General features: G+C 37.6%; 27 protein-coding genes, 1 long non-coding RNA gene and 3 other non-coding genes across 65 annotated transcripts; 15 read left to right on the top strand and 16 right to left on the bottom strand.

Moving 5' to 3' along the window:
• Positions 1-16,975: 16,975 nt before the first annotated feature.
• Positions 16,976-45,529, top strand: LOC133530979 (glycerol kinase). The gene is made up of 14 exons (XM_061869050.1): positions 16,976-17,075; positions 26,987-27,066; positions 28,740-28,896; positions 30,047-30,148; positions 30,809-31,026; positions 31,504-31,613; positions 31,853-31,958; positions 32,104-32,296; positions 33,985-34,162; positions 34,302-34,382; positions 34,953-35,077; positions 35,369-35,506; positions 36,146-36,232; positions 40,462-45,529. Exons 1-14 carry the CDS (start codon positions 17,003-17,005, stop codon positions 40,557-40,559), a joined length of 1,746 nt encoding a protein of 581 aa, XP_061725034.1. The 5' UTR covers positions 16,976-17,002; the 3' UTR covers positions 40,560-45,529.
• A 9,822-nt stretch (positions 45,530-55,351) lies between these two features.
• Positions 55,352-77,875, top strand: LOC133530988 (organic cation transporter protein-like). Of its 4 annotated transcripts, none has more exons than XM_061869076.1 (5): positions 55,352-55,446; positions 68,271-68,947; positions 69,770-70,177; positions 70,466-70,706; positions 72,060-77,875. In XM_061869076.1, the coding sequence occupies exons 2-5, from the start codon at positions 68,553-68,555 to the stop codon at positions 72,486-72,488; spliced, it is 1,473 nt and encodes a 490-aa protein (XP_061725060.1). In that variant the 5' UTR covers positions 55,352-55,446; positions 68,271-68,552; the 3' UTR covers positions 72,489-77,875. The 4 variants fall into 4 exon arrangements, with proteins under 4 accessions (XP_061725060.1, XP_061725044.1, XP_061725052.1 ...); XM_061869060.1 differs by lacking the exon at positions 55,352-55,446 and adding an exon at positions 64,357-64,482; XM_061869068.1 differs by lacking the exon at positions 55,352-55,446 and adding an exon at positions 64,370-64,511.
• Positions 72,935-87,832, bottom strand: LOC133531012 (pancreatic lipase-related protein 2-like). The gene is made up of 9 exons (XM_061869090.1): positions 87,684-87,832; positions 82,583-82,669; positions 81,854-81,905; positions 80,537-80,641; positions 79,913-80,054; positions 78,147-78,295; positions 75,737-75,951; positions 75,091-75,244; positions 72,935-73,385 (listed from the first exon to the last, which is right to left on the bottom strand). Exons 1-9 carry the CDS (start codon positions 87,715-87,717, stop codon positions 73,313-73,315), a joined length of 1,011 nt encoding a protein of 336 aa, XP_061725074.1. The 5' UTR covers positions 87,718-87,832; the 3' UTR covers positions 72,935-73,312.
• Positions 87,833-94,631: 6,799 nt separating this feature from the next.
• Positions 94,632-279,116, bottom strand: LOC133531380 (synapse-associated protein of 47 kDa). 8 transcript variants are annotated; one of them, XM_061869579.1, is made up of 10 exons: positions 278,836-279,116; positions 276,745-276,945; positions 269,475-269,554; positions 268,685-268,744; positions 267,515-267,636; positions 109,362-109,499; positions 108,725-108,864; positions 104,766-104,884; positions 104,184-104,288; positions 94,632-97,421 (listed from the first exon to the last, which is right to left on the bottom strand). In XM_061869579.1, exons 1-10 carry the CDS (start codon positions 278,964-278,966, stop codon positions 97,288-97,290), a joined length of 1,230 nt encoding a protein of 409 aa, XP_061725563.1. In that variant the 5' UTR covers positions 278,967-279,116; the 3' UTR covers positions 94,632-97,287. The 8 variants fall into 8 exon arrangements, with proteins under 8 accessions (XP_061725563.1, XP_061725571.1, XP_061725606.1 ...); XM_061869587.1 differs by having other exon boundaries at positions 276,754-276,945; positions 278,836-279,115; XM_061869622.1 differs by lacking the exon at positions 104,184-104,288.
• LOC133531428 (uncharacterized) lies at positions 154,123-511,414 on the bottom strand. The gene is made up of 2 exons (XM_061869641.1): positions 511,342-511,414; positions 154,123-155,521 (listed from the first exon to the last, which is right to left on the bottom strand). Exon 2 carries the CDS (start codon positions 155,506-155,508, stop codon positions 154,366-154,368), a length of 1,143 nt encoding a protein of 380 aa, XP_061725625.1. The 5' UTR covers positions 155,509-155,521; positions 511,342-511,414; the 3' UTR covers positions 154,123-154,365.
• On the top strand, positions 159,620-160,582 carry LOC133531523 (uncharacterized). Its single transcript, XR_009801546.1, has 2 exons — positions 159,620-159,987; positions 160,445-160,582. It is a non-coding gene; the product is annotated as an uncharacterized LOC133531523 (long non-coding RNA).
• LOC133531205 (ubiquitin carboxyl-terminal hydrolase 8) lies at positions 279,335-333,271 on the top strand. 6 transcript variants are annotated; one of them, XM_061869344.1, is made up of 19 exons: positions 279,335-279,740; positions 279,819-280,049; positions 280,623-280,762; positions 281,455-281,617; positions 283,170-283,326; positions 287,428-287,563; positions 287,928-288,016; positions 288,717-288,836; positions 290,569-290,694; positions 291,974-292,079; positions 293,818-294,002; positions 295,835-295,921; positions 297,669-297,782; positions 319,241-319,371; positions 321,565-321,664; positions 322,527-322,652; positions 325,204-325,398; positions 327,394-327,740; positions 330,241-333,271. In XM_061869344.1, the coding sequence occupies exons 1-19, from the start codon at positions 279,640-279,642 to the stop codon at positions 330,347-330,349; spliced, it is 2,763 nt and encodes a 920-aa protein (XP_061725328.1). In that variant the 5' UTR covers positions 279,335-279,639; the 3' UTR covers positions 330,350-333,271. The 6 variants fall into 6 exon arrangements, with proteins under 6 accessions (XP_061725328.1, XP_061725368.1, XP_061725336.1 ...); XM_061869384.1 differs by having other exon boundaries at positions 297,672-297,782; XM_061869352.1 differs by lacking the exons at positions 279,335-279,740; positions 279,819-280,049; positions 280,623-280,762; ... (3 more) ...; positions 287,928-288,016; positions 288,717-288,836 and adding an exon at positions 289,283-289,433 and having other exon boundaries at positions 290,566-290,694.
• Trnaq-cug (transfer RNA glutamine (anticodon CUG)) lies at positions 313,862-313,933 on the top strand. Its single transcript has one exon. It is a non-coding gene; the product is annotated as a tRNA-Gln (tRNA).
• Positions 339,670-343,079, bottom strand: LOC133515591 (uncharacterized). The gene is made up of 3 exons (XM_061848173.1): positions 342,872-343,079; positions 340,738-340,966; positions 339,670-339,929 (listed from the first exon to the last, which is right to left on the bottom strand). Exons 1-3 carry the CDS (start codon positions 342,995-342,997, stop codon positions 339,799-339,801), a joined length of 486 nt encoding a protein of 161 aa, XP_061704157.1. The 5' UTR covers positions 342,998-343,079; the 3' UTR covers positions 339,670-339,798.
• Positions 343,568-344,784, top strand: LOC133531018 (uncharacterized). Its single transcript, XM_061869095.1, has 2 exons — positions 343,568-343,947; positions 344,271-344,784. Exons 1-2 carry the CDS (start codon positions 343,647-343,649, stop codon positions 344,501-344,503), a joined length of 534 nt encoding a protein of 177 aa, XP_061725079.1. The 5' UTR covers positions 343,568-343,646; the 3' UTR covers positions 344,504-344,784.
• LOC133531026 (uncharacterized) lies at positions 344,907-354,418 on the top strand. The gene is made up of 3 exons (XM_061869104.1): positions 344,907-345,136; positions 349,846-350,004; positions 352,062-354,418. The coding sequence occupies exons 1-3, from the start codon at positions 345,058-345,060 to the stop codon at positions 352,286-352,288; spliced, it is 465 nt and encodes a 154-aa protein (XP_061725088.1). The 5' UTR covers positions 344,907-345,057; the 3' UTR covers positions 352,289-354,418.
• Positions 366,105-400,159, bottom strand: LOC133531436 (uncharacterized). Its single transcript, XM_061869653.1, has 8 exons — positions 399,859-400,159; positions 396,941-397,127; positions 393,764-393,868; positions 373,683-373,817; positions 372,638-372,766; positions 370,696-370,864; positions 369,809-369,951; positions 366,105-367,606 (listed from the first exon to the last, which is right to left on the bottom strand). Exons 1-8 carry the CDS (start codon positions 400,008-400,010, stop codon positions 367,508-367,510), a joined length of 1,119 nt encoding a protein of 372 aa, XP_061725637.1. The 5' UTR covers positions 400,011-400,159; the 3' UTR covers positions 366,105-367,507.
• On the bottom strand, positions 373,955-374,026 carry Trnat-cgu (transfer RNA threonine (anticodon CGU)). The gene has a single exon. It is a non-coding gene; the product is annotated as a tRNA-Thr (tRNA).
• Positions 400,501-410,271, top strand: LOC133531480 (chromatin target of PRMT1 protein-like). The gene is made up of 5 exons (XM_061869732.1): positions 400,501-400,928; positions 403,448-403,608; positions 404,217-404,321; positions 405,436-405,638; positions 406,156-410,271. Exons 1-5 carry the CDS (start codon positions 400,728-400,730, stop codon positions 406,296-406,298), a joined length of 813 nt encoding a protein of 270 aa, XP_061725716.1. The 5' UTR covers positions 400,501-400,727; the 3' UTR covers positions 406,299-410,271.
• LOC133531266 (protein masquerade) lies at positions 420,431-477,313 on the top strand. Its single transcript, XM_061869399.1, has 15 exons — positions 420,431-420,921; positions 455,720-455,869; positions 457,619-457,726; positions 466,353-466,546; positions 467,333-467,539; positions 469,192-469,319; positions 469,988-470,112; positions 470,549-470,716; positions 470,888-470,965; positions 471,379-471,550; positions 472,319-472,506; positions 473,769-473,858; positions 474,856-475,010; positions 475,615-475,728; positions 476,856-477,313. The coding sequence occupies exons 1-15, from the start codon at positions 420,843-420,845 to the stop codon at positions 476,907-476,909; spliced, it is 2,010 nt and encodes a 669-aa protein (XP_061725383.1). The 5' UTR covers positions 420,431-420,842; the 3' UTR covers positions 476,910-477,313.
• On the bottom strand, positions 486,289-531,192 carry LOC133531192 (kinesin-like protein Klp61F). Of its 2 annotated transcripts, XM_061869329.1 has the most exons (22): positions 530,750-531,192; positions 528,209-528,356; positions 526,446-526,598; positions 523,981-524,199; positions 522,560-522,648; positions 521,315-521,347; positions 516,273-516,521; positions 515,406-515,659; positions 514,453-514,682; positions 513,391-513,554; positions 511,796-511,935; positions 499,829-499,920; positions 498,236-498,439; positions 497,197-497,364; positions 496,238-496,474; positions 494,638-494,770; positions 493,184-493,299; positions 492,316-492,447; positions 489,749-489,971; positions 489,235-489,347; positions 488,585-488,767; positions 486,289-487,673 (listed from the first exon to the last, which is right to left on the bottom strand). In XM_061869329.1, exons 1-22 carry the CDS (start codon positions 530,812-530,814, stop codon positions 487,560-487,562), a joined length of 3,459 nt encoding a protein of 1,152 aa, XP_061725313.1. In that variant the 5' UTR covers positions 530,815-531,192; the 3' UTR covers positions 486,289-487,559. The 2 variants fall into 2 exon arrangements, with proteins under 2 accessions (XP_061725313.1, XP_061725321.1); XM_061869337.1 differs by lacking the exon at positions 521,315-521,347.
• A 19,667-nt stretch (positions 531,193-550,859) lies between these two features.
• LOC133531033 (NGFI-A-binding protein homolog) lies at positions 550,860-588,575 on the top strand. The gene is made up of 8 exons (XM_061869118.1): positions 550,860-551,300; positions 580,658-580,759; positions 583,778-584,514; positions 584,870-584,997; positions 585,561-585,630; positions 587,089-587,153; positions 587,378-587,453; positions 587,756-588,575. Exons 1-8 carry the CDS (start codon positions 551,189-551,191, stop codon positions 587,870-587,872), a joined length of 1,407 nt encoding a protein of 468 aa, XP_061725102.1. The 5' UTR covers positions 550,860-551,188; the 3' UTR covers positions 587,873-588,575.
• On the bottom strand, positions 563,828-563,900 carry Trnay-aua (transfer RNA tyrosine (anticodon AUA)). Its single transcript has one exon. It is a non-coding gene; the product is annotated as a tRNA-Tyr (tRNA).
• Positions 588,576-623,324: 34,749 nt separating the features above from the next.
• Positions 623,325-651,694, top strand: LOC133531040 (venom serine protease Bi-VSP-like). Of its 2 annotated transcripts, XM_061869131.1 has the most exons (9): positions 623,325-623,565; positions 629,805-631,121; positions 637,072-637,229; positions 640,545-640,761; positions 641,023-641,164; positions 648,080-648,243; positions 649,024-649,125; positions 649,249-649,433; positions 650,458-651,694. In XM_061869131.1, exons 1-9 carry the CDS (start codon positions 623,505-623,507, stop codon positions 650,602-650,604), a joined length of 2,493 nt encoding a protein of 830 aa, XP_061725115.1. In that variant the 5' UTR covers positions 623,325-623,504; the 3' UTR covers positions 650,605-651,694. The 2 variants fall into 2 exon arrangements, with proteins under 2 accessions (XP_061725115.1, XP_061725123.1); XM_061869139.1 differs by lacking the exon at positions 629,805-631,121 and having other exon boundaries at positions 623,327-623,565.
• Positions 651,695-652,578: 884 nt separating this feature from the next.
• On the top strand, positions 652,579-667,089 carry LOC133531061 (solute carrier organic anion transporter family member 2B1-like). The gene is made up of 12 exons (XM_061869159.1): positions 652,579-653,245; positions 656,625-656,801; positions 658,556-658,726; positions 659,310-659,501; positions 659,882-660,073; positions 661,218-661,339; positions 661,819-661,914; positions 662,440-662,630; positions 663,038-663,151; positions 664,516-664,637; positions 665,016-665,156; positions 666,229-667,089. The coding sequence occupies exons 1-12, from the start codon at positions 653,233-653,235 to the stop codon at positions 666,372-666,374; spliced, it is 1,677 nt and encodes a 558-aa protein (XP_061725143.1). The 5' UTR covers positions 652,579-653,232; the 3' UTR covers positions 666,375-667,089.
• Positions 667,090-667,313: 224 nt separating this feature from the next.
• On the bottom strand, positions 667,314-707,585 carry LOC133531071 (UTP--glucose-1-phosphate uridylyltransferase). Of its 4 annotated transcripts, XM_061869170.1 has the most exons (8): positions 707,433-707,585; positions 705,345-705,371; positions 675,640-675,826; positions 673,544-673,776; positions 672,153-672,358; positions 671,126-671,321; positions 669,997-670,575; positions 667,314-668,757 (listed from the first exon to the last, which is right to left on the bottom strand). In XM_061869170.1, the coding sequence occupies exons 1-8, from the start codon at positions 707,460-707,462 to the stop codon at positions 668,650-668,652; spliced, it is 1,566 nt and encodes a 521-aa protein (XP_061725154.1). In that variant the 5' UTR covers positions 707,463-707,585; the 3' UTR covers positions 667,314-668,649. The 4 variants fall into 4 exon arrangements, with proteins under 4 accessions (XP_061725154.1, XP_061725169.1, XP_061725177.1 ...); XM_061869185.1 differs by lacking the exon at positions 705,345-705,371 and having other exon boundaries at positions 707,433-707,582; XM_061869193.1 differs by lacking the exons at positions 705,345-705,371; positions 707,433-707,585 and adding an exon at positions 693,999-694,132.
• Positions 700,394-705,026, bottom strand: LOC133531050 (uncharacterized). Its single transcript, XM_061869149.1, has 2 exons — positions 703,973-705,026; positions 700,394-701,183 (listed from the first exon to the last, which is right to left on the bottom strand). The coding sequence occupies exons 1-2, from the start codon at positions 704,823-704,825 to the stop codon at positions 701,152-701,154; spliced, it is 885 nt and encodes a 294-aa protein (XP_061725133.1). The 5' UTR covers positions 704,826-705,026; the 3' UTR covers positions 700,394-701,151.
• A 2,805-nt stretch (positions 707,586-710,390) lies between the features above and the next one.
• Positions 710,391-727,723, bottom strand: LOC133531096 (solute carrier organic anion transporter family member 2B1-like). The gene is made up of 12 exons (XM_061869205.1): positions 727,144-727,723; positions 722,856-723,020; positions 722,075-722,242; positions 720,919-721,095; positions 719,186-719,368; positions 718,777-718,898; positions 717,433-717,522; positions 715,849-716,042; positions 715,340-715,453; positions 712,743-712,867; positions 712,490-712,630; positions 710,391-712,009 (listed from the first exon to the last, which is right to left on the bottom strand). Exons 1-12 carry the CDS (start codon positions 727,172-727,174, stop codon positions 711,831-711,833), a joined length of 1,689 nt encoding a protein of 562 aa, XP_061725189.1. The 5' UTR covers positions 727,175-727,723; the 3' UTR covers positions 710,391-711,830.
• Positions 727,724-737,028: 9,305 nt separating this feature from the next.
• Positions 737,029-768,109, bottom strand: LOC133531105 (solute carrier organic anion transporter family member 2B1-like). Of its 2 annotated transcripts, none has more exons than XM_061869224.1 (12): positions 767,789-768,109; positions 753,863-754,027; positions 752,264-752,431; positions 751,680-751,871; positions 750,789-750,971; positions 748,477-748,598; positions 745,025-745,114; positions 744,284-744,480; positions 743,071-743,184; positions 741,412-741,536; positions 740,027-740,167; positions 737,029-739,639 (listed from the first exon to the last, which is right to left on the bottom strand). In XM_061869224.1, the coding sequence occupies exons 1-12, from the start codon at positions 767,811-767,813 to the stop codon at positions 739,461-739,463; spliced, it is 1,701 nt and encodes a 566-aa protein (XP_061725208.1). In that variant the 5' UTR covers positions 767,814-768,109; the 3' UTR covers positions 737,029-739,460. The 2 variants fall into 2 exon arrangements, with proteins under 2 accessions (XP_061725208.1, XP_061725197.1); XM_061869213.1 differs by lacking the exon at positions 767,789-768,109 and adding an exon at positions 754,457-754,709.
• Positions 768,110-778,764: 10,655 nt separating this feature from the next.
• Positions 778,765-784,233, bottom strand: LOC133531113 (small VCP/p97-interacting protein). Of its 2 annotated transcripts, none has more exons than XM_061869240.1 (3): positions 784,069-784,233; positions 782,274-782,438; positions 778,765-781,543 (listed from the first exon to the last, which is right to left on the bottom strand). In XM_061869240.1, exons 1-3 carry the CDS (start codon positions 784,099-784,101, stop codon positions 781,529-781,531), a joined length of 213 nt encoding a protein of 70 aa, XP_061725224.1. In that variant the 5' UTR covers positions 784,102-784,233; the 3' UTR covers positions 778,765-781,528. The 2 variants fall into 2 exon arrangements, with proteins under 2 accessions (XP_061725224.1, XP_061725217.1); XM_061869233.1 differs by lacking the exon at positions 784,069-784,233 and adding an exon at positions 782,826-782,987.
• Positions 784,234-784,891: 658 nt separating this feature from the next.
• LOC133531128 (ATP synthase subunit b, mitochondrial) lies at positions 784,892-792,598 on the top strand. The gene is made up of 6 exons (XM_061869252.1): positions 784,892-785,051; positions 787,906-788,050; positions 788,616-788,814; positions 789,642-789,830; positions 791,374-791,472; positions 792,455-792,598. The coding sequence occupies exons 1-6, from the start codon at positions 785,024-785,026 to the stop codon at positions 792,530-792,532; spliced, it is 738 nt and encodes a 245-aa protein (XP_061725236.1). The 5' UTR covers positions 784,892-785,023; the 3' UTR covers positions 792,533-792,598.
• Positions 792,599-795,168: 2,570 nt separating this feature from the next.
• On the bottom strand, positions 795,169-811,927 carry LOC133531500 (ras-like protein 2). The gene is made up of 4 exons (XM_061869763.1): positions 811,684-811,927; positions 811,374-811,461; positions 807,100-807,311; positions 795,169-804,624 (listed from the first exon to the last, which is right to left on the bottom strand). The coding sequence occupies exons 1-4, from the start codon at positions 811,786-811,788 to the stop codon at positions 804,430-804,432; spliced, it is 600 nt and encodes a 199-aa protein (XP_061725747.1). The 5' UTR covers positions 811,789-811,927; the 3' UTR covers positions 795,169-804,429.
• A 39-nt stretch (positions 811,928-811,966) lies between these two features.
• LOC133531157 (calcineurin-binding protein cabin-1-like) lies at positions 811,967-818,423 on the top strand. Its single transcript, XM_061869295.1, has one exon. It carries the CDS (start codon positions 812,111-812,113, stop codon positions 818,327-818,329), a length of 6,219 nt encoding a protein of 2,072 aa, XP_061725279.1. The 5' UTR covers positions 811,967-812,110; the 3' UTR covers positions 818,330-818,423.
• Positions 818,424-818,481: 58 nt separating this feature from the next.
• On the bottom strand, positions 818,482-825,091 carry LOC133531487 (protein unc-50 homolog). The gene is made up of 6 exons (XM_061869737.1): positions 824,648-825,091; positions 823,798-823,863; positions 822,802-822,922; positions 821,800-821,936; positions 821,228-821,329; positions 818,482-819,557 (listed from the first exon to the last, which is right to left on the bottom strand). Exons 1-6 carry the CDS (start codon positions 824,889-824,891, stop codon positions 819,421-819,423), a joined length of 807 nt encoding a protein of 268 aa, XP_061725721.1. The 5' UTR covers positions 824,892-825,091; the 3' UTR covers positions 818,482-819,420.
• A 4,006-nt stretch (positions 825,092-829,097) lies between these two features.
• LOC133531298 (proclotting enzyme-like) lies at positions 829,098-869,779 on the bottom strand. Of its 4 annotated transcripts, none has more exons than XM_061869441.1 (7): positions 869,381-869,779; positions 834,457-834,510; positions 832,626-833,585; positions 831,597-831,789; positions 830,786-830,946; positions 830,033-830,289; positions 829,098-829,440 (listed from the first exon to the last, which is right to left on the bottom strand). In XM_061869441.1, the coding sequence occupies exons 1-7, from the start codon at positions 869,421-869,423 to the stop codon at positions 829,285-829,287; spliced, it is 1,824 nt and encodes a 607-aa protein (XP_061725425.1). In that variant the 5' UTR covers positions 869,424-869,779; the 3' UTR covers positions 829,098-829,284. The 4 variants fall into 4 exon arrangements, with proteins under 4 accessions (XP_061725425.1, XP_061725439.1, XP_061725419.1 ...); XM_061869455.1 differs by having other exon boundaries at positions 834,453-834,510; positions 869,381-869,435; XM_061869435.1 differs by lacking the exon at positions 869,381-869,779 and adding an exon at positions 854,188-854,677.
• An 18,767-nt stretch (positions 869,780-888,546) lies between these two features.
• LOC133531337 (glutamate-gated chloride channel) lies at positions 888,547-940,237 on the top strand. 10 transcript variants are annotated; one of them, XM_061869520.1, is made up of 12 exons: positions 888,547-888,621; positions 909,328-909,405; positions 918,382-918,494; positions 922,013-922,080; positions 928,781-928,850; positions 931,045-931,281; positions 934,003-934,137; positions 934,763-934,915; positions 935,198-935,372; positions 937,743-937,845; positions 938,991-939,166; positions 939,626-940,237. In XM_061869520.1, the coding sequence occupies exons 2-12, from the start codon at positions 909,335-909,337 to the stop codon at positions 939,663-939,665; spliced, it is 1,341 nt and encodes a 446-aa protein (XP_061725504.1). In that variant the 5' UTR covers positions 888,547-888,621; positions 909,328-909,334; the 3' UTR covers positions 939,666-940,237. The 10 variants fall into 10 exon arrangements, with proteins under 10 accessions (XP_061725504.1, XP_061725490.1, XP_061725512.1 ...); XM_061869506.1 differs by lacking the exon at positions 935,198-935,372 and adding an exon at positions 935,414-935,588; XM_061869528.1 differs by lacking the exon at positions 922,013-922,080 and adding an exon at positions 924,559-924,626.
• The last annotated feature ends 8,523 nt before the right edge of the window (positions 940,238-948,760 follow it).

A 948,760-nucleotide genomic window follows, 5' to 3' on the forward strand; every position in this document is an offset into this window, starting at 1 on the left:
TAAGTATTTTGGGTTACCTATTTCTACTCAAATTCACGAGAGCTATCGATTTAAGCAGTAAATAAAAATGTCCCTCTTTTAATTGTCAGTTTTATACCGCAGCCAACCATACATGTCGTATGGGTTATTACAAAACTGACTAATAAATTATGTATGGAAAATAAAGGATAATTAAGACAAAACGGGTACATTTTTTTTCCAAAAATCCCAAAGTGCAGTCACGTCTGAAAATATCGATACGGACAAAGTGCCAAAAATATATATACACTACCCTAATATATGGGCCATAAAGTCGTGTATACATATTTTTGGCACTTCGATCGTGGCGATATTTTCAGACGTGACTGTACTTAGCCCTTTGCTCCAAAAGACGACCACAGGCGTGCACGGTTACAGTTAAATCTGTATTATAATAACGTTCATTGTTTCGCCCCATTTTAGTTAAATCCAATATTGCATGTTAACTAGGTATGCGCGGGCGCTTTTTGATGAATGTCGTCTTGGAAAATATGTATATCACTTAAAAGAAAAAAATATGAGGACGATGGCAAACAAGCTTGCAAGTTGCAACCCTCCTGCTATTATTAGGTACAACTAGTACAAGTAAGCAGTCACCGCAGCCTATTTGCACTAAACGACATGTCAAAATTTAAGTTTATTTCAATTCCGCTGTGAACCCAATAAGATCTATCTACGATATTTCTAACGTCAAAGTGACATTGGAGTCGAGCTGCATCTGTCAATTATGACATACAAACGATATCTCAATGAGAGCTGATCTAAACCAGAACTTATCGTTATCGTATCCCATTCTTCGAATCGGGCCGTTAATAGTAGGTTTTGCATAAAAAACAGAAGCCGGTGACACTTGTGAGCGACAAAGAATGTTTAAAACACTCATTAGGGTCATTAGTAATGTATCTGTATCACATAGTGACACTGTATCGTAATCGCATTGTATGGCTGAGTAATTAGGGCCTGGGTTCTGCTCCCGGTCGCGTTAATTGTAGCTTTTGGACATTTGTACGGTTCTCACGATATGGTACTGTTTTGTACGAAAGTACTTAGAAAAGAAGGTTAAAACAGATTTGAAATACCAATTGCTAAAGATTCATGATCCTCCGCCGCATTCTCGGTATATACTGGCCCGAGAAAATCTCTAATGCCAGCCTCTGGAGATGCTGCAATGAAACCCGATCGACCAGCAGATCAAGGGCCGGAAATGGAGTTGGATTGGGCATACACTCCGAAAGGATCCTAAACACATACCGAGGCAAGCCCTAGACTGGAATCCCCAAGGAAAAAGGAAAGTTGCCGTCCAAAGCAGACCTGGCGCCGGACTATAATTGCAGAGGCGAAGGCTATTGGGAAGACTAGGAGCGAACTCAAGCACGAAGCTCAAGACCGATGCAGATGGCGGCGCACTGTGGACGCCCTCTGCTCCATCTAGGGGACATAGGACCATAAGTCAAGTAAGTCAAAAGATTCATGAAAATATTGTATAAGATTTGTAAAGTCTAAGAAAAACTCTTGCCTCCGAGTTTAAGAGCAGAAGCAAATTACCTTGTACGGATTGTTTAGTGCGTATTTTTTTATGGAAACTGATAACCAGACGTCCCTCATCTCATCAGTGATATTATATAATTATAGACTATAGATTACACTCATACGTAAGGAGCACAAAAAATACTTCCATATTTATTTCTATACCTACGAATAAATCTCTTATTACAAGCTTTTATTTACTTTCACCTGACCGTTGTCTGTTTGTAATCAAATCTTGCAAATTAAATTTGATCCACTTCCCGGTTTCCGATTGAGCTGCAAATTTGCATACATATGTAAGTCGGGTGACAATGCAATATTATGGTACCATCGAGATGATCTGATGATGGAGACAAGAGGTGGACATAGGAACTCTGTGATAAAACAACGCAACCTAATTGTGTTTGGGGTTTTTAGAATTGGCTCGATGAGTATTAGTTGCCTGTGGAAAGAAAAGTACAGTCAGCGATAAAAGCTTTTACCAAAAATGAAATTTTTGCCAATAACTTTTTTTTGATTAATTTTCGCATTCAACTCTTCTTTAACTCGTTTGTAAAACATGAACTTGTCCCTTTCTCTGTAGGTAAGCTCGTTAGCACGTGCACATTTCTCACTTGCCCAAGTGCGACTAAAAGCAAATTGTACAATTTGTCGCAAGGTTTCAATTTTGGAACGCCTATCTTCTTTCTTCCTAGCGTTATCCCGGCATATTACCACGGCTCAAGGGAACCTGGGGTCCGCTTTGACAACTAATCCCAAGATTTGGCGTAGGCACTAGTTTTTACGAAAGAGACTGCCATCTGACCTTCCAACCCGGAGGGTAAAACTAGGCCTTGTTGGAATTAGTCCGGTTTCCTCACGATGTTTTCCTTCACCGAAAAGCGACTGGTAAATATCAAATAACATTTCTTACATAAGTTCCGAAAAACTCATTGGTACGAGCCGGGGTTTGAACTCGCGACCTCCGGATTGCAAGTCGCACGCTCTTACCGCTAGGCCACCAGCGCTTTGGCACGCCTATAACCTATCTTAAGTTATAAATCACTGCATCTATTAATGTACGGAGCCGTACAGCGCCATCTACCTACCTGTCAAATTCGAAGCATAAATTTGTCTGAATGCAGACTCCATATAACTCTATTCCCGCCGGCTTGGCTGCTTTACAGAGAGTTGAGCACTTTTCCTCCAGCTTATGAAGAGAAGGACAAATAACACTAGACCCTACTCATAGTGTTGTGTTCCTGCCGGTGAGTAAGGTTGCCAGAGCTATACGAGGGGGGGTGGGTATAGGGTCGGCAACGCGCATGTAACTCCTCTGGAGTTGCAGGCGTACATAGGCTACGGATACTGCTTACCATCAGGTGGGCCGTATGCTTGATTGCCACCAACGTAGTATAAAAAAAAGGCAAATTAGGTCCGGAAGGCCAATAATAGGTAAATTTTGATGCCCAGGCAGGTACAGTCACCATTATTTGAGTTTATTTAAGACCACATTGTCAACTAAATCGGGTCTGAAATTGTATATTTATTGTAAATAATAATCACATTTGTAAATTGTATATTAATTAAGTTAAGTACAGTTTGTTGTTTTTACCCTATTTCCTAATGGAAGAGCGGGGTCTCCCGACACAAGTATTGTTATACTTAATGGGAGATTCCATCCCTTTATGTTATGTGTATTATAAGTTCCGCACTGCCCTGCACTAATACGACTGTCTTTTTGGCATTGATGGACATGGAGAACAAAGTGCATGCCCGGGAAAACCTGTCCATGATGTTTTGTAAATCAGCTGCAGAGTTTGCCACAAATGCCGCATCGTCAGCAAACAAGAGACTGTCGACGAAGAAGTCCTCGCGGTGTTTTGCTGATTTGAGGAGAGAGATGTTGTATAACTTCCCGTCGTTTCTTGTATGCAAATGCACCCCCTGTTGGCATGAGCTTTTTCTGCCAAAAATGTGGGAGGTCGTGCCGCTCACGCATCGGCCTTCACAGTCACCAAACCCGCTGTCTAAACAGCAATGCTTAAATCGTCTGCAATAGACGCAAAGGCCTGTGATGATGATGATTATAAGTTAAGCCAAATAAACTATTTTGTATTTGTATAACTTGCCTTCTAATTTATCATTTTTACAGGCAATGTCCGAATCACAATGTAACATACCTAATTATTATGATAGCCAAACAAATTTCAAATTGGTGGGTGTAGGTATCGGCTGTTTTGCGCAACGGGGAAAAAGATCAAGAGTGCGTAAAGAGATATGTCTTCTTAAAAATCGTTTCAAAATTGTACAAATTGATAGTAGTCTCATTTTAGATTTCCCGTTCAAAAACGTTTTCTACGAGCCAGTACTACCAAAAATAAAACAAAGTGCCCAAAACACAATTATCGCTACATTTAACAATGACACTTTGTACTGAGCATCACTGTTACACTCAAAACAATCTATTTCCAAACTTATTCAAACCGGAATAGAACCCAAAATAGGATAGCTTATAGTCATGTGATTAAAAAAAACAAAATGGTGCGCGTAAATTGGGAAATCGATCCAATAAACATTGACCCACTTTATAATTGTGATAATAATGTTAAAGATTCAACTTTTTAATGAGAAACCTGTCGATTTGAGAAACCATTGGGACTTTATGGAAAAAAAAAATAAACATCATATCGACGGTGGAAAGGTTTTAGCAACATTTTGCGAATTTTACAGGAGAGCGATTTATAGTACATTGTGCAACGAGGGGGGTAAGTGAAAGTTTGGATACGAGGGTGATTATTCCCGACAGCCGCGGGCTGGAGGGAATTAAAGAACCGAGTTTGCAATATTCTTACCCCCGGAGTTACACACAATGTTTTTCATCACACTTGCGAAGAAAAAAGTAAATTTTAAACGAAATAATTCTTAAATACGGTGACGTATCAAACATTCGTCTGCCATTTTGTAATTTCTTGACAGGTTAGCATCGAGGGCACAGACCTCTTCGGCATTCAGCCACGACTAATAATTATGTAAAAATATTTTAAACGGCTGTTAAATTAATCGAATTATTTAATTTTAAACATAACAAAAATATTAAATTATAAACGTGAGTATTTTATAGTAAAACTCATTTATGCTAATTGGTTTGTATGAAAAAGTGACATTAATTTAAAAAAAAAGCTATAACTCCCTTTTTTTTTCACAATCCATAACTTCCCCGGGAACAAAATAGGCCTTTGTCCTTCAGTACACCTGCATGAAATAAGAACTTTTTCGAGCAAGTGTGATGAAAAAGTTCTTGTTTTAAACAAAAAAGCTTATTTAGAGATATGCGTTATTTAAATTAATAAAGAAGTAATATGCCGTTTAAATGTATATATATGTTACTGTAAAAGCCCGAAGTACGGTAAAACCTAGGATATACCGGTAAAAGCTAGGTTTTACCGATCCCAATCGGTAAAAGCCCGAAATGTTAAATAATAATTATTATTCTTCTTCCTCGCGTTGTCCCGGCATTTTGCCACGGCTCAAGGGAGCCTGGGGTCCGCTTGACAACTAATCCCAAGATTTGGCGTAGGCACTAGTTTTTACGAAAGCGACTGCCATCTGACCTCCCAACCCAGAGGGTAAACTAAGCCCTGTTGGGATTAGTCCGGTTTCCTCACGATGTTTTCCTTCACCGAAAAGCGACTGGTAAATATCAAATAATATTTCGTACATAAGTTCCGAAAAACTCATTGGTACGACCCGGGTTTGAACCCGCGACCTCCGGATTGCAAGTCGCACGCTCTTACCGCTAGGCCACCAGCGCTTATTTAACGCTTATTATTATGTATTATAATGATTATTTAAATCAGACTGAATTGCAACATAGAATCTTAGTACCAATGATACTTAATCTCGTAAATTTCAACACGGCATTATTATTAGGGAATTAGGTATAATAGGAGTCGTGTTATCATAGAATTCTGACAATTCTGACATTAATAATAACATGCCACACTTTGTCATTACAAATGCTATGAAGAGTTAGCTTGCTATGACTCTAAATACAATGTAATTAAACAAAATTAACTGCAAGCAAACTTACCTTTGAATAACACACAAAAACCAAACTTATTTACCCACGAATAAACAAAAGGTGTTTTCACCAATAGATCCTGACGCCAAATGCATGGTCTCTCAGCGAAAGTTGTATGATGTCATACAAATATATAAGGATTGTGACAACCTGCCGTGTATGGGATATCCTGGTTTAGTAGGTTTATGAGATGAGATGATCATTTTATATAACTTACTAGTATTCAGTATTCAGTCATTTATTGCCTTCATAGGTACATATTAAGATGATACATAAGAATTCTGATCAGCTATGAACCCTGTAAGGGCACTGCAAAACGTAACTTACGTACTAGTAATATAAGTAGCTATCAATCACTATTAAAGGTTACATTACATAAAATATTTAATTAAACATTACAATTAAATATTACATTACATGTTATTGAATTACGACTAAAGATTAAATATTATCAAAACATTACAATTGACGATTACATACTATTAAATTTAACATCACGATTAATTACATATTACCTAGATGGGCCATATAAGGTTTTTTATACTACGTCGGCGGCAAACAAGCAGACGGCCCGCCTGGTGGTAAGCGGTCACCGTAGCCTATGGACACTTGCAACTCCAGAGGTGTTACATGCGCGTTGCCGACTCAAATACCCCCTAAGCACGTTGAGTTCGTGAGTTGTCGTCGAGGTTACTGCTCCTTTTTTTTAGCATACAGAGAAGGTAAGCGATTTTGACGTGTTTTTTTTATTGAAAAACATGTAACAATAGGGTTGTTTCCAATTTTTTGAGACGCTTGTATTACGTTCTATATTAACTAAAAGTTGCCCTAAAATTCAACTTTTATACTAAAAACGGCTTTAAATATGTTAAATTAACAAAATATATCTTGACAGATGCTTTCGCGCCCAAAACGCTCTTTGAAAATTGTGTGACGTCACAGTTTACGGTTTGACACATAACTACAAACACACGTAGAAGATACGAACTGTCAACTGACATTTGTCATTTGTTGTTTATCGCCTAACTGTCAACAGTGTCAATCCGAGAGTTGTGACGTCATCAGAATCTTCAAAGACGTTTCGAGTTTGGTCACGTGACGTGTGCCAAAAGATATTTTAAATTCAATATTTACAAAAATATGGTCATTACAGGTCCCCTGAAAGTAGTTTAACATGTTCTTATAATCCAAAAGAATTTATTGGGATACTATTCTGCCCTAAGATTGGTAGATGGAAACAACCCTATTATAAATAAATCATATACGAACATTTACATTATATTGCTTTCATTGTTAATAGTTATTGATTTTTAAAAGCGTTTTTCAATAAAAAGACACGTCATGTTTTTCTACCTTTTTAACCGACTTCAAAAAAGGAGGAGGTTTTCAATTCGACTGATTTTTTTTGTATGTATGTTACTCGATATCTCCGAGAATAGTGAACCGATTTTCAAATTTTTTTTCTTTATCGAACGGGCATAACCCCGAGATGGTCCCGTTGGCACCAAGTCGGGGTCTGATGATGGGATCTTCAAATGTTATAGGAGTACATAATGTATGGCGCTTTTGGTAATATTTGAAGTCGGTTTTATTTTTTGTTAATCTCTATAATGCTAAAAATGAAAAACATTTATTTCGAGTAACTATGGACTCATACAAATTTGTTTTATACTTACGTTTCTAATGTTAGTACTTAATTAATTATTTATATCTATTTATAAATTATCATAATATGTACACACTGCTGAGAACATGCCTTTTGCAGCAGTGTCTCATATACGAGCAGTCAAGTCTGTCCGCTATCTATCAGACAAAGCAAAACACGAAGTAAGTCTAAAAAAACGAAGTATCCTCATCATAATGATGGCCTCCGTAGCCTAAACCTGCCTACGAACCAGGTGGTCCTGGCCGTCTTGGGTTGGGTTCGTAGTTTACTATTTATTTATTTTTATTTATAATATTAAATTGGCACTTCTATCATCCTGAAAGTCCTGAGTAGTAGTCGTCGCAAAGGCCTCATTCCAAACTTTTATCTTTAAATCTTTCTTACTTTTAATTTGACATTGGAACCTATTAAAATAAGACAAGGCTCCAAGTAGTTTTGTGAATCTCGTGCAGGTGACTATACGCAGGCAAGACAAGCTAACGCACGAGGACTGGCTATGCACCTCCTAACTATATTTTATTTATAATCAGTAAACAGTAATCAACAAACATACAACTTATATGGTAATGAAAATGACAACGATCACGTCAAGTCAAACCAGAACCAGAAACTCAATAGTCAAATCGTTTTTTCTACGCCTATGCAAACTTATGGGGCCATGTGATTTTCAATCGTTAACATGTTGCTATTTAATTTGTATAGGCGTTAAGATTATTCTATAGATTCTTATCAGTGTCTTAAAAGAATACACTGACGCGATGGGGGTGAATATTATCATCGGGTCGATTTGACCCCTGAGATGACAAGTTTAGCACTTAAACTATGGAGTGTGGAATTAAGAGGAGTGGCATCTCTTATGGTAGAACTGTTGCAAAAGTGTCCAGCTATCAGCTATAAAATAATAGTTCCAAATCTCTCCAGAGTAGCGCTAGAGTAGCTAAGAACCTAGGCGTTATTGACGGAGTGAAGTGCGCTGTCTATGATTTGATTTTTTTGTTCAAGTACTCTAGGTATTGTAGCGCCACCTATTTAAAGTTTTTTGATGACACTTTTTGGTACATGGAGATTTCGTTCCTTATCTCCACCTTCCGTAACTTAAACATTTGAGCTTGACCTTCTTTGCTAGTGACGAATTAATATAATATAAATAGTCATGGTTAAAATAGTAGAAACAATTTCGTAAGTTTCTATGCATATTGTTATATTTGAGTTTGATTTTAATAATAATAAATAAAATATTTCGTTAAAATAATTAAGCCAAATCCATAATTAGGACCTATTTATTTGACCTCTGACACATTGTCAACAATGTCAACCTCACCAACCGCACCAATATGGAAGGTAGATGCAAGGAACAAAATCTCCATATACCAAAAAGTGTCCGACAAAAAACCATAAATAGGTGGCGCTACAATACCTAGAATACTTGAGAAAAAAATCTAATCATAGACAGCGCACTTCACTCTGTCAATAACGCCTAGGTCCTTAGCTACTCTAGCGCTACTCTGGAGAGATTTGGAACTGTTATTTATAGCTGACAGCTGGACACTTTTGCAACAATTCTGCCTAAGGAGTTTCTGTTCCTTGCATCTACCTTCCATACGCACCAACCTCATCAACTTGGCATTAGCTACCGTGTTTGTGAAGATAGTTAAAAGCATTACGCTTAAGTATTACAACAATATTAATAACATAATATATCTATATAATTGAGACGAAAAAACATTCAGTTGTTGCCGAAATATATTTTGTGTGGCCTAATTAAATACCAGCATCTGTATTAAAATTTAATTACCCACCACTTTCACGTCGTAGTCCGTTGAAAGCGCTCTTTATACACGCAAGCTTTCTTTACTCGATAAAATGTGCGACTTATCGGACTAATTTTTCTTATCTGTCGTGCCCCAGTGCCGTGCGTGTGGTGTGGTGTGGTGTCATTTACTCTCCCCACTTGAAAAATCGAAATAATTCTACAGACCAAACGAACATGATAGCTGTGTGCTGATAACAATAAATAGTGTTTTGTGACAGCGCCACTTCGGTTTTAAAGCAGGTACGTCATTCTGTATATTTTACGTATGCGAAATCCTGTATAATATTTTTTGGTCCTTACATCATTCATGAGTGCTATTTTTTGACTGAAACAGGGTTAAATAGAACTGATCAGGAAACCTTAAAACTTATTTGCTACTTAAGGTTTCATGTCCAGTTAAAATCGCGTAACAATAGGTGATTTCAAGTAATGGGTATGCTTGACAATTTTCATAGCTATTTTCTCTTATGCGTACTTTAACCGCAGTACCGGTTTGATTATGTTGATCTTATTAAGTAGCTGTATGAACCTTGCGCAAGTTCAGAATTCGCACTTTGGCTTTATGAATAAATTACCTCATCTTGTCAACAGAATCGGACTTTGAATGTTTATCTTTGGATACTTGTTTATTAAACACAAATTTTAATATAATATTTAAGAGTGTCGGTACCGTTTATAACAACTTACCCTATCTCATGTGTTTCGGTGCTTAACATGTACGTAAGTACATGTTAAGCGCCGAACACATGAGATCTCTCAACTTTTGAAATTTTGATGTTTATGACGTACCTCTTTAACACATTACGATAAACTTATTACAATAGCAATGGTGCGATGCAATGGCCATTCCTCCTTACCCTGCACAGCCCACCGCCGCCCATGCCAAATCCATCGGCATTATAGAGTCCACTGGATTATATGGTGTCCGGATTAAACAGGTTCTACTGTACTACCATGATGCTCACATGTTTTTAAGTCAGATAGATATACTAGTATGTTATTAAAAAATAATATTGATAAAGTTAACCTTGGCCGATGCATATCATTGTTAGTTCAGTTAAGTTGTCATTATTTTGAATGTTTGCTAGTACAGTAGAGCATTGATAAAATCTGGTCTCTCTCTAATCCAGTGGTTCCGGTTCTGAACATTCTTGGCCTAGCTGCACTGTATTAATATGACACCTTTGGTAGTTGTGATTTTTTTATTCATTTAATTTATTTTAATTTAATTTACAAAAGATAATTTTTATTACATAGTAATTTTAAATTTACAAAGAGCAGATGGTAATCTAGAAACATTCCATATCTGTCAGCGGCTAGTTTAATATTTCTAATACTTTTCATAAGTCTAACATGCATTAATCGCTAAACACAAAAAGAAATAGACTTACAAATTTCAATAAGTTAACTAAGTAAAATAAGATTTCATTGTTAAACCGGAATAAATATCATATACTATAATGTCATAACCAGGTACTAATTCCGTAAGTGTATTTAAAAGAATTTAAACAAATAAAAAAATAAATTATATCAGATGTCAATTGTAGAATTTTAAACAATAATCAATATAAATGAAGTGTGTCACTATACCTTAGAAGTTATCTCTGAGCTAAGTTATCAGTAATGCGACTTATAAACTGTACTTTGGCCGCCGGTTGACCTCAATTGGATCCACTGATAAACTAACATGATGTAGGTTATTTACTAACTTTTTATTTATTGGATTCGTGGAAGTTGAATGTATTTTTCCAAACAATTAAACATTGATAATTAGTAATCACTTATCACAGAACTCTTTCAATAATATTGTTTCGATTCAACACATTGTTTCCCCAATCTTAATATCTTTGATTATATTATTCTATAAAGTTTGATCGACTTGAATTGAATTAGGTTAATTATATATTAAAATAAATGAAAAAGGTCTCAGGTGGTTGAGGTTTTACTTGAATCAACATTATCAACTTTGTGTCCACAAGATAGAGACTTTGGTAGCAATCTTCAGAATTTCTTTAAAAGGCTATAATCAATTTTAGTCACAAAAATGTCAAATTGTTAGATTTAGCGCATGAAATTGTGCACCTTTTGTTAACTATTAGAAATAATAAGTAATGGTTTCAATTAGCACATCTTGTTATCTTTCATTTTAATAAAAAATAATTTTTAAAACAGACTCACTTTATTAGTAATGATTTTTTTTCTGATGGACGTTTAAATAAACGCGCGTAAAGCAGTGATTTTGTCGATCTTATTTGTAAATTTCGTAAAGTTTGGACTGCTAAAAATGTTAATTTTGTATTACACATATTACACACTTCACCTTTAATAAACTACATTTTTATTATTATAAATTTTAAGTAGTGTAAATGAAAGTTAGATGAAATCAATTTTCTCCAGAAATTACTTCAAAACAAGTGACGATTTCTCTGAAAATCGACAATTTCAAAGTAATTTTGATACTTAAACAATCTATATAATTTGCTGAAACTGTTCTTATACATCATTTTGTATAATTTACTACCATAATTTTTTGATGAATTTTTCAAAACTGTCCCTTCTCGTCACATAGGTATTACTGGGGACGCACGCTTGCGACCTCATTATTAAAAGGTAAGAAGAAAAAACGTGCTAATAGACACCAATACTTGTTATTTAGATATTACGTAACAAAAGGTGTACAATTTCAACAACTACATCTATCAATTTTACATTTTTGCTCTAAATACATTACCGGGCTCTTAAAATTGGCAATCTTAAGAGATTTTCATAATTTATATTCACAAGAAAATATTTAATATTTAGGTTAGGTTTGTTTAACAAAGTTCTGAAAAAATAATAAATACTAAATAGTACTCAGTTACTCTCTCCAAACTAATGATTAACTTGTTAATACTGTTTATACACAATTTTTCCAATATTATTTCCCCCAGTCTACTCTGTTTGAAAAACAAACCACACCTTCGAGGCCAAACAAAACAACCACATTACGACACGTCCACATTTGACTACACTCGTAGGTATAAACATTTACACGTCATACCTTACGTTTTTATACACTCTTGTAAATAGTCAACAAAACTATGCTATATTACAAAAGGTCTTATCTGTTTATGGATCTCTGTACTAACTGCCAAATGACTGGGTTAGAGCATTATTCTCAAATCTCAGAGACCATTTGGCTAGAAGCAGACCATTATAATTTAACCTTCAATATAAGATGACCCCTAACAAGGTTGGCAAACGGTCGTTATGGAGATCGGTTGGAGAGGCCTTTATCCAGCAATTCATATGATACCTATAATTAATTTTGGGCTTATATTACAGTCTTCGAGAAACACAGGGAAGGAAGACGGCATTCATACTTTTTTCCCCTCTGCCAAAGCACTGGCACAACTGTGCCTATGGCGGTGCATGTTGTAACTCGTCCGTACACAAAAAGAGATCGAGGTGTGCAAGATTTGTCTTTGACGTGTGACATTTTCTATGTATTTGTGTCGTGATTACAGATTGGATTTTGTATGTAGTGAGTGAGAAGTGCGACTGTGTGCACGTTTCCCCCCGTAAAAAATGGCAGAAAGATTTGTACGGTAAGATATCGCTTAGGCTCCTCACTTCCGACGTGTCGGAAGCCGGTGTTGCTCGAAGATTACAGTTAATGTAGGTGTTATAAGACATTTTGCCGTTCTGCTAATCAATAAATCACTGACGCTAACGTACATAGGTCCCATTATACTAGTTTCCCTATACCTCGATGAACGATGAGACGTTTCATGTGATCGTGATTCCCTGTCTTTTAGGCGCTCTAGGGACTATTATAGTACGCCATACAAAACTATAAGGTAACCACTCACTTGCTTTTGATAACTGTAGTTACTAGCTGTCACCCTTATTTTATTATAATAATAGAAGTCAATGGAAAATATGAAGCATGTGAGTGGGTAATGGAGGTCACATTGTACTAGTTTCACTGCACTGCAGATTACGCATCAAACGATTTAAGCATAGCTAATACTGAAACGACTCGGCGACGTGGGTGTGGCGAGCGCGTCACGGGTTTGCGAGACTATTCACGTGATTCTCTGATTTTCAAGGACTTGTCAAATAAAGTACGTCGTGCAAAAAAGTCGAATACCTACGCACATAGAAATTATAGTCTGGCCAACTTTTTCACGCAGAAAATGATGTAGAATTCATAGTTTGTATCGGAGTACGACCGACCCTTCGCTTGTACATTTTTCAAATTTTATCCGACTGTATATATTATATACTATAAAAGTTACACTGCAGTACCCCTAGTGTAAATTTGATCGACATCATAACGTGACGAACGCGTTTGCGTTAAGTCTCATTTTGTATAGGATTTTGAGTTTCCAAAACGTCCCGCTAGGCGCGCTCTTTCTAAATCCAATACAAAATGAGACTAAACGCAAACGCGTACGTCACGTTTCGAAATCGAATTTATTTACACTAGGGGTACTGTATCTGACAGCCATGATTAGCTATATTCCTAATGTCGTTTTCATACAAGCTCTGCAATCTGCTTAATTTCTTCTCAAATAAACTTTACCATAACCAACCAAATTTTTAGGCTTTAAAGGCCTACTTCTGTACTTATTCCATAAGTACTTGAAACGGACGAAATTTTCCCAAATGCTGAAGATCAGCATTGATCATTGATCAAATCAATTAATCATCGGAATACTTTCGACTGTTTCGTCTTCACACAATGATGATAATGTCATATATCTTGGATTTGTAAATGCTAGGGGGTCCTTAGTTTTTCGATTTTCAGAAATGAATAACGGTAGGCCTTGATAGGATTCTTTTACCCCAAGGCCCAAAGCACTCTGAAAATAAATGGCAGGTAATTCCTGTAACTGCATCCCTTGCCGACTTTCATGTGATTTTCCCATCGTATGAAAATGACCATTTTTCATATCATTGGCATAAAAAACAATATAAAAATACAACAATCTACACTATTTAAGGAATTAGCCAAAAAAATTGCAGACGCTACCGGTGATCGTAGAGCTGGCAGCTTACTCGCACAGAGAATAAGTATTGCGATACAACGGGGAAATGCTGCCAACATCTACGGCACCATGCCGCAGGGGGATAGTTTTTAATTATTTATTTTAAGATTAGTTTTATTTATTTTTAGATTTAGATTTTAAGTTTTATATGTATTATGTTGTTGTGTTTGTACCGAATAAGTTGTTTCCCTAATAAAAATTTTCACATATAAAAAAAAACCGGACTCGCCCACCGAGGGTTCCGGACTTATTAGTATTTGTTATAGCGGCAACAGAAAGCCTAGCCAGCATTGTTCATGAGATACAGCCTGGTGACAGACGGACGGACAGCGGGGTCTTAGTAATAGGGTCCCGTTTTACCCTTTGGGTACGGAACCCTAAAAAGGAAAAACTTACTGTCTGACCATATTGGTTCATAGTAATTTGTATGGGGATTCCACATGCAAGTCGGCACGGGTTCCCGTTATAGGAATAACTTGTTTAGTTTTTCAAGGTGTTTTGGGTAGCATCCATTCAATATATTTAAAGGGTATGCGTAGTTTATTATTAAAATAAAAAAATAAAGGATACTAGTAAATGCAATTTTTATTTCGTTAAACTCCATAAAAATCAATAACACACTACATTAAACTCTGCGTCTATTACTCGTGTAATGTATTCAAATTGGCAAGTGCAAAAGTTGGCCAAGGCTGAAACTGTGAATCAGGAAAATTGACGTCTTTTCTTTTTTCAGCTACAGTGTCTCCGTTATCTTGATCTTGGCTATTTTCTTAAATTTAAGGTTTTATCAACGACAATGTGTTTAAATAATGATTGCTTTATGACGACCGGTTTGGCCTAGTGGGTAGTGACCCTGCCTATGAAGCTGATGGTCCCGGGTTCAAATCCTGGTAAAGGCATTTATTCGTGTGATGAGCATGAATAATTTTGTTCCTGAGTCATGGGTATTTTCTATGTATTTAAGTATTTATAAAGATTTATATATTATATATATCGTTGTCTAAGTACCCTCAACACAAGCCTTATTGAGCTTACTGTGGGACTTAGTCAATTTGTGTAATAATGTCCTATAATATTTATTTATTTATTTATATTAATCATAGTTGGTTTTTTTTTTTGATATCTAATACAATTTAAACTGTATCATTCATTTCCTAAATCTGTGGGACTTCATCGTACTTTTAGAGCGAAAATCTCAACAAAATACACCTTTCTCGCTTCGCTCGTCGTCGTGCATATGCGCGCTGCATATCCATTGTACGATAGCGAACCTATTATACTTGCTCAAATTTGACGTAAATGGTAGAATCAACTTTTTAGCGTCACTCGTTGCCATGGTTACGATTAGTTGTCCAGGGGATAAAAGTTCATTGAAATACTGATTTTATGGTACTTAAATGTATCAAATTTGCGTTTTTGTGGTCGTTATAACCAATGTCCATAATGGGCCCCCTACTAAGCATGTTAATAGAACGGCATACAACGTCTCTTCAAACAAACTGTGCCACTGTTGTCCCTTGGACAACGGGACAGGATAACAAAACAAAAAAAGTTGATTCACCCAAATTTATCTTCATTTTACAAGCTTTTATTTAGTTTCATCTGTCCCTTTGTCTGTCTGTAATCAAATCTTGCAAGTTAAAATTGATCCACTTCCCGGTTTCCAATGAAGCTGAAAATTTGCATGCCATCCATCGAGCTGATCTGATGATGGAGACAGGAGGTAGCCATAGGAACTCTGTGATAAAACAACGCAACCTAATTGTGTTTGGGGTTTTTAGAATTGTCTCGATGAGTATTAGTTGCCTGTGGAAAGAAAGGTACAGTCAGCGATAATAGCTTGTACCAAAAATGAAATTTTTGACAAAAACATATTTATACTAATCTCATCTGCCAAATGTCCAATTTGTACATTAATTAATAAAACGATGATGATATCGACCGATGAAATGTGCACCAATTAAATGCATATTTACGTCGCGTTAATTAATAGTGTTGCATTGTTTATTGCGCCAGCTCCTTCGCCCTTTCATTCATGATCTATTTTTGATTCTCACTCTATATTAGTCAGTAATCATGCGACCAGACAATCCGTCGCTTCTATTAAATCAATATAATCGTTTTAAGTGATTTCTGATCCGAAATGAGTGTGCGAGTGAAAGGGGCGATGGATAGGTCGTTTAAGAGAATTTTGAGGAGACAGAAGACCGTTCATGGTGAGTTTTGATGGGTTATGTAATCGTCTGTGTAGTTGCGTTGTTTTTGACGCACAAGTTAGTTAATCTAAGATTGAAAATTAAGTGTCTGTTTCACGGATTAGATTAATCGAGGTAATGATTTTGATCAGTCTTTCAAGGTTAAGAAACATTATTTTCACACAACCTGTAGGGCTAAAATGGTCTGCTGTTTATCATTTGTCACCATGCCTGTCACGTTCTAACAAGTATGTAAGTGCGAAAGTGACGGGTATAGTGACAAGCGATAAAAATGGAACCATACTGCCACTGCTGCTCGACAATGCCAAATTATATATCATGCAAACCTTACCGAAAGCAAATCATAATAGCCCTTGGCTTTAGCCGGGTAGTAATATTGTACTGAATTTCATCATAACCCGCAATGTGATTTCACTTCTCATAGTTCTTATTGTTATGTTTTTAAAGTCTAATTTCGTGAAGCCCGTACGGCGGCTCACGCGGCGCGGCGGCCGTCACACTGATTTGAAAATCGAATTTATTTATTTGAAAATCGTACTGGCCACCACAAGCTGAATATTGTTTATGAATAAATACATTGGAAAAAAAAAACAAAAGCCGCGAGTGCTACAAGACTCTTGACGCTGTGTATCAAACATAATCGTTTTAAGTGATTTCTGATCCGAAATGAGTGTGCGAGTGAAAGGGGCGATGGATAGGTCGTTTAAGAGAATTTTGAGGAGACAGAAGACCGTTCATGGTGAGTTTTGATGGGTTATGTAATCGTCTGTGTAGTTGCGTTGTTTTTGACGCACAAGTTAGTTACTCTAAGATTGAAAATTGATTAAGTGTCTGTTTCACAGATTAGATTAATCGAGGTAATGATTTTGATTAGTCTTTCAAGGTTAAAAAAACATTATTTTCACACTAACTGCTCGACAATGCCAAATTATATATCATGCAAACCTTCCCGAAAGCAAATCATAATAGCCCTTGGCTTTAGCCGGGTAGTAATATTGTACTGAATTTCATCATAACCCGCAATGTGATTTCACTTCTCATAGTTCTTATTGTTATGTTTTTAAAGTCTAATTTCGTGAAGCCCGTACGGCGGCACACGCGGCGCGGCGGCCGTCGCACTGATTTGAAAATCGAATTTATTTATTCGATAATCGTACTGGCCACCACAAGTTGAATATTGTTTATGAATAAATACATTGAAAAAAAAAACTAAAGCCGCGAGTGCTACAAGACGCTTGACGCTGTGTATCAAACATTCATTTTTATTTATTTTAATAAAATATTGTTTCTAGAAACAATAATAATAACCTTAATAGTAGCCTTAGTTTTTTTTTGTCTCGCAGGAGGTAAGAAAAGTAGGGTATACTCCTCGGAGATAAAGCTGTTGTTATTCTATCTCTCTCTTTCTCTCTCTCTCTCTCTTTATTACTCAGCCTTAATGTCCACGGAGTTAAGTCTGAGTCCTTCCTTACGTTCATGATTCAATATCGCGCCCGTGACATAAAACAGTACTTTATCCCCTCTGTGTATAATCTACTAGTCAATCCATAACTAGATTGCGAACGCGACTATTTTAACAGCCTCTTAGCTTAATCGGTAGTGACTCTGGCTACGAAGCACTTAGTCTGCGTAGAATGAGTACTTTCATATTCCAGTTTCATAGTAAAATCTAACCTTTTCATTCGCTTAAGGGATGATTTCCGAAATAAAAATATCATATCCACGGGGATAGAGTATTAGTATGGAGATATTTAGTCCCGGGAACGGTTCCCAAGTTCTTTCATATTCCAATTTCATGGTAAATTCCCCTTTCTTTTTATTCACTGAAGGGAATTTTCGAAAATAAAAACTGGATGTGATCCACGGGGATATAAAGAAGTTGTATTGTGATAGTTCGGTCCCGGGACTACCTATCTCCATACTAAAATTTCATTTAAATCGGTTCAGCAATTTTAGCGTGGTAGTGATGAAAATTGATGCATTATGATTACGAACAACGGGCGCCCGATGGACGCAGTTATCGCTTTATAATATCAGGATCAAGCGTTCGTTGGCGTCTATCGAGCGGCGTCGAAAAGTGCAACGGCTCTATTGTGTCGCTATCTCGCCGATAATCGCGTCTACTATACCTAATCAGCTGCAGGTTTGACTCTTGATTTCCTACTACAAAATTCAACCTACTTGGTGTTCCAGATATAGCAAGGGTATCCTTGGGGTAATATTATTAATTGTATCGGAACGCTGTCAACAAATACATCAATATCACTAATGATCATTTATTATATATTCAATATCACTATTATAAGACACTTCGTAAAGCGATTACAGTATGACAAGTCTAGACTAATGAGCGAATCTTTAGCAGGGGTTTTTAAAACCATTTTCCTCAATGCTCGTGGAATTTGCTTCTGCAAAAACGTGCCCTTACCGTGCCTCATATACTATGTTACGTTAGAGAAGACGGCCCCTAATGAAAACACATTGGCGTCTGCAGACATAATCAATGTTAACACTATCAATAGTGGACTTCGAGACTTGTTATCGGAAATATTTTGTCTTGAATTAAGCAATTAGTGATAAAAAGCGTCATGGTTTCTTGATTGGCTGATATTGGTTGCTAAAGAAATATGATTAGTATGTTTTTGGTTTTTGCTGGTGTTGACTTTCTAAAAAGATATATAGTGCTTATATTCTTTCTTAGAATCAAATATATCAACTTTTAGGTCCATTGTCGGTATATTCTATTATATCAAGCAAGGGAAACAAATTATTACATGTGATAACCACTAAAACTTTAATTTACGAAACAATGTCTTGTAAAGTTCAATATCCCGTTGACAAATTCGTATGATACCGTACGTTATTATTTGCCTAATCTGCCAAAACACGTCATCGCGCGATAACAAATGGGTGTGCACTGACGCGCCTCCGCAGTCTGAATGAATGTTAGCGCGGGAACGCACGTTCGGAATTTGAATTACGCGCGGATTTTTTCGGCCAGTGTGTGTTTTTATTTTATTTAAAAAAGTTAAAATGGATGACGGTGAGTTTATTCAGTACAGAGTTGAATTAAGCATGTCGCGATGTTTTTATATCATGTATTCTTATTATTTTCTTAGTTTTAATTAAAATTAGGCTTTTTTTTTCTTAGTAATTAGACTTGTGTGCAACGAGATCATAAAATAGGTACAAAATGAGTTTAAAAATATAGGTATAAAACTAAAATAAAAAACAATAATATGTTAAAGAAAACTAATTTTAACTTTGAAAATTATTTCTTTATGTCGTCAACTTTCTTTGTTCATTGTCTGCTTATCCTTTTGTCCCTTTATATTAATTCTTTATTGTACAAATGCAATTAAAAATACATGCAAAACACAAAACTACAAGTAAACAACAGGCATTTTCGCTAAAAAAGGACTTATATTTTTCAAACAACCTTGCGAAATATAATAAAAGTATTTCAGGGCTTTGAGATTATAAAGATATTTAAACAACATTTTAAAACCATTAAAATATTAAACTAGCATTATCTTATAACTAAGGATAGCGTTATAAAGTTTATAATCTCTTCTGCCGTATTATCATAATATATCTTAATCTTTCGAGATAAGCCGGTACTTGAAGGTATTTGTTATTGTCTGCGAATGTAATTTTCCCTCGTAAGATTAGCATCGTAACCTTCACTTATCGTGCTTCATAAAATTTTACATCCATTTACATTTCTAATTTTCCACAATTAATCATGTTAGCTCGAGGTTAAAGTATTTTTAATTATACTTTTCAAGAGTAACCCAGGAGACATCACCATAGCAACTACCGACGTACAGTCACGTCTGAAAATATCGGTACAAAAAATGTGCCAAAAATATGTATACACGACTTTATTGCCCATATATTAAGGTAGTGTATACATATTTTTGGCACATTTTTTGTACCGATATTTTCAGATTTGATTGTACACAGCTGCATATCTATATATTTACGACTCTAAGGGCTAGGGGGCCAAGCCAAACACACCAATCGAAATGGAAATAAAAATAATCTGTCATCCCAATGCATTTTTACTTCTGTTTGGCCAACCGCATTAGCGAACAGAAACTTTCCATTCCATATAATAAAATTCTGGACCCGGGTACGTCCTTAAACTGCGTCCAAAAGAGAGGTATGGGCATTGTGAGTGTCATCTCGCGTTGTGTGGGAGGGCACAGCGCAGCGGATGTTATTCCAGATCTAGAGCAGAGCCTAACTGGGGAAGTACCTCCACCTTATAGAAAACCGCAGCCAAATAACACTAGACCGTACTCATAGTGTTGTGTTCCTGCCGGTGAGTAAGGTTGCCAGAGCTCAACGAGGGCGGGAGGGGGTTAAGGTCGGCAACGCGTATGTAACTCCTCTGGAGTTTCAGGCGTACACATAGGCCACGGAGACTGCTTACCATCAAGCGGGCCGTATGCTTGTTTGCCACCGACGTAGTATAAAATAAATAAATAAGGAAGGCTCGAACGGTTACAAACGGTTTGGTACAACGAAACCTAAATATCAAAATTGTACATGTCTGCATGATTGAAAGTGGAGCGGTGTAACATTTTAAAGTAGTAATAGTAACTCAGGAGACGTTTTCAATTCAACTACGTTTTACAAAACAAATTTGCTAAATATTATGTGTATGTCTGATTGATATCTTTGAGAGTTTTTTGTGTGACTTTTATTGTAGGTAACCCTTTACGATCGGCATCGGAGACTTTAGACCTATTTTTAGCTAGAATTTCACCTACGTAAACCGGCTCTCATAAAATCCGTAACCGGCTTGAACAACTTAAACTTAATTAGCGTACTACAATGACTTGCAACTAGGGTTACCAGACTTCACAAAAAAATGAGACATCAGGAATTTTGGTCATTTGTCAATATTGCGGCCGAGACAAGGAAATTTTTAGATTGATGAGTGGATTAAGTATTGAACATGCGTAAAATGATCGCATAGAGTCGGCCCAAGCTAACTCTTCACGAACTTTGCAATCACAAAGTGTGGAAAAATGCATGTATATAAATATGAAATTACAATAAAATATGCGTCAAATTTCTATGGAAATATGACGTCTATTACGGCATTGCACACTTTATCAATATCACTCACGGTGTACTCTATATTACTGATATTTTAACTAGTTTGACTATAATGATCGTTTAATATAAACCTACATTCATACGCTGTTCTATAAGTGCGCGGCGCGGCGATATATCTTTTGAAATACTGGCAACCCTACTTGCAAGTGATATATACAAAATTATGAGCATGTCTAATTTTCGCTTGATGATATTGTCACGTTCTTAACAATATTGATTTTATGCTCACGACTTTGTACACGGTGGCACTGCACTTTACATTGTAACAAATGAAAAATCATCAATATACAATGTAGTCCGTTTAGTACATGTTCGGGTATACCTAACAACCAACCGTTTTAGCAATGTAAGTATATGTTAGGTTTTAAGCTTCTATGAAAGTACAACTGTATATGGCGACACCGCTTATAACGACCGATCGCTTTTAACGACAGAATTTCATACAAAATTATGATGACGACGATTATAATGTACGTTGATTATAATGATGTGCCGCTGTCGGTCTAAAGTTGGCCATACACACTAGCTAGAGTATGCCTGCGCAGTTTTGCCTGTACAGTTCACCTGCACAGGTAAAGCTGTATAGGAAACTGCACAGTCGGATGCCACACACGCTCCGTTTTACCTGTGCAGTTGATAAAACTGCGCAAGCATACCCTAGTGTGTATGGCCAGCTTAAGCGGGAGCTCTGAATAAAGGACTTTTTGTAGGAAATGAACTTGGACAATAATCAGATGTTGATGATGCTCTAGCAACGCGAATGAAGCAGACTGACGCAAATTCTCTACAAAATGTCCTCACTGCCCTCAGTCAAGATAGTGACGATAATGATCATGACAACCTGGAAGAAAATCGTACTTCTCCGAGTGTATCTGAGTCTGTGTCCGTACTACAGACATTAAAACCAAAACAATCAAATATATTTTTATTTAAACATTTTTTTTTCTGATGGTCACATAAAATGAATAAATAAGTAAATATCATTATAGGACATTATTACACAAATTGACTAAGTCCCACAGTAAGCGTAAGGCTTGTGTTGTGGGTACTTAGACAACGATATATATAATATATAAATATTTAAATACATAGAAAACACCCATGACTCAGGAACAAATATCCGTGCTCATCACACAAATAAATGCTCTTACCAGGATTTGAACCCGGGACCATCGGCTTCATAGGCAGGGTCACTACCCACTAGAACAAACCGGTCGTCAATCAACATAAATGTTATTAAATACAATTAAGTGATTATAAAAAAATTAAATTAAAACTGTCAGTTCGTTTAGTACGACGTAATATCAGCGGTCCCTTAGGGGTCGTTATAACCGGATTCTGCTGTATTCATTTTCCTTTAACCTTGATCGTTTTGCAAATGTGAATCAACTATTTCTTGTTGTTATTCTTCCCGTCAGCCAGGCGACATCGGTAAGACAGTGTTATAAAAACCCTTGTACCATGTTATTATTGTGCTTGCTAGACGGTCCATTGTGGAAAAGCTTATAATTACCACACAAATTAATGGTTAATTTAATGCCATAAAAGTAGGATTTAAGGAGTGACCCAGGCGACGAAAAATACAGAAAGGTTATGAATGTCTTGACTAACACTGCCAAATTAAGGGTTAGTTAAACAAAATCACAATCACAATATCCTAAACGGCGAGCGGGACATCCCTATATAAGTGCATAGCGCTGTCTCGCTCATACACCGCCTGCGGATGAGGATCCATCATCGATAACCGCGTAACGATCGTACACGTGTCGGATCCGGACGTGCACCGCGAGGTCTTGAGTCTTGATACTTTCCGCCCTCACTACTTTGTTATTATCGATATTATCATCATTTAACTTTGCCGGTCGCTTACTTAGATATCCTACTCGTACTCTGGTTACGAAGCTGATAGGTTTGAATCCCAGGGCGTTCTAAATGCTCAGAAGTCAACGACGGTCATCATGTTTCGATATGTTTTTCCTACTGTCCGAAACAGGATTTTTTGCCGTAAGTGAAACTGAACATTCGGTTTTGCTCTAGTTTCGGCTGAAACCGAATCTTCGACCGAAGTTTCGGCGCGGCCGAAAGGTTTGGCAGTTGTTTAGTCAACACCAAACCTTGGACCGAACCCGAAACTGCGATCGGTCACTAGTTTTCGCTCTATCGTAAATTCTTGGTCTTCAGTGTCCATTCAGCAATTCTTTCGATATTATAAACTGCATTTGCAAAAGATTTCACTTCAGTAGGTTGAATGACCGAGTCACGTAGTATTTTTGTTTACCTTAAGCTATTTTCATGCAAATTTATTTTAAGTTTATTAAATGTACGAGTAATAATGCAGTGGCCTTTTGCGTACGTCCGACACAGTTTTTATTATTTACAGTACATATGGTGCTACTTTACCGCCCTAGTGCGGTAACTAGCACTATACGTGCGTATGTCGAAAATTTAAAGGGCCATATGTACTGTAAAACGTTGCACAATACACGTAGGAAAAGGTAATAATATGTTACAAAATAATAAACCAATAAGTGTGTGTCTGTACAGTCCAGTCAGTGACCCTTGTTTTAGTCCAATACAATGCTAACACGTAAAACTATAAATTATATAAATTCATCATATTTATCTATATACAATAAGTGCGTACTTGTTCTTTGAACAGAATGAAACACTATTATCAATGGCTCTTGAAGGAAAATACGTCACTAGAAGGGGAAATACCTTATTGTTGTAATAACCGCAACGACATTTAGTGAAAGAAAATCATTGCGGTCCCAATATTCGGTCCGCGTATGACTGTGGCTCCACCCTAGTGGGTTTGGGACATTGCTTATTTCACTGTTGGCAGCTACCAAATAGTAATGAAGATGTCGTCCCACAAAAATTCTTATTTTCACAACCTTGTGCGTTGGCGTCGCATGTATTTCCCCCACCACCATTTTCGCTCATAGCCAATACCTGTAACATTTTTAAATCGCTTGCCTTTAAATTTTTCCTGTCTTGATAATATTACTCTTGAATTTTATATTACTATTTATATCATTACTTTACGGTTTATTATAGTTAATTTATATAGTTATTTCTCCCGTGTAACCAAAACTTCTGATAATTAGGTCTCCTACGTTACCGGGAAAAAATCTGTGTCTAAAAATATTTATGCGTATAATTTAGGTACTATGGCAAAGGAAGCGGAGGTGGCCGAGTGGATATGACGTTTGACTTTCAATCTGGTCGCGGGTTCCAATCCTGGCTCGTACCAATGAGTTTTTCGGAACTTATCTACGAAGTATCATTTGATATTTACCAATAGATTTTCGGTGAAGGAAAACATCCTGAGGAAACCTGAATAAATCTGCGAAGAAATTCAAAGGTGTCCCCAATCCGCATTGGGCTAGCGTGGGGAATAGTCCAAGCCCTCTCGCGCATGAAAGGAGGCCTGTGCCCAGCAGTGGGGCGTATATGGACTAAATTATTATTATATTAGGTACCTACGATTGGCGAATGATTTTTATCTTACCTACTCATACGCAGTGGCATTAAAATATTCATATACTTATTTGTTGCTTATTTTTTTGTCAAAATTGTTGTGATCATTTTATCAAGGGTTACCTTTGGTATCACCCTTTTCAACCACACTTCTTCTTTGTCATAGAAGCGTTACTACTATTCGTAAAACGTAACACAAAAATGCAAACTAGAGTCCTGACTCTAAACCAGAGTGTGCAAATGTATTTAAACGTCATAATTTAATAGAAGTTTGATGTTTATGATGACACTGTGTTATCAAACACGGTGCAGACTTATCTTAGCCTGACTGACCCAATTTGATGTTCAGGTCTGACTCTGACACGCTCTCAGCCGGGTGTCTATCATATGGACCGGTTATATTGGTTATGCACAAAATAAAAGTAATTTTTTTATGTTTACGTGTTCCCTTGTAGGTATCACTTCTACTATGCAACTTTGATAAGGAAAATTATACATGATTTTAAGCCATAAAGTGATATTTATTGCGGTCGACGGTTTTCCTTAACAAACCACCAAGGCCTGAGTGGGATTCTAGTATTTTCTCGACTGATCGCTATGATTGGTGCATTGCGTCTCAACCGACGTTTGACCCCACATCGCAGGATTATCGCCTCTATTGTTACCACGTTTACGACGTTTTTAATGTGCTTGTCAACAGGATAATCTATTTTATATCACGGATCTGAGATAGGCGTATCTTAATGACCGCGCGGTGTCTTTAGTAAATAGAAAATTGTAGTGATACTTAGGAAAATAGCCTTAATTCATATATGTAAACACAACCCCTCTGGTGTTCCGAGTGTCCATGCGTGACGGTAATCGGTTACTATCAGGCGATTGGGCTGCCCGTTTGGCTGCTATGTCATAAAAAGAAAGGCGTAAGGTGCAAGGTCTCTTTCTATGTGGTCACTTAATATTGCTTCATGTAACAAAGGGTTGGCATCTGAATTAGCAATCAAATATCTAGTCAGTCAATGAGAAATAATAGTTACCTATTTGCAACGTTATGGTACTGGCAACCCCGCAAAAGCAAGCTTATACGAAATTTTGATGATTGAAATGTTATTGGGTTATCGGGTTGCTTATACCATTTTTGTAACGATATGGAATATGATATCTCATATCATACATTACATTTTTATAAAATATATTATATTATATGAGCCTTTGATAGTTATTTATAGTCTTGTTATATAAATGAAGTTATCGTGTATCAATAAATACACCGGAGGTCCGATATCTATTATGCCTACGTTAATTACGTGTTGCAATGAATTAATTAATATCATAAATAATTTCTCATCACTATTAATGAACTTGCATATGAATTAATCTGCCCTAAATAACTCACCAATAATCTTTTATACCCAGACTACATTTGTCTCCTGGGTTACATTTTGGAGTAGGTACCTACATATTTTTTACGTATTAACTTGGGCTTACTATAAAATAAGTGTGCCGTGAGCAAAATTTTGCATGGAACACTAATAACAGATTAGATTTGCCGATTTTATACATACTTCTTAATACGTGAGAGCCATAAGAACTAATTAGTAGATACTTTTTTTGTAATTTATGTTTGCCTCAACTCAATTTATGTGTGAATCAACTTTGGCGTTTATCACACTGGATGCGATTCGATGTTTGAGCGAGACAACGCTATGCGCGTATTATAGTGACATCCCGTTCGCACATCCCTCACACAAAATCCTGGTTTTATGGTTTAATACCATAAATTTTTAAGGCAGTTATAAGCCCTTTTCATGTTTTTTTTTTTTATAATGGATGATTTTAGTAGAACGTAATACATATAACATTTCTTCTAAGCAGCAAAATATGCTACTATTGTCGCCTGGCTAACGGGATAGAATAACAACCAAAAAAAAGTTGTACGTGGTTGGATACGAAAATACGAAAAATACGTGCTTCTTAGTTTTACCAGCTATGTAATACTTGTTAAATTCCATAAATTAATGTTTGTTTGTTTGTTTTCAGGTGACATGCCGGTGAAGGACGGCAGCCGGCGGTCGCTGGTCGGCGTCATCGACGACGGCACCAAGACCGTCCGAGTTGTGGTAAGTGGTCATTTCTTTACTATTCTTGATGTTTTGGCGAAGTTTCCAAAATTGCGAAATTTCGGTACTGATTGTAAAATTTCCTTAATATCCTGTGATTTTTAAACTTTCCGCAATTTGCGCATCTGTAACTTAACTATTACAAGGCGTAATGAGTTCCGTCGTAACAGCGAAAACAAAAATAAAACATTTATTTTAAATATTTTTAAGTTATTCAACTTCAATGGGTAGTTGTCATAAATTTTGCTTAGAATACAACCACCAAATTGATGACTGCCAAGGTACGAGGTAGTATTTTTAGAAAGGTTATTTTAAATGTCAATTTTACGCCAAGTTTGCCTGCTATAGTAAAATGACTACGAACAAAACAATGCAACACGCAAAAAATAGGAAACATGCCAATTTGCGTACATACGTTACTTACATAATACCGTATTCATGAAAAACATTACGATGTCATATGTCAACCATATTGTTACGCTCCTATACAAATCTGTAATAACTAATGTCAAGAATCGTTTGTCATTAGTAATTGTTGCCATACTTATAGTAATGGCTCTAATAATATTGATTAGCAGATGACTATAGAATTCCACGCGATCATCTGCACGCTATTTAGTTTTCTCCTACGGCCCGATTCGAAGATTAGACACGTTTAAGATCTTGGAAAGATCTTTAAAAGATCGATAACTAAACGACATGTCAAAATTGACGTTTATTCCGATTCCGCTGTGATCCCAATAAGATCTATCTACGATATTTCTAACGTCAAAGTTACATTGGTTGCCCGAATCGAGCTGCTTCTGTAAATTATACGACATACAAACGATATCTAAATGAGAACTTATCTAAACCAGAACTTATAGTTATCGTATTTCATTCTACGAATCGGGCCGCTAGTTTATATACTTACTGCGTCACTTCCTAATCTCAATGAAGTGTAAAATACTGAAGTATTAGGTATATAAGGTTAATATAGTTTATTTATATAAGGTTAGTTCAATTCCTCTCACTTAAACATATTTAAAAACCTATCTGCCTTCGTAAGTATGCGATTACCTATTACTGCGCATCTATTCATCGATCTATTTTTCGCTTATACGCTCGATATATAATTGGTCAATAATATTAATAACCTATTAATTAACAAAACAAGGTGTCAATTCATAGCATTAAAGTCATGCATATGTCAGATTTGGTAATACTATGAACAACGAAACTAAGAGCGCAAGATCGTGATCATCTGACGTCTTTTTTATACTACGTCTGTGGCAAACAAGCATACGGCCCGCCTGATGGTAAGCAGTCTCCGTAGCCTATATACGCCTGCAACTCCAGAGGAGACACAAGCGCGTTGCCGACCCTAACACTCCGCACCCTCGTTGAGCTTTGGCAACTTTACTCACCGGCAGGAACACAACACTATGAGTAGGGTCTAGTGTTATTTGGCTGCGGTTTTCTGTATGGTGGTACGTCTTTTTGTGGTAGTAGGACTTGCTTTCATGAAATCTTAACAATAGTGACTGTCTATACCTTTTTATAAAATATATTAATGTTATTCTATTTTTACCGACCAGTCCACCCCATCGTAGATTTGCCACTTTTTCCTTTGATCCTAACTATCTATCCATCTTTAGTACAAGATCTATTTAGTTAACTCCATTTTGTTTCAGATATATGAAGCAGAGCGGTCAGAAGAGCTCGCCGCGTACCAGTTAGACAAAACCGAAGTCCAACCACAGGAAGGATGGTCCGAACAGGATCCCTTGGAGATCATACACCACATAAAACTCTGCGCAGAGAAGGCGGTTGAACAACTAGCTGTTAAAGGTATATCTTATTTATGGTTTGGACGGCCTTATGACACAGTCCACACTGATGTTGCCTTGGTATTCCTACACCTGCCTTATGAGTTCCATAGGAAGGATGGTTCGAACAGGATCCCTTGGAGATCATACACCACCACATCAAACTGTGCGCAGGGAAGGTTGAACAACTAGCTGTTAAAGGTGGCATTAAAATCCTTCCAATATATTGAATTGGAGTCTACATGATTGAAAAAATGGTCCTATTAGAAAAATAATCGATGGCTCCGAGAAGCTAATACAAAAAGGTGTCCCAAAGTATGGCCAATTTGTACACCGCCATTCTCACGGTGATGTAAAGAGAGCTGCAAAAATGGGTATGCCTTTTTGCAGCTGTGTATACCATGAAGCGACTACATATAAACTTTGTTAAATAACAGTCCAACATTCAATGCATGGAATTAATCCATACATATCTATATGTACTGTTCAATCAAGCGGTGCTTATTCTGGCTTCTCAATCAGTATGCACGTCTCCCTAGGGTGAAATACGCATGGAAAGGCACGAGTATATTTCTCGTATATTGTTATAAACCTATTTGAATAATTCGTGAATATTGTGACTGGGCCAATCTACTTTCTTGCCAGTTCATGTTTTTGTCTCCTGAGTCACCTTTAAAATCATTACTCATTGAAAATGAAAATGAAAAATGAAAAATGATTTATTTAGGTATCAAAATTGCAGCTTATTACACAGTAGAAAAGTATTACATTTTTAGGAGCATTCTATTGTTAGAAAGCCTAGGAATAGTGTCCTGAGCCCTAAACTAGGTAAACCTGTCTTATAGGGATCAGGGAACCACCGCTATTTTTAGAAATGCAGCAAAGATTAGTTAGGTACACAAATCTAAAAATTGGATAATCATTGCATTGAAATACACAAAATATGTATTTAATAGTAGTTATATGTATTTTGTCTCCTGGCTAACAAGAGAGACCTGACGTTTAAAACTACCCGTACTTTTTAACTTTTATATTTTAAATATCTTTTTAAATTTTTTATATTTTTGTAATGTTTTGTGCGGGGAAAGAATTTCAGAACAGAAATATCTTGTAAAATTTTCTAAGCTGGTTTCGAATAATACTTACCGTGTAATAACATTGCGTACTTTCAGGATACTCCAAAGATGACATCGTGGCGCTGGGCATCACCAATCAGAGGGAGACGACAATAGCGTGGGACAGATTCACGGGAGAGCCTTTACATCCTGCTATAGGTAAAACACAGAAACAAAAAACATTTCCTAAAATAGAATCGATGGACTATTACATTTTTTTGTTGTCACTCGATGCCATGGTTACATTCTCCTGGGTCACTCTTGTACCCTGGTTGTGTGCCATTTGTTAGTTTGTGTTAGCCTGGGAGAGGACACTGACTTCTGTAACACAGGTCTTTACCTAGCTCAGAAGTCAAGGACTTCAACACCTATCTGTACCTGCTTTTTGCCAATAATTATTTTTTTGTTTATTTATTGTAATGAAACTATCATGCAAATACCGAGTATATTTTACGAAATATTGGAGTGCGTATAATAAATATGCATCACGTTCATAACGAAAATAGAATCATAAACAAGATTTACTATATACAATACAGTTTATCTCAAAACTAGGACGAATAAAAAAAAGTCTAAAAAATACACGTCAGGTTATGTGGGGGACGGGGGGTAGCCAAGAACCTCACCAAATATCACCAACGGGGAGGGGGGAATCAAAAAGTAGCCTATAAAACCTCGCGTGATTTGTGTACAAGCCCTAACCATTGGTTCTAGGCAGTAAATCTGAAATACTCAAATTTCCCAATAAATTGGTACTAACTTCAGTTAGACAAAAAACTTACTATAATTATTTTCTTAATTATTCCTTATTTTCCAAAGCGTGGAACGACATCCGCACAAACGTCACCGTAGACGCGATCCTCGCCAAGGTGCCGGACCAGAACAAGAACTACCTCAAGTCCGTCTCCGGCTTGCCCATAAGTCCGTACTTCAGCGCTCTGAAGATGAGATGGCTGAAGGACAACGCCAAGACCGTCCGGCGCGCCGGGCGCGACAAGAGGCTCATGTTCGGAACTGTGGACTCCTGGATTGTATGGGTAACTACTCGTATTAGAATCTTCTAGTCGATTTTACAATATCCTCTATGCACCCGGATGTCCTGGGTTCGTATCCTGGTAAGGGAATTTATTTGTGTGATGAGCACAGATATTTGTTCCTGAGTCATGGATGTTTTCTATGTATTAAAGTAATTGTATATTATATATATCGTTGTCTGAGTATGCACAACACAAGCCTTCTCGGCTTACCGTGGGACTTAGTCGAATTGTGTAAGAATGTCCCTATAATATTTATTTATTTATAAAAAGAATGATTCATCAAGTTAGAATGACGATTCTACATCCATATGCATTATCATCCATATCGTCCAATATGTCCAACCATATACCTAATAATATTATATTGAAAATTACAGGTCGTAGTTCTATAGTAAATATAATTATCCAGAAGTAACACAGGAGACCAAAAAGTTGGATCAAACGTTTAATAAACCAATTTGTCTTTGCATATTGCAGAACTTAACTGGCGGTCCACGCGGGGGTCTCCACATTACTGATGTTACCAACGCTTCGCGAACACTTCTGATGAACTTGGAAACTTTGAATTGGGACCCTATGTTGTGTAGGTAAGTATCAATTTGCTTTGACGTACGTTAGGTTTTCGCCAGTTTCATTTGTATGATTCCACATAACTGATGTTACTAACACTCCGCAAACTTTCTTTATGAATCTATAAACTTTCGGATCAAATTTCTTCAACTTACCATATTTGTAAAAATAAATATTTAAAGTTTCAGATCTTGGATTTTCTTTTTTTTACATTTATTCTTGAAACTTCTTTTAAATAATTTACCGCGTTTCCTAGGTTATTCGGAATCCACCGAGACTCGTTGCCTCAAATAAGAAGCAGTTCCGAAGTTTACGGCGTGGTCAAGGATGGATCCATCTTAGATGGAATTAGAATATCTGGAGTAAGTATCTACTTTTCTCTAAGCCCAAGTCCAAGTAATCACAACGTTATACGTCTTTTCTTGTTGTATTCAGTATAAACCTTGCAAAATATGGCTTAACGTTGAAGAAATTCTGTAGTAATTAATATCCCTTTTTACTGTCCAGATATTAGGCAACCAGCAGTCAGCTCTAGTCGGTCAAAACTGCCTGTCGGCCGGCCAGGCCAAGAACACGTACCGCAGCGGCTGCTTCCTGCTCTACAACACGGGCTCGCGCCGCGTGCAGTCCACGCACGGCCTGCTCACCACCGTGGCCTACCGACTGGGGCCGCAAGCACCTCCAGTCTATGCGTTAGAAGGTAAACAAGAACACGTACCGCAGCGGCTGCTTCCTGCTCTACAACACGGGCTCGCGCCGCGTGCAGTCCACGCACGGCCTGCTCACCACCGTGGCCTACCGACTGGGGCCGCAAGCACCTCCAGTCTATGCGTTAGAAGGTAAACAAGAACACGTACCGCAGCGGCTGCTTCCTGCTCTACAACACGGGCTCGCGCCGCGTGCAGTCCACGCACGGCCTGCTCACCACCGTGGCCTACCGACTGGGGCCGCAAGCACCTCCAGTCTATGCGTTAGAAGGTAAACAAGAACACGTACCGCAGCGGCTGCTTCCTGCTCTACAACACGGGCTCGCGCCGCGTGCAGTCCACGCACGGCCTGCTCACCACCGTGGCCTACCGACTGGGGCCGCAAGCACCTCCAGTCTATGCGTTAGAAGGTAAACAAGAACACGTACCGCAGCGGCTGCTTCCTGCTCTACAACACGGGCTCGCGCCGCGTGCAGTCCACGCACGGCCTGCTCACCACCGTGGCCTACCGACTGGGGCCGCAAGCACCTCCAGTCTATGCGTTAGAAGGTAAACAAGGACACCTACCGAAGTTTCCAGTTTTACAATAACGAAGTCTTTAGGACTTAAATTGTCTTGTGCCACAAGAGTCAAGTTTTTTTTTTTAAATTGTAATCTCATAAAGCTGACCTAATCATTTAAAGTCCATTGTACAGGCGAGTGCAAAAATATGTATCGAAAGGTTCGTCTCATAAATATGGTACTACGCTCTTATTACACTGGAATAAGATGCTATGGGGCATATTTTTCAGTAAGATGTGTAACCCCATATTTTTACACTTGACTGTATCACATTGTATGGAAATGATGCCTACATCGTTTTGCTTTTACATAGATAATCGCGTTATCCAGAATAATACAAATCTTAATATTATTTGAAATTAAGTAGAGATAGTTGGATCCACTTTTTTAGACTATTCAAACTTTGATCCAATCAGATCAAAAATTAAATAAGTTTTTTTTATTACGCTTGCTCGTAAACTGTGTTATTGTATGTTAGCATACTGAGATGGAATGAGCTATATTATGCCCACGGGCGGTAATATTTTTTTTTAATTCATTACCAAGTAGATATAAATGAAATTTAGTTTTAAAATTTTGACTATTACAATTTAATATTTTTGATTGTTTCAAAATATTTAATTTGATTAATAGAATAGCCCGTTAAAATATTTTTACACAATTTTCAATCATGGCTGAATGCCGGATGGATCTGTGCCTTCGATGCCTAACCTGTCAAAAATGACAATATGACGGACGAATGTTTGAAATGTCACCGTTTTTAAGAATTATTTCGTTCATTTACTTTTATACTCACAAATGTGATGAGAAACATTGCGTGTGCCACAGACGGTACAAGAATTACGAGCTTGTGTTAATTAAGCCCTAGCCCTCGGCTTCGGACTTCGACATTTGTTCGTAAATACTTGTTACAGATGTAGTGAATAATCCTTTCCCATCGTATTTTCTCGGGATCGTTCGTATTTGTCATGCTACTTCAGTCAACCTCAGTACATTTTGTACTGAGGCTGACTGAAATAGCATAACGCGTTCGTACGTTTCCGTAAAAAAACGATAGGAGAGGATTATTATCTAGCTCTACATGTGTACCGCCCGTAATACACAATGTATCGTATTGCAGGTTCAATAGCAGTAGCGGGCGGCGCCATGAAGTTCCTCCGAGACAACCTGAAGCTAATAAAAGACGTGGTGAAGGACACGGAGCAGATCGCCGGCCAGGTGTTCTCCACGGGCGACGTGTACTTCGTGCCGGCCTTCAGCGGCCTGTACGCGCCCTACTGGAGGAAGGACGCCAGGGGGTGAGCGAATATACATATACCTTAGGATATACGTTGCAAGGTCCATTTTTCTTTATACCAACAGATTATATTCACCAATAGATCCGATCCAGAATTGAATAATTGTGACATTCTTATTGATGTGTTGTTATTGTTTTAGAATTATTTGTGGACTGACGGCATTCACCACAAAACAGCACATCATAAGGGCAGCGCTGGAGGCTGTTTGCTTTCAAACAAGGTAAGGTATTAAATTCCATTTCGTACTTATATAACGATACCATTAAAGAAACATCTATTTTATAGCTTTTACAATCATACTAGTAGCTACGTACTCTGGATGTGTTTATTACCTTTTAATACTTTCTGTCTCCAGCGTTACCAACTGATTTCATATCAATAGTTTTTAGTGAAAATTCTGTGTCCACGAAAACTATTAGAACTTATATTCCATTAAGACTCTTGAGCCTTATCTGGCAGTATGGAATTAAAATTTCTAATTTTTTATAATTTGTCTCCTGTGTTACTACACAGAAACTTAGCCCATCCGTAGATAATCTAATTTAATAGAGTGGCCAAAGATCTTCTTATACCTAATATATATAGATAATAAAATCTTATAATCTGCAACAGGGACATATTAGAAGCAACTGGCAGTATGGAATTAAAATTTCTATTTTTTTATAATTTGTCTCCTGTGTTACTACAAAGAAACTTAGCCCATCAGTAGATAATCTAATTTAATAGAGTGGCCAAAGGTCTTCTTATACCTTATAATATATAGATAATAAAATCTTATAATCTGCAATAGGGACATATTAGAAGCCATGAATAAGGACTGCGGCATGCCGCTGTCAAAACTACACGTGGACGGACACATGACCCACAACGACTTGCTCATGCAGCTGCAAGCCGATCTCATCGGGATACCTGTGTGTAAGTACCTTGACTAATCTCTATATAAGCTGGGCATCTCGAATACCCGTGTCTCCGCCATAAAAATATGTATATTTCCGTTGCTTTTAAACATTAGGTATTGCAAAAAAGATTTGCTTAAATTATAGTCGTAAGGGACTTATATCGGCCAACTCCCAGTTAACAGCCAAAACGGCCTTGGCATTTCAAATTTGGGGTAAATTTGAATTCTCTTTACGTTGCCCGATATATATAGGTAACGCTTTGAGACTTGTGGTAACGATATCGATGTTCAACATGACTCGTCCCCAGTGCGCGCACAGTCGTGGGACATGTCGGCGCTGGGCGCGGCCGTGGCGGCCGGGCGCGCGGCCGGCGTGTGGTCCCTGGAGGCCTGGCGGGCCACCGCCACGCCCATCGATACCTTCCTGCCTACTACCACCGATGATGGTATGTGTTTACGGCTAATTTACGGGGTTTTGTCTCCTGTGTTACTTTTGGGGCAAAGTTATACGTCGGATAACGCTACAGCCAGAAAATTCGAGCCAGCGCTAGTCCTAGACACCTTCCTGGTTACTACCACCGATGATGGTATGTATTTACTGCTAGTTTACAGTGTGGTCGGTCGAAGGGCGGCGTGGCTAGCTACCACAACCCCTATCGACACCCTCCCCACCACCACCGATAACGGTGAGTAATGTCTCCTGTGTTACCGTCGGCGTGTGGCCGGCGGAGAAATTGCAAGCTATCGCCACCCATATCCATACCTTCCTACAATCAACCACCGATGATGATGTATGTATAATTTATTTACAGTTATTTGTCTCCTGTGTTACTTTTGGAGCAAAGTTGTACGTCGAATAAGACGACGCAATGGACCCACTAGTTACATCGCCTGAACCTAATTAGTACCTATTTAAGATTTTGTTAACATTAAATACATATTTTGTAAGACGATTTAGATCTCTGAAAATAAATATTGATTTGTGAATTAAAATACCGTGTTGTGTCCCTTTTATCTCCAACAACTATTATGTAAACACCAATTTAAAGTAAATTTGGTATCTAATATATTACTTATTTTTCTAGATCGCGACGCGCGCTACACGAAATGGAAGATGGCCGTCCAACGCTCCCTCGGCTGGGCTACAGTCAAAAAGTCCATCACCATGACAGGTCAGAACTTACGCAACTTTAGCATGACCCGCCTTAACAGTCTAGACACTCTCTCCGCTGGCAGTAGGAAAAACTCTCTCTTCGAAAACGCTGACACAGACTTCGAAATAGACGAGGAATGTAGCACCGTCGAAGAATTACTTAAATACCAAGCCAGAAAATTCTCGATCTTCCCTCAGAAGTCTAGGAAAGAGCGCAGTATTTTAGACGACGCGGAGCACTTCATGGCTAAAAAAGAGTGCGATTACGGTTTGTGTCAGTGTTGTAGAACGGAAAAAAAGTTGCAAAAGGCCACCAACTGGGAGTCTATAGAAGAGATGATCGAAAACGACCCGGAGATTATATTCGATGGGGATCATAATCCCATCGTAGTGGAGCCTAGGAGAATGTCGGCCGCGCCGGTTGAGGTTGGACCTTTAGACTCGGTACCTGCTCTATTGACGGGCAGCGCAGTCAACTTACGGAAGCATATGCATTTGGAGAAGCTACCGGCGCTGTTTAAGACGATCTGTAATAAGTTTTCTAACACTTCTCTCACGTAAACGTAACTGGATAGAGAAAGCTAGTTGAAATAGGGCTGAGTAGTAAGAGAAGCGTCTACTCGAGACATACTTTTACAATTGTCGCTTCAATTTAATAATGACAATGTATCGAGATTCTTCGCGCCACCGCTTCGTTCCTATATAGTACAACCGAAGATAACGTCGTCACGTTCTAAGTTGTGTTAGTTTGCTCAGATTGAGATAAAGACATTTTGATAGATGCCGTTTGTAGTTCTTAAAAACTTTAAAAGTTAATAATAATGGCCTATAAACTCGTATGTGAATCGAAGATGGATGATGATTTAAAAGTAGCATAGTAAGTTGCTCTCTTATAGCGCATGTATGTAGCGTTTTTTGTAATCATAGATACCTTGACTAGGACCCGCGCACTAATTCGGTCGTATCAATAATGCGATTTTTGTTTAATTATGAAAAAACAATTAGGTTTCTGTTAGACTTATACGTCTTGTGTCTGGATACGGTAACCCAGGAGACAAGACTAGAGTTTGAAAACTAATCAGTAAATAAGTAAATTGTTCGTTTATTTAGACACAGTATTTAAAAAAGGTCCAACCAGTATTAAAGTATATATGTAAAATAGTAACGCAGGAGACAAATGAATGGAGATATAAAAGTATTGTTAGCCATGGTGATGGTTTAAAGAACATAACTTACAATTATAAATTATTTAGCTACATTTGTCAATGTCAACAAAAATATATAAATAGTTGAAGGGTTGCTTTAAAAATACATAAAATTGGTGTGGGGTCCTTGGCTTTGGGTAATTGTAAAAATGCAAAACTCTAAACACGATATACATTTTAACTCCTTTAATAACATTAAAAGCCATTCATATATGGCAATAGTCATAAAAACTTATTGTATGTAAATTGTCCTTTAGCTATTATGGTATGATGTAGTTTGCAAAACTGTACACACTAATTAAAATAGTCATATACACTAAAATACAAAAAAGTACCTATTAAAATACTAACTACTAAGTTAGTTTAAACTATGTTAATTATGAGATACATAGTATATTTCATGTATTTATTTTTATATACCTAATATAGATTATAAAATATTTACTTCGTATTGCATGGCATCAATCGGTATAACACATTTATTAAATATCCTATAATTATAATATTATCATTATTATATTTTTTATTCAATTTCTGTACACATTCCAACATCGCCCATTCAAAAAAAAACTTAAAACATAATGATTAACACATTATTTTGTTCGGTTTTAATTTTCATTTTGCATTTTTACAATTATTTTTAAACTTGAGTTTTTACGAGAAGTAGTTGGGTACTTATTTACTTGTAAAATAATGTAATTGTCATATTTCTGATTTACTTTTTTCTGCATCTCTTTCAGACCATAAAAATAGTATAAGTCGTTTGGCTAGTAAATTATAAATAAAGCATTTTATATTAAAATGCATAGTTGCGAAAAAAAAAACTAAAAAATATTATGTTATTAATATGTTACAGTGTTTTTGAAAAAGACATTACTTTTTACTTTGCTGTATTATAGTTGTTCAATTCGTTTTGACAGTTTTTGTTGTCAAACGTTGTTATGTATGCTAGTGAAACTAAGTAAACTAGAAGCAGTCAAAATGTGTTACACAATATGTTATTATTTAATTTATTTTTTGTGTTAGAGCCTTGAGTTTACACTAATTTTCAAAAGTTATTAATAACTACAGTATTTTTTTTTTTAATTATTGTAATCGCTAGATGTATATTTTAATTTCAAATTTAAATGTATTAAGTAGGTACTTAAATTTTATATTGTGATATTTTATATCATTAAATAAGGCGAAATAGGCGAATGATCTCAGTTTAGGCTACGTTTGAATCATTGTTATCTAAATTACTAATCAATGTAAACAGTAGGTTAACCAAAGTATTGTCTTGCGTGATGTGTTGCATTTGAATTTTGCTTCTAGTTTCGCTACGATTGTATTATCTTAAATCCTTTAATGTTCTTACTAACATAACAATAAGACTGCTATTAACTTGAATATTGAATAAAGTATTATTTATCTAAAACGTTTTTAATTTTACTACGCCTTAATTTTTCATTAAAGTCAGCAATTACAAGACTTCCTATTTTTAACGATATTGTACTATTTTATTTATTACACAGTAATGTTAATTGTAAAACAAAAAACTCTTCAGTAGTATAACCTTTGAACTGTTTTTCGGGTTAAAGATATTTATTATTCTCAAAAGAAATTAACATTTCACTTCAGAGTCTTTGAGACTTAAAAACTATTTACATGCAAGCCATGCAATTGATTTTGTACTTACTTTATTTACAAATAGTTTTTAATACGATTAATGAATATAACACTCACGACGTTAAAATAAAATGTAAAGTAGTTTATGCATGAAATCAGATCTTTTTCGAAATAAAAAGTTGTTTTTATTTGACGCTACTGAGATAAAACTGATACATATTTAACCGCACACATGCATTTATTGAACCATTTAATCCTGATTAAAAGACGAGATTGATAACAGTGAAAACTAACTCTTATTTATATTCCAGATATTAAAAGTTATGTTAGGACCTACCATTAATACTCGTGTGTAGCTACAAAAAATGTAATAATCTGTATACAAATGTAAGACAAGTGCTGATACTTTTGTCATAATAACTTATTCAACGACAACATGATACAGAAAATAATAAAATAAAAACAGCGACGCATTGTCCTCTGGCAAGTTTTTAACATCAAGGTGTTTTGCAACTTTTTTTCTTCAAAAACAGCAGATAAGTTTCTTTTATTTCTAACTAGCACCACATCTGATTTGCACTTCACTCATATACTTATTAATGATTTTACCTACTAACATCATGCTAGTGTTTGGGTGGATCAACTATTTTTAATTGTTATTCTGTCCGTCACCCAGGAGACAATATGAAAACACAGTGTGTTTAAAAAATGTCGCTAACATATTCTACTAATGTGCATTGTAAATAAAACGTTGCGGAGGGAACTTATAATCACAAAGGCTTTAAAAAGTGACCCAGGGGACGTAACTGTGGCAACGACCAAGAAAAACTTGGTCCACCTAACATAGACACATTAACCAACATTATTTCGTCTAATTATCATCTTTAACGCATAACCCAAGTATACTATTGGTATTTCCTTATATTCATTTAACAAAACATTTATTTATTTGTGCTTTTTTATTGGGTATTCCACAAAATGATCTACTTTGTCGGAGAAGTGACGCATATGACAGAAAACTGTATTATATACCGTTACATTTATTAAATTATTAAATAATTAAACGGTATTATTAAACTTTATCATGTCAAATATCGGCTTCTTAGCGGTATGACAAGTGTCAACAAAAACGTCACATGCCCGACAATTGTCTGGAATGCCCCTTCTTCACCTATACCTCTCGCGTCGAAAGATGGTCGGTCCCTATGACAGTTCCCTCATGTCGCTTTCGGTTGGGCTTAATTTAAAAAATAATTGATTTGTACTGTATTTATATTACTTGTTACATTTATAAATACATGAACGTGCCTAACTTCCAAAAAATATCTACAAACATTTTACGTGACATAAAAATAGACTGTCATAGCGACCAATATTGGACACGAAAGATATATATAACCCATGTAACTTTGATTTTATTGTTGTTATTCCGCAGACGAACGCTACAAGCTGCTCTCCTCGATTCCAGCGACGCTGTTCCTCATTGGCAGCTTCACCATGCTAGTCGTTTCCAATGCGCTCAAAAATAGGTGATAAGTTAATGTAGATTCTATTCAATAGGGAATAAGTGCCATATCTGCGCGGGAATTCAAACTTGTACAGCTTTTTAATGATTTTATTAAGTTTTATTCAATTGAAATGTTCTATTTATTCGTGAAAGGTTGAAAAATATTTGCTCTTTAATTTTTATTTGTTTCGGATTAAAAAAAGAGTAAATCTGTTAAATTGATTGCCAGCTCATATTTTAATGCTACTTTTGGATGTGAAAAAAAAATTGTGAAAGCGAGATCATACACAGATTTAAAACAAAAGTTGTGTGCATATAAGTAATAATTTTATCAGTTTATCACACATGTTAATACAATAGTATCACTTTATACGAATAATTCAATCAGAAAATTACACTTATGACCTCAAACTTTGAGCATGCCCACAAGAGAAACGTGAATCTAATTGCTGTGTATGACCTGGGGCCCATTTCACGAATCATATTAGGCTAATATTATAAGAGTGTTGTCATGAAAACCCATACGATTTGACAGTTTGTGGCCTAATAATATAAGTTTAATACCGTTCGAGAAATGGGCCCCTGCACTTACTGTATAGTTCGATCATAAAAGCTGCCGCCAGATTTGTTTAAAGTCTTGCAAGTAAAGTTAAGGCAATATCCAGAATTATTACAGAATATTCCGTGTTTAGCAATAAGTATGTAATTCTGTTCATTCATCATTAATTCGCCTTAACTTTAATTGCTATACCTTGCTGTTCTAACAATATTATCGTCAAAATTCGGCGGCAGACATGTGGATCAAACCGCACATTCTTAGTGAATGAAATACCTACCTATATTTTACTATGTAAGCTTTTTTGTGCCTAGCATCCATATAGCAGTAAAAGTAACAGAGTTTTGACGTATTATCAGCACCATTTCACTGAATATTACCCTTGCATCTTTGCAATAACATTTGCGAATTATCATAACATCGGGACATACTAGACATAGGATCGCTCGTGTATTTTGAGTTCCTGATTTATTATTTTTTCGATAATCCACATGTATATCGATTGGAATTTTCCTACGTATCATAACAAAATACACCCGTGGTCTAATGTTTAAGATGACACATTTATGAATATTAGTAATGACGTCAAACACTAGACAACTTACTAAAGTTGACATTTAATCAGATAACTTTGCAGGTTTTAAACTAAAGTTAAATGCATTTTTATAGACTGATAGGGTAAACAACTTATTAATTGGTTATCATTACAAAACCTACTTTTTATTACATTATTATCAGGGTGGATCAACTTTTTTTTGTTATTCTGTCCCGTCAGCCGGGCGATAATTGTAACATACTTTTAAAAAGAAATGTTATACTTACCACAATCTACTAATATGGGAAGAAGATGATCCAATATAGAAAAGATTTATAACTGCCATAAAAATGTATGTTTAATTGTTTTAAATACCATGGTTATAAAAGTGACCCAGGAGACCGTAACCATGGCAACGAGAGACTAGAAAAAGTTGATTCATTCAACAATATTGTCTAGAAGCAACATTTTATGGCTAAAAATGGGATTGCTTGCCCTATGTCTTTTTATTATTAAATTATCGTCAATTATTAATTATTATGAACATTTTATATAGTAGACTTTAATTAAATTAATTCTCATTCCAACTTGCGTTGGCATTTATGGCATTTTAGAACAATTTTTAGCTTTTGTAATTTTTTAATTTAATTTATTTATACTAGTGTAAGCGTATTGCAATTATAAAATATCGAAATAAGATTAAATATGGTAGACAAGATGGGAATTTAGAATAGGGTAAAAAATATACCTTTATGCAGCCCAAAGCAAAATCATTTCCTTACAATTAGGCTTGATTTTATGCTAGTCATGATGATTTCTTGAAGCTAACCAATGATTTAATAATACTGTTCAGAATGGTTTTCCTGATTTCATTATTATAGTATAACCACGTACAACCTCTTATACCTATTGGTTTAAATATATTTGTAATAGTTTTATTTATCCTACCGATATTTGTAAATATAAAAATCATGTTTCTGTCCCTTTCATCAATTGGAACAAGATAATGTGAATTAATCAAAATATTTACCGGGTGGGGCCTCTAAATAAATAAATAAATACTATAGAACATTATTACACAAATTGACTAAGTCCCACAGTAAGCTCAATAAGGCTTGTGTTGAGGGTACTTAGACAACGATATATATAATATATAAATAATTATAAATACTTAAATACATAGAAAACACCCATGAGTCAGGAACAAATATCTATGCTCATCACACGAATAAATGCCCTTACCAGGATTTGAACCCGGGACCATCGGCTTCATAGGCAGGGTCACTACCCACGAGGCCAGACCGGTCGTCGTGGGTCTGTAATAAATAAATAAATAAAATGTAAGCTGTACTCCTCAAACTGACCAACGTTTGCTCAACGACTTAAAATTAACTTCAAAGTCTACTAAATCAAAATACGATTTAGTAGACTTTGAAGTTAATTCTAAAGCGCAATATATTGCGAATTTTGTTATGTTTAAAGCGTGACAAGTAACGTCAATTACAATGATCATACATTACGTACATTGAAGATAGTAATTAATTTGTATGAAAAATACGAAGGAAGTTTGAATTTTCATAATTTTTAAAAGTAGTTGAACAAAAGGGTCACCGCTTGAGGAGTACAATCTGTTTCAATTATTTGCTCGTGTGTCGCACCCGGTATAAAGTATCTCAATGTGATACCTACATAAGTAAATATTCTTAATCAATACTGTTGGTACATATTTGTGAATAATTATATAGGTAGAGTCAGGCCAAAACAAGTGTCAAGTAAACGTTACAATTTCATAGAAGTTTGACGTTTAAAATAACATTTACAATTTAACACCGTCTGGGCTATCAAAATCGCTGCCAACTTATCTTGGTTTGATTCTAACTATATTCTTTTACTCTCACTCTATTAATACTAAGATAGTTAATGTCGTAAAACCATCTAACTATAGTCCAATACCACAACTATGGCGCATGACTTCAACACGTAATTAAGTACCAATACCAGTTTTTTTTTATTCCATATTTATTTAAATTGTATTTTTTTATTTAATGCATATTAGTTATAAGATGTAATATTTTGAGAGTTTCTTACCGGTCCCATATGGGGATACCCTCCTACAATTGAGGGGGGATTTAAATCTTCTCGAGGTCAGGGGTTAAGGGTTAGAGCCGGCGTAGCGTTATTTGACGTTCATAAGCGCATTGTAATATGCCTACTTGGAAAATAATAAATAAATCTTTATCTTTCGCTGTTGCCTGATATTTACTTACTTTTATGAAAATATTTTGTCTTAGAACTACGACATTTAAATTATATTTACACTTCAACGAATATATTCGATTTTGTTGGACCATGGTAGGTATTTTGAACTATAGATGGGTGGTTTTACGGTACGAAAAATTTTTCAGTACTTTTGACATAATGGAAGCTTGTTACAATGTCTTAAATCAGAAATACTTGTAGTGAATAATTTTCAAGTGTATAAACGTTTGTAAAATAATCTTTATAAACCTTAAGTACCTGCTAAATATGATTACATTTCTATTTATATGAATTAACCTCGTAAGGCCCACCGTACAAAATTTATCTATTTTTAATTTAAACCTAATATTAGGTTGTGTTTCGTTTGTTTGAGAAAGAAATGAAACAAAAGAAATGCTATTTTATTAGGTTTAAGAAAGGTCCTAATTAGATTGAAACGAAGTATACATTATAATGCACATTGGGCCTTACGAGGATTGTTTAACTTTTCACCAACCTTCTTTATATGTATTCCTATTTTTCGAGCTATTCTTGTTAGAATTAATTCACTCTACGAAAAACTTCGTAAATAACCGTTGTTTGTTTGAAGTTTCTACGCCATAAGTAAATAAATCGTCTGTATTTTTCATGTTAGGGGTTTCAGAACCATTACTGTTTAAATCATTCAGGTTTTTCGGTACCAGCCAAAAGAACCTTAATTCCCTGCAATTTTTGACCGGTTTTGTTGACTGAAGAACATTATATGTATACAAAACATTGTCGCAAAAAATTTAAAAGACCAACAAAATGAATCCGTTTTGATAAAACATATCTAAGCACCACCGCTAGAAAACCTGCTTTCAAATACATATAAAAAAAGTGCTTTCAAATCGGTTTACCCGTTTAAGAGGGACCGTGCCACATAGCGGTCAAACTTATAGCAACTTTTGCTTTGTAAGCGTTGCGTTAGGGTTAAAAAACGACCCGATTAAGAAATACTGGCATAGCTACCCCCTTTTTTTGATGACCCAGGGGGAATCCGCTATGGATCCCACTGGCCCGGGAGAAGCCAAGTGGGTATGTTCGACTCCCACGCACTAAGCCCCCTGGGTGTTCCACCGCGCGCTTTGTGGACGGGGTTTCGGGAACGCGACTGTAGCCCTCCGATACCGCACCCCTAGCATTTATTTATTAGTTGAATTTAGTTGTAGAATTTAGGGGTGTTTAGCGACATAAACGTGAAGTTATCTACGGATATTCCTGGTAGATCTAGAATAAACATTTTTTTTTTAATTATGTACCGATCGGCGATTGGCCCTGGTCAACATAATATTGATGTGATCGTAGGTTTTTGGATTTATTTATATCGTTGTGATTTTTACTAATCATTCCTTTAGCATTGTTTGAGAGCATGTTTTTAGATTTTTTTATTCCTGTAAATTATGGGCTTATTATTGTATGACTTTAAAAATTTTTTTACAGTAAATCAGGCATGTATTCAATTCAATTTGTAATTTAAATTATTATTAAATATAAAAAGACATTTTTACTCAGAATTAATTGTACTGTAATTAAATGACAATTTGCCAGTTGTTTATTTGAATTGAATTTTTATTGTTAAAAAATTTGTTGTTTATTAATGGTGAATTAAATGATTTGTTGGGTTATTCTGTTTTATTTTATTACTCCTAATTTCAACGAAAAATACACAACTTATATCAGTTACAACTTGATTTGCAGCTTTCGTTTTGTCTTTATTTACTAAGAAAGTTTTTAAATAATTTTTATTTATTGGGCATTGGGGTGAATAACTTTTACACTGAGACTAGTCCACGACACCCGACAGTCAAGTGATTGGAAAAAAAAACAGTACCCCTAGTGTAACTGTGATCGACATCATAACGTGACGAACGCGTTTGCGTTAAGTGTCATTTTGTATAGGATTTTGAGTTTCCAAAACGTCCCGCTTGGCGCGCTCTTTCGAAATTCAATACAAAATGAGACTAAACGCAAACGCGTACGTCACGTTTGGAAATCGAATTTATTTACACTAGGGGTACTGAAATGGCGGACGGTTTCAATGTGTGCGTGTCACGAATGTATACCTAGGCGGATTGAGTACATTTTCCCTAGTTTGGTACGAACACCTTTCTAGCTCGGTAATAAGGTTTAATTTAGTATGGCAAAAAAAGTTAGAGCGCCCTCAAGTTTAGGTACAACTAGGTAAGTTTAGGTAGTTTAGGTATTAATATCGTATTTTACGAAAGATATCGTGATAATTGATTAACTTATGTATGAAAATATACCCTTGCTCTTTTTTTCTTTCAATCGGTATAATTTTTGCAACATTCGACCACGCATGCCAACGAATAATTTTTTTTTCGAACAATTAATGCACTGACGTCTCAATTCCACTGACGGCAGATTGGTGCATGAGGCCATAGAGATAACTGTCAATGTGTGTGTGTCACACGTAAATACTAGGAAATTTGTCGATGATGGAATCCTAGTTGTGTTTTAGCGAAACTACGTTCTCACTCAGTATATGGTTAAAACACTTATAAAAATGTTAAATTGAAAACGTAATTTCTTGGTAACTCAAGAGACATTGTTGGTAACACCAGAGATGTGAAAATTCTCGGTCTAAAATTTGATTCGCCCATTACCCCCGCTTAGTATTTGTACAAATAATTACTAAGAACCTACAATGATTGCTTTTTAGGGTTCCATACCTAAAAGGTAAAACGGGACCCTATTACTAAGACTCCGCTGTCCGTCCGTCTGTCACCAGGCTGTATCTCATCAACCGTGATAGCTAGACAGTGGAAATTTTCACAGATGATGTATTTCTGTTGCCGCTATAACAACAAATACTAAAAAGTACGGAACCCTCGGTGGGCGAGTACGACTCGCACTTGTCGGGTTTTTAAATTATCGAATCAATCAACAAAAACAATAACAGGCAGAAAAGTAAAGGTCAAAAACCCTAAAAAGTGTGTGCAGTCTTGCACACCTTGCATCGACCTTGCTTTCGAAATGTTTTTAAACGCAGTACGGTATTGATTAGCGCATTATGCTGTTCACTCTTAACCAAGGATCGAAGTTATTGTATACGATGCGTAAAATTAAGAAAAAAATCGTCCTTCAAATTTGACATCTAATTTAAATAGTTTTTTAGTTCATCGTAATTAATGAATGAATCCTTTCCTCCTATAACACAGTGTACAATAGCAAAGCTTAATATCTTGTAAGGTAATCTACCTACCGTACTATATTATTATCGACATCAATTATTAAATTTATGTCAGAACACGAGAATTTAAGAAAAAACTTCAGTTTTATCACATAATACATAATTATAATGGTGGATTCCCATTTGTCCCCGTCCCATACAATACTTCTTCTTCTTCTTGGTCCTCGCCTTATCCCGTTACGCGGGGTCGGCTTTCTTGATTTTGAGGCGCCATCTATTCCGCTGTTTTGCATCGTCGATTCTTTCATGTCCTTCTGGACGTTAGTGACCATATAATACATGAGGCCAAATACAAAGGGGACCAATGGGAATGATATGTAAGTATGTTGAAGCGTCTATTCCCATCTTTGTCCGGCGGGGACAAATAAGAATACAGAAAAATAATAATGGTGCCTATTGATTTTCTGTTTCTAAATATGGCTTTGGTATCACCAAAGAGAATTGATTGTAATAGAGAGTTAAAGTCTAACCCCCTTATTCATAAACGTCCATCATACCAATACTTACGTCGGAAAGGCACAAACGATTATTAGCGGCTTGTCAACTTTAGTAGACGTTTATGAATAAGGGGGTAAGAAAGAAACGTGCCCCTTAGTTTTTGACATCCAAAACAGAGGTGCTGTACTGCGTCATATATTTTGCGGTCACTGAACTGTCAGACGTCAACTTTTGACAATCAGAGTTACCGCAAAATGTATGGAGCTGTACAGCGCCATTTCGTTTACCTGTCAAATTCGAAATTGTCAATGTACAGGGATAAGTTCGCCTTTGTTGTGTTTAATTTACTCTGTAACTGTGTTTTTATTTCTATGTACGGTCGAGGAAATTGATTCTTTAGCAATTTGCAGTTCAAGTAAATTTAGTTGTACATACTTATGCTATGAGCTTTCCAGTGTAAAGAGAACCACAACCTGCTAAAGAATCAATTTCCTCGACTGTACAATACATACATGTATCTTTGGATTCACGAATACACATACATGTATCTTTGGATTCACGAATACACATACATGTATCTTTGGATTCACGAATACACATACATGTATCTTTGGATTCACGAATACACATACATGTATCTTTGGATTCACGAATACACATACATGTATCTTTGGATTCACGAATACACATACATGTATCTTTGGAATCACGAATACACATACATGTATCTTTGGTTTCACGAATACACATACATGTATCTTTGGATTCACGAATACACATACATGTATCTTTGGATTCACGAATACACATACATGTATCTTTGGATTCACGAATACACATACATGTATCTTTGGAATCACGAATACACATACATGTATCTTTGGATTCACGAATACACATACATGTATCTTTGGAATCACGAATAGAGACGTAATACCTACATATTACATAGATATCATTTAGTGTCCTCAACATGATGACATGCGTTACTAAGCATGTAATTTCGAACCATTAGACAAGGTAGTTTAACGTTATTATGAAAGATTTTTAGATAAAGATAAGTTTTCATTCTACTTCGGTTGATACCAACATCTGCGTCATAATACTTACCCGCTAAAATGAAATCTTAGGTACTTAATTAATGTTTAACAAGCAGAAACGTCTGCGAAGTGGAAAAATTACTGTCTTGGGTGAGACTTGAACTGACGGCATCTGGATCGATACTCCAGCGCTCTACCATCTGAGCCACCAAGACCTCATCCATTTAGAGCGAGAAAAATATATTTTGACCGCAGCAAAGTCACTGTCCGTTGCTACGTCGTACTACGTCGGTGGCAAACAAGCATACGGCCCGTCTGATGGTAAGCAGTCTCCGTAGACTATGTACGCCTGCAACTCCATGCGCGTTGCCGACCCTAACACTCCGCTGCCTCGTTGAGCTGAAGTGGAAATATACACAACTTTAGCGGTCTCAAAAATTTGAAGACGCTGTGTGACAGAAAAAGCAGTTGTTTTGAATGAACATGAACTGACCGTTGCGTGCGTCACTTAGCGTGTTTTTTCCTTTACTTCCGACCGACTGACCTCCGACCGACCTCGACAATGAATTTCTTGTTCGCTATGACCGTGTCGTTGGCCTGCGGCTTAATTTTTTTTTTTTACATGGTAACATTTAGGCACATGGTATTCATTAGGTGCAGGGGTCGCATTATTATCGCCTATCACTATGCCTATCACGTTCTAACAAGTATGTAAGTGCGAAAGTGACAGGCGATGAAAATGCAACCATGCTGCCACCGCTGGTCCCCACCAGTATATCGTTAAATATCTATAATACTAAAACAAATATAAGTTTACATATGTGAAGCATAACGTGACTTTTTGAGTGTGTAACAATAGGGTTGTTTCCATCTACAAATCTTAGGGCAGAATTGTATCCCAATAAATTCTTTTGGATTATAAGAACATGTTAAACTACTTTTAGGGGACCTGTAATGACCATATTTTTGTAAATATTGAATTTAAAATATCTTATGGCACACGTCACGTGACCAAACTCGAAACGTCATTGAAAATTCTGATGACGTCACAACTCTCGGATTGACACTGGACAGCTATAGGCGATAAACAACAAATGATAAATGTCAGTTGACTGTTCGTATCTTCTACGTGTGTTTGTAGTTATGTGTCAAACCGTAAACTGCGACGTCACACAATTTTCAAAGAGCGTTTTGGGCGCGAAAGCATCTGTCAAAATATATTTTGTTAATTTAACATATTTAAAGCCGTTTTTTTGTATAAAAGTTGAATTTTAGGGCAACTTTTAGTTCATATAGAAAGTAATACAAGCGTTTTTAAAAAATTGGAAACAACCCTATTAGGAACAATTTTATATTTAACGTATTAAACAAAGCTTGAAATATTTTACTTAACTATTGGGTAACTAAATTGTGTTTTCTAACATATCAAAAGGTGATGAATTCCGATATAATGTAGTAATATTTCTCGACTTTTTATACCTAGTTCGTGTCATTCAGGATGACGCGCACATTTGTCAAATCAACCTTTAATAACTTGACAATACGGATAAAGGGGTTGGTCTCGGACTGTCTAGAACACAAAATAACTAGTGTAATATTTTGCCTATATCCCTTTTAGTCTACATCGCAAACGGTCTAGAACACAAAATGACTACAATTATTTAGACCTTTATTTATCTACGTATCGTCGATTTACCTTTACGTTAGCGATGTCGACGGAGCCCCGCTACCGCTACCGCGGGGCTCCGTCCACTGTGCGGTTTGGCCTTCGGCCATTAAAAGATAACTAACCTAACCTACCTATAAGTGGTCATTTTGTGTTCTAGACAGTTTGTGATGTAGACTAAAAGGGATATAGGCAAAATATTACACTAGTAATTTTGCGTTCTAGACGGTCCGAGACCAAAGCGGATAAGGCACTATGTTCATGAATGACACGACCTTTACATTGGTTATAAAACCGCAGTAGGTTTTTTTTTTTAATAAGCGCGGATTTTGAACTGAACTGAACTTAACGACACAACGTTTACTTGATCAATGTAAGTTCTTAAACTTCCACTTTCCCTTCTTGAATGGCATTTTTATGAAGGTAGGTAATCGTCATGTCGTAAAAGGTGTCCCAACATCTGTCCTCTTCTGATTACGATAGTCTTTTGTTTATCTTTATTACTGTCAAGTGGGATAACGGGGGACCAAGCGGTAACATTGATAAAGAGAAAGATAGTTTATTTTTTAACTAGGCAATGCGCTTATGAACCTCAAATAAAGCTACGCCGGCTCGAGAAGATTAAAATCCCTTAGAAAATTCAGATTAAGATTAAGATTAAATTGTAGGAGGTATCCCAATATGGGTCCGGCAAGAAACTCGGCGGGATACATCTTATCATTCAAAACATTAAATCTTATAACTTAATATAACAATTTAAATTAATATGGAATTTAAAGAAAGTCATAAAACAAGATACAGTACCTATAGGTACTTTGATGTAGACTGTTTTAGGGTTCCGTACCTCAAAAGGAAAAAACGGACCCTTATAGGATCACTTTGTTGTCCGTCCGTCTGTCTGTTAATACCCTTTTATCCCGGGAACGCGTGGAGGTATCGTCAAGTTAAATTTGTGGTGGTGGGCGAATCTGTCCGGTTTTTTTTCTTGACTACGAACCACTCGTAAATCTAGCTAGTTGTAAAATTAAAAAGATTGTAATAAGTACATTACTGTCAGCCCTATATCATAATAAATAAATATTATAGGACATTATTACACGAATTGACTAAGTCCCACAGTAAGCTCAATAAGGCTTGTGTTGAGGGTACTTAGACAACGATATATATATAATATTTAAATATTTATAAATACTTAAATACATAGAAAACACCCGTGACTCAGGAACAAATGCTCATCACACGAATAAATGCCCTTACCAGGATTTGAACCCGGGACCATCAGCTTCGTATTAGACAGGGTTACTACCCACTAGGCCAAATCGGTCGTCATAAGTGTTCATATAATAATTAGGGAATTTATTTTGTCCCATGTTAGGAGGTCCCAAGAGGGGTACCTCCTGACCCCAGTTAACCCACTTGACGGTATGTATCCAGATATTTTGAAAGTGGCATACTTACATTCTTGTTTGCAAGCAGACGCAAAAAATAAAATACTCTAAATAATAAGTACAATCTGTAGTAAATTTTGATGTGTGTGCGTGTGTGTGTGGTTTGAGGCACCAGTCTATTCGGAGGCGTGGGTTCGCATCCCACCGCTGTCACCATGATGTGAATGAAAAGCGTATTCGATAACAACTGGACTTTAAATCATCTACCCTCTAGTACATATCTACATGATTACCCAGACAAATACAAATACAAATAATTTATTCATAACACCAAGTTACATATTTTAAGTAAAAATATAGTACCTAGTTAATGTAGATGTCACTATGCGAGCAACCAGGAAGTACTATACTTCTATACGGCCAGCCAGTTGTTTCAATGACACGTCTAATTAGTATGTAACACATCACCGTGAGGATAATTTCATACTAAGTCTTCATTTCCACCTGATATGTGCGCGATGTGTTTGTTAAGAAGCAATAGAAAATTGTCAACTAGAGCTGCGCGAGGATAGGTAAATGAAGTGTTTCTAATGGGTATTAAGAAACATCCCTCGTTACGCATCCTCGCAAATCTCTGGTGGAAAAGCAGTCTAAGACTAGAATAGTACATTACGATACAAGTGCGAAAAATAGGAAATTCGAAACGAGTGGCGATAAATTAAAACACGACAGAAGGGAGTGTTTTAAATCGACACGAGTTGCGAATTACCTATTCGCACATGTATCCTACAACGTTGTACAGTACATATGGCCCTTTAAATGTTCGACATAGTATCGTAATATGCAAATTTTCGCACTAGTGCGATAAAGTAGCACCATATGTACTGTAAAAACTATTTACTGCAATTTTCAGGGCAGCCTTATCGAAATACTGTCAAATGTTGAATAAAAAAAAAAACATAGAAAATGTCACAATAACTGTATGGGAACGTCGAATGACTTAATAATAGCCAGTGATCATTGCGATAGGGGCATTAATATTTTTGACCCCCACATTTCTAGGTTTAAGAAATGTTTGACTGACATCCTTTTCTCCTCCTCTCTCACTGACGGGTGACATCAGCTTTGACTTGGGTTATATTTATGACCCCCACATTGCTAGGTTTAAGAAATGTTTGGCTGACATCCTTTTCTCCTCCTCTCTCACTGACGGGTGACATCAGCTTTGACTTGGGTTATATTTATGACCCCCACATTGCTAGGTTTAAGAAATGTTTGACTGACATCCTTTTCTCCTCCTCTCTCACTGACGGGTGACATCAGCTTTGACTTGGGTTATATTTATGACCCCCACATTGCTAGGTTTAAGAAATGTTTGGCTGACATCCTTTTCTCCTCCTCTCTCACTGACGGGTGACATCAGCTTTGACTTGGGTTATATTTATGACCCCCACATTGCTAGGTTTAAGAAATGTTTGGCTGACTTCCTTTTCTCCTCCTCTCTCACTGACGGGTGACATCAGCTTTGACTTGGGTTATATTTATGACCCCCACATTGCTAGGTTTAAGAAATGTTTGGCTGACTTCCTTTTCTCCTCCTCTCTCACTGACGGGTGACATCAGCTTTGAGTTGGGTTTGTTTCATTTGCCGTGTTAAATCTTAATAATGTAAAGTTTAAAGTATATTACTCTGTTATAGTGTAATGTTTAGATAGTTAATTTATTTTTTGATATGGTGTTATATTAATTTGTAACATTTGCGCTTACTTGTAATGCAATGTGTACACTTGTTTTGGATCTCGTGCTAGATTCCAAATGATATGCAATTGTATGTTTCATGATATGGTACGATTTCTGTAAAGTGTACCCAATAAAATAAAATAAAATGTATGCCTTTTTTTTATATACTACGTCGGTGGCAAACAAGCATACGGCCCGTCTGATGGTAAGCAGCCTATGTACGTCTGCAAATCCAGAGGAGGCACATGCGCGTTGCCGACCCTAGCATTTACCCTAGCAACCTTACTAACCGGCAGGAACACAACACTATGAGTAGGGTCTAGTGTTATTTGGCTGCGGTTTTCTGTAAGGTGGAGGTACTTCCCCAGTTGGGCTCCGCTCTAGATCTGGAATGACATCCGCTGTGCTGTGCCCTACCACACAAAGCGAGATGACATTCACAATGCCTATTTGTACTTAACAGTGTCTAACCCTGGCACATTTACGTTGTAAAACAACGTAAATGTACCAGGTACTCGTCATCTCTTTAGGGACTTGTCATCATAATGTTCGATGCCGTCAAAGGAATACAATGGTTGGTTATGACAAATAGGTACCGGGGATGAAATGGCGAAGTAGTCTCAGATATATTTGTTTGTTTTTGCTCATTAATATTGTTTAAAGTGTAATATTGATAGCTTATTATGCAGTGAACTAAATTAGAAGTGTGCAACTAATGAAGAATTAGTCTTGAAACGTGTTTAACCATTCTTTAGAAAATTCGTCGTAGTTACCATTTTAAAAATATTCAATGGTTTAAAATAAAGTACTTACCTATAAGGAAATGGCGCTCATACCCAACAATTTGTAAAGTCTAGCTAGGTATCACTTTACGAAAAGCAACTACCGAACCGAATAGGCGAAATTATCATGAATTGGATGGATGCCATTTTTAAAAGAAGGCAAGTACCAAGAATGCTATCATTGAACTGCTATTTGTCGACCTAGTATTGAATTCCCGTGACTCCTGTATCATATTATGTGGCATTATCCAGCGTTGTATTCGTATCGGAGCATCGTTTATTACGGCGGCTTAATAGGGGCAAGGGTGTGGTGAAAAATGTTGTGGTCACGCGATGGCAAAATTTGTTTAACCCTCGTGCCTTGAAACCCTCGCAACGCTCAAGATTCTATTTTTCTAACCACTCGCTACGCTCGTGGTTCAATTCTGAAATCTTTTGCTTGCTCGATTATCAACATTTTTCACCATACCAACGCAAGTAAAATATGAACTGTAAAATATTAAATAAAATCAAAGCACGTCAATTCAAAATGAATGTTATTCAATATTTATCATTAAAAATCATCATTTAAAAGTCAATTCTCCTAGCCAACATAAGGAAACAACTCAAAATTTGTATTTAATTACTTTGCCCCACATTTATCATACAACTTTCTCATCAGTTTTTGAACAATCAAAAGAGCCTTTACCAGTTAGTGTGATGAAAAATGCTATTCGACTTTGAAATCAAGATACTCGTAATATGGTAATTCCGCTCGCTACATGAGGATCAATTTAGATGCGTTCATTCATGATGGTTTTCCACACTTTTGATTTATATTACATAATAACTACCTACATTGCAGGTCAGTTTTTCACTCACTTTGTAGCTTTATGTTTTCATTATACCGTAGGTACGATGAAATAAATTTAACTGACTCTACCACCGGACTATTGCATGACCCATCTTTTGAGTTAACATGGAGAGATTTTTTTTGGTATAAACTTATAATGGCTCCCCTGACGGCCGGGTTAAAAATTTGCCAGCTTATATTTAACCGTTAAATTGACAGAGAGTCATAAATTAATTGGGTAGGACGCTGGTCGTCAGGAGGATTTTTTTTGTACGCCTGGCTTAAAAGTTCTTAGTAACCTAATGTTTTACCTTTTATCTGATCAATTTATGTCTTCCGCGATTACCTGTCAACCGCAGTGTTTATCCGTCTGTCTGCGCGCGCGGAAGTTAGTGTGGTGTGGAATAAATTAGTCGTACATTAGTGCAAACTATAATGATACCTAGTGAGTGAATAAGTGACGATTTTTTTAATGTAGCTGAAACTAAATATTATGTAAATTATCAATTCAATACTTTTTTTGCATGTTTACGACCTCGATTGAGTCTTAATTCGGCCATTTATCGTTGATTATGGTGTTCTACGATAATTACTAAGCCGGGAGCTTAAATTAAAGCGGACAATTTTTGCGAATGTCAATGTACATTTTATTTGGAATTCACTCACATAGTCGATAGTTATTGTAAAAGTTATACATTTTGATATCTTAGTTAAATATATACACCGTGTTTTTTTTTCGTTAATTTCATGGGTGCGTCCCTGAGCTTAAATTACTTAAGTAACTTTCTCATAGACACCGGCATTCTAATTAGCTCCATTTCAGAGATAATCAATAATTTATTTTTATCTTAGGTATAACGCCCCTACGAGCGTGTACACTTGCCTTAGGGCCTGTTTACATATTGATTAGTACGAGTTAATACATTTGCTACTAAACGTAAGTACTATCTCGGACGATCGATGTTTGAAATGTCATTGATATGTCACAGTTTTCAATTGTTTGGTTGTATTAAATGTAATGTCCGTGTTACAACAACGCGATATGCAACATTTTATTACTTTTTATAAACAAATGAAAAAAAAAAACTAAAAAAAATATTTCTTTTTTGGAAATTACCAATGCCATTTAGTTTCATTCATCGTACTTTCATGCCCAGAAGTTAACGGAATTCAATAAAAACACGGTGTATTCATATACTTATTTACCTGTAGGTATATATTTTGATGATGGAAGCGCTGGTGGCCTAGCGGTAAGAGCGTGCGACTTGCAATCCGGAGGTCGCGGGTTCAAACCCCGGCTCGTACCAATGAGTTTTTCGGAACTTATGTACGAAATATCATTTGATATTTACCAGTCGCTTTTCGGTGAAGGAAAACATCGTGAGGAAACCGGACTAATCCCAAAAAGGCCTAGTTTACCCTCTGGGTTGGAAGGTCAGATGGCAGTCGCTTTCGTAAAAACTAGTGCCTACACCAAATCTTGGGATTAGTTGTCAAGCGGACCCCAGGCTCCCATGGGCCGTGGCAAAATGCCGGGACAACGCGAGCAAGAAGAGGTATATATTTTGATATAAATATAGCTTGGTGGCAGTGACCCAAATGCATAGTTATCTGATTAGACTTTATAACATCTAGCATGCGGGCTAGGAATGGAATATGGTAAACACCTCTATAATGGTCGTGGCACCATGAAAGGGCCCACTGATTACCAGTTCGCCGGACGATATCGGCCTGTCAGTTATTCGCGAATATTCGCGATTGACAGCTTTTGCGAATAACTGACAGGCCGATCCGATATCGTCCGGCGAACTGGTAATCAGTGGGCCCCTTAATGAAACGTAAACCACAAATCCTGTAAAATAAGTATTTTAACATCAGTTTTTAAACACTGGCAAGATTTTACTAGCTTCATTTAACTTCGGTCTGTTCTAAAACAAATGGCGCGATAACATAGGGATATAATAAGTATAGAGATGAAATGTTACAGCCGGCAGATGACCGAACGAGATGCTCTTATGGAACATTTCGTAGGAGTAGCAAAGAAAGCGCTATGATTGTTTGTCCATGTCACAGTTTCATTTTTTTTATTTCCCACCGTAAATTTTAGTATAGCTTATGGTGGGCAACTAATAACCCGACCAAATTGCGTAGGTCGTTTTTGGTATGATGTCAGGAATGTTAAAACGTGTTTTTAATTTTGCGCATTGCGTATGTTCTGTCCCTCTCGGGCGCACGCGTATAGCACATCTAGTTGATCCTACCATCTATGCGCCATACTGTACATGATTGGAGAACAAAACATTAACATTCGTTAATTATGTTGCAAACAGTTTGAAGAAAGATCTTAAAATTAACACGTCAAAAACATAAAATACGGATTGGACATATAGTAAACACCCCTATAATGGAACAGGCGCCAGTAATGGAAAGGTATAGACAAATCCTGTAAAACAGGTATTTACCATCAGTTTTTAATCGCCGGCAACATTTTACCATAAACAAGAGCCAAAGAGCTGCTTAAGTTTAATTTTTCATTGATATTTGTTATTTTGAAAATGAATGGCGCCATACATTCCATGACTGGAGCAAAAAAACCACAGGTTTAATTGGTTAATAATATTGAAATTAATTGCAGTAGCTTTCATCAAATACATAAAAAAACATAAAGGACGAATTGGACATTCAACTTTTAAAGCGGTATACATTTTACAGGTGTCGGTGAAATATCAAAAGCACTCCAAATTTTCTCTTAAATGTTCCACGATTGGTGCCGTTAACATAGGTACTACTTTTAATGCGAAAAGCGGTAGAAATTTTAGGTATCAGTGAAACACGTATGAAAAATACTCAAAATTTTCTCTGAAACGTTTCATGCTCGGTGCCGAGTATACTGTACCTATAAGTCCCTGACTGAACGAAAAAAAATACTGCGAATTAAAAAAATTCATACAAAATTTGTTTTTGCTCTCTTTCGTTTGTTTTATAAGCTGGAGCTATATAAACTAATTATATGCATAAATATACCTCATGTAATTCTGTGTGCAAAGTTTCATTATAATCCAACAAGTAGTTTTAAAATGAGAACGAAACCCGTTTGTATGGGAAGGTGAAATTGGGCCTAGTTTGCTACGGACTCTAAAACAATTCAAATACTACACACCTTTTCTTTAACAAATCTATTGATTGCGAAATATATGTTAATGTACCTCTAAACATAGAACGTGGTCAGTTATTAAATAATATTGTATAAGGTCGTGTCCTCGCCGGGAATTGCACTGACAGCCGTGGCATTGGTAAAAGCCATAGTGACCAATTATTGTAATAAATGCTTTTCGGGCTTAACCATTTATCGGATTGATTTGTTCTTGAATGGTTCACGAATAGTTTTGAAATACATTTTATAAGGCATATTTAATTATTCATCTAATTGACCTAGAAATTGTTAACTTCTTTTGGCATACATTGAAGGTACCCACTGATCACCAGTTCGCCGACACACAAAAGCTGACAATTGCGAATAACTGACAGGCCGATATCGTCCGGCGAACTAGTAATCAGTGGGTCCTTAAGGTCACGGGCTGGACGCAAGCGGTGAGCGGCAAATCAAATTTTGAACCCGGGTACGTCCTTAAACTACGTCCAAAAGAGAGGTATGGGCATTGTGTGTGTCATATCGCTTTGTGTGGTAGGGCACAGCCAGTGGATGTCATTCCAGATCTAGAGCAGAGCCCAACTGGGGAAGTACCTTACAGAAAACTGCAGCCAAATAACACTAGACCCTACTCATAGTGTTGTGTTTCTGCCGGTGAGTAAGGTTGCCAGAGCTCGACGAGGCGTAACATGTAACTCCTCTGGAGTTGCAGGCGTACATAGGCTACGGAGACTGCTTACCATCAGGCAGGCCGTATGCTTGTTTGCCACCGACGTAGTATAAAAACACATTTGGCCAACTCGTAAAGTCACCCATAAAATTACCCCGTGAGAGTTCTTACACCATTTTTTATTTTTTTATTTAGTATTACCAACAGATAATACATCTTACATGCTCTTAAATCTATATGACAATCAGGACTGATGCTTATCTAATTATAGGTAACCACATCTTATATAAGTGTCTTCTACCAGTAAACATGCAGTAATCTTACGGTTAAATTAATTAGTACCAGTACATTACATTAACTAATGCTATTCGTACAACTAGGATGATGGTAAATAGTTGATAACAATTATTAACTACTTATATACAAATATTTTATTAAGTATTTTTAAGTCATCTGTGAATCTGTGGCAAATTACTTGTGATATCCAGTGAATTTAAAACAATTATGAGCTCTTTGAGCTTCCTAAAGCTGGTGATTTCTACTGCAGTCATCTCTTCTCAAAAGTTTTGCGATCCCTGCATCTGCATCCTGTGTTAGGTACATAGGTACCCATTATAAGTATAAGAGACTAGCACTCATATTAATACTTACACCGGGGCCTAGCCAAGGTGACAATCGTTGATACTGGTAGAAAACGCCAATCGATACTTAAATAATGTATGGAAATAGTCATAATGTGACTTATCGTAGCATCTATCTTTTTAATGTAGGTACGCGTATATTGAATAGATTTCCATATGAATTAGTAAGCTCATTAGAAGGTCGAACATGTAGGCAAGTTAGATCTATGATGAAGAAACACATGCTTAAAATGCGAAAATAATGCAAATTTATATAAAGATGAAGTGTGCTGTATAATTAATTCTACACGCCTAGACTCCTTAACTCAAAAAATCTTTTTAATCTAAGATTAGTAGTTAAGTTAGAAAAATGCATGTTTTTTTGGTATGAAATAAACAGATTAAATTTAATTTTTAATTTTTTTATTTAAATTTAAAATTTATATTTACTTTACGTTTGACGATTGTCGATGTACGCCTGTCATCTTGGTTAGGCCCCCAGTTACTCCTTGCCGGAGGACGTTGTGCTATTATTGTGTGACACCAACTAATGGCCACTTGCACAATTCACTAACCCGGGGTGCAAGTGGCGCTAATTTTGAAAAAAGCTTTAATTTGAAAGTGGAGTTCATACTACTTTTAAAGAAAAATGTTTACTTTGTTCCAAAATCGTCATAATTTTAAAGAAAATAATTTCTAATAGTTTTAATACATACCTATACGACATACAGCAACACATAATAAGTACTTAAACAGTGCAGTCGTTCGTTTCCTTTTTTGGATAAGACACCATAATATCTTCGCTATACTTAATCAAACTCGTATCTGATATACGTATCTAACATATAGATACGAGGTTGAGTATGTATAGCGAAGATATTTTGTATACTCCAGCTCAATTGATGAAGTTCTCGTTCTCATAAGTGCCAGTGAAGTGCCTGAGGGCCTACCGCGAACACCCAAGCTCACATATTGCGGGCATCTTTATTATTTATTTATTTATTAGGGTGACAGAAAAAGATGCCCGCAATTTGTGAACTTCGGTGTTCGCGGTAGGCTCTCTGTAGCAACGATTTTATGTACTTAGGTACTAACGTTGTTGCAAATAAATTCTACATATATTCTTAAATGTTCGTGTGGCAACGTCAGCGACAAATTAAGAAACGACAAGTTATCCTTATTCGACTTGTATCGCTAACATTTATAGCTATTTCTAGTTGTCGTACAGCTGCAGGTACTATTGCAAAAAGCCGGCCAAGTACGATTCGGACTCGCGCACGAAGAAGGGTTCCGTGCCATTACGGAAAATCACGTTTGTTGTGTGGGAGCCCCACTTAAATAAATAATTAATAAATATTATAAGACACTATTACACAAATTCACTAAGTCCCACAGCAAGCTCAATAAGGCTTGTGTTGAGGGTACTTAGACAACGATATATTATAATATATAAATATTTATAAATACTTAAATACATAGAAAACACCCATGACTCAGGAACAAATATCCATGCTCATCACACGAATAAATGCCCTTACCAGGATTTGAACCCGGGACCAAATGTTTATTTTATTTTGTTTTTAGTATTTGTTGTTATCGCGGCAGCAGAAATACATCATCTGCGAAAATTTCAACTGTCTAGCTGTAACGGTTCATGAGACATACAGCGTGGTGACAGACAGACAGACGGACAATGAAGTCTTAGTAATAGGGTCCCGTTTTTACCCATTGGGTACGGAACTTGTATGTATCGGGAACTAATAAATATCATCCAGTTTAAGTATTTAACATACAATTAGTGATACTAATGTACAGGTTTTAGTGGGAATTTTCATTATACTCATAAACAGATTCCGTAATTTGAGCCATTAAGTATTTTTAAGTGTGCCCTAGAGTAATTTATTCAGTGGATTCATATTGACCTCGGTGTGAAAGTGTGACTTCTTTATGAAAAAAAAAAATGGTATGTATTATCTGATGCTATCTCCTGATTTTCATCTCGGACACAAAAAAAATCGCGTTCAGAAAATGACATAGAGAGGCATATAAAGTTTTTCGAATTTTTGATGTTGGCGATAGGCCCTCTATACTCTGGACCTATACAGAGTCCTAAGTAAATGTGTGACAGAGGTCAAAGTCCGTTTAAGAGGGCACTTACTCGACCGGATTGAGAATGTAGTTTTGGTTGGCGCTCCCACGATTTTGCATGATTTCAAATATGTACCTAAATAATTTACCTAGAAGCTACAAAATAAGTTTTTAAAATCTTTATTTACAATAACAATACACATAATGGATATATACAGATATTTACTATAGCTAGCTTATATCTAAAATAGGCCCTTGAGACATTGTACCAAGGATGCTGGCGGCATTTCCTCGTTGTATCGCAATACTGATACGTTGTGCGAGGAAGCCGCCAGCTCTTCGGTCACCAGTCACGTCAACCAGACGTTTCGCGATTTCTCCAAAAGACTTGTGCGCGATGGGAATAAGTGATTCTGGTAAAATTTGTACAGTTAATACAAAATAGATAGTAACGACCAAAGTATACATATATATATATATATATATATATATATATATATATATATATATATATACTTTTAAAAGATCCCGGTTTGTAACCACAAACTTACTTCTTTCTAATGCTAAAAAAAGCGGCCAAGTGCGAGTTGGACTCGCCCATGAAGGGTTCCGTACCATTTATGACGTATTAAAAATAACTACTTACTAGATCTCGTTCAAACCAATTTTCGGTGGAAGTTTGCATGGTAATGTATATCAAATATATTTTTTAGATTTTTCATTCTGTTATTTTAGAAGTTACAGGGGGGGGGACCCTTTTTACCACTTTGGAAGTGTCGCTCGCGCAAACTATTTAGTTTAGAAAAAAATGATGTTAGAAACCTAAATATCATTTTTGAAGATCTATATAGATAGATACCCCACACGTATGGGTTTGATGAAAAAATATTTTTTTTAAATTTTATGACGTATTAAATAAAAACTACTTACTAGATCTCGTTCAAACCAATTTTCGGTGGAAGTTTGCATGGTATGGTAATGTACATCATATATTTTTTTTAGGTTTATCATTCTCTTATTTTAGAAGTTACATTACAGGGGGGGGGGACACATTTTACCACTTTGGAAGTGTCTCTCGCGCAAACGATTCAGTTAAAAAAAAAAAGATATTAGAAACCTCAATATCATTTTTGAAGACCTATCCATAGATATCCCACACGTATGGGTTTGATGAAAAAAGATTTTTTGAGTGTCAGTTCTAAGTATGGGGAACCCCAAAATTTATTGTTTTTTTTTTCTATTTTTGTTTAAAAATCTTAATGTGGTTCATAGAATACATCTACTTACCAAGTTTGAATAGTATAGCTCTCATAGTTTCGGAAAAAAGTGGCTGTGACATAAACGGACAGACAGACGGACATGACGAATCTATAAGGGTTCCGTTTTTTGCCATTTGGCTACGGAACCCTAAAAACCGGACAAGTGCGACTCCGACTTTCCCACCGAGGGTTCCGTACTTTTTAGTATCTGTTGTTATAGCGGCAAAAGAATTACATCATCTGTGAAAATTTCAACTGTCTAGCCATCACAGTTCATGAGATACAGCCTGGTGACAGACAGACAGACAGACAGACGGATACGGAACCCTTAAAATTAAGTATATGGTAACAAAAGCCGCGTTACGTATATTTGGCAACTTTGGCTGTCACTATACCGGCTGTTTCCTGTAACACGAGCAAATAATTAAACCATATATTGTACCCCTAAAATGATATAACATTTGATTAAAACTTTAAAAAAATATGAAATATTTAGATTTAATTTTTTTCATACAAATTTAATATTATTTTCATTGTACGCTGACATGTGTGTTTGACGTTGCTTGTCACGCTTTAATTTAAACGTTACAAAATTCGAAATCCATTGCGTCTTAGAATTAACTTCAATGTGTAATAAAAATCAAAATATAAGTTATTTTTCAAAGTTGTTGTTGTTGTTGGTCAGTTTGAGGAGTACAGCCTACAGTTTAATTTATTGCTCCAGTAACAAGAAAGACCCGGTATATTTGATGCTGACTGTACCGTCACCTGCGATAATATCTTGCAACTAAGCACGCAATAGTAGGTATATTGTTAACCAAGGGATGAAAGGCACCCATTTTTAAACAAGGGGTGGAAGGCGCTCCCACCTTTAGAACGAAATGGGCGAACGGAACTCTTCATTTCGAATACCTACGAGGAAAGTAAAATACATGTGTACTTATATTTATTTATTTATTATAAAACTCTTAGAGCCGAAACGTACATATTAGGTACTTTAAATCCGCTTCATAGATAAACAGTGAGCCTGGTCTTATGGCTTCTTCTACAGATAAGATTGTGTCAGACATTTTGGCGCATAGTTGAACAAGACATTATGTCTGGTGCACATACTTTAAATATTTATTTTTCTTTTACAAAAAAATATTTTGCCTAAGCAAGTAAAGCACTCACTGAGACAAATTTTGATGTTAAATTTTTGTTAACTTACTACTAAATAAATGTTTTGAACTTCTATCTAGACAACAAACAAGACTTGATATTTTAAATTTTTGCCACTTTTATCGTAGTTAATTACGTTACTCCACACTAAGCATCACTATCGTGTCGACACGTTTCACTCCTCGGTACGGAGTGAAACATGTCGAGCGTTTTCGACTTAAAATACGTGAGTGACCCGTTGTAACATGTTTAATATTCCTGTGCCTCACGGTTTGTTATTAAAATTTACTATTGTCTCATATCTTACACCTCTACATATTTTATCAGTCAGACGTGATCTCGACAGCATTTGATCGCCGCGTGCGCAGGCAGCAGCGCGCACCGTTGATAGTGCATCAAGTTATTTATTATTTTGTTTAATTTTATTTTAATTCGTTTTAGTATAATCTAATTTAAATTCAAGTACAATTTAATAGGTAGTATATATTTGTGATATTGCCAGTGCTTGGATGAGGTTTTATGTGTACGTGTAGTGAGTAAAATTCGATAAGTTATAAAAACGTAAGTTATTTAGTTTTGAACATTGTAAATTTTTTAAAGCAGTGTTTTTCTCAGAGTTTTGATGACCACGACCGCTGTGAAGGGTTCGAAACGTTGGAATGTATTTTAAATTCATTATACGCGATATAGTTCATATGTTCAAATAGTTTTATTGTTAGAACGAAATTATAAGAAAAAATGTTAAAAACACCTCGCCGAATTTAACTATTGATTATGTATATCAAAATAAAACATCACTTTAATTGTAATATTTTAAAATATCAGGATTATCTTTCAAAATAGACTCACGTTATTGAATTATAATGAATGACCTAATCTTATTTAAATTACTATAGCTATTTGTAACGATCTTCCAACCGGAGATTAAGAAAATCATCAAGATTGTTAGTAAAAGTAGTGAAAAAAAAAGCACAATTAGGTTAAAATAAACATTTCTAGGTAAGGAATTTGCAAACTATTCCTGATGCCCTGAACAAAATAAGGTTAACTCTTCTTACCCAATAATCGTATATGACAAAGCAAATAAGTATCTACGTAAAGTTACACCTTGCTAAATATTTTATTTACAATAACAATATACATAATGGATATATACAGAGAAGTACTATAACTAGCTTAAATCTAAAATAGGCCCAGGCATTGTATTTAAGGATGCTGGCGGCATTTCCTCGTTGTATCGCAATATTGATACGTTGTGCGAGGAAGCCGCCAGCTCTTCGTTCACCAGTAACGTCAACAAGACGCTTTGCGATTTCTGCAAAAAACTTGTGCGCGCTGAGACCATATAAGTTATACCTACTTATATATAAAGATTACTTCAAAATGGCGCTGCAAACCCTCGACCTCATTTTATATTAGCCTTAACCAGCAGTCCACGGCTCTCTTATATGAAGTATTTATGTTTATATCAGGTTCTCAGTATGTTGATTTGGTATACGAGTTATTCCATATGAAAACGTCTGACGGTGTGTGCTGACTGATTTTAGATTTTGTTGAAAAAAACAGGATTGTACTTTGGGGTATGAAATCACTAAACCCATAGGGTTTTTAGGGTTCCGTAGCCAAATGGCAAAAAACGGAACCCTTATAGATTCGTCATGTCCGTCTGTCTGTCCGATTCTGTCACAGCCACTTTTTTCCGAAACTATAAAAGCTATACTGTTCAAACTTGGTAAGTAGATGTATTCTATGAACCGCATTAGGATGTTCACACAAAAATAGAAAAAAACAATAAATTTTGGGGGTTCCCCATACTTAGAACTGAAACTCAAAAAATCTTTTTTCATCAAACTCATACGTGTGGGGTATCTATGGATAGGTCTTTAAAAATGATATTGAGGTTTCTAATATCATTTTTTTCTAAACTGAAAAGTTTGCGCGAGAGACACTTCCAAAGTGGTAAAAAGTGTGTCCCCCCCCCGTAACTTCTAAAATAACAGAATGAAAAATCTAAAAAAAATATATGATATACATTGCCATGCAAACTTCCACCGAAAATTGGTTCGAACGAGATCTAGTAAGTAGTTTTTTTTAATACGTCATAAAAATTTAAAAAAAAATTTTTTTCATCAAACCCATACGTGTGGGATATCTATGGATAGGTCTTCAAAAATGATATTTAGGTTTCTAATATCATTTTTTTCTAAACTGAATAGTTTGCGCGAGAGACACTTCCAAAGTGAAAAAATGTGTGTCCCCCCCCCTGTAACTTCTAAAATAACAGAATGAAAAATCTAAAAAAAATATATGATATATATTACCATGCAAACTTTCACCGAAAATTGGTTTGAACGAGATCTAGTGAATAGTTTTTTTTTAATACGTCAATAAATTAAAAAAAAATTTTTTTCATCAAACCCATACGTGTGGGGTATCTATGGATAGGTCTTCAAAAATGATATTTAGGTTCCTAACATCATTTTTTTCTAAACTGAATAGTTTGCGCGAGAGACAGTTCCAAAGTGGTAAAATGTGTGTCCAAAGTGGTAAAATGTTGAACAAGATCTAGCAAGTAGATTTTTTTTTAATACGTCTTAAATGGTACGGAACCCTTCATGCGCGAGTCCGACTCGCACTTGGCCGCTTTTTTTAAATACTTTGTTTTCGATCGGACTTATTGGAAATTTGGAATGGTGTAATTTTCTTACTTCCATAATCTAGGTTCAAACTCTGCTTAGTTGCTTTTGCTGAAAATATCGTTTTATTTTTTATTGTTGCTTATTCACTACTATTTCCATAATTAATCTAATCAATACGTTTCACAATTGGGCACTGAGACACTGAATTTCATAAAAATAGGCTGATTTTCTTAGTTTTTAAACCAGAATTTTGACTCTCCTGTTAGACTGAAGTCTTTGTTTCTTTTTCTTTGCTTCTAGAACATAACAATTTATCCCTTGTTTCCTTCTGATATTCTGGTTTTTGTAATTCATTTATTTTAAGTTAATTGCGGAAACTAAACTAATTTATTATTACCTCCCCTCTACCAACACAAAGTTGTCTAACTCTAAACCAGTAACACTTACTGTAGGTAATAACAATAACAATACATATATATTATATTGATACATCTGTTCAGACTTTCCCTTATTACACGAGAATACGATTCATAATTGAATAACTTTCCCAACATAATGTAAGGTCGTGATGGGACATAACATAATACCGGTTCCGCCAAAATCATTTGTTTTTTCTTTTGCTAAAGGTTACAAATGAAGATCAACCAGCCTTGAGTATTATCTGATGCGAATCAGCCGTGACTGTGTGTGTATATGTCAAAATAGATAATATATATAAATAATACAATGTATGTAGGTTTATTCGCTGTTGATAACTAAATCCCGTTATCAAAGTTGCAGTTCACTGATGCTGTACTACCTCGAAATAAGGGTTGGCAAATACGTACCCTAAATTCGCCTTTGAGTACATAACTTCGCCTTAATAGTTTAATGCTAAATATCCATAATATGTAAGTCTGTCTGTCTCTCTGGTATCTCTCGCGTTTAAATCGCTGAACCAATTTAGTTGAAATTTGGTATATAAATAGTCTGTCCCGGGTCTGGAGTCCTCTGAGTCCCGGGGAAGCACATAGAGTTATACCAAGATAAGTTGGCAGCGGTTTTGATAGCCCAGACGGTGCAAGTGTCAAGTAAACGTCATAGTTTCATAGAAATTTGACGTTTAAAATAACCCGTGCACCGTCTTGGTTTGACTCTAGGATAGTTTTTATCCTGGAAATCATCCCTTGAAAGTACCACCCCGAAAGTGAGATAAGTAAGTAATTGATGCCTCGCCTGATAATTGATGTACATTGTACTCGTAAGCATTATGCTCAAATTGAATGGTTGTTTTTTATATTAAAATATGTATAGTAATTGTCTCTTAAATAAGACGAAGAACGAGAAGAAGTTTCTACATATAAGGAATTAATAAAAACCAGAAATAAAAAGAGGCTATACAAATTACTAATTCCACGCAGACGAAATCGCGGAAAAAAGCTAGTAATTGCTATGAATTTTAATATAGGATTCGTGGTAGGTACCTATAAGTTTTAATATAATTTTCAAAACAAAAAAATATAAGGCGAAGTTTAGGACGGGTGGCGAAGATAGATTAAGTATATTAGAATCAGGTTATATTTTCTTACTTTTACACTAGGGTAGATTTATTGCCAACCCTGATTTCAATCTTGACTTGACTTTTCAATGAATTTCAATAATGATAATGGTGTTTGTTGATAACTGACTTAACTATCAACAGATAAGGCGGCACGAGACGAGATACAAAGCGGACAGATGAGAATATTCATAACGCAAAGATGTTGCTCTTCGACAGATCTAGGGTAGATTACTGTTAAAGATCTTATCACAAGTGCAAGGAACCGCTGGAAAGAGAACTGATAAGATAATGCACAAGAATGGACTAAATAAGATAATATTTAACAAATTCCGACTTATAAGACAATTGTCACTGAAGCAGAAAACTAAAAAAAGTTAAGCGCCAATGCAAAAATAAAGCAAGGTTGCAAACTAAAAAGCAAAGATGGTTCAACGAGTATCAGACCCAGAAAAACCAGTCCCCGAAGACACGTTCTCACAACTTTTAGGACATTTCGGTAAATGGCAATTAATAATCTTCCTATCAGTATTCCTCATCAAATTTGCATCAGGATGGGTGCAAATGACCATACTTTTCCTTACACCCAAATTGACATATTGGTGTGAAGAGTTCCCGGATAATTTCACTGGGATTATAGCTAATGGGAGTTGTTATAAAGAGTGTGTAAAGTATGGGTATGATACGAGTCCCATGGAGAGTACTATAGTTTCTGAGTGGGACCTTGTGTGTGATCGGGCGTGGATGGCGAGTTTTACGCAGATGATGCTGCAGTTTGGGATCTTGACTGGAAGCATCGTTTATGGATTCCTTTCTGACAGGTACGTTGAAATGTATCCATTTTTAAATAAGATAGTGCCTAGGAATAGGTCATGTTTTTTGTTCAATATTTTAATGTTTAGATATGTTTATATAAAATTTTGACAAAATAACGTAGATACTCAGTTATTTTTCTGTGCCTGGATTTTTAAATATTTATAGATTGTTGTTAGCTTTAGCGCGAGAGTGTGACTATTAAAGCGTTTTCACTTTGCCTGATCCGATATCGATCGAATGTTGGATAGAAGTAAATGTTAAGACATTTCTGTTTTTATTTATTTTTCTTTTTTTTTTTCTGTTTCTGTATTTATTATATTCTGTTTCTGTATTCTTTGTGTTTCTGTATTTATTTATTCATTTAATAAGTTATTATTACAAAAAAGGCGAACTCGATGCCACAAAGACACTCTTCTGCAGCGGTTTTTCACGTAAGCGCCTTCCGACATCCGATATCGGAAAGGCGCTTCCGATAATTTAAGCCATGTCGGAGCCCCCCGTCAGCTGTCGGACGGATAATATTTGCTTATTTGCGTATGCCTACAGGCATTGTGACCACTGAAGACAGCGCCCCCGCGGCCCGACTACGCGGATGTAGGATTCTAGTAATCCAACATCCGATATCGAATTGGACAATGTGAAAACACTCTTACAGGGTGCGACCGATCAAACTTTTATAATAAGGGACAATAGTTATCAAGTCGTCATGTCTTATTTGCAAATACAATAGAAAAGTTTGGAAGTTGGCATGCGACACAATTTAAGTGATGACTAGAAAGTGGAGGTTAAACTTAACCTTAATTTAAAATTGGAACGTTCATTTTCAGATACGGACGGCGCCTCACCTTCCTCGCCTCAATCTGCGGCCTCGTCCTCTTCTCGTTCTGCATCCCCTTCTCCACGAACTACATCGTCTTCACCGTCTTCCGTTTCTTCCTCGGATTCTCCACCGCCGGGACCATGGTTATCTCCTTCGTCATCGTCATGGAGGCCGTAGGCCCCAAATACAGAGAGGCCTTTGGCTGTGTATTTCACATACCTTTCATCTTCGGGCATTTGACTATTCCTGTCTTCGCGTATTTCTTCAGGACTTGGGAGTCGTATACGTTGGCTCTGGCGGTTCCTCAAGTGGTGTACTTGAGTTACTTTCTAGTCGTGACGGAATCTCCGAGATGGTTAGTCAGTGTGGGAAGAGTGGATGAGGCCACGGACATTGTGAAGAAAGCTGCTATCATGTAAGTAGTCTAAAAATTCTCGTTTTTCTCTGATAAACATTGAATTAACTACTAAATTGAATTCAAAACCCTACTCATTTGCTATCAACATACTCGTAGAAATGGAAATAACCTGATGGTGTAATAAGAATGAACGTTAAAAGAAAATATTGGATGGCACATTAAGGTCTTAACCGAAAACAATTTTTTAATGAACATGTTTCATAACGTAACGTGACTTGCTCTTAATTGTATTGTGTGAAAGCCAAAGTCAGTGCTATGTCACAAATTTTATTTATCATATTCCAGGAACAAAATGCCAACAGATAAAATAGAAGAGACCCTCAAGAAGGTCTCCCACGAGCTGGTAACCCGCGAGGCGCCAAAAGTCCACTATGGCGACCTGTTCCGTCCCAATTTGTGGGTCCGGACCGTGTGCTCCTGTGCCTTGTGGGTCATTACTGGGGTCACGTTTTATGGAGTCAACCAGTACATCAGTCAGACAAGCTCCAGTCTATACATTAGTATTGCCGCTGCTGCTGTAATTCAGGTAAAGTGTATCCTTATGACACCCTGAGTCCCTGAAGTCTTTTAGCTGGCAACCCTCGAGGTCACAACGGGAACCCTTTCAAAACCAAGTTGTGTGTTTGGGAAGTGCGTTCCTGTGCCTTGTGGGTCATTATGGGGTCACGTTTTATGGAGTCAACCAATACATCAGTCAGACAAGCTCCAGAGCCTATAGGTATATTAGTCTTGCCCTACTGATGTAATCAGGTAAAGTGTAGATTGATGACATCCTGAAATCTCTTAGTTGTCAACCCTCAAGTTCATAACGGGGAGCCTTTCAAAACCAAGTTGTATGTTTGGGAAGTGTGTTCCTGTGCATTGTTGGCCTCTGCTGGAGTTAAGTCTTATGGAGTCTATTAGTTCACTAGTCAGATAAGCTCCAGCTTATACATTACTTATTATTCCAGCGGCTACCGTAATTCAGGTAAAGATGGATTATTACTGAAGTACATTTTATGACGTCAACCAGTGCAAGAGTCAGACCAGTTCTAGCTTAGGTATTAGTGTTGCTGCTGCAGTTCAAGGGGCATAGCCACGGTGACGATCGTTGATAGATAATGCCAATCGAACCTTGAACAATATATGGAAATACTCACGTGACTTCGTAGCCTGATCCCGTTAAATTACGTATATGTACGATTGTGCCCTCAGGCAAGTTAATAATTATTTTACATCGAAACTAGCATAGTTTCTGATGCTGTTACAAAGATAATATTAAGATACAAAGCGGCTTCATTCATTTAAGTGACGCGGTCGGTGGAATGCACAGAGCAGTGGTCCTGTGCATTGTGTGTCACACTTAAAATATAACAGGTTAGTGTTGTAAGTTAGTGCTATTTTAGGCTTAATTCCCCCGTAAGGCTACGGAGGCTCAAGAGTCAATAGTTCTGATTTGATTAACATAATATTATCAATTAAGCCAGAACTACCTCTTATTTTCTTAAACCTTAAAGATACTTAGGGCCTGTTTCACAATGTCCGAGTAAAGTCCTGAATAAGCAACTTTCCACTTATCTGACGAATAAAGTCATTGTTGGTGTTTCACAATCTTCATATAAGCTTAACTGGTAGATAAAGTGCTTAGTTTCGAAGTTTTATCTGGCAGTTAATTTATTTCTTAATTAGCTATCCAATACTTTACTTGGGCATAGTGAAGCAGGCCCTTAATAAGTTGTCATAATACACGCGATGTTGTTAACTTTCTAACATTAGTTCTACTCTTCGATCCCTTTGCTAGGTTACCCTGATAGGACACCTCATTTATCACTCAGCTCTTTTTGCGTGGTTTAACTGTCAGTTCTACAATATAAATCCAATTTAAATTATCCTATTCCAGTTACCCGCGAACCTTCTCTCGATCTGGTGCGTCCGCACCTTCGGCAGGAAAGCCACCACCATTGCGGCCTTCACCCTCGGCGGCATCTGTCTCCTAACCCTTGGCGTCGTCGGCGATGACTTCTGGCTCAAATTCACACTTGGAACTTTGGGCGTCAGCTTCATGGCTATTGATGCTGCCACAATTTACATCTACTCGTCAGAATTATTCCCTACTGTGGTCAGGAATATGGGTATGGGGCTGTGCTCTGTAGGTATGAGATTTGGGTCTATGTTAGCTCCGTTTATTTCGAATTTAGCGGTGAGCATACCGTGGTTGCCGACGGTTATCTTTGGGTTCGCCCCGCTGCTTGGAGCGGCAATTTGCCTGTTGCTGCCAGAAACGAAAGGGAAGAAGTTGCCGGACTCTTTTGAAGATGTTGAAGGTTAGGGTTTCAGTAGTCATAGTACGAAATAAACTCGCATAGCGATGTGATTTAAAATCAAGCACGAGGTACCTGCATTTTCCAGCAGCTTACGGAAGCGAAAGTACTTATGTAAATATTTATATGACATGGACAGATCATTGATTTTGATCATTTCAGAAATGCCATTTTAAAATTGGTTACTTCGTGATGTGGTTAGGTTAGGTTGGACTTTATCATGATGTAACCAAGCGACCATTTCCATTGAATTATAGCCACGTCATGAAATGATCAATTCTAAGATCTGGCCACGACGTATACAACGAACTTGAGTGTGTACTTAATTGTACTTTTTTAAAGGTTGCAAGAGTTGAGATTATGTTATTGTAACTTTGTATACATTTATTAATAGTTTGTTCAGATAAGAATGAAAATCGCCTTGAATTATTGTTATAGTTATTAAGAATACATGTTATTGTAACTATAGAATACTTTATTAATACTTACCTTGTCTAATGGTTTTGTACATATTCATATTTTATGATAACGCAGAACAAAAGTGATTATTCCGCTTGTTGTCAAACAGACCCCACTAATATAAATGTAGGTACAGTAAACTGCAGAGATAACTGACCCTCCAGCAAAGAAACTTGTTGATTATAAATCAACGTTATTAACAACCGGACAAGTCCCTTTTTGCTCTGTAGGCACACTTATTTCCAAATAAATTATAATTTTACCTAAATATCACAATACCATCTTAAGATCTCATATAACAGTTTATGTAAGTTTTAATTAAGCGTTTGCTATTGGGTGGGCTTGGTTGTATGTATGTATGTTCGTATGTTTGTCAGTTCGCGCCTCGCTCGCCCAACGAGAAGGGTGCCTTGGCAGCTGTCCGCAGGTAGAAATTGCCAGTTAACCTGAAATAAAGGAGAAGCTTAAAGCCTTGCACATTGCGCTCAAGTTGGGCTGTTCACTTTGTATAATTTGTGCGAAAAAGAAGCAACGTGACACATAGAGCGTTTTCACATTGTCCGAACGGATGTCGGAGACGACCACAAGGGATCATCCGATATCGGATCGAAGTACATATGTGTAAACGCTTATGCTAATCGTGCTAGCCTCTACTTAAACTTTTACCTTTTATTTATAAGTTGTACGACCTATCATATGCTTTGAAAGTAACCTAATAGGTTTTGCCATTCATTTAATTTACTGTTTTCTCCTGTCGCAATTTTTAACTGGTCAACAAACAAAATTGACGTGTTTGGAACGTAGCTATAAGGCGTACAACTTTCAAACCGGAGGTCGCGGATTCGATCCCGGCTCCTGGCTCGTACCAATGAGTTTGTTGGAACTTAATAGGTATACGTCATTTTATGTGTACCAGTGGATGTTCGGCAAAGGAAAACGTTATGAGGAAGACGAATAATCAAAAGGTACTCTACCTACCTTACCTATATACCTATACTACCCTACCTATACATATATATCTACCTATTACCTACCCTCTGGGTTGGGATTTTTTGTCAAAACTAGTTGATGCCAATTACAGATGTGCAAGTTTAAAAAAAGTTGGAAAATGTATCTGAAATTTTAGGACAAAATCTTAAAAAATTAAGGAAACGGAAAATTGCAATCCCAATCCAAACATATGAGAAGTTTCCGAAATTTTTCAATGTGGGCATTTCCCAATTTCACATCAGTTATGCCACTTATGCCTATAACAGCACATAAGTTATGCCACTTATGCCTATGCCCAAGTTATGCCGAACGGCCCCAGGTTGCCTAAAAGATGACTCACGCTAGACCGGGCCGATGCGTCCGACACGTCATTTTCTATGACCGCTGATCGGTGATCACGTGGTGCTTTCCATGGAAAACGAAGCGCTGGAAGCTCCGGCCCGGTCTATCGTGAGTCATCCTTAACACGTTCACTGTCCGTGCCCCGTATATGGGTCGCGGTAAGCCTCTATTACAAAGTCGTAAGGTTAACAATTCAGATTGGAACATGGAACATGTTAAGTTGCAAAATGCAGGGACAACGCTAGTAGGGAGTGCTGCCGGTACTTTTCTACACAAATACTGTACCGGAATCGGGAATTCCCGGTTCTCGCCATACAAACCCGGTACCGGGAGGATTCCCTAAACGGTAGGAAAATGATGACTTATTCTTATTAGGGTTTCCTTCTTGCACTGTCCTTGGAAGAAAGTAGTTATCTTCGCACTTTCGGGCCATGAACTCGCCCCCCTCAAACGACATCCCACACCTCCTAAGATGTTAGAGAGAGAGAGACAGAGACTTACTCAGGGCTGGCCTTAAGTCCCATGTAGACTAGGGGTTCCTCCTTGCACTGTCCTCGTAGGAAAGTATCATAGTCCTCGCATTTTCGGGCCATGAACTCGCCCCCTCAAACGACATCCCACACCTCTTAAGATGTTAGAGAGAGAGAGAGACAGAGACTTACTCAGGGCTGGTCTTAAGTCCCATGTAGACCAGGGGTTCCTCCTTGCACTGTCCTCGCAGGAAAGTATCATAGTCCTCGCATTTTCGGGCCATGAACTCGCCCCCCTGAAACGACATCTCAGACCTCTTAAGATGTTAGAGAGAGAATAGAGACTTACTCAGGGCTGGCCTTAAGTCCCATGTAGACCAGGGGTTCCTGCTTGCACTGTCCTCGTAAGAAAATATCATAGTCCTCGCATTTTCGGGCCATGAACTCGCCTCCCTCTACCGACTCGGCCCAGTACTCCCATGAGCGCCAGTGGCTACAGAAATCTGGGAAAGGTAGTTAATATTTAATAAATTATAGGTATATTTAGTGGCAGAACAGGACAGAAAAGTTATTGAGTGGCCAGTTATCAAATTGGCGTTATTTTGCACTCTTAAAACCGTTCTTGAATACTGAGGGATCTTTATAAGTTGTTGTCGTAAGCTCAATGGCTGGTTTTCACCGCGCAGTTCGTAAACTCAGGACTAATCCTTAGGGCTCCTCTACACGATGGCCCAGCGTAGGCCAGTCTAAGGGACGCAGTTATGGGGTGAAATGAGATAGAAATATCACTTACTCCCTCTAACGCATAAATGCGTCCCTTGGACTGGCCTACGCTGGGCCATCGTGTAGAGGAGCCATTACTATATCATTCGAAAAACGTCATCTGCTTACTAGCAATATTCTTAGTCGGGCAGCATGGTGATGGGGAAAAAGAATGACGACCATTTTCATAATTTGCTCGGTCGACTAAATGTCGAACATATCATGAGACCCACCTTCAACAGTAAGCGGCACTGTAGCCGACAAACACCCCGGCTGCTTGGCCTTGCCCTCGTTCGGCCAGAAGTCCGCCGCGCCCGTGGCCGCCGGGGAGCCGAGCCCGCCGCCGTCCGTGTGCAGCACGTCCACGAACACGGCGTCGGAGCGGGACATGGCCGGCCCGAGCAGCGGCGGGTAGAAGCCGGGGTAGGCCGGGTCGAGGCCGGTCAACCTATATTAAAAACGTTCAATTGTGTTTAAAAATGTTACACTGACGTTAGTCAGAACATAGAGAGTAAAGTAAGATGCCTAAACAAATCGAAACAAAGGATCGATGGTGCTAGTTATTACGGAACCCTTATGCGGTAAATAGGGTAACAGCACCAGTGGCCAGCCAGGGACCAGTAGTCAGCCTTTTAAGTCGTTTATTGGTCATAAATATCTGGTATATTCGATTAAACAAATCGCGTGTAGTCAAATAGGAGCTCTGATTCCTTATTCGTTAATACGTAACGCGGCAGGTGCGGTGAGGTATCGGGGAGAGGATATATACTCGTTCATAAAGGTGATGTTTGTTGACGATAGCTTGAGTGTCATGTCCGCCATATTTTTTACTGCTCGTGGTGTTCTTTTAACGCGTGAGAAAAAATATGTTTTAATATAAAAAGTTACTGTTTTTTGTTAATGATGGGTTTATTGGTTAGTTTATCTATTAAATTGCGTTATATTTAAATAGAAATATCAATATTTAACTTATAAATTGAGGAGGTTGACCACTGGATACCACTTTTTTTACAAAAAATCCAGTGCCCAGCTTCCCGCGGCTGACTTTCGGGTTATTAGTTATTTTCTTTATTTTCGATCCAATGCGACCGTTAGGACCGTTACATTTACATTTTCAAATTTAGTTAGGCATGTCTCAGTCAATTTAAAGTAAAACCCAGTAGTCAGCCGCATTTGAAATAACGTTTTAATGCGGCTGACCACTGGGGTTCACGGATCCAGTACTCAGCCATTATCTTCCTTGGTACGTCGCTGCCAAATATTATGAACTTTAACTCATTTAAATAAGGTTCAAAAGTGTATACATACTTTTGTTGAGAAATATTCCAATATCTAACGGACCCCTGCACGGGTTTCACCAGCATTTAAACCGATTTAAAAAATAATGAATTATATTCAATAAACAGATTCATTAATAAAAAAAAAGAAGATAAATACAGTGTTTATTAGTTTGCAAGAATAATTTTAAGTACCTATGGCCTACAAATTTCGTGGCATGAGAATTGTACTTATAAGAGTATAGGTACCTAGACCTACCTATACTCTAGCTTCCTACCTAGGAATGATAAATATTATAATATCGTTAACTTTAATACAAATAATAGTGTTGTTTATTTCATTGTTATTAATAGTTTATAAAGGCTGAGTACTGGGTACACAAAGGCTGCTTACTGGATTTTAGAGGCTGACTACTGGAGAAAAGTGCAATTTTTTGTTTAATCTTAATTATAGATATTATAAAGAGGATTGTTATTTTTTGACATACTTTATTTCAAAACTATAATAAACACTTGATCTAACCATGTCATGCGTTTATTTATCCGACTAATCCTGTAGAAACGTCGAGAGTACAAACTTTAAAAATGCGTTATAAGGCTGACTACTGGTACCTTTACCCTAGTTTGTCAATCACTAACAAATGACACGGGATCACGGAATTTACCACAAAATTTGGCTCCGTGTTAAGCGCCATTTATTGAAGTTGTATAATTTCACTATATTATTTACTTACACCTTCGTCTATGAGACTGCCCTTCTGACTTTGGTTCCTCTTCCTGCCAAGAACCGCACGATGATCCCCAATCACTGTCACTAATCGCTTCGATAGAGTGCCCCACAAAGTGTAGCCTAAATGCGTGGGTATTTTGTTTGAGAATTGTTCTCCTTTTGACGTGACAACGTCTTATAATTCGATGGAGCCGCACGCACGAAAAAATATGACTCATACGGTGTTACCTCGCTCTGAGGCGTTCCATTTAAGGCTTGAAGTGCAAGCGAGAGCGCGCAACGAGCGACAAAGAGGCACAATCGGCCTCCGCGTTCGGCAGCAATTGTATTTATGCGTACAAATAAATGTAACTTGATCAATTCAATTGTGATTTCCATTTACCTCCTTCTCTATATCCATACAAAGTATCTATCAAACAAATAAAATTAAAATTTTCTTTTGAAATAGAAACCATTCCATCAGTATTTTCTTATGACGTTGTCACGTTCAACTATCGTCAGTAAACCGACTTTACAGACAACCATTTTTATTTATTTACTAAGATATTTGAACCCTATCTATTATAAGGTATAGAAGATTACAAACTACAAGTCGAAAGACATTTGTCGATATCGAAAATCCTACCCTAAACATACCTGGGCACTTTCGTTTTTCTTTCCGCCAAGAACCGTGCGGCGATACCCAGCAGCTGCGCGCCCATGGAGTGCCCCACCAGGTGCAGGCCTTCCAGAGACAGTCCGCCTTTTATTAACCTCGCTATTGCCTTCCCTGTCTCTTCACCCACCTGGACAGAGATGAAGAATAATTTAACATATTAACTACACTGACCAGGGATCGGAACCGGTTTTTTGCAAAAACATCGAAATAACCATATATTTCGGTTTATTTTATACTCTAAATGTAGGACTCAGTTGTGTTTTCAGATAACGACTTCGTATTATTAGATTGCCTAATTATAAATGAAGTAATTAACAAAGAACGAAAAAATACCGTTTTCGTTCCCATACAAAAAATACCGGTTTCCGATCCCTGACACTGACACGCCGGAAATACGACCGCAAGGAAAGGAAGGAATACTAACTGTAAAATATCAAATAAAATTAAACCAAATAAAAACCAAACGAACGTTATTATATATTTACCATTCAAAATCATCATTTAAGTCAATTCTACCAGCCAACATAAGACAACAATACAAAACTTATATCAGATTACTTTGCCACACATATAGATAAAATGCAACTTTCTCATCAGTTTTTGAACAATTAAGAGAGCATTTTCCACCTTCATTATTAATTATCATTCAGTATTTTTCATTACACACTTTGGTCATATCGCCTTGGTGCAAGTATTCTACTTCTTGTTTGGATATTGCAACTGTTCTTTTTAAGGCGTTTCATATAAGTACCTACACAAACAAAGAGAATTTCAATTGACAAGAAGAATTTCTATTGATGATGATGTGATGTCCTCCCATACATATCCGTCGACGGCGACATCCTGACAAATAAAATAAGTTTTTGGCAAATATTTTTGGTACAAGCTTTTATCGCTGACTATACTTTTCTTTCCACAGGCAACTAATACTCATCGAGCAAATTCTAAAAACCCAAAACACAATTAGGTTGCGTTGTTTTATCACAGAGTTCCTATGTCCACCTCTTGTCTCCATCATCAGATCAGCTCGATGGTACCATAATATTGCATTGTCACTTGACTTACATATGTATGCAAATTTTCAGCTCAATCGGAAACCGGGAAGTGGATCAAATTTAACTTGCAAGATTTGATTACAAACAGACAACGGTCAGGTGAAAGTAAATAAAAGCTTGTAAAAAGGGTCTTAACTATTACGTGCATGGGCCCGAACGTGGCTTGCGAATTCAAATTTTGTTTTGTAAAGTCCGGCAACACGAAACAGTAGAGTTGCCCAGATGCGTTGTATGTGAAATGGTAGGAGGGCTTGGGCCGAGTTTTTCGGAGCTGGTGTTTGGCGTCAAGATCTTCAAGTCGGGTGTGTTCGTTCTATGTCATTGTCGTTAAAATTTAAAGATTAAGACTCCTGTCGACCTGTCCTATGATTCACCACGGTGACAATTATCACCAAATAGTGACAAGAGAGCGTAGTGAGAGCGTAGATAATGCTGGTCCAACAAGCAAATATTAACGATAGATACCAATCATTACTTATTGACTCGGAAATTGTCAGAAAATTGTGAGTGCCAATTCTCACCGTGTTGAAATAGCAAATCAATGAGAGCCTAGGTAGTTATAAAATTGACATCTACTAACCGCCTTTACGCCGATGCCAGAGACTACGTAGTTGCCGAACGCCAGGTTCACCCAATCCAGGAGGAGCGCGTTGTACTGTCCATTCTCCAAATAAAAAACACCTACTTACCGCCCTTAAGCCGATGGCAGAGACTACGTAGTTGCCGAACGCCAGGTTCGACCAGTCCAGAAGGAGCGCGTTGTACTCTCCATTCGCCAAATACGCTTCCATCACGCGCTTGACGCTTGCGTCTGTGAATAGCTCCACATAGCTGCAATTTGACAAAAAGATAAAATAAACACAATTGCGAGAGAAAACATAAAAACACAGGCGTGTTTTTCCAAGCAGACGATTAGGGAGAAATAGAATGATGTTAATCCTATAAGATTAATTGGTTTTTGTACTGTGGATCTGGTTAAGATCGCAGAGGGAGCCGATGGTTCGGGGTAGCGCACGACCGGTCGTTGTGAAGGTTCCTTGGGGAGGCTTATATCCAGCAGCGGACGTCTTTCGGTGTCATATAATGACCTACCTATATCGATTTAGGTATTATAGCCCTTAAGGATATCCCGTACGAACACATTTATTGTGAAATCAGAATTTATTTTTCAGTGTTTTTGTACTAATTATTTATCTGAGCAATTTTTGATCCTTTGTCACAGAGAAACTCCTTTACCTCCACATCTGGTGAGAAGTATGTCCATAGTAGAAACCTCAACCTATTTTCTATGTATAGAATACATTCTTCGTTACCCATGAGCGTAGATAACGGTGGGCCGCTGCGGGTCGAAGTTGGGGTCGGCTAGAAGCCGCTTGGTCTCTCTGATGCGGTAACCGGCCGGTTTTGTTGCGTTCGGGCTGGGAAATATATAACATAAAACTATTAACCAGGGTCTCCAAAGTCTCCAAATATCCTCCTTAATGACATTCAAATTTCGAAGATGTGCATTTGGAACTTTCTTTGATGGGAAGCCACATATGAATGTGTGTAGATAAAGCAATGTATGTAACTGTACATAATTAGGCATTAGAACACCCGTGTGATGTTTTATGAAACTCGTTTTCAGCTCGTTTCATAGTAGATGTCCGCTCGGATTTTAATACCTTTCATTATGTCACAATAAACTACTACGAGTATTATAAGTAGGTATACATTGGATACCGTTTTATTAGGCAGGCATCCGGTTTTTATCCCACAGCCCAGGTTTTAGTCCATCGTTTTCACCTAATTCCCTATTATCTACATTTAACATAAAATATTTATTTACATAATAGATATATACAGAGGTATTACAGTAACTGTACAAATACTAAATTAATAACTAGCTTAAAACTAAAATAGGCCCTTGAGGCATTGTACCAAGGATGCTGGTGACATTTCCTCGTTGTATCGCAATGCTGATACGTTGTGCGAGGAAGCCGCCAGCTCTTCGGTCCCCAGTTACGTTAACCAGACGCTTTGCGATTTCTGCAAAAAACTTGTGCGCGCTGGGACCCCATGGACCAACGTTTTAGATTCCCTCAACTTTCAATTGTCCAAACTTGTACCCTGGAGGATGCTGCCTCTGCGTGTCTGCGTGCGTCCCCTGACACGAGTGAGGACAGTATCCACTCGGTGTACCCCTTTAATTTTTATTCAATTGACGAAAGGGCCTCTACGTGTTAGCTTTCGCACCGCACACGCCTGTCAAATGCCCCGGGGGCCTAGCCAAGGTGACAATCGTTCGCAGAGAAACGAAACGAAACGCTACCTGTCTCTATCGCACTAACACTAAGTGATAGAGAGACAATTAATAGCGTTTCGTTTCGTTTTCTACAAAATTGGCATGTCGACTAAGCCCCCAGAACACCATTGATCAGTGGCGTAGCGAAACGGCCCCTCGTCCACGGCCTCGCTCTTAAAGAGACCTCGCGGGAGCCAACCCTTTTTATGACCCTTGGGAATACACATTGAAAGAAAAGGGCCTCGCAGGTGCGACTTCGCCGACGGCTAGACTAGTTCACGCTACGCCACATTGTTCCGTGGACGGGAAACAAATATTTAAATAATAACATAGAAGAATATTTTACCTGTACAGTCGTAGGATGACATCGTTGACGCTAATTTTACGGCCTTCGGGCACTGTAACATAACAGATTTTACAGTACATATGGTGCTACTTTACCGCACTAGTGTGAAAATTAGCATATTACGTTACTATGTCAAACATTTAAAGAGCCATATGTACTGTAAAACGTTGTACGATACATGTGCGAATAGGTAATTCGCAACTCGTGTCGATTTAAAACACTCCCTTCGGTCGTGTTTTAATTTATCTCCACTCGTTTCTAATTTCCTATTTTTCGCACTTGTATCGTAATCAACTATTACAGTAGGTACCTACATATGGTGCTACTTTCCGGCACTACTGCGGGAATGAGCATATTTCGTGCCTAAATCGAAAGTTATAGGACCTGGGTGCATATCCAACGTGCCAATCGTTGACGCTCCGTAGCGAACGAAACGCAGCGTTAACGATTGTTAGGTTGCCTACGCACCCTGCTGTAAGACGTACGATACACGTGCGAACGAATACGTAATTTGCAACTCGTATCGCCACTCGTTGGGATTTTCCTACTTTCCGCACTTGTATCGAAAATAACTATTACCATATTACATTTCTTAATAAATTAATGTGCTTGACTTCCAACTGATCTCTTCTAATATTTTACGTTACAACTACACCATTTAATAATACGGAACCCAAATGTACCGTCATATTCGAAGCGAGAGGTATACAAAATTGGTATGATGCTCACCTGAGACTTTGCTCCGAAGTATCTGCCGGAAGCTGTCGTAAGAGAGCGGAAGTCTGGGCTCCCTCTGCCCCTGACATGACAATGACACTAGAACATGACCAAAATAATATATTGAGGAAAAATATAATTTTAAAATATGAGTTATGTACCTTATAAAAGCTGTAGAGGTAAACAATAGTTATTTGTGTCCCAAGGGAGGAAAAGTAGGTAATTGCGTGCCGCGTGTAAAATTAAACGCGGGATGGAAGGTCCTGCGTTTCCTCCCGTGGTGTGTTTACTATTTTTCTGCTCGACGGAGGCGGAAAGCGGCAATTTCGTCTAGCGCAGCGGGAGCAAAGTTGACGCCTTCCGCCTGGAAGGCAGAAAATAATTTTTTTTACCGATTATTTTCTGACGGAAAAGTGTAACTTGAGAATAAAATACAGTATTTTATTTTAAATTTAAATACTTAGTTATAACAAATTATCTTTATAGAGGTGTATTGTCAAATAAAAATGTGTAGCCACATAAATTTACTGTCATCTTTCGACACATGATAAACTTTTAGAACGCCATTCGACTTTGATCCTTATTATTTACTGATATGTATTAAATTTCTTAAATACCAAAAAGTGGCGCCATCTTACAAACAAAGTTATAGCGCCATCGCTCGAAATGATGCTGTCATAACTTCGGCCTTTGATCTATTAGATGGCGCCACTTTTTGATATTTAACAAATTTAACACATATCAGTAAATAATAAGGATCAACGTCAAATAGCGTTCTAAAAGTTTTATACGTACATGTGTCGACAGATGGCAGGAAATTTATGTGGCTACAAAGTTTTCTTTGACAATACATCTCTATTTCAAATTCTCTTTGGTTATACTTATAAATAAATTCACATTCACTAATTAAATATTATACGCTTTTTGTCAACCCGAGCACGGCCCGATTTAAAGCCCAAAATTAAGTGGCTTTCCAATTTTAAATCAAAAATGTAATAATCAATCATTATTATTTCTCTGGTAGAAAACAATTTGCAAAGTACCTTTAATAATATAATAATTGAGCCTATATACGTCCCACAGCTGGGCAAAGGCCTCCTCTCATGCGCGAGAGGGCTCGGGCTATAGTCCCCACGCTAGCCCAATGCGGATTGGGGACTTCACATACACCTTTGAATTTCCTCGCAGATGTATGCAGGTTTCCTCACGATGTTTTCCTTCACCGAAAAGCTAGTGGTAAATATCAAATGATATTTCGTACATAAGTTCCGAAAAAACTCATTGGTACGAGCCAGGATTTGAACCCGCGACCTCCGGATTGAAAGTCGGACGTCATATCCACTCGGCCACCACCGCAAGAACCACGACCGCCACCACTGAAAGTACCTTTACCGGGGAAATTTTAATTTTATTCGCCGTGTAGAAAGGGAGAAGTCCTATACCCAAAAAAACCGTGGCAAAAATACCTATTTCAAATGTAAAAAATGTTTTCATCTAATTTTGTAGTTTCATTGACGTTACAATATTTAATTTATAGTCAGCTGCAGTGATAGGTGACCCCCTACATTTCTATGTAGAGGGGGTAAGTTATCTCTACAGATGACTACAATATAAACATTTTAAACTTTTGAATCTTACATAGAATATTTACCGGAATAAGTGTTATAATACGCAAATTACGCCTAACATTGAAACTAAAGTCACGGTCGACGGCTTATGGAAGGAGAATCCGCGTAAATAACCGTCCGCGTAACACATTATAAACGTATTAGTTTTTAAATATGTTAGCTCACAAGAAAATATGTTTCTTTTGAAATTTTTTTTTTAAATATATACATGCCAGATGAATACTGCTGTTTACCAATACAGTACCACTTAAGAGCCCATCAACGTGCTCACTAGCGCCACTGGTAAATAATTGTGATTATTTAAATTTAACGATAGATATTTAAATAACCGGCCAAGAGCATGTCGGGCCACGCTCAGTGTAGGGTTCCGTAGTTACTCTTCCGTCACAATAAGCTAAACTGGAGCCTAAAGTATAGTAAATTGTTAACCAAGGGGTGAAACGGTACCTTTCACCCGAGTTAAACAAATAGACAAATTTGCATAATCAGTACCTAATTAAAGTAAGTCTTTTTACTATGAAGGGAAAACTTTTTGCGATAACTCAAAAACAGCTAAGCTGATCATATCTGCTATAGTTTTCATTTAATGTCTTTCTTAAGCTCTACTTCCACAATTTTTTTCATATTTTTTGGACCTATGGTTCAAAAGTTAGAGGGGGGGGACACAATTTTTTTTTCTTTCGGAGCGATTATCTCCGAATATATTCACTTTATCAAAAAATGTTTCTTGAAAACCCCTATTAGTTTTGAAAGACCTTTCCAACGATACCCCACACTCTAGGGTTGAATAGAAAAAAAAATATCACCCCCACTTTACGTGTAGGGGAGGTACCCTAAAAAAAATTAAATTTTTAGATTTTATTGTACGACTTTGTCGGCTTTATTGATTTATATATCCATACCAAATTGCAGCCTTCTAGCACTAACGACCACGGAGCAAAGCCTCGGACAGACAGACAGACAGACAGACAGACGGACATGGCGAAACTATAAGGGTTCCTAGTTGACTACGGAACCCTAAAAAGGGGGCCGCTACGTACTGTATTTTGTATTTAAGTACCTTTTGAATACATCATAATAGTTTTTACGTTGCTGGATTCGTCGATCTAGGCGTACTAAGTTAAAACGGCCATTTTTGTTTTGAGAGACCGACGAATCCAGCATGATAAAGAACTAGTTTGGTGTATTCAAAAGGTACTTAAATACAAAATACAGTACATAGCGGCCCCCTTTTTGTCTCAGTTATTTAGCAGTCTCGCTAGTGAACACGTTGATGGACTCTTAATCGCTCACTGAGATAAAATTCATACGGACGAGCGGACAGATAGACCGAAAAATAAATTGCGATATTAAGGGTTCTTTTCGACAGAGGAACCATAAAAAGGTGGCCGATAAAAAACCCCGTTTTACCTCGCGCACTGAGGGTTCCGTACCAACGTTCAGCTATCTCATACAAATATAAAAAGTGGCTGTGACATAATCGGACAGACAGACGGACATGACGAATCTATAAGGGTTCCGTTTTTTGCCATTTGGCCACGGAACCCTAAAAACACAGCGCCATCTATCGGCAAATCGGTAATTGTAATCTCATAGAAATTTCAAGTATAATAAATAAACACATGCAAAGGTGGTTAAATTGCAAACTTAATTTAATTTTTAGGGTTCCGTAGCCAAATGGCAAAAAACGGAACCCTTATAGATTCGTCATGTCCGTCTGTCTGTCCGATTCTGTCACAGCCACTTTTTTCCGAAACTATAAGAGCTGTACTGTTCAAACTTAGTAAGTGGATGTATTCTATGAACCGCATTAAGATTTTTACACAAAAAAAAAAAAAACAATACATTTTGGGGGTTCCCCATACTTAGAACTGAAACTCAAAAAATCTTTTTTCATCAAACCGTGGGGTATCATACGTGTGGGGTATCACATGCAAACTTCCACCGAAAATTGGTTTGAACGAGATCTAGTGAGTATTTTTTTTAATACGTCATAAAATTTTAAAAAATTTTTTTTCATCAAACATATACGTGTGGGGTATCTATGGATAGGTCTTCAAAAATGATATTTAGGTTCCTAATATCATTTTTTTCTAAACTGAATAGTTTGCGCGAGAGACACTTCCAAAGTGGTAAAATGTGTGTCCAAAGTGGTAAAATGTTGAACAAGATCTAGTAAGAAGATTTTTTTATAATACGTCTTAAATTGTACGGAACCCTTCATGCGCGAGTCCGACTCGCACTTGGCCGCTTTTTTTTAATTCGGAAAAGACTTTTGTTAATGTTTTCTTTATAGAGTTGTGAATACATATTATACTGGATTTTTTTTGTTACGGAATATTATGCAACTCAAGTTCTTTCTGACGACATTAGACGTTAATTTTTTATTAAGGGTTCCTTCTATTTTCCCTTTACGGTACCCTAAAAAGGAGGCGCACTTATGAATTTATTAAATATGCCTTTTTCTAATGGCACTAACCGTTGGCACATTAGGTAGCTATAGTCTGTCAAGCCATTTCCGCCAGTATAAAAAAGCGGCAAATTTATAAGACGTAGACTCGAAGGCTTATTTTTCCATATAAAATTTGAATTTCGCGCCTTTATCTACTAAGAAGATTTGGCCAGCTCAGTGGGGTTGGCAACTGTCAAAGGTTTGCATAGATGGCGCCATCATAGCTTGCCCCTGTCTCTAGTTTTGTTCTATGAGATTTGGCTTAAAGTACTGGAATCCAGGTCACAAAATTCAAAAAAAAAAAACAAGAATTTGACACAATTCTAGGGATTGACAGGGCAAGCTATGATGGCGCCATCTGTTTAATACTTCGACCGGCCAACCCCATTTCATTAATTTTAATTTACAACACTATATAACCTCTTGTCATCTTGTTTGTCTTGTGTGAAGTGACGAAATATAATGATTTCTAAGTTTTAGTCTACTTTTTGTATCTTTTAGGAACAATTTTGTTTGTCCTATACTGCACAAAAGGTTTGACTCCATTTTCTGACCACACACACATACATCGTGTTTTTTTTATTTCCGTTAATTTAAAGGGTGCATTCCTGAGCTTAAATTAAGTAACTTTCTCAAAGACACCGATATTCTAACTAACTCTATTTCGGAGATAATCAATAATTTATTTTTATCTTATAAGGCCCCTACGAGCGTGTACTTTTGCCTTAGGGTCTGTTTACATACTGATTAGTGTTTAATACGAGTTAATACATTTGCTGCTAAACGTAAGTACTATCTCGGACGATCGATGTTTGAAATGTCATTGATATGTCATAGTTTTCAATTGTTTGGTTAAGTTAAATGTAATGCCCTCGTTACAACAACGCTATATGCAACATTTAATAACTTTTTATTTAAAAAAATTACAAAATTCCCCTGCCATTTAGTTTCCTTAAACGAACTTACTCATGCCCCGAAGTTAACGGAATTCAATAAAAACACGGTATATAATAGGTTCACTAAATTCACTCACCAGTCACTATAAAAAACAATGTCATAAAATCCATAATAGATGAGCACTTGCCGGCGCGCAGTCTTAGACTAGACGAGTCGCAAGTTCGATCTCGATCCTGTTAGCGATCGGCCTCGACCGTCACATCTACGACGTATCTATGTTTATTGTCTTTTATTTTCTGAGTTATCCGTCAATACTTCTATAACATTATACAACGTAGGTCTCTGGGCCTTGTAAACGCATAAAAATAAAATAATAAAGAATAGTTACTGTAAAAAAAAAGTAGGTAAGTATTATACAATATTTTTGCGTTATTTTACTTTAGGGATAAAATATAAAAAAGTTCATATTACAAAAAAAGTTTTAGTATAGAGAAACTGATTAGAACATGTCAGTAGAAAAAGGAGCGAAATTAAAATTCTCTATGGGAACTCAACTCTTCACGCCAATTTTTTTTTTATTTGTGGCCTTTTCTACTAGAAAAAGTATTAGTTTAGTTAATTCGTAGAAAAAGTATTGTATACAATAGTGATATAATCAAGCTTTTCAATCTCGTACCTACTTAGGTCACTTAGCAAGCTTCGTGGCCTAAATACGGTACTCGACGGAAAAGCTCCCTATTATATAACGATTGTATATCATACTATTTAAACATAAATACGCTATAAAAATGAGTGAAGACGAATTAAGTAATTCGTCTTCATTACTAAGCTAATCAGGTTTCGTCTTGATTCATTCCTAAATATTACTACGTAAAGACGTATGGAAGGTGGAGGTAAGGAAAGAAATCTCAATATACCAAAAAGTGTCATCAAAAAACCATAAATAGGTGGCGCTACAATACCTAGAGTACTTGAACAAAAAAATCAAATCATAGACAGCGCACTTCACTCCGTCAATAACGCTTAGGTTCTTAGCTACTCTAGCGCTACTCTGGAGAGATTTGGAACTATTATTTATAGCTGACAGCTGGACACTTTTGCAACAGTTCTATCATATGAGATTTCTCTCCTCTTAAATCCACACTCCTTAGTAAAAACGGGCCTTACTAGCACTACAATGTAGGCCAGTGCGTTGGTGCGCAAATCGCGTTTGTGGACATGTTCGTTGGTTGGTGCGCATGTTCGCTCGGCATTATATGAACGGGCTATCTTTACTTATGAAATGAGTGTTTTCAAACTTTTGGAGCACAACGATTAGTTCCGGATTTTAAGAAAGGAATAAGTAAATTGTTACGCCATTTTGTTTGTAAGGAGGCCTTCCGATTTCTTCATCTATTAAGGCCTTGGGTTCAGCTGCTTTTCTCATTTTCACTATGTATGGGTGAGCGAGATGGCTGTGCGTGCCCGGGGATCGCGAATATCACGTTTTTGATTTTTTATTTTTTGTAAGTTTCAACAAAACAAAAGTAATCGGTGAGTGTGATATAACCACTCACATGATTCCAGCAACTAAGGTTTCAACATTTCGCACCTCTAAAATGATCGTTGCAACTCGAGTTGCGAACGGAGTGTATGCGGTTTTTTATTTCTTATCAGTGAAGGGCTGCACAGATATGGTGTAAACATTTATTAAAATACAGAATACCAACGTGACAATATTTAAAAAATGTTTCAACCACATAGACATAACCACAGTATTTTTTATCTATGTTACTTTGCAAGTTGTTCGGGAAAGTGCGAGTGTTAAAAGTTGCTGCGTGTTTTAAAATGCCGTAAGTATTCAAATTTACATATTTCTGTTAGTATTATATATTAAATTACTCCGCATTTATTGATCTATTTAGATTAAAACTATATTTTAGACCTACTTAATAATGATGACCATAAAATCTCACTTCAAACCAATAACTCTGTAGATTTTTGGCGTGTTTCCTATTTTAATGCCCTAGATTTCTATGATTACCAAATATATCTTGAGCAACCTATAGTCATTAAATAGTTCGATTACCTATTAAATTACATTAATAAACAATAAAATGCATTAAATCACTGTTTATTATCCAGGATTAGCGAACAAACCATGTGACGGAAAATTGTAAGTACAAACACAGCAACTGTGGTTGCTTAAAGCATTTTTGCACATCGTAAGGCATGTGGTACACTAGACGTTGCATACGCGTTTTGGGGTGTTTGTTACTACTTACTTATAATTTCTATTTACTAATATTTCTTATATATATTGCCCGGATCCTGGGGTAGCTTGCCGTTTTTCGTCTGGCAGTGAATGTGTTAAAAGTTCCTATTTCTGTTGAACATCTGCACCGCGCGACTGTTGTGCTCCGCCCTAAATAGGTAGCCATCTTTGTTTTTGACATGGCGCAGGTCAGTTTGCCGGCCGCCGTGTTGTTTATTTACGTTTGTAATCAGTATAATTTCATGTGTTAATAGTTACTATTTGCTTATTGTGCTTAATTTGTTGTGAAGTGTATGTTATGGTGCATATATTACACGTGTTAGTGTAGTTATAAGTTAGTTCGGTTGGTGATCGGCCGTTTTAAAGACACCAAAGTTTAGTAGGTATGTAAATACTCTTTTGTTATTTTAAGTTATAAAGCCACTATCATTGTCATAATTACATAAATTATGTATTTAATTTCAAGGTAATTAGTGTCTTAAACGGTTATTTACTATATTTTTGTACTTCAGTGTCTAAATTAGCCACAAAAAAATCACGAATATAGCACATAGTTACACGCCAGGTGGAGCAATTCGAAAGTTCCTTATCAGAATTTGAATCAGTTTTACTCTGCAATTTTATAGGTGAGCTATCAAGGTGTTTAGTATCAATTAAAAGCTTATTAAACCTTCTTTAAATTGAATAAAAAAAAAGATATGTTATCGATTTAGATTGTTTATTAAAAATAGTTTTCTACTATAACTCGGAAATTATTCCTTTAGGTAAACTTCGTGAATTTTTAATAATTATTTTTATTCTAACAGCAAATAGCTAAAGTAAGAAAATATTTTTTTTTGTTTCTTTACCATTATAAAACCGAAAGAATCATTCCAAATGCTTAAGCAGAAGCAAAGTTATCGATTTTTGAAGATATCACGACACTGTGCCGTCGTATCTGCGAAATGGCAGAGCAATTCAGGGCACCTTTCGTTAAAATCGGAATCATGTGAGTGGATAAAATAAAATTAATCGTCGAATTTTTGGCTTTTATTAAAAATTATTACAAATTTTTAAGGTGCGTTTTAGGGGAGCGAATCAGGTTTCGAATAAGTGAAGTACTAGAAAAAGGCCTGCTTATTGCAATTAAATATATGAACTGTATAGTGATCTAAAAAAGCGCGACTATTTTTTAAACTGGTGGCAGAACCTACTGCTACTTAATGGCATAGATAAAATTCCAGTGTAAGTATAATTGGATCAACTTCAGTGTTATTGTTCAATGTCTTACAGACTCATAATGGCATAGGCAAAGATTACATTGTCAGGATCATCAATTGCATTATCTCCATTGTTACTATAAGTCTAGAAGGATGACTAGGCGAAGTTAGAAAAAAATCTATAGTCAATGTTCCTTTGTGGTAATTGTAAATTGCTCGATAATTGAACCAGTTTAACCATGTTTACCGCGATCATAAACAATGAACTTATATCATGGTCATTATTACATGGGACAGTGTCACGCAATGAAGTTTATAAATAAATAAATATTATAGGACATTATTACACACATTGACTAAGTCCCACAGTAAGCCAAGAAGGCTTTTGTTGTGGGCACTTAGACAACGATATATATAATATATAAATACTTAAATACATAGAAAACACCCATGACTCGGGAACAAATATCCGTGTACATCACACAAATAAATGCCCTTACCGGGATTTGAACCCAGAACCATCGGCTTCACAGGCAGGGTCACTACCCACTAGTCCAGAACGGTCATCATTACTAACTGAATCTATTAATCTGCTATAATAAACATTATTAGACTAATCGGAGATAAGTATAGTTAAAATCCGCAGTTGGAAACCGCGTATCTGACTGTGCCAGACAGTCTACCAACAAGGAGAGATGGCGGGATCGTGCTAAGAGCTGTGTCCGCCTCTACTACCGATGCGGGCGCCACCACGGGACCACGACCGCTCTGCCAAGAGCGAAACGACAGAGAAGATAGTCACGAACTTTGATTGTGGAGCCATTTGCTTGCAGCTGTGACAGTTACTTTTGAACGTGAACTGTACAGATACATCCTTACCTATATGGAAAAGTATTCAAGGCTGGCAAATACTTTCAGGCGCGAAGTTTCATCCACTACTTTTGATGCTGAATGTACCTATTTGTTTCTGAATATTTGGTTTAGGCTCTACTCAAAACTAGAAGTTTATTCACACGGGATCTTCATCTATTGCAAGAGAATATAATCGATCGCTAGGTACTCTCTTTATCGCCCCTTCTAACAAGCTGCCGTACTCCTTTGACCGCCGTAGAAGTCAACTGACGCGCGTGGCTGCAGCCCAATACTCGTACCACAAAGTAAATAGCGGCGGCGCGCGCCGGAGCAGAGTCCGCTCAGTACAAACTGCCATTTTCGCCGCACGACCACAGACGTGACATTTACCCACAGAGACGTAACATTTACAGGCGTTCTCGGGCACTCTCGGGCAGAGCTTAGTCGGGCTGTGCGCGCGTTGCTCACTTGACGTCCCCGCCGCTACGTAGGTACCTACTGTCATGTACGTCAAAATGCAGTCTCTAAGGAATGTAAACATGATAAGATGTATGTATAAGCAAATCGATGTATGTATGTCTGTAAACTTATATTACCTACTCCTTTTTAAAATTCGAAATTGATACAGAAGGAACCCTAGTGAGTCGGGCAAGTTTAGGTATGTATATTCAAGAACGGCGGGAACGGACGTTCTGTTTATTTTTTATTATGTGCCTGTACCAACCTTTGTGCATTCCGACAACGTGTACTGTGTTGTCGACTCACGTATGGGCAGTGCGCGCAACTGTTTTCAAGTAATGCATTTTGATTTTGACCAGTAGACAGTATTTTTCAACACTTTATAACATCCCGTTCTAAGGTAATTATGTTTTATGTACTAACCGTTTTTTTCTAATTAGGAATGATAATATATAATAACTATTTATTCCCTAACATACGTATTCGCATTCTGACATTCACATCCCGGACATTCGTATTCGCATTCGGACATTCGCATCCTGGACATTCGTATTCGCATTCGCGAATGTGAATAATGCGACATTAGTGACATCCCTGGTTGCTATTTGTAATACATTCTTCATTCTCACTTGGCTCGTTTGTTTTATAAATAACATACGGCCCGATTTCAATAATGAGATACGATGAGTTCTGGTTTAGATAAGTTCTCATTTAGATATCGTTTGTATGTCGTATAATTGACAGAAGCAGCTCGATTCGGGCAACTAATGTCACTCTGACGTTAGAAATATCGTGGATATGGAAGGTAGATGCAAGGAACAAACTCCTAGGCAGAATTGTTGCAAAAATGTCCAGCTGTCAGCTATAAATAATAGTTCCAAATCTCACCAGACTAGCGCTAGAGTAGCTAAGAACCTAGGCGTTATTGACAGAGTGAAGTGCGCTGTCTATGATTAGATTTTTTTCTCAAGTATTCTAGGTATTGTAGCGCCACCTATTTATGGTTTTTTGTCGGACACATTTTGGTATATGGAGATTTTGTTCCTTGCATCTACCTTCCATAATCGTGGATAGATCTTACTGGGATCACAGCGGAATCGAAATAAATGTTAATTTTGACATGTCGTTTAGTTATCCGTCTTTTAAAGATCTTAAACGTGTCTTAATCATTCTTCGAATCGGGTTAATTTCGACTCTTCAAATAACCAGAACTAAACCAAACATTTGCCTATTAACCAAACACCCATAACTGTCATAAATATTGAACTCGTAAACATTAGTTCAACATAGACCTTGTCAAACAATAGCCCGAACTTTGCAGTTGCTGTATAGAGCGTGCCATTCACAAAGACGCGTGCCTTGACTCGTATTGTCATGAGGTTAATGGTTAGATTTGACATATCTGTGCGTCATCTTGGATGACTATAGTCGAGTAACTGACAAATCTCCTTGTTGAAGGTACTTAGCATGTTTTAGACGACAACATATATATGTTGGTTTCATTGTCGTCAGAACAAATAAGTACCTAAATTGTATGTCAGAAAAGCTTATCTTCTGATTCAGAATACAGAGAAGAATTGAATAGATGTGGGTATAATTAATATTTAGGCCCACCATAAACCTCCCACTTAAATATTAACCTCCCCTTATTATATAATAAGGTACCTGACCGAATTATTAATCTTATTTTTTCGAGAACGATTATTCTGCTCGAGGTTTGAATCCATTCTTTTTGACCACCACAGACACATTATGATAGGGTAAAGTACCAAAGTAGTACAGATTATTGTCATCTTGTTTCATAGCCTCTCGCTTAACTCGGAGTGTAGTGAGAAGTTATTATGAACAACTATGACGTGGTTGACGGCATGGCTGAGTGAAACTAATGATTATACTCATTAAGAAAAAGTTAAGTTAACCTTTTGAACGCCAAGTAAAGTTCATTACTGTTTTAGCGATAAGACCGCCTGTTGTTTACCTCTTCTTTATGTGGTGTATTATTTGTACTGTTTCTGTATAGAGGTGTGCAATAAAGAGTATTTGTATTGTATTGTATTACTAGTCGTGCCACGCCCCATGGACAATATAGGCGATGTGACTTACGCTGTCAAAGTAACCTCCACACTTTCAATGAAGGTTTACATTAGCTCGCTTGCGATCAGGATCTTGGCGTGTCAGTAACGTTTTTATTTGTAATGTAAGGCGTTCAATGGGTTAAATAATTCAATTTATAGTTAAATATTTAACCTTAAAAACAATCCCACAACTACCTCGTTAACCTTCTAATAAGTAGGTAATAGATGTAATAAAATAAACAGTATTTTGGTGAAATTTTATTGAATCACATAGGAATGTTTATTATTATATTGAAAAGAGAATAAATCTACAGTATCTTAGCAACAGTCTAATCGTAATTATATTTACTTATTTTTAGCGAAAAGTAATAGTACATTACGATACAAGTGCGAACTATAGAAAATTCGAAACGAGTGGCGATCGATTAAAACACGACCGAAGGGAGTGTTTTAAATCGACACGAGTTGCGAATTACCTATTGTTCGCACTTGTATCGTACAACGTTTTACAGTACATATGGCCCTTTAAATGTTCGACACAGTAACGTAATATGCAAATTTTCGCACTAGTGCTATAAAGTAGCACCATATGTACTGTAAATAATGTTTTCAAACTCGCACACTACTAATTTATTAATAGACTTTGAAAATAAAATCACAAATTCAATAAAACAAACAAACAGGCAAGCATACAAAATAAAAAGGCTCCTTACACTTAGGTAGACAAATAATAATTCTTCTAGATTTGCCAAAGTGAACGTTATCATTGTATATAACATATTTACAATAAAATCGATATTTGAGTTACTAACCTAACCCCTTTATTAGTCATTTAAGCCACTCAGGTCAAAATGTATTATAACTTAAATATAAACATTAAACATATATATTCAAATGGTATATCAAAGCTAACATTATAGGGTACTTATATTGCAAATGGTATATTTAGAACAATCAAAGTAGATATATTGATGAAAATTGGCAATATGGCGTGGTAGTACGAAGCTTCAAAAAGGAGTTTTCAGAAAAAAGAAACATTTTTTTTTTCGAAAATTAACAATGTTGGCTCATTTTTACTTAGAATCACGAATCCCACTAATGTTGCCAAATACAGGATAATTTGTGACGGCTCATATTTTTTTTTTAATAAGAAAGCGTCACAAAATTGCCAAATTTGCGAGATTATATATTATAGGTATTTTAAATCAAAAGTATTCGTGTTTCTATGAAAAAATAACCCAAATTTCTTCTTAAAAAAATAATTACACTTATTTATTAAATTTTCAAATTCAAATTTATTTCTTGGAAATTACCAAATTTCAAATGATTATTTCACACAACACAGCATAGTTAGAGATAATAAAGAAAATGCATGTGTATATTTAAATATAATTATTTCAAATTGTATCATCGCACCTGGACTTTTGACAAGTAGGCAATTAAACCTACATTATTTGGTTTATGTGTATTCACTAATATAACCTTACACATATCAACACATGCATACGTTACTAAGTTACTGAACTAGCGATTATTAAAAACACAAGCGACACAATTAGAAGATAAACGAAACAAACATTTGTCTTGTATTGATATAATTTGCCGCCAATTTGCAATTAATTAATACTCAAGGGGAGAAATATATTTCATTTTTATTTTAACAACGGCACTTTACCCCGTAGACGACGATACTTTTTATGATAAATAACGGAACATCTCATTCAAAATGCCATGACCGATAAATCTTCGAATATTGTTAAACAATGAATATTTAATGTTATTGCATTTGTCGTCAAAATTGCGTTATGTATTTTTGCAACCACATTAACAACATGTAAAGAGTATGCCTTTAATTAATAATAATGTGTCTCCAGAAAATAGTACGTAAAAAACAAATTAAATAGCAGCAAATCTAGGCCTTTTATAAGCTTGGTATTTGTATAAATAATCTATATGTAATTGTCACCAAAAACTAGCTTAGTTAAATGCAATAATGCACCTTAATATTACATGTAACTTTCATCATAAGAATAAAATTGAGCTCACCCGAAGCTTGTATAATTTTATTTATTTTATATGATTGCACGTTTCGATATTATCGAGAAAATTATCAAAATAAAATTACAATGAAGTCTACTTTGGCAATTTAAAAATTTCTTCACCGTTAATATGAAAACCACGATTATCCAAACACTTGAATAAGTGCGTTGAACTAGGTTTATTAATGCTTGGAATCTACCGAAGTTAAGGACCGAACACAACGGCACTTGACTTTCGACGAATTGCCTGATAGGAAGACACGTTGGAGCCAAAGATAAAGAGTACCGACTCATTACCTACTGCAACAACATTAACCTACAAACCAGAAAACGACCTTGATGTGTGAATTTGGAACATATTTTTTATTCCCTGCTGAACCAATGGGAAGGGAGGGATTAAATACCGATTTGAACGGTCCCTAACACTTGGTCTTCACAGTTTAATTATTTCGGACTCTCACGATACAGAATAACAGATTAGTGTCCGACCGAAGACGGTTTTTTTTTTGCCGAAACCGAAATCAAGGTTCGGTTTTGCTCTAGAGTTAGCCGATTTTTATTCCGAAACTGCAACTTCGGTCGAACTCTAATAACAGAGGTCTCCAAACTACTTATGCCTTTACTATTAGCCCGCGTAAAGAAAGCTAAGAGAGCCAAAGGCCTTACAACCCAGCCCGCTTGATCGAAGGCCAATGAAGGTCAAAATTTGAAAACCTCTGCATTACAACAACATAAACATCTCTTAATTTTTGTTACAGGTCATAGAACCTGCTAAAAGTACGCAGGAAAGTCGAAATCCTGGCAGCCTTCTAAAATTTGGAGATCTCTGCAGTATAACAACTCCTTAAACACCTTTAAATTCTTATTTGAGGTCCTCAGCATCGCCCAGCAGGTCTTCACACTCCTTCTCGTCCCACTGTTTGTCGTCCAGCTTGCCTGCGCCGGCGACTACTTCGTACTCGTTCAGCTCGGCTTCTAACTCTTTCTCCCATTGCTCTGTAATATTGGAACGAGTGAGAGGCAGGTATTTTATGGGGTTCATGTTCGGAGCGAGTAGAATGCTATTTGAGTAAATGTCTATTTTGGGCCAATCTTTATTTTGTTGTCGATTTTTTCGACTTCAAATTTTGATTTTTGGTATGTTTGAAGAGCTCCTGATTCTAGGCGGAATAAACACGAAATCCCAATATGGGACAAAAAATTTATGTAACTTTCCGTTAAGTTACCAAATATCCATACGTTTTCGTAACTCAGAGGAAGATTTTTAGGCCATACAGTTCATGACATTGCGCTTATATTGCACAGAATAAGGATTTCTATCTATTCAGTATTCTATAGGTATTCAAGAAATTTTAATAATATAAAAATCGGTTCATTATATGCTCTATATTATATGCTCATTGGTTTCGATGGTCCGTTTCACTGAAATTTGGAGAATTAAAAAGATATCTTCTGTCGTATGGTTGATAAAGAGATACTTAAGATAATTATCAAAATTTATGAAACAGGTATGTAAAGATATTGTAGTCAAATATAAAATAGCATTCCACTTGATATACCAGAAGTCCAGAGTGTGAGTTTGAGGCAAAACATTTGTAAATTTCTGAAATTTCGCTAACATATGAACCGATGCGAATTGAATCATAAATATGTTATCATCATTTCATGTTTTGTCTGGAACTAACAGGCAGTTCCGTAAAGACCGCAAAGCAAGAAAAGTACTCTATTCAATGCTGATACGAAAAAATCCAGATTGTCATGACATAACGATTTACGAAGGTCGATAACATCGTAAAGTATGTAATGGTAAAGTCTGGACTCGTCCTGAGGGTCGCGAAGTTGAAATCTCGGCACAATGGGAATTTTAATTCGTTTGTGGTGAGCGTTCCGACTGTATGTATATATGTTAGTTTTAAGGTATTTATCTATGGGCCATGAGTTGCCTGAAATAAAGATTATCATTCATTCATTCATAACCCTTAATTGAAAGCAAGGTTACCTATATTATTGACAGTGTACGCCATAGCATAATATTTTAAGTTACTCACAATGAGTTTAGGCTTTCAAAGAGTTAGCTATTTAGATCTTAGTATCGAATACTCAGCTTATTTGCAATCTTTACAATAATCAAAAAGTGATATTACCTTCAGAAAAACTTCTCAAAACCGGCACTAAAATAACAAGACCGATGTATTTTAGAATAATATAATTATTTCAATTCATAATAACTAACTATAATGCCAATTTAATAACTTTTACGTTGTTCTAAACATTGTTCATGTACTGATGATAAATTACTCTAACTGACTAAATTACATTTCCAAGTCGTTTAGAAACTAAATAACGTACTACTGTAGGGTAGGGATGAAATTGCTGTACTTTTACTTACTTTACATGTCGCATTTTCGTACTTAATCCTTTGGGTATATATATGAAGGAAAATTTCCGTAGCTGTTAATTTTATTTGGTTCCCCGTCTTGGCACGTCATCAATCTTCATTTGACATTGACGAAGTGTGGACGAAAACTAGGTTTTTATTACTAGGAACCACAAGTATCCGATGAAAGTAGCTTTGATCACCAAACGGCGGAAAATTTAACATTGCGATCTATTAAAATTTATCACATCAACATTCCGAATTAAGCAAAAACATTTTGCAGTTCATAAGGATTTGAACAAGGTGATTTTTATGAAGGTATTTTACGTAAGTAGTTCGAGCAATTTCCTCCCTACATGAATGTCATGGAAGAACGGGTAACGGAACGCTATAAAATTATTATTTTTAAATATAATGACAACGGCGAAGATCCAAAACACACAACAGCCAGATTATTTAGTTACATTTAAAGACACTTTATAATTTTTGACGAGTTGGACATGTGGAAGGACGAGCGGTTGAACAGTGTTTGCCATAGCACTCTCACTTAGTGACGTCGTCATTTTTAATGGCCTACACGTTCTTAATAGGGTTGTTACATTTGTCACGCTGTCACATTTTTTTTTGTAATAATCATTCGAATTATTTTTATTACGAATTCATCAAATGTAGGTAAAATGTATTTCGGCTTGTACAATTTACACATATCAACTAAACCAATAATCAACGCCATTTTCATCCAAAATACGCACCATGATAAATAATTATTTCATTCTGTTAAACGAAGTTTAGTTTTATAATCCATTTAATACATTTAATACATCTGATTACAAAATTTAAGTCTAAATCTTTCAATGAAGTAACTGACACACATTTGTAACTCTTGCATTTCCAGTAAGCCCCTGCTCAAAACCCCGCATCGCTCGGCCTTCCACCTGTCCACTCGCTGTAATCGCGTTTAGGCTCGGGTAACTGCTGCGAGGGAACGTAGGCCAGTGCTCGTAACTTCTCTTTGCGGACACCAGGGGGCGCTGGGGGGCACACTACAACTATTAATAATATATATAAATATTATAAGATATCTTACACATTTCTAACATTGATTCGACAACCCTAAAGCGTAGGGGAGATGAGCCAACCCTAAAACCTTAGAAATTCAGGGTGTGTATCGCGATCTTTTTTTTTTAATGTCGTGCAATTTAAAACATTGCCTTATGCTATTTATCATCAAATTAGTTTTGTATTCGAAAATTATAGTAATTCTAAGTTGATTTGTGTATATAAATGAAATTTTATAACTGAAAACACAATGCAAAATTAGTGCCCCCGTAGCCCCCCGTCCTTATAACTATTATAAATAGATGATTTACTTCAATACTATTCTACACAAATTTAATTACACTGGATATCTCAGATACAATGTAACGACCTAGTCTAATTGTAAATATTTTATTACAAAAGAAATACGGAAGAGTGTGTTGCCAGCCAGTTTTGTATCCTTGAAGTTTTAGAGGCAGTATTCTTTAATTGACTGTCACGTACGTGATATGTCGCGGCCATACGACGGGTAACCTTCGGAAACTCGCATCTCGATCACACAGAACTTTATAATATTTGAAATTATCAAAGCACGCTCGCCCTATATCCAAAATTCAATCGTCTATCTACATCTCTATCGCCCTTGTAATAATCGAGTGAAAGAGATGGAAGTAGACTAGCTTTGGATTTTTAGGGCCACATCACTAGTTACATTCTGAAGTGTTAGAGAGAGACAAGCGTGTTATTCATGTCTGGGCTGGTATGCGATCCCTTCGAAAAACTGACAACACTTCATATTTACAAAACACAAAGTTTCAACATTGCTACACGTTGAAATCAGACCAACTTTGAGAAATGCAAGCGAAACAAAAAAGCACACGTCAATGCAAAACAGAGTTGGAAGCGATGTCGATAAAGTTTAAAATCGGGTAGCAATGTCAAAACCAGAAACATAGTCGAACTACCCTCCTTAGACCCGGAGTCATTTTTGCTGTTTTAAATTTGGAACCTTCTATAGTTCCATTATAGCTCAAAATTTGACTTGACTTTTTTCCTTTAAAAGACATCGGGACTTAGGAGGCTACTGAGCGGTACTAAACTGTGTCGGAGCTATAGAACCTTAGTACAAGAATTTATCAATACTTAGACATATATATAACATTCAGTAGACATTAAAATAGGTTCCATTGAAAATTTGATAGACAAGTATACAGTTCGAATACCTCAATAGCTTTTTTCTAAAATTTTATGTAGTTTTTTTATATAGCTATTGAAATACAGACCTAGTTATATATTTAATGTGATACAACAGGTGATATATAAAGACACGACAATATATACAGTTACGTCCAGCGGGACAAGCGATATTGTCATAACATTCATTATATATGATGATAAATAACAACGGTGAGATATGGAGCTGATATATTATATTATATAAACAATCGAACAGCAATAGTTTCTTTATATATGCATAAATCATAGTGTGATAGAATTAACAGTGAAACAGTGATAGAGGTTTGGTAGAATAATGCCATCTTATACAATTGTCGCAGTTATATGTTTTTTTCGTGTGATTCAAATTATCTACACTAAAGTGCAATTAAACGTCTATACATGTTTACTTATTTCACTGTATGATTATCTAAATAATGATACGATTTACACGAAATATCAAACTAGTATTAAGAGACCGAATTTATACCAAACGTGACTGTGCGTAAACTTCTTATATAGCGAATTTGATAAAATATATTCCATTGAATATATTTTCCCCAACCAAACGAATTATTTAAACGTTTCGTCATTTTAAAAAGTCATTAATACATACACGCCGCCCTAATTGTGTTTGCAATAATAACATTATAATTATCTTGTCTGTGGTGTCCAAATTGACTGGGGTTTTTTGATATTAAATCAATAAAAATACATATCCATTAGATTGTAGTTCGCGTATACTTTAAAAATAACCTCCGACGTCTCGAGGACGACATTGTCGCCGTGGTGGTCAGAGAGACTCCTCCACGGGGATAATCCCGTCCTCGGAACGAAGTCGGATGTAAGTTTAAGTATGGTTAAGTACCAGTAAAGTTAAGTAATAATGTGTGAAAATCGTGAACCTTGGCCACTTTGTATTTTGTCACAGTGAAATCTCGGAATCTATAAGTGACCTCACATGACCGTAACGTAAATTCTTCGTGGTTAGCGTCCTTGTATTATAATAAAGTAAGATGTGGCCCCGCCATCATTTTGATTATACTATGGCATTATTCGACCTAACCGAACCTTACACGTGAAGAGCCTAACATCGCAAGTACACTTCGCCTCGAAGCCTCGACTGGATTGCCGGTTCTATTCAGTATTCCTAAGGCTCTTCTTAGGCCCGTACCACAGACTGGGTTTACCTAAAAGCATTGATAACATACTCCAGTACATATTCTCTACCCAAAGCTCTTATTGTACTCATATGAAATATGTATTTAAACATTTTTTTACATGTTATTTTCTTTATACCTTTGAGATTTCAGACTGACGCATACAGTTCGTGTGTAGGTACAGTATTTTTACAGGGCACATTTGGCAACTTGCTGCGCCAGCGCGGAAAAACTTCTATTGAGAACGCCCTACTTCGTTACCATAAGGTTTATGAATGGTCAATTAATTTTTAACGACGTTACACCAAGTCCTATGCCAAACATTGCTGTATAGCGCAAATTGGTTTAGCATTACACATTTCGGTCATAACGCGTCTGGATAACTTTGGAGTTAACGTTTAGCTTTCAGGGTATACCCAGTCAATATTAAGTTAAAGTTGTCACTTATAAAAATCTTCCATTTTCACCTTGTCTTGGCTATCTTATCATTGTCAGTCCTCCCCACCGTAGGGCGAGATCAAAAGTGACGCTATTTTCACACGACGTAAAAAACGCAAGCTTTATTTAATTTACATCGTTTTCCCTGGGAACTGTTTAATTCAGGATCAATACGTCTTTTGAAATCAAAACTAGCATCAGTGACATCCTTAACCTCAAACAAATGTATGCTTTAAAAAATACGATGATAAACATAAATTAGAAATATGATCCCCGGCATATCTTATCGACAGGCTGGTACAGAGTAACACTAATATATACTTGTCATATAGAGCCTATAGTGAATAAGAACCGTGCAATGGTGTTATAAGTGATGCCCCGTAGTCCATGCGTTGCTTAAGCTGCATTCCGGGAGAGAAAATGCTTTAAAACAGCTGTCAGAGTAACACTTATATGCACAAACTATATTTGCACTGTTTCTTGAAAAGTTGTTTTTTTATATAATAAGAAGATCATTTAATGCAAATATATTTTGTATTAAATTATATTTTTATAATACTCTTGGATCTGACGACAGATCCATTTTCCGTCATGTTTAATTTGAATAAATACTATAAATATTAGTTAAGCTTTAACTAATTCGTAAGATCCAAAAGCATGCAAGAGTTTTCTCAAAGTTGGTTTGACAGTGTCATTATATTTTTACAGTTCCAAAAGAAGTCTAAAGCTTAGTTGATGTCATCGCTGCGATATCAAATATCTTATTAAATGATCCACAATTTTTTGTTTCTAATCGAGTCAAACATATAATTTGAAACAAGACAAACAAATATGACAGTGATATATAACATGTTATTATTGTCATAGCATCGGCAAAAAACGCAAATCTGGCAACTCCATTTCAAGGTCATTAAGGAATTTTTAGTCAAAAGACAATATCTAAAGCCTCTTAAGTTCTTCTGGAAGATGAAGTTTGCGACTTCAGCCGATGATATACAAAAATAAAGATGAACCACTAATAATGACAGATCATTTATATTGCTTACGCAGCGGTGACCACGTATATTTTTCACGACATTGACTTTGATCAAGACTGCACAACAGAGAACGATGGGAACATACTAAATAATATGGCTAATGTGTGTTCAACTGATTATGAAATAAAAACAAATATAAATGGAAAATAAATGCATGGTATTGAAGAGAACTTAAACTTAATTGACGAGATCAATTTTAAGACCTGCTGCTCAAAATTTTGTGACATGGTGACGTTCAATTGCGTTTATCAAGTAGTGAAAAAAAAAAACAGCTGAAAAACGAATGACAAAAAAACACTCAAGTAAAAAAAAAAACTATTAGTTTAAACCATTTCATATCCTACTCAATAACTATTTAAACAATAGAAATTGAGAAACTGTTTAAACTCAACAATACGTCAAAGAAAAGTCTTCAGTAGACAAATAAAAACAAAACTATGACGTTGATAACGCAATTGAAAATCCCCAGTCGTTTAAACTCAATTATTCTTACCGTCGTCGTTTTCTCTATCGACTTTGAGCGACTTTATCCGCTGCTTGGCGTCTTCGATCGACTCCTGAGAGGATTTCTCTTTCAGTATGAGCTCGTTGCTGTCGTCTATTATTGGAGTAAGGGAATAAACAATGAGCAAATTATAAAAAAAAGTGCATGGTGAAGTAAATTAAAAACAGACCACAACTAAACACTTAAATAAAGTTAAAAGGACAAGAACAGGAAGGAAATTCGGTGAAATGATCGTCTACAGCTATTTTTCTCTCATTTCGTATTGATATTAATGATAAATTCATATACCCATTGACGACCTATTCCACTATTTTCAGATGAAACCAATTCAATTTTTATTTATAGCAATACGTAGGTTACTACCACAAGCATAAAATTGCCATAGACAATTTTCCAGCAGTACCAGCCATTAAAGCAGATGGCAACAACACTACTAGCTGCCAATTCAACTCAAATTTGATTGCCAGTTTTTTGTCTGTTGGATCCTTTTCCTCTGTCCATTTGTAAGCAATATTTGGGCTACACGGGCAGTTCTGACAGCATGCATGGCACGTGACACAGACTACATACCCTGGGAGTCGTCGGCGCTGGCCTGACGAGAGCCGGCGGCCACCGCGTCCGCCTCGTTGGCCTGGCAGATCAGCGACAGGCGGTAGAAGTAGTTCCGCCAGAAGTTCTCCTCCGTGATGCTGGAACGTAATCGGTTAATCAATTAGTTATCAAGGACAGTCGCTCGTTTCCTGTCACTCTCGGACTTGCATATTTGTTACAATAAGTGTTAACAAACGATAAAAGAACGACCATCTAGGCATTTTCCGGAAATCGAAATAAAGGATATTTAATGCTACTCTAACCAGGGATCGTTACCGGTATACTGACTACCGGTTTTAAATGAGGTATAACCGGTTATAGTTGTATTTCGCTATTTATATCACTAAAGCTTTGATTACCGGTATAATCAATAACGGTATTCATGTCTATTAGCGATTTTGCCATTAGACAACAATACCTGTATTTGACATGTTACCCTTAAAAACCATGTCAATGTCTATAGACTCCTTTATTTGTTTCTTCAAATGTCTCATTGCCTTTTTCATAAAATGTCAGAATATTTCGGACTTAGTACTTTGGCTAGGCTTTTCCTTTTCGAATAAAATGAAGGACAGAATAATAGTAAACACTTCAGCCAGCTATGCAGAATGTTATCGCGTGACATTACAATATTACACCTATTTGTTGTGATTTAGTAGTAGTGTCTGATTGACATCTTACCTTTCAAGTGCAATGAATAGCGGTATTGAATAAAGGTATTTCATATTTAAAATAGTCTATATATAGCGATAAAAACGAAAGCGAAATGAAAACAATACCACTAAAAGGAATATAGGTATTCTTTTTATAGCGGTAATAGTTTGACAATCGTTTTACAGGTATTAAATAAAACCGGTTGTACAATCCCTGACTCTGCTTACCACTTGTGTACAAGCTCTGCTTGGCCCTGTCCTTAGCCATTTATAGCTGGTACAGCCGGGTGTATCATGTTTTGTTACCATGAAGATCTTAGGCGTTCATAGCTGGACCAAGAATTTAACCTTTTGAACGCCACGCCTATAGCACACGGCGCGTAATCGTGAACCTTGTCGGTACGCATATTGGGCTATAGCCGCGCGCTTCATATGACGTCTTTGGCGGTCAAAAGGTTAAGCGCTGAGGAAGGCATAATAGTTTATATACAACAGATTTTCAATAGCGTAACAAATAATTTATATAAGTAGACAACCGATTTTCAACAGCGTAGTTTCTTCTTACTTTAAAATTTTATTTCATACAATGTTTCTCTATTTTAACTACTTATAAAATTCTCGTGAGACTCGCAGTCCAAAACTATTTAAACATATTTCCATATTATAAATTCACCATTCCTTGATTGAACTAAAAGATGGGATGTTGTCTAATGTAATTGTTATTTCTAAGATAATTTAATGAATTTGTATACCAACATTGGGCCTTAATTGAATTGAATAGAATCTGTGTCATTTTCAAAGGTTGTTACGTAATATCAACAAACTACCGGAATAGTTTTTCTTGGATACGGCAATTTCGCAAAACTGAATGATAAAAAGCGTATCCAAACTTTATTGCCTCGGCATTGAAAGATTTATGTTATCATATTTTATCCTCAGCCTATTTGTATCTGCCGCTCAATAAACTGGCGTTCTTATAGGCTAAGTTTACACAGCGACTATTCAATTCAATATTTCCTCGCATACGGTTTTACCGTATACGAGACGGCTATTCACACGGCGCGAGGTCCATTCGGTTTTCACGTATGCGGTCTTTCCATACGGTGCTACCGATATTTTAGGATACGGTACTTTACATCAAAACAATTAACTTCCAATAGATTTTAAGAAAACTTTTCATATATTTATTTTATTTTCAATTATCAAACCAAAATCTATCTAAAAATATTCACGTGCATTTAACAGACAAGACGTTTAACACTTTATTTATTTACTCGTATTTAAACTTTATTGCACACATAAAGAAAAATGTACAAATGGCGAACTTAATGCCAAAAGGCATTCTCTACCAGTCAACCATTGGGTCAATCAGAGACAGACAGACTTACGTTTAGTAACAAATGTATCAACTCGTACTAAACACTAATCAATATGTAAACAGGCCCTAATGCTAGTGTACACGCTCGTAAGGGCCTTATAAGACAAAAGTTAATTGTTGACTATCTCCGAAATGGAGTTAATTAGAATACCGGTGTCTTTGAGAAAGTTACTCAATTTAAGCTCAGGGATGCACCCTTGAAATTAACGGAAAAAAATAAACACGGTGTATAATGTATAAAAGATAAACTAATACATATAATTATGTACATATACATGATGGTGAACCTTACTTAAGTTCTTCTGACAGAAGATACTTGCGAAGTAGGCGTTAGAAAACGGGTTTGCTTGGGGCTTGTCGAATAAAGAGAGGCAGGGAATTCCAGAGACGGGTTGCCTCAACGGCGAAAGAGACATAAAACCCGTACGGTGAGAAGGACTCGAGAGTTTGAGAGAACGGAAGGAACGGAGTTCACATCCTGGACGGGGAGTGATGAAAGTGAATTTACGTTTAAGATAACCAGGAGAGGAAGGCTCGAACAAAATGGAGAAAAAAATATTCAGGATTCGACGTCACTTCTATCATGTCAGCAATTGACTGTCTTAAATGTTATTTTATTATAAACTTGTCATTTGAATTATCAACGTAAAGTGGTCAGCTGAGGTTAGGTAAAGAAGGTTCTAGAATCTGTTCAATGAGGTCTCATTTAATTATCTCATTAACAGGGTATTTTTACGTAACAAATTTGGTTTCCAATTTTCTCCAAATAAACATCATAAAACCTATAAATGTTTTTTACTTAAATATACCTACTCCAGGAACCCAATACTATCAGCTGAAAAATAATTTGTTAGCGTCGTATACGAAACCTGTGTTTGTCCGTGTGAACGAAACAACATAAACACAAGCGCCACTGAGCATCGCATTCGTTAAAATGATTTCGAGAATCTCGCATCTTCGGTGGCAAGACCCTATGGTATACGGTAAATTTCACGAACATACGCCGTAAACGATTTTCAAAGTTACTTACTTACTTACTCCGTTGGCTCAGCGACCCAAAATGAGACTTGGCCTCCGACACAAGACAGCGCCACTTTTCTCGGTCCTGTGCGACCTCTCGCCAATTGTCGACTCGAAGCTCGCGCAGATCCGCCTCCACCATGTCGCTCCAGCGATACCTAGGGCGTCCGATAGGACGTCCTCCTGCTAGGCGACCCAGGTACGCTCTTTTTACGTTCCGATCTTCGTCCATTCTCTCAAGGTGGCCCAACCAACGGAGTCTGTGGGCTTTACTTTCTCCCATGATGTTAGGTTCAGCCACTAGGTCTTCAATCTCACGGTTCTTAAGGACTGTCCAACTTCCATCCGGTCTTCGTTTGGGGCCCAATATTTTACGGAGGATTTTCCTCTCGGCAACTAGCAGCATGTTTTCTTCCTTGAGTGTTAGTGTCCATGCTTCGCATCCGTAGGATGCGGATTTTCAAAGTTGCCATACCAATTTAATTGTCACTAAGACATCCGACAAAATCTCGTATATGGTATACGAGAAAAATTACGCCGTGTGTAAGTAGCCTTATACGACTCCCCTTACTTTGAAAAGAAATATACGACTTTCCTACAAGAATTTCACTTGGGGTTGGTCGTACATGTTATGTAATGCTCGGCTATCGCTTAGCTCAGATAGTTTGTGTATTTTAAGTTATTCGTTGAGGAATACAGTCGATATTGTACGTGGTTTGAAATTTTTAGGACATTAGTGAACTCTACTTATGCTACTTGAACGTCCTGTTTTCCAGGTAAATTGGCAAACTCGATCACTCGCTACCGTCCTTTAAATGCGATTCAATGTAAGAAGCTCAGATTTACTCGAAATCTTACTTAGATTAGATTAGTGTGAAAGTACTTACACTTTAGGCACGAGGTCGAAGCGCATCTTCTCGAGGTTAGAGTCCTCGGCCATGATGGCGGTGGCTACAGGGTACATCTTGTCGTAGTCGAACTCGAACTCCACGCCGGCGGGTGGCGCGCGCACGAAGTTCCTTCGGTCCTGGAATATTTAACGTTTGAATTTATAATTTTACGAAACATCACAATTAACCTTACAGGGATTTTGTGAATATTCCGTTAGCCGACACCTTTGTTTTCGTTGTATATCGTCCTGGTATAATCGTGTTCATTTTGCTGCTTACCAAGTCATTTTTACAGCAGACAGCTTCTTAAAGTGCAGAGCTCACCTGAATTTAAAACGCGTCCTGTAAAATTAAATTTCGGGACCAGTAATGTCACTGTTGACAGCTGACAAATCATATCCATACCCGTTTCATAGCAAGAAATTGAAATCTGTATCAATACTTAATATCACCATCATCTTTCAGTATGGCCTCCTTGGGGCTCCAATTTGTGGAGCACCGCCCTCTGCTAGCCACGCTGTGCTGTTGTACTGTAGTGGACAGTGAGAGGCACAACTGCTTCATCCTCCTGCAGCCTCGTTGGGGCATCGCGCCACGTGTGGGGCGCCGCCCCCTGCGGACCGTGTGTACTTACAGTGGACAACGAGAGGCACTCCTCCTTGAGCGCGGCCTCGTTGGGTGCTCCGACCCACGGCGCGACGGCCGCGGCGCCGGTACCCGCCTGCCCCTTGATGAACGCGTCTTGCTCTTTGTTGAATTCGCCCAAGATGCTCTGAGGACCAAGAAAAAAATAGCTAAATAAATATGTGTTTATCGTAACATGAATTGAGTTAACAGTCAGGAAATATCTCAAAGGGATATTTTGCAAGTTCCGCTAGTTCCGTTATAAAACCCGGTCTTTGTTTTCGGAAAGGAAGTTAAAAAATAGGACCGATTTAGAAATTGAGATCAAAGTACCTCATAAAGAAAATCGAGTTAAAAATTGTAATGGAGTCCTACCTTTTATAAATGTCCTGTTCAGAATGCTAGAATTTAATTTGCTTACGTCTACCGGAAAGTACTTGGATACTCTTCAAAACTTAAACTATTGCGGCACATATTTCTTAGAAGTAACTGTGATACGAATTCATTCGCAGAACTCCTCCAGCCTAGATACGATAATTGTAAAGCCGCAAAGGCAAAAGCCAGCTTTCCGAGCCCAAGAATTAACCATAACCAAGTAATTAGGACACTCCTCAACCCTTGTCATGTAATTTCCGTGCCTGTCGTGTCGACTCTGATTGTTACCTAGCACTGTGTAATTGGCAACGTCTCAATAATTCAGACGTTATTAAGCTCTTGTCTGTCGGCGTTGGTAGACTGTTTGGATTGGAAATGACAGGACAGATTATAAACGTGGGAGATTGGAATAACACGTTAACGTTGGATACATAGTACGACTCGTCATGAGAAAAAACGTTTAGGTGACAAAGTGAATATATTTACTTGAACGAAAAGAAAATGGCAACATATGAAGCGTTGATGTGTAAAAGGAAAGTGTTTATTATGGAGTCTAAAGTTGTTGTAAAAAAGCCAGCATTTTTACACAAAATCTCACAATAAAAGATATAATAAATACACCTTACGCTCAGGACGATACTTTATAATCATTAATAATTCTAATCAGAAAAAAAGTCTTCGCATTCTCTTTCATCGTTTAATATTCAAGAAGGTTTGCATTAAGCAATTTGTGATAATAGCCAGGGTGTGATAAGAATTTCGAGATAGCTAATCTTCTATTTGAGCTTGATTTTTTTAATTCCGAGATATTGTTTGAATGATTCAGGCGCGAACGAGTAACGATTTATCATCCGGAGGTAAATTGAAAGGGAAAACTGAACAAAGCTGTGGAACGGAAGTCATTCAAGGAGGATTGTCAAGGTCACATCGATCAGATAAGTAAGGCACGTTTGCACCCTAATTTGTCACAATTTTGTACTACTTACTTGATAAAAAAGGGAAGTTTGCGGTCCGGCTGAGTGGTGTTGCAACGTACCAAATGACGGTCTGGTAAAGTTTCTTTGCATTCTTGAACTACGAGAATATTTCGCAAAATGGATCTTTGCTGATATTAAAACGGGGGTTTGTAAAGACAATCAAAGTAGAGGAGAATAGAAATAGTAGTTAAATAAACCACTAACAAAGAAAAGAAAAATTATCACATCACTTGACAAATTATATAGGAACTACAAAAATATCAAACCCAATGTTATTTGAAGAGCCATAACAACGTGTCATATATTTTCGCGCTCCGCTGCGCAAGTTATTATGGCAGACTATAAAAGCAAATCAAAAGCAATCAGAAGTTATTCAATTTACCAAACCGGGTCACCAATTTCGGGCAGAGGCGGTCCTTTTCATTAAATTATCCTCTGGTATTAATTACACTAGTTTATTCATGGTGGGCTTGTGTGCCGTGAATTATAAATGTGTTTTACTAAATGTCTGTGTTACGAGGGAAGTTCTTGATGTGGTTGGGAGATAACTTAGTTTTGTCGTCACTTAATTTGTACGATTTGAGTTTGCTGTTAGTTTTACCACTAAAACCAAACCAAAAAAGTAAAAGTAGTTAAAGTAGTAAAAGTAGTTTTAGTAGTGCGACATGTAATTGGCAACGTCTCAACTGAGTATACCCAGTTGCAAAAAAAATACCCGTTTTATAATTGAATTTCTTGCTCCTAACTGTCATTAGGTAAAACAATACGAAACACATTTAAAAATGGCTGACAGCAAACTTTGACTTGATGTTCATAAATCATAAGTGACACTATGAAAGCGATAAAAGAAATTTCTACTAACAAAACTTCCGTGAGACATAGACATATTAAATATATTAATTTGACTTGACCGTTATTCGAAGCTTATTAATTGAGAGAGGCACATCGTTTCCCGCCATTGTATTGCTATCTCTTTCTAACTTATGGCTATATTTCACTCTTTTTCCCCCACCATTAGTGGACCAACACCTGGCAGTGGGGATGAGTTTTACTTAAACGAAATCCCAGAATGGCTCGTCATTGGCGTCTCGTTTCCCGCCGCGATAGGTCGTGTTAACAAAAAGTACGACTTTGGTTAAATCCGTTATTTAAAATTATAGCTCGCTTCAAGTACAAGCATAATATCTAAGTTTATAGTTCCGTGTTCATTACCTGCGAGTGTCTAGTAAAAGGTTACCTATTTGTGAAAACTTATTCACGTAAGTAATCTTCGAGTAGCTATTTATTTTGTTTCTATTCCATTGCACAAAGACTTTCGAATCTACCCCTCAAATTTGTTGAAAAATTATAATTATTTAAACGGTTTTTGCCGTTCGATTCTTATTGTTGTTTTGTATTGTAGAATTATGGATGATGTAGAATGTATCTATTGAGTCAAGCAGTAGTGATAGTGGCTGCTCTAACTAGAGGAACTCCTCAGACTCTTCAAGGTCAGATTCGAAACGCAAGTGCCGTTATCGCAGCAAGAAGAGGGGGGGCAGACAAAAGTCCCGTCGCAGGCTCCATACATTAACTAAACAAGTAAACGAGCTGCGAGCACTTGTTAATCCTGATAACTATTACACTTTTGACAATGATTGTGATGCATATTCCGTAGTTTCGGACAATGTCAGTCGAGAACTTTATAGCGAAGCGGAACCTCAGCCAGGCCCATCCAAACCTTTTGTTTTGGGCCTCGGAACCAAATTAAAGGAACCAACAATTCTTGAAGCTACAGAACAGCAAATAAAACTTTTGTGTGAGGTGCAACGCTTCGATAGTAAGGGCTGGAATGACATTCGCTATTCCGAAACTCAGAAAATCTATAGTAGGTCTCCGGACTCTCCGGGTTATACTGATTTGGAGGTTAACGAAGAGGTTAAACAGTGTGATACATATCCTAATTTGGTGCATTCTGACAAAGCGTATGGCGCCCTTACGTTTTGTTTGATAAAACAAGAAGAAGCCCTGCACGCTGCAGTGGCAGAAATACTTGATTATACTAAGTCAGGTGGAGAGTTTTCGTACGAAAGCTTTCGTGACAAGGTTAGTAGCGTCTTTTTGGGCGGCGACCTTTTCAAAGTATCCGAAGACATGTTACAACTGGTTTGTGGACACAGAGCCGAGGTGATAAAATGAGACCAAATAGAGTCACGAAGCATATCAAGGAGCCTTTGCTTAAGGTGGCTATACGCAAGATACCACCATCTAGTTCGTCGCTTTTCAACACCGAAGCATTCACCGCTAAGATTGAGCGCTATGGTGGAGTTCGTAAGTGTTTCTGGCCTCTCAAAAAGACCACTGTTTCGCAAGCAGATGAGTCCACTACAGGCGCTCCCTCGCAGGGAGCAGTGCCTCATAAAGTGCCCTCGCAGGGCTACTGCAATCATCCATATGCAAGCACCACTTTTACGTGTAAGGCTTATGCTTGCCAAGAAAATGCTGCCGCGCAGCCATATCTTCCCCAGAGGGGTAATTACAATCATAACTATCCTTCGCAAGGATGTAACAGTGCATTTAAGAAAGGGTCCAGTGGATCCTTTCGGGGACGTCGGTCGAGACAATACCAGCAAAAGCCCCAACATCAGCCCAGAATCGCTCGAAAACAAAGAGCTTCCCCCGCGGGGTACAGGTACAATAAGAGAGGTAAATATTGACATGAGGTTCAGGGCAGGCCAGCTGGCACAGTTTTACAACATATGGGAGAACATGAACGCACCGGATCACGTGTTACGGATGTTAAAGGGGTATCGCATACCCTTCCTACAGGAGCCACCTCTGGTTTACCCAAACTTTTGCGGCAACAACCTCAAATGCCCGCAGTCAGACGAGATGACGCAGATCATCAATCAAATGAAGGAACAGGGTGTGCTAGAGGTAGTGGATCCGTCTCCCAGTTTCATATCAACGATGTTTATAGTGCCCAAAAGCGACGGCTCGCCCCGGCCTATTTTCAATTTGAAGGCTTTAAACCGGTATGTAATGACCGAAAATTTTGGATTGATAAACGTGCACCGCGTGCCAAATTTTCATTCAGCCGAAAGACTGGTTATGCAAGGTAGACTTGTCCCAGGCGTACTTCTATCTGCCGATAAGCCTACCACACAGGCGATTTCTACGCCTTATCTACGGCCAAGAGCTCATGCAGATGACCTGCTTACCGTTCGGGCTCAGCACTGCGCCGAAAACCTTTGCGACCTTACCAATTGGATAGCGCAGGTTCTAAGGGACATGAATATAAGGATAATAGTATACCTCGACGATTTCCTTATTGCTCACCAAGACAAGAATATACTTGCCAGGCATATCAAGGTGGTCATAAAGAAATTAGAAACACTAGAAATTAGAAAAATCTCAATTGACTCCCCAATAAGCACTGGTATACTTAGGCGTCGGGTGGGATGCCTGGGGAAACCAGAAACGACTTCCAGAGGAAAAGATCCCTATTTTGTTAGGCAAAATTCAACAGATGCTTTCCGCTGCGAAAACCAACCGGAAAAATTTAGAGAGGTTAGTGGGACTTCTAAACTTCGCAAGTTTTACGGTTCAAAAGGGGAGGTTGAACTACCGAGCCCTACTAAACCTTCTCAACTCCTTGCCACGATTTTCAAGTCAGACTTATGCCATTCCTTCGCAGATCGCTTTTTAGCGATAAGTCCGCCTGTTGTTACCTACTTGTCCTTTTTTTTGTTTGTAACATGTATGTTTCTTTGTAGTGCACAATAAAGTATTTTATTATTATTATTTGTATCTCCGTTACAAACTCTCGGGTTTTTAAGCCCGGTCATTTATAAGGCGTGCGTGGGGATATAGATCCAACACGTAGAGGCCGTTTGGAGAGGTTTGATGTCATGTAGAACGCCTGCTGGAACCCATTCATGTGTACATAAATAGATACCCATAAACCGGTTTCACCAGGCATTGGAGGCTATTGCAGAAAAATGGAAAGAGTCCTGGTCTATGGTTTGAATTTGGGTGGAAAATAAGACTGGGCTATTGCTAAGAGTTCCGGACACCTACCATAACATTGTGATATACAGTGTTATCAAGGCAGGCGGTGACTCGCCACTCGCTAGATGGGCACCTGATGCGCCATCGTAAAGACGGCCAGGCGCAACACCGGCGTGAGCGGCTCAGGGGTGTCGAGAGGTGTGCTGCGCTCTCTCCGAAGTTACTCGCGGCGTTATGCCCTTATTATTATTATTATTATTATTCCTGACCGGGTAAAGGAGGACTGGATGTGGTGGTTGCATCATTGTCGCACGCCTTCGCCAATCCACCTTTTTTTTTTTTTTTTTTTTTTTTTTTGACGCAGAGGGAATGCTTTTACGCATCATCCCCAGGCCATGGGGTGTCGGCCTATAGTGGGGGGTATGTGGGACTCACAGCTCTCGCACCTTTCTAAGTCAGAAAGGGGAGAGAAGACTACCCACTAAACCCTCTGCGGCGTTACACCCTCTTGCCGGTTTGGGGAGCATCGTGGGGTCGCTAGCATTCATCCATGGTACTCCCCCGGTTGCCAAGTTCGTTAGCACCCTCGCGCCTTAGGAGGAGGGGTTGGCAACGCTACAACCCCTCCCCAAACGGGTAGAGCCATATTGTGGGTCCCCTTCCCATAGCTCTACTGGGGAAGCAGGCGGTTAATATACTGCAACCTCCTTCTTCCTCTTCGCCTGCGCCGTAGCGGGTGTGCGTTCACGTCATCTTCACGCACTCGCTCCGCTTCCTCCTTTTGCTTCATCACTATTTCGCAAAAGGAGGCAACCGCTTCCCATTGTCTCTCGCCGCGTAACATAGCCAATCCACCTGCCCCCATCATCGCACTTCTTAACAACAGATGCGTCAGACCTGGCCTGGGGTGCCCAATTAGACGATCTAGCTCTGACTGGATTTTGGACAAAATCGGAGCAAATGCTGCATTCCAATCAGAAAGAGATGCTTGCTGTTCAAAGGGTATTAGAAGGTCACTGTCAGTACCTGAACAACTCTACAGTACTTTTCCAATGCGACAACAAAACTGTGTTACCTTACTTACGCAATCAGGGTGGAACAAAATCGAATCCACTCCTGGAATTAACATTCCAGATATTTTGCATCTTAGAGCAATACCGCATCCATCTGAACTTAGTTCACATTCCGGGAAAATACAACAGCCACGCAGATCACCTGTCGCGGCTTCGTCAAGCCCCGGAGTGGCATCTGCTTCCGGGGGCCTTAGAGAAAGTATTTTCAAAATGGGGTGTTCCCCAGATCGATTTGTTTGCGTCTCACATGGCGCATGTAGTGTCAAACTACGCCTTACTGGACCAAAATGATCCGAAGGCATTATTTCACGACGCCTTTTCACACGCATGGAATTACAACCTTGCCTGGGTGTTTCCACCTCCTTACCTGGTGCCGAAAGTGCTAGCCCATCTCAACCAAGCAACGGGCACGTATCTGCTAGTAGTACCACGATGGGATCGCGTTTATTGGAGAGCGGACATCAGGTCACGCGCTCTAGCAGCTCCATTCACTCTGCGGGCCCTGGAAAGGTTCCTGATCGACGTCACGATGGGATTGCCTGCACCGAAAGTACAGGACATGGTCCTAGAAGTGTGGAAGTGTGGGGGTGATCAGCGATCTTAACTGACTGGTATTCTGATCAATTAAAATTGCTCGAACAATCTTGGCGTACGTCTACCAGGAAAACTTACGACATAGCGTGGAAGAAGGGGTCGTCTGGGCTACCAGTCATATGGTAAACTGTAAGAAACCACCAGGTTCAGACGTAGCAAAATATTTGTCAGACCTTCATTTGATATATAAACTTTCGTACAAGTTTATATTGCGTTACAAGTCCGTAGTGTCAACATAATGTAATACTGAGGATACTGGCCTATTAAGTTCACACATTCTTGTTAAACATGTCCTTAAATCAATTGCTTTACAGAAATCTATTGGCCAAAAACCACCTATTTAGAATATTGAAATTCTTCTCGATCATCTGAATAAATGTAAAGTTAATTTAGAAAGCACTTTCTGCTATGTTACTGCTTCTTTGCTCCGGCAGACAAATTCATGATTTGATGTTATTGAAAATTGATTGTCAACACTTTGTGCTATTGTTTTTTGGCCGACATTTGGGTCTAAGACGGACTGCGCTGATTATAGGCAGTCGGGATGGGAATTGTTGCAAAAGCCTGCAACACTGCTGTCAAAACTTGAATCCTGTGTTTTGGGTGAAGCATACTATTTCCTTATTAAAACGTAGGCGTGAGTTAGCCAACATATATGATTTATTTGTTACTCTAAGAGGTGATATTAAAGGTGCTTCCTGAACGATCATTTCGGGATGGATTAAAAGCTTGTTTAAGGAAGTAGGCATTACTGCATCCCCAGGCAGCATTCGCTCTGCTGTGGCATCAAAACATTGGGTGGACAATTTCCCTGTAGACGACATTCTAGTGCGTGGCAATTGGCGCTCAGAAAATACTTTCTGTCGATATTATAGGCATGAAGTGATGCCTATATCCTCTACTGTCGATTTGGTATCACAATTAAGTAGAAAACTAATCTAATCTTAATAAAACGGTGATGATAAAAATTTGTCTATTATAATATATAGAATGTTCTTGAAGTAAATGTTTAATTGCAGAATCTAAGATATTAATACACTTCTGTCCTGTCAAATTTATCATCACGTTATAAGGTCACATTGGCATCTTCTTTTCCACCACCACCAGGCGATAACAAACAGGTCTCAATTAATAAGCTTCGAATAACGGTCAAGTCAAATTAATAGACGCGTTTTACCTACCAATAAAACGCATATTAATTTACTTACCTTATTCGAAGCTTATGAGTAAACTCTGCCTGGTGGCATTAAAATAATTTCGAGCCAATGACGAGCCATTCTGGGATTTCGTTTAAGTAAAACTCATCCCCACTGCCAGGTGGTGGTCCACTAATGGTGGGGGAAAAAGAGTGAAATATAGCCATAAGTTAGAAAGAGATAGCAATACAATGGCGGGAAACGATGTGCCTCTCTCAATTAATAAGCTTCGAATAAGGTAAGTAAATTAATATGCGTTTTATTGGTAGGTAAAACGCGTCTATTACAAACGGCAAACCGGCCACTCACGTATTTTAAGTCGAAGAATCGCTCGACATGTTTCACTCCGTACCGAGTGAAACATGTTTTCCTCGGTACGGAGTGAAATACGTCGAGCGTTTTTCGACTTAAAATACGTTCCGTCCGTTTTTAATATATTAAAAAGAAAAATCGATTGGATGTTGCATAACCATAACGATCCCGTTCTGTCTTGGTTATTATCAATGAGCGGAATTCTTCATAGCAAAAATCAAACTGTCAGAGGGATTGACCTAACTGTTTTATCGACTTATCGATAAATATTTGTCACTTAACGAAACAAAGTTAAAGTAATGAAATCAGGCTTTTGGATATACATACAAACAAATTAACGGTGTCCCTAATTAGCTGACCGCCACTGTATTTTGGTATAATAGTAAAGAATAAAACAGAAAATACTTTTATGATGTAAATGAACGTAACATTTAGAGCCAAATATTGTGGAAGAATCTTGTTTGAAACTGAAATAAGAATCTTTCTGTATCCATTTTTTTATTGTTTTCTTTTAGGATTACCCATTTTAGTAACACGGCACGGATATCACTCATGAAACTCAAGTGACATAAATGACATATGTGACGCTGACATGATTTACTTTAATACGGAGATGCAAGTTGCTTATCAAAGAGGTCAAATGTTACAGAATAATCTTTTAAGTTGATTATGGATACCTAATGCGATATTATTCCGTAACATCGATAAGTCGATAAAACAGTTAGGTTATCCCTCTGACAGTTTGATTTTTGCTATGAAGAATTCCGCTCATTGGTTATTATTAAGTTGTACGTCAATGTCTTAAATCATTAGTCTGAGTGCCGCGTCAATGTCTTAAATCATTAGTCTGAGTGCCGGATTAGAAATCACAGGAATAGAATGTCTCCAATCTCCCAACCACGGCGTTAAATCTAATATTAGCCGGTTGATTTGCATAAGTATTCCATATTCATGGCTTGCCTTTCATTACTTGATTACCAGCACTGACCTAGTTGAGCGCTTTGTTGGTGCCGAGGTGGAACGTTGTATGTTATGAAATGGATACAATGGAATTTTTTTGCAATGCATGACATATTTTTATATAGAACAGACTTGCCAATGGAACTGTTTCTAATTTTATTATTTTGTAGGAAATATTTCTCACTAATTATATTATGGAACTGATTTTCACGATTATACCCTTCTTTTTTTACAATTTACTAAAAACAATAGATATACAAAATGTTTCGTTAAATCTGTCGGAATATGGTGAGAATTAGGCACAGGTGAGTGTGATCTGTGGAGGACACCTTTGTACATGCATTAACCTATGTCATAACCTACAAATGGTTATTTAATTCCTTAAGCATATTATTAGCTGTCCTTTATCATTAATTCAATTTGTTTTTTCCTTACAGTTCCAGGTTAATAAAAGCAGATTTTTCTCCAAAAATCTCCTAATTGCCTCAATGTCTCAGTTGGAAATCAAATTAGGCCAGTGAAAACTTGAAGCTTTACCTTCGGCCATGCGGAGCTGCCCTGAGCATACACCAGCGCAAACATTTACTCGGCAATCAAATCAAGTCGAAAGCTGACGAATTGAGGCTAACAGGCCACTTCGAGTTTTAATTATTCGATCAGGATCATATCGAAAATAAATTGAATAACTGAAATTCGAATTGGAACGTCGAATATTCGAAGCGTCGGGCTTTCATGAAACCTGTTAACGTTACGTTCAGCTTGTTTCAATATAAAATGAATAAATATATGGGGACAATCTTACAAAAATCGACCTAGCCCCAAACTAAGCAAAGCTTGTGCTATGGGTACTAAGCGACGATATGCATACGTATAAAGATAAATCTTATACCTTTAAACGAGAAATTCTTGTATATATATATATTTCTGTGATCTCGGGAACGGCTCTAACGATTTCGCTGAATTTTGGTATATGGAGGTTTTTGGGGGTATACAATCGATCTAGATTAGTCTTATGTTTGGGAAAACGCGTGTTTTCGAGTTTTCATGCGTTTTTCTTTCGACGCAGAATATGGTCGCTAATTTCGTGTTACCGGCCACTGTCCGTCTGGTCCAGCGGGTTAAGACGCGGACGGCTAGAAACGAGTGTTACGGGTTCGAATTTCGCCCGGGGATTAACTTTTTTTTTATATGTTCAAGTTTATATATAATTTTTCAATTTTTATTGTTTTAGACAAGTTTAATTTAGTAAAAAAATGTAGTTAAGATTATCACCTATACACCACCATATTACAATAAATAGTTATAACCGAGCAAAGCTCGGTCGCCCAGGTACTACATACTTATATACATAGAAAACACTCATGACTCAGGAACAAATATCTGTGTTCATCACACAAATAAATGCGCTTACCGGGATTCGAACCCGGGACCATCGGCTTTATAGGCAGGGTCACTATCGACGAGGCCAGACCAGTCGTCATATACTATAACAGTATTCAAGAGGGTTAAAGCCGTGAAATCGATTACGACAGCCTGTCAAACTACAGCCAGGGCTATAGCCCTGATGTTAAACAGCCAATCAAATCAAACCAATTGTCTCACGCTTTGGTATTTATTTATTTATTGAATCAAGTTATCATATCATTACAGCTTACGCCAAAGCGTTACGTAGATTCATTACTTAAAAACTACTTATTTATTAATTAAAAACTAACTTACATCTACGAATATCTGTCTTGCATCCTTTCAAGCATTCCCTTCCACTCAGATTCAGCCTTCCTATCCCTGTCGCAAACAGATCACACTCTGGTAGGGCCGTGAGTAAGGAGTTAGCGAGCGCAGTTGCACGCAGTACGGGGGAGTGCAGGCGCAGACGAGTACGCGGTATGTTAAGACCTGTTTAAGAAACATTATCAGAAACCAAACTCTGCATCTGTTTTAACACATATCCTAAGCCGCAAAAAGACTGTTCAATATCACATGAGGACCGTGGCAAATTCATCGAATGGGGGGTTCATCATAGGAGGCCCCCTCAATTTAAGTCCTCACACCTTACTGGACTGAAGGTCCCCAAAGGCAGGGGCATTTCGCCCGTTCTACCACGGTACGCTACTGAATTTAACGAACTCCATCTATCCGATTCAGACATAAATGGGAGCTCTACTACTGACGGTGACACAAATAAACATACAATCCCTTAAACGCACGGTTCCCCGTCCGTGACTAATTTACATTCCATTCAAAATGCCAGAACACTATCCCAAATTGCAATTTCATTCCAAAACAAGCGTTGAATAGTTTCAAAGGCAGCCATTATCGAACAGAGTTCATTGGGGTTAATACGGTATCGGAATGTTCTGGATTAAATCTGATAACCGCTGCTGATTAAACAAGCCAAATGGGAATCGTATTTTTGAGCACAGTTACCCGTCTCTATTGTAGTTTTTCCTCTGGACCCGTGGTTTAACAGTTAAGTGCTATTTGATTTGAATTTGTTATCCTAGGACGATATGATTTTTCTGCAAATTAGACCATAGTGGAACAAGTTTTTGACCATAAAAAAACATTTTTGGTACAAGTTTTTATCGCTGACTGTATTTTTCTTTACACAGGCAACTAATACTCGTCGAGACAATTTTAAAAACCCCACACACAACTAGTTTACGTTGTTTTATCACAAATTTCCCATAGCCACCCCCTGTCTCCACCACCAGATCAGCTCCATGGCATTATAATATTATTAATATTGCACTGTCAACCGATTTACATTTATGTATGCAAAAGTTCAGCTCAATCGGAATACGGGAGGTGGGTCAAATTTTGCTTCCAAGATTTGCCCTACAACTAACTAACAAACATAATTACTTACATACTTCTACAGGGCAAAAGTAAAAACAGATTACTTAAGAAGAGCATCATTGGAGTGTATGACTTATGACTGCTGCTGCTGCCAATACTCCTGCTCCTTTGGTTGCCAAAGTAACATTTCATTTATTTCTTACAACCATTTTATCGTATTTTTTTATACTACGTCGGTGGCAAACAAGTATACGGCCCACCTGATGGTAAGCAGTCTCCGTCGCGTATGTACGCCTGCAATTCCAGAGGAGATACATGCGCGTTGCCGACCCTAACACCCCTCCCTCGGCTCCCTCCCTTCGTTGAGCTCTCTGGCAACCTAACTTACCGGCAGGAACACAACACTGAGTAGGGTCTAATGTTATTTGGCCGTGGTTTTTCTGTAAGGTGGAGGTACTTCCCCAATTGGGCTCTGCTCTAGCTCTGGAATGACATCCGCTGTGATGTGCCCTACCACACAAAGCGAGATGACATTCACAATGCCCATACCTCTCTTGTGGACGTAGTTTAAGGACGTACCCGGGTCCAAATCGTATGTAATCGTATGTGATCCGGGTAGTATGGTTTACCCTAACCTTCACCTATCAATGAACAGCTGCCAGATGCCAACTTTTTTTGGAGCTAACTCCCCGAGAAAAAAATTACAGACGCCTTAAAAAACGCTGCAAATCCCCAAACTGAACAAGCTTTCCTCCCTACATTCAATAATAGTATTTACCGGAAAATTGGCGATGGCCGGACGCGGATTATCCGGGCTCCGCGGCAATCCCGATTGTTCCGGCGGAATGGAATGCAGATTTTATCTCGATTGTGATTACGTGTTTCCGGCTACAGTGGTGGTTCAATTTTAATTAAAAAAGCGCTCACTGAATTCCGGATATCGTAACATGAACCGGTAATGATTTTGAGATGATCATGAAAGAAGAGAGGACTAGCAAAATCAGTCCAATTGAAAATGAAAACAATGGAATAGGGGGACACGTAATGGTGTCAAAAAATAATATAAAGAAATAACGACAAAAGCCAAAGAAAACAAAAATACTAAATATCCGTTTACTCAGTCTACTTGATCTAGTAAATCTACATATTCATATTCCTTTACTGATAAAATTACAAATTTTACATGTCAAAAGGGTAATACAGTCAGCATCAAAAGTAGCGGATGAAACAACGCGCCAAAAGTATCTGATATTCCGGATAATTTATCCAAATATAGATAAATTGTTAAAATTCGCGCTCAAAAGTATATCTTTTACAGTCTTAGTTGTTCTACATTAAAGAGATCACTTTTTGTTAAGCTGTTACAGAATGGGAGATACTTATGAAACGTTATTTGATCCACTACTTTTGATGCTGACTGTACAACATATAATTAGGACGATGTCAATTGAAGTACAATTAAGATAATAATAATCAAATTCAAATACAGTAAAATAAAACAATATAAAAATAATCAAAACAATTCAAATATCCATACAGAGTTACCAAATACCAAATTGGTACTAAATTATATTTTTGACAATAACGTTTATACAATTAGTCCCAAGATAAATTGGCTACCTTAACACCTTAGATCTATAAGATTGTCTGCACTCCATCTTTATATCCTCAAGGCTACAAGGTATTTTCGTAAATCAAGTATTTTCGGAATCCTTAGCAACAATGATTGGAAATCGACCAGCATCTTTAAGACTACAAAAACTCAAAACACCTGTTCTAACAGCCTTTTACGTCTTTTGGAAATTCAGTTTTCAGCCACGTTAATAAGGCTGACGGGTGATATATCGAATGGGACGGGGGTCAGAACGTGACCGGGTCTCGATGTATCTCCGGTTGTCTTGGATCCCTAATCCGGCACATGGAGGGTCAATGGATGGTTCGGGGCTTGTCTCGGTAATACAATAAGGAAAGGCCACTTACGTCGAAAGTTGTGGAAGTATTCGTCCTTGTAACAATTTAAGGGTTGATTACTATTTTATCAAAGAACGTCACTTAGAATATACTTTCTGGCTGCCAGTCTGTTTTGTTTCTGGCTGTCACTTGATATTGTTTTTAAGCGCTGGTGGCCTAGCGGTAAGAGCATGCTACTTGCAATCCGGAGGTCGCGGGTTCAAACCCCGGCTCGTACCAATGAGTTTTTCGGAACTTATGTACGAAATATCATTTGATATTTACCAGTCGCTTTTCGGTGAAGGAAAACATCGTGAGGAAACCGGACTAATCCCAACAAGGCCTAGTTTATCCTCTGGGTTGGAAGGTCTGATGGCAGTCGCTTTCGTAAAAACTAGTGCCTACGCCAAATCTTGGGATTAGTTGTCAAGCGGACCCCAGGCTCCCATGAGCCGTGGCAAATGCCGGGACAACGCGAGGAAGAAGACTTGATATTGTTTTTAGTTGAAGAAAAAACGTGCAACTTTCCCTTCACGATTTTCAAAGGTGGGTTGTGAAGTCTTGTGTACGAAGTATTTTAACAACGGGACGTATAACGACTCAATTACTTTGATGATGTTTTATGTATCGTCGCTGGGCCTGCAAAAGTCGCTATGTGTTTTATACCAATTTTTCAGGAGCAACAAAAAACAAGTTTTCTCAGTATGCATTGAAAGCAAGTAAAAAAGAAAAAAAAGGGTAACAGAGTTTTATTTTTTACGTAATTTAAGAATATTTTTAAAATTACATAATGGAAAGCAAATTTTATAGTTCAAAAAAAAACTTAATTTTGCACATAGCGACAAATATTTGGGTTCCAAAATAACCTCCATGTGCATAATTAGTACATAGCGACTTCAAATTGTTGCTGAGGCACTCTGAATTGTGCTTCAAATTGCACATAGTTATTTTTGCAAAGAGGACGCTCAGGTAATAAAACAGAATATAAAATAGGCAAAAAAATGTAATTAAATAAAAATGGTCTTCTCCACATTCCTTAAATTAAATTTATCAATTGCACTTAACAAAAAAGTAATCTTGAACTGTATGTTCATTATCGACCTACTCAAAATTTACTTAAAATATCTAAATTTGAACTTCTTCAAAAGTAAGAGAAACAGACCTAATGAGATCCTTAAAAACAAAATATAAAACAAGCTCAAACTTATTTCTTCTTAAAAAAACTTACTAAATCGTCGATATAATAATAATTACTACAAAATTAAAATTAAATAACTTGAGATCAGAATTAATGAGGTAAATTATCATAGAAAGAATGATAGTCTCGGTGCATGTATTTTTTTAGACTTTATAAATGGTTAAATTTAGTATTGTCGATTTTAACAGGAGAGTTGTACAGTCTTATCGCTTCCTTATCTTCAGAGGTGGGATTTCTTCTTTGTGGTAAAGTGGTCCAGTCATATGAGTGACGGAGCTTGTATTTTACGTCGCCGTCGACATAGAGCAGGCCTCTTATGTCTGTTACAGTTGGATCACCGATTTTCTTACCAGGCCTTATACTATTCGTTAGTTAAGTTGTTAAGTACCAAAAAGTTATGATTCTAAACAAACATCATTTAAACACACCTTAAGCTTAACTGATACCCTTTGACATGCAGATGCGGCCGCGGAAATAACATAAGAAAAAACTCAGTACCAAACCAAACATTTCCACCAGTAGTCATTTTTAACTCTAATCAGTAATATTTAATATTAACAGCACTTCCTTTTACTTAAATAAATAGTTAAATTACTTACCCCGTCACACTTTACTCGCATTAACACATTAACTTATTAAATAATCACGATCTTAACTAAAACGATGTTGCCACAAGAACCGCCAAAACATCAATGAACACTTTACTTTAATAAATACGCATGTGTCAGTTCATCGGATCCTAACGCGAAGTGCGGCAGGTCATAACTTGTACTAAAATGTCGCTATGTGCCGAAGATCACATCGCAGGCGCAAACGACCCGATCAAACTAGTACGAATAATTTGCTATGTGCTTCAAAGCACATAGCGAATTATTCGTACACATATCGGCCACAATTTTGCTTTAATAGTATTATACCAATGACACTGTTATGTGATTAGTGAAACTTAGTTATTTTCTAAGGCACTTTTAATGTATGAACTTCACATGCTTATTTTTAGCATGGCCAGAAATAATAATGTTAGCTTATCGCTGTTTTTGGACCATATGAGTATTGACGTAAGGTTCAAAATGGTGCCAAAAACGAAAAAATGAAAAAATGCACATAGCGACTTTTGCAGGCCCAGCGACGGTATGTAAGATTACCGGAAGACCGTCATTGGACAAGAATTTTGGTATTTATATATGTACGGTATGTCTCTCAGAGACAGTCAGAAAGGAAGAGTTTCACTCCTTCTGCTCTGGCGACCTTCTGTAAGAGGAATATGTGTACAAATGAAAGAGATAAAAGTGACGAAAGATCTTGTAGACGATCTTCTCTTTTAGACGGTCTTTTCCACATTGACCTTACTACAGCGTCCACGCAAATATTTGTAAATTTTCTTGAACTTCCAAATTAGAGCTTCCTTTTACCCAAATTCATCAACATTGCGCGCTTATTTTCATCAAGTATATTCGGAAAGAGAAAAATCTCGGCGTCCATGCTTGATAATGGGGGGTTTACGGCGCCTCGTTAGGGGACAAAGGTTCCGTGCGGGACAAAAGAGCCCGGGAGAGGACACGGTTATCCTGCGTCATAAATAATCATTATATGCCTTGGTGTCACTTTAAAATCAAATTGAATTGCTAAAATCCTTTAAAAACACTGAATAAGTTTTGTTGCTATTGGAGTGTATGTATCTCCTGATAAATAATGTAGTCATGCAGTGCATACCTGTCCTTCTCAAGATCTAAGGTTTGATTGGATTGATTGAGGATTTGAGTTAGTTGGACTACCCTTTTGTATGATATAGGAGGAAAACGAGCAGACGAATCGCCTGATAGTAAACAATTACCGTCGCCGATGGACACTTGCAACACCAGAGGAGTTATAAGTGCGTTGCCGGTTTTAAGATGGGGGAAGGAGGCTCTTTTTTTGAAGGTCTGATGGTCGTATCGGTCCGGAAATACCGCAGGCGACAGTTCATTCCACACTTTCCACAGTTTAGGTATGCCAGGCAAGAAATTTCTGTAGAAACGCACAGTTGAAAACTGGCAACGTGCCAATCATCTAAGTGGTTTATCCTCCGTCACGCAAAATAAGTGCAAGTCATCGAGTTGCGGAAATCTGCTTGTATAACAATATAATACAATAACCCGTCCGTGTGTCGCAGTATCAAAGTTAAAAATTAGTAACTTAAGAACACCACGTCTAGAGGGTCGTCAAAATATCAAAAATTTATCGAAACTGATGACCACGGTGAGAAAATTGTGGCATAAAAATGTTTTTGTCCTGTACTGGTAAATTGATGCAAATTTCCCCTTATTTTTGATAATCGTCATTATCATTTTAGCCTCCTGTCGCTCCTGCCTGTTTCTGAGCATAGCTCTGTTTTCGTGTATGCCACTTATTCAAATTCTGGACTATCTCGTGAACGCCGAGATTCCGTATGTCGTCTCACGGATCTCAATTAGCTAATGGACATCAACATAAAAGATACGTTGTCACAAAAGACGTCTCTCAGTTTAACATCGATCTTAGAAATGCGGCCACAATCTCCCCGAAGACAAGACAAGGACCATTAGCTTTCGATGCCAACTCGATAGCTGAGGACAATAGGTTCTAATGGATGGGAATGGAGTGTACGGAGATAAATTACACTGTAGTAATCGAATTTAGACTGTAACAAATATGAGGAGCTAGAAACATTTAGTGTTTGAAAATGGCGACTTAGGTGCTCGCACAGCGCATACTGACTAACCCATATATTCTTAGCAATCCTTAGCAAACCTCATAAAACTTAGCAAACCTTCGTTAAATTCTGTCCCTTTGTAACAAACAAAAATGTCAAAATGATAGATAAGGGCTTGTTAGACGTTAATTCATGAGTTTATAACGCCATAATTCATAAGTTAAGCAGTAAAATTATTATAGAACGCTTAAGTAGGTATATTTTAAATTTTAATTAATTGTAAGTTCAAGTAAAACTTTGTCTCAAAATGTTCATGTACTGTGTAAGTAACGTATGATTCATCCAAGGATTTCATGAATCATTCGTGTAGAATGTTAGAAATTCAAAGACCTAGATCTGATATATCGGCTAAGGTATTCACAAACGCACCTTGGCTTCTGCGGTATATCTTTTTTTTTTTTTTTTATAAAAGAGAAATTACATCGGCTACGATCACTTATCTGCCAAACTGCATAGCAGTTTGTTGGCAGAAAACTTATTCTACCCTCCAACATTGTTAAGTAAGTTATTGCTTACTTGATTTATAGCTATATTTATAGTGCGAGTGCGATTTCTTACAAACAATTGTAATAGCTTTAGATAGGCAGACTAGATAAACATTAAGCTAAAATAAACATTAGTAGCAATAACAGACTATCTAACTAGGTTTGTTTACATATTTAGTGAGTCTGTTACTGCATTGTCATGGGAACAGTAGGTATAGGTGCTCGATTTCATTTCAACCAGATACTGGAAAACAACAAACACACGGAGTGAAGCTAAACAAAGTGTGTGGGATAATGAAGCTATCAGGGTGCAGCATCCCACTGCCCCCGAGTGTATTAATATTAGCGCTATACTACCTATACATAATTATACATTTTACGGTAAAACGTGCAAGGTATTAACTTCCTTTTACATAAATACATAAAGCAATCGGTTAGCCTTTTAATCATGTGACCCGTTCCAGTCCAAGCATTAATGCTTTTTTTAATCGTTTTTTATACACAACCTTTGATACGTTTTGACAGGATCTTAACTGCTCTGGTAATTTATTTAAAATCATGGGCACTAAATATTTTCGAGTACGTTTTCCATAGTAGTTACAGACTTTCGGTATAAACAACCTACGTAGGTTTATTTCCTTGGTGACGCTTCTTGTTTGTATTTTATGGTCTATCGGTTTTTTATAATCATTACGCTGATACTGTTCCAGAGCTATAAGCAAGGACCGTTTTTCATGCACTGGTAATATGTCGCAAATCGGAAAAAGTTTGTGATCTGATGGTGACTGTACTACCCCTATAATACAAATACAAAAGCCTAATAGCACAGGGGTCTAAAGTTTTGAGAAGAGCCAACCGCAGTAGAAATCTTTAGTTAAAGGTACCTTAAAGAGCCGCAGCCGTTGTTTTCCTTGGTCTAGGAACTCCAAGCGTTAATATTTTGAGTGACTTGAAGAGCCGCAATTGTACCTTCAAAAGCCGCGGTTTGATGACCCCTGGTCTAGGCATAACTATATTATACCTAAAATATTAAACGCATTCTTCCACCATTCGGCATCGGCTGAAATCAGCTCACGTATCGAAGGTCCGAGCTCCGTAATAAAGCTGGGCGGCATACAACGCCGTATTCTAGTTCCTCGACAGCTAGACATATACGTATGATACTATTTAGATTTGAACATTTTATATGGCTTCGATGTTATGTTGGTAATGTCCTAAGCAACCACTGAAAGTCAACATTGATAAACGGGATTTGCTGATTATGTGACGTACGAGATGTCCCTTCTGACGCACGAATCTCGCGTTGTCTCTTTCAGCTGGCTAGGTTTTATAAGTCGTTCAGCGCCACCAGGGAACACATAGCCTAGCGAACGCGTAGAGCCCGCTCATGAATCGACTGGCAATAGAACTTAATGGAACAGCTCCTACGTGACGGCAGGCCTTTGAGGCAAAGGGAATCGAGAATGAGTTATTTACGAACGACACCTCATGTGTTGGTAAGCCAAGCCTTTAACAGTGAGCAGAGATTGAAGACATATGTGACATTCACAAACATCCACATAATAAGCATACACATACATTTGTTAAAGTTTTTTACTTCCTTCTTCCTTCGGCGACAATCGCGTAGAAGTGACAGCGATTAAGTGAAGTAGAATTGTAATTAAATGTAGTTAACCATACCGAAATTTGACGTTTTTGTTTGGCTACCATTGTAAATAACATTATTTCAAATATTATTTTTAATAGTTATTAATATTAAAAAAAAAAAAGTTTCCGTTCAGGCATTCTATATTAAATCAAGATCCTATAATGCATCAAAATGTAGGCCATCTTGTTATTAGTATGTATATTGAATTGTGGCTTCAATACAAAAGCACTATTTTACTACGCCAGAGCCAAGTTTAAGACATTTTGCATAACTACGCCAGCGCCAAGTTTAAGACATTTTGCATAACGTTTGGAAAGCTAGCGTTGCCGGCGCAAAACTAACAATAACAATATGCAATGCACGGACGGTATTGCAATATAGTGCCGTTGTGTATTCTCATCTTGATAAAAATAAAAGTTAGCTCTTCGTGTTTCTGCAATTGAAGAGGCAAACGCCCTCAATATATGAACTAAGTTGTATTAGGATAACTTCGAAGACGGGGTACTTTTGAAAATCTCTCATTTCTACTAAAAAAATTAAGCACTCCATACTGCAACGCTTACCGCATTATTACTAGGTATTTTAAGATACGACATAAAAGATACATCTACAATAACCATGTGAAGGTTTTCAATAGAACAATCCAGCTAAAAAAATTAACAAAAAACATGTTTTTCAAGTCTTCTGCTCGGAGAGTACGCTTTTCACAGACACCAAAATTACAGCTGTATTTTCGTTCGATTTGTTTTGGTTACCTTAGGATATCCGATAGCCGGCGCGGGTAAGCGGATTAACGAATAGTTTTTGGCAAAAATTACAAGCTTATATCGATGCGCTACTCGCGAATCACTGAGACGATCGTCAAGCTCGTGTCAAAACCATTTCCAAATCATAACAAATTGTTAAACATGAATCGAGCTCTAGGTCTCCATCTTACATTTGATTTGGTTCTGACGTAGACTTTATCCGAAATTCGATTATAGCCGTACCCATCGTGCCCCTCGACTTTTCGTTACTGAACAAAATAGTTAATCAAGAAAAAATAATCCAGAACGCCCAGCGCGTACCATGTATCGTATAGATATGTATATGCGTATATCAGATATTTTACATGTCGTATACGTTCGAGCTCGTTACCCGCTAATGGGTGTTTTTATCGCGTCTCGCCCTTCCGGATCGTCAGGCGATTGTTATATCGAGCCAACCTAAAACAGCTTAAGAGGAAACTGTAGGCTAGGTTCAAACATTAGGCACGGCTAGACGGCCTTCCCGCATGGACACCGTATGAACGATTTTGTGAGTTGCCATACAAGTTTTGCTGTATGTTATTAATTATGTATATACGGTATACGGGAAAAATGTTTCGGAGAGCTTAGGTCTCCACTTTCAAGCACTAACAGTGCATGAGCAGCGGTCACGATAGCCGCGTACCGAGCATGTAGCCCGAGTGACTAACAATACGCAAGTTAAACCGTAAAATTAGCTTTAATGTTACTCACGACAGTTTAAGAGGGAAATAATAAATAATAATAAATATTATTATAGGACATTATTACACAAATTGACTAAGTCCCACAGGAAGCTCAATAAGACTTGTGTTGAGGGTACTTAGACAACGATATATATAATATATAAATATTTATAAATACTTAAATACATAGAAAACACCCATGACTCAGGAGCAAATATCCATGCTCATCACACGAATAAATGCCCTTACCAGGATTTGAACCCGGGACCATCAGCTTCGTAGGCAGGGTCACTACCCACTAGGCCAAACCGGTCGTCAAAAATATAGCACGTAATCGTCCACTAAAAGGAGAAAATGTTTTTCCACTTCTAAATATTTTACATTCTCCATAAATATACAAAACAAAAAAAAAACCTAGAATATATTATGCAAGAAGCGATCAACATAAAATCAAAGTGATTTGTTAAGATTTAGTTAGTAGGAACCGTTTTCTCTCGAAATGGAATTTTATAGAAAAAGTACCGTTATTTCGTTAGGATCGGTAAGTTATTTTTCCCTCTTAAATTCGTGAAAATTATTGATTTCATTCCCAGCCGCTTTTATGGATCATATGTCATTTGTATTCCAAGTATTACTGCCGGGAGCACCTGATAAATACGCACAGATTAACGGAGGGTCGTTATGTCACCTTTAGAATTGGCCAGAGCACGAGCATTACAAACATCATTTATGTTCATTAGCTAACTCAGCTGTGTGACACGACTGGTACGTGATTCGTGTTTGAATGAATTCGATTTGTATCGGTTATTTTTAATGTCACGTGTACGACAACAGCCGCGCAAAGCTTAGCAGAAAGCCCGTCAAAACCGAGAAGTACTAAACATAAAATAATGCCATAATTAAAAACAACAGCCCCGGCAATATAAATTAGTATGAAATGAAATAACAGCTCGAACTGATTTTTAATGACGGGTAAAATTGTTGGCATATAAAGAATTAAAAAGACATTAGCTTGTGACTCGCTACCGCCGAACTTACCGCTATGAGACGTAAGCGTGCTTCGGAGTAGCAGAGGCTACGTGACTACGTAGATAGTGTTAACACTAACATTATAGGCGTAGGATAAGATTTTAATAAGTAAGAAAACTTCCGCGTGACACAAACATATTTCATATATTAACACAGATCACAAGTCGCAGATTGCTCGACATGTTTTGCTCCATAACAAGAGATATGGTAGAGGAGGCAAACGAGCAGACGGATCACTTGATGGTAAGCGATTACCGCCGCCCATGGACACCTGCAACACCAGAGGGGTTGTAAGTGCGTTGCCGGCCTTTAAGATGGGAGTACGCTCTTTGGTGGACCGACGCAGGCTCAAGACTTATAATACGTGCCTGACAAGCATTAATTTATTTAATACGTAGGGCAAGATATTTGATACTCAAGAGCAATGAACACGATAAAAATCTCTATCCTACTAGCTAGCTAAATTGAGCAGCAATAAGTATCTCACACATAACATGGTTACTAATGTTACAAGCGAACTTTTCCTCTCCATGATAATCGGCCGATCAATCTTGGATGATGGACGAGTGCGAAGACATTCGGCTCATTACCATCCATCAGTCATTCTCATTACCAGGCGTCGTTACCCTATTAGTACAGAAATTTCCTTAAATGTGGTCAAAAATTTTGTAGCTTTTGCACTTTGCACCTTGACTCTTCAATTCGAAATTACTTTTATTTGCATTTGGCTCCGTTTAATTTTAACTAACAGGCCCGCTAATGCTTGTCCGTATTGGTGCAAGCGATACGCACGATAACTAAATGACATCATTTAGATGTCATTTTGATGTCAGTGTACGTTCGAATTCGCCTGTAACTTTAAGTTAATGGCGTACATTATACTAATAATAATAATTCAGCCTATATACGTCCCACTGCTGGGCACAGGCCTCCTCTCATGCCCGAGTGGGCTCGGGCTATAGTCCCCACGCTATCCCAATGCGAATTGGGGACTTCAAAGGTGTACATTATACTATTTTTGTGAAATATATTTCAACCCAAAGGAGAGATTAGGACATAAGGAGGATTATTATTAGGGTTTATCAATGGTTGAGCAAGCACAGCACACATTATTAATAGATTATCAAAACATATAATTTTTATTGTATTGAAAACAAAAGTATTATTGTATTAAAGAGCCTCAAACCATGTGGACTAAGAATTTAATGAATCCCAGAGTATAAACGAAAACACATAAATGACTTTACAAACTTAAATTAATAAAAAAAATGGCTTAAACCGCCCTACACTTTATTTTGTTACAACTGAAAAGTATCTTGGACAATACGGTGCTCTCTTTTCAAAATTCTTTTCGATATAATATATAAGTATTTATATCCAACATTTGAACTCTTCCAAACACAGCGTTAGTGTCGAACCTCGCGCTCCACGTGTATCAATCTATCCCTATTTGTAGAATTTTCCACAATCGATCAATCTCCATTTACGCGGGCCGAAGCAAAGCGGATCTGGTAATGGCATTTCACCTCATTACCATCCAGAACCAATAATTACCGCGGCAATTTGGAAAATTTCAATTGACATGTTTGCGGTTTATGGGTTATTGAATCGTAATAAATGTAATAAATTAATTATGTTTGGATTTGGAGTAATGGGTAAATTAATGTTGACTGACATACAATCGACCTAACATTAAAAACCTTCGTTTTGAACGAATATAGAATTATAATTTTTGCTGGTCTATCTTGAATTTATTTTGCTTACTTTGAATGACCCATCGGAAAGAGAGATGTGGTCGAGGCAGGTCCAAACGGAGATTGTGGGATGACCTGGACAGCTTCCTGAACAACCGGCCGGAGGAAACACCAAATCAGGAGTCATGGAAATCAAGGGGAGAAGGACCTATCGGCATTAAAATTAAGGTCACACACATAATATTAAATTATGTACCTAATACAGATTATTTACTAAAAGCGGGGTATTTTTATCGTTTCTCAGAGACGGTAAATAAATCCTTTCCACTCTCAGAGTTAAATAACGCCCCAATTAAATTAATGACCTGGCACACCCTATTAGGCTATTGGAACGCAATCCATCAATACTGACGGTTGCCGGTCAAGGGGCCGACCCGTGCCCGCGTTCCTTAGAGTTCTAGTAATTGGAGGATTTCAATGAATCTCAGCATTTTGATTAAATATGGAAATTAACTTTTCTGTAGTGAGCCACAGAAGTAATGTAATCTAATGATGATCGTACGTAAAAAAAATACAAAGTATAAGTCTGTTACCGACTGCATGATGTTGGATAAGAAAATTCAACGATATTTTACTAGAAGAATCAAGGTAAATAGAGCCCCAGAACAGAAGAATCCCTTACGCGAAAAACAACAACCGAAATTTCTTTACCCGCCGCTCTATCGCTCGAAAAAGAATTCAGATTGGCAAAATATCATATATCATATCGTTTAATGTGTATTTTTTTATAGTTTAGGTTACAACATGCACCCGTCAGGGCATAGCAACACAGGTACTTACATACTACTTAATCCTAATCTTAAATATATATCTTAATCTTAAATATGATATCAAATAAAATAAATACATATCTTTTAATTACTTTAATGTACCACTTTTTTTGCGAAATAAAGACATTGAATTGAATTTAATTGAATCTCTGTGCAAATACCCCTGCTCGTTAGAAGTCTGTAATCAAACTTTGCTTCAGAATCACACGTGTAACCCACCATTATAATCAACCTAACATGAATATGCCCGCTCCACATCAAAACCAAATATAAACTTCGACTGAATACTCTACACACAACCAAATAGTAAATAATAATATATAAGCCAATAATAGAAGGCGAGAATGGAACTGTTATGAATAATTTAGTAGTACGTAATCCTCCCAGACCGTTTAGGTATTCAAATAGCACAAGTCTGGGGCTAAAGATAAACGGCAAGGTCGTTCATTTTCATTATTACTAGATAAGGGAATTTAGGCGGACTAAGAAAGGGTCTGGAGCCGATCGTTGGAGAAACGAAAGCCACCAGACTCCGATGGCTCAGACACGTTGTCCGGATGGGTGATAAGCAGCCTAGAGGGCATACTCTGGCGCACCACAAGGCCGAAAACCTTCTGGACTTCCTAGGTTCCGCTGGAGAGACGAGTGCAAAAAGGCCTTAGCAAACTCGATGCCGATGCCATCGATTGAATAGAAACGGCTTTGGACAGAGAAACATGGCGGTTTGTGCCTTTGGTATCGGAGGCAACACGCGCCGCAGCAGTACCAAGTAATATGTTTTTTTCTTAATCATCTGTTGAAAACCTTATTCTATTCCAAACATACAATTTGGTGGTTTATTCGAAAGTTGGTGTTGAGTCACATGGTTTATGACCGCAAAAAATGGAGACAAATTATGTGGTCGCCATCCTCAGCAATGAGAGAACAAGAGTGAAGATGTCGAATTACTGTTTAGTGAAATATACGAAATGGAATGCTGTAAAAATAATCTGTATTTAACGTCATCAGGCCTATTAGGGACATTAAAGGTAACAAGGTAAGAAATAAAATAAGAAAACAACTCTCACTAAGAATATAGGTACTATTCATAAAATTTATTCCATTCTTATCTGGTTTGAATATTTTCAATTTTCTGAAAAATTTTTATTGTAATAATAATATACATATTGAAAAGCCTCACGGCCTGCATCGAAGAATGATTAAGACACGTTTAAGATTCTGGAAAGATCTTTAAAATATCAATAACTAAACAGTAAGTGACATTGGTTGCCCAAATCGAGCTGCTTCTATCAATTATACGACATACAAACGATATCTAAAGGAGAACTTATAAATAAATATTATAGGACATTATTACAAAAAAATTACTAAGTCCCACAGTAAGCTCAATAAGGCTTGCGTTGAGGGGAAACAACCATATATATACTATACAAATATGTATAAATACTTAAATACATAGAAAAACACCCATGACTCAGGAACCTTGCCCTTACCAGGATTTGAACCCGGGACCTTCGGCTTCATAGGCGAGGTCACTACCCACTAGGCCAGATCGGTCTATTGGGTAGTGACCCAGAACCACAGTATATCTAAACCAGAACTTATCGTTATCGTATCTCATTCTTCGAATCGGGCCTCCATTCTCTATTAAAGTAAGTTGGTTTACATTGAAAGCAAAATACAGTTTTATTGTCAGTAGAAATAACTTGTCACAGAAGGCAGCCTCTTTTACAATTTGATACGGTTTTTATCTCGTCTTAATACGGCCTACAGGTGTGTTATATCACGTGCACCAACAAATGCCAGAAACTGACTGATTGAAACAGAAGATGAAATCAATATCGAATTGTTAAAACGTAATCTGAATCCTGATTAATAAAACCTAAAACTTATTTTCCGCTTTTCTGATGAATGTTATCTGATCAGTTATAAGACAATTATGACAACGGTTGTAAATTGACTAAGGATACAACGGTCCCTAATATTGCGGAACATCGATTAGATCGGGTCGACACGGTCCCTTGTCAAACTGACGGAGGATTACACTTGAAACAATAACAGAGAAACTAGGTACAATGTCTAACAATACCGATGTTGGATACCTATTATACAGTGTGCCAGCAGTGTGCCATTGGACAAAGCCGAAATGTACATATGCATTAGGGTATTTAGAACCAGTGTACAAAGTATCATAACAACCGGTGTAGCGGTTTCGAAGAAATTAACAAATTACCATTTTATACTTTGGAGCAGCCTGTATGTGTTAGTAGCTCCTAAGGTAATATCTTCATAGAATAGTATGGAACCTTCTTCGACCTTTTTGATTATCTTTTTTATTTATGACACTAATAAGCTTCTGACTTTGAGATTGAAAAATGTCATCATTATCAAATATTTCGAACAAATTGTCAAAAACACTGCCAAAGATTAACACAGTGTGTTTCTTTTTGTTGTCATTATTGCAAATAAGTTTTGTTCGAAAAAAAATTTTTTTTATCTTTTGTTCTAATTAAGAAAATATTAACGTCAGAGCATTCCTAAGAAGTAACCCTACGTGGGATTTCAGGGTTTGTCCAATGGCTAAGGTCACCCTGTATAATATACATGGTGTGTCACGAGGATACCGATAGATTTAAACCACGCATTTCTGAGACCAAAAGAAAAAAAAAATGTTATATTTATATATCGATAATCTCTATCACAGAGGATCGGAATATTGATTAATCGAAGCTTCGATATTTTCACTGAATATTATCATTGTAGAAATGCTAATGGATAATTAATACTTTATGATATAATAAAATAACTCAATTATTGAGGACATCATTATGATTGGTTTTGAGTGTTTTGACTGGTGTACCTCGGATTTCCGCCGTTGATTATTGTAATATCGAACTCGCATAACCATACTAGGTTCATTTTAGGTTTTTAAAATCCTTTAAAGTAAAATTAAAGTTGTTAAAAATGCCGATAGTTTATCGATATGACTTTATCGACATGGCCACAACGTATGTAAAAATGTGTCTGTGTGTAAGGCTACGGTCACAGCTGGCTTAGACTCTATCTTTAGGAATATTATATCTATGGTTTGACGGGTGCAATTGAGTTCGACGATTAAAAGTGCGAGGACGAGTGAAAATATTTATTTATTTAAAACTTTGTTGCACAAAAGAAAAACTTAATGTACAAAAGGCGAACTTAATGCCATGAGGCATTCTCTACCAGTCAACCTTAGGGCAAAGCAGAAAAGATTGTAGGCGGGTAACTATGTAGATGTTAATAAAATTATGACGTAAGATAGTAGTTATGTAATCTTTAAATATCATAATCGCTTTTGCAATAAAATGAACTTAATCATTAGAAACATTTGCACTTGCAATAAGAATAAATAAAATATGCTTCAAATTCTTGCAAATGGTAATGAATATTGCGCATTTGTTGATGAGAATGATGATGACGCGGTTTATTTATTTAGTATAAATTTTATTTTGACACTTGGAGAGACTTTACACCTCCAAATCTTATTAATATTAGTACTCTGACATTGGGGCCCTTTTACATCTCCAGATTTAATGTATTTTTAACCATAGGACTATATACATCTCTATTGTATTGTAGTAATTATTTATAAGATTATTATAATGTACTGTTTACCCAGGTATTGGCTGTTGTATTTATAAATGTTGTTATGTATTTTTCATGTCACTATATGATGTTACTAATAATGTTTTACTGACTTGTAAAAGAGCCCTTGAGGCCTACTTGCAGAATAAATTTTTGAATTGACTTACGTAATTGAAATGAAGAGATAATTCCTCAAAATGACGTCCAAAGAAATTATCAAATTAGCCATTCGAAACGCCCGTGTGTTATTGAAAGCAATTGAAGAGTGTTGCCGGTTTAGACTTGTAAAATTGTAGCTTATAGTTTTTTTAGGTTGTGGTCCGCATAGTTTTAGAACTACTTTAGTTACGGTACAATCAAAAGTTTTATCAAAAGGATAATTAAGAGGAATTCCTAGTTGCGATTTTTCCATACAAACGCTCTCGACTGATTCCTCCCTGGATTTTTAACCTAGAGCAGTGATTTTTTCAAATAAGATCAATATCATCAATATCTGTGCCTCTATGTTTTGCTTTTTTGGATTATTTTATTTTGAAGAAAGATACAGCGCCTCGAAAATCGCAAAAACGGCTAAATTGAATTGGCTGTAAAAAAAGGCACAGTATACAAATATGACAAAAAATATCCAAAAAATCAAAACATAGCGGCATAGATTATTTCTTCCTCTTGCAAGTTCCAAAATTTCATAATGATTAGTTGCGTTTTGGAGGAGGAAACAGTCGAGAGCGAAACCTCGATTTTTGAGTTTTTTGCGAGTGAATTTCGGTCCGAGCTGCAGTTGTCCTTATCGCACTAATTGGAGGCGGAGACAGTTTCTAAATATACGTACACAGAAGGAATAGTGATGGGCATAACATCCTTATTAGGGATTGCAGAACCGGTACTGTTTTAAAGAACCGGGATTTCCCGGTACTTTCGGAACTGGTCTAATTATTTCATTATTTTAAATAAAACGACAGCATTTTACGATTTGACCACCTTTCGTATTATAATTTAATAATCACATTTTCTTTTATTACGTAGTAGGCAATTTTTTTTTAGAAATATAGTGTTTTACATTGCTCACACTTGTGCGTCACAAGTAAAAGATAACTACTTTGATGTTTGCCACTAGATAGCAAATTTAATGAAATTACATTGACGAGGGGATTTATATATAAGTATCGCAGTCGTATTGTATAATCCGCCGTATTACATTACGGCTAGCCGATATCAAAAAAAGGGCCATTTTGAAATGCGGCGGTTCAACGATTAAGGTATGTTGGGTAAATACCGGATGCGGGTGAAGAACGTAGGACATTCATTTCCCCTCCTAATTTGGCTTTATTTTTTAATGTAGGCAACATTGTGTAAGACGCCATTTCATTGCGCCTCGACTGTCAGTGTCCCCGCGTCGCTCAGGGAGTCGGGCTTGTGCTATGTGCAATCACAGAGAGCAAGGTAAATTTCGCGAATTCTTCCTTCTATCCGATCTTCGCTCTGTAATTTATTTTGCGTATTGTGATGAAACTGTGTTTGTTTTTGTAATTGTGTTAACAGACCTAGCACTGCTGTAGACCGATATCCGATCTTGACCCTTCCAGGAAAGATCGGACCAGAAACAATCAGATCTTTACCTATTTAAAAAACAGCAGTGATTATCAAAGTTTAAATTTTCTTCAATTTACCTACTGACCTTAATTATCACATTTATTGTTTTCTTGATCACACTTTCGTACCATTATTTTTATCCAGTGCCACTACCAGCGCGACGGTTACTGACAATGTATTTCTTTTAATTTCCGCAACCCAAAGGTTGCCTTTTAGCGATAAGACCGCATGTTGTTTACCTGTGCTTATGTGTTTTAAATTTTCTTTTGTATTGTTTTCTTTTATTGAAGTGTGCAATAAAGAGTATTTATATTGTATAGGGATGATGATACATATTGAAATTTATAACAAAATCGAGTAAAATAAATGAGCAATTTTTCGCAATAAGGTACCTACACATACGGATGTATATGTAGATGTGCACGCATACATACATTGCTAGTTTCGGATACAAAATAGAGATAGGGCTTCGAAATTAGTTTCCTTAAAATGCTTCAAGAGGGCTCTCTTTTCCTATATATTTACTTTACTCTTTACATACGATCCTTACATTTTATCAAAAAAAAAAGATTGTATATCAACTATATATATATACATAATTGCAAAATTAAACCAACAAAATCGCAATTTTAATTATTTTCCATACTTCAAGATGGGCTCTCAGTGACCTTGACCTTTTTAAAGAACTACTTAGTCTTTTTGATTTCTAAGTTTGATTCTGGGCACGATTATTTTTTATTTTGATTTTTGTCCCTCCTACTTAAGTACTTAATATCTTCCAGTACATTCCATTCAATAAACAATACGAGTACATTTACACTTTCCCTAAACCTGTACAGCTCACGAAATCTTAAATTGTCAAAACTTCGCAACGTATCTATTATTTTAGTGGTTTTTTTTTATTACTTCGGGTAAACCTTACAATAAGAGGTTTCTTAGCACATTGTTTACTTATCAAATTGCCTTATGACATAGGTATCAAAGTTTGAGAGCCACAATTTTATCAATTTTTGTATCAGGGTTAAGATCGGATACAAAAGGGTAGACACCGGACCTATTTCTTTGTGATACCTTATTCTCTTTCCATTAGAAGCAACTTTTTTTCACCATCCAATGTTCTCCCTTGATGGCAAAACACTCGTTACCCTAAAAAAAAGTGCCTCAATTTTACACAGGTACAAAACTAAAACCGTTCTATATTGAAGATTACCAAAATTCAGGCCGAATCTACGGTTATTATTTAACGATTCGCTACGTACTTCAAGAATCTGTCATGTGTTGAGATCTCGAAAAAACATTTTTTCATGAGTTCTCTCAATTAGTCCCAAAATTGTCCGGCATTATCCCAACATACTTTACCCAGATTGTCATTGCGATACGTTCTTCAATAAGGCGGCTCAAGTTTAGCCCCATCGTACTACAACTTAAATAGATTGTAGTTTAACCATAGGTATATTTATACCTACTTACAAAATTTCACAACACACCATGATCACTCCCAACTTACTGATACGGATAGGTAGTCAAGTGTAAAAATATGGGTGTACACATCTTACTCAAAAATATGTCCCATAGCATCTTATTCCAGTGTAATAAGAGCGTAGTACCATATTTATGAGACGATTCTTTCGATACATATTTTTGCACTTGACTGTACGACGACAACCGAAGCTGAGACATCATTCTTTTTTGCAGTTTTTACCTATATGGTAATTAATATCAATCAATCATTTATTATTTTGTCATCATAGGTGTAAAATACATTTAGTACAGGTGATAGGGTGTTTGGTATTAGGGTGTAATAGATACAGTATAATATAAAAATGAAAAACAATATTACGTGGTAACAACAAAAACAACTTGCGTCGGGCAGCGCAGAATAAATTCCGTCTGGCTCGCGGGCGATGTCGACGGAACGGCGCGCAATGAGCGAGCGCACGAGTCTCGCGTCTGTGTGCGCGCACTCACACTTAGATAGCTCCGGCTCCCGCCCACCGCAGCGCGACAGAAACATAGCTTCAAAAATTCGAGATTTGAAAAGTTGCTAAGCTAGGAATTGCTCTTAACACAACATGAGTACCACCACGTCAATATACAGACTGCAAAAATTAAAACCATCCTTTTTCATTCTGGCTGTTGTTATCTGGTTCTACACGAATTTTCCATTAAAATTTATTTGTAGTTTTACATGTACGTAAAATGTATAATTGTTGGTATAAATAAGCAATAAAGAATATTTACTTACTTTTTTGTAGTCGGATAAAAATCATGACAAACTTTCATTTCCTTCCGTTTTCCTGAAACACGGGGAAAGTAAATAAAAACGTCAGAAAACGCTCGACGCGTGACAATTTGTACATTCTTTACGAGTGCAGGAAACGTTGGCAACAGCTTTAAACATTGGGATCCATAAAGAGTCGATAACAAATCGCTGCGCGTTGCGAGGCGCGGGAAATGTGTTCATGGCAATATTAATAAATGGAATTGTTACTTGTTACAAGGACGACTTTTGTGTAATACCGAGGAATTTGATATTATATTTAATAAAAACGGAATTTGGTTAGTTTGTAATATGAACAAAACCAAGCCAAACGTAGTAGCTTGGCTAGAAACCTAACTGGGTGTTGTGATAAAAAAAATCAAGTGTTCGATATGTATCTCTAGATTTAAGATGCCTTGTCTGACGTACATACCTATGGATGAAATTGCCAGTTTTTAGAGGCGTGTACTATCCTAATCCTAGCCAGAGAAAGAAAAAGACTCAATGCTTTTGTGATTAAAAGCGAAGAAAAAATTGCAAAAGCATCTTTTTTTGTAACACCTGTGTAGTTGTCCATAGGCTACGGACACTGTTTACCCTCAAGCGGGCCGTATGCTTGTTTTCCACCGATGTAGTATAAAAAAGTACTTTTATACCGTCTTGAACTCTAGCTAATTAATGCCACCAAGCAAACCTTTAATTTGCCTCCTGACATTTTGCTCAATACTCATGTAGAACGAATGAACATTGATTGAAACTAAACACTGTTTTATTACTGCATTATTAAGCCTTTTCCAGGCATAGTACGATTTATCGACCACATACGCGCCATTACAATTTCAACTTTAGCATTCCGATTTAAGGTTCAAATTAGATTACACTTTCAGGAAATGTTACTTGTCTTCAAATGAATCATCAAAGCTGGATTAATTGGAATATATTTGGCTTTTTTGGGAAAACCTTGTAGATTGGTGCGGCCTGGAAAAGGGTTAACTCAGGCACAATATTTCGCAGACGGCTTACCTTTGTCATCAAATCTCATAAACCGAAAATGATTAACCCGAGAAACAAAGGGAACCTCATAAACGTCAATTCCGAGGTTGCTTATTGTATCTCATTGAAGTGGAAATAATAATAACGGCCTGTCTGTGTGTATGTCGTATAATTGACAGAAGCAGCTCGATTCGGGCAACCAATGTCACTTTGACGTTAGAAATATCGTAGATAGATCTTATTGGGATAGCAGCGGAATCGAAATAAACGTCAATTTTGATATGTCGTTTAGCTATCGATCTTTCCAAGATCTTAAACGTGTCTTAATCATTATTCTAATCGGGCCGTTAGACTCAAAAAGCTCAAGTTTCTTTTCTACCAACAATAAGTCTACTATATGTTCAAAAGAAGCGGAAAAATGTCTATCGGCCCGATTCGAACTTTAAGATAAGTACAGTCGCGTCTGAAAATTTACAGGATCAGTTTACATTAGGGTCGGCAACGCGCATGTAACTCCTCTGGAGTTGCAGGCGTACATAGGCTACGGAGACTGCTTACCAGCAGGTGGGCCGTATGCTTGCTTGTAAAAAAAAACTTTAACATTTGCCGATAGTCCCCTAAGGATCGAAAATATTTCAAATCAAGGGAGTGTTGCAGAAACTTTCTTACCAAATTTTCGTTTGTTTGTTATACGAATTGACTACACTTTAATATAATACATTGTATAAAGGGTAGGTACGAGTAGAACACAACAAAGGAATAAATCCTCCCTACTTCCGTTATTCGGCCTTTTGGCTGTATTCGGCCCCTTTTATCCCTTGGATTGAGTTTCAACCCTTGAGGATTCATTTTTCAGCTAGGTATTTTTACGGAAACCACTGGTGTTAACTGTTTCTTAAAAATCTTATACAAGTTTTCATAATTGGCTACTTGACTGTTTTTTGTAAATAATGTCAAACGATCTTGATTTTCCTGAAGATCAAATGTCTATATAGGACTCATGGCATTTGAGCAACACAAAGGTCAGAAATGAGAGTTGAAGTCTGACGCTCGCACTCGATGATTGAAACGCCTCTAACAAAATGATAAGGTGATGTGACGTCACATCATATAAGTCTGTCCTAAATGTATGGAAGATCAAATAAATTGCCATTTTGACCCTGAAATATTGCGTTTATGTGTATAGTTGTTATACAATTTATTTTTCAATAAAATGTAAGGAATCGAATGGTCTTTTCTATTTTTGAAAGATAAAAAAAAAAAAAATTTTGAGAATTCAGAGCCTTGTATTTTTTTATAATCTCAATATAATTTTTTAAATTCCACTATTTTATATGATATTGCTACTATGGGACGTATTCTGAATTGGTAGATGTAAAAAAAATTACAAATAACACCTTACAAAAACTAGTTTTTTACGAAAAACAAGTAAAGATTCAATTTAAGTCACAGGTTTAATAATAACACTTGATTTTTATATATAAATACTTAAAAAAATTAAAAAAAAAATTTTTTTTTTGCGAAAATGACTTTATCTCATATAAAAAAATCCTTCTTTTGGCCTCAGAAATGCGTGGTTAAAATCTTTCGGGTTCCTCGTGTTACACCGTGTATAGTATAGACATCTTCGCATCGAGTAGCTTGCTACTTTCATTGTATACATCCCTCTAACTTTCCCTCATACTTCTAACTTTCTCGTCTCACAAAGCAACCCAACTTTTACGATTTTCATTTATCCTGATTATGATTTACGACATGTCAGGAAATCGTTACGGTTCACTCGGCTTTTAACCTATCCTTCGGTCCGCCGAATCCGTACCGTCTTAGATTTAATACGAATAAAAGCTATCGGCCCGTAACTGATTAAATACGGCTTTTAGAACATCTCTTAAGGAAAATGATATAGACATGAGTACATATTGTTCAAGAAAGATATGCAAAACTGTGATTTCATTTAGCTTTCTTGATGTTTGTACGATTGATCTAAAAGCACAATATTACTATCAGTTTCTAATCACTCGTTGCGATGGTGAGTATAATCCTGGGTAAATTTTTGGAAAACTATATCTTTGTTGTAAGTATTTAAATTCAACAAACATGCATCTATGTAGCAGTTAGAGACCCATTTGACACTGGACCATTTATAAGCATGATATTAAAAAGTAATATTCCATTACTGGCAACTGGCAGGCTGGTAACTGGCAGGAAGTGGCACAGGATCGGGACAGGTGGCATTCTCTCGTTTTGGAGGCCAAGACCCTCTTTGGATCACTGCGCCACAATAGTTAGTTAGTTATTCCATTATTTCGAAAAAAAAGTATTTTACTCCAGTCTTCTAGATGTCAAAACAATAGGACAACAAGAAATAGTTGACCCACATAAATACGATTACCTTTCAAGTCTAACCGTTCATCTTCCGTCAAGTATGGGCCCGATTCGAACAATGATTTAGAGATGCGTTAGTTCTTGGAAAGAGATTGAAAAGATCGATAACTAAACGATATGTCAAAATTGACGTTAACTTTGATTCCGGTCTTATTTCAATAAGACATCAATAAGAGATGGTTTAGAGATCTAAGCAAGATCTAAGTGACTTCTCGAAAGCTCATAAACGTGATTGGTCGTGGAGCATACTTGTCAATTTTGACAGATAATTTGATACGTCAAATTATGAAAACATGTCTTAAAAATGGCGAAGTCGGGTCAAGAATGTTTGTTTTTGTTATTTTGCTCGATGATAATATTTAAACTGTTAGCTTATACTGCAGTAAACTAACGTGGAAGTGTGCAGCTAATGAAGAATTAGTCTTGAAACCATTCTTTAGTCAACAGTCAACACCCGGCACTCCATCCATTGTGGCTATTTGTTAATAAAAACCAGCGATCACTTTACTAAAAGCAACTACGGGACAACTTTATCCCCTATGAGAACAGTTCCTGGCGAAATCGTCATTAACTAGGTAAATGGAAAACATAAATCTATATATCGTGCCCTCACGAAACAAAGGTTCTCCGAAGCAGATTCATCCCCTGTTCAAGCTAAAAGATGATTCGTTCGTGCTAAGTATCAATGGACTAGCAGACTTAGAATCCTAGAGGAAGGCAGCCTGGGGTCGCAAGAGTGTCACGACAAACTTTTGGAAGTGTTGACGTCGTGGTTGTTCGCGCCGCCTGGTTCCAGCTAGTTACTCATTTAGGTACACGTGGACTGTCAAGATAATAATTTTATTTGTGGTGATTTAAGATAAAGTGATAGTGCCTCTTTTGTTTGTGTTACCTCAATTACAGGTTTGCTATATGTAAGACTATCTAAAATTATTTTAATTCAGAAAATCCGTACACTGTCTTGTGATGACCCATTTAAATATAGGCACTTACCCATCAGTTAGTAACAAACTAAAAACAATGTTGCCTTGTATGACACAAAATTGCTTCTTTCCACTATCTGATTAGTTGTAGGTACATACATAATATTGTACACTAACTTGTCTGCTTATGAGTTACAAATTGTTTCATAATAACTCAATACCCTTATAGTATATACGAAAGTGATCAATATAGTAAGTTATAATGTTTAAATATTAGGCAAAATAATATTTTACTGAATAAACTCCAAATCAGATGAGCGGCCCAAACGGGTCAATATTCTAAGTTATAGATAGACTAGCTAAAGAATGGGTTTTCTCATCTTTCTTCTAATAATGATCTGTAGTACCATTAACTTACTTTGGTGGGTCCTAGTGGGAATGATTATTCTCAGTTGTTACCAGTAAAATATTTTAATGTTCAATATTCACAAAAATATATAACACATAAATATACAGTGAGTTATTTTTTCCTTTGAAAGCCGTTTCAGTAAACGGCTCCAGAACTGAAAAAACATTTTAAAACAAAAAGGTATGAAATTAATAGTTCTTCAAAAAACATTCTAACAATACAGCTACTTCATAATTAAGTTTCTAGTATGTTAATACTGATAATTAAACATTTCAAATTTGTTTCTGTAGTTACCTCCTTCTCCTACTCCTCTGGAGTTTCAGGCGTACATAGGCTACGGAGACTGCTTATCATCAGGCGGGCCGTATGCTTGTTTGCCACTGACTTAGTATAAAAACCTGTAGTAAAATAAGAACAAATCAGCGGTGCCACTATGGTTCTATTTTTATCACTTGTCACTATGCCCATCACTTTTGCACTTACATACATACTTGTTAGAATGTGACAGGCGTGGTGACAAATGATAAAGAGTTGACCTTAGCCCTACAGAGAAAGTTAAACTACAATCATTAGTCTTATCAGCGGTGGCATCATGGCTCCATTTTTATCACTTGTCACTATGCCTGTCACTTTCGCGCTTACATATTTGTTAGAACGTGACAGACATGGTGACAAATGATAAAGAGTCGACCATCTTAGCCCTACAGGTCTTATCCATTAAATAAGTGCGAGAAAATTTACTTATCTTAGATGAGTTTTCTGTTTATTTTTTTTCTTTGATGACTCATTCTTTGATAATTTATTTTGACATTTATTAGTGATCTCATGTGTAATATAAGAATTGCTTCATTGTTAATAATAATATAATATGTTATGAGTTATGATTATGAATAATAAGATATTATATGCTGTGCCCTTGCAGGGTCCATGTGAGACATTGTATATCATGTATAACATCTATACTGTACCATGGTTGCAATAAAGAATGATTATGATTATGATTTAGTACATTGTGTAGTCCATACTAATATTTACTGTTGAAAACAACACATTTGTTATTATTTATGATTGGATTTTATATTATTTATTTACTGGGTTAGATGTGTTTGACTGCTTTTTATCTGAACCAAAAACCCAATAATTGGTATAAAATAATAGTTTGTTATGTTTATTTAAGCAAGGCCTGTACTTTCAAGGTAGTAAATAAAAAATTAAAAAAGAAATATTTTTTATTTCTATAGTTCATAAATAATGCTCCTTTTGTGACCGATCAGAAAGACACTTTACCCCCAATTTTAAATTCTACATTGTAGTGCAGAGATTGTTAGCAGAAGTTGCTAAATTGCTACCTAGGTTTATGGTTGAAACATTCAAAATATTTTAGAGGATAGTGGACGACCACTTCCCCCATTTTCCTCCCTCAATATTGACATTATGAATAATATTTTTAAACAATTTCATGTATATTAACCATATATAGCTATGCCCCTTTGTTTTCCTCTTTTCGATTTATTATTATTAGGTATAAGATAGGAGCAAAATGAGAAGGTACTTAGCATCGCACGTTTACCCAGTATCACAGCAGTCTTGAAACAGAGACGCTTACGGTGGTTGGGGCACGTGCACAGGATGGAGCCCTCTCGTTTGCCACGTAAGGGCTCCTCTACACGATGGCCCAGCGTAGGCCAGTCCAAGGGACGCAGCTATGCGGTGAAATGAGATAGCAATATCACTTGCTCCCTCTAACGCATAAATGCGTCCCTAGGACTGGCCTACGCTGGGCCATCATGTAGAGGAGCCATAAGACTATCCTAAGCGAAGTAGCGCACGCGAAACGACCGGTTGGGCGACCAATGCTTCGTTTAAAGGATAGCGCAAAGCGAGATATGTTGTCCTTCCGAATCGATCCCACCAACTGGGAAAGGGAGGCTGAAGACCGCGAGCACTGGAGGAAGACCCTGGGAGATGGAGTAGTTGCACACGATGAAGCATGGCTTAAACTCCTTCACACTAGGCGAGAACTGAGACACCAGCGCGCTGTTTTCCCACCTTCGTCACCGGGCATGACATTCTCCTGCCCGCCATGCGGTCGCGGCTGCCGCTCTCGAATTGGGCTTACTAGTCATTTACGTAAGTGCCTTAATGTTATGGGCGCTGTTCAAACCATCATTTAATTGATGTTAAAGGCCAAATGATGTGGAACAAAATACAAATTCCATACAATTATCAAAAACACTTATAATATTTGAAAAATCTTAAAAAATCAAACAAAGGGGCATACGTATTATTTATATACATAAAAGGGTGTAGCAGGATAGCCTAGGAAAAATTGCCCCCAGCGATTTTGGGCCTAAACTGTAATCATACGATGCCTTTTGGGGAGGTTATACTCTGCACAAAGTTTCATCCCTCTGTTACCCCCTGGGGGTGAAAAACACCCGATTAACCCCAAAACTGTTTTAATTATTTTTTCCTAAACTATGAAAGTGACGAATTTCAAATTTCGTACAAATATTAATAAGACTAAAAGCTATGTGCTAAAAAAATATTAACCCCCTAACCATTTAAATTCTTGTAAAAAAAACAAAAATGAAAAAAGAATCATCCTGTATCTCAAGTTTGGCTCACGGTACACACACCATTTTTTTTTTTAAATGTACCAATTTATATTCTATATTATATAAAAGTTTCATGGACCTACTCCAGAAGGAACATTGCGAAATTAAAATAAACGTACTATTTCGTAGCCACTAATCATTATACTCGGATCATGCTTAATACGCAACGTCTCGGACCCGAAACCAAGATAATTTTAAAAAACCGGCCAAGAGCATGTCGGGCCACGCTCAGTGTAGGGTTCCGTAGTTACTCTTCCGTCACAATAAGCTAAACTGGAGCTTTAAGTATAGTAAATTGTTAACCAAGGGATGAAACGGTACCTTTCACGCGAGTTAAACAAATAGGCAAATTTGCATAATCAGTACCTAATTAAAGTATGTCTATTTACTATGAAGGGGAAACTTTTTGCGATAACTCAAAAACAGCTAAACTGATCATGTCCGCTATAGTTTTCATTTAATGTCTTTCTTAAGCTCTACTTCCACGATTTTTTTCATTTTTTTTGGACCTATGGTTCAAAAGTTAGAGGGGGGGACACATTTTTTTTTCTTTCGGAGCGATTATCTCCGAATATATTCACTTTATCAAAAAATGTTTGTTGACGACCCCTATTAGTTTTGAAATACCTTTCCAACGATACTCCACACTGTAGGATTGAAGCAAAAAACAAAAATTCACCCCCACTTTACGTGAAGGGGAGGTACCCTCAAAAAAAAAATTAGATTTTATTGTACGACTTTGTCGGCTTTATTGATTTACATATCCATGCCAAATTTCAGCTTTCTAGCACTAACGACCACGGAGCAAAGCCTCGGACAGACAGACAGACAGGCAGACGGACATGGCGAAACTATAAGGGTTCCTAGTTGACTACGGAACCCTAAAAATGTTTTTATAAATACAAATGAGTTTGATTCATACTTCTTTATCCCCACCTTTTTCAAATCGGGCACGAGCAGCGCCAGCGGTCGGTTGCAAGCCATTGTTTATTAATAATGCAAGGCTCTTAGCGGGAGTTCAATGAATAGTACGCACCAAAGAGCCAATACATATTAATTTCGCAATGTTATTCCTTCTGGAGTAGGTCCATGAAACTTTTGTATCATGTAGAATATAAACTGGTTCATTTTTGAAAAAAAAAATGGTGTGGTACCATGAGCCACACTTGATATACAGGTTGATTCTTTTTTTATTTTTGTTTTTTTTACAAGAGTTTAAATGGTTAGGGGGTTAATATTTTTTTAGCACATAGATCAATCATAGATCTTATTAATATTTGTACAAAATTTGAAATTCGTCACTTTCATAGTTTAGGAAAAAATAATTAAAACAGTTTTGGGGTTAGTCGGGTGTTTTTCACCCCCAGGGGGTAACAGAGGGATGAAACTTTGTGCAGAGTATAACCTCCCCAAAAGGAATCGTTTGATTACAGTTTCGGCCCAAAATCGCTGGGGCAATTTTTCCTAGGCTATCCTGCTACAATTGGAAAATCAATATATTTAAATTTTTCATTGCAATAATTTTCATATAATGTCAATTGTGCTGCGTCACGCTCTCCCCAAATAATCTTATTACATAAGTACTATATTACTTGTAATATTATTATTTCTAATTAAATTTAAATTACAAACTAATTCTAACGGATGATGGTCCGACCAGTACACGTCATAATGTATTTTTATACTCCGTATTAGTTTCCGTGCCGCTTCAGATACTACACAGTGATCCAGCCAGCTTTTAGTACCATTAATATCACTAACATAGGTGTATGTATCCGAGGCCACTCCTAGAATGTCTATGTCCGCACATTGCCATCTAACATCCGCACAAAAGTCTAACAACTCCTTACCGAATCGTCTGCCCGGGTGAGCGTTGAAATCCCCTAATATGAAGACGCAGTCTACCTGGCACTCCTCCACTATTGCCGCCATTTCCCCTAGGCATTCCGTAAATTCGGTAAGAGTCTCCGCAGAATCGACGGGCATGTACACAGAGAACACCAAGAGCGAACGATCCGATAACACTATCTTTACAGCAGCGAGTCGCGCACTTTTACAATGCACAATCGAAACCGATGTAAATAAACATTTCCGCCACAATAACGCCACACCGTGCACCGCCGTACGGCCTACCGCGTAAAATCCCAGCTCCAGTATCGACCGCCGATGCTACACCCTTTCGTAAAAATATTGTCACCGAAATTTAAATGCGACTTTCCTCAGTGAGACAAGCTTTCGTCATAATGATGATGCCTTTCATTCATGAATGTAAATAAATGTGGTTAACTTTACTTGATGTTTAATTTTATTAACCTTTAATAATGAACTCACTACTGAGGTGAAAAGTTGCGTGTCACACGAGAGCAGTTATTTTACATCTCGTGTTTTTAACTCCCTCGCTACGCTCAAGATTCTAACTTAGAATCACTCGCTTCGTGATGCAATTATAGAATCTTTCGCTTACTCAAAATCAACACTCGCAAGAAAAACCAACTTTCCTGTCTTGTTGCACAAATAACTATGTACAGTACATATGGTGCTACTTTACCGCACTAGTGCGAAAATTAGCGTATTACGTTACTGTGTCGAACATTTAAAGGCCCATATGTACTGTAAAACGTTGTACGATACATGTGCAAATAGGTAATTCGCAACTCGTGCCGATTTAAAACACTCCCTTCGGTCGTGTTTTAATTTATCGCCACTCGTTTCGAATTTCCTATTTTCGCACTAGTATCGTAATGTACTATTACAGTACATACGGTGCTACTATAGTGTTACGCACTAGTGTGTAAATTAGCACATTATGTAACTAAGTATGTCGAAAATTTAAAGGGTCATATGTACTGTAAAACGTTGTACGACACATGTGCGAATAGGTAATTCGCAACTCTTGTCGATTTAAAAGACTCCCTTCGGTCGTGTTTCAATTTATCGCCACTAATGTATCGTAAATAACTATTATACAATCGTGATATAATAAATAAATATTATAGGACATTATTACACAAATTGACTAAGTCCCACAGTAAGCTCAATAAGGCTTGTGTTGAGGGTAATTGGTTAGTCTTATTTGCAGGCAATAACGGACCAGCGTTGGACCAAAAATGTTACGTCATGGAAAGGGCCACTAGGGAAACGGGGTATAGGAAAACCTGTTACTAGATGGGAAGACGAAATAAAAAATATAGCTGGTCAAAACTGGATGCGAATAGCTCAAGATAGAGATGAGTGGAAAACTCTGGAGGAGGCCTTCACCTGTGAAGACGGGGTTCTTGCTACATATTAAAATTCATTTTGAAATAGTTTTAGAGCTGCCCTTGGGAAGCTATAAGTAATTAAGTTTGCTTATAGTTTTTTGATGTTGGTTCTAAAATTATTTTAACTTAACTCTAAACAACAATGTTAAAATGTTAAAATTTCGCAAGAAATAAAAGGCTATTTTATTTTATTTATTTATTATTTATTTGCAGGTTCATACATTTGCCATTTAATGCAAGTAGCTAATGTATGAACTCGCAATAAACACTAATCAATGTATAAACAGACCCCAATGTCAGCCTCACATACCTGAATGGGCTGTGTGCCACACTTTCCCATGCTGACCTTACATGAAGTTGAATTGAACATAGGTACAGTTAGCTGCAAAAAGTATGTATCGAAAGAATTGTACTTGGTACTACACTCTTATTACGCTGCGGGCTTAGCATGGTCTTAGTTATCACGCGATATGGTGACAATCTTGTTGTTAAAATGACAGTTTTCTTCGATTTTATCGTTCACACTACGGTTGCAGACGATAATAGGAGTTATCCACATTTGACAGCGATAGATGACAATCGACAATTTGCATAACATGGTCGTCGGATAATTTGACACATTATCCCATTTTGGCAGTTCAATATAGTTAATTTTATCTACGTGCTTCTTAGGTCACGACAAGCGTTGTCGTGGATGCAAAGCTCATGAAAAAACCTATGTTAAGGTATAAATTATCAGTAAGTATCCGTTTTTCTATGATTTTATTGAGTGTTAGTTATTGAGTGTTAGTTAGTTAGTTAGTAGTGTAACTCCTCTGGAGTTGCAGGTGTACATAGGCTACGGAGACTGCTTACCATCAGGCGGGCCGTATGCTTGTTTGCCACCGACGTAGCAAAAAAAAAAAGTTCCGCTGCATATAATATTGTCAATATTTTCTTTGCAGGGATGTCGAGATTTTTTTTCTTCCAGCTCGCAACTGCTGCAGAGGAAAAAGAAAGAAGAAGGATTCAGCGACGATCTTTGAGGGACGCTGCAAACCCCTTTGATATGCCGGACGAAGAGTTCCGTCATATATACAGAGTACGAAAGGAGTTAGTGTTATATATTTGTGAAGAACTCAACGCCGACCTCCAGCCTCACAAGGGTGATGAATTGCCATCTCACCTTAAGGTAAAGCTATAATATTGCAGTGTTGCTCATATAGTACCAAAAGTTTGTATGTTAAGATACCGCACAATCACACAAAATTAGCTGATACAAATATTTGGGTGAAATTGTTGTTTATAACATAACAGAGGTGCTACATTATACCTTAAAATTTAAATATTTCTTAAGCGAAAAAAATTACTTAAATAATTAAGCTGTGTACAACTACTTAAATAAGATTCTAACAGCATTACATCTAATTAATAGAATCAGGCGTTACTTTGCGGAAATCCATGCTAATTAAAACAAGTAATATTACTTTGCTAATCCGCGAGAAAATAACGTGTTAGTCAATCAGTGCTAACCCGTTATACTTACTTGCGTATTTTTACATGCAATTAATGTTCCCACCCTCCCACCGCAAAAATAAATACGCAAATAAATATAACAACCCACCACCAAAAGTACAAAACTCGACACGTGTTTCGCCTCTCTACGAGGCATCCTCAGGAGATGTTGACGGTATGACACCCGACAACTGACTGAGCTGTCTAGAACGGTCGGCCATATTTATACCTTGACCAGTCCCCCTACTGTGCAAGTGTGAGTGAGATGGAAAAATTCGTAATAACGGCGATGACGCAACATTCAACTGTTCGTTAAGAATCATCCCCCTATTGTTGTACCTAATTATTTCCAACTGTTCCAGAACACTCAAACGCAATCCTTTCTCGCAAACATGTAAAATATCAAAAGAATGATTCTCAGGTAAAGCATGGCCACTGTCTATCAAGTGCTTCGCAAAATTTGACTTTTCTGGATGGTTGTGTCTGTATGACGCAACATGCTCCTTATACCTGGTAGTGAAATTACGGCCTGTTTGCCCCACATACACTTTATTACAATTATCACAAGTAAGCTTATAAACTCCAGATTTTTTTCCCTTCTCGAGCTTATCTTTCCCATTGCAAAGTTTAGAGTGCAAAGTGTTGTTTGTCCTAAAAGCCACAGGAATGTCGTTAGATTTTAAAATTTTGTAAATTGCATCTGACAATTTGCCAACATAAGTTATGCTCGCTTTGTATTTCTTAATCGGCTCAGAGGATCGTGCAGCATACAACATATTGTTGACTATACTATTTCGCTTTTTTCTGATGATTCCATCCACAACAGACTTATCATAGCCATTCGAAACTGCTAAATGATAAATATTATTTAGTTCAGCTCGATAGTGTTCATCAGAAAGAGGCACAGTCAACATCCGATGCACATAACAATGAAAAGCAGCCAACTTATGTTGCCATGGATGCGTCGAAGAAGCCGGGATAACCGAATCAGTATGTGTAGGCTTACGGTAAATTTGGAAATGATGCCTATTATTCACTCTCGAAATTGTTAAATCCAGAAAATTCAATGAGTTGTCTTGCTCCAGTTCCTTTTTAAACTTGATTTTCGGATGCTTACTATTAAGTTCAGCAATAAAAGCATCCAGTTGGCCCATGCTCCCCATCCAACAAATAATCAAATCATCTACGTATCTAAAATAATATAATATATTATTATTGCCTACAATGTGCTGGTTCTCAAAATGGTCCATAAAAATATCCGCCATTAAAGGACTCAGCGGAGAACCCATAGCCAAACCATCACTTTGCAAATAATACTGTCCCCCAAATCTGAAATAATTTTGTTTCATACAAATCGCAGTAAGATCTATCAACTCATCTACCTCCCCTGGATGCAACCGTTGCTTTTCAAAAAGACCCCTAAGAATATCCAAAGTATCCCCATATGGCACATTCGTAAACAAACTGTCTACATCTAATGAAAGAAGGACAGCATTCTCTGGTATGTTAATATCTTTTATTTTCTCTATTAACTGCAAGCTATTCTTCAAACAATATTTCGGCTGGAACTGAGACTTCTGTCTAATAATAAAAAAATGCAATAAAAAATTCTATGTTTGTTTTTGAAACCGAGCATCAAAAGAACATGGTTGTGCCTATGAATCCACGAGCTCCTTTTCTTTACGGACTTCCAAAAATCCATAAGGATAATATTCCGGTTCGTCCAGTGGTCTCTTACTTGGGTGCTCCAACTTATAATCTAGCTAAGAGGTTGAATTGTATTATTAGACAGAAGTCTCAGTTCCAGCCGAAATATTGTTTGAAGAATAGCTTGCAGTTAATAGAGAAAATAAAAGATATTAACATACCAGAGAATGCTGTCCTTCTTTCATTAGATGTAGACAGTTTGTTTACGAATGTGCCATATGGGGATACTTTGGATATTCTTAGGGGTCTTTTTGAAAAGCAACGGTTGCATCCAGGGGAGGTAGATGAGTTGATAGATCTTACTGCGATTTGTATGAAACAAAATTATTTCAGATTTGGGGGACAGTATTATTTGCAAAGTGATGGTTTGGCTATGGGTTCTCCGCTGAGTCCTTTAATGGCGGATATTTTTATGGACCATTTTGAGAACCAGCACATTGTAGGCAATAATAATATATTATATTATTTTAGATACGTAGATGATTTGATTATTTGTTGGATGGGGAGCATGGGCCAACTGGATGCTTTTATTGCTGAACTTAATAGTAAGCATCCGAAAATCAAGTTTAAAAAGGAACTGGAGCAAGACAACTCATTGAATTTTCTGGATTTAACAATTTCGAGAGTGAATAATAGGCATCATTTCCAAATTTACCGTAAGCCTACACATACTGATTCGGTTATCCCGGCTTCTTCGACGCATCCATGGCAACATAAGTTGGCTGCTTTTCATTGTTATGTGCATCGGATGTTGACTGTGCCTCTTTCTGATGAACACTATCGAGCTGAACTAAATAATATTTATCATTTAGCAGTTTCGAATGGCTATGATAAGTCTGTTGTGGATGGAATCATCAGAAAAAAGCGAAATAGTATAGTCAACAATATGTTGTATGCTGCACGATCCTCTGAGCCGATTAAGAAATACAAAGCGAGCATAACTTATGTTGGCAAATTGTCAGATGCAATTTACAAAATTTTAAAATCTAACGACATTCCTGTGGCTTTTAGGACAAACAACACTTTGCACTCTAAACTTTGCAATGGGAAAGATAAGCTCGAGAAGGGAAAAAAATCTGGAGTTTATAAGCTTACTTGTGATAATTGTAATAAAGTGTATGTGGGGCAAACAGGCCGTAATTTCACTACCAGGTATAAGGAGCATGTTGCGTCATACAGACACAACCATCCAGAAAAGTCAAATTTTGCGAAGCACTTGATAGACAGTGGCCATGCTTTACCTGAGAATCATTCTTTTGATATTTTACATGTTTGCGAGAAAGGATTGCGTTTGAGTGTTCTGGAACAGTTGGAAATAATTAGGTACAACAATAGGGGGATGATTCTTAACGAACAGTTGAATGTTGCGTCATCGCCGTTATTACGAATTTTTCCATCTCACTCACACTTGCACAGTAGGGGGACTGGTCAAGGTATAAATATGGCCGACCGTTCTAGACAGCTCAGTCAGTTGTCGGGTGTCATACCGTCAACATCTCCTGAGGATGCCTCGTAGAGAGGCGAAACACGTGTCGAGTTTTGTACTTTTGGTGGTGGGTTGTTATATTTATTTGCGTATTTATTTTTGCGGTGGGAGGGTGGGAACATTAATTGCATGTAAAAATACGCAAGTAAGTATAACGGGTTAGCACTGATTGACTAACACGTTATTTTCTCGCGGATTAGCAAAGTAATATTACTTGTTTTAATTAGCATTACATCTGCTGGCTGATGGCAATTATCAACACGGGACTGGTCAGGATCATGGTTTATCTATTGGTCAGACGACTGTAAGCCACAGTATCTCGAACAATTTGTAGATGCTGTGAACAGAAGGTACTTATGTTTATTGGACCACTGAACTACTAGGCATCAAAAACTGTGAGAGTATACTAGGGCTATCTTAGTAGTTTTTACTTTTTTGAATAAGCATCAGTGTTGATGTATTGTGTAATGAGATAGGTATTGTTTGATAGTTATGTTCAGGTAGTTAGTTACATTGGATACATAATCTGGAATTGCAATACTAGCTAGGTTTGACTAAGGTTAAGTTCTAAAACGTGCCATCTAAAATATGCTCCTTTTTACAGACTTAAAGACCAATGGATAATAGTTTTTCCTGGAACTGATCGGTCCCGACGATCAGTTGCCTCAGGATTTGAGGATGCATATGGTCTGCCAAATATCTTGGGTGTAGTAGACTGCACTCAAGTGAAAATATTTCCCACCTGTGCCACACGGAGTGCAATATCTGAATCGGAAAGGCGTTCACGCTCTTAATGTACAGCTAGTAAGTTTCAATTTTAGTTACAAATAATGATTTTTTTATATTAATCATAAAATCCTCATCACTGACCACAATGTATGTATATTATAATTAAATAAAGAAATATAAATACTATGGGACAATCTAACACAAATCGACTAAGATAATGATGTACCTAATCTAGATTGATTATAATAATTCATTAAAATAATAACTTATATGTTACTACTTGGTTGTCACCAATTCTCAAATAAGAATATAAATAACCTTATATCTTCAGATTGCAGATGTCAACTGTAAGATCTTGGCAGTAAACAAGAGGTTTCCTGGCCGTGTGCACGACTCTTTCATATTTAACAATTCGTCCATTTAGGATGAATTAAGAAGATTGTACAATGGCCACATTGGGGAGTATTTCCTTCTGGGTAAGCAGAAAATTGTGTATCTGTACCTAGTGTAAATTTATTCGATGGGGAGACGTGACGTACGCGTTTGCGTTAACTGTCATTTTGTATGGAATTTTGAGTTTCCAAAACATCCCGCTTGGCGCGCTGTTTCTAAATCCCTTAGCACCACTTGCACCATTTCACTAACTCGGGGTTAACTGGTTAACCCTGGAGTTACCATGTTACCAGTACAATTTCACATTGGGTTAACGGTTTAACCGGTTAACCCCGGGTTATTGGAATGGGGCAAGTGCATGTTAGTAAATGTACTAAGATCACGACCACAGAATAAATAGTTCATGACTAAGTTAATATACCTATCATAATGTAAATAACCGGCCAAGAGCATGTCGGGCCACGCTCAGTGTAGGGTTCCGTAGTTACTCTTCCGTCACAATAAGCTAAACTGGAGCTTAAAGTGTAGTAAATGGTACCTTTCACCCGAGTTAAACAAATAGGCAAATTTGCATAATCAGTACCTAATTAAAGAAGTCTTTTTACTATGAAGGGAAAACTTTTTGCGATAACTCAAAAACAGCTAAACTGATCATGTCCGCTATAGTTTTCATTTAATGTCTTTCTTAAGCTCTACTTCCACGATTTTTTTCATATTTTTTGGACCTATGGTTCAAAAGTTAGAGGGGGGGGACACATTTTTTTTTTCTTTCGGAGCGATTATCTCCGAATATATTCACTTTATCAAAAAATGTTTCTTGAAAACCCCTATTAGTTTTGAAAGACCTTTCCAACGATACCCCACACTTTAGGGTTGAAGCGAAAAAAAAAATTCACCCCCACTTTACGTGTAGGGGAGGTACCCTAAAAAAAATTAAAATTTTAGATTTTATTGTACGACTTTGTCGGCTTTATTGATTTATATATCCATGCCAAATTTCAGCTTTCTAACACTAACGACCACGGAGCAAAGCCTCGGACAGACAGACAGACAGACAGACAGACAGACAGACGGACATGGCGAAACTATAAGGGTTCCGTTTTATGCCATTTGGCTACGGAACCCTAAAAAGGCATAAGCAAGGGGGAAGTTTCGTTAGTTGTTCAGATGATTAAGTATTATGTAACCAAAAAATAATAATTTCAGGTGACTCGGGGTATGCTCTTGAGCCATGGCTCATGACGCCAGTGCTGAATCCTGCCCCGGGAAGCCCAGAAGCAAGGTACACGGTCTGGCACTGTCGCGTGCGCAACACGATCAAGCGTACCAATGGGTACCTCAAAAACGTATTCCGGTGCCTGGGCCACGACCGCGTCTTACACTACAGCCCGACGAAGGCATCGTCAATAATAAATGCATGTTGCGTAGTATACAACATAATGCAACATTATAGGTAAGTGAGCTTAACATTGCAGATTCTCATCAGTGATAGAGAGGTTAGATAAGTAACGAAATTTTCTTGTTTCGCGGTAGACCCTCAGGGCCTCCGCTAGCTGACGCGGACGCCCGCCGCGTGCGCACGCTCGCGGGTCCTGCTCCCAGGCCAATTCCGTCGCACGCGCCCGCGCCACTTAGCGCTATTCATACAATTTGTTATTAGACGGGGCGTCCGTTCGGATAATCCGCGTCAGCTAGCGGAGGCCCTCAGATTGTGATGGATTGTGGTAGTTGTGACCCCTACGCAGAGTTTCGCGTAATATTCCCTATTAAATGAAGATAAGGGCAAATGGAATAAATTTCATTGTTCAGCGATTGATGAAGAAAGTTTCACATTTTTACTCTTTATAGTGATGATTAGATTTCTTCTTTAAATTCTAATATTCATACCGATGTTCTCCTTTTTCTTGCAGAAATGTTCCCGAGGAAATCGTAGGAGATATTGATGAAGACGCTCCTCAAGAACTTCCTCATCGTCATGCGCAAAACGGACTACTATTAAGAGTGGCGCAGGAAAAGCGTGCGCGTCTAATAAATACATATTTTGCTTATTACTATGTTTTATTCTGATACAAATACCTACCTAATATACAAAACGTAGAAAAATGCGCAATGCTTTAGATTCCCTTAACTTTGTTATGGCTACAGGAAAAATGGGAAAGAGTTAACCATATTATAAAATGTGTATGAACCAAATCCCTTTTTCCCGCTCTATGTAGTAATATACTAAATAAGTATGTATTTTCTTTCAAGAAATGTAATCAGAACATTATTTTACTAATAAAACACAGTTTTCAAAATCAGTAAACTTTAATTCCTTTTGCTCGGAAAACAAATAGGTAAAAACTCAAAAACGCCCCGAAAACCCCCATATAGCAAATTTAATTGAAATCATTTGAGCCATTTTCGAGATCACCGTAATCATTGACATATATCTAAGGACGGGCCTTATGGGCAATAAGAATAACCGGTCAAGTGCGAGTTCGTTTACCTCGCACACCGAGGGTTCCGTACAAACTTCAAATTTTCTCATGAAATACTTGACCAATGTAAAAAAAAACAATTTTTATTCTTAAACTTCGGAGATGAGAGAGGGGGGGGGATGGTATTATTTTCACATTTTCCTTCATACGTAAATTTTTTTTTCACAATGAAAATAAAAAATTGTTTTGTAATTTTCAATTTGAGCTCTTTCAAATGATACCCCACTTGACCTATTTAACTAGACTTTGCAATTTTACCCCCTCTTCATATTGGGAATTTTCCATTATTAATACTTACAAATAAAATAAAATAAATACACATCCAATATGTTTGGGTCAGCGTTATTCATTACTATTCCAAATTTCACATCGATAGCTTAAGGTGGTTCGATTTTCATACAAAAAACAATCGCTATTTATTAATTAATTACACAATATTATTACATAAATAGTTGCGCATCTATCTACTTTCGAATATTCATTTGCGCTAAATTAATAGAAAAACTTTGTTTCATACAGAAATCATGCAATAATCAACGTTATATTTTTATAAATTTTACTCATGTGTGTGTGACAAATGTCGTGTACAAATACATTGCGGCGTTGCCACTCCATGCTTCGGACGGCCATCGCGCGACGTTGCGATGTTTGACGCGTTTTTAGCTGACTCTGTCGACACTGACACTCAGTGTGACCAGGCGTACGATAATTGTCGTACATGTACGATAATTTGGGCCCCGGTATGACGTAATGTTCCAAAGAGCATTATCGTACACTAAAGTACTATAATTTCAGCCCTTGGATGATGCCACCTTAAAAGTCTAGTAATTTAAAGCAAAATATGACACTTTCTCTCAGAAATAGGCTAAAATTAGTATCTTTTGGGTGTTCGGCTCCTTGGTGTAAGTTTAAAGTTTAAAATGTCACAATTTCCTGTATACCGTTTGAGTCTATCCCAAAAATACACAAACATAAACAGATGTTTGCGCAATTTAGACGAAAATTGTCTTTTTTTTATTATTAATTGGAAATTTAAGCTTATTTTGCTAGACATTTTTAGGGGCTACCTTTTTGATTGGCGTACGATATTTTTTTCAACGGTACAATAATATTGACACTCAAGTACGATAATTCTCTTCCGCTCACCTGGCAACACTGCTGAAACTTGACAGGACCTACCCTACCGCGAAAACCTAAATTTGCAAATTGCGGGGATCTTTCTCTTTTACTCTCACTAAGACGTAATTAGAGTGACAGAGAAAAATTGCCGGTATTGACGAATTTCGATTTTCCCGGTAGCCGCCCTGGTGCTTGAGGTACTTGATAGAAAACAACGCTGCCGCATGTTCTGAATTGTGATTTTATGTGTTTTTGGATTGAAAATGATAGCAACGTCTAAATCAAGTTACAAAAATCACCGATATTCTGGTCCGCGAAAAACCAGGAAAAGTGTAACTGTAATTGGAGTCTACAAAAAAGCGGCCAAGTGCGAGTCGGACTCGCCCATGACGGGTTCCGTACCATTTATGACGTATTAAAAAAACTACTTACTAGATCTGGTTCAAACCAATTTTCGTTGGAAGTTTGCATGGTAATGTATATCATATATTTTTTTTAGATTTTTCATTCCGTTATTTTAGAAGTTACAGGGGGGGGGGGACACACTTTTTTTCACTTTGGAAGTGTCTCTCGCGCAAACTATTCAGTTTAGAAAAAAATGATATTAGAAACCTAAATATCATTTTTGAAGACCTATCCTTAGATACCCCACACGTATGGGTTTGATGAAAAAAAATTTTTTTTTTTAATTTTTATGACGTATTAAAAAAAAACTACTTACTAGATCTCGTTCGAACCAATTTTCGGTGGAAGTTTGCATGGCAATGTATATCATATTTTTTTTTTAGATTTTTCATTCTGTTATTTTAGAAGTTACGGGGGGGGGGGGGGGGGGGGACACACTTTTTACCACTTTGGAAGTGTCTCTCGCGTAAACTATTCAGTTTAGAAAAAAATGATATTAGAAACCTCAATATCATTTTTAAAGACCTATCCATAGATACCCCACACGTATGGGTTTGATGAAAAAAGATTTTTTGAGTTTCAGTTCTAAGTATGGGGAACCCCCAAAATTTATTGTTTTTTTTCTATTTTTGTGTAAACATCATAATGCGGTTCATAGAATACATCTACTTACCAAGTTTGAACAGTATAGCTTTTATAGTTTCGGAAAAAAGTGGCTGTGACAGAATCGGACAGACAGACGGACATGACGAATCTATAAGGGTTCCGTTTTTTGCCATTTGGCTACGGAACCCTAAAAATGACCAATTCATAGAAAATATGACCTAGAAACTAGTTCACTTTTATAAAACTCAATTTTGCCCGAGATTGTATTTAGGCGAATACCTAAGGGAGCTAAGTGTATTGATCTTGAATAATTAGTTGGCTAATACATATATGACTCCAACATGATATGACATTTACATCATAACTATTATACCTAGTTGGTTACTAAGTTCTGTTACTCGATTTCTTTCTTTCTTCCTAGCGTTGTCCCAGCATATTGCCACGGCTCAATGGAGCTTGGGGTCCGCTTTGACAACTAATCCCAAGATTTGGCGTAGGCACTAGTTTTTACGAAAGCCACTGCCATCTGACCTTCCAACCCAGAGGGTAAAACTAAGCCTTGTTGGGATTAGTCCAGTTTCCTCACGATGTTTTCCTTCACCGAAAAGCGACTGGTAAATATCAAATGATATCTGTTCTGAAGTTCTGTTACTCGATTTGCAACCTCTTTATTTCCGTTAAAACAAATGCTACCGAAAAAATAAAAAATGACAATGTGGTGGATTTGTGAGCTATAATTATATACCACACATAACGCTTATCTCGTCGTATCTATAACGAATTGGGGCCTAAAAGAGAATCGTATTCCAATTTTTTGAAACGCTTGTATTACTTTCTATATTAACTAAAAGTTGCCTTAAAATTCAGCTTTTATACTAAAAACGGCTTTAAATATGTTAAATTAACAAAATATATTTTGACAGATGCTTTCGCGCCCAAAACGCTCTTTGAAAATTGTGTGACGTCACAGTTTATGGTTTGACACATAACTACATACACACGTAGAAGATACGAACTGTCAACTGATATTTGTCATTTGTTGTTAATCGCCTAACTGTCAACAGTGTCAATCCGAGAGTTGTGACGTCATCAGAATCTTCAATGATGTTTCGAGTTTGGTCACTGGACGTGTGCCAAAAGATATTTTAAATTCAATATTTACAAAAATATGGTCATTACAGGTCCCCTAAAAGTAGTTTAACATGTTTTTATAATCCAAAATATTTTTTTGGGATACAATTATGCCCTAAGATTTGTAGATGGAAGCAACCCTATTGCGTTGCACAAATGTGGGCACCCGCCAAACATGATTTTGGGTGTGTCATACTTAGGACTAACACAGATTCATTTCTATGAAAAAGGTGTGAAAACCGGAAACTGGAAACCGTTCTCGAACCAATAGTGAAGCCCTTAAGCCACACCCTATTTCAAAACCAGCCATGGATCTTTGAACAGGACTCAGCTCCTGCACATAAGGCAAAAACAACTCAAGCCTGGTTTCGAAGGAACAAAATTGACTTTATTGCCCACGAAGACTGGCCGTCCTCCAGCCCGGACCTTAACCCCCTGGATTATGCCATATAGCAGGTTATTGAGGAGAAAGCCTGTGCTAAACCCCACCCAAATCTTAACTCCCTCAAGCGGGCCATAGTTAAGACAGTGACGGAATTAGACATGACAATCGTGCGTGCCGCTATTGATGACTGGCCTCGTCGTTTGAGGGCCTGTGTCAAAGCCAGAGGAGGATTTTGTGTACTTCATTTTAATATAAACTTTATTAAACTTTCGTTGGTATATTTTATGTAGATAAAGATTATTGCAGTAACAGAATTTAATAACCAACTAGGTAGAAAACAATGCAATACATAAACACAAATTGGATATGATGTGATCCGTTGAATGAAATTGACAATAAATAAAATAAATAAATAATTTTCTATCTCTAGGCATTGTGTGAAACTTCTAGTTGTGTCAAAATATCGGGAAATCAATAATATAAACAAACATGGTAAATATCTCATTTCTTTTTATAATGGTTATAAATAGAAGGCCATGCAATTTTGTAACTCACTGTAATTTAATTAAATGTATCGTAAAAAAAATGTTTTAATTCTACTGTAAAATAGTACCTACTTTTTTAAAGGCTGGGCAGTAAGGGATTGCTTTAATTTTAGAACAAAACAGCGTTTTTTTTTGAAAAAAATACCAGAAAATCTGACTTACAAATTTGGACTTTCTTAGGTTCATTCTACTTAGAATCTTCTCCACCCTAGCAGTAAAAAAAGATATCCTAAAATATCCATACCATTACGTCACATTTTAGTGTGAAAGAAATTTCAATGTAAAACTAAAACTATACAAATTTTCCGGTTTTTTTAGCACGAGGATTGATTATGCTACTAATAGTGATTCTGAGTTGGAAGAACCCAAAAATATCATGATGTGTGAGAATCAGATTTTTAATATTTTTATGGAAAACGCTCATATTTCTCATAAAATAATTTATTAATAATAGGTACTTGATAATACTGATAACAAAAAAAAAATTAATGAGTCTCGAACCCACATCCTCTTGCATGTATTTCCACGTACATACCGCAACGCTATTGAAGCCTATTCACGCTGTGCCAAATTGTCTACTACAAGGATCCCAGTAAGACTGTTTGAATGTGTGAGTGATACTTAGAAATAGAGTCAAGAAACATTCTGTCGACATTAAGGGGTAGTTTTTGTACAATGAAGTGTTCAATGTTTGTTGTAATAGTTCAATATTTATTTAAAGAGTGCGCTAAACATAATTTACAGTATAGAAATACCAAGACTACTCCACAAAAAAATTAAAACTCAAAATTTGCAATTGTGGCGCCATCTAGTGAGGTTTAAGCTTTGGGTAACCTAGTCGAACCACCTTAAGTACTTCTCGAGATATTTAGCAATAGCACCATAAGGGTTCCTTTTGTACCTTTTTGGTACGGAACCCTAATAAACATACGGTGTGTATTTTTGATATGGCCGCAAACGTAAACTAGACGGAGGGTGCGAGGACAGCGCTTAGCTCAGACGTCTTCCTCTTCCATTATAACTGTGTCTTCCAAGTTCTCAATAATCTCGGTGTCCTCCAATGTGTTAATACTGGAACAATACCAAAATATAATTTATAATAATAATTAAGAAGTGGGTCCTTTATTCAAGGTACGAGATATTAACGGTGATTACTTTTGAAGCCACATCCATATATGTGTGTAAGTTGAGTCTCTCGAGCAACTCGCAGATGGCGTTGCAATCGTTTAAAAAACATGTCACTAGGTACAACAAACCCAAAGGAACAAAACCGACATTAGACGATTCGATGGTAATCCCAGCCAGTGTAGATGTAGACTTTGGCGTCAATTGCTTTTTGGATTTTGAATGTAGGATGCTTGATTAATGACTGGATGATTGAATAACGTATGCAGATGAACTTTTGAATGATTTTAATACAAATTTCTTCATTACATGCAGTTTTACTATATAAGCTTATTAACTACACCATTTTGACACTGATTTTGAGTTTAAAAAAGGGCGTAAGTATGTGTGCGCTCGTCAACAGCGAACGGCGAAGAGTGATATGCAAATTAGATGCGGCTGCCTCCCCCGCGCGGTGCATTCCCCTCGGATCTCCGTGAGTTAGGGTTCCTTAACAGTAGACGTGCCTCGGCCGAGGCGGCGCACTAGGGCGAGGAAAACGCGCGCTCCGCCTCGTCCGAGGCACGTCTACACTGGCCGTTTTGTGCGTGAGGAAGTTGCCTGGCGCGTATGCTCGCTCTGTGTGGACCCGGCTATTTGAGTTACTTTTGTTTGGTGACTAACTAATCAAAGATGAAATAAGATTTATCACAATTATGAATGAGGAGTAGAAATTCACGATAAAAAAGCTATGCATTTGACATTTCGAAAGACCTCCGTCTACACTAGCACCCCTAGTGGCGAAATTAAACGCGGTAGCACTCATTCGGGCGTTAATAATATTGTATTCCAAAGGCTCTCATACACGAAAATAAGATCTTGCTCCTTGGAAAGGTCAGAGGATGAACCTATAATTATTCAGGTAGTTCAACCTCAGGGTAGGAGTGCTTGTTCATTCGTTCGCGTGTTATTACTAGTACATACTACTTAAACAATAAATAATACGTTTATTTGTTAGTTGATATGAGCAAAGAAAATTTGAAATAGAGGTGGATTGTCAATGAAAATTTTGTAGCTACAGCAGATTTACTGCCATCTTTAGGCACACGATTAAAACTTTTAGAACGCCATTTGACTTTGATCCTTATTCTTTTACTGATGTGTCAAATTTGTTAAATATCAGAAAGGGGCGCCATATTACCGGGCATAACCCGGCCCGGGCCTTTGATCTATTAGATGGCGCCACTTTTTGATATTTAACAAATTATACACATATCAGTGTACGGATAAGGATCAAAGTCAAATGACGTTCTAAAAGTTTTAATCATGTGTCGAAAAATTGCAGTAAATTTACTGTGGCTACAAAGGTTTCTTTGAGAATCCACCTGTTTCAAATTTTCTTTGATATCAGTATTAAAAGTCTTACCGATTCGCCAACAAGTCGTGCCCCTCCTTCAAAACACTCCATTTTTGTTTCTGCGCCTCATTAAAAATTTTCAGTTCGTTCAGGATATCCTGTCAACATAAAATATGTTATAGCAAGTTTAAACTAAGTGGTATCACAGAGCACATAATAAATAGCGCCATCTACCACAATGGAGATTATCTGTTCTACATAACTACATTTACTTGTTCCAGCTCATACTAAAGTTGCACAAGAAAGCCTTCATATACCACTGATTTCTTACGGGCTCCCCGTATACCTACTTATTGTGGGAATACAGAATTTGAGTCAAACATATCCATACACAATTTACGGTATTAACAGCTTTATATCTTATTTCTGTTATGATAACTGACTCACACAAAATATAACTATAATAAGTTGTCAAATTTTATGAACATTTAACTATTAACAACAACCAACACCAGATTTGACTATTATGATACTACCAAACGCTGATATATACCGCACACGAATGAGAAGCTAATAGGTTACTTAGGATTGAATAAGTCTAGTGTTATGAAATATATTAGTAATAATAACATTGCCGTGTACCGTCCAGTCAAACATATGACCATGGTCAAGATTTCAAGATAAATAAAATTCCAGCCTTTCAATAAAATGCATGTTAATTATAAGTTTCATAATAACCCTCTTATGGGTAGTTGGTGGTGTTATTTTATTTAAACGGCACTGTACGATACGAGAAATCCCGAAATGTAGATTTTGCGATTGCTCGCGTATATATATATTTATTATTTGTATGTTTTATCAATACAAATAAGGTCAGATGGGGTAAGCGAAATATGGAGGCAAGAGAAACACTTGTAGGGAATGGTACGTCAAGTATGGAGCTTACAGGCTTTATGTATGCATTCTTACTGCCAAGTTACTGTTTTTCTTGTCCCAAGTTAAATAAACAATGTTTCTCGTACTCAACCTGATCTTAAAACAGAATTATTAGTTCATAAATTAATTAATTACTCTTAAAATATTATCATGCTCATGCTGCAGATGATTAAATTGTGCTGTCGAAGGTGCCGGTTCCGTCGTGCGGTTGCGGGGCAAGTACACAGCTCTGTGTACGTGGATACGCGTGCAGGGCGCGGATCCACGTACACAGAGCTGTGTACTTGACGTGCAGGCAGGAGAAGACGTGCGGGTTGGGCGGTTATTGCGGAACGAGCGAGAAGGGCGGGACGGGCATAGCGGGCGGAAAGGGCGGCAAGAGAGGGACGTTCGGGTAGTCCAGGACTTGTGGGCAGTACTGAATGCGTGGAGCGTATAGGGCTGGCAGAAGGAGAGGGAGACGAGGACAAATGAGAGGTGGAGAAGTGGGGTTGTTCGCTGAGCAAGGCCGCAGTAACGGTGGCGGTTGTTGGAACAACAACGAGATTTTCAGCAGTCGCAGAAAACGTGCTGCCAGCCACACTGTTCCCAGCACCCGAAAACTCAACGTAGTCGTCAATCTGAGGCAATGAGCACATGCAAGTTTAAAATATTTGTTATAAGAATGAAAACAAGCAAAAGATTGTAAAAACTTTTACCCGACTATGATTTTTTTCTTAACTATAGCACCTCTTCCTTGTCCAAAGTCAGTTAAATATTATTATGTAGTCTATGTCACCCCATAAAAATGAACCTATAAACACCTCATTCACCAAAATTGATTAGTAATTTATACACAACAAAAACATACCGGCATATATACGGCATCCATACGTAGACTGCTAAAATCATAACCCTTCCCATTCTCATAGTCGGGTAAAAATAATTCCGGTTAAACCAAACCAAAAACTTAAAAAGTAAATATATCTGAAAATGCTAGCTTCTGCAAGGGTGTCGCCAGCGGGGAGCAGGTGCCCACCTAGAGAATAAAATCTGTTGTCATTTATACATGATTAGCCGGGTCCACACAGAGCGAGCATACGCGTGAGGCAATATTCTCACGCACAAACTGGCCAGTGTAGACGTGCGCTCGGGCAAGGAAAACGCACGCGCCTCCTCGGTCGCTCTGTGTGGACTCGGCTATATAAATTCAACAATATTTATACCCATAGTCATAACTGCATGCGATTATGGCAAAATTAATACACTAACTATACTTATTAATAGTATTAAAACAGCTTTTACAGTACAGTCAGCGTCAAATACTTTGTAGCAACCAAAGTAGCCAAATAGTTCGGTACACCATATATTTAGTATGGTGTACTACGAAGTATTTGACGCTGACTGTACATATGGTACTACTTTACCGCACGAGTGCGAAAATTACCATATTACGTTACTGTGTCAAACATTTAAAGGGTACCTTATGTACTGTAAAACGTTGTACGATACATGTGCGAATAGGTAATTCGCAACTCGTGTCAATTTAAAACACTCCCTTCAGTCGTTTCAAATTTTCTGACTTGTTATTATATGCCGATACTAAAATATACACCATTATTAAATCAAGTGATGATTGTATGAAACTTCAAGCTGATCTTGATAGACTGAGTTTATATTGTTCTATGAATGAACTGTACTTGAATGTCGAAAAATGCTGTGCCATTACATTTACAAGAAAACGCAATAAGATAGAGTATAATTATTCATTAAACAACAAAAATTTAAGGGTTTTGTCTGAAGTGAAGGACCTGGGGTTAAATCTTGATAGCGAACTACAATTTATTTCACATATTGACAAAATTTCAGCAAAAGCATACAGAATGTTGGGATTCATTTTCCGACAAAGCAGGGATTTTACAAACCCTAAGACTCTGCAACTTCTCTTTAACGCATTTGTTAGGTCCAACTTAGAATACGCTACTACAGTCTGGAATCCTCATTTCAATGTTCACATTAACACAATTCAAAAAATTCAGAACAAATTTATCAGAACAATGAAATTTAATATAAATTTAAATCTTTTTGCCCTGACAATTTCTCTCTTCAACCCCGTAGAGAAATTCGAGATCAGATATTTTTGTTCAAAATCATACATGGCCTTATTGATTCTCCCAATCTTTTGTCTAAAATTTCAATTCGATGTCCTGATCGGCGAACTCGCTCCACAAACCTATTTGCAATTAACTTTGGTCGTACTACATATGCAAGAAATAAGTTCTTAGCTAGAGCGTGTAGAACTTATAATGAAATTTTTTCTGATATTGATATATTCCATTTATCATTACAACAGTTTGTTTCTGTAATAAAATGTACAGCTAATAATAATATTGATTAGTTACTATATTTCAGCATACTTGCCAATTTGTTAATATTGTTTTCAACAGTTTGAGTTATTTGAGTTTTGCATGTTTTGATATTAATGTTAATTTCTGAGCAACATAATTGTTATTACTCATTAGTGGAAACTGTTTGGCTTGTGGATGTGTAATCTGATTAACTATGTGTGTTGTTTTTGCCTGTTTGTTTCCCAAAGGTTTAATTAAATAAATAAATTAACTATTTTTCGCACTTGTATCGTAATGTACTATTGCAATACATATTGTGCTACTTTACCGCCCTAGTGCAGTAACTAGCACTATACATGCATATATTGAAAAGTGCCATATGTACTGTAAGACGTTGTATGTACAATATACATGCAAAAAGGTAATTTCCTACTTTTTGCACTTGTATCGCAAAGTACTTTTAGAAACTACTTAGCCTGACATTAACTCAACAGATACAATAAACAAGACACAATAAACTCTTCATGGTCTTAGTTTAAGCAAAGAGAAATAAGAAAGCTTAGATTACTCACTTCATAAATATTATTAAGAAATTAAAATCAAATCAAATGTTCGACGACCGGTTTAGCCTAGTGGGTCACTACAGCAAAACTATACATATTAAATACCTTTTTTAGAAAACATTATAATAAGCAACTGACTCTTTGACCTGCATTATCATGACCTCAGTACAGTGTTGTCACATCTACCAAATTTTCGGTAGATCTACCTATTTTGCCTGCGTTCTACCTATCTACCTCCCTCAGCCTGAAATCTACCTATTTTTCAAAATGGTACAATTGTAAGCATTTCTCAATACATGTGACGGAACATTACTTAATTTCTACCTAATTTCGATTCGATTTAATGAAAGCTTGCCAAAGAAACAGATTATACAAGCAGGTTTATTACCTACAAACAATGGAAATCCTAACTAATGTTTCAATTTCTTTAATAAACACGTTACTAACGTCACTATATTAAAAACTTATAAATAATTCAAAACATTTTATACACATTTTTAATCCCATTCGTCACGGTGGGATAGGGATCCGCAAAATTTCTAGTGTTTCTACCCCGGCGTTCTTATCTTCCGTTCATAGCTCAGCAATTCTCGTAGGCAAAATCCTAAGGGCCTGCCCTCCAAACTATGAGATTGCTGGCTTAACGGAGTCTAAAAACGCCTGGTCCATTGCCTGCCCGGGTAAGGATTTTCCCGAAAATCCAAATTCACAAAAGACCTGGGACGACATTCAATGTAAAATAATTTACGACGCTCTTTTAAGTCGCAGCACAGGTTCAGCACGCGCCTGACTGCTAGCAACAGGTTCCAGGGAGTCCGGCGCCTGGCTGCACGCCTTCCCGTCGGTACATACCGGAACCTTCCTGGAACCGCACACTCTGCGCGTTGCTGCCTGTCTGCGTCTCGGCGTCCGGGTTTGCGCTCCACATAGGTGCCTCTGCGGCACTGACGTCGACGTCCTCGGACACCACGGACTCTCCTGCCAAAGGAGCGCCGGCCGCTTCTCTAGACACGCCGCGCTCAACGACATTCTCCGCCGGTCTCTTGCCAGCGTCAATGTGCCAGCTCTACTCGAGCCCCCCGGCATTATAAGAGATGATGGTAAGAGACCGGATGGAATGACACTAATTCCGTGGAAGTTGGGACGGGTGCTGGTGTGGGACGCCACCTGTGTAGACACCCTAGCCCCGTCTCATCTCCACGGCACTTCTGCTAAGGCTGGCGCGGCGGCAGAGGCGGCCGAAAAATTAAAAAAGACTAAATATAGGGGTCTCGGCACCGAATATAATTTCGTACCATTTGGCGTCGAGACCCTTGGTCCGTGGGGTCCGAGCGCCTTTAACCTTTTTAAGGAAGTTTCTAAAAGGATTAGAGAGGTCACTGGTGAAGCTGGCAGCTTCCTCGCTCAAAGAATTAGTCTTGCGATACAGCGAGGAAATGCTGCTAGCATCTACGGCACCATGCCGCAGGGGGATAGTTTTATTTTATTTTAAGTCTAGTTTTATTTATTTTTAGATCTAGGTTTTTAAGTTTTGTAGTTTAGTTTTTAGTATATTTACCAAATAAACGTTTATTATTTTTTAATCATACAAATTATGTACTTCTATTGAGTGGTAGATCTACCTATTTTTCATTTTAAACTCCACCCATTTCTACCTATTTTTGCACCCTGTTCTACCATTTCGCCAAAATTGTATGTGACAACACTGCCTCAGTAATCATTAAGATGTTAATTTTATTAGTTATTATACTTCATTTTATTACTATGCACAGATTGCACTGTAATTTCATTCAATATTATATAATTATAAAAAAGTGTCTTGTTTAGGAAGACTTCTATGCGGACTAAGTGATGGAAATCTTAACTATGGGAAGCATATTTACTTACCACTTTCCATGCCTGCACTGACTTATTGGGCCCGTGCTCCCTTAAGGCCTGTGCAAGGGCCTCCCATTGCGCCTCGTACCTCTGGGGTCCTTAGAGGCCCGTCAAATTCCCGGTTGGCGAACCGGGTGTGCTGTGACATGTATTCAACGAGCAATCTAATTTGTGCTGCTTTCGAGCGACTGAAAAAAACAGTCACATAAGTTAACGATCAAAGGAACTGGCAAATAGCTATATTTTTCTGCAAATAAATTCTTTTTGTTTTGTGTAACTTACATTTTTGGATTTTTGGGTGGCATCCTTTCAAAAGTGGTAGCGGCGGTTTGGCCAAACACTTCACAGTAATAACACGCAAACTGCCGATAAAACTTTTCAAGTTGTCAAAATAGCAAACAACGGAACAACATAAACGGAAAAGGCTTTAATATTTCCTGAGGAGTAGTGGGCAACATATTTTCATCACTGTGATCACTGTCACACATTTTTATTTAGTATTATTCACGGTTTCACTCACAAAACAAAACTTTATGAGTTTTCAAACTTCAACAATGACTTCAACGCAGAGGAATACTCGTGGGCGTCCGTTGTAAAAAAAAATGTTTGTGTTTGCCTAACAATCACAGAACAGAGGGCCTACCGTAAACCACGTTCGACGTGTTGCCTCCCTGTCATACTTACGTACGAATTTATAAGTGCGACAGAGAGGCAACACGTCGAACGTGGTTCGCGGTAGGCCCTGACGCGTCGCAGCAGCGTGCAGCGTGTTTAAGTAGACCGAAGTATGACAGACGCCGCGACGGTATTACATTTCGAAACGCCACCGTTGGCAAATTTGCATTGAATTGAGTCTCCTTAAACAAGAAATATTTTATCGAAATATGTGAAGTTCTATTTTCAACATTTTTATAGTAGCGATAAAATTCGGTGGTTTTCCGATTAATATTATTTAGGAACGCACCGTAAATTTTATACTGCGTACTCAACTTGAATTTGCGTACTATTTTTAAGAGGTGCACGTAACGGAACGCAAAACCCATCTGGCAACACTGACTAAGATCTTTCAAAGATATTCTAACGTCAAAGTGACATTGGTCATCCGAATCGTGCAGCTTCTGTCAATTATACCACATACAAACGATATCTAATTGAGAACTTATCTATATCTAAACCAGAACTTAACGATCTCATATCTTTTCCGTATTGCATTTTTCGAATAGGGCCGTATGGCTATTTTATTCCAGGTTGGGTTTTCAATGATCGGTAAGGGCGACTCAAAAACTATTAGAGATAACACGAAGCTGTCTTTAAAACAAAAACCTGCATTCATAAATTTCAAAATACCCTATTGAGAATAAGATCAAGATCATCGAAATTCCACTAACATTCTAGTCTCGGTCCGTGTTCGATTCGACCTGAATTATCACCCCGAGAGCTATCAGCCGTGAGCTCGCGAGTTTCCCGTCTATTTATCCGTTTAATTATCTGCCTGGAAGCATTGTTTCGGAGACTAAAGGAGGGGAAGATCGGCTCTTGATAAAGAATGTTTTATACAAACGAAGACTCCTTTAAAATTAAACACTTAATAATTGGGGTCACTATAAGATTTGGGACACAGAACAACAAGTTGTTATTTAGTATTCATTTGATAAGTTGAATACACCAACTGTAAGATCAGTCGTCATGCACGAGCCCGAATCTCCAACAATCCGTAACGATCGTAACAGTTTCAGAACAGAATCGGACTCCAAGCCTCCATGGCAATCACATCTAAGGGACGATATTTTGTACATAAATAGCGAACCCATAAATACTGGTCGTATAATAAATAGTGTAGTCTACATAAAGAGTTCTCACTACGACGTCATGTATCATGTAGTCCTTTATGTAAAGCTGTCGCGAACCGAGTGAGTGACGTACCACTGGTCTGGATTTTTACCACCACCTCCACCTCGAGTTTGAAAGCCGCATGCCTTACATTAGGCTTCGTGCTTTATAAAAAATAAAAATGAATAAAATAAAAAAATAAAAATCATTTATTGCAGAGTAACAATTTTGACTTAATAAGTAGGTGCAGAAAATGTACAAAAAAATATATACAAGAAGCCTCATCCTATTTGGCCTTGCCGATGGCCACTTCAACCCAGGATTTAGTCACAGGGCAGTCAAGAGTCTCGGACAATACTCTTGAGGCGGCCGTTGCTGCTGCCACGCACTCGCCTGTGTAGTGATCCCACACGCTTGCGTCTGATCGCGAAAAAGTCGTCCGTTCGCACTTCTGCAAACATGCTTGACGCACTGCTTCGGCTGCCGCAATAGCATCCTCAAAATATTGAATTGAACTCTCAGCGCATTGTATGCCCTCTGTGTAAAATCTACCCACAGACTGTAAGTAAACATACCAAACATATCCAATTGTAAATTTTAGTTCTTCCCCAGTCCCATGTCTTTCCAGTACTGGAATAAACGCTCGAAGCGAACAACACACAAGTGCCTTCACGGAGGACCAATATTCCCAAGTCAATAAAGCGCCGAGCCAACCGAGTCGAACGGATCGCCTGCCTTCGGGCTTATTATGATATTTTCCCGGCAACGCAGAAATAAAACAGATGTGTTCTTTCTTTTTAATTCGTAATGTTCATTCCTTCATATGCGCACAAGTGCTCGAATGCACGCTCAAAGCGAACAGAACACGAGTAGATTCGCCAAGTACCAAGATTCAGAACAATATCGCGAGCAAGCCAACCAACGTATAGTACGTATAGTTCTCAGCGAAGCAGAAATAAAACAACTATTCTTTAGTGCTTATGGGTTTATAATTACGTGCTCTAATTTCGAAGTATCAGGTCCGCTCACGCCCACGTCTTTTCAGAACTGGAATACACGCTCGAAGCGAAGTGAACACAAGTGGCTTCACCAAGCAAGATTCCCAAGTCAAACCAAGATCAAACATAGCGCCGAGCAAGCCAGCCGAGCGGAAGGGAACGCCGCCTTCGGGATATTTCCTAGCGAGGCAGATATAAAACAGCTGTACTGCTTACGGGTTTAAGCGGAGATCTTTAATCGTTTGTACTACTTTACAAACATTTTAGTGTTGTTTTGCGGGCTGTTGAATCCCGAAATTAAGGCCTGTTTCTCTAAAATGAGGTCATTGATTTAAAAATACAGGAAAAACGTACTGCCTTTACGGATTTGTAGGTCACAAAGGTCTATACCTATACGTAGTGTTTCGCTTCGCTAGAGGCATGTGCTTGCTTTGTTGGCATTGGGAACAATAGTCCTAAAACGGAACACAAAAGACATACGTACGCTTCATAACTTGAACCTGAAAATGTGTGAACTAGCACCCACGCTCTGACAATTATCGTGAATAATTGTGATTGGAATTGAGAATTCACCTCCGATGCAAATGCACTGTAAGCACCCGACGATTGTGAGGCCAATTCTAATGTACAGTCAGCAAAATCATTAGCTTAGGACTCCTACATACATATTTGTCGTGCAAAACGGTTTCAACACATATAAGGTAACATAACATTCCATAGCGTAAGTATGGTAACACCAATTCAGCTATAGGACCCTAAATAGCACATCAATCCCGGTGCATGATGGTACACGAATGAAGATAAAGATACAAAGTAATGCTAAAGGAGTTTTATTAGTACGTTTAGATAAGTAAGTTTTCCTACTCCTCTACTGTTATCCGTCATTTATGCATTCATTAACACGAATTTAAGAACATAAATAAAAGGTTTCAAGAAAAGTCTATATTGTCTATTCCTCATAAAAGCTCTTGTGCTTTTAATCGCTATAACGTTACTGCGATTAATGGCTACCAACCTAACAAAACCAAAACGAATACAGTTTTAAACTAAGTGCATTGCTGCCAACTTACAAAATATTAATTTGGATGCATAGTAAAACTAATTACTTCATAAGTCAGAAACACGCATGTGACAACCGTAATATAGCAACACCCATAGACTACGAAGACCGCTTAGCGTTGCTTGTTAGTCTCCGTAGGCTACGGTGGCCAAAACTGAGAAAAAACTGTCCAAAAATTTAATTTAGCAAGTAGCAAGTACCAGGGCCTCATGAGTTACGAGGTGTCGCTGACCGGCCGGCCGCGGCCCGCGGCGGGCCAGGCGCGTAACAAGGTATGTTCGCGCGTCTTGGCTATATACTTTTGCTTTGTTTACCTAAATTAAGATTTATTTTTGTTGACTCGTAGGAAAAATATTGTATGCAACGTTGTATAAGTAGGTCAAAAAATGCTCGTGGCGTATTCCTTTACAATGTTCGCCTACGCCTTCGGTTCCGGCTCATATTGTAACTCACGCCACTCGCCTTTTTTGACCCTTCTTATACAACTGTTGCATAAAATACTATAATGTGACGATAGACACCAGAAAGATTCCGGAAAGTTACATTTATGGCAGAAGTTATAATAAACACTAGTAAAAAGAATATAAGATAAGATAGAAACAAAAACGACTAAGAAAAGAAGCTAGATTCGCAATACAAAGTAGGTACGGTTACGGTCGGATCCTTTACAGCTCCGGATATTGCGTTCAAGGCGCGCTCCGAAGTGAAAATAAGAGACCTACATATGAGGCGTATACAGCATGTATACGCCTCATATGTCGGTCTCTTAATTTCATATTCGTATAATACAGGTATAGTGTCTTGGAGCCTTAGTCAACAATTAAGGGGTATTGTTGTGGATTCGTTGATATGTATATATAAGAGGACAAAAGTTGATGACGCTCACACATTATAAATAATTGTGTAATTATAATATACCTTTAAGTAGATACTTTGATGTTGTTGGTGTATGATTTCACGTGAAGAGACACGAATAGATATGAAAGGAAGTAAGAAGAAAGGCAAATGATATGGGATGACTGCTTCCCATCAGGCGGCTCGTCTGCTCGTTAGCGGCCTATTACATTAAAAAAAAATTCAAGCCATATAAAACCGAAGTGATATAAAACTAACACAAGCGAATGATGAAATGACGGATGACAGGGAAGTATGGAAGAAAAAGACATTCTGCGCTGACCCCAAGTGAATGGGATATGTGTAAGCGAATGATGATGAGGTTTTTTTTATGTTATAGTATAGTCAGCAAACAGACGAGCCGCCTGACGGGAAACGGTCATCGTCGCCCATGGACGTCGCGTCAGGTTGGTGGTATATAAAGCGAAAGAGCCCTTACATTTGGTTAGCACGCAGAATACACAGCAGCACAGCAGATGAAAAGTTGAATGATCTTTAGCAACAATGAAAGTTAATAGGCAGTAAATAGAACGTAAAACCACTTTATTCTCCTGCCATATGTAGAATAACGTAAGCTAGGGAGCCGTTCCACAATGCTTTTTATAGGACACGACGGACTTTATACGACCGAATATGGTCCTGTTTATAGGACATGGTAATGGTATAGCTGCTGCAGATAAATTTTTATTGTATAGTTAGTAGCGAATGCCCCGTGGTTTCCATTGAAAACATATACGGAATCATTAAACTTTAAACCTATTTAGAACCAAACCTATTTTCTATAGTTACTATTTTTTTCCCTAATGTCCTATTTGGATTAAACTACTACACCAGAGAAACTAAATAAAGATTTACCCCCTTATTCATAAACGTGTACTAAAGTTACGATGCCGCTAATCATCGTTTGTCCCTTTCCGACGTATTGGTATGATGGAAAGGGACAAACGATGGTTAGTGGCATCGTAACTTTAGTACACGTTATGAATAAGGGGGTAAATGTGTCGCACTTTGTTAAACAACCCTATCCGTCTATCAGACACAAGTGTGCTGTGGGCCTCCCCCATTGATCGCCACGGCGTGCTGTCCTGCGCAGCATTCTCCGGCTCAAGGCGACCCTCAATCCTCAAGGAGCGCCGGCCACCAAGTTCGTTTTTGAGCGAATTGTGGCCAGAAGTCGTGGGCTAAACTCTGTCGATTGAATCAAACATATGTAAAAGAACGAGTGCACATCTACTGCCACGATCGTCTCCGCCCTATAATGGCCGATCAATCGGTGAATCCAAGCTTGCTGGGGTTTTTCGCCGTATGAAGTCATCCCACCACCTTTTCCAGGGTCGTTATACAGAGCGCATACATACTTCTATCCGTGGTGGCCTGTCCGAGACCCGCTTAATTTATGCCCCAAGGGCGCCCTTCTGAGTCTGTCGCAAAATCCAAGCACTCTTTAACTCGGAAGTAATTTACTAATTAGTGTAAAAAAAAAAACCGCAATATTCATCTAAAAATCTGTCCTGAAAGTCCGCATAAAAGCAAAGTACGCACTTTCCTCGACCGGGCAAAATCAACTCCGCGTATTTCAATGTACACCTATTATTTGTCGAGCTATAGCGAGCGTTAACTTCAAACTTATCAGTATAAGATTTAGTCTTTGAAGGTTCAATTCGTAAGGAGCCTTTGGTATCCTAAAGTAATTAACTAAGTTTGAGCTGGTTTAAACTTGTTGGATAATATTCTGTACTCTCAAGTCCTTCAGCCTTTTCTATTGAAAATTTCGAGTATCTTTACAAATATTTTTAACACGAGCTCCTTTTACAGATAATTTTCTCTAAAAACTAAAACATCCATAATGTATGACAGATTAATTATAAGAGTACTCTCACGTCACTTTTACAAAATATGCGACCGTGAAAACTAGGAGGGCTTCAAAATAGGCTCTAAAATGACGTTTAATAACCAACACTAGGTATCTAGTTTAAATCTTGTTGCCTGGAGGCGAATGTCCCAAGTAATACTACGGAATAAAGCCATGCTTTTATCTCGCAGTCACATTTTCCATTTAATCTTGAAATATCTCGCTATAATTCCCACTTCTTTTCTAAAGGCTCTTTTAAAACCGAAGTAAGTTAGTGTAGAGTAAATTAACTTGGTTCTTGGAATTCTTTTTGCTGCTCGTAATCTTTATTAACCGAAGTACATTAATATTTATATTAAAGAGTCTTTTTTGTAGACATTAGTGTACTTAATCTTTAGAGCATTTAACCCACCGAAGTTGCCTTTAAGAGTTTAACCCTCTGTCGAAAACCTCGAACAATGGTCATACTTATTGTATGGACTGGCGTTTATCTGACGTGCCCCGTCCCCCAAAAATCGGCACTGTTTTGTACGGAAAATTACAGACAAAGCGTCCTGTTGTTAAATGCTCTAAGACTTAACCCTTTATTGCAGGTAAAAATAAAAACGACGTTAGTAAAACGGACTGTATTTGTTGTGAGTGTGATGTTATGGAAGACTTACGAGTATGTAATTCTGATAAGCCGGTATTTGGCATGATGCCATTTGATAGCTTTGCTTTAAATTCACCGGTAAATTTTAAATATTAATGCAAGTTATGAAGATAGCATCACTACATCAAAAAAAAATGACGTTTTGATGCCCAGGAGACGGTGTGGGATATTAAGCATGTTAATTGTCGGAAGTCCAGATCCTCGCAACTGTCAATAGACCTACCGCAAACTGATTCCCAGATATGTATCCCTCATATGACAATGTATTTTCTTGCTAAGAACGTGTGTCACAAACAAGACTGCTTTCGCTGGTTATAAAAGGCACCATTAAGTGTAGTCAGCTGTAAACATGTGGGACGTCTCAAAATATGTCAGAAGTTATAAAATGCTGGTGCCTCGTTTAAAATTGGGTCACCCCGTCAGCATTCTTAAGATGGCTGGATGTAGCAATAATTTACGCTTGACTGAACGCAAAGGTAAAATGAATAAAGTAAGAATATGAGTACAGAAATTTGCAGGGACGAAGCAAAAATCAAAGCGATAGTCATTCGATCGAAAACATCCCGGACCACTATGTGTTGCTTACGCTTAAAGACAATTGACGTGTGTAAAAGAGAAGCCGTTATGAAGGAACATATCATGTGTGACATGTTGAAAGAGACACGTGTCAAACTCAAAAACACGACCATTTTTGTTTTCTGTAGCTGGGAAATTCAAAAGGATGGTGCTGACAATATCGGGTTCCCTGGAGCTTAGGAATACCACACAAGGTTCAGAGGAATCAGAACTCAAACTATGGTCTAATAATTACGCATATGACATAGTTCTAGAGATCCTGCGGCCGTAGAACAGTCGCATTTTTATCTAGTTCTAACAACCACGCTGCCACCGCAGGTCTAAATTACAGATTGACAGAATCTATTAGCAGCGCAATGAGAGAAAGTTCAAAATGCCGGTGTATAATGCTCTGTACGGACGTTTTTTTATCATGCATTCCTCTTTTTGGTATCGCTACGCGCTTGATGTATCTTCAGAAAGTCTCTTAAATTTAATTAATCCTTTGAATGCCTATCGCGTACGGCGCATCATGGTGAACCTTGTCGTCTATTCCAACAAGGTTCACTATGATGAAGGTTGATATTGAACTGTAGCCACACGCGTCATTTGACGTCTTTGGCAGTCAAAGGGTTAAAACTTTTAAAAGTACTCACAACCTAAAATTAAACCTTATTTTCTGTAATCAGTTAAAAACGGTATTACGTCCAGCGAGTTTAATGTAAACACATAGGCGCACAAATTGTAACGAACGGGCCGATTTGCATAATTGTGACGCGGCGGGACGGGAGAGTTATCGTCGAGGGAAACCCGTACAAAATATTGCTTAAACTTTACCTTCACTGTAATTTATACGGCTTAGCGAGAAGTTGCTTCAAACGAACCAGTATACGCAAGTGTGAGACTTTTAGTGGAGCAGCAAGCTTCTTTTTTGTCCCTATTGTTAATTTAATCTCAATAAATGTGCAATACTTCATGTCGTAAACAAAAGTATTATATCTGTTTAAAAATAAACTTTAATAGCTATCAATAGAATTGAATATTATAACTGCCATATAGGGCTGCGCATGCGGTAAGGGGTTAAATAGATAAAAATATAAGTTTCATATAGACTACCTAGCTTGCATATTATAGGAGCTTCGTCTGCCAACAAACCACTCTGTGGTTTGGCAGAAGTATATTGTAAATATTTATAAGGTATGAAACGTGAATAAACGTTTATTTTTAGGGTTCCGTAGCCAAATGGCAAAAAACGGAACCCTTATAGATTCGTCATGTCCGTCTGTCTGTCCGATTCTGTCACAGCCACTTTTTTCCGAAACTATAAAAGCTATACTGTTCAAACTTGGTAAGTAGATGTATTCTATGAACCGCATTATGATGTTCACACAAAAATAGAAAAAAAAACAATAAATTTTGGGGGTTCCCCATACTTAGAACTGAAACTCAAAAAATCTTTTTTCATCAAACTCATACGTGTGGGGTATCTATGGATAGGTCTTTAAAAATGATATTGAGGTTTCTAATATCATTTTTTTCTAAACTGAAAAGTTTGCGCGAGAGACACTTCCAAAGTGGTAAAAAGTGTGTCCCCCCCCCCCGTAACTTCTAAAATAACAGAATGAAAAATCTAAAAAAAATATATGATATACATTGCCATGCAAACTTCCACCGAAAATTGGTTCGAACGAGATCTAGTAAGTAGTTTTTTTTTAATACGTCATAAAAATTTAAAAAAAAATTTTTTTTCATCAAACCCATACGTGTGGGGTATCTATGGATAGGTCTTCAAAAATGATATTTAGGTTTCTAATATCATTTTTTTCTAAACTGAATAGTTTGCGCGAGAGACACTTCCAAAGTGAAAAAATGTGTGTCCCCCCCCCTGTAACTTCTAAAATAACAGAATGAAAAATCTAAAAAAAATATATGATATACATTGCCATGCAAACTTCCACCGAAAATTGGTTCGAACGAGATCTAGTAAGTAGTTTTTTTTTAATACGTCATAAAAATTAAAAAAAAAAAAAATTTCATCAAACCCATACGTGTGGGGTATCTATGGATAGGTCTTCAAAAATGATATTTAGGTTTCTAATATCATTTTTTTCTAAACTGAATAGTTTGCGCGAGAGACACTTCCAAAGTGAAAAAATGTGTGTCCCCCCCCTGTAACTTCTAAAATAACAGAATGAAAAATCTAAAAAAAATATATGATATACATTACCATGCAAACTTCCACCGAAAATTGGTTTGAACGAGATCTAGTGAATAGTTTTTTTTTAATACGTCAATAAATTAAAAAAAAAATTTTTTCATCAAACCCATACGTGTGGGGTATCTATGGATAGGTCTTCAAAAATGATATTTAGGTTTCTAACATCATTTTTTTCTAAACTGAATAGTTTGCGCGAGAGACAGTCCCAAAGTGGTAAAATGTGTGTCCAAAGTGGTAAAATGTTGAACAAGATCTAGCAAGTAGATTTTTTTTTAATACGTCTTAAATGGTACGGAACCCTTCATGCGCGAGTCCGACTCGCACTTGGCCGCTTTTTTTTTTATATATATCTATATCTAGCGACCCACCTTAAAAGAAAAATTTGCAAGGAATGTTGAATCAATACCTATTATTATAAAACAGTATTGAATATAATTACGTGTATTTAAATCGAAGGAAACAAAAAAATACAATCAAATACATATTATTATTATGTGTAACTACTTTAAAAAAAATATTCTTTAAAAAAAGTATAAAAGTTATATAGTCTTTGATTTTATTAAGCAGTAGTCGCACGATCTTACACGTCGGTCTTAACCGACTATCCTATTGCTAGAAATGATACTGACCTGGTCGTGTAGACGCAGCCCGCAGCTATATTTATTGGCTGTATGCGTTTTCCTTAGTAGATACATGTTTTTAAAAAGTAAAAAACAATACAGTAATTACTTTCCCGTCCGGTAAAACACGACAATAATGGTTTGAATTTTTTAAATTTGAGTGTGAACGAAGAACTTCCCGTACTATTTTTGCTACAATAAGGTGAACATTTCCTAGCATATTGGAGAAAATAATATTTCTTACTTACTTAAAACAAAGAAACAAGCACCGTGCTCTACCCTGCGCTGGCCCATTAGTGGCCTCTTGCAATCTTACTTCAAAGCAACCAAAGGAATAGAGGTTACATGGCGGGAGTTACGAATATTCTCGTCTCATATACGACTTCTATAGTTATCATAATCATTTGTTAACTATAAATACTATTGAGAATCGGGTATTTACAACCAGGCATTTAACGACGTTTTTCAATAGTATTTATAGATATTAGGCCCATTAGGGTGTACGAACAAACGACGTCGACGGATGTAAGACAATATTATTTCGGTACCTACCTTCGAGCAACACCGGGAAGGGAGATGGCGTTCATAATATTTCCACTCTGCCGAAGCATAGGTACAACTGTACCTATGGCGGTGCATGTTGTGACTTGTCCGTACACAAAAAGAGATCGAGATGTGCAAGATTTGTCTTTGACGTGTGTCATTTTCTATGTATTTTTGTCGTCATTACTGAATGAATTTTGTATGTAGTGAGTGAGAAGTGCGCCTGTGTGCACGTTTCCCCCCGCAAAAAATGGCAGAATGATTTGTTCGGTAAGATATCGCTTAGGCTCCTCCCTTCCGACGTGTCGGAAGCCGGTGTTGCTCGAAGGTTTTTCACATTCTACACATTAAAATACTGATTGGAGCAAATTTCTGAACGCTAAAGCCAAAATTTGACAATGCCGTCAAGTTTTATGAATAAAGGGGTAACATAAGTCGTCGATTCCCACCACGTCGCAATTATGCAAACGGCCCCGTTCGTATCAATTTGTGCGGCGATGCGTTTCTATTAGCCCCGCTCGTTAGTGGACGACGGCGACAATACAGGGTGGAAAATTTGTTGGTTCATCCAGGAGAAACCTTAAAACGTTGAGACAAAATTTACTAAAAATAATGTTTATTTTAAATTAATAATGAATAATAAACTGCATTCAAGTATTTTCGAAAAACACCGTTTTCCTTTCAAGTTGTAAGGAAACCTTTATTTTTTATTTGTGGTTTGTCTTATACCGTAAACATAGTTAGCGGCTAAGATATTTTTGATCCTTGCTAGATAGAAATAAATTAGGCTGGCATCAATTACCATAACTTTAAAAACTATTTTCAAAATATAAATATGTCCAAAATATGGAGTACATAGATAACTGCATCCCTTAAGTTTTATCATTTTATAAACATTGTGAGTTGAAACAGTCAGTTGTGTAAAGATCATTTTGGACGCCCAGCTTAGCCACTTTTGCTGCGGTACCACTTTATGCAACGAAAACTGTCAAACGAAGCGAAAATCTACCTCAGGCTATCGCAAATTGCGTTTTCTGGCACAAATAGCAAAACTCAAGTGGATAAATGCCCGCAAAATGACTTCTTTTGAAACATTTTCTGTAAAAGGCAGCGAGAAACTGGGACGTTTGAGAGCTTCGTTTATTTTGAGTGCATTTTTAGTCAGTATTTTTAAAAGTACAACGATATACTGGTGGAATCAGAAGTATAAATAAGTTTTTGGCAAAAATTTCATTTTTGGTACAAGCTATTATCGCTGACTTTAGTTTTCTTTCCACAGGCAACTAATACTCATCGAGCAAATTCTAAAAACCCCAAACACAATTAGGTTGCGTTGTTTTATCAGAGTTCCTATGTCCACCTCTTGTCTCCATCATCAGATCAGCTCGATGGTACCATAATATTGCATTGTCACCCGAATTACATATGTATGTAAATTTTCAGCTCAATCGGAAACCGAGATGTGGATCAAATTTAACTTGCAAGATTTGATTACAAACAGACAACGGTCAGGTGAAAGTAAATAAATAAAATAAAAGCTTGTAATATCAGACATCCAGTTCCGCGAAGTCCTTGTTCCAGAAGCGTCCTTGAAACCAACATAGAAATGAAAATGAAGACAAAAAAGCTTTGGATATTTAAAAAATATATGTGAAGGTGTGAATTTACAAAACTAAGTACTTTTAAAGTATCAAAATCTATGTACATAGTTATTGCCCGAATAAAAGAGTTAATAGTTTATCTACACGAAATCCATTACAAACTAGTATTGCGTAATGCGCAAGTCCTATTTGTCTAACGAGGACCCATTTGGCTTGTTGACTGGACTTGTTTGTTTGATCGTTAATATACTCTGACTGGACAAATACGGCTATTAAATAGCCATTTTATTCTTCTGAAGCTAACGATGCATATAATAGAAATGTTTATAGCAAGACCGTGCTAACGTTCAATGCTTTACTCGTATCAAAGCAGACGCGATTTTGCGACCAAAATTGACACTCGTTCTGTATTCAAAGAGTAAGTCTGACATTCGATTGTCATTTTTGAACTGGACAAGGAGGTAAAACGGGGCTGATAAAATTGACAAAATTTGATAATGTGTTCTTGTTTTTATGTTACTTAAATATAACTTTGTAATGGTAATTCTATTAAAAATAATAAAAATCGCATAGTTATTTCTGATCTCGCATTTATTGGACTAAAAATATTGTTGTCATTATTAGGTAGTTACTTTTTAACCGACTTCAATTTCATAGAAGGAGGAGGTCGGTTGTGGCTATTTTTTTTTACCAATGTTTTATTTTATTCTCTTATACTGGCCTCATAAATTAATTGGCTCCATTTTTGAATACAAGGAAATGTATGCTTATGCTATGATTGCAAAAAGCTGTTTTCAAATCTCTTTTGTCCACCTTACAGAGATGAGAGGCACAGTGTGCGAAAATTGGCCCGAGACCAAGTCGTGATGTGAGACGTAAGATAGATGGGAAAGGTCACGGGTGATTTTTTACGACTAGCAGAAGTACTGACCATTCTTGGACTTTATGCCTCTGTCATAAGGCTTACAAACTAGCAGTTGACAGAGTAGATGTGTACGTTGTATGGGATCGTGAAGCTTAAGAGTATTTATGGTTTTCTCCCGTGTCCGCGGTGATAAACGTGTATATCTAGCATAAGACACTGAAGATAAACCTGCCTATTTTTCTTGCTTACCCTGCTTAAGGGTACGGCGGTTTGGGTCCACAGCTTTTTGTATTCTTCGCGGCATAGTTTAGAAGACACTGATAGCATAATATTTAAATAAATATACATTAAGGCGAAGTTGGGGACGGGTGGCAAAGCTAGGTAATTCTATTTTTTTTTATTTTTTAACTTTAATACAATTTTTACGCATCACTATTTATTGTGAATGTAATGGACATGTATTTCTTGGCAAAGTTGGTCCAGTCGGGGCTCCCCATTACTTCACCGTTGGTGCCCAACTTCACACTGTAGATAGTATTCCAACCCTTAATTTCAGTGAATTACAACATTGATAAGATTAGGTTAAAAGTGTAGACGACGGTTCGCGCCTTCGCGGAGGAAAGCAATGGACTAATTCAATAAAGACGGGCGTGTTCAATGGCGAAATACACTCAAGTGAGCGAGAAGGGATGCTCAAGTGCATTTGAAAGCGGCTAGAATAAAAGGAACAAAAACTGGTTCAAAGAGTTGGAATAAGGCATACTTAACCAGACAGTGACGAGATACATGGACTGAAAACTTAGTACATAATACTCATATCCCTAACAAAGTTGAGTTATAGAAAACATTGGAAATGTATGACATTTTAAATGTTTTAATTACTTAGGTCAAATCTCGACTTTTTGGATCTGTGAGTATCATTCGATATTAGTATAGTGAAGCAAAACATCGTGAAGAAACCGGACTATTTCCTATTTCGTAAAAACTCCACATTTCGTGTGATTAATTGATGACGCCTTTGTAACACGGCGAAAGTTGTAAACATATCTTTGACGTCGACTGTCTACTTCAATAACATTTTAATTTTAACTAAGTGGTAGTTGAAACAAGCCAACAAATAAAACAACGCTAGCAAAATAGCATGAACATTTCCACCGCATCCGCAAAGGGAAATGAAAAACCGCTGCCGCCCGGGCTGCATATCGATGTGTCTCCTCCATGCATTATGGATGAACCTTCAAGTGACATAGCCGGACGCTCCAGCATTTTATATTGAAATGATGATAAAGGTGTTTCTTCCCCGGTGAGCCTGCACTGTAACATAGGGGTTGTCCAGAACTCATGTGATCGTTTAGGAGGGGGTGGGGGTAAGAAAAATATCACGAATGATCACGACGGGGGAGGGGGGGATCAAAGAAGATATCACGTGTATTTTGTTTTTCAAAGCGCGAAAGCTGAAAACGGCAATATTACTCAAAAATGTAATCAGATCAAATACTCCGCTGTATTTTAAATGCGTATTTACCCTTAAAAAAAACATTCATCACAACAACTTTAAATAATTAATATTAAAAAAATTGGCTCAGGAACGCTTCGGCCCCAGTTTCATTTCGTCATCTCCATAAATCGTCCGCAGTGTTATGTCGTCACCCTACAATTCCTAATTCGTAACCTTCCTAACTCGTCCACTTTCTTATATCGTCAATACCCCATTTTGTCTAAATTCCTATTTTGACCATAGTGCCAACTCGTCCAATATCTGATATCGTCAATATACCATTTTTGTCTACGTATAAAGTACGACATTTAACATGTTTTATTTTCACACTTTCATTTTGACTTCGAAAAAAATATTTGACTGACTTTGACGACTCCGTCGATTCTAAAACCATAGCGAGCATCCAAAAGTCCCAAGCCTAACTATTACTATGCTATGTAGTTGACGAGTTGGCACTGTGGTCTAAATAGGAATGTTGACGAGTAAGCACTATGGACGAATTAGGAGTGTTGACGAATCGGCACTGTAGTCTAAATAGGAATATAACCAAGTTACTACAGTGGCCCACGTAAGAAAGCGGGCGAGATAAGAAAGTGACGATATAGGAATGCTGGCGAATCGGAACAGTAGACCAAATGCGAATGAGAACTACTTAAGAAGTTGACGAAATGAAACTGAGGCCGAAGCGGTCCTGAGCCAAAAAATTCGTAGCGAGTAGATTCACGGTTTCACAGTTATTTGTTTATTAGCGTCCAATGTGTATTTTAATATGATCTGTACAAGGACCTTTTTTCTGAGTTCATAAAAGGAAAACAAGGAGAAAAGAAGTGGTTTCAATCAAACTGTATATACTTATTGTTAGTTATAACTATTTTACAATTACCTACCTAATTATTATAAGTGCTAGGTATATACATTACTCATGCTTTTCAACCGCAGCTTAGAACTGTCACAATTTGCGGGAGCTGAGACGTTTTTCCTCAATCATCCGCCATTGCTAACAAAAACGAATATTAAAACGAAAATATATAAAAGTATGTATGTATATAAGTGACGAGCAGATTTTTACGGTGCCTGTTTTTGAGAGTCACCATATATCTCCAAGGGGGAGCGGGGGGTCAAAAATAGGCCAAATATGATCACATGATTCCTGGACGACCCCATACAAGCACCCGGTATAATAATCTAGTTCTAGAAAATAAGGAGGGACAATTGATCCTACCTTAAATTTTTAGCCTGTGCGTTGTGTATAACGCGACTGTGTCCCAACGGGGTGGGAAACAGTCGCATGGAAACCCGTCCCGGGTTAGATCCCCGGTTCCCGGTGCATAGTATATCTTTTTTTGTATGACGCGACTGTTTAGATTATTTTGAGTGTGCAAAGGACAAAAAGTTTTATCTCAACCACTCAACTATGTAATTTTTGGCTTTGTCTGAGTTTTATCATAGTTATAAATAGTAATTTATTTATAATATTTTTAAGCCCCGACGCAAAAGAAGGGTGTTGTATGTTTGAATATATATCTGTTATTATTGTTATTTGTATTTGTCCGTATCTGTCTGTCTATTTGTGTCATCGTAGCTCTCCAACGGATGGGCCGATTTCAATGCGGATTTTTTTACGTGAAAGCGAGTTTTCCTGCGGTGGTTCTTACCTATGTTTTATAGAAATCGGTCTAGCAGTTTGAAGGGTTTCAGCTCTTTTTCAAAATGATGTAAGGCATATTTGGCATAAAATGTATTTTGTTGGCATATAGCGTAGGGGATTATGTAATTTAATAGTTATAAATATTACGTATCAAGTTATTTGGGCATTATTCAGTTTCTTCCATTAATAAACTATGCTGCCTTAGCGCTACGAATTTCAAATGTAATTCACACCCAAACGAAGATATTTGATTTAATTTTTGGTGGTTGGTTAGTTGGGTGATTTTACGTAACTAAAATTTAAACGAATTTTACGAGTACATCGCCCACAAATTAGCCTCAAACAAATGAATTCACTGGCATTCGGCGCCAAAACTCGTGCCAACACCCCTTTCCAACAATTCCGAAGCAGCCCGCCGAGGCGCCGACTGTCTGGCGCGCTGCGTCTAGCCTATGTTAAAATAGAAGTCGTTAAATAGCCAAATTTAAAGCCATTTCAACAGTTAAGCCTTTGGAGAGTTGCGCAATTTACAAGTCGAATAATTTTAAAAGTGGGCCCCGAGAGAATTTTCAAGTTTACGACGGAGTATTATGAAAACTGGTAAAAGGGCTATTAAATGTGAAATTTGAAAAAATGAAGGAAGCAATGGCTAATATTATATCATAGCTGCAGTTGGCTACGGCTGTAGGTTAATAAAGATGCAATATGCATGATGAATCGAACTGTCTGGACATATAGCAAAACTGTACAACTCGCTTCCTGTAGAAATGATTGAATCAAGCGATACAACATTCAATAAAAGATTCAAAACACTCCTGATCGAACTGGCGTGTTATAATACAAGGTGCCCGTGAGCATTGCGAGACATTTTAACTAAGCATTCCTGGTAATATTTAGAAACTAAAATGTCATATAAAATTTTCAGGATTAGGCCTAGTTTCAGAGATAATTAAATGTTTTTCGAAATCATTCTTTCGCCATAAGTCGGTACAAAACACACTTTTGACTGCGGTATTGCCACTTTGAGGTCTAGTCTGGACATACCTATTGATTGCAATCGAAAAATTTAAAAATGTATTCGAGTTTTATTCATATAAAAAAAAAATTGATAGTTTTAGGTTATGTGTTTATCAATAAAAATTACGTTTTATGTACAGGAGTGTTAAAAAAAAAGGAATTTTTTTTTTGTCGGATTTCACAAAAAGTCATAACATTTTTTGCTTCTGTTGCCATCAGGAATGCACCGTTAAAATCTCTCGCAAAGCTCACGGGCACCTTGTATAGACGACTTTGTCAATAGGAGTGGCTAACACAACCACACAAAACAACCAAGTGGTAGGTACTTATTATTACTATTTGTAAAATTTATAAAAAAAAAAAAAATTATTACGTTTATTGTATATATTTTAAAATGGCATGTAAAATAGGTACTATATTTTCTAGAGTCTGAATCTGAATCCCACATGTATAAACACGATTCTGCATCACTAATCGCTCGTCGCAATACAGCCGCGATTCAGCATCGATACGGCCAAGACACAGTATCCGGACTATATTTGGACGGATATAAGACGGAGTATATTTGGACCCGGGTACTTCCTTAAACTACGTCCATAAGAGAGGTATGGGCATTGTGAATGTCATCTCGATTTGTGTGGTAGGGCACAGCCAGTGGATGTCATTCCAGATCTAGAGCAGAGCCCAACTGGGGAAGTACCGCCACCTTACAGAAAACAGCAGCCAAATAACACTAGACCCTACTCATAGTGTTGTGTTCCTGCCGGTGAGTAAGATTGCCAGAGCTCAACGAGGGACGGGAGGGGGCAACGCGCATGTAACTCCTCTGGAGTTGCAGGCGTACATAGGCTACGGAGACTGCTTACCATCAGGCGTGCCGTAAGCTTGTTTGCCACCGACGTAGTTAAAAAAAAAAATCGATGCAGTTGCCGTGTAGAATGATTGCACTCGTGCAGCATGCTGCAGAATGTCTGTGGACACTGCAGTTGAAAGATGGACTCGGTCTAACGCTGTACAAAACTACAAACAGCAACACTCTTAACTGATCACCGGTGGACCTTATGCCTTTTGTAATAAGGTCCACTGATGGACAGTTAACAGTATGGGCGATGGTATAGCCGCAGCAAAGCAGCACTTGCTTTTTAGCGTGGTGTCAGTGTGAAGAGGAAATACCAGCTGAGCCTTCTCAGATTTGAGAATTTTAGGCAAATATATCCGTTGCGCTGATAGGGGGCTTCTAAAATTAGTGCGATAAGGACAACTGCAGCTTAGGCGAAAAATCCTGCGTAAAAATCTCAGCAATCGAGATTTCGGTCTCGCCATTTCTCTCCTCCAGAATTTAAGCAATCGTAACGAAATGGAAAAGAAATTATCTGTGTTTGACTGTTTTGAATTTAGCGTTTATTATTACCGATTTTGTATGCTAGGCGTCTGTTTACGGCGCACTTATTTGGCCGTGTTAGTGTTTTTTTTTTTAAAGTATAGGTTCTTTAAAAAAACAGGGAAAAAAACGAACAGACAGGCAATATTGAACTCATATACAAAAAAATATTCATCAAGGGCCAAAATTCAGAAAGGAAAATGTCGAGAACGTTTGTATGGATAAATGACCACTAATGTCTCCTCTTAAGTTTTTGATTTGGGCTACAAGGCGGCAGATCAAGCACACGGTACCAATATATTAATAATGGAGATCACATGAATCAATCAGTCAATCTTAAGCCACTGTCCGTTCGGGTAGCTAATAAACCTTTCCTTTCGAAAGCACACATCCAAAATAGAATATACATTTTCCTCCGACGTAATCCTGGTGAATAATTCAGTTACTTCCAATCGCCAAGGCCAATCGACTATAGAAATCGTCGATTGCGTGGCGAAAACCAACCATGCACTATTCGAATAAAGTCCCAGGGTGCGTGTGAGCATAAATGAGAATATAGGGGTGAACGGTCGCCAAGGGATGTCGACTTTCGGTTGATCTTTATCGCTTGGGGGCAGAATAGGGCATTGCTGTTTACTGTATAGCGTATAAATAAATCCTTAAGAATTCATAGTTGCGATTTTTCCACACAAACGCTCTCGACTGTTTCCTCTCTGGATTTTTAACTTAGAGCAATGATTTTTTCAAATAAGTCATCAATATCATCAATATCTGTGCCGCTATGTTTTGCTTTTTTGGATTTTATTTTGAAGAAACTTACAGCGCCTCGAAAATCGCAGAAACGGCTCAATTGAATTGGCTGCAAAAAAAGGCGCAGTATACAAATATAACAACAAATATCCAAAAAATCAAAACACAGCGGCCTAGATTATGTCTTTCTCTTACAGTTTCCAATATTTCATAATTATTGGTTGCGTTTTGGAGGAGGTAACAGTCAAATATCAAATATCAAACATTTATTCAGCAAATAGGCCACAGGGGCACTTTTACATGTCCATTTTTACAAACAATAAAAATTAAAAAAAAAAACAATTACAAATATGGAATCGATGAAATAATAAATACTTTATTAGAGATGTATACTGTCTCTAAATGTCAAATTACACAAAAAAAAACTATGATAAAAAAAATAAAACCATAAAATACTAAAATTCTTTAGAGATGTATAAGTCTCTAAGTGTCAGAGATAAATTATAAAAAAAGATATTAAATTATCCTTAGAGATGTAGAGGGTCGCCAAGGCTTGAATTCTTATATAAATAATTAAAAGACAAAAAATAAAATAATTAAAACAGACAAGAACCGAATGAAGTGTCTCACGTTAATGCCACTCAAAAGTAAAGTTACATACTTTAACATAACATGTACCCCGTGTAAGCTTAAACAGACCGGTCTCCACAAACAGCACCCGTTCACGAGTATGACGTGTATCTCAGCCATCGCCATCGCCTCATCAGTCGAGAGCGAAACCTCGATTTTTGAGTTTTTTTGCGTGGGAATTTTAGTCCGAGTTGCAGTTGTCCTTATCGAACGCACGCACTCCCGCTCACCGCATCGCGACGGAGTAGCTTCAAAAATTTGTAATAGGCAGAGCGCCGGGGTGGAGGGGTTGAATCACTTAACACAGTATACAGGTCAACAGATGTATTGTCTCCCAGCTTGTACACTTCAATCCCCCAAATACTTACTATTCTATCATTATATATAAGTATTGTACGTGACAGAAGAGGAAATCCCTTATCGAGTGGAGGCGCAAGATTTATATTAAATGTGCTGATCACTCAATATGCACTGACGTGCCAATATGAGTGTCTGCCTATCGCACCTCCCCTGAAAAGGTAGGGGTTCCCTCCCCTGAAAAGAACACTATTGGTAATACAACTTTACTCTATTCTTATGTACTAAATAATCTGTATTATTTTTAATTACCTTTAAATTTGAACCTATTATGTCTTTTATTTTACATGGTCCTAAATATAGGTCATTTAATTTATTGTAACATTCATTCTTAATTAATACTAAATCACCTTAAAATTAACAATGCTTGATTTACAATTTCCTTTTAAAATTAAATTATTTTTAACACAACCATTGCATTTCACAAGTAATATTTCACATTTTAAAGTTACAACATACTTATATCGTGTTTTATCCAAGTCCAATTAATCTAAAAGTTCCTCCTCCTTCACAGATGCTGTAGCTGTGATAGGTAGTTGTAAATTATAACCATAATTATGTTACCTTCCGTTTGCTAGCCTTCTGCTCCTGACAATCTTTACATCGTTTTACATAATTCAGTTTTTCCAATAATACTCGTACCTCTTCTGGATACCGTTAATCATTCTAGTTCTACCAGCATATCTACTATTTAGTAACAGTAATAATCCTTTAAATCATTTCCCGATCGGTAGTAAGAGTAAGACCGAAGTAAAAACTAAATAGTTCCTACATAACCTAGGTAATTCATCATGTCCCGCGCGAAAGACATTAATTAATCAACATTGTAACATCCTTTTTACTTGTGCTCATTTTAATATAGAACAACTCTACTACATTTAATCTTTTCCACAAAGAGCCATAAATAATCCTAATGTCTACTTTGGGACCTTTCCATACCATGATCAAGTCTCGTAACGATACGTCTATGCGTGCCTTCGTTCATGGAGAATCTTGATTCATATAAATTGTAGAGTTCACACAACAGCATTATCAGTATCATATTTTAAACTTCTGCACTGTATAACCAAGTCTCGTAACGATACGTCTAAGCGTGCCTTCGTTAATAGAGAATCTTGATTTATGCAAATTGCAGAATTTACGTAACCAACATCATTAGTGACATTTTTACCGAGTCGTTCCGAATATTCTATCCATCTTATCATTATTTACTCGACCAAATTATTAATTCTGTATCTTCCTGCGTCCCTTTCATGATATCTACTACTCTAGGCTGGGTCAGCTCCAAAGACGTATGTAGTATCATAGTGTCGTGTCCAGTTTATTTGTTTAAGTATAATCCGTTAGAATCCTCAACCAGTAATCCTTATCTATTTATAATCCGTAAAAAAAACAAAACTTGATAATTCTCTTTCTAAACAAGTTACATCTATGTGATAACTAGTATTATAATACCAAATATTTACATAATCTTCGTTAGACACGAAAAAAAACAAATTCATTACATACATATGTCATCCTCCTAAATCACGTGCTGACTAAGATTGACATTACACTATCCGTCTAACGTACAGAAACTACATGATTTCTGCCTACTCGCGAAAACACCCGTCCTCGACCTTGCTGACTCGCACTAATCGCACCGCGATTATAGTTTGAGTGTGCAGAAATAAATTCGATACAATCATTTTTAGAATGCACAGAAAGAGGCATCTCTAAATAAACATCGGTAATTTTCGATACTCGTACCGTATCCGACCTTCTAAATTAAAAATCCCCGATTTGCTAATCGCCGAGAATATCCGCTCACCTCAACATCAAAATCCACAGCTGCAACTTCTTTTCCTTACAATATTGCTCTACTAAGGACTCCAACTTTTAACACTTGGCCCCCCTAATAACTTATGTAGACTACTCATTAAACAAAATAAACACATATATAACACATGAATATTAAAAAAAAAACTAATCATAGCATTTAGCATTTATCATAAACATATTACCTAAACATTTTCACGAAGAATCGCTCGCCGTACCGCTTGACACTCCAGCACCCGGCAGCAATGCGTAACCAGACGCGTAGCCGCCGACATCCCGAACCTCCGACAAATCCAAACCCGCCGAAGCCAATGAAGCAATACTGATACTGGCAGCGGTTACCATAACATTTTCCTTCGTTTATCACTATGATCTCATTCTCCGTTTCAGACCACCCATCTTGGTACGTTGATTACCCAAATTAACAAAACAATAAATCACTGGGTAAGCTCGACGCCGCCGACTCGTCCTCAAAGTCCTCTTCATTGTCGTCGTCCATGATGATTTTATATCCGCAGTATCCTCACACAGAATTCGTGTCTACGGTCGCCATGTAATAGGCAGAGCGCCGGGGTGGAGGGGTTGAATCACTTAACACAGTATACAGGTCAACAGATGTATTGTCTCCCAGCTTGTACACTTCAATCCCCCAAATACTTACTATTCTATCATTATATATAATTATTGTACGTGACAGAAGAGGAAATCCCTTATCGAGTGGAGGCGCAAGATTTATATTAAATGTGCTGATCACTCAATATGCACTGACGTGCCAATATGAGTGTCTGCCTATCGCAAATTCGATATTTGAAAAGTTACTCAGCTAGGAATTGCTCTGAAGCTTAGTTAGCCTTTTATTTATAAGTAGCATACATAGTATCATTTTGAAGGACATACTTGACGTGATTTCTATGTTTACAAAGTTTTTGGAAGAATTGATTGAACCTGGTTGAGTATTAAACTTTTTAGTTAAATAATTTGATGACGAAGCTATAGTATAATAATTACAAAATGATCTATCATACTCATTCAGCGGTATCTGTCACCTCCACTTGACCACTTCAGATTTTATGATCGTCATGGTACTTATTTTGAAATCAATCCAAGATTTGATCGTAAAAAGACATCTCCGCTAGGTACGGTTGTGACTTTATCCGTCTTCCATATAATGTAATACTTGCTCTTTTATGATTTTTAGCGAAATGTAATATTTTCTCTTCAGACTTCATGGTTATTTGATTCTAATACCTTTTCCCTGTATTCCCAGTCACGCTACCCCAAAATATTTCAACTGTTGCACGTTTTCAACGCCAGGGCTAAGAAACACACACAAAGACATGTCACGCACACAACGCATATACGCAACAAAATGATATCCAAACGCCGCGCTGTTAAATGCCAACTCATAAACCTTATTGTAAACACATAAGGTCCAAAGTTGGTCATGTGAGTGGCTGGTAGTACAAAAGCGAGTCCGTGTGACAATGGGGCGGTCAGCTGGACCGCCGTGATAAAACGAAACAATAACTCACGGCTAGAACTTATCTCCGGGATATGAGGGACACTGTGAAATACGAATGCGAGTTAAAATGTCATATTACAGGCGTATTTCTGTTATTTAATACAAAACCATTGTAAATAAGCGGTTGGCTTTGTGCAGAATAGAAAGCTTTAGCAATAAATTCTAGACACAATGTCCTGTTAGACCGCCAGTAAAAACATTTATTTAAGTACTAGAAGCATTAGTATTTACTATGCCACTTTTTATAAGCATAGACTGGTTCAAATAACACGGGAAATTGTTTTAAATGGAAAAAATCATGTGTAACTTCTTCTGGAGTTTTCTTAGTCCAGAATTTTTATCATTAACAATTTTAACTTATGTCAATAAAAGACGTATTATAACTAGGATTTTTTTTCGCTTCTATTCTTAGGTTCCGAAAAAAAAAAAAAATATTTTGAGGACAATCTCATACAGGTCGACCTAGCCCCAAAGTAAGCAATGCTTGTACATAGAAAACACCCATGACTCGGGAACAAATATCTGTATTCATCACACAAATTAATGCCCTTACCGGGATTCGAACCCGGGACCATCGGCTTCATAGGCAGGGTCACTACCCAATAGGCCAGACGGGTCGCCATATGCACGCGACATCTCACAATCAGTTTCAGATTTATATTACGCGCAAATGCGACGCACTTACCGACCGCATTTACTGAAAGTATTTACATCTGGAAGATGTGGCGGCGTAGCACGTCTACGTCGTAGCGCCGCTACGGGTCGTAGCTATTGATTTCGTAGCACTTGGCTCGTAGCATTCATGCGGTGATTATTTTTAACTTTTGTCCCGCTCTTACACATTTTGTTGGAAAGAGAACAACATTGCTATTTTACGAAGATATGAGGTGAACGGTTCTTAGTTGAATAAAATGTCTTAAAACAAATAAGTCAAATAACAAATAACAACTTTCTCATGGTTTTAAAAATATTGCTCAAACGACCCGATTCGAAGAATGAGATACGATAACGATAAGTTCTGGTTTAGATAAGTTCTCATTTAGATATCATTTGTATGTCGTATAACTGACAGCAGCTCGATTCGGGCAACCAATGCCACTTTGACGTTAGAAATATTGTAGATAGATGTTATTGGGATCACAGCGGAATCGAAATAAATGTAAATTTTGACATGTCGTCTAGTTATCGATCTTTTAAAGATCTTAAACGTGTCTTAATCATTCTTCAAATCGGGCCGAAAGTGCTTTTTTCATCATATGATATAAACATACATATGGATAGTAATCTTTGAAGTTTAATATAAAAACTGTATTTTTTTAGGGTTCCGTAGCCAAATGGCAAAAAACGGAACCCTTATATATTCGTCATGTTCGTCTGTTTGTCCGTTAATGTCACAGCCACTTTTTTCCGAAACTATAAGAACTATACTGTTCAAACTTGGTAAGTAGATGTATTCTATGAACCGCATCAAGATTTTCACACAAAAAACAATTAATTTTCGGGGCTCCCCATACTTAGAACTGGAAACTGAAACTGGGGTATCTATGGACAGTTCTTCAAAAATGATATTGAGGTTTCTAATATCATTTTTTTCTGAACTCAATAGTTTGCGCGAGAGACACTTCCAAAGTAATAAAATGTGTCCCCCCCCCCCCCTGTAACTTCTAAAATAACAGAATGATAAAACTAAAAAAAATATATGGTATACATTACCATGCAAACTTCCACCGAAAATTGGTTTGAACGAGATCTAGTAATAAACCTTTTAATACGTCATAAATGGTACGGAACCCTTCATGGGCGAGTCCGACTCGCACTTGGCCGCTTTTTTTAACTCTGATTTAACATGAAGTAAACAAATAATAGAAATCTAAAATGAAAAAGGCAAACTCAGTAACGAATTATGCCGCGTAAACGTTATGAATAATAATTAAAATTATCAATAAAACCGTCAATAAACAATTAAGTATCGAGACAGCATAAAATGAGCCCTTACCCTTAGCCGTCTGAATACATTTACATAATAAATTGTTTATCCCAAATCTAGAGATCGTTTTGAACTGGTTTTGACGATCTCCGTGATTCACCAATCAGCGAGAGCGATCATCAAAGTTGTATCAATATAAGATCAAAACTGTAACAAGTTGTTAATCTGAATTGGGCTCCTGTACCCGTACCATGAGTCACTGACAATGTCAAAATTGACATATTTACTTTCTTTCTATAATTAACTTTCTATAAATAAACTATTATTATAGGACATTATTACACAAATTGACTAAGTCCCACAGTAAGCTCAATAAGGCTTGTGTTGAGGGTACTCAGACGACGATATATATAATATATAAATATTTATAAATACTTAAATACATAGAAAACACCCATGACTCAGGAACCAATATCTGTGCTCATCACACGAATAAATGCCCTTACCAGGATTTGAACCCGGGACCATCGGCTTCATAGGCAGGGTCGCTACCCACTAGGCCAGACCGGTTGTCAGTTCTATACATCTCTCTTGCATTTTTAGGGTTCCGTACCCAAAGGGTCAAACGGGACCCTATTACTGAGACTCCGCTGTCCGTCCGTCCGTCTGTCACCAGGCTGTATGTCATGAACCGTGATAGTTAGCCAGTTGAAATTTCTACAGATTATGTATTTCTGTTGCAGCTATAACAACAAATAAATATTAAGAATAAAATAAATATTTAAGGGTTATAAAAAAGTGATTTTTAGATAATGGTACGGAACCAGTCGGACTCGCACATGGCCGGTTTTTTTATACTACGTCGGTGGCAAACAAGCATACACCCGCCTGATGGTAAGCAGTCTCCGTAGCCCATGTACGCCTGCAACTCCAGAGCGTTGCCGACCCTAACCCCCCCGTGGAGCTCTGGCAACCTTACTCACCGGCAGGAACACAACACTATGAGTAGGGTCTAGTGTTATTTGGCTGCGGTTTTCTGTAAGGTGGAGGTACTTCCCCAGTTGGGCTCTGCTCTAGATCTGGAATGACATCCGCTGCGCTGTGCCCTACCACACAAAGCGAGATGACATTCACAATGCCCATACATAGTTTAAGGACGTACCCGGGTCCCGGGGTTGCTAGCGAGAGGCATCGAAAGTTACGTTCTCGATAGTGTTTATGTCCGTGCCGAACTGATGGCAGCCATACTGGTCTATTGTCGTCAGGCATAAAGTTATACTAACTAGGACTCCATTTTGATCTGCGTGCGGCGTATAGATGGTGTAATAACTTACCTGAAACAATCAAAATATATTATGAGAACATACATTGATGTACATATAATTTTATATATCAGCAGCTGATGACAATTACCTAGCAATTATAATGCAAAAATACTTTTTTGGCAGAATGAAGTGTGTCAAAATTCTTATCGCTGTCTTGATTTGGACCACTCTGTCACGATTGTAATTTCTGTATTTTATCAAATTAATGAAAAATGCCCGTGATATTGGATGTATTTTTAGCAGTAGATTAAATTTATCGTGACAAAATTATAAACTTAATTTCATTTAATACAAAAAGCTACACTCCGTCACATTTTATGGGGACAAAAAATAAAGACAACGAAAGAATTTTGACCCTAGTATGTTATATGTATGTAATGAAAGTTAAACTCCAACTTAACTCTATATGTTATGAAGTAGCATAGTATTATACTCGTTATTAACTCGTAGAAACGGGACTTAATCGCGTATTAAGTTTTAAATTTACCTACGACGTTTCGAGGACAGCGTTGTCCTCGTGGTCTCGGGATAATACTCGTATTCTTTTATTCGGTCATTTATAACTGTTTTATCACAATTCAATATACCCTAACCTAAGCTATTGTAAATATGCCAATTCTAATATTATTTTTATTAACCCTCGTAACATTTTTATTCAGTTATTTATAACCGTTTTATCATAATTTACAATACCCTAAGCTACAGGTCGACGCACAACAATAAAATATAATTGCAGACCGGAGCTGAATAGTGTTTTTATTCAGCTAAGTGTCCCTTTGGGTGTTGGCTCCGCTGAATCATTGAGTATCGCCCTCAGGGGAGTCGGCACCGTGCTGCCCGTGTAATATATATATATATATATTTTTTATACTACGTCGGTGGCAAACAAGCATACGGCCCGCCTGATGGTAAGCAGTCTCCGTAGCCTATGTACGCCTGCAACTCCAGAGTAGTTACATGCGCGTTGCCGACCCTAAAACCGCCCCCCCACCCCTCGTTGAGCTCTGGCAACCTTACTCACCGGCAGGAACACAACACTATGAGTAGGGTCTAGTGTTATTTGGCTGCTGTTTTCTGTAAGGTGGAGGTACTTCCCCAGTTGGGCTCTGCTCTAGATCTGGAATGACATCCACTGGCTGTGCCCTACCACACAAAGCGAGATGACATTCACAATGCCCATACCTCTCTTATGGACGTAGTTTAAGGACGTATCCGGGTCCATTTAAGGACGTATATACGGACAATTGTTTGCAAAGCTGACATCATGAATAACTGGCAGGCCGATATCGTCCGGCGAACTGGTAATCAGTGGGCTCTTTTGTAGAGCTTCAAAACAGTGTTCAACATCTAGAAATATTCCATAAAAAGGTATATTTAGTAGGGGACGTGATGGCAACACCTTAATATACTACGAAAATCTGTATTATTAAACCGTTGAAGTTAAAGCTAAGTTAACAAACGTTTTCAAGACAAATATCGGTTTTTTAACTATATCAGAAATGTTAAACTAATGGCTCTCGGTCCGATTCGATGAATTATTAAGACACGTTTAAGATCTTTAAAAGATCGATAACTAAACGACATATAAAAATCATTTTCTTATTTTAGAAGTTACAGGGGGGGGGGGGCACATTTTACCACTTTGGAAGTGTCTCTCGCGCAAACTATTCAGTTTAGAAAAAAATGATATTAGAAACCTCAATATTTTTGGGGACCTATCCAAAGATACCCGACACGTATGGGTTTGAAGAAAAATAAATTTTGGGTTTCAGATCTAAGTATATTGGGTCCCCCAAAATTAATCTTTTTTTTCTATTTTTGTTTGAAAATCTTATTGCGGTTCACATAATACATCTACTTACCACGTTTCAACAGTATAGTTTCGGAAAAAAGTAGTTGTGACATACGGACGGCCAGACAGACAGACATGACGAATCTATAAGGGTTCCGTTTTTTGCCATTTGCCTACGAAACCCTAAAAAAATTACGTTTCTTTCAATTCCGCTGTGATCCCAAAAAGATCTATCTGCGATATTTCTAACGTCAAAGTGACATTTGTTGCCCGAATCGAGCTGCTTCTGCCAATTATACGACATACAAACCATATCTAAATGAGAAACTTATCGTTATCGAATACGATAATGAAATATCATTCTTCGAATCGGGCCGTCTGTGAGCTATAGACCTCGCGAACTTATTTTTAAACTGAACCATTTTTAAATTTCTAATAAACTGAATCGTCAAATTAATTCTACGTAATTATCGAACCTGCTCACCTTTACCCCTAGTGTAAATTTAATCGACATCATAAACGTGACGAACGCGTTTGCGTTAAGTCTCATTTTGTATAGGATTTTGAGTTTCCAAAACGTCCCGCTTGGCGCGCTCTTTCTAAATCCAATACAAAATGAGACTAAACGCAAACGCGTACGTCACTTTTCGAAATCGAATTTATTTACACTAGGGGTACTTATTTCACAATGGGTTGTAAAAGGCGACCTTTACACGAGAACATCCAGACAAACGAAATAATCATTGCCCAAACTGAAACGGCTTCGCTTCCGATCGGTCAAAAAATATCGACGCGTACCCGACACCTTTCTATATGTATCTATGAATACAGCTAGCTATCCGCTATTAGCCTCGGAGTAGTAGCGAGACTCGAGAGGCACTCAGGGCTTTCAGACTCTTGTTCACGTTGTCTGAGTGAACGTTTGCTGCCATGTGGTTTACATTAGCAAGTAGCTCCGTACTTATATAGCATTTTGCACTATAATAGTCGTAAGGTACCTGCACTAAAGGAGGCCCATCGTTATTTTTCTTACGTTTTTTGAAGTTAGTTAGTTTAGAAGTTATACGTCCTATAGAACTTCTATAGGACGATTTTCCTCGATATTAACTGTACTAATGGTCTGTCATTCGGACTTTGTTGTTGATCTTAGATCGACTACTTAGTTTGTTTGCTTGCAGCTTGCAGGTGATAGTGCCGCCCACTACAAACCATGACTGATCATAACCTATTTTTGAAAACCTAGATTGACAGTTCGATTGTCAATTTAGTTCTGTAAATACGAAAGTTGGGGATCCACTATACTATTAGTTTACTTAAGAACTCCGTCACTCCTGCCCAAGGAATGCAATTACAATCAATACTAAAACATATATAATGCCGTGAAAGGTTCGCTCTGGTAACGGGACGCTCGGGAGGCACTCGGACTCCACTCGAGGATGGATTTCGTTCGCTATATTAGGACTTATGGAGGGAGAAGAACTTTCCCGAATGAAGGTTGAGGGAGGCGATGGCTGAGATACACGTCATACTCGTGAACGGGTGCTGTTTGTGGAGACCGGTCTGTTTAAGCTTACACGGGGTACAGGTTATGTTAAAGTATGTAACTTTACTTTTGAGTGACATTAACGTGAGACACTTCATTCGGTTCTTGTCTGTTTTTTTTTTTTGTCTTTTAATTATTTATACAACGTGTCCCAAAACTCAACGATAAGCCGGAACCAGAGGATGGAGCTGCTTATGATTAGTCGAGAAAAAATAAGGAAAAAAATATATCTCAATTATTTTAGAAATTATAGAAAAAAAATGAAATTAGTCGAAAATCGACATCCCTAATGGTATTTTTAACGACCATGTCACAAATATTCAAATATTACTGTTTTTTGTTTGTTTTTGGAAACTTACGTAGCCCTGCTATCTAACACAGTTCTTAAAAATACCATAATACATGTAGTTTTTACACAAAAAATAATCAAAATTCATTTTGTCCCTACAATTTTGAAAGATTGTTTCTTACAGTCCACTTTCAATCATCATGGTGTAAAAAAATAGTATCGACACCACTATGGCAATTATTTTCAAAAGTTGACGCAACTAACCAAGATTCCAAAATGGTATAATACTTTAGGAAACCTAGTCACAAAAAAAAACAACGAATTTTTAAACAAGAATCGACATTATTTAATGTTGGCGGTAATCACTTTTACTGTACCCAAAAAAGGATTTTTGTTGTTGAAAAATGTTGAATAAATGCAAAGAAATGGTACAATTTTTTTTCCTTTTTTTTTAATTCATTTACTACATTATTAATACTACAGTAAATGTTCAAATTGCCTGCCACCGGCATTAATACAGACATGACATCGCCTTAGAAATGATCGTTTTATCCGTCGTGCATATCTTCTACCATTGATATGATCCGCAGCTTGTGTGATTTTTGGCGAAGCTCGTCCAATGTTGCTATGGGTTTTGAGTAGATTTTGTCTTTAAGACAGCCCCAGTAGAAGAAGTCCAGGGGGTTCAGGTCGGGCGAACGGGGTGGCCACAAGATAGGACCAAGTCGCCCGATCCAACGCCCTGGATACTCTTGGTTTAAGTATTCTCGCACTGCACGGGCATAGTGAGCTGGGCAACCATCATTTTGAAACCACATGTTTTGTAAATCACGTAAAGGCACGTCTTCTAATAATTCAGGCAAGTCGTTTTGTAAAAAGGTCAAATAGCCATCACCATTAAGGTTTCCTTGTAACTCAAAGGGTCCAATTACATTTCCATTTAAGATGCCCGTCCATAAGTTAACCTTGAATTGATACTGAGATTTGTCTTCTCTCATCAAGTGCGGATTTTCATTGCTCCAACTATGTAAGTTGTGTAGATTTGAATAGCCATCTTTCTTGCAGGTTGATTCATCCGACCATAGAACTTTGTCTAAGAATTGGGGATCTTCCCTGTGCTTTTGCAGCATCGCACGGCAAAATGCGACCCGATGTGGATAGTCCCGCGGTAGTAACGTCTGCACACGCCTGTAGTGATATGGGTGAAGTCTGTGACGTTTTAGAATTCGATGTGCAGAACTTTTTGGTATTCCCGTAGCTAGTTCTATGGCACGTACCGAGGTAGTTGAATCGTTTTCTATTTCATTGAGAACTTCTTCATCGCGTTCCAATCTAGGTCTTCCAGTGTGTCTCCTGTCAAATGGTAAACGACCTTCCGCAAAGGCTTGATGTACATTAATAAACACTCGATAATCCGGATGTCTTTGAACATTTGGGTACCTTTCTCGATACAATCTGCTAGCAGCGTTAGCATTGCATCGGCATTCTCCATAAATGAGATGCATATTAGCGTATTCCAACGGTGTGTACGGTAGCGGCATGATAAACGCTAAACAATCCAGAATACGGAAAAAGTCCAATACACAAAACACAATCACAGTCCAAAATAATGCCAGGTCAGTACAGTTTGCAGATCACCAGTCCAAAAGCAAAGCCAAGAGTTGTTAGTATAAGAGCCACATCAATTAATACGGAACGGTGCACAGCGAACAAAGGATCAGAGTGTACTGACTTGAAAATTGTATTAACTACCCACATTTTCCATTGAAATTTTAAAACTTGCAACAACAACCCTTTTCAAAAGTGATTAATATCAACATTTAAAGATGTCGGTTCTTGTTTAAAAATTCGTTGTTTTTTGTTGTGACTAGGTTTCCCAAAGTATTATACCATTTTGGAATCTAGGTTAGTTGCGTCAACTTTTGAAAATAATTGCCATAGTGGTGTCGATACTATTTTTTTACACCATGATGATTGAAAGTGGACTGTAAGAAACAATCTTTCAAAATTGTAGGGACAAAATGAATTTTGATTATTTTTTGTGTAAAAACTACATGTATTTTGGTATTTTTAAGAACTGTGTTAGATAGCAGGGCTACTGAAGTTTCCAAAAACAAAATAAAAAACAGTAATATTTGAATATTTGTAGACATGGTCGTTAAAAATACCATTAGGGATGTCGATTTTCAATGAATTTCATTTTTTTTCTGTAATTTCTAAAATAATTGAGATATATTTTTTTCCTTATTTTTTCTCGACTAATCATAAGCAGCTCCATCCTCTGGTGCCGGCTTATCGTTGAGTTTTGGGACACGTTGTATAAGAATTCAAGCCTTGGCGACCCTCTACATCTCTAAGGATAATTCAATATATTTTTTATATTTTATCTCTGACACTTAGAGACTTATACATCTCTAAAGAATTTTAGTATTTTATGTTTTTATTTTTTTATCATAGTTTTTTTTTGTGTAATTTGACATTTAGAGACAGTATACATCTCTAATAAAGTATTTATTATTTCATAGATTCGATATTTGTAATTTTTTTTTTTTATTTTTTTTTTATTTATTGTTAGTAAAAATGGACATGTAAAAGTGCCCCTGTGGCCTATTTGCTGAATAAATGTTTGATATTGATATTGAGATATTGTCAATAGAGGCGTAATCAAGCAACTTGAATTCGAACAGATGTATCCAAAAATGGAAACCCCAGTTTTAACAGACAAACTACACCTTTATGTAACTGCCAAAAATATCGATTCCCATACAAAAAAATATGAGAAGTTGTCTATTTTTTCCCGTGTGGTAATTTTGCAATTTATGAAACTAGTTGTATTTATATCCTAGATACTAATGCGACAGTTCGATTGCCAATACAATTCTTTAAAATAGGATTTATAAAAGTACGCAAGTTGGGGATCCACTGCGCAATGAATAAGATTATAGTCTGTACTGTACTATTCATAAAAGTTGTATAATACCGTGAAAGGTTCGCTGTGGTAACGGAAAGCTCGGGAGGCACTCGGACTCCACTCGAGGATGGATTTAGCTCGCTATATTAGGGCTTATGGAGGGAGATATTTGCAATAAACGTCCCGATTCGAAGAATGCAATATGATAACGATAAATTCTGGTTTAGATAAGTTATCATTTATATATCGTTTATATGTCGTATAAATGCCAGAAGCAGCTCGATTTGAGCAACCAATGTCACTTTGACGTTAGAAATATCGTAGATAGATCTTATAGAGATCACAGCGGAATCGAAATAAACGTCAATTTTGACATGTCGTTTAGTTATCGATCTTTTAAAGTTCTTTCAAAGATCTTAAACGTGTCTTAATCATTCTTCGAGTCGGGCCGAGAGGCGTAATCAAAGAACTTGAATTCGGAAAGTCATGTGGCAGCTTTAACCGATAAACTATTTTTATCCAGCAGATACGTCAGCAAGCTATATCACATTTTTTATATTACCTAACCCATTGAGCGCTAATCACGACACGTTGTCGTTATGGCTCTGCGAAGCATTTTCGCCACATCCATGTTATCGGCTACGACGTAGCGCTAAGACCGTAGCTCAACGGTGAATGTGTTAAGGAAAAAATCACCGCTTCGGGAAGACTCGCACTTGTACCCTTTCGGAACACCAGTCCGATCGCCCTTAACTAACTGAGCTTTCATTTTGCGTTTAATATAAAAAAAGAACTTCAACATTTTTGTTGCCAAAATAATGCAATAATACCAATAAGGTCGTGTACATTTTTTGACCCTTCCTCCTTTTGACATTATCCGTGTGGATATTCTAGACCTCGAATGTACCTGTCAACGTGGATTTGTATATGGACTTAAATAATTACTAAGGAGTCTATCGATAAGGATCTACTGATGGTGAAAAGGTATGATATGATATATGATATTTATTGGTAAATATTTACATTTACAAGTCATTTTATATACAATTATCTTGTCATAGATTTTACATTGGATGTCTATTACATTATTTGATTATATACTCATGTATTAATAACTTTAGACTCATACAGCATTACAATACATAGTAAGATAACGAGATATTATTATATTCCTATATACTTTAGCTAATGACCCGTGGCTCGTGGTGGTACACGATTGAGCTAATGACCCGTGGCCATCGAAGAACTCGTCAATGGTATAGCAAGCCATTTCTAGTAGTAATTCTTTTAGTTTGCGGACAAATATTGCATCGCTAGAAGAGAATCTTATAAAATCGATAACTTTGAACAAAAGTGTAGAAGAAATGACAATATTTAATAAGCTGTTTCACACGTAATGTAACATTAGAAGTTAAGTAAAGATATTGAGTATGCGTATACCTAACAGCCTCAACATACATCACAAGCCCAATTCCCTCGGAAGCTCGAGAGTGAATTTGAATAACCGTCATAAGCTCTCCATCGATTCGCTGACGGGAATAAATTCAGATTAGATCCATTGCGATTACTTTGGTTGACAATATTGGCATTTAGATCGTGCCCTTGGGAATAGTGTCCTCGGTTGGTATAACCAACATTATACCTACGATTTCGTATACCAAACTATAATTGCGGTTTTTCATGTATGAGCTCCCAACTCAACTATAATATTCTATAAAAACATTTAACCAATCACGTGCCGCCGCGCTCCGATAGAAAATACTAAACGGGGAACGGGAGGGGCGGAGGCTTCGCGCGTTTATGTCTTTTGTACTACATTTCTGTGTACTGAGATACTTAAATTAATGTTCATTATTTATTTAGGTTTTATAGTAAATTTTTGATGACTCGTAGAAAAAGTATTGTATACAATAGCGACATAATCAAGCTTTTTAACCTCGTACCTTACTTAGGCAACTCAGCAAGCTTCATTAATTTTTAAGAAGCAGAACCGTCTGCAAACGACTCTATTAAGCTTAAATTAGAAATAGCAAGCTTCGTTGCCTAAACACGGTACTCAACTGAATAGCTCTCTATTTTATCACGACTGTATAAAATATTAGCATCAACCTTAGATAATTGGACGACCGGTTTTGCCTAGTGGGTAGTGACCCTGCCTACGAAGCTGATGGTCCCGGGTTCAAATCCTGATAAGGGCATTTATTCGTGTGATGAGCATGGATATTTGTTCCTGAGTCATGGGTGTTTTCTATGTATTTAAGTATTTATATATTATATATATCGTTGTCTAAGTACCCTCAACACGAGCCTTATTGAGCTTACTGTGGGACTTAGTCAATTTGTGTAATAATGTCCTATAATATTTATTTATTTATTTATAATATTTATAATACAGAAAACACGACAAAGATTACAGCAACTTAAGTAGTGGGAAACAACAGGCGGTCTTGAGGAGGATCTTAACTTGAAGAGTACAGTACCCCTAGTGTAAATATTTTCGACAGCGAAACGTGACGTACGCGTTTGCGTTAAGTGTCATTTTGTATGAGATTTTGACTTTCCAAAACGTCCCGCTTGGCGCGCTGTTTAAAAAACCCATACAAAATGAGACTTAACGCAAACGCGTACGTCACGTTTCGCTGTCGAAAATATTTACACTAGGGGTACTGTATTTAGTTTTTTCAGCGCTAGGCGTCATAAGTTGTTGTGCCAAGATTTATTGTAATGTTATGGCGTACGCTGATAAATTACGCTCTAGTTTTGCTAGCTTGCACCAATGCAGAAGGCCATCAAGACCATTATAGACGCTTGAGTTCAGTACAAACTTTAGAGTAAAGATAATTTTAAGTTACGTAATAAGAATTTATTGTATTATGACTATCGGACAACAAATGTTAACTATTTTGCACAACCACCAAATTGGCTACTTGACAGTTTTTTGTAAATAATGTCAAAAGATCTTGATCTTCCTGAGGATCAAATGTCTATATAGGACTCATGGCATTTAAGCAACACCAAGGTCAGAAATTAAAGTCTGACGCTCGCACTCGACGATTGAAACGCCTCTAACAAAATGATAACATGATGTGACGTCACATTATATAAGTCTGTCCTAAATGTATGGAAGATCAAGGAAATTGCCATTTTGACCCTGAAATAATCCGTTTATGTGTATAATTGGCATACAATTTATTTTTCAATAAAATGTATGGAATCGAATGATACCATTTTTTTCTATTTTTGAAAGACAAAATTTTTTATTTTATTTTAGCCTTAGGAGCCTTGTATTTTTTTTATAAACTCAGTATAATTTTTTAAATTCCACTTTTTTATAATAGATGGTTCATTTTCTATCCATTTAACTAAATTTTGTCATATTATTCAACGTGTGTCACGTACCCAATTGCACAAATATAAAATACCTATTATAGAAGACCCAAACTGAATGTTTCGAGGTATGTATTCGGTACCAGTCATCTATAGAAAAACCCTAAATAACGAACATTTTGCACGTCTCGACACAGATACAAATCTTATATAATAACCCACTAGGGCCTCGTCTAATCAAAAGGTCTTTTTCATAAACTCAACTCGTACAACCTAAAAAATTCCCTTTACCCGCCATCGCCCATTTTTCATACCTTTAAAAACGGGAAACAATTTCCCCAGACAATACAACCGCACGTTTTATGCCATTTATTAATTTAGTGCTAAAGCTACCTACGTCAAATAGGCGGCCATTTTCCTTTTGCGATACGTGAGCTATGAATATTATACACCGTGTTTTTATTGAATTTCGTTAACTTCGGGGTATCGGTAAGTACGTTTAAGGAAACTAAATGGCATAGTTAATTTAAATTTTTTTTTTTTTTTTACTATTTTTTTTTATAAAAAGTAATTAAATGTTGCATATAGCATTGTTGTAACACGGGCATTACATTTAACTCAACCAAACAATTGAAAACTGTGACATATCAATGTCATTCCGAACGTCGATCATCCGAGATAGTACTTACGTTTAGTAGCAAATGTATGAACTCGCACTAAACACACGCTCGTAAGGGCCTTATAAGATAAAAATTAATGATTGATTATCTCCGAAATAGAGTTAATTAGAATATCGGTGTCTTTGAGAAAGTTACTTCATTTAAGCTCAGGAATGCACCCTCGAAATTAACGCAAAGCAAAAAAAAACACGGTGTATATAATATAAATATATTTACATACACTGTTGTGTGTTGTCAACAGTTCATACAGTAAAACAAGTCGTTCGTAATGTGTAGAGAAGAGTGAGTATGTAAATTGCGTGAGAGTATTTTATTTTAGAAAAAATTACTAGCTGGCAGTTTGAACGGACAGCGATCAGCAGCGTTATGTTTGTATGCTCTCTTTCATTTACCACCAGACCAAGACCAAGATAAGTCTGCTACGATTTTGATAGCACACGCAGTGCAATTGTTATTTTAATCGTCCAACTTCTAAATGAAATTATGACGTATAAATGACACTTGCACTGCGTGTGCTATCAAAATCGTTGCAGACTTGTCTCGGTCCAACTCTATCTATATCTATAAGTTCCATAGACGCGAATAGTAGATTTTTATTCGCTTTATTGCCCAACCAGGGGCGACAGATAGCTTAGTATTGGCCCAAGATGGTCGTCTAAGTCTGTCATTGCATTTTTTTTACTTTATACTACGTCGGTGGCAAACAAGCATACGGCCCGCCTGATGGTAAGCATACTCCGTAGCCTATGTACGCCTGCAACTCCAGAAGAGTTACATGCGCGTTGCCGACCCTAACCCCCTCTCAACCCTCGAGCTCTGGCAACCTTACTCACCGGCAGGAACACAACACTATGAGTAGGGTCTAGTGTTATTTGGCTGCGGTTTTCTGTAAGGTGGAGGTACTTCCCCAGTTGGGCTCTGCTCTAGATCTGGAATGACATCCGCTGTGCTGTGCCCTACAACACAAAGCGAGATAACATTCACAATACCCATACCTCTCTTGTGGACGTAGTTTAAGGACGTACCCGGGTCCGGGATATGATAATAGAACGTAAAAGTGCAACCATCACGCACTAATTTGACTACAGTTATGTATCTTGAGGAATCGGAGGTCTTCGTGTAAAACACCGATGAGAAGGTATTTACTTTTTTAGACTTTTACAATTACGTATTTACTCGTAGTTTAATATAATCTAGAAGCGCGACAGAGCGATTTGGAGCTCACGTGTAACCGTGTCGCTGTATCGTGGCTGGATGAGAACTGCTGTCCGTCGGTCGGGGTTGCTGCTTATATTCACCCGAAACCGTGGGAATGATATGGGGATGCGAGATCTTGAGTCACGTAAGCCATGAGAAGTTTCTGGAGCTTTGTGTTGTCGCTTCCATTAAGATAACGAAGGGTTGCTCAGGGATTCGTGGGAACGGCATTTAAGAATCGCCATAAAATAGCTGCATATGCCTGCACATGTGTCAGAAGCTGAGAGTGCATGCTGTGCTTTTTTATTCCATTAGGTGCGTCTGCACTCCTTACACCGGCGCCGAAGATAATACTTAATGGGTTGCCATTGGTGTGTTGCTGGAGACCGTGGGAAGGTGAGTGGCGTCCCTTAACTCTACATATATTGCCAAAGTTCCACTTCATATATTCAATCATTATTTCGTGTTATTAATGTTTTGTCCGTAGGTACACGGTAAGGATCCTGACCGAACTTTTTTTTTTTCAAAATGACGAGAATGGAATCTGTATTCCCTGATAAGCATGACCTCGGTCTCTTTAAAGCAAAAGTGAATAGGCTACTACTGAACCTGTGAGCCATCTCAATAGGCCATGTCTTCACTTTCCACCAGTACTAGGGCCGATCGCCGATCAGTTTATAATAATAATAAAAAGCCTTTTCCTGATCTATAATAGCACAACCGAGGTTTGACCCACGATTTTTGACCATCACACACGTATGAAAAATTAATATCGTTAACTAGCCTACGTAGAAACTAGCACAAAACGTACAACGAACGTGTAAAACGTACACAAACGTTGATCCATTTGTCGGTATTCCCCGGCTGATTGTGGCGGAAGCAATCCAATTACTGTCCGCGGAGTTATCGCGCAGCGCACGCTGTATCACAACGTGCCCGTTGTAAACAACGTTTGATATCCCTACTGATACTAACTCTGTCCGTCTGTCTGTTATGTCGTCACGCTTGAACCGCTTTGGTATAGAGATATTAATAATATAAACGCGAATGTAACGCTGTCTGTATCATTCATCCCACGCGTACCAAGTCGTCGGCAGAACAGAAGATTCGGTTTAGTGTAACCCAATCAGCACTAATCACGACACGTTATCGTTTTGCCTCCACGAAGCGTTTCCGTTACATATCGGGAAGTCCATGTTATCGGCAACGACCGTAGCTCAGCGGTGAATGTGATGATGATGCACTGCGAGAGATAACAAGATGAAATCATTTGGAAACTTCGAAAACCGCTCCAATGTTGCATATACCCGATGTCCGATACTGAACCGAATAGTTTGAGTATATAACTGAAGAAAAAAATACACCTACATATCTATGTCAACCAGCTTCAGTCCGATCCTTCGACAAATTGCTATAGGCTGTCTCTTGGAGCATTAAATAGGTTCAATATATTGTGCCTATATTGAATCGATATATGTATATTCGGAAGTTGACGTATTTTAAATTTAAAACTTGGTGTATATTATCAGCATAATAAGCGTATCAAAATGTCCCCGTCGGAAAAATTTAAAAATGTTGTTGAACCACCCTAATTAGTGTCTATTACTAACAAACTGTTTCACAATTCCTAGTTAATGACATGCCTCCGGAACCGGATATTTGGAACGATATCATTAAGTACTTTAATATCAGATTTAACGTTCTACTCGAGCTTGAACGAAAATACAGTGAGGAAAATATCGCGAAAACCCACGAACGGTTAAGTAACTTTAGATCTGCCTTTACTCAATCTAATAATGCGGCCATCGGCACAAATGAAGAAAATAAAAACCTAAAAAGTACAACTTTGGGAGCATATCAAATTATTTTATAAAATATTTGGATTTGTGTTTGGTCAAAGACGCTTAGTCTCTCTAAGATTGCATATACTCTAGAAATTAGAATGGGTACCGCCATGGGCGCCATGACGGGATAACGAATACTTGTTAGATTATAAAATTTCAGTTTAACTGATACAGATTATTGTCAAAATTATAAATATTGGGTCCTGTGCCATCACTATGCCATGTACTAGAACGAACGCCTACCCTATAATTTATTTCGCCTTGTATGATGACTGACTGACTGTTTAGGTACCGTAATTTAAATAATTTTATTTGTTATTGTAGCTTTTAATTAAATAATAATTATAGCCTTATTATATTTACTTCAAACTTTTGTACATAAATATATAAATTTGTACTGTCTCGGAAAGGTTTCCACGGAAGACCAGCGTCAAGATCCTTAGGTGGTATCTTGAAATTAAGCTGAGTGGTGGCCTTTCCAGTGACGCTTAATAATAAATTGGTTCTGTCGTCTTATGTATTACCTAAATATAAGCGTTTTCTGTATAAATTAAAAGTCAAACATGGAATGTCAAATTGAGTTACAATCACACCCAAATTGTAATTTACATTCTATGGTGCTGGATAGACTTAAAACCAGCCAAGCTGTGCCCACACCATTTTCCTGAAATGTGTAAGTGTAAATAATATTAATAAGACCTACGTTAATTGTAAATATGAATGGATATACATTATTTGTATTAAAAATCGTGCTCGAAGTTTCTGATGACATCTACGCAGACGACGTCGCGTGCATCTGCTAGTTCACTACTATAATAGTTAACAGAAAGTCTCATATAGACGTCACCTCCGACGCCTGAGAATTACGTAACGCTATTGATCGGGGCACCGCGCACGCGCGCGGTCGAGCCGACCAATGGGAGGGCGGGATTTAATTTTAATATGATGGCCGTGGCACATCCTCGCTTCTGATTTGTCAGCTCGTTACGTGTTACGGATAACTTTTGTGCGTAAGTTGGATCGTTTGAAAGTGTATTAGGGAATTTTTGGGCAAGTTTCGTCATGATGCGTGACGATTTTGCCGAGTGGCGAATGAGTAGTTAAAAAGTAAATGCCTATTTATATTGCTATTCATATCGTTTATGCAACAGGCTGTTTATGAAGGCGTTCTAAGATTATTTATACACTGATTTAATTTTACAATTTCAGTCAACGGTTACCCTTTGTGCTTACAAAGGTTGATTAGAACTGAGATTTACAAGAAAAGTTGGAGCCCATGCAATGCATTATGTACTAATGTAAGGGGAAACATAGACAAGGAAATTACCACAAATTGCATTTCCATTGAATTTATTTGTCACTAAATTGCAATTGAAATTTAGCCCGTTTACTTGGGTAAACGGACTAAATTTCAAATTCTATCTATAAGGCAACTTTAAAGGTTATGTCTGTCCTTTCGTGCGCTTATATATAATGTGTCACAATGTCCAGTAAAAGACACGTGGGAAAAGCCTCACGGTTTCCGTAAGTCCCTATTGGAACCTTCTTAAACCCCATCAATGCCGTCAGTCTTAAAGACTTCTGCAGACGTTGTAACAAATGGCATCCGATTTTAGGTGGCTGGCTAAGTAGGAACAACGAATTCAATCGTAAGATCAAATGCCTCAATGTAATCACATGCGATTATTAACAACCATTGGAGAGGCCTTAAGGATCGCACTGCATATATACCGCGTCAAGTTTCTGTGTATTCGGTACTATTGCTAATAAACCCAACATTATATAACAAGAAAAGTTTTTATGAAAGAACTATAATAATAGATAATTTTCTCTCCAGCGTCGTACCTTCCTGTTCATACCTTCTTTCCTAAGTGTAAGTAAAGGCATTCCAAAAGAATGAGCAAGCTGCACTGTAACCTTAATGAAAAGGATTCTCGGCAAAGGCCATGTAAGAAAAAGGTTTAACAAAACTTTAAATTAGTTCCATGCTTGAGCTCGCTTTAGTTCTTTCCCTTTCTCGTTAATTTCCCTTTTCACATGACTGTAACGTTCCCTTTAGGAAAATACGATTCAAGCTTGAACTTCGCGCCTAACAATATAATTCTGATCTAATCATAGAACGCTCACAACCGAGACGAATGGAGATCGAGGGGGGAGGACTTTGCCCAGCAGTGGGACACAATATAGGCTGGTAATAAATCATCATCATCAGGCCTTGTACATCTTTACGGATGATTTAAGCAGCATCTATGATCTAGCGACAGCGCCGCTCGTGGCTATATAAACCGATTCTTGAACGGCATAATCGCCCACATTTAAAGTCGACCCTCATCGCGCATCTGTTTTAATGCCCGTTTTCTGGCTAAGTCTTGAAACCAGGACCTGGGTTTCGCGACCTCTTAAAAGGTTGTTCCTTCACTCAACGCGGTTTATTGCGAGGTCTTCCCATGAGTCGCCGTTGATATTAAACGCAAGCATGTCGCGCTTTACGCAGTCCTTAAAGCGGAGTAATGGGCGTCCCACGTAGCGCTTGCTTAATGCAATTGGCTCAGCATGGTGTCTGGGAAAACGAGCACTGTCCATACGTTGCACATGCCCTAGCTAGCTAGCTGGGGCTAGGTAATCAATAATAATAAAATAAAAATCATAACTTAAATACTTACGAGTCACAAGAAAAAAGCCGCCGCCATTCATTCGAACATACGTCCTAATTTTAAAAATACATGGAGGTCAATTCGAAGTACACTTGACATCAAACCGATATCTGAATAATGTCAGTCACCATTCGCCCGTGCGTCTCGCTCGCGCTAACACATGTACGGATAAGTCCGAGCGAAATGAACGTGCGAATGATAACTGACATCATTTAGATATCGTTTTGATATCAAGTGTAGGTACACTCGAATTGACCTTGTACGGACATAACTTGAACATATAACATATAGCTGTCAGGTATAATTTTTTATTGCTAATAATTTTAATATATAGAAAATAGAGCGAGTACAAGTCTTGTATGTGTCTTCTAGTAACTTAGATTGTGTGTTGGTTGGCGGCTTTTTGACGGCGGGTTGTGACTCTTAAATATGCCGCGCATTCAACGTATATCTGATCAAGCAGAAAAACTCACTATGTAGTGTGTGTAGTGTATTACATTTTGGAAAGAATTCGAAGGAATGTTCCTTCGAATTCTTTCCAAAATGTAATCATTTATGTCGGAATCATAATATAATACCCCAATTCCCAAAGACCAGCCAACAGTAGATGTATTTATTACCACGCCTATATTATTCCTCTCATCCTCTGAGAAAGCTTGTCATCGTATATTGAGCATCGGCGTTTATTGCTTCGTCGAGACGATACGCGTTAATACGTATTGGAAAACAGATATACGCTTCACGATAAGGAATCGCCCAATAAATCGTTACCATTTATCGTTATAACTGACGCATGGGCGTTTGCTACGGAGCCGTAGTGCATTATTAGGTATGTGTATTAAACGATAGCACTTCAATTAATAGACCATTTGCATTACATTTCGGTAATTTCTAATATTTTTGTACAGGAGTAGAAATTTTCCGCTTCTAAAATGAAAGTTTCCTTCGTTGCCTATTAAAAAAAAAACGAGTACTTTTCCATCGATTTGGCAATTTTCTTTAACATACAGGTGCCCTGCGTTACACCCCTTTACTTTTAGTTTTGCTCTTCTTGTTTTTAGGTAAGACTTTGCCCCATTAGGGGTTACATTTTTAAACCCCAAGGTCCTATCAATTGTTTAGGCTAGGCATTGACTGTCATGACATCCTCCATTACATTACATTAAGGCATTCTGGTACAGAAGTCGACTGGATCCGAGTCCGCCATTTGTACTTTTTTGTGTTGTGCAATAAAAGTTAAATAAATAAATTACAATTTATATATCAAGACACACAAAGATTCCTAATTTCGATTAAATTGAGAAAGCAATTCTGCAGATTTATAACTGCGCTAAAACTTTACGATTACGACATCGTTACCCGTACTTTAATAAGCTAAAACAGTTAAACTAGGAGCAGTATAAACGAGACATATCACCTTTTTAGCGCTTTGTGCGTCAGTGTCTTAGCCTCATGGGTTATAAAAAAGCGGTTAAAATCGGTTAAGCGCTTCACCGACACTTGACGATAAGCCTTTTGACCTTTAAGTTGATAGCACTAAAAAGGGATTATACGCTGATATTAAAGCTTACGTGCATATTATCAGTATAGTACATTACATAACAGGCTACACGGGGGCTATTAGTAAGTATCATATACATCACAAGCATAAGGGGTTTTGCAATAACTCAAAAACGGTTGGATTGATCATGAACGCTATAGTTCCCATTCAAAGTATCTATTAATTTTATTTCATTATTTTATATATTTATTGGTCTCATGGTTTCAAAGTTAGAGGGGACACAAATTTCTTTCTTCAGGAGTGATTATTTCCGAAATAATTCACGTTGTTGGAGACCCTTAGAGTATATACGTTTTAAAAGACCTATGCTATATATTTACGCCGTTATGATATACTGCATCCTTGGCACTACAGACTTACTGGCAATGGAAAATCATTACTCTCTAATGTCTCCCTAATGCTGCTTCAAGAGACACAGTGTCTCTTAGCCTTTTGACCTTTTCTGGAACAGTTTATATACCTACATTTTGATACAACTGCTATTGAAGTACACCACACAAATGAAGATTCCGAAAATTATTTCTGAACACGAGAAATATTTTATCACAATTGGAACAATGAATCAAATCAACGTTACATAAAATATCCAGCTTACTTTCAAACTGTCGTCTTGCTACTTAAATCTTATTCAGTTCCGTAGTTAAAATTAAACTTTGTTACTAAAAACTTAAAGTCTTATTTTCAAAAAAGAGAGACAAGGGAACGAAAAAGAAATAAAGAAAAACCTTTCCGAAACGAGAAAAGTTTTAACGATTATAATACCTTCATGAATATTAAACATTTTGTTAACAGATTTGCACAAACGAATAAGTTTGAAGGTCAGAGGCTTTTCTCATCATAGCGGCTTCCTTTAGTAGGGATCCTGACAAAGCCTACCTATATACAATTTTAATAACAAAACTTTCGAGAGACAAACATATTTTTCAAAAACTAGTGTATTGGTTAACGGCTAGGTATGATGAACCCTCGTGGACGTCAGCTGCCGCTCCGTTGGTGGGTTGAGGAATGGCAGCCAGCGAAACACGTAAAACAAAACAAAAAATTGCCATCACCTCCCGTTTGCTACTTTGTCAAATGATAGTACAATGCTATTGTTAGTTAAAAAAATCGTCAGCCGGTTATATCGCGGTGATAAGAACATCAGCTGGTGGCATGAACATGTAAAAAATAAGCGCTACCTTTTTATGATAGCAATAACAAATCATGAAACTTTGCATGTAGCATTTCATCAGGCGTTAACGCCTGAAAAGCCATCAACGGATAAGGCAATTTACACATTACGCATACTTGGCCGCACATGAAGTGGTAAGGCGCATATTTTTTCCATGCTCATTTTAGAGTCTTTCCACCGCGATACAACCAGCTGACGTGACGGTTTTTTTAAATTAAAAACAGCATCTAAACTATCGTCTGACAAAGTATCAGCTGGGAGGCGATGACTGACGAAATATGCTCCAGGCCCGCGACATGACGACTTATTAGACGAAATTGCTCGACCTGTTTCACTCCATACATACAAAGTACAAATTTCTGCCGCTTGGTATGTAGCCGATAGACGCGAAACTCCTGGGGTTCTAGGTTCCCTAAAAGAGGGAAGTGATGGAAAATAATACCAAGGGTTGAGTAAGCGTCGTCGATAACTCAGTTGGTTAGAGCTAGTGATGTGTCGTTCCCGGGAAATTTCTCTTGGTTGGATTATTCCCGGAAACGTTCCCGATAATATTTCTCCATGTAGGGAAAATAGGGAAATTTTGAAAACGTGCATAGATATAATATTTTATTATCAGAAATTCAGTCAAAACTTGGCTTCTTAAACTTTTTTTAAAACATTAAAAAGTGTATCTCATCCGCCAATGTAAATTGCTTGGCACAAAAACTACCCGTAATAACCAGTAGGAAAACAAGACTTCATACCTATATGGTAAGTATGTTTACTTAACTAAATATCCGGCTCGAAGGACCAACAGTGCAAACAAGTTACACAGCTAAATTAAGTTTAACTTAACACCTGAGTAAATTTCGTGTGCAAAATTAAACTTTCATGAAGCCCAGCAGCTCCACCAACTTTCGAGAGGGGCTATAGGTAGGGATATCTGTACAGATTCACCGACCTTAAAAGGAAAGGGGACCATGGATTCTCCATACAAACGTAGTCCTCATTTTCCTCCTTGGATATTGACATTATGGAAAAAAAAGTATTTTAGTCATAGCTATGCCCGACCGCTTGATTTCTTTAGTTTTTTTAATTATTATAAAAGTTAGGAGCTAAAAACACGTTTCATACAATTTTTTATATGCTCCTAACTCTTATAATATCAAAAAAAAAGTTAATTTTTCAAAGTGGCTGTGACATAATCGGACAGACAGACGGACATGACGAATCTATAAGGGTTCCGTTTTTTGCCATTTGGCTACGGAACCCTAAAAACGAAAAAATCTAACGGTCGGCCATTGCTATAATTAATACACATCAAATTGTGTAAAAATATTTACAATAATGTTCATATCCAGAGAGGAAAATGGGGACTACATTTGTGTGGAAAGGCAAGTTTCGGGGCGGTCGTCCCCTTTCGTCTTAAAACCTCCAAGAAAAGAGCGTCCCATTACCATCGGAGTCGCACCATAAGTGTTTTTTTGTACGATAGCTTATTTATAAAATAGCGCTGAAATTCAGGGTGACCTTAGCCATTGGACAAATCCTGAAATCCCACGTAGGGTTACTTCTCAGGAATGCTCTGACGTTAATATTTTTTTAATTAGAACAAAAGATAAAAAAATATTTTTTTCGAACAAAAGTTATGTGCAATAATCGACAGCAAAAAGAAACACACTATGTTAATCTTTGGCAGTGTTTTTGACAAATTGTTCGAAATATTAGATAATTATGACATTTTTCAAAAATCAGAAGCTTATTTGTGTCATAAATAAAAAAGGTAATCAAAAAGGTCGAAGAAGGTTCCATACCATTCTTTGAGGATATTACCCTAGGAGCTACTAACACATACAGGCTGCTCCAAAGTAAAAATTGGTAATTTGTTAATTTCTTTGAAACTGCTACACCGGCTGTTATGAAACTTTGTACACTGATTCTAAATACCCTAATGCATATGTACATTTCGGCTTTGTCCAATGGCTAGGGACACACTGTATGTGTGTGTAAACGTGACTCAATATAAACAGCAACTCATTGCCATTATCTACTAGAGCATCTATGACCCCATTGCTCTCGCTATTTTGAAAACAAAGTGCAAAAACTATAGTATTTTTTTAAGTGCGTACCCAGGCGTCATTTCAATACAATTTACGAGATTTGGCGTTTTTACGTTATAAATTATATGGAGATGACGCCCTACCCACCGAGTTCAGAAAAAAAGAAGAAGACACTCCACAGCAGTTGGTCTCATATTCTGAAGAAACTGAGGGGAATCTTTAATTTACTTATTTTTATACTACATCGGTGGCAAACAAGCATACGGCTCGCGTGATGGTAAGCAGTCTCCGTAGCCTATGTACGCCTGCAACTCCAGAGGAATTACATGCGCGTTGCCGACCCTAAACCCGCCCCCCCTTGTTGAGCTCTGGCAACCTTACTCACCGGCAGGAACACAACACTATGAGTAGGGTCTAGTGTTATCTGGCTGCTGTTTTCTGTAAGGTGGAGGTACTTCCCCAGTTGGGCTCTGCTCTAGATCTGGAATGAAATCCACTGGCTGTGCCCTACCACACGAGATGACATTCACAATGCCCATACCTCTCTTTTGGACGTAGTTTAAGGACGTACCCGGGTCCGGGTCCAAACTTCCGTAGTAGATAGCTGATACCGTAGATAATAATTAAATTCCGAGTGAATTCACCACCTAATTACGTTCGCGTTTGTAAGTAATTCAATTGACATTCAGGCAAAACACAGCGAAAATAGGCGATAGGATGAAATAATATCTTCAAAGGTTGCAGGTTAATTATAAGTCAATGAAATAAGTTAACGAGGAGTGACATAATTAAATTGGTCTTCATTTGCTTGTTTAATTTTTAAACAAAAATACATTTTACTGACCATTGATTTAACAAATCCGCAAGCCGCAAGCTTCACCAAGATTTTTTTTATATTATTTAATATTATATACAGGATGGAAAAAAATAATGGGCCCAGGAGGGAAAGTGCCTTAAAACCTTAAGCTAGCTCATTTTCGTTAAAGGAAGCATTTTTTTATTGGTTTAAAGAAACAAAATTGCATTCATAGATTATTTACGATTTGCTTAGGTAGGTATCTAAAAATAATCTTGTGTACTAAATATTCTATTTACAAGCTTTATATTAACTTGCAATGTACCTATGTATGTACGGGTCAAATCTTGCAAGTTAAATATGACCAACTTCCCGACTTCTAATGAAGCTTAAAATTTGCATATATATGTCAGTTGGGTGCCAATGCAATATTATGGTACTCTTCTTCTTCCCCGCGTTGACCCGACATTTTGCCACGGCTCATGGGAGCCTGGGGCTCGCTAGACAACTAATCCCAAGATGTGGCGTAGGCACTAGTTTTTACGAAAGCGACTGCCATCTGACCTTCCAACCCAGAGGATAAACTAGGCCTTGTTGGGATACTCCCGTCGAGTGCTCCTCCAGAAGTGGAAAGAGCGACTGGAGGCGCCTAGCGCCGGCCACTGGACCATCGAAGCCATTCGACCTGTCCTGGAGAGATGGATCGGAAGAAAGGGGGGGCTCCTCTCCTTCCACCTTACCCAGGTCCTCTCGGGGCATGGTTGCTTCGGGAGATACCTGTGTAGGAGGGCGGGACGGGAACCGACAATGCAGTGTCACGACTGCGGCGACGCTGAAGATACGGCGTTACACACGCTGGCGGTGTGCCCAGCGTGGGCAGAGCAGCGGGCCGCACTCGTGGCTGTAGTAGGTAGAGACCTTTCCTTGCCTGCGGTGGTAAGAGCCATGATTGGTGGGGAGAGGCGATGGGAAGCTGTAGCCTCCTTCTGCGAGGACGTGATGGCGCAGAAGGAGGCGGCGGAGCGCGGCAGGGAGGAGGATCCGGCCTCTCAGCCAATGCGCCGCAAGCGCGTGGGGCGGCGGCGGTTGGCATACGACCGCCGATTACCCCCATAAGGGTACCTGTGGGCGGCAGGCTCGGGGACATCTGCAGCCTACACTAGGGTCCCTGCGTGGGCGGGCGCGACGTTTATCAACGCGCTCACTGAGGTGGAGGGGTGATTCCACGAGTCGAGTCCGAGTACGGACGGTCGCTGGCGAGGTCGCGGAAGAGTACTTCGGCGTCCCTGGGACCTCGCCCTATAGCACTGAGGCGGCAACAGAGGGGTTTTAGTGGGTAAACCATGGGTCTCATCAGCCTATATGGGAGTCCCACATAACCACCCCAGGCCCGTCCCCGCGCCTGGGTGGTATGCGTAATGCATATCCCCTTAAAAAAAAAAAAAAAAAAAAAGGCCTTTTTGGGATTAGTCCGGTTTCGTCACGATGTTTTCCTTCACCGAAAAGCGACTGGTAAATATCAAATGATATTTCGTACATAAATTCCGAAAAACTCATTGGTACCAGCCGGGGTTTGAACCCGCGACGTCCGGATTGCAAGTCGCACGCTCTTACCGCTAGGCCACCAGCGCTTCAATATTATGGTACTATCGAGCTGATCTGATGATGGAGACAGGAGGTGGCCATAGGAACTCTATGATAAAACAACGCAACCTAATTGTGTTTCGAGTTTTTAGAGTTGTCTCGATAAGTATTAGTTGCCTGTGGAGAAAAGTACAGTCAGCAATAAAAGCTTGTGTCAAAAATGATTTTTTTGCCAAAAACTTATGGATACTTTGTACGACAGACGAGTGTAAAACCTAACGTTTCTTGAAGAAATTTTAAAATTAACTGGGTCGGCTAACGAAATAAAATAGTGAGTGATTATTTTTAGGATTTTTTAGTCGGTTCGATTCCCGGGCAAGACAAGCGATATATTTTTTTTAAATCCAGTTTTCTTTCTTTTTAAAAATAAAAGAATGTTTTATTTAAGTAAAATGAGCTAACTTAAGATTTTAAGGCACTTTCCCGCCAGAGCCCATTCATTTCTTCCACGCTGTATACACTTCCTTGCACATTCTATAATAGTCTAACGCACCATCCTTTTGGTTTCCCCAATATAGGAACTACCACAGCTGCATTCAATACCCCTAGTGTAAATATTTTCGACAGCGAAACGTGACGTACGCGTTTGCGTTAAGTGTCATTTTGTATGAGATTTTTGACTTTCCAAAACGTCCCGCTTGGCGCGCTGTTCAAAAACCCATACAAAATGAGACTTAACGCAAACGCATACGTTACGTTTCGCTATCGACTAAATTTACACTAGGGGTACAGGCCATATAATAAACCTAAGTTTACGCGATTAAGTCCCGTATTAGTTTTAATAATATGAATGAAAATCGTGTTGGTTTAAATCAATATAGTCTAACGTCGTTGGTAATTTTCCTAAAATATAAATTTAATAGCAAATAAAGTAAAACCCACTAAATAATAAACTAAAGCTTCACAATACGAGTATTACGACAAAACAAACTTTGCAAAGAATAAACAACGACCTGAAGACATATAAAGGTTAAAACGAATAAAAAGTCACGAACGTTTGAGAACTCGACTCTTGTTTGTTTCAACAGTATTGTATTAATTCTCTGACTTTGACGAAGACTGTGAAAAGCTGTCTGGGTTGCTAACGAGAAAATATCACAGGAAAGTAACAGAGACAGGCAATTTCATTTAATAAAAATATATGAAAATATCGAAAAACTTCAAGAGGAGTCAGCGAATCGGGAATGATGTATGTAATAAAATATAGGGAAAAATTCATGGACAAATTAATACATGAATGGGGGGAAAGAACGCAAGGATATAAAAGAAGGTTAAAAGGAACGATTCATATAATTGGAGAAACGACATACAATACGCTCAGAAAGATGAGTTATTCGCAATGGACGAAACAAATACACATAAAACCACATAAACAACATGCAATTATAATTCGAATTTCTATGAAAATACATATTCTTCGAAGAAGAAGAAGAAGACGAGAAGAAAATTTCTACGAAAGTACATATTTGCTACCGTATAAATTAATGTTACAGAACTTGGAAAACCGAATTTGTTATACGGAAGGAACTCATTTGGCTGGGTGAACTCTGGTACCCTCGTTAGAAAGTATGTAATTACTTGCCCCCAGTTACATAGGACGTTTCTTTAGCAAACTTGATAAATACGAATTCATATCTTGTGGAAACTTATTCGGTAATGGGAGAGCTGGATTGTTTCCTTTTTGTCAAAAAGTTGATGTAATGGTTTTGATTGCAGATAATTGATTCTTTGTAAGTTTATTTAGTATTGAGATTGGGAGGAGGTTCACTCAAATTAATGAGAAGAAAAGTTAAGGCAGAAGCAAAAAGTAGAGACAGTATCTTATTTCTTTCTTCCAAAATTAACGGAAAGGTTATATAAAAATAAAATAAATACCTACTGCTAGATTTTGAAATTAAACATTTTTGGCATATACTTCACAATGAGTTAGGCTAGTTTACTTTTTTGTATCAATACAATATCCCCCCTGCTTCAACGTTGTCTGTTAATGTGACCTTTTCTTTAAAAAAAATACAAAGTGGCCGCGGTAATCTTTTTTTCTTATATGATATATTAGTGGGACGAGTTAAAAATATAAATCAAAATATATAATATAATAAATTTGACATGTTCTCTAGCTGTTAGACAAATATACCTACAAAAATCCCCGACAATCACATCAACCTTAAACTTTTCACATTACCCAGTTAAGAAATCAATTTCGAAATAAAACTCACCATTTAGACGACTACAGCACAAAGAAAATGGCCACGCCCGCTTTTAGCACTCGCTTTAACATGATTACCACGAAATGTCCTTTCACGCTATCCAGCACAAAACTCCTTCAAGCTAATCTGACCCTTGTAACCAGTGTACCATCCCTCACACTGTCGGTGGACCTTATTACAAAAGGCATAAGGTCCACCAGTGGACAGTTAAGAGAGTTGCTGTTTGTACGAGAGACTGTAGTGGTGTAGGGTGTAACAATGTGGGAAGGTGCAATGGACCGAGCAAATGCGATTTTGCCTCAACTTTGTCTTTTAGTACGATGCTAGCGCTGCACTACGTCTACGGGTACCTAAAGTACTGCAGACTGAACTAAAATAGTGCATTTTTGGAAAAGAAGCTGCAATATTACACGTACTTGTTACCATAATGATCGTATAACATTCTAATAACATTAGAGTACGGTTATTACACAATAGTACATTGTGCAACGAGGAGGTTAAGTGAAACTTTGGATAAGAGGGTGGTAATTCAAGACCCGAGTTTGCAATATTCTTACCCCCGGAGTTACACACAATGTTTTTCATCATACTTGCGAAGAAAAAACTAAATTTTAAGCGAAATCATTTGTAAATACGGTGACATATCAAACATTCGTCCGCCATTTTGTAATTTCTTGGCAGGTGAGGCATCGAAGGCACAGACCTATTCAGCCACGATTGAAAATTACGTAAAAATATATTAATCGGCTGTTAAATTAATCAAATTAAATAATTTTAAACATAAACAAAAATTTTAAATTACAAACGTCAGTATTTTGAAAGTAAAACTCATTTATGCTACCAAGTAGCATAATTAAAGAAAAAGCTATAACTTCCTAGGGAGTTAAAGTTTTTTTTCATAATCCATAACGCCCCCGGGAACAAACTAGACCTTTATCTTTCAGCACACCTGCGTGAAATAAGATCTTTTTCGAGCAAGTGTGATGAAAAATAATAATCATATCGACTTAAAATTAAATAAATTATCTACGCCACATAATAAGTACCATACGTACGTATCTACCATAATCTTCATGAGCATTACCGTTAACAGGAGGTATGATTTATTTATTATATCTAATTGCGCGTTTTATTTATGATATTTCCAGTAATAAAATAAAGGGTAAATGAACCATTTTCCTATACAATAAATCAGTCTGTGGTAGCTCGCGAAGCAAACCTCAGGCAATACCCTCGTTGTTAAATAATGGGGCCTTTGTACGACGCATACGCCGACACAGTCAATATGGAAAAACGAGCGATACAGAAAAAAAGCGGCCAAGTGCGAGTCAGACTCGCCCATGAAGGGTTCCGTACCATTTATGACGTATTAAAGAAAAACTACTTACTAGATCTCCTTCAAACCAATTTTCGGTGGAAGTTTGCATGGTAAAATGTATATCATATATTTTTTTTTAGTTTTATCATTCTGTTATTTTAGAAGTTACAGGGGGGGGGACACATTTTACCACTTTGGAAGTGTCTCTCGCGCAAACTATTCAATTTAGAAAAAAATGATATTAGAAACCTCAATATCATTTTTGAAGACCTATAGATACCCCACACGTATGGGTTAGAAGAAAAAAGATTTTTTGAGTTTCAGTTCTAAGTAATCAATCAAATCATAGTCAATTTCTTAGACAATAAAGATTCTTTAAACCGAAGTATGGAGAACCCCCAAAATGTATTGTTTTTTTTTTCTATTTTTGTGTGAAAATCTTAATGCGGTTCATAGAATAAATCTACTTACCAAGTTTGAACAGTATAGCTCTTATAGTTTCGGAAAAAAGTGGCTGTGACATAAACGGACAGACAGACGGACATGACGAATCTATAAGGGTTCCGTTTTTTTGCCATTTGGCTACGGAACCCTAAAAAGCAATATACTGACAATCGTGCAATGTATACCGCTTTTCTGTCGTTAAATTTATTTACTTTTATACCAGTGTGCGTAGCCACGTGCCTATCGTTAACGGTCCGCAGACTCTATCACTCTATCTTCTATATTAGTGCGACAATACGAGTAATAGTTGCGTTTCGTTCGCTATGGAGCGTAAACGATTGTATTGAGTAGGTATTATTAACTGACTCTGCAGTCAGATACAAATTTTATTTATAAGCGCTCATGCATCATGCTCAAGTGCGTCATAGTTGATCTACAAAGTGCGCTGAAAGTGATGCGTTTCTGCTCTAGTGCAGAAAAGTGGTATAGTCCTCTGTGTCCCCATCCGATTGGCTATGTGATAGAAGCGGTATGGGTAATAAAATAACTGACATATAATTTTTATTTAAGACAGAAGAAAAATTATCTAAAATACATGTAAATTTTCCGTTTTTCTATCGTCGGTAGTGCAAAGGTACTCGTAACACGGTTTGATTTATATTAAACTGTTGAATTCGGATATGAAGGCGTCTATATCCTTACCACAATTTTGACACTGACATATCCACTAGCGACTGCGTAAACTCACAATGCATCTCCCTCGTATTGATATCGGCGCAAGCGAGATGCATAACGTTGCATTGAGTTGAAGCAGTCGCTAGCGTTTCAGGCCGCGTAAAACTCATGCTGAGACTACTGTTGTTCAGCAAAAAGCTTGACATTACTTAGCGCGCTACTCGCGGCCTCCGACACTCATTAGTGAGCCGAGGGCTCTCTGGGCCTGGGAAACTAAACGCCGCTATTTCTGACACCTCTACAGAGATGTGCTAAATCGGACTACAAAAAACGGAGGCTTTTTTTGCAAAGACCCATGTAATGATATTTTTACGTATCGTATCTCGACAAAGGCTAAGCGAAAAGTAAATATGTATTAGATTGATGCAACGAAAAGTTTAATCAGACAGACAAACGATTACCACTTACAATATAAATAAAATAAAATAAAAAGCCTTTTTATTCCATAACTACTTCGCAAACTATTTTGAAACTTGCTAACCACCAATACATATCAATGAGTGCCCGTGTTTATAATAAAATTAATAAACAATTAAATATTTACCCTCTAAACTCCTATAACTGCAAAGCAAAACTAACTGCCTTTTTACAAACACTATCTTATCAGGAAACCGAAAACCTCTTGTCATGTCTGAAATAACCTTTGCTATCCTTCTTGCTCATCATGTTTTTCAGTTACCTCATTATCTACACCCACACACACACTCACACACACACACACACACACACACACACACACACACACATGCACATACCTGATCCACACCACCACGACTTACACACATACTTACACATATCTGCATTAGTTGGCTTTAATTAGTTACAATCTTTGTCATTTACCTTTTTCCAGTCTACGGATTTCTATTGCTGATACCATTGTTACCAAATCAAGGAGGAATCGCTGACTCCCGAGTCACAGGCTTAGACCTAGTTCGGGAGGCGCAGAGGCTCAACCCCACTACCTAAATGTGTTACAAACCTAATACACCTGTCTTACCTACAAAATTTTACAATATGAATTGTAATGTAAGGTTTAAAGCAATAAAGATTTATTTATTTATTTTATTTAAAAACTAAATACTATTCTATACTAATCTAATAAATTGTTAGGACCCCTTTCGGGTATAGGCCTCCTCCAACCTCTTCCACCGTTGTCGGTCTTGTGCCTCTGTGAGCCAGTTGCTCGACACTCTCTCTATGTCGTCTGCCCAGCGAGCGCGGGGGCGCCCAGATCCTCGTTTCCCACTTGGACCCTTCCAGGTTGTTAATCACTTACATTAAATTTATGAAATATTACAAGCGCACCTGCACAAGCACGTCCACGCACACTCACCCGGTGCACAGAAATTTAAGCTTCAGTATATTTGTACTGAACACAACCATATCTACTTATACTTGGGATGACCCTTTTATGAAAAAAATATTCATATTGGTTTCGAATTAAGCATATCACTGGATTTAGAATAGGCTGATAAAGATACGAAAGAAAAAATCCTATTTACTTTCATCAACTATAAAACCGTTTCTTCAATAGCATACGTTGCCCTAGAAACCCGCCCCAAAAATAGCACCTCAGTACAGCCATCAAAAAAAGTTATGTCAACATGAAATCCTTTGACAAGGGACGTACACTACCAGCGACATCACATCAATCCTCATGTCAATATAACATGACTAATAATAATATAATAATAATAAATAATATATATAATATAAATATAATAGCTATTGACATTGAATTTGTGCTTTCTTGCTAGTGACCAGTGTACATATTGAACAATGTTGTTGTGTCGTCTGGTATAATAAGTGCCAGCCAGCCTCTCGCATCCTGAAACTATATGCTGAACGGTTTCATCTTTCGAAAGACAAAGCCGACACCTACCATCTACGTCTTTTTTAAGTATGTCTCTCTCGATTTGATTGGTAATTACAGCTTGATCTTGAATGGCAAATATGGATGCTTCTAGTGTAGGAGATATCGGTTGCCTTTTTAGCCATCTGAATGAGTACTCGGCGTTAAATATAATAGTACTGTTAGTACTGTTGGTACTGTTGTGGAAAATCTGGCGGAAGATTTTGGGACCTATCAGAGATGAAGATGGAACTTGGAGGCGTAGAAAGAATAGGGAGCTAGAGGAGCTGGTTGCGATGCCCAATATAATTGGCGAAATCAAGGCCACACGACTCCGCTGGCTCGGTCACCTAGAGAGGATGGGAGAGGATCGTGTCGTGAGAAGAGCGTATGTGGGGCACCCGGGTGGAAAACGTCCGTCTGGGCGTCCCAGATACCGCTGGAGCGACGAAGTCCTAAAAGTACCTGTTCGCCCTCGGAATACCCAACTGGCGTGAAGTGGCGCAGGATAGGGCAGAGTGGCGCTCTCTTGTGTCAGAGGCCAAGATCCTGTTTGGGTCACTGAGCCAGTGAAGAAGAAGAAGAAGAAGAAGACTGTTAGTGTAAATGTAATAAAGAAGACAGTGTTTTTTTTTTTCAATCTTGCCATTATCATCCGGGTGGAAAAGATCATAAGCTCTTGCGTGCGATATCCTTGAACGCTTTTGTATACAGTCGAGTATGATTGAGAAATTTAAAATACATTGAGACAGTTCAATTAAGTGTAGCATTCGGTTTATAGTAAGAAAAGTAAAGTACAGTCGAGGAAATTGACTCTTTAGCAGTTTACGGTTCACTTTACATTGGACAGCTCTTAGCATAAGTATGTACAACAAAAAATTCTTGAACCGCAAATTGCTAAAGATTCAATTTCCTCGACCGTACATTAGTAGACTGGTCTACAGGCTGACCCAAAAATTTGTTAACAAATATTTTTTAGGGATCTGCCAAGATGCTTTGCTCCTCGCGCAAGGGCGCTAACCTTGGCGAAACGGCCAAGCCACAAATTTTGACTAAGGTATAGAGTTTGTGAAGTTAGGGCTTCTAGAGTTAGAGGCTTGGCTCTTCAAGAGATCTGATAACTTTTGACAGTGCAATGCATTATGGTTTCGTTTTGGTAACATTTTACATGAAAATGTTTTTTGGGATAATTTTCTTTTACACACGTCTCTTTACAAAACTTGATTAAAAATTAAAACTACAATCATTTAACTAAAACAAATCTACTAAAATAAATGAGATTTTTTTTAAGTATTATTTTCACAAAAAATCTCATTTAGCGTTGAGACATGCCGCAGTAAAAAAAATTACAACGTAGTTTTGGGCCAACCTAGGTTGAGTAACGATGAATTGAAACATTTCGGAAATTGATTTGCCTTGTTACGATTGATTTGTGTTATGCAAAGGTAAAAATTAGATACCTAACGTGGTCCCACACTAAATAAGCTACTTTTTACTAGTAACACAAGTCCCTCTCACTGACCTTGTGAGTTAAGGCCCCGTCGGTTCAGATCAGGTTTATGTAAGCGAGAGCGAGACGGCCGTAAATTTTACTAGAAAAAAGTAATCGATGAGTTAATTCGATCAAATATAAATTTACGCATTGTTAGAAGCATCTTTCATATTATTAGAAGTATTAGAACGAATTAAATTATTTTCTGAAAATAATTTAATTTGTTCTAATACTTCCAATAGTATTGATTGGCAGCGCCATCTCTCTCGCTAGCTCGGTATCACTTGAGTTGATCCAGTTAGAAGGTATGAATCAAACTGTTCTACCTTAGGGGTGGCTAGGGGGCGCCATAAGCCTTCAGTAAGAAATACATATACTTGAAAAATTCGATCAATGCTGCCGTGACCCCGGTGGCCGAGTGGCTCAGGCACCTGCCGCGATAGCAGAGGACGCTGGTTCGATTCCAGCCTGGGGCACTGGAGGCATTGGTCACTTTTTCTTAGTATATGACATTTATTTCAGTTTATCTTTCATATTTTCAGCTTTTGTGCAAAAATTGTTACAAAGTTTTAGATCTATGTTCGTGATTTTTTTCTATCGAGCGAAAGTCAAGAAATCAGGTTTTGAATCAATGAAGTTAATAGAAAGGCCTCAAGATTATTAATTAAATTTTTGGCAACCGCATTGTATTTTAAACGATTTTTCAAAATCTCTGCTGGCTAAACCTAGAAGGGAAACTGTAGAGCTCCATACCGACAGAGGTGTCTTATTTTATCTGCAATAGACAAACTGGTGACTTACCTGAAACAATAGAAAAAGAGATTGTAAATATACATATGCATGTCATATTGTACATATAAACATTAAAATTGTAAAAATTCTTATAATTACAAGCAAGCATTGAGGTTGTACGCGCCGAGCAATCGGTCGCGGAGAGCTGCAGCCCGCGGTCTGCGTCGGTCCACCAACGCGCGCTCGTTGGAACTCCTCGTTATGGAGCGAAACATGTCAAGCCAATTTCGAGTTAAAATACGTTGCGTTTTAATATATTATGTCTGTGTTTCACGGAAGTTTTATTAACTTATTATTTTACCTTTCGTCTATGCAAATCTACCGTTCGTATGTGTATGGAATACTAAAAACTTAAACGTCAAAACCTCAGTTCTGCCGTATAGAGATCAAAGTTCTTAAAAAATGCAAAAAATCCTGGTCAAGCATCTCGTATCTAACTTACGATACGTCTCATTTAAGTAGGTACAGTTCTTAGTAGAAACAAATATGTGTAATGAAATGAAGCACCGTGATTTATTTATTATATTTTTCTCAAACTTTCAATGAAATGTTGACATGACTCACTTCAAATTAGGTCCGGAAATACTACGTATCCGGTGCGATGAGCGAAAATGATATGTAAAGGAATTTCATACAGCCTTACACACCTAGGCCTATAAAGCAAACTTCGTTTGTTTTTAAACATCAAATTGTGACACAACGTCTTGGCATTAAACCATCAAATGGTAGTAGATAGGTAATTTGTCTTTAGCTGTGTAAACCTACGAACGCGACAAATTGACTACATTTTTTTTATTGCAAGTTTGAGAAAAGCACTATACAAAACTCGGCGAGAAACAGGGTTGCCGGCTGCGTATCTCTATCTACTTGGCCTGCAACCCTTAGTTTCCCGGCCTCTATAGTAATTTTCTTATACCTTAAAGATACGAGTAGGATTAAGTATAAATTGAAATTCTCCGGAAAAATTATAGGTAAAAGGTCCACGCGAGTTTCCAACAACAGTATCCCTTCATGATGCGTCTCAAAATCTCACACAAGGAAAATGTAAAAGAAAAAGGAAAGGACCACTCAACGCCCGCGGAAGGTCGGGAAGGCAATAATTTACATCCGCTCGAGGCGTGCCTGTCACTTAGGGACGTACAACGTCACAGGTCTGAAAGGAGTGTAAATTTCTTGACAATTTATGCGACGTTGTTGTTTTATTAGTGTTTAGGTACATAACAAGAAGACGTTTTGACACAAGATAAAGTGCAGCAGATGAAATAACTACTTATGAATAGATACTTATGTTATAGAGACCTTATTACATTGATGAATATGTTAGAAATATTGATGGACATACAACAATGTCACACGGCTGAACAGAGTGCCAATTTCTTGTGGAATTTTGTGATATTGTTGTATTATAGGTGTTTACATAACAAGAAGACATTTTGACACAAGATAAAGTGTAGCAGGGGAAATACCTAGTTAAACTACTGATCAAGTGCAGTTGCAAATAATCAATCTCACATAATGTTATATAAATGATATTTAATTGCCTGTATACTTGTATACGTCCAAAAATAAATTATTTGACTTTGAGTTAAAGATGAAAAAAGTTTATTATTCAAGTAGGCATATTACAATGCGCTTATGAACGTCAAATAAAGCTACACCGGCTCTAACCCTACGCCTCTGACCCGAGAAGATTTTAATCCCCCCTCAATTGAAGGAGGTTTTAATACATAATTGACTTGCTATTTACAAGTATATAGTGTAATCAGGTAATAAGAAATCTATAGTATAAAAAATAATAATATTGTAATCTGAATGATTGAGAACAAAATGTACCTACACTATACTTATTGACTTCGACCGAGAAGACGCCGGTTCGATCCTAAACCCTGGAGGCCTAAAGAAAGGCCTGGAGGAAAAAAAATGTATGAAGCTGTACAGCGCCGTCTCGTTCGCCTGTCAAATTCAAAGCATGAAATTGTCTTAGATTTTACGCATCTTACTTAATGTATTTTAACTAATCTTATGTACCTAAGTCCAGAAAGTTTTCATTTTGCGAATCACACAGAAGAATATACAAGCGCAAGAAAGAATATTAAAAAGTTTATTTCACAAAAAGCTATGGAGATCCGTTTATCAATATAAGTTAATAAAATTGTAAACATTACTTTCTGCAAAAGATACCAAACACGAAAGTTATAATCTGTTACGATACACTTCGAATCCGATATACTTATACCAGAGTTTGCAGATAATACTACTTTAGACATCCTTTTCCATCTACTTTGTGACATCGATATACTTTACCAAGTTAATCATCGAAATGAAAGTTGAAATAAATTTTAGGCAAAATATAAACCCAGTAAATAAAGAAAAGTACCTAGTGTTATCGATGTATAATGTTAAAGATCAAAATAACAGTTATAATGAACAACAGCAGGATATCAATTCTCTGAAAGAGATATACTTAGTGAAATAACAAAGATGAAGGCAAAATTCTGCTAGAAAACAAAACGCAAAAGGAAGCCGCTCACGATAAAGCCATTATGCTTTCCGAAATTGATTTACATCTAATCCGTAACAACGCATCATATATGCCAAATATCCATTTAAAAATCCTCAATCTGTTGTAGCAAATCTACCGGCTTCGCAACATAGGCAAAACCCGGCTTATCTAATAATAAATCCCACTGGTATTTCCGACGAAATGAGATGGGAGTCATATTTCCATAAGATTACAGTATCGGGGTCGACACCTTTGAATTAGATTTTACTGGTAAATTGCTTCCAGAATTAATGTAGGCGATAAGTGTCAAAGCTGTTTACCAAAGATTTCTGAATTATTTATCTAAGATATTTAACGGATTTCCTCTGCTTCAATATATTAAAGTTAGGAGTCGAAAATTCCTGTTTGGTACATATTTCAGTCTCTTGGAAAAGGAATGCTCTTCATCTCCTCGAGATATTAAAATTCCGTATGCTCTTAATTCTTGGCTCAGTGATGAAACATAACATTACGACGACCTGTCTTGCCTAGTGGTAATGACCCTGCCTACGAAGCCGATGGTTCCGGGTTCAAATCCTAGTAAGGGCATTTATTCGTGTGATGAGCATGGATATTTGTTCCTGAGTTATGGATGTCTTCTATGTATTTATAAATTTGTATACATATATTATATATATCGTTGTCTAAGTACCCGCAACACAAGCCATAATGAGCTTACCGTGGGATTTAGTCAATTTGTGTAATAATGTCAAATATTATTTATTTATATTTATTTATTACACTAAATGTACACTATCTACGTAACGTCTCTAACAGGCTACATTAATTGATGTAAACGGCATCACAGTGTCAAAGTATTTTGAATGTGTTATTAAACTGTAGTTAAATGACTTTCCAACGCCAAGTTAATTGTGTTAAGACCTGGCCTGAAATGCCTAACTAGCTGAATTACGTTGGCGTTAGCGCGAATAGCTTTTAAAACTTGTTTAGCTTAAGCTCCACTTCGTTAGTTGGATAAATCGAGCTTTGTCAAGCTCTCAGGACTAATAGGCTTCGTAAATCTTTGTGCGCGTTTAAATTTTTTATTTTGTTTGTGGAGACTCTTGTACAATTTAAGGCTTTTTACATGTTGACTCTCAGCGGTTAGCGATTAGTTCTTTCTTGTACCTATTTACCTACATTACAGTCATTCTACTAATGTCTTTTTTCTCGTCTTATAGCAGAACTGACATAGTAAAGTGCGGTTTCAGAATCATCTTTCAGTTATCTCTGACTTGAGGTTTATGAGCATAATCATAGATCGTCTATCAGAATGTTTAGTTTTAGATACTAGTTATTTTTACTTCGGTCAATGCGACAACGGGCATCGCCAGAGCGTTGAAGAAAATGGCGCCCAACATGGGGCCTACTAAAGGGAAATTTGATGAATGTGTAATACAAGCGATTTCCATTAAATGCGAGTGTTATAAGCGAGGCAAGAAAATAAATCACGAATTTCAAAGCGATTTTGCATAACGGATTTACTTTAATAATCTGAAATTCGTTTTTATCTAAAAATACTGCATACATTTACGAGGCACTGAAATAAGTATTCATAATAATGAATCAAAGCTATTTATCTGAAATACTTTTAGAAATAAAATTCTCAATTGTCATTTAGCACAAAAAAATAAGTGCACTTTTAAAGACGTTAACAATGGCCTTTGCCATTGCACTTAATATCAATTATTAAATTTGGAAAGCCAAAGGTCCAATAAAAACAGACTGGTTCATTGCTTTAAATTTTAACGACAGGAAGAATAATTTGACAAAAATGAGTACAATTGTATTAGGGAGCAAAATTAATCCAATTAGGAATCCTTGTTCACTGTCAGTCTGATATCCAAAGTAAAAGAAACTTTTAGGAAATTCCAGATGTAAACTCATTAGAAGGAAAAGTAATAATGATAATCACCGCTAAAGGCAGACTTAAAGACCCTTTCATGATTTAGAGGCTTATTCAATGGAAAAAGTTAGTCAAAACAACAGGGGAAAACGAGGGACGATAAAAGAAACCCAGGATTATGGTGTTACGGTAAGCGTTAATGAAGAAATTTTATACTTCATTTTTAATCAGAATCAGAATCTCAACAAACTTTTATATGACAATTTATGTATATTTCTTATCAAATGCATATACAAACAAAATGAATAACCAAATGAAAAAACACATCGTATGATAAATTTCACCTCGAAAATTTCTGCTCCCATTCATGTTTAATCAATTTCAGCTTCAAAGTTTTTAACATCAAGCCTCATCTAGTTTATAAATACAATTTGTCGCTCCTTATACCCTTTTCTAGTAATCGGATATCGGATCATAGGGGACATGACATAGGCAAATAACTCCAGCATCAGAATTGATAGAATGTATAACCATACTGCAAGAATCCGTAAAAACTAAAAGATGAATGAAATTTTAAATCTTCTCTTCATAATACATTTGAAACCCATCATAATTCATATAATACATTATTCAGAATAACAATTTCAATTCAAACCTTACGCACATGTAGCAGGTACATTTATATATTAAGTACGTTCTCGGCATGTAGCTTATTTTCATAAAATATATAAGATTCTGTTTGTAGCAATGCTTTGCAGTCAGGAGTGTTAATGCCACTTTTCCGTACATTCAAAATTGTATTCTACCTAAAGGCTTTAAGGTTCATATTGAAGTTAAAGGGAGTTATGAACTTACAGAAGCTACTCGATTCGTAATTAGTCCGGCGACGTCAAACGATTCCATGATAACAGTTATTCTCGTTGGAGTCCCTATAATTTAACGCGGAGGGAAACTAATGGTCTTCTGTTTTCTGTCTGGTACATCTATTTTATTATTTTGCTTGATTCTACTTTGCCTACCGCAAACGAAACAATCAGAAACCAAATTTATTATGAAGTAGGAATTTATCCGTAGTTACAATACTCGTAATGCAAACATTTTACCATAAGTGAATCAATGAGTCTAGAAATATATTTAAAGTGGAAAAATCATTGCTTGGGTAGGACTTGAAGCCATGACCACTGAATCGCTAGCCCAGTGGTCTGCCATCCGAGCTGCCAAGACCGTACCCAATACAGCGAAAATTTCCACCGTATATAGGCCTTAGGCAGACGCAGCAGACGTCGTAAGCAGACGTTTCTGCGTGATACAAAATTAATTCAGTAATAGACGTTTCTAAAGAACCTTGAAATTGTGGAGTCGTTGCGAATATAGGAAGCGTGCATGAACTGTAGGAGGCAGCACAGGAGCCGTCAGATTTTTGGCGCGAGGCGTAAATATGATGTTTATTGTTCCGACGTAGCCCACAAGATGGCAGAACCTACTATGCACAAGAAAACACGTGACGTGTAAATGTACATGTTTATGGTTCCGATTCAAGTCACAAGATGGCAGACCCTCCAACGCGCACGGTACCTATATAAATAAGAATGTGAGTTTACTGAAAATAAAGAATCAAAAATATCCATTTCATACTCCAGGTCCGCTGACCGCGCCGTGGAGCGGAGTCGTGTTTCTTGAACGCATTTTAAATTAAGCTGTACAACCTGCCTCGTAACACTTGCATAGGCGGGTACGTGCCAACACACAACAGAAGCTATTATACCTGAAATTACTAGTTAAAAGCCAGTTGATAGAAAACCTCGATTTCTTGGTGCCTTAATCCTCTTCAACCTCAGCGATATCGTTTATTCCCAGCCCTCCTCTATTTAACGAGAAGGTCGCCGGCGAGAATAAGAGCCTCCGGCAAAAATATCAGGCCGAAGCTTTAGGTCATGAAAATTGGACCACTGATTTAGTGCCATTTATTATTCAATGTCAATAAGGCATGTCAGTGAAGCTTTCGACGCTAGCTGTGTTTTATTCAAGTTTTCGTTTATTCAATTCATACTTTTTTCAATGTTTTATTTTATATTTTAACCATACGATTTCTGACTTGCTTTCTGCGATATTAATGAATTGACACAAAATGACGGCTCATTTCATATTGAATATGAATAAATGTAAATGACTTTGGAAATGGTAATTTTAACAAGAGCCAATGATAATTTGACTTAAGACGTCATAACTGTTTCATAATCATACTTAAAATATGTCTCTTTCCAACAACCTCAAATGTCCAAATGAAAGACGTGGATAAACTAATTGCAACTACAACAGTGTTGATGGACGTTTATGAATAATAATAAAATGTTTCACAGAACAGAGCGGCAATGGGGCGAGATGAAATATACGGGGCAATGGTGCGAGTGATGTATTCGGGCAAAATGTAGCTAAATCTCACACAACTAGTACAAAACGAATTTATATTTGTAGGATTCATTGAATAGGTATTAAAATTGAGTGTATTAGCTGGACAGAAAACAATTTAGCCTGTAAAACGTAGTACCTACCAGAGGTAATAATAATAAAACATCAGATTCTGTTACCGCTTAATAAATACCAAATCAATGGTTCCTTTATCACACCATAGAAAAAACTGTAAGAGGATATTTAGAACACTTCTTTATAGGAAAACAAATTATGAACGATTTCAAACATACGATGAAACATTGATACAATCATCAGAAGAATTCCTATGAAATAATAAATCCCGAAAACTTGCCATATTTTTTCTTCAAGAAAGCCATTGTCGGGCACAGATATCATTTCCCAAGAAAATAAATAAAATAAATAAATATTATTATAGGACATTATTACACAAATTGACTAAGTCCCACATTAAGCTCAATAAGGCTTGTGTTGAGGGTACTTAGACAACGATATATATAATATATAAATATTAATAAATACTTAAATACATAGAAAATAATGGGTGTTCACAACTCAGGAACAAATATCCATGCTCATCACACGTATAAATGCCCTTACCAGGATTTGAACCCGGGACCATCAGCTTCGTAGGCAGGGTCACTACCCACTAGGCCAAACCGGTCGTCAAAAGAAGAAAAGAGACATTAAATTACTTATATCCGTTTGATTACCTACGGAAAGTGAACAGAGGCCCATAATGATTGGGTCAATGCGATCGTTCAAAGGGAAGGCATGAAATATCACCTGATCGCTTTCACAGCAACCACCATCCCACAACCGTTGTTTGGAAATGTCAACTTTACTGTTCACATAACAAGGTTGACATTTGGGAGATGGAATGAGTGCGAAACGATGTTAAGAGAGTGAACAGTGGTTTTATCGAGCACTGCTTGGCATTCATTTATGTTGATGGTGCGTATCGTATTTATATGGAGGCTGCTGGGGAAGGGAATGGAAGGATATGTGACAGAGCAACAGATAAGGGTGTTGGGGCGGTTAAATTATTAAACGGGGTTTTTGTTGCATCAATACTATGATCACTTAATCAGGAACATCAAAGCATCTTAAATGGGATCGCAAACTTATGTGTTACAGTGAATTTTTTAGATACTAATCAGGACAAAAATAAATCTACCAATGAACATTTTAAGGAGAGTAAATATTTAAAATTCAAACATTTTATTCGGGTAAAAAAACAAAACGTGACAGATAAACAAAAAGGGCCCCACCCCTTTGTGTCTGATTAAAAAGGTTTCACAATAAAGGCCCGCTTCTATTTTGGTAAAATGCCACTGAATTAACCCGATAGGGTTTCGGCAAAAATAGAATTAACAATGAGAACGTTTCCAAAGGCTTGGCGTTCAAAGAAACGAGTCAATTTCATTTAATTCTGAATTAGACATTTTTACCTCGAATACTTTTTACCGCCTCTACCTTATCGATTCAGGGTCGCTTACAAAGAGTTTACTTATCTTCCTTTCCAAAGAAATACTTGTCTTCGTTTCTTAGTCTCCATCTTAAAAGGATGATCAATTTATAATGTGGTTAACAATAATGTTGGGATTTTAAAATAATTACAACTTATTTCCCACAGGTTTCATAACTGTATTTTAGAAAAAAAAAGATTAAAATGAGGCGAAGAATCTAAAGCTTTGAAGTAACGTATTCCTTGCTAAAAATGTACAATATTAATTTTGAAGAAATATCTCAACTCAACTCAAAAGTCTAGGACCTTGTGGTAAAGGATTTAAGTGAAGTCAGTAAAGATATTGTATATTTCTCATTGCTGAACGTATTTGTAGGAGACCGCGGCTATATTTCGATGGTGAATTATCCGAGCTTAGGCGGGTAAAAAGGGACTGTATCATTGATTCTGTGGCAGTAATAATATGTACATCTATTTTAAAACTATTCCCTCAATATTTACTTTAACTGATTAGCATCAGTTTTTTGGCACTATTTGGCATTTATTAGCTAGCTTGTACTAATTTTATATCTTATTTAATAAAATATTATTCATATTTGTGTTATTCTTTGCTATTAAGCTTCTATTTTATTTTATAGAGCTTCTAATTTAAGTGCTTTATTTGAAGCTGGTTAATTTTTTATTTCAGAAGCTAAAGTTCTCGTATAATAAGTTGTTAGGATTAATGTTCGTATTGTTGTAGCATAGCCTAGTGTACTAATGTGTCTATACGTTCTTAGCTACATACGTATGCATGTATATCGCAACGTGCTCAGTAATAAACAATGAGCGGAATTCTTCATAGCAAAAATCAAACTGTCAGAGGGATTGACCTAACTGTTTTATCGACTTATCGATGTTACGGAATAATATCGCATTAGGTATCCATAATCAACTTAAAATATTATTCTGTAAAATTTGACCTCTTTGACAAGCAACTTGTATCTCCGTATTAAAGTAAATCATGTCAGCGTCACATATGTCATTTATGTCACTTGAGTTTTCATGAGTGATATCCGTGCCGTGTTACTAAAATGGTTAATCCTAAAAGAAAACAATAAAAAAATGGATACAGAAAGATTCTTATTTCAGTTTCAAAGAAGATTCTTTCACAATATATTGCTCTAAATGTTACGTTCATTTACATCATAAAAGTATTTTCTGTTTTATTCTTTACTATTATACCAAAATACAGTGGCGGTCAGCTAATTAGGGACACCGTTAATTTGTTTGTATGTATATCCAAAAGCCTGATTTCATTACTTTAACTTTGTTTCGTTAAGTGACAAATATTTATCGATAAGTCGATAAAACAGTTAGGTCAATCTCTCTGACAGTTTGATTTTTGCTATGAAGAATTCCGCTCATTGGTAATAAACGCAGTTAGCAACTGAAATTGTACGTGTATTAACCGCGTCCTAACCACAAACCTAACAAAAGCATTCTCCAATGTCTGTAACAACAATTTCAGTCCAAACCCAAGGATCTGAGCACAGCAAACTAAATAGCAATGTCGCAAAACCTTCAAACTTCCTAGTCCAAGCACAATCCAATTTGTAAGTCCATTACGTAGAGTCCCGTAGCACTGCAATCTCGCCGCAACATTGTACATTACCATACCTTACAGGAAATGGGTCAGAGTTTGCTTATGCGAAGTGGAGAAAACTGTTCACCTAGTTTCTTAAATTAAGCTTGAAATGCGAATTGTGCGTTTGCAAAACTTGGAAAAGTTTTATTCGTATAGCGGTGACATTGCTAGAGTGATGTAGCCCGGAAAGATTTGTCTTGGGAAAATTCAACTGGCGTGAAGTGGCTCAGAATAGGACAGATAGGAGTTTCCTAGTGTCGGAAGACAACTTATAACTGCTATTAACAAACTACTAACGTTAGTACAGTCAAGTTCATAAATATGTATACATTTATTCACCTTAATCCATTGCAATAAGGCGAAAAAATGTATACATATTTATGAACTCGACTGTACCAACCAGATAGAATACAGATCCACGTCTGAAAATTCTTTGTTAAACTCTATTAGGCCGTGAATTGGACGCAAAATCGACAACAATAAATGCAAAAATCAAAGTGGTCAGATACATATAATTTCTTCCTCATTCCGTTCCAAATTTCGAAACGATTGGTTATGTTTTGGAGAAGGAAATTGTCGAGAACGAAACTTCGATTTTTGAGATTTTAACGCTAGGATTTTTCGCCCAAGCTGTAGTTGTCCTTATCGCACTAATTTTAGGAGCCGCCCCCGTCAGCGCGACGGAGATATTTACCTAAAATTCCCAAATCTGAGAAAGGGTTCAGCTGGTATTTCGTCCAATGAATCCCATCAAGGAAAAAAGCGAGTAGTACTCTACCGTGTCGCGTATAAGTAAACAAGATTTGTCTGTAACGATGACAACACTAGAGAATTACAAATAAGCCTTACGACGGCAAATCTCCGCGGTGACATTTTATCCAATACAAACAAGTCCTCGTAAAGGGGTTTTTCTTATGCGGAATTCTCGTAAAAATGTTTGAGGGGGTTTACAAAACCGTCTATTGTAGTATATGCAGTACTTTTTTTTATACTACGTCGGTGGCAAACAAGCATATGACCCGCCTGATAGTAAGCAGTCTCCATGGCCTATGTAGAGCTCCTCGTTGAGCTCTGGAAACCTTAATCACCGGCAGGAACACAACACTTTGAGTAGGGTCTAGTGTTATTTGGCTGCGGTTTTCTGTAAGTTGGAGGTACTTCCCCAGTTGGGCTCTGCTCTAGATCTGGAATGACATCCACTGGCTGTGCCCTACCACACAAAGCGAGATGACATTCACAATGCCCATACCTCTCTTTTGGACGTAGTTTAAGGACGTACCCGGGTCCAAACTTACATCAAAATGATGTGTTTCGGAAAATGTTCTGAAAGTATGAAGTATACCTCTTTTTAACTGACTTAAAACGTTGAAGGTGGTTCTAATTTTGTCGGTCTTTAGATATGTATAATCTCTGATTTGTAGGCCACCAAACGAAGGAAAAAAAGGGGAAATAATTCGTGTATAAGCGAATTTTGGCATAGTTGTAGATAAAAGTAGCTTACATAACATACTGAAAGTACTGATGGATGGGGGTAGCGCTAACGGGTAAGGGGGGTTTAAAGGTCCCTTTTTTAGTTTTTCGTAAATAACTCGTAAATGATGGCCCATAGCAGTAGGATGGCCCGTAGTAGCTCGTACGTTTTCTTTCAGAAAGCCACATTCGATAAACTGGAACTGCTACATGATAAAGACCTTTTGTGAAGTCGGTTTTATTAAATGTAATTACTCCGAATTTAAGATAGGTGAACATTGCCGAGTCGGATAGCTTTATCCACTTATTTCACATTAGGATTTTGGACATTAACTCGACATCAACTTAAGAGCGACGCAAATTGGAATCACTTTTCATTACACGTCTTCAAATATTAGATATGCGCTGACACGAATCAAATAAACCCACCTAAAGCTGCTCGGAAGAGCACTCCAATAAAATCAATATGACATTAATAAGGCCGGAGTCTGGGCCAAGTTCGCGTGCCTGATACTATCTAGGTCACAGCGCAGCTTCCGATCTCGATACTGGTGTGTGAGACTCCTAATTCACTTGGCCGTTGGGACGATGAATCATTGAAATGAAACTGAGCAATCAATAAAGACTTAGATAATAGAGACTTAGAAATTGTTTAGTCTCCTCTTAACATAATTACTCCTAAAGCTCTGGTTTCCTAGGAGCGTGCCGTCATATAGTGGCCGTCTTCATACTAAATAATACGGCTAAATATGGATGGCAGAGCTTACTGTCAAAGTTTTAACACGTGGGGCCTGTGGGCCAGTTTCAGACTGAAGACATACTCTGCGTATCCAATATAATAGCATTTGCAGAATGCTGTTCGGGCTTCCTCGATTCTGTAGCGCCTCTAGAATGTTGGCCGATGAGGACTTTTATGCCATAGTAAGGAAGAAGACGGCATCTGTGGCGATGCGGATGAGGGGGAGCGCAAATAGCATCCTGAGAATGATAGCAGAGAGGGACGGATATTCTCTGCCGATATACCGACCTTCATGTCATCATCTCAGCCATAAGACGTCCACTGCTGAACATAGGCCTCCCCCTTGGACCTCCACATGTACCAGTTGGAAGCGACCCACATCCAGCGTCTTCCGGCGACGTTAATAAGGTCGTCTGTCCATCTTGTGGGTGGACGTCCTACGCTGCGTTTGCTAGTCCGTGGTCTCCACTCGAGAACTTTTCGACCCCATCGACCATCTTCTCTGCGTGCAATGTGGCCTGCCCATTGCCACTTCAGCTTGCTAATCCGGTGGGCTATGTCGGTGACTTTAGATCGTCTACGGATCTCCTCATTTCTGATTCGATTACGTAGAGAAACTACGAGCATAGCCCTCTCCTTAGCTCGTTGAGCGACTTTGAGTTTTGAGATGAGGATATAGTGAAAGACCACGTTTCGGAGCCGTAAGTCATCACTGGTAACACACATTGATTAAAGACTTTTGTCTTGAGGCACTGAGGCATGTTGGATGAAAAGACATTACGTAGTTTCCCGAACGCTGCCCAACCGAGTTGGATTCGGCGGTTGACCTCTTTCTCGAAGTTGGACCTACCGTCATGTCATAGGACCTAAGAAATAGGTATTTTTATTAAACCTGTTAATATAAGGTAGTGCACTAATGTTGTTTTATAAGTGGCTTATAACTAACAATCTATGGATCTGACGAATCTGAAAATAAATAATTATTACAGTACATATGGTGCTACTTTCTCGCGTTAGTGCATAAATTAGCACATTATATAACTAGGTCGAAAATTTAAAGGGTCATATGTACTGTAAAACGTTGTACGATACATGTGCGAATAGGTAATTTCCTATTTTTCGCACATGTATCGTAAATAACTATTATTTTATTTTGGACACGGCCACTATATGTCGGCACCGCTATCCTAGGAAACCAGAGCTTAACCTACAGTCTTCTCGGGTCAGAGCTGTAGGTATCGGGTTAGAGCCGGCGTAGCTTTATTTGACGTTCATAAGCGCATTGTAATATGCCTACTTGGAAAATAAACTATCTTTAGTCGTAGCCGATAGGGCCGCGTTCCCACAATGTCGTAACCGCAGATAGTCGTGCGTCGTGGCCTGTACATTTCAATGGAGGTGTTCATATAGAACTTTAATCGTACTGTCGTGGCTTACATATTTACTAATGACTATCTGTCGTTACGACATAGTGAGACCGCGGTCTTACACGAATTTCCCGGTATGTAGCGAAAATACAATTTCGGCATAAAGAGAGAAAACAAAGACGTGCGGCCCAAATCGAATTTTAAAATACGTCAAATATTAAATCCAGATACGATATTTAAAATTTTATTTATTTGAAAAGATCTTTAAAAGATCGATAACTAAACGACATGTCAAAATTGACGTTTATTTCGATTCCACTGTGATCCCAATAAGGTATATCTACGATATTTCTAACGTCAAAATGACATTGGTTGCCCGAATCGGGCTGCTTCTGTGAATTATACGACATTCAAACGATATCTAAATGAGAACTTATCTAAACCATACATAACTTATCGTTATCGTATCTCATTTACGAATCGGGCCACGACTGATCGGATTAGACCGCGCACTCCCTCAGTCCTCGAGTTGTCCATGCGCGCGTGCCGCGGTGTATAAGGAAATCGGCATGCTATGAAGTCACAGTTTTGTCTCTGTCGTAATGTCTGCGAATCTTTTAGTTTCATGGACTAAATAGAAGATACATCCAAACCAAACAAAACTAAATTCAAACCCACCAAGGCTTATAAAAGGTGAAACAGTAAAAAATACGCCTTTGTCGGTGTATTTTTAGCGGGAATGTAACGATCGTTTATTATTCACGCCTTTGTACGGGCTTCGTTGGAACTGTCCACTGAAATGTGGTTCCCATCGCTCAGGCAAGTTCTGGGCAAGTATATTTAAAGCGTGAGTCTAAGAGACTTGAGTCTTTCAATTCGAACGTGCAACGGACATCAAACCGATATTTTAATCATATAAGTTAGCAGTCATTCGAGCGGGCGTCTCGCTCGCACTAATAAATGTACGGACAAGTGAAATGAACGAGCGAATAACAGCTAACTGATATGACTCAAATGTCGGTTTGATGTCAGGTAGGTGCACGAATTGGCCTGGAAGTCGAATAAAACCTAAAAACTACTGCATGAGTAAAGGTGACGACTCCAGACCACTCTTGAACAGAATTTAAGGCCACATTATACCTGAAACAAATTAAAATTGGAAAAATTCACTGTCTTGGGTGGGTCTTGAACCCACGATCACTGGATTGTTAGCCCTCTGAGCTACGAAGACTTTACCCAACACATTATACCTACTGGAACATAGATATAGGATTTTCTGTAGATGTGCTATACGCGTGCGCCCGTGAGGGACAGACCATACGCAATGCGACGAAATTAAAAATACATGTTAATATTCCTGACAACATACCAAAAACAAACTACGTAATTTGGTCGGCTTAATTGTTACCCACCAGGGAACCGGTGGGCAAGAACAATACGTCTACCGTTTCGACGTGGCACTTAGAACATTTTAGAAGTAGGCAGAAATTAAACTAAAAGTGAGACTAGAACAAACAATAATAGCGCTATCTCTGCTACTCCTACCATAAGTCCCATAAGACCATCCCCTTCTGTCATTTGTCCCCCCCCCCCCATATCTTATCCAGTACATCCTGGGAAAGAGAGGAGAATTCTTGTTCTAGCTACTTAGTACTTTAATTGCTGGGCTATTTAGGGTTCAACCTAATGTGGTAGTCAATACTAACGGTATGAAATGTTTAATGTAAAAGTAAGCTCAAAATGGCTCAGCAAATAAAGTCCGTGACTGTACTAGACAGACCAAGAACTCTCCTCCCTCTCACTAGCGTTTCTATGGGGAATAAATTCTTTCAAACGTTGGACGGCCGAGTCTTGAAAAAGAACGGACAGGCGAGCCGTTGCATACTTAATGACGTTGATGGGAATAGTGACAGTGACGTTTGTTTTTAATTGCAAAAAAATACTAAAAAAGGTTCTTTACACTTTTTCGAGGATCAATATTCAATGGCGAATGTAAATTATAATCATATTCTATCTACCTTTTTTTGGTTTTTCGTAAATAACTCTTAAACGGGCCACCGAATCAATTTTTTATTTTATTAGCCTATTTGTGTGTCCCACTGCTGGGCAAAGGCCTCCCCTCTAGCTTTCCAATCCTCCCTGTACAGAGCAAGGTCCCGCCAGTCCCACTGAAACGCATCCAAATCGTCCCGCCATCTCTTTCTCGGTCTACCTCTGCCACGACTACACCGGGGATGCCAGCTAGTGGCTATTCTAGCCCATCTGTCATCATTCATCCGGCAGATATGTCCAGCCCAGTCACACTTAAGCCTAATCAATATTTAATGAAATATTAAAGGGGAAATTATTAACTTTCAATCAATTTCCGGGTACCTTTAGTTTTTTGTAAATAACACGTAAACGGTGGCCCACTGCCAAAAACTGTTAGACGCAAATAATCAACATATTTTTTTCTGCAAAAAAGGTTCTTTACACTTCTTTGCTAGGATCAATAGTTAATGAAATATTAAAGGGGGAAATTAACTTGCAATCAATTTCCGGGTACCTTTAGTTTTTCGTGCTCTGTCACAAGAGTTGTATAGATCGTGTCATTCACGGTGACGCGTGCCTTAACTCATAATGTCATGTAATTAAAGGTTATATATATATATATATATATATACAGGGGGCGTACGATTTTGTGCCCATTGCTGTCGAGACAGCCGGACCCTGGTGCAGCGAGGCGTCCGAATTGTTCAGGGAACTGGGTCAGCGGCTGAGGGAAAGGGGGAACAATTCCCGTTCTGGGTCGTGGCTTGTCCAACAGGTCTCCATCGCCATACAGCGTGGCAACGCTGCGCGTGTGATGGGGACTTTTGGACAAGGCATGTCACAGGACGGGCTTTAGGTTAGTTAAATAATTTTAAGTTTGTGTTTGTATAGTGGTGCTTATTTTTTTTTCTTGTAATAGTAGTGTTTTTTTTATAATTATTTCTATTAATTATGTGTGATTTAATTTGTTCTAAATAATTAAAGGTTAGATTTGACAAATTCGGCGTCATCGTGGATGACACGAACTATAAACATTAAACGAAAAAGTCTTTATAAAGGAATACACAGAATGTTGTTAGGAATAACTAGCAACACATGTTTATTTTATGAATTATATATTTCTAAGAATGCTACGGAATGATGCTACGGGCTACGGCGTAGCGCTACGAAATAATTATAACCAGTTGAGCAATGAATCACGGAGCCGTTGTGGCTACAATCGGCCTAATTCGCATAATGCTGACAGAGCGGTATCGTATCGCTGTGACATCTTATAAGCATTGTTCGAATTGGGCCGAACGGCTGCAAAGTTAGGGATTCAAATTCATTTATTTGTGTAATAAAAACAAATATTCGCAAAAATAATGCAAAATTTCGAAATGCATTTTCTTTAACTAATATTCGTGGATTAGGTACACAAATCATACAACATACTACACTATATAACTTACTACTCATAGTGTTGTGTTCCTGCCGGTGAGTAAGGTTTTTTTTTTATAAGGTTTTATTGTGTCAATTGAAGACACAGGGCCCTCGCTAAGGATACGGGCGACCCTGTGCCCGAGGTGACATTTGTGAAAGGCTGTAATGAATTATGCGCTGCCGGGCCCGGCATCACCATCAGACGAAAAGCAATGGTGATGCTCAGTTTAGAGGCCCGGCGTTGTTTTTGTGATTTAGCTATTAATGGACCCATGGTCCCCGCATTGAGTACGGGCGGCCATGGGCCCAGGTTGAGATTTGTGAAGTTGATTTTTAAGATAGGGGTTTGATTTTTAAGATGGGGGTTTGATTTGAGATTTTTAGTTGAGAGTTTAGCATGTTTGATTTTTAAGATAGGGATTTGATTTTTAAGATGGGGGTTTTATTTGAGAATTTTGGTTGAGTACACGAGTTGGGACCGCAGTGGGTGTTATAACAATACTCAACGGACGCTGCTGCCCATCCGTCGGTTTTCCCTTAGTCGCCTTTTACGACACCCACGGGAAGAGATGGGGTGGTGCTATTCTGACGCCGGCACCACACGGCGGGGTGAGTAAGGTTGCCAGAGCTCAACGAGGGGCGGGAGGGGGTTGGGGTCGGCAACGCGCATGTAAATCCTCTGGAGTTGCAGGCGTACATAGGCTACGGATACTTCTTACCATCAGGCAGGCCGTATGCTTGTTTGCCACCGACGTAGTATTAAAAAAATGCATAAATTCTTTACTGTTATGTAAGTAAAACCTATTAATCTCTTGACGGAGTCTTTATTTGGAGGCTCGAGTCATTTTGAGTCGCTCTTAAAAAAAGACTCAATAATGGATCGAGGCTAATCCACAGGACTTAATACTAAAAAATTTTTTTAAGCGCCGTCTCGTAAAAACGAGTCGAGTTCTTCAAATTCAAACTCCAAAGACTCTAATTTCAACCAACACTAAATATAATTATGTTGTTGTTCGTGAATAAACTTTCATTCATTCATTCATTTTTGAATTGTTAGTTTTAATTAGTTGTAACAAAGAAAAGTAATCGAATAGGTCCATCAAAAATAAAATTACGCATTTTTGAAGCATTGTTCGTATGAATAAATGTTGTGTAAGTTTTTTTACAAATGTTTAATGATGCGTTTTACATCGTCGTTTTTTTGTATCGAGCAAAAGTTGTTTAATCAGGTTTAGAATCGATGAAATTACTAGAGAAAGGCTTCGAGATTGCACTAGACCAAGCTAAGTTGGCGGCGATTGTTATTTAAACGTCATAACCTCATAAAAGTTTGACGTTTAAAATAACTCTTGTACAGTCTAGGCTATCAGAATCGCTGCCTACTTAGCTTGGTCTAACTCTATCCATAATTTTGGCAATCGTATTGGGATCTATAAAAGCGCTGCCCACTACACCTCAAAGTAATTAAGTAACTCGTTCAGAACAACATGCGAGTATTGCATTGTCCGGGTCATCTTGCGTCAGAGCTGCATTATGGCGCCCCAGTTGCCGCTGGCATGCCGCCAGCACCTGACGAAACTGCCGCTATTGCTGGCAACGTCATGTGGAGACTTTTTCAAAGGGGTCGCCTGTCATTGGCATAAAGCGTAGTTATCGTAATTTTCTCAAACTTGTAATGAAATGTTGACATGACTTACTTCAAATTAGGTCCGGAAATACTACATATCAGGTGCGATGAGTGATGATGATATGTAAAGGAATTTCATACAGCCTTACACACCTAGGCCTGTAAGGCAACCTTCTTTTGTTTTTTAACGTCAAATAATGGCACCTCTTGGCATTCAACTATAAAAAACCTATAAGCAAAATTCTGCCAGTATGTTTTTTTTTTTCATTTTTTTGTCGTTTTTGTGTTTTATTTTTATTTTTTGTGTTTGTTAAATATTATTTCAGGGGTTCAAAGGGAAACAAAAATTTCATTATTTTTGCGCTACGGCGCACGGTTTAGGAGATACAGCCCCAAAAAGTTTTATTTTTTTCAGTCATCTTTATAGGGCTAAGTAATCTTTTTATTTTTTTGGAATCGAGAGTTAAATATCTGATAAATAAAAACTATACAATACATCCATTTGGAACTGAATTTTCATTGCTATCCTTAAAAAAAGTACTTGGAAAGTAAAACGTCCGAGGGCCGAAACATATCACTTTCAGCCCGATTCATAGGTAATCAATGAGCCTCTTTTAGGGCATGATAAAAGAAACTATATCCTCCGATTGTTCCAGATACCAGTAATCAAGTAACGCGCACATTGCAAACAATATGCGAGAATTGCATTGTCCAGGTCATCTTGCGTCAGAGCTGCATTATGGCGCCCCAGTTGCCGCTGGCATGCCGCCAGCACCTGACGAAACTGCCGCTATTGCTGGCAACGTCATGTGGAGATTTTTACAAAAGGGTCGACGGTTATCGTGATACAACTTAGTTAATGGACATGGGAAATTTCGTTCCCCACACAAGTTTGGAAAGTTCTAGATTTTTTTTCTCTGGGACATGGAGCAGGAAATATATGTCAGGGTAGAGATTGCGCGAAACGCCTTTATAAAAATGCAGTCTATATACACTAATAAGGATATCAACCTAAGACTTCGTTGGAGACTTGTAAAGTGCTATGTACTATCAGTGCTTTTTTACGGCTGCGAAACTTGGACTCTGAATAAAGCGATGGAAAAGAAAATAGACGCATTCGAAATGTGGCTATATAGGCGCATGTTAAAAATATCCTGGACCGATAGAGTTACGAATGTGGAAGTACTAAAAAGAATGGAGAAAAAGTTGGAGGTTTTGGTTACGGTGAAAAAAAGGAAAATATCTTATTTTGGACATATATACAGAAATGACAATATAATATACTACAACTAATATTGGAAGGAAAAATTGATGGCAAGAGGGGAAGGGGAAGAAGGAGGTTCATCTGGCTTGACAATATTAAGAAATGGACGAACATGAATAACGCAGCCATACTGGCAAGAATGGCCAAGAGCAGAAGAGCAGTCCGTTAGGGCATGGCAAATAAAGAAGAAGATTTTTTTTATGCGGAATACTTTACACGGGTTTATAAATTTTGTGTTGATACTTCAGTAACTCCATAAATACTAATATTAGGTAAAAAATGGGACGGAAAGATGGCGTTTCTGAGCTGCATTCAGTTTAAGATAAATATTAAAGATTAAAGTTGAACTAATGGAATAAGAAAACGTGTGAAAACTGAGAGACAAGAGATTATGTGCCGACATCATTTTTCTTCTTAAAAAAAGGGATGAGAATAATTTCAGGATAGCCACTTTAAAAAAATCTAGAAATCTTATCAACATATGTAGATATAGTTTTTCGTTCTCTCAAGCAAAATAAGGCGACATCGGCATCTTATTCCACGTCTACGCCTAGCAGGCCAATTCGAACGTACAATGATATCTGAATGATGTTATTTAGCTATAGTGAAGCCTGCGTCAATACATGTACTAAATATAGACCCAGTGTTGTGTTCTTGCCGGTGAGTAACGTTGCCAGAACTCAACCAGGGTGCGGAGTGTTAGGGTCGGCAACACGCATTTAACATACGCTACGCAGACTGCTTACCATCAGGCGAGCGGTATGCTTCTTTGCCACCGACGTAGTATTAAAAAAATGACATTATCATGTCAGTGTACGTTCGAATTGGCCTGTTAGAGGGTGGGAGTACGGCCTCTGAATAAATAAGATTCATTAGGCACTCCCGGCAAAACACATTAAATTACAGAGAACGCGGGTTATAAATAGACGTATGTCATTTCAGTAGGCGTTACCTAGAAGAAAATTCGAGGCATTGAGGGCACTATGAGTATGGCATAATAGTAATGCAACTCATACATAATCCGCTTTAAAACGGATGGACTAGCTTCGTTCGTTTCATAAAGCCACACCCATTTATGAAACGAGCGAAGTGAGTCCACCCGTGTCTAAGACGAGGTGAGTACGGCAGCTGAAATACCATTCATTCTGCTCCATTCGGGGCGAGACATATCAAAATACAGAGAACAGTGCCTATAAATAGACGTAATTTTAGTAGTAGCTATATTGAAAAGATAGAACCAGGCCCTTAAAGAGAATATTAAATTAAAACAAAATTAGGCAATTCATAAAACCGAGTCTGACTCCAAGGACACAGTCTACTGTCTACACATAGGTAGTCTCTGTGTTGACTATTGTCAATTGTGTATTAAGGGCGGTAAACAAGAAATTACGAGCGAGTGTGAATTGAAGCCCGAAGCCCAAGACGAGGGCTTAATTAACACGAATTCGTATTTTCTGTACCACCCGTGTACACACAATGTTTTTCTTCACAATTGTGAGGAAGAAGAGGGAAAAAAATAAAACTTCTTCCTAAATTCGGCGGAGGTACATTACAGCACTAAGTCAAAATTTAGGATTTACGAACCGCATCACCTACGTATACAGTGTGTCCCTAGCCATTGGACAAAGCCGAAATGTACATATGCATTAGGGTATTTAGAACCATTGTACAAAGTATGTAGCGGTACAATCGGTGTAGCGGTTTCGAAGAAATTAACAAATTACCATTTTTTACTTTGGAGCAGCCTGTATGTGTTAGTAGCTTTTAAGGTAATATCCTCAAAGAATAGTATGGAACCTTCTTCGACCTTTTTGATTATCTTTTTTATTTATGACACTAATAAGCTTCTGACTTTTGATAAATGTCATCATTATCAAATATTTAGAACAAATTGTCAAAAACACTGCCAAAGATTAACACAGTGTGTTTCTTTTTGTTGTCGACTATTGCAAATAACTTTTGTTTGAAAAAATATTAACGTCAGATCATTCCTGCGAAGTAACCCTACGTGTGATTCCTGGGTTTGTCCAATGGCTAAGGTCATCCTGTATAACACCTTTTACGAGCAAATGTAATGAAAATATACTTAATGTCAGCCCGCGCTATCTATGAAATAACTTACTTATTAGATTATACTCCCGTTCCAACTTTTTTACTTGATCAGTTGTTCTAAAAAACTCCTTAACACGTTTTAATTCCATAGCTCTAATTTCCGGACACAAGAATACAAGCGAATGCTGTGTTTTTTTCCATAGTAGGTAAAAGTCTTAATATAAAGAAATGAAAGAGATCTGGAAATAAATGAATAAGGCCGCCGCCATACAATCAAAGTTACGCTACATTCTGCAATAGCAATAAATTTTGTATGAACATTCTAGTAATATATACCTGTCTTAATGGGCCACTGATTACCAGTTCGCCGGACGACATCGGCCTGTCAGTCATTCGCGATTGTCAGCTTTTGCGAACAACTGACAGGCCGATATCGTCCGGCGAACTGTAATCAGTGGGCCTAGCTTTTCAATATTTTCGACATACGCACGTATAGTGCTAGTTACCGCACTATATGTACTGTAAAAGATTTTTTTGACATTACTACGCTACTGAATATTTCAAATTGTAAAGTCGACTCATAAAAATATTAAAAATCTCATCATGTTTTTAGTGGCTCTCGTTAACGATTATAACTATACCTCCCTTCTTGCACAAACTATTATGTTGCGTTTCGATACATTTCTCTAAAAACCAGTAAATCTAGACATTCGCATCTAAAACCAATCGACTTAGAACGGGACTGTATCGTTTATTGTCCAATATTGCTTCTTCTTATTAAAGATCGGCTTACTTCGCGTTTCCGAGAAAATTAATACGAGGATCGTGATATTTTTGTACGATAAAGTTGGACTAGGGATTCAATTAATGTCCGCTGGATAGATATTGGCGATCTTATACACACTAGTTTTCTAGTTGCCGTAGTTGGCTTGGCCGTGACTTGACGAGTATTTAAAAGTTTTTATTTTTATTTTAGGCAGCTGCACCAATACTGATTAGGGATTGAGATAAATAAATCGTGTCATTTACGACGACGCTTGCGTAATGTCATGTTATTAAAGGTTATATTTGATCGTGAATGACACGAAGTATATATGTGATGGTTTATTGACTTTCGTTCAATAAAACGGTGTCTCAGTTTTATTTAGAATATTGTATTGTCTCGAGGAACCCTTAGGAAATATTAGCCATCATGATGCCTACGAATAGACAATAAGCTCATGATCTAGATCATTCTGCGACATCAGACGGTCACGAAGCGGACGATGTCGCTAGACGCATATATGCCATCTATTTCTATCCACAGTAAAAACGCTCCGAGCGATATCGCTACACGGTGAGGCTGGCGGCGACTAACGCCGTACATTTGTTTTTTACAAATGTTTGTTGTCCACATTACCAGTGTCAGAGAGTAGTCACTAGCGTCTCCCGAGCGTCGGCGTCTAGTCAACTCTATGCCTGCTTGACGCAACATTGGTGCAACTGCGCAGCAACGCCATTTACCATGGCGCTGATTAGCTCAAAAGACGCTTGTGTGGTGCAGCTAGCAACTCTTCTGTCGTGGCCTTCATGTTAGAAAAAAAAAACAACGGGTTGCACTCCGGGAGTGAAAACTTGAATATTAACGTTGTGCATTTATGATATTTTGGTGAAATTGAGTAGCAGTTTTATAAAAAGAGATAATTCTCTATTATACCTACGTAAATAAATTTGAGTGTGGAAGATATTTTGAATTTTAGTGTTAATATATAACATATACAGAGTAATTCATGAGACGTGAGCAGGACTACAGCCCACACAATCAGTAAATGTTAATGAATCGTTCACCATCATATTAAGTAAAACAATCACGCTTCTTTTCTGTTATTTAACTTTTTGCTAGGGAAAAATTTGAGTATTTACAATCATGGACAACACAATTAACAAAGATTAAACCTCTTTAAACGTTATGACAGCACTTTGATTATGAAGAAAATAAAATGTCACACTTGAATGAGATACGATTTTTCAAAAGCAACCAGGCTTCGATGACATTCAATTTGCACGTCACCATGATGTCACGTGTCCGTCTTACGAATTTTCAATCTGACGGCCTCGTGACACCTGACGCTAGTTTAACATTTTTTCCCCATCACAAATAGTGCACAGCGCCGCTAAAGAAGTTTTCACTTTAAAAATACCATTTTTTGACTGAGCTTGTACCCATGAACGTCATCGTTTTTACTAACCAACCCATAACAAGATAACCACGACTGACATCCCAAAAACGAGAATAAAGGTATGAACTGGTAAACCTGTTGGAAAAGCTTAATCAGTGGAAGCGCGGTTACTGACGGGGATTACTCACAATCCAATTATAAACTGCTGTCCTGACTGCCGCCAACTGGCAGGGATCGTGAATGGTGTGTTTTTCAAATAATAGAATAGAATAGAATAGAAGAAATTTATTCAGAAAACGCTTAAGTTTAGGTAATACATGAGACGACAGAATCACGAGAATAACGATAAATGTCATTCTGTATTTATTAAAACTCTTTATTTAAGTTCTCTCTCTCTCTTTAGTGGGACCATGTAGAGTAACCAACATTACAACCATAAGCCTACCTTTCCACTTAGAGATTCCCACACGTCTTCACGCATCTCCGCCTCAGTGGAAAGGCAGCCTTAGGCTGTTACCCTTCCCGTAGCCTTTTTTCGGAAAACATTGCATGCCCATATAAACGGGATGGACGGATAGTAAAATAATAAGTATTCGAGTTATCCGGATACAAAAATTGGCGGATAACTGCAAGCCCTACACTACAACTGAAGAAGAACTGAACAAAAGACCACAATATTCGTACATTGACGCACCTGTTGCTATCTCTATTGCACACTCATAATTATATTACTATCACGCTCGCACAGTGACGTTGACAGCCGGCATCATATGCGGGACAGCAATATTATTATGGGCGTGCGATAGAGACAGCAACAGGCGAGACCCGCCGCTGTACGAAATTCCTTGTGTTATACATACAGTGTGTCCCTAGCCATTGGACAAAGCCGAAATGTACATATGCATTAGGGTATTTAGAACTAGTGTACAAAATATCCTAACAACCGGTGTAGCGGTTTCGAAGAAATTAACTAATTACCATTTTTTACTTTGGAGCACAATTACCATTTTTTACAGTATTAGTAACTCCTAAGGTAATATTCTCAAGAATAGTATGGAACCTTCTTCGACCTTTTTGATTATCTTTTTTATTTATGACACTAATAAGCTTCTGACTTTGGAAAAATGTCATAATTATCAAATATTTCGAACAAATTGTCAAAAACACTGCCAAAGATGAACACAGTGTGTTTCTTTTTGTTGTCGATTATTGCAAATAACTTTTGTTCGAAAAAAATATTTTTTTTATCTTTTGTCCTAATTACAAAAATATTAACGTCAGAGCATTCCCGAAGTTTAAACCTACGTGGGATTTCAGTGTTTGTCCAATGGCTAAGGTCACCCTGTATACTCATTCATAAACTATTCGTGCAACATTTCATATAAAGTTCGTGTTATGCACGAAGACGCGCATATTTGTCAAATCTAACCTTTAAAAACATTACGATACGAGTCAAGGCGTCGTCACGATTGACACGACACGATCTATATCATTACATTAATATAATGAGGAAAGGGGCAATATTTACACCTCAAACCACCGCAGAACAATTAACCTTTCAACTTAACTAAAGAAAAGCGGATAATCCTACAGTAAAATAAACAAAGCTTTTCCTAATACTGGCTTAAGACTAATAGATGTAACCCGGGTAAGTGGAAAGTAATGAACGTATGGCGTGACCGTTGCTTCTAGTTAAGCTTAGTTAACCTGTGACAAACCTCTTATTCCATTTTAAGGAGATAAGGGATTTGCGACTTTAGCCCAAATACCTAAGGTTGCAATCCTCTAACTCTATTCGTAGTAGATAAGAGGTTTGCTACAATAACCGACATAAGGTTAAGTTGTAACAGTAAATGAGGAAAAGGGAAAGTCAATTGAGAATGAGGAAAGGACTTTTAATGTTGTCCGACTAACAGCGAGTAAACAATTTTTTCTGGACCAATTACTATTGACAGCTGACAGATCAAATCCATACTTAACAGTTTTAGAAATTAAAATCAGAATCATGCAGTAGGTACTGAGTGAAAAGCAGTTGGTTAGATAGGCCTCAATAGCATGTGCAAGACGTGGGTTGCGTCATTAACAAACTATTTAAAATGGAGTTGGACAGGACATGTTGCTAGGCAGAATGATGGCAGGTGGACTAAAATGTTATCAGAGTCGTGGCCGCTTTCGAAGCCCCTGGCGTCTGTTGGCTCATTGGGTAGACGACATTCGGAAGACTGCCCACTGTTTGAAGTGACCCACTTTGGGATGAGATCAGCTCAGGACCGGGACAAGTCCTAAAAGAGACGCAATGGGCGATAAAGGGCTAATATGATGAAGATGATGTGCACATTGTGCACGCTGCTCTGCTGGCCAGCGATCCATTGAATTCCATTGTCACTTATCAATCCGCAACACTCACGAAACTAATAAGTTTTTGGCAAAAATTTCATTTTTGGTACAAGCTTTTATCGCTGACTGTACTTTTCTTTCCCCAAGTAACGAATACTCATCGAGACAATTCTAAAAACCCCAAACACAATTAGGTTACGTTGTTTTATCAGAGTTCCTATGGCCACCTCCTGTCTCCATCATCAGATCATCTCGATGGTACCATAATATTGCATTGTCACCCGACTTACATATGTATGCAAATTTTCAGCTTCATCGGAAACCGGGAAGTGGGTCAAATTTAACTTGCAAGATTTGATTACAAACAGTCAACGGTCAGGTGAAAGTAAATAAAAGCTTGTAAAAAACCCCTCTGCGTCTCCCCTGTTAAAAATATTTGTATTTGAAGTCAGAAATCTGCCACGAGACACCCTGTTCTTATAATTAAGCATTAGTTAAAATAAAACGGGTGTTATTAACTATATGTAGTTCGTGTCATGGAAATTTCGCGCAGATTTGTCAAATCTAATCTTTAATAACATGACATTACAAGTCAAGGCACGCGCCTTCGTGAATGGCACGATCTACAACGGGTGAAACTCCAATCGTTTCCAAAACAACTTTATTACTGCTAAACTACGTCGGCCGCTTGAACAACGCGCAACGATCGATTCAAATGCAAAAGCCGTTTTATTATTATAAGCAGGGGCGCATTTAGGGCAGCGGCATCCCCCCCAAAAATCATCTAAATCCCCCATTTTCTTTAAGTTATTTTCTGTACCTTCAAGGTTCAAACACTCCCTAACTCTCTTAGATACACCGCTCATTTTAAGTTTGAGAAGGTGAAGGTTTAAACTAACTTGTCAAATAATTCTCCTTTATCAGGAACTGAAGATCAATTTTGTAACATAAGTGACATCATCAGCATTCACTGTAGCAATACAAGGATCCCTTTACTTAGCAAACAAGGCTAAATCTACACCTAGCACAATTATCCCCCGCAGTGCCACTATTTGCTAACCTCGCTTTAGCCCCCAACTCGATTTCCAAACGTGAGGACAATTTGGACTTCAAAAATTATATCTTGATTCGATATTGATACCAGTATCTCGTCCGCATCAGGTAAATCAGCTGATAGGACGCACATTGGTGCCTTTGAAATGTGGTGCTGGCGAAAATATATATTGCCCCGAACACCGTACTAACGCATCAATGGCTTGGAAATCTGACGTCCGGTACATGTCATCCAGACCATAGAGAAATATGTAATAGATGTCGCGACGAACGTTTAATAATGCTCAACATTTTTTTGCTAATACTATAACCGGATTAACCGGAACTCTATTTTCAACTCCTTCTGCTTGTAATATTAAATAAATTAATTTTCAAGTAAATTTTCGTCAGTCGCGACAGTTGAGACATCTAGTGTCAAATAGCGGTACTGATAATTCCGCTACTCGATGTCGACTAGGAAAATAAGCGTTTTGGTATACACTTTTGGTCAGTCGCGACGCTCATGACAACTTGACGAAACGGATGTATTTTTTATATTTTTATTATTATTAATTTTCAACAATAATTATTGTGTCGAACATAATTACTTAATGATTAAAATTATATACATTATATTAAAAATTAAAATAAATATTGAACATAATTATAAATAATTACAATTATAAGGTCAACTTCAAAGGTACACTTCCAATTTAACAATCACTTACTAGAAATTACAAATGAAAATCTCAAGTCAAATCAAATGTCAGTCTACTTTTCGTTTCGTCGTTATGGAATGAGCACTTCCTTACTTATTTCTCTATGTCCAGGCAGAGGTCCTGACCCAAGCAGGGAGAAAGGTTGTCAGTATAAACTACATATTCAACTCTCACTTCTCAGAGTATATATACGTCAGAGTATATAATCAGACATATCAATATGATCCTGAATAAGTGCTAGCGAGTGGCACCGATATCAATAACAGATTAAGATAAGACTTTCAATGTTCGAATAGGCACCTAGGGCGCTAGTGCTCATTTAGAGGCTACGGGGCGGGTTAAATTGATATTTGTTCTGCTTTCCGGGTATTAACAGCACTTAACTAATTGTAGACCGTATCTCTTCGCAATAAGGTTCACGTTAGGTCTGCGTCAAAAGTAGTGTGGGAGGCTGTGTCGTTATATTAAACGATGGGTTAAGTGGTACATGGCGTTAAGGGGAACGTAAGGGGAAATGGGAACATTACGGAGTAATCGCAGCGGCAGGTCGGAAAAATAGACATGTATTAAGAAGCAAACTAAAGAAATTAGGATAAAACATCAGTGCGCCATGTTTTCAATATGAATTAGTAAAGTTGCATCCACACACACCGCAGTTAACTTTTGTGAAGCAAGTGTGGAGCAACACTGTGCAACAATAAGTTATTAAGTGACAATTAAAGTCCGTGACTGTACAGTCTGTGCCCTAACATAAGTAAGTATCCAGTTTTCTATACTTTTCTATGGCGACGTAGGTCCTAAAGTTGGGGGACACTTACTGTACAATGTATACGAAAACAACAGGAACCTGTGACCTTTCTCACAAGTGCAAACCGACTATGATACGATATTCCATCATGGAATGCCAGTGCCTATCTTCCGGCTTCATCATCAGAGCTTGAAACCTAATCGTGGCCAAAGTTCATTACAAGACTTTTCTTACAAATCCAAACACAGCTATGATACGTTCCATCATGAACTTCCAGTTGATATCTGCCGGCTCCATCATCAGATCAGTTCAACAGTACCATATTATTGTATTGTCATCAGAACTACATACAGCTGCCAATTTTCATGACGCTACGATCCTTGGAAGGTGGTTAAATTAGTTACCTTAGATTCCATTACATAGTTACATACAGGTCGACCTAATATAAGCGTGTTAAAAAAGCCATTTTGTTACTAAAACTAACCTAACCCATCTAATGAAAGTTTCCTATTAAGCGAAGATACATGATTGAGTAAGATGTGTATAATCTAAGACAATTTTGTGCTTGGAATTTGACAGGTAAATGAGATGGCGTTGTACAGCTCCATACTATCCATATTAGCGGTAACTCTGGTTGTCAAAAGTTGACGTTTCACAATTCAGTTGGAGGTCTAACTAAGAGGCAAGTTCTTTACTTAGACTTTACCTCTCTGTTACAATTAATTATCTTTGCTTTTAGGGCGTTTCTTAAAAAAAATCCAGTTTCATTAATTTTGTATTTTTTCCTAAATTTTGTTGTTTTTTATACTCTAAATCACGAGCTCTTTCGATCCTAATGGGATCAAAATATCCCAGAGTTTTTTCCTATTGTGTTATACCACTTCCTACTTTGTATGGCGGTAACAAAAAGCAAAGTCTGAAAAACATATGGACATTTTGGGACACCTTTTTCTCCTATAAGGATGAAAAGATGATCCTGACTACAAATAACATAAGTGACAAAAAAGTCTGATAAAAAAGTGGCAAAAAAAACAAACGCTCATCAAGCGTAAAAAACGTGTCGAGAAGAAAGCCTAATGGGCTAATTCAAATAACAATCATTTTCATTTCATCATTTTCTCATTTACTTAACTTTACTTAAATTCCGTAATAAACGCCACTGGGGCCCTTTTCATCATAATAAATCATTTCCTAAATCAAGGTAAATCCCCTGGGCGCCAATCGCCAATTTCTCCCTTTGTTATCAGTATCACCCGTTTTTATATTCGCTCGTTATGTAGTTTACATGTTTTGGCTCCAGGGAAATATAGGGTTTAGAAATATTGAAATTGTGTATGTTTACGATAATACAAAAAACGCCATTCACACGCCAATATCATAGGCGCAAGTATCAATTGTAAACTAATAAGCTTCATTCGAGAAAAAAAACAGACACAGAAAAAAATGAAAATTTACTAAAAGTGACAGGAAAAAAATAACAAATATAGAAAACACATAGTGCTTTCTAAAAAAAGGTGTCGTTAACAAGTACCAATGTAAAGTTTACTTTATTACATGATTGTAAATGATGAATAGGTGTTCTTGGCATCGAAAAGGTTAAGGTACAGTGTTCGATGGGCAAACGCGATGTCTGACGAATATAGGTTGGAGTGTGGAGTGAGACAGGGGGGTTTGAGCTCACCGACACTATTCAACCTATATATTAACGGGTTAATTGAGACGCTCAGCAATACACATGTCGGATGTCATATAGATGGGGTATGTGTCAACAACTTGAGTTATGCAGACGATATGGTGTTGTTGAGCGCGTCAGTGTGTGGGATCAGGCGAATGCTGAAAATTTGTGAAGCGTATGCAACTGACCACGGCCTCAAATATAATGGGAGCAAGAGTCAGTATATGGTTTTTGAGACTGACCGCAAAAATACAATCGAGCTTCCATCTATATACCTTAATGACGCTCTTTTGGAAAGAGTTGATTACTTTAAGTACTTGGGGCATATAGTTGCGGTCGATCTCAGAGACGATATGGACTTGGAGAGAGAGCGAAGGGCCCTGTCGGTCCGGGCGAATATGATCGCTGGAAGGTTTGCAGGATACTCTATAGAGGTGAAAGCAACATTATTCAGAGCTTTTTGCACTTCCCTCTATACCTGCTGCCTGTGGGCGCAGTATACGCAACGGGCTTATGGGGCCCTTCGTGTACAATACAATAACGCATTCAGGGTGTTGATGGGATTGCCCCGTTTCTGTAGCGCGTCAGGTATGTTCGCTGCGGCGCGCGTAAATTGCTTTCACACGGTAATGCGCGGGCGCGCCGCATCCCTGATGCGTCGGGTGCGGGGCAGTCCCAACATCATTCTGAAGATGATAGCCGAGAGGGTGGATTGTATCTATTTATCACACTGTGGAAGATTACACTCTCCCACTAGTACTGTCGTATGGTAAAGCCCGTTTAATAAATTTAGTTTTTTTTAGTTAGTTTAAGAAGATATGTGTCTCTTGTTACACGAAATAAAAGATTTTTATTTTATTTTTTTTATTTTATTTTAAGCGCTTGTGCCATTTACCCCCTTATTCATAAAACTTTACAAGCCTTAATTAGTAAGAGGTATGGGCATTATGATGGACCCGGGCATGACCTTAAACTACGTCCAAAAGAGAGGTTGTGCATTGTGAATGTCATTTCGCTTTATGTGGTAGGGCACAGCACAGCGGATGTCATTCCAGATGTAGAGCAGAGCCCAACTGATGGGGAAGTACCTCCACCTTACAGAAAACCGCAGCCAAATAACACTTGACTAGACCTTACTCATAATGTTGACTGCCTACTACTACTTAAGTAAGGTTGCCAGAGCTCAACCAGGGTGCGGAGTGTTAGGGTCGGCAACGCGGATGTAACTCCTCTGGAGTTGGGGGCGTACATAAGCTACGGAGACTGGTTACCATCAGGCGGCAAAAATGTTTGCCACCGAAGTAATATAAAAAAGTAAGTTTATATTTTATCCCTTTCTTGCAAATACACAAGTCAAATGGCAGATTAACACGAACGATTAATATCTAATTGAGGCTTGTACCGGATTTATCAATAACGCCAATGTTTAAGCCAATTAAGTTGTTCAGCATTTTTTTTATTTTAGAAATATTTTAATTATATTAAATATTTGAAACGGCTGTTAAATTAATCCAATTAAATATTTTTAACAAAAACAAAAATATTAAATTATAAACGTCAGTATTAAAAAAACTCATTTGTGCTACTTGGTTTGTATATATATGTGACAATAATTTAAAAAAAACTAGCTTTTTTTTTACAATCCATAACTCCCGCGGGAACAAAATACGCCTTTGTCCTTCACCACACCTGCATGAAATGAGATCTTTTTCGAGCAGGTGTGATGAAAAAATAAAATAGCACACAACTCGAAGACAAGTCATACTGAGGTCATGCAACCAATGAAAATTCACCACCTTCCCATAACTTCCATTACCTCGTTATTTTTTTTACGTCCACCCAAAAGCCTTAAGCGGCAAAGATTATAATGTCATTTACGCCCTTTTAATTTAAAGGTATTGTTTCAAGAAAGCAGTGAAATTCAAAAGTTATATTATAACTCTAAGAGCCATCAGAGTCGTATGGCTTCAGTTACGAATTACTTTGGTCGCTTTCTGAAACCGAAAAGTTTGGGTTTTTGGTTAAAATATATATCATTATTTTGTGGCTTCTTTAATAGGTAATTTCTTCACATTTCAAGTTTTTTCAAATAAACATGTTTACAAACAAGTTTGAATGAAAAGTTCTTGCTTTCAAGTATATACACGGTGCCCGTGAGCATTGCGAGAGATTTTAACAGTATATTACTGATCACATTTAAAAACTAAAATGTCCTATAAACTTTTTTGGAATTCGCCTAATTTCGGAATTAAAGCCACTTACAAATAAAACATCTTTTTATTGTTACTTAGTGCAAAACGCCTTTTTGATGGCGATGTTGCCACTATGGGACCTAGTCCAAATATCCTTATTGATAGATGTCAAAACGTGACAAGTAACACTTTACAAAAAATATGTTTTACAAAAAGAAATTAAATTATTTTTAACTTACAATTTTACTAATAGCGTTTACATTGTATGTACAAATACATACAAAAAATAGTTTTTTTTTTGTGAAACTGACCTAAAACTCATATAACATTTTTTCCTCCCTTTGGCCTCAGAAATTCGTGGTTAAAATCTCTCGGGTTCCTCGTGGGCACCTTGTACATATATTTGAAATTCGTTATTCTACTCACGTTCCTTCTTCGGAAAAGTAAAGCTATTTGTATAATCTGTTATTCTCCATACGGCTAAAAGGGGGCATTGAGTTTTGGAGATTGGCTGGATGCCAGTAGCTTTTATGGTTTTATCCTTATTTTATACCTTATTGGTCTTTTGGAATTTTGCGCAGAGTGATTAGGCAGAGTGGTGGCAGGTGGACTAAAATGTTAACGGAGTGGTGGCCGCTTTCGGATGAAAAAGTCCTTGGCGTCCGTTGGCTCGTTGGGTGGACGACATTCGGAAGATTGCGGGTCACTTCTGGATGAGATTAGCTCAGGACCGGAACAAGTGGCGTACTAGAAGAGAGCCCTATGCTCAGCAGTGGGCGGTAAGGAGCTGATATGATAATGATGATGGAATTTTCGATGGTATTGAAAAACGTGCAAACGACGTGCAAGTCGATTTTTTTTCAGTCTGTCCATCCAGCTGACGACTTCGAACTTCAAATTGTCAACAATACCTATGTTATTTATCAATCATAATAATAACCTAAGTTTATCATTTTGAATGAGATGTATAAGGAAATTGTATACTTTTTGTATCTAAAACATTTCCATACACGTGTCGTGTTATTAATTTATGGTTTATTGAATAAACGCGTGATAAAACTGATAAATATTATAAGATTCATGAGAATTTTTCGACTGATCCAGTGAACGACGCGTGTCGCACGTTTTGTACAAGCACACATAGTTGCATTAGTTCAAATAAAGAAATATCGCTGTTTAAAACCACTACAGACCGTCCGTGTATATACTAGTTTCCAATCCAATGTTTAAAAGAAAGCTGCGAAATAGAAGCGAGAAGAATTGTCCACATCGTTGATAAGGTTTAACCGTTCAAAACATATCGATTGTAAAATAATTTGTTTCCTAGATAGTCTTCTTCTTCCTCGCGTTCCTCGCTCATGGGAGCCTGGGGTCCGCTTGATAACTAGAACCGGAGAACCACGTGACCCAGTCATTCAGACAATAAGGTTTTTGCACCTTTGGCAGACATTTCGTACTGTCATCGGCCGAACAAGTCAGTCACTTTTTTTATTCACGATTCAGATCCATATGGAATAGCTGTTAATTATGACAATTCAATGTACTTACGTTTTCCTCGACGGTCTTCTTGATCTTGGCGCTGGCCTCGCTGACCTTGGCTCCCGCTTTGTTGACGGCCGAGTACAGGAAGTTCCCGAGGGACTTGGCCCCAGCTACCGCCTTCGTCGTCACTGTGAAATACTTCGCTGTTAGTTACCGCTCGACATTAATGGGTAACAGGAGGTAGGGACCTTACAAGTTTGATGTTTTATCATACAGTTACAGTTTTATGAGTACAGAAAGTATTCGATGTTGCGGACGCTGCACCTACCTACTTATTACATATACAATGTGTTTGTGCACGTATAGTGGAGCCGTTAACCATTGCCATTGTTAACCATGCTTGGAATTGATGCCCTAATTCAAAAGCTATCGAATGATAATTATTTTTTAAATGTGCGACAGATAAATGGACAGATATTGGTACATTAACCAAGTGCAGTCGTGTTTGGCGCCATAAAACTTTGGAAGGGTGCATTTAAAATGGTTGACAAAAACATAGGAATGGGCGGTGATTTGTCGATAAAATCAATCGTACTATACGTGGTTAACGGCTCCACTATACGTGTACAAACACATTGTATAGGTAGATTTGTGAATGTAAGTACAAAGGTTAGAAATGTTGACCTTTGTAAGTACAAAGGTTAGAAATGGTGACCTTTGTAAGTACTAAGGTTAGAAATGGTGACCTTTGTAAGTACAAAGGTTAGAAATGATGAGCCCTTGGGACCATTTTACACTCACACTTACTTGCCTTGTCACAAATGTTACTATTATATATAATTGTCATGTTAACTGTGCAATCAACCAATTGAAAAGTGAAAACATAGATACCATGTCACAGTGACCATTAATATGAAAAGTTTAAAACCATGAGGGATCTCATATTACAACAATTAGACCTGATTCCAATAAGTTAACCATAAAAAATTGGACTGAGTATTAACTGAAACAATGTTTTGAAACAATTAAATCAAATATAGAGGTAGCATTCATTATATAAAACAAACAGAAAAACGAAAAGAAAACTTCGAAGAATACGTCTATTAAACGTATTACGTATTAAACGTGTAATATATTATAAAGACATGTATTCTTCGAAGTTCTTACGTATAACATCGAAATTGTACATAAATTCGTTGAGTTAGTAAAGAACAGAAAACAAGAAAGAATACTAACGCTCCTGCATATCAGGTACTTCGATGGCGTCAATCGACAACAACTTTTTGCCGGAGGTTTCTGTAAAATGGACGAAACAAAACAGGGATAACAAAATAAATAGAAGAAAACAGGTTTATAAAATCCTACTTACAAACATAAAATAAAATGTAGTGTAAATAGCTAAAAATCAAATTAAACTATTCAATGTAATATTGAAAAGGTGTAAATGAAAATCTAAGATCGTCGCAAGAAAATATGAAAATAGGGCTGTAGCACCTAAAGAATGGGATCCTCTGACAGCCTCAATCTTTTAACTGAGGTGTTCTGATACACACCATTACCAACCATTACAAGGGTGCCGCCCGTGGAAGCGGGTCTGCTGTCTGCGCCTCCGGTAGCGCTGCGAGCAAATACGTTAAAACTAAGGTGTTCTGATACATACCATTACCGACGCCCTGAGGCTGCTCCTCGGTAGGGGTGCCGCTCGTGGAAGCGGGTCTGCTGTCTGCGCCTCCGGTAGCGCTGCAAGCAAATACGTTAAAACTAAGGTGTTCTGATACATACCATTACCGACGCCCTGAGGCTGCTCCTCGGTAAGGGTGCCGCCCGTGGAATCGGGTCTGCTGTCTGCGCCTCCGGTAGCGCTGCGAGCAAATACGTTAAAACTAAGGTGTTCTGATACATACCATTACCGACGCCCTGAGGCTGCTGCTCGGTAGGGGTGCCACCCGTGGAAGTGGGTCTGCTGTCTGCGCCTCCGGTAGCGCTGCGAGCAAATACGTTAAAACTAAGGTGTTCTGATACATACCATTACCGACGCCCTGAGGCTGCTCCTCGGTAGGGGTGCCGCCCGTGGAAGCGGGTCTGCTGTCTGCGCCTCCGGTAGCGCTGCGAGCAAATACGTTAAAACTAAGGTGTTCTGATACATACCATTACCGACGCCCTGAGGCTGCTCCTCAGTAGGGGTGCCGCCTGTGGAAGCGGGTCTGCTGTCTGCGCCTCCGGTAGCGCTGCAAGCAAATACGTTAAAACTCGCCTTACTCCGCACAGAAGGCGAAACGTTTCAATTTAGATGGGTCTTAAGGCGAGAGAGGTGAATAATACGTCAAATTGTCCGTGATGAATCTAGGGCTTTTTCGCTAGATTCAGTAGATTCTTTAAAAAATCTCAAAAACGGTCTAAATTATTTTTTTCAGTATAATTAACTTACCTACTTGAAGTAGGTATTGGAATGTGCAATCGCTCACTTCCAATTAAACTTTATCTTTGGCTTTGGCGTTGATAGTTGAATGTTGCCTTTAAGAAAACATTTAAGTGCCTTTGAAGAGAAGACAAAAAAAGAGAGGCACTATAGATAAAAACGGAAAGATCTGCAGCTCAATTTTGCAAATTTTTGATGTTACAGTAATACACAGGTTTAAGCAATATAGACCTAAAATCAATAAAGAATAAGATTCTAATTCCAACTTGTAAACAGCCTTGCGTTAGACCACAAAGTTATTCTGACAAGTGCAACGTCAAATCTGGCAATCCTATCTTTTGCGCTATATGCTTTGTTACTGCCAAGTCGTTGCAATCAGCTTGGTCTGTATTCAGGACCTAGCGCCCCGGCCACGAAACGCACGTTCCGAGCGTGCAAGCTCGACGCTGACCGCCGTACATGGCTTAAAAAAAACGTACAGAGGACCTAGCCAAGATGACAATCGTTCGCGGAGAAACGAAATTAAACGCTGTCCGTCTCTATCGCACTAATAAGAGTGATAGAGAGACAATATCATTTCGTTTTTTATTTTCTGCAACGGATTTTCATCCTCGCTAGACCATCAGAGGTCGGCATCAGCGTCGAGCGTGCGTTCCCTGGTCCTCGAGTAAGCTATGATTAAAACAAGGACAAAATGACGTACAATCCACGCACCATCGATTATACTTGGAGAGCCTTTACGCTCGGTTACACTCCATTTACAAAGCGACAGGAAAGTGGAAGCTAGTCGATTAGTTCAATTGAACCTCTATTGTCCAAACACGTTCTAACATCCTTGACCATTAGAGAGACCTTAAGACTTTACAATAAGAATTACGAATGGTCAGTTAAAAGTTTCTTCATTTGATCGAAATTCAGTCAGTGAATTAATGAAATATCGTTGCGTAGGACGAACTGCAGTAGAATAATTAGAGTAAGTGTTGACAACTTTCAAAAGCGTGTGCTTGGTATTCGAAGACACGGTACATTCAGTTGTATTTATGTTGCCAAAAATGGCCTTCCTGTTACATTATAGTACAAACACAAAATACTTCCTAAATTAAAAAAGATCACTTCATTCATTCACTTTACTAAAGTTTTATTACTTTCCGGAGCAGTTAAATTTTTTTTCGCTTACAGTTCACAAGTCTAAAATGAAAACTTGAATGAACGTGTTTAGACAGTTGAATCTTAAGTCGATAAATAGACAAAAAAACTGATTTAATAGAATGCACAACAATGAGAAATAAAAAATGGGGTCTGAGCAGAGTCAATGAGTTCACGGAGGCGTGTTGGCTAGGAAATGATCTGTTATCAAATACTGTTGTTTCACTACAAATGTATGTCTAGATTTTAGAAAAAAAATCTGTTAGAATGAGTGTGTGAACATGTGTCTTCATGGATTAATGGTGCAATTACACTACGTCGCTTCTGAGACTTCCGAGGACTTACCGCGACTAACGAAATTCGAAATTTTGACATCTGTCTTTCTACGGCTCTTGCATATTTCAGTGGTAGAGAGACAGCAAGATTTTGATTTTTGATGTACGGTAGGCCTTCTGAGTAGTACACCGCATCAAACAATGTCCGTATCCTGGCAACCTCATACTTTGATTCGCTAACCACATGGTGAACGGAAAGACCCAGTATAGTTGCAACTTAATCGGGATTATGTTAATATGTGTGCAGCTAGTGAGTTGGCAGTTTTCAGTATTTTTTTGGCCGGCTACGCAATATTTTAGTGAGAGTCAGAATGGCGGGTGTACCAAAATAAAATCAAATGAAAAGCATACCATATTTTTGTACCTAATTACTCATTTTATATTTTGCTTGCTATTACAATTTTGCAGGCGTTATAATTTTTCAAATTATCGATTTAATTTTTAAGAAAAAACGCTAAGGTACAATTATTTTTATTACGCCAGGATTTAGTACCTTTAATGTTTAATCTGTTAAGTTCAAATAACTCAGAAAATCATGTCTTAAAAATGATTTTTCTTAGGAAGATATCTTTGAATTAGCGCCTAGCCTTTTTTAACGCTAAGGTACAATTATTTTTATTACGCCAGGATTTAGTACCTTTAATGTTTAATCTGTTAAGTTCTAATAGCTCAGAAAATCATGTCTTAAAAATGATTTTTCTTAGGAAGATTTCTTTGAATTGGCGCCTAGCCTTTTTTAAGACATGATTTACTGAGTTATTTGAACTTAACAGATTAAACATTAAAGGTACTAAATCCTGGCGTAATAAAAATAATTGTACCTTAGCGTTTTTTCTTAAAAATTAAATCGATAATTTGAAAAATTATAACGCCTGCAAAATTGTAATAGCAAGCAAAATATAAAATGAGTAAAACTTGGAAACCAAAAATAAAATGACTCGTATTATAATTGAATATGAAGGTACAAAAAAGGTACAAAAATTTGGCTTTTATAGAATTTATCAATAACCACGGGAACATAGCGTAATAAAGTACACCCGCCATTCTGACTGTCAGGATGGCGGGTGACCTGTTTTTTGGTGATAACTTTAAGTACCGTAAGGTACAATTTTTTTTAAAGGAGGTACTAAATAGTACAAATTAGGTACAAAAATATGGTATGGTTTTCATTTAATTTTATTTAGGTACACCCGCCATTCTGACTCTCACATATTTTAACCTTGACGACGATTAGCCGATTTCAATGACAGGAAGAGGTTCTGTATTCGGTTGTGTCATTCTTTATGTATTTTCACCGATTATTCCGAGCCTCGTGGTCCGATTTGAGTAATTCTTTTTTTTTAAAGGAGTTTCCTCCAATATTAAATTTAGGGAACTGGCACTGACTTCAAACATGTCATATCAGTTGGTAAAGCTTATACGTAAATAGGATAACATTTTACTTTACTTTTTGAAATTTTTATTTTCTCTTTTAGTTTCTTTTATTCTCTGAACACAAAGTCCGGAAAGATTTCATAATAGAGGTGATTTCGTGAGATCCTGTCAACCATAGCTAAGTTCTTAGCTATAAAATACAAAATGGTGACAGTAAAATTGAATATGGAAGTAAAGAGAAAAATCGCGTGCAAAATATGTGTTGGAAACAGTATACTATCAATGCGACCCTTAACTGCGGAACTAAACTGTAGAATAAACTTCCCCGGAACCTTCAAGAAAATAGCGTACTGCTATCTTAAATCCGGCAACGCACTTGCAACTTCTCTGGTGTGACAGTGGCCATGTACGACGGTAATTGCTTACCATCTGGCGATTCGTTTGCTCGTTTATCTCATGTATAATTTAAAAAAAAACCGTCTGCGGGATAAACCGTCCCTCTTTTACTGTCAGTTACTGAGAACCAAATGCTTTTGACTGTTGGAAATAAAAAGTCTCGCTGGTTATCGATGAAGTTGCCAATAGTTTACAGTAAAGATGTTTCCGCAGGCGGATTTGGCCGCATTGACCATAGTGTGGTTTCCAAAATAATGAATCATAACTTTCACTTGCTGCTCAACATGTATTGTATTGTCAGATGTAAACTGCACTAGCGGTGTATGAAATTAATTAAATTACTTTGTCTAAAATAAGTTAAATGGTTCAATTCCATTGCAATGTCATAAAATCACAAAGAAATAGTCAGTAGTGTCAGAAAAAATGTAAGTGACTATAATAATGAGACCAAGAAATTTTCCTTGCACGAATAGCATGTTTTTAGTACTTGATAAAAACATCGACAATCCTGTTCATCGATAAGGTACCCCTTCAACGTTAATAATTTTCCATATTGCTATGCACCCATTATATCAGTGAAAGTTGAAAAAAAAAATTATTCAGTTCAAGCGGATTTTTTCAATAAGAAGTTTGGCACCCGAAAATATGGAACTAAAATTGGTAGTTTACTACGAGAATCATGTAAGAAAACCTGTGCGATGGTTTTATCTACAGTTATAAGATATCGATAATATAAGAAATCGATGAACTAAATATCGAAAGGAAGTCACTAGCGTTGCCCCGTTCGTGCTAGAAAAATCTCTTAGTCTAATAATAATAAAAGCATGAAAACCCTAAACTTAACAGTTTTATTTAAGAGTTTTACAGTGTACCTATAATTATATTTTCAACATGGCAACACCGAGAATATATATGTGGTTGGTGATATCGGTTACATTATGAAAGCAGTAAATGATCATTGCATATTTGTGGCGAAAATATAAAAAAAATGCGTGTTTAGTGCTCAAAGCTGAGACGCAAAGTGCTTTTGTGAAGCTTAGGATATAAGTATGCTGTTCCAGATGACTTACAATCTTTATGATGACTTTGTTCACGTTCCTAAGGTCTGTGTGATTATTTCCGTCAAAGGCAAAGGACTATAGGGACCGTGCGCGTTGGAGGGTCTGCCATCTTGTGGCCTGAATCGGAACCATAAACATGGACATGTACACGTCACGTGTTTTCTTGTGCATAGTAGGTTCTGCCATCTTGTGGGCTACATCGGAACAAAAAACATCACATTTACGCCTCGCCAGGCTGACGCAACTAGGAACAAAATAAGTTTTGTATGGAACTTGTTTCGCAAATCTTTGCCAACGAAGAAAAATAAAACGTCAGTGCTATTTGTTCTGTCAAGTTTACATCAAGTCAACTGTCAGCCTAATTGTTTAGTTTGTTATGAAGGCTTCAATGTTTTGTTCGGGTATTTCGTGCAATTTCTTTATTATTTAGTGAAAATATCGAAAATAGTGAACCGTGATCAGAGTAAAGAGCGACTTTGTTATAATGCCACCGAGAAAATGGTTTACTAAGTGTGAAGTATGTGGCAAGCGAGCCACTCGAGAAAAATCACGAAAAAAGGGATTTTATGGCGAAATTTCCCTTGGATAAAGACCGGTACGTATTGCTTACGTACTTTTGACCTTATTTTAGTGCAGCAGGCTTTAAACACATCGAAAATTTGATATTTTATATTATGTTTAGTTGTGAACTAGGGATGTACTAAAACTATCGATAATTGTATGTTTATTTGTATATCAATGTAAGTAATTGAATAAAATATGTGAAATTTCCTGAGAACTTGCATGCAATATGACACAAAATTAATTCGTCGAAGATTTTCAGTGGAAAATTATCTATCATCTAAGCATTAATGGTCATTATTTGACATATCTTGACATATGGGTTGTTGATAACTGGATGCTGAAAAACATGATTTATAGATGCATATTAGCGCTAAATAATCAGTTGATCATCTCATTAGCAAATACTTGGAATATATACTGTAGATAAAGTCATGTTTGTCCAAGGCTGTATGTTTTCAGATGCAGGCAGTGGGTCAAATTTGTTGCGAACGAAGACCTGACGATACATCTTTCCATAGAAAAGTAACATTTATTGAAACATGTATGTGCAGAACATTTTGAAAATAAAGCTTTAAATAAAAAATAAAACACGACTTACGAAAAACTGTATTAAAATAATTCGGGTCCACATTAAGCCCGACCAGATATTAGTCCACTCAAAGAACTATCCACTATATAACATACAACTTAAATGTGGACTCGATGCTAACCTGATTTCGAGTACAAAATTTGTAGACAGGAGCCTATGTTTCAACCCTCCCCATTTTATCGATATCGATAAGAATCGCAAGCGTGTAGCGTACTACACTATTTAAATCGGTTATGTTGGTATTATGGTTCCTTGACAGTTCTTTGTCGTAGATTTTGGTAATGATTTGCGAAACAAACCGAGTCCACTCGCTAGTATGGAAGTCCCGTCTCTTAAAACGTAGTGATTATATGCTCTTTGCGCCTCGCGCCAAAAATCTGACGGCTCCTGTGCTGCCTCCTATAGTTCATGCACGCTCCCTATGCGTCAAAATGGTTCACAAACCAACAGAGTTGAGACTTAAGAGTTATCTCATTTAATAGGTCTTTTTATGTAATATATTTTATTATATGGATACCAAGTTGAATTCCATTGCAGAACTGAAATAATAAAGTTTTAATCGAAATGTGCGTCCATACAGGTTCCTTCGATCGTTCAAACTATTTGCCACGCTCGCCCGGCGGTGCGCGCACATCTGCCCTGCAGCAATCCTTACTTACTTGTACTCTATTGCCTAGGTAATAAGGGTGACGGAATGTTGACTTAAATACCAACATCTCAGTTCTGCAATGGGAATGGGTTCTGCGCTTAGTGCCCATAGAACGAAATGAAGTACATAGAAATACCTATCTAATAATGATCTAACTCTCATCTCTGTTGTTTTTTGGACCACGCTTCATTCAGTGTATAAAATTTTTTTCAGGCACTGAAATGGTTCGTAAGACTGTATGTACAAAAAATTGCTCACTCGTCGACATGGCCATATCGCTCCTGACTTCTCCTCGCGACTCCGTCATCTATTCTAAGTAACTCAACAACTTCGTAATTCGTAACACTTTAATGACAGACATTCACGATCTGACGGATGAAAAAAAAGGTTCCAATAGCTTATTGACGCTTGAAACTAGCTCTAATTTTGTAATATGCTATCCTTAAAACGTTAGAGGTAATATTAAAGCTTAATTATACGCGATTAAGTCCCTTTTCAATCTAGTTATGTTTGGACTTTTATTAATATCCTCAAATCTTTGTAAAAAAATTAAATAACGATGTAAGTTAGGAAGCTGTTTCACATTAGTAAAACTCTAACCTAGGAATGCAATACAAAACTAGAGTGGCTATTAGTGACCTATGACACCAAGCGCCATTGAAGTCAGTTTGTCAAAACAGCGTTAACAAAATCATCATAAAGAACCAGAAACAACACACCGAAGCTCAAAAAGTAAACTCATTTGTTCTGCCGCCCCTCGTACCTATTATACCTAGAGTTATCATCATCGTCTTTCTCCGGCTTGGGTTCTGCTGGTTCTGCTGGCTCTGGAGCTGGCTCGGCTGTATCGGTGGGAGCCTCGTTTTTCCGGAGCCCGGGGATCGGGATTCCGGATCCGAGCCAGCCGGTCATTTTGGACTGTACGTTTGTGAGGAGCTCGAGCTTGCTGGCTCCTTTTGTTGGGCTGCAAATGAAAAGAAGCTTGAGAATTTGGATCACATAGTAGTAGTCCTACCCAAGTTTCAGTATCTATCAAGTACGAGAAAGTTTTTAAAATATAAACAATTTATGGGTGAATCCAATTTTTTTACTTGTCACTCGTCAAGTAGTCAAGTAGCCATAGTTATGGCCTCTTGGACACTTTTAAAACCCAGGTTGCGTTGTTTTAAATAACGAAAAATACTTTTTAATGACATTTATAAGCCCTTTCCATAACGGGCCATCTAAGCATATTTGGCCGAGCATTAGCAAAGGTCTCTATTCCAGCTATGGTAAAAATACTTTTGTATGTCCAGTAGTCTCCTCTGCAGGTCGCATTTCTCAATCAATCCTATTGAAATTTTATAAGCAGTGTGTAAAATTTTGAAATGTTTTCTGTTGTTTAATTTTTTCGAAAATTTTAAAAATGGCGGAAATTGGCATGTACACAACTTAAGCGCCAGTAGGGTCTAATGACGCTTATGATATAGTGACTTCGCGGTGAAATAATGACTCAACTTAGTTAATGTTATTTATTTTTAAAATATTTAAGCTTATTGTGAGGTCTGCTGCTCACAGAGCCACCAGTAGTAGAATGTAGTATAACATTTCTTCGAACAAACTATGCTACTACATATTGTTAGCTGGCTGATGTTTATGAGGCTGAATTATTTTTGAACTGCTTGGAAATTATAGGTACAATAGAATCACGATAAACCGGCACTTTGATGGTCCGGTATGTCTAGTGATCCGGTACTAAAATAGAAGTGCAAGTGATCATTCTATGTCCAAGTTTACTATCTACACACTGCCTTCTCTTTAAAAGTGGCTAAAAACCATATTAACAGTAGAATTTTCTTTGTACTTATTATTTTAGTATAGTATAATAATTATAATTATATATGTATAATTATTATACAACATACATCAAAATATATGCAGATTTGCTCTAATTTCCAGAAATCCGAATTTTCTACTAATATGGCACTCTTGTGTCAGTGTTAGTGCCCAATTAAGGGGATTGTACAGTAAATTTCCAGCCATAAAGATCATTGACCCCACATATCATAAATAAGTGATATAATGGATTCATTTAATGTAATTTACTTTTTATGTTTCTCTAAGCAGACATCATGCAGCAGCATAGAGCATGTGGCCTTGAATGATTGATTGAACTATAAGCTAAAATTAATTAAATCAATAATTTAATAAATCAAGATAGATCAATTTAACAACCAAAGAAACTATTGAAGGCAGCCAGATAAGAAGAATGGAGGACTTTCCAAATAGTACAAAAGGTTACATTTATTTGAAGATGATGTCAACGTATTCCAAGAAAATCTTATTTGAAGGCAGAAACATCATTCTTACAAGAAAGCTTCATATATGTAAGTGATATATAATTCAACAGTATTTAGTGATATAAGCTACAATCAGATACGAATAAACATATGGGTATAGATATAAATGAACAAATAATTTTCAATATTTTATAACATATGGTTATCATTTCACATTCAGTGATTCACAATAAGGATGACATAATCTGCAAAGATCCATGTTTTCTGATTAGACTCCTGGCTCTTAATGTTCTTGACCTAAATAGTCTGTTCGCTGGATCAATATTCCACCATAGTTATGCAAACAAATTTCACTGCAGTGCATAGTTCAGTACATTGCAACTTGCAACTGACTTCTAGAAACTTCAAGAGATTAAACATTAATTAAAGCTCAGATTCTGCGGTTTACACGCAGTTTCTCACGTGGATCGTTAAAATAAGGGTTTAAGGGGCTTACGTAAATAAAGTTTATTTGTTTTTTATCAACCGTACAGCGATAAGGATGCAACGAAAAATGTAAACAAAAGAATGTGCACCTCTGTCTTTCGCCTTCCGCCGTAGGTTCCCCTGTCGCTTCTTTCGTAGGGGTCGGGACTTCCTCGTCCTGGGGCTCCCCTTTCGCGGCCCCCATCCACGAACTAACCTGATTAGTAAGTCCTGAAAACATTTTCACTGCCACTAGCTAACCCGAAAACTACACAAATCACAAACACTCGACTATTTCACTACGCTGCGACAGTTTCGCACATGACACACCGGGACAGTCTGCGACACGGCCGTGGAAAGCGCGATCAGCTGAAAAACTAAAGGGAACCACGATCGACCAGGAAAATTCGACGAGTTTTCACTGCGCATGAAAACTTGCGCTTTTGCGCTATACGTTTTTATGACCGACGTTTTGATACTGCATATAGTAGTTTAGTGCTACAGCTTTGTATTGTAATGAAACTCAGCTAAAAAGCAATTTATTTTATATGAATAAGAATTTGGTTGGTCTCTGAATGTTAAAAAGTCTCTCTTCAGTGCTAAAAAGGTTGAAAAATTTATATTACCTAATAATAAAATAATCCAGTGGAAAAACAAAACGAAACATCATACTAAATCATTCATTCTTCATTTGTACATTCATTCATTTGATTGACGTTTCTTTTCCATTCAAATCATTCGTTCAAACATGACGTTTTCCGATTAGGCTAGCCAGTTTTTTGTTTCCATTTGTGAATAATACTAAAATCACTCGTTGTTTATGTATAATGTAATGTAGTGATTAGTGTTCCTAGTGTCGAATAAAACAACTATAATCCATTACGCGGACCGTGCGGCAGGTTTGAATTTCCAAGATGACGGAAACTCGACGACAGCAACTACATCTTGGTAAATGCATCGAAGATTTGGATAAACTGCATAATATTCCAGATTTGAAGTCTAAGAGAGCTACTGCGTAAGTGTCCATACAACACAAAGTAAATTTCGCCTTATTAATTGATTTCTTTTTAGTTAAATTGTCCTTATTTTGAAGGTTATGCAAAACAGCGCAAAAACTTTTCGAGAGCGCAGCGGAGGCCCGTGAAAAGGGCGACGAGGAGTACTCCTACGTGTGCTACATGAAGTACTTGCGGGTCGTGGCGTGCATTAGCAAGGACAAGGACTATTTGAAGGACAAGAACTATTTCAATCAGATGTTAGGGACCAAGAACCCTAATAAGGCTATTGATGCAGCTGAAGAGCTAAAGAATAGTCTTATTGATAGGTGAGATTCATATAAATAAATAAATATTATGGCACAATCCTACACAAATCAATCTAGTCCCACAGTAACCTCATTATGGCTCATTTGGGTGTGGGTGAGTGGGTGGGTAAATACTTATACACAGAAAACATCCGTAGCTCAGGAACAAATATCTGTGATAAACACACAAAATGCCCTTACCAGGATTCAAACCCAAGACCTCCAGCTTCATTGGTTATCCTTGGCTTCAAAATAGACCAATCTTTATAAAATCAATCCTGCCGTAAGCTTAGTAAAGCTTCCAATGTGTACCGAACAGCAGCATTAATATGTAACAAAAACCATCTATCCATAAATCAACACTGAAATACACTTAAATCGACCGGGATATAAACCGTGATTACCTTATATATTTTTTGGACGGTGCGAGAACACGCATGCGAGTTTTTGATCGGTCGCCCAAATGCCACAATGTAATTTGCATACCGTCTAAAATGAATCAAAAAATGAAAAATGAGCCCTAAGTCAAGTTGATCGACAGCTACGTCTGGGAGGACGTCGTCATTAATTTTACTACTAACATTTTTCTTATAGGTATAACCAGGAACAGAAGAAGAAACGACTGAATGACATCCAGGAGAATGAGGTCATCAAGCAGAAGATAGATGAGAACCGGAAGAAAGCGCTGGAGGCTGCGCCCGCGCCTGAGCCATCTCAGCTTTTGGGGCTGCCAGGTTAACCATATTCTACATTTTCCAATCGCTTTTCGTTCAAGGAAAACGTCTTGGAGAAACCATACTATGCTCTGTTTTTTTTAAGATAAAAATTTTTCTAACCTCAAAAGTAGGGTAATTACCATTTTCTTCGGAAATGCTTGAATTCCTATGATATCTAATATTGCGGTACAATAATATGTTGACGAGACTATTATTCCGCTTTAATTTTAGAGGAAGAAAGTTACTTGTTTTGAGGTTATAACATTTCTAACCTGAAAAAACGGGGTATAGGTCTAGTTTCCTTTCTGTGTTGGAAGGTCGGATAGCTCTTACTTTCTTAAAAGACGCCTGAGTCATTTCTTGGGTTAAGCTTTCCGGGCGAACCTAAGGCTCCCCAAGTGAGCCATAACAAGGCAAAACGAACGGACACGACGTTAGGAAGATGATGATGAATAACTGAAACACGGTTTTGATCTACTGTCATCATTTAGGTTCATCAAATTAGGTACCAGAAAGAAAATCTTAATTCTTTAATTTAGGTGTGTTCTGATGTGCTCAGAATATCAAAAGCGACGTTCGGTTCTAACATATACCAAAACCACAACCCGATACGATTTTTCAAATCATTTTAACACCAAACCTTAAAAATATATGAGCATTTCTTTCAGAAAGGATATCAGATCTATCAACAGTTGTTTGTCACTTTTCAGGGCTAGATGAGGTGACCATCAAAAGCGAGCAGCTATACAACATCCTGAAGAGCGGCAAGATGAAGGTGATGATACTGGACGCCCGGCCCGGCAAGGACTACATTGAGTCCCACATCAACTGCCCCTCCTGCATCAGTGTGCCCGAAGAAAGCATTTCACCAGGGTAAGAGAAACGTGACTTACTTCATACTGCGTAAAATACATTACATTTGATATGGAAAGCCACATACATATTTGTGTTTTATTATGTTTAAAAACTGTTACTAAACTGGCCATGGCCATAAAAACTTGCTATTACTTGAAATAGAAAACTGTAAGTGCAGTAAAAAATTACTAAATAACAGCACATTCGCGTCCACTGCTGAACATGTGCCATTTCATGGATTTCCATGTTGTTCTGTATGCGGCGGTTCTATGCCAGGTCGGCCCTGCCGTCTTTCTAATGTCGTCCAACCATCTGGCCCGTGGTTTTCTGTCACCTCGGCTTCCCAGTCGAGGTCTCCAGAACAGTACTCGCTGGCCCCATCGGTCGTCATCACCGGCCCATCCCACTTCAGTTGCGCAATTCTTTTGGCGATGATGTCGGTAACCTTCGTGCGTTGTCCTCATTCCGAATTCTGTCTCGAAGGGAGATCCAGAGCATCGCGCGCCATAACTTTCTGCTCCACTTTTAGTTGGCGGACCCTTCCGACAGTCAACGTCCATGTCTCGCATGCGTAGGTCATTACTGGTAGGAAGGATTGGTTGTAAACCGTGGTTTTCTGTGACTTTGGATTCGAAAACATCGCCCAGCTTGCCAAATGCCCCCCATCCCAATCGAATGCGCCTACTAATTTCAGCATCCAAGGGGTTACCGTCGTTATCGTTTTTGAGTTCCCGATATTTCGAGGCAGTTACATGCATCTTGTTCACGGGTAACTGAAGATAGCGGGTGGGTGCGCTGTTCTAGTGAAACTAACCGTAAATCATTCAAAACTGTTAATGTTCAAGTTTTTAAAATTCTTTAACATAGAGCCATTAGAAGCGTTTTTTATAGAGTCCGTCTAAGTCAACTTTGCACCAAATAGAATAGAAATTTGACATTAATTATGACATTCCACACTTTGTCATTGCAAATCCCACGCAGAGTTACCCTGGTCTGACTCTTACATCATCATATTAATGACGTTCGACCACGTAGGCGTATTTATGTATATGAAACAAGTGGGATGATATATTTTTCTACACATTTATGTGGCTTCACCACTTACAATGAGTACTGTATTCAATTAACACTTGAACACTTTCCGCCCGGTAGATGTTAACTTGTGACGTCATCTCATGCGGAAATACGGAACTGATCTTTAAACCATACAGCCATGACCATGACCAAGAGACTGTTTAATCCTAGTCTAGCATTCCTAGCCATGTTTATGCTAATTTTCATCATTATTTATTTACAGTTTTCTACTTTATTTTATAACATATCAGACTTAAAATACCTATGCAACGGCAGTTGTGGATATGGTTTTTCCTTTTTAGATCTGCTGTTTTCCCGATCTACTTAATGATGGGACACTCAAACGTAATGTGATGTATTCTTCGTAATAAGGTGCATTTGGATAGTTCCGCACACACTCCCACTTATAAAGATTCCAAAAACGCCTTACACTTCGTGCGCGTTATATGTTTGGTATTGTGTCTAATAAAAATATTAACAAATCATCTCTCCACAGACGTTCAGCACACATTCTAGAGCAGAACCTACCCGCGCCTTCCAAGCCCATCTGGGCAACCCGGGCTTCCATGGAGCTCATCGTGATGCTGGACTGGTCTAGTACTGCTGTTATCCCAGGAAACACGCTCCATCTCTTGAAGACCATCCTATTGAAGGTACTTTCTTTGGCCTAAGAAAATTCAAAAGATTAATTCTGAAGTGTGATCACACACATTTTCATAACTCTTGTTTCCTTAGATACTAAATTGATATTTTGACTGCCCCAATTCGTCTAACTGATCTGTCATTTTAGTATGAAATTGGTACAAAATCAGCACGAATTGGCCATAAATTTCCCAATTGACCTGTTATGTTCATATCTGGGATATAGAAACAGAGCTTAGAGCAGACTTACCCGTGCCTTCCAAACATATTATGCCAGGGAATACGCTCCATCTCTTGAAAGCCATCCTGTTGAAGGTCTAGAGTAGAGCCCAACTGGGGAAGTACCTCCACCTTACAGAAAACCGCAGCTAAACACTAGACCCTACTCAGTGTTGTGTTCCTGACGGTGAGTAAGGTTGCCCAAGCTCAACAAGGGTGTGGGAGTGTTAGGGTCGGCAACGCGCATGTAACTCTGGAGTTGCAGGCGTCCAAAGGCTACGGAGACTGCTTACCATCAGGCGGGCCGTGTCCTTGTTTGCCACCGACGTAGTATTTAAAAACAAAATGTACTATCAAATACTTTTGATTAGGTTTGACTCGACAATTATGGGTTAAATCCCACCTTTTGTCATCATTATGTTACCAGCAACTCTTCTTCTTCTTCCTCGCGTTGTCCCGGCATTTGCCACGGCTCATGGGAGCCTGGGGTCCACTTGACAACTAATACCACCACCACCACCATTACCAGCAACTATTGCCACTAAAAATAAAATTACCAGATCTTATTAGGCTTGTTGGTAACTCCGGAAGTGGCCGCTCTCCGGACTGCCAGTAATGCCGCGAGGCGGCAATTCACGCGCTGTCGGAGGAGGCGGCACTCCCAGGAGGAGCTGGAAGCGTACCACCGGGCGCTGAATGAGGCCAAGAAGGCCCTCAACCTTGCCATCGCCAAGGCAAAGGATGCGGCGCACGGGGCCTTTTTGGCCTCGTTAGATGAGGACCCATGGGGACGGCCTTATAAACTTGTAAGGAAGAAGCTCCGTCAGGCCGCCCCCATGGATGCCATGGACATGGGGACCCTCCGGGGTATTTTAGAAGGTTTGTTCCCTCCAGCCCCAGACTTCGCCCCTCCTGCAATGGTGGTCCCCGGGGAGGAGGAGCCGCTGGATCCTGAGGAGGTGCCCCTCGTGACTGAGGGCGAAATGGCCCGTGTCGCCCACAGGGTTAGGGCCTGCAGGAAAGCCCCTGGCCCAGACGGAGTCCATGGGAGGGTCCTACCCATCGTGATGGAGCACCTTGGAGACTGTCTCCAATCCATCTTTAATCGGTGCCTTAAAGATGGACAGTTTCCAAGGTGCTGGAAAGAGGGTATTGTGTGCCTCCTCCGGAAGGAGAACAGGCCGGCGGACTCCCCATCCGGATGGAGGCCAATAGTCCTGTTGGACGAAGCGGGCAAAATGCTGGAACGCATATTGGCGTCAAGAATTAACCGGCACTTACAGGAGACGGGCCCCAATCTCACTGGACGCCAATATGGGTTCCGAAGCGGTAGGTCCACGATGGACGCATTGGGGGCACTTCGGGCCTTCCGTGAGAATGCTTTGAAGAGAGGGGAGGGTACCATTGCGGTGTCTCTGGACATCGCCAACGCGTTCGGTACCCTCCCGTACTCGGTAATACGGGAGGCCCTGAGGTACCACGAGGTGCCCCCATACCTGGGGCGAGTTGTAGACCACTACCTGTCAGATAGGGTGGTGGTCTGCAACACGCCTGATGGGCGACTGGAAAGGCGGATGGCCTGCGGTGTTCCCCAGGGGTCGGTGCTTGGACCCCTGTTGTGGAACATCGGCTTCGACTGGGCCATCCGAGCAGAGCTGCTCCCCCGGATGGCCCTCATGTGTTACGCCGATGACACGATGGTGGCCATTCGGGGTAAGGATCTGGGGGAGGCAATGCGGAGGGCGGAAGTGGCGGCGGACCTCATGATTTATAGGATCCGCCTCCTAGGACTGAGGGTCTCCCTCGCAAAGACTGATGCAATAGTCTTTGCGAGGAGAGGTTGGAGGGTGCCCGCCGGATCCTCCCTCAGAATAGCCGGCGAGGATGTCCAGGTGAGGCCCCATATAAAGTACCTCGGCCTCACGCTGGACAGATGTTGGAACTTCGGTGAGCACTTCCGCCAAATTGCTCCCCGAATAGTGACGGCGGCGTCGGAGATGGGTCGGCTGCTGCCCAACGTGGGAGGACCGTCCCATGCCTGCAGACGTCTGTACGCTGGAGTAGCCCGATCCATGGCCCTCTATGGGGCCCCGATCTGGGCCGACAAACTCAATGGGGAGAATAAAGCCCTGCTTCGGAGGCCCCAACGGGTAATAGCTGTACGCGTCTGCAGGGCCTATGTGACGGTGAGTTGGGCGGCAGCGTGCGTATTGGCGGGCACCTCCCCTTGGGAACTGGATGCTGAGGTGCTCGCTGATGCGCACAGACGGAGAATCAGGAGCAGGGAGACGGGCGACTTCCCTGCTCCTGAAGAAGTGAGGGAGGCACGCAGAATGGCGCAGAGGAGACTCCGTGAAAAGTGGAAGGAGGACCTGGAGAACTCCCCCTATGGAACCTACACTATAGGGGCAGTTCTCCCGTCGCTAGACCGATGGCTTGACCGGACGCACGGCAGGGTTGGGTTTAGACTGGTGCAGGTACTGACCGGACACGGGTGCTTCGGTCACTACCTGCACTGGATCGGTCGCGAGCCTACCCAATCCTGCCATCAATGTGACGAGACGGACGACACCGCCCAGCACACCCTGCAGGTGTGCAATCGCTGGGCGGTGGAGCGGAGTGCGCTGGTGGTAGCCATCGGGACCAATGATCTCTCGCTGCACAGTGTCGTGGCGGCCATGCTGGGCAGCGAGAGATCCTGGGAGGCGGTGACCTCCTTTTGTGACGCGGTTGTCTCGCAAAAGGAGGTCGAGGAGCGGGAGCGCGAGGAGGATCCGGACGCGCTCCCGATCAGGCGAAAGCGAGTGGGCAGGAGGGCTAGGCGGTTCGCCATTGCGAACCGCGCTATACCCCAGTAGGGCAGCGGGTGAGGGACCCGCAACACGGCCCTACATGGGAGGGGGGAGAGTCAGTTATGCGTTTGCTGACTCTCCCCAAACTGGTGTGAAGTCCCGGTTCATCCGGGTCGGGACCGCCGGGGGGGTGCTGAGGTGACGTGCTTGCGAGCCCCCAGCACCCCCCTTAACGGCATGGACGGAAACGCCGCAGGGGAGGTTAGTGGGTATTCTCCTCCTCTCCCTCTGAATAGCAGAGGGGGTTACGGAAGGAGCGAGTCCCACATACCGCCCCCCCAATGGGCTTCCCTCGCCCGGGGGGCGATGATGCGTAAAGGCATTCACCCCTGCGTCAACAAAAAAAAAAAAAAAAAAAAAAGGCTTGTTGGTAACTGCTAATAATTGGTGGTGATTTTAGAAAGATAGATAGAAAAAATATTTATTCATACCCACAACATTGACATCAGAACAAAAGAAAAGGAAAAATGTAAAATATAAACATGCAACCTTAATTGATTATTTTTATTTTCATAATTAATAAGCCTCTCCAGACTCAGCGTGGTGATGCTGCAAGCCACATCGCTGGTATTCTGCCAGTACCTTACAAAAAATGTAGAACGTTCTTTAAACACCTAAATTGGTACGAGAAATAAGTTGGCAAAGGACTTAGTTATAGGAGGATGAAGCGAAAAAGAGTTTAAGGTTATAGTGTTCAACATTGTTGTTTCAGTTGATTAGGAAATTGAAGTCGATATTTCATTTTTAAATCGCTTTCCTCTTTGATAGACGAATTGGTGGTGGTATATTATTCCAACATTTGGTTGCTTGGTACCGAAAACCTTTAAAAGCAACAGACCATATTTTCACTCCTTAAATTTTCGTTCTACTAACTCCATTTTATTTATAAAATTGATTAAATATGTGAAAATTGAGAAATAAGTGTTATTTACTTTTGGCCAAAGCTGTAAAGTCGGAATCAGATATTGGGGTCGACCATTATCAGGACATGACTGTGTCAGTGTATATCCAGTTATTACTGACGTTTATATTGTTTCACAGTGGGACGTAAAAGTGCAATATCCACGTCCACCGCTGGCCCTGCACGGCGGCTACGAAGACTGGCTTCTACGTTACCCCGCTTTGACTACCAATCCGCAGCCAACGCCGAGGGCCAAGGCACCTAAAGATATGCTAGGTAAGAATATTAGTTGAATCTCTTCAATTGCTTACGAGTATGCCGCAATGCCTCATTGATGGCATTTTCTATTGTATGTATTTTTTTCTTAATGCGATGAAATGTGTTAGGTGTTTTTGACGACCCTGTGTGACCCTGCCTACGAAGCTGATGGTCCCGGGTTCAAATCCTGGTAAGGGCATGTATTCGTGTGATGAGCATGGATATTTGTTCCTGAGACATGGGTGTTTTCTATGTATTTAAGTATTTATATATTATATATATCGTACTCTAAGTACCCTCAACACAAGCCTTATTGAGCTTACTGTGGGACTTAGTAAATTTGTGTAATAATGTCATATAATATTTATTTATTTATGTACAGGCGAAATCGATTACCCCGTATGGGCCGACCTGGCGCCGGCGCCGCCGCGGCCGCGGACTTCGGAGCCCGCCGTCGACCGCAGCAGCAAGGTACTATCATATAACACTCTCAAGCCCACCATACAGTCGCCATCAGATATATGTGAGCGTCCGAGGCGCTCACAAATATCTCAACACGCCTTTATTTTCAAGGCGTTAAAGTGCTTGTTCAGATATTTTTGAGCACTTTGGCCGCTCCGATATATCCGATGGCGTCTGTACAAGGGCAATTTAAATCTACAGTACAGGAATATGTTTGAAATTATTTTGTTATGAAATCTAACGAAACAAAAGTAGTGCCACCCTGTTACATTGAAAATGGTTTAACTTACTTTGAAGTTATGAGGAATAGAGAAATTACGAGTACCTACTGATGATAAAAGGAAATTTCACTAATCATGATTTCTCACACAGATATCTTCGTTTTCTATATTTTTGGATTTTTCCAACGGTTGCAGTTAAAAAATCTCCCTAGTAAGATATAATTTTCTTTTTGTAATTTGGGAACTACTAATTGACCGAGGATTAGCGAAGACCTCCGTTTCAGCTTGGACAAAAACCATTTTAACTCGGGCATTTTGCTTTCGTATGTCCGAGTGTTATCCTCTACAGGTCGTATTTCTCAAACGATTATTGTAAAATTTTGCGAACACGTTCAAGATTTTTTTTTGTCGATTCGCGAGAATCGCGAGTTCTACAGCTCACAAAGCCACTTATAGTTATTTTTTGTAATCAATCTAATCTGTCACAGGCCGCCGCGTTGCAGAAGTACGAGGAGCGGGCTCGCAACATGGCGCAGATCATTCAGCAACAAGAACGCTTAGCTGACACCTCGCTGACACTGGAAATGCAAAGGATAGAGGCGGAACAGGTGAGACTTGTTACTGTAACCGTTGCGCTGTTGCAAGCGACGTTGCAAAAGTACTAGTGAGCTGGCAACATGGCGCAGATCATTCAGCAACAAGAACGCTTAGCGGACACCTCTCTGACACTGGAAATGCAAAGGATAGAGGCGGAACTGCTGAAACTTGTTACTGTAACCGTTGCGCTGTTGCAAGCGACGTTGCAAAAGTACTAGTGAGCTGGCAACATGGCGCAGATCATTCAGCAACAAGAACGCTTAGCGGACACCTCTCTGACACTGGAAATGCAAAGGATAGAGGCGGAACTGCTGAAACTTGTTACTGTAACCGTTGCGCTGTTGCAAGCGACGTTGCAGAAATATGAGGGAGCTCGCAACATGGCGTAGATCATTCAGCAACAAGAGCGATTAGCTGACACCTCGCTGACAATCGAAATGCAAAGGATGGAGGCGGAACAGGTGAGACTTGTTACTGTAACCGTTGCGCTGTTGCAAGCGACGTTGCAAAAGTACTAGTGAGCTGGCAACATGGCGCAGATCATTCAGCAACAAGAACGCTTAGCGGACACCTCTCTGACACTGGAAATGCAAAGGATAGAGGCGGAACTGCTGAAACTTGTTACTGTAACCGTTGCGCTGTTGCAAGCGACGTTGCAGAAATATGAGGGAGCTCGCAACATGGCGTAGATCATTCAGCAACAAGAGCGATTAGCTGACACCTCGCTGACAATCGAAATGCAAAGGATGGAGGCGGAACAGGTGAGACTTGTTACTGTAACCGTTGCGCTGTTGCAAGCGACGTTGCAAAAGTACTAGTGAGCTGGCAACATGGCGCAGATCATTCAGCAACAAGAACGCTTAGCGGACACCTCGCTGACACTGGAAATGCAAAGGATACTAGGTGCCACCATATTTTGTACAAAATGTAAACTAAACTAAAAAAACTAATGACAACTAAAAAAAGTAATGTGCTAAGACACATCGAGGGACCAATGAACAATGGGAATTTTCAGAAGTCTGATGATTTTTGTTTTGATTTAATTCAATTTCTCATTTTGTGTAACATACAATGGTTTCAATTGAATAATCCAGCGAAAAACTTTCGGAAGCAACAGACGTGGACAGCATTTTAATGTACAATTTCACTCCACTAACATCAGTGGATGTAGAAAGACCTTTTTCTATATACATATGGATATTAAACTCGTGGCGAAACAAATTAAAAATTGAAAATATAGAAAAACTTATAGTTATTTATTACAATACCACAGAATATAAAATTAACAATGAATAAAAAACTTAGCACTGGTTTTGTCATGAATTTTAATTTTAGTTTAATCATTTCAGTCTTTTTTTTTTAGTCAGTAAAGTGTAGAGTCGTTGAAATTATGGATGGAAGTTGATTTTTCTGAGAGATAAACTTTTTATTGTTAAATAATTGTAATAATTCAGAAGTGTTAAATTTTTAATTTAATATAAATTGTCATGTTTGTGTACGATAGCGCAATAAATGAATATTGTATTTTACCACATGATAGTAATTTTATACTGATAATTAAAGCAATTCGTGCAAAATTATTCCCTAACCATTCCAAAACATCAAAAATGCACAACGTTAATATTCAAGTTTTCACTTCTGCCGGCACTCCCGGAGTGCAACCCGAGGTTTTTTTTTTATTTAATAGTAGTTTGCTTAGTGTTATGAAAAAGGGGGTTATTATTGACGTATTCGTTTGTCCAGGACTGGGAGAAGACGCACTTCCAGCGCGAGACCGAGGAGCGGGACGACGTGCGCGCGCTGTACAAGATGCGCGAACAGGAGATCATTTCCCAGCTCATGCAGCTGGAGAACAAGCAGTTTGACATGGTAAGTTGCTGAATTAAAATTAATAGGGAATATTACGCGAAACTGCGTAGGGGGCGCCAATATCATAATCCATCACAATCTGAGGGAACGCGAAACAAGAACATCGAAATACCGTTATTGGGAAAGTGCATGATGGGTTGGTGGGGGTAAGAAAAGCGATCCCAGTGCATAAAGTGGTAAAAATTAGAACTAACTGCGGATAGCGTCTTTAACATTTCAGCAAGGCATCTTACGATATATTTTACGTACCATTTGACAAAGTCCACGCACGAAGCTATCATATATATTTTAGTGTCTTACGATATCTTATAGCAGGGCATCCTACGATATATTTTAGTATCTTGCGATATCTTATAGCAGGGCATCTTACGATATATTTTACGTACCATTTGACAGAGTCCACGCACGAAGCTATCATATATATTTTAGTATCTTACGATATCTTATATCAGGGCATCTTACGATGTATTTTACGTACCATTTGACAGAGTCCACGCACGAAGCTATCATATATATTTTATTATCTTACGATATCTTATAGCAGGGCATCTTACGATATATTTTACGTACCATTTGACAGAGTCCACGCACGAAGCTATCATATATATTTTGGTATCTTACGATATCTTTTAGCAGGGCATCTTACGATATATTTTACGTACCATTTGACAGAGTCCACGCACGAAGCTATAATATATATTTTGGTATCTTACGATATCTTATACCAGGGCATCTTACGATATATTTTACGTACCATTTGACAGAGTCCACGCACGAAGCTATCATATATATTTTAGTATCTTACGATATCTTATATCAGGGCATCTTACGATATATTTTACGTACCATTTGACAGAGTCCACGCTCAAAGCTATCATATAAATTTTGGTATCTTACGATATCTTATAGCAGGGCATCTTACGATATATTTTACGTACCATTTGACAGGGTCCACGCACGAAGCTATCATATATATTTTGGTATCTTACGATATCTTATAGCAGGGCATCTTACGATATATTTTACGTACCATTTGACAGCGTCCACGCACGAAGCTATCATATATATTTTAGTATATAGCTTGCGATATATAGCTCGGTATATTACGTAATATTTTGGTATATTTCATTTCTCTCACAACGTAGGTGCTAGACAGACAGCGATATTTATTTTGGTATCGTTGGCGTGTGGTGCTTAGCTATACTATAAAATATCTGTCGGTATATTAATATATATTATCGCTCCGTTTATGACAGGTTTAATTGTATATTGTAACCAGGAACAAGAGAACCTGAGCCTCCGACAGCAGTTGGAGGAGTACCAGCGGAGAGAGCGCGCCGAGGCCGAGAAGCTGGCCGAGTCCATAGCCAACGATGATGCCAATGGTATTAACACTCTGAAATTCAATCCTCTGTTCGAAATTTTAACACGTTAAACGTAAATAACATTGAAACTATAGGTCTATTTTTACAAGCTTTTATTTACTTTCACCAGACCGTTGTCTCTTTGTAATCAAATCTTGCAAGTTAAATTTGACCCACTTCCCGGTTTCCGATGAAGCGGAAAATTTGCATACATATGTAAGTCGGGTGACAATGCAATATTATGGAACCATCGAGATGATCTGATGATGAAGACAGGAGGTGGCCATAGGAACTCTCTGATAAAACAACGTTACCTAATTGTGTTTGGGGTTTTTAGAATTGTCTCGATGAGTATTAGTTACTTGAGGAAAGAAAAGTACAGTCAGCGATAAAAGCTTGTACCAAAAATGAAATTTTTGCCAAAAACTTATTTGTCTATAAGTTTTGATCAAAAATTGTGTATGACTGTTTGTTTCTAAATAAATAGAAAAAAAACATTACAGAGGGCCTAGCCAAGATGGCAATCGTTTGCGTCGTAGCGAACGAAACGGTAATCCCTCTATCACTCTTTTATATTAGTAGTGAGAAAGAGAGACATTAGCGTATAGTTCGCTACGGCGCAACGATGCATCTTGGCTTGGCACCTAGTACATTGCAACATATTCAATCAATTAATTTTGTTTGGTAAAATATATTCCACATCTATTAATGCACTAGATTTATGAGGCAGGTAATCACCGTTAGATTTTTTTTTTAATTTAACCCTAGATAAGGCAGAGGGAATATATTTCCCACAATTATTTTAAAGTTAACAAAGTGACGGGATTTAGTTTTGAATCATTTCTGAGATCCGTTAAAGGGTTAATCAACTAATTAGCTATAGCCTAAATACACCATTTTTTGTTGCGTTTGTAAATAAAAATTGCTCTTAACCTTTTTGACACGAATGACGTATATATCCGCACCGTAAGTCCAACGCTGAAGACGGATTAATTCGTCACAGGCCACAGAGCAACATAGACCTACGTGTATCTGCATAAAGTTCAATTTCAGTTGACACTTCGCCGACGTGGCGTCCGAGTCTCTCTCAATTCCATGTAAAATGTAACTCCCTGCAATAGATAGTGTTTTTTCACCACACCAACTGGTAAACGCCTTCTTGATTGTTCAGAAACTAATGAGAAAGTTTCATTTTATCCACATGTGGGGCAATTAGATGCAAATTTTGAGTTGTTGCTCAACGTGGGGGGGGGTTAGGGTCGGCAACGCGCATGTAACTCCTCTGGAGTTGCAGGCGTACATAGGCTACGGAGACTGCTTAACATCAGGCGGGCCGTATGCTTGTTTGCCACCGACGTAGTATTAAAAAAAAAATACGGCAACATTTAAATACTAAATAATAGCAAGAGAAACAATACTTAAGACTTAAACAAAATTAAACACTTCATCTACCGTATAAAAACATCCTCTCAACAAAAACTGTTTCAATTTGTGTTTGAAGATATTGCGTTTTGAAATTGTTTTAAGCTCTTTAGGTAATTTGTTGAATAATTTAACAGCCCGGTGTCTTGTACAGTGCTCTATTTGGCAAAGTTTGTTTAACCCTCGTGCCTCGGAATCCTCAACGCTCAAGATTACACTTCTCGAACCACTCGCTACGCTCGGCTTAAATTTGGAATATTTAGCTTGCTCGGGTATCAATATTAGCACGACCAAACAACAACTTTGCACTTGTGAAAAAAATAACTATTTTGTACAGCTGAGAAGCAACGCGTAATCGCCGAGCAAGCCGCCCAAGCGCGCGAGCTGGCCGCCGCGTCCGCGCGCATCGACGCCGTGCGCGGCCAGCGCGAGGAGCTCGACCGCCAGCGCGAGGCGCTCGAGCGGGAGCGCAAGCGGAAACTGGCGCAGGCCAGGGAGAAACGGAAGCCTGTACTTGATAAGGTAGGTACATATTTACATATTTCTAAAGCAGTAGAAGTATCGACGCTGATCGCGAGCTGTGCGAGAAACTTGACTACCAACGCTAGGTGCTCGAGCGGGAGCGGAAGCAGAAACTGGTCCAGGCTAGGGAGAAACGAAAGCCTATACTTGATAAAGTAAATACTTGTTATAGCTGCATATGTACATATTTCTAAAGCAGTAGAAGTATCGACGCTGATCGCGAGCTGTGCGAGAAACTTGACTACCAACGCTAGGTGCTCGAGCGGAAGCGCAAGCGGAAACTGGCGCAGGCCAGGGAGAAACGGAAGCCTGTACTTGATAAGGTAGGTACATATTTACATATTTCTAAAGCAGTAGAAGTATCGACGCTGATCGCGAGCTGTGCGAGAAACTTGACTACCAACGCTAGGTGCTCGAGTGGGAGCGGAAGCGGAAATTGGCCTAGGCTAGGGAGAAACGAAAGCCTATACTTGATAAAGTAAATACTTCTTATAGCTGCATATGTACATATTTCTAAAGCAACAGAAGGAAGTATCGACGCTGATCGCGAGCTGTGCGAGAAACTTGACTACCAACGCTAGGTGCTCGAGCGGGAGCGGAAGCGGAAATTGGCCTAGGCTAGGGAGAAACGAAAGCCTATACTTGATAAAGTAAATACTTCTTATAGCTGTATATGTAAATATTTCTAAAGCAACAGAAGGAAGTATCGACGCTGATCGCGAGCTGTGCGAGAAACTTGACTACCAACGCTAGGTGCTCGAGCGGGAGCGGAAGCAGAAACTGGCCCAGGCTAGGGAGAAACGAAAGCCTATACTTGATAAAGTAAATACTTGTTATAGCTAAATATGTACATATTTCTCGGGTAAAGGGGTTCTTGCTTCGTAGCGTAGGAATATTCTTAGAGTTATTTAAAAAATTCAATTTAATTTTTTTGTAAATATAAGGAAATTGTTGACTACTTATCATAATTACGAGATATTCCTTCCAATTTTTCGAATCATGCTGACACTGTAACTACTTGCAAGAAATAAAAGGCTTTTTTATTTTTATTTTATGTACATATTTCTAAAGCAGCAGAAGTAAGTATCGAGGCTGATCGCGAGCTGTGCGAGAAACTTGACTACCAACGCTAGGTGCTTAGTGACATAGACTATATAAATGTGGAAGATGGCGCCCGGCTATGAGAAAAAGGGAGGTATTGTTCTTTTTTTCTTACCATAGTAATTTGGGTGAGGATGCCCAAAAAACGGACAAAATGGAGTAGATTAAGTTGGAAAGGGGACATTTTTTCTGTTAACTATGGAAGGTAGAGGCAAGGAACAGAAACTCCTTAGGCAGAATTGTTACAAAAGTCTCCAGCTGTCAGCTATAAATAATAGTTCCAAATCTCTCCAGAGTAGCGCTAGAGTAGCTAAGAATCTAGACGTTATTGACGGAGTGAAGTGCGCTGTCTATGATTAGTTTTTTTTTTTCAAGTATTCTATGTACTGTAGCGACACCTATTTATGGTTTTTTGTCTAACACTTTTTGGTATATAGAGATTTTGTTCCTTGACTCTACCTTCCATGCTGTTAACTATACAAATTGTGACAGTCTTAAGTTTTTTTATTTATTTATTATTTTTAAGGACCTGTAACCAAAAATGTGCCTAAACTATGTATACAGTACCTTAATATATGGGCAATAAAGTCCTGTATACATATTTTCTGCACTTTTTTCGTATCGATATTTTCAGAAGTGCCCGTACATAATATATCGGCCCTAACAGTCTTACGTTATGTCGCAAACATTCTGTCATTTGTTATAAGTAAAATCTGTGAATGCGTTGACAGGATGAGGACGGTGACACGTACATGGTGTCCCCCGACGACGGTCCCGCCGGCTTGAACCGCTCGCAATCCTCGCCCAACATTGCCAAGGTAATATTCACTTGTAGATTCCATACGTGTTGTGTTAAGCCATTCGAAACGATAAAGATTTGGAGGTGTAAAGTCTCTCCAAGTATAAATTATTATTTTTTACTAAATAAATAAATCGTGTCTGGACTGTTAAGCTAGCAGTCTCATAAACTAATGCTACAGAATACATAACTAGTATGTACCAGGTCAATAATATTATATAATATTAGAGACGTGTAGTCTCCACGGTTAATACATTAAGCTTGGAGATGTGTAAGATCCTCACGGTCTGAGAAAGACACAATAATAATGACATTAATAAGATTTGGAGGTGTAAAGGCTCTCCAAGTGTCAAAATATTTTTTTTACTAAATAAATAAATCGCGTCTGGACTGTTAAGCTAGCAGTCTCATAAACTAATGCTACAGAATACATAACTAGTATGTACCAAGTCAAGAATATTATACAATATTAGTGACGTGTAGTCTCCACGGTTAATACATTAAGTTTGGAGATGTATAAGATCCTCACGGTCTGAGAAAGACACAATAATAATGACATTAATGAGTTTTGGAGGTGTAAAGGCTCTCCAAGTGTCAAAGAATTAAAAAATAAAAAAGTGTATGAAATACATGTTTGAGTGATGACTTCGGTCTGAGATCTTCTTTTTCCTCGCGTTGTCCCGGCATTTTTTTTTTTTTTCTTTATTGGGGAAAAAAACAGATACAGGCCAGTAATATATACGGATAAGATTCTAAAATAATAAATTTAGCCTACATCCTAACACAATTCCCACTAGGAGTTCCGACAATAATTTTACGACAGCGTTGTAATCGGAACTTAAAACAGACATCCTTACTTATATTAATACTAAACTATTACAATATTTATCATATCCTACTAGTATGTACATAAACACAAAAATAGGATTATCGAGTTCGGCCTAAATCACAGCAATAAACAATACAAAAGAAATTAAGCTACAATACGGGTAATTAAAATTAAATTAACATTATAGGAGCAAGCTCACTTTGCGCTTAAAGTTGGATCGAGTATAATTATTAAATATGTCAACCGAGATTAGGTTTTTATTGTAATTATGACAAATTTTGCCACGGCTCATGGGAGCCTGGGGTCCGCTTGACAACTAATCGGTCTGACATTCACTGACCAATATTAAGCCCAGCACACGAGAACGATATATCGGTGAAATCCGTTAGCACAGTTTTACCAAACATGTATATCACAAATCGTTTCAGAATAATACGCGATCATTGCGATTTGCCACACAAATCGTTACGATTAATCGTCCTGTGATAAGCTGCCGGCCTAGCCAAAGTTACATTCGCTATCGCTCTGACAACAAAAAGCTTTGTGTCTCTCTATAATAAATAAATAAATATTATAGGACATTATTACACAAATTGACTAAGACACAGTAAGCTCAATAAGACTTGTGTTGAGGGTACTTAGACAACGATATATATAATATATGAATATTTATAAATACTTAAATACATAGAAATCACCCAGGAACAAATATCCGAATCATCACACAAATAAATGCTCTTACCAGGATTTGAACCCGGGACTATCGGCTTCATAGACAGGGTCAGCCCAATAGGCCAAACCGGTCGTCAAATCTCTCTATCGTCTCTATCACTCTTCCATAATTCCATATAAGTGCGACAGTGACAGTTGCGTTTCAATCGCGTAATGTTGCCTACGCGGCATACTAATTATTCATCTGAATGATATTCTCTCGCAGCAGGTATCTTCAGATGAAGATGAATCGCCTCCATCCTTCGACCGCAGCGTCAAGCCCACCAAGGTCATCCCTAGAAACCATCAGAGAGACTTCCAACCGCAGTGGGGAGATGTGGTAAGTACTTTACAATATATTCAGTGAAAATACAAAGTTCATCCTCACTTTCTCGACACGTGGCAAACCAGGAACAAGCGGGCATCTCGCTCGCTTTTGCCCAGAACGTGCAGGGGGAAAATGAGCTACCTTCTGAGGTGTTTCCCTTGCGCTGTGACATGGGGTTCTTCAAGAAGCAGGTATTTACGGTTCTCAAAGGTTGGCAACGCATAAGTGGCTCCTATGTTACTTATGTCCATGGGCGGCGATGACTGCTTCTCATCATGGTCGTCTGCTCGTTTGCTGCCTGTTACATTAAAATAGTACATTACGATACAAGTGCGAAAAATAGGAAATTCGAAACGAGTGGCGATAAATTAAAACACGACCGAAGGGAGTGTTTTAAATCGACACGAGTTGCGAATTACCTATTCGCACATGTATCGTACAACGTTTTACAGTACATATGGACCTTTAAATGTTCGACACAGTAACGTAATATGCAAATTTTCGCACTAGTGCTATAAAGTAGCACCATATCTACTGTAAAACTAGTTACTAAATGTCAGCATTACGCGAGATAATCTATTCTACTGTAGTACTATTTCTATTTCTTATTCTATGCTCTTAACAACCATCTAATAGGTACAGTACTTTCTAATACGTTTATAGGGCTGCAATTAAATATTGTATCGACCCGTGACCTAAGACTCAATGCATCGCCCTGACTCATGCTCGCACACATCTAACGTATGTATATTTACTAAGTTCGTCACTGATTTCTATATTATGCTATAGATATGCGATTGTATGTCCGCCTTGGTTTAGTCGTCTTCTTTATTCATTAACTTCCTCGAGGGTGGGGGTTCTTAAATCGTTATTTTTTGTCTCTTCGTGAACTTAAGCACCCTGTAGCTCCTAAAGTATTGATCGTATAGTAAAAATAAGCATAACCAAATTTGTAGGACATTTTATATTAAAACTTTTGTCTGACGTAATTATAATGCTATTCGTAAATATAATCGAAATATGAGAAAAAATCTGAAAAAAGGTACCTTCGTACAGTACAACCCCCACCCTCGAGGACTTTTAGTATATTTATCTGGAGGCCACAAGGTATAACTATCCCACTTTTCAAAATAACTTGAATTATTTCTCCTGCTTTTATTAATTTTCTTGAGCTATTATGATATTCGGCCATTTTAAAAATGTGACAATTAGTCAATTAGGCGTTTTGGGGATTAAGTTAAATTGTAATTTAGAACAAATAAATAAAACGGCATTATGAGATATGGTTGTAATGAAACCAAAGCGTCGTGTAGCTCTTATTATGACGTAGTACCGGAACATTAGACCTTATCCCGTAGGATTAAGGTTGAAAATAAGTTAACAGTGATAAAACCAAGGCTAGGCACCCTTATAAGTGTGTAACGTGAAGCTTGACGATAATTAATTACGCGCGACCCGCCCCCGATGTGCATACGCAAATGATGTGTATAAACAAACAAATATGTATGTTATAGTAGTTTATGTGACTGCAACATAATAAAAGGCATTAAAACACACGAGTGTGGGTTTAAGAAACGAACGAAGTGAGTTTCTTAATAGGATCACACGAGTGTTTTAATGCCTAATTATGTACAGTTACATACACTATTTAATCTACACACATATTATAAACTTTCTATGATATATTCACTAACCCAAATTACAATCACCATTGGGGCATCGTTGCTCTTTGGGCAGAACTCGCAGATATGGCGACAAAGAAATATTTTTATCGCTCATTTTTACATGCACCTTTTGCAATAGTTACTTTAAAAACAACAAAACATATTCATTTTATACTTAAAACTAATTAAAAGATAAACTGTACGTCAAATGGCGGCAAATGAAACCTTTTTTCACGCATGTCACTCATTCGTAGTTTTTTTTTTATTCAGAGACAAACTAGAGTTGAGGGCCTATTTCCGTATCATTCGATACAAACTAACATGCGAGATATGTCAAAATTGTATGAAATTTTTTATTTCTCATTTGACATTTCATTTCGAACAAAAAGGCATCTCGACTGATATTAGAATAGAGGTCAAATGGAATTGCTTTTTTTTCAGAGGTGTTCCAAATTTGAAGTCATAACCAAATCGATTTTGATGTAGTTATGAAGCAATTACAACATCATCACAGATAAGAAATATGTTGTAACAAAACAGTTTATCGTAATGTTGGCCATTATTTACGGATTTTGAAGGCATCATAGAGGGTTTATTATATGTGTGTAGATAAAATAAGATTAGAAAATGTACTGCTGTATGGCCTTTATTACCTGATCAAGTAAACAAACGTTTTGCATGCCAAATGTTGGAGAACATGCATTCATGTAACCTATCTACTGAAGTGACAAATTGTACCATCTGTGTGATGTTCTAGCAAACTAAATGATTCTGATTCTAAATTATTCCGAAATAAATAAATATTATAGGGACATTTTTACACAAATTGACTAAGTCCCACGGAAAGCCAAGAAGGCTTGTTGTGGTCAGACAACGATACATATAATATACAAATACTTAAATACATAGAAAACATCCATTACTCAGGAACAAATATCTGTGCTCATCACACAAATAAATGCCCTTACCGGGATTCGAACCCGGGACCATCGGCTTCACAGGCAGGGTCACCCACTAGGCCAGGCCGGTCGTCAAAATCAAATATAATTTATATTCAGGCAACTAAAGTTCGTAGATATTGCTTATTTGACAGTTGGCGGCTGCCAAATAGTAAATAGTATGAAGATGTCGTCCCACGAAAGTTCATATATTCACCACGTGATGCGTTGGCATCGCTTGTATTTCTAACTTCCCACATAGCCAATAAAAATAATATTTAAATAAGTTTTTGGCAAGAAGTCATTTGTGGTACAAGCTTTTATCGCTGACTGTACTTTTCTTTCCACAGGCAACTAATACTCATCGAGCAAATTCTAAAAACCTCAAACACAATTAGGTTGCGTTGTTTTATCACAGAGTTCCTATGTCCACCTCTTATCTCCATCATCAGATCTGCTCGATGGTACCATAATATTGCATTGTCACCCGACTTACATACGTATGCAAATTTTCAGCTCAATCGGAAACCGGGAAGTGGATCAAATTTAACTTGCAAGATTTGATTACAAACAGACAACGGTCAGGTGAAAGTAAAAAAATAATAATAATTTAGGATACTGCGGGCTATCTTCAAATCTTAGGCTACGGTCTGGTAGCAGGCGGCCCGGCGAGCGGTAAATCAAGGCCGTTTACACATTTGGTCGAGCACAATGTATGAATGACCTTAATTTGCCGCTGGGCCCGCCGCGCGCCGCTTGCGTCCAGTCCGCAGCCTTAGACCTGACCTTACAAATCGATATACACCTTAATAATAAATCATTCTGTTGATTACAAGATTTACAAGATATGAAATATAAATACTTTCATACTTAATAGATAGACGGCTCGGTACTTAGGTTTTATAGCAAATGTTACTCCAGTGGAAAATAGTTAACAACCAAAAAAAAAGGACTATAAATTAAAAAAAAGTTAATTGCGGTTGTACAATTGACAAAAACGCATAAAATTTTTGTTTGACCTTTCAGAACGAAGTACCCCAATATACATTGTATGAGTGAAGCCGCAATTAAAATCCCATTAACACCGTCATGCTAATCTTTTTTTACATTTTACTTTATTTTTACCCACGTATTTTTACGTATATGCGTTTGGGGTGAGAGGATCTTTGTGCAAACCAATGTAGCCTTTTTTCTTAAAAACTACTAGTCCGATTTTGATGCGGTTTTCAGTGATGGGTTCGGGTTTGATTGGTGCATGTTCTTAGATAGGTGTTACGGTGACAACTCACCAGAGGGCGCTGCAGCAAACATTTATTTGTGCATCCTTTTTCAACTACGCTTTAACCGTCGTGGGTTTTTTCAAAAAAAATAATTTTGGTTTTTATGTTTATTACTAATTGTACTGAACTCACAAAACATAAACATAAAGTAAAACAAAGCAATCTACCACAAATTAGTATTCGAAGGCGCAATACGTCGGCCTTGGCGAGAACTTGGCATTATATCGCCTATCGCGTCTACAATCAAACCTGACCAATTATGGAGGCAAAGTCGGCTTTATATATTTTAGGCTATGGTGATGTAAAACTGTTCCGACACACGCCAATTTGAGAGAATTCGTTTACTTTACGTCTTATGAAATAGTGGGATAATGGACGCTATGGCAGAATTGGTCGTTAGGACCTAAGGATTGATTGAAGTCGAGCCACTAAGATTTTTGATGTAAATTTTTAGTGGGTGGGCTTTCACCTTTTTCTTGATATCGTTTAAGCTACTAGGCCAAGTTTGGTATAGTTCTATTATAAATCGGGGATGCCGAATTCATAAAGTACGAAAAATAACCTTCTTTTTTAATTCCTAATTTTATATAGACATAGTTTCAGTTCCGGAAAAGGACTTAGGATAGTTTTTATCCCAAAGAATCAAATAGGGGCAGGCAAATAGGGGGGCATAGCTATAGTCAATAAACATTTCACACACACACTCACACTTTCACTGGCTCAGTGACCCAAACAGGATCTTGGCCTCTGCGCCACTTCACGCCAGTTGGGTATTCCGAGGGCGGACAGGTCTTTTAGGACTTCGTCACTCCAGCGGTATCTGGGACGCCCAGACGGACGCTTTCCACCCGGGTGCCCCACATACGCTCTTCTCACAGCACGATCTTTTCCCATCCTCTCTAGGTGACCGAGCCAGTGGAGTCGATTATATTGGGCATCGCAACCAGCTCCTCTAGCTCCCTATTCTCCCTACGTCTCCAAGTTCCATCTTCATCTCTGATAGGTCCCAGAATCTCTCGCCAGATTTTCCTCTCCGCCACTAAGAGCTTGCTCTCTTCTTTCTGAGTCAGAGTCCAAGCTTCACACCCATACATCAAAATTGGCCTAATTACAGTCTCGTAGACACGAATCTTGGTTGGCCTACTGATCAGCTTGGACACTAAAACTCGATGGAGCGCTGCCGAACATCTTAAAGCGTTTTGGATTCGTAGATCTATCTCTTTCTCCCTTCGGTTGGTATCAGTTTTTACAAAAATATTTTCCATGATGTAAACATCCAGAGAGGAGGAGAACACTGGTCGTCATCTTTCTCTTAACACACCTCTATTCACACGGTGTTAGAGTCCATGTTCCCATATTATATAATTTTAGAACAACGCGGTCTTAGATATATTTCACGGCGACTGGACAACGTGTCACGCATTACACGTAAGCCCAAGTCACTGATACTGACATAACTGAGCACTGGTCATCCTTATTACCTTGCATTAAGGTTCACAATCAGTCAACAGTAACCAAGTGTTGTAATCAAGCTAATGACACGAATGTCCAAAGCCTCGTACTCTGCCACGAGTGGGTCTTCTACACGCGGCGTTAGTAGCATTAGCACTGATTAAATCTAGTTGAATAGAATAAGGCGTTACTTTGCGGATCTATACTAATTAAAACTAAAATATTACTTTGCTAATCCGCGAAAAATTAACGTGCTAGTCAATCAGTGCTAACCCGTTATACTTGTCGAAATTAATCGAGAAAACAACGTGTTTTGAACAAACGAACATTTGAGAAAAAAATGCTTGCTGCTAGAGGTAGACATTTGGCAGAAATTATCTTCCGTATACAATTGCCAACCCTGAATTATATGTTTATGAAATATATGTTATAAATTCAGCAATTAATATTTTTAAAATAAAAAATAAAAAAACATTTATTTTATTTTTCAGTTTTAGAGTTTATCACTCTTATTTGCCCATCTTGTATATGTATGTACCTCAAATTGAAACCTGAATATGAACCACTCCGCGGTGTCTGATTGAGCTGAAATTTAGACTATTTTCGTATATTAATAATACAGCCACGTCTAAAAATATCGATACAAATAAAGTCCCTAAAATACGTATACACGACCTTATTGTCCGTATATTAAGGTGTATACATATTTTTGGCACAGTGTCGTTCGTATTTTTATTTTCAAACGGGACCTTACAATGCAATAATAGGTTAACATGGAGCTGATCTGATGATGCAATCGTATACTATAGCCAAAGGAACTCTCTAACAGAAAAACGTAATCAGTCTACATTGTCTATTACTCATAACAGCAATTGTACTTTAAAATCGCTAAAACGATACTGCGATTAATGGCTACCAACCTAACAAAATCAAAATTAATACTGTTTTTAAACTATGTAAGTGCATTGCTGCCACCTTACAGAAACTATTTTTTTTAATTTGATCTTAATGTTATCACCGTCTAGTGAACGTCAATTAAACAAAATTCACTATATATAATGTTTTTCATTTTAACGTATCCCGCACTTATTAATTTTGCATTTTATTTATAAGTCAGAAGTTGCAGAAAAAGTATTGTATGCAACGTTGTATAGGTCAAAAAATGCTCGTGGCGTATTCCTTTACAATGTTCACCTACACCTGCGGCTCCGGGTCACATTGTAACCCACGCCACTCCACACAACGGTTGCATAAAATACTATTTTAAAAAGTACCTTTAGGATATTTTATATTCAATTGGGGAGCATACAGAACTCGTTCCAATTTTTAAATAAGTTTTAAAAAGCCAATATTATCCTCAACAAGCTAACAAGCCATATTAAACACGTAAAATACACAGACTAATTAATAAAAGCCTTTAACCAAATTACAGTAATTTGCTACCCTGTAATCATTTTTAATGCCATTACCATGCACGAATTCGTCTAAATGAATAAATACCAAGAACGGCTACTACCATCAATAAAATGACGAGAGGTAGATCTTATCACGTTTCAATAAGGACTAAAATGTGTGAGTTAACTTTATCAACTGATGTACTCTCTGTGGGGAACGTAAACCATCAATCATAATAAATAGGTTTAATTTCATTGCACACGCAAAAGGTTCTCAGGGCCCTAGAGTCCAGTATAACAATGGTTTTAGGATGCTATTGAGGCTGCTGCGATTTTGTAGTGCATCACAGATATTTGCTCTCATGAACCCCCCTATCCTGCCTATGAAGCCGATGGTCCTGGGTTCAAATCCTGGTAAGGGCATTTATTCGTGTGATGAACATGGATATTTGTTCCTGAGTCATGGATATTTTCAATGTATTTAAGTATTTATCAAAATTTATATTAGAATCGAGTTATTTATTATTATAAGTAGGCATCGGAGTTTTTATCGCATGGTAAGACTAACAGCGAGCTATGGAGTCGACATTAGCAATAAAATTCAACTCATATACATACTCAAACTTATTCATCTATTTAATTACTAATTTTAATTTTATAGTCGAGGATGTTAACGAGTTTGTAAACGATCCTTTAATTTTGTCTTTCAATATTTAATAAGAATAATTACCATTTTTAGGGTTCCGTAGCCAAATGGCAAAAAACGGAACCCTTATAGATTCGTCATGTCCGTCTGTCTGTCCGATTCTGTCACAGCCACTTTTTTCCGAAACTATAAGAGCTGTACTGTTCAAACTTAGTAAGTGGATGTATTCTATGAACCGCATTAAGATTTTCACACTAAAATAGAAAAAAAACAATAAATTTTGGGGGTTCCCCATACTTAGAACTGAAACTCAAAAAAACTTTTTTCATCAAACCCATACGTGTGGGGTATCTATGGATAGGTCTTCAAAAATGATATTGAGGTTTCTAATATCATTTTTTTCTAAAATGAATAGTTTGCGCGAGAGACACTTCCAAAGTGGTAAAATGTGTGTCCCCCCCCCCCCGTAACTTCTAAAATAAACGAATGAAAAATCTAAAAAAAATATATGATATACATTGCCATGTAAACTTCCACCGAAAATTGGTTTGAACGAGATCTAGTAAGTAGTTTTTTTTAATACGTCATGAAATTTAAAAAAAAAATTTTTCATCACACATATACGTGTGGGGTATCTATGGATAGGTCTTCAAAAATGATATTTAGGTTCCTAATATCATTTTTTTCTAAATTGAATAGTTTGCGCGAGAGACACTTCCAAAGTGGTAAAATGTGTGTCCAAAGTGGTAAAATGTTGAACAAGATCTAGTAAGTAGATTTTTTTTAATACGTCTTAAATTGTACGGAACCCTTCATGCGCGAGTCCGACTCGCACTTGGCCGCTTTTTTTGTATTGATTAATTTATATTAATATTATTTTTACCTCTTTTAATATATAAATTAGTTTTTTTATGAAATTTCTTAATATAATTAATAAAAAAATGATCATTATTCTTATTTGTCATATTCAAAGATAAAATTAAAGGATCGTTTACAAACTCATCAACGTTCTTGTCCTTGATAATAAAATTAAAATTAGTAATTAAATAGATGAATGAGTATGAGTATGAATATGAGTTGAATTTTATTGCTAATGTCGACTCCATAGCTCGCCATTAGTCTTATCATGCGATAAAAACTCCGATGCCTAATTATAAGCCTATACGGTGTCCCACTGCTGAGCAAAGCAACTCAACGCCATAAACTAAAAATACATTTCGATACTCTCAAGGGAATCAACATTTATAGGGTACTCCGTTGACCTAGAATTATGAAATTTGGCAAGAAAAATCTAAAAACTATAAGTTTGTAAAAAATAATTAAAATTTGTTTTTTACTCTAAGGACACGTGCATAACTAAGTATTTGAACTTAAGACTAGGGAAAAAGATAAATACGGAAGTAGTTAATAAAATCTTAAATATTATAAAGGCAGAACTAATTACATAAAGAAATTAAAAGGTTGTTTAAAATGAAATAAACACTAAACAGGTTTAATTTTGGATACTACCAAGCCCACTTAGCACCTTCTGCTCTCTTTACAAGGTGCTTAGCGTACGTCGTGCGCAATCAGAGCAATCTATCATACCTAGGGCCACGACACTAGCCTATAGCTTAATACACGTTGCGAATTCCGATGTTTAAATCAGGACAACTTGTGTTTATTTTATTGCATCATTAAAATATATTGTGGACTTAAAAATATAATGAAAACCTCGAAATCGAACCCTTGGAAAGACCCAAACTGTTAGATTTTCATATTAGCCTCTAGCCCAGACTTGTCAAAATATGTTAATGTTAATTTGTCAAAATAAAGATTCAAGTCAGAATAGAATAGGAGGCCTTTTTATAAGCTAGAGTCAGGCTTGCTTAGCCACTGAATTTCATCCCGGGATTGATCACATGCAGCATTCAGAGGGAATAAAATCAATATGTTATTACAAACTCTGTCATATTCGAACAACCGAGCGAAGCGAAGTTCTGACGTTCAACTTGGAGCTGGCTAAGGGCACGTCCCGGCATTTTGATGTTTTTAAGTGTGCTATCAGAGGATAGGTTGTTACGCAATGACATTAGTAATTTTTTTCTAATTCAGGGTAAACTACTAGTTTTAATTCAATCAAGTTAACACCCTAGTGTCATTAGGTCACTTTGTAATAAAATACAAAATCATTACTAACAGATTTACAACATTAACACTCGGCGGAATAGCTCCTTTTGGGACCCTTGACCTTCGCACATGAAACTAAAACGCAATAAGTAGTTTGTTTCCTATAATCCGCTGTAAGCGTGGTCACCCCTCCCACCCTTCTAGCCACCCTTCCAGACGTCTACGCGTCAGTTGTACCACCGTCTCACCGCCGGTAACTCGTTTACCATAAACAATAAAAAACGTAACTTCTGTACCTAGAAAAAGTTGACCTGACGTATAAATTATTCTGCAGTTGGCTCATAAACCATGCGAAAGTAATTACGTTAAAAAAAGTGGGAAATTTCGCGCGAAACTGCGAGTTGACGTGAAGAACAAAACTAGGATTTCAAATAACACGAACACTTCTATATCGAGCACAAGATACCGTAACCGTACTATTGTATTACGCTGAGATTACGTGAAATAATTTATGCTTAACAACAAAGAGTTGAATGATTTATTAGTATCATGATAAAGTATAAATTTTCTTGAAAGTGAATAGCTATTCAACAAAAGTTGCATAGTACAATGACTTGACAAACTTTTTAAAATCAAGTTCTGATTAACTATAAAAGATAATTCGTAAATGTGCTTGTGAAACGATAATTTTTAAACTGATGTTTTTAAATATACTTTCAACTATTTTCATGTTTTATCTAATAGTGCTTTTAGTGTTAGTTTTCCCGTTATCAAAATATACTAAATTGAGATATATGGAATAAACTTTACTCTATAAATAGATTGGTCTTACGAGAATTGAATATCAAGCTATTTTAAAAATAACTAAATCTATCGTCTAAGAAGTTATTAATTAAGTAGTTTGTAAATAGTTGATAAAAGTGATAAAATAATAACGTAAAGTGAGTGAAATAGAAACAAAAGAACTTTTTAACTTGAATTACTTTAAAATCGGAACTGAAGTTACGACTCAGACAAAGTCGTAAAAACAGCGGGTGGCCATTATATCAATTTAGAATTCAAGAACAAAACACTTAACATTTATTTATGTTCTGAATAAACGCAAACTTTCTTCAAAGAAACCTATTAAAATACAGTCAAGAAAACCGTGCGTGACCAAAAACGTCCAATTTCAAATTAAGTTCAGATAAAAATAAGGATTTTGCGCTACGAGCAGCGATGCCTGCCGCTGGACACAGCTAACATGGTGCTGAAGGTCAAGGTCAGGCTCAAGTACTCCCAGAACCACATCGTATGGCTGTTCAAACGGGTGAGTTGTAAATACAATGGAGTCCAGATTTCACATTGAGGTCACATAAAAATCAAGATTGTGCGCTAATACTAGCAGCGATGCTTGCAGTATAGACGCAGCTAACATGGTGATCAAAGTCAAGGTCAGGCTCAAGTACTCCCAAAACCACATTGTATTTCTGTTCAAACCAGTAAGTAGTTGGAATTGGAAACATAATATAAAATCCACCTATGTGGATTCGCCAAGTCAATGAATAACTGAGTGTAGAAGGGCTTCGCGTTTCTACTTCTGTAGATGGACAGTTAGGACACAAGTAATATTTTGTCTAAATACTCGCAACAAGACGTTTTCTGGCGGTTCAAATGGGTAAGTGTAGATATATTATATACTATATAGATATAATGCGTATCACCTGACTTTGACAACACGGTCCTTAAGTTGGAGGTCAAGGTCAAGTTCTCGCAAATCCACACTGTCTAACGTTCAAAAGGGTAAGTACTAGTTCAAACGATGTACACTCGTATCAGGAGTATCGTTAGCCACATATACCAGTGTTAGTAAATACGATATAGATGGATGTAATGTGTACACTGGACCCACTATTCAAGCCGAGGTCAATCTTGGACAAGTAGACTGCGACTGGCTATTCAAACTGGAACATTAAATACGAAGCAAAATCGCTGGCTAACTCTCGCTGTATACAATGACGCTCTATTATAATGCTTCTTATAGCTAGGAACTAAACTAAATTCGGTGAAACCTGATCGTAATTAAACTTTTTAGTTAGGAATATTTTAAGTTGTACCCTACACTTTTTAATTTGGAATATTAATATGCCATCAAAAACATAACTTGTAAAAAAAAACAAATCTCGCAACTCAGTTCTTCTACCGTAAAAAGTTGTGAGATCCATGTAATACCAAGTCGGTTAATTTATTCAGTCCCTACTTTAGGGACCTTCTGTCTTAATTTATTACGTAATTAGCTAACCTAACAACATCTTATAGCGACCATATCAATATTAAAAATCTTTTATGTTTAAATAAATAAATAGATAGACTTGTCAATCGCACTAAACGATCTAATTTAATATAATATGTATTACTTGTGAGATACATTGTGTTTTCATGCGATGTCCAAGTCATTCTGTTTATTTAAAACAAAATATTCTCAATTATTTTTACTTAGAATCACGAGCTTTTTTTTATACTACGACGGTGGCAAACAAGCATACGGCTCGCCTGATGGTAAGCAATCTCCGTAGCCTATGTACGCCTGCAACTCCGGGGGAGTTACATGCGCGTTGCCGACCCTAAACCCCTCCCCCACCCCTTGTTGAGCTCTGGCAACCTTACTCACCGGCAGGAACGCAACACTAAGAGTAGGGTCTAGTGTTATTTGGCTGCGGTTTTCTGTAAGGTGGAGGTACTTCCCCAGTTGGGCTCTGCTCTAGATCTGGAATGACATCCGCTGTGCTGTGCCCTACCACACAAAGCGAGATGACATTCACAATGCCCATACCTCCCTTAATCTTTTCGATCCTAATCTGAAAAAAAAAAGTGTCCCAAGATGTTTATTCCGTTGCCACTTTTCATAGGAATGGGAGGAACGAAACTTGTATAGAAATTATAGGACCCTTCTTTCCATTAAGATCAAAACAAAACAGCTCGTGATCCTGAGTAGAAATGACATAAAAATTCCCACATCTATAACAAGTGTAGTGTACACTCCAGCGCACTGACAATAGAGGCGTGTTCAGATTTGTGAGCACCTTGTCCGCTCCGATATATCTGATGGCGACTGTACAACTCTAAACAAAATGACCCAAAGATAAGAACATGTCGGTGGAACAGCGAAATTAAATAAGTATCTACCTTAAACAATTACACGGAAAAAATAGTTATGTAAAATTTACAGATAATTTGTAAAATTTACAGAGAAATCTGTAAATTTAACACATATCTCTGTAAATTTTACAAATTATCTGTAAATTTAACATAACTGTTTTTTCCGTGTATTTCAATAATATTCGTAACTAAAAATATCGAAAAAAAAAATTGAAGTCTAAACTTTTTGAAGTCACACAAGAGTTCTGTTGTATTTGTTATTACTATATTTTAGCTGTATTCGCTTCGCAAATATTGTAATAAATCCGTGTAAGTACAGTCAACCAATTTGAATCCTAGGCCACTATAGAACCTTGTCGCTTTAACTACTCTATACATGACATGCATCACTCAATAAGCACTGTCGTAGAAGTCATTATGACATGGTTCTATAGTGGCCTAGGAATGAAATTGGTTGACCGTACATGTACATTGTACATGTATATGATATTTTAGGTTTTCTTATGATTCTCTTGAACAGTTAAAGCGGACTGTATTACTTTCTTGCGTGAGACTAGCTGTATTAAAGTTCTCAAGTTGGGCGTTTAAGTGAAACAGCCTATATAACTCAAGGTTAAGGCGGAGTACTTAATTAATGTGTGGTTTTGACATGAAACTAACGTGTTATATACGGGACTGTTTGTGTTTCAACGTTGCAATGGCATGTTGTTCACTTTTCACGAAAACAAAATGCATAATTCAAGTAGGACAAAGTAGCAGGATAAAAGGATTGTGAATATACATAATTTCATAATCATCATGTTCTTACAATATAATAGTTATTTATATTATCTTTGAATCTATATTTGACTTTAAAAGATATTGACTCGATAGAAAAAATGTCGACAATATGTATTCATTTATGTTCACTTTCACCTTAGCGAAAGAAGTTTATCAGGATCGCAGAAAGTGGAAATCCTTGGTCTCTGCCTACCCCTCCGGGAAATATGCGTGACTTTTTTTTATACTACGTCGGTGGCAAACAAGCATACGGCCCGCCTGATGGTAAGCAGTCTCCATAGCCTATGGACGCCTGCAATTCCAGAGAACTATATTTATATATGTATATCTTTAACTTGCATACCATTAGTATAATTGTAGAATACAATTGCTAAATAGTTATTTAACCGAGAAACCTAATAAGCAAAATTTTAAACAGAAGTATATTTTCAGAGTAATTAAGATAAAAGCAATTAAATAAATAAATAAAAGGTAAAAACCTGCGCGTAGGCAATATCTTCCGTCGGAAGTCCGCCCGGCGCGTCATATCTTTTGTTTTCTTCTAATTTCCTAGCTGTACCCCTTCCACGGATATCGTGTTGCTGATATACATATTCCAGCCCAAACGACACCTGACCGTTGGTCTGGCTTTGCCGGTGCAAGGGGCTTGTTACCTATTAGCATACACGTGTTTACCCGACGGGCAACAACCCACAGCCGCGCCCGTCACAGACGTCCTATAACTGCCGGCGTGCCCGCCAACGTGACTATCAACACGGTTGAAATTTCACAGGGTGGGTTAGGTGTTTTCGTAGTCATTTCTACTACCATGCCGGCCGGTCAACAAGTTACTTGAAGCGGACATTTAAAGTTTGGTCTTGGTATCTTATTGAGAATTTAGAAATTTATTAGTCTAACTAGCTTTTGCCCGCGACTTCGTTGTCGTGGCTATGATGATGATAAAGACTACCCTATGACCTTCCCCGAGCCTCAAACTATAATAATAATAATAATGAGTTGGCGAGTCACCACCTGTCTTACACAATTCCGAGACTGATTGTCACGGCAGGTGTCCGCTAGTCTCCTCCCATAGCCTATTATCCAGTCCATCCAACTTTCAAACCAATAGCCTTATGACCTTAGATCCCATCGCAGCACAAAAGTGCTGCACTGCAATAGTCTTTGCACCTGGCGGGGACCATCTCCAGATGTATCATATTATGCGCTCGGAGATGGTATCCGCCACGTGTATCCCTTGTTTTTAGATTAATTTGTCTTAAAGGGCTTCGGCCCCACGCATGCCTCCCAAAGGTCCGGGACCCCATGGTCCCGAGATATGGTAAGACAGACAAATAATAATAATATGTGGCTATTGTTATGGCAGGTGCCCGGACGTCTTTGCAATAACCCAGTCTCATTGTCCACCCAGACTTCAATCCATGGACTGTCATACTATTCGTTTTTTCTACAATAGTCGACCGGTTCATGTGTCTATTATTGCCTGGGTTCCAGCAGGCGTTCTACATGACACTAAAGCTCTCCAAGGGGCCTCTACGTGTTGGATCTATATCCCCAAGTCTAGCAAAACACCGGGACTTATAGGCCCGTGAAATCCAAGATGCAAATAATAATAATAATATTCTTTTCACGCCACTGTTCGGAAATGTGGTAATAGATGGTCTAAAACCAAGCTGGAAAGTAGGCAATAGCTGTAGCACCTGAACCACCACTACTACAATGTTTCATTGTTGTCATCATCTGTCATTCGTGATGGATGGAAGGTCTTTTTTTGGCGCAAAGTTTTCCTTCAAAAATAAAATTAGGTTATTTATAGGACCAATTACTTGTTTTAAAAAAAACTTCAATCCCTATTCAATTCACGCTTAAGGCGTTTTTACTTTTGTAGCTATTTGTGATTTTTTTGCAAAAATGCTTCTAAGTTTAGAGTCGACAAGAAAAACACCTCTTAAAAGTGAATAAAAATTAAAAAAAGGCGGGATCGGAAAATGCTTACTGAATTGGATAGTGTAAATTGTGTTTGACTAATAAATACAAGAAATAATCTTTGTAATGCCTCGGCCGGAAACGCTAAAGATGGACTCGTATTATTTTAGCGCCTCCACTAAAAAAAAATTCCTAAAGACAGGATATGGATTAGATATGTCAGTGTCAAAAGTGACGTTTCTTCAAACAAAAACGTCACTTCCATATCCTGTCTTTAGGAAATTTTTGACGTCCCTTAAAGTTCGAACCGGGCTGTTATTCATGGGCAAAATCTAGTCCCACAGTACAGACATTTAAGTCATGCTCGATTACAATTACCTATGCTTCATAAAAATACATTTCTTTAGCTTTTTCCACGAGTTTCCTAAAGAAAAGTATTTCTTTTTACAGCACTCCTACTTTATTCACGTGCAATTATTAATGCAAGGAATCGCGTGTTGCGGCCGCGTCAATAGTTCATGTTCGGCACCGCTGCAAATTTAAAGGCAGCGGAGGATAGGTCAATTAGAGATTGGAAACTATAGGGGATAGGTTTAGGTATTATTGTGCCGTAGTCAGACAGACGACGGAGTAGACGAATTTGCATATTTTTGAAGTGAAACTTCTTATGCGACTTCCAACAAGGTTGCGTTAAACGTTTAACGCTATAATCGGTAACATAAAGTAGTAAAAGTTTGTGATAAGTAAATTCGTCGATTAGCTCAGCCGGTTCCATGGTGTAATGGTTAGCACTCTGGACTCTGAATCCAGCGATCCGAGTTCAAATCTCGGTGGAACATGAGTTTTTGTATTTTTTCTTTTTATATTTTCTATTAATTAGGAATTTTAGAATATATGTATTATTAAATCGATTGTTCAAGTTGTTGTTCTATTTTAATGTATAATATTCATTACTAGATGACCCGGTGAACTTCGTATCACTTACCTCTTAATATATACCATATGTATTTTAGAGCATTATTTTCATCTCCACATTACGAAGTTTCACTTCTTCCGCGCGGAGGGACTCCACGCACAATTTTTTCTTGTACCTACATTCAATATCTAAACTTGTACCTATATGTTCAACTTTTAGGTTCACAGATATGACTAAATACAAAAATTTTCAAGTTTCCTGCCATTATTTAGTATTTTATAGGTACAGAGCCTATCTGGGCTTACTATCGTTTGGTACGTCATTAAAATACATTCTGGCATTTGTAAAAATCTAGGGAACACTGTATTAACTAAGTCACATGGACAATTATGTGCACCTAATCTAGGTCTACGCTGCGCAAAAAAAAGTAAAGATACGTACGTACAAACGTATGCTTTGTTTTCTAATGATATGGAGACAAAATTAATTCATGTCATAAAGACATGAGTTCTATCCAGTCTTCATTACGGGTCCCCAGCAAGCTCAGTACCCCTAGTGTAAATATTTTCGACAGCGAAACGTGACGTACGCGTTTGCGTTAAGTGTCATTTTGTATGAGATTTTTGACTTTCCAAAACGTCCCGCTTGGCGCGCTGTTCAAAAACCCATACAAAATGAGACTTAACGCAAACGCGTACGTCACGCTTCGCTATCGACTAAATTTACACTAGGGGCACTGTTCTCCAAACAAAAGTAGTTGTGCTCTCATTTTAAAACGACTAGCTAAGTTTATCTGAAACTGAATTTAAGTTTTTCATACACAACTTGTTTTTGCTCTGTTTCGTTTGTTTAATAAATAATAAACTCTTCTTCTTCCTGCCTTTATCCCACGTTATGTGGGGTCGGCACAACATGTTCTCTTCCATTCTCCTCTATCTTTCGTCACCTCAGCACTCACTCCTTTCTTTCTGATACCCTCTTTCACACAATCCATCCATAGTTTTTTGGGTCTACCGCTCTCCGTCCATCAATATTCATTCGTAACATTCTTTTGCTTATAAACTGGAGCTATATAAACTAACTACAGGAATAGATAGACCTCATGTATGTGCAAAGTTTCATTACAATCCAACACGTAGTTTGAACATGAGAACGACGACCGGTTTTGACGACCGGTTTGGCCTAGTGGGTAGTGACCCTGCCTACGAAGCTGATGGTCCCGGGTTCAAATCCTGGTATGGGCATTTATTCGTGTGATGAGCATGGATATTTGTTCCTGAGTCATGGGTGTTTTCTATGTATTTAAGTATTTATAAATATTTATATATTATATATATCGTTGTCTAGGTACCCTCAACACAAGCCTTATTGAGCTTACTGTGGGACTTAGTCAATTTGTGTAATAATGTCCTATATTATTTATATATATAAAAAAAAAATGAGAACGAAACTCAACCGAGCTTGCCGGCGACTCAACACATCGTTGAACCCTAAACGCAGAAAAGAGTTCTTGCGTGACTTATACTCGATGCTATCACCGCTGCAAGTTTAAAGCCTCCTGAAATAGACGCAGCCTACTCGCCAATTACAGAGGTCGATACTTGCCGTAATTAACCGTCAACCAATGTAGAAGACTCCAACACGTTTTAATCGTTGTGATTCGAATTATTTCAACCTCTAGTGTACCATACAGGAAAATTTGACAGTCAAATTTGAAGCAATGATATTAGAAAATAGAATAGTTTGTTTTGGTTTCAATTCGTACGGAAAGCAACTCTGTCCCGTTTGAATTAATAATAATTTAAATTTCATTGTAGGTAATTAGTGCTGATATTAGGACAGTGAACCTCAAGAGTTAAGACATACGGCCCGATTCGAAGAATGATTAGGACACGTTTAAGATCTTGGAAATATCTTTAAAAGATCGATAACTAAACGACACTTCAAAATTGACGTTAATTTCGATTCCGCTGTGATCGCAATAAGATCTATCTACGATGTTTCTAACGTCAAAGTGACATTGGTTGCCCGAATCGAGCTGCTTCTGTCAATTATACGACAACGAAACGATTTCTAAATGAGAACTTATCTAAACCAGAACTTATCATCATCGTATTTCATTCTTCGAATCGGGCCGTTTGAAAAGCAAAGTTTGAATAAATCTTGTACTGCTAGCAAGCTCAACACTTTTTGCTACGTAGCAGGAAAACTGCTACGAACTACGGCGTAGCACACGTAAGGCGGTAGCAAGTACCGAACTCATTCACCGCTACATCGTAGCCGATAACATGGGTTTCCAGGGTGCTTAGCCAACGTAACAATCGTTAACGCTCCGTAGCGTAGCGTAATCATCTCTCTCTATCACTCTTCCATGTAAGTGCAACAGTGACACTTACATTTCGTTCGCTACAACCCTTATTATGTACCTATTGCACTAAATACTATTGTTTAACTCTATCATTGTAACTGAAGTATTTGTAAGACAGGGATAACACATTGATCAACTACGAGGCTTGAAGTGAATAAAGGAGACAGTTGTGAAAATATAATAAATAGATATCGGCCTTAGTTTAGAGTTTAGACACGATACAAATCATCAATCGAACATATTCAATTCAGTTTAATTATTTTAGAAATTATACATTCCATAGCTTGGTAGGAACAAAATAATCAAGATATTTATAAACTACTGTTAGTATTTTCATAATCATAATATTCATAATGAATAACAATTAATAATAAAAAAATAAACCTGAATCAAAAATATTATTGAATACAGCCACAGTCTTGAAAAATATACTGTATTTATATTGATATATAATATTTTTCTTGCTTCCCAAAACAAATAGTCTGTATTAAATACCTGTTCAAGTAATATTTGTATTTACATAGATGGCGCCAGCATAGGTTTTACCTACATTTTTTTCTGGCCTGGACGCTAACCCTTTAAGAGGTTAGGCCTAGGCCACGGCCGCTTCGTAGTCCTCATTCTTCTACATTAGCATTATTAAAAATACTGATTTAAACTTTCACGTTTTTTAGGGTTCCGTACCCAAAGGGTCAAACGGGACCCTATTATTGAGACTCCGCTGTCCGTCCGTCCGTCTGTCACCAAGCTGTATTTCATGAACAGTGATAGTTAGCCAGTTGAAATTTCTACAGATTATATATTTCTGTTGCCGCTATAACAACAAATACTAAAAACAGAATAAAATAAATATTTCTTTCCTTTCTCGAGGTTCTCATCCAATCACCGAAGTTAAGGAATGTCGGGCGGGGTCAGTACTTGGATGGGTGACCGTTTTTTATAGATAATGATATTTTTATGATAATTTTAACGCGTGATTTGTGCACAAGCCCAAACGTTGGAGGTAAATTTAAAACTCAATACGCGCTTAAGTCCCGTTTGTATTAGTTAATAATTATTAAAAATATTAGGACACAGTTTGTTGTAAATCAACCACAGCTATGCCCTTATGATTGATCTTTCAAATCTATAATTATTATAAGAGTTGGGAGCATTTAAAAATATGTATGAAAATCTGTTTTTAGCTCCTAATTTTTACACAAATTATAAAATCGAAAAAAGTCTAACATGGAGACATCAAAATATATAAACACATTTTCCATAATGTCAATATCCATAGAGGAAAATGGGGACTACGTTTGTATGGATAAGCAGCCGTGGCCAACCTGATAACCCAAAAATCATAGGACAAAACTAGAGACAGGTAAAACCTGGCATCATGTGCGCAAACCTTTGACAGTTGCCAACTCCATTTGAAGTGCTAGCGCACACCGACTGCGTGTGCGTGGCAAGTGCACGTGCGCGTTGTAATGTAGAGATCCTTATGAGAGACGGCACACTGCTTGCGTGACGTGTGCGTGCAAAGCTCTAATTTTAGCGCACGCGGACTTGCACGTCTACGCACACGCAGCCGGTGTGCACGGGCCTTTAACACATTGAGTACCGGTACCCCGCTAGGCGGGCGCTCCGTTCGTCGTCGCTTTCCTCTACAAAGCGGGAAAACGTTGGCAGTGAATTCGTTAAGGTAAGAATTAAATGGGAAGCTGAGTCATTGAGATCAGAGCTCATCAATTACAAATGAATTAAGGTAAGTGCGGCTTCATCACCATTAATATGTCACAGAGAACTTGGAAGAAGGCCAGCAAAAAAGGTTTGAGAAATAATTCTTTCGAGCATTTTTGCGCATTATCATTCAGCCATTATGATGGCGATTATGAAACCTGGGTCGACCATAAATCATTGAGATATTTAATTTATATTTCAACATTGGGCGTAAATATGCATTGGTGAAAAGCTCATTAAGGTCAATGTGGCAAAGATATTACTTTTTTTTTAACAAGTAGAAACTTTTGCGAACGATGCTATTAAGCTTAGAATAAATTTTAAAGTGGAAAAATTACTGCCTTGGGTGAGACTTGAACTCACGGCACTCTGGGTGGATACTCCAGCGCTCTGCCAACTGAGCCACCAAAACCTCATCCATTGCCAGCGAATTTTTCCACCTTATGGGTCTAGGGGACCCTAGTGACATGTACCACGTCAACAGCATCCTGGCAAATATTTCCGACCAAGTGGATTGTCCCATACTTTGGAACTCAATTATTTTCATTTTATTGTTAGTATTTAGATTATTTTTAATTTATGTAATTTATATTTAATTTTTATTTCTGTTTGTTTGTGATGTAACTGTGAGTTTTAAGAACCAGAAATAAATAAACGAATTGAATTGAAAAGTCGGTCTCATCCCCATTGACCTTAATATAGAGCCAAAGAGAATTTGAAATAGAGGTATATTGTCAAAGAAAACATTGTAGCCACATAAATTTACTGCCATCTTTCGGTACATGATTAAAACTTTTAGAAGGCCATTTGACTTTGATCCTTATTCTTTCACTGATATGTGTTAAGTGGTTAAATATCAAAAAGTGGCGCCATCTTACCGGGCAGAATCTAAAGGTGAAACGAAGCGGCATACCTTTGGCCTTTGATCTATTAGATGGCGCCACTTTTTGATATTCAACAAAGTCAAATGGCGTTCTAAAAGTTTTAATCATGTATCGAAAGATGGCAGCAAATTTATCAGGCTACACAGTATTCTTTGACAATACACCTCTATTTCAAATTCTCTTTGCTTTAGCTCACGCTACGATAAGAAATGGCCCATCAATAAAACCTCTTCACAATATACGTTTGACATCGCAGGGCCGCGGTCTCACGGGCTTGAAGAACCTTGGCAACACTTGCTACATGAACTCCATCATCCAGTGCCTGAACAACACCGCCATCTTGTGCCATTACTTCTGCAACGGACAGTACATGGAACATGTTAACAGGTAATTTATATAAACAACAAAATTGTGTTAAAAGGACCCCGGGCCTAATGTATGGAAAATGTGGTTTCAGTTAAATGTCCTGGGATTTTGATACCTTATAGATTTGACCTTTTGACGACCGGTTTGGCCTACGAAGCTGATGGTCCCGGGTTCAAATCCTGGTAAGGGCATATATTCGTGTGATGAGCATGGATATTTGTTCCTGAGTCATGGGTGTTTTCTATGTATTTAAGTATTTAAAAATATTTATATATTATATATATCGTTGTCTAATTACCCTCGAAGCGCTGGTGGCCTAGCGGTAAGAGCGTGCGACTTGCAATCCGGAGGTCGCGGGTTCAAACCCCGGCTCGTACCAATGAGTTTTTCGGAATTTATGTATGAAATATCATTTGATATTTACCAGTCGCTTTTCGGTGAAGGAAAACATCGTGAGGAAACCGGACTAATCCCAACAAGGCCTAGTTTACCCTCTGGGTTGGAAGGTCAGATGGCAGTCGCTTTCGTAAAAACTAGTGCCTACGCCAAATCTTGGGATTAGTTGTCAAGCGGACCCCAGGCTCCCATGGGCCGTGGCAAAAATGCCGGGACAACGTGAGGAAGAAGAAGAGTTGTCTAATTACCCTCAACACAAGCCTTATTGAGCTTACTGTGGGACTTGTCAATTTGTGTAATAATGTCCTATAATATTTATTTATTTTATTTATTTATAGATTTCAGTGTATTGAACAAAGATCTCTATGGGTGCTACCACTGTTTCTGAGTTCCTTTCAAAGTTTCGACCGATTTTGTACCCTCCTGCAAGCTCAGTTTACAAATACGACAAATTAAAAATTTCAAGGATAAAATGAAAGAAATATAGCAAGAGATTAAATATTATCAATCTATATTTAAATATTTTCATCACACTTGCTCGAAAAAGTTCTTATTTCATGCAGGTGTACTGAAGGACAACGGCCTATTTTGTTCCCACGGGAGTTATGGATTGTGAAGAAAAAAGCTAAAACTCCCTAGGAAGTTTTAGTTTTTTTTTTAATTATGTCACTTATTCATACAAACTAAGTAGCATAAATGAGTTTTATTTTTAAAATCCTGACGATTATAATGTAATATTTTTGTTTATGTTTAAAATTAATTAATTTGATTAATTTAATAACCGTTTAAAATATTTTTACATAATTTTCAATCGTGGCTGAATGCCGAATAGGTCTGTGCCCTCGATGCTAACCTGTCAAGAAATTACAAAATGGCGGACGAATGTTTGATATGTCACCGTATTTAAGAATTATTTCGATTAAAATTTTGTTTTTTCTTCGCAAGTGTGATGAAAAACATTGTGTGTAACTCCGGGGGTAAGAATATTGCAAACTCGGGTCTTTTAATAACCACCCTCGTATCCAACATTTCACTTACCCCCCTCGTTGCACAATGTACTATTATATGATACACTTCTATCGAATCATATTTTTTACAATGATACAATTTTAACGTAGTTTAGGTAATATATTTAGCGTTGATTCCTATTGGGAGCATGCACGACTGTCACGCACCCTAGTGTCCGCAAGTCTAGGGGAAAACGTCAATTCACTACATCTTATAAAACTACTCCAAAACTAAAAACTACTGAACGGATTTTCATACGACTTTCATCTATCAATAGAGTGATTCTTGAGGAAGGCTTAAGTATATAACTTGTTAAGGTTTTGTGTAAATTGCTTGAAATATAACGATGTTGTCGGAAAAATATTTATACAAATGAATATTTTGTAAGTTGGCAGCAAGTTTTGATTTTATTAGGTTGGTAGCCATTAATCGCAGTAACGTTATAGCGATTTTAAAGCACTAGTAGACTTTAGACTTTTTTGAAACCTTTTTAGTACATTACGATACAAGTGCGAAAAATAGGAAATTCGAATCGAGTGGCGATAAATTAAAACACCACCGAAGGGAGTGTTTTAAATCGACACGAGTTGCAAATTGCCTATTCGCACATGTATCGTACAACGTTTTACTGTACATATTTTCGACAGAGATGCGTAATGTGCTTATTATCGCACTAGTGTGATAAAGTAGCGCCACATGTACTGTAAATGTATGTTCTTATATTCGTGTTAATTAATGTATAAAAGACAGATATATTATAGAGTAGGAAAAAAATAAAAAAAGCATTACTGATATAGCATATTGTACCAGGGCACACGGAACGCGAGGAGCGATTGCAGAAGAATTAGCCGCCGTCGTACGAGCGCTGTGGTCCGGCCAGTACCGGTACATCGCGACCATCGACTTGCGGGTAAGAAACAGCAGGGGGCGGGTGGGATCACGGGCTTACTAGTGTCACCTGGTGGACATGCACAAGTTATGCACAAGTTAATAATATGTTTAAAATTCATACATATTTATACAATACAATACAAATATACTTTATTGCACACCTCAATACAGAAACAGTATACAACACACACACACACACACGCACGCACGCACGCACGCACGCACGCACGCACGCACACACACACACACAATAGGTACAATAAGTGTATTGAAAGTGAGTGCTTTATTCGCCAATGTTTGGCGAAACAATGTCCCAGACTTTATTTAGGAAAATAAATTAAATTTTGGTCGTAAAGACATTAAGAAATTTCGTAAACGAAATGTCCATTTCTATTCTTATTTTCGAAGTGTTTGGGTCACCCACAGGTTGCATAAACAAGTTAAACAACCGAAAAAATAAAATTTAATTCTGTTTAATTTGTATGAAAACAATACCTATATTCGACACTAAAGATATACAACGTGTCTCTACCCTCTGGACATAGGTGAATACAACGTGTCTATTAGGGTATTTCTAACCTATGTATAAAGTATCATTCCAAACGACACAGTGGAGAAATTAGTCATTTACGGTTGAATACTTCGGAACAGCCGGTATGTAGATACACGGTCACTGTGAACGACTAATACAGTATGCTCCTATTTATTGATGAATAATTTGAATTAATTTAACTTTTAAAATATTTTATTTTTACCGTAAATATAATAATTTACCATATTAGAACATTCCTGAAAAGGAACTCTTATCGGGATCTCGGTTAATGTCCAGAGAGTGACAGGTTGTATGTGATATCCGAATATAATTTTGTAATTATTTTCAGAATGAAGTAGGCAAGCACCAGCGAGCATTCCGAGGCTGCGAGCAGCAAGACTCCCATGAGTTCCTGACGATACTCATGGACTGGCTCCATCTCGACCTGCAGTTCTCCAGCAAGCCACAAATCAAGGTACAGTATGTTTATTTAGTCCCCTGCAATAATTTACGGGCTGAATATATAGGTCATATGGAGCAACTTTTACTATGGGACCAACCCCGAAATCTCGTAAAAAAAATTGGCTGTCTGACCTTGACATTTTCTATGGGAGAGTAAATTTTTTTTTTCGGTATTTCGGGTTCGGTCCCATAGTAAAAGTTGCTCAGTATGATATTACACGATCAAATTAAATAGGTTAAAGTCAGAACGATGAAGGAACATTTTTCTACCTTTGGTTTATTGGTTAGATAACCGATAAATTTAGGGTCGGCAACGCGCATGTAACTCCTCTGGAGTTGCAGGCGTACATAGGCTACGGAGACTGTTTACCATCAGGCGGGCCGTATGCTTGTTTGCCACCGACGTAGTATTAAAAAAAAAAGATTCAAGTGCCCGAAAATATAAAAACAATTTTTATTTATTTATTTAGCTACAGTCAATTGTAAAAATATGGGTGTACACATCTTACTCAAAAATATGTCCCATAGCATCTTATTCCAGTGTAATAAGAGCGTAGATAAGACGATTCTCTCGATACATATTTTTGCAGCTGACTGTACCTAAATATACAGACATCATGCCGACCTGCAGTTCAGTTCAAGTCGTTCCCTCAATGCTGATGTTCGTGAGATCACGTTCTTCTATTGAAGACCAGGTTCCTCCATCCCTCGCCAGGCGCATGGCCTCGTGCAATTTTAATTGCATAGGTGCATTTTAGCACACCATTTAGTAAGGCGGAGGGCCCTGAGGTCTGGTGCCTTCAACTTTGCCGGTCGTAATAACTCTCCAGGATATCCGAAGGTACAATATATACACTTTTATTTAAAGTGAAATGTACTGAATACCACGTCTACTCTGACAGCCTTCTAGCTTAGTCGGTAGTGACGCTGACTACGAAACTGGAGGTTCTGAGTTCGAATCCCGGCAAGGAAATATCTATTAATTAGCTTCTTTGATAGCGTACACCCAGGCGCAAAATGATATGGCTGAAATGAACATCTTTATACAGGTGTTTATTTGCACCTGCAATAATTTACGGGGTGATATAGGTCATACTGAGCAACATTTACTATGCCAACACCGAAATTGCCAAAAAAAATGGCTGTTTCTTACATTTTGGCGGTCTGGCCTTGACATTTTCTATTAGTAAATTGTTTTTTAGCGATTTGGGGGTTGGTCCCATAGTAAAAATTGCTCAGTGTAACCTATATATTCAGCCCGTAAATTATTTCACGTGTCTAAACAAACATCCTGTATTTAAATTGATAGTTCAGTCATGAGCAATAAAATGTTACTCTTCGAAGGCCTCAAAAATATGTGACACGCTATTATGGCTCTAGAGATAATGTCATGTCAGATATGTTTGCGGCCTTCGTCGTTTGCGGCACATATTATTACAAGTGATTGTTCAAATACTCCACAATCATTTTATCTCTTAGACAATCAGAATATTAAAAAGTAAACATCAATTTAAAATAAAATTACGCCAATACCTATAAGAAACCCAAAAACGAAGTGCTTAAAACTTAACCCCACCTGACCACACCATTATCTGCCGTTACCTATTCACTTGCGCTCACATCTTATACATTTTTAATACTAAATTATTTATCAAATAAGTATAATAGCTACGTGTCATACTTTGTACACACACTGTTACTCGGATTATATTATCTATTGTTGCAAATATTTTCAGTACCTACATACTTACAGTACAAATATACAGGGTGACCTTAGCCATTGGACAAACCCTGAAATCCCACATAGGGTTACTTCTCAGGAATGCTCTGACGTTAATATTTTTTAATTAGAACAAAAGATATAAAATAAATTATTCGAACAAAAGTTATTTGCAATAATCGACATCAAAAAGAAATACACTATGTTAATCTTTGGCAGTGTTTTTGACATTTTTTTCGAAATATTTGATAATGATGACATTTTTCAAAAGTCAGAAGCTTATTAGTGTCATAAATAAAAAAGATAATCAAAAAGGTCGAAGAAGGTTCCATACTATTCTTTGAATATCTTCAAAGTTAGTTACCTTAGGAGCTACTAACACATACAGGCTTCAAAGTAAAAAATGGTAATTTGTTAATTTCTTCGAAACCGCTACACCGGTTGTTATGATACTTTGTACACTGGTTCTAAATACCCTAATGCATATGTACATTTCGGCTTTGTCCAATGGCTAGGGACACACTGTATGTAATATGCATATATATTTATACATATAAGTACATTGACTAGCGGTGCACTGGTCGTTTATTAGTGTAAGTTTTATGGTTCTGACGGAAGATCAGCGCTGTGGTCTCCGCAGCATGTCTGCTGAGTCAGCGCCTATTACCACAACACATGACCCTCTACTAATACCTCTACTAATCTAAAAATAAGACACGTACTTCATTGTTGTCGCTATTAGTGTCCAATTGTATGTTACTTTTTCTTTGTCTCATATTATTTGTTTGTGTCTCAAAGCATGTAAGTTGTGGTTGAATAAAGATTTTATCTATTTATCTTACAGGACAGCCTCCCGCCCTCTGAAAAAGCGTGGCAGGAGTTCACCAAATCCAAAGAGAGCTTCATTTTACGACTGTTCTACGGACAGATCCGGTCCACGGTGAAATGTACGGTGTGCGGCAAGCAGAGCGTCACGTACGAGTCCTTCTCCAACCTGTCGCTGGAGCTGCCGGCCAATGCCAACCGGTGTACGCTTAGTGTAAGTACTATTCGATTAAATAAGTTTTTGGCAAAAATTTAATTTATTTTTTTTATACTACGTCGGTGGCAAACAAGCATACGGCCCGCCTGATGGTAAGCAGCCTCCGCAGCCTATGTACGCCTGCAACTCCAGAGGAGCCACATGCGCGTTGCCGACCCTAAACCCGCCCCTCCTCATTGAGCTCTGGCAACCTTACTCACCGGCAGGAACACAACACTATGAGTAGGGTCTAGTGTTATTTGGCTGCTGTTTTCTGTAAGGTGGAGGTACGTCCCCAGTTGGGCTCTGCTCTAGATCTGGAATGACATCCGCTGTGCTGTGCCCTACCACACAGAGCGAGATGACATTCATAATGCCCATACCTCTCTTTTGGACGTAGTTTAAGGACGTACCCGGGTCCAAAATTTGGTACATTTGGTCATTTTTGGTACAGTCAAGTGTAAAAATATGGGTACACATCTTGCTCAATAATTAAAAAAAAAACCGACTTCAATGAGGGAGACCGGTGAAAGAAAGATTATTATATTATATTAAAAAATGCCTTGAAAATATAATTTACTTAATAGCGAAGAGGACAAATCGCCAACCGTGAACTATGCGTCGTTGAAGAGTTCTATTCTGATCATCATCAGCAGTCCCACTTCATCAAATGTCACTTTTTTATAGTCTGTATCTTTAGGTATTTAAAAAAAGGTAAACAAAATCTACCCTCAAATGGCTCCTTAAGGCAGCTGAGGGTAGATGAAAACATTACATGATCAAATAATGTAGGTTTAAAGTCAGGTCGTTCAGTGACAGATCCAGGCGGTTTTGTATTTGGTTGGTTAACCAATAAATATTAAAACTACCCGAAAATGTACAAATTGTTTGTTTACCTTTTTTTAAATACCTAAAGATACAGACTATAAATGTAAATGCTTGTTTTTTAAAAGAAAATACAATAATCACTATATGTATGCCTTTAACATTTGAGGAGTTTTTTCGATTCCTCATAGGTTCAACCATCAGATGTCGAGCTTGACAAAATGTATCTTGAAAACCTAATTTGCCTAACAAACGTAAAGAGGATGACAAATCGCCAAGCGGGAACTATGCGTCGTTGAAGAGTTCCATTCTGATCAGCATCAGCAGTTCCACTTCACCAAAAGTCACTTTTTAAATGTAAATGCTTGATTTGGTGATAAAAATACAAAAATTACTATATGTATGCCTTTCACATTTGAAGAGTTTCCTCGATTCCTCATGGATCCCATCATCAGAACTGAGTTTTGACAAAAACGGGGCCAATCTGTATATATACAGATTCAATAAATAAAAAATTTCGTAATCGGTCCAGAAATGACGGAGTTATCAAGTAACAAACATTTAAAAAAATCATACACCCAAATTGATAACCTCCTCCTTTTGAAATCTTGAAGTCAGTTAAAAATATGTCCCATAGCATCTTATTCCAGTGTAATAAGAGCGTAGTACCATATTTTTGAGACGATTCTCTCGATACATATTTTTGCAGTTGACTGTACAAGCTTTTATCGCTGACTGTACTTTATTGTCCACAGGCGACTAATACTCATCGAGACAATTCTAAAAACCCCAAACACAATTAGATTGCGTTTTATCACAGAGTTCCTATGGCTACCTCCTGTCTCCATCATCAGATCAGCTCGATGGTACCATAATATTGCATTGTCACCCGACTTACATATGTATGCAAATTTACAGCTTCATCGGAAACCGGGAAGTGGGTCAAATTTAACTTGCAAGATTTGTTCCATACATACTAACAGGGCAAGTTAAATAAAAGCTTGTAAAAACAAAATATTTTGCCAAGATTCTCCAAAAACCCTCTTAGGATTTTCCAAGCTCCCTTGGCAAGTTAGCAACGCGTGTGTGACACCGCTTGCAATATGGCGCTCTGGAGGCCTTCGCTGGACTTTCAAATCAAATTTTCGTTTGTACCAACTGTAAATAATAGTTTTTTTTTTTTTACAGGACTGTCTAAAACTGTACCTAAATGGCGAGACCATCCCTGGTTGGAACTGTCCCGGCTGCAAGGAAAAACGAGACGCCGTCAAAAAACTAGACATCTCCCGTCTCCCTCCCGTCTTAGTCATCCACTTCAAACGATTCTACGTCGACCCTAAAGAATATATGGCGAATGCCTACAGAAAGAAACAGACGTATATAGACTTCCCGCTCGAAGATCTAGATATGAGGCAGTTTTCGCTGAATTGTAGCCCGAATAACCAGATATTTAATTTGTACGCGGTTTCGAACCATTACGGGTCGATGGAGGGCGGCCATTATACGGCGTATTGTAAGAGCAGTGTGTATAGCAAGTGAGTATTAACATCTTTGCTTTTAACCCCCCGACACAAAAAGGCCGCAGGCCGTATGCTTGTTTGCCACCAACGTAGTATATATTTAAAAAAAAAAAAAAAAAAAAAAAAGGGGTGTTATAACTTTAACGTGTCTGTCTGTGTTATCGTAGAGCCCAAACGGATGAACCGATTTTCGTTTAGTTTTTTTTTTATACTACGTCGGTGGCAAACAAGCATACGGCCCGCCTGATGGTAAGGAGTCTCCGTAAGCTACGCCTGTAACTTCAGAGGAGTTACATGCGCGTTGCCGACCCTAACACTACCCCTCGTTGAGGTCTGGCAACCTTACTCACCGGCAGGACCACAATACTATGAGTGGGGTCTAGTGTTATTTGGCTGCGGTTTTCTGTAAGGTGGAGGTACTTCCCCAGTTGGGCTCTGCTCTAGATCTGGATCTTTTTTTTTTTTTGTGTCATAGATAATTTTATCCCGAGTGCTTTTAGCCATGGTTCATGAAAATCTGTTCAGCCGTTTGAAGATCATCAGCTCTTTAACTAATCACTATAAATACCTTCCTAATATTTATACCTACTTTAAAAAGGACAAAATAAAAGTAAAATTTAAAAACCCCCGACAAAAAATGAACTCAAAAAACTAACAAATAACTCACTTAGCGGTCCTCCGACGCGACGACGCTTGGAAAATAAAAATATTTGAACTTACATAATATATGTGACGATAGTAATTATAATAGGTTCAAAATATTATTTGTTAATTTTTTTAATTTATTTTTTATGTCGGGGGTTTTTTAAATTTTTAATTTTACTTTTATATTATTTGCGTTCAGAAATACAATTCGAACAAACTACAGGACAACCCCGTAATAGTAAAAGTGGCTCATTATTACCTGTACTTAATCAGCAGTGGCAGTATGGTTCCATCACTTGTCACTATGCCCGTCACTTTCGCACTTGCATACTTGTTAGAACGTGACAGGCATGGTGACAAATGATAAAGAACCGACCACCTTAGCCCTATAGGTCATAAGTTCTATCAAATAGGTTTTGACTGATAAAAAAGCTATAGATACAGATCCCTTATTATTCATACAGTGTGTCCCTAGCCATTGGACAAAGCCGAAATGTACATTTGCATTAGGGTATTTAGAACCAGTGTACAAAGTATCATAACAACCGGTGTAGCGGTTTCGAAGAAATTAACTAATTACCATTTTTTACTTTGGAGCAGCCTGTATGTGTTAGTAGCTCCTAAGGTAATATCCTAAAAGAATAGTATGGAACCTTCTTCGACCTTTTTGATAATTTTTTTTATTTATGACACTAATAAAGCTTCTGACTTTTCAAAAATGTCATCATTATCAAATATTTCGAACATATATTTAAAACACAGCCAAAGATTAACACAGTAGTGTGTTTCTTTTTATTGTCAATTATTGCAAATAACTTTTGTTCGAAAAAAATATTTTTTTATCTTTTGTTATAATTAAAAAATATTAACGTCAGAGCATTCCTGAGAAGTAACCCTATGTGGGAATTCAGGGTTTGTCCAATGGCTAAGGTCACCCTGTATATGTTGTTTGAAAGCTTATTTAATGCTGAATTACTTACAATATAATTAAACGTGATTTGCTGTCTCAGTTTTGCATAATTCTATGTAATATTTGGAAAAAAATTATAAAAAAACATGCCAAAAATACGCGACCTGTTCAAGGTGATTTTGATCCCTATTTATTTATTTTTCTTTATTACATGGGTGAATCTTACATAAAACAAAAGCTGGATTGTTTATCTTTCTTAAAATATATAATTCATGTGTGGTCTGCCATAATTGCTACTGTACATGTTTTACCAAACCTACTCATTGGATGGCTGTCAAAAATTAACGTGTTACTGAAAAGTACCCTAAGTTTGAAGGGTAATAGCTGAAGTACAGACTTGCCGGAGAACTAAATGCTGGTCATAAAATAGTGTTCTAACTGAGTAGGTTCATACAAATAAACAATTGTACCTATTTTATTAATGTGACACTGATTTTTACAACCTTTTGTAAAGTATATTTTTTCACAATCCAACCGCGTATTCACGTCTAACGGCATCCCAAAGTAAACGAATAGTAAATAAAGACGCGATCTAAATTTTGAAATTTATTTCGATTTATCAGTATAGGGTCCGTGCGCGTTGGAGGGTCTGCCATCTTGTGGCCTGAATCGGAACAAAAAACATCACAATTACGCCTCGCGCCAAAAATCTGACGGCTCCTGTGCTGCCTCCTACAGTTCATGCACGCTCCCTATAAATGAAGCTCTCAATTCAAAGCCATCTTTTTATATTAAAAGCTTTGTATTACATTTTATCATTCAAATCCTTTGTGACACAACTTTTGACCTGACGAAATATATTGAAAAATACCTTGAAGAATATGACTAAGGATTTAAATACACTAATATACACTATGTCTATTAAATTTGAAGTCTAACACAATCCTAACTTACTTCCAGATGGTACAAATACGACGACCACGTAGTAACAGAGATCTCCTCTAGCGAAGTAAAGTCCAGTGCGGCCTACATCCTCTTCTACACCTCCTGCTCTATGCGCATGTCGTGATCGCGAGGCCGAAAGCGGCCCAACGAGCCCGGAGGTAGCTTTAGGCCTTAGGATTACGGCTAAGACGGGGAACTAGGCCAAGTAAGTTTCACCTCTTGGGTAATGCGCATGTAGTTATCGCAAGGCCAAAACCGGCTCAACGAGGCCGAAGGTAGCTTTAGGCCTTAGGATCTTCTCGGGGACTAGGCCAAGTGGTAGACTAGATATTGGCCAAGGGCTATTACCTAACAAGAATTTGTAAAAAAGTCCAGCGCTGCTTTTATATTTTACATATCTTGTGCGCGTGTCCTGATCGCGAGGCCGAAGGCAGCTTTAGGCCTTAGGATCGTTTGATAGGGGCTACGCCAAGTGTCTGAGATTATATATTGGCCAATAAGTATGGTTAAAACTTTAAAACTCTGGAATGTTTCTACCGTGAACACTTTGTGAAAAGTCGTGACTACTTGCCAAACCTTGACAACTGGATTTTATGGATCTTTACGTTAATCCGAATTACATCCTATCAGTCGCCGGATCCCGGTGTAGGTCGAAACTTATAGACATTTTATACTTTTAATTGTTGTGATTATTATTACCTAATGAAGTTATGAATAGTTGATAATCCTAAACTTAAATTGTTTATTGCCTGTTGATTTGTAATTAAATAATTATTTGGTGTGTTGAATGATGGGCAATTTCAGAAAATAGTGTACCATTACGATTTTTTTCGTAAAATTATCAACTTTTGAGTTATTTTTACTCAGTTTCACGAGGACTATCGATTTAAAAAGGAAAATAAGTTTACTTCAACTTCAACATTTATTCAGCAGATAGGCCACAAGGGCACTTTTACACGTCAACATGGAATTTACATACAAACAAAACGAGCACATCAAAAATTATAAAATACAATTAAATATTAATGCAAACTAAAGTATTATTGTTTAAAGTAAAAGTAAGTAAAGTATTTTTATTACTTAGAGATGTATAAAGTCTCTAAATGTCGAATTACAAAAAAAAATATAATAAATAGAACATTATTACACGAATTGCCTAAGTCCCACAGTAAGCTCTATAAGGCTTGTGTTGAGGGTACTTAGACAACGATATATATAATATATAAATATTTATAAATACTTAAATACATAGAAAACACCCATGACTCAGGAACAAATATCCATGCTCATCACACGAATAAATGCCCTTACCGGGATTTGAACCCGGGACCATTGGGTTCATAGGCAGGGTCACTACCCACTAGGCCAGACCGGTCGTCAAATAAATAAATATAATAACATCTAAAATGATTTATAGGTAAATATCTCTAAATGTCAGAACTAAATGATTTTTATCAAATTATCCTTAGAGATGTATAGTCTAAGAGTCAAAATTCTTATATATTCTTATGACGAAAAAGATGTTTAGTTTTGAGACGCATTTTCACATACATTTTGTATGAACCGTCACAAATCTGACTGAACTAATACAAAACTGAGAAGAAAAGTCTCTCCAATTAATCATACAACCCAAATTTTGTATGATAAATTGTGGACGCTATTTCCTTTCTTTTATAATCAATAGTCCACGTGATTCTGAGTTGAAGTATAACTCAAAAGTTGTTCGTTTTACGAAAAAAAAAATGTTTTTTTTTTTCTGAAAACCCCCTGATATTAATATGATTGTTTTTTGGTCCCAATGTCAATTGTTGATTTTGAAAATCTCCATTTTTGTTAGCTACATGACTACACGTATAATTTAAAAAGCACATTCATGCATTAAGATTAACTTTAAAATTGTAAAGTACATGCGAGGCGCTGAAAACGTCAAATTGTTTAAAATGGACGCTTGTTAAGATATTTTTGCCTCGAATTTAACTAATCCTAACCCGTGGAACGCCCCTTATACTTATAAAATGGTTTGAATTACTAACCGTGTAATATATATAGTAGGTTTCAGTGGCGGATCGTTCAAAGAACTCGATTCCCATCGGCTTGTCTAATTTCAGCCCGTTGAGTTCTTTCACGATCGGTTCATGGAGAAAAGGAAAGCAAAATTAGCTCCGGGTTCCCTACGAATATTTGTGACGCGCCGCCACTGGTAGGTTTAAAATTCACTGGGCGTTTCGTGGGTTAAAAATATCTCATATAGTTTGGTTTCATGGCCCTAATAGAGGGCAGTGAGATTTTTGATATGTATAAAATAAACTACCGAATGTATGAGAAGTGAAGACTGTATATGTGTGGAAACCGAACTATGTTGGCTTGAAATTGTTCGTAGGTTCACAGATCTGTATAAACTATATATCTTGAATAACCTTACACTTTTTGACAAGTGACCTCATTGATGTAAAATAAATGTCAAAACTATAGTCAGAGGCGGCGTTAGGCGTGGGCGACGTGGGCCTCCGCCTGCGGCCTCGCGGTCCGAGGGGCCTCGCGCCTCAAATCAGTATAATTCCCGGACACAACATAAAAATGTTCGTTATTTCTTGCGCCACCAGAGGGCCTCGCTAAATGTATGCCCACATAAAATGGTGGTCTTGCCCGGCCACTGACTATAGTTTAATTATATGGACTGTGGATTTAAGAGAAATCTCTTATGATAGAACTGTTGCTAAAGTGTCCAGCTGTCAGCTATAAATAATAGTCCCAAATCTCTCCAGAGTAGCGCTAGAGTAGCTAAGAACCTAAGCGTTATTGACGGAGTCAAGTGCGCTGTCTATGATTTGATTTTTTTGTTCAAGTACTCTAGGTATTGTAGCGCCACCTATTCAAGGTTTTTTGATGACACTTTTTGGTATCTGGAGATTTCTTTCCTTACCCCCACCTTTCATAGTTAATTAATATACAGCATGCGCACGAGCTCCGTTCATTCTAGAGTTGAGGAAAGGGCAAGAAGCAAAAGAATTCCCGCAATAAACGTATTTCACGTTTGTCCGATAAACTGAGTTTCTTTTCTGAGTACTTACCCCTCTTCACGTAATATTGTGTTATCTGCATACAGTGTACCCTTCGGTTGTAACCGTCATATGGTACAGTCACGTCTGAAAATATCGATACGAAAAGTGTCAAAAATATGTATACACGACTTTATTGCCCATATATTTAGGTAGTGTATGTGTTGTATTAGTGTGTTGAAGCGCTGGTGGCCTAGCGGTAAGAACGTGCGACTTGCAATCCGGAGGTCGCGGGTTCAAACCCCGGCTCGTAGATACCAATGAGTTTTTCAGAACTTATGTACAAAATATCATTTGATATTTACCAGTCGCTTTTCGGTGAAGGAAAACATCGTGAGGAGACCGGATTAATCCCAACAAGGCCTAGTTTACCCTCTGGGTTGGAAGGTCAGATGGCAGTCGCTTTCATAAAAACTAGTGCCTACGCCAAATCTTGGGATTGGTTGTCAAGCGGTTCCCATGACCCGTGGCAAAATGCCAACGCGAGGAGATATTAAGGTATTGTATACATATTTTTGGCACTTTTTTCGTATCGATATTTTCAGACGTGACTGTACAGGTAAAAACCCATATGGCATCAATGAGCACTCTAATACCACGCCATAGAGGTGACAATCATAAAAACTTGGTGCTTTGGTTACGTAGATACCAGTACAGTTCGTGCCATCCACGATGACGCTCAGATTTGTCAAATCTAACCTTTAAGAGGCTGTCAACACCCAATGTCCTTGAAATTGATGTTACTTAAACAGTTTTTTAAGAAAGACTTTGTTTTAGTCAAGTAAGAAAAATATATGTTCATATTAATTATATTTCAAAGACCGTGGTTGTACTCGATACATGATTGAACGAAATCGGCTCGATAGAAAATAATTGCAAAGATTGGTCTTAACCCTTTACCAGGCCAAGGGATATATTTCACCCACATCTTATATCGGTTACCGTAGTCAGGTTTTAACTCCAAACCACCTACAAAATATTTTGTCAATCCCTGAAAATATTATTTTATGATCTTCATTCACAACACGCTTCTAAATTGCGTAATATATCTTTGGCAGCCGTTTAAATTCACTTGAACGCTAATTTCAGTAAACTACGGAGAAATTCGAACACTTTTCATAATTTCTATGAAACAGAAGTACATAGGTCGAACAATTTTTTGATATTTTGTAGATTTTGAGTGTTGAAAGCTAATGTAATCGGAAACATTGCTAAATATTCATGCATTATTATGTATGACCAGAATTAGGATGTGGGTTGACATTATCCCATGGCCTTATTAGAGTTTAACTGTGTGGGAGCTATATTTCCCATGGCCCGGTAAATTGTCTTGTCATGTCATAAAAACTCACGTAAGTAAGTGATTTTTTTTCAGTGATTGATATAATGTTTCGTAGGAGATTTGGAGTTAAACCTTGACTATTATAACCGATATAAGATGTGGGTGGAATATATCCCTTGGCCTGATCAAGAATATAATAAGACAAAATCTAGTATGACAGTTCATTACTTAGACAGGCGATGGGATAACCTTAACCCACATTTTTATTTCTGGTTTAAAGGAAGATCTCCGACTTTCATAAATACATTTTTTACAAGGCGTTCAATACGGTTGCAACAGCATATAAAGTACGTATTAAGACACGCTGGTTCTTCGGGGCCTGGTAAAGGGTTAAAATCACAATTGAACGGTTCTATGTCTTTATTGTTTTGACTTATGGGTCTGCAATTAAAATCACAATTTCAACACATTTATATCGAAACCGCTGTTGAGTAATTACACTAATAATCCACTTTTTTTATTTAAATATTTTTCTTATTATTCCCTTGCCCAGGCCCAGTAACATGCGACAGTGCTATCTCATTTACTCCGATACAAATAGACAGTGTGCGCGCTTTAGGTATTGACAGCCTCTTAAATACATGTCAATAAAAGTCAGGGCATGCGTCTTCGTGAATGACACGATGTATACATGGGGAGTTTACTTGTGCACAGTTGGAATCAATTCACACTTAAATTCTAATTTAAGAATGGTCTGATAAAGACAGCCTCCCATATTAATTTCCGCCTATTAACATTACCCTAAAACAGGGATCGGAAACCGGTATTTTTTGTATGGGAACGAAAACGGTATTTTTTCGTTCTTTGTTAATTACTTCATTTCTAATTAGGCAATCTAATAATACGAAGTCGTTATCTGAAAACACAATTGAGTCCTACATTTAGAGTATAAAATAAACCGAAATATATGGTTATTTCGAATGCATTTAAGTATTTATTAAAATACGCCAAGTCTCAAAATACAATTTACATAATATATAAAATTATGATAAGACAATTACTTTTTACAATTAATTACAAAACTAAACCTAACTAGTTATTTCGATGTTTTTGCAAAAAACCGGTTCCGATCCCTGCCCTAAAAACTAACTAGATATTGTGCAAAGAACGAATTCAGTGCCTAAAGTTTAAAATATCTCTCCTGGGCGAACCTGTGCCATTTCAAATAAAACTAAACTCCAGTTGAAACATATTTTATTCGATGATGTGAATTGTACATAATATTACATTAACCCTTTTTCCAGGCCGCACCAATCTACAGTCAGCGTCAAATACTTCGTAGCAGTCAAAGTAGCCAAATAGTTCGGTACACCATATATTTAGTATGGTGTACCGAACTATTTGGCCACTTTGACTGCTACGAAGTATTTGACGCTGACTGTACAAGGTTTTCCCAAAAAATTAAAATATATTCAAATAAATCCCGCTTTGATGATTCATTTGAAGACAAGTCACATTTTCCGAAAGTGCAATCAAATTTGAACTTTAAATTGGATGGCTGTGGTTGAAATTCTATTGGTATGTGGTCGATAAATCGTACTATGCCTGGAAAAGGCTTAAAGGAATATGTAAATCTTAAATATAAGACAAACTTGAATAAATACTTTGTTAATTAAACATTTGTTTTACAATCTTGTTTTAATTTCCTTAACCTTTTGACCGTCAAAGACGTCATATGACGCGCGCGGCTACAGCCCAATATCAACCTTCATGCGTACCGACAAGGTTCACGATTACGCGCCGCGTACGATAGGCGTGGCGTTCAAAAGGTTAAAATCGAACTCCCATCAAAACTTGGGAAATATTTTCCAAGTTTGTCTTCTAACGGACACGTTTATTTCAATCTACGCCAGAGGTCGGCAAACCGCAGCTCGCGAGTCGCAGGCGGCTGTTTGGAGGGTCTTTCTACTTTTTGCTGTAGGTTTTGCGATTTCAAAAAATCTTGAATATATCGTAATGTGTTTTAACTAAAACATGATATGCACAGAATAGGCCTCAATATTTGTTTCTAACCTTTTTGGGTTCCGTGCCCAAAGGGTAAAACGGGACCCTATTACTAAAACTCCGCTGTCCGTCCGACCGTCTGTCACTAGGCTGTATCTCATGAACCGTGAAAATTTTTCACGAAAAAAGACGGGTGAAATTTTCACAGCTGATGTATTTCTGTTGCCGCTATAACAACAAAATACTAAAATAAATATTTAAGTGGTAAATACTACAACAAACGTATTTTTTTTTGCCGTTTTTATAGATAATGGTACGGAACCCTTCGTGCGCGAGTCCGACTCGCACGTGGCCGGGTTTTTTTTATTTTTAGAATTTATAGTTTAATATGTTACCGTCCCTGCCCTTTTACTTGTAATGGCAACTTTGTTACTTATAAAAAAATATATAAAAATAGATAAAATATTTTTTTCCTTGGTTCAAAGGTAGCGTTAGAGCAATAAAATGTGCTGTATATTGATACACAATTAAAAAAAATTAAATCATAAATAAAAAAATCAAATACTTGCTTTTGGGGACAAAAAATCCCTGCAGTAAAAAGTATTATTAATAGGGAATATTATATGAAACTTTGCGTAGGGGGCGCCACTACCACAATCCATCACAATCTGAGGGTCTACCGCGAAGCAAGAAAATCGAAATTTCGTTATCTAACCTCTCTATCACTCTTGCATATTCGAGCGATGAATAGATGAGGCAGATAACTAAACATCGATTTTCGCATTTCCCGATAGGCCCTTTATAAACAAACCGTCTTGATGCATCAATGTCATATTTTATTATCTGTGAAAAACTTGTCAAAAACATTAAGGCACAGTAAAACTAACACAGGATGTATAAGTTACTCTATGGTTTACGACAGGCGCTAGTGCTGCACTCTGGCGGCAGAACATTGCAGTAATACTCCCTATTACACTACAGATTAAGTCAAATCAACTTTTGTGGCTCCTCGTCATTCTCAACCCTTTATAAGGCATATCAGATTATGTAAAATTGAATCCTATCACTTTGAAATAAAGTTCAAAATATCCCTGTGCCTTAACACTTTCGCAACCAGGCAAAATTTCGAACAATACCCCAGAAACCGACAGTACTCGCTAGTCGAGCAACGACGGGCAACTCAATGCCGCACGCCGCGAACCCGCTAGTCGGGCAAGCGGCGGACGCTCAGGGCTGTGCCAAGTAATTTTTCGACCACACAAGTACATAATAATCAGAAGACTTTTTCTGTTAGTGGCAGTGGCAGCCCTGAGGTAGCAAAGATGCAATGCTTGCCCGCCTGTCGGGTACTTTGGCGTCGCGTGTAGGTTTATAGCTCGTGCCCGACTACCGGGTGCACCGGCATCTGAGTAAAGTTTACGAGTGACCGAGTGTCGGGTACGCGGTGTCGAAAGTGTTAAAAGGCTTAAAACAGATGATTACCACTGTGGTTAGCTCTTCTCAAAAGTTTGCCGATCTCTCTAGGTATAGACAATATATAAGTACAATCACAATCAACATCAAAAAGACAGTGACGGCCAATATAATAAACCAGATTGTCAGATGATAGTTTAGATGCTGTTTTAAATTAAAAAAAAACCGTTAGCCGGTGTTGTCACGGTGGAAAGACCGTCAGCTATTCACATGAACATCACTTATCACAAGTATCTCTGAATACTTAAAAAGAGACATCTACCCTGTTATTGTAAAAATCATGTATGCTAACGAATAAATAAAATTTTATATTTATATTTATGTAAAAAATACGCGCCTTACCACTTTGTATGCGTAATGTTTAAATTGCGTAATCCGTTTATTTGAATCTCCTCATAGAATGCTGCATGCAAAGTGTCATGATTTTGTTTTACTATCATAAAGTAAAGCGCTTATTTTTTTATATGTTCATGCGACCAGCTGGCGTTCTTACCACCGCGATACAACCGGCCGACGATTTTTTTAATTAACAGTAAGCGTCTGAACTATCATCTGACAGAGTATCAAACGGGAGGCGATGACTACATTTTCTTTACGTGTTTCCGTATTTCTACGTTCACAAAGGTGTGTTATATATTTGGGCACTTCGGCCATCAATATCTATTTCATGCTGACTGTACAACAATTTCGAAAGTAGTGCAACATGTTATCTGAAATAGGAAGTGACCCTAAATAATTTGAAAATACTTTCAACTGAATAATATAAAATAAATCAATCGCCTAGATCAGTCCTTATAATTATCTAAGCTCAGTCTTACTGGTAAATACCATTTAGGAGCTTGTGCGGCAATGAAACGTCCACAGGAATTAAACATCTGTAGGCATCCACAGGAATTAAACATCTGTAGGCATCCACAGGAATTACACATCTGTATGCATCCACAGGAATTAACATCTTTAGGCATCCACAGGAATTAAACATCTGCAGGCATCCACAGGAATTACACATCTGTATGCATCCACAGGAATTAAACATCTGCAGGCATCCACAGGAATTACACATCTGTATGCATCCACAGGAATAAAATATCTGTAGGCATCCACAGGATTTACACATCTGTATGCATCCACAGGAATTAAACATCTGTAGACATCCACAAGATTAACATCTGTAGGCATCCACAGGAATTAAACATCTGTAGGCATCCACAGAAATTAAAAATCTGCAGGCATTCACAGGAATTAACATCTTTAGGCATCCACAGGAATTAAACATCTGCAGGCATCCACAGGAAATAACATCTGTATGCATCCACAGGAATTAACATCTGACGGTATCTGCATGCATCCTCAGGAATTAACATCTTTAGGCATGCACAGGAATTAATCATCTGCAGGCATCCACAGGAAATAACATCTGCAGGCATCCACAGGAAATAACATCTGTAGGCATTCACAGGAATTAAAATCTGACAGTATCTGCAGGCATCCACAAGAATTAACATATAGCATCCATAGGAATTAACATCTGTAGACTTCCATCTGCAGAAATTTCACATATAAAGATACAACCATATAAAACTCCAAGAGTCTCAAACATATTAAAGAAATTTTAAATTACTTGAGTTATCCAATTTAAAATAATTTTAATTAAGAATTACTCTTGCAAGAATTTTGCCTATTACTGCACAAGCTCCATAGAACCATATTTGAGATTATCGCATAAACTACAAAGTAACTAACTAAAGAGTGATACTATTTGTTCTTCTCGGGTTTTCCATAAGGGTCCCCATTCATGAACATGTTCATGTCCAGTAATACTCTGTCAGCGTCGTCTGAGCCTTCAGAGTCCACTTCTTCTTCCACCATGTTGTTGTAGTTGAGACCTGGAGAAAACGGAAAATATTATCTTAGTGTTCATGTGGTGTACAGCATGCTGCAAAAGTGCATACCCTCTATAACAATTATTTCCATTCATAAAGTAGGTATGCATTTTTGCAGTAGTGTGTAGATGGTTGGTTGTCTTCTTTATTCCTTTAACTTTCACACAAAAATGAGGTTGCCAGAGCTCAATGAGGGTGTGAAGTGTTAGGGTCAGCAACGCGCATGTAATTACCCTAGGGTTTCAGGCTATGGAGACTGCTTACCATCAGGCGGGGGTATGCTTGTTTGCCACCAATGTAGTTTAAAGAAATACCATAGATTTTACTTTATAGCAGCATCAAAATCACTAATAAATGGAAACGTGTGTCCTGAGCACACTGGAATAAATAGACACAGAGCGAGCATACGCGCGAGGCAATTTGCTCACGCACAAACCAGCCAGTGTAGATGTGCCTCGGCCGAGGCGGTGCGCTCAGGCGAGGAAAACGCGCGCGCCGCCTCGGCCAATGCACGTCTACACTGGCCAGTGTGTGCGTGAGGAAATTGCCTCGCGCGTGTGCTCGCTCTGTGTGGACCCACCTAATGATGTTTTATCCCAAACAAATTAATTGTCCTTTATTATGGGTTCTGAAATTTTATAACCTGAACTATGCACTAAGTATGCACTGAACTATAGTGTCGTTTACATATTATTGTACCGTAATATTAAAATTATTAGATATCTGAGGAAGCCTTTTCAGAAGATCTAATCTTTAAAAAACTAGCTATAACTGGAAAATGTGATTTCAAATAATAAAGAACGATACTTACTCAATATAGGATTAGTAACAGTAAGATTAAGCTCCTGCTCATTGCAGAGAGCCTCCTTGCTGATCTCATGAGCAAGATCCTCGAGCTCCGGGATTGGACCACTAGTGCTTGCTGAGTTCATCAGCTTCATGACCTTTTCTGATGGCGTCTCGGGCCGTGCCGGTGTTGCTTGGGAGCGGGACCGTTTCATTAGCTGCATCTTTTGGTTTTCTAGTTCCAATCTGTCAATCTAGAAAAAAATAGGGTAACACACACACTATACTACAGGACACTGTGTGACATAGGCTCATCAGCTAAATAGCTGCTCGCCTATAATTATATAATAATAAGCCCCCAGGGCAGTTGTGGCGAGCTGAATGGGAAGTGACGTCCCTTGGGTCCCATACCCCCGAGAGTCGGTCAGGCCCCTCTCTCTGGCTTGCCTTGATTGGCCGACTGGAGTGAACACTGAACAGGGGCCGCAGGACTCTCACCTCTGGCTTGCCTTTACCGGCCGTTGAGAGTGGGGTGTCAGAGCTATATGCTCGCAGGGTGGAACTGAAATATGCATAAGACGCGAGTTGGCAGTGGCTGCTTACAGCCACTGGGTAGAAAGCGGCGCACACCTCTCCACACCCTGAGCCACTCACGCAATGTTGTCCCCTTGTCGCTCTGTGGGAGCGGCCGTTTTCGGGGACCCATATTGTGAGTTGGCGAGTCACCACCTGCCCATTTTTTCGTGTTTTTTAACATATGATCAGAGCAGGTGCCATAGTCTCCTCCATAGTCTTTTGACGACCAGGGACCGGACCGGGTAGTGACCCTGCCTACGAAGCTGATGGTCCCAGGTACAAATCCTGGTAAGGGCATTTATTCATGTGATGAGCATGGATATTTGTTCCTGAGTCATGGGTGTTTTCTATGTATTTAAGTATTTATAAATATTTATATATTATATATATCGTTGTCTATTTAAGTACCCTCAACACAAGCCTTATTGAGCTTACTGTGGGACTTAGTCAATTTGTGTAATAATGTCCTATAATATTTATTTATTTATTTATTTATAGTCTTGGTTACCGTTTCTCTTTGTACCTTTTTCTAACAATAGTCCTACACTAACCGGGGCTTGTCCTTGGGTGCACTACTATAGTGCAAACGGGGATAATCTTTGGTTGGTGTCACATTACTTTTAGAGTAAATTGTTTTATTACAAGGGGCCTGGCCCCACGTGTTGGCTTCGGCCCCACGCACACCAAATGCCCGGGACCCCGGGGTCCCGAGAATTTGTAAAAGACATACAAATAATAATAATAACAGACATTTAAAACTTGTCAAGGAACCTACTAAGGTTAATACTAATTAAATAGCTAGTAATTATCGGCTCCAAGAGCCAATTCCAACTTTAACCTTTATTAAGTTTTTATTATTTTCATTCCATAGAACCACAGGGTAAATTCTAATTAGTCCTAAACATATGTCGTTGTGAAAATAAGTTATACATAATATATATTAATTAAAAACACAATAATACTTTCTGCCTAGAACGCTCATTGTTTGAGCTCTTAACACTCGACTCAGGTCTTCGAGCTTCAGGGGGCTTGAGCTTTCAACAGGCCCGAGTTTTTAAAGCTTGAGCTCTCTATGAGTCCCGAGTCTTAAAGACTTACTCTTAAGAGCTCATAAAAAGCTTGAGTCATTAAGGTTCTGAACCGTTTTAGAGCTCAAATCTTCAACGCTTAAGTCTTCAAAGCTTGAACCTTCAAGGTTTGCAAGTCTTTAAGTCTTCAAGACTAGTCTTTTAACAACACTAGTCCCCGCGTGCACAAGTTTTTTGGAGAATTCGCGAAACATCTGGTTGACGTAACTGGTGACCCAAGAGCTGGCGGCTTCCTCGCACTACGTATCAGTATTGCGATACAACGGGGAAATGCCGCCAGTATCCTTGGAACAATGCCTCAAGGGCGTGTTTTAAATATAAGCTAGTTATAGTAATCATCTGTATATATCCATTATGTATATTGTTATTGTAAATAAAGATTTTAATAAATTAATTTTTTTTGTTTCCTAGTCGTATGTAAATTGCTGTTTATAATTTTGAAAAAAAAGATCAGGGTTTAGATAGAGCTAGGCTAAAATGAATGGTCTAACTTACCTGTAAACGATTGCGCTCCTTGCGAACTTTGGTAAGGGCGTTGATGATCCATTTCTCTTCTGCTAAGAGCTGTTTTTCCTCAGCTATACGAACACTGATGCGCGAGTACACTGTTCTCTGGACCATTGTTGTATTCTTTTAACGTTTTTAATTTAATTCCAAACCAAAAAACAACAGCAAACTGAGATTAGATTAGATAGAGAAGCCAATTGTAGCAGCTGAGAGCTGAGCTGAGTGACGTGACGCTGACGGTGACCACTGACTGACCAGTGACAACTGTCACTGTCAAATAAACGTCAATTTTCTGTTCGGAAATGGAAAATTTTCAAATGAATGGGAATGTTTAAAGACAACCTAATCTTTAGTGATAAATGCGATTATAAACGACCTTTAATGTAATAAATTCATTATTTAAAATACAGTTTATAAATGCGATATACATATTATAACAAAGTACAATGGTGTAACAAATAAGGTAATTATTTTTGTCAATGATATAGATTACTCGACCTATAGCCTTTTTTTTTTTAAGGAGCAAATTTAAGTAGAGATAAATATAAATGAAAAATACGCTGAAATTCATAAAATTGTCCTATTAAAAAATGTAACAAATATATAATACCATTCCTCCATTTTTGAAAAAAACGAGGGTAGATCGAAGTTTGGAATAATCTGGAATTCAATAACAGGTTATACTGTTAACCTTTGAATTCATGACATCCACGTATTCTCTCCCTGCTCGTTGAACTGGAAACATCAGTCAATAACATTCAAAATGTCTTTCGATAGTAATTATAGCGATGATGATTATTGCGCGGGCTACGAATTTTGTTCGCGACGCAGCTCGTTTCCTGGAGTGCTACCTTTTGATCCCTTATCGCTCGAAAACTTGATTTTGTCGATGGTTGATAAATTCGACTTCCGCGTGTTAATGAATAATGAGCGAACTAGGGATGCTATGCTGGTAACCGCGGGGTTCGCTTTAGCTGGGGGCCTGATTGGAAAGATGTACGGGGGACGCATGGGAGCGGCCGTTGGTGGAGCCGTTGGTGGTGCTTGTGGAATTGGTGTCGTCGGTGAGTTACGATTCAGTAATTTATTTATTTCCCAAGTAATATTCATCTGTTAAATTGGTGTTCAAATATCTGGTCGAACTATTGTATGTTTTTTTTTTTCAGGGTGCTTAAGAAAAAGTAGCTTGAGAGCATATTCAGTCAAATTGATTGTAATTTAAGAAAATAATATGTTACTAAATAACATGTACTGAAACCGCAACTTAAATTTAAGGCAATTTCAGTTTTAGCTTTCGGCAAGTTTTACATCATGTTTTCATTTCCAACCCAAAACCGTTATTTGAAAACTGTGGGTAGTCTAAATTCAACTAAACCGTTTGTTGCAGCTATTTCTATGCGGGAAGTATGGAAAGAAGTTCGCCCCAAGTTCGCAGACGTGTTCGACCTTGTCTACGACTACCTGGCTGGTCTGGGGATTAAAGATTACGCAAGCGCCGCCTTATTTCTGGCTAATGCGAACCCGCAAACCACGGTACTAGCCAAAATGATTTTGGAGAGTTCCTCGCAGATATTGGGAAAGCAATTGGTGTCTAATCTAGGTTCCATTACAAGTGCTTGATTTAAGTTATGTTAGTAGTAATTTATTTAAAAACTGGTAGGCTTTGAAATATTTTATATTGTACGTTTTGATAATGGATTTAAATGATTTAATTTAATTAATTAATTTATTACATTTGACTAATAATGACTTAAACTAACATGACTGCAAATTGTTATTCTATAGTGTAGGTATCTGTCTTTATTGGAAGAATTGTGTGTATTTTTGTCATGTAGAACATGTCCTAAAATGATCAAAGATTGAGAATATAAATTTAATAAATAAAGACTATAAATTTTGTGGATTTTTGTCTGCCTACCCCGTTAAGTCCATACAAAAAAAAAAACAATACGACTATACATTTTCGAACGAAGTCTTATTGACAAAAATGACCAACGGTCTTGTTTATTTACGTCAAACTTTTCGCTAGTGTCGTATTTATTTTCGTTTCGTTGCCAAAAAATAGTGAAGCCCTTATAGCGTCATACTCATCATAACTAATGCTACCATTCATAGTTTAGCAAGCGTAAATAAGGTTTTTAAAAAGCACGTTGGACAATTGTGTAAAATTGAAAATGGCGATGGAACTGCAACCGTTTCTCCACGAAGTACGATACGACCAAACCTGGCTGGAACAAATCCTGCTGCAACTGGGTAAGAAATTGCATAATTATGGTTTATGTGCGTAACATAATTAGAAGGGACGTGAGGGTATTGAGGAATTTGCCATGGGTGAAAAGGGTCCCTGAAAGGTCAGACTGGTCTTAACTACGGGTTCTAGACTGGACTGGACAGGTTCTAGATTGTTTCCTGCTTTCATATTTGTTGACGTTCAATGTTTTACAAAAAAGTAACTACTATGTGAACTGAACTCCTAAGATTAGATCTTGGTATGGTCTAATTACCAATCATAGTGTAATGTAACATTTAATAATAGTAATAAACATGTTTTTAGTTGCTAATCATGCTTATCATTTTATCAGCTGCAGACAGATTATCTACTAATTTTAATAAAAGTATTATCTCACTTTTAAAGCTACATTATCATAACACTGCAAAACTGCAACCTTGAATTAATTTTTTACAATTAGTCATTACATACAAATTATGACTGCCAAAATATGATCCTGATAAAAACTGAGGACAGGGCAAATTAATGTTTTTTTTATTTTATTTTTTTATTTAAGCCTTTATTTTTCCTTAAATATTTTTATGACAGGTTCTAACAGTATAATTTTTCTATTTTAAGGACCCCTGTCGGGTATAGGCCTCCTCCATATCTTTCCACCTTTCTTGGTCTTTAGCCTTGATTAGCCAGTTTTCTCCAGCTGTGGCTATAATATCTTTGGACCATCTTGTTGTGGGTTTTCCCCACTTCGGGTTAGTGTTGTTCATAACTATTCCAAATTACAAATAGCTCAAGTAGTTCTCAAGATTGGAAATATGACAGACAGAAGGACAGACAGTTGCACCATAAGTGTTCCTTTTGTACCTTAATGGTACAGAACCCTAAAAACACTCAAAAGAACTCTGGAACAAACTTTTCATAATGTTGTTTGTGCTTTGACATAGACACAGAAATTGATGCCCTTATTGGTATTCAAACCTAGGACCTCCTGCTTCCTAAAACCAACATGCATGCACAATAAAATAGGGTGAGTGAGTCCGCCATCTCAATCATTTACTAAATACTTTGCATTCAATACAACAGGTTAAGAGGAAGAATAGCTTTGCGAAATAACAGTTCTTTTTCTATGAAATTCCATTTTAGGAGAAAACGGTTTCCATTAACTAAATCTTAACAAATCACTTTGATTTTGATGTCTATCGCTTCAGCATGATATAATCTAGGTTTCTAGATTTCGCTTTTTTTTTTTAATTTTGTTAAAAAAAGGAAAACCTATAAACCTAGTATTTCATTGTGTCAATTATTATTATTATTCTCTTTATTTCTCTTTCTTCTTAGGTTATGTTTTTTACAATATGGATATAAAAGTAAAATATAAAAATACATCAAAAAATACTATACAAAACACATATAAACACATTGTAAAAAACTTAACCTAGTGTGCCGCCAGCAGCGGGGCAGGGCCCAAGCTGCTGGTGGTCAGGGCTGCAGAGAGAGGAACCGACGCACTATCCGCGCCGTGTCCAAGATCACCGCCTTCTGCATCTGACCCTTGATCCAACCATCTAGCGAGAGTCTCTCAAGGTGTTGGTCGAGACTCTTCGCTATGAGACCGTTCGCTGAAACGACTATTGGGACAATGATCGTCGAATCAACATCCCACATGGCGGTTATCTCATGAGCCAAGTCTAGGTACTTGCTGGACTTGTCCTTCTCGGCTTTCACGAGATTCTCATCATGGGGGATGGTGATATCGACGAGCACGGCCCGGCGTTGCGATCGATCTATTATGACGATGTCTGGCTTATTGGCTACAATAGTCCTGTCAGTGATAATAGATCGATCCCAATAGAGCGTGGCACGACCATTTTCGAGAACTGGCGCAGGTGAGTACTTGTAGTACGGTACTTCGCGGTCCACAAGGCGGTATAGAAGAGCAAGTTGCTGGTGAATAATTCTGGCTACGAGATTATGTCTGTGTAAGTACTCGTCGTTAGCAAGATGAGAACAACCGGAAATGATATGCCTGAGTGACTCTCCGGGACGGCGGCATGCCCGACAAATGTCGACCGTACCGTCCTTCAGGATATATTTCCGATAGTTGTTCGTCATCATAACTTCGTCCGCAATTGCACAGGCAAAACCCTCGGTTTCTCCGAAGAGGTCCCCGAATCGTAACCAGTTCACCGACGCGAGCAGGTCCACGTCAGGTCCCGTGAGGGCCTTGTAGAACCGCCCGTGTAGCACCTTACTCTCCCATGCCGCCCTGCGATCCGCAGTACTTAGTACCACAGGTTTGCGCCAGTTCTCGTTTGCCAAGGAGAGCGGCGTGAGGTTCCTGTCTACTGCCACCACGTCACGATGCATCCCACAGTCGTTGTTAAGGAAATAATTCCTGAGATTGCACACCTCGCGGTTGTGGAGATCTTTGGCGTTTTCTTTTATTATTATTGTATGTCTTTCCCATCACGGAACAATGGTGTTCCGGACCTTTGGGAGGCGTGCGCGGAGCCGAAGCCAACACGTAGAGGCCCTTTTGACACTTTAATGAAATGTAAGGGGTACACCTAGCGGATATTGCCCTTGCCCGTGTCATGGGACGCACGCAGAGGCAGCACCCGCCAGGGTGTAAGGACTATTTCAGGGTTGATGGGATCTAAAATGAACTGGGCTATTGGGTGAAAGCGATGGACTAAATACTGGGCTAGGGGATAAAAAACCGGACGCCTGCCTAATAAAACGGTATTCAATTTTATTTCCGGCAGACGGTGACTCGCCCCCACAAGGTGGGCCCCCACAAAAAGCGACATCTAGGATGGCTCAAGGGCAACACCGGTGTGAGCGGCTCAGGGGTGTCGAGAGGTGTACGCCGCTTTCTACCCAGTGGCTGCGAGCAGCCACTGTGCCAACTCGCGTCTTATGCAATTTTTCACTTCCACCCCTGAAGCTTATAGCTCTAACGACTCCACTCTGGCCGGCCGGCTAAGGCAAGCCAGAGGCAGAGAATCCTGTCCCACCCACCCTCCTTGCGGCTAACAGAACTCCCCAGGAGCACTCGGGTACGTGAGGTCGCTACTCCCCAACAGCTCGCCACAAGCTGCCCTGCGTTGACTGATTGCACTGGTAAAACCAGCGGGCGATGGGGTCGTCACATCCCTACGCCTATTTATTATTATTATTATTATTAAAGCTTTATTTGTTCTACAGTCAGTTATTTTTATTTTTTTAATTCTTTATCTTTGTTTTGGGGCTGACTGCAGATCCCATCTGCTGGGTGAAAGCCTCCTCACTTTTTCTCCACTCATCCCTGTCTTTGGCTTTTTGGAGCCAGTCTTTTCCTGCGACGGAGTAGATGTCGTCTATCCACTTCTTTTTGGGCCTTCTTCGGAGCCTCCGTCCTGCCGGTCCGGTCCATTTTGTTGTTACTAATGTCCATCTTTTGTCCTTATATCTGGCTACATGACCTGCCCATTGCCATTTTAGATGAAGAGCTTGTTGAAGAGCGTCTGTAAGTTTGGTCTTTTGACGTATTATTTCGCTTCTAATTTTCTGTATTTTCCTTATATTCAATATACTTCTCTCCATAGATCGTTGACAGGTCGTTATAGCTTTACGTACTTTCTTTGTGTATGTCCAAGTTTGGCTTCCGTAAGTTAGACTAGGCAGGATACAGGTGTCCATTACGATTTTCTTATGGGCTATGCTGTATTCACCTTTCAAGATTTCCTTCTGGGACCAAAACTTTTTCCAGGCTGTGTTTATGCGTCTGTCCACTTCTTCCTCGTTGTTAGATGGGCTAAAAGATATGTGTTTTCCCAAGTATATGTATTCATTAACATAATCAATTTCAGTCCCTGCCACATTAATTAGTCTTCTTCGACTGTTGGTCATAGCTTTTGTTTTAGATGTGTTCATGTGCAGTCCTACTTTCTTGCTCTCCTTGTCAAGGGTATTCATCATGTCTTCTAGTTGGGTCGCAGATTCTGCAAAGATTATAATATCATCTGCAAAGCGTAGATGGGTTAGACGTTTATTAAGTATACTGATTCCTTTATTCTTCCACTGTATGTTCTTAAAAACTTGTTCTAGTACTGCTATAAACAGTTTCGGTGAGATTTGATCTCCTTGTCGGACACCTTTGCCTATAGCTATCTCCTCTCCTTTCCTTTCCATTTTCACTCTGCTTACACTTTGGCTATAGATGTTTATTAGGATGTTTATGTACGTTTTATTGATTTCACATGTTTTCAGAGCTCGCCAGATAGAGCTATGTGTAATGCTATCGAAGGCTTTCGAATTGTGTCAATAACATACTAAAAGTCATGGAGAATGGAAAATAGGTATTTATAAGTGGAAAAACCTTTTTAACCATGCTATACTTCCATCTTCAGAGGCCAGCTCGCGCTGCACAGCGCCCCACCCCCACTCTGCTCCGAGCATGAGAGTCGTGCAGCGGACCTAACGCAAGACGCGTTTGGAATGAAATTCCTGTAATACTTAACCAAGTCTAAAAAACGAAGCAGATACTTATAAATCGCTAATTTTACAACATTACGCCAGCTGGTACTGGTATCTATTTGTATGGGTTCTAGCTGGTGTATAACATCAAACTTCTCTTAAAGGGTCTCTGCGCTGTTGGCTTCGGCCCCACGCACGCCTCCCAAAGGTCCGGGACCCCGTGGTCCCGAGATATGGAAAGACATACAAATAATAAAAACTGACTCGTTATTTTCAGGAGATATGTTTGAAATCCGCATCGTTTGGAACAGTGACACGGCAGTTTTAACGGGAGCATTTGCTCTAGCTGGCGGGCTCGTGGGTGGCTATGCGGGGGGCAGGATGGGCGCTGCCCTGGGCGCTGGTATTGGAAGTGCAGCAGGACTTGGGGTTTCAAGTGAGTATATTTACTAACTATACCTTTCTGGAGTCAGTATGTAGTGACAGAGACAGGAGCCAGATGTATGGGTGTCAAAAAGGCTGCAATAACATGTACAATTGTGTCTCTGTTTGGCCCTATGGTTGACTGGTATAGAATGCCATTTGGCATTAAGTCCGCCATTTGTACATTGTTGTATATATTTTGTGCAATAAAGTTTAAATAAATAAAATGTAAATCTAAGCATTCAATGCAAATATGAACATATATTTAAATGACTGCTTGAATTATGTTGTTCTGCTAAACCTCTTCTAGATTTTACCAAAAAGTTACAAAAGAAATCCTTATGGTGCGACTCTGTCCGTCCGTCTGTCTGTCACATTGTCAAATATCTCGAGAAGTACTTAAGCTATCAATTTGAAATTTGGTATAGACATGAACAACGCTAACACAGACATTGGAAGTGTAATTTTTATTTTTATGAGTTATGGAAAATGCTCAATATAAAGAGGGGGCAAAACTTTAAAGTCTAGTTACTAGGTCCAGTTACAAAAAAAAATTTTTTATAATAAAAAAAATAATTAGAAAGGAAAATGTGAAAAAAATGCCATTTCCCCGCGCCCCTCTTATCTTCGAAGTTTCCCAATGAAAAAATATGAAATTTTCACGTAATAATAAAATTATCATAAAGATAGAGATCTTTATATTTTTGTTTTTTTAATGTACAAAAAACATTTTAATTTAATCCAGTTTGCGGGTGTTTATTATACTTGAAATTCCTATGAGATTACACATAAAACACCTTCTTTCAAATAAAACAAAAATTGTTGATATTGGTTCACATGATAAAGAATTATCCCTGAAATCAAAATGTGTCTGAAGGTTGTCTGGAAGAGATCGCTTTATAGCGATATGTCCGCCTGTTGTTACCTACTCATTTAAGTCCTGTCTTTGTTTGTAATATGAACTTTTCTCTAGTAAGATTTTTATTATTATTATTGAAATCGGTTCACATGATAAAGAATTATCCCTGAAAAACCAACATACATACAGATCGCGCAAATTAGTTAGTCAATTTGCCCATAGACGGCGCTGTACACAATTATGCTTGCTTAGTATACTTCTAGTCAAAAGTCTTTCGTGATTTGATTATAGTTACATGAGGAAATTGAAAGTTTGTACGGAACCCTCGGTGCGTGAGGTAAACGAACTCGCACTTTTTTTTTTTTAATTTATTTAGGATCACCAACAGACAATACATCAGAGAAAAAATAATCTGTAGCTTACATAACATTAAGGGTAGATGTTTGTCCAATTATAGGTAACCACAGCTTATTCCAGTAGCTTAGGATAAACAATATCCCCCTTATTAATAAACGTGTACTAAAGTTACGATGCCGCTGATCATCGTTTGTCCCTTTCCATCATACCGATACGTCGGAAAGGGACAAACGATGATTAGCGGTATCGTAACTTTAGTACACGTTTATGAATAAGGGGGTATAAGTACAGTAAGACATTTAGACTTAAGCTATTAATAAATAAAATTTAACAAATTTAAAAAGAATACTTAGCGGGAAATTATGTTAATTGAATTAATTAATCTGCATTTTGCGACAGAAAGTGACAAAGTAACATATCATTAAAAACGAAGATACGAAGGAGATGAAAATATTGACCGGTTTTTTTATTAAAAGTAAGGTTGGCCAAGATATAGATAAAACTAGCTAGGCAAGGGTATAATTTAAAGCAAATGTTTACACTCCATGTGTATTCACTGCTATAGGGACCGTGCGCGTTGGAGGGTCTGCCATCTTGTGGCCTGAATCGGAACCATAAACATGTACATTTACATGTCACGTGTTTTCTTGTGCATAGTAGGTTCTGCCATCTTGTGGGCTATATCGGAACAATAAACACATTTACGCCTCGCGTCAATAATCTGACGGCTCCTGTGCTGCCTCCTACAGTTCATACACGCCCCCTATAATAGTGTTTTCTATATCGATATCTATAACTAAACCAAATACAGACTATTATTTCAGAATAATGACATCACCGTTTTTTTTCTTCAGCCTATGTATCCCTCCGAGAAATCTGGGCCTCAGTGAAACACCAGCTCAAGGAGATCCTCTTCATCATATTCAACTACCTGCGGCGATTGGACCCAGTGGACTACTACCACGCCTTCGAGCTAGTCCTAGCCTGTACAGCTAGTCGGAGAGAACTGGTGCTCACCATATTGGACTTCATCGCTTCCAAGTTGGGGAAGGAAGTGCTGTCCAGCATTACTGCAGCGTAGGACTTTACTTGGAGAAAGTGGAGGTTGTGAAGTGCTAATGTTGAAGAAAATTTTAGCTTTGTGTTTAACAGTTGCACTGTATGACGCCTGTTCATACTCGTAGTATATGGATAGGGCAAGAGTTGCAACATTCCACTCTATTATTATTTTGTAAGGTGCAATGCGGTAAGTTCGGAAGTGGGGCAATTTGGGAAATGGAAAATATGAACTTAACTAGAAGCAAGATGCCTTGGTAAGCGTTGCAGTAGCAAGTGTTGCTTAAATATGAACTGCTTCTGGTTTTATAGACATTTGCCATTTTCAAAATAACCCCGCTTTCGATGTTACCTAATGCACCTTACTGGTTATTGCTATCCTAATAGGTTTTGTAGTGTTATTTCCGGGGACACGGACAGGGACTTTTCTGTAATGACAACATTGGTTTATAAAACCAACATATCAAAAATATAATAATAAAAAAATCTTAAATAATAGGCGGGTCCACACAGCGAGCGAGCGAGCACGTTTGTTCGAGGCAATGTTCTCGCACACAAACCAGTCAGTGTAGACGTGCCTCGCCTGAGCCGCCTCGGCCGAGGCACGTCTACACTGACCGGTTTGTGCGCGAGAACATTGCCGTATGCTCGCTCTGTGTGGCCCCGCCTTATGGTATTATTTACCATCCCTACACAATTCAACGTGACGTAATGTTACTCTGCAAATCAAAATAAATGAAACCAGTCTTATGATTAGATAATGAAAGGTAACTTGGCTAAAAACTACTTTTTATGTTCGATAAGTTTTTTTTAATTTAGATGATGGTTTTCTTTTTAATTAAAACTATATAATGTGTAAATATATTTTACGTATTAATTATTGATATTGTAAATATTTTTGTTTCGTAAATTTTGTTGAAAATACAAAATATTAAATTTAATAAAATTTGTAAAATTTACTATTTATATAAATAATTTGAAAGTGCCTTTGAAATCGTAAATGTATACCTATATATGATCTTTAAAAAACGTCCGCTGCATGGGAGGACAATCAGATACCTAAGCATAAAATATATCGTAATATTTTCATACCAGGTACAAGTAGGATACTTATTTCAGACCATTTTAAAAATTGAATTTTTTTAATGCGCTTTTCTGCACTATCAAACTCATACTAATGCACACAGCCATTTAATTGTTTGACAATAGCAATACTTGTCCAAAAAAAAAATTGCTCGCCAATATTTCATAGACCGAAACAAAATTTGTGGTAAAACTAAAAAAAATGCTTTTTTTAGCAGTTAAAGCTCAGAATCAGTATTTAATTTTGTTTCCTTTGACTCGGCCATAACTTGACTGCTCAATATCCGTTCAATGTCGGGACAAAATTACCCACTTTGAGCAGATTAGATAAGTGCACCCATGCACATTACACAGTGGTTGTTTTGGCTTAGAATGTGATCTAATATTTGCTCAACATACATTTAGTTACAAATAAGCGTTAGGTTAGCGTCCACCGAAGATGAGCGAGGCAAAGCGGTGCGTAAAAAAAACACCAATTAACCTTTTCGACGCCGTGTCAAATAAAAGCTGTCACCCGGACGCCACGTCACCAAAGTGTCGAAACTGAAATTGAACCATATGCATATGCACGTAGGTCTATGTTGCTCTGTGGTCTGTGACGGATGAATCCGTCTTCGGCGATGGACCTACGGTGCGGATATATCCGCCATTGGCGTCAAAAAGGTTAAGGTCCGAAGGAAAAGACCGACATATAATATGTTTGGTTTGGAAAACCGTTATAGGTCAAGAATTCTCGTATTTGGTTACGTACTTCGCTTAGACACTGACAGAAGGAAGAGCTGCGCTCATTCTGCTGCACTTCTGTAAGTGAAGTATGTGTACAAAGTTACAACAAACGCAAGAGTAAGAAGCGACCAAAGAGCTTGTAGACGATCTTACCTGATAGACGGTCTTCACCACGTTGTACTTGGGTATAAACGCAGATAGAAACACGAACCAAAAGGATCGTTAACTCGCGCCGCGCCGCTATCTCGCTCATTTCTTGTCGATGGTCGCTCTTAGCGTTGTGGTTGTTTATTTTGTTTTAGTTTAAGGTTTTAATTGTGATTATTAATACACTTGTTTGGGTAAATGGTTTTATAATTTCTCCGCCATTGTGAAGTTATTGTGTAACCTAAAATGTTCGAGTTCAGGGTGCAACCACGCATAACAGTTGTAGATATGTTACATTCGAAAATACATTTTTTTTTTAATACTACGTCGGTGGCAATCAAGCATACGGCCCGCCTGATGGTAAGCAGTCTCCGTAGCCTATGTACGCCTGCAACTCCAGATGAGTTACATGGACGTTGCCGACCCTAACCCCCCCCCCCCCCCCCCCTCGTTGAGCTTTACATAGTCTAACTAAGCTAAGCGATACATAGTCTAACTAAGCGATGTAGGTAGCCCAGACGGTGCAAGTGTTGTTTTAAATGTCAAACTTCTACATTTTTTTTATGCCACGACGGTGGCAAGCAAGCATACGGCCTGCCTGATGGTAAGCAGTCACCGTTGCCTATGGACGCCTGCAACTCCAGAGGTGTTACATGCGCGTTGCCGACCCTTTAAAAATCTGTACACTCCTTTTTTGAAGAACCTTATACTGTAGACCCTCGGGAAAACCTTGGCAGGTAGCTAGCTCATTCCACAACCGGAGATTCCATTAAAGGACATTATTGAATTATTACACAAATTGACTAAGTATATATAGAAAAAACCTATGTCTCGGGAACAAATATCTCATTCACACAAGAATAAATGCCATTACCAGGATTAGAATCCGGGACCATCGGCTTCATAGGCACGGTCACTACCTGGTGGTCATCAATTATGACTGAGGTGTGTGTAGTAGTGTAAGATATAGATATACATAAGTTGACGATGTACATTGAGTTAGTTACAATACAGACGCTCGCGAGTAAGCACTTGTGTTTGATTTCACCTCTCAGCCCCATACATGCCACATGGCGACCGTGACCTCGAGCGCGGGCTCCGCCGGGCCGCACGATGTTAGTGTCAGCGTTTTCGCCGCCTCAGTGTTAGCGTGATTATTACAATATGGACTGCGTAGGCGACAGTACTGCAAACTATTAATACGATTACGGACAATTTTCGTGTAGAAAAAATACAGTAACTCAGGCGTGATGGGGCAAGGATACAGCAAACAGGAGGAGAAAGAGGTTGTGATCACCCAGAATGCGGTTGGATCGAATGATGCGACGGGCACGAGCGAGCATCACACAAAGGTCAATAACATCCTTATAAGCGTTCTTTTCGTCGTACTCGCCCTCATCGGTTGCTGCGTCCTGTACAAGTTTTTCAAGAAGGCACAGCAAAAATACATACACAAAGAAGTCAGGAGAGAAGTTTGGGCACGATTGCAAGCTAGGCTGTCCATGAGGAAGTCAGTTCCGGCCAAGGACGACGAGGAGGAAGGCGCATAAGCGGTGGATGAAAGCGCGGCGTTCTACGTATAGTGTGTGTGTGAAGTGAAAAGTGTCGGGAGTGAAAAGCGTCGGAAATGTTAAGGGTATGAATTTAGAATTACAGACTATATATAATAAGTTAGAAAATATACGCATACACCTACGAAAATTAGGCGAGGCTAGAAGGCAACTAAAACAAGGTCAGGAAAAAATTGACAATGCACAGTTGATATATGAGGACTACCGATCTTTAATCACTTCTGTTAATTTAGATGATCTGTCTGAGTCCGAGGAGTGTTATATTTTAGAATTATTATGTGAAAAAATAGATAAAGCTTATAGTAAAATTTTACAATATAAAGTCTTAGAGTGTGTAACCGAAAAACCAATTAAAATGGAGAAAAAATTCGAAATAAAGGAAGCGAACAGCTTAATACCTATTTTGGACGGCAAGGAGGAGACCGTGGAAAAAATGATCTCCGGTATTGAAATGCTAGACAGTATATTGAACGAAAGTTGCGAGAAAAAAATACTAATTTCATTTGTCCTTAAAACAAGAATTAATAAAATTGCGCAACTAAAACTTAAATCGAGTTATGAAACTGTTGTCGATTTAGTGACTGATCTACAAAAATATTTGTTGCCGAAGAAATCCGCAGTCTCTTTACTTGAACAATTAAATAACATAACACAGCGCGATATGTCTATTACTCAATATGGTGATAAGATCGAGGAGTTGTTCATTGGCCTAACGATAGCGCAAGCCGACGGGAAGCCCGAGGCGCGCGATGTCCTTAGACCAATCAACGAGTCCTTAGCTATAAAGAAATTCACGGACGGTTTGAGGAACCGCCGTCTTAGTACCATTTTAGCAGCCCGAGAATACACAGAATTAAAAGAAGCTGTCAGAGCTGCCCAAGACGAGGAGCTGGCGCGACCCCAGCCCGAGCCAGTAGTCATGAACATGAACTACGGCTACAGAAGAGGTTTCCAGCAGCCACAGCGCTACGGCTGGCGTGGGCGCGGGCCCACCAGCTACCAACCCAATCGAGCCAGAGCCTACCACAGCCCATGGATACCACGCTATCCCACTAATAGAGGTACTGTACCTAGTAATAATTTTCACAGGGGCCGTGGACAACGTACGAATTTTAGGGGACATCCCAGTACTCGCAGGAGTCGTGGACACCGCGGAAACGTGTATACATATACACACGAGCCGCAGACCCCTCATAGTTCGACAAGTGACGAGACAGACAGAGTTCAGTTTTTTCGAGCATAAAGTTTTAACTATATGTGACGGATTAGACTATGTAAATTTTACTGTAGGTGGAAAAAATCTTATTCTTATGATTGACAATGGCGCAAGTATATCAATTTTACAACAAAGTAACGTTCCCACAGAATCGCAGATATATGAGAAGGGTACTATTATATCAGGAGTAGGTGGCAGTATTACTAGTAAACAAGTGGCGGACGTGACTTTACATGACGGAAATACGATACAGATTAGGCATAGGTTTCACGTTTTGCAAGATCAGGATATGCCGTGTCATGCGGACGGAAGTACTTGGTTTAGACTTCATGCGAACTTATAATGCGATCATAGACTTAACAAAGGACGAGCTTACTTTGCATTATGGAAATCAAAGGTGTGTGTTACGAATACAAAGAAGTAATGAAAACGAAACTTGTTTATCTTTGCCAGCGAGAAGTGAGTCTATACATTTAATTAAAGTAAAATCATTCGATTTAGGAAAGGATTACGTTATAAACTCCGAAAAATTGGCCGAAAATGTATTTTTGGCGGGAAGTATAAGTAGAGTTAAGCAAAGTAGAATACCAGTGCGAATTTTAAATACAAGTGACGAAAACATAAAATTACCTATTTTTGAACCTATTTTAGATAATTTGAGTGATTATAACATTTGCAACTTTCAAAAATACGACAACGGAGTAGAAAGGGTTAAAAGGTTATTGTCGTCTTTAAAGTTAAATCATTTAAATGACGAAGATAGAAAACTTATAGAGTCAATATGTGCCAAATACGCCGATGTTTTTTATTTAGACGGGGATAAATTAGGAACTACGAATGTATCGACCCAAAGTATCACTGTGAAACCGGACGCGAAACCCATATATACGAAACCGTATAGGTTGCCAGCGTCAATGAAATCGGAGGTTAATAGGCAAGTCGATCAAATGATTAAAGACGATATAATTGAAGAATCTAAAAGCGATTGGAATAGTCCGATACTATTAGTACCGAAAAAGTCTGACAACAATACAAAGAAATGGCGTTTAGTCATCGACTACCGAAAAGTAAACAATGTTATCCAGGACGATAAATTTCCACTGCCAAATATTACCGATATTTTAGATTCTCTGTCAGGTGCAATATATTTTAGCCATCTTGATTTACAGCAGTCTTATTATCAAACAGCATTGGACGAAGACAGTAGGAATATAACTTCGTTTTCATCAGGTCAAGGTCAATTCCGTATGAAAAGGCTCCCAATCGGCCTCAAAATCAGTGCCAGTGCATTTTCCCGGGTAATGTCAATAGCAATGTCAGGACTTTCATATGAAAAGTGTTTTATTTACATGGACGATCTAGTTGTTTTCGGCAGAAACATGGACCAACACAATAGAAACTTAATCGACGTATTAGAAAGATTACGTAAGGTCAACTTGAGAGTAAACCCACAAAAATGTGATTTTCTGAAAAAACAACTACTTTATTTAGGGCATGTAGTATCAGCGGAAGGCGTGTTACCAGATCCGCAAAAAACTAAAGTTTTAGAGAATTACCCAACACCAACAAACAGTGATGAAGTTAGGAGATTCGTAGCCTTTTGCAACTACTATAGGAAATTTATTCCAAATTTCGCAGAAATAACATTACCATTGAACAAATTATGTAGGAAAAATATACCATTTCAATGGACAGAGGAATGCCAAAATTCGTTTAATAAATTAAAAGAGAAACTTATTACTCCCCCTATCTTACAATACCCAGATTTTTCATCAGAAAATGAGTACATTTTGAAAACAGATGCATCCTCAAGGTCAATCGGTTCGGTACTATGTAACAAAGATCAGAGACCTATAGCTTATGCTAGTAGACCCTTGAATAAAGCCGAGTTAAATTACCCTGTCATTCAAAAGGAGCTTTTAGCAATCGTCTGGAGTGTACGCTATTTTAGACCTTATTTATTTGGAAAACAGTTCACAATAATGACGGACCACAGACCACTCTTATACCTTTTCAGCATGAAGGATCCGTCAAGTAGATTAATTAAATTTAGATTGCAATTAGAGGAATATGACTATAAAATAGTATATATAAAAGGAAGTTCGAACGTAGTGGCAGACGCGTTAAGTAGAATTTCAATTTCGTCCGACGAATTAAAAAGTATGAGCGAACAAGTTACAGTTATGACAAGGAAACAGAGTAAAAAGTTGAGGCAAGAGGAGGAGTTGTGTGACGAGAGTGTAGGAGATCTTAGTATACCCGAGAATTCAAGGTCTGATCAGCCGAGAATTGCGGAAATATTAAGAAAACCTAATGACTCAATAGAAATGTTGTTTGAATCAGAACACGAGTTAAGAAAATTAAGAAAAAATAAGTTAATAACTAGAGAAAAAGATTGTTTCGCGTACGCAAGGGATAAAAAACGTCTCTACATAAACCTTAACTATATGTCTCATTTCACGCGAGCCGTATTTGTGAATATGTTGAGTGATTTCTGTAGAAATATAAATATAGACGAGTTATGTATGATAAAAAATGATAAAAACGCGTTATTTATAAAAACATTGTTAAATGAAATAAAAACGATGAAAGACTGGTCCGGACCGCGAATAAAAATCCTAGGAAATATAATCCGAATAGATGACAAAGACGAGAGACGAGTTATCATTAACGACTATCATTTACTACCAACCAGCGGACATGCCGGCGTTCGCCGAATGGTTAGTAACATCAAGTCTAAATATTATTGGTCAACTTTAGAGAGTGACGTCAGAGACTTCGTGAAAAAATGCAGTAAATGTCAAGTAACAAAGTACTCTAAAAATATACGACAACCTATGGTTATCACGACAACAGCGTCGTCAGCATTCGAGAAAATATACCTCGACTTGCTTGGACCACTAGACACCGATACGGAAGGTAATAAGTACATCCTAACGTTACAATGCGAGCTAACGAAATATATTGAAGCTTACCCATTGCAACGCAAGGATGCGATTAGCGTAGCAAAAACTCTAGTTAGTAATTTTATATTAAGATACGGTATTCCAGGTATGATATCAACGGACCGAGGTACCGAGTTTATGTCATCCACTATGGAAGAAGTTTGTAAGTTACTAAAAATAAATAAGATTAATTCGACCGCTTATCACCACCAATCGATAGGTGCTTTGGAAAATATGCACAAACATTTAGCCGCTTTTATGAGAATTCAGTGCGATGGTCACCCGGACACATGGAGCGATTGGCTACCGTTCTGGTGCTTTGCATACAATACAACAGTACATTCAATTACAAAGTATACCCCATTTGAATTGGTTTTCGGAAAGAAATGTCAAATCCCTAGTAATCTGATTAAAACTGTACAACCACTGTATAATCCCGATAATTATGCTCTAGAATTAAAATACAGACTACAAATAGCTCATAAGGATGCCAAGGAAAATTTGTTAAAATCTAAGGAATTACGAAAACAATATTATGATAAGTTATCTAACTCAGTGACTTATAAAAAGGATGATCTAGTTTTGATTAAGTCAGAAACTGGAAAAAAAATTGATAATCTTTTTAAAGGACCTTTTAAAGTGATTGAGGACGATGGAGTAAATGTTAAGTTAGAAATAGATGGTAAGATCGATCTTGTCCATAAAAATAGGACTAAGATTTTTAACCAGTGACTCATGTGTCACTGCTCTTTTTTTGTCATGTTGTGTTAACATTAATAGTTTGACTTTATGTAAACATATTTCGTAATTGTGTTTTGTTGTACTATCGATATGTTTAGATTTCTTTAAATAAAACAAAATGTTTGATAGTGTATACATAGTTTTATATAAAAAAAAAATTAATTTACATCAATTTTTTTTTCTCAACAACCCCCCAGATGAGGTGTGTGTAGTAGTGTAAGATATAGATATACATAAGTTGACGATGTACATTGAGTTAGTTACAATACAGACGCTCGCGAGTAAGCACTTGAGTTTGATTTCACCTCTCAGTCCCATACATGCCACATGACGTTTACTTAACACGTGCACCGTCTGGGCTATCAAAATCGCTGCAAACTTAGCGTGGTCTGACTCTATGGTTGCTATAAGGTGGGGCGGAATTATGCATGCAGCAGCAACGTAAAAACCACCTTTTTACTTCGAAATAAAACTCAATTTCTCTTGTAACAATGTTAAAAGGTAAATTAATTGATATAAAACAAAGAAAACAGTTTTAACTGGTTTATTCAGTGCATGATCACAGGAACAAATCTATGAAATTATCACTTTCTAAATCTAAGCCAGGAGTCCTTAACCAGTGGGCCGTATAAAGCTAAATCAATAAAACCCGTAGATTACTAATTTGCCACTATAAAACTAAAAGGGGGAAGATTTTAAGATGGAATTATCTTTTGTTGCGATAAAAGGTTGAGAACCCCTGAGGGCCTACCGCGAACCACGTTCGACGTGTTGCCTCTCTGTCGCACTTGTAAATTTGTACGTAAGCATGACAGGGAGGCAACACGTCGAACGTGGTTCGCGGTAAGCCCTCTGATCTAAGGCAACATTCGTAGACTCGACAAGTGTCTTAACAATTTGTACCAAAGAAACTTGTCTCTTGACATTTACAAACTTTACAATTGAAAGAGGCTGGCTATGTGCACGGCAGTGGCCAGCTTGCCGGCTATGCGACATGAAGACAAGCGCGATAATAGCTTTTAGTTCCCGCACCACGCACTTCGCACATAGCCAATGTGAAACTGTTTTACAGTACATATGGTGCTACTTTCTCGCACGCGTGCGGGAATGAGAGCTTTCCGTACATATGTCGAAACTTTAAAGAGCCATATGTACTGTAAAACGTTCGATACATGTGCGAATAGGTAATTCGCATTACGTGTCGATTTAAAACACTTCCTTCGGTCATGTTTTAATTTATCATCACTCGTTGCGAATTTCCTATTTTCTGCACTTGTATTGTAAATAACTATTTCATCACACTTGCTCATGAAAGGTGTTATAGCGCGTAGGCGATACGGTCGGTAAATCTTAAATTTCAACTTAGGGCTGTAATATACGCAATTAGAAGTTTCGATTTACATATTTCCCCTTTTTTCCCCACAAGTGTGATGAAAAACATTGTGTGTGCCACGGGCGGCACAGGAATTACAAACTCGTGTTAATTAAGCCCTCGCTCTCGGCTTCGGGCTTCAATTCACACTCGTTCATGTTTACCGCCCTTAATACAATATGGTACTATTAGAGACCCTAGGTCACAGGCAAGCTTCTATGACTAAAATAAATAAATAAATATAGGACGAATCTTACGTCTAAGTTAGGAATGTCTAGATCTTTTCACTGGCTAGAAACTAAGTACAACGTTCACAGCTTTCTGTTAAAGCCTTATTTCTAAATTAGACTTAACGGTCTAGAACTCTAGATAAAATATACCGGGTGTTTCCTGTAACAGGAGCAAAAAAATAAACTGTAGGCTGTTCTCAAACTGACCAACATTTGTTCAGCAAATTGTAAAAATAACTTTATTTTTTGAACACTTTAAAGTTTATTCTAAGACGTAATGTATTGCGAATTTTGTTAAGTTTAAAGCGTGTCAAGCATCGTCAATTACACTGATGACAGCGTACATTGAAGGTAATATTTAATTTGTATGAAAAATAAAAAGTCTAAATAAATAAAATAAATAAATATTATAGGACTAATGTCCTAATGGACTAATGTACACAAATTGACTAAGTCCCACAGTAAGCTCAATAAGGCTTGTGTTGAGGGTACTTAGACAACGATATATATAATATATAAATATTTATAAATACTTAAATACATAGAAAACACCCATGACTTAGGAACAAATATCCATGCTCATCACACGAATAAATGCCCTTACCAGAATTTGAACCCGGGACCATCAACTTCGTAGGCAGGGTCACTAGCACTACCCACTAGGCCAAACTGGTCGTCAAAAGATTACATAATTTTCATAAATCGCTGAACAAACGTTGGTCACTTTGGAGCATTACTGTTCCAACGTTACAGCTGCAGCACTGTCAATTTCCGTGATAAAATGATGTGACGGATTGAAAATTCTAGTTTCAGGAGTAATGCGGCAATGAACATCACTTAATTTATCAAGAACATTCAATATATGTAATTGATGACCCAAAGGAGGGGGCACAATGGTCTAAAAATGCTTTGGGCTTCAAAACATCTTAACCTCTTGAACGCCAGACGGCGAAGGAATATGCCGCGCCCTGGACGCCAGGCACACGCGATTATTTAAGCGAAACTGAACTTTATGGAGTTCCGCGAAATTTCCTATTCGATTGGCGAAGCTGTCGGCTGTAGCCGACGTTGGCGTCCTTCCGATGACGACCAGAGCCGACTGTGGCGGTCAATAGGTTAATCCGGCACTGGGCACTGCAGACCGTCTAGCATGCTCTCGCGAGTAAGGACTTGAAGTCGCGCAAGATGTATGGAGTCGCGCGCGATAATGCAACTCATGCTAGCAGATCGGCCACACCCGGTATTTTCAAAATGTACAATAATTTGTCTGCATATGCTGTTCGTTAAATTATGAACCCAAAAAATTAAATAAATTTTGGGTATGGAATTCTATATCAGATAGCGGCACCAGGTACTAAATGTTACTAAGTTATTACTGTTTGAGCCCTACAAACTAAAAATAAATTAAACATCATTAACGCATTCACTGCCAACGTTCTTGTAGCGCTACGCTCGTAGCCGCTCCCAGCGTTTTCCCGCTTTGTAGAGAAAAGCTACTACGAAAACGGAACCCGCCGAGCCACCCGGCAGTCAATGTGTTAAAAATACATACAATAAGCTAATTATTTTTGATTAACTTCATGTGTTTTAAGAAGAGTTAAGAATCTCCTTTTTTAACTAGGTAAATAACTTAAAAGTATGTGCAATACTATCTTAAACAGTTGCTAAAAACCACAGAAGTAAACACAATATAAATTACAACCATAAACTTTTAAGTTTCTACCTAAACCATACTTATATTCTAAATTCATGTTTACAAAAACATATTAAGATTAAGTTAAAATAAAAATAAAACATGTAAGTACTGAAAAAATGTACTAAGAAAACACAATAATAAATAAATGGATCTAACCCAAAACCTAAGTTAATAAAATAAATAAGTTAGTCATGTATCCGAAATGAGATTTCTGGTTTTTGCGTACAGGAACATAATACAGTTAAAATAATAATGACTGCAATTATTATTAAATAACTTGTTCTTAAATAAAACACTTAATATTACCACTGAGTGAGTCTCGGCGGCCGATCGTAAGATTAGGCAGATCGTAATGTTCCTGTGTAATGTTTTGACGGTAGTCACATTAACACATTCACTGCCGGGAACCCACCTGGTGGGCGCTCGTGAACCTTGTTCAGGTGCCGGACAACCCGCTGGGCGGGTTGTTTTGTACGCAGCTATAGACCACCGGTTTCTGGGGTAGTGCGCTGTTTTTTGTCTGGCAGTGAATGTGTTATAAATTGTGTGTAGATAAATTTAAATGCAGGCTTAGGGACCATTTAACCCATTCAGGGCCCGTGACTCAGCGTATGGGTCATGTTCAAACAGTCGCGCAGGGCCCGTGACTCACATGTGAGTCGTGAATAAATTCTGATTTAAACATAAACAAAACGTAATATGACGAAATAATATAAGTATAATTTGAGTTAACAACCATCTTTATAAGGCATGTTGAAAAACATAATTGTAAACATGTTTTTTTTTAGTGAAACAGGGTCTAGAATATTCAAGTTTGGTTTACTGGAAGTGTAATATAGTAAATATTCTGAAATTCGAGATACATAAGTGTCCCAAGCAAATGGATAAATCTACATTTCAAAAATATCAAAAATATATTTATGCCTGAAGTTATTGACATGACTCAAGGTATGGGTCACCGTGGCCTGGCGCTAATTGTAAAAACTACACATATCTTCATAGCACGCAAAAATAAACTTTATAACTTGGTTTTAAAGCTTATTTCATGACGAAACTCGTTGCAAATTGTACCTTTTTACAATGGATTACTGTTTGGATGGTAGCAAGCAACATTTCTAAGGACCAAACATTACCATGCCAATTTTTTTTGTTTCATTATAAAAACAGGGCGGCTTAAACAGTCACCAACTAAATGGTATATGTATGTATGTATGTATGTATATACTTTATTGTACATAGAAATAAAAACACAAAGTTTTGTGTACACAAGGTTTTGTGGTATATTGTATTATCGCAATAGTGTGTGAGAAATATTTAAAAGAAAAGATTTTTTCTTAACATTTTCGTGGTAATAAGTACTATAATACATTTTAAGTGCTCTATTGTTTATATTATAATGACGTTTACCAAAACAAAGTTCATGACCGGCCACATGTAAGATTATCGGAGACACTTGGACAATAAACAATGGATGCACCTGGGCGGCGGCGGATTTAGCGGCGGTATTATCTTTAACGTGGTATTTCTGACATAAACTCAAGAAATGATCCCCTCTATTAGGATGTATTTTAGAGTAACATGGGAAATTATATTTAGTCACGATTTATTCGTTGGCGACTTTATGCTCCTGGTTTATGGTTAAAAAGTAAAGGCTGACTAGAAATATACATAATCACGCGCTAAGATGCAGAATTTTATTAGAACTTTTTTTTCATATTTTTCTGAACCCTATAATTATATGAAAATAACAGCACCCTCTTGACAATGATCATCTATTTCTGATCAGGCTTTAAAATGTTCATTCTTAGTTTCTTACAAATATTAACAAATTAGTAAATATATATATATTTTAATATGAACAGTTGGTTAGTAAAAATGTTGCATAATATTGTCCAACGGACCGGATTCATAAGCGGCAATTTCTTTGACGTTCGCGCCAGGCCCCGAGACCCATAAGCTGAGTCACACGTTTTAGCTGAAAACGGTTTGTATGGTGGCCCGGCGTGTTGTGTACGCTTCGTGGTTCGTGGCCATGAATAGTAAATGTTATTACCATGTTAACGACTATATTTGTAATCTTTAATTTATTTTTCAAAGTGTTCACTATTTTTTTATGACATTTATACGACTGTATTTTTAATATTTTTTATTTTGTATATTTTAGTTTAAGTTATGCATGTTATTTATAGAATTGTGATTCATTTTAGTACTTATAGGTTAAATATATTTCCGACATGATTGTAAAATTGTTATGGAATAAATTATCTTATCTGTTAAACAATACTCGTAGGTAGGTAGGATAAGTTGTTTGCTTCTGATGCCCGAAGAACAAACTGTCTAGAAATAGGAGCCCCGCCTAGCGGGGCTTCGTCGACTCAGGGAACGAGATAAAGATTTTCATGTTTACAATATGCCTAGGAATATCCCGTTCTGCCTGAACTTACGACCGGCCGTCGACATATATATAAGTTAGGCAACATAGGTAAAGTCCGTCTGAGCTGACTTAGCACCGATTTCGACGTGTAGCTAGCTAATATAGAGGACATGTTTTAAAGAAATTTGTCGTTTATGGTGGCACTGCCACTTTGTCACAGCAAAGTCTGTGTAGATCTAGATACATTTGTGCTAAACCTAAATCAGTGGTCGGCAAACGCAAAAAAATGAACACTTATAGGACTTGAACTAGTCAAATCAACTTTTGTGGCTTAGGATGGTATTCAACCAGTCCAATTTCTTGGTCTAATGTGTATTTGGACGATCGGTCTGGTCTAGTGGGTAGTGCCCTGCCTATGTGGCCGATGGTCCCGGGTTCCAATGCTGGTAAGGGCATTTATTTGTGTGATGAACACAGATATTTTTTCGGTTTGTTCCTGGTCCGTCGTACTCCTGTTTCATCGGATTCCTTTTTCGTCGTATTCTTGTTTCGTCGGAATTATATACATAAACATAAGCAGTAAATCTTCATATTTAGTAAATACTGGTTTACTGCACGACATATTTAATTATATGTATATAAGTCCGACGAAACAAGAATACGGCGAATCAGGAATCCGACGAAACAGGAATACGACGAACCAGGAACAAACCTTTTTTTCTATGTATATAAGTATGTATTTATCTATATACGTACAAACTATGCTTAGATTGGGGCTAGGATCTGTGTAGGATTATCCCCAAATATTTACTTATATATTTATCTCACATTTTGCTTAATGAGAGTCACATTGGACAAAGAAATTGGACAGGTGGAATATCTTCTTAATTGACATTCATAAAATTGACGATTTTCTACTACAGTTGGCTGTTTTCTTCAAAAGATGCCGAACCCTGACCTGAACTATACCTTACGTGCTTTTAAAGACTTGTTTGTGGATGGAAAAAGCAAAGTACAATTAACTTTCTTCCAAAAGAATAGAGTGCAAAATTAAACGACACGATCACGTGTAAACAAGGAAACATTACCTAAAGATATCAGTGTAGTAGGTGTAAAGTGTACTCTGTGCGGTGCGCATAGGGTTCACTGTTGCGGCGCGTCGTGCAGCGCGGACTTGAGCTCCATGGCCAGCTTGTAGCCGAGCTCGGGCCGGCGGTCGCGCCCGTCCACCATGGCTGCCACCTACACACAGAAATTTAAATATTGAAGGCTTTTTTCTTCCTACGAAGGCCTAAGTACGTAAGCGTAGGAGACGCGTATGCATATCGTAATTGAGAGCCTTACGAGCACGTACAAGTTCAAATAAGTCTGTATAAGTTTCGTATAAGAGACTTGCTATTTTGAAGTGGAAGTGAATATTTATGTTTAACGTAACCGTTTCCTAGTTCCGTTCACTGTAGAAAAATACACGTGAGCAGGGATCGGAAACCGGTATTTTTTGTATGGGAACGAAAACGGTATTTTTTCGTTCTTCGTTAATTACTTCATTTCTAATTAGGCAATCAAATAATACGAAGTCGTTATCTGAAAACACAACTGAGTCCTACATTTGGAGTATAAAATAAATCGAAATATAAAATATTTCGAAGTTTTTGCAAAAAACCGGTTCCGATCCCTGCACGTGAGGTCTTCTTATACCCCCTCCCCCAACGTGATCTGTCGTAATTTTTTCGTGACCCCGTCCCGCCTATCGAACCTCGCGTGATTTGTGGATAAGCCCTAAGCGCTCTCATACAGCATTAGTAGGAGAGCGAAACCGCTTGTTTCAGTTGAGCCCACAATATTTTACGAAGACTATTCGTGTGGAATAAAAATTTAAAATATGTAGTTATTTGTTTTACAAGGGGGCAAAGTTGTTGTTTAACCGCTTCGCGAATTCCAAAATTGAACCACGAGCATAGCGATTGGTTCGAGAAGTGGAATCTTGAGCGTTGCGAGGATTTCAAGGCACGAGGGTTAAACAAACTGCCTCCGAGTGAAACACAAAAATTTTCACCACACGAACACGATGAAAATACTAACTATTAAATAACAAAAAAATCAAACCAAATCAAATCCAAATGAACATAATATAACATTTTTCATTTAAAACCATCATTTAAAAATCAGTTCTACCAGCCAACATAAGGAAACAACTCAAAATTTGCATCTAATTACTTTGCCCCGCATGTGGATAAAATGCAAGTTTTTCATTAGTTTTTGAACAATCAAGAGGGCCTTTACCAGTTGGTGTGGTGAAAAGAAAATAGCGCCTGGGATCTTACAGCATATAATGCATCACAGCTAATGCTGCTCGAATCGTAGTATTTTAGGGCTTGTGCACAAATCGCTTTTTTTCGCCTACTTTTTTGACCCCCCCTCCCCCTTGGTGATATTTGGTGAGATTCTCGGCCAACCCCCCTTCCCCACGTGTATTTTTATTTTATTTTTTAATTCGACCTAATTTTAAGATAAATAGTATTGTAAGTATATATTTTTTTTTATTGTATAGAGAAAATATTGTTTACACTCGCTATTTTGAAGTGCCAAGTGAATATTTATGTTTAATGAAACCGAGAAAAGTATGTGGTATACATATTTTTTCTTAGTTTCGTTCACTATAGAAAAATACACGTGATGTCTCCTTATACCCCCCCTCCCCCAACGTAATCTATCGTGATTTTTTCGCTACCCCCCTCCCCTCCCTTTCGAACCTCGCGTGATTTGTGCACAAGCCCTTACAAGTGAAATTGCACCTATGTGCGGTGCTCTTTGTAAACGCTTCGTAACGTGATGTCTGTGTATATACAAGTAATTACATTTATTACCTATTTACCTTATTACCTTTATTTATCGACGTTTCGACCCGCTAGACCCGGTTATAAATGTGATTTAATATGTGTTCAAAATAATTGTTCATATTGTTAAGTTATGAAGTTATACTGAATAAATTATTATTTTTTTTCAAAACGCGAAAGTTGTTAATGTTATATTGGTATCTTTGTAGTCTGTGGTTCGTTAAGGTTTCTTTTTACAAGCTTTTATTTACTTTCACCTGACCGTTGTCTGTTTGTAATCAAATCTTGCAAGTTAAATTTGATCCACTTCCCGGTTTCCGATTGAGCTGAAAATTTGCATACATATGTAAGTCGGGTGACAATGCAATATTATGGTACCATCGAGCTGATCTGATGATGGAGACAAGAGGTGGACATAGGAACTCTGTGATAAAACAACACAACCTAATTGTGTTTGGGGTTTTTAGAATTTGCTCGATGAGTATTAGTTGCCTGTGGAAAGAAAAGTACAGTCAGCGATAAAAGCTTGTACCAAAAATTTTTTTTATTTTTTTTTATCAAAAACTTATGTACAATACAGTTTAACCAAGTAAGTAAAACAAGGTACCTGGTCTGAATTGACGATGACGCCATTGTTGTTGATGATGGTGTTCTTCGTTTTCTCGATGTCGGCGAGGTCGACGCCGCGCGACGCGTCGTCGACGAGGACGGCGCGGTAGCCGATGGCGAGCGCGTCCGCGATTGTTGCTCCTTGAACAATATACGCTAAAATTATAAGTTACCGGCCTTCTGGCTTAGTCGATAGTAACCAGCAGGTCTCGGGTTCGGATTCTGGTAGGGGCATTTATTTGTGTGTTTATCACAACAATAATGTGTGTAAGTGTACGCACTAGTATGACTAAGTGTCCTCATTGGTGTGTCCAAGTGTCTCTAAGTTTCCGTACTAGTGTCTCTAAATCCCCACGCTAGGTGGGGATAAATGTACGCACTAGTGTATCTAAGAGTCTTCTTCTTCTTCCTCGCGTTGTCTCGGCATTTTGCCACAGCTCATGGGAGCCTGGGGTCCGCTTGACAACTAATCCCAAGATTTGGCGTAGGCACTAATTTTTACGAAAGCGACTGCCATCTGACCTTCCAACCCAGAGGGTAAACTAGGCCTTGTTAGGATTAGTCCGGTTTCCTCACGATGTTTTCCTTCACCGAAAAGCGACTGGTAAATATCAAATGATATTTCGTACTTAAGTTCCGAAAAACTCATTGGTACGAGCCGGGGTTTGAACCCGCGACCTCCGGATTGCAAGTCGCACGCTCTTACTGCTAGGCCACCAGCGCTTTTTTTAGAGAGTGTATCTAAGAGTATGAACTAGTAAATCTAAGTGCACGCGCTGGTGTGTCTAAGTGTATGCACTAGTGTATCTAAGAGTATAAACTGGTAAGTGTAAGTGCACTTGCTGGTGTGTCTAAGTGTGCGCACTGGCGTGTAAGCGTACGCACCGACGCACACGTCGTACGCGAGGCCGCAGATGTAGATGTCGGTGGCGCCGCGCGCGCGCAGCTCGTGCGAGAGGGTGGTGTCGCTCAGCTTCTTGTTGTCCCAGAACACGGAATACGAGTCCACCTCGGGGTTGGTGCCTTTGTACACTTTCACGGCCCCGTCGACCACCTGAAATAAAATAAATAGTGAGGAATTACTTTAGCAAATATATTTAAAGATAATAACGACCGGTCTGGCCTAGTGGGTAGTGACCCTGCCTATGAAGCCGATGGTCCCGGGTTCAAATCCTGGTAAGGGCATTTATTCGTGTGATGAGCATGGATATTTGTTCCTGAGTCATGGGTGTTTTCTATGTATTTAAGTATTTACATATTATATATATCGTTGTCTAAGTACCCTCAACACAAGACTTATTGAGCTTACTGTGGGGAACTTAGTCAATTTGTGTAATAATGTCCTATAATATTTATTTATAAAAAAATAAAAAAAAAGTTTTTGGCAATAATTTCATTTTTGGTACAAGCTTTTATCGCTGACTGTACTTTTTTTTTCCACAGGCAACTAATACTCATCGAGACAATTCTAAAAACCCCAAATACAATTAGGTTGCGTTGTTTTATCACAGAGTTCCTATGGCTACATCCTATCTCCATTATCAGATCAACTCGATGGTACCATAATATTGCATTGTCACCCGACTTACATATGTATGCAAATTTTCAGCTTCATCGGAAACCGGGAAGTGGGTCAAATTTAACTTGCAAGATTTGTTCCATACATACTAACAGGGCAAGTTAAATAAAAGCTTGTAAAAACTATTGGGACCGTGCGAAGTGCAAGGTGGGGATAAGTAAAGCGATCCCAGCGCATAAGGTGGTAAAAATTTGAACTAACTGCGGATAGCGTCTTTAACATTTCGTACAATTATATGGCTCGAAATGAAACTTTGATTTACGATTACTCCTGAAATATTCATTTAAATTGTATGGTGTAAGGGACCATTGTAATCTGTATGAAATGCTTAATATAACTAACGTATTTGTTTTGATCATTGTTAATAATGTATCCATGTAAATAGCTTTGCAAATGCCACATATTACGTGATCTTTTTCTAGAAGTTAAGAATGGATATAGTAAGTTAACCTTAAAAGATAGACATTTCACATCGCGGACTTTTTTGTAGACCTATGAATGAGAAACAACCCCACCATACATTGTGTTGTTATAGCTCAAACGGATTAGGCAGCGTTTTCGATTAAAGCTCCTAGCCAGCGTGATTTTTTCCAACAACATCGTTATATTTCAAACAATTTACACAAACCCTTAACAAGTTATATACTTAGCCTTCCTCAAGAATCACTCTATTGATAAATGAAAGTCGTATGAAAATCTGTTCAGTAGTTTTTAGTTTTGGAGTAGTTTTATAAGATGTAGTGAATTGACGTTTTCCCCTAGAATTGCGGACACCAGGTTGCGTGACAGTCGTGCACGCTCCCAATATCCTAAGTTGTATAAAACGCGTGTATTTACCCAAGAATCGTAGCGTCAATAACTCCATAATCTCAGGGATCCTAATTAGTAAGCCGAAATACGACCATGAGGTTTTAAATTTAGTATCATCCATCAGTTTATTTTAAAGACTCGACCAACGCAACGCTTAAATAACATTTTTGACTTTACCTTTCAGGATCTTGTTTGCTTGGATGAGGATCGAGGTGTTAAGAGAGCTTATTTGGGACGACCGACTGGTCGCCGTCCAGTGGGTCGGCCCAGATACCGCTGGAGCGACAGTGTACAGGCGGATCTGTGCCAACTCAAAGCCGACAACTGGCAGGAAGTGGCACAGGATCGGGACAGGTGGCGTTCTCTCGTTTTGGAGGCCAAGACCCTCTTTGGATCACTGCGCCACAATAGTTAGTTAGTTAGTTAGTTAGACTTTACCTTTAGATCAGGATGTAGCTCAGCGCCCCAGGTATCCTGAACACAGTGCCGCGGCCACAGCCTCTGCCGCATCGGAGGCGGCCCGGCGAACACTACTGTGTCGTGGGCAGCGGCTTTGTCTGCTGAAACCTGGAAAAACATATGCCGTTTAAACGACAAACCGCAACACCTGACAGGTTGTAAGTGCGTTGTCGGAATTTAAGGGAGTACGCTCTTTTCTTGAAGCTTTGAAGGTTCGTACACGAAAGTTGGGGATCGGGCCCTGAGAAAGGGTAAGTGCTTTATATTGTTTTTCACCACACCAACTGGTAAAGGCCCTCTTGATTGGTCAAAAACTAATGAGAAAGTTGCGTTTTATCCACATGTAGGGCAAACTAATCAGATGCAAATTTTGAGCTCTTTATAGTAGCTGGTAGAATTGACTCAGTAAGCTCAATAAGGCTTGTGTTGAGGGTACTTAGACAACGATACATATAATATATCTCATGACTCAGGAACAAATATCCATGCTCATCACACGAATAAATGCCCTTACCAGGATTTGAACCCGGGACCATCGGCTTCGTAGGCAGGGTCACTACCCACTAGGCCAAACTGGTCGTCGTTTTGGGTTTGATATTTTTAGAGTGCCGTACCCAAAGTGTCAAACGGAACCCTATTACTGAGACTCCGCTGTCCGTCCGTCTGTCACCAGGCTGTATCTCATGAACTGTGATAGTTAGCCAGTTGAAATTTCTACAGATTATGTATTTCTGTTGCCGTTATAACAACAAATACTAAAAAGTATGGAAGTCCGGTTTTTTTTTTAAATAATCGAATACGAATTGAAAAGTTATAATAGAATCCCGGTAAGGGCATTTATTTGCGTGATGAGCACAGATATTTGTTCCTGAGTCATGGATGTTTTCTATGTATTTAAGTATTTGTATATTATATATATCGTTGTCTGAGTACCCACAACACAAGCCTTATTGGCTTTCCGGGGGACTTAGTCAATTTGTGTAAGAATGTCCCTATAATATTTATTTATTTTATTTACACTCACAGGGCTGGAAACGTGAAGTTCCCGAAGGTGCACATTGTCAATGAAGGACACGTGGTCTGGCGGATGCCAGTCCAGGGAGTAGAAGACGCAGTCGAACGGGATGGTGTCCAGAAGTCGGTTTATGGGCTCTACGACCTGGAACAAGAGAAAAGCTTTATACCAGGCAACAAATCAAATTTAATCTTTTTTTTTTTAAGTTTTCAGACTACTATATATGAATTATAAACTGAAATAGATATCATACACTAAAGAAAAAGTGACCAGTCCACCGGTGGCTGAGGCGGGAATCGTACCCGTATCTTCAGCTTACGCGGCTGACGTCCTGACCACTAGACCACCCGGCCACGGCGGTACCCGTCCCAAATTCTCCGGTGTAAGCTATCTTTAAAAGGCTAGGCGCCTTTGACCAGTTCAACTAACTCTCACTATTTCAATTTATAGCTTTATGTTTGACCATACCGAGGTTTGTTTCGCATAATATATACCGCAGAACAACCCAACTCACAAACATCCCAAAATAAACTATGATACAAAACTACTATTATTATTATTACTCAGAGCCCACTGTGTCCCACTGAGGCCTCCCCCCTCTTTTTCCATTCGTCTCTGTTTAGTGCTATATCTGGCCATCTCAAAAAGGAGTCCAAGTTACCCCGCCATCGCCGACGAGGCCCACCGGCTCCTCGGTTAGACTCGTGGTTATCTTGGCCCACAAGTCGTCCCGCATTCGGCAGACATGACCAGCCCAGTGAGCCCAGTCCCATTTCAACTTAGCCGCTCTCCGAGCTACGTCTACAAAACTACTATAAAACACAAATGATTTTTTTTTTACTTGTGTTTTTTTTTAGGTAGAAACACGACTCTATAGATTGTTCTACCTGTGGAAACTTGTAATTGGCTTACTGTTTTTATTTCGAAACCTATCTTGTTACATTAGCTGTAAGTTTTCCCAAGAAATAAAATAAATAAAAATAAAATAAACTGAACTAAATATCAGCCCCAGATAGAACCAAAAATAACAGACTACGAATTTAAATTGTCCACAATCACTGTAGAAGTGGACGATATAAGTAGTTGGGAATAAATAATTCCTTCTTCATTTTTAGGGTTCCGTACCCAAAGGGTAAAATCGGGGCTCGGCTATTACTAAGACTCCACTGTCCATCCGTCTATCTGTCTGTCTGTCACCAGACATGATAGCTAGACAATTGAAATTTTCACAGATGATGTATTTCTGTTGCTATAACAACAAATACTAAAAACAGAATAAAATAAATATTTAAGTGGGGCTCCCACACAGCAAAAGTGATATTTTTGCCGTTTTTGCGTAATGGTCCGGTTTTTAAATAGTGTATTTTATATTAGCTGCTCTGTAGTTTCATTTAGTTAGAAGACTCAACAAATGTTTCTACAAGGTTGTTTAGTACTGAATTTTAATTTAAACTCCTTGGTTCCTTTATCTCTGATTAAGCGTGTTTAAAATTGGATAAGATTTACAGCCAAAAATGTCGCTAATGCGATAAAGTCGATCTCAAGAGGCAAATCTCCCGGTCACGACGGTCTGAGCATCGAGCATCTTCAGCATGCTGGTCCACACATATCACGAGTCCTAGCTATGTTTTATAATTTGTGTTTGAGTCATTCATATCTGCCCACAGACATGCTGAAAACGATAGTGGTGCCGGTAGTGAAAAATAAAACTGGAGATTTGACAGATAAGTGTAACTACCGGCCCATTTCTCTTGCGACGATTATTGCAAAAGTGTTTGACGCTATGCTTAATACACAGTTAGGCAAATACTTAAAGCTGCACGATAACCAGTTTGGGTTTCGGCCTCACCTGTCCACAGAAAGTGCCATACTGTGTCTTAAGCATACCGTCAGATATTATACCGATCGCGAGACCCCGGTATTCGCATGCTTTCTTAACCTCTCTAAGGCTTTTGATCTGGTGTCCTACGAAGTGCTATGGAAAAAGCTCGAGTCAATTAACCTACCGCTAGAACTAATAAATATCCTTAAGTACTGGTATGGACATCAGGTCAACGCTGTCAGGTGGGCGGGAGCAATGTCTGATCAGTATGGGTTGGAATGCGGGGTGAGACAGGGTGGTCTGACTTCTCCCGCACTCTTCAACCTTTACATGAACGACCTGATTGAGGCGCTCAGCAGGCGGCATGTCGGATGTCAGGTTGACGGAGTTTGCGTTAATAATCTAAGTTACGCAGACGACATGGTGCTGTTGAGCGCGTCAGTCTGTGGTCTTAGAAGATTATTAAAAATATGTGAGGGGTACGCGGTGAGTCACGGCTTGAGGTACAATGTGACGAAGAGCCAATACATGGTCTTTGAGGCCCGCAATAGCAAGCTATCGAACGTACCACCTGTTAGCCTTAACGGAGCACTCTTAGACAGAGTACAGAGTTTTAAGTACTTAGGGCATATTGTTACTGCGGACCTCAAGGATGATGCCGACATGGAGCGGGAGCGGAGGGCGTTGTGCGTGAGAGCGAATATGTTGGCTCGCAGGTTTGCTCGTTGTAGTAGGGACGTGAAGATAACGCTTTTCAAGGCGTACTGCACGTCGCTGTACACGTGCGGACTGTGGGCAGACTACACGCAGAGATCGTACAACGCGCTCCGCGTTCAGTACAATAACGCGTTCAGGGCAGTGGTGGGGCTGCCCCGCTACTGCAGTGCCTCGGGCATGTTTGCGGGGGCCCGCACGGCCTGTTTTCACGCCTCCATGCGCATGCGCGCCGCCGCGCTGGTGCGGCGCGTGCGTGCCAGCTCTAACACTGTCCTGGCGATGATTGCAGACCGTCTCGACTGTTCCTACATCACCCACTGTTGTAATAGGCATGTGAGGACAGGCGTCGGCTAGCAGCATAGCATAAGAATATTTATTATAATTTGTAAATTTATTGTATATTTTAGTGTAGTTATTCTTTAGTGTGTTTTATGTTTTATGTTTGAATATTGTACAAATATGAGCCTATTTGGCTTGAAATAAATAAATTTTAATTTTTTTTTTTTAATAAATTAGCCTGTCATTGAGCCGGTTAAGAATATTAGGATTAATCTGTTTTTGCTTACAATGTGTTTCAATTACGTATTTTTAAAGACTGTACCTTACTCTCCTAGAGCGGGAAACTGTCTCGTGAATAGTGGAAGGCTCGATAAAAGAGACAAAAAGGCTATCAAAACTAGGATATTTACTGTACTTACCCAAACCTAACTTTAAGCAAGTTCAACTTTGAAATAATAATAAGCCTACAACTTATCTGCTTTGCCTAAAGGTTGACTGGTAGGGAATGCCTTACGGCATTAAGTTCGCCTATTGTACAGTGTGTTTTCTTATGTGCAATAAAGATTAAATAAATAAATAAAAATAAGTGTAGATACCTACACAAAATCATAGAATGAAATAATAATTAGTAGTAGATACACAAAGTCGTTTAAATGTGCCATGTTTTTGCCAAAATTGGTCACGTCACGCAGTGGTAATACTTTAGTTTGTAACGTTTTTGCGTGTTTTTTCCTATTTAGTAATTACTTTTAATTAATAATAAGAATTTCCTGCGCTTTTCTTTCTCTGGTGGGTCGCGGAAGTGGTTAGTTAACTAACACGTTATATAATTTGATATTTACTAGTCGGTTTTGGACTAATCCAAATAAGGCCTAATAGTTTCTCCTCTGGGTGGGGGGAGGTCAGATGGCAGTCGCTTTCGGAAAAACTAGTGCTTACGCCAATTTTTGAGATTATTTACCTCAGGCACCCATGAGTCGTGGCAAAAAGCTGGGACAACGCCAGGAAGATGATGAGTATTATAAAGAAAATCGGTAGCCTTTTTTGTAATTTATAAGCTCCGTTACACGGCTGCAGTGGTAGGTACAGCCAGTTTAAGAACCCTTTATTTTATTTGGAAGGCAAATAGGTAATAAAATTCTTTATATTATTTCGCCTGAAAAAAAAACGAGAATGACGAGAACCCACCTAGGTGGATCAATTCATAGACAGCTTTTGGGGTTAAAAGGCCGTGATACCGAATAAATAAAGCATTATCGATCACTGAGCGATAATATACTCTTCACAATGTACCCCGTTCCCAAGCTATGAATTACCATAAAAGCCTATAAATATTCGCGGAATAATTCATATACCAATCAAGGGCGAAGTTCTGTGAAATAAAATACACAAAATTCTATTTTGAAGTGTTGGTAAAAGGTTCAAAATCAAATGGCAAATGATGGTAAAGAAGGGCCATGTCGAAGCTTAGAATCATGTTTATGTCAAGGAGTAATTGATAGTGCTATGTTGCGATGACACTGTGGACGAGTGAGGCGATTACAGTTGCAAAATTTGGGGGGAATTATTTTCACATTAGACTTAAATCGACCGGGATATGGACCGTGATGACATTTTGTATTGTTTTTGAGCTCCCGATATTTACCAGTGGTAATGTTGAAAGCGAACGCAGCCGATGCGCACGAATGAGGGTAGACCGAGCGCGGTTTACACAGCTTTGACACCCGCTATCTCCAGTTACCCGTGAACAAGATGCATGTAACTACGTCGAAATATCGGGCGCTCAAAAACAATACAAAAGGTAGTCACGGTCCATATCCCGGTCGATTTAAGTCCGAGTGAAACTAACCCCGTGAATCATTCAAAACTTATTTTCACATCATTTTAAGTAAGATCAATATGGGTAAGTGTGGCTGCGGAGTAAGTGTGGCTGGCCGTCACATGGCCCCTATGTTGCCATTAAACGCAACTAACAAGTATTAAATGTATGAACTAGTAATAAACAGTAATCGAGCGTCTCTTTTTTTGTCATTTATGTAATCTTTTTTTGCCACTTTAATGTTATTTCTAGTCAGGAGCGCGAGCCCTTTTTCTTTTATACGAGAAAAAGTGTCCCAAATATTCCATACATTTTTCAAACTGTCCTTTTTGTTCATCATCATCATTTAAGAGCATGGCTCTAGTCGCTGGAGTAGACGCCAGTTTTCGCGGTCCTCGGCCAAGTTCTTTAGGTCCCTGTAAGACACGACATTTACTTTTCCTTTTAGTTGCTGCGTGTAACTTGCTCGTGGTTTTCCTCTTCCTCATCTACCTTTTTGTTACCGCCATATATAACTCTGGGACATTTTTTTTATCCCATTAGGATCGAAAGAACTCGTGATGAGTAGAAATAACACACAATTTATGAAAAAAATAAAAATACTGAAAGTGACATTTTTTTAACAAACGCTCAATCAATGGCTAAACAGGCGCCCATGTAAAGGCCAGCCACAGTTACCCCATAGCCACACTTACGAGTATCGTATCACTAGCTACTTTTAGTCATGAAGAGTCATAATTTATTGAAACATGTGTTAACCCTTAATAAGGCAAAAAGATGTCAGAAATTACGCAAAATTGAATTCTACCATTATTATTTAAAGTCTAAATCGTGCCGGCAAATATTTACTCCTTGTCCTATTACGGGTTAGTTAATTAAAACAATAATTATTGCTTTGCTATTCCGCGGTATAATTAATAATCAAACGAACTTACCTGTGAAGTTTGATTACAATTATGCGAGTATCCAAATCCAAGACAACAAATATAATTTACTAGCAGCAGTACACGTTATCGTGCAGTCCAAGTCACACATTTTAGAGATTATAGTATTTAAAAAACAAGTTCGCGCTGTCCCTCTCACTCGCTACGCTGCGTTCCTGCTTCGACATCGCTCCTCCAGTACTCATTATTTCAGAGTTATTTTTGTGTTATTAACAGAGACTATTTTATTTTCATTTTTGGGGATGGGGGGCGGGTCTTTGTTGTCTTGGATTTGGATACTCGCATAATTGTAATCAAACTTCACAGGTAAGTTCGTTTGATTATTAATTATACTTCGTATCCAAATCCAAGACAACAAATATAATTTACTAGCAGATGTTCAGAGCTTTGTATTTAAATTCAAATCCTGAATGCGAAAATAAAATAAAATATCGATATCAAATCAGTATGTTACGAACATACTGATATTATTGATTTTGACTAAAGAGAACAACGTACCACCTAGAAGTCATTAATTTATATCCAATTTAAATAATTATTTATGTATCTACATAGTATAAATGTAAAATGTATGTATAGCATAATAAAATATTATAATGATAAGCGTCATGCATTAAGGAGTGAAATTGCTTTTGGTATTTCATTTCGTTAATATTAAAAAGGTATAAAACTTTCTTTGATTTCACTGTCGTATATTGATAAAGTTGTATATATCTAAATATTCACAAGGTACAACTATTTTTATGTCATTTACAAGCCAGGACGCCATTAAGTGTAAATGTGTTTTCAAGCTTTAGTTGGCTCTAAATAAGTTTTAGATGAGCATTTTCTGTCTGTAACCATATAAACAAACCATTTTGTATAATTTAGAATTTACCAACCATTCTCTGGATGTAATTACAACGGAGACAAACAAGCATATGGCCCGCCTGATGGTAAACAATCACCGTAGCCTATGAATGCCCGCTACTGCAGAGGTATATTACATGCGCGTTACTGACCCTAAAATATAATCTAATTTTATGTTACGACACTTTAAAGTTAATTTTGAATACAGCAATCAATACTTTCCTCGGTAAATAGCCTTTGAGTGAGGTAGATAAAGGAGAATTTTCTTCATTGTAAAGCTACCATAAATATCAAGGCTATATGTAAGTACTTTAAAACTAAGTCTGGACAATTACTAGTAGAGTATCCTGTAGGTATTAAGTATTTGAAACTTATCACTTTGAAAATATAGATGGACTAATTTTAGTTATTACCACAGATCAAGAAATAGTAATATGATATTATTTATAACTAAATAGCTAATCTCATCTGCTTATGCGTATCTGAACGATGATGGCTACTACGCTAACAAGTGGCAAGGAACTTAGGTAGATTATGTGTTGAGTTATGATATATTTGTGAACAAAATATCTGGCATGACTTGTAACTTGTAATTCATTTTAAGGAGTAACATTTTTTAACGTTACCTACAATAAAACTGTACAGTGTGCATTGCGACGAAAAATGAAAACTATTTAAGCTTTCTTTTACAGCAAGACAATATGACAACCCGAGCATTTACATTTCAGACAATAATAATGTTATTGTTAAAGGATTTCAACCCTTTATTGCGATTATTAATCTAGCTACTTAGCGCAAGCGACTGCAACACGTGGCAGCATAACTCTAGTTGCATGGTTGCACAATTTACAGCACTTATTTCGCGTCGCGGGATAGTGCATCAACGGCGGTTCAGCTCTTGTTTGATGCGACGATGTTCCCCTAAAGTTTGGAGCTGAGAATCCGTAAGTAAATTGTACCGGATTTATTACATTAGGCTCGTTGATATGGTATATTCTTGACAGCATATCAAAGCTGACGTTTGAAGTTATTAGGAGTATATAACAGCGTGATATGAGTACGAATCATAAATTTGGGTTAAAGGGTTTACAGATATATTTTTTCCTATATGTTGTTTACATACAGCATTTCTTTGTCTGTAAGGGCAATGACATTGCGTACATTTTGTTTAAGGTATTTTAGGCCGCATTAACACCTATTAAATTACCTCAGCGTAACAAGAACCTCCTTTGTATTTCATTATTTTTACAAGTCCTGTAAACTTTAGCTCAACCTTAAATATTTTTGCTCTTTAGTCCCTTATATTTACATGCGTAAAGCTACTTCCAATACTATTAAAGTCTTCAATCATTACATTGGCATCAACACTGTTATAGTAGAGCAACGGTATACATATATCTTTGACGATATCATTTTGAGATATGTATAATGACCGACTGTAGACCGAAGAGCGAAGTGACCGAAGAGCGTAGCGACCGAAGTGCGAAGCGACCGAAGAGCGAAGCGACCAAAAGGAGCAAAGAAACCGAAGAACCAAATGACCGAAGCATTATAACCTCGACACTTAAAATGAAGCACATATAGCCTCGACGCTGCGGAAATGGAGGCCTCGATACGATTATTGTGGAATTGTAGAGTACATATAACTTAAAGTGCGGCATATATCATCGTCACTGCGACAGCTGCGACAGCGGACCCCTTGACACAATTATTGTGGAGTAATGATAGCATCCTCACTATGACGTGGGGCAAACTTAGCCTCAACACTACGACAGCAGAGCCCTCGACACAATGATTGTGGAGTAATGATAGCCTCCTCACTATTAAAGTGGGGTACATATAGCCTCGACGCTGTGAAAGCGGAGCCCTCGACACAATATTGTGGAGTAATGATAGCCTCTTCACTATTAAAGTGGGGCAAATATAGCTTCGACGCTGTGAAAGCGGAGCACTCGACACAATGACTGTGGAGTAATGATAGCCTCTTCACTATTAAAGTGGGGCAAATATAGCTTCGACGCTGTGAAAGCGGAGCACTCGACACAATGGTTGTGGAGTAATGATAGCCTCATCACTATTAAAGTGGGGCAAATATAGCTTCAACGCTGTTAAAGCGGAGCCCTCGACACAGTGATTGTGGAGTAATGATAGCCTCATCACTATTAAAGTGGGGCAAATATAGCTTCGACGCTGTTAAAGCGGAGCCCTCGACACAATGGTTGTGGAGTAATGATAGCCTCATCACTATTAAAGTGGGGCAAATATAGCTTCGACGCTGTTAAAGCGGAGCCCTCGACACAATGATTGTGGAGAAATGATAGCCTCTTCACTATTAAAGTGGGTCAAATATAGCTTCAACGCTGTTAAAGCGGAGCCCTCGACACAATGATTGTGGAGAAATGATAGCCTCTTCACTATTAAAGTGGGGCAAATATAGCTTCGACGCTGTTAAAGCGGAGCCCTCGACACAATGGTTGTGGAGTAATGATAGCCTCATCACTATTAAAGTGGGGCAAATATAGCTTCAACGCTGTTAAAGCGGAGCCCTCGACACAATGGTTGTGGAGTAATGATAGCCTCTTCACTATTAAAGTGGGGCAAATATAGTACCATGTCGACATCTCATTTATAAGAAAATATTTATTTAATATGTGTTTTAATTTTGAACTATTAATTAATGTGCATTATAAAATTACATTAAAACTTTAATCAACACAGTTAATACCGATTTTCTGTTTGATGAATATCTTGTTGCACAGTAAACCTAAGCTTCTAAGTACTCACGGAAAGGAGAATTATTATTAGACGGAGTCCACAATATTACACAAATCAAGTATATCTTTCCATAATATATTTCATTTTAAAATTATATCATATTATGTTAATCAAAGCTGTCTAATAATAACAAAGCGGGTAACTAACTGATGATCAAATTTAGGAGGCGACCACATCGATTGGACCCAAGACTCGACGATACCGCGATGTCCGATTAAAGCCTACTACCTAATCCGTCATGATCCATACGATAGATTCACTATGGCCCTCATATGGGGCATGGGGCGCACGGTATCGGAGCACGCATAGCACGTCCCGTTTGTATACGTCGATTAATGGCATTAAACACTTTAAACTGTCAGTCAGACTAAATAGTCTTCCAATGTCTTATAGATTGTGTATTGATTGACATTACTCCTGTATATTTATACCTATAGGTATCCTCATAAGACGCTCATTAAACTTGTTGGTACTGTGTATGTACATTTGCATAAAGACGTGTTTTGTTATCATTCATAGGCACTTATTACCAATCGGCAAGGATTACCATTGTTATCTGTTTTATTATATGGTAGGGTAGATCGGACATGGTAAAAGCCGCTTTCGTGAAACGATTACCTAGTATATATTAACTTTATTCAGATATTGTTTGTATATTTAAATCTGTACGCGAAAGCATCTCGTAAAAAAAATTGTGAGTGAACATTGCATTTTATGCAATCATAAAATGAAATCTAAATAATATTATATTAGTAAATAATACTATAATAGTACGTATTACAATTATTTAAAGTTCAAATTGTAATCTATTTGTAGCCCCATACTTATTTTTTCCGTAATTTATTTATTCAAAAAAAGAAGGTAGTTGTAGTAAGTGATTTCGTATGAACGTAAAAATTACTTACTTGATTTCTTAGGTAATAAGTTTATTACGCTAAACGAATATACCTACAATTTCAAATTGAAAGTTTAACTGCCATGTAAGTATGGCAAACGAGACTAGACTTGCCGAGTTGAATAAACATCAATTTTTCGTTCGAGGGTACGGCGGTCGGCAGTTCAAATAATGTTTTGATTCTATACTTCTTATTCAGCGCACAATAAACATTAATCGAAACACAATTAGGTACACATATTTAGAGGAACACTATTTTGGCGAAAATACGTGTGACTCGGACTAACACAAAAACATGTAATGAGTACTGGAGGAGCGATGTCGAAGCAGGAACGCAGCGTAGCGAGTGAGAGGGACAGCGCGAACTTGTTTTTTAAATACTATAATCTCTAAAATGTGTGACTTGGACTGCACGATAACGTGTACTGCTGCTAGTAAATTATATTTGTTGTCTTGGATTTGGATACGAAGTATAATGCCGGATACCACACAAATAGACAATAACAGGGTTTTATGGGTTATTCATTTGTTGTTTTAGTTTATGACGGGAAGGGCCATAGATAGGTGAAAACATAGGACTAATAAGTTTGTAGGTCAAATGAAACCAAGGTAGGTAATCAAATTAAAACCAGAATCGTGATGATTAACAGCTGTATTCATTACAGCTGTTAATCATCTGTACGCATTGTACGGACTCACAAATGGCTCCAGGCTGCGAATCGATTAAAATAAACATTATGTACAATGGCGTCGATGCTTGAACAGGACTATTGTGTGAAAAATTAGCGAGGTCGAACGTTTCATTAAGAAAATTAATTTCCTACGATATAAATAACGGTTATTTATTAGTGAATAGAGTTGTTTGAAATGTTGAACTCAGAATTGGATATAGGTATATTATTTAGATTTATACGCTTTGTTGTCGACGACAGTGTTTTCACTTTAATTAAGGTCAGCTTTTACAAGTTGTAAATAAATCCTCATCATATATATTTATATATAGAAGTATTTATTGATAAAAAAACACGTACACGATAGACAGAGAGTCAGACCGATAGAGCTAGATAGACTTATGGGTCCTCTGCTAGGATTTTCTGTGTTACAGAACCCAGTTTTTATGACTATAAGCCGACAATTTCACGGACGGGGTACTTTGCAAAAATGCAACAAACGTAAGCTATTAGAGGGAACGTAATAAAAGTTATGCTGTTGTTTACTTCTGTATAAGCATTAGTGTAAGTATGATATTACCCATGTCCATGTTATAGCCACTGAGTTGTTAAAAAGTTTATAATGAGCGCCTACAGATCACTAAACTGTATTAATATATTGATATTACAGTCTAGGATGAAAATGTACACTAGCATTACATTGTACTAAATAATGTAAATAAAGAACACATTCAAAAAAACTGCAAAAGGGACATTTTCGGAAAAATCCCCCAACTTTTACGAGTTTAAAAACTATCACCTTCTGGCAGCAGACTTTAACTATAATTTATGGCCAATGAGTTTTACTTACGTATACCGTATACCATGTCATAAAACTCATTACCTTCCAACATACTTTATATTTAGGTACCTATATAATGTTTTCTCCGTAGACACTCATCTATCTCGCAATTCAGGCTTCGCAGCATAGGCTATTTCGGCAATCGTAAAGTTAACTGCCGCGAGTCACTTTACATTTTAGTGTCTAACCCAATTTATTGGTCGTCTGTGAACATTGATTTGTGATGGCTCTTTATTATGAAGTCGCTCATTTCCTTCTTCTTTCTATTGATTGTAAAGTGAAATCTCATTTTGTAGTAACAAGTCTAAAATGTACACATTTATTTTACCCCACCTGAATAGTTTATTTTGTCTCATGTTGTAATAAATAGAGATCCAACAATCCAAATTTCCAAATGAAACAGTTTCAAAATATTTTATGTGACATGTTAGTTAGATAATTAATTTATTTTCTATAGCACATTTTCAACATCGTTGTTCGCAACATTTTCAATGTTGAAGTTAAAATGTCATGGGCTTGATACTCGATATCTAAATCTGAACTCTCGAACCTAAACGCTTAATCGTTCCTATAGTAACAGCAGATGATTAAATGTCGGACTCCCAAAAATGTTAAGTGCATGGTATTACACATCTTGTACAATTGGTGCCGTGCCCAGGATTAACACTCAGAATCAGCATCAGAATTGTTTATTGCACTCATATTAGTATACAGTTCTTAAAACGACTTAATACAGTTCCACATGAAATCCGTAAGGGCATAGCAATGTACCTAACACTAACTTCTATAATTGTTTGTTTCTTTGATTGAGTTTGCGATTTTATTATATATTTTTATGGCCATGCCAAAAGGGACCTTGTAGAGTTTTGTGTGACTAGTCTACGTCTGATTTGATATACTATTCATACTATATACCTATGCATCTATTAGTACCAGCAAGTTATATCACTCATATCTAAGTCTTACATCTGCAATGTTCTCTGAAAATCACGTGATTCACGTGAGGTGTTTATTTGCAATATGCAAACTTTTCGACACCTACAAAAGGGTACGAGTACGGTTTGGTTGGTTTATGGAAAAAGAAGTCTTGAAAATTCACAATTGTTTTTCAAACTTATTGCTGTCTAAAAACAGTAAACATCATGTTTTCATGGTTTAAAGTGGTAAGAAAGATTGAGGAGTTAAATAATTCGTGTCAGACTGCAGTCAAAACTACAACTTTTACAATTAGCACGAGTTAAGGTTAAGACGTTATCTTCAAAGATAGGTATCGAACAAACTTGCAAGTTTCTACAGTGGTTGTTGCACGATTGTTTCGTGCCGGGAATCCGTGATAGTTAAAGAAGATAATGTGAAAATATGAGCTTATTGAAAAGTACCTCTTAATCAAGTTAAATCCAACAGTAAACCATAATTTATTCAGTATTTTGGTCGATATAGTTCGATTACACTTAGCCTTTTCCAGGCCGCACCAATCTACAAGGTTTTCCCCAAAAATCCAAATATATTCCAATTAATCCAGCTTTGATGATTCATTTAAGACAAGTAACATTTCCTGAAAGTGTAATCTAATTTGAACCTTAAATCGGAATGCTAAAGTTGAAATTCTAATGGCGCGTATGTGGTCGATAAATCGTACTATGCCTGGAAAAGGCTTAATAATACGTGACAAATACAGCAGCATACATACAGCAGCGGCATATGATCTATCATGATTTAACGGGTTTTATTTATAAAGTGTGATGGAAGTACAAGTGTTAGGAAAGAAGTATTTAGATATACGACCAAAACTTTTAAAATTTGTTTTAGTATATTCATAAGCAAAAAGTATAAAGGAAAAGCCAGTCGTTAAGTGGGACGCAATGAGCGTGGTGATGAATTTACAATAATTATTCGTAGTTTGCAATATAGGTACCAAGTCTAATTCCAAGAATTTTCGAATGAATAGTATTAATATCCCATTTATCCGCTACTGTACCTAAATAAAAATACATTACTATCTACTATAAATGATTTATGTAACCCATTAGGATAAGGGGTGTGATTACGTGCGATAGGCACCGCATCGAGCCGTGCCTGGCACCGCCGACTCGCCTAATTGTGCAGGTGTGAACTCAACTTTGAATTGCTATTCCGGTTCGACGCCATTTTTAAAAGTCTGTCTGTCAAGTGTGGTTTGATGATTGTCAGAATTTGAAGCGATTACCGGTAGGCTTTGTATAATCTGGAAAAGTTATAGGTAAAAATACTATTTCCCCTTTTGTTTGGATGACTAAAGTTCGTCGTATATTTGAATTATTAATCTGAAGCAAAATTTGCAGTCATTATTTACGAATGTGAAGGACTTTGCCAACTAGTAGGTACCTTGTCACATTAATATGATGTCACTTGATATTATGATGGTCATTATGTATCATATTGTATTATTGTACTGTCACCGTGACAATTACAAGGCACAAGTGGCCCACTAATCAAATTCCTTTACCGCAGGATTTTTAATATCGTGTAAAATGCGATGAGATGTTGATTAGATAATTCGATTAACACAAGATTACACTAATGTTGTTCTAGGGCGTCCGCTAGCTGGCGCGGTTGCGCGGAGCGGGTGAGCGGGTTTACGAAAAATAGTTTGAGTAACGCTAACTAGCGTGGACGCATGCGACGGATTGTATTGTATTTGTATTTATTTATTTGCAAAGAATAAGTAGGTACAAAAGTGTCTTAGGTGGTAAGTGACAATTGGTTGCTTATTCTGCTATTTGTACTAAACAGGTTGTACTAGCATGCAAAAATTTTACCTAGAATGGCACCCGCGTGCGTGTACAGTATCTAAAGCTAACTAAGCTAGTTCTCTAAGATCCATTTAATTGTTATACATGAATTATAATATCGAATGTGTCTACACGCACATTATACCAGACATGGTTTTTTAACTCTGTTAACTTCGGGGTTCAAGGCATTCCAGGCAACTTTTTTTTTCGTAAAAAGTAATTAATACTATATGTATTAATACTAGCAGGGAGGGTTGTTAGGGTCGGCAACGCGCATGTAACTCCTCTGGAGTTGCAGGCGTCCATAGGCTACGGAGACTGCTTACCACCAACGTAGTATAAAAAAAAAAATAGTGATGTTGTAAAACTGACGTTATATTTAAATCCACCAAAAAATTGAAAACTATGACATATACCTATGTCATAATTTTCAATTGCTTCAATGACATTTCGAATACCGATCGTCCGAGATAGTAGGTACTTGCGTTTAGTAGCAAAATATATAAACTCAAACTAAACACTAAAAAATATGTAAACAGGCCTTAGGGCCTTATCAAATAAAAATAAATAATTGATTATCTCAAAAATACAGTTCATTAGAATACCGGTTTCTTTGAGAAAGTTACTTAATTTAAGATCAGGAATGCACCCTTGCCATGTGCTGAATTACGAATCAGTCGAATGAACCATCGGTGGTGTATCACAAATCCTTTAGAGAACATCGCGACTGAATCAGTTGATTCGTTATGGAAATAATTTACTGAGTGACATGTTTTTTGGGTTTCGTAGTCAACTAGCAATCTTTATGAGTTTCGCCGTGTCCGTCTGTCTGTCCGAGGCTTTATACAAATTCCGATTTTCGATCTTCGCGCGCGCGCCAAAAGTGTCTGCCAACCTGATATACTTCTGCAAATACTTTAATTATTCTACATAGGTATACCTAGAGATGTATTTTTATTAAGACGATACAAAAGCTGAGATTTAAATATTTTAGGTGAATATATCCGTCTCGCTAACGGAAGCGGCTCCATAAACTAGTGCGATAAGGACAACGCCAGGTTAGGCGTAAAATCCTGCGTAAAAATCTCAAAAACGATGCTTCGTACTAGACTGTTTTCCCCTCCAAATCTTAACCAAATGTAACGAAATTTTGATCATCTGAGTGGTAATGAAATTATCTGTGTCGGACTGTTTTGCTTTTTAGGGTAATTGATGTCAGTTTTTAATACCATGCTTCTCTTTGCGGCCTAGTAAATTAGGCCGTTTTTGCGAATATTTGAAGTGTACTAGCGCCTTAAGAAACAAAAATATGAAAAAAGCAAAACAGTCCGACACATATTAATAATCATAATCTGTGTTGAAAAAATAATTGCTCTAGCTTCAAAAACCACGGAGGAAACAGTCGAGTACGTTTGTATGGAGAAATGACCACTGCTGTTGCCTCTTAAGGGGCTGTCAACACCCAATGTCCTTGAAATTGATGTTACTTAAACAGTTTTTTAAGAAAGACTATTTGTTTTAGTCAAGTAAGAAAAATATATGTTCATATTAATTATATTTCAAAGACCGTGGTTTTACTCGATACATGATTGAACGAAATCGGCTCGATAGAAAATAATTGCAAAGATTGGTCTTAAAATCACAATTAAACGGTTCTATGTCTTTATTGTTTTGACTTATGGGTCTGCAATTAAAATCAAAATTTCAAAACATTTATATCTAAACCGCTAATGAGTAAAATATTACACTAATAATCCACTTTTTTTTATTTAAATAATTTTCTTATTATTTCCTTGCCCAGGCCCAGTAACATGCGACAGCTATCTCATTTACTCCAATACAAATAGACAGTGTGCGCGCTTTAGGTATTGACAGCCTCTTAATTAAGTTATTAGATAAAAGTAGATACTTTTGACGCGTAGTCTGATCTGCTACTTTTGATGCTGACTGTATCATGCCCTATATTCCATTAACATGGCATTCGTGATCAAAACCCACATTCAAATCCCAATTAACCCAAAAGCCCAATCAATAGTGCAGCTATCCGTGCCTGATAGACCACGGCTGCCACGGGCGCACTGCAGCAGCATGCAAGGCTTATTTATGACTTTATTTACTGAACTTTTGGTTAAACATAGTAAAGTAAACTGCTAATTTGGAACTTTTGCTTTATGGCGTGTTGGAAACGTATCAATCTTTAGGTTGAGGGGCAAGAAATCGCGATTGTGGAGGGCGAGGCTTTCGTCACCTTTGGAGTCGGTTATCATATAATGTATCTTAGCAGTTCCTGTAGTCAGATGTTTAAAAATGTCTTATTAGTTATTACACATTTATTATTGACAAAGTAAGAGCGTAGTACCTAAGTATTTAAATATACTCCTTCGTCTCCCTTGAAGGAGAGGCCATTTTAAATCTCAATTACTTCGTTGAATATAAATATGTATATAATTAATGAAGGTACACACTATAAACAATGCACTATATGCATGTGTTAATTTAATAAATGGCTATTCTGATTCTGGTTCTTATTGTGACTTAAAAAGTAATCTTAATAAATAAATATTATTTATAGGGACATTGTTACACAAATTGACTAAGTCCCACGGTAAGCCAAGAAGGCTTGTGTTGTGGGTACTCAGACAACGATATATATAATATACAAATACTTAAATACATAGAAAACATACCATAGGATATGGACAACACACTATAGGATAAGATGCTCAATTGTCGCCAATTAGACAAGCCAGTGGGATTCGAGTTCTATGGACACCTCGCGAGCTAAGTAGGTATACAGGGACTCGTACACTACGTCCTATATTTAGTATGGCACGGTCAATTAAACCAAATATCCTATTCCTATTGTCAGTTTACGCTCGACCGACCATGCTGATTGTTCACTGTTTATTGTACTATCTACCATCGTCAACATTGTTAACTGACAATTGTTAAACCGTGACTGCGAAACTAACATATTCGCTAGCGTAAGCGTAACTTACTTTCTATGCATCTCGCTCGTACTGGCTACTGGCATATTAGTGCAAGCGAGATGAAAAAAAAGAAAAAGAAAGGTGAGAGAGTAAGTTATGCCGACGTTAGCGAATATGTCAGTTTGACACTGATAAGACAGACGTGGCAGTGGGGGGATAAGTCTTTCGACCGTCTTCGGCTCCGTTCGGCTGCTTACGAGCAATTATTGGTCAATATTTTGTCAAAAATACTATTTTTCGGTAGAAACGCGTGAGAACCGCGTAAGGTGAGGTGTGAATTCGATTTGTGATATTATTAATTACACGGTTTTATTTAACTTTCCCTCTTAGTTAGTGACGTTAGTGTGGGTCAAATTTTGGAAGTTAAATTTGATCCACTTCCCGATATCCGATACAGCTGCAATTTTGCATACATATGTAAATCGGATGACAATGCAATATTATGATGACATGGAGCTAGCTGATCTGATGATGGAGGCAGGAGGTCGCCATAGGAACTCTGTGATAAAACCACGCAAACTAATTGTGTTCGGGGTTATTAGAATTGTCTCGATGAGTATTAGTTGCCTATGGAAAGGTACAGTCAGCGATAAAACCTTGTACCAATTTTTTTTGTTGCCAAAAACTTGACCCGGGTACGTCCTTAAACTACGTCCAAAAGAGAGGTATGGGCATTGTGAATTTCATCTCGCTTTGTGTGGTAGGGCACAGCCAGTGGACGTCATTCCAGATCTAGAGCAGAGCCCAACTGGGAAAAGTACCTCCACCTTACAGAAAACCGCAGCCATTATTTGGCCCTAGACCCTACTCATAGTGTTGTGTTCCTGCCGGTGAGTAAGGTTGCCAGAGCTCAACGAGGGGGGGGCGGGTTTAGGGTCGGCAACGCGCATGTAACTCCTCTGGAGTTGCAGGCGTACATAGGCTACGGAGACTGCTTACCATCAGGCGGGCCGTATGCTTGTTTGCCACCGACGTAGTATAAAAAAAATATTAGTTTTTGGGATCAAATCCTATCAAGCAATTCCATTCAAAAGAATCGCCCTAAGCTATTGTCTTATCTAGAAGCTAGAAGTGATCTGTTGGCTTTAAGGTGCGTGTCCACTAAACGCTACGCTTTAACACGCTGGTACTACGTCAAGCCCTAACCCCATCGATCCCACACAACACTATCTATTAGGCGATTGGTGACGTCACTTGTTTGATCGATACACCCACCAGATCACAAAATGAACCCAATCACTTACGACTTAGAGTTGAGAATGAGCGCATATGTGGTTTGGTAGACTAGGGGAATGCCTCATAACGATGTATATATATATATACGATGTAGAGAATATTTCGCGATTAGACGCATTGCGATGAAATTGGAGGGAATTATCGATACAAATGGTGTCGCGTTCAGTACCCAGCCAGGCTTTGACCCCATGTACGTACAGCGAAAATTAATGGTTTCAGGGAATTCATCGGTTTCTTACAAAACCGACAACTATTAATTATTTCAAAACGTATGAATGTAAGACCAATATACGATGATCCGTAGTTCATACCCAGCCTACGAAGAAGGTCCAGGTTTCTGGATATTGATAATAACTGTATTGGTTTAAAAAAAATTTAGCGATGGTGGCTTAGCGGTAAGAGCGTGCGACTTGCAATCCGGATATCGTTGATGATGTCGATGTTCTTTCTTTCTTCGAACTTCGAACGCCTCTGGGCAAAGAAAGCGCCCGCCCTGTGATCGTCTGACACGCTTTAGCCGGACCGATACTTCTTTGACAAAATTCTTGGTGTCGGTCGAACACGGGCCCAATTCCTAGTCTCCATTGCAAGCGCCGCAAACTCATATGCATTCGTGAAGAATGCGTATTTGCGTCGGTTGATAGTTTGGGCCTGGTCCGCGATATAATAGTCCAAGGCTTCCGAGCTGTTCCCGAGGGTTTCTACGTCGGATGGAGCCAGCGTGTCCACGCAGGTGGCGTCCCACGCCAAAGGGCGGCCTAGGCTCCAGTGACGTTTTTGTTTATGATGTGAAGCGTTCAGAAGGTCTGTGTCTCTTCAAAGAGAATTTGTCAAAGTAAACTTTGTAGTCACAGTTCTAGTGCCATCTTTCGACACATGATTAAAACTTTTAGAAGCCATTTGACTTTGATTCTATGGCGGCATCTTTTCGAGCGATGGCGCCATACCTTTGGCCTAGACCTTTGGTCCTAGTAGATGGCGACACTTTTTGATATTTAACAAATTTAACACATATCAGTGAAAGAATAAGGATCAAAGTCAAATGGCGTTCTAAAAGTTTACTGTAGCTATCTTCGAGCAGCGCCGGGAAGGGAGACGGCATTCGTACTATTTCCCCTCTGCCGAAGCATAGGTAAAACTGTACCTATGGCGGTGCATGTTGTGACTCGTCCATACACGAAAAGAGATCGAGTTGTGCAAGATTTGTCTTTGACGTGTGTCATTTTCGATGTATTTGTGTCGTCATTACAGATTGGATTTTGTATGTAGTGAGTGAGAAGTGCGACTGTGTGCACGTCCCCCCCCCCCCCCCCCAAATGGCAGAATGATTTGTACGGAAAGATATTGCTTGGGCTCCTCCCTGCCGACGTGTCGGAAGCAGGTGTTGCTCGAAGGTAGCTACAAAGTTTACTTTGTCAATCCACCTCTATTTCAAATTCTCTTTGGTTCTTAAACGAGGCGTAGTCCTAAGGGTTACATACCTCGCTACCATCTTGCTGGGCGTTGCACTTGCTGATGTTCAGCGTGCCCGAGATGAAGTCATTCTGGACGTCCACCACGAGGAACGCGCTTACCGGCCGCACGATCTGAAATTATAACATCGATATAACCTAAGTTTCCTACATTATAAGTAACAGTTTTTAATGATTCACGGTTAGTTTCACTAGACTTAAATCGACCGGGATATGGACCGTGATTATTTTTTATATTATTTTTAGCTCCCGATATTTCGACGCCGTTACATGCATCTTGTTCACGGGTAACTCAACCCCCGTGAATAAGATGCATGTACGAGTAACCTCCACTTAGGCGGAGATGAGAAGAAACGTACGGGAATCAACCAATAGCATTGGTTATAATCCACATCTCTTCTCTGATATCTCGTCCACAGTGTATAATTATATAGACAAATCGAGACAATATTAAGAATGAAAAAGAAACAGTTTTAGGCAATAAAATACTCAAACGAACCAGACGTATTTCTAATTCAGGCTATGTCTAATGTACAGACCAAGGTATTAAATAGCACGAACAAAGTGCCAAAGATATGTCTACACAAACTTTTTACCCATTTCATCATCATCATTTTAGCCGCCAGTCGCCCACTGCTGAGCATAGGCCTCTCTTCGTGTAGGCCACTTATTCCGGTCCTGTGGGGCTAGCACAAGAGGGGCACGACAGTATCTCGCCCGCGAGATAGACTACTCGTCTCACTCTAATAAATACAGTTAGAAAAAGACGGGTAGTCTATCTCGACGGCGAGATACTGTCGCGCCCCTCCTGTGCTAGCCCTGCTGGGCTAGTCGCATCCAGTACCCCTAGTGTAAATTTGATCGAAATCATAACGTGACGAACGCGTTTGCGTTAAGTCTCATTTTGTATAGGATTTTGAGTTTCCAAAACGTCCCGCTTGGCGCGCTCTTTCTAAATCCAATACACAATGAGACTAAACGCAAACGCGTACGTCACGTTTCGAAATCGAATTTATTTACACTAGGGGTACAGAATTGCCGCGATTTTTCGTAAGAGGAAAGTGGTAGTACCGCGCGAAAACGCTTTTTCATACAAAAGTAGTCCTCATTTTCCTCTCTGGATACCAACATTATTGAAATTATTTTGACACAATTTGTTGTATATCACCACAGCTATGCCTCTACGTTTGTTTTTTATTAGAATTTTTAATTATAATAGTTAGGAGCATTTAAACACATTCACATGCTGTCCACCTAGTTTTAAATGTAAAAATATGTATAGATTTTAAGCGAATATGGAATAATTGAATTCTGAATTAAATTTATTATTATAGTCGTACAATTAATATCTTTATTCATTGCATATCTTAGATTAGGTTTTTTTATAATATGAATATAAAAGTAAAATATAAAAACACTTACAAAACAATACAAAATACATATAAACACATTATAAAAAACCTAACCTAGGGTGCCGCCAGCAGCGGGGCAGGGCCCAAGCTGCCGGTGGTCAGGGCCGCAGAGAGAGGAACCGGCGGACTATCCGCGCCGTGTCCAAGATCACCGCCTTCTGCATCTGACCCTTGATCCAACCACCTAGCGAGTCTCTCAAGGTGTCAATTAATATTATTATTAAACATTTATAATTTGTTTTTCGCTCCTAATTTTTACATTAATCAAAAAATCTAAAAAAAGTCAAACATAGCTATGGTTAATATACATCAAATTATGTAAAAAAAAACTTAATTACAATATCCAGGGAGGAAAATGGGGCCTACGATTGTATGGAGAAGCGGCCGTCCCCTTTCCTCTTAAGAAATTTGTGTACATATTTTAGGCGCTTTGTCCGTATCGATATTTAATACTCTGACTGTACATATTGAATTAGGTATTGATATTGAACAGGGAGCCCCCGATACCCATATTGCAAATGACGTCACGCGAGATGACGAAGTTACGTATTAGCTACGTGTTGCCGCATCCCTTGAGTCTATATTTACCCGTTCGAAATAGGTGGTCACGAACTTATGAACTTGTTTGTAATAACTTTACTGGCACGCTTGTGTCCTACCTTTATCTTATACCTTTAAACGAGCAATTCTTGTATATATATATATATTTCTGTGATCTCGGAAACGGCTCTAACGATTTCGCAGAAATTTGGTATATGGGGGTTTTTGGGGGTATACAATCGATCTAGATTAGTCTTATGTTTGGGAAAACGCGTGTTTTCGAGTTTTCATGCGTGTTTCTTTCGACGCAGAATATGGTCGCTAATTTCGTGTTGCCGGCCACTGTTCGTCTGGTCCAACGGGTTAAGACGCGGACGGCTAGGAACGAGTGTTACGGGTTCGAATCTCGCCCGGTGACTAACTTTTGTTTTTTTTTATATGTTCAAGTTTATATATAATTTTTTAATTTTTATTGTTTTAGACAAGTTTAATTTAGTAAAAAAATGTAGTTAAGATTATCACCTATATACCACCATATTACAATAAATAGTTATAACCGACCAAAGCTCGGTCGCCCAGGTACTTAGCAAGTAATATGTGACTACGCAATTTCTTTTTACCCATGAATGCCATGATGTAGAGATAATAAAATGCTGTATCTGTGTGTCATATATGTATGTTCATGTGAATAAAATCATTTGCGGCTGCTTGCTGACTTTTGGGTTAGCATTATGCTGAGGCGGGACCACTTTGTGGTAAAAAATTTATTTATTTTATGTTTAAATGAAATGCGATGATTTCTGATTCGTTATTCAGGGCATGTTCAAGGTTCCGTTTTTGTATTATCAAACAAACAATAGTAGGTATCCCGGTACTTCTCATACCTCCACATAGACTGTTTCGGTATAGTTAAATAATTAAAAAGCAGATATATATTACATATATTACTTACTAAGTTACGTTACGGAATAGAGCTTTGCAGATAACATGACTTCGTGGACCTGCAACACCTGAAGCCTTTAAAACTTACTACTTTGATCCAATGGTTCCGGCTGAAAGTAAACTCCACCTTGTCTATGAACCCGTCGCCATTTTAGTCGAACACCTGGAAGATTGTGTCGTGCCCGTTCTTCAGAGAACGGGTAAATCTGGCTTTTGTCATCACATATGAGAGCTTTATATATCACATGACTTCTGCAAAAGACCTGCAACATCTGGAGCCGTTAAAACTTACCACTTTGATCCAATGGTTCCAGCAGAAAGTGAACTCCTCTTTGTCTATGAACCCGTCACCATTTTTGTCAAACACCTGGAAGATGTGCCGCGCCCGTTCTTCAGAGAGCGGGTAGATGAGGCCCTTGTCGTTACGGAAGAGGGCTTTGCAGATCACGCGGAACTCTTGGAGGTTCAGCTTGCCGTCTCTGAGGACAAAATAATGGCAAAATGTTGGTACAAACATGGGCACAAAATATGTTAACCTAAGGTAGCTATAAAGGTAGGTACGTAAGGTAGTATGAAGCATTTCGTACATTACTTATATTGCTGTTCGGCTGGTCCGGCGGCGTCATCGGCGGGACAGCAATATAATTAGGCGATAGAGATAGAAATAGGGGGGTCAACATTCGAAATTCTTCGTGCTTACCATCCTTACTATAGTGCGTGTTTTAAAGTTTTGATAGAGAGACCTACAACATAACCTCTCTTCTTCTTCCTCCTCGCGTTGTCCCGGCATTTTGCCACGGCTCAAGGGAGCCTGGTGTCCGCTTGACAAGTAATCTCCAGAATTGGCGTAGGCACTAGTTTTTACGAAAGCGACTGTCATCAGACCTTCCAACCCAGAAGGTAAACTACAACATAACCCTTATACAAAAGATACCCCTCCTCTGTCAGCTAGGTAAAATAGCTCATAAAAATATTACTTCTATGGGGACTTGCTTTAACTGCTCTATTGGGTGTACTTATGTAATGTCTGATTGATTGTTGTATCTAATTATCTGGGTTGATTGTGCCAAGGTTTTTTTTACTTGTAACAGAAATTATCTAAAGATTTTACACTTTGTTATGTAACTTTTATATAGACTATGTATGGTATTGTTTATAACATTTATAGCTGGTATTTATTTCCCAGGTTACTGGGTGCAATATACACTAATCATTTTTTTTTATAGACTATGTATGGTATTGTTTATAACATTTATAGCTGGTATTTATTTCCCAGGTTACTGGGTGCAATATACACTAATCATTTTTTTTTATTTATACTACGTCGTTTTATAATCCTTTCACAAATTCAGCTATAATTTAAAATATATAGTTTTTACTTAATGCTGCATAGATATTGTATGTGTCCTAAGAGGCGATTTCCCGGAAGCATGCAGGACTTGTTAGCACTCACAACGGAAGCAAGGTATTGACTACTCAATTCAGAAATATTTCTTTTCTGCGTACCAATATAGATTGTAAATTAAATGTTTATAATAATTAAGCCATAAAACATGATAAAACGTACATTAAAACATTGCTGAATTTAGTAGTCACCAGCACTAATAGTATGACTTCCGTTGTCACATATGACTGCATAGTTGTAGATATAAGTTTTTTTTCTGATAGAGGAGGCAAACGAGCAGACGGATCACCTGATGATAAGCGATTACCGCCGCCCATGGACACCTGCAACACCAGAGGGGTCGTAAGTGCGTTGCCGGCCTTTAAGATGGGAGTCTAATTAAGATTGTTACAGTGAAGTCAGCTCTTTAACATTTTAAATATATAGGTGACTGTGAAAAATACATTCATTCTTTAATTGTCATGTAATAAAAATATATATATAATTATAAAAAAAAAAATTATAATAATAATATAAAAAAAAAAATTATTTATTTTCAGACAATTAATACTGTCCATATTTGTTAGTATCAACTTACAACCTATGTTATGTTACCTTCCGCACAATAAAATACATAAATTAAATTAGGTAACTTACACACTTTAGATTGCTGATTATCTTGCCGATTTACCAAACTGCACATTTGTGAACATGCAATTCGATAAATATGATTTCAGACTAAATATAGTATTATTGCATTGAGTATGTAACGCATATCTGTACAGTGAGATGTGGTCATAGTTATAGGGTATTTACCAGCAATGCCACCTAATATTTCATTGTTTGTTTTAATGAGTCATCAACTGAGCAAGTTAAAACATGCAAAATCAATGTTCTGTGAGTGATGAGGCTGTGTGTAAACATGATTTAACCCCTTACCGCATGCAATAAAAAATATTCGTTGAAATGAACTTTAATAGATGTCAATAGAGTTAAATATCATATCTGCAATATATGGCTTTGTATGTGGTTAAGATTTATATCCAACTTAATAAATCTAAAACTTTAATGATGAAAATAGAAGTAAGTATTGTAAGTTTAGGTACTTAGTTGTGAGTCCCTATTTATTTAATTCATTTCAGTTATAAGTATTATAATTGGATAATTATCATGACAAGAGGTAAAAACTTCTTCTTTGGGCTTAGGGCTAACTAAAGTATAGCATATGAAAGTGAGTATATATAGTGAGTATACATATAATGATGTTCACACCATAATTATTATAATTTTTAATTATATTACTAAAGCTTTAATGTAATTCTAGAAATAGGGTATCTCTTGAATGAAAACTTAAAATATATGAAACTGGAAGTTTGCAGTTTTATATGAGTATTTTTAAGAAAACTGGTCAATAAGTTGTTTGATATTTATATATACAGAGAGTTCATCAACACATGAACCTAAATTTAAATTGCTAAGCAGCATACTTTAGTAATGCACAAGATCTTTTATATTATTTTGTGAACAAAATAATAAGAAACTAATGAATGTACACGAACATTTATTTAATATTTATCAAACAATTGAATGTTATTTATTATGTATAACAATCTCGTTATATGTATACTTCCACATATATTATCAGTCCTTATCAAGTTATAAAAACAATTTAAAAGTTTTGTAAACTTAAGGCCAATTATTTTTCTTACAAAGTTAACATTGAAAACTTATGTTCAAGTGAGATAAATGGATTTTTCATGGAAATTTCTACGTGATTCATAAATGTGTGACTAAGTTAAGCCTACATATACGTAGGCACCACATACCCATCCTTGTCGAAGGTCTCATAGCAAGCGTCCATATCGACCAAACAGTTGTCGTCGAGTGGCGAGCCGTTGGCAACCTCCGACATCGTAGGCTGGCTCGAAATAAGGTTGTCGCCGCTCGCGCGGCGGCTTATATACCGGTCGACTTTCATCCTTCAGTAAGTAACCTACACCACGCACATCAAAACAAACCCTGAAAATGGTTCTAACACTTTATACAAAACGTTTTTGTCCTTGTGAATCTTAGTAATACCATTATAGTTAGATTATTCCTTAAACTATAGGAATTTTATTTCAAGTTTCAGCGGAATAAAATATTATGAAATCGCGGAAGGGAATGTTGTGTTGTGAAACTTGTAAAGTGAACTTGTCAAAAAAAGAAAACGTCAATGTGACACGTTCGCGTTTTGATTTGTTTCATATAACATGTTAATAATAATTTATAACATTGTTTTAAATAAAGTCCCTTTTAAAGTACAAAAAAATACTACGCATTTTAATTTCATGGATTTTTTTAAATGCAAACTTTCTGAAATCTGACATGGATGAAATTAACGAAACATTCAGACATGCAGTTTTGAAACGCAAAACCATATCATTCATGATTGACATTATAACCCATTCGTTTAATTCATTCGTTCACCGTTCACGTTATTTTTCATGCCGCGAGCGTCTGCAGACTGCAGAAAACATTTTCGCGTGTTTTAAATATGAAATAAACTTTTATTACAATTTATTTGAACTTGTTATCACTTGTTGAAAGTTGAAATACAGTTTCAATTACGTTTAAGTCGAACTTTGGCCCGTGTGGCGTTTCTCGTGTTTCTATTTCATAATTCTGTATCCTCGAGGTTTTGTGGGTAGGGAAAATGGTGATAGACCAAGTTCATGGCCTCCAGGCCACGGGTATGAGCCTGAACGACCGGTTTACCATGTTCGCGGCGGCACCGGCGCCGGCGCGGCCTCGCACGCCGCGGCGGAGGCCTTCCACCGGTGGCTTCTATAGCGATAATATGAACAGGAACCTGATTGAGCAGATCGCCCGCCGTTTAGAGCAACAGGCTAAACGGGTAAGAATCATCCATAATTATGTTTGTTGTTGGTATTTGCAGCGGTTTTGTTGTCAAAAAATACAAACATTGATAAGAACTGCGCCATGGCTATTGTAAGCGCGCCAAGCGAAGTGAGACTTAGTTGAATAATGTTTTTATACAGCAACCGCTTTTTGTTCGATGTGTAATCAACTACATGTATATGCTGTACTGACAGGCTAAGGTTGAACACAATACTGAAGGTTTTATAATTATTATTTGCTTTCTCAAGAAATATGTTGATGCTCACAGCATGCCACAAATGAATTTTAGACCCTCACTTTTTTCCCTGTCTGGGGTGAAATATTCCATATCTGATAGGTGCTTTACCTATGGGTAGTAAAATAATCATAAAGACTTGTGACATTATCAAGCAAAAGGTACCACATTGGCGCTTGCGATAAGGATGCATGGGCAGGTGATTTGTATTAAGATATGAGAAAATTTCATTCTTATGGTAAGCGAGATTGTGACTGGGATAAAGTGCCCTAACTCCAGCCACCCTCTTAATACTAGCCACCAGTATGAATCATTGAATAATGATTAAAACATCCAATAATACATGATTTATTTAAATGAAAATAAACCTTTTTTCATAATGCATATTTATATACTGTACCAAAATGGCCATGATAGGTGCAGAATTGACTCATCAGTCACCAAACTGAGAGGTGTGCCATTTAGCTGTAAATTTCACCTCTGGTAGTCTGCGAACAACCATCTTGGTTAATATGTTATTGCCACAAGCGAAGGGCACCAACTTGATGTTTCAACTCAAACATCAAGTTGGTGCGAGAAACATGGCCCGTCAAACAAGACATAACCAGTAGACTCCAGGTGTTTGTAAACAAATGTTTGCTGCATATCGTAGGAGTCTACTGGCCATGTACCATCTCCAATACAAAATTATGGGAATTGAGATAAAATCCTTTAGCTGAGGAGATACTTCTACAGAAATGGTGCTGGATAGGGCATGTTTTACGAAGGTCAAACAACCATCTATCCAAGCAAGGGCTGACTTGGTAAATTCCCAGCAAAAAGGGGCCAAGGTTGCCCACGTACCACCTGTAGGGCTAAGATGGTTGGCTCTTTATCATTTGTCACCATGCCTGTCATGTTCTAACAAGTATGTAAGTGTGAAAATGGCATAGTGACAAGTGATAAAAATGGAACCATGCTGCCACTGCTGGAGGCGCAGAGTAGAAAAGGAGGCTGCTTGGCCGTAATCATCATTATTGTCAATAAGAACTAAAGAATCACCTGATAAACCAGTTTAGTTAATATATTAATGTTTTCAAGTTATTTAGATAAGCTTGAGTTGAAATCTAATGGGAATTCTAATATCAGCCAGGGTAGGGCAGGTGACATTTACGTAGGTACGCGCACTTACCTAAATCATGCATAGTGGGTCTTGATGATAAATTTGAGGAAATGATTTTTATTCACTTGTTATTTTTGCCTTGCAAGAAAATGCTTTTCAGTATTATACAACTGAGTTTTTTGAATATGTTAAAATTAATAATACTGAATGGGATAATATTTAATTTATATTAATTTTTGCACAGTGACCTTTGATGATTCTGTGTGCACTGCTTCAAAAGTTTTTTTGACTATAAAAACATTAAAATTAATGATACTGAATGGGATAATATTTTATTTATATTAATTTGTGCTAATGTTAACTTTTTTATGGATTACATTTTATATATTTTTATAGAATTGATGGTCAGTATATTATTTATTAACTGTGATAAAACATTTGTAATAATATTTAAATATAAATAAATGATCTGAATTGTTACCCTGTTATTTGTCCATGATTGCTTCTACTTCACAATCACTGTGGCTGGTATTCGGGTATGCAGTGGCTGGATTTAAGTGAAATTCAGAAATTAAATGATAAAAAATAAACTGCTATGTTTATGGTGAATTTAATTGAATTATGTAATTGCTAATTAAATTTTACATTATAAAAACACCATATTAATTACTTGATACACCAGACAACAACATTATTAGATGTTGAAGTCAGAAAAACGCTTAGATGGCTGATATTAAGGCACTTTACCCTACCTTTTAATTGAGAACGTCAAACTTATACAATAATGGAAGATAATCCTATAAGTACAGTAATGGAAGATCGACGTGGGAAAATCCAGAATAAAGTTATGCCGCTATTGTTATCAGTTATCATTATCACAGTGCTCGACAGGAAGTCAAGCTTCCTGGAATACAAACTTTATAATGTTATTGAACTTGAAAGTCTTAAAACACGTAACCTTTTGTTTGTTTGTGGGTAGTTAAAATTTGGGTTTGGGTGTGCAAAAAAAGTTCTTTAAAAACACTGAAAATTTGTAATGGATTGTAAACAAAGATCAAAAAATTTTACCATCTCGCTTAATGTTTATAATAAAATTATGGTGTTATATTATTTTGAGAAGCTGAAGTATGACAGCAGATTTTTATGAAAAGTTGAAATCCTAATGTTTGATTTGCAGCAAGCCCTCCGCCAGAGGCTCGGTGTTGGGCCTGGGGGCCTGCGGCGTTTTGGCAGTGAGAGTAGCTTAGCAGGGCTACGGCGCTCTAACAGCTTCGGCAACCTGGGCCAGCAAGGAGTTAAGAGCAGGATTTCTTGGAGACAGCCCAACGGGAACCTAAAGTAAGCACCAAATCATGTAGAGCTGGTGAACTGAGGTTAGCTTCTGGCAGCAAGAGTAGCCTGCAGGGGCTAAATTAAAAGATTATGCTTATTGAACTTTGTAATACTTTGTATATGATCCACAGTGTCACATGTTTTACTATCGTCATTAGGTTAGTTGTGTTCAAATGTTTGTTCATTGCACCTAAGTAAACAAACATACTTACTTACTATAGATACCATAGTATACAAATAGACCAGAGCGAGCATACGCCCGAGGCAATTTCCTTACGCACAAACCGGCTAGTGTAGACGTGCCTCGGCCGAAGCGGCGTGCTCAGGCGCGAAAAACGCGTATGCTCGCTACCCGCCTAATAAATAATACAATTAATAAATTAACATTTTTGGAGTTATAGTACTAATTCAACTAAGTTGTTTGTATTTTTTGTAGGTATTTGTAAATTTCTTTATGATGATCGAAAATGTTTTTTTTTGTACCTACTATGCCTTTGATTGTAGTATATTACGAAGACCATCAATTTCTTTAGTTGTTGTAAACTTTTCTATTTGTGTTATAAATCGTAGCCGTTGGTGTAATTTTCTCTAAACTTTAACTTACTTTTTTGTAGTCGCTCGGCATCTTTCGGCAATTTGTCCGGCGGAGTGTGGCGCGGCCGAGGCTTGCGCGGGCTGCGATGGCGCGTCGGCAACCGGGTGCTTCGTGGAAGGATCAGGTGACTTATCAATTGCTTTTATATCTATTTTTTTTTTAGATGAAGTAAGATGGCTTTTATACTCGTCGACTCTATGGACTTCGACTCGATGGTTGCATTAAGATTTCGCACCTATACCAAACTGAAACCACATACTTTTCACTATCGGATCCCGACTCAACTAATATATTCATATCAAAACGCTTTAGTCAACTATAATAAATTTGACCAATCATGTGCCGCCGCGGTGAAGAGGACGGAACAAAACAACATCATTTTTCTTTTTACTCTTCGACTGTAATCGTTGAATTAAGATTTCGTATACCAAACTGTAATTGGGTACTTTTCATGTATGGGCTCCCAAGTCAACTATATTCGAAACGGTTTAGTCAACTCTAATGAAATTGACCAATCACAGCTCGCCGCAGTCAAGAGGAGGAACAATGGCTCACATTAATTATTTATGTTTAGGTTTTATAATAGAAACAATTTCTTCATGAGCACATTATAGCAACCCTTAATATAGCAACATCCATAGACTACGAAAACCCCTTACCGTTGCTTGTTAGTCTCCATAGGCTACGGTGGCCAAAATTGAGAAAAAAACTGTCAAAAAATTGAATTTAGTATGGAGCAAGTACCAGGGCCTCATGAGTTACGAGGTGTCTTTGACCAACCCGCCGGGCCGCGTACGAGTATGAAGGTATCGCGGCTGGTCGCGTATCTTAAATTGCTGTATACTTTTGATTTGTTTACCAATAAGATTTTATTAGTTTAAAGTATTATTTTTGTTGACTCTTAGAAAAAGTATTGTATACAATAGTGATATAATGAAGCTTTTCAAAAGCTCTCCATTATATCACGATTGTATAATAGTACATTACGATACAAGTGCGAAAAATAGGAAATTCGAAACGAGCGGCGATAAATTAAAACACGACCGAAGGGAGTGTTTTAAATCGACACGAGTTGCGAATTACCTATTCGCACATGTATCGTACAACGTTTTACAGTACATATGGCCCTTTAAATGTTCGACACAGTAACGTAATATGCTACTTCTCGCACTAGTGCTATAAAGTAGCCCCATATGTACTGTAAAATATAATTGTAGACGAACTCCCATATTTTACAGAGGTGGAATGAACTTTGTTCGCATAAATCGCATCGGAAGCAGACCGCTGCGCGCGCGCGGCGTGGGGCGCGGCGGCGCGCGGGGGCGGGCGCGGGGCGCGGCGGCGGCGGGGCGGGGCGCGGCGGCGGCGGGGCGGGGCCGCGCGGGGAGGGGCGGCGCGGGGCGGGGCTTCGCGCGCGGCGCGGCGAGGGGCCGAGGACGAGGTAACTAGAAATTACCTTACAGGCCCGAAGGCTCCAAACTTTTCGACGAAGACTAGGCCTTCGCTTCTACTTTGCGACTGAAATTGTTTGCCTTTTTTCGCGAGTTAAATCCAATCCATTGAAAACGGGGTATTTACCATTGAATGTCATCTCGCCTGCAGAGCCCAACTGGGGAAGTACCTCCACCTTACAGAAAACCGCAGCCAAATAACACTTGACCCTACTCATAGTGTTGTGTTCCTGCCGGTGAGTAAGGTTGCCAGAGCTCAACGAGGGGGGTGGGGTTAGGGTCGGCAACGCGCATGTAACTCCTCTGAAGTTGCAGGTGTACATAGGCTACGGAGACTGCTTATCATCAGGCAGGCCGTATGCTTGTTTGCCACCGACGTAGTATTAAAAAAAAGAATATATTGACTTTGACTTACCCCTCATTTGACCACATGGGTTCTGGACGAGCCCTAAAAAACAGTGCTAAAAATCAATCCAAATATTTGAAAGCTAATCTTGTATCCAACAGGTGGCATATCCCGTCAGACACCTAAGCCCGCGCCCACGCGGGAGGAGCTGGACCTGCAGCTGGACCAGTACATGGCCGGCACCAAGTCCGCGCTGGACAAGGAGCTCGACTCCTACATGAAGAACGCCATGGAACTAGAGTGAAGTGATAGTGATGGACGTAGATTACAATTACTTATTCATTAGTAGCTCTGACCAATTGAAAGATTTCCAAAAAATAAAAATAAAAACTATTGATCCTGGTCACAAAATTTCACGAGTATCGGTTGAGGAATGTGACCAGTAGCGCTAAGATGGACGGCTTTTTATCATTTGTCACCAAGCCTGTCACGTTCTAACAAGTATGTAACCGTGAAAGTGACGGGCATAGTGACAAGTGATAAAAATGGAACCATGATGCCACCGCTGTAGCGGAGAACAGATAACTGGAAAAATTGATACACATACTAAAGCATTTTTGAAAAAGCTAAAACGAAGGAGCTTTGATCGCTGTCAATGAAGCATTTGATAAAAAAAATATTATTATAAAAAAACAAATAACCCCGACTGCACATTAAAAAAAAAGGGGAAAACAAGCCCCACAAGAATATTGTTGTTGATGGTAAGTATCGGGACCAACAGAGGGTTACTTATAGTCATTTTGGTTGTTGGTCCCCGGCTGCGACACTTACCATCAACAACAATATTCTTGTGGGGCTTGTTTTCCTCTTTTTTAGTGTGCAGTCGGGTTTTTTGTTTTTTTTTTATAATATTTTTTCTTTATAATTTTTTAGCTACCCCCAAAAAAACATCCTATGACACTCCCGTGATCAAGAAGAATCTAACGATACCTCGTACATCAAAATCCATCAAGCCGTTTAGGCTACAAGGGCCACAACGAAACAGACATACTTACATACATACATACACTCGAAAAACATTACCCTCCTCCCTTTGGCAGTCGGTTAAAAAGAACTGTGCCGATGGAAATCGGAGGTGTTTATACAAGAATACAGCACAAATGAGACAGTGCAATTCGGAACTTAAGGAACCGGCCTATCCTGCTCTTCGAGTATTCCCAAAATTGCTAAGATTTTTGTTTTCTGGTGTTGCTGTCCATGGGCGACGGTAATGGCTTACCATCAGGCGATTCGTCTGGTCTTTTGCATCCTATATCATTTAAAACCGTCCAAGTGCGAGTCGGACTCGCCCACCGAGGGCTCCGTATAAATTTAACTCCTTTTTACAAGCTTTTATTTACTTTCACCTGTCCGTTGTCTGTTTGTAATCAAATCTTGCAAGTTAAATTTGATCCACTTCCCGGTTTCCGATGAAGCTGAAAATTTGCATACATATGTAAGTCGGGTGACAATGCAATATTATGGTACCATCGAGATGATCTGATGATGGAGACAGGAGGTAGCCATAGGAACTCTGTGATAACACAACGTAACCTAATTGTGTTTAGGGTTTTTAGAATTGTCTCGATGAGTATTAGTTACTTGTGGAAAGAAAAGTACAGTCAGCGATAAAAGCTTGCACCAAAAATGAAATTTTTGCCAAAAACTTATTCTTTTTTTTACAAATGTATAGTTTTCAGATTTTCCCCTGTACTTATAGTGTAAGACGATATTACTTGCCAAATTTTATAGTTCTAAGTCAACGGGAAGTACCCTATAAATTTTGATTCCCTTCAATGTTAAATATACGTTTCTTGCGTCATAAACGGCCATATCTTTTTTACGTTAACATAGAAATTTGATTTTTTCGCAGCTTCAATGGACTGTAGATCTGAATATGGTTATAATTTCAACTCGATACCTACACGCGTTCCCGAGATAAAGGTTCTCGACGGACAGACGGACAATAAACTGATTCTATAAGGGTTCTGTTTATTCCTTTTGAGATACGGAACCCTAATAAAGATGCCTATCTTTCCGAAGCTATGTGTTATGACGTGAATAAGTTATTGTGATCTATGTAACATGAAAAAAGTGACTGACATAAAGAATATACATAAGGACTCATTGAAAATTGACATAGTGTTTAAGCATAGTATATATTTAGTTTTTTTTTTTGTTTTCGTGATATAGATAACAGAAGTTTATATTGTGAAAATAAAGTGTGGTTTGTACACTAAAAAGTAAGTAATTAAATTCTCTGGAAATGTTTTTTTTCTATGCAAAAATCTAAAATGATACGAAACATTGCGAGCTAGAAGATTTGGACAGACATAACAGTATTTGATAATTTGATATAATATAAAAAAATTAAAACTGTGACAGCTGGGAATATTTTCGAAGTATATTTATTAGTATTAATTACTGAATAAATATTGGTGTTTACAGTTTTTTCCTCATTAGTTACCAGTAGAAACATCTGAGATAAAATAATCCCAGTAGTTACCACCGAAGTGAATTGGTAACAACCCGTCGAGTGCCGCTTTGAATGTGGATTTCGCCTAAAATACAGCCTGACATAATTAAACAAATTGACTTATCTCAGTTCCATAGTAAGCTCAATAAGGCTTGTGTTGTAGGTAACAAGGGCCAATATACTTTTTAATGCCTAAAAGATTGTCTCTTTAAATTGACATTAATTTCTAACGCAAAAAAAATTAGGCAGCGTATGAGATAATTACATTAATTGTATTAAATTTGAAAATTCTTTATTTTTCTTTAATTCAACTGTTTTACTGTAGGTAACGTTATTATTACATTTACACTGCGTTAGCATTTCCCCAAAAAAAATATTTGCATAATTTATAAAATGAAATAAAGTACAGTAATAATTATACCTTTTGACTGCCAAAGACGTGATATGACGCGCGCGGCTACAGCCCAATATCAACCTTCATGCGTACCGACAAGGTTCACGATTACGCGCCGCGTGCGATAGGCGTGGCGTTCAAAAGGTTAAAATACTTGACTCCTAATGTTTCTTGATGTTTACTAATAACCAATGCTCTTTCAGTATTTTTTTTCCAAATAAATATATGGTTTTAGTAAAGTAACGCAGTTGATGTTGGGAGATCCCTTATTTTTTTTTATATATTGGCATAAATAATATAGTTATCGTGAAAACTTGGCTGCAGCGATAATACACCATTATAGAAAACATTGTAAACATTCTGAATGAATATAAAAAAATAATGAAATGTTATATTTTATTAATTATTTTGTCTCTCGAAACAAAATTTGTACATAAATTCTATTAGGCATTATAAAGTATTTTGACCGCTAAATATAATGATGAAGATATCAAATTAATTTAATGGGTTAAAGACCCTTCCTCCGACCGCACCTTTAACAGTGCGGAAAGTTACACATCGTTCATAGTGGAAGGGCCTCTGACCTTTAGTTACCCTCGTAATGCCCAATGTACATTACAATGTACACTCCGTTTCAATCTAATTCGAACCTTTTCATTTACCGTAGAAAGTTGCATTTTTTTTGTTTCATTGCTTTCTCAAACTAACGAAATACATCCCAAGTTTTTATATGACAAGGATCAAATTAAAAATAGGAAAATGTATGGCCTTCACGAGGATAAGGCTGTATTTTAGAAAATGTCACATGACGCGTCTCGTGAGCTAGATGGCGTTGCGATGGCGAATTGTCAAATATCAACTTTTGATGACTAGATGCGCGTTGGAGGCTGCCATCTTGTGGAATCAAGAGGTGCCATCTACCGATCTCGTACGTTTTCTAATGCATAGTAGGTTCTGCCATCTTGAGGGCTACTTCGAAAGCATAAACTTCACATTTACGCCTCGCGCCAAAAATCTGACGGCTCCTGTGCTGCCCCCTATAGTTTATGCAAGCTCCCTAGAGCTGCAGCATAATGTACGGAGCAGTACTGCGCCATCTAGCACTATTCTAAGCACGAATTTCGTTTAGAATTTTAGATATTACACATACAAATACAACCAATGAATCTTTAGTTAAAAAACGTTAAAATATTTGTATTTAAGTGTAATACACGTACGTAAACGTTTGACATTATGTGACAAGCTGTTTAGTTTTAAACACAAAATTTAACTGTCGACACTTCAGTAAACATAATGTAAATATTGATTAATGTCAGTGTAGGATAAGAAAGACTTTGTTGTTTTCATTAAACGAAACTACGTTTTCTATTAATGAGTTTTATTTTACGTCACGCGACTTTTCTCCCAATAGGTACACTCACTAAAACCCATTGCAGCAAATGATACGTTGTTACGATCAAAGATAATTGATTCTTGAAACTACTACTACTGTTTGTGATTGTAATAGGGACCGTGCGCGTTGTAGGTTCTGCCATCTCGTGGCGTGAATCGGAAACATAAACAAAGTACACTGACACTTCACGCAAAAGCAAGTGCTGCCATGTACAGTTCTCATACGTTTTATTGTGCGTAGCCATCTTGTGGGCTACACTGGAGTAGTTTGTGATTGTAATAGGGACCGTGCGCTTTGTAGGTTCTGCCATCTTGTGGCGTGAATCGGAAACATAAACAAGTACACTGACACTTCACGCAAAAGCAAGTGCTGCCATCTACAGTTCTCATACGTTTTATTGTGCGTAGCCATCTTGTGGGCTACACTGGAGTAGTTTGTGATTGTAATAGGGACCGTGCGCTTTGTAGGTTCTGCCATCTCGTGGCGTGAATCGGAAACATAAACAAGTACACTGACACTTCACGCAAAAGCAAGTGCTGCCATCTACAGTTCTCATACGTTTTATTGTGCGTAGCCATCTTGTGCGCTAAACTGGAGTAGTTTGTGATTGTAATAGGGACCGTGCGCTTTGTAGGTTCTGCCATCTTGTGACCTGAATCGGAAACATAAACAAGTACACTGACACTTCACGCAAAAGCAAGTGCTGCCATCTACAGTTCTCATACGTTTTATTGTGCGTAGCCATCTTGTGGGCTACATTGGAAGCATAAACTTCACATTTACACCTCGCGCAAAAAATCTGGCGTCTCATGTGCTGCCGCCTACAGTTTATACACGCTTCTTATAGATCTTCTGGATCTCCCGTCAGGTTCCTTGTTATACATTGATTGAGTAAGGGCCTCCGCTAGCTGGCGCGGGTGCACGGAGCGGGCGAGCGGGTTAACGAAAAATAGTATGAGCGACGCTAACTGAAGCGGACGCGTGCGGCGGATTTCACCTACAAATAGCACCCGCGTGCGTGCGCACGCGGCGGGCGTCCGCGTCAGCTAGCGTAGGCCCTAAGATGCGTAAAATCGTGCTTCGAATTTGACAGGTAAACGAGATGGCGCTGTATAGCTCCATACATTTTGCGGTAACTCATTGTCAAAAGTTGACGTTTTACAGTTCAGTGACCGCAAACGCAGTACAGCGCCATCTGTTTTGGATGTCAAAATAAGGAGCACGTTTTTTTCTAAGACTATCTCTATTACAATAATAACTGCATCAATAACTTGCTTTGTGATTTAGATTAGGATGATATTTTCAAAACTTAACAATTTTAAAGTGCTTGTTGCTAGGCCTATTTGGATAAAGAATTGACCTGACTTGAATTCCCTTTGATGAAAATAAAAGGTGCAAAAAATTAATTAATTAAAAAAAAAACAAAGAACCCCACTACACACCAAAAAAGAGGAAAACAAGCCCCACAATAATATTGTTGTTGATGGTAAGTATCGCAGGCGGGGACCAGCAACCAAAATGACTATAAGTAACCCTCTGTTGATCCCCGCCTGCGATACTTACTATCAACAACAATATTCTTGTGGGGCTTGTTTTCCTCTTTTTTAGTGTGCAGTTGGGTTTTTTTTTATTTATAACTTTTTAGTTACCCTCAAAAAAATTACACTCCCGTGATCAAGACGAATCTAACGATACCTCATACATCAAAATCCATCAAGCCGTTTAGGCTACAGGAGGCCACAAAGAAACAGACATACATACACTCGAAAAACATTACCCTCCTCCCTTTGGCAGTCGGGTAAAAAAAGACTCGACTTAAAAAAATTTTTAGTGATAACGTGTGACATTCTTACGGTAGATGGCGCTAGGGTCCCCTAGACTCACATGGTGGGAAAATGTGTTGGCTATGGATGAAGTCATCGTGGGTCGTGGCTCAGTTGGCAGAGCGCTGGAGTACCTACTCAGAGGCCGTGAGTTCAAGTCTCACCCAAGGCAGTAATTTTCCCACTCTTAAATTGATTGTAAGCTTAAGACAGACTTATTATCTATACATCACAACCGACATTTGAAGCCATGAATTTTGACCACCACACACATGAATGGTTAGTATTTTCTTAGGGCTCCTCTACATGATAGCCTGCGTAGGCCAGTCTAAGGGACGCAGCTATGAGGTGAAATGAGACAGCAATATCACTTACTCCCTCTAACGCATAAATGCGTCCCTTGGACTGGCCTGCGCTGGGTCATCGTGTGTAGGGAGCCATTACAATTTTGATTTTTCCAGCCTATAATCGCCAAAAATGGTGAAATTTGAGACGTAAATAATGGTCATAACATTCACAATAAGAAAGGGACTGCAGTGTTCGTTCTGGGAACCGTGATCCCTGCCTTCACCGCCCACGGCTTGAGAAACATGGAAAAGCCAAAGATTATTTCAGAACAGAGGTGATTTTCGACTATATTGAGAGCCAATCAAAACGGGGAAATAAAAATGCTGTCGCCCCTAGAGAGGTTATTTCCAACTATTAGAGCGAATCAAAAGGAGAAATAAAAATGCTGCCTCCCCCTATCCCTAGAGAACAAAAATTCTAACTAAATATATGCCCCTCCCTCTCCCCTTGCCTATCGGCCATATGTACTTTTTTTTCGAATTTTTAAATGTATTTGTACCTACATAAAAAGTTATGGTAAAACTGACACTAAAAATGAATTTAAAGCTTTTTTTTGTGAAACCTAGCTTTATTTAGCAAAGGTTACTTGTTACTTTTTGACATTTATCAATAAGAAATATTTAGACAACGACCCATAAGGCCATCATCGCCATCAAAAAGGCGGTTTGCACTAAGTTACAATAACATGTTTTTTAATTGGCATTAACTCTGAAACTAGGCGAAATCCAGAAAAGTTTATATGACATTTTAGTCTCTAATTGATCAGGAATACACTATCAAAATCTTTCGGTTTCCTCATGTTACACCGTGTATCATAGGTTCTACCTAATTCCCAGTCTGGCACGCCTAATCCACACATCCATACCTTGGACCGTTATGTGAGGGCAAGGACGTTAATAATCGGATTGTTGTTTTATGTAGACGAGGTCGGTGACCACTGACCCGCCGCTCAGGCCGACCGTGTTATGTGGCCCCATTCAAACACCGAACTGTGTCGGTAAGTACAATGCTTATAAGATAACTCGCTCTCCGCTTTCCTCATTTTCTCTACAACAAGAAAAAGTTTGAAAACCTAACTTGACTAGGATTTCGTGTAAGTATTTTCCCGTGTCTTAAAATCAGTTGAAAATGTAACTTAATATGACTACGTGACTCGAGGCATAAAATCGGCTCAATAGTTTTGACGCTATCGGTTGAGTGGAGCATACGACGCCAACATTCACATATAAAGTCCGACCAGAAGCCCTACCGCGAACCACGTTCGACGTGCAGCCTTTCTGTCGCACTTGTAAATTCGTACGTAAGCGTGACAGGTAGGCAACATGTCGAACGTGGTTCGCGGTAGCCCCTCAGAAATATATGATCAATTGATCATAGTCAAGAGGGCGCTGTTATTCTCATGTATAGGGTGACAGTTCAGTTTACTATGTAAAATTTAGTTTCAATGAAATTCCGCAATATGGCGCGTGATCATATATTACTAGTCAGGCTTTAATCACGGCTCAATTCGAACTTTAAGAAGGAAGAATAGCTTCGCGATCTCGTAATAACTGTATTTTTTCTATGAAATTCCATTTCGGGAGAAAAGGTTTCCACTTACTAAATCTTAACAAATCACTTTGACTTTGAATCTCGATTGCTTCAGCATAATATATTCTAGGTTTATAGGTTTCGATTTGTTTGAAAAAAAAAAAAAATGTAGGTATTGCAAATTTTGAAAAAAGGAAAACCTATAAACCTAGTTTTTCATTGTGTCAATAACATCCTAAAATCATGGAGAATTGAAAATATTTAGAAGTGGAAAAACATTTTTTCTTATTTTATGGACGAGACGTGGTATACGTCAAAAATGTGCTAAAGATAGGTACGATATGGATCAGATATTTCAGTATCAAAAGTTACGTAGATATATCCGATCTATATCGCATCTTTAGCCTAAACATTACTTAAATATGTCGAAAATTTAAAGGGCCATATGTACTATAAAGCGTACGATACATGTGCGAATATAATTCGCAACTCGTGACAATTTAAAATACTCCCTTCGGTCGTTTTTTAATTTATCCCTACTCTGTGTAGCGCTTTAATTCTGTTTCTCAACGCCAACCTGAAATAAAAACCGACCAAGAGCATGTCGGGCCATGCTCAGTGTAGGGTTCCGTAGTTACTCTTCCGTCACAATAAGCTAAACTAAAGCTTAAACAATTGTAAATTGTTAACCAAGGGATAAAACGGTACCTTTCACGCGAGTTAAATAAATAGGCAAATTTGCATAATCAGTACCTAATTAAAGTAAGTCTTTTTACTATGGGAGAAACTTTTTGCGATAACTCAAAAACAGCTAAACTGATCATGACGCTATATTAGTTTTCATTTAATCTCTTTCTTAAGCTCTGCTTCCACGATTTTTTTCATATTTTTTGGACCTATGGTTCAAAAGTTAGAGGGGGGGGACAATTTTTTTTTTCTCTTTCGGAGCGATTATCTCCGAATATATTCACTTTATCAAAAATGTTTGTTGAAGACCCCTATTAGTGTTGAAAGACCTTTCCAACGATACCCCACACTGTAGGGTTGAAGCAAAAAAAAAATTCACCCCCACTTTACGTGTAGGGGAGGTATCCTCAAAAAAAATTATTTTTTTATATTTTATTGTAAAACTTTGTCGGCTTTATTGATTTATATATCCATGCCGAATTTCAGCTTTCTAGCACTAACGACCACGGAGCAAAGCCTCGGACAGACAGACAGACAGACGGACATGGCGAAACTATAAGGGTTCCTAGTTGACTACGGAACCCTAAAAAAGAGATCTCTCGTTTACATTGTAATGTATCGTCCACACTAACTGACAATTATTCAACCTTATTACAATCGTATAAGATCCACATACAGTTACTTTCCTGTTAGTACCTCTCCGAGTTAACTGTCCATATATTATGTGTAGTGTAGACGCTGGACACCCTACAAATATGTCCATTGACAACGGTGCGGAAACCTGTTCTACCGTTGCCCGCCATTCATGGCGTCTATATCACTGACTTAGCGTTTGAACCGAATAGAACGGTTTATCGCGGTGTTACGAATATGTTACTCATAATGAAGTCTTTATTTATGGAATAGTTATTTGTGCAACAAGAGAGGAAAGTTGGTTTTTTCTTGCGAGTGTTGATTTTAAATAAATAAATATTATAGGACATTATCACACAAATTGACTAAGTCCCACAGTAAGCTCTTAGAATAGCGACGGACGGCGGGTGGCGTGTTGATATTGAAAATGACTCTTTTCACAAAAGATAACGTTGAATTGTTGATTACTTTTGTCCGTTGTAATCCTATTTTGAGTTAAGTAAGATGTAGTACTTAATTAAAAATATTTCGGATTACCCAAAAGTAACTTCCAATTAAGTTTTTGTTAGTATGGAAATACTAAGTAAATGTTGATTATATTAGATAAAACAAATAGTGATTTTTGATAGAAGTACATACTTATATTATGTTTACGTTATTTTTTATAACTTAAAGTAAACTTATGTTTCGTAATAAGGATAAAAATGATACGTCAGACTGATTTACGCACTTACAATTAATAACTGATTTTTTTTTTCAAAAATAAATGTTATATTTTGTTTCGATTTATTTTATTATAAGTAAATACCTTATAGTCACCGCTAGTTTTTGAGCTGGGGAAATGGGTTCGGGATATTTATTACTTGGCTTCGTAGTAATATCACGTTCAATCAAGTTCAATACTTTTGCGAACTGTTCTCGAGATAGTCTGAAGTACGATGTAAATTTTTCTTCACTGCACTGCAAGTGTTTCACAATCAGGGTAAAAAATGCACCTTCTTTTTGTCGGTTTTTAAAAATGTCACTTGGCTCTTTTCTTTTTTTTTGATGAGATTAATATTTCATCATCTTCTTCTAACAATAAAAATGTAAGTATGTTTTTATCCATTTTGCTCAACGAAACAAGACACAACAGTTCAAAAAGTAGACACTGCGCGACAAAGCATATGATTTCTAAACCATCGGTCGCCGGCGACGGGTGACCAAGAGTCAGAAAGCCCACTCATCCGCGACCGACGGCGTGTGGCACAGCGTGCGACGCGCGTTCACACGCCGCCGGTCGCGTGCGGCGGGTCAGAGAATCCCAAGCGGCCCCAGCGGCCCCGTATTTGATAGGATGAATATTCTTAGGATTTTAATGAGTTGTTTATAACTTTGGGAAATAGGGAATATCAAGTACTTAAATCCTCATTTCTTAATCCATTTACGTATAGAATTCTATTGGAGAACTAGTTGTTAGTATGAGTACCTATAGTAAAGAGAATTTGAAATAGAGGTGGATTGTTAAAGTAAATATTGTAGCCACAGTAAATTTACTGCGATCTTTCGACACATGATTAAAACTTTTAGAACGCCATTTGACTTTGATCCTTATTATTTCACTGATGTGTTAAATTTGTCAAATATCAAAAAATGGCGCCATCTACTCGAGCATAGGCCAAAGGTGGCGTCCTAAAAGTTTTAATCATGTGTCGAAAGATGGCAGTAAATTGACTGTGGCTACAATCCACCTCTATTTCAAATTCTCTTTGCCTATAAGTACCTAGGTATGTGTACAAACATCAACACAGATAATATTTGACGGCCGTTTCCGTTCTTCTTTCCTCTCTACCAACCAAACCAAGGGCCGTTTGACATTTCAGATTTATTGATGATGAATTGATTAGAAGAGTTAAAAGCTAAATTTATAATAATTATAATATTAATTGGTAGCTCTTATGTCTTTTGCAATAAAACTTAAAAATCGTCAGTTAACATTTGACGATAGCACTTACAGTCGCTATCAGATATGTCGGAGCTGCCACGGTGCTCAAAAATATCTAAACACACTCTCTAACACTTTGACAATAGATGCGTGTTCAGATATTTGTGAGCGCCTTGGCCGCTCCGATATATCTGATGGCAACTGTACAATACTTACGTACAGTGTAAGCAGCAAAAGTAAAAGCTGCAGTTAGCACTTCTCACGGCTACAGGATGTTAGGAAATTGCTGGAAACGTCGAGAAACCGAGCGTAAATAGGAGAGGTCTAGAAACTCTGGATCCTGTACCTTTTGACGTTGGTATGATGGATGTGTTTTTCAAACATGTAGTTGCTCGAACCACATTTAGCAAACTGATCAACGTCACTCAGAAGTGAAGTATGAAACTTTCCACACAATAAAATCTATCGTTTTTTCTTTCTTTCGGAGCGATTATTTCCTAAAATATTAACTTTATCAAAAATGGTTTTTGGAGACCCTTATTATACCCCACACTATTGGGTAAAAAAATAATTATTATGTATGGGAGGTACCTTAAAATTTTTTTACTTTACCCTTCGGTCGCCATGCATGATTTATGAATCCATACCAAATTTCAGCTTTCTAGCACTAACGATTACGGAGCAAAGCCGCGGACGGACAGACGGACATAGCGAAACTATAAGGGTGTCTAGATGACTACGAAACCCTAAAAAGCACAGCCTGTATGTAAGACACGAGTAGGTATAGTATTAGATTTGAGCGGTGCTTGTGGTCCGGGTCAATCCCACCTTTTGCCCCCTCAGTCAGTCAACAATGATATTTGACCCATGGAGCGTTAATTTGAGGTATTAATGTTTAACTGTGACTAATTTAAATCGTCTGTAGACTAAATAAAATACTTCATAAATTTCATAATGTGTATAAGCGCAAATCGCGACGTACTTGTCAATCGAAAGCTTGATTTGAATCAAGTGTTCATAATTCATTTTACTGGTCTGATGTCCTATGGGAGAGTCCAATTTTTTTTTCGCTATTTCGAGGTGGTCTAAATATTAAGGGTTGGGTTCTTTGCCTTTAGTTCTATTACATACTGTATAAATATAAATTAATATGCATATCAGTAATAACAGTCTTCTGGCAATTATAGCTGACAGGCGTGACAGTCAGCTTCTTGTGCACTGGACCAGGGTACACTCAGTGGTACCTACATACACATATAACTCACATGAGTGTATGTAGTTATTACTAGTGTATGTGCCTGGCTCCAGTTTAAACCCTAAAATATTGTAAGTTTAAGTTGAATTTATTTCAATAATAATTTAATATAATTTTTTAGAGTAAGTCAAACTAACACTGTATGGACCAAGGTCTGAAATAAATGTTTTTTTTTTCATATCCCATTAGGCAATCCGACGCTAATTTGGACTGTTAAATTGACACCACCAGTAGGACAAAATACCCAAATGTTTAGTCAAGCAGTTTGTGACCGAGTTCTATGAACGCTACAAGTAGACATTTTGACCTATTTAACTATATATTAACCAGACATAGAAGTTATTGTGGCAAAATAAAGTGTTTAACAAAATGAAATGTCGACATGTCTGTTATCGATGTTACCTTAAAGTTACATAAATACCTATATTTTATGAAGTGAAGATAGCTGCCGTAAAATACACAACACGCTCGATATCTTCTTTAATATATCGGTCGGTTTCTATTCTTTTAGCACTGTTATACTACGGGTTATGTTATTATTTTAAAGTACAAATTAAATGTAATAAAGAAAAAAATATGTAAAGATTTGTAATTAATTTTCATTCTTGAAATTTCTCGGTGGTTAACAGCAAGTAGAATTTAGTATTTACATCTCTTAATTATTAATCTATGACTGACTTATCGATAACAGATTTTTTCAAACACTCATTTTTGCCACAAAAACTTCTATTTCTGATATTAACACGCCTTATACACGCCACATTCGAAATTTATCGTCGAAATTATCGATCAAAAATTAACAGTTATATTTTAAGAAACGTTTTACACATTCAACCATCCGAGTTCATTTTATAACTTACTAATCTTACTATAAATTCACTTAATAGATTAAAAGTGAATTTATGATTAACTAACCCTCCTAAAAAATCAAACAGCAAAATTAAACTCTTCTTTAGTTCAATTATGATCCCTATTTCGTCGTGTTATGATTGAAATTGTCTCGTAATCTTTTCTAGGCTTATTTCGTTTTGGTTGGCGTGAGTCGAGAGCTTTACATTATTTTCTCGTCTACTAAATATTAGTGTGATAACTGGCGATTCAGCTCTTGGAGCTGTTTGCCGTTAAGCGATGATTTGAGCAAAGATTACTAATTCAGAGACGGCAGATTAAATTAAATCTCTTTAATGCCTGCGCGGTTGTAATTTAGTTTGGTGTCCGACGGTAATATTGGCTTTATGCGAAATGCGTGGGGGATATGTAGGTGATTAGGTTTTCACCACACCAGCTCGTAAACGTTCTCTTTATTCTTCAAAAACTGATGATATAGTTGTATTTTATCCACGAGAGAGGCACAGTAATTAAGAAGATGCAAATTTTGCGTTGTTTCTTGGTCGATGGAAGTGACTTTTAAGTGATGATACTGATGATTTTGAATTATAAATATTTAATTACGTTCATTTAAATTTGATATGCTGTCTTACAGTTAGTATTTTCCTCACGTTGGAACTCGTGAAACTCGTTAAACTAGGTTTGTCAGATTGGTATGGGATAAAATGAGAAGTAAATATATGTTGCATTGTCGACAGATGACATTATATCTATAGACATTTTTTAAATTATCTACAAAGGAGTTGTTTAGGACTGTAGGTACATTTATCTGTTCAACTTATGTGAGGAAGCGTGTTTGCATTATTCGAATCACCTTCGGATCAACGTACGGGAGTTCAGCTTATAAACATAGTAAACATACTATTCAACCTACTGACATAGGTACATTACGAGTACCTATCAATTGCAACTCAAACTCAAATTCAACCTCAAAAAACAATTTATTGCACAATTTAATAAAAGAAAATATCTGAAAGTAGAGTTAAACAGCAAAAGATCTAAAAGATATCTCTTCCACCATTTAGGCACTATAGCAAGCAAAAAAAATGGTAGTCTGTAAAGTCGGTTTACTTACGGAAGATAATTTTGAGTGATAACATCATAAGAAAACATTGATGAAAAATTGTATACTTTTATTTATGAATTGAATTATTATCACTGAATTATCATTAATTTGTATAATACAGTTACCATGGAGATCTCTCCACAACGTGACACTTTTTCGTGCATGCTACCGATGTTCATCAATTTATAAGACGTTATCACGTCAAAAATGCACAATCCCTCTCAGAGGCCCCAACCTCATACCCACCAACCCCAACTTTCTTCCGCCCAACTCTTTGCGCTGCCGCCACACCGCCTTTCTTTCACTCAGTCACCCCGCACGCGACTCGGCGAGCGCACGCGCCATGCCCCAGTGACAGTGACAGTTGACATTTGACAGTTGACAGTGCCACCATGAAGCTAATACTTGTTATGTTGGCGGTCAGCCCAGTGCTCGCGCAGGAGGATTCGTTCGCGAGCTCCTTTCTTTCCGGTAAGCACTTTCTCTTAAGATAGGTCGCGTTTTCAGGTCGTGGTTGTGAAATTTTATGCCGTGGTCAGTTATATGACCCATGAGTGTACCACATAGTTTGTTTAAGTTGGTGTTTGCCGACCACGCTAAGTTTGCACTTGGCACTTTTGGCAACAATGTATGAACGCGCCGTTCTTCACGTACTTGGCGGGTGAGTTAGGTTGTTCATGCAGCCTCTATAGAGGATTATAGAGCTAATAGCGCTTTTAACAATAAAGAATGATTATGATGATGATGATCTTCTGTGTCATTTACATACTAAATACATAGTACTACATCTTAGTGACCGCCACGATGTTAGAGCGTAACCATCATAACCCGCGTAGAGTCAAATATATTAATCGTACTTAAACCTTGATAAAAAGCAGAGGGAATATATTTCCCACCTGATTTTGAACGTTATTTCTAAGTTATACTTAGGGTTCAATTTGCAACTGTATGGCGTGGTTCACGGCGCAGTATTACCTACATAAGTATAAAAGCGCCTATGTCTGGTTCATTTACTGTTTACGTAAATGCTTCATGTACCCTAATATATGATAAAACGATAGGTACAAATTTAATAGAGGTAGAATTCACACATTTAAGTTGGAAGTCTTATAAATCAAACAAGGTACCTTGTGCGATCCAGGCCTTAGCCAACTAACTCGGACTTAACCGTCCATACAGAACAGTTTTACTCCGTATACATACAAACGGTTAACTCCGAGATAGTTGGCTAGCCCTCGCGCAAGTAGCCCTTAATGTCCTAGTGTTATAATGTCTAAATTCCAATATTTAACATCCTCTACCTGTTACATCTACTGTTCTGACTCTACTGAAGGAGATCTTCTTGGCGTTCTACCATCCATAACGGTGTCAAAACATTCGAAGATAACCGCCTCACTAGCCTAGACATAAAACGCCAGTTACGGAAAGAGAGACCTAAGCCCTCCTACGTGTACACGTTCAACGCAGCTGGCCAACTTTATTGTCACGCGTGCAATAGAGTATTTAAGAGCAAGTTCGGCCTGGCCAGCCACATTAGGGCTCATGCTAGACAACGTCCATAATGTTTATTTAGGGTTGCCGTCATCGAAAACGATGAGGAGGACTATATACATCTACTGTTATGAATGGAGACAAAAAATATGCATATAGGGGCAGTGTCGAGCAGAGGTATGTTTATGTTATAAGTACTTGAAATGTAAATAATTTACCTATATGTTAGTTTGTGTTATTCTCCGACAGAATTTTTTCTGATGCAATATGGCGTGTTAAGAGTAAGAGCTCTTCTCAGGCACAAAAGTGGGGGGGAAAGCGGACAAACTCACTTGACTTCAACACAATACAATATAGTACACTCAGCATCAAAAGTAGCGGATCAAACAACGCTTCATAAGTATCTACATTCTGTAACAGCTTAACAAAAAGGGATGTATTCAATATCAATATAGAACAACTAAGACTGTAAAAGATATAGTGAATTTTTGAAATTTATCTTTATTTAGAAAAGTTATCTGGGATGTCAGATACTTTTGGCGGGTTGTTTCATCCGCTACTATTGATGCTGACTGTACACCTTAAATAGAGAAACTGAAATATACATAAGAAAATAAATATGGGTAGAGGCAACAACAGGCGGGCTTCTTTTAATTTTTTTTTATGTGAAGTCAACATTACGCGCCCACATTTTTTTAAATTTGGCGCATTTTTCTACTGAAAAGGTCGTTGTACCAGAGTATAGTAGGTATTCTTTTTTCGTGCCGATAGCAAGTCGAACCACGAACTTCAAATTGGACCAAAAAGTTTCTCCAAGGTTTTTTTTAATTTTTTTTAGCTTAATATCGTGCGCTTATGTCCCATTCATTCATTCATTCATTCAATATTGTTTTTGCGATTAGTACACGTTTTCTGTGACCAATATTGACATTTCATGGGTCATTGATAAAAAAAATATTCTTAGCTTGTCTTGCAATAACGAACTTTATTAGAGGACCCATAACGCTGTGTTTGACTTCGGCGACAACTATAATAATATACCTAAAGAGCATTGAACTCGAGAAACAAATATGTAAAAGTTAGTATTCCGAAACGACGTAATCGGCTCCTGATAATACCGTAGTTTATTTTATGATATAGGAGGTAAATAGTAATTGGTAACGGCTGATGGTAAGCAATCACCATCGCATATAGACATCTACAACACCAAAAGGGTTGCAAGTGCGTTGCTCGCCTTTAAGATGGGAGTACGATCTTTTCTTGAAGGTTTGAAGTTGAAGGTCGAATCGGTCCGAAAATACCGCACCGCGGGCGACAGTTCATTCCACAGTTTAGCTGTGCAAAGGAGGAAGATTCTGGAGCAACGCACAGTTGAGGACTGCCAACCATCTAAGACTTAGATTCGAAGTGGTAAAGACACTGACGTATATCTAAGAACGGCCCTTACGAGCACTGAAAATGATGTTAGTTCCGCGGTGGAACTCACAAATTCGAGCCAATGATGTAGTCTAATGCCAATGGTGCGCGTGATGCGAACTCATCAATCAATCGCGTTGTGGAATTAGACTGCGGGTACAGATGGAAATGTTTGTCTCGTAGAGTGATGGCGAGATTAAACAGAACAATTCCTCGGATCACTCCCCGTTTTACATGCTATACTTAGAAAATTCAAAGCGAGTTCGTTTCGGCATTAATTTACCACGATGTCCACGGTAAACTTGGCAACAGTGTTCCAAATACCTAATGGCCGCCAAGCGTGCGTTGTCCCACACGCTGTCAATATACTATTTATATTGTGGAACGGATATATGAGACAACTATTCGGTAGGCAACCTAGTAGCGAGCGGTTTCTCCGATTCTAGACTAGACTAATGTAAACAGTACACATGCCTAGCGAACGGTGAACTTGCGAGTAGCTGCGACGCGACTAAAACGTTTCCCATGGTGATAATTACGAGTGAATAGTCATGCGTTGGTGTATTCCTATTTATCTTCGCATGCCGTGAACTAGGCAGAGACAAATGGGAATGATGCAATCCTAATGTGATCCTTAGCACTAATGGGATAATGGGAATAGAATAGTTTTGTTCCCTATGAACAATGGGGACAGATAGGAATAGATTCATATTTGTGTCCGTCGGCGACAGCACGAAAACCAGACAATATCTTTAGATTAATAAGGCGAACCAAATTTCTTTTCACTTGTTTTCTGTACCTGAAATAAAATGTTTTTTTTTTTGTAAATGAAATATTTCGTGCTCAAAGAGAACTCAGAAACAAATCCACAAAAAGTTTTACCCCTGCAAAAAATATAACTTCTACGCCTTCTGAATAATTCAGATAGTAGACATAGACATAGACATAGAAAAGTTTTATTTAACATCACAAATATCGCATTGGTACATTTGAACATAAAATCTTAAAACTACTAAAACAATTTAATACTAAGATGCGTTGGCTGACATATAAACAGCGTGATGTTAAAAAGGGGCTCGACTCAGCATAAAGTTCCAGTAAATGTACTGCAACGCTGGTTTTCAGTCGGACCCTAGTAATAAAAACAAAACATAAGAAAACAAATTTCAAAACAAAAACATTAGGAAAAGGAAGAGAAGAAAAAGTTAGATGGGTGTGTATGTGTATATGTGACGAAACGGAGTGCAATCTATAGTAATTTCTTGTACCAATTTGTTATGGATATTTGTCAGCCGGCAACAGTGACATTTCTTCAACCAGAAATGTTGTAAAAAACCAAATTAATAACAAAAAATCACTATCTCAATAGGCCTCCTGATTATGGGTACATCAATAAATCGAGGCAACCAAAATATAGACGGGCACACAAATGGGCAATATGTGTACCTATTTTTATTCTCTAAAATGATGGCAGATCAGATGGTTATGTGATGCAGGTTCTCAGTTCTCAGATTTATGTAATTTCAGCAATAGAAGGCGCCATTGAATTGTAATCATTCCTATGACGTCACAGCCAGCCAGTGATGGCCTGGGTATCGTGTCGGTACGAGTATTAGTCGAAGTTACGCATCGGAAAGACGCGTAACGGCGCGGGCACCGTTACGCGCGCCATATTGCCCGCTTATTTGAATTCTACTCCGTCGACGGACCACTAAGATGGTGTGGATATATGTTAGGAACACATATTACCTAGTTTTTAAACCTGGGTTAGATTAACCGATGAAAGAAAGATAACACATCACAGTTAGGACTGTACTGGCCATGAACTTGCAGTTTGCTCTCAAGCGATGCCACTTGGCGCATTGCTATAAGATAAAGATATAGTTTATTATTCAAGTACGCATATTACAATGCGCTTTTGAATGTCAAATAAAGCTACACCGGCTCTAACCCTACACCTTTGACCGGAGAAGATTTAAAGCCCCCTTAATTGGAGGAGGGTATCCCAATATGGACCGGCAAGAAACTCGGCGGGCCACATCTTTTCAAAAAATTACATCTTAATTATAACATATGCATGCATACAATAAGATTAAATTACTATAAAGATCATGCAATTACTTACAGTAGCTTCTTTTCTTGATAGAAATTTGATTAAAACATATATATGTACATCAAATCATACAAGGTACAGCCCATACGCATGTCGCATATACTCTCCTAGTTAAAATGATCAGCCCTCCCAAAATGGGGGTAGGTAATGGCGGCGGTCGACCTGTCTAATTTGTGCTCTATTTCATCGCAAATATTAGGTATATGTTTATACCTATAATGGAACAAGCACCAGTAATGGGATGTTATAGATAAATTCCGTAAAACAAGTATTTACCATCAGTTTTTAATCGCTGGCAACATTTTAGCCAAAGAGCCAAAGAGCTGCTTAAGTTAAATTTTTCATTGATATTTGTTAGTTTGAAAATTAATTGCTCCATACATCCCATGTCTGGACCAAAAAACTACAGTTTTAATTGGTTAATAACATTGAAACCAATTGAAGTAGCTTTCATTAAATACATAGAAAACATAAAGGACGAATTGGACATTCAACTTTTAAAGCATAAAGCGGTAGAAATTTGACGGATGTCGGTAAAATATCAAAAATACTCAAAATTTTCTCTTAAATGTCCCATGATTGGTGCCGTTAACATACCTATATTCTATACAGTAAGTGTCCATAATAGCACCTACCGATAGAACAACGCGGCAAAAGTATCTGTCACCCTACTCACCCTCTAATAGTTTTATAAATAAATATAATATCTCTAGAGCTGAACTGTAAAATGAAATATCGCCGGTATATCCGGACCGATACGACTTTTAAAGTTTTAAACCTTCAAGAAGAGAGCGTACTCATCTCAAAGGCCGGCAACGCACTTGCAACTCCTCTTGTGTCCTCCTACGGGCGACGGTAATTGTTTTGTAAACTTACCACTTACTGAATAGTATTGTTTGCCTTTTATTTCACAAAAAAAAACTATTTTTTATAGGTATTGGAGACTGGAGAATACTTACGCTAATAGGTGTACACATTCTCATTGCTTTGAAGTGTAAACAAGTCAGAAGTAATGTTTTATTTCAATGAGCATTTTAGTTTTCTTTAACATCAACAAGTAACTTAATAACCCCAAAAAGATAATCAACAACTAGAATTGTTTTAAACGTAGAATGTGCTATGAAACGGGCACTCGCGCGCAGTTACTACGCAGCGTACGTGTGTATGTTCATATACACGGTGTGTTTGTGTGTGTATGTAGGCCGGCCGATCAACCCAGTGACATCGGCCTTTGCCGACTTTACCACGGTTTCGGTTTCGTTATGTTTCGTTTCGGCGATAAAATGCCGGGTAGCAGTGTTGGCCGAATGTTATTTAGAATTGAAAATACTAAAAAATTACCATTACAAATTGAACCGTAACGGACGGTTACAATTTACGGTTCAATTTGTAATGGTATATTTCAATTCTAAATAACATTCGGCCAACATTGCATGGTAGGATATTTGATTCAACAGGAGAGGTACTAGTTTATGACTAGATACTGTTTCCTTTCTTACTCTATCAGATAGCTGCCTCCTGCTTATAGAACCTCTAAGGTTAACCTCCTAGAGTTAGACCAAGCTAAGATGGCAGCGACTTTGATAGCGAAGATTGTGCAAGTGTTATTTTAAGCGCCAAACTTCTATGAAATTATGACGCTTAAATAAAACTTGCGCAGTCTGTTCGATAAAATGCTGCCAACTTAGCTTGGTCTAACTCTAAGACCCTGCAAATTTATTTAAGGTTCAAGCTAATGTGGTAGTCAATACTAATGGTATGAAATGTCCAATGTAAAGACTAAATGGCTCAACAATTTAAGTCCGTGATTGCACATAATCCACAATATAATTTGAACTTTCATTGAGTTTTGACGACCGGTTTGGCCTAGTGGGTAGTGACCCTGACTACGAAGCCGATGGTGCCGGGTTCAAATCCTGGTAAGGGCATTTATTCGTATGATGAGCATGGATATTTGTTCCTGAGTCATGGGTGTTTTCTATGTATTAAGGTATATTACATGTATCGTTTTCTAAGTACCCCCAACACAAGCCTTATTGAGCTTACTGTGGGACTTAGTCAATTTGTGTATAATATTTATTTATTTATTGAGTAGGCGTTCCAAATTCAAAAACAAAACAACTGCTTCTGGGTCCCAGGAGGAAGAAGGTTTTGACTTTTGACGAGATATTTGCGGGACACTACATTGGTAATTTGTTACAAGTTTAAAAGTAGTTTTATCGATTTTAATTCGATCTAAAGAACCAGAATTATCCACAAAGATTTCTGACTTAAACTAGACGTAGGTTGTAGTGCTATAAAACGATTCTCAAAGATTTTTTAAAATTTAGTCTTAACTGCCAGAGAATAATTCATTTTAGATTTTTTTTCGATCGGCAATGTATTTCGTACATCATAGGATCACTTTGTGACGTCGCGTCAGTAAATGAGACGTTTTGAATTAAAACAAAGAAATTAGGGATAGTTGTCTATCAGTATCTAAGACTTACAAAATTAAAACATACTATATCTTACTAAAGATTCACACATCAACTTACTAAATACATATAATACATACATACATAAACATACACACACACACACTCACACGCACACACACAATTACTGGCTCCATTATTCCTTTATTTACTATTTTCTACTGCATGTCTGACAACTCCTATACTTACCTAGTTCTATAAACAATTGTTATATGTGATTTTAATTGTATAAATATATATATTATTAGACTTACTTAAACTAGTACTAGAATTTTTTTTCGTGTGACAGTCTGTAAATTAAGGAAGAGCGGTGTTGCCCAATACAGGCAAATTTTGCTTACCGGATAGCACTATCCCCTTATTTATAAACACCTATATATTTTACGAAAATAAATTTCTTTCCTTCAAAAGCAGCTTCCTTTCAAGATAATATTTTGTGTATGCCAGTAAAAATATTTAATAATTTACCCCTAGATATAAGGAACTCTGGCATGCCTCAATTTAAAAACAAATTACGCGACTTCTGTTTAAATAAGCAATATTATAGGATTGACGAATATATTAAAATTTTGACATGAATACATATTTATTATCATAATACTTAATCTTGGATATGCACAGTTTTAATTATGTTTAATGTACAATATAATGTGTAAAAATTATTATTTTATAGCAGTAAGTAGGTAATTATAATTTATGCCGTATTCGAAAACTTATTAGCATAAGTTATTAGAATAGTTTTAGTTAAGTAGCTTCTAAGTAAATATTTGCATGCTTATTCAAGTAGAATGTACGCACCATTTTGTATATAACAGCTTGCAAATAAATTGAATTGATTTATTTTTTTAATCTAGGTGTTAAATAACGGAACTGTTAAGGATGAATTAAGTCAGAACGGCCCGGGTCCGGACCGGGGCAACTGACACTTCATATTCTATGACAGGTGACCGGTGATCACTTGATGCTTTCTATAGACAACGAAGTGTCGGATGGTTCGGCCCGGACCTTAGCCGTTCTAACGTGAGACCTCCCTTAAAGTCTGTGCTGAAAAAGAAGAGTAGTGGAATATGAGGGAACATATTCCACGACTTTTCTTTTTCCGCACAGACTATATGCTTAAGATTATTTTTTATTTCATTGATTGTGTAAGATGTTTAGTCTTAAGACAAAATATGACAGCGGATGTAGATGGCGCTGTATGCCCCCTTAAATTATGCGTAACGTATGACAATTCAGCACTGCTAGCATGACTTACCGCGACAGGCTCGACAAGAGACAGATCGGCGCGACTTGAGGGCTTGTCGCGGGGTGGCAGCACAACTCACACGCGAGAGACGCGACAAACTCGAGATCGAATGTCACTGTCACAAAATGATAGAATATCGCGACTTTGAACTAAAATCCGTAGCACAACTGCCATTTTCGAGACAAAATATTCTCTCGTCTTTACGTCAAACCGCGAGTCGAAGTCTACGCGACATTAAGAACGCGACTTGCTCTCGCGGGTGGTTAACTTGTACTTTTTTTAAATAATTCATGAAATAATTCACATTCGTAGGACCGCAAGCCGGTTGGCTACTGGCGGATGCGGACGGCTCCGGTAGGACTCCATCACTTCTGCCTTATGTAATAATATGTCCTCCAGCGCGGCCCGATTCCGGCCGGTCGGTACCTACAGTTTTTCTCTTTTATGTAACAGGATCGTGTCAGGCTTAAAATTATGCTTTGTTTGAAATCTATCAGTCATCACCTACTAAACCATTCCGTCACTGGCCAACACCAATATTTTGAAAGTGTCGTTAGGCTCATGTCAAGTTACGGTGTGGCTGTATATATACGGTCATCATAAGGTAGAGATCGTGGCCGTGTTGTAGGCGCTTCTCTTCGTGCTTGACAGGTCTTGAGACGGTCATGGTATGATACGTTGGGCATTATGAAGTGGGCGTAGGGAAGACCTTAATGACGGCTTCAAGGTACCTACTTTATATTTGTTTCATTGCAGGTAAAAATTACAGGAATTTAGGACAAAAACAATATTTAAATTCAGAGTATATATTATTGCAACTTATATCAAAATCTTCTAGAGGTACACTAAAATAGTTTAAGCATCTTCTACATATTTTCAATTTTTCTTTTTCTTCGACATGCGGCGTAGTACAATCAGATCACCTTGGAAAGAGAATCGGTTTGTTAACAAAACAAGAAATTATTTTGACTAACTATGAAATAAGCTTTTTATCTTCATTTGTCAAATTTAAAATAGCTATACTTATGAAAACACACGTTATTGGCACAAATAAACCTACAACACAAAACAAGTGTTCTGTAAGAGATCTTGGGATTCAAAGGGCTAAAGCGCTCACACATCCTACTTAATTCAGGATCCTAAATCGTAAAAATGTAATCGAATTTAGTATGAGTCTGACTGCAGTAATCAGGAACAAATAATTTAGGATCCGAGGTAGGACGCCAGTCAGGTGTTGCTTGCTTTTACTTTAATACGATTGCATGACGGGAGATTCGAGAGAAATTGGTAATTCTTACACTCATACGTATCCCGATAATACTATTTATTTATACCTAATTTAGTAAAAAAAAGAAGATACAGTGACTGCGATCATAAGTTAGGTTAGTACTACCTCTTTCTCCTCAGACTTAGGAGCCTTGCTTAGCGCGGAGACAGCCCCGCCTTTGATACCTTCTTGCCTAGTGTTTTCTGACTATCCACTTGAGATCTCGATATCATCTTCCTGTTAACAATAGCTTCCATTGGATGTTTGGGATAATGCAGGACTTATTCTGAAAAAAATTAAAATCTACTTACAATAGGAATATGTGAACCAAACCAATAATCACAATTCCGGGAATTTTAATTAACTATTTATATAAGAAGATATTATTATAAGTTTAATTAAAAATACATTAATAAGGAATATGAATTTTCATAAATGCTATAAAAGTGAATATATAAAGTTCTATTACTTACATATTTTCCATATATATTCTCGTAATAAAATGTTGACAAAATTTGAAATTTCCTTGACTTTGACAGGAAAACATAACCATCGACAAAAAACTTGATTTTTACCACCGAAGAACGAATGAAATAGCGCAACCCTGTTTCCGATTCAGTGTTGTCACATGTAAATAACAATTATTTTTTCACTTTGATTTCATCGGGGAACACTGACTAGTCGCGCCGCGACTTTGAGTTCTCTACGCGACTGTTGCGGTCGCGGGTGTCAGTTGTGCTACGGAAATCGACAAATTTGACAGCTGCAGGAATGTCGACTCGAGTCGCGGTCCTTCTCGCGGATGTAAGTTATGCTAGACCTGCAGTGACCACAATACATATTTCTCAGTTGTCCAATTCAGGGGCATGATTTTTTTCTTAAAATGTGGTACGTCTCTAATACAGCCAATAATGTCTAGTTTTTGACACAATCTCATTTCTTGAACTGGTCTATTTTTGATGACCAGAATGATCAAATTATGAGTCGCCACGCTGACTGGCTCCAAAACCGGTGTCGGCCACGTCTGCAGGACTTTCACCACCATTGACTGCTGTCTCGTGTCATTGATATTGAATCATCGAATGATTAAGCTGTAAGGTGACATTTGGACGTCAAGAGTACAGTCAAAAGATTTAATTTGTCTCCCATTTTCGTTGTGTCGACTTTCATGTTGTTTGTCACTGTAACAAGGTACCTACGAAATGGGTCACAAATTAAATCTTATGCCTGATACTTTAGGAAAACAGCGTAACTGGAACAAAGATCGGCAATCCTGAAAAGACATTCGAATGTCAACTGCAGCTGCATTACTGTTGCCGCTGAATCTGTTAATTTTCTTGCTAAAATGAGTGACGTTCGCTGCCACATTACTGCCGCGATTATGACGTTCATTCCGTCACATCATGTTTCATGTTGTTTGTCACAGTGACAAGATGAAAGTCGCTAGAGACCTTAAACTATTGTCACTATCACAAGGTACGAAATGGGTCCCAAATTAAATCTTTTGACTATACTTAAAGTGTAATTTTCCAATAAAGGCTTCTATCGTGAGTATAGATGTACTAGACGATAATACATAGGTATATACTTATATACAGGATGATTTAGTAGACGTGAGCAGGATCACGGCTGCGTATTCAGTAAGTTATAAGCAACTGTTTCGTACCAGTATTTTGTGAGATTAACGTTAATTTAATTTTTACTGTTTAAAGAAAATTATTTATTTTAAGTACGACATTTATGGTCACCCTCTTTGTTTCATCCATAACAAATGACAAATTGAATGTCATCGGAGTCTGGTTACTTTTGAAAAATCGTATCTCACTCAAGTCTTCTTCCTCGCGTTGTCCCGGCATTTTGCCACGGCTCATGCGAGCCTGGGGTCCACTTGACAACTAAGTGTCCATGATTGTAGATAATCAAATTTGTCCTTAAGAAACTTGATAACAGAAAAAAGCGTGATTGTTTTACTTAAATATGACGGTGAACGATTAATTAACATTTACTGATTGTGTAGGCTTGGTCCTGCTCACGTCTCATGAATCACCTGTATGAGTAAATAATTATATACATAGAAAACAATTATTTGTGATGAATACATAAAATAAATGCCCTTACCAGGACTCGAGCCTGGGACCTCCAGCTTCGTACTCTTCCTAGGTAGGGTCACTACCAGTGTTGGTCGAACGTTAATTAGAATTGACCATTAACCATTACAAATTGAACCTTTTTTTATGGAGGATAGGCAGGCATTTGACCACGATCTCACCTGATGATGCGGTCTACGGTAGAGCACGCTTACTTATGAGATACCTATTTACTCTAGCCTTGAAGATATCCAGATTGTACTCACGCGGAAACACAGACTCGGGCAGGGCATTCTACTCATAAGCATGGAATGTTGAAGCAAAACGCTTCGTGCGTATTTGTGGAATACCTACCATGAAGCGCTGCCGAAGTGCCGTTTGTCTGGTACTGTAACCGTACGTTACGTATTACAGTTCAATTTGTCAATTCTAATTAACGGCATGCCAACACTGGCCACTACCGACTAGGCTTCGTAGGAGGCCGTTAAAAAAATATACCTTTCACATCAATAATTTTACGAGTACGTATATGTTTAAGGTAATGGATGTTCTCACGCTGTCGGCCACGTTTGCAGGACTTTCTCTATCTATTGAGGGCCTACGCTAGCTGGCGGCGCGTGCACGGAGCGGATGAGCGGGTTAACGAAAAATTGTATGAGCAACGCTAAGTGGTGCGGACGCGTGCGGCGGATTTCACCTACAAATAGCACCCGCGTGCGTACGCCCGCTCCGTGCGCCCGCGCCAGCTAGCGTAGGCCCTGACTGCGTTGCCGGTATCGGGGACTCCTGTCATTGATATTGATCATCGAATTATTAAGATTTATAAACCTTGTAGATCAGTCGATCATTGTTCCGGTTTCGATGATTTCCTTGTGATAAGCACCCCGGGGATTTATGTGCGGAAATATCTTAAACTATCCGTAAAATAAGTAGGTAAAACCTGTAAAAGTAGAAACTATTTTAAGATTTCCTAAGCACATTATGAGCTTACAACCTATTTATAATTCATAGTTTCGTAAATATTTGATAATTAGTAAACAAAAGTTAAAAATATTAAATAGACGTAATTATTCCGGCCCCTAAAGCCCCGGGGTATGTGATATTCATGAATTTACGGTATTTTTTTATTTATCAAGGTAACGATGTTCTCACGCCGTCGGCCACGTTTGCAGGACTTTCTCCATCCATTGACTGCAGTGCCGATATCGATGACTCGTGTCATTGATATTGAATCATCAAATGATTAAGATACCTTTAAACAATTTATGTATGTTTCGATATTTTCCTCGTAATACTGATAACATACATAATTTAACGTTTTTTGAAGCAAGCTAACGATGTTCTCACGCCGTGAGCCGCGCTTGCAGGACTCTCTCCATCTATTGACTGAGGTCTCGTGTCATTGATATTTATTACTTAAGCTTAAACACTTCTTTAGATCGTTCAGGTTTCTATGTTATTCTTGTTAATCTTTTTTTTTCAATTTTGAATCAAGTTAACACGATGTTCCCACGGTGTCGGCCGTATTTGTAGGACTTTCTCCATCCATTGACTGCGGCCTGGTGTTGGTGACTCGTGTCATTGATATTGAATCATCGAATGATCAAAGCGTTTTTTACACGCCTGTCAGTCGTTCCGGTTTCGATGTTTTCCTTGTGGTAAGATACCTTTGACATGAATCACTTTGTTTTTATTTGAATCAAGGTAACGATGTTTTCCCGGAGTTGGCAACACTTGCAGGATTTTCTCCGCCCGTTGACTACGATCTCTGTCTGTCTTTATAAATCTATACACGTGTGTGTATCTTTGTTCCTGTTTCAATGTCTTGTCAATTTATTGTCGCAAAAAATAAATAAATAGGACATACAGCAAGCAGCAGCAAACATGACTGACTAATCGTTTTGACTGAGCAACTTGATTCGACTAAACAGTCAACCACTCTATAAGCAGGCAAGCAGTTTTTAATGATTATGAAGTCTTACACTTCCTATTTTTCATACAAATTCAATATTATGCATACAGATTATAATTAAATATTCAATGTATGTCATCATTATTTTAATTGACGTCGCTTGTCAACTCTTGTGTCATAGATATTGAATCGTCCATTTATTAAACATTACTTTTTACATAATTGCGGATGATTCTGGCCTCTGTTATCCTTGTTTGAGATGCCTTTGACATTAAAATTTTTACTTGTTTAGGGTTCCGTAGTCAACTAGGAACCCTTATAGTTTCGCCATGTCCGTCTGTCTGTCTGTCGTCTGTCTGTCGTCTGTCTGTCGTCTGTCTGTCTGTCTGTCGGTGATTTTTTTTGCTTCAACCCTACAATGTGGACTACCCTACAAGGTTATCGTTGGAAAGGTCTTTCAAAACTAATAGGGGTCTTCAACAAACATTTTTTGATAAAGCAAATATATTCGGAGATAATCGCTCAGAAAGAAAAAAAAGTGTGTCCCCCCCCTCTAACTTTTGAACTATAGGTCTAAAAACTATGAAACAAATCGTGGAAGTAGAGCTTAAGAAATATATTAAATGAAAACTATAGCGAACATGATCAGTTTAGCTGTTTTTGAGATATCGCAAAAAGTTTCCCCTTCATAGTAAAAAGACAAACATCCACAATTAAACGTTATTACGACATTAAATTAGTTGTTAAAGTTATTTGGCATTATTCATGTAAATAAGCTAAAATTTAGAATAAAAATTTGCTTATTTTACTCATTCAATTTTTATTTAATATTTAATTTGTCTAAAACATTTTCATTGGCTGTATGAGTAAAGCCGTTGACTATTGGCAGTTTTAGAACAAAAGAGTAAAAATTAAAAAGTAAGAGGCAATCCTGCTAATTTTATATTCATATTCGTTTATTGCACTCATGTACGATGCATTATGTCTAGGACTTTTTGTTATACTTTACTTTTTCATGCTTTAGTGAACCAAATCATTTTAAAATTACTGCAGTTTGCTAAAATATGTGTTTTATTCATCTATATAGCAATCTAAATGTTTTCCATGGGATATTTATCTTTAGACGTGCAAAGTCTCCGATTGCAAGTAAGTCTGTTACTTTAATTAGGTACTGATTATGCAAATTTGCCCATTTGTTTAACTCGGGTGAAAGGTACCGTTTCATCCCTTGGTTAACAATCTACTATACTTTAAGCTCCAGTTTAGCTTATTGTGACGGAAGAATAACTACGGAATCCTACACTGAGCATGGCCCGATTTATTTTATCAAGGTAACGCGATGTTCTCACGGCGTCGTCGGCCATATTTGTGGGACTTTCTCCAGCCGATGACTGCGGTCTCGAGTCAATGATATTGAATCATCGAGTGATGCTTTACCTTTACATCACTGCAGATCGTTGTTCCGGTTTCGATGTTTTCCTTGTGTCACGATATGACCGTTGGCATCAATAATTTTAAGTTTTTTTAATAAATCGAGATTTTGGACCCGGGTACGTCCTTAAACTACGTCCAAAAGAGAGGTATGGGCATTGTGAATGTCATCTGGCTTTGTGTGGTAGGGCACAGCCAGATCTAGAGCAGAGCCCAACTGGGGAAGTACCTCCACCTTACAGAAAACCACAGCCAAATAACACTAGACCCTACTCATAGTGTTGTGTTCCTGCCGGTGAGTAAGGTTGCCAGAGCTCATTGAGGGGGGGCGGGTTTAGGGTCGGCAACGCGCATGTAACTCATGGAGTTGCAGGCGTACATAGGCTACGGAGACTGCTTACCATCAGGCGGGCCGTAGGTATGCTTGTTTGCCACCGACGTAGTATAAAAAAAAAGTTTTTTTTTAACGGAAAGTAACGATATTCTCGTAATACCAATATTACCTGAAACGCAGAACTTGACTAATTTTGTTTAGCAGAAACGTCGTAAAGTCGTGTCACCACCTACAAATAATAAAATCACCACTTTTGAACGCCATCTTAGAATTGATGGTGCTTAGCGAGATGCGCTGCGAGCGATGCTAAAATTAGATCAATTTGTAAAAATAATAGAATTGATGAAATAGAGTAAAAAAAGCCTCGAGGCGGTCCATCTTTTTAGGGTTCCGTTATTTTTACATAACATTAACATTATCATAAATTGTACAGGAAAAATATAATCACAGCTCTATCTTGTAAACTTTTTAGATATAAGTTAGCTGACTCAATCCTACAGGAACTGAAAGAGGAACCGAAACCGCGGAAAAAAAACACATTTATACATTCTGCTGTTTCATACATTTTGGCTGTCTTACCTTGACATTTTCCATGGGAGAGTATTTTTTTTTCGCGATTTCGGGATTAGCCCCATAGTAAAAGTTGCTCAATATGACCTATACACCGTGTTTTTATTGAATTCCGTTACTAAGTACGTTTAAGGAAATTAAATGGCACAGTAAATAAAAAAAAAAAAAAATATTTTTATTTTATAAAACGTAATTATATGTTACATATAGCGTTGTTGTAACACGGGCATTACATTTAATTCAACCAAACAATTGAAAACTGTGACATATCAAAGTCATTTTGAACATCGATCGTAGTAGCAAATCTATGAACTCGTACTAAACACTAATAAATATGTAAATAGGCCCTAAAGCAAGTGTATAAGCTTTTAAGGGCCTAATAAGAAAAAAATAAATTATTGATTATCTCCGAAATAGAGTTAATTAGAATACCCGTGTCTTTGAGAAAGTTACTTAATTTAAGCTCAGGAATGCACCTTTGAAATTAACGGAAAAAAAAACACGGTGTATATTCAGCCCGTAAATTATTACAGGTGACTAAATAAAGAACCTGTATAAACACTAATAGGCAATAAACGACTTCTCATTCTCATTCTCAGCCACGGGGTATAACTAGAGTGACATGTCACAATTGTCGCCGCCCACAGCGGTCGCCGGCAGCCATCGATGTGAAAGTTCGGAAAATGTTATGCAATTTACGAGTATGCTACTTGCCACTGGATCTATTACTTGCTTTAGTAATGGTCCGAGACTGATTTGCATAAATTGCGCATATTTATTGGTAGAATGCGCCTTGGGAGTCGCACGTGCAGGAAAAGCTGTAATACATGTACGAGTATGAATACTTTTTAATTTAAATTATGCCTTCTGAGAATCGGCTTTGTATAATATTAAAAGATCTTTTTGGTAGCGCACTGAAATATTTATATTTACCGAGAATTAAAACGAGGCTACGTTCTTACCAGACGTAATTTTAAGGATAGTGAAACGAAACATAACAGACCTAATCCAACATACAACTACACAAAACAGAAATCCTTTCATTTTATTGTTTTGAGCAGGACTTACACTTCACGCAAATTTATAATGCACGCAAATCTCCAAAAGTGCACCCGTAGTTTTTTAAGTGTTCCTTCGATTTCCATAGAATCCCAGCATCAGATTCTGACATAATGACAATGTACAATAGGACTAACTGTGAAGTAACATACGATATGCTTAATCGTTAGTGAAGCGCTTGCAGATATGAGATGAGCGATAATACAAAACTGAACTGTTGTTTTCTTCTTCTTCCTCGCGTTGTCCCGGCATTCTTGCCACGGCTCATGGGAGCCGCTTGACAACTAATTCCCAGAATTGGCGTAGGCACTAGTTCTTACGAAAGCGTCTGCAATCTGACCTTCCAACCCAGAGGGTAAATTAGGCCTTATTGGGATTAGTCCGATTTCCTCACGATGTTTTCAATTGTTTTCCTTCACCGAAAAGCGATTGGTAAATATCAAATGATATTTCGTACATAAGTTCCGAAAAACTCATTGGTACGAGCCGGGGTTTGAACCCGCGACCTCGGGATTGAAAGTCGCACGCTCTTACCGCTAGGCCGCCAGCGCTTCTCTTACCGCTAGGTCACCACCGCTTCAAAACTGAACTGTTGTTGTTACTGGTAAATTCTCAATATATCTTAATTGGGACTCCGGCGACGACGGACCCGGGTACGTCCTTAAACTACGTCCAAAAGAGAGGTATGGGCATTGTGAATTTTACGTCTCTTTCTTATTTGTGTGGTAGGGCACAGCACAGCGGATGTTATTCCAGCTCTAGAGCAGAGCCCAACTGAGGAAGTACCTCCACCTTCCAGAAAACCGCAGCCAAATAACACTAGACCCTACTCATAGTGTTGTGTTCCTGCCGGTGAGTACGGTTGCCAGAGCTCAACGAGGGGGAGGGGGGTTTAGGGTCGGCAACGCGCATGTAACTCCTCTGGAGTTGCAGGCGTGCATAGGCTACGGAAACTGCTTACCATCAGGCGTGCCGTATGCTTGTTTGCCACCGACGTAGTATAAAAAGAAAAACGTTAAAATAGGTCATTCTTATGATTAGATACTCCTTATGTGTCCTGTAAAAATAAAAGGAAGGAATGGGATATTCACACGTTTCTGTGGTAAGCTTCAATTGATCAATTGGTTATTAAGAATGATCGGACCGGTGCTCTGAAAAGTCGCAAGTTCGAGACTTGCCCGAAGCGGAAGTTTCCCATTTTTCCTTTAATATAAAATTTCATTAGTCCAGTTACTATTGGACATAAGTCCTTAGCTAAAGATTAATAAAATTTCAGGCGATATGTATCTCCGAATCCTGGCTATCGAAAGATAAATTAAATTTAATTCAATTTAGTGGCTATAAAATCACAGCATCTTATTGCCGAGAGGAGAGAGCTGGCGGCGGTGTCCTCATACTCCTGCAGAAGCATGTCAAACACATCGAAAAGACGGACCTGTCCGACATGTCGATCGACTACGTGATAGAAGTTTGCGCAACGGAGCTACCAGAACACAATATCTTGCTTGTAACCATGTACTGGAATAAAAGAGAAGAAAGCTTGTTTATTACTACGCTGCAACAAATCTTAAAATATATAAATATAAAGTACGCCAAGCACAACGTTATCATAGGTGGAGATTTCAATATAAATATCTTAAATAACGACCCACAAACATGTAATCTCCTAGATCTAATGGCTGAATATAAATTTCACCAACATATCAAAGAACCCACACGTATAACACAATCAACATCTACGTGTTTAGACCTAATATTCACCAATTTCTATAACAAAGAAACATTCACTACCGTAGAAGATCTCGGCTTTTCAGATCATTTTGGAACAGCCTTACATATGAATAAAAAAAATACAGAGAAAGAAAAAAATGTTTGGAAAATTGTAAAAAGATTATATAATAGAACTAACATAGGCCAATTTAAAGTAGCTCTAAATCTAATAAATTGGGAAGACATAATCACTCCGGATAAAAATATAAATGAAAACTATTTCGCATTTAATAATAAGCTTCTTCAAACGCTGGACCAATATATTCCAAAAAAAACACTGAACTTAAAAACTAAATATAATAAACACTGGCTTACCGTAGGAATTAAGTTATCCTGCCACAATAAAAGATTGCTTAAAATACTCGTCACAAAAACAAATAATCCGGTACTACAACACTACTATAAAAAATATGACAAAATATTAAAAAAAACAGTTACGACAGCCAAAAAAATACAATATATAAATAGAATGAAGAAATCTAATAACATGGTAAAAACAATGTGGAACATAATTAATGAAAAAACCAACAAAAAACAAAATAAGGAAAAATATAATATTCAATTAAAAATTGATAATACTATTACCTCCGATCCAAAACAAGTAGCTAACATTTTCAACCATTTTTTCGTGTCCATAGGTAAAACATCCGATAACTCACTAAACACAGGACCTCGCCTTGGACGGCCGGTACTCCATCCAACTGAAAACACAATGTTTCTCGCACCTGTAAGTTACCAAGAAATGTATACAATTATTAAAAAACTAAATAATAAAAACAGTTGCGGAGTAGACGGTCTCCCTCCGACACTAATTAGACAATGTGCAGAAGAACTTACTTATCCGTTATGTACTCTAATAAATCAGTCATTCAAAGAAGGAGCCTTTCCCGACCAATTGAAAACGGCTATTGTAAAACCAGTCCATAAAAAGAATACTAAGACAGATCCGAATAACTATCGTCCAATCGCCCTACTACCCACAGCATCTAAAATATTTGAAAAAGCAATGTGTACACGAATATACGCCTTCTGCGAAAAGTATAAAATATTTAATAATTCACAAAATGGTTTTCGTAAAAATCACTCAACTACTTTAGCAGTCTTTAAATACATACAAGCAATCCTCAATATAATAGACTCAAAAGAATACGCAATAGGAATACTACTAGACATGACTAAAGCTTATGATAAAGTTCAATATCCAATCTTACTGAATAAACTATACGGCATCGGAATTCGGGGAATAGCCCATAAATGGATTACATCGTATTTAATTAACAGAAATCAATACGTAGAAATAGAACACTTCGACTCCAAAACTAGAATAATAAAAAATATCCAATCTGAAATCACTCCTGTCACCTCCTCAATTCCTCAGGGCAGCGTAATTGGATGCCTGTTATTTTTATGCTACATAAATGATCTACCAAACACCCTACAAGAACAGTCTATATTATTTGCCGATGACATTTCAATACTTACCTCATGTCAAGATACAACACACATAAACGACAAAATTAACAATATTCTTAATAATGTCTCAGACTGGATGCATGATCACCACCTTGAAATAAACTACCAAAAAACAAAATTAATGACCTTTTACCCCTACCAGAAAAATGCACTAACTATTAACTACAGCCACAATTCTTTACAGTTAGATGTAGTAGATACATTTACACTACTCGGAATAGTCATAGATAGTCACATAACATGGAAATCGCACATTAAACACATTCGAAGTAAACTCTCAAAATTTACTTATGCACTTTGTGAAATAAAGAAAACCACCGACTTTCAAACAGCACTTGCAACATATTATGCATACGGTTATTCCTGGCTTTCTTATGGAATAATCCTATGGGGCAACAGCACAGATGCTCCCTCCCTTTTCACCTTGCAAAAAAAACTTATCCGCATACTCGTAAATATAAAACAAACTGATAGTTGTAAACCACATTTTATAGAACACAAAATACTTACCGTACCTGGCCTCTATATCCTAGAAATATGCAAATTTGTCCATAAACACTTAGAATTATATACCAAACGTGAAGACGTACAGCAAACTTATACATTAAGAAACAAATCAAAGTTAACACAACCACCCTCCCGATTAAAACTTCATTCGTCTGGCCCTTTATCAATGTCCATAAAGATATATAATAAACTACCACAAAATATAAAGGAAGAAAAAAAAGAACACCTATTTGTACGAAAATTAAAAGAAACCCTAATAAACAAAAGCTATTACACTGTTGACGAATATTTAAATGATAAGTTTTAAGATGTAATAAGATTACAATAACGATTATATTTGTATTAGGAATAAGTTAGTTTAAGTAATATTGCTACGCCCTTGCAGGGCTCATGTTTGAAACAACTCATTTGTTATTTAATACCTATTTGTACAACATGAATGCAAATAAAGGACTTACTTACTTACCTACCTGTAGGTATCGGCAGGAGAGTTGAGGTGAAGATTACACACAGCCACACAAAGTTCTAATCGCAAAAACAGTATTAACTGATTAAATGAGTGTGTTAATGTAAAATAAAACCTTTAAGAAACTTTTTGGTCCATCTTGCAGGCGGTTCAACTTGCTATCGGTACGCAAAAAGAATACTCATTTCAAAATCTCGTCATTTTATGATTTTGTTGTTGTGCCTGGCTTCAAATCAAGTGCCCACCTATACCTACTGTTAATTTCACTAGCGCGAATATGCGCTGAAGCGCGCATGTGTTAGCGATGCGGCGCGCGTCCGCCGCGTTTTAAGGAAAAGAAAGCTTTGTTCCGCCGCCCTTATTAATTAAACCACTGTGAGTTGACTCAGCGAGGTGGCATGCTCTAGGTACTTAGCCAACGTGCCAATAGTTAACGCTCTGTAGCATAGCGTAGTAGCTTTTCTTTCCATAGGCAACTAATACTCATCGAGACAATTCTAAAAACCCCAACAATCACAATTAGATTGCGTTGTTTTTTCACAGACCTCCTATGGCCACCTCCTCATCATCAGATTAGCTGATGGCATAATATTGAATTGTCATTGTCACCCGACTTACATATGTATGCAAATTTTCAGCTTCCTTGGTAGTCAAGAAGTGGGTTGAATTGCAAGATTTGACCCGTACAAATATAGTAACATAGGTAGATTGCAAGTGGATATTTACGAATATTTACAATAACAATATGTTGTTGTCCTAAAGCACCCCAGAGGTGCAAAGGGTCTTCACAAGCTCGCGCCACGGCTTCCTATCTTCAGCTCGTCCTCTGGCCTCGCCGACCTCTTTGGACGGGCCGTTGCCAAGAGTGTACAGGACGCCCGGAGCCACGGCTTCCGTCCGGCGGTTTCCACGCGAAAGCTATGGTAGCATTATTCGTTTCCCCTACATACAATATACATAATTGGTATATACAGAGGATTATTCTAACTAGCTTAAATCTAAAATAGGCCCTTGAGGTATTGTACCAAGGATGCTGGCTGCATTTCCTCGTTATATCGCAATACCATTACGTCAACCAGACGCTTCGCTTCTTCTTCTTCCATCCCTTTTCCCTTTATTTGGGGTCGGGCCTCCTCACATATTTGCGCCAGGATGTCCTGTCCTGGGTTGTCTGTTCTGGCAATTGGGCTTGCTTGAGGTCTCCTTGTATTTATGACCACCAGGTCGTTGGTTTGCGATTTCTGCGCTTCGCGATTTCTGCAAAAAACTTGTGTGCATTGGGACCCCATCCTACCTAGAGTTTCAAAGCCAAATGGTACAAAATGGTACTCTCTACCGAGAATCTTATATTTATTACGTTTTGAAATTTCGGCGCTTGCCGCCGCTGCGCCCGCTTTTACATTCGTCCGTTGGAGGCGGGACAGTGCCAGTGTGTCTACGCAGGTAGCATCCCACACTAACGTCCGTCCCAAGCTCCAAAGAACCAAGGACACCTCCTCAGACCTCTCGCCATCATCCCTGATAATGCCAGTCGGCTCAAGATGAGCAGGCACATTGATGGTGGCAAGTTAAATAAAAGCTTATATGAAATATGCAATTTCTTCTTTGAAATCCACGTCAGTACAAACAGCACGTGATAATTTATTAATTGGTTTGTGATAGTGATAGGAGAAAGAGACGTAAAATGTTGTATTAATTATTTATTATTTGCTGGACCGTATTTTTCATCAATAACAGAACTACCGATATTGATAATTAATGTTTCTTAACACAAGCTAGATTGGGACAGTCTTATGTTTTACCGTGAAAATCCCGTCTCATACTCATCCGTACTCGTGCAGAAAAATTGCAACCTGATTTGGGCACTTTTTATGATGTGGCAGGCAAACGAGCGGACAAATCGCCGGATGGTAAGCAAGTACCTACCGTCACCCACGGACACCTGCAACATCAGGGGTGTTGGCAGTGCGTTGGGAGTATGCTCATTTCTTGAAGGTTTGAAGGTCTTATCGGGCCGGAAATACCACGGGCGATAGTTCATTTCAAATGATAACAATCAATATGCTAAGGCAACGTCGAATATTAGTGCCATTACCCTACTTCGTGCACCTAATGGTCGGTATGTCGGTTGCCTGGCAACATTAAGTTAGCGACCGATCCAATGTAAATATCGTGTTAACCTTTTCAGCCCTAGGTCCTGAAAATGTCAATCCCGCTCCACCTCTTAGGCAAGCCAGTGAATGTAAAATTTTCTCTAAATATTATTTTAGGGTCATTTTCTGAGAATATGTTTGCGGTTGCGTCTAATTGCCACGACTTTTTTTTATACCTACATTTTGTATGGGTCGCGGCAATAGGGTTGTTTCCATCTACAAATCTCAGGGCAGAATTGTATCCCAATAAATTCTTTTGGATTATAAGACATGTTAAACTACTTTTAGGGGACAAAAAATTGGAAACAACCCTATTAGACCGCAGAAGGCGTGTGCCGTAAGCCATGCCGATTTTGCGTTTTCCTGGCGCTTTGAACGAAAACTTTATACGCGGCGTCAAATGTTGGTCCCTAATGACAGCTCTACAAGTTTGAATGTGATACAGCGGTAGCTAAAATTTAATAGTTTGACTACCTACCACTGTATTATATCTATTGGTCAACTTTAATGTGTTCATGTGTTGTGTTTTCTATGTGTGTAAATTACACGAAATATTTTTTGTACACATTTAGAAAGTGGTTAAGTGGAAGTTCAGCACATTAATTTATTTGGAAACATATTACTTCAATTATTTTTAAAATTAAGCCTTACCAAAAGAGACTTGATCATAATTAATGGTCTTTGGTGTTCAAGGATTTGTATAAATTCATGTGATTATTAGATATTAGCTCATTATTCTATTTAATATTGCACATTGATGAATACATGTTAAAGTAACGCACGACTGCTGTCACACAGATGAATAATTGCATATGGTGGCTCGTATTATGGCCCGTTACATGATAAATAATGTAAATATGTAGGTACTAGTGGAACAGACGAGCATGATCAGGGGTTGGCAGATTACTGGCACGAATGTGGTGCACGCCAACGTTTAGCGGAGATTATCTTTCACCATCTTTAATGTGCTTAAGTCACAGAATACATAGATTGCAATCATACCCCGTTATCAATCAATCAATATTATAGGACATTATTACACAAATTGACTTAGCTTAAGCTTAAGGAGGCTTGTATTGTGCAATGTTGCGGTTTATTGAAAATTAGGGAAAATTATCCAAACAAAAACACTACAAATAATTTACAAAAACCGGCCAAGAGCATGTCGGGCCATGCTCAGAGTAGGGTTTCGTAGTTACTCTTCCGTCACAATAAGCTAAACTGGAGCTTAAAGTATGGTAGATTGTTAACCAAGGGATGAACTGTGGGTGTACGTCTTATTACTATGAAAGGGAAACTTTTTGCGATAACTCAAAAACAGCTAAACTAATCATATCCGCTATAGTTTTCATTTAATGTCTTTCTTAAGCTCAACTTCCAAGATTTTTTTCAAAATTTTTGGACCTATGATTCAAAAGTTAGAGGGGGGGGGGGACACATTATTTTTCTTTCGAAGCAATTTTCTCCGAATATATTCACTTTATCAAGAAATGTTTGTTGAAGGTCCCTATTAGTTTTGAAAGACCTTTCCAACGATATCCCACACTGTAGGGTTGAAGCAAAAAAAATGTTCACCCCCACTTTACGTGTAGGGGAGGTACCCTAAAAAATTAAATTTTTAGATTTTATTGTACGACTTTGTCGGCTTTATTGATTTATATATCCATGCCAAATTTCAGCTTTCTAGCACTAACGACCACGGAGCAAAGCCTCGGACAGACAGACAGACAGACGGACATGGCGAAACTATAAGGGTTCCTAGTTCCTAGTTGACTACGGAACCCTAAAAAGGGGTACAAAAGGAAATGTCTTTCAATTTTACACCCCCAAGGGAAAAAGAGGAATGTTATGAATTGAATGTATGTATCTGTCTGTGACATCCCCGTAATTTTAGTGTATTTTTTTTATTGAAATGGTAATCTGTTAAAATGTGTCATTGTAAACTAAAAGAATCTTGTTCTATAGGTAACTGCATAAACGCGCGTGGAACAAGTTTAAATAATATAAACAGCTTTTGTTCGCGTGCGTGATGCAGTCACATTCTTTTCGACTTTCCTGCTAAACGGTCTAAATTGTATCAGTGCTAAATCCTCAAATATATCTTCATATTCAACCAGTCATGGTTTCCCTCTACGCCCAGATGTATCATTATCTGCCGAGATGGTTTTTACAAAGTTATATTTTAATTGTTATTGCTACCACAGCATTATAATCCAGCAACTTTGTCGACTTTTGTAATGGCGTTCGTTTGCGTTAAATCCGGTAATTCTGATTTTTTGCAGACGTTTTTGTTTATGATGTTGTCTCAATTATAACCCTTACGGACTAGTTTTGATAGTATCTTCTCACAGCGTTTTTGAATTAGACTAAATCTGCTATAATATGAGACTAGAATTGTCTATGTAGACCTAATAGTTTCCGAGATAACGCCTCGCGGTATAAGTAATCGATCCACTATGTGCACTTCAACTCTTGTGGTGCGCGCGCCGCTGCAGACTTCTGGCCGAAAGGTGTAGTGTTTCGGCGGTTCCGGGGCAAACTGCCGAATCTGACACAAGACCAGACGATTCAACGGAGCCACGCTGTTTTCTCGCCTAAATAGTGTTTACTCGTAGTTTTAAGTTTATAAAATGCATAAATGCATATATGTTAGTCTGTAAGGTATTTGTAATATGAGCCTTGTTACCTGATTTAAAATGTATGCGTTATTGTAAAGAAAAATATTTATTGACAATAACAATATACATAATGGATATATACAGATGATTACTATAACTAGCTTATATCTAAAATAGGCCCTTGAGGCATTGTACCAAGGATGCTGGCGGCATTTCCTCGTTGTATCGCAATACTGATACGTTGTGCGAGGAAGCCGCCAGCTCTTCGGTCACCAGTTACGTCAACCAGACGTTTCACGATTTCTCCAAAAAAACTTGTGCGCGCTGGGACCCCATGGATCTAGAGTTTCACCTTTTTAAAATGTTAAATTAATAATAAATAATTCCCACGGGGTCATTTTTGACCTCTAGTCAGACTTCTATAGTTTTTCTATAGTTAAATATGACTAGTAAATAACATATGCAAACATTTAGCAAGAGGTTATTAGTTCCAGTGCCGAGTGCGGAGGACTGGCATGTTGGCGCGCGTGATGTTCTGGAGAAACGGCTGAAAGCGAATTAATGAGTCGAATGTTTCAGCACGTCTAGCCGACACGCGCCAAACGCATTTTACTAGTATATTTGTCTGTTAAACACGCGCGAAATGGTATGGTGTAGGTCTATAAAATAAGTCTGTTAAAGCGCACAAATTTCATATATGGGTCATACATATTGTATTGTATTCTTAAAATTTAAATAAGAAAAACGTGACATACAGCGTGGGCTGGTAAAACCCGACAGATTTTAAAGGTGTATTCTTGACCGCATTTAGAGACTAAAATGTCATATAATGTTTAACCTTTTGACCGCCAAAGTTGTCATATGATGCGCGCGGCTACAGCCCAATATCAACCTTCATGCGTACCGACAAGGTTCACGATTACGCGCCGCGTACGATGGGCGTGGCGTTCAAAAGGTTAAAATCGGTCTTAGAGATTATTGTGAAAATTTGTTTCTATAATAACTTAGTGTAAAACGCCAATGGCTGTGAGGCCACCACTATGTGGCTTGGTTTGGATTGACAGACATTAAAATTTTAATAAAGTTAACTCGCAATTTTTATCTGTAAATGAAAATAGTTATTTACGATACAAGTGCAGATAATAGGAAATCCGCAACGAGTGGTGATAAAATAAGACAGCACCGATGGAAGTGTTTTGAATCTACACGAGTTGCGAATTACCTATGTGCACGTGTATCGTACAACGTTTTACAGTACATATGGCTCTTTAAAGTTTCGACATATGCACGGAAAGTGCTCATTCCCGCACGTGTGCGGGAAAGTAGCACCATATGTACTGTACAAATGTTTACTTATTCGTTGTAATGTTATTTTTCGCCAAAATGTAAAAAGAATAAGTTGTCGTGTGCAGAAAACGCAGAACAAGTGTTTTTTCGACAATTCATAATCTGTTATTACAATCAGAATACGCCTTCTTAAGTATTAACCGGTATTCCTCTTAAGTATAAGACAATGGTCAACTGTCTCCAATGCAGTTTTCTGTATTCTAAAGATGTTTACCGCTGTATAATGTCGGTTAATTAATTAATTATAAAAAATATTTCACTTAAAGCATTTTTTGGCATTGAAGTTTTTCACTAGGCCTTCTAGTAAAAGACATCAACGCGAGTTTAACTCTAAAGCTTATTAAATTGATAGGTAAGTACTTTTTATTACATTAAATTCACGTACCTTAAAATTAGAATCAGGCTGTTTTACTTTATAGAGTTCGATTTTGTTTAATTATAAAAGAATAAAGAATAATTTCCAAAGAATCATAAAATATAAGAATAATAAAAAATGATGCCCGAAATATGCGAACTTCGATATTCGCGGTAGGCCCTCTGACATCCTTTTGCCTTATTAGCCTGAAGTTCCTAACCGACGCGATATCGGGCTAGGAAACAAATTAAAATTTTATTTTAAAACCTCAAGGACTTCAGTTCTCTGGGTGGTAAGTATGCGCCTCGTGGGTTAAGCGATAGATTGAAACAAACAGTTTTGGAAATATAGGCGCAATTAGTAATAATAATAAAATTATTTATTGTGCACTACTAGAGAAAAGTTCATATTACAAACAAAGACAGGACTAGTAAATAAATTAAATATTAATTAATTATTAATATTTAATTTATTTAATTAATTATTACTAAAGTTTTTATAAGTATAGGTCATAGATTCAGATAGAATAGAATAGAATAGAATCATTTATTGTATGTCACAAACCAGTTGTAAAGGTGGTACATATTATGTGGTTGCCTAATTCAAAGATTATATAGGTTCATGTTAGGGCTCCTCTACACGATGGCCCAGCGTAGGCCAGTCTAAGGGACGCAGCTATGCGGTGAAATGAGATAGCAATATCACTTGCTCCCTCTAACGCATAAATGCGTCTACGCTGGTCCATCGTGTAGAGGATTTCGAGACGGCGGAGTAGGGTCTGACCAACCTAACTCTGCATGGCATTTTACATTCATAAAGTGTGGGAATGTTATCATGAAAGTCAGATTTCTATCAAAATATGACGTTTAATAGGGACACTATTGATATTACTATATTAATAATAGCTTATTATATTACATATCGCAATATTTTTATTAAAAATATTTGCAAAACTCGGTTTTTATTTTTTTTTACTATAATAATGAATTAAAAGTAATACTTAATCGAACTTTAGGTACTTATTTACCTCCTTATTAATAAACGTCTATTAAGTTGACAAGCCGCTAATAATCGTTTGTCCCTTTCCATCCTACCAATAAGGAAAGGGACAAACGATTATTAGCGGCTTGTCAATTTTAGTAGATGTTTATGAATAAGGGGGTTAGTCTATAAACTAGTTGTAAAAAGTGTTGCTCGATAGGTCGTTAAAAGTTGCACAATTTGAATACATAGAATAGAATCGTTTTTTTTAACCATACTTATATGGTACATAATATACAGTTTTAACAATAAAATTCGTGGAACACATGGCGCCCTGGAAGGGCATTGCAATTTAATCTCATATCTGTGTACATAAGATAAATAAATATCCTATATAATAACAACTTTATCCTACCTTATATTATGTATTCAGTAAGTAGTTCTAAATATTTACTCAAGGGAATATATTAATATTATATTATAAGCCTATACGGTGTCCCACTGCTGAGCAAAGGCCCCCTCCCCCTCGATTTCCACTCGTCTCGGTTTTGAGCAATCTCCGACCAGTCGTTGAGATACGCGTCCAGGTCGTCCCGCCATCTCCGTCTAGGCCTCCCCGATCCTCGCCCGTCTTGCGGCACCCATACCACGGTATATTTTGGCCCACCTCTGCGGGTACACGCATTACTGAGACCGCCAAGCTGAAATGGGACTGGGCCGGCCATGTCTGCTCTAGGGGATAATAAATAAAAATGATTAGTGATACTAAGGAAAATTTATCTTCCATGAACTCTTGGACGGAATAGTTAATAATTTTTTTTTTTTTATACCACGACGGTGGCAAGCAAGCATACGGCCCGCCTGATGGTAAGCAGTCACCGTAGCCTATGGACGCCTGCAACTCCAGATGTGTTACATGCGCGTTGCCGACCCTTTAAAAATCTGTACACTCCTTTTTTGAAGAACCTCATATGTTTGTTCTCTAAGTCGATGCAAACATAGCTTATACGTGTGACTTCGTAGGTTAAGTACCGGGCCATATCACATGTGCATTACTCGCAAGACTGTCCCCGAACACGTACCGATTACCATTGTATTTGTACGGCCCCTCCCTTCTCCGGACCGTTACCCGATGACCTAACGCGCCGATTTCTCCGTCCGAAAACGAAAGTACACGCTAGACGCGTGCGCCGTCGACTGATAAGGACGGTTTTCATACATACATACATTAACATTAATGTAGTCTCAGGCAAATCAATTTTTCTAGAAAAATCGGGAAAACAAATGTAGGCCCTATAAACGAATTTTTTCAATTTGTGGCTCTTTTGCCTGAGAAAGTAGGTTTCTATTATTGCTAAAATTATTTTGTCAGGAAATATAATAAATACATATCACACCTAGTAGGTTCCGCAACTGAACTGCGAATAAATAATGTGCACTGAAGTGTAGTGAGACAGCCTAATACGCTACCCCTTATGGGTAGAATTTAAAGGATTCATTAATTTTACTTTAAAACTGAATATACATATTCATGAATGAATCCTTTACAAAGAAAAACGAATGTTTTCACGGCTTCTCTAAGATCTAGCAAACCAATTTTGCTAGTAAAAGTGGGTTTACTGATATAATAAGTTGGCCAAACTATAAAAAGGCAAAAAAGCTAATTCTTATCATTCTAAGTATGTATATTGTTTGTACCTATTCTTATTAAACTGCCTAGTGCCGATTTTAATTGAAAAAAACATTACCGTCAACCGAAACGGGCTTCGCCTAATCGTTTTTTTTAAAGACCCATATGACCACGTTTTTTGACGACTTCCAAATAGTTTCTATACCAAAATAAGTAATCTTTCAAACGCTTACTTGTTAAAATGAAAGACAAACGTGTGGTCAGAGACATCGGACCGGCTCGTCTCGTTCACGGTCAGCATAACCTCCCTCTCCGCACTTGAGCAGGCTTTCTCGAGGGTCAACGACCGCGTGACGTCACGGTGTCACCGTCTATCGATCGCGTAATAACTATTATAGATTCACGCGGACTGGGAAAAGTTACTTAATGTTTATTACGATAAGGTTGTTGTTAGATTGGAACTGCATGGTAAGGTTGACAGTAAGCGGTTACCGTAGTGTGCAGTGCACTGTGTGCACTAAGTAAGCTCGATTTGTTAACTCCTTAGAACAGGGGTCACCAATTAGTTTCTTCAGGAGTCCGATATTTAAAACGCGGTCCGTTTCTACTACGATTTATTAAATAAGCTAATTTAATGTATGTACAACACAAATTATACACCGGCGTTCCGGACTCGAACCGCGGCTCGCTATTTCGTGACCCCTGCTTTATTTTTGATACCCAAATTGTATAATGAAATGAGCCTGCTAAGGGAAGAAAATAAATGCAATATAAATGAATTTAAGAAAAGGTTAAAAAAATGTTACTGGAAAATTTACCCTAATATTGCTTTGAAATGAACCTGAATTAGTTGTTAAAGTACCAGTGACTATTTGGTTTTTGTTTGTTTTTATATTCATAAAAGCTTGCGTGTTCGTTTTACACATAGTACCGAAGCTTAGTATTAAGTGCATAGCATAGATATCAAAATGTGTAAATGAGCGCTATCTCGCCAACACACTGCGACCGCAGTTTGGCGAGGAATAAAGTCAATAAAGTGGCGTCACAATGTTATGTACCTTTATGATAAAAAAAGACGATAATGAAGATCATATGATTTGATTTGAATAGCCAAAATAACTTGGAGTTAATCGTTTGAACTCGGAGTTAACAGTAAATTTTATCCCTGTATAAACAAAAGGGTTAACAGCACAATCTGTAGGCTAGCTTTGGAACGTGCGGGCCCTTAGAGTTTGAAGATAAACGCGAATAGGTTTGACGGAGGTTATCATGCAAAATAGACAATTTTTTGTAAATGAAATTACTTAATATATTATTTCATTTTATTTAGACCTAGATATTGACCTAATATAATAATCTAATGTAAAAAGGATGACTGCATATTTCGCTGTTGTATGTTTTTTACCGAGAATCGGTTGAGAATTGCGACCTGTAGAGGAGAACATCCGGACATACGAAAGCAGATTGCCCGGGTCATAAGGCTTCGGTCAATGAAATAAACTAAATAATATTATGCCACTCGTTATGATTATACAAATGAAAACCCGCGTTGAATTTGTGAATATAGGATTCTGAATACAGAAGTCCAAGTTGCGAAAGGTTTCCAAAAACATACATACATACATATAATCACGCCTATTTCCCGAAGGGGTAGGCAGAGACCACGGATTTCCACTTGCTACGATCCTGACATACCTCTTTCGCTTCCTTCACTTTCATGACATTCCTCATACACGCTCGTCGGTTTAGGGTGCTCTTGACCTGGCCTTTCTTCAGGATTTCCCCGATTTGATCAGAGAAAGTCCGCCGAGGTCTACCCCTTCCAACTCCCTCTTCTACTTCTCCCTTATACACTCTCTTTGTTAACCTTCTTTCACTCATTCTTTCCACGTGTCCAAACCATCTCAACATACCTTTCTCAATTTTTGTCACTACATCTTCGTTCAGTCCACACTTTTCCCTTATCACACTGTTCCTAATTCTATCTTGTAATTTTACACCACACACACTTCTCCAAAAAGTTGGAAAATATAAGTTGGTTTCCAAAAAGTTGGAAAATATAGAGGAAAATTTCATAGCAAACAAAGGAAACTTTACGAAATAGAAATTTCCGACAGCACACCAGTAGGTAGGTCCAAAGTTTTGAAATAACCTCTGCAGCTAAAACCTTTGGTCCTAAAACCGTCGAAGCAATGTACGCAGCCGCCTCACGCGCATTCCTGGCGTGGACCCGTGGCCCAGTGGCCTACATGGCCCAAATGGTGCGACGCTTCCGCAGGGCTACCAGCGGTGGCATCATGGTTCCATTTTTATCACTTGTCACTATGCCCGTCACTTTCGCGCTTACATACTTGTTAGAACGTGACAGGCATGGTGACAAATGATAAAGAGCCGACCATCTTAGCCCGGCAGGAATTCAGTTTATCATTGTTCGTATTATGAATTCTTCTATTAAAATCTTACTAAATTAGATACATACCTGTGTGTGAAGGTTTGGCTCAATCGAATAATGGGAAGAGTAAGTTGGGTGACGATGCAATATGGCAATGCAATATCCTCTGTTGGGGCAATGGTTCAGCGGACAAGGGCACTATTGGTTATAAGTTTTAAATATTTTATTACGTTACGGTTGCTACTAACATAACTGATAAGCTATAACTAACACATTTATGGATCATATGCTGTCTTTAATACAGACATTTTATTTTAATATGATGAGTACGAGCATGGTTCCATCAAGCTGATGATGGACACAGGAGGTGGCCTTTGATAAAACAACGCAACCTGATTGTTGAAGTTGCCTGTTGAAAAAGTACAGGCAGCGATAAAAGCTTGTATCGACAATGAAATTTAATAAAACTTGTGTGGATAGCTATTAAACACTGCTATAAATATAGTTGCAGCGCGTGGTAGCCCTAACGCAGACCGGGATGGCGGAGTGCCGTTAGTAGCTCACGGCTTAGCTACGAGTATAATTTAAATCGTTTAGAACAAAATTGATTAGACATGTTCATCTGCTTGGAATGTAGAATGCCCGAAACTTCAAGGTCGTTCTCGACTTGCTTGCAGTTTAGTCTTTTTTCCATTTAAACGATGAATTTGCATGATATTTTCTTTATATCATTATTTGATAAATCGATTGACATTGTACAGTCAATTGTACCTATACAATGTAACTTTGCGCAATCTAAGTGGGGCTATGGTGGTTAGTTATTATTGAGGTCCATCCTGCAAGCAAAAGTTTTACGTCACACGGGCAGCCTGATTGCTTTAACTATAAACCGGTACAAATAAAGAGATACTTCTCTGTACTAAGTAACAGATGATTCAATTAAAATAAACCCATTAGATATTTACTAATTACACGATACGTAGTAGCAAAGTATACTCCTAAAAACGCTGACAGCTTAAATTAATGACATCCTAAACCATCAGATACCTTCTACGCTACGCTTTGCTTACCTTATAAGCGGAAGCCTGTCCTACGTATAATCAGCTGTTAGCTAGCCGAGAACCGTTTGACCGACCAAGGTCGCGAGCATTCCGCGGGATAACGGGAACGCATACGATGAACAACATAATTACTCGACCGCGGGTGGGCCTTATGACGTTGAAATAAAGTTTCGACTCGGTCAATTCTGTACAAGATTAGACCCGAAAGAATGACGCCCACTAGTTCCAATCAACATAGTTTATAGTGGAGCCCAGAATTAGATTTGATAACAGTTTCAGAAACATATTTTCATTATGCTTAACTAAAACTAAACTAACTATGGTGGCGCAGTGATCCAAAGAGGGTCTTGGCCTCCAAAACGAGAGAACGCCACCTGTCCCGATCCTGTGCCACTTCCTGCCAGTTATCGGCTTTGAGTTGGCACAGATCCGCCTGTACACTGTCGCTCCAGCGGTATCTGGGCCGACCCACTGGACGGCGACCAGTCGGTTGTCCCAAATAAGCTCTCTTAACACCTCGATCCTCACCCATCCTCAGTAAATGGTCGAACCAGCGAAGTCTGTGGCATTTCGTTTTACCGATGATATTGGGTTCGGCCACTAACTCCTCGATTTCGGCATTCTTACGGATCCTCCAGGTGCCGTCATCTCTCTTGATAGGTCCCAGGATCTTCCGTAACACCTTTCTTTCCGCTACCAGGAGCTGATTCTCTTCTTTCAGTGTTAGTTATGCTTAATCGTAAAAATTAAAAAAGGGGATTAGGGCCATGAAAGTAAAAATAACTTTAATTAATGAATGTAGGTTTCATAAAGCATTCGAAAGAATAGAGGCTGCGGCATTTTTTGAACCTTTGTAGGGGCAGATGTATGAAGAAAAAAAGTCATAAAAGCGGATAAATCGGTGTATTAGTTCTTTGATGTTAATTATACTGTAGGGTAGGTAAATTGTGGGTAATTGAAAGTACTCAAACCTTTTAAAAATCTCGCCCATGATGGATCATTTTTCCAGTACCTACTCGTTCATTTAAGTACTTATTTAAAAACGTATACCAACAGTTGTCTCTGTTGAATAAAAAGTTCATTTTAATTAAAAAAGAAATCTTTTATTTCCAGGTCTATTAGATACATTGGACACACAAGTGGACGCCAAGAACTGCCCCGGCGTGTGCATGCACGCCATCGCGTCGCTCATCTGCTCCAACGTGCTCGATGAGGTCGAGTGCCCCAATCCCTCCATGAAATGCTGCGTGGACGAGCCGCTTGGTCAGTACCTAATTGTTTATAATCTCTTGGACGACCCAAGCACTCGGGACACACGAGTGGACACCAAGAACTGCCCGGCGTTTGCATGCACGCCATTGCGTTGCTCATCTGCTCCAACTTGTTCGATGAGGTCGAGTGCCTCAATCCCTGCATGAAGTGCTGCGTGAACGAGCCGCTTGGTCAGTGCCTCATGTGTATCGCCTCTTGGATCCATGTTCTATGTTTATACAAGTGGACAAGAACTGCCCCGGCGTGCGCATGCACGCCATCGCGTCGCTCATCTGCTCCAACGTGCTTGACGAAGTCAAGTGCCCCAATCCCGCCCTTAAGTTCTGCGGGAACTAGCCGCTAGGTCAGTACAACATTTTTATGATCTTTTGGACGACCCAAGGACTGTAGACACACAATTGGACACCAAGAACTGCCTCGGCGCGGCGTGTGCGTGCACGCCACTGCGTCGCTCATCAGCTCCACCGAGCTCGATGAGGTCGAGTGCCCCAATCCCTCCATGAAGTGCTGCGTGGACGAACCGCTTGGTCAGTGTATTGTCCATGTATATTGTCTGTTGGACGACCTATGGTCTCTCACATTCGACACACAAGTGTCGCTCATCTGCTCCAACGTGCTGGATGAAGTCGAGCGCCCCATTCCCTAGCTCCTGAGCCGCTAGATCAGTACCTCATGTTTCTGGGGTCTTGGACAACCTATAGTCTCTCACATTGAACATACGAGTGCCGCTCATCTGCTCCAACGTTCTCGACGAGGTCGAGTGTCCTAATCGTTCGATGAAGTGCTACGTGGAGCCACCGCTAGGTCTCTTGGACAACCTATAGTCTCACAATTAGAACGTAGGAGTGGAGTGGAGCCAAAGATGGCATCTGTTTTGCATAAGTCAAAAGAACACTTTTGTCTGCAAAGGGCTGAATGGATTATGCTAAACAAGACATTCACAATAAGCTCATCCGTGTTGACAATGCCGTAACCCCGATGCCGTGCCTTTACCGGCGATGAATATGCAACTTTAGTCTAGTTTAGCCTAAATTTATGTATATTGATATCCATTAACCCGTTAGTGTGTCTCACAGCTGCTGCATATACATATACTTACTGGACAGTCATAACGCTCCATGCGGTTTCCTTTTCAGTCTCGACAAAAGTTCGGCCATATCGTAGCTCATAAGCTCATAATTTAGCACAAAGGTACTTAATTAACCTTTTGAACGCCACGCCTATCGTACGCGGCGCGTAATCGGGCACTTTGTCAGTACGCATGAAGGTTGATATTGGGCTGTAGTCGCGCGCGTTATATGACGTCTTTGGTGGTCAAAAGGTTAATTTCTTAAATATGCTTTGTAGCTATATGTATGCTATGCTTCATGAAAAAGCTGGACACATCATGAAATAGCCAATAAGTAGGTATCTCCCATATACTGGATGGTTTCGGAGTTGTGATCCCGAATGTGAAAAATGTGCTAAGATGGTCATAATAAACAAATTTCCCCATGGGACTAACCACAAAATCGTGAAAATAAATCTAATGTATTCCCATGAGACCCCGAAATATTTCATACCGGTCCCATGGGAAACCTTGTTTGGGGATCACGACTTTCACGAGCCCGAAATCACTCAGTAAAATCGTAGGTTTGGCTACCACTACAACCTACTACATATTTATGGCTATTCGAAATTGTCACAAGTACTCATTTAATATTTTTGGTTGGTTTAATAGTTATTTTATTGTGGTTCCAGGCAACGACACGTTGTCGACGACGCGACGGCCGTTCACGACGCGCTACACGACGCCGGATGACGAGGAGGAGCCCACCACGCCCGCACCAGACAGATACAAAGACAGTGGTAATTATTAGGTACATTTGCGTCTGATTGTTGTAGGTCTAGTGAGTATAGGATTAGGATACGCCATATTCAATATGAAGGTTACTATTTAAAATCCGGTTCGAAGGACCATGTTCTATGTATTAATGGTAAAACATTGTGATATATTTCTCCGAGTGATATATTTTAGTAGTGAAACAATTTTAAATTTAGAGCAGTATTATATGCTTATACTATGATGATGATCGTATCCTATTATCCCTCGTCAGAGACATATAGGACTCTCAGAAGGGATTTTCATGTTTCATGGTCCAGTGCGACCTCCTACAGCTCCGCCCAACCTAGGCCAGCTGATGTAGGCTTATTTTTGACTGTGCGCCTCTAGGTGCTTATAATCTAGGATTAATTAGCAAACATTATCAGGTAAATAGGCTTACAAGAGTCAAGTGTCAGTGCATGTTCAGGCGGTAAGGATGCTTTTGGATGAGCCGGGAATTTAAAACTCAAACAACGTGTTCTTTCGATGCTTCTTTATTCGATACTAACTTAACAATATATGGATGTGGACTGTATATATTTATCTATAACTAGGTATGCACTCGCGCTGCTTAGACTAATTTGGACATTCCGCCCGCCAAGAACATAGTTCTTTATTTACACGGCAAAATTTCTACAATAACTACAATAAATATGTTAAACATAACACAGTCGGAACTTAAAACTAATACAAATGTAAGTTATGTATAACATCACTTAATTATTACACATAATTTGCTAACTGGACGCTTCAATATCCCTGATTTACATTTTACAGTAACAACTCTTGTTATATTGTCAGGCCCAGTATGTTTTTGAATGATTTTGCCTAAAATCCATTTAGCTGGAGGCACATTGTCCTCTTTTAAAATAACAACGTTATTAAGCTCAGGTTCGGTAGTAACATTAGAATTCCATTTATATCTCTGACTAAGGGTTACTAAATATTCTTTGTACCACCGTTTCCAAAAATCAGATACAATTTTTTGCGTGAAGCGCCATCGATCTAAGCCACTTACATTACACTCAGTATTATATTCATCAGCTATATTTATCAATGGTTCACCTACCAAAAAGTGACCTGGTGTCAAGGGTAGAGGGTCGTTTGGATCATCGCTCAATACGGATAGAGGGCGAGAATTCAAACACGATTCAACTTGCGCCAGGACCGTCGCTAACTCCTCATAGGTAAGTGTACTATTTCCTATTACCTTCCTCAAATGCCCTTTTGTACTACGAACTCCAGCTTCCCAAAGACCGCCGAAATTGGGAGCGTGCGGAGGGATGAAGTGCCATGTCGTGTGCTCTAAAGTAAGTATAGCTGCTATTTCATCAGGTAATGATGATTTAGCATTGTTGAACATGTCTCTCATCTCTCTGTCAGCACCAGTAAAATTAGTGCCGTTGTCACTATACAAGTCTTGGCAATAACCTCTCCTTGCAGTAAAACGCCGGAATGCAGCAATGAAACCCTTGGCTGTCAAATCTGTAACTGCCTCGAGATGTATTGCTCGGGTAACCATACACACGAACAGACATATATAGCCTTTAAAAGACTTAGCTCCTCTACCTGGTGAAAACCTTATATTTATAGGACCACAGTAATCTACCCCCGTGGATTTGAAAGGCTTACTGGGTTTCATTCTCGCTTCAGGTAGAAGTCCCATTAGAGGAATAGACTTCTTGTTAGAATATCTCAAGCACGTGACACATTCTCTATAAACCTTCTTAGTACGATCCTTCGCTTGCAATATCCAATATTTTGATCTTAAAAAATTTAACATTAATTGAGGACCGCCATGCAAAGTACGATGATGAGCATCAATAATTAAAAGCGTGGTAAAATGATTTTTACCAGGCATAATCACCGGATGTCTTGTATCGTAACTTGCATCAGACTGTTCTATTCTGCCGCTAACTCTTAACGTCCCCTTTTCATCTAAAAAAGGACAAAGAGTGCGAAGACAACTCTTTTTAGGCACAACTCCTCGACTCTTTAACTGTTTTATCTCATGAGAAAACTCTTTCTCTTGAACTTGATTAATACACGACAGCAAAGTCTTATCTATTTCCTCAGAAGTTACAAATTTAGGTAATTTAGCTCTCTCTATTTTTGGCAATTTTAGATTTAAAACTCTTCTACAGTATGAAATTACTTTTAACAATCTCGATAATGAAGAAAACCTCGACCCAGTGCCGGATTAACCATTAAGCAAAATAAGCACTTGCTTAGGGCACCACGTCTAGGGGGGCACCAAAATCGTAGGAAAAAAACGCGCAGGCTGCATCGCAGTCGTAGTACATAAGTACACGAAACTTTTTGTCGACTTTGACGTGAGCAAGTACCCATCTAATAACGAAGGGTCGTAATAGAGTGAGGACACGTAAGCACATCTCCAACCCTTCGCGGAGGCCCTCAAAGCTCATAGCCAAAATATCTTACCGTCGGGCTTGTGGCCAACCGATTTTCTCGACGTAGATTACCGATTTTGTAGCGAATTTTGCTCTCTTGCACACCAGATGTGTCGGCCTGGCCGAGATGCTGCAGAACCACGATCCTGCGACCTAATTGTCAAACTGTTATAAAGGACCCCGCGAAGGCACAAAACCAAAAGCAACTTATCAAGTTTCGGTTTCCAGTTAAGCCAAAGGCCGAGCAGTAGGAGAACCGTGATTACATAGGTTCGATTTCAAGCCACTCTTTTGCAGTTCGGCGTTAGGTCTTGTGTGATGTGACGCTAGGCCTTCTACTTTGTGCAAACTGCCTCCAATCTAAGCTGTCCTCTCTCGAAGCTGGGCCTTCTGCCTTGCTCACACCTCGCCATCAGTTGTATTGTATGATAACCCTCCGCGATCGGACGCTCCGGACGTTCAGCCATTCATACCTCGCCAGTGGTCAAATTCAAATGCTTTCTTCCAGCTCGACCTTTGGCCTCATCTATGCCTCATCCATAAGCGCCGATCGAACGCTCCGCGCGTTCAGCCTTATGGAAAGCTCAGCCTTAGACTTGCCTTTAAAAACACTGATTTAAACTTTCACGATTTAGGCCAATCAAATTAGATCCAAAAATAGCGTTTTGAGGAATGAATTCCCAGCAAGCTGGAAAATGTTTTAATACTTTCATTTCATTCTAAATGCGTGTAATCCAAGTTTGCTCCATCCCAGGTGGTATGCATACATTTTGGGATTCTTATTTTTTTCCTTTCGAAACCACTTGATTTTGAAGGACATAGTTCGTGGATTAGACACTACTGGTAAGAAGGCGTTTTCGGATTTTTAACATGATTTTACCAAAAATAAAAAAAGTCGACCTTTTTATACAATTTAGACTAGGAATACATATTAGGGTACCTTCAATAAATCAATATGTTTTATTGCAAGAACATAGTTAAATTACATTTCGGATCCTCAGATATCAGTTTTAATCATAATTAGAACAAATTTTCCGTCGGACGTACCGTTTTCGATTTTCAAGCAAAAAAAAACTGAAAAAGAGGAAACATTTATGCACACTTCCCGGAATGGAGCAAACCCGGATTATTCGAAAAAAACTAGGGATATAGGCTCTAGAGGTTGCAAAACCCTGTGCGGAGTACGGCCTATGCCTTTTATGTCTTCTCACACTTGGACATTGGTTGGCTCGCCTCCGGCCTTATGCGAAGCACGATCTTCAATTTGCGAACACTTGACCTTACATACTGTTGGAACATTACTGCTGCAGTACTGTAAATTTCCGTGATAAAATGATGTGTTGGATTTAAAATTCTATTCTCAGCAGTAATGCGGCAATAAACGTCACTCAATTTACCAAGAAAATTCAATGTAATCTTGATGAGGGGGCACCATGGTCTAGAAATGCTTAGGGCATCAAAATGTCTTAATCCGGCACTGCCTCGACCAGATTGGGGTTTCTTCATCAATATGGGATACAACAGTTAAAGATGCGACTCTTTCCTCCTCATGTGTGTCTTCTACGATTATGTCGTCTTTCTCAAAGTCAGATTGAGCTAGCCATTGCGGACCATTCCACCATAATGAATGGTCTAGTAAATCTCTTGGTTGTAAACCGCGAGATGCACAGTCGGCAGCGTTAAACTCAGTAGGTACATGACTCCATTGCTCAAACTCCAGTATATTTAATATCGTGGACACTCTGTTACTCACAAATGTACTCCAACGAGATGATCCTCCTTTGATCCAGGCTAGAACTATTGTACTGTCTGTCCAGCCGTGTAGGTTCTCTTTTGGTACGTCCATTACCTGTGCAACTTCAGATATGAGCTTCGCTGCTAAGGCTGCAGCACACAGTTCAAGTCTCGGAATGGAAATTTCTCTCTCTGTTGGGGCCACTTTTGTTTTAGCTGTTATCAAGTGTACGTGTACGCCATTTACCTCATCAATCACTCTTATGTATACCGCTGCTGCAAACGCTGACTTTGAAGCGTCTGAAAAAACATGCAGTTCGATCTTTGAGCTTGGCGTGGCGTTTAGCCATCTTGGTATCGCCAGCTGCTTAAGATCTGTCAATGCCTCTCTGAATGACAGCCACTCACTCACCAACTCTTCAGTTAACGGACAATCCCATTCTAACCCTGACTTCCACAACTTCTGAATGAAGATTTTGGCGACAACCACGACTGGAGCAATCCACCCAAGTGGATCATATAACCTCGCTACATCAGACAACACTTTTCTCTTAGTAATTGGTTCTTGAAATTTGGATAAATTTAGCGTGTATTCAAAATTATCAGCTTCCCTATTCCAGCTTACTCCAAGAACCTTCATCGTATTATTCAGTTTTAGGTGCACTGTCTGATCTGATAACTCTTTATTCCCTACAATCTTCTCCAGTACAGGTTTAGAGTTAGTATTCCATTTCTGAAGTTCGAAACCACCAGATCTCATCAACTCATTCATCTCGTCAATTATTTTTAGTGCCTCAGTCTCAGTTTCAGCTCCGGTAAGTAAGTCATCCATGTAGAAGTCTCGTCTTGTTATTCTCGCAGCTAAAGGATACTTACTCTCTTCTAACTCTGCAAGTTTCTGTAATGACTTAACGGCCAAATACGGCGCGCAAGCTGTCCCAAATGTCAATCTCAGTAGTTTGTAGTGTTGTATAGGCTCTGATCCATCTGACTTAAATCGCCAAACAATTCTCTGGAAATCCGTGTCTTCCTCAGCTACACGAACCATCCTATACATCTTAATGATATCTGCGACAAGGCAGATCTTGTGACTCCTAGCTCTCATTAAAATGTGTCTCAAATCTTGTTGTAATTTAGGGCCGACAAGGAGATCGTCGTTTAAGGATACGTTGTTGTCTCCCTTACTCGAAGCATTATAAACAATTCTAAATTTTGTCGTCTCCTTGTCCTCCCTGATAACGGCGTGAAAAGGAAGATACACTGCCTTAGGATTCTCTAGCTCTCTCTCACTTACTGCTCTCATGTGATTAAGACTTAGGTATTCTTCCATGACCTTGTTATACTCTTCTCTAAGTTTAGGTTCTCTCAGTAACTTTCTCTCTAAAATCTCTAATTTCTTGATAGCAATTTCTTTAGAATTGCCATATTGACACTTAGGGTCCTCAGTTGCGAATGGTAGTCTTACTACAAGCCTACCCTCGTCATCTCTCACAGTCGTTGAATTAAAATAGTCCTCACATTGTTGCTCACTCTTAGTCATGTCCTTTTTAATCATATTAGGCTCGTTCTCCATCTCCCAAAACCTTTTCAATAAGTCATCTTCCTGAATATGAACATGCATACTAGTAAATCTAGCACTCACCTCAGATCCTTTCACTGCTCGTCCAGACACGATCCAACCGAGCATCGTATTTTGAGCTATCATGGTTCCATTGCTCCCCTCTGAACGCTTCTTGATCAACCCTTCGAGTAATATTTCTGCATACACCTCGGCACCTAGAAGGATCTCAACCTTACCTGGCGTTGTATACGCAGGATCCGCTAAAGGTAAGTCTTCAATCTCTGCCCACTTAGGCACGTTAAGCTTGGTAGCTGGAAGCAAAGCAGTTAAAGAATGTAATACGAAAGCACATACTTCGACTGAACTCGTCGGGTCATGGCATGACACTATGCGAAATGAAACCATGTGTTTAGTATTCAAACGACACTCCTCTAGCATTGACACCGAAGTACTTATAGGTCTACGTTTGAGACCAAGTAATTGAACAGTTGACTCAGTAATAAAGGAAACCATACTTCCTTGATCAATTAAAGCTCTAATAGTTTGTTTACAACCAGTGGAATTAAATACCTTAACTCTAGCTGTCGCGAGTAGCACTCGATTAGGTTGAAGCGCATCTCTCGAAAACGCTGCAGTAATATTTGTATCACCTCGTGTTGTGCTCGGGTTCTCGGGTAGGGGTACACTCGGTGACGCTGATGACGCAGCAACCTCACTCGTAGCTCTCGCCTCCTGGTTGGTATCTCTCTCAAAGTGAAGAAGAGTGTGGTGTCTCCTTCCGCATTTACGGCAACTCGACGTTTGACGACACTTCATTGCAGAGTGTGTAGGCATCAGGCAGTTAAAACACAGCCTATTGTTTTGCACAAAATCTTGACTTTCTTTGGGCGTCATGGAACCAAATTGCTTGCAGTGATAAACGTGATGAGTCTCATGGCACATAGCACACTCGATGTCACTCGTCTTGATTTTATTCTCGATCGCAGTGTGAAATGTTTTAACCTTAGCTGCAGGCTTAGCTGATTGTGCTGGGCGGGACGTGTTGGTGTCAATCATCTCTAATGACCTAAATCTGTACTCTAAAAACTCACGCAATTGCTGCCAGGTGGGTAACTCATCGCCGAGCATATTCAAATGCTGCTCCCACTGCTTAATAAATAGATTCAGCGTCCAATTTTGTAATCACCAAATACACGATAATTGCGTCCCAAGTACTCGTGTTAATACCCATATTCTGCAACGACTTCAAACATGTTGACGTGGTGTCCAATAAATGCCTCACTGCGTTAGAAGACTCCGTGTATATTTTCTTGGTCGAAAATAAGCTCCTCATAATAGCATTACAGTTATATCTCTTGTTATCATAACGTCGAACTAATTGTTTCCAAGCGTCATCATAATTTGCATCGGTAGTCGAAAAATTACTTAGTAAACTCAGCGCCTCTCCAGATAAATTGCTTTTCAAATAATGCATTTTTTGAACCGCCGTAATATTCTTATTTGTGTGGATTAACGAGGAAAACATATCATAAAACGTTTGCCATTCTTCATATTTGCCACTAAAAGTCGGCAAAATAATGCGAGGTAATTTTACGTCACAATTAACATTTTCATTGGCAACGGCCATGTCACGAATTTGCGGTAATGATTGTGCATTTGTTTGCAAAACCGTTTTCAAAGCTTCCCGTAAAGCCGTTTTATATTGAACATACAACTCCTCAAACTCCTCATACTTCTTTTGTGTAAAATATGTATTCGTTCTCTCTCCTGACGCGTTGGAAATAATCGCCTTATGTCCGCTTTGAAACTCGTTAAATTGTTGCTCAAGTACTTCAAGTCTAGTTTCTAAATACGGCTGTTTAATTCTCTCTTTAGGCGACTTTTTATAGTTTTTCTCCGATGTCTTCAAATTGCTGATTAACTCCTCTTGATAACGAATAAGCTCTTCTAATGTAGACATGATGACTCGCACAACTCTCGAATGTTCATAGATATAAGTAGGTAGATAACTTAGCACTCAGATGAAAATGTCTCAAAAACTCGGTTTATATTGCTCAGTTCAATATTATAACTCACTCATAATATTAAGCGTAATAAACTGTAGCGAAAAAGTCACAAAAATCACTTATAGACACTAATCGTAGTAAATGTTCAAACTCGATGTTATTACGCGTAATTATAATTGCACTTAAAACTTGCAGTTAACACTCGTCCGGCTCATCCTTATCTCGATTACCGCTAGCCGCCTTTTGTTCTCGAGCGCTGGCCGCTCGGCCTCAGGTGTGAATTAGTCCGGTTCGTTATGGACCATATGTTCAGGCGGTAAGGATGCTTTTGGATGAGCCGGGAATTTAAAACTCAAACAACGTGTTCTCTCGATGCTTCTTTATTCGATACTAACTTAACAATATATGGATGTGGACTGTATATATTTATCTATAACTAGGTATGCACTCGCGCTGCTTAGACTAATTTGGACAGTGCAAGAGTCAAGTTTTATACCTATCTGATATATGGACAGTTAAGATTCCACAAAATAGGTCTGCACATATTATTATTTTGATAAATGATTCTCTACTAATTCCCTATCTTATCTATTTTCTACGAAGGGTTCAAAACCTGGTAAGGGCATTTATTCGTGTGATGAGCATGGATATTTGTTCCTGAGTCATGGGCGTTTTCTATGTATTTAAGTATTTATTATTATATATATCGTTTTCTAAGTACCCTCAACACAAGCCTTATTGAGCTTACTGTGGGACTTAGTCGATTTGTGTATTAATGTCCTATAATATTTATTAATTATTTATTTATTTCTTAGTGAATTTTCTGTGAGATCATAATCTGACTCCAACGTTTCTTCGGGACTAAGAAGGCCATTCTAATCAACTATAATCGTTTCAGGTAATATCGCGTGCCCCGGTACATGCGTGGAGAACCGTCTCACACAATACTGCGAGGCCTATCTAACGTCACGGGACCTCTGCGTATCTGGACGGTTGTGCTGTGTGGCCAAAGATGGCTACGGTGACCGACGTCCGGCTGACCTGGTGGTGCCTAGCGAGAATAAGAAGCACACTAAGAGACCTAGCACAGCTGTAAGTCACTTTACTACTAGATTAGTCTAGAGGCGTTCCTTATGTTCCGGGATTTTGGCGTTTGTGGACGGTTGTGTTGCGTGGCCAAAGATGGCTACGGTGACCGACGGCCGGCTGACCTGGTGGTGCCTAGCGATAATAAGAAGCACACTAAGAGACCTAGCACAGCTGTAAGTGTTGAAAAAAGTTTGAAGATACCAGGAGTTGTAGAAAAGTTTTTGGGGGTAATTTACTTTAGATAAACTTCGACCAGCAATTATAACCTTTAAAGAAAATACAGTTTAGTTTTATAACTCTTATATGTAGTATACAATGGCTCTAATTTATAGTTTATCCAATATTAATAATTACGCCAAAATTTAATTTAAGATACTAGTAGTTATTTGCAATGAATGAGGTCTAATTTATGGGAATTTGTTTTTTTTTTCGTAATATTAAATAGAATCAGCGACAGTACAAATTGCGACATATTAGCCATCCAAATTATTATCTATTTGATTACCGGTTTGGCCTAGTGGGTTGTGACCCTGCCTACGAAGCTGATGGTCCCGGGTTCAAATCCTGGTAAGGGCATGTATTTGTGTGATGAGCATGGATATTTGTTCCTGAGTCATGGGTGTTTTCTATGTATTTAAGTATTTATAAATATTTATATATTATATATATCGTTGTCTAAGTACCCTCAACACAAGCCTTATTGAGCTTACTGTGGGACTTAGTCAATTTGTGTAATAATGTCCTATAATATTTATTTATTATTTATTTATTATCTATTATGTTCCCCAGCTGACTACAACATCAGCCCCTTCAAAATACAAGGGCCCTACGCGCAAATGCCGCGGCGACTGCATCAGCGGACTCTTCGCTCTGCTCTGCGACCACGTGGACGAGGACGCGTACTGTCCCGGAGAAGGGACGTGCTGTGCTACGGAGCCTAAAGGGGAACAGACTACGACCAGGCGACCACAGACTACACCGAGACCTACTACGCCGGTAAGCAATTTCCAGCGAAAGGACGTACTGCGCTACGGAGCCTGGGAAACAGACAAAACGAGCGGCCTACACCACGGTATACTACGTCGGTAAGTGTGCTAACTGACTGGACAAGAGCTTCAGTGCTCGCCGCTCAAATCCCTTGAAATTTCAAAGCTAATCTCCACGCCTTGCCGAATGCGCCGTTGGATACATCCTACTAAAGCCTTACACTAAGCAATATTTCGTGCAGTAATGATTTTTGCTGTCTTGGAGACTGCTGCGCTTCGGGAGGTAAAGAAGAACAATACCTCAACCTGCTGCGATAAGAAATACATTCAGTTTATTCATAGAAAACCATTGCTAGGCTACTGAACTGTCAGCAAAAGAGATGCAGTTTCTTTGGACACTTTTGAAAAATCCTTAATTTCCTCCCGGACCCATTTTGGTAACCATAATTAAGCATGACTCTTCTAATATATATGCCCCACTGCCCCAATATAATCTGATTGGAACATTCGTGCTTTTTTTAGTTGTGTAACTTGTAAAGAGTATAACGTGTTATAACCATAGACGAGAATTCCTTGACGAATTTATCGTCCTTTAACACTATTAATGTTGGCTCTTCCCATTTTTCGTCAAACTAACCAAAACTTTCCTCCTCCAATTCTCCCTCAATTGCTCAAAGGTTAACTGGAAGAGATCCCTGAAAGGGATAAGTTCGCCTTTGTACTAATGATGTGTGTTTTTTCCTGTTTTAAGTTTATTTTTTGTACAATAAAGTGTTTTATTACTACTATTACTAGTATTACTACCTACTACTACTAGCAGTTACTTATTAAGTTGAAAGTGTTTTATCTCTTAGAGAGGTTTCCTTGACGTGCTTTTCAACAAGCGATATGTCACTGTCAAAACATTGTCTTCCACTTTTTATCTCTTCAAATTAACCATAACTTTCCATTAACAGCGTTCTGTTCTCCCTTCCTCTCCTCTAGTGGCCAACGTCCAAGTACAAGGAGCACAAATGCCGTGGGGACTGTATGGGGGAGATGTTCGCGCGCTGGTGCGACCAGGTGGACGAAGATGCGTATTGCCCGGGGGAGGAGAAGTGCTGTGTGGCGGCAACTAGACGGCCTCCCACTACACCCAAACCGGTAAGTGATATTGAATGGATAAATTGCTTAGCGTCGAGTATGGTGAAACTGATTTTGGAACGTTGGATGTTATAAACTTATGCATAATGCCTTAAACAAGTAGTTAAGTTAGTTAATTATTAATCAAAATAAAGGTATGTAGACTGAATGGCTTCGTTTAAATAACTAATTGTGACCGCGGCCGGCAAAACCTCCCACTTTGTCGCTTGCCATAAGGACGAGATTTGCTTGTATACTAATGACCTGTCAAGGCGTCCTTATGGCAAGCGACAAAGTGGGACGTTTTGCCGGCCACGGTCACAATTTTGGGTTTAATTTTAACTTTGTTTTGGCATTAAATAGCCATAGATTTAAATCAAATAAATGAGGGTAGATTTGAATTCAAACTACCTATTTGCGCCAGTTGCGTCACTAAAGGTAAATGCGCTTTTTTTATTAAGTACCTGTAAATGAGAGGTTTTATTTTTCGCAGTTAAAATGTAGGGTTTTTGAACAAGTCTTTTTATATAATTGCTTCAGGCACCGCTGCCTCGCTGCCCCGGCTACTGTCTCCTGAACATCATGGCGGCGTTCTGCGAGCGGCCCGCCGTGCTCGTGTCCCACACACAGTGCAAGACTAGCGGCTCCGTGTGCTGCGACAATAGCAGGTAAGGTTCCATGGTAACTTTGGCGGACATCTCGAGGCAATATAGACTAAGGAAGTGTTTCTCATAAATACCGCGAAATACTTCGTTAGTTCGTCTTCTATATTGGCCTATTTATAGCTCCAATAATCAAGAGCGATAGAGAGGCAGATAACGAAATATTGATACTCGTGGTACGGCTTCTGTACTTCTGTAAAGTAGCTCGTTTGGATTACAGCATGTAGGCGAAGCAAAAGCATGCATGGGGGAGACCGAGGTGAGTTGAAACAACGTAATTTTTACGGTATCTATAATCGTCTTGAAGGAAGAAAACATAATCAGGGACTTGCGTGTCTCAAAATTGACGTGGTTTTAACTTACCTCTGTTTCAACTCACCTCGGTCCCCTTACTACATCATTCTATATGCTACTTTTTCATCTCGCAAACTCAAAGCAAGGTCAAATCATGAGCCGAAGTAGGTACATTGGCCACTCCTACAGCACAGTACAGACCTCATTATACAAGAGGGTTTAGACTTTATTTCCCACGCTGGACCAATGTAGATTGAGGACTTTCACCTTTGTATGATGGTTGTAGTTTTTTTTCCACAATATTTTTCTTAGAAGGTCAGTTTATGCGACCAAGTCCGTCGATTACCATTTACAATCTAGTGAAAATAAGGTATTTCTAGAGTGCCCCCGCGCACGACGCAGCGGCCGACGACCACGACGCCGAGCACGACGCCGGCGCCGGCCGACCCGCGCCCGGACTGCCCGGGCTCCTGCATCGTTTCACTATTGTCTTTCACGTGCTTCCGTGAGTATGATCCTCTTCTTCATCTTAGCTTCTAAATTAGATACGGTTAGTTGATACTTGATACGGTTGGTTGTTTAGTTGATGGGCTTGGCGAGGAAAGCCTATGGAAGACCCTGGGGAAGGACATGATGTGACGATCCTCATCAGCATTGGAGGACCGACTGAAGAAGAAGAAGTATACTGTTCTGAAGTTAAAATTGACGATGTGAAAAAAAAAAAAATGCTTGATTCAAAAAAAATTTGGCGCTAAGGGTTGTCTTCCAATCGAAAATTTGAATTTCACGCCGTTTTCTATACTGATAAACTGGGTTTCTACTGACAACGCTCCTGGCGGGAGTAAATAATTCTCGCCAGCCTGTTTTCGATCAAGAGCGTAAATTAACTTTCACTTCTTATTTGTTCAAATAATTAACAAAACAAAATGTTTTAATTCCAGGCAACGCAGAAATGACGGACGTGTTCAAGTGCAAGAAAGCTGGTACGCAATGTTGCGCGCCCAAATCCAAAGTGCTGGAAGTGACCGGTGTGCAGAGGAACGATACATATCCCCTCGCTACTCCACAGTACGAGCCCTATACCACCACGCCGCATCCCCCGCCCATGAGTAAGTGACATCATTGAGCTTATATGTAACTTGACAGGAATTTGCGCTTTATTTGGGCAAGATGAATTGCCCAACCAACCGGCAATGAGCGACTAATTCATCCATTAGTCCCCGATTTTAATGAAAAATTAAAGAATGCAGCAGCATAATATGCATTGTCTTTTATTTCAGCTGTCCCGTATGAACCAACTTACGGCTCAACGATAAGAGTGCCGGAAAAATACAACAAATACGTTTGCGGAGTGAAAGGTAAAATTGTTTGCCTATTTATAAAAAATCCTTAGAAATCCCCACTAAAATCGATTCTCTGTAGATGAGGCATCAGACAGTTGGAAACTACCTAGACACTCTCGTACGATGAGAACCCGGGCCTTGGCGTACGATGGTTCGTTTTCTATAGAAAGTCACTTGCGAGCCTCGTTGATCGCATGATGCCTTCTAAATATAGAAAACGAAGTGTCGGTCGCCTCGGCCTGGGCACGGACCATTCCAGCGCGAGTCCTTTATTATATCTACTCCTCCTTCTTACCTTAGATCACCTTCTGATCTGACTTCCGAATCGCTGTTTCGATTACACACATAAATACTTATTACATTATTTCATATTTTAGGCGAGTACGTATCTGTATTTTGTTAATCATCATCTTTATTATGCTTGCCAGGAACTTCCTCCCGCAGTTCCCGCCGTCTCGGCCGAGTGATGGGCGGCGAGGACGGCGAGCGCGGCGAGTGGTGCTGGCAGGTGGCGCTCATCAACTCCCTGAACCAGTACCTGTGCGGCGCCGCGCTCATCGGCACACAGTGGGTGCTGACTGCGGCGCACTGTGTTACCAAGTGAGTATTCCATGGAACCTCCTCTAGTTCCCGTCTCGGCCAAGTTATAGACGGCGAGGATGGTAAGCGAGGCGAGTGGTCCTTAGCGGGGCCACCTGTCAAGTCTAAACATGAGAGCGCCAGCTCGTAAACTCCCTGAACCAGTATCTGTGTGGGGCCGCCCTCATCGGCATACACTGGGTGCTTTCTGCGGCGTACTGAAATTTATGTGCATTCGCTACGCAACCTCTTGTCAGATACAATGATACGTTGATATAAAATATTAGGCGCAAGATGACTGGCAACTTCTTGCATTTAAATTAATTCATTAGAGAAAGAAGTAAGACATTTCTTAGAACAAGTGTTTTTAAATTGGTGCCGTGACCAAGATATGCATTCGATGATCACTTAATCTAAATATATTAGGTATGTAGACACTACTGTATATGTTTTGTATAAAAAAAATAAGAAACGTTTATAATTATGGTAATATTCACAAACATGTAGAGACAATAAAAATCGAGAAAACAGAACATTAAGTGTGCATCACCAAATGGACCCATTTCAGCATAATGCTAGCTATAAAACCACCGCTGGTCTTCCGTAGGGCCCATTCCATTTTCTCCATTATCTTAGCATTTATAACTCGATTGCGCTCTCAGCTGCTGTTTTCGAACCTGGAGTCTGTAACGACATGCTAGAACCTCCAGGATTTTCCACTTTTACTGCGCTTAGACGAAGGCGCATAGTTTTAACAATTAATACCTACCTAATTTTCATTGTTTACAGTATCGTCCGCTCCGGCGACGCCATCTACGTGCGCGTGGGAGACCACGACCTCACCCGCAAGTACGGCTCGCCCGGCGCCCAGACCCTGCGCGTGGCCACCACCTACATCCACCACAACCACAACAGCCAGACCCTGGATAATGATATAGCACTGCTCAAGCTACATGGGAAGGCGGAGCTCAAAGAAGGTCAGTTTATTTAACTTAGTTAATACACCTGTGTTTCATGTAGCAGACCACAGACCACCTCAACTACTAGACAGAGCACATAGGAAAACCGAGGTCTCCACACATAAACGCTCCCGTACTAATATAGTATGGGTGCATGACCGCTTGTTTCAGTTGCGTCCACAATTGCGACCAGGCCGCGTAGCCAACGTTACAATCGTCAACGCTCCGTAGCGTAGTCATCTCTCTCTATCACTCTTCCATATTAGTGCGATTGTGACAGTTGCGTTTCGTTCGCCACGGAGCGTGAACGATATGCACGTTGGCTACGCGGGCTGTACGTGTCATCTCTGTCCAGGAGGACAGCTACCTGTCTGTATGTCTCTCTATTGTCATGCGAATTATCTATGAAGAGCATATCTTCACTTCTTTCTTTATGCTTGTTTTGGGAGTGTACCTGGGATGTTATTATAAAATAGTGTTGAATGCAACTTCAACCCGTTTTTTTTTAAGATTAGGATTTTTCTAACCTCAATAGCTTCTTTTGAAATGCTAGGGTTCCTGTGATATCTAATATTGTGGCACAATAATATGAAAACAAAAGTATGATTCAGTGCATAGTTACTTAGATTTAATTTTGGAGGAAAAAAGTTACCACTACCTTTGAGGTTATAAAATTTCGAATCTGAAAAAAAAACTACTTATACTACTGCTCGAATCGTTGCATTTTACTAGTGTCTTTGTAGTCTGCGTGTAGCACCATTTTAGCATGAAATGGACTACAGTCACCCCATTAAAATCATAATGATGTTGTCACTATTGAAAATTTTGGTTTGATGAAAATTATTGAGGGTCAAATTTATTGCAATGTGTTGTGGTAATATTTTAAGACAATATAAAAAAAAACACAAATGGCACATTGGTGCGCAATATTTTCGTTGACCTGCTAATATTCGTAGAAAAGAGCATATTGTGTTGTATTGTCCCCGATGTTTTTTTTATATTATAGGACATTATTACACAAATTGACAAAGCCCCACAGTAAGCTCAATAAGGCTTGTGTTGAGGGTACTTAGACAACGATATATATAATATATAAATATTTATAAATACTTAAATACATAGAAAACACCCATGACTCGGGAACAAATACCCATGCTCATCACACGAATAAATGCCCTTACCAGGATTTGAACCCGGGACCATCAGCTTCGTAGGCAGGGTCACTACCCACTAGGCCAAACCGGTCGTCATAACCGATGTTGACCGTGATGTTGTTTCAGGAGTGTGCCTGGTGTGCCTGCCGGCGCGGGGAGTGAGCCACGCGGCGGGCAAGCGCTGCACCGTCACCGGCTACGGGTACATGGGCGAGAGTGAGTACACCTTTATACCAATGGGTCTCAAGAGCTATGGACGCTTTAGGATAATGGAGCTTTTCCTAGCGATGAGATGTCCAGGATCCCTTGGCCACGCGCTCTGTAAGGTATCCTGATCCAGAGGGAAAATTTAAGGTTTATTTGGATATTTTGGATTAAGTAACTAGTCCAGTTTCCACAATCTGTTTTTCTTCATGATCATGTATGAGCCCTGAGCACTTGCTTGAAAGGGTCAGTGCTTAGATATTCGGTTTTAAAGTCATGGCCTCAAGAAATAGTTAATGTTTCGACGTCCTAATTGATAGTATACAGTTAAAAGGTCCCTTTTTAGGGTTCCGTAGCCAAATGACAAAAAACGGAACCCTTATAGATTCGTCATGTCTGTCTGTCTGTCCGTTTATGTCACAACCACTTTTTTCTGAAACTATAAGCACTATACTGTTGAAACTTGGGAAGTAGATGTATTCTGTGAACCGCATTAATATTTTCACACAAAAATAGAAAAAAAAAACAACAAATTTTGGGGGTTCCCCATACTTAGAACTGAAACTCAATTTTTTTTTCATCAAACGTGTGGGGTAATATGTACCCCACACACTGGGATAGGTCTTCAAAAATGATATTGAGGATTCTAATATTTTTTTTTTCTAAACTGAATAATTTGCGCGCGAGAAACTTCCAAAGTGGTAAAAAATGTGTGTCCCCTCTGTAACTACTAAAATAAGAGAATGATAAAACTAAAAAAAAACGAAAATTGGTTTGAACGAGATCTATTAAGTAGTTTTTTTAATACGTCATAAATGGTACGGAACCATTCATGGGCGAGTCCGACTCGCACTTGGTGGCTTTTTATAGGAAAATGACCTCTGCTGCGATAAAAAAGGTTGAAGGGGTTAAAATTACTTTTCTAAATTTTGTATAAAACATATGCCGCAATAGTTTACGCATTATATTGCGTGAGATAAATCTTACAAATGTATTTTAATAATTCCAGCTGGTCCTATCCCACTGCGGGTGCGGGAGGCCGAGCTGCCGATAGTCAGCGACGCGGAGTGCATACGGAAAGTGAACGCCGTCACTGAGAAGATCTTCATCCTGCCCGCCAGCTCGTTCTGCGCGGGCGGCGAGGAGGGCAACGACGCCTGTCAGGTTAGATTATGGGGTGTCTTTTGATACCCCTCTTTCTAGGGCTAAATATAAGCGGCGAGGAAAAATTTGCCAAATTTCCACATGGCATAATTTTGGAATCTTTTCGTAATTTTGCATGGGAACCAAATTGTTAATTTCCAAAATGGAAACTTTTTAATTAAAATGTTCCTAAACTATACGAACACTGTGCCTACTTATTTTTGGAAAGTAACGCCTTGACAATAGAGGCGAGTTCAGATATTTGTGGCACCTTCGCCGCCCCGATATATCTGATGGCGACTGCAGCACTGACTGTTTTCAGACATCTGTTTATAGCATGTAGTTGGTCCCTATAAGATTATTTGTTTTTTTTTTACGAAGAGCAAAAGTTTGGCCACTTTTAATCGGCTATTTGTGACAACTTATATACTAGACAATAATTATAATGATTCGATTCCCGAATGATTATTACCATGGGCGTAGGCAGGTACAGACTGCCCCCCCCCTCGCCCCTAGAGCTCAAATTTTACATACAATGTAAGCCCCTCTGCGGCATCTGCCCCTCCTAGTTGACTGGCTTGCTACGCCCTTGATTATTATTACTGACCGTGGCTGCGTGCGGCAGGGCGACGGCGGCGGGCCGCTGGTGTGCCAGGACGACGGGTTCTACGAGCTGGCGGGGCTGGTGTCGTGGGGCTTCGGCTGCGGCCGCCAGGACGTGCCCGGCGTCTACGTCAAGGTACTGCATCTTACTTTATTACATATAAAATCTCTCAGCAAACTGAAGCCCTTGTTACCGGTCAAAACTAAAGTTGCATTCATTAACACCCTTATACTGCCCATTATTGATTATGGTGATGTGTGTTATCTGGACTTAAACGAAGAGCTTCTCGATAATTTGGACCGCCTGCTTAATAACCGCATTCGCTTCGTTTATTGCCTCCGCAAATGATCACGTTTCTTTTTTTCGCGCACAACTCGGCTGGCTTACCTTTTGTACTGTAAGATTTTTTTCTTTTTTGCAATAAAGATTAAATAAATAAAATCTATTTAAGCAACACTTAACGACGTAGATTGAGTGTGCAACTTTGAGTTGTACCTATTGTAGGTAGGCATGTCGTCAGCCATTTTGTAACTTGTTTAGTCGCAGGAATTAATTTCAATTTCAAATCGTTTATTTTAGGTTAAAACACATAATTAAATCACAAAAAAAAAAACAGAATTAGAGCAAGATAACTCGCAGCTATTTCGATAGCCCAGACTGTGCAAGTGTTATTTTAAACGTTAAACTTCTATTAAATTATTATTTTATAAAAAGTCAAAATAATCACCATACCTAATTTAAAAATAAAAATAACAGACCTCTCATTTTTAATGTTAAATAGAAATGAATAATTGTATAGGATATGAATATAATATGACTGAATGGAATTTAATGTAATATAATTATTATTATTTATTTATTTATTTTATGTTTTGGTTATTATTTATTATTTGAATATATCCCGAGCCCTCTCGCACATGAGAGGAGGCCTGTGCCCAGCAGTGGGACGTATATAGGCTGAATTATTATTATTATTATTATTATAGCATGTAGGCCCTAATTCCTAGATTTAAGTACTTGTAATACTAACAATTTTATGGACCCAGAGCCTGACATAAATACATTGAATTGAATTATGAATTACAAATTAAAATTCGCATGTCGTCTAATTGAGTGCCAGAGTAGGACAGTCCACTCGGTTGGCAATATTCGCCAAGACGCTGATAGGATTTAAGGTTGAGTGGTGGTTACAGGTGGTTAATTAATAGGTATGTACCTAAAGCATTTAACTTAGTTAACTTATTCAATATATCATTTTGCAGGTGTCTGCGTTCATCGGCTGGATCAACCAGATCATCTCCGTCAACAACCTATAGTATTAGACGTTACTAGAACTCTATTCAAAGGTCTGGGGTTTGTTACGTTCACATTGGACTGACAGGCGGTTCACCGCAAGCCATTTATAAGCGTCCAATAGATGAATAGTGTTCACACTACTAACAAGTCAAGTTCAGGTACTACGAGTATGGGCTCATTTACACGGTGCGAGAACTCGCGCGAGTTTCATTACATTGCGGTATTTAATCGGTCGCCGAATTAGTTGTAACCTCAATAGTCCGCAATGTAACTAAAATCGCATGCGAGTTCGCGTGCCGTCTAAATCGGCCCTATCTTTAACTTTCGATAATTTACTTTAAAAATGTACCTTTAATATGAAGGCCATTATTGTCAAAATCTACATAACCTGCATTATCTGCAGGAGTGAAAAATAAAAGTAAGTATGTACCTCATTTTTCACTTTTGCAAATGAATTAGTTTTTGCTTACCAATCAAAAAAGGAATGTTCGTTACTAAATTGAACTCAATCTAAAAACATATTACGTCTATGGAATTCAAACAGTAATGTTTGATAATAAATTGAATTTTGATTGTGAAACGTGTAACAGTGAAATTACAACTGCTACATATTTTTACTCTAGGTTTCGCACGCCTGCAGTTTGCGAATGCGTTGCGAAAATAAATAAGAAATATTAGAAGTGCAACATCCACTTCACTCTGAATGTAAATAAATAAGTTCTTATTAATTTTAAGTTAGTTTAAGTTAGGAATATTTAATTTATTTCGGCGGCATTTATATTTCTCCCACCACTTATTTATTCTGCACCCGGTTGGAGGCCATTTGTGTTTATTTGTAAAGGAAACTCAGCTTATGTGAAGATCTCTCTGATCTAATCTCATCCGAGAGTCACGGAACGCGCGCTCCGAGCATGCACACTTGATGCACACTCAACGCTGACGCTTTCGAACGTGCGTTCCGTCACAAAGTCGTAAATGTAGAAATAAAATAAACCATTTTTACTATCACATATGGTAGGTGGAGGTAAAGAATACAATCTCCGTGTACCAAAAAGTGTCCGTCAAAAAACCTTAAATAGGTGGCGCTACAATATCCAGAATATTTGAAGAAATTCAAATCATTTTTTTTTTCAAATCATAGACAGCGCACTTCACTTCGTCAATAACGCTTCGGTTCTTAGCCACTCTAGCGCTACTCTGGAGAAATTTGGAACTATTATTTATAGCTGACAGCTTTTGACTGACTTTTGCAACAGTTCTATGGAGATTGTAGTTCTTACCTCCACCTTCCATACTATCACATCAAAAGTACAGATGTAATGAACAATCGTTTGCCATCGTATTTTCTCGGAAAAGTTCGTATTTGTCATCCTACTTCAGTCAACCTCAGTACTTTTTGTCCTGAGCCTGGCTGAAAAAGCATAACGCACGTTTCATGCACGTTTCCCTGAAAATAAGATGGTAAAGGATTATTCACTATAGTTTGTCAAAGGGCTATCTCATTTCAAACATAGACAGAGGGAGTCATACTATCTTTGTCTTACACTAGTATTAGCATCCAAAAGAAAAGGATGAGTATAGTTTTTTTGTTCTTATTTACTGACAAATTGGTTTGACCAACTATACATCTGTACCTAATCTGTACCCCTAGTGTACAATGAGACTAAACGCAAACGCATACGTCACGTTTCGATATCGAATAACTAACTTATTTCTACTTTAATTTAAATTATTTTGTTTTAATTATTTTAATTTCAATATTTTTGTTTTGTTTTGGCCTAATTTAATTAGTTATAAGTATGTTGTGTGCCCTAGCAGGGCGTCATGGACTGACATTATTACTTGTTTAACACCTTTTAGATTTTATGTGCATGATTTTACAACGAAATAAATGAAATAAATAAATGTACACTAGGGGCTCTGATCTTATAGACGCACGAACACACAAAGACAAAAAGTCGGTAGGTACTTTTGCCATCAAATATATCACTTTTGATGTGAGCGCAGGTGCTTTGAGCGAGCTGGAGGAGCGCGCTTTTTAAAAATGGTTTATAACCAATCTTTCTCTCTCTGACTTAGGTCTGTGAGAAATTGCTTTCATGAGCAACTCAACTGATACTAAATATTATTTATTGTATAATTAAGTTATATTAAATCTATTTATTTGAGAAAACTAGGTGCTGGATAAAAGTTTTCTCTTTTTACAATACCTACATTTAGGCATCAAATGGCAAGGCCTTACTTATTAAAATCAAGGTATTTTTTTGATATTTTTATCGGAACTAATTAAAGACATATGTAATTTACAAAATATTACAAATTGTAGTAAAATCAATTTAAAATCCCATTTTCTTAATAGGGTTGTTTCCAATATTTTGAAACGCTAGTATTACGTTCTATATTAACTAAAAGTTGCCCTAACATTCAACTTTTATACTAAAAGCGGCTTTAAATATGTTACTCGTTAATTAACAAAATATATTTTGACAGATGCTTTCGCGCCCAAAACGCTCTGAAAATTGTGTGACGTCACAGTTTACGGTTTGACCCATAACTACATACACACGTAGAAGATACGAGCTGTCAACTGACATTTGTCATTTGTTGTTTATCGCCTAAGTGTCAACAGTGTCAATCCGAGGGTTGTGACGTCATCAGAATCTTCAAAGACGTTTCGAGTTTGGTCACGTGACGTGTGCTAAAAGATATTTTAAATTACAAAAATATGGTCATTACTCATTACAGGTCCCCTAAAAGTAGTTTAACATGTTATTATAATCCAAAAGAATTTATTGGGATACAATTCTGCCCTAAGATTTGTAGATGGAAACAACCCTATTCTAAGTAGGTAGGATTTCTAGTTCGAAAATATTCTTTTCTAAATTTACCTAGGTAGGTACCATATCATAAGAATCCTTGTTGTCATATTATTTAGAGCAGTTATTAGTTTTAGTACGGAAACCAAACAGATACGTAATAATACTTTATATACATATACACGGAGTAATCCAGGGGGTCCTAGTGTTTAGTTGTTGGGTGCTTTACTTTCGGCTATTGTTTGACTTTAAACAAAAAAAATTGGGCATGAATTTCATAAAGGAATACACAAGAAACCCATAAAGTAGTCCACAATACTGTAGCCAAAATTTGACAGCTTAAGTATATTGGGCTTTGCGACCCCATATATTATGCGGCAACTCGGATAGGTTGTCAAACGCTAAAAGGGTCGACAATGAGGGCTATAGTGTTTGATTTCGCCGCTAGGGTCGCTAGTGTAGACGAAGGTCTTTCGAAATGTAAAATGCATATAATTTTTGGGGGTTGCAAGTTTTTTTATCGCGAATTTTCACATCCTATTTTTAACTGTGGCAAATATGTTTCCACTCGGGGGCAAAGTTTGTTTAACCCTCGTGCCTTGAAACCCTCGCAATGCTCAAGATTCCAACTCTTCGCTTGCTCGGGTATCAACATTAGCACGAGCGGTTAAACAACTTTGCCCCCTTGTAAAACAAATAACTATTAAAATAAGCATATCAGAAATCAGAATCGGGTTTTCTGGACCTCACTCTACAGTGGCGCCAACTGTAGAGCACTCTTTTAGTGATCACAAGAAATATATGTAGCGTTAAAGCGCCATCTATTAAAGTTGCTATTTACACGCCTTAGCGCCACGGGCACCATTCCACACTAACCCGGGGCTAACCGGTTAAACCGTTAACCCAGTTTAAATTTTATTAGGTAACCAAGGTAACTCCAGGTTTAACCGATTAACCCCGGGTTAGCGGGATGGTGGAAGTGGCCATTAGTTATATACATATAAGCAAAAAGTGTGACACTAATGTCTAAATTTAGATATTATCTTATTGAATAAATAAGTCTTCAAATTGTCGGCTCTTCGCTGGACCACTGGATACGTCCAGGATATTTATATAATGATGATGTTTAGAATTAAGACGATAGTATTTTAGTAATTTATTTCTTATTTATTAGGAGCAAGGCTATGGTGTTAAAACTACGTATTTATTGAATTTCAAGCCATAACTTATTCAGGTAATTTCGTTAGGCTCTTGGGAGCATTGTAAATAAGACTTGTCATGTGCAATGCTGGTATATAAATAACTTTCATATTCTAAAAAAGGTTTGTTGTACAAGTCAGCAGAAGTCTTTTGCGTGGGCTTAGTAAGTTCAGTGCATGGAAAAGATTCTAGAAAAATACAGAATGTATTTGTAGTGAAGCGAGGATTACAAAAGGTTATAAAATTGCTGCGCTGTCTTGTATAACATTAAGCAATTTATATAGTACTTTAGGGTGTCACTCGTCGAGTTGATCAAACGTCGTGCAATGACAGCATTGAACATGACTTCGACGACGAACATAATCGATGTTTTTATTATTATTTTCCAAACATATTGTTTGGAATTCGCTTGAAAATGTCGATAGTGCGTCAGATTGCTTGGAGTCAGTTTTAGCTAAATACCTACTGTAAATTTAGTACTGTCCATTTGCTAATAAAATTGTGAAAATTATACAATTTCTTTTAATTCCCCTTTGATCTCTAACAGTATCAATAAGAAACGAGTAAAGTAGTGCAAAATGTAATATATAGTGTAAACTCCATTATAACGATTCACTCCCTATTGTAACAACTCGACTACATCTCGTCGTCACTACATCTATAAAACTACTCCAAAACTAAAAACTACTCAACGGATATTCATACAACTTTTATTTACCAATAGTGCTTCTTGAGGAAGGTTTAGGTATATAACTTGTTAAGGTGTTGTGTACATTGGTACAAATATGAAGATGTCGGAAAAAATAACGCTGGCTAAGAGCTTTAATCGAAAACGCTAAGCAGCCGTTTGAGCTATAACAACACATGTATGGTGGGGTTGTCTTTCTTTCATGGGTCTACAAAAAAGTCTGCGATGGTGACTAGGCGGGTCCACACAAAGCGAGCACACGTGCGAGCTGCGTGGCAATTTGCGAGGCGGCGTGCTCAGGCGAGGAAAACACTGGCCGGTTTGTGAGCAAGGAAATTGCCTCGCACGTAGGCTCGCTCTGTGTGGACCCTCCTAATGTCATATTTGTTCATATTTTATTAGTAAGCTGTTAATTTTTGAGTATGAAAGGTAATTAGGGAACTGTTTCTTTTTCATGCATGTTGTGTCTGCTATTTTAAGGTGCACACAAGTTTTTGATTGAAAATGTATATTCTTTATGATGTATTAGTTGTGACACCCAGTTAGACCATTAATAAAAAATAAAATTAAAAAAATGTCTATCTTTTTAAGAGCCCATCAACGTGCTCACTAGCGCCACTGCTAAATAATTGTGATTATTTAAATTTAAAGATAGATATTTATTATTATTATTATTATAGTATTTTGTATTTAAGTACCTTTTGAATACATCATAATATTTAGTTTTTACGTTGCTGGATTCGTCAATCTAGGCGTCCAAAGTTAAAACGGCCGTTTTTGTTTCGAGTTCATAAATCGACGAATCCAGCAACATAAAAACTAGTTTGATGTATTCAAAAGGCACTTAAATACAAAATACAGTACGTAAATGGCCCCCTTTTTTAAATATCTATCGTTAATATTAAATAATCACAGTTATTTTCCAGTGGTTGTGAGCACGTTGGTCTGTTAAGGATAACTTAATATACCCATTCTTAACTCCTAGAAAAAGAACACAGATTATAAATGTGGTATCTGCAAAGCTATTTACACGGATACAGTATTAATAATTATCAAATTAAATAAGTTAGTCCTGTTAAGCATTTCAAATAGATTACAATGGTCCCTTACACCATAAAATTTAAATAATTATTTCAAAACTAATCGTAAATTAAAATTCCATTTCGAGCCATATAATTTGCACAAAATGTTAAAGACGCTATCCTTGGTTAGTTCCAATTTTCACCACCGCATGCGCTGCGTTTGCTTTACTTACCCCCACCATGCACTTCGCACGTAGACAATATAGTTTACACTGTATACATTTTTTTTTAATTTATTTAAAAAAATAAAAATTAGAGTGAGACGAGTAGACGACATAAGTTACATGAAGCTCATCGATGATCCGGAGGCAACGCGTATGTAACACTTCTGGAGTTGCAGGCGTCCATAGGCACGGAGACTGCTTACCATCAGACGGGCCGTATGTTTGTTTGCCACCGACGTAGTATAAAATAAAAATAAGTGTTCAGCGCCTTTTACTTTAGCTCTCAAAATTTAGTTTCAAAGATTTGTACTATTTACAGTCTCTGTTATTACAAGCTTTTATTTACTTTCACCTGACCGTTGTCTGTTTGTAAACAAATCTTGCAAGTTAAATTTGACCCACTTCCCGGTTTCCGATTGAGCTGAAAATTTGCATACATATGTAAGTCGGGTGACAATGCAATATTATGGTACCATCGAGCTGATCTGATGATGGAGACAGGAGGTAGCCACAGGAACTCTGTGATAAAATAACGTTACCTAATTGTGTTTGGGGTTTTTAGAATTGTCTCGATGAGTATTAGTTGCTTGTGGAAAGAAGAGTACAGTCAGCGATAAAAGCTTGTAACAAAAATGAATTTTTTGCCAAAAAGTTATGTTTAATAATATGTAAGGACAATTGTATATAATTTACCTCAAGGAATTTGTCAATAATAATAAGACTTATTTGTTACATAAAGTATTTTATTAACGTTTCCAGTAAAAATCTACGTACACAGAGCAGTATAAATTTCATCAAACTTTATGTCAAGCAAATATAGCGTGAAGATACATGTTTACCTTAGTTATATAAACGTTCGTAACTTACCCGGGAATAAAATAAACTTATCGATCTTTAGTTTCACTGTCACCAACTATTATGATTAGCAAAGAGAATTTGAAATAGAGGTGGATTGTCAAAGAAAATTTACTGCCATCTTTCGACACATGACTAAAATTTTTAGAACGCCATTTGACTTTGATCCTTATTTACTGATATGTGTTAAATATCAAAAAGCGCCATCTAATAGATCAAAGGCCAAAGGTATGACAGCATCGTTTCGAGCGATGGCGCCACAACCTTTAGGTTGTGCCCGGTAAGATGGCGCTCCTTTTTGATATTTAACAAATTTAACACATCACTGAAAGAATAAGGATCAAAGTTAAATATTAAATGGTGTTCTAAAAGTTTTACTCATATGTCGAAAGATGCCAGTAAATTTACGTGGCTACAAAGTTTTCTTTCACAATACACCTCTATTTCAAATTATCTTTGTTATTGGCTATGTGCAAAACTGCGACGCCACCTGGCGGCTATGGGTAACACTAGTGGCTCTGGGAGCTGTAGAAGTTAAGTCGTGTTAAGATTAGAAAATGTAAAAGTGAAAAATCGTGGTAGAGTCGTTATCACGGTGAACTCGCAATGGTCTTAAGCTAAAACTGGATCGACAGAAAAACGATTTAATCATAGAATCTGGTCATAAAGTTCTCGAGAATCGGTCAAGAGATATTGACATTTTGGAAAATATTTTTACATAATTTCATGTATATCAACCAATTGTACTATTATAAAAATTGAGGGGAAAAAAAAAATTATATAAAATTTTAATTAAGCACCTACTTCTAACTCCTTTAATAATATTATAGATTCGACAAAAATCAAAAACAAATAGTGTCAAATAATTTCAAAAATGTTAATATAGGAAAATCAGGACTACGTTTGTAAGAAAAGGTGATTTCACGCGGAGATTTTCTTTAACGCTTCGGTCAAAGAGTTACTTTACAGTACCAATGTCAAAAAGCACAAAATTAGGCGTGTTAAACTACATTTTGCCACGTGTCGGTTTTAGTTCCCCCACCACGCGCTGCACATAGCCAGTAAATATGAAATAGTCTCACAAAGTTAGGATAATTACATACATATGTATTTTCGCATTACTTTTTACTAAATTCTGTAATATTTCACTATAGTTTTTTTAATGCCAGCAAGAAACATAGATTTTCACTACCGAAAATTAAACTTATCTAAAATTAATATCTGAAACCAGCCAATAATTTCAATATGTCGAAATAAATGAACAATCTCACGTTTGCTATGTATTATACTTTGTCGTTTGCACATTACAAAATAATTGCTTTTAAAAATAAAATTAACGCCCATAAATGCGCCGATTATTTTATATTTATAAAAAAAAAAAAAAAAAATTGGCGACTCATTCGTGTTCACACGTAAATATCCTTACAAAAACATAATTATAATCTAAAACGCGTATTTTCAATAATTATACCTATTAAAAATAATTATTTTAAGTATACGATACAATACCTTTCTTTCCTACTATTACGCCATCCACGTCTAGGTCAATTGTTACTTAGTGGTGGATAGGGGGTATTACTGCAAAGTTTTGTCGCCAGAGTGCAGCACTAGAGGCCGCGAAAATTTATTATCTGCCTCTTTATCGCTCGAATATGTAAGTGATAGAGAGGCAGATAACAAAACTTAGATTTTCGTGTTTCGTGGTTGGCCCTCAGTATGTGCTAGAGGTTTGCTGCAGTTTTGCATAATATTCCCTATTGTTAAGTGTGAATCTCTATACACCGTGGACCAATTAAACCAGACAGATTTCAAAGGTGTATTCTTGACCGCATTTAGAGACTAAAACATACAATGTTTTCTGAAATCGGTCTTGTTTTAGAGATAATGACAATTTCTGTGAAAATTTGTTTCTTTTATAACTTAGTCAAAAACGCCTTTTTAGCTGTGACGCTGCCACTATGTGACTTGGTTTAGACATACCTACTGACAGATATTAAAGTTTTAAAGTAAACTCGCAATTTTCGTCTGTAAATAAAATAAAAAAACTTTACTTATTCGTTGTAATGTTTTTTTTTCACCAAGGTATAAAAATAAATAACGTGTCGTGTGAATAAAAAATTTTTTTTTTCGGCAAAAAAAAATTTTTTTTTGGCGAATTTGGCCAAAACTAGTAAAATTTTTTGCTCCTTATGACCTCAGGAATGCGTGGTTAAAATCTGTCGGGTTTAATTGGCCCACGGTGTATAACACAGTGTTCCTTGAAACTAGTAAATCTTTAGTTGGAGTTAATATTGTTAAATGATAAATGGGAATTAACTAAATTTAAATCAATTTTGAATGATAATGTACTGAATGTAGGTAATAATAATAAACAAATCTTTATGTGAATAAATGCAGAAAATACCATTATTAAGTTACCACTTTAATATTCCTAAAAGTATAAGTAAACCTTCGTGCATTCCGACAAGGTTCATGATAGGCGTGGCGTGCAAAGGGTTAACAACCCTATACCAAAGAGAATTTGAAATCGAGGATTATCAAAATAAACTTTGTAGCCACAGTAAATTTACTGCCATCTTTCGACACAATTTCACTAATATGTGTTAAATTTGTCATAGTCGCTTGAGAAGCTGCCGCCATACCTTTGACCTATGTTCTAGTAGATGGCGCCACTTTTGATATTTAACAAATTTAAGACATATTAGTGAAAGAATAAGGATCAAAGTTAAATGGCGTTCTAAAAGTTTTCACCTCTATTTCAAATTTTCTTTGCCTATATTGTACTCGAGGAAACCTCAGCAGGGAGTGCGTGTAATGATGAACCCTGCCGATGGCGATCCGTGTACATTTCGATTGTTATTAGTTTGTGTCATCCACGTTGACGCGCAGATTTGTCAAATCTAACCTTTAATAATATGACAATACGTGTCAAGGCATGCGTCTTCGTGAATGACACGATCTATGAGATTAACGTCTATACTCTGTATCTTTAGGTATTTAAATAAAAGTTAGCAAAATCTAGGCTTCTTAAGCCAGTTGAGGGTAGATGAAAACATTCTATTATCAAATAATGTAGGTTTAAGTCAGATCGTTCAGTCACAGATCCAGGCGGTTTCGTATTTGGTTGATTAGCGAATATATGTTAAAACTACCCGAAAATGTACAAATAAGGAGTATTACTGTAATGTTCTGCCGCCAGAGTGCAGCACTAGCACGTATCTTAAACCATAGAGTAACTTATGCATACTGAGCTTTAAACTGTATTTTGAGAAGTTTTCAGAGATAATAAAATGTGACATTGATGCATCGAGGCGGTTTGTTTACAAAGGGCCTATTGGGAAACGCGAAAATCGAAATGTATCTGCCTCTTCATCGCTCAAATATGCAAGTGATAGAGAGGTTAGATAACGAAATTACGATATTTTTGATTCGCGGTAGGCCCTCAGATTGTGATGGATGTGGTAGTGGCGCCCCCTACGCAGTTTCGCGTAATATTCCCTATTGTTTGTTTAGTTTTATTGAACCTTTTGAACGCCAGACGGCGAAGGAATATGCCGCGCCCCGGACGCCAGGCACACGCGATTATTTAAGCGAAACTGAACTTTATGGAGTTCCGCAAAATTTCCTATTCAATTGGCGATGCTGTCGGCTGGAGCCGACGTTGGCGTCCTTGGCAAGACTTTCCGATGACGGCCAGAGCCGACTGTGGCGGTCAATAGGTTAAATACCTAAAGATACAGCATATGGCTACACCTAATATTAGCATTTTGACGGATACGGATGATGATGATGATGACGGATACGGATATCGATTAGAAGATTTGTTATCGCTAATAAATGTTTGTGCAAGTTGGTAAGGCTGATGTTAGTCGTTCCTCTCGACGAGCGGCTTCTTGTGGCTGGCGGGCGCGGGCAGGCGGGAGCGCTTCGTGTGGCTGGCCGGCGCGCGGGCCGCCGCGCCGTTCTCCTTGCCGGCCTGCTGCGGCACAGATATACTTAGTCGACCGTCTTGTCACCAGCAAAAGGAGGCAAATTTGAAAATACAAGGGTTAGCGACACTAATAATTCCAAAATCGAGGTTTCAATCGAATCGAGGAGAAATAAAGGGCACTCGCCAGTCAGTTAATCAATCCTCAGGAAATAAATCTCCATGTACCAAAAGTGTCATCAAAAAACCTTAAATAGGTGGCGCTACAATACCTAGAATACTGAAAAAAAAAAACAAATCATAGACAGCGCACTTCACTCTGTCAATAACGCCTAGGTTCTTAGCTACTCCGGAGAGATTTGGGACTATTAGTTATAGCTGACAATGGACACATGTGTATATTTGGCACTTTATCCGTGTCTATATTTAAATCTTTGTACAAGCGGGGGATATTTGACAGAAGTTATCTTGGCGTTAAAATCCTGTGTCAAACGAAAATAGCTTTCACAGTGCATATTTACATGACGTCCGATTTGGCCTAGTGGGTCCCCTGCCTACGAAGCTGATGGTCCCGGGTTCAAATCCTGGTAAGGGCATTTATTCGTGTGATGAGCGTGGATATTTGTTCCCGAATCATGGGTGTTTTCTATGTATTTAAGTATTTATAAATATTTATATATTATATATATCGTTGTCTAAGTACCCTCAACACAAGCCTTATTGAGCTTACTGTGGGACTTAGTCAATTTGTCTAATAATGTCCTATAATATTTATTTATTTATATGGTGCTATACTTTTCCGCACTAGGACTTAAATAAGCACATTATGTAACTATATCGAAAATTTTAAGGGTCATATGTACTGTAAAACGCTGTACGATATAAATCGGTCCTGTATTAATTTATTGCTACTCGTTACGAATTTCCTATTTTTGACACTTGTATCGTAATTTACTATTTACCTTTCTGTAATAAAGATCCGTTTCGGACGTACACTTGAGCATAGCACTGGGCGGGCGGGGCTCGGCGGGCGGCTGGGCGGGCGGCGAGGGCGAGGTGAGCTCGCTGAGCGCCGAGTCCTCCGACACGGACTCGCTGTCCGACGCCGGCCGGCTCGACGCGTCCGACTCCAACACTATGCAATCCTGTATAACGTGTTTCAATTCAATAAAACTTTTTAACAAAAAAATAAAACCGACTTCAAAAATAACCAAAAGCGCCAGTTTCCTCGATTTCTCCAAGATTCCATCATCAGACCCCGACTTGGTGCCGACGGAACCATCTCGGGGTTATACCCGTTCAATTAAAAAAAAAAATTTGAAAATCGGTTTATGATTCTGAAGGATATCGAGTTACATACAAAAAAAAACAGTCGAATTGAGAACCTTCTCCTTTTTTGAAGTCGGTTAATAATGTGTTTAAAAGGCAAGGAATTTGATTGATTGATTGATTAATAAATAAATAAACAAATATTCAATAGGGTATCCAAAAGCTGTACGGGACTGTTGTATGAGGCCGGCCGTGGATGAAGACACAGTAACCAAAATGATACTAATCAGTGGGCGAGTACAGCTGGAAATTATTTTTTTATTTTTTTATTATGATAAGTTACCTCGTCGTGTCCGTTGTGCCGCATGGCGCGGAACCGCGCGAGGATGCGGTCGGGCGGCGACGTGGCCGCCAGCGCGCGCGGGAAGCGGTACTCCTGCCGCACCGGCGTCTTGCCTGACACACAATATCACATCACTTTATATTACATATAATAAATAAAATAATAATAATAAATATTATAGGACATTATTACACAAATTGACTAAGTCCAACAGTAAGCTCAATAAGGCTTGTGTTGAGGGTACTTAGACAACGATATATATAATAGGTATATAAATATTTATAAATACTTAAATACATAGAAAACACCCATGACTCAGGAACAAATATCCATGCTCATCACACGAATAAATGCCCTTACCAGGATTTGAACCCGGGACCGTCAACTTCGTAGGCAGGGTCACGCACTAGGCCAAACCGGTCGTCTAAAATCATATCACAGAAAACAAGTTGCGCAACGTCCTGCACAGTCAGCAGTGTATAGGAATGTCGTGACAGCAGCCAATCGAAGTTACCAGTGGGCGAGTACAGCTTGAAGTCCTCCCCAAACGCCCTCCCCTCGAGCTGTTCGTGGTGAGCGAGCGCGCGCCGCACGTCGTCGTGGAACACGGCGGCGCGCTGCAGCAGCCCCTGCACGGCGCCGCGCTGCGCCGCCAGCGCCGCGCGGGAGCGCTGCACGAGGCCGGCCGTGGACGACGACACGGTCGCTAACGAGGATACGGTCGCAGCGGCTGACGCCTGTGGACAGACAGTGCACATTAACCACGTTTTCCTACTCCTCTACTGTTATCTGTCATTTATGCATTCATTAACACGAATATAAGAACATAGATAAAAGGTCTCAAGAAAAGTCTATATTGTCTATTCCTCATAACAGCACTTGTGCTTTTAATCGCTATAACGTTACTGCGATTAATGGCTACCAACCTAACAAATTAAAACGAATACAATTTTAAACTAAGTGCATTGCTGCCAACTTACAAAATATTCATTTGGTTGCATAGTAAAAACAATTACTTCATAAGTCAACACGCATGTGACACCCGTAATATAGCAACACCCATAGACTACGAAGACCGCTTAGCGTTGCTTGTTAGTCTCCGCAGGCTACGGTGGCCAAAATTGAGAAAAAACTGTCCAAAAAATTAATTTAGCAAGTAGCAAGTACCAGGGCCTCACGAGTTACGAGAAGGTGTCGCTGACCGGCCGGGGGCTCGCGCGTCTTGGCTATATACTTTTGCTTTGTTTACCTAAATTCAGATTTATTTTTGTTGACTCGTAGGAAAAGTATTATATGCAACGTTGTATAAGTATGTCAAAAAATGCTCGTGGCGTATTCCTTTACAATGTTCGGCTCCGGCTCACATTGTAACTCACGCCACTCGCCTTTTTTGACCCTTCTTATACAACTATTGCATAAAATACTATTAAATCATGTATGTCTAATTTTATAATGTAAATATTTAAGTGTGATATGAGCAAAAGCTTGAAATAAATGATTTTATTTATTTATTTTTCTTTTTTTAAGCAGGGTTTTATGACTCTAATATTTGGCAACATTATAAAATCATGTGGAATTTTAGGATATGGCAGAAAAGGCATCAGAGCCAAGTGAATGCAGTGGAAATGAGAGCGTCGGGAGGTGTGTGATGTGAAATTACAAGATAGAATTAGGAACAGTGTGATAACGCAAAGTGACTGAACGAAGATGTAGTGACAAAAATTGTGAAAGATAGGTTGAGATGGTTTGGACACGCGGAAGGAATAAGTGAAAGAAGGCTAACAAAAATAATGTATAAGGGAGAAGTAGAAGAGGGAGCTGGAAGGGGTAGACCTCGGCGGACTTTCTCCGATCAAATCGGGGAAATCCTGAAGAAAGGCCAGGTCAAAAGCACCCTAAACCGGCGAGCATGTATGAGAGAAATGTCATGAAAATGAAGGAAGCGAAAGAGGTATGTCAGGATCGTAGCAAGTGGAAATCCGTGGTTTCTGCTTGCCCCTCCGGGTGAGTATATAAATAAATAAATATTTATAGGACATTATTACACAAATTGACTAAGTCCCAGTAAGGCTTGTGTTGAGGGTACTTAGACAACGATATACATAATATAAATATTTATAAATACTTAAATACATAGAAAACACCCATGACTCAGGAACAAATATCCATGCTCATCACACGAACAAATGCCCTTACCAGGATTTGAACCCGGGACCATCAGCTTCGTAGGCAGGGTCACTACCCACTAGGCCAAAGCGGTCGTCAAAATATGCATGTGAAATTTTTCGAGTCAAATTTTTGTCCTTTTGGTTATCACACAATCCTCTCCTCCTCTCCTCTCCTCTGGAATTGCAGGCGTACATAGGCTACGGAGACTGCTTACCATCAGGCGGGCCGTATGCTTGTTTGCCACCGACGTAGTATAAAAAAAAAAAAAAGAACAGGACACAACCGTTGTAAGTTCATATGCCTTCAACTTGTCACTGTGAACTTGACATTCGAATCAGGAACGATTTGATTGGTTTGGGGACGTGGTTAGGCCAGCGGGCAATGACGATTCACTGCATTGTTAAAGCGAGCGAACTATAGTCAGAGACTAGAGCATTAGAAAGCTACTATAATCGGAGAGCTCCAGCTGTGGAATGAGCTCCCTTCCGAGGTTTTTCCGAGGGTCTACAGTATGGGGTTCATCAAAATAAAAATAAATTCGACTTCAAAAATTACCAAAAGCGCCATACATGTACCTATAACATTTGAAGAGTTCCCTCGATTTCTCCAAAATCCCATCATCAACTTGGCGCCAACGGGACCATCTCGGGTTTATACCCGATGAAATAAATAAAAAAATTGAAAATCGGTTCACGATTCTCGGAGATATCGAGTAACATACATACAAAAAAAAACAGTCGAATTGAGAACCTCCTCCTTTTTTGAAGTCGGTTAAAAAAGGAGTGTACATGTTTTTAAAGGGTCTTAAAAGGAGTTGCAGGCGTCCATAGGCTGCGGTGACTGCTTACCATCAGGCGGGCCGTATGCTTGTTTGCCACCGTCGTGGTATTAAAAAAAAACTAATGGACGTACCTCAATCTTCTGCATGACGGCATCCAGCAGCTGCTTGTTGCCGGCCAGGACACTGTCCAGCGTGTCGTTGGTGCGCTCGCACAGCTGCTGCGTGCTCTGCTCTCCTAACGCGATGGCAGAGTTCGCCTCTTGCTGTGGAACACACAAAAATGGTTTCAAAACAAAAAAATAGGTAAGAAACAGAATCATTCAATTGGCTACTTGACAGTTTTTTGTAAATAATATCAATCGATCTTGATTTTCTTGGGGATCAAATGTCTATAGGGAGCGTGCATGAACTGTAGGAGGCAGCACAGAAGCCGTCAGATTTTTGGCGCGAGGCATAAATGTGATGTTTTTTGTTCCGATGTAGCCCACAAGATGGCAGAACCTACTATGCACAAGAAAACACGTGACGTGTACATGTACATGTTTATGGTTCCGATTCAGGCCACAAGATGGCAGACCCTCCAACGCGCACGGTCCCTATATAGGACTCATGGCATTTAAGCAACACAAAGGTCAGAAATGAGAGTTAAAGTCTGACGCTCGCACTCTACGATTGAAACGCCTCTAACAAAATGATATTGTAATGTGACGTCACATTGACCCTGAAATATTGCGTTTATGTATATAGTTATCATCCAATTTATTTTCTAAACCATTTTTTTTTTCTTTTTGTTAGCCAAAAAAAATTTTTTTTGGGACTGGAGCCTTGTATTTTTTTATAATCTCAATATGTCTTTTTAAATTCCACTTTTTTTTATAATAGATGGCTCATTTTCTATCCCTTTAGCTAAATTTAGTTATAATATTGAACATGTGTCAAGTACCCAATTGAAAATGATCGGATCTCAGAATAGGGGGGTTTGATAAGTGTCATGCGTACCTCGATCTGTTCCGTGGCACTCGTGAGCAGGTCCAGCAGCTCCTTGTTGTAGTGCTCCGTCACGTGCACGATGTTGCCCGAGAACGCTCGCAGGTCCGCGTTCAGAGCGATCGTACCTGCATTTTTTTTTTACAAAATACAAATACAAAAATTCTTTATTTCCTAATAATATACATTTTTGTGATGCAGGGGATGGAGCCGCCCGGTAAACAAAACAATGCTTGTGTTGTTATTATTATAATAGCGGTAGTCATTGCAAGATCACTTTATACCCTGTATCTTTAGGTATTTAAATAACAATAAACAATTTGTAAATTTTCGGGTAGTTATAACATTGATTGGTGAACCAACCAAATATAAAACCGCCTGGATCTGTCACTGAACGACCTGACACTGAAAGAAATGTTTGCATAACTGTAACAAAATTTTGGTTACTGTTTACACAAAAATTGGGACTTGCGAACTATGTGTTATATGTTACAAAACCGTGTTTGGCTATCAGTGTTCAGGTACTGGGTATACACTACAATAGTACATTACGATACAAGTGCGAAAAATAGGAAATTCGAAACGAGTGGCGATAAATTAAAACACGACCGAAGGGAGTGTTTTAAATCGACACGAGTTGCGAATTACCTATTCGCACATGTATCGTACAACGTTTTACAGTACATATGGCCCTTTAAATGTTCGACACAGTAACGTAATATGCTACTTCTCGCACTAGTGCTATAAAGTAGCCCCATATGTACTGTAAAATAAGTTTGTAAATTTATGCAAAGTTTATTTTCTTATAACCGTAGTTTAGTTATTTAGTAAAGTTACAAAACCAGTTCGGCTATCTATTTTTTTCAGTGGATGTTAACCTACATTATTTGATCATGTAATGTTTTCATCTACTGGCTCAAGGAGCCATTTGAGAGTAGATTTTGTTTACTTTTATTTAAATACCTAAAGATACAGAGTATAGTTGTGAGCGATACCGCTTGGCACTTGTTTCTAGGAACAACTAGACTCGACGATGACACATAGATTTGTGATAGATGAAACATATCACTTATATAAAAAGGTCTGATTTCGTGCAGGAAGTTTGTTCAATTTCGTTGTAATTTTCGGATAATGTACATACTTTATTGCACATAGAAACAAAAAAAACGAAAAACACAGTTGTAAATTAAATACAACAAAAGCGAACTTATCCCTGGATGGCATCTCTTTCAGTTAACCTTTGAGGAAATGAGTAGAACAGAAGTAACGACGAATGAATGACAAACACAAACAAAATAATAATAAGAGTTATGGATGAGGAACTCAATTATACAAATACACCGTATTATTAATTGTATGAGGTGTTTTGAGGATGTTATAAATGACGTGGTACTTGCCGAGACCCCCTATACCCACGTGTCGACCATCTTCCTGAACACCTCACGTAATTATGAAGGCTTCCTTACCCTCGACAAGCTCCTTGCTGTACTTGTCCATGCACTTGAGGCACGCAGTGCCGCCGGCCTCGCACTCCGCGAGATCGGCGTCCGCCATCTTGTTTTCTTCCTCTGCCGCCGCCATTTGCTCCGCCCGCCATGACTGGACAAACAATAAATAATAACTAAATAAATAAATAAGTAAATAAATATTATAGGACATTATTACACAAATTGACTAAGTCCCACAGTAAGCTCAATAAGGCTTGTGTTGAGGGTACTTAGACAACGATATATATAATATATAAATACTTAAATACATAGAAAACACCCATGACTCAGGAACAAATATCCATGCTCATCACACAAATACATGCCCTTACCAGGATTTGAACCCGGGACCATCAGCTTCGTAGGCAGGGTCACTACCCACTAGGCCAAACCGGTCGTCATATGTTGTTAGAGCTAAGCTATACATAAGTACTATTTTTAGAAAACGATACATACACACACAGGCAAAAATCATGGGGCGCTATTTTTAATTTAGAATTTTTAGCTTTATGCTTTTCCCTGTGCAAGTCATTAAAAAGACCAAATTTCCTCGCGCGGCAAATGGTCAATGTATATGTGCCTCGGTACATGAGCCGTTTGCCGCGCGAGAGAATTTCCTCGCGACGCTGCTCGCTCTGTGTGGATCCACCTATTCATGGTCAATGGACCCCGTATTTATTCGTTCATACGTGTTGTAGTGTATGCATCGTTATTGGAGATGTTCACGCCATTTTTTTGTCCTGTGCGTATTGTGCGTATTGGGCATGCAGTAATATAAATATAAATATTATAGGACATTATTACACAAATTGACTAAGCCCCACGGTAAGCTCAATAAGGCTTGTGTTGCGGGTACTTAGACAACGATATATATAATATATACATATCTATAAATACTTAAATACATAGAAAACATCCATGACTCAGGAACAAATATCCATGCTCATCACACGAATAAATGCCCTTACCAGGATTTGAACCCGGGACCATCGGCTTCATAGGCAGGGTCACTACCCACTAGGCCAGACCGGTCGTCTATGCAGTGCGTGTTTCTTATGTTTCATACATTAAGTTTACAGACTACGCCAATTCAGCATGGGCAATATGCACTATATCTTCATTTGACATGTTATCATTCGTTTGATTCTTAAATAGCGAGTTTATGATTTTAAGGGTCTATTTCACAATGTCCAAGTAAAGTCCTGAACAATCTACTTACCATTTATTTGATGATTAAAGTCAACATTGGCGTTTCACAAGCTTAAAAGCTCCAATTGAGGGGGGATTTAAATCTTCTCGGGTCAGAGGTGTAGGGTCAGAGCCGGTTTAGCTTTATTTGACGTTCATAAGCGCATTGTAATATGCCTACTTGAATAATAAACTATCTTTATCTTAACTGATAGATAAAGTGCTAAGTTTTGCAAGTAGTTTTATTTGGCAATTAATTTGTTAGTTAATTAGGTATCCAATACTCTCATACTTTGTGAAACGGACCCTTAATCTTAAAGAGTCATGTTATTTGAACGACAAGCTGTAACTACTGATAGTATTCACAAGTTTTATTTTGGCGTGTACTAACCTCGATATTCCTGAGCCGTTCTTCTAAAGTGTTCTTCTCGTGTTCGACATCAGCTATCCTCTTGTCGAGCCTGGCGTAGAGCGCTTGGCGCTCGGCCTCGACGTGTCGCGCCAGTCGCAGGCGCTCCTCCTCGGCCCAGCGCTCCAGGCGCGCCTCGCCCTCCCGGCGCTCGTGTTCGATGTCGGACAGTTGTTTCGTGACGCGGTTTTCTAGGTGAGACCTCTCGGTTTGTAGTTGCTGGAAAAATAAAGATTACTTCGGTGTTTTTCAAATAATGAATATTAAGGGCATTTTCAGAAAAATTGCCCCATTTTCTTTTTTCGAAAAACTATCAACTTTTGAGTTATTCCTACTCAGAAACACGAAGATTATCGATTTAAAAAGGAAAAAAAAAGTGTCCGAAAAAAAAATTGTTTTGTGACGTATTTTCACATACATTTTGTATGAATTGTCACACAACTGACTCCTAAACTTTGTATGAAAACTGGGGGCACTTTTTTTCGTTTAATTTGAGCAGCAGACGGTGATAACATGTTTTATAATACACTACATTATTTGATTGTGTGTGAACAGTTGAACACATCATTCTTGGCAGGCATTGTGTTCGTTATCCCTGTCTCCGTTGTTGCTATCTAGATAGGTTGTAGTCCTCTTTTAGAAGGTGGCTTCCTGAACCATGTAAAAGAGGACTATTGAACCGTTGTAAATCTTTTCATGAAAAAAGTAGAGAAAGAGCCTGAAAAGGTAGAGTTTGGTGAGACTACTAGAGTAGCAATATTAGCTAAAAGATGTAACCTATTCTTCACGTGCATTAATAAATTATTTCATTATTATGATTTCATTATTTCATCTTAACATTTTTATAAGGAAAATATTTCTGAGTAGTTTAAAACAGATCAAAATTCCAATGTCTCCTAGATATCATTCATAGAAAATGATGTATGTATTTTTGTGCTTACAGTTAATGCGGCATCAATTCTCCCGCTAGCTTTCAACACGCGTTGTCTGCGAGCGTCACGTTGTCTCTTGTATAGCTCGATGCGCCGCGCCTCCGCCTCGGAGGCAGAACTGTGATAGCACTCGTGCGATCGGCGCAGGGAGGCCACGCGCTCTGTACTGTCGTTGAGCTGGAAATATGTCAATTTTAATTGTTATCGAACGGGCACAATAGGAAATAAAAAGGAGTCTCATAAAAAGATACTTTATTAATAGGTGGGTCCACACAGAGCGAAAAGCCTCGCGAGGAAATTGCCTCGCGAGGCTGCGTGCTCGTGTATGTTTTATCTCATCCAAACCAATTTGCTTGGCAAGATGGCGTCACTCGGTCAGCTGTTCAAAATGGCGCCGCACGTAATGAATGCAGTGGCTTGTGTTTCTTTTATACTGCTATTTAAAGCAATTCAAAAGCAAATGAGGAAGAAAAGAAGAACATGATAATTAACGACACTTGTTATTATTATTTTTTTCGAACGTTGTCATGTTTACACAACTTTTAACGTAAGTACGAACAAAATAACCATGCGCACCATAAATAAACACGTCTAGACAGCGCGCGGCAAACGTCTGAGGCACCTTTAGGCATGCCGAAAAACCGACCGGCCAAGGTCGCGCTCGCCCGAGGCACGTCTACACCGGCCTCTTTGTGCACGAGGAAAATGCCTCGCATGTACGTTCGCTCTGTGTGGCCCGCCTACTAATAAATCCTTTTTAGGCAAAGTTGGAAATAATTCAAGACACGCAGAGAAAGTTGTTACATTCAAAGATGAACCTACGCTGTCGTCTGCAGATCATGTACGCCCCTAATAAAATTTAAATGGACAAATCGAAAGAAGTATAATAATATAGCCTTATTTCTCATATTAAATAATTTATACATTTAATTTTTATTGAAATACCCAGTTTCGGGCAAAGCTCTCTTCAGTATGTCCTGTCCTTCGCATTGCGGGTCCAAGCATGTCCAGCCCCTTAGAAACAAATAGAAGTATACATATTAGTTACCCATCCTTGCACTAATTTCTCAATGGCCTGCGGTGCATCCCATTCGCTGACGCGTTGTTTTCCCGCAGCGGCGCGCTGCAGGCAGGCGAGCAGCGCGGCGCGGAACGACGCGTACAGACTGCTCGGGCCCGCCGTCAGCTCCTCCCGACCGCGAGATAACACGTTTACGAACGTCTCGTACTGGTTGTTGGATGTTGATGACGTCTGAAATCATTCAATCACAGATGTCGATCCATATTCATATTTATTATTAATAATGTACGCATACATTACATGTCAAAATTACAATTAGTGAAATGAAGTTAAGCGGATTTTAGTTAATACCAACATCTAGATAATAATATGAAAATATTCACATAATGTGTTCAATAAAGTTACAAATTAAAAATTATAATATTTTACCATGTTCTACATTTGCAATCGATCGAATATAATAAGTTTTTGGCAAAAATTTTGGTACAAGCTTTTATCGCTGACTGTACTTTTTTCACTCATCGAGACGATTCTAAAAACCCCAAACACAATTGTAGTCTGTATCTTTAGGTATTTAAATAAAAGTAAACAAAAAATTTATAAATTTTCGGGTAGTTATAATATTTATTGGTGAACCAACCAAATACAAAACCACCTGGATCTGTCACTGAACAAATTGACTTAAAACCTACATTATTTGATCATGTAATGTTTTCATTTACCCTCAACTAGCTTAAGGAAACATTTGAGGGTAGATTTTGTTTACCTTTTTTTAAATACCTAAAGATACAAAGTATAGGCTGCGTTGTTTTATCACAGAGTTCCTATGGCTACCTCCTGTCTCCATCATCAGATCAGCTTGATGGTACCATAATATTGCATTATCACCCGACTTACGTATGTATGCAAATGTTCAGCTCACGCGTGCGGGAATGAGCACTTTCTGTGCATATGTCGAAACTTTAAAGAACCATATGTACTGTAAAATGTTATACGATACACGTGCGAATAGGTAATTCGTAGCTCGTGTTTTAATTTTTCACCACTCGTTGCGAATTTCCTATTTTCTGCACTGTTATAATCCCTATTCGGCAACTGGACGTGTCTGTGTTGTAAAACCAAACTATGACAATTAGAAACAAATTATTCTGAAAACATTTTAATTTATGTTATGAAGCATTACTATATAAATTTCTAACCGAAATAAATGTCATATATATGAAGAAAAAGTGACCCAAAACCTCCAATGCCCAGAGCTGGAAATAAATCAGGGTCCTTCTGCTAGCGCGTTAAGTGCATGTACCTTTCGGCCACCCGGTTCACGAAATATGAGTTTTTGGAAACAAATCAAACTATTTTATTTTAAGTAATATATAAATTATACTAAAATAGATGTAACATACTAAAGAAGAAGGGGCAAAGTGGCGTGCCGTATCCGGAACGCGAAATGACCAAAAAAAGACTTTGTAACATTTTCAAAACAAAAGCATTTTAAGCGGCACTTTAAAACTACTACGGCGGTCTGCTAAAAATTTAATAAAATATTACATTATTCGGTATCGAATTCTGATTAGGAGAAAGTAAAAAAAAAAAAAAATTTTACAAACAAGAAAATCATACCTCATTAGTAGTTTCAAGAATTTTCTGCGCAAGCTCTTCCAACTTCTTTTTATCTTGTTCCATGCTACTTGTGCTACTCGATGTGTAGCTGTCTGCAATTTAAACAAGATTCATACTATTTTATAACAATGAAACGCCACTAAATAATAATATTGTAGTGAAAGACAACCTGCTAGACAAACACTGATTTATTTTACTAGTGAGGGTACACTTTTATTAAACTATCTACCCGTAAGTTACATATACTACGTCTCTCTCGTTATGCAATAAATAACAACTAAAACATTAATTTTACATATGGCTCGATAAGAATAGGCACGGTTCAAACTGTTATTAATATTACATTATAGCAACAGTTGTTACAGATGAAACGTAAATTGCTATATCTAAATACCTATTCTATACCCTCCACCTGGTTCATGGTTCCATTTTTATCACTTGTCACTATGCCTGTCACTTTCGCGATTACATACTTGTTAGAACGTGACAGGCTTGGTGACAAATGATAAAGAGCCGACCATCTTAGCCCTACAGATACAGTTTCCCTTTAAACCGTCTTTTAAAAGATGCGATCTTATTAGCACATACATATTTTTCGATTTCGTAAATAATTGCACACTTATTTTTACTGTATATACCTTTAGTATGAATCCGTTAAAGTCTGTTATTATAATATTATATTTATACTAAATAATATAATTAACTCTTAATGAAATAAGTAAGTATAACTACCGTTTTAACTAATATAGTTACATTTAAAGGAATAGTATCCATCTTAAAATATTGTAATGCTTGCTCTGCCAGTTTTCGGGCTTTACTTCTGGTCACGGGTGGCTTTAGATAAGATACGATAAGATAAGATAAATGTTTATTTGCAAGAATGTAGGTATATAGGTTACAAGATGTTAGGGTGATTATTCGGGTTTCCATTTACATTCAGCCATTTATTGGCGTGCAAAATTGTGTCGCTATTTATACACACAGTAAATAAATGTCAACATATCATATCTTTATTTCTACAGGACCAGAAATTGCCGTTTTATTTTCAGTGAGTTGTGTTCCCGCCATACCAGAATGTTGCGCAGTCGAGGTTGATGGGAAAACGGGGTCGCTGCTGGCGGGGGGCAGAGCGGGATCGTTGCCGGCAGCTGGGAGCACGGGCTCCTGCTTCAGTTCCCGGCTGATGATGTGACGGCGGTTCCGTCTGTACTTCGTACCCCCCTACTGTACTCTACTGTATCTCGTAGAATGTAAGACCGTGGTTCCGCCGCTCTGTCAACTATTTTCATAAACCGCCGATTATTTCCGTCCGCTACCACTACTTCACTATTGTTAGGTAGTGTAGGGAGGTCCTGAGCAGATTTATCGTAGGTAGACTTAATTTTTTGTCGTTGCCGTTCCATCTCGGCGTAATTATTTTTATTGTCCACTGGTTCCATTAGTAAAGATTTGTATGTCGGCAATCGTGTGTTTAAACGCCTACCGAATAAGATTTGCGCAGGGGAATCGTAAGTTTTCTCGCGGCGTCGTTCTATAATTGAATAGGCTAATGCGATAATCTTGACCGGAGTCCAAACATTTCTTTAATAAGTTTTTCACCGTTCGTACTGTACGCTCAGATTTGCCGTTAGATTGAGCATACATAGGCTAAGAGGTGACATGTTTTATTTCCCAATCCGATAAAAAATTAATAAAGTTACGAGAGCTATAAGCGGGCCCATTATCTGATACCAATTCCATGGGGGCCCCGTGTCGGCAGAACTGCTCGGTCATCGCCATGATAATCGATTTACTGGTAATATTTTGCAATTCGTTGACCTCCAATTAGAATAGCGGGCGCATTTGGAGACCAATCAGAATTCTTGCTAAGTTTCGGATAAGCTCGGCGTTACTCGGCGTCAAATTAGCGTTGAGAATATCATTTGGACAATCTCGGTAGTGCATAAAACCCAATCATCAACAAGATAAGCATCGGCATAGCTCGGATATGCTCGTAGACCTATTAGCAACGAGAAAGACTCGCAGCAACTTCAAGAAGGATTAGTCGTGAATATTCGGTATAGCTAAGAAACTCGTTTCGCTTAGCTATTGGATGATTGCTTCGATTCGGAAATCGTCCGCTAGACTTGGGAGCGAATGAACATTAAGGACGATTTGTCACATTATTTAAAATACCTAAATATTAAAATGGATTGTTTCGCGTGCCCCGCTAAAATTATTAATAATTCTGAACGGCTGACATGCTACTCATGTCAGAAAAACTGTCACTATCTGTGTCTTGGTATGTCCGAAAATACATATGAAAGCATGAGTGAAGAGTTTAAACGAGCGTGGCGGTGTCCGTCCTGTGCTAATGTTACTCTTAGGCGAAAGAACGATAACACACCGGTGCGCAAATCATTTGAAACAATGTCTGATAATACAAATATGTCCATAGATGACTTACTTCAAGAAGACACAGAAAGAAGCATGTTTGGGGACACAATAGGAACGCAACAATACCAAACTACAAATCAGGAACGGGAAACAGTTACAATCGACCAAATTAGCACTCTTCTTGACACCAAACTGAAAGCTAACTACGACAAAATCGTTAGCAATTTGACTGGAATAATACAAGCCCAAATTAATTTAGGTATCGCAAAAATTAGCGACGATTTTACTCAAACGAACAACTCAATTATATCTAAACAACAATATTTCGAACAGCAATTACAAAAGACGCAAGAAAAAATCAATTTATTAGAAACCGAAAATTATGAGTTAAAGAAAGAGCTTAAGGACATTAAAAATATTCTGGAGACTAAAAATGGTACAAATTTGCAAAAAACCGATAGTGACACCAACAAAAGGAAATTAGTTTTATACGGCCTAGACGAGTATTATAGAGAATCAGAAGAAGACGTAATTACCCGAATTAACTACTTGTTTCAAGACTTACTAAGTATTGACATAAATGGTTATGTAGAATCAGTTAAACGGACCGGGAGAAAAGGGAACCGTCGCCCTCTTATTATAGAATTAATAAGTAATCGAATGAAAAAATATATTCTTAATAATTCACACTGCTTCAAATATTCAGGATACTCTGTATCGGCTATTTTAGACAAAGAAGGACTTGAGCGACGTTATTATTTACGAGAGTGCCTAAAAACTGCCAGGCATGAGGGCAAACATGCAATAATGCGAAATAATAAGCTGTACATCAATGGAAAAGAACATTGTCCGGTATCGTACAAGCAGGTTACACAAGACACATTAAAAAATACAAACGTGCATATTTCAGCGGATGCTCTGAACTCAGAGAGCGAACGGAGTGCGCAGAGCCTGTCGAGCGAACGAGAGAAAAACTCTATATCTACGGTCTTAGAGCAAAACTCTACATCTGGGCAGAACCCGAAGAACTCGCAAGCCGCGGAGAGCGTATGCGGTGATTTATTTACTGACAGTTTTAGAGACAATAATAGCAATTCCGTAAAGAATAACCACACAAATAATTTATTTCGTAATCAATAGTATTTCCGTATTACACCAAAATATCAATGGGCTTGTAAACAAAGCTGATTTATTAAGTGTGCATTTACTGGAGCTTATGAAGTCTGATAGTCCAATAGATATCATATGTATAACGGAGCATAATATGAAATTGGGTGACGAAAGCCAGCTATTAATTCCTAACTTTAAACTTGCCGCTTTTTTCTCTAGGGAAAATAGAAATGGCGGCTCTTGTATATTAGTAAAAAGCACGCATGCATTTAAAACATTGGATAACATCTGCAGTAAATCTATTACAAATGTTTTGGAATGTTCGGCAATAGAGCTTATAGAGCATAAGATTGTAATTTTATGTGTTTATAGGGTACCAAACACAGATCTAATAATCTTTTTGGACACATTAAATATCATTTTAAGAGAAATTTGTTACAGTCAGAAGAAAATTATCATTTGTGGTGATTTTAATATAGACACCTTAAAACGGACCAAACATTCAATCGATTTTAAAAATTTACTTAGTAGCTATAATCTCAAACTAGGAATAACGGAACCAACGCGATTGCAGAGCAATACCTGCATTGATAACATCATCCATAATGTGCGAAATGGTAAAGCAACAGTAATAGAAATGGCTTTATCCGATCATACAGGTCAGATATTTAAATGTCCTATTAGGAAAACCTCAATTCTATCGCATTGGTATATTACTAGAAGAGACTTGAGTGCCCAGAATATAAATAAATTTGTCGAATGTTTAAGTAGTATAAATTATAATAGTGTGTACATGGCGAATACTGCTGAAGAAGCTTATAATAACTTTTCAGAGCTTTTCGAACTCTTTTATAACCTTTGTTTCCCTAACAAGCGCATAAAATGTTTATCTGTAAGTAATCCTAAATGGATAACTAAAGGTATACGAAATTGCTGTAAGAGAAAGCGTGAATTATTATGGAAATGCCGATTAAATCCAAACCCATCGGATCGTAATTATTTTAAAGAGTACTCCAAAAGGCTTAAAAGAATAATAAATTTAACAAAAAAATCACAAAATAACTATTTTATTCAAAACTCCGCAAATAAATCTAAAGCAACTTGGAATATTGTAAATAAGAACAAAACGCGTTACCCTAATTGCTCTATAACACAAATAAAAAGTGGAGATAATATGATTCATGATGCAAGCCAGATTGCGCAAGTTTTTAATAATTATTTCATTGACCAAATAAATTCTAAATCATTAAATTTGAACAATAATAATAAGAATAATTCCACATTAACATATAATTCGATCAATTCATTATTTATGCTTCCAACCAATCCTTATGACATCCACTTAATTATTACTTCTCTAAAAAATTCCACTAGTACAGGTTACGACGGAATAGCCACCAAAGTCGTGAAAAAAGCTGTATTTGCCATTGCTTCACCTTTGAGCTATATCATAAACTTATGCATTGCAGAAGGTAAATTTCCCGAAAAGTTAAAAGTAGCAGTTGTTCGTCCATTATACAAAAAGGGTGCAAGAGAAAATTTATGTAATTACAGGCCAGTGGCCCTACTACCAATATTTTCTAAAATAATAGAAAAAGTAATTTTTAATAACTTATATCAATACTTTGAAAAAAATGATTTATTTACCCCAGAACAAAAAGGGTTCAGAAAAAATAAATCAATAAATATGGCTATTTATAATCTACTAGAAACAGTTATGGCTCAAGTTGATAAAAGGGTACCTGTTTGCGCTCTGTACATGGACATGTCAAAAGCTTTTGATTTTGTCGACCACCAAATACTTTTGTCAAAGCTCTACCAATACGGAGTACGGGGGAATGTCCATGAGCTTATAAAATCATATTTAACTGGACGTAAACAGTGCACCCAAATCGATAGAATATGTCCAAAGACCAAAAAGGAAGTCAAGTACGTATCTAACTTTAAAAAAATAAACTACGGCGTACCACAAGGTAGTGTTTTAGGTCCACTCCTCTTTCTTGTATACATTAATGACCTACCTACGGCCGTTAACCACCCAATGGTATTGTTTGCCGATGATAGCACAATTATATTTACGGAGACAGACATGCATGTGCATCAGGACAATATTAATCAAGCTCTACATAGTATTGTTGATTGGCTTAATAAGAATAACTTACATGTAAATCTTGAAAAAACTAACTTTATGAACTTTAATTTGCGGACCAAAAACACACCTAATTTAGTTATTACTTACCAAGACCAAAGAATTAATGAAACTGACTCTACAAAATTTTTAGGTTTATGCTTAGATAGTAGTCTGACATGGAAAAATCAAATTGACATTATATGTACAAAACTTAATCAATTTAGTTATGCATTGTATAATTTAAGGAAAGTTGTTAACCAATCAGCTGTACTGACAGTCTACCATGCACATGTAACGGCTACTTTAAGGTATGGTATAATGTTTTGGGGAAATGCCACTGACCGTGAATTGGTTTTCAAGAGTCAAAAGAAATGTTTAAGATCAGTATGCGGTATTACAACCATGGATTCATGTAAAACTCATTTTAGAGAATTAAAAATACTGACAGTTCCTTGTTTATATGTGTATGAAATAGCAACCTATGTTAAATGTAATATGAACGAATTTACAAAATTCAATAGCCTGCGTCATCAGGGAAAAATTAATTATAAGTCATCTAGAACCGCCTTTGTGTCTAAAAACATAATCGGTATGGCCCCACGAATATTTAATAAATTACCACTAAGCATCCTAAAACAAGAAAACATTAAAGAGTTTAAAACTGCATTGTATACATTTTTAGCATCTAAGGCATATTATACCATTCAAGAATATCTCAATGACATACATTTGTAATAGAGTAGGTATAAGTAATTTATGCATGCGATACACATGACATTCTTGAATATTTGCATGTCTTTGTGACGAAACATGTAGTTCCTTTTTTATATGTATGACCTTTTGTACCATGTTTTAGCAAATAAAAATCTGATTCTGATTCTGATCCACGTAACTCGAAAAATAGTCCACCAGAAGCAGGTAGTATTTATTTTTATATTCGAAGATGTCCGAACGTAACTTGCACCACGGCATGTCTGGCACCTGCTCGCTCAGCCCCGGCCAGAACATAACTTCGCGTGCGCGTCGCTTGCAGCGCTCGATGCCCAGGTGGCCCTCGTGTACTCGCCTTACCATCTCTCCGGTACATCATCCGCACGGGTACGGGAATACTCGATCGTCCTTTAAAATTAGTCCGTCCATGTATTGAAGGCTTTTCCTGTAGGGCCAAAAAATACGGCTGGACAGATCTACCCCATATTTATTCTTTGGCCATCCCTTTACTATATAATTTATTAACGATGTACACTCATTATCGCTCTGTACATGTTTCCTAATCATATTTAGTTTCTCGTTACTAAACTGCAAGTTTTCTATCATAAAACACGTTTGCACTCAACAATGTGTCCATCGTAACCTTGTACTCGAAGCATTATTTGTTGTAGACGTGCCGGGACAGAAGATAATGGTTTTTTTAAAATCGACTCGAGCGGCTTGTGGTCAGTTTATATTGTGACGTCACTTCTACCAAATGCATATTGATGGAACCGTTCACAAGCGTGTACTATTGCCAACATTTCCTTTTCAATTTGCGCGTAGCGGCGTTGCGCGTCTGTACGGAGGCGAACTCGACTGGCCGCCCGCCTTGTAAGACCACGCCGCCCACCGCCTCTGAACTCGCGTCTACTGAAACTACCACCCAGAGTATAACGCTAATACCGGCGCGGACGAAATTTTAGCTTTAAGTGCTTTTACCGCATCCGTGTGTTCTCGTTCCCACAACCATTCTGAATCCTTTCTAAGAAGGCTTCTTAGTACCGCCACTGATTCAGAATAATTCGGAATAAACTTAGAGAGATAATTTACCATTCCCAAGAATCTCTCAAGCGATTTCCTATCAGTCGGGTCAGGCATATCTACTATTGCCTTTACCTTGGCGTTATCCGGCCTCATCCCCTCCTCGTCAAACACGTGACCCAAATAAACAATCTGACGCAATCCAAACTTACACTTAGACTTATTGAAACGAATACTAATTCTCTCGCTCGCCGCAGTAGTCGCTCGAGTCTAGCATCATGTTCCTCCCTAGTAGCTCCCCAAACAATAATATCATCTATGAATGTGTCTGTACCATCCAGATCTTCTAGATGCTGCCGAACCCTCGCGTGGAACACCTCTGGAGCACAGCTGACCCCATATGGTAGCCTGAGAAATTGGTACCTCCCAAAGGGTGTTCCAAACGTGCAGAGATCCGCGCTGGCCTCGTCCAGCTGCAGCATCCAGAACCCGCAGCGCGCGTCCAGCACGCTAAACCAGCTGGCGCCGCCAGCTCGCTCACCGTGGGCAACGAGAAGTGAGACCGCTTCACCGCACTATTAAGAACCCGCGGATCCAAACACACACGTATTTCCGCTCCGGTCGACTTTGGTCATTTCCAAATTTGTCTCTTTCCAAACTTGTCCACTTCCTAATTCGTCCACTCCAACATCGTCCTTTTCCTAAGTTGTCACTTTATAGATTCCGAAGTTGACTACTTCCTAAATTATCACTTCCCTATTCGTAATTTCCTAACATGTCCATTTCCAGAATCGCCAACTTCCCAATTTGTTCATTCCCACAACATCCTTTTCCTTGATAGTCAGCTCCCTATAGTGTACAGTGACTGCTTGCCAACAGAAGGACTGTATGCTTATTTGTCACCGCCCTGAGGGTACGGGAACCTAAAAACACTTGAGGGTATGGCTTTGATATTGAAACTATAACTTTTAAAGAAATAGATAATTTCTTATTCATAAATATATTTCTGACAACACACTGACATCCATCCAGGACTTAGTTTCAAGTCCCAATGTAAGTTATACGATTTTTAGGAGCCGAAATGGTTAAAATATTCGTAGAACCTTATATTATCGTCATAACCGTCTGTCTGTCTTTCTGTAAGTGACAGTCATTGCAATCGGAAAATATAAAATTTGATAGGCGAATTAGGAAGTGGACAAGTTAGGCAGTGGACAAGTTAGGAACGATTATACAGTGGACAAGTTAGGAAAGAGACTAGTTAGGAAGTGGACAAGTTAGGAAAAAGTCAAGTTTGGAAGTTGACATGTTAAGAAAGAGACAGGTTAGGAAGTGGACAAGTTTGGAAAGAGACAAATTAGGAAGTGGCCAAAGTCGACCGGAGGGCGTATTTCGCCACTCTTCTTAGCGGCTATTACAATAGGGTTAACCCATTCAGTGGGATGGGTCATCTTACGAACGACTCCTAATTGCTCGATTCTGATTAATTCTGCATGCAACTTGTCTCTCATACCCATGGGTACACGGCTGAACATTTCTATCGACTATTATTTTATGCAAACCTGGCAGTTTGCCTAGACCAGTAAACAATTCTGCATAGTTATCGACATTTAGCGAGTCTACCCTTTGAATAAGGTTTAATTCTAGACATCCACGTAAACCAAGAATAGTTCGATACGGCATCGATGTTACCAGAAATTTAATGTCATAAATCTTACCCTTACATAGTAATGGTAAGATACATGCACCAATAATGGGAACAGTATTTTCTGTATATGAATAAACATTTTTATCATAAGGGATAAGCTCTGTATTCAAGTTTAAACGATCATACTTGTACGGATCGTACATCTGAGCTGATATGATTCTTGATGGTTGATTGTAGTCTTGATGGAAACACTGATTTTGGTATATGTATTTATTGATAACCAAGGTGTATTAATTGATAACCTAGGAGCACGTATAAACGTAAACTAATTCATAAATCGATGTATGGCGTAATCGTAAATACAGCAATTATTATAAAGTCATTTAATTTTAACGCTGACGCGAGAAATGTGCGATGCTTGCATTGTTCAATACTCATATTCGAAATAATGTTTAACATCGATCCGGAATCCAACTTAAAAGCAACTCGCTTACCCTTAACGTCCATATACTCAATCCACTCGTTGCATCTTTGTCCGCAGCGCTTGTACTCTTTAACCACGTTGACATAAAACACATCACTTTTAGATTCGTCCGATAACTCGGAAACACTGACATTATGCACAATACCATATGGCCTACTACTACACTCGCGCGAAATGTCCCCGACGGTCGCAAACTATAGTCTGTATCTTTAGGTATTTAAAAAAAGGTAAACAAAATCTACCCTCAAATGGCTCCTTAAGGCAGCTGAGGGTAGATGAAAACATTACATGATCAAATAATGTAGGTTTAAAGTCAGGTCGTTCAGTGACAGATCCAGGCGCTTTTGTATTTGATTGGTTAACCAATAAATATTAAAACTACCCGAAAATGTACAAATTGTTTGTTTACCTTTTTTTTACATACCTAAAGATACAGACTATAAACATGTCCCTCTTAGCGCCGGACACCTCTCGTCATCTCGGCAGAACCCACTGCCACAGCGTGAAGCGTTGACTTGCACATTTGCCTCCTGGAATTGTTTATTTTCCTCTTTGGACATTTCGTCGGCTTCACATATCTGGATTGCCTTTTCCAAGGTTAATTATTCCGCCCTTAACGACCTATCTCTAACAACGTACTTAGCACTTCTTTTGGTTCCTTTTTTTATTTTATAGGACATTATTACACAAATTGACTAAGTCCCACAGTAAGCTCAATAAGGCCTGTGTTGAGGGTACTTAGACAACGATATATATAATATATAATTATTTACAAATACTTAAATACATAGAAAACACCCATGACTCAGGAACAAATATCCATGCTCATCACACGAATAAATGCCTTTACCAGGATTTGAACCCGGGACCATCGGCTTCATAGGCAGGGTCACTACCCACTAGGCCAGACCTTTTGAACGCCACGCCTATCGTACGCGGCGCGTAATCGTGAATCTTGTCGGTACGCATGAAGGTTGATATTGGGCTGTAGCCGCGCGCGTCATATCACGTCTTTGGCGATCAAAAGGTTAACCCCTGATGCCTTTAATAACACATCAAAGTGTTTCCACCATTTTTGCCACGCGGCCGCCCGCGCAGCCGGGTGTCCTTCTATTTGCAACTCTGGCGGAGGCCGCGCGTGCTCCATAGCCTTTATTTTTGTTAAGTCACACGCGTACATCGAACTAATTCAATAATCACTGTTAATGTGACGAATATCTAATATTTATATGAAAAACCGCTGCCACTATGTTAACTTGCTAGACAAACACTGATTTATTTTACTAGTGAGGTTATACTTTTATTAAACGATCTACCCGTAAGTTACATATACTACAAATATGACCATGTTATTTTTTTATGACAGTTTCACAAGCAAACTAAAGTACAAAAAAAGTAAATAACGCCACCTACACTACAACAATGAGGGTAGGCCGTGTTGCCCTCCAAACATATCAATGGGTTCTGTCTGTATTCTGTATTTCCGATGATTCCAGCATCTTACCTTAGGAACCTTATTCACTACTTTGGCTAACATTCCCAAAATGAGACACGGCCTTGGCCTCCGGCTCGAGATAAGATTTTTTCTGAATCCTCCGCTACTTTTCGCCCCTAGTTCCAAAAACTCGATCATTCTACTCCAATATTATCTGGAGAGTCCAACAGGACATCCTGTTTTCATTTTCCAATCTTCCGGTTTTTAAAGACGACGAATGAGATGATCTAGTTAGGTACCAGTTAGGTACAAAGGCGACAGTTGGAGGATTCGAAAGAATGCCGAGATAGAAGAGCTAATAGCCGAGCCGAATATAATAGGCGAGACCAAAGCACATTGTCTCCGCTGGCTTGGCCATCTGGAAAGGATGGGTGACGATCGGGCAGTCAAGACGGCTTACTTAGGTCGACCAACTAGGGATCGGAACCTGTTTTTTGGAAAAACTTTGAAATAAACATATATTTCGGTTTATTTTATACTCCAAATATAGGACTCGGTTGTGTTTTTAGATAACGACTTCGTATAAATACATTACATTTGTAGTTTTACATGTATGTAAAATGTATAATTGTTGGTGCAATAAAGAATATTTACTTACTTACTTACTTACCGTTTTCGTTCCCATACAAAAAATACCGGTTTCCGATCCCTGCGACCAACTGGACGCCGTCCTGTTGATCATCCTAAATATCGTTGGACGGATAGAGATCCGCCCAACGATATTTAGGAGCAGAAGGTGCGAATACATATTTTCTATGGGACGATAACTCTTCCCGCCTACATTTTTAGGGTTCCGTACCCAAAGGAAAAAAAGGGACCCTATTACTAAAACTCCGCTAACTATCCGGTGAAGTGGAGCCAGATCTCAGTGAGCTCGGCGTCAGTGAAAGCTGGCTTGTCTGCTGGACCAAGAAAAGTGGCGTGCTCTAGTGTTGGAGGCCAAGACTCATTTAGGGTCATCGCGCCAGCCGAGTAAGTAAGGTACAAACCTGTCTGCTGATGTAAGGTCTGCAGCGCGTGCGCCAGGGCATCGATGAAGGCCTGCGTGCCGCCCGCCACCTCGGCCCGCAGCGCGCCCGCCTGCTGGCGGTAGCGGAGCGTCACCTGGACATTCGTCGATTCCACCATTCTGGATACATGATTAATTTTGATTAACTTGGACCCGGGTACGTCCTTAAACTACGTCCAAAAGAGAGGTATGTCATCTCGCTTTGTGTGTTAGGGCACAGCACAGCGGATGTCATTCCAGATCTAGAGCGGAGCCCAACTGGGGAAGTACCTCCACCTTACAGAAAACCGCAGCCAAATAACACTAGACCCTACTCATAGTATTGTGTTCCTGCCGGTGAGTAAGGTTGCCAGAGCTCAACGAGGGGGGGGTGTTAGGGTCGGCAACGCGTATGTAACTCCTCTGAAGTTGCATACGCGTTGCCGACCTACGAATCGAGGCTACGGAGACTGCTTACCATCAGGCGGGCCGTATGCTTGTTTGCCACCGACGTAGTATAAAAGAAAAAAAAATATATAACTAAAATATGAAAGAAATATTTATTTTACAGCATGTCAAACAACATTGTCAGTAGAAGGTGCGAATACATATTTTCTATGGGACGATAACCCTTCCCGCCTACATTTTTAGGGTTCCGTACCCAAAGGAAAAAACGGGACCCTATTATTAAACTCCGAAAATTGAACTGAAATAGACAGTTAAAATTTTCGCCATAACAAAACACTAAAAAGTACGGAACCCTCGGTGGGCGAGTCCAGCTCCCACTTGTCTGGTTTTTTAATTTGCCGCTCTTTCTATTGTAGGAAATGGCTTGACAGACTATATTTATTTTATTTGGGGCATTAACAGAAAAACAAAAAATTAACACGTTAATACGCGAGTGAAAATGACTATATAACTACGTGTGCTATTACGGAATTATTCATAAAGAATTGTATAATCTAACAAACCGTTAAAAGTCAAAAGCATTTATTTGTCCAACATAGGTATATATACATCAGTACAGGTCCCATATACTATGGTCCTATATAATGATGATTCATTGTATCTCTGTTGTGTCGTGAGGCGTAAAATTTTTCATTTATGGACTGTGACTGCATGCTGTGCACAGTTGATGGTTGTTGATTGTGTGTCAAAATTTACAGAGATTTGTAAGAGGTCGCTAAGTTTTATGTAGAAGGAGGTTATTATGTACGGTACACCAAAGTACGCAACAAAAGTGGAGATGGGCTGGCCATATAATGAGGGAAAACAAAGATAAATGGACTAGAGAACTTGTGGAGTGGTGCCCAAGATATAACACCAGAAAAAAGCGGGCCACAACAGTACAGATGGTCCAACGACCTAAGAAAGACTGGAGGAAAAGCTTGGATGAGTGTTGCAAGAAATAGACCAGAATGGAAGACTTTGGAAGAGGCCTTCGTCAAGGGACGAGTTGGAGTTGCCGATGGAAATGATAAATAAATATACTTACAAATGTAAAAACTTCAATAATAAAGGCTATTTTTATTTTTATTTATTTATTTTATGTACGGTACGGTACCTACGTAAGACATTGCTTGTTAGAACAGGTACCTGCGTTTGTCCACACTGGCGTGTAGATGGTGCACGTGCGTGGCGGCCGTGTCGGCGACGTGCATGATGTCCCGGGCCTGCGCGCTCAGCTCCTGCTCCGTGGCGCGGTGCCTGCTGACCAGGTGCTTCTGCTCCTCGCACTGGATCATAGTGGTTTGGAGTGCCTGGAGAAAGCATTCGTTCAGGGACCGGTTAGGAATCCCCTTCGAGGGTCTAGGAAGTGGTATTTCGTAAGGCCGCTTACCAAAGCAGTTGCTCGATTTTTTAAGCGCTTCATAATACGGTTAAGCTGATACCCGTTTTTAAGCGCTGACCTCTTGAAAGGGTATCGATTATAAATTATAACGTTTATGCCATTTTCAATTTTCTCTTCGTAAAAATAGAATCAAATATTGCTTATTTATGTTTAAAGTGGAGGACTGGGGTGTCTAGCGCGTTGATAGCTCAGGTGGCATAATTTATGGAATTAGGAAGAGGGTACCCTTTCGTTTTAACGATATCTCTGAAAGGGAAACCCCTTCCTAGAGAGCTAAATCAAGTAAACGGGTAAGCAATTCAAAGGGAAATTCAATCGTTGGGGCTATTCGATAAACGACTAACCCATTTAAAGGCTTTTTCTGCATTTGTTTAACCCTTTACCAGGCTGACAGTTCAAAAATGACAATCGAATGTCAGTCTTACTCATCGAAAATAGAACACATGTTTGAAGTGCCTCAAGTGGGGAAATATATATCCCTTAGCCTGGCAAAAGGTTAACAGATCAGGACCCAAGCCAAAAAATCATTTCATAATATTAATACTATACTGAAGACCTAAGCCCTCCTACGTGTACACGTTCAACGCAGCTGGCCAACTTTATTGTCACGCGTGCAATAGAGTATTTAAGAGCAAGTTCGGCCTGGCCAGCCACATTAGGGCTCATGCTAGACAACGTCCATAATGTATTTATTTGGGGTCGCCGTCATCGAAAACGATGAGGAGGACTATATATATATATATATATATATATATATATATATACTATACTGAAAGCGATAACATGTAGGTAGCACAGAAACTTACATTCTTAGTATTAGCGAGCGTTTCCTTCGTGTTCTGCATAGCCCGTCTCGTGTTGTTCAGCTCTGACACCCGTTCCTGCAGCGTCTGATTCAGCTCATTGAACACGGTCTCCATACGATCCCGTTCCTCCTCCATGGCGCGCTTCTTTAGCAGCAGTTCCTGTATTTCCTTGCGTTGCTCTTCGTCTTTGAGGTTCATTTCAGCGAAGGTTTCGCTGGATAAGCACACGCCTGGGGAGATAATAATAAAAATATGATATTAATAATAGCAATTTCACCCCTCGATTTTCGCCAAATATCTGGTCAACCAAGTAGATCAAATATCAATTCAAAATTTAAAACTATAAGGTCGTTTTTTGGCTGGCATATTTAAACCCACGGGTTAAGGAAGAAAAAGATGTCTCACAATAATGAAGTAAATAGTTTAGCGAAGTTCTGAAAAGCAATAACTCTTTAATTTCGTCAGGTGACAACAAAAACTTCACTAATAAAAAAAAAAAAATTAACCTAATTTTCGTAATAGCATGATTCGCTATGGCTCTTAACTTGTGATAGTAATTAGTAAGATTTAGTCACCTGACGATTTCATTTACGTCTACCTGCACTGCCTAGATCCCGTTTCATGAGAGCATGGGCTGTTGTAGTATAATCGAAGTTGTTGTTGAAGTATGTTGTCGTGTCTTAAATTCAACGGCGATAAGTCGAGAGGCAGTAGCCCAATGAGGTGGACAGACCAGATTCGATCAGCACTCCACGGTGCCCTACATTTGAAAACAGACAGAGATGGCGGCAAGTTGTCAAAGAGAAGCTGTTCCCTAGAAGTGGCCACGACCCTCAGTGATGAGGAAACCATTGCAAGGAGGATGTTGTAGTCTTATGGTGACCTTGATTCTTCATGTTCGTTCAATAATGCGAGTTCTGTGGAGAAGTTTCTACATAATATTGACTACTTGCCATTTTTATCCCTGGCCGCTTGCAGGTCTCTTTTGAGCTTGTCGATCTCCTCGGCATACTCCTTTAGCATGGCGGTCTTGGTCATCTTCTGGTTCACCTCCGGCTTGTTCTGGATGTTCTTGGCTCTATGGGCATATTCCAGGGTACTCATGGTCTCCTCCAGGTCCTTGTGGCCGGGGGAGATGGTGGCGATGATGGAGGTCTTGGTGCGGCCTCCGAGGGACTCTTGGAGGATGCGGGTGAGCTTTGATTCTCTGGGGATACAGGTAAGAAATGAACACTGAGGGCTCCAAAGCAACCCATGCTTTTTCAAATTGTTTGACCCGAGGGCCACCTGATCTCTTCTCATGGGCCTGTTTTTATGGATTCAAGTGCTTCCGGGCCAAACAAAGGGGCTCGCGAGGCGTCGTTTGGCAGCCCTGCTCGAGTGCTTTTCAGAGGGTAGAAAGGAAATTAGTAGTGATCACGAAAAGCGATAGACAACAATGACAGTAATCATTTTCTGTCTTTTTTTAGGGATAATACTATAAAATAAAGGTTATTTAATGAAAAAGTAAATAAAGATTATGGTTTTTAGGCTACCTGAGTGAGGAATATGAGGATCACTCTTCCAAGTGTCAATTAATTTTGGTTAATGTTCACACAATCTCGTGCCTTCTTCTGCCCAGGGTTATCAGAGCCAGTTTTACTTATGCTTTCAGAGCCGGCTACGTGAACCAGGTTGAGTTCGTAATCATGAGATTCTGACTAAGATATTTCTTACTCTTGATGGCAATGGTAATGATGGTCATAATACTGATAATTACGGTGATGATAAAAGTGGCAAATTTATTTCAGATGGAGGCAATAACACTGATGATTTCTTACCTGTATGGTATATGTGGATGTCTCTCCACCAGAGCTGTAATCACTCTTCCAAGCGTCAGCAAGCTCTGGTTAATGTTAACACATTCTCTTGCTCTTTCCTTCTTCGCAGGATTATCAGAGCCAGCTTTACTGATGTTTTCGGATCCGGCCAGGTCGACCAGGTTCAGTTTGCCGATCTTGACTAGCTCTTCGCCCTCTTGATTATTCTCTTTCATGTGGGCTACAATGGTGAATACTGTGTGGGAACGGCTGAAAAAGAAGACTTAGCTAAGGAATTTGTAAGGAATTAATGCTCGAACTAATTGCGTTTATATCTCTTATAGGTGTAACGCAATGCCTTTGGCTCTTCGTTGTTAACCTCTTTCACACAAAGAAACGGTTCGTGAATGTTCAAGGCGCAAACAATAATAACAGCTATTGAACTAGCACACCTTTTTCTGAGGGCCTAAATCCTTGCCGAGCGGACGGCAGAAAGGCTTCAGCACCAGGGACAATAGAGGAAAAGTGATTGTGGGATGTTTGTCTGTCGTGTTTGGAGTAGAAGTGTTCACGGGCCGTAGTTTGCAACGAACCTTGAGCTGAAGTACAGTTAATGTCATAACTCAGAAGTCATAACAGCTTCTGATTTTGACAATTCTGCTGAGCAGCTAGTTAGCGGCAGAGATAGTTACCCCCCCCCCCCCCCCTGCAAACAAATGTCTATGCAGGAGGGAGGAGGGGGTCAGTCATCTCTGTAGCTGCATATTAGATGCCAAAGGTACGGCAGCATCATTTCGAGCGATTGCGCCACAATCTTTAGCCGATGATTTTTATATTGAAAAAAATTAAGACATATCAGTAAAAGAATAAGTATCTAAGTCAAATGGCGTTCTAAAAGTTTTAATCATGTGTCGAAAGATGACAGTAAATTTACTGTGGCTACAAAATTTTCGATTATGTATTATTAACGATTTAAGACAATAATTTCAAAATGAGTTGTTTATAATAAGCTACTCTAATGCTTCCTACCTAGCCGTCATTAGATTAGGTATATCGGGACGTCTAAGGTGCTTCCCAAATATCTGAACACGCGTCTATTGCCAAAATATTATAATTCAGATTAGAGATGTGCCGAATATTCGGTAAATATTTTTTATTATGTTTATCTTGTTGCAGCACTGTTCAATTTTCTTTAGAACTCTCTCTTTATTCCACTATCTCCCATCCGGTTTGCCATTAGGCGGATCCACACAGAGAGGAAAACGCGCTCGCCGCCTCGGCCGAGGCACGTCTACACTGGCCGTCTTTTGCGCGAGGAAATTGCCTTGCGCGTATGATCGATCTGTATGGACCCGCCTATCGTCATTAAAACGCATAATGAGTCATGTTGAATTGAATCCATAGAATGTTTTGATTTAATAGGAGAGTGGTGATTCGTTTGAGTCCCTTGCCTTTGACCTGTTTCTTCTAGGGAATTAACTAGGAAGCGATTCACCTTTAGATGCTAATGTTATTGAAGCGTTTCTTAGACTGATAAATAATAATAATAATACAGGATGATTCAGGAGACGTGAGCAGGATCAAGCCTGCATATTCAGTAAATTTTCAGCAACTGTTTCGTACCAGTATTTGTGAGATTAACGTTAATTTAATTTTTACTGTTAAAAAAAAAGAGTTTTATTTTATTTACGATATTTATGGTCACCCTCTTTGTTTTATCCATAATAAGTGACAAATTGAATGACATCGGAGTGTGGTTACTTTTATAAAATCGTATCTCACTCAAGTGTGACATTTTATTTTCTTCATAATCAAAGTGCTGTCATAACGGATAAAAAGGTTTTATGTTTGTTAATTATGTGTTGTAGGGTATCCATGATTGTAGACAATCAAATTTGCCCTTAACAAAACGTTAAATAACAGATAAAAAGCGTGATTGTTTTACTTAAATATGATGGTGAACGATTCATTAACATTTACTGATTGTGTAGGCTTAGTCCAGCTCACGTCTCATGAATCACCCTGTATATTAAGTATAGGACATTATTACACAAATTGACTAAAGTCCCACAGTAAGCTCAATAAGGCTTGTGTTGAGGGTACTAGGACAACGATATAATATATAAATATTTATAAATACTTAAATACATAGAAAACACCCATGACTCAGGAACTATCCGAGATCATCACACGAATAAATGCCCTAACCAGGATTTGAACCCGGGACCATCGGCTTCATGGGCAGGGTTACCCGCTAAGCCAGACCGGTCGTCAGAAATGATACAGATGAACCGAATAATTCAGTCAAAGATTCATATTCGGTAAACTCCATATTCAACCCATCTCTAGTTCAGATACTTTTGGCCACCTTGGCCGCTCCAATACAACTGATGGCAAGATGTGGATACTACTAATCAAGCCGAGCTACCTACTTTTAATATATACGAGGAAAATGTCCTACTCTTCTTTTCCTTATCAAGTGCTATGCTGGCATAAGTCTCTACATACATATGTGACCGCGGCCAGCAACCCGTCCCACTTTGTCGCTTGCCATAAGGACGAGATTTGATTGTATGTTTATACGAATAATCTGACAAGGCGTCCTTATAGCCAGGCTGACGCAACTAGGAACAAAATAAGATTTGTATGGAACTTGTTTCGCAAATCTTTGCCAACGAAGAAAAATAAAACGTCAGTGCTATTTATTATGTCAAGTTTACATTAAGTCAACTGTCAGCCTAATTGTTTTGTTTGTTATGAAGGCTTCAATGTTTTGTTCGGGTATTTCGTGCAATTTCTTTATTATTTAGTGAAAATATCGAAAATAGTGAACCGTGATCAGAGTAAAGAACGAGTTTGTTACAATGCCACCTAGAAAACGGTTTACTAAGTGTGAAATATGTGGCAAGCGAGCCACTCGAGAAAATCACGAAAAAAGGGATTTTATGGCGGAATTTCCCTTGAATAAAGACCGGTACGTATTGCTTTAGATACTTTTGACCTTATTTTGGTGCAGCAGGCTTTAAACACATCGAAAATTTGATATTTTATATTATTTTTAGTTGTGAACTAGGGATGTACTAAAACTATCGATAACTATATGTTTATTTGTATATCAGTGTAAGTAATTAAATAAAATATGTGAAATTTCCTGAGAACTTGCATGCAATATGACAAAATTATTTCGTCGAAGATTTTCAGTGGAAAATTATCTATCATCTATGCATTAATGGTCATTATTTAACATATTTTTTTTAATCTAGTAATTATTTAATATATTAATCTGAAATGTAAGTAAATTAATCTCTCTTTGTGATCAATAAAAAATATTATACGACATTATTACACAAATTGACTTAATCCCAGCTAGGAAGCTAAATAAGACATGTGTTGTGGGTACTTAGACAATGATATATATATATATATATATATATATATATATAAAATACATAGAAAACACACATGACTCAACAAATATGCATGGTCATCACATAAATCAATGCCCGTACCAGGATTTGAACCTGGGACCATCGGCTTCATAGGCAGGGTTACTGCCCAGTAGGACCATGACCGGTTCTCATGATTAACAGACATATAAATATATAAAAAGTTAGAGCATTGATAAAGGGTTGTTGATAATTGGATGCCAAAAAACATGATTTATAGATGCATATTAGCGCTAAATAATCAGTTGATCATCTCATTAGCAAACACTTGGAATATAAACTGTACATAACCAAGGCTGTATGTTTTCAGATGCAGGCAGTGGATCAAATTTGTTGGGAACGAAGACGTGGTACATCTTCCCATAGAAAAGTTACATTTATTGAAACATGTATCTGCAGATCATTTTGAAAATAGTGCTTTAAATAAAAAAAAATTAAGAAAAAAAATAGTGAAGGATTTTATAATTACATTCTGAGTGTAACGAGGTATTCTAAAATAGAATCCTAGCGTAGTGAGGGATTCAAGTGTTAACGCCTATGGGTGGTATTCCACTTATGCAATTTTTTTGTCCAATGTGTATTGCGTCTCACATTTTGATGAATGACAGAGTGAGACGCAATGACATTGGACCAAGAAATTGGATAGGTGGAATACCACCCTAAGGTGGAAATATTTTTGCTAACACGTGATAATTTTACATACTGCTTTTCACATCACCTATGAGGAAATTATTATGGTACAAATAAATAAATAAATTTAATTAATGGTAATTAAATTAAATAATTTAACCTAAGAAGTATCCAAAAAGAGGAAAAAAGTGATCCCTCCTAGTAGGGAAAAAAGTGCTACTTTGATCCTTCCTAGTGGTGAAGAACAACAAGGTGTTCTAAAAAAAAATCAAGTCCACATTAAGCTCGACCAAGTATTAGTCCACTCATAGAACTATCCACTATATAACATACAACTTAAATGTGGACTTGATTTCGAGTACAAAATTTGTAGACAAGAGTCTATATTTCAAGCCTCCCCATTTTATCGATATCGATAAGAAACGCAAGCGTGTAGCGTACTACACTATTTAAATTGCTTATGTTGGTACTATGGTTCTTTGACAGTGCTTTGACAATTCTTTGTCGTACATTTTGGTAATGATTTGCGAAACAAAGGGATTCCACTCGCTAGTATGGAAGTCCCGTCTCTTAAAACGTAGTGATTATATGCTCTTTGCTTATAGCTAGCGATAAAGTGGAAGGTTTCAGCGGCCGTGGTCACATAATAAGAAAAAAATATATATATATGACAAGATGAAATAACCTTACGGCACGGTAACTTGGCGCAGCTGACTTTCTAGAGAATAGGGGTCAAACTGGCTCTGTACTTCATAGTTTAGCCTGAATTAGCCTACTACAAATAGTATACAATAATATTCTAAAGTCTACCTACGAAACTACAAGCTCTATTGTTCTGTCTGTATATGCTTCCTCGTCATAGATATTACAGAAAGCAACCCAAGAGCAAATTTGTCCTCAAAAAATTATTGGTTTAAAAATTATAGTACATATAAGGAGGAAACATAAACAAAAGGAAACATCTACTTTTCGGAGTGTTCCACTTACTAGGACAATGTAGGCTTGCCATTGGGATTCTCACTGCAATATTTTTAAAGTAATCATAAAAATAAATAATTGCTATAAATAAAAATAAACCGGCCAAGAGCATGTCGGGCCAAGCTCAGTGTAGGGTTCCGTAGTTACTCTTCCGTCACAATAAGCTAAACTGGAGCTTAAAGTATAGTAAATTGTTAACCAAGGGATGAAACGGTACCTTTCAAGCGAGTTAAACAAATAGGCAAATTTGCATAATCAGTACCTAATTAAAGTAAGTCTTTTTACTATGAAGGGGAAACTTTTTGCGATAACTCAAAAACAGCTAAACTGATCATGTCCGCTATAGTTTTCATTTAATGTCTTTCTTTAGCTCTACTTCCACGATTTTTTTATATTTTTTGGACCTATGGTTCAAAAGTTAGAGGGGGGGGACACATTTTTTTTTCTTTCGGAGCGATTATCTCCGAATATATTCACTTTATCAAAAAATGCTTGTTGAAAACCCCTATTAGTTTTGAAAGACCTTTACAACGATACCCCACACTGTAGGGTTGAAGCAAAAAAAAAATTCACCCCCACTTTACGTGTAGGGGAGGTACCCTCAAAAAAATTAAATTTTTAGATTTTATTGTACGACTTTGTCGGCTTTATTGATTTATATATCCATGCCGAATTTCAGCTTTCTAGCACTAACGACCACGGAGCAAAGCCTCGGACAGACAGACAGACAGACAGACGGACATGGCGAAACTATAAGGGTTCCTAGTTGACTACGGAACCCTAAAAAAAAGAACTAGGTTTTGAAGCACATAGATGCTGCTTTCTGGTATGCAATGCAGCAACCATCAATCCATGCCGGTTCCCTTTGTTTGACATAATTATTGAAAGTAATAATGTAATGATTGTCCGATTATCATTAGTCATAATTCTGAAACCGTTAACTTCTCAGGATTTTTGTATGGTTAGGTTAGATTTGTTTATGGCAATGCTGATGAGTTAGATGAGTTACGCGTTTCTGAGAAAAAACAAATTATGACTAACGAAAATGCGGACAAAACATTATGACTTAAAACTTTATGGGAAACAATACAGACCTATCCATGCATACCGTGTGCGGCGCGTCAACGTGAACCTTGTCGGAATGCACGAAGGTTGATATTGGGTTGCAGCCACGAGCGTCAGTTCACGTCTTTGGCGGTCAAATGGTTAAAAAGGAAAATAAAAATATAATACAATATACAATTGTTTCCTTACCTGGATTGTGCGTTCATAAGTGTGGAAGCCACCCGCTTCCTTTCCTGGCCTTGTTCCATAATCTTGTATACTTCATTCTTGTTGTATACCTAAAACATTCAGTTTTAGTTTAGTTTCATTTGTTTAGTTAAACATAAAATCAAAGTAGCCGAAAGAAAACAGAAAAACGCGTAATTAAAACGATTTTTTAGTATTGATGATATTTAATTATGTATATATGTTAGTTTATAAAGTATGTATGTATTATTATTATTGGAGTTTGTGGGCCTTTGAGTGCCACGTCGACCAAGCAGTGATCTATTGTGAGTTCTTTAAAGTTCATTACTAATGCCCGTTGAATCCAGGAAATTCCAGATTCTTTGGGCCGTAATGTTATGTACCTCAGGGTTGCAATACATGCCGCCCTAAGTGCGTACTTTTTGACATTAATGGTCCTCAGGAACAGAGAATGTGCATTACAGTCTCCTCTGAAGGATATGTATGTATCTATGGGTCTTAGTTGCGTGAAAATAAATGATTTGATTGTCTTCCACTGTTACTGCTAGTCAATCTCCCCGAGTATCTCTACAATGACCATACTCTGCCCTCGTGAAGATTCCCGCGACCTAAACAGATTGCCCTTCCACTTTGTTGAGGACCATCTTCTGCGTTCAAATTCAAAATCCCGGCTCGTACCAATGAGTTTTTCGGAACTTATGTACGAAATATCATTTGTAGACATAGAAGTATTTGTGGCAAAATAAAAGTGTTTGACAAAATGAAATATCGACATGTCTGTTATCGATGTTACCTTAACGTTACTTAAATACCTATATTTTATGAAGTGAAGATAGCTACCGCAAAATACACAACACGTTCGATATCTTCTTTAATATATTGGTCGTTTCCTATTCTTTTAGCACTGTATACTACGGTTTATGTTTTTATTTATAAGTACAAAATAAATGTAATAAAAAAATTATGTAAGATTTGTAATTAATTTTCAATGACTGACTTATCAAGTTATCAATAACAGATTTATCGATGTTGAATTATTTCAACACTCGTTTTTGCCACAAAAACTTCTATGTCTGATCATTTGATATTTAAGTTCAGTCGCTTTTCGGTGAAGGGAAACATCGTGAGGAAACTGGAATAATCTCAATAGGGCCTAGTTTACCCCCTGGGTTGGAAGGTCAGATGGCAGTCGCTTTTTTTTTAAAATAGGGATTAGTTGCCAACCGGATGCGGAGCTCCCAAGAACCATGGCAAAAAATACAGGTACAACGCGAGGAAGAAGACGAAGAGGACCATCTTCTCCGGTTCGTGAAACTTTCTGTCCCAGCAGTACGAACAATGGGCGCCGCTCACTGCCACGTCGCGTAAATGCATGTAAGAAATACAAGCAGAAATCTGTAGGATCAAAACTTGCCATAACTTACCGTAATCTCTTCCAGTCCATTAACAATGTTAGCTCCCTTCCTAGTGACATCTTCATAGATCCTAAGCTTGGAGTTATCTTCAGAAGTAGACAGCAGGTCAAACAGCTCTTCATTATAAAGTTCCAGGTACGACACTCGGACCGTATACTCGGTGTTGGAGATGCGCAGCTCGTCGAACAGTTGGCTGAGAGCGCGCGGAATGATGCCGGCCAGAGGGTCCTGTTCAAAAAATATATTCGAGTCTAGCCTCCTAAGGCTCAAAGTCCTACCTATACCTATAGATCGTGTCCTCCACGAATACGCGCCCCACTCTTCTGCCTAATCGCTTATAGTACAAATGTGACCGTCCATAAGAAAAGGGTCCTTATGGCAGTTTCTAGTTACGGAGATATTGACGTTTTTGTAAAATGCTTCAAAATTATCGTTATTTTGTTGTATGCAAAATAGTAAAATATACAGATGGACGTGTATATTGGTAGCTCGGTTTCACTAGTGTACGTTGAGTATTCCTATATTAAAATAGGGTTCAAAGTTTAGTAGAAAAGGGTCCTTATGGCAGAACATATACAAGAATCTGTTTATAAAAATTGTTTAATAATATGTTGTTGTAACTGTTTCTTATAAGCATGTTTAATGTATATACATAGCTATACTTTATTTTACGGGTAGGTACAAAAAAATTTCCCTGACGTCAAATCTCACTTGGCGGCGGCGTGGCAAAACGTAGCCGTTCTTCCTTTGTCATTTACCGCCGCTATCACCGACTCTCTCCTACACGCGACAATTCGCTCGCCGCACTCTTCACGCGGTGTTATTACGTAATTCATGACTAGCCTCTTAGTGGTTACTGATTGGTGGTGCACATTTGTTCGCTTTAGTGTCCGACCGAAACATGTTTTTTTGCCGAAACTGAAACTCTAGTTTCTGCCGAAACCGAACCTTTTGTAGACTTGTTAAAATTGTTGGAAAAATCTCATAGGACAGCTTTTATACATATATTAATACTGCGTCGACCGTCTAGTGGCGCGTTCATTAGGGGAATTGTGCATTCTTAATTATTGTAACCATAAATCAGTATATTGATTTTGTTGTCCTAGTTGTTCCCCAACTTTTTGTCTTTGTCACATAGTATAGTTTCACACAGTACTGAACTTACGAAATGGTACTTCGTACTAACGAAGTACCATTTCGTAAGTTTCGGCTCAGCCGAAAGGTTTGCCGACATTTGGCCGAAACCAAAACTAAGGCCGAAACATTATTTTTAGCCGAAAATGGCCGAAACCGAACCTTCGATCAGACACTAGTTCGCTTCCAGGATAACTCAGTACTGTGTGAATCATTTAACAACGTTTATGAGAAATGATCATTTGAATATAATTTGCATTAATCAAGATTTTGAGTAAACTTATGAATTTATGATAACACTTTCTTCTTCGGTATTATGTTTTAATACAAGATTAGTAAATAAATAGTGTTAATATAGTGCTACACTGTAAATATCAATAATTTTTGCCTATGATTGGCCATAAGGACCCTTTTCCCAAATGTATGAGATTGAATTTGTGATTTTTATGTAACTCAAATCGTTTTTAACTAAAAAAAAACTTATAGAATAATAATAACGCTTTTGTGATACTTCTATGGACAGATTAAATATAATTTAGAAGAACAAAAATTGTTATTGTTATAGAGGAAGATGAAAAATATAATCATTATGACATTTTTATTAAAAATATATATATATATTTTGTAAACCTTGTGGTTTTATTTCTATCCTAAGATGTGAATTCTAATATATAATAATATATACTATGGTTTAAACTACAACATATTAAAGAACAGTCCGAAATATATTTTTTCTTGATTTCGTTCTTATAAGCAACTTGCTCTAATCAAAGGCAGATTTTTCACGACCTGGAAGTCAAATGAAATAAACCGTAACTTAATTTCAAAGAATAACACCTTGAGATACATAATCAATCATTATGTAACTTCCAATGTGAAAATACTTAAAATTAGTTTCAAACTTCTTTTAACGATTTCTCAAAAGTGCAATTTTAACGTAAAAAAATAGTAGCGTAGATTTAGGATCTATACCTAACTCAATACCTGCCATAAGGACCCTTTAGGCAATGATGGCCACAAATGACAGTAGTCGTTATCACAGTGAAGTGAACTGACAATGGTCTTACGCGCCATAGACGCTATTGGCAATTTCTGTATTTAGAAAATTTTCTAAAACTAGATTGACAAAAAAAAACTATTTGCTTAATCTGATCATATTTCACGAAAATCGGTGAAGAATTGCGACCTGTAGAGGAGAACATCAAAGCATACGAGTACGAAAGCAAAATGTCCGAGTTAAAACGCAGACTTTCCAACGCTTCAATCAAAAAATATTTCATAGTGGCACACACTTTTGGCGCTTTGTTTCCTTCGCTAGTATTGACGCTGGCTGTACTTACATTCTGCCAGTTAACATTCTCATCTGTGGTGCTCTCGCCGACCATAGTGTGTGTCTTGCCGGTGCCCGTCTGCCCGTACGCGAACACGGTGCAGTTGTAGCCGCATAGCACCTCCTTTATTAATGGACTCACTACTTGCTGATACACTTCAATCTGTGAAAATATAAACGACATTAGGGACATAAGATAAACCGGACCGGGGTAGTTCTTAAACTACGTCCAAAAGAGTAGTAATTATTATTATATTATTATTATTATATTAATTATATTATTTACAAGAGGGCGACAACCTCAATTTTTAGGTATTTAATGCACAATACAATATTGTATAAAATATATTTTTTTCATTAAAATCCATCTGTGGCAACAAGATAAAAATGTCTTACTAATGCAGGCCATTCGTCTTACGACCATTAACCGTAAAATACAGATACATTCTTGGCATATGTCTAAGAAGGTATATAGATGCTTCGTAAAGTATGATGGCGAAAAGACGGGAGTAGAAGCAATCGATCAATATTGTTGTGAATGTGCGAATGGGTTAAGAACAGTAGGTTGTTGTTCACATGTAGCGGCAATTATATATTACTTGTCGTATGGCAGATTTTTATCCAGAATTCCGCGGCCTAGCCATAAACTCTGTGCACTGTTCAAGACCGAAGGTATAAATGTTAGTATTAATACAGACAGTGACGAGGATGAGTAATTATAAGTGTTATGTTTAGGTGTAAATTGTAGGATTTTAATAAAATGTGCTTTACTTTTTTAGTTTCTTTTGATACGTAATATTTTTTTAAGGCAGTATTGCGTATGTCATAATAGACCCAAGCTTCGCTTCGGCCGATAATTACATGTGTTCTGAGACATTTCTTATTTTATTGGCCTCGGTGTGTAATCTACTACTGCTGTACGTAAACAACTACTACGTAAACATTCCTATTATGAAATACGCAATACTGCATTAAAAAATATATACCTACTTAGTGTAAACAATTTTTCTGCTCGACTAGCTGCTGCTCGTTGATACCTACTAAATGGTTGTAAAGGCGGAAGTACACAATGAGCCAAATACGTTGGCCCAATGTGTAACCTACAGACGCCTTAAGTCGAATGGCCTGCATTAGTAAGACATTTTTACCTTGTTGCCACAAATGGATTTTTATAAAAAAAAATATTTCATACAATATTGTATTGTGCATTAAATACCTAAAAATTGAGGTTTTCGCCCTCTTGTAAATAATAAAAAAAAAAATTTAAACAAAAAAAATTATTTTTTAGGCCTTTGTAAATAAGTTAGAACCTTGATTTTTTTTTTTGAAAATGTATTGCTATTAGTGCCATGTATAATCCGAATTTCAAAGAAATCTAACCATTAGTTTAGCTTAGAAAAATTAAAAAAGATTTTATGTATATATATTTTTTTTATCCAAACCAAGGGGATTCCAGGCTTGAAATATTGTAAAATGATATCTTATAATAAGACCAATAAACGCTTCTAAGAAAGGTATACATTTCAGCCAGGGGCAGTTTCACTATAGGATTGCGGCTAGACCCTTTCTTCCCGCCATGTACAGATATAGACTGCCGATTTTTATCTAATTGTAATGGGCAAATAAAAAAACAAAGCAAAGGGCAAAGTGGTGTTGACTACTTGCATCTTTAACATTGTCTTATAAATCCTAACAGCTTGTGGAAAGCAAAAAAAAAAAATGTTTGAGGCAAGTCCTCTTAGTATTGTTAAAATTTGCAAAGCAGAAACTTACCTGTTTAGTATTAGGTGCAAAAGCGCGGTCAAATGTGAACTTCTTAGTGAGTGTGGTCTGCTGCGACTGACGCACCACCACCTCTCGCCCGTTCACTACTTCCACCACTCCCAGGGACTTTATGTCTCGCTCCCGCTGATTAAGAGGTCTGTAATTGTAATAGAAACAAATAAGAAGATAATAACTGTAATAATGACTATAGTCTGTATCTTTAGGTATTTAAAAAATCGGAAAAATCGAGTCGGACTCGCCCAAGGGTTCCATAATTTTTAGTATTTGTTGTTATAGCGGCAACAGAAATACATCCTCTGTGAAAATTTTAACTGTCTAACTATCACGGTTCATGAGATACAGCCTGGTGACAGACAGATGGACGGACGGAGTCTTAGTAATAGGGTCCCGTTTTACACTTTGGGTACGGAACCCTAAAAAGGTAAACAAAATCTACCCTCAAATGTCTCCTTAAGCCAGTTGAGGGTAGATAAAAACATTACATGATCAAATAATGTAGGTTTAAAGTCAGGTCGTTCAGTAACAGATCCAGGCGGTTTTGTATTTGGTTGGTTAATCAATAAATAGTTAGGGTAGTTTTAAACCCGAAAATGTACAAATTGTTTGTTTACTTTTTTTTTAATACCTAAAGATACAGAGAATGGAAAGTATTGTAAAAAAGTGGAATGTTTTTTGTTTTTGTGTGATTGTGCTGGCCCGAATAATGTAAATAATGTAATAAATTGTAATTTTAATTCTTATGTAAGTGAATTGTAAAAAATGGAGTCACCAAATCACCAAATGGCAGACCAATTTTGTGCTGTACATTACATTTACTTATTTAATCTCAAGTAGAAACAAAATCGCCAATCGGCACGGCTGAAAGGAACTAATTGGTAACCACTGGACTAGATTATTAGAAATCATCAATTGAGACCCCACCTTACAGTCTTAAAAATTCTGCTAAGAAAATACAAAGAGTAAACATTATAGGCTGGTAATTTTTCCTCATAATATCTTATTGTGTTCTATAAATGGTGAATGGAAAAATGCACTGTCTCAAGCCACACAGACCTCTCTGCTTTAAACAAAATTAAACATGTAATGTGGGCTGTACACACTCGTCAAGATACCCTTAGACAGGCTGAGAATGAGCGTGTACATACTGCTTCCTTCTCATCTCTTCTCGCGGTTCTCCAATTGGATCAGAGTGTTGCCAAGACTCTTGGCGGAGAGGAATTGAAACTTGCATTGATCAGCTCAGCCTTAAGGAGCAATGATTACTTTGACAATTAAAATTACAAAGCTGATAAAAACTTGTAAGTGTTTGATCTTCAAATTTTATTTGATGTCTTAAGATCATTTATATGACATGGTTTTATATTTTACTGTTCTAGCTGGATAACTGGTTGTACTCTTAACAATAAATTTACAGGCATTACAGATAAGCTCATAAATAAGCAAACAAGTTTGGAGTTTGTAATATAAGGTAACTGTATCAAAAAATACAAAATACACTAGCAAGGGGTGACTTTAGTGACCAGTGGGCCATACTGCACTTTAGACAAATTTATGTGTGCCGAAACCTGGCTTTTATGAACTAATTTCTTATCAAGCAGAAATGTCTGCCAGCTGCGAAACATTTTCTTTTAATTTAAAAATCTGGCTTTTATGCTCTTGCGTGTCAGGTCTTCAGCTCTCCTGCTTCCATTCTGCAGCCTAGATTCTTACTTTAGTTTAAGAGACCCCTGGCTTGAGCAATAGACTTCCGTACACTCCAAAAATACTGCATGGGTAATTAAAAACTCATTGCATAAAATAAAGCTTCTCTTGCAAGAAAGTACATGTTAGAACTAGTTTTGCAACACATACGCTTTTTTCAAGTATTTTATATAAAATTGTGTGAGCTGATATCATCAGAAATAACTTTTCTGCCTGAGAAACATTACCATCTCACTTTAGAATATAGAAAAAGACTTCAAGCAGGCATAAGAATACAACTGTTTAAGAGCCTCTTATCAGATGTGTACATGTGCAAGTAGGCATAGTATAAATGGCCTGGATACAAAGATATTAGGATTAGCTAATCGTGGAAGTAGACATTGAGTGGAAGGAGACACTATGATGAGAAGATAATTAGACAACAATGTTGTATATTTGAATTTTGATGAAAAAATTCTGTGTTAGGACTCAAATAAATGCGTAAAATACATTGGCAATTTATAATGAAAATTATTACTGTACTATGAGTCTATGACTCATGCTGGTATATTTAAGTACATTATCGAGCTCTTGTAGTGGTGATTAAAGGACAAACGCTTAAGGCCTCATGGAAATGTTTTATTCGACTGTGTAATATCGAAAAATATAAAGAAAGACGCCTTTTATTAAACCCTAAAACACCATTCAAAACAATAATTGAAAAAGTAAAAACATGATGAATATATGAGTTAATTATTGAAAAAGAATCCGTAATCATAACTGCACGCTAAAAATAAGACTAGAAATGTATATTTATGGAGATAAATAGAGGAGATTGCACAAATTTACCTTAGTCTCACAAACACTTGGATGTTCTGGTTTTTATCCCTCCGAGAGCCCTTTTCCGACGTCATCTTGGCACTACACACATAAAATACTTCACACTGTGTTTGCTACACTCAATGTTTCGAAAATTTCTGAACAATTCACTAAAATAAAATAAAATGCGTCAAAATCCCAATTTTTCGTCAAGGGAATCCGTTAAACGTAGTCGTTCAAACAAAATTCAAATTTCGGTTTGGGTATAATTGCCATATCAAAAAATATATAAGGCTTGCTATAGATGATATCATCAGAAAACTAGAAATAAAGATTTAAATCTCAATGAAGTTATGTCTTATTGAGAATAGTAGAAAAAGAATAAAATGCAAAAGGTTTATCGGACTATCGTACAATTAACAGTAGTTTTTGCTCACAAAATTCAAATAATTATATGAAGAAACCAGTTTAGTCAACATAAAAAAAGAGTTTCGTGAATAGGAAGTTTTATGTAGTGCGTTTCATTTTACGCATATTTTTTATAAAATAAGTGAATATCATATGTTATATCATTAAAAAATGTGTTTAAAACAGTGAAATAGGAATGGACACTAGTGTGACAATAACAGTAAAATATTATTACCAAAAACACTAAACACGAATGTCATAAAAAAAGTATTCCGTTTTAGTTTTAACACGTTCACTGTCCGTGCCCCGTATATAGGTAACGAATATAAATTACAATACTCTTTGGTCAAGCAAATCCTCTATTACAAATGGCCCAATTACATACACACTTTTTGATATCGGGTCCGATGTCAGTCCCGTTGTCGGGCCTGATAATCGTTATCCGTTTCCCGGAATATCAGCACATCTTTAACAATATTTTGACATATAAAAAATATTTTTTATATAATTGCCCAAATTTTTTAATGTTTGATATTTTATTTTTGTACATTTCAAATATTGTTAACGATGTGCTGATAATAGGGAATATTACTGCAATGTTCTGCCGCCAGAGTGCAGCTCTAGCACCTTTCCTAAACCATAGAGTAACTTATACACACTGTGCCTTAAGGACATTAGCTGGGTCCACACAGAGCGAGCATACGCGCGAGGCAATTTTCTCACGCAGAAACCGGCCAGTGTAGACGTGCCTGGGCCGAGGCGGCGCGTTCGGGCGAGGAAAACGCACGAGTATGCTCGCTCTGTGTGGACCCGGCTATTAATGCATCAAGGCGGTTTGTTTACAAAGGGCCTACCAGGAAACGCTAAAATCGAAATTTAGTTATCTGCGTCTTTATCGCTCGAATATGCAAGAGTGATAGAGAGGTTAGATAACGAAATTTAGATTCTGTTTGTTTCGCGGTAGACCCTCAGATTTTGATGGGTTGTGGTAGTGGCGCCGTCTAAGCAGAGTTTCGCATAATATTCCCTATTGGGTAAACGGAAAAATACTCTTGCTCGGGCCCGACGTCGGGCCTGACATCGGGCGATAGCGAATGTGAATGTAATTGGCCCTAAAGCCGTAAGGTCAACAATTCAGATTGAGACAGTTAACGTGTTAAGTAAATATACAGTTTTCATTATTGGAAATTAATAACTTGGATTTTAATCCATAAGCTGTGTAATTTCTTCGGTACGATGAAATAAGGTAACCAGTAATCTTTTAGATTAATTATTACCGCTTACAATAAATCACCTCTAAAAACCGGACTTAAACGTGTTGGGTGACCCCATATTTTTTGTAAGTTGGTAGTTAGCTTTCTCGCGGGCTGAAACACTCATGCAACTTTTCAATACTTTCAACCTGCTATTAAAACTTTTTGTTACCTCTCTTAACGATCGTATTTTCTTGTGTGGAAGAGGCAGTTTTGTTAATTACCAGTAATCAAGATAATTTATTCCATAACAATTTTACAATCATGTCGGAAATATATTTAACCTATAAGTACTAAAATGAATCACAATTCTATAAATAAAATGCATAACTTAAACTTAAATATACAAAATAAAAAATATTAAAAATTACAGTCGTATAAATGTCATAAAAAAATGTGAACACTTTGAAAAATAAATTAAAGATTACAAATATAGTCGTTAACATGGTAATAACATTTACTAATTAAATGGTCCCTTAGCCTGCATTTAAATTTATCTATATTATTCATTAATTTGAGTTCTTTGGTGAGGCAGTTATACAATTTTATTGCTTGATATCGCACACAATGGTGAACAACTTTCAATTTAGGCGCTATCAAGATGTCCAAGTCCTTCCTGCGTGTGTTCATTCTAGAGATTCTTTCTTCCTCGGTCTCGTATCTCTCTAAATGTTTCACGACTCCAGTCAGTAAGACTAGAATATACAGACAGGGTACTGTTAGAATTTTGAGCCGGACAAAGTGTTCCCTACACGACTGCCACCACGGGATACGGACCATGATTTTGATGGCACGTTTTTGGGCAACGAATGCTTTATTTATATTGTATTTGTAACTTTGACCCCAAAACTTAATGCTGTATCGCAATCGAGACTCTACCAATGCATAATATACTGACGTTAGTTGCTTTAAAGTAACTTCATCGCGTAAGCTTCTCAGTGCATATCGAACCCAGTACTTGGTGTAGTAATGTCTCTTGACCTCACTCCTCAATTTCTATACAGATTTCGTATTCCAACTTTATTATAAGTATCCTATCGAAATCGCAGAAATTAAGTTTCTTGGCATTTAGTTTTAGTAATCTCTTCTTCTTTGTCGTTGTACTATTTGCAGAGAGTGTTATGGTAAACTGCTGACGTCAAACCGAAATTCGAAAATTGCGGGGACCTTTCTCTTTTACTCCGAGGAAAGCGTAATTAAAATGACAGAGAAAAATACTCGCAATTTGCGAACTTCGATTTTCGCAGTTATAGTCCAGGCGCAGGGCTATAACCGCGAAAATCGAAGTTCATCGATTGCGGGCATTTTTCTCTTTTACTCTAATTACGTCTTAGTGAGAGTAAAAGAGAAAATTTTCCGCAATTTTTGAATTTCCAATTTCGTGGTAGGCCCGCAGATGTAGCTTGCCATACGATTTCTAGCCATTTATCGCGGTTGGAGGTCATTCTTGCAAATGCGTTCAGGGGTCCCTTCTTGGCAGATTTGATTTGATCAGTCCATCGCATAGGTGGCCATGTACGCGGTCTTTTTCCGTTTGCTCTACCCTGCACCACTAGACGCTCTATGGATAGGTTAGTGAACCCCAATTGAAGAAATAGAACACAATACAACATTGAATACACTAGATAGCGCTAGCATGCATTGGTTATGACGTACTTGGTGGTAACTAGTGGGAATAACCCATCATCTAATGGCACTGATCGGATCTGTACCACCATCGGAAGCCACTAAAGACATTTGAACTTTATGATATTCCGTATTGAATCTAGACTCTAACACCTTATAATAAGAATCGAGATTGCCGACTAACGTCAAATGAAATACTCCATAGCTTTATAATGTATTCTGGGCGGAATTAATACAAAATCACACCTGAAGGCCTACCGCGAAAATCGAAGTTCGTCAATTGCGGGCATTTTTCTCTGTCACTCCAATTACGTCTTAGTGAGAGTAAAAGAGAAAGATCCCCGCAATTTGCGAATTTCGATTTTCCCGGTAGGCCTCCTGGTCCCGAAAAAAATGTATGTAATTTTCCTTTGAGTTTGGAAAATAGGTAAGTACGATAAGTTTTCGAAACTCAAAAGGAAGATTTTTAGGACATACGGTGCAATTGCGCTTATATAGTACAGAATAGAGAACTCTATCAATCCATCAAACTTATTCAAAGTTTAACGAAAAAAAAACGGCCCATAAATTACCTATATGTTTCCGATAACAGAGGGCCTACCGCGAACCACGTTCGACGTGTTGCCTCCCTGTCACACTTAGCTACGAAGTTACAAGTGCAATAGAGAGGAAACACGTCTAACGTGATTCGCGGTAGGCCTCCAGTAGATTTTTATTAGGTACGTTGAAACTTTTGTTGGAACTTCGGTTTACTGTTACCTATAAGAAAACCTCTTATTGGAAATTTAGCTCTACTACAATGATTATAATGGGAATGTTTAATAATTATCACGAAATGTTTATTTTCGTTAAACAAGTCTAGGTATGTTACACTCGTAAGAAGATAAAAGTTACGTCAACGATTTCCAGTTAAATACTACTGTCCGCTTTGCAACGAATAGATCAGAACAAATTGAGGGAATGTCAATATAAACGTCATATTTCGTAAAAAATTGATAATAATGAGTATTGATGACATTGTCACACTTGTCATTGCAATTATGGAAGGTAGAAGCAAGAAACGGAATCTCCTTATGCAGAACTGTTGCAAAAGTGTTCAGCTGTCAGCTATAAATAATAGTTCCAAATCTCTCCAGAGTAGCGCTAGAGTAGCTAAGAACCTAGGCGTTATTGACGGAGTGAAGTGCGCTGTCTATGATTAGATTTTTTTCTCAAGTATTCTAGGTATTGTAGCACCACCTATTTATGGTTTTTTGTCAGACACTTTTTGGTATATGGAGATTCTGTTCCTTGCCTCTACCTTCCATAATTGCAATGTTAGCTTGCATACATCATCAACACCTTGATGGAGCCATAACACGAAAAATTGATTGATTGAACCATACAAGTCAGTTTAGTCCCACTGTCTTTCACTATTATCATTGCAGTTCTTAAGTACTTACGTCCCTAATGCGGATTCCCTTTTTATAAAGCGAAGCGGCACGTATTAAAATGATAATTACATCTACTTAAGGTGACGAGTCCAGTATAAAAGTAACTGTAGGTACCTCGTTTAGCGTGACATATCGGCAGGTCCACTTAGCGCTATTCTAATAAGACCATTTGCTTAAGAAGTCTAAGAAAAAGCTCTTATTAGCGGCAAAGTGGAATAAGAATACGTACTAAGATTCCGGATTTCTTTTTACACGTTGTCCAACAAGAAAAATAAAACTGGATTTAAAATGAGCAACGTCATTATACGGAGCGTTTTTGCGGCTGGCAACACTCATTACACCGTTTCCTCCCGCGCTTTCTTGAAGAAAATTAAAAGAGCGGCATTAATTCTATCCATACGTCGCAGCGTTTTTGCAACGCGCGGCAATGGTAGGTTTTTGTCTGTGGTAGCGTTCCCAGACTCCGGCCCGCAAAAACCAGCCTCGCAGCGAACGCGGGAATTTAGTATAAAAACACTAACCCCGCTCAATAACTGGCGACGCCGATGAAATACTATGAGTTCCTTTAAGTTTTTACAGCGCAGAGCTTTTTCAGCGCGACACCATTTGCATCGGACGCCCGCGGTCGCCATCTTTACGAGTAGTTTTTCCCGCGCGCGCCGAATGCGTTCCCGAAATTGCCGTTTGGTAAAAACTATCTGATTAAATTCTTGTTTCGAGAATGGGCGTTTATGTATAATGATGTTTTTTCGGAGCAGATGCTTTGGGACTGAAATCGTAAAATATTTATGTCTATTGCGGTTTAGGGTGCTTAGTTTTTGCTTTGAATTATAAAATGGGCTGTTTTTCGTCTTAAATGGTATATGGTAGGTATCTTAGTACATAACTGTATATATTGATATGGAGTGGTAGGTATTAGGTACTTAATATACTATGGTGTTTCCTATATTTTCATACTCTGTGAGTTTAATATATAGGTAGGTATACATATAGGTAAACTCGGACAAGGTAGCCTTAGGATCAAGTATAAAACCGTGGCTTAATTCCCACCAATGCCAATTGCCAATTGATTATAGCGGACGGAAGCCGTGGCTGCGGGCGTCCTGTACACTCCTGGCAATGGTCCGTCCTAAGAGAGCTACGAGCGGTCGGGTTGAGCTGCAGCGAGGCCAGAAAACGAGCTGAAGATAGGAAGGCGTGGCGCGAGCTTGTGAAGGCCCTTTGCACCTCTGGGGTGCTTTAGGACAACAACAACAATTGATTATACCCAACTAGCAAAAACACGCTTAGAATAGTCTCAAGACTACAATTTTTTCGCTCTTATATTGATCTTATATCATCGTATAAGCCCGGATTTGGGCACAAATTATAAGCGTATTTATTTTGATATCGTTCTAATATCAGTCTAATTGAATGCTGCTTGCATTTACAGTAATCTTTCCAAAACTTATTTAAGCTACCTTAGGCTAATATCGCTTTTACGTATCTTGTAAGCCTACATAGGCTTATATTGGTCCAACGTTAGAATCTTATGAGCCTAAATAAGCTTATTTAGATTTTTTGTAAGGTCACACAGAGAGTTGAAACATTCTATTTGTGAAGTATAAGTGTACGAGTGAAAATAAATGCAGCAGCGTGACATAAATATGTTAGTGTAAGTATTTATCTAACTGTTTATGAATTATGTTTAAATATAATAACGTGCTCGTTATCATCGTGTGTGTTTATGTTTTACGGTATGTAATCACGTGGGAAAATATTATTTACTGTAAAGTAGACCCTGTTTTCCACTTCAAACTTCATGCGCCTGATCAAATATGGTATTTGTATCCGTTTATAATTATTTTATTTCTTTATTTGTACTGATAGTCAGCCATAGCTGTAGGTGTATTTTTAAAGCGCACTATTAGACTATTTTAAGATTATTTACACTAAATTCTGCATTCAGAATACAAATGATATGGCCATGTTGAATTAATTAGGGTTCCTTGGTTTACTTACTAAAACCCTAAATACATTTGTTTATCCTTACTAGATCACTTGACACATACTAATAAACTAAATGTTTTTTTTATTTAAGTGACAAGATTGGTGATGCAAAATGGTTGTATTTATGGATATAGACCATTACTTGATGAAGAAAGACTTCCGCATGTTAAAACAATTAACATGGCCTTGGGAAGAAACACAATATACAAGTCTTGTTATTAAGCTACTAGCTGCAAAACCCGGCGTTGCTCGGGTTAAAATAAATCGCATGTTTAATGGTATAAAAAATATTTGAGGATGCATTTTTTAACGTAGATAATATAGATTTCTATCTTAGATATTGAAAGACTTAGTCGACCATTAAATATGCGGTGTATAGAAAGTATATTTAATTAATTAACTAATTAACTAATTGAAATAATCATAAGTTAGAATAAAAAACACCTTAGTAAATGGAAAATTTATGTTTTATTCACACAATTATTTACATATGATATTCTACATACTACATATATGATAAATACATTAACATATTACACGTTATATTATACATTTACATTTTGTTTAATTTTTCTATAATACTTGCTTATAGACTACATTTATTGTTTTATTGCCCGGGCTGTAGATGAACAAATTTCGAGGTGATCCTGCTCGTGAGCATGCAACGTATAATTGACCATGTGCAAAGCATGGTTCCTTTAAGTCAACGCCACAGTATTTGAATGTTTGGCCCTGTGCTTTGTTGATGGTCATACTGTAAGCCAACTTCACCGGGAATTGTAAACGTTTAAACGTAAAGGGCAATCCATTTGATATTAAAGGTATTCGTGGTATAAATACTATTTGTCCTTTTTCTTTACCAGTCATTATACTGGCTTCGATGATGTTATTTTGTAGCTGTTTAATACAGAGTCTCGTACCATTACACAATTTTGGCGAGTTCAGATTTCGTAATAGAATAATTGGTGAACCAACTTTCAATTTAAGGCAGTGCAATGGCATTCCTGGAACATTTAGTGAATTCAAAAATTCAGAAGGAAAATTTACGCTTTCTTGTTCATCAGTCATTGTATCGATTGAGTTGTAGATTTTCTCTTCTCCCGGAATCATTTCCTGGATGATGTTGTTGATGCTATTGACAATGTCGTTTTTCGTGGCTAGAATAATGCGCTCCCGTAACCATTCTGAATTAGTATAATTTTCAGCAATACTTGGATACACTTCATTTATAAGTTGTTCCGGTGTTTCAACAGCATTACATGACTCATTAGTTAGTGTGATTTGGCCAGTATTTTCGTCTATTGGATAAGTGCCCTCTCCTATTTGTAAAAGTTTTTCAGCAAATTCTTGGGCCTTTTCATCTCCTGAAATCTGTGCTCTCATATTTGTTGTTAATTTAATTATTTTTACCTGTTCCCATATGAACGACTTCTTCAGGCAAGCGTTAATTTCATCTGCCGGCGTTGATTTCGGAATGACAGGTAGCGTTTGACGGAAATCGCCTGATAGTATTAACAATACACCTCCCATTATATTCGTGTTGTCGCGTAAATCTTGAAGTGTTCTGTTTAGTGCTTCTAGGGATTTTCTATGAGCCATTGTGCTTTCATCCCATATAATGGCTTTGCACTGTTTTAATATTTGTCCACGTGCCGATGATTTTGTGATGTCACATACCGGGAATTCGTAGTTAGCTACATCTAATGGTAATTTTAAACCAGAATGTGCCGTTCGTCCACCATCCATAAGTGTTGCCGCTATTCCAGATGATGCTAGGGCGAGAACGATTTCTTTATTTGCACGGATTTCAGCTAGAATTAAATTTATCAAAAATGTTTTCCCGGTGCCACCAGGTGCGTCTAAAAATATTATACCACTTCGCTGATTTTTATAATAATCCATTATTATGTCGTAAGCTTGTTTTTGACTCTCAATTAATAAGGGTTTGTTGTGTTGGATGTAAAGCCTCAATTCGTCGATATTATAATTTGTTTCTCTTAAAAATTCACTGTTCATAACATCCAAATGATTTCGTTTAGGAGATTGAACACCTAGTTGTATTAACGTTTGGTTAGAAATTGCTAAACATTTATCTTCTATCAATATCAAAGCTTTGTTAAAAATTTCTTCATTAAAATTAATTTCTAAGTCCGGATTTTGCTGTCGTAAATCAGCCAAGATGTCATCGCTCATATATTCTCGATATTTAAGCCATAGTCGATTTGGATTAGAAGGATTACATGTAGTTAATATGATTGCAAATAGCTCACGAATTTGACTTGCTGTTGCCGTTTGGGCTGCTTCATTCATAGCTAACTCCCAATGATTATCGTTTTCTAGTAGACCCAATCTTTGACATGCTTCACGATATGTCTCACAAATGTAACCATTGACAGTTTTTAGGTCTTCAAAACACGTTGGACCACGAATAGTGTGAAGTAATAAGCGTAGATAGAAACATTCAGCGTTTTTTGGATGCACTGTGTAGACTCGTCCTATTGTGTTACTCTTGAACACTCCATCATGTCCTTCTACTTGCATTCCACGTTTTCGAGGATTAAATTGTTTACTTGTTGTATCCCATGTATAATAGCTGGGTACTTCTGAGTAAAGTAAAGTCTTAGCAAATTGGTCTTTCTGGCATAATTCAAAAAATGCTGTTAAAGTTGTTCGAGTTGGTGGTTCCGTCGCAACTTTTTGTGCTGTTTCTGTTGTAAAAAACACACGTTGTCCATTTTCTAGGTGGACGGATAAATGTTGAACCGGTGGATCTCGATCGTGTATTGGAAAACTTAAAATTCGCCAAATTGCTTCGTTGGTATTAATGTAACGACCCATTTGATACTGTACTATTTCATCATGCTGGTTTTCATTGGTTAACGTAAAAACAGCCATATCACTGCCTTTGTTAATATATTTGCATACATATTTTATAGATTTAACAGAACTGCAGTATTCAACATTGATATGGGCATTGAACATTTTAGATAAAAGTGGATTATATGGTACTACCCATTGATTATTAACTTGAATTTCTGCATTACCTCGTATTTTAATTTTAGCTGTAAATCCGCCTTGTTCTGGTGATCGACGTCTATATTTAGGATATCCGTCTTCGCCTGTAACTGTTTCGTTCAAAAATGGCTTTGGGTAACGTTTCGTACATTTTCCATCTTTCATACACGGAGAATTTCTATTTAGCTCACCACACGGGCCATGAACCATGTTTTTTACGATTATACTATAAAGATCAGAATCTTCTTCCGGGTTTGGAAATTCAGCTTTGATGATATCATCTATTTGATTCGGTTGAATTTTATTTTGGAGCCAAATTAAGTTGTGTGAATGTGGCAATCCTCGTTTCTGCCATTCAATTGAAAACATCCAGCAGATAACAACACCAAATATTTGATTTTTCACAATGGCGTCTATAAATTTAATTTGTTTTTGACGGAAAACTCGGGCAACAATATCATGTCGATCGCTGGCCGTCTGACCATATTGTAATTCTTCTTTGATTTCCATCCATGAAGAATTACATGTGAATGTTATAAATAAATCTGGTCTGCCGTGTTTCCTAACATAAGTTATTGCATCTTGAGCATATTCATGCATGTGACGTGGACTTCCAGTGAATGTCGATGGCAAGATGACCAATTTTCCCATGTTATCGACGTTTCCATCATTTATCATTGCATCTTTCAAATGGATGTATTCATCCGAACGCAACTTTCGTTGATTATGGCGAATAAAATCTAATCTTTCCGTTTCAATTTTAGCATACATGTCTACAATAAACTGCTGAAATAGCTGCCGACAGTTTAAAATATGGTTATATTCACCATTTCTAGTCATAATTCGATAAGCATAGAATTGCATAGCTGATACTTTTTTGTTAGTTTCGACACCTGTAGCTGGATTGATTTGTTGAATATTGAAATGATAACCATCCTCACCTTGCCAAAAAATTAGCGGATATTGTAGCGCATCATAACTACGATGTGTTTCAGCAATACGTTGCAATTTATTACTTCGACGTTGAATAATAATATCACGACGACTACATTCGTTATCAACAATGACTACGGCAACTTCGTTCGTTTGAGGTGCATTAAACCTTCGTTCGTGTTGACCGGCTGGTCTTTTATCTGCTCGAATGACGATCTTATAATTATCTGCAGCCATTTGGTCTAGAGAAGTCTTGAACACATTGATTAGTTGATTATGATTATGAAGTAGACGTTGTAATTTTTGAATAATATCTCGTTGCAGTCCCTGAAAGTTAGAGCAACGTTGGTCTGTTTCAAGTTCATCGTTACCAACAAAGTATATTTGAAGAAATTTTGGAGATTCATTAGACATCGGCAAAAGAGAGCCTAATCGGTGATAAATTTGGCCTTGAACCTTAAAAACCGGGCTGAAATTTTCTTCCTGACATATTAATGAAGCTCCAAATGAAGTCATTTGAAAACAACAGTTGTATCGACGTATATTTTGTAGAAAATGATTGGAATCTGGTGTTTCTCCAGTCATATATGCGAGTAATTGAGGTGGTGGTACATCTAGTGCTGGTAAATTGACTTTACCACTCGAGCAGCATATACCAGCAGTTTCGCCTTTAAATTTCCGGGCATGACAATACTCGCATATCGTATCCATTTTTCCGATGACAATATTTGGATGTTCACTGTATTGTTTTTTGCAATCATAATGGAAAGCCTGAAGTTCTAAACTTCCAACTTTACATGAAGCAGCTCGTCGTTGGCGTAAAGTAGCCATTCTTTCTTTTTTTTTGGTATTTTCCAGTTCACGTTGATCAGCAGATTGACGATTTCTGAGTGATCTTACTCGACATCTGGTTTCTTCATTAATACGTGCTCTTTCCTCTTCGGTTAAATTTTCTCTAATTCTTTTTACTCCTTTACGAATGTTTAAAACACGTTTTTCTTTTTGTTCTTCTGTTTCATTTTGACGTGCTATTTTTCTTCTTTTTGAAACCACTTTGGGTTTTGTAAATACTTTTTTTCGCCTTGGCATTGTAAATATAAAAAAAGTAATAAAATTAATCAAAACGAATATCTTGGTTGTTACAATGATAAAACTAACGAAAAGTTACTCACTTTCGGTTTATATACCGTTGAAAATCGAAATTTCTAGTATCAGAACACTCTAGAATAGTCAAATAGTTTTTACTTTTTCATTTGTTCAAATCACTTCAATTTATGTAATCACTGTTCACTCTTGGCTTCAATTGATCTTTTCGCGACTGTAAACACGGTTCAACTGACAAAAAGTCACTGATTTTCGGTTTATATACCGTTGGAAATCGAAATTTCTAGTATCAGAACACTCTAGAATAGTCAAATAGTTTTTACTTTTTCATTTGTTCAAATCACTTCAATTTATGTAATCACTGTTCACTCTTGGCTTCAATTGATCTTTTCGCGACTGTAAACACGGTTCAACTGACAAAAAGTCACTGATTTTCGGTTTATATACCGTTGGAAATCGAAATTTCTAGTATGAGAAAACTCTAGAACATTCCGAGGTACTTAATTACGATCTGGATCGTCAGGATTAATTTCAATAGTTGCACACATTTCGGAACTTTCTAGAAGCTTCTAGATTATTCTAGTCATTTCTAGAACTATCTAGAGCATTCCATATCGATTTTTACACTTGCAAACAATTTTGAATCTTTCTAGATCTTTCCAAACATTTCTAGAACTTTCTAGATCATTCCAGAAATTTTTAGAACTTTCTGGAACATTCTAGATCGATTCTAGCAGTCACACACAATTTTGGAACTTTTTAGATCATTCCAGAAATTTTTAGAACTTTCTGGAACATTCTAGATCGATTTTAGCAGTCACACACAATTTTGGAACTTTTTAGATCATTCTAGAAATTTTTAGAACTTTCTGGAACATTCTAGATCGATTTTAGCAGTCACACATAATTTTGGAACTTTTTAGATCATTCTAGAAATTTTTAGAACTTTTTGGAACATTCTAGATCGATTTTAGCAGTCACACACAATTTGGGAACTTTCTAGATCATTCTAGAAATTTTTAGAACTTTCTGGAACATTCTAGATCGATTTTAGCAGTCACACACAATTTTGGAACTTTTTAGATCATTCTAGAAATTTTTAGAACTTTCTGGAACATTCTAGATCGATTGTTACAGTCACACACAATTTGGGAACTTTCTAGATCATTCTAGAAATTTTTAGAACTTTCTGGAACATTCTAGGTCGATTTTAGCAGTCGCACACAATTTTGGAACTTTCTAGATCATTCCAGAAATTTCTAGAACTTTCTGGAACATTCTAGATCGATTGTTACAGTTGTACACATTCTGGAGTTTTCTAGATTATTCCAGAAATTCCAGAAATTTTTAGAACTTTCCAAAAGTTCCCATGAGTTAGAAAAGGACAGATATATATTTTTTCACATTTTAGCCACCCACAACCACCCACTTCCACCCACCGCGACCAAACTCCCTTACTCCCACCGGGAGACCAAGGGGTATTTACCACCCCAACAGGAAGTTGATTGGAAATAGTGGTGATAGAGAAAACCGTGTCTTTACTTACGCACATTAGCATTTTATATATATATTAAGATTAAGATTATAAAATGCTCTTATATACATATATAAGACTAGGTAATAAGACTGACCTTACTAAAGCCGGTACTAGCTTGTCTAAGACTAATATAAGAGTGATGATATGTTCCAAAACAATAATAAGAGCTCTATAAGCTCATCAGTTTTATAAAGTGCGCAACCTGAGACTCTTTTGCTAGTTGGGTACGAAATATTATCGTGTCCGAAGTAGACCTGAATGTATGTTATTTATTTTTGTAACATATTAATATGCAAGCTCTACTATTTAGCCCGCAACCAGACATAAGGTAGGGGTCTTTAATTAAATAAATCCAGTAATTGTTTTAAAATCTAACCATGCAAGCACTACCTATCTATCTTAAACAACCTTCTTGTCTAGTCAGTAGTAACCTTGTCTACGAATCAGGAGGCCCCGGGTTCGAATCCTGGCAAGACTGCGGGGCTATGAGCACAGAATACTTCAACTTCAACATTTATTCAGCAAATAGGCCGCAAGGGCACTTTTACACGTCAACATGGAATTTACATACATACAAGCAAAAACAAGTACATTAACAATGATAAAATACAATTAACTCAAAATATTAATGCAAACTAAAGTATTATAAAGTCTTTAAATGTCAAATAAAAAAAAATTAAACACAAACAGATACAACAAAAATTATCTAACATTATTTAGAAGTGTAAATATCTCTAAATGTCAGAACTAAGTCATTATATAGTTTATCAAATTATCCTCAGAGATGTAGACAGTCTCCAAAAGTCAAATTTCTGTATAATTAAAACATTAATTAAGATAAAAGAAACATACGAGAACCGAATGAGGTGTCTCGCTGTAATTATACTAAAAAAAAGTTAGCGTAAAGAGACCAGTCTCCAGAATAAATAATAGTACCTACTACCCTACAGAAAGGAAACTTCCTACAAAACCGAAGTTTAACAGTGATTCAGGGAGAACAATGTTGTCGCTTTCTAATGTATGGCACTATCCCTTTCGGCTATTTAGGATTCAAGTAATTATCTTATCTGTGGTTGTGCACGCAAAGGAACGTCAAGTTTTGCCAACCCTAAAGAATTGCTCGTGGAAACGCTGAGCCGAATGGAGCCGAGAACGCTCGAACACTGCAGGGCGGCTACCGGGAGAATCGTAATTCGTCAATTGCGGGCATTTTTCTCTGTCACTCTAATTACGTCTTAGTGAGAGTAAAAGAGAAAGATCCCCGTAATTTGCGAATTTCGGTTTTCGCGGTAGGCCCCCAGTTTTCCCCCACTGCTATTAATAGGTGTAAGATTTGTGTAAGGTTATCCCGTAATATTTATTCTTTATTTATTTAATTGTCTCATTTATGTATAAATCAAGACAAAACTAGAACAGATCTTATAAGTCCGTTTCATATAATAAAGTCATTCTAAATGGAAGTAGGGCACATACTGGTTGCATTACGCGAAAAGCGTGGGACCGTCGTTCTCAACCACTCAACTCAGTTAACTGACCGGTGGTAAACCTTATTGTAAAGGGGTAAGGTCTAGGAGGTGCGTAGAATGATCGATGAGACAAATAGAATTAATTCATCAAATGGATTACCACGGGATTACATATCGGTGATGTTGATGGTAGAAGCCGTTAGGCCCGTTAGTACAAAATTTTAACTAAGTATATAGTAATAAAATACTATATGCTGCCAAGCGCGAGTCCGACTCGCCCATGAAGGGTTCCGTACCATTTATGACGTATTAAAAAAAACTACTTACTAGATCTCGTTCAAACCAATTTTCGGTGGAAGTTTGCATGGTAATCTTTATCTTTTAATTTTTTGTTTCATCATTCTGTTATTTTAGAAGTTACAGGGGGGGGGGACACATTTTATCACCTTGGAAGTGTCTCTCGCGCAAACTATTCAGTTTAGAAAAAAATGATATTAGAAACCTATCATTTTTGAAGACCTATCCATAGATACCCCACACGTATGGGTTTGATGAAAAAGCAATTTTTGAGTTTCAGTTCTAAGTATGGGGAACCCCCAAAATTCATTGTTTTTTTCTATTTTTGTGTGAAAATCTTAATGCGGTTCATAGAATATATCTACTTACCAAGTTTGAACAGTATAGTTCTTATAGTTTCCGAAAAAAGTGGCTGTGACATAAACGGACAGACAGACGGACATGACGAATCTATAAGGGTTCCGTTTTTTGCCATTTGGCTATGAAACCCTAAAAACTAGTCTTTTACTCCGTTCTTTGTAAATATTCGTGTATTTTTGATACGAACACATAATCAAAGGGCAGACAGAACACATTTTCAAAAAACTGCAACCTGCAACATTGATAACACACACAGTGGAAAACCGCGACTTTTCTATTGTAATATCTGCTCTCTCAATATTATCTGTTTTGAACTTAAATCCTTCTGTAAGTAAAGTTCAAATAAAAGAGAGACACAACTGTTTAAAACCTTTCTCAACCACGCAAGATTCCCTCAGTTTCCTGTCTTTTTCCCGACTCTTACTCAACTTGTCATGAAGTTGTCAACTCGCGACGATTTCCTATTTATATGCGTTAAAAAATGTGTGCAAAACCAGTGGCAGGTAGGTTGATGAAAATCGTATTTTTAATGAACGGCGTTGTGAGTGGCGAGCGTGAGAAAATAGGTGGGCGAGAGAGCCCTACTTGCGGGGCTAGAGAGCGAGCGGAGGCAGTAGTGAATCGAAAGCTACCGCCACGGAATGACTGAAGTACAAACGAATTATTATATGTTCAAAATAAAGAGCTGGAGACTAATAATTGTCATATAAAACTCGTAAAAGTGGGGGTATCCCCATAATGTCTCGGATCTAACAATAAGTCCAGTCTCGCAAAAGCAAAGTATTATCGGTAATCGCACAAGTAAGCAAATCCAGATGTGTCCTGTCTCTTGTAAACAATGATGCAAATCTTTTCGTTACCTACAATACCCAGACTCTACGCGTAATTCCTCTACCTACTCGCGAATCAATTTATTTGCGCACCGCATGATATACCGCATCTCGAGTTGTAGATGTAGGATGTAGGTATCAAGACCGCTAAGCTTAAGTGGGACTAGGCTGGACATGACTGCCGCATGCACTCTGAAAAGTGGACAAAATGGTTACCGAGTGGGACCCACGGAATATCATAGATGGTGGAGTCGGGAAACTACAAATAAAAAAAATATTTATTTCGGACGATACAATCCATATTTTGTTAGTTACAAATATACTTAAATTACGATGACAGGGTTGAATGGAGGAAACGTAGCGAGGCTTTTGCCCAGCAGTGGGACACTCAATTAGGCTAATAAAAACAAAGATATAATGAGGCACTTTTTAAATTGCATAAAACAGACATACACATAACCTAAGAACCATATCGACATGTCGACCTTAATCGCTTCCGCTCAACACCCCGCTCATTCTGCGGCCTAAGTTTTTCTGCAAATAATATCCGTCGAGTAAGGCGCTGCCGGTTTTTCCGCGGTGAAAGGTTGCAGGTAGCTGGAACTATGCTGTATGTTTGTATGATGACCAACGGTACCAGTTGTGTGGGAAAATCTAACGTAGGTTTTTTTGAGAAATCGCGTAAAAACCGGCTGGAAATGTGGACGATTATCTGTACTGTCTAGATATCAAGCTCTGTATGGCTTTAGTGGATAAAGTCAGAGTGTAGAAAGTGGAAATTGGAAGTTTGACACGAACATGAAAATCAGCCAGAGGGCCTACCTAACATTGATCATTACTTGCCTCTTTGTTGCCTAATATGGAAGAGCGGTAGAGAGGCAGATGATAGCTTGTCCTGCCGAATATTTTTTAGGGTGCCTTTCGACCAGAGATGTGTTATGCTTGCTATGCTATGTTTTCATACATTTGAAACGCAGCTCCAGCTACAGCTACGTTTCAAATGTATGAAAACATTGCATAGCACAGCATAGCATATCTCTGGTCGAAAGGCACCCTTACAAGCTTTTATTGAACTTGCCCTGTAGGGCTAAGGTGGTCGGATCTTTATCATTTGTCACCATGCCTGTCACGTTCTAGCAAGTATGTAAGTGCGAAAGTGACAGGCGTAGTGACAGGTGATAAAAATGGAACCATGCTGCCCCCGCTGTATGTATGCGACAAATCTTGCAAGTTAAATTTGACCCACTTCCCGGTTTCCGATGAAGCTGAAAATTTGCATACATATGTAAGTCGGGTGACAATGCAATATAATGGTACAATCAAGCTGATCTGATGATGGAGACAGGAGGTAGCCATAGGAACTCTGTGATAAAACAACGCAACCTAATTGTGTTTGGGGTTTTTAGAAATGTCTCGATGAGTATTAGTTGCCTGTGGAAAAAAAGTACAGTCAGTGATAAAAGCTTGAACCAAAAATATTTTTTTTTTGCAAAAAACTTATATTTATTACCTATTCATAATACCCTTATAAGGTCAGGTGGCGCAAGAGGAACGTAGTGTTTACTACTTGGAATTGGTAGCAACTGAGGATAGAGCTGGCGGCTTCCTCGCACAACGTATCAGTATTGCGATACAATGAGGAAATGCCGCCAGCATCCTTGGTACAATGCCTCAAGGGCCTATTTTAGATATAAGCTAGTTATAGTAATCATCTGTATATATCCATTATGTATATTGTTATTGTCAATAAATAGGTTTTTTATGTTTCTCTTGTCCCGGGGTTTCTCTTACCAACCTGACCTTATAGATCGTGTCATCTATGATGACGCGTAGATTTGACAAATCTAAACATGAATAACATGACATTAACCCTTAAATGGATGATTTTTTATTTTTGCCTGAAATTAATGTGTCAACGAGGGGGGCGGGTTTAGGGTCGGCAACGCGCATGTAACTCCTCTGGAGCCTCCATCAGGCGGGCCGTATGCTTGTTTGCCGCCGATGTAGTATAAAAAAAAAATTATGTGTCACAGAATTTTTACGGATTCTGGGAAAATTATATAAAAAATTATCGATTTTCACTGCTAAATCAGTGCTAAAATGTACATAGGTTAAATCAGACTATATAAAATCTTACTACTATCAAAAAGGTACACTACTTGTTATATACCTATGATAAAGATTTTAAATATAAAATAATTGCAGACCCCGATAAAAAAAAAAACACACTAAAAATCACCAACTTTTCCAGATTTTCCAAATTTTCCGCCATTTCGCCTTAAAACTAATGTAATTTTATAAAGTAAAATACTGCGCAAATTTGAATAAAACATTTGAAAGTGTATTAATTTAGGATCAAAATAATTATACAGAACTAAATCAATATTATCTCATCATGCATAAAATTATATGGTTTTCTTGTGTAGGCTGCATACATCACTATGCATTTAAGTTTTAATTACAAGTCAAGGCACGCGTCTTCGTGAATGGCACGATCTATACTTTTCTAATAATGCAGTTGTGCTCCGATCACTTTGAACACCTTGCCCACTTCTGTTACTAACTGAACATATTAATAAGCTAGATTATCTAGAATTCTAGACCGAAAATTGACTAGACGACCCCTAAAACATTACCTACATGTTACAAAAAATGCTCCAATTTAGTCTATGCTCAACCACGACCCACACCGTTTAGGCCAATGCACAAAAACCCGATCGATTCGTGCCCAAATCAAATTAAAAATGATAATCACTAAAGCTTAATTCGACTCAGAGCTTTCCTGGAACTTAAAAAAGCTATAAAATGGACGCCGCCAACGGTATCCGATGATCTACAAAAACTATGTTTCGAACTAAACGGGTCTGCTCGAACGCGCCAATTTTAAAAATGAAAGTGTTTTTCTTTGTTAGTAAATTGCATACATTATTTCAAAAGTAGTAGGTACGTGGTAGTTTTTTTTTAGTTAATTTTAGGACATGGATTTCAATTTATAAATAAGTTCTAATAGTAGATATTAATAGGATTGGAATTTAGTCATTTAGTCATTTATTTATTGCAACCATAGTTTAGTACAGATCTTAATAACTAAGTACATTCAGAGTCATATGGGCCCTGGCAGGGCATTGCAATGTCATACATATTTTAATTTACAATTATCTCAATCGTTATTCGTGAATCTACTTATTTGGTACTTATTAATTAAAATAACATAATTAAAACCGTCTAAACAATAAATAAAAATAAAAATAAGAAGAATAAATTACAATTGAAAATTAAATTACCTTGTCAAATTATTAATTTAATGACTGCATTAAATTAAATACCTACGCTACGTTCCATTTTTCCCTTACAAATCCGGTTTTTAATTTGTTAAATTGAATGACTTAATTATAATTTTTGCTTAACTTAATTAAGCAGTTCAACAATTTTTCAAGTTATTAACAATCTCGCACAGTAAACGGGTTTTCATTAAAATAAGACAAATTATTTGACCTATATGGGATAACTCTATATTATAGATAACTCGTTCTCATCTTTCCTGTAGACATCGCGAAGTTAAAGGAATCTAAAGCTAATTATTATGCTACGGGCGCGATAGATTTTTTTTAGTACTTGAGACTCGAATAAGAAAAACGGGATATACCTATATATACCAGTCTTTAGCTTTTCTTAGTCGCCCCTAACTTAGTAAAACCTAAAATTCGTCCTTCTCTATATCAGAAAATGTCTCTTAACTTTGCCATGTGCAAAAATCTACATGTAATTTAAAAAAAAAACGCTTCTATTATATTCAATATCACATTTCAACTTTAAACGATCAATAACAAGACAGATTTCAACCGAAACTTAACCCTTACACATAACGCACACACACAACTACGTTTTTTATGTAAACGCGAGGGCAAGGAAAGCGTCAGCCACGTGGGGGGGTGCCGTGGGGTGCTGGGCGGGGCAGCTGCATAGGGCTCCAAACGTCAGTCGCGGCGCGCGCGTCACTCGGCCACGACTACTCACTTGTAGCCCGTCGAAATACGCGCCAAAACCGCGCTTTCGAACTGTCAAATCTAATTTGAACAGATCGCGAATGAACGAAATTAAAATTAAAAACATTCATTTCGAACCATAAACAATATTTTGTTTTTGTGGCAGTATTTTTCTGCCAGTTTTGGATTATGTAATTTATTTTTTCAGTGTTTTTTAATTTGCGTTTAGTTGATGTGTGCGAGCGAGAGGGAGATGGAGAGTCCGGGCGAGGAAGCGGGACGGAGCGCCGCCCCCGCGACGAACGGGTCCAATAAGATCATCGGTCGCAACGTGAATGGAACCAGTAAGTCACATGCAACTTAAAAACTTTGCTCATAATTCATAATTTATTAATACATTCCGTAGCGAGATAATTTATGTCCGACATTCTGGCATTACAAATTGTAGAATGTACGTATTTGAGTATGAATTTGTAATTTGGCAAAAAACCTAGATGGAAAATGGTGGCGGTGATCGTATCTAGGCATTCAATTTAAACGTCTACCATGAGCCTAGATGGAACATTATAAATATAGGTCTTATTTCTTTGTTTGTCTTGTTAACGAACCACAAAATATTATATTATATTATTCCACAAAAGAGATTAACTGAAAAGCTGTTTTGATTGACGTAGTATTTTACGAATTTATGATGATATATTTTAAACGGTAGGTAGCTTTTATTTTCACATTTAAACCAATTAAATATTTAGTACGAAAAAATATATATACCCACCTAGTTTTTGGCAAAAAAATATTTTAGGTTAGTACAAGATTTTATAGCTGACTGTACTTTTATTTCCACAGGCAACTACATATATAATACTCATCGAGACAATTCTAACAACCCCAAACAAAATAGGTTGTGTTGTTTTATCACAGAGTTGGTCACCTCTTGTCTCCATCATCAGATCAGCTCGATAGTACAGTCAGCGTCAAATACTTTGTAGCAGTCAAAGTGGCCAAATAGTTCGGTACACCATACTAAATATATGGTGTACCGAACTATTTGGCTACTTTGGTTGCTACAAAGTATTTGACGCTGACTGTACCATAATATTGCATTGTCACCCGACTTATATAAGCATTGCAAAATTTTTGGCTTAATCGGGAACCGGGGTGTGAAGATCAGTCAAATTTAACTGGAAAGATTTGATTAGAGACCAACACACAGACAGACAACGGGACGGGTGAAATTAAATAAAAAACATGTAAAAACTAGAAACTTCATAATTTAAAAAAAATAATATGTATACCTTGCTACTTGGACAATTATAACCATACAGAAATGATACAGAACATACTTAATCATATATTTTTAATAGCAAAAACCCATTTTGATTAGTTTGTACATAGCAAAGAAATTACAAATTAACTATAGAAAAAAGTTATGGTTGATGTAGGTCAGATTTAACCTTCCGAGCTTTCTTTTACTGAATTTCGGTTTTTCAGTTTTAGTTATTTTTTTTATTTTTTTTTATAAAATAACTATCATAGCATATTCTTTAAAAAAAACGCCACTTACATTAATTTTGTATAGTTTCATAAATATTGTGTTTTTCCTACTCAGAATCACGATCTATTTTGATCGTAATGGGATAAAAAAATACCCTAGTTTTTTTCCTATAGTGTTACCATTTCCCCATATACTTTGTATGGCGGTAACAAAAAGGAAAGTTTGAAAAATTTATGAAAATTGTGGGACACATTTTTTCTCCTTTTAGGGTTCCGTACCCAAAAAGGTACAAAAGGAACCCTTATGGTGCGATTTTGTCCGTCCATCCGTCCGTCTGTCTGTCACATCGTTAAATAGCTTGAGAACCACATAAGCTATCGATTTGAAATTTGGAATAGTTATGAAAAACGCTAACCGAAACATTAAATGTATTATTCTTTTATTTTATAATAACTATGGAAAAAGCCCAATATTAAGAGGGGGCAAAATTTGAAAATCTAGTGAGTGCCCAACAAACATTATACCGTCAGTTACAGGCTTCTTTAAAACTTTAATCTTTTGAACGGCGTTATAATAATCTCAGTTATAGCTTGGAACGTTATAGAGGAGTTAAGAAATAAATTCCACTCCAACAGTGGTTCTAGAGCTACAATGGATGATGTTATGCAGAATTGAGAGTAATAATAGTGTTAATTACAGCTACTGGAGTCAAGCTTTATAGCTTTAACCTGTTTGTAACACTTAAATCTTTACAACAGCGCCCGCTGACACTTACTGATGTTTATTGTTACTTAATGGTTACTGTGAAGTATCTTATATATCTTTAGGTGTTGTGATAACTTTAAGCTGCAGGCATGGGTTGCATAAAAGAGTTAGTCAAGTGTGTCGTAACACCAGATACTAAAAACGTTGCATAACTCTCTTATGAAGTTTCAAGCTTTAACGTAAGTTTTGCTTATGCTAATTGTATTAGCCGAGTACCTTTTTGAAGGCTTTCTACAGGCAATGGTGTAATGAACAGAGTTTGTCAAGAGTGTAGTAATACGAAAATTAAAGAAGATGCCAAAAGTTTGGATCATCTAATTTTTGCAGGTTTAAGCTGTAACGTTGATTTTACGAATGCACATTGTGTTAAGTAAGTGCATTTTAATGACATTCTAAAGGTAATGATGTGAGTTAACACAGTATAAGAACTCAAGGAATCCAAAGGGATACATGTCAATTTTAATATAAATTACGCGAATAAGTTATTAAAAGCATATTTTATAATATTATAACAAACCTAAAGAAAATATTTTACCGAGCTTTAATTAGTTACATTAAAATGAAAAGATTACACAATCAGACAATAATAATAATGAACTTTGCTGAATATATAGGTATGTATTTTTATAGTGATTATTTTTTTACTATCAGGTTTTGATTACTTTGTCAAAGAACCCTCTAATTCTATCAGGTTTAAAAATGCTTAGCCGGTTGTATTGTCTTCTATATAGTTAAACGCTTTGTTTGAGTCTATTATTACACTCTTATGTATACTAAAGACTGCACAATACTCTCGACTAAAGATGCTGTATCTCAAAAAGTGTAAATGATGCGTTAAGGGAGAGCTAAAGCTGTAATAGCAAGTTCGCCATTGTTTTAGTAAAGTAACCTAAAAATGTACTTGTTTGATCAATATTTATGTACACAATACTCCATTAATAATTTTTATTTTATCATTCTATCGATGCCACGTAACTTTACTTGCCAATGGCCGACAAAAAGAACAAGTTGCTGATAAAACTTTAAGGCGTCTATTTTATTAAGCATAAGTTTTACTTTAAATCTTTAATTAATCCGGAGCGCGTTAAAATTAAGATGGAAAACATGGTATACACTTACCGTAAAATCGCAGGCGCAGCACTTTTTCACTTTTCACACGATAAAACTTCTTCTTCCTAATAAAAACTTGCGAGCAGATCGCCATTAAATGTTGCTGTGATAAGTTTTATTTTCTTTGTATCATTTATTTTATAAGTTTGATCGTTTTGGATTTCTTTGAAGCTAATACATAAAAACAGTACAAAAAGAGTTCTCAAAAAGCGGTCACATATTTAATTGAGAATGTTTTAGATATCTAGTACGCGTTAAATCGTTAACCCACTCTCTCTTATAGGTTTAACAAGTTTAAAATTCTTAACTGAGGGTTGTCTCACACCTATTGTGTTAGCTAATGATTCTATGAGAACGTAGAACCGGCTAAAGTAATAGCTGAGGGTGAATTAACTCCCTTCTAAGTACTTCTAACCCTTAAGTAACACTGTTGTATAGGCTTCCTGACACCTTTACCTGTAAAAAGTGGGGCCTGATTCGTGGTTATAAGGGTGGTATAGAGTCCTCTACCAACCTACTACAGGTATTCTTAATACTCTTAATTCTCAAATGAGAGCATTATAACAGTGATATGTAGGCTATTTTGACGCTGTCATGTTAGTTGGGTGGGCTCAAATTGGCCATTCCTAAACAATTTTTTTATATTTTTTAGTAGTGAAAAAATTGATTTATGAAGGAAAAATGAAAAAAAATACCCCTTTATCTCCAAAGCTTAGCGAAGAAAAATTATGATTTTCAAATATAATATTTACATTACTATAAATTTTACAGGAAAAATATAATCAGACCTCTATCTTGATAACTTTTTTATTAACAACAAACATTTCCGGATTTAGTTTGCAATTTTAACCAACTTTACGTGTGTTTATTACACTTGAAATTTCTATGAGATTATATTAAATCACCTTTTTTCTAATAAATGAACAATTTTTTTTTTGGAATCGGTTCACATGATTATGTGCCTTACATGAATTAGGTACATGGCGCAATTACTTAGGCGCTGTCCACAATTATACTTAGTACAGATACTTCTGATCTTCGCCTTTCGCCTTTATAGTTACACAAGATAATTCAAAGTTTGTACGGAACCCTCAGTGCGCGAGTAAAACAAACTCGCGCTTGACCGTTATTTTACCTTGTCTCTACTACACAAAGTTTGTCTAGGATCGCTCTTTAGCTATAAGACCGCCTGTTTTCTACCATGGTTTATTTAATTTATATGCTACTCGTATATTTGTATAGTTTCTATTTTCCTCCGTGAGCTTCTACGGATTATCGTCTTATCTATTGTTTAAAAACCGCAAAGGCGCGTGCCACTATGAAAAAATGGTCAAGCCACATAGGTAGCGTTTATTGAATTACTACTCTATTGAGCACGGAATAAGATTCATTATGAACTAATACAGAATTCTAACAGATTTTTTTTTTTTTTTTTGTTTTTAATATGTCATGTTTCTTTTCATATTGGTGAGTAATAAAGAATATTTATATTGTATTGTATTGTACTGTTATTCGGATACATTATATTATAACAAACAGTATAGGTACCTACATCTATAGGCGACACGCCGTCTAAGCTAATAAAAATTCCTTCCCCTCATTAAGAAAATATAACTTTTTCCACTGGATAAAAAGTGGATTCTACGAAAAGTCAGGCGCTGGGAATCGAAGCCGCACACCGGTAATTTGCGTTTTTCTGCCGCTTTGTCTTGGCGCGCTTTTTGCGTGCCCCCTCGGGCTTAATGCTTTCCATGGTGGATGCAGCAGTCTTGATCGTTGGGGTTTGTCATCTTTGTCATACATCTCATTTCAAATAATGATAATCTATCTATATTCTAATCATCTATGTTTTAATCATGTGTCGAAAAATTGTAAATTACTGTATCTATTTCAAATTATTTTTGTCCAAATACTAAGTCATTTCCAATTAAGAAGAATCTAGATACACGATAGTATGACAAATAATTCAGTTGCAGTTCATTAGAAAAAGGTATACTAACATCCAAATATAAATAAATATCTTCACAAACACTCAACATTAACCTAAAATAAAAACTCATTTTAAATTCGTTTTGTAATGCCTATTTTATTTGACAATAATTCATTTGAAATTCGCCTTTGTTGAATTTTAATAAAATAATGTCACCTGGATTACCACAAGTATTTTTTTACTTGTACTTAATGTAATAAGACGACCGGTCTGGCCTCGTGGGTAGTGACCCTGCCTATGAAGACGATGGTCCCGGGTTCAAATCCTGATAAGGGCATTTATTCGTGTGATGAGCATGGATATTTGTTCCTGAGTCATGGGTGTTTTCTATGTATTTAAGTATTTATCAATATTTATATATTATATATATCGTTGTCTAAGTACCCTCAACACAAGCCTTATTGAGCTTACTGTGGGACTTAGTCAATTTGTGTAATAATGTCCTATAATATTTATTTATTTATTATTATTATAAGGGTCTATTTCATCCATAGATAGTCTCTATTGCATTATCATAAAGCTACAAAGATAGACAAAACATAATCCTAAGTTATCTTGCTCATCGCTCAACGTTTTTATCCATAAAAATGCAATAATCCAGCCCGTCGAGGATCAAAACCAGTCCCGTCTGCGACAAAATAAAAACCCGCCAGTCTACGTTGTCTGTGGTCGGAAAAACCGTGGAAAACGCGGAAAAACTGCGCTCTCATTGTGTGCCGCAAAAACCGGCCGTCTTGGGAAATCTAGTAATGAAAACTGGCTTTAGAATGGGACATTATACATAGAATGCTATATGTATTGATGTTAAAGTAACGGTGTAGTTATGTGTTAACACTCGTAAATTGACGTATAGGATAACCTGAATGGCAACCATAAAATGAAGGATTGGACCCGGGTATGTCCTTAAACTACGTCCACAAGAGAGGTATGGGCATTGTGAATGTCATCTCGCTCTGTGTGGTAGGGCACAGCACAGCGGATGTCATTCTAGATCTAGAGCAGAGCCCAACTGGGGAAGTACCTCTACCTTACAGAAAATCGCAGCCAAATAACACTAGACCCTACTCATACTCGTAGTGTTGTGTTCCTGCCGGTGAGTAAGGTTGCCAGAGCTCACCGAGGGGTGGGAGGGGGTTAGGGTCGGCAACGCGCATGTAACTCCTCTGGAGTTGCAGGCGTACATAGGCTACGGATACTGCTTACCATCAGGCGGGCCGTATGCGTGTTTGCCACCGACGTAGTATTAAAAAAAAAGGTATAATGTAGCAAGCTAGCTTTGTCAGTAGAAAAGCGTTTAATTCAAAATTTGTCTAAGAGATGGATACTTCGCGCCTACATTTTTCAAATTTGTCTCACTCAGCATCCAGGTGATTGTTTTTGGTTATTTCGAAAATACAAGATGCGTCAACAGTATGTATTCATTCATGATTTGAATCCTCACGAAAAAGGCAAATATCTACTGAAGTTTCCAGGCAACTTCCTTTTATAGTCGATTTTTGAGACTTTTATTCACGACATATAAGTAATTATGGTTGTGGAAGAGCGTGACGTCTCAACAAGTCAACACAGACCCTGTACGCCTAAAGAGAGGCGCCAGCGGAAGGAAAGGAACAAACGAAACCCTTATAGGATCACTGTGTTGTCCATCCGTGCTGGAATTTATATCAAATAATCAGGTCTACTGTCCCTTGGAGCTGTGAAAAAATCAAACTTCTAAGCCAACGCAATCAAAAGATACAGCCGTTTATGCCGCAAATTTCCGCAAATCGACACTCGTAAGGGAATCAACACCTACAGGGCACTTCCCGTGAACTCAGAATCTTGAAATTTGGTACGAAGCAAAGTCTTATAGAACAGATAAAGGAAAAATTGCGAAAACCGTAAATTTTTATACGGAATCCGCGGTGCGCGAGTCCGACTCGCACTTGGCCGGCTTTTTTTCATTTTCATTTATAGTGTACCGTCAAAATGGCCTTTACAGGCGCTTAAATGTTTAGGTACTTTAATTCAATTCAATTCAATCATTTTTTTATACTACGTCGGTGGCAAACAAGCATACGGCCCGCCTGATGGTAAGCAGTCTCCGTAGCCCATGTACGCCTGTAACTCCAGAGGAGTTACATGCGCGTTGCCGACCCTATTTCAGATATAAATATTTCAGATATTTCAGATATAAATACTTAACTTATCAATTAAAAATAAAAATAAATAGTCGTTGTATATAAAGCTAGACATCGCGTCAGTCATCCACAGATCCAGTACAATGTAGACTGTTCCAATGTCTCGCTAACGGAGTATCTAGGTGCACAGCAAATATATTCTTTAATTTACTTTTTAATAGTAAATATATAGCCGGTCAAACCACTAAAAGGCGCGAAATTCAAATTTATTATGGGACGAATAAACCTTCGCGTCTAAAGCCAAAAATATATGATCATTGTCAAGAGGGCGCTGTTATTCTCATGTATAGGGTGAGTTCAGATTCGTATGAAAAATGTAGTTCCAATGAAATTCCGCAACATGGCGCGTAATCATATATTACTGGTCAGGCTTAACATTTTTTGAATTTGCGGTTTTTTTTCTACAGACGAAAATGGCTTGACAGACTTATCTTATATTTTATCGATTCTGAACATATTGAAAACCCAATAATATCTATAAACTACGCATTCTAAGACTTTACACTAGTTAGGTAGGTATATTAAAAGTGATTAACTTTAAGATGATTACGCTTCATTTTTCTTTTGACTGAGGATGTAGGTAGATATTCTATAGTACTCAAAGGGCTCTACGCATTGGCTTTGGATCTGCGGCGCAGATCGGAGATTTTGCGCACATCTCCAAACCCCCAAATGTCTGGAATAACCTCGTAGCGTGTAAAGTGTGTGGAAAGACAAACAACTCATACAATTATAACATTAACACTGAAAACAATAATATCCTTCGAGAGAGTTTTTAAAGTCCCTCGCGGTTTTGAAACAAAAACCTACTTTCCGTATATGCTGCCGATGAAGCCTTTTTAGGCACGTCATATACCGTATTTAACTACATTTTTGCATAAACAACCCATTAACAGTCGGTAAATATAAAAAAAACCCTTTAGATCGCAAAAACAACATGCTGTGACATAATTAAGTCGAGCACGAGCTACTATTCGGTTCCTGGTAAGGGTAGGAGATCAGATAATATCATAATTATAGATACATTCCGAATAGCGCCTATTTGCTATAAATACTCGTTTATCTTGGCTTCTTAAATAGATATCAAAGTAGCAAAAAGTAGGGACAGTCTGACCAAGCTAAGTTGGCAGTGATTTTGATAGCCCAGACGGTGCACGTGTTATTACTTATTACGTCAAATTTCTATGATTTTTTTTTCTGCTCTATTGGGCACGACTGAGATTTGAGCCCGCAATGTTAGACCACCATACAAATATACCTTTGCTATACCGTCTATCTATATATCTATTTGTCTACTTTTAATATGTTTATGTGTTGTATGTTTAATGTTTTATTTCTATGTGTGTAAATTATATGAAATTTTAAATGTGAAAGGTTTACGTACGAGTACGTAGGTACCAGAAATTATTATTAGAAAAACCTCACGTAATCTTGATTTGAATGTTTATTCAGTTTACTTACTTAGAAATTTTTTTCGCATAAAATACATTTCTGTTTTTAACAATACCTGCAAATGCAGTGCGAATTTCCGAACAGGATACGTATGATGGAAACTGGATTTTTCTTTTGGCACCGGCATGCCATACACAACCACCTTTTTACAGCCGAAATGCAATATAAAATGAAACATACACATAATTAAATTCCCCTTAAATGCATATTCTCTTGCAAAAACTATTTCTTAACCCGCAACATTTGCAATCTACATATTATGGAGATTCGCGCCAATTTTTGTACAACCTCAGCATAATATCATAATAAACCTACTTATATTATACATAGTTTAAAAATGCGCGCTATATTCTTGATGTATGGCCTCGGAAGCACTTCCTGTTTTCTTTTTAAAAACACGGCTGTATGCAGGAAACACATGCGAGATGCTATGGAATTAAAAATAAAAGTAAGGTACTTTTTAGAGTCGACAACGCTCGCTCGGAGTAATTGAAGTTAAAAAAGTAAAAATATTGCAAGCATGTATAAAACAGTTTTTCTTGCATTGTAATGACAAGAACCGCAATGTTATACTTATTTATGCTGTTGATTTATATCTTCGAGGGCCATGTGCAAGCATGCTGGCGATATCTTTATCGAAATAACGAGCTAGAGTAAAAAACCTACAGCCTAAAAATAAAAGCATATAATAATATAATCATCCAGACGTGCCGGAAAAACACTACAAAAGCAGTAAACCCCATCGAAATATGTCATTTTGGTAGCGAAATAAATATGGCGACGATCCCTAGCGCTTATTATAAATAATTAATGATTCCACCCGCTCTTATGCACGATAAAATGCCATTACGGTTTTCATTGGGTCCACGCAAAAAACCGAAAACCGCCGTCGGCCGAGCGCGCCCAAAAAAATGCCTTTAAAAGCGCGCGGGCATCGCTGAAATTCCCGCGGTTTCTTACGGTCGGTCATTTGACTCTACCATTAACTCAAGAATTAAACTAAAAAAAAACAACGGGCCTGATAAAGGTATATTGTTTTGTGACATAAATAAAGGGAATATGGAAAGCGCGCAAAGCCAGCCACCGCTGCTGCTCAATGGCGTCAACACGATAAATATCGCACTCATGAAAATTCAAGAAGAGGCGAGACGAACGAAAAACAAGTTCGCCTCCTCCGACATTATCAACGCAGCGTGCAATAATTATTTATGGAGTTTATAATTTGACGATTTTAGTGAGCTATAATTATCGCCAAGAAGTTTTCTTACATTGGTTGCCTAGTTATTTTACTTCCTAACTCATTTTGATAATTTCAATAGGGTTGTTTCCAATTTTTTGAAACGCTTGTATTACGTTCTATATTAACCAAAAGTTGCCCTCAAATTCAACTTTTATACTAAAAACGGCTTTAAATATGTTAAATTAACAAAATATATTTTGACAGATGCTTTCGCGCCCAAAACGCAAAAAATTGTGTGACATCACAGTTTACGGTTTGACACATAACTTACACACGTAGAAGATGCGAACTGTCAACTGACATTTGTCATTTGTTGTTTATCACCTAACTGTCAACAGTGTAATTCCGAGAGTTGTGACGTCATCAGAATCTTCAATGACGTTTCGAGTTTGGTCACGTGACGTGTGCCAAAAGATATTTTAAATTCAATATTTACAAAAATATGGTCATTAGGTCATTACAAGTCCCGTAGAAGTAGTTTAACATGTTCTTATAATTAAAACAAGAAATATTACTTTGCTAATCCGCGAGAAAATAACGTGTTAGTCAATCAGTGCTAACCCGTTATACTTACTTGCGTATTTTTACATGCAATTAATGTTCCCACCCTCCCACCGCAAAAATAAATACGGTTGACGGTCTGACACCCGACAACTGACTCTTTTGAGTCAGTTGTCGGGTGTCAGACCGTCAACATCTCCAGCATCTCCTGAGGATGCCTCGTAGAGAGGCGAAACACGTGTCGAGTTTTGTACTTTTGGTGGTGGGTTGTTATATTTATTTGCGTATTTATTTTTGCGGTGGGAGGGTGGGAACATTAATTGCATGTAAAAATACGCAAGTAAGTATAACGGGTTAGCACTGATTGACTAACACGTTATTTTCTCGCGGATTAGCAAAGTAATATTTCTTGTTTTAATTAGCATGGATTTCCGCAAAGTAACGCCTGATTCTATTAATTATGTTCTTATAATCCAAAAGATTTTATTGGGAGACAATTCTGCCCTAAGATTTGTAGATGGAAACAACCCTATTATATCTTACGAGTAGTTAATTAAGTACTTATGAGTCCGAAGGCGTTTGCATGATCGCATCTAATAATAATGAATTTTATTAAGAAAGTTACTATTTTTTACTTATCCGTTTCAACTCGTGGTCAAAGATTCCTACAGCAAAATTTGCTATCAAGTCCTATATTTAATGGATCGTGGATCAATGGAAATATATACTCTGGCAAACCCACTTTGTCAGTAGAAATAGACGCGAAGCGAAATACAAACTTTCTATGGCAGGACAGTCCTTTGCGCGTACATTTTTAGGGTTCCGTACCCAAAGGGTATAAAATGGGACCCTATTACTAAGACTCCGCTGTCTGTCTGTCTGTCTATCTGTCCGGCTGTCACTAGGCTGTATCTCATGAACCGTGATAGTTATTGATATTTAACAAATTTAACACATATCAGTGAAAAAATAAGGATCAAAGACAAATGGCGTTCTAAAAGTTTTAATTATGTGTCGAAAGACGACAGTAATTTTGCTGTGGCTACAAAGTTTTCTTTGACAATCCACCTCTATTTCAAATTCTCTTTGCTTTAACGTAATCTAAATCCCCACTATTTTTGTTTCACCTTGTAGTTACCGTTTTAAAATTTTATAATGTAAATTTTATAATGTAAATTTGACAATAGGAGTGGATTGTTTTACCCATACGCAGATACTAGTTGTGGCAATTAATACATTGTACGAAGCAGTACTATTAAAAATAATAGCATTGTGGCTATAAAAAAATATTCATACGCATGTACCGACTTCTTAAGTAAGCAAAACCTTTCAAAAACAGTAGTTTTCTGCACCATCTCTTTAATTAAAACTCACCACGTCTTAACACAAAAAGTCGACACGATAAAAAACCTAGTCATTTGTGTTCCGTTCCTTTCGAATGTAGACGACCGTTTTAATATCAGAAATGACAGATGCGTCACTCCGACTCACATCATTCGGCCAGTAGCCACAAAAAGTGCGTATTCCAACAATCTAAATAGCATTTGCATACAATTTACTCGCATTGTTGAAGAAGCTCACAAAGTTATCTTAACTGGTGGCGAAAAATGGAACTAATGCAATCTCAAACTAATCTCCATTTTAACTTCAACAGTGGCGCCCCTTCTTAATTTTCAGATTAGTTTGCGAGGCCGAAGATATGAATGGAGAGAACAGAAAGGGCTGAAAAAAAGCGCTGTTTTCGAACGCATCTTTGCGTAACCGCATTCTTTATTTGAATTGAATGTGAGCCGATTGTCTATTGTATGTGGCGAGGGAGTTGAGATTGTAGTTTATCATTTGTTTATAAACTGCTGTTCTTTTAAACGCTTTTTTAATTGATGGTAGTTGTGTCAAACATACTTTTTTTTAAATTAACGAACTGCTGTGTTCGTTATTTTGAATTAATTTTTAACAAGCAGAGACGTCTGCGAACGATGCTATTAAGCTTAGAAATACATAGCACATGTTATTTATTGACAATAACAATATACATAATGGATATATACAGATGATTACTATAACTAGCTTATATCTAAAATAGGCCCTTGAGGCATTGTACCTGTAGCTTAGAATAAATTTAAAAGTGGAAAAATTACTGTCTTGGGTGAGACTTGAACTCACGACCTCTGGGTTTATACTCCAGCGCTCTGCCATCTGAGCCACCAAGACCTCATCCATAGGCAGACTTGACACTCCGACATAGATGACTTGGAACTCCGGTAGCCGTCTAAGAAGTGTAACGTTCTTACGGTAGATGTCGCTAGGGTCCCCTAGACCCATATGGTGGAAGATTTGCTGCCTATGGATAAGGTCTTGGTGGCTCAGATGGCAGAGCGATGGAGTATCAATCCAGAGGCCGTGAGTCCAAGTCTCACCCAAGACAGTAATTTTTCCACTTTTATTTTTATCGGTATTTTGAACTAATCAATCCCAACACCAACTTAGTATACCTACGTATCCAAAACAACACTGGCTTGGATGGCTTTGATAATAGAATAGAATCAATTTTACATACCTAATTTAATCTATTCAATAATATAATTCAATTTATTCTTACTGTATATCGTAAAGTAGTTTAGACTTTCAAAACAACGTCACGCTCCTACGCTATTCTGTTTAGACAAACCGTTTAGGCAAGATTATTCATCAGGCATTGTAATGTAGATCTTATTGAATTGTAATAAGTCAGTTATGATTAATCGTAGCGAAATGATCAGGGTATAATTAAGTAATCTGAAAGAACGCTACGCTCTTGAGGCACAGTATAAGTGTATACGCAGTACTTTAAACTGTGTAATGAATTCAGTGAAGCGGTAGTTGTCGAGTGGACCTGCCCGCGTAGCGAACGAGCCTATCGTTCACGCCCCGTGGCGAACGAAACTCAACTGTCACAGTCGCACTAATTTGGAAAGTGACAGAGAGAGATGACTACGCTACGCTACGGAGCGTTAACGATTGTAACGTTGGCTACGCGGCCTGACGTTCGACTTTCGCTCCGGGGAGTTTGCGGTTTCAAATCCTAGCTCGTACCAATACCAATGAGTTTTCGAACTTGTAGGTAACTTTAACGGATCTTCACTACTAGCTTTTCGGTGAAGGAAAACTTCGTGCGGAAACCTGTAGACTTCTGCGAATAAATTCGAAGGTGTATGTGTAGTCCGGGTTGTCCCCAACTCGCATTGGGCCAGCGTGGGGACTATATCCCAAGCCCTCTAATGCATGAGAGGAGGCCTGTGCTCACTTTTACACCTTCCACACGACCTTCAAGCTTTCAAGAAACAGCGTACTCTAATCTTAAAGGGCGGCAACGTACTTGCAACTCCTATGGTCCATGGGTAACGGTAATTGCTTACCATCGGGTGATTAAAAAATAGGCACATATGCCACGACAACATAAAGTACTGTGTGTAATACATTAACTGGAGTCCATATAAACTATTCTGAACAGTACTTAATAATGATTGTATTCCATTCCATTTCCATGTATAATGTGATGCGAATACCGAGCGGATTTATCTGAACTCATCAAATTATGATACGGAATTGCGAATCAGGAAATAACTTTATCTGGAGTATTAAAAATAAAACTAATGTGCAAGCCGAACTAAATATTGTAAGCTAGCAAAAAAATACAAGCCTCGACATAGTGGAATAAAATTAAAAATAATGACTATCAAATTTGACGGCGGACCAGAGACACATGTTACTTCCGATCCTAAGCTGGCCACTAAAATCAGAACCCTCTAAAAATACAACAGCGGCATCCGCAATCATTCAAATTAACAATTAAAAAGAAATAAAACAAATCTCTTTGGTCGGGCGGGAAACAACTGACGTTTATTTTTTTTAATTCTAACAGGTGGCAAAGGGTTAAGATGGTGACTAATGCTTATTCCTTGGAGAAAGCGTGACAAAGTAACAGACAAAATATTAACATGTGTTAGATTCGTTAATTAATTTAGGGATGAAATTGAAAGTTAACCCCTTTCCCTTCTGGTTTCCTAACAAATTGATTTTGTAACACCATTCCATTTGAACTTTTTTATTATTTTATAAAATAATCAACAAGTTTAATTCATCTTTCTGTTATTTACATTAGCTAAAGTATCTTTTATTAGACGTTTTTAAAATATAGGTAGTATAACTATATTTTAAAAACACTTTGTAAGTAGAAAAAGGCGCGAAATTCAATTTCTCTATGGGAAGTCAACTCTTCGCGCCTACATTATTTAAATTTGCCACCTTTTAGTAAAGTAAAAAAAAAAGTAAGTGTGCCAGAGTATAAGCAATCTTATCGTGAAATTACCATCCCGTAACTTAAAAAAAAATCTTCCACAAACCACAAAGTCACATTTCCTTTATTAAAAAGTCGTAAAACAAACTCTATTCCCTACCCTATCATCACACGATGTACCACTGACCTATATCCGGTCTGCCGTATTCCTATAACCGTAGGGTCCATATTAGTTGCGGTTACTGCTTGGCGGCAAGTCGCTTAGTGGGTCAGGCGACAGAGGCAAGGTTTTTTGCCACGTCTGATGGCTTGGGTGCATTCAAACTATATTGGGTAATGGAGTTAATAGTCTATTGAATATGGTGCGACGACAAATATAGCGCGATACTGTGTGTAAGCCGTAGTTTTTTTCATGAACCGCATTCATTGCTGATAAAAGATCAATATTAGCTATTTCTTTGTATGTGGTTTTTGAGGAAGTATTTTTACATGCCGATAGAGCGACCGTCTAAGCTAACTCTTCACCGAATTTAGAATGACAAGTTGTGGATGTGAAATCATATAGGTACTTCCAAGTTTCAGGATTCGGTGTTTATGGTGGCTCCTCCATATTCTATCACTGCAAAGTCTGTGGTTCAAACACATTTCAGACAAAGGTCTCTTCAAAGGTCAGACAAAGAAAATGTAACTACTCGAGTACATGTTAGTGGAATGTAGGGCGATTCAGACGTTCTGTGTTTCACTACGGTCTTTGGGTCTTAACGTTACATTAGATTAGATATCACATTTTTCTTATTTGAGCCTCAAAAGTACTGGAAAAATGCCGCCTATAAGGGTGCAGCATAAAAAACTTAACTTTGCGATGTCTTTTTTAACACTACACTTGGTGGCAAACAAGTTCACGGCCCGGCTGATGGTAAGCAGTAGCCTATGGACGCCTGCAAACCTAAAGAAGTTACATACGCGTTGTCGACCACTCCGCACCCTCGTTCAGTTGTTCTGATGTTTACAGAAGAAATGCAAACGAGTTAAGCGTGCGTGTATACATTAAACGCTTTTTTAGTTTGGTCTGACTCTAGAAATCTGCGGACAAAATACAAACCAGTGGGTGATTTACACGTGATCTAACATAATGATAACTGCACTGTAGGCGTGTTGCGTGCCGAATTGACCGCCTACAAGTGTTGGTTGACTAATTGTAATGCGAGTAGGCGTGTTGCTCAGCTCCCTTCCAAGTCTTTCAACTGATTGCACGATATAGTGGTGATTGGATTGTTTCTACTAATTCTCAGAGGGGAAGCTACTTGCTTTGTGATTTTTGAGTTGGTTAGGAATGGACTACGCTCGTATGCTAAGCGGTCTAGTAGGGTATGTGTGTGTGAATCCTGAAATACCGAAATATCGGAACGATATTTACGATATAAGAATTTTATTGTACAGGAGCAATATCGGAATTGGAACTTTCTAGTTTCGGTTTACGACATAAACTGATATTTTTGCAAATAACAGAATAGAGATGTTAATAAATTGTATACTTATGTGTTTTAAAACATTAATAACAAACAATTTTCACTGTTGAACCAAAGTTTTTAGTAGCCTTATTCAATAGCGGTATTAATTTTGGAATTCCGGTATTGTGGGCCAATATTGGAGTACAATACGTACCAATATTGATAATCATCCGATATTGGATGTTCTATTAGATAATAGGCTAGAGGGCCAAAATAATCTAGGCAAGAAGAAAAACTTTTTACTGGAATAGTGACCTAATTTCTTTGGCCTTCATTTCTCATCAGTAGAGTAGACTGGATCACTGGTTAGCTTTTTAATAAAAGTGCAAGTAAAATTGTACATGTAAGTAGCAGTCTGTCAAGCAAAGTAGGTCAGTAGCAATGTACAGCAAAGTGAAGTAGGGCAACACTCAATAAGCAGTATTGCGTTGGTATTGCACTAAGAAAAGCAGCAATGTACATCGAACCAAAACATGTAATCATCATAACCTCAAATTTTACAAATATTTACGATCAACGAGGGTGATTGTATATTGTAGACACCTTGACTTTGCTTAAGTTCATGCACAGGCTTATTTAATATATTGGTATTTAATGGTGACAGCAGAAATTTTCTCTTTAAACAGCAACGATTCAGAATGTAAACAAACATGATGGCTGTTATTCACTTTTTTTTTATTTTTATTACGAGCATTGGCAACTAGGCCATCAGCTCAAGCATGAAATACAAAAGTCACATAAGTACTTTACTTATAAATAATTCACATAAAAATGAGACACGAATCTAATAGTTACATGAGATATTTACAATATTTACAAACTACCTATAGTATGAGTAACAAATTGATAAATTACAGGATATAATTGTGGATATTTCAAAAGACCCTGTACTGAATTTGGCAAAACTTGCAAACCAGTATCCATACACATAGCAACAAACAATAACCTTTGTAAATTAAATGAAGGACAATGGAAAAAAATATGTTCAAGATCACATACATCAAAATTACAATGTGCATGTCATTCACTATCCACATTCCACAGATAAAACACAGATGACACGAGATTTTGGAATTATTAGAAGACAGTGTTGCTAACCCGTGTATTTTCAAACTTGCCGCCTTTTGCTACCGACAAGATTTGCTTGACCAAGTATATACTTAAGTATAGCCACTCACTTTTGATGGACAAATTACCTAGGTCCTATGCAAATAAGTTTAATAAAAAAATATTAGGAGGATTGATTGACTGACTGGCCAGAATCCTTTATTTCTCCTGTCATTATACGTAAAAACTACCTTCATGCCTTAAATCTCCGTCCAGTTTCCTGTCCAAACCTCTGACTTTGACCGTGATTCGAACACCCGCGCCCCTCCCTATCGCACCCCATATGTCAGACAAAGACAGGAAACCGAAGGGGTTTGATTCTAATCTTCGGCAGCTGTCTTGGCAGATGTTACCGGACACCACAAAGATAACTTTGCGCTTGAATGCATTCGTAATATTTAGACAATAAGAGCGATTTTTATTACTATTAGGATGCTATTGATAATTGGTTAATTTCTTATAACAATCTTACATTTGCGGTTAAAATAAATCTTAAGTTACATCACATAAGGGTAGTTTTACAATGAACGGTTATTTAGGTTGGTGTAAAGGTCACTGACCTGCATTGATATGCATTGACTGTGGATTGATATTTTATTGAATGTTTGACTACGACAGGTGTCGATTTAGCTTTCATGGTCATTTTTGATTTTTTGATTTATTGTGTTGGTTTTTGTGACAGCCAACATCGACATTTAATTTTTAAATTTTAATGTTTGAATAATATTTCAATAAAGTGTAAAACCGATCGATTTTTTTTTATGTAAGTACTAAGGGGAGTTCTATATGTATGTATACATACCTATACATATGTTTTTCATCACACTTGCTCGTAAACGGTATTATGTATGCAGCAGTAACTGAGATATGGAATGAACTATGTATATTATAATAGTTTTTTTTTTAATTTTATCATGCATATAGGCATAATGGATTTTTGTATCATCTACTCAATTTCTACGCAAGGAGGTATAAATAAGTTTTACTTTTGAAATATAATTAGGTATACTTATAAATTAATATTTTTGTGTGTTTAAATTATTTAATTTGATTAATTAATTAATTAATTTAATCTTTATTGCACAATATATGAAGGTAAAAATTTAATAGGCGTTTAAAATATTTTTACACAATTTTCAAACTTGGCTGAATGCCGGATAGGGATGTGTCTTCGATATCTAACCTGTTAACCAATGACAATATGGCGGACGAATGTTTGAAATGTCACCGTATTTAAGAATTATTTCGCTTAAAATTTAGCTTTTTCTTCGCAATTATGATGAAAATCTTTGTGTGTAACTCCGGGGGTAAGAATATTGCAAACTCGAGCCTTTAATGCACGACAGCTGCATATCTAAAGACCTCGTTTGCAAAATTTCACTTGAAACAATCGATTTATTGCAGCAACAATTTCCAGACCATGTCTTCTCACGAAATTCAGATGTCAACTGGCCACCAAGATCATGCGATTAAACGCCGTGCGGTGCCTTTCTCTGGGGTTTTGTGAAATCTCGGGTTTATACGAATAAACCAGAAACAATTATTGAGATTAAAGCCGAGACCCAACGCGTTAATCAGTGAGATAGCCACATCTTTGTCAAAAAGTCATCGTAAATTTCATGAAAAGAGAGAGAAGAATGAATGGCCTGTCATCAGAGCCATGGGGGCCATTTGCTAGATATTTTATTCCATACATAATCGAAACATATTTTCTTTATTAGGCAATATAAATATCATAACTTACTCAAAAATTATGTGTTTTTAATTTGAAAGAAAAAGTGCACTCTTATTAAATTCAACTCAATTCAATTAATTTATTTCAAATATAAATATCCATACTGTTGATAGCTTTTCGGTGAAGGAAAACATCGTGATGAAACCGGACTAATCCCAACAAGGCCTAGTTTACCCTCTGGGTTGGAAGGTCAGATGGCAGTCGCTTTCGTAAAAACTAGTGCTTACGCTAAATCTTGGGATTAGTTGTCAAGCGGACCCCAGGATGCGGATCAGCCGTGGCAAAATGCCGGGACAACGCGAGGAATAAGAGACTGTTGATTGCAATTACACATTTCATTAAGTACAAAACTTATGAACTATTGTTAGTAACATAGTTATTGAGACACCTGTTACTCTTTACCTACAAGTATAAATTCTAATTAGGGCATGCAATCATAAAAAGACCGCGAAAATGGCTCTGAGACTTATTACATAAAATTGGCTTCATAGAAAATCGATTCAAAAAACGCAACAAATACACATAGAATGGAACGGCCGTAGAGACGCTGTCATTGCACGGTTATCTAGTAAATTAATTAACTACCTATTGTATATTGTTATGTTAGTGACATAATATGTCATGTCTAAGACACTTTCTACGTACATTGCATTCTTACTTTTTTAAACTTATTATACTTTGAATCTTTATAAATCAAGAAACGATTAAATGTAAATATTGAATTAACCTCTCATGGTATTCTCACACTGTTTTTCATTTTGTTTCGAAAAAAGGCGGGCTGTCAAAAAAACGCGGGAACCCACATCGCTCTATAGTCTATAGTTAACGCTTCATAAGGTTTTTTATACAGACACCTGTACTGGGAAGGTGAGGGAGAGGCATCAAGAGGGCGAGTAATAAAGGAGTGAAAAAGCATGATAAAAAACCTAATGATGCCAACGTGAGAATGCGTTTGTACTCAGTAGGCGACTTGTAACGCAATTAGTGTTTATTTCGTTCTTATTACATTCCGGGTTTGAAATGGCATTGCGAGAATAATCATCTATATTGTTTTCACGCTCTTTATTGTGACTCGTCCCTTCCACCTTCCACAGAGTGTAAAGTTAAATTCAGAAAAAGTGCGCAGAAACTTCTATGTAGATCCCTTCAACACACTATTTTGCTATCTATCGCAATGTTATGCATGCAATTTTTTTAATAATTTATTTTCGTGGGTTTTACCTATCTCATCTGCGAAAGAGGAGGCCTGTGCCCAGTAGTGGGACGTATATAGGCGGAAATATTATTATTATTCATCTCCGAAAATCATAAAGCCGATTATTAAAACCCCGAAATTTTGGTTTGACCGAACGCTTTTTTCTGAAAACCGTTGAATTTTTAGAGTGGTCAGCAATCCAACCTATCACATTGACTACAGGATGCCTTTATCAAATTTTTGGAAAATTAAAAGGTATTGGAAAAAACGCTTGCGGTCAAATGATGATTCGGTAAATGAAACATCGGGCAATAAGACTTATAGGGTAGGTACCTACACAAGATATTTATTAAGTACTGTATGATATGTATGATAAATAAGACAGTTTAAAATAAAACAATTTACATATTGAAGTGTACATCAGACTGACTTAATATCACTATTACTTACCTGGTGGCTTGAATAAGATCGTAAAAACTTATCCAACTACATTTTAACTAACCCTTATCGGCAATTTGATCAATAAGACTAAAAAGAATCGACCACCTTTTCTATTCAGATCAGAGGGTCTTTATCTCAGTAATAACTCACCAACTGTCCACTCGCCCCCTTCGTTTTTTCCTCCTCCTTACTCTATGGTCATGTTTGACGTTCTCACGGAAGTACTGTATGGTTTGTCTATGGTTAAAAAACGCGGAAGGGTTCCAATTATTAGTTTGTTTTCGCTGGCCGTAAGGTGCAGGGTCTGTGGGAATAAATGACCCCACTGACATGATTTTTTTATTTCCGGGAAGATGTTTTTGAATTTGGAAGATTCAAATGAGGGTCCACTGGACCGCTGGTGTCGGGTTGCTTGTTTTGTGTGGATTATGCACGTTATGTGGGGCAACCAGTTTGATCACTTTTGGGGCTAGAAAAGGGTGTCCGACCTCTTTCTGCCTAGGTTGGAGTAAGTTTTACGAAAAGCAAGTTTTTATTGTACTATTCGTATAACACTAAGAAGTTTAAATACATATACGCGATTAAATTCTGTTAAAATATACCCATTTTGTCAGTAAAAAAAGGCGCGATATTAAAATTTTGTATGGGAGGACAATTAATCCTTTGCGCCTACATTTCACAAAGCCGCCTTTTTCTACTGACAGAAATGACCGCGTGATTCCTCGAGGTGTCTAAGTCCGTCGTCGACTATTATGTTACTAGTAGCTCACGAAAATTCCTTCAAACGGCTTTTAGTTGTAGTTATCTTGAAATGTTGTCTGCAAATACAAGCTTATTTATTTATTTTTATTTAAACTTTATTGCACAAAATATATACAATAATGTACAAATAACGGACTTGATGCCAAATGGCATTCTCTACCAATCAACCATAGGGCTAAACAGAGACACTTACAATTGGTGCAGAGAAAGAGAGGAAAAAAAAAGTCAATGAATTAAAAAGAAAAGCCAACTAAGCTTACCATCTGGTCCATCTGTAATGTAACTAGAAATACTTTAATTATTTATATTTTATATTTTATATTATATATTATAGGACATTATTACACAAATTGACTAAGTCCCACAGTAAGCTCAATAAGGCTTGTATTGAGGGTACTTAGACAACGATATATATAATATATAAATATTTATAAATACTTAAATACATAGAAAACACCCATGACTCAGGAACAAATATCCATGCTCATCACACGAATACATGCCCTTACCAGGATTTGAACCCGGGACCATCAGCTTTGTAGGCAGGGTCACTACCCACTAGGTCATTATCTTAGTCAACCATCTATATTAAATTGTAGATTCTACTAAGTTGTTGGTTATAAAACAGTTTTTTTTATCTACACATCGCACATCGAATTCAACGTCGACTATCAATTACGTGATAATTATGCAGCAATATTTGTACAAGTTAATTAGTATGTGCGAAGCGCATTTACATTAAATTCAAAGCGGTCGTCCCAATTTCGCGCGTTTAAAAGATATAAAATATAAAACTTGAGAAGATGTTTGTATCTGAGGGTCTACCGCAAACATCAAGGTTCGCAAATTGCGGGCATCTTTCTCTTTTACTTCTGTTAAGACGTAATTTGCGACCTTCGGTGTTCGCGGTAGGCCCACTGATACGGAGATAACTCCGATCACCCACGGCTGATTCCAATAAAACCTTCGCCCTTAATCTCGCCAGAAAAAACGTATTCCACATGACTTCCGACTCAAATCAGAGCCGACAAAAAACAAAAGACAGTGACTAGTCGATTTACATACGAGATTAGACGAATAAAGAGTTTTTGTAAGTTTTTTCTTACGAAAGTGAGATTATGGCAGGTGCCTGTTTTTTAGTAATTAATCAGGTTTGCATCTGTTCTGTAATTACTGAAGGGTTAATCAAATATAATAAAGAAATTAGAACGCTGGCCGGCATGTGTTTTGTCTGATTCGGCCGTTTGATACAGCCCGTAATTATGGAATGAATTAAAATGCGTGTCATGTCAGATTGCCGAAAATGCAATGTGTAAGAAGCTAAATCAACTCGGGTATTAATAAAACAGGGAGACATGATAGTAATTAAGGCCGGGCGCATTCTTTGCACTTATAATAGGGGGTAAAAACCTCTAAAAACAATACAATAAAACTGCGTAGAAGTTATAGCAACGTGTATCGTGTCTTATAATTTCTTGACATCAGGAATTTATAGCCAATAACGCCGATTTATTTAAAAAAAAAATGACAGTTTAATATATAAAAAAAAACAATTACCACAGACAACACGTAAATTGAAAAGCCACAAATGCCCGAGGCGCCACTTAGGTCCTTTACACATGTTCCCATTAGACTGTCTAATTGATACCGCACCCTACGGCTAGTTAGCACCTCACCTTCGATCCGGTATTTAAAAAAATCGAACGTATGTTGTGCAACCGTAATTTTTCAATTTTCGAAGGGTTGGTCGAATAAAAAAAATCGTTTTATTTGTTATTTCATCTACTCGTCAAGTCCTTTTCAAATTAACGTTGGACTGAATTGATACCTAATTATTTAGTTTCTCCGTTTATAATTTCAAATTTAATGTCATTCATTGAGAAATGAGGAGCATATTAAAATAGAACATTTGGATGAAAAACTTTTGTCCTGTGAACATCATAAAATAAATCGATTTTAACACTTATATTAAACCTATTTTTTTAAACTGTATGATAGCTTTTGACCCGAGTCTCTAATGTCATATTTTAGCTGAAATTACCCGCTAACGTTAAATCCACAATACCTCCCTATTTGCTACTAAAACATGTTATTTTATAAGGCATTGTATCCTATAAATTATAACTTATCGGTAATGTTGTCTTTCTGCCAACATATTTCTAGCGTATTTAATCGTATTAATAAATATTTTTTTTTGTCACCCACACAAGAAATATGCACCTACCTAATTAACTTGTCCTATATTCGAGGCCTTTAAATGTCAGTAATAATTTTAATTAATTATACAATTACCAATTGCAGCCGCAAACGAATAACATCCATTAACTTTCCTTAATTCACTATTATAAGTCCACAAAACAAATAAAAACACGTAATTCAACAACCATAAAATGTCTTGTTCGATTTTTTATTCATCGCAACCCTGGACTCGCGACCATCTGTCAGTCAACGGTAGAGTTGGGTCAACCCTTCCCTCAAACACTAAATTATACACACCTTCTGCAGCGCAGTTTCAACTCTATTTATTATTGTTTAGAGTTGAGTTTTACATGGACTAAAGTACTATTTGTGTGGTTGTAACATTTGTCAATTTAAATTTCGAATGTGTTACATGCTTAAATGTTGACCACAGAAGATATCCGAGTAGTATGTATATTATTTACGTTCTACGGTGGGGTTGGCCGATGGAAATATTTTACAGATGTTGCCAGCATAGGTTTTCCTGACAATTTTTACAAAGTACCAAATTTATTTTTGGAATTTTATGTCCTGTATTTGGACTTTAGATTTGAGCCATCCCTTTGAGCCAAATCTCATAAAACAAAAATAAAGACCTCCGCCATCTCTGCAAACAGTAACTAACGGCGAATAGGTAAATAGTATCCCACCAATCTCTCTCTAGCACCAAAATGTGTGGCAGTATCATTAAACATTCCTCCCCTAGTTTAAGGGGTTGGGGGTAAAAATTCCAAGTTTTCCATTTTTGTTGTTGTTTTTGTATTAACTAGCTTATATACAAAAAATCTATATTCAATAAGTCCACTATTGACATCATATCCCGAGAACTTGGTTTATCTGGTATAATCTAAATCCAAGTTCCTTTTCGCTTCGAGAAAAGGTAGGTAGTGCCCTTGCGCTTCGCTTGGCTCGCTTTACTACCGTGCCCCCAGATCTTACTATTTCATTGTTACGTTCATAATAACTATGAAAAAAAAGGATTATAAGTTGGCACCCGCTGTTTCTATTAAGATGGCCGTCCAGTGTAGTCCATCTCCATCTCCAATCAAATCTGCAAATGTTATTAGAGGAGACATAATAATACGTCGTACTAAAGAGGAAGATACTCAAAATGGCGATAATGATGTCGAAGAAACGTTAACTAACGTTATTCACTTTATATTTTCAATCTAGCATAGAAAGTATTTTTTCTAGAGCTAAGACACCCGAGCGCAAATTTCGCACGGAAGCTCTCTAAAAAACAAACTTTTTCAAGTCGTTAGTACACACAATAGGTATTAATATTCATAAAAGACTGTATTACGCATATCAATCACACGGTGCAAGTGCGAAAAAATATCTAATCGTATGCACGAACACATCCCGGCATCTTTGTTTTGTTCCGGCCTCTATCATTAGCGCGTTCACCGTATTCTTTGCATTCGCGCGTCTTTTGTCAATCGAAATTCGAATTTCGAATGACAAAAGCGTTCTTGTTTATCCGCTAAGATTTTGTCTTTGGGTTTTTATTTTTTTATATTGTGAAGGGCGGGTTTTTTAGGCTAATTACTGTCGTATTTGATCTGAATTAGTTGGGATTCTCACGCGGCAGTAGATATGCACATTGCACGTGTAAGGATGGTAATTATTTGGTAAGTTGACAGGATGACTCTTATGATGGAAATTATGTTGCGTGATATGTGGTTAAACATAGATACTTGTATTTAGTGACCTACTTAGCTGACGACCGGATTTTAAAATATACATATTTTTAAATTAACAACCTAATAAGGATAATACTGTACATACGTAGAATATTTTAAAAGGGAGCGATGAGATCCCGGGAAATCGGAAGAGCTTACCTTATCACCATGCTACATTCAATTAACATTTGTGCCAAGAAACGATGTATATTTTGTTATTTAAATTTTAGGATGTTATTTAATTTGATTTAATTTTATTTTAATTTAATTTAATTCTTTATGTAATGTAATTATTTGTAAATGTATTAAGCAGTCGGTATAAACGTTGAAAACCGGCCAAGAGCGAGTCGGACTCGAGCCCCAAGTCAATTTATTTATTTATATATCGTTGTCTAAGCACCCTCAACACAAGCCTTATTGAGCTGTGGGAATTAGTCAACTTGTGTAATAATGTCCTATAATATTTATAATAATAATATTTAAATCTTAACAAAGCATAATATATTTTAATTTTATAGGTTTCGCTTTAAAAACATACCATTGTTTTTTGGTTTGCAAATTTTGAAATAAAAGAAAAGCCTATAAACCTAGTTTTTCATTGTGTCAATAACTTACTAAAAATCACGGGGAATGGAAAATATTTACAAGTGAAACAATGTTTTCTCTATTTGTATTGACGATCACGTGGATTACTTCTCTCTTAAAGCTCTAATAGCAAATTTTTTACAGTATCTACGTATAAATAGGTATATACGGCTCGATTCGAAGAATGATTAAGACACGTTTAAGATCTTTAAAAGATCGATAACCAAACGCCATGTCAAAATTGACGTTTATTTCGATTCCGCTGTGATCCCAATAAGATCTATCTACGATATTTCTATCGTCATTAAAGTGACATTAGTTGCCCGAATGCTGCTTCTGTCAATTATACGACATACAAACGATATCTAAATGAGAACTTATCTAAACCAGAACTTATCGTTATCGTATCTCATTCTTCGAATCGGTCCGATCGAAAGGATTGTAGAAAACGCTTATCTATACCAACCTATACTTGCTCATGAAACTACCTAACTCTACCAAGCTCTATACGAGTAATTACAAAATTTGCAAGTTTTACACCAACAACAACTGGAATAAAATTAAATATCACTACAATAATTTGCGTTAAAAAAATTTGATGTAAGTATACACGGTAGTTTTATTCTGAGAACAAGACATTTTTGGTTAATAAAAGAAAACAAAAAAACAAACTTGATATCTTAACAACATAAAAGTAATAATGATGCATAAATTAAATATTATAATCACATAGATTCCTCAATCTACATTCCCAAGACATTTTTTTAAACACTAAAAAACTTTCTTGCACCGTGAGACTCGCGAAAGAAATTAAGGACATTGAAATCGTATGCAAATTCCTGACGTGACCAGAAAAAAAGTAAAAATTAAAAAAAAGACAATGAGCGCGGGTTAGCGCGTCCCTTCTCATAAGGTCGATGCGTGGCGATTTTTTTGCGAGCACAGATTATGTTAATGCGTTTTTTGGACATCGGATCGTGAGACAGGTTTTTTTATTTAAAAAAGAGTTGCGTAAGGGCTTGTTAGGGCTATGTTCTCATGTGTTTTTTTGGTTCAGTATGAATTATGCTAAATAGCAAAATTAAGCGTCGGTTTTTGAATGACGGTGCGAAATAGGTATATTTTAACTGTTTACACGGATGTATGGAGGGTGCAGGTGAAGATATTATTTTGTTTTGTTTTTATATTTTTTGTAATATCAGCTACAGAAATTCAAAATTACCCGACCAATTATTTATTATTAGCAAGGCATGTATATATAATTTTTATTACCTGGCGCGCTCAGATACTTTTGGCGCTGGCTGTATGCTGTTATTAACAAAAAATCAAATGATTACCTAGCAGGATACATTTATTCCACTCTTAATTAAAGCAGTTTACGGTAGTTACGTTTAGTATTTTGTATTCGTGCGTAGTACTTAAATGTTGTAAAATCATTGATAATGTTTCTAATCCATATTTATAGATTGAGTAATTTGTCGGACTTCGTAAATAAGACATTTATGCACTTTTGGCGTGCAAGCATTAAATTTGCAGGTATAATATACGTTCAATATCATAATAAAGGCATTAATATACTGTATACAAGCGTACATACATATTTACTTTGGACGAAAACAACCCATTTTTTGCTGCGTTTTTTTCTATATCTAACCTTTTTCTACCTGCCAAGAGGTGGAGTCATAGACCCACCCCACATTTTTTTCCGTCATAAAAACCAATAGTGCACGAGGGTGGTAGTTTTGGGGTGGCAACATTTTTTCATAGACGATCGATATTTTTGCCGCGCGAAGGGGCTAGGGACTTAACCCGTTCTGCCAAACAAAAGACGTCCCCTTTATATAAACCTTTTCATTTTTTCGTCTGGTAACGGTTGGCGATTCTTTTCGGTAATAGCTAGGGTTGTTATTGAAAGGGGTTGTTTTTTGTGTGCGCCTCTCCTCACGCGAGTCTGCCGCTAAATTGTTTGGGGCACGAACGTTATAACTTTGTGGAAACCTTGGATGCGATTGCATTTTAGTAAATTTGAGTTTTAAACGATTTAGGGCTCATTTCCGCTGTTATAACATGATTTTATGGCGCTAAACATTTATATGATTACATAATTTTATGAAGAATTGAATAGACATAGTAAAATCTAATTAGAGAGCACAAAGAGCGTCGACGATTTACGGCTAAATTAGGTACCTAATTTAGAATAAAGTACATAACAGTTAAGTAGGTTTTTTTTTTTAATACGATCTTATCGTCTGTTTCGTTCATAATTTGAAAAAAGGATGAAGAAAATTAGATTAAGTAATTAAAGTGTAACGTACTAGCATTTACAGAATAATTGAGGGTAGGTACTTTACTCTAACTCAATTCGTCAAGTGGTAGTGAGCTAATCAGATTCTACCAAGTCTATTACTAAGTTTAGTATGGTCTCTGTGGGAGATAACGCTACTTACTTTATAAGCTGTGATCGCTTTGTGAGGACAATTGTATACAACTTACCTAGGAAAGTTTAGTGTTTGATGACGTAGACATCGTATAACATTGTTCAGTAGAAATTAGGTAAACTAAACAATTCGTACCTCGTTTACTCTGGGCCAGGCAAATTAAGGGTTTCACCTCGGAATGAAAGATAAGCTGGAAACTATACACCCTCATTATGGCGTTCTAAAGTTTCTGGTCAAATCAATGATATAACTATATAAGTAGATATTATTACGCGCTCCAAAATTTAAGTACTTAACTTGTGACGATTGTACAAAATGCTCTTAGTCGCATCTGACTTAATTACTTATTATTGGACTTTAACTATGACGCGCAAGTGACAAACACTAGTCGTCTCTTTTTTACTTAGATATTATTTTAACAATGCCTTCTCTTTTACGCCTTTTTCGTATGTAGATGTATATTTTGAGTGCGTACTGCGGTGACGCAGGAAGCATTTTTTAAATATAATTGGGTCAAATGTTATAAAAATCGGTTTTCGGATATCAAAGTTTCTATAGCTCCAGTGTCAGCATGTGTTAAAAAGTTTACAATGAGTGCCTATAGCTCACTAAACTGTATTAATTTATTTTTATTACTGTCTAGAATGAAAAAGTACACTAGATTAAGTAATTACATTGTTCTAAAATATTTTAAATAAAGAACCATTAAAAAAATGTCAGCATGAACTAAAAAAAAAACTGTTTATTTCAGTGTTGTTGTTGAGATACAGTCCGTACTCAGTTACAATCTCTTTATTTGGAGATTATCTTAACTAAGTTTAGCCTTAAATATATAATTAGTTTTGTTGGCAGTTAGTACTTACATGTTATTTTAATATTAGTTGTAACAAAATTAATTCATTTTAATCAGTGTTTTCTTAAGTGTACTCTTTATTTTATCAGGAGAATGAACATGGTCCTATGAAACTCTGGAGTTGATGTTTTCTTTCTGGCCGCAGTGGTGGTGACATCCCGACCCTCCAACGAGGCTGAGCTGCAACTGTACCGCGTCATGCAGCGCGCCAGTCTGTTGGCATACTACGACACACTGCTCGAAATGGGTATGTACAGTTCAAAATACTTACATGCAGAAAAAAAACTTGATTGCATCAATATTAGTACGAAATTACGAATGAGATGCAACTGTGAGTAATGCTAAATTCAAAACAAATCAAGATTAGATTTTTGATGTTCGAATGCTCAGATCTTAAAAATGTACTTTAAAGTTTTTGGCTGTAGTATTTTTAATTGCTGTCCTTAGATATTTTTTTATAATTTCTACCCTAATCTATTCATTGGATTTATTCATTTAATTTAAAGAGAGCTACCATATATTTATTTATTTATTTATTTATATTTATTTATACTTATATACTTATTTATATTTATATACTTTTAAGGCTTCCACTTGATGTGGTAGTTCTCTTTAAATTTGTTTTAAATGTTGCCAGTCAATCAAAGAGTCGGCTTAGTTTTATCTATAGTAATTAGCAATTTCTAAAAACACAAGCTAACATAACTATACCATGAGCTATCTTGTACATTGAACAAACGAATTGAGTAATTCTATGAAAATAGTACTCTCAACATAATACTAATATAAGTAGGTATATGGTAAATACCTCGTTTTTAAAAGTAGTTAACTTTTAAGGAATTATTTGTAACATGATAATCGTAAGGGGTAGTGTTGGTACATAGAATATATAATCGTAGCCCGGGGGTCGGAGACGGCTGCAGGCGCGCGCAAAAAACGAATTAACCACGCTTTCCGGTCTAGCTATAAAATATCAGTACACACATATTGTCTAGAAATAAGAGGGCCCTCGGGCCGATTTTTATTTTCTTGCAGTTTTTTTGTCAGAATTCTATAAAATTTGGCGGATACGTGTATAGTAAATACCCCTATGATGGAACAGGCACCAGTAATGGGATGGTATAGATAAATCCTGTAAAACAAGTATTTACCATCAGTTTTTAATTGATTGATTTTACCATGAACAAGAGCCAAAGAGCTGCTTAATTTTAATTTTACATCGATATTTGTTAGTTTGAAAATGAATGGCGCCATACATCCCACGACTGGAGCAAAAACCCATAGTTTTAATCAAGGCTCGGAACCGGTTTTTTCTTCATACAAAAAATACCGGTATTATTACATTCTTTTTCGTTCTTTGGTTTATTATTTCATTTTTAATGGGACTATCTAATAATGCGAAGTTGTTACCTAAATACATGTTCCAGTCCTACGTAAAGAGTATAAAATAATTAAAAATATTTTGCTATTTCGGGATTTAAAAATAAACCGGTTCCGAGCCCTGGTTTTAATTGGTTAATAATATTGAAACCAATTGCAGTAGCTTTCATTAAATAAATAGAAAACATAGAGGACGAATTGGAAATTCAACTTTTAAAGCATAAAGCGGTACAAATTTTATATATGTCGGTGAAATATCAAAAATACTCTAAATTTTCTCTAAAATTTCCCATGATTGGTGCCGTTAACATATATTTTCCCCCCTTTCTGTACAATAAAGGTGAATTTTACTGTATATCCTACAAAATCTTCCTCCGATTTCCGAAAACGTATGGTAAGTATTTTCGTAACAACGGAAAATGACATAATTTTTTGTCCTACATTGGAATTTCGTGTTTATTCCGCCCAGAATAAGGAACTCTTCAAACTTATCAAATTTTATCAAACTGACAAAAAACTACTCACAACAAAATAAAGATAAAAATTGGTCCTTAAATTTGGAGTTAAATTTAGAACCTTAAGAAATTAGGTTACTTATAGAACTTACTAATTTGAAAATATATTATATGTTACTGGGAGTTTCTAGAAAAAAACGGTACGATAAAAAAATAACTTTATTTCCACTTATACAATAAAACAAAACGATTTTTTCCGTACCTATTCTGCATTTTAAATACCTATACAATTTTGTTCTGAAAATAAATAGGTAACTTAAATTAACACATTTTCTCGATAAAGGAAAATGGCCATAATACGAAAATTATGGTATAATTTTAATCCGACAACTTTCTACTTAAATAAGGGTTCCTAGTTGACTACGGAACCCTAAAAAATCGCCAAATTATAATACTATTTTTGAAATTGATAAAAGTAATGTGCTAGTATTTCCTGTACTGTACCCTAACCTAAGTTGTTAATAATCTTAGTCCAGTTTTTATAAAACCCGCATTGTTTCGTCTCAAGCCCAACACTTATAAGCGGAAGGAACGCAAGAAAAAACACTTTCTCATCGCCCGAGATGCGCAAAAACAACATTTCCATAACCTAACCTAAAAAACGCGGACCTTCCATCTCATGCAAATTATTTTTTTCTTAATTTTTACTTTTTAGCCACTATCGGAGAAGGGTTTTGGCCGGTTGTCTTTTGTTTTTTTTTTCTTTGCAAAAATGGTCACGTAGGAATTTGCATATTTGCTTAAATTAAATGTGTGAATTGAAGTTTTTTATTGAATCACACTTTATTGTTGAACAATGATAGCGGAATGAACTTGCCCCACCAGTTTTGCATATTAATGTTGGTATGGGATTAGATGAATTGCTTAATTTTTTTGGACTTGAGAAAGTGTAGGGAATTTCGGAAATAGTTAATCCTATTTGTTTGCTAGTTGCGATTATGCAAACTAAGTTATTCAGTCTAGTGCTCGTTACGGACTTCTTTGAAGAATAATGTGATGGCATATAGCGTAAGTGAGGTACGAGATTGTACCCCTAATGCTCAACGGAAAGTTTGAAAAAGGTTACTAGAATAATCGAGAAGTTTTGGAAAATTTGATAAGAATTAAGGAAGTCTCCATATCGGTAGATGGGAATAAAAGTTCCCCATATACAAGAATGTTAAGTTACAGAAATAATCTATGTGGAAAAAATAAATTTCGTCCAAATAAAGGTACGAGTACCACATGAAACTATGACAAACTGACTAATCAACGAGAATTTTTTCGATTTTCTATGATCCTGGAACTTTGAAGTTTATAACAAATTTACAACATACATATTTTTTTATAGAATTATTACTTAACTATAACTTGGTTAATTTACATTCCAGGCGGTGACGACGTCCAGCAACTTTGTGACGCCGGCGAAGAAGAGTTCCTCGAGATCATGGCGCTCGTCGGCATGGCGTCTAAACCCCTTCACGTCCGCCGTCTCCAAAAGGCTCTCCAAGAATGGGTCAACAATCCTGCCCTCTTCCAAATCCCGATCGTCCCTCTCTGTCCCACCGAAAACCCCTTCGTCTGCAACCAAAGATTACTCAACATGCCCACTTTACCTAGTCTACCACGCACAGTCAGCTCTCCTGAAAGCAGACCAATGTACAGTCCTTCCCCAGGAGCACCCGAGAACAGCTGTGGTAGTACAGCTTCTCAACCTAACGCTAGTCCTGTTCATACGAACAATTTTACAAAAATAGTCCTACCATCGTCCCCTGCAGCAGCCCCTGTCACAACTACCGCTTCTAGAAGCTTTTCCCCTCAATCCGCCTGTCCTCCTTCAGCAGGTTCTAGTCCAAGCTCAGTAACATCTCCAGTCCAGTTAACACCAGTTTTACTAGACGTTCATGTTCAAAAATTATCGGCTGCGGCAGAAAAGCTGAGCAAGCATTTGCCTCAGTTAGAACCAAAGCCTCAGAACACGAAGAAGAAGATGTGTAAAGACTTGGAGCTGGTGATGATGATGCCGGAAGCGGATCCGAGGAGGATGGAGGAGATTAGGAAGTACGCGGCGATATATGGCAGGTTCGATTGCAAGAGGAAACCGGAGAAGCCTTTGACGCTGCATGAGGTAATAATTACTACTATTCTTTTCATATACTTTCTTATTCATTATATATTTGAACTATTACGATTGTTTATAGGTATATTTTAATTATTTTCTATTTACACCACAGGGTTGAAAGATAGGTATGGCTGCGACAAAACTTTGATTTCATACACGCACATTTCCTCGTGTTTACGTGCGACACGCACACGTTTAAAACTCGAGAGCAAGCGGTGAAGGGCTCAAACCCTTTAAATGATAGAAATTGTCAATCGGGTTAAGTAATTCATTTCGAATTCGGGTTTATTTCATTTCACTTATTATATACAGTTTGCACTCTAAACTAAATTCTTTAATGTTGTTTTATCCTCCTTTACAGGTGATGGTAAATGAGGCGGCAGCACAAATGTGCCGCTGCGTCCCCGCGTTGCTGACGCGCCGGGATGAGCTGTTCCCTCTCGCGCGGCAACTAGTCCGAAGAGCTGGACTCCATTATTCTAAGCACGGGTACATATATAAATTTTATATCTAAGTATACATCATGTTTTTTTATTTCCGTTAATTTGAAAGCATGCTTGCATTCTTGAGCTTAAATTACTTTCTCAAAGACACCGGTATTCTAAATAACTCCATTTCGGAGGTAATCAATAATTAATTTTTAGTTGATAAGGCCATTCGAAGTAATAAAAAAAATAAGGCACCTACGAAGGTGTACACTTATCTTAGGGCCTGTTTACATATTTAATAGTGTTTAGTACGAATTTTACGATTGATGTTCGAAATGTCATTGAATGATGAGTTTTCAATTAATTGGTTGAGTTTTATAATAACGCTTTATGTAGCATTTAGTTACTTACTTTTCATGTTTTTTTTTTTAAATATACATTTAATTTCCTTGAATGTACTTAGCCATACCCCGAATTTAACGGAGTACAATAAAAACACGCGTATAAAATAATGTATATCGTGCTAATAAATCAATATTTATTCGTTTAGTCATATGACTATAAAACTATAGTTTGGAATGCTTTCCATTTCTATAGTATGTTAACTATGTTTTTTTCTTTCAGCCTTCCCCCTACGGCGGCCGGCAATGAGGAGGCCGAAGATGACGCGACCGCGGCTAAACGGCCCCGCCAGGTCACTCACGTTGACCTCACTGGCTAGCTTAGAACTAACTAACCAGCACTGACCTAGACCTAGATCTTCAGGCTTCGCCAGGTCACTTACGTGAACCTCACTGCCTAGATTAACACTAACTAACTAGCACTGACCTAGACTTATTAGTCCTACAAGGGGTCTAACTGCCACGCGAGATCTCCCACGTAACCTTACTTAGCTTAGCACTAACTAACCAGCACTGATCTTGACCTTCAGGCTTACTAGGGATCTAGTCCTGTGAGGTCACTCACGTTGACCACACTAACTATCCAGCAATGACCTAGACTTAGATTTCAGCCCTGCTCAAAAGAGAGCAAATGGTCTATTCAGGTCAATTCCGTTGACCGCACTTAACCTTGACCCTGACAGAGAAGCACAGCTACCTGATAGAATGAGACAACACTTCATTATTACAGATAGCTATCTAATAATCGAGTCGTATATAACAAACTACCGGGCCCTAGCACAAAATCGCATACATATTTATTTATTAGCAATTTTCTTAACAAGTGGACTAACCATATAGTCTCGTGTTATAAGGACAATCATTACATTTTTGCACAACTTCTGAAATAATAATATGTTTTCAATTAATGCAAAGTGAAAACATAATTTCATCCATACAACATTTTGCAGTGTTGAAATATCATGTCAAATTTATACCCGCTATTTCAGTATTACCACTTTTTTCTTTATACTAATGGATTAACACTAACTCTAAAATTACACATGCTAATTAAAACGAATTAGAATTAGTTTTTATCTTGCGTTACATGACATTGATCCCAATAAGAATTCTCCATCACTTTAATTAAATGGCCTAATGATTGATCCTTGTGGCACTCCTAAATTAATACTCGGTAATTGATATGGACATAAGTTTTAAATTATTAATTTTAACTATATCACATAACCTATCTTATTAGCTTTTGATCCAATATGAATCATAATTTAACTTTATTTTGCATTTACATTATTTTTCTTAAAGGTAAGCATGGTTACAACACTATCAAATGCTTTGACACGTTTAGTTGCATTATTACTGTAGACTACTTTATTTAGATCACTTGGAATGGTACTGGTTCTGGTAAGTAGAAAATATTTATTAACAATTTGCCTGACTTTAATCCTACGGAAGATGGTTTTAAATCTAATTAGATTGCATGTGCGCCTTAATAGATTATTGATATCCCAATATTTTCAAAAGATTAATTTTGTTTCATTTTCTCTCACGCTTTTGTATTGTTTTGTTTTGTATTGCTTTAAAATTCAACCAAAACTGAAGTAGAAGATACATGAAAATAAGGCATTTTCCGTTTTCGATATACGAAAATTGCGACTCAGAATACTCCAATTGGATATCACTTTAGTTGATCTAACATGGCGTTAACACTGATGGTGATCAGGACCAAGATTACATTTTTCGTGTTTGTGCAGGATGGCGAGGAAGGCAATGGCATCCGCGCCAGTCCTGACGCTGCTCGGAGCAACTCGAATCACAGGTGAATTAAATTAGAGAAAGTAAATAACTAATGAGTAGTTTTTGATATTCAATTAAGTATTTGTTAGGTTTAACTCTGAGCCATAACTTGCTCAATATATAATTGATTGCCTCAAATTACTTTATGAGATCCTTAATTAATATTTTTCAGTAAATAGCATTCTCACTAGATCTCAATGATCCCTCTAGATGCCGTTGTATTTAAAATGTTAATGCTTGTTACAGCTGGTGGGGCGTAAAGGCGGAGAGCGATGACGCGGACTCACGCTGTTCTTATTCAAGCACCAGTACACCACCGCCGGTAATTCTTTTTTATCCTCTTAATTTCTTCTCTAACTTTATTTTCACAGATTCTTATAACATATTTTTTTATCATCATCATTCAATTCAACTGTCATTTATCTCTTGAGTCTCAAGAAGCAGCCAGCAGGGCACATTTCATGAACGCAAACAATACTTATTTCCGCCTTTATTGTGATACGTGTGGTAGTCATAGCCACAGTTTCCTCACACTGTCAGGCGAACCGTATACTAAAATCTAAAAAAATCTAAAATCTCCAACACATTATTTCTCATATTTAATAATAGTATCGTCTGTTTCAGGACGCAGAAGAAAGACCTCAAGTGGTAGCCGCTCGAGGGGACAGTATCATAGCGGTGGCCAACCCGGCACTCCAACCGCCACCACCACCTCACCCTGCAAGGAACCACTCCAACTGACAATAGCTCTCACATGCAACAAGATTCCACGCGAACATAGTAGAATGGGGCTTAATTAACCAACACCACCTCAGCATGCGCGGAACCACTCCAATTGACAATCGTGCCTATGGAAATATAAAGGAATAGGGCTCTCTAGCAATCAATCTAGCTTCGTAATGAAGAAAAATCAAATAAAACCTGGATAACCTTCTATTAATATGTGGCTTGCGATACCTTGCCAAGGAGATAGTAATCGGTACCTTATCTGGCGTTCTACAGCAACTACACTATGAGGAACCACTTCAACTAGCTCCCAAAGTCCTGTGCAAAAAATAATGTGTATGAATGGAGAAAATATGCGAAATAGGGCTTGGAACATTTACGATTTATATGTAAGACCGCTAAGACGGCATAAGAAGAACCTAAGGAGACATTATAATAGTGGCAAATCCTGCGCTCCATCCCTCACTCCAACTGAAAAAACAGTTCTCAAGATTAACCCTATGCTGAAGTATAGTACTGTGAAACTGTGATATGGTGTCAAGGCATCATAGCCATATTTCAACCACCATCGTATGGTACCTTTGAGAAACTATGCCAACTGACTGAGTTCGACACAGTGACAATAATTACACTGGTATGGGGCATAGCTTAGCCATGACCAAAAGCGTTTCTCTTTGTGACCGACCAATTAGTAAAACTAATAATTATTAAGTAATCGAAAACACTAACAGAATTTGCAATACAGCTTGATAAGTTAACCTAATACAATATAATTAAACTAGATTCAGGTCGCTGGAATCTACTTCAACGATACACAGAATCACACTGTGATCAATCCAAGGCCTAAGTAACTTACAATTATCAAGTGATGCCTTTACCTATTCAAGAAGGCAGCAATCTAATTTCGCAAGAAGCCACCTTGCCTTCTATTCGCTAGAAGATCACAATTTAGAATGACTAAGTAATCGGACCACCACCACTACATCCTTCGAGGACTAATAAAACTGTTCAAGAAACAGTTTTAAATTAAGTCAAGATATTTCTTCACTTGTAATCTTGTTTGCGGAAGATACGGGCTTTGAAATTATTGAAAAATACTAGCGAAAGCGAAGACTAGTATAGACCAACGGTGCGGAGAAAAGAAAACAATAAATTAAATAAGAGTGTTAAGGATGAGTCACACTAGAACGGTCCAGGCCCGGGCCGATCTAGCTGGAGTCATCCTTTTCTATGACTACGGACGAATAAAACACGAGTCTAGCAAAGTTTTTTAAAGTCCGTTAATTTCAAGGGTGCATGTGGAATGCATAATTAACTCAATTTTGGAGATAATTAATGTTTTTTTTTATCTGATGAGCCTTCAGGCCTGTTTAGAACATTAAAATTAAAACACCGTGTACAATACGTCCTCCAATATTTTTGCCAGATGGCGTCAGCGTCACTAATGCCCCTGGTTTTTGGTTCTGGCTTATAACCGTGAAAATCGAAGTTCGTTCATGGTAGGCAATTTTCTCTGTCACTCTAATTATGTCTTAAGAGTAAAAGAGAAAGCTCCCAGCAATTTGCGAATTTCTGTTTTTGCAATAAGCCCCCTGGTTCGGAAGTTCAGTTTTTGAAGCACCTCATTTCGACGCATAGAGCTCTGGTAAAAATAACTGAATTTCCGTTCAATGAATAGCGCTTAATTTTGGTTGGAGGTATGCGAGTGTATATAAACACTGTCAGTCTTTCTGTTTTATTCGTCTAATGCTCATAGCATAGTCGAGTTTATTCAACTAAAACAACTAGCCTTAGACTGAAACTTCTATTGGACATCACTCGTTTCCTACGAGAATAAATAATTCAAAGGAAGACTCATTGGCTAAAGACATTTAAATTAACACAAAGTGTATAATTAACATTCCACCAAAAAGATAATTTAAAATTTGTAAATATAATGATATCTTAGTAACATAAGCAAAGCCATAACATGCCTTGTAGTCATTATCTCATTATCTAAGGCCGTGTACACAAGATACTAGTTACGGAGTACTTGTGCCTATTTTGGGAGAATAGACTTATTTTGGAGCCTTCCACGGGCCGTACGGACGCATTTTATTTCCTGTGATGCGACTTTTTTTCGGCGTTAAAGCAGGCGATTATTTTTCTGTGTTTATTTTTGACCATTAGTCACAGAAAAGAAAACTCTTGTACCTGAAAATCTTTAGAAAATTTAATGGAATCCTTTTACGTTTAAACGAAATTCGCGCGACATGTTTTGGGGAGTCTAATCTCCATTTCCAAGTAAGCTGTCAGCTAGATGGCGCTGTTGCACGGAGTGGGTGAACGGGTTGACAAAAAATAGTATTAATAATGCAAACTTGTGCGGACAAACCACGGAATCTTTCCTAAAATCAAAGATTATTTGAAATAGAGGTGGAGTCAAAGAAAATTTTGTAGCCACAGTAATTTTACTGCCATCTTTCGACATATGAATAAAACTTATAGAACGCCATTTGACTTTCCTTATTCTGTCACTGATATGTGTTAAATAAAAAGTGGCGCCATACTTATAATAGATCAAAGGCTAAAAGTATGGCAGCATCATTTCGAGCGTTGACGCCATAACCTTTAGGATGTGTCCGGTCAAATGGCGCCACTTTTTGATATTTAACAAATTTGATCAAAGTCAAATACCGTTCTAAAAGTTTTAATCATGTGTCGAAAGATGGCAATAAATTTACGTGCCTACAAAGTATTCTTTGGCAATACACCTCTATTTCAAATTCTCTTTGCTAAAATGGCACCCGCGTGCGTGCGTGCGCCCGCTTCGTGCACCCGCGCAAACTAGTGGACGCCCTAAGTATAAGAAGCTATGATATTTTGTCTAATAAAACAAATAATAGTTCGGTATATATTATAAACGTATTCGTCTTTTTAACCGCGAGAGGGATCAATATTTTATGTCGGCAATTGCAGGTAGTTACTAAATTACAGTTCAAAGCAATTACTTATTTCCAATCACACATAAATAAATGTTATTGTTATTACGTTATAAAACCTGCATTATTGTGTGGCTAAGTGGCAATAACAATGAATTATACGTAGATATTAACTGCTGTTTTATACAAATCATTGTATAATGCATATTACTCGTATAATGTCAGATGCACTAGAGATTTATTCTAGTTATATCTATAGGTATAACTACGTATTACATAATCATTATATCCAAGAAAACTACTTTTGATGTTTTAAATTGTGTATTTAACATCTCAAGAATGAATAAGATATTGACTTGCGCTTCTAGAGATAGTCAGTACAGAAATAAACTCAGCTGCGTACTGCAGTTTCTTTAACGGTATCAGTAGTTAAAAAATATGTGAAGTTTACCTGTGATTCTACCGTCTATGCTCCCAATATAAAACAAATGCCTAAATACGAAAGCCGAAGGCCGAGCTCCGCGCAGGGCCTAAGGCCGGTGCGTCCGAGAGGTGTATGCGTTTCTCGGCCTCCTACTTCGGCAGCCTCGCGCGAAAGCGCATCTCTCTCGAGCGCTGCGGCCCTTCGGCCTTCGGATTTAGGCATTTATATGAGGTGTACATGGTACCGTCCGCTTTTACTATTTAGGTATCGTGTGTCATCGGCCTTCATTGTAATACTTCGCTTACTTTATTATAGAATAAAACTATAACTCTTACTACGAACACCACAATGAACAATCATCTGCTATGATAACCACACTTTTTTTTTCAAGCGGATACGTCTGCAAGTAATACTACATATTTTAAATTAAAGGGAAAATGTAAATGCTTGAACTAGCAACCTTTTGGAGCACCGGTCCAATCGCTCATAACCAACTGAGCTACTGAAGCTTACCAGATACGTGCGAATTTGAAAATTTCGTTATCAGCCGTCGTTATAATACTCGTATTATACAACGTGTTACAATAGCCGCTGAAAGTGAAGTGGGTACACGTTGTATAGGTCATACTGAGCAACTTTTACTATGAGACCAACCCGAATTCTCAATAAAAAAATTGATTCTCCCATACAAGATATCAACATCAGCCAGCCAAAATGTATGAGCGAGTCAGTTTTCGCGATTTCGCAGTTGGTCCCATAGTAAAAGTAGCTCAGTATACAACGTGTACCTACCCCACTTTCAGTGGCTGGTGTAACACGTTGTATACCCTAATGGCCTTAAAAACTCAACTATTATCTACATCAAGTCATTGAAGAAAAACAATTGAATAATGATATAGGCAGACAACAGGTGGATGTAAAGTTTTAATTAAAATTAGGCCAACGTGGCAATCGTTAACGCTCCGTAGCGTATCGTAGTCATCTCTATCACTCTTACTTATTTGTGGGACAGTGACAGTTGTGTTTCGTTCGCTACGGAGCGTTAACGATTGGCACGTTGGCTACGCGGGCTGATCTCCTAGTTTGACCGCTGGATTAGATGATGCTGTTAGCCATATGTTTTCCCGCACCCATAATGTACGGAGACAGACAGAGCCATCTACATCAATTCAATTTCAATTCAATTTTATTTTTCAATAGACAACAATGGTCCATAATGGTTAGTAACATTTCAGATTTAAAACTAAGTGTTAATAGAACAAAAACAAAAAGAGAACAGTACAACAAAAAAAACAATCACCTGGTAGCGGTCATGATATACTTAAAATGTCGCACAACAGGCTGGGGTTGGAGCTGGCCCGCTACAATACCCAGGATGGGGTTGGAGCTGGCCCGCTACACTAGCCAGGATGGGGTTGGAGCTGGCCCGCTACAATAGTCATGATGGGGTTGGAGCTGGCCCGCTACACTAGCCAGGATGGGGTTGGAGATGGCCGGCACTCTGCAGAGCAACGAGACAATCCTCTTTCGTATAATGGCATTAGTAGTCATCCGTGCGAGCTTGTGCAAACATGCCCGCATTTAGCTGTCGAATTCGAATTAATTTAATAGTAAAGTAAGCGAACTATGCCTACACAACTTATGCTCTTAGGTTGGTACTTGTAAATATAGCTATTAAAGTAATTGTAAGTATAAGATTGACATTGCGAGCCATAATGTATTTACGTAGCGTAAGGAATTTATATAATACATACCGTTTATACCAACTTATATTGTTTTACTTGATTATAAACTGACATCGTAAACACACTGGGAAAAACTGGCAAAGATCTTTAAAATTCGAATACTTAATCGAGTAGCGATTGAGTTGGATTTGTTTTTTTTGTTCTTGGAACGAATTCACAAGGGCCACCCTATACGAGTACGTAGGTATTGTGTTACTGTAATTTGTAATAATCTATGTTCTATGTTTTATTTTTGTGTTAAATTCCACACTGTCGAATTAGGATAGTCTGTAACGATGGTCATGTGTATGTAATAAATAACCTATCTCTTATTATAATTAAATCTTCGAAAAAAATAAACGTTGAGGCGTAGCTGTGGTTGATATACAATAAGTTGCGTCAAAATATTTTCAATGATGTTAATATCCAGGGAGGAAAATGCGGACTGCGATTGTATGAAAAAGGCGACGGGGGCACGGGTCCTCCACTTTCGTCTTATGGCTCCTCTACACGATGGGCCATCATACTGGGCCAGCGTGTAGAGAAGGCAGTGGTGTCGAATGGCTTATGGAACGGCAGGATGGCGGTGGAATGGCCACGGTGTCCGTTTTTCGTCCGCAGATCAAAGGTAGTGGGCGTGCGTACGCATCTACATGTGGCCCATTCCATAGCGCGTGCTCTCAACCATCGCATGGCCACCTCGCTGGTCCAGCGCTGGGCCATCGTGTAGAGGAGCCATTAAATATTTAACCAATATTTCACCGTTAGAATCTCAATTTCCATACTTCAAGACGGCTTCAAATTGATCGTGACTCAACATTACGCTACTATACTACTACGCAATGAGCTATGAATTGGATAATGGTGTTTATCATATTAAAATAATAACTTAACTTATACTCGTAATGCCAACTAAGTTGTAGACTGTAGAGGTAATAAACAACATTGCTCATGTCAGTAACTTAGTTTACGAGTGAATCCTGTTTCTCACGTGTTTAAGCTGTGACTGTCAAATTTTACGAGTAGAATTATACTATTGTATTTCTACAGTTTACTTGTTTTGTTATTGTTTTACGTTGGTGGCAAATTAGCATATGATCCACCTCTCTCTATTGCTGGTGGTTACCTGCCAGAATATATTGACAAGCTATATTCTGACAAACCGATTTATTCTTCTTATATATAACGCGTGTCGATTTAAAACACTCCCTTCGGTCGTGTTTTAATTTATCGCCACGACGAAAAGAGTTCGAATTTCCTATTTTTCGCACTTGTATCGTAATGTACTATTATCTTTACCCTTAGAAGTGACTCATTATCTTACGAATGTCGTCCACCCAACGTGCCAACGAACAGCAAGTGCTTCTTCTTTGTAAATTCTTTACTATTGACGACAATAAAGACAAATTTATTTCAAAAATATGCAAAAGTTGTAGCCTTAATTTAGTGAGTCAACTAGTATCTTGGAATCACTTGACAACCGACATGTTTATGTGTCGGTTTGTCCGCGGCATACGTGGAATGATTGTGATAAATCTTACTGAGTAATAGGTACCAAAATATACGAACCATAGGACTATAAAGTGACCATTTGTGGATTACAATTCAAGGTAAATGAGGCTATGTGAGGGTTAGGATTCATACGAACCTAGTAGACCACGGGCCAGGAGCATATATCATCAGTCTTCGCCTCCCGGCTGATAATTTCTCAGATAAATAAATATTATAGGACATTATTACACAAATTGACTAAGTCCCACAGTAAGCTCAATAAGGCTTGTGTTGAGTTTATTTAGACAACGATATATATAATATATAAATATTTATAAATAAAAAAAAAAACACTGCGAGATCGCGTGTTTGGATGGGGCCATGAATGCTTGGCTGGCTGGACCGAGCCCAAGCTTGCCATCCAGACCCAAACAACAGAGGGCATGGGACACAATAGCCTCCGTTGCCACCCTGAACTCTCTCGTGGCCACATCGTCAGGCAAAGACCTCGCGAGGCTCCTAGCCGTGTCCAAACCGGAATCAGGTCACTGGCTTCACGCCTATCCCTCGCCCAACACGGGTACTTTAATTGACCCAGTTACCCTACGTATAGCCGTCGGTCTCCGCCTTGGAATCGAGGTATGCACAGACCACGCCTGTGCTTCTTGTGGGGCCCAAGTTGACCGGCTTGGCCACCACGGCCTTTCCTGCTTCTCGGGCGCCGGCCGCCTGTCTCGCCACGCCTCCCTCAACGACATCCTTAGAAGGGCTCTCGTCAGTGCCAACGTCCCCGCAGCTCTGGAGCCCCAGATCGTGCGGGACGATGGCAAGCGCCCGGACGGGATGTCGTTGATCCCCTGGAGAATGGGCCGCGCGCTGGTGTGGGATGCTACCTGCGCCGATACGTTGGCAGCATCCTACATTCAAGCGACCAGCAGAAATGCCAGGGCAGCGGCTGACGCCCGAGAGCGGTTTAAGGCCTACAAATACAGCTGTCTCGGCGCCAACTACGAGTTCGTAGCATTTGGCGTCGAGACACTCGGGCCGTGGGGTAGGGGAGCGCGTGGGCTCCTTAAGGAGCTTGGGAAGCGGTTGAGGGAGGCAACAGGGGAATCTCGCGCCGGCAGCTTTCTCGCGCAGAGGATTGCTATCGCAATACAGCGCGGGAACGCTGCCTGCGTGATGGGCACCTTGCCGAGGGGCCTAGGTTTAGAAGGTAGTTTTTAGGGGTTTTTTTTAGTTAGGTTTAGTTTTAGTTGTGTTATCATAATTTTATATATAATATATTGTTTCCTTTTCTGATTAAATAGTATTTAGACATAGTACATAGAAAACACCCATGACTCAGGAACAAATATCCATGCTCATCACACGAATAAATGCCCTTACCAGGATTTGAACCCGGGACCATCGGCTTCGTAGGCAGGGTCACTACCCACTAGGCCAAACTGGTCGTCTGGTGATAGTTTAGATGCTGTTTTAAATTAAAAAAACCGTCAGCCGGTTTTATCGCGATGGAGTAACCGTCAGCTGTAAAATTAACATGTAAAAAAAACGCTTACCACTTTATGTCCGCAAAGTATACGTAATGTTTAAATGGCGTAATCCGTTTATGGCGTTTCAGGCACTTCACCTAATGAAATGGTACATGCTATCATACAAAGGTAAAGCGCTTATTTTTTACATGTTCATGCAACCAGCTGACGTTCTTACCACCGCGATAAAGCCGGCTGACGATTTTTTTTAATTAACATATTATCTGAACTATATCATCTGACAAAGTATCAAACGGGAGGCGATGACAATTTTTTTACGTGTTTCGGTGGCTACCATTCCTCAACCCACCAACGGAGCGGCAGCTGACGTCCACGAGGGTTCATAATATATAGCCGTTAAACACTATACGAGTTTTCGCCCGGGAGGCGATTGGTCATGGAAATCTGGTCCTTGCTCGCGGTCTATAGGCGCCGCCATATAATACAATAGCAGATTGTTAACCAAGGGATAAAAGGCACTCATTTCTGCCGAGGTAGTTTTAAATAGTACGAGGCTGAAATGATTGCCTTTCACCCGAGTTAAACATTCTACTTTTCATTTCAAATACGGGGAAAGTAAAATACATGTGTTTTTTTAAAACATGACTAAGTATAATTTTTTATAGAATTTTTTGAGCGTACTTTCAATTAACCATTTAGGTAAAAGTAACGTTATTTATGGAATGGTTAGTTAAATATCAGAAAGGATAAGGAAAAGTATAACAAATCCATTTAAAACGAAATTTCAATTGTTATCGTAAAAAAATCGTACTTGGAAAGTAAAATGCTCTAGTGCAGAAACGTATCACTTTCTGCACACTTTTTAAAACAACAATGACCCTCAGGGTATGGGATATAAAAACGATTTTATGCTCTCATTTTAAAAGGATGAAATAAAATGAAATTTGACATGAGGGTCATACACAATTTATAGCAAACTCGTTCACATTTTCCTGTAGACATCGCAATTTTAAGGGTATCTAAACCTAATTTTTACTCGGCACATTTACAGGCGGGATAAATTTGAGACTTGAGACTCAAATAAGAAAAACGGGATATCTATGTACCAGAATCGTTAATTTTTATTGTATAGTCCACATAAGTGACCTTTTTCTAAATGTGTTTGACCCATGAACATTCGAGTAAGTAACATATATACTTATACACCGTGTTTGTATTGAATTCCGTTAACTTCGGGGTATCGGTAAGTACGTTAAAGGAAAACACATTGGCAAAGTTAATTAAAAAAATGAGTATAATTTTTATTTATTTTTATTTTCATAAAAAGTAATTAAATGTTTCATATAGCGTTGTTCTAACGCGGGCATTACATTGAACTCAACTAAACAATTGAAAATTGTGACATATCAATGTCATTTTTAACACCGATCGGCCGAGATAGTAATTACGTTTATTAGCAAATGTATGAACTCGTACTAAACACTAATATGTAAACAGGCCCTAAGGCAAGTGAACACGCTCGTAAGGGCCTTATAAGATAAAAAATAATTATTAATTATCTCCGAAATGAAATGAAATAAGGTCTAGTTACCCTTTGGGTTGGAAGGTCAGATGGTAGTCGCTTTCGTAAAAACTAGTGACTACGTCAATTCTAGAGATTATTTGCCAAACGGACCCCAGGCTTCCAGGAGCAATGGCAAAAAGCCGGGACAGCGCGAAAGATGATGATGAGAAGTTTTACATACAAATCTTCTACTCGCTCTATATTCTTTGTTTAACAATCCGTACATTATGTTACATATATGTTACTTAAATTTTCATTCCAAGCTATGTTATCTTAGCTAGTCGTTTTTAAAGCGTCTTATATTATATATATATATATATATATATATATATATATATATATATATATATATTATAGGACATTATTACACAAATTTGACTAAGTCCCACAGTAAGCTCAATAAGGCTTGTGTTGTGGGTACTTAGACAACGATATATATAATATATACATATTTATAAATACTTAAATACATAGAAAACATCCATGACACAGGAACAAATATCCATGCTCATCACACGAATAAATGCCTTTACCAGGATTTGAACCCGGGACCATCAGCTTCGTAGGCAGGGTCACTACCCACTAGGCCAAACCGGTCGTCAAGGAAGATGATGATGAGAAGTTTTACATAAAACACTTCTACTCGCTCTATATTCTTTGTTTAACAATCTGAATATTATGTTACATATATGATATATATGTTACTTAAATTTTCATTCCAAGTTTAATGTTATCTCAACTTGTCGTTTTTAAAGCGTCTTAAAGTGGAAGCGACTTAAAGATTCTAGTTTTTTTTTTTTTTTTTATACTACGTCGGTGGCAAACAAGCATACGGCCTGCCTGATGGTAAGCAGTATCCGTAGCCTATGTACGCCTGCAACTCCAGAGGAGTTACATGCGCGTTGCCGACCCTAACCCCTCCCACCCTCGTTGAGCTCTGGCAACCTTACTCACCGGCAGGAACACAACACTATGAGTAGGGTCTAGTGCTATTTGGCTGCGATTTTCTGTAAGGTGGAGGTACTTCTCCAGTTGGGCTCTGCTCTAGATCTGGAATGACATCCACTGGCTGTGCCCTACCACACAGAGCGAGATGACATTCACAATGCCCATACCTCTCTTGTGGACGTAGTTTAAGGACATACCCGGGTCCAAAATTTTTATAAGTATTATAGTTTTAAAACGAATACGGGACTTAATCTCGTAAACTTGCGTTTATTATATGGCCTGACGTTTCGAACGTGACGTTACGCTCGTGGTCACAGGCAGACTGGCGAGGAATTGTAGCAACATCTTGCTGCGCGGGTTTTGGTTAAGTCCCGTATTCGTTTTAAAACTATGAACGAAAATCGTGTTGGTCTATGTAGGTATTGTTATGGTTTTACAAGAAATTGCTCAGTTCCCCATTTAGCTACATTGTGTTATAAAATTCAACAAGTGTCTCCAACCTAATAAAAATTCATAGGATGCACTAGTGACAACAGTTTTATATTTGAAACTGTACGGATCTGAATTACAAACACATCAATACCATCTCAAGGCTTTGGAAATAAGCTGACTTCTTCCAGCAGCTTCCTATTCCATCGAATATATTATAAATAAACAAACGATAATGTAACAAAAAAGCGGCCAAGGCCAAGAGTTCCGTACCATTTATGACGTATTAAAACTACTTACCTCGTTCAAACCAATTTTCGGTGGAAATTTGCGTTGTAATGTACATCATATATATTTTTTTAGTTTTATCATTCTCTTACTTTAGAAGTTACAGGGGACACATTTGACCACTTTGGAAGTGTCTCTTGCGCAAACTATTCAGTTTAGAAAAAAAATGATATTAGAAACCTCAATATCATTTTTGAAGACCTATCCATAGATACCCCACACGTATGGGTTGGATGAAAATGATTTTGAGTTTCAGTTCTAAGTACCTATATGAGGAACCCCCAAAAATTATTGTTGTTTTTTTTCTATTTTTGTGTGAAAATCTTAATGCGGTTCACAGAATACATCTACTTACCAAGTTTCAACAGTATAGTTCTAATATTATCAGAAAAAAGTGGCTGTGACATACGGACGGACAGACAGACAGACAGACATGACGAATCCATAAGGATTTCGTGTTTTGCCATTTGGCTACGGAACCCTAAAAAACAACCGACTTTATAAAATGAAACATTTTTCATGTAAAGCAGAGGACGCTTTCCAGGTAGATTTTCATACATTGACTCGCCTGTTGCTATCTCTATTGCACCCGCATACTTATATTCATGTCCCGTAATAAAAATATCTACGTTAAAAAATATTTCTTGAAATACTTTTAACTTAAGCTCAAGCAAAAGAGACTTGAAGAAACTGTCTTGGGGTCTGTCATTCGTCACGATAGATAAAAGCTTTTTTTTTAATGGCTATCGCCACGGAGGCATTTGCCAGAAAGCTTTTTGATGTATTTGACAATATTTATTCAATCGTTTATCTTATGGAAGGTGGAGGTAAGGAATGGAATCTCCATACACCAAAAAGTGTCATCAAGAAACCTTAAATAGGCGCTACAATACCTAGAATACTTGTAAAAAAATCAAATCATAGACAGCGCACTTCACTCTGTCGATATCACCTAGGTTCTTAGGTACTCTAGCGCTGCTCTGAAGAGATTTGGAACTTTTACTTATAGCTGACAGCTGGACACTACCTTCCATAATTTATCTGTTAAAAGCCAAGTAATAACAGAGGCTGACTTAGACCGTAAACTTTTCTATCGGTCACGAAGTAAGGTAAAATAACCATTTCCAAGGTCCATAAAGTATCTACGTCAACACCATGACAGTCGGAATGACGATAGTCGTAAACGGAAATTCCTTTTATTCAGTAGTCATTTTAATGAAAATTATAAATAAGTAATAAACTATCTATAGATATGGCAGGAGACAGCTCAAGACCTGGAATACCTGGAGTCCTGGATGTATCGGATGAGGGGTAAAACTAGCTTAATCTGAAGTTGTTAGAGTATGCTGTAGGCAGTTCGGGTCCTCCAAGACCTGGAACACCTGGAGGGCTGCCAGATGAAGCAGGCGCCTGACCAGAGCTACCACACGTTGAACGTTGAAGGTACTGTTTAGTGTAATCGGGTTGATCAAGCAGTTCTCCAAGACCTGGAGGTGACGTCCCACGCGTCCCTCGGCGCTTGCTAGACTGTGCTGGACAAGTTTCTGCTAGAGGAAGTGGAAGTTTGTGTGGGGAAAGGGTACATGATACAAAATACAACAATCGTTCTAAACTCTTAAGCAGAAATATGTTATGCATTTTTGTCTGTCAAATTGTCAATGTCTCGATTGAAAATAAAACAGCGTTTTGTTTATTGTGTTACTTTTTAATTAATTTATTGTAAAGAGATATCTTCAAGACTGTGTCCAAGATTGTGAACACCACTGACGCTCTGCTTACATATGTGTTAAACAATATCGAAAACACTATATGAAAGGTTTCAGTATTATTAACCAATTAAAACTATGATTTTTTGCTCCAGTCGTGGGGTATGGCGCCATTCATTTTCAAACTAAGAAATATCAATGAAAAATTAAACTTAAGCAGCTCTTTGGCTCTTGTTTATGGTAAAATGTTGTCAGCGTTTAAAATCTGATAGTAAGTAAACAAGTACCTATTTGTTTTACAGGATTTGTCTATACTATCCCTTTACTGGTGCCTGTTCCATTATAGGGGTGTTTACTATACCACCACTACTTTGGAGGCACATATGTGAACTTCACCACATTTCTTGCAATTGATCCGATATTCACACTTAGTCGCTCTTCGCTTCTCCCTCTCCACTCTTCGATACTTGTGTTCCATCGGCATTCCCTGGAAACCAGTCCGATCAGGAGCAAGTTGATGGTCACCATGGACTACCTTCTATGGACATGGACTACATAGTAGACAACAGTAGTAATCGTAGTATTCAAAGCATCCCTCCTATTGCACCATCGCTTAACGGTCTCCATCCAAAGACTTCTGTGACTTTTGAGCATCAAAAATAGCACCTTGCTCAGAAATAATTGCAGCACGTAAAGTACATCAGGCAAATAATCCAATTCCGGTTTTGTCTTGACCCTGTCTCCTATGAAACCAGGCATATTAGTCATAGTACCGCTGATCACAAGAATGAAAGTCGCGATTCGTATTTTACGACAAGCGGCACTTTGAGAACTACTTCGTATTTTAGTCGACGACACTAAAACATAAAGAACCCGCAAGTATAATAGAAAATTCACAAATGTCGACGCTATTAGTACGTATTCAATATATTTCCATTCTACTTCGCCGTAAAAAAATATTGCTACAGCGGGAATTATCCACGCAAAGAGAATGGTGTATAAGTATATTCGAGATGAATGAATACTGAAGATTTTAACTATATCGACATAAAAAGAATAAGCTGCTAAAACTTGCCAAAGAGGCAATACAATGACGCTAAGATCGTTTAGAAAACTCCACATTGTACTATAAGTAAAATCATCGTCAAAAAAGCTACTAATCATGAGCATATTTGTTCCATTAGCGAGGACAATGTTTATAAACGCAAAATTTCTAAAATGTCTCCATTTTGCTATTACAGTCCATGAAAGCGTTCCCAAAATCACAGTCACAATACATAACACTGCGTCGATCTCCACGAAATTCCAAAATATTCTGAACAAGAGGCCGGGGCAGTAAGGTTCCCAAGTACCTGTATCATTAATGTAGTTATAGATGTACGTGTTATTGTCACAAGACAAATTATACGAAGCGTCATCGTCATCGCTCAAAAGTTTTTCTTCAAATGATTTCGTTAAGTTTTCAGACGTCGGCACAGACATACCAGACGTTTTTTTCTTAAGTTATAGCGTAATGAGTGACGCTTGTAATTCACTATTTTATTTGGAACGGTAGTCGAAGTGCTATTTATATGATTTTATTTGAAATGATTAGTGTGAAGTCCTGACTGTGTATCAACTGTATTCATACTGTTTATCATTTTTAACAAATTCATTATCAAATTTATAATTAGTTAGTTACCTACTAAGCACAGTTATGTTGTAGCTTATCGAGTTTTTATTAATTTTATTTTTCAAATTAAGTATGTATCTGCTGTTGGTGACCATGGCCATAAATCAAAAACTAGTGTACTTACAGGTACCTATTTGTATAATCATAAGTATAATTATAAACTTAATATGATAGAGTCAGATATTTATTTAAAAATCAACATGGTAAGGTAAACGACCTAGTGCTCAACATGCCATTGCCCAATGGATGACACCCTGCTGTCACCTCTATTGACAACGACATACGTTTAAAGATGGTATGTCCTGGGACAGTGGCAAGCACTCGGACCTCGGACGTCTAAATTAGTTTGTTCTTCACAGATAGTTTTAAATCATCTGACTTTCTACCTTAAGAAGATTGTCAATACAAATATTAAAGATGACAACAGGGTGTCATCTATTGGGCAGGAGTATGTTGAGCACTGGGACGTTTACGTTACCATGTTGATTTAAAAAAAATCTCTGACTACCATATAGAGCTTGGGATATTTACTCTATTTATACAGCAAAAAAACAAACATGCAAAACATAATAAAAATACTTAAATCAATAATAAATAAATCATAAATAAAAAAAATAGGCCATAGTCGTAGTCGCTCGGTAATGTGCCGAGAAGGCTGGCAGCATTGCCCCACTGGATAGCAATGCTGATCCACTGAGTGAAATATTGATCAGCCCTGAGGTCACCAAAAGCCTCTATAAGGCGCTTCGATATCTCCTCATAGAGGCGACGCGCGCTAGGCCCCTAAGCGTGGGACTAAATACTTAAAATTGTAACTTTATAATTATATTACATACGTATAATCTTGACAAACTATCTAAGCAGTGAAATCGTGCTAAGTGAACTCTGATTTAGTCGTACCAGCATCAGCTGCCTGTCTAAAACTAAATAATAATAATAATATGCAAAACAAATACACCTGCACACTATTATACATAGTTTTTTGATTTATCGCCATAGTCACTTACAAACGTATCATTACATACTTAACTTAAATTAATAATTGGTCATTAAAATTAATAAATACTCGATAAGTTACTAACTGTGATTAAAAGGTACTAATTATAAATTAAATAACGAACTGATTAAAATAAACTGCAGTTGCATATATGTATAATCATGTAAATAGCACTTCGACAACAGTAGGTACCAAATAAAAAAGTGAATTATAGTCAACATAATAAATCATAGCAAAAAATTTACGTCATGCCGACGTTTGAAAACTCAACAAAATCATTTGAAGAAAAAGTTATGGACGATGATGTCTTGGATAATTCATCTTGTGACACGTATATCCACAATAACGACACAGGTTGGGAGCCTGCCTGCCCTGGCTTAGCGGACATGATATTTTGGCATGTCGTGGATATCGACGCAGTGTTATGTATCGTGACTGTGATTTTGGGAACACTTTCTTAGACTCTAATAAAAATAAAATAAATAAATAAAATAAATAAAGTTTTATTTTCAGGCATCACGTACATTAGTACACCCATATCACACTAAAAAGAATTGCTTAAAACTAAAATAAAAGTAAAACAAGTAAAATAATAAATGAATACTATTTTTTGTTCTCGTTTTCATGCACTGAGAGCCAGTGCCTAAACATATTACAATTAATATTGCGGTACACCGACATGAGGATGGTATTATGCGAGCGGCGCATCCCCTCCCAGAAAGAAGCAATGCGCGCGCGTACCACTGCGAAGAAGTCAGGGATTCTGGCTTCCGCGAACATGGTGGAGGCACTGCAGGAACGCGGCAGTCCCATCAGAGAATTGACACCGTTATGAATGGTAGAACGCCAAGAAGACCTCCTTCCAGCAAGCTCCTCCCAACGCTCAGTGATACATTACTGTGGCAATGAAATAAGTACTTTATAAAATGATTAAAAAAGCACAAACAAAAACGTTTTCAAGTTATTATTATATTATATATTAGAATATGGGTTCTAACTCTATTATTATATTAATTAAACATGTGTAAGTAACTTAGTTATCTAGATCACGAAATACAATAAAACAAAATTGTCTAACAATACTCTGTAATAAAATACAACCAAGATAAGTAGAAACAAAATGTGAATTGAACCTATATCTAGCAATCCTATCTTCTAGGCACAAAGTGGGCATAAACAGTGTATAGATATTGCCTTCTATTGACCCATCGTTTAATAGTCTCCACCCACAAGATTCTGTGGCTCTTCAGCATCAGGAAAAGTACTTTACTCAGTAATAATTGCAACAGGTAAATAAAATCAGACACGGATGCTACATCGTAATAAAACGCCCCTGGAATTTTCTGTCGATCGCCGATGAGGGCCGGCAAATAGGTCAAGACGCCGCTTACTACGAATATAAATGTCGCTATTCGTATTTTGCGACAAGCAATACTTGAAGCACTGCTCCGGATTTTAGCTGGCGACACCAAAACATAACAAACCCTTAAGTATAGTAGTAGATTTATAATCGTAGACAGTATTTCGGCAAATATAATAAATATCCATATTAGAATATCATCGTGTCTCACAAAACAAAACCATACAGCTACCAAAGGAACCACCCATGCACAGATAATGGCGTATAAGTGTATGCGTGTTGGATGAAAACTAAAGATTTTCACTATATCAAAGTAAAAAGAGTAAGCGCCGAAAACTTGCCAAATAGGCATTGAGATGAGACCTACACACATTAGAATTAGAATAACCGGTGGGTCAGGAGAGATAAAACTGCAATTTGTCATCAAATACAGACCATTAGCGAGAAACACATTTGTAAACGAAAAATTTCTGAAATTTCTCCATTTTGGTATTAGTATCCAAGACATTATTCCCAAAACTACAGTCCCATAACATAACACAACGTTCAAATCAACGAAGTATATATATCTTCTTCTTTGTCCAGCCCATTTCCCAGTTCAGCTGGGGTCGGGCCTCCTCGTACGTCGGCGCCAGGACAGTCTATCCTGGGTTGTCCGCGTGGTCAAGTTTTGTGTCCTCATCTCTCTTTCGACATAGGACCACCAGGTTGCTGGTCTTCTGCCTCTTCCTTTGGGGTTGCTTGGGATGTTCATAGCCTAGCAACGAAGTATATATATATATATATATATATATATATATATATATATATATATATATATATATATATATATATCATGTCTATATAGAATCTCTCCGGATAATAATTATAATAGTCATCAACCGTTGCATTATTAACGTCGTTAAGTACACCAATCGCAGCATTCGAAGATTCGTAGGATTCCGTATAATTTTCAAACAGCACAAACATTTTTGGTAGCTTCGTTCTCCGTTCTCAGATTGTACGAGCTTTGTGTATCTTAGTACCAAGAGGGTGCAGTCTTCAGTGATGGTCCGAGTGGTATCCAAAGAGCTAGAGATGACGTCACAGGTTTTTATTAATCTGAAGACCGCAACGAGTGAAGAGGGATAGCAACACTTCACTTGCAACCACGATCTTCAGCAGTAAAGGGTGTTGATGAAGCACTTTACATATATTCTGATTTTCATTTATTTTATATTGAAACAACTAGCTGAACGCGTGTCCGGCAATATCAAATGTTTTGTAGCAAATAATAAACGTAAGTAGGCATTATAATTAATAATTAACATACGAATGATCATGTTAACCACAATAATTAATGTTTATATCAAGTTTATTATACAATCTAATTAAAAAATTGTATTTTATTCAAATAGGCCACTATTTGTGCCCCACCTTTTAACGTACTATGTATCTAAAAATATCTAATAAAATCAAATTATTTTATTAGATATTTTTAGATTTGTGTTTATAATAAGTAGTTACTATATACAGTGTGTCCCTAGCGATTGGACAAAGCCGAAATGTACATTTGCATTAGGGTATTTAGAACCAGTGTACAAAGCATCATAACAACTGGTGTAGCGGTTTCGAAAAAAATAGAAAATTACCATTTTTTTACTTTGGAGCAGCCTGTATGTGTTAGTAGCTCCTATCCTCAAAGAATAGTATGGAACCTTCTTCGACCTTTTTCATTATCTTTTTTATTTATGACACTAATAAGCTTCTGACTATTGAAAAATGTCATCATTATGAAATATTTCGAACAAATTGTCAAAAACACTGCCAAAGATTAACACAGTGTGTTTCTTTTTGTTGTCGATTATTTATTTTATCTTTTGTTCTAATTAAAAAAAATATTAACATCAGAGCATTTCTGAGAAGTAGCCCTACGTGGGATTTAAGGGTTTGTCCAATGGCTAAGGTCAACCTGTATAAAGTTATCAGATCGTTAGCCTCGTTTGCCTGAAGACACCGGTTTGATTCCGGCCTCGGCAACCGGAGGGCTTCGTCACTTTTTAGTGACGAAACCCTTATAGTTTCGTCATATCAGTCTGTCCGTCCATCTGTCCGTGTGACACAGCCATTTTACTCGGAAACTATAAGATATAGGTGTGTTAACTATTGAGTTTACTGTGGGACTTAGTCAATTTGTGTAATAACGTCCAATAATATTTTTTTATTTCTTTCTCAACCGATTCTCGTGAAATTTGGTGTGAGATTTTTTTACGTTGTGCAAATATTTTATTACATGTTCAAGTACAAAACTACAAAAATTACAATATACATAAAATGTATACCATAACTAAACCGTACACACACCTGAGGGCCTACCGCGAACCACGTTCGACGTATTATCTCTCTGTCGCACTTGTAAATTCGTACGTAAGTGTGACAGGGAAGCAACACGTCGAACGTGGTTCGCGGTAAGCCCTCTGTTACCTCTTTGCACCGCCAGACTCAACCTATGAGCAACGACGCTCTGTGGTACCCGTATATTAGACGGCCGACATCTTTTTAATATATTTTTGGTGTCGGACGACCAAGGACCCAGAAGCGCTGGTGGCCTAGCGGTAAGAGCGTGCGACTTGTAATCCGGAGGTCGCGGGTTCAAACCCCGGCTCGTACCAATGAGTTTTTCGGATCTTATGTACGAAATATCATTCGATATTTACCATTCACTTTTCGGTGAAGGAAAACATCGTGAGGAAACCGGTCTAATCCTAACAAGGCCTAGTTTACCCTCTGGGTTGGACGGTCAGATGGCAGTCGCTTTCGTAAAAACTAGTGTCTACGCCAAATCTTAGGATTAGTTGTCAAGCGGACCCCAGGCTCCCATGAGCCGTGGTAATATGCCGGGACTACGCTAGGAAGAAGAAGAAGAAGGACGACCAAGGACCCATAGTTTCTAGCAAGCGCCGCAAACTCATACTTTTTACCCGACTGCGTCAGAAGGAGGGTAATGTTTTTCATTAAAAGAAAAGTAAGCATGGCCAGCAGATTTGATAATTATAACGATTTATTTATACGATTAATTTTTTTTAAATTTTCCAAAGTGCCACTAGTCACTAAAACAACATCAAATTACCAACATCCGTTGTCTGTCGTCAGCAAGGCTACCTGTATTGACTATTCAACATTTATAACTAATGTCAGTTGACGAGACGGCAATAAAAATCCCTCATGGTCAAAACGCGTCAGCCAGCGAACCTGCTTCTCAGAAAGTCATTATGTAGAGAAAAACTACTTGTACAACATACCTAAATGATGATTTCATCTGAAGTTGGAAATTGACAGGATCAATTTTTACCATTACCTTGGAAAAAAAAGAACAGAGAAACGATAATTAATAAAACAGTCAAAAGCATGTCGGGTCATGCTCAGTGTAGGGTTCCGTAGTTACTCTTCCGTCACAATAAGCTAAACTGGAGTTTAAAGTATAGTAGATTGTTAACCAAGGGATGAAACGGTACTTTTCACCCGAGTTAAACCAATAAGCAAATTTGCATAATCAGTACCTATATAATTATGGGTCAGCCGCGTTCGAGGGAAGCCAGTGCTGTCAAACTGGTCTATCTTGACAGACATTCAGACGTACTCTCAGAGTAAACAACAATTGAAGCGTTGAAGCGTTATAATTAAAGTAACAAACTTACTTGCAATAGGAGACTTTGCATGTCTCTAAAGATAAATATCCCATAGCGTAAAATATTTAGATTGCTATATAGATGAATAAAACACATATTTTAGCAAACTGCAGTAATTTTAAAATGATTTGGTTCATTAAAGCATGAAAAAATAAAGTATAACAATAACTACTCGACATAATGCATCGTACATGAGTGCAATAAACGAATATTAATATAAATTTAGCAGGATTGCCTCTTACTTTTTAATTTTTACTCTTTTGTTCTAAAACTGCCAATAGTCAACGGCTTTACTCATACAGCCAATGAAACTGTTTTAGACAAATTAAATATTAAATAAAAATAGAATGAGTAAAATAAGCAAATTTTTACATGAATAATGCCAAATAACTTTAACAACCCATTTAATGTCGTAATAACGTTTAACTGTGAATGTACGTCTTTTTACTATGAAGGGGAAACTTTTTGCGATAACTCAAAAACAGCTAAACTGACCATGTCCGCTATAGTTTTCATTTAATGTTTTTCTTAAGCTCTACTTCGACGATTTTTTTCATATTTTTTGGACCTATGGTTCAAAAGTTAGAGGGGGGACACATTTTTTTTCTTTCGGAGCGATTATCTCCGAATATATTCACTTTATCAATATCAATGTTTGTTGAAGACCCGTATTAGTTTTGAAATACCTTTCCAACGATACCCAACCCTGTAGGGCGGAAGCAAAAAAAAATTCACCCCCACTTTACGTGTAGGGGAGGTACCCTAAAAAAAACTTACCACTATTTTCCCTTAGGTACGTTTTCCGAGAAACTACTGTGGAGCTCGAGTATGTTAATCACTTAACTCCCAGGGTCTGACAATCTAGGGCACCCGGACAAGTAGACCTTTAGTCATATAAGTGTCAGTCATTAGTTACAATTCTGTGTAATATTATCCACCAGCGTCCCACCATCTTCGGGTTAAAGTACCTGATTATCTACACTTAATTTTATGGGAATTTTCAGGTAAAAGTGTACGTATTAACTTTAAAAAATCTATCGACATATCGATATATTAAAAAGGAAAAAAGTGTCCGAAAAGATGACAGTTTTGTGTAGCATTTTCTTATTAATTTTGTATGAACCGTCATAAAACTGACACTCAAATTTTTAATGAAAACTGTGTTGTATAATTCATGTTAATATTAATATTTTTATTTTGTTTTTATGTAATTTTAATGTAATGTAATAGTATGTGATTATGATTCCTATTGTTATTCGAAATAAATAAAAAATTAAACAAATTATACGTAAAATTTCGAAACACAAGGGGCACAGTCACATCACTTAAATGTCATAGAGATTTTGTTTTATTTCATTCGATTTTAAACAAAAAATATTCTACTACCATTGATTTATGACAACCATTTTTTCTTGTATGGTAGGCCGTTAATAGACAAAGGCACTGTTTTTGCAACAACTTATTACGCAACTAAACGCACTACTCTCGAAATAATTATTTATAGCCTCCACACACCAACCGCCTAGGCGGTTTTCTGTGATAGCCTCTCACAAACTCTCTGACCGCAAATCAATGGTGTATTTTTCTTACTTAAGCTCTGGTTTCCTAGAGCGGTGCCGTCATATAGCGGTCATCTCCATACAAAATACTACTTCATCCATATATTTTGTATATACTAGGGAAACAGAGCTTTAGGGAAGTATATCCGGCACACATAAGCCAGTACAAGATACCAATAGGTTCATGTTACCCAACGGATGTGTTCTGCCTGTCTTTCACACAAATTTGTTTATGGACGCGCTTATTCTTAAAGTGTATAGGTAAAAAACTTAAGTAAGTCACCTGTTGTATGTATTTGTGACGTGTTCGAATAGACATTTTTTTTTTTTACTTAGACAACGATATATATAATATATAAATATTTATAAATACTTAAATACATAGAAAACACCCATGACTCAGGAACAAATATCCATGCTCATCACACGAATAAATGCCCTTACCAGGATTTGAACCCGGGACCATCAGCTTCGTAGGCAGGGTCACTACCCACTAGGCCAAACCGGTCGTCAAAATTTGTTTTGTTTGTGTGTGTATTTTAAACATGTATTGTCTATTCGAACACGTCACAACTACATACAACAGGTGACTGACTTAAGTTTTTTACCTATACCTACCTGTACTTGTTTGCTTACTAAAATAGTTTCAATTACAATTTTCAATTTTATTACAGACAGGTAGATACGTACTTATCCAACCTTGAAACAATTATGTAATTAGTATTAAATAGGTCGCATTCATGTTGCATCATACTTGTTTTTTACCAGAATTACCCATTGCCTAACAGTACAAATTTATTGCTTTATGACTCGGTAAATTGCCGATTTTATTGATAACCCAATTTCCAACAATGGGTTTATTATTTTAACCAAACACTAGTCAGTCATATTCCAACCATAAAACTGTTTGGAAGTAGACAAAATCGCAGTTTTTTTCATTAAAATAATATCTAACTACTAGTATATCTATTCATTGGTAGACCGCGCAAAACGTGTACAGGTTTTAAAGCTAGCTAGGAAGGATATTTATTAATCTATTCTTTGAAAAAAGTTTGGACCAAAAAGTGATAAAATGACAGTTAGTGGCGACACACTTTGTAATGTAATCCAAGCATTCCCAGTTTTACTCATCTTAGCCCAAAACACTAACAGATGTCTTAAAACTCCTCTCATATACAATCCTCCTACCCCCACTCATTCTCCAGAATACTACGAAGCTTTAGACGCCCTATTTCAATCTTTATATGGCCATGGTCACGACCATAGTCATGGCCATGATGACCACGGATGTGACAATAGCCACGGCTATCAATACCACGGAGATTACGGTTACGGGAAGAAATCAGTAAATAAATATTACTACAATCACAAGCCCTGCTATCATAAGCCACATTATGGTCATACTGAGCATTCTGGTCATGGTTATGGTCAAAGTGGGCATGGGTATGGTCAGAGTGGGCATGGGTATGGTCAGAGTGGGCATGGGTACGGACAAAGTGGGCATGGGTACGGACACAAGTATCCGACGTATGTGCTGAAAGTGAAACCCCAAAGCCACGGTCATGACGGTACGAAGGTGTATGCTCCGAACCAGATATACAACGTGAAACACAAGTCTAAGATTGTGGTACGGAAGAATAAAAGGGGAAAGGGGAAGTCGGCGGCCATTACGGAGAAAGGTAAGGGTTTTTTTAAGATGTGTTGATAACTAACCATTTAATCTGGTTACTAATACAAGAACTATTGTATAATAGAAAATAATTAATAGTGAATACTTTTTTCACCGTACGCCCATGTGACGGTAGCGATACGGCCAAGCCACATTATTTGACTAAGGTGTAGAGTTTGTGAAGTTATGGCTTGTAGAGTTAGAAGCTTGGCTCTGCAAGAGATCTGATAACTTTATGATAATGACAGCTTTGTGGTTTCGTCTTGGCAACGTTTTACATGAAATTTTCTGGTGGGATTTCACTTCTTTTTGTTGGTTGCTTATTACAATCTTCGTTCTCCAAATTTAAAGGGTGGGGGATGATTGATGATCATCAGTTAGTGCATGTGTGATTATACTTTCTGATACACGTACCACGACACGAATGAAGATGCGAGATGCGAGCATATTTTATACTAAAACGCTTCACACACCTTACTTAATTCAGCCGTCGGAACTGGCATCTTAAGGGGCTCCCCGCGGCTTTCGTCGATTTTTGGCGAGTTTTGAGTCGTTACTTCTTTATTTGTACTACAGATAGAATTATAAGACAAACGGCTATCGGTTTTTTAATCTTTTATCTCAATTTTTGTCTGCCGGATTTTTAAGGAAATTAATACTTATTTTTTTTATAAACATTTTCTAAACAAACACTCTTTTCGTAATTAGATTGCTATGAAGGATCTTACATATATGAGATCTACATATTTGGGTTCGTCTTTGACGTCTCTAAAAATTTGTCAGAGAGTTTAATTTTAAATTAATTAACAAAAAAGTTATAGCCAGAAAATCAGTTTTTTGGCCTAAAATTCTTCAACTTTGATGCCAAATATCTCGAAGATAATGAACTTTGAAGTAAATATGGGATACTATATTGCTTACAGCCGTTGCTGTTAATATGATTAGCTACTAAAAACATTAGAAAACTAAGGGATTCAGATCGAAGGTCATTGGCGTTAGGGACCCCCTTAACTAGAATGCTAACAACAATTGTTCTTAGCGATGGCGCCATACTTTTAGCCTGTGCTCTAGTAGATGGCACCACTATTTTATATTTAACACATGTCAGTGAAAGTATAAGGATTAAATTCAAATGGCGTTCTAAAAGTTTTAATCGTGTGTCGTATTGACAGTAAATTTACTGTGGCTACAAAATTTACTTTGACAATCCACATCTATTTCAAATTCTCCTTGTTCTTAGTGCATTCAGACTCTTACTAAACGCGATTACACCTTTACGATTTAGGATTCTGAATTAAGTAACCTGAGGCGCTTAGCCCATATAACATTAGTATGTACAGTCACGTCTGACAACATCGACACGATCGAAGTGCCAAAAATATGTGTACCCGATTTTATGGCCCATATATTAGGGCGTGTATACACTAGTATACATATTTTTGGCTCTTTGTCCGTATTGATATTTTCAGACGTGACCGTACAGAGAGCATTGGCATATATCTAAGGACGGGCCTTACGGGCACTAAGAATGGTGTTAGTTCAGTGGTGTCACTCACGAATTCGAGCCAATCGTGCAGTCTAATAATTAAGTAACAGAATCAGGCGTTACTTTGCGGAAATCCATTCTAATTAAAGCAAGAAATATTACTTTGCTAATCCGCGAGAAAATAACGTGTTTGTCAATCAGTATCAATATCAATATCAAATATCAAACATTTATTCAGCAAATAGGCCACAGGGGCACTTTTACATGTTCATTTTTACAAACAATATATAAAAAAAAAAAAAAAAAAACAATTACAAATATCGAATCTATGAAATAATAAATACTTTATTAGAGATGTATACTGTCTCTAAATGTCAAATTACACAAAACTATGATAAAAAAATAAAAACATAAAATACTAAAATGTTAACCCGTTACAGTGCTAACCCGTTATACTTACTTGCGTATTTTTACATTCAATTAATGTTGTTCCATTTTTTTCACCAAAAATATATTATGTCCTAAAGAGCGTAACTGCCGCGAAGGCTTTTTGTTTGCTTTTTTTAATATCTTATCTTACGTTTAGGCTGCGTTTCCACCAATGTTAAGAACCAATAGAATCACTACACGCGAGGAAAACAATTGAAGTGATTCCTCCGTATCCTCGCACATCTCTGATGGAAACGAAGCCTTATGCGTGGTTCGATAAGCACTTGGCCGGTTTTTTGCGTAATGTAGCAAGGAACGAATTTCTCTACTTCTTCTTCTTCCTCGCGTTGTCCCGGCATTTTGCCACGGCTCATGAGAGCCTAGGATCCGTTTGGCAACTAATCCCGAGAATAGGGTTGTTTCCAATTTTTAGAAAAGCTTGTATTACGTTCTACATTAACTAAAAGTTGCCCTAAAATTCAACTTTTATACTAAAAACGGCTTTAAATATGATAAATTAACAAAATATATTTTGACAGATGCTTTCGCGCCCAAAACGCTCTTTGAAAATTGTGTGACGTCACAGTTTACGGTTTGACACATAACTACATACACACGTAGAAGATACGAACTGTCAACTGACATTTGTCGTTTGTTGTTTATCGCCTAACTGTCAACAGTGTCAATCCGAGAGTTGTGACGTCATCAAAATCTTCAATAACGTTTCGAGTTTGGTCACGTGACGTGTGCCAAAAGATATTTTAAATTCAATATTTACAAAAATATGGTCATTACAAGTCCCCTAAAAGTAGTTTAACATGTTCTTATAATCCAAAAGAATTTATTGGGATACAATTCTGCCCTAAGATTTGTAGATGGAAACAACCCTATTGGCGTAGGCACTAACCCCCTTATTCATAAACGTGTACTAAAGTTACGATGCCGCTGATCATCGTTTATCCCTTTCCGACGTATTGGTATGATTGGAAAGGGACAAACGATGATCAGCGGCATCGTAACTTTAGTACACGTTTATGAATAAGGGGGTATGTTTTTACAAACGCGACTGCCATCTGACCTTCTAACCCAGAAGGTAAACTAAGCCTTATTGGGATTAATCTGGTTTTCTATACGTTAATATTAATAGTTTTACGCCAGCTGCTGTCTCGCTTTTTTCTACAGAGATTCAAACTATTTATAGGAGTGCTTCTCAGGGTGCTTAGCCAACATGCCAAGCGTTAACGCTTCGTAGCGTAGCGTAGACATCTCTCTCTATCTCTCTTCCATATTAGTGTGCAAGCGAATCATTTTAAATATAAACCATCCTTCTTTATGCGATTTAATATACCTATAAATTACTAATATAATAATTTAAAAGAAATAAATTAATGAGGTTTCGTTTCATAAAAGTCATTGGCTTGACTCGATCTGCGAGTATTGGAAAGGCTATTCGAACACCATCTAAAAACCGGACAAGTGCGAGTCGGAGTCGCCCACCGAGGGTTCCGTACTTTTTAGTATTTGTTGTTATAGCGGCAACAGAAATACATCATCTGTGAAAATTTCAACTGTCTAGCTATCACGGTTCATGAGATACAGCCTGGTGACAGACGGACGGACGGACAGCGGAGTCTTAGTAATAGGGTCCTGTTGTACCCTTTGGGTACGGAACCCTAAAAAGGGAGGGTAGAAAAGGAAGGCATTCAAGAATCCGAATCCGAGAAAAATGGATTTTTATGTTAATTATTCCAAAAATACAGAAAGCACATGCACTCTAGGTCCACGGGGTCTCAGCGCGCACAAGTTTTTTGGAGAAATCGCGAAACGTCTGGTTGACTGGTGACGAGCTGGCGGCTTCCTCGCACAACGTATCAGTATTGCGATACAACGAGGAAATGCCGCCAGCATCCTTGGTACAATGTCTCAAGGGCCTATTTTAGATATAAGCTAGTTATAGTAATCATCTGTATATATTTATTATGTATATTGTTATTGTATTGAGCCCCACATAAGGCTATTCCTGTGGATTAACCTTATAGGGTCCGTGCGCGTTGGAGGGTATGCCATTTTGTGGCCTGAATCAGAACCATAAACATGTACATTTACACGTCACGTGTTTTCTTGTGCATAGTAGGTTCTGCCATCTTGTGGGCTACATCGGAACAATAAACATCATATTTACGCCTCGCGCCAAAAATCTGACGGCTCCTGTGCTGCCTCCTACAGTTCATGCACGCTATGGAGTGTGGAATTAAGAGGAGTGGCATCTCTTATGGTGCAAAAGTGTCCAGCTGTCAGCTATAAATAATAGTTCCAAATCTCTCCAGAGTAGCGCTAGAGTAGCTAAGAACCTAGGCGTTATTGACGGAGTGAATTGCGCTGTCTATGATTTGATTTTTTTGTTCAAGTACTCTAGGTATTGTAGCGACACCTATTTAAAGTTTTTTGATGACTCTTTGGTACATGGAGATTTCGTTCCTTGTCTCCACCTTCCGTAATGCACGCTCCCTATAAGTGCGACAGTGACAGTTGCGTTTCGTTCGTTACGGAGCGTAAACGATTGGCATGTTGGCACTCCGGTTATAACGTACTCTAGCCCTCTAGGTATCCTCTAGCTACGGTTGACTTGGCACGGCCAACTACTTTATACTAGTTTATACCTGCAATGAGTCACTAAGGTGAACGCTTGTTCGCACTACACTGTTCATGGGACTAACATTCGTACACTTTAATGGCAGGTTTTTTGATGTCTCATGAACTTGGGTTATTATTATTTTGTTGATGTATGTATAATTTGTAGAGGGAGTCAGGAAGACTTGAACCATTATTAAAAACGTGCCAAAATGAAAATACCGTAAAATCAAACTAAAGTACAAAAGTACTCGAACGTTCAGGGGCCCCATTTCTCGATTGACGAAACTACCGGGCTTTGACTCCAAAATGGTGGTTAAGCGCGTTTCAAGATTAATCTCCATTCACTGCACACGTCCACATTAGTGTATATTACTGTATCGATATTACACTTTATAGAGTATTAATGAGCAAAAACAAAGGAATTAATCACGAGGCTAACTATGAAGATGGCGGTCGGACCGGAGGCCCATTTCTCGAACAATATTAGACTAATATTATTAGTCCGCGAACTGTCAAGTCGTATGGGTTACCATGGCAACACACTAATAATATTAGACTAATACCGTTCGAGAAATGGGCCCCGGAACGCCGACTAATATTATTAGTCCACGAACTGTCGAATCGTATGGGTTACCATGGCAACACAATAATAATATTAGACTAATAATGTCGTTCGAGAAACGGGCCCCAGGTGCGACTATTATTTGAATGTGGTAGTTTAAGGACAAAATATTATCATAAATGGAATAAAAAACTTAGACAACGCCAACGTTCAAATGAAAAAGATTGATATTGATACTTTGATACGCATGTAAAAAATTAAGTTTAATTATAATTTATTGATTAAATTATTAAGTAGGTATTATGCAGTAAAAGGGGCCTTGATTTCGGAAACTCGGACAGAGTAAAGGTTATCAACAGCAAAGATATAATGTATATATAAACATAATCTGTTATCTTTATAATGTACGAGTACGTAAATAGTACACAAACCTGAAGTAATCCAAATAACTGCATCAGTATGCAAGTTTATTTCTATAATGCCATAAATATCATTTAAAATATCGATTCTGCCTAATGGGTAGTAACCCTGCCAATGAAGTCGATGGTCCTGGGTTTGAATCCCGTTAAGGACATTTATTTTTGTGATGAGCATAGATATTTGTACCTGAGTCATGGATGTTTTCTATGTATTTAAGTATTTATATATTATATTATATATATCGTTAACTAGTACCTACAACCAAAACCTTCTTGGCTTACCGTATGACTTAGTCAATTTGTGTAAGAATGTCCCTATAAATTGACTAAGTCCCACAGTAAGCGCAAAAAGGCTTGTTGTAGGTACCTAGACAACGATATATATAATATACAATTATGAACACCCATGACTCAGAAACAAATATCAGAGTTGATCACACAAATATATGCTCTCACCAGGATTTGAACCCGGGAGCATCAGCTTCATAGGCAGGCTTCATAATATTTCTTTATAAAATTGAGGAACCTACATATACTATTTCCTTGGGCTATTTTATCAGTTTTACAGAATCCACTTATAATATGTTTTACATAGCTTGTGAATGTTGGCAGCTGTCATTTTAATAACATTTTGCGTTTTAAATACTACCGTACCGTACTGTCACCGTGCCCAAGGTATGTGAAAAATATAACCGTCATGTGGGGACAGATAGGTTATCTTAATACAATTAACTAATCTAAATAGTTGAAAAATTTACCCTAAGACCAAAGATTGTAAAAATACGTAATATGCATGCACCATTTGGATTTTGGACCAGTGGTGGGCAAACTTTTTTCATGGGGGGCCAGAAACTTTATTACCTAAATTTCAGAGGAGGGCCAAAATTGCAGCAATAATATATTTTTATTATTTGACGGGCCATATACAAATTATTTCGAATGACCTACGTCGGGCCGGATAAAACCCTTTCGCGGGCCGGAGCTGGCCCACGGGCCGTACTTTGCCCACCACTGATCTGGACAATATTTGTATGCCTAATGGCTAAGTATAGTGGTACCTTCTTTTTACATTTGTATGATCTGTGAAAACCGATGTTTACAAATAAATGTATGATTTACACTGCTGTCCGCCACGTTCATATAATTAGGGAGTGGGTTAAATTTTTTTACGTTGTCTTGTTTTTTGTCCCCAAAACATGTGACAGAGTGTAGCTTTTTGTATGGGTGATTTTTAGTTTTTAATTTTTCTTAAATAAATTTAATATATAGCGATAAAGACATGCAATAGCACTCGACTTTTTTATTTATTTGATAGGAGCCACCAAGACAGGCGTGACAGAGTGGGCAGAAACAAGGCAACGAAAATAATGTTGACCCTAGTATTTTCTTTGTCCGATGTTACCCCTCTATTACCCAGTTACCCCACTGACGGTATATGCCTCATACTCATGATTTTGGTAACATTCAAAATTCCCTCGTGTAATACATGATGTATTTCTCGACAAATAAAGAGGATAAATATAGGAGTAAACAAAGTAGTAAAGTAAGTACCTATGAAGATATTGATACTGTAGGTACTGCAACTGTAATTACGTGCTGCATACTTTTTATTTGCGATATTAAACCGATGAAGACCATCGATTTAAAAAGGTATTTTTAAAATAAAATAATATTTTAAATCGATGACGAAGACGAATATCTCGGCTTAATAGGACGAAGTGATTCACGTATACAAGTAAGTTCCACAATCCAGAGCTCTTATGAATGCACTCTTGGCTGTGAAGGGCTGCTGTTAATAAAGTAAATCCTTATAAAGGACAGAGGGCCTACCGCGAAAATCGAAAATCGAGATATCTTTATCGTTATCTACATCTCTGTCCCTCGAATACAAGAGCGATAGATGCGAGAAGCGGCAAGGATCCAAAAGAACAAACATTCTCGCGAAGCTTCTGAACTCAGCCAACTGTCGCTTAAAATCCAGGAATGCTTCCTACAGTATCTTTAAGGGACTTGTCGATAGATGTTTCAATTTGAAGCGTGAGTGGTCACAGTCGTGGAACTCATTAATGGCGGGAAAGCTAGGCTCCGAAATCATTCCAGGTGCCATATCTAATTAAAGGGTCTGACCTCTCAAGACGGCGCAACCTCAACAGACTTCTCACTGGTCATAGTAGTCCCCGGCTTGCAATTGTGACGAGACTGCACAAACAATCCAGCACATTATAGAGGATTGCCCCATAACGCGCTATGCCGATGGACCTCCTGAAGACCTGATCATCCTTAGCGACGAGGCCATCAAGTGGCTTATTGGAGTCAATCTGTATTTATAACTGTTTGTTTTCTTTTTTATATATGCCATACGATTAAAAAAATAAGAGCGATAGAGAGGCAGTAACGAAATTCAAGTTTTAGATTTTAACGGTATGCTCTCCGGCCACACCGGATGCCTTGCAGTACATCTTCAGCTCGACTAGTATCCCTAACCCTTTGAACGCTGTACGATATTAACAAAAACGTCACTATAACGCCAAGGCCCTAGGCGCAAGCATGTAAACCTTACTTAAAGGTGTGAAGGTTACTGTTCGATATACTCCTCAAATTCTTAAGCGGTTAAGAGCAGACCAAGCTTAAGAACAGGACTTGGCAACTGCGGCCACCACTGGTACAAATGGGGCTGGAGCTCCTCTCCTGCCTGTAACTGCGGGCACCCAGACCAGACCATCAACCGCATCATTCCGGAGTGCCCCCTTACTAAATGCACAGGCCATGTAGATGATTTTAAGATCCTATCAGAAGAAGCAGTGGCGTACCTAGGAAGGGCGAAATTCTAATTATAAGTTTATCTATGTAATCCAGTGACATACATATGCCATACGATAATAAAAAAACTCCTCAAATTAAGCTCTTCTGATGAAGAATGAAGAACTCCAGGATAGTACTATCGTATTTTTATTAACTTTATAACTAGATACAAGTAACGTTTAGGTATTTTGATTTTCTATATAAAGATATGTGTAGCCGCTTCGGCTGTATGGTGCAGTCTGATGTAGGTACACGGAGCGGGGAGCCGTGACGTATGTGTGTGACGTCATATGTCGTCAACCGGTCTTCGTACAAGTACCTATGTTGCGCCAACAGTTACTTTGACAGCGTCCGCCGTAACACCTAGTTGTCCATGGCGCGGTGGCCACGACCAGTAACGACGACTTTAGGTGTTCTTGAGAGAAACCACATATATCAGACGTCCGTACGATTGGTTTCCGTTACATTGAGTAAGAGTTGGAACGACAATGACGCAGTCAGGTATTGACCATGGCCCTGCTACTCACCTGCAGCCACGATGACGTCACTGTCGGAATTTTGCCCGAGATTCCGTCCCGTTTAGTTCCAACAATTGTCAAACTGTTCCGGAAGTTAGGGTCTGGGCGCCGCCACGCCATGCTATGAATGGAGCGATCAAGCAACATAGATAACCTACGGATAAAATCCTATTTCATTAAATGGTTGTATGGTTGGCAGTCCTCAACTGTGCGTTTCTCCAGAAACTTCCTGCCTCGCACAGCTATACTGTGGAATGAACTGTCGTCCGCGGTATTTCCCGACTGATGCGACCTTCAAACCTTCAAGAAAACGTACTCCCATTACGCATTTACAACGCCTCTGGTGTTGCAGGTGTCCATGGGCGACGGTATTGCTACCACCAGGCGAGTGATATTATAAAAAAAACTATCAGACGAGTCGTATCTTAAATAAATAAATAATAAATAAAATTATAAGGACAATTTTACACAAATTGACTAAGTCCAACGGTGAGCTTAAGAAAGCTGGTGTTGTGGGTACTCAGACAACGATATATAACATAATATACAAATATTTAAATACATAGAAAACATCCATGACTCGGGAACAAATATGTGTGGTCATCACACAAATACATGCCCTTACCGGGAATCGAACCCAGAACCATCGGCTTCATGTCTTTTGACGACCGGTTTGGCCTAGTGGGTAGTGACCCTGCCTACGAAGCTGATGGTCCCGGGTTCAAATCCTGGTAAGGGCATTTATTCGTGTGATGAGCATGGATATTTGTTCCTGAGTCATGGGTGTTTTCTATGTATTTAAGTATTTATAAATATTTATATATTATATATATCGTTGTCTAAGTACCCTCAACACAAGCCTTATTGAGCTTACCGTGGGACTTAGTCAATTTGTGTAATAATGTCCTATAATATATATTTATTTATTTATAGGCAGAGTCACTACCCACTAGGCGAGACCGGTCGTCAAGTTGTATCTTGGTTTCCGTTACCACACATTGAGTAAGAGTTGTGATGGGAGCACACTCTTTCCTTAAAGGTTTGATACGACCTTCAAACCTTCAAGAAAAAAGCGTACTCTCTTCTTAAAGACGGGCAACGCTCTTACAACCCTTCTAGTGTTGCAGGCGTCCATAACGGTACCATTAGGTGATTTGCCTGCTTGTTTACTTTCTTTAAATAAAACCACCAGAGAACATATAACATTTTAGTTTCCGTTTCCTCCTGCATTGAGTAAGAGTGACGATGGTGACGCAGTAAATAGGTACCTCCTCCTCCAGCAGCTGTGACGTCACTATCGGAATTTTGCAATAGGTACCTAGTTGGTATTGACCATGGCCCCGCTACCCACCTCCAGCAGCTATGACGTCGCTATCGGAATTTTGCAATAGGTACCTAGTTGGTATTGACCATGGCCCCGCTACCCACCTCCAGCAGCTATGACGTCACTATCGGAATTTTGCAATAGGTACCTAGTTGGTATTGACCATGGCCCCGCTACCCACCTCCAGCAGCTATGACGTCACTATCGGAATTTTGCAATAGGTACCTAGTTGGTATTGACCATGGCCCCGCTACCCACCTCCAGCAGCGATGACGTCGCTATCGGAATTTTGCCCGAGATTCCGTCCCGTTTAGTTCCGACAATTGACAAACTGTTCCGGATGTTAAGGTCTGAGCACATTGAGCGCCGCTACGCCGCGCTATGGAGCAATTAAGCAACATACCTAGATAACCATAAAGAAGTTCCCATTTCATTTTTTTTGCGATTTTAACACATTATTATAACATAATTGCGCAGTAATTAAAATCATTAAAATTAGTTAGTTTACACGTTATGCATAAGTTTCACTCCAGTACAAATTTTTAAGGCGGCAACATTCTTAGCCCTGAAAGTCTGAAAATATTGCCAGCAAACCTGTGAAAAGCACATCAATTTATAGAGGAAAAGCCAGCCTTTCATTATATGTCACAGTATCACCTACCGTTTTTACACAAATTCAAGAAATGTTAGGAATGCTGGGGTGGTCCGATTTCTTTGCACCCGAGTGTAGTTTAAATAGCAGTGTGTGTACTTGAAATAACACAAATAAAAAAAAAAAAACATAGAAAGTAATTTAATTTATTCAAACAAAATATCGGTTAAATTAATTCATATTACCAAATTAAATATCAGTAAAAAAATTACCATTAATAACAATTTTTCAAAGACCAACTGGAAAAGTAGCATTTCGTGATTGTGAAACTTGATTTTTGTGCAGAGGGCCTACCGCGAACCGAAATTCGCAAATAGCGGGGATCTTTCTCTTTTACTCCAATAAAGGCGTAATTAGAATGACAGAGAAAATAGCCCGCAATTTGCGAACATCGATTTTCGCGGTTATAGGGACCGTGCGCGTTGGAGGGTCTGCCATCTTGTGGCCTGAATCGGAACCATAAACATGTATATTTACACGTCACGTGTTTTCTTGTGCATAGTAGGTTCTGCCATCTTTTGGGCTACATCTGAACAATAAACATCACATTTACGCCTCGCGCCAAAAATCTGACGGCTCCTGTGCTGCCTCCTACAGTTCATGCACGCTCCCTATAGCCCAGAATAGGAAATTACAAGCGGACGCGTAACACAAATCTCCGCAGACCTTTTATCACATAATGCGTCATACGAAAATGACCAGTGGTCAATATATACGTGATCCAGCCTCCGGTCCCTCAGTACCTTCACGGCTACCAAACCGTCTTGACAGACAATTTATGTATACAATTTAAAATTAACTTCATAACCTTCAATTAAAGTTCAAAGTTGTGCGTGCGTGTTTTTCTACCGAACTTTTTATCAAGTGTTGGTTAGTTGAGGCGAGACCTCCAGACGGAGTGTACGATGGCGAAGTTGCTCTGTGTGTGTTTGTTTATGTGTGTGCAAATAGTGTTTTGTCAGTTTGGTGAGTTTTCTAGCTTTTAAATGCTTGGGAAAAGCTTTGGCTAATATTAGTCTAACTTATCTAACTGTTATTTCAACTAGAACTTCTCAAAGCACCGTTATTGAAGAGGTCTTGGCACAGGTTTTGAATTCTATTTTCAAACTTATCGACTTTGCAATATAAAAATAGGTACGTCAAATCAATTAAATTTCACGATGCACATGCTCAATACTTTATTATTATTCGCAAAACAAAGAAAAAATTAATAATAATATACCTAAAATAAAACTGTAAACCGGCGGTGTTATATTCTAACTAAATAGGTACTTCCCCTTATATTTGATTGAATTAAATTGCATAAATTATTTTGTTAGGTTATAGGCCGTAATTTTAAAAAATTAAAATAAAAGTACTGAACCTTTTTGCTATTTGTTGTTCTTATCATAAATAATTTTTATCCTAGGAATATTTACATATACATAGCGCACTTAATTGGGTAAATACTGTCTACAAATACAATTCTCTTTATTGCACAACTTAATAGAAGAAAATAAAAGAAAACAGAAACACAAGCAAAGGTAAACAACAACTGTCTTATCGTTAAAAAGCGATCTCTTGAAGATAACTTTCGGTAGCGGAAATTAATAAACCTTACTTATTATGTACATATTAAAATTTTACGTTTGTTTACAAACAAATGTTGTAACGACCACCTCGACGATGTTTTAATCTTTTAACTGCTTAGAATATTTCATCGTGCGTGCTCGTGTCATCACCGGTACGAAGTTACACGATGTATTGTCTTATTTACCAGACTGCGGCGAAATGAGCTGGATATTGTATGTCTTACATATCAGACTACGGCGGTTAAAAGGTTAATAAACTATGTTAATCAAAATGTCAGTATGTCAGTGTCAAAGTGTCAGACGAGTAGACGCGAAAAATATCAACTGTTTAAATTAGCAATTTTAGTCGTCTGATCGAACCGAAATTACCTATAATGTAGGTAAGATATATACTCTGTATCTTTAGGTAAATAAAAGCAAACAAACAACTTATCTATTTTCGGGTAGTTATAACATTTATTGGTTAACCAACCACTGCACTGGACGACCTGACTTTAACCTACATTATTTGATCTTGTTATGTTTTCATCTATCCTAAACTAAACTGGCTCAAGGAGCCACTCGAAGGTAGATTTTGTTTACTTTTATTTAAATACCTAAAGTTATAGGTAGGAACGGTGCTAAAAGCGCAATAAAACTTGGCAACTGAACTGTACTGTTCCAGCCATCTTACTATTCCAATCTCACTGTGGATACCTCTGTTATCACTTATCACTATGCTCCGATATGCTCACAAAACCAAATTTAAGTAATGATTTACATGTTTTTTTTTAATACTGCGTCGGTGGCAAACAAGCATACGGTTCGCCTGATGGTAAGCAGTCTCCAGACCCTAAACCCCCCCCCCACCCCCCCTCGTTGAGCTCTGGCAACCTTACTCACCGGCAGGAATACAACACTATGAGTAGGGTCTAGTGTTATTTGGCTGCTGTTTTCTGTAAGGTGCCTGGTGTACTTCTTCAGTTGGGCTCTGCTCTAGATCTGGAATGACATCCACTGGCTGTGCCCTACCACACAAAGCGAGATGACATTCACAATGCCCATACCTCTCTTTTGGACGTAGTTTAAGGACGTACCCGGGTCCAAAATGTAAGTACTTAAAACACAGTGTAAACTTGCCATATGATAAATAAATAAATAGGTTGGAATATAACTATCTACTTATATCCTACTTATTGGGTACGTACAGAAATCATAGTCCTTGCCTTTTAAAGATAGCCTCTCCAAACATCACCGATAATCGCCTGGGATTTGCGATACATTGCGGCATTTGATTGATCGATTGAATTATTTGCTCCTACTTAGCCAGCAGTCATCTAAAACCGCATGCCATTTGTCGCAAGGTCTGTTGAAGCATTAATACAAGATAGCCTGCTAATGTGCGTTGTATAGTACCAATTGTATGTATATTTAATCGTTTTGTTGTTGTTGTTTTTATTTAATTGTTTGTATGTTTATTTTGTGTTCCTTATAAGGATCACAAACATAAGTCTTCAGCAAGTTATTAGAGTGAGACCAAGCTAATTTGGCAGCGATTTTGATAGCCCGGCCTGTGCAAGTGTTGATAGGGAAGAATAGCTATGCGATCATAACGAAATAACGGTACTTTTTCTATGAAATTCCATTTCGGGAAAAACGGTTTCCACTAACTAAATCTTAACAAATCACTTTGATTTTGATGTCGATCGTTTCAGCATAATACATATATTCTAGGTTTGGCTTAAAAAAATTGTATTGCAAATTTTGAAAAAAGCTCATAAACCTAGTTTTTCATTGTGTCAATATCATCATTGGCCACAGCATCTTTGCAGATGATAGTTGCAGCGAATAAGGAGGTATTAAGAGGAAGTAGTCTACAGCCTTCATCGACTGCGATGACTGTATAGACCAATGGCCGATCGGAATTTCTTGCCGCATCGATCACAGATATGGGAGTTCGCGTCTGCTTGAGGTGATCCATCCAGAGCTCGTCATGCTTTGCCATGCCTTCCCGCAGGTTACGACGACACTCCGGTCTCATCTCCGCACGTTCCTCCCAACAGTTAACCGATATGTTGAAGCCATTCATGTCGCGTTTACAGGAATCCTTGAAATGGAGTCGGGACGACCAACTGGTCTCTTAGTGTCGGCAATCTGTCCGAACATGACTTCATGTGGCAATCTGTCAGGGTCCATTCTTTGAACGTGTCCTAGCCAACGGAGTCGTCTCTGTTTCAGCATAGCCGTTATGCTGTTGCATTTGGTGTTTGAAAGAACAGCTTCATTCGTCAATAACAACTTAAAAATCATGGAGAATTGAAAATATTTAGAAGTGGAAAATCATTTTCTCTTTGTATGGAGAGCACGTGGTATAGTTCCCTCTTAAAAAAACGCCATAATTTCATAGATGTATGACGTTTAAAATAACACTTGCACTGTCTAGGCTATCAAAATCGTAGCCAACTTATCTCGATCTGACTCTGCCAAGTAGGTAATTATAATTAATAATTGGTCCTTACCTACATGGTACAGTCACGTCTGAAAATATCGATACGAAAAATATCCAAAAATATGTATACATTTCTTTAATATATGTTCAATAAAGTCGTGTATACGACACTCCGCACTCTCGTTGAGCTCTGGCAACCTTACTCACTGGCAGGAACACAACATTATGAGTAGGGTCTAGTGTTATTTGGCTGCGGTTTTCTGTAAGGTGATTGCATTTCCCCAGTTGGATTCTGCTGTGGATCTGGAATGACATCCGCTGTGCTGTGCCCTACCACACAAAGCGAGATGACGTTCATAGTGCCCTTACCTCTCTTTTGGACGTACCCCCCGGTAGTTTAAGGACATACCCCCCGGTTATCTAACTATCCAAAATTATAAGAAGTTTAAGTTATAGATGTATCAAAATTGACGTTGTTTCAACCTACCTTTGTTTTAACTAACCTCGGTCTCCTCTATTAAATTCTCTTCATTACGTATTGCACTTGCGTATCATAGTTTTAGTATTGGACTATAGTATTACGGAACATGTTTGTTATTAGTACTTTACGATAGCGCTACAAGTGCGAAATATAGGAAATTCGAGTTGCGAATTACCTATTCGCTGTAAAAAAATAGTACATTACGATACAAGTGCGAAAAATAGGAAATTCGAAACGAGTGGCGATAAATTAAAACACGACCGAAGGGAGTGTTTTAAATCGACACGAGTTGCGAATTACCTATTCGCACATGTATCGTACAACGTTTTACAGTACATATGGCCCTTTAAATGTTCGACACAGTAACGTAATATGCTACTTCTCGCACTAGTGCTATAAAGTAGCCCCATATGTACTGTAAATAATATTTTAATACAGTTGCTCAAAAAGTGCTACTTTACGTAGCTGTTTAGCGTGCGGAAAGTTGTATTTCGTTTCGCGAACTAATGCTTTTTACTTTTCCACTTCTTCCAATTGATGACTATTTATTGATGAGTGTTAATGTTAGTTTCCTTTAAAAGTCGTAATCAACATAATAACCCACTGTTAATGTAAAAATAATTAATATAAGCATATTTCATCATCAGCCAAAGTCAAACAATCAGGTTTCGAATCGATGAAAAAAAAACCCTAGAAAAATAGTAAATTTTTGCCAACCGTATTGTGATTGTGAAAAAGCGGTACGATTTTTCCAAAAATCCGCTCTCTAATCCCACGGCACCTTAACACTCTTGTCTTGAAACCCTCGCAACGCTCAAAATTCCCCTTTTCCAACCACTCGCTACGCCCTTGTTTCAATTTTGGAATGTTTCGCTTGCTCAGATATCAATATGTACAAGGGGTTAAACAACAACTTTACCCTTGCCTTTTTACAAGGGTAAAACAACTATTTTATGTCAGACTGGTTTACGTCATAGTCATAATGTGTATACAAGTATTTGAGGAAAATACCGGTATCTGCGCAAACGCCTGTGCAATAATGATCGGGTAAGTAGTAGGTACCTGCACTAGCGCAAAAAATACCATCAAAAACCCCATGCGGTATGCTGTTTATTATAGTCAAATAAAAGTTACCGAGGTTTCGTTAAATATTGTCTAAGGCCGCGGGCACACTGGCGATTTATGTGTGAGTTGAGAGCGAGGCGAGCGTGCAGCAAGTCCAACGCGAGCGCGCAACGTCTCGCCGCGAGTGCGCAACGTGGTTGCCGCGAGTGCGCAACGATATCGTTGCGAGCGCGCAACGATTTCACCCCCATCCCAGTGTGTCAGTCAGTTCGTAGCGACTAGCGGCGATCTCGCTTTCAACTCGCTCGCAATTGGCCAGTATGCACGCTTCATTACGATTATGATTCAGACGATAGGTTCGTGTGGGTCCGGCATACAATCGGAGTTAAGCTGTTAGTTTAAAATGACATTCTAAAAAACATTAAATATGACATGAACATTTTTATTTATTTATTTGGGACAAAAACAGTAACACGCAAGGTTTCCGCACGGAATTAGAGTAACAGAAATAGTAGTGTGTGACCAACAACATCGTCCACAGATTACTAGATTAGTGGCAAATCTAAAAGATATTTTTTTATTAGCCTCCGGGTGCATTCGGCAGACATGCCCTTCCCGATCCCACTTAAGCTTGGCGGCCTTCATAAAATATGGCTGTGACATAGGCAGAGAGACAGACATGACAAATCCATAAGGGATCCGTTTTTTGCTATTTGGCAACGTAAGCCTAAAAATTAAAGACTAGAACAATTACATGTAAATGAAGTTTGTGGATACAATATAACACAGACAGATTTATAATAGTAGAAGTAGTTATATTAGGTAGTTTCCGCGTCTGGACCATATTACCAACCTCAGGCTTTAGTTGTTTTGTAAGTGCAAAAATACACACAATCAACGCGGTAATAAAAACTACTCAAAACTTATAATATGAACCTAAAATGGTCGTTAACAAAAGTCCGTAATGTAGATACCGATTTTTTGTTACTGACATACCTAATTAACAAATATTCTTTATTGGTCACCAATGAAAAATGAAAATGAAATGAAAACGTAAACATAAATGGTTGTCTTTCGATACTCTAAGTTATATGTTATCATCATCAAAATAAAAAGGTATATTTTATATGAGAAAACTTTCCTTTCAAAAGTAAAAAAAATATTTGCAGCATCTTAAGGAAAAATTGTTTTGTTGTGTGTTGTTTTTTTTTTTAGTCCTGTCTTTGTTTGTAATATGAGTTTTTCTTTAGTAGTGCACAATAAAGAATTTTATTATTATTATTATTATTGTTTTTTTTTTAGTAGCTTTTATGCGGAAAAGGGTTCCATCGGAAAATAAGTTAATGGCCCTTAACTTTAGTATATATACAGAAGAGACGTAAAGCTAATTGCTTCATTTGAACCGCATATTTGTCGGTCATTTATGATCCATTTCTCCCATCTTCTTTATTCATCAGTTCATCACTTATTTCAAAAATAGACACCTTCTTTAACAGTATTTTGAATCTACTTAATTATTAAATTTGAATTTCTATATGTTCTTATTTTATAATACCAACTATATTCCTGATTATCTTTATTTTAGTTCTCTGTACATTAACTACACATTCTACTCTTCACAACCTCTTAAATGTCTAAAGTACCGAATTCTTACATCTAGGGTTCTTCCCATCGCGAGACAACCGAGGGTTCAGCCAAAGTCTTCTAGACCCTTCCAGAATAAGGCACAGGATCCAGAATATTCTACATATCCAGCCTCAGAACTCCAACAACAATCCGCCCTATGGCAATCCCACAGACGAATACGGCAGACCCATATATGACTACAGCCGACCAAATTACGATTATGGCAGACCAAATTACGAATACAGTAGACCGAATCAATTTGGGATACCTAACCAGAATCAATATTATGATGAAAACCAATATGGCTTCCAGAATCCAGTAAATCAAAACAATTTCCAATATCCGCAAAGTCCAACTGGCTTTAATACTCCACCGCCACAAGGCGAATCTATAAATACTAATGGCAATAGTTTCCAGAATCCACCCAGTCAAAATGGGTTCCAAAATCCGCCTAGCCAAAATGGTTTACCTTATTCCAGTCAAGTTGGCTTTCCTACTGCAACAAAGAATGAATTCCCTAATACCAATGAAAACGGCTTTCAAAATCCACCAAATCAAAATGGGTTCCAAAATCCGCCAAGCCAAAATGGTTTCCCTGATTCCAGTCAAGTTGGATTTCCTACTGCACCACCAAAGAATGAATTCCCTAATACCAATGAAAACGGGTTTCAAAGTCTACCAAGTCAAAATGGATTCCAAAATCCGCCAAGCCCGAATGATTTCCCTGATTCCGGTCAAGCTGGATTTCCTACTGGACCAAAGAACGAACTCCCTAATACCAATGAAAACGGCTTTCTAAATCCACCAACTCAAAATGGATTCCAAAATCCACCGAGCCAGAATGGTTTCCCTGATTCCAGTCAGGTTGGATTTCCTACTGCACCACCAAAGAATGAATTCCCTAATACCAATGAAAATGGTTTTCAAAGTCCACCAAGTCAAAATGGATTCCAAGACCAGCCAAGCCAAAGTAGTCCTCAAAATGAGCCCAACCCAGTTGGTTTCCCTGATAGAAGCGGGTTTGAAGATAGTCCAAAGAGTGATATAAATTTAAACGCACCCAAAGAAGCCAAACAAAATGAAGACACTCTTATTGTGATACCTGGGAACACGGTGCCAAATGAAGATGCTTTTGTCTTTAATGGGCCTAGTAACGCTGTAGCATTCCCTGATTCACAGAAGGATAAAACTCCTGCTTTTACTGAAGCTACAGAGCAAACTCCTAAAGTTACTGAAGAATCTTCAACTACTGAATCTACTACAGCATCGGTAAAAACAACACTGCCACCCTTGACTCCAGTGTCAGCGGACTCAAGAAACAATTTCAACTTTGGACCGAGCGGCATCTTCCGTAATGTTTTTTTCTTAATTAGAAATGGGAAACTAACACCGGGTGATTGCATATATGTTATAGGGGTGTTAAATCCCAATGAGGCAGTTGAGGAATATCAGAAATGATAGCTAACGCGAACCTAATAACAAATCTCTATAGTTTCAAAATTTCCCTTGGGTACGAACACATTTAGATTTAACATCCTATATAGATGCTGGTGTAATAGGGATATTGGATAGCATGATTCCTATTAGTGTTTTAATCGTCTTTATCATATGGTACCATTGATAACCTTTAATTCTTATTTCATAATCATCATTGCTTCTCTTTCCATCTTTTATTACATTTCATTTTATTATTTTAGTGCTTAGCAGTGCCTACCCGAAACATCTTTCCTTGAATCAATGCAACTATATTTCGATTTTTTAGCATTAGAAACGCGTGTCTTAAGGGGTTGTCAACACCCAATGTCCTTGAAATTGATGTTACTTAAACAGTTTTTTAAGAAAGACTATTTGTATTAGGAAAGTAAGAAAAATATATGTTAATATTAATTATATTTCAAAGACCGTGGTCGTTCTCGATACATGATTGAACGAAATCGGCTCGATAGAAAATAATTGCAAAGATTGGTCTTAAAATCACAATTAAACGGTTCTATTTCTTTATTGTTTTGACTTATGGGTCTGCAATTAAAATCACAATTTCAAAACATTTATATCTAAACCGCTAACGAGTAAAATATTACACTAATAATCCACTTTTTTTTATTTAAATAATTTTCTTATTATTCCCTTGCGTAACATGCGACAGTGCTATCTCATTTACTCCGATACAAAAAGACAGTGTGCGCGCTTTAGGTATTAACAGCCCCTTAATGTATCTTTTTACTAAATAAACACTTGTGGAAAATACGTCACAGCAAAGATGCTAAAATTATAATTCATATAGGATTATTTTACATTATTTGGCTTTCATAAGTAATATTTTTAACTAATTTATAAAAAGTGTTTTTCAATAATTTTCAAAAAAAAAATACACGTCAAGATTGTTTACCTTTTTTGTTAGACTAAAATGAAGAACTATAATTATATGTTAACGGCACCAATTATGGGACATTTAAGAGAAAATTTGGATTATTTTTGATATTTCACCGACATCTGTAAAATTTCTACCGCTTTATGCTTTAAAAGTTGAAAGTCCAATTCGTCCTTTATGTTTTCTATGTATTTAACGAAAGCTACTGCAATTGGTTTTAATATTATTAACCGATTAAAAGAATGATTTTTTGCTCCAGTCATGGGATGTATGGCACCATTAACTTTCAAACTAACAAATATCAATGAAAAATTAAACTTAAGCAGCTCTTTGGCTCTTGTTTATGGTAAAATGTTGCCAGCGATTAAAAACTGATGGTAAATACTTGTTTCACAGAATTTGTCTATACAATCCCATTTCTGGTGCCTGTTCCATTACAGGGGTGTTAACTATACTGACGTGCTTAATATTATATTACGTACATAGGTGTTTTAATGAAATGTAACGGACAACTAAAGATTGACTGTGCACTAATCCGGAAATCCATTAAAAAATAATGTGTCTTATAATTCTAAGATATTTATTAGTGAAAATCATATAAATATGCTTCCTTATTTTTATTTTTGAGGTTTAAAATTGAACTTTGATGTTGTCCGTGCCAACACACACTAGATACTCGTATCTATTGAAATACTTAATAATATAATTAGATGTAAATTTTATTATCAGTGATTGTTCTTCTAATTTCTTACGAGTTATCTAAGTAAATATTCAATTTACTGTCTATCGGACGACTATAATTAACTAACCTAAATGTAGCCCAAAGGTTGTCTGGAAGAGATCGCTTTTTATCGATAAAACCGCCTGTTGTCTGCCTCTAAATTTAATCAATTGTTTATTTTTCTTGCATATTTTTACTGAGGTGTGCCAATAAAGAGTATTCTATATATCTATCTATCTATCTAATGTAGCAACAGCAAATTATATACCTATTCTAACTTTGTAAGTCACTTATCAGAATCTGATGTAGTAAAAAAAATTCACCACACCAGCTGGTAAAGTAGTAGAAGTAGTAAAAACTCTATTGTACAAAAATGAAAACTAAACAGGAAATAAATCACTCATCATTAGTACAAAGGCGAGCTTATCCCTTTAAGGAATCGCTTCCAGTTAACCTTAAAAAGGCTCTCTTGATTGTTAAAAAACTGTAGATAAAGCTGCATTTTATCCACATGTAAGGTAAAGTAATCTGATGCAAATTTTGAGTTGTGTCCTTATGTTGGCTGGTAGAAGTATGTGAGTTCCTTATTGTGCCTTGATACCCTTGCAATGCTCAAAATTCCACTTTTCGAACCACGAGCGAAATCTTTCGCTTGCTCGGGTATCAATATTACGAGCGGTTAAACAACTAATTCCACTTTCTTGTCAGAAATATTTTGAAAGTTTAAAAATAGAATAGTCTCATTCAACCTCTTAGTACAATATGCACTACAATTTAAATTAAAGTGGGATGTATCGTGCATATCGATGCGAGTCGACATTGACGACCGAGCGACCTTACGAGCGGTGGTCAAGGTTGCTCTGTTACTCAATGACTTGTAAACATAACATGTGTCGTTGACAGACCGGTCAGTCGTGATTGCTGGCCCCTTGGCTATCGAACCAGGCGCCTAGCCAAGATGAGAATCGTTGATGGAAAACGCAGGTCGAAACTTAAATAGGTAGGTAATGTTTATATCCAGTATGTAGGTATAAATCAATAATAAATATTATAGGACATTATTACACAAATTGACTAAGTCCCACAGGGCTTGTGTTGAGGGTACTTAGACCAGGGATCGGAAACCGGTATTTTTTGTATGGGAACGAAAACGGTATTTTTTCGTTCTTTGTTAATTATTTCATTCCTAATCGGGCAATCTAATAATACGTACGAAGTCGTTATCTAAAAACACAACTGTGTCCTACATTTTGAGTATAAAATAAACCGAAATATATGGTTATTTCGATGTTTTTGCAAAAAACCGGTTCCGATCCCTGACTTAGACAACGATATATATAATATATAAATATTTATAAATACTTAAATACATAGAAAACACCCATGACTCAGGAACAAATATCCATGCTCATCACACGAATAAATGCCCTTACCAGGATTTGAACCCGGGACCATCGGCTTCGTAGGCGGGGTCACTACCCACTAGGCCAAACTGGTCGTCAACAAAACTGTATGGATTGTCAGGTGATTTTTCCTAGCACCTGTAATCCCGATACAATTTTTTTTCGTTTCGTGTTTGTCGATGTACGATTGGCCCTCTGTAGGCAAAATTCAACGGTAAAGCGAAAAGAAAATTTGAACCCCGGGGCAGAGTGCAGAGGGTATATCGCGAAAATCAAAATTTATATTGTGACGCTCTTTACGTATACGTTTCTGTTTTATTCCAAACACAATATTAAAGTGATGATGACATTAACCCCCTTATTCATAAACGTGTACTAAAGTTACGAAGCCGCTAACAATCGTTAGTCACTTTCCATCATGCCTATACGTCGGAAAGGGACAAAAGATTATTAGCGGCTTCGTAACTTTAGTACACGTTTATGAATAAGGGGGTAATATGTTAAATATGTATTTTATTTATTTGCTAAATACGGGTTTACAAAGATGTTACCCTATAGGGACCGTGCGCGTTGGAGGATCTGCCATCTCGTGGCCTGAATCGGAACAATAAACATTATGAACATTCACACGTCACATGTTTTCTTGTGCATAATAGGTTCTGCCATCTTGTGGGCTACATCGGAACAATAAACATCACATTTACGCCTAGCACGGCTCCTGTGCTGCCTCCTACAGTTCATGCACGCTCCCTATAAATAAATAAATATTATAGGACATTATTACACCAAATTGGATACGTTTAAACATTCAAACAACCTTCACAAATATCATAATTCTTATTTATACTCCAAAGCATTCGAAAAACTTCAAAACAACAATTAAAATGCGCCAAAAACAACACTTATAGTGCCTACACCAAAAGGTCTAATCTTTATACGTGTTTCATAGTAACTTTTAACATATCGGACGGTATTTTAATTATTTTGAGTCCATGATATGATAACGCTTATTTAAATGTCGTCGAGCGAATAAAAACCTGACGAACAAGGTGAACCAGTGTGACTTGTGTGCCAAATGAATTCGTTTTAGGTCCTACGATTGGCTCAGGAACGATTCGTCCACAATCCTATTTCGTCACCTTTTTGAATCATCAAGAATGCTATGTCGTCAGCATACAATTCCTAAATCGTCACCTTCCTAACTCGTCCACATTACCATTTTGACTACAGTACCCCTAAAATTTACTCGATAGCGAAACGTGACGTAACTACGCGTTTGCGTTAAGTCTCATTTTATTATTATTATTGTATCTCCTTGGATTTCACGGGCCTATAAATCCCGGTCTTTTGATAGGCTTGCGTGGGGATATAGATCCAACACGTAGAGGCCCCTTGGAGAACTTTAATGTCATGTAGAACGCCTACTGGTTATTATTATATAATTATAGGCGAGCAGCTATTTAGCTGATGAGCCTATGTCACACAGTGTCCTGTATTATACAGTTCAAAGTTTGTAAAGTCGTATCACATCAGCATCACTAAGTAACATCAGTCTAACTATTATTTATGGGTATCAGTATTTTGTATGTGATTCAGAAACAGTGCGCCAAGCGGGACGTTTTGAAAACTCAAAATCCCATATGATACAACGCAACAGCGTACGTCACGTTACGATATCGACTAAATTTACACTAAGGGTACAGTCCCAGATCGTTTACATTCCTATTTTGAGCGCATTGCCAGCTCTACAACACTAGTGTACCACCCATTGTCCTGACCAGGGATCAGAACCGGTTTTTTACAAAAACATCGAAATAACCATATATTTCGGTTTATTTTATACTCTAAATGTAGGACTCAGTTGTGTTTTCAGTACCCCTAGTGTAAATTTTATCGACATCATAACGTGACGAACGCGTTTGCGTTAAGTCTCATTTTGTATAGGATTTTGAATTTCCAAAACGTCCCGCTTGGCGCGCTCTTTCTAAATCCAATACAAAATGAGACTTTATTTACACTAGGGGTACAGATAACGACTTCGTATTATTAGATTGCCTAATTAGAAATGAAGTAATTAACAAAGAACGAAAAAATACCGTTTTCGTTCCCATACAAAAAATACCGGTTTCCGATCCCTGGTCCTGACTGCCTTCTATAAATAAGACAACATCAGCGCTTTTCATTGCTTTTTCCAACTAAAGAGTTTTAATGGCCTGTAGCCTCTCATTTTGGCCACCAATGTGAACTGTGAACCAAGCAGAAAGATTTTAGAGTGAAATTTTAAGTATTTCACTCTAAATTAATTAACTATACCTATTATTTTACGACTATTAATAAGGTGGCGGGTTAAGCATCCTTAAGCAATATGCGATGGCTGTTTATTTGTTTACCCCTAACCAATAACGAAGGTATAAGTCGTGCATGGATCAAGGCTTGGGTTTAATTTAAATTAGATTGTGTTACTTATTAAAATAGATCATCAGAATGAACATAATAAAGCACCTTAAGCGGTCTATAGCACGCCGTTTTATTTTGAGTCCCAAGCTAGGGAAAGATTCTCAATCTCAACCAAAGGAAGTGATTACTACTTAGAAACGTGAGAATAGCCAAGCTCTTAAAAAGTAGAACCTGCAAATAACTTTCTACCTCAGTAGTGAGAATATAGGAACTACAGCGTGAAAATAAACAAACGTATTAAAAACAACTTGACTTTACGATAACATGACAAGCAACTATTACTCACGGTTAGAAGCCAAAAGTATATTTTTCAGAGCTGTTTTAGCTAAAAACTTTATTTTACTTGCAGAGGAAACCTGTACAACCGTAGACAATGAGGTGGGCAGCTGTATCTCAGTCACTGATTGCCAACCCTACTTGAAGCTGATTCAGGAGTCGAGGAGCAACCCTAATGCGTTGCGGCTGTTACGTCAAGCGCATTGTGGCTTCCAGGGAAATAATCCCAAGGTAATATCTCTACTGTCACATTAAAATGAATACCAACCCTACCTGAGGCTGATTCAGGAGTTGAGGAGCGACCCTAACGCGTTGCGGCTATTACAAGCACACTGTGGCGTCCAGAGAAATAATCCCAAGGTAATATCTCTAATGTCATATTAAAATGAATACCAACCCTACCTGAAGCTGATTCAGGAGTTGAGGAGCGAACTTAACGCGTTGCGGCTATTACAAGCACACTGTGGCGACCAGGGAAATAATCCAAAGGTAAGATCGCTCATGTCTTATTAAGACCACTGCCAAATATGCTGTGGTAAGCTTAGCTATGTGAGCAGACATCTTAAAGATAAAGATAAAGGTAAGCTTAGCTACGTGAGCAGACATTTTAAAGATAAAGATAAAAATATGTTTATTGCACAAGAAAGGACACAGAAAAAGTAAATATCAATTGTTTTTAGGAGTTGGTGAATAGCTAGGTTGCCGACATAGTGTCCAGGAGTACCCGCACTAGGATAGGCCTGTATCGCGGGAGACCAGTACCCCTAGTGTAAATATTTTCGACAGCGAAACGTGACGTACACGTTTGCGTTAAGTGTCATTTTGTATGAGATTTTTGACTTTCCAAAACGTCCCGCTTGGCGCGCTGTTCAAAAACCCATACAAAATGAGACTTAACGCAAACGCGTACGTCACGTTTCGCTATCGACTAAAATTACACTAGGGGTACTGATGTCAGTTATACGTACATTTAAATGTCATGCAAGTCAACTAAAATTTAAGCATAAATCAATAGCTAGGATATACACAATTACATATCTGCTGCGACCGGAAGTTTCGATTTAGGTAGGTTTCGGCATGAAATCATGTTTCAGCCGAAGGTTTGGTTTCGGCCAACAAGCTGCCGAACCTTTCGGCTTCGCCGAAACTGAATATTCAGTGGTATCCGTTCGAAGTTTCGGTCTCAGTTTCGGCAGGTGTCGGCATAAAAATCACGTTTCAGCCACAGGTTCCGTTCCGGCCGAAACTAGAGAAAAACTTTAGTTTCGATTTCAGATTGGGCAAAAAATCCGGTTTCGGTCGGACCTTACCAGATAGATCTAACGGACACATCTGTACATATATCAGTGGCTATTAGTAGAATGGTACCGATAACCTTACCTAGAAAGTGCCATTACGGGATATCACAATATTTTGAATTAATTTTAGTATACTTAATAATTGCACTCTTACACAAGTACAATTCAGAGATTATACAGCAGCCAAATAACACTAGACCCTACTCATAGTGTTGTGTTCCTGTCGGTGAGTAAGGTTGCCAGAGCTCAACGAGGGGGGGCAGGTTTAGGGTCGGCAACGCGCATGTAACTCCTCTGGAGTTGCAGGCGTACATAGGCTACGGAGACTGCTTACCATCAGGCAGGCCGTATGCTTGTTTGCCACCGACGTAGTATAAAAAAAATTATAAATAAGTAGGTAAGTATCTATCTTTCATATGATATGATATGATATGATATGATTTATTTATCTCACAATATACAATTTCACTTAAAGCTACGCGTGGTAAATTCTTAGGAATTTATATTGTGATTGTCGGTTTGTCTTACTTTATATACATAGGAAAAACATGTGACAATTAATAATTAATTTAAAATGACTAAAGTTTTTAAATTTCAATTGGATAAATAAATTCACCAAGAACGGGTCGTCATTAAGGTAGAAAATAAATAGTTACAGATACAGAAATAATGTCAGCCTAAGAAATAATGTCACCATTAGGGTCGTTATTAAGCTAACAAAGAAGTAAATTATAGTAAATCTTAAAATACAGATGTCGACAATATGCTTACTATTTAAATAAATCTAATTGGTAATGTCATAAAACTCTTTTATAGAATACAATGGGTTATCCAATAAAAAGTTTCTCAAACGGCTCTTAAATTTTTCATTAGAGGGCTCGTCTTTTAAGTCTTGGGGTAGTCGCTCGTAGTAAGTTGGACCGATGACACGCGGGTTTTTCCCTGCAAGTGCCATGCGACGCGGGACGGTTCTAAGATGTCCTGTTGAGCGAATCACCTTGCCAGAGACGTTTACTTTCGAAAACGATGGCAAGTTGTTCCTCACAAACATTAAAACTTCGTACATATATATTTTCGATTAACTTAAAATCGATATGGGTAAATTATACTACCTACGCTATAATTGTCCAATGTAAATCCTAAATTGAATAACAATAGGAACGTAAATTGTAGTTCATTGGTTCATAATTTTTCAGTGATAAGTGATCTCACAATTAAATAACCGGCCAAGAGCATGTCGGGCCACGCTCAGTGTAGGGTTCCGTAGTTACTCTTCCGTCACAATAAGCTAAACTGGAGCTTAAAGTATAGTAAATTGTTAACCAAGGGATGAAAGGGATGACGGTACCTTTCACCTGAGTTAAACAAATAGGCAAATTTGCATAATCAGTACCTAATTAAAATAAGTCTTTTTACTATGAAGGGAAAACTTTTTGCGATAACTCAAAAACAGCTAAACTGATCATGTCCGCTATAGTTTTCGTTTAATGTCTTTCTTAAGCTCTACTTCCACGATTTTTTTCATATTTTTTGGACCTATGGTTCAAATCTTAGAGGGGGGGGACACATTTTTTTTTCTTTCGGAGCGATTATCTCCAAATATATTCACTTTATCAAAAAATGTTTCTTGAAAACCCCCATTAGTTTTGAAAGACCTTTCCAACGATACCCCACACTCTAGGGTTGAAGCGAAAAAAAAAATTCACCCCCACTTTACGTGTAGGGGAGGTACCCCAAAAAAAATTAAATTTTTAGATTTTATTATACGACTTTGTCGGCTTTATTGATTTATATATCCATGCCAAATTTCAGCTTTCTAGCACTAACGACCACGGAGCAAAGCCTCGGACAGACAGACAGACAGACAGACAGACGGACATGGCGAAACTATAAGGGTTCCGTTTTATACCATTTGGCTACGGAACCCTAAAAAACGTTTTGTCAGGGACCACCGGCGTGTAAACTCTATACAGCGACACTCAAGGGGCCGGTTTTTTTAATATAGAGAGAAATTCATATTAAAGTAAATCAACTAAGTAATATAGCCAACAAATGTTGACGTTGTAGGATCGTTATATCGAGTGACGTTGTATGGAGCTTACACTGTTGAAAGTTAATACCTATGTCGAATAAAAACAACAAAGGATTATTCTGTTTATAAATCCGTGGACCAATGTTACTTGAGTTTATAACCCTTGAAAATAAATTATTAAAAAAATCGAATTATAGGAGTCTAATTTTTCCGCAGGTCTGTTGCCCTCGCCCCGGCATACCAACCGGTCCACCCCCTCTTCCCTCCACCGAGCCTACTCCAGCGCCCACCCCGCCGACAGAGCCTACTCCGAGCCCAGCGCCTAAAGAACTGGAGCCGCAGTTAGAAGCAGTGACGTTACCAGAGGCCCCGGTGTGTGGAGTCAGCAATGCGTCTTTCAGCAGGGTTGTTGGAGGCATTCCTGCTAAGTTGGGTAAGTAAAATGAAGATGAGTTAGGAGGTGAAAATTAACACACACGCCATGACTCGGGTGGCCTAGTGGTTGAGCCATCTGCCGCGAATGTAGAGGACGGTAGTATGGTTCCAGCATTGGAGTCCTTGGTCAGTTCAGTTTACTACATAGTTACAAGGTTTAATACACCGGGCCCCTGGTGTGGTTGGAATTTTTATCACCCAAATCTGCCGATGATTAGTTGAATGACCATTGAGCACCTCAACACTTCTCTTGTTCCAGGTGACTTCCCCTGGATGGCGCTGCTGGGCTACAAGGAGCGGCGCGCAGGAGCCGGCGCACGCTGGCTCTGCGGAGGATCGCTCATATCTGCCCGCCACGTTTTAACGGCTGCCCATTGCATACATACCAGGGAAAATGATCTGTGAGTTTTTTTTTAAACTATGAGTGGAAAACAATGCAGCCTGCCTGATGGAACGCGGTTTCTTTATCCTATGAGTGACATAAGGACGCGTGCGACTTAGGGGAGTCAAATGTGCGTTTCAACCCTAAACTCTCTACACCTGAATAAGGGATAAGATGGCCTCAAATGGGAAAAAGTGGCCGCCATTTTGAACATGTATTTATTAGCCGATTGCTTTCACAGATATTTCTCGAGTTTCAACAGGAATTTCGATCCTTATTTAGGTTCCATTTTCCATAAAAGAAATCCTTATAGTTTCGTCATGTCGTCTGTTCGTCCGTGCAACTGTCCGTGTGTCATGAAGTGAATACTTTTTAATGTTCTATAACTTTTAACCGGGCGTATAAAAACTATGAAAACAAAAATATAAAGCTTAATAAAAACTTTCCCAAAAAATTATTTGAAGCATGAGGTTGATCTATTTAATGAGTTTTTTCCAATAATCTTCTCTTCTTATCAAAAGGAAGTAAGGGAAATAGACACCAATTTGCTGGTATGACTTTTATATCGTACGAATATATAACCTCCGTTATGCTTGACCCGACACACACTTGTCCGGTTTTTCTATTTTTCATTTGTACACAATAATAGTAAAGCGTGTGAATCATCAACTGATATATTACTATCATAATACCTACTACGTTACGTACGCAGCTTATTTTTGCCTAATTTAGGAATTTATATAAATATACGCGTCATTCTATTATTACCTATATTTTTCCCATGAACCAAAGCGAAACCAATCAATTTGTTAAATATTCAACCTTGTGAACTAGCACCTAACAAATAATTTTGCTTGTCATTCTACGGAGTTCTGATCGCAGTGACAAATATAAAAAGCGGCCAAGTGCGAGTCGGACTCGCCCATGAAGGGTTTCGTACCATTTATGACGTATTAAAAAACTACTTACTTGATCTCGTTCAAACCAATTTTCGGTGGAAGTTTGCATGGTAATGTATATCATTTTTTTTTTGTTTTATCATTCTCTTATTTTAGAAGTTACAGGGGGGGGGGGGGGGGGGGGTTTACCACTTTGGAAGTGTCTCTCGCGCAAACTATTCAGTTTAGAAAAAATGACAGAAACCTCAATATCATTTTTGAAGACCTATCCATAGATATCCCAAGCGTTTGGGTTTGATAAAAAAAAAATTGAGTTTCAGTTCTAAGTATGGGGAACCCCCAAAATTAATTGTTTTTTTTTTCTATTTTTGTGTGAAAATCTTAATGCAGTTCATAAAATACATCTACTTACCAAGTTTGAACATTATAGTTCTTATAGTTTCGGAAAAAAGTGGCTGTGACATAAACGGACAGACAGACGGACATGACGAATCCATAAGGGTTCCGTTTTTTGCCATTTGGCTACGCAACCCTAAAAACGCAATTTGAAAAAATCAGCCGCGATTTCGTAACAAACCTCATTACTATGTAAACAGCTCCATTGTGTGTTCACGGAATGAGTACAAATGCAAAAAATATGACTTATTACATATCAACATGAACTTCTATGAACCTTCGATTAAAATGTAATGTTAGAGTTTAGTTTTATAAAACCTTAAAAACGTAGGTAGGTAAATATAGGTATATATATTAATTCAAAACTAAATGTACCAAAAAGACTATGATTAGCCGTATCATTTATAGTATGAAAATATTAATTTCTCGAATATCTCGAACTCTAAACTAAACTCTGTTTTTTATTTTTTTTAGGTTACTTACATTTTATTCTAAAACTTCTTATAACTAAATGTTGTTTGTCTATGCTCTGCCACTAGCCCTCGGGAGATCTTCCTCAGTGCACATCGTTGAGCACGAGGAACTCTGTCTTATGTGTATTGTTGTTTGGGGGCCTCAACATTCGTTCTTACTTAAAATTATCAGTTACTACCGAAAAACAAGGAGAATTTACTGCGATAGATGACAGGTGATAGCTCAAAAGCTTCAGTAAATACGAAATGGAGACAAAGCCAAAACAACCCAGGCATCAGCAGATAGTGCACGAATTAATAGGACAGAAAATATACGTTCAGTAATCTTTTTAATAATAAAAATCTGCACTTAAATGCAACGCACATACAACAATTTTCCTCACCATATGTTAGATATAAGTGGTATATTGCGATTGTCATATTGTATTACAAATCGTTTCTTCTGAAGGGCAGACGGAAGCATTGCGATATAAATTACAACTTAAATACCAAATAAGAAAACTAGGAATTTTCCAGTTCCGTCAAATTATAAAATGTAATGATTCTAGTGATGAATGGTATTAAATGAGATATAGTAATTATGGTTCACGTGAGATTGAGTGATATCGAATGCAGTTTAGAATTAGATTTAGATAGAGAGAAAGATTAACCTTCCTTCCTTCCTTTCATTAATTTTCTGTTAAAAATTTATTGAAATTTCCGCAACTTGCACATCTGTTACCATAAGAGAAATACATACATACGTAGTCCCCATTTTCCTCCCTGGATATTGACATTTTGGAAAATATTTTTACATGATTTGATGTATATTAACCATAGCTATGCCTCTATGTTTGACTTTTTTTGATTTTTTTACGATCGTAAAAATTAAGAGCGAAGAACAGATTTCATACAAAATATTAAATGTCCTAAATCTTATAATAATTAAAGATTCGAAAAAAATACACATTGGCATAACTGTGGTTGATATACTTACAACAAATTGTGTCAAAAAGTATTTCCAATAATGTGAATATCCGGATAGGAAAATGAGGATTACTTTTGTACGAAAAGGCAATTTCGCACGGGTCTACCACTTTCGTCTCGACCCCTCACATTAAATTTAATGAAAACAATGTTTACGCGGCATTGTAGTCTGCTTCCCTTCCGGTACTGTTTTTGTATGCAACCACAAATTATCTGAGTAGGTAGACTTTTTATTAATCCAAACACGCGTTAATAGCCAAGGTAACGCCAGCGGTTAAGGCGTGGGACTTTCCTGAATAATGTTATTTGATCATACGAAATACACTCCAGAACAAAAGTATAGAAACAAGCTTATATTTTAATAGAAAAGTGTGATTTTTTAATCGATGTAATATATACTAATTAAAAACAAAATGGTAAATATAAAAGTAGAACTTTTTAAAAGTAAATTACTCAAATTACTCAAGTTGCGGCTATGATATTTGCCAGTTCAACATTTTTCAAAGCAATTTTATTAAAAGGGTATAATGATCTTACTTTTTCCTATTTTTTATTTTATTTTTAGGATGTTTTGATATTTAGCGAGTATTTTTAATGGGTTTGTGGTTGCTTAATGTAAATTTTAGGTTACAATTATAAAATAAAGACAGAAACATGAGATATTAAAGAAAACAACCTTGTTTCCATACTTTTGGCCTTGGGTGTATCTATTGATGCTATTTACTAGTCTCTTTAGGGAAAACATTTGCGAGAAAACTGGACAAAACCCAATAAGGCGTAGTCTCCCCTTTTTAGAAGCTTTTACTTAACTTGCAATGAACTACATATGTACGTTTGTAAATCTTGCAAGTTAAATTTGGCCCACTTCCCGAGTTCCAATATAAGCTGAAAATTTGCATAGTCGGGTGACAATACAATATTATAGTACCATCAAACTGACCTGATGATGGAGACAGGAGGTGGCTATATGAACTTTGTTACAAAACAACGCAACTTAATTGTGTCTGGGGTTTTTTAATAATTTCTTCGATGAGTATTAGTTGCCTGTGGAAGGAAAAGTACACAGTCAGCGATAAAGGCTGGTGCCAAAAATTAAAATTTGCCAAAAACTTATTTGTTGGTCAGATGGCCGTAAATTTCGGAAAAACTGGGGACTGAATATATTTTCAAAGTGGGCTGCGGATTCCTTTAGGATGCAACCGAGAAAGCGCTAAGTTGAGGAGGCGGAAATAAACCTCGAATTTGCCTTACATGTAAACTAACCTAACGGCCTCTTTAAGGTTTAATTTAAAGGTATTAATTGTATCTTCAAATTTTAATTGTATTTTCAAACTTCTTGTTCGTGTGTTTTATGTATATTTGATCAATAAAAAATTACGGCCTACTGACAGTGACTGCCTACGAAGCAGCAGGTCTCAGCTTCAGAACCTTGTAAGCGCATTTATATGCGTGTTCATCATTTTTAGGGTTCCGTAGTCAACTAGGAACCCTTATAGTTTCGCCATGTCCGTCTGTCTGTCAGTCTGTCTGTCTGTCCGAGGCTTTGCTCCGTGGTCGTTAGTGCTAGAAAGCTGAAATTCGGCATGGATATATAAATTAATAAAGCCGACAAAGTCATACATTAAAATATAAAAAAATATTTTTTTTGAGGGTACCTCCCCTACACGTAAAGTGGGGGTGTTTTTTTTTTTGCTTCAACCCTACAGTGTGGGGTATCGTTGGAAAGGTCTTTCAAAACTAATGGAGGTCTTCAACAAACATTTTTTGAGAAAGTGAATATATTCGGAGATAATCGCTCCGAAAGAGAAAAAAAATGTGTCCCCCCCCTCTAACTTTTGAACTATAGGTCCAAAAAATATGAAAAAAATCGTGGAAGTAGAGCTTACGAAAGACATTAAATAAAAACTATAGCGGACATGATCAGTTTAGCTGTTTTTGAGTTATCGCAAAAAGTTTCTCCCATAGTAAAAAGACTTACTTTAGGTACTGATTATGCAAATTTGCCTATTTGTTTAACGCGCGTGAAAGGTACCGTTTCATCCCTTGGTTAACAATTTACTATACTTTAAGCTTATTTAGCTTATTGTGACGGAAGAGTAACTACGGAACCCTACACTGAGCGTGGCCCGACATGCTCTTGGCCGGTTTTTATAAGTATTTATCGTCGCCTAGTATAACACAAGTACACACAACACAAGTCTACTCTGAGGCTAGCTCGTTTTCTGTAAGATTGTTCCATTATATTTATTTATTTAAACAAAATACTTCTAAAAATTATTTTTAGCGTATTCTCTAGCTTCTGTTGCAAAACCACAAACGTACAATAAAAATAGGTACAATTTTATTGTCTCTCCAAGGCCCGTCGGCAGATTCTCTGACCGGTTTATATGTAAATACACGGTGCATATGGTTATTTGTTCGCCTTTATCTCTGTTAAGTGGCTGGTTACGTTACGTAACAAAGCCGACACACATATCAAAAGCCTATAGATGGACAAAATGATACGTAATATTAATTACAAAAATGGTACCTAGCACCACACCTTACACGGGTTGTTAATTTTTTTTAAGGGTTGTTAAGTTAGGAGTGGAATCTCCATGTACCAAAAAGTGTCATCAAAAAACCTTAAATAGATGGCGCTACAATACCTAGAATACTTGCGAAAAAAATCATAGACAGCGCACTTCATTCCGTCAATAACGCCTAGGTTCTTAGCTACTCTAGCGCTACTCTGGAGATATTTGGAACTATTATTTATAGCTGACAGTTGGATACTTTTGCAACAGTTCTACCATAAGAGATTTAGGCACTGGTCCCACCGCGAGCGAGTAAGCTATGAACTATCGGCTATTTTCTAGCTCAAGAAACGAACAAAAGATAATCGATTTCGTGTAAATAAAAGAGAGAGATATATATTTATAGTTCATAGCTGGCTTGTTCACACCGCCGGCGAAGACACTCTCCCACCGCCCGGCGAGTAAGCGATAATTCCATACAATGTTTACTAGCCGCCCGCTGATTGTCAACTGTTTCTAGTACATAATTTTACTAGTTGATAGCCGAGCTCGCTGATAGTTGGCGGTGGGACCACTGTTTTCTAGTTGACCGCCGCGATAAAAGCTATCGACTATAAAACTAGCTCAGCGGTACTCGCCGGTGCCTGCTTGGCGATCAGACCGATCATTTTACCTTATGAGGTGGATGCGAGTGCACGTATTTACAATGAATTTAAAACAATCATATGAACTATCTTTGTTGTCCAGTTCGGATGACGATGATGATGTATTTTATAAAAGCGTGTGTGTAGTGGCAGTGGCAATTTTGAAGAGACGGAAGAAAAAAAAAGATATTTTAAAAATAATGACAAGAAAATGTTGGATGCAAGAAATTAATTATTTCAGAAAAGAATGCAGTCATTGGCGAATAGGGCCCTCTTAAGTTTTTTACCTTTATGCTGGGCCACCCGGCTGAGCTAGTGGAGCGAGTAATCGCCCGTCGCACGCAAACACTCGCTTATAGCTCAGCGTCTAAACTAGTAAAACTATACTCGCTTCTCGCCGCTCGCCCACTAGTTTGTAGTTTATAGTTTCACTCGCTTATAGTTTGTAGCCGGCGGTGGGACCAGTGCCTTAACTCCTTTTAATTCCACACTCCATACTTAAACTACTTAGGTTACGGAAGGTGGAGGTAAGGAAATAAATCTCCATGTACCAAAAAGTGCCATCAAAAAACCATAAATAGGTGGCGCTACAATACCTAGAATACTTGAACAAAAAAATCAAATCATAGACAGCGCACTTCACTCCGTCAATAGCGCCTAGGTTCTTAGTTACTCTAGCGCTACTCTGGAGAGATTTGGAACTATTATGTATAGCTGACAGCCGGACACTTTTGCAACAGTTCTACCATAAGAGATGTCACTCCTCTTAATTCCACACTCCATAACTTAGGTATTAAGGAACTATTCAAACGTCACCGGTGATCGCAGAACTGGCAGTTTCCTCGCTCTGTCTGAAGTACTTTTGTGGCACAACGAGGAAATGCTGACAGCATCTGCGGCACCATGCCGCAGTGGGATAGTTTTTAGTATTTTATTTAAAGATTAGTATTGTTTATTTTTAGTGTGTATGTGTTTAATATTAGTAAATTAGTTATTAGGAAATAAATACTTATACTGAATTATATTAATTTTATTTCCAGCTACCTTGTCCGCCTGGGAGAGCTGGACCTCGCCCGTGACGATGAGGGCGCGACTCCCGTGGACGTGCTCATCAAAACCCTAGTCAAACACCAGGAGTACAGTCCCAAGTCTTTCACGAATGACATCGGCATCCTCGTTCTATCTCGCAACGTGCAGTTTACAAGTAAGACTATATATACAATACAATACAATACAATACAAATCCTCTTTATTGCACAATCTCTGAAAAAAAATGTACATGGAAACACATAAAAACATGAAGATAGAGGTAAACAACAGGCGGCCTTATCGCTACAGAGCGATCTCTATATATTATACTCTATCTTTAGTTATTTAAATAAAAGTAAACAAACAATTTGTAAAATTTCGTATAGTTTACATTTAGTGGTTACACAACCAAATACAAATTCACCTGAATCTGTTACCGAGCGACCTGACTTTAACCTACACTATTTGATCATGTCATGTTATCATCTACCCTCAACTGGCTTAAGGAGCCATTTGAGGGTAGATTTTGTTTACTTTTATTTAAGTACCTAAAGACACAAAGTATAGACATTTCCCGCAAATCTACAATCATTGTGCCTATTTTGCGTGAAAAACGAGGTAGCGCTACTCAAACCTCCCCAGTTTCTCCATCATGAAACCTAGCAAGGATTTTCTATATAATTACTTCTACCTGCTTGTAGTCCAGAAGAATTTGTTTTGTTGTTTAACTTACTCTGTTTCCATGTACACTCTGCAGCTCTTCACATGGAGCTATCTAAGTAAGGCCCATAATTGTTCTAACTAAACAAAATGCTCTAAAGAAAGGTATTTAGGGGCACAGTTAGTAGTCGGATTTATAAATAATGATTCGATAAAGTACCAAGGTGTCCAGGTAAAAACAAGTGACCTGGTAAACAAATTACTAAATCCATTAACGGCCTGTCACTTGTTTCAGACTTGATCCAGCCCATCTGTATCCCGCGCAGCGGCGACCTGCGCTCACGCAGCTACGAGAACTACACGCCGCTCATTGCCGGGTGGGGTGACACGGAGTTCCGTTAGTATTATTCTTTATTTTCCTTTTAACCCTGCATAATAAATAGTTGATAAGTGAATCTCGTTATGAATATCACTGTAGGTGGATTTGTCCCCATATAATATGTATTAATTGTTTTTTCAGGTGGTCCGTCCGCCACACACCTCCAAGTGCTACAACTGCCCGTTCTCAGCAACGACTTCTGCGCTCAAGCATACTCAGCGTACAAGGCGCAAGTGATTGATCAACGCGTGCTGTGCGCCGGCTTCAAGAAGGGAGGGAAGGACGCCTGCCAGGGGGACAGTGGAGGGCCGCTCATGCAGCCTATTGTAAGTACTCTATTCTAACTGTTACTCGTACAAGGTGCAAGTGATCGATCAACGCGTGCTGTGCACCGGCTTCAAGAAGGGAGGGAAGGACGCCTGCCAGGGGGACAGTGGAGGGCCGCTCATGCAGCCTATTGTAAGTACTCTATTCTAACTGTTACTCGTACAAGGTGCAAGTGATCGATCAACGCGTGCTGTGCGCCGGCTTCAAGAAGGAAGGGAAGGACGCCTGCCAGGGGGACAGTGGAGGGCCACTCATGCAGCCTATTGTAAGTACTCTATTCTAGCTGTTACTCGTACAAGGTGCAAGTGATCGATCAACGCATATTATGCGCTGGCTTCAAGAAGGGAGGGAAGGACGCCTGCCAGGGGGACAGTGGGGGGCCGCTCATGCAGCCTATTGTAAGTACTCTATTCTAACTGTTACTCGTACAAGGCGCAAGTGATCGTTCAACGCGTGCTGTGCGCCGGCTTCAAGAAGGGAGGGAAGGACGCCTGCCAGGGGGACAGTGGGGGGCCGCTCATGCAGCCTATTGTAAGTACTCTATTCTAACTGTTACTCGTACATGGCGCAAGTGATCGATCAACGCGTGCTGTGCGCCGGCTTCAAGAAGGGAGGGAAGGACGCCTGCCAGGGGGACAGTGGGGGGCCGCTCATGCAGCCTATTGTACGTACCACTTTAATAATTCTGACTAGTATAAAGTTGCCAAAAACATTTTTCTATGATGCTAAATTGCAAATTGTTGTGACTGTCCATGCGTCCAGATTTGAAGAAGACAAACTAGTCAACCGTGTGTATTTGACCCAAGCTTTCTATGATTGACAATAAGATAGGTAACTACTGAAGTTTTCCATCACGAATAGGGTAGGGTATGGAAACTTATCTTCGCTGAAGAAAACTTCTCTTCGCTGGTGACATGAGTACATTCAAAGACATCATCAACATCCTAGAATCTCTAACAGTGTTTAACTTTCGTGTCCGTATTTAGTTTTTTATTGAATTTAACCAATATTTTCCTTTTCCAGTACAACAGCGAAACGCGAACCACATTCTTCTACCAGATCGGCGTAGTGTCCTACGGGAAGAAATGTGCCGAGGCGGGCTTCCCTGGCGTGTACACTAGGGTCACCAATTTCGTGCCCTGGATAGAAGAGACTGTGGCGAATAATTGAACCGATAGGAAGTAGTAATTAGCAACTACACTCCATGAATGTTTTGCGGGATAAATGTTTGACCAGAAAGTAAAGAGCTATATACAGAGAGTTGAGTATATATGTATAGTGTATTCACAAAGGGCGGAATGGGATAGGCTATTAAACTAATAGTTAATAGTGCGTTACTTGATTCCATGTATACAACGATCGTCCGTGAATCGCTAATATCATAATCAAATTGGCAGTTTAATTCCCTGGGGTACAAAGGCTAAAAACTGCAATAAAACTACATTTGCCTCGGGATAGTTTTTTTAGCACTCTGTTATAGGGAGCGTGCATGAACTGTAGGAGGCAGCACAGTAGCCGTCAGATTTTTGGCGCGAGGCGTAAATGTGATGTTTTTTGTTCCGATGTAGCCCACAAGATGGCAGAACCTACTATGCACAAGAAAACACGTGATGTGTACATGTGCATGTTTATGGTTCCGATTCAGGCCACAAGATGGCAGACTCTCCAACGCGCACGGTTCCTATAGCTCTCTGTTCTTTGATTCTAGAGTACTTAAGTAATCTATACCGTTTATTCAGTTGCAGTATAATAATTTAAACTTAAACTTTTATAACATATACTGTCACGAAAACTAGGCGAAATTTACGTCAAATCTCAAATTCATAGGTTGTATATACAATAGTTATAATGTTATTATGTTTTATGAGTCATACATAGGAGTGTATGTGTAATATTATTGAACTTGCAATTCGTATCTTGTGAAAAGGAACTTAACAAATTCGATTAAGGCCATTATTTAATCCAACGTTAAAATAGAAAAGCTATCATATTTTTTACTTCATACCTATTAAATGTTTATATTGTGTCCACAATATAAGATTAAAAATTATCTATATTTCTATCCAGTATTTTTGACTGTAAATCAATACATTATAATTGTTTGTTATAATAATATTTATTTATTAGTATAAGTAGGCATTTAAATTAAGCTTATGTGTAGTAAGGTAGCTTGTGTGTAGCTTTAATTTAGGTTTTTTTTATGAAATCAGGATTTATGTTTATGCACTCAGTGATATTAAAGTTTATTTTATAAATATAATACCGTATTTTGATGTATACCTCTCTAGTACCATAATCTTATCTTCTCACATTCCGATTAATGTGTTGTTCAAAACAGATTTCCTCGTTTTACCTCGTTTAATCACAACGGTTTTAATAGTTTTATACTAATTAGTCATCATGTTTTGTGTTAAATAGTAAAGTATGTTTGTTTTTAAATTAATAAAATAGATTGTATTCCATTGTTAATAGGCATTAAAAATGTATACTTGCCTATTCATTCTATCTCGTAAAACGTGCAATATATGATGTTCTTTTACAAATTTGTTATTAGTTACTTGCAACGTACGAGTACGGTTCCCACCGAGCGGGCCGATTCGGAGCGCATTTCACATTAGTACGATCGCAAGCCATTTCACATTAGGTCGGCTGCTCGCGGACGCGGACGGCTCCGGACGGATTCCATTGCTACTGCCATACATAATGTATAGGCACATTGAAAATGTGCTCCGGCGCGGCCCGACTCCAGCCGGTGGGAATCGAATATTACTCGTCGAGCAAGCTGCACGAGCAAGTAATGTCAAAATTATAATAGAATCAAACTAAGATAAGTTGGCACCGATTTGAGCCCAGACGGTGCACGGGTTATTTTAAACGTCCATCTTCTATGAAGTTATGTTCACTTGCACTTGCTATATCTTGGTCTAACTCTAGATCAAATAGGGGGTATTACTGCAATGTTCTGCCGCCAGAGCGCAGCACTGGCACATATTGTAAACTGTAAACCATAGAGTAACTTATACATAATGCCTTATACAGTTTTTTGAGTAATTTTTCACTACGCCTTTGACACGGCGGTTTGTTTACAGAGTACAAATATTTAAAAACTATATAGAAAACACCCATGACTCAGGAACAAAATATCTAAGTCCATCACAGGAATAAATGCCTTAGCAGGATTTCATCCCGGGACCATCGGCTTCATATGGTCACTACCCACTAGGCCATACAGGTCGTCAAATATATGGTTTTTAGCCACTTGTAAAGAGAAGGCAGTGTGACTTGGACGTACAATGATCACTTGCGTCTCTATTTAAGTGCTGGATTATTAGATGTACGAGACCATCGAAGTGCAGGATTATCGAGATATCTCTGTGTGTCTTGTCGCAAGTGAGCATTTTTCTTCCGTTCGAAGGTTTAAGAGGATGTTATTCCATATACCTAATAATTATATAAAAAAGTGGCGGTGACATAATCGGACAGACAGACGGACATGACGAATCTATAAGGGTTCCGTTTTTTGCCATTTGGCTACGGAACCCTAAAAATGACCAAAATACAAACGAAGTAGCCAGAGCGCCGGAAGATACATTAGTTAGTGATCGCCGCTATCTCCCGATATGGCGATAAGCCTCGATAAGCTCAATTCATCGACGCAAGTCCATGGAAACGAATGTGTTTTGATCGGTGACAGTTCTCATGCGTAGTATAGAAGTAGATCCTATCCACACTAGATAAAAATCTAGTGTGAAATAGGAATTAGAGTGTAAGTGGTCTAGGAATTGGTGTGAAGTGATAATGGCAGCTTCTGGTAAGTGGGACAATGTTATCCACTTTGTTTATACTTAAGGATAGTGAAATTAGTAGAAAACACCTAGCAGAAGGCCTAAGCTCTAGAGCTATAAAGTTAACACGTAACCCTTTGAATGACACGAGTGGTAGTGAAAATAGAGCCAAAAATGCGTTTATGCGAAATTTAAGAAACTTAGTACGTAATAAATATGACAAACCGAGAGCATGTAACTATTGCGGACAAAGAACGCGAAAGTACCTAATACCACGAATATTTATCAGTATTCCCCTGGAAAGTGACTGCCCATCTAAACAAATATTTAAAAAGAAGTTAAAAATAACATTATTAGAGAACTCTGCGAAACGGAACCCAAGTAAATAATTAGATAGAATAGAAACTGATTCACAATTAGGTTTCTTCTTTCTTCTTTTCATCCTGTTACCCCCTGCTGGGGTGTAGGGCTCGAACCATTTTCTTCCACTGACTCCGGTCCTGGGCAGCTTGGGTAACCTCCTCCCACCCCATCCCCAATACACCCAACTCTTAGGTTACACACACAACAGGCTCACAATTAGGTTTAGTGCATTATTATAGCTTACCTAGTTTATGTAAGCGAACACAATAGGTTAAGAAACGAGTGTTTTAATTCGTCAACAAATTGTTCTGCAGTTTGGCGAAATATCAAAGCTGTAAAATTTGTTTATTGTGTATGTTAGAAAAAAATTATCTAAGCGCTAAAGGTGCTACTACTAAAGTTTTTATTGTTATATTTAGATAAAAACCAGGGCGGAATAAATATGAAATTCAAAGGAACAAAAAAAATTTGTGATTTTTCGTCGAGTTACGAAAATACCGTACGTTTTAGTAACTCAGTTTAAGGTTTTTATGAGATGTAGACCATACGAAGAAATAGCTTTTATAGAATAGGGAACTCTATCAATCCACAAAACAAAATGAGAAAAAAAAGATAGCAAAAACAATTCATTTTATGTCATGTAAAACAATTTTAAGATTGTTCTACCCTCAAACTAAGCATAGCTTGTACTGTGAGTACTAGGCGATGAATCACATACTTACATATCGTTCATAACTTTTTTTTTTTTATACTACTTCGGTGGCAAACAAGCATACGGCCTGCCTGATGGTAAGCAGTCTCCGTAGCCTATGTACACCTGCAACTCCAGAGGAGTTACATGCGCGTTGCCGACCCTAACCCCACCCCCCTCGTTGAGCTCTGGCAACCTTACTCACCGGCAGGAACACAACACTATGAGTAGGGTCAAGTGTTATTTGGCTCTAGTTTAAGTTTGTGGTTATATCAAAAATACACGCTGTATTATATGTATGAATGTTTAATACGCAGCTTCTGCTTTAATTTCCTAAATCTTGATTCTTGCACATGGAACATGTAGCATGTACTTAGGTAAATCTTATTACGTTCGAGTAATTTCTATTAGCCCACGCTTTTATGTAATTCAGCCGTTCAGTACCCCTAGTAGTACGTGTTTTTGTTTTAATAACTCTGACAAATATTCATGATGACCAAAGAAATGAATGCCCTTAACTGGATTCGCAAAAACTCACGCAAACTCTATAGAAAGTATGGTGTGGATTCTTTGGTGTGGATTCAGTGGATGTGTCATGGATCAAGTGATTAATGTGGGCATTATATATTATATATATAATGCCCGGGCATTATGAATAATGGCAAGCTGTATCGGGCCAAGTGATAAATTATTATCTGAACTTCATTATTTATCACATTGTCTGAGCCGTTTGTGCAACTGCGAGCAACCAGCACGATCTGTACCCCTAGTGTAAATATTTTCGACAGCGAAACGTGACGTACGCGTTTGCGTTAAGTCTCATTTTGTATGGGTTTTTGAACAGCGCGCCAAGCGGGACGTTTTGGAAAGTCAAAAATCTCATACAAAATGACACTTAACGCAAACGTGTACGTCACGTTTCGCTATCGACTAAATTTACACTAGGGGTACAGATCGTGCTGGTTGCTCGCAGTTGCACAAACGGCTCAGACAATGTGATAAATAATGAAGTTCAGATAATAATTTATCACTTGGCCCGATACAGCTTGCCATTATTCATAATGCCCGGGCATTATATATAATGCCCACATTAATCACTTGATCCATGACACATCCACTGAATCCACACCAAAGAATCCACACCATACTTTCTATAGAGTTTGCGTGAGTTTTTGCGTTAAATGGCCTCATAGCCTAGTCCGAATCCAGTTAAGGGCATTCATTTCTGTGGTCATCACGAATATTTGTCAGAGTTATTAAAACAAAAACACGTAATTGCCCCCTGTGATAAGATAATAAAAGATAAATATCTAATTATTATTCATTAGCTAAAATCCGTTTATCAAACACGTGACGCTTACGTACATACTACGACTCTGGACAAGTACACTGTTTTTATTAGAAAACAATTGCACGTCTAACATTTCTGCAAAATATTCATGACATTCTATTTGGCCACAAAATTGACTCCAAGATTGAGTCCCCCACTGTACTGGTCACTTTTTTGAGTGTATTGGTATCCATTTCAATTTACTATAAAAAAGAACTTATTTCCTTTCAGTGAGTAAATAGTACTCAAAAGTCTCAAAACAGATATTAAATGGCCTTGCATTACATTTGTTCCTTTAAATGTGCTGGCTGAGATACGCTGTTTGTGGAGACTGGTCTGTTTAAGCTAACTTTATTTTTGAGTATCATTACAGTGAGACACCTCATTCGGTTCTCGTATGTTTATTTTATCTTAATTAATGTTTTAATTATACTGAATTTTGACTCTTAGAGACTCTATACATCTCTAATGATAATTTGATAAAAAATCATTTAGTTCTGACATTTAGAGATATTTACACGTCTAAATAATTTTAGTTTTTTTTTTGTAACTTTTTGTGTTTTAGTATTATTATTATTTTAGTTTTTTATGGAATTCGACATTTATGAGACTTTTTACATCTCTAACAAGGAAAGGTACCCAACTGTCCGGTTCCGATTTGATTTATATTTATATATGTTATAGAGTAGTCTAAAATACGGACACGTATTTTTTTTAGCTGTCCAAACTCAACCTATTGGTAGAAATTGTCCTCCAAATCCAAAGTACTAAAAAATTACTAAATCTTCTAACTCCTATAGAAAGTGATGCTCAAGCAACTTGCTAGGTAATGGCTGGTTTGAGTATATGTTTGAGAGCAGGAAAAAATAATGAGCACGTGTTTTGTTATATCGGCTGAAACTCTATAACTATAATTGTTGATGTGCTTGTATATAAATTCCATGTTGACGTGTAAAAGTGCCCTTGTGGCCTATTTGCTGAATAAATGTTGAAGTTGAAGTTAAATATTCCCTAATTGCAGGTGTCCCACAGCCGCTACTCAAGCTATGGCACCTTCTCAGCACATACATCCTGACGACACCCTTCTTCGGCCTCTGTCTCCAGGGCGCTCTACTGATCCTTGTGCTTCTCGACACCAATGTCACCCTGTTGCTCAAAAGAGAAGCAGCTATGGGCCATGTGCTGGAGAGTACTCATGGTAAGGCTCGTCGAATACTAACACGCTTTAGTTATTAACCCATTCATGGCCACGAACCGCGAAGCGTACACAACACGCCGGGCCACCATACAAACCGTTTTCAGCTAAAACGTGTGACTCAGCTTATGGGTCTCGGGGCCTGGCGCGAACGTCAAAGAAATTGCCGCTTATGAATCCGGTCCGTTGGACAATATTATGCAACATTTTTACTAACCAACTGTTTACTGTTCATATTAAAATATATATATATTTACTAATTTGTTGATATTTGTAAGAAACTAAGAATGAACATTTTAAAGCCTGATCAGAAATAGATGATCATTGTCAAGAGGGCGCTGTTATTTTCATATAATATCCATAGCCAAGGTCACAAAAATCAAAAAATACGAAATCACTGAAGAGCACAGAGAGGAGCATAAAGTCGCCAACGAATAAATCGTGACTAAATATAATTTCCCATGTTACTCTAAAATACATCCTAATAGAGGGGATGGGGTGAATCATTTCTTGAGTTTATGTCAAAAATACCACGTTAAAGATAATACCGCCGCTAAATCCGCCGCCGCCCAGGTGCATCCATTGTTTATTGTCCAAGTGTCTCCGATAATCTTACATGTGGCCGGTCATGAACTTTGTTTTGGTAAACGTCATTATAATATAAACAATAGAGCACTTAAAATGTATTATAGTAGGTACTTATTACCACGAAAATGTTTAGAAAAATCTTTTCTTTTAAATATTTCTCACACACTATTGCGGTAATACAATATACCATTTAGTTGGTGACTGTTTAAGCCGCCCTGTTTTTATAATGAAACAAAAAAATATTGGCATGGTAATAAGTTTGGTCCTTAGAAATGTTGCTTGCTACCATCCAAACAGTAATCCATTGTAAAAAGGTAGAATTTGCAACGAGTTTCGTCATGAAATAAGCTTTAAAACCAAGTTATAAAGTTTATTTTTGCGTGCTATGAAGATATGTGTAGTTTTTACAATTAGCGCCAGGCCACGGTGACCCATACCTTGAGTCATGTCAATAACTTCAGGCATAAATATATTTTTGATATTTTTGAAATGTAGATTTATCCATTTGCTTGGGACACGTATGTATCTCGAATTTCAGAATATTTACTATATTACACTTCCAGTAAACCAAACTTGAATATTCTAGACCCTGTTTCACTAAAAAAAAACATGTTTACAATTATGTTTTTCAACATGCCTTATAAATATCAAATATCAAATATCAAACATTTATTCAGCAAATAGGCCACAGGGGCACTTTTACATGTCCATTTTTACAAACAATAAATTAAAAAAAAAAAACAATTACAAATATTGAATCTATGAAATAATAAAATAAAGATGGTTGTTAGCTCAAATTATACTTATATTATTTCGTCATATTACGTTTTGTTTATGACGAAATCAGAATTTATTCACGACTCACATGTGAGTCACGGGCCCTGCGCGACTGTTTGAACATGACCCATACGCTGAGTCACGGGCCCTGAATGGGTTAAATATATTCTTTCGCTGGGCATTTTCTGTTATCTTAAAACAAATGAATGAATTTCTTCAGAAAGTGCTAAGAAATCAATAACTTTGATACCGGTGGGTTGTTGTTGTCAAGCGGACATCTTCTTAGTTTGTAGCTAAATATGGCTCTTTTCTTATTTTAAGAATATATTGTCCTTCTACTAAATATTCAAATATAAATATTTATCTAAATGTTTATTTCTATGGACTTTCAGACTGGGTGACTATCGGCGCTGGCTTAGTAGAGTTTGGTCTAGGCGCGCTCATTGCGTGGTGTGGCCAAGCCAGAAAAAACTTCGCCCTATCTTTTTGGCTAACAGCGGCCGCTGCAGCCGGCCTGCTTGTGCTAGCCTTTCCTTTTAAAGACACTCCTGACTCCACTGTGGGTAAGTTCTGAGGCTATTAACCTAACCTGATTCTTGGTATTTCTCATTTATGTCTGCGGTCAGCCTAGCGACAGTAACGATTCACCTCGCTTCAACAAGAAGTACGCACAAAACTAGTTTTTATTAGGGTGAGATCCATTTTTCAGCATCGAGATGCATTTTATGTATGACAAATCGCTCGATTTGATGCTAAATGTTTTTTAATTAAAGGAAAATTTAAAAAATTTAACTGCTTTAGAACGAGATTCGATAAAGATAGTTTATTATCCAAGTAGGCATATTACAATGCGCTTATGAACGTCAAATAAAGCTACACCGGCTCTAACCCTGCACCTCTGATCCGAGATTTAAATCCCCCCTCAATTGGAGGAGGGTATCCCAATATGGACCGGCAAGAAACTCGGCGGGACACATCTTTTCAAAACTTTACATCTTATAACTAACATGCATAACACCGGTTGAATTGCTTTAAGGCGTCCGCTAGCTGCCGTGCTCTTCAACTTTGTGTAGAAAATATCCGATGATCACCGATCAGTCACAGACGTTGAGACGTTGTCTGAAGCCTATTACTTCTTTTTTACAGAGCTATGCGGTGGCGAAGAAATAACCTCGTACTACAAGAGCACAGAAAGCCCCGAAGATGATCCCTGGGTCCCTCGCGTCACCATGCTGTGTCTGACTGCCGCGTTTTGCGTCCTTGCGCGTTTGAGTCTTTTCGCGCATGGCTTCGTTTACGTAGACGATCATGAGCCTGAGCATGGAGCATACCATTATGGTGAGTCAGAGTTCACCCGATATTATAAATAGAGACAATGTTATTTCGAATAATATTTTTAATGTAATAGATAATGCATTGCGATGTTGGTACCAACATACCTACTAGCGTAACAAAGTCTACCTGACTCTAAAACCCATAACTTCAATCGTGCAATCCGAGCCTGTCAGTACTTATTATAGGTAGATTATGATGTAGGGTAAGTTGTAACGACGTAATAACAAAATTAAAAACAAAATAAAGCAATATAAGCAGCGGTCGTGGTTTCGTTGTGCATTTCCCAATACTTTTACATGGCGCAGCCGGTAGGATTAACAAACTAACACCTAAATTGAAGTGAGTCTAGACATTAATCAAAATATACTCAATTTGTTTTCCAGGAATACTGATCACAATCCGTCTCTCCCTGGGTCTAAATGGTGTCAACTGGCTGACCCCGTCCTCCACTCGGGACGTGTGGTGGCACGCCCATCTGTCCTTATGCATGCTGACAATAATGTTCGCGATACTCTTCACTCTGTTTCCAAGACGCAAGATCCAGCATAAGGGAGATGGTGAAATGGTCAGCAAAGGTAAGTGAACTCACACCGTCACAGTGTGGTGGCATTCTCATCTGTCCCTCTCCATGCTGACGATTATGTTCGCGATACTACTGTTCACTCTGTTCCTGAGACGTAAGATCTTGAATAAAATATAGAATATAATAAGATGGTGAAATGGTCAGCAAAGAAAGGTAGGCCAATGGCTACATTCCAATTTCGATAGGAATATCAATTGTTTAGGTTAAGTTAGGTTAGACACTGATTTTGAAATTTCCTACAGCAATTGTTTATTTATAAATACGTGGGGCAGAATTCTAGAGAAACATTTGCGGTTAGCCAGTGGTATGTTTACTACAAGGGCTATGTACCGCAATATGAGGTGAATAGGGATTTAGGGGGCAGAAGGGGGGTACTTTGAGTTTCTGGTTCAGGTTGCTCTAAGAGTAATTTTATTATACTTTTAGGCATATTTTTTCCTTATGGGGCAACACTGATTAGCCAAATTATAACATTATAAGTGGAAGGCATAAGATATGGGTCCAGGACCGGAACCAGGGCAGCGGGGACCCATCATGCGTGATGCGGCAGAGGAGCGATAGGGATGAGCGAAGAGTGGGACGGAGAGCGCTTGATTCGCTCTCCGTCTAATCTAATCAGCAAGCTTATCCGATATTTACAATCCGAATGTTTTACTTATAAGTGTTTTTATGTAAGTACTAATATAGGATGTAAGTTGTTTTGATTAACTAATAAAAAAAATTAATTTAATTTAATTCACTCCATACATTTTCCCATCTCACCCTATTGCTATACCCTATAGCCCCAACTACGAGGTGAGGTGGGATTTCGCACTATTCTGTGTTTATCTTTAGAATTATGAAATTAAACAATAGATAATCATTAAAAAACTAAAATTCACACGGCTGGACTATTTTTTATGTATAAAAATCAACGTGCCACACGTATAAATATTTTTTGTCGAGGTTTAAATGTCGGCTTTGTTCCTAGTCACTCCATTTTATGGTACTTAAGGTGTCAATATCTACCAATAACGTCTAATTATGGACTCACAAAATGGAATGACAGGGGGAAAACCGACTTTGGGCTGAATATGTAACCCAGAATAAACGTTATGATCTGTTAATAAGATCCGTGTACTTATATTATATTACAGAATTCTTCTCAACACTGGGCCGCGTGCTCCGCAACAAGATAGTTTTGGTCCAGAGTATCGCGCTCGCATTTCTCTCGGCCGCTGTGTTCGGCTTCGTGCGATTTGACGACGACATTGTCGAGGTTTGTTAAATATGTATCACATATACCAATAGATCATGAGACCTTCAACATCTTGACAGATGATTTAATCAGCGTCTTTGCGCAAGAAACACGATCTATACTGATGTTTGACAGCGAAAGACAAAATACTAGTATTTCTTTGCCAGTAAGTATTTATACTCGCTTTTAAAAACAATACACATGGTTCATTGCTAGTGAACTAGGTGTGTGTTCGGTTTCACCTCAGTAGGTACCCCTAGTGTAAATGTAGTCGATAGCGAAACGTGACGTACGCGTTTGCGTTAAGTCTCATTTTGTATGGGTTTTTGAACAGCGCGCCAAGCGGGACGTTTTGGAAAGTCAGAAATCTCATACAAAATGACACTTAACGCAAACGCGTACGTCACGTTTCGCTGTCGAAAATATTTACACTAGGGGTACTGAGCTTTATTGTCAACTATACATTTTTAGGAAAGCTAAAGTAAATTGTTGCGTTTCAGGCTCAATTTCACATTGAAACCAAACGACAGGACCCGCGCGCTTCGCGCCAAGTCACCAACATTTTCCGAACTTTGGTCATCGTTTTCTTCGTCATGGTAAGTTTTAATTTACCACGGTAAGTGTATTTAGGTTTTTCTTGGTGTATTTTGATGTTTTAGAGGCATTTGGCACGTAAACATCCGATCCGACTCTAGCCCCCTGTATTTACATGTATGTGCTAGGTATATAATCTCTATTTTATAGAAGTTTCTCAGCAGCTCCCCACATCAAAATTTAATACATCCTTTACGAAATGTTTTATGTAAAGTAAATAATCTGAACCTATATCTGGCTGTAACGACTATTTACAACGCGATCATTGCCATGTTTGCGGTTAACCAATGGCATTGTTTCCAAAGGTGTGCTTTTATTTAATTATCTCAACACGCTAAATAGCATTCTTCCTCATTTTGCCACCGCACTCGTGGCGGCTTGAAAATGGCGTCCTGTCGACGGTTACGCTGCGTTAGTGTGGTGTCTAGTTTGATGTTGCAGTGCATGGCCCCGTCATACCGCCCTGTATCGCCGTCTTCTACTGTTTCCCTGCTAGTATCAAAATCCTTGAGTTTCTACGCTTCCAGATATTCCGCACCCGTTTCTCCGGCCGTCGGAGCGACGGCGTGAAGGCAACGACGTCGGCGCGCGTCGGCGGTATCGTGGCGATAGCAACCGCTGTGCCCTTAGTGGTGATCAGTCTTCTGAGCTGCAACATTGGAGACATAGCCGGGAGCAATGCGGAGTACGGGCTGCCGGTGTGCAGTATGCAATGCGGGTATGTCCGAGAAATCGAAGGGTATTTTCAATCTTGGGCAAGTCCCATGAGAGCTAGTTTAACCCGTGTGTATTGTGGAGTGTAGATAGCAACTGCGGTGCATCAGCTTTTTGGGCTGCCCCAAAAAGCTGATGCACCGCAGTTGCTATCTACACTCCACAATACACACGGGTTAAACTAGCTCTCATGGGACTTGCCCAAGATTGAAAATACCCTTCGATTTCTCGGTTCCAGTTCGAGTTCCAGTTGCAGAACTGGAGAGCAATGCAGAGTACAAACAGCCGGTGTGCATTATGCAATGCGGGTATATAACCCAAGTAATGAAAGGGTATTTTCAAGCTTGGGCTCATTCAGAGTGTTCAAGAAATTTCTGTCCCGGCAATGTACTAACTATATTCACTTCGTAGGTGTTCAGCAGACAGTTACGGCTTCAGCCCGGTGTGCACGATCAACACTACCACTACGTACTTCTCGCCGTGCCTCGCTGGCTGCCATGAGGTCGAGGATCTCAACGGATTTCTGTAAGTAGAATTTCCAAATTCGAACATTATGTTTTATTTGTGTAATAATGTCCTATAATATTTATTTATTTATTTATTTATTTCACCGCCTATCAGCTCATTTTGTTAAATCTAGACCCTTTCAACATTTTTTGGGATCGGTTCCGGAAAGTATTTGTGTAGGTAGTTACAGCCAGAAATTATGCTCCAATATCCCTTAATTTCGGGTATCATTCTCAATGTCAGGGCAACACAAACCAGCGTCTTTTACTCCTCTAGGTACATATGGCATACATTATTACACAAACTTATATCTTTTTTTAATACCACGTCGGTGGCGAACAAGCATACGACTCGCCTGATGGTAAGCAGTCACCGTAGCCTATGGACGTCTGCAACTCCAGATGTGGTACATACACGTTGTCGACCCTATATTTATTATAGTTTAGCATGTTCTGTTTTATCTAATCAAAGTTGAAGAAAGTGTGCCTTACAGTGCAGTACACTCATAATAACACTGTTATACATAGGTCTGTAAGATAAGATAAGATATCATTTATTGCATAATTATAGGTGTACAACTTATAATAGATATTTTGGTAGTATCGCTATAATTTGCCTGTCAGGCGTACAATATAATTTTACTTAAATCTAGATGAACTATTTACAATGTTTGTATTTGCCATATGTAGGCATGGGCATGTAGTTTTCTTTGTCGACAATAGGCTTGTAACACCGCCGGAGTTAACTGGAGCTATAAGCGTCGACAGGCGTACGCTTCCCACTACGTATAGTAACTAACTTACAGGAAACATGTCAAATATAAAAGAATAAAAATTAAGAAACAAAAATAAAAAAATACGATTCATATATAATTTTAAATTAACTAATGTCATATTCAGGTAAAAAGTAAGTAACATGTCCCTCATAAATTCATTAATCCCTGTAATTATTATTTAATCAATTTTTGTGACACTGAAGCATGCCATGACAACCAGTGCCTCACAAATGGCGAGTCAAGTCGATCTGCGACTACCTCTAGTAGAGCGCTGCCGCTGGCGCGCATGTGGCAGACTGCTGACATAGCCCTCTTGCGCATGGTAGCGTAAAACCAATCCACGCGCGCCTCCGCGAACATACCCGAGGCGCTGCAAAACCGTGGTAACCACAGCAGCCCCTAAAGGCGTCGTTGTATTGAACACGGAGAGCGTTGTATGCCCTTTGTGTATACTTAACCCACAGGCTGCAGGTGTAGAAAGTTGTGCAATATGCACGGACCAGTGTGACTTTTACGTTATACGAGCAGCTGGCAAAACTACGGGCTATCATATTGCCACGTACTGACAACGCTCTCCGTACCTATAAAAAGTTGATCTATCTTACAGATTGTTCTCTGAATGTTCGTGCGGAGGCGGGCGGGCGGCGCGCGGGGCGTGCTCCCTTTCGGACTGCGGGCTTGTCTTCAACATATACCAGCTGCTGTTCGCGCTGGTGCTGTCCATGGCCGGTGAGGACTCATGCTTCTTTTTTATTGTTTGGAATGTAGAAGACCAGCACCGACAAGCTATTATTGTTTTCTTTTCACGACCGGTCTGGCCTGGTCTACCTATGAAGCCGATGGTTCTGGATTCGAATCCCGGTAATTTATTTGTGTAATAAGCACAGATATTTGGTCCTGAGGCATGAAATATGGATGTTTTCTATATACATACAAGTACTTATACATATATCTGAGTACCCACAACACAAGCCTTCTTGAGCTTACCGTGGGACTTAGTCAATTTGTGTAAGAATGTCCCTATAATATTTATTTATTCGCAACGACAAGAGATGTTTTTTTTTAATTTCGTTAATTTTCAGAGCAAAAAAATACGGAATGTTTCAGGAGCTGCCCTCCTAATGCAGGGTATGGTGATCGTCCGGTCCGTGCTGGCGGAAGACAAAGCTGTGGCCCTCGGCACCTCGTTCGCGGTCACAGCTCTCCTATCCCACATACCAGGCTACATGCTTTATATGCTGATTAGCAGTGAGTATTACCATCGACTTACTGGTTAGTATCCAGGCTAGCCCTTAGAAGCAGTGGCCCTTGGCACCTCGTTAGCGGTTACCGATCTCCTGTCCCACATGCCTGGCTACATACTCTTCATGTTGATTAGCCGTGAGTATTACCAACAACTTCCTAGTTAATCACCCTCTGGCCCTCAGGACAAAGCCGTGGCCCTCAAGACCTCGGTTGCGGTCACAGCTCTCCTGTCCCACATACCGGTCAGTTCCTTTTCAACAGCAAAACGCTTAGAGCCTGTTGCCTATGAGCCTGTGCACGACACTTCAATTGATATTGCATCCAGATAACACGTTTAAGCGCGTACGGTGCAATATTTGCATCGACGGCGCCAGCATAGGTTTTTACCTGTCTCTAGTTTTGTTCTATGAAATTTAGCTTAACCTTTTGAATGCCAAAAACACCGTAAGTCGTCGTTACTAGTCGTGCCCATAGCGCCGAGAATAACTATGGACTATGGTTATTGGTTAGGTGTTATTGCAGACGCTGTTAAAGTACCTTCACAATTGCGAGTAAGGTTTATCTACATTACGAGCTCCCTTGCGGTCAGGACCTTGGCTTTTGAGTTATGTTTGTGTTTATGATATACAGCGTTCGAAGGGTAAGGGCCGGCGCGTTGCACGCGTTTTACGGACGAGAGCATCTGATGCTGTGGCTCTAGTATCTCGGGAACGCGCACGTGCCTACTGGGTGTGCTGACTGAGTGGACAATCGATCGACGACCCGAAACAAGTGCAAACATAGGCAAGCAGCTAGCACGCTTCTCGAATCTCGTAGATGCTTGATGCAACGGTGTTCACTCGGCGCTGGTCGCTAGCCTTGCCACTGAAATTGTAAGAGAAAGAGGTCCTTGATCTTCAAACCCTTGAGTCCCGCGAATACGATATCGCGCCCAAAATGACGACGCCTATACAAAATTCTAAATTAAAACCCTCAAGACATTTTTTTGGCTGGCAAATATGACACTCCTGTCAACAGGGGTTAGCGACAATTCTTTTTCCCGAGACTCCTTCAATAAGTTTTTTTAAATTTTCAGACTTAAGCTGCGCATACACAGCTAACGGAGGCTGCCTCTTTCACTTCCCATCTCTTTGGTCTATGGCACTCCTTAGTGCAGGCTTCTCTGCTGTCTCGGGAGCGCTGAGTCTAGTCGCGAGTCGTCTGGCTAGATCAATATCATAGCATTAATTTAAGCAAACTAGTCACACGAACTTGGCCGGTGCCATTAGCAATTGCTATGGCCGATGACGGAGGGGAGGGGGAGGGGCATACATTTAGTTACCAATTGTATTCTCTAGGGCTTCCCTCCCCCCTGGCGACTGGTGTTAAGTTTCATGATGAGATCGTCGAACTATTTGACGGTAGGTTTGACGTTTGACTCTCTCAATACTCAGACAAGGTAAATAAGTCTATATCGACGTAAAAGCATAAATAAATAAATATTATAGGACATTATTACACAAATTGACTAAAGTCCCACAGTACGCTCAATATGGCTTGTGTTGTGGGTAAGGTAACTGCTCGACGCTGCACTAGTCATCGACATGGGCACTTTATTTCATGGAAATATAGGTTAAATTTGAACAACGAAGATTTTTCTGTATGCGAACTTAATCCTTGTCACTTTGACATAAAGTCCCCATGTCGAGTACTAGTGCAGCGTCGAGCACTAGTACTTCTACCTTACTTAGACAACGTAAAAGCATGTATTTCACGTTTGAGCAATTCACCTTTTTGTTTAATTTTAGGACAATTAGGTATAAAAGTGAGTAATCGTACCTAAATATTTATAGTCAGGGTTTTTTGCTCAAGTTTGTAAACCACGCAGATAGTTTTAAGTTAATTAAGGCCCATGGATACTTATAATTAATTTGTAAATAAATATTTTTTTGTGTCATATATTTTTTATTCACATCCCGCTATTTATCAGAGACCAGACTCATAATAACGACTATTCATCTCTAGATGAATGAAGTCTAGGTTTTTCTTCATGAAGAACATATTTTTTTTAGTTAGCTTGTTGAGAGAATAAGAATAGATTTGTGAATTTCATTTGTGTGCAAACAATTGTATTTCAAAGTATTTATACGGTTAGGAAATGAATGAAATATCAAACAACCATTCTTTTCAACAGTTTACTAGAACAATCGATGACACATGGCTAATATCAAATACAGCTCTAAACTACAAATAAGTATAAAAATAAAATAACATAGTAACATTGCTGGCCCGTTCCACAAGTCATAAATACAGCATTTGTTTAAAACTACTGTGATGAAAAACTTAAAAATAGACAATGCTAAATTTATTTTTGGCAATTAACAAATATCTACAATACATATTAATGGATATTATGCAAGATTAGAATAAATCGTCTTCAAAATAAGAATAAACTACAAAAAAAGTATCTTATTCTGTAGAACATAAGGTGTCCTGGATTTTTTATTGACTAATCTTATACCAACAATAACTTTATGCCTAAAGTTATATGTATAACTATTGCTATTATATCAGCATAAAAATGGGGTTACAAATACACTAATTAACTTGCATAATACCTTTTCACTGAGCAAATATAAATAATTCGTGCAAATAATTGACAAATATATGTATAAATACTTAACACTTAACATTCTATTCAGAAACTACATGATTACGCGGGTAGTTACCTATATACTATTTGTAAACATGACGTATTTCTTTTATTTTTATATAATCTCTAACACAATAATAGTTATGCGGAATATATTACTATAATGGATGAGTCCGTGTTAACATATTATCGAGCCTAAGAAACGGATAACAACTATATTTGGAAGCAAATATTTAAACCCCACAAATGTATATTTTTCTTATTCGGTTAAAACATCGAATAATTTAAAATGATATTATAAACGTTTAAAATAAACCGCGATATTATCTTTACTTGCATTACATAAGCATTAAATATGTACTAACGTTTTAAAAGCATAGATCGACAAAGTTAAAATTGCGTCCAGATCTGATCTGCGATCTGATCACTGCGTTCGCGCTTCATATCGTACTACGTAATGCAAGCAATTAGTGAACCTTGGTGAGGCGTCCGCAGTACAGTCAGCATCAAAAGTAGCGGATCAAACAAGGTGTCAAAAGTATCTACCATCCTGTAACAGCTTAACAAAAAGTGATGGTTCTATATGTAGCACAATTAAGACTGTAAAAGATATACTTTTGAACGTAAGTTTTAGAGATTTATCTATATTTGGAAAAGTTATCCAGAATATCAGATACGCGATGCTGACTGTACATTCGCCATATCTAGACGTACTTTAAGCCTTGATACTCTATAATATGAATAATTACAGGTCTAGTATACGCAGATTGCCGAAGATGATTTAGTGGTCCAAAATATCGATACAGGTAAGAGGTTCATATCATTAACTGGTCTCTGGTTTTGCAAAGTACTACGTATGTCAAGTTAGTGGTCCAGGATGCGAAGGTTGCCGGATACTATCTTGTTTTCAAGGACGGCTCCGGACGGAATGTCGATACGGTCGCCGTGGTTCGCTATGATGATCACCGTGCCCTGAGAACGGATGTAAGGAAATACATAAATAAATATTGTAGAACGAATTGAGTTAACCCATAGTAAGCTCCATAAAGCTTGGGTTTCGGATACTATACTCTGTATCTTTAGGTAAACAAACAATTTGTACATTTTAGGGTAGTTATAACATTCGTTGGTTAACCAACCAAATACAAAACCGCCTGGATCTGTCACTGAAAGACCTGACTTTAACCTACATTATTTGATCATATAATGTTTTCATCTACCCTCAACTGGCTTAAAGAGCCATTTGAGGGTAGATTTTGTTTACTTTTATTTAAATACTTAAAGATACAGCTATATACATATAACTACTTAAATAATAAATACATAAAAAGTATCCATTACTTAGGAATAATTCGTGATGAACACAGAAAAAGATGCCCTTATCAGGATTTGAACCCGGGACTTTTTGCTTGGTAGGCTGGGTCTTATCAAACTAGTGCGGAGACATTACTATTCTTATAACAAGTATCTGCCAGATGTTACATTTTTAAAACACATTTATTGACATATCACCGACTTTACTGGCCCCAAAGAACTTCGAAGAGGTCCATTATCTTCTGGCTCCACCATCATACCAAATTATTGCAAGATACTTGTAAAGTTACAAATCAATATGGCTATTCGAATGCCAATTTTTCTTGTATGAAGGTAATCACGCAGATAAAAATGGTCTCCATTGTTTCCTATAAAGTTTTAAGTCATAATGTATTGTTTGTCAGCATTTTCGTTAGACATAATATGTTTATTCTTTTGACGACTGGTCTGGCCTAGTGGGTAGTGACCCTGCCTATGAAGCCGATGGTCCCGGGTTCAAATCCTGGTAAGGGCATTTATTCGTGTGATGAACATGGATATTTGTTCCTGAGTCATGGGTGTTTTCTTTGTATTTAAGTATTTATAAATATTTATATATTATATATATCGTTGTCTAAGTACCCTCAACACAAGCCTTATTGAGCTTACTGTGGGGACTTAGTCAATTTGTGTAATAATGTCCTATAATATTTATTTATTTTATTTTATTTATTATTCTCAGAAACGCGTAACTATTCAGGATTAACAAACAAACCTAACCTATCTAGATGATAACCTTACGACAATCCTGAAAAGTTAACGGCTTCAGAATTATGACTAATGATAATCTGACAACCATTAAATTATGACTTTCAATGATTACGTCAAAGCGATCCGAAATAAAAACGTTCTACCAACCTTCAAAGAAACTCCTCTTCCAAAAGTAACGTCCCCAGACACCGTCAAATGATCCAGCTCGATCAGATCAGGTATCGTCGCGAACCTGTTCAAAAACTCCTTCACTTTGGCAAAATGGTTGTCTCCTAACTTAACAAGCGGCGTAGACGGGAACATCCTCTGTTCTGACATGACTAAAGACCCGTGCGAAAGACTGTATAAGTTTGACATGACTAGCAGTAAATCTGAGGTCTTCTTAACAGGTAAAAATCTAGATCTAGGTACGTTAACGCCTATTCCTCCTTCAAAGCATTTCATGGCAGCACCTACAGCAGTTTCCAGCTGAATAACGTTCAAACCATCGCCTAAATGCTTGTTATTTACTATAATTTCCATGTTTAGAGAGCCTTGTTCAACGACTCTTTGTATGGCGTCGAGGTTAGCCCATAAGTTGTTTGTGTTGAAGAATTTGAACTGGCTGACGGATTTGAAGTCGTCGACGTGTTCTTTGGGTACTTGGGCGATTTCTAGGAGGCGTAGTTTGTCCTCGTATTGGATTAGGGTGCCTCCCTTGACGTCCGCTCTGGTTTTGTCGGTGACCTGAGAAGAACCGTGTTTAAGAATTAATGGTGATCTGGAAAAAAAATTGACCGTAATAAGATAGTTCGGGTTGAGGAGTATGTTGAGGATGTTGAGGTCGACAGTGGTGCCCAGATTGTCAATATTACATAAGTATGAAACTTAGTTGCCTTTGATAAACAACTCTTACCTCCATGACGTACTCATTGACAGGCTGTTGATGATATTGGTTGAGGAGCAAGTTGAGGTTGACAGTGACGCCCGAGAGTTGTCAATATTACTAATGAAGCAGAAGGTGTAGCATTTACCTCCAAGACCGAATTCATTGGCAAGCCGTCAAAGATTTGGGTTGAGGAGCAAGTTGAGGATGTTGAAGTTGACAGTGATGCCCGAGAGTTGTCAATATTACTAATGAAGCAGAAGGTACAATATTTACCTCCAAGACCGAATTCATTGACTGGCCGTTAAAGATTTGGGTTGAGGTATGTTGAGGTCGACAAATCAAATCAAAAAGACAGATGACAGTGGCGCCCAAGTTGTCAATATTACTGATTTGATAAACAATTCTTACCTCCATGACGAACTCATTGACAGGCTGTTGTTGATTTGGGTTGAGGAGTAAGTTAAGGATATTGAGGTCGACAGTGGCGCCCAAGTTGTCAATATTACTGATGAAGCAGTAGGTACGGCCTTCCTTGATAAACTTCTGAAGAAGGCCCGAATTGTGGAAGGACTCGTAGAAATCGCCGTGACCGGGTGGGTACCAGCTGAAAACATAGATCTGCTATCAGAAACTGGACCCTATTGCAAAGAATTAAGGTTAGAAATTATTTGCTTGGGGAGGGAAAGAAACCTACAGTTTAATTTTTTGCTCGTGCCCACACATACATGTACGTACATATATGTAAAGACTCCCTATTGATCCGCGGATGGCAAGATTGGTTTAATGTATGTATTCCAACTTCAAGCCTATGCAAATAACTTGCTCTGTCTAAATCACTAACCAATGCAAACTAGACTTTATTACTATACCCTTACGCTTCAATATTGCTGAGAACTTGAGAACCTACATCACGCTAATGTCTCTAGTTCGTTGAATGTTGTCAAGAGTTTCAAAGTCAATGGAAAAGCAACCTTATGATTATAAGCTGACACTTCAATATCATTATGAACATGTCCATCCTTAGCCACTGTAAAGACTATCTATTAGCACGCGAATGGCAAAGTTGATTGAATGGATGTATGTTCCACCGATCTAAACCAGACTTTATTACAATACGGTTATGTTACAATATCGTTTGAAGCCCTGCAGCCCTCCATATAGATCGTTAAATGATGTCAATGTAAAATCTATCTTATAACTTATAACAATTAATACCATTATGTATATGACCATCCTAGAAGAGACTAGCGGTCGATATGTGGATGGCAAGATTGGATGAATGTATATATGTCCAACAAACGTAAACTCGACTTTAAATTTATACCCATACGTTTCAATATCATTTGGAACCATGCAGCACGCTAACATCTTTAGGCCGTTAAATGTAAAGAGTTTCGAAACCTATCTAAAATCAACCTTATAGAAATATACTTACGCTTCAATATCATTATGAACGTGTCCATCCTTAGCCACTGGCAGTAGAGACTCCCTGTTAATACGTGGATGGCAAGACTGGTTGAATGTGTGTATGTCTAGCTTCAATCCTTTGTATTTGCGGATGACCTTTTGGGTGTCTTCGTCGGTGTTGAACGAGTTCATGAGGACGAGAGGAACGTTGCATTTGTAGGTTTTGTTCAGATGCTGTAATGAAAAAAGAAAATTTAAAATATGACGCATCGCTGATATGGTTAAAATAATAGTGAATCGTAGTAAGTAAAAGGGTAATAAAAAATTCAACCTTTATACCTAAGATTACCTGACTTATATTTTTTAAATGTGACGCGAAAATTCAGCGACTATAATATCGTCAATTTAGTCACTGCAATGTTCTATTTCTATTCAGGATCTATAGCTTCTTAGAGACCACTCTAGCTTAACCTTTTGACCGCCAAAGACGTCATATGACGCGCGCGGCTACAGCCCAATATTAACCTTCATGCGTACCGACAAGGTTCACGATTACGCGCCGCGTACGATAGGCGTGGCGTTCAAAAGATTAAGGGACCAAAAAAGCAAAATATGATTAAATTTTTCATACATTTAGCCGCTCTTAACGATAATGCCGAAAAGTTGTATAGAACTTTGAACAATTCAAGGCTTGTTTGAAATACTGACTAACCTTAATACGTACACATTTTACCACCTCTTTTACTTACTACTTTCTACTTCAAAGGTGCATCGAAAGCATTATCTTTTCTTAAATTGGGTACTTGACACATGTTGAATATTATAACAAAATTTTGTTAAATGGGTAGAAAATGAGCCATCTATTATAAAAAAAAATTAAAAAATTATACTGAGATTATAAAAAAATACAAGGCTCCAGTCTCAAAAAAAAAATTTTTTTTTTCGTCCTTCAAAAATAGAGAAAAAAATGGTACCATTAGATTCCATACATTTTATTGAAAAATAAATTGTATGACAACTATACACATAAACGCAATATTTCAGGGTCAAAATGGCAATTTCCTTGATCTTCCATACATTTAGGACAGACTTATACAATGTGACGTCACATCATGTTATCATTTTGTTAGAGGTGTTTCAATCGTCGAGTGCGAGCGTCAGACTTTAACTCTAATTTCTGACCTTTGTGTTGTTTAAATACCATGAGTCCCATATAGACATTTGATCCTCAGGAAGATCAAGATCGTTTGACATTATTTACAAAAAACTGTCAAGTAGCCAATTTCTGAGTTGTATGACGGGCTTCGCATGTTTATCTAACATGTGGTAGATATTATCTGTGGTTGGGGTCTCGAGAGAGCAGTAATCAAATCACGAATATATGTCTATCTCACAAGTTTTTTTTATTAAAATACTAACCTCGATCTGCTGCACAGTTAAATCCAGGAACGTCAGCTCATTCCTGACTTGAATGACAGACTTCGGTCCTTTACATCCCATAGACGTCCCAAGACCACCATTCAGCTTAACTACCACCAGCTTGTCTAGCATGTGGTGAATATTGTCTGTGGTTGGGGTCTCGAGGGAGCCGTAGTCGATGACAGCGCCTTCTGGAAGTTTCTCGATCTTTTCCCATGTTACTGATGGGCCCTCTGCAATGAAAAATACCAGTATGTATTTACATTAAAATGAATCGCTTTAGAGGACCAGCTTTAGGAGTTGTGGGTTCTGGATGTCAAGTCAAGCCCAAAATATTACTTTCCTCAACGAGTCAACCGGGAACGAAAAATACAAATGGGTATCGCGCGTTGATGTCTAGACTAAAGGACGATTGCACCAACCACTATAGGGGGTATTACTGCAACGTTCTGCCGCCAGAGTGTAGCACTATAGTCTGTATCTTTAGGTATTTAAAAAAAAGTAAATAAAATCTACCCTCAAATGGCTCCTTAAGGCAGCTGAGGGTAGATGAAAACATTACATGATCAACTAATGTAGGTTTAAAGTCAGGTCGTTCAGTAACAGATCCAGGTGGTTTTGTATTTGGTTGGTTAACCAATAAATATTAAAACTACCCGAAAATGTACAAATTGTTTGTTTACCTTTTTTTAAATACCTAAAGATACAGACTATAGCACATATTATAAACTAGTACCTGGGCGACCGAGTTTTGCTCGGTTATAACTATTTATTGTAATATGGTGGTGTATAGGTGATAATCTTAACTACATTTTTTTTACTAAATTAAACTTGTCTAAAACAATAAAAATTTAAAAATTATATATAAACTTGAACATATAATAAAAAACAAAAGTTATTCACCGGGCGAGATTCGAACCCGTAACATTCGTTTAGCAGTCCGCGTCTTAACCCGCTGGACCAGACGGACAGTGGCCGGTAACACGAAATTAGCGACCATATTCTGCGTCGAAAGAAAAACGCATGAAAACTCGAAAACACGCGTTTTCCCAAACATAAGACTAATCTAGATCGATTGTTTACCCCCAAAAACCCCCATATACCAAATTTCAGCAAAATCGTTAGAGCCGTTTCCGAGATCCCGGAAATATATATATATATATATATATATACAAGAATTGCTCGTTTAAAGGTATAAGATAAAGTAACTATGCCTTAAACTGTTTTTTCACAAGTTTTCACTGTGACATTGATGCATCAAGGCGGCTTGTTAACAGAGAGAGAGCGATAGAGAGAGAGAGAGAGATGGATTGATAGAGAGGCAGATAACGAAATTTCCATTTTTTTGTTTCGCAGTAGGCTCTCAGTGTGTGCTCTCTATGCAGAATTTAGCGGACTGATCAACGTCACTCAGCAGGATATCTATTTAGGTTCGAGAGCAAGGGAAAGATCTCCTTTACGTTCAGCGACGAACCGACTGAAGAAATTTTTAAAACGACAATCTTCGGAACCCTGTATGTTTCCAGTAACCTCTAGTTTCACCTCCAGGGCAGCAGCTAGATAGATAGAGAAAAATCTGTCTACCTACGTTCAGCAAGGAACCGGCTGAAGAGCTTCTTGAACCCCTGGAACTCTTTAACGACCAGCTGTCAGCGGGCCTCGGGTAACGTGACCAGTAACCTCTCTAGTTTCACGTCTACTTCAGGGCTAGAGAGAGAGAGAGAGAGAGAGAGCTAATATATCTAATTGTCTATCTCACTTACGTTCAGCAAGGAACCGGCTGAAGAGATTCTGAACCCCTGGAACTCTTTAACGACCAGCTGTCTGCAGGCCTCGGGTAACGTGGCCAGAAACCTGTCTAGTTCCACTTTATTTTATTGTGTATGTTTATGTAGCCTTAATGTACTTATGGGTTAAAGAGAGAGCTAATCTGTCTATCTCACTTACGTTTAGCAAGGAACCGGTTGATGAGGTTCTTGAACCCCTGGAACTCCGTAATCACCAGCGGTCTGCGGGCCTCGGGTAACGTGGCCAGTAACCTCTCTAGTTCCACTTCTACTTAAGGGCTAGAGAGAGAGCTAATCTATCTCACTTACGTTCAGCAAGGAACCGGCTGAAGAGATTCTTGAACCCCTGGAACTCCTTAATCACCAGCGGTCTGCGGGCCTCGGGTAATGTTGCCAGTAACCTTTCTAGCTCCACTTCTAGTCGTGCGAGGGCATCTCGTTTGGTTGCCTCTTTGAAATCGCGAGAGCCGGAGGGGGTTCGCTGGTGGCTGCGGATCTGTAAATACGCCAATAATGGAAAATTAACGTAAGAATAATATGTGTGACTATAGAACTATAGGTATAACTTCAATTGTTTACTCTGAGAGTACGTCTGAATGTCTGTCAAAGATAGACCAGTTTGACAGCACTTCCTTCCCTCGAATGCAGCTGACCCAAAACTACGAAGTCCTGGGTTCGAATCGAATCCGTTAGGGTATTTTATTTGTGAACAGTATTAGAACAAGCTTTTGTTTAGTTTGGAGCTACGTCACCGAATAATTACAAAATAAAAACTACATTTTTTAAATTTAACTTGTGTCCTTCGAAGAAAAAATTAATTCAGTAGGTACAGTCAGCATCAAAAGTAGCGGATGAAACAACGCGCCAAAAGTATCTGATATCCCGAATAACTTTTTTAAATATGGATAAATTTCTAAAATTCGCGTCAAAAAGTATATTTTTTACAGTCTTAGTTGTTCTATGTTGAAGACATCACTTTTTGTTAAGCTGTTACAGAATGCCTTATGAAGCGTTGTTTGATCCGCTACTTTTGATGCTGACTGTACCTAAGTATTTAAAATATTGCTAATTCTCAAGATTTTTTGTTTTTTGTTTTTGCGGTATATGTCGGAAAGTTGTGTGGCAGTAAACCAGCAAGTAAACAATAAAAAAAACTGTTTAAAACATCTTTTTGAAGTGAAAACTTCTTTAGCGGCGCTGTGCACTTTTTGGGATGGGGAAAAAATGTTAAGAGCAATTCCTAGCTGAGCAACTTTTCAAATCTCGAATTTTTGAAGCTATGTTTCTGTCGCGCTGCGGTGGGCGGGAGCCGGAGCTATCTAAGTGTGAGTGCGCGCACACAGACGCCAGACTCGTGCGTTCCGTCGACATCGCCCGCGAGCCAGACGGAATTTATTCTGCGCTGCCCGACGCAAGTTGTTTTTGTTAATACCACGTAATATTTAAATTATACTGTATCTATTACACCCTAATACCAAACACCCTACTACCTAAACTACCTGTACTAAATGTATTTTACACCTATGATGACGAAATAATAAATGATTGATTGATATTAATTACCATATAGGTAAAAAGCAGCTCAGCTTCGGTTGTCGTCGTACAGTCAAGTGCAAAAATATGTATCGAAAGAATCGTCTCATAAATATGGTACTACGCTCTTATTACACTGGAATAAGATGCTATGGGACATATTTTTGAGTAAGATATGTACACCCATATTTTTACACTTGACTGTACCTATCCGTATCAGTAAGTTGGGAGTGATCATGGTGTGTTGTGAAATTTTGTAAATAGGTATAAATATACCTATGGTTAAACTACAATCTATTTAACTTGTAGTACGATGGGGCTAAACTTGGGCCGCCTAATTGAAGAACGTATCGCAATGACAATCTGGGTAAAATATGTTGGGATAATGCCGGACAATTTTGGGACCAATTGAGAGAATTCGTGAAAAAATGTTTTTTCGAGATCTCAACACGTGACAGATTCTTGAAGTACGTAGCGAATCGTTAAATAATAACCGTACATTCGGCCTGAATTTTGGTAATCTTCAATATAGAACGGTTTTAGTTTTGTACCTGTGTAAAGATGAGAAATACTTTTTTTTTAGGGTAACGAGTGTTTTGCCATCAAGGGAGAACATTGGATAGTGAAAAAAAGTTGCTTCTAATGGAAAGAGAATAAGGTATCACAAAGAAATAGGTCCGGTGTCTACCCTTTTGTATCCGATCTTAACCCTGACCTGATACAAAAATAGGTAAAGGCAAGGTAAGGCAATTTGATAAGTAAACAATGTGCTAAGAAACCTCTCATTGTAAGGTTTACCCGAAGTAATAAAAAAAACACTAAAATAATAGATACGTTGCGAAGTTTTGACAATTTAAGATTTCGTGAACTGTACAGGTTTAGGGAAAGTGTAAATGTATTGTTTATTGAATGGAATGTACTGGAAGATATTAAGTACTTAAGTAGGAGGGACAAAATAAAAAATAATCGTGCCCAGTCATTTTTAATGAAGGTCGCCAAAAAAATAAGAATCAAACTTAGAAATCAAAAAGACTAAGTAGTTCTTTAAAAAAGTCAAGGTCACTGAGAGCCCATCTTGAAGTATGGAAAATAATTAAAATTGCGATTTTGTTGGTTTAATTTTGCAATTATGTATATATATATATATGTATATGTATATATATATATACAATCAATCTCAATATATAGTTGATATACAATCTTTTTTTTATAAAATGGAAGGATCGTATGTAAAGAGTAAAGTAAATATATAGGAACAGAGAGCCCTCTTGAAGTATTTTAAGGAAACTAATTTCGAAGCCCTATCTCTATTTTGTATCCGAAACTAGCAATGTATGTATGCGTGCACATCTACATATGCATCCGTATGTGTAGGTACTTTATTGCGAAAAATTGCTCATTTGCTATCTATTTTACTCGATTTTGTTATAAATTTCAACATGTATCATTATCCCTATACAATATAAATACTCTTTATTGCACACCTCAATAAAAGAAAACAATACAAAAGAAAACATACACATAAGCACAGGTAAACAACATGCGGTCTTATCGCTAAAAGGCAACCTTTGGGTTGCGGAAATTAAAAAAAAATCATTGTCAGTAACCGTCGCGCTGGTAGTGGTACTGGATAAAAATAATGGTAGGAAAGTGTGATCAAGAAAACAATAAATGTGATAATTAAGGTCAGTAGGTAAATTGAAGAAAATTTAAAGTTTGATAATCACTGCTGTTTTTTAAATAGGTAAAGATCTGATTGTTTCTGGTCTCTCGGTCTACAGCAGTGCTAGGTTCATCACAATACTCAAAATAAATTACAGAGCGAAGATCGGATAGAAGAAAGAATTCGCGAAATTTACCTTGCTCTCTGTGATTGCACATAGCACAAGCCCGACTCCCTAAGCGACGCGGGGACACTGACAGTCGAGGCGCAATGAAATGGCGTCTTACACAATGTTGCCAACATTAAAAAATAAAGCCAAATTAGGGGGAAATGAATGTCCTACGTTCTTCACCCGCATCCGGTATTTACCCAACATAAGTACCTTAATCGTTGAACCGCCGCATTTCAAAATTACCCTTATTTTGATATCGGCTAGCCGTAATGTAATACGGCGGATTATACAATACGACTGCGATACTTATATATAAATCCCCTCGTCAATGTAATTTCATTAAATTTGCTATCTAGTGGCAAACATCAAAGTAGTTATCTTTTACTTGTGACGCACAAGTGTGAGCAATGTAAAATACTATATTTCTAAAAAAAATTGCCTACTACGTAATAAAAGAAAATGTGATTATTAAATTATAATACGAAAGGTGGTCAAATCGCAAAATGCTGTCGTTTTATTTAAAATAATGAAATAATGAGACCAGTTCCGAAAGTACCGGGAAATCCCGGTTCTTTAAAACAGTACCGGTTCTGCAATCCCTAATAAGGATGTTATGCCCATCACTATTCCTTCTGTGTACGTATATTTAGAAACTGTCTCCGCCTCCAATTCGTGCGATAAGGACAACTGCAGCTCGGACCGAAATTCACTCGCAAAAAACTCAAAAATCGAGGTTTCGCTCTCGACTGTTTCCTCCTCCAAAACGCAACTAATCATTATGAAATTTTGGAAATTGCAAGAGGAAGAAATAATCTATGCCGCTATGTTTTGATTTTTTGGATATTTGTTGTCATATTTGTATACTGTGCCTTTTTATACAGCCAATTCAATTTAGCCGTTTTTGCGATTTTCGAGGCGCTATATCTTTCTTCAAAATAAAATAATCCAAAAAAGCAAAACATAGCGGCACAGATATTGATGATATTGATCTTATTTGAAAAAATCACTGCTCTAGGTTAAAAATCCAGGGAGGAATCAGTCGAGAGCGTTTGTATGGAAAAATCGCAACTAGGAATTCCTCTTAAGCTCGCGACAGATTCGACAGATTGAAAATTCGTAAGACGGACACGTGATGTAGTCGTTGAAATTATGGATGAAGTAAATTTTTCTGAGAGATAATGTTAAATAATTGTAATAGTTCTGAAGTGTTAAATTTTTAATGTAATATAAATTGTCATGTTTGTGTACGATAACGCAATTAATGAATATTGTATTTTACCACATAAATGATAGTATTTTTATACTGATAATTAAAGCAATTCGTGCAAAATGATTCCCTAACCATTCCAAAAAATCAAAAATGCACAACGTTAATATTTAAGTTTTCACTTCTGCCGGCACTCCCGGAGTGCAACCCGTTGTTTTTTTCTATATTTTTCATGTACAAAAAATGCAATAACGCAAAATTTTATAGCTTGAAAGGATTGTACGAGTAATAGGTAGTCGCTATTTTTTAATTTGAAAGGTTGCACTCATAATTTGTGTGCATTATTGTTCAAAAGTAATGGCGTGCGGCGAGAGTGATTGCTGCCATTATTCTTATCAAAACTGAAGCTTATCAACAAATTAAACACTGACCAAGCAGATTTTTTTTTATTGGTAGCAAACGAGCAGGCGAACCACCGGGTAGGAAGCGCACAACGACGCTTAACGACATTAAGTGACATACCAAGAGCCATTTATCTTCATGAAATAGTGTTTTATACATTGATCGTGATATAATAGAGGGCTTTTTAGTCGAGCCGTGTTTAGGCAACGAAGCTTGCTGAGTTGCCTAAGTAAGGTACGAGATTGAAAAGCTTTATTATATCACTATTGTATAAGTACAATACTTTTTCTACGAGTCACGTAATGTTTTTTTTAAGTACTATAAACCTAAATAATTAATCAAAATTGGTAAGTATCTCAGTAGACAAAAATGTAGACATAAACGCGCGACTCCCGCCTAGCACCACGTGCCTGTTTAGTATTTTCTATTCTTTATTCTATGGGAGCGCGGTGGCACGGTGGTTTTATTTTTTTATAGTTGACTACAGCGTATCGAAATGAGTCTTATAGTTTAGTGGGAGCCCTATACATGAAAAGTACGAAATCTTAATTCAAACATTACAGTCGACACAATAACACAAGACAACTTGGCAATAAAAATAAATTATAAGTGGACAACTTAGCAATAGTATTTTATGCATCTGAACATGCACTCTAAGGCCTTGACAATAGAGGCGTGTTCAGATATTTGCGAGCACCTTGGCCACTCCGATATATCTGACGGCGACTGGACATGCTACTTCATTTTGTGGATTCGCTACTTCATTCAATAATACCTAACTCCTCTATTTTAACCGACGCTGGCTATGTAAAGGGGCATTAGATAAGTTTTTAATACACAAATCTCAACGAGGGGCGGGAGGGGGTTAGGGTCGGCAACGCACGTGTAACTCCTCTGGAGTTGCAGGCGTACATAGGCTACGGATACTGCTTACAAAAAAATGGTGTTTTTTTGCCTTCTTTAATAAAACGACTCATAGACTTGTGCTACAATTTACTCGCTGGATGCCATGTTTACAATGCCGCTCGGGAATAAATAACGATGTCCGAAGGTCGTTCGTACCATCGTAAACACTTTACTAACCATTTTAAACCCTAATTGCTACGACATAAAGTCTATCAACGATTAGTGAGTTACCATTACTAATAGTAATGAAATATTAAGTATATGTTATGTTACTTATGTCGACGGAGTAGGGTTTGAAATTGTAGAAAGGAGCTGTATACGACTAACCGTCACGTAAAACAATTAATACTTACTACGAAAGACGTAGCAATAGCTACCCATGTTTTCTCAATTATTCATGTAAATTACATTTAAATATTGATATTTCTTTTGATATTCAATGACAACTAAGTTTTGTAAATTCCGAGTTCTTCAGACTGAATTCACCCTGGGAATAAAAATAAAAATAACAATAAGAAGATACTTTTTTATTCGCTACTTCTGCTTGAAAATGTTCGAGGAAGTGAAACAATTGAACAGTAATAAGTAAAGAATACTGCCTTAGCTAAATCGAAGTTGAACTGAAGCATGACTGTTTGGTTTCTAAATAAATAAATAAAAAGACACATCAAGATCGTGTAGTCTTTTCCTAATGCTAAAAAAACGAAGTACAGTCAAAAGATTAATTTGTGACCCATTTCGCACCTTATTCAACAAGACCAATCCTTAATAAGACCAATCCTTATGTATGGCTGCGAGGCTTGGACACTAACACTGAAAGAAGAGAGTCAGCTCCTGGTAGCGAAAAGAAAGATGTTACAGAAGATCCTGGGACCTATTAAGAGAGATGACGGCACCTGGAGGATCCGTAAGAATGCCTAAATCGAGGAGTTAGTGGCCGAACCCAATATCATCGGCGAAACAAAATGCCACAGACTTCGCTGGTTCGGCCATTTACTGAGGATGGGTGAGGATCGGGGTGTTAAGAGAGCTTATTTGGGACGACCGACTGGTCGCCGTCCAGTGGGTCGGCCCAGATACCGCTGGAGCAACAGTGAACAGGCGGATCTGTGCCAACTCAAAGCCGATAACTGGCAGGAAGTGGCACAGGATCGGGACAGGTGGCGTTCTCTTGTTTTGGAGGCCAAGACCCTCTTTGGATCACTGCGCCACAATAGTTAGTTAGTTAGTCGTACCTTATCACATTGACAAACAACATGAAAGTCGCTAGAGTCCTCATACTATGGTAACTGTCACAAGGTACGAAATGGGTCACAATTTAAATCTTTTCACTGTACTTATAGGTATTTTATATGAAAACTTGATTGATTCCTTCCATTCACGATTTCGAGAAATACGTTGAAAAGTTTATCGGCAAAACAAATGGTCACCCAATCGGCGCAACAGTTCGCCTTCAGATATATCGGAGCGGCCGAAGGACCCAAAAATATCTGAACATGCACTTTAACGTTTTAATTCAGGTCTCGGCTTTGTTCAGATATTTGTCAACACCTCGGCAGCTCCGATATATCTAATGGTGACTGTAAATTACATACCTATGGTAACCTTGAACTGTGTTTTTTATATAAAATATGTAGGTATAACTACGTAATTTAGCGTGAATAACATGAATCAGTAAATACGTCATATTTCCGGTTTCTCGAGTATGATCAAATACTCGACTAATAGTATCTGCGGGTTAATTTAATACTAATCATAATCATGTTTTCTTCAGGTAATAAACTCAATTTTAATCGTAAGATCGTATAGTTCATGTCTTCCACGATGACGCGCAGATTTGTCAAATCTAACCTTTAATAATATGTCAATACGAGTCAGGGCATGCATCTTCGTGAATGACACGATCTAGAATACATTTAAAAAATCCTGCAGACGACCAGAAAAAATTAAGATTAAATTTTAAGTAAGTACTTACGTACCGTAAAACCACCGAAATCCAAATCACTCAATTATGGCCCAAAACGAACTCAAATATTTTCGTTTCGATCTGACTTTCATTTTGACACAGTTCATAAATGGGAGGACGGGAAAAGACGCAGATAAAAACCAAAAAGACCATTGGTCATACCTTAATTACGTATTGAAGTTGAGTTGTAATACTGGAGTAAGTATAGTTTGGTGATTTTACGTATAAGTATATATTTTTGGATTACCTGCCCAATCACGGCATTGATTAAACATTGCTAATAACTAATAAGTTTAACCACCACCAAGAAACAATCAATAGCAAAAACCATCTGCTCAAAGCACACATCTCGAAGAATGTAAAAAAAACTCTTTGTTAAGGTGTATGTCTGGAGCATTGCTTTATATGCGTGTGAGACGTGGACGCTGGCACAACGGGACAGAAGGAAATTGGAGGGCTTTGAAATGTGGTGTTGGGGGAGTATGCTAAGGATTAGCTGGACAGAAAGGGAGACGAACGAAGAAGTACTGAGCATGGCAGGAGAGAAAAGATGCCTGTTAGACACAGTAGTTAACAGAAGGGGCAAGAGGGTTGACCACCTGATACGGCACGACAGATTCTTTTTAAACATCTTGGAGGGCAAGGTTGAGGGTAAAAGACGCAGAGGAAGGCCCAGGCGCCTTAAACATAACAAAACATTGCCTCTTACAATAAATTTTATAATGTACTAAAAATCAAAACACTGGTTATTTTTAAAAGTAAGTAGCTGAAGTAATATTGGCCAGTTTGAGGAATCTAGCCTACAATTTAATTTTTTTGCTCCCAGGCTACACCCAGTATTTGCGAATATCGATGTTAACTACGAAAATTTTTAACTAAGGTATATATATATATATATATATATATATATAATTTGATGTAAGGTAAGTTGGAGTAGGACGAACATAGTTTATTTTACTCGGGGCAAGGCAAGACAAACAGTATGAGGATTCCATCCAAGTGTCTGTCTTACCCCACCATAATTATATAAAATAATTACTAACCCAACATCTCACTAATTCCGTTTCTCCCGGCATGTCAAAAGATAAAACACACACACAATCAAAAACTTTAAAAGTACTCTCCAAAAACAAGTGCGCCTCTATATATCCTGGCGATGACTGAATGTTGAACTACCACTGATAGCCACGCTGCCAGCAAACACCACAATTGCTACAAGCGAAAGTAAGCTTTATTATCGAACACATAAGATCCTCGACATTTTCCTTATAAGTTTGCATGATCGTTGTTTGTTATCACAAGCGTCTATCACACCGTATATAATGCGAGCCTTATGCGGATAAGTACCTACGTAGTACCCGTATACTGCGATAGTATTTTAGGTAGTACTTATTTATCCTCCTATGGTTCACGGTCCTAGCTACAGACTTATTCAGTTCGATGAATTGGAACAGAGGTTGGCATTTGTTTTATTCTTGAAAATAAAATAATATCAACTCTATTGCCTACACTGTGGGTTTAAATATGTCAGGCCTTTCTGGCCTGAGGAGCTTAAGTAACTTTTTATTTATACAGGTGTTAACTTGACGCAAGAATAATAAAAATGTTTGTAGTGTTCCTTTGAATGAATGGACATGGAGTGAACGTGTTGACATGCACACTATAGCCAATTAGCCACCCACCACTCAGTTTTTTGATAAGTAGATACACATGAAAGAAATTAGAAACCAAAAACGAAAAGCATTAATTTTCAGTGTCAGTTAACTCTCTAAATAAAAATAAACAAATAAATATGCTTGAAATTTCTGTTTTTCTACTCGTCGACTGTAATGGTTGAATTAAGATTTCGTATACCAAACTGTAATTGGGTACTTTTCATGTATGGGCTCACAACTCAACTATAATATTCATCTCGAAACGGTTTAGTCGACTATAATGAAATGGACCAATCACAGCTCGCCGCGGTCAAGAGGACGAAACAAAACGATACCTCAAATTAATTATTTATTTTAGGTTGTATAGTAGAAACAATTGCTTCATAAGTCATAAACGCTCATGTGACACCCTTAATATAGTTAGTCTCCATAGGCTACGGTGGCCAAAACCGAGAAAAAACTGTCTAAAAATTGAATTGTTTACCTGTATGATTTCCTTAGTTTAAAGTATTATTTTTATTGACTCGTAGAAAAAGTATTTTATACAATCGTGATATAATAGAGAGTTTTTCAGTCAAGTACCGTGTTTTGGCAACGAAGCTTGCTGAGTACGACTATTAGTCCCATTATAGTTGATAAAAATTGTAATGTTTAAACCAATATCATCATAGTTTTTAATTTTACCGACTGCTGCGCGACCTAGAGCCGCTGCGTCGTCCAGTACAAACAGCAACACTCACTCTTCATCGGTGGACCTTATGCCTTTTGTAATAAGGCACACGATGGACAGTTAACTGTGTGGGCTATGGTACTTAGCAAAACTTGGCCTATACAGGTTATTAGTGGACTAGGTGGATTCGTAGGATTGTCTACAAATATTTAATTATTCTACTCTTTAAAATAAGGCAGACGCAGAACGGTGTAAATGCGGCCACCGATTACCTCAAAACCTTGAAAACAGAAGTAAATAAACTTGCTGTGTCACTGTTTTCTGTCATCCATATACTTAGATAGGTAGATAAATGTTATAGGACGTTATTACACAAATTGAATAGGTCCCACCGTAAGCTCAATACGAGTATAGATTGTACCTATTTTATTAATGTGTCACTGTTTTTACTCCCTTTGGTAAAGTATAATTTTTCACAATCCAGCCGCGTATTTGCGTCTAACGTCAATCCCAAAGTAAACAAGTAAGTAGTAAATTAAGACGCGATCTAAATTTAAAAACTAATTATGCTACGTTTAGATCAGTATAAAAAAAAGGTTTCTGCTCATGGCAAACTTGTTTTATTGTAAGCTTTGTATTACATTTTATCAGTCAAAACCTTTTTGACAGAACTTATGACCCAACTAAATATGAGGTCTACGTTTTGACTCGGGCAATTTGCTTTCTTATGTCTGGATGTTCTCTACAGGTCGCAATTCTCAACCGATTCTCGTGAAATTCTTTGAGGAAAAGAACAGAATTTTATCTAACTACTGAATTAGATATAATTTTCAGACGTTCCGTTTTTTGGAAAAAAGTTCAATTTGTGGAAATTTGCATAAAGGACTTAAGTAAGTACCATTAAGTTCTATGGAACATTAGACCATTATGAGTACGCTGCGATAATGACACAACGAAGTAAGTATTTTGTGTTTTTAAATATTTTTAACTACACACATATCATAAACCCTCTCTGATACCTTCAAAATCCGTAAATAATGGCCAACATTACGATAAACTGTTTTGTTACAACAAATTTCTTATCAGTTATGATGTTGTAATTTTTTCACAACTGTATCAAAATTGATTTGGTTATGACTTCAAATTTGGAACATCTCTGAAAAAAAAAAGCAATACATTTGGTCTCTATTCTAATATCAGTCGAGATTCCTTTTTGTTCGAAATGAAATGTCAAATTGCATACAATTTTAACATATCTCGCATTTTGTATCGAATGATACGGAAATAGGCCCCCGACTCTAGTTTGTCTCTGAATTAAAAAAAAAACTACGAATGCGTGACATGCGTGAAAAAAGTTTTAATTTGCCGCCATTTGACGTACAGTTTACCTTTTAATTAGTTATAAGTACAAAATGAATATGTTTTGTTGATTTTAAAGTAACTATAGCGAAAGTTTCGTGTAAAATGAGCGATAAAAATATTTCGGTAACGCCACCACCACATATGCGCGAGTTCCGCCAAGAGAGCAACGATGCCCTGTAATTTGGGTTAGTGAATATATCATAGAAAGTTTATAATATGGGTATAGATAAAATAGTGTATGTAACTGTACATAATTAGGCATTATAACACTCGTGTGATCCTATTAAAAAACTCACTTCGTTTGTTTCTTAAACTCACACTCGTGTATTTTAATGCCTTTTATTATGTAGCAGTCACATAAACTACTATAAGCTTATGAATCTTATTGCGAGGTCTACAGCTCACAGCGCCACTAGTAAATACTTAAATACAATCTAATTGTGATAAAAACGGATAAAGATCATTTAAGCTGCAAAATCTATAGTATCATCCTTTAAGTTGCACAATAGTTACTGATATTGTGCAATTTTAAGGATGATAATCACACATATATCAGGGTGTGATTATCATCCGGTGCGGGAATGATTTGCACTAGCCAAAAAATATATACACGATAGATATAGATAGACGGGCATTAAAAACAGAAAATATTTTAACATTTTTAAGAACATTTGGAGCATAATATCTATTTTTAATTCATAGTTTGGTAACTATTTTACAATAAACGTTAACACATGAAAATCGTTCTAAAATCAATGATCCATAACAGTCATAAAAACTAATAATAGGCGTGTTAGTAAAGTAAACCGTGTGCAATTTAAAGGTAACGTTGGTCTGAACGTGATAAATATGGATAAAGATCATTCAAGTAAATAGCAGTAACTATTGTGCAATTTATGGGATGATAATGCAGGCTTTCATCAGCTTGCAATTTGTGTTCTTCAATAATATTGTTTATTTTAATATTTAAAACCGTGTGCAATTTAAAGGATACATTGATTCAAATGTGATAAATACGGATAAAGATTATTTAGGTAAACAGCACTAACTATTGCGCAATTTAAAGGATGATAATGGAGATTTTTTTTCATCAGATTGCAATTTGTGTGGTTTAATCACCCACAATTGTCACAAAAAACGGATGATGGTTAGTATAGAAAACCTTGTGCAAAAGCATGACTTGCAGAATCATTTGCGTCGCCAAATCTTGCATTTTGTGTAGGAGGTTCTCAGATGAAGAACTGGCTCAACGAGGCTCGTTGGTCTGGCTCGTTGGAGCTCAACGAGGGGGGTGGGGTTAGGGTCGGCAACGCGCATGTAACTTCTCTGAAGTTGCGGGTGTACATAGGCTGCGGAGACTGCTTACCATCAGGCAGGCCGTATGCTTGTTTACCACCGACGTTGTACAAAAAAAATATAAAATGGCACATAACTTATAACTAAGCTTACGAATAAGTAGAAATTGTAAGCTTTGCCAGATTTGATGTTTCGACACAAGCTCAAAATAATCCGTTCTTGTAAAAAATGTGTTCTGCTTACTATAATCCCTTCCCGTGAGGCTCTTTTGGCAAACATGCAGTATAGGAAACTTAGAGATTATACTATCCGCAAACCAAAGCGACGACCGAGATCCAAGATCATATTACCATCTCTTTAACTCCTGCTATTACTATAAAAGTAACCGTGTAAACTGTTTTGTGGGACTCCGTATCTGTTTGAGATGTATGATTTTATGTTAACAATAATAATAATAATAAATAAATAAAAAAAAAAAAAAAAAAAAAAGAGAAGTTTTACAACCCCGGTCGTCAGTTTGGTTTGCGGATAGTATAATCTATAAGTTTTCCATACTGCAAACCTGTCTCACAGAAGCTACCGGCCAAGCATAAACCTTGAACTGTAAGACTTTATCAAACATGAAAATATAGTAAGGTTGTGCAAGTCCCAAACCCAAAGGATAAATTGTGTGGGCCTTGAAAGGATGTCCCAGCCCAGCTGCCCCAAAAGACGCATTCACCATCTTAATTGAAGCTAAGCGGTCAAACACTGATGGTGGTCCCGCACTGGGTATTATATCACATTGTGTGACTGAGACAACATAATAAAACACTATCAATACTATCGTGTTGTCCCTGTCACACGATGTTACGTAACGTTATATAACAGCCAGAGTGGGACCACTAAAAGTCATAGTTTTCTCTGCATACTTGTTATGTATAAAATATTTGAAAATGAAAAACTACACCACTGGTATTGTAATACCTAGTTGGTTACAATGCAATTATCTATAGGTTTGGTACTTTTTTATAGTGTTTTCATCACACTTGCTCGAAAAAGATCTTATTTCATGCAGGTGTGCTGAAGGACAAAGGCCTATTTTGTTCCCGCGGAAGTTAAGGATAGTGAAAAACAAAACTACAACTCCCTAGGGAGTTATAGCTTTTTTTTTTATTATGTCACTTATTCATACATACTAAGTAGCATAAACAACTTTTACTTTTAAAATACTGACGTTAATAATTTAATATTTTTGATTATGTTTAAAATTATTTAATTTGATTAATTTAACAGCCGTTTAAAATATTTTTACATAATTTTTATGCGTGGCTGAATGCCGAATCGAATGCCTTCGATGCCTCACCTGCCAAGAAATTACAAAATGGCGGACGAATGTTTGCTATGTCACCGTATTTAAAAATTATTTCGCTTTAAATTTAGTTTTTTCTTCACAAGTGTGATGAAAAACATTGTGTGTAACTCCGGGGGTAAGAATATTGCAAACTCGGGACTTTAATTGCCACCCTCGTATCCAAAATTTCACTTACCCCTCTCGTTGCACAATGTACTAAGTATTACAACCCCGCAAGAAACAAACAATTTTTAATTGTATAAGGTACATATAAGGATTAAATGGAGATATTGTGTAAAACGGCGATATCGCTATATAGAAAGAGTTTTCTAATTTTATCTTAATTCAAGATAACAAGATAGGTAAACCATAAACAGATAAGTGAGATAAGGTGTAATGTATACCTATTTACATGTCGCTTAACGACCGCTCTTAACCAACATTAAACAGGAGGCTTTATTGGCTATGTGCGAAGTTGGTGGTATGGAAAATATGGACTTTCGTGCGAATTGTCTAATAAGCAATATGTTCAACATACACTACTAGGGCGGCGCCACAGTCATCCACGGAGCGAATATTACTCGAAGACAGATGAGTGCCTACCGCGGACACTGATGTTTGCAAATTGCGGACATCTTTTACTCCAATCCAATTAAGGTGTAATAGAGTGACAGAGAATGATATCCGCAATTCAGTGTTCGCGGTAGACCCTCTGAACCGAATTGGTATTCTATAAAAACCTTTTCAGTTGGTTTTATGGTCAACGGTACCCCTAGTGTAAATAAATTCGATTTTGAAACGTGACGTACGCGTTTGCGTTTAGTCTCATTTTGTATTGGATTTAGAAAGAGCGCGCCAAGCGGGACGTTTTGGAAACTCAAAATCCTATACAAAATGAGACTTAACGCAAACGCGTTCGTCACGTTATGATGTCGATAAAATTTACACTAGGGGTACGGGTCAAGATCGGGTTACTTATTGATCCTCGGAGCGGAAAAAATAGAACAGAATGGAATAGCTTCGTCAACATTTTGGCAGGTCCTGGCTGTATTTGTAAACATAAAAGTTATTAAAAAAATATATGCATTTTATTTTCATGCAACTTGACCACTTAAATACCAAATAATTATTATGCAGTCCTTTTTTGTGCAAAAGGGAAAAAACGTTTTTTGTTTGTAAGGTAAAAGACGGGGTAAGAGAAACACCGTATCCGAAGTGTATGATATTATCCGGATCTGGATTCGAATCTGCGGGTCTTCCCATACATTTCAGATCCGTCGTGCAAACCCTAATTAGACATCATTGGATATGAAATACTATCCTAATTTGAATATGACATACTACTATGTATATTTAAATCATCATTATTCATTAGTCTGAATCTCGAACGCTCTCGTCTAAGATAACTCCAAACTAATTGCTCCAGAAGGCACGTGTAGTTATTTGACCAGCATATTTGTCCTCGTACGACCTTATATTATAAGCATAGAGGTCAAATTTGAATGCAGTGAGCACACAGATGATTTGTTTTGATTGAACCAAGGCCGAATCCTGTGCAATCAGCTATGGGTGCTAACATTCGTATAATATAAACAGCTGATATGCCGACGTACGGTCAACCAATTTGATTCCTAGGCCACTATAGAACCATGTCATAATGACTTCTACGACAATGCTTATTGAGTGATGCATGTCATGTATAGAGTAGTTAAAGCGACAAGGTTCTATAGTGGCCTAGGATTCAAATTGGTGGACAGTACCTATTGAAATTGTACGGTATATAGGATGACTAGGTACTTAAGGAGATGAAACGTATTACGTACAACCTACGGAAACAGCGATTGCTGCAAATATTTAGTTCAGAACTCTATAATAAATTATTTTATCTTCGTATAATGGACTGTACCCCTAGTGTAAATATTTTCGACAGCGAAACGTGACGTACGCGTTTGCGTTAAGTGTCATTTTGTATGAGATTTTTGACTTTCCAAAACGTCCCGCTTGGCGCGCTGTTCAAAAACCCATACAAAATGAGACTTAACGCAAACGCGTACGTCACGTTTCGAAATCGAATTTATTTACACTAGGGGTACTGATCAGATATGATCCAGTAGCGGCAGGAGGCCAGAAAATCCCAAAATATTAAAATATACTGATTTTACCTTATTTATATTTATATATTATAAAACGGGCATTTTCAATACCGATATTACCTTCCGGAATTCCGATATTGTAGGCCAATATCAATACCGGTAAACTGAAATAAATGTCATATACCAAGAAAACGTGACCAAGACAAGAAAGTGAGAGTGAGTAATTTATATAGTAGTGTTTCTACTTGAAATAAAAACAAATTAAAATATTTTCTAAAAATAATTCCAGTCGTCCACATAAGTATAATTTTAGGAAAAATAGCTAGTAATGCCAGACCAAACGTGAAAAATATTCTGTAAAACATTACAAATCATATCAGATAAAGGTTACATTCCAAATGTATTCAAGAATAATCATTAAGCAAGTTAATTCTAACTACCAGCGAACATGAGGAAATAACACATTGATTTGCAACACTTGTGTATAAAATGCGAATTTCTCATTAACTTTTTAAAAAATAAAAAGTGTCTGAACGAGCTGGTGCTGTAAAAAATATTTTACAGAACATATGGCGCTACTTTACCGCACTTGTGCAATAATTAGCATATTACGTAACTATGTGGAAAATTTAAAGGGCCATACATATGTACTGGAAAACGTTGTACGATACATGTGCGAATAGGTAATTCGCAACTCCTGTCGATTTAAAACTGATTTAATTTATCGCCACCCGTTTCTAATTTCCTATTTTTCGCACTTGTATCGTAATGTACTATTTACAGTACATATGGTACTACTTTCCCGCACGAGTGCGGGAATGAGCACTTTCCGTGCAAAAGAGTGCTAAAGAGCCACATGTACTGTAAAACGTTGTACGATACACGTTCGAACAGGTAATTTGCAACTCGTGTCTTCGGTTGTTTTAATTTTTCACCACTCGTTGCGGATTTCCTATTTTCTGCACTTGTATCGTAAATAACTATATTAGTAAATTGTCTTGTAATTTTACTAGATTGAAATCGTAAGGTGAAGTTTTGACCGTCAGTGACGGTAAAGGTTATCACCATGTTATCATTACGAGTATCACACATAAGACTTGGCTGTACCCGAATGTTAATGACCTTATTTTTATGTTCTCTAAAGACTTCAAGAGCGACAGAAACTGCTTGGGAGCGACATATAGTGGTATAAGACCAACCGACAAGCAGCAAGTAAATTCGTATTGTACGAAGGGTCGGCCTGAAAACCAGCGTTGTAGTAGGTAAGCCTGCTGCAACACATGCTGAGGTTCGCTCCTTTTTAGCATCATAATTTTAAAAGTTTTTTATATCTACATGTAAACATTAATTTGTGCCTAATTAAGTTTCATTTTAAGGCTTGTAATGTTTTGTAGCATTGCCTGTAAACATGTTTCAATGTGGTGTTAAATAAAAAAATTCTATGTCTATGTCTATGTATATGTAGTAGTGGTTAAAGTTTATGGGTATGTTTGAATGTACTAGTTATTTGGGTGGTTATATGTGACGGACTGGAGCTTTTTGTATGGGGTGGATTTAAGTTTTTAATTTTTCTCAAGAGAATTATAATCGACAGAGAAAGCATGCAATAGGTAGCACTCAATTCTTTTTATTTATTTGATAAAAAAACATAGAAGCGTGACAGTGTGGTCAGAAACAAGACAACGAAAATATTTTTGAGCCATTTAATCGCGCAGGAATTTAATGGATTTGGATAAATTTTACCGCATAGTTTAGAATCTGGATTTACATTTATAAAATACTAAGACTAATCATTCTTATACATAACATTAGATATTTGCGCCGGAAAATGAAGATTTTTTTTTTATTATTAAAAACTGATCGGCGATTGGCTCTAGTCACACCTGATGGAAAGTGAAGACAGGGCCTAAGATGGAGCTCACCGGTTCAGTAGTAGCCTATTCACTCTTGCTTTAAAGAGACCGAGGTCATATTTATCAGGGAATACAGAGGGCGGGAGCGCATTCCATTCTTTAGCCGTCCGTAACAAAAAAGAGGATAGAAGAATGTAGTACTGAAACTTGAATGCGGTGAGTAAAGGTTGTCAGAACTCAAAGAGGGTACGGAGTGTTAGGGTCTGCAACGCGCATGTAACACCTCTGGAGTTGCAAGCGTCCATAGGCTACGCAGACTGCTTACCATCAGGCGGGCCGTATGCTTGTTTGCCACCGACGTAGTATATAAAACAAGGTAGGACGACTGGACCTGGCCAACACTGTCGATAATCGATAAACATTGTCGATATTGGCCATCATTTATTCTTTTCAATTGATCCACAAGGTAACAAATTTCAGGATTACAATACTCGATTTCATATGCAAAATTATATCGTAGTGCTTAATAATAAACCAAGTAAAAAAAAACAACGCACCTTACTAAGTAAATCCATATTCACGAGCAGAAACGAAACGCACTAAAAATTATGGCGGGAGACGTCTCGTCTATGCGCCAACTGACAGTACAATACAATACGTATAAATGGCTGTCGCGACATATTATATTATAATGATGGCGCCGTAATAGAGGACGAACCGATACGGTAGTAGATAAGCTATCATAGGTCTCTGACCAGAAAAGATATGGACAAGAAACTTATGGATGATAGTAATACTAACTTCTGCCTGCGACTTCGTCCTTGTCATCATCATGTCAGCCACTGCTTTATCGCCCAATGCTGAGCATAAACCTCTTTTCGAGTACACCCCTTGTCCCGGTCCTGAGCTGATCTCGTTCAGAATTAACCCGCAATCATGTCATCCACTCAACACCCAATGAGCTAACGGATGGCAGGCGCTTCTTTCATCCGAAAGCGGTCATTACGGTACAATTTTTGTCCACTTTTTGTCATCTCTATTGTACTCCCGACGCAAAAAGAGGGTCGTTATATGTTTGACGCCAATGTCTGTCTGACTGTCTGTGTCATCGTAGCTCTCCAACGGATGGGCCGGTTTCACTCTCTCACCCCCTTAAGGAAGGATTTCCGTAATGAAAACTATCTTGTCTCGATTAGATGTGCAAGTTGCCGCAAGATTAAAAAAAGTTGGCTAAATTCTCGGAAAAAGCAAAAAAATATTTTTGTTTTTCATTTTTGTAATGGAATGTTTCATTGCCCATAAAAAATTATGAGAAGCCAAAATCATTCCATGTGGGAATTTGACAATTTTGGAAACTTCGACGACATCAACACCTGTAACTCTCCATACCCAATTTCGTCTCAATCAGTAGATTAAACGTGAAAAAGTAACTGTAGACATAATTACACCACCTTACAGAAAACAGCAGCCAAATAACACTAAACACTACTCATAGTGTTGTGTTCCTGCCGGTGAGTAAGGTTGCAGAGCTCAACGAGGGGGGGCGGGTTTAGGGTCGGCAACGCGCATGTAACTCCTCTGGAGTTGCAGGCGTACATAGGCTACGGAGACTGCTTACCATCAGGCGGGCCGTATGCATGTTTGCCACCGACGTAGTATTAAAAAAAAAGGCCTTCGCATTTATAATATTATTGAACGCCGTGCCTATCGTGTGCACGTCACCGTGAACCTTGTCGGAATGCACGAAGGTTGATATTGGGCTGTAGCCGCGTGCGTCATTCGACGGTTCTTTGGCGGCACGGCCACGACTTCGCGCTACGGCGGCAGCGGCGAGCGGCGACCATAGGTGGGAACGGAAGGTAGGAACGCTGTCTCGCTCCTATGGTCGCCGCTCGCCGCTGCCGCCGCCGCGCGATGTCGTAAGGGTTAATTATACTACTTATACTAGCCTCTGCCAGTCCCCGTTTCCCACCTCTGTTTGTTTACCTGTCTTCGTATTTCGAGAGAAACTGACAGTGATATTGATCCCGTAAATGCTGCAGCAGTAACGTTCCAACAGTAACTTTGCTGCAGATGATCCGAATGTGACCTAAGATACTTCGTCACTAACACCGACCCTTCCGTTTAGAGGACCTACCGCGAACCACGTTCGACGTGTTGCCTCTCTATCGCACTTGTAAATTCGCAAATAAGTGTGACAGGGAGGCAACACATCGAACGTGGTTCGCGGTAGGCCCTCTGTTGTAGTTCAGTACCCCTAGTGTAAATAAATTCGATTTCGAAACGTGACGTACGCGTTTGCGTTTAGTGTCATTTTGTATGTGATTTAGAAAGAGCGCGCCAAGCGGGACGTTTTGGAAACTCAAAATCCTATACCAAATGAGACTTAACGCAAACGCGTTCGTCACGTTATGATGTCGATCAAATTTACACTAGGGGTACTGACACTTAGAGACATTGACACCTCTAAATAGTTTTAGATTAAGTATTTTTGTATCTGTTACTGTTTTTAAAAATATTATTTGTATAGTTTTTTTGTGATGTAATTTGAAACTGGAGAGTTGAGAGGCATTCAGCCATGATTCATAATTATGCAAAAATATTTTAAACAGCTGTTAAATTATTCGTATTATTTAATTTTAAACATAAACAAAAATTATAAATTATAAACGTCAGTATTTTAAAAGTAAGACTCATTTATGCTACTTGGTTTGTATGATTTTTAAATCTTTACATCCATCGTACCATTTTACGTTAGACATCGACATCTTCCATTTTCCGCGAAAGCAAGTAGCAAGCGAAATAAACAAACTGTCTGTCCTGTGGTACTCCAAAGGACGACATTCGCGAGCCGTCAGTACGTAGCAATGAGTGCTCGTATTTACAATAAAGCAAATTAACACTTAAAGATCTACGCACTAAATAGCTACGACTCTAAGTCTAAATTACAAACATGGCTTAAATCACAGACCTATCAAGAAACGAAACACTCTTAAACACTATCAAATGAGTCATTTTACTAACCTTATCCCTATATGTATTATTTTTTCCCTTTTTTAAAATATAGAACTGTACAGACACACACAGACACACACACACACGCACGCACGCACGCACGCACGCACGCACACACACACACATCAGCCGTTTTTCTTTTCTTTTCTTTATATAACATTTAGATTTTTTACATTGTCACTTTCTATCTTAGTATTATTAAGTTCACAAAACAACCTGTACCAATTTCTCCGGAGGAATCACTGTATCCTGAGTCACAGGCTTTGTCCTAGTTCAGGAAACAGAGGCTCAATCCTAACTAATGGAACTGTTACAAACATTCTGTACTAGGTTTCAAGTTTTCAATTGTTGATATTTTCATATTTTTTTATCCAAATATGTAGTTACAAATTGTTGATTTATGATTGTTTTAGCAAATTTTGTTTAGGTTAATGTATAGATAGATAGAATAAAATTTACTGGCACACCTCAGTAAAAGATACCTACAGCTTGAACAAAAACAATGAGCAACACAACAAATAGCAATAATTATTGAATAGGTTATTTAGTTGATTATTTCACATTTTACTTTCCAGATAATATTTAAAAAAAAAAGTTTTTTTTACATTTAACATTGTTTTCTACAGTTTGTCATTAAGAAATTTTGCATTTGTATAATATATCTGGCAAATTTGTTAAGATTTTCTGTAAATTGGTAGAAAATTTGCAAATGAAGTCGAAAAAAATCACGCTGGCTAGCTATTTATTCATGAATTAGTTATACATATTTAAGCATTACATACAGATTACAGTGGACTCTAACGCTAAACAATTAAAATGAATATTTCAGGAGTAATCGTAAATTAAAATTCCGTTTCAAGCCATGAAGAAATTTGTACGAAATATTAAAGACGCTAACATCTGTTGGTGCCAATTCTTACCACCTTAGGCGCTGCGATCGCTTTACTCCCCCCCCCGCACTTCGCACGATGCCAATTGGCCACTCTCCACCTTTCTACACCCTTATACCTAATAATTTAGTAGTACATGTATGTATGTATGTCACTTTATTGCGTTTATGCGCAGGTTAACATAAAACAGCTAAAACTAAACAAAAAAGTTAGGTACAAAGGCGAACTTATCCCTAAAAGGGATCTCTTCCAGCTAACCTTTGAGGAAATGCGAAAGGATCAAACCCCAACAGGTGAAAGACAAATCAATATTAACAGTAGCAATATGAGAATTTTGGATAAGTACACATAAAAATAGGACGAGAGCAATCAATAATAATAAAATAAAATAAAAAGTAGGCAACCCGTAGTATGAATACGCAAACTATAACATATGTATACATAAATCTATATACACCTATATATAAGATACATATTATAAATAAATATATGCATACATAAACATATTATATATTGACATTGGTATATATTGTATTTGACGACCGGTCTGGCCTAGTGGGTAGTGACCCTGCCTATGAAGCCGATGGTCCCGGGTCCAAATCCTGGTAAGGGCATTTATTTGTGTGATGAGCATGGATATTTGTTCCTGAGTCATGGGTGTTTTCTATGTATTTAAGTATTTATAAATATTTATATATTATATATATCGTTGTCTAAGTACCCTCAACACAAGCCTTATTGAGCTTACTGTGGGACTTAGTCAATTTGTGTAATAATGTCCTAAAATATATATATATATATATATATATATATAGGTATATATACAAAGTACTCAGTTCAAATATCAGGAGTCTAATAACAACAACTTTTTTCAAACAATACATGTCTACGAATGATAAAAATACTGCTTCAAGCCATGACAGCGCTAATAATGATCCTATCTTTGTCTACGCCAATGATTCCATGATTTTACATCATCGTGACTATGTACTCCCTAAGTACCTAGTACTTAGACTACGTTTTACATAATTACTATAATGATGCAACTAACAACATCTGAACATCATCTCAATATAAAATATTTGCTTACTTGTATAGTAAAAAAAATCAAGGTGGTTCGATTTCCATACCACCAGGACCACCTTAAAAACCTATGATTAAATTCACGGAATGCAATAATAACCTTATTAATATTTTCTGTGATTAAATGAATCGGAATAGGTTGGAACTGTATTTATGAGATTTTTTTTATCAATGGCGAAGTAAAGTTTGTAAAACGTTAAGATGCCGTAGGTTCAAAGAGCGGTATTTTTTTTTTAAATCGTACCACTTATTTAGATAACAATACGGTTTCCAAAAACTTAATTAGCAATCTTGACGATTTTCTTTAGGGTCTTCAGCGATTCCAAACCTGTTTTTTTGACTTTCACTCTATAGAGAAAAGAAAACAACATGGGTCTACAACACACTTTAGAAATTTGTACCAATTTATACACATCACTAAGGCTAAAAATATTAAAATTGCTTCTAAAAATGCGCAATTTTATTTATAAGCGAACACGGCAATTACTTTATTCTTTTTCAAAACTTACAACAAATTAACATTCAAAAACATAATATCCGCGGTCCCGAGCACGCACATCTATCTCGCTCTCGCTTGCGCTCAGTGAGAGTGAGAGAAGAGCACGAACACTGCCTTACCAAAAACACTATTATTTTCGTAGTCTACATCTAGCGTCAAGTAGCGGAAATCTCAGTACTGCTACTCGACAATAGATATCGCGGCAAACAAAAAGATTAATGCTCAACGATTTTCAGCTAACATTATAGCCAGAGTAGTAGGAGTTGAAAAATTGAGTTCCGGTTACTCTAGTTATAATATTAGCGGAAAATCGTTGAGCATCGGATTTTTTGTTTGCCGCGACATCTATTGTCACGAGTAGCAGCACTGAGAGTTCCGCTACTTGACGCTAGATGTAGACTACGAAAATAATAGTATTTTTGGTAATAAAACCGTTGTATGGAGTGAGCACTCTTGGTCTTTTTAATTCTATTTGATATAACAAAAGGTCGTGACGGGTTTTCGTGACGGAAAAATCTTACACTTTTATTCGCAAAGTCCGTTCCGTCAGATAAGTAACTTCGTTCCAAAATGATATCGGGACGACAGAATGCTACCAAGTCACGTCACGCTTTCTATAAATTATTCAAGATTCGATAGGCGTTTTCTAGCATCGTGCCGCATTTTATAGTACAAATAGTAGTAAAACAAAACTCATAAGTATATTACTTTAATCTCACCATGCTACACTTTTTAATATCGATTAGTCAGACTGAAGTCACTAAAGCATGCATTGTAAATGGTTCAGAACTAATAAAATTAATTTAATTGTGAGAAACTGGCCACATTATTCCTTACATTTAGGTATCTAATAAATTCTTAGGGTGATATTACTGAGGGCCTACCACGAACCACGTTCGACGTGTTGCCTCCCTGTCACACTTAATTTATTAATTATTAATTCAAACAAGTGCGACAGAGAGGCAACACATCGAACGTGGATCGCGGTAGGCCTTCTGATAAAGCGGGTTCAGCTGGATACCAGCAAATGATAGGAAAATGTTTAAAAGTATTGAAAAAAACTTAAATACCTACATATATAGTTACATATGAAAATTGCTAATGAAATAAATACTTCACAATTTGTAACTATAGTTTGGCAAGCCATTTCCGTCAGTAGAGAAAGGCGGAAAATTTAAAAATGCAGACCTGAAAGGTTGATCTTCCATACAAAAATAGGAATTTTTGCTTTTTTCTACTGACAAAATTGGTTTGCTAGACTATATAAAGTTATAACTATAAGTTAGTCTACCAATATGTAACTATAAAGTTATAACTATAAGTTACTTTTAGAATTTAGAATTTAGAATTTATTCTAGAAACAATCTAGACTAGTATTATTTATACATTTTTTTTGTATGACTATATTTTGTGAAAGTTTTAGTATTAAATTTGATCTATGAATTATATTCATTAGTATTATATATGTGTTATTTTGGAGGGAAAAGGGTGCCGAGAAATGAGACACGGCCGTTTATCGTATATCTATATTCCGACTGACAGGACTGTTGCCGGCTGCAACCGGCTGACGTGAGAATCTTATCTACCCGATATCTTAAACCTAACATCCCTCCACCAATAGTTTTAAACAACCAAAAGAAGTTAAATTAGAAAAATTGTCTATAATCCACCAGGTTCCGAGCGCGTTTAGTCTTTCTCGGGGCCGCGTTTGGTCCCGCCGGTTCATCAGGCACCGACTCCGATGCCGGTAGTGTCGGCGTGTGGACATTGACAGAATCACTTATACCAGGTTCCTGTGCTTCTGGACAATCGGTCCATTCCTCTAACTCTGTCGTGGTCGATGACGTTGGTGTCGTAGCCGGAGCGGGCAGGTTACAGAGCGCCATTGGGGCTGCCACAGCTGATGGTACCGCTGACACTTGTGGAGTATTTGATGGAGCAGCCTCTATAACTATAGCTGGCATGTTATCGGGGGCCAAGGGTTTTTGCCCCGGTCGGGCAACATCTTGGTTTTCCGGTTCAGTTTGCCCCATGGCATCTTCCTCCCCCCTATACATGTATATTTGATTTTTATGTCGTTTTATTAAGCGGTCTGATTGTTCACATTGAACCAAATACGTCGATCTCCCTAATTGTTTCTTCACCAATGCTTTAGACCAAAACGCTCTTTGTCCCTTGTACACTTTCACTATAACTACGTCATTCGGCTTAAAAGTAATGTTCCTACTGCCACGGTACTGTTGCATCTGCGAACACTGATTTTTACGAACGGTTTCACACAATGCTGCATCGGATGAAACCCGTGGGAGTGGATTCATTAAGTCCAATCTACATCGTAGGTTCCTACCGAATAAAACCTCCGCTGGTGATCGGTTCGTGGATGAATGTTTAGAATTTCGGTACTGAAATAAAAATTCGTGTATTTTCATTTTTAGGTCCTTTTTTTGAACACCGCTCAGCAGAATGGCTTTCAAAGCTTTTTTAAAGATCTTCACATAACTTTCTGCCTGACCGTTGCTTGCCGGGTTGTATGGAGGAATCGTGACATGAGAAATACCATTCGTATTACAAAACGCTGCGAATTCTGTTGACGTGAACGATGTGCCGTTATCTGTGCAAATTGTGTTTATTAACCCGAACCTAGACATCAATTCACCTAAGCAATTTATGACAACTCTCGAACCGAAACCGTTGCTAACGTCAAAAACCTCAACCCATTTTGAATAAGCATCGACAGCTATCAAAAACATGTTATTATTAATCGGACCTGCAAAGTCAAGATGTACTCTATAAAAAAAATCAGGTGGGTACTCCCAGGGCGTAAGGGGGGCGCGGCGGGGCGTGGGGAGTAGCTGCGTGCATACTGCGCACGCGGCGGCTGCGTGTTCTATGCACGCGCTCTGTCCGGGCCACCAGAACCGATCACGCGCTGCTGCCTTCATTTTAGCGACCCCTAAATGACCTCTATGCAAATCCATTATAACTTGGCTTCTTAGAGTTTTTGGAACTATCAATTTAGCGCCCCTCATTAAACAACCGTTTTCCACGGAGAGCTCGATCCTACAGTCAAAATACGGTTTAATCGCTTTATCTGTTATTTTATTGGGCCATCCGTTTAAAACATAACCCACTACACGTGATAAAACAGTGTCTGTTTCTGTAGCGCGGCGTACATCACAAACGGAAGCGGGCGGCGAACCGGCTTCTGCTACGAAATGAATATACGAGGCGCGATCCGTATCGGCCCCCGCCGCCGCGGCCGCCTCGCCGCTCCGCTCAGATTGCAATGATGACGTCACTGCCATGGAGCGACTAAGAAAATCTGCCGTGTTGTGTGCACTACTAACGTACTCGATAGTGTAATTATACGCGGTTAAAAATAGGGCATACCGTTGAAGTCTATTTGCGGTTACTTCCGGTACCCCTTTTGCGGGATTAAAAATTGATAAAAGGGGCTTATGATCAGTTCGTAAAATAAATGGTGTTGCTCTGCCATACAAGTATTGATGGTATTTCGTAATACCGAAAACGATTGCAGTTGCCTCTTTTTCAATTTGACTATAACGTTTTTCCGCGGCATTTAAACTCCTAGACATGAAGGATATGGGTTGCTCAACTCCATCATCCCCCAATTGCGATAAAATCGACCCAAGGCCAAAGGGTGACGCATCCACTGTCAAAATGATTCGTGCATCAGGGTTAAAATGCGCGAGCGTGTTATCCGCTGCCAATGCATTTTTTATAGAAACAAACGCGTCCTCCTGCTCCTGAAGCCACTGCCATTTAACATTTTTTTTTAACAGTTCATGTAACGGATGTAAGATAGTAGATGCGTTTTTTATGAATCCCCTATAGTAGTTCACCAACCCTAAAAACGATTTTAATTCAGTAACATTACTTGGTTGTTTCGCATTTAAGATTGCTTTAACTTTTTCAGGTGACTTATGTAAACCGTGCCTGTCGATTATATAACCTAGGTAAGATACGGAATCTTGAAAAAAACTACATTTTTCCTTTTTTAGGACTAATCCCGCGTTCTCAAGTCGCTTAAATACTTCCCGTAGTCTAGCAATGTGCTCATCCTTAGTTTTTCCCGTAATCAAAATGTCGTCAAGAAATTGGAGTACACCATCTATTCCCGATAGAATTTTCTCTAAGGTGCGCTGAAAAATAGACGGAGCACTGGCTAGTCCAAAAATTAATCGCTTATACATATATAACCCTTTGTGTGTATTGATGCAGGTCAGAGGTTGTGAGTCGGGGTGCAATTTAATCTGGTTATAAGCTCCCGATAAATCTAACTTCGTGAATTGCAGACCGCCGTGAAGTTTAGAAAATAACTCGTCAATACGTGGCAAGGGATACTTTTCTATAATCAGCTGTTTGTTTAGAGTAGCAGAGTAATCCGCACACAACCGAATGCTACCGTCCTGTTTCAATACGGGAACAATGGGGCTCGCGAAATCCGAAGAGGTAGCGGGTTCAATTATACCCAACTCTAATAAGCGGTTCAATTCTTGCTCGAGTTTGGGTCGAATTGCAAACGGCACCGATCTAGCCTTTGTAAAAACCGGAATCGCATCCGGTTTTAAATGTAATTTTACTTCCACGTCTTTACAGCAACCTAATTTTTCCGAAAATAAATGCGAATATTTTGACAAAATTTCATCACATTCATCCCAGTTACACGCCTTTACCCTCGAAGTTACCTCTAAGTGGAACTTTGTAATGAAGTCCCTCCCTAGCAACGGAGGTCCCCCATCTGTTACAACATGGACTTCTATAAACTCGGTTTGATTATTGTAAACAAAAGGCAGTGTTATGACTCCAGCCAACCCGATAATACCGTTGTTATAACTACGGAGTATTTTATAACTTTTACGTAAAGGATGATTCGAAAAATGTTTAAAATACACGAATTCATTAACTGCTGTTATTGCAGAACCAGTGTCTAATTCAAATGTTAACTGAACATTATCCACCGTTAACGACACCAACATTGGTTCTCCTCGATTAGTACGAATATTATATATTAATTGCTCACCCTTATCGGCTTCATCCGTGCAACATTGTAGGAAATGGTGATTAGATGGCACATTCTTCGCGGTACAAACGCGCATTAAATGCCCCTTGACACCACATAATTTGCACGACGCATTTCTAAATCTACACTTCTTTCCCTCGTGGTTAAAATATCCGCACACTGAACACTGTACAGAACCCTTTTGATCCCGCGAGGTGCTCGCCTGCGGAACCCCGTTCTGCCTAGTCGCGGTCGTGGTGGCGTGCTGCGGCGGGCCGGCCGCCCGCGCCGACACCTTGTGCACATCCGCTGCGTCGCGCACCGTCGTCTGCTGCGCACCTTCTCTTGCGCAGCGGATGCTCTCCGCTAACTGCAGTGCCTTCGCTAGTGTGAGCTCCTCCAGAGGTTCTCTGAATAACCGGTCCCGCTCTGGGCCTCCAGCCATGCCCAGCACGAACCGATCTCGCAGCGACTCCTCTAAACTTGCCGCCACGAAGTTGCAATGCAATGATAAACCACGAACTCGCGCCGCCCAATCCGCTAACGACTCGCTCGAAGATTGCACGGCCGCGTAAAATTTAAAACGTTCCGCGAACCCGCACTTTCCAGTTTTAAAATGGCCGTCGAGAAGGCCCGTTAACTTTGCTAACTCGAGCGATCCCACCTCGGCAGGGAGCGCGAGATTTTTTACGAGTCGGTACGTCGGCTCTGCTAAACTACTTAATAAAATAGCCCGACGTTTTGCGCCCGATTTGTCCGTGTCCTCGCTTATGTCATTTGCTATAAACCATTGTTCAAGGCGGCCCTTATATAATAACCACTCCTGTTCTTCGTGATTAAACACACTCAAAAATCCAACTGACATTTTAGCCATGATTAACACCGAATAAAACCAACACACGCGTAAAATCCGTTAAATCGTCGCCACTGTTATTTTGGAGGGAAAAGGGTGCCGAGAAATGAGACACGGCCGTTTATCGTATATCTATATTCCGACTGACAGGACTGTTGCCGGCTGCAACCGGCTGACGTGAGAATCTTATCTACCCGATATCTTAAACCTAACAATATGGAATAATATTTACAACATCAATAAATTGCTCTGATAATTAGATTAAGATAATTATATGTAATACTGTCTTACTATTCATAAGTGCTTGTTGCTAGGCCTACATGAATAAAGTATATTTTTGAATTGAATTGAATTGTTAGTCTACCAATATGTAACTATAAAGTTATAACTATAAGTTAGTCTACGAATATGTAACTATAAAGTTATAACTACAAGTTAGTCTATCAATATGTAAATATAAAGTTATAACTGCAAGTTAGTCTATCAATATGTAACTATAAGTTAGTCTACCAGCATGCTAAAAAGGCTGTTAGGTCTTACCGCAGGTCTCAGCCGGTTGTCATTCGCCTGGAAGATGCAATTATTGAGTGAATCAAGCCAAGAAACAATAGCAGTTTTAAAAATGTTGAACTAGTTTCAATAGTTTGTTTATTTCACTAAATGTAAACCTTATGTAGTACTTAATAAGGTGCATCAAGATACTCAATGAAATAACCAAACTATTAAGACTATCAGAAATATTAGTTCAATGCTTTTAAATAGGTAATTTTTGAGTTGTTTGTAGAGCGGGTACATATTTACAGAATGGACAGTATTTCAAAGGGAACATGTCCATACTACATGACCCATTTTTCACAATTTTTTACGTGACCAACAGCTAAGAGCCCTCCTTCCCCCTGTGACCAAGCATGGTATTTTGAAGACTGAGAGAAAGGCAAGAGACACACTTGGATGGAATCCGCATACTGTTTCTCTTGCCCTAAGCAAAATAAACCATGTATCTCCTACCCCACATGACCTTATATCTAATAGTTGCTAACCCTGTCTCACAAAACAAACAGACCAATCCTGAAGATCCTAGGGAAAATTCCAAAAAGTGGGTTTGAGCAACACTGTCATATTTCCGAACCACAGTGGCCGTCAGATATAATCAGCCAGGGTACTCAAAAATATCTGAATATGTAGTTTACTGTCTTGATAATAGAGGCTTTGTTCATAACAACTGATCTTTAACAATTAAAATTTTTGAAATCAGATATGAGCGAGATTTTAATTAAATGAATTAATACCTTATGTGTTTTCTTGCCCATGAAAATATATTACATGTAATCAAACTATTTAAGCAGATTATATTGCATATATTGAATTAAAAAAAATTCTAATGTTTCAAACCCGTAAAGTGTTTGTGGCCAACGGGTGATGGGTGGGTTTAAATACATTTATTTTATGCATAACTATCCCGGTAACTATGCGGTAACTGAATACAGAGTTTTCATTACATAGAGACAAATTAATACTAAAGTAAACCAACTATAGCCAACAAATGTCGATGTTATAGGGAGTGAATCATTATATGGAGTTTACATTGTAGTCTTGTTTTGTGTACATTGTGTAAAATAAACACCATACTTGTCCATTTTAGAATTTACGGGGCCCACTAATATAGCAGTTCGCTGAACGATATCGGCCTGTCAGTTATTTGCGATATCGCAAATTAAACCGAAAACAAAATAATTAAATAGATAGTGTTCACATCACAGTGACTTGAGTGACCTCATATTTAGAAATACAAACTTTGTTTGTGATACTATTCTTATCTAGTAAAACACCAACAATAGATAAACAGACTTTTTTATCAGTATCAAAATTAATACAATGATGTTAATCTTAGCAAAGAGAAATAAGAAGACCAAGGGTGCTCACTCCATACTTGTTTTGTTTGCCATGACATCTATTGTCGAGTAGCAGTACTGAGAGTTCCGCTACTTGACGCTAGATGTAGACTACGAAAATAATAGTATTTTTGGTAACAAAACCGTTGTATAGAGTGAACACTCTTGGTCTTCTTAATTCTTTTTGATCTTAGTAACCAACCTATTTGCATAAAAAGAGACCGAGTTTAATAAAAGCCAAGCCCCTTTACAGAAAACTGTAAAACTAAAAATTTGCGTAGTATTATTTCTGAAAATTTAACTACCCTCACTTACTCTGACTTATGATAAAGAATAATACTTAAAAAGAATAACAGAAGCTATTGTGAGCGTGGGAAACTTATTACTAATTAGGACGAACCTACAAATATTAGCACAAATAATCAAGTAGCCTATTATAACGTCTCTAAAACTCCTTTACAACCGGCATTTAAGTACATATAATAGTCCTAAAACTTGAGTATAATAAGCATATACATAGAAAAATGCTATGTCATTCAGCTAATAGCAATGCTAAGACGATAAATCATTCAAGTAATTGTGGCTTATTGTTTATTTATGTTTTTAGAACTGCTTGTGTCCGATCCGAGCATCTAATCGTCAAGTGTTGACCTCTAAGCGGAGGCAAGGTTACAGTAGATAAATACCGCTATTATTACGCCTTATCAACGAACGTAAGCATAAACATGTATGTTACCTTCTTATTTAAGTCTGCCGTTTCTGCCATTATCACTGGATATTATAAAACACAAGTGTTTTATCACTTTATCAGTGGTCGAACACGCCGAGCCGAACGGACCGCGGAGCGCGCTTCGGCTTCGCGATTTTTGACAGTGACAATCAGGTGATTGTCAAAACAGGTAAACTAAACGAATACTAAACGAAACGCAAAGAGCGTTTTATTTCATCATGGTGGCTACATGGTGGGCGTCAGTTTGGAAATTGTCCCAGAACTTTACGTTTTCGTTAATAAAGAAAACATTATATTATTATTTTTATACATTTCCTAAAGGTTGATAATTTAATATTTAAATAGTTATATTGACGCTAATTTATGATTAAATTGACAATTAGATTTTATGCTTAACGTCTATTTTTTATAAACTTTATTGCGCAAACAAAGAATATAGAAATGGCGACCTTGATGTCAAAAGATATGCTCTACCAGTCAACTATTTGGGTCAAACAGATATTAATGTTGGTGTGGTGCAGGAGAGATAACCTGAAGAAATTTTAACCGTTACGTATGATTGTCTTTCTATAGCTACCGATACATAAATAATGAATGTGCACCTATTGGGACCGTGCGAAGTGCGTGGTGGGGGTAAGTAAAGCGATCCCAGCGCATAAGGTGGTAAAAATTTGAACTAACTGCGGATAGCGTCTTTAACATTTCGTACAATTATATGGCTCGAAATGAAACTTTGATTTACGATTACTCCTGAAATATTCATTTAAATTGTATGGTGTAAGGGACCATTGTAATCTGTATGAAATGCTTAATATAACTAACGTATTTATTTTGATAATTGTTAATAATGTATCCATGTAAATAGCAAATGCCACATATTACGTGATCTTTTTCTAGAAGACAAATTAAAGATAAATTTAAGGAAATTGACATCATGACAGTGCACTGTCAATACATTTATGAGAATATTCTGTATGTGCATAAAAATATTGCCGATTTTAAGAAAAATTGTGACATTCATAATATGAATACTAGAAATAAACATAAGTTCGCCGTGCCCTTCACTCGGCTCCATAAAATTAAAAAATCATTCATGGGTAATTGTGTGAGATTTTATAATAAACTTCCAAACCATATTACTGAGTTTCCAATTAATAAATTTAAGAATCATGTAAAGCGTAAACTTATTTCTAAAGCTTATTATACCACACAAGACTACATGAATGATAAAACAACGTGGGATTAATTGTGATTCGAAATGATTAATTATTTATTATATTTGAATAATGATGATGAAATGGATATTCCAATGCATGTATTTCCTTTGTTGTTTTTATTATATTTGTTTGACATTTAGAATTTATTCTAGAAACAATCTAGACTAGTATTTTTTATACATTTTTTTTTGTATGACTATATTTTGTGAAAGTTTTAGTATTAAATTTGATCTATGAATTATATTCATTAGTATTATATATGAAATAATATTTACAACATCAATAAATTGCTCTGATAATTAGATTAAGATAATTATATGTAATACTGTCTTACTATTCATAAGTGCTTGTTGCTAGGCCTACATGAATAAAGTATATTTGAATTGAATTGAATTGAATTGAAGTTAAGAATGGATATAGTAAGTTATCCTTAAAAGATAGACATTTCACATCGCGGACTTTTTTGTAGACCTATGAATGAGAAACAACCCCATCATACATTGTGTTGTTATAGCTCAAACGGATTAGGCAGCGTTTTCGATTAAAGCTCCTAGCCAGCGTGATTTTTTCCGACAACATCGTTATATTTCAAACAATTTACACAAAACCTTAACAAGTTATATACTTAAGCCTTCCTCAAGAATCACTCTATTGATAGATGAAAGTCGTATGAAAATCCGTTCAGTAGTTTTTAGTTTTAGAGTAGTTTTATAAGATGTAGTGAATTGACGTTTTCCCCTAGAATTGCGGACACTAGGTTGCGTGACAGTCGTGCACGCTCCCAATAAATTATCATGTCAGTAGGTACCTAACTTTGACACTTAGCAGTGTATCTATAAGAATAATGAAACGCCTGATTATAAGTTAAGAGCAAAACTATGACACAGTCAACCAATATGATTCCTATTAGGTTATATTTTTTGTGCTACTATAAAAAATAGGTTACTATAGAAACTTACTTTGACTATAATTATAATCAGTCAATAAGCGCTGTCGTAGAAGATGAACAAATTGATTAATTATGACGTGATTTTAGTGGCCTAGGAAACAAATTGGTTGACTTTGAGTGTAGAGACGTGTGGGACGTCACTCAGTACAGTTAGCATCAAAAGTAACGGATCAAACAACGCTTCAAAAGTATCTACCATTCTGTGACAGCTTAACAAAAAGTGATAGTTCTAAATGTAGAACAATTTAGACTGCAAAAGATATACTTAAGGACGTACATTTTAGAGATCTATCTACATTTAGAAAATTTATCAGGAATATCAGATACTTTTGGTGCGTTATTTCATCCGCTACTTTTGATGCTGACTGTACTACCGTACAGTAACGACACTTCCTGCAAAACCGAAGTTTGACAGCGATTCAGGGGCCCATTAAGCTGTCCCTTTCTAATGTATGGCACTATCCCTTTCGGCCATTTAGGGTTGTCAAAATTCAAGTCATTATCTAAGTCGTGCATGTATAGAGACGTCAAGTTGTGCCAAACCGCACGGATCCGAGAAAAGCCGAAAGGATGTTGCCCACTACCAATGGTAAAAATTTTTAGGGTCCTGGTAGTATATCGCTAGATATAATATATATGTATTGTATGTACCTAAGTACCTACTGAAAGGTCATGTCAAATTATGTTATTTTATTTCAGAAAGTCGTTTTAAAATGAGAGCGTAACTTCGATTGTATGGAAGCGGCTTTTGGCGGCGGGTTCATATAACTCTTAATGATGCAATAAAACAAAACCCCATCGCTTATACTGAATATTTATTTACATAATATAAAGTAATAACGTACTTACTTACTGATTAATTACATACTTAGACGTAGGTACATTTCTCATCTAATTAATTTATACATTAAATACCTAATAAAATTCATTATTTTCTGAAATAAAATTAAAGGCAAGGCACACACTATAGGCAAATGCCTATCCCATGGAGGAGAAAGTATATTGACATTTTATTTCCAATTTTATTTACATCATGAACATTCAATCGAATTTAAACTATCTTGCTTGAGTCATAACACTCATAACATTTGAACACATTCTATCTAAAACATACCTATTTAAAACTGGGGCTATAACCGCGAAAATCGAAGTTCGTCAATTGCGGGCAATTTTCTCTGTCACTCTCATTACGTCTTAGTGAGAGTAAAAGAGAAAGATCCCCGCAATTTGCGAATTTCGGTTTTATTTTGTAAAATACCTTTGTTTTTGACGTTTCGACTTTCGTCGCAGGTTTCACTGGTCGAGGTCGCGTCGATGTCCCAGCAAAATGTCAAAACAGTACCCGACGAAAAGTCTATATTCGTAACTTAATGAAAAATTTAGCAGTTTGAGATTTCGTATTCATCCACCGAGAATAAGGAGCCCTTCAAACGAGCCAAATTTTACCCAAATCTAACAAGAAAAAAATCGAAAGCAAATTAAATATCGGCTGGCACAATATTTGTTTCATTTATAACTAAGTTTCTTATATGCGAGTACACTATCTAAAGTTCACGTCCTCCGTCTCCTTCGGCTTCTTCTTTCTCCTCAGTATGATGCAGCCGATTATGGTGTAAGCCAGACCAGCTAGGACCGCACTGGAGTCGCCCACCCAGGATTTATAATTATGTTTCAAATTCACTATCCGAGGTTCACGTCTTCTGCCTTCGGCTTCTTCTGTCTCCTCAGTATGATGCAGAAGATTATGGTGAGTATATGAAAGCCAGACGAGCTAGGACCGCTCTGGAGTAAACTCAGGATTTATAATTAAGTTTACGTATACTATCCAATGTTCACGCTTTCTTTCTTCGGCTCTTTCTATCTCCCCAGTAAGATACTGGAGATTATGGAGAATATGAAAGCCAGACCAGCAAAGACCAAGCTGGAGTTAATCCAGGATTTATAATTAAGTTTCTATATACTATCCAAGGTTCATGTCTTCTGCCTTTGGCTCCTTCTGTCTCCTCAGTATGACGCAGGAGACTATCTTGAGGATGAAAGCCAGACCAGCTAAGACCTCGCTGGAGTAAACCCAGGATTTATAATTATATTTCAAATACACTATCCAAGGTCATGTCTTCTTCCTTAGTCTCTCTCTGTCTCCTCAGTATGACGCAAGAGATTATGTTGAGTATGAAAGCCATACCAGCTAGGATCGCGCTGGAATAAACCCACGCTTTACAATTAAGTTTCTACACACTACCCAAGGTTCACGTTTTCTTCCTTCGGCTCTTTCTGTCTCCCCAGTAAGATGCATGAGATTATGGAGAGTATGAAAGCTAGACCGGCTAGTGCCACGCTGGAGTAGCCCACCCATAGTGCGAAGTGATCATTCTGGAGGAGGCACTTGGAACCGCGGTTGAACGCGCACGTGAACGCTGAAAAGAAAGCAGAATAAAGTTAGATGTCCAGTATATAACCTTTGAGTATATTACCTATAATGGGATTTTCTCACTGGAGAATTATATCTACGGGATAGTATTGAGATTTGGCACAGCGTATTATTGAGTATAAATAATATTTCAACATACTATGAAGCGTCATCCTATTATTTTGTTTTACGAATTATTTGGGGAGGTGCTACCGAACGTGATGTGATAGCAATTTTATCACCATGCGCATGATACCAAGGACCCCGCGGTCGCATTCGCAAACAGATCCGGCAGCGTCCCATAAACGCGATGAGGGTAAACCACTGGTTTTTAGTGAATACTTAGTCTGATAATAGGAGTCAATATCAATATTTCCAACGTAAAGATTGTTGTAACCATTGTTGAAACAGTTTTCCTTTCGTGAACCTTGTTGCAATGAGATTAGATCTACAATGGTCAAGTAATTCTATTTCTGGTTGTACTTACAACTAATTCCCATGTAGAACCCATGGGCCCCTACGAAGGCGGTCAGTGACACTACGCTTGACGCGACACCCACGGCCATCGCGACGTCACGCTTGTCCACTGACTCCAACAACACGGTGGTCTGCCATATGAACGCCAGAGCTGAAAAGCAATAAACTGGTTGGTATTCACAAATAAATTATTTCTTATTCACATACATATTTCCTACGGAAGTATGCATAATTATATTAAGTAAAGAAGTCGGTGAACTTACTGCTGACCAACCAAATCATCACGTAAAACATTTGGTGTAAAGAGTACATGCCGGCGCAGGAGCCGTCGTCGCATGCGCCCTTGGTGACGAACCCGCCCGGCGCGCATGAGCAGTTCGAGTACACCCTGAAACAGGAAGTCCATAAATTATATTAATCATATTTTCATCACACTTGCTGGAAAAAGATGTTATTTCAATCAGGTGTACTGAAGGACAAAGGCCTATATTGTTCCCCCGGGAGTTATGATTGTGAAAAAAAAAGCTATAACTCTAGGGAGTTATAACTTTTTTATTTATTATGTCACGAATTCATAGAAACCACGTAGTGTAAATTAGTTTTACTTTTAAAAAATACTGCCGTTAATAATTTAATATATTTGTTTGTGTTTAAAAATATTTAATTTGATTAATTTAATAGCAGTTTAAAATATTTTGACATAATTTTCTATCGTGGCTGAATGCCAAATAGGTCTGTGCCTTCGATGCTTAACCTGTCAAAGAATGACAATATGGCGGATGAATGTTTGAAATGTCACCGTATTTAAGAATTATTTCGCTTAAAATTTCGTTTTTTCTTCGCAAGTTTAATGAAAAACATTGTGTGTAATTCCGGGGGTAAGAATATTGCAACCTCGGGTTCCCACCCTCGCCTTGCTTCCAAAATTTCACTTACCCCCCTCGTTGCACAATGTACTATTAACCCATAGGGAGCGTGCATAAACTGTAGGCAGCACAGGAAACGTCTCATTTTTGGCGCGAGGTGTGAATGTGAAGCTTATGCTTCCAATGTAGCCCACCAGATGGCGTAACCTACTATGCACAAGGAAACGTACGAGATTCAAAGGAATTATATTTCATTTACAATGGGTGCAGCAGCCGTTGCATTATGAATATTATGATTCAAAGGGGGATTACGTAATTTTAGAAGCAAGCGTTTTAGACATTACTATCGAGCGATAATTGTTTTAAAATAATCAGGTCTCGAATCGATGAAGTTAATAGAAGTTTAATTATTGCTGTTCATATTTTTTGACAACCGTATTAAATATTATACGTATAAATAAACCGGGCAATTTTATAGCGGTTTCGTTGAGAGTAAAGCAAACGTACACGCAGCCGTCAAAGCTATGGCCAACAATAAAGGATTGGGACCGGACAATATTCCTGCCGAGCTGTGGAAGAAGTTAGGTCCGAAAGGAGTGGTGTTTCTGACCAATCTTTTTAACACGATCATAACTGAGGGCATACCAAGCCAATGGAGGAAAAGTCACCTGATCCCATTTTATAAGAACAAAGGCGATATCAGACTATGCGAAAATTACAGAGCAATAAAACTCATACCTCATACACTTAAGATATGGGAACGCATAATAAGCAGAAGATTACTCCAGTTTATTGAAATAACCGAAAACCAGTGTGGCTTCGTTGCGGGAAGATCGACCACGGACGCAATCCATACCATTCGAATCCTAATCGAAAAATTCAGGGACAATAGGGCTGACCTACACATGGCGTTCATCGACCTAGAAAAAGCATTCGACAGGGTCCCAAGAAACCTAATCTGGCAGGCACTACGAGCACATAGTGTACCCGAATGCTACATTGATACCGTAAAAGATATGTACAATGATGTCACAACCAGAGTGCGCTGCCCAGCAGGATTGAGTGACGAGTTTGAAGTAAAGGTCGGCGTCCATCAGGGGTCAGCTCTGAGCCCCCTTCTCTTTAACATCGTGATGAATTACTTGACCGCCAAACTGCAACAACCACCACCGTGGACCCTGCTCTATGCAGATGACATAGTCCTCATTAGCGAAACATCTCACGATCTACAAAAAATGCTGGAGGACTGGAGAGTTGCTCTAGAGAGTGCAGGCTTACGGATAAGCCGCCATAAAACAGAATATATGCACTGTAACTTCACTGGTAGCCGAAACCTCCATATCATCCCCTTGGATGGAACGCCATTAAATCAGGTTAACAGCTTTAAATATCTAGGCTCGGTCATTTCCAGAGATGGTACCATTGATGCCGATGTCTCCCACAGAATAAACACTGGTTGGATGAAGTGGAAAGACCTAACGGGTGTCTTATGTGACAAGAGAATGCCGGTGACCATTAAGGGAAAAGTTTATAAAGCGGCAGTCCGTCCGGCCATGGCATACGGCGCCGAGTGCTGGGCCCTCAAAAAACAGCTAGAGGATAAACTTCACGTCGCAGAGATGAAAATGCTGCGCTGGGCCGGTGGTGTCACCTTACTAGACCGCATCCGTAACACCTACATCCGCGGTAGTTTTAAAGTTAGACCTTTACCCGAAAAAATAACCGAAGGGCGACTTCGATGGTTTGGCCACGTCATGCGCCGAGAGCCCGAACATATGACACGCAAGGTGCTGGATATGTTCCCCACACAGTCGCGACGAGGAAGACCCCGACTAACATGGCTGGCAACAGTGAAGAGGGATATGGAAGAAGCCCAAATCCCACCTGACATGACCCAGGACCGCGAAGCCTGGCGAAATGTAACTAGGAGAGCCGACCCCAAATAATGGGAAAAGGACAAGGAGAAGAAGTTGAGAGTAAAGCAAAGAACTTACCCAATACTATTAACTGTATCAGCTGTAGTACAGCCGGCGTGGCAGGGAGAGAAATACGTCGTCATCTGCTCAGGGACGCAGACTGGAGTAAACTCCATCCATGGCCGATCGCAACTAAAAAAACAAAAAGGTAAGCAAAGGTGAAAATAATCACGAAAACGATGGAGAAATGCGACATGTATATGAGAACATCCGGACATATTATGGAAGCATTTTTGCCGAAACTGAAATAGAGACCTTCAAATCGCACGGTCAATAACTCAATAACCCCGGCGGCACCTGTTCCAATTTCTTGCTTATATGCGATTTATGAAAGGCCGTTTAGCACTAATGTTGTATACTCGCCGTAACCGGGAATGCTGAAGACGCTGGTTTAAATCCGGTTCATCGCACTCATTACCTTTGTAACTTTTTCATTGCTGTAAGTAACCTATAACTGTAACGTTATCATTCAATTGCCTCCGCTTTTGACCGCCGTTTTAGTTAACAATAGCAAGAGCTAAACTTACCCACAGTTTAATCCACAAGCAGGCTGAGTATAATTAAGCTCGGTCAAGCCTCCAATTTCACTCCGATTGCAGCTAAGCAACGCCATCACGACGTAGAACGCGGTGGCTAGGAAACTCATCTTTGCGGCGCTGGCGACTGCTGCTTTGCGATCAAACTTCGGCATGACGGGGGTAGTGTAGATGTATCCAGCTAGCTGAAAGTCGACACAAAATGGTATCATTATCCCCTCGTGCAGCAAGATACCTCGAAATGGACGCTCTCCGACAACAGCGCATGCGGCGGCCGCCATTTTTTACCGACTTCAAGATTTCAAAAGGAGGAGGTTCTCAATTCGGTTGTATGCTTTTTAGGGTTCCGTAGCCAAATGGCAAAAAACAGAACCCTTATAGATTCGTCATGTCCGTCTGTCTGTCCGATTCTGTCACAGCCACTTTTTCTTTTTATGTTTGTTACTTCATAACTAGGCACGTCATTTCTGAACCGATTTTGAATTATTATTTTTTGTTTGAATTTATATATATACAGATTAGATCTAATAACCCGCCAGACGGGGGGATAGCTTGGTAGCTATCCATCAATCTGGTGTGCGGCGGCGTCTCGCATTATCTAGTCTCCGCGAGTGCTCGGCCCATCCTTATACGAGCGACTACCCGCTAGCCTTAGAAACGAAACCTCGAATGACAAGTTTGCACGACAAACTGAAAGAACTTTTAATAAAAATGTCGCGATATTCCGTTAAAGAATATAGCAGAAAATAATTTATTATGTTTTAATTTTATATTGATTTTATATCTATTTTATTATTGTGACATTTAATTTAATTTAATTTAATATGAATTGACATTGCCATTAATATTTGTAGCTAATAAGATCGTTGAAATTTAAAATACAATATTTTCTTTTTATTTTTTATTTAATTTTCTATCTGATAATGTTATTCATAACATAACTCAGTATTTTTTCTGTTTGACATTCGACAATACCTAGGTTGGCCCTAGCTGTACATTAACATTATCTTTTTTGCGTGACATTGTTTTAATTATAATTTTTCTGTTCTAATCTTAAGTTGGCGATCTTTTAGTGAAAGCCTTTGTTTTATCCTTTTGTGTAAATAAAACACTGTGTCTTTTTCTTTAAGAAATATAATTATATATATAATCTAATCTAAAGACTTTTGAAACCATTTAAAATTTACTTTTTTTCTGTAAAGTACCTATTTTCCGACGACCGGTCTGGCCTAGTGGGTAGTGACCCTGCCTATGAAGCCGATGGTCCCGGGTTCAAATCCTGGTAAGGGCATTTATTCGTGTGATGAGCATGGATATTTGTTCCTGAGTCATGGGTGTTTTCTATGTATTTAAGTATTTATAAATATTTATATATTATATATATCGTTGTCTAAGTACCCTCAACACAAGCCTTATTGAGCTTACTGTGGGACTTAGTCAATTTGTGTAATAATGTCCTATAATATTTATTTATTTATTTATTTATTTCAAGTTAAACCAAGATATTGTCTATTAGTAAATAATAAGTCATATAAAAGTTGAGAGTATAATATTAATAACTGAAAGAGAACTTACAATAACTCCTAATATGACGGACAGCAGTTTTAACTGAGTCTCCATTAACCCCGATATTGAATCGTTGTCCGGATGTACGTTGTATTTCACCTGAAATAAATAAAGGGTTTTTTTAAGTATTTTTGTTGAGAAAAAACCGGACAAGAGCGAGTTGGACTCGCCCAACGAGGGTTCCGTACAAATTATTTTTTATTTTATTTTAAATAATTTTAGTTTTTATATTGTCCCTGTACTTGTAGTGTAAGGCTAGGTTTACACGGCATTAATTTGTATGGCAACTTATAAAATCGTTCACACGGCTAGGCGTCTTTCCCGCATAGATGCCGTGTGAACGATTTTAAAAGTTGCTATACAAGTTTTCTTGTCACTACGGTGTTCAATAAAATCCCGTATGCGGTATACGGGAAAAATTTACGCAGTGTGAACCTAGCTTAAGGCGATATTACTTGCCAAATTTCATAGTTCTAGGTCAACGGGAACTAGCCTATACATTTTAATTTCCTCAAGAGTGTCGAATTATACCATTTTTGCGGTATAAACAGCCGTAACTTTATTTAAGTTAACTTAGAAGTTTGATTTTTTCACAGCTTTAAGGGACTGCAGACGTGAATTTCAACTCGATACTCGTACCTCCATGCGTTCCCGAGATAAAGGGTTCTGTCAGACAGACAGACGGACGGACGGGCGGACAGGCGGACGGAAAACAAAGTGGTCCTATAAAGGTTCCGTTTTTCATACACGCACATGTAAACCTTTACTATTTCTAAGTCTTTGTTTTATATGAATGTAACCATGAAATACGTGTATCGTGGACGATGCTTCAACGAGACAGAAAACGCCTTGAAGCTTTTGAAATGTGGTGCTGGCGGCGTATGGAGAAAATAAGCTGGACAGAAAAAGTAACCAACGAGGAGGGCTTAAATAGAGTCCGAGAAAAGCGGTTTCTATTGAGAACCATCGAAAGTAGACAAAGAAACATGTTGGGACACCTGTTACGACACGACGAATTCATCAAGACCATCATAGAAGGGAAAGTAGAAGGAAGGAGAAATAGAGGAAAGCCAAGAAGGGCATACATGGATCAAGTGAAGGAGAAAGTGAACGTCGTTTCGTATCAGGCCGTCAAGGAAGAGGCCAATGAAAGGCATGCCTGGAGATTGCTTCACCGACAAGAGCGGAGCTCTTAAATTTATGATGATGATTATGTTTTTCCTTTTGAGGTATGGAACCCTAAAAATACAACTAAAAATGTAAAAAGCAAGTTTTCAATGGAAATGTTCAGTTCAGTACAAATTTCGCGCCAGTTCTTATGAATTTATCTATGGCACGCCTTAAAGTAGGTACCTGGGCAAAGGCCGCATCATGCAGGCCGAAGCCCCGCCAAGCAGCGACCAGTAAGGCCATCGACAGGATTTGCAGCAGCCCCACTTTGCTGCCAAGGACGCGACCCATGCTACGAAGTAGACCTGGAAATATAAACAGCTTGGTTTTATTCTATTTGTAGTCATAATAAAGTAATGCTTATATAAAACTAAACCTATAAATTAAAACTACCACTAAAAATCCTCCAATTATATTAAGAATCATCCATCCAGCAGGTCCGCTTGCAGCATAGTCCCCCCTCATTAGGCTGGCCGCGTGCCCTCGCTGTACCGTCAAGATGATAGTTGCGAGAAGTAGCCCTGGGATCTCCAGTGGAGTCAATCTGCCATGGTGTGCTTAGGAGGTATACGATGTGGTGGAAGATGCGTACCTTTATCACTTCGAAGTTTTATTTCCGGCGCCGGAACCGCCTCAGGATACCTGAAGAGCCGGAGTAGCGTGAGCAGGTAAATGATGGTGATGGCAAGTAGTTTCACCCATGCCACCTGCAAGGCCATGGCTTTCAAGGTCCTGCCGAAGGTGAATACCAGCACGCGGTATAGGATGAAGAGACCTGAGGATTTGGAGGGTAAATGTTTAAGTGAAGTGATAAATTTGTAGTCTTTTATATCACCAACGGATAAGTAAGCGAAAAATTGGGAAATTTTGGAAACTTCTCATTTCTAAAATGACAGTCCGAGATATTTCCCAACATTTTTGAAGTTTCCGTCTCATACATTTCGGTGAATGAGAGTCAAATATGACCTCGGTCTCTTTAAAGCAAGAGTGAATAGGCTACTACTGAATTGGTGAGCTCCATTTTAGGCCCTGTCTTCAGTTTTGCCGATCAGTTTTTAATAAATAGATTTAAAAAAAAAGTTGAAAAGAACAATTAGACTTAATTTGTAACATAAAAAGGTATTGACAAAAAACTCTTTTAATTATATCTACTTTCGATACAAACAATACGAGTAATATAGCAGGAAAGGCTATTTGCATGCATGCATAAAGTAAACAGTATTGTAGAATTGCAGTCTTGAAAAACTACTCCTTCATTTCACTATGGTATATGAATTTAGGTTTGGCCTTGTTTAAATACACTAATAAATAACTCACGCTAGAATGGTCCAGGTCCGGGCCGAGGCACCTGACACTTCGTTTTCTATAGAACGTTTCACGTGATCACCGATCAGCCATCATAGAAAACGAAGTGTCGGACACTTCGACACGGACACGGATTGTTCTAGCGTGTCATCCATTAGTAAATGTGCGCTATGAATGAAGCCTACAATCACTGCCTGCAATATAATTATATGCAGATCTGTCATTCACGAAGACGCGTGCCTTGACGCGTATTGCCATATTATTAAAAGTTAGATGTGTCAAATCTGCGCGTCATCGTGGATGACACGAACTATGATATCTTAAGAACGCTTAGTCGTTGGAGTTTTAGTTTTAAACACTATTAAATATTTAAGTGCGAATATGCACTAGGTAGGTATACTTTTAGGTATGGAAGCGCTGGTGGCCTAGCGGTAAGAGCGTGCGACTTGCAATCCGGAGGTCGCGGGTTCATACCCCGGCTCGTACCAATGAGTTTTTCGGAACTTATGTACGAAATATCATTCGATATTTACCAGTTGCTTTTCGGTGAAGGAAAACATCGTGAGGAAACCGAACTAATCCCAACAAGGCCTAGTTTACCCTCTGGGTTGGAAGGTCAGATGGCAGTCGCTTTCGTAAAAACTAGTGCCTACGCCAAATCTTTGGATTAGTTGTCAAGCGGACCCCAGGCTCCCATGAGCCGTGGCAAAATGCCGGGACAACGCGAGGAAGAAGACTATTAAATATTTAAGTAAGTCGAGGAATATCATCAGACCTAATGAAAGATCAGCTCCTCCTTACATTTTTAGCAGCATCCCTATTTAATTATTTTATTTATTTAATGAAGATAACATTGATCTAAATATTGTTAGTACATTTTTAAAAATAATATTAGTATTTAAAACGTAAATTCGAATTTACATTTAAAATTATTACAGGCCAACACACATGATCAGCAATCATCTTTAAGGAATACTACACAGAAATCCTCAGAGATTTTATCTACATATATTAACTTACCAACATGCATATGCAGGTTATAAGAAGGATTGTTTTCGTCTAAATACGCAAGTCCATGCGAAAAGAAGGCCGCTCTTCCGAGCGCGCACACTAGCCCACATATGAGCAGCATGGACAGACGGACTGCAGCCTTCGTGGAGATACCCGTAGCTAGTAGAACTTCGGTTGTGCAAAGACCTGCAACCAAAGAGCAGAGTTACGCACGAGTTTTATGCTTACTGGCTATCGAGATCCATCAACTATAGACCAACTCACGATACATCTCCCTTACTGACATTGGTGCAAGCGGGGTGCACTGCTTAGATTGATTGATCAATTTATTTATTTCTTGGTAAAATCGTTGTTTTCCAAGTTAGGATTACATGAAATAATTACATAATAAGATATAAGATTAAAATAACGAATATATATAATAATCTTTACAAATTATAACATTTAAACCATATCTTATATTTATAATTAATCAAGCATTAAGGATAATACTACTTTTACGGGTTACTTATGAACTCCACGAAGAAACTCGTCAACGCTGTAACATGCCTGTGCGATTAGCAGCGCTTTAAGTTTCTTGGTAAACACAGTCACTTTCCGCTCACTTTATGTCAGGCGGAACCAAGTTGTAAATCTTGGCCCCAATTACACTGAGTGAATTCCTGAGCTTAACAAGTCGCCTTACGGGGGCAACCAACATTGGCTGTCTGCGGTTGTTATCACCACGGCTCGAATTGGTTTTATATCTAGCAAGGTTAGACCCGACATACTGGCACGCTGCCAAACTGCCAATATGTAGACAGAAGGCAGCGTTAACACTTTATTGCCTGCAAATAGTTCTTTACTGCGTTTGAGTTTACGCAGTCGCTTCCGTATAAGGCCGCGTAAAACTCATGGTGGTGCTTTTTGGCAGTTAATAGTGCTCATCGAGTTAAGACTCAAATGATTATACAATCTAATATCTTCACAATGTCTTCTTCTGCCAGGTAGAGATCCCTATTTCTTTTGGGCTGCTCCAAGTTCGAGTGCGATACAATTCTTCTGTGTCCTTTTTAAGCTTTGCCTTAGCTCGGCTTTTCGATTAAGATACTAGGAGAAGTTGCAGGAAGCGTGTACCTGTCGGACAGAAACTCGTACATGCACCATGCAATAATACTTAACTCACCTTCATCAGCAGTAATATCCGGGTCGGGCAACGCGAACAGAGGTACCGTTGTTACCAGACCAGCGATGGTCCATCCCACTAGTACACTCCTTCTCCTCTCTGAGCCCAGCCCACTGATTATCGGGACTACTAGAAACTCCAGCAGGGATATGCTCATTATAATGGCATCTAGAAAAGAAAGACGAATACGTTTTATGAACCACAAAACAAGAAATGTGACAGATACTTGTTTAGCCGGATACCGAATACCAGATATTCGGTTCCCGGTTTCGCCCGACTTCGGAAAATATCTCTAGAAAACCGGTCTCGTATAGTTTTGTCGTTAATGTCGTTTTTAAAAATGAATGAATCGGCGTCTGAGGTTAATACTTGTTAAAAATTCTACGTCAAGTTTGGTATCATTTTCAACCAAATCAAAGATGTAGACGTAGATTTCATCTAAATAAACCGGTTCATCGATTATTGAGTCCCCATACATACTTTCACCTTCTTTTTCACTTTTAAATAAATAAATATTATAGGGATATTCTTACGCAAATTGACTAAGTCCCACGGTGAGCCAATAAGGCTTGTGTTGTGGGTACTCAGACAACGAATATATATAATATAATATACAAATACTTAAATACATAGAAAACATCCATGACTCAGGGACAAATATCTCTGCTCATCACAAATAAATGCCCTTACTGGGATTCGAACCCAGGACCATTGGCTTCATAGGCAGAGCCACTACCCACTAGGCCAGACCGGTCGTCGAACCCGAGTATACCTAAATTACCTGTAATATAGTATGGCAGCTCCCCAAGGTCTGCGCTCTGCTGCAGGAGGAAGTAGACCGCCAGCTCTGACATCAGCAGCCCCAGTAACCCCAGTTTGGCCACGTCTCGAAACGCCAACGGCTCGAAGCTCTCCGGGTTGAAGAATTTTCGCACATGCTCGCGAACTGGCAATATCCAAAATAAATACGAGTATAAATAGTTGTTTGTGGAACAAGAGAGCAAAATAGTGTGATATTTTATAGGATTTCGAGAATAAATTATAATTATTTAGTGTTGAGATATGTTAAACTAATAGCATTCAGTGAGTAGTGATAACAAGTGTTTGTTAATTCTGTCGGTACTCGCGAAAATGACCCTTCCATCGTACCCGCCAATTCTAATCATGAGAAAGTATAAATATAACGTACCATGGGGTGGAAGGGGCATTCTCGCTATGGCGCTTGAACCAGTAACATTTAGTACGAAGGTTACTGTTTGTTAAGTTAAGAGTGTTGAAGTAAGAACTTGGAGTAAAATAAAATAAACCAAGGACTTTGATTCATCACAATAGTTTTTTACTGCGAGTGCTAATTGCAAAATCTTTTGAGAGTTACAGTGGCGTGATTCAGAATTATTGAGGGACACTGCGAAGTGTTAGCGTCGAGTGTTACAAGTGTCAGTGTTGGCTGTGTATTACTGCACGACACCTTGCACTGTGTAACTATGCTTTGAAACTTGGCACAGTTGATTCTTAATTGGTCTCGAATAGAATCAGACCGGGAGCCATCGAGAGCCAACGCGCCTTTAGTGGCGGGAGTTCGACGCTGCCACGCTGTTTGAACATAAACAATGCACTTTCTAATAAAAAATTAAGTAGAATAAACTAATAAAACGTAATTTTTTTATAATTACCTTTTTTAAAGTATAACAGACATCTCAAAATAAAAAATAAAGCTTTCAAAATGTATTTTAAGTTTCGATTGTAAAGGAAAGAAAAGTGCGTTTGAAGCTTGGGAAGCCTTTCCTGACCTAACTGTAGGTTTCAAGTCGGCAATCGACGGGCGCATTGAGGAGGCAATGGCTTCTATCAAGAAATACGTCGTAAATATGATAGGTCAGATTTTCTACTTTTTGAAACAGATATAATAGGTATTCAAATCTTAAACCATTATTATTGTCTGTCATAGTTATTATTTCAGTTCAGCTTTGTGTACAGTGCCGTAAATACGAGTATCTGTTTACCAAGAAAGACCGGCAGATAGAACACATCCCAGCGACCAAAGCTGCTATAAATCAGCATTTCTTTAAATAATGAATGGTTGGGATCAGTTAGCACCGGCTCAAAATCTGCCCTGTCCGTCTACTTGGGATTGGACGAAGGTCGACAATAACTGGGAGCCCACATGGAGGGACGTGCCTGTTGCTGCAGAAGCATGTCTAGAAATTGTCAGGTACAAATGCAAAAAACAGTGCCGCGGCTGGTGCAATTACAAAAAAATCAGCCAAGAGCATGTCGGGCCACGCTCAGTGTAGGGTTCCGTAGTTACTCTTGCGTCACAATAAGCTAAACTGGAGCTTAAAGTATAGTAAATTGTTAACCAAGGGATGAAATGGTACCTTTTACCCGAGTTAAACAAATAGGCAAATTTGCATAATCAGTACCTAATTAAAGTAAGTCTTTTTACTATGAAGGGAAAACTTTTTGCGATAACTCAAAAAGAGCTAAACTGATCATGTCCGCTATAGTTTTCATTTGATGTCTTTCTTAACCTCTACTTCCACGATTTTTTTCATATTTTTTGGACCTATGGTTCAAAAGTTAGAGGGGGGGGACACCATTTTTTTTTCTTTCGGAGCGATTATCTTCGAATATATTCACTTTATCAAAAAATGTTTCTAGAAAACCCCTATTAGTTTTGAAAGACCTTTCCAACGATACCCCACACTCTAGGGTTGAAGCGAAAAAAAAATTTTACCCCCACTTTACATGTAGGGGAGGTAACCTAAAAAAAAATTAATTTTTAGATTTTATTGTACGACTTTGTCGGCTTTATTGATTTATATATTCATGCCAAATTTCAGCTTTCTAGCACTAACGACCACGGAGCAAAGCCTCGGACAGACAGACAGACAGACAGACAGACGGACATGGCGAAACTATAAGGGTTCCTAGTTGACTACGGAAGCCTAAAAACGTATTTTTTTATATAATTAAAATTTATCCGGTCTCGTAGTCACCTAGTAGAAACCCTTACGCAGTGGCTTACGTGCAACGGCATTCACGTTCATAACGAGATCGCCCACGTAGGACACTTCCATAGGTATCAAGGATTGAATTCACCCTCGCCGCGCAGCTTCGTGTTCGCGAGTTATTCGCTTACGTAAGCCGCTGCGTTATAGTTTCGCCATGTCCGTCTCAAGTTCACCTATGGTTCAAGTTAGAGGGGGGGGCCCCTCTAACTTTTGAACCATAGGTCCAAAAAATATGAAAAAAATCGTGAAAGTAGAGCTTAAGAAAGACATTAAATGAAAACTATAGCGGACATGATCAGTTTAGCTGTTTTTGAGTTATCGCAAAAAGTTTCTCCCATAGTAAAAAGACTTACTTTAGGTACTGATTATGCAAATTTGCCTATTTGTTTAACTCGCGTGAAAGGTACCGTTTCATCCCTTGGTTAACAATTTACTATACTTTAAGCTCCAGTTCAGCTTATTGTGACGGAAGAGTAACTACGGAACCCTACACTGAGCGTGGCCCGACATGCTCTTGACCGGTTTTTTTCTGTTAGAAATTGCATGGTTTTTTTTTTCTAAAAATAGATTCCTCATCTTTAATATATCCGAAAATAATATATTACTCGTACATGCCCTAATATGTATAGTTTGAGAGAAATGTTGCTTCAATTAAAACGCGGCAGCATCCAACTTAAATTACTGCTTTTCTTTTTTAGAGGTAGATGAAGGGCTTATTTTATTTTTTTATTATGGTACCTCCCGTACAACTTTTGTTTTATTTGACTTAATAGTATGGGCAATCGTTGGATAGGTCTTTCAAAACGAATACGGAAATCCAACAGCCACTTTTTTGATAAAGTTAATATTTTCGGAAATGATCGCTTCGAAAGAAAAAAAGAACTTTTAACCATTGGTCCAAAAATATGAAAATCGTGAAACAAATGCTTAATAAATGCATTCAAATGAAAAATATAGCGAAAATGATCGGTCCAGCCGTTTTTGAGTTACTCCCTTAGTCTCGTACCTTCCCTTAGGAGTTAAAAAAATTTAAAATATTGATTTGGAATATTCAATTTGAGCTCTTTCCAATAATACCCCACCTGACCTAGTAATTAGACTTTGAAATTTTGCCCCCTCTTCATATTGGACATTTTCCATCAGCGAACGAAAAAAACATGGCAGACTAACGTCAAACAAAATATCAGCGTAAAAGTGGCCCCACTATTAAAACACGCAATACTCATAACGGACCAATTGCAACTCGTCAAAGCGGTAAAGTTACGTTGACCGGAAATGAGACCTTCCCCTCGCCAAAGAAAATACAAAAATACAAAATACAAATATTTATTAATAACAAAAAGTTACAAGTCGTTTCTTGATAGCGGGTACAGTCAGCATCAAAAGTAGCGGATCAAATAACGTTTCATAAGTACCTACCATTCTGTAACAGCTTAATAAAAAGGGATGTCTTTAATATAGAACAACAAAGACTGTAAAAGATATACTTTTGAGCGCGAATTTTAGAAATTAATCTATATTTGGAAAAGTTATCCAGAATGTCAGATACTTTTGGCGCGTTGTTTCATCCGCTACTTTTGATGCTGACTGTACATTCTGTATTTTATGCCTTGTAATTACGATTATAAAATCACAGTGTTAAATTAATTAATTATTCATTATAAAAATCAATGTATAAAAGTTCAAATTATAAGAGTAAGTAACAACAATATTAGAAGCAAATGTTAAAGTTGTATTTAAAATCATTAAATACAACTTTAACATTCCACTTATTTAATATATTTCTTTAACAATAATGCATTGTGTTATAAAACCTACAAACAACAACATGCATGTAATTTAATTAAAATAGGTAAATAACAATTTGGACATGTCGGCAAATAAATAATCAGAAATAAAAACATTCAATATCAACGGCGAAAAGGAAAAAATAACAGTAATAAAAAAGTGGCTGTGACATAATCGGACAGACAAACGGACATGACGAATCTATAAGGGTTCCGTTTTTTGCCATTTGGCTACGGAACCCTAAAAATCATAATTAACAACCCTTACCTCCTGATGGTGCCAAATTATTACTCTCCATAACTACACTTATAATAAAATTATAAGTTAAAACTCAATTTCTTCTTATATTTCTTCTTCCTACGTGTTCGAGATACGATACGACGCCCTAAAATGTTCGAAATGTATTTGTAAACCACTTAAAACCACTGATTTGTCTTTATAATTTTAATCTATAAATTTCTGCTTCCACAAAGTATATAAAACACAATGTATTCGCATTAATTAAATCAATAAGTGTAACACACCCGACTCGATAATCGAATGATATCAGGAAATGTGAACGAAAGCCGTAATATATACGTATATCAGCAGGGATGCGAGTTATCTAAGATACAGATTATCTACTAAGAAACAATTGACAATCTTAATTAATTAAATAATGAGCATAATTAATTATTGATAAAATTCAAAGGCGCGCTGTACGAATCGTCGACGATCCCAAACTCACATGCGGTATTGAACCTTTAAGTCTAAGGAGAGACTTTGCCTCCTTGTGTGTTCTACCGCTTGTACAATGGGCTGTGCTCTGAAGAATTGTTTGACATGATGCCAACGGCCACTTTCTATCACCGCAGCGCTCGCCGTCGGCAGGGTTTTCATCCTCACATCCTAGACCCTAAGTCGCGTACTGTGCGGTTTAAGAGGAATTTCCTCCCGCGAACGCTTCGGCTGTGGAATGAGCTTCCTGCCGAGGTTTTCCCGAGGGGCTACAGTATGGGGTTCTTCAAAAAAGGAGTGTACAGGTTTTTAAAGGGTCGGCAACGCGCATGTAATGCCTCTGGTGTTGCAGGAGTCCATAGGCTACGGTGACTGCTTACCATCAGACGGGCCGTATGCTTGTTTGCCACCGTCGTGGTATAAAAAAATAATTAGACGACAAACTTATTGGCTATGAATAAAATTTTGGCTTTGAACTGAAAAACTTTGGATCCATATATTTTGCTGGTATGATGTTGAAATTTCCTATGGGAGATTTTTTCGCAATTCCGGGTTTTGTCCCAGTTCCCAGTCCCATAGTAAAAGTTGCTCAGTATGCCCTAAACATTAATGGGTGTCTTTTTTTGCCTTTCGTTCTGTTACAAACTGTATTAGCACAGAATAAGCGAAGAGAATTTGAAATAGCGGTGTATTGTCAAAGAAAACTTTGTAGCCACAGTAAATTTACTGCCATCTTTCGACACATGATTAAAACTTTTAAAACTCCATTTGACTTTGATCCTTATTCTTTCACTGATATGTGTGAAATTTGTTAAATCAAAAAGTGGCGTCATCTTACTGGGTATTACCTAAAGATTATGGTGGCGCCATCGCTCGAAACGATGTCGCCATACCTTTGGCCTTTGATCTATTAGATGGCGCCACTTTTTGATATTTAACTAATTTAACACATATCAGCAGCGGTATCATGGTCGTGTTTTTGTCACTTGTCATATCATGCGTCACTTTCGCACTTACATATTTGTTAGAGCGTGACAGGTATGGTGACAAATGATAGACAGCTGACCATCTTAGCCCTGCAGGGAACGAATAAGCATTTTAATAATCTGTCGAAAGATGGCAGTAAGTAAATTAAAAAAGACTGATAAAAAATTTCAAATCACTGACAACGCACTTCACTCCGTCAATACCGTCTGTTCATGTCATATCCTAGTGCTCGGCTACCCTAGCGCCACCCGGAGAGATAGATTTCAAACTATAATTTACAGCTGCCACCTGTAGGGCTAAGATGGTCGGCTCTTTATCATTTGTCACCATGCCTGTCACGTTCTAACAAGTATGTAAGCGCGAAAGTGACGGGCATAGTGACAAGTGATAAAAATGGAACCATGATGCCACCGCTGGCTTTTCGTCGCATCAGTAGTCGATACCGTTTTAGTTATTGATAAGATATTGCCTAATAACTGTGAATTGTGAAAATTATACTAGGTAAATATTACATATACACACTTAAAAACACGTAATATTATCAAAATAAACAATTATCTTTAAGAGATTTAAGATTATATAATGATTGTTGTGATGTCATTTGAGATTAAGATTGTAAATAATATTAATGACATCAAATTGCTTTGTGAAGTCGGTTTTTTCCATTAAAGATTATTTTTTTATACTTTTGTACTCCTGGTATTTACTTTACCTTAAAGTTATTTGTAAACCTATCGATTGTTACCAGATGTTGAGTTGTACTTTAAAAAACACTTAGTTACATGTATGGAGAGCTCCCTAAAAGTATCCGTCTGTATTTCTGTCATAGTTAATTTGCCCCGAAATTACTTGACCAATTAACTTGAAATTGGGTACACATATTATATAGGTCGGTGACCCAAAGATGGACGAGTAACGTAAATAAATAAATTTATTTATTTATAACTTGGCATTTCTGATTCAAGATATTTTTTTTTAATTCACACTAGGATCTAAACTAACATCTGACAATGTTTCAATCTGGGTGCTGCTGGGTCTGGGTATACAATCGTGATATAATAGAGAGCTTTTCAGTCGAGTACCGTGTTTAGGCAACGAAGCTTACTGAGTTGCCTAAGTAAGGTACGAGATTGAAAAACTTGATTATACCACGATTGTATAAAAGACATCAAAAATCCTGGTGGCTCCTTTTCTTAAATCTATCCTTAGGTCCGAAGGACCAACCCTATCAAAGGAAATCTATTGTTCACGTAACGCAGTATTTCATGAGCTACAAGTAGGCTTGAATGTAATTAATAAAACAAACACAGAATGAAGAGTTGCGCTAAGTAGTTACAATTAGAAAAAGTGTCGTAAATGTTACGACACGTGACTGTGACAGATTTGGTTTTTTGTGTGGTAACAGTGTACACACAATATGACCAAAATGCCTTTTAGTAATTATGCGTAGTCAATGTACACTTTACGGAAACATTTGCGTCGAAACATGTATAAAATATTGCGTGTATATTGTGACAAGTGTACACTTTAGGAACTATGTTTAGTAACCGTGTAGACACTTTGTTACCAAAACCTCCACAGTGTGTCGTAACGTTACGTAAATGTTTTTACAATTTGTGTATAAAACACCGATGATTTCTTCGACTACCCTTGTGCTGGGCACAAAAGAAATCAATTGGCCTTGAAAAACCTTGAAGGACGATTGAAAAACCGGCCAAGTGCGAGTCCAAGTACTGACCCCCCCCCCCTCCGACGTTGCTTAATTTCGGTTATTGGATGAGAACCTCGAGATTGGAAATAAATATTTATTTTATTCTGTTTTTAGTATTTGTTCTTATAGCGGCAACAGAAATACATAACCTGTAGAAATTTCAACTGGCTAACTATCACGGTTCATGAGATACAGCCTGGTGACAGACGGACGAACGGACGGACAGCGGAGTCTCAGTAATAGGCTTAACCCTTTGGGTACGGAACCCTAAAAAGGCATGGTGATGAAAAGTTTGAGAATCTCTGAAAACAAAAAGTACGTGCCGCCATTATGAAAATTTGGTAAACTGATTACTACTTTTAGTTACGATGTGTACACAATCTGGTAACTTTGTGACGGATCCTACTTAGTATTTTTCTAACCGGACCTAAACTACTTTTCTTCTCGAAAACATTTGTTTTCGTAATTAAATGGCTTATTCATAAAACAAAAGCTTATTTTTATCATTAACATTTGTTTCTTTACTACGGCACAGGATTCTGAGGACTAAAAAAAAAATATTATAAAATTTATGAAATATTTGTTTACAATCGTTCAATTTTAATTATTTTGGAGGAGCGTTGGCAAATTTTAACTTCTTTGATAAAATTACACGGTATATTTCTTTTCGCAATACTTGCATGCATGATGCAATAATTAAAAAAATATGACAATAAAACTAAAATTAAAGTACTTACATTTTTTCTAATTGTAACACGTTATTTAGTTTCACGTCAACTGGATTTTATTGAAAGTATTTGACAGCAGTCACAGCAAGTGAGTGAATGAATGAATGATTTGTGCTGCAAGCGGTTGCAAACTGGTAACAATGTTACTATACTGCGACGTAACTAAATAACCTAATAGGACTGTGTCGACTCGTCCCCATTTTAGTCTTCTCAACCAAACTACGACGTAACACCGACCAAATATGTTACCAGAATATTTGAGTGTCCACACAAGTGTCGAAAAATGTAGTAATTGTGACTAAAAATGATTGTATGGGATGGTCCTCACTCAGCTTGGTCTCGCGGCATGGGCCACATGTAACACTCCGCGACGATGTTTTCAGAGGGCCTACCGCGAACCACATTCGACGTGTTGCCTCTCTATCGCACTTGTACATTTGTACGTAAGTGTGACAGGGAGGCAACACGTCGAACGTGGATCGCGGTAGGCCCTCTGTAAGGCCCGTTGGATGGACTAGGTGGCGCTCAGTAAATAAATTATACATTACACAGTAGCCTAAACCGAGTATAGTGTAATGACATGGTTTGTATAAGAACTTATTACTTTTGCAGCAGTTTTTAAAATTTACAAATTCATCTTTTAGTTTAGTACTTTCTTTTTGCAGACGGTTAAAATTATTTTGTAACATCCTGTGAAGGTGAATATTCAAACGTCATTTTCTTATCGTGGACATAACATAGGTAATAAACAAATAACCTCAACGCCCAGGTTATCGCATTCCAATTATGATATCATTAATTTCTGTATTTAGGTATTTCCATTTTTAAAGCATAATCACGTGTAATTTTGCGCGCCTTGGCGGATTTCATCACTAAACATTTATCCATGCAGTAAATATTATTGAACTGAAAACTTCTTTAGCGGCGCTGCCGCTGTGCAGTTTTTGTGATGGGGAAAAAATGTCAAACTCGCGACAGATCACGTGACCGACACATTCGTCAGATTGATAATTCGTAAGATGGACACGTGACCTGATCGAAAAACTCCATGATGGTTCTGGTAATGATGATGGTGTAAGAGTCGGAAGTTGATTTTTCTGAGAGATAACATTTTAATTTTTAATAATTGTAATAGTTCTGAAGTCTCTCAATAAGGCGTTTATTGAAGGTACAACTTAAAAAAAAGCGGCCAAGTGCGAGTCGGACTCGCGCATGAAGGGTTCCGTACCATTTGAGACGTATTAAAAAATATATACTTGCTAGATCTTGTTCAACATTTTTCCACTTTGGACACGCATTTTACCACTTTGGAAGTGTCTCTCGCGCAAACTATTCAGTTCAGAAAAAAATGATAATAGGAACCTAAATATCATTTTTGAAGACCTATCCATAAATACCCCACTGGTATGGGTTTGATGAAAAAAATTTTTTTTTAATTTGTGACGTATTCAAAAAAAACTACTCATTAGATCTCGTTCAAACCAATTTTCGGTGGAAGTTTGCATGGTAATGTATATCATATATTTTTTTTAGATTTTTCATTCTGTTATTTTAGAAGTTACAGGGGGGACGACACACATTTTACCACTTTGGAAGTGTCTCTCGCGCAAACTATTCAGTTTAGAAAAAAATGATATTAGAAACCTAAATATCATTTTGAAGACCTATCCATAGATACCCCACACGTATGGGTTTGATGAAAAAAGATTTTTTGAGTTTCAGTTCTAAGTATGGGGAACCCCCCAAAATTTATTGTTTTTTTTTTCTATTTTTGTATGAACATCTTAATGCGGTTCATAGAATACATCCACTTACTAAGTTTGAACAGTATAGCTCTTATAGTTTCGGAAAAAAGTGGCTGTGTCAGAATCGGACAGACAGACGGACATGACGAATCTATAAGGGTTCCGTTTTTTTGCCATTTGGCTACGGAACCCTAAAAACCATAATAATAATAAATTATATACTAAGATATTAAAATTAATACTAAAATATAATAGAACTTAAAATAAACTTATAAATAAAAAATGCTCCCCAGGTCACCTTCATGCATTATGGTACCCAGAAGGCTGGCAGCGTTACCTTTTTGGATGGCCAGAAAGTTCTGAAGTGTAACATTTTAAATGTAATATAAACTGTCATGTTTGAGTACGATAGTGCAATAAATGAATATTGTATTTTACCAAATAAATGATAGTACTTTTATACTGATAATTAAAGCAATTCGTGCAAAATTATTCCCTAATCATTTCAAAATATCAAAAATGCACAACGTTAATATTCAAGATTTCACTTCTGCCGGCACTCCCGGAGTGCAACCCGTTGTTTTTTAGTTATACTGTAATGCTATGTAACTGATTTGAATAATACAATAAAATAAAATCATCGCTCGTAATTTTTTTCTGGTGATGACGGGTATATGATTGTCTTTATTTCTATAATACAAATGATAGTAGTTAATGTATATGCTAGACAATAAACTTCATGTAGTTTTTCCATTCATTTCATAATTATTTCTAATATATCGTTCGTAACTTGTTAAAACCAAAGCATAACGGTAAAGATGCTCTGTTGTGACAAACTACGTTTTACAAATTTGTTCATAATATTTCTCACTATTCAATCATGTGAATTTTAAGTGAAATAAATTTTGCATTGAATACTAAAGTGTATAATAGGACAGTGAGTTTTAGCGGTACCTATTTTGTTATACACGGAGATAAGCGCACATTTACATTACCCTGACGGCGGTGTTTACGAATATTCCTGACAAAATATAAAATATTTTTTTGGTAATCTCGGGAAAGGAATTCTTGCAAATTTCGCTATGTCTTAAACAACAATATGGAAAAGATATAAGTAAAAGAAATATCGCAATCATACGATAGATATGCGATAATTTTCACTGCAAACAAAAAGGTTAAGATTTTTCTGGTAGACGATGATTATTTGAGACACAAGAAACATTTCATTAAAAAAAAACTTCTATATTATTGGAGATGTAAATTGAAGGAACATTAAGATAAATGTTTTTATTGATAAATAAAAAAGTTGCAACATGCAAAATCTACTTGCTTTTTTTACAGAGTCCGAGACATAACTTTTTGCGGGATTATGAAATCCACCCGCCTACTCATTTATAATTATAAATAATACATTTAACTTGGATATTTAATAATAACAACAAAAGCATTTAGAAATTGTCATTGTAATCATGACAAGAGTAGGTAAGGTCGTCATTAGACTATCACAGAAATTATCACTTGATAATCAATTGATTGATATGGGATCCTACTTGACAGTAATCCTACAATTATCATATACGCCATATACAACAATCATATACGTCAAACTTGTTAAAACTGTTCACACGACACTCATAAGTTCTTCATATATTATTATAAAAATTTATAATAAAAAAAAGTAGTAAATATTAAATTTAATGATTTGTATTCTCTAAGATAAAGAGTTGCATGTAAATTAAGTATAAGCAAGGTATAGCGTCTTTCTTCTCTGTTGTTAAAGTTTAATAATCTTACCTAAACCTACTTTACAAATTCATAGAAGTTAAACCAAATTGTATTGGTTTGAGCAACAAAGAATGTTATTATTCTATAAGTGGAAACTGTTATGGCTTGTGTGTATTCTATATTTGTTTAAACATATGTATTATTTTTCGCCGTTTGTTTCCCAATAATAAATAAATATATTAATGACTTATATATCAAATTTACTTAAGAGGGAAGAATTGCCTTTTGAATCTAACGAAATAACGGTAATTTTTATATGAAATTCTATTTCGGGAGAAAACGGTTTCCACTAACTAAATCCTAACAAATCACTTTGATTTTGATTTCGATCGCTTCAGCATAATATATTCTAGGTCAGTGGTGGGTAAACTTTTTTCATGGGGGGACAGAAAATTTAAAAAAATCCGACAAGGGCCTGAACTGTAGAATAAATGTCTTTGATTTGCAACCGTTATGTCGCGAGCCATATACTAATTATTTCGAAGGACCGGCGGCGGGCCGGATGAAATCCTTGCGCGGGCCGGAGTTGGCCCGCGGGCCGTACTTTGCCCACCACTGTTCTAGGTCATAGGTTGTGCTGTTTTTTTTTTTTGCATATTCTGAAAAAAAGAAACCCTTTAAACCTAGTTGTTCATTGTGTCAATAACATACTAAAAAAATATGGAGAATGGAAAATATTTAGAAGTGAAAAAAAGGTTTTGTCTTCTTGTATTGACGATCACGTGGAGTACACTTCACGTGATAAAATCAAGCATCGTATTCAGCAAAACTCTTTACATTTCAAATGGTATTATGACATTGTATCGTTCTTGTCAATAACATGGTAAACAAACGAGACAGGAGGAGGTTACACAAAATGAAATAATGTGTTATATTTAACCGTAGGCAAAAGTTACTGGATTTTAATAAATCAGGTACCGCTTTCATAAGTATCTCTCGTAATTAGGTTTTGCCCTTACACGAATAATTGGATCTATTGTTAAAAATAAATAAACTTATTATATAAATATAAAATGAGACTACATCAGTAATCGAGCGGTTTGACTCTAGCGATGCATCTTGTAGCTTTTCTGATGTATCAGAATTGGCTCTATGTGGACACTGTTTCCCCAAACCTCTACACCATATCTCAAGATACTCTCAAAATCTGCAAAGTACACTACATTGAGGATGGCTGAGTCTAACGTTTTGGACTGATTACCTTAAGCATAGCAGGCGCTGGCTAGTGTTTTCCTTATGGCTTCAATGAAGGTTTGATTAACGCGATTGATTATCAATCTCAATACCTAAAATTTTTGTTGTTTCTACTTTCTCAAAGTGAAGAGATATCTTATAGGGTTATGCTATCGGTATATTTGCAAAATGTTACGTAATTAGTTTTATCGACATTCAGTTTTAGTCCATCACATTGAAATCAATACTTAAGTTCGGACAACGTTTGATCTATTTGTGAGTTAAATGTTTAGATGCCATTATTTTGAATAATAACACTAGTATCGTCGGTATAGAGATATGCCGTACCGTAACATGAGATACATTCATGGGAAGATCGTTAATAAAGATATTGAAAAACAGTGGTCCCAAAACGGAACCCTGTGGTACGCCGGAATTGATAAATTCATTTTTTAAGTGAAAGATCAACGCATCCTGAATCATTTAAACTTGTTATTTGCACGTGGGTAGATAGAGATTTAGGGTGAGTTCTAGCGGCATGCAAGAAAATAATAAATTAGTCTAGTTATAATCAGCTGAGGTGGTTTCATTGTACTATTCCCAATACTTTAAATGGTGCAGTCGGTAGGTTGATGTGGTGGCTTTGTGTCTCTCTTTCACTCTTCTATATTATTGCGACAGTGACAGTTGCGTTTCCATCGCTACGGAGCGTAAGCGATTTGCACGTTGACTACACGGCGTTATCTTGTGCGGTGTAGACCGGCGCGGGCGCCGATGAAAACACACGGGCGAGCGACGGATGTGCGCGCGCAAGTGTGCGCCATCTCGGCAAGCAATGCTCCCTGGTATAAACTTCTTACAAATATGGTGGACGAGGAGGAATATCTAATCCTAACTAGGTATCATGTACTTAATTAAAACTATTTTCGACACCATTATATACGTTAAAATTAATGTTTCTTTCATTTTAATTTAATTAGAAACCAGAATATGAATTGAAAAGTTGGAATACTAGTAAAACTTAGAAATTAAAATGTAGAAAAGTAACTGCAATTTCAACGACTAAATCTATCAATTTTACATTTTTGCTCTAAAATCGTTACCGGGCTCTTAAATAGGGAGCATTAAATATTATTAGTACCGGCTGTTAACCCGATCGGTCGGCATGTCGTCTTAAGTTTCATGGCCCTCTCAAATTTCGCTCGCGACCCACCTATGGGCCCGACCGACCCACCTAACGACCCATAATTTGGGAGATGCTGGTAAGTATAACTCTTAATGATGTAATAAAAAAAGAACACAACGCTTATACTCAATATTTATTTACAAAATATGAAGTTATAACGTACTTACTTACTGATTAATTAGATACGTAGGCACATTTCTCATCTACTTAAATTATACATTAAATACCTAATAAATTCATTCAATCCGTCTGCTCGTTTACCTCCTATATCATATAAAAGGCTGTCTCATTCAGACACTATGTACTCGTAGTTGCGTAAGAGGATATCTTAAGCAGTCTGCAAAGCCATGCTGTTCATATCTTTTCCACTCCATAAACCTAGTTCTAATTAATAAATTCATTATTTTCGGAAATAAAATTAAATGTACATGTTTACAACTTTTCAAGACCTTCACAATAGGTAAATTCCTGTCTCAAGAAGGAGAAAGTATATTAACATTTTCCAGTATTATCTACTTGCAACACTTAGGCTATATGATATACTTAATATATCATAACTAACATGTCATTGATGGTATATAATACTAGTTCACTATTTATTAATAGTTTAGATCATGTCATACACGATGACGCACAGGTTTGTCAAATCTAACCGCTAATGGCATGACAATACGAGGCACAGGCGCACGTCGTAGTGAATGAGACGATCTATAATTAGTATCACAGTTATTTCATTCAATTCAATTCTTTATTACAGATAACAAATGATCCATATTACAATAAAATTATTAAAATAACACAGTTTTAATAGCAATAAATTAAAAATGATAAAATATTAAAATTAAATTTAAATCCTATTCAAATAAGAAGGTACATTTTAGAATTACAAATAATCACAAAATAATATTAATAATGGTTAAAATTCTGTCTATTAATTAATTACATGCAGACTATTCCAGTGTGCAGCTATGGGAGAGTCCAAACTGCTAGCGATCACGTCCAGAATGCTGTTGTTACTCCCCCGCACACGGCGCATGATGGAGGCGACCCGCTTTCGAATAATGGCATGGAAGCCGTCTACTCGCGCTTCCGCAAACATGCCTGATGCGCTGCAGTACCTGGGCAGTCCCAACAGCATCCTGAGCGTGTTATTGTATTGCACCCTCAAGGCACTAATTGCCCGCTGAGTATAGTTCACCCACAGGCAGCACGGATAAAAAGACTGGCAAAATGCCTTAAATAAAGTAATTTTTACTTTATTACTGCATTGCGCAAACCTGCGAGCCAACATATTCCCACGAACAGCCAGCGCCCTACGCTCCCTCTCAATGTCCAGATCGTCCGAGAGGCACTCCGTAACGCAGTGACCTAAGTACTTAAATTTAGCGGTTCGTTATAGTGGTACTCCATTTAAGACAATATTCGGGACCCTGTCTACTTTAAACCGCGCGACTGAAATATGAGCCACCACATACCTCTCACACTTGCCAAGGGCCCTATAGCACCATATCGTCGGCATACCGGAGATCATAGGACACCATATCAAAAGCTTTAGATAAGTCCAAGAAACACGCGTATACTGGATAGTAATACGTTGTCATCTTCCATAACACGCTTTTCCTAAAGTGGTTAGTACATATATCTCCTCTTTCGGGACACTTGTGAGTTAATGCGGTATCACCAGTACAGTCACGGACTTAAATTGTTGCACCATGTAGGGTTCACTTTACATTGGAGATGTCATAGCGTTAGTATTGAAACCCCAATTAGCTAGAACCGTAGATGGGCCAACAATTAAAAATAAAATCAATTAAATAAAATTAAAAATAAAAATTAACTTAAAACCAACTCTGTGAGCGTAACTGATACTTATAGACCCCTGATGCTATTAGGGCCCATTTATATTTTTTGACAGATTTCGTAAAAATTTGATGGATAGATATAGTTCCCCATTCTGTACATATGTAATAAATAATCACTAGGTATTTTACTTTTTTCAGTTTCACACTATTAGGTAAAGGCCTCTCCCCTTGATTTCCACCAGGAAACACCAAATAGGGAGGCTATTTGGTGTTTCCTCCAGCCAGTTGTTCAGGAAGTTGTCCAGGTCATCCCGCCATCTCGGTTTAAGCCTGCACCATGTCTTAAAAAATCTTCCACTGTATTTTAATGTACGTATGATATTTTCGTAACACAAAGGAAATTTTCTTGTTTTTTTCCCAAATTGTGATTTTGTATTTATTCCACCCAGAATAAGGAGCTCTTCAAACCACAGAAATTTTACCCAAATCTAACGAAAAAAAATCGATAAAAAAAACAAACGGCATCTTTCTGTCTTATATACGCTATCCAGGGTTCACGTCTTCTAGATTCCTTCAGTTATTTCTATCTCCCCAGTATGACGCAACATTATATTACAGTGAGTATGAAAGCCAGACCAGCTAGGACCGCGCTGGAGTACCCCACCCAGGATGCAAAGTGATCGTTGTAGAGAAGACACTTGGAGCCGTGGGTAAAGGCGTCCCTGAACGTCGTAAGTTTCTAATACACTACTATCCAAGGCTCACGTCTTCTTCCTTAGGCTCTTTCTGTCTCCTCAGTAGAACGCAGGAGATTATGGTGAGTATGAAAGCCAGCCCAGCTAGGACCGCGCTGGAGTACCCCACCCAGGGTGCGAAGAGCTCGTTATGGAGCAAGCACTTTGAGCCGCGGGTAAACGCGCACGTGAATACTGAAAAGAATAAATGAACATTATAGGACAATCTACAGATCGACTCAGTTCCATAGTAAGATCGGTAAACTTACAACACCAGTATTCATTACTTGTAATGAAAAATAATAATGGAAAATACATGATAAATGATTCTACTTTCTGACATATGATTTTAAGGCTTGTGTTATGAGTACTAGACGAATAATATAAAGTTATAAATACTCATATACATAAAATGAAAAACTTTACATTAGGTATATTAAAGAAAGAATCCATGGTCCCCCACAGAGGCGAGTGATACCGCGCTTGACGCGAGCTCGACGTCCAGCGCGACGTCAGATTTGTCTACCTGGTTCTACGAGTATGTACATACATACATCCGTGGGCAAGTGTGTCTGTACTCACAGCTAATTCCCATGTAGAACCCATGGGCCCCCACGAAGGCGACGAGTGACACTACGCTGGACGCAAGCCCCACTGCCATCGCGACGTCACGCTTGTCCACTGACTCCAACAACACGGTGGTCTGCCATGTGAACGCCAGAGCTGAAAAACAATAAATAATCTTGTAGCCCAAGAGGGGATTTTTGGAGTTACTCGAGCGCGTCAGATTAACATAAGGGGGATACCTTGCATCCTTTTGAGTTTTTTTATACCACGACGGTGGCAAACAAACATACGGCCCGCCTGATGGTAAGTAGTCACCGTAGCCTATGGACGCATGCAACTCCAGAGGTGTTACATGCGCGTTGCCGACCCTCAATAGGAGACGCGCTCAAGTACTTTTTTTTTTCCTAATTTTCTAGCCTTCCGTATGACCACCCCAACCATGAAAACAAGCAGATTAATATACCCTTGTTATCAGAGATATGTTGGGGAATTGAAACTACCGTACCTATTTCTGACGCGCTCGAGTAACTCCATGTGTATTTTTTTATAAAAAAATGTGTAGATGCTTTCTAGTGTTCCTGTCAGTGTCATCTCATCTTACGAATACAATAGGTCTCCACGACGCTCGAGTAACTATAAATTTAGCATCTCCGGCTCCCCTTCAACAAGAGATATGGCGTTCCGCGCGAAACTTGCGTGGGTTTTTTACCTTTTATCACAATTAGGTACTCTAAAAATATTCTTCTGTTGCTCGTCAGATACCTCGGCTGTATCATTAGCTATTTTATACTAAGATTGTACAGCTATGGTACGTTGTGTATCGTTACACAACTGAAATAGTACATGTGCAAGGAGGGGGATACGTGAATTTTTGGAAACGAGGGAATTAAAGACCCGAGTTTACAAAATTCTTACCCCCGGAGTTACACACAATATTTTTCATCACACTTGCGATGAAAAAACTAAATTTTAAGCAAAATAATTCTTAAATACGGTTACATATCAAACATTCGTCCTCCATATTGTCATTTTTTGACAGGTTAGGTATCGAAGGCACAGACCTATTCGGCATTCAGCCACGATTGAAAATTATGTAAAAAAATAAAAAACGGCTATAAAATTAATCGTATAAAATATTTTTAAACATAAACAAAAATATTAAATTGTAAACGTCAGTATTTTAAAAGTAAAACTCACTAACGCTACTTGATTAATAAAAAAAAATTATTACTCCCTACGAAGTTATAGTTTTTTTTTACAATCCATGACTCCCGCGGGAAGAATATAGGCGTTGATACTTCACCTGCATGAAATAAGATCTTTTTCAAAAAATAAACAAAAAAGCCACGAATAACTTGACTAAGTAAAGAAGTAGGTTACTTAAGAAAGAAGTAACTTACTGCTGACCAAGCAAAGGGTCACGTAAAACATTTGGTGTAAGTTGTACATGCTGGCACAGGAGCCGTCGTCGCACGCGCCCTTGGTGACACGCAGGCCCGGCGCGCATGAGCAGTTCGAGTATACCCTGAAACAGACCAGGACGTTATATATTAGGAAGCAATTTGTAAAATTAAAACACATAGCACGCACAAATCACATAGGGGTCATCCATTAATTACATCACACGTATTTCTAGGTTTTTTGACCCCTCCCGCCCTCCTTGTCACATTTGGTCATATTTGGCAAACCCCTCCCCCCCCTGGTGTGACGTCACATTTTTCGCATTTTTTTTTCAACAAAATCGGCGAATCTAATTTGTTACTATTAATATTTTATCAAACCATTTTGGTTTAAATAAAAATATTAGTAATTATAACACAAAAACAACTAGGAAAGAAAATTAATCGCATAAAACGATTATCGTTCTAAAAACTCGTTATTTAACTGTACAGCGAATTTTTTTTTAATAAATACTGGTGCAGTTAAAATGACGTCACAAAGTTTGTGACTCCCCCCTCCCCTTGTCACAACATGTCACATTTTCTTGACCCCCTCCCTCCCCCTAAACGTGTGATGTAATTAATGGATGACCCCATATGGGACTAGGGGTTCCGCAAGGTTCAATTTTGGGTTTTATAGTTTTTAGCTTATTTATTAACAATTTAATTAATTATATGAATGAATCTATTCCTAATTTGTTAAAAGTGATGACACCAATGTTGTAATATCCGCTCTGTAATTCGGTTGATCGTGTACACTCAAAAGTGCTGCATATTCTATATGGTTATCAGTTAAAAATCGTACGTACCTATAGGTATTAAAGAGTAGCAAAATGATTTTATTTAATACTAGTCCTAGATGCACTGATTTCTAATTTTTAAATATAAATAGAGAAATAATTGAACAAGTTTATTTGAGGTAGTAAAATTCTGAGGCGAGGAGTAATTGACTCCAATCTGAATTAGAAGCTGCAATTACAGGAGTTGAATAAAAATCCTCAAAAACACCATTAACATTTCATCCAGCATTTCAATTTGGCACCGACGGCACACCAAGGGGTGCTAAAGTGCTTGGTAAATATTAGTTTTAGAAAAGTTTCGTTTCTATAAGAGTAGATAGAGAAAGTATAGTAGATTGTTAACCAAGGGATGAGAGCGAGTTAAATATCAGAATGGAAATTGTATAACAAATCCATTTAAAACGAAATTTCAATTGTTTATCGTTAAAAAAATTAAAAAAATCGTACTTCGGAAGTAAAATGCTCTAAGCTTATAGAATAAATTTAAAAAGTGGAAAAATTACTGTCTTGGGTGAGACTTGAACTCACGGCCACTGGATAGATACTCCAGCGCTCTGCCATCTGAGCCACCAAGACCTCATTCATAGGTAGGCAGCAAACCAATCGAGAGGCCGTGAGTCTCACCCAAGACAGTAATTTTTCAACTTTTAAATTTATTCTAAGCTTTATAGCATCGTCCGCAAACGACTGCTTGTTAAAAAATAATTTAAAATGCTCTAGTGCAGAAAGTGATACGTTTCTATAGGTACACTTTATACACCTAAACTTTTAGAACAACAATGACCCTCTTTCAGAGCATGAGAAATGGAAAAGAATTTACCCAATAGTATTAACTGTATCAGATGTAGCACAGCCGGCGTGACAAGGAGAGAAATACGTCGTCATCTGCTCAGGGACGCAGACTGGAGTAAACTCCATCCATGGTCGATCGCAACTGAAAAAGAAACAAATAGATTTCCTTATCAATCAATCAATCAATTTATTTATTATAGACAACATAATGGTCCACATAGTTGTTAGTTTTGAACTTAATCTACATGTTAGTTTACTAACGCTAATAATAAATTAATAAAAGTGATTTGGTCCTCTGGCTCATTTTGCACATAAGAGGACAATCAAACTTATTGGCTATCATGTTTAAAATGCTGTTGCCACTCCCGCGCACCCTGTCAAGCAGCGAGGCAGTTTTCTTGCGCCAGACGGCATCGAACCCATCTGTGCGCGCCTCCGCAAACATGGAAGACGCGCTGCAGAAGCTCCTTAGCCACATCTCATTTTAAACTGAATAACATAACCCCTCAGGTTACAGCTGCATCTTTTGCTGCACACAATATCTTGCTTATATGCAATTTTTGAGGCTTGTCAGCTGTCAGCTTGTCCGTCCTCTGACCGCTTAGCATGACTTGCGTATGTCACGCAAATACTGAAGACGCCGGCGTAAGTCCGGCTCAAGGCACTCCTTTGTAACTTTTTCGTTATAAGTGGTACCTACATATATTATATAACCGTAACATTATCATTTAATAAATAAATACATATTGTAGGGACATTCTTACACAAATTGACTAAGTCCCACGGTAAGCTAAGAAGGCTTGTGTTGGCGATACTCAGAGAACGATATATATATATATATATATATATATATATATATAAAAAAAAATACATAGAAAACATCCATGACTCAGGAACAAATATCTGTGTCCATCACACAAATAAATGCTCTTACCGGAATTCGAACCCAGGACCATCGGCTTCACAGGCAGGGTCACTACCCACTAGGCCAGACCGGTCGTCAAACACACAACATTAAAATTATCATTCAATACCCGCTAAGCCTAATGACTTGCGTTGTAGCGCGGTGATTCCATATGCCAAGCGTGGCTTCAATTATGGAGTCGCGCGAGTCATGCTGAGTGGTCTGGCTTTTAGCTACAAGTTTAAGCCTTTAGTTTAGGTACTGAAAGTTTCCATTCAGTGATAAACCAACACGATAATATTATAGACATTTCTATTAGGACCTCTTTGGAACCTACCCGCAGCTTCGTCCACAAGTAGGCTGAGTATAATTAAGCTCGGTCAAGCCTCCAATCTCACTCCGATTGCAGCTCAGCAACGCCGTCATCCCAACGTAGAACACGGTGGCTTGGAAAGTCATCTTTGCGGCGTTGGCGACTGCTGCTTTACGATCAAACTTCGGCATGACGGGGGCAGTGTAGATGTATCCAACTAGCTGAAAGTCGACACAAAATGGTATCATTATGTCTTGTCGTGTATTTAGTATTAGGTATCTACTTAATGGACAAGTCATCGCACTTATAGCAAACTTGCGAATCTACAATTTTACGGATTTAAAAACTTGTTTAAAAATATCATATTAACATTTAAGTTCCGTAAAACCACCCAACTATAGTCCAAAGCTCCCAACTATGGTCCACAAATAAACTCAATTTTTCTCGTTCAGGTGTGTATTTTACTATATTTTTGTAGTTCTAAGGCAAAGTATGTTTATAAATGGAAGGTAAAACTAGGAGTAAACCACAAGGAACATTGGTATAGATACTTAATTAATTCCTTTTGAACTTGTGGACCATAGTTGCAGTATTGGACTATAGTTGGGTGGTTTTACGGTTCTCATTTCAACTTACATTTAATTTACATTTTTTCTGTACCAATATTAAAGTCAGAACAGACATTTCGTTAAATTAAAATCATTGTAACAATTCAAATTGTAAGTAATATAAACGTAGAAACTACAATTTTTAAAACGAACTTACAATAACTCCCAATATGATGGATATCACTTTTAAATAAATATTCATGATCCCCATTTGTGAATCGTTGTCCGGACGCACGTAGTATTTCACCTGCAATAGATAATTTAGTTATTGAAGTCTTTTTGTTTGGAAAAAATACTACAAAAAAATGTATAAGTAATAATTATTTGTTTTACAAGGGGGTAAAGTTGTTGTTTACCCCAGCGGTTCCTAACCTGGGGGTAATTACCCCCGTGGGGGTACTTCACGGGGGTAATAAGCTTAATTAAGGATAACAAAGATTAGACATATAAGAAAGACTATTGATTTTTTTTTTTTTTTAAGTTTTATTGCGACATTTTAATAATAAATTACATTTAATGGGAAACATACAGCACATAATAAAACAAAATGGTAAAAACTAATCTAAATTAAAATATATCTAAATAAGGCCCCCGCGGCATTGTGCCAAAGATGCTGGCAGCATTCCCTCGCTGAATGGCAATACTAATGCGCTGCGAGAGAAAGCTGCCAGCTCTCTGGTCACCGGTAGAGTCTATGAGCCTTTTACTCATTTCCTTAAAAAGTATCTTGGCGCTTGGACCCAATCATTGATTAGTTAGCGAAAGATTCCAAAAGTGAGCCACGAGCATAGCTAGTGGTTCGAGAAGTGGAATCTGGAGCGTCTCGTCAAGGCACAAAGGGACTTTGCCTCCGAGTGAAACACAAGATTTTCACCACACTAAGGAAAATACTAACTATGAAATACCAAATAAATCAAACCAAATCAAATCCAGATGAACGTAATGTAAAATGTATCATTCAAAATCATTACAAGTCAATTCCACCAGCTAATATATAAGGAAACGACTCCGCGAAATTTGCATCTGAGTACTTTGCCCTACATTTAGATAAAATACCTACAACTTTCTCAATAATATTTATTTATGATGAAAAAAGGATACATTTTGAATAAAATTAAATTATGACTACTTATAAAATAAAACTACTAAAACTAAACCTACCTAGAAAAAATAAAGATACCTAAAACAGACCCTGGCCTCTTGGCAGGGTGCCCATCACGCAGGCAGCATTCCCGCGCTGTATCGCGACGGCAAGCCTTTGCGCGAGAGAACTGCCTGCGCGAGGGTCTCCCGTTGCCTCCCTCAATCGCTTTCCAAGCTCCCTGTGGAGCCCACGCGCACCTTTGCCCCACGGACCAAGTGTCTCGACACCAAAAGCTACGAATTCGTAGTTGGTGCCGAGACAACTATATTTATTAGTTTTAAAACGTTCTCGGGCGTCAGCCGCCGACCTGGCGTTTCTGCTGGTCGCTGGCAAGTAGGAAGCTGCCAGCGTATCGGCGCAGCGTCCCACACCAGCGCACGGCCCATCCTCCAGGGGATCAACGACATCCCGTCGGGGCGCTTACCATCGTCCCGCACGATCTGGGGCTCCAGAGCTGCGGGGACGTTGGCGCTGACGAGCACCCTTCTCAGGATGTCGTTGAGTGCCGCATGACGGGATAGGCGGCCGGCGCCCGAAGAGCATGCAAGTCCGTGGTGCCCCAATAGTTTTTGAACAATCAAGAGACCCTTTACAGTTGATGTGGAGAAAAACCTGTTACCATATTGTAACATTGTAATCTACACTTAAGTAAAACTATCTAATTATACATGCTAGTTTCAGCTTTTCGGCCTTTTGTTTTATAATAATGAATAGGTAATAAATACATATTTGAGGTCAATCTTGCACCGATCGACTTAGCCCCAACCAAACTAAGCAAAGCTTGTACTATTTTTTTTTGTACTACGTCGGTGGCAAACAAGCATACGGCCCGCCTGATGGTAAGCAGTGTCCGTAGCCTATGTACGCCTGCAACTCCAGAGGAGTTACATGCGCGTTGCCGACCCTAAACCCGTCCCCCCTCGTTGAGCTCTGGCAACCTTACTCACCGGCAGGAACACAACACTATGAGTAGGGTCTAGTGTTATTTGGCTGCACACTATACACTATATATATCAGTGGCGGATCGTTCAAAGAACTCGATTCCCACCGGCTTGTCTAATTTCAGACCGTTGAGTACTTTCACGATCGGATCATGAAGAAAAGGAAAGTAAAATTAGCTCCGGGTTCCCTACGAATATTTGTGACGCGCCGCCACTGATATATATATATATATATGGACACTAGGTGACGATATACATACGTATATAGATAAATACATACATAGAAAACACCCATGACTCAGGACTAAATATCTGTGTTCATCACACAAATAAATGCCTTTGCCGGGATTCGAACTCGGAACCATCGGCTACATAGGCAGCTGGCAAAGTGCATGGGTAGGGTAGTTACCCTGCCTATGAAGCCGATGGTCCCGGGTTCGTATCCCGGCAAGGGCATTTATTTGTGTGATGAACACAGATATTTATTCCTGAGTCATGGGTGTTTATCTAGGATGAATCAACTTTTTTTGTTGCTATTCTGTCCCGTCAGCCAGGCGACAATAGTAGCGTAGGTTGTTAAATAGTACATTACGATACAAGTGCGAAAAATAGGAAATTCGAAACGAGTGGCGATAAATTAAAACACGACCGAAGGGAGTGTTTTAAATCGACACGAGTTGCGAATTACCTATTCGCACATGTATCGTACATCGTTTTACAGTACATATGGCCCTTTAAATGTTCGACACAGTAACGTAATATGCTACTTTTCGCACTAGTGCTATAAAGTAGCCCCATATGTACTGTAAAGAAATATTTTGCTACGTTCTACTATAGAAAAATAAGTTAGGTACATAGAGTGCTCACTCCATACTTAAGTTTTGGTACCAAAACGCTTATTATATTCGTAGTCGACATCTAGTATCGTGTAGCGGAATTATCAGTACTGCTACTTGACAATTATGTTGTGACGAACGAAAAGTCGAATGCTCAACAATTTTCAGCTAATATTATAACCGAATTAACCGGAACTCTATTTTCAACTCCGTCTGCTTGTAATAGGTAGTTGAATATTGTTGAGCAATACAATACAATTTACGTCAGTTGCGACACTTGAGACATCTTGTGTCGAGTAACGGTACTGATAATTCCACTACAACGCTAAAAGTAAAGATAAACAAGAAGGAAATATCTAAACCTGTATAAGATAACTCCAACGAAACACATAACGGTCATTATCTCAGTTATCTTCTTATCTAAATTGTATCATTGCCAAGCCTATTGACCAATTTTATAATCTTTGCATTGTACGCTACGTTGTGTAACCTAAATTTAGTAATTGCTTACCTTTTTATCAAATAAATAAATATAATAAATATTTTGGGGACATCCTTACATAGATACCCAATACCTACTCCAATACTCACACACACACACACACACACACACACACACACACACACACACACACACACACACACGCGCGCGCGCGTATAAATAAACTGGCTGTTCCTAGACTCGTACCTGGACAAAGGCTGCTTCTTGCAGCCCGAAGCCTCGCCAAGCAGCTGCCAGTAATGCCATCGCCAGGATTTGCAGGACTCCCACTCCGTTGCGTAGAACGCGACCCATGCTACGGAGTAGACCTGGAAATATAAACAGTTTGGTTTGATATATAGTCAGAAAAAAGAATGCTTACACTGAAAAAAATAGATAGCCGAACTGGTTTTGTAACTTTACTAAATATTTTTTTATACTACGTCGGTGGCAAACAAGCAAACGGCCCGCCTGATGGTAAGCAGTCTCCGTAGCCTATGTACGCCTGTAACTCCAGAGGAGTTACATGCGTGTTGCCGACCCTAAACCCGCCCCCCCCTCGTTGAGCTCTACTAAACTACGGTTATAAGAAAATAAACTTTGCATAAATTTACAAACTTATTTTGTAGTGTATACCCAGTACCTGAACACTGATAGCCAAACACGGTTTTGTAACATATAACACATAGTTCGCAAGTCCCAATTTTTGTGTAAACAGTAACCAAAATTTTGTTACAGTTATGCAAACATTTCTTTCAGTGTATCTGCTCAACGAGATACACACACAAAGAAACAAAAAAATGATTTTTCATAATCTGGATGTGATTTTGACTTAAGGTGCCTACATTAAAGACAAAAAAGCGGCCAAGTGCGAGTCAGACTCGCTCATGAAGGGTTCCCAACTATTTATGACGTATTAAAAAAACTACTTACTAGATCTCGATCAAACCAATTTTCGGTGGAAGTTTTTTTAGTTTTATCATTCTTCTATTTTAGAAGTTACGGGGGGGGGGACGCATTTTACCACTTTAGAAGTGTCTCTCGCGCAAATTATTCACTTTAGAAAAAAAATATATTAGAAACCTCAATATTTTTTTTGAAGACCCATCCCCCATACGTAATGGGCTGGGCTGCGATAATGGGTGGTCTGTAGCCGCAATTCAGTCAAATGAGTAAGCTACTTTCGCAAAAATCACGTCCGATTCCCAAATTAGGTTGGGAATTAGGACAAAAAAAACTGGTTGGAGAATCTTACACAGAAAAGACTCCGCACTGCCATGACCTCCTCCTCTCTCCCATCATATTTCGTCAGGTGACAGCCAAAACTCACTAATTACTTCTTAATAGCTTTTTAATAGCCAAAGTGAACCGTGCGAGTATCAAAATATAGTATTTCATACAATCGTGATATAATAGAGAGCTTTTCAGTCGAGTACGAGCTGAGTTGCCAAAGTGAGGTACGAAATTGAAAAGCTTGATGATATCACTATTGTACACAATACTTTTTCGACGAGTCAATAAAAATAATACTTAAAACTAATAAAATCATACAGGAAAACAAGCCAAGCCGCGATACCTTCATACTCGTACGCGCCTCGGCCGCCGGAACCCGGCGGGGTGGTCAACGACACCTTTTCGTAACTCATGAGGCCCTGGTACTTTCTCCTTGCTACAAGCAATGGTAAGCGTTTCGTAGTCTATGGATGTTGCTATATTAAGGGAGTCACATGTGCGTTTATGACTTATGAAGCAATTGTTTCTACTATACAACCTATAATAAATAATTAATTTGAGCTATCGTTTTGTTTCGCAATAAAGTATTATGATTATGATTCGTCCTCTTAACCGCGGCGACCTGTGATTGGTCCATTTCATTATAGTTGACTAAACCGTTTGGAAATGAATATTATAGTTGATTTGGGAGAGTTTGGTGTACGAAATCTTAATTCAACCATTACAATCGACGCGTAGAAAAAGGTTCTTTTTTGTTTCATTATGTTTTTGCAATTTGTGAGTTTGGAATGTCACCTGACGATTTTTAATTGCTGTGGCAGAAGATGCCGCTAGGCTGTCTGATACTATCTAACGCTGCAACAATGTGGCCAATGAGGCCCCTTCGAATTTAAAGTATTACATGAAACAAATTTAACTTAATGTTAAATATTAACATGTCGCTATATGTATGTCTATCCTACAATTGGCTTGTATCACTATTTATGTCGTTATTAGCATAGTTATAGCTGTTGGTTCTCCATGTAACTAAAATAAATGAATAGAATAATAACGTAAAATAAATAAAATTACAAATAAATAACACTAAAAATAAACTTACCTATAAAAACCTCCAAGTATATTAAGAACACCCTTATAGCATAGACTCCTCGTTACGCTAGAGTCGTTTCCTCACTATACCACCAGGGCGATACTAGCGAGAACTACACGCCAGCCCTGTGGGATCTCCTGTGGAGCCAATAAACTATTGTGCTTAGGAGGTACACGAAGTGGTGGAAGATGCGTACCTGTGCCACTCCGACGTTCTTTTTCCGGCGCCGGAACCGCCTCAGGATACCTGTAGAGCCGGAGCAGTGTGAGCAGTAACTTGATAACGATGATAAGGATCTGCAGCCACGGCATGTCTAAGGTCATGGTTCGCATGCTGCTGCCGAGGATGTATACCAACACGCGGTAGAGGATGAAGAGACCTGAGGAATTGGAGGGAAAATGTTTAAGTGAAGAGATGTTGCACTCATAACACCAACGAATAAGTAGGTAAGTGCCAAATACTGATGTGTTATCGAATTTTTTTTTAAATGCGAAATTTCCACACGAAGAATTCGGAAACCACTTCTAATTAACACTCTTTTTTTATTAACACTTTTTTATTTTATTAGGTCGACCTGTATATGTAACGAACTATGTAATGGAATCTAAGGTAACTAATTTAACCATCTTCCAAGGATCGTAGCGTCATGAAAATTGGCAGCTGTATGTAGTTCTGATGACAATACAATAATATGGTACTGTTGAACTGATCTGATGACGGAGCCGGAAGATATGAACTGGAACTTCATGATGGAACATCGTGTCATAGCTTTGGATTTGTTAGAAAAGTCATGTAATGAACTTTGGCCACGATTAGGTTTCAAGGTCTGATGATGAAGCCGGAAGCATGATGGAATATTGTGCTTTGTAGTTCAAAGCATTTACTTAACTATAACTTTAGCCAAATTATAATTTAATTCATCATTAAACTATTAATATTTTATTTTTACATGTCGTACAATCGCAATTTTTCATTTCCGAAATCAAAGTTTCCTTTGTTTCGTGATAATTTCTAGCTATTTTCGAAATTAACCCGTTTAAGAAGTTATCCCAACCCCAATGCACTTTACTTGTGTATATTAACTTACCAACATGCATATGCAGGTTATATGAAGGATTGTGTTCGTCTAAATACGCAAGTCCATGCGAGAAGAAGGCCGCTCTTCCGAGCGCGCTCACCACCCCACATATGAGCAGCATGGACAGACGGACTGCAGCCTTCGTGGAGATACCCGTAACGAAAGACCGAGGAGCTAGTGGAACTGCGGTTGTGCAAAGACCTGCAACCACAAAGTATAAGGGGTTACGCGCGTATTTTGTGCTTACTGAGTATTGAATTTCGGAAATTTTCAGCGTGTATATATGACTTGTTTTCACGAAAACGACTGCCATCTAATCTTCCCATAGGGGGAACTGAGGCCTTATTGGGATAAGCCCGGTTTCACGATGTGTTCTTTCACCGAAAAGCGACTGGTGAATACGAGTATCAAATGATTTATCGTACAGAAGTTCTGAAAAACTCTTACGAGCCGGGGTTTAAACCGGGATTGAAAGTTGCAATCTCTTACCGCTAGGCCAACAACGTTTCTAGTCGAGTATTTACATCACGCTGTACCTAAATCATCATAACCAAGTGCTCCTAAATCAAGACCAAATGTTGAATATTACTTACCCTCATCGACAGTTATATCCGGGTTGGGCAACGCAAACAAAGGTATCGTGGTTACCAGAGCGGCCATGGTCCATCCCACTAGTACACTTCTCCTCCTTTTAGAGCCCTGCCCACTGATTATTGGGACCACTAGGAACTCCAGCAGGGATATGCTGATTATAATGACGTCTAAAAGGGAAAGATAAATACGCTTTAGATAGATAGATAGATAGATAAAATCTTTATTCAACCACAACTTACATGCTTTGTGACACAAACAAATAACAAGAGAGAAAGAAAATTGACAAGAGACAAAGAAAAAGTAACATACAGTTTGACACTAATATCAATAATTACGTCAACAATCAAATGTATTACGTGTCTTATTTTTAGATTAATAGAGATATTAGTAGAGGGTCATGTGTTGTAGTAAAGAATAGGCGCTGACTCAGCATAAATGCTGCGGAGACCACAGCGCTGATCTTCCGTCAGAACCTTAAAACCTACACTAATAAACGACCAGTGCAGCACTAGTCAATGTACTTATATGTTTAAATATATACTTATGCATGTTACATATATACAGGAACTTAGGTACATTTAACATTTACAGTACTGCTACCTAATTGACCTGTGTAGAGAAAAGCGATAAAATTTCTTCTATTTATTTTTATGATCATTCTTTTAAGTAACGATACGCTGAGTCTGAAAATGGAAAAGTTAGATTCTAAATACAAAATTTAATAGTCCATTTTTTAGATTACTTTGCATGATATTTTGTTGCTAGATATGTTTTGTATTGGAATTATTACTTTATCACCTATTGTACCATATTTTATACGAATAAGGACTTTGACTTTGAAAAATGTGAGATATTTCCGGGATTTTACCGTATGAAAATTCAGCCAATTTATTTTACCAGTAAATTACTGTCTTTTGCGTTTATAAATTTGATGACTCATGCTAGACCGGACCAGGGCCGGGCCATATTTATTCATTTAATAAATCATTAATATCATTATTACCGTGATTATTACAAACAAAAACGATAAATAACGCAGAAAAGACGGACTTGATGCCTTATGGCAGTCTCTCGCCATCGGATATCACTGATATCAGAAAAGCGCTTCCGATAATTTCAGCCATGTCGGAGCCCCAACCCTAGTCCACAGTCGGACCGATGGTTTGTGTGCGTATAAGCATAATGTTTGTTCAAGTGTGCGTGACCCCTAAAGACAGCGACCCCGCGGCTATACTACGTGGATTTAGGATTCTACACCCGATATCGGATCGGACAATGTGAAAACGCTATAAGGTCCTAACGTATACGCACGAGTATAGAGTCGGTCTCAGCTCAGCTAACTTTGAACCGGCTTGAACAGAACAAAGTGAGCAACTGTCATTAAAAGCGTCATATTTTCATAGAAATATGACATTATTTGATTGCATGGCCACACCTTGTCATTGCAAATGGCATGTAGCGTTAGCTTGTTGTACACTGCTCGAATCGGAAAAAATCCCCATAGCATGCTGCCGCATCCATACTACTGAGAGAACGAATCCATGGTACACCTACACCGTAAAGGTCCTAAAGTATACGTACGTTTTTACTCAAGTTACCTGTAATATTGTGGGGCAGCTCTCCAAGGTCTGCGCTCTGCTGCAGGAAGATGTAGACCACCAGCTCTGAGAGTAGCAGCGCCAGTAACGCCAGCTTGGCCATGTCCCGGAACGCCAGGGGGTCGAAGCCCTCCGGGTTGAAGTATTTTCGCACATGCTCGCGAACTGGCAACATCCAAAATAAATATGAATAGTTACTTTCACATCACCTAATCGGAAAAGGGCTTGTTGTTTCCTTGCTAGAAGGCCTCAAAGTTACCCTTTTTTGTTCAAGGACACTGTTTTTATTACTTTTATTGTTTTTTATCTTAAATAATATTTTTAACACAATATCTTCCTCATTGTTTTTTAACTATGTAAATTACACTAAAACTTATTCCAAATCCAAACGATACTATTTATAGTGGAATCTCGAGGTACTTTCAACCCTTCGTTAACAATCTACTTTTATTTAATGCTTGTACGGCCAAGATACAAAGAAAATACCAAAGGGCGGTAAAGTTACGTTGACCGACCGGAAATGAAACTTTCCTCCCGCCAAACAAGCAACAACTTTACACCACGTGTGTCATTAGATACAACTTTAACCCTTACCTCCACCCGGCAACAAACTTGTGCTCTCCATAACTTAACTTATAATAAAATGTATAAGTTATAACACAATTTGTAGGTTGTTTTTCTTTGTTTAGCCAAGTACGACTCCTCAAATGTTCGAAATATATTAGTTCAAAACCACTTAAACTATTCACTGATTTAGTATTTAATTTGTTAGTTATTCTATATATTAAATGAAACGCTATTCGCATTAATTCAATCAATAAGTCTTCCACACGCGCGACTTGATAATTTTATGATATCAGAAAATGTGAACTAGAGCCACAATATGTCAGTAGGTATAATAGGCTAATCGGGAGGCATTCTATTTATATTTAGTCATCAAAATTATATCTGAACGATGTCTCGTTCGCGCCGATACAAATACGTACAAGTATGAGCGAAATACACGCGTGATAAACTACATTAGTTATCATTTCCATGTCAAAATTTACGTTCGAATTCACCTCGGGAGATAACTCGTGCGAGGACGTAGAACGATTTTCATTTTAATCGAAATTCAACTTTCTTACTTACGCATAAGTCCAGCTTTGCGAAGATATCAGATACGAGGTTATAAAATTTATATTATTGTTTTTTTGGATTAAAGATGATATTGTTGTATGATAATTCACGAGGAAGATAATTAGGATGAATCACGCGAGTTCGAAGTAAAACGAAATTATATCACGATTATAAAGAATTCAACAAATAGATGAGTTATTTTTAAGAAATATTATTGTCTTTTAGATTAAATACATACATACATACATACATACATACATACATATAATCACGCCTATTTCCCGGAGGGGTAGGCAGAGACCACGAATTTCCACTTGCTACGATCCTGACATACCTGTTTCGCTTCCTTCACTTTCAAAACATTACTGATACACGCTCGTCGGTTTAGGGTGCTCTTGACCTGGCCTTTCTTCAGGATTTCCCCGATTTGATCAGAGAAAGTCCGCCGATGTCTACCCCTTCCAGCTCCCTCTTCTACTTCTCCCTTTTACACTTATTAGATTAAATATATGGATAATAGGGGGTATTACTACAATGTTCTGCCACCAGAGAACATCACTAGCACATATTGTAAACCATAGAGTAACATATATATCGGCCCGATTCAAAGAATGAGACACGATAACGATAAGTTCTGCGGTAAAATCATGTTAAAACCATTTTTATCACTTGTCACTATGCCCGTCACTTTCGACCATATTAGCCCTACAGTTGGGCTAAGATGGTCAGCTCTTTATCATTTGTCACCATGCCTGTCACGTTCTAACAAGTATGTAAGCGCAAAAGTGACGGGTGTTAGTGACAAGTGATAAAAATGGAACCATGATACCGCCGCTGGTTTAGCTAATATAAGTTCTCATTCAGATATCGTTTGTATATCGTATAATTGACAGAAGCAGCTCAATTCGAGCAACCAATGTCACTTTGACGTTAGAAATATCGTAGATAGATCTTATTGGGATCACAGCGGAATCGAAATAAAAGTCAATTTTGACATGTCGTTTAGCTATCGATCTTTTAAAGATCTTAATCGTGTCTTAATCGTTCTTCGAATCGGCCCGTATATCTTTAACAGTTTTTGAGAAGTTTTCACCGACATTGATGCATCAAGGTGGTTTGTTTACAGAGACCTGCCGTAAAGAAAATCGAAATTTCGTTATCTTTATCGCTCGAATATATGCAAAATTTCGATTTTCGTGTTTCGCGGTAGGTCCTCACTATGTGCTGGCACCCCCAACGCAAAGTTTTGGGTAATATATATATATCTGTTTGTGGAGACCGGTCTGTTTAAGCTTACGTGGGCTACATGTTATGTTATAAAGCATCTACATTTACGTTTGAGTGCCATTAACGTGTCTGTCATTCGGTTCTTGTCTGTTTGTCTGATTTAATTTCTTGTGTTTTAATTCGGTACTTATAAGAATTCAAGTCTTGGAGACCTTTTACATCTCTAAGCATTAATGATCTTTTTTTTTATAATACACGGTTTTTTAAATTCCGTTAAATTTAAGTTATGGGTAAGTACGTTTAAGGAAACTAAATGCCATAGTTAATTAAAAAAAAAAATGTTTTTCTTATTTTTGTAAAAAGTCAAAAGTCAAGAGCATTTATTTGTCCAACATAGTTATATAAATAGTGTCGAGTGAGAGTTTAAATAGTGTCGAAATATACGTATTTTTTACGTTAACTCAGTTAGTTTGATTTTTCACAGCTTCAAGGGATTGTGGAGCTGAGACAAACGCACAGACAGACGGACAACAAAGTGCTCCGTCCCATCCTATAAGGGTTCCGTTTTTTCAACGTTTGAAACTTAAGTGCCACCGTGTGACTCACACGTACCCGCCTCGGAACGAAAACTACCTGACAGATATACTTATGGCACCTTATGGTATGTTATTTGAATGTTTATGTCAAATCATGTTATTTCAGGATATCGTTTTAAAATGAGAGCCTAAGAGTACCAGGCAAGCTCGGCCGAATTTCACCTTTTTTTTAATACTACGTCGGTGGCAAACAAGCATACCATTGACATATCTAAGGACGGGCCTTACGGGCAATAAGAATGGGGCCAGTACAGCGGTGTCACGCACACGAATTCGAGGCAATCGTGCAGTCTTTTTTTTTCTTTTTTATACTACGTCGGTGGCAAACAAACATACGGCCCGCCTGATGGTAAGCAGTCTCCGTGGCCTATGTACGCTTACAACTCCAGAGGAGTTACATGCGCGTTTCCGACCCTAACCCTCCCTTAACTAACTTCGATTGTATGGGAGCAGCGTTTTAGCGTAGGGCTCGTGAAACTCTTAAATAATGTATGAAAATGATGACAAGGCTTTTCCTCGCATCAGTCATCTCGATACATTTTTAGTTTCTGATAAGATATTACCCGATAACCATGACTCAAGTCATGAAAATCATAGTGATACTTTAAAACATGTATTACTTACTATTGGCTCTTTACGCTGTCAGCCTAGCGATAAGATTCATAACATGTACTTAGAAATGTAAAAACAAAAAACTTTCTTCGTCGAGTCATTTTCACAGCCAAGCATTGACATTATATCTAAAGAAGGGCCGTACGGGCACTAAGATTGGTGCTAGTTCAGCGGTGTCACTCACGAATTCGAGCCAATCGTGTAGTCTAACGCAACTAGTTGCGACCAGTCGCGCTCGTGGTGCGAACTCATCAACCAATCGCGTTGTGGCGTAGACTGCACGATTGGCTCGAATTCGTGTGCGTGACACCGCTGTACTGAGGGCCTACCGCGAACCACGTTCGACGTGTTACCTCTTTGTCGCACTTGTAAATTCGTAAGTAAGTGTGACAGGGAGGCAACACGTCGAACGTGGTTCGCGGTAAGCCCTCTGGCCCCATTCTTATTGTCAATGCAGCCAAGATAATTTAGTATTATCAAAGTAAATTTTGTAATCAATTAAATTTATTACCATCTTTCAACACAGGACTAGTTCTTAGAATGACATGGCAATTTGACCCATGTTCTTTCACTGATATGTGTTAAATATCACACGCTGTCGCCATCTACTCGAGTAGGTATAGGCCAAAGGTATAAAATTATGCTCGAATAGATGGTATTCGAGCATAATTTTTATATTATGGAATCACTTCGTTCTTGCAAATCGGTTTTTAGGGCTCCGTAGCCAAATGGCAAAAAACGGAACCCTTATAATGTAATGTTTACCCAGGTATTGGCTGTTGTATTTATAAATGTTGTTATGTATTTTCATGTCACTATAATGTTTTACTGACTTGTAAAAGAGCCCTTGAGGACTACTTGCAGAATAAATTTTGAATTTTTTGAATTTTTGAATTTTGAATTTTGAATTATGCCAATTTCCACCATTTTGAATATTTTCCAAAAAACAAAACGACAGTAAAATTCTAACCATACTGAACATGCTCACAAAATTTCATGAGAATCGGTTGAGCTGTTTGGCTCAGCTATTAAAGTCCGCGACTGTACCTAGGTATTAAGTTAGATTATCCTAACATGACTGGCTTTAGGCCTCATCAGAAGTCACCTTGAAATCAAGCCTCATATCAATTATAGACTATACTAAGGAGGTAGGTCGTTAAGATACCCACAGATGATGGCAAAAACTGGAGGGCACTAAACACTGTAAACATATAGCCTGACCAGTAATATATGATCACGCGCCATATTGCGGAATTTCATTAGAACTAAATGTTTCATACTAAACTGAACTGTTACCACATGCTCATATATTTCTGGTCGGGCTTTACTTGAAGATGGCTTAAAATGGCAGAGATGGTATACAGGATGATTGAGGAGACGTGAGCAGGATCAAGCCTGTATATTCAGTAAATTATCAGCAACTGTTTCGTACCAGTATTTGTGAGATTAACGTTAATTTAATTTTTACCGTTAAAAAAAAGAGTTTTATTTTATTTACGATATTTATGGTCACCCTCTTTGTTTTATCCATAATAAGTGACAAATTGAATGTCATCGGAGTGTGGTTACTTTTATAAAATCGTATCTGACTCAAGTGTGACATTTTATTTTCTTCATAATCAAAGTGCTGTCATAACGGTTAAAGAGGTTTTATCTTTGTTAATTAAGTGTTGTAGGGTGTCCATGATTGTAGATAATCGAATTTGTCCTTAACAAAAAGTTAAATAACAGATAAAAAGCGTGATTGTTTGACTTAAATATGATGGTGAACGATTCATTAACATTTACTGATTGTGTAGGCTTAGTCCTGCTCACGTCCCATGAATCACCCTGTATGTGCAATGACATTATATTCTGGTTTTTTTATTCTGTAGACTAAAATGACGTTTCATATGTAAGACATGACATTTCTTAGTACCACATGAAATGTCATTTTAGTCTACGGAATAAAAAAACAGAATATAGGTGGTCAACTTTTGAAATAGCCGTGAAACGGCCAAGTTGTACTGTATAACCAAGATGATGACTTTATAAAGTTAGAGCTTGTAAAGTTAGGATTTATAGAGTTAAAGGGTTAGGATTAACGGAGTAAAAGTCTTGGTACTAAGAAACTTGGTTCTAAAAAGAAACACAAGTTTTGAAACTGCCCTAACAGCATATTATGCATATGCGTATGCGTGGCTCCGCTATGGTGTGGTTTTGTGGTGCTCTAGTTCTGACGCCAATGATTTGTTTATAATGCAAAAGAAATGCGTCCGTATTCTGACAAACACACGAATACCAAACAGCTGTCGTCCGCATTTCGTAAAACATAGATTACTTACGTTACCATGTATATATATACTGGAATCTGCACTTTTTGTAAGAAACCATTCGGAATTATTTAAAACCAAAGGAGAAGTATGCAAAACTAATAGTAGGTCTAAAAATCAGCTAGCCGTACCAAATACCAAGTTGGCTATGTGCAGAAAGGGGCCCTATTACCAATGTATTCAAATTACAAATAAACTCCCCGACAGTATAAAACGAGAACCGAATGACTTAAAATTTAAAAATATTCTTAAAAAGCTCCTTTTAGAGAAAGCATACTATACAATAGACGAATTTCTAAATGACCAAACACTGGAATAATGCTATGTACTTGCCATTAAATAAATTTTATTATAATAGTATTGTTTTGTAAGTATTCATCGACATTCATGCAATATCTAAAATCACGCTGTAGTTAATTAATATTGTTGCTTATTATTTTAATATATTAATAAAATACTCATTACATTTAGTATTTACCATCATTATTTTATTAATTTATTTATTTATTTATTTCATAAACGAACTTGACATTTTATATCTTATATTGCATAAACGTCGATAAAATATAACGTTATAAATATAGATCTCGTTGCCATAAGTATTAAATACCTAGATATAAGAAATATTGAGTGCCCTTACAGGGTGTCATGTACCTACGATCTTCAAACTGTAACACCTAATGTATAATGAGCATGACTGCAATACAATAAAGAATAAAGAATAAAAAGAGATCTGATGACTTTTTAATGTAAAAACCATAGGCGCATGTTAGTGTTGGCAACTCTTTACATTAAATGTATTTGGTGGGATCATATATTTCTGGTCGGGCTTTACTTGAAGATGGCTTAAAATGCTAAATGGCAGAGATGATATATATACAATTTAGAACTAATATGTATATTAATAATTCCGTCGAGGTCTACGGTAGAAACGAAAAATATTATACTCAAATTAAAGAGCATAAAATAATAGTTTAGAAACGACATTTATTGACAAAATTCGTATTATCGCGTATTATACTAAACTACATGCAAAACTTTGTATATATATATATAAAGTTTTGCATGTAGTTTAGTTAGATTGGAGTTGCAGGCGTACATAGGCTACGGATACTGCTTACCATCAGGCAGGCCGTATGCTTGTTTGCCACCGATGTAGTATTAAAAAAAAAAAAAAAAAAAAAAAAAAATTGTATGGCGGCGTACGTCTAGGTTCGTGGGACTTCTAAGTTATGTACTTTGACTTAACATGATGACATCAACTTAATATCAGCCTACAGCCATTTATTAAAAACACAATCAATATAAATACGTACTTAATATTATATAAACATAATTTATTTAACATACATATACATATATAATTTGCCTATTTCCCGGAGAGGTGGGCAGAGACCAAGGATTTCCATTTGCTGCAATCCGGTATGTCAGGATTGCAGCAAATGGAAAGTTATTGACATATTATACTTAATTATGTTTGTAAATAAATAAATAAATATTGGACATTTTTACACAAATTGACTAAGCCCCACAGTAAGCTCAAGAAAGCTTGTGTTGTGGGTACTCAGACAACGATAAATATAATATATAAAAAATTAAATACATAGAAAACACCCATGACTCAGGGACAAATATCCGTGCTTATCACACGAATAAATACCCTTACCGGGATTCGAACCTCGGCTTCATAGGCAGGGTCACTACCCACTATGCCAGACCGGTCATCATTATGAATGTAAAGATCAACTGGAAAGATTAAAATTCCATAATACATACAAAAGTACCGAAAGTACGCAATTATGGAGTAATAAGGTAATAACAGCAAATTGATTTATTTGCCTTTTTGGGTCATATCCATTGACCCTGGCTGTATTGTATGTGGAAACACCACATCTATTATATAAAAAAACCGGCCAAGAGCATGTCAGGCCATGCTCAGAGTAGGGTTCCGTAGTTACTCTTCCGTCACAATAAGCTAAACTGGAGCTTAAAGTATGATAGATTGTTAACCAAGGGATGAACTGTGGGTGTACGTCTTTTTACTATGAAATACCGATCGGTTGACGGCCGATTGGTCGCCCCAAGTACGCTTCCTTTCCTTGACTACGCGATCCTCCCCCATTCTGAGTAGGTGACCGAGCCAGCGAAGTCTGTGGGATTTAGTTACGCCGATGATATTGGGCTCAGCCACCAACTCTTCGATCTCGGCATTTTTCCGGATCCTCTAGGAGCCGTCGTCACTTCGGACAGGTCCCAGGATCTTCCTGAGCACTTTTCTTTCCGCTATCAGGAGCTGACTTCGTAAATAACTACTTTTGAAAATTATTGTTTCTTAAATCCCAAAAAATGTGCAGGCTCTAATCATTAAAATAGTTAAATGTTAAAGTGCAATCAATCTAGTCTCTGATCTCTAACCTCAAGTCTAGAGTCTCGTTTGATTATGTAACAAATAAACACATAAATTTAATGATAATAATTGTCATGATATCAGCTTTGCAATGTTGCGCTAAGTAATAATTTACATTGTTGTTATTTACTTAACCCTGTGAACGCCACGCCTATTGTGTGTGGCGCGTCAGCGCGTCACGCAACATCGTGAACACGTGCTTCCACACGAACGAGTCACGAAAGTTGAGGGCTGTGGCCGCGCACGTCAGTCAACATATTTGGTGGTCACAGGAACTCATTCACCGCTAAGCCAGGAGATAGAAACTGCAGCATTCGGGCATTCTCTGCTCCGTTCAGCTCAGCATTGCTCCGAGCAATTATTAGAGTTGGCACAACTTAACGTCCCTTTGCGTGCACAACCACAGACAAGATATTGACTTGAATTTTGACAACTCTAAATAGCCGATAGTGCTATATATAAGAAAGGGACAGCATAATTTGTCCCTGAATCGTTGTCAAACCTCGGTTTTGTAGGAAATTTCTTTTCTTTGCGGTAGTACTATTACTTATTCTGTGGCTAAGCTTTGTGGCTAATCTTTCGCTAAAATAGATAGGTCTGAGGCGGGCAACCCCATATTTCCCGCCGAGGTATGTATAGTGCTTTTCTCAAACATGTAATGATATTAAAAAAAAACATTTTTGCATTTAGTAACTGTCAAGGTCAAATGTTTTTAGAATTTTTTTGGTACTTTAATACATTTTTAGGGTTCCGTACCAAACGGTACAAAAGGAACCCTTAAGGAGCGACTCTGTCCGTCCGTCAGTCTGTCTGTCACATTGCCAAATATCTCGAAAACTACTTGGGCTATCAATTTGAAATAGTTATAAACAACGCTAACCCAGGCACTGTGATTTTTTTTAAATTAAGTATAGAAAATGCTTAATATAAAGAGGGGGCAACATTTTTGAGTTAGTAACTAGGTCAAGTGGTGTATCATCATACATTCCATTCCAAAAACATTTATTTGTATTTCATAGTAGCAAAAAAAAATTAAGGAAAATGTGAAAATACCTTTCCCCCCTCCCCCTTTTTCTCCGAAGTTTGAAAAATTACCAATTTTTACATTAGCATTAACATTATCATAAATATTACAGGAAAAATATAATCACACCTCTATCACGATAACTTTTTTTATTATCCAATAACACATTCTAATTTTATTTGCAATTTAACCTCCTTTGCGGGTGTTTATTATATTTAAAATTTCTATGAGATTACATTAAAAACACATTATTTCAAATAAATAAATTGTTGAAATCGGTTCGTAATAAAAAAAATCCCAAAAAACAATATACACACAGATCGCGCAAATTAGTTAGCCGATTTACCGATAGTTGGCGGTGTTTGCAAATATGTTTAGTATGGTCAAAAACCTATCGTGTTTATTGTTACTGGTTGTTAAATGAAATGTTTGAAAGTTTCTACGGAACCCTCGGTGCGTGAGTTAAACGGACTCGCACTTGACCGTTTTTTTTTGTTTCGAAACGTAATTATAAAGTAATAAAAATACGGTAAAATCCTACTTCTTCAATTGTTTTTAACCGACTTCAAGATTTCAAAACGATTCAAGTTCTCAATTCGGTTCTATGTTTTTTTTTTAATATTATTACCTATAGTTCTATCCAAAAGCTATTTGCAGGAACTCTCATACGGATCGTCATGTCTCTCATGTAAGTCATATATACTACGTCTTATATCTTTATCGGCAGTTCCACCTCTAAAAATGTTATTTTCGAATGCAAAAGTTACTAATAAATATACAAATAAAAAAATTAAAATATTTGTTTGGTTTATATCATTTTAACTATTTTCATAATAAAAGTGAGTGCACTACAGTTTTTATATTTACTTTTCATATGGTATTATAGTTAAGTTTAATATATCGTTATTTTGTATATCGTAATAAAAGGTATAACATACTACTATAATACCAAAAAGAATGACACTTAGATCAATAGGCCAATTCGAGTTTTAGTTATTCGATCTGTTTCCAATATGATACTGATCTGTTAGTGTCAAAAGTGGTGCCTTTGATTTGTAATAGGGAATATTACGCGAAACTGCGTAGGGGGCGCCACTACCACAATCCATCACAATCTGAGGGTCTACCGCGAAACAAGAAAATCGAAATTTCGTTATCTAACCTCTCTATCACTCTTGAATATTTGAGCGATGAAGAGGCAGATAACTTAATTTCGATTTTGTCGTTTCCCGGTAGGCCCTTAGTAAACAAACCGCCTCGATGCATCAATATCACATTTAATCATCTATGAAAATTTGTCAAAATACAGTTTAAGGCACAGTATGTATAAGTTACTCTATGGTTTAAGATACGTGCTAGTGCTGTACTCTGGCGGCAGAATATTGCAGTAATACTCCATATTCAGCAGGTCCTCCTATTAGATATCAGCCTGCTATCCAAGTCATATTTATCGTCGAAGCGATATTGATTGCCCGAATCGCAGCTACTTCTGTTATCAAAAGAAGATTGGAATCATCTCATATTGGAGTAATGTCATATCCATGTTAGATCAGTACATTATACTGTTAGAATCGGCCTGTAAGTCGTGACACATTGTCACGACGCTGGTTTCAAGGCAACCTAAAGGAAAACTAAATCACTACTGATGTGGCCTGTAGTATTTAGTTTTGAAGATTTCCCTCGATTTCTCAACTATAAGTAGTACCATTATTGTCAAGTCGTGACATGATGAATATAAAATCGGCCATGAGCATGTCGAGCCATGCTCAATGGAGTTCCGTAGCTACCATTCTTAATACAGTAACTTTATACATTTAGCGTTTGCGTCGTTTTTTCAGACTTGTTTATGATGTTGGCCCATTGAATAATCCACCTCGACCGCTGTACGCAACTTCGACACGGCCCTATCATAGAACTGAGCGCAACTTTGCGGCTGCAATCATTTTGAATGAAGATAACCTACCCAAACCAGGACCCAAAATATCTTAGGACATCTTAGGAAATCATAATTTTACGCCAACGAAGTCGCGAGCAAAAGCTAGTATCTACATAAAAGAGGATTATGCGATGTTTATGCCATTATTGTTTCTTCCTAGTCGCGATTCTACACAATATTATTTCCACACAGCTGAAGATGATCAGATGCGTTATTCTTCACATTCATTATATTTTTGTACAATCTTCGCAACTCTTATTAATGTGATTCTACACAACTGCATTTAACCATTATTTTTAATTCACCGGGTGAGAAGTATTATGTAGGGGCAATACGGGTAATATAATCTATCCACAGATATCATACAAAAGCAGCTCTACTAAGTTGAACGTTTTCTTTACTTAAGGCATCCTTGGCTTTGGTGATATTTCTAATTTATGTGACGATTTTTTTGACGAAAAAATAAATAAATAAATAAATGCCCATACCGACATTTTACCCAGGACCATCGGCTTAGCAGGCAGGGTCACTACCAACTAAGCCAAACTGGTCGTCGAAATAGAAATATAATTGTGTGAAGAATATCGCATGTGATAAACTTCAGCTGTGTGGAATGAATATTGTGTAGAATCGCGACTAGGAAGAAACAATAATGGCATAAACATCGCATAATCCAGAAAAACTATTATTCTAAACTGAGAACCTGCTCCTTGGAATTTTTAAATGAATGATGCTGTGATTGACGTCTTCATTTATTAAGCTATATCCTTTTAATAACTTTTTGCTGGTATAGAAATGATTGAAAGCTTATTAAGTTGTTGGGTTTTCCGCGAACTTAACAAAACGAGGTATGTATCTGATAATCATATGAATCTGATAATGTAAAATAAGAGTATTTTTACTGTTTAAGGAGTGCAATAAAAATGCAATAAAACGTGATATTCAAATACAATAGAATTATAATGCGACAATGACATCAACGCAATTTGTCAAGGAAATTCACAATGACATTTCCTTCAAAGGAAATAACAAATAATATCTCCATATACCAAAAAGCGTCCGATAAAAAACCATAAATAGGTGGCGCTAAAGTACCTAGAATACTTGAGAAAAAAATCTAATCATAGACAGCGCACTTCACTTCGTCAGTAACGCCTAGGTTCTTAGCTACTCTAGCGCTACTCTGGAGAGATTTGGAACTATTATTTATAGCTGACAACCGGACACTTTTGCAACAGTTCTGCCTATGGAGATTCTATTCCTTGCCTCTATCTTCCGTAATTTTAACACTTTACTCTTTGATTTAACCATTAATTTGGCAGTGTATGTCAGGACACCTTCTTTTTGTATTTTTTCGTAATCAGAGCCCCTAGTGTAAATTTATTCTATAGCGAAACGTGACGTACGCGTTTGCGTTAAGACTTATTTTGTATGGGATTTAGAAGCAGCGCGCCAAGCGGGACGTTTTGCAAACGCAAAATCCGATACAAAACGACACTTAACGCAAACGCGTTCGTCACGTTTCGCTATCGAATAAATTTACACTAGGGGTACAGAATCATTATAACTACATATTGAGCGTCACGGAGGCTTAAAATCACTATGTTGACTTTTTTTTGCGCCAAAGTAACCTTTTAAGTACTCTTAACCGCTTAAAATTTATCATCAAGCTTGCTCGTGTCGCCGCCGGCCGGTACGTAGTTTTATCTTATTTATCACACTGCGGTGAAATAAGTTGGATATTATGTCTTATAAATAATATTCAGCCCAAGAAAATTAACCCGAATACGGTCAATCAGGGGAAATAATTCATGTAGTTTTGTAAACTGGTACAATATTATTCCTTGTGGTATCCAGATACACATAGTAGCATATTGGCACTGTGCATAGCAGGTTCCTCCATCTTTTGGGCTACATTGGAACCATAACTTTATATTTACCCTTCGCGCCATAAATCTAACGTCTCCTGTGCTGCCCCCTACAGTTTATGCACGCTCCCTCTAATGGGAAACTTGCCAAGTCAAGGTTTTATCATATCTATTACAAGGCATTATTGAAAAAAGCGGCCAAGTACGAGTCGGACTCGTCCATGAAGGGTTCCGTACCATTTATGACGTATTAAAAAAAACTACTTACTAGATGATATTAGAAACCTCAATATCATTTTTGAAGACCTATCCATAGATACCCCACACGTATGGGTTTGATGAAAAAAGATTTTTTGAGTTTCAGTTCTAAGTATAGGGAACCCCCAAAATTTATTGTTTTTTTTCTATTTTTGTGTAAAAATCTTAATGCGGTTCATAGAATACATCTACTTACCAAGTTTGAACAGTATAGCTCTTATAGTTTCGGAAAAAAGTGGCTGTGACATAAACGGACAGACAGACGGACATGACGAATCTATAAGGGTTCCGTTTTTTGCCATTTGGCTACGGAACCCTAAAAAGGATTAACATTTCGGGTCGTTAAAAATTAACCAACACATGACTGCCTCACAACTTCGAATCTCCGAAGCGAGGAATTTCTCCAATTTTATTTTATTTTATTAAAGATTCCTAAATATATTTTAACTATTTTATTACTACTACTATTACTAATTATTACTTTTACTATTTATTTATTCTATTTTGAATTAGAAACATAGGACCGAGATTATTATACTTAAAAATTGTATAAATACATATCCTTACCTTTTCCAGCGTACACCATTTTCATAAAATTCTGCTTTTACTATTTCCTTTAACAACACTTTGTCCAAATTAGTTTAAATATTTAAATAAACGAGGAATTATTACATTATGGGCAATAAAAACTGCGTTCATATACAAACACAACACTCCTCGTGAGCGTCGAACAACTGTATATTGTAAAGTAAACACTCAAACATCGAGTACAGAGAGCGCCAGAACAAAAAACATAACTACGATATTTACGATTCTGAATTATTTAAACGAAATGTTCTAAATTACATATCTATCATTTCTTGTAGACTCATTGTATGAGTCATTGAGTTATGATTATCATAGGTATGTTTACTACAACGATACTGGCAGAAGATTTCGGATAATGTAGATAAGAAATCTTAGTCTATTATCTCTAGTGTCCGACCGAAGATTCAATTTCGGCCAGTTTCGGCCAAAAACACATGTTTCGGCCGAACCTTTAGACCGGGCCGTAACTTATGAAATGGTACTTCGTACTATGAAACTAAACTTTGTGACAAAGACCAAAAGTTAGGGAGTTGGGGAGTATGTATAAGTACAGAAATTAATTGGTTTATTAGAAAACACAATTCCCCTAATGAGGGCGCCACTGGAGCGTCGACGCAGTCTTAATATATGCATTATAGCGGCTTTATAACATTTAAAATAAACAATAATCAACGATTTTTACAAGTCTATAAAGGTTTCGGTTTCGGCCGAAACTAGAGACAAAGCTCAACCTTTGGTTTCGGCAAAAAAATGTTTCGGTCGGACACTAATTAACTCATACTAGTGAAAGGTATCAATGTGCTATTTTATTTTTCCGTGGTACAGTCAGCATCAATAATATCTGGAGAAACAACGCGTAAAGGCTCTCCCCTCGATTACTTTTGTGTGTGTGTGCGTGTGTGTGTGTGTGTGTGTGTGTGTGTGTGTGTGTGTGTGTGTGTGTGTGTGTGTGTTTGTGTGTGTGTGTGTGTGTTGGTGTGTAAAAAATCATATTGTAATGTTTTTAATAAGAAAGTTTTTAGTCAATAATTATTTTAACACGTTTAGAAAGAGTTCAGTGTCCTGGTAATCTAGTTGAGAAAGCCACTTAGTTAGTTAGAAACCGTTTGCTGAATGACTTAAGATGTTACTTTCCCATGAGATGTTACTTTAATGCCTAGCTAACAAAATGCATAAAAATAATTAGGTTTTTGCGACCTGATTTAAACCACCTAACAATAAACAACAAATTATGTTGAATGCTCATTTCGGCAGCCGATTGTAAGGCTTGCACACCTCGATCTCTTTTTGTGTACGGACGAGTCACAACATGCACCGCCATAGGCACAGTTGTGCCAATGCTTTGGCAGAGGGGAAATAGTATGAATGCCGTCTCCCTTCCCCGTATTGCTCGAAGCTTTGAATACTTATGCACCACATGTGGATAAAATGCAACTTTCCCATTAGTTTTGGAACAATCTAGAGGGCCTTCACTAGTGAGTGTGCTGAAAAAATAATGATTTAATGATTATCTTCAAATAAATAAATTAAAATAATAAAAAGATTTTATTTCGGACCAGTCCATATTACAAACACAACAAATAATTAAAATATTTTCATTTAAATTAATTAAATTAAATAAAAAATATTAATTACATTAAAACAACAAAATTATCGATGAAATTAAATTAAAATTATTAACTAAATTAAAATTATCAATTTTTTCGAGTTCATTTGAATTTCTCCTTACAATTATCGGAGTACAAAAAAACACCTTGTATATAATTGAAAACAACTACTCCATATATAAAGGTACGTGCATGAAAACAGTGGATGCTTTTATTAAATTAATTGATTTGATTAGAACCAATTTGGTACCTAGAGGATCTTTCAGTGCGATTCGATCTTACCAAGCCACTTGCATGAGCAGATTTGCACAAGGCATACATTTACTGAATTTATAGATACCTAGTGTTTATTTAGTCTCCTGCAATAATTGACGGGGTTAATATATAGGTCATACCAACCCCGAAATCGCGAGAAAAAACTTGGCTGTTTCATACATTGTCTATCTGACCTTGACATTTTCTATGAGAGATTTTTTTTCTCGATTTCGGGGTTGGTCCCAAAGTAAAAGTTGCTCAGTATGATCTATATCCTCCTCCTATATATTGTCGTGTTTTTGTTTTGTTAGTGCTTACATAATGCACATTAAGGGGCTCCCGCGGTTAACATAGATTTTTGTCTAGTTTTGATTCATTACTTCAATTAATTTATTAATTTAATTTAATTTATTAATTTAATTTTTTAATTTATTGATTTAAATAAGAAACAAATTACTTCTTTCTTTTCTCATAGCATGTTTTGGCGTTTGTAAAGTCATTAATTTTGTGCTAACCTGTAATATGACTACCTTTGTATCCTGTCTGTGGAAACCTGTAATTGGCTTCCCTGATACATATTTATGTTAACCTAGTTTTAGTTTACTTAAGCTGTTGGTTTTCCGAATAAAATAAAATAAAATAATAAAATTACTCCTACATTTGCACTATAGATAGAATTATAAGACAAACGGCTATCGGTTCTTTAATCTTTTATCTCCATTCTGGTCTTCCGGATTCACCACGTAAATTATTGCAGGAGACTAAATAAACAGCCTGTATAGGTACTGTTTGTTTTAAGAGTTCTACACACCTTGCAACAAATCGTATCCGATTTTTTATACCAATGGCGTGGTACTGTTTAGTTAATTTTTTTTTTATGGTAGAGGAGGCAAACGAGCAGACGGATCACCTGATGGTAAGCGATTACCGCCGCCCATGGACACCTGCAACACCAGAGGGGTTGTAAGTGCGTTGCCGGCCTTTAAGATGGGAGTACGATCTTTCCTTGAAGGTTTGAAGGTCGTATCGGTCCGGAAATACCGCAGGCGACAGTTCATTCCACAATTTAGCAGTGCGAGGCAGAAAGTTCCTGGAAAAACGCACAGTTGAGGACTGCCAACCATCTAAGTGGGTTGATGGAAATGTTGTCGCGTACGGCGATGGCGAAAAGAAGCGGCAGGGATTAATCCGAACAATTCCTACAAAAATTGGATAAGTGTGACCAAATATTTCCTCAATATCATAACAATCGTAAGTCATAGAGCCCATCAACGTGCTCACTAGCGCCACTGCTAAATAATTGTGATTATTTAAATTTAACGATAGATATTTAAAAAAGGGGGCCGCTACGTACTGTATTTTGTATTTAAGTACCTTTTGAATACATGAAACATTTTTTTATGTTGCTGGATTCGTCGATCTATGAACTCAAAACAAAACGGCCGTTTTAACTTTGGACGCCTAGATTGACGAATCCAGCAACGTAAATACTATTATTATATATTCAAAAGCAAGCAATCAAGTAGCGGAACTCTCAGTCCTGCTACTCGACAATAGATATCGCGGCAAACAAAAAGTCTAATGCTCAACGATTTTCCTCTAATATTATAGCCAGAGTAACCGGAACTCTATTTTCAACTCCTACGCTTACTCTGGTTATAATATTAGATGAAAATCGTTAGCATTAGACTTTTTGTTTGCCACGATATCTATTGTCGAGTAGCAGTACTAAGAGTTCCACTACTTGACACTAGATGTAGACTACGAAAATAATAGTATTTTTGGTAGCAAAACCGTTGTATGGAGTGAGCACTCTTGGTCTTTTTAATTCTCTTTGTTAAGAACCTATCAAGAAATGTTGGCGTGACGTGCTATAGGAACATTCATGTAATTAATTCAGTGTTGAAGTTACAGACCGGAACATTACTAGAACCTTGAACAATTCAATATCACAGCGGTTATGAGTGACACATGTAGATATAATCACGCATCTTCGCATGGTGAATAACTGATAAACCGCCATTTTGATATTTTTTACTCCCTGTATTAGTGTTTAGGTGAGAAGATGTCGTGTGTTTGTTTTGTATGTGCTTACATAATTCACAGTACCTGGGCGACCGAGCTTTGCTCGGTTATAACTATTTATTGTAATATGGTGGTGTATAGGTGATAATCTTAACTACATGTTTTTACTAAATTAAACTTGTCTAAAACAATAAAAATTATATATAAACTTGAACATAAAAAAAAAAACAAAAGTTAGTCACCGCGCGAGATTCAAACCCGTAACACTCGTTTTTAGCCGTCCGCGTCTTAACCCGCTGGACCAGACGGACAGTGGCCGGTAACACGAAATTAGCGACCATATTCTGCGTCGAAAGAAAACGCATGAAAACTCGAAAACACGCGTTTTCCCAAACATAAGACTAATCTAAATCGATTGTATACCCTCAAAAACCCCCATATACCAAATTTCTGCGAAATCGTTAGAGCCGTTTCCGAGATCACAGAAATATATATATATATATATATATAAGAATTGCTCGTTTAAAGGTATAAGATTAAGGGGCTCCCCGCGGTTAACATAGATTTTTGACTAGTTTTGAGTCATTATATACTCCTACATTTGAACTATAGATAGAATTATAAGACAAACGGCAAACGGTTCTTTAATCTTCTATTTCCATTCTGGTCTTCCGAATTTTGAAAGAAATGAACATTATTCTTTTATATTTTTTTTAAACATTGTCTAAAAAACACTTTTTTCGTTACTCGATTGCTGTTAAGGATTTTACAGGTACGAAATCTACACATTCGGGTTCGTCTTCGACGTCTCTAGAAACTGGTAAAAGATTTTAATTTTAAACGAATACACAAAAGTTATGACCAATAAACCAGTTTTTTGGTCTAAAATTGTTAAACTTTGATACCAAATAGCTCGAAGACAGTAAACTTTGAAGTAAATATGGGACACTATTCTGCTTACAGCCGTTGCTGTTAATATAATAAGCTACAAAAAATATTAGAAAACCAAGGGATTCAGATCGAAGATCATTGGCGTTGGGGACCCCCTTAAGTATTATTAAAACACCTATTCTACAATGTATCGACACATTATTTGTCATTTTCTATTAGCGTTATTCATTAAACGTTCGTCAAATCTATTTATTTTGTTTAATGGATGGAGTGGTACAGCCCTTAGCTAAAACAAGTAAGTGTAGATTACAATTAAAACGCTTCACAATATTTACTTACTTACTGCTGTGGCGCAGCGACCCGAAGTGGATCTTGGCCTCCGACACCAAAGACCGCCATGCTTCTCTGTCCAAAACCGTTTCTGTCGGGTTATTCCCACTAGTTACCACCAAGTTGTTACCAGTGGTAACTACTGTGATTTTTTTCCCACCTTTTACCACTGGTAACTACTGGGAAAAAACTCCCACCTTTTACCAGTGGTAACTACCAGGAAAAAAAATCCCAGTAGTTACCACCAAACCGAGTTGGTGGTAACTAGTGGGAAAAAAATTCCCCGTAGTTACCACTGGTAACAATTTGGTGGTAACTAGTGGAAATTACCCTTTCTGTCCAGTCGGCGGCGTCGAGGTCTTTTTGCACTTCGTCTTTCCGCACTTCACAATACAAACTATTAATTCATGATATACGGTAATTAGTCAGAGTCGTCGATATTCAGCCACGTCGAAGCCTTCACGATGCACTGGAGCAGGGACTCCCAATGCTCCCAATCTTTTTCAACATGCGGCGCAGTTACAAGTTTATTATTTTGCAACGGCGCCCTTGTAAATTTAAAATCACGGTCGAAAAAGAGTGACACGACGCTGTATTATTTACCGATGCGAGCGCTCAAATAGGTACCCGCAAATATTTGTGGTTTCGGATAATTATAGAACTCACGGCGCCCCTCTTTACTTTCTACGGCGCTCCAGGGCGCCGCGGCGCACACTTTGGGAACCCCTGCACTGGAGGATATCTGGAGCAGCATTACAAAGCATAACGGCGGCCGAGACGACGCACCGCCGAATAATGTCCAAAGAATTGGTTCGTTCGTTCGTTATTCGTTTTACAGAAGAATTCTTCGTTAACTGCACCCGTCCTGCGCGTACACTGTGTATTTGTATCGGAGTAAATGAATGGGGCCATGATAATCAAACAGATGTACATTTCCACAAAATATATATATTCATATTTAATACAATATATCGTATAAATTTCTTACTTAATCAGTGCATACATTTAGTTTAGTAGTAAACATAAGATATTGACAACAAAATAAGTCGTAGGTATTTCGTCTCACAAATTGTGAAAATTTGCGAATAAATAAAAATTGAAAATAATAAAAGTCGACATGCATACGAGAAATAGTAATTTTAATGTTGTGTAGTTATTGCAGTAAGTCAGCATGAACCGCATGCACATACCTACATTACAATTATACATGTACGTACACTGCAAAAACGCCAAAATACTTGATTCTCACAAAAAATCTGCAAGCTAATAAACGATTAGATAGATATGACCTGACATGACCTCAGAACATCCTTTGGTTTTTCTGCATACATATGATACACACATACAAGATATGGCCTCAAATTACGACTTGCACCATTGACATATCTAAGGACGGGCCTTACGGGCAATAAGTATGGGGCCAGTACAGCGGTGTCACGCACACGAATTCGAGGCAATCGTGCAGTCTTTTTTTTTTCTTTTTTATACTACGTGGGCGCAAACAAGCATACGGCCCGCCTGAGCGCGATAGGTAGTTGCATTGTGTTAGACTGCACGATTGGCTCGAATTAGTGAGTGACACCATTGAATTAGCATCATTCTTAGTGCCCGTACCCACACACCAGCAGTACACACCGTCCCCCACACGACGGCCAATAGACCTCCCCACCGGGGCGACCCGCGACAGCCGCCACAGTCGAAAGGCATCCAGTCAGTCTTAGTGCCCGTAACACCCGTCCTTGGATATATGCTAATGACTTGCACGCATTCTATCCGGAATGGTGGGAAAGGTCGAAAGTACAAACGATACGATAGGGTCGTGTGGAGGAAACGAGAGGCCTTTTCCCAGCTGTGGGAAATTTTATTAAGCTAATAAAAAAAGGTATAAGACTGAGTTTTAAGATTGTGGAATGTTATGAATGTTTCCACCAGAGATGCACGATGTATCTGAGCAAGGATGTGAAGCGAGGGTGTGTAGCGAGCTAGCGAAATCTTTTCAAATAAGCGAGCGGGGTGCGGATACGGTGAGGCGGGAGCGGAGCAACACATCTCTCGCCACACATTCCTCGCACATCCTTCCCTTGTTTCGTACTCGTATGTACAAAAATCTCGCTCTGCTGAGCTGTTTCCTCTAGAGCTGCAGCGAGCGAGGATAAGTAAATGAAACGGTTCTGTTTTTAACCGACTTCAAAAAAGGAGGAGGTTCTCAATTCGACCGATTTTTTTGTATGTATGTTACTCGATATCTCCGCGAATTGTGAACCCATTTTCAAATATTTTTTTTTAATCGAAGGGATGACCTAGATGGTCCCGTTGGCACAAAGTCGGGGTCTGATGATGAAATCGAGGGAACTCTTCAAATGTTATAGGTACATGTATGGCGCTTTTGGTAATTTTTAAATGTCGGTTTTATTTTTTGTTAATTTTTTTTTTTGACTTCACCGATATATATTTTTTTGTGACGTATATAAACACATCCCTCGCGCATCACACTAATTTTGCTGTTGGATTAAGAAAAGTTCACTAGATATTAGTTCAAATATATCTCAGATCTCTGACATTTCCGTTGGATGTGCCTACACATGACTCATCCATTTTTATCAGATTATTTTTGAAATGATAATATAGTGATAATTCAAAAGATATAATTATCATGACGATATTGACAAAGATACATTCTGGTATCCACGATAATGCCTGGATCATACCTGACGAGTACAGAGGTGAGTCAGAGGGCCTACCGCGAACCACGTTCGACGTGTTGCCTCCCTATCACACTTAGCTACGAATTTACAAGTGCAATAGAGAGGCAACACGTCGAACGTGGTTCGCGGTAGGCCCTCAGTGCTCTCGACCGAACGCCGTCAATGTCACATCGCCAAATTCTCGGCCAAGAAAATGACCAAGACTCGGTCGCCAATCATTTTACTAGACTAGACCCGCGCTCTCCACGCTAGCTCGACGACTGACTCGCCGGGTAAAGACCATGCGTTCGCCCTGCGCACTCGCCACTCGCCGATGCATACCAAGAACAGGTCTTGAAATCCATGTTCTCGACCAAATACGATCCTTCTCCCGCTGCAAACAATTCTATTGATTCCTCTTTTAGAAGTGTTAATAAGAAACTTCGTATTTTGTCGGTATTTCTTGGCTTTATTCAAAGGGAAAGTAATTTATCGCGCACGTCGTTACTGAACAAACTGTAGCAAGTCGCCACAAAATTGCGTCTAACAGTCACTTAACCATTCCACCCTCTCGGCCGAGAGACATCTTGTTACCTCGCTACTACATACTCGTTATGCCTTGATCACACGTGTCGAGTACAGTAGCAAGAATGTGCCCTCGGCCGAGTGCTCAGTAGGTACTGTGAAGGTTGGAAACCTAGCTGGGAGAGTGAGGCCTGAGTTACTCGGATCTAGCTGAACGCGAGCGTTTACATTCCCCACCTCAGAAAGACCGTATCTCTTTTAGATATTTAAACCGCGGGCTAGGAGCATATTTAGTCAGTCATCGCCTCCCGGCTCGGCTGATACTTTGTCAGACGATAGTTTAGATGCTGTTTTAAACTAAAAAAAACCGTCAGCCGGTGCTATCGCGGTGGAATGAGGTTTTCCCGAGGGTTTACAGTATGAGGTTCTTCAAAAAAGGAGTGTACAGATTTTTAAAGGGTCTGCAACGCGCATGTAATACCTCTGGAGTTGCAGGCGTCCATAGGCTACGGTAACTGCTTACCATCAGGCGGGCCGTATGCTTGCTTGCCACCGTCGTGGTATAAAAAAAATGACCGTTAGCTGTAAAATGAACTTGTAAAAAACATGCGCCTTACCACTTTATGTGCGGTAAAGTAAGCGTTAATGTGTAAATTGCGTAATCCGTTGATGACTTTTCAGGCGCTTACGCCTGATGAAATGCTACATGCAAAGTTTCATGATTTGTTATTGCTATCATAAAAGGTATAGCTTATTTTTTACATGTTCATGCCACCAGCTGATGTTCTTACCACCGCGATATAACCGGCTGACGATTTTTTTAATTAACAACAGCATCTGAACTATCATTTGACAAAGTAGCAAACGGGAGGCGATGACAATTTTTTTGTTTTACGTGTTTCGGTGGCTGCCATTCCTCAACCCACCAACGGAGCGGCAGCTGACGTCCACGAGGGTTCATCATACATAGCCGTTAACCACTACACGAGTTTTCAGCCGGGAGGCGATTGGTCATGGAAATTATTCCTGGCTCGCGGTCTATATACTCGGCCGAGGGCTCTCTCACGCAACTGTACCTACTTGGTACGTGTGATCAAGGCATTAGGTGTGATCGAGGCATATATATCAAGTACCTTAAACATGATCTAGGACAGGTAATAATTATAATAGGTAATGTTGCGAAGTGCGTGGTGGGGGAACTAAAAGCAACGACTTGTGCGTAGAAAAAATGTGACCACTCCGCGGTAATTTAAATTATCCATATAAGTTTAGCCTACCAAAATAACAGCCAAGTGGGGTCAAATCTGGCTCCGAACTGAATGAATGGTAATATTGATAATGTCCTCAGCCCTTGCCAAATCTCTGTCAGAGGCCATAACTTTCCTACCCAGCCAAAATCCGTTATTGTCATGTGCCAACTCGATTAGATATGTGCATTTTACTGGCATTTATATGAATTGGACGTTCAATGAAGAAGGTGCTAAGATAAATTGTACGATCAATTTAAGAGGGAAGAACAGCTTTTCGAATCTTACGAAATAACGGTAATTTTTCATATGAAATTCCATTTCGGGAGAAAACGTTTTCCACTAAATCTTAACAAATCACTTTGATTTTGATATCGTCGATCGCTTCAGCATATGAGCATTTTTTTTTTTCACTATTAGAAAAAAAGGAAACCTATAAACCTAGTTTTTCATTGTGTCAATAGCCGGGTCCACACAGAGCGAGCATACGCGCGAGGCAATTTTTCTCCAGTGTAGACGTGCCTTCGCCGAGGCGGCGCACTCAGGTGAGGAAAACGCGCGCACCGCCTCGGCCGAGGCACGTTTACACTGCCCGTATTGAGGACGTTGCCTCGCGCGTATGCTCGCTCTGTGTGGACCCCGCTAATAACATATTAAAAAATCATGGAGATTGGAAAATAATTAGAAGTGAAAAAATGTTTTCTCTTTTTGTATGGTCGATCAGTATAGTTCCCTCTTAAGCCAAAAAAAAAGCCGCTCTCAAACAACCTAAGTTTATCATCTCATTCTAAACGACATGTTTAAACTACATGAAACTTGGCATGAATAAATCTCTCCTGCACCAACATACAGTATGTATTTCAGGGTTGGTCCCATAGATAGTACAAGTAGCTCAGTATGACCTAAACAATAATGGGTCCCTTTCTTTGCCTTTCGTTCTGTAACATACTTTACAGTACATATGGTGCTACTTTATCGCACTAGTGCGAATATTGGCATATTACGTTACTGTGTTGAACATTTAAAGGGCCATATGTACTGTAAAACGTTGTACGATACATGTGCGAATAGATAATTCACAACTCGTGTCGATTTAAAACACTCTCTTCGGTCGTGTTTTAATTTATCGCCACTCGTTTCAAATTTCCCATTTTTCGCACTTATATCGTAATGTACTAGTATATGTATGTCTGTTTGACCCAATGGTTGACAGGTAGAAAAATGCGTCATTTGTAGGTTTATTTTTTGTTGGTTTGCGCAATTATGTTTAAATAAATAAATAACATAATCCACAAGAAAAGTTAAAACTGCTAATTAGTAACTATCCTAAAAATCTGAAAGGACTAGAATATTACAGTTCAAAATTTATTATAATGGATCTGATAAGACAATTTCATAACATAACATTTATTATAATGGTTACAAAAATACATTCATGTACAAAGATATACAAAGATAATTTAATAGCACATTTAAATACAATCTTTCTTTACAAATAACAACACACTACACAATACTGCTACATGCAAAAAAACACTTAACAAACACGCTGCAATAATTGTAAATAGCCAAAACTATGCAAATTTCTCATTTTTAGCACACTAAATACGTATATAGATCGCGTCATTCACGAAGACGCATGCCTTGACTTGTATTGCCATGTTTATTATAGGTTAAATTGGACAAATCTGCGCGTCATCGTGCATGGCACGAACTATAACAACCGTGTGTACCTACAGGTGTGCAAGTTACGGAAATTTGGAAAAACTCGGAAATTTCAGGAAAATTTTCCAGGAGTCAATGGAAACTTTCATTTTGGGAATAGAACATTTGGATTCGATACAAAAATATATACAGGGTCACCTTAGCCATTGGACAAACCCTGAATTCCCACGTAGGGTTACTTCTCAGGAATGCTCTGACGTTAATATTTTTTAATTAGAACAAAAGATATAAAAATATTTTTTTCGAACAAAAGTTATTTGCAATAATCGATAACAAAAAGAAACACACTGTGTTAATCTTTGGCAATGTTTTTGACAATTTGTTCGAAATATTTGATAATGATGACATTTTTCAAAAGTCAGAAGCTTATTAGTGTCATAAATAAAAAAGATAATCAAAAATGTCGAAGAAGGTTCCATACTATTCTTTGAAGATATTACCTTAGGAGCTACTAACACATACAGGCTGCTCCAAAGTAAAAAATGGTAATTTGTTAATTTCTTCGAAACCGCTACAACGGTTGTTATGATACTTTGTACACTGGTTCTAAATAACCTAATGCATATGTACATTTCGGCTTTGTCCAATGGCTAGGGACACACTGTATAGTTTCAAAAAAAAATCAATAAGAAATTTTGCAATTTTGGAAACTTGCCAAAGGCAAAGGATTTTGAAAATTGATCCAATTGTGTCCTTATTTTCATGCAATAAAGTACAAGCATGAATATACGGCTGATGTGCGACCCAAGTTAGGGCCTCTGCTAGCTGGCGCGAGTGCACGGAGTGGGCTTACGAAAAATAGTATGAGCGACGCTAACTGAAGCGGACGCGTGCGGCGGATTTCACCCACAAATAGCACCCGCGTGCGTGCGGGCGTCCGCGTCAGCTAGCGTAGGCCCTTAGCCTTAAGAGGCTGTCAACACCCAATGTCCTTGAAATTGATGTTACTTAAACAGTTTTTTAAGAAAGACTTTTTGTTTCAGTCAAGTAAGAAAAATACATGTTCATATTAATTATATTTCGAAGACCGTGGTTGTACTCGATACATGATTGAACGAAATCGGCTCGATAGAAAATAATTGCAAAGATTGGTCTTAAAATCACAATTAAACGGTTTTATGTCTTTATTGTTTTGACTTATGGGTCTGCAATTAAAATCACAATTTCAAAACATTTATATCTAAACCGCTGTTGAGTAAAATATTACACTAATAATCCACTTTTTTTTATTTAAATATTTTTCTTATTATTCCCTTGCCCAGGCCCAGTAACATGCGACAGTGCTATCTCATTTACTCCGATACAAATAGACAGTGTGCGCGCTTTAGGTATTGACAGCCTCTTAACTGAAGTCGGCAGATTTCTATGGTCAGGTGTATGGAGGTGACTATGGTTTGTTAGGGAAGCAAGCTTTTAATGGGCAAAATCATACAAGAATTATTCTTTGATATTGTACACTCTGTCATAAAATTTGTTATTGAAAATGTATTATTATTATGATGATTGCAAACGTTTCTATATTGACCTGAAAATTTTAACATTTCCCTGTCTATATATATTTGAAGTTATTATGTATGTAAAGTTAAATAAACATAAATTCACTGGCTTTAAGCTTTAAGTATTCGTCAACGACACAAAATTACGTGCACAAAGTCAGACACAGCCCTGCGTGAAGTGTATTTGGCATGGCGAATACATTGTATAATAAGTTACCTGACAAAATAATAGAATCGACATGCCTCAATTTGAGATATACTTATTAGACTTTTTAATAAAAAACGCATTTTACTCAATTAAAGAATATTTAGAATATAAGCCATATCTCTATTAAATTTACTGTAATGTAATTCATGCATGCTGCATGCTTAGGTTAAGATAATTTTTGTACAATATTTGCATGCCCAATAGCAGGCTGAATACACTGTTCGTAAAAATGTATTTAAGATCCACCTGACTGTATTTTAGCAAATAAATGTTTTGACTTTTATTATGATAAGAGACTGGTAAGATGAAAATACTGAATGTGTATTGAATTAAATCATGTTTCGGTCAATTAAAACTTTAACAAAAATCAACTATACATTTCAAAATAATACAATAATACCTATATTCAATGATATAAACGACATCAAGATACAATAACATTTTTGTGTAAATTGGAATCAAAACTTCATTTAATATGATATTTAAAACCATTGTTCGTGCAGGTTATTCATTAAAGTGCAAAAAACTAACTTTATTATAATGTCATTTTGTAAATCTATCAAGACTAAAATAAATTAGCAACATCACACTTATCTTTACTCCATAAAGAGATATAATGTAACATACAACGGGACCTTAGTTCTTGTATCGGTATTTCTCTTCTTTGGAAGTGGGTGCGGACGGGTCGGGCTGACTGCTCTGACTGCTTCCGCCTTGCTCCGGACCTCACCCTGTCGTCCACTGTGGGAAAATGTTGAAGTTAATGAAAAGTTCCAGAAAAATTATGTTACTAGCTGTCTTGACATATAATAATGACCCCATCTACACATAGTGTTAAGTGCAAGTTCATACATCTGCTCCTTGAGATTAGTAGTAAATATAAACTTGCACATAACACTAATGAATGTGTAAATCAATTATACAGGGTATTTCTTTAGTCACCTGCAATAATTTATGGGCTGAATCTATAGGTCATACAGAGCAACTTTTACTATGGGACTACTACTCGAAATCGCACAAAAAAAATTGACACTTCCATAGAAAATGTCAAGGTCAGACAGCCAAAATGACAGCCCATTTTTCGCTATTTCGGGGTTGGTCCCATAGTAAAAGTTTCTTAGTATGAACTATATAATTATTCACCCCGTAAATTATTGCAAGTGACTATATAACTGACTTTATTTTTAACCTCTCAACAATTCAAATTTGACTACCAATTTTTCTTGTATGGTAAGCATTCAAAACCAGAAATAAAACAAAAGCAGTTGTGTTCCATTTAGGATTTAAATTTCATTGGAGTTAATTCATACTAGTATTAGGACCATGGGATGCCAACTGTCAACTGTAACTAGATTAGTAAATAGTGTTTCTGTCTGGGACAAGAAATCAAAGAAAATAAATTCCTGTCAAAAAATATACTGTCTCTTCAACTCTTGCTTCTTAGACTTAGGAGATCCATGAAGGAACAGACCTTGAGGTTGGATCCTCCCTCTTTAGCCAGTTCAGCCTCTCGCCTCTCCATCTCTTCAGACCGCTGCTGCATGCGCTTCACCTTCTCAGGGTCCTTGACTCCGCGGGAGGCCTCCTCCTGTCGTCGCTTCTCGGCCGCCTCCACCAGCTGGCGCCGTCTGGTATCCTAGTACAATAGATTAAGATTATGTAGAATTTAGGGATAAAAACCATGAATAAATTAACATGATAAAGGGCGAAACCTGTTGAGTATAATAATAATCAAATTATGATGAATCTTAATGACTTATTAGAGGCCCGAATGACGATGTTCAACTTATGGTGACATTCTTAAAAACTCGTTATTTTTCCAACAAATAAATGTCTGTAACCTTTTGCTTCTCATGTAAAAACGTATTACATTACTCAATAAACTATTATAATTAAATAATAGTAGGTATTTCGAACTTTTTGGAATGTTCAGCCATCAGCCAGGCCAAAGTTATTGAACCCACCGATGTTTTGCAATCGATCGCATACTCTAGAAATTACGAAGTACCCGCAGTTTACTTACTGCATCTGGAGTCAAGACGTCTGCCGCTTGAGGTTTACAGCAGGATGTAAATATTCCCATTTTCGCGATAAAACTTCTGCATTTATTTAGAAAATAGCAACACGATAATCCTAATTCTCCTTCTCCTTATCAGAAAACGTCAACAAATATTAACTTGACGTTACAGATTCGTTTAGAAACATGATAAAAGAGATTGATTGCGTTCAGAAATTGAAATAAATCTACTGAATCTACTATTGATCTGCTATTTCAAACATGAGGTTATGACACTATTTTATACAAATTGGCAATGGGGCTACGCTTAGGGGCCCCAATCTGCGCACCGCACAAATGCTCCTGTGGCTCTGAGGTGGACCAGATGGGGCGCCACGGGCTTGCTTGCCAATGTAGTGCGGGTCGCCTTTCGCGCCACGCTGCACTTAATCATAATCACTTAGGCATAATCCGTCGGTCACTTGCCAACGTTCCGGCTATACTGGAGCCTGCCGGTATAGCCAGAGACGATGGCAAGAGACCAGACGGGATGTCTTTGATTCCATGGAGGATGGGACGTGTGCTCGTGTGGGACGTAACTTGCGTTGACACGCTAGCACCTTCCCATCTCCACGGTACTACACACAAAGCCGGCGCGGCGGCGGAGGCGGCCGAGGCCCTCAAAAAGCGCAAATACGGGAGTCTCGATACCAACTACAACTTTGTTGCATTCGGAGTCGAGACTTTTGGTCCATGGGGCCCGCAGCACAGGGCCTATACCGGCAATTGGCGAAACGGCTGGTGGATTGGACCGGGATAAGAGAGCTGGCAGCTTCCTCGCCCAACGCTTGAGCATAGCGATCCAGCGAGGAAATGCTGCCAGCATCCTCGGCACCATGCCACGGGAGCCCATTTTAGATTAAATTTTTTAGGTTTATAGTAGTTTTAGTTTAGTTAATTGTAGTTTATTTGTAGGTATAATTTGAAGTATTGTAATTGTATTTTTTATTTTATATAATAATATACATTACAAACACGGAAAGTTAGGTAAATTTTAAATACGTCCCAATATCGTGGAAATATTCGTTCTAGAGCTTTAAAAAAAAAGAATTAATTCAAATAGAATCGAATTCACACGAATCGGCAATAATTAAATCAATCAATACAATGAGACCGATAATACTAGCAGTTGAAATAAATAAAATGATAACGATGTCAGTATTTATAATCTTGGATCTTATTCTCAAAACTTTATAAAAGCTAAACTAACCATCTTTTTCCAAATAGACTGGACATTGGCCATTTCACTGATATCTAAGTTACTTTATGTTTCGAAGTTGTCGCGACTAAGCCTATCTTGCGTTTCAAATATAAAAAAATCGCACATAAAGCGAATTGCGAACATACGGTTTGATAAGCCAACTAATAGATCAATAATAGCAAAATATGACCAACAAACAAAATATTGAAAATAGGCCACTGGGTTGCGAATAACAGCTAATAAAATTCCCTGTTCTCCGATAAAACGCTGATTTTTGCTTATAAAATGATTGAAAATACGAAGAAGTAAAGCAATTTAAATTTTGATCGATCCCCTAAAATCCTATCTATCACATTTTTTGGGATCTCATCTAATTTCGATAAATCGTTTAGATTCGATTAATAATCGATACAAAATATTGGATATAATGGTTTTTTTAGTTTGCTCATGTACTTAATGATAAAAGAACACTAAAAGAACATGAAAAGTAACATTGAATCGATACGTTCGTTCGTTCGTTGATTAGTTGATCCTACCATCTATGACGACCGGTCTGGCCTAGTGGGTAGTGACCCTGCCTATGAAGCCGATGGTCCCGGGTTCAAATCCTGGCAAGGGCTTTTATTCGTGTGATGAACATGGATATTTGTTCCTGAGTCATGGGTGTTTTCTATGTATTTAAGTATTTATAAACATTCATATATTATATATATCGTTGTCTAAGTACCCTCAACACAAGCCTTATTGAGCTTACTGTGAGACTTGTGTAATAATGTCCTATAATATTTATTATTATTTATCTATAATCGATACTTAGCTCTAAACTTGGTTCTATCGATACCCCTGTCACCGTTTCGTCTACCGTCTACTTGATTTGTCGATAAATTCGCAACACTAGCGCAAAGTACTTTTTCGTAGTGGACTGTCGAAAATTGGAAATTAATTTATAAATACGCTATTAAATATGCTATCACGCGTAGCTTTGCGTTCAGGTATGTACATTTCAATCATATGTTTCTGGACACAACTTGTAATATACAGGGAATATGATTTTAACCTTAACCCTAAGTTACGACGTTTATGTAATCACCGATTTGACAATTGACGATCGGTTTTACCTGTTTATTCTTATTGAATAGACATTTTTTAAAGTTACTTCGCTTTTTATGCGTCATTTTATCGTAGTTATTTTATTCGTGATGTTTTGGGGCATCTTTAATTAAGTACAATTATATGTAAAGGTTATAACCTTATTTCTATACTGAACCGAGGGTTTTATTCTTAAAGTCTCCTCCAACTATATTTAACCTCATACAAAATAACGTACACGCCGCTCATAAAGCTCTTACTGCTTTATATATACATTTATATCATTACAACCAATGCCATTAAACCATTTCTAGAATCCACACACATTTATTTTGAGATCAATTAATGATTTCAAGATTAAACAGTTGACTTGCCATTCATAGATTACTGATTAATAGATTGTTGATAGAGAATAGTGGATGTCTCAAACAAAAAAAAAAGTCAGTGCTTTAATAAAAAAAAAACAATTCAAGTCATGTTAATGTAGTGAGTTAATACTCCGTTTTAATTAACTGTGTTAATTTATCTCTAAAGTATAAATTTTGGGTATACAGTAATTACCTTCAAACCTTACTGGTCTAGAGTTGCAGAGGACAAGGTTCAGTGGAGAAGAGAGATAGAGTCACTGTTTATACCATAAATATATGAGATTCAATAGATGAAGCACAAGCCAGCTGTCACTGTAACCACTTGTTTTTTATGTACGATTAGGCAGGTCCACACAGAGCGAGCATATGCGCTAGGCAATTTCCTCATGCACAATATGGCCTCTTCATGTCTACACTGGCCGTATTGTGTGTGAGGAAGTTGCTTCACGCGTATGCTCTGTGTGGACCCGGCTATTAACAATGTGTGGCCACGTTGATAAAGTCATATCGATAAACTATCAACATGTCTTACAATTTTAATTTTACTTGAAAGGATTAACTACACATAAAATCAACAGAAAATTCTTTTATTCTTTATTGTGGTTGTCAGGTCACGATTTTATTGTGATGACACAGGTTGAAACATAGGGAAAGTTCACATTTTTTATTGCAAAACATAAATAACTACTAAAATATGTTTTCCGCAATAATTGAGTTATTTTATTATATGATAAAATATTTATTATCCATTAGTATTGCAAACATACAAAGCAGTGTAACCACCAAAATGGCTAAGGCTTGAGTTTTAAAATAACACTTGCACTATATGTGCTATCGAAATTGTTGCGGGCTTGTGTTGGTCTGATTCTAAGACAGTGTTTGTTACTTTCAATCTCGCAGTGTTAAAAAGTACTGTTATTTTATCACGTGCATAAAGCTGTCCATGATTTGCCTGCTGAAAGAAAAATAATAATAAAATTAAATTGTAATGCAGAAGGCATACTATCAACCACTTTGTTTGTTTGTCTATTTGCCTCTCTCACATTATTATTATTATTATTATTAAAGCTTTATTTATTCCATATTTTGAACAGTTATATATATTATATTTTAAAAACATGAATGATAGATTTATATGGACCCCGTTTGGGTAAAAGCCTCCTCCAACTTATGCCATTTTTCACGGTCTTTGGCTGACTCCATCCAGCTTGCACCTGCGACCTTATAAATGTCTTCTGCCCAACGCCTTCGTGGCTTGCCTGATTTTCTTTTTCCTTGTGCTATAGGCCCTGACCATGTTGTTGTTTTAAGTGTCCATCTTTTATCGTTAAGTCTAGCAATATGACCTGCCCATTTCCACTTGAGTCTCAGTGCATGCTGAAGGGAATCTGTGAGTTTGGTTCTCTTTCTTATATCTTCGTTTCTTACTTTGTGTATTTTTCTTAAATGTAATAGACTTCTTTCCATCGAGCGCTGACAAACTGCAATTTTATGTTTTATTTTGTTGGTGAAAGTCCATGTTTGGCTTCCATAAGTTAGGCTGGGCAAAATGCATATATCCATTACAGTTTTCTTTAGTTTTAAGTGGTAATCCCCTTTCAAAATTTCTTTTAGTGCCCAGAATTTTTTCCAACTGCAGTTGACCCTTCTGTCTATTTCCTCCTCGTTGCTGTCTGCGTTAAAGGATACTCTCTCTAGGATAGGTCCTCTCTCACATTATTGATAGCAAAATTTTCGATATTCGCCTATGTGAATCCTGCCATCCATTAACCTGCGGGCTATCTACATATATAGATATGTAGATAAACCTGCAGGTTAATGTATGACGGGAAACCGGACACAAAACTAGCACTTACTCTTGATACTGAAATTGTATGCAAAATAAATTTTCCATAGAAATTGATTCATTTTCACTGTTCTTGAGAGTTTTTAGGCCTTCCTGCTTTGATGTATTAAATTATGTAAACTTTAAAGATAAGTCCAAAAGCTCAAATAAGTAAACATTATTTATTTTATTTTAAGCTTTATTTATTCTACAGACAAACATTAAGTTAACATTTAATTTATTTTTCTTCTGTAGACCCCTTCCTTCTGGTCTGGGTAAAAGCCTCCTCCAGTTGTATCCATCTTACTTTGTCTAGTCGTATGCTTTGCCATTCTTTGCCTGAACTAGCAACTATTTTGGCCTGCCACCTGGCTAGTGGCTGTTTCCAGAAGGAAATTATATCGGTACACGGTGGGAATAAAATAGCGCTAGATATAAAATGAAAGAAATTTGAACTTAAAATAGAATTACATAAGGTTCATATTTCTTAAATTTTATAACTTGAGTTATCAACTTCTTCCCGTCTTGTATATAAATATACTTATGTTAATATTGTCATTGCAGCGGCGTCCCGACAGTCCGCATCCACCGCGCTGGTGGCCCGCAGCGCAGCCACCGACGTCTCCGGTGTGCGAGATGAAAAGAACTTCCCCAGGCCCGTGAGAGGCGAACCCGGCAAGGTGCGCCTTGGATTCATCCCTGAGGAATGGTAAATATTAATTCTCGGCCCAATAGTCTACAATATCCATGCTCTTTATTTCCTCAAGATCATTGAATTTGCTCCAAAGCAGGAGTTAAATAACTAAATGTCAAATCATCAGTTTCTGTATTTATGTTCAGTTTTCTAAAGAGCCGCTATTGTACTTCATTAGGCGGGTCAACACAGCGCGAGCAGCCTTACGAACAAAATTCCTCGCCAAAACGGCACATTTGCCTCACCCGAGCCAATTCGCTCGGCAAAATGGCGTCACTAAGCCGTCTACACTGGACGTTTTGTGCGCGACGAAATTGCCTCGCGCGTATGGTCGCTCTGTGTGGACCCGCCTGATAGCCACTGTTTGCTGAACTGTACCCCAAAGTATAATGCCATATCCAAGTTTTGGAATTAAGTATGTAATTTTTATTGGAAAAATCACTTGATTTTTTTTTTGTATGCATGATATTGATAGAGTGTTTATTGTAGTTACCCTTATTTTTGGGGTCGGTAGAGAAAATCTGTTTCTCTATGACTCGATAACTGAACTGCAACTACATAATCTAATCTACCATTCCAGGTTCCAGTTCTTCCACTCAAAGACCGGCGTGACCGGCCCCTACACCTTCGGCGTCGGCCTGGCCACATACCTCTGCAGCAAGGAGATCTACGTCATGGAACACGAATACTACAGTGGTCTTTCCCTCTTGGTCATGGTCTATGTCGCTGCCAAGAAGTTCGGTCCCTCTATTGGTGCTTACTTGGACAAGGAAGTTGATGTAAGTTACATTAACCCATTCAGCGCTAATCATGACACGTGGTCGTGGCCTCTACCCATGTTATTTGGACGTAGCGCTACGTCCGTAGATCAAAGAATGTGTGACCAATAATATGATAAAGTATGTTCTTTCAATAGCATGAATGTGTAAAAATTTATAACTGAATAAACTGTGGAAAAATAGTAATTTGAAAATAGTATAGACCTGTGTCATGTTTGGTTTGAAGACCTGTTTGGCCTACCTTTCAAGCCGATGGTCCCAAGTTCAAATCCTGGTAAGGGCATTTATTTGGTGGTGAATATCCGTGCTCAACATATTAATCTATAATTATACTATATCAATGCTGCATTGATATAGTATAATTATAGATTAATATGTTGAGCACGGATATTTATTCCTGAATCAAGTGTTTTTCTATGTATTTAAGTATTTATAAATAGTATAAATATCGTTGTGTAAATACCTACAACAGAAGCCTTATTGAGCTTGTGGGACTTAGTCAATTTGTGTAATAATGTCCTCCTCATTCTTGCATCGGTTTCCTCATCACTGAGGATCACGGCCACTTCTATGCATTTATGGAACAGCTTTTCTTTGACAATGTGCCGCCACCTCTTTCTGTATGTAGCTGAATGCAGGGCACTGTGGAGCCTCACATCAAGGGCTGAATTTGGTCTGTCCACCTCATTGGGCTCCTGCGTCTCGGCTTATCGCCTTCGATTTTACCAGTGATCACCAGCTTTTCCAGGTTATCACTGTCTTTCCTGGCAATGTGGTCAAAATACAAAAATACACAATGTCCTATAATATTGATAATATATTTGCAGGCGGTAGAGTCGAACTGGAACGAGGGCCGCGCGCAGACCATCTCGACGCTGGAGCAGGCCATCGCGGAGGAGAAGCAGGCGCAGTGGCGCGCCGAGGGCCAGGAGCTGCTGGTGCAGGCCAAGAAGGAGAACGTGCTGCTGCAGCTCGAGGCCGCCTACCGCGAGCGCCTCATGAAGGCCTACTCGGAGGTATATGTTGAAATAAGGTTGTAAGCTACACGCCACAATTTATATTTCAAATTTAGAATATAGATTTGAACTGTTAAGTCAATCAATTGTCACTTGATAAAAAACAGTCTGTGTTGTTATTATGTTACTTATAATATATTTAGATTAATTGTATTAACTAATTTATGAAATATATTCATTGAAGATTCATCCGTTGTGCTCCATTCATGCTACTGCTCTCTGCTTAGTCTCTCTCTAACAGTATAGCACGAGAAGGATTTGGAAAAATGCACTACTACACTCATTTTTCAACATTAATTTAACCTTTTGAACGCCAAGAGCCACTAAAGTGGTCGTGTGCTGTCGTGCCTACCACGCCAACGACCACTAAAGAGGTCATGGCAGACGCTGTCAAGGCAATTTTACTGTTGACAGATAAGGTTTAAATTCGTTTCTCAATAGTTGACATATTGGCGTGTATGCCACATTTTGATATGAGGGAGAAAGCGTTGAAAAGGTTAAAAGTAACCTAAGACCATTTTGTTCTATCAGCACAAATATCAAATATTTATTCAGCAAATAGGCCACAGGGGCACTTTTACATGTCCATTTTTACAAACACTAAATTAAAAAAAAAAAACAATTACAAATATCGAATCTATGAAATAATAAATACTTTATTAGAGATGTATACTGTCTCTAAATGTCAAATTACACAAAAAAAAAACTATGATAAAAAAATAAAACCATAAAATACTAAAATTCTTTAGAGATGTATAAGTCTCTAAGTGTCAGAGATAAAATATAAAAATATATATTAAATCTTGTAGCTACCCTCCATAACAAGTCTACTGTTATTTAAGCCTTGGGCAGCGGGGGTGAAACTAGTCCTTTCGGGCATTCTCGGCTCCGTTCGGCTTAGCATTGCTCCGAGCAATTAAGGTTTGGCAAAACTTGACGTAGGAGTGATATCTCTTATGGTAGAACTGTTGCAAAAGTGTCCGGCTGTCAGCTATAAATAATAGTTCAAAATCTCTCCAGAGTAGCGCTAGAGTAGCTAAGAACCTATGCCTTATTGACGGAGTGAAGTGTGCTGTCTATGATTTGATTTCTTTTATTCAAGTATTCTAGGTATTCTAGCGCCACCTATTTAACCTTTTGACCGCCAAAGACGTCATATGACGCGCGCAGCTACAGCCCAATATCAACCGTCATGCGTACCGACAAGGTTCACGATTACGCGCCGCGTACGATAGGCGTGGCGTTCAAAAGGTTAAGGTTTTTTTGATGACACTTTTTGGTACATGGAGATGCTATTCCTTCTTGACGTCCCTTTGCGTGCACGACCACAGATAAGAAAATGACTTGGATTTTGACAACCCTAAAAAGCCGAAAGGGATAGTACCATACATAAGAAAGGGACAGCATGTATCAAACTTCGGTTTTGTAGGTAGTTTATTTTCTGTACGTACGTAATATTACTTATTCTGTACTTTGGGCATCTTGGTCAATTCTTTCATATGACACCTACAGTTTATAACTATGATAATATTTAATTTTCCAGGTGAAACGCCGCCTGGACTACCAGCTGGAGAAGTCCAACGTGGAGAGGCGCCTGGCGCAGAAACACATGGTTGACTGGATCGTGAACAACGTTACCAAGGTAATTCTGGCTTCTACGTTGCAACAAATGGCATGTGATTCTAGACCATTGCCGGTCTATAGTCTGTATCTTTAGGTATTTAAAAAGAGGTAAACAAACAATTTGTACATTTTCGGGTAGTTTTAATACTTATTGGTTAACCAACCAAATACAAAACCGCCTAGATCTGTCAGTGAACGACCTGACTTTAAACCTACATTATTTGATCATGTAATGTTTTCATCTACCCTCAGCTGCCTTAAGGAGCCATTTGAGGGTAGATTTTGTATACCTTTTTTTAAATACCTAAAGATACAGACTATAATAGGAGCAACGAATTTTCGATCGATCAAATGACGCAATGTATCGCAAATCGCATGTGATTAGGCAGGTCCACACAGAGCGAACATACGCGCGAGAAGATTGCCTCGCGCGTATGCTCGCTCTGTATGGACCCGCCTATTGAGTTGATAATATAATATAACTACACTACTGGTTTTTTTTTTCCCAGTAATTACCACTGGTAAAAGGTGGGAAAAAAATCCCAGTAGCTACCACTAGTAACAGCTAGTGGGAATAACCCGTATTAAAAAAAGTAGTTTTATTATCTGTATGCCGTTTTATCGAAACCACCATTATTTCTCGTGAGTGACGTCACTATACCAGTAACAAGTGTTAAGTTTGTTACAACAGTGAAAACTTGCACTGCACGTTTGACGTTACACTGCTATTATGACGTCATTAATGGCGGCTGTCTTTTTGGCGCGAGCATTCAATTCATCATTTAATTTTTTTTTGCCTAGAGTCAGATCAAGCTGTTAGCAACAATTTTGATAGCCAGTGCAAGTGTAAACGTCATAATTCCATAGAAGTTTGACATTTAAAATAACACTTGCACTGTCTGCTGTCAAAATCGCTGCCAACTTATCTTGGTTTGACTCTAGCAATATTATTAAGCAAACTTAAATTGGTTTATAATCCAAATTTGAATGTAACTTTGCAGGCGATCACCCCCGACCAGGAGAAGGCGACGCTGGACCGCTGCATCGCCGACCTGGCCGCACTCGCCGCCCGGAAGTAGACTTAGAACAATCTTGTAAATTTATTTAATGAGGATGTATTGAGTAAAGAGATCAGTTATTATAAAGATGTTTTATTTAAACCAAACAAACCTACCATTTTATTTGTTGGCAAGATAATACTTTCATTAATAGTTTTTTTTCCGACCTGGCAGCACTCGCCGCCCGGAAGTAGACTTAGAACAATCTTGTAAATTTATTTAATGAGGATGTATTGAGTAAAGAGATCAGTTATTATAAAGATGTTTTATTTAAACCAAACAAACCTACCATTTTATTTGTTGGCAAGATAATACTTTCATTAATAGTTTTTTTCCGACCTGGCAGCACTCGCCGCCCGGAAGTAGACTTAGAACAATCTTGTAAATTTATTTAATGAGGATGTATTGAGTAAAGAGACCAGTTATTATAAAGATGTTTTATTTAAACCAAACAAACCTACCATTTTATTTGTTGGCAAGATAATACTTTTTTCCGACCTGGCAGCACTCGCCGCCCGGAAGTAGACTTAGAACAATCTTGTAAATTTATTTAATGAGGATGTATTGAGTAAAGAGACCAGTTATTATAAAGATGTTTTATTTAAACCAAACAAACCTACCATTTTATTTGTTGGCAAGATAATACTTTCATTAATAGTTTTTTCCGACCTGGCAGCACTCGCCGCCCGGAAGTAGACTTAGAACAATCTTGTAAATTTATTTAATGAGGATGTATTGAGTAAAGAGACCAGTTATTATAAAGATGTTTTATTTAAACCAAACAAACCTACCATTTTATTTGTTGGCAAGATAAATAGGAAGCGTGCATGAACTGTAGGAGGCAGCACAGGAGCCGTCAGATTTTTGGCGCGAGGCGTAAATGTGATGTTTTTTGTTCCGTTGTAGCCCACAAGATGGCAGAACCTACTATGCACAAGAAAACACGTGACGTGTTAATGTGCATGTTTATGGTTTCGATTCAGGCCACAAGATGGCAGACCCTCCAACTCCCACGGTCCTTAGACTTTCATTAATAGTTTTTTTCTTTAAAAAAAACTAGTACCTACATGCTTCAATTTCTTACCAATGAAATTAATTCGATTGTGAAACGATAGTACATTGTGCAACGAGGGGGATAAGTGAAACATTGGACACGAGGGAAGACCAGAATTTGCAATATTCTTCCCCTGGAATTATACACAATGTTTTTCATCACATTTGCGAAGAAAAAACTAAATTTTAAGCGAAATAATTCTTAAATACGGTGACATTTCAAACATTCGTTCGCCATATTGTCATTTGACAGGTAAGGCATCGAAGGCAGACCTATCTGGCATTCAGCCACGACTGAAAATTGTGTAAAAATATTTAAAACGGGTATTCAACTAATGAAATCAAAACTTTTTAAACATAAACAAACATTAAATTAGAAACGTCAGTATTTTAAAACTAAAAAAAAACTTTTATCATTATCAATCCTTAACTCCAGCGGGAACAATATAGGCATTTGTTCTTTAGTCACCTGCATGAAATAAGATCGTTTTCGAGCAAGTGTGTTGAAAATTATATTATTATAAGATTAATTTTCGTTACAAAATGGGTAAATTACATTACTACGTTTACAATATGAATTTATTTGTGTAACAAAAATTAGTTATGAATAACTTTAATAACACATTGAAGACGAATTGTTTTACCTTTGGACAACTAAGTCTCTTAGCACGCTATTATAACTCAACAGGGACTCGACACAAAATTAAATATTGAAATTAAAGCCTTACGTCCTATCTCCTACAGTACAATTTTCAAAATTTATGTAACTGCAGGGGTGGTCTACGCGTCGTACATAAATTAAGCTGAACCAAAAGTGAGTTGAGTTAGTGTGGAATTAATATAGTAAGCGAAGACCTTAACCGTGGTAGCAAGGGTACGGTCGTTTATTAGTAGGGGGAACTTGATCCCTAAATTATAAAATTAAATAAATCTAAAATAGCAAGTCTACTACACAACCAGACCGTTACAGGTACGCTCGGTTCGTTCGTGCAATTTTAGTTTACATATGTACATTGTACATATGTTTGTTTCCTATTCAGGTCACAAAAGATGGCACGGCAGACCCTCCAACGCGCACGGTCCCTATTGACTGCCGCCCCTAATATCTAGCCGCCCTAGGCCCGGGCCTAGAGCGAGAAAATCCGCCATTGGCTGCAGCGCTGATTTTCGGCTTGCTCCTTGTTGGTGACAAACGTTCCCATACAAGACACATCGCAGGGTTCGAAGGGATAATTATCAATGATAGTTATCGTGATTTTTATGCCTGATAATTATCGCTTTGATAATAACCTTCATTTTACGAAATATAATTAGTATGTTACATGATGATTATTTTATATTTCAATGGTTAGTAAAAAGACTAATCAATATTTGGTCAGTTTTTAATTGTATATAGCAAAAAACGCCCAAATCATGTTTTACTATCAAAGAAATTAAGTATAACACCATCCCCATCCATACCTCGGATAATTATCCGATATTTAACGCGATATTTATCAAAGACTATAATTATCTGGATAATTTCGAACCCTGACACATCGGCATAGTTTGCTTGGTCGTATTTTAATTATACAAAACAGGGTAGGGAGAAATAATAAAACATATTGTTATTGCCGTGTTTATTAGGTAATACATTAGCTGGACAACATTAACGGTTTAGTCGGGACCGGGAGGCCCTTAACATCTGACCCCTAATACCTTCAATAATGTCTGACACAACGAAGCGCGCAAAAATAACTGACCTTTGTTGTACAAGATATTGTTGCAAGTTATAGTAAAAATATACTCTACTGACCAATTGTAAACCAATTTTTAACCCTTTGACCGCGAAAGAAGTCAACTGACGCGCGCGGCTGCAGCCCAATTTCAACCTTCGTGCACTCCGACAAGGTTCACAATGACGTGGCATGCAAAGAGTTGAAGGGTAATAAGACTGCTACCACACAGTCGCCACATAACTGCCTTACATTATGTGGACATGGAACCATGCGTATTGTATAATACTCGAGGAATATCACTGTAATTATTTGAGGTTCGCTTTCTTGGCCTGCGCGAACCGGCGGTGCGCAGCGCAGATCACTTTAAATTTATCAATGCATAATAATTCAGCCTATATACGCCCCACTGTTGGGCACAGGCCTCCTCCCATGCGCGAGTGCTTGGGCTGTCCCGACGTTGGCCCAATGCGGGTTGGAGACTTCACAATTCACATAATACACCTTTGAATTTCTTCGCGGATGTATTCAGTTGTTTTCTCATCTCACGATGTTTTCTTTCACCGAAAAGCTAGTGGTGAATATCAAATATTCTGTACATAAGTTCCGAAAAACTCATTGGTACGAGCCAGGATTTGAACACGCGACCTCCTGATTGAAAGTCGGATGTCATACCCACTAGGCCACTACCGCTTCAATGCATATTCTTCCCTATTTCAATTAGGGTACAATGAATAGTCTGAGACCTCGGAGCATCATGGAGGATTTTTACTCCACGGCATCGAGGAGGCCTTTACCCTTTGAACACGCCTATCGTGTGCGGCGCGTCAACGTGAACCTTGTTGGAATGCACGAAGATTGATATTGGGTTGTATCCACGCGCGTCGTTTACGTCGTCATGGACTAATTAATATTAATATTAATTAGTCCATGACGTCGTTCACGATCAGTGTTATCAGATGAAAATCTCAAAAGGTCAGTTGAATGTCCTGTTAGTACTGTAACGTTTATCGACATATCATTGGTCTTTAACGACGTATGAATGATGGACAAATGTACTGGAAATATTTACCGAATAACGGCGGTTTCACTTACAATGGATGTTAGCTTACAACCGCCATTAGTAATAACAATGCATTCCATTTATTTCCTTTTAAGGAACTCCTAAGGAATTAAATGACAAGTAAAAGGAGGATTCACAATACAATTTTAGAAATATACCTATGTTTATAAAACCGTCGCAATTTTTTTTTAAATTGCCAAAAAAAAAATTAGAACCAAATAGGTAGAAGGCTGAAACTAGATGTTTTTTTAAACTATGTAAAGTAGAATAGCCTTAATACGACTACAATAGGGAGTGTTACTGCAATGTTCTGCCGCCAGAGTGCAGCACTAGCACCTTTCGTAAACCACAAAGTAACTTATACATACTGTGCCTTAAACTGTTTTTTGACAAGATTTCACAGATAATAAAATATGACGTTGATGCATCGAGGCGGTTTGTTTACAAAGGGTCTACCGGGAAACGTGAACATCGACATTGAGTTATCTGTCTCTTCATCGCTCGAATATGCAAGAGTGATAGAGAGGTTAGATAAACCTCAGATTGTGATGGATTGTGGTAGTGGCGCCCCCTACGCAGAGATTCGCGTAATATTCCCTATTTAAATGATTCCATTGTGTTACGAAAATTTATCATACACAGACAACAGTCAAGTCCGTTACATAATGGAATCAATGTAGTTTTTTATTTTATTTAGCTTGTCAAATTTCAGTGAATCCACGTTTCAAAAACAATTGAAGTTAATTTGTTTTATTGACACACCTTATAACAACAACAGGGAAACATACACTAACAAGTATTATGCGAATGTATTAAATATATTCAAACGGGTCACTCACGTATTTTAAAGTCGATCACGATTAGGTAGGTACGCCAACGCTTGCTCCAGTTGAAGCTTTTCGTTATGGAGCGAAATATGTCTAGCAATCTTCGACTTAAAAATACGTGAGTCAGAATTGCATTTGAACTGACATTGACGTGTCTTGTACTTAAGTAAACGTAATGGTACTGAGTAAATCACAACAAAAACAATACTGGTTTAATAAGAGGCATTTTTAATACGTATTAATATATATAACAAAGAAAATATCGCACTCAAATAGTGTCACTGTCACTCCTTACGATTCGAAATAATCTTTTCGCTGAAACATAGTACAAAGAGTGGGGAAGTACACTGAAAGAAATGTTTGCATAACTGTAACAAACATTTTGGTTACTGTTTACACAAAAATTGGGACTTGCGAACTATGTGTTATATGTTACAAAACCGTGTTTGGCTATCAGTGTTCAGGTATTTATTATACACTACAAAATAAGTTTTGTAAATTTATGCAAAGTTTATTTTCTTATAACCGTAGTTTAGTTATTTAGTAAAGTTACAAAACCAGTTCGGCTATTTTTTTTTTTCAGTGTAGGTTATCTTCATACAAACGCACCGCACGCGCCTTGTATGTGTGCGCCATAGTATCTATGCGTCGCCGCACGCACACTCAAACAAAAACCCCGACTGGCTTCCCCACTCTGTACTATGGCTGAAATTGACAAAAATCATTTTGATTTGTGACACTATTCATTGCAATAGGTAATAAAAATACGCGGAAACAAATCCTAGATATCAAGTGTGTTGGGTTCTGCTAATTTTAGGTAAATTCATTAAGGACCTGTTTCATAATGTCCAAGTAAAGTCCACAATAAGCTACTTGCCACTTATCTGACAGACAGTCATCGTTGGCGTTTCACAATCTCCAAATAAGCTTAACTGGTAGAAAGCGCTAAGTTTTGCAGGCACTTTTATCTGGCAGTTATTTTATTTGTTACTTAGCTATCCAATACTTTAATTGGACATTGTGAAAAAATCCCTAAATTCATTACCTAACGTGCCAAATGAAATGTCCTAGTATTTACAAATTTACTTTTATTTTTACTTAAAAAATTGCTATTTCGAAAATTACACTATACTTAGTATAATATTATTTTTGTTAAATTGTAGAAAACTATGCATTCCGGCACCATTGGCAGTGTTTTCGCTCACCTATTTACTATGATATCATCAAACAAATTAGACATGTTTACACACACAGTTTGGTTAAATAGGTAGTTTAATTATGCTGTCTAATTATGTACGGTCACATTCAAAACATGTAAAATGTTCTACGTTTCAATTCGCCAAAAAAAATATTCCATTGCGTAACGAAAGATTAATAATATGATTAGGTTGCGTTACATAATGGAATCGGGTAAATTTTTGAAGAACGGACTCCGTTACGTTACGGTTTTTTACTATGTCCTCATATTTTACCATATTAGAATAAATATTTTGGGACCTTTCACATCAAACATATAATTCCCTAACATTGTTTACACATACATATATATACAAGGTATAAAAAAATGAGTGGGGATCCGTTTAAGGGCATATTCGTTATCATGTCCTGATTAGGAAAAAATAGAAAAAAAAAATTGTCATGGGGAAGGTCTTCCAAGTCTGACAACCCTCTACAAAATAGCCAAAAAAAATCTTCTACATTTTTCTAATCAGCCGGGTTAGCACATGATTAGCGCGACAATATCTCTCGGCGAGATAGACTACTCGTCCCTCTTTAATTAACATAGTTAGAAAAAGACGGGTAGTCTATCGTGTGCTAGGCCTATTGAACATGATACTGAATATGCGCTGAAACGGATCTCCACTATTTTTGTTACACCATAAGTTGTACAAGCTTCTAGTTAAAATATCCAAGTTACAGTAAACCTACGTACAAACGTTAAAATGATTGTAAAACCGTATCAAAACTTGTGCACCACAAACCGCGCAAAAAGCCCGAACCAATAAATACAACGTTACAAAAATATATGTATTGTATATCTCTTTACAAAACAACTACAAAATGTGCATCCTATTATGTAATTATTGTTGTGCTGGCTTCAAACGGACACTGATCTTTTAAATATATATCAATGATTTAAATATAAATGTTTTCGAGTAAATAAACACAAATGGGGCATCCCACAAGAATAACGCTTTAGCCAGTTGGGAGACTAGAGCGTTCGGGCACACTCGGCTCAGCATTGCTCCGAGCAATTATTAGGGTTGGCACAACTTGACGTCCCTTTGCGTGCACAACCACAGATAAGATACTGACTTGAATTTTGGACAACCCTATATAGCTAGTGTTGGTAGGAACTTTGAGTCTGAATTTGAAGAACTCGACTCGTTTTTACGAAACTAGGCGCTTAAAAAAACTTCCGAGTCTTTTAAGTCCCGAGGCGAGTAATTTATTGAGTCTTTTTAAGAGAACTCAAAAGGACTCGAACCTCCGAATAAAGACTGTGTCAACAATTTCATAGGTGTAACCTAAATAAAAGTAAAGAAATTATGCGTTATTGTGTAATTTGTGTGCGTAATCTACGAATATTACTTAAAGACAAAGCATTTCGAAAAAGAAAAAAAAATAGTGAGTTTCCTTGAAAAGGACTCAAGTCCCTATTTAAGACTCGAGTCCCTGAACGAACGAACTCGAGTTTAGACTTAATATGTGAGTCTGAAAAACTGAGTCGAGTTTAAAAGCAGAGGACTCAAAGAACTCGAGTCTTAACCAACACTATAAATAGACGAAAGTGATAGTGCCATACACAAAAAAGAAAAGACAACAACGGTTGAAAGGTTGAAGGTTGGGAGGACAAAGACAAAAGGTTAGAAAGAGACTGTCCTTGAATCGCTGTCAAACTTTGGTTTTGTATGACGTGACATTTCTGTACGGTAGTACTTTTTTATTGATTAAAAAAATTTACACAGCATTACAGCGAACTAATACACTGTGAAAGTTATAATAGACAGTATTTATACAAACTAGGTACATGATACAGTCTAGAAAGGACAAACAGAACAAATGTAAGAAAGAAGACTAATACAAGACAGAAGATTCTCGCTTATCCATCGTCTCACAGAACTTCCAACTACTTCCAAATACATCACATTCCTGTGCTGATGCGAGGAGCGCGTTAATATATTGTAGAGCGCGGACAAGTGGTGATTTGCCATGGGACATAGTACGTGTTTTAGGCACTGCTAATAGGTGACGACTTCGTGGTCGGAAATTAAATTGGGCCTTAGCAACAGATTGGGCTTTAGCCTTGTATGGCTGCTACCCCAATGAAATCCATAAAGCTCGTGAATATACTGGCAACTATTAGCCAAGTCATTAAATATTACCAGACCCAATATCACTATCTCAGAATTTTCAAATTTGTTAGAATAATAGTGTTACCACCACGTTAAGATACATTCTTAAACAAATAAAATCGATTTGTGTCGTTCGCGTCAAAAACATTTCATGTTCACATTAATATTCAAATACTTTCTGGAAGTTGCAAAATAATTTAATTATTCAGATGAGATATAGCTAAAAGAAACAGTGTCCCTTTTCGGCCGATGAACATCGAATTACAAATCTACAGCTAGCTAATATTAAAATACCGAAAAACTGTTAATAACAAAATACATAAACATTAGTATTTGGTTTCCAGACGTTCGGGGGACGTCCTAGTTTTATTTCTGTTTTTCTTAGCATTACATACGACTTAATAATGGGAGAGATTAGTTATTTACATACGCAAAGGGAACTCAAAAAATAATAACTTAGATACTTCGTACGCGATCGAAAGTCTTCTATAACCCTCGGCCGGCAAAGCAATATTTTGAATTTCCGCGCCGTGCGGCGCGCAGCCACGAGGCGGCAAGTTTTTAATATGGCGGCCCTTGTCGGAAACCGTCCATTTTGAGGTATCTTGCCGCACGAGGCGTTATTGCGTAAACGGCCCAGGTTGTCATGAAACAAATAACTAGGGATTTGCCGTCGGAATGTTTCCAAATCGCGAAATTACCACATGGAAAAATTTCGGCAACCCATACTTTTGCGTAGAAATCGAAAGTGAAAGTTTCCTTTGTTTTTTGTGAATGTTTCTTGACATTTCTGAGAATTTTCTAGTTCTTTGGAAACTTTCCGCAACTTGCACGTCTGTAAATAACTCTATCCACCCATATTTTAGTAGTCGGTATGAACAAATTTTCAATTTTTTTTCTTGTTATACCCTTTTTCAGTGATTAATTGGGATCATATCCCAAAGACAAAATGACTCAAAAATGTATAAGAATATACTGCTAAGCTACGTTGATGTTAGCATCGTCTCCGTATAGCGCTAAATGTATACGACCAAGTTTAATTGTTAGTAAAAGTTAGAAATTAAAAAAACACTACTATGCTCTGACAACCCCACTTTGTCCGTAGAAAAAAAACGCGAAATTCAAAAATTCTATGGGAGGACAACCTTTTGCACCTACATTTTTAAAATTTGTTGCCTTTTTCTACTGACAGAAATTACTTGCCAAACTATATGTATATCAAAGACTTAGGTTAAAATTTAGTAAATTTTATTGTGTAACGAAATTTAGTAACAAATATTGTACGTCAAATTTTTGTTACACAATAGCAATTTCTTTTCGACGAACGTAAGTCTTATTCAATCTTAAATTCGGTGGAAAAAATCCAGCATTTTATGAACTTAACTAGTTTTGTTTGAGTTATCTCACACCTGAATATTATAATAAAACAACTGACATTCAATAAAAATGGTCGTATACATTATCATTACAGCAAAAGAACTGTTAAAATTAAAGCCCTATTTTTAAAGCGATATTTGGTGTTCTTTTTTCTCAGTAGAAATTTGAAGTATGGCACTAGTAAAAGAAATATAGCACCAATAAAATAATATATGGAAACAACAACAAAAAGCAGATGCATTGTAATTATTCTTTTACTCCTAATATTTGAAATAAATGCACCCACCAAAAAATAACTATCCCGTAATAAAGCTTAAGAACAACCTAAAAAAAACAAGAATAAATACCTAGACTTAAATAGTCTATGCTTAAAAAAATTAAGGAAAGAGTAGAAAAACGAATCTCATTGAACAAAAAATAAATATTAAATATTGTGATATAAAAATATATTTTAGGTGTTCAGATTATTAGGAGTACATCTCTGTTTAGCTAGATATGGTGTACAGTCAGCGTCAATAGTAACGTATGAAATAGCTCGTCAAAAGTGTCTGCCACCCTGAAATCATTGACATATATCTAAGGACCGGCCTTACGGGCACTAAGAATGGTGCTAGTTCAGCGGTGTCACTCACGAATTCGAGCCAATCGTGCAGTCTAACGCAACTAGTTGCGACCAATCGCGCGCGTGATGCGAACTCATCAACCAATCGCGTTGCGGCGTTAGACTGCACGATTGGCTCGAATTCGTGTGCGTGACACCGCTGTACTGGCCAAATTCGTATTGCCCGTAAGGCCCGACTTTAGATATACGTCAATGCCTGGAATACTTTTCCAAATAGATATTAGAGGTCCACGTCACGCCAGCGCGCCGCCGCCGCCGGGTCGTCAAAAAAGTAACGCCGATCTCAAAATTTCAAACTAAATTTGACAATTTCTATATCCGGTGCGGCGCGTTCAAGGTCACTTTGTCGGCCTAGGCCATCGATGTTGTACGAAATTCTATTGCCAGCGCGCCTCTCTCAAGCGCGAACAACGCAGTATCTCGCAGCCTATTATTGCGAAAGTCAAAACAATATTTCTACGCATATTTTGAGAGAAATCAGTAAGTGTTTATTTCTCTAAAACAATGACCTTCACGCCGGCGGCGCGGACCTCTGTTATATATCACGGCAGTTCACGTTTAGAAGTATTTACCTGCGTCTACATACATTCTTCGTTTTGTTAAGTTATTAGCTTTGACGACCGGTTTGGCCTAGTGGGTAGTGACCCTGCCTACGAAGCTGATGGTCCCGGGTTCAAATCCTGGTAAGGGCATTTATTCGTGTGATGAGCATGGATATTTGTTCCTGAGTCATGGGTGTTTTCTATGTATTTAAGTATTTATAAATATTTATATATTATATATATCGTTGTCTAAGTACCCTCAACACAAGCCTTATTGAGCTTACTGTGGAACTTAGTCAATTTGTGTAATAATGTCCTATAATATTTATTTATTTATTTATTTATTTTAATGGTAGAGATGCGTATTCTGATCCGCTACTTTTGATACTGACCGGACAATTATAGAAGTGACTCCATAAACCTGATCAATATTTTCAGGCCATGACAGCGAGCTAGATTTTCATTTATTCCTAATCTACTGTCAAGTCTCAGCTTTGCCGTTAAGTAAATTAATAATGAGTTTTCTTTCATCATTTCTTTTACAGTTAGATTGATTTAAAATGTGTTATGTGAAATCTTATATTATATCAGATTAATTATTAGTAAATAAGTTTTAATATTGAACCGATTTTTCGTATAAAACCGAGCCTCATCATTGGTAAAATCGTGGAGCCATTGGCTTTAAGAATTGTACATGGTTAAATGCCTTCGTCAACATTTAATTTATTCCATTGTGTAACGAAATCTAGCCATATAAATGCATGACTATTTTCATTACACAAATGAAACAATGAAATTGTAAATAATTGAAATATATTCAATGCGGCAAAATCCGTCTGCGGGACATTCAGTACACGAGTCCTTTTCTCAAACAAAAGTACACGATTGTTAGTCTGGCAAACGTAACTTGCCAGTCAGTAAGAACCAGGAAAACTATACTCATCCCTTTCTTTTAGGTGCTAGTACTAGCGTAAGACAAAGAGAATATGATTCTCTCTGTCTATGTTTGAAATGAGACCTGGGCCAAACTATAAATCATAGACAAAGCAACGATTGCGAGATGTGCTTTATTTCCTACGGTTGAAAAAAAAAAGAAAAATAAGCTCGTGTACGGAATTTGCCGCAGACGAATTTGGCTAGATTGATTAACAAAAAAAAAATACTCAATAAACTTAGAGCCTACCGCGACCCACGTTCGACGTGTTCCCTCTCTGTCGCACTTATAAACTCGTACGAAAGTATAATAGGGAGGCAACACGTCGAACGTAGTACGCGGTAGGCCCTTTGGGGGTAAACTTGACTTCGACTTTACAGCAAAGACTTAAACTTAACAGCATCTGAACACAAAACCACGTTACGTACGTTACAAAATCGCGCACTTTTTGCTCTTCCTCCCGTGCTCGGCCTTGATGTGGACTCTCTCGGCCTCCTGGAACCGGCGGACGAGGCGCACGAGTTCGTGGAAGGCCTGGTCCACGTTCATGCGGGCCTTGGCGCTGCACTCGATGTACGGCACTTTGAGCTGTCGGGAGAGGGCTTGGGCCTCTTCTAGTGATACCTGTGAAAGTTGAATTGGGATGATGACACCGGTTTAATTGACATTTGTATAATTGCCTATAAATTAAACACTAGTATGATGGGCCACAAAACACGTCTTCGGGTGTAAATGTACACAACATTTACGACATATGAATTTAGATTTCTTTTTACAAATTGTGCAACGGCTTTGAGATTCTTGATACTCTATTAAATGGTCAATGCGGTCATATCGAGAAGTTTCTCGATAATTGCGAGGTGTGCGACAAGGTCCACGCTTTTCATTTTTTCTGTAGGTCTCCAACAGTCCCCTTGAAACAACTCTGCGGAAAGTTAAGTGGTCGTATTCTCCACCATCGCGTTTATACAACTGCCAGGCATTATGAGTTGCCATATCCAAACCGTGGCAAAATAATGAGAAATACCATTTTTTCCCGCGGATAGACGTTCGATATAATCCATAAACAAATTTTAGTGAAATAGAAAATGTGCTCATTTTCCTTGGTTTGGGATTGGTGGCCTTACCAGCTAGGGCATCAACGTTTCTTTAGTTGGTCTGGTAGATTTTTGGTAATCAATGTACTTAAATTTCAATATAAACTTTATCCGTATTTACAAACTACATTCAAACAATACAAAGAGTTTTCCTATACTTTCCATAAAATTCATAATATAATGTAAAAGCCCAAAACCACATAAAACCCACGGATTTCCTTGATAGTCTTGATGGGTAACGGAACTGAATATTGTACTCGTATGTAATATAGAAAATGTAAATTTGAAACCAACCATAAAAACATTTCCATAATATTTCACTTTAATACAGTTTTTATTTCTTTAGAAGATTAGAAAGATATAACTTGGAAACGTCAATTCTGAGTTAGGTCACATCAATCGTACGTGACATCTATATTTACGACTCATAAACATTTACGACAGCTGCACACGCCCTAAACATAAATAAACAACAAATTAATTTTGAACTCTATTGCTTATTGAATAAAGTTTCTATTTGTTCGTTCGTTTATAAAATTATATCGTCATAAAATGTAGTAACTTGGCCAAAACATATGTTCACTTGAAACTTAAAATTCTTTATTAAGGAAATATGCTACACTGGTATTTAGGACTCTCTAATATTCAAAGCATATTAGTAACCAAATATGTCCGTGTTAATAATTAATTAATTGCCAAAGGACTCAAGTGACGCTCCCAATAGCCCCGATGGAAACAATGACAGGCCAACATTGAGTCACGCTGCATCATATAGGGAGAACATAATGACGTATTACAGGACGAACTTAAAGGAAAACAAATACATTACTTATTCACTCACGTTGGATGCATCGTATGTATTACATATTACATCATATATTATTCGGATACTTCCTGGTTGAAATAAGGTAAGTAGATAGGGATTTAGGATCAAATGTATGTACCCTAATAGGTATTTAGTTCAAAGACTATGTTTTTAAAATTAAACTATTACAGTTGGCAGTTTAAATGAGTACTTTTACCTCTCCAGTAGAGTATGCAAGGGTGAATTTATGATTTTTAGTACATAACTAAAGGTTCCTATTAAAATTTAAATCGATTTTTTTTTCTTACGGAATTAAGTCATATCACTCATATAATTAGTTAAGCCGAGAAGTTTCGTGAAACATTTTGGATGAATTGAAAAATAGTGTTACATTTAAGCCTTAATTGAGTCTATTCGTCCATGTTTAATTGATTCCTTTTTGTAACGAAAAATCTGTCCTACATTCAGATGGTTAACTTTCGTTGCACAATGGCACGTTTTTTTTTCACAATAACATGAAAATTTGCTATTAAAAGGTACTCACCACCCTCTGCACCTCCAGATTAGCCTTATTTCCCACCATGAGCATGGGGAACGGGAACTCGTCCTTGACACAGAGCATTCGCTTGTGGAACTTGTATAGCTCGACGAAGCTTATGTTCAGTCACTGAGGACACTAAAATGTCTTAAAAGGCACTCACCACTCTTTGCACCTTCAGATCTGCCTTATTCTCCAGTTCTCCACCATAAGCATGGGACACATCCCGGTCCTTGATACGGAGGATGTATGTAAACTTAATGTGGAACTTATATAGCTCGACGAAGCTCATGTTCAGTCACTGAGAGCACTAGAATGTTATCTTAAAATGGACTCACCACTCTCTGCACCTCCAGATCTACCTTATTCTCCACCATGAGCATGGGGAGCTCGTCCTGGTCCTTGACACGTAGGACCTGCTTGTGGAACTTATATAGCTCGACAAAGCTTATGTTTGGTCACAGAAAACACTAGAATGTCTTAAGAAGCACTTACCAATCTCTGCGCCTCCGGATCTGCCTTATTCCCCACCATGAGCATGGGGAACATTGTCATCATGCGGAGAATCTGCTTGTGGAACTTGTATAACTCGTCGAAGCTCGTCGTTTGGTATTGTTCGGTCACAGAGAACAGAAGAATTTGGTCTTAAAGGCACTCACCACTCTCTGCGCCTCCAGATCTGCCTTATTCCCCACCATGAGCATGGGGAACTCGTCCCGGTCCTTCACACGTAGGATCTGCTTGTGGAACTTGTACAGTTCGTCGAAGCTGGAGTGTTCGGCCACAGAGAACACGAGAAGGAAGCCCTCGCCTGAGCGCATGTACTGTTCGCGCATGGCAGAGAACTCCTCCTGACCCGCTGTGTCCAGGACTGTAATCAAAGTTATTAATTGTAGTCTTTTGTTTCAGATTTCTTCGACTATTCTCCTCTACAGGTCGCATTTTTAAACGATTCACGGAATATTTTGTAAGCAAGTTCAAGGTTCAATCATAATTTTTGGTCAATTTTGTTTTTTGCAATATTTTTGGAGTCGTGGATGTTTGTCAGGTCTACAACTCACAGGGCCAGTAATTTTTCTATGTAGGTTTATAGAAGTCTCGTGATATAGATAATGTAAGACAATAATAATGTAGTGTAAACCTTGTTCTTTGTAACATGTCCCGTCAAAAACAGAGATGTGAAATGAGAGCCAAGTTCAATATTAAGAATATGCGTCGTTGATGACTTTGTTGGCAACAGAATTTAGATCTACAATTGTGTGCAATATAATAGCTGTCAATAATAAAATAAAAATTAAAGGGAAAACTGTAACTTTAGACCAATTACATTGGATATTTTTTTTATAATTCTTCCGGTATACTTGACATTATTTCAAAATTAACCTTTACTTAAATAATATTGGAAGTAAAAAAAATAATCATGAAAACGGGCTCTTTTCCAAACTCGCGCATATTCTTATAAAAACGTAAAACCTTACGAAAAAAATACAATTGTGTACTATAATTGTAATTTTGTATCTTGCCTATTATTTCCAATCGAAGATTTACATCTAAACCCATGTCATCCAGAAAAAAAACTTTTCTATAAGACGATCTTCGTCTCAGAGTGTACTAGTAGTCTCTCATTCGGACTTTGTTGTTGATTTTAACCTACTACTTGGTATGCCATGGGCGGCACTATCATTTAGAGCCTCAACCATATGTTACTTACACTACAATCATTAGATAGACCAAAAGCATGTTAGAAAATTAGTGTATCATATTTTAAAAATGGTATACCATATTTTTACCAGTTAGATCTGTTATATAGATACTAGCAGACAATAAACAGTCTAATTAAACTATTGAAGATAGATAGAACTCAAAAGTTGAAACATTTATGCATACAATTTGTAGTGCTCCAGTAAGAATGGATTATTTTTTAATGCACCACAAGGGAGGTAAAAATGGTTTTGAAAGCTTAGCTGAGTCTGGTGGCAAACAGGCTAGATTGCCCGATTGCTAGACACTGGCACAGTCTCCATGTTCCTCCATTTTAATTTTTAATTTTAATTGCAGTTATTTATAGTTTATAGTAAGCTTGACATTTTAATTTATTTTTGACTGCGCTTAACCTTGTTTATAAAATCCATTTATTATTTTAATTTAATCAATGAAATGTTTAATGATGTAAATTTTAATGTCTAGTTTTTAAATCGATTTTAATTTTCGTTTTTATTTTAATTCTTTTTATAAATGTTATATGTATATGGATCAATGTTGTCTGCAATAAATGATTTTTTTACTTTTATTTATTTATAATAATTCCTACATGGACAAAGTAGCAGCAGCAGTCCTAGCAGAGGCAAGTCGAAAATATACATTTGTTATATATTTTTTGCTATATTTGGGGACAATCTGACACAGATCGACCTAGCCCCAAACTAAGCAAAGCTGGTACTATGGGTACTAGGCGACAATATACATATGTATAATATTGTCAGGTGACAAGCAAAACTCGTTAGTAACAAAAAAAATTGAACAAAAATCAACCTTATTTTAGTAGTAATATGGTTCATTATGGCTTGTGGTGGTAATAAGTGATGTTTGCTTGTCACCTGTTGATATATACATAGAATTGTTAACAGTAAACTTTATTTATTCAAGATAATAATCAAACAGCATTGTATGTATGTATGTATATACTTTATTGTACATAGAAATAAAAACACGAAAAACACAGTGACAGAGTAAATTAAATACAACAAAGGCGAACTTATCCCTGTATGGGATCTCTTCCAGTTAACCTTTGAGGAAATGAGTAAAACAGAAGTAACGATGAATGAATGACAAACACAAACAAAAGTGTACAATCACTGAAATTAATGAAATGCACGTTTTGAATACACATTGATACAAATATACATAGATAGAAAAATAACCATAAAATAATGCATACATATATATATAAATAAAAATAAATAAATATTCAATATATAATATAAATAAATATGAATTCGAACCAGAAAAGTAAAGGAAATTAAAAAAGTAGAAGTACTCCAAAGAACTAGGAAGTCGTAACCAAAGTATCGGAAAGCCACAATTTTTTAAGCTTCTCCTTGAGTGATGCTACAGATTGGGATTGCCTCACGGACACCGGAATCTCGTTCCATAACTTGACGGCATGGACAGTAAAGGATTTCTTGTATGTGCGCGTCGTATTGGAAGGAATCGTGAGTAAAAGATTGGTGCTTGATCGAAGGCGATGACCACTACCAGCAGCTAAATAACTAAACCTTTCGGAAAGGTAAGGTGGCGAAGCAGGATTAAATAGAACATTGAAAAGCAATGATAGGACATGCACATCTCGTCGACGACGAATCGGAAGCCAGCCAAGCTGAGATCGAAACTGGGATACATGATCAAACTTACGTAGACCGAAAATGTATCGAATACAAATATTTTGCAATCGCTCGAGTTTGTCCAGTAACTCCTCACTAAGGTCCAAGAAAGCAGTATCAGCGTAATCTAACAACGGGAGTAAAAGTGAACATGCGAGAGTTATTTTGGTTTGAAGAGGAAGGAAATTTTGAAGACGCCTTAGTGAGTGGAGAGATGAGCATTCTATCTTCTCTAATCATATCTTGTCATCTCAACATCTCAACTAATATAACTTGATACCTTATCAACTGTATGAGACAACATCTATAAATACTCTTATTCAATTAGATATCAGACAATTTTATGAGCTGCAATTCGTCGGGGATAGTGCAATACCGCGCAACTAACAAAGTCGTAAGAGTTCGAAATTCAAACAATGTACAAGGTAATTGGACCTTACTGCATTTGTTAGTTACGCGGTATTGCACTATCCCCGACGAGTTATGTCATACAATATATTTGTAAGTTTTAAAGCCCATCACAAAAGATATCTTATAGCAAGTCATCTTACGTACCATTTGACAGAGTCCACACAAGCTATAATATATATTTTAGTATCTTACAATATCGTATAGCAAGGCATTTTAAGATACTTTGTGATATTATGATATATTTTGGTTGATTTAGTCTTTCTCACAACGTAGGTGAGCGATATATATTTTGATATTGTTGGCGTGTGTGGTGCTTAGCTATGCTATAGGATATCTGTCCGTATCTTACATATCCGTAGATATAATAAGCTGTGTCTGACGCACTCAAGTCTCCGCATACTTGTATGTGTACAAATTAAATTCGGATTTTAAACTTTTATAGAAATAAAAAAAAAACTAAATTTTAACATGCAAAGATTTGGCTTAGGTTTTACAAGGATTTTATTAATGTCAGGCTGATATTTTAAGGTTATTTAACAGAATAATTAATTATGAGAATGAAGAGTAAAATAAAATATGCACCTAATCAAGTAATTAATTTATAAACAAACTAACCCCTGGAGTGGTAGGCTGTCGGCTCCCAATTATGTTACTTAAATTTGAATTTGATTATTTGGAATAAACTCAAAATTCCAACAACTCAAATATGCATGTATTTCAATATCATTATAATATTACTTAATGGGTTGACTAAATGATTGCTAAGTTATGCAAAGGGATAACTTAAGAAGATTTTTTAAAATATTGAAAGGATTTACTGAGTGTTAACTTTATGAATTTTCAAATCAGTAGCTAGGTAATAGGAACAAATGTCATTGTAAATGTTATCATTTGAATGTTTCTTTGGACATTACTATCTTTAATAATATTTCTAATTTGAACTACAACTATTCATTCTTTATAAAATATTATATTCTGTAATGATAGGTAAATACCAATAAGGAAAACTTTTCTTGTACTTGGGTTCTACCCACAAAATAACTGCATACATTGACAACAGCCATGACACACTGCCGAGTGCCGCCCAAACAAAAATGGTCAGGCCAATGATCCAAAAACAATAAAAATTATGTTCTACTCACTGTCCAATTTCGCGGGAATATCGTCTATCACGCATTGCTTCGTGTAGCTGTCTTCGATCGTAGGGTCGTAGTCGGTCACAAAATAGCTCTAGAAAAAAAAAACAGGGCACTTTAAGACCACTTGTAATAGTGGGCGGCGTCTTTGAGATTGGACCTTGACACACACTTTGTGTCATAACTGAAGGAATTGGAGTAGAATCAGGATTCGCAGCGGCTTAAACTGAGCTTGATGAGTCAAAGTTGTAATGTAGATTCTAAGAATAGTAAATATCTTGTTTGTAGACCTTGATTAACCTATTACGGTCTTTACCTGGATAAACTGTATAGTGATAGCACTTTTTCCGACACCACCACCCCCCACGACGACTAGTTTATACGTCTGCGCTTGATTAGGTCTATCTCCTGGCCGAGACATTTTGTAAAATTATTAGAAAACAAGTATTTTAACACAAATATGGTCCGATTGATCCTTCGCTGACGGTCACGGATGACACAAGCGACGGAATTTGCACTGCACTACTTGACAGATAGTTCGGATCATAAACAGAAACTGTATAAAAACTATTTGAGATAAATAGAAATACGTCCACGTTCAGAAAGTTCTGAAATATTCTGACAGTTGGTAGCGAAACAAAGACAATCGAGTATACGCAATCTGTGGCTATTATTATTGTCATCTTTTTCTGCTGCCGGGTGCATACATTATTATGAAAATTTAGCACAAATAACTCTAAATCATGATAAAAATAGCAGCATTAAACGACGAGTCTGAGGAAGAAAGTGGATCAGAAGAAGAGGTCACAAAAGAGGCTCTAGAACAAATAGCGTTGCAACAATATGCAAAGGCTCTGGAATTACAACGAAAAGGCAATTTGAAGGACGCTACCCAACTACTCAAGGACCTTCTGGACACGGAGCTACTTTATGATATTAAGAAACCAGCGCAAGGTGAGAAAATATCAGGTCCTTTGCTTAATTTAAAGTATTTATGTTATAAAAATCTTGCATCAATCTTGAGTAGTTCGGATGTAGACGCCGCCATAGATTGTTATTGTGCGGCCTCAGAACTTGACGATACAGACGTTACATTATGGCACCGTCTTGGGCAACTGTGTATGCGCGGGAAGCGGTACGAAATGGCCCTGCATGCCTTCCAACGCGGTGCCGACCGCAACCCGCGCCACTGGCCGTGTCTCGACAAAATTGTCACTCTACTGATGGGACTAGACTTTCATGAAGAATGTATATCAGCTATTTATGATACCCTACAACTGGACCCAGGATATCTCAGAGGTTTAGCCTACAGAAAACATATATACACTACCTACCCTTACATAAAAGATTTTATGGAATATCTAAACCCTATGTACAAATGGAATGAAAAAGATGATGACCCGATAGATGATGATGAAGCGAAAAGACTATTAAAAGAAGCAGAGGAGATACATGAGGAATTTTTACAGCAACAAAGAAAACAGAAGCACAAGTTTGTATTACCCCACTTAAAATTGCAAAAGCCAATCAATAATTTAACATGGAAATCAGTTGGGGAGTCTCTGATACATATGCACCAATATATCTCAGACAACTTTTACAGTCATGCCTGTTTCATAGATGTTATATTTGAAAAGGAAGACAAACAGGAACCTATGGAGGTATGTGAGGAGCCAAAGAAAGATGAAGCTCCTGAGAAAGCCGAGGAAAATGCAGAAAGTGATAAAAATAATGAGATTGTGTCTGAGAATGATAATGAAATGTCAGATAAAGACAAGGCTGCCACTGATACAGAGAAAGTTGAGAGTGACATAGAGACTGCTGTTATAGATCTACCTGCTGAGGCACAACCTGAAGCTAAAACTCAGAAGAAACAGCCCGTGAGAAGAAGAGGAAGTGCTCTTAGCTTCCTGCAACAATGGGAGTGGTGTACCAAACGTCGCTCTGGCAGAAAGAAGACAACCAACAAAGCAGACAAACTCAGTGATAATATCTATGATACTTTAAGAAGAATGGTGCCACCCTGCCTGACTTCTGACAATACTGAGAAAAAAGAAACAAGGGGGCCTTCTCCAGATGTTACAGATCTAGACAAGCTATTTGATGAAAAAGATCAGCCTGAGAAAAAAAACAGTCAATATTTTGGCACTGACATTGAAAATAATGATGTGCAACAATTCATTGACAAGTATATGGAGAATAAGAAAGATATAATTGATATTTTAAATGACTTTTTACAGATTTTAGCAGGAAAATGGAAAGTAAAATGGCCTGAAGGTCTTTCAACTATATTTATTGAATGTAATAAATGCTACAACAATCATATTGATGTGCCAGCTTGTACTGGAGATAACCATGATGACTTGAGACACTATACTGCAGTTAATGTCTTGGTTGAAGAATTACTAGTCAATGAAAAGTTGAATATAAATGACAGTAAAGACACGCATGCTCTAGATGTGGCTGAGTCTATTGGCATGATTCTTACTATGAATCCACATATTTTTTCAGGCATTGATTGTCTGGAATACATGTTGCGGTATCTTTGGGTCAAAGTGCATATTAATTTATTGAATAAAAGTGATGAATTAGCTTTGGATTCGTTGTATCAACTATCTTTTGAATTTGAAGCAATGGGGGAAAGCAGTGTGAAGTATAGTCTGCAAATTATTAACTTTACCTTTAAACCAATTATAAACAATGATGAAATAGCAGAATATATAAAATTCTTAGAAAGAAATAAAAAACTATCAACAGTTATGGAGTTATATGACCAAGGTCATTATGAAGAAGTGTTGTCGATTATCATAGATTCATTTGAACATTGTAAGACTATAGCTCGAAAACAAGAAGAAGAGATGTCTTTAGATTTTGCCGTGCAGCTATCTCTTATTTTGGACACATACTGGGCACTAGAAAAAGTAAATGAATGCTTTAAATGGTCATTAACATGCTTACATGAGGCCTTAAAACACTATTTTCGGTATACGTCCGGTTCAGAAGATTATAATAAGTGGACCCTTGCTGTTGTCAAAATACTCTGTTGTATAGAGCACATCCTGACTACAGAAGGTTTGGTCTGTTTAGATACAGTCAGTCAGAAAGAGATAGGTCAAGGATTGGAAGACCTTATCAGAATAATTGGGCATCAGGTTGAAACCAATGCAACAGAGATGCCTTTTGGAACAATCATACCTTGGATTTTACTGCACTATATTTTACAAAGAGAAGAAGATCAGGGACGAGTAGCAGTGCCCAATGATGGTGATAAAAATGATGATGATGTTCCAAATCCTTTAATGGTATTATTTATTGGACATCAACAACTTGGCGACAGAGGCTGGTGCTGCAGTTCTGATGGGAAACTGCTGTACTTTATTTTAGATACAGTAGTACCGCGAATACGATCACCAGCTTTAGCAAAGTCAGCAGAACAATTATTGCAATACATGGAACAATGCGTCTTTTGCTTATTCGGCCATCCAAGTAGAAAGAGTAAGATTAAATATTTGGCAGACCATAACGTAACTCCACATTCATTAGATTGGCATAGAGCTCAACAGCTTTACGAAATATTTAGGCCACCCACACTTCCCGAACTCGAGGGTAAGGTTTCGGCCATAACAGCTGACACAGAGCAACTCTTCCATCGCATTTTGGCACTGCTGCCTTCCGAATGCGACCCGCATAAGTATGTCCCCGACATCGAAAAATACATAAAAGGTGTTGAAACTAAACTGCCAACAGTACCCACACTTCTACCGTACAAGATGAAAGATATTTACTTTTTATTGGGCGACCATTACTTTAAAAGAGAAGAAGCTAAAATGGCAGTTAAGTTCAACATACTCGACGTTATCGTCAATAACGACCGTTTGGAGTCTTGGGCGCAAATTGCTCTGGCAAAAGCCATGAACTTGGAAAGGCTATTAAACTCCTGTAAGAATCTGAATAATGAAAAGGAGTTTTTGAATCCAGCGCGGTCGACGATAAGATGCTTCAAGCGTTCTTTGCAGTTAGACCCCGAACATTGCAACTTGTGGATTGAATACGGAATGTTCGTATACATCATCCATTCATTTTGTTCTCGTGCTTTGAAACAAGCCAGCGAGTCTCTGAGCATGGATGATTTTGCGTCTCTTGAAAAGCAAAAAGAAGACATGTTGGATACTACGCAAAAATGTTTTACTACTGTAGATGATCTTAATAATGGCACTAACGATGATAAATCGGATGAGGATTCATGGCTTTACTTTTATATGTTGGGTAAAGTAGCCGAAAAACGGAACAAACCACCGGCTGTCTATTTAGATTATTATTCGAAAGCGGTAACAATGCTACAAAAGACAGATGCTATATACCCTCTGAAAATCAGCTATAATGCGCCCGTTCATCTCTGCATTGAAGTTTTAGAATTGCACTATAGAATACACGCCTCAATTTTAAAATATATAGAACAACACGAAAACAAACCCATTCCGTCGTCAGTTGGAAAAGTATTTCAGGCATGTATAGACGAATGGAGGAAGGGACCGTTCTCTAGAAAATCTGCAAAGGATCGAGAGGATGCAGCTAAAGAATCGGAAAAAGCTGAAGCAAAACAAAACGAACAGGTACATGCGGCTAATATACTTAAACGTTCTGTGAGTGACGCGGGTGAAGAAGATAACCTGGAAGCAAAACGGCTTAAGTTAGAGGCTGCAGCGGCAAAAGTTAGACGTTCTGCTTCTTATGACACTGAACGACTTAATGCTAGTAAAGAACTTACCTCAACTCAAAATGCTGAACCAACATCGAATGTAGCGACTGAAACCACAAAAACTCTTGAAGAAGATGTGCAAACGACAGAGAAAAAAGATGAAACGGTGAATATAACTTCAGAAAAGGAAACGGTATCCGAGGTTCAGAAACCGCAAGACAAATCCGAAGTACCACCAGCAGTAGAACATACAGAAGTAGAAAAAGAAAAAGTAGACCCAGACAAAAAGGAAGAAACTAGTAGTTCATCATCTTCGTCGTCTGATTCCAGCTCAAGTGACTCGACGTCAGATAGCAGTAGTAGTAATTCGAGTAGAGATAGTGAATCATCCAGTAAATCTGCCAATGAGTCCAAGCCGCTAACAGAAGAAGAAACTATGAAAATAATTAATGCATGTTTATATGCGCTAGAAGACTGCGCGAGCAGATTTCCTCCTCACTATAAAGCAATTTACCGATTGGCGCATTATCATTTCTATTTCAGGAAGGGGAAAAATATTGAGAGATGTCGAGACCTAATGCTATCTAATTTTACTTCGAGCTTTGGTTTATCGATCGGAGGGCTGTTTAGTGAGAGGAGAATGACGAATTTCTTCAACAATATTTGGAAGATTCCAGTCATGGAAGTTGAGAGAGCTGGAGGTTTCGCGTTCCATATGAACCGGTGTGTCCTGCTCACGATGGAAATATTAAAAGAGATAGACGACCATAAAACATTACTTGACTTGAGCTTGCAACTACAGAGGATCCCTGAACCGGACAAAAGGTACTTGCGTGATGGAGATAGGGAGGAACTAGCACAGCAAGCGTTCTCTCTGTCAGTACAATCTCTGAAAGGACAAGTGTTCAAGTTCAGTCAGCAGCCAGACTTGAAGAGCAACGACATCGAACAGCAGGCGCTGAAAAGCCTCATGCTCGACATTTACAGATCTTACCAAAGAACGCAGAAACAGTCAAATTCTAAGCAGTTCGTCAATTTAATAATTGACGCTTACAAACTTATCACTACAATTCCTATTACAGAAAACACTAATCTCGTAGACGTCAGTCTTAAATATTGCCAATCTATCGCTCGTTCGTCGTTGAAACAGTTGAACAACCTTGATAATTTAGAGAAAACTCAAAACGCACAGAAGAAGCAAGCAGCCAAGATGGCAGCTGCTGCCGAAACTTCAAAGGCGAAAGAAGCGACTAATCAAAGTAAATCGGAGCCAAAAGTTACTACGTCTGTGTCCATGCCGCTACCAGCAGCGGGAGCCGGGCTTCCGAAGATGTCACAACACGAGATGGCAGCAGCTTTCCAAAATTATTTGCCCATGTTAAACGATCCAATGCTCTCCCAACAAACTGCGGCTGCGCTATCCCTCTCTTACCTAAGCAACGCCTTAGCGGGCTACACTTCCCTGCAAAACACTTTACAGAACTCGCTCCAAAATTCGCTGCAGAATTCCTTCCAAGCAGAATTCTACCGGCAATTCCTCGGACAGAGCTTCTCCCCGTACAACGTTCCACCGCCCGCTAAGAAACAAAAACGTGGCCCGAAACCGAAACCTAATCCCTTAAGTAATCCTTTGAAGACTTCAAAATCTTTTAGTGGCACTGGCACGACTTCGTTATCCAAATCAGTCAGTACGAATACAACTAGCAGTATTCAGAAACCTGTCAGCAGCTTGCAAAAGCCTTTACCAAGTAATTTGCCAAAAACATTAAGTAGTCTACAGAAGTCTACATCAGCTCCTTTAGCTCCAAGCATGGGGACAGTATTGGCCAGTCTTCCGGCATCAATGACTGCTGGATTAAGCAACTACAATCCTCCCCCTATTTCCTCTCACTCTGTACCCACACAAGCGCACATGTCTACGGCATCCACTGTAAATACGGCGATTCACACTAAGCCACCACAGTCTCACCAGCAAGTCAGTCCAGGAAAAACTCTACAGGAGAAACTAGCGGAACGTCAGAAAAATATGCCCACAATGAGTAAATCTACCCAAAACGTCAGCTCCCAGGAAATTAATGCTTCAATAAGTAGATTACCGTCATCTTTAACGATTACTAAGACTGGCGTGCCAAAGCAGGCGCCACAGTCAGTTATACAAGTCAAAAAACCAGAGGCTAAAAAGTCACTTTCATTTAATGACCCAGAAACTCGACCTAAACCTACTATATCCTCAGATGAAGTTATCGTGTTGGATGATGATTAAGATTGTGATTATTTTATCAGTCTAAGTCCCTAATTAATTATGTATTTGTCTAATGTAATCCTAAGTACTGATTTTATAAAGGTAAAATAAAGTATGATTGTCTTTTATTTCGAATCTTCAATCTACACAGGGGTAAAGTAAATAATAAGAAATAATATTTACAAAATTTATTAATTACAGAAAGTAATTGTTTAATACAAGTAGGTATCATAATTATTGACTATGTACAATGATATTTTTATAATAAACTTATTAATGCAGTCCCATGCAAAAAATTTCATTCAATGGTTAAATTACAAAAATGCATTTCCTTATCCTACACCCCATTTTAGTGTCACTGCTGGACAATACATGCTATATTATTTATTATTGCCAACAATAGGTAATAATAATATGTGTTAAGTATTCATATTGTAGCTTCATGCAAATACCTCATCATATTGTCATTTTTTACTAAGAAAAATAATAGAAAAGCTGACATGTTAAAGCGAAAATCTAGAACTCTTCTGCGAACGAAATGCTCTTTGAAATCTGTGATCGGGCAAAGTTTTTCACTTTTGTACGCTGATTTTGAATGTTTCCAAACCATATATTTTTTAGCCGTGGTGAGGTTATATTTTGTTTGGCAGCAGAGTTTATTTACCTCGTGTTCCAAAATCCCCGCAACGCTTAAAATTACATGTTCTGTGGTTAAATTATAGGTGCTTTATGTTGCTTAGTTTTCAACTAACAACTGCATTATTATACTACGTCGGTGGCAAACAAGCATACGGCCCGCCTGATGGTAGGCAGTCTCCGTAGCCGACCATTGGCAACTCCAGAGGTGTTACATGCACGTTGCCAGCCTTAACACTCCGCACCCTCATTGAGCTCTGGTAACCTTACCGGCAGGAACACAACACTATGAGTAGGGTCTAGTGCTATTTGGCTGCGGTTTTCTGTAAGGTGGAGCTTCCCCACTTGGGATCTTTGCATTCTTATATATTATACGAGTAACATAACTATTGTACATTGAATTTAGACACATGTGATGTCCGTATAGTTTAGTTCAATTTTTAATGAAATATTCGCATGAATATTCTCAATTATTATTACAAAACTCTATACAAGTAGAAATCTTTAAGCATATGGCTGAAGTTGAAACCCATGAGTAGGGAGGCGATGTACGCGATACAGAGCGCGGGTAGAGGCAGCAGGAACGCGCGCGTGTTGCTCAACATCGGAAGATCTGGAAGAAATAAATCGTCCATAGATTATTTTAGTTGGAAAATTGGCCCCAGTCTGCCATTGGTCCCGATTTTGAAGAAATTGAAGAGTAAATATTTTACAGACTAAAATTAGAGATTCATTCATGAATAAATTGTCTTTATATTCCAAATACTAACATTAAAGTTCTGTTATATTACTCAAACTCATTTTAGGTATCTCTGATTTAAAATCATAATTTAGAAAAAGCTTGTCGAAGGGTTATTCCTGCTTCGGTAATATCTAATATCGAATTAAAGGTCAAGGTCACCATAGGGTGTAAGAGCCAGATAGTATGTGATACATTTAACCTTGATCTCTATGGTTTAGATTAAACTCTCAATTGTATCTAATAGATTTCCGTAACAGTGATCAGAACTGAACAGAACTGAACCGGGTTTTAATTCAGAGGTGTGTGGTTACCCTTACTAAATGTGTAAGAACAGCTGGATTCGCACAGGAGTGCCGCGATAGGATCTCGCCCGCGAGATAGACTACCCGTCCCTAGTAAAAATTATAATAAATTTAGAAAAAGACGGGTAGTCTAATACTGTCGCAGCGTTCCTGGTTGTTACTGGTTGTTATCGATAATTGAGTAGTTACGAAATCCGAATAGGTATTAGGCAATCCCCCCCCCCCCTCGCGGGCGGGACCCGCCTGTTCGTAATTAAATTCTATTCGAGTTGAGCTGTGCACAGTGCAATAAAGAAATCTCCTTTTATATATCTATAATCCATATTAAAACGAAGAATACCTAGTGAATTATAGTAATTATTCTAATGTTAGTCACAATAACCACAGTTGGAAAAGTGTAGGCCACAAATGAACAATAAAAAAAATAACCCCCAACATTTGTGTCATGACTTACCACTGTCAACTACTTTGCCATAATCTGAAAGTATTTCAGGTACCTTTTTAATAATTCTATAAACTCTTCAACTTTCAGATTACTTGATTTATGTGTTCTAGATACTGATCCAATGTCTAACACGAATACAATACCCCATAAGTCACATGACGGAACAATAAAATTGTATAAAAAGCATTTAACCTCTCCAATTTTGTGTGTGTGGCGGTTGGTCTAAAGCATAGGGGGTGCAGGGCTTAGGAAAAAATTCATCCATGTGATGTTTTTTAGATATTACGCTAAAATAAGCATGTTTTGTAGGAAAAACTTTTCTCTATAATCAAAAATGGCTCAAAAACGAATCGGAGCACCCCACCATCCACGTGGTCTTGTCTGCCCTACCCCTAGAGTGTTTATAAAAGAGAACGGGTGCGCGAAGGCGACCAGTAAGCCGAAGCTGCGGAGCCGAGCGAAGTGACCGTGCTTCGTCACGCAAGGGCGGAAGGGCTGCTGTTCCCGAAGCGCCGGAGCTACGTGAAGTCACATTGTCACTAATAAAAATCTAAGTCGTTTTTGTGCAACCCCTTTGCTTTAGGTGGACCGTGTGCAGCTAAAAATAGTAGGTTCCTCAGTTGTGCTGTATAGTGCAGACAAGTGTTCAAAAAATGCACAAACATGACTAAAATTCGGTCAAGAACCTTATCATACACATACAAGAGATTAAATGAATTTTAGAATTTATTTCAATGGCAATAAGGTCTAAATACATCTGAAATCTTTGGTCTTCGGACATGAAGATCACTTACTGCTGTATCCCAGGAAAGTGATGTAGAGATAGTAGATGATGGAGGCAAGCCAGAACGTGTTGGACACGAAGCAGGGTAGGATGCCGTCGTGGCTCAATAGACCTGGAAACAACAAAAACCTTTTAATTAGGTTATAAATTCTGAAGCTAGAGCAATGATTTTTTCAACAGGTTATTATTATTAATTTTGATATTTTAGTTTCCTTAGAAGCTAGTGCACTTTAAATATTCGCAAAAATGGCCTAATTTACTAGGCCACGAAGAGAAGCTTGGTATTCAAAACTGACATCAATTAGCCTAAAAAGCAAAACAGTCCAACACAAATAATTTCATCACCATTTAGATCTCAAAATTTGGTTACATTTGGTTAAGTTTTGGAGCAGGAAACAGTCGACTACGAAACATCCTTTTTTGAGATTTTACTCAGGATTGTTCGCCTAAAATATTTAAATCTCAGCTCCCGTATATCCTCTTAAAATATAAACAAAGGCCTTAACTACAAAGAAATTAAAATTTCTTACTATGTGGGTAGTTGAGTTTCTACTCTGCTCCTAAAACTTAAGGTAACCTTACTGTTAAACAGCACGATCTGCAAACAGTGGAGTAGCGACAGCGGCGGGAAGAACGCGTTGATGTGCACGTCGAAGGCGTAGCCCCACTCCACGTCGGGCGCCGCCGCGTCGCGCCGTAAGTATTTGTTGCTTATGTACCTGGAAACATAAATCTTAGTGTACAGTCACAGTGGCGTACGTCCAGCAGGGCGTGTTTTTATGGGATTTGAGCAGCGTGCAACGAGGCCACTCATATATAGTTTCTTGCCAGTCCCATATTGGGATACCCTCCTACAATGTAGGAGGGATTTAAATCTTCTCGGGTCAGAGGTGTAGGGTTAGAGCCGGTGTAGCTTTACTTCACGTTCTAAAGCGCATTGTAATATGACGACCGGTTTGGCCTAGTGGGTAGTGACCCTGCCTACGAAGCTGATGGTCCCGGGTTCAAATCCTGGTAAGGGCATTTATTCCTGTGCTGAGCATGGATATTTGTTCCTGAGTCATGGGTGTTTTCTTTGTATTTATGTATTTATAAATATTTATATATTATATGTATCGTTGTCTAAGTACCCTCAACACAAGCCTTATTGAGCTTATTGTGGGACTTAGTCAATTTGTGTAATAATGTCGTATTATATTATTATATGCCTTCTTGGAAAATATCTTTATACGTTTTCAGTCAGGTCGCACACTTATGGCTCACAACTACCGAACGCCGCGAATGTTCACTTTAGATTGCGCGCCTAATTAGCGCAAGTGATACAACGCTCGCATAAAGCGCAATCTAGCAAAGAGGCGTGCGTAACCACGGCGCATTCGTTGAATCTGGACACGCCTTTAGACAAACAAATGAAAAAAGTGAATAAGCTCTCTGTCAAATTTTGTTCTACTGCTAACTTAGGGTTTATTTAAACTTCTCGTAGGTCTAAGTTTGTAAATAATAAAGGATTATCTTCTGAAATAATATTAGGGACTCGAAATAAAGACAGAAGTAAACTTTGTACTGTAGCAAAATGATAGTTACCAAAAGAAAGTGGACACCAACAAGCCAGCTCCGATGAAGTCCACAAAGACTACAAATATGATGAATAACACCAGTTGCCCCCAGTCCAGGCCCATGCCGAGCCCGAAACATATAGAGGATACTGAAACAATTCAATAGGCTCAGGGATAAGTTTGCTTTTGTATGAAAGTAACTGTCTGTCTGTTAGTTCTTCATGTGTAAGCCGCTGAACCAATCTTACTTACTACTTACTGCTAGCCTTTCTCCGCAGACGTTTTGTCTGGTTGCCCTTGGCATATGCCTCTCCCATATTCCTCCATGTGTCTCTGTCTAGAGCCTGTCTTCTCCACAAGGCTCCAGCTACCTGCCTGAACTCGTCTTCCCATCTCATTTCTTGTCCACCATCATTCCTTTCCCCATCCTGAACCAATCTAGGTGAAATTTGGTATGGAGATAATTTGAGGCCCGGGAAAGGACATAGGATAGTTTTTATCAATCTAGAAAGTTAGCAGAAGATCTTCTTCCTTGCCATGGCTCATTGGAGCCAGGGGTCCGCTTGGCAACTAATCCCTAGAATAGGTGTAGGGACTAGTTTTTACAAAAGCAACTGCCATCTAACCTTCCAACACAGAGGGTAAAATAGGCCTTATTGGGATTAGTCTTACAATGTTTTCCTTCACCCACAGCAACTGGTGAATATCAAATTATATTTCGTACATAAGTCCTGAAAAACTCATTGGCACCCCTAAAAAAAATAGGCCACCAAGCTATAAGATGCTAGTCTTTTATGATTATGGAAGTTTGTTTTTTTTTTATTAAACTTAGGTATTAGGCGGGTCCACACAGATCGCGTTTTCCTTGCCTGAGCGCACCGCCTCGGCCGAGGCACGTCTACACTGGCCGGTTTGTGCGTGAGGAAATTGCCTCGCGCGTATGCTCGCTCTGTGTGGACGGGCCTAATCATACAAAATAATGTTTAGATATAAGAGGAAAAAGAATCCATATAAAAATACTTACAAAATAACCAAACACTAAGTAACACAAGGAATGCTGGGTCATCTCTGGCAAACTGTGATCTGGTATCTGAAAACATTATTAATTAATAAATAAATAAATATTATAGGACATTATTACACAAATTGACTAAGTCCCACAGTAAGCTCAATAAGGCTTGTGTTGAGGGTACTTAGACAACAATATATATAATATATAAATATTTATAAATACTTAAAATACATAGAAAACACCCATGACTCAGGAACAAATATCCATGCTCATCACACGAATAAATGCCCTTACCAGGATTTGAACCCGGGACCATCGGCTTCGTAGGCAGGGTCACTACCCACTAGGCCAGACCGGTCGTCAAATTATTATATAATAATAAAAATAAGTAATTAATAATGTTTAAAAAAAATTTAGTTCACACAGTCATAATAAGAACTTAATTCAACTGGGCTATTTTTTCTGACCTAATAACCAAGTCAAGATTTAAAAAAGTTTTTGCAAAACTTTCATTTTTGGTACAAGATTTATCACTGACTACTTATCTTTTTTTTTTTATTCAGGATTACAACAGCTTATAATAATTACATGTGCAATTTTAAATTTTAAGTGTATAAAGCCAATTACAGTAATCCACAAGGTCAAATCGTGATCTTTCCACAGATAAAACTTAAACTAGCATATATTAACAGAAACATGGAAGTATTTGTGTAAAGTGGCCATGTAGGAACACCAACTTGTAAAAAACAAAGCAAATGAATAACAACATCTCTTATACAATCCCTGGCAAGTTAATGTTCTACTAAACAAAGATCACACTTCCTTGTCTGATAAAGAGCAACAAGATGAGACAAGTACTCACGTTTTCTATAATTAAAATTCCGGAAAACTTTCTGGGGCGACACGAATAAGTAAACCATTTGCCACGCCGCGAATTCGAAGTCCATCTGATTGAATTTGAACAGTCTCCGCAAGTATTTGTACCGCTTGACCGCTGCGCTGGCCGTCGTGGGCTGGTAGTTGGCTGGAGCGGGCAAAGGAGAAGTACTACGAGGGAAATTAAACGTAGAACTAGTGCTTGGGGTTGGTGATGTTGAGTACTTCATTTTTAACTGTAATTCACAAACTATCCCCTGTAGTAATCAGTTGAGATGATCGGTGTATCAATGGATAGTAACGGAGGGTGTTTTAGAGAACATTGGTGGTCGCGTTTTATAATTACTTGTTTATTTTCATTGAAAATAGTGGATTAGTCAGGCACAGAGATCTCCGAACTGACGTGACGTAAGTCACGTAAGTGACAGTTGACGTGTGACAGATGGCAGGTAGCGAGTATTGCCACAAGAAAAAATAAATACGGAACCCTTATAATTTGGCCGTGTCCTCCAGCTTGTATAACGCTTCTTCTTTTTTATTAAACAAAATAAACGTCTAAATATCAATTTAGTGGGTGGTATTTGTGCATTTTATTGCACACGGAGCATTTAGCGTGTGCATGTTGTGGCTTTGTGATACTCACGTAAGTTGCATCAATCGTTATTTTTTTTTAGCTATTGGCGCACAAGAAAAAATGATGGTAGCTACTTACGCATTCTGCTTGCGTAGCCTGGGCCTTTACTCCAGCGACATACGAAGTGTGCAAATATCATATTTGCACAATATTTGCACACTACACATATATACAAACTATAGCCGTAAGTCATTACTAACATAATATGGATGTTTTTGTCCGAAATAAATGTTTTCATTTCATTTCATAGTCTGTCATGCCATTTCCGTCAGTAGAAGAAAGCAAAGAAAGCGGCAAATTAAAAAAAAAATTAGGCGCGCGGGGTTATTGCAAAGAGTATAGTAAATATATTAGGTAGGTTAGTGTCCTCCTAGTGAGTATTATATTCTTTGTTAGTGTCCCATAGAAAATTTGAATTTCGTACCTTTTTCTACTGACAAAGTTGTTTGAAGTTGTTAGGCAAGCAAGCAGCAGCCGGACGGGCTGCGTAATTACTTCAGCCTCATCTTCCAAACTTACAACATGAAGCTTCTGTTCAAAGAGCATATAATCACTACGTTTTAAGAGACGGGACTTCCATACTAGCGAGTGGAATCCCTTTGTTTCGCAAATCATTACCAAAATGTACGACAAAGAACTGTCAAAGCACTGTCAAAGAACCATAGTACCAACATAAGCAATTTAAATAGTGTAGTACGCTACACGCTTGCGTTTCTTATCAATATCGATAAAATGGGGAGGCTTGAAATATAGACTCTTGTCTACAAATTTTGTACTCGAAATCAAGTCCACATTTAAGTTGTATGTTATATAGTGGATAGTTCTATGAGTGGACTAATACTTGGTCGAGCTTAATGTGGACTCGATTTTTTTAGAACACCTTGTTGTTCTTCACCACTAGGAAGGATCAAAGTAGCACTTTTTTCCCTACTAGGAGGGATCACTTTTTTCCTCTTTTTGGATACTTCTTAGGTTAAATTATTTAATTTAATTACCATTAATTAAATTTATTTATTTATTTGTACCATAATAATTTCCTCATAGGTGATGTGAAAAGCAGTATGTAAAATTATCACGTGTTAGCAAAAATATTTCCACCTTAGGGTGGTATTCCACCTATCCAATTTCTTGGTCCAATGTCATTGCGTCTCACTCTGTCATTAATCAAAATGTGAGACGCAATACACATTGGACAAAAAAATTGCATAAGTGGAATACCACCCATAGGCGTTAACACTTGAATCCCTCACTACGCTAGGATTCTATTTTAGAATACCTCGTTACACTCAGAATGTAATTATAAAATCCTTCACTATTTTTTTTTCTTAATTTTTTTTTATTAAAAGCACTATTTTCAAAATGATCTGCAGATACATGTTTCAATAAATGTAACTTTTCTATGGGAAGATGTACCACGTCCTCGTTCCCAACAAATTTGACCCACTGCCTGCATCTGAAAACATACAGCCTTGGTTATGTACAGTTTATATTCCAAGTGTTTGCTAATGAGATGATCAACTGATTATTTAGCGCTAATATGCATCTATAAATCATGTTTTTTGGCATCCAATTATCAACAACCCTTTATCAATGCTCTAACTTTTTATATATTTATATGTCTGTTAATCATGAGAACCGGTCATGGTCCTACTGGGCAGTAACCCTGCCTATGAAGCCGATGGTCCCAGGTTCAAATCCTGGTACGGGCATTGATTTATGTGATGACCATGCATATTTGTTGAGTCATGTGTGTTTTCTATGTATTAATATATATATATATATATATATATATATATATATATATATATATATATATATTAATACATAGAAAACACATATATATACATATATATATATATATATATCATTGTCTAAGTACCCACAACACATGTCTTATTTAGCTTCCTAGCTGGGATTAAGTCAATTTGTGTAATAATGTCGTATAATATTTTTTATTGATCACAAAAAGAGAGATTAATTTACTTACATTTCGGATTAATATATTAAATAATTACTAGATTTAAAAAAATATGTTAAATAATGACCATTAATGCATAGATGATAGATAATTTTCCACTGAAAATCTTCGACGAAATAATTTTGTCATATTGCATAACTTGCATGCAATCTCAGGAAATTTCACATATTTTATTTAATTACTTACACTGATATACAAATAAACATACAGTTATCGATAGTTTTAGTACATCCCTAGTTCACAACTAAAAATAATATAAAATATCAAATTTTCGATGTGTTTAAAGCCTGCTGCACCAAAATAAGGTCAAAAGTATCTAAAGCAATACGTACCGGTCTTTATTCAAGGGAAATTCCGCCATAAAATCCCTTTTTTTCGTGATTTTCTCGAATGGCTCGCTTGCCACATATTTCACACTTAGTAAACCGTTTTCTAGGTGGCATTGTAACAAACTCGTTCTTTACTCTGATCACGGTTCACTATTTTCGATATTTTCACTAAATAATAAAGAAATTGCACGAAATACCCGAACAAAACATTGAAGCCTTCATAACAAACAAAACAATTAGGCTGACAGTTGACTTAATGTAAACTTGACATAATAAATAGCACTGACGTTTTATTTTTCTTCGTTGGCAAAGATTTGCGAAACAAGTTCCATACAAATCTTATTTTGTTCCTAGTTGCGTCAGCCTGCTTCTGTTTATAATTATAGGTCTAACGTTTAACTAAGGTGTAGGGTAGGATTTTCTAGTAGAAAGTAAGTAGCTAGTAGCTTAGTTTTGGGACAATTTTTATACTATTTTAACATATGAATAAGTTGCAAGCAATCAGCATTTAACTAGCCTTTAATGATACTCTGGCACCCACCCACTTAGTCAGAAGAAAAAGGCGCGAAATTTCAATTTTCTATCTTCTTCTTCCTCGCGTTGTCCCGGCATTTGCCACGGCTCATGGGAGCCTGGGGTCCGCTTGACAACTAATCCCAAGATTTGGCGTAGGCACTAGTTTTTACGAAAGCGACTGCCATCAGACCTTCCAACCCAGAGGATAAACTAGGCCTTGTTGGGATTAGACCGGTTTTCTCACGATGTTTTCCTTCACCGAAAAGCGACTGGTAAATATCAAATGATATTTCGTACATAAGTTCCGAAAAACTCATTGGTACGAGCCGGGGTTTGAACCCGCGACCTCCGGATTGCAAGTCGCACGCTCTTACCGCTAGGCCACCAGCGCTTGAAATTTCAATTTTCTATGGAAGGACAAACCTTCCCGCCTAGATTTTTTTAATTTGCTTCCTTTTCTACTGGCGGAAATGGCTTCCTTAACTATACAACATAAGGCATGGTAAAAGTGTAATAAAAGAAAAACGATCATTTATTTTATGTACAGTATTTATTAGCCTTATTATTTATAATACTCTAATATTACTAATTATTTACTTATAACAAAGTTCTATAATTAACAGTCAATTTAGTTTTATCACAAAACATCCAGTACCGATATAAAAGCACAATAAATAGAAAGCCAGAAGTTTGAATAAATATGAATGCCACATATATTCGTTGTTTATGGCAAATTTATCTTAGTGACTAAATATTTTCTGTAAGATGGTAACTGGGTTATATAAAGTTAGCGTCTTTCTTAACTTCCTAGAAAAAGAGGATTTTTTTCTCATCATATTTTCTACTGAATTGCCGGATATCAATGTATCAAACAGGAAACTCCTCCCGCGGACGAAGTTTTCTCAAAGGACCACAGTATGGAGTTTTTCAAAAAAGAAGTGTACAGGTTTTTTATATGTAAACCCCCGGAGTTGCAGACGTCCATAGGCTATAGTGACCACTTACCATCAGGCGGGCCGTATGCTTGTTTGCTACCGACGTGATATCACAAAAAATGAAGATAAAGTCATGATAAGTTGATCCTAAAGGGATACACGGGTGTAGACACCAGGATACCCTGGCTCCTCGAGCATAGGGAATCCAGTATGAAGTCATGAAAAAGGTTACTAAACTAGATTCTGGTTCAACCAGCCAGCGTAATGCGTGAGCCGGGTGTAGACGCCAGGGTAGCCCGGCTCGCCGCACTTGTTGCCGAACGACACGACGCCTATCTGCGTCCAGCGCCCGTTCACTTGCAGCATTAGCGGCCCGCCTGAGTCACCCTGGAATGGATAATTCATAATAAATATTCTACACAAATCGACCCACAGTAAGCTCAATAAGACTTGTTGTGGCTACTAGGCGACTATATACATATATTGTGTGTAAATCCAATTCAGGCGATACATTAAATCAGATATAGTATTTATCCGTGTAGTTATTACGAAGTTTTTAAAAAAAAAATTTTTAAGTAAAAATTAATTATGACCCCATAATAAATTTTTAAAATTTTACTGAGCAGCAATGTACTGCAACCATTACGAGACATAGCATAACATGACATTACGAGATACGAGCTTTTTATAGCAACTGCCAACAAGCGTTGACAGGTACTTTAAAAAGCTCGTATCTTGCAGCTTCGTTTCCAGTTGCCTCGAATTCTCTATCCCGCTATAGCAAGTGGCGACTGGAGTCGCCCTAAGTCAAACTGACGATAATTGAAATTGGTAATAAGGGCTATAACCCGCGAAAATCGAAGTTCGTCAATTGGGGCCATTTTTCCCTGTCACTCTAATTACGTCTTACTGAGAGTAAAAGAGAAAGATCCCCGCAATTTGCGAATTTCGGTTTTTGCGGTAGGCCCTCAGAACTCACCTGGCACGCATCTACGCCACCCCTCGCGTACCCAGCGCACAAAAACGCTTCCGTGATGGGTTGGAAATACGCCTTGTCGCAATCTTCATTCCTCCACACAGGAAGCTTTGCTTCCAGTTGTCTCGAACTCTCAGTTCCGCCGTAGCGAGTGGTGCCCCAACCGACGACGGTTGCCACTGAACCATCGAACTGATGCCGGTATAAGTCGGCCGTCGGCAGGCAGATAGGGATCACGTATTTTGATTTTTGGACGTTTTCTGGAATAAAGTGAATGATTACGATTGAAAAGTTGTCATATCAGTAGTTCAAAACAAAAAAAAAACACAATTCTTGCAAGACCGAAGTGATCTCATAAGAGCTCCGCGAACACTTTTGTGTGGAGCTATAAAAATGAAGTTTGTAGAAGTCGATTTCTTCTTGGAAGTTATAATAAATTCGGGTATTATAGAAATCTGATCGGATATTATACATTTGTTAAATAGACGGTGGTTCTGGGTAGTTTTGATGGACTATTTTATGTCTGATAATAACAAAGTGATAAATAATAGTAATGCCCAGAATGGTCGCCCACGGCGTACCCCAAGTGCTTAATGGCGTGTATAATTAAATTCAAAAACGAAAAATGAACATTTATCATCATCTCTATATACTGCTCAATGAAATAATCTAGTGATAGACACGCAAATAAATCTTCGTTTCTCGATGTTCGCGCTCTCACTCCTTTCAATAAATACGAGTACATCATGAACTTACCACCGAGAACTAGAACAGCGATGTCATTATAGTACCCCACTCTAGAGAACTGCTCGTGAGCCTTCACAGCCACGACCCGCAGCGTCACCGGCCTGGACGGCTCGTCCTCTCGGGACAGGTCTACGTCTCCCAGGCGCACACTGAATTGACGTGGCGGGAAACTGCAAACGATAATGATACTTGTTTACCTGGGGGGCTAGCCAAGTGAGAGTAACAATCGTTGATAGGAAACGCTATAATAGAAACTGAACTAATGTATGCTCTTGTCGATATACGATTGTCATCTTGGCTAGGCCCCATGATGTCATCTTCGTTAGGCTGCTGACGAAATTGTAGATTGTGGTCCAGGGCAGAGTACATTTGGCACAATCTTCCGTGACAGGACTTGTTGTTGAGGCAAAGGTTATCTTTACTGATCCATTCTAAAGACTAATGATGTGGTCTTGCTATTGGGGTAGATAATCGTATATTAGCATCATTCATACCCAAGTGTACAGGTAATAGTGATTCCAATAGCTTAAGTTATGAAGATGAAAAATCCTTTTCTACTTAAGTCCCTAGTATATACGCAGCTGTAAGCTCAGGTATTGGGCCTACCAAGTCTACCGATAATCCTTTGCATCTGAATTTACTATTCCTATTGCCGTAGGTATGTTACAACCACCCACAGCCAAACTCCTAACTGCGATTACTGAGATCTATGGTCGGTTGCACCCAAGCGTTTGTCACCGTTAAAATGTAATCGTTCACTGCTGTGTGGCGTTGATCAGTTCGTCAATTGTAGTTGGAGCAACACGATAGTAACACTTACGGTCTTTGCTTAGAGTCCCTGGTGCAATGTGCAGCTGTAAGCACATGCCTCGTGCCTACCAAAGTGCCTCCGCACCAGAACTCTCTCCGCTTATTCCCATGAAGGTAGATGGCGACCATCCACGGCCACGCGCCGGGCGCAGACTCCGTGCCGCCCACTATGCGGCCGCCTTCGTCTTCGCGCTGCCCGCACTCTGGAATGGACGTTGTGTTGGGGTTAGGAAGGTTTATATTTGAACGTAGACGTGCAGGATTTCAAGCAGATTATTTATGTAGTTTTATCGTCATTGACAATAGAACAGTCTACGGTAAGTCTACGCCGATATCCCAGTGTCAATGTTCCTTTGAAAACAATTCAAATTATTTTATCAAATATTTCGATTTGTGTTTCAAAGTAGTCACACTACTAAATATATATAAATTATAAACTGAAATAGATTATGTATACTAAAGGAAAATTGTAGTTGCCTTCGAGTGGTGGAGGCCGGATTCGAACCGGTGTCTTTAGCTATCGCGACTAATGCCATGAACCCCTGGACTACTCCGTCACGTTTCTTTTTAAACGGTTTCATTCCTGAGTTTCCTGATACCTATGGTTTTTTTTTCCCTTCAAATTTACCAAAGGTTAAATTTCTAAGAACGCATTAAGTGTGTTCTTAATTACGTCAAAGCTCAACAACGTAGGTAAAGTAATGGCAGGTCATGGCATTAATGGCACTGAAATGACTAAGTAATTTACTATTTATGGCTACATTACATTTACCAGTTAAGTGGTTAAATACTTAAGATTACGTAAACACTTTGTAAAGTTGTCGCACCTAAGGATATATACGAAGCAATTAGCTTTTTTACGGCGCCTGCCATCTATATCTTTTGTTCTAAATATAATTCTTCTAAATCAAACATATTTTTACGGGCTTACCGATGCTTAGAGTTTATGTCATGTAATGGCCAATAAGGCCAAAATGCCAAACTTTTGATAACCACGTATATATTTTTAAAATCCAATTTAGAATGAAATGTAACTTACCGCTTATATCCACAATATTTGAGAAGTTAGCGATAACAGGAGGCGGTACTGTTGCGAACGTAGTAGAAGGCGGTCTAGCAGTCGTCACGCTCGAAGGCCTGTGCGTCGTCGCAGGCCGTGGCCGTTTCGTCGTCAACACAAGTACTGCCGATGGTCTCTTAGTCGTCGTCGGTTTGGACGGCCGAGGAGTAGTCACTGGTACTAGGTAAGTCGGCTTGCTAGTAGTCGCTACCACCGGTTTTTCAACAGCCGGCGTTGACGTCACTATGGCATTCTTAGGACAGCAAACTCCAGGGACAAATAAGTCTTTAAAGCAGAGAGATTCACGGAGACTTATTAAGTTCAGAAGTAGTTGAGGACAGTTGCTTAAGTCCTCGCATATTCCAGCTTCTCCTTCAGGCGTTGTACAGGATTTTGAATCCTGAGTATCTCCTGTAGCTATTTTAGTAATAGGTGCATCAGGTAAAACTCTCGGTAACGCCTTTTTAACTATAGGAGCTATTTTGTCTGTTACGTTTCTGCCTAGGACGTTTTTACTAATGGTGTATAAAGCTTGTGGAAGTTGTTTCAGATTAGGATCGCTTTCGTCTTTCTCTTCCTCATTGACCATGTCAACGAGGTAATGGCCTACTGTGTTTATGGCACCTAAAGTTTCTGATATCCTGGTGAAAGCAGAATCAGAGAGCAAACGTGGATCGCTTGGGTTGTCCCTGGTTTCTGAATTAATAAGGTCAATGGAACTTCTGCTTTGGTAATTTTGAGGGCCTTGGTTCTGGTAACTTTGGTAACTTGGTTGAAAATTTGGTGCGTTACCAAATGGTCCATGGTTTTGGGTGGTTTGTGTGTTGTAGTATATTTGCATGGAATCGGGGGACCTTTTTCTTGGTGTTGAGAACTGCCAGGGTGGGTTTCTGGGTTGGTGTGGACTGTGCCATTCAGCCGGGGTCTGCGCGAACGACACTGGAAAAGAAAATATTTATGGAGCCGTAGATAAGGATTTTCTAGGTTTATATTTAAGGCACGCCTAAATAAAGGACTGATTAATATAAATCCCACGATAAAGTAAAAGAGGGTTAAGTTACAAATCTTTTAAAATCAGTTTGAACATGAACTGCAAAGTAAAAATATCCTTGGTTCGTTAAGGGCAATACCGGAAAAAACCTATCTCTATTTAAGCAACAAGAGAGACGGCTAAGAAACGCGTGTTTGATCCATACATCGCCTTCCAAAGATCTTATCTCGTTTTGACATTAAGATGAAATATGTTTATTAGTTAAGTTATCATTAGTTAGCACGCTGACGTGATACAAGCCTATAGGGAGCATAAATTTGCCATCAGTAGTTTCCGATAAGCAAGGGATTGGCAGGGGCTCTAAAAGTTTAAGGGCAGTTACAATTTAATAGGTTTAGTTTTAATGACCCATAGATAGAGCGTATAGGTTTTTGGTCCCTGGGTATGTATGTTGGGACATTGGTGCTCGATAAACATGTTGGGCCAAAGGTAGTCCATCTAAGGGACATCGTTCCGCGTTAAGGGGTTATTCGTTTATTACATATACCTTTTTGCTGAACACTTTTTGTCATCTATCTTCTAAGATAGCAGATATCCGCTGCCCCTCTCAGCAGAAAGTGTCCTGCAAAAAAGGATAGCGATATTGCTATCTCGATCCGACACATAGATGCGTTTCTTTTTTTGGCTTACATTGGCCCAACATCTTTACCGCGCATGTTACGGGTATGGTACGTATCTAATTAGCAATTGCCTGTACTAATTGTATTTACCCATGTGTCGGATTATTATGTAAAACTTGAAGCATTGATGCATACCTACCCGGGTGAAGAGCTGGATACTGGCATCTTATTTGGGCTATGACATTTAGGAAACCTGAAACAACAGAAAAATACTCATTAGTCGCCTCGAAGAAAAGATTCGACGATTCAGGACCTCAACGAACATATCTAAAAATGTATTATATATTAAGGTTCTAAAATCTAGGATAACATGAAGTCCGGACGATGCAATCAAATTTGACAATTTGCTCAGAAATATTGGCATCAATCTCATCAAGAGTCACACGTACACAATTGAATCACCAATTTTAGATTTATGGTCCCTCCGTCCATCCATCCGAGCACTCAAAATAAAAATAAAAAAACATGCCTCTAATCAAAATTGACATTCTTGCGTCCGTAGCTCCATTTGATCGGTCATAATCTTACAAACGAATCAAGTGTATTAGGTGAGCCAGTTTCATATTATGCGTCCACACCACCTGATCAAATTGACAGTTTGATCAGATTGTGTGAAAAATTGTTCCGTCTGGACACTGCTTCGAAGTTAATCAATTCTATTTTCAATATATTCCTCTAATAACTATAATTTTCTCAGGATTTATGTAATCAATGACTTTTACTTTTTTATCAATGACTCATCCTTTTTTTCGTAACAGAGGCCATAGCCTTTTTGACATCAGTCCCATAAAGGAAACTCTGAGAGAAATCTTCCCTTATCGGGAGATCGTTTGCCGAAATTAGAAGCCTCAAGTCATGCTGCGTCCCACGCGCTGCCTAATATATGATACCTAAAGTGTTTTTTACGTTGAGAACATAAACAGCAAAAGAAAGTAAAATGATATTTTTACACGCGATGGAATGGAGACGGTTTGTCCGTTACATATTATACTTCGTTTATTTTTAAATTAGGTAGGTACTCTGCCGCTTCTTGTAAATGCAGTACTTGCATGAGATACATCGTTTAAATAAATAAATATTATAACACAAATTGACTAAGTCCCACAGTAAGCTCAATAAGGCTTGTGTTGAGGGTACTTAGACAACGATATTTAAAATAAATAAATAAATAAAATAAATAAATAAATATTATAGGACATTATAACACAAATTGACTAAGTCCCACAGTAAGCTCAATAAGGCTTGTGTTGAGGGTACTTAGACAACGATATATATAATATATAAATACTTAAATACATAGAAAACACCCATGACTCAGGAACAAATATCCATGCTCATTATACGAATACATGCCCTTACCAGGATTTGAACCCGGGACCATCAGCTTCGTAGGCAGGGTCACTACCCACTAGGCTAAACCGGTCGTTTATATGAAGAACTTATTAAATAAAACCGGCCAAGAGCATGTCGGGCCACGCTCAGTGTAGGGTTCCGTAGTTACTCTTCCGTCACAATAAGCTAAACTGGAGCTTAAAGTATAGTAAATTGTTAACCAAGGGATGAAACGGTACCTTTCACGCGAGTTAAACAAATAGGCAAATTTGCATAATTAGTACCTACCTAATTAAAGTCTTTTTACTATGGGAGCAACTTTTTGCGATAACTCAAAAACAACTAAACTGATCATGTCCGCTATAGTTTTAATTTAATGTCTTTCTTAAGCTCTACTTCCACGATTTTTTTCATATTTTTTGGACCTATGGTTCAAAAGTTAGAGGGGGGGGGGGACACATTTTTTCTCTCTTTCGGAGCGATTATCTCCGAATCTATTCACTTTATCAAAAATTTTTTGTTGAAGACCCCTATTAGTTTTGGAAGACCTTTCCAACGATACCCCACACATTGACGCAAAAAAAAATTCACCCCCACTTTACATGTAGGGGAGGTACCCTCAAAAAAATTAAATTTTTATATTTTATTGTACGACTTTGTCGGCTTTATTGATTTATATATACATGCCGAATTTCAGCTTTCTAGCACTAACGACCACGGAGCAAAGCCTCGGACAAACAGACAGACAGACAGACGGACATGGCGAAACTATAAGGGTTCCTAGTTGACTACGGAACCCTAAAAAGAACAAGGTAAATATTTATCATGAGTTTTTAAGTGTAATTACTGCAAATTTAGGCACGAAGGGTTGATCTGCCAAAGTTCCCCAAAATCTTCCCCAATTTCCCAAATATACTACTGTTTTTCAGAAAGAACTCTACAAAAGTAACCACGTGGTTCTAAATCATGCGCTTAAGGGTGCCTTTCTGCTCAATCAAACAATACTTAATTGGTTGTAATCCACATGTTTTCTTCGCTCGGCTGCGATGGATTACGTACAACCAATACTATTGGATGAATTCCTGGTATCAACTTAAGGCAGCCAATTACGCGGTAAATATTGAAGCACATAACGATTAATAATCCCAAAGGCAGGTAAAGATATACCTATACCGTACAAATTGCCCGAAAATATCCTCATGATATCATAGTACGAACGAAGTTTAGAGAGCTGTTGAATGGTTTTCCTTGTTTCTTAATTTATCATTAAATCAACTCCAAATTGAGAACCTCTTTTAAAGCCTCAAATCACTACATTATAAACCAAGTACCCTACTATGTCTGTCTGTCTGTAAGTTCGCGATAAACTCAAAAACTACTGAACGGATAACAGTTTTGATTGATTCACGGTTAGTTTCACTAGATTTAAATCGACCGGGATATAAAGAGCTAAATAAAAACAATATAAAAGGTAATCAGTGTAATCACGGTTTATATCCCGGTCGATTTAAGTCTACTGAACCGATTTTGTTTTTTTGCGATTTTGATTTTGATTTTTTGGGAGCTGGAAGGGGTAGACCTCGGCGGACTTTCTCTGATCAAATCGGGGAAATCCTCGAAAAACGCCAGGTCAAGAGCACCCTAAACCGACGAGCGTGGCGATAGAGGTATGTCAGGATCGTAGCAAGTGGAAATCCGTGGTCTCTGCCTTCCCCTCCGGGAAATAGGCGTGATTATATGTATGTATGTATGAACCGATTTTCATGCAGTTTTCACATATAAATAGAGTGATTTCTGAGGACGGTTCATTTGTATAATTAAGCTATTATTATATTATATTATTATATTATATTAACCTATTAAGGTTTACCCGTGCGAAGTCGAGGCGGGTCAGTAGTCAAACAAAAGACCAAAACAACATTCCTGAGTGAAGTAATAGCAAGGTCCGGTTGTCTTGTGCAACTCGCGCATCGCTCTCACTGTTGACTCACTCTTACAATTATTACGTGCTTTCCAGTTGTTTACAACTTTTTGTGTTATCGGATTCGGAATTGTAAGTATGTCATTGTTTTAAACTTATTCGGTTGGTTTCTAGTGATTAATCTTTTCAAATTCTAGGCAATCTTCTCAAATTCTTTGGACCCGGGTACGTCCTTAAACTACGTCCACAAGAGAGGTATGAGCATTGTGAATGTCATCTCGCTCTGTGTGGTAGGGCACAGCACAGCGGATGTCATTCCAGATCTAGAGCAGAGCCCAACTGGGGAAGTACCTCCACCTTACAGAAAATCCCTACTCATAGTGTTGTGTTCCTGGCGGTGAGTAAGCTTGCCAGAGCACAACGAGGGGCGGGATGGGGTTAGGGTCGGCAACGCGCATGTAACTCCTCTGGAGTTGCAGGCGTACATAGGCTACGGATCCTGCTTACCATCAGGCGGGCCGTATGCTTGTTTGCCACCGACGTAGTATTAAAAAAAAACTTCTCAAATTATCTGCATGCTTGTTTACCTCTCGTGCTAATACTGATAATACCTGAGCAAGCGAAAGTACATGGAATCTTAAAACTCGAAGTAAATATTAACTGTAAGATATCAAATAACATCAAATCCAAATGAACGTCATCAAATATTTATCATTCAAAATCATCATTTACAAGTCAATTCCACCAGCCAACATAAGGAAACAACACAAAATTTGCATCAGATTACTTTGACCCCACATATGGATAAAATGAAACTATTAACTTTTTCATCAATTTTGAACAATCAAGAGACCCATTACCAGGTGGTATGGTGGAAAATATTTGTATGAGTCCATGTTAAATCGTAACTTTAGAGAATCATTCGTTACAAATTTATTATTGGGTGACACATTCTTTACCATTTTCAATATTATTGAAAAAAAAAAAAATACATGCCAAAAATGACATTATCGATACACATATTCGTGAACTGTGCTTGTTTTTGTCTTGTACGAGTATCTACTTCAACGCAAACTCAATGAAGTTGTACCGATATCTTCATTCTCAACACTAGGCCAGTCTGATAGTAGTCCAGTCAATAGCTAGCTAAATTTAGCAGTAATTAAATTCCGTAACGAACACCGCGGAAACCGATTCAAATCATTAAAGTTTTTTTTAATTAAACATACTGAGTTCGATTATAGTATTTTGTGCAAGAGGTACATAATAAGGGTGTTTTTTAAGGGTCGAAGTTACAAACCGAAACAAAGTTGAGTTTTGTAGACAGGCCCGAGAATTTTAAGACCTAATTATGTAGCGTTGCACACAATATTTTTTCTAAGACAGCAAACACTCAAAATTATAAATAAAATCAAAATAAACATTGGTTTGTAGAGCTTTGCCTAGAAGTGAGGATTTAAAAAATAACAGTATTTAGTTGTATGATATTCCTAATGAACACTGCTTTTAGGGTCCTACAGCCAGGGGCCCCGCGCGCCCTGCTTCTTGTGAAGTTGATTTCGATCTTACTGGCAATCATTTAATGGACAAATAAGAGTGCTGGAGTAGAAAAAAGCTTGAATAAAACGAAAATTCTCCCATGTCCATTAAAATAAGAATACCGTTAACAAATCACGCACCCTAAACCAAAGTCTACCACTTCAGTCAATACCGATAACGTTCGAATTCTTTCCCGCTTCGCCGAATACGCGTTGCATAATGCCAAGTGACCCAGATCGGTTCGGAAAATACGCCATTACCATACACTTCAGTGTCAGTGAGCGTTGGAAAACGGCTCATTACTGATTCAGTGTTGGTAATCATTAATCACATTGTTTTGATTGGTTTGAGGATGGCAATGAACTCTTTGACTTGGGGTTGATGTGACCTCAGGGTTAATATTTAGAAGGCAGGTTTCTGTTGTAGATACATGGCTCGGAAACCGTTTTATTTTTTAAACCGGTTTTGTTCATTTACCCGGGAACGAAAAGGATTTCGTTTCCGTTTGCGGTTACCGGTTAAAGAACGGTACCTCTAGTGTAAATTTATTCGATAGCGAAACGTGACGTACGCGTACGCATTTGCGTTAAGTCTCATTTTGTATGGGATTTTGAGTTTCCATAACGTCCCGCTTGGCGCGCTGTTTCTAAATCCCATACAAAATGAGACTTAACGTAAACGCGTACGTCACGTCACGCTATCGAATAAATGTACACTAGGGGTTCTGTTCTTTTGAGATAACAGTTTATGCCAAATACGCTCTCATTTCGTTCTTGAGGAACGAAATTAACCGGTTAAATTAAAGATATTGAAGGGAAAGGGAAGATTTAGGGGGGGTGGGGGAAGGTTTTATCAACCATGTTTAATTTTTTCTTACAAAGGAGTGGGGGAAGGAATTTAGTAAGTAAGTAAGATTATTCTTTGAAAACCTATTGTTCTATAAATGTTCCAGTGGCAGATCTACTTACCAGGTATTATAATAAAGAAAAACTTGAAATTTAAGCCATAGTTTATTATTAAAAAAGATGCGTTTACTTTCAAACATCCTTTAGCATTGTTAATACTTAAAACAAACTTAAAAATAAAATAAAATGAAAAGTAAAAATTGTATTTATTATTACGTAATAAATATTGAACAAGCGACAGGGGGTCGGCCTATTCTTATTTTTTCTTACATCAAAAATCGGCTTACGTAATAAATGAATGGCGCCATGGCTCTTAGATAAATTGGGTTGTTATAGTCGGCCCCTTTAATACCATCATCTATACGTACAAACAAAGAGAATTTGAAATAGAGGTGGATTTGTCAAAGAACATTTTGTAGCCACAGTAAATATACTGCCATCTTTCGTCACATAATTAAAACTTTTAGAACGCCATTTGGCTTTCATCCTTATTCTTATACTAATATGTGTTACATTTGTTAAATATCAAAAAGTGGCGCCGTCTTTGTGCCCGGTAAGATGATGAGTGAAACATGTTGAGCATTTTCGACTTAAAATACGTGATTGACCCGTTTTAACATATTTAATATGTCTGTGTATCGCGGAAGTTTTGTTATTAAAATCTTGAGATGTTTTTATGAAACTCGCTTCAAGCTTGTCATAAGCCTACACTCGTATTTTAATGCTTTTCATTATGTAGCAGCCACCATTTGAGTCAGTACTGAGCCCTTAAAGGAACGTAGTTTCAACAGAATCAATAGTAAAGTAATTAGCCCGGTTAGCCTACATATTTGAACTAGATACAGTTTGCCAATGGAGTATTAACTAGAAGTTCTGCAATATGATTTTAATACGTTTTCTACGTTCATACATAATTACGTACATAAAAATAGTACCTACATTACGATACAAGTGCGAAAGGTAGGAAATTCGCAAGTTTCACAACGAGTGGCGATAAATTAAAACACGACCAAAGGGAGTGTTTTAAATCGACACGAGCTGCGAATTACTTTTTCGTACAACGTTTTACAGTACATATCGCCCTTTAAATTTTCGACATACGCACGTATACTTAGTGCTAGCACTAGAGCGGTAAATTAGCACCATATGTACTGTAAAAACTGATACGGGCAGAGTGTAGTACAGCCAGAAACATAAATATCTATCTAGTTCTTGGCTGATGGGAAGTTCTTCCAGCGAGTATATATAAGACTGGTTCGTAACTTCGTACTCCGGTTGGTAGCCTTATTTAGGGTTAACAGTAGACAACGTCCATAATGTTTATATGGGGTCGACGTAAGCGATGAGGAGGACTATAAATGACATATCGCCAAGAATAGTTTATTTATTTTTCAATTTACCTCCCAAAAAGGTCACCCCATGCATATTTAAAATGTATTTATTTACATTATATATATTCGCCTTCCGATCACTAACTTACATATATGTACCATTATATATGTGTACAGTTCCGGGGTTGATCTCATGGTGAAAGGTGCTCAATGACCTATACAACGTGTAGGTACCCACCCCACTTTCAGTGGCTGTTGTAACAAGTTGAATAGCTCCAGTTTGTAAAACAAGTTTTATATGAAAAACTTAAGTTCGCTATAATTTTTAAGGGTTCCGTACCCAAAGGGTCAAACGGTACCCTATTACTGAGACTTCGCTGTCCGTCCGGCCGTCTGTCACCAGGCTGTATCTCATGAGCCGTGATAGTTAGCAAGTGGAAATTTCTACAGATTATGTATTTCTGTTGCCGCTATAACAACAAATACTAAAAACAGTATAAGATAAATATTTAAGGGGGGCTCCCATACAACAAACATGTTTTTGCCGTTTTTATAAATAATGGTACGGAACCCTTCGTGCGCGAGTCCGACTCACACATGGTATACGAGTATGAAGCTACATAAACTAATTACAGGCATAGATATACCTTATCCTATATTGTAAGTACAAAGTTTCAGAATAATCTAATAGCTAATCGTTTTAAAATTAGAGCGTGACTACGTTTGTATGGAGAATATTGGGAACCGAGCTTGCTGAGGGCTCTTAAAGCCTTAATCTTCTTACTTTATTATCCTTAAAGACACATCAAAACCTACTATATTTTTTAAAATTTTACCTATAATAAAAGTCTTAGAAAAACGTATCCAAAACGGTGACTTTTGTAATGTCCAAAAAACCCCGGTTTTTCCGAACGTTAACACCCTTATTGTTCTTTATTCATTCATATAATAACCCGTGCCGACCTTTAAACACAATACATAACAAAAAACAATCAAACGAACATCAGAGAAGCAGGAACAAACGTGAACAGCTGACGTTCACCGTTGCGTAAGAGTGACATCACATCGCTTTCACTCGGACGTTTGCCGGTCAATGAGTCAGCCGATCGCGGTCAGATCCATTTAGATGTCATGGTTCGAATTCGAATGTGACGTCACGTTTTTTGCACGGTTTTATGTATTACGACCTAGTTGATTGCGTGGTATACGGAAAGTGTTTATGTTAAGAGCGAAGAATAGCTTATTTCTAAAGCTTATTATACCACACAAGACTACATGAATGATAAAACAACGTGGGATTAATTGTGATTCGAAATGATTAATTATTTATTATATTTGAATAATGATGATGAAATGGATATTCCAATGCATGTATTTCCTTTGTTGTTTTTATTATATTTGTTTGACATTTAGAATTTATTCTAGAAACAATCTACACTAGTATTTTTTATAAAAAAAATTTTGTATGACTATATTTTGTGAAAGTTTTAGTATTAAATTTGATCTATGAATTATATTCATTAGTATTATATATGGAATAATATTTACAACATCAATAAATTGCTCTGATAATTAGATTAAGATAATTATATGTAATACTGTCTTACTATTCATAAGTGCTTGTTGCTAGGCCTACATGAATAAAGTATATTTGAATTGAATTGAATAGCTTTTTGATCCGAAACGAAGGTACTTTTTCTGTGAAATTCTGTTTCGGGAGAAAACGGTTTCTACTAACTAAATCTTAACAAATCACTTTGATTTTGATGTCGATCGCTTCAACCTAATATATTCTTCACTCGAAGTTACGGTGATCACTCATTGCTATAGCGTCTGGCGCCCCCGGGCAACGTTCGGTTTTACTACCGAGCGGCGAATCCTTTCGACACGATGGTTCCTCCAAGAAAGAATACTTGCGATCACCAGCGGCGCTTCTCGAAGCCTGCCTTGACTGTTGTTTCTACTAATATAGAGGGCTTCTCACAGGACAAAGCGCTCCTCCTTTCGGAAATGTGCCGCGAGACGCAATGTCATGTCCTATGCGTCCAGCAAACTCATCGTGACGCAGGCCAAACTCGGGCGCAGATCCCCGGACATAATATATTCTAGGATTAAAGGTTCTGATTTAAAAAAAAAAGTTTCTTTTTGTTTTGCAAATTTTGGAAAAAAAGGATAACCTATAAACCTAATTTTTCATTGTGTAACCTTGGAGAGTGGAATATATTTAGAAATAGAAAAACATTATTTCTTTTTGTATGGACGAGTAGGTGCTATTCTTCCCTCTTAAGTAAGTAAACACTTTATTGTACGAGAAAAGAGAGTATTGATAGAAGATAGAACATAATTATGTAGTACAAAGGCGAACTTATCCCTAAAAGAGATCTCTTCCAGTTAACCTATACTTTAAGATAAAGATAAAAATCAATTTATTCAAGTAGGATGTGTTGGATCTCTTTTGCATCGCCAACATCTAATATATTATCTTAAAAATGCACAATGTACAAAAAAATAATAAACGGCAGCATAAATTATTACATACTTACAATAAACAATATATAAATAAATATGTTTACATAAATAAAAAAATGTTTGTATAAATAAATGAATAAATATAAATGTATATTATGACCGCACATATTCTGTCAGTAGGTTCTTAATTTGAGAGCCATAGTTTTTTTTTTTAGTTTATATGTATTTTAGCGATGCCACTGACTGACACTTTTGTAACACTTGCCTCTGCCCACGATTTTTGCGTAGTCGTTAAATGTATTCCATCCCTCCCAATCTAGTACTAGCTCTCGTACAAACGTTCAACCCCTATTTGACTTCCTTCGACGATTGTATTTTTTTGAAGGTTACAAACTGTATTACCGTGCCAAAGCATAGGTATCTGTTTTATCTACATTCATGAAATCCGTTCCATTTTTGCGTTATTGCCCAACGAACATCTAAACATGCGAACATTCACATTAATAATGAATGAATGAATGAATTTATTTCATAAACATCAAATTACATAGATTTCCTTAAATTAGAAACTCTGCTTCCTAAATAGGTATAGGGTCAGTTGTCCTAGGTTGAAACAAACGGACACAGTGAAACTTTGCAATATCTCGGAAACTAGGTGTTACCAATTAATGCCGGCTATCAAGCAAGGACGGGCTCAGGGACCCCCCGCGCCTCTCCAATACGCGATTACGCCTCGGGGAAAGAGCACGTTGCTGCGCGCGTTAATATAAATTCGTGTGGCAAAAGTAAGTTGTTTTATTTATTTTTCTCGATTTTTAACCATGAAATAGAAACGAGTTTGGTGTTATTTAATTTTTTGTTGTGTTCTATGTGTATTAAAGTTTATTTGGAGCTAAATATTTTTAAATATCGTTCACTCTTTGGTGCAGTTTTGTTAAATTGTTTGAATAAACATCCCGTTGTCTCACAATGAAACATGTGTATGTAGTGTACAATGAAACAGGTCTCATGTTCCATTGTATACTATGTAGTTTTATTGTAGACCGAGTGAGAAATTGCAACAAGTTTCCATTTTTACAATAGTGTACAATGAATCATGTCTCGTGTTTCATTGTCTATTATGTACCATTATGTATTATGTAGAATTGTAGACCAAGTCATAAATTGCAATAGGTTACCATTTTTATAAAATTATTTTAGATTGGTTTTTAAGTTGTTTTTGTGAATATGTTCATTTCAAGAATTGTTTAAAAAATTCGTTTTATGCCAATAATCTGGAAACCACCTCCATACATTGCCTTGCAACAGGCGGAGTAGTCAATGTTTTATAGAGTGGTTATTAAAAACCTATACCAGTAGAGGGCAGTAGAGCGTTGGCTGCCAACTAGGGATTAGAAACCGGTTAATCGAAAACCGGTTAACTGAGATTTTTAGGCTCGGTTAATAACCGGTTTTGCGGATCCACAAACCGGTTAATAACCGAAATTTCATTTCTTTCCTAATTTGTTTTTGACCATTCTACTTTTGTTTTTTTTTCTACACTTTTATCTAAATGATCAACCTACTTGGCCGTATAGCATTGTTTCACTGTTGATTACCAATGCCATTTTTTGTTGACAATGAAACGGCATTGTAACAGTCCAGGTGTTTCACTGAACACCAAGTTCCAGTACATAATGAAACAAAACCATTTTTTTTTTAATAATTAAAGAATTAATGCGAAATTTGTGAAAGTAAAATATCATGAAAGTTTTTGATAATTTGTCTATCCTATGGCAACATATAAGATACTTAACTTTAGCAACGACTGATATAGGATGGTTTATATGTTGAATGTTTCATTGATGGCAAGGTTTAAGGTCACATGTCTAACATTAAAACAGTCGTACACAATGAAACTTCACGATATTTATAAAACACTATGTTGCCAGAAAGTGTATAATATCAAGCATAGAGATGCTCAAAACCCTCCCGGGCCCACCTAGTTGGCAATCATGCTCCGTGGACATAAAAGGCGTACCTTTCTTGCAGCATGCCGTACGCGCCGACCAGATTCTCGATTCACAATGAAACTTTAGTTGTGTACAATGATACAAGTCTTTCGTTCTTATATATTTCGGCAATCTTATAAGCATTCCATATGTCGGAAACCTCTTAAATAACCAATTTCAGGGTACCACTATTTTTTCCGTTCCTTTCTCATTAATAGATTTAAAGCATATATGTATAAATGTCATGTATTTATAACACTGTTTCAACGTTTATTAACGATGTTTCAAGGTAGACTAATATTATTACATTTGTTTCACTGTAAAAATTGGAGTGTTTCATTGAAAACATGCATAAGTACACGATGAAACAAAACTCATTTAAAAAAAAAAGGATTATAATACAGAAACTGTTAAAGATAAGTAGAAATCAAGAATGCTATACGATAGCCAACTAAATTGTTTATCTTCATACGAAATATCATACTCATAACTTTAAAAACAACAGAGATAGGAAGGTTTGAACTTTTGGTGTTTCACTGATCAACAACTTACCCTAGCCTGTACTTTAGGGTAAACAGCGCTCCACCCCAAAAATTTAGATGCAGATGTTTTATTTATACAATTTTAGATAAAAATTTAAAAACATGTAGTATCATTAGTACTAATGTACCCTCTGGGTTAGAATGTCAGATGGCAGTCGCTTTCTTAAAGACTTGTGCCTATGCCAATTCTTGGGATTAGTTGCCAAGCGGACCCCAGGCTCCCATGAGCCGTGCCAAAATTCCGGGACAACGCGAGGAAGATGACAACAATAGATTAAGGATACTTGTGCACTTTAAAAATATTGACAACTGATTTAAAAAAAAAAAGACTCAAAAAAGGAGTGTACAGGTGTTTAAAGGGTTGGCAACGCTCATGTAATATCTCTAGTGTTGCAGGTGTCCATAGGCTACGGTAAGCGCTTAAAAAAACACTCAATACAAGAACGTAGTAGGTAATTTCAAAACAAACTTGCTCTATAAGCCACAGTAGCGTGGTTACAGCTAACGATGCAATAAATATGTTATTTATTATTTATTAATAAATATGTTTATATATTAATAATAAATAATACTAAATCACAGTTTTCGTCTAGTCCCGCTATGAAGCTTGCTCATAGCCAATATATAATAATAATTATGTAAATAAATAAATAAATATTATAGAACATAATTACACAAATTGACTAAGTCCCACAGTAAGCTCAATAAGGCTTGTGTTGAGGGTACTTAGACAACGATATATATAATATATACATATTTATAAATACTTAAATACATATAAAACACCCATGACTCAGGAACAAATATCCATGCTCACCACACGAGTAAATGCCCTTACCAGGATTTGAACCCGGGACTATCGGCTTCATAGGCAGGGTCACTACCCACTAGGCCAGACCGGTCGTCAAATATGTTGTTATGCTTGTGTTGTGTGTAATATGTTGTTATGTTTCCCAACTTAGCATTCCCACTGTTTGTGACAAGACACGTTTTATTATTATTTTCTAGCTCCTTACAAAGCATAAATATTGTCTTGTTACCTCAATCTTGTGCAAGTGGATAATCCCATAAGACTCGGACGAAAATTGCAACATTTTCGTGAGATACAGCTTCATTTCTTAAGTGGTCTTAACAATTGATAATGGGTGCTTGGATAATTCATATTTATTACTTAAGTGACATGTCAGAATATTATGCACAACAATTCGCTTAATAGTATATTACGATACTAGTGCGAATTACCTATTCGCACATGTGTCATACAACGTTTTACAGTACATATCACTCTTTAAATTTTCGGCATAGTTACGTAATGTGCTATTATCGCACTAGAGCGGTAAAGTATCACCATGTAAAAATATTTCCCACGCAGTTATTTTGTAGAGCCGCAAGAGCGTATCAAATACATTTTATTTTCTACACGTCGATTTCAATGTTTGAATTGATACTTTATAGACTAGTCACATCTTATCTATGGAGCTCCCGACTCAACTAATATGACACATAACGAAACGCTTTTGTGAACTAATATGAGTCTGGCCAATCATATTTCGCAGCCAGGAACTATACCAAACCCAGGCTTTCCTCATGGACCAACTAAATATGCACAACTAGTTGTGCCATTAAAAAAACCGGCCAAGAGCATGTCGGGCCACGCTCAGTGTAGGGTTCCGTAGTTACTCTTCCGTCACAATAAGCTAAACTGGAGCTTAAAGTGTAGTAAATAGTACCTTTCACCCGAGTTAAACAAATAGGCAAATTTGCATAATCAGTACCTAATTAAAGTAAGTCTTTTTACTATGAAGGGAAAACTTTTTGCGATAACTCAAAAACAGCTTAACTGATCATGTCCGCTATAGTTTTCATTTAATGTCTTTCTTAAGCTCTACTTCCACAATTTTTTTCATATTTTTTGGACCTATGGTTCAAAAGTTAGAGGGGGGGGGGACACATTTTTTTTTTCTTTCGGAGCGATTATCTCCAAATATATTCACTTTATCAAAAAATGTTTCTTGAAAACCCCTATTAGTTTTGAAAGACCTTTCCAACGATACCCCACACTCTAGGGTTGAAGCGAAAAAAAAATTCACCCCCACTTTACGTGTAGGGGAGATACCCTAAAAAAAATTAAATTTTTAGATTTTATTGTACGACTTTGTCGGCTTTATTGATTTATATATCCATGCCAAATTTCAGCTTTCTAGCACTAACGACCACGGAGCAAAGCCTCGGACAGACAGACAGACAGACAGACAGACAGACAGACAGACAGACAGACAGACGGACATGGCGAAACTATAAGGGTTCCGTATTATGCCATTTGGCTACGGAACCCTAAAAAGTATACCTAATGGCACAACTACGCACAACTGGCCCAACTAAGCACAACTAATGTGCTCTCGAACCATTTCTTATAACACAACTACAATCAGCCATATACGAGTATATAGGTTGCATATGCGGTAAGGGGTTAAGTACGGCACCTTTTTAGGTGCATAAAAATGTAAATAACCGGCCAAGAGCATGTCGGGCCACGCTCAGTGTAGGGTTCCGTAGTTACTCTTCCGTCACAATAAGCTAAACTGGAGCTTGAAGTATAGTAAATTGTTAACCAAGGGATGAAACGGTACCTTTCACCCGAGTTAAACAAATAGGCAAATTTGCATAATCAGTATCTAATTAAAGTCTTTTTACTATGAAGGGAAAACTTTTTGCGATAACTCAAAAACAGCTAAACTGATAATGTCCGCTATAGTTTTCATTTAATGTCTTTCTTAAGCTCTACTTCCACGATTTTTTTCATATTTTTTGGACCTATGGTTCAAAAGTTAGAGGGGGGAACACATTTTTTTTTTCTTTCGGAGCGATTATCTCCGAATATATTCACTTTATCAATAAATGATTCTTGAAAACCCCTATTAGTTTTGAAAGACCTTTCCAACGATACCCCACACTCTAGGGTTGAAGCGAAAAAAAATTTCACCCCCACTTTACGTGTAAGGGAGGTACCCTAAAAAAAATTAAATTTTTAAATTTGATTGTACGACTTTGTCGGCTTTATTGATTTATATATCCATGCCAAATTTCAGCTTTCTAGCACTAACGACCACGGAGCAAAGCCTCGGACAGACAGACAGACGGACATGGTGAAACTATAAGGGTTCCTAGTTGACTACGGAACCCTAAAAATTAGCGCTGTCTCGCCAACAAACCGCATAAGCAGTTTGGCGAGTAACTTTAAAATTGATTATGTATATATGCCTTTGAAAAATAAATGAAAAAAAAAATCAAAAGGGGAAATAATAGAGCTTTCACATTAATATCCCCTTTAGAAATGGACAGTGATAATGGCCACTTTTCCCACTTATTTTTGCATTATAATATTATTAATAATTATAAACGTCATGATCATGAATGACATTTCTTTTGTTCCAAGAAAGTGATTATTCTTATGAGCTTAATATTGTTTTTTGTGCAAAAGTATATCCAGACTACAAGCATGTCTTCGTCAGAAGACGAAGCAATTGTATACGTCGATAATAAAGGCGGGAAGGTATGGTTTCGACTTTGCGACGAGAGGCCGCGTGGTCATACCAGGTAGTTGTGTAATTGGGAACTAAAATTAAATCCTTGATAAACCAGTTGTGTCTATGGGAAGGATTTCGAAAAAATAATATTCCTTATGGCACAACCAGTTGTGCATACGAAGATTACGACGTTGGTCCATGAGGGAACCTGACCAAACCATAATAAAAGACATCAACGGACAACAAGCTATTTACCGCGCACTTCATTTTCCGAGACTTAGTTTTAAATTACTTCATGAGTTTCATGACACGACTTCACATTTTAACACATTAAACATTTGTTAAGTTAGATACGTCATGTCAAAAAGTAGCTGTGAACGTTCACTATTTTGTCATGAACACGAGCTTTTAGTCTGAACTTTATACATAGCCTAAATGGTTTAACCTCGTACATATCCTTCGAACTCAGGATTTTTTTTAAACGTCCGTGGCAAACAAGTTTACGGCTCACCTGATGGTAAGCAGTCTCCGTAGCCTATGGACGCCTACAACTCCAGAGATCTTATATGCGCGTTGCCGACCTTAACACTCCGCACCCTAGTTGAGCTATGGCAACCTTACTCACCGACAGGAACACAACACTATGAGTAGGGTCCAGTGTTATTTGGCTGCGGTTTTCTATAAGGTCGAGGTACTTCCCCAGTTGGGCTCTGCTCTAGATCTGGAATGACATGGCTGTGCTGTGCCCTACCACACAAAACGAGATGACATTCAAAGTGCCCATACCTCTCTTTTGGACGTAGCTTAAGGACATACCCGGGTCCAAAATATGGATATATTTTTTTTTTGTACCACGACGGTGGCAAACAAGCATACAGCCCGCCTGATGGTAAGCAGTCACCGCAGCCTATGGACGCCTGCAACTCCAGAGGTGTTGCATGCGCGTTGCCGACCCTTTAAAAACCTGTACACTCCTTTTTTGAAGAACCCCATACTGTAGACCGGGAAAACCTCGGAAGGGAGCTCATTCCACAGCCGGAGCGTCCGCGGAAGGAAATTCCTCTTGAACCGCACAGTGCGCGACCATTTAGGTTCTAGGGTGTAAGGATGAACTCCCTGCCGACGGCGAGCGGTGCGGTGATAGAAAGTGGCCATTGGCATCATGTCAAACAATTCTTCAGAGCACAGCCCATTGTACAAGCGGTAGAACACACACAAGGAGGCAAAGTCTCTCCTTAGACTTAAAGGTTCAATACCGCTTGTGAGTTTGGGATCGTCAACGATTCGCTGACAGATATGTACTTATAGGAAGTTTGCAAACAAATTACACAATGAAGGATGCACTGACGGATGTCAATGTGTCATAACGAAAGTCACAACCGTAATGTGACACACTTGCTGTGACAACTGCTGAATTACATTAGCCTATATGAGGTAACGTATGTTATTGTTACTAGTAGGTAAGCAGTTACGTAAGTTGGGATTTTCTTGAATTAGATGCGGTTTAGATGGCGGTATGTGCACTTTTTTACTTGATGACGGATATCAGAAAGAAGGGTTAGGTAAAGGTTTGTGTATTGGAGTCTATTTATGCTTGTATAATTTACCGAAACCGAGCCGAATTCCAGAAAAGGTCGCTGTCAAGGTTTGTAACCGGTTCATAAAATACCGGTAAATACCGTTTTATTTCGGTTTTTCTCCGAACTTTTATAAGAACGCGAACATTTTAAGAACCTTATTGTAACCTAAAAAACTAGTTTATGTGATGTGCCACGTAAACATAGACACCGACATAGGAATAAACCGGTTTTTAGTGCTCTAAACTGGTTAATTTGCCAAGAACTGTTCTCATAAAAACCGGTTTAAATAATAACAGTTTTTCGAGCGAAACCGAATGTTCGCGTTCACATTTTAAGAACTTAATTGTACCCTTAAAATACCGGTTTATTCGATGGTATTCGGTTTATGTGATGTGCCACGTAAACATGGACACCGACATAGGAATAAACCGGTTTTAATGCTCTGAACAGGTTAATTTGACAATAACTGTTGTCATAAAAACCGGTTTAAATAATAACGGTTTTTCGATCGAAACCGAAATTAAAAGGTTTTGCGCCAAGTATATGATAACATTGATAACGGTTTGGAAATTTAACCGATTTCGGAGCCTTGGTCGCTGTACTAAAAAATCATGGAGAATGGAAAATATTTAGAAGTTAAATAGTTATTTGTGTCCGAAGGGAGGAAAAGTAGGAAATTGCGTGCCGCGTGTAAAATTGTCACCTGAGCCGAAGGCGAGGGTGGCAAACACGCGGGATGAAATTCTTCCCGTGGTGCGCATACTATATTTCTGCTCGACGGAGGCGGAAAGCGGCAACTTCGTTTAGCGCAGCGGGAGCAAAGTTGACGCTTTACGCCCGGAGGGCAGAAAAAATATTTTCACGTCAGCAGCTGCAAATCGCAGCAAAATCGCATTTTGCTCACTGAGTGAGACAAAATAACATTCAAGTGACCTTCATATTCGAATGTCATTTTAACGTGCGGGGCCTAATACAAGTTCGAAGTATTTGGATTCTATTGTCTTTGTCCCTTTCACGTCATTAGCAAAAAGAAAGAGACAAAAAAGTGCATACGTAATTCAACGATATATTGACGGTTTATAATAGACCCTCGAAATAAGTCAGACCGCATCGTTCCAAAACACCCTACGAGTCTTCATTCGTAATAATTAATTAATGAAATAAAAGTTTAAAATTTAATAAAAATACCATATTTTACGTATTTTATTATACAATCAAAACAATGTACTTATACAAATTTACGCAATTATTACGCAGTAAATAATTCTACTTAACGACTTTTAACGATCTCTACTATAGTTGACAAATAGTAGTATCCGCAATTCGGACCGTATCTTACAAAGTTTTTTTTAACAAAAATAGTTGACGATTGAACTGTCAATTGATGTTCGTTAATTCATTATTTTCGTATCATTTTATTGAAATTTCTTTCGTTTTGTTTTATTGCGGTAATTAAAATTAATTGCTACAATACCTTCAGAAAACATGAGTGAAATAGTGATGAAGACGGATTACAAATTTTTTCAGGTTGTATTTTTTGATGGCTGACTGACGTGAAAAATTTTGTGTACTACACAAGATCAAAGTTATTTACATCTCGTGCGCTTTTGAGTCCCTTACTACGCTCATGACAAGCACTCGAAGAAATATCAAACTTTGCTCTCTTGTTGTACAAATAACTATTTCACTTTTTGTTTACATTTTAGAAATACTATTTACATACATAATGTACATAGTATTTCTAAAATCATAACCCTTCCTTTTGGCTTGTAAAAACGTAACCAGTATAAGATCACTGTTTTATCCGCTGCCGTATTTTTTATTTCGATTTTTCGTTAAAGTTCACTGCCTCCAATTACGCCGGTGTTTCGGCCCAAGAAATACTTCCTTTAAAAGTTTAAAACATAATTCCCCGCTCATGTCTCGTCGTCTTATTTTATTTGCGATAATGGGGTGCTATTCTGAACGCCTACCGAGACCAGTAAGGCTAAGATGGTCAGCTCTTTATCATTTGTCACCATGCCTGTTACGTTCTAACAAGTATGTAAGCTCGAAAGTGACGGGCATAGTGACAAGTGATAAAAATGGAACCATGCTGCCACCGCAGGCTCGGGAATATAACGGTGGAATCACATTTATCAGCATCGAGCCCAATTTTGTATATGAGAAATCGCTCGTTGGTATGAATGCTTGTGATTCTACCCTAAACTCAATGTGACTATGTGACTCTTCTTCTTCTTTTAAAATATGGCCTCCATCAAATCTATGGTGATTTTGCCAATCTCAATTGTTGTTATTCAGGGGTAACTTGTCAAGTGTTGTTAATGTTGTTATTCAGGGGTAACTTGTCAAGTGTCGATATTCAGGGGTAACTTGTCAAGTGTCGTTATTCAGGGGTAACTTGTCAAGTGACGTTATTCAGGGGTAACTTGTCAAGTGTCGTTATTCAGGGGTAACTTGTCAAGTGTCGTTATTCAGGGGTAACTTGTCAAGTGTCGTTATTCAGGGGTAACTTGTCAAGTGTCGTTATTCAGGGGTAGCACACTAAGTGTGCTCGTAGAACATGACGTTGTCCGGTAGTTGCTTTTAGTAAAGAGATAGCCGGACTTTACTAAAAGCCACGATGGATTGCCGGGTGTTGATTAAAACATGGTTAGACACATGTCGTTTCAGTTTTCATTTATGCAATAAACAAGAATCATTTGGGCCATGAATGATTACAATTCAACTCACCATATCTTGTACGAGGGGCTGACATGATTTTCCTCACAAGTGTGATGAAAAACATTGTGTGTGCCACAGGCGGTACAAGAATTACGAACTCGTGTTAATGAAGCCCTCGCCTTCGGATTCGGCCTAAAATTAAGACTTCGTCAGTTACAGATCACTGAATAGAACAACTTGCACAGGTTACACTGAGATTTGTTGTAACCAAGATAATAGTCTCTATTATACTTGCTTGTTCCCAGAGATAACTTACAATGTACTGGCCACTTAGGATGCGTGCACACGTTTATGGCGCGATTAATGTTGCCAGCCTAATTATGCGTCCTAAACTTACTGACTGATGTTGTAAATTGTGATGTTTAACTAGGTTGCTCGTTAACATATCCTTTATTATACTGGTGATATAATTTTAATATTAAATAACGTGTAGGTTATATTACGCTGAGTTGCGAGAGGTACCTAGATGCCATATATATTTTATTTGAGAATTCGTTTACATTTTATTGTAATCTTTACTAAACAGTGCAGTTAATTGACCAATTGTACACCTTATTATATTGACTTAGGAACTGGAGTTGGCCATGTAACTGTACTGTGCTATATCTACTTGCTAAGTTAATTAATAACTAGTATATCTATGTAAACAAAAACGTAAGCAAATATTTGTCCTTTATTACTGAATAAAGATATTTATTATTTATTATTATTATTTTGTAAAGAAATGACAATCCAGAAAGACTAGCGTGATACTAATTTATTTATCCTCCTCTAACCTATGAAATTATCTTATTTTTCGGAAATTTTGTATTGTATGTCAGGCCTCGATCCGTACCAAAGAGAATTTGAAATATAGAGTGTATTGTCAAAGAAAACGTTGTAGCGACGTAAATTTATTGCCATCATTCGACTCAAAATTAAAACTTTTAGAACGCCATTTGACTTAGATCCTTATTCTTTCACTGATATGTGTTCAATTTGTTTAATATTAAAAAGTGGTGCCATCTAATATATATAGCAGCATTGTTTCGAGCGCCATAACCTTAAGGTAGTGCCCGGTATGGCGTCACTTTTTGATATTTAACAAATTCAACACTTCAGTGAAAGAATTAGGATCAAAGTCAAATGGCGTTCTAAAAGTTTAAATTATGTGTCGAAAGATGGCGGTAAATTTACGTCGCTACAAAATTTTCTTTGACAATACACCTCTATTTTAATTTATCTTTGTCCGTAAGCAGGCTAATCTGAACCCCTTCCTTGAGGGGCAAAGCCTTGGCCAATAAATAGAACCTGGCAGACTAAAATTAGATGCGTTCCGAAAACGATTTTGCATTTCATATTGCGATTATGTAGTGTCAAGTTACTTTGGTAATAAGTTTCTTTATTTTGGTAATTTCGGCGTCTTAATAAATATTTATTTTTCAAAATATACCTACCTATGCTTTATTTCTAACATACTATTATCCGAACGCTCCGTTAGTCCGAACAGGGGTTGTTTATTTGAAATTCGCATTATCGAGGACCTTCTAAGTCTTATCTGTCTAATGGCGTTACTTATAATATTGTTAATTTGTATACTTCGATACTTCTCTGAGATTCCTACGTTACAGCACAAAATAAAAAATAAACAGAATGTCCGTTCCCGCCGTTCTTGAAAATACATACCTAAACTTGCCCGACTCACTAGGGTTGCTTCTGTATTAATTTCGAATTTTAAAGAGGAGTAGGTAATATAAGTTTACAGACATACATACATCGATTCGTTTATACATACATCTTATCATGTTTACATTCCTTAGAGACTGCATTTTGACGTACATGACAGTAGGTACCTACGTAGCGGCGGGGAGGACGTCAAGTGAGCAACGCGCGCACAGCCCGACTAAGCTCTGCCCGAGAGTGCCCGAGAACGCCTGTAAATGTAACGTCTGTGTGCGTAAATGTCACGTCTGTGTGCGTGCGGCGAAAATGGCACTTTGTACTGAGCGGACTCTCTGCTCCTTTGTGGTTACAGGCTGAGCCTTGTGTGGGGATCATTGTACTGCTGCTTTTTTAATGCCAAATTCTTAAAATAAATATATTATTTATTCTTATATATTCTATGAATTAGGTAAATACACATATTCCAAAGTATCTCCGCCTTGAGCGCATTCACAAAAGGTTTTTGGATCCACGGAGCCCAAAGTTATATTGGACGTCTTATAGCAAACTGTCAAGTAAGTTTTGGGAATAGCCGCTAAAGTTTGATGACCGTTGAACCGGCTTTATGCATTTTGGGCAGCGTTGCGTGTGCAAGTTACTCATGCAAGAGGTGTGAGGTACAGAGGTCTTAAATATATCGAGGCGGCTCCCATTCTGAGGGCCTACCGCGAACCACGTTCGACGTGTTGCCTCTCTATCGCACTTGTAAATTCGTACGTAAATGTGACAGGGAGGCAACACGTTGAACGTGGTTCGCGGTAGGCCCTCTGTTCTTCTCGGAGCTGTAGTGTATCGGATTTTGATATTATAAAGTGCCTAAATTGAGAAATCAAAATATTAAATAAATACATAAATAATATTATAGAACTAAGCACCAAAGTTAAATAAAGTTAAGCCACCAAAGTTAAGCACCGAGGAACTGCACAACCTTATTCCTCCGTCCCCATTTCACCATCGGACTACCAGACAATCGGCACTCCGGCATCGCTTCATGGTAGGTATTCCACAAATACGCACGAAGCGTTTTGCTTCAACATTTCTTATGCGAACTGCCAAGGAGTGGAATGCCCTGCCCGAGTCTGTGTTTCCGCATGAGTACAATCTGGGTCTCTTCAAGGCTAGGGTAAATAGGTATCTCATAGGTAAGCGTGCTCCACCGTAGACCGCATCATCACTTACCATCAGGTGAGATCGTGGTCAAACGCTTGCCTATCGTTATAAAAAAAAAAAATCAATATGGCTTTTATTTTGGGTACTTAGACAGTGATATTATAGGTATAATATATAATATGTATATATTGCCTATATATTTTCTTCTTCTTTAGCCCTTCTCTACCCTTCGGGTGTAGGCCTCCTTCATTTTATGCCACTCGTCACGGTTCTGTGCGACCTATATATATATATATTAGTGGGTTAATTTGCCTCCTCTTTTTTGGTACGGACGGCTAAAGCATGGAATGCGCTCCCGCCATCTGAATTCCCTGATAAATATGACCTCAGTCTCTTTAAAGCAAGAGTGAATAGGCTACTACTGAACCGGTGGGCTCCATCTTAGGCCATGTCTTCACTTTCCTTTCCATCAGGTGTGACTAGAGCCAATCGCCGATCAGTTTTTTTTATAATAATAATATATATATATATATATATTTGACGACCGGTCTGACCTAGTGTGTAGTGACCCTGCCTATGAAGCCAATGGTCCTAGGTTCTCACGATTAATTGAAAACATACATTAACTCTTGTGGTCTTTTATTTTGGGTACTTAGACAAGGATAATATAGGTATAATATGTATATAAATATTTATAAATACTTCAATACACAAAAAGCACCCATGCCTCGGGAACAAATATCCGTGCTCACCACACAAATAAATGGCCTTACCAGGATTTGAACCCAGAGCCATCGGCTTTAAAGGCAGAGGGTCACCGCCGACTGGGTCAAACAGGTCGTCATAGTCATTCAAAAATAAATACAGGTATTGAGTTTGAAATACATGCCTTAAAACTAAAATTATTAGAAACTTAATAAAATGTAAAGATAGTAATATAAATAAAATAACATAAATAAATAATAAATAAATATTACAGGACATTATTACACAAATTGACTAAGTCCCACAGTAAGCTCAATAAGGCTTGTGTTGAGGGTACTTTAGACAATGATATATACATATAATATATAAATATTTATAAATACTTAAATACATAGAAAACATCCATGACTCAGGAACAAATATCCATGCTCATCACACGAATAAATGCCCTTACCAGGATTTGAACCCGGGACCATCAGCTTCGTAGGCAGGGTCACTACCCACTAGGCCAAACCGGTCGTCAAAAATAAATACAACAGTATTTGCAGTACCATGCCCAACAGTTTTTGTTCCGCAAGGTTTCTGGATCAGAATTATGTTTGAATTAATTTTACTAATATAACACTTACCTACCTACTTTGTTTTTACTTGCATTTCATCACCAATATCCTGTGGGGACTGTTCGACGGTTATTTCCTCATTCACACTAGAGTATGTGGATGAATAAATAATGCGTAGAATTTATTTTAAAAAATCGGCCAAGAGCATATCGGGCCATGCTCAGAGTAGTTCCGTAGTTACTCTTCCGTCACAATAAGCTAAACTTAAAGCTTAAAGTATAGCAGATTATTAACCAAAGGATGAACTGTGGATAGTACGTCTTTTTACTATAAAGGGGATTTTTTTCAATAACTCAAAAACAGCTAAACTGGTTATGTCCGCTATAGTTTTCATTTAATGTCTTTCTGAAGCTCTACTTCCACGATTGTTTTATATTTTTTGACCTATGGTTCAAAAGTTAGACGGCGGGGACACATTTTTTTTTTCTTTCGGAGCGATTATCTCCGAATATATTCACTTTATCAAAAAATGTTTGTTGAAGACCCCTATTGGTTTTGAACGACCTTTCAAACGATATCCCACACTGTAAAAAAATAGATTTTATTCTACAGCTTTGTCGGCTTTATTGATTTATATATCCATGCCCAGCTTTCTAGCACTAACGACCACGGAGCAAAGCCTCGGACAGACAGACGGACATGGCGAAACTATAAGGGTTCCTAGTTGACTACGGAACCCTAAAAAGTGTCGTGTTCCGGACATCAATTGCCTTTTAAGAGCTTAAACCCAAGTTTACTAACCTTCTATCAGGTTTATTGCAAAAATAAAAGAACTAATTACAAGCCTAAAGGGAAATGTAATCTTAAGTATATTAAACATTCATGCGTAGGATGACGTCATCATCAACCATTAACGCTCACCGTCGTAAACGGTAACAACCTGTCATAATAATAGTCGTCAAAAGGCCGTAAACAATGTAATATGGGTGAGTAATGTTAAATTTCTTCAGTGGTAAGCATTAGGCTGCCAAGCATGGGCCTCGAAAGCGTAGTTACTTGGAGGAAGAATGGTGCAAGCGACTTCGATGTTGGTAAATCACCTAGCACTTATTTCGGAAGTTAACTAAACTTATCTTATCTTGCCTCTCTATTACTTTCCTTCTGTTAATCCTTTATTTCGTTCCCTCTGTTAATTCTCTAGTCATGTGCTCAATTTCTGGCTACCCTCCGAAAAGAGGGGAAAGGACGGCTCTGGTGGTCCAGTTTGCGCTCTACCTATTTTTTCATCCCTAGAACTTGTTTGATATCGTTTCGTTTTCATATAAGGATGTATCAGTCGAAGATTTATCTAAAAATATTGTACAGAATCTGTTTAAAAAATCGGGTTAGTTTACGAAATACATTGTAAGTGTTTTACTTATTTTGTCTGCATTTTCAGAATTGCAATGGCTGGAGATTTAGACTAAATAAAACATTTGACTGTATAAACACTATTTAGCATTTTTGTCTTATTATCCACGACAGATTGTACAATATATTTCTTTACGATTATTACCTGACGATAATCTTTAGAAAATAGAGGAGTATATCAGTAGGCTAAATTATTCAAACACATTTTAGAAAACGGTCCTTTCAGTGGGCAAAAAAACAAATAAAAAGTTAACGACCGACCTGAGTACACATATTATTACTTTAAAAAATGTATCCCATCTGTAAAAAAATGCTTTTGATTCTCTTTGCGATGTCCACAGAAAAGCCGTGAACCATTCTATAAAATGTGGACGACCCAAATGTTTCTTAAGCTATTCTGCCACCACGTGTCCCGCGAAAGCTAATCCACAATTAAGTGAGTTACGTGCGTTTGTCTGTCAGCGTTTGTTGTCCTAACCGTGTTCTCTAGTTTCTCTCTTTGCTCGAAAGGTTTGTGTATGGAAAGTAGCATGTACCAAGTTTCGCAAGTGTAACCTTATCTGCAAAAGTACCATATTGGTTTCAGTTTATTTATTTTTGCGATGTTTCCGCCATAGCCATCTTACGTACCTATAAACTTTTCAATATGTTTTTTTATGCTTCGTTTATCGTTTTATATTGGTAAAACCGGAATCCTTATAATTTCACCTACGGAAGGTGGAGATAAGGAACGACATCTCCATGTACCAAAAAGTGTCATCAAAAAACTTTAAATAGGTGGCGCTACAATACCTAGAGTACTTGAAAAAAAAAACAAATCATAGACAGCGCAATTCACTCCGTCAATAACGCCTAGGTTCTTAGCTACTCTAGCGCTACTCTGGAGAGATTTGGAACTATTATTTATAGCTGACAGCTGGACACTTTGGAATAGTTCTACCATAAGAGATGCCACTCCTCTTAATTCCACACTCCATAATTTCACCATATCGTTTTAATCAGACAAGACATCTAGACTGAAACCAAGATAAGTTGGGAGCGGTTTTGTTAGCCCAGACGGTGCACGGGTTATTTTAAAAATTAACCGTCAAACTTCTATGAAATTATGAAGTTTACTTGACACTTGCACCGTCTGGGCTATCAAAATCGCTCCCAACTTATCTTAGTCTGACTTTATCTGCTTTCTTACAGTTCTTACCATACACTACCCAAAAAAAACCCAAACAACAATCTAAGATCAGAAAGCGTGATATACCTCAGATTTGTGAGAATAGCACAACTCAAATCCCCGGACAAACTACGTGCGACCGTTCGTTATCTCTGAGATGTCAACCAGTTACCTAACTATTGCTAGTCACAATGGTCCTCGGATTCTCTTAGAAACCTGATGTTTAATTACAATTAAGTTTCACCGCGTGCGACAAAAACGTGGCGTTACTTGGAGCGGGGAAAATGTATAAATAATGGGTACTTTTATAAGACGAGATGACCGTTTTGGTAAACCATTAAAGGGTTCCATCGTCAAGATTACGATGATGGGATTCTAAAGAAATTGGCTTACTTCGACCTTCTGAACTGAACTTCTTATGTATATCGAAAAGTTAATTTTTAAATATTACTTATAGACACACCACTATTTATTTGGGCATTTCTAATAGTAACTCAACCACTTGTGGTTGTAATATTTCTACGCTGATAGAGGCACAATATGAGACATTTGACCATTGTACCATATTCTAAGAAAAAAACATTTATGTATTTGTATTTAAAATCACATCGGTCCTTCAGCTCAAATATTTAACTTGAGGCAGATTCTAATGTAACAATTTGTTCTGGTTTTGGACGACCTTGACGATCGTCTTGATGGGCTCTCATCTCACACACGACATTCAGTCTTTTCGCATGCAACTACATGATATTCAAGGTTGTGTCAAAATATAACAAGTTGTGTGATATTTCATATGATTTCGAGAATAAATTATAATTATTTAGTGTTGAGATATGTTAAACTAAAAGCATTCAATGGGTGGTGATTAAAAATGTGATTTGTTTTTACCCGAATAATTGTTAATTAATCTGCGACTACCGACGCAAAAATGACCCTTCGCTCCTACCCGCTAATTCAAAACATGAAAAAATCTAAATATAACGTACCATGGGGTGGAAGGGGCATTCTCACTATGGCGCTTGGAGTGTTGAAGTAAGCTACAAGTAATTGATTGTACCAAGGACTCTGATTCATCACAGTTGTTCAATATAAATCGGGTTCCTTGTCTACCTACTAAACTGTATATGATTATTTATTGATTTAAACTTTATTGCACAAAATACAAAAAACAATGTCGTCAATTTGTACTAAATGTTATCATGTCTTTGACAAAAAATATGAAGTTTATAATTGGTTACAAAAACAAAACATCATCGTGGCCAACGGTAGAAAGTTTATCAACGGCGTTATACTCGACAAAGCCCTTTAAAAACAAAACAACCGCTCGCAGTGCGCCGCGCCTACACAATAGAAGACCAGAAGAAAGGAAGGAAAGCGTTTAAAACGCACTATGGAGTTTCAACCTTTTAGGAGGCATTTGTTTTCAACGTTTTTTACACGAGGCGTTATAACGGTGTTGTTGGAAATATTATGTTTAAAATTATAATATTACTTGAGTGGTCCGTTTTAGTGTTCCGTGGTCAACTAGGAACCCTTATGGTTTCGCCATGTCTGTCTGTCTATTCGTCTGCGGCTTTGCTCTGTGATCGTTAGTGATACAAATCTACAATTTGGCATTGATAATGATATACTATTGATTCAAATAAAAATAGGTAAAAATTTTTGGGTACACGTAAATGAATGAATGAACATCTTTATTTAAGGCAACTAGTGGCCCATAAATATGTACCTTAAAAGTAACATACATATTATAACAATTGATTGGTTTTTTTTTTTCACTTCAACGCAATGTATACACGATGATTCTTAATCCGTGAACAGGAACCATCTTTTCTAACTCAGTAATTGATGGAGATTACGTTAAAGTAGTAATTACGTGGAAACAAACTTGTTTTTTTTTAATCATAATTTTAATTTTGAGTTCAATTTTATCCTAAAATCCTTGTCACTCTACTACCTTATCGGTTTTAATGAGTTTGTAACCTCTTTACAAACTTATTAGCAATTGACAATTTATGAGTAAACCCTGTCCTTGACATTGTCAATCACTTTTGTCTTACGCATAAACAAAGTCAGAGTCGTGAATATTAAATGAGAAAATTATAACTATTTTTCCAAAAATCATGCCTCCACCATATCCGTACTCAAATATCGAGCGTTACGACATTGTACGTTTGCCGATACAAACGAACAGCACAAGACGAACCCAACAGTTATTTCACGAACTTCATCCAAACGTCCCGATTCCCAGACACAATTTGATAAACCGCATGCACCAAAACCTACGTGACTTCGGGCAGTTTACAGTGCCGCAACATGATCAAGCACCCGGATGAACTAGTCGTCATCCTGACGATCTGGATCGACGAATCTTAAGATTCTTTGCTCGGGATCCTCGAATTAGCACTAGGCAAGCAGCGAGAAGATTTCGAGTGAGTCAATCCTTCGTGTGGCGGTTGCTTAACTTGTCCGATTTACATCCCTTTCATTTTCGACCCGTGCAAGATATTCTACCAACAGATTTTGCAGGGAGGGTTGCTTTCTGTCAGTGGTTCGAGAGAAACATCGAAACCAATATCTTGTGCTCGGATGAATCGACCTTCACGCGTATCGGTCAATTTAAAAGTCAAAAAAGTCAAAAGTCAAAATATTCTTTATTCAAATAGGCCTAGCAACAAGCACTTTTAAATCGTCAAATTTTACAAATATCATCTTAATCTAAATATCAGAGCAATTTATTGATGCAGTTATTATTGTTCTAAAAAAAACATTGAACTATTATAGATATGGTAAACTCAATAATGTCCATAATGAACACTTTTGGGCTGCCGAAAATCCTCGGCTCACCCGAAGAAACGCGTTTCAAGTGCGTTTCTCGGTAAATGTGTGGGCAGGGATAATTAATGAGACATTAATTGGACCCATATTATATTCATAGAAGAGAAATTAAATGGAGGAAACTACCTAAATTTGCTAAGGCATATGGTAACAGAGCTGTTGGATGAAGTGCCACTGCGGAATTTGAATAACCTGCATTTCCAGCATGATGGTGCCCCTGCACATTTTGAACATAGGGTTCGCGACTACCTGAACGCGGAATTCCCTGGGCGGTGGATCGGCCGCGGCGGCCCTATCGCATGGCCTCCACGCAGTCCAGATCTCACTCCATTGGATTTTTACCTTTGGAGTGACGTAAAACGAATTGTTTATGAACAAGAGTCCAATACTGTATTAGAACTCCGCCAAAGAATATGCAACGCATTTGACGAAATAAGGGCTAGCAATTCTCTTCGCAGAATTAAAAATAATCACAGGCGTCGAGCGGAGCTGTGTCAAGAACAACACGGTGGTCATTTTGAACACCTGTTAAATTATGTTTAAAATAATCTTTTTTTATGTTTTAGTTGGTCTGGTATGCAGTAGCTTTTATTGTTTTGTATTTATTTATAAAATTGTACAGTTTAAAAACAAATCGTTTTACTTGTTCAAAATTTAACTTGTTAAGTTGCTTGCAAATAAATGTTTAGGTAATGCACTTTATGTTAATCACCTACCAATTATTTTCATCGTTATCAGTGCAGCACTGATAAGATTACAAGTACATAGAAGTATTTATTGACATAAGATCCATCAAATTTCCCGCCATACTGATGGCACTTGACGTATCGTAGTTAAACTTTATTATACTGTAGGATGACCATGTATTCAATGGTTACTTGTTTTAACTATGTTTTCACTTTTAATTAATTAAACAGTGAAGAAATAACGCGAGACCTAGCCGAATAAGTTTAATTTGGGCTAAATTTTAATATTATTCCACTCCTGTTCACGGATTAAAAATCATCGTGTATAGTACTGGAAATCGTAAAAAAGTCTTTCAAAACGAATATGGATCAGCAACCATTTTTCGATAAATTTAATATCGCTCCGAAAAAGTGCCCTGTCTTACTTTTAAACGGATCCAATCCAATGGCAATTAAAATAACATGGGTGAATATAAGTCTTGTGCATAGATTATAAATAAATGTCGACTGTCTGTTCCATATCGAAAGACCTATGAATACTCTACGCGATAAAAAGATTAGGCACCACACAAAACATAATTACGGGAATCCAATATGGCCGCCGACGGAACTAAACAGATTTCCAAGGAAAGGCTCCAAAGGTCGGAGCTAAGTGGGTTTTTATCGATTCTATTCAGTTTCAGAGCTACACTTTGTAAATAGATCATGTCTCTGCGGCTTAGAGACGTGTCTATATTTTCAAAATATTAGATTGATTTGATACTGAACTGACATTAATATCAGTGCCTAGACCTCGTCGCTCGCAGCGTATTAGGGCTTTAGGGCTGATTAATCGCATTCGTTTGTTGTAGTATTTTTGTTTTCCTCAGAATTTAGTAAATTTGGTGGATATATAGAGTTTCCAATTCTGTAAAATATAAGCGTAATCTAATTATATGTCCTACAAAATTCCTCTGAATTAACTCAACGGAAACTCAAATACATTTTTTTATCGCATTAAAAATATTAATATTGATGTGAGAAGGACGGATTCATTAAAGAGATTAATATCAAGTCAAAATAGTATAAGTACACATATTACGTAAATATGATCACACTTCCTTTAGCTGCTAATCAATGCCCCCCTTCTCCCCCCCCCTCCCTTCGTAATTTTTTGTGCTTTGTAGATTTCTAAACAAATTGACCCTTTTTCATTGCTCTGAAGTATGCGCATGCGTCTGATTAGACAGCACAATGTGCTTCACTCTCTAACGTAAACATGATCGCTTCCCGCAAGAAAGGCTGGTTCAACGGCCGTCGCGACAACATAAATTAGAGCGAGGTGATGCGTGCGCGCATGTACACTCACACAAGGTTATGGTGATTCACTTCCAATAAAATAAGGTTCTCACTTTTCAAGTTCTCAAAAATTCTAAATTTAAATTGTTTTTTAAAGGAAACGTCGGTTCAACGGCCGTTGCACGAGATGTCGATAATCAGCGGGATGCGTCGGTGCGTGTGTGTATGACGTGTACACTTGCCTTAAGGGTCTTTATTTTTAGTGACGGTGGCTCATGAGCGCATGGCAAACCATAGTTTCATATGGGCGTCAATACAGTTGAGAAAAAAAATATCCTCACTAACTGTAATTGTAACCTTTGGTAAGAAGATATGTACATCATTAGGTACATCGCCTTTTCTTACATAACTCGATCCTAAATAGTAATCACAGTTAAACAATTTACCCTATTGCATACGTAAGTGGAATCCCAAGCGTTGCGAGGCTTTCAAGGCATGAGGCTTACAAAATCTATGCTACCATATTTTTATTAATATTAACTGCAAAACATTACAAATAAACGCTTTAAAATGTTTTATTAAAAATCATCACTTAAAAGTCAATTCCCCAGCCAGCATGACTACTCGTAACATGAGAAACAACTCGAAATTTTCCATCAAATTATTACTTTGCCACTTTTGTATATGAAATGCAAGTTTCTCGTTAGTTTTTGAAGTATAAACAGACCCTTTACGACATTATTAACTAACACAAACGGGTCTTAATCGCGTATTAAGTTTTAAATTTACCTCCGACGTTTCGAGGACGGCGTTGTCCCCGTGGTCTTGGAGAAGACTGGCTAAAGTTGACATCAACATCTAGCTGCGCCCTTTACGACCCTTTACGAGCTTTATGAAAAAAATACAAAAAGTTTGTCCGCTTATGTATTACCAACATTGCAAGCGAGTGTACCAGTGATGAATGTAACTTTTTCTGATAGTTGGTACTATGTTACCTAATAATGCGTAACATAGTTTAATGCCTATGAGTTACGTAGATTTTTCATTGGTTTAGATAAAATAGTATAAACAGGTAGTATTTTTTTTTATTACGAAAAGGTAAGCATTGGACCACAATCTCACCTGATGGAAAGTGCCGATGCAGTCTAGGATGGAACATGCTTACCTAAAAGATATCTATTCACTCTCGATTTAAAAAGATCCAAGTTATAGTGGCCTCGGAATAGATTTGCATGAAGTGAATTCCACTCCTTAGCCGTTCGCATGATGAAGCTGGATGCGTAGCGTTTAGTGCGAATCAGTGGTAAAGTAACGACGTAAGGGTGAAACGCAAGTCCGCGTCTAGTCCCACGGTGGCAGAACGGAGATAATAATAATAAAATAATTATTTTAAATAAGTGTAATAATTATTATATGATAATTTTATTATAAAGGCTGAGTTCGGACTGTACCTCAACTTTTTTTTCTTTTTTTTTTTCACTTGTCGTACGTCAGACCGTCAACATCTCCAGCATCTCCTGAGGATGCCTCGTAGAGAGGTGAAAACGTGTCGAGTTTTGTACTGTTGTTGGTGGTTTGTTATATTTAATTGTGTATCCGCGGATTAGTAAAGTAATATTTTTTGTTTTAATTAGTATGGATTTCCGCAAATTAACGCCTGATTCTATTCATTATTTTATTTATACTTTATTGCATATAAAATATTAAGTAAGTACACATTACAAAGGTTGTAATCAAGCTGTAACGTTAGGGGTTGGTAGAGCACGGTATAAGGGTACCTTTCGACCAGAGATGTGCTATGCTGCGCTATGCAATGTTTTCATACATTTGAAACGTAGCTGTAGCTGGTGCTGCGTTTCAAATGTATCAAAACATAGCAAGCACAGTACATCTCTGGTCGAAAGGCGCCCTAAAGCCTGAAGTCTGGCATTGTATTAAAAAAAATCGTGTAATTTATAAATAAATTAGTTATTTATTTGTTTGTTCGATCTTTATAGTACAATACATTATAGTACAAATGGTGAACTTAATGCCACGAGGCATTCTCTGCCACTCAATCAATGGGCTTAACCGGAAAAATTAAGAAGGTGCAGGATTCCTGTAACCAGGTTTCGATAAAGATGATACAGGAAATATTGCAATATTACAAAATTGCAATATTACAATATTGTAAACGTATCCAAACTGTAACGGATAAAAATGCAGATTTTTCGTCGTAAATAAAATACTTGACAGTAAAAATAGAAAAAATAAATGTGGAGAACGAAATGTAATTCGATTCGATTCGATTCTACGCCAATTGGAAACAATGCGAGCCCACATGTAAATGCCGGGAATTCGATTGAATATATGAATAGGAACGGTTCCCTTGATATCTTGGCGCTGAGCATATACGTAAAACAAATATAGTTCTTAATTTGATCAATACACTAACTTCAAGAATGAAGGAGGTAATTTTTTAGAGGGATGTTCTAATTTTTACATGTGTATCTTAAGGCTCAGTAGGTAAGTGTTCTGCGTGCTCGGGACTTGGATATCTGCATGGTTTTAAAATTATTTTTTGTGTGTGGTACTAATAAAACTCGTGCATCCGAGATACTGAAATTTGTCAACTCCGCGATAAACGGTGACTCCAACATGAAGACTGTCACGCTTGATCGAGGAGTTAGTGGCCGAACCCAATATCATCGGCGAAACAAAATGCCACAGACTTCGCTGGTTCGGCCATTTACGGAGGCACGAATGGATGATTTCTACGCCATTATGAGAAAACGCACAGCATCTCAGATGCACCGATTGAGGAACAGCTCCAACAGTTTTCTAACCGAAATTGGCGAGAGGCTTGATAATCCCTTTTGTAAGTGTTGGGCCTCAATGCATGTCCCAATCTACCGGATGGATAAATGAGGTATAATATTTTTTATGAATTCATTTAATCTAATTGTAAATAATGTATGTACTTAAATATAAATTGTTTTGTCAATACTAACATAGTGATAAGTAATAGTGTACCTAACATATGGATCTTTGATGTCCGAAATAAAGTCTTAATAATAATTTAAAAAATTTTTACTGAGGATGGATGAGGATCGGGGTGTTAAGAGAGCTTATTTGGGACGACCGACTGGTCGCCGTCTAGTGGGTCGGCCCAGATACCGCTGGAGCGACAGTGTACAGGCGGATCTGTGTCAACTCAAAGCCGATATCTGGCAGGAAGTGGTACAGGATCGGGACAGGTGGCGTTCTCTTGTTTTGGAGGCCAAGACCCCCTTTGGATCACTGCGCCACAATAGTTAGTTAGTTACTAATAAAAAAAGTAATGGCTGAATTCCCACAAAAATAAATTTATGACGCACTTGTAGAAGCAATTTTCATATATTTAGCTTTTGTGCATAAATTGTTACAATTTTTTTAAGTGCATTTTAGACCTATGTTCGTGACTTTTTCTATCTAGCTGTCACTCAAAAAATCAGGATTCAAATCTTCGGAGTTCCTAGAGCCAAATTAAAAATTTCTTTAAACTTATTCAAATACTTATTGAAACTTATTCATTTGTGGTTTTTTTATGTATTAAAAAAACCACAAACACGAACTAATAACGTGTATAAATCTGCTTATTAATATTATTTAATAATTAACGCTACTTTATATAAAGCTGCTGAAAAACGTAATGAAGTAATTATATTTAATTACACGTGTTATTATAAAACCATCGACCATAAAATTACGTAAAATAACAAACTCACCGATGACAGTAAGACACTGCGTTCCAAAACCGATTTCCGTCATGTCTGCTCAGACCGTAACGTTGCGTCACAGCACTTTCACCACAACATACTATAACACCCACAATTATGAAACGCTACACTCCACTTAAAGGTTGAATGCTATTTAAAAATAAAAACCTTTTTAAAAAGTTGACTGTCTATGGTTTTTGGCGGGAGATTTTGACATTTAACTTTTTTAAATACGTGTGGCGCGCTCACTTTCGTGGGCTGTTGTGAGCGTGCGTCGTTCAGCCAAATGCTTTTACTTTCCTGAGCCAGTGGGGATTACGGATTTGGCGTAAGAGCTCCTTTGAGATCTGCTATTAGGATCGACGATCCGCACTGCCCGCGTAGCCAACATGTCAACCGTTAACGCTCCGTAACACTCCGTAACGAACGAAACGCTGTCACTGTCCCACTATAATGGAAGAGTGATAGAGAGAGATACGATACGGCTAACGATTGGCAATTTAAAAGGCAGAGAAAGAGTTACGATCCGTACGTTTAAAATAACATAGGTTTTTGCAATTAGGCGATAATGACATAAAGTGCGCAAGCATATAGTATATATCCTTAAACTACGTCCACAAGAGAGGTATGGGCATTGCGAATGTCATCTCGCTTTGTGTGGTAGGGCACAGCACAGCGCATGTCATTCCAGTTCTAGAGCAGAGCCCAACTGGGGAAGTACCTCCACCTTACAGAAAACCGCAGCCAAATAACACTAGACCCTACTCATAGTGTTGTGTTCCTGCCGGTAAGTAAGGTTGCCAGAGCTCAACGAGGGGTGGGAGGGGGTTAGGGTCGGCAACGCGCATGTAACTCCTCTGGAGTTGCAGGCGTACATAGGCTACGGAGACTGCTTACCATCAGGTGGGCCGTATGCTTGTTTGCCACCGACGTAGTATTAAAAAAAAAAAACCAAAAGCGCTGGTGGCTTAGCGGTAAGAGCATGCGACTTGCAATCCGGAGGTCGCGGGTTCAAACCATCAGCTCGTACAAATGAGAAAAAAAATTAACATAATGGCGACTCCGTGGATTCTAAAACCACGGCGAGCATCCAAAAGTCCCAAGCCTAGTTATATCATTGACTGTAAGTTCATTCCCATTACTGCATTCTTTCAAAACGACTCCATCATCCCATACGGATAACTTAAGTAACTTTTTAGGGTTCCGTAGCCAAATGGCAAAAAACGGAACCCTTATGGATTCGTCATGTCTGTCTGTCTGTCAGTCCGTATGTCACAGCCACTTTTTTCCGAAACTATATGAACTATACTGTTGAAACTTGGTAAGTAGATGTATTCTGTGAACCGCATTAAGATTTTCACACAAAAATAGAAAAAGAAAACAATACATTTTAGGGGTTCCCCACTCAAAGTCAATTTTTTTTCATTAAACCCATATGTGTGGGGTATCTATGGATAGGTCTTCAAAAATGATATTGAAGTTTCTAATATCATTTTTTTTAAACTGAATAGCTTCCGCGAGAGACATTTCCATAGAGGTAAAATGTGTGCCCCCCTCCCCCCCTGGAACTTCCAAAATAAGAGAATGATAAAACTAAAAAAAATATATGATGTCCATTACCATGCAAACTTCCACCGAAAATTTTCTCTTAGTAACCTAGTAAGTAGTTTTTTTAATACGTCATAAATGGTACGGAACCCTTCATGGGCGAGTCTGACTCGCACTTGGCAGGTTTTTTTAATGACATGTTTAGATCACTGGTTCACCCCGCAGTAGGTACCAAGTGAACGCGCCATCATCTATCACAAATTAATGTTTGTACTCTGCAAAGCCTTAGGGCTTGTGCACAAATCACGCGAGGTTCGATAGGGGGGAAAGGGAGTCACGAAAAACTCACCAGAGATCACGTTCGGGGATTTATAAGAAAACCTCACGTGTATTTTTCTATGGTGAACGAAACTAAGGAAAAATATCTACCACATACTTTTTCTCGGTTTTGTTAAACATAAATCTTCACTTGGCACTTCAAAATAGCGAGTCTAGACAAGATTTACTGTGTACAATACTATTCATCTTAAAATTAGGTCGAACGAAAAAATCTAAAAAATACACGTGAGGTTATGTGGGGGAAGGGGGGGGGGCAAATATCACCAAGGGGGAGCTGGGGGGTCAAAATTAGCCGAAAAAACCTCGCGTGATATGTGCACAAACCCTTACTTGGTCAGAGGACACGTTAAACTTATGAAATCTTTACCTCCGGGTAAGCTGCCCGTAGTTTTGTAACGTTTTCGAGAAACGGACATTTTGTGCAACACAGCTGTGGGATTTTACATCTTGAGTTATAGCTACAGACTCGTTATATTTTCCCTGAACCTTGACATCTATATTTTTGGAAATTTGATGTGGGCGGTGGACTCATCGTTATAATTGAGGCTTTCTGGAAGTAAATAAGTGCGGGTTATTATTATTAATGTAGGTATGGATGCAATACGTCCAACACGAGTTAAAACAAACCCAAACATATTTATTATTTTTACAAGCTTTTATTTATCCCAACCAGGCCTAGTTTACCCTCTGGGTTGGAAGGTCAGATGGCAGTCGCTTTCGTAAAAACTAGTGCCTACGCCAAATCTTAGGATTAGTTGTCAAGCGGACCCCAGGCTCCCATGAGCCGTGGCAATATGCCGGGACAACGCGAGGAAGAAGAAGACAAGCTTTTATTTAACTTGCCCTGTTAGTATGTATGGGACAAATCTTGTAAGTTAAATTTGACCCACTTCCCGGTTTCGGATGAAGCTGAAAATTTGCATACATAATTGAAGTCGGGTGACAATCCAATATTATGGTACCATCAAGCTGACCTGATGATGGAGACAGGAGGTAGCCATAGGAACTCTTGTGATAAAACAATCGTCTCGATGAGTATTAGTTTCCTGTGGAAAAAAAAATACAGTCAGCGATAAAAGCTTGTACCAAAAATGACATTTTTGCCAAAAGCTTATTATATTACTTTTAGGATGGTGGATTTGCCTTTCAGAACCCCTAGTGTAAATTTATTCGATAGCGTGACGTGACGTACGCGTTTACATTAAGACTCATTTTGTATGGGATTTAGAAACAGCGCGCCAAGCGGGACGTTATGGAAATTCAAAATAACATATATAACATAGGTACTGGTTAAAATAAAATTAATAAGATTACGTAATAACTTCGCAGCCAGTACTTATAAAACGTTTTCCGGCCCGTCGACTGTAATGGTTGAATTATGATTTCGTATTAAACTGTAATTGCGAACTCATGTATGGGCTCCTAACTGAACTATAATATTCATAAGCAAACGCTGTAGTCAACTATAATGAAATTGACCAATCACGTGGCGCCGCGGTCCAGTGAAAAAGACACCAACGCGCTACTACTATTATTACATGACATGAGTAATTTTCATATATATTGCACGCGTTGATGTCTTTTGTACTACTGAGATACTTACCTAATTTTCTTTCAATTATTTAGGTTTTATAGAAGAAAAGTATTATTTTAGATGACTCGTAAAAAACGTATTGTATACAATAGTGATATAAGTAATCAAGCTTTTCAAAAGCTATCTATTATACAACGATTGTATAATCGTATTTTATACAATCGTGATATTAGAGAGCTTTTCAGTCGAGTACCATGTTTTGGCAACGAAGCTTGCTGAGTTGCCAAAGTGAGGTACGAGATTGAAAACCTCGTACTTACCCAATATCTATACACTACATTCTCCCACTTTGTACTAATTATACAATTACCAGACATAGAAGTTTTTGTGGCAAAATAAAGTGATTGCGAAAATCAATTATCGACATGTCTATTATCGATGTTACCTTAGCGTTATAGATATTTTTAACATTGTATAAAATTCAATTCAATTCAATTTATTTCCTTTTAGTACATTTTTAACTTTACAGTATATAATTCGTAAGAGTAGGAAATGATTCCTCCGTACTAGTAAGAACTGTATGACGGCAGGATGCACCACCTCTCCCAGAACACACTTAATCTATCTAAGTCTAGACGACACAATATACACAGTCAGTATCTCCGCAGTACTAGTTATATATATTTATATGAAGATAAAGAGAATATAGTATATATACATATACAGGTTGCAAATTCAACAAATGGTATGGGAAATTCAAATAAGTGTTTATATATGCGCGCGTGCGCGTGCGCTTGTGCGTGTTCGTGTGCGTGTGCGTGTGCGTGTGCGTGTGTGTGTGTGTGTGTGTGTGTGTGTGTGTGTGTGTGTGTGTGTGTGTGTGTGTGTGTGTGTGTGTGTGTGTGTGCTACTAAGATGGCTACCTCGAAATACACAACTCGTTCGATACCTTCTTCGATACACCCATTGATAGTTTTCTTATTTTTTGACACTGTATTCTACAGTTTACGTTTTTATTTTCAAATACTTAATATATGCAATAAAAAAATTATGGTTGGATTTGTAACTGATTTGCATTCTTGAAATTTCCCGGTAAATTACAGCAAGTAGAATTCACATATTTTAATTATTTATCTATGACTGACTTATCCATGTTATTATTTGTCGATGTTTCATTTTCTAAAGCACTCGTTTTTGCCACAAAAACTTCTATGTCAGACAATTACATAAATAAACCTGCAAAATTAATATTTTCGCTAAGCATCGTCAGAAAAGTAAAATTTGCACTAACGTCACGCCTCCTTCAATGTTTGCAACACAATCACGTTTTACCCGCAAAACGCCTGATTTTTTTATGCGAGCAATACTGCTATTCAGCACCTTACAATCTTTTGTGCAGGCGTCGAAATATGAATACGATATCACACGATATGAAAGGTTGAAGAGGAACGAGGCAGGCAATATGAGTGAAGTACCGATTTACATTTTTATTCAAATTGCTTCGGTATTTACTTGCTTTCGATCTTAATATAAAAGGCGTGGAGGGTATCTCAAGTACTGTTTGCTGCCAACTCTGTTTTTAAATGCCATCTTTATTGAATGCGGTTAACCGTTGAAAAGTATTCGGAATGGAAAGGTCAAGTTTGTTTTCGCGCTTTTAGCGATTTTTAGGGTAAAAAACAAAGCTTGCCCTTGTTTAATAGAATTTCATTTCATTTAAAGAAATATTTCGCAGCAAGATCATTTTGTAGAACTTACCAATTTTTTTTACCTATAGTAACCTACCCAATTACGGACAAATTAAGAACAAATTTCGACGCCACGATAGAAATTGAAGTAACTTGTAAGAACACATTTCTGTTAATTTTTTTCACTCGACTCCAAAAATCATATTTCAGCATTTCAATTTCAGTTTTAGGTGGTTAATCTCTTGCCTTTAGCCCGGCAGAGGCAAGGCAACTCAATTTGCCGCCGGCGCCGCCTGACGGCGACACGTGGCAACTTTTTGTAATTGAACACGGCTGCCGCGTGCTGAACTAGGGGGATATAAGTGACAAACTGAAGCGGTTTTTCATAATTAGACAGATTAATTCAACTCTGTTTTCTGTTTGTTTTCTGTTTAGTTTGTGTTGTGTTTTTTTCTGTTGGTAATCCTAAATAAATAATAGTATTTTATGCAACAGTTGTATAAGAAGGGTCAAAAAAGGCGAGTGGCGTGAGTTACAATGTGAGCCGGAGCCGAAGGCGTAGGCGAACATTGTAAAGGAATACGCCAGGAGCATTTTTTGACCTACTTATACAACGTTGCATACAAAAAAATTCCTACGAGTCAACAAAAATAAATCTTAATTTAGGCAAACAAAGCAAAAGTATATAGCCAAGACGCGCGAGCATACCTTGTTACGCGCCCGGCCCGCCCCGGGCCGCGGCCGGCCGGTCAGCGACACGTTCTCGTAACTCATGAGGCCCTGGTACTTGCTCCTTGCTAAATTAAATTTTTGGACAGTTTTTTCTCGATTTTGGCCACCGTAGCCTACGGAGACTAACAAGCAAAGCTAAGCGGTCTTCGTTTTCTATGGAGAAGAGATAACTTTCAGTACTACTCTTCGTAGTCTATGGGTGTTGCTATATTACGGGTGTCACATGCGTGTGACTTATGGAGTGATTGTTTTTACTATGCAACCAAATGAATATTTTGTAAGTTCGCAGCAATGCACTTAGTTTAAAACTGTATTCGTTTTGATTTTGTTAGGTTGGTAGCCATTAATCGCAGTAACGTTATAGCGATTAAAAGCACAAGAGCTGTTATGAGGAATAGACAATATGCTCTTATATTCGTGTTAATGAATGCATAAATGACAGATAACAGTAGAGGAGTAGGAAAATATAATAAAATAAACTCAGTGCTCAATACATTTTTGACATAGAAAAACAGAGTAGTACTGAAAGTTATCTCTTCTCCTTAAAAATACCCCGTCCGCAGCTTCGATTTCTCGCTATAAAATAGTGGTGATTGTTTAACAAAAAGTTTTGAAATAAAAAAAAGCCTCTTGCGCGTCATTACTGTTACTTACCTACCTACTATATCCACGGTTACTACGACCTAATCAATGTTTGCCGAACGTTAATCATTAAAAGGCGGTGTGGCGTGGTGACGAATTCGACACAAACTCGCCCGGGGTACGGCGCAAAAAACAGTCGCAAGCGGAGATAACTTTTTTAAAAATAGAATATTACACAGATTAACTAAGCCCCACAGTAAGCTCTTTAAGCTTTTAATGTGTATATATATATATATATATATATATATATATATATATATATATATATATATATATATATATATATACTACATACATAGAAAACACCCAAAACTCAGGAACAAATATCCGTGCTCATCACACAATAATAAATGGCCTTACCGGGATCTGAACCCACAAATATCGGCTTCATAGGCAGGGTCACTATCCACAAGGCCAGAACGGTCGTCTACTAGCGACAAAGTCCACACCCCGCTCTCGCCGTATCGGACGGTTTGCGGTTCAATTTGTGATGGTTAATTTTCAATATGGTCAATTCTAATTAACGTTCGGCCAACACTACCTTGTTGTAGTGTTCACGTAAAATTGCACCGGAATAATATATGTTGTGTTCTCTTCTCGCGCTTTTATTAATTACTTAATTATAATCATTATGTATTGTCCGTTTAGTTCAAATTTCAAAACACAAAATGACATAAATACAATTTTTATGAAATTTTAGAAAAATTTAAGATAAGTGTAGACCCATGACAGATCTTTTAGATACAATACGTACGTTTATTTCACGTATTTGATGGGAGTGGATATGCGAGAGCGGGGTGTGGACTTTGTCGCTAGTAGACGACCGTTCTGGCCTAGTGGATAGTGACCCTGCCTATGAAGCCATTAGTTCTGGGTTCAGATCCCGGTAAGGCCATTTCTTATTGTGTGATGAGCAATTGAGCACATTTGTAGTATACATATATATATACCGGGTGTTTCCTGTAACACGAGCAAATAATTAAACGATATATTGGACTCTTAAAACGATATAACTTTTGGCTAACAACTTTAAAAATTATGAAATCTTTAGATTTTACCTTTTTCATACAAATTTAATATTATTTTCAATGTACGCTGATATCGGTGTGTTAGACGTTGCTTGTCATGCTTAAAAACGTAAGAAAATTCACAATACATTGCGTCTTAGAATTAACTTCAATGTGTAATATAAATTAAAACATAATGTGATGTGGGGCGTCAAGGGGCAATAAGCTATTTTTAAAAGTTGCTGAACAAATGTTGGTGACTTTGAAGAGTACAGCGTACAGTTTAATTTATTGCTCCTGTTACAGGAAACACCCGGTATATTAAAAGCTTAAAGAGCTTACTGTGGAGCTTAGTCAATCTGTGTAATATTCTATTTAAAAAAAAGTTATCTCCGCTTGCGACTGTTTTTTGCGCCGTACCCCGGGCGAGTTTGTGTCGAACTCGTCACCACGCCACACCGCCTTTTACATACCGTGCTACACAGAGGACTTTATAGTATACACACACTGTATAGTGCATCTGATAACATTTTACATTTGTATGTTAACGGAAAACAGGAAAATTCACCACAGAGAGCGAGACTCCAACTCATCTTTTGGAACATCTGTCCTGCATCTGTCCAACTGGTTCATCAACGAAGCTACAGTCGTTTTTTCGTTGTTAGTGCGCTTGATTTAGAAATATCATAAGTACAAACTTCGTCCTTATTCGGATACATAATTTCACTGTAAATCGACTTCAGAGTTTCAGACTCTGTTAAAGTGAAATTAACAGCGCCATCTATCTGACCCTTTTCATACTTTATTGAACTATCGGCTTATCGATAATCGCCATTATAGCCATCCACTAAGGGTACGTAGTTCTACAGGCAGTCCATAGGTGGCGCTGTAATCAAGTTTCATTAATTTAAGCCAACTGATGTGCTCATCTCACTCTCCCAATATATTTCATAAGAAGCACACGTTTGTCTCCGACCTCAAGATCACGTGCCAACAGACTCCTTTAAAATGTACAAAATAACCAAGGGTTTTCTTTTACCTACCTTTACGTTCCGTTGTTCTTTATGATTCTCGTGATAATTTGCCTGGAAGAAAAAATGCGTTTTTCACGACCTAAATTACGTAATGAAGGGTTAAATAATCACCCTCATATTTTTAAGTCGTTTAATAAATGTCTCTTGTCACTGTCATCCGAAAATTGCAACTTTTTTAATTAGTAGGTACTGTAACGAGGAATCCAATTCACATTTAAAAACTTATTCCGGTTTTAATCCTATTTTGATAAGACTGAAGATTTCTAACTTAAAAAAATAAAAAATTACGCTGATTGGCGCATGAAGCGAAAGTGGATCAAACACATTCTAGAAAAAGGTCACTTCTGTGGACAATACTATAAAAAAACCGGACAAGTGCGAGTCGGACTCGCCCACCGAGGGTTCCGTACTTTTTAATATTTGTTTTTATAGCGGCAACAGAAATACATCATCTGTGAAAATTTCAACTGTCTAACTATCACGGTTCATGAGATACAGCCTGGTACAGACGGACAGACAGGCGGACGGACAGCGGAGTCTTAGTATTAGGGTTCCGTTTTACCCTTTGGGTACGGAACGCTAATAAACGATCCTGTATATATATAGAGAGTCAGACCAAGCTAAGTTCGCAGCGATTTTGATAGCCCAGCCTATGCAAGTGTTAAGTACAGGTTTGATTCTATCCTGTTTTTCTTATTGCAGTCACAAGTACTGAAACATGTACCCCGCTTGAAAGAGTGCAGCGTAAAAATTAGTTCTTTAGATTCGCTTAACTATGCGATGTCTACAGGAAAGACGCGAACGAGTTTATCATACTATAAAATGTGTATGTACACCGTGTTTTTTGATTTCCGTTAATTTAAAGGGTGCATTCCTGAGCTTAAATTAAGTAACTTTCTCAAAGACACCGTTATTCTAATCAACTCCATTTCGGAGATAATCGATAATTAATTTGTATTTTATAAGGCCCTTACGAGCGTGTACACTTGCCTTAGGACCTGTTTACATAATGATTAGTAGTACGAGTTAATACATTTGCTGCTAAACGTAAGTACTATCTCGGACGATCGATGTTCGAAATGACACTGATATGACACAGTTTTCAATTGTTTGGTTGAGTTAAATGTAATACCCGAGTTACAACAACCAAGGTTTATGCAACATTTAATTACTTTTTTTTTAATTCAATTTTTTTTTTCAAATTACCTATGCCATTTAGTTTCCTTAAGCGTACTTACTCATGCCCCGAAGTTAATGGAATTAAAAAAAACTTTTTAACAAAAAATATAACCGACTTCAGAAATTACCAAATGCGCCATACATGTACCTATAACATTTGAAGAGTTCCCTCGATTTCTCCAAGATCCCATCATCAGACTCCGACTTGGTGCCAACGGGACCATCTCGGGTTGTACCCGTTCGATTAAAAAAAAATTTGAAATCGGTTCACTGTTCTCGGAGATATCGAGTACGCATACATACAAAAAAAAATCCTCCTCCTTTTTTGAAGGTGGTTAAAAAAACACGGCGAATAACCCGTGTCACGCGTGACGTCGGAGGATCGACAAGATCGTATCAAAACCTAACAAATTTTGAAATTGGAATCTGCCTTCTCTGACACCGATTACAGGATTATTAAAGCGATTAGGAAGTTTTGAGTGATTAAATGCCTTTCTGAGAAAATGTAGAAATAACTAGGTTAATAGATTACTGAGGCTTCCGTTTTAAAGCTAAAGAGTTGTTGAAAAGTTTTAATTTTGATACAGGGCCAAGATGAGAGAAGTCAGTACCCCTAGTGTAAATTTAGTCGATAGCGAAACGTGACGTACGCGTTTGCGTTAAGTCTCATTTTGTATGGGTTTTTAAACAGCGCGCCAAGCGGAACGTTTTGGAAAGTCAAAAATCTCATACAAAATGACACTTAACGCAAACGCGTACGTCACGTTTCGCTGTCGAAAATATTTACACTAGGGATACTGATGAGACCTTGAAACTTAGCAACGAAAGTAAAGTATCTAACACTTCCGTTATTAGGTAGGTAAGTAATTAAATAGTACATTGTGCAACGAGGGGGGTAAGTGAAATTTTGGATACGAGGGTGGTAATTCCCGACAGCCGCCGGCTGGAGGGAATTAAAGACCCGAGTTTGCAATATTCGTACCTCCGGAGTTACATACAATGTTTTTCATCATACTTGCGAAGAAAAAACTAAATTTTAAACGAAATAATTCTTAAATACGGTGACATATCAAACATTCGTCCGCCATTTTGTATTTTCTTGACAGGTTAGGTATCGAAGGCACAGACCTATTCGGCATTCAGCCACGATTGAAGATTATGTAAAAATATTTTACAGTACATATGGGGCTACTTTATAGCACTAGTGCGAGAAGTAGCATATTACGTTACTGTGTCGAACATTAGTGTAGAACAGTACATTACGATACATGTGCGAATAGGTAATTCGCAACTCGTGTCGATTTAAAACACTCCCTTCGGTCGTGTTTTAATTTATCGCCACTCGTTTCGAATTTCCTATTTTTCGCACTTGTATCGTAATGTACTATTAAACGGCTGTAATTTTTAACATAAACAAAAATGTTAAATTATGAGCGTCATTATTTTTAAAAGTAAACTTACATGGTTCGTATGAATTAGTGACAGAATTAAAAGAAAAAGCTATAACTCCCTAGAGAGTTGTAGCTTATTTTTCACAATCCATAACTCCCGGGGGAACAATATAGGCCTTTACCCTTCAGTACACCTGCATGAAATAAGATCTTTTTCGACCAAGTGTGATTGAATTTTTTTTAACTGTAGTTATGTAAACTAACATTCGTTTTAAGATTTATTAACTGTGTATGGGCTCTGTCTGAAGTGTATTTATTTATTTATTATACTCGTAATATATTTTTTTTAATACTACGTCGGTGGCAAACAATCATACGGCCCGCCTGGTGGTAAGCAGTCTCCGTAGCCTATGGACGCCTGCAATTCCAGAGGATTAACATGCGCGTTGCCGACCCTAACACTCCGCACCCTCGTTGAGCTCTGGCAACCATACTCACCGGCAGGAACACAACACTGTGAGTAGGGTCAAGTGTTATATGTCTAGATATTTTCAGTAGCACGATTTATGATACAGGATGACATTTACAAGTCCTGACACAAATTGGTTGCAAGCGGCAAACTCACAGGAAATTCGATTTATTCTCTTTCCGCGCTCGAAGCCACTTAATGGTCTCAATGCTCTAAATGCCACGGGTCACGTTCTGAAAGATATAAAATATATCGTGTACCTGCGATAATAACTTGCCTATACAGCAGCACCAAACGACGCGTATATATTATACACATCTACGTAACAGATAGGAACACCGATACTCCGTGCTGTGGCCATATAATCAATGCGCCACTAGCATCAATAAGTTGAGGTAGGGGAAGTGCGCTATGCCGTCTAAGTGCGCCTATATTACTAGTATTCTACAACACTCTTAGAGTCTAAGTGTTGTAGAATACTAGTAATATTAGTAGTATATAAGCAGTTTTCGATATATTCAAGGTAGGCGCACTTAGACGGCATGGCGCACTTCCCCTACCTCACCTTATACCAGGGGCTCATTTCTCGAACGGTATAAGACTAATATTATTAGGCCACGAACTGTCGACTAAATGGCTAGTTACTTGTTAAATCTTAACGCTTATGGTGGTAACTTCAATTTGATTTTGTTTAAGAGAAACATTTTCATTTTAAACTTAAACGTCCTAAGTGATTTACACTCCCTTATATTAATCGCTATTTCATTATACAATTTGAGGACCAAATACTTTCTACTTCTTTTTCCATAATAATTATTACCACACGACGGAAGCTCCATTTTCTTACTAATGTTTCTTGTTAATCAATAGCGGTTTATGTAGATTTTTAATTCATCATAAATATTCTTTATTCAAATAGGCCTAGCAACAAGCACTTTTAAATCGTCAAATTTTACAAATATCATCTAAATCTAAAAAAAATTTTTTATACTACGTCGGTGGCAAACAAGCATACGGCCCGCCTGATGGTGAGCAGTCTCCGTAGCCTATGTACGCCTGCAACTCCAGAAAAGTTACATGCGCGTTGCCGACCCTAACCCCATCCCGCCCCTCGTTGTGCTCTGGCAACCTTACTCACCGACAGGAACACAACACTATGAGTAGGGTCTAGTGTTATTTGGCTGCGGTTTTCTGTAAGGTGGAGGTACTTCCCCAGTTGGGCTCTGCTCTAGATCTGGAATGACATCCGCTGTGCTGTGCCCTACCACACAAAGCGAGATGATATTCACAATGCCCATACCTCTCTTTTGGACGTAGTTTAAAGACGTACCCGGGTCCAGGTTATTATTTAAGTAGGCATATTACAATAGCTTATGAACGTCAAATAAAGCTACACAGGCTCTAACCCTACATCTCTGATCCTAGAAGATTTAAATCCCCTTTCAATTGGAGTAAGTTATCCCAAAAATGAAGTGACGGACATCTTGGCTTGGACCCGCATCGTTCTAGCGTGACACATCATTTCATTTCATTTATTAATTGTATAGTCATGTACATACATTATTAAGGTGTTGCAATACAATTCAGTAAGTGAGTCCATGACGCCCTGTGAGGACATACAACAACAATATACTAATTCCTTACAAATCTAAGCTAATCTTTATAAAATAAAATTATTCGTCACGATCATCATCCGAATTTACAAATCCACAAAATTTAAATTATTAATACATTTGAATACGTTACAAATGTATGGATAAATAAATAGTCAGTACAGTAATAATTAAAAATAAAATAGCAATTATAAATTAACATCAAAAAAGTCATTAACTGAATAATAGCATTTATCGAGTAATAATATTTCTAATTTAGTTTTGAAGGTCGCATTTTCAGGTTCTTGCTTAATCTAGTCTGGAATTTTATTAGTTATTAGGATAGCGGTGGTGACCGAGTGGATATGACGTCCGACTTTCAATCCGGAGGTCGCGGGTTCAAATCCTGGCTCGTACCAATGAGTTTTTCGAAACTTATGTACGAAACATTATTTGATATTTACCACTAGCTTTTCGGTGAAGGAAAACATCGTGAGGAAACCTGCATACATCTGCGAAGAAATTCAAAGGTGTATGTGAAGTCCCCAATCCGCATTGGGCTAGCGTGGGGACTATAGCCCGAGCCCTCTCGCACATGAGAGGAGGTCTGTGCCCAGCAGTGGGACGTATATAGGCGGAATTATTATTATTATTGTATCTCCTTGGATTTCACGGGCCGATAAATCCCGGTCTTTTGATAGGCTTGCGTGGGGATATAGATCCAACACGTAGAGGCCTCTTGGAGAGCTTTAATTATTATTATATTATTAGGATACATTTGTAATGTGGACTATTTCTACACATTTGTAATTTGGTTTGAGGTAGTTGCAATTTATTCCTATACTGTGCTCTAGTTGTTCCATCATATGTTGTACGGGATGTAATAAACCTGCAATTACTAAAGGTCGTAGTTCAGGCTTTTGTCATATTAGTTCTCGAACATTGCACGAGATGACACGTGCACATTTGGCATTTGCATGTAAAGGTCATAGGGAGATAGGGATCCTGTATATTGATTATAAATAATAAATAAATAAATAAAATAACTTTATTTAGCTACATGATAGCTCACAACTGCTTACAAGTAATAAATGATACAAGGTGAACTTACCATTGTAAATAATTTATAAACAAGTTTTAAGGTAAATGCAATGAAACATTGAGTAAGCGTCATCTGATCCCCGTACTAGTATAAACTGTATCACGGTGGATCAGGATTCCCCTTGTCGTTGTTTACATTAATGTGTAATTATTATAACTATTTAATATTAATATAACATGACTTTTCTTATCGTTAGATATGAGGGTAAGTTAAAGTTAAACACAATAGAAATAAAACTGTTGGAAGTAGCAGACAACTAATTAGTTCGCGACAGTCGCACCAACGCAGAAGGACGCATGTCACTAAGGACTAGCGCTAACATACGACCCTCCGCTGCAACGCGGCACGGCAGTGCGTATAACTAGTAAACAAGTAGTATATACAAAGCAAGCCGATCAACTTATTTTATTATATACACTCTAAATCTATTGTACCGATCCTGCTCGTGTTACCTTTGTGTGGAAGTTTATATTCATATTACTATCAAGTGCAAATGCTCAACACTTTGTTTAGAAATTTCCATACATTTTCCATTCTATTAGACCTTTGCTAAACCCCTAGGAGTTTTGCCTACTTGTAGGTTATTTCAGTTATTTGTAACTGGGGAAGTACCTCCACCTTACAGAAAACCGCAGCCAAATAACACTAGACCCTACTATGGTATATATATGGTATGGTATATGGTATGGTATGGTATGGTATGGTATGGTATGGTATGGTATGGTATGGTATGGTATGGTATGGTATGGTATGGTATGGTATGGTATGGTATGGTATGGTATGGGTATGGTACTATGGTTTATGGTTATTTTTCTATCTATGTATATTTGTATCAATGTGTATTCAAAACGTGCATTTCATTAATTTCAGTGATTGTACACTTTTGTTTGTGTTTGTCATTCATTCACCGTTACTTCTGTTTTACTCATTTACTCAAAGGTTAACTGGAAGAGATCCAATACAGGGATAAGTTCGCCTTTGTTGTATTCAATTTACTCTGTAACTGTGTTTTTCGTGTTTTTATTTCTATGTACAATAAAGTATATACATACATACATACATACATACATAGTGTTGTGTTCCTGCCGGTGAGTAGATTGCCAGAGCTCAACGAGGGGGGGGAGGGGGTTAGGGTCGGCAACTCGCATGTAACTCTTCTGGAGTTGCAGGCGTACATAGGCTACGGACACTGCTTACCATCAGCCGGCTGTATGTTTGTTTGCCACCGACGTAGTATTTAAAAAAAACCTAAGACAGCGATCATTACATACATAAGCATTCATGGTTGCCAAAAACGTACACCTAAAAAAACCTGCAAATGCTAGGCAAAGGTCTCCTCTCAATTTATAAAAAGGTTTGGGCTTTTAAATTTCTTCAGATATGGCTTCAGGTTTGTTGCCCTGAATAGCAACGAACAATTGAATTACTATCATCTTTTTTCTCTTACAATAAATCCCGAACTACTCGTCCATAAAATTCAAATTCAAAATTCAAAAATATTTTGCAAGTAGGTAGGCCTCAAGGGCTCTTTTACAAGTCAATACAACATTTATAGTAACATCATATAGTGACATGAAAAATACATAACAACATTTATAAATACAACAGCCAATACCTGGGTAAACATTACATTATAATAATCTTAAAATAAATAATTACTACAATACAATAGAGATGTATAGTCATACTATTCATTTTTATACTACATCGGTGGCAAACAAGCATACGGCCCGCCTGATGGTAAGCAGTCTCCGTAGCTTACCTTAACCCCAGAGGTGTTACATGCGCCTTGCCGACCCTAATACTCCTTGAGCTCTGGCAACGTTGCTCACCGGCAGGAACACAATACTACACTGGAAACACCTCGCTACACACTAATAAGGGTCTGTACCCCTAGTGTAAATATATTCGATGGCGTAACGTGACGTACGCGTATGCGTTAAGTCTCATTTTGTATGGGATTTTGAGTTTCTAAAACGTTCCGCTAGGCGCGCTGTGTCTAAATCCCATACTATTAAATGAGACTTGACGCAAACGCGTACGTCACGTTTCGAAATCGAATAAATTTACACTAGGGGCTCTGTTTCACAATGTCCAAGTAAAAGAAAGAAATAAATAAATATTATAGGACATTATTACACAAATTGACTAAGTCCCACAGTAAGCTCAATAAGGCTTGTGTTGAGGGTACTTAGACAACGATATATATAATATATAAATACATAGAAAACACCCATGACTCATCACACGAATAAATGCCCTTACCAGGATTTGAACCCGGGACCATCAGCTTCGTAGGCAGGGTCACTACCCACTAGGCCAAACCGGTCGTCAAACATTGCCATCTACCATTCTTGAACAGCTTGACAAAAACTGATGTCTTTAATATAGAACAACTAAGACTGTAAAAGATATGTTTATGAACGCGAATTTTAGAAAATTATCTACATTTGGAACAGTTATACGGAATATCAGATACTTTTGGCGCGTTGTTTCATCCGCTACTTTTGATGCTGACAATACATATGCAACATGTAGGTATATTGCATATGTATTGACGCGAGCGAGACGCACGGAAGAATGATAAAAAATTACATCTAAATGAAACTTTGAAAATAAAAATTAAAATGAAACTTATTAGCGGTAAGGTTGCGGGTTTGATCCCCGGCTCGTAGCAATAAGTTTATTTCAAACTTATGTACCTACGAAACATCATTATGTGATAAACTGAAATAAATGTCATATACCAAGAAAAACTGACCAAAAACATATTTTCTAAAAATAATTTAATTTGTTCTAATACTTCGAGTGGATCCCAGGGGACCTAGCCAAGATGCCAATCGTTTGCACTACGACAACGAAACACTTTCTGTCTCTTTATTGCTCTTACGGCCCGATTCGAAGAATGAGATAACGATAAGTTCTGGTTTAGATAAGTTCTCATTTAGATATCGTTTGTATGTCACATAATTGACAGAAGCAGCTCAATTAGGGCAACCAATGTCACTTTGACGTTAGAAATATCGTAGATAAATCTTATTGGGATCACAGCGGAATCGAAATAAACGTCAATTTTGACATGTCGTTTAGTTATCGATCTTTTAAAGATCTTTCCAAGATCTTAAACGTGTCTTAATCATTCTTCGAATCGAGCCGTTACACATTAGTGCGATAGAGAGACAGCGTTTCGTTGTCTTAGCGCAAACGATTGGCACTTAGCTACATACGGGCTCTCTAAGTAAACCGTGGCAAAAAAAACATAGTACAGGATGAAGGTTTATGACCAGACGTGGTACACGTAATTCTAAAACTCGTTATGAATTAGGTTAACTTTATCTTCATTGTTCCTTCCCATGAATATATCCTGAGAATGAAAATGCGTTAACTGCAACGTATTTTTTCAAGCAACTGTCAGTTTTAGCTTTCTCATTATGAATATTACTATTAAGATTTAAAATTTCACAAAATACCATGCAGAATATGAAAATAGTCAGCTTTTAACACTGTTTAATGAGCTATTTATACTAGTGCCATCCATCAAAAGGAGTCTCGGCGGCTGTCATCAATCTTACGCAGGAATTTTCGGCGAATGTCTGCATATATTATGCAAATTTATATTGTCTTTGTTTTAGAGTTAAATTTAACTAGGAGGATATAATTTACTAACAAAGGTGTCGGCGCTGAGGTAGGCCGCGTTTTTTACTTGTAAATATGTGTAGGTATCAATGAATGAATGATTTTTATAGGGAGCGTGCATGAACTGTAGGAGGCAGGACAGATTTTTGGCGCGAGGCGTAAAATCTGATGTTTATTGTTCCGATGTAGCCCACAAGATGGCAGAACCTACTATGCACAAGAAAACACGTGACGTGTAAATGTACATGTTTATGGTTCCGATTCAGGCCACAAGATGGCAGACCCTCCAACGCGCACGCTCCATATTCGGACACATAATTTCACTGTAAATCGACTTCAAAGTTTCAGACTCTGTTAAAGTGTGAAGTTAACAGCGCCATCTATTTGACCCTTTTCATACTTCATTGATCTATCGATCCCTATTGCGTGTATGGTAATACAGTAGAGCTAAGATGGTCGGCTCTTTATCATTTGTCACCATGGCTGTCACGTTCTAACAAGTTTGTATACGAACGTTTTATTTTTATGTTTTTGTTTTTTATAAATAAATAATTATAAAAAGTCCTAATGAAATTGAAAGTTTTTTGCTGTGTAGGAGTGATTACTTGAAATCTTCGCACTCAAAAAACTCATCTTATTTTTTGTGTCTCCTATACTTATTTGAATATTTTCCATTGATTCTATTACACCAATCTAAATATTTACATGGCATTACCATGGGGTATCGCATTGTAATAAGAGGTGATACACTAAACAATACATTGTGTATAGATATAAAACTGAAATTTCTATTACAAATGAATTATTCTCTTTATACTTTTATGCTGCGCGTGTAACATAATCAATCAGCATTCGTTTTATACATATTTTCCTTAAATTTCGAGACGTTATAGCTGAGACCTGTAACAAAATTCTAGAATAGCGCTTTTACTACTAATTACGTATCATAACGGCAAATGAAAATTAGAAGGAACGTGAGGTCTAAAATTGACAACATTCACTTAAAAATAACAAAGAAATACGATGAATTTTACTTTTTTAATAACTCTTTTGTTTCATTGTCCGTCTAGTCAATGCCTAATGATGTGCAAAAACGAGATGTAAAGAGTCTGCGCAGTGCATTTTAGTTCATATGAGATACCAAAAAGTAAGTTTAAGTGCGATTTTCAAACCTCATATATTTTTTAATTATTTCCCGATTAAAAATGGTACACGCCTGAAAGCCTCAGTGGTCCATATGATCGTTTGATAGGACTATAAATAGACGGGTCCAGAGGCTGCGCGGATCAATACGCCATCCAGTACCGCGCCCGGGCCCGAGCGAGCGGCACGACACGGAACATGGGACTTGGATAAGGTGAGTCTTTACTTGAATATAACCATTTTTGGATAATTTTTAACTCAAATAATGTTCTTCATTGAATGTCGAATGTGGAATCGTAAAAAATATAGGGTAATTGTGATTTAAAATGTGTTTTGAGGAAAGAAAGGATGAAGGATTTTTCGTGCTGGCATTTTTCAGTCATGGACTAAATATCGATTAGGTATCAGTTCATTTAAAAATTACTAAAAATAATATACACCAAATTAAGTTGGAGGCGAAATGCAAAAACAATATTAATGGTTTAAAATACTTATAAACGATTATAACATATGGATCTCAAAATTTGTACATATAACTTAGTAAAATATTTATTTATAAATACAATAAATGAATTATGAATTAAAACTAGCTTTGTCATGTTTTGCAATAGATTAGTGCATGAAAAATTGGCTAAAAAAATAATTCCTTTCTTGTGATAAAAAACATAAAAATGGCGACATTTTAACTGCCTACTTTTATTTTGTTTTTCTGTAGGTTAATTTCAAATGCCAAAATAACTTTAATTAACAACATACCTCTCGTTGTGTACATTTATTATTTAGCATAATCATAATATAAAGTATGCTACGCCCGATTTTTCATCTAATTGCTAAAACCATACATCCCAAAATCGCCTAAACATCAGGTGAAAATGTATCTTACTAGACGACGGTACGAATGTTGGAAATTCACCCCACGCCTTAGAGTTTCGGACTCCGTCCTGACCTATGACATGATGGTTCGAAAGCCGTTAACAGTTGTCTTAGTATTTTATGGGTGTGTCAGATGGGTTCTAGTCGACATTCGTCTCTTTCTGTCAAGTATGCAAGACAGAGATGAATGCTAATATCTTGTTTACGCTTCGATATTTAATCTGCCACAGCCTCAGCCTGCTAGTGTTGGTTAAGACTCGAGTCATTTGAATGGTCTGCATTAAGACTCGTTTCTGGTTTACAGACTTATAATTAAGTCGAGACTCGAGTTCTTTTCAACCTGTTAAATACTCGAATTTTTTTTTGAGACTTCAGATCGTTTCAGAGAACTTTATCCATTAAGTCCGCCATTTGTACGTTGTTGTATATATTTTGTGCAATAAAGTTTAAATAAATAAATAAAAAATTCTCATGTAATATTTATAACCACACAAATTTACAATAACCCCTATTTTCTTTTGTATAATGTACATAGATAAAACCTATAAAATTGTTGACGAAGTTTTTAATTTCAATTTATTTATTTGCAACCAAGTACAAAACACATACAACTTAATGCTAGATGTAGAGTACGTGGACCCTGCAGAGGGCGCAGCAAAACCTTATGGACTACATAAAACTAATTTTAATCTTATGGTATATAATGGCTATTAAAATATAATTACAATTCGAACTATTCCATAATTTAATAAACATTCCATAAAAGTATTTCATAAAAAATAATTGATCGACAAAAGAAAATACAAATAAAAATAAAATAAAAATGATATTATACTCATAGTTACACTGCATTGGAAAAATAAATAATCATACTCGTAGCATCAATAAAATTAAATAAATAACAAAATTAATGAAAAATACCAAAAAATAATAATAATTTTCAGAATAATAAACGTTGGAATGAGAGGCGGACATATTTGAAAACGAGATCATTAAAATCAAGAAGTAATGGATAAATTTAGGTATTCATTTACACTATAAAAGGACTTTTCTATTGACTCAGGAACAAATATCCATGCTCATCACACGAATAAATGCCCTTACCAGGATTTGAACCCGGGACCATCGGCTTCAGGCAGGCCACCCACTAGGCCAGACCGGTCGTCAAGAATGTCCCTATAATATTTATTTACGTTATAGATAGAATCTGTTCGAGTCGAAAATGACGTTCCTTCAACCAATACGAGTAACACGGTGACAATTTATATCGTAGCTTAGTAATTTATGCATAACATAAAAGCCAAAACTACATTTCACAAAGACACTGCTACGAAACGCGTAGCGGCTACGAAAGACTCCAACCAATACGAGTAACACGGTGACAACTTATATCGTAGCTTAGTAATTTATGCATAACATAAAAGCCAAAACTACATTTCACAAAGACACTGCTACGAAACGCGTAGCGGCTACGAAAGACTCCAACCAATACGAGTAACACGGTGACAACTTATATCGTAGCTTAGTAATTTATGCATAACATAAAAGCCAAAACTACATTTCACAAAGACACTGCTACGAAACGCGTAGCGGCTACGAAAGGCTACAACCCGTAGAAAGGGTAGCTAAAGTTAACAACATGACACTACCATCGGCCCGATTCGAAGAATGGATAAGACACGTTTAAGATCTTGGAAAGATCGATAACTAAACGACATGTCAAAATTTACGTTTATTTCGATACCGCTGTGATCCAAAATTCAAAAATTCTAATTCAAAATTCAAAAAATTATTCTGCAAGTAGGCCTCGAGGGCTCTTTTACGAGTTAATAAAACATTATAGTAACATCATATAGTGTCATGAAAAATACATAAGAACATTTATAAATACAACAGCCAATACCTGGGTAAACATTACATTATAATAATCTTAAAATAAATAATTACTACAATACAATAGAGATGTATAGTCTATATGGTTAAAAATACATTAAATCTGGAGATGTAAAAGGTCCCCAATGTCAAAATACTAATACTAATAAGATTTGGAGGTGTAAAGTCTCTCCAAGTGACAAAATAAAATTTATACTAAATAAATAAACCGCGTCTGGACTGTTAAACTAGCAGTCTCATAAACTAATGCTACAGAATACATAACTAGTATGTACCAAGTCAAGAATATTATACAATATTACAGAGACGTATAGTCTCCACGGTTAATACATTAAGTTTGAAGATGTATATCCCAGTAAGATCTTCTTCTTTTAAAATATGGCTTCAATCAAATCTGTAGTGCTTCTTCTCGCATGGTTACTCTAAACTAGTACTACTACAACAATCGAGGTACTTGCAGGTACTCTGACCTAACCAGTTCATTACGATGCGTCCTCTTTGACGGCCTCAACCCAAGTGAACGAGCCCGTCCAACATTTACCGTGTCCCCACCACTTGCTAAAACTACCGTGTTGCCAACAGTATAATGTTATTTTCCCAACTACCCCTGTATTAATCGGGGTAACGTATTAATGTTGTCACAGTATAATTATTATTTAACTGCTACCTTAAATGTAAACATAAATAAATCATGACAAATCTATGATGATTTTGCCAATGTCAAGTTTCGTTGTAAGTTTTAAGTGTGCTCGCAGAGCATGACGTTGTTCGGTAGTTGCTTTTAGTAAAGAAATAGCTGGACTTTACTAAAAACCACGTTGGATTGCCGGGTGTTGATTAGAACACGGTTAAACGCGTTTCAAGATTAGTTTTTCATTAGCTGCACACTTCCACGATAGTTCACTGCATAATAAGCCATCAATATTACACTTTAAACTACATGAATGAGCAAAACTCAAAAAATATTCATGAGACGTCTTCGCCATCTTGAATCTTAACGACAACCCCAGGAAGATCTATCTACGGTATTTCTAACGTCAAAGTGACATTGGTTGCCCCAATCGAGCTGCTTCTGTCAATTATACGACATACAAACGATATCTAAATGAGAACTTATCTAAACTAGAACTTATCGTTATCGTATCTAATTCTTCGAATCGGGCCGCATGTACCCTCTACGCGCGACATAATTTAAAATTATAGCTCCATATATTTCATGCGATATACCCTGAGTATGATTACATACATGTTATACATATATATCAAGTGCTGTGTTGACTCCTTTTAAGTTAAACGGTTGGTAGCGCTCACACTTGACTCGTGAAGTATCGTGCCAATAGTTCCGATATCGATACTTTTTATTTCATTGCTTACTTTGCATGAAAAACAATTGAACTTATTTTCTTTAATGCAACTTTAACGTTTTTTTTTCTATATTTGTACAGTTTGTAATTTGGGGGAACATTTTATTTCAAAACTATTATTTCCTAAAATAGTTATTTAATTACGTAATTAGCATTTAAAAAAAACTAAGCGCTAGAGTCAGTCCAAACTGACTATGCATGATATTTGCAATGACAAAGTGCGGTATTGTCATTATTGATGTCAAATTTCTATGAAATTATGACGTTTGTAATAACACTTCATCACTTTGTTCTTTTCAAGTCTATGCATAGTTAGCTTAGACGGACTCTATTATATCTTTTTAATTTGAAAAAAAAGTACAAAATTTACATTGCGGATGCGCGAGAATTTTCTTCGTGCATCGGGCAAAGGTTGGTCCCATTCTGCCACCGACGCTCTAAGCGGCCAGTAACCGACCAGCTGCCACCGAGGCGGGTCGCCGCTGCCGTTCCATTTTCAAACTTTACGAAAACGAAATACCATAGACAGTTATGTTTTTAAATACCTGCAGTGGAATTATTTGAGCTATTTATACGAGTGCATTTGGCACGCTCCTGCATTTCGTTTATTCATAAATGTAGTCGGGTTTAGTGCAGTATTGAAGATAGGTATTTCACGTGTGTTAAATAGTTTTGGAGTTACGCTAAAATAGAAGGTATGTTTTGCTTTTATACTCCTAAACCCTTAGCCATTCATGAAATATCACTTCATATTTTATTTTATGGTTTATTGTTTTATTATGGTTTATTGAACACAAAACTACAGTGTTATGTGTACTTGATTTTTTATAGTTGAGGTGTTTAGTAAACATTATTATAGTACATTACGATACAAGTGCGAAAAATAGGAAATTCGACACGAGTTGCGAATTACCTATTCGCACATGTATCGTACAACGTTTTACAGTACATATGGCCCTTTAAATGTTCGACACAGTAACGTAATATGCTACTTCTCGCACTAGTGCTATAAAGTAGCCCCATATGTACTGTAAATTTATTTTATACATCAAACTCAAACAAAATGTTATAGGTTAATGACCTGAAAGAGAAAGATAACGATTTATTAATACCTACCTACTTCTATAATTACGTAAACTGTTTTTTCATTGTTGCTAATTTTACCATCACAATTGACAGCGTGGTGACTACCAGACACTAAACTCTAGGCCGATAATTATCTACTCTGGCGGATTTCCAATGTAACTATTACACACTTCAAATATTTATAGTTATGAATGTAGTTATTTACAAAGTTTTCGAAGTAGTTATTTAGTTTCGGAGTTTTCGTACTCAAACGAATTGAAGTAACGTTATCAATTTTCATAATACTGTTGACTGTTGTTTTCAGAGATATAAGATATTTTAACCGTTTTTTTTTTAATATTCTTCGCTTTAAGATGCAGGCAATATTTATGCCATAACATTTACAAATCAGTTGAAAAGTGATAATTACTTCATTAGGAATTTTAATAAAAATGGAAATGCGTGCGTCCGCTCGATGTACCCCTTGCATTTCATGAAAGTCTCAAAAGGGACTCTACGTGTTGGCTTTGGCTACGTGTTCCATGACATGTAGTTTCATGCATTGCGAAAAAGTTCGAAATATTATAAAATCATAATATATCTTAGATTAGAGCAGAACCTGCATTACAAATCGAGCCCAGAAACATTACTATTACTTTTTAATAAGATCGTAAATCGGTCCTATCGTAAATGTAACACAAATATTCCACGCAGTATTTTGAATTAAACTGTAAAGTCCATTATCACACTGTCCGCGCTATGACAAATGAGCCTAACGTTATTGATGATAACATCAAAGTGTACGGTAAATAGCCAATATACTAACAGTAAATATCTGCATCTTCTGCTGGTAGTTACAAATTCAAGTACTTTATTAATAACGCCAAGGTACATGTCAGGTACAATACTATTTGATTTTAATATACACATAAAATATTAACGTAAAACATTCAAATACATACTAGAAACATTATATCGTAGGAACTCCCTACTAGTACTACATTATATCGTAGAACTCGTTTACGGAATAAAATATATGACTAAGAAGCCACATGCATAATCAAGCTTTGAAGACCACCGCAGAAGTTGCATCTTTTTTTATTATGTCAGGTAGTCTTTTATACACAGACGGGCCCGAGATGTATACCGACTACAAAACAAAACTTGCATTCATTGCTGGATATAATCCCAGTCTATTTACATTCAGGGTATTTGGGGTAGTTCATTGGCTATTTTAATATTGTACAGGATGGGCAAATAAGAGGTATAAACTTTGTTTTTTTTTTAAACTACATTGAGTGCAAACAATATTAATTATTTATTCATAAATACATTATTCAGGGTTGTAAATTATATTCTGAAGATATGCCAAATGTCTGCCTCTAGCAGCAAGCAATTTATTCTCAAATGTTTGTGTTGTTTAACAGTGAAAGTGATTGGAATCCAAATTACCCAAATTCCCCGTGTCTATGCTAACAAGCTAATGAAATTTAAACAGTTAATACCGACCATCCGACAATCCCTTCTTCTCCCTAGCCTTAATCCCATCTGCTTGGGGTCGGCTCTCCTAATACGTCGTCTCCAAGAAAATCTATCCTGGGTCATCTGCGTCGATATTTGGGCATTCTTCATGTCTCTGTTTACGAGCCCCATCCATGTAAGTTTGGGTCTGCCGTGACCTCGGGGTGGCTCACTCATTTCTAGGACTCTTCTCGTTATGTGGTCTGGTGGTCGCCGCATGACATGGCCGTACCATCTTAGTCGGGTTTCCGTGAGTTTCTCTGGGATCGGCCTAACTCTAAAGCTGCCACGGATGTGGATGCTCCTTACGTGGTCCAGCATTGTCACTCCGCCGGCCCGTCTGAGCATTCTCATCTCGGTCACGTGCAATTTATTTTCTTGCGTCTTCTTCATTGGCCAGCATTCCGATCCGTACAACAACCATCCGACAATTCCGACACAAATATACTACAATAACGCCGAAAATGTGCGAAAATATGCCGAAAATTGCGATGATAAGGGCTTACATTTGCCTGCTGTTAGTGGGGAACGTATGTCAGTTATTATGTTCCGCGTGTATTTGCACATCTTGAATAATATGTTTTTAAACAATACTTAATAATCTTTGAACTTATTACAGTTAAAAATTGAAAACAAAATGTATACTTCTTATTTTCCCACCTCATGTGCATATCCGATGTGCTAAATTAAAACAATTTGAGTTAGACTTTTTTTTAAAGTGCTTTAGAAACAACTTTACTAACCTGCGTGGCCTATACTTACTGTACTTAATTTATAACTAGTTAATAGTTATACATAGGTACATTGTATTAGAACTGCGTCGATTTGTGTAAAATTGTTCGTTGGTTAAATTTTAATGATTATGGTTAACTAGTAGCACGGTACATTTGAATTTATATCAGATATAGAAGCATAATACATCGTCCAAAGAATGTTAAAAAACGGATGACAATTCGTTAATGAACGTATCTAATCAAATAACAATTACACAATAAGATATTACGAAAATTAGAAGAGAGTTTTTATTAAGCTTAGATTAAATTTAAAAGTGGAATAATTACTGTCTTAGGTGAGACTTGAACTCACGGTCTCACCCAAGACAGTAATTTTTCCACTTTTAAATTTATTCTAAGCTTAATAGCATCGTTCGCAGACGTTTCTGCTTGTTAAAAATTAATTTAAAGTTTTTATGACCAAAAGACAACAAACTTAGTAACAATAAACAATAAACTTCGAAATGGTACCGACCTTCCGAATCATAGTGAACTATAATAGTGCTGTAGAACAGTCGCAAGTATTTCTATTTAGGAATCTACTACCATTTATCATCATGAGGATGGAAAGTAGGTGACCGTCTCATATGTCATAGCCAAATGGCCCAAAACTGCCACAGGACGTAATTACGTTACGGGAGATGTTGCGCAACCAACACACAAACCATTTGTGTCCTTATTCCGAATGCTTACACCCACAACAACACCCATTTACAACAACGCCCATTTAAACTTGTGAGTGAAGTAGGTTCAGCCAGAAGAGTTTTTGAAAAATCGCAGGGCCTTTTTAGATCATAATACAATTGCTAAAAAATATGAATAGAAATCTTGACGCCTTTTAATAACTTCATTGATTCGAAACCTGATTTCTTGACTTTCACTCCATAGGAAAGATCAGAAACATAGGTCAAAAACGCACCTTAAAACTATGCAACAATTTTTGCACAAAAGCTAAAATTCATAAACATGATATAACGCCCAAAACTAGAACAAAACCAAACCTTCGGTTTCGGCGAGAAGATGTCGAAGATACATTTATATCATTTAAAAAGGTAATCAGGTTAACAACAAGTGTTTGCTCCCAACGTGTATTTGGTTTCTTCGGCCATCTGAGCAGCTCATAATCACTAGTCGCATGGCAAAGAAGAAGAGGGATGGACGTATGGCCACGCGTTGGGCGGACAGAGTAACGTCTGAGATAAAAGCCACATTGCAGGCTAGCATGCACCGGGCCCTAGATAGAGCGGCTTGGAGAGCACTGGTGAAGAGTATTCACAGTCGTCACGTCCCTCAGCCATCAGGATACAACAAGGAAGAAAAATCAAATCAACATGAATGCGAAGAACACTAAACTTGTGTAGCTTATTGGAACCACTGCATCATTCCATCATTAAATCATACTTTCTAGCAAGTAACTCGTTAGGAGTAGGCGAGCGTCAATATGCCTTCGCGAAAAAAGGCAGTAACTTTGTATGCGTTTCATAATAGTTAGTATACTTTGCATTGAGAGGCAACAATTGGTTCAATACTTTAAGTGCCCGGCCCGTAAGTGAACAATATACTAATAGGTTCGAAGACCAGATATTTTGACGGGCACATATGTGTCCTCAGATGCTTACACGCCAGAGATAATCCCAGACAGGTTTGATCGACACATCCGTATATGCTATTAAGGCGGCCTTGATATTGGACAGCGCTATATTCACCGGAGCAACGTCCGAATTCCGAGCAGGATAACCGCGTTGAGTCAGACCAAGCTAAGTTGGCAGCGATTTTGATAGCTCAGCCTGGGCAAGTGTAAACGTCACAATTTCATAGAAGTTTGAAGAACATTTACGTAACGTATATGTACGAGTATGTCTAGTGCAAGTTTGTATACCTATAAAAAAAACAACGAATTGCACTCCGGGAGTGCCGGCAGAAGTGAAAACTTGAATATTAACGTTGTGCATTTTTGATGTTTTGGAATGGTTAGAGAATAATATTGCAAAACATTCCATGCCTAAACGAAGCAGCAGGCGCACGTCACGTGTCCGTCTTACGAATTTTCAATCTGACGAATCTGTCGGTCACGTGACCTGTCGCGAGCTTATTTTTTCCCCATCACAAAAAGTGCACAGCGCCGCTAAAGAAGGTTTCACTTCAACAGAGCAAGTAGTTTTTGCATGTAAATCTTTTACTCGCTGTATTCTCGCGTGATAAATTCCAAATTCTTACCGATTCCAAAAATGGTAGTTATTGAATTATTATTACTACGTATAGAACTGGCACAGAGAACCAGTCTGTTCGCCATGAGTTGTTGTTGGACAACAAACCATAGAAGCGGAGCATGAATCTCGCGACCTAAACGCGTAAGTATGGAAGGTAGAGGCAAGGAACAGAAACTCCTTAGGCAGAATAGTTGCAAAAGTAACCAGAAAAAAAGTAGTAGTAGTAGTAGTAGTGGTAGTAAGTAAGTAGCTATATAACTATATTTATTTCAGTTAACATAATTTATAATTTATGAACCTCCAGGTCTTTTTGTTGTATTTTCCTTTTGTTGTGGTACATCGTTTGTATTGCATTGTTGATATGTTTATACGACTGTTTGGTTTCTAAATAAATTAAAAAAAAAAAAAAAGTGTCCAGCTATCACCTATAAATAATAGTTCCAAATCTCTCCAGAGTAGCGCTAGAGTAGCTAAGAACCTAGGCGTTACTGACGGAGTGAAGTGCGCTGTCTATGATTAGATTTTTTTCTCAAGTATTCTGGGTATTCTAGCGACAGCTATTTATGGTTTTTTGTCGGACACTTTTTGGTATATTTTTCTGACCAAAGATTTATTTGTCTCTTCTATGTTAACATGACTTTAATGTTTTACGTTTACGATGTGTTTACCATCACACAGCTGAGTTAGTGAAACAAACACAACTCGTAAGGGGCCGATTCGAACTTTAAGATACGTCAAATATCAGGTCAAGTTACGACACTGATCCATATGTCAGTGTCAAGTATCGTTTTTTATAGAAGAAAAGTCTATTTTCAGTTACTCTAATATGATTGGCTCAGGTCAGATTTTAGCAGATTGGGCAATTACACATTTAATTTGTTGTTTAAAACTTGCCTTTACTATAAATAAATTGGTATTTGATGTATTTTGATTTGAATATGATGAAAGGTGTCCAGGTTATGTTAGGTTACCATTGGTAAATACCTAACTTTCTAAATATCTGTTTAATTGAGTAACTCAGATAGAGAAAATTCACAAAGATATATGTATAAAGGTAAAATCACCCAGATGCTGCTTAATTTCTAGATATTTAAAGGAATAACTTCTGCTGATATTAAAAAAAAAATATCAATGTAATTTGTTGTGGCATTTTAAATGATGTTAGTGCATTTAAGCTCTTACCCCCTTATTCATAAACTTCTTCTAAAGTTGACAAAACGCTAAAAATCGTTTGTTCTTTTCCGACGTATGTAGGTATGATGGAAAGGGACAAACGATTGTTAGCGGCTTGTTAATTTTAGTAGACGTTTATGAATAAGGGGGTTAAAGATTAACTAAATAACTTGCGTTTTTACAAAAAAAAAAAGTTATCGAAGATTAACTATAAAGTGAAACCCAAATAACTCTAAAACGTTATTTGGGATTAACGTTCTAGCGTTACCAAGAACCACGAGTAGCCCAGCATGTATGTACTTTTAAAACCCCACGTTGTTCCTGGTTATGGCCAAATACCTTTGTGTGTGTATATACTCGTAATGTAAAAAAGCCTAAAATAAAACAAAATACTTATCATATTAACTATTTTCTCGCTCTAACTAAACCTTAACCCAAGTAACTCGAAAACGACATTCCAGCACCGTTACCAATAACCCAGGAACTGCAAGAACTTTTAAAAGCCCCTCGTTGTTTGCGCAGTTTCCCGGCAGGCGGCGCTAATGCGCTCGCTTCCGCTATATAACTGTTTAAAATTACATAAGTATGACAAAACAATACAAATTCTTAAAAAATTGTTTTACAATAAAGGAAAGCTTCAAATTTCAGTTAAACATGTAGCTTTTGTCACTAATTTACGAAAACAAATGGTTAAATCGTGTCATTTTTCATAATCGGCACAGCCATTTTGACACTAGGTAGAACCTGTGGAACAAACAGCCAGCATACATACAACGATAATTCAAAAATCAAATGGTGGAATCATTTCCTACTCTTACGAATAATATGCTGTACATTTTTGTATTAAAAGGAAATAATAAAAAAATTTTGGTGTACAACACAATTTTAAAATAAACTAAATTATTTATTCATTGTCCATTTTCTCGCTCTAACTATACAGCTTAACCACCCAAGTAACTCTAAAACAAAATTCCAGCATCGTTACCAAAAACCCAGCAACTGCAGGAACTTTTAAAAGCCCCTCGTTGTTTGCGCAGTTTCCCGGCAGGCGGCGCTAATGCGCTCGCTTCCGCCGCTATTTCCGCTGACATGGCGCCCCTGATTCAATTTTCGCGTGCCTCGGGGACTTAAGCCTACAAATATTTACGCGCTGTTATTTAGTATGTTTAGTGCTTGTTAAGAAATGTGAGGAGTCGTTTAGATATGAAAAGGTTTTAGCGGAGAAGGGAAAGGAGTTCTTTACAGACTCATAGTTAAATAAATAAAAAAATAAATATTATAGGACATTATTACACAAATTGACTAAGTCCCACAGTAAGCTCAATAAGGCTTGTGTTGAGGGTACTTAGACAACGATATATATAATATATAAATATTTACAAATACTTAAATATATAGAAAACACCCATGACTCAGGAACAAATATCCATGCTCATCACACGAATGATTACCAGGATTTGAACCCGGGACCATCAGCTTCGTAGGCAGGGTCACTACCCACTAGGCCATAACCGGTCGTCAAATAGTTCAAATTAAGTTACAGATAAATTATTGAAAATTCAAAAAAAGAATGTCATGAACCAGAGGGCTTTTATGACATTTTTGTTTGAAGAAACATCACTTTTGACACTGTATCTAGTCTAGACCTAATATTTGACGTATCTTAAAGTTCGAATCGGACCGTATAGCCATATAAGCCTTAAGACGAAAGGGGACGAAGTCACATGATTGTTTCTACATACAAATGTAGTCCCCATTTTCCTGTCTGGATACTAACATTATGAAATATTTTTTTAATTTCTCATGCTCTGAAAGTGGGTAATATTGATCTAAAAAGTGTGCAGAAAATGATACTTTTCTGCACTAGAGCATTTCACTTTCCCAGTAGTTTTTTTCGTTTATATTACGATAAACTATTAAAATTTGATATTTAATGGATTTGTTGTAGAATTTCCATTCCAATATTTAACTCTCCATTCCATAAACCACGATATTTTTACCTTAATTATCAATTTTGAAAGTACCATTAAGAAATACTATAAATAGTAGATTGTTAACCAAGGGATGTAAGGCACTCGCGCCTAACTACCTCGACAGATATACCTCGATAGATATGGTACCTTTCACTCGAGTTAAACGCACTATACTACTTTTTATTTCGAATACGAGGAAAATAAATACATGTGCATTAAAAAAAAACACGTTCAAACGCCAAACTACCTCGACAGAAATGAGCGCCTTTCATCCCTTGGTTAACAATCTACTATTCGCAATCTGCTGAATATTAACCCCAGCTTTGCCCCTTTGTTTGGCTTTTTTTAATTAGAAGAGTTAAACGGGAGCTTTTAAATTTTTGTATGGATTTATGCTCCTTACTCTTGAATTCCATGAATTTCTTAATATTAACATTATATTTCTTAGGCCTCCGCGCTTTGCGCAGTCCAGGGCCAATTAAAGTGGCTCATTAGTAAATATTCGACCTCTGTCAACGCTTGGTACCTTTCATTTAGGGTAGTTGGTAATTTATCCCTCACTTAACCCAACCCAAATTAACACACTTGACCTAATTGGTTAAGTCATTATGATCATGCCTTTATTACATATGATAATTATAAACTATGTATGAACTTGTATTGTATTGTATTGTATACGGGCGATTTTCCGCAACTCGACGACTTGCGCCTATTTTGCGTGATATGTTGGGGGTGGGCTAGTCCTGCCAGCCCAGCTCCTCGAGGAATCCTATCAAACCTTTAATGTTGAGAAGGACCTCGGGGCGGTCTCTCGGAGATCCGAGATGTTTAGCCCTGTATGGAGTCACTCCGCTGCATTCCAGCACCACGTGAGAGGCTGTTTCTTCCTTCTCCATGCATCCTCGAAACAGGGGACTGTCTGTGACACCTGTTGTGAAAAGATGTTTGTTAAATAGTCCGTGACCTGTTATGACACTGGTTACCATACTCAGTCGGACCTTCTCTAGTTGCAGGAGCGCCCTTGTGAGCTTTCCGTTGATGCCAGGCACGGCTTCTTTTGCCTGTCTGCATCCAGTCTGGTTCAGCCAGTGTTCTGTGTGTAGTTTCACTGTACGTGCCAGCAGCATTGAGCGTACGTATGTATGAACTTATCACGTTCGACAAGTTAATGTAGAAACGGAACATTTACTCAAATCAAAAAGATTACAGTATCTTGCTGACACAAACGGTTGCTGCTGGGAACAGCTTTAAGATCTTTAAAAGCCTTCATACGCGGCTAACGCTATTACCACGTCTCGCATCGTCGTACTATCGTGCTACTTTGCAACCGTCCACAGCCTCATCACCTACGGCGTAGTGCTATGGGCGCAGGCTGCTGATGCCGATCAAGTCTTCAGGATGCAAAAGCGGGCGATACGCGCCAATTAAAGTGGCTCATTCATGGAATTCAAGAGTAAGGGGAAAAAACCATACAAAAAAAAGATATATAATGTACCTAACATGTAACTTGGCGTTATCAATAAAGTATTTGTATTACGACTAGGCCCCTTCTTTATGTGTTCAGCGGCGGCATATGGCTTTTTCTTTATTTTTTAGTACCTATAATATATGATATCTATTTCAGATTATGAAAATTCTGCTGTATATTTTTCTAAGAAAAACCTTAAAATTAACATATGTTACACTTGAGTTAACACATTTCGTGAACATTTCAATCTTCTTCTTTATATCTATTTATGACAGACAAGTAGACATGTGAGTGGCAGGTGTATTCAGTAATATTCCCTAATATTTACGAAATTATCTAAAAAGTATTTCGACCTGTTGTTCTTTGTTCTTTAGCATTTTATTCCTTGTGGCGCTTGCTGACACTAACACCACTAGACAGTTGGCACTTAGCACCTGACACTTGACGCTTGGCACGCGTAGCGCTCATTCCCACAGGATTTACTGTACTGCAGAAAATAATTTCATGAAACGAATTAACTCATTTCATGCGATGAAAAGTGGAAATTGTTTGAATAGCGGAGTTGTATACAAGTTTTAATTAAACATGTCGAGAATATTACATATTATATGTATACATTCTTGCGTTTGGGTCGTTTCTTTGGCGCGTGCCGAGGGTTAAGTAAATTATTTGTTCCATTATAAAATAATTTTCTGTATTTCCATAATGGTTAACAATACAAAATAAATGATGTTAAAGAATTTATTAAAAATTAGGAACTCAGTTGAAAGATTCCACGCAATGTTCCACGATGAAACGTTTATGTACCAGGACAAGTCCTATTCTTAAATATTAGAATATAATAATTTCTATGTCTATGACGAACTACAAATTTAAAATAAAATCATGGAATAGTAGATAAAATCATGGAGAACTTATTATTTTCATGGATATCCAACCATTTCCGTACGATGGTCAAGCCAAACTGCTTGAAAAATATACATGGAAAAAGTTGGTTTTACTGCTGTTACAATTTGTATTACTTATTTTTTCGTCAGTTAGCTCTTGCGTCTTTAGTAAACATCCATATATAACCGTACCTATCCGTCTTAAGTGAGCGTCCGGACGGGACAGTCAAATTGCCAATTAGATCAAAAATTAAATTGACAATTTGATTGTCAGTCTCATCTGGCGTCCAGACGTACACAAGCTCATAGTGGAATCGGCGAGCAAATGTCCTTGAATTTTATTTTTACGTCCGGACTACACAATAAAAATTGACAATTTCATCACATTGCGCGAAAAATGGTGCCGTCTGAACAGTACTTTAAAATGTTTTCAAATTGTCCGGTCCGATATCGCACGTCGGATGACCATTAGAGAAAAACGGCTGCTAAAAATGTCCTACGGCATTATGTTCTTTTATTTTTGCATTAACGCTTTCTTTTGAACAACAAACATTAAATACTAAAAAAGCACTTTTTTTGTAGTCGTAGCCGACATTCGACATCGGGTTGGACAATGTGAAAACGCTCTTATAAAAATAACCGTCTTAAAAGTCTAGCGTAACATTTTAAAAGGAAAATTATGGCAAAAGCATGTGCCATACAGCCGTATCGCGTGATCACCCACCGCAGCCATCGCAGGGCTCTAATTTGTGCAACTTCATCAAAACTAAACTGTGCGTTTAGTTGCGATGGGGGAAATAAGAAGGGGTTTCATAACAATCATAACAAAAGGCTTTTAAGAAAACATTCAGGCGAAAGTTCATAGCCGCTGAGCAATAGGTACCGGTACGAAAACATTCAGGCGAAAGTTCATAGCCGCTGAGCAATAGGTACCGGTACGAAAACATTCAGGCGAAAGTTCATAGCCGCTGAGCAATAGGTACCGGTACGAAAACAGTACAATCATAAGAAATACACAAATAAACATACATATACATATATGTAAATAATATTGATACTTATGGGCGGGGTTAGGGTCGGCAACGCGCATGTAACTCCTCTGGAGTTGCAGGTGTACATAGACTACGGAGACTGCTTACCATCAGGCGGGCCCTATGCTTGTTTGCCACCGACGTAGTATAAAAAAACATATACATACATACATATGAAATCAGATGAACTTACAACGCAGAAACACTAACGGCCCGATTCGAAGAATAATTAAGAGACGTTTAAGATCTTGGAAAGATCTTTAAAAGATCGATAACTACACGACATGTCAATATTGACGTTTATTTTGATTCCGCTGCGATCCCAATAAGATCTATCTATGATATTTCTAACGACAAAGTAACATTGGTTGCCCGAATCGAGCTGCTTCTGTCAATTATACGACATACAAACGATATCTAAATAAGAACTTATCTAAACCAGAACTTATCGTTATCGTATTTCATTCTTCGAATCGGTCCGTAAGGTTTTCCAGTACGCACTGCCAGCAAAGTGCTCACTTAAGGATTTTTTAAAAGCAAACCTGTTCGGACAGTCTAATTTTGACGGGGAGACTATTCCAAAGGCGAGCTGCCTGAATAGAGAAAGAATCGGACATGTAACCAGTTCAGTGAGATGAGACAGAGAAAGATTGCCAGAAGAGCGAAGCTGACGGATACAAGAGACACCATGGTAGTGTATTCATAATACATTGTTTAGCGTATTCACATTTAGAACGTTTCTATGTTTGCTAGTTGTTCAACCAAACAATTAGCTGAAAAAACAGGCGAGCCAACAATTAGTGGCAGCTTTAGCCTTTGCTTTAAATGGCGGCTGTTCATGCAATTCTCTTTATACATGTCGTGACATCCTGTGATCACGATTAATCCCCAAGTGGGGTGTAATTGTTTCAGTATGTGAGTCACGATTTCACCTGTTATGGCTGCCGCCGACGAAACTGAATTAAGCAAGACTGCCATGAGTTGACACTTGACATTTACGGTACCGACTGCGTGAACTCGATCGCACACACCAATACATAAGTGCAAGTGAGATGGACTGCACTCAAAGCTCTACATACAAGGAGTAGACTCCGGTTGGAGCAAAAAGCTATGGAAACTTCGCAGGAGACAACTTCAAATTATAACAGGGGTGTTTACGGGCCATTATGGGGTCAAAGAGGTTTTGGCCAGGATGGGATACTCTGAAAACACCAATTGTCGAATGTGTAGTGAAGAGGAAGAGACAGTTACACACCTAATGTGTGAATGTCACGCCCTCGCCAGACAAAGAATGAAGGACTTTGGAGCAGGCTATCTGGAATCAAAGGAATTCAAAAGGCTACCCATAAGATCCATCATCCGGCACATGGAAATGGTCAAAAAAGCTCTTGAGTAGCTAATGGATCTTTCCTTAAGGGCAACTACACAAAAGATCCCTATGGGTCGAAGTGTATCCCCAAGGGCCCCCGAAAATTAGAAGATAAGATAAGATAAGAAGAGATGGGCTGCGATCGTAAACCTCAAGTGTCATGCGTTGTAGCGATAGACAAAAATACCGAAGTTTAGATTTTCCACGCTCGCGCTAAGAGTCTCGTCTAAATATGGTTTTGAACATGTCTTTGGTGGTCTTAAATAGCTATTTTATTTATTTATCACAACTTTAACAGATTCACTGCCAGCAACCCGAGAGGTTCTCCGTTCGTAGGCGCTTTTCGCTACATACGGTTTTCACATGTTAACGTCTACGCTCGTAGCGTGTAGCTCGCGCTGACACTGACGGCCCAATTCGAAGAATGAGATACGATAACGATAAGTTCTGGTTTAGATAGGTTCTCATTTCGATATAGTTTGTATGTCGTATAATTGACAGAAGCAGCTCGACTCGATCTTATAGGGATCACAGCGGAATCGAAATAAACGTCAATTTTGACAGGTCATTTAGTTATCGATCTTTTAAAGATCTTTCCAAGATATCTTAATCATTCTTCTAATCGGGCCGTGAATATGTTAATATGATTTTCAGTGGTTGTAGGTAAGTACGCAAAGCATAAAACTATGATTTTATTTTTAAATGTAAAGATTATCTGCTTCAGAGATTGTAACCGGCTAACTAGAGCGTTAAATGGAAACTAGGTTCTTATAGTACAACAATAATAATAAAAATATATACAATAAAATAAACAAATATTCGTCAGTATGCAAGTCTAAACCAATGAAATATCGTCACTGGCCTTAACGTTCTCGAATTCCAATCTTCCTCGAGCCGAAGGATAAATTCCAGCAGCGGGTGCTACTGAGGGCTACGCGGGCTCAGGGCGCAAGCAAATAAAACTTCAGCAGCAAATATAAAGAACTAGCTCAATCATGCGTTTTCAATTTAAAATCAGCAGAAAAGGCTGCAACAATCACTCTTTCTTAGATTTCGAGTCGGAACCTATTCCAAGCCTCATTTTGTGAGATAAACCTGTGACGTAAAATTAAGACTTGGATTATAGCTTTATTTTAGCATTAGAATAAAAGTAAACAATTAAGACGTATTTTCATCAAAAAACGCTTTTTAAAAATCAGTAACTATTACTTATAAAAGCAAAATAATGTAAATGATCGTATAAAGATTTATAATTGTTACATATTTGCCGTGATTTATTTTTCAATAGAAAAACACGTCAAAATTACTTACCTTCTTCCTAATGCTAAAAATAAACTATAGGTTTATTTAAATATAAGCAGAAAGTTAATCCTATTTATAATAATACAAATTTTACCTGCGGCTGCCTCTAACAGCCTACATATGAATTAACGATTATTTTATCAGAAATAAATCATGAGAACTGATAAATATAATTAAAAATGTAAGTTCAGATTTGGAGTCATTCAGGAAGAAAAAACAAAAGACGCGCGGAAAGGCTTAGTTTTTTTTTTATTACTGGCCAGTGCGTACTGTGGCTGCACTATGCAGGTTTGCCATGTTACAAGATATAATATATATTTCCTTATACGAACGGCATAAAGGGAAAAGCTTAGACACGTGTATGCTCGTAACTAGACCTTTAATAACCTCCTATTAGACGCAACTCTAGAATTCATGCCTTCGCCCTTGATATGACACAAAATTACGTAACAAGGAAGTTATACTCTATATTTGATGACACAAACACAACCTTATTTATATGTAATTACGGTGTAAATTCGCGATGAAAATGAAAGAGCAATCACCCTACCCCTCGTTTTTCTTGATTAAAGGTATATCATAGACGTATTGTAATCAACGGTGGAATAATATTGTAAATGATGGCAGGTGGTCGGGGCACTGAGTAATGGCCGCTCTGACATATAGATGTCGCTTTAATTATTCTTGGCAGATGCATAATTGTTTTACATGTGCTATTTGTCATCATAAGTATACTCGAAGATACAATTTTGAAGCGTTGATAGCCAGTTCAAGTTTCAAACCCCGACTCGTTTCAATGAGTAAGTACCTTAAGGAAAATATTATGATGAATCGGACTAACTTCAGTCAGGCCTTTCTTTCTCAGCAAATGCTTTAGTAAAAACTGGAAGACTGCGTCGATTCATTGGTTTAGCGTAAATTTAGACCAAGCTATTAAGTTGGCAGCAATTTTGATAGCCCTGACTGTGCAAGTGTTATTGACTTTTAATTTATTATTAATATTGATTGTTAATTTGACGTTTAAAACAACATAGACAGACACAGGACTTCTTTAGGATGCTACAAAGATATCCCTATTAAAATGAGTAGAATTTTGAACCACCTTGTTTTGTTGCTTATTAGTCTTAAGTTAAATGTTTCCAAAACTGGTAAGATATTAAGCCTAGAAGAATTACTTGAACCTTTCGCCCTCGAATTACCAGTTAACCCTCTAATTCTCGGTATCCTCATCAGCAAGTGGGTCGAAGCTCACGCTGCATTATAAATAAAGTTCAGCGGGCATCGATACTCGGTCTGCTTTGGCCTTATTCTCTACATTATATGTATATATCAAATGATAATGAAATCGTATTGTTTACGAGCGATTGATCGCTCTAAAGAGCTCGGTAATGCGTGTTAACGTGGCACTGATCTATTATGAATTGGTATAATATTGGTGTTGAATTTTTGTTTCTGAATTTGGTTTTTGGACGGGCGCCATCGACGTGTTGTCTACGAGAGAAAAACACGTGGAATTTCTCTGATAATTTTTTACGAGACATAAGGAAACTCACACAAATGTGTATCTACTATACCTAGTATCGGTTATGGATAATTTGCACGCATGACATTTCAACGTTTTACCTTTACTAGCTCTTTAATAACCCAATATTACTTTCTTAAGACTACATTAAGAAAATCTCGAGAATTAAAGTCCCGTTTAATATAAAAAGGCGTGTTTTTGTAAAACTTGGCACTCTACTCGTACGTTCTTATACGGGTACGTTCTTATAGGTTTCCAAAGTCCAAACTACGGAGAGAAGCTGGCCCGCGAGCTCTAAATCTCTTAGTGTAAGAGTGTGACTGCTCGCAGAACAACTTTTTTAGGTAGCTATCTAGTTAGGATGTCAGTTAGGACGGCTGAATAAAGTAAAGTATGAAACGTACTACTCTTGGGCCACGGAAAAGAATCAATAGAACCAATGAAAAAGAAATACGTTCCTCAGTATTTGAGTTATAGTGTGGTTTGCTTGTTCCAGACGGAGGATGGACGTGTCGCGGCCATCATGCGCCGCCTTCTTCTGCCTGCTACTCCTATGCTTCACGCAATTTGCAGAGTGAGTATCAACACTAAGATAAAATTACTAGCACTTCTTATTTTGTATTATTTTATATTATGTTATTTGATTATGTAAAGACGTCAAGAAATAACGAAAATCATTTTTTTCTACGTATTTTGGTGGTTACCAACGGAGCGCCAGATAACTTGCAAGAAGCGTCAATAAACATCTTCTTTATCGTCATAGCGCCCACCATACAAAATTCGCCTATTTTTAATTTGAAGTTTGTTTTATATGGGGGATGAATTTCGATTAATAGAGTAAGCAATGAGACAATTTTCCAGTTTTTTGGTTTATGAAAGATTCTAGTTAGATTGAAGCGAAGTAACACACATTTTAATACACATTGGACCTTGCAAGGTTATATGTCGTCCATTAAAACAGAGGGCCTACCGCGAACCACGTTCCACGTGTTGCCTCTCTGTCGCACTTGTAAATTCATACGTAATTGTGACAGGGAGGCAACACGTCGAACGTGGTTCGCGGTAGACCCTCTGGTTCTAGCTCATATGGCATATAAATATTTGTAAACATATTAAATAGACGTCCACGTCTACTTGACGAGACCACTTCACTAAAACCGGCATATTCAGCGCTCAGATATTTACCGGCAAAAGCCACCTGTCCCCACTGCATATCGCTTCGTTTATTGTGACTTTTGATAGATCATTTTTATACAAGAATTCATTATCTATCATACTTTTCTGGCAATAGATTAATGGTCATGATGCCAAAGTACAGTGACTCCATACTACTTTTTAGGGTTCCGTAGCCAATTGGCAAATAACGGGACCCTTATAGATTCGTCATGTCCGTCTGTCTGTCCGATTATGTCACAGCCACTTTTTTCCGAAACTATAAGAGCTATACTGTTCAAACTTGGTAAGTAGATGTATTCTATGAACTGCATTAAGATTTTTACACAAAAATAGAAAAAAAAACAATAAATTTTGGGGGTTCCCCATACTTAAAACTGAAAATCAAAAAATCTTTTTTCATCAAACCCATACGTGTGGGGTATCTATGGATAGATCTTTAAAAATGATATTGAGGTTTCTAATATAATTTTTTTCTAAACTGAATAATTTCAATTCAATTTCAATTTCATTTATTGAGAGACCAACTGAGATCAATTATTGTTAGTAAAAAAAATGTATATCTTAAAATATATGATTAGTACTATACACAATAAATTAATGATGATTAAGAATAAATAAATTAATTGAAATTGAAAAGAAGTGAAACTAAATCAAACAGAATACAATAAAAACAAAATTCGATCAAATAAAAATAAATACAAATAAAATTAATTTTAAAATGTTTCATTCAATATAGCTATTAATTGATACAGATGTCAAATTTGATAAAATGTCACTTCATACAATTTCGCTATTCTATACAGTTGTCAGGATGTCAGTGTAGATATTTCACATCCCGGTTCAGGTGCAAACTACAACAGCGGTTGAGATATACAGAATCTACCCGTTCAGATATCATTCTCAGAATGCTGTTGGTACTGGCGCGGATCCGGCGCACCAGGGATGTACAACGCTTGCGCATAGTCGCGTGGAAACAGTCCACCCGCGCCTCGGCAAACATCCCTGATGCACTACAGTATCGCGGCAGCCCCATCAGCACCCTGAAAGCGTTATTGAACTGTACACGAAGAGAATTGTACCGTCTTACTGTGTAGTTTGCGCGAGAGACACTTCCAAAGTGGTAAAATGTGTGTCCCCCCCCCCCCCGTAACTTCTAAAATAACAGAATGAAAAATCTAAAAAAAATATATGATATACATTACCATGCAAACTTCCACCGAAAATTGGTTTGAACGAGATCTAGTAAGTAGTTTTTTTTTAATACGTCATAAATGGTACAGAACCCTTCATGGGCGAGTCCGACTCGCACTTGGCCGCCTTTTTATATTTAATGAGTTAAAACAAGCTGTTTATTTATTGCTCTCTGTTAGACCTAAAGTTTAGTCAAATATTAAACTAGAAACGTGATTTCTTGGTAACTCTAGAGACATTTCTGAACCCCCAGTGTAAATTTATTCGATAGCGTGACGTGACATACGCGTTTGAGTTAAGTCTCATTTTGTATAGGATTTAGAAACAGCGCGCCAAGCGGGACGTTTTGGAAATTCAAAATCCCATACAAAATGACACTACGCGTACACGTAGGGTCTCCTGTTCAACAGTTAACCATGTGGACACAGTTAACCATCGCAATAATTTGCAAACGCGATGTTGCCACTTCGTGCAGCGCCGCGCGATGAATGACGGAATAGCCCCTCTCCCCCGTCCCCAGTTTGCCGCGAGCTAGCGTGCGCGCCGGTTGTGTGAAGAACGATTTTGTGTTTTTTTAATGAAGACACGTGAAAAAACAACGTGAGTACTTTTTCTCTTTACTCGTTTTAGCTTAGCATCACATAGATGCTTATATGTTCGTTGTGTAGACTAACTAAACATGTTCCATCTGGTAAAGTACTTGTGTGCGTAGTGACGCTCATTTAAAAATGAGGTTTGCGTAACGGCTTCGGGAGTGGGGTGGTCTACAATTAACCAAAACGGTACGTTCTACAGTTAACCATGGTTAACTGTGTACTAACTATGGTTAATTGTGTACCGCATTAGATTAATTGTGTACCATACCCCAATTATTTGTAAAGCTTTATTTATTTGCTGCTTTTTTCAATTTTGATTTAATTTATTTTTTAGATGGGGCGTAGTAAACAACCAGAACGAAAGAAAGGAGGCCATTCCGCAGATGACATGAAGAAGGCTATAGAATGTGGGGGAAGTAGTACTGGATGGGAACTTTGAAGTCTTTGAACCAATACCTCGAGATCCAAAGGAAAATGTATTCGTGCTAGTCTTATTTCCATTGAAGAAAACCTTTGTCTATTAAGTGGCAAAAATTTTAGAAAAAATCGATGACAACGATGAAGATTCCGATTTCTTTGTAAGCTTTTTGAGGCTTAAAAATAAGACGCACCAAACATTTTGCGAGCCTTTGGTATCTGACAATGCGGGTATTCGAGTACGGGATATTAAATTGAAAACCAGCGCTGGACGCCAGTCTAGCATATGCTGAGCTTGGTACCCCACAGCCAACATGTCTTGCTAATTTTGATTACCAATTAGTTTAGACAATAAGTTAGTACTTAACCTGGAATAATTTAGTACATACCTACTTAACCTAGACTTTATGTATTGTTTGTATTGTTTTTCTTTGTATCATCATGTTTTGGCAATAAAGTGATTTGATTTGATTTGATTTGAAATATATATTGCCTGATCCAAAAATTATGGGCAGCAGCCGCAGGCAAATGTCCTTTTCATTTAATCCATTTAGTTTCATTATAATCTTCTTATTAATTATTGGCACGTAATCAGTCTCAAATCAGTGTTTTAAAATACTAATAAGCCTCATATTTATAATAATTGGCCTTTATAAACTTATTAATCAACAAACATATAGCACTGACAGCTAAAGAGATCCAAATAGTTTCATTATAATCTAACTACTAATTATTTATTGGCACAAAGTCAGTCTCAAATCAGTGTCATAGAAAAGTCTTACTTACGGACGGACTAGACCTTAAGAATCAACAAAACATAGTATTGCAGGCTACTTCAACCTAAATCTTTAACGCAAATTCAATTTCGACATATCAATGTACATTGTAAGTAAGACAATGAAAAAGTAAGTAAGACTTTTTTCTATGACACTGATTTGAGACTGACTTTGTGCCAATAAATAATTAGTAGTTAGATTATAATGAAACTATTTGGATCTCTTTAGCTGTCAGTGCTATATGTTTGTTGATTAATAAGTTTATAAAGGCCAATTTTTATAAATATGAGGCTTATTAGTATTTTAAAACACTGATTTGAGACTGATTACGTGCCAATAATTAATAAGAAGATTATAATGAAACTAAATGGATCTCCATAGTCGTATGTCCTATTAAGCGTATAAGTTAGTTCTAATTTTATATTTAAGAAGTCAAAACTCACTCATATTGATATAATTATAATAAAAAACGCTTTTGATATCATTAATGTTTCAAAACTTTAAGTTAAATTGTTGAATTCATAAACACTTTATTTTGTTCCTAACTAACGTAAGAAGATTATGTTTTTTTGTTGATTTTGTCGAATGTACCCTTTATTTCAAAATAAATATTATAACGAATGGGGTTATTATTTCAAAATAAATAATTATTCATATTGAGTGATTAACTGTGTACGCCATGGTTAATTGTAGCATACCCCCCCGGTTAATAGTGTACTAGGGGGTGGACACAGTTAGCCATTTCCCATTTTTTTTTAAAACATGACTTTCTCAAGAACTGTTAAGTATACGAAATATTCTTAAATGCCAAATTGTAGCCAGATAACTTACCTTTCGGTAAAAGTAGAAAAAAGTTGGCTCTGATTGACCTATTACGCGGTGTGATGCTTTGAATATTAGGTGGTTAACTGTTGAACAGGTGACCCTACGCGTCACGTCTCGCTATCGAATTTTACACAAGGGGTACTGGTAACACCAGAGACGTGAAAAGTGTCAGTCTAAAACTTGATTTGCCCAGATGCAGTCGAACAAATTGAATAATGTTAAAGCCCGACTTGCTTTAAATCTCCGTTCTGAATGTTTGCCTGGTCTCCTTCTAGAAATCAGTTCAAAAAATGCGATTGACGTAAAACATCTAAACGACATTTTTTATAGCTTCCGCGACGCGTGGGTTTAGTCTGCAAATTCACTATCTTCCCAAAGGAGTTCGCGAGTACAATAGTTCAGTACCCCTAGTGTAAATTTGAACGACATCATAACGTGACGAACGCGTTTGCGTTAAGTCTCATTTTGTATAGGATTTTGAGTTTCCAAAACGTCCCGCTTGGCGCGCTCTTTCTAAATCCAATACAAAATGAGACTAAACGCAAACGCGTACGTCACGTTTCGAAATCGAATTTATTTACACTAGAGGTACTGATTTCATAAAACCTTGAGAAAATTCACCGACACGGATATTTTTATTACAAATACCAGTAATGGGTGCGATATCATCGACAATTTAGGTTAATTCGGGGCACAATCAACCCTTCATTTTACTTTCATGTTTAACAATCGGTTTTCCTTTCGTTGATGTTGCCGTCCCGAACGAGGTGAACAATAGTTAAACGGTGTTATTTGTATTATTAATACAATTAAGGAGGTTATGGTTGGTATACCATAAAAAATACTTTAATAAGGAGGAAGTTTTCCGAGATTTTTGATTATGGATTTGATAGAGGATTTGTTACGCAACTGAAAGTTTATATAGTTATAAAAGTTTTGCTTTATAGATTTGTCCCAAATCTAATCTGGAAGTTAATGAACAGTCAGCAAAACTATTATCTTAGCACATCTGCATACAAATGTGTATGCAGAGGTGCCTAGCTGATAGCTTTGCTGAATGTACATACTGGTATCGTGTGCTTCATTATCACAATTTATAATGAGACTAATAACTTTTGCCTAAGCAAACCTATTTTGTCAGTCGCCAGAAAATAAAAAAATCGAATTAAAAAATATTATTAGTTACACACAAAACATTTTAGAAAAATCTACGTCTGCGTTAATAAAACATGAATAACCTTTAGGACAAACAGTCAAATAAATCATATCACAAATTCTTACTCTCTCATGTCATATAATTTAAAAAAATGTCGTTGAGGATCGTCGGGACATTATCGCACGCTTAGACAAATAGCGGGAGCATGGGTTTGACGTTAAACTACTACTACATAATATTAATTTATTTTTTATTTATATATGTATATAGTATGTGTGTATTTTATTTGTATGTATATATTATTATATGTATTTTTGTTTGATTTGTTTAGCTGTTGTAATTGTAGCACCGCTCACAATCTCTCTGCTTAGCCTTAAGGTTGACTGGTAGAGAATGCCTCGTGGCATTAAGTCCGCCTTTTGTACTATAAGATTGTTTTTCTTTTGTGCAATAAAGATTAAATAAATAAATAAATATGTCACACCGATATGATACTGATCTATCAGTTTCAAAAGTGACATTTCTTCAACCATAAACGTCATTTTTGACACTGACAGATCAGTATTGTATCCGTGTGACATATTATTAGACTTCCGGTTCGAGCGCCATCTTGATAGTCACGTCTCCTGATTAACCTTTGTTTTTGCTCATTAATATCGTTTAAAGTGTAATTTCAATAGCTTATTATACAGTAAACTAATGAGGTAGTATGCAGTGAATGGAGAATTCATCTTGAAACGCGTTAAAATGGTGGTTAACATTTTGAAGTCAACGGTCGGTAGTCCACGTGCTAAGTCCCGCTTTGCAAGAGTTGATAAAATCACCGTACACGGTCTTGTACTAACCGTACAATTTTAGTCGTATTTAAAGCTCCTAATACCTATTGATACTGGCGAAATAGTCTCACTGGACTGAAGACATAATTAAACAAATGAATGAATGACTGTCCGAATCGGGCCGCCGCCGCCGGCCGATTGTCGAGTGAGGATGCGATGGAATTCGACCACTAAACGCCGGATATACTGAGTTATATTCGAATTTATACCGGTTATATCTAGTGGACGTAATAATGTGGTGTGGTTTGAAAGGCCATGATTAAGATATACCTGTGGCTAATTTTGTGGCAGCAAGATTTGTATTAATATCATTACAACTTAATGCAAAGGAAGCTAATTACCACGTAATGTCTAGGTCGTTGATGTAACCGTGATATCGATAGCTGGATACCCTTTCAAGTTCTACCTAATACTTACGTACACTAATTTTTACATTAAAATCAGGAAACCGGAGTGGAAATATAGTTAGTAAGCTCAGATCTATCCATAACACACCATAACATAATGTGTAATGTATGTTTAAGAGGAAAGTATTTTTAATATTTCACCGACATCTGTAAAATGTCTACCGCGTAATACTTTAAAAGTTGAATGTCCAATTCGTCCTTTATGTTTTCTATGTATTTAAAGAAAGCTACTGCATTTAGTTTCAATATTATTAACCAATCAAAACTATAGTTTTTTGCTCCAGTCATAGGATGTATGGCGTCATTCGTTTTCAAACTAACAAATATCAATGAAAAATTTAACTTTAGCAGCTCTTTGGCTCTTGTTTATGGTAAGATGTTGCCAGCGATTAAAAACTGATGGTAAATACTTGTTTTACAGCATTTGTCAATACCATCCCCTTACTGGTGCCTGTTCCATTATAGGGGTGTTTACTACGAGTATATACTGTAATATGTTGATAAATAGTCCAATAAAATTCTACTGAGTCTTGAGAAATACGAGTAGTTACGGTCCTACAACTGTACAATACAATACAATACAAATACTCTTTATTGCATACCTCAATACAGAAACAGTACAAATAATACAACACATAAAGAAGAGATAAACAACAGCCGGTCTTATCGTTAAAAAGCGATCTCTTCCAGACAACCTTTAGGTAGCGAATCGGTCGAACGGTCCTACAACTGTACAATACAATACAATACAAATACTCTTTATTGCATACCTCAATACAGAAACAGTACAAATAATACAACACATAAAGAAGAGATAAACAACAGGCGGTCTTATCGCTAAAAAGCGATCTCTTCCAGACAACCTTTAGGTAGCGGAATCAAAAAAATAAATAAACTGAACTGTAATTACTAGTTGGTTATTTCTGTCCGCGTAGTTCACACTCGTATCGCGTTCAGTGGCTGAACTAGACAGCATGCCAAAACATGTCCGACTACATTACACACTATTTATGGTTTCATCGTTTAGTTGTTCGCTCGCAACATAATTATAGTCTTGATCTAAAAAGTTCATATCATTGATTCAGCTAGTTACAAGTATAGTTACCTATTTAGTTTGATTCGGTCCATCAAATAAACAATATTTTGGGGATAATCTTACATTTATCGACCTAGCATAGCCCCAAAGTAAGCAACACTGTAGAAGCTTATGGGTACTAGGCGACTATGTATGTACATAACGGATTTTTAGGACTTCAATTCATCATGGATCCCATTATCAAAATTGGACCAATCTGGAACTGGAACTGACTGACTGAATACTGATACTTACTTGTAAAACCTTTTCTGCCAATAAATAAATAAATATTATAAGACATTATTACACAAATTGACTAAGTCCCACAGTAAGCTCAATAAGGCTTGTGTTGAGGGTACTTAGACAACGATATATATAATACATAAATATTTATAAATACTTAAATACATAGAAAACACCCATGACTCAGGAACAAATATCTATGCTCATCACACGAATAAATGCCCTTACCAGGATTTGAACCCGGGACCATCGGATTCGTAGGCAGGGTCACTACCAACTAGGCCAGACCGGTCGTCGTTATAACATACGTATTCTAGCAAATTAAGAAATTCTATTCTATTACAACCAAAAAATAATAATTTTCCAAATCGGTTCTCAAATCATGGATTTCTGAGGTAACAAACATAAAAAATACGGTCGAATTGATATCCTCCTTTTTTGAAGTCGGTTAATAATATATTTCATAACAAACAAAAAAATGCGTGCGTAGTTTTTCCATGCTATTTACTCACGAATATCTTGTCTAGTTAAAATCTGAAGACATGAGATATTGAATGAGGAGTAAAATAGAAAAAATGTTTGTAGTCATTTATCAGTCGTCACGGCGCCCACGTGCATTTCAAAAAAGAGCTATTTCTATTTGTTACTGATATTCAATGATTTAACGTGTTTTTGTATAGGCTTAGGGAAACAACGAAAATTCTCTAGGTTAAATATAAATGCACAAGTTTCGTTTTAAAATTTCAAACCATTTTTTTTATTTAACTTATACAATTGTAATTGTTAAAAGATACATTATTACCTTTCTTCCTTGTCTATTGTTGCCACACTAAATGCCTCTTCGTCCCACAGATGCGTGAACGCGAAGATAAACTTCAGGGAGAAGGAGAAGCAGATCCTGGACCAGATCCTCGGGCCGGGGCGGTACGACGCGCGTATCCGGCCGTCCGGCATCAACGGGACTGGTAAGTATCTTCTTGACTTACACGTTAACCTAAGCTTTACGGCTTAGCCATACGGTGCCTAGCCAAGTGAAGCCCGGTAAGAACGTGCACGAAACACGGGGGAAAGCTCCGGACGAACGCAAATCGTGAACCAATAAAAAGAGCTGTGATAGTATAGTTTTTCTGCTTTCTTTGACATGGATTAAGAAAAAGGTACCTGCCAAAAAGCTGGGACCAGGCCGCGTAGCCAACGTGCAAAGACTTCACGCCGTGATTCGCGCACAAATAGGAGGGCCTTTATACTCGTTTATTGAAAACGCTAATCGAAACTACATATGTACATGTTCATGAGATACGTTAATTTACCCATCGATTGGAATTTGATGATAAACGATTGTCATCTTGGCTATGGTTCTTGAAGAAACGGGAGTAGGACATTTAAAAAATTGTACCCGTTTTTATGCACTCGACTATAAACCATTATTTACAACTATTTAAATACTAATATCTCTATCATTTTAACAATCTATAAATAGATATTCCAATTCCTAAACTAAAAGGGCTTTAAACCGGCTGATATTGGGTAGTGATAAATATGTATTCCCTTCAATTACCTTGAAACTTATAGAGGTGTATTTATAAACATTTGCTACTTATAGCTGAACATCTGGAATAGTAACTACTATTGCTGGTGACTGCTTCAACGAGTTCAATCTCGTATGAGTAATTTAGGCGTATATTTACGATAACTAAAATATATTACAGAAATATTTTCCTATAAATCAATTATAGGTACTATCGTTTATGTACGTTTGTAGTATTTGTACATACTCATGATTTAAAGTGTACAAATGCCATATCCCCTTATTCATAAACGTGTACTAAAGTTACGATGCCGCTGATCATCGTTTGTCCCTTTCCATCATACCAATACGTCGGAAAGGGATAAACGATGATCAGCGGCATCATAACTTTAGTACACGTTTGTGAATAAGGGGGTTTTAATGTATAATTCCGTCGATTAGTTTAAAGTTACCTAAATAAGAATCGAAGAGGAAAACGAGTGTGCCCTAAATCTGGGTTATAGTCACAATATATTTTTATCTTATAACATAACACTTCTGATGAATACAGTTTTCTAAATAACGGTATACGTAACTATATTTATGTACATTATTGTACATAATACCGTCCGTAACATATCGGCACAAGAATCAAAGCTAAGAGGTGTCTTCCGCAATAACCTTTTAGTGGAACCGACAGGAAACTGCCGCGGGGAGGCATTACCTTAAGTACCTACGTGAAGGAACGCGGTGAAAAATGCCTTCCTCGTTCATTTTTTAGCAGGCGCGGCTTTCACGTGCGTGTATCGGCCCTTTTGATACAGTAAATATACTTAAATGGGAAACTGATAGACTTTAAATACTTGATTTATTGTAACTTACTTGACTTTCGAATGTGAAGTGACGAATTCGTGAATAAGAATTTTCTTTGCTTCGAAATCTAAGCATTTTGTCTTTTTACAATATTCGTGACGTTACTTAACTAGAACAGTCAATATTTTTATTAAATAATGTTCGTTAAGATCTTAATCACACGCACGACCTTGTTAATTTCAAATTAACCAAATAGAGGTAAATAAAGCTACTATATATTGGCTACCGTATTCAACTAATTAAGGACATTTTATTAATGTGCACATACAAAATACCGTACAGTATAAAAGATAAAATACAAGACAATTTGTCACTTTAATAATATTGCAAAAAAATTGTAAGAAACTGTTCACGGCTGAAATGTTTTTCATAACTTAGTACTTCTTTTCAGCCTCGTCATGTCCCGACAAAAGCATTCCTTTAAGCGAGAGCTCTTTACACAGAACCGCCAGTCACGGCGTCTGGTTATTCTTAGATTAATATGAGTGTTAGAGGAAATCCTACACTTTACTTTAATACCTAAACGATGGCAGGTTACATTTTTAAAGATTTTTAGGTACTTTTTTACTAGAAGCAGCGGTTAATATTTGATTGAAAAATGGTTTTTGTATATGACACATTAAGATTGTGCACCTGTTACATTTCAATCTAATGTAGGTTAGGTTAGTTTGTAAAGGGTCATCCATTAATTACGTCGCACGTTTAGAGGGTCAAGAAAATGTGACATGTTGTGACAAGGGGGAGGTCACAAACTTTGAGAAGTCACTTTAAATTCATGAGTAACCGGAAATTTAATTTATTCGCTGAAAAGATAAATAATAAGTTTTTAGAATGAAAATCATTTTTATTCGTATAAATTTCTTTCCTAACTGGTTTTGTGTTATATAATAACCAATTTTCCTATTTTTTTTTTATTAAAATTATAATACCTAATTAGTAATTTCCAATTTCGTTGAAAACTAAATTGTCAAAAATGTGACGTCACGCCAGGGGGTCACATCCCTCCCGGGTTTGCAAATTTTGTGACTAAGTGTAATAAGGAGATGAGGAGGGGTCAAAAAACCTAGACATTCGTGTGACATCATCAATGGATGACCGCTGATATTCCTACCGTCTGTTTTTAGTTTCACTAACAAGTCTGTGCACTAAAAAGTGTTTACAATTTTATGGTGACACATAAATGTTTTGACAACAGACCATATACTGGCCAGAACATTAACCTCGCAGAAAAAAATATAAGACCGCCTAACGTAATCGTTTAATTTTTGAAGTCAGCAAAAGAGCAAGAAGTACAAGTTATTTTTAAGAATATAAACAGAACCGCAATTAATAAATTGCCGGTTAAAGTCAGTCCATCCATTTAATCACAAATGGGTTGATGTAAATTGATTCAGGTGGCCGTTTACTATTTACGTCAGTCTGGGACCATTTGTCACGTCGATGTCTTCATAATGCTCGCTTTTGGTGCGTATCGATCAACCTAGCCTTTTACTACGGAATTTATGACGAGACATTATTAGTTATTTTGTGGTTTGGTTCCCTATAAACGGTTTGTATGCTTTACAATTTTTGGTAGGGGCTTAAGAAAACGTGACATGTTGTCACAAGGGGGAGGGTCAAACATAGACAAACTTTGTGACGTCACTTTAGCTTCATCAGTAACCGAAAATTTATTTAATATTTTTTATTTCCTGTACAGTTAAATAACAAGTTTTTGGAACGATAATCACTTTATTCCTTCAAATTTTCTTTCCTAATCGGTTATATAATTACGAATACCTATTTGTTTTATCAAAAATATTTTGATAAAATATTAACATTACTAAATCGATTTGCCGATTTCGTTGAATACAAAATTGCCAAAAATGCGACATAACGCCAGGGGGGAGGGGTTCACCAAATGTGACCAAGTGTGACAAGGAGGGGGAGGGGTAATAAAACCTATAAATTCGTGTGACGTAATTAATGGATGACCCCAATTATTTCTGGCGAATTACCATCGAACTCTCCCCATCCTAACTCAATGGCCGACACCGTCCTAGGTACTATTAATAAGGAGCATTTTAAAAATACATTTTGCTGTTGTACTATGTTTATCGCCAGATGGACCCGCTGTCGTTAACATAAATATCTTCGTACGAACAATTACTACCATAAGCGACATAAAGATGGTTAGTAAGACGACATAATCGTTGTTCGTAGTCGGTAGCGCTTCACGAGAACTCGATAAATTATCAGCGAAACGTGATACATTCGGAAAGGATTTGTAAGGAAAATTTAATGTTTAGGTGATATTTTGTAGAAATTTTTCGAGTTTTTCGTGCCTTAGTTACGCACCGCTCCGGGCAAATGTCAGGGTGATTCAACCCAATAAGGACTGTTCAATAAATATTGACGAAAGGACTGACCGGTCCAGCTATTCAATCGCAAAAAAAACTATTCTGCGTTACAATATTCCATCGGAGGAGATGTAGACACTATTAAATATCTTATCGAAGTAGAGGAACACATTTTCATTGTTATAAGTTATGTTTTTCGTCAATATTGGGATGGTTAGGTGGGCGGTTGAACCACTCAAGCATTTCTCGAGACGTGCCACCGGTTGTGGTTGCCGCTCGACGACAAACACAACTGTGTTCAGTAGTACGGGTTACGATTTTCTGTGTTTTTCTATTGCTGTGTGCTAGGTAACACGGACTTTCAAGATGAACGTTTAAATCATAAAACATCCTCGTATTTAAAATCATCTTGAGCGTCTGCCTACATGATGTTTTTTTACAGATATTAACATCAGTTTTCACATTTAGTCAACTTGTGAGAACTCTTGTTACTTGTAATTAGAGATAAATAGGTATTTTATATATTTTATGTTGCTACGAACCGCTCGAGTGCGGGCGAGCCTGAAACACCAAAGAGCAAAATTGTAATTAAATCGCGGCGTCTCGGTAAAAAAATAGAAATATTTCAACGGATAACAATTGCTTCTTTTATTTTTCGTTCGAGTCGGCGGACGTTTCTGTTCGCACTCTTTGCTCATTTCTTACCGGGGTTGTCAAATGTTTTTTTTAAACAGAAAAGGCCGTTACAAAAAAGGGGTCGGATGATTTTTCCGTGCCATTTAAATTACCTTTTTTTATAAATATACGCTTCATTGTTCAATTTAGGTTCATGATTCGGCCTTTAAAGCAAAAACAAGTTATTTTCCATCAATACCGACGCTCCGAAGCTGTAAAAAACTTAAAAGTATTCCTCGAGCGTAAAATTAAATAATGCGTTTCATGTAATCCGTTTACACATTTTTATTTAAATGAGCAAAAAAGTTGTACCAACGATGCCACACGCTCAGTGACGATCTGTTAACTTACTGTCAAGGACCCCGATTCTGATGTAACAATTTGTTATTGTTTAGAACTGGTTTTGATAAGAGCTTGGAGATCACACGCTGATTGGTAGTATTGGTACATACTAAATAAAGTGAAAGTCGTGCGTGAGATATGCGCGCCTATCACCAAGACGATCGTCAAGGTCGTGTCAAAGCCAGTTCGAATCCATTACAAATTGTTAAATTAGAATCGACCTCAAGGTCTGCTAATATTTACTTATTGTGCATCGTCTGTACATAATATTCATTTTCTCATAGACTATTATTACAAAATAATTTATTTCTGTTCATGCAAACATTGGAAAATGTAATTAAATGTCCATGTCCAAACACTATCTGCTTCAAAACAATAAAAAATGCAGTGCTATTAAAAAATCGATATCAGGTTGTAAACACGCGACATTTATCGAGTTCTATTCATATTTAGGTCCCTGTCATTTCATGGGTTGATATTAATATTCAGAAGTTCTGCCCTTAAGTCGTGGAAAATGTCGGTTAATCCAGCCTGAGCCGTGTTACTCGTACTCGCACGGTACGGGAACAGTAATTTCCGTTTCATGTCAATCTAGTTCATATCCGGATTTCGTGGAGGAGTTTTCTTGACACGAGGCTTCGGATACATAACACGAAACTGCCAAACATAGATATTTGTTTTCTGTAATGGAGCCGGAACAGAAATGTGTTTGATGAAATCGTGACTTTAAATGTAACGCTTCCACATTGCCTGATATTTTAACAGATAAGCATTTATTCCTCCCTCAGAATTAGTAGGATTATAGCGAATTGATTCGGTTAGCGTGTACAGCTTTTTAATCCCTTAAAAGCTTTTCGTGATGTTCTAAATTTGCTACAGACAGCCCTACATTTTTAAATCTGAACCCCGCGCACAGCTAAACTTGTGTAAATATGCCTCCGACAACGCTCAGCTAGATGAGATTTTCTTTTCAATTTTAAGATTAAATTTCTGCTCTATTTATTACACTAACACAAATTCCTATAAACAAGCAAAGTCCGTCGATGGCTTCTTTAATCCCGGTGTCCATCTGTCCACGTCCTGTTTTGTTTAAATTCACAGATTGAGTTCCATTTCGATGTTTATTTTCCATCAGTTCCGTCCCGCACGCGCGGGTCCAGGTGAGTCGTTGCTAACATGTTATTTTCAGAGCGACATCACGCAGGGCACATACAATCATTATCGTTATGTTTAGGGCTAGCTCCATTAGTATGATAATTATTTATCAACCGATATATTTTGCTTGGTACTTAGATGGGCCTGCGGTTGTGAGCGTGAATATATTTGTCAGAAGTATATCAAAGATCGATGACGTCACGATGGTAAGTCTCCCGAGCGGACACACTCGTACTCGTATTTAGCCTAAGTACATACATTGAGTTACCGGGTCGCGAGGTTACAAGTCAAATGAATGGGCAACTCTCTCCGCTTGAGGAGAGGCTTACCCGCGTTATGTGTAATGTTCATTTTTATATTTATTATTTTTATTCTTCTAATGAATCCCGTTTGGTGTTAACGACCAAAATCGTTTTTTGACACGCGTTAACTGTTTCTGTGATCGGCTCCGTGGTCTCGGTCGAACGACCGGTCCGCTTTTCACCCTTGAGAGCATTGGAAGGGATTTTGTCTTCTAGAACATAGATTTTTTGTTTATTTTAGATTGGCTGGTTGTCCTTATGGTTTCTATCAAGAGGCATTTAGCTCGATGAAATGGACTGAATATGTTCGAAGTTAGAAGAATACGTTGGGTCCATTTTATGAAGGTGTAATGTAGCAGTTGGTTTTGAAGTAAACCTACTTAGAAAATTATTGCACATACTATATAATCCTAAAAAATCCTAAAAAAATCGAAGCATTATACATAACTTTGACTGAAACCACCTGGTAAGATTGCACCCATATTTTTTAGCATCTGACATTAACTCATCACCCCTCAAAATCTAATTTTCCTTGATCGGTAGCGTCGGCGCCTAGGGGCATATTCCATGTCGCATCATGGCTAGGGCTAGGCTAACACAATTCGTATAAAGTCTAAGTTTGATATTTTTTGTCACTAAAGGCGAAGCTCCCACGTTAGTGCGAGTCAACCTGTATCTCCGATCCATCAGCAAAATAGATGATTATAAAATGGTGAGTGACTGCACATAACCAAAAGATTATAATAATGACATTTTTATTATTAAACAAAGTCGACGAAAACTCGTCATCTACGACTGAAGCTCCGAGCTGTAGAAAAAAAAGAATTGATCACACTGCTTGCGAAGTGAATAGGTATACAATAATGGTATTGTATCACGATAGGGATGGGTGACGATATTGTAACTTTGTTTATAATAAAACTGTAATGTTCTTTGGATATTTGGCAATTGCACTTTGCTGGACATTATCAAGCTACCGTGTTTGGATATGTGATTGTGTTTTGTTCATTTATTTACTTACATTTGGTTATTTATGTTTTCATGGATGTTTTGAGTTTTGCACTGTCTTTTTGGTTTGAATCTATCATACTGTCCGTATTAACAAACAAAGCCTTGATTGAACCTGCTAACATTTTCTTGCGATTCGGTCCCCGAATTTTCGTGAATCGTGTTGAAGATCCACGTCTATAACCAGTACATGTTGTGGGTTGGAAAGAGACCACTTTGTCATTGTCAGTTACAGTTTTCTATTAAATAATAGTCGTCGAAAGTTGTGAGCGAAGGATGGAGTGGCCAATTTTCTACCGACTCACCTACAGACCCTTCTCTATGTGAGCTCTGAAATAACCAACATTTTATTTTGATTTCACGGTGCGGTACCGTTCACCCTTTTGTTTATATCAAGTTACCTTCAAAACATCACTTAAATTCTTTCTAAACTCACGTTCGGCTTTCAATACAAACTCCGTTTTAACTATTTTAGTTTGGTTATGTTTTTTATTAGATTATTTTTTATTTATTTCCAAGTCACTTAGGAAAAGACACATGAATACAAAATTTTGTAAAAACACAAACTGATGGACAATTGGCACAGGTAGTGAGCACTGAGAGCTAAATTTTATAATTAAATTTGAATTATCTAAGTTAAGGTTCGCACTTACCGGTTGGCAGGACCAATCCGGACCGCACCGAGGGCAGAGGGAGTAATGTATGTAGTTCACGTTCATCCAGTCGGAAGACGGCACTTGCTCGCACGCGCCATCTCTGGGCGGCATATTACTCGATCAGCACTTACTGGCAGGCGAGACCTCCGCCGGGAGCGACCCTCGAATCAATACACAGCTTGGGGAGCAACGCGGCCCGCACCTTTCATCTCATGCTTTTATTTCCCTTATATTATTTTCGTATCATGCTTTATTTAACACCTTTCTGTTGTCATGCATTTGAAAAGGATATAAAAACTATTTTGGTCGTATAATATGTACGTGCCGGTGTTACTATTGTCTTGTTCATGTGAATTTGTGTTGTGTAAAAATCGGGATGTACGCCGCGCCCGCACTCGGCAGCTTGTGTCGACCGTCCGACGCTATGTGACCCGCCCCCCAACGACCGCTAGACGTATCGTAGCTCTAGTTAAGCTGGCAGATAACCTGCATGCAGGTAACACGATTGACAAGCATTCCATCGACGAGTGCTCGAGACGGTGAGTAGGTGCGCTTCGCTTTGTCGCACTACCCACACTAGCACACTACAAGCATTTCTCCTTAGCGAGGTTGATTTAGATTATTTCAGCGAGTTGTACAAGTGAGCACACTAAACACTATCTTGCCTGCTCAATACTTCCAGCGTCTGCGCAGGAAAGTGATTATTCTGGCTCACGATCGCTTCTAGAACTTGCCGTTGTCACTGGATCAATATCAACCTAATGTATTTACTAAAAAGGATTCATGCTTTAAAAAAAAAACACTTTACTACCACCTTCTAGTGTGCTACAGGGTAACTCTTACACCTCAACACGCGGGGTGATCCGTCTTTTTTACACGAAATATACCCTCAATGTGGGAAAGGGATGCGATATAACCGTGTGTTCGGTTTAAGAGCAAGCACGGCGGCTTTAATTGATCCGGAGTGGCACTTACAAACAACACAATGCACTCGTAATACAATCACTTTGTGAAACACCAACAGTAGAGCTAATGGCACTAAAGAACTGCCTTCCTCATCAATTAAACGTTGACTAAGATTCGAAACTAGATTGATGCGTTTGCCATTCGCAAAACGGGCAAATGTTGCGTTGAGATTGTCATAAATATTTATTTTACCCAGTCGCATCTGGCAAATGGATCGATGTAAACGAAGCATTACTAAAGATGTAAAAGTAGCTTTATGAAACATATTAAGCACTTTTCGATTCTTCTTTTGTGATCCTTGATTCGATTTTGTCAGGTCTTAACCCTCTTTTCTAGCTTATATATACCGATATGGGAATTAATTTGTGCTGCAAAATCAGAATGAAGGAGCACCGCCCGCATAATGACGCGCCAGGTACAACCGTGTCAGACGACAGCTGTAGCCTGGTGGTAACCGCTAGATCGCCGTAATGCACGGTATGAGCATGTGTGTGTGTATTGACAGTATAATGCCCTCGGCCAGCCGTAGATTAGACGAAGGAAAAGGCGAACGTAAAGACCTTGCTGGCAGCGCGCCATATTGACTAATACATTCATGATCCCAAATTCATCAATGTCTACAATAGCATCGTCATGCCTTCTCCTTCCTTTGAAAGCATAATCATCTACCTCCATTTGTTTACGCTGCTTGACCAACTTTCCTTTCACAAATCGAGACGGAAAAGTGAGTCAAGTTACTGGTAGAGCATGTCGTAGCCGTTGATTTTGCAAGCTTTGTTTCGTTGTAAAACTAATTCATTTGACTTGCTCCTGACGTGAGGGACGTGTCCTTGACGTCAGACTAAATTGTTGAGAGAACCTCCGGCATCCCTCCTCCCATTCTAGTGTCTGGAAATATGTGTTTATGTAACATTTGTGTCAATACTCGCCTCGCACTAAATTGTACATTGGCTATTAGGTGCGTTGCTCTTATAACACACTTTTTAGAGTGTCTAAATTAAATTGTAATTGTTAAGATTCATTGAGAAACGCGCATAATAGTTGCACATATTAATCCATCTTAGATAACTTAGCTTGTACATTGGCAACACGTTTTAGTAGGCATATTATTGGCACAAATAACATCACCAGTGAAAGCTTTGCGAAAAGTGTACAATAGTAGACATACATTTGGTATGTAATAGCTTTCTGCATAAACAATAATTAAAAAAGAATAAAAAAGATAAAAGCTTCTAGACATTTGCACAATAAAGCTGAGAGATAATAGCGTTTAGTAAAGAAGAATGTCTTAAGAAGTAGGTCAACATAGATTTAGACGAAACGAGATATCTTCAAGGAGGGTTTACAGTCCATTTGCTATTCGCCTTGAGGGTATGTTGTTGTTTATTTTACAAAGAGCAACGGCTTTATCTGTTTGTAATGTTTTAGGAATACTCCGTTCAGCTGACGTTCAGAGAACAATGGTTAGACGAACGGTTGAAATTCAACAACTTGGGTGGTAAGTAACTCATTTTATACAGGTTGGTGTTTGTGGATGGACCTTGTACGATATTCTACTTCCAAAGGTTGTCTGTGAGATCTCGATATTTATTTTTAGCTTTTCATAGTGATGCCTGTTAATTATATTTTACGTTCTGTTTGGTTATTAGGGAAAATTTCGCGAAATTCTGCGTAGGGGGTGCCACTGCCACAATCCATCACAATCTGAGGGTCTACCGCGAAACGAGAAAATCGAAATTTCGTTATCTAACCTCTCTATCACTCTTGCGAATTCGAGGGATGAAGAGGCAGATAACTAAATTTCGATATTCGTGTTTCCCGGTAGGTCTTTTTTTATACATGTCGGTATGCAAACAAGCATACGGCCCGCTTGATGGTAAGCAGTCACCGTAGCCTATGGACGCCTGCAACTCCAGATGTGTAGAGGTGTCCTTTGTAAACAAACCGCCTTGATGCATCAATGTCATATTTTATTATCTATGAAAACACGTCAAAATACAGTTTAAGACACAGTATGTATCACTCTGTAGTTACTCTATGGTTTATGAAAGGTGCTAGTGCTGCACTCTGGCGGCACAACATTGCAGTAATACTCCCTATTTGGCTCAAATCTATGTCTATTTTCTTTTGTTTCTGTGTGCTTCAAATAATATTTTTACTGTACATGTTTTCGTAATGCATATTAGTACTCGTAATCATTTAATTTACATAGTTTAATTTAGTATTATACGTAAGCAACATTCTTCTGTGTTACCTTACCACGTAATTTTAATAGGTAAAAATCAAGAAAAGAATTTTATTACATGTGATTTTTTCAATAATTATGAACAGTGAGTAAAATGAACAGCCATTAGTCACAAAATTTATTTTATTTATTTATTTAAATATGAAACAAACGGTCATACAAAAAATATTATTACAGTTTCTTCTCTTAATCTAGACCTATAGTTTCCATGTTTGTTAAACATATCTTTATAAAGAAGCACGAAAAGTACCTATCTACGTTTAGGTTCAGCTAAATAGTAAGAAGTTACACAGAATTTGAGAAATTGAGACAAAATCGTATTAATCCACCATTTTTGCATAGCGGGGAATACTACTACTAACTTTATAAGTGGTCATCCATTAATAACGTCACACGTTTAGGAGGAGAGAGGGAGCCAAGAACATGTGACATGTTGTAACATGGGGGAAGCGGGAGTCACAAACTTTGTGACGTCACTTTAACATCATCAGTTACCGACCATTTATTTATATTTATTTATTCGCTATACAGTTCAATAATGAGTTTTTGGAACGAGAATCGTGTTTATTCGTGTAATTTTCTTTTCTCTATTGGTTTTATATTATAAATTGACTAATATTTCTTTTGTCAATAATATTTTCTTATTAAAATAATAAAACCTAATTAGTATTTCTGATTTCGTTGAAAAGATATTTGTCAAAAATGTGACGTCACACCTGGGGGGAGGGGTTTATAAATTGTAACCAAGTGTGACAAGGAGGGGGCAAAAAACCTAGACATTCGTGTGACGTAATTAATGGATGACCCCTAATGGCGTTTTAAAAAGTTATTATTTTATTAACCTTTGACGGCTATTATAATGACCTATAATATTTATTTATTTATTTTATTTATTTATTCATCATCATTATCATTGCAAAACAAGTTATTTAAGTAACGCACTTATGTAATTTTCTTTGCTAAATGGGTTCATAGTAGCGAAGAGAATTTGAACTAAAACTTTGTAGCCACGTAAATTTACTGATATCTTTCGACACATAATTACAACTTGTAGAACGCCATTTGACTTTGATCCTTATTCTTACACCGATATGTGTTAAATTTGTTAAATATCAAAAAATGGTGCCATCTTACCCGACACAACCTAAGAAGCGATGTCGCTATACCTTTGGCCTTTGACCTATTAGATGGCGCCACTTTTTGATATTTAACAAATTTGATAAATTTCATTAAATTATGAAGATCAAAGTTAAATGGCGTTCTAACAGTTTTAATCATGTGTCAAAAGATGGCAGTAAATTTGCTTTAGCTACAAAGTTTCCTTTGACAATCCACCTCTATTTTAAATTCTGTTTGGTAGTAGTAGATCAATAGGAGAAAGCCCAACGTCCCGTAGTGGCCTCATCTTATCGTACTCATTTGAATAATCTAATGGAGTTTCCCATAGGCCGGCTCAAATACCTAACCCTCACTGAGGCCAACCGCGTGTGGATGCCGGACCTGTTCTTCTCCAACGAGAAAGAGGGCCACTTCCACAACATCATCATGCCGAACGTCTACATCCGGATCTTCCCCAACGGGAACGTGCTGTACAGCATCCGAATCTCACTGACGCTGTCGTGCCCCATGAATCTGAAGCTGTACCCGCTGGACAAACAGACGTGCTCGCTCAGGATGGCCAGTTGTGAGTATACCATAGACTAACACATACCGAACGTCTACATCTGGAACTCTCCCAACGGGAACGTGCTGTACAGCATCCGAATCTCGCTGACGCTGTCGTGCCCCATGAATCTGATGCTGTACCCGCTGGAAAAGTAGACGTGCTTGTTCAGGATGGCCAGTTGTGAGTATACCATAGACTAACACATACCGAACGTCTACATCTGGAACTCTCCCAACGGGAACGTGCTGTACAGCATCCGAATCTCGCTGACGCTGTCGTGCCCCATGAATCTGATACTGTACCCGCTGGAAAAGTAGACGTACTTGTTCAGGATGGCCAGTTGTGAGTATACCATAGACTAACACATGCCGAACGTCTACATCTGGAACTCCCACGGGAACGTGCTGTACAGCATCCGAATCTCGCTGACGCTGTCGGTCCCCATGAATCTGAAGGTGTACCCGCTGGAAAAGTAGACGTGCTCGCTCAGGATGGCCAGTTGTGAGTGTCTTACCGTCAATATTTAAAATGATACAGTTTTTTACTTGCCAACACTAAATTCGAGCTCAGCAACTAAACAAATAAACAGTTGTGAATATTTCTTAGGGCCGTTTCAGACTAGCGTTTTATACACGCGTACGCGTACGAGCGTATAAGCTCGTATAGACCAAATGAAGGGAAAAGTAACGCGCACGTAAGCTCGTAAAAACCAAATGTAGGGAAATATAATGCGCGCATAAGCTCATGCCGCGGAAACGATACGGTCGTTTTTATTACGTGCGTAAAAATACGCTAGTCTGAAACCTTAGTAGTCGATATGTGTTACAAAATATGAGAACAAAAGTCTGTATTCTTAACACAAGTTTGACTGACATATTCGCTAGTGACTGCGTTAACTAACCGCACCCCATCGTACCGGTGAAATTTTAACCACCGTAAATACTCTACGTAGTAACTTTATAGATCATACTGAACAACTTTTACTATCGGATCAAAGTCGAAGTTTCATACATTCTGGGTGATGTGTTGCCGCTGATTTCTATGGCACAGCAACTTTATTTTTCGCGATGTCGGCACTGACAATACTGACATGGGTGCAAGCGATATGCAATGCATTTGAGTTGACGCATTCGCTAGCGTTTAAGGCCGCGTAAGACTCATGGTGAGAGTACTACCGTTCATATCTTGGAGGATTTAACAACTGGAGACGCCTTTAAGAGCTGTCGAAAAGCTCGGCCAATGGTCATATGTATTGTATGGACTGACGTTTATCTGACATGGCTATTTGTACGTTACGTAGAAATAGCCATACATTTGACGTGCCCCTCCCTCGCAAAAATCAGCAGACTGTTTTGTACAGAAAATTACAGTCAAGGCGTCTCCAGTTTTTGAATCCTCCAAGGTTCATATATTATAGCACGTACTTGGTAAGTTGTTAAAAACCTGAGATCTTTTTTTTATAAATCATCTGTCGTTTTCCGCATAGCAAACAAACGCTACAACATAAAGTTTATACATTCAGTACATTGCTGATTTATGGAGGAATAATTTGACAAATGTACCGGCCGTATTTTAAAATAAAACCTTTACGACGTTGATGCCGTGCCATATGTTGCCAGTGGCAGCCAGTCATCTGATATACGAGTTTATTACCCAGTAGTTATACAGCGTTTAGTAAACATCCAAATAACGATTATACAATCATAAATTAAGAATATAGTAAAAAGTATAAAACATCGATTTTTAGGGTTCCGTAGCCAAATGGCATAAAACGGAACCCTTATAGTTTCGCCATGTCCGTCTGTCTGTCTGTCTGTCTGTCTGTCTGTCTGTCTGTCTGTCTGTCTGTCTGTCTGTCCGAGGCTTTGCTCCGTGGTCGTTAGTGCTAGAAAGCTGAAATTTGGCATGGATATATAAATCAATAAAGCCGACAAAGTCGTACAATAAAATCTAAAAATTTAATTTTTTTTAGGGTACCTCCCCTACACGTAAAGTGGGGGTGAATTTTTTTTTTCGCTTCAGCCCTAGAGTGTGGGGTATCGTTGGAAAGGTCTTTCAAAACTAATAGGGGTTTTCAAGAAACATTTTTTGATAAAGTGAATATATTCGGAGATAATCGCTCCGGAAGAAAAAAAAAATGTGTCCCCCCCCCTCTAACTTTTGAACCATAGGTCCAAAAAATATGAAAAAAATCGTGGAAGTAGAGCTTAAGAAAGACATTAAATGAAAACTATAGCGGACATGATCAGTTTAGCTGTTTTTGAGTTATCGCAAAAAGTTTTCCCTTCATAGTAAAAAGACTTACTTTAATTAGGTACTGATTATGCAAATTTGCCTATTTGTTTAACTCGGGTGAAAGGTACCGTTTCATCCCTTGGTTAACAATTTACTATACTTTAAGCTCCAGTTTAGCTTATTGTGAAGGAAGAGTAACTACGGAACCCTACACTGAGCGTGGCCCGACATGCTCTTGGCCGGTTTTTTTTTTATATTCCTGGTATTTCTAAGTTTCTAAGTAAAATGTCTTACATTTATCTCTTAAAATGATTTTACGAATAAATTGATTGCTATAAGTTAAACTTTATTGTGTGTGTGTCCCCACTCACCCGAGCTCAAATTTTACATACAATGTATGCCCCTCTGTTGCGTCTCCCCCCCCCCCCCGGTCTTTGGCTTCGGGCGATATCAGAACAGCAACTTTAGTCGCTCTTATACAAATAATTTGTTTTCACATTCCAGATGGCTGGACGACAGATGACCTGGTGTTCCTATGGAAGGAAGGTGACCCAGTACAAGTCGTCAAAAACCTACACCTACCGCGCTTCACGCTCGAGAAATTCCTTACTGATTACTGCAACAGCAAGACTAATACTGGTAAGTCTGTTAACCGATAGTCTACTTTAATATTAGCTGTTTTAACTTTAATGTCATTGAAGGGCCCAATTTATTTTGTTACAGTTTTTTTTTTCGTTACATTTGGATAAAATTTGGCTGGTTTGAAGTGCTCCTCATTCTGTCGGAAATTAATATGAAATCACCTTGCCTCGAAAAAAATGTATGTAATTCTCAGTTGGGTTACGAAAATGCCATTCTTTCCCGTAACTGAGTGAAAATGTTTTTAGGATATTCAGTGAAATTGTGCATATATTGTAGAGAATAAGGAACTCTATGTATCAACCAAGTTTTTTGAAATCTAACGAACAAAAAATCAAAGATAGAATAAAAATTGGCCCTGAAATGAAATTTACTTTGTTGCTATAACGATTTACTGCAGAAACTTTACAGGATTTCCGAAACATCTTGTTAAGGTTTGGTATCCTTTACATCCTTATCATCTTAGATTAAAAACTGCATTTAGAATCTCGCTTTAGATAGTGTACATATACTTTTAAAAACTAGAGAATTGTAGATTTACAGATTTCGGGTACGTCGTTTCCATGACCATGTCTTTTAAAACGGGTTTTCCTACGCTTCTTCATGTATTGGTCCGCTATTCCAGGTGAATACAGTTGCCTGAAGGTAGACTTGCTGTTCAAGCGCGAGTTCAGTTACTACCTGATCCAGATCTATATCCCCTGCTGTATGCTGGTCATCGTGTCGTGGGTGTCCTTCTGGCTAGATCAGGGTGCGGTCCCTGCCAGGGTGTCGCTAGGTAAGTCACACCAGAGTCAGATCAGGCCTACTAACCGCGCTGCCCATTCGATGTTAACCGTTTTCCGCCCCCTACAACGGCCCAATGAAAGGAGCTTCTGCTAGTATAAATTATACTTCCTAACCCTTTATTACAAAAATCTCGTTTTTATTTTATTTTAAATTCTGCATTTACTGACTCTTTATGATTTCTCCTCGCTACAATCCTCTCCTAAGCCGCTAAAGTATTCGCGTTTGCAAATTTGAGTTGCATATTAAATTATATCAATATTTAACCTATAAGGAGTAACAACGCTCCTGACGATGGCGACCCAGTCGTCAGGCATCAACGCCTCCCTGCCTCCCGTCTCCTACACGAAGGCCATCGACGTGTGGACGGGCGTCTGTCTCACCTTCGTCTTCGGAGCGTTGCTAGAATTCGCTCTAGTGAACTATGCGTCCCGCTCCGATATGCACAGGTATGGTTTGGATGTAAAATGAACATATATTGTACAAACAGGAGTAACAACGCTCCTGACGATGGCCACCCAGACGTCTGGCATCAACGCGTCCCTGCCGCCCGTCTCCTACACCAAGGCAATCGACGTCTGGACCGGCGTCTGTCTGACATTCGTCTTCGGAGCCTTACTGGAGTTCGCTCTGGTCAACTATGCGTCTCGCTCCAACAAGCACAGGTATCGCTTGTACATATGAAATGACATGATAGTGCACTAAACGGGGGTGACAGCACTCCTTACGTTAGTGGCTCAGTTAGACGGCATCCGCATTAGCCTTCCCTCGTAGAAACCCATAGATGTCTGGACTAATGCAGAAAATTATTGGTGAAATTCCTTTTAATATCTGGATTATCCGAAGTTAGGAACGAATACATTATTTCAGATTTTTGGCTATAGTTGAGAAAATGAATAATTTATTGTCGGTTCTAAAGGAATTGGCGAAGGCAAATTATCATTAGTCTAGACGGGAGCTTTTCACAAACTTGAAATTAAAGCTGGCATGAAGAAGGGATGCATGGTTGAGATTAAATAAGGCAAGATTAAATAAAAATAAATAAATGCCCATTTTACGTGTCCCTTTATCAATCAGTTGATGCATCGAAAATGATACTCAGTTAGGACTCATTATTTATGCTTAAAATCAACGCATGAAAGTAAAGACATCTATAGACTTAGAATAGAATGACTAGACTAGAGATGCCGTGGCTTTAAACTGGCTTCTTATCATACCACATAGTACGAGTAGCATAGATTACATGAATTTATGGGGCGAACTTTGTTTGTAAAAAGTTATTTTGGTATATACTAAGTCTGATGTAATCTCTAAAGCTAGTCATGGTATTGGTATATCTATTGCATTTTCAATTTAGAAATCATTTGTTCCTAAAATCGTAGTATCTTCGAGATTTATAAATATCTTATACACATTTTAGACATTTTAATTTTCACAAAAATATTAATACTTCGTGTAAAAATCCATTAAACATTCGTTTTAGAAATTTGCGTTCAGTCTAATGATAAATCAATATTGTCAAAATATAGTAACCAAACCCCATACGCATTTAAAAACGATACAGGAAAGCTTCGTTGTAGAATTAAGTTCGCAGGTAAGTTCGTTCTTTTTAGTTAAAATCTTATTTTCGAAGCTGTAAGACGAAGGTCTTGTACGCACTTTTTCTACTTGTACCCTAGTTTAGTTTTAGTTTATTTATTAACCATAATGTAACATGCTCATTATATTATTGCCAAGTGGCATTTGCAAACGCCTCTAAAAATCGATTTCATACTCAGAATCCAGTATTCCGAGAGGTCTTTGAAGTTTTAAGAGAAATAATTAATCAACAGTTGAAACAAGGCCTTGGCGCCTTACCTTTAATGAGAATAAAATTGAATGTTCATGAATAGTAATGTCATCCGTAGATCAAACAGCAGGCTTGTAAATTCAAAATATATCTAGATAAGAACGCTATTTTTTATAAGTCCTAAAAGTATAGTTACAAACATACAATGAAATTGCTTTGATGTAGATGAATTTCTTCATCATTTAAACAAGTAGCTATTTTCGGTGACATCGAACTCTATGACTACTACTTTATAAGGTCATGTGGGATACGAGAAGCATAGTTTACTTTGCACGGGCAAGAGAAACATTATCAGGATTCCCTTCATGTTCATGTGTTTCTCCTGTCCTAATAAACATGTTACTCCATCTACTACTTTGCCGAAAATGTGTACGCCATAAGCATAATTTGAGATAAAATTTCGAACAGATTTATTAAAAAAAATATATGGACGTGGGCAGAACCATTCTTGAATTTGGTGGTCTGTTTACCAAATTTCAGTACACCTCAAATTTGGTATAAAACTTAACAGCTTTAAAGATTTTTGCAAAGTTTAATTTTCTGTTCGAAATTAAATTTCCTTCGTTCTTTCAAAATCCTTCGTAAGCCGTTTCGATGCAACCGAAAATCGGGTCACAGATAGAATTTAAACTAGCAACAGTATGTATAAGATAATTCAGAATTTTCTCTTAGACATTTTAGTGATTCATACACAGATTTTAGGTTCTACTTTGTCTACTTTAGTTTTAATTGTTAAGGTCATGAGGAGCATTAAATACCCACAATTTCGGTAAAAGCTAAATTAATATCTTGATGAATTCTTAAAGTAGAGTCAATCATTTAGGCTCTCGTGTCCTAAACAGTTGAGATTAGGAGAAAAACTTTTTTTAACTTACGGCCTAGTTTTCAAAGAGTGCATGCTGCCTTTGAACTAGCTAGCTGCAATCATAGGACCTATGGTCTCGTAGTACGCTTGACTTACTATGTGCAGGGAGAACATGAAGAAAACGCGTAGGGAGATGGAGGCAGCCACAGCGAACCTGGACGCTGCCTCAGACCTGCTGGACACAGACAGCAACGCCACATTCGCGATGGTGAGATCGCATTTGATTTGGACACATAATTAATATCTAAATACTGAGAGTCAGAGTGGTTAGTTTGTTAAAACGTTTACCTATGCCGTTGCAAGGTATAATGATACAGTAAAGTGTAACGGTACAGGTGAAGTGCTTTTTTTTACCATTTGATCTCTATTTGGCCAAAAGGTTAACTGGTAGAGAATGCCTTCTGGCATTAAGTTCGCCTTTTGTACAACTTTTACTATGCAATAAAGTTTAAATAAATAAATAAATAGTTTTAACTTTACTTTGACGCATTCTGACTCTCAGACCAGTTTATTTTATATTCTCAGTCTATACACACCTATATGGTAAATTAGTTATCGACAAGCTACATCTCATTTATTTACTTTCCACATATGCCTACTGATCAGCTTTTTTCTACTTAAATATCACATTATGTCGATGATCCCGGGTTCGAATCCTGGTAAGGGCATTTATTTCTGTGATGCACAGATATTTGTTCCTGAGTCATGGGTGTTTTCTATGTATATAAGTATATAATTATCTATATACGTATGTTTATCGTCGCCTAGTACCCATAGTACAAGCTTTGCTTAGTTTGGGGAGAGATAGATGTGTGAGATTGTCTCCAAATATTTATTTATTTATGTTACATTTCTCAGAAGTGATAGTATGTACCTATATGGCTAGTACGTATATGGCTAACCTTACCACCTTGTAATTTTTATATATGAAACACTTCATTTTTCACTTTCGAACTCATACATTTTTTTGCCTTTTCGCCATTATTGATGATTATTGCCGTTACTAATGACTTATTAGACAAGAAAACTTAGAAAGGCTATGCCTCATTACGTATGATCTCTAATACTTGTGTGCTTGATCAACGATGAAACCACTTTCGATTGGCATCCAAAAACGATTCATTGTCATTTACCCCAAGCAAAGGGCTGGGCTAGTCGCACCAAACACAATTGATGGACCTTAACGCCGATCTGCAGTCAACTATTAAGTACCTTTCTACAAAAAAAAAAATTGCGCAATTTAACGGTGATAAACGGTTTGGTACAACTTAATCCTAAGTGTCATAAGTAGTTCCTAACATACCGGTACCAAATGCACCCTGTCCGTCCTCCCTGACTGGTCTGCAACTGCAGAAACCGCTGCGCGGCGGCGAACCGAAGATGCGGCAATGCGAGGTCCACATGAACCCCGCGCGCAAGAACTGCTGTCGTCTGTGGATGTCCAAGTTCCCCACCCGCTCCAAGAGGATAGACGTCATTTCAAGGATCACCTTCCCGCTGGTCTTCGCCCTCTTCAACCTGGCCTACTGGTAAGCCGTTTCAAAGTTTTCACACTAGCTATCAGACCCTTGCTACAGCACTGCGCCTACACTGAAACCAATGGCGTCGATCGCTACTGCTAACTCAGATGAACTATGCTTTCCTGTTGTTAGCAAAGGTACCGTTTGAATAACCTTCAACCTGACCTACTGGTGATTCTTTATACTCGTAGATAATCTAGCCATTAAACAGTCTGCAGCACAGACTGCAGCACTGATGACCCTACACTAAAGCAAATGATGTCGGTCGGTACCGCTACAATCTCTTGTATTTGTTATACAGATATACAGATTCTCCAAAAGAGTGTAATGTAAATTGATGAAGGTTAGTAAAGTTGTTTAGGTTACACCTACTAGTAACAGTCGTGTAACTCTTTGTCAAGACTAAAGCCGACTCTCCTATATGTAAATCCAGCACCTGTTTTAACTTCGTGAAATGGTTTTCCCCAGGTCAACCTACTTATTCCGCGACGAGGACGACGAGAACTGATTCGCGCGCGACGCCGCCGCGGCCCCGCAGCACGCGCGGCTCGCCGCCGCCGTGCTCGCGCCCTACGCGCTCTTCGCGCTCGCCTACGCGCTCTTCCTCCGCCAACGGCCTCTCTCCGAAACCTTCTGTCCCTGCTACCGCCCTGGTACTTGTACGGATTGGCGGAGCAAGCGGGGCTCCTCTCCGGGCTCCAGTATCATGCTCACTGTTAGGATGGAGAACGACGAGCGTGGGCGTAGGCCTTAAGGCTATTAGACTCGTGAAAGCTGTTGTTTATGACTTGCTGAAGCTTCTGCCTGTTACCGCCCTGGCTCCGGGCTATTAGACTCGGGAAAGGCTGGAGTTGGTGGCTTTCTGGGAATTAGGAGTTCTTACAAGACCAAGTCAAGGTTTTTATAATCTACGCAGCCAACTGGTACCTTCTGCCCTGATTATTTTACCTTGTAGTAAAGTGCTTATAGTCTTATGAGCGAGGGAAAAAGGGGTAAAAACAGACTTTTGGGCTAATGCCAATAGGTTTAACTACTATAATGTCAGTCCTGCATCTACTATTCAATACTTTGTAGCAAAAGAATATACCTACCCTACTTATGTTGCTTAACAAAATGACAAGGTTTCAGATTTAGGGTTACGAGATTAGTTAGGATTCAGTGGGACTGGCAAGAGCCTACCATTAGTTGTTAGTTGGGAAATAACATACTCTGAATCCTGTGTTAAATTAGTCTCAAGTTTGATATGATAATAAAAATCACGATAATAATTACGAGTACCCTAAGCAAGTCATAAACTATAGACGAAATGAAATGTTTGTTGTGATAATAGTACCAATAACACGAACATGTATCTTTCGTTGTTGTTTAAGAATGAGACAAGTTCCACACTTGACTATTCATCTGACATTGCAATGCAAATAAATCTTTATTTTCATTTTGAGTCTAAAAGAAGCCATTCTGCAATTGGATGTAAATATGAAATATGGCAAGCTCAAAACTAAGGCAGGCGTCAGGCGCGGGATAATATAGCATAAAAAGATAACCTCACATTTACAATTTTGGTTCACTGCGTTAGCGTTAGGTCACAACATTTACAATATCTATAAATAATATAATAATATGTAGATAGAATTATAGATTAATCAAAGTAAGGAGGCGTATCGCGGCGGAATGTGTGACATCTGATTTAGGTATAGGTACAAAACATTTTCGTTTCAGAAAAGTTTTCGATAATTTTACCAGAACTCCATGAACGGAGACTTACAGACGTAAGTAAGATATATGATTCGGTTTTTCCAGACACACACGAGATTTGAATCCGTATCCCATTTGAAATACCGTTCAAAATCGTGTGGCCTATGGTAACCGCCCTATAAAAGCGTGCATGATGTGTGAATGTAGGAGTATATTAAGGGTCAGTATATTAACTTATTGATACCGATTAAACCACAATATGAACTCGACTCTGTATCTAATAGCGTTGAGTCAAATATCCATCTTGGAGAACATACTATTGTAAGAAGGCCTAGTATCGGTAGGTTTCATTAATAATCTATGCTAAGTTATCGTCTATAAGACAAAAGGAATTTATAAAACAATTTAATCATTACCTTTAATATATAGAGCATAGATAAATAAGGATCATGCATTTCTCATTAAAACTTAAATCCGGCTCGAAGGACCATCATTAAAATGAATATCATTTGGAGATGCCGTTTTATTTTGTAGTGAGAAATGCAAGAGGTATGGTGTAAATAGTTGGGCCTACAAATTTCTACACCTGTGTCGCTCAGTGTACAGAACTCTGTTATCTAAGATGTTTATTAAATTACTAAAATACTCGTAAAATATGTTAAGGTATTTCGATATTAATTTATAATCATCTATACTTCGTGTCACTGTAAATAATTTAGAATACGTTAGCGACTCTACTCAATGTTTCCTACGTATCGATGTTTTAAATACACTTCTTCACGTTTAAAATATGAACACACATTCTCACTTTACAATATATTGTGAAAGTATCACTAAAGCTGTGTTCGTTCGATGTCGGCGTCGACGCCATTTGATGCACCATCGTTTGCTTCCGCGATTCAGTCGCTTAAGTTCCATTTACAGAAATCGAATTACAGAATAAATATACTATTTGCTCATTTTTCTATTTCCGTCCCTTTTTATTTCCATGGGTCTTGAAGTTTGGGTTGTAAAATGGTTATACTAGTTGATATAAATAGCGAATACTGATAATCTAGCGTGTATTCTAATTTACTTAGATATGTCCCTTTATTAGATATTCTTGGCTGTGATGGCAACCTTAAAGTTTCGATATACTTGCCTAATTAAAAACTTATGATTTATATGGCCTGGCAACACAAGTTTTGATACCAATTTGAATTTATCCGTTAAGTCAATTAAAGTTTTCGGAAACACATCTACATATCGATACTACAAAGAAAAAGGCAAAAATAAATCTAACCAAATATAAATGTACAGGACATTTATGAATGAAATACCGCAACACTAGTTAATATTTAATGGGCGAATACATTCAATGATCATCACAAACAAATGCCAGGAAATAAATAAGTTTACAAAACTTTATGTAGTAATTTAAAAAGTCTGTGTTCTTTGTATTTTAAGTTTTGATCAATACCTGATTAATCATGTTTTGTGATGAAAAATATGAGTTTACAGCTAGAATAATGTAAGGAAGATGATGATGAAATTAGAAAGATAATGAAACACAGGCCACTTTAACAAATATGTATAATCAGCAAAATATTAACTTGAACTGCTACATAATAAAACGTGATCGAATTGTATTACATATAAAAGTATCGATTAATATTACTTGTAGATACAAAATATACAATATACTATTTTATTTACCTTAAAATTCAGAGAACCAGACTTCACAGAATTTTAGAACTAATGAGTTTTAAATAAATTTTAAATAAAATTTCAAATGATGTAAAATGAAGTGCAACAAATATCCAGCCAATATCCGTTAAGTCATACGATTCGACCAATCAGCGACCGTTAAATAAAATCGTTGACCAATCATGAATGACTAGCACCTCAATTCACGTCACTTTGATGAGCATGAATAATGGCATATTATTCTTGTATCTGTGGTAAAAGTGTAATGGAAGACATAGGTTTATGAAACATTAAAAGTATATTTAAAAAGTTTTAACAAAAAAGAAAACGCGCGGAATCCCTTGCTCTGTTTATAAAGAGTTAAAGAGTTAGAGATATGTGCGAGAAAGAGATGACAACAGATCCAATGGATAATATACCAAATTGATTGTTACTTTAGCCGATTAGAAACCTTTAAGTTGAAAAGGACGGCATAATGAAATGCGAATTACAAAAAGTGATTTTTAATAAATGTATACCCATCTAAAGTGTGTTTTACTTCTACGTGATAAACTAGGTATCTAGAACTATATAAACAACAGCGTGCGTCGTCGTGTTTTCGGGGCGTGGTCGAGGAGTTATTTTTGACAGGTTAGCAGCCTTTCTGCTTCGCTCTGAAAAAGACAAAAAAATAATAATAAATTGTCACAATGATAAAACCTCCAGCCTAAAGAATGACTCATGTCATGCTACAAAGGTCCTAAACATTACTGATTTCCTGTGTGCTACACCGCTTTAAAAAAGACTCAGGCTAGAACGCGCCGGGCCAAGGCTTCCAACACTTCGTTTTCTATGACGGCTGATCGGTGATCCCATGATGGTTTCTATAGAAAATATAAATGTCGGACCCCTCGGCCGGGCCCGGACCATTCTAGCGTGAGTCATCTTATAAAGCGGTGTAGCACACAAAGAATAATAATGTTTAGGGCTTTGCCTAACTTGGCGATAAAGAATTGATGCGAGTTCAGTCTATGATCTGTCAATGATTTGATGTAATTTCATCCAATCAGGTAATCGGGAAGAAATCCTGCGTACTGCACTGATGCCAGTACGCCTTCCATAGGCCTTTTCATCTGTGTGAGATGTTGAACAGGCCCCATCACACTATCGCTTTTTCCACGCGTGTTAAAAAAGCGCTTGAATATGTCCGCATGCTAAATTCGATTTAACGACCAAGGCTTAAAGTCGTAAATCCAACAATGCTTGATAAATAACGACACCGACGCCGTGTGAATAATTCAATTCAATTCAATTAAAAAAAATAGTTCAGACTACATACTACATGCCCATATATAAGATCACAATAAATAATAACAAACTCAAATAAAAATAAAAATTCATGTCAACACCTAAAAATAAAAATAAATTGCAATAAAATTAAACATGTATCCATTTGTGTCAAACGCTTTTTTACACGCATAGAAAAAGCGGTCGTGTGATGGGCTGATGGAGCCTTAACTCCATGTTAAATCTTTACCGGAATACGGAAATAAACTACTAAAAAAATTACCGTGTTTTTATTACTACTCGTTCAAAAGGCAGGGAGTAAGACTCACAGGTGATTTTTAAGCGTTCATAATATGAACACAAATAGTAGAAACGGTAAAAAAGCGCCAACGTTGAGTTTTAATTTAACGCGACGCTTTTTAAGCTCTCGTACTCTCGTGCGAATGGGGTCTTACGGTCAATGAGGTTGTCTATGCTGCTCAAAGAAATATAGTCTGTCAAGCCACTTCCGTCAGTAGAGAGCCGCTCTCGAAAAGTTTCGGCACCGCTCGGATCCAATCGGAGAAGTGCGAGACGAGACGAGTAACGGCGAAGCGAGAAGAGAGCAGCATGTATCTATACACTCGTTCTCGGCCTGTCTCGGGGTCTCTCAACGAGTATGTGTGTTAACAATATTATTAATCCTACAAATATTTATACTGTAGGGCTAAGATGGTCGGCTCTTTATTATTTGTCACCATACCTGTCACGTTCTAACCAGTACGTAAGTGCGAAAGTGACGGGCATAGTGACAAGCGATAAAATTGGAACCATGCTGCCACTGCAGATAGTGATTGATAGATCACAATTAATAATAATGAAAAATGTTAAAAAAAATACTAAATCTAAATATTTTCGAAATTCCTGTGGTGGGGTTAGATATGAGGATATTAGGTATTATTTGGGGTATATTTTACAAAAAATAATTCATTGGTATTGTATCTAGAGGAGCTCAAACTTGGGATGTTTTGATATTTATTTTAATTTAATACAAGTGACTAAAATGTAATGATGTTATATAATTTTGGAACCGGCTCGGAATGCCCTTTCATTTAATACCACAAACGAAAGTTTTTTGAACAATTTTTTTTTTCCCATACAAAAAAAGATGATGTCATAACTCCTCCATTATTATTTTTTTTGGTGCTACGGGTCAAATTGATTTAAATGGACTAAAGATCAATCGTACCGATTTGCATACCTTAAACACCATTTGCAGCATTTTACTGATTTCCGGGGTGAACCGCCAGGACTAATTGGTTTATTAGAAAACACAATTCCTCGATGAGGGCGCCACTGGACGGTTGATGCAATTAATTATCGACAGATGCCATTGCCAATTTAATAGTTTAATTAAATAACTGACATGCAATGCTGTAGGTATATCAACTGAATTAATGCCTACATAACTTGACATCTAATATTTAAAATATATTAATATTATAAATGACTATGACTATGAAAGCCATAAGGATTATTAATTACCTCTACTTTATTTTCAGTGGGATATTCAAGGCTCAATGTGGTCTTGCATTAAAATTACTTATTTTGAAGACACTATTCAGATAACTCTAAGATTTAAAGCATCTAATTCTAATTTCTAATTGAAAAATTTACATTAGGTATTTACCTTTTAAATCTGTAACAACCTACTTGTAATAAAAGTACAGATTGTCCAGCGAGCGACTTCCGATTTCAAATTCAAATACGAGTATAATGTATTTATTTAAACTTTATTGAACAAAAGAAAACTTATCGTACAAAAGGCGGGCTTAATCCCAAAAGGCATTCTCTACCAGTCAATCTTAAGGTAAAGAAGAAAGATTGTGGTTGTGTTTAGTTTGAATTTTCTTAAATGATTTTTACGCCTCAGATACTAATATGTTAAACAAAAGCTTTTGTTTTTTTAGTGCAGCGGTTACGAATGCTACCGCTACTGAACGGGAACAAACTCGTGTAAAAATAATTTTCACTGTCCTATTTATATGGTTCTAACTCATGTAACAGTCCTACATTACCCAAACACGTTATCTTAGAATGAGCTGTATTACATAAACTTGAACCTGAATAGTTGCTTTCAATAAAGGCGCCTCTCCATAAAATAAACAAGTGAAGTGTATAGAAATCGTGGGGCGTTTTTGTTTTACTTTATTGAATGGCTAGCACAGCAGCGTCCATAATATACTAATCGTATCAAAGCATTTTCACCGAGTACCGCCACCGCCAGGCGTAAGTTTCGTAAGCCGCATTCATCTTTTTTCATAAAAATAATTACTTTTGTTTTATTTGTTTCAGTTATTTTTAATCAAATATTAAAATCGGAAATCTATCGCTAGTTACCCTGTACACAACTAACAAACAATCTAGGTACTCGTGGATAATATTCACGTAAACAAGATATTAATTAAATTCAGAGACAAACTACATAACATTAGATGCACCGTGTGTGATGTGATGCGCTCAAGTATGCAGTCATCGGATGGACAGGTTACTCGGTCATTTGCAAGGCATTTGCATCAATAGGTAGGGTTGCCATAATTATTTGGAACTGATACGGTGTATAGATAGTAATGGTGTTAGGGGGGAGGGCTGTTATGTCCCTTTGTTTCGTTACATGGGTAACAAAACTGATTACACAGAGATTGTTGTGATCATTTCTCTAGGGGTATCGACATACGGGACAGATACAAATACGGGAAGCGATCCTTCAATACGGTGACAGTCCGAATATACGGGACGTATGGCAATCCGATTAATAGGTAGGTATGACTTTGAAGGTTGCAGTAGAAAAGGAGCCGCAATTTCATCTATATAAAAGGTGGTAACACAATAGCTACCGATATTTTTACAGCTGATAGTATGTGGCTTCTGGAGTATATTTAACCATGAAACATTATAGGTATTATGTTGTGTTTTTGGAGAAAAATTGAAATAGAAATTTGTTACGTAAAAACACCCTGTTCATGAGATAAATAAATGAGACCTCATTGAACAGATTCTAGAACCTCTTTTACCTAACACTTAACTGGCTTCACGTTGATAAATCAAATGACACATTGACAATGTCATTTATAAAAGACAAACAAAACTGTGGCGTTTTCAAGTTTTCAACCAAACATCTTGTCAGTTAAATGCACATGATGATTATTTTAAGTTTTATTATTTATTTATTTTGTTCGGTAAATGAAAACAAAAAATGATATAAAAGGTTTTCCTGATTTCCATTTAAAGTTTACTGTTTTAGTGTATAGTACCATTTCTCAAAATATCGGTAACTTTGTCAGCACCTTATATATGAGCCTATGTGCGAAATGTGTAAGTAACGTCAAAATTAAATTAAATCTTAATTAAGAGGATAGGAGGTGACCATTTCTTCATACAAACGTAGTCCCCGATTTCCTCTCTGGACATTGACATCATGGACTTTTTACACAATTTGATTTATTTTAGCCATGTCAAGCATAATTCAAGTAGTCTAATTATACGGCCCATTCTATTGTCATATTTGCCATCCATTTTTGGTCCTTCGAACCAGATGAATGTCCAAAAGTTCAATGTTCACAAATTGTACAAGTTATAACATAAGGGAAGACTGGGAAGAGTGATCTATGAGTCAGCCGTGTTTAAAAGGAGCCACTTGAATCGCGGAAGTTTCTAAATAAATTGAGTACGGATTTGTAGTTGCAAGTGGTTCTTCGATAAAAAAGTCGCTCATGATACTTTTCCTATGCGACTATTAGTTACATATATAGCAAGATCTGAACAAGTTTCAGATTAAGACTTAGGGCAGGGTTTGTTGGCTTCCAGGCTCGAAAATCCAAAACACAAAACCATTTAGAAGTGAGAAGGGAATGCCTGAGATTCTGTGAGATGATGGATGCTAGGCCCTCAAATGTTCTTGTGTAGTTTTACGCTGTTAATTTATATAATTTCATGACGTATTGGTTGCGACTGTAATGTTATGTAAATATGTTTGAAATAAATAAATAAAATAAATAATAAATAGGCCTAATTCACTCACAATGTACCTAATTATCCAATTTGCCCAAGTAGCGATTATTTTAACATTAGTTATAAATAGTAAATGGCTTTGGCATTATCGAATTACTTGCATAAAAAGGGACCATCATCGAACAGCCTTATTATCAATTAGCCTTAGCCGTTCCCTATAGCATTCACAATTTGAAAAAATAAGACGTTTATAAACCTACCTCAATCAGCTTATAGATAGCCAGTAACGTTTCCCCAGGTTTACATCCATCGTCTCTTCCAACGGCCCTCTTTCCCCAGTTGGGCGTGAACGTCAACTGCGCCTGCGTCATGACCAAAATGGCCGCCAGCACCAATAGGAACACTCCACGCATTCTACCAGAGACAACAATAATTTTCCCGCGCGCCCACAGACAGAACTTTTCAACGCGAGTTCAGACTTCGGAATGAGTGCTTTCAGCTATTCGCGGGTTTTTATATCCCGAAGTGATCATGAAGTTTTTATCCGGCTTCCCAAATCAAGTGAAGCCGATGTCCAAGTTTTAATTGGGATGCAATAACGTGGGTTGGGACATTGTCGTAATTACATTTCTTATTTAGGTCTTCAGCGGTTGGCGGCTGGATGTGATAAATAGTCATACTTCTACAAATTTTAGTAGGTAAAAAAAGTTGAAACGCGGCTGTAAAGTATAAGAGAGTTCTTAGAGCTAGACGTTGTTACATAATATCAGAGGCATCCAAATATACAGGGTGTAAGAAAAATAGAAGGGACAGTTAAAGGACATATTCAGTATTATAGTAAACTGAAATCAATGTCATATACTAAGGAAAAGTGCCTCAGGCACCTGCCGCGATAGCAGAGGACGCTGGTTCGATTCCAGCCTGGGGCACTGGAGGCCTTGGTCACTTTTTCTTGGTATATGACAT

Source organism: Cydia pomonella, chromosome 2, assembly GCF_033807575.1.
Source record: "Cydia pomonella isolate Wapato2018A chromosome 2, ilCydPomo1, whole genome shotgun sequence".
Taxonomy (NCBI): domain Eukaryota; kingdom Metazoa; phylum Arthropoda; class Insecta; order Lepidoptera; family Tortricidae; genus Cydia; species Cydia pomonella.

Bases quoted from the DNA above. Each gene is read 5' to 3' on its own strand.
- LOC133530979 (XM_061869050.1), top strand. From the start codon at position 17,003: ATGAGTGTGCGAGTGAAAGGGGCGATGGATAGGTCGTTTAAGAGAATT. The intron at 34,383-34,952 runs GTAAGGTATTAA...AATCTGCAATAG, and splicing joins GCTGTTTGCTTTCAAACAAG to GGACATATTAGAAGCCATGA. The intron at 35,078-35,368 runs GTAAGTACCTTG...ACTCGTCCCCAG, and splicing joins TCTCATCGGGATACCTGTGT to TGCGCGCACAGTCGTGGGAC.
- LOC133530988 (XM_061869076.1), top strand. From the start codon at position 68,553: ATGGTTCAACGAGTATCAGACCCAGAAAAACCAGTCCCCGAAGACACG. The intron at 68,948-69,769 runs GTACGTTGAAAT...GTTCATTTTCAG, and splicing joins TATGGATTCCTTTCTGACAG to ATACGGACGGCGCCTCACCT. The intron at 70,178-70,465 runs GTAAGTAGTCTA...ATCATATTCCAG, and splicing joins GTGAAGAAAGCTGCTATCAT to GAACAAAATGCCAACAGATA.
- LOC133531012 (XM_061869090.1), bottom strand. From the start codon at position 87,717: ATGGATTTTATGACATTGTTTTTTATAGTGACTG. The intron at 80,055-80,536 runs GTAACGAAGAAT...GTCAAATTGCAG, and splicing joins ACCGTTATCTACGCTCATGG to CTATGTGGAGCTATTCACAG. The intron at 75,245-75,736 runs GTGGGTCTCATG...TACCTTTCCCAG, and splicing joins AGTGCCGCTTACTGTTGAAG to ATTTCTGTAGCCACTGGCGC.
- LOC133531428 (XM_061869641.1), bottom strand. From the start codon at position 155,508: ATGGGTTCTCCGCTGAGTCCTTTAATGGCGGATATTTTTATGGACCAT.
- LOC133531380 (XM_061869579.1), bottom strand. From the start codon at position 278,966: ATGTTTTCAGGACTTACTAATCAGGTTAGTTCGTGGATGGGGGCCGCG. The intron at 104,289-104,765 runs GTATGTAGTCTG...CTCCAATAATAG, and splicing joins CAGCGCCGACGACTCCCAGG to ACGACAGCAACGAGCTCATA. The intron at 97,422-104,183 runs GTAAGAATAATT...CCAATATTACAG, and splicing joins CGATAGAGAAAACGACGACG to AGCAATGGGAGAAAGAGTTA.
- LOC133531205 (XM_061869344.1), top strand. From the start codon at position 279,640: ATGACGGAAACTCGACGACAGCAACTACATCTTGGTAAATGCATCGAA. The intron at 283,327-287,427 runs GTACTTTCTTTG...ATTGTTTCACAG, and splicing joins TGAAGACCATCCTATTGAAG to TGGGACGTAAAAGTGCAATA. The intron at 288,837-290,568 runs GTGAGACTTGTT...TCGTTTGTCCAG, and splicing joins AAAGGATAGAGGCGGAACAG to GACTGGGAGAAGACGCACTT.
- LOC133515591 (XM_061848173.1), bottom strand. From the start codon at position 342,997: ATGGTCCAGAGAACAGTGTACTCGCGCATCAGTGTTCGTATAGCTGAG. The intron at 340,967-342,871 runs GTAAGTTAGACC...ATTTTTTTCTAG, and splicing joins AGGAGCGCAATCGTTTACAG to ATTGACAGATTGGAACTAGA. The intron at 339,930-340,737 runs GTAAGTATCGTT...CGTTTTCTCCAG, and splicing joins TGTTACTAATCCTATATTGA to GTCTCAACTACAACAACATG.
- LOC133531018 (XM_061869095.1), top strand. From the start codon at position 343,647: ATGTCTTTCGATAGTAATTATAGCGATGATGATTATTGCGCGGGCTAC. The intron at 343,948-344,270 runs GTGAGTTACGAT...CGTTTGTTGCAG, and splicing joins TTGTGGAATTGGTGTCGTCG to CTATTTCTATGCGGGAAGTA.
- LOC133531026 (XM_061869104.1), top strand. From the start codon at position 345,058: ATGGCGATGGAACTGCAACCGTTTCTCCACGAAGTACGATACGACCAA. The intron at 345,137-349,845 runs GTAAGAAATTGC...CGTTATTTTCAG, and splicing joins ACAAATCCTGCTGCAACTGG to GAGATATGTTTGAAATCCGC. The intron at 350,005-352,061 runs GTGAGTATATTT...TTTTTTCTTCAG, and splicing joins AGCAGGACTTGGGGTTTCAA to CCTATGTATCCCTCCGAGAA.
- LOC133531436 (XM_061869653.1), bottom strand. From the start codon at position 400,010: ATGAAAGTCGACCGGTATATAAGCCGCCGCGCGAGCGGCGACAACCTT. The intron at 373,818-393,763 runs GTATGTAACCCT...CTCTTGTTCCAG, and splicing joins CCCAGCAAGATGGTAGCGAG to GTCGTAGAGCCCATAAACCG. The intron at 372,767-373,682 runs GTGAGTGTAAAT...ATGTTTTTCCAG, and splicing joins AACTTCACGTTTCCAGCCCT to GTTTCAGCAGACAAAGCCGC.
- LOC133531480 (XM_061869732.1), top strand. From the start codon at position 400,728: ATGGTGATAGACCAAGTTCATGGCCTCCAGGCCACGGGTATGAGCCTG. The intron at 400,929-403,447 runs GTAAGAATCATC...TTTGATTTGCAG, and splicing joins TAGAGCAACAGGCTAAACGG to CAAGCCCTCCGCCAGAGGCT. The intron at 403,609-404,216 runs GTAAGCACCAAA...ACTTTTTTGTAG, and splicing joins CAGCCCAACGGGAACCTAAA to TCGCTCGGCATCTTTCGGCA.
- LOC133531266 (XM_061869399.1), top strand. From the start codon at position 420,843: ATGAAGCTAATACTTGTTATGTTGGCGGTCAGCCCAGTGCTCGCGCAG. The intron at 470,966-471,378 runs GTAAAATTGTTT...TATGCTTGCCAG, and splicing joins ATACGTTTGCGGAGTGAAAG to GAACTTCCTCCCGCAGTTCC. The intron at 471,551-472,318 runs GTGAGTATTCCA...CATTGTTTACAG, and splicing joins GCGGCGCACTGTGTTACCAA to TATCGTCCGCTCCGGCGACG.
- LOC133531192 (XM_061869329.1), bottom strand. From the start codon at position 530,814: ATGACGTCGGAAAAGGGCTCTCGGAGGGATAAAAACCAGAACATCCAA. The intron at 499,921-511,795 runs GTTTGTACCTTA...TTTAAATTGCAG, and splicing joins GACCTTACATCAGCAGACAG to ACAGCTACACATCGAGTAGC. The intron at 498,440-499,828 runs GTATGATTTTCT...GAATGATTTCAG, and splicing joins TTCTTGAAACTACTAATGAG to ACGTCATCAACATCCAACAA.
- LOC133531033 (XM_061869118.1), top strand. From the start codon at position 551,189: ATGTGTGCGAGCGAGAGGGAGATGGAGAGTCCGGGCGAGGAAGCGGGA. The intron at 584,515-584,869 runs GTAATAATTACT...CCTCCTTTACAG, and splicing joins AGCCTTTGACGCTGCATGAG to GTGATGGTAAATGAGGCGGC. The intron at 587,454-587,755 runs GTAATTCTTTTT...CGTCTGTTTCAG, and splicing joins GCACCAGTACACCACCGCCG to GACGCAGAAGAAAGACCTCA.
- LOC133531040 (XM_061869131.1), top strand. From the start codon at position 623,505: ATGGCGAAGTTGCTCTGTGTGTGTTTGTTTATGTGTGTGCAAATAGTG. The intron at 623,566-629,804 runs GTGAGTTTTCTA...TCTTACATCTAG, and splicing joins AATAGTGTTTTGTCAGTTTG to GGTTCTTCCCATCGCGAGAC. The intron at 648,244-649,023 runs GTAAGACTATAT...CACTTGTTTCAG, and splicing joins TCGCAACGTGCAGTTTACAA to ACTTGATCCAGCCCATCTGT.
- LOC133531061 (XM_061869159.1), top strand. The intron at 658,727-659,309 runs GTAAGTTCTGAG...TCTTTTTTACAG, and splicing joins CACTCCTGACTCCACTGTGG to AGCTATGCGGTGGCGAAGAA. The intron at 660,074-661,217 runs GTAAGTGAACTC...ATTATATTACAG, and splicing joins TGGTGAAATGGTCAGCAAAG to AATTCTTCTCAACACTGGGC.
- LOC133531050 (XM_061869149.1), bottom strand. From the start codon at position 704,825: ATGGCTAAAATGTCAGTTGGATTTTTGAGTGTGTTTAATCACGAAGAA. The intron at 701,184-703,972 runs GTGAGCAATTAA...CGTAAAAATCAG, and splicing joins CACGGATGAAGCCGATAAGG to TGTTCGCAGATGCAACAGTA.
- LOC133531071 (XM_061869170.1), bottom strand. From the start codon at position 707,462: ATGGCAGAAACGGCAGACTTAAATAAGAAG. The intron at 672,359-673,543 runs GTTAGTATTTTA...TTTTCATTACAG, and splicing joins TAACTGTGCAGCAGATCGAG to CATCTGAACAAAACCTACAA. The intron at 670,576-671,125 runs GTAAGAATTGTT...GGTTCTTCTCAG, and splicing joins TCAATGAGTTCGTCATGGAG to GTCACCGACAAAACCAGAGC.
- LOC133531096 (XM_061869205.1), bottom strand. From the start codon at position 727,174: ATGGAGAGTAATAATTTGGCACCATCAGGAG. The intron at 712,868-715,339 runs GTAAGTTCTTTG...TTCCTGTTTCAG, and splicing joins GATACAGTTAATAGTATTGG to GGTGTACTCGAACTGCTCAT. The intron at 712,010-712,489 runs GTAAGTACAACC...CTTTCTTTTCAG, and splicing joins GTTCTACATGGGAATTAGTT to CGTTCACGTGCGCGTTCAAC.
- LOC133531105 (XM_061869213.1), bottom strand. From the start codon at position 754,487: ATGGAGAGCACAAGTTTGTTGCCGGGTGGAG. The intron at 751,872-752,263 runs GTAAGTAATATT...TTGTGGTTGCAG, and splicing joins GGATATAACTGTCGATGAGG to GTCTTTGCACAACCGCAGTT. The intron at 744,481-745,024 runs GTAAGTTCGTTT...GTCGACTTTCAG, and splicing joins CCATCATATTGGGAGTTATT to CTAGTTGGATACATCTACAC.
- LOC133531113 (XM_061869233.1), bottom strand. From the start codon at position 782,885: ATGGGAATATTTACATCCTGCTGTAAACCTCAAGCGGCAGACGTCTTG. The intron at 782,439-782,825 runs GTAAGTAAACTG...CTATTGTACTAG, and splicing joins ACGTCTTGACTCCAGATGCA to GATACCAGACGGCGCCAGCT.
- LOC133531128 (XM_061869252.1), top strand. From the start codon at position 785,024: ATGCTATCACGCGTAGCTTTGCGTTCAG. The intron at 788,051-788,615 runs GTAAATATTAAT...CTACCATTCCAG, and splicing joins GGATTCATCCCTGAGGAATG to GTTCCAGTTCTTCCACTCAA. The intron at 788,815-789,641 runs GTAAGTTACATT...ATATATTTGCAG, and splicing joins ACTTGGACAAGGAAGTTGAT to GCGGTAGAGTCGAACTGGAA.
- LOC133531500 (XM_061869763.1), bottom strand. From the start codon at position 811,788: ATGTCTCGGCCAGGAGATAGACCTAATCAAGCGCAGACGTATAAACTA. The intron at 807,312-811,373 runs GTGAGTAGAACA...CTTTGATTACAG, and splicing joins TATTCCCGCGAAATTGGACA to TCCTGGACACAGCGGGTCAG. The intron at 804,625-807,099 runs GTGAGTGCCTTT...CAACTTTCACAG, and splicing joins ATCTGGAGGCGCAGAGAGTG to GTATCACTAGAAGAGGCCCA.
- LOC133531157 (XM_061869295.1), top strand. From the start codon at position 812,111: ATGATAAAAATAGCAGCATTAAACGACGAGTCTGAGGAAGAAAGTGGA.
- LOC133531487 (XM_061869737.1), bottom strand. From the start codon at position 824,891: ATGAAGTACTCAACATCACCAACCCCAAGCACTAGTTCTACGTTTAAT. The intron at 822,923-823,797 runs GTAAGTATTTTT...GAATTGTTTCAG, and splicing joins ACTTAGTGTTTGGTTATTTT to TATCCTCTATATGTTTCGGG. The intron at 819,558-821,227 runs GTAAGTGATCTT...TATTTCTTCCAG, and splicing joins CACTTTCCTGGGATACAGCA to ATCTTCCGATGTTGAGCAAC.
- LOC133531298 (XM_061869435.1), bottom strand. From the start codon at position 854,242: ATGTTTTTCATCACACTTGTGAGGAAAATCATGTCAGCCCCTCGTACA. The intron at 833,586-834,456 runs GTAGGTATGCAT...TTTCTTTTCCAG, and splicing joins GTATCCAGCTCTTCACCCGG to TGTCGTTCGCGCAGACCCCG. The intron at 830,947-831,596 runs GTAAGTGTTACT...TATCGTTTGCAG, and splicing joins AGGGACTCTAAGCAAAGACC to TTTCCCGCCACGTCAATTCA.
- LOC133531337 (XM_061869498.1), top strand. From the start codon at position 909,335: ATGGACGTGTCGCGGCCATCATGCGCCGCCTTCTTCTGCCTGCTACTC. The intron at 931,282-934,002 runs GTGAGTATACCA...TTCACATTCCAG, and splicing joins CTCGCTCAGGATGGCCAGTT to ATGGCTGGACGACAGATGAC. The intron at 934,916-935,197 runs GTAAGTCACACC...TTAACCTATAAG, and splicing joins CCCTGCCAGGGTGTCGCTAG to GAGTAACAACGCTCCTGACG.